At 48.3% G+C, this 1006889-nt stretch overlaps 5 protein-coding genes, 1 non-coding gene and 1 pseudogene across 22 annotated transcripts; 4 read left to right on the forward strand and 3 right to left on the reverse strand.

Moving 5' to 3' along the window:
• Positions 1–18486: 18486 nt before the first annotated feature.
• Positions 18487–122628, reverse strand: LOC140398809 (uncharacterized). 2 transcript variants are annotated; one of them, XM_072487777.1, is made up of 8 exons: positions 122494–122628; positions 120157–120217; positions 107634–108030; positions 103553–103602; positions 91567–91649; positions 42885–42984; positions 28474–28599; positions 18487–18784 (listed from the first exon to the last, which is right to left on the reverse strand). In XM_072487777.1, exons 1-8 carry the CDS (start codon positions 122500–122502, stop codon positions 18651–18653), a joined length of 960 nt encoding a protein of 319 aa, XP_072343878.1. In that variant the 5' UTR covers positions 122503–122628; the 3' UTR covers positions 18487–18650. The 2 variants fall into 2 exon arrangements, with proteins under 2 accessions (XP_072343878.1, XP_072343879.1); XM_072487778.1 differs by having other exon boundaries at positions 28445–28599.
• Positions 122629–156483: 33855 nt separating this feature from the next.
• On the forward strand, positions 156484–188630 carry zmynd19 (zinc finger, MYND-type containing 19). Of its 3 annotated transcripts, XM_072488190.1 has the most exons (7): positions 156484–156627; positions 162218–162277; positions 166466–166572; positions 178749–178893; positions 179729–179905; positions 183114–183390; positions 185214–185337. In XM_072488190.1, exons 1-7 carry the CDS (start codon positions 156577–156579, stop codon positions 185219–185221), a joined length of 825 nt encoding a protein of 274 aa, XP_072344291.1. In that variant the 5' UTR covers positions 156484–156576; the 3' UTR covers positions 185222–185337. The 3 variants fall into 3 exon arrangements, with proteins under 3 accessions (XP_072344291.1, XP_072344292.1, XP_072344293.1); XM_072488191.1 differs by lacking the exon at positions 183114–183390 and having other exon boundaries at positions 185214–188630; XM_072488192.1 differs by lacking the exons at positions 183114–183390; positions 185214–185337 and adding an exon at positions 182148–183107.
• A 17210-nt stretch (positions 188631–205840) lies between these two features.
• Positions 205841–274547, forward strand: dph7 (diphthamide biosynthesis 7). 7 transcript variants are annotated; one of them, XM_072488196.1, is made up of 11 exons: positions 205891–205961; positions 230162–230353; positions 237152–237348; positions 237821–237960; positions 241062–241149; positions 248109–248200; positions 251325–251488; positions 260183–260255; positions 265019–265084; positions 266019–266206; positions 273332–274547. In XM_072488196.1, exons 3-11 carry the CDS (start codon positions 237208–237210, stop codon positions 273784–273786), a joined length of 1407 nt encoding a protein of 468 aa, XP_072344297.1. In that variant the 5' UTR covers positions 205891–205961; positions 230162–230353; positions 237152–237207; the 3' UTR covers positions 273787–274547. The 7 variants fall into 7 exon arrangements, with proteins under 7 accessions (XP_072344301.1, XP_072344294.1, XP_072344297.1 ...); XM_072488194.1 differs by having other exon boundaries at positions 205905–205961; positions 230159–230353; XM_072488195.1 differs by lacking the exon at positions 205891–205961 and adding an exon at positions 206090–206211.
• Positions 231128–282660, reverse strand: mrpl41 (mitochondrial ribosomal protein L41). Of its 6 annotated transcripts, XR_011937619.1 has the most exons (5): positions 282581–282652; positions 258355–258445; positions 252995–253060; positions 235521–235599; positions 231128–235231 (listed from the first exon to the last, which is right to left on the reverse strand). XR_011937619.1 is itself a non-coding variant. In XM_072488201.1 (2 exons), exon 2 carries the CDS (start codon positions 277278–277280, stop codon positions 276873–276875), a length of 408 nt encoding a protein of 135 aa, XP_072344302.1. In that variant the 5' UTR covers positions 277281–277292; positions 282581–282660; the 3' UTR covers positions 276684–276872. The 6 variants fall into 6 exon arrangements, 2 of the variants coding, with proteins under 2 accessions (XP_072344302.1, XP_072344303.1); XR_011937618.1 differs by lacking the exon at positions 252995–253060 and having other exon boundaries at positions 258234–258445; XR_011937617.1 differs by lacking the exon at positions 252995–253060 and having other exon boundaries at positions 282581–282651.
• On the forward strand, positions 241797–241988 carry LOC140399499 (U2 spliceosomal RNA). Its single transcript, XR_011937702.1, has one exon. It is a non-coding gene; the product is annotated as a U2 spliceosomal RNA (small nuclear RNA).
• Positions 282661–282824: 164 nt separating the features above from the next.
• On the forward strand, positions 282825–756136 carry pnpla7b (patatin-like phospholipase domain containing 7b). Of its 3 annotated transcripts, XM_072488205.1 has the most exons (37): positions 282825–282903; positions 314953–314990; positions 316540–316614; positions 332400–332483; positions 336307–336310; positions 340265–340347; positions 353527–353615; positions 364095–364235; positions 365969–366128; positions 369138–369218; positions 372575–372703; positions 377547–377627; positions 382979–383135; positions 410673–410744; positions 416139–416242; positions 422597–422755; positions 438273–438350; positions 447244–447449; positions 449974–450105; positions 457760–457883; positions 476636–476749; positions 491439–491514; positions 501272–501424; positions 561524–561587; positions 568304–568472; positions 569706–569888; positions 581920–582038; positions 650164–650320; positions 670491–670607; positions 672566–672635; positions 692504–692620; positions 695361–695509; positions 698479–698631; positions 710697–710813; positions 733123–733204; positions 738649–738755; positions 750757–756136. In XM_072488205.1, the coding sequence occupies exons 1-37, from the start codon at positions 282861–282863 to the stop codon at positions 750817–750819; spliced, it is 4050 nt and encodes a 1349-aa protein (XP_072344306.1). In that variant the 5' UTR covers positions 282825–282860; the 3' UTR covers positions 750820–756136. The 3 variants fall into 3 exon arrangements, with proteins under 3 accessions (XP_072344306.1, XP_072344304.1, XP_072344305.1); XM_072488203.1 differs by lacking the exons at positions 282825–282903; positions 314953–314990; positions 316540–316614; positions 332400–332483; positions 336307–336310 and adding an exon at positions 332665–332979; XM_072488204.1 differs by lacking the exons at positions 282825–282903; positions 314953–314990; positions 316540–316614; ... (1 more) ...; positions 336307–336310; positions 340265–340347 and having other exon boundaries at positions 353527–353595.
• Positions 465024–470164, reverse strand: LOC140399389 (ATP synthase subunit O, mitochondrial-like; annotated as a pseudogene).
• Positions 756137–1006889: the final 250753 nt, after the last annotated feature.

Consider the following 1006889-nt stretch of genomic DNA (forward strand, 5'->3'; position numbering starts at 1 on the left):
TGAGGAGTGTTGGGTATATCAGAGTGTTACAGTGAGGGGTGTGGGGTATATCAGAGTGTTACACTGAGGGGTGTGGGGTATATCAGAGTGTTACAGTGAGGGGTGTGGGGTATATCAGTGTGTTACAGTGAGGGGTGTGGGGTATATCAGTGTGTTACAGTGAGGGCTGTGGTGTATATCAGAGTGTTACAGTGAGGGGTGTGGGGTATATTAGAGTGTTACAGTGAGGAGTGTTGGGTATATCAGAGTGTTACCGTGAGGGGTGTGGCATATATCAGTGTGTTACAGTGATGGGTGTGGGCTATATCAGAGTGTTACAGTGAGGGGTGTGCGATATATAGGGGGGGGGAGCTCTGATATATAGGGGGGGGGGGGGGGAGCACCTATATTGAAATATGTGGATAAGAGCAGCACATCTCTCTCCCCTCCACCACGAGCATTTCTGCAACGAACACACTATTTGCTAGTGTCCTATACTTCAACCTTGTCAGGAAGTAGCCAGACAATAATAATATCCTACAGGGCTGCCTCTTGGTGTAATTAAAAAGCTTTTCTTGCTCAAAAAAAAAAACGGGCAGCACGGTAACCTTGTGGATAGCACAATTGCTTCACAGCTCCAAGGTCCCAGGTTCGATTCCAGCTTGGGTCACTGTCTGTGCGGAGTCTGCACATCCTCCCCGTGTGTGCGTGGGTTTCCTCCGGGTGCTCCGGTTTCCTCCCACAGTCCAAAGATGTGCAGGTTAGGTGGATTGGCCACGATAAATTGCCCTTAGTGTCCAAAATTGCCCTTAGTGTTGGGTGGGGTTACTGGGTTATGGGGATAGGGTGCCGGTGTTGACCCTGGGTAGGGTGCTCTTTACAAGAGCCGGTGCAGACTCGATGGGCCGAATGGCCTCCTTCTGCACTGTAAATTCTATGATATCAGAGTGTTACAGTGAGGGGTGTGCGATATATCAGATTGTTACAGTGAGGGGTGTGGGGTATATCAGTGTGTTACAGTGAGGGGTGTGGGGTATATCAGAGTGTTACAGTGAGGGGTGTGGGGTATATCAGAGTGTTACAGTGAGGGGTGTGGGGGAAAGCAGTGTTACAGTGAGGGGTGTGGGATATATCAGAGTGTTACAGTGAGGGGTGTGGGATATATCAGAGTGTTACAGTGAGGGGTGTGGGATATATCAGGGTGTTACAGTGAGGGGTGTGGGGTATATCAGAGTGTTACAGTGAGGGGTGTGGGGTATATCAGAGTGTTGCAATGAGGGGTGTGGGGTATATCAGTGTGTCACAGTGAGGGGTGTGGGGTATATCAGTGTGTCACAGTGAGGGGCGTGGGGTATATCAGAGTGTTATAGTGAGGGGTGTGGGGTATATCAGAGTGTTACATTGAGGGGTGTGGGGTATATCAGAGTGTTGCAGTGAGGGGTGTGGGTCATATCAGTGTGTTACAGTGAGGGGTGTGGGCTATATCAGAGTGTTATAGTGAGGGGTGTGGGGTATATCAGAGTGTTACATTGAGGGGTGTGGGGCATATCAGAGTGTTGCAGTGAGGGGTGTGGGTTATATCAGTGTGTAACAGTGAGGGGTGTGGGGGAAAGCAGAGTGTTACAGTGAGGGGTGTGGGGGAAAGCAGAGTGTTACAGTGAGGGGTGTGGGGTATATCAGAGTGTTGCAATGAGGGGTGTGGGGTATATCAGTGTGTCACAGTGAGGCCTGTGGCGTATATCAGTGTGTTATAGTGAGTGGTGTGGGGTATATCAGAGTGTTACTGTGAGGGGTGTGGGATATATCAGAGTGTTACAGTGAGGGGTGTGGGATATATCAGAGTGTTACAGTGAGGGGTGTGGGGTATATCAGTGTGTTACAGTGAGGGGTGTGGGGTATATCAGTGTGTTACAGTGAGAGGTGTGGGGTATATCAGTGTTACAGGGAGGGGTGTGGGGTATATCAGAGTGTTACAGTGAGGGGTGTGGGATATATCAGAGTGTTACAGTGAGGGGTGTGGGGTATATCAGTGTGTTACAGTGAGGGGTGTGGGGTATATCAGTGTTACAGTGAGGGGTGTGGGGTATATCAGTGTGTTACAGTGAGAGGTGTGGGGTATATCAGTGTGTTACAGTGAGTGGTGTGGGGTATATCAGAGTGTTACTGTGAGGGGTGTGGGATATATCAGAGTGTTACAGTGAGGGGTGTGGGATATATCAGAGTGTTACAGTGAGGGGTGTGGGGTATATCAGTGTGTTACAGTGAGGGGTGTGGGGTATATCAGTGTTACAGTGAGGGGTGTGGAGTATATCAGTGTGTTACAGTGAGAGGTGTGGGGTATATCAGTGTTACAGTGAGGGGTGTGGGGTATATCAGAGTGTTACAGTGAGGGGTGTGGTATATATCAGAGTGTTACAGTGAGGGGTGTGGGGTATATCAGTGTGTTACAGTGAGGGGTGTGGGGTATATCAGTGTTACAGTGAGGGGTGTGGGGTATATCAGTGTGTTACAGTGCGAGGTGTGGGGTATATCAGTGTTACAGTGAGGGGTGTGGGGGAAAGCAGAGTGTTACAGTGAGGAGTGTTGGGTATATCAGAGTGTTACAGTGAGGGGTGTGGGGTATATCAGAGTGTTACACTGAGGGGTGTGGGGTATATCAGAGTGTTACAGTGAGGGGTGTGGGGTATATCAGTGTGTTACAGTGAGGGGTGTGGGGTATATCAGTGTGTTACAGTGAGGGCTGTGGTGTATATCAGAGTGTTACAGTGAGGGGTGTGGGGTATATTAGAGTGTTACAGTGAGGAGTGTTGGGTATATCAGAGTGTTACCGTGAGGGGTGTGGCATATATCAGTGTGTTACAGTGAGGGGTGTGGGGTATATCAGAGAGTTACAGTGAGGGGAGTGGGGTATATCAGAGTGTTACAGGGAGGGGTGTGGGGTATATCAGAGTGTTACAGTGAGGGGTGTGGGGTATATCAGTGTGTTACAGTGAGGGGTGTGGGGTATATCAGAGTGTTACAGTGAGGGGTGTTGGGTATATCAGAGTGTTACAGTGAGGGGTGTGGGGTATATCAGAGTGTTACAGGGAGGGGTCTGGGGTATATCAGAGTGTTACAGTGAGGGATGTGGGGTATATCAGTGTGTTATAGTGAGGGGTGTGGGGTATATCAGAGTGTTACAGTGAGGGGTGTGGGGTATATCAGAGTGTTACAGTGAGGGGTCTGGGGTATATCAGAGTGTTACAGTGAGGGGTGTGGGGTATATCAGTGTGTTACAGTGAGGGGTGTGGGGTATATCAGAGTGTTACAGTGAGGGGTGTGGGGTATATCAGAGTGTTACAGTGAGGGGTGTGGGGTATATCAGAGTGTTACAGTGAGGGGTGTGGGGTACATTAGAGTGTTACAGTGAGGGGTGTGGGGTATATCAGAGTGTTACAGTGAGGGGTGTGGGATATATCAGAGTGTTACAGTGAGGGGTGTGGGGTATATCAGTGTGTTACAGTGAGGGGTGTGGGGTATATCAGAGTGTTACAGTGAGGGGTGTGGGGTATATCAGAGTGTTACAGTGAGGGGTGTGGCGTATATCAGAGTGTTACAGTGAGGGGTGTGGGGTATATCAGAGTGTTACAGTGAGGGGTGTGGGATATATCAGAGTGTTACAGTGAGGGGTGTGGGGTATATCAGAGTGTTACAGTGAGGGGTGTGGGGTATATCAGAGTGTTACAGTGAGGGGTGTGGGGTATATCAGAGTGTTACAGTGAGGGGTGTGGGGTATATCAGAGTGTCACAGTGAGGGGTGTGGGGTATATCAGAGTCTTACAGTGAGGGGTGTGGGATATATCAGAGTGTTACAGTGAGGGGTGTGGGGTATATCAGAGTGTTACAGTGAGGGGTGTGGGGTATATCAGAGTGTTACAGTGAGGGGAGTAGGGTATATCAGAGTGTTACAGTGAGGGGTGTGGGGTATATCAGTGTGTCACAGTGAGGGGTGTTGGGTATATCAGAGTGTTACAGTGAGGGGTGTGGGATGTATCAGTGTGTTACAGTGAGGGGTGTGGGGTATATCAGAGTGTTACAGTGAGGGGTGTGGGGTATATCAGAGTGTTACAGTGAGGGGTGTGGGATATATCAGAGTGTTACAGTGAGGGGTGTGGGGTAGATCAGAGTGTTACAGTGAGGGGTATGCAATATATCAGATTGTTACAGTGAGGGGTGTGGGGTATATCAGTGTGTTACAGTGAGGGGTGTGGGTTATATCAGAGTGTTACACTGAGGGGTGTGGGGTATATCAGAGTGTTACAGTGAGGGGTGTGGGTCATTCAGAGAGTTACAGTGAGGGGTGTTGGGTATATCAGAGTGTTACAGTGAGGGGTGTGGGGTATATCAGAGTGTTACAGTGAGGGGTGTGGGGTATATCAGTGTGTTACAGTGAGTGGTGTGGGGTATATCAGAGTGTTACAGTGAGGGGTGTGGGGTATATCAGAGTGTTACAGTGAGGGGTGTAGGGTATATCAGTGTGTTACAGTGAGGGGTGTGGGGTATATCAGAGTGTTACAGTGAGGGGTGTGGGGTATATCAGTGTGTTACAGTGAGGGGTGTGGGGTATATCAGTGTTACAGTGAGGGGTGTGGGGTATATCAGTGTTACAGTGAGGGGTGTGGGGTATATCAGAGTGTTACAGTGAGGGGTGTGGGGTATATCAGTGTGTTACAGTGAGGGGTGTGGGGTATATCAGAGTGTTACAGTGAGGGGTGTGGGATATATCAGAGTGTTACAGTGAGGGGCGTGGGAAATATCAGAGTGTTATAGTGAGGGTGTGGGGTATATCAGAGTGTTATAGTGAGGGGTGTGGGGTGTATCAGAGTGTTACAGTGAGGGGTGTTGGGTATATCAGTGTGTTACATTGAGGGGTGTGGGGTATATCAGAGAGTTACAGTGAGGGGTGTGGGGTATCAGAGTGTTACAGTGAGGGGTGTGGGGTATATCAGAGTGTTACAGTGAGGGGTGTGGGGTATATCAGAGTGTTACAGTGAGGGGTGTTGGGTATATCAGTGTGTTACATTGAGGGGTGTGGGGTATATCAGAGTGTTATAGTGAGGGTGTGGGGTATATCAGAGTGTTACAGTGAGGGGAGTGGGGTATATCAGAGTGTTACAGTGAGGGGTGTGGGGTATATCAGTGTGTTACATTGAGGGGTGTGGGGTATATCAGAGTGTTATAGTGAGGGTGTGGGGTATATCAGAGTGTTACAGTGAGGGGAGTGGGGTATATCAGAGTGTTACAGTGAGGGGTGTGGGGTATATCAGAGTGTTACAGTGAGGGGTGTGCGATATATCAGAGTGTTACAGTGAGGGGAGTGGGGTATATCAGAGTGTTACAGGGAGGGGTGTGGGGTATATCAGAGTGTTACAGTGAGGGGTGTGGGGTATATCAGAGTGTTATAGTGAGGGGTGTGGGGTATATCAGAGTGTTATAGTGAGGGGAATGGGGTATATCAGAGTGTTACAGTGAGGGGTGTGGGGTATATCAGAGTGTTATAGTGAGGGGTGTGGGGTATATCACAGTGTTACAGTGAGGGGTGTGGGGTATATCAGTGTGTTACAGTGAGGGGTGTGGGATATATCAGAGTGTTACAGTGAGGGGTGTGGGGTATATCAGTGTGTTACAGTGAGTGGTGTGGGGTATATCAGAGTGTTACAGTGAGGGGTGTGGGATATATCAGAGTGTTACAGTGAGGGGTGTGGGGTATATCAGAGTGTTATAGTGAGGGGTGTGGGGTATATCAGAGTGTTACAGTGAGGGGTGTGGGGTATATCAGAGTGTTATAGTGAGGGGTGTGGGGTATATCAGAGTGTTACAGTGAGGGGAATGGGGTGTATCAGAGTGTAACAGTGAGGGGAGTGGGGTATATCAGAGTGTTACAGTGAGGGGTGTGGGGTATATCAGAGTGTTACAGTGAGGGGTGTGGGGTATATCAGAGTGTTACAGGGAGGGGTGTGGGGTATATCAGAGTGTTACAGTGAGGGGTGTGGGGTATATCAGTGTGTTACAGTGAGGGGTGAGGGGTATATCAGAGTGTTACAGTGAGGGGTGTGGGGTATATCAGTGTGTTGCAGTGAGGGGTGTGGGATATATCAGAGTGTTACAGTGAGGGGTGTGGGGTATATCAGAGTGTTACAGTGAGGGGTGTGGGGTATGTCAGAGTGTTACAGTGAGGGGTGTGGGGTATATCAGAGAGTTACAGTGAGGGGAGTGGGGTATATCAGAGTGTTACAGGGAGGGGTGTGGGGTATATCAGAGTGTTACAGTGAGGGGTGTGGGGTATATCAGTGTGTTACAGTGAGGGGTGTGGGGTATATCAGAGTGTTACAGTGAGGGGTGTTGGGTATATCAGAGTGTTACAGTGAGGGGTGTGGGGTATATCAGAGTGTTACAGGGAGGGGTCTGGGGTATATCAGAGTGTTACAGTGAGGGGTGTGGGGGATATCAGTGTGTTACAGTGAGGGGTGTGGGGTATATCAGAGTGTTACAGTGAGGGGTGTCGGGTATATCAGAGTGTTACAGTGAGGGGTCTGGGGTATATCAGAGTGTTACAGTGAGGGGTGTGGGGTATATCAGTGTGTTACAGTGAGGGGTGTGGGGTATATCAGAGTGTTACAGTGAGGGGTGTGGGGTATATCAGAGTGTTACAGTGAGGGGTGTGGGGTATATCAGAGTGTTACAGTGAGGGGTGTGGGGTACATTAGAGTGTTACAGTGAGGGGTGTGGGATATATCAGAGTGTTACAGTGAGGGGTGTGGGGTATATCAGAGTGTTACAGTGAGGGGTGTGGGATATATCAGAGTGTTACAGTGAGGGGTGTGGGGTATATCAGTGTGTTACAGTGAGGGGTGTGGGGTATGTCAGAGTGTTACAGTGAGGGGTGTGGGGTATATCAGAGTGTTACAGTGAGGGGTGTGGGGTATATCAGAGTGTTACAGTGAGGGGTGTGGGGTATATCAGAGTGTTACAGTGAGGGGTGTGGGATATATCAGAGTGTTACAGTGAGGGGTGTGGGGTATATCAGAGTGTTACAGTGAGGGGTGTGGGGTATATCAGAGTGTTACAGTGAGGGGTGTGGGGTATATCAGAGTGTTACAGTGAGGGGTGTGGGGTATATCAGAGTGTCACAGTGAGGGGTGTGGGGTATATCAGAGTCTTACAGTGAGGGGTGTGGGATATATCAGAGTGTTACAGTGAGGGGTGTGGGGTATATCAGAGTGTTACAGTGAGGGGTGTGGGGTATATCAGAGTGTTACAGTGAGGGGAGTAGGGTATATCAGAGTGTTACAGTGAGGGGTGTGGGGTATATCAGTGTGTCACAGTGAGGGGTGTTGGGTATATCAGAGTGTTACAGTGAGGGGTGTGGGATGTATCAGTGTGTTACAGTGAGGGGTGTGGGGTATATCAGAGTGTTACAGTGAGGGGTGTGGGGTATATCAGAGTGTTACAGTGAGGGGTGTGGGATATATCAGAGTGTTACAGTGAGGGGTGTGGGGTAGATCAGAGTGTTACAGTGAGGGGTATGCGATATATCAGATTGTTACAGTGAGGGGTGTGGGGTATATCAGTGTGTTACAGTGAGGGGTATGGGTTATATCAGAGTGTTACACTGAGGGGTGTGGGGTATATCAGTGTGTTACAGTGAGGGGTGTGGGTCATTCAGAGAGTTACAGTGAGGGGTGTTGGGTATATCAGAGTGTTACAGTGAGGGGTGTGGGGTATATCAGAGTGTTACAGTGAGGGGTGTGGGGTATATCAGTGTGTCACAGTGAGGGGTGTTGGGTATATCAGAGTGTTACAGTGAGGGGTGTGGGATGTATCAGTGTGTTACAGTGAGGGGTGTGGGGTATATCAGAGTGTTACAGTGAGGGGTGTGGGGTATATCAGAGTGTTACAGTGAGGGGTGTGGGATATATCAGAGTGTTACAGTGAGGGGTGTGGGGTAGATCAGAGTGTTACAGTGAGGGGTATGCGATATATCAGATTGTTACAGTGAGGGGTGTGGGGTATATCAGTGTGTTACAGTGAGGGGTGTGGGTTATATCAGAGTGTTACACTGAGGGGTGTGGGGTATATCAGAGTGTTACAGTGAGGGGTGTGGGTCATTCAGAGAGTTACAGTGAGGGGTGTTGGGTATATCAGAGTGTTACAGTGAGGGGTGTGGGGTATATCAGAGTGTTACAGTGAGGGGTGTGGGTCATTCAGAGAGTTACAGTGAGGGGTGTTGGTTATATCAGAGTGTTACAGTGAGGGGTGTGGGTCATTCAGAGTGTTACAGTGAGGGGTGTTGGGTATATCAGAGTGTTACAGTGAGGGGTGTGGGGTATATCAGAGTGTTACAGTGAGTGGAGTGGGGTATATCAGAGTGTTAAAGTGAGGGGTGTGGGATATATCAGAGTGTTACAGTGAGGGGTGTGGGGTATATCAGAGTGTGAGAGTGAGGGATGTGGGATATATCAGAGTGTTAGAGTGAGGGGTGTGGGATATATCAAAGTGTTACAGTGAGGGGTGTGGGGTATATCAGTGTGTTACAGTGAGTGGTGTGGGGTATATCAGAGTGTTACAGTGAGGGGTGTGGGGTATATCAGTGAGTTACAGTGAGATGTGTGGGGTATATCAGTGTGTTACAGTGAGGGGTGTGGGGTATATCAGAGTGTTAGACTGAGGGTGTGGGATATATCGGAGTGTTACAGTGAGGGGTGTTGGGTATATCAGAGTGTTACAGTGAGTGGTGTGGGATATATCAGAGTGTTTCAGTGAGATGTGTGGGTATATCAGAGTGTTACAGTGAGGGGTGTTGGGTATATCAGTGTGTTACAGTGAGTGGTGTGGGGTATATCAGAGTGTTACAGTGAGGGGTGTGGGGCATATCAGTGTGTTACAGTGAGGGGTGTGGGGTATATCAGTGTGTTACAGTGAGGGGTGCGGGGTATATCAGAGTGTTACACTGAGGGGTGTGGGATATATCAGAGTGTTACAGTGAGGGGTGTTGGGTATATCAGAGTGTTACAGTGAGGGGTGTGCGGTATATCAGAGTGTTACAATGAGGGGTGTGGGGTATATCAGTGTGTTACAGTGAGGGGTGTGGGGTATATCAGTGTGTTACAGTGAGGGCTGTGGTGTATATCAGAGTGTTACAGTGAGGTGTGTTGGGTATATCAGAGTGTTACAGTGAGGGGTGTTGGGTATATCAGTGTGTTACAGTGAGGGGTGTGGGGTATATCAGAGTGTTACAGTGAGGAGTGTTGGGTATATCAGAGTGTTACCGTGAGGGGTGTGGCATATATCAGTGTGTTACAGTGATGGGTGTGGGCTATATCAGAGTGTTACAGTGAGGGGTGTGCGATATATCAGAGTGTTACAGTGAGGGGTGTGCGATATATCAGATTGTTACAGTGAGGGGTGTGGGGTATATCAGTGTGTTACAGTGAGGGGTGTGGGGTATATCAGAGTGTTACAGTGAGGGGTGTGGGGTATATCAGAGTGTTACAGTGAGGGGTGTGGGGTACATCAGAGTGTTACAGTGAGGGGTGTGGGGTATATCAGTGTGTTACAGTGAGGGGTGTGGGGTATATCAGAGTGTTACAGTGAGGGGTGTGGCGTATATCAGAGTGTTACAGAGAGGGGTATGGCGTATATGAGAGTGTTACAGTGAGGGGTGTGCTGTATATCAGAGTGTTACAGTGAGGGGTGTGGGGTATATCAGAGTGTTACATTGAGGGGTGTGGGGTACATCAGTGTGTTACAGTGAGGGGTGTGGGGTATATCAGAGTGTTACAGTGAGGGGTGTGGGGGAAAGCAGAGTGTTACAGTGAGGGGTGTGGGGTATATCAGAGTGTTGCAATGAGGGGTGTGGGGTATATCAGTGTGTTACATTGAGGGGTGTGGGGGTATATCAGAGTGTTGCAATGAGGGGTGTGGAGTATATCAGTGTGTTACAGTGAGGCCTGTGGCGTATATCAGTGTGTTATAGTGGGGGTGGGGGGGTATATCAGAGTGTTACAGTGAGGGGTGTGGCGTATATCAGAGTGCTACAGAGAGGGGTATGGCGTATATGAGAGTGTTACAGTGAGGGGTGTGGAGTATATCAGAGTGTTACAGTGAGGGGTGTGGGGGAAAGCAGAGTGTTACAGTGAGGAGTGTTGGGTATATCAGAGTGTTACAGTGAGGGGTGTGGGGTATATCAGAGTGTTACACTGAGGGGTGTGGGGTATATCAGAGTGTTACAGTGAGGGGTGTGGGGTATATCAGTGTGTTACAGTGAGGGGTGTGGGGTATATCAGTGTGTTACAGTGAGGGCTGTGGTGTATATCAGAGTGTTACAGTGAGGGGTGTGGGGTATATTAGAGTGTTACAGTGAGGAGTGTTGGGTATATCAGAGTGTTACCGTGAGGGGTGTGGCATATATCAGTGTGTTACAGTGATGGGTGTGGGCTATATCAGAGTGTTACAGTGAGGGGTGTGCGATATATAGGGGGGGGGAGCTCTGATATATAGGGGGGGGGGGGAGCACCTATATTGAAATATGTGGATAAGAGCAGCACATCTCTCTCCCCTCCACCACGAGCATTTCTGCAACGAACACACTATTTGCTAGTGTCCTATACTTCAACCTTGTCAGGAAGTAGCCAGACAATAATAATATCCTACAGGGCTGCCTCTTGGTGTAATTAAAAAGCTTTTCTTGCTCAAAAAAAAAAACGGGCAGCACGGTAACCTTGTGGATAGCACAATTGCTTCACAGCTCCAAGGTCCCAGGTTCGATTCCAGCTTGGGTCACTGTCTGTGCGGAGTCTGCACATCCTCCCCGTGTGTGCGTGGGTTTCCTCCGGGTGCTCCGGTTTCCTCCCACAGTCCAAAGATGTGCAGGTTAGGTGGATTGGCCACGATAAATTGCCCTTAGTGTCCAAAATTGCCCTTAGTGTTGGGTGGGGTTACTGGGTTATGGGGATAGGGTGCCGGTGTTGACCCTGGGTAGGGTGCTCTTTACAAGAGCCGGTGCAGACTCGATGGGCCGAATGGCCTCCTTCTGCACTGTAAATTCTATGATATCAGAGTGTTACAGTGAGGGGTGTGCGATATATCAGATTGTTACAGTGAGGGGTGTGGGGTATATCAGTGTGTTACAGTGAGGGGTGTGGGGTATATCAGAGTGTTACAGTGAGGGGTGTGGGGTATATCAGAGTGTTACAGTGAGGGGTGTGGGGGAAAGCAGTGTTACAGTGAGGGGTGTGGGATATATCAGAGTGTTACAGTGAGGGGTGTGGGATATATCAGAGTGTTACAGTGAGGGGTGTGGGATATATCAGGGTGTTACAGTGAGGGGTGTGGGGTATATCAGAGTGTTACAGTGAGGGGTGTGGGGTATATCAGAGTGTTGCAATGAGGGGTGTGGGGTATATCAGTGTGTCACAGTGAGGGGTGTGGGGTATATCAGTGTGTCACAGTGAGGGGCGTGGGGTATATCAGAGTGTTATAGTGAGGGGTGTGGGGTATATCAGAGTGTTACATTGAGGGGTGTGGGGTATATCAGAGTGTTGCAGTGAGGGGTGTGGGTCATATCAGTGTGTTACAGTGAGGGGTGTGGGCTATATCAGAGTGTTATAGTGAGGGGTGTGGGGTATATCAGAGTGTTACATTGAGGGGTGTGGGGCATATCAGAGTGTTGCAGTGAGGGGTGTGGGTTATATCAGTGTGTAACAGTGAGGGGTGTGGGGGAAAGCAGAGTGTTACAGTGAGGGGTGTGGGGGAAAGCAGAGTGTTACAGTGAGGGGTGTGGGGTATATCAGAGTGTTGCAATGAGGGGTGTGGGGTATATCAGTGTGTCACAGTGAGGCCTGTGGCGTATATCAGTGTGTTATAGTGAGTGGTGTGGGGTATATCAGAGTGTTACTGTGAGGGGTGTGGGATATATCAGAGTGTTACAGTGAGGGGTGTGGGATATATCAGAGTGTTACAGTGAGGGGTGTGGGGTATATCAGTGTGTTACAGTGAGGGGTGTGGGGTATATCAGTGTGTTACAGTGAGAGGTGTGGGGTATATCAGTGTTACAGGGAGGGGTGTGGGGTATATCAGAGTGTTACAGTGAGGGGTGTGGGATATATCAGAGTGTTACAGTGAGGGGTGTGGGGTATATCAGTGTGTTACAGTGAGGGGTGTGGGGTATATCAGTGTTACAGTGAGGGGTGTGGGGTATATCAGTGTGTTACAGTGAGAGGTGTGGGGTATATCAGTGTGTTACAGTGAGTGGTGTGGGGTATATCAGAGTGTTACTGTGAGGGGTGTGGGATATATCAGAGTGTTACAGTGAGGGGTGTGGGATATATCAGAGTGTTACAGTGAGGGGTGTGGGGTATATCAGTGTGTTACAGTGAGGGGTGTGGGGTATATCAGTGTTACAGTGAGGGGTGTGGAGTATATCAGTGTGTTACAGTGAGAGGTGTGGGGTATATCAGTGTTACAGTGAGGGGTGTGGGGTATATCAGAGTGTTACAGTGAGGGGTGTGGTATATATCAGAGTGTTACAGTGAGGGGTGTGGGGTATATCAGTGTGTTACAGTGAGGGGTGTGGGGTATATCAGTGTTACAGTGAGGGGTGTGGGGTATATCAGTGTGTTACAGTGCGAGGTGTGGGGTATATCAGTGTTACAGTGAGGGGTGTGGGGTATATCAGTGTGTTACAGTGAGGGGTGTGGGGTATATCAGAGTGTTGCAATGAGGGGTGTGGGGTATATCAGTGTGTCACAGTGAGGGGTGTGGGGTATATCAGAGTGTTATAGTGAGGGGTGTGGGGTATATGAGAGTGTTACATTGAGGGGTGTGGGGCATATCAGAGTGTTGCAGTGAGGGGTGTGGGTTATATCAGTGTGTTACAGTGAGGGGTGTGGGGTATATCAGAGCGTTACAGTGAGGGGTGTGGGGTATATCAGAGTGTTACTGTGAGGGGTGTGGGGTATATCAGAGTGTTATAGTGAGGGGTGTGGGGTATATCAGAGTGTTACATTGAGGGGTGAGGGGTTTATCAGAGTGTTGCAGTGAGGGGTGTGGGTTATATCAATGTGTTACAGTGAGGGGTGTGGGGTATATTAGTGTGTTACAGTGAGGGGTGTGCTGTATATCAGAGTGTTACAGTGAGGGGTGTGGGGTATATCAGAGTGTTACATTGAGGGGTGTGGGGTACATCAGTGTGTTACAGTGAGGGGTGTGGGGTATATCAGAGTGTTACAGTGAGGGGTGTGGGGGAAAGCAGAGTGTTACAGTGAGGGGTGTGGGGTATATCAGAGTGTTGCAATGAGGGGTGTGGGGTATATCAGTGTGTTACATTGAGGGGTGTGGGGGTATATCAGAGTGTTGCAATGAGGGGTGTGGAGTATATCAGTGTGTTACAGTGAGGCCTGTGGCGTATATCAGTATGTTATAGTGGGGGTGGGGGGGTATATCAGAGTGTTACAGTGAGGGGTGTGGCGTATATCAGAGTGTTACAGAGAGGGGTATGGCGTATATGAGAGTGTTACAGTGAGGGGTGTGGAGTATATCAGAGTGTTACAGTGAGGGGTGTGGGGGAAAGCAGAGTGTTACAGTGAGGAGTGTTGGGTATATCAGAGTGTTACAGTGAGGGGTGTGGGGTATATCAGAGTGTTACACTGAGGGGTGTGGGGTATATCAGAGTGTTACAGTGAGGGGTGTGGGGTATATCAGTGTGTTACAGTGAGGGGTGTGGGGTATATCAGTGTGTTACAGTGAGGGCTGTGGTGTATATCAGAGTGTTACAGTGAGGGGTGTGGGGTATATTAGAGTGTTACAGTGAGGAGTGTTGGGTATATCAGAGTGTTACCGTGAGGGGTGTGGCATATATCAGTGTGTTACAGTGATGGGTGTGGGCTATATCAGAGTGTTACAGTGAGGGGTGTGCGATATATAGGGGGGGGAGCTCTGATATATAGGGGGGGGGGGGGGGAGCACCTATATTGAAATATGTGGATAAGAGCAGCACATCTCTCTCCCCTCCACCACGAGCATTTCTGCAACGAACACACTATTTGCTAGTGTCCTATACTTCAACCTTGTCAGGAAGTAGCCAGACAATAATAATATCCTACAGGGCTGCCTCTTGGTGTAATTAAAAAGCTTTTCTTGCTCAAAAAAAAAAACGGGCAGCACGGTAACCTTGTGGATAGCACAATTGCTTCACAGCTCCAAGGTCCCAGGTTCGATTCCAGCTTGGGTCACTGTCTGTGCGGAGTCTGCACATCCTCCCCGTGTGTGCGTGGGTTTCCTCCGGGTGCTCCGGTTTCCTCCCACAGTCCAAAGATGTGCAGGTTAGGTGGATTGGCCACGATAAATTGCCCTTAGTGTCCAAAATTGCCCTTAGTGTTGGGTGGGGTTACTGGGTTATGGGGATAGGGTGCCGGTGTTGACCCTGGGTAGGGTGTTCTTTACAAGAGCCGGTGCAGACTCGATGGGCCGAATGGCCTCCTTCTGCACTGTAAATTCTATGATATCAGAGTGTTACAGTGAGGGGTGTGCGATATATCAGATTGTTACAGTGAGGGGTGTGGGGTATATCAGTGTGTTACAGTGAGGGGTGTGGGGTATATCAGAGTGTTACAGTGAGGGGTGTGGGGTATATCAGAGTGTTACAGTGAGGGGTGTGGGGGAAAGCAGTGTTACAGTGAGGGGTGTGGGATATATCAGAGTGTTACAGTGAGGGGTGTGGGATATATCAGAGTGTTACAGTGAGGGGTGTGGGATATATCAGGGTGTTACAGTGAGGGGTGTGGGGTATATCAGAGTGTTACAGTGAGGGGTGTGGGGTATATCAGAGTGTTGCAATGAGGGGTGTGGGGTATATCAGTGTGTCACAGTGAGGGGTGTGGGGTATATCAGTGTGTCACAGTGAGGGGCGTGGGGTATATCAGAGTGTTATAGTGAGGGGTGTGGGGTATATCAGAGTGTTACATTGAGGGGTGTGGGGTATATCAGAGTGTTGCAGTGAGGGGTGTGGGTTATATCAGTGTGTTACAGTGAGGGGTGTGGGCTATATCAGAGTGTTATAGTGAGGGGTGTGGGGTATATCAGAGTGTTACATTGAGGGGTGTGGGGCATATCAGAGTGTTGCAGTGAGGGGTGTGGGTTATATCAGTGTGTAACAGTGAGGGGTGTGGGGGAAAGCAGAGTGTTACAGTGAGGGGTGTGGGGGAAAGCAGAGTGTTACAGTGAGGGGTGTGGGGTATATCAGAGTGTTGCAATGAGGGGTGTGGGGTATATCAGTGTGTCACAGTGAGGCCTGTGGCGTATATCAGTGTGTTATAGTGAGTGGTGTGGGGTATATCAGAGTGTTACTGTGAGGGGTGTGGGATATATCAGAGTGTTACAGTGAGGGGTGTGGGATATATCAGAGTGTTACAGTGAGGGGTGTGGGGTATATCAGTGTGTTACAGTGAGGGGTGTGGGGTATATCAGTGTGTTACAGTGAGAGGTGTGGGGCATATCAGAGTGTTGCAGTGAGGGGTGTGGGGTATATCAGAGTGTTACAGTGAGGGGTGTGGGATATATCAGAGTGTTACAGTGAGGGGTGTGGGGTATATCAGTGTGTTACAGTGAGGGGTGTGGGGTATATCAGTGTTACAGTGAGGGGTGTGGGGTATATCAGTGTGTTACAGTGAGAGGTGTGGGGTATATCAGTGTGTTACAGTGAGTGGTGTGGGGTATATCAGAGTGTTACTGTGAGGGGTGTGGGATATATCAGAGTGTTACAGTGAGGGGTGTGGGATATATCAGAGTGTTACAGTGAGGGGTGTGGGGTATATCAGTGTGTTACAGTGAGGGGTGTGGGGTATATCAGTGTTACAGTGAGGGGTGTGGAGTATATCAGTGTGTTACAGTGAGAGGTGTGGGGTATATCAGTGTTACAGTGAGGGGTGTGGGGTATATCAGAGTGTTACAGTGAGGGGTGTGGTATATATCAGAGTGTTACAGTGAGGGGTGTGGGGTATATCAGTGTGTTACAGTGAGGGGTGTGGGGTATATCAGTGTTACAGTGAGGGGTGTGGGGTATATCAGTGTGTTACAGTGCGAGGTGTGGGGTATATCAGTGTTACAGTGAGGGGTGTGGGGTATATCAGTGTGTTACAGTGAGGGGTGTGGGGTATATCAGAGTGTTGCAATGAGGGGTGTGGGGTATATCAGTGTGTCACAGTGAGGGGTGTGGGGTATATCAGAGTGTTATAGTGAGGGGTGTGGGGTATATGAGAGTGTTACATTGAGGGGTGTGGGGCATATCAGAGTGTTGCAGTGAGGGGTGTGGGTTATATCAGTGTGTTACAGTGAGGGGTGTGGGGTATATCAGAGCGTTACAGTGAGGGGTGTGGGGTATATCAGAGTGTTACTGTGAGGGGTGTGGGGTATATCAGAGTGTTATAGTGAGGGGTGTGGGGTATATCAGAGTGTTACATTGAGGGGTGAGGGGTTTATCAGAGTGTTGCAGTGAGGGGTGTGGGTTATATCAATGTGTTACAGTGAGGGGTGTGGGGTATATTAGTGTGTTACAGTGAGGGGCATGGCATATATCAGAGTGTTACATTGAGGGGTGTGGGCTATATCAGAATGTTACTGTGTGAGATGTGGGGAATATCAGAGTGTTACAGTGAGGGGCATGGGGTATATCAGAGTGTTACAGTGAGGGGTGTGGGGAATATCAGAGTGTTACAGTGAGGGGTGTGGGGTATATCAGAGTGTTACAATGAGGGGTGTGGGGAATATCAGAGTGTTACAGTGAGGGGTGTGTGGTATCTCAGAGTGTTGCAGTGAGGGGTAAAAGTTGGTAAGGGTTAATGTGGACATGCCGAATTTCCTTAGTTTCCTGAAGAATTATAGGCGCTGTTGTGCTTTCTTGGAGGTAGCGTCGACGTGGGTGGACCAGGACAGATTTTTGGAGATGTGCACCCCTAGGAATTTGAAACTGCTAACCATCTCCAGCTCGGCCCCGTTGATGCTGACAGGGGTGTGTACAGTACTTTGCTTCCTGAAGTCAATGACCAGCTATTTAGTTTTGCTGGCATTGAGGGAGAGATTGTTGTCGCTACACCACTCCACTAGGTTCTCTATCTCCCGCCTGTATTCTGACTCGTCGTTATTCGAGATCCGGCCCACTATGGTCGTATCATCAGCAAACTTGTAGATGGAGTTGGAACCAAGATTTGCCACGCAGTCGTGTGTATACAGGGAGTAGAGTTGGGGGCTAAGTATGCAGCCTTGCGGGGCCCAGTGTTGAGGACTATTGTGGAGGAGGTGGTGTTCATTCTTACTGATTGTGGTCTGTTGGTCAGAAAATCGAGGATCCAGTTGCAGAGTGGGGAGCCAAGTCCTAGGTTTTGGAGCTTTGATATGAGCTTGGCTGGGATTATCGTGTTGAAGGCGGAGCTGTAGTCAATAAATAGGAGTCTGATGTAGGAGTCCTTGTTTTCGAGATGCTCTAGGGATGAGTGTAGGGCCAGGGAAATAGCGTCTAATGTGAACCGGTTGCAGCGGTATGCGAATTGCAGTGGATCAAGGCGTTCTGGGAGTATGGAGGTGATGCGCTTCATGATCAACCTCTCGAAGCACTTCATTACGACTGAAGTCATTCACATGAAGTGTGGGATATTTTGTAGAACGATATAGTAGGAGGTATGGAGTGTATCAGGGAGTAACAATGAGGGTCGTGGGGTATATTAGGGCAGCACGGTCGCACAGTGATTAGCACAGTTGCTTCACAGCTCCAGGGTCCCAGTTTCGATTCCTGGCTTGGGTCACTGTCTGTGCGGAGCCTGCACGTTCTCCCCGTGTCTGCGTAGGTTTCCTCCGGGTGCTCCGGTTTCCTCCCACAATCCAAAGAGGTGCAGGTTCGGTGGATTGGCCATGGTAAATTGCCTTTAGTGTCTAAAAAGATTAGCTGGGGATTACTGGGTTACAGGGATGGGGTGGAGGTGTGGGCTTAAGTAGGGTGCTCGTTCCAACGGCTGGTGCAGACTCGATGGGCCAAATGTCCTCCTTCCACACTGTAAATTCTATGATTAGGGAGTTATACTCAGGAGTGTGGGGTATATTGTAGAGTGATATAGTGAGAGATGTGGGGTATATCAGGAGTAATAGTGAGAGATGTGGGGTATATCAGGAGTAATAGTGAGAGATGTGGGGTATATTGTAGAGTGGTGTAGTGAGATGTGTGAGGTATTTCACAATGTAGAGTGTAAGATACTTGATTTAATATTGTTTAAGGTTAAATAACAGGAAGTAGTTCTGGTTGGAGCATCAAATCTCTGCATTGCAGACCCAGGGGCTGGGGGAACAAAGCAGAGAGCGCCACTCCAGGAAGAAGGGGGTAATTACAGCGTGACAAGTTTACATGGGCAGCTTCCATAATAAATACACCACAGGAATTTACGATGAGATGGAAGGGTGAAAAATTCAACATCAGCAAATACATGGATGAAAGTGCTTGACAAATTTATAGATTGAACCCAGCTATTCACTTATGTTACTGCACATGACAATAATGGAAGAGATGGTAAACACTGTTGCAATAAAGTTTAGCTGTGTCGGCAACTCGTACAGGTCCCTTGGACACGTCAGTCAGACCACCCAGATTTCTAAAATGTTGTGAATGGTCCCAGGTCATGTCTCTTCTCTCTTCTCACTCCTCTGATCGAGTAACTAGGATGGCGATACCTGGTGATGGAGGAAGCTCTCTGTACATCATAGGCACAGGGGCCTGGCGATAACCCTGGAACATGGAAATGACATTCGTCACAATGACTGAAAACCACAGCGGAGAGGGCCCAAACACTTTGTGGCATTGATCTCATGCCAGGAACCTTTCTCAGTTCCTCTCCCACTTTGCCACCATAACTCTGGCAGAGGTTACTGCACATTGTCTGGGGAAGCACACCCTGAACCCAATGGGAATGAAGCATGCACAGTCACTAATTGCGCAACATCTGTACAACATCTGTCTGCACCTGGCCATTGTTACAATGGCAAATAAAATCCCTGCTCCCCTGCATTAAACAGTGAGTTTCAACAGCTCCTTCCATTCTCTAGACTATATTCACCCAAAAGTGATTCATATCAACTAACATTGCAGGGGCACCAGCTGCTAGAGGGACAATATCTGCACGCAAAAACTCCAAATACAAAGAACAAAGAACAAAGAAATGTACAGCACAGGAACAGGCCCTTCGGCCCTCCAAGCCCGTGCCGACCATGCTGCCCGACTAAACTACAATCTTCTACACTTCCTGGGTCCGTATTCCTCTATTCCCATCCTATTCATGTATTTGTCAAGATGCCCCTTAAATGTCACTATCGTCCCTGCTTCCACCACCTCCTCCGGTAGCAAGTTCCAGGCACCCACTACCCTCTGCGTAAAAAACTTGCCTCGTACATCTACTCTAAACCTTGCCCCTCTCACCTTAAACCTATGCCCCCTAGTAATTGACCCCTCTACCCTGGGGAAAAGCCTCTGACTACCCACTCTGTCTATGCCCCTCATAATTTTGTATACCTCTATCAGGTCTCCCCTCAACCTCCTTCGTTCCAGTGAGAACAAACCGAGTTTATTCAACCGCTCCTCATAGCTAATGCCCTCCATACCAGGCAACATTCTGGTAAATCTCTTCTGCACCCTCTCTAAAGCCTCCACATCCTTCTGGTAGTGTGGCGACCAGAATTGAACACTATACTCCAAGTGTGGCCTAACTAAGGTTCTATACAGCTGCAACATGACTTGCCAATTCTTATACTCAATGCCCCCGCCAATGAAGGCAAGCATGCCATATGCCTTCTTGACTACCTTCTCCACCTGTGTTGCCCCTTTCAATGACCTGTGGACCTGTACTCCTAGATCTCTTTGACTTTCAATACTCTTGAGGGTTCTACCATTCACTGTATATTCCCTACCTGCATTAGACTTTCCAAAATGCATTACCTCACATTTGTCCGGATTAAACTCCATCTGCCATCTCTCCGCCCAAGTCTCCAAACAATCTAAATCCTGCTGTATCCTCCGACAGTCCTCATCGCTATCCGCAATTCCGCCAACCTTTGTGTCATCTGCAAACTTACTAATCAGACCAGTTACATTTTCCTCCAAATCATTTATATATACTACAAAGAGCAAAGGTCCCAGCACTGATCCCTGTGGAACACCACTGGTCACAGCCCTCCAATTAGAAAAGCATCCTTCCATTGCTACTCTCTGCCTTCTATGGCCTAGCCAGTTCTGTATCCACCTTGCCAGCTCACCCCTGATCCTGTGTGACTTCACCTTTTGTACTAGTCTACCATGAGGGACCTTGTCAAAGGCCTTACTGAAGTCCATATAGACAACATCCACTGCTTTACCTGCATCAATCATCTTAGTGACCTCCTCGAAAAACTCTATCAAGTTAGTGAGACACCACCTTCCCTTCACAAAACCGTGCTGCCTCTCACTAATACGTCCATTTGCCTCCAAATGGGAGTAGATCCTGTCTCGAAGAATTCTCTCCAGTAATTTCCCTACCACTGAAGTAAGGCTCACCGGCCTGTAGTTCCCGGGATTATCCTTGCTACCCTTCTTAAACAGAGGAACAACATTGGCTATTCTCCAGTCCTCCGGGACATCCCATGAAGACAGCGAAATCCAAAGATTTCTGTCAAGGCCTCAGCAATTTCCTCTCCAGCCTCCTTCAGTATTCTGGGGTAGATCCCATCAGGCCCTGGGGACTTATCTACCTTAATATTTTTTAAGACACCCAACACCTCGTCTTTTTGGATCTCAATGTGACCCAGGCTATTTACACACCCTTCTCCAGACTCAACATCTACCAATTCCTTCTCTTTGGTGAATACTGATGCAAAGTATTCATTTAGAACCTCGCCCATTTCCTCTGGCTCCACACATAGATTCCCTTGCCTATCCTTCAGTGGGCCAACCCTTTCCTGGCTACCCTCTTGCTTTTTATGTACGTGTAAAAAGCCTTGGGATTTTCCTTAACCCTATTTGCCAATGACTTTTCGTGACCCCTTCTAGCCCTCCTGACTCCTTGCTTAAGTTCCTTCCTACTTTCCTTATATTCCACGCAGGCTTCGTCTGTTCCCAGCCTTTTAGCCCTGACAAATGCCTCCTTTTTCTTTTTGACGAGGCCTACAATATCTCTCATCATCCAAGGTTCCCGAAAATTGCCGTATTTATCCTTCTTCCTCACAGGAACATGCCGGTCCTGAATTCCTTTCAACTGCCACTTGAAAGCCTCCCACATGTCAGATGTTGATTTGCCCTCAAACATCCGCCCCCAATCTATGTTCTTCAGTTCCCGCCTAATATTGTTATAATTAGCCTTCCCCCAATTTAGCACATTCATCCTAGGACCACTCTTATCCTTGTCCACCAGTACTTTAAAACTTACTGAATTGTGGTCACTGTTACCGAAATGCTCCCCTACTGAAACATCTACCACCTGGCCGGGCTCATTCCCCAATACCAGGTCCAGTACCGCCCCTTCCCTAGTTGGACTGTCTACATATTGTTTTAAGAAGCCCTCCTGGATGCTCCTTACAAACTCCGCCCCGTCTAAGCCCCTGGCACTAAGTGAGTCCCAGTCAATATTGGGGAAGTTGAAGTCTCCCATCACCACAACCCTGTTGTTTTTACTCTTTTCCAAAATCTGTCTACCTATCTGCTCCTCTATCTCCCGCTGGCTGTTGGGAGGCCTGTAGTAAACCCCCAACATTGTGACTGCACCCTTCTTATTCCTGATCTCTACCCATATAGCCTCACTGCCCTCTGAGGTGTCCTCCCGCAGTACAGCTGTGATATTCTCCCGAACCAGTAGCGCAACTCCGCCTCCCCTTTTACATCCCCCTCTATCCCGCCTGAAACATCTAAATCCTGGAACGTTTAGCTGCCAATCCTGCCCTTCCCTCAACCAGGTCTCTGTAATGGCAACAACATCATAGTTCCAAGTACTAATCCAAGCTCTAAGTTCATCTGCCTTACCCGTAATACTTCTTGCATTAAAACATATGCACTTCAGGCCACCAGACCCGCTGTGTTCAGTAACTTCTCCCTGTCTGCTCTGCCTCAGAGCCACACTGACCCGATACACTTTGCACAAATATCTACATGCTGATTATCATGCTAGTGTGAGTCCTTCATGCCTGTCCTAAATATCCTCTTATCTACTCTACTGCGGTTGCAACATAGGAGGTGGAAGACTGTTTTTGACAGTTATGAGTTCATGAAACATTCATAGTAGCTTCAAATGGCAGCAACCTGGTCAAATCTGGTTTCGTTAGTTGTCAGGCACCAGGATGAACACTGTTTGATGGTGGGGTGGTTTTATGGGGCGGGGGGGGGGGGGGGGGGGGGGCTGCTGGTCAGGGTGAAGCTGACCATTACCCTGCGAGATGACAACATGCTTCCTTCCCTTTCTGTAGCCACTCCCATCATCGGGTAGACACTTAGCACTCCCACCGATCTGCAAGAAAGAAGATTGAAGGACATCTGTGGCATGAGGCCTTCAAAATCTTGTCTTTCAGCCTGTACTAGGCAGAAGAGGTGATGCAGCCAGGACCCTGAATGGATCCAATATGAGCATCTCACTAAGAGATATTGCAATCTTGTGCAGTATCCACTGAGGTGACTAAAAGCTCCATGGTTGACTGATGAGTAATGAGGCAGACTTGATCAGGGAACTTGTGGTGAAGGAACCCTTAGGGGCAGTGACCACAATATGATAGAATTTACCCTGTGGTTTGAGAGGGAGAAGCTGGAGTCAGATCTGACGGTATTACAATTAAATAAGGGTAACTACAAAGACATGAGGGAGGAGCTGGCCAGAGTTGATTGGAAAGGGAGCCTAGCAGGGACGACAGTAGAATAGAAATGGTAGGGGTTTTTGGGGGTTATTCGGGAGGCACAGCAGAAATTCATCCCAAGGAGGAGGAAACATGCTAAGGGGAGGGCGAGGCACCCATAGCTGATGAGGGTAGTCAAGGACAGCATAAAAGAAAAAGAAAAAGCATACAAAGTGGCGAGGATTAATGGGAAACCAGAGGATTGGGAAGCCTTTAAAAGCAACCAGAGGACTACTAAAAAAGCAATAAGGGGGGAGAAGATGAAGTACGAGTGCAGGCTAGATAAAATATAAAGGAAGATAGGAAGAGATTTTTTCAATATATAAAAAGTAAGTGAGAGGCAAAAATAGAGATTGAATCACTGCAAAAGATGGCTGGAGAAGTAATGATAGGAAACAAAGAAATGGCAGAGGAACTGAATAGTTACTTTGCATCAGTCTTCACATTGGAAGACACCTGTGGGATGCCAGAGCTCCAGGAGAGTCAGGGGGCAGAGGTGAATGTAGTGGCCGTCACTAAGGAGAAGGTTCTGGGGAAACTGTAAGGTCTGAAGGTGGATAAATCACCTGGGCTCGATAGACTACACCCCAGGTTTCTGAAGGAGATAGCTGAGGAGATTGTGGAGACATTGGTGGTGATCTTTCAGGAATCGCTGGGGGCAGGGAAGATCCCAGAGGGCTGGAAAGTGGCTAATGTAACACCGCTGTTTAAGAAAGGAGGGAGGCAGAAGACGGGAAATTATAGGCCGGTTAGCCTGACTTCGGTCATCGGCAAGATTTTAGAGTACATTATTAAAGATGAGATCGTGGAGTCCTTGGAAATGCATGATAAAATATGACAGAGTCAGCACGGCTTCGTCAAAAGGAGGTCGTGTCCGACAAATCTGTTAGAGTTCTTTGAGGAGGTTACGAGGAAGTTAGACAAAGGAGAACCAGTGGACGTGATTTATTTAGATTTCCAAAAGGCCTTTGACAAGGTGCCACATAAGAGACTGTTAAATAAGTTAAGAGCCCATGGTGTTAAGAATAAGATCCTGTCATGGATAGAGGATTGGCTGACTGGCAGAAGGCAGAGAGTGGGGATAAAGGGGTCTTTTTCAGGATGGCAGCCGGTGACTAGTGGTGTGCCTCAGGGGTCGGTGCTGGGACCACAACTTTTCACAAAATACATTCACGATTTGGAAAAAGGAACTGAAGGCACTGGCGCTAGGTTCGCAGATGATACAAAGATCTGCAGAGGGGCAGGTAGTATTGAGGGAGCAGGGGGGGCTGCAGAAGGACTTGGACAGGCTAGGAGAGTGGGCAAAGAAGTGGCAGATGGAATACAATGTGGAAAAGTGTGAGGAGAATGAAAAGCTGTTCATTCCAGCGATCATTCTAGTGAACCTCCTCTGGACCCTCTCCAAAGCCAGCACATCTTTCCTTTTCCTTAGATACGGGGCCCAAAACTGCTCACAATACTCCAAATGGGGTCTGACCAGAGCCTTGTACAGCCTCAGAAGTACATCCCTGCTCTTGTATTCTAGCCCTCTCGACATGAATGCTAACATTCCATTTACCTTCCTAACTGCCGACTGAACCTGCACGTTAACCTTAAGAGAATCCTGAACAAGGATTCCCAAGTGCCTTTGTACTTCTGATTCCCCAAGCATTTCCCCATTTAGAAAATAGTCTATGCCTAAATTCCTCCTTCCAAAGTGCATAGTATGAGGAACGGTTGAGGACTCTGGGTCAGTACTGGTTGGAGTTTAGTAGAATGAGGGGAGATCTTATTGAAACTTGCAGGATAATGCGAGGCCTGGATGGACGTGGAGAGGGTGTTTTCCCTAATAGGAAAAACTAGAGGGCACAATCTCAGACTAAAGGGACGATCCTTTAAAACAGAGATGAGGAGGAATTTCTTCAGCCAGAGGGTGGTGAATCTGTGGAACTCATTGCGGCAGGAGGCTGTGGAGGCCAAATCAGTGAGTGTCTTTAAGGCAGAGATGTGTTTTTGATGGAGGTGGGGATCAGGGGTTATGGGGAAAAGGCAGGGGAATGGGGATGAGAAAAATATCAGCCATGATTGAGTGGTGAAGCAGATTCGATCGGCCGAGTGGCCTAATTCTGCTCATATGTCTTATGGTCTTATGGATTTCTGAACATTAAAACCCTAGCAGTTGGTTGTGGATCCACCACCATCTCTTACATGTTGCAGCCAGTCTATTAAACTGAACACTCCCTGGTGAACAGAAAGTATTCTGGAATGTTCTATGCAGCTGGAAGGTGCTGTAGAAATGTGAGTTCCTTCTTTCTGACTGATTATTAATGTAGCTCCTCATATTTTTCTTTGCTTAGCCGATCACGCTATCATGGATGAGGTAGGATCTCTGCCCAGTTACAGCACAATAACAAAAGATCCCGCACAGTAAGCATGATCCCGAACACATCAGAGTGCAGGAGGGAGATAGAGAGCCTAGTGGCGTGGTGCAAAGACAACAATCTCTCCCTCAACAAAACTAAGGAGCTGGTCATTGACTTCAGGAAGCAAAGTATGTCCACACCCCAGTCTGCATCAATGGTGCCGAGGTGGAGATGGTTGCCGAGGTGGAGATGGTTGACAGCTTCAAAGTCCGAAATGTGCACATCACCAACAATCTGTCCTGGTCCACCCACGTCAATGCTACAACCAAGAAAGCACAACAGCACCTATACTTCCTCAGGAAACTAAGGAAATTTGGCAAGTCCACATTAACTCTTACCAATTTTTACAGATGCAACGTAGAAAGCATCCTATCTGGCTGCATCACAGCCTGGTACGGCAACTGCTCGGCCCAAGCCCGTAAGAAACTATAGAGAGTCGTGAACACAGCCCAATCCATCACACAAATCCGCCTCCCATCCATTGACTCTATCTACACTTCCCGCTGCCTAGGGAAAGCATAATCAAAGAACCTTCCCACCCGGGTTATTCTGTCTTCCAACCTCTTCCATCGGGCAGGAGATACAAAAGTCTGAGAACACACACGAACAGACTCAAAAACAGCTTCTTTCCCGCTGTTACCAGACTCCTGAATGACCCTCTTATGGACTGAACTGAGCTCTTCCCACATCTTCTCTACTGAGTAGTCCTACACTCCTGTGTGCTTCACCCGATGTCTATGTATTTAAATTGTGTATCTATCGTATGTCCTATATTTTTTCATGTATGAAACAAACCGTCTGGTCTGTACGCAGAACAATACTTTTCACTGTACCTGGTACACATGACAATAAACCCAAATCCTAAATGCTGGACTGAAAGCAGCTTCAGAGAAAGCTTTGAAAGTAATGCAACATGACTGAGTGCTAAAACCTACCCAAATGCAATCTGTATTGTGGATCTTGTACTGCAGTACAAAGACTAAGGGACACAGATTTAAGGTTTACAGGCAAGAGATGCAGGGAGAGTGTGAGGAACTACCTTACACAGTGAGTGGTAATGATCTGGAACTCGCTGCTAACGTGAGTGGTGGAAGTGGAGATGATCAATAATTTCAAAAGGAAATTGGTTCGTACTTGAAGGAAATAAACAGGCAGGTCCAGGGGAGTGGGACTGAGGGGCGGCACGGTAGCACAGTGGTTAGCACTGTTGCTTCACAGCGCCAGGGACCTGAGTTCGATTCGCGGCTTGGGTCACTATCTGAGTGGAGTCTGCACGTTCTTTCCGTGAATGCGTGGGTTTCCTCCGGGTGCTCCGGTTTCCTCCCACAAGTTCCGAAAGACGTGCTTGTTAGGTGAATTGGACATTCTGAGTGCTCCCTCCGTGTACCCGAACAGGCGCCGGAGTGTGGCGACTGGGGGATTTTCACAGTAACTTCATTGCAGTGTTAATGTGAGCCTACTTGTGACAATAATAAAGGTTATGATGAAATTGTTCTAGAGAACCAGCATAGACTTGATGAGCTGAATGGCCTCCTTCTGCCCAGTAGTAACTTTGACTGCAAAATCCTAAACACGGGAATCTCAATGTTATTTTGTAAAACTTTCTCCCACTTCCTATTTCACTTCCTATTCCTTTTGATTCCATCAATGCAATGACAGGAATGATCAAAGAAAGTCAGTTAGTGCATTCCCAATGAAGAAGGGACAACCAACCTTCATGAAAACCAAGCTTCAAGTAAGACAATAGTTGAACATACCTCCAAAGGTTCCTTGGAGGAAAATAAAGTTATATTTTAGCAGTTTATTTATTCGACATGATCTTTTCAGGAGTAATACTAACATATCTACAACTGAAACTCTCAGAAACCATCAACTCAGCTTAAAACGGTTCTAACTTGAATTCCAGTGAAACCAACATAGAGAGAAAATAGAATCTGGTTGGTTAGAATCATAGAATCCCTAAAGTGCAGAAGGAGGCCATTTGGCCCATTAAGTCTGCACCTACCTTCTCTGAAAGAACACCCTACCCAGGCCCTCGCCCTATTCCAACAATCCCGTAACCCCACCTAACAACACATCGTTGAACACTAAGGAGCAATATAGCATGGCCAATCCACCTAACCTGCACATCTTTGGATTGCGGGAGGAAACCGGAGCACCCGGAGGAAACATACGTAGACATGGAGACAACATTGAAACCCACAGGTCACTGAAAGTGGCAACGCAGGTGGAGAAGGTAGTCAGGAAGGCTTATGGCATGCATTGGGCAGAGCATTGAGTGTAAAAACTGGCAAGTCATGCTGCAGGTGTATAGAACCTTAGTTTGGTCACACTTGGACTATCGTGTTCCATTCTGGCCACACTACCAGAAGGATGTGGAGGCTTTGGAGAGGGTGCAGAAGAGGTATACCACGATGTTGCCTGGTATGGAGGGCATTAGCTATGAGGACAGGTTGGATAAACTCGGTTAGTTCTCACTGGAACGACAGAAGTTGAGGGGTGACCTGATAGAAGTCTACAAAATTATGAGGGGCATGGACAGAGTGGATAGTCAGAGACTTTTTCCCAGGGTAGAAGAGTCAATTACTAGGGGGCATATGTTTAATGTGTGAGGGGCAAAGTTTAGAGGAGATGTGCGAGGAAGTTTTTCCTTCCAAAGGATAGTGAGTGCCTGGAACTCGCTGCCAGAGGAAGTGGTGCAAGTAGATATGATAGTGGCGTTTAAGGGGCATCTTGACCAATGCATGAATAGGAAGGGAATAGAGGGATACGGGCCTCAGAGGTTTTAGGTTAGACGGACAGCATGGTCAGCCCAGGCTTGGAGGGCCGAAGGGCCTGTTCCTGTGCTGTACTTTGTTCTTTGTTCCACACAGTCACCCAGAGCTGGAACTGAACTGGGTCTCTGGTGCTGTGAGACAGTAGTGCTAACTATTGTCCCGGATCTGCATTCCAACCATCAATTGCGTCAAACAACTTTCAGTCCCAGCAATTTGACTGGTTGACAATAACAAACTTCAAACTCAATGTTTAAATAAAAGTTCATTTTTCTTACAAAACACAACAACCTGATACACAGTTTAAAGCACCAACTCTCAGACTAAAGCACTGACGCTTGGTAAATATGTACACTTTCAATATCATACCTTGCGAGCGATACTACTCAGCATGTTACCTGTTCCTTTCCAAATTCCTTGGCGACGCTGACCTATTGAGTAGGATGCAGAGTTCTGGAGCACCAGCCGATCCGCTAGGACAATGTTGTATGTCGGAGAGGGATAAGCGTGGCGAGCAGGGCGTGCTGGTGTGGATGAAAAACAAAGGCCATTGTTAACCCTTCCCCCAGTAGTTCCTCCTTTGCAGTGATTCTACACAGTGAATGTCAGCAGGCCAATCGACCATGATTGGCATTGCAGACGAGCATAGCCTTGCCCTTACCCAACATGCAAATCTCCAGCAGATGTCATCAGATAGCAAACAGGAGCAGCACAGAAACCTGTACTGGGTTCAGGATCAGGACAGCGGGGATCTGGATGAGCATAAGTTTACAGAGGCCGTGTACTCCCCCAGGAGCAGCATGTGAGGCAAAGGTAGGGACAAGGGTTTCAGCAACTCATGGACTGAGGCAAGAGTTGAAGTGGGTGAAGTTAGAGGAGGCAGCAGGTAATCTTTATGATGTGGTTGTGGGCAGCACGGTGGCGCAGTGGGTTAGCCCTGCTGCCTCACGGCGCCGAGGTCCCAGGTTCGATCCCGGCTCTGGGTCACTGTCCGTGTGGAGTTTGCACATTCTCCCAGTGTTTGCGTGGGTTTCGCCCCCACAACCCAAAGATGTGCAGGGTAGGTGGATTGGCCACGCCTAAATTGCCCCTTAATTGGAAAAAATGAATTGGGTACTCTAAATTTAAAACAAAAATGATGTGGTTGTGAAATTTGAAACATTCTTTTTATTTAAAACCTTTGGCCGAAATTCTGGAATTTAAAATGCAATCGCACAAACTGCTTTAAAAATGCGAGACCACCATCCAAGGTGAAGGGAGAAAGGCGAATGCCTGTATATTGGAAGTGTGAAGCGGGGGAGAGATTTCAGATGATTTACAAACATCAAAACCCAACACTAAGGTGTGACATTCTGGGCGCGTTTCTCCGTCCCGCCACGCCTGATTTCTGGTTCAGCGCACCGGCGGGATGCTCCATTTCGCCGACTGGTCAATGGGGTTTCCGATTGTGGGGCAGCTGCATGCCGTCGAGAAACCCCCCGGGCGCCGGCAAAACGGAGCATCCCGACAGCGGAGAATTCAGCCCTATGTCTATAAAGGGTTACTGTAATATCATAATTTACCACTAGATGGAGCTGGGAACACACCTATAAAAAGGACTGACCCTCAGGCTTCTGGGAGAGTGTAGGAGAGAGTGGGAGAGAGCAGAGTATAGTTGAAGACAGAGTGCATAAAACAAGTATTAGTATAGTGTAGATTGTAGTTTAATAGATTATTGTTTGCTATAGGTGTAAGTGGTCAAGTTGTATATTAAGTAGTTTAATAAATGTTAGCTTTGTTATTGAACTTAGCTTGTGTGGTCTTTGTGAACACTATGACATCCATCCTTAGTATAAGAAACACAAAGAACACCACATGAGGAAGATATCAAAAATGCAAAGTGCTGGACTTTAATCGAGTGGAATCTTATGAAGGCAATGGGGAGCCAGTCAGGGTATTCAAACAACAGACTCAAAGGAAGCCCCCGTGGCGAAATCAGAAAACCCAATATCCTGTTGATTTCCACTAGCTTAAAATGTGTCAAAGATTTCTGTGGGGAGATACCAAAATGTGGCTTTGTTCTGTGACAATGACTCCAGCTGACCTGGTAATCCAATTCCTTTGGGATCTACACCTACTGAAGGGCTTTAAGAACTGGGATGGACCAAGCTAAAGCAGACACAACAGAGGGATTCTGGAAAAAGACTTCAGCAGAGGAACAGGCTGTAGAGATCTCTCTCTCTCTCTTGGGGAATAAACAAAGCCCTCAGTTCAAAACATCAGCGTACCCAAAATCCACCGACAAACCGAGATCTTGTATGGATTGCAACATCTTCTACATCTACCTGCTCCACGGAACCTGATAATTTACATTAGCTACAACGTTTAATGATCTACACTTCAAAAAGCCATTTTAGGGCTTCCAACTGTAGATTCTTTTACCGAAGGAGGTCTTGTGGTATAGGGGGTAGTGTCCCTACCTCTGAACCAGAAGTTGCAGGTTCAAGTCCAACGCCAGGCCTTGTTGGCCACAGGAGTGTATACTATGGTTCAACAGGCCGGGGAAATATTACCCGAAGAAAAAAAACGTGTGTGTGTGAAGATAGGCTCAAACAAAATCCTCTGCGGGATTCTCCGCTTCGCCGGCAGCGCATGCACGCCCGTGGTTTCCCGACGGCGTGAGGTGGCCACAATGGGGAAACCCCATTGGTCGGCAGCCGGAATGGTGGATCCTGCTGCCGGCAGGGGCATGCCGGAAAACGGGGCTGGCGGGACGGAGAATCCTGCCCCCTAGCTGGCATTTGTACTCTTAACTTTCCTTACTTTTGATGTGTGTGTGTGAGTGTGAGTGAGTGTGTGAGAGAGTGTGTGTGTGTGTGGTGAGTGTGAGTGTGTGAGTGTGTGTGAGTGAGAGTGTGTGTGTGAGTGTGTGAGTGAGTGAGTGTGAGTGAGTGTGAGAGAGTGTGTGTGTGGTGAGTGTGTGTGAGTGAGTGTGAGTGAGTGTGTGTGTGTGAGTGAGAGTGTGTGTGAGTGAGTGAGTGAGTGTGAGTGAGTGTGAGAGAGTGTGTGTGTGGTGAGTGTGTGTGTGTGAGTGTGAGTGAGTGTGTGTGTGTGAGTGAGTGTGAGTGAGAGTATGTGTGTGAGTGAGTGTGAGTGAGTTTGAGTGAGAGTGTGGGTGTGAGTGTGTGTGTGTGTGAGTGAGAGACGTCTGTTTTTTAATTATTTTTTCTTGGCTTTGATGGCGAGTAACATATTTGGCTCAAGAAAAGTTCATTTGTTTGGCTCCTAATTATTCATTACATTTGGTTTTGGAAAAGAAACGTGAAACATTTATTGTTGTTGTCACCAACCTAGGCGGCTGAATAGAAGGTTCACTGTCCCTCATCAGGTCTGTCAAGATATGCAAACATGCAGCTAATGAACACATAGAGTGGGACACGACCAATGAGCAGTCAGGACACTCAGGGGTGGTATCTCACTATAGAAGGGATGGGGCACTCACACCTCATCTCTTTCCACAGACCAACATCTACAGAGTGAGACAGGGTGTATCCTCAGCATCACACCCCAGCACGTGGCTTAGAGCAAGGCTGATTCAGTTCGACTGAGTTACTACATTTAGATTAGCAGAGAGTCGAACTCATTGAGAACTGTGCTAATAGTTCAATAAAACACACTGAACTCACTTCAAAGTCTGGAGCAACCTTTACTCAAAACTGCATCAAGTAGCAGCTTGTGTTATTCCAAATTACATAACACAACATGATACCAGGAGTCTGTTCAATCTAGTTAGTTCAACTCAGCAAGATCCGTGACGACCAGCGAATGTATACCGGCGCAATGGAAAAGATTCAGGCTCCTCACCAGCTCAGGACCTCCGGCAATCTCAGTGCCAACTGGCGGACATTCAAGCAGAAATCTCAGCATTACGTCGAAGCATCAGACCTCAATGGTGCGTCTGATGCACGGAAGATAGCTCTTCTCCTCACCAGAGCGGGTGATCACGCCTTGGAAATATTCATCTCCTTTCACTTCGCCGAAGACCAGGACAAGACAAAGTTTCAGACCATCCTGGACATGTTTGACAGCCACTGTGAGGTGGACACCAATGGAATCTTCGAGCGCTACATATTCAAGCAGCGATTGTAAGGTAAAGACAAATCCTTTAACTCATATTTAACTAACCTTAGACCGACAGCGCAATCCTGCAACTTCGGTGATATCACTGACTCCATGATCAGAGACCAAATCATGTTTGGAGTTCACTCTGATCCTCTGAGAGAGCAGTTACTGAAAATCAAGCACATGATCCTTCCAGTCGCGATTGAAACATGCACAGTACATGAGCACGTTAAAAATTGCTATTCCCAGTACAAAACGGCAGAAAATGATAAACTAGCCTCCCACTAGGCGGAGAGTGTGCAGGTCATCTCACGGATGCAGCGCCTCAACAGGGGCAGCACGGTAGCATTGTGGATAGCACAATTGCTTCACAGCTCCAGGGTCCCAAGTTCGATTCCGGCTCGGGTCACTGTCTGTGCGGAGTCTGCACATCCTCCCCGTGTGTGCGTGGGTTTCCTCCGGGTGCTCCGGTTTCCTCCCACAGTCCAAAGATGTGCAGGTTTGGTGGAGTGGCCTTGCTAAATTGCCCTTAGTGTCCAAAATTGCCCATAGTGTTGGGTGGGGCTACTGGGTTATGGGGATAGGGTGGAGGTGTGGACCTTGGGTAGGTTGCTCTCTCCAAGAGCCGGTGCAGACTCGATGGGCTGAATGGCCTCCTTCTGCACTGTAAATTCTATGAAATCTATGAAACATTGATGAAAGGCACGCTCTTCCTGGGGCCCGACGCATGCGCGATGCGAACGGGATAACGAAGCGGCCGAAACCCGCATGGCGCAGGTGCAGACATCTGAGGACCGTACTGTGCATGTGCAATGACGCACGGAGCGTCTGGAAGCCGACGTCATGACGCGTTCGAACTGTGTCACCGCCCATTTAAAGAAACACTGCCCTGCACGAGGCAGACACTGTTTAAACTGCGGGAAGCCAGGCCACTATGCAGCCCTGTGCAGATCTGCACCATCAGTCAGGAGCCAGCGCTCCCAATTCCGACGACAGCGCATCCGGAGCGTGCAACGCTTACAGGATTCTGATCCCGGCACTGCAACGTTCCAGATGCTGAATGCCTGGACAACGCCTACCGTGTGGGCATTATTACAAAGTGTGAATATGCCACACCAGACACATCGCAAGTCCAATCAATCCTAGCTGTGGATTCCGCGGACGAATGGCGAGCAGTGATGAAGGTCAACCACTGCCCCATCCAGTTCAAGCTGGACACAGATGCCTCTGCCAACCTCCTCTCACAGGCAGACTTCAGACGCATTAAGAAACCCCCCCATGGTCCTTCCAGCTGCCTGCAAGCTCCTGGATTACAACGGGAATGCTATCACGGCACTGGGATCCTGCCATCTGCACGTATCCACCCGACACACACAAGCACGATTACGCTTTGAAATTGTTAAGCCGGACAGGGCATCCCTACTCGGTGCGCACGCCTGCAAGCAGCTGAACCTCATTCAAAAGGTTTACACCATGACATCCTCCCATGTGGATCTTCAGGCCGGCATTGACGACATCCTCTCCCAGTATCCAGGTGTGTTCGACGGGATGGGCACACTGCTGTATCATGCTTGCTGATTCTGCTATGACCTGATGCCAAGCCAGTGGTCCATGCACCACGAGGAGTCCCTGCTCCACTGAGAGAGCGTCTGAAGGCACAGCTCAAGGATCTTCAGCAAAAAGGCATCATATCCATGGTCACCGAACCGACTGACTGGGTCAGCTGGATGGTGTGCGTAAAGAAGCCCTCGGGGGACCTGCGCATCTGCATTGATCCCAAGGATCTCAAGAAGAATATCATGCGGGAACACTACCCCATCCCGAAGCGGGAGGAATTCTCGATTGAGATGGCACCAAATTCTTCACCAAATTGGATGCATCACAGGGCTTTTGGCAAATCCTGCTGGAAGAGTCCAGCAGAAGGCTCTGCACCTTCAACACGTCTTTTGGCAGACACTGCTGCAATCGCATGCCATTTGGCATCATCTCAGCATCGGAGATATTCCATCGCATCATGGAGCAAATGATGGAAGGCATTGAAGGGGTTCGTGTGTAGGTGGACGACATCATCATATGGTCTTCGACCCCTGAAGATGTGTCCCGTCTCCAGAAGGTATTCCGCCGTGTACATGCCAATGGCCTAAAGTTAAACAAGTCCAAATGTTGTTTTGGCACATCGACGCTCAAGTTCCTAGGCGACCAGATCTCACAGCATGGTGTGCACCCGGACACAGACAAAATCAAGGCCATCGAGGCGATGAAGGTCCCTGAGGACAAAAAGGCGGTGCTGCGTTTCTTGGGCATGGTCAATTTTCTGGGCAAGTTCATTCCAAACATGGCCGCACACACCACGGCCCTACGCAACCTGGTGAAAAAGTCAATTGCCTTTGAGTGGAAGGCGGCACACCAGACACAGTGGCTGGAGCTGAAAGCCAAGCTCACCACTGCACCAGTCCTGGCATTCTTCGACCCGGACCGAGAGACAAAGATATTCACAGATGCGAGTCAGGGTGGCATCGGTGCGATGTTGCTTCAATGAGATGACACATCATCCTGAGCACGAGTAGCCTATGCATGAAGGGCGATGACGCCCACTGAAACCAGATATGCACAGATTGAGAAGGAGTGCTTGGGTCTTCTCACCGGCATCCTCAAATTTCATGATTATGTCTACGGCCTGCCGACATTCACTGTCGAGACGGATCAAAGGCCTCTGGTCCACATCATCCATAAGGACCTCAATGACATGACGCCTCGGTTGCAGAGAATCCTGCTTAAACTTAGGAGGTATGACTTCAACTTGGTGTACACACCTGGCAAGGAGATCATCATCGCTGATGCATTGTCCCGCTCCGTCACCTCACCCAGTGAGCCGCTGGAGATCATCCAGCACATCGAATTGTAGGTGCAGCTGTGTGCTAGCACACTCCCAGCGACAGATGAGAAGGTAGTTCTCATCCGTGATGAGACAGCCAAAGACCCCTTCTTGCAGCGTGTCATCCACAACCTCACGAATGGCTGGCAGAAAGGGCAGTGCCCACAATTTTACAATGTGAAGGAAGACCTGACGGTGATTGATGGTATCCTACTCAAGCTGGACAGGATTGTCATTCCGCTCAGTCTCCAGAGCATGGTGCTGCGCCAGATTCATGAGGGACACCTGGGCATCGAGAAGTGCAGACGCAGAGCCCGGCAAGCTGTCTACTGGCCCGGCATCAGCCAGGACACCATGAACATGGTCCTGAATTATGCTACCTGTCAGCAGTTCCAGCCAGCGCAGAGCAAGGAGACGCTCCAACAGCATGGCATAGTGACCTCTCCGTGGTCCAAGGTTGGCATCGACCTCTTTTATGCGAATGGTCGCGACTACGTATTGATCATCGACTATTTCTCGAATTACCCTGAGGTGCTGGAGCTCCCGGACCTCACCTCTCAGACCGTCATCAAAGTCTGTAAGGAGACGTTCTCAAGGCATGGCATCCCAATCACCGTCATGAGCGACAATGGCCCGTGCTTTAGCAGTCGAGAATGGTCCACGTTTGCCAGGTCATACAATTTCCAGCATGTCACCTCCAGACCGCACTATTCGCAATACAATGGAAAGGTCGAGAAGGGGGTGCACATTGTGAAACAGCTCAGCTGCAAGACTCTGCTTCCGACATACACCTTGCACTGCCCGCGTACAGGGCAACTCCATTGGCCACTGGCATGTCGCTGGCTCAACTCCTGATGAACAGGGACCTGCGGACGACGCTTCCAGCCATACACCTGCCCAACCTGGATCACCTCCCGGAGCTGCAGAAGATGTAGCAGCTCAGAGACCATCAAAAGCAGGGCTATGATGCCCATGCCCCCGATCTGGCCGTGCTATCCCCGGCAGACACTGTCAGGATCCAGATACCGGATGGTAGGTGGTCTGCCCCGGCTGTCGTCGTTTGACAGGGCGCGCCCAATTCTTATGTTGTACGTATGGCTGATGGTTCCATCGTGCAAAGGAATCGACGGGCACTGCGCAAAGTTGCCCGCCCGCAACCACTTTCTCCTCCATTTCCATATGTTGAATTCCATCTCCTGATACCTCGCAAAACGAGGCCACCAGTCAGGCTTCCATCCCGCCTGTCAAGACTCCGTCGTCCCCTCAGCCACCTCTCCGGGGGTCGACCAGGATCAGACGCAAGCCTCATAGACTAGACTTGTGAACATTTGTTTTGTTTGCTCTGTTCTGTGTCCTCCGTCAGTCACGTTAGACAGACACATTTACATGTAAATACATTCACATACGCCAACAAAAGATTAAAAAAGGGGAGATATCATGATATGCAAACATGCAGCTAATGAACACATAGGGCGGGATTCTCCCCTACCCGGCGGGGCGGGGGGTTCCGGCGTAATGGAGTGGCGGGAACCACTCCGGCATCGGGCCGCCCCAATGGTGCGGACGTCTCCGCACCTTTAGGGGCCAAGCCCTCACCATGAGGAGCTAGGCCCGCGTCGGAGTGGTTTGCGCTCCACCGGCTGGCAGGAAAGGCCTTTGGCGCCACACCAGCCGGGGCCGAAAGGTCTTCACCGGGCGACGCATGCGCGGAAGCGTCAGCGGCTGGTGACGTCATCCCCGCGCATGCGCAGGGGAGGGGGTCTCTTCCGCCTCTGCCATCGTGAAGACCATGGCGAAGGCGGAAGAAAAAGAGTGCCCCCACGGCACAGGCCCGCCCGCGGATCGGTGGACCCCGATCGCGGGCCAGGCCACCGTGGGGGCCCCCGCCGACCGGCGCGTCCCGATTCCCGCCCCCGCCGAATCTCTGGTGGCGGAGACTTCGGGACACGGCGGGGGCGGGATTCACGCCAGCCCTCGGCGATTCTCCGACCCGACGTGGGGTCGGAGAATCCCGCCCCTAGAGTGGGACACGACCAATAAGCAGTCAGGACACTCAAGGGTGCTATCTCACTATAAAAGGGATGAGGCACTCACACCCCATCTAGACCAATGTAGACCAACATCTACAGAGTGAGACAGGGTGTCTCCTCAGCATCACACCCCAGCACGTGGTGAGAGCAAGGCTGGTTCAGTTAGACTGAGTTACTACATTTAGATTAGCAGAGAGTCGAACTCATTGAGAACTGTGCTAATAGTTCAATAAAACATATTGAACTCACTTCAAAGTCTGGAGCATCTTTTACTCAAAACTGCATCAAGTGGCAGCTTGTGTTATTCCAAATTACATAACGCAACAAGGTCGTAACAAAAAGGGTTTGGAGGTTCAGCTTGGGGTCAAATAAGACACTGAGACTGTGAACCAGAGATAGTGGCCAAGGAGAGGGGAGGAGCTGGAGGCAAGATGCGGAGATGTGGAGATGGTGTTAAGCAGACAGATACAGCAATTTATGAGACATTGGCTGTCATTGATGGAATGTTGGGAGCACTCTGCATTATTTACAACCTAATTCACTTCTATTGACCCCCTAATCTTTTGACTGTCTGCCCATCTACCGCGGCTACATTCATAGAATCGTAGAATCGCTGCAATGCAGAAGGAGGCCATTTGGCCCATCGAGTCTGCACCGACCCTTCGAATGAGCACTCTGCCCATTTACAAGTGTCCACCTTGCCCTATCCCCGTAATCCCATAACCTAACTTGCAGATCCCTGGGCATTAGAGGGCAATTTATCACGGCCAATCCGCCGAACCCGCACATCTTTGGACTGTGGGAGGAAACCAGAGCACCCGGAAGAAACCCACGCAGGCACGGGGAGACCGTGCAAACTCCACACAGGCAGTGACCCGAGGCCGGAGTTGAACCCGGGTCCCTGGCGCTGTGAGGCAGCAGTGCTAACTACTGGTGGCTGGGTGTACCTGGAGAGGGAGCAGGCCAGTTTCATTAACTCTGGATTTGATTGAGTAACTGGAATAGCAACATAGCCCTAGAAAGCTCCTTTTGTGGGAACTGTCCACAAAAAGAAAAAGAAGTCCAGATTTGACGCAGTTGGGTCTGATAAAGCTGTTGACATAACATTATTAGCGTCAAGCCAGAATCAGGACATGACTTGTCACTGGACCTCCCCATGTATATCTGAGAACTTGCCCTCTCCTATTTCCTCCTCGGACAGGAGTTTGCCTGCGGCACCGGTGTGACAGTCGGGTCTAACTCCGCGCCACTTGTATCACAAGGGAATGAAAACCTGCCCCTACCAGTTAAAGCGGCAGTTCCCCCAACCTCCTCTCCGAGAGGAGTACCTGCCCCACCCTCAACTTCATCTGGTCCCCCACCTTCAAATGCGTCTGAAGTAATACCATGTTCGCCTTCAAACTCCTTAAATGTGCGAAAAAGCGAGACCTCTTCATCGGCCCTTTCAACTCCCAAACATCCACGTAATCAACCAGCTCAGGTAGGGATCCCGGAGCCCCACACCACCCTCCCCGTTCACCCTCTGGGCCTCCCCGATGTGTCTGCCACCATCTCCCCTTAACCAACTGCGGCCCACCAACTCCAGCCACGTCAGCAACCCCCTCCCCCCTCATAAGCAAAGAAAAATAAAACCAATCCATCGCCTCCCCCCTCCATGGATCGTTCCCCCTACTGCATTCTCGTTAACTAGCCTACCTTCTAGCATGGTGGCCACCCCACAACTGCCAAACCCCCCCCTCCACCCCCCCCCCCCCCCCACCCCTGAGCCGCAATTCCCCAAGAACAGTTGAAGACATCCCCACACACAGTAAATACAATAATCTGCCTTGCATATACACCCGCATTCTCCGTACTGGCAGCTCCAAAGTGTCCTCACAAGCCTCCCACTCCATGGTCTCTTATAGATTTACTCGTGTCCTCTGGCATACCAAAATAAAATTCCTGATTCTGGTGTGTGACCCACAGATGAGCAGGATACAAGATCCCGAACTTCTCTCCTTTCTTGCAGAAGGCCGCCTTCACCCTCAGCCCACTGCTTGGCCAACTCAGCACCCAAGTCCCATAGATACGCACTACGCTTCCTTCCCAGGTACATTCTCTCATGTCCTTCCCCCACCACAGATTGCTCTTTGTCCAGAAAACGATGCTACCGCACCACCATCGTCCTCAGCTGCCGCCGCGCCCCCCCCCCCCCCCTCCCCCCGCCCCCCGGCCTTAGGCCTCCTCCTCGATGCCCCGTGGACATGAAATTGTTAACTCTTTATCTCCCATACAATATCCATATTGTTACATCCCCCTTCCTTTGAAGTTGTTTAGAGACTGGTACAAACATATATACATGGTAAGCGCATTGTATGTTCTATACATGTGAATGGTTACTGCCATTTGTTAACAAATTGTTTTTTTTACAGTTCACAAGTTGAATTTATCCGGCTTCATTTTGATACGGGTGGATCTTCTCAATCGTGGTTGTTTGGCAGATGTCTTTGTCTTTTGTGGTGTGACAACATCTCGCTGTTGTGCTGTAGAAGTTGACTTGAGTAGCTCTGTGTCAAGCTCGATGTGTGCAAATAAAGGCTGAGCTGTCTTCTCTTTGAGAAGCGCTCTATGATTCCTTCGTAGGATAGAACCTTCGTTTGTGAGAATGACGTACGAGTGTGGAGCTGCTTGAGGAATCACAAATGCCAAGCAGGACCATCCCCCAGTTGGAATCTGTACCTACACATTATCTCCTGGCTCTAGCGTTGCTAGATCCTTAGCTGTCCTGTTGTAGTAATGCCGTTGAGTTGGCTTGTGCTGCTTCATTTTCTGCACTGCATCATCATTATCAGAGTCTGCTTTTGGGAAGTATGGTAACGTTGTAAGTAGCTGTCGATTCTTCAGCAGTTGACAAATCCGTAGCTAGTGGTTTAGCTCAGTTGCTGAGTAGAACTAAGAATGGATCGCTTCTTGAATCCAACGCTTCCTTTAGGAGTTGCTTTGCTATGTGAACACCTTTTTCAGCTTTCCCATTCGATTGTTGATGTAATGGTCTTGACGTGATATACTGAAAGTCAACCTTTGTGACAATTCTGTCTAATTGTAGCTGTCAAAACATGGACCGTCGTCTGTCATGACAGCAAATGGGTTTCCGCCTCTTTGGTTGCTTTTATGATCACTTTCGAATTAGAATTGGGCAATTTGATCACCTCAGGGTAGTTCGAGAAGTAATCTATGATTAGTAAATAATCATTACCATGGAAGTAGAATAGATCGATGCCAACCTTTGACCATGGAGTCTTGACTAGTTGATGCATCGTCAATGTTTCTTTTTGTTGCTGTGACTGGTTTAGTTGACATGTTTTGCTTTCTGCCACAGGTTATTGATGTTTTCATTGATACCTGGCCAACATGCTGATTGACGAGCCCTTCGTTTGCACTTTTCCATCCCCAGGTGGCACCTTACTGAGGATCATGTTCCTTAACAAAGTCGGAATTACTATCCTGTCTTGTCTAAGCAGGAATCCGTCGATGCTGTTCAGATACGCTCGAATGTTCCTATTTTTAGAACAACTACCTTTTGGCCAACCATCTCTCATGTACCATTATACATGCTATAATATGTCATGCTTGGCTGTTTCTTCTTTGATTAATTTCATTTTTTCATCCGAGACAGGTAGCCTTTCTTCTATTAAGGTTGCTTGAGCTTCAATTGCCTGGACTAATGTGTTTGCCTCAGCATCTTCATTTGTACACGACAGTGCGCCAACAAGATCTTTACCCGGTGTGTAGACTAGCTCAAAGTCATACCTTTGAAGTTTCATTATTATACATTGGGGTCAAGGCAGCACGGTTGCACAGTGGTTAGCACTGCTGACTCACAGCACCGAGATCCCGCGAGGTCGTTGCAATCGGAGCCTGGTAGAGTTCTTTTCTTCAATCTTCCCAAGTCTTTTTCGCATGGAGATTTTTACTTTCTCACTAAACCTTACTAGTATACCTTAGGAACTACTCTTGGTACCAGGTGGTGTTCTCTGTTTTCATTTGGCTGGGTGTCTTGAATGTGTAGTGTTTAACAAAGAACATCAAGCGATGTTCATAAACAAAGCTGATTTATTAACACTACTTTCAATTAGATTTGAATGTATTGCTAAGTACTAAGGTTGCTAAATTAAACTGTGCTATAACTCTAATTATAGAACTCTCAAAGACACAACTGCTCTCTCTCACACTTAAACACCTTCTCCTCGAATCAAGGGTTGTCATATGATATATGTGACTGCTGTTGATCACCATCTGGTGGTGAGATGTATTTACATGAAATTGTTAACCCTTTATCTGCCATACAATATCCATATTGTTACACCATCTCTGCCTCCAACAATGCCAACCGGTTCTCATGATCCACCACCAATGCTTCCATCTTCTGGAGCGTCAAACTCTGCACCGCCAGCCTTTACTCCACTCTCTCAATAGCTATCATGATCAGCTCCGCCACTTTATCCAGGTCATCCGAGACCTCTTGCCTCTGCTGTTGGAAGTTGGCGTTCAAAGAATCTACCAATTGCTCGGTAGATCACAGGGCAATCAACGATGCCCCAGAGCTCTCCGCCATCTTTCCATCTGTCCCACCTTGAAAGTCCTGCCGGCCAGACAGCTGGTCCCTTGCTCGTTACACTCCTCATTCAATGGGCCATAAAGCCATAAACAGGCCCTACCGGAGGAGAATTCCTATCTCTCACTGTTCATGCACTTTGCACCAGCAAACACCCCCTATATCGGGTGAAAAGGACCAAACAATTCCACCTCGAGCAGGAGCCACCAAACGTGCGGCCACTCACTCCATAGCTGCCACCCGGAGTCCTTCTGAACCCAGTTTTAATCAGGGGCATGGCTCCAAGCTCAGCCAAGTTTAGTTCAATAAGAAACAAAATAAAACATAAATTAAAATAATTGATAATGTGGAACAAGAGATTAGGGAAGAGAGTCAAGAGGAATAAAAGTGACAGCAGGTGAAACTGCAGCTTTAGAAATGTTGAATTTCGGTACGATTATAAGCAATGTAAGGGAATTGCCAGGAGCAGTTGGATTGATTTCTACCATCCTGTTAGCTGCATGATACAATGATAATGGAGTTGTTGACTGATCATAGTGATCAACCTCTGTCAATGAGTCACCAACAGGCGGAAGGTGAGGGAAACCCAACTGGTGGAGTGGATTGGGAAGTTACGCAATGGGGTTCCTCCCAAGCACATTACACCTTCCACATGGATGTCTCCAATCACTTATATACTGTATCACACAAAATCATAAATAATATCACCGTGAACATGTGTATAAGATCACAACATACAGGAGCAGAATTAGGCCATTCGGCCCATCGAGTCTGCTCCGCCATTCGATCATGGCTGATATGTTTCTCATCCACATTCTCCTGCCTTCTCTCTGGATCCCCTTATTAATCAAGAACCTGTCTATCTGTGTTTTAAAGATATTCTGTGACTTGGCCTCCACAGCTCCTGCAGCAAAGTGTTCCACAGATTCACCAAACCCGTGCCCTGTGCCGTCCAGTGTTATTTACATGATATTGAGATGGAAGATATGTTGGCCAGTGATATCAACAGGTGGAAACATAGTGCATTCGACTGGCATCTCCTGCCCACCAAATTAGCGGAGGAGTTGACATAATTAAAACAAATTGGTTAGAATCTGTACTAAAATAGTGAGAAGAGGACGATTATATAAATGCATTAAACATTCACATGCTGATGTCATCTGCAGCCATTCGTACAGAGCTGCATTGTCCTTGGTGATTCGCCCTTACCGTGAATTCGCTGGCTGATGGTGTAGCTTGGGTATGACAGCCTGGTGCTCTGTTTAGGTCCAAGCGTTGACTTCAGGGTGTGATAAAATTCAGGCAGCCGCTGACAAAAAGAGAAAACATACCCAAGACAAGCTCAGTTGTCACATCTTTGGAAATGCAGTATTCCACAGTATCCCCAAAACCATTTCTCAAATTTCCCAGCAAGCCAAATCTCTCCCTGGCTGTACCAGAAGGGTTAGATACATAAAGCCTTCTATACACTGTCCCCAGTAAACACTCCCAGGACAGGTACAGCACGGGGTTTAATACAGAGTAAAACTCCTTCTACACTGTCCCCACAACAATCCCACGGCAGGTATAGCACAGTGTTAGATACAGAGTAAAGCTCCCTCTACACTGTCCCCATCAAACACTCCCAGGACAGGTACAGCACGGGTTAGATACAGAGTAAAGCTCCCTCTACACTGTCCCCATCAAACACTCCCAGGGCAGGTACAGCACGGGGTTAGATACATAAAGCCTCCTATACACTGTCCCCATCAAACACTCCCAGGACAGGTACAGCACGGGGTTAGATACAGAGTAAAGCTCCCTCTACACTGTCCCCATCAAACACTCCCAGGACAGGTACAGCACGGGGTTAGATACAGAGTAAAGCTCCCTCAACACTGTACCATCAAACACTCCCAGGACAGGTACAGCACGGGGTTAGATACATAAAGCCTCCTATACACTGTCCCCAGCAAACACTCCCAGGACAGGTACAGCACGGGGTTAGATACAGAGTAAAGCTCCCTCTACACTGCCCCCATCAAACACTCCCAGGACAGGGACAGCACGGGGTTAGATACAGAGTAAAGCTCCCTCAACACTGTCCCCATCAAACACTCCCAGGACAGGTACAGCACGGGGTTAGATACAGAGTAAAGCTCCCTCTACACTGCCCCCATCAAACACTCCCAGGACAGCTACAGCACGGGGTTAGATACAGAGTAAAGCTCCCTCTACACTGCCCCCATCAAACACTCCCAGGACAGGTACAGCACGGGGTTAGATACAGAGTAAAGCTCCCTCTACACTGCCCCCATCAAACACTCCCAGGACAGGTACAGCACGGGTTAGATACAGAGTAAAGCTCCCTCAACACTAGTGTTTTTCAAACCTTTTTTCCCGGGCCTCCTTTTAGAAACTGGCGGACCTTCAGGACCCATGCCGGCCGACCTTCAAGAGACACCATTAGTGCTTACCTTTAATGCAGCAGGTGGGCCTGCTTGGTCCTCACAATCACTCTTGCTTAGTCAGTTAATGTTACATTTCAGCTGACGATCTAAGTTCTGGCTGAGAGCTTTGAAAAGAATCAAAGTCCTGGTACTTGCCATGTTTACTCTTCAAATGCCGTTGAAGATTTGGGGGTTTTAAACTTCTTGGGTGGGTTTCTCTGACCCCCACGCCGGGTCGGAGAATTGCCAGGGGGCTGCACGAATCGCGCCACGCCACCCTGACGCTGGGACGCGATCCGCAGAGTGGGCAATCGGCGCCATTGGGGCTGGCGTGGTCGGCATGGCGACGGTCGGGGCCGCTCTACGCGGCCCCCCTGCGATTCTCCGGCCCAGGTGGGCCAAGCGGCCGTGACAAAAAACCCGAGTCCTGCCTGCGCTGTTCTAACATGCTCTGAGCCGGCGGGATCTTGGCGTTGAAGGGTCCGGGGGTGGCCTGGGGGAGGGAGGGGGCGGTCCGACCCCGGGGGGGGGGAGACCTCCGTTGTGGCCTGGCCCACGATCGGGGCCCACCAATTGGCGGGCCGGCCTCTCAGGCTGGGGGCCTCCTTTCTTCCGTGCCGGCCCCTGTAGCCCTACGCCATTTGGCGTCAGGGCCGGCGCGGAGAAGGGAGCCAGTGTGCATGCACGCATTGCCGCCGGTGCCACAGTCCTACGCATGGGCCGCTCCAGTGCCTTGCTGGCCCCCTGTGGCCCAGAGAATCGGATGCCAAAAGGCCTGTTGGCGGCGGAGTAAAACACTCCCGTTTTTACGCCGGCGTCAGCACTTAGCCGCGCGATGGGAGAATCCCGCCGGATTTGTCTTATAACACACATGGGCTTTGCATCCTGAATTCCATTGTAACAATGAACGCCATACCTCAAGAAATTATGTTTGTACTATTTTGTTCCCGATTTCAGTTTCTTCTTCGTTGTTTGTTCACCAGAGGCCCTGGAGCTCGGGATACAGCTCTCACCAGCACTGCCTTGTCCTACCGTGGACTCTCCTAAGCTCTCTCCAGCAGATTTAGTTGTGAGATCCTGGTCTGTTTGTAGCTCTGGCCCGCTGTACCTTATTACAAAATGACCCATCTTCAGTTCTTCACACAGTCCTGTTGCTGGCAGCTACACAATGGAGGAATCTCACCTGTATGATTTTACAGGCAAAGCATTGACGTGCCGGGTCAATGACCTTCTCTCTGCCGCTGCCTAACATAGGCCTAATGGTAGGCCTAACATACGATGAACGTCTGAGGATCCTGGGATTATATTCATTGGAGTTTAGGAGGTTGAGGGGAGATCTAATAGAAACTTACAAGATAATGAATGGCTTAGATAGTGTGGATGTAGGGAAGTTGTTTCCATTAGCAGGGGAGACTAGGACCAGGGGGCACAGCCTTAGAATAAAAGGGTCACTTTAGAACAGAGATGAGGAGAAATTTCTCCAGCCAGAGAGTGGTGGGTCTGTGGAATTCATTGCCACAGAGGGCGGTGGAGGCCGGGACGTTGAGTGTCTTTAAGACAGAAGTTGATAAATTCTTGATTTCTTGAGGAATTAAGGGCTATGGAGAGAGAGCGGGTAAATGGAGTTGAAATCAGCCATGATTGAATGGTGGAGTGGACTCGATGGGCCGAATGGCCTTACTTCCACTCCTATGTCTTATGGTCTTATGGCCTCTCGCGGAAAGACTCATCGTTCATATTTAAAGGCCGGTCGCGGACGGCATTCTTTTTTTAATTTTGAAACTTTATTTCTAATACCTAATTTTTCCAAATACATGACTTTTTACTGCTAAAAATTAAAACAACTTCATCAGTTGAACATGAGCACCCTTACATTTACACACAAACTTAGTTTTATATATATTCCCATTTCTTTAGAAATGTAACCAATTATAGAACAAAGTCCAATCTTGTTTTTACTTTACTACGACTTTAGAGAAGTTGAAATAACTTGTCAACCACGCACAATATCACAGTATTTCTTACTAGTTCCACTGCATTGCAGTATCCAAACATCCAAGTCACCTCCTGCTCCATTATAACCAAAAGCAGTTACTTCCTGGTTTCCAGAGATGTCGACACAAAGTGATGTCTGTAGGTTTCTTCCAGTGTTCACATATTGACTGGCCCGGTTAAACAGTATTCCGAGAAACCTGGCCTGACTTCCTCTCACTCTATCCACCCGACTGTATCCACCCCAGTCACAGACCACTTCCCAACTGTCATAATATACACCAGTATATCATGGTGCAGACACACACTGATGGACACACAGTGGGACCAATCAACACACACAACACCACAGCCAATCACCAGTGAGAGCACATGCACTATAAAGACAGGAGGCATCAGAGTCCCTGCTCATTCGAGTAGCAGCTAGCTAGGAGCACAGAGCTCACAGCCTGCAACACAGACATTCACCATGTGCTGAGTGCATCGACTGGTTAGGACAAGGCAAAGGTCTTTAGTTAAAGTTAGTATTGTATAAACCCACAGTCTGAGTGTGTTTAAACAGTTAGTGGTTTAATAAAATAGTGTTGCACTATTTCAAGTGTTGGTGACCTGTATGTGATCCAGATCCTGCATCGCGTCCACGTGGATGCCCGTCAGCCCCAGTCCCCTCCCCACCCGTAGCGCTCTGCACGCGGTGACCAGCCCACAGCCCAGCCTCGCGCCGTCCACCCCCTCAAACACCGCAACTAATCAGGGACTGCCTGCGGCCGGCATTCTTAAAAGCCGGTCGCGGCAGTTGAGAACTTCTTCCCGCAATCGGGAACGCCACGACCGATCACACCACGACCCTCCCGACACCCACCCTCGACCCACCTACGGGTCGCAACCCTGAGTTTGAAAAACCCTGTTCTGCACTGTCCCCATCAAACACTCCCAGGACAGGTACAGCACGGGGTTAGATACAAGGAAAAGTTCCCTCTACACTGTCCCCATCAAACACTCCCAGGACAGGTACAGCACGGGTTAGATACAGAGTAAACCTCCCTCTGCACTGTCTCCATCAAACACTCCCAAGGGCATGTGCTGGAACAGGGTTAGATACATATAGCCTCCTCTATACTGCCCCTACTCCCAGGACAGATACAACACGGGGTTAGATACAGAGTAAAGCTCCTTCTAAGCTGTCCCCATCAATCATTTCCAGTACAGGTACTCTAAGGGATAAATGCAGAGTAAAGCTCCCTCAACACCGTCGGAATAAATATTCTATTAGTACAGTATGTGTTAGATTTAATACAGAGTAAAGCTCCCTCTAAACTGCATGATGCCACATTGCCAGGGCTGGTACAGTAAACGTTTAAGACCGAGTAAAGTTCCCTCTACACTGTCTCCATCAAACATTCCCAGAACAGGTACAGCACGGGGTTAGATTTCAGAGTAAAGCTCCTTCTACACTGCCCCTATCAAACATTCCCAAGATTGTTACATTATATTACTAGCATGTTATATTACTTGGTTAAAGTAATATCTGTCGTTATTGGTTGCAGATGATCTTGAAGAACACACGAGTCTTTGATGTAAAGTAAACAAATTTATTAACGATAAAACTAATAAATGAGTTTGACACTCCACTGATAATGTTACAGCTAAGTGTTGTGATTAACCCCATGCCTGTCTACATATCATTACTAAGGCTAGTACAGAATGGATTCTATATGAAGTTAAGATCCCTCTACACTATCTCATTCGTCAGATTACATTCAGCACAAGTTAGACAGAGAAGAAAATACAATTGTAAACCTATATTGTACTGCAGTAAACAGGAATGCATTGTACTGCTCCTGTGCAGTATGTTGATGGCAATTTTTGAGAAACTGATCAGTTGGTCTCTCTTTATAGACACAGTAAGAAGTCTTACAACACCAGGTTAAAGGCCAACAGGTTTGTTTCGAATCACTAGCTTTCTGGGCACTGCTCCTTCCTCAGGTGAATCGAGGGATACAAAACTACCCAATTTTTATTTTATTTTTCCAATTAAGGGGCAATTTAGCATGGCCAATCCACCTAACTGGCACATCTTTGGATTGTGGGGGTGAAACCCATGCAGACATGGGGAGCATGTGCAAACTCCACACAGACAGTGACCCAGAGCCAGGATTGGAACCCGGGTCCTCAGCGCCGCAGTCCCAGTGCTATCCACTGCGCCACATGCCGCCCGAGTGATACAAAACTAACCTGTTGGACTTTAACCTGGTGTTGTAAGACTTCTTACTGTGCTCACCCCAGTCCAACGCTGGCATCTCCACATCTCTTGATAGAGAGACCAGGCTTGACATATTGCTGACCTATCACGTGCACCTCTACCCGGGAACAACCTTCGAGGTGTCACTGCCACATCTCAGCAGTAACCCAACATGTAAAGCCCTGTGTCACAGAACTCCTGAAATGATCCAGAATCCAAGGTGGACACTGCAAAGCAAGCAGAATCCGTGAAGAAATAGTCAAATGATGTTTAGTTTATAACCCATTACTGAATAGGTGTTCTCGTCAGATCTGGGAATTCTGGGTCAATGGTAACCCACCGGCCTGCAGTCTCACTGCTCAGATTAACCTTCAAGCATTAACTTTGGCACAGATAACAGGAAAGGGAGAGCACTGCTCACTGAGCAGACATGGTGGGATTCATTTTGGGGAGATGATGAAGGGGCAATAGTCCAACTTTGCACCATCAGCAGGAACGCCTACCCGTGCAGAGACGGACTTACACTTTTGGGGCCCCACGCTCTACTTTGCGGTGGTCCCACGACGCACCCTGCCCTCTGGTGATGTGCTGGTTCCACCTCCAGTGAAGCAATTTATTCCAAAATATACCCAGTGGAACAGATTTTGACCACAAGGCAATGTCTTCATGGTAGGTTTCTTCCCTCACTTCACCAGCAGAAGAACAATAAGATTGAGCCGTATCTTGTAGTCCCACTCCCATTTCAGACTCCACATCTTGTTCAGGTTTATCAGGATGTTGTCTCTGGAAACCGGCAGGTCGAAGTTATCAGATAAATCATCAAAGCTTTTTGTGGATGTTGTTGTTGAGGATGAATGTCCAGTTTGGCCACTGCACGACACTCTGAACCTTTTCTTCAAAAGTTATTTTCTTTTTTTTCAATTTAGAGTACCCAATTCATTTTTTCCAATTAAGGGGCAATTTAGCCTGGCCAATCTACCTACCCTGTACATCTTTGGGTTGTGGGGGCGAAACTCACACAAACACGGGGAGAATGTGCAAACTCCACACAGACAGTGACCCAGAGCCGTGATCGAACCTGGGACCTCGGTGCCGTGAGACTGCAGTGCTAACCACTATGCCAACGTGCTGCCCTACTCCGAACCTTTTAAAGTACAGGATTTTTGCCCAGCTTCATCCTCTTGCCTCCCCTTCAAATTGCAGGATTGTTGACTGCCAGATTTATAGTGTCTCTTTATATTGACCCGCGATGATCTGTCTTGATTTCAACAATTCACGAATAAGTCCTGATGCGACCATCAATTTGCACGAGGCGGACAGTTGAAGTGAACAGTGGTTTTAATCAGCTAGAAGCATTGCGCAGGTCAAGGAGACACAGCCTGAGAGAGAGAGATACAGACCGAGTGAGAATTTGGTAATTTGGTGCAGTGAGGTAACCAGGAAAGGTAAGTGGTTAATCTAATTGTGCTGTTTTTCAGTTAAAAGTGCAGTGTAGATTAGTGTCTGATTGGCTGAAGCTGCCCCACCCTAATTGCTGAGAGGCAGTTATCTGGCAGTCACCTGAGGCCTGTTAAGGGGCACAAAGGTACACATTGTATTCTTCTCTTTGAAGTTTTAGTGTGAGTCATCCTAAAGTCTGTATAAAAGACAGACAGAAAGCGCACATTAGTAAGCATTGCGCAGGTCAAGGAGACACAGCCTGAGTGAGAGAGATACAGACCGAGTGAGAATTTGGTAATTTGGTGCAGTGAGGTAATTCGGTGAAGAGTGGGAGAAGGTGCTTTTTCCCTACTGTTTTGTTCTCTCTCTTTCTTCGGGCCTAATTTCGGGAGCCGTTCGGAGGAGGAGGAGCAGTCTCTGTGAGTATAAAAACCTAACGGAAACTTCCTGTTTTCCAGTTTTTTCCCCAAACGTGACGTCAGAGGGAAGCTGTGATCTGAGTGGTTGATAGCAAGTCTGCCCCAAATTTAAAAAAAAACACAGCTAAACTCATAAACTTAAATTAAACTAATTAATTAATTAGTGATGGCTGGTCAGGTGATGTGCTTGAGCTGCTTGATGTGGGAGCTGGCAGATCCCATTGCGAGCTGCAGCAACCACATCTGCAGTAAGTGTTGGCTGCTCGAAGAGCTCCGGCTCAGAGTTGATGAGCTGGAGTCTGAGCTTCAAACACTGAGGCACATCCGGGAGGGGGATACTTACCTGGACACTGTGTTTCAGGAGGTAGTCACACCTGTCAGAGTAAGTAGTTTAAATCCTGCCAGTGGCCAGGGACAGCAGGGTGTGACTGCAAGTCAGGCAGGTAAAGGGAACCAGCAGTCAGGAACTCAGGAGCCTCAGCCCTTGACTCTGTCCAACAGGCATGAGGCACTTGCTCCCTTTGTGGATGGCGAACAGGGCTGCAGGAAGGATGAGTCAGCTGACCAAGGCACCATGGTTCAGCAGGCCATTCAAGGGGAGGGAGTAAATTGGCAAGTTGTAGTTGTAGGGGATTCTATTATCAGGGGGATAGATAGTATCCTTTGTGAGCAAGATAAAGAGTCCCGCATGGTATGTTGCCTGCCCGGTGCTAGGGTGCGGGACATCTCTGACCGGCTTGAAAGGATACTGGAGAGGGAGGGGGTGGATCCAGTTGTTGTGGTCCATGTCGGTACCAACAACATAGGCAAGTCTAGGAAAGAGGACCTGTTTAGAGATTATAAAGAGCTAGGATTCGAATTAAAAAACAGGTCCTCAAGGGTCATAATCTCCGGATTACTGCCCGAGCCACGTGCAAATTGGCATAGGGAGGCAAGAATAAGGGAAGTTAACACGTGGCTGAAAGAGTGGTGTGGGAAAGAGGGGTTCCTTTTCATGGGACACTGGCATCAGTTTTGGGACAGGGGGACCTATACCGTTGGGATGGTCTCCACCTAAACCGAGCTGGGACCAGTGTTCTGGCGAAAAGAATAAATAGGGTGGTCAATAGGACTTTAAACTAAAGATTGTGGGGGAAGGGAAAGTCAGGGAACCAAGAGGTGAAGCAATCAGTGGGAAGCGTAGCTGCCTAGGAATACAAAAAAGCACGAAAAGACAAAACTCAGGAGAGGTTACGATAGTCCCCATCCCACAAAATATGACACAGTGTATGGAAAGGCTCAGTAAACCAAGGTCCACCACATAAGAAAACAAAAAGGGACGGTCAATAGAGAATTAAAGGTGCTATATTTAAATGCGCGCAGTGTACGGAACAAGGTAGATGAGCTTGTGGCCCAGATTGTGACTGGCAGGTATGATGTGGTAGGCATCACAGAGACATGGTTGCAGGGGGTTCAGGACTGGCATTTAAACATCCAGGGATTCACAACCGATCGAAAAGACAGGGAGGTGGGCAGAGGGGGCGGGGTTGCCTTGTTAATTAGGAATGAAATTAAATCAATAGCACTAAATGACATAGGGTCAGATGATGTGGAGTCTGTGTGGGTAGAGTTGAGGAACCACAAAGGCAAAAAAACCATAATGGGAGTTATGTACAGGCCTCCTAACAGTGGTCAGGACCGGGGGCACAAAATGCACCACAAAATAGAAAGTGCATGTCAGAAAGGCAAGGTCACAGTGATCATGGGGGACTTCAATATGCAGGTGGACTGGGTAAATAATGCTGCCAGTGGACCCAAGGAAAGGGAATTCATTGAATGTTTACAGGAGGGCTTTTTGGAACAGCTTGTGATGGAGCCCACGAGGGAACAGGCCATTCTGGACTTAGTGTTATGTAATGAGCCAGACTTGATTAAAGATCTTAAAGTAAGGGAGCACTTAGGAGGCAGTGATCATAATATGGTAGAATTCAATCTCCAATTTGAAAGAAAGAAGGTAGAATCAGATGTAAAGGTGTTACAGTTAAATAAAGGTAACTACAGGGGCATGAGGGAGGAACTGACGAAAATCGACTGGGAGCAGAGCCTAGTGGGAAAGACAGTACATAGAACATAGAACAATACAGCGCAGTACAGGCCCTTCGGCCCACGATGTTGCACCGAAACAAAAGCCACCTAACCTACACTATGCCATTATCATCCATATGTTTATCCAATAAACTTTTAAATGCCCTCAATGTTGGCGAGTTCACTACTGTAGCAGGTAGGGCATTCCACGGCCTCACTACTCTTTGCGTAAAGAACCTACCTCTGACCTCTGTCCTATATCTATTACCCCTCAGTTTAAAGTTATGTCCCCTCGTGCCAGCCATATCCATCCGCGGGAGAAGGCTCTCACTGTCCACCCTATCCAACCCCCTGATCATTTTGTATGCCTCTATTAAGTCTCCTCTTAACCTTCTTCTCTCCAACGAAAACAACCTCAAGTCCGTCAGCCTTTCCTCATAAGATTTTCCCTCCATACCAGGCAACATCCTGGTAAATCTCCTCTGCACCCGCTCCAAAGCCTCCACGTCCTTCCTATAATGCGGTGACCAGAACTGTACGCAATACTCCAAATGCGGCCGGACCAGAGTTCTGTACAGCTGCAACATGACCTCCCGACTCCGGAACTCAATCCCTCTACCAATAAAGGCCAACACTCCATAGGCCTTCTTCACAACCCTATCAACCTGGGTGGCAACTTTCAGGGATCTATGTACATGGACACCTAGATCCCTCTGCTCAGCCACACTTTCAAGAACTTTACCATTAGCCAAATATTCCGCATTCCTGTTATTCCTTCCAAAGTGAATCACCTCACACTTCTCTACATTAAACTCCATTTGCCACCTCTCAGCCCAGCTCTGCAGCTTATCTATATCCCTCTGTAACCTGCTACATCCTTCCACACTATCGACAACACCACCGACTTTAGTATCATCTGCAAATTTACTCACCCACCCTTCTGTGCCTTCCTCTAGGTCATTGATAAAAATGACAAACAGCAACGGCCCCAGAACAGATCCTTGTGGTACTCCACTTGTGACTGTACTCCATTCTGAACATTTCCCATCAACCACCACCCTCTGTCTTCTTTCAGCTAGCCAATTTCTGATCCACATCTCTAAATCACCCTTAATCCCCAGCCTCCGTATTTTTTGCAATAGCCTACCGTGGGGAACCTTATCAAACGCTTTGCTGAAATCCATATACACCACATCAACTGCTCTACCCTCGTCTACCTGTTCAGTCACCTTCTCAAAGAACTCAATAAGGTTTGTGAGGCATGACCTACCCTTCACAAAGCCATGCTGACTATCCCTGATCATATCATTCCTATCTAGATGATTATAAATCTTGTCCCTTATAATCCCCTCCAAGACTTTACCCACTACAGACGTGAGGCTCACCGGTCTATAGTTGCCGGGGTTGTCTCTGCTCCCCTTTTTGAACAAAGGGACCACATTTGCTGTCCTCCAGTCCTCTGGCACTATTCCTGTAGCCAATGATGACATAAAAATCAAAATCAGTAGAACAGCAATGGCAGGAGTTTCTGAGAGTAATTGAGGACACAGTACAGAGGTTCATCCCCAAGAAAAGAAAGGTTATCAGAGGGGGGATTAGGCAGCCATGGCTGACAAAGGAAGTTAGGGAATGCATCAAAGCAAAAGAGAAAGCCTATAATGTGGCAAAGAGTAGTGGGAAGTCAGAAGATTGGGAAGGCTACAAAAACAAACAGAGGATAACAAAGAGAGAAATAAGGAAAGAGAGGATCAAATATGAAGGTAGGCTAGCCAGTAACATTAGGAATGATAGTAAAAGTTTCTTTAAATACATTAAAAACAAACGGGAGGCAAAAGTTGACATTGGGCCGCTCCAAAATGACGCTGGTAATTTTGTGATGGGAGACAAGGAAATAGCTGAGGAACTAAATAAGTACTTTGCGTCAGTCTTCACAGTAGAAGACATGAGTAATATCCCAACAATTCCGGAGAGTCAGGGGACAGAGTTGAATATGGTAGCCATCACAAAGGAGAAAGTGCTAGAGAAACTAAGAGGTCTAAAAATTGATAAATCTCCAGGCCCAGATGGACTACATCCTAGAGTTCTAAAGGAGATAGCTGAAGAAATAGTGGAGGCGTTAGTTATGATCTTTCAAAAGTCATTGGAGTCAGGGAAAGTCCCAGAGGATTGGAAAATCACTGTTGTAACCCCCCTGTTCAAGAAGGGAACAAGGAAAAAGATGGAAAATTATAGGTCAATTAGCCTAACCTCGGTTGTTGGCAAGATTCTAGAATCCATTGTTAAGGATGAGATTTCTAAATTCTTCGAAGTGCAGGGTCAGATTAGGACAAGTCAGCATGGATTTAGTAAGGGGAGGTCGTGCCTGACAAACCTGTTAGAGTTCTTTGAAGAGATAACAAATAGGTTAGACCAAGGAGAGCCAATGGATGTTATCTATCTTGACTTCCAAAAGGCCTTTGATAAGGTGCCTCACGGGAGACTGCTGAGTAAAATAAGGGTCCATGGTATTCGAGGCAAGGTGCTAACATGGATTGACGATTGGCTGTCAGGCAGAAGGCAGAGAGTTGGGATAAAAGGTTCTTTTTCGGAATGGCAACCAGTGACGAGTGGTGTCCCGTAGGGTTCAGTGTTGGGGCCACAGCTGTTCTCTTTATATATTAACGATCTAGATGACGGGACTGGGGGCATTCTGGCTAAGTTTGCCGATGATACAAAGATAGGTGGAGGGGCAGGTAGTATGGAGGAGGTGGGGAGGCTGCAGAAAGATTTAGACAGTTTAGGAGAGTGGTCCAAGAAATGGCTGATGAAATTCAACGTGGGCAAGTGCGAGGTCTTGCACTTTGGAAAAAAGAATAGAGGCATGGACTATTTCCTAAACGGTGACAAAAGTCATAATGCTGAAGTGCAAAGGGACTTGGGAGTCCTAGTCCAGGATTCTCTAAAGGTAAACTTGCAGGTTGAGTCCGTAATTAAGAAAGCAAATGCAATGTTGTCATTCATCTCAAGAGGCTTGGAATATAAAAGCAGGGATGTACTTCTGAAGCTTTATAAAGCATTAGTTAGGCCCCATTTAGAATACTGTGAGCAATTTTGGGCCCCACACCTCAGGAAGGACATACTGGCACTGGAGCGGGTCCAGCGGAGATTCACACGGATGATCCCAGGAATGGTAGGCCTAACATACGATGAACGTCTGAGGATCCTGGGATTATATTCATTGGAGTTTAGGAGGTTGAGGGGAGATCTAATAGAAACTTACAAGATAATGAGTGGCTTAGATAGGGTGGATGTAGGGAAGTTGTTTCCATTAGCAGGGGAGACTAGGACCAGGGGGCACAGCCTTAGAATAAAAGGGTCACTTTAGAACAGAGATGAGGAGAAATTTCTTCAGCCAGAGAGTGGTGGGTCTGTGGGATTCATTGCCACAGAGGGCGGTGGAGGCCGGGACGTTGAGTGTCTTTAAGACAGAAGTTGATAAATTCTTGATTTCTTGAGGAATTAAGGGCTATGGAGAGAGAGCGGGTAAATGGAGTTGAAATCAGCCATGATTGAATGGTGGAGTGGACTCGATGGGCCGAATGGCCTTACTTCCACTCCTATGTCTTATGGTCTTATGGTCTTATAACTGTGCCTGCCTGCGACTGCTCTGTACTGAGAGCCGCCTGCAGGCAGAAGATCTATATACCTCCCCCAAGGGGGACGGAGCCAGGGGCGGAGCCCACAAGGGCACCAACATGATACAGTGCGATGTAATGTGACACAATGGTCCATAGGTGGAGCTCACAAGGGCAACAACATAGTACAATGCAATACAGTGGTGAATGGTTGCTGTGATACATTCACCACATTCACCCTCGTTAAAAAATTGAAGTCCAGCGGGGGTGAAGTGGCTCACAGGTTGAGTCTGTCCGGCGCCTTGATCGTTCGCTGCGACCGCCTGAGCTCTGGTTTCGCTGCGGGCATGGGTGTTGAACTCGTCACTGCGGGCACGGGTGTTGAACTTGTCGCTGCGGGCACGGGTGTTGAACTCGTCGCTGCGGGCACGGGTGTTGAACTCGTCGCTGCAGGCACGGGTGTTGAACTCGTCGCTGCGGGCACGGGTGTTGAACTCGTCGCTGCGGGCACAGGTGTTGAACTCGTCGCTGCGGGCACGGGTGTTGAACTTGTCGCTGCGGGCACGGGTGTTGAACTTGTCGCTGCGGGCACGGGTGTTGAACTCGTCGCTGCGGGCACAGGTGTTGACTCCGGGAGCGTGTCTTCTGGAGCTTCATCCCTGTAGGTCGGCGATGGAGGGAGGGGGTGTAGGAGGGGGGGGGGTGTAGGCCATGCAGGGGCGGGGGCGATGTTCAGTGAAGGTTGGGGAAGGAAGGTGATGGTTGTAGGGGATCCTGCGGGTGCCAGGTCCCGGAGGGAGACATTATCTTGTCAGCCGTCGGGGTGCGCCATGTAGGCATACTTGGGGTTGGTGTGAAGGAGCTGGACCCTCTCGACCAGGGGGTCAGTCTTATGGCTCCTCGCGTGTTTTCGGAGGAGTAAGGGCCCCGGTGTCATCAGCCAGGCTGGAATCGAGACCCCGGAGGTGGATTTCCTGGGGAAAACAAGTAGGCGGTCATGAGGGGTCTCATTCGTGGCTGTGCAAAGGAGTGACCTAATGGAGTGGAGCGCGTCGGGAAGGACCTCCTGCCAGTGGGAAGCTGGGAGATTCCTAGACTGTAGGGCCAGGAGGACGGCCTTCCATACCGTCGCTTTCTCCCTCTCCACCTGTCCGTTTCCCCGGGGGTTGTAACTGGTAGTCCTGCTCGAGGCGATGCCCTTACCGAGCAGGTACTGACGCAGTTCGTCGCTCATAAACGAGGAGCCCCGGTCACTGTGTTGTAAGTGGGGAAACCGAACAGGGTGAAGATACTATGCAGGGCCTTAATGACAGTGGCCACGGTCATGTCGGGGCGAGGGATTGCAAAGGGGAAGCGGGAGTACTCGTCAACGACGTTGAGAAAATACGCGTTGCGGTCGGTAGAGGGGAGGGGCCCTTTGAAGTCGATGCTGAGGCGCTCGAAGGGCCAGGATGCCTTCACCAGGTGGGCCTTATCTGGTCGATAGAAGTGCAGCTTACACTCCGTGCAGATTTGGCAGTCCTTGGTCATGGCCTCGACCTCCTCGGTGGAGTATGCAGGTTGCGGGCCTTGATGTAATGGAGAAGCTGGGTGACCCCGGGTGGAAGAGGTCGTTGTGGATGGCCTGGAGTCGGTCATCTTGCGCGCTGGTGCATGTGCCGCGGGACAGGGCATCTGGGGGCTCGTTGAGCTTCCCAGGACGATACACGGTATCGTAATTAGAGGTGGAGAGTTCGATCCTCCACCTCAAGATTTTAGCGTTCTTGATCTTGCCTCACTGTATATTCTTGAACATGAAGGCTACCGACCGTTGGTCGGTGACGAGGGTAAATCTCCTACCAGCGAGGTAGTGCCTCCAATGCCGCACAGCTTCCACGATGGCTTGAGCTTCTTTTTCGACTAAGGAGTGTCGAATTTCGGAGACGTTGAGGGTGCGGGAGAAAAAGGCTACGGGCCTGCCTGCCTGGTTAAGGGTAACGGCGAGGGCGACATCTGACGCGTTGCTCTCCACCTGGAAGGGGACAGACTCGTCCACCTGGAAGGGGACGGACTCGTCCACCGCGCGCATCGCGGCTTTGGCAATATCTGCCTTGATGCGGCTGAAGGCCAGGCGGGCCTCAGCCCCCAGCGGGAGGATGGTGGCTTTGATCAGTGGGCGGGCTTTGTCCGCATAGTTGGGGACTCACTGGGCATAATAGGAAAAGAACCTGAGGCATCTTTTAAGGGCCTTGGGGCAGTGGGGGAGGGGGGGTTGCAGGAGGGGGCGCATACGGTCGGGGTCGGGCCCTAGAATTCCATTTTCCACGACATAGCTGAGGATGGCCAGTCTGGTTGTGCGGAAAACACATTTCTCCTTGTTATAGGTGAGATTGAGGGCTTTGGCGGTTTGGAGAAACTTCTGAAGGTTGGCGTCGTGGTCTTGCTGATTGTGGTCGCAGATGGTGACATTGTCCAAGTACGGAAATGTGGCCCGCAGCCCATACTGGTCCACCATTTGGTCCATCGTTCTTTGGATGATCGAGACCCCGTTGGTGACGCCGAAGGGGACTCGGAGGAAGTGGATGAGGCGGCCGTCTGCCTCAAAGGCTGTATAGTGGCGATCTTCCGGGCAGATTGGGAGCTGATGGCATGCAGACCAGATCTACCATGGAGAACACCCGATAATGTGCAATCTGATTCACCATGTCCGCTATCCGGGGAAGGGGGTACACATCGAGATGCGTGTACCGGTTTATGGTTTGGCTGTAGTCTACAAGCATCCGGTTCTTCTCCCCAGTCCTGACGACCACCACCTGGGCTCTCCAGGGGCTATTACTGGCCTCAATGATCCCCTCCCTCAAGAGCCGCTGGACCTCGGACTTGATAAAAGTCCTGTCCTGGATACTGTACTGCCTGCTCCTGGTGGCGATGGGTCTACAGTAGGCGGTGAGGTTCGCGAAGAGTGGGGGAGGGTCGACCTTTAGGGTTGCGAGGTTACATACGATGAGAGGGGGTAGCGGTCCGCCGAACTTCAGGGTCAGGCTCCTGAGGTTGCACTGGAAGTCCAGTCCCAACAGGAGAGGAGTGCAGAGATCGGGGAGGACATATAGTCTAAAATTGGCGTACTCGGCGCCCTGTATTGCGAGGTTCGCGACACAGTACCCCCGGATCTGCACTGAATGCGATCCGGAAGCGAGGGAGATTGTTTGAGATGCGGGGGAAATTGGGAGAGAACAGTGCCTTACCGTGTCTGGATGTAGGAAGCTCTCCATGCTCCCGGAGTCGAACAAGCAGGGCGTTTCATGCCCATTGACCCGGACGGTCATCATCGAGTTCCTGAGGTGCTTCGGGCATGACTGATCAAGGGTGACCGCGCCGAGTTGCGGGTAGCCGGCGTGGTCGGAGGTGATGGGGTGGTCCCAAGATGGCTGCCCCCGTCGGTCGCACATGTCGGGCGGCGATAAAGATGGCGGCCAAGATGGCTGCCCCCGTCGGTCGCACATGCCGGGTGGCAATGAAGATGGCGGCCAAGATGGCGGCCCCCATGAGTCGCACGTGTTGGGCCGAGTCAAAAATGGCTGCTCCCACAGACAGCACGAGGCAGATGACGCGTCCGGAGGGGGCGGAGCTGGCAGGCACACAGCCACGCTGCGGGGTCTGCGCACCTGTGAGTCTGAGAGTCAGGCCTGTGGTTTGGAGGTTTTGGGCCTAGCCAGGCAAACTTTGGCAAAGTGCCCTTTCTTGCCGCAGTCGCTACAGGTCGCGTTCCGAGCCGGGCAACGCTGCCTGGGGTGTTGGTGCTGGACGCAGAAATAGCAGGGCAGCCTCCCGGGTTGGGCAGGCAGCCGACGGCACAGGCCTGGGGCACCCTCTGCTCGGGTGTCCACAAGGGGGTCGCGTGGTCGGAGGGGAAAGCGTTGAGGCTCTGAAACGCTACTTCTAGGCAGGTGGCTAGTTTTACCGTCTCTTCTAGGTCGAGGGCGCCCTTCTCGAGCAGGCACTGTCTGACGTAGTTGGACCGGACTCCAGCCACGTAGGCATCCCGGATGGCGAGTTCCATGTGTTGGGAGGCCATGATGGCCTTGTAGTTGCAGCTTCGCGCGAGGACTTTCAGGTCACGTAGGTATTCCTCCAGCGATTCCCCGGTGTGTTGGCGGCGAGTGGTGCGGAGATGCCGGCCACACGTAGTGCCTTTTTAGGATCGCGACCACATCTGTGTACGTGGTCGCTTCCTTGATTTGTACGGAGATTCTGTGGCTCACCCGGGCGTGGAACAAAGAACAAAATTACAGCACAGGAACAGGCCCTTCGGCCCTCCCAGCCTGCGCCGAGGCTCAGTTTCTGTTCGTCGGTGACGGAGGGCGAGGAGGAGGCGGCGAGGTAGGCCTCAAAACAGTGGATACAGTCCGAAAAAATCCCTTTGGCTTCAGCGGCCTGTGGGTCGAGTTCCAGTCGATCAGGTTTGAGGGCTGCTTCCATCGCGATGTTGTAGCTGATTAAATTGATGCGACCATCAATTCACACGAGACAGAGAGTTGAAGTGGACAGTGGTTTTAATCAGCTAGAACTGTGCCTACCTGTGACTACTCTGCATTGAGAGCCGCCTGCAGGGCAGCAGATCTATATACCTCCCCCAAGGGTGGCGGAGCCAGGGGCGGAGCACACAAGGGCACCAACATGATGCAGTGCGATGTAATGTGATACAATGGTCCATAGGTGGAGCTCACAAGGGCAACAACATAATACAATGTGATACAGTGGTGAATGGCTGCTGTGATACATTCACCACAAGTCCCCAGAATCTTCTGTCAAGTGAAGCCACCTTAAGTAAAAGCAGCCGATTGTCTAAGCTTCTCAAAAGCAGTGACAAATTAAACAAAGCTTATGAGTTGTTAGGGGTGTCATGTTGGGTGTGAATGTCTGTGATGCAGGCTGTGAGCTCTGAGCTGGCTGCTAGAACGAGCGGGAACTCTCCTGTCCCCTGTCTCTATAGTGCGTGCGCTCTCACTGGTGATTGGCTGCGGTGTTATGTATGCTGGTTGGTCCTATTGCATGTCCATCAGTGTGTGTATGTGATTGCACCATAATGTACTGACGTATATTATGACATCCCCCTTTTTTACAAAGAACATGTGCCTATGTGAGAATAAATAACGTGTAATGAGTGTATCTGACCATGTATGTGCAGTATTTACATAACTATGTACATGAGGCTAGTCTATATACACAGGAAGGTGCCTGGTGCAGAGAAAAGAAAAACAAGGTGTTACACCAACAACAAAACTAATAACAAATGCTGCAAACAAACTAGTGAAATGCTGAAACAGGATGAAAGAACAAAGCATTGAGTCCAACACTGTAAGGCTCATAAATCAAGTCTCTGAGGTGGGCGACAAAGGGTGGGTCAGGAGCCACCGGCTGAGGATCGGGCCGGGCTACGGCCAAGTGAGGAGGATGCAGAGTATTCGGAAGCTCTACAAAGTCCAGGTCGGGGACAACAGGAGGGTGTGGCACCGGTGGAGGATCACGTAGCGAGCGGGGAACCAGACGAAGGGCACGCCGATTGGAGCCATCAGGCAGACGAACCAGGAATGAGCGGGGAGCCACCAGCCGAAGAACCACAGCAGTCGCAGACCAGCCACCCTCCAGAAGATGGATTCGGTCGTTGTCACCTGGCGCCAGAGCAGGAAGATCAGTTGCTCAAGCGTCATGCGCCGCCTTGTGCTGCGCGCGAGACTGTCACATCCGCTGAAGGACCGGAGCATGGCCGAGGTCTGGTACGTGAATGGACGGTACAGTGGTCCTGAGAGTGCGACCCATCAGCAGCTGGGCCGGCGATAGGCCCGTGGACAGTGGAGCCGGGCGATAGGCCAGCAAGGCGAGGCAGAAGTCGGATCCTGCATCAGCAGCCTTGCAGAGAAGCCTCTTTACGATGTGGACGCCCTTTTCTGCTTTGCCATTCGACTGAGGGGACTGGACATCATGTGTACAAAGTTGGCGAAGTTAGACCATTCCTGGCTCACGAAGCAGGGGCCATTGTCCGACATCACAGTGAGTGGGATGCCGTGACGAGCAAAGGTCTCTTTGCAGGCACGGATAACAGCCGATGACGTGATGTCGTGCAGGAGTACAACCTCGGGATAGCTGGAAAAATAATCAACTATGATAACATAGTCCCTGCCGAGCGCATGGAGCAGGTCCACGCCTACCTTAGACCAAGGGGACGTGGCCAACTCATGGGGCTGAAGGGTCTCCCATGGTTGGGCCGGCTGGAACCGCTGACAGGTGGGGCAGTTGAGCACTGTGTTGGCGATGTCCTCATTGAGGCCAGGCCAGTAGACAGCCTCTCGGGCCCTCCGTCGGCACTTCTCTACGCCGAGATGGCCCTCATGCAGCTGCTCTAAAACCAGGTGATGCATGCTGTGTGGGATCACGATGCGGTCCAGCTTCAGGAGGGCGCCATCAATGACTGTCAGATTGTCTCGAATATTATAGAACTGCGGGCATTGTCCCTTGAGCCATCCGTCAGTCATGTGGCGCATCACACATTGTAGCAGGGGGTCAGCCGCAGTCTCACGGCGAATGTGGGTTAGGCGTTCATCCGTGGCCGGCAGATTGGCGGCCATGAAGGCCACATGGGCGTCGACTTGGCAAACGAACCCCTCTGGGTCGGACGGAGTGGTGACTGCCCTGGACAGAGCGTCGGCTATGATCAGGTCCTTACCCGGTGTGTACACGAGCTGGAAATCGTATCTCCGGAGCTTGAGCAGAATGCGTTGTAGGCGAGGGGTCATGTCATTGAGGTCTTTTTGGATGATGCCGACCAGCGGGCGATGGTCGGTCTCCACAGTGAACTGGGGAAGGCCATACACGTAGTCATGGAACTTGTCAACACCGGTCAACAGGCCTAGGCACTCCTTCTTGATTTGCGCATAGTGCTGCTCTGTGGGGGTCATGGCCCGTGACGCATAGGCAAAAGGGTGGTGCAGTGAATGTTCAATGTCTAACGTCCACCTCTGGGGTGTAATAGAAATATAGCACTGTTGTCTCATCCTCCATGATTGAACCGTTACCCCTTCGTCTCCACACTCTAGCTGTAGCTGGAAGATACACAGTAAATCTCAGGCCAACAAGTTACAGTCCAATCCCCAATAGTCACCACAAACTGATGATCTGTCGACTTATTCTCATAAGTGACTGTCACAGGTTCAGAAATAGGATACTCACACACCTGTCCTTGGAAACCCGACAAATGCTGGGTATGGTCGGATAGTGGTAGTCGAAGTCCTGATTGCACTGAAGACATGGCTGCTCCAGTGTCGATTACAAATGGGTAATGTTGATCTCCTGTCTGCAGAGAGATAATAGGTTCCCTGTCCGATTGGAGAGTTCTTATGACTAAATGAGCTAGTCAATCTTGTTTTGGGAAAGGGTTTGCCTGGGAGAAGTCGGTGTACCTCGTCTATCCTCCCCTTGGTGGGTACCCCCTCCTTTTGGGTCGGGTAGTCTCCTTCTGCTGCCCGTCTTTTAAAGGGGCATTCCTGATGCCAGTGATCTGTACGGCCACAATTAAAACATGCATTGCTCCTTCTATATCTGTCGCTGGTTGGGGTCTCAGATCATCCTTTTTCATTACATACTCAGTCTTAATCTTTGTAACTGAGCCTCCTTCCTGGCCTACACCCCTCTTCCAATAAAATCTGCCTGCCCTGGCCATCTGGGAAGGGTTGTTCTCTGTCCAATTCATGTTACTTCATTTCACGGCAGTAGCCACGGAAGGTGGTAGGCAATGCATTAACATAGCACAATATTGAGGGGAATTCTGACCATTTTGGTACAGCAAGTCGCCTGACTGCCCACGGTAGATTTCATTAAAACGTTCCAGAAATTCTTCTGGCTCTTCAGTCTTTTTAGGTTTGAGGTCTAAGATAGCAGAGATGTTTATGGGCTTTTGAAATGTGGCATTCAACGCATTCAGGATTTGTGTCCGTCTATCATCGTCCAAGGCATGGGCTTGCTGAAGTGCGGCGTGGCTAGCATAATTCAAGTGATTGAGATGACTGCGGTACTCTGCTGGGGTTAAAAGCTGCTGGACTAGGGCCCAGAAGACCCTTGAATCAGCTTGATAAACTGAGATGGTAGTTCTCAGATAGTCCACGAAAGCCGCAGGAGATTTCTTCCTGTCTGGGATTGCAGCCAGAATAGCCATCATCTCACTGGGTCTCCATGGGAAATAAATGTCTATCGTGGGCTGGGCTCCTGCTGTTGCAGCATCAGGGTTAGGTATTTTCCTAATCGGCAACTGTCTTAGAGTCTCACTAGGGGGCGCTTTAGCGGATTCCTCTGGCTCTTCAAAGACTTTGACGTCCTTCCCTTCCACTAGGGGGAGCTCCAGCTCCTCAGAACCATGCCCATCCTCTTTCTTTGTTCTCATACTTTTCTGTCCTACTATATCAGTCTTAAGGAATCTAGGTGGTACGCGTAATTGTTTCTGGATAGGATCAGGCTCCTCTCTCTCTCTCCGAGATCGGGTCCTATAGCTAACTGGGCTTGTTGAACAGAGCTCCCCTTCTCTAACAGACGGTGAAGGTGCTGAAATAGGACCCAAGCTATCAACTGAGAGGACTGGAGAGGCTGGCATGAGTTGAATCTGGGGAGCAGTGACTGGATATAAATTATGATACCCTGGTGGTTCTGGAATTAGTGCAGACAATGTTACCGGTGCAGTCGGTCCAATTCTCTAGTTCATCCTGTGTCTCTGTCAATGCAAGGCCAGCCATTGAACTACGTAGCCCATTGTTTTTTTACTCGAGTCCACCCTCTCTTTACTTGCGCATTTTCTGAATGCACACTCCTTTTTCAAGATCTCCAGAGTTTTCTGGTTCCCCCCTTCACTAATTGGAATCCCCATTGTAAGGGCATTTTCTTGCCAACTTAATAACATGATCTTATCCCTCTCCCCTTGACAATATTGTCTCCATAATCCAATTAACTCCTTTTAGCTTTCACACTTTGACTCTTTTTAAAATTTATTTATTTGTCTATTTATAACCAATGGCAATTTTTGCTATTTGGCAAAGTTATTAAAAGGTTTTAACAGTGTTCTTTTAAAACTTAAAATGTTTGAAAATTCAAATTGAATTACTGCAAACTGCAAGCTTAGTTCTGATCTCGACTCAGAACTGAATTTACGATTTGCTTAACACAAACTTGTATAACTTTTACAACTTAATTAATTCTTTATCTTAACAATTTTTCTTTTAACAAGTTTTTCTTACATTCACAGAAATGTTGGCTGCTATCAATGAGGGAGCAGTTAGCTACGGTGATTTATACCGGAGCAAAGTCAACTGTCATCTCCAGATTTACACTTTTTAAAATGGTGTCAGTGAATTTCTTTAAGTTTCTATTAATTCACAAATAAAATGAAATAAACATTATTTCAAGTAATTCAAACTTAAGATTCTGGCAATTTCAATCAATTGCTTGTTAAAATAATTAACTTTTATCAAATAGGTGGAGAAATCCACTGGTTTCCTTTAATTAATTCAAAAAGTAACTTTGCTGGAGTTTCACTGACTCGAAAGAAAGGTTGCCGATTACACCACAGGCTGCTGCTGTTATCTCAAGGCCCGTGTGAGAAGCACTGTCTGTAGTCTTTAACTTTGGCTGCTGTTAACCCTTTGAGAGACTTCTGCTTTAACTAACATGCAGCATCCAGTTCTATGGATGTTCTTGGTTTTGAAATTTATCCAAGCAATTCCCCATAATCTCTAACTAGTCCTCAAGACTGCGTTTCTCGCCACTACAGTCCAAGGATACAATTTTAGCTCAATCAACTATAGTTTTAAAAACACTCTCGTGGAACTGAACCATCCTTCCAATGTCCCATCAGTTCATCAAAAACACTCGTAAAACTGAACCACCTTTCCGATGTCCCATCAGTTTAATTTTCTAATCCCCAGACTGACCTTTGATTTCGTCGAGATGATCTTTCCGTACCAACCGCGAGTGACCAGACCAATCAGACCATGAGAAGAGGGGGAAACCAATGCGGGTCATTTTCCAGCTACACACATTGTGGGCCCGTTTCCACTTTCCTTGTCCAACATCAGTCTAATTCTGATTTCGCAGCTGGCCGGAGACCGTCGGAAGAAATCCCGGGTTTTCGGCACCAAATGACAATATTAATTTCTTCACCCGTCAGTCTGGCCTCAATATAACTCGAGATGGATTTGTAGGTATAGTATTATTTATTTTTAACCAACTTGCAAGTCTGACTCGCTCCATAATGGGCCTCAGAACACGCAAGCTGTGTCTTCTGAAACCCTAGGAACCGAGTGAGGTCAGAGACAACGAGATCTCTGCAAATACATTCAAATGGCATCAAGTTTCACATACAAGATTCCCATAGGCCATCCTATACCCCTCCTGACCTGGCCATATATCCTGATTGGCTCACCTCGCATTCCTTAACCCTGGGCCTCTTGTTACCCAGCATCCTTTTCCCCATCCTCCACCAGACACCCCTCCCCCCTTCCTTGCCATGCTTTCTGAAATCCTTTGTGCTTTGTCCTTTGAGAACTCACTAGAAAATTAAACTGGCCTACACCTACATTACTGTAACTAATATTTGAACTAACTATTTTATGTCACATTCGTCAATGGCACTTAATTGCGCCCTGAAGTCCGCATCTTGGAAGTCAGACGTGTCCTCTGGAGAGAGGGAATGTACGCGCTGCACGAGGATGAGGAGCTTGCACCCCTGTGCGCCTACCAGGGAGTCCTTTGAGGAGCCCACGATCTCGAAGGGTAGGGTGACTTTTCGCGAGTTGTGCTTCACCTCGGGTTGGCATGACCCGGTGGCGGGGATGACGTTACCATTATAGTTGACCAGTTGGCAATTGGAAGAATTGTTGGTTTGACCCCCAGGGTTTGAAATGCTGACCATGCGAGGAGATTGGCGGAAGCACCAGTGTCCAGACGGAATCTGATCTGGGATCGGTTGACCGTCAGGGTGGCACACCACCCGTCGTCCGGATTAATGCTGTGTACCAACAGCGGCTAGTGCTTTCGATTCGGGGACAGTCTGTTCTTGGTTATGACAGCGACTCGAAAAGGCTCCCTGTCCTCGGTGTCACTGGTCTGCATGAAGTCAGGATCGGACTCGGGGAAGGTGGGTTGGATTGCCCGAACATTCCTGCGAGGTTGGTTAAATCGTTGCGAGTTGACAGGCTGGGCTGCTCGACAGCAGGCAGCATAGTGGCCAAGCCTGCCACAGCAGAGGCACTGTCGCGATTTTGCAGGGCATTGCCGCTTTAAGTGGGCGGAGCCACAGTTGCCGCACGTCGTGATGTCAGTGCGTTCATTGCGCCACCGCGCATGCGCGGTACGGTCTCGCCTGGTCCGGGCCTGCGCATCGCGTTCCTCCACGTCACCGTCCCCTAGTTTGGTGCGTACAAGCGCAGGAGGCCTCGGAAAGTGCACAAAATGGCCGCCCTCCTCCAGACTGCGGCCCGGGAGGTGTTCGATCGTTTGGACCTGTTCCGCCTCATGGGGCCCTTGCCGTGCCGTTTCAGCTGCCTGTATGTAGGAGTACCGGCTGGTGGCATTCTCATGCAGGACACAGGTCTCGATGGCAGTCGCTAGGGTTAGTTGCTTAACTTTAAGGAGCTGCTGACCCCCAAAACAATCTGGTCCCGTATCATGGAGTCGGAGGTGGGCCCATAGCCACAGGATTGCGCGAGGATGCCGAGGTGTGTTAAATAGGATTGGAAAGGCTCGTCCTTACCCTGCAAGCGCTGCTGGAACAGGTACCTTTCGAAGCTTTCGTTGACTTCAACATTGAAGTGTGTGTCAAATTTGAGGAGCACCGTCTTGTACTTGGTCTTGTCCTCGTCGTCCGCGAATGTCAGGGAGTTAAAGATGTGGATGGCATGTTGCCCAGCCGTGGAGAGATGAAGGGCTATCTTCCTGATGTCCGATGCATTTTCCCTGTCCGTGGCCTCGAGGAAGAGCTGGAAGCGCTGCTTAAATATCTTCCAATTTACCCCGAGATTGCCAGCGATACGGAGCGGCGGTGACGGGTTGATGTTCTCCATGCTGTAGGATGCCGGAATGCTGAGAAGTTGCAGGTAGGTCTCACAAGTGCTAGATTGCGGCCACTCCTTGTACCATGTCGTGTTGGATGTTCTGGTTCACAAAGAAGCCAACAATGCTCGAAGTGGGGTAACGCTATTTTATAACTGTTCAACTATGCTAACATACTGTAAACGTGGGTATAAGCAATACCAGCTTAACTGTGGACCCTTTACTATCACTAGCTATGGTGAGGCACTCAGCACATGGTGAATGTCTGTGATGCAGGCTGTGAGCTCTGTACTCTGAGCTGGCTGCTGCTAGAATGAGGGGGAACTCTCCTGTCCCCTGTCTTTATAGTGCTTGTGCTCTCACTGGTGATTGGCTGTGCTGTTATGTATGCTGGTTGGTCCTACTGCATGTCCATCAGTGTGTGTATGTGATTGCACCATAATGTACTGACGTATATTATGACAAGGGGGCTGGTCTTTGGAAATTGTGATAAGAATTGGTGTGGGGTTGAGCCAGAATCCTACCAGAGTAGCTGGTGCTGCCAATAACTTTTGGGAAAGCTGTGATGCCGACGGACAGTCAAGACGAGACAGGCGTCATAGAAGACGTCGCAATCGATGAAAGAGAGAAGTGACTGACATCAAAAAATGCAGTAAATTTACCACACAAGAATAACAAGAAGAAAGAGGATGTTGGTACCCACATCTCATTAAAGGCTGTGTAGGCTCGCACCCCGATGTTTGGTCGGCGATCTCACTTTTGCCTCAGGCTGCCTGCCAGAGCAAATGCCAAAAACTTGGCTGCTGCTTTGCACCTTTACTCAATGAAAGCTCAGAGACTTCACACCAGTTCAGGAGATTCGTGTCTGAATTGCTCTAAGTCTCCATTACCTCACAATATCTGGCAAACTGTTTTCCTGCTCCAAAGGGGAGCCACCAATCAGAGCTCGATGTTGTTCTGTCTTGCCAGCTGATGAGCTCATTCGAACTTCTTGAGCCTATCAGAGAATTTGAAGCTACCAAGGCTCTGATTGGTGTTCTCATGGTGATTCCACCACAACAGACACCTCTCCGTATCGGGACCCCCCATTGGCTGGGGCCCCGCACTGCAGCATTGTGTGTTTCATTGAAAGTCTGCCTCTGTACCTGTGGAAAATATGTATTGGAGATTTCTGACCATTCTGGTCCAGTGTGACAGTGGTGCGAAGCCAAAAAACTCTCTCACAGTTCTCTCTCTAGTTTTATCCCCTTACGTTGACTCACACAAACGATAATTATTTGAGCACCTGAAGCCTTCCAGTGCCATAACCAGTTCGGTCGAGACAATGAATAGCGCTACGCTAGTTGACTAGCGCAGCAACCACAGCCAACCCCACTACGAACACAACCCAACGGGAAGTGCAAAGGGTGGCACGGTAGCATAGAACATAGAATACAGTGCAGAAGGAGGCCATTCGGCCCATCGAGTCTGCACCGACCAACATAAGCCCTCACTTCCATCCTATCCCCGTAACCCAATAACCCCACCCAACCTTTTTTGGACACTAAGGGCAATTTATCATGGCCAATCCACCTAACCTGCACGTCTTTGGACTATGGGAGGAACCCGGAGCACCCGGAGGAAACCCACGCAGACACGGGGAGAACGTGCAGACTCCGCACAGTCAGTGACCAAGCGGGGAATCGAACCTGGGGCCCTGGCGCTGTGAAGCCACAGTGCTATCCACTTGTGCTACCATGCTGTGGTTAGCACTGTTGCTTCACAGCTCCAGGGTCCCAGGTTCGATTCCCGGCTTGTGTCACTGTCTGTGCGGAGTCTGCACATCCTCCCCGTGTCTGCGTGGGTTTCCTCCGGGTGCTCCGGGTTCCTCCCATAGTCCAAAGACGTGCAGGTTAGGTGGATTGGCCATGCTAAATTGCCCTTAGTGTCCAAAAAAGGTTGGGTGGGGTTACTGGGTTACGGGGATTGGGTGGAGGTGTGGACTTAAATAGGGTGCTCTTTCCAAGGGCCGATGCGGACACGATGGGCCAAATGGCCTCCTTCTGCACTGTAAATTCTATGTTTCTAATCCCAATCCTGCTCGCGTGCAGCACTGCACCCTCTACAATACCTTAGGAATGACTGATCAAAAGCCTTTCCAGCTTGGCTTGTCTTCTAACAATGCTGGTAACCACAGGATACACTTGATGCAGGGATGTTGTTCCCTCTGGCTAGGGATCAGGAATAAAGGGTCACAGTCTCAAGACCTGGGTAGGCCATTTAGGTCTGAGATGAGGAGAAACCTCTTCACTCAGAGGGTGGTGAACCTGTGGCATTCTCTACCACAGAAGGCTGCGGAGGCCAAGTCACAGACTATATTTAAGAAGGAAATGTCTGGAATGTAAAGGCATCAAGGGGTATGGGGAAAGCATGGGAATATGGCGTTGAGATTGAGGATCAGCCATGGTCTTATTGAATAGTGGAACAGGCTCAAAGGACTGACTGACCTATTCCTGCTCCTATTTTCTAGGTTTCTCTATGTCTCTAATGGAGCTATTAACTAATGATAGCCATCGGGACTTCCGGTTGCGGCTATGCGGAGCTAAGCCGCACAATTCGGCAGCTCCCGCTACCAGGGACTTTCGGGCTCGTTAGAGGAGTCCCAACGGAACTTTTTTTTGTCGCAATCCGTGGGGAAGGGAAGAGAGAGGTCCCCCTCCAACTTCTATGAAATGGACCAGAAGTGTAACGGCCAGAGGAGCGGCACTGGAGCAACGGGAGAAGCGAGGGAAAGAAAACAAAATGGCGGCGGCCAGGGACAAAGGGGAGCTGCAGGAGTTCATCAAGCGCTGCTTCGAGGAGCAGCGCGAGGAGATGCGCAAGGAGATGTTGGCGCCTATGCTTTCGGCAATTGAAGGACTCGGGATCACGCAGAAGGCCCACGAAGCTAAGTCCCAGGAGGTACAGAAAAGAGTCAGTCAGAACGAGGACAAGCTCGTGGGCCTGGCGGTGAGAGTGGAGCAGAACGAGGCGCTACACAAGAGGTGGGCGGGAAGACTCGAAGACCTGGAGAACAGGTCGAGGAGAAAGAATCTGCGAATCCTGGGTCTCCCTGAGGGAGTGGAGGGGGCCGATGCCGGGGCATACGCGAGCACGATGCTCGAGGCGATGATGGGCACGAAGGCCCCTTCGAGGCCGCTGGAGTTGGACGGGGCACACCGGGTGCTGGCGAGGAGGCCCCGGGCAAATGAGCCGCCAAGGGCGATGGTGGTGAGGTTCCACCGGTTCACGAACAGAGAGTGGGTCCTGAGATGGGCCAAGAAGGAGCGGAGCAGTAAGTGGGACAATGCAGAGATCCGAATATACCCGGACTGGAGCACGGAGGTTGCAAAGCGGAGAGCGGGTTTCAACCGGGCCAAAGCGGCGCTGTACCGGAAATAAGTGAAATTCGGAATGCTGCAGCCAGCGCGACTGTGGGTCACATACAAGGGCCAACACTATTACTTCGAAACGCCTGAAGAGGCGTGGAACTTTGTACAAGCCGAAAAGTTGGACTCTAACTGAGGGTTTGTGAGGGTGGGGGGGATGTTTTGGGGTTTGATATGTGATGGTTGTTGTATATAAGGGGTCAATTACGCGCAGGAAATGGTACATGGGCTGGGGGAGAGAGACAAGGCTGCGACAGGAGCTGCGCCAGAGGGGGCGGAGCGGGCTTTGGAAAGCGCGGGGTTTTTTCCCGCGCGCGGGAAGAAAGGCGGGAAGGGGAACGAAGGAATGCATATTGATTGGGAGACACGGGGAGGTCAATGGGACGGCGGGGGAAGCCGGGGTCAGCAGGCGTCAGCTGACTTACGGGAGTGACATGGGGGGAGCAAAAAAGCTAGACAGGGGTCTAGCAGGGGGGATGGGAGGGGGGGGAAGGGGGGAGGGAAAAAGGGTTGCTGCTGCACTGGCCGAAAGGGAATGGGACACAGAAGAGGTGGTCGGGACGGGGGTCCCACCTCTGGGGGACTGGAGGGTGAGGGAGGCGTGGACACGGGACTGGCCCAGAAAAGGAGATGGCTAGTCGGCGGGGGGGGGGGGGGGGGCAGGGGGGGGGGAGGGGGGGGTGAGAGCCCCTCCAATCCGGCTGATAACGTGGAATGTGAGGGGCCTGAATGGGCCGGTGAAGAGAGCTCGAGTGTTCGTGCACTTAAATGGACTGAAGGCGGACGTGGTCATGCTCCAAGAGACACACCTGAAGGTGGCGGACCAGGTCAGGTTAAGAAAGGGATGGGTAGGACAGGTATTCCACTCGGGACTGGACGCGAAGAATAGAGGGGTGGCAATATTGGTGGGAAAGCGGGTGTCATTTGAGGCCAAGACTATTGTAGCGGACAATGGAGGGCGATATGTAATGGTGAGCGGTGTCATGATATTCAAACACACACATCATGATGGACACACCAACAGGCAAATCAGAGCACACAACACCACAACCAATCACAGACAAGAACACCAACCACATAAAAAGCACGAGCACGACACCTGGTGGTCAGTAGGTCTGGGGACAAAGAAACAGAGAAGAGCTGTTACAACATCACAAGCAGGGAACCCCCACGTGCAGAGTGCAAAGACAAAACTGTACATAGTAAGTTTGAATAAAATAGCGTTGTACCATATACAACCGTGTTGGCTCATCTGTGTGTCAGAACACCCAACACCACATGGTACAGGAGTGGATCGATACCTGCCTACTAACCTGCCATTCTGGACATGGACCGCACCGACAAACCGCAGCCGTTGCAAGTCGCGGGGAACCTAGGTACCAATTGGAAGCTCTTCAGGCAGCGATTTGACCTGTACATCCGTGCCACCGAAAAACAGAGTGCCTCGGATGAAACGAAGATTGCAATGCTCCTCTTCTACGCAGGTCAGCACGCCACCGACGTCTTCAACTCACTGGTGTTCGAAGAAGGCGAAAACCAATCCAAATATGACACGGTCATCCTCAAACTGGACCAGCACTTTCAAGTTGAAGTAAATGAAAGTTTTGAAAGATACCTCTTTCAGCAACGCCTGCAAGGTAAGGAGGAGCTTTTTCAACCCTTCTTGACGCACCTCCGGATTCTAGCGCAGTCCTGCGGTTACGGCACCACCACAGAGTCCATGATCAGGGACCAGATTGTTTTTGGCGTTGCCTCTAGTGGCCTACGCCAGCAGCTTCTTAAAATAAAAAGCCTCACCTTAGCGTCTGCTGTGGAAGCCTGTGTCCTCCACGAAAATGCTACCTGCCGTTTTGCCCGATTTCAGGCGTCCGAGTTGGCACGGAGGGGGTCCCCAGCCGTCGAATCGGCAAGCCAGGCCGCCCACGACGTCGAACGCATCCAGGCCGTCGATTACTTCCCGACCCACGGCCCGGACGACAGCGGCCGCTTCCCGCGCTTTTTGCGGTCTCCCGCGCAGGTGCGCGCCAAAAATAACGGCCACAACGAGGGACGCACTGCGCAGGCGCGCCCACCGCAAGATCGCACTGCGCATGCGCAGTGGCGCAACGAACGCCGTGACGTCATGACGTGCGGCAATTGTGGAGCTCTACATTTAAAAGGGCAATGTCCTGCAAAAAACCGACAGTGCCTCAGGTGTGGCAAGATGGGCCACTACGCAGCCCACTGTCGTTCGGCTCAACCCATGGATCCGGCGCATCCTCGACAATCTCGCAGACAAGTCAGGACCGTCCAGCCCACGCATCAAGACTTCCAGTTAAGTGATGCAGATGACCAGGATGCCTTCCGCGTTTCCGTCATCGATGTCAACAAGGTCAATGCCATCAATCCAGCCGATGAGTGGTGTGCCACCCTGACGGTCAACCCGAACTCGTCGCAAGCCCATTAGACTGGACTTATAATACCGTTCATATGTTTAACAAGTTGCACAATTTTACATGATAACCTGTTGTTGTTTATCGTTCCAGATGTCGTCTGACTGGACAACTGTTCAAGTTTTTTTTTTTCTTCTTCTCTCGTTCGCATTTATGTTATGTTATGGTACAACTTGGTTCATGTGACGCACCCGACATCGCCCCATGTACATAGTTCCGTCATATGCACATGCTGCACACGACACACACACACTCTTAGATGCACTCACGACACGATCATATTTATTACCACGTAGGCACATATCTTTGTAAAAAGGGGGGATGTCATGATATTCAAACACACACATCATGATGGACACACCAACAGGCAAATCAGAGCACACAACACCACAACCAATCACAGACAAGAACACCAACCACATAAAAAGCACGAGCACGACACCTGGTGGTCAGTAGGTCTGGGGACAAAGAAACAGAGAAGAGCTGTTACAACATCACAAGCAGGGAACCCCCACGTGCAGAGTGCAAAGACAAAACTGTACATAGTAAGTTTGAATAAAATAGCGTTGTACCATATACAACCGTGTTGGCTCATCTGTGTGTCAGAACACCCAACACCACAAGCGGTAGGCTGCAAGGGACATGGGTGGTGCTGGTAAACGTATACGCCCCGAACTGGGATGATGCAGGATTCATGAAGCGCATGTTGGGGCGCATTCCGGACCTGGATATAGGAGGCCTGATAATGGGAGGGGACTTCAATACAGTGTTGGATCCAGCACTGGACCGCTCCAAATCAAGGACCTCTAATCAAAGAGGCCGGCGGCGGCCAAGGTACTTAGGGGGTTTATGGATCAGATGGGGGGAGTGGACCCATGGCAGTTTGCAAGGCCGCAGGCCAGGGAATTTTCTTTCTTCTCCCATGTACACAAAGCCTACTCCCGGATAGATTTCTTTGTTCTGGGTAGGGAGCTCATCCCGAGGGTGGAGGGGACGGAGTATTCGGCTACAGCCATTTCGGACCATGCCCCGCACTGGGTGGAACTGGAGCTGGGAGAGGAGGGGGACCAACGCCCGTTTTGGGCGGTTGGATGTGGGACTGCTGGCGGACGAGGTGGTGTGTGGGAAGGTGAGGGGGTGTATCGAAAGGTACTTGGAGGCCAACGACAATGGGGAGGTGCGAGTAGGGGTGGTATGGGAGGCGTTGAAGGCGGTGATCAGGGGAGAGCTAATCTCCATTAGGGCTCATAGGGAGAAGACAGAGGGTATGGAAAGGGAGAGGTTACTGGGGGAGATTTTGAGAGTGGACAGGAGATACGCAGAGGCCCCGGAGGAAAGATTACTTGGGGAAAGACGACGGCTCCAGGCGGAGTTTGACCTGTTGACCACAGGGAAGGCGGAGGCACAGTGGAGGAAAGCGCAGGGGGCGGCCTACGAGTATGGGGAAAAGGCTAGTCGGATGCTGGCACACCAGCTCCGTAAGAGGATGGTGTGGTAGTATGCATTAGGGGTCATGTGGGACTGTGAAGCCGTGATGTCATTGGCTGACAGATCCAGGGTCCTGGTTGGCTGTTGATCTCTAGCTCCGCCCTGAAGGCGGAGTATAAGAACCAGGAGTTCTCCCCCGCAGGCCAGTCTGTTGCTGAACTGCGGGGAACAAGTCACGCTTAATAAAGCCTCATCGACTTCATCTCTATTCGTCTCGTGGGTCTTTGTGCGCTACAATTTATTAAGCGTGCTTAAAGGACTATGGAGCTCAGGATCATCCCGGAATGCCTGAGGATCAGCCCCCACGCAGTGAACTCAGCAGCAGTTTTTAAACACTGGCAGACTTGTTTCGAAGCATACCTCCGAACGGCCCCCGGCCGGGTCACAGAAGACCAGAAACTACAGGTCATGCACTCGAGGGTAAGCCCGGAAATTTACCCTCTCATAGAAGACGCAGAGGATTTCCAGACGGCGTTCGCAGCACTAAAGAGCATCTATGTTCGCCCAGTGAACCAGATCTACGCACACTACCAACTCGCAATGAGACGGCAAAGTCCCGGAGAATCGCTAGACGAATTCTACGCCGCGCTGCTAATTTTGGGACGGGCCTGCAGCTGCCCGGCGGTAAACGCGATTGAACACATGGACATGTTAATTCGCGATGCTTTTGTGGCAGGTATGAACTCTCCCCAAATCCGCCAAAGACTTTTAGAAAAAGAGTCGCTAGGACTCTCAGAGGCACGAGCCCTTGCAGCCTCCCTAGATGTGGCCGCGCGAAACGCCCGCACGTACGGCCCCGACCGCGCGGCAGCCCCTTGGGCTCCGTGGACCCCCGTCGCGACAACCCCCCCCCCACCCCACAGGCTTGCGCGGTTCAGACGCCAAGTCGTCCCGGGGGGGGCCCGCTGCTATTTCTGCGGCCAGGCGAAACACCCCCGGCACCGCTGCCCGGCCCGCGCAGCGATTTGCAAGAGCTGCGGGAAAAAGGGCCATTTCGAGGCTGTGTGCCGGTCCCGGGAGGTCGCGGCTGTCCCCGGAGAAGAAGGAGTCCTGCGCTTTTCTAACGCTCCCCAACCCCCCCAGCGCCCCATGTGCGACCCGCAGGCGCCGCCATTTTGGGTCCCGGCCACCACGAGGGGAGGAGGGGCGCCGCCATCTTGGGACCCCCCAGCCCTGTGCGACGCATGGGGGCGGCCATTTTGTCCACCCCCGCCGCCATCTTGTGACCCCCCAGCCATGTGCGATGCATGGGGATGGCCATTTTGTTCACCCCCGCCGCCATCTTGGACGGCAACAATGGACCCCAGCATCGACGGCTCAACGGGGTTCGAGGAAGACGCTGAAGCACTACGACCACGTCTGGCCTCAATGACGCTGGACCAAGCACGGCCCCGGACGCTCCAGACGACGACAACAACGGTGCTGATCAACGGGCACGAGGCACCATGCCTGGTCGACTCCGGGAGCACAGAAAGCTTCATCCACCCCGACACGGTAAGACGCTGTTTTTTGACCATCCGTCCCAGTGCGCAAAAGATTTCCCTAGCTGCAGGATCCCACTCCGTACAGATCAAAGGCTTCTGCATAGTGACCCTAACGGTGCAAGGGAGGGAGTTTAAAAACTACAGGCTCTACGTCCTTCCCCAACTCTGCGCGCCCACATTACTGGGATTAGACTTCCAGTGCAATCTGCAGAGCCTAACCTTCCAATTCGGCGGCCCAATACCCCCACTCACTATCTGCGGCCTCGCAACCCTCAAGGTTGAGCCCCCATCCTTGTTTGCAAACCTCACCCCGGATTGCAAACCCGTCGCCACTAGGAGCAGACGGTACAACGCCCAGGACTGGACATTCATTCGGTCCGAAGTCCAGCGGCTACTGAAGGAAGGCATAATCCAGGCCAGCAATAGTCCCTGGAGAGCACAGGTGGTAGTAGTAAAGACAGGGGAGAAGCAAAGGATGATCATAGACTATAGCCAGACCATCAACAGGTACACACAGCTAGATGCGTACCCTCTCCCCCGCATATCCGACATGGTCAATCGGATTGCCCAATATAAGGTCTTCTCCACCGTGGACCTCAAGTCCGCCTACCATCAGCTCCCCATCCGCCCAAGTGACCGCAAGTACACTGCCTTCGAGGCAGACGGGCGATTATACCACTTCCTAAGGGTCCCATTTGGCGTCACAAACGGGGTCTCGGTCTTCCAACGAGAGATGGACCGAATGGTTGATCAACACGGGTTGCAGGCCACGTTCCCGTATCTCGACAACGTAACCATCTGTGGCCACGATCAGCAGGACCACGACGCCAACCTCCAAAAATTCCTCCAGACCGCTAAAGCCTTGAACCTCACATACAACGAGGACAAGTGCGTTTTTAGCACAAACCGGCTAGCCATCTTGGGATATGTAGTGCGCAATGGGACCCGACCCCGAACGTATGCGCCCCCTCATGGAATTTCCCCTCCCTCACGGCTCAAAAGCCCTAAAACGCTGCCTGGGGTTCTTTTCATATTACGCCCAGTGGGTCCCCCAGTACGCAGACAAGGCCCGCCCCCTAATACAGACCACGACCTTCCCTCTGTCGACAGAGGCTTGCCAGGCCTTCAGCCGCATCAAATCGGATATCGCAAAGGCCACGATGCGCGCCATCGACGAGTCCCTCCCCTTCCAGGTCGAGAGCGACGCCTCCGATGTAGCCACCCTTAACCAAGCGGGCAGACCCGTGGCCTTTTTCTCCCGAACCCTCCACGCCTCAGAAATCCGCCACTCCTCAGTGGAAAAGGAAGCCCAAGCCATAGTGGAAGCTGTGCGACATTGGAGGCATTTCCTGGCCGGCAGGAGATTCACTCTCCTCACTGACCAACGGTCGGTAGCTTTCATGTTCGATAATGCACAGCGGGGCAAAATTAAAAATGACAAGATCTTAAGGTGGAGGATCGAGCTCTCCACCTTCAACTATGAGATCTTGTACCGTCTCGGAAAGCTGAACAAGCCGCCCGATGCCCTATCCCGCGGCACATGTGCCAACGCACAAATTAACCATCTCCAAACCCTCCACGAGGACCTCTGCCACCCGGGGGTCACTCGGTTCTACCATTTTATAAAGTCCCGCAACCTCCCCTACTCCGTGGAGGAGGTCCGTACAGTCACAAGGAACTGCCACATCTGCGCAGAGTGCAAACCGCATTTTTTCAGGCCGGATAGTGCGCACCTGATCAAGGCCTCCCGTCCCTTTGAACGCCTCAGTCTGGATTTCAAAGGGCCCCTCCCCTCCACCGACCGCAACACATACTTCCTGAACATGGTGGACGAGTACTCCCGTTTCCCCTTCGCCATCCCCTGCCCTGACATGACAGCGGCCACAGTCATTAAAGCCCTTAACACCATATTCACACTGTTCGGTTGCCCCGCATACGTCCATAGCGACAGGGGGTCCTCCTTCATGAGTGACGAGCTGCGCCAGTTCCTGCTCAGCAAGGGTATAGCCTCGAGCAGGACGACCAGCTACAACCCCCGGGGGAACGGGCAAGTAGAGAGGGAGAACGGCACGGTCTGGGTCCAGGGATCTCCCAGTTTGACGGTGGCAGGAGGTCCTCCCGGACGCCCTCCACTCCACCCGGTCGCTACTGTGTACCACCACTAACCGAACGCCTCATGAGCGCCTCCTTGTCTTCCCCAGGAAGTCCTCCTCTGGAACGTCGCTGCCGACCTGGCTGGCGGCCCCAGGACCCAACTTGCTCCGGAAACATGTGCGGGCGCACAAGTCGGACCCGTTGGTCGAGACGGTTCACCTCCTCCACGCGAACCCGCAGTACGCCTACGTGGCGCACCCCGACTGCCGACAGGACACGGTCTCCCTGCGAGATCTGGCGCCCGCCGGCAACATGCACACCCCCTCAACACCAATCACCCCCTCCCTGCCACCGGCGCACCCCGCGACAGCCCCCTTCCCGGGAGGATCGGTCCTCCTCCCAGGTCCGACCAGAAGTGAAGCTGAAGCAGAAACCATAAAGCTCCCGGAGACGACAACACTTGAACAAGCACCACCACCACCGGGGCTGAGGCGATCGACAAGGACGACCAGACCGCCCGACCGACTTGTGGCATCGGTGTAACACTAGAATGTTGTGGACTTAAACGAGAATTTTTTTCCCTTTTTCCCTCTTACGAATACTGTAAATAGTTCAAAACAAAAAACCCTGTACATAGCCCCGTGTAGGGCACTGTGATGACATACAAAAGTTTTTTTTCCTCCCAGGACCAGCCTTGTAAACCCCTACCACCATGCGAAGCACCACCCCGCCGGGTTCATTTTTAACAAGGGGTGAATGTGGTAGTATGCATTAGGGGTCATGTGGGACTGTGAAGCCGTGATGTCATTGGCTGACAGATCCCGGGTCCTGGTTGGCTGTTGATCTCTAGCTCCGCCCTGAAGGCAGAGTATAAGAACCAGGAGTTCTCCCCCACAGGCCAGTCTGTTGCTGAACTGCGGGGAACAAGTCACGCTTAATAAAGCCTCATCGACTTCATCTCTATTCGTCTCGTGGGTCTTTGTGCGCTACAGATGGCAGCGAGGGAAATAGGGGGAGTCAAAGCTGGAAGGGGAGCCACGGTTCAGAGTGCGACGAAAATAAACGAGGTATTTAAGGCCTTTTATGAAGAGCTGTACAGATCCCATCTACCAGCGGGGGAAGAGGGGTTGAGACGATTCCTAGATCAACTGAGATTCCCGAGGGTGGAGGAGCAAGAGGTGGCTGGTTTGGGGGCACCAATTGGGTTGGAGGAGCTGAGCAAGGGTTTGGGGAGCATGCAGGCGGGGAAGGCCCCGGGACCGGACGGATTCCCGGTGGAGTTCTACAGGAAGTACGCAGACCTGGTGGCCCCGCTACTGGTGAGGACCTTTAATGAGGCAAGAGAGGAGGGGACCCTGCTCCCGACAATGTCGGAAGCGACAATTTCTTTGATCCTAAAGCGGGACAAGGACCCACTGCAATGTGGATCGTACAGGCCGATCTCGCTCCTCAATGTTGCAAAGTTGCTGGCAAAAGTGCTGGCCACGAGGATCGAGGACTATGTCCCAGGGGTAATCCACGAGGACCAGACGGGATTTGTAAAGGGCAGGCAACTAAACACCAATGTGCGGCGGCTCTTACGTGATAATGATGCCATCGGAGGAGGGAGAGGCGGAGATAGTGGCAGCTATGGACGCGGAGAAGACCTTTGACCGAGTAGAGTGGGAGTACCTCTGGGAGGTGCTGCGTAGGTTTGGGTTCGGGGGAGGGTTTATCAGTTGGGTTAAGCTCCTTTACAAAGCCCCGATGGCGAGTGTAGTGACAAACCGGCGGAGGTCGGAGTACTTTCGACTGTACCGAGGGACGAGGCAGGGGTGCCGCCTGTCCCCCCTGTTGTTCGCATTGATGATCGAACCATTGGCCATGTCATTGAGGGAGTCTAATAAATGGAGGGGGGTGGACCGAGGGGGAGAAGAGCATCGGGTGTCGCTATATGCGGATGACCTGTTGCTGTACGTGGCGGACCCAATGGAGGGGATGGTGGCGGTCATGCAGACTCTTAGGGAGTTTGGGGAGTTTTCGGGCTATAAGCTCAATGTAGGGAAGAGTGAGCTCTTTGTATTACAGGCAGGGGATCAAGAAAGAGGGATAGGGGACCTACCACTGAGGAGGGCGGAGGGGGGCTTTCGGTATCTGGGGATCCAGATAGCCAGGAGTTGAGGGGCCCTACATAAACTGAATCTGACGAGGTTGGTGAAGCAAATGGAGGAGGGTTTCAAAAGATGGGACATGCTACCGCTCTCGCTGGCGGGTAGAGTGCAGTCGGTCAAAATGGTGGTCCTTCCGAGGTTTCTGTTTGTGTTTCAGTGCCTTCCCATCGTGATCACTAAGGCCTTTTATAAGAGAGTAGGCAGGAGTATTATGGGGTTTGTGTGGGCGAATAAGACCCCGAGAGTAAGGAGAGGGTTCCTGGAACGCAGTAGGGACCGAGGAGGGTTGGCGCTGCCATACCTGGGGAGCTACTACTGGGCAGCAAATGTGGCGATGAGAGGGGGCGGCATGGAAGAGGATGGAGATGGCGTCCTGCAAAGGAACGAGCCTGGGGGAGTTGGTGACGGCACCGCTGCCGCTCTCGCCGACAAAGTATACCACGAGCCCGGTGGTGGTGGCAACGCTAAGGATCTGGGGCCAGTGGAGACGGCACCGGGGTGCAATGGGAGCATAGGTGTGGTCCCCGATCAGAGGTAACCACCGGTTTGGCCCGGGGCAGATGGACGGGGGGTTCCAGAGCTGGCATCGGGCGGGGATTGGAAGAATGGGGGACCTGTTCATCGACGGGACGTTTGCGAGCCTAGGGGCACTGGAGGAGAAGTTTGAGTTACCCCCGGGAAATGCCTTTAGATATATGCAGGTGAGGGCTTTTGTGAGGCGACAGGTGAGGGAATTTCCGTTGCTCCCGGCACAAGAAGTTCAAGATAGGGTGATCTCGGGTGTATGGGTTGGGGAGGGCAAGGTGTCGGAAATACACCAGGAGTTGAAAGAAGAGGGGGAAGCGCTGGTAGAAGAGTTGAAGGGTAAATGGGAGGAGGAGCTGGGGGAGGAGATTGAGGAAGGTCTGTGGGCTGATGCCCTAGGTCGGGTTAATTCCTCCTCCTCGTGTGCCAGGCTCAGCCTAATACAATTTAAGGTGGTCCACAGAGCGCACTTGATGGGGGCGAGGTTGAGTAGGTTCTTTGGGGTGGAGGACAGATGTTGAAGGTGCTCAGGGAGCCCGGCGAACCATGTCCATATGTTTTGGTCATGCCCGGCACTGGAGGGGTTCTGGAGAGGAGTAGCGGGAGCAATATCTCAGGTGGTGAAAGTCCAGGTCAAGCCAAGCTGGGGACTAGCAATATTTGGAGTAGTGGACGAACCGGGAGTACAGGAGGCGAAAGAGGCCGGCATTCTGGCCTTTGCGTCCCTAGTAGCCCGGCGAAGGATCTTGCTAATGTGGAAGGAGGCGAAGCCCCCCCCAGCCTGGAGGCCTGGATAAATGATATGGCTGGGTTCATAAAGTTGGAGAGGATTAAGTTCGCCTTGAGAGGGTCTGCGCAGGGGTTCTACAGGCGGTGGCAACCGTTCCTAGACTATCTCGCGGAGCGTTAGAGGAAGGTCGGTCAGCAGCAGCAGCAACCTTGGCGGGGGGGGGGGGGGGGGGGGGGAGGAGTGGGGACGTCCTGGGAGGGGGGTGGGACTGGGGGGGGGGGAGGGGGGACTGCCTAGGAGGGTGGATGAGCAAGAGATAACATGAAGGGTGGGGGAAACTGGCACGTACGGGTGAGGGCCAGTGTTCAAAGCTGTGTAAATATATCATTTTGCCATGTATATATCTTGCTCTGCGCGATTTCTCGTTTTTTGTTTTGTTACGGGGGGGGGGGTTATTGTTTGTAAGGGAGAAAAATTGTGTTAAAAAACTTTAATAAATATATAAATTTTTTATTTTGAACTAATGATAGCCATCAATCTCCAGCAATTAGTGTAGAGAACACCAAGGCATGAGGCAATGAAAATCCCAAAGGTGGAAGTCTTTCGGAAACGTCAATCATCTGTTGCATTGCAATCGATCAATGCTAACCAACGTCACCTAAGCCCTTTGAAACCTGTTCCCCAATGTTTACCATTTAATATATTTAAATATTAAAAAATATTTAATCGAATCATAGAATAGTCACAGCACAAAAAACACCATTCAATCCATGGTGTCCATGCCAGCTGGCTGCCAGAGCAACCTGTGCTGAATGTAAGAAAGTGGTACATATATTGGGCGCGGTCGAACGGCCATGCTGCACCCGAAAAGCAGTGGACAACAGAAGCCGGGAGACCCCATTCCTGGTATCTACCCAACTCATAATGCCTCGCGAGATCTGACACGATCTAACTTACAGGCAAATCTGCATACTAAACCGAGACAGTTAGTCTCACTTTAATATGCAAATTCCCGAGGTTCCCGAGGTGTTGGGATCTATCCCCTTTACCATGGAGACCTCGGGTAAGCGCCGATCAGGACTGGTCTCCACAAACGTAGACCAGACAGATTTGCACTCGTCTCCCAGGAGATCGGAGGCACCCAGGTGCATGCGCTTTGGGCAGGGTGGTTCCCTGGAACTGGTGGCACCATCTGGGCAACCTGGCACCCTGTCAGTGCCACCTGGGTGCCCACCCGACACAGCCAAGGTGCCCAGGTAGCACCACAGGCTGGCAGGGGCACTGCCAGGGTGGCATTGCAAAAGGGCCAAGCTGCATCGTTTTTGTGGTGGAGATTGGGCCGGGGATGCCCTGCGTGGGTGGTGAGGGCGGAGGTCAGGGATCGCTTCAGGGGCTCCATTTAAAAATGGAGTCCCGATCTCTCGCTGCACTGTGGAGGTCTGGCGCGCGGAGCTCCTCAGTGCACAGAACAGGACTACGTGCGGCCGAGGCCATGCGCCTCCCGCTGAGGCCTCCTTTCTAACTGGGGTGCCATTTTATAGTATTGTGTTTGTCGGCACTGCAATCGCCAGGAATCACGCGGCTAAACGCGCTCGCTATGGGACGTTGTTCCCATTTAGTTCAATCCCACCCATTATCTTTTATATCTGTTGCAGTATTATTAAAAGCTTGGGTTAAAGTATATATTTAAAGCAGTAATATTATTCAAGAACATACGTTAAGGTATCTTCAGGTATTCTGACAGTGGCAGGACCGGCAGCCCTGCATCGTGCCTCTGGGAACATGACCTACCTCCTCTCTCTCCCTCAGCAGCCACGGTGCCTGGTTACCGATTTTTAAAACCACAATCGAGCCTCGCCACCGGTAATTCCTCCTGGCGGAGGCGGAGCATCGCAGGAGCCTCTGGAGAAAACGGGCCCGTTAATAATATGCCAACGCCGATTACTGTACTTGAGATGTAGAATGCATTAACACCGCTATCGAGCATCGGAGCATGGCATTCCGCAGGGCATCTGGCGCCAGCCTCGATTTTCGTCTGATGCGTGACTCTCCACCCGATCGCATTTCCTGATTCTGGCGACGGCCAATGGAGAATCCCGCCCATCATCTCTTAACCTTCTCTTTTCCATTGAGAGCATGTTCACTGGTGTGGGATCCTGGCTGATTTTACCTACTTCCCAGCTCAGGGCTAATTGCAACATTTCCACCATCACCAACCTCAGATTAGGCATTTAAGCACAGCCAGTGAATCGAAACAGAAATCTTCCTGCTTAGCAACCTCAATGACACACTGGGGATCAATTAAACACTGAACACAAAATTGGCTTCCAATGCAAAAGCAAAACACTGACAGCTGGAAATCTGAATTAAAACACAAAATGCTGGAAAAGCTGAGCAGGTCAGGCGGTATCTGCTTTGGAGAGAAAGATGGTTATTGTTTAATCTCTGTCCCACTCTGAGTTCTCTGACCTCTGCCTCCTACACTGTTCGAATGAAAACCAGCATAATCTCGAGGAGCAGCATCTCGGGCGGGATTCGGTGTTCCTGAGACTAAGTGTTGACGGCCGGGCAGGATTCGTGGACTTCCACAACAGCAAAACTGGCGCACACCTGGACCGATTCAAAGGCTATTGAGGGGCTCGCACCGGCGTCATGTGGAACACAATCGATTCCAATGAAAAACGGTGCGGGATTCGCCGGATTAGCGATTGACACTCAGGAGGCTGACAAGCTGCAGGTACACAGTTCACCCCCCACACACACCATCCCAGCCAACCAAGTGGCAGCAAGGAGAGCAGCATCCCATTTCACGGACGCTGAGCTGGAGACCCTCCTGGACACCGTGGAGGAGAGGCAGGCCACCCTGTACCCCGGCCTGGGAAGGAGATTGCCAGCCACCGCAGTTCGCCATGCCTGGGCACAGGTGGCAGAGGCCATCAATGCCAAGAGCAACAGCATCCGGACTGGCCTGCAGTGCCATAAAAATCTGCACAACCTCCTCTGGACAGCCAGGGTGAGTAGGGAACACTAACCCCTGGCACTAACCCCCGTCCCACACATCTGTAAGCCGACCCCTCCACATCCGGAAGACGTTCAAAACCCCACCCTGCACCACATGCTGACACGAATTCCGACCACCATGGCCGTGTGCCCTGGCCATTGAGGCCCCAACTACCTACCCCCTGGGCTGCATACATCGGACTGTCTAACACTGTCGATTTCTGTTTCCCCCCACCTCCAGGAAAAGGCTGGTCATAACCACTGGAAGCGGGAGAAAACTGGAGGGGGACCGCCGGACCTATGGCCAATCATCGTGGATGAGCAGAGGGTCCTGGACATGGTGGGTGGCCCAGAGGAAAGGGAGGTCGCCGATGTGGAGATCGGCCGTGGGCGAGGAAGTGAGACCCTGCTGAATTGTGGTTCTCCGTGACACGTGGGTCAACCACCCCCCAAAACCACCCCACACAACCCTCACCCTCACCCACACCTTCATCACCACACAACCCACACCCTCACCCCCACCCTCACCCCCACCCAACCCTCACCCTCACCCACACCCTCATCACCACACAACCCACACCATCACCCCCACACCCGCCCTCACCCCCACCCTCACCCCCTCACCACCCCCACCCTCACCCCCACCTTCACACCCACACCCTCACCCCCACACCACCCTCACCTCACCCCCACCCTCAGACCCATCATACCCTCTCATAACACCCCTCCCACCCCGGGCACGTCTTGTGTCTTGCAGGACCTACTGGTGTCCCCGCCCCCAGCCAGTGCCACAGCCGGAGCCCCCCAGTGTGCCAATCAGCGATGAGGAGAGCAGTACCGTCGGCAGCCCTCGACAAGAGACCCAAGACACCTCAGAGCTCGAGTCGGAGGATGACACTGACTTTCCGTCACTGCTGTCTCCAACACCCTCACCATTCCAGAGACACTCACCTCGGTTGGGAACTTTAGTGAAGAGGTTCCTGGGACACTCTTTGGGCCTCACCACACAGCCAATCCGGTACAGCAGGTGGAGGGAGGAACTCCCGAGGGGCGGACGGTCAGAGGGCAGGCCGACCCCAGGAACTAGCTGCTGTCCAGGTGGGTTCTGGGCTTCTGGAACTGATAGTCCCATCGATCATGATGGTGCAGTCGCAGAGCCAGGGACTGCATGAGGGGTTGTCGGCGAGCATCCAGCACCTGCAGGTGCAGGGGAGGCGTCCTACCATATGCAGCAGCTAGAGGGAGTGCCAACAGTACATGCCAACACTGCACAGGTGGCTTCCACGGTGGAGACATTGGGCCGAGGGTTTTGGCGAAGGATTAGCGTTTCCAAGGCCCTGGACAATCTTTGCAGGTGGGCCAAGGCCCGGGACAGGGCTGCCCTCTCACAGGCGACCATTTCCCAGAGTCACCTGGAAATCCATCAGTGCTCCTGAGCGTGGCCCAGTCACAGCAGGCCATGGCTGGGAACATCAATGGCTGGGTGGCATTGCCCAAGCGCTGGCCGACGTGGTGCAGGCAGCGAGGGAGGGGGCCAGTCCCAGAGGGAGATGGCGCAGTCACTGGCTGATGTGACACAGGCCCAGAAGGTGGTGGCACAGTCAATGGGTGACGTGGTGCAGTCCCAGACGGAGATGATCCCCTCCCAGTGCTCCAGGGCCACAAGCTTGCAGACCCCTGTCGAGACCAGAGCAGGCCTCCAGGATTGGCAGCACCTGGTGGCAGGGGAGCCTCGGGGATAGCTCCACGCACCCCACCCCATGGAGTAGCTCGGGGGCCACCGGGCACCCTTAGGGAGAAGGATGCGATGGGGCACGTGCTGATGACTCCCACAGGGGATGTGCCAGAATACCGCAGCACCTTGGACTTCCCCCCTCCTGTCCCTGATGCATCTGGTTGGCAGCAGGCAGAACAGAGCGACATCATGCTACCTGGGACACCCGAGCAGCAGCTGGATCTATCCAGGCCCAGTCGCCCCAGATGATGGCCGCCAACTGTGATTCTCCAATCACAGCAGGCTGCCTCCAGTCCCGATATACCAAACTGGGGATTCACCTGGACAAAGCATTAGGGCCCGTAAGGCCAGAATGTTAGACACCAGTTAAGTCAGCACGGGTGCAGGGCACCATTTAGTTATAGGGTTAGGGCATATATATGTAAATATTAGCGCACATTAAACACCTGTTAACACTGTTACAATCTGCCTCTGGTGCTCTGTCAAATGGGTGTGAGGGGTGGGCTGGTCTGAGCTGGCCAGAGAGTGGGAGCGGGGGCAGGGGGCAGGAATGGGCAGACATCGTGGGTGACCTGAGCTCCCGACCCTCCCCCCCGACTGTCCCACCACCGTCACCCCAGGGATCCGATGGGACCGTGTGATGGAAATGGGACCGTGTGATGGAATGGCCAGCTCGCATGCAGGGATCACCCAGGTGGACAGTGGAAAGTGATACCATGGGCAGGAGTCAGACTTGTCATACGATGCGGAACACCTGCGGGGGGGGGGGGGGGGGGGGGGGGTGATATGCCTGTAAACAATATTGTAGATAGTTGCTGTTGCGACCTCCAACCAGCAAGTGGTGGTACGATCCACCATGCAGTCTGGAGACAGTGGTCATGTGACAAGGCACTCAGATATAAGTGAGGGCAGATCCAGTGATCCCGAGATGGTTATAAGACGTACATGGGGACAGTCGTGCATAGGAGTAGTTCCAGGGGAGTTCCTAGGGGTGCACATCTCCAAAAATCTGTCCTGGTCCACCCACATCGACGCTACCACCAAGAAAGCACAACAGCGCCTATACTTCCTCAGGAAACTAAGGAAATTCGGCATGTCCACATTAACCCTTACCAACTTTTACAGATGCACCATAGAAAGCATCCTATCGGGCTGCATCACAGCCTGGTATGGCAACTGCTCGACCCAGGACCGCAAGAAACTTCAGAGAGTCGTGAACACCGCCCAGTCCATCACACAAACCTGCCTCCCATCCATTGACTCCATCTACACCTCCCGCTGCCTGGGGAAAGCGGGCAGCATAATCAAAGATCCCTCCCACCCGGCTTACTCACTCTTCCAACTTCTTCCATCGGGCAGGAGATACAGAAGTTTGAGAACACGCACGAACAGACTCAAAAACAGCTTCTTCCCCACAGTCACCAGACTCCTAAATGACCCTCTTATGGACTGACCTCATTAACACTCCACCCTGTATGCTTCATCCGATGCCAGTGCTTATGTAGTTACATTGTATATGTTGTGTTGCCCTATTATGTATTTTCTTTTATTCCCTTTTTTTCTCATGTACTTAATGATCTGTTGAGCTGCTCGCAGAAAAATACTTTTCACTGTACCTCGGTACACGTGACAATAAACAAATCCAATCCAATCCAATAGTGAAACTCCATGATAACTTGCTCTGTCTCAGATCATTATCTTATAACATGGGGATTAATAAATATCCTGGTTTGGACAAGTCACCAACAGTTCTGTGGATTTCTTGCTAGACATCGAACACCAAACACAACATGGTACCAGAGTGCTGAAGATTTGAAGATAACAACGGCAGTGAAAATTTAGCAGAAGGACCGACCTGGTGAACTGCAGCCTGTGGCGACTCAATGCACTGGAAGACTCTGAAGCTCGAGATGGACGGACTGAAAGTCACCCACCAGCTTCAGGTATCGAGTAATGTAGACGAAAACTGGTGGCTCTTCAAGCAGCAGTTCAAACCTAGGCCTTCCACCCACCACAGACATTCCCTTTTGTCATCACTTTTTGGCAAATCTGCATATTAGAGCGGGACAGCTAGTCTCACTCTAATATGCAAATTCCCAAAGCACCAGAGGTGTTGGGATCTATCTCCTTCGCCTCAGACACCTTGGGCGAGAGCCATTCAGTGCTGGTCTCCACAAATGGGGACCAGATGGAATGGCAATTGTGGGGGGTCTCCCAGGGGATCGGAGACCCCCAGGTGCTTGCCCTCAGGGTGGCACCCTGGCACCGCTCATGCTAGCCTGACACCCTGGAAATGCCACCTGGGTGCCAGCCTGACACTATCAAGGTGCCTGGGTGGCACTGCCAGCTGGCAGGTGTGAGGTGGGAAGCGAGGATGACCCCCCTTATAGGTGCGTTGGGGCTTTGGGGGGGTTCAGGGTCCCTCCAGGGGGGCTGGATTCTCCAAAAATGGGGCTATGTCCCCACGCCAGCATAAAAACACTGGAGTTTTACTCTGGAGATTCCTTAAAACTATTAGAGGCTATTCTGCTACCTTGAAGGGGCTGGCAGTGCCACGGAGTGCTTCTCGCAGCTTTCCGAGTCTGCCCATGCGCACGTCGGCGGCCTCAACGGCCGCATCGACCGTGATGGCGGACTCAGCCGGCGGACCTGGACAAGGAAAGAAGGTCCCAATGATTGGCCCCGCTTTGCTACATATTACATGCACAATCGCCGCCCCGGTCACCCATAAGTCTCCCCCCCCCCGCCCCGGTACTTGATCCCCCCACCCCCCACCAGGGCAGCCGCGGACTGAGTCCGCAGCCACTACCCAAGGTTCCTGACGGCCAATACATGGTAAGAACCACGGCGTCGGGAACTCGGGCAGTTTTACCCGGAGAATCGTGGGCGGGTTCTCTGTCAAAGGCCCCCTAGCCGTGCTGCGTAATCCGTGCGCGAGCGACCGGAGAATCGCAGGAGCGATGCCAGCTACGATTCTCGTGTAAACGGGGATTCTCCGCCCCCGCGCAAAATGCGATTTCGGCGTGGGGCTGCAGAGAATCCAGCCCTAGGACTCCAATTTTAAACGGCGTCCTGGTCTCTCCCTGCACTGAGGAGTTCCGGCAAGTGGAGCTCCTCAGTGCAGGAAATGCGGCCAAGTGCTGCCTAGGTGGGGAGTTCTCTACTGAGGCCCCGAATTTAAACAGAGTCCCAATAGATAGTGTTTCTCTGTGCTGTGAGCGCGGTAATCGCCTGGCTAAATCCACTCGTCATGGTTAAATCATGCCCTTAATCTTATTCCCTTGCAAAAGCAGGCAATACAGTGTTAACATTTTTTACTCAAGGGAGATGTCTATAAGAGTACCAGCCTCCCCGAACAGGCGCCGGAATGTGGCGACTAGGGGATTTTCACAGTAACTTCATTGAAGCCTACTTGTGACAATAAGCGATTTTCATTTCATTTTCAAGAGGAATTAGATTATAGACCCACTTTATTAATTTATTTTATAATTGTTACGACACCCTGTGTTGGTGCGCGGTGAATTCCAGCCCCAGGTGCCACAGAGTCACAACACAAGTGAATTAACCAATAATTCTTATAGAAATCCCCAAAATATTTGGCTTTTGACTGGCCAATAATTACAGTCACCGGGTTTGTAAGTTGGAACACTGTTTATTTATAATAATGTTAATGGTGGACTGTGCAGCAGATTCAGGTGGTTAAATATTAATAAGCACCTAACTCCTATCGTAACCTGCCTCCCCACCCTCTACACAAACACACAAGACAGACAAAAATGGGGGGAGGGAGGGGGGGGAGTAGAAATGTAAATTAAAGATAAAAGAATCTTTGCTTCAGATGATGGGCCTTTGCAGGCTTTCTCCACCACCAGCATGGAAACCACAGTCCTTGCTTCACTGCCTGTACTCACAATTTTCCTGGTGAGACAGAGTCCCTGTTTCATCAGGCTTTGCTCTCAGTTTCAGGACTGCCTTCAGGCCCTGTTTTCAGGATTCCAAAACCCACAGGATTATTGGAGATAGAGAGAGAGTTAACTGGATCTGTTCTGGAGACGTTTAACAGCTGTTTACTGCAGAGGATTTTTTTCTGGATCTTTTTCTCCACGGACAGAACCAAAAGTGAAACTAAAATGGAACCTCGTGGCTCTGTGAAAAATTCAAGTGCCATAAAATCCAATCACCACCTGTTACGGGGGAAACACAGCCTTTTGGGCCCATTCATTTACCATAAGCGGAGAATCAAACCGAGCCATCACTGAGGCTAGCCAATCTTCAATCACCAGTCTAAAACGTCTTCTGGAATCTGCTTTATTGAATTAAAGGCTGCTTACAGGCTACTTTGCCTTAAAGTCACAGGTCCATTAAACATCCATGGATCAAAAATGTAACAACAAAATAAATGAGGGGCAAATCAGGGAATAAACAGGAACAAACAGGAATGACCCTTACATAATATTTAGTTAAATGTCTACTCTGACGAGCTATTTTCGTATGAATTGTTTGTATTGTCTCAATGAGTGGTGTAATTGTCCCATCCTCATGGTGAAACAATGCCCTGGTCCATTTTGCATACTTACCTGTGATTTGAAGTCAGTGTTCCTCATCAGAGATTCAATGCTTTCGCACTGGCCTTTACCATTCAACATCAGAGTCCCAGTGCCTAGAAGAGTAGATTTTACCTGGTCAGGCCCAGCTGATTTGTACATATGCAAGACAATCAGTGTTAGATTCAAATGTTTCAAGTAAGGTCAAACTGCTCATTATCAGGTAATGTTAACCCACAGAACATCAGGGGACTGAAACTGGTCTCAGCCACCGAAACAACCTCATGGATGGTTTAGCACAGTGGGCTAAACTGCTGGCTTGTAATGCAAAACAGTGCCAGCAGCGCGGGTTCAATTTCCGTACCGGCCTCCCCGAACAGGCGCCGGAATGTGGCGACTAGGGGCTTTTCACAGTAACTTCATTGAAGCTTACTTGTGACAATAAGCTATTATTGTTATTATGGTTTTTCCACTGACTACTTGGGAGGAGAGTGTGAAGTGAGCTGCTGCTTCACCAAGAAGTTGTCAATGCTGATAGCGACTCCAGAGGTTCAGTGTAAGAGCTTCCACAGGAAAGTGCAGTCAAGCATACTGCCTTAGGGTTAGGGTTCGGGGTAATGCAGAGCAAAAATGAACAAGTCAAGTATTTCACAAATGGTGCCAAAATATGTAAGGAAGTTGACCGAGGCTTGGGGGGGGGGGGGGAGTTGAGGGGGGGGGGGGGTAGTAAGTTTGATGCTCAGCATGTTTAATTTTATTTTATTTTTAAATTTTATTCTTCTCCTTTTTCACATTTTCTCCCAAATTTACACCCACCAACAATAAACAATTAAACAATAATCAGTAACAAATATGTCAATCCCCATATCAATAACAACAATCCCATCCTCCCTCCAAACACAAACATTAGCCCACATGTCACACAAACAAATGACAAAAGGGAATTAGGGATAACCCATAGTTGCCATTAACACACACAGCCCCCCTCCCCCCAACCCTCCCACCCACCCGCCCTAACTAATGTTCGATGTTATCCAGTTTTTGAAAGTGCATAATGAATAATGCCCATGAATTGTAGAACCCCTCCGTCCTTCCCCTCAGTTCAAACTTAACCTTCTCAAGAGTCAAGAATTCCAACAGGTCCCCCCACCATGCCAGGGCACAGGGTGGAGAGGCTGCTCTCCACCCCAGCAGGATCTTTGGGCGATCAACGAGGTGAAGGCTACAACATCTGCCTCCGCACCCGTTTCCAACCCTGGCTGGTCTGACACCCCGAATATGGCCTCCTGGGGACCCGGGTCCAGTTTCACGTGCACCACTTTAGAAATTACCCTAAAAACCTCCTTCCAGTAATCCCCTAGCTTTGGATAGGACCAAAACATATGAACGTGATTAGCGGGCCCCCCCCCCCCCGCAACGCTCACACACATCTTCTACTCCTTCAAAGAATCGGCTCATCCTCGCCCTCGTGAGGTGTGCTCTGTATACCACCTTCAGCTGTATCTGCCCCAACCTCGCGCACAAGGTGGAGGCATTCACTCTCCGGAGCACCTCACACCAGAACCCCTCCTCCATATCCTCTCCCAACTCTTCCTCCCACTTTGCTTTGATCCATTCCAGTGGTGCCTTTTCCTCTTCCAAAATAGCTCCATAAACCGCCGACACTACCCCCTTCTGCAGTCCCCCTGTCGTCAGCAGCTCCTCCAGCAATGTGGAGGCCGGCCCCACCAGGAAGCTCTGTATCTCCTTTCTGGCAAAATCTCGAACCTGCATGTATCTAAACATTTCCCCCCGCTCCAGCCCATACTTCGCTTCCAGCTCCTTCAGACCTGCAAACCGTACCTAAGAAACAAATCTTTTACTGTCTTAATCCCCTTCTCCTCCCATTTCCGAAAATTTCCATCCCACTTCCCTGGCTCAAATCTGTGGTTCCCCCGAATCGGCATTTCCCTTGACCCTGCCCCCAACCCGAAGTGTTGGCGAAACTGCCTCCAAATTCTCAATGAAGCTATTATTAACGGACTCCCTGAGTATTTCCCCGGGGCCATCGGGAGCGGAGCTATTGCGAGTGCTTTCAATCCCGACCCACTGCACAAACCCTCCTCCATTCTGACCCACTGGGAATCAACCCGCTCAGCATGTTTAATAACCAGAGAATTAATAAAGGAAACAATATACTGAACCACAGACCCAGAACCAAAACAGTAAGTGTGAGAGGAAGTGTGCAGTGTCCATTCTTCATCACATCTTCCATCCAACCCTCCCCCTCTTTTGTAAGTTATTGTTAGTTGTTTTTCAGCTCCCGTGGTGTGTCCTATCACAACCCCACCCCTTCCCTACGTGGCTACCTGTCCCTTGCTGTTCAGTTATTCCCATTAACACATTCTGCTAATTGACCCTTTGCCACTATTAGCACCCTTCATCCCCTAATGGCACCATTAACACTCCCCTCTGTCTTCATATCCATGACACATTTGTCCTTCTGCCTTTTGCACCGAGGTCTTCTATCCCTGGTCTTCTATTCTGCCCTACTTCCCCCTCCCCTTTTCCAACTGTTTATTCTGTACATTTGTATCTTGCTTCAGGTCTGTAGAAGGATCATTCAGATCCAAATCGTGAACTCTGTTTCTCTCTCCATAGAAGCTGCCAGACGTGCTGAGTTTATCCAGCATTTTCTGTTTTCATTTCAGATGTCCATTATCTGCAATATTTTGCTTTTAATCTGTCCAATTCTGGTCACCAACACAGAGGAGAAATAGAAGAACCTTTTTGGCTATTTAGTGTAAAGCAGTGAGACTGATCCTTAATGCCAGAGGGGAGGGTAAGGTGGGACAGCCATGTCTTTAAATAGGACAGCACGGTAGCATTGTGGATAGCACAATTGCTTCACAGCTCCAGGGTCCCAGGTTCGATTCCCAGCTTGGGTCACTGTCTGTGCGGAGTCTGCACATCCTCCCCGTGTGTGCGTGGGTTTCCTCCGGGTGCTCCGGTTTCCTCCCACAGTCCAAAGATGTGCAGGTTAGATGGATTGGCCATGATAAATTGCCCTTAGTGACCAAAATTGCCCTTAGTGTTGGGTGGGGTCACTGGGTTATGGGGATAGGATGGAGGTGTGGACCTTGGGTAGGGTGCTCTTTCCAAGAGCTGGTGCAGACTCGATGGGCCGAATGGCCTCCTTCTGCACTGCATTCTATGATAACTCTATGACTTTCACTGTTGAGAGGGTGCATGGCTTCAATTGTTGTTCTCGAGATGCTAAATGTCTGTCTCTACATTACATCAGTTACTACATTTCAAAATTATTTAATTGGCTGTAAAGCATTATGAGATGTCTGATGGTTATGAAAAGTGTTATATACCTGCTGGTCGTGTGGTGCAGTGTCCCTACCTCTGGGCCAGAAGCTCGGGGTTCGTCCCACTTCAGGACACTGAGAGTGTGTCCATAATGTGGCCAAAATGTTGATTATCAGCTTGCCAATCCTTCCCATGCACCTGATGGCAGGCGGTAAGAATGGGAAGGTTTGCTGCCCAGCAAAGTACTGCAGAGGACAATGGCAAACCATCACAGTACTCAGCCAAGCATCATCACGGGCCAACCCAATGGAAGTCCATGGTCACCAATACCCACTTAGGTCATGGTACCTTACGGAAGAGGAAGCGCAAGTCTTTTTTTTATTGGACATAGAATTTCCAATCTCGGTTCAAAATAAAGATCAAACTTGAATATCTCCGGGACGATTCTGCTATTTTGATCAGTGCGGGCACATACAACCATACGAACATGCGAACATACAAAATAGGAGCAGAGTAGGCCTTTTGGCCTCTCGAGCCTGCTCCAGCGTTCAATCAGATCATAGCTGATCTTTTTATTTTCCAATTCTAATTTCCTATCTACCCCAATAACCTGTAATTCCCTTGCCGAATCTATTTACCTCCATAACCCCACCTACGCCTCTTTCTGAGACAGAGAGTTCCAAAGTCGTACAACCCTCTGAGAGAACATTTATTTCTTCATCACTGTCCTAAAATGACGACCTCTAATTTTAAAACAGTGCTCGCTAGTTCTCGACTTTCCCACATGTCCATCTTGTCAAAACTGTTCAGCGTCTTATATACGTCAATCAGGTCACCCCTTACTCTTCTAAACTCCAGTGGAAACAAGCCCAGTCTGTCCAACTTACCCTCAAAAGGCAAAGGGCTGGATCATCCGCCCCACCTGCCGCAAGAATGCCACTGGCGAGACGGCAACAATGGAGAAGTCCATTGACCTTGGGCGGGATTCTCCGATCGCCGGATAGACGCAGCCGGAGAATCCCGCCCAACATTTCTGTCGAACCCAGTATTCGGGGGAAGAGGACTTAAGGTGCCAGCTGCACGGGAATTTGGGCAGACAGACTCCATGTTTGCTGAACCAAATTGAAATTAAATACATTTCTCAGAACAGATTCAAAATGCACTGAACTGAGCCAAAGAGAACTCAAATCAACAGGAGCTCAATCAATAACATGAGGATGTTCAGGAGCAGCAAAAAGGCCACGAGATTTCTCTAATCTGAGTACAACTTCAAACAGAGTTTGGTGAGCTGAGGAAGCTCGGTGAGGAGAGAGTGGTCCTCCGTTGCTTTTTCAAAATTATTCACCCTGTGGGAATTCTGCTCTACTACAGGGGAGGGAGGGAGCTTTTGGGGAGTATCTGGTATGTGGTCAAGATTTATTTTCCTAAGGTGTAAAGTAATACTGGAATTTGTGGTAAGATTAATAAATATTAACAATTAATAAATTTAAGCTCATAAGTGTGTCACAGGTGATAGGGGCGATTCTCCAAAATGGAGGCTATGTGTTCGCGCCGTCGTGAACGCCGTCGCGTTTCACGATGGCACGAACAGGGCCCGGACACGACCTGTTCTGGCCCCCACAGGGGGCCAGCATGGCGCTGGAGCGGTTCATGCATGCGCAGTTGGGGCAGCCCAATGCTGCGCATTCGCAGTTGGGTCGCGCCATCCTGCGCATGCGCGGGGAACTTCTCATGCGCGATGGCCCCTCACCAACATGGCGCCGGTGTTCTGGGGCCGTCCGCGGAAGGAGGTAGGCCTGCGGGGGGAGAGGCCGGCCCGCCGATCGGTGGGCCCCAATCGCGGGCCAGACCCCATCGGAGGCCCCACCCCCCCAGTGAAGGAGCACCCCCCCCCCCCCCCACAGGCCGCTCCCCCCAGCGTTCCCGCAGAGTTCCCGCTGGCAGCGACCAGGGGTGGACGCCGCCGGCGGGAAACTGTTGTGTCGTTGTGGCCGCTCGGCCCATCCGGGCCGGAGAATAGCGGGGGCCTGTGTGAAGCGCCTCGATTGACCTCCCGGCGGATACTCCGACGTGCGCGGCGCAGACCACGATGAAGCTGTTCCCACCGGTCGGGGGAATGGCGGGACGGCATCGGACCGGCGTCGCGCGGGAAAATGGCGTAAACATCGATTCTCTGGTACGGCGCGGCATGGGAGAATCGCGCCCAATGTGTCCAGGCTGCGGCATGTGAGAACTCATGGACACTGGTTTATCCAGAGCAAGCATGTCTGCAGTAAGTGGATGAGAAAGTTAGGTTAGATGGCTTTTGTTTCGGTGCAACATCGTGGGCCGAAGGGCCTGTACTGCGCTGTATTGTTCTATGTTCTATGTTCTATGTTCTAAGTGTCTGTGGCTTGAGGATATTCGGCTCAGAGTCATTGAGCTGGAGTCTGAGTTGCGGACATTATGACAGATCAGGGAAGGAGAGAGCTACTTGGACATTTTTATTCAGGAGATGGTCACACTCCCTAGGATAAAATCTCCTGGTTTGGAGAATGGTCAGGGAAAGGAGGGTGCGACTGCAGCTGATGAGACCCAAAAGGAAGGAGTGTAGAAGTGTCAGTCTCTGCAATTGTCCAACAGGTTTGAGGTTCTTTCAGCTTGTTTGGGAGTGGGGGCTTCAGGGAAGATGAGCTGACAGGACCACGGTATTGGAAGACATTCAATTGAGGGGAGCACAGAATAATGTAGTAGTAATAGGGGACAGTAAAGAGAAGTGGGTTGACACTGTTCTCAGTAGCAACAAGCAAGTGTCCTGATGCCTGTTTTGCTCCCAGTGTCAGGGTTCAGGACATCTTCTCAGGGCTGGAGAGGAACATGCCGTGGGAGGGGAGGATCCAATGGCCGTGAACCATGTAGGCAAAGGCAGGACGAGGAAGGAGGTTTTGCATAGTCAGTTTGAGGAGCTTGGCACAAAATTAAGACACAGAACCTCAAAGGTATTAATTTCTGAATTATTAATTGGACTATGTGCAAATTGGCTTGGGACAAATGTGATTAGAGAAATGACTGCATGGCTCAGAGACTGGTGTGGGAGGAATGGGTTCCAGTTCACAGGGCACTGGCTCCAATACTGCAGCCCCCACTCCCAAACAAGCTGAAAGAACCTCAAACCTGTTGGACAATTGCAGAGGCTGACATTTCCACACTCCTTCCTGTTGGGTCTCCTTACCTGCCTTGGTGGTTTCAGGACTGGTTTTTAAACTTAAATGAGGGCGTAAAAACATTTATGAGGGCATAAAATCATAGCCAGCTAAGGAGAACTGGCAAATGTGCTTAAAGGGTAGACTAGTTCAGGGCAGACATATAAAGGGACATTTCAGAAAACACAGAACAATCACATTCCCTTGAGAAAGAAACATTCCAAGGGGAGGGCCCATCATCCATGGTTAACTAAAAAAATTAAAGACAGTATTCAGCTAAAAGAGAAAGCATATATTTTTGCAAAGGTGAGTGGCAGGTCAGATGTTTGGAAAGAATATAAAGAATGACAAAAAGATTGATAAGGAGGGGAAAACTCGAGTGTGAGAGAAAGTTCACTATTAATATAAACTATTCAAACTGGGCATCAAACCACCCAATCCAGTTAATTTCTCCCCTCTCTGATTCCAAGTCTATTATTTACACCAGTTACATACATTATTGGATTAGCAACCCCGCACTACGCTGATGCAGCCAGTCGGACGTTACTGTACACGAGCCACACTGATTTTGCCCTTCTTACTTTTGTTGGAGGTTTTCTTTTTGAAGTGGATTTCTGGGGTGTTTGGTGATCCGCTAGTTAGGTAGCAGGATTCCGGACTTCCGGTGTGGACCGTGGAGTAAGTGGTCACACACAAGGCAGCTCCTGCCCAAGGTTACAGAAAAGAGCTCTTTTTTAATCAATGCGGGGTGGAATTTTGATGAAAAGGCGTAGGTGAATGTTGGAGGGGTACTGGAGGGGTTGGAGGAATAGTATGTCTCTTGGTTACCAGACCCGGCAGAAACAGTAATAGATTTGGCTGGAGCTGCAGTAAAGACAAAAGCCTCTTCCAGCATGCAGGCGGGGGAAGGGCAAGTTTAAAGGCTTCAAGCTGACTTGAGGGCCTTTATTAAAGGTGAATTCTAGCAGCAGAGGGAACAACTGTGAAAAGATCTCACCAAGGCCATTGAAGAAGCGGGGAAGAGGCTTCCGGTGGCGGCCATGGAGGAGTAGGTCGCGCATTCGGCAGCTCCCGTCTGGAACGGACTCTCAGACCTTTTTCAGGAGTTTCCACAGACGTTTTGGGGCAGATTGCGGGTGGTGCAATGGGCTGGAGCTGGTATACGTGTATACCAGGACTTTACGGTGGAGCTGGCGAAGAGGAGGGCTGCCTTCAACCGGGTGAAGAGGGTACTGTACGTTAGCAGGGTGCAGTGCGGCATTGTATATCCAGCGAAGCTGAGGGTGACCTACAAGTTCAAGGACTTTTATTTTGGGACGGTGGAAGCAGAGGAGGAGTTTGAGAAGGCAGAAGGACTGTGGCAGAATTGAGAAATGGTCATGTACCAATGTAGCCTCATGACTGTATTTTTTTCTTTTTTGTTTCACTGCGTACTGGTGTATGGGCTATAGGAGCCAACGTTGTGCATATTTGGACAATGGAAGAAATGGGACTTTTAGTCGGAATGAGGGCTCTTTGGGAAATAGGTGGATATGCGGGGTTTGTGTGCTAAAAGGGGACTTCTGGGATTTTCCTGGAGCCGGGCAAGGGGGAAAGGGACCCGGGCGGGGGCCTCCACGCTGGCCGGTTTAAGCCGGCCAGTGAACGGGAGTGAGATGCGGGGAGGGGCTGCAGCCATCGGACCCTGGCAGAACAGGGTCCGAGTGGTCTAGTCGGGGTGGAAGTTGGGGGGAGGAGTTTTACAAGAGGAAGTGGAGGGGGAGGAGTTGGGGAGGGGGGGTTTACAACTCATTTACAGTACTCTTTTGGAGGTTGGATGGTATTGAGTGTTGTCGTTGGGGCGGGGGGGGGCGACTATATCGGTTAATGGTGGCCATGGGCGATTCCGGACTCCTTTTTCTTTTTTGCTTTTGTTTTTTTTTCCCACCGTGGGAGGGTTTTGTTTTATTTGAGGCATATATTGACAGTTGGGTGGGGTGGTGGGAGGATGGGATCGTTGTTGATGTTAAGGGTATTGACTTTGTATTTGTTACCGTTTGTTGCCTGTTGCTGGGGTGTAAATTTTGAAGGAAAACGTGAAAATGGAGAATAAAAATATTTTTTTAAAGAAAGGTAGCAGGATTCCGATTCTGACTCATCCGTAGTGACTGACAGGGAAGGCCAACTCATCGGATCTTCGATTTGCCCTGTTCGGGTGGTCCCAAAGATAGGATGAATAACATTGGCACAGTTTAGAGCTAAATTCAGAAACACTTTACAATTCTGTGCATCTTATCCGTGTAAAAGGAAAAGTCATCAATTAACGGGAAGAAACTAGGAAATGTCAGACATGGATTTAAAACATTATAGAGCATATGTACACAGCCTTGGCTTAATGGTTGCGCTCTTTCCTAAGTCAGAAAGTTATAGCTTCAGAGACATGGGCACAAAATGTGGCTCGACATCAATGCAGCACCGAGAGAATGTTGCACCGTCGGAGGCCCTGGCCTAAATTTTCTGGTCCTTCCTACCACCGGAATCATCATGGGTCAAGCAGAATTTGACAGACCAACAAAAGATCCGTTTACCTCGGGCGCAAATTCCGATCCTGGGGCAGGCGGGCTGGGATGGAAAATCCCACCCACTATCTATTGGATGAGATCTTAAACTGAATCCCCGACATGCCACTCAGGTTAACATAAACGTTCCATGACACTTTTTGAGGAGAAAATTGGCCTCCTGGCCAATATTGATCCTCAAACAAATATCACTAAAACACATCATTTGATTCTTACCTCATTGCTGTTAGTAGGAGCTTGCTACCTGTGAATTGGTTGCCGTGTTTTGGACTTTACAATATTTGATTACACTTCAAAAGTATTTAATTGGCTGTGAAGCGCTTTTAAGATGTTGGATGTTGCAAAAGGCGTTATAATAAATATAATTCTTTTGTTTTACAAATAGGTGGGGGTCAGGTGTCCTCATCTAATAGCAATTCCAGGATGCATCATGGAGGAGAAGACAGATGTCAGAGCCTTGTTGACAAGTGGAAACGTTAGATCCCAGTGCTGTCCAAATTAGCAACGTGATCTGGAGAAAACACAACTTCTATTGACTCCAAACATACCCCAGGATGTAAGAGGGATGCAGCTGAGAGGAAAGCGCTCCCACAACCAGGAATGGCCTTGGCCTCCTTATCTTCCATTGACCTAGAAGGTGGGATGATAACCCACCCAGCTTCCCCCTATCTGCCCCCACCCCCAGTTTAAGGGTGCATGTGAGGATGACTAGAAATGCATCCACAGGCAATACTGATATTCTCTCCCTTCCTAAAGCTGCTACCCAGACCCACATTTCCCAACACCACTCCTCCACCAGGTACCCGAGATCTGTCCATTCAGGTGGCAGCAACTACTGAAGGTCTGTAACCCAACCTGATTCTGATTACTCCAGTGAGGTCATGAACAGAAGACATTGCTACCCATTCCACCACACTTAAGACAGCAGGACTGAGGAGTTTCAGAGCTTCTTCACAAACACACATTTCACTCACCTGTATAAATTACACAGAATTACATGCACTGCACACAAACAAGTCATTTGACCCAATTGGCCCGCGCAGGTGTTTATGTTGCACATGAGCCCCTTCCTCCCTTCTTCATCTCATCATATCAGCTTATTTTTTCTATTTGCTTCTCCCCCACGTCATTAACTAGCTTCACCTTAAATGCTATTTATCGATGTTATTCAATTCTTGGACGGCACGGTGGCATAGTGGTTAGTACTGCTGCCTCACAGCGCCAGCAACTCGGGTTCAATTCTGACCTTGGGTGAAGTTTACACATTCTCACCGTGTCTGTCTGGGTTTCCTCCGGGTGCTCCACTTTTCTCCCACAGTCCAAAGATGTGCAGGCTAGGTGGATTGGCCATGCTAAACTGCCCCTTAGTGTCCAAAAATGTGCAGGCTAGGTGGATTGGCCATGTTAAATTGCTCCTTAGTGTCCAAAGGTGTGTAGGTTCGGTGGGGTAGGACGGGGGAGTAGGTCTAGATGGGGTGCTCTTTTGGAGGCAAACTTGGTGGGACAAATGGCCTCCTTCTGCGCTGTCGGGATTCTATGAATTCAGCTATTCAGTGTATTTTGGATAGAGCAGTGAGTGAAAGTGAGAAGAAAGAGCTGAGCATAAATTGTAAGAGAACAAAATGTTTAGTCACGTTCGAAAGGAAAATCTCCGCAGAATGTGAGATCACAGTGAAGAGTGAAAAGATCAACATGAACAAATTTTGTTACCTCAGAATTATGTTAACGTGGGGCGGAAAGAGCGACCGAGAAATAAGACAAAGAATTGGAATAGCCAAAGATGCATTTTAGAAATGAAGGGCGGCACACCAGCACAATGGTTAGCACTGTTGCCTCACAGCGCCAGGGACCTGGGTTCGATTCCCGGCTTGGGTCACTGTCTGTGCGGAGTCTGCAAGTTCTCCCCGTGTCTGCGTGGGTTTCCTCCGGGTGCTCCGGTTTCCTCCCAAAGTCCAAAGATGTACAGGTTAGGTGGATTGGCCATGCTAAATTGTCCTTAGTGTCCAAAAAGGTTAGGTGGAGTTATGGGTTACCGGGATAGGGTGGAAGTGTGGGCTTAGGAACGGTGCTCTTTCCAAGGGAGCAGGAGTAGGCCATTCAGCCCTCGAGCCTGCTCCACCATTTTATAAGATCATGGCTGATCTGATAGTAACTTCAAATCTGCATCCCACCTACGCCTGATAACCTATCACCCACTTGCCAATCAAAAATCGCTCCATCTCTCCCTTAAAAATACTCAAATGATTCTGCTTCCACCACCTTTTCAGGAAGAGATTTGTGAAGTTGTGATCCTCTGAGAGAAAACAATTTTGCCTCATCTTCGTTTTTGGTATCACCGCTCACTTCTGGTTTCACCCTTGTAAAGCGACCAGAACTGCACATAGCTGTGGTATTATCATAACTGTAAGAACTGCAAGGGTTAATGAAATGTCTAGAGTAGCCACTAGAGGGAGCTACAGATACACGTATACAAGGCATTGATGCTAAGCCTTGTGGGGGAGAGTGGTCCAGGAGTTAGCTAGAGACAGTCAGAAGTATTATTAGAATCATAGAATTTACAGTGCAGAAGGGAATAGTGTGAGTGAGAGCACATCATAGTTTATACCAGCAATAAGATTAGTTGTAAATGAGTGTAGTTTATATGTCAACAATCAACTGTGTATTATTTAGAAGTACGTGTCGAATCCAAGTTAGTAGTGTTAATAAATTTATAGCTTTGTTTAAGTTCAAGCTATTTTGTGGTCTTTGTGAACACTACGCCAACCATCCTGAATTAAGCAACACAAAGAACACCACACTAACATACCCATACACAAAACAAAGACCCTTCAGATCTGCAGATCGAAAATTCAAAACATTTTCCAAGTTACATTTTTCCCTGATCAAACTCTGATTGATCTGAATTTACTTGACGACGATTCGGCATTTTGGCCTTAGCCAGTCAGAGCTCCACCTACCTATTGGGTTTATCTGTAATGTACTTACTGATCGTTATATGGGACACTGGACTGAAACGCTTATCCTTTACCTGCCCCCTGAAACCAAAAAAGAGTCGATTCAAAGTTTTGTATTTTGAGATATGCATTCCTCATTTGTGTAAAAAATACTAATTTTTAATATGATTCACTAAAAACATCATAGAGACAGACGGAACAAGTATGAAATAAATATTGCTGAGGAAACACTGACTATGCAGAGGGCACATGGTTGGGAAAGTACTGAAGGATATACAGAGGGTACAAGATGTGTAAAAAGCTGCTTTTTCCCAAAAATAAACTGTATTCAGACCCTGTCCAGAATTGTCACCCAATTCTCAGGGTTTGTGATCAATGATGGTCGAATCTTGTCTTGGATTAACAGTCAGTGGCATTCTACCTGAACCCAAAACTAACCAGAGCCAAAGCAAGGCCTGTCCCCCCATTGAACGGCAGCATAATGACCTGGCTGTCGTTTACGTTCGTTAACACTGAACAAAGAACAATACTGCACAGGAACAGGCCCTTCAGCCCTCCAAGCTTGTCGGTACCGGTCAACCTGTACCTGTACTGCTCCCAACTCCATCTATGGGAGTTTGAATTCTGTTTGCTACAGTCACACTGTCAAACAGGGATTGGAGCAAAGATAGTTTTACAACCCAAATGGTGCAGTTTTGCAGAAAATGATCCCAAATGAGGGCAGCACGGTAGCATAGTGGTTAGCACAATTGCTTCACAGCTCTAGGGTCCCAGGTTCGATTCCCAGCTGGGTCACTGTCTGTGCGGAGTCTGCACGTTCTCCCCGTGTGTGCGTGGGTTTCCTCCGGGTGCTCCGGTTTCTTCCCACAGTCCAAAGATGTGCAGGTTAGGTTGATTGGCCATGCTAAATTGCCCTTAGTGTCCAAAATTGCCCTTTGTGTTGGGTGGGGTTACTGGGTTATGGGGATAGGGTGGGAGTGTGGGCTTGGGTAGGGTGCTCTTTCCAAGAGCCGGTGCAGACTCGATGGGCCGAATGGCCTCCTTCTGCACTGTAAATTCTATGAAATCTATGAGTTTATTGAAGCTGCTTCACACAATACCAATAATTGGTACGTTTACATAGACTGCATTGTAACCTTTGATACTCTTTCATTCCTAAAATGTTTTCAACTGCATTCATGCCAATTTATTTTCTTTATTCTTTCGGGAGATGTGGGTATCAGTGGCAAAGCCAGTATTTATGGCCTTGATTTGAGTGACTTGCTAGGCCATTTCATAGGACCTCATTGCTCTGGGTCTGGAGTCACATGTAAGCCAGACCAGATAAAGACAGCCGATAATGAACCGGATGGGTTTTACAACAATTTCATGAGTCACTATTTCTGAGACTAGTTTTTCCTTTTAATTCCAGATTGTATTAATTGAATTCAAATTCCACTAGTTGCCATGGTGGGATTTGAACCTGTGTCCCCAAAGCATTAACCTGAGCCACGGGATTACAAGCCCAGTGGCACTGCCACTACACCACCATCTCCCCATTTAATCACTTCAATGTTATGGAGCTGATGAAAAATGAAAATAAAACTACCCGGGTCAGTGTAAGTAAATAACTTTGTTAATTGTGTCCACTTGATTTACTGATAATCTACCACTAACTCACTGCTGTCCAATACATTAGCTGTTGACAACATTTGACTAATTGCATCCAGACGTAGATAATCACATATTAATCTTTATTGTCACAAGTAGGCTGACATTAGCACTGCAATGAAGTTACTGTGAAAAGCCCCTAGTCGCCACATTCTGGCACCTGTTTGGGTATACAGAGGGAGAATTTAGAATGTCCAAATTACCTAACAGCACGTCTTTCGGGACTTGTGGGAGGAAACCGGAGCACCCGGAGGAAACCCACACAGGCACGGGGAGAACATGCAGACTCCACACAGACAGTGACCCAAGCCGGGAATCGAACCTGGGACTCTGGAGCAGAGAAACAACAGTGCTATCCACTGTGCTACCATGCTGCATTCTGATAAGTAGATAAATATTTAGTAACAATATCAATTGCTGGGACTGTAATTTTAGTACTCTTGTTCTTTAACCTTTCTGTGTATTTTTTATTATTCGTTCATGGGACATGGGTGTCACAGGCTGTGCCAGCATTTATTGTCCATCCCGAATTGCCCTTGAAGGAGCAGTTGAGAGTCAACCACATCGCTGTGGGTCTGGAGTCACATATAGGCCAGACCAGGTAAGGACAGCAGATTTCCTTCCCGAAAGGACATTAATGAACCAGATGGGTTTTAATGACAATCAATTCATGGTCATCATTAGACTTCTAATTCCAGACTTTATTGAATTCAAATTTCACCACCTGCAGTGACGGGATTTAAACCTGGGTGTCTGGTTTACTAGTCCAGTGACAATACCAACACACCACCGCCTCCCAATTATTTGTATTTGTTCATTAAAGTCACCAGACATAATCAAGTGTGTGTGAGTATTTTTGATCGGTGAATACTTTTTCTTCCTTGGTTAAGAAATAGCGGCAGGCATTTGCTAAGTAAGTGAAATGTAAGAAACACCTACCTACATTGTACAAGCGTGTGTAAGGTGTCTCCTACTAAAGTTAGTGCGCGTAGGTAAAATGGTGTTGCCATAGTGACTAGTCAGCTGTTTCGATCGGACAACACTAATGTTTCCTCCAATTAGCTTCCCTAAATGGTCATTCACCGTGGGTGAGACCAATGAAGGATTCAGAATAACTGGTGGATTCAGTTTGTATTAAGCCCAGCATATGGAGTTAGGCGCCATTCAATTTTTTTAAAAATAGAATTTATAATGTAGAAAGAGGCCATTCGGCCCATCGAGTCTGCACCGGCCCTTGGAAAGAGCACCCTACCCAAGCCCACAACTCGATAAAATCCCCACACCTCCACTCTGTCCCCGTAACCCCACCTAACCTTTTTATTTTGGACACTGAGGGCAATTTAGCATGGCCAATCCACCTAACCTGCACACCTTTGGACTGTGGGAGGAAACCGGAGCACCCGGAGGAAACCCACACACACACGGGGAGAAGGTGCAGACTCCGCACAGACAATTTGGTTGAGTACAGAACAGGCTTGAAGTGCTAATTAGCCTCAAGCCTGCTCCTATGTCCCAATGTTAAAGACCAGCACAACGTTGCTGGTCATAGCAGTCTTGGTATAGATCTTGACACAGCCAAGCTCTTGAGGTGAAATAACACTTAATTGCGTTTAATTCTGAATTTAACTAATCTGTGGTATGGCCGTAATGTTTTGGTTGAACATCAGCATCTTCAGTCAGCCTCGAGGTCCATGGATAGTCGGTACTTTGAACTTCCAGATAACAGCTGGTAAGAGCTGATGCGAAGTGTAGAAAGGTCATGGAATGCATCCTAGTTAGAAGGATATAAAGGTGAGATTGTAAAGTGAAATTAAAAGATGGAGCAGCAGGGAGAGATCAGGAAAGTTGTACTCAACTGTCGTAATGCATGATTTTCGTCAGCAAAGTATTGGCAAGTTTTATCTGCCATTATGTTATTTTTTATTTTTTTTATTCCAATTAAGGCGCAATTTAGCGTGGCCAAATCCACCTACCCTGCACATTTTTGGGTTGTGGGGGTGAGATCCACGCAGACTCGGGGAGAATGTGAAAACTCCACTCGGACCGTGACCCGGGGCTGGGATCGAACCCGGGTCCTTGGCGGCGCGAGGCAGCAGTGCTAACCACTGCGCCACCGTGCCGCCCGTCATTACGTTCTTTTAACCCTTTCATAAATGTGTCGGTGTTTGACTCCTGCATCTAGAACTCCCATTTCTGGTACATAGACACGGATTGCTATCTTTGTCCATTCATTCAGCTTGTATCGGGCGTCAGTTATTTCAGCATGAGGGACATCGCAGCCGAGTGACCGCAAAGCAACACACACTGCGGCTGGGAGTTACTGGGGAGCAACCTTGAATGGACAGCTCCAATGACCTTGTGCCAATCAGCCCACCTTGAGGTTAATTCACCCTGGGTTTGGTGAAAAAGCCACCGGGTACAGGCCAGCAGAACATAAGGGCTGCATTACAGGATGATCATACCCAATCGAGTGGGAGGGTAGATGATCGACCCTCTGTTGAGGAAAACTTCGAGGGAAAGCCTTTAACAGACTCAGCATCTCCTGGATGCTGCGCAGATTCGAATGCTCCGGGACATCCAACTCAGAATGGGCCTTTTTCCTCCTGAGGCCCACTTTTGTGAAATCAGTGTTTTGCTGCCTTCCTTTGAGATGGGATGGAGTTGGGCCTCCTTTAGCGCTGTCGCCACCATACAGAGATGGCGCTTTTGCTGATGCTTTGAGTTGATCAACGCGGCTGCCGGTGCTATTCTTGGTCCAAAGATTGCAACCTCTGGTCGTTTCATTGTTGAGTCCTTCGACCGCAGGCTGCTTTTTGGGATCAACTAGTGGAGTGATCACGATCTCCATCACTGGATTGGCTTTCAAGAAAAGAAAAAAAACATTAGGTCACAAACCTGCTCATCTAATTCTGGCCAACAATTCTTCGCCTTCCAATTAGAGATGGGAACTAACAAAAATAACCACAGTTTGGTTGGGGAGTTGGAATATTTTTCCCTTCTTTTGGTATCAGAATCAATTGTTGCCAGAGCAGATATAGGGTAAACTAAATTCAATTGTATGCTCATTATACTGGCCCAGCTGCATGGGGTGGAACCTCCTACCATAAGAACCTAAGACGTTGGAGCAGGAATAAGCCATCCTGCCCAACATTTAATAAGATCATGGCTGACCCTTGACCTCAACTCCACTTTCCCACCATGCCCTCTGATTCCTTAGAGTTCAAAAATTGATCGATCTCAGCCCTTGAAAATTCTCAATGACTAATCAACCCCAATCCTCTGGGGTAGAGAATGCCAAAGATTAACAACCATGCCACACACGTACGATATTTTTATTTCTAACAATAGCCATTCAATTTCATAGGCTGAAAATCAGAACGAAGCCTCTTGGGGTGATATCAGCAAGCACTTCTTCCCATCAAGGGCAGCTTAAATCAGGAACTCTTTCCCTCAAGGATGTGAAGGCCGAGGGCGGGGGGAGGGGGGGGGGGGGTCTACTGTAAATTCGAAATCTGAGATTATGGGTTTTCTTAGGCAAAAGTATTACGAGATGTGGAACCAAGGTGGGTAAATGGAATTAAGGTATAGATGAGCCTTGAATGGTGGCAAGCCTTGGGATGGAATGGTTACCTCTGTATTCCTTTGTTCCTCACCCACTGGCCATAAACTCAGTCATTACAAGAAGCTCTCTTTTGCTCAGCCAAGGTCAATTTCAGGCTCTGACCTGGCAAGATAATGGGGTAAGACTTCTGCCCAGATTTTCAAGATCGTTCACCATAGGGCAGCACGGTGGCGCAGTGGGTTAGCCCTGCGGCCTCACGGCGCCGAGGTACCAGGTTCAATCCCGGCTCTGGGTCACTGTCCGTGTGGAGTTTGCACATTCTCTCCGTGTTTGCGTGGGTCTCGCCCCCACAACCCAAAAGGATGTGCAGAGTAGGTGGGTTGGCCACGCTAAATTGCCCCTTAATTGGAAAAAAACGAATTGGCTACTCTAAATTTATAAAATAAAAAAAAAAGATTGTTCACTGTGACCGTGGCAGGTAACTGAAGAGATGGAACAGCTCCCTGGGCGAGATATACCAGCTGACAGCGCTCGGAAATCAGCGTAGCGTGGACGGTAGATGCTGGGAGACTCCTCTTGTGGGCGGGATCACTTTCTGGCAAATTTACATATTAGAGTGAGACAGCTTACGGATGAGTTATAGATGAGTTGGGGCCTGTGGGGGATTCTGGGGTCACGTCAGGGTGCTGAGAGATCCGGGCGCCATTTAGGAGGAAACCTAGCTAATCACATGCTATGGGCCTCTTTTCCGATTTGGGTAGATCGTGCCTCCTATTTTTACTGTTCTTCCAGCGTCACAGCGAGTGTTCAGGAGAACTCCTGCAGAAATCCCAGGAAATCCGACAGACCAGTAGAGCGAATGTGACAAATGAACTGAGCACCATTCATCTCTGAGTGGGACTGAGGACTGAATAATCAGGTGAACAATACTTTGTAAGTTTGTCATGTGATGCACAATCAATTACACAAAGACTAGAGTAGGATGTAATCGAGGCTTTATTACACTGAGATGTGTGGCCTCCTGCAGCAGCTGACGAAATGGCTGCTGTACTGGGAGCACACATATTTATACACCGCCTACTGGGCGGAGCCAGCAGGCAGGGATCTACCCCCGTACCTGTGGTACAGGGGCCTTACTGTAAAGCACCTATATCAACATCCTATATATATACAATATATACATTAGTGGTGACTACCACATTCACCCCTTGTTAAAAAAATGAGTCCGGCGGGGGTGGAGGAGAACTATATACAGAAAGTTGTATTTTGAAAGTACAGATAATATTACAAATTCAGGCGGTCCGGTGCCTTGATCTGTCGTTGGAGCGCCGCAGTGCTGGTGGCAACTCCGGCGGCGGCTTGGTCTTCGGTGACTCCGGGAGCGTGTCGAAATCCTCTTCATCCCCGGGTGTGAGCAAGGGGAGAACGGATTGTCCCGGAGCGGGGGCTGCGATGGGGTGCGCCAGGGGGGAGGAGAGTGGCGCTGGGTCGGAGGGGGGGGTGTGTGTGTGGAACCAGCTGGTGCCAGGTCCCTGAGGGAGACTGTGTCGTGGTGGCCATCAGGGTACGCTAAGTAGGCGTACTGCGGGTTGGCGTGAAGTAGCGGTACCCACTCAACCAACGGGTCCGCCTTGTGGAGTTGAACGTGTCTACAGAGGAGCTACCAGCCTTGTCGGGAGCGAAATCCCGGAGGTGGACCTCCTAGGGAAGGCAAAGAGACGTTCATGGGGGTTTCATTAGTCGCGGAACACAGGAGCGACCGAATGGAGTGAGGTGTGTCGGGGAGGACCACTTGCCAGCGGGAGGCCAGGAGATTTCTGGACCATAGGGCCAGCTAGACGGCCCTCCAGACTGTCCCATTCTCCCTCTCCATCTGCCCATTTCCCCTGGGGTTGTATCTGGTCGCCCTGCTCGAGGCAATGCATCGCTCATGAATGTAAATCCCCGGTCGCTGTGGACGTAGGCGGGGAAGCCGAACAGAGCGAAGATGGTGTTGAGGGCTTTGATGACGGTGGCAGACATCATATCGGGGCATGAGACGGCAAAGGCAATCAGGAATATTCATCAACCACACTGAGAAAGTACGCGTTGCGGTCGGTGGAGGGGAGGAGCCCTTTGAAGTCCACGCTGAGGCGTTCAAAGAGGCGGGAGGCCTTCACCAGGCGCGCATGGTCTGGCCAGTAGAAGTGCGGTTTACACTCCGCCTAGACCTGGCAGTCTCTGGTGATCGCCCTGACTTCCTCAATGGAGTAGGGCAGGTTGCGGGCCTTGATGAAATGGTAAAAACGACTTCCGGTTGCGGCTATGGCTAGGTAGGTCGCACGGTCGGCAGCTCCCGCCGATAACGGACTTTTGGGCCCTTTTAAGGAGCTCCAGCGGCACTTTGACGACGATTCCTGGTGTGGGAAGGAAACCGTGAGGGTCCCCCAGCGCTGTATGGAGTGGACCAGGAGGGGGGCAGCCAAAAAAGCGGCTTTGGAGAAGAGGGGAGAACGGGCACGAAAAAGCAAGATGGCGGCTGGCGGGGATCAGGCAGCGTGGGCCCAGTGGTCACGGAAGCAGCAGGAGTTTTTAAGAAGCTGCTTTGCGGATTTAAAGGCGGAGATGCTGGCCCCTATGAAGGCATCGATTGAAAGGTTGGTGGAGACCCAGAAGATAAGAACATAAGAACTAGGAGCAGGAGTAGGCCATCTGGCCCCTCGAGTCTGCTCCGCCGTTCAATGAGATCATGGCTGATCTTTTGTGGACTCAGCTCCACTTTACGGCCCGAACACCATAACCCTTAATCCCTTTATTCTTCAAAAAACTATCTATCTTTATCTTAAAAACATTTAATGAAGGAGCCTCTACTGCTTCACTGGGCAAGGAATTCCATAGATTCACAACCCTTTGGGTGAAGAAGTTCCTCCTAAACTCAGTCCTAAATCTACTTCCCCTTATTTTGAGGCTATGCCCCCTAGTTCTGCTTTCACCAGCCAGTGGAAACAACCTGCCCGCATCTATCCTATCTATTCCCTTCATAATTTTATACGTTTCTATAAGATCCCCCCTCATCCTTCTAAATTCCAACGAGTACAGTCCCAGGCTACACAACCTCTCCTTGTAAACCAACCCCTTCAGCTCTGGGATTAACCTAGTGAATCTCCTCTGCACACCCTCCAGTGCCAGTACGTCCTATCTCAAGTAAGGAGACGAAAACTGAACACTATACTCCAGGTATGGCCTCACTAACACCTTATACAATTTCAACATAACCTCCCTAGTCTTAAACTCCATCCCTCTAGCAATGAAGGGCAAAATTCCATTTGCCTTCTTAATCACCTGTTGCACCTGTAAACCAACTTTTTGCGATGCAGGGGACGGCGATCAAGGAGGTGCAGCAGAAGGCCTCTGATAATGAGGACGGGATTCTGGGCCTGGCGGTTAGAGTGGAGGCGCACGAGGCGCTGCACAAAAAATGTCAGGAGAAGCTGGAGGACCTGGAGAATAGGTCAAGGAGGCAGAACCTGCGGATTCTGAGTCTCCCTGAAGGCATGGAGGGGTTGGATGCTGGGGCGTACGTAGCCCCCGACCAGGCTGATCACGTGGAATGTGAGAGATCTGAATGGGCCGGTCAAGAGGGCCCGTGTGTTTTCGCACTTAAAGGGGCTAAAGGCCGACGTAGCCATGCTACAAGAAACGCACCTGAAGATCGCGGATCAAACCAGGCTGAGGAAAGGATGCGTGGGGCAGGTTTTCCACTCAGGGCTGGATGCGAAGAACAGGGGGGGTCGCAATTTTGGTGAGCAAGCGGGTTGCATTTGAGGCGGCGGGTATTGTGGCAGATAAAGGAGGTCGATATGTTATGGTGAGTGGCAGGTTGCAGGGGGCCCGGGTGGTGCTAGTGAATGTGTATGCTCCGAACTGGGACGATGCAGGGTTCATGAAGCGGATGTTGAGTAGGTTTCCGGATCTGGAGTCATGCAGTTTGGCAATGGGGGGGGACTTTAACACGGTCCTGGACCCGGCACTGGATAGGTCTAGGTCGAGATCGGGTAGGAGGCCGGCAGCGGCCAAAGTCCTGAGTGGGTTCATGGACCAGATGGGGGGAGTGGATCCATGGGAGATTTGCCAGGCCCAGGGCGAAGGAGTTTTCCTTCTTCTCCCATGTGCACAAGGTAGACTCGCGGATTAATTGTTTCGTGGTAAGTAGGGCGCTAATCCCGAGAGTGGAGGGGGTGGAGTATTCGGCCATTGCAATCTCGGACCATGCCCCGCACTGGGTGGAGCTGGGGATGGGGGAGGAGAGAAGCCAACGCCCGCTGTGGCGAATGGACGTGGGACTACTGGCGGACAAGGAGGTTTGTGGGCGGGTTCGGAGGTGTATCCAAAGCTATGTGGAGACCAATGATCATGGGGAGGTTCCGGTGAGTGTGGTCTGGGAGGCCCTGAAGGCAGTGTCGGGGGGAGCTAATTTCAGTCAGGGCCCACAGAGAAAAGAGGGAGGGGATGGAGAGGGAGAGATTGGTGGGGGAGATACTTAGGGTGGATAGGAGGTATGCAGAATCCACCGAGGTGGGGTTGTTGAAGGAGCGCCGGAGCCTCCAGGCGGAGTTTGACTTGCTTACCACGGGGAAGACTGAGGCCCAGTTGAGGAAGGTACAGGGAGCAGTGTACGAGTTTGGGGAGAAGGCAAGTAGCACGCTGGCGCATCAGCTGCGGAAGAGAGGCGGCCAGGGAGATTGGGGGGATTAGAGATAGGGGGGGTAACACGGTGCTGAGCTCGGCAAAAATTAACGAGGTCTTCAAGGACTTTTATGGCAAATTGTACGAGTCAGAACCCCTGGAGGGGGGGGAAGGGGTGAGGCAGTTTCTGGACCAACTGAGGTTTCCACAGGTGGAGGAGGGGCGAGTAAAGGGATTGGGGGCCCCCATTGAGATGGAGGAACTGGTTAAGGGGTTAGGGGGTATGCAGGCGGCAAGGCCCCGGGACTGGATGGGTATCCCATAGAGTTTTATAGGAAATTCTCGGAGCTGCTGGGTCCGCTGTTATTGAGGGTTTTCAATGAGGCTAAGGAAAAGGTGATGCACGATCAATGAACACTAAAGCGAGGTTGTAGTCCAACTGACAGCTTTAATAAGCTAGATGTTTCCCCCAGCAGCTCAGGTACAGAATGAAGGCTGCTGGGGCGGCACGGGTTCTTATATCCCGCCGAGCAGGGAAGAGCTATCATACATTCTAACCAATAGAATGTATACAGTTTCCACCAATGGTGCTTTAGCCTATCAGGTACCGTAATACCTATAATACCACATTCACCCCCTGTTAAAAAAGAGTCCGGCGGCGGTGGTGGCCAGAAACTACAAAACATGGCAACGTGGTATAATTAGTTATGGAGGTACCGTAATACCTCCGTACAGTGTTTAGTAAGTATTTACAATTCTTTTTTTTAAATATATTTTATTCAAGATCTTTTGGCCAAACATAACAGTACATAGTGTTTTCTTTACACATCAATAAAACAATATAAATAACAATGGCCAGTTTTAAACAAATAAATAAATAATATATGAACAAAATCAAAAACAAAACTAAATGGCAACTGCCTTGTCCACGATAAATACTCTCCAAAAATACAATCCAGCAATCCAATATACAATTACATATACCAAATACCTATGCATATACAATAACATCCCTGAGAGTCCTTCTGATTCCTCCCCCCCCCCCCCCCCCCCCCCCGGGGTTGCTGCTGCTGTCTTCTTCTTTTCCATTCCCTCTATCTTTCTGTGAGGTATTCGACGAACGGTTGCCACCGCCTGGTGAACCCTTGAGCCGACCCCCTTAGAACGAACTTAATCCGTTCCAACTTTATAAACCCTGCCATGTCATTTATCCAGGTCTCCACACCCGGGGGCTTGGCTTCCTTCCACATTAACAATATCCTGCGCCGGGCTACTAGGGACGCAAAGGCCAAAACATCAGCCTCTTTCGCCTCCTGCACTCCCGGCTCTTCTGCAACCCCAAATATAGCCAACCCCCAGCTTGGTTCGACCTGGACCCCCACCACCTTCGAAAGCACCTTTGCCACCCCCACCCAAAACCCCTGTAGTGCCGGACATGACCAGAACATGTGGGTATGATTCGCTGGGCTTCTCGAGCATCTCGCACACCTATCCTCTACTCCAAAAAATTTACTGAGCCGTGCTCCAGTCATATGCGCCCTGTGTAACACCTTAAATTGTATCAGGCTTAGCCTAGCACAGGAGGACGATGAGCTTACCCTACTTAGGGCATCAGCCCACAGCCCCTCCTCAATCTCCTCCCCCAGCTCTTCTTCCCATTTCCCTTTCAGCTCATCTACCATGATCTCCCACTCGTCCCTCATTTCCCTATATATGTCCGACACCTTACCGTCCCCCACCCATGTCTCTGAGATCACTCTGTCCTGCACCCCCTGCGTCGGGAGCTGCGGGAATTCCCTCACCTGTTGCCTCGCAAAAGCCCTCAGTTGCATATACCGAAATGCATTCCCTTGGGGCAACCCATATTTTTCCGTCAGCGCTCCCAGACTCGCAAACGTCCCATCTACGAACAGATCTCTCAATTGTGTTACCCCTGCTCTTTGCCATGCTCCAAATCCCCCATCCATTCTCCCCGGAACAAACCTATGGTTATTTCTTATCGGGGACCGCACCGAGGCTCCCGTCTTTCCCCTATGCCGTTTCCACTGCCCCCAAATTTTCAGTGTAGCCACCACCACCGGGCTTGTGGTGTATTTGTTCGGTGAGAACGGCAACGGCGCCGTCACCATAGCTTGTAGGCTAGTCCTCCTGCAGGACGCCCTCTCCAATCTCTTCCACGCCGCTCCCTCCTCTTCTCCCATCCACTTACACACCATTGAGATATTGGCGGCCCGGTAGTACTCACTTAGGCTCGGTAGTGCCCGCCACCCCCCCCCCCCCCTATCCCTACTACGCTGCAAAAATCCCCTCCTCACTCTCGGGGTCTTTCCGGCCCACACAAAACTCATAATACTCTTCTCAATTCTTTTTAAAAAAGCCTTCGTGACCACCACCGGGAGGCACTGAAATACAAAAAGGAATCTCGGGAGGACCACCATTTTAACCGCCTGCACCCTCCCTGCCAGTGACAGGGACACCATGTCCCATCTCTTAAAGTCCTCCTCCATCTGTTCCACCAACCACGTTAAATTTAGCCTATGCAATGTACCCCAATTCTTGGCTATCTGGATCCCCAAGTACCGAAAGTCCCTTGTTACCTTCCTCAACGGTAAGTCCTCTATTTCTCTGCTCTGCTCCCCTGGATGCACCACAAACAACTCACTTTTCCCCATGTTCAATTTATACCCTGAAAAATCTCCAAACTCCCCAAGTATCCGCATTATCTCTGGCACCCCCTCCGCCGGGTCCGCCACATACAACAACAAATCATCCGCATACAGAGATATCCGGTGTTCTTCTCCTCCCCTGAGTACTCCCCTCCACTTCCTGGAACCCCTCAATGCTATTGCCAGGGGCTCAATCGCCAGTGCAAACAATAATGGGGACAGAGGACATCCCTGCCTCGTCCCTCTATGGAGCCGAAAATATTCAGACCCCCGTCCATTCGTGACTACGCTCGCCATCGGGGCCCTATACAGCAGCTGTACCCATCTAATATACCCATCTCCAAAGCCAAATCTCCTCAGCACCTCCCACAAATAATCCCACTCCACTCTATCAAATGCTTTCTCGGCATCCATTGCCACCACTATCTCCGCTTCCCCCTCTGGTGGGGGCATCATCATTACCCCTAGCAGCCTCCGTATATTCGTATTCAGCTGTCTCCCCTTCACAAACCCAGTTTGGTCCTCATGGACCACCCCTGGGACACAATCCTCTTTCCTCATTGCCATTACTTTGGCCAGAATCTTAGCGTCCACGTTCAGGAGGGAAATAGGTCTATAGGACCCGCATTGCAGCGGGTCGTTTTCCTTCTTTAGGAGGAGCGATATCGTTGCCTCTGACATAGTCGGGGGCAGCTGCCCCCTTTCCCTCGCCTCATTAAAGGTTCTCATCAGTAGCGGGGCCAGCAAGTCCATATATTTCCGATAGAATTCAACTGGGAATCCGTCTGGTCCCGGGGCCTTCCCCGCCTGCATGCTCCTAATTCCTTTCACTACTTCCTCCGTTTCAATCTGTGCTCCCAGTCCCACCCTCTCCTGCTCCTCCACCTTAGGAAATTCCAGCTGGTCCAGAAAATACATCATTCCCTCCTTCCCATCTGGGGGCTGAGCTTCATATAATCTTTCATAGAATGCCTTGAACACTCCATTCACTCTCTCCGCTCCCCGCTCCATCTCTCCCTCCTCATCTCTCACTCCCCCTATCTCCCTCGCTGCTCCCCTTTCCCTCAGTTGGTGGGCCAGCAACCTGCTCGCCTTCTCCCCATATTCGTACTGTACACCCTGTGCCTTCCTCCACTGTGCCTCTGCATTACCCGTAGTCAGCAAATCAAATTCTACATGTAGCCTTTGCCTTTCCCTGTACAGTCCCTCCTCCGGTGCCTCCGCATATTGCCTGTCCACCCTTAGAAGTTCTTTCAGCAACCGCTCCCGTTCCCTACCCTCCTGCTTTCCTTTATGTGCCCTGATTGATATCAGCTCCCCTCTAACCACTGCCTTCAGCGCCTCCCAGACCACTCCCACCTGGACCTCCCCATTATCATTGGGTTCCAAGTACCTTTCAATACACCCCCTCACCCTTAAGCACACACCCTCGTCCGCCAATAGTCCCATGTCCATTCTCCAGGGTGGACGCTGTTCTTTTTCCTCCCCTATCTCCAAGTCCACCCAATGTGGAGCGTGATCCGAAATAGCTATAGCCGTATACTCCGTCCCCGTCACCTTCGGGATCAGCGCCCTTCCCAAAACAAAAAAGTCTATCCGTGAATAAACTTTGTGGACATAGGAGAAAAATGAAAACTCCTTACTCCTAGGTCTACTAAATCTCCAGGGGTCTACTCCTCCCATCTGCTCCATAAAGTCCTTAAGCACCCTAGCTGCTGCCGGCCTCCTTCCGGTCCAGGACCTCGATCTGTCCAGCCCTGGTTCCAGCACCATGTTAAAATCTCCACCCATTACCAGCTTCCCCGCCTCTAGGTCCGGGATACGTCCTAGCATGCGCCTCATAAAGTTGGCATCATCCCAGTTCGGGGCATATACGTTCACTAAGACCACCGCCTCCCCCTGTAATTTGCCACTCACCATCACGTATCTACCCCCACTATCCGCCACTATGGTCTTTGCCTCAAACATTACCCGCTTCCCCACTAGTATAGCCACCCCCTGTTTTTCGCATCTAGCCCCGAATGAAACACCTGCCCCACCCATCCTTTGCGTAGTCTGACCTGGTATATCAGTTTCAAATGCGTCTCCTGTAGCATAACCACATCTGCCTTAAGTTTCTTTAGGTGTGCGAGTACCCGTGCCCTCTTTATCGGCCCGTTCAGCCCTCTCACATTCCACGTGATCAGCCGGGTTGGGGGGCTCTTTACCCCCCCCCCCCCCCCTTGTCGACTAGCCATCCCCTTTTTTTTATTCTGCTCCTCACCTGGTTCCCACGTAGCTGTGTCCCCCCCAGGCGGCGCCCCCCCGCCCCGCCCACCCCACCCCATACCAGCTCCCCCTTCTCCCCAGCAGCAGCAACCCAGTTAACCCCCCCCCCACCCCCCCGCTAGATCCCCCACTAGCGTAATTGCACCCCCCATGTTGCTCCCAGAAGTCAGCAAACTCTGGCCAACCTCGGCTTCCCCCCGTGACCTCGGCTCGCACTGTGCGACGCCCCCTCCTTCCTGCTTCCCTGTTCCCGCCATAATTATCATAGCGCGGGAACAAAGCCTGCGCTTCCCTTTTGGCCCCGCCCCTAATGGCCGATGCCCCCAGCTCCTCCACCTCCCTCCCTCCCTCCCCCACAACAAAGGGAAGAGAGAAAAGTTACCGGGTCGCAGGATTAACAACTTAAAAATCATCTCTCCCCCCTTTTTCCCCCCTCTTCGCCCCCCATATTCGCCCCACCACTTTGTCTCAAACGTTCTTTTTTATAACCCACTTATTCCAATTTCTCTTCGACAATAAATGTCCATGCCTCATCCGCCGTTTCAAAGTAGTGGTGTTTCCCTTGATGTGTGACGCACAGTCTTGCCGGCTGCAGCATTCCAAATTTGACCTTCCTTTTATGAAGCACCGCCTTGGCCCGATTAAAGCTCGCCCTCCTTCTCGCCACCTCCGCACTCCAATCTTGATATACGCGGATCACCGCGTTCTCCCACCTACTGCTCCGAGTTTTCTTTGCCCATCTGAGGACCATCTCTCTGTCCTTATATCGGAGAAATCTCACCACTATGGCTCGGGGAATTTCTCCAGCCCTCGGTCTTCGCGCCATAACTCAATAGGCTCCCTCCACCTCCAACGGACCCGTCGGGGCCTCCGATCCCATTAACGAATGCAGCATCGTGCTCACATATGCCCCGACGTCCGCCCCCTCTACACCCTCGGGAAGACCAAGAATCCTTAAATTCTTCCTCCTCGCATTATTCTCCAGCACCTCCAGCCTTTCCACACACCTTTTATGGTGTGCCTCGTGCATCTCCGTCTTCACCACCAGGCCCTGTATATCGTCCTCGTTCTCGGCAGCCTTTGCCTTCACGACCCGAAGCTCCCGCTCCTGGGTCTTTTGCTCATCCTTTAGCCCTTCAATCGCCTGCAATATCGGGGCCAACAGCTCCTTCTTCATCTCCTTTTTAAGTTCTTCCACGCAGCGCTTCAAGAACTCGTGTTGTTCAGGGCCCCATATTAAACTGCCACTTTCCGACGCCACCTACGGGTTGAGTTTTTCATGAAACTTCACACTGTTCAGGCCACGGTTATCCCAGATCAGGCTCGACCCACAGCCCGGTTTGACGGTGCAAGATTCCCCTATTACACAGCTTCAGGGTGACTCTTCAAATTGTACACCTTTTCTAAGATACACAGGTACATGTAGTTACATTTTAAAGGTTCCCTCATACCAAAACAATTGTTTTTCTTTATTCGTTCATGGGATATGGCGTTGCTGGCTGGGCCAGCATTTATTACTCATCCCTGAGGGCATTTAAGAGTCAACCACATTGTGGATCTGGAGACACATATAGGCCAGACCGGGTAAGGATGGCAGATTTCCTTCCCTAAAGGACCAGATGGGTTTTTAATGACAATTGGCAATGATTCCATGGTCATTTTTAGACTTTTAATTTCAGATTTTTGTTCAATTCGAATTTCATCATCTGCCCTGGTGGGTTTCGAACCTGGGTCCCCTTAATTTAAGAAATTGGTGTGCAGCAATGTGGCTATTAAATGGCTCAGTATAGCTCTATTAAAGTCATTTTACATCAGGTTACTTACATGTGGAGGCCTGGGCACACTTCTTGAAATTTTTAATTTTTGATGATAAGTCCATTTTCTGCTGTATTAAGAAAATGGCACCAGGTTACCATTCTTAAAATATTTCAATAGAAAGAAAAACAAAGGAAACAATTACATCTATTACGCTGCTCCATTGCATTGGTTCACATTTTACATTGATGATTCAATTAATTTCATTGGAATCTTGAACTATAATCTAAATCATTTTGAGTGCGTTTCCCAATTGCGACCAATGTATAAAGTTTACCTCATGATCCAGTCAGTGTTCTCACAGATGTTTCTGGAGAACCTAGCGATCAGGGTTCCCAGCAATATAAAGGAACTGTAGAGTGCTTTGGGACTCTGGCAGGGTGTGAGGTTGTGAAAGGGGCTAAAGCAATGCAGCTTCTTTCTTCATACAAATTATTGTTTGGGGGAAAACAACAGGCAAACATAAAAGACCTTGGGTGGGATTTTCCGGCCGTGCCGAAAGCGACCCCTTGCCCACCCGCCACACCGGGTTCCCCAGCGGCGGCAGGGCCGGCAAGGCGCACAAGACACTGCAGACTTTGGCGTGATCGGAAAATCCTGCCAGCGGCCAATGGCGATCTGCCTCTGCTGCTGGAAAACACGCGATGGGTGGGGGTGAGGAGGCGGGGGCTCGTGTCTGAAAGGTTTTACCTCTTAGCTGACAATTGACACACTGGGTAATGTTGTGATGTGCACTGCTTGGGCACCATGAAACAGTCTTGTAGAAGTTACAAAGAAGACTTTATAAAAGTACTGAACTAGGTACATATTTACAATGGAGGGTAAAAGCATGGAGAGGATACCAATATTGGTCCCTACATGGTGCTACCTACCTCTAGACTCCCTTAACTCTAGGTCATGTGCCTACGACATCACCGTGTAGGCAGGACTATACCCAGCTCCATGTTAACCTTTTAGGTACCAGATCCTTCTGTTACAGGTAGTTCATGTAATGCTGGTCAATTTTGGGGCGCGATTTAAAACCCAAAAACAGAGGCGCGAATAGCGCAGTGTTTCTTGGCATCTGCAGCAGCGAGATTGACCCCGCTATCAAACGGGGCTCAGTTTATTTTTGGCTGCAGCGAGGAAAGCCTCTCCAAAGCCGCACTTACCTTTCAGAGGCCTCTCACGAGATTTAACGGCCCCGTCGTGTCACCGAGTCAGGCGCAACGAGACTGTTCGATCGCGCCATTTTCATGTGAATCCTCAATGGGAGCATGATTTGACGGAACGTTTCGAAGTGTAATCTCGGGCGGGTTTGGCTGGGTGTTTACCGCCGCATTTTGCAGTGAGATCCACATCAGTATTTAACCACACTCAATTACCCAAATTTTGGGGCCTTGGAGAGTTTTCCCAGGTCCAGCCCACACTTAGAAATGTTTTCAGCAGTGGGGAGCTGAGCTCGCTGGTGAGACCGGCTCCTCAGAGACCAGGTCGCCATTTTGAAAGGATGCCCCGATCTCTAAGTGAGCTTGAGGGACCCACACGCTCCCCCCCCCCCCCCGTCAATGGGCAATGTCAGCCCACAAACATATGGGCGTTACCCCACACCCCCCGAAGTGAAGACATCCTGTTTTAAGTATGCTGAGGGCCCACCCCTTTTCAGGCCTCCCCACTGCCCCTTTCAACCCCCCCTTTCAGGACCCCAACCTTCACCCCCCCCCCAACTTTTAGGAGGCCCTTTCATACCCACCCTTCAACCCCACCACCCTTCGTACATCTCCCTCATCCCCCCTTCATGGGCATGGCCCCCTTCAGGCCCCGGCCCTTGGCAGTGCCACCCTGACACTCAGGCACAATGGCACTGTCACCCTGGCAGTGCCACCCAGGCACCATGGCAATGCCAGGCTGGCAGTGCTATGGAGAAAGGCTGGCGTTGCCAAGCTGCCCAGGTGCCAGAGGGGGAGCCAAGGTGCCACCCTTCCCTGTCCCTGACCACCCAGGGTTCTCCATTGACCGGGGAGACACACCTCCAGCCGCTATTACGCCTGGTCCACATTTGTGTGAACCATTGCTAAACGGCACCCGCGTGACCTCTCGCTGGGATGCCGGTTAGATCCTGGGAGGCTGTTTGATGGGGCGTCCATCTTGTTAATGAGATAGAGATTGTCCTTAATTGGTGATAATTGGCCTCCCGCCACATCCAGGCGGGATCAGAAGCCGTCAACGGGATCGGGCCAGTTCGATCACAAACTGGCACAAATGCCAATTTCAACCTCTCCCGCAATCTAACCGGTGCGCTGTTAAATCACGCCCGTTGTGGTGTTTATTGTTCTGTTCTGCAATAAATCTCTGCTGCTTGCTTACTTTATTCATATCATGTCCAGGAAGGAGCTGATCATTGTTGTTCCATAATCCCCAGGGTAAGTGTAGACGTTTCACCAAATAATTTCTTCACAACACGTTGCATAAATTATAATAGCTTTGTGGTTTGCAATTTATTTTGTCCTAAATTAGAAACAACAGATTGCACAACTTAAAGCAAAGTTTCACCAATACACATATCCAGAGGGGTTCTTGGAACAAATTCAATCCCAACTTCTTAATTAATTTTAGCAGGGCCAAGGTTTGTGCGAATGGTTCTCCGGGGAAAGAGGGAGCATTGCGAACCCACCACACCCTCACTTAGCTTGCGGGTTTTCAGCTCTGGTTCAAGGTTTAATCATCTCTCCTCCAACTGCCCCAACCCTCAATCCGACCATTGGTTGCCTGGCATCACCTGCCCACGAATTGAAAAGGAAATAAACCTTCCTTTACCCTATTGTGAACAATGTATTTATATGCGTGTGTATTTTCTTATCCATGAACTGAGAAATTCAATTTTAAATAACCCAGTCTTTTTACTTTAACAAAATAATGAATTCATGCTATTACTCTGGAAGTTACCTAAAAGAAGATTACTAACACATACATGGATTCATCACAAATGAAGATATGATAACGATATGGGATGCGACTTAATGGACAAGTTTGTAAGTGTGGTAGCGAGTGGGAAATGCCGCGAGCTCCCCGACGCTCGTCCTGGCGAGGCCGTCACTGTTATAAAACATTAATTATCCCATTTAATGATATACCAACTGAGGGAGCAGTGCTACACCCTTAACCAGGAGTTCCCGGCTTGAGTGTGGGCTGGGAACGGGAGAACCTTCGGACGAGTAGAGAGTGTATTGAGTAAGTTATTAAATCCTTTTTGTTCATATTCATCATCGTTCCCTCATGGTCACTTTTCTTGGACCTTACAGCAGGCCACCAGAAAAAGGTTTTCCCTGGTCTTTCAATAGTATCATGGGGTCCTTTTGCACCTGTCTGAACAGAACACAGCAATGCTCCGAGGTGCATTGAAGTGTCTACCTAGATTATATGATCGACTTCAGAAGTGTGGCGAGAATTCACTGTAGGCAAAGACCAATATCTATTTTGTGGTTGTAGCTTGGTGTTAAACAAAACAGTGAAGACCACTTTAATGCACACATTCACACACATATCTATACTCATCTATCTCTCGCTACCTCTCTATGGGCGCGATTTAACAGAAACATTTTAAAGTGTCATTTTGGGCACGATTGGCGCAGGGTGTTTCCCGACAGCCGCGTTGGCAAGATCGCAGCCTGCATTTAACAGCGCTTAGTGCCAGAAATGAGCCCCCATGAGAATCTCACCATTACTGGCTGTCTCGCCATCTGATTCACCAGACTTGCGCCTCAGCGTCTCATTGCCAACAAGGAGGGGCTGCTTTTATTACTCCCTCACCACTCACTCCCAGTCAACACACAAGCATGGCAGCGCGCATCCATATCTTTTGTGCCTGTCCGAAGCTTGGGGGATTCTGGCAGGGGTTTGCCGACTTTATATCGGAGGTTCTGAAAGTAAGGGTGGTACAGAGTCCAGCGGTGGTGATTTGTGGTGTGTCGGAAGACCCGGGAGTCCAGGGGGCGAGAGAGGCTGATGTCTTGGCCTTTGCCTCCCTGGTAGCCCGGAGAATGATCTTACGAGCATGGAGGGACTCTGAACCCCCGAGAGGTTTGTGAGTCAGTGTCATGGTTGGGTTTCTCAGGCTTGAGAAAATTAGGTTCGGCCTGAGGGGCTCGATGGAAGTGTTTGCCTCGAGGTGGCAACCGTTTGCGACTTCTTTGGTAGGAACTATTCTTGGTGGGGGGGTTAAAAAGAGAAGGCAGGGGAGGTGGATGAGGTGGGGACTGGTTGGTGGGGAATTTTTGTTGGGGTGTTGTTTATGTAAGCCATGTTGGTTTTGGGGTGTGTGGTTGTCCATTGTGTTAAAATGTTTTTTTTTAAAGAATTTAGTGTACCCAATTCATTTTCTCCAACTACAATTTAGCCTGGCCAATCCACCTAGCCTGCACATCTTTTGGGTTGTGGGGACGAAACCCACGCAAACACGGGGAGAATGTGCAAACTCCACACGGACAGTGACCCAGAGCCGGGATCGAACCTGGGACCTCGGCGCCATGAGGCAGCAGTGCTAACCGCTGTGCCACCGTGCTGCCCCTTATTGTGTTAAAATAGTGTTAAAATTTATAATATATATAAAAAAAAATTTTTTTTAAAGCATGGCAGTGCGCAGACCTGCAACTTGCTTTGGGAATGCCGACCTTGCCAGGTTTCCCTGAGGACTATCTTGTAGATGAGTTTGGGCTTTAGGGGAATTTATGGGTTGCGTCGAGGAGGGGGGGGCGAGAGATCAGATGTCCTTTAAAAATGGCATCCGGATCCCCTTCTGCACTGGGGAGTTCCGGCGAGCGGGACTAAGTGCAACCTCGTCATGGGGGATTCCCACTGAGGCCCCGTATCTTCCCGAATGGGGGTTCAATAGTGTAGTGTTTCTCGGCATTCCTAGCGCCGGGAAACACCCGGCTGAACGCGCTCGCTACGGGACTCTGTTCCCATTCAAGTAATTGAGAGTTTAAACTCTCCCATTGAAAGTTTAGGTTGGTGAAGAAAACTGTGGCAGATGGATTTCAATGCAGATAACCATGAGGTCCTCTGTATACAGATCACTAACATATAATAGTCAGGTACAAAATATAATCAAAAAGACTCATGGAGCGTCAGCCTTTAAAACTAGAGGGCTGAATATAATGGGGAAGCCATTTTGCTGCAGCTATACAAAGCCATAGTTACATCACATCTGGAGTATCGTGTACAGTTTGGGCCACCTCACCTGATGGTATATAGAATGGACTATAGAGTGGGCAGCATGGTAGCATTGTGGATAGCACAATTGCTTCACAGCTCCAGGGTCCCAGGTTCGATTCCGGCTTGGGTCACTGTCTGTGCGGAGTCTGCACATCCTCCCCGTGTGTGCGTGGGTTTCCTCCGGGTGCTCCGGTTTCCTCCCACAGTCCAAAGATGTGCAGGTTAGGTGGATTGGCCATGATAAATTGCCCTTAGTGTCCAAAATTGCCCTTAGTGTTGGGTGGGGTTACTGGGTTATGGGGATAGGGTGGAGGTGTTGACCTTGGGTAGGGTGCTCTTTCCGGGGGCCGGAGTAGACTTGATGGGCCGAATGGCCTCCATCTGCACTGTAAATTCTATGATAATCTATGACTGGAACACAGATGCGCTAGAATGTTACCAGATAGATAGGTTCTTGATTAATAAGGGGATCAGGGGTTATGGTGAGAAGGCAGGAGAATGGGGATGAGAAACATATCAGCCATGATTGAATGACAGAGCAGACCCAATGGGCCGAATGGCCTAATTCTGCTCCTATGTCCAATGTGGTCTTATGAAGAGAGATCATAGAAACTGATCTTATACTTCCTGGAAGACAAATGGCAAAGGTCTTGATGTTATTTTTTTTAAGGTTCTGAATGGAACTTTACAGTGTGGAGGAGCTTTTTCTGTGAGTCAGGGAAGGGGACAGGTGTAACCTTAACGTCAGAGCCAGGCCATCAAGGGAGAAGTTAGGAAACACTTCCCCATGCAAATAGGAGCGTGAAACTCTCTCCCTAAAAGTAGTGGATGCTAGCTCGATTGATAATTTCAAATCTGACACGAATGGATTGTTTTCCTAACCGTGGATATTTAGAGGTATGGATCCACCTGGGTGGATGGAGTTAGAATACAGAGAAGCTGTGATTGAATTGAATGGCAAAATAAGCTGAAGAGGTCAGATAGTCTACTCCTGTTCTTATGCATGTACACACACATACACACCAGACTTGCAGTCAAACACAGCACGACAGAAAGACTTACATAAATGGTTGTACGAGGACAGACAGTCAGGCTTGCAAAGATGCAAACACTCACACATAGAGATGTGCACAGATAAATACAGATATTCAAGGTCAGGCAGTGAGACTGCTCCATGTCACAAAAGGGTGGGGGAGGGGTGGCACTGTGCTGACTGTGGTCTCCATCACTAAATGTAAAGATTATAAAGATTCTCGAGTCCCGAGCAAAACAAATATGTTTTATTCAAAAAGTCAAAGTTAAAAGATCTTCTCGATGCTACGAGCCTGTCCCTCAGCAGGGATAGTACCTAACTGGCAGCTCTGGAAGTAATAATGCTCAGCTTTACTGAGCCATATACATCTAATTTCAGGCAATGATATAGTCATCGAATTGTGGTAATCACCACTGTTGTATATATTAGGAGATGTGTGGTAAGGTCCTGTACTACAGGTACCGGGGTAGTCCCTGCCTGCTGGCTCCGCCCAGTAGGCGGAGTATAAATATGTGTGCTCCTCATACAGCAGCCATTTTGCCAGCTGCTGTAGGAGGCCACACATCTTAGTGTAATAAAGCCTCAGTTGTATTCAACTCTTGTCTTTGTGCAATTGATTGTGCATCAATTTATTACACTAAAGTTTTCAGAAGATGGACCTCCGCATCAAGCCGGATCGCCTGCAGCTGGATCCGCAATCAAGCAACGCCAAAAAGGACTTTGAACATTGGCTAGCTTGTTTCGAAGCTTACATCAGGTCTGCACCAGACCCAATTCCAGAAGCTCAGAAGATCCAGATCCTCTACTCGCGGCTGAGCTCCAACGTCTTTCCGCTTATCCCGGACGCGCCGACCTATGATGAAGCCACGGCGCTACTGAAAGAGAACTACGCCCAGCGGACGAACACGCTCTTCGCCGGACACATACTCTCTACTCGTAGTCAGCTCCCTGGTGAGTCCATAGAAGATTTCTGGTATGCTTCAATTCCCCTGGTCAGAGACTGTGATTGTCAGGCCGTCACGGCCACGGAACATTCAAACCTCCTCATGCGGGACGTTTTGTCACGGGGATAGGGTCAGACCACATCCGCCAAGAGGGAGCCACACTCGACCTCACGGAAACCAAAAAGCTGGCGCTATCGATGACAATCGCCTTGCGCAATATCCAGGCCTACACCCCCGGCCGCGCGGCCCACTCCTCCTAGGCATCGTGGACTCCGCAGACGGCCGCCCCACGGGGGACTCCACTCAGCCAATCCTACGCCTGTGTCACACACCAGCCAGCCAACCCCAGGGGCCCCAGATGTTACTTCTGTGGGCAGCAAAAACTGCCCCGCCAACGCTGCCCGGCCCTCAGCGCCCTTTGCAAGGCCTGCGGCAAGAAGGGGCACTTCGCCGCGGTGTGCCAGGCCTGCTCAGTCGCCGCGATCGCTCCGACCCCCACCGCGTACGGACAGTGGGTGCCGCCATATTCCCCTCCTCAGACCACGTGTGGCCCATGGGCGCCGCCATCTTTTTCAACCCCCACCACGTGCGGCCCGTGGGCGCCGCCAACTTGTCCACCTCAGGATCTTCAGGCACCACCATCTTGTCTCCCCCATGGCACATGGGCGCCATCATTGTACCAGGACCCGTGCCCCCCAGGCACCCCATCGTCCGACACCAGCGACGACCAGCCGCGACTCGCCTCGGTCACGATTGATCGGTCTCGCCCGCACAATCTAGCCACCTCCTCAACAAGCGTGAAGATCGATGGGCACGAGATCTCCTGTCTGCTGGACTCCGGGAGCACCAAAAGCTTCATCCATCCCGATACGGTAAGGCGCTGCTCCCTCACAGTGCACCCCGCCAATCAGAGAATCTCCCTGGCCTCTGGGTCCCACTCCGTGTATAGCCACGCTCACGATCCAGGGCGTAGAATTCAGTGGCTTCCGCCTCTACGTTCTCCCCAACCTCTGCGCTGCCCTGCTACTCGGCCTGGACTCCCAGTGTAACCTCCAGAGCCTAACATTGAAATTCGGCGGGCCCCTACCACCCCTTACTGTATGCGGCCTCGCGACCCTAAAGGTTGACCCACCTTCCCTATTCGCAAACCCGTCGCCACCAGGAGTAGACGGTACAGCACCCAGTGTTAAGTAATGGGTTAAGAGACATTGCAATTAGTTGTCTCATTTATGTTAAGTATCCATTAATTGACACTGATATGTAAAGGGGCTTCAGGTGGCCTCTGTCAGGTGATGTGTAGTTAGAGTTTTGTGCAAAGGCTGTTGGAATGACATAAATGTGTGTTTGTGAAAAAGGGACAGAACTTTCGACTCTTCATATCAGAGCAACTAAAACATCTAACACCCAGGACAGGACCTTCATCAGGTCCGAGGTCCAGCGGCTGCTTCGGGAAGGCATCATCGAGGCCAGCAACAGCCGCTGGAGGGCCCAAGTGGTAGTGGTGAAAACTGGGGAGAAACACCGAATGGTCATGGACTACAGCCAGACCATCAATCGGTACACGCAGCTCGACGCGTACCCCCTCCCACACATATCTGATATGGTCAATCAGATTGCACAGTACCGGGTCTTCTCAACTGTAGACCTAAAATCCACGTACCACCATCTCCCCATCCGTAAGGCGGACCACCCATACACTGCCTTCGAGGCAGATGGCTGCCTCTACCATTTTCTTAGGGTTCCCTTCGGCGTCACCAACGGGGTCTCGGTCTTCCAAAGGGAGATGGACCGAATGGTCGACCGGTACGGGCTGCGGGCCACTTTCCCGTACCTAGACAATGTCACCATCTGCGGCCACGATCAGCAGGACCATGATGCCAACCTCGCTAAATTTCTCCACACCGCCACTCTCCTAAACCTAACCTACAACAAGGAGAAGCGCGTGTTCAGCACAAACCGCTTAGCCATCCTCGGCTATGTGGTCCAGAACGGAGTTCTGGGGCTCGACCCCGACCGCATGCGCCCCCTCATGGAACTCCCCCTTCCCCACTGCCCCAAGGCCCTCAAACGCTGCCTGGGGTTCTTTTCTTACTACACCCAGTGGGTCCCAAACTATGCGGACAAGGCCTGCCCACTCATCCAGTCCACTCTTTTCCCCCTGACGGCCGAGGCTCAACAGGCCTTTGTGGTAAACCACTGTTGCACCTGTATTAGGTGATGTACGGTAGGACCTGTACTACAGGTTCGCCGGTAGTCCCTGCCTGTATAAATATGCGTGTCCTCCAACCAGCAGCCATTTCGCCAGCTGCTGTGGGAGGCCACATATCTGATAGCAATAAAGCCTCAGTTGGATTCAACTATCGTCTTTGTCCAATTGATCGTGCCTCAATTTATTGCTATCAGTTTCTAAGGATGGACCTCCGTGTCAAACCGGATCGCCTGCAGCTGGATCCACACTCAAGCGATGCCAGAAAGGACTTCCAGCACTGGCGAGCTTGCTTCAAGGCGTATATCAACGCGGCACCAACCCCTGTTCCGGAGGCTCAGAAGATTCAGATTTTATATTCCAGGTTGAGCTCCAAAGTCTTTCCGTTAATCCAGGACGCGCTGAACTACGCTGAAGCCACGACTCTACACAAGGACAACTACGCACAGAAAACCAACACGCTCTTCGCCAGGCACGCACTCGCCACTCGCTCTCAACTCCCTGGTGAGTCCATGGACAATTTCTGGCGGGCCCTAATCCCACTAGTCCGGGACTGTGACTGTCGGGCCGTTACGGCCACGGAACACTCAGACCTCCTTATGCGGGACGCTTTTGTGACTGGAATTGGGTCAGATCTCATACGCCAGCGGCTCCTAGAAGGGGCCAAGCGTGACCTCGCAGAGAATAAAACGCTAGCACTCTCCATGACGGTCGCCCTGCGCAACGTTCAGTCCTACACCCCCTGCCGCGCGGCCCACCCCTCCTACGCTTCGTGGACCCCACAGACAGCCGCCCCAGTGGGGGCGCTGCTCACCCAATACGCCTGCGCTGCACGCCAGCCAGCGAACCCCGGGGGCTCCCAATGCAATTTTTGCGGCCAACAGGAGCACCCCTGCCAACGCTGCCCAGTCCGCGCTGCCCTTTGTAAAGCCTGCGGGAAGAAATGCCACTTCGCCGCGGTGTTCCAGGCCCGTGCAGTAGCCGCTATCGCCCCACCCCACTCGGTCATGGACAATGGGCGCCGCCATCCCCCCCCTCAGACTACATGCGGCCAGTGGGTGCCGCCATCATGCCCTCCGCGCAACACATGCGTTCCATGGGCGCCACCATCTTGCTCCACCCCCGCAACGTGCGTTCCATGGGCGCCGCCATTTTGTAACCCTCAAGATCTTCGGTGGCCGCCATCTTGTCTACCCCTCAGCACATGGGCACCACCAGCGTTCCAGGACCCGGGCTCACCAGCCACCCCATTACCCAACGACCAACCAAAACCCGCCTCCATGTCAATCGACCAGTCTCGTCCGCGTAACCTGACCAATGCACCCACCAGCGTGAAAGTCGACGGACATGTAACCTCCTGCCTGCTGGACTCCGGGAGCACCGAAAGCTTCATACACCCAGATACGGTAAGGTGCTCCTCCCTCACGATACACTTGCGTAGCGATCCGGGGGTACTGTACGGTCACACTCACGGTCCAGGGTGTAGAATTCAGTGGCTTCCGCCTCTACGTCCTCCATAACCTCTGCGCTGCTCTAATGCTCGGCCTGGACTTCCAGTGCAACCTCCAGAGCCTAACTCTGAAATTGGGCGGGCCCTTACCACCCATTACTGTGTGCGGCCTCGCGACCCTAAAGGTCGACCCACCTTTTCTCTTTGCCAATCTAACTCGAGATTGCAAACCCGTTGCCACCAGGAGCAGATGGTACAGCACCCAGGACAAGACCGTCATCAGGTCCGAAGTCCAGCGGCTGCTTCGGGAACGCATTATCGAGGCCTCAGTTGTATTCAACTCTCATCTCTGTGCAATTGATCGTGCATCAAGAATCATAGAACTTAGGACCTTCAATGAGGCAAGGGAGGGGAGGGGGGGCCTTGCCCCCGACGATGTCCTGGGCACTGATCTACTTGATCCTGAAGCGGGACAAGGATCCCCTGCAGTGTGGGTCTTACAGGCCAATTTTGTTGTTAAATGTAGATGCCAAGGTGCTGGTGAAGGTCTTAGCCACAAGAATTGAGGATTGGGTGCCACAGGTCATCCACGATGACCAGACGGGGTTCGTGAAGGGGAGGCAGTTGAACGTGAATGTACGGAGCTCCTGAAGGTTATTATGATGCCGGCAAGGGAGGGGGAGGCGGAGATAGTGGCGGCGATGGACGCTGAGAAGGCCTTCTATAGGGTAGAGTGGGCATACTTGTGGGAGGTGCTGAAGAGGCTCGGGTTTGGGGAGGGGTTCGTCAGATGGGTTAGGCTGTTGTACGAGGTCCCAATGGCGAGTGTGGCCACGAGGTCTGAGTACTTTTGGTTGCATCGAGGGACGAGGCAGGGGTGTCCTCTGTCCCCCCTGCTCTTCGCACTGGCGATTGAACCCCTGGCTATGGCACTGACGGAGTCGAGGAACTGGAGGGGGTTGGTGCGGGGTGAAGAGGAGCATAGGGTGTCGCTCTATGCGGACGACTTGCTGCTATATGTGGCGGACCCGGTGGGGGGAATGCCGGAGGTAATGAGGATCCTCAGGGAATTCGGGGATTTCTCGGGGTACAAGCTCAACATGGGGAAGAGCGAGCTGTTCGTGGTTCACCCAGGGGACCAGGAGAGGGGGATTGGCGAGCTCCCACTAAAAAGGGCGGAGAGGAGCTTCAGGTATTTGGGGGTCCAGGTGGCCAGGAGCTGGGGGGCCCTGCATAGACTTATTTTCACGAGGCTGGTGGAGCAAATGGAGGAGGAGTTTAAGAGGTGGGACGCGTTGCTGCTGTCCCTGGCGGGTAGGGTGCAGTCAGTCAAGATGACGGTGCTCCCAAGGTTTTTGTTCCTGTTCCAGTGCCTCCCCATTCTTATCCCGAAGGCCTTCTTTAGGCGGGTCAACAGGAGCATAACGGGGTTTGAGTGGGCGCGAGGGACTCTGAGGGTGAGAAGGGTGTTCCTGGAGCGGAGTAGGGATTGGGGGTGGGGGGGGGGGGGGGGGGGGGGGCTAGCACTGCCCAACCTCTGCCAGTACTACTGGGCCGCCAATGCAGCGATGGTGCGCATGTGGGTGATAGAGGGGGAGGGGGTGGCATGGAAGAGGCTGGAGACGGCGTCTTGTGAGAGTACGAGTCTGGAGGCGCTGGCAACGGCGCCGCTACCGCTCCCTCCAATGAGGTATACCACGAGCCCGGAGGTGGCGGCTACCCTCAAAATTTGGGGGCAATGGAGGCGGCACAGGGGGGATGTGGGGGCCTCGGTGTGGACCCCGATACAGGGGAACCACCGGTTTGTCCCAGGGAGAATAGGTGGAGGGTTTTTGGGGTGGCACAGGGCAGGGATAAGAAGGTTGGGGGACCTGTTGGAGGAGAAGTACGGGCTCCCCCCCGGGAAACACCTTTAGGTATCTACAGGTAAGGGCGTTTGCCAGGCGGCAGGTGGTGGAATTCCCGCGGCTACTGCCACACACAGTACAGGACAGGGTGCTCTCGGGGGGGGGTGGGTTGGAGAGGGGAAGGTCTCGGCAACATACCAGGTGATGCAGGAGGAGGAGGAGGCATTGGTGGAGGAGCTGAAACGTAAGTGGGAGGAGGAGTTGGGGGAGGAGATCGAGGAGGGGACGTGGGCAGATGCCCTCAGGAGGGTGAACTCTTCCTCTTCATGCGCGAGGCTCAGCCTCATACAGTTTAAGGTGCTGCATAGGGCACACATGACCGGGACAAGGATGAGCCGGTTTTTGGGGGGTGAGGACAGGTGTGTTAGGTGCTCAGGGAGCCCAGCAAACCACACCCATATGTTCTGGGCATGCCCAGCGCAGGAGGAATTTTGCAAAGGCGTAGCGAGGACGGTGTCGAGGGTGGTAGGATCCAGGGTCAAACCGGGCTGGGGGCTCGCAATATTTGGGGTTGCAGAGGAGCCGTGAGTGCAGGAGGCGAAAGAGGCCGGTATTCTGGCCTTTGAGTCCCTGGTAGCCCGGCGAAGGATTCTTCTTCAGTGGAAGGATGCGAGGCCCCCAAGCGTGGAATCCTGGACCAACGATATGGCGGGGTTTATTAAATTGGAGAGGGTGAAATTTGCCTTAAGGGGATCGATGCAAGGGTTTTTCAGGCGGTGGCAACCGTTCTTAGACTTCCTGGCAGAACGGTAGACATTGGTCAATGGCAGCAGCAGCCCGGGGGGGTGGGGTTCTATTTTATTTTTGTTTGTGTATCCTGGGGGATCTGAGTGGGTGTATATATTTGCTATGTTTGCTATGTGTTTCGGCGGGTGTTAAGTTATTATTTATGTATAGGGGGGAGGGGGTTGTTTTGTTTTGTTTGGTATTTAATTCTATTGGGTTCCTTTTACATTTTGTTGTTGATATTTTGCGAAAACTTTAATAAAAATTATTTTTTGAAAAAGAATCATAGAACTTTACAGCATGAAAACCGGCCCTTCGGCCCAACTTGTCCATGTCGCCCAGTTTTTATCACCAAGCTAGTCCCAATTGTCTGCATTTGGCCCATATCCCTCTATACCCAGCTTTCCCATATAACTATCTAAATGCTTTTTAAAACACAAAATTGTACCCACATCTACTACTGCCTCTGGCAGCTCGTTCCAGACACTCACCACCCTTAGTGTGAAAAAAGTGCCTCTCTGAACCCTTTTGTATCTTCCCCTCTCACCTTAAACCTATGCCCTTTAGTTTTAGACTCCCCTACCTTTGGGAAAAGATGTTGACTATCTATGCCCCTCATTATTTTATAGACCTCGATAAGATCAGCCCAAGCCTCCTATGCTCCAGGGAAGAAACAGCAGTTTACCCAGCCTCTCCTTATAACTCAAACCATCAAGTCTCGGTAGCACCGGGGCAGCATGGTAGCACAAGTGGCTAGCACTGTGGCTTCACAGCACCAGGGTCCCAGGTTCGATTCCCTGCTGGGTCACTGTCTGTGCGGAGTCTGCACGTTCTTCCCGTGTGTGCGTAGGTTTCCTCCGGGTGCTCCGGTTTCCTCCCACAGTCCAAAGACGTGCAGGTTAGGTGGATTGGCCATGATAAAATGCCCTTAGTGACCAAAAAGGTTAGGAGGGGTTATTGGGTTACAGGGATAGTGTGGAAGTGAGGGCTTAAGTGGGTCGGTGCAGAGTCGATGGGCCGAATGGCCTTCTTCTGCATTGTATGTTCTATGTTCACCCTTGTAAATCTTTTCTGCACTCTTTCTAGTTTAATAATATCCTTTCTATTATAGGGTGACCAGAACTATACACAGTATTTCCAGTGTGGCCTTAGTAATATCTTGTACAACTTCAGCAAGACGTCCCAACTCCTGTATTCAATGTTCTGACCAATGAAACCAAGCATGCTGAATGCCTTCTTCACCACCCTGTCCACCCGTGACTCCACTTTCAAGGAGCTATGAACCTGTACCCGAGATCTCTTTGTTGTATAACTCTCCCCAACTCCCTATCATTAACTGTGTAGGTCCTGCCCTGATTCGATCAACCAAAATGCATCACCTCACATTTATCTAAATTAAACTCCATCTGCCATTCATCGGCCCACTGGCCCAGTTGATCAAGATCCCGCTGCAATCCTAGATAACCTTCTTCACTATCCACTATGCCACCAATCTTGGTGTCATCTGTAAACTTACTAACCATATCTCCTAAATTCTCATCCAAATCATTAGTATAAATAACAAGTAACAGTGGACCCAGCAATGATACCTGAGGCACACCGCTGGTCACAGGCCACCAGTTTGAAAAACAACCCTCTGCAACCACCCTTTGTCTTCTGTCATCAAGCCAATTTTGTATCCAATTGGCTACCTCACCCCGGATCCCATGAGATTTAACCTAATGCAACAACCTACCATGTGGTACCTTGTCAAAGGCCTTGCTAAAGTCCATGTAGACAACATCGACTGCACTGCCCTCATCTACCTTCTTGGTTACCCTTTTAAAAATTCAATCAAATTCGTGAGACATGATTTTCCACTCACAAAGCCATGCTGACTGTCCCTAATCAGTCCTTACCTCTCTAAATGCCTGTGGATCCTGTTTCTTAGAATACCTTCCCACCACAGACATTAGGCTCACCAGTCTATAGTTCGCAGGCTTTTCCCTGCAGCCCTTCTTAAACAAAGGCACAACATTTGCGACACTCCAATCTTCTGGCACATCACCTATAGCTGTTGACGATTCAAGTATCTCAGCTAGGGGACCCGCAATTTCCTCCCTAGCCCCCCACAACGTCCTGGGATTCATTTCATCGGGTCCCAGGGATTTATCTACCTTGATGCGCTTTAAGACTTCCCACCTCCTTCTCTGTAATATGTACATTCCTGAAAACATCACTATTTATTTCCCCAAGTTCCCTAACATCCATGCCTTTCTCAACAGTAAATATCGATGAAAAATATTCATTTAGGATCTCTTGTGGATCTGCACATAGATGGCCTTGTAGATCCTTAAGAGGTCCTACTCTCTCCATTGTTACTCTTTTGCCCTTTATGTCTTTGTAGAAGCTCTCTGGATTCTCCTTTGCCTTATCTGCCAAAACAACCTCATGTCCCCTTTTTGCCCTCCTGATTTCTCTCACTCTACTCCGACAACCACTACACTCTTCAAGGGATCCACTTGATCCCAGCTGCCTATCCATATCATATGCCTCCTTCTTCTTTTTGACCAGGGCCTCAATATCCCGAATCATCCAGGGTTCCCTACTTCTACCAGCCTTACCCTGCACTCTAAAAGGAATGTTCTTACCCTGAACCCTGGTAAACACACTTTTGAAAGCCTCTCAAATAAAAAAGAACAAAGAAAAGTACAGCACAGGGACAGGCCCTTCGGCCCTCCAAGCCTGAGCCGACCATGCTACCCATCTAAACTACAATCTTCTACACTTCCTGGGTCATGTCCCTCTATTTCCATCATATTCATGTATTTGTCAAGATGCCCCTTAAATGTCACTATCGTCCCTGCTTCCACCACCTCCTCCGGTAGCGAGTTCCAGGCACCCACTACCCTCTGTGTAAAAAACTTGCCTCGTACATCTCCTCTAAACCTTGCCCCTCGCACCTTAAACCTATAGAATTTAGACGCCTCACTTGCCTGCCAACAGACTCTCCCAATCAACTTTTGAAAGTTCCTGTCTAATACCAACAAAATTGGCCTTGCCTCAATTTAGAATTTTAACTTTTGAGCCAGACTTATCGGGCGGGATTCTCCGACCTCCGGCCGGGTCAGTGAATCGCTGGGGGGACGGCGTGAATCTCGCCCCCGTCGGCTGCTGAATTCTCTGGCGCCGGGGATTTGGCGGGGGCAGGAATCGCGCCACACCGGTCGGCAGCCCCTGGCAGCGGCCCCCCGGCGATTCTCCGGCCCGCGATGGGCCGAGTGGCTGCCCGTTTTCGGCCCGTCCCACCAGCGTATATTACACCAGGTACTTACCGGCGGGACCTGGCTCCGCGGGCAGCCTCCGGGGTCCTCTGGGGGCGCAGGGGATCTGTTCCCGGGAGGTACCCCCACGGTGGCCTGGCCCGCGATCGGGGCCCACCGATCCACGGGCGGGCCTGTGCCGTGGGGGCACTCTATTCTTCCGCATCGGCCGCTGTGGTCCTCCGCCATGGCCGACACGGAGATGAACCCCATGGCGCATGCGCTGGGATGACGCCAGCACATGCTGGCGCTCCCGTGTATGCGCCAACCCGCGCCGGCTGGCGGAGGCCCTTCGGCGCCGGTTGGTGTGGTGCCAAGCCCCTTCCCTGCTGGCCGGCACAGCGCAAACTACTCCGGCGCCGGCCTAGCCGCTGAAGGTGCAGAGGATTCTGCACCTTTGGGGTGGCCCGACGCCGGAGTTGCCCGCCCCTCCAATTCCCGCAGAATCCTGCCTATCATTCTCCATAGCGTGGTAGTCACCACTAGCTATATTATATGTATTACGGTAAGACTTATATACTGGAGGTACATGGGTAAATCCCTGCCTGCTGGCTCCGCCCAGTAGGCGGAGTATAAATGTGTGTGCTCACCGGTGCTGCAGCCATTCTGGTTCCAGCTACAGGAGGCACCACATCTTTGCTCAATAAAGCCTTGATTATTCCACTACTCTCGTCTTTGTGGTAATTGATAGTGCATCAATTTATTGAGCAAAGATTTTTAAAACAATGGATCTTTGCATCAAGCCTGATCGCCTGCAGCTGAGCCCTCAAGCAGCCAACGCTACGTCCGCTTTTGACCACTGGCCAGCCTGCTTCGAAAGCTACGTCCAAACATCCGCTGAGGAACCCTCGGACGCGCAGAAGCTCCAAGTCCTTTATTCACAGGTGAGCCCTGACAGTTTCCTCTTATCCGGGATGCGCCCACTTACTCCGAATCAATGGAGCTCCTGAAGGGACATTACGTTCGGCCAGTCAAACAATTATACGCCAGGCACCTCCTGTCCACGAGACAGCAACTCCCCGGTGAGCCCCTAGATGATTTCTGGCGTGCCCTGCACATCCTGGGGAGGAACTGTGACTGCCAGGCAGTTTGGGCAGTCCAGCACATGGAACTTTTAATCCAAGACGCCTTCGTTACGGGCATGAGGTCTGCGTACCTCCGCCAGCGCCTATTGGAGGGGGGTACGCTTGATCTTGCGGGAACCAGGCAGCTCGCGAACTCGTTAACAGTGGCCTCCCGTAATGTCCAGTCGTACGCCCCCGACCGCACGGCACCCTCATGGGCATCGTGGGCCCCACCAGCTGCCGACTCCAGCTCACTGCAAGCCTGCGCCGCACGGCAACCAGCCAACCCCGGGGGGCCCAAATGCAATTTTTGCGGGCAGAACAAACACCCCCGGCAGTGCTGCCCGGCGCGGAGCGCAACCTGCAACAGATGCGGAAAGAAGGGGCACTTTGTTTCTGTTGCCAGGCCCGGTCGGTCGCCACTGTTTCTACGGCCAGCGTTCCTAGACTCCCCATGTGAGGCCCAGGGGTGCCGCCATTTTCCTCCTCGCAAGCCACGTGCGGCCCGTGTGCGCCACCATCTTTAATGCCGCCCGCCATGTGCGCCCCATGGGCACCGCCATCTTCGGCGCCATTTTGGACGGCGCCTCAGGACCCCTGCTCGTCTGGAAGCTCGTCTGGCCATTCATCGCCTGCCGCTACCTCCACCACCGCTGCCTGGGACCTCCCAGCATCTGCCGCAGCTCGCCTCGATCACCCTGGACCAGTCCCGGCCCCGCAACCTCGTGACCGCAACGACAATGGTGAAAATCGATCGGCACAAGACGTCCTGCCTGTTTGACTCCGGGAGCACAGAGAGCTTCAACCACCCCGCTACGGGAAGGCGCTGCTCCCTCGCAGTACACCCCGTTACCCAGAAAATCTCCCTGGCCTCCGGATCCCATTCCGTGGAAATCCGGGGGTACTGCATCGCGACCCTCAACATCCAAGGTGTAGTGTTTAGCAACTTCCGGATCTACGTCCTCCCCCACCTCTGCGCTGCCCTGTTACTCAGCCTGGACTTCCAGCGCCACCTCCAAAGCTTAACATTAAATTTTGGTGGACCCCTACCACCCCTCACCGTATGCGGCCTCACGACCCTTCAGGTCGATCCACCTTCCTTGTTTGCGAACCTCACCCCGGATTGCAAATCCATCGCCACCAGGAGCAGACGGTACAGTGCCCAGGACAGGACCTTCATCAGGTCGGAGGTCCAACGGCTTCTGCGGGAAGGGGTCATTGAGGCCAGCAACATCCCCTGGAGAGCTCAAGTCGTAGTAGTAAAGACTGGGGAGAAGCACAGGATGGTTATTGACTACAGTCAGACCATCAATCGGTACACGCAGCTTGACGCGTTCCCCCTCCCGCGCATATCTGATATGGTCAATCAGATTGCACAGTATCGGGTCTTTTCCACAGTGGACCTGAGGTCCGCCTACCACCAGCTCCCCATCCACCCGGAGGACCGCCAATACACTGCGTTCGAAGCAGATGGCCGCCTCTATCACTTCCTTAGGGTTCCCTTCGGCGTCACTAATGGGGTCTCAGTCTTCCAACGTGAGATGGACCGAATGGTTGACCGGTACAGACTGCGGGCCACCCTCCCATACCTAGACAACGTCACCATCTGCTGCCACGATCAGCAGGACCACACCGCTAACCTAAAATTTCTCCAGACCGCCAAGCTCCTTAATCTCACGTAAAATAAGGAGAAATGCGTGTTCCGCACCAACCGCTTAGCCATCCTTGGCTATGTCGTGGAAAATGGAGTTCTAGGGCCCGACCCCGACCGCATGTACCCCCTCATGGAACTCCCCCTCCCCCACTGCCCCAAGGCCCTGAAACAATGCCTGGGGTTTTTCTCCTACTATGCCCAGTGGGTCCCTAATTATGCGGACAAGGCCCGCCCACTCATACAGTCCACTGTTTTCCCCCTGGCGGCTGAGACCCACCAGGCCTTCAACCGCATCAAGGCAGACATCGCCAAGGCCACGATACACTCAATCGCCGAGTCCCTCCCCTTCCAGGTGGAGAGCGATGCATCAGACGCAGCTCTGGCCACCACCCTCAACCAGGCGGGCAGGCCCGTGGCCTTCTTTTCCCGCACCCTCCATGCCTCTGACATTCAGCACTCCTCTGTCGACAAGGAAGCCCAAGCCATTGTGGAAGCTGTGCGGCATTGGAGGCATTACGTGGCAGGCAGGAGATTCATTCTCCTCAATGACCAACGATAAGGTGGAGGATCGAGCTCTCCACCTATAATTATGAGATTTTGTATCGCCCCGGGAAGCTCAACGAACCCCCTGACGCCCTATCCCGCGGTACATGTGCCAGCGCACAAGTGGACCGACTCCGGGCTCTCCACGATGGCCTTGCCACCCGGGGGTCACCCAGTTCTTCCATTTCACCAAGGCCCAGAACCTGCCCTACTCCATTGAGGAGGTCGGGACCGTCACCAGAGACTGCCAGGTCTGCGCAGAGTGCAAGCCGCACTTCTACCGGTCAGATCGAGCGCACCTGGTGAAGGCCTCTCGCCCCTTTGGCGGACTTCAAAGGGCCCCTCCCCTCCACCGACCGCAACACGTACTTTCTGAACGTGATTGATGAGTACTCCCTGTTCCCCTTCGCCATCCCATGCCCCGATATGACTTCTGCCACGGTCATTAAAGCCCTCCACAGCATCTTCACTCTGTTCGGTTTCCTCACCTATATCCACAGCGATCGGGGATCCTCTTTATGAGCGATGAACTGCGTCAGTTCCTGGGCATTGCCTCAAGCAGGACGACCAGCTACAACCCCCGGGGAAACAGGCAGGTGGAGAGGGAGAACGGGATGTTCTGGAAGGCTGTCCTGCTGGCCCTGCGGTCTAAAAATCTCCCGGTCTCCCGCTGGCAGGAGGTCCTCCCCGATGCGCTCCACTCCATCCGGTCGCTCCTCTGCACCACCACGAATGAGACCCCTCACGAACGTGTGTTTGCCTTCCCCAGGAAGTCCACCTCCGGGGTCTCGCTCCCAACATGGCTGACAGTTCCTGGGCCCATCCTCCTTCGCAAGCATGTGCGGACCCATAAGTCTGACCCTTTGGTCGAAAGGGCCCACCTCTTACACGCTAACCCGCAGTATGCCTACGCGGCACACCCTGACGGGTGCCACGACACAGTCTCCCTCCGGGACCTGGCACCCGCTGGATCCCCACCCACGGCCCCCGACCCGACACCGCCCCCCCCGGTTGCCTCATTCACCCCTGCACCACTCACCCTCCCCCAGCAAACCTCACCACAGCCCCCGCCCCAGGAGGATCCGTCCTCCCACAGGTTCCACTCAGGGGTGACGAAGACGAGGACAACACGCTCCCGGAGTCACAGGTGACCAAGTCGGCGCCCACATCACCACCAGGACTGAGGCCTTCACAGAGGAGGATCAGGGCCCCCGACAGACTGAACTTGTAAATTTTCTGGTCCACCACCCCCGCTGTACTCTTTTTTTTAACAGGGGGTGAATGTGGTAGTCACCACTAGTAGTATATTACATGTATTACGGCACTACCCGTACAGTAGAGGTACATGGGTAAATCCCTGCCTGCTGGCTCCGCCCAGTAGGCGGAGTATAAATGTGTGTGCTCACCGGTGCTGCAGCCATTCTGGTTCCAGCTACAGGAGGCACAACATCTTGCTCAATAAAGCCTTGATTATTCCACTACTCTCGTCTTTGTGGTAATTGATAGTGCATCACATAGCTAACTTAAAACTAATGGAATTATGGTCACTAGTCCCAAAGTGATCCCTCACTAACACTTCCGTCACCTGCCCTTCCTTATTTCCCAAGAGGAGGTCAAGTTTTGTCCCCTCTCTAGTCGGGCCATCCAAATACTGAATGCGAAATTCCTCCTGAATACACTCAACAAATTTCTCTCCATCCAAACCCCTAGTGCTATGGCTGTCGCAGTCTATGTTGGGAAAGTTAAAGTCCCCCACTATGACCACCCTGTTTTTCTTGCAGTTATCTGTAATTTCCTTACATATTTGCTCCACAATTTCCCACTGACTATTTGGGGGCCTGTAGTATAATCCTATCAAAGTGATCTCTCCCTTCTTATTTTTCAGTTCTACCCATATAGACTCAGTGGGTGAACCCTCGGATATGTCCCCTCTCTGTACTGCCATGACATTCTCCCTAATAAAAAACACAACTCCTCTCCTCTCTTAACTCCTGTTCTATCTTTCCTACAGCATCTGTTCCCGAACATTGAGCTGCCAGTCCTGCCCTTCCTTTAGCCATGTTTCAGTAATAGCTATAATATCCCAGTCCCATGTACCCATCCATGCTCTTAGTTCATCTGCCTTGCCCGTTAGGCCTCTTGCATTGAAATAAACGCAGTTTAATCAAGACTTCCCTTGCGCTCTGCCCTGCTTTCTCAAATCATCTGTCCGGTCATGTTTTGTGCACTCTCCCAGTATTTTATTTTTCTTAGCCTTACTGAATCCATTCACTGAGTTCTCCACAGTCTCTGTACTGTGGCCCTTTTTGATTTTGGATTTTGGTTTCTCTGCCTTTCACTTTTCCTCTTTCTGCCCTTTGTTTCTGTCCCCACTTTAATTCCCTCTGACTTCCTGCATTGATTCCCATCCTTCTGCCATATTAGTTTAAACCCTCCCCCTAGACCATTGATTCCAGTCCTGCCCAAGTACAGACCGTCTAATTTGTACTGGTCCCACCTCCCCCAGAACCGGTCCCAATGTCCCAGGAATTTGAATCCCTCCTTCTTGCACCATCTCTCAAGCCACTTATTCATCTTATCTATCCTGACATTCTTTCTCTGCCTAGCAAATGGCACTGGTAGCAATCCTGAGATTACTACTTTTGAGGTCCTACTTTTTAGTTTAACTCCTAACTCCCTAAATTCAGCTTGTAGGACCTCATCACGTTCTTTTACCTATAACGTTAGTGCCTATATGCACCACGACAACTGGCTGCTCACCCTCCCTTTTCAGAAGCGGCCCTGCAGCCGCTCCGAGACATCCTTGACCCCTGCACCAGGGAGGCAACATACCATCCTGTAGTCTCATTTGCATCCCTGGTGCAAGATACTCCTGTCTATTCGCCTTACCATTCAGTCCCCTAGCTCTTCCACTCTTTTTCCTGCCCTCCTGTGTAGGAGAGCCAGCCGCTATATATATCTGTTTTGGAGGGAGATGACTGTAGGAGACCCCTGAACTGCCTTCTTACTCTTCCTCTGTCTGGTGGTCACCCATTCCCTATGAATGTGATATCCATGACTTCCTCAACATCGTGGATGCTCCAAAATGAATCCATCCATCCATCCAGGGCCGTCAAGTGGTCTAACAGGAGCTGCAGTTGGACACACTTCTTGCACGTGAAGGAGCCAGGGACACCGGAAGGGTCCCTGAATTCCCGCAACATATAAGAGGAACATGACACGGGTCTGGGATCTCCTGCCATGACTTAGGTGGATTGGCCATGATAAATTGCCCTTAGTGTCCAAAATTGCCCTTAGTGTTGGGTGGGGTTACTGGGTTATGGGGATAGGGTGGCAGTGTTGACCTTGGGTAGGGTGCTCTTTCCAAGAGCCGGTGCAGACTCGATGGGCCGAATGGCCTCCTTCTGCACTGTAAATTCTATGATAATCTATGACTTAACCCTTAAGTTAACTTACAACAACAACTACAATGCCAAAAGAAAAACTACTTACCAGTCACCAGCCAATCACTTACCTGCTGGTCGAGGTGACTGAGTTGACTTCTTCCAGCCCCTCTTCTGCCCCTCTACTGGACAATGATCTTCCTCCTGTTTGTCGCTGGAGGGGTTCTTTGGCTACGCACAGTACAGTCGAGGTGACTGAGTTGACTTCTCCCAGAATCCTCTTCTGCCGCCTGTACTGGACGATGTTGGAACTGGAAGAGGGATCATTAGTGCAATCATGAACACTGTGTGGCTCAAACATGACGAGCTGACAAGAGCCGTGTATATACAATCATTTCATGTTTTTGTGTGAGATAAAAGAGTGATCATTATGAATTGCGAGCAGTGATCTTGCCTGGGTGTGAATCACTGGACAATCTGATGTGTATGTCTGGGGCCTGGCTTTGAATCCAACTCAGACTGGTGTGATGAAAGTAAGGGCCCTGGGTATGAGTCCAAATCACCACACTGGCTACAATTCAGCACATTGACACTGAGGAGAAGATATTCTGCCTCAGCTCCCCTGTCACAGAACAGGAGGTCAGGTTGGCAGTGTGTCAACAACATGCAGTCCTGGTGTGTGACGTGAAAAGTCTGCCTTTTGTACAGTACCATTCAGAATATCCCTAATATTAGCCTTACAACCAATTAAATACTTTTGAAATGTAAGTCACTGTTGCAACAGAGGAAGCATGGCAGCCAGTTTGCGCACAATAAGATCCCACAAAAGCAATGTGATAATAACCAGAGCTGTGCTGCTCTTCAGTGACATTGAAGGATAAATATTGGATGTTTAATCTGAAAGACCCTGCAGCATTCCCTCAGTACCTGAGCGGCATGGTGACACAGTGGTTAGCACTGCTGTTTCACGGCGCCGAGGACCCGGGTTCAATCCCGGCCCCGGGTCACTGTCTGTGTGGAGTTTGCACATTCTCCTGGTGTCTGCCTGGGTCTCACCCTCACAACACAAAAAGATGTGCAGCGTAGGTGGATTGGCCACGGTAAATTGCCCCTTAATTGGAAAAGAAAAGAATTGGGTACTCTAAATTTAAGAAAACAAGCATTCTCTCTGTATGGCAATGAAGTGTCATTCTCACGTTTGGGATTTCAGCACAATGATCTTCCGACGGGTGGCATGGTGACACAGTGGTTAGCACTGCTGCCTCACAGCGCCAGGGTCCCGGGTTCAATTCAGGCCTTGGGTGAACCTTGCACGTTCTCCTCGTGTCAACACGGGTTTCCTCCGGGTGCTCCAGTTTCCTCCCACAGTCCAAAGATGTGCAGGTTAGGTGGGGTTACGGCGATAGTGCAGAGGAATGGTTTTGGGTCGGGGTGCTCTTTCAGCGGGTGGGTGCAGGCTCGGTGGCCCAGGTGGCCTCCTTCTGCACTGTAGGGATGCTATGGATTTAGAGACAAGAGTGGAAGTTGCTAGTGTTCGAGGTTAACAAGGAAGAGAAAATATTGCAGTTGGGAGAGCTATTTTGAAGCATTGTGATAACTCACATAAGCACCAAGTGACGATCTTCTGCCTCTTCCAGGCAAAAACTTCAAATGTGATTACGTACATTGAGCAGAGTGTATTTAATAGTAGCCAGTAACAGTGCTAGCAGCCAGTAACTCCAACGCAATCTTACTCCCCCCAACTTCCACTTTTCACACCTTGACTTATATCCCAAACTTCCACTCCTGTCCCATGATGAGATATCACAAAACATCACCACCCTGCAGCTTATTCCTCTCTTTCATGCCACAAATAAAGTAAATTGCTTTTATGAAGTACCTAAAATGTATTTGCTCCAGGACTAGCCCGGTTGCCTAAGGGGTTCAGAGAGAACTTCTCCACACTTCCTTTTTCCTAATTGATCCGGTTATCACTCTCATGGCATTTCCTGGCGTCAGGATGGGCCGCTCCAGGCATCACAAATAAACTTGAAAGGCTGAATAGGCCAGAAGGTCTTTCCTGTCCATCATATTTTCTTTATGTTTGTACTTAGAGAAACATCCCAACAGTGGAAAAGGTACCAAACTGTAACGGGAGCTCGGGTCTTAACACAGGTAACTGGAATTTTGGCCAAAAGCTGAGTTTTAAGACATTCTTCAGAGTAGGCAAATTGGAGATGCTGATGTTTAGCGAAGGAGTTGCAGCATTGGACAGAGGCTCCGTCATATACTAATCTAGAGGGAGGAGGAAGATGCACAGAACTCCACAGTCAGGTAACTAAAGGCAGGGAGTATGAAGTAGGAGAAGGTGTAGAGATAGAGTGTATGGCGCACTTAATCTATGAGTGCTGGGTATATAACCTATACTTTGCACCAGGCCTGAGCTCTACCTAAAATAAAAGCACAGTGCTGGGGGTGCTGGAGATCTGAAAAACAGGAAGTGCAGGAAAAACTCCGCAGGATTAGGCAGCATCTGTTCCAAAGAAGAGTCGTATTGGATGATGCACGATCAATTGCACAAAGACTAAAGTTGGGGACAACTGTGGCTTTATTACAGTCAGATGCGTGGCCTCCTGCTGCAGCTGGCGAAATGGCAGGGCACTGGAGGTCATGCATATTTATACAGTTATCCGTGGGCGGAGCCAGCCGGCAGGAGCTACCGGCGAACCTGTAGTGCAGGTCCTACCTTACATTTCCAATTACAGTGGTTTACCACATTCACCCCCTGTTAAAACTGAGTCCGGCGGGGGTGACGGACACTATATACAATTAGTGGAATTATGGACAGTGGTAGGGAAAGAAAAGTCCATGTTGACGGTCCGGAGTCCATCAAAGGTTCAGCCGGTCCGGTGCTTTGGTGCTTCGTTGGGAGCGGCGTAACGGTGGCGGCGAAGTCGGTGCTGGCGGTGGTGGAAGTAACCCCGATGGCGGTGGTGGCGGTTCTGATGCTGGCCAGTCATCGGGGAACTCTGGAAGCGTGCAGAAGTCCTCTTTGTCCTCTTGTGCGGAAAAGGGGAGGGGGGGGGTTGTCTGGTGGGGTCAATATTGGCGGCGCGGTGGGAGGTGGGGGGGGGCGCATTGGTGGGGGGGGGGGGTGTTGGGGTGGAACCTGACGGTGCCAGGTCCCTGAGTGAGACAGTATCTTGGTGGCCGTTGGGGATCTCAACGTAGGCATATTGAGGGTTGGTGTGGAGCAGGTGAACCCTATCCACCAAGGGGTCCGCCTTGTGGAGTCGGACATGCCTACGGAGAAGGACCGGTCCTGGAGCAGCGAGCCAAGTCGGGAGCGACACACCGGATGTGGACTTTCTGGGGAAGGTAAAAACACGTTCGTGGGGTGTGTTATTAGTGATGGTGCACAACAGTGACCGGATGGAGTGCAGAGCGTCAGGGAGGACCTCCGGCCAGCGAGAGGCTGGGAGGTTCCTGGACCGTAGGGCGAGCTGGACGACCCTCCAAACCGTCCCATTCTCCCGTTCTACTTGCCCGTTTCCCCGGGGGTTGTAGTTGGTCATCCTGCTGGAGGCTATACCCCTGCTGAGCAGGAACTGACGCAGCTCATCACTCATGAATGAGGATCCCCTGTCACTGTGGATGTAGGCGGGGAAACCGAACAGAGCGAAGATGGTGCTGAGGGCCTTGATGACGGCAGCAGACGTCATATCGGGGCATGGGATGGCGAAGGGGAATCTTGAGTACTCATCGACCACACTGAGAATATACGTGTTACAGTCGGTGGAGGGGAGCGGCCCTTTGAAATCCACGCTGAGGCGTTCAAAGGGGTGTGAAACCTCCACCAGGTACGCACGGTCTGGCCGGTAGAAGTGCGGCTTGCACTCCGCACAAACCTGGCAGTCCCTGGTGACTGTCCTTACTTCCTCGACGGATTAGGGCAGATTGCGAGCTTTGACCAGATGGTACAATCGAGTGACCCCCGGGTGAAAAAGGCTGTCGTGTAGGGCCCGGAGTTGGTCCACTTGTGCGCTGGCACATGTACCTCGGGAGAGTGCGTCTGGGGGCTCGTTGAGTTTACCGGGGCGATACAAGATCTCGTAATTATAGGTGGAGAGCTCGATTCTCCACCGCAAGATTTTATCATTTTTGATCTTGCCCCGCTGTGTGTTATTGAACATGAAGGCTACCGACCGTTGGTCCGTAAGGAGAGTGAATCTCTTACCAGCCAGGTAATGCCTCCAATGCCGCACAGCTTCAACGATAGCTACAGCCTCCTTCTCAATGAATAAGTGTCGAATTTCAGAGGCATGAAGGGTGTGGGAAAAGAATGCCATGGATCTGCCTGCCTGGTTTAGAGTGGCGGCAAGGGCGACGTCTGAAGCGTCGCTTTCTACTTGGAAAGGCAGTGACTCGTCCACTGCGCGTATCCCGGCCTTGGCGATGTCTGCTCTGATGCGGGCGAAAGCGTGTTGTGCCTCGGCCGCAAGGGGGAATTGGGTGGACTGAATGAGTGGGCGGGCCTTGTCCGCATAGTTTGGGACCCACTGAGCGTAGTAGGAAAAGAACCCCAGGCAGCGTTTGAGGGTCTTGGGGCAGTGGGGGAGGGGAAGTTCCATGAGGGTGTGCATGCGCTCGGGGTCGGGCCCGGGAAGGCCATTTTGGACTACATCATAATTACCCCTCCCCCAATTATAAACCTTGCCCTATCTCTCTCCATTGCAATAGTGAAAGACACCGAATTGTGGTCACTATCTCCAAAGTGCTCTCCCACAAACAAATCTAACACTTGGCCCGGTTCATTACCCAGTACCAAATCCAATGTGGCCCCAACTCTTGTCAGCCTACCCATGTGTCAGGAAACTCTCCTGCACACACTGTACAAAAACTGCCCCATCCAAACTGTTCGACCTATAGAGGTTCCAATCAATATTTGGAAAGTTAAAGTCACCCATGACAACTACCCTGTGACCTGTGACATATGTCATATGTGCTCCCAGGGTAATGGGCACCCAGGTGCATGATTCTGAGGCAGTGAAACCCCTTTGTGTTAGTATAAAGAATTACCTGATGCCCTGATGCTCGCAGGCCGACACACGTGCCATCGATCACCCCTTGGACCAGGGGCATCCCAGCGATGATGGCAAAACCTGGACCCTGGGCATCTTCGTGAGCCTGGTGCAGGTTGAAAGTGATTTGTCTGATGCTCGGGCATACAGAGCGTCCGTCACCACCCAGATGCATCTATGGGCGGATAACTGCAAAACATCACACAGATCCTTGCTTGAGCCCTGGAATGAACTGGTGTCATAGAGGTTTCTGGTTGCAGTGATCTTCACGGCCACCGGGAGCGGATGTCCTCCTCCTCCATAGGGTGCCACGTCTGTGAGGACGTGGTACAGGTGCCGCACTGCATCCTTATTGAGACACAGTCTTCTGCTCATGAAAGGACCAATGATTCCTGTACACCTTGGGCCGTTGCTGGCCTTCCCTTCTGGCCCCCTCCTCAGCCTGATGGGCGGCTGTGTCTTCAGGCTTTGCGGCGGCCCCCTGCACATGTGGTGCCACCTCCAGTCTGTGTTGTCGTTGCCACCTTCTATGGCATCTGCCCTCTTGTCAAGAGGAAAAAGGAAGCGTATGTAAGGATAAGAAAACAAGGTTCAGTTGGGTCGCTTGAGGGTTACAAGGTAGCAAGGAATGAGCTAAAGAAAAGGACATAGGAGAGCTAGGAGGGGGCATGAGAAGTCCTTGGCGGGCCGGATCAAGGAAAACCCCAAGGATTTTTACTCTTATGTGAGAAATAAAAGAATGACCAGGATGAGGTTAGGGCCAGTCAAGGACAGTAGTGGGAACTTGTGCATGGAGTCAGAAGAGATAGGAGAGGCGTTGAATGAATACTTTTCTTCTGTGTTCACCAAGGAGAGGGGCCATGTTTTTGAGGATGAGAGTGTGATACAGGCGGGTAGGCTGGATGAGGTAGATGTTCTGAGGAAGGATGTATTAGCAATTTTGAAAAGCCTTAGGGTCGACAAGTCCCCTGGGCCAGATGGGATATATCCTAGGATTCTTTGGGAGGCAAGGGATGAGATTGCAGAACCTTTGGCTTTGATCTTTGGGTCCTCATTGCCCACGGGGATAGTGCCAGAGGACTGGAGAGTGGTGAATGTTGTTCCTCTGTTCAAGAAAGGGAATAGGAATGACCCTGGTAATTATAGGCTGGTTAGTCTTACTTCGTGGTCGGTAAGTTAATGGAAAAGGTCCTGAAGGATAGGATTTATGATCATTTGGAAAGATACAGCTTAATCCAGGATAGTCAGCACAGATTTGTGAGGGGTAAGTCTTGCCTCACAAGTTTGATTGTATTCTTTGAAGAGGTAACTAAGTACATAGATGAAGGTAGAGCAGGTGACGTCGTATACATGGATTTTAGTAAGGCGTTTGATAAGGTGCCCCATGGTCGGCTCATGCAGAAAATAAGGAGGCATGGCATTGAGGGAAATTTGGCCGATTGGATCAGTAACTGGCTATCACACAGAAGGTGGTAGATGGTAAATTTTCATCCTGGAGCCCAGTCACCAGCGGTGTACCACAGGGATCACAGGGACCCAGGAGCACAGAGACCCAGGATCACAGGGACCCAGGATCACAGGGACACAGAGACCCAGGAGCACAGTGACCCAGGATCACAGGGACCCAGGAGCACAGGGACCCAGGAGCACAGGGACACAGTCCTCTGCTATTTTTGATTTTTATCAATGATTTGGATGATGGAGTTGAAGGTTGGGTTAGTAAATTTGCTGATGACACCAAGATTGGTGGAGTAGTGGATAATGTGGAGCGCTGTTGTAGGCTGCAAAGAGACATTGATAGGATGCAGAGCTGGGCTGAAAAGTGGCAGATGGAGTTTAACCCTGATAAGTGTAAGGTGATTCATTTTGGTCGAACAAATTTGAATACGGATTACAGGGTTAACGGCAGGGTTCTGAAGAATGTGGAGGAGCAGAGAGATCTCAGAGTTCATGTCCATAGATCCCTGAAAGTTTGCCACCCAAGTGGATAGAGCCGTGAAGAAAGCCTATAGCGTGTTAGCATTTATTAACAGGGGGGTTGAGTTTAAGAGCCATTATGAGGTTATGCTGCAACTGTACAAGACCTTGGTTAGACCACATTTGCAGTACTGTGTGCAGTTCTGGTCACCTCATTATAGGAAGGATGTGGAAGCATTGGAAAGGGTGCAAAGGAGATTTACCAGGATGCTGCCTGGATTGGAGGGTAGGGCTTATGAGGAAAGGTTGAGGGAGCTAGGGCTTTTCTCATTGGAGCGAAGGAGGATGAGAGGTGACTTAATTGAGGTGTATAAGGTGATGAGAGGGATAGATAGAGTGGACGTTCAGCGACTTATTCCTCGGGTGGATGTAGCTGTTACAAGGGGGCACAACTATAAGGTTCATGGTGGAAGATATAGGAGGGATGTCAGAGGTAGGTTCTTTACTCAGAGAGTGGTTGGGGCGGGGAACGCACTCCCATCTATGGTAGTGGAGCTGGACACTTTAGGAACTTTCAAGCGGTTATTGGATAGGCATATGGAGTGCACTGGAATGATTGGGAGCAGGTTGATTTGATCTTAATTTCTGACTAGTTCGGCACAACATCGTGGGCAGAAGGGCCTGTACTGTGCTGTACAGTTCTACGTTCTATGTTCTATGTTCTATCTATCTTGGTGGCTAACAATGAGATAACTACTGTGATATCTTACTCCGGGGCAGGTGCCCTGAGCTCTGGGTCCCTGTGCTCGGCAATATCTGTGCTCTGGGTCACCTATGTTCTGGGTTCCTGTACTCTGGTTATTTGTGCCTCGGGTCCCCGCGCTCTGGTTTCCCTGTCGTGTCAGTCTCTGTGCCTCTGTATCCCGGTGATCTGTGTCCATGTGCTCTGTGTCCCGGTGCTCCTGGGACTCGGTGCTCCGGGTCCCTGTGCTCTGGGCCACCTGTGCTCTGTGTCCCTGTGCTCCTGGGTCTCGGTGTTCTGGGTCCCTGTGCTCTGGGCCCCCTGTGCTCTGTGTCCCTGTGCTCCTGGGTCTCTGTGCTCTGGGCCCCCTGTGCTCTGTGTCCCTGTGCTCCTGGGTCTCGGTGCTCTGGGTCCCTGTGCTCTGGGCCCCCTGTGCTCTGTGTCCCTGTGCTCCTGGGTCTCGGTGCTCTGGGCCCCCTGTGCTCTGTGTCCCTGTGCTCCTGGGTCTCGGTGCTCTGGGTCCCTGTGCTCTGGCCCCCTGTGCTCTGTGTCCCTGTGCTCTCCCTGTGCTCGGTGTCCCTGTGCTCTGTGTCCCTGTGCTCCTGGGTCTCAGTGCTCTGGGTCTCATGTCCTCTGGGTCTCTGTGCGCTTGGGTCTCTGTGCCCCCTGTGCTCTGTGTCCCTGTGCTCTGTGTCCCTGTGCTCTCCCTGTGCTCGGTGTCCCTGTGCTCTGTGTCCCTGTGCGCCTGTGCTCTGTGTCCCTGTGCTCTGTGTCCCTGTGCGCCTGTGCTCTGTGTACATGTGCTCTGGGGCCCCTGTGCTCCTGTGTCCCTGTGCTCCTGTGTCCCTGTGCTCCTGGGTCTCTGTGCTCCTGTGCTCTGTATCCCTGTGCTCTGGGTCCCCTGTCCACTGGGTCCCTGTGTACCAGGCTCTCTGTGTCTCTGTGCCCCTATGCTCTGGGTCCCAATGCTCTGGATCCCCTGTCCATTGGGTCCCTGTGTGCCAGGGTCTCTATGTCTCTGTGCTCTGGGTCCCTGAACTCTGGGCCCCTGTGCCCCTGGGTCTCTGTGTCCCTGTGCGTTGGGTCCGTGTGCTCTGGGTCTCTGTGTGCTCTGGGTCTCTGTGTCCCTGTGCGTTGGGTCTGTGTGCTCTGGGTCTCTGTGTCCCTGTGCTCTGGGTCTCTGTGTGCTCTGGGTCTCTGTGTGCTCTGGGACTCTGTGTCCCTGTGCGTTGGGGCCATGTGCTCTGGGTCTCTGTGTGCTTTGGGTCTCTGTGTCCCTGTGCATTGGGTCCGTGTGCTCTGGGTGTCTGTGTGCTCTGGGTCTCTGTGTGCTCTGGGTCTCTGTGTCCCTGTGCATTCGGTCCGTGTGCTCTGGGTCTCTGTGTCCCTGTGCATTGGGTCCATGTGCACTGGGTCTCTGTGTGCCTGGTCTCTGTGCCCTGATGCTCTGGATCCCTAAGCTCTGGGCCCCTGTGTGCCTGTGCTCTGGGTCCCTGTGCTCTGGGTCCCTGTGCTCTGGGTCCTCTGCCCACTGGGTCTCTGTGTGCCTGGGTCTCTGTGCCCATATGCTCTGGGTCCCTAAGCTCTGGGTCACTGTGCATCTGGGTCCCTGGGTTCCTGTCCTCTGGGTCTCTGTATGCCTGGGTCTCTGTACTCTGTGTCCCTGTGCTATGGGTCCCTAAGCTTTGGGTCTCTAAGCTCTGGGTCGCTATGTACCTGTGCTCTGGGTCCCTGTGCTCTGGGTCCCTGTGCACCTGGGTCTCTGTGCCCGTGTGCCCTTGGTCCCTGTGCTCCTGGGTCTCTGTGCTCTGTGTCCATGTGCTCTGGGACCCTAAGCTTTGGGTCTCTAAGCTCTGGGTCTCTATGTACCTGTGCTCTGTGTCCCTGTGCTCTGGATCCCTGTGCACCTGGTTCTCTGTGTTCTGGGTCTCTGTGCTCTGTGTCCCTGTGCTCCTGGGTCCCTGTGCTCCTGGGTCCCTGTGATCCTGGGTCACTGTGCTCCTGGGTCTCTGTGTCCCTGTGATCCTGGGTCCCTGTGATCCTGGGTCTCTGTGCTCCTGGGTCTCTGTGATCCTGGGTCCCTGTGATCCTGGGTCCCTGTGCTCCTGTGTCCCTGTGCCCCTGGGTCCCTGTGATCCTGGGTCCCTGTGCTCCTGGGTCCCTGTGCTCCTGGGTCCCTGTAATCCTGGGTCCCTGTGCTCCTGGGTCCCTGTGCTCCTGTGTCCCTGTGATCCTGGGTCCCTGTGCTCCTGGGTCCCTGTGCTCCTGTGTCCCTGTGATCCTGGGGCTCTGTGCTCCAGGGTCTCTGTGCTCCTGGGTCCCTGTGATCCTGGGTCCCTGTGCTCCTGTGTCCCTGTGATCCTGGGTCCCTGTGATCCTGGGTCTCTGTTCCCCTGGGTCCCTGTGCACCTGTGTCCCTGTGATCCTGGGTCCCTGTGCTCCTGGGTCCCTGTGATCCTGGGTCCCTGTGCTCCTGGGCCCCTGTGATCCTGGGCCACTGTGATCCTGGGTCTCTGTGCTCCTGTGATCCTGGGTCTCTGTGCTCCTGTGATCCTGGGTCTCTGTGCCCCTGTGATCCTGGGTCTCTGTGCTCCTGTGATCCTGGGTCTCTGTGCTCCTGTGATCCTGGGTCTCTGTGCCCCTGTGATCCTGGGTCTCTGTGCCCCTGTGCTCTGTGTGCCTGTGATCATGGGTCCCTGTGTTCCTGGGTCTCTGTGTTTCGTTATCTATATGCCCCTGTGTCTCTGAATGTCTCTGGGTCTCCGTGTGTCTCTGGGTCTCCGTGTGTCTCTGGGTCTCTGTCTCCCTGTGTCTCAGTACTTCTGTATCTGTGTGTCCCTGTAGTGTCTGCGTCTCTGTGCGTCTCTGCTGTAGGTGTGTCTCTGAGTCCCTGTGTATCAGTGTTTCTTATCTATGTGTCCCTGTGTCCCTGTGTCTCTGTATCCCTGGATCTGTGTTTCTGTGTCTATGTGTACCTGTTTCTCTGGGCGTAGGTATGTCTGTGTGTGTGTCTGTGTTTCTGTATTGTGGGGAATGTATTAAAACCAAGTTTTGAAAATGTTGTGTCTGTGGGAAAGTTTACCGTGGGAACACATCAACTTTTCAGAATTCAGACTACAAATGTGACAATGTAACATAGTAAGCACAACCAGTAAGTTAGATATCAGTGAGTGATGGCATGGAGCTCCATTCAGAAGTCACAATTCAAAACTTGTACGCCAATTGTGGTGATATACCTATCGATAATATTGCATGTACTCAGCAGTGTGACCTCCCACCAGCAGGTGGCGTCAGGTAAAAGTCAGGGCACATCCAGCCATCCTCAGAAGTTTGTGAGGCATACATGAAGACAGTCATGCATAAGGCGAGTTCCAGGGGAGTCTAAAGAATCTCTATGACAACTTGCTCTGTATCTGATTGTTACATTACCACGTGTATATTAATAAAAATCCTGGTTTAGACAAGTCACCAGCAGTTCTGTAGATTTATTGCCAAACAACGAACACAGAACACAACACCAATTAGGGGTCAAGAGGGGGGCGGTGCCAAAACGTGCAGGTATAAAGTTCTTGATGCACATGTTTCCCACTGTCATGTGAGAGTACCTTTAAGAAATGGGTGTTTATAAATGGGTGTGTATATCAGTGATGTCAGAGTGTGGGTGGAGCTGGGCTGTCAGCTTTTTACTTTCGTTTTAGGCTGTTTGCTGCAGGGTGTGTTTTAGTTTCGTTTTCAGTGTTGGAGCTGAAGCCAACCAGGGCAGGTGTACTGTTAATCTCTCTGCCATGAAAAGACTATCTCTTGATCATTTGGTGAATTCAAAATTATTAAATGTTCTCAGTAGTGAATCAAAACCTAATGTGCTTCTGTTAAAAGGTGTTTCTTTTGTCTTCTGGATGTTGTTTGGGAAGTTATTTAGGATTATTTAGTGCTGTATTCTTTGGGGGTTGTATTTGAATTGATGGTTGCTAAGATACTCACTGTATGTTTCAAAAAGGTTAACTTGAGTTCATAGAATAAACAATGTTTTAATTTAGAAGTACTGTAAAGCTCTGTTTGCACCATACCTGTAGAGTGGGCAATGCACTCTCCATACCACAATCTATTAAAAGTTGTGGGTCAGGTGAACTCCATGATACACTTTGGGGTTCTCTAAACCCTGGCCCATAACACCCACTCTTCTTCTTTGTCTCTTTCCATTGATTTCTTCCTTATGCCCTGCTAGGCTTTAGTTCCTTTTATTTGTATTTGAACGTGTACTACTAAGGTTTTTGCAATAAATTCAATCCCAAAAATAAGAGATCCCAAGAGTGTCCCTGTGTCCTTGACTCTCTGTGCCCTGGGACTCTGGGTGTCGATGTGTCTCTGTGTCCCTGGATCTCTGTGTTTCGTACCTATGTGTCTCTGTTTCTGGGTCTCTGTGACCCTGGATATGTGCCCTGGGACTCTGTGTCAAACAAAGAACAAAGAAATGTACAGCACAGGAACAGGCCCTTCGGCCCTCCAAGCCCGTGCCGACCATACTGCCCGACTAAGCTACAATCTTCTACACTTCCTGGGTCCCTGAGTCTGTGTGTGTCTCTGGGTGTAGATGTGTCTCTGTGTCCCTGGATCTCTGTGTTCCTGTGTTTCGTATCTATGTGTCTCTATTTTTGGGTCTCTGTGACCCTGGATCTGTGCCCTGGGACTCTGTGTCCCTGAGTCTCTGAGTGTAGATGTGTCTCCGAGTCTCTGTGTCCCTAGATCTCTGTGATCCCGTGTTTCGTATCTATGTCTCTCTGTTTCTGGGTCTCTGTGACCCTGGATCTCTGTGCCCTGGGACTCTGTGTCTCTGGGTGTAGTTGTGTCTCTGTGAATCTGGATCTATGTGTCTCTGGATCTCTGTTCCCCTAGGTCTCTGAATCTCTGTGAATCTGGATCTATGTGTCCCTGTGCCCTGGGACTCTATGTCCCTATGTTTCTGTATCTGTGTGTCTCTGTGGCTCTCGGTCTCTATGTGTCTCTGGATCTCTGTGAGTCTGTACCTATATGTCCCTGGGTCTCTGTGCCTCAGGTCTCTGTGTGTCTGGGTCTCTGTGCTCCTGCAGTGACATCAGGAGCCCAGCCCCCTTGGGCAGCTTCCCGCGAAACTGACGTCACCTTGGTAACCGTTGCCCGCGTGACGGCGCGAGGCCGCCTCCCATTGGCTGCGGGGCCGCCGCTGACCCCCGCGCGCCCTCCGGAAGTGTTTGGTGAGGCGGCGAGGCGGCGCGGGGACCGGTGTCCGTACGCGTGTCGGAGGCTCGGGGCAGGCGGAGCGGGGGCCATGTCGGACTTCAAACTGGGCATCGTGCGGCTCGGCCGGGCGGCCGGCAAGGTGAGAGCGGGGTTGGGAGAGGTCGAGTCGGGCGGGCCCGTAGGGCCGGGGAACCGCTCACACCCCCTCTCCAAACCCGCCTATGGGCGGCACCGCGGACTCGGCACTCGCTGCTCTCCGGGCCACGCTCTGACCATGTGGCCCGCGGGAGGGGAGGCCTCTCCCTCCGCCCCACACACAGCCAGGGAGGCTCTAGCTCGGTCAGTGTCGTCCCACACTGCCGTGTGCAGCAGGTACTTGGCCCCGGAGTTGTGGGCTCCTGCCCCCGGGTTGGGGCTCTTGCCCTCGCCCCCCCCCCCCCCCCCGGTTGGGGGCTCATGTCCTCGGTCCCTGGGTTGGGGGCTCTTGCCCTCTGCCCCTGGGTTGGGGGCTCTTGCCCTCTGCCCCTGGGTTGGGGGCTCATGCCCTCAGTTCCTTGGTTGGGGGCTCTTGTCCTTTGCCCGGGGGGGGGGGGGGAGGGGAGGGCTCTTGCCCTTTTACAGGGGGGGGGAGGGGAGGGCTCTTGCCCTTTGCCCGGGGGGGAGGGGAGGGCTCTTGCCCTTTGCCCGGGAGGGGAGGGCTCTTGCCCTTTGCCCTGGGGGGGGGGGGGCTCTTGCCCTTTGCCTGGGGGGTGGGGGTTCTTGCCCTTTGCCCTGGGGGGGGGGCTCTTGCCCTTTGCCCTGGGGGAGGGGGGGGCTCTTGCCCTTTGCTCTGGGGGGGGAGGGGGGGGGCTCTTGCCCTATGCTCTGGGGGGGAGGGGGGGCTCTTGCCCTTTGCTCTGGGGGGGGGGCTCTTGCCCTTTGCCCTGGGGGGGGGCTCTTGCCCTTTGCCTGGGGGGGGGAGGGGAGGGCTCTTGCCCTTTGCCCTGGGGGGGGGGCTCTTGCCCTTTGCCCTGGGGGTGGGGGCTCTTGCACTTTGCCCTGGGGGGGGGGCTCTTGCCCTTTGCCCTGGGGGGGGGGCTCTTGCCCTTTGCTCTGGGGGAGGGGGGGGGCTCTTGCCCTTTGCTCTGGGGGGGAGGGGGGGCTCTTGCCCTTTGCTCTGGGGGGGGGGCTCTTGCCCTTTGCCCTGGGGGGGGGCTCTTGCCCTTTGCCCTGGGGGGGGGGGCTCTTGCCCTTTGCCCTGGGGGGGGGGGCTCTTGCCCTTTGCCCTGGGGGGGGGGCTCTTGCCCTTTGCCCTGGGGGTGGGGGCTCTTGCCCTGGGGAGGGGGGTGGGCTCTTGCCCTTTGCCCTGGGAGGGGTGGGGGCTCTTGCCCTTTGCCCTGGGAGGGGTGGGGGCTCTTGCCCTTTGCCCTGGGAGGGGTGGGGGCTCTTGCCCTTTGCCCTGGGAGGGGTGGGGGCTCTTGCCCTTTGCCCTGGGAGGGATGGGGGCTCTTGCCCTTTGCCCTGGGAGGGATGGGGGCTCTTGTCCTTTGCCCTGGGGGGGGGAGGGGGGGCTCTTGCCCTTTGCCCTGGGGGGGGGTGGGGACTCTTGCCCCTTTGCCCTGTGGGGTGGGGACTCTTGCCCCATTGCCCTGTGGGGGTGGGGATTCTTGCCCCTTTGCCCTGGAGGGTGGGGGCTCTTGTCCTTTGCCCTGGGGGGTGGGGGCTCTTGCCCTTTGCCCTGGGGGGGGGGCTCTTGCCCTTTGCCCTGGGGGGGGGGCTCTTGCCCTTTGCCCTGGGGGGGGGGCTCTTGCCCTTTGCCCTGGGGGGGGGGGCTCTTGCCCTTTGCCCTGGGAGGGGGGGACTCTTGCCCTTTGCCCTGGGGGGGGGGGGGGCTCTTGCCCTTTGCCCTGGGGGGGGGGGCTCTTGCCCTTTGCCCTGGGGGGGGGGGCTCTTGCCCTTTGCCCTGGGGTTGGGGCTCTTGCCCTTTGCCCTGGGGGTGGGGGCTCTTGCCCTGGGGAGGGGGGGGGGCTCTTGCCCTTTGCCCTGGGAGGGTTGGGGCTCTTGCCCTTTGCCCTGGGAGGGGTGGGGGCTCTTGCCCTTTGCCCTGGGAGGGGTGGGGGCTCTTGCCCTGGGGGGGGGGGGGGGGGGGGGTTGTTCTTGCTCTTGCCCTTTGCCCTGGGAGGGGTGGGGGCTCTTGCCCTTTGCCCTGGGAGGGATGGGGGCTCTTGCCCTTTGCCCTAGGAGGGATGGAGGCTCTTGCCCTTTGCCCTGGGAGGGATGGGGGCTCTTGCCCTTTGCCCTGGGAGGGGTGGGGGCTCTTGCCCTTTGCCCTGGTGGGGGGGGCTCTTGCCCTTTGCCCTGGGGGGGGGGGTGGGGACTCTTGCCCCTTTGCCCTGTGGGGGTGGGGACTCTTGCCCCTTTGCCCTGTGGGGTTGGGGACTCTTGCCCTTTGCCCTGGGGGGTGGGGGCTCTTGCCCTGGGGGGTGGGGTGGGGGCTCGTCCTCTGCCCTGTAGGGGTGGGAGCTCTTGCCCTTGGCCCCCGGGGTTTTGGCTCGCCCTCAGCCCCCGGGGTGGGGGGGGGCTCTTGCCCTCGTTCCCTGGGGTTGGGGGCTCTTTCCCTCGTTCCCTGGGGTTGGGGGCTCTTGCCCTCGGCCCACGAGTTGGGGGCTCTTGCCCTCGGCCCCCGGGTTGGGGGCACTTGCCCTCAGCCCCTGGGTTGGGGGCTCTTGCCCTCGGCCCCCCGGGTTGTCAGCTGCAGGTAGCCATCGCAGTACAACTGAGAACTTTATTGGGGGTCCACGGGAAAACTTGGCTAAGGATTATCGGTGAGCCAGACCACCCGCTTCCAAATCTCATTCTTTCGTGATGACGGGAAGTGTGAGTTAGTGGGTCTTATTCCCTTGGTCTTTAAATATGAATCTATGTCCTTGGCTCAGCATGACCTGGGTTAATCTTTTCCAAAACTTTCTTCAATCTCCCAGAACTATGGAATGAAAAATTTCCCTTCTCGCAGTAATGGCGTTCATTCATCTCAATTTGGATGCATCGAACTGTAACTGGTTGCCAATTGTCGTTCAGAGGCTGCTTAGGGAATGTCTATAGGTGTGGCAGATGCAGCATTGTCTGCTACTATGGTGGCCTGGCATGTTATTGAGGCACAATGAACCAAACTTCACACTGCAGCCAATATACAAATGTCGCTAGCAAGGCCAGCATTTATTGCTCATTTCATAATCAAAGACCCCTCCCACCTGGCTTACTCACTCTTCCAACTTCTCCCATTGTCAGGAGATACAGAAGTCTGAGAACACGCACGAACAGACTCAAAAACAGCTTCTTTCCCGCTGTTACCAGAATCCTAAATGACCCTTTTATCGGCTGACCTCATTAACACTACACCCTGTATGCTTCATCCGATGCCGGTGCTTATGTAGTTACATTGTATACCTTGTGTTGCACTATTATGTATTTTCTTTACTTCCCATGTACTTAATGATCTGTTGAGCTGCTCGCAGAAAAATACTTTTCACTGTACCTCGGTACACGTGACAATAAACAAATCCAATCATTTCTGATTGCCTTTGTGCTTGCTGGGCCATTTTGGAGGAGAGTTTGGAATCAGATGATGCATGGGTTTAATACACTGTCCAAATCAGGTGGCATTTAATCAGGCTGCAATTATGCTGGTTTGTACCCTGCACTGTAACTCTGGACAGTACGAAGTCTTACAACACCAGGTTAAAGTCCAACAGGTTTGTTTCGATGTCACTAGCTTTCAGAGCACTGCTCCTTCCTCAGGTGAATGAAGAGCAGCGCTCCGAAAGCTAGTGACATTGAAACAAACCTGTTGGACTTTAACCTGGCGTTGTAAGACTTCGCACTGTGCTCACCCCAGTCTAACGCCGGCATCTCCACATCATGTAACTCTGGAGTCAGGTCACAGTCTAACTGAAGCGCAGTGGGGGTGGTTTTGGGCAGGGGGGGGAGGGGGCTGCTGGAGGGAGCTCTGGAGCAAGATTCTGGAGGCACATAGCTTGGGACAAAAATATAATCAAGTCTTTGCTGAGGGAACATTAAATACTCGCCAGCCAAGCATGAGAGTACACACATGGCTTTGGTCAGTTTACCTATTGGTGATTTGACCAGGGTGGGCCTGTAAGTTGGATTCAGTGGGAGCCCAGAATGAAAATGGAGTGATTGGTAGTTGATGAGCTCCAAAGGTTTTGACAGAGTAGATTGAGAGAAACTACTCCCTCTGGTGGGTGTGTACAGAGCAAGAGGTCGTCATAAAGTTAGAGCTCGGCAGCTCATGGTTGAGGTCAAGAAGTACTTAACTAGACAGTAGTGGAAACCTGGAACTCATTCTCCCAACAATCATTGAGGCAAGTTTAACTGAAAATTTCCAAACGGAGATTGGTAGATTTTTCTTCAACTTGGGCATTAAGGTGGGTAATGGGAGTTAAAATGCAGGTTAATCATGAGCAAATGGTGGGACAACTCAAGGGGCTGAATGGGCTTCTGTTTCTAAGGGTTACTGTTTTCTTGGGTCCAATGGTCATCTGCATTTCAGTGTGCTGAGTCTGCAGGTGATGTGCAAATATAAACAGTGGCTGCTGCTTTATAATTCACCTGGTTGAGCTTCGGGTTGCTGGGAATTTCTCACCCGGGAATAGCGAATGGCCATGTGTTTGCGTTTCTGGCAGTGTGCTTCTCAGTCACCACTCATTTAACGTACAGAAATCCCACTGTTGAGGCCAGAACATCCAAATTTTGAAACACATTTGATTTTGCGGCTTCCCCTCAAGTATTGCGGGGTGGGAGGGTGTTAATAGCAAGATTTCCATTGCAATCTTTCTGAAAGCAGTTACTGAATTGCATTGGAATGGATCTGGATTAGTATCAGTACTTATACATACTGGGTAAGGGGTTACAGCATGGCAGGGAGTCAATGGCATTGTCACTAGACGAGTAATTCAGCGACCCAGAGAAATGCTGTAGAGACCTGGGTCCAGATCTCACCATGGCAAATGGTGACATTTAAATTCAATAACAATCTGGAATTTAAAGTCTAATGGTTGCCATGAAACCTTGTTGATCCTGGACCCACAGCAATGTGATTGACTCTGGAATGGCCCAGCAAGCCGTTCAACGGGCAATTAGGGATGGGCAAAAAATTCTGGCACTGCCAATGATGCCCATGAATGGATTAAAATAAGGGAGCTGGATTAACTAGTGGCGATACAGTCAGTAACACTGCTGGGGAGGGATTACTGACTGGCAGTGTTTGGGGGAGTTGCTTTAACATTATAGATACAGTCAGTACCACTGAGGGAAGAGTCACGGCGTGGTTCACATCAACAGCTGTTGCCTAATGTTAGCTGTTCATGATGGGATTTAGTTCCCATCATGTTCGATCCATTTATGCTTGGGGTGGTGGGGGTGGAATGCAGCTCAATGGTCTCTACGGCATTACTCTGGGTCACAGGACTACTAGTCCCCCACACTGCCACTCTGATCAATGGTGGGGTCAGACTTTCCAAATATACTTCATTCGGTGGTTGCTTTTGGCAACTAGGAGTTTGACCTCATGACTGCAGGTGGCCATTATCGTGGAGATGGGGGCATTAATAGCTGCTGCTGTCTGCCTCCCCAATTGTGTTCTGGTTCTAGTTAAGAGTACTGTTTCTACAGACTGGACTGTAATTTTGAAAGGAAATGTAACAAGAAATCTGTTTCTCTGTTGTTTTCAGACAAAGTACACACTAATAGATGAGCAAGACATCCCACTGGTGGAGAATTATACCTTTGAGGTAAGAAGGCGTGCAGAAAGGCTGCTGGAATTGTCACCCCCACCACTCCGTTCCCTCCCTTGGCCTCGCCTCTCCCTTTAACTTCTCCAGCCACACAGTTCTCCGAGATCTCTGTGCCCCCAATCCTGGCCTGGCGGAAAATCCCGATTTTTAATCGCTCCTTCATTGGTGGCCACACTTTCTGCTGCTTGATCCTTAAACATTGCAATTCCCGATCTCTCTTTAAGGTACTTCTTAAAACCCACCTCTTTGCGCCAAACGTTTAGTCATCGGCCCTAATAGAACATTACAGCGCAGTACAGGCCCTTCGGCCCTCGATGTTGCGCCGACCTGTGAAACCACTCTAAAGCCCATCTACACTATTCTCTTATCGTCCATATGTCTATCCAATGACCATTTGAATGCCCTTAGTATTGGCGAGTCCACTACTGTTGCAGGCAGGGCATTCCACGCCCTTACTACTCTCTGAGTAAAGAACTTACCTCTGACATCTGTCCTATATCTATCTCCCCTCAATTTAAAACTATGTCCCCTCGTGCTAGACATCACCATCCGAGGAAAAAGGCTCTCACTGTCACCTTGCGTGACTCAATATCGAATTTTGTTTGATGTTGCTCTTGTGAAGTGCCTTAGAAAGTTTTATTCTGTTAAAGGTGCTACGCAAGTCCAAGTTGTTACTGTTGTTGTAGTCGTGAATTATTAAACACCGCTTTAGATATTCGGCTGGTGATTTTCGGTGTTATAAACATTCACTGTTAGGATCAGTTTTCACTCAGGATATTTAAAAATCAAGTAAAGTCGCCATAGTCCCAAATGACCATAGGCTTTCCCCTTTGAAGAGGACAACTAACTGGTGGTGATTTAACCTGAGGGTAGCCACACCTCAGGCGAGGAGCAAGGTTCAGAAAGCGGGGCCTCCTTGAATAACCTCAGTCAGTACGGAATTGAACCCGTGCCGTTAACCTTGTTCTGCATCATGAACCAGCCATCTAGCCAACTGAGTTTACTTTGCATTGGACTTGAGATTGCGCCAGTTTGTGGAGTGTATGCTGTGGGTCAGATGGAGTCTTTATGAAACAGGGGTGTGAAGTTCCGTCAGTTGAGTGATCAGTTGTGCATTCGGAAACCTGTCTAGCTCTTTCAATGGAATTGCTTACTGAATCCCCAGGATCTGAGTCTGCACTTTGTTTTGGCCTGTCTTGCTGCATTGTTGCACCTGTCCATGTGCTTCAACACTCCTAGAACTTCCCAAAGTAGCTTAACTGACCAGGTGTACATTAATCTCTGCTGATCTTTCTGAGGGGTGTTATGCTGGAATTTCCTGGCAATCATGTTAGCATGTGCCAGACCATCAACCAGCACATCAAAGTCAGACAGAACAAGAGGAAATCAATTTCTTTTAGCTGCAAATTTGCAACCAGCTGATGCAGATTCAGGAAATTTGTGTATACATTGATAGCAGATTTTGGTTGAGTCTTCTTAGAATTGGTGTAAAGGGTTGGGGAAATTCAAGAATGACTGAATTTCCTGAATCTTTTACACCGAAAGTTAGCGTTAAGCCATTATTTTCAGGTACGCTTTCAGGAGATTCCAGGCTAATGTATCCATTTGATGCATTTAATTTGCTACTCGGCCCTATCCCTGGTTTTTCACCCTAACGTTAATGCAGCTCATGCTATCTCTGTAAACACCACCCAAACTACCTAATCTATTCTTGTGCTATTGGGTGTTCCCAGAACTCAAGTGGGCATGGTTGCAGAAATTGCACAGTTGGGCTTCAGTAACTTCGCACTGACAACATTCTTCATCGAGCTATCTCACTGAATTATAAATTGAACCATAAGTCAATCCCATGGCTGGCATTGTCTTCTCGTGTTGTCTGAGAGCTGGTTAACTGGTAGAGCCCAGGCTCCACAATTAATATTTTTATTCATGCATGGAATGTGGGCATTGCTGGCTGGGCCAGCATTTGTTGCCCATCCCTAATTGCTCTCTAATCGAGTGGTTTGCTAGGCACTTTGGAGAGCATTTAGCAGTCACATATTGTGGATCTGAGTCACATGCATGCCAGACCACGTAAGGATGGCAGATTTACTTTCCTAAAGAACATTAGTGGTCACCATTAGGTTTTTAATTCCAGATTTTTATTGAATTCCCATTTCACCATCTGTTGTGGCGGAATTTGAACCCGGGTCCTCAGAGCATTGACCTGGGTCTCTGGATTACTAGTCCAGTGACAATACCACTACGACACTGCCTCTCCTAGAATGAATAGTTCTACACAAATATGGTTCACTGCCCAACTACTGCAGTTTTGCCTAAATTTGGGAAACTAAATTGAGGCTTTTGATTGGTGGTGAATCATTTGTCATGACACTTGATGTGGTTGCTAATCTAAGTCGATTCTGTAAAGAAAAGCATGTTCCCTCTAATTTTACGCCATCGTCACTTCCCCTTTTCAAAACGGAATTTTTGACAGGAATATAGTGTAAGTACACGCCGCCACAGGAATTTGAGTTGCCTTACACTCTTGGATGTTTTAATAACTAGAGGACACTGCTGTTTTTAGTTCTGGTCAGTAACGTGCTGCAACTGGACAGAGTTACTGAGCTCAAACAAATGAGTTACTGTCACTGTACCTGATCATTACACATAGTGGTTCTGATTAGATCTCCCTTTTGTTTCTGTTGCATTTTTTGTCTGGTTGTCCCATGATGCCAGGGCATGCGATGCCTGTAGGTGATGCCATATAAATGACTGTCTGCTCTTTGGTCTTGGAGAATGTTTGCACGCTAAGACTTGGGGTATTGCCCTGTGTTGTGTATATAGTGTCTCCACCTGTTTTATCCAAGCTTGCCTCCGCATCAGCTCACCTGCTGTTGGATTTCTTATCCATGCCATTGTTACTTTCGGGTTAACTACACCAATGCTATCCTGGCCTGCCTCCACTGTGCTTATTTTCATGTCCCGAATCATAATTCTCAGTCTTCAATACTCAAGATTCTGCGCCTCCTATTCTGGCACCTCCTGCTTCCCAGTTTTCATCACAGCACCATTAGAACCCAAGCCCTAGAATTCCCTCCTTCCCATTTTCTTTGATAATGTTCCTGTGAAGCAGCTCGTGACATTTTCCTACTTTCCAGGTGGGGTATTAAGTTGCTGCAGTTTGAGGGAGGGGACAGTGGTGGGAATGGTCAATGGTCTTAGCAATTCCATGCGAGAAGAATACACTGAAAAGATTCTATAATGTAGCAATAGCTATCGCCAACCCAAGACTCAGTTGGGTGTATCTAAAATATTGTGGGGAGCTTGTCATTGATGAAGTTGGCATAGGAAAAAAAAATACGTTTTTACAGAAGTGATTGATACAGCTGGTGTTATTTTCTGCAACATATCAGGATATCAGGTGGTTAGATTATGACGAGCAGTTAATTTATTTGGGCAGCCGTTTTATATCGTTTTCATACAAGACTCCAATTTTGTAGGTAGGCCAGGAAGAGAATTGGTGTTCTTGTAATTATAGAGGATAATTCACTCAAGCTGGGTGTTAAAATAGACACCACAGAACATCTCATCCGCACAACCTTTTGGTAGCCCAGTGGTTAGCACTGTTGCTGCACAGCTCCAGAGTCCCAGGTTCGATTCCCGGCTTGGGTCACTGTCTGTGTGGAGTCTGCACGTTCTCCCCATGTCTGCGTGGGTTTCCTTCGGTTGCTCCGGTTTCCTCCCTCTGTGTGCCGGAATGTGGCGACTAGGGGACTTTCACAGTAACTTCATTGCAGTGTTAATGGAACTCTACTTGTGACAATAAAGATTATTATTATAGGAGAGAGTTCCACCACCCCTCATATGAAGAAGTGCTTCCAGTTTCACTTTTAAATGGCCTAGATTTAATTCAGGTGAAATAATTCTAGTGATCAGCCTCCGGGCATGTTGAGATTGTTTCGGCACTGCAGCAATGGATTGGTTGAGTTCTGTGGTGTTTGCGCCTCCCCATTTAAATTAATATAGAGATGGGTGGATTTTTAATGGCATCAGGGTATGTGGAACATACCTGGGTAAATGAAGTTGATTCGCAAATCAGTCATGGTCCAAATACATAGCGCAAAATCCTTGGGGGTGGGGGGCTGAAAGGCCTACTATGAATCTGCTGTGCATTCTTTAATAAACTGCTTCATTCCCTCGCAGGCTCGTATGGAAATAGATGCTGATGGAAATGGTGCAAAAATATTTGCTTATGCTTTTGATATCAGCAAGCGGAGGGGTTCAGGGCGTCCTCTACATGAGCTGCTTTGGTGAGTACTGTCTTTGGGAAGCTAATTTGGGGTTCTGTACCCTAGTTTTATGTGGTGTGGTTTTACGCCATCACTGTTTCGCAATCTGCTGCCAGCCCAAGCGTGGTTTGTTCAGGTAGTTAGGATAGGGAGTTCTTGTGTCAGGAGTTACAGCCAAAACAGTCAGCACAGTTCCAATCGTGCCCAGGTTATCTAACGTTGACGCTCCTCACCATGTAAACACAAAACCCACCAAATTTCTGGTCGGGCAAATGTTGCTGCCTAGTGGTTTGAAGGTAATTCTCTCAATCTGCCCCTATATGAAGGTGCGATTGTCAGCAGATTCAGTGAATGAAGCCCATGTTATATTCAGTGAGTAAGAGCTGATGCATTTGTTGTTTGAAGGTCTACAAATGTATGGTATAGAGTCAAAGTGATCAGCATGTGTTGAAGATTATACCCTTAAGCATGCAAAGCGTCCGTTTTATGATTTAGAGCGAGATTACAGGACGGGTTTCAAACCTTTTCCGTTTGTATAGTGTGCCCCGATTGGTAGATATCAGAGTTCTAAGGCAGACATGTGTCCCGCAGCCCAACAAGTCTGCCCCGACTGTCTTTCTCCACATCAACCACCTTCCTGATCCCCATACCCATCAATAATATTTTCCCAGCATTTGTCTGATGCCCTTATGAAAGAAATAATGGACTCTGCTTAAACTGTGGCAGTGAATTCCACATGCTAGCAATCTTCTATTTAAAGAGTTCTTTCTCCCTAATCTTCCCTTTGATTCTCTCACTTGTGGTTTTGAACTCCAAAGCAAGGGTTGAGTGTTTGATCTTGGTTGATGCTGCACTGCAGTGAAATGAAAGACTTCAACTTATGGTCAGCCGTTGCACAGGGGTATCATCCTTGTCTTTGAGCCATGATCGTGTTCCAGGACTGGACCATATAAACCCAGGCCGGCACTCGTTCTGTGCAGCAGTGCTGAGGGGGTGTGGCCCTTTGGGTGAAACGTTAAATCAAGGCCTCGTAAAAGTTCCAGTGGCGTGATTTGTAAAGAGAACATGGCAGTTGTCCTGGTTAACATTTGTCTTTCGATCTACATCACCAGAAGAAAGATTATTTGTTCATTTAATCCTGTTACGGTTTGTGGCAGCTTGCTGTTTACAAATTGGCTGTTGCATTTTCTACTATAAGTTATTTCTTTCTATAATACGTTATCACATTCGAAGCATGTTCCTAAACTTTTTGCAACCGGTGCAGTACTGTCTCGGGTGTAATTACATTATGCAGGTCAATATGGCAACCAATTAATGTACAGGAAAAAACACGCAAACATGAATGAACAGTAAATTGATCTTTTTTTTTTCTCATGTTGGTTGAAGGATGTATGTTCACCAGAATAAACTCCCTGCTTCTCTTCTTATACTGCCTTGGGATCTTTCACATCAACCTTAAGGGGCAGACAGGGCCTTGTTTAACAACCTCCTTTTGACACTGAGAAGTGCCCTGGGACCCTCTGCTGTAACTTAGCAGAGACAACAATCTACCGCAGTTTTAATTGCAGAAAACTCGATCTTAATTTGTGGCAATAGAGATGATGGACTTTTATTTGCTGTGGCAGCTCGTCTGCTGTTAGTTAGACTTGCTCTTGCACTTTCAGTGTTGTCATTTTGTTTTTTGGTTTGAAGCAAGTTGCTGAAAGTGGCAGCTGGTATTGTCACAGCAAGGAAAACCGCCTCTGTGACCTGAGCAAACACAGCAAGCAGCTTTATGTCTCAGTATGCATTCCAATTGCTTGATTAGAAAGTTAACAGCGCAAGGATGGAGAATGGGGTATAAGTTAGAGCGTGTGAATGCGATGTCCAAATCTGGTATGGAAAGGGAAATAGAAAAATGGGGGAGAAAAGGGATAAAGAAAAAGTTAAAAAGACGTGTTGGTTTTTAATTTGACAGATTTAAAACCTCACCAATTGAAGCCTAAAGGAATGCAACATCACGCTAAGTTTTCAGTGCCAGAGAGGTTGATTGGCAATAATTAACACATTATCACATTGTACCAGGGTCTTTGGACTGGAATGAGCAAGCCATCAATTTTTGTGGTGAATTTAGTTTGCAGCAACTTTGTGCCGTACAATGCATAAAGAAAGAATTGCATTTAGCTAGTGCTTTTCTTGACCTCGGGATGTTCCAACGTGATTGACAGTTAATGAAGTACCTTTTGAAGCATAGTCACCATTGTAGGAAATGTGATAGCTAATAGAACACAGTAAGCACCCAATCGGCAATAAGATAATAGCCTGGTAATTTGTTTTGTGATACTGATTTGGGGATAAACATTGGCCAGGGCTAACTTGCCTACTTTTCATGGCCATGTGATCTTTTGCCTGGGAGGATAAACGGGGCCTTGGTTTAACATCTAAAAGACAGCACTTCAGACAGTGCAGCACTCCCTCATTACCGTACTGAACTGTCAGCCTAGAATTTTATGCTCAAGCCCTGAACTGGGATTTGAATCCATAACCTCCAGACTTAAGAGGTGTGAGTGCTACCAGCTGAACCACCGTTAACACCAGATGGCCATGGTGAGAAGCAGCAAGATGTGGTTTGCAAAACATATGAAGGAACAGCGCATCTCAGATAGAAACTTTTGGATTTTAAGTTTAACTTTGCATCTGCTCCTCATCTCATAGTGATGGATTATTTGTGGGAAGCAATGGCGTAGTGGTAACGTCATTGGACTAGTAATCCAGAGACCATCTACGGAGTATAAAAGGAATGAAACTGATGCATCGCTCAGCATCGACTTCGACACCATAAACGTCAGCAGCAAACCAGCCCTTTCGACCCGGCAAAGTCTGGGGGCTCGTGCCAAAGTTGGGAGAATTGTCTCTCAGACGAGTCTAGCAATAGCCTGAAGTGGCCATACTGACTGAATTATACCTTCTGGGATAATGTCCCAGACACCATCATAAGAGTGGTTCGGTAGCACCACAACTGACTGAGCTGGCCGCAAGCTAAAGGGTCTGCAGCAGATGGCGAGGGAGCCACCAAAAGGAAAGACCTATCTGACCTTGTCCTCACCAATCTACCTGTCACAGATACATCTTTCCATGATAGTATTGGTAGCCGTACCCATCTCACAGTCCTTATGGAGTCAAAGCCCCTCCTTCATTGTGTTACTGTGGCAGCATTACCACACTGGGTGGGAGAGACTTCAAACAAATAGAGCCGCTCAAAACTGGGCATCCATCATGCACTGTGGGCCATCAGCAGCAGAATTGTGTTCAGCAACAATCTGTAGTCTCATGGCCCAATATCTCTCTCTCTCCCCCCCCCCCCCCCCCCCCCCCCAACCATTGCCATTAAACTGGGGATCAATCCTGATTCAATGAAGCATGCAGGAGTGCATGCCAGGAGCAGCACCAGGCATACCTAAAAACAGAATGTCAATCTGGTGAAGCTGCAACACAGGACTAGCGTGTCAAACAGCATAAGCAGCAAGTAATAGACCGGACTAAGCGACCATACAGCTGATGGATCACATCCAAGCTCTGCAGTCGTGCCACATCAAGTCGTGGAAGGTTGTGGACAATTAAACAACTGATAGACGGAGGCGGAAGTGCCGAATGGATGATCCACTCCAGCTGCCTCCTGAGGTCCCTAGCCGATTTCAGCCAGCTGAATACTTTAAACGTTATGGGCCCTGACAACATTCCGGCAAGAATACTGAAGACTTGTGCTCCAGAATTAGCTGCACCTCTCTCCAAACTGTTGCAGTACAGCTGCATCAGTAGAATTTGGCACAATGTGGAAAATTGCCCTGGCATGTCCTGTCCACAAAAAGCAGGACAAATCTAACCCGGCTAGTTACAGCCCCAATTTACTGTCACTGCTATGACGTGGCACTTGCACATCAATAACCTGTTCACTGACACTCAGTTTGGGTTCTGCCAGGGTCACTCAGCTCCTGACTTCATTACAGCCTTAGTCCAAGCATGGATAAAAGAGCTGAATTCTAGAGGTGAGATGAGAGTGACTGCTCCTGACATCAAGGCTGCATTTGATCGAGTGTGGCATCAAGGAGCCCTCACAAAACCGGCGTCAATGGGAATTGGTGGGAAAACTCCTAAGTTGGTTAGTGTCATCCGTAGTACAAAGGAAGATGTTTATGGTTAATTGAGTTTAATCATCTTCGTTCTAGGCCATCATTGCAAGAGTTCCTCAGGGTAGTATCATAGGCCCAACCATCTTTTTAAAAAATATATATATATTTTATTCAAAATTTTGTGGCCAAACATAACAGTACATAGTTTTTCTTTTGAACAACAACAAAGCAATATAAATAACCGTGGCCAATTGTAAACAAATAAATAAATAATATATAAACAAAAACAAATACAAAACCAAGTGGCAACTGCCTTGTCCAAATTAGTTACTCTCCAAAGATACAATCCAATATACATTACCTATAACAAGTGCCTATACATATACAATGACATCCCTGAGAGTCCGTCCGGTGCCTCCTCTTCCCCCCCCCCCCCCGGGTTGCTGCTGTTGTCTTCTTCTTTTCTATTCCCTCTATCTTTCTGTGATGGAGTCGACGAACGGTTGCCACCGCCTGGTGAACCCTTGAGCCGAACCTCTTAATACGAACTTGATCCGTTCTAACTTTATAAACCCTGCCATGTCGTTTATCCAGGTCTCCACACCCGGGGGTTTGGCTTCCTTCCACATTAACAATATCCTGCGCCGGGCTACTAGGGACGCAAAGGCCAAAACATCAGCCTCTCTCGCCTCCTGCACTCCCGGCTCTTCTGCAACTCTTCTGCAACCCCGAATATAGCCAACCCCCAGCTTGGTTCGACCCGGACCCCCACCACCTTCGAAAGAACCTTTGCCACCCCCACCCAGAACTCCTGTAGTGCCGGGCATGACCAGAACATGTGGGTGTGATTCGCTGGGCTTCTTGAGCATCTCCCACACCTATCCTCTATCCCAAAAAATCTACTGAGCCGTGCTCCAGTCATATGCGCCCTGTGTAGAACCTTGAATTGTATCAGGCTTAGCCTGGCACACGAGGACAATGAGTTTACCCTACCTACGTAGGGCGTCAGCCCACAGCCCCTCCTCAATCTCCTCCCCCAGCTCCTCTTCCCATTTCCCTTTCAGCTCATCTACCATGATCTCCCACTCGTCCCTCATTTCCCTATATATGTCCGACACCTTACCATCCCCCACCCATGTCTCTGAGATCACTCTATCCTGCACCTCCTGCGTCGGGAGCTGCGGGAATTCCCTCACCTGTTGCCTCGCAAAAGCCCTCCGTTGCATATACCGGAATGCATTCCCTTGGGGCAACCCATATTTTTCCGTCAGCGCACCCAGACTTGCAAACGTCCCATCTACGAACAGATCTCTCAATTGTACTACCCCAGCTCTTTGCCATGCTCTAAATCCCCCATCCATTCTCCACGGAACAAACCTATGGTTATTTCTTATCGGGGACCGCACCGAGGCTCCCGTCTTTCCCCTATGCCGTCTCCACTGCCCCCCAAATTTTCAATGTAGCCACCACCACCGGGCTTGTGGTGTATTTCTTCGGTGAGAACGGCAACGGCGCCGTCACCATTGCTTGTAGGCTAGTCCCCCTGCAGGACGCCCTCTCCAATCTCTTCCACGCCGCTCCCTCCCCTTCTCCCATCCACTTACACGCCATTGAAACATTTGCGAACCAGTAATAGTCGTTTAGGCTCGGTAGTACCAACCCCCCCCCTGTCCCTACTACGCTGCAAAAATCCCCTCCTCACTCTCGGGGTCTTCCCGGCCCACACAAAACTCATCATACTCTTCTCGATTCTCTTGAAAAAAGCCTTCGTGACCACCACCGGGAGGCACTGAAACACAAAAAGGAATCTCGGGAGGACCACCATTTTAACCGCCTGCACCCTACCTGCCAGTGACCGGGACACCATGTCCCATCTCTTAAAGTCCTCCTCCATCTGTTCCACCAACTGCGTTAAATTAAGCCTGTGTAGTGTACCCCAATTCTTGGCTATCTGGATCCCCAAGTACCGGAAGTCCCTTGTTACCTTCCTCAACGGTAAATCCTCTATTTCCCTGCTCTGCTCCCCTGGATGCACCACGAACAACTCACTTTTCCCCATGTTCAATTTATACCCTGAAAAATCCCCAAACTCCCCAAGTATCCGCATTATCTCTGACATCCCCTCCGCCATGTCCGCCACATACAACAACAGATCATCCGCATACAGAGATACCCGGTATTCTTCTCCTCCCCTGAGTACTCCCCTCCACTTCCTGGAACCCCTCAATGCTATGGCCAGGGTCTCAATCGCCAGTGCAAACAATAACGGGGACAGAGGACATCCCTGCCTCGTCCCTCTATGGAGCCGAAAATAATCAGACCCCCGTCCATTCGTGACCACGCTCGCCATCGGGGCCCTATACAGCAACTGTACCCATCTGATATACCCATCTCCAAAGTCAAATCTCCTCAGCACCTCCCACAAATAATCCCACTCCACTCTATGAAATGCTTTCTCGGCATCCATCGCCAACACTATCTCCGCTTCCCCTTCTGGTGGGGGCATCATCATTACCCCTAGCAGCCTCCGTATATTTGTGTTCAGCTGTCTCCCCTTCACAAACCCAGTTTGGTCCTCATGAACCACCCTCGGGACACAATCTTCTATCCTCGTTGCCATTACCTTGGCCAGAATCTTGGCATCCACATTCAGGAGGGAAATGGGCCTATAGGACCCGCATTGCAGCGGGTCTTTTTCCTTCTTTAGGAGGAGCGATATCGTTGCCTCTGACATAGTCGGGGGCAGCTGCCCCCTTTCCCTCGCCTCATTAAAGGTTCTCATCAGTAGCGGGGCCAGCAAGTCCATATATTTCCTATAAAATTCCACTGGGAATCCATCTGGTCCCGGGGCCTTCCCCGCCTGCATGCTTCCAATCCCTTTCACTACTTCCTCCGTCTCAATCTGTGCTCCCAGTCCCGCCCTCTCCTGCTCCTCCACCTTAGGAAATTCCAGCTGATCCAGAAAGCACATCACTCTCTCCTTCCCTTCCGGGGGCCTAGCTTCATATAATCTTTCATAAAATGCCTTGAACACTCCATTCACTCTCTCCGCTCCCCGCTCCATCTCTCCCTCCTCATCTCTCATCCCACCCACCCCCCCCATCTCCCTCGCTGCTCCCCTTTTCCTCAGTTGGTGGGCCAGCAACCTTCTCGCCTTCTCCCCATATTCGTACTGTACACCCTGTGCCTTCCTCCATTGTGCCTCTGCATTACCCGTAGTCAACAAGTCAATTTCTACATGTAGACTTTGCCTTTCCCTGTACAGTCCCTCCTCCAGTGCCTCCGCATATTGTCTGTCCACCCTCAAAAGTTCTTTCAACAACCGCTCCCTTTCCCTACCCTCCTGCTTTCCTTTATGTGCCCTGATAGATATCAGCTCCCCTCTAACCACAGCCTTCAACGCCTCCCAGGCCACTCCCACCTGAACCTCCCCATTGTCATTGAGTTCCAAGTACCTTTCAATACACCCCCTCACCCTTAAACACACCCCCTGATCTGCCAATAATCCCATGTCCATTCTCCAGGGTGGGTGCTGTTCTTTTTCCTCCCCTATCTCCAGGTCCACCCAATGTGGAGCGTGGTCCGAAATAGCTATAGCAGTGTACTCCATCCCCGTCACCTTCGGGATCAGTGCCCTTCCCAAAACAAAAAAGTCTATCCGTGAATAGACTTTGTGGACATAGGAGGAAAACGAAAACTCCTTACTCTTAGGTCTACTAAATCTCCAGGGGTCTACTCCTCCCATCTGCTCCATAAAGTCCGTGAGCACCCTAGCTGCAGCCGGCCTCCTTCCGGTCCTGGACCTCGATCTGTCCAGCCCTGGGTCCAGCACCGTATTAAAATCTCCACCCATTACCAACTTTCCCGCCTCTAGGTCTGGGATGCGTCCCAACATACGCCTCATAAAATTGGCGTCATCCCAGTTCGGGGCATATACGTTCACTAAAACCACCGCCTCCCCTTGCAATCTGCCACTCACCATCACGTATCTGCCCCACTATCCGCCACTATGGTCTTTGCCTCAAACATTACCAGCTTCCCCACTAATATAGCCACCCCCCTGTTTTTTGCGTCTAGCCCCGAATGAAACACCTGCCCCACCTATCCTTTGCGAAGTCTGACCTGGTCTATCGGTTTCAGATGCGTCTCCTGCAGCATAACCACATCTGCCTTAAGTTTTTTTAGGTGTGCGAGTACCCGTGCCCTCTTAATCGGCCCGTTCAGCCCTCTCACATTCCACGTGATCAGCCGGGTTGGGGGGCTCTTTACCCCACCCCCTTTGTCGACTAGCCATCTCCTTTTTCAATCCAGCTCCTCACCCGGTTCCCACGTAGCCGTATCTCCCCCCAACGGCGCCCTCCCGCCCCACCCCATACCAGCTCCCCCTTCTCCCCAGCAGCAGCAAACCAGTTAACACCCCCCCCCCCCCCCCCCAGCTAGATCCCTTTATAGCGTAATTGCACCCCGCATGTTGCTCCCAGAAGTCAGCAAACTCTGGCCGACCTCGGCTTCCCCCCGTGACCTCGGCCCCCACTGTGCGAGGCCGCCTCCTTCCTGCTTCCCTGTTCCCGCCATGATTACCATAGCGCGGGAACAAAGCCCGCGCTTCCCATTTGGCCCCGCCCCCAATGGCCGGCGCCCCCAGCTCCTCCTCTCTCCTCCCCCCCCCCCCCCTCCCCCACGACATGGGGAAGAGAGAAAAGTTACAGGGTCGCAGGATTAACAACTTGGGAAATCATCTCTTTCCCCCTTCACCCCACGTAGTCACCCCACCACTTTGTCCCAAACGTTCTTTTTCTAGCCCGCTTATTCCAGTTTCTCCTCGACAATAAATGTCCACGCCTCTTCTGCCGTTTCAAAGTAGTGGTGTTTCCCTTGATGTGTGACCCACAGTCTTGCCGGCTGCAGCATTCCAAATTTAACCTTCCTTTTGTGCAGCACCGCCTTGGCCCGATTAAAGCTTGCCCTCCTTCTCGCCACCTCCGCACTCCAATCTTGATATACGCGGATCACCGCGTTCTCCCACCTACTGCTCCGGGTTTTCTTTGCCCATCTGAGGACCATCTCTCTGTCCTTATATCGGAAAAATCTCACCACTGTGGCTCGAGGAATTTCTCCAGCCCTCGGTCTTCACGCGATAACTCGATAAGCTCCCTCCACCTCCAACGGGCCTGTCGGGGCCTCCGATCCCATTAACGAGTGAAGCATCATGCTCACATATGCCCTGACGTCTACCCCTTCTGCACCTTCGGGAAGACCAAGAATCCTTAAATTCTTCCTCCTCGCATTATTCTCCAGCACCTCCAGCCTTTCCACACACCTTGTGTGTTGTGCCTCGTGCATCTCTGTCTTCACCACCAGGCCCTGTATTTCGTCCTCATTCTCAGGACCCTTTGCCTTCACGGCCCGAAGCTCCTGCTCCTGGGTCTTTTGCTCCTCCTTTAGCCCTTCAATCGCCTGTAATATCGGGGCAAACAGCTCCTTCTTCTTCTCCTTTTTAAGTTCTTCCAAGCAGCACCGCAGGAACTCTTGTTGGTCAGGGCCCCATATTAAACTGCCACCTTCCGACGCCATCTTGCTTTGTGCTTGCCTTCCTGGCCGCTGCTCTTGAGGATCCACCGCAATCCGGCCACTTTCCTCTCCTTTTTCCATCCGTGTCCGTGGGGATTCCCTTCTGGTTCACCGCACAGTGTTTTTAGCTGTTAAAATTGCTGTTGGGGCTCCTATTAAGAGCCCAAAAGTCCGTTCCACCGGGAGCTGCCGAAACGTGCGACCTAGCTGGTCATCGCCGCACCCGGAAGCCAGGCCCAACCATCTTAAGCTATTTCATCAATCACCTTCCCTCCATCATGAGGTTATAAATGGGGTGTTCTCTGGAGATTGCACAGTGTTCGACACCATTTGTGACTCCTTAGACACTGATGCAGCAAGACCTGGCCAATATCTAGGCTTGGGCTGATTAATGGCAAGTAACATTCATGCCACACAAGTGCCAGACAAGAGAGAATCTAGCCATATCCCATGACATTCTATGGCATTACCATTGCTGAATCTCCCCTATCAACATCCTGGGGGTTACCATTGACCAGAAACTGAACTGAAGTAGCCATATAAATCTTGAGGCTACAAGAGCGGGTCAGGAGCTAGAAATCCTGTGGTGAGTAACTTCTGGCAATTAACTGAAAGAGGACGCTCAACAAATATCCCTATTGTTAATGATTTGGTTTGGGGGGGGGGGGGGGGGGGGGGGGGGGGCACCACAGCAGTACAAGAAAAGCCGGGGCTGAGGCATTTTCAACAATCTTCGGCCAGAAGTGGTGAATTAATGATCCATTTCGGCCTCCTTCCAAGGTCCCCAGCATCACAGATGCCAGTCTTCAGCCAATTTGATTCAGTCCATGTGATGGCTGAAGCCACCAGATACTGCAAAGCCTATCAGCCTGGACAATCCTCCAGCAACAGTACTGAAGACTTGCTGCAGAAGTAGCTGCACACCTAGCCAAGCTGATCCAGAACAGCTATAACGCTGTATCTGTCCAGCCATGTCTTCTACACAAAAAGCAGGACAAATCAAACCAAGCTACTCTCTACTCTCATCAGTGAAGTGATGGAAGGGGTCACCAACAGTGCTATCAAGCAACACTCTGTTCACTGGTGCCTATGTCCTGCCAGGGCCACTCGGCTCCTGAGCTCATTACAGCCTTTTTTCAAACATGGACAAAAGAGCTGAACTCCAGAGCTAAGGTGGGAGTGACTGCCCTTCACAAAGGCAGCATTTGACAGAGTGTGGCATCAAGAAGCCTGAGCAAAATTGGAGTCGAAAGATGGCTGTGGTTCTTGGAGATCGTTCGTCTCCATCCCAGGAAATCACTGCTGGAGTTGCGCAGGGAAGTGTCTTAGACCCAGCCATCTTCAGCTGCTTCATCAATGACCTTCCCTCCATCATCAGGTCAAAAAAGGGATGTTCAGTGACTACTGCACAAATGTTCACCATTCGCAAATCTTCAGGTGCCGAATCAGTCCATGTCCAAATGCAGCAAGACCTGAACAATATCCATGCTTGCTTGGGCTGTTAAGTGGCAAGTAACATTTTCGCCAAACAGGTGCCAGGAAATGACCACCACCAACAAAAGAGAATCTAACCATCTCCACTTGACATTCAATGGCATTGCCGTTGCTGAATTCCCCACTATCAACATGCAAGGGGTTCACATTGACCAGAAACTGAACCGAAATAGCGATTATAAATAAAAGAGAGTGGGAATTCTGCAGCGTAAATAACCTTTCTCCCAAAGCTTGTCCACCATCTACAATGCGCAAGCCAGGAGTGTGATGGAATACTTTCCGCATGCCTGAATGAGTGTAGTTCCAACACTCTTGAAGTTCAACATGAACCATGACAAAGCAACTTACTTGATTGGCACCACATTCATCCCCTCTGCCACCAACATTGGCAGCAGTGTATATCATCTGCAAGGTGCACTGCAGCAATTGCTCAAGGCTCCTTCGACAGCACCTTCCAAATCTGCACCACCACCACCTGGGTCAAAACCCTGGAACTTCTTTCCTAACATCTGGCATGCAGCGGTTCAAGAAGGTGACACATCACCACCGTGCATGCGTTTAGGGATGGGCAATAAATTCTGGCCTAGCCAGTGATGCCCACATCCTATGGATAAAAACAGACATTATGGCCATTTATTTCTATGCTGCTTGTGGAGCCTTGCTGTGCACAAATTACCTGCTGCATTTCCATCATCGCAAAAAGCATTTCTTTGGCTATCAAACCCTTTGGGGCATCTTGAGGCCAGGAAAGTTGCTACATAAATGCAAGTTCTTCCATTTATAGCAGAGCTAAATTCCCATTTCCAGGTCCATTGAGTATTCGGGGGGGGGGGGGGGGGGGAGAGGAGGAGGAATGTTGTGTCAAAAGGGTAGTGCCTCAGTGTAATGGTGGTTCTGGCAGTGATTCCACCCGTGTGTGGGGTGGTGGTGGTGTTTCTGTGGTTTTACTTAGCTGGTGATTGTGCTTTCTGTCCAGACTCATGGAAGCTTTGATAACCATTGTCCTGTTTATTATTTGCACAGGGAGCGGCACAGAGGAGGGATTGCTCCAGGATTCCAGGTGGTTCACATTAACGGCGTGACAGTGGATAACAGACTGGACAACCTCAAGCTTGTCCCCATAGGGTGGAGGCCAAAGGCAGAGGAAATCTCCAGTAAACAGAGGCAAGTCATTGCTGAGTGGATGCTTTGGGGGGATGGCAGTGACAGAACGGGTCTGTCTTTGTGGGGTAAGTGGTGTTCATGGGTTTAGTATTGCAGTTCATTCAATCAGAAGGCACAGCTTGCCTGAACAAACTGCAGATGGGCAGCATGGTGGCGCAGTGGTTAGCACTGCTGCCTCATGGCGCCGAGGTCCCAGGTTCGATCCCAGCTCTGGGTCACTGTCCATGTGGAGTTTGCCCATTCTCCTCATGTTTGCGTGGGTTTCGCTCCCAGAACCCAAAGATGTGCAGGGGAGGTGGATTGGCCAAGCTAAATTGCCCCTTAATTGGAAAAAATGAATTGGGTACTCTAAATTTATATATTTTTTAAAAACTGCAACTGTCCAAACCAATTGTGTAAAATGAAATGCATTTGTTCGGCCGCAATTTAGTTTGAGATTTTACTTCCAAAGCAGTGATTCACTAAAACTGCAATGAAGGGCAGCACGGTAGCAAAGTGGGTAGCACTGTTGCTTCACAGCTCCAGGGTCCCAGGTTCGATTCTCGGCTTGGGTTACTGTCTGTGCGGAGTCTGCATCTTCTCCCCGTGTCTGCATGGGTTTCCTATGGGTGCTCCGGTTTCCTCCCACAAGTCCCAAAAGATTGCTGTTGGTTAGACATTCCGAATTCTCCCTCTGTGTACCCTGAACAGGCGTCGGAATGTGGCGTCTAGGGGCTTTTCACTGTAACTTCATTGCAGTGTTAATGTAAACCTACTTGTGACACTAATAAAAATTATTATTACTGCACACATTGTGGCAGGTTGTTGTGCTAATAGCTTCTCCTCTTGCCTACAGGGAGCAGAGTCTTTATTGGCTGGCGATCCAGCAGGTACCTGCAGATCCCATAGAGGAGCAGTTCCCCGAGCTGAACCTCACGCGTTACTACAATGCCAATGGCGACATTGTGGAGGATGAGGAGGATTCGTGCACATATTATGAATGCCATTACCCACCATGCACTATGATGGAGAAGCAGGTGAGTACTCCCAAGCACTCGCTGTGATTACAAGTTGCTGGATGTATAGTATTTAGAGAGCATCTTTTTTGTTTGTTGTTTGATGATGAGAGAGTTTCTCTACTTTCTCACTGTAGGTGTTTATGGAACTGACTTAAGATGCAGCTTAGAGACCGCCTCATGACCGAGGTCACCTGACAATGGCAGGCCAGATAGGAGATGTAGAACTGATTGCATTTCAAACCCAAACATCCCCTATTCCTAGCAAACAAAAGATAAATTTGCATGCACGATCATGTATAACTGATTTACCTAAATTACCCAATATTCTCATGCATGTTTGTTCTACTAGTCAGTCTCTGCCCCTGCATGGCGTGCACAGTCTTTAAAACATGCAGGTCTTGGTACGCATGAGTGTTGACATTGGCTTTATATCTGAGGAGTGTTGTTCCTCTGGCACTTGTTGCCCTGGTAACTGTTGTCCCATTGTGGTTGCTGGGCCATATGGACCTCTGAGATTGATGGTGGTTCTGTACTTAGTACAACTGGTAAGATCCCTTCTCCCTGACCAGCTGATTGCTGTAAAGGAACAGCTTTGCCAGTTGTGCATGTATGCCTCTGGTTGGGCCACTATATTCAGTCGGTTCACTTCCACTGTGTGTAGTTGAGGTGAACCTTTGTCTGTGCATATCCCAAGTTTCCACACGGGCTGAGAGCATTTAAGGTTTGCTCCCTGACGGGCCCTCCAGCTCTCAGCTCTGGCAATGGTTTTGGCAGTCTTGTTGGGTTTGGAATGCAATCAGTTCTACATGTCCTATTTGGCTTTCTGTAGTGAGGCGACCTCTGCCATGAGGCAATCTCTGTAAACTGCCATCTTAAGCCAGCTCAATAAACACTTAACCAGAGAAAGCACAAAAGAAACTCTCCTGTCATTAAACACAAAACATGGTGCCATGAGTGGGATAAAAGTGTTTTGAACCCTGGGAGTGCTGCAGAGAAACCGCAGAAAGACATACAGAAATGTTCAGATCTGCAAGCTGCTGAAAAAGAGCAAAGAAAAGTGAACACGAGCTGAATGCTGCAAGTAAAATACTGAGTGATTAACGTGGCCCGCTGTAAACTTTCCCCTCCCAACTCCTGTCAAAATGAAAGGCAACATGTGGTAGAATTGGCAATTTCTTCACTTGCAATGTCAAAACTAATAATTAATAATAATCGCTTATTGTCACAAGTAGGCTTCAATGAAGTTACTGTGAAAAGACCCTAGTCGCCGCATTCCGGCACCTGTTCGGGGAGGCTGGTATGGGAATTGAACCCGCGCTCCTTGCATTGTTCTGCATTGCAAGCCAGCTATTTAGCCCACTGTGCCCCCTGTATAAACTAGCAACAGATTTAATTAAGCCAAAACCGATCAGAGTAGTCACACTTCTAACACTGTTGGGGAGGGGCTGCTACAAATTGGATACCACTATCGAACAAAGAAAGCAGACAGCAGAGATTTTGAAAATATTACTTATGAACACTCTTCAACACTCGAGCTCGAGGTGAAAAGGAAGCCATAGATCGGTGCGTGACTGCTGTAATACAGCTTGCAGAATCAACTGACATTGGGCTGACGATGAGAAACTGGGTGGCTCAGTGGTTAGCACTGCTGCCTCGTGGCATCTTGGACCCGGGTTTGATCCCCGCCCTGGGTCACTGTCCGTCTGGAGTTTGCACATTCTCCCTGCATCTGCTTGGGTCTCACCCCCACAGCCCAAAGATGGGCAGTGAGATGAATTGGCCAAGCCAAATTGCCCTTAATTGGTGGGGAAAAAGAGAAACTGAAGACCAAGAAAGTCAGATAGGACATGAAGATTGAGAGTTTTTCAGACCCAAACATTTCCTCTTTCCGTACCGAACAAAGATACAAGCATTTTTAATGTGGTTATAAATGAGCCAGGGTGCTTCATAGGATGTAATCAGGTCACATTTAACTCTTAAGCCAAAGCATAATCTTGGTCAGGGAGATGGGTTTTAAGGAGTGCCTTAAAAGTGGGGAGAGGGGTTTTATGTTGGGAATATCCGATATTAGGCTGCCAGTGGTCGGGCCCAGATAACATACTGCGCTATTCTGTCTCAGAACTTTGTATCTGTTGCCATCTAGTGACTGGATTGTCATATTACATCTTGGCCATGGCTTATTAAAACACTGCGTTGATATGCAGCTTTGTTACATTTTCAAGCTGCCTTGATGTGTGTCTCATCGAATGAATTCATTTAGAACACACAGACAAGCATGGTGATCACGTTGCTGGCTGCAAGAACCCACAAGGAACAAATGAGACAAATTACCAAATAACCTGCTTTTCGGGGTGAAGCTGTGACTCAAAGACCGGATAAGTCCTTTTCCTCTTTGAATTTACCTTGGGATGTGCATTCAGCAGTAGTTGGTACCTCCAAACATTCAGCTTCTATCTTTGCAGCATTAAAGTGGTGGCCTTCGTATTGTGCTGAAGTCCTGCTTACTGAGGATGTCAAAAAGAAAAAGTTGATTGACTCTTCTTGATGCAATCAATTCCTCTCGATAGTGGATTTATTTTTCCTTTTTGCTCGCTGTTCTAGCATTTTAATCCACTGTCTCATTCCCTCCACTGGGGATGTGGATAACCTTTGGGTTGTTGAACTTCTATACGATAAACTGTTCAGCATTGACGTTGGATGAATTGGCCGGTGGTGTGTGGCTCCAGAACCACACAGTCCGTAACTGCTGCTGGCATGGTCACTGTTTACCCCCCTCCCTAGTCAGGATTATGTTCTTGAATTTCCACGGTTCACATTCTCTTTAAAGTCTTGATTCAACTGAATGGCTTGCTGGGAGACATCAGAGGGCAGATAAGAGTTGATCACATCGAAGATGTCTAACTGAAGCCAGTAGATTAACACAGTTGGTGTGCTTGGCCTTTTAAAGCATTAGCTGCTGGTTAAAGGACCAAATGGTTGTTCATTCGAACTGTCATCCCATGACTGATTATTCGGACACCTAAAATGGGAAATGGGTAGAGGTGGCTGCCTTTCAGGTGGTCCTCTAACTTCTTAAATGTGGCGACACTAGTGACCTCTTCCATGCAGTGCAACCATGACTGTCCATAATTTAGTCGTCCACAGGGTGATTTATAGAAGTAAAATTAAAATTACTCATCGATTTACTAGGCTAAACTATCCATTATTTATAAAAATTCATTCACAGAATGTGATCATCGCTGGTTATTGCCCAACCCTAGTTGCCCATCAGAATGTGGTGGTGAGCTGCCTTCTTGAGTTGCTGCAGTCCCTGAGGTGTAGGTACACCCACTGTGCTGTTTGGGAGGGAGTTCCAGGATATTGGCGCAGTGACGGTGAAGGAACGGCGATATATTTCCAAGTCAGGGTGACGAGTGACCTGGAGGGGAACCTCCAGGTATCTGCTGCTCTTGTCCTAGATGGTAGTGGTCGTGGGTGTGGAAAGTGCTGCCTAAGGAGCCTTGGTGAGTTCCTGCAGTGCATCTTGTAGATGGTACACACTGCTGCTACTGTTCGTCGCTGGTGGAGGGTTTGAATGTTTGTGGGTGGAAGGGGGAGCAATCAAATGGGCTGCTTTGTCCTGGGTGGTGTTGAGCTTCTTGAGTTGGAGCTGCACTCATCCAGGAAGTGGAGAGCATTCCATCACACCCCTGACTTGTGACTTGCATAATATGCAATTGAATGTTTTAACATATTTATCAAGGGCCATTTGGTTGGGGAGTTAGATACTCAGTACTTAGAATATGCTCTCCAAACAACTATTATATTTGGCTTTGAAATCCAATGGGAATTGGGACATCAAATCTTGGGGAGCAGTAAGAATCAGTCTGCCAGACCCCCCCCCCAAACAAATATTAAAGTTGGGGAAGATTTGTGGGGGTTTCTGCACGAGCTACAAATACTGAATAGTCCAATTCAAACCTTAATGCTGTGTGATTGAATATGAATAGTGATTATTCTGTTTTAAAATGCAAGAGTGGTTCTTTTCCAGTAGTAGGTTTGTAATGAGCTCAGACTCTTATGTTGGAAGTTGTCTTCCATCCCAAGCAGTCTACTGGATGTAGGGCTCTTGCGTGGATTGGCTTGGGAAGGTTCAGCACAGTGCTACTTTGTCTGAAACACACTTCAGTCATTGCGTGACAGTGAGGACACAGGGGTGACTGTTGTGGGAAAACAGAATCTCATTGTGGCAGTAGGTTTTGTTTTGCAGTTGGGGTAGAGTTGAAGAAGCATTATTCCACTCTTATTAGACCATTGTTTTTTTTTAAATGGCATCGCCGATGACGTCTTTGTTTAATCCCCATCCTTGTTGGGCTGTCAACTTGAACCTCTGCGGTCCATATTCAAGTTTTGATTCAATTGAGTGGCTTGCTGGGAGACTTCACTTTGGAGCCTTGTATAGCTCAAATTGGACCAGTAGAGAGGAGGCTTCCTTCCCCAAAGAACAATAATGAATCTGTGAGTTTTTATAATGCACAGGCATTTTCATGGTCACTTTTAATGATAACAGCCTTTATTTCCAGATTTAAGAAAAATTTAACCTGATCTCTGGAATTTGGTCCAGGCTCTTAGATTGTTAGCTCAGTGACATTCCACGTTGTGTAGTGCTTTTGGTTAATACACATATTGGTTTGGTCTGATCCACTGGTAACGTGGCTCTGTGTTGGATTGTTGCATGTTTTTATTTAATTCATTCATGGGGTGTGGGCACCATTGACGGGCCAACATTTATTACCCATTCCTAATTGCCCTTGAGAAGGTGGTGGTAAACGGCTGCCTTGAACTGCTGCAGTCCATATGGTGCTTAGCACATTCACCATGCTGGTAGGCTGGGAATTCTGGATTTTGGCCCAAAGACCTCTGTATGGTGAAAGGTTTGCACATTGGGTATAGCACCAATTTAGAACAGACTTCATTTTTCCTGGTTAGGGAGGGGGTTGTGGAGGATGGTGGCAGGCAGCCAGTCTAAAGCAGGAGCTGTCTAAATAGAGAAGAACCTCATTCATGTGCCACAGGAGCTATTAGAACATGTGGGGTATTGACTCAGTCAGAATCACCACCTTTGGGGGAGTAAAGGTTTATAAGAAAATGGTAGCTCTGATAGGTTGCATGGCCACTCTGTTAACGAGAAATAGGGACTTTTACTTGGAATTACAAATTGGATCCTTATGCACTTCAGTCATATTGGTATAAATAAAATCACAACAATATTTAAGTTATCAGACTGCGTCATTTCTCTCCACTTGTTTTTCTCTTACTCACCCGTGCCTTTTTGTAATTGTTTCAGCTGCGTGAATTCAACATCTGTGGGCGGTGCCAGGTGGCACGATACTGCGGCTCCCAGTGCCAGCAGAAAGACTGGCCTGCCCATAAGAAGCATTGTCACGAGAAGAGGCGCCCACTGCAGCAGGAACTTGAGCCAGAGCGATGACCCCCTCACGACCCCGCCCCTCCTCACCCTCACCCCGCATGCTTTCGCCATGGGTCAACAGTGGCGTCAGTTTTGTTTTGCACAATTCAGACTGGACATAAAAGTTTCCTAAGCACTGAGGAAGAACAAAAAGTACAGAATGGACTTGAGGAGGTCTCTGTGAGAAGAGGGGGCTGGGGCTTCCCTTCCTACAATCGATCGCTACAAAGACTATGGAGGTTCCCAACTGGAAGCTTCTGTCTATATTTATATGTTGATACGTATTTGAACAAAATCTTATGTACAGTTTTTTATGTTGTAAAATCTGATCTGTTGAAGTTCGGTGATAACGTGTAGCTGAACAGAGTTACCTTAAAAAAACAGATTTGCTCCGGTAGCATTATGTGACTCTGGGACAGCTTGCTGCTAATGTGATTATAGAGAAGAAAAAAAGACCCAGCTTACTGTGTGTTCCAGGGATTATACTAATGCCAGGTCTCTGGATCTTGTCCACTTGACAAGGAAAGAAAAGTAAAAATGAAACAATAACTTGAAACCTTGCACAGGGGAAAAGAGAACTGATTTTAGGACACAGTGATGGCTGCTGGAGTGAGCAGGTTTCACAATAAGCATCTTTGTAGTGTCAATCTCATAACCCAGTTCGAGTACTCTACACAGTCTGCCACTACTAGATTTTGTGTCGGAGGTTAAATTTCAATGTGGTACAGGTCAAAGCAAGGGTTTGGTGGTGCTTTTAATTAGTAATTTTTCAAGTTGTATCAGAACTCTGAGTAAACAATTGTCAGCTAAGTTATTCCCACAGTTTTAATTCAAGACCTATATGAGGCAAAAGATTTTTTTAAGGACGTCGGGTGTTGAATTTATGATATGGTTCATCCACTTGGTAATAAGAGTTTTTCAAAATGTGTGTGTGGTTATGCTGGGAAGCTATCCAGTAATGGTGCAAAATGTTCCTTGTTTGGATATGGGTGGTAAGGCAAAATTGATAATTAGCATGGGCTTCTTCACCAAGGGCATTTCTCGAATCTGGGGGGAAGCCTTTTGAATCGAAATCAGATCCTGAGGATAGGATTTGATTTGGTTCTGTTGCATTTACAAATGTTGTGTCCTTAATTACCTCCGCTCTCCTGTCCAACACGGTAGTGCATGCATGTTGCCAAAGTTTCTGATTTTTGTTCTGGATTCCTTTCCTGCCCCATCAAAGAATGTTGTTCCTGACCAGTGTGCTATCATCAGGCGGCCACAAGGCACTGTTGCAATTTGGCCTCTGAATCTAAGGTAACCCTCTTTCGGAAGTGGACCAAAAAGGCCAGGCTTGTGGGAAATACACAAGGCTTCTTTTTTTTTTTGCATGCTCCCCATGCTGCTGGATGTTCACTTCTGCCTGCTCCTCTAGCAAGTTAATGTGAAGCCAGCTGGGGATTTGAGGGTGTCATTTCAATGCAACACAAGAAATCATATTTAACTTTCAACATATTTACAAGTGCTAAATATATTTTTTTATATTAAGTTATTTTCATTGGAATCCGCAGATGGCTGGTATCCAGCTTGAAACCCCTGCAGGGCAAAAATATTCATTGTGCCCGAGAGCGTGAGGGTCATGTGTATGACTTAGCTGGGTAGTTTCCACACATTAAGTGGTGGAAGGGTACACCTTGGAGGTCTTAATCCCTTGTAGCCATAATTGTACACCTTGTGAGTAATTTTAAACAAAGACTGGTTATAGTCAGTCCTAAAATGTTTCCCCTGCAATCGATTGGAGGCACAACTCCAATTGTGACCTGGAACTTAGTAAATACTTGCACAAGTTAACAGTCTCCTTGCATTTTTCCACTGAGACTTTTTCTGAGTGGTGAGGAAGGGCTATCGAAGTGTATTGGACAAGCAGAGACCTATGAACTAATTTGAAAGCTGCTGTACCTGTGTGCATGTTTTAAATGGGTTGCTGTTACTGTGTCGTGCCGTTGCTGTGCCAAGCTTTGCTTTTCTTGACAAGTCCAGGCTCGCTCTCTAAGGATACCTGTTCTGTGTAATGGAATTCTGTGGATCGGAGTTGCTGCATTCTCTCTCTTCCTCCCACCCGACCTGCCAACTGAGATATTGCAGTGGAGTTTACAGTAGTTTAGAAAGCTTCGGATGTTTTGTGCAGGCAGTCTCAGGTTAACCAGTATAGTATTTACAATCTTGATTTACTGCAGCTTCCTTCTTGTTACAAGGTGGGTTTAATATGGTGCTGTCTCCACTAAACGTGAGTTCGCCACCTTTTATGGTTAAGTGCCCTGGAGGATGCGCTGCTTTAACTTTTTCTTTGAGATTGGTTTAGTGATGTATTTTACAATTTGTGTTTTTAACCAAAGCTGCAGACCATATGGTTTAGGATGTAGTTCCCCCTCCCCTCCCAATTACTAAAAGTTTGTTTTGAAATTCTATGACTATATGATTTCTTCCCCTTAAAATTGCATTACCAATGTGCAACTATTTAAACCAGTTCGTAACCGGATCCAATGGATAATCTGAACTATATATACAGCATTGTAACTAAGATGCGTTCCGTCTGGTGGCCGTTGAACAGAAATCACCACAGCTTTCTAGTGTGGCATCCATTTCATGACAGCTGTTTGTAATAGTTGTTCAAAGTTTTTCCTTTTACATTTCCTACAAACTGGTCTGTGATTGAACTTGTGCGCTCTTGCTGGTTTGGGGTATTTTACGCCATGTGCAAACGCTGTGGAGTGGCATTACTCAAAAATTATTTAGTCACCGTTCCAGGGGCTTCCATTTTAATTGTAGATTTGAGAATATTGCCCATTTGGCGCACAAACAGTTTGGAAACTTATTTGACTGTTCCGTTGTGTGTATATTAAGACAAATTGATCTAAATTAGATCTGGTCTGCTTCTTCCACCAATTTTCTCTCCCCTCCCACCCCACCCACCCCCTTTAATTTGTAACTCCTGATTTCCTAACAGCACCATTGTGGGTCACAGTGATTGTTTTGGTGACAGGACCAGCTCTGCACTAATTAAGCTGTTCCCAGCACAATTGGACACAATGGTGTTAAAATCCACAGCCAGACTTGCAAAGAGCCCTGAAAATGCATTGAGGCTGTTACAATCCTAATTACTAACTATGTTGTGTGGTCAGTTGCAAAAATGCAGAACACTAGCCACTGCGGTGTTGCTGTGCCCCCAGTTTGTTTCATGCACTGAATACACTGAGTATCTTGCCTGTATTTAAAATTGTTAAATAAAGCTCAAACAAATTTGTGTGTAAACTAGTGTCTTATATATGGTTGATGAATGCGGCCTTGTCACTCTTGGAGGCTGTATTCAAATGGCTATAAGTTTGTTGCTCCACTTTAAAGGTTTTTAAGTTTTGATTTCTGGGTGTAGATAAAGCCGGATGTTGCAAATGGATCCAATGTGTCTGAAACACGGCATGTGGAAATCAATGTGAGGTTATCTACTTTAGAACTGAGGAAAATAAAGAATGTTTTAATGGGGAAAGATTGAGCCACAGAAGAGCAAAGAGAATCAAAATGGCTAGTGAAATGTCAATCTTCACATAACAACATAGGTATGATAATTGGCCACAGACCACAAATGCATCCCTCTTCATCAAATAGATAATTCTATAGACGTGGAGGAGCACCACTTCCAAGCAACGGGTAAAGTGTGGAGGCAAATTTCCATGAGCTGTGCCACACAAGCTAACTGGCCAAAAATAGGAATAGCCCCTTTGAAGCTCCCTGGCATTCATCATGGCTGATGCACCTTAATTCCATCTACCCACACTATCCCATTAACCGATTATACTTAGCATTCAAAACTCCATCTTGAATACATTCAACAACAAGAAATTTCATTTCAGTCCTAAATGACCAATCCTTTATTCTGAGACAAAGACTATAGTCAGGGGACTAAGGCTTATGTATTTTGCTTATGTATTTTAATAAAATATACATATCCTCATGGTTAATACATTTTTAAAAATTGAACTCTTAATGGCTGAAGACCTGAAGAACAAAAGGAATTTTCTGGCAGTATCAGTGAAACTTCCATCTCATTATCTCTAAAGTGATACCAAAAGTCCTATGTGCTATGGAGACCAAATTCAAAGGGCACTACACAAAAGGTCATCTGCACTTCAGGCCTGGTCAACTGGAGCCCATTTGTTTTCTGGGGCAAAGGACCCTACAACCTTCCTTTCAAGACTTAATGGTTGGAACATTAACAATCTCGGGCACCCAGACAAAGGATGTACACCCTTTGTCAAAGCTGGAGTGGAGAGGGTGGGAGTCATGAATCGTAGCTGGTGGAACCAGTAACATTACCTTGTGGTACTGAAAGAAACTCACTTTACCATTTTTACCATCGACAAGCAGCATAGCAAAGGTGCTCTGCCTGCCTGAATACCTGGCCCCATCTACATTTTGTACTGGAGCATCGACATCATTGACTACAACTCTTCGTGCCTACCTCGTGTGATGTCAACTCAAGTGGAAAAGTGCATTATGCCACATCGGGTTTTCAACCTGCGGACCATTGGACTTTGATTCTGGACTCATGAAATGGTAATTGTTTTCTCTCTGGTCTTTGCCCTGTAAATCTCCCTTTTCTCTATCCCTCTTTTATTGTATGAGTGCACAGGAGGCATCGTTGCTGCTGCCCTCGTGTGTGCGTACTAACCCTTTGGGCTCATCATATCCAGTTTGCTGTGGGGCTATTAATGGAAATTGGACCACATAAGGGTCATGAAATATGGCGCACCACTTCTAAAGAGGGAAACAAATCAAAACACCTCCCTGTGTGTGGATAGGCAGTGAGAGGAAATATCAGGACTGTTTAAATTAACCGCCCCCCCCCCCTCCTGTCTGCTACACGCAACATCCAGAACTTCCTAACAGCACTGTGAGTGTACCTATACCACATGGACTAGCGGTTCAGGAATGCTGCTCTCAGCCACCGTCTCAAGGGAAATTAGGGATGGGCAATAAATGCTGGCAGATCCCACATCCCATGAAATTAAATTTGAACCTTGTGAAACCTTTATAATTCTAATGGGTGTCCATGAAATCAACTCGTTCTTTTAAATTCCAGGGAATATAAACCTAGACTCCTCATCCCTGGAATCAGTCTAGTGAACCTCTGTTGCACTCCCTCCAAGAGTTCTGCAATCCTTGCTTGGGCAAGGAGAACAAAACGGTAAACACAGCACTCCAGATGTGTTCCCACTGAGGTATTGTACAAATGCAGGCAGTGAGACTTCTTCATTGTATACTTTAATCCTTTGTAGTAAAGGTAAACACTTAGGAAAACAAAATGCTTGCTGTAGCTGCATGTTAATTTTCTGTAATCCATGTACTGCGGAACACTCGGGTTCTGTTGAATACCAACATTTCCCAGTCTCAAAGTAAAAATATATACTTTTTCCCTACGAAATGAATAATTTCACACTACCTGTAGCCTCCTAAATTGGCCAACTCCTGATTTAAAATGGCGAACGGCAAAGGCTGATGGGAACGTCAGCCAACAAGACAGAAACCAGCAGCTGCAGGTTTGCTGTGTATTTACCTCTGCAAAGGCCAGACAACATCGATACCAGCGGCCATCAGCATAACAAAGTAGCAGCCATCTGCATACTGATGAGCAATCCCCGGGAACAATAAGTAACATTTTGGACACAAAGCAAAGCCAGACTCCTCGGCGCCAGCAGGAGCCAACACAAAGGAGGTGAACGAGCAACTCAAGACCGCCCATCGATCAGGGAACCGCTCCAGTATTGGAGAAAATCGAACCAAGGGATTGGGACAAAGTCCAATCACTTGGGACCAGGTACAGGGTCCGCCACGAAAGGCAGGAAGCCCCTGGGGACTATAAGAGTTGAGCCCCAAGTTCAAATCGCTCTCTTCTTCCTGCCCGGGTCACCCAGCAACACAAACCAACATCCGGGAAGGTATGTTGCCTCCCGGGTGCCAGGGTCAGGGATGTCTCGGATCGTGTCTTCAGGATCCTTAAGGGGGAGGGGGAGCAGCCAGAAGTCGTGGTGCACATTGGTACCAACGACGTAGGTGGGAAAAGGGGTGTGGAGGTAATAAACGAGTTTAGGGAGTTAGGCTGGAAGTTAAAAGCCAGGACAGACAGAGTTGTCATCTCTGGTTTGTTGCCGGTGCCACGTGATAGCGAGGCTAGGAATAGGGAGAGAGTGTAGCTGAACACGTGGCTGCAGGAATGGTGTAGGAGGGAGGGCTTCAGGTATTTGGATAATTGGACCGCATTCTGGGGAAGGTGGGACCTGTACAAGCAGGACGGGTTGCATCTGAACCAGAGGGGCACCAATATCCTGGGAGGGAGGGTTTAAACTAATTTGGCTGGGGAATGGGAACCCGATTTGTCGTCCAGCAACTAAGGTAGCCGATATTCAGGACGCCAAAGCATGTAATGAGGCAGTGGGGAAGGCAACACTGACAAAGGAGAGTACTTGCAGGCACGGAGATGGGTTGAAGTGTGTATACTTCAACGCAAGAAGCATCAGGAATAAGGTGGGTGAACTTAAGGCATGGATCGGTACTTGGGACTACGATGTGGTGGCCATCACGGAAACTTGGATAGAAGAGGGGCAGAAATGGTTGTTGGGAGGTCCCTGGTTATAGATGTTTCAATAAGATTAGGGAGGGTGGTAAAAGAGGTGGGGGGGTGGCATTGTTAATTAGAGATAGTATAACAGCTGCAGAAAGGCAGTTTGAGGAGTATCTGCCTACTGAGGTAGCATGGGTTGAAGTCAGAAATAGGAAAGGAGCAATCACCTTGTTAGGAGTTTTCTATAGGCCCCCCAATAGTAGCACAGATATGGAGGAACAGATTGGGAAACAGATTTTGGAAAGGTGCAGAAGTCACAGGGTAGTAGTCATGGGTGACTTTAACTTCCCAAACATTGAGTGGAAACTCTTTAGATCAAATAGTTTGGATGGGGTGGTGTTTGTGCAGTGTGTCCAGGAAGCTTTTCTAACACAGTATGTAGATTGTCCGACCAGAGGAGGGGCAATATTGGATTTAGTACTTGGTAATGAACCAGGGCAAGTGATAGATTTGTTAGTGGGGGAGCATTTTGGAGATAGTGACCACAATTCTGTGACTTTCACTTTAGTAATGGAGAGGGATAGGTGCGTGCAACAGGGCAAGGTTTACAATTGGGGGAAGGGTAAATACGATGTTGTCAGACAAGAATTGAAGTGCATAAGTTGGGCACATAGGCTGTCAGGGAAGGACACAAGTGAAATGTGGAACTTGTTCAAGGAACAGGTACTACGTGTCCTTGATATGTATGTCCCTGTCAGGCAAGGAAGAGATGGTCGAGTGAGGGAACCATGGCTGACAAGAGAGGTTGAATGTCTTGTTAAGAGGAAAAAGGAGACTTATGTAAGGCTGAGGAAACAAGGTTCAGACAGGGCGTTGGAGGGATACAAGACAGCCAGGAGGGAACTGAAGAAAGGGATTAGGAGAGCTAAGAGAGGGCATGAACAATCTTTGGCGGGTAGGATCAAGGAAACCCCAAGGCCTTTTACACATATGTGAGAAATATGAGAATGACTAGAGCGAGGGTAGGTCCGATCAAGGACAGTAGCGGGAGATTGTGTATTGAGTCTGAAGAGATAGGAGAGGTCTTGAACGAGTACTTTTCTTCTGTATTTACAAATGAGAGGGGCCATATTGTTGGAGAGGACAATGTGAAACAGACTGGTAAGCTCGAGGAAATACTTGTTAGGAAGGAAGATGTGTTGGGCATTTTGAAAAACTTGAGGATAGACAAGTTCCCCGGGCCTGACGGGATATATCCAAGGATTCTATGGGAAGCAAGAGATGAAATTGCAGAGCCGTTGGCAATGATCTTTTCGTCCTCACTGTCAACAGGGGTGGTACCAGGGGATTGGAGAGTGGCCCTGTTCAAAAAAGGGACTAGGGATAACCCTGGGAATTACAGGCCTGTTAGTCTTACTTCGGTGGTAGGCAAAGTAATGGAAAGGATACTGAAGGATAGGATTTCTGAGCATCTGGAAAGACGCTACTTGATTAGGGATAGTCAGCACGGATTTGTGAGGGGTAGGTCTTGCCTTACAAGTCTTATTGAATTCTTTGAGGAGGTGACCAAGCATGTGGATGAAGGTAAAGCAGTGGATGTAGTGTACATGGATTTTAGTAAGGCATTTGATAAGGTCCCCATGGTAGGCTTATGCAGAAAGTAAGGAGGCATGGGTTAGTGGGAAATTTGGCCAGTTGGATAACGAACTGGCTAACCGATAGAAGTCAGAGAGTGGTGGTGGATGGCAAATATTCAGCCTGGATCTCAGTTACCAGTGGCGTACCGCAGGGATCAGTTCTGGGTCCTCTGCTGTTTGTGATTTTCATTAATGACTTGGATGAGGGAGTTGAAGGGTGGGTCAGTAAATTTGCAGACGATACGAAGATCGGTGGAGTTGTGGATAGTGAGAAGGGCTATTGCCGGCTGCAAAGAAACAAAGATAGGATGCAGAGCTGGGCTGAGAAGTGGCAGATGGAGTTTAACCCTGAAAAGTGTGAGGTTGTCCATTTTGGAAGGACAAATATGAATGCAGAATACAGGGTTAACGGTAGAGTTCTTGGCAATGTGGAGGAGCAGAGAGATCTTGGGGTCTATGTTCATACATCTTTGAAAGTTGCCACTCAAGTGGATAGAGCTGTGAAGAAGGCCTATGGTGTGCTAGCGTTCATTAACAGAGGGATTGAATTTAAGAGCCGTGAGGTGATGATGCAGCTGCACAAAACTTTGGTAAGGCCACATTTGGAGTACTGTGTACAGTTCTGGTCGCCCTCATTTTAGGAAGGATGTGGAAGCTTTGGAAAAGGTGCAAAGGAGATTTACCAGGATGTTGCCTGGAATGGAGAGTAGGTCTTACGAGGAAAGGTTGAGGGTGCTAGGCCTTTTCTCATTAGAACGGAGAAGGATGAGCAGCGACTTGATAGAGGTTTATAAGATGATCAGGGGAATAGATAGAGTAGACAGTCAGAGACTTTTTCCCCGGGTGGAACAAACCATTACAAGGGGACATAAATTTAAGGTGAATGGTGGAAGATATAGGGGGGATGTCAGAAGTAGGTTCTTTACCCAGAGAGTAGTGGGGGCATGGAATGCACTGCCTGTGGAAGTAGTTGAGTCGGAAACATTAGGGACCTTCAAGCAGTTATTGGATAGGTACATGGATTACGGTAAAATGATATAGTGTAGATTTATTTGTTCTTAAGGGCAGCACGGTAGCATTGTGGATAGCACAATTGCTTCACAGCTCCAGGGTCCCAGGTTAGATTCCGGCTTGGGTCACTGTCTGTGCGGAGTCTGCACATCCTCCCCGTGTCTGCGTGGGTTTCCTCTGGGTGCTCCGGTTTCCTCCCACAGTCCAAAGATGTGCAGGTTAGGTAGATTGGCCATGATAAATTGCCCTTAGTGTCCAAAATTGCCCTTAGTGTTGGGTGGAGGTGTTGACTTTGGGTAGGGTGCTCTTTCCAAGAGCCGGTGCAGACTCAATGGGCCGAATGGCCTCCTTCTGCACTGTAAATTTAATGATAATCTATGATTAATCTAGGACAAAGGTTCGGCACAACATCGTGGGCCGAAGGGCCTGTTCTGTGCTGTATTTTTCTATGTTCTGTGACCGTGACCGGTGCAGTGATCGTCGACTGACGTAAGTCTTAATTCAACGCTCACTACGAGATAGGCGCTCCTAGCTACCAATCCGTACCAACTTAGAATCCCGCAGACTCAGAACCCGAACGAAAGGCCATTTGTTCCCCTGACCAGGTGGGCCAGTCCGAAGTTAAGTATAGGCCTGTTAGTTGTAGAAGTAGCTCAGAAGTAGAATTTGTGCATGAATAGCGATTACTGTGTATAATAAATGTGCTTAGATATAAATCTTACTAATCGGTGTATTGGGTTATTGATCATTACTCAGACTTGAACCTCGTGGCGGTATCATAAAGATACCTGGCGACTCGAGAGCAAAGGTAATAAAACAGAGCAATTGAACCAAGGAGAAAATCAGCAACATTATTTGGCGACATCTGACGGGACCCGATCTAGAAGTGGCAAAACCACTCCGGGAGAACCCAAGAATTTGAATTAGAGATCCAATTGGGAACAGAAAACCACAAGCGTTCAAGCAGTTCTGATCAATACTCATAATTCGGGAGTGTGTGCATGCATGCGTAACTAACAGGGCGATAAGGTAAAACTGATAGATTTTTTGTTGCGACAAAACTGTCGGGAGTTTGTATATCGGAAAGCAGCGAAAGCCGTACCCGTATTTACAGTACCGCCTTAATACCCCTGGCCCAAATTTGAAGAGCAGCATTCGGATAGGAAAGATGGCAATGCAGTACCTCATGAACCCAGAGGAATTTACGGTCGCAGCGACCAGCAGCAGTAGAGTGGGATAATGTCCCATTTGGGAGGAAGAGATCAGGAAATATCTCAAAGGGAAAGGATGGCCCTTTGGAATGAATTCTGTGATAACGAGGAATCAGGCCCCGGGAGTATAGGACATATTTGGTGGGAGAACCTGAGCGAGATCCACAAAAAGAGCTTAGGGAAAGCTCGCAAGCCGATGGCAATCGTGTCCTGGTTGGCACAATTGCGAGGCACAGAGGAGGTCGTCAGGACGTTCCGGAAAGAAGTAGAGGGCATACATCGAATGAGTAAGCGAGTTAGAAAAGGAGAATTTAGAATTGAGAAGGAAATTGGCAGCAAAAGATGGAGAGGTGGAGGATGCCAAAAGGGCACACCAGTCTTGTCTGGCGCACTTATGCAGCTTCCAGTCTCAATATGAAAAGGCCTATCGGGACACGCAACGTGCAGTACTGGTACGTGAAGAAACAGAAAAGCAGGTAGAAGCGTTGCAGAGACAGTGCAGCGATCTAAAGGCAGCATTAAGAGCACTCCATGCTGCCACCACAGAACAAAGACAAAGTACGCTAGATCACGCAAAGTGCCGGAAGCAGATTGCAGAGCTGCAATCGCTGCTTTCAGTTCAGAAAGGCTTCCAGGAAACCTTTGGAGCAAAATTAGATCAGGAAGACGGCCCTGATTGGGAAGAATTGAATGAAACAGCGCAGAGATATGTTCAGGGAACATGTGCGCAGGGAAAGCCACAAAAGAGGAAAGCGCCCCAACCCCCCACAGAGCAGATAGTTCAAGCTCCAATGAACCCAGCCACCACCCACCGCACAGCCACATCGGACGATGCGGAATTTCTATACTCCACCCCCTTAACAGTGACCCAATTTCGGGACGCGTGCGATAAGATCACACCATTCCTCCCCACCTCAGACCCCCACCATTTCTTTGCCACAGTAAAGCATCAGGCGACCATGTACGGCCTGGATGAGCGAGAGCATGTAAAGCTCACAGTTTTAAGTTTAGACCCTTCAGTAGCAGCAGCCCTTCCCGACCCACAGAATGTAGGAGGAGGCACCCTTGCAGAAATGCCTACCGTGATCCTGGATGCGTTCGGGTATAACCGGGGTGACCCCGTAGATGGCCTCAACAAATGCAGGCAAAGGAAATCCGAGCACCACACAGCGTTTGCTGGACGCCTGTGGATCCACTTTGCAGCAGTCTTTGGAGACTTAGACCGTGCCCATTTGTCCCCAGAAGTGGACCTGCACCCTTATCTCCCATGCCACAGAAACAGGACAGAAAGCTTGCACGAGTTATGATCCCTCAGAGGAGGCCGATAACGAGAAGTGAGTAGTGAGTTGGGAGCAATCTTTACAAAGCAAACCCGCAGTCAAGAATCCCGAGGAAAAGCAGGCCGCCGCAGATATACAGGCAGTTACAACACACCAGAACCCCGCATGGAAGAATGAAGGAAAGAACAGCCCCCCACCCAAGTCACAGGAGTGTTACAACTGTGGACAGTTGGGACATTTCGCAAGAGAGTGCAATGCCCCTAAAAAGCCACAGAGAGCCCAGCAGACGGGCACTCTGAGTAAGAAGAAGACAGAGCCCATTCATAGTGTTAGCGCCCGTTCAGATCAGACGGACTTGACCAGAACGGACTGACGGTGTACGGACTCCCCCAGTTGGGTCTGCGACACCCTTTGGGATAGGTCTGGACAACCGGTAGTTACAGCGAAAATTCGGGGACAGCCCATCGAATTTCTCTGGGACACAGGAGGGTCCCGCACCACAATAAATTCCTCCACCATGTTCCAAAAGGACACGTGGCCCACTACAGCCACCATCACCCTCAGCGGCTTTACAGGCCACTCACAGCAGGGACACATCACAGCCCCTGTACCCGTTCAAATCGGTACCATCACCTCCAAGAACCCCGTAGTTTTAGTTGACATGCCCCACACAGCAGAACACATTCTGGGAATCGATTTCATGAATTCCCACAATCTTTCATTTGATCCAGTCAACCAGTGTGTCTGGAAAATGGCAAAATCCGCAAGAGCCCCCGCAGCGCTCAACATAGGAGAATATGCGAACAAAATTTGCGCCGTAGGCGAATTTTGGTTCAACCCGACCATGCTTAGTTCGGACAAGCAGGTTAGGGCAGTTGTGCAAAAGAACAGGGCAGCATTCGCGACCCACAAGCACGACTGGACGGATGACTGGCTCCGTACAAATAACAGGACCTGACCCTAGACCCTCAAAACAGTATGGATTTCCCCAAGAGGCAGAGGGAGAAATCTCAAAGGTAATAGAAAGCTTATTAGAGCAGGGCGTACTTAGATCAGTAGCCTCCACTAATAATGCCCCGATTTGGCCAGTGAGAAAGCCCGATGGATCATGGCGACTGACCATCGATTACCGGGAACTCAACAAAATAACCCCCGCAGCAGCCCCCACAGTAGCCACAAGTCCCGAGACCATGCTCAAGCAGGGACTCAATTCCCAATACTTTACGGTTTTGGATGTCAGTAATGGATTCTGGTCCATTCCATTGGCAAAGGCGTGCCAGTACAAATTTGCCTTCACCTTTAAAGCACAGCAGTACTCGTGGACATGCCTGCCACAAGGCTTCCACAACTCCCCCTCCATTTTCCACCGACAGCTGGCAAATGGTTTAGCCAAATTCTCTCCCCCTGAATGTCTGCTTCAGTATGTAGATGACCTACTCCTGCAGACAGACACCAAGGAAGAGCACATTGAGCTTCTGTCCGAACTCCTGGAACTCTTACACTCAATCAGTTGTAAAGTCAACCCCAAAAAGGCCCAGATTTTGGAAGATAAGGTGATATATTTGGGAACAATTATCACACATGGTAAACGCGAGATCGAGCATAAAAGGATTGACTCGATTGCTAAATTGCCCCTTCCCCAGAATGTTTCAGCCCTCCGGTCGTTTTTAGGACTGGTTGGCTACTGCCGAAACCACATTGACGGTTTCGCCAGCAAGGCAGCACCCCTCTCAGACCTCCTAAAGAAAGGAGTCCCCTGGGAATGGCTTCCGCAGCATACGGATGCTGTGGATGCGTTGAAGCAATCACTCATAGCAGCCCCCGCACTACAAGTTCCAGACCCGCTTTCCCCTTACGCCATAGAGGTAGCAACCACAGACCGCACCCTTTCGGCCGTGCTCCTCCAGGAACGGCACGACCAGTTAAGGCCCGTAGCTTACGCCTCCAGAATTTTAGATGCTGTGGAGCAGGGATTTTCAGCCTGTGAGTGGCACCTGCTCGCAGTATTTTGGGCAGTTCAATATTTTTCGTACATTACCGGACTGAACCCCATCACAATTCTCACCGAACACACTCCCACCCAACTTTTACTGGACAGACGACTCAAAGACGGTACAGTAAGCCAGATTTGAGCAGCTAGATGGACCCTTCTCTTGCAGGGACGGGACATCACTGTTAAACGGACAAAGACGCACACCTTTTTAGCCGACAACTTACAGTACCCTCGGAACCCCCCATGAATGTGAAATTATCTCGCCACACCCTAACACAGGCCCCTTTATTGCGAAAACACCCCCCAGAAAGACAGGTAGTTCAACCAGAGCCCCCAGCACACAGACACGTGTGAGCCCATAAGGATATATGTGGATGGATCTTCCACAGTATTGGATGGGAAGCGCATAACAGGTTGCGGTATCTATGTCGAGGACGCGCAAGGACGCGCCCTTGAGGAAATATCGTTAAAACTTCCAGGCCACTTAGGCGCGCAGGCAGCAGAGCTCGCGGCCATCGCGTATATAGTGGAACACCCAGATTCCTTCCCCAGCCCAACAGACATATACTCGGACAGCCTCTATGTCTGCCCCTGTGGAAAGCAAGAGGATTTGTCGCCGCAGACGGGAAACCCCTCCCCTCAGCCCCATTGCTCCGTCACATTTTAGAGAGAGCCCAGAACAGGACTTTTGGGATAGTCAAGGTTCGTGGTCACCATCGTTCCTCTCCCCCTGGAAATGTGAAAGCCGATGCACTGGCTAAAGCAGGTTCTAGGCACGGATATTTTTGGACACCCCCCGAAAGCGCAGCAGTAAATGCAGTTCAGGTCTCGCAGACAAAGATCGAGGATCTAGTGGAGGCCCAGAGGCAGGACAACAATCTCAGGGAGATTGTAAAAGGAAACTATCCAGCACCCTATGAGAGGTTTAGAAATGCACTGACCACACATGACGGTGTGGTGTTAAAAGACACCCTTTATGTGGTTCCTGAACAGGACAGGAATCAACTGGTTTGTTTGTTCCATGACGGTCATGGACATCGCGAAATCGATCCCACTGCAGCCCATCTCAGGCAGCTTTGTTGGTGGCCGAATTTAAAGGATGATGTAAATCACTACATCGAAAATTGTCTTATCTGTGCCCCGAATAATCCGGACAGATATGCCAAAAAGGCTCAACTCAGCCACACCCGACCCATTAATGGCCCTGGACTAACCTCCAGATCGATTTTATAGGACCATTGGCCCCTTGCAGGAATGGCTATAAATATGTACTCGAGGTGATTGACACATTTACGAAATGGGTGGAAGCATTCCCAGCCCGCACAAACACTGCAAAAACCACAGCCAAGATTTTGACCACCACATCTTTACAAGATGGGGACTCCCCCGCAGCATTGAATCAGATCATTTTACAGGACGTGTCATGCAGAACGTCCTCACGATATTTGGCATCACCCAAAAATTCCACATAGCATACCACCCACAGTCAAGTGGTACCATGGAGCGCTTGAATCGGACCCTAAAATCCACCCTCAGAAAAATGGTCCAGCAAAACAACACCACTTGGGACTCAGTCCTCCCTCTCGCGCTGTTGTTTTTGCGTAACAAAATTTCAACTTCCACAGGTTACACCCAACACACTCTCATGACCGGATACCCCATGAAAGGCACAGAATTTTTGTTAGGTCTAGACTTGACCAGCCCTGAGGTGATGGCCCTCACGAGAAAGCAGTAGAGCAATTAGTTGAAAATGTTAAAACGGCTCAGCTAGCAGCCGCAGTAAAATTGGGCACAAGGAAGAAACAGAGCAAGGCTTGTTTCGACAAGACAGTACATGCGACTGAGTACAGTATAGGACAGCGAGTCATGCTCTCCGTATATAACCCCAGCACATTCCTGTCACCAAAATACTCGGGTCCGTACTCCATTGCGGACAAAGTAAGCCCTTCCGTATATATAATAAAGTATCCCAACGGTAAGACTGCGTGGTTCCATATCAACCAGCTGAAGGCATACGGAACACAGTCTAACCACTCACACCACGTCATGCTCGACGCAGCACACCACGCCCCGCCCACAGCCAACGTAACCCTACCCTCCCCCAACACGTCCAGCCCAGCCACGGACCCAACCTCAACTCCACCCCCGAAATATACACTCCGCCCCAGAACGCTCACAGACTGCAGCAGCAGAGACAGCGACTGTGACTCGGACGATAGCCACAGCACGCCTCCCTACTGTCCCCATGCAACAGCCCCACATTGTATTCTGTCTGCCTGCCATATTCTTTCCCACTCACTCAACAGCCCTCTGTACTGTCCTCACAGCTTACTTTCACAGCCAGCTTTCTAACATCAGCAAACTTGAATACATTGCACTCGATCTCTTTACCTAAGCCACTGATCAGTAATTAGTTAAGGCTTAGGCACTGATCCTTGTAGTAACCTGCTCATTGAAACCTTTACCTTAACATCCTCAAGGAGGTTGGCACACAGCCTGAGTGAGACTCCATCTGGAGTAATGTGTTCACTTTCGGGCACTGAACCTAAGGAAGGATAGAATTGGAGGGACTGCAGTGCAAATTCAGAATGGCAATGGTGCTCAAAGAAATGAATTGAGGACAAGGTGTAAAGATGTATCTCCTTGAGTTTGAAAGGTTAAGGGCCCATTAAGGCCTTTAAACGTATAGGACACAGAAATGTTCACTTCCCTTGGTGAGTAAATCCAAAAGAGTAAATCCAAAATCCACTAAGTATTAGTGAGAGGCAGCATGGTTTTGTGAAGGGGAGGTCGTGTCTCACTAACTTGATAGAGTTTTTCGAGGAGGTCACTAAGATGATGGATGCAGGTAGGGCAGTGGATGTTGTCTATATGGACTTCAGTAAGGCCTTTGACAAGGTCCCTCATGGTAGACTAGTACAAAAGGTGAAGTCACACAGGATCAGGGGTGAGCTGGCAAGGTGGATACAGAACTGGCTAGGTCATAGAAGGCAGAGAGTAGCAATGGAAGGATGCTTTTCTAATTGGAGGGCTGTGACCAGTGGTGTTCCACAGGGATCAGTGCTGGGACCTTTGCTCTTTGTAGTATATATAAATGATTTGGAGGAAAATGTAACTGGTCTGATTAGTAAGTTTGCAGACGACACAAAGGTTGGTGGAATTGCGGATAGCAATGAGGACTGTCAGAGGATACAGCAGGATTTAGATTGTTTGGAGACTTGGGCGGAGAGATGGCAGATGGAGTTTAATCCGGACAAATGTGAGGTAATGCATTTTGGAAGGTCTAATGCAGGTAGGGAATATACAGTGAATGGTAGAACCCTCAAGAGTATTAAAAGTCAAAGAGATCTAGGAGTACAGGTCCACAGGTCATTGAAAGGGGCAACACAGGTGGAGAAGGTAGTCAAGAAAGCATACGGCATGCTTGCCTTCATTGGCCGGGGCATTGAGTATAAGAATTGGCAAGTCATGTTGCAGCTGTATAGAACCTTAGTTAGGCCACACTTGGAGTATAGTGTTCAATTCTGGTCGCCACACTACCAGAAGGATGTGGAGGCTTTAGAGAGGGTGCAGAAGAGATTTACCAGAATGTTGCCTGGTATGGAGGGCATTAGCTATGAGGAGCGGTTGAATAAACTCGGTTTGTTCTCACTGGAACGAAGGAGGTTGAGGGGAGACCTGATAGAGGTCTACAAAATTATGAGGGGCATAGACAGAGTGGATAGTCAGAGGCTTTTCCCCAGGGTAGAGGGGTCAATTAATAGGGGGCATAGGTTTAAGGTGAGAGGGGCAAGGTTTAGAGTAGATGTACGAGGCAAGTTTTTTACGCAGAGGGTAGTGGGTGCCTGGAACTCGCTACCGGAGGAGGCGGTGGAAGCAGGGACGATAGTGACATTTAAGGGGCATCTTGACAAATACATGAATAGGATGGGAATAGAGGGATACGGACCCAGGAAGTGTAGAAGATTGTAGTTTAGTCGGGCAGCATGGTCGGCACAGGCTTGGAGGGCCGAAGGGCCTGTTCCTGTGCTGTACATTTCTTTGTTCTTTGTTTGTTCTTAGGACATGATCTTGGAATTAAAGTGAGGCCATTTAGGAGTGATTCAGGAAGTGCCTTTTTCTCAAAGAATAGTGAAAATTTGGAACAAACTTCTCCCGATGTGTTAACTGAAATCTTCCAAGACTAAATATATGTTTTGTTACATAGGGGTATCAAGGGAGCAAAGGTGGGTAAGGAGAATTGAGGTGTAGATTAGCTGTGATCTAATTGATGATAGAAAAGGCTTGAGGGGCTGAATAACTTTTCCTGTTCCCAAGTACGATTGTTTTTTCTTGAATCTGATTAGTAGGCAGGATATAGTGCAAAGGAATAAAAGGAAAAGATAATTAAAAACAGGACAGACATGCTATTTTGGGCTCTGTCACTTTTAGCACCTTATGTAAAACAATTAATCAACATGCATTTTCTGATACCCAAGGAATGATGATGACATTGGTTAATAACTTGGAAAGGTTACTGAAACCTGGCACTTTTGGGAAAGAGAACAAGCATAGTTTATGCTGTAGTAATTTTAGGTTAAATGTTGGACTAATGATTCAGCTCCCCAATACTACAGGCCCTACTCGCTAACTGAAACTAACAACAGTTTAAAAGTAGTTCAAAAGTTTAAAAATCCAAGTAGCGATGATTATCTGATGGTCTTATACATGTGTTTTATATTGTTCAGGTGAAATGTGGCCCATGCACTGTTAAGAACCAGATAATATTGGGTCTGAAGATCAAGTCAGGACTTTGCATGCAATTTTAGATGGCACTTCAGTTTTGAAGAATACTGAGCTGCTGACATTTGCACAAAATATTCAACTAAGGCTGCAACTACCTATTCAGGTAGGTGTAAGACATTCTCGGAGCACAATTTAAAGTACAGGGAGTTCTGCTGCCCTGGCTGATATTTATCTGAACTAACTCTGTGACGATCTCCAAAGACACTTAGAAAAACACATTTGAGTTCTGAGTGATCAACTTAAAGGAATCGCACAGCAATATTTCAAATTTTAAGACCTTTTCTGTAACAATCTAAAAGCAACATTGAGTAAACATTACTTAGTAGGTAACAAAATACAGAAAATACATCCCTTTGTAAGGGGCTTTTCACAGTAACTTCATTTGAAGCCTACTTGTGACAATAAGCGATTTTCATTTCATTTAATTTTCTTATTCGCATTTTAATACATCCAAAAACCCTACTCTGCATTTATATTTTACACCATGCTCTCCACAGATTTGCAGTCTTTATAGAAACAGGCTCACTTCTCCCCTTTTTGCTGAGTACAATGACCATCACAGGTCCTTTCCCTCAGTCTTACAATAAATCCAAATCCGACATCCTGCAGCATAGCTAACTCTGGTCATCCTTTCCCCCGGCCTCGCCAGAACAAATCTTCTTGGGTCCTTAGATTGCCTCGGATAACATTTCTAGCCAATCCACCTATCTTGCACATTTTTGGGTTGTGGGGGTGACACCCACGCAGACACGGGGCGAATGTGCAACTCCACACAGACCGTGACCCAGGGCCGGCAGCATTGCTGCCCCTTCTTACCTGCATTCTGACTCTTCTGTTCCTATCTCTCTATCCATGACTCACTCTCTGTATACAGGTTTTTAAGTAGACTGCCTGGGAGTTTGTAAGTCTGCACAAGCGAGAACACTTTATCTCTCTTTGTGTTCAGGTGGCAATATGGCACTTGGGTTTTCGTAAGTCTTGACCAGGGCCCCGTGTCCCCATGGTAACCACCACCTGGCCTGTTACCGGGCAGAATCCAATACAGTTTCCCACCATCTGCCTTTTCCAGGGCATCCTGTTCTAGCTTAAAATAAAAGTTACAGCCCAAAACATAACCATCTTGAAAAACCTCACATCTGTAACATACCATAAACAAATTAACTAGTCATTTGTTGGGTTGCTTGCTGTTTGTGGGCCTCAATACGCAGACAATGGCTGCTGAATTTGTCTTTATTACAATGGCTACATAACAAAAGTAATTTGCTGTGAGAGTCTTGAGGATACGAAAGACACTATATAAATGCAAGTGTTTTTAAAAAATTAACCCAATTGATGATATAGATGGATGCCATCCATGAGTGCACATTGTCTTGTGGATAAATGAAGAGTAGGGTGCAAGGTTGTGGCTGTGATTCTCTGGAGCATATTTCCTAATTGTGATGAGTGAAGGGATGCTTGCGCTGTGCATCTGTGCCATGGATCATTGACCACCTCAAATCTGTGTCAAGTATGGATAGCAAACCCGCTACAAAACAGATTGGAGGGTTATGGCGGGAAATTGCGTTCCCCAGAGATAGGCGCTGGGGCCATTTGCATTCGTCATTTATCTAGACGATTTGGACTCAGGAATTGGAATGACAATTTGAAAAATTATGGACCACTCCAAAAAGGCAGAGAACTGGGACAAAATTCAGGCAAATATTTATAAATTTGCAAAAGACCTGAATGCGGAAGCTTCCAACACAACTGAGGCGACTGGCGGGGGTGCATTTGATGGGTAGTTGGATCAGGGAGAATGGAAAGAAGGCTGATGAAATTAGATGGAAGTGGTTCGGGAATTCCTGCCACCCCACGTCAGCGGCGGTTGAAGGGACAATCACGTGCTGCGGTTCAAACGCAGCGCCGCGCGCCTTGGCCAGCTGTCGGCATCGAGGTGGAGGCGGGGGGCGGCAGCGCCGCGGCGATTGGTTAGGAGAGCTGTCAATGACCGAGAGGGCGGCGTGTAGGCGGGAGCTCATTGTATTTTTTTCAACACCGGAAGTAAGCGCGGCTGCCCCGCGCGACTCGCGTGAAGGAGATTCAGTCAGAGACGGTTAAGTCCTGTGAGGGGGTGAGTGGTGGGGCCGCCGCGCGCGGGAGGACACTGCTGCGCGCCGCTGGTGGGGCGCGCCCGGGAGGGGACTGCTGCGCGCCGCTGGTGGGGCGCGCCCGGGAGGGGACGGCTGCGCGCCGCGGGCGTTGGCGGCGCGCGGGGGAGTACATCCAGTGCCATTGCCTGGTGGGGGGTGTGGAGAGTTGCCACCCCTCCAGGACTGTCCTGGAGTCGCTCGGGATTAAAGCTTTACCGCCAAGTTATGCCTGTGAGTATCTCAGTAATCGGAGCAGTGAGATAGTTTTATTTCTAAAAATGATTTTACAACTCTTGTTAATTAGAAAAAATATTGAACTTGGACATTGAACTGTACAGCACAGTACAGGCCCTTCGGCCCACGATGTTGTGCCGAACTAGTCTGAAACTAAGATCAAATCAACCTACTCCCAATCATTCCAGTGCACTCCATATGCCTATCCAATAACCGCTTAAAAGTCCCTAAAGTGTCCGACTCCACTACTATAGATGGGAGTGCGTTCCCCGCCCCAACCACTCTCTGAGTAAAGAACCTACCTCTGACATCCCTCCTGTATCTTCCACCATGAACCTTATAGTTATGCCCCCTTGTAACGGCTACATCCACCCGAGGAAAAAGTCAAGGTGGGCTATTTCGAGTAACACACTGAAGGATGAAATCTCCAGGAATATGCCCCCTCCAGAATTGGCAGCCCTTGCTTTGAGGTTTTGTTTGGGGGTGGGGTTACAGAGGGTCTCGTCATTCCTGCCCTGGCCACCTCTTCCTTGGTGAACTTTTTCTGTGATGGGATTAATGCAGTTTGAAGCAACTGAGTGGGTTTGATTTGCTTTAGAGGAATAAAGCTCTTCAAGTGAGCAGTTTAACCTGTTTCTTTTTAAAGTTGTCAAATATTTCTCCAGCATTGTTAGGACTATCCCCCTTTCATCTAATGTCTTCAACGCAGTAAAATGTCCCCGGGCTCTTCACAGGAGGGTGGTAATCTAGACAAAATTAAGACTGAGCTAAATGAAGGAGGAGACTTTGGGACAGATGAAGCTTGGTCAAAGAGGATGCGTTTATGAATGAAGGAAGGAATTCCAAAGGTGAGAGCCTAAAAGGCTTGATATGGGGTTGCTGTTGGAAATTGGGTGTGCACCAATAGGGCCAGGGTGGAGAAGTGCAGAGTTGTGCAAGCATTGAAGGGCTGGGGAAAGGTTGCAAAGAGAAAACCCCCGGCATATTGAGGAGCACGGTAGTGTTAACACAAGTCAGTACAGCTGCTTCTGATCCAGGTTCGGTGGCTGGTTCCACTACACCCAGATGGCTCCTCCTCTTGCGTCCCTCTCAATGCTGTGGGCCTGGATTTCCACCTGTGTGTTATCAATGGGAATGAGTTACTGATGACACTGGCAGGCAGAATAAACACCAAAAGGGTATGGGTGGGGTAGTGGGTTCCAAGAGAAGGACAGTGGAAAATGGGGGGGGGGGGGGGGCGGGTGTGAAGAAATTGATGGTGGCGACGAAGAGGAGTTGGTGCAAGAGGAAAGGAGCAAATATATGGTAACGAAGAAAGAACAAAGAAAAGTACAGCACAGGAACAGGCCCTTTTGCCCTCCAAGCCTCACTGACCTTGCTGCCCGTCTAACATAAAACCTTCACTTCCAGGATCTGTATTCCTCTATTCCCATCCTGTTCATGTATTTGTCAAGACGCCCAAGTATATAGGAAAAATGCAGCAAGCTGGAAGCAGTGCTTTTGGATTGAGGTTCTTTGCCAGTAGGGGCAGGGTCCTTGTGTGTATTTAAGGCTGAGATGGATAGATGCTTGATCAGTAAGGCAGTCAAGGGTTCCAGGGAAAGGGCAGGAATGTGGATGTGAGGAATGTCAGATCAGCCATGACCATATCGAATGGCAGAGCAGGTTCAAAGGGCCGAACGGCCTATTCCTTTTCCTATTTCTTATGGTAGAATGGAAGGAGAGTACCAGCTTGATTTTGATGTGTTGGAGGGAAAGAGAAAGTGAGATGATATCCAATATAGACAAGGGAGAGTTGGAAAAGATGTTCTCTGTGAAAAGGCATGTTTTGCTGGCTGGATTGTCTTTGGTCTGATTTTTCTGGGGTAGTGTGCATTTGTTAGCTTTTTGAAGATGTTGGTGAGTGTGGTAAACCACTATTACATTGTTCTTACTGTTTGTTACATGTCTGGGTTTGTCCCTGCTGGCTCAGCCTCTGGCTCTGCCCCTCGGGCTCAAGTATAAAGGTAGCTAACTTCCAGGCCTGCCTTCATTCTGGACCGGCTGCCAGCAGGTATCTTTTAGCTGATTAAAGCCACAGGTTACTCTTCTGACTCTCGTCTGTCGTCATTGATGGTACATCAATTTAATCAGCTAAAATTTTAAGATGGATCCATCGCTCAAGCCTGATCGCCTGGAGCTGGACCCCCAAGCAGCCGACGCCACTGCTACATTTGAACGTTGGCTAAGCTGCTTCGAATCTTACATTGATTCCTCCGCCGTCGCTGAGACCCACAAGCTTCAAAGTCCTCAACTCCCGGGTGAGCCCGCACGTTTTCCTTCTTATCAGGGATGCTACCTCGTACGAGGATGCGATAACGCTGTTGAAGGGCAGTATGTTAAGGAAGTCATCGAGGTGTATGCTAGGCATATCCTTGCCACGAGGCAACAGCGCCCTGGAGAATCGCAAGCTGAATTTCTGCGCGCCTTGCGGGTACTCGGCCGGAACTGCAGCTGTAAGGCGGTATTGACTGTCAAGCACACCGAATTTCTGATCCAGGACGCTTATGTTGCAGGCATAAAATCTAATTACATCCGCCAGCGCCTACTAGAAGGGGGTACACTCGACTTCCAAGACACAGTACAGCTCTCGGACGCGTTGGAAGTGGCCTTCCATAACCTGGATGCCTACACCTCCGACCACGCGGCACCCTCGTGGACGTTGTGCGTGCCGCCATCACCCGACCGAGGGGCGCAGCAAGCCTGTGCCACGCAGCGACCCACCAACTCCGGAGGCACAAAATGTTACTTCTGTGGCCGGGGTAAGCACCCCAGACAACGCTGCCCAGCGAGGAGCACGATCTGCAACGGGTGCGGAAAGAAGGGCCTCTTCTCTAAAGTCTGCCAGGCCCGACCTGTTTCTAAACCCAGCAGTGCTGCGTGTAGCCCGTGGGGACCGCCCCCATCTTCCATGTGTGACCCGTGGGGGCCATCACCTTGGCCGCCATCTTTGACGCCACCCGCCACGTGCGACCCGTGGGGGCCGCCATCTTCGACGCCACCCACCACGTGGGGGTCGCCATCATGGAATCACCCCGTCGTCTCCCGGAACCCCTGCTCACCAGATCATACGCTGGCCTCCGCTACCCTCGATCAGCCCACCCACCTTCCGAAGCTCGCCTCAGTCACTCTCGACCTCATCACCTTACTAAATCCATGATGGCCGTCCGGATCAAAGGCCATGAGACGACCTGCCTCTTCGACTCCAGGAGCACGGAGAATTTAATTCACCCAGATACGGTACGGTGCTGCTCCCTCCCAATTTTACCCGCGACCCAGAAAATCTCCCTGGCTTCAGAATCACATTCCGTGGGCACTGTGTCGCAACCCTTACAGTACGTGGCGTCGAATACAAAACATTTCAAGATCTATGTCCTCCCCCAACTCTGCGCTGCCCTACTACTAGGTCTAGATTTCCAATGCCATCTCAAAAGTCTTACCTTGGAGTTCGATGGACCCTGCCCCCTCTCACCGTCTGTAGCCTCACGACCCTTAAGGTCGCCCCACCCCCGCTCTTTGCTAACCTCACCCCGGACTGTAAGCCCGTCGCCACTAGGAGCAGACGACACTGTGCTCGGGATGAGGCCTTTATCAGGCTGGAGGTCCAGCGACTCCTGCGGGAAGGGATCATAGAGGCCAGTACTAGCCCCTGGAGAGCCCAAGTGGTGGTCGTCAAAACTGGGGAGAAGCACCGGATGGTCACCGACTACAGTCAGACGAACTACCGGTACACGCAGCTCGATGCGTACCCTCTCCTCCGCATATCTACATGGTCAGTCAGATTGCGCAGTACCGACTCTTCTCCACTATTGACTCCCTATCCGCCCGGATGACCGCCAATACACTGCCTTCGAGGCAGATTGCCGCCTCCACCACTTCCTCAGGTCCCCTTCGGCGTCACCAACGTCTTCCAACGGGAGATGGACCGAATGGTTGACCAGTACGGGCTGCAGGCCACGTTCCCGTATCTGGATAATGTCACCATCTGCGGCCATGATCAGCAGGACCATGACGCTAACCTCCAACATTTCCTCCACACTGCCAAGCTCCTTAACCTCACATACAATAAGGAGAAATGCGTTTTCCGCACAACCCGCCTAGCCATCCTTGGCTACGTTGTGGAAAACGGAGTCCTAGGGCCCGATCCTGACCGCATGCGCCCCCTCCTGGAACTTCCATTCCCCCACTGCCCCAAGGCCCTGAAGAGATGCCTGGGGCTCTCTTCCTATTATGCCCAGTGGGTCCCCAATTATGCGGACAAGGCCCGCCCACTCATTAAATCCACCATTTTTCCCCTGACGGCTGAGGCCCGCCTGGCCTTCAACCGCATCAAAATAGATATTGCCAAAGCCACGATGCACGCAGTAGACGAGTCCATCCCATTCCACTGGAGAGTGATGCGTCTGACTTTGCTCTGGCCGCTACCCTCAACCAGGCAGGCAGGCCCGTGGCTTTCTTCTCCCGTGCCCTCCAGGGCTCCGAAATTCGACACTCCTCCGTTGAAAAGGAAGCCCAGGCCATTGTGGAAGCTGTGCGACATTGGAGGCATTACCTGGCCGACAGGCGATTCATTCTCCTCACTGACCAACGGTCGGTTGCCTTCATGTTCAATAATACACAGCGGGGCAAGATCAAGAATGACAAGATCCTAAGGTGGAGGATCGAACTCTCCACCTATAATTATGACATCTTGTATCGACCTGGGAAGCTCATTGAGCCCCCAGATGCCCTATTCCGCAGTACATGTGCCAGCGCACAAGTAGACCGACTTCGGGCCCTCCACAATGACCTCTGTCACCCGTTTTATTCATTTTATCAAGGCCCGCAACCTGCCTTACTCCATCGAGGAGGTCAGGACCATGACCAGGGATTGCCAGGTCTGCGCGGAGTGCAAACAGCACTTCTATCGGCCGGACAGAGCACACCTGGTAAAGGCCTCCCGCCCCTTTGAGCGCCTCAGCATCGATTTCCAAGGGCCCTTCCCCTCCACTGACTGTAATGTGTACTTTCTCAACATCGTTGATGAGTACTCGCGTTTCCCTTTCGCCATCCCGTGCCTTGATATGACCTCATCAAGGCCCTGCACGGCCTCTTCACCTTGTTCGGCTTCCCCACTTACATCCATAACCATCGGGGTTCCTCCTCCATGAGTGATGAGCTGCATCAGTTCCTGCTCAGCAAGGGCATCGCCTCAAGCAGGATACCAGCTACAACCCCCGGAGAAACGGACAGGTGGAGAGGGAGAACGCGACGGTCTGGAAGGCCGTCCTTCTTGCCCTACGGTCTAGAAGTCTCCCTGCCTCCCGCTGGCAAGAGGTCCTTCCCGATGCACTCCACTCCATCCGGTCGCTCCTGTGTACCGCCACCAAGCGACACCTCATCAGAGAATGTTTGTCTTCACCAGGAAGTCCACCTCAGCCATCTCGCTCCCGTCTTGGCTGACTGTTCCAGGGCCCGTTCATGCGAGGAGTCACAAGTCGGATCCCCTGATCGAACGGGTCCTTCTCCTCCATGCTAACCCCCAATATGCCTACGTGGCACACCATGATGGGCGGGAGGACACAGTCTCCCTTTAGGACTTGGCACCCGCAGGTTCCCCAGTGACCATCACCACTACCCCTGACTCTACACTGTCTCCCTCTGTTGCTACTCATGACTACACCGTCTCCCTCCATTGCTATTTATCCGGAAGATGACACGCTCCTGGACACGCAGGTCTCAACACTTCATCCGACACCAGTGTCCTCATCACAGCCAGGACTGAGGTGATCACAGCGGAAGGTCAAAGCCCCCGACAGACTCGATCTCTAATTCAACCCATCCACTTCACCCCCGCTGGACTCTTTTATTTTTTTAAACAGGGGTGAATGTAGTAAATCACTGTATTATATTGTACTTACTGATCTTACTTATTGTTCTTACTGTTTGTTACATGTCTGGGTTTGTCCCTGCTGGGTCCGCCTGTGGCTCCGCCCCTCGGGCTCAAGTATAAAGGTGGTTAACCTCCAGCCCTTCCCTCATTCTGGGACCAGTTGCCAGCAGGTATCTTTTAGCTGATAAAAGCCACAGTTTACTCTTCCGACTCTCGTCTGTCGTCATTGATGGTACATCAGTTAGCATTTGTGTTGGACATTGGCATGTATGTATGATGTTGCGTTCATGTTGTCATGTCAGTCCCACACACACCCCTTAACCTCGAGGGTTTGAGACATTCTCAACTGTTTCTCTGGCTGAGGTGCACTAACTAAGACTAGGGATGAAACCTGGGACTCTTACCTGCAATAAACTCGCTGAACCATTGAGAGAAATTTTCTCTTTTAAACAATCAGGTTTGTTAACATGAATTTGGATTACATAAGGGATCTAGGAATTACTTTGTTAGGAAGGTGAGATCAGTGGTAAAACATTTTTCTGGGGGAGTTAAGCATACATATGAGGCTCTTTTAAAAAAAAAAAAGGATTATTTCATTCTTGAGTGTGTCGTCCTTTCAGGGTTTGGTCATAGATCATAGAATTTACAGTGCAGAAGGGGGCCATTTGGCCCCTCGAGCCAGCACAGGCCCATGGAAAGATCACCTTACCTCCACTCTATCTCCGTAATCCAGTAACCTCACCTCACATTTTTGGACACTAAGGGCAATTTAGCATGGTCAATCCACCTATCCTGCACATATTTGGACTGTGGGAGAAAACCGGAGCACCCGGAGGAAACCCATGCAGACACAGGGAGAACATGCAGACTCCGCACAGACAGTGACCTACCTGTCTTGGTTATGTAATCTCTTTGCTCACAAAACATTTATCTATCTCGGTTTTGAAATTTTCAATTGACCTTGCCTCAGCAACTTTACGAGGTGTGCGAATTCTAGATTTTCACTGCCTTTGACTGCAGAAGCACTTCCTGACATCCGCTTGGTGGCCTAGCTCTAATTTATACTGTTATACCACCCCCCCCCCCCCCCCCCCACACACACACACACACCGTTTTGTACTTTTTTAAATAAAACATTTTATTGAGGTATTTGTGATTTTGTAACAATAACAGATTAAACATATTCATATAAATCGTAGATTATAGAATTTTTAGTGCAGAAGGAGGCCATTTGACCCATCGAGACTGCACCGACCCTTACAAAGAGCACCCTACTCAAGCCCACGTATTTACCCTATCCCTGTAACCCCCACTTAACCTTTTTTTGGATACTAGGGGCAATTTAGATGGATTAGGTGGTCAATCCACCTAACCTGCACATCGTTGGACTGGGAGGAAACCGGAGCACCCGGAGGAAACCCATGTAGACACTGGGGGAATGTGCAGACTCCGCACAGACAGTGACCCAGCCGGGAATCAAACCTGAGATCCTGGAACTGTGAAACAACTGTGCTAACCACTATGCTACCTTGCTGCCCACAATATAAACATAGTGCAAAGGCCGTCTTCCTCCCTCACCGGTCCCACCTTTCTTACACACTAACCTAAGCTAACCCACCCCTGCTGACAGTTAATTTTCTCTAAAGAAGTCGACAAACGGCTGCCACCTCCGAATGAAACCTGACACTGACCCTCTCAGGGCGAACTTGATTTTCCACAGACCGAGAAAGCTAGCCATGTCAGTAAGCCAGGTCTCTGACTTTGGAGGCTTTGAGTCCCTCCAAGCCAATAGTATCCGTCTCCGGGCTACCAGGGAGGCAAAGGCCAGAACGTCTGCCTCTTCCTCCTCCTGGATTCTTGGATCTTCCGATCACCACCTCTGGACTCGGTGCCACCCTTGTTTTTAACATCTTGGACATGACATCCGCAAACCCCTGCCAGAATCCCCTAAGCATTGGGTATGCCCAAAACATATGAACATGGTTTGCTGGTCCCCCCGCATACCTTGCTCACCTGTCTTCTATCCCAAAGAATCTGCTCATATGTGTGCCCGGTGAATGACCTTAAATTGTATCAGGCTGAGCCTGGCACATGCTGTGGACGCATTGACTCTACTCAACGCATCTGCCCAGTGACCATCCTCTATCTCTCCTCCTAACTCCTCTTTCCATTTGTGTTTCAGCTCCTCTGTCTGCATTTCCTCTGACCCCATGAGTTCTTTATAGATGTCCGAAACCTTCCCCTCTCCCACCCATACTGTGGAAACTACCCTGTCCTGTATCCCCCTTGGTGGTGGGAGCGGGAAGGTTGAGACCTGCCTGCGTAGGAAGTCCCGTGCCTGCAGGTACCTAAACTCATTTCCTTCTGTCAATTCAAATTTCTCCTCCAACTCCCTCAGGCTGGGAAAGCTCCCCTCTATGAACAGATCTCCCATTCTCTCGATCCCTGCTCTTTGCCATCTCCAGAACCCTCCATCCAGCCTCCCTGGGGCAAACCAATGATTATTGCCCCCCCCTCCCCCCACAAACCACTCACTTCCTAATCATGGCTATATTTGCCGCCCAATAGTAATTGCTAAAGTTCGGCAGCGCCAGCCCGTCCTCCCCCCGGCTTCGCTCTAGCATCCCCTTTTTTACTCACGGCGCCTATGCCCGCCCATACAAAGCCAGAGATCACCTTGTTTACCCGTTTAAAAAAGGCCGTGGAATAAAGATGGAGAGACACTGAAAAACAAACAGGAATCTCGGGAGAACCGTCATTTTTACTGTCTGTATCCTCCCAGCCAGTGATAGCGGGAGCATGTCCCACCTTCGGAATTCTTCCTTCAATTGGTCCACCAGACGAGTCAACTTTAACATATGTAGCCGTTCTCATTCCCGTGCCACCTCGATGCCTAGATACCGAAAGCTTCCCTTTACCACTCTAAACGGCAACAAACCCTAGTCGCCTCTCCTGCCCCCTTGCCTGGATCGCGAAAATCTCACTTTTCCCCATGTTCAATTTATAACCCGATAACCGGCCAAATTCCCCCAGAATCCTCAATTTTTCCCATCTCCTTCAGTGGGTCAGAAACATATAGGAGCAGGTCATCTGCGTATAGCAAGACTCTGTGTTCCATCCCTCCCCGAACCAGCCCCTTGAGGCAGGCTCTCAGCGCAATTGCCAGCTGCTCTATGGGCAGCGCAAACAGCAGTAGGGAGAGGGGCCTGATGTCACCCTGTTCGTCCGTACACTCGCCACAGGCGCCTGATACAGCAGCCTAACCCAGTCAATGAAGCCCCGTCCAAACCCAAACCGCCCCAGCACCTCCCACAGATAGGTCCATTCCACTCGATCAAATGCCTTCTCTGCGTCTATTGCGACCACTACCTCTACGTCACTACCCTCTGGGGGCATCATGATCACATTCAACAGTCTTCTAACGTTGGCTGCCGGCTGTCTGCCCTTACCAAAACTGGGCTGGTCCTCCCCTATCACATCCGGAACACAGCCTTCGATCCTAGAGGACAAGATTTTGGCCACAGTTTGGCGTCAAAATTTAATAAGGAGATCAGTCTGTAGGACCCGCATAGCTCCGGGTCCTTATACCGCTTCAAGATCAGTGAGATCGTAGCCTGTGACATCGTCGGGGGAAGCAGCCCTCTCTCCCTTGCCTATTTAAATGTCCTCATCAGCAGCATCCCAGAGAACGTTTTAGAAAACTCCACTGGGTACCCGACAGGTCCCGGGGCTTTACCCGACTGCTTAGCCTTCAGCCCTTCTGCTATTTCTTCCATCCCGATTGGGGCCCCCAGCCCTTCTACCAGCCCATCCTCCACCTTCGGGAGCCTCAGCTCCCCTAAGAATTGCCTCATCCCTTTCGGCCCAGCTGGGGATTCCGACTCATATAGCCTGCTACAAAACCCTTGAACGCCCTGTTAACCCCTGCTGAATCTTCGACCAAGTTCCCGTCACTATCCTTCACTTTCCCAATCTCCCTCTTTCTGAGCTGCTGCGCAAGCATTCTGCTGGCCTTCTCTCCATATTCATATATCACCCCCTTGCCTTCCTCAGCGGCTCCACCGCCTTCCCTGTAGTTAACAAGCCAAACTCTGTAACCTCCGTCGTTACCTTAAAAGCCCTGCCTCTGGGGTCTCCGCATATCTCCTGTCGACCTGAAGTATTTCCCCTATCAGTCGATCTGTCTCTGCTCTATCTACCTTCTCCCTGTGGGCCCGTATCAAAATCTGCTCCCCTCTGACCACCGCCTTCAGCGCCTCCCAGACCATTGCAGCCAAGACTTCCCCCGTGTCATTAACTTCCAGATAGTTCTGGATACATTTCATCACCCTCCCGCACACCTCCTCATCCGCCAACAGTCCGACATCCAATCTCCAATGCAGGCTTTGGCCACCCTCCTTGCTCACCTGTAAGTCCACCCAGTGCGGGGCTTGATCCAAGACCATGATCGCTGAATACTCAGTGTCCACTACCCCCGTCAGTAAAGCTCTTTCAAACTGAAAAAGTCGATCCGGAAGTAGACCTTATGTCCATGTGAGTAGAAAGAGAACTCCTTCACTCTCGGCTGTCCAAACCTCCATGGGTCCACTCCCCCCATCTGCTCCATAAACCCCTTTAGCTCCTTTGCCATTGCTGGCACCCTGCCTGTCCTTGAGCTCGACCGGTCTAGCCTTGGGCCAATAACTGTGTTGAAGTTTCCCCCCCCCCCCCCCAAATGACCAACCTATGCGAGTCCAGATCTGGGATCTTCCCCAACATCCTCCTTATGAACTCCACATCATCCCAGTTTGGCTCGTACACATTCACGGGTACCACTGGCAGCCCTTCCAGCTTCCCACTAACCATGATGTAACGGCCACCCACATCCGCAACTATTCTTCCCGCCTCGAATGACACTCGCTTATTAATCAGGATCGCGACCCCTCTAGTCTTAGAAACCAGTCCTGAGTGAAATAACTGCCCGACCCATCCCTTCCTTAATCTAGTCTGATCGGTTACCCTAAGATGCGTCTCCTGTAACATTGCCACGTCCGCCTTCAATCCCCTCAAATGTGCGAACACACGTGCCCTCTTGACCAGCCCATTTAGCCCTCTAACGTTCCATGTGATCAGCCTGGTCAGGGGGCTTCTTGCCCCCACCTGGCCGATCAGCCATCACCTTTTTAGGCCAGTCTCCAGCTCACGCACCCGCAGGCCCGCCCCCTGGCAGCCTCCGCCCCCGACCTCCCTTTTGTCCCCCAGCAACAGTCCCTTCCCCCGTCAGTAGAGCAATTACCCCCCCCCCCCCCCCCCCCCCCCCCCAATAACAGCACAGTAAAAACAGCCTCCTTCAATGTTGGGTCCACTCCCCACATCTGCTCACCCCCCACTGCGCTCCCGTGAACCAGCCCGCCCATGGTGCCAAACATTTTCCCACCAATTGTTTCCCCCCCTCCCCCACTCAAACATACATTTGCAAGCGAAAACATTATCAGCCCAGTTGACCGAAAGAAACATAAAGAAAATAAAACCCACATCGAAAATTCAGATCTCCGTTCCCCCACCAGTACAAATGCAAACTTTAACTTCCACAAATACGGCAGCTCCAGGGTCGATACTGAAGACATTACAAATATAGTCCAAAAACAAAAACATTTTTTACATGAAGACTGCAGCAAAGTTCAAACACCTCAGTCCCCTGCCAGCCCTTTCCTTCTGGCAAAGTCCAGCACTTCCTCAGGCGACTCAAAATAGAAGTGTTGCTCCTCATAGGTGACCCAAAGACGGGCCGGATACAGCAGTCCAAACTTCACCTTCTTCTTGAAAAGGTCGACTTTACTTGGTTGAACCCCGCTCTTCCCCTGGCTAAGTCCGGACTCAGGTCTTGATAATTGCACAGGATGCTGTTCTCCCACTTACAGCTCCGTGTCTGCCTGGCCCACTGTAAAATACGCTCCTTGTCCAGGTACCTGTGCAATCTCACCACCATCACCCTTTGTGGGGGGGGGGGGGGGGGGGGTCACCTATACGCGGCTTCGCTCGTGCTCTGTGCGCTCTGTCCACCTCCAAGGGTTGGGTGAACAACCCACCCTCCATTAGCTTCTCGAGCATACTCGCTTTATATCCCCCTGCATCCGCTCCTTCAGACCCCTCCGGGAGACTAACGATCCTCAAGTTCTGCCGGCGGGACCTATTCCCTAGATCCTCCATCTTCTCCTGGAGCCTTTTCTGCTGGTCTCTCAGAATCTCCACCTCCATTGCTGTTTGGTGTTCCTCATGCTCGGTCAGTGCCTTCTCCACTTTCTGGATCGCCCGATCTTGAGCATCCAATCTCTGTTCCAGCCGAGCAATCGATTCCCTAATCGGGTCCAAGCATTCCTGTTTGTGCTTGGCGAAGCCCTCTTGAATAAACTTCATCAACTGCTCCGTCGACTGTTGAGCCAGGACTCCGGTCGTCCGCCATGCTTTTTCCTGCTGCAGCTTCAACCCAGGCCTTCTCTGTTCGTCTATTTCTTCTTTTGCCAGCACTCCTGGTGCGCCTCTCCATGCACTGGTGTGGGACTCCTCCTCACAGTCGCGTCCACTATCAATTTTCCAAGTAAAATCCGAGAAAAGATCGGGGAAAAGGTCCGACCCGAGCGGGAGCCACCAAATGTGCGACCTACTCCTTCGTGGCCGCCACCGGAAGTTCCCGTTTTGTACTTCTTCAACAGAGCGAATAGTTTCTCTCTAAGTTTTTATCTTTATTTATTCATGGACATCTCTGACAGGGCCTTGATTTCCTGCTAATCCTGAATTGCCCTTGAGAAGGTGGTGGTGATCTGTCGCTTTGAATCACTCCAGCAGTGAGGGTACACCCCAGAGCATTATGTGGTGAATTTCTGCAATGTTGAAGGAAGGGTGATATCTTTCGAAGTCCCTAGAGACTTTGAGGCGAACTTGCAAGTTTCTCATCTGTCTGTTAAAATTGCTCCTCTCGGTGGTAGAGATCAATGGTTTGAAGGTTCTTGTCAAAGTTGATGAGTTACTGTAGTATTGTGTAGCTGGTTCATTACAGCTATGGTGCACTGTTTGTGGAAGGAATAAATATTTGAAATGGTGGATGGGGTGCTGATCAAGCAAGTTGCTTTGTCTTGAATGATGTCAGTCTTCTTGACAGATGGTGGGGGAGGGGGGTAGTTTACCTGAGGGAAGTGGGTGGTAATTTAGGAAGGACAGATTTTTCTTTGGGATCTTTGCCAGAGTAGGACCCGAATAGGGATAGACCCCATAAGCGACAAAGATGTGGCACAGCCTCCCAATCCTTGAACTTGTCTTCAATTAGGCCGGAGTTAGTAGCCCCTCGCTTCCATGCGTATCCTCAATTGCATACAGCAATGCAATGCAACGGCTGCAGAGCCTCCCTCACCATCCCGCTGTTCATCCTTGAATTAGAGCTGAAGCTGCACCTCCCTCCAATCCTCAGCTGTGCAGCCATCACGGTCATATTCTTAACCAGTGAAGTATCTGTACCACAGTCCTAACCACCCCCAGCTCGGGTGTCTTGATTAGGATCAAGTTCCATCGACACCACCCCCAAGAACTAATATAGCAGAGGAAGAGTATAAAGTGGCTTTGACAATTGGGATGACCTGAAACAATTGGTCAAGTTAAAAACTGAATATTCAGCAGAGTGTTTATTGTTATTAGATTTAAAGTTCGATTCCAGCCTTGGGTGACTGTCTGTGTGGAGTTTGCACTTTCTCCCAATGTCTGTATGGGTTTTCTCTGCGTGCTCCCATTTCCTCCCTTGGTCCAAAGATATGCAGATTAGGTTGGTTAGCCATGATCAATTGCCCCTTAGTGTGCAAAGATGTGCAGGTTAGGTGGGGTTACGGGGATAGGGCGGGGGAGTGGATCTAGGGAGGGTGTTCTTTCGGAGGGCCAGTGCAGACTTGATAGGCCAAATGGTCTCCTCCTGCACTGTAAGCATTCTATGGAGTGTTATCGAACTGCATTCATCCAGATAAGTGGGGACTATTTCATCACACTCATGATTTGTCTTGTAGATGGTGGAATAGGGAACTTGGGAGAAGATGGAAAGGATGATCTATTTTGCATTTCTGGCTTCATCAAATGCCTTTTTAAAGTCCAGATACACAATATCAACTGCACTAGCCTCATCAACCCCCTCTGAAAATTATATTAGTCAACATAGTTGTGCTTTCGTTTATGAGCTTATACTTTTCCAAGCGCCAATTCATTTTATCCTCGATTATTGACTCAGTTTCCCCACCACCGATGTTAGATTGACTGGCCTGTAGTTGCTGGGCTGTCCCTCTCTTTCTTTGAATAGAAGTGTAATATTTGGGACAGCACAATGGTTAGCTCTGCTGCCACACAGCGCCAGTGCGTCAGGTTCAATTCCAACCTTGGCTGACTGTAGAGTTTGCACTTTCTCCCCTTGTCTGTATGGGTTTCCTCCGGGTGCTCCAGTTTCCTACCACAGTCCAAAGATGTGCAGGTTACGTGTATTGGCTATGCTAAATGGCCCCATGGTGCCCACCGTTGAATAGGATTACAGGATTATGGCACAGTAAAGGAGGAGCCTAGGCAGGGTGGTCTTTCGGAGGTTCGAAGCAGACACGATGGGCTGAATGGCCTACTTCTGCATTGCAGGGATTCTATGATTTGCAATCCTCCAGTCGCTTGACACTGCTCTCATATCCAAGAAGGCTGGAAAATTGAGTCCAGAGCTTTCACAAATTCCGCATTCCCAGTCTAGGATGCATCCTATCTGGATTGAGTAACATTTCTACTTTGGCCGTGATCAATCTTCTGAGTACTACTTTCTCTTTTTTAAATCTTGCTCCTCCTTTACTGTGCCATTTGCAGCATTCCTTTTGTGGAGGCAGGTGCAAAGTACTAATTTAGTACCTCATCATGCCCTCTGTTTCCACAAGAAGGGCTTCATTTTGGTTTATAATTGACCCATCCTTCCTCTGAGTACCCAGTGTAGATGCAAACTCTACAGCATTCCTATGTACATTGGGTATCTCCTTGTGCTTACCTTGTTAATTTTGCAAGAGAAATTGGTGTTCGCCTTAGAAGGTAATTATTTGTTTGATAAGTCTCAGCTCCACCTGACTTATTACCACACCCCATATCTCTTCAGAACTTATCTAATTACCTGTTGAGCATAATGATTCTGTTCACTTCAAATCCTTCTTGGTAAATGGCCATTGTCCTTATTGTGAAAAATTCCGTGACTTACTGCTGCACAAATATTCATTGCCTATTTAAGAGTTATTTATGTCTTTAGGATTTTTTGAGTGCTTGATTTTATGTAGAACCTCTACTTCATTAATGTCAGTAACCCAGAGGACAAATTACATGTAATATTGGTTGATATGTGAGGGGGGCCAGAGGAGTGATTGGCCTCAATAGTTTATGTCCCTGGAGCAAGTTTCTTTATAAATTATCTTTCACACTTTCATTACATCATGGAGTGCTCAGATTGTATTTTTGTAACTGCATAAAAAATTAAGCAATTTAAATATTGAGCTGGTCAAATGGAGAGAAGTATGACAGTTTAATGTAATGGACAGTGATCAAGCAATTAAGAAATATTCCTCCAGTTTATAATGTTTTAGCATGTAATTTCCTATTTTCAGTGCTCGGTATGTCTGAGATTCAAAATTGTGGAAAATTAATATGGGATTTGACTTAAATCATTTCCCATGTACCATGAAAGCTTAATACTGTCACTCACATTAACTCGTTAGTCCATGATGCTTTTATTCTCCACACATATCATCTGGAGTACTTAGACTGTGTCCAGTTTTTGGTGTTTTACTTAAGGAAGGATGGGAAGGCATTGGGGAGAATACAGAGGAGATTTGCAAGAATGATTCCGGGGATATGAGGATAGATTGGAGAGGGTGAGTGTGTTTTCCTTGGAGAAGGGAAAGCTGAGAGGACACTTGATGGAGATAAATTTGAAGGACTCTCCTAGCCATATATCCAAATCATGGCTAAAAACAATGAACAAAAACACTACACTCTTCCAACCATAAGAAATTGCATTCAACTCCTATTCCTGTAGGGCGACACAGTGGCGCAGCGGTTAGCACTGTTACCTCATGGCGCTGAGGACCCGGGTTCGATTCCGGCCCTGGGTCACTGCCCGTGTGAAGTTTGCACATTCTCCCCGTGTCTGTGTGGGTCTCACCCCCACCTACACCAACAGGATAGGTGGATTGGCCATGCTAAATTTCCCTTTAATGAAAAAAAAAATAATTGGGTACTTAAAATAATTTAAAAAACTTTAAAAAAACAATCTTTTAAAAAAAAAAACTCTTACTCGTATGCTCAGTTCTAACCAGTTTCCTACCCTTTGTGGCGTAGTTATCAGAAATGAACACCCAGGGACAGCACCGTGGCACAGTGGGTTAGCCCTGCTGCCTCACGGCGCCGAGGTCCCAGGTTCGATCCCGGCTCTGGGTCACTGTCCGTGTGGAGTTTGCACATTCTCCCCGTGTCTGCGTGGGTTTCGCCCATAAAACCCAAAGATATGCAGGCTAAATTGCCCCTTAATTGGAAAAAAATTAATTGGGTACTCTAAACTTATTTAAAAAAAAAAAGAAATGAACATGCAGTACTCTGAACGTTGAATAGCCTTAGCAGAACCTCTGGAGGCTTGTAATTTCCTGTTGCAGCTCAATCTCCAATCCATTTCTAAATTTCCTTCTGTTAATTACATTTTATTGACTGTATTTGTGCACAGCTTTTTGACCCGTATGAAATGCTTTTGCATGTAATGAAAAAGCAACTTTTATATCACACTATTATGTTTGGACAGCTGAAGGTAGTTTAAAATACAGTGATGGAATGGGAAAATATGTTGTTAAATTTAATTTGCTAGTTTTAAAAAATAATCTTTATTGTCACAAGTAAGCTTACATTAACACTGCAATGAAGTTGCTGTGAAAAGCCCCTAGTCCCTGTTCGGGTACACAGAGCGAGAATTTAGAATGTCCAAATCACCTACTAGCACGTCTTTCGGGACTTGTGGGAGGAAACCGGAGCACCCAGAGGAAACCCACACAGACACAGAGAGAATGTGCAGACTCCGCATAGACAGTGACCCAAGCAGGAATCAAACCTGGTGCTGTGAAGCCATAGTGCTAATCACTATGTTACCGTGCCGCCCACACAGCTAATCCAGTAGAATCATACAGCACAGGAGCTGGTTGTTTGGTCTATCACTCCAGAACTTTCTGAAGAATCTGTCCACTTATTTGCAGTCCCCCCTCTTTCTTCATAATCCTACTACATTTTTCCTTTGAAACTAGTGTATTGTAAAGTGTAGTGTATTGACACCGCCAGGGTCCCAGGTTCGATTCCTGGCATGGGTCACTGTCTGTGCGGAGTCTGCACGTTCTCCCCATGTCTGTGTGGGCTTCCTCCGGATGCTCCGGTTTCCTCCCTCAGTCCCGAGTGCTGTTCGGTGAATTGGACATTCTGAATTCTCCCTCGGTGTCCCCGAACAGACGCCAGACTGGGGCGACTCGGGGCTTTTAACAGTAACTTCATTGCAGCGTTAATGTAAGCCTACTTGTGACACTATTAAAGATTATTATTATAAAATATTTATTATATTGTAAAAATGTCAAGCATCTGATCTCTCTTCCTCAGACTTCAGTACTTCTCTGGTTTAAAATGTCAAGCAATATTTTTCAATTTATTTTTACTGAGAACTCGAAGGGTCAAAGGCCCATATTACAGGGTTGTCAAGTGTCGTTGTGGGCTGTTCTTTTTGGTGTTGGTGCCGTTGTCAAGCTGCTGCAGTCATTGATTGTCATGGTGATGGACACTGGCTGACGGGTGTCGCCATTTCTCTCTTTTGGTCAGTGTCTCTCAGAGGTGAAAATTGATGTACAGGACCTTCATGTCATTCTTGCACACCCTGCTGGCCGTTTGGCTCCTGCTAAATCCTTGGGAATTTGTCCGTATTTCATCCTATGAATGTGCCTGAGCATTGCCTCTGCTCGATGAGTGCTAATGTACTTGGGCGATCTGCCTGTGAGAGGATTTGTGGTTTTGTCCTCCCAAGCGATGCCAAGAATGCACCACAAACAACGATGATGAAAATTGGAGAGCTTCCTTTCTTGCACAACAAGCTGCTGAGAGGACTGGTCTCATAAACCAGCATCATGGTCCTCAGAGTCAGCTTGATGTTTTTCCATGTGTAGTTTGGACTTGCAACACAAGCATACTTTATACCCTTTCACATGAACGTTTACCTAAAAGTCCTATGATAAAGTTAATGTTTCTCATTCATTTGAAGAGACATAATCATTTTGCCTATAAATGAAAGTGCTTTATTATATTAACAACATGCAAGAACAAATTGTTGAGTTTCTACAACTTTAGTGTTTATCATCTCTGTGGAGGGTGTTTGGGTAAATAAACTATACTCAAATTGGTGGGATTGGAAGTGAGGACCCTAAATCCAATGGGGTAGAGTTTCTGTTTTTGATGCAAATTATGCTCAATTGCACAACCTTAATATTCAGAAATGATTTGAGTTCTTTTGTTCAAGTCTCTGTTCATTTATTTGAAAATTGCCAAATACAAAATCTTCCATGAACCAAAGCAATTGGGCAGTATTTTAAAACATTTTTTTTACATTTAAAAATATTCTTTGATTATATTTAAGTGATAATCTGGTTCAATTTTATTATTGCCCTTAATAGCTGAAAATTGATTTCTCACAGAAACATTTTTAAGCAGTATGTCTATTTTAGTAACTTGCATTCCAAAAATTACCACACTTCATAAAGTACTTAATTGGCTGTCAAACGCTTTGGGATTTCCTGGAGTCATGTAAGGAGTCACAATTCCAACTGATGCTACTGAACAGACAGTCCCAAAATGGAACCCTGGCTCAATAAGCTTAACTTTTACTTTTTGTTTAGAGATGTGGATGAACAGTCACAGGACTACCAGTTAACTCTGAACAAAAGAATAAAACATTTATTAAATATGAAAAAATGGACCAATGGTCAATAATAATCTTTATTAGTGTCACAAGTAGGCTTACATTAACACTGCAATGAAGTTACTGTGAAAATCCCCCAGTCGCCACATTACGGCACCTGTTCGGGTGCACTGAGGGAAAATTCAGAATGTCCATTTCACCTAACAAGCACGTCTTTCGGGACTTGTGGAAGATACAATACCCCTTCACCCGACCTATATCTTTGTGGATGTACACAGATTTTTAAAGATAACACAAGTTACAAAATATATCTTGTACTATAATGTTCTCTGTAAGTGCACAGTCCATGAAACCCAACAGGCCAATTGTGGTCAGACTCCACCAAATAGAACCTCTGCAGATTCCTCATCAAATTCCCCAGATGCTGTGAGCTGGTCTCATTGGTACGCTGACTTCCACATGAATATTTCCAAACACCACCCTTGAAGAAGCACGCATTGGAGTGTTCTCCCAAACAGCACTTTCACGCCGATGCCTTCACCAAAGTTCCAGTTCCAGGATTTCAATCTCTCCTTTAAGCATTCCTCTGCCTTGAATTGGCACTGACATTCAAGCTTCCATGTAACTTCTCGGGTACCCAGCCGTGCCAAAAGAACACCGCTGCTTCACAGGCTGTTGCCAACCTTAGGATTAATTCAGATGTCTGGCTTCTCACTAGCCAACTTCACCAGGTCTGCCTGCACCTTGCAACTCTGTCTAACTGGGAGCCCCTCTCTGCCCCTAACTTCAGTGAACAATGTCATGGACAGATTTCAGGTCTTTGTCCCTTTAACTTCAGAGTTCCTGGGACTTCTCTTTTCATCCTCTGGTTTCTAGACCTATCTGTTCTTTACCTTCTGGGACTTGCTTTCTACCCCATACTCCATTGTCCTGCCTCTGCTGGCAGTTTCTGTGAGAGCTGCTTTCTTCCCTGCTTTCAACCGAGTCACAAGTATTTCATTGTGGGTCCCTGGTTGTTAAGCAATGATCTCGCCTTTCTTCAAACCCTGTTTGTTTTTCATGTTGTGAACCTTTATAATAATAAAGGCATTGTTTCGAAGAAGAACAAAGAAAAGTACAGCACAGGAACAGCTCCTTCGGCCCTCCAGGCCTGTGCTGATCATGGTCCCTAACTTTAAAAAAAACTGCCCTTGCTCGGTCTGTACCCCTCTATTTTCTCCCTATTCATGTACCCATCCAGATGCCTCTCAAATGTTGTGAATAAAGTACAAAGAAAAGTTTCAAAAGAAACCAAAAACCAACAGACATGCAGGCACCTTTTGTTTACATGAAGATAACAAAAGTTTAAACCCTTGCACAAACACAAAATGTCACTTATTAAAGCTATACCTTGTTGCTAATACCCACAAAATACAAATTTCGATTACTTAAAACTACCTTTCCTGACAAAGACATGAGGAAAATGCAAGTCTTTTCTATTTTAAGTAACTGAATTTTAAAAAAAATTACTGGTTTTGTTGGTGTACAATAGTTTAAATTAAATATTTTAATATTTTGTTTTTAAAAGGTTTATAATTGGTGTCCCTCTTAATTTTAAGAGCCTCCTCGAAATGCCATGAGTAGATGCAATCAATAGAAACTCTCCACGCTGATTAATTTGATCTGGAGACTTGGGCAGTTTAGTGGAAGTCCGACTTCCAGTTCAAGAGTTTTTAAACTACTCAAAAGAACATGGCAACTTTATTTGCACTGGGAGTATTTAAGTTTGAAACTCTGTAATCCTTTCTGTTCGTCTTGCTGATTTCAGACCAGTTGTGTTGAAAGAAACAATGCAACCTAATGGCAACTTCAGGCTAAAGTCTTTTGACAACCTCAATGAAAATGCAGTGCAAAACTACTCTGGGAATCCAGTATCAGGGCTGGTACATATATCGAAACATACATAGAAAATAGAAGCAGGAGGCCCTTCGAGCCTGCTCCGCCATTCATTATGATCATGGCTGATCATCAAGTTCAATACACTGATGCCTTCTTCTCCCCCTTGATTTCTTTAGCCCCAAGAGCAATATCTAATTCTTTCATGAAAGTACACAATGTTTTTACCTCAACTACCGTCTGTGGTAGTGAATTCCACAGATTCACCACTTTCTGGGTGAAGAAATTTCTCCTCACCTCGGTCCTAAAAGGTTTACCCATTATCCTCAAACTATGACCCCTATTTCTGGACCCCCCACCCCGCCACCACCACCACCACCAGAGGGACCGACAGCGTTGAGGAAGCAGGGGGACTGTTGAAGGACTTGGACAGGCTACGAGAGTGGGCAAAGAAGTGGCAGATGGAATACACTGTGGAAAAGCGTGAGATTATGCACTTTGGAAAGAGGAATGGAGGCAGAGACTATTTTCTAAATGGGGAAATGCTTAGGAAATCAGAGGCACAAAGGGACTTTGGAGTCCTTGTTCAAGATTCCCTTAAGGTTAACATGCACGTTCATTCGGCAGTTCAGGAAGACAAATGCAATGTTAGCATTCATGTCGAGAGGGCTAGAATACAAGAGCAGGGATGTACTTCTGAGGCTGTATAAGGCTCTGGTCAGACCCCTTTTGGAGTATTGTGAGCAGTTTTGGGCCCCATATCTAAGGAAGGATGTGCTGGCCTTGGAAAGGGTCCAGAGGAGGTTCACAAGAATGATCCCTGGAATGAAGAGCTTGTCATATGAGGAATGGTTGAGGACTCTGGGTCTGTTGGAGTTTAGAAGGATGAGGAGGGATCTTACTGAAACTGAACAGGATACTGCGAGGCCTAGATAGAGTGGATTTGGAGATGATGTTTCCACTGGTGTGAAAAACTGGGACCAGAGGGCATAACCTCAGACTGAAGGGATAATCCTTTAAAACAGAAATGAGGAGGAATTTCTTCAGTCAGAGGAGTGGTGAATCTGTGGAACTCTATGCCGCAGAAGGCCGTGGAGGCCAAATCACTGAGTGTCTTTAAGACAGAGATAGATAGGTTCTCGATTTTAAAAAAGGGATCGGGGTCATGGGGAGAAGGCAGGAGCACGGGGATGAGAAAGATATCAGCCATGATTGAATGGCGGAGCAGACACGATGGGCCGAGGGGCCTAATTCTGCTCCTATGTCTTTTTTAAAATCTAATTATATTTTATTACAAACAAAATAGGTTACAGCAAATAAACACCCCGGGAAACATACTTCCCAATAATCAACTAGTCTGTACCTGATACAGTTGAAAGTGGTGTATAGAGCGCACCTTACAAGGGCGAGGATGAGCCAGCTCTTTGAGGGGGTAGAAGATGTGTGTGAATGTTGCGGGGTGGCCCCCGCAAACCACGTTCATATGTTTTGGTCCTGTCCAAAACTGGAGGATTACTGGAAGGAGGTTTTTAGGTAATCTCTAAAGTGGTGCATGTGAAACTGGACCCGGGCCCTCGGGAGGCCATATTCGGGGTGTCGGACCTGCTGGAGTTGGAAACGGGCGCAGAGGCAGATGTTGTAGCCTTCGCCTCGTTGATTGCCCGAAAGTGGATCCTGTTAGGGTGGAGATCAACCTCTCCACAACCACCCCCCCTCCCCCCCCCTTCCCTGTGCCCTGGCGTGGCGGGGGACCTGCTGGAATGCTTGAAAAGGTCAAATTTGAACTGAGGGGAAGGATGGAGGGGTTCTACAAATCACGGACGTTATTCATTATCCATTGGAGAAACTACATTTAGTTCCCTCGTCCAAATCATTAATATATAATGTGAACAGTTGGAGTCCTAGCACAGATCCCTGTGGCACCCCACTAGTCACTGCCTGCCAATTGTAAAACGACCCACTTATTCCTACTTTTTGCTTCCTGGTTGCTAACCACTTTTCTATCCATCTCCAGACACTACCCACAACCCCATGCGCTTTAACTTGACATAGTAATCTGCTATTTGAAACCTTGTTGAAAGTCTAAATAAACCACATCCACATGGTCAACTCTACTAGTTACATCTTCAAAGAATTCCAATAGATTTGTCGAGCATGATTTCCCTTTCGTAAATCCATGCTGACTTTGTCTGATTATACTACTGCTGTTCAAATGCTGTGCTATGAAATCCTTGATAATGGACTCTAGCAACTTCCCCACTAGCGATGTTAGGTTCACTGGTCTATAGTTCCCTGTTTTCTCTCAACCCCACTATTCAAAAAGGGAGGTAATGTTAGCTACCTCCTTTAGAGGGACGGCAAGATGGCGCAGTGGTTAGAACCGCTGCCTCACAGCGCCGAGGACCCCGGTTCGATCCCGGTCCTGGGTCGCAGTCTGTGTGGAGTTTGCACATTCTTCCTGTGTCTCCTTGGGTCTCACCCCCACAACCCAAAGATGTGCAGGGTAGGTGGATTGGCCATGTTAAATTGCCCCTTAATTGGGTACTCTAAGTTTAAATAAAAAATTATAATTGGGATTTTCTTATTTAACATTCAATTTTTAGGTTAATGCAATTGAGAAAATGCATGCTTATAAATTAGTCTGCCATGTCAGGAGTTCCTCAGTTTTTGTTTGTTGCGGCTTCTTGATTCATAATGTAGATCTTTGTCGGGGAGTGGAGGGAACCATGCATAAAACCTGCTGATGTTGGCATTTATCCATCAAATAATGTAGCAGTATTCAGGACAGTTATTTGCAAACGTTCAGATTCATGAATTTCAGATTGGATTGCATGTTACCTAAGCAGCAAAGCTTAGATTTGTGGACATAAATTTTATTAGGGATAGAAGGTTACACTGATCGGGTCAGGGTGAAGAGGGTTGGAGAATGTGACTCATGTGGAACATAGTTGAACTGAATAGTCTGTTTCTGTGCTGTACTTTGCGCAATAAATATATATATATAAATGGGTGGTTTGTAAAATATGTTGCTTTGTATCTGGGATTGCATTCTTGTTGGTTCTGTGTCACGTGATGTGTAGTGATGTCAGCAGAGTGTTTGCACGGACTTTGATTATATGAACAACAGCCTTAATAAACCACTCATCGTGTTTACAAGAACCAGAGTATGGGCACTTCTATACCGTTTCTCTTTGCAGCAGCAAAGAAATATAACAGAAGAGAAAACTGGCAAGGATTGTGGCAGAAAAATTGCTGGAAAGAACATTTTGTCAACTCACTGTGGGACGGCATCGGGAGCAATAGAAGATTCTCTGGTTTGGGCGCGCGCACACAGACACCGGGCAAAGCACTGCTGCAACGCGAAGGTTTGACAGAAATCTTTGACAGCAACTGTGAGTAAGAAGACCGACAGTCAGGAAAGACTTTGCATTGAAGTGACTGGGTTTTGGGCTGCAGGGAGCGCACACCGGAGTTTCAAAGTCTTCCGACTCTGCTCGGGCCACTACTTGGTAGAAAAGTCGAAATACTCTGGCATTAAAAGGGAAGATTTTCTAGTTGCTTGTTCAAGGGATTGTTTGTGTCCTACTTTCCAACACAGTCGGAAGGGAGGAAGTGTAGATTCTAGGAGCTGGGAGCCAAAGAAATGGCTGGACGAATGGCCGCCTTGGATGTGTTTGATGAAGATTATTGTAGTGATGTGCATCAATGTAAATGCATGTAGGCTAGCTAGACACTAGAGGGAGCACCAGAAACTTCACACACACACACGCTTAACCAATAGATCAGATAGATAGGACACGACCAATAGACATTCACGATACACAAGGAGGTGACACGACCACAGGGGGGCAACACACCAACCCATATATAAAGGACACCACACACATGATCTGCCTCTTTCCAGTGGAGACAGTCAGTGAGTACAGACACAGGGTTGATTGAATATTACACCCACCACGTGGATTGCAGCAACTGGTTAGTCAGTTTAGGTAGCTATAGTAGGATTAGCAGTAGTGTCGAACCCGAGTAATAGAAGAGTAAATAGTTTAATAAACGTGTTGAAGTTATCTCCACGTCTGAACCTTCCTTTGTCAAGTGCACCACAAGGAAGCCGCTTATGTTACACCTAGCACATAACAAATCAATTATGAAACATCGAATTCATATGAAGAAAGATTCCAGTTGTTTTTAATAAGTCAGACACCGGAGGACCTAAAGGTCAAAACATTTCTCCGCTTTTTTGGCTGTAATATGTTTATGCTGCTACAGAATCCTGTTCATCGGGCAGCACGGTGACACAGTGGTTAGCACTGCTGCATCACGGCGCTGAGGACCTGGGTTCAATCCCGGCCCTGGGTCACAGTCCGTGTTTGTACATTCTCCCCGTGTCTGCGTGGGTCTCACCCCCACAACCCAAAGATGTGCGGGGTCGGCGGATTGGCCATGCCAAATTGGCCATCCCCCTTAATTGGGGGATAAAAAAAAATTGAGTACTCTAAATATATCTTTTTTAAAAATCCTGTTTCCCCCAGCAAAACCCAGAGTCCAGTCCTTCAGCGAATTAATGAAAATCTTGGAGGGATGTTTCCGTCCTAAACGGTTATTGATTCCAGAAAGATTCTGATTCCACCGCCAGAGCCAGGAAGAAGGTGAAACCATTTTAGTTTACAGCTTCTTTACGAAGATTAGCGAGATATTGTGAATTTGGCATAACACTTGAATACTCTTCGAGAGAAGCTGGGTTGTGGATTATGCAGTGAAGCTATTCTGAGGAAGCTGCTTATTGTAAGTCATTTAACTCCAAAAGCTGCTTTGGAAGTTGCCACGTCTGTGGAGTTTGCAACGAGTGAAGCTTCGCAGATGGGGGCTGGAGTGAATGGATACCTCAAGGAACAAGGTTGCAAAGGTGCAACTATATTACTGTTGTACACAGGTTGGATACTCAGCAGGAAAATGCTGGAATAAATCAAATATATGTAAAGACTGTGGCAAGAAAGGCCATATTGCCAAAGTGTGCAGGGATCTGAAAACTACTTCTACACCAAGAAGAACAACACAAGTGAACAATCTCGTAGTGTCTATAAATTAGTGAATGAAGCTCATTATCACTCAAAAAGCTAGGTGTTTTCTCTATGCTGGGTGATCATCAACATTTTTGGGCATATCCAAAACTTTGCAGTCATGAAATTAAAGTGGAAAGGGGTACGGGTGCAGCAGTGGCGCTCGTATTTGAAACAATTTATCATCAAAAGCTGAAGCATCTACCTTTAAAACCATCAAATGTGATCCTAAGAACATACATTGAAGAGGTTGTACCATTAAAAGGATGCATTATAGTGAAAGTGGAAGCAAATGGGCAGACAGCGAAGTTGCTTCTTCACATTGTCCATGGAAACTTTCCTTCTCTATTTGACAGAGCATGGTTGGCTCAGATTCTACTTAACTGGGAAACAGTCAATCAATTAGTGAATTCGATGAGCAACTTGCAACAACTTCTGAAGTAGTGTGAGAAAGTGTTTGGCTTCATAACTGGAGTTGAGCTACAACTCAAAGCTAGAACCGGACCATATGCCATCAAGCCTAAAGCTGAAGAAGAGCTAGAAAGATTAGTAAGGACAGGAGTCATTGAACGTGTTGCTACAAGTGATTTGGTGACACCAATCGTAACGGGATGGCTCTGAGAATTTGTGGAAATTTAAAAAATACTATTAACCCAGTTTTGTGCATAGATCATTATCCACTGCTGCTGATTGAAGACTTGTTTGCTGGACGTTCTGGAGGACAGAAATTCGGTAAAATTTATCTTTTACAGGCATATCTGCAGTTGAATGTGGCTGCTGAATTGCAACCACTACCTACCATCGTAAGGCACAAAGTTATCTTTCGTTACAGAAGACTTCCTTTTGGAATAACATCTGCGCCTGCTCTTTTTCAAAAGTCTACGGATCATATTCTAAGTGGGTTGAATGGAGTGTAATGTTATTTAGATGACATACACATCACTGGTTCAAGTGGTTACTGATGCACAACCTGAGAGTTAAGAAGGCAAAGTTGTAACTTTTTCAAGTCATCCATAAATTACCTTGGTCATATCATCGACAGAGATGATTTACAAAAGAACCAAAGAAAATGTCAGGATTCTGAGAAGCACCACATTCTCAAAATGTGACACAATAAAGTAGTTTTTCGGATTGATGGATTATTATGGTAAATTTGTGCTGAATTAAGCAACATGATTGCAGCATTTACATACTTCGCTATGTGTCAAACAGACAATGCACTGATCAGAAGAATGTGAAAATGCAATGAATTGAAAGAAGTTTAGAGGTCAGTAAGAAGTCTTACAAGACCAGGTTAAAATCCAATAGGTTTATTTGGAATCACTAGCTTTCGGAGCGTAGATCCTTCATCAGGTGAGTGAAGAGGCAGGTAATCAAGTCTTTACAGGTCCAGAATATCTCCAGTCGCACAGTCTGGCCCTGTAAAGATTTAATTACCTCCAGACTCGCTTTCAAAGTATAGCATCATTGGCTTTGTCTATATATGTATTTGTGTAACCTACCTCTTCACTCACCTGATGAAGGAGCTACGCTCCGAAAGCTAGTGATTCCAAATAAACCTGTTGGACTTTAACCTGGTGTTGTAAGACTTCTTACTGTGCCCACCCCAGTCCATCACCAGCATCTCCACATCAAGTTTAGAGAGGGCAGAGCTGTTGGTTCACTATAATCCCAAGCTGAAGTTGCAATTAGCTTGCGATGCCTCGCCCTATGACGTTGATGCAGCTGTTTCGCACATTATGCCTTGAGGAGAGGAACAACCAATACCATTTGCTTTACACACTCTTACTAGCACATAAATGATTTACGCTCATCTAGGAAAAAAAGCTTTTGAGCATAAGGTTTTGGTGTAAGAAGGTTGCACCATAACCTTTAGCAGCCTCATTATTGACAGACCATCGACCCTTGATAACAATCTCTGGCCCAAAAAAAGGATTGCCATCTTTGGCAGCTAGTAGATTGCAAAGATGGTCATTGATACTGTCAGCACACACTGTCCATTATCGCAAATCCGAGCAGCATGAAAATGTTGATGCTGGTACAAGTCAAGCATGACCCAGAAGAACGTTTTGTCAATATTTTGCATTTGCCGCTCGTGGATAGCGTACCTGTGACTTCATCTCCAGTTCAAAGATATAAAAGAACTGATCCAGTGATGGGGAAGGTGATGGATCTGCTCCAGAAAGGAACACTGTCAGTCATTCATAGGCAAAGTCCAGACCTTGGGCCCTAAATTACATGAAGACTTGAGTTGAAATTGCAGAATAGAGTTCTATTGTGGGGAATCCGTGTGGTTATTCTTCTGTGCTTACGTAATAGAGTCCTTCACCAACTGCATGGTGGCCATCCTGGTATGAGGATGAAGAAATTAGCACATTAGTGGCCAGGATTAGATGCTCAAATTGAAGAAAAAACTGGACAATGCCCATCTTGTGCAAAACGAATGCAATACTCCTCCATTGCATCTGTGGGAATGGCCTACTCAGCAATGGCAGAGAATACACATCGATTATGCTGGTCCACTGGAGGGACACGTGTTCTTCGTGATTGTAGACTTGCACTCAATGGTCAGAAGTCGTGATAATGAAGTCAACGACGACTGAGCAGAACATTGAAAATCTAGACTACATATTTGCAAGATTTAGAACACCGGAGCAGATTGTCAGTGATAATAGTCAGCAGTTCACTTTGAAGCACAGTTCACTTTGAAGGACAGTAAGAAGTCTTACAGCACCAGGTTAAAGTTCAACGTTTGTTTCAAATCACTAGCTTTCGGAGCACTGCTCCTTCCTCAGGTGAATGAAGAGGTAGGTTCCAGAAACATGTATATAGACAAAGTCAAAGATGCAGACGATACTTTGAATGCGAGCGTTTGCAGGTAATTAAGTCTTTACAGATCCAGAGAGAGGGGTAATCCCAGGTTAAAGAGGTGTGAATTGTCTCAAGCCAGGCCAGTTGGTAGGATTTTGCAAGCCTAGGCCAGATGGTGGGGAGTGAATTTAATGCGACACAAATCCAAGGTCCCGGTTGAGGCTGTACTCGTGTGTGGAACTTGGCTATAAATTTCTGGCTCGGCGATTCTGCGCTGTTGCACGTCATGAAGGCTGCCTTGGAGAATGCTTACCCGAAGATCAGAGGCTGAATGCCCTTGACTGCTGAAGTGTTACCCGACTGGAAGGGAACATTCCTGCCTGGCGATTGTCTGATGACCTAATTAAAAAAACAAAACCTTAGCTCTGGTTGTCTAGTTTGTTTTCTCTAACCCCAACTACGAGTCAACAATCAGTGATAATAGCCGACCCTCCTCAAGCTGAGATAAGAGTCACCAGGCAATAATTTAATACTATAACTCTAACTTTTAATATGGCAGTAAATGTAATCACATTAGTAGATATTAGTATCCCAAAACGGCATATTAGCAAAACTCCTCATTAACTGATTTGCATATTAAGGCTGAGTGGGCAAGGGGTCATTTATCTTTCCCGTTTTTACTACTCACCGAATTGAACACCTCCTTGGTCAGGCCCAGATAGTTGTGTAATGCCAGGAAGGTCACTCTGTAAGCGCACCATGATTATCTGAGAAAAAGAGAAAGCACAGTTACTCTGTGCCCCATCAACATTGGTAACATTTCCTCAGAGCACACTGGTAGATGCGGAGTTAAATCCACTCGAACTCTGAAAACGTGTCCAACGATACAATTACAGATTTCCTCCTTCCGAATTGGAGTCGTAAATGGAAATCGAGCCTCGAGTTACATAAGAACACAAATTCTAACGATGAACTCAGTACGAAGTCTTACAACACCAGGTTAAAGACCAACAGGTTTGTTTCAAATCACTAGCTTTCGGAGCACTGCTCCTTCCACGGGTGAACCTGAGGAAGGAGCAGTGCTCCGAAAGCTAGTGATTTGAAACAAACCTGTTGGACTTTAACCTGGTGTTGTAAGACTTCTTACTGTGCTCACCCCAGTCCAACGCCGGCATCTCCACATCACTTTGTAGGAGTTTGAGGACTACTTGAAAAGGCTCCATATCATCCAGCAATGAATGGATTGACTGAGCGCTTTATGCAATCATTAAAGCATTCTATCAAAGCGTTGAAGGACATTGGGGACATTGACGAGAATAAATTCCTAATGCTGTTGTTCAAGAGGAAACTACAAACACAGTTTGATTTGTTAACCCTACCTGACACTTCAGAGATTGTCAAACAGCAAACACAAATTGCTAAGATGGAGAAAATCTCTTAAAAAGCAAGTGTTCAACCAGGGAGAAAGAGTGCTAGCGAAGAATCACCATGAAGAAATAGGCACCAGCTATGATCCTAGCAAAGACTGTTCCGATATTATACACCATACAGATGGATGATAGAGTTTGGCAACATCATACAGTTACGTGCTGCACAAAGTAAGTTTGAAGTCCGTTCTCAAGAGGTTCTACCTTTTAGATGATCTGGAGAGCAATACTTTGGAATGGAGACCACAGCCAGTGACAAATTCAGATTCTGTTTCTGAGGACTTATTCAATGCCTATAGTGACAGACACTGAAATAACTACTCCAGGGGTACCATCTACAGAAAGGAATGAAGACACTTCTGAAGTCGCAAGTAGCCGAGTTCAAGAACGCCAAATTCTAACAAAATGGAATAGATGTCCACCACAGAGACTGTCTTATTGAATTGTGTACATGTATAGAAATAACACCAGAGGATCTGTTATATAAATGTTAATTGCTGTCTTTGCACTAATGAAGTACAGGAGAGGGGTGTTGTGTTTGGGAGTACATTCTTGCTGGTTCTGTGTCATGTGATGTGACTTCAGCAGACTGCACAGGTTTTGGGCAAATCACCACCTTGATTGTATCAGCAACAGCCTTAATAAAAAGCTCTCATGTTTAACAAGAATTCAGAGTGTGGGCACCTCCATACCGTTTCTTTTTGCAATAACAAAGAAATTTAACATCTGTATTTGCATTATTTTGATTATTTGAAATGGCATTATAATACCTTTTGTATCACTTGCCATTCACATTTGAGAAAGCTGCTTTGCTAAACAATTAGAATGCTTTTCTGTATTAATGGATTTTACCTGTCTAGATTGGAGTTAAATGTCAACTTTCTTCTTTCAGTTGCTGCAATTCTTCTGAATGATCACACTAGATCTTGGAAGGAGTGATTGAGTGACATGGAGGCTCGAAGCACAGCTCGAACCCTGCAGGTGGTGGATACAGAGTACAGTGCCGATGCTGTAGAATGGTGCCCCATCGACACATGGCATCATGTACTGACTTGTGGTACTTACCAACTAAAGGATCCCAAGGAAAAGGTACAGTACCATTCATTAGAAGGGAACACAGTTGATGCAGAGTAGGCCCCTCTTTAATTTTCACTGAGTCTGATGTAACTTTTTAAGACAAGAGTGGACTCTAGTTTCTAATCAACCAAAGCAGGAGTTACCCTAATGGAACTGATCGGTATTGATTAGGAACTTTTTTGTTTCAATTCCGACCACAGCAGGACAGTAGTAGGAATACCACAGTTGACCGGATAATTCATGAGCTGGGGAGAACAATAAACCAACTTGATTTCAACTATCCTGATTGCTGCCCACCGACCTGTTGCATTTTGTCCATCGAGATGATTGTTGAAGGAAGGATTAGGCTCAGCTATGAGTTCAAATACCTCCCTCAAAAACACCGGTTTACATTGAAGAGCTGTCTTGAATTAAGTATTGTTGAACAATCTTGTATTTGACTCATTGGGGTTTTTGACTATTTGCTTTAACTTTGACTTTTTAGGGTGCCGGAGACTCTGAAATCAATGAGCCCCATGTGAGACAGGGCCGTCTTTATCTCTACTGTTTCAATCCGGATCGGCTTTATTCTCCATTAACAGAAGTACAGCGGATTGAAATGCCTGCAATATTAGATCTCAAATGGTAAGCAATAGAGATGGGGGGGGGGGGGGGGGGTCACATGGAGCGTGATCCATTATTCTAGGTTAAATGATAAAATCTCAGCCTCACAGTGACCCTTACTGGAAGGATGGTGTGTGGGTGATGGATTACAACAGAATTAGGTGCACAACAATGAGAGCCCACACCATGGCCCAACAGCTTGCTCTTACTGGCCAGTCTCTGAAGAATGGGGAGTTGGATGAGATACAAATTGGTTGGCAGCACATCAAAAAGAGTTGCCCAGAATTAATCAGTGCTTTCTGGAGGGGTTGAGACAAATGGGTGGAGTGAGCTTTGTTTTATTAGCGAATAGTAATGAAATTCATCAAAGAAAAAAGGACATACTTGCATCTGGTGGTCGTGGAAAACTATATAAATGCATCAATTTGCATTACAGCTAATGAAGTAATTTTTGAAGTGTAGTCACTGTTATAATGTAGAAAATGCAGCAGCCAGCGTATACACAGCAAACTTCCACAAACAGCATTGTTTTGGGGTGGTGGTGGTGGTGGGGGGGGGTGTAACTTCCTTGCTCTTTTTTTGAAGTAGTGCCATGGAATCTTTTACATCCACTCAAGCAGGCCTCAGTTCAATGCCACCTCCAGAGGGCAGCATTCCCTCACTGATGCACTGGAGTCAGCTTCGTGGGAGTTACATAAAGTACAGTCATTGGGAATGCAGAATAGTTCTTGGCACATGGCGTCTATCAAAGCGTTGTATTTTTCTTGCCTGACACAATACTGTAGTTTGAGACGATTACATTTTCTACAGAGGAAATGGTGGTTGTTTGTTGAATGCTTTATTTAGTGGAGGGAAGGTTTACTAACAGGGAGACTCACACCTGAGCAGGTGATAGCTGATTTGACTGGCAGCTCAGCTGGACAAAATGTGTGTACACATGCCTGGAAAGAGAGATCAAAGTTTGGGTTCTCTATTCCGGCTAAATAAGGTTGGAGAGGTAGTCTGTAAGAGCTGGGAAGGATTTTCTCCGAAAGATTAATGTTGATCTGTCTCACAGAAATTATCAATAAGACAAGTGTGTTTTACCACATAACAGCAGTGTGATGTACTTAGTAACATTTGTGTTATGGGTACAAACCAGGGTAATATTCGCTCTAAATGTTAACCTACAGATAAGCGAACGAACAGTTAAATCACTTTTATAATCTATTCTCTTACTAAACCGTTCACCTGCCTTTTGGAAAATCAGGGAAATAGATATGGGACAACATGAGATTGTAGTATCCAGTTAACCAAACAAATCGCTTTCATTGTTATGATCGCTGAGCCGTGCCATTGTATGACTAGATGTTGGGCATTAAAGATAAACTAGATCAACAATTTATATTTATGTCTTTGATATAATAAATGTCCCATGGTGTTATGAAGCTAAATAAGACACCAAAAACAAGATATTCGGGCACAAAAGCAGAAAATGCTGGAAAAACGCATCAAGTCTGGCAGTATCTGTGGAGAGAGATACAGTTACTGTTTCAAGACAATATGACTCCTCTTCAGAACTTTTCAGGCAGATAGATAAAAGCTTGATCAGAGAGGTGATTTAAGGAGCATTGTGAAGCAAAAGGGAGCGGTGGAAATACAGAGGGGAAATTCCATACTTGGGCCCTGGGCAGCCAAAGGCTTATTGTGGAGCAATACAATTGTGGAGCAATACAAATTGGGAATCCTTAGGAGTTGAGAATTCTGAGTGCATATATCTTGGAAGGTTGTTGGGCAGGGGAGCATACAGAGGGAGATGGCAGGAAAGCCATGGAGGGATTTGAAAATTGATGAGAATTTAAAGATTGGCACCCAGTCAGGCAATAGTGAGCACAGGGCGAACTATACATGGTGGAAGTAAAGACAAACAGCAGAGTTTTGAATGATCTTAAGTTCACAGAGGGTAAAATGTGGGAGGCCAGCCAGGAATTTATTGCAATAGTCAAGTCAGAGGTAACAAAAGCATGAATGTGGGTTTCAGCAGCAGGTGAGCTGAGGCAGAGGCAAATAAGATATGTTACAAATGTGGAAATAGACGGTCTTAATGATGCCATGAATATGAAGTTGCAAGTTCATCTTTAAGTCAAATGACTACGCCTGGTTGAGTCTCTGACAGTTGCCAGGGTGAAGGGTGGAGTTGGTAGCTAGGGAGACAATGGCTCCAGTCTCCCCAGTCTGATGGTAACGATTGGCTTACAATAGAGATCTGTGATATGAACGAAGGGAGTGTCTTGTGCAGACATGAAATTTGTAATAGTCAATTTGTAGCCTCAGCACAGGAACCCTGACCAGCCGAGGAAGACTCTGCCTTTAACCCAATGATGCTGTTCAGTTATAGTATTTATGCTGCTGTCCCGACAGGTAGATAACTCAGCATAGATTGCAGACCTAACCTGTTTTTTTTGTTTAATGATCTGCATATTTGACGTGTGCACCTATTATTTGAGGAAGCACGAGGCTTCCTCGTTGAGGAAGTTAAGGCTAAAATATTGTGTAATTTCAAGAAGGAATTGGATATAGCTCTTGAACTAAGGGATATGGGGGAAGACAGGATCAGGGTATTGAACTTGATGATCAGCCAGGGTCATAATGAATGGCGGAGCAGGCTCAAAGGGCCGAATGGCTCCTCCTGCTTCTGTTTTCTATCTATGTTTCTATGTATGATTCTTAATTGTCTGGAATTTTGGTTAACCTAAACTAGGGGCAGCACGGTAGCACAAGTGATTAGCACTGTGGCTTCACAGCGCCAGGGTCCCAGGTTCGATTCCCCGCTGGGTCACTGTCTGTGCGGAGTTGCACGTTCTCCCCGTGTCCGCGTGGGTTTCCTCCGGGTGCTCCGGTTTCCTCCCACAGTCCAAAGACGTGCAGGTTAGGTGGATTGGCCATGCTAAATTACCCGTAGTGTCCATAAGGGTTGGGAGGGGTTATTGGGTTGCGGGGATAAGGTGGAAGTGAGGGATTAATGTGGGTCGGTGCAGACTCGATGGGCCGAATGGCCTCCTTCTGCACTGTATGTTCTATGTAATCTATCTATGTAATCTATGTTTGAGTGACTGGTTTTCTCAACCAAAACTAATTTGCAGGTGTCATGTACCAGTGGCAGGGCATCCTGTACTTGGCATCGCAAATGCTGAGGGAAACCTGGAGCTGTGTCATCTGACACATTGTGAGGTATGTGGATTCATTTTTCTATTGGATTATTAAGAAAACGTTTGAGATGCTGATCACCTGTATATATTTTATATTCTGTCTATGTAATGTTGCAATTTGCATCACAATGCATTTAAATTACACTTAACTGAATTGAACTTTTGTTCTAATATCAGTGTAGGGATGTGGCTTTTGTCTGCAGTTCTTCACACACTGTTCCTAATTGTGGAAAAACAGGAGTGTGAAACCCATTATCAGTGATTCGGAATAGAGAACTAGCTAAATGTGCAATTTATAATGAAATCCTGCCTGGAATATGGTCGTATCCTCAAGCTCTTGTGCAAAAATAAAAGTATCAACAAACGGAATTAGTGAATTTTCATGTAACTAATGTGCTCTTCATTGATGCTCAATCTTTTAGTCCTGCATAGTTCTTTTTAAAATATCGACTTGATGCCCATTCTGCTGATTTGTCGGTCACATCAATGTCACGTTGGAGTTGGCATTGCTTATAGGACATGTATAGTTGGAAGAGAATACATGATTGGGCAGTTTCTACAGGTTCTCTTAACAGTGGAAAGAGCAGGCCGGGTGCTGATCTGATGTCATGTTAAATCATGACATCAGATCAGTTAGAGGGAGGACAATGGCAAATAAAGCTGGATGTAATCGCTTCTCGGCCTTTTGGCTAAGATCAAGTGTAGTACCTGTTCTTGTCAGTTTGATGTCTGGTGCGTCCCTTATCTGGGGACCATGTATTGAATTGGTTTTTGGAGCAGGGAGATGGGGGTGGGGGCTTGCTCCGCCCACTCCGCGCATCGACCCGGGGTTGCGGTATCTCCGGGAACGGTGCAAAAAAAAAGAGAAAAAAAAGGAAAAAAATAAAATAATAAAAATAAAAAAAATAAAGCTGGATGTAGGATGACTGGGTAACTAAACAGGCTGTTACCTTCAAACTTTTTACAAGAGGAAATCATGCTTGGCATATCTACTGGAATTCTTCGAGGATCTAACTGGTAGAGTTGATGAGGGGGAGCCAATGGATGTGGTTTATTTGGACTTTAGAAGGCTTTCGAAAAGGTCCGACATAAGAGATTAATGTGTAAAATTAAAGCACATGGGATTAGGGATATTTGGATGGATAGAAAATTGGTTGGCAGGAAACAGAGTAGGAATAAACGGGTCTTTTTCCAAGTGGAAGGCAGTGATTATTGGTGTAGTACAGGATCAGTGCGAGGACCCCAGCTATTCAGTGTCTATTAATGATTTAGATGAGGGAACTAAATGTGATCTCTCCAAATTTGCAGGTGGCATAAAGCTGGGTGGGAGATGAGCTGTGAGGAGGATACAGAGATGCTTGAGTGTGAATTGGACAAGCTGAGTGAGTGGGCAAATGCATGGCAGATGCAGTATTAAGTGGATGAGGCAGATGCAGTATTTTGTTTTTTAATAAACATTTTATTGAGGTATCTTTTGGCATTGTAACAGCAGCATATAATACAATGTACATGAGAATGTAAAGACAGTGCAAATACCACCTCCCTCCCCCACAGATCTCACCATTAATTAACCTCCTAATCTACGCTAACCTAGTTTCCCCCGCCGACGATTAATTTTCCGCGAAGAAGTCGATGAATGGTTGCCACCTCTGGGCGAACCCTAACCCTCTCAAGGCGAACTTGATTTTCTCCAAACAGAAAAAGCTGGCCATGTCCGATAGCCAGGTCTCCAACTTCAGGGGCTTTCGGTCCCTCCATGCTAATAGTATCCGTCTCCGGGCTACCAGGGAAGCAAAGGCCAGAACATCTGCCTCTTTCTCCTCCTGGATTCCCGGATCTTGTGACACCCTGAAAATCGCCACCTGTGGACTCAATGCCACCCTTGTCTTTAATACCTATGACATGACTTCAGCAAACCCCTGCCAAAATCCCCTAAGCTTTGGACATGCCCAGAACATGTGGACATGGTTCGCTGGTCCTCTCGCACATTTTGCACACCTGTCTTCCACCCCAAAGAATCTGCTCAACCGGGCCACTGTCATGTGGGCCCGGTGAACGACCTTGAATTGAATCAGGCTGAGCCTGGCACAAGCTGCGGTCGCGTTGACTCTACTCAACGCGTCCGCCCAAAGGCCCTCCTCTATGTCTCCCCCCAGCTCCTCCTCCCACTTTCGCTTCAGCTCCTCGGTCTGCATCTCCTCTGATCCCATGAGCTCCTTGTAAATATCCGAGACGCTGTCTTCTCCTACCCACCCTCTGGAAACTACCCTGTCCTGAATCCCCTTTAGCGGTAGGAGCGGGAAGGTTGATACCTGTCTACGTAGAAAGTCCCGCACCTGCAGGTATCTAAATTTGTTTCCCCTCACCAATGCAAACTTCTCCTCGTACTCGGAAAGGTCCCCTCTATAAACAATTCCTCTCAATTCCCGCTCTCCGCCATATTCGGAACCCCCCATCCATACTCCCCGGGGCAAACCGGTGATTATCGCAGATTGGGGACCAGACCGATGCTCCCACATATCTCCTCCATTGCCCCCCCCCCCCCCCCCCCCCCCCACCCACCACCAGCCACTTCCTAATCATGGCTATGTTAGCCGCCCAGTAATAATTGCTAAAGTTTGGCAGCGCCAGCCCGCCCTCTCCCCGACTCCTCTCAAGCATTGCCCCCCCCCCCCACACGAACCCCGCAATAACTTTATTGACCCGCTTAAAAAAGGACCGTGGAATAAAGATGGGAGACACTGGAATGCAAACAGGACTCTCGGGAAGACCGTCATTTTCACCGTTTGGACTCACCCAGCTAGAGACGACGGGAGTGCATCCCATCTCCCGAAATCATCTTTCATCTGATCCACCAACCGGGCCAAGTTCAATTTATGTAGCCGGTCCCAATCCTGCGCCACTTGGATACCCAGGTACCTGAAACTGTCCCCTACCAGTCTAAATGGCAGCTCCCCCAGTCGCCTCCCCTGACCCCTCGCCTGGACCGCAAACATCTTGCTCTTCCCCATATTGAGCTTATACCCCGAGAACCGGCCAAATTCCCCTAAAATTCCCATAATTTCCTCCATCCCCTCAATTGGATCTGAAACATACAGGAGCAGGTCATCCGCAAAAACAAGACTCTGTGCTCCACCGCCCCCCCTGGACCAGCCCCTTGAAGCTCTCAGAGCAATTGCCAGCGGCTCTATAGCTAGCGTGAACAACAGTGGGGAGAGGGGGCATCCCTGTCTCGTCCCCCGGTGCAGTTTAAAATAGTCCGAAGTCGTCCTGTTCGTCCGCACACTTGCCACAGGAGCCTGGTACAGCAACCTAACTCAGTCAATTATGCCCCTCCCAAACCCGAACCGTCCCAGAACCTCCCATAAATAATCCCATTCAACCCGGTCAAAAGCTTTTTCCGCATCCATTGCGACCACTACCTCCACCTCCCTACTTTCCGGGGACATCATAATCACATTTACCAGCCTTCTTACATTGGCCACCAGATGCCTGCCCTTAACGAACCCTGTCTGATTCTCCACAATAACGGTCGATACACAATCCTCAATCCTGGAGGCCAAAATTTTGGCGTCTACATTCAACAGGGCTATTGGCCTGTAGGACCCACATAGCTCCGGGTTCTTGTCCCGTTTCAGGATAAGCAGAATCGTGGCCCATGACATCGTCTGGGGCAGAACCCTTCTTTCCCGTGCCTCATTAAACACCTTCATCTGCACCGGTCCCAATATCCCAGAGAACTTTTTAAAGAACTCCACTGTGTACCCGTCCAGTCCCGGGGCCTTACCCGCCTGCATGGCCTTCAAGCCCTCCATTATCTCTTCCAACCCAATCGGGGGCCCCAGTCCCTCTACCAGCCCACCGTCCACCTTCCAGAAAGTCAGCCCCTCCAGGAAGTGCCTCATCCTCTTCGGCCCCGTTGGGGGTTCCGACCTGTACAGGATGCGGTAGAAATCCCTAAACGCCTTACTCACCCCTGCCGAATCCCCCACCAAGTTCCCATCCCAGTTAATAACTTTCCCTATTTCTCTTGCTGCCTCCCTCTTTCTGAGCTGCTGTGCAAGCATCCTGCTAGCCTTCTTACCATGCTCGTAGATCGCCCCCCTCGCCTTTCTGAGCTGTTCCACTGTCCTCTGGTTAACAAGCCGAACTCAGCCTGTAGCCTCCGCTGTTTCCTTAAAAACCCTATCTCCGCGTCTCCGCGTACCTGCTGTTGACTTGTAGAATCTCTTTCACCAGTTGGACGGTCTCTGCCCTGTCCGCCCTGTCCCTGTGAACCCGGATCGAGATCAGCTACCCTCTCACCACTGCCTTCAGCGCTTCCCAGACCACCGCTGCTGAGACTTCCCCCGTATCATTTACCTGCAGGTAATTTTGTATGAATTTCCTCAGCCTCTCGCACACCGCTTCGTCCGCCAACAGCCCTACATCTAACCTCCATTGCGGGCGCTGATTGCTATCTTTACTAACCTGCAGGTCAACCCAGTGTGGAGCATGGTCTGAGATACTAATCGCCGAGTACCCAGTGTCCACCACCCCTGCCAGCAAGGCCCTACCCATCTTACCACTGACCATAATATATTGACCTCCCACATCCGAAACTATTCTACCCACCTCAAATATCACCTGCTTATTAATCAAGATCGCAACCCCTCTTTGTATCCAACCCTGAGTGGAAGACCCGACTGACCCAGCCTTTCCTCAATCTAACCTGGTCCACTACTTGAAGGTGCATCTCCTGCAACATTACCACGTCCGCCTTCAGCACCCTCAGGTGCGCGAACACCCGTGCCCTCTTAACTGGCCCATTTAACCCTCGAACATTCCAGGTGATCTGCCTAGTTGGGGGGCAAAGTGCCCCCCCCCCCCCTGCCGATCAGCTATCTTCTTTCTTGGGCAAGCCCCAGCCCATGCACCGCGCCTCCTCCGGCCTGCCCCCTGGCCGCCCCCGCCACTGACCTCTCTGTCCCTCAACCGAAGTCCCTCCCTAGTCAGCAGAACAACTACCCCAGTCCCCCCTAGCAACACCACTCTAAAACCTAACCCATACAATAAACTAAACCTACCCCCCCCCCCCCGAGCTTCCATGAGCTAGCTCACCCAGCTAGCTTGGTGGACCCCGCCCCCGGCGCCAAATAGTCTCCCACCTATTGTTCTCTCACTCACCGCCCCCCCCCCCCATACAAACAAATTCCCTCACCTAACGATCCCCACACAATCACCCAACCGAAACCCAAACAAGCCCGTCTCCATCCCACAAAAGTGCACATCAAAGCAAAAAGCATTGCCAACATTCATCAGAAAGAAAACCCGAAAATCCCTTCTTAACCAGAACTCAAAAACAGAAGAGAAAAAATTAGAAAAACAATATAAGCCAACAAGTTGCATCAAAGTTCAAAAGTTCTCAGCCCACCACCAGTCCTTTTCTTTTCGCGAAGTCCAGCGCATCTTCGGGCGATTCAAAACAATGATGCTGGTCCTCATATGTGACCCAGAGATGAGCCGGATACAGCAGTCCAAACTTCACCTGTTTCTTGAAGAAGATTGACTTAATTTGGGTGAAACCTGCCCTTTTTCTGGCCACCTCCACACTCAGGTCCTGGTAAACATGCAGGATACTATTGTCCCACTTGGAGCTCTGCATTCGCTTGGCCCACTGAAGAATACATTCCTTGTCCAGGAACCTGTGGAATCTCACCACCATTGCCCTCGGAGGGTCCCCTGTTCGCGGCTTCCTCGCGAGTGCTCTGTGAGCCCTGTCCACCTCCAAGGGTCGGGAGAATGCCCCTTCCCACAGCAGCTTCTCAAACATACCCGCTATGTATGCCCCAGCATCAGTTCCCTCGGACCCCTCCGGGAGCCCGAAAATTCTTAAGTTCTGCCGACGGGACCTATTCTCTAGGTCCTCCACCTTCTCCAGAAGCCTTTTCTGCTGGTCCCTCAACATCCCCACCTCCAGCGCCACCGCAGTTTGATGCTCCTCCTGCTCAGCCAGCACTTTCTCAACCTTCTGGATCGCCCGATCCTGGGCGTCCAATCTGTGCTCCAGCCGATCAATCAACTCTTTAATCGGGTCCAGGCAGTCCTGTTTCTGCTTGGCAAAGCAGTCCTGGATGACCTGCATCAACTGCTCCGTTGATCACACCAGGGGTCCGGGTCCTCGGCCATGCTGCTTCCTACTGCAGTTTCAGCACAGCCCTTGCCTGTCTTTTGATTTCTGCCTTTTCGTGCACTTCTGGTTCTTTTCTCCATACACCGATATGTGGAAATTGGGATATGTGCCCAATTGCCTCAGCCTTCGAATTACAGTTTAAAACCGGAAAAAAGTTGGGGGGAAAGGTCCAAAAGTCCGACCAGAGCGGGAGCCACCAAACGTGCGACTTACTCCTCCATAGCCGCCTCCAGAAGTCAGCAGATGCAGTATTAAGTAGATGAATGTGAGGTTATCCACTTCGGTAGCAAAAATAGGAAGGCAGGTTATCACTTGAATGGCTATAGATTGAAAGAGTGGAATGTGCAACAAGACCTGGATGTATTGCTGGGTGTAACTGCACAAAACTTTTGTGTGCCCAATTTCATGAAGTTCTTGTGACATAATTGGGATGAACTTCTAAAATTTCAGGGGGCACAGGGCTGCTTTAAAGAATTGCAGTTCCAATTAGCCTTTACACCCCTGGGTTAGAGATAGGAATGGCGAAGCAATCCTGGTTTCTGTTCCACATCACCATCCACTTCCCTGACTGAAATGTGTGAAGGTTATGGATATTTGGTAAACATAGAAATGGACTTGCCTGTAATAGTCCCTTCAGTTGAACAGCTGCAAACAGTTACCATCGATACTTGCACGTAATATCAAACATTTATCCCAATTATGAGTTGATGCTTTCAGGGAAGGGGAGAACATTGGTGAAAAAGACAAGTGGAGCTGTAAATGTTAAAATGGAGTTATCTGTGGCTCATCATGATCTTTTTTTTCAGTAGAAAAACAGCTGTTCCTTAGAACCAATGTGCAGTGTTAGCATAGGCCCAGATTGCCTTGCTCTGTCCCTGGATTGGTCAACTGGAAGAGAAGAGTAAGTCTTCATTCATGCATTTTTTTTCCTTTTGGTGAGTTTTGTTGTTCTATTTAATATTACAGCACAAGCAGACTATTTGACCCATTGAGTTTGTGCCACCTCTTTCATTGAGAAATCCAGTTAGTCCCAATTCTATTCTTGTTCCCCATATCCCTGCAGTTTCTCCTTTTGTTTATTTATCGAATTTCCTTTTGAAGGCTTGCATTGAATCGGTTTCTACCAGCCCATCTATTAATGCATTCCCAAATTTTTGTTATATTAAAAAAAGCTTTTCTTCATGTTGCCTCTTTCATTCTACCCATGAACCTCCTGGAGCTGACACACAAACTAATTTCAGGGTTCTCTGGTGTTTCCCTGGTTGGCAATCAGTAGCTAGTGGTGTCCCTCAGGGATCAGTGTTGGGCCCACAACTGTTCACAATTGACATAGATGATTTGGAGTTGGGGACCAAGGGCAATGTGTCCAAGTTTGCAGACGACACTAAGATAAGTGGTAAAGCAAAAAGTGCAGAGGATACTGGAAGTCTGCAGAGGGATTTGGATAGGCTAAGTGAATGGGCTAGGGTCTGGCAGATGGAATACAATGTTGACAAATGTGAGATTATCTATTTTGGTAGGAATAACAGCAAAAGGGATTATTATTTAAATGATAAAATATTAAAACATGCTGCTGTGCAGAGAGACCTGGGTGTGCTCGTGCATGAGTCGCAAAAAGTTGGTTTATAGGTGCAACAGGTGATTACGAAGGCAAATGGAATTTTGTCCTTCGTTGCTAGAGGGATGGAGTTTAAGACTAGGGAGGTTATGCTGCAATTGTATAAGGTGTTAGTGAGGCAACACCTGGAGTATTGTGTTCAGTTTTGGTCTCCTTACTTGAGAAAGGACGTACTGGCACTGGAGGGTGTGCAGAGGAGATTCACTAGGTTAATCCCAGAGCTGAAGGGGTTGGATTATGAGGAGAGGTTGAGTAGACTAGGACTGTACTCGTTGGAATTTAGAAGGATGAGGGGGGATCTTATAGAAACATATAAAATTATGAAGGGAATAGATAGGATAGATGCGGGCAGGTTGTTTCCACTGGCGGGTGAAAGCAGAACTAGGGGGCACAGCCTCAAAATAAGGGGAAGTAGATTTAGGACTGAGTTTAGGAGGAACTTCTTCACCCAAAGGGTTGTGAATCTATGGAATTCCTTGCCCAGTGAAGCAGTAGAGGCTCCTTCATTAAATGTTTTTAAGATAAAGATAGTTTTTTTAAGAATAAAGGGATTAAGGGTTATGGTGTTCGGGCCGGAAAGTGGCGCTGAGTCCACAAAAGATCAGCCATGATCTCATTGAATGGTGGAGCAGGCTCGGGGGGCCAGATGGCCTACTCCTGCTCCTAGTTCTTATGTTCTACTATTACATGGTGAAACCTGGCTACTGGAAATCATACATGAATGGTCTGGGGTGACATATAAGGATGTATGAAAAATTGTGGATGGGGGGAACAAATAACTGGTTCACTTCGCCTGTCTCCTAGTGCTGTGATGCATGTTTCATAATTAAGACTGTTCCTACTGTCATGGGAGTGTCCCTTTAAGAAATGTTTTTGTCTTATCACACGGCTTCAGTGATGTCATTGTGTGGGTGGAGCTGGGCTGTGGCGCTGGGTTTTTACTTTCGTTTTGAGTTGGGACCTGGCTGTGCTCTGGGTTTTACTTGAGTTTGAGTTTGAACTGGTTTGTACAGCACAGGTTGAAAAAGGAGTTTTTTTCCCTCTATCTGCATTTTAAAAGCTGTTTCCAGACTGCTTGATAACTTGAGAAGAAATAATTGCTTTCTGGAAGGAATTCAAACCTGTTGTTTTGAAAAGGAAACAAGAGTGTCAATACTGGGCCTTGAGTGCTGTGTGCTGGGCGACACCTTTGAAAAGAGATTTCTAGTTTATGGGATCTTGTTATTAAATTGGAACAGCTTAAGGGGGAAATGTATTAAGGGTTATATATAGAGTACTGTAGCTGTGGGGTATTTTTGTTGATAGTTGATAAAAATGCTTACTGTGTGTGTTTATAAAAATGTTAACTAAATTTGTAGAATACATTTTGTTTTTGATTAAAAGTGCTTAAGGCCTCTGTTGAAAAACACAAAGGCAAGCCCTTGTGCTCATCGTAACCAAAATAAATAAACAGTAGTAGGCCAGGTGAACTACTTGATATACGTTTGGAGGTTTCTAAACCCTGGCCCATAACACCTTGATCCATATAACCTTCAGGGAGAGAGGTGAATAAAAATTATGGACAGCTAAAAAAAATTCAGCTCCAAACCTACACTCCAATTCTCATTGCAACTACTCCAGGACCATGACTTGTGTTGCTTGGTGCCTACCTATTGTTATGATGTGATCTCTGTTCCAGGTCATACTTGGCCCAATGTCCTTTAAAGGTAGACCCTGAATCTGCATTCACTGCACTGACCAGCAACTTGTTCCATCAGGTCTACTATTGCCTGGGAAAAGAAGGCCGCCTAACATCCAACCTAGTTCTACCCATGTGTAACTTCTATAATTTCCCCAACCTATTTAACTGATATAATTTGTGGGTGAAGATACAATCTATTCCATTCATTATTTTATAGAAGTTGATCAAATCTTGTTCCTCTAAAGTATACAGATCCAGCTTTTTAAGCCAACCAATAAGCTAAACTGCCAGTTTGGTGCAGATGACTCTGGCAGCTAGTTGATCTTTACTCTCTATTTGATTATATGTGTTGATAAATAGAAAACGTTTTGCATGTCCCAGAATTGACATCCATCACCTTGATTAACATGAAAATTTCACCCAAAGAACAGTATTTTTAGAAAGTGGGATTAAAATTTTCTATGCGTTTGGCCAGCACAGACACGATCGGTTGAATGGCCTCTTTCTGCTGCGTTATATTTCTTTGGTTCTAAGGCAGATTTTGTGATCAGTTTCTCCATTTTAGAATTCCATCCCCATTAAACATGCCAATTCACAGAATCACTTTGTTAATATTTAGTGAAATGTTCTCATTGTCTCTTATGTTTTCTAGTCTTGAAGCTGAATCTTCCTCTGTATAAAATATAACAGTACTAATCTTATGGTCTTTTTCCTTCTCTGCTGCAGGAAGCCACTGAAGATCATTAGTAGTGACTCAAAGGGCTGTCTGAGCCTGTTGTCGGTGGACGGTTGTAGATCAGCACTAGATGTGGTTTCTCGCTGGAAGGCGCATGACTTTGAGGCTTGGATTGCAGCTTTCAATTACTGGAACACAGACGTTGTTTATTCAGGTAGCCTTGTCAAGCCTTTCTGAGCAACTGACTGGCAGAAGTCAAGCCAAATGTGCTCTTTATCGGTGCGTGAATTGTGGCTGTTTCTACTTTAATGGCAGTCTGTTACCCTAACTCTTATTTTGATTTTCTCCCCTCTAATCCTTGCTGATCAGCACGGTAGCATAGTGGTTAGCACAGTTGCTTCACAGCTCCATGGTCCCAGGTTCAATTCCCGGCTGGGTCACTGTCTGTGCGGAGTCTGCGTGGGTTTCTTCCGGGTGCTCCGGTTTCCTCCCACAGTCCAAAGATGTGCGAGTTAGGTAGATTGGCCATGCTAAATTGTCCTTGCTGTCCAAAAAGGGTAAGTGGGGGTTACTGGGTTTCAGGGATAGGGTAGCTACGTGGGCTTGAGTAGGGTGCTCTTTGGAAGGGCCGGTACAGACTCGATGGGCCGAATGGCCTCCTTCTGCACTGTAAATTCTATGTTCTATAATTCAGAAGTTGCTGTTAAACAGGTATATTCTGCTGTCTTGTATCTTGTCCAAGTGACCATTCCTCGTGTGTAAATCTGGATAATTCATGTCAGCAGACTACTGTATGCCAGTAAATTTCCAACTGAACAGAGAGAAAAAAATTATCAAGGGCAGGATTTTGCCCATGGCTTCAATACCCCAGCATCATGGTCAAATAGGGCTCAGAAGCATGCACTGTGTGGCAACGCTGACCTGGTTGTGATTTTCCTTCAAGTGTCCAATTAGTGGCTAGAGGATGGTTGCTGTCCAATTAAAGACGGCAGGTAGATTCTCAAAGCTGGTCAGCCAGTGTGAGGTCACTTTAGAACTGCAGCAGGTTGCCTTTTCAGGTAAGTGAGAGAGGGGGTGCCCCCTGCTTGTTCTGATGCTGGGAAGCCAACTACAGGCACCTACACTGTTCTGTGACACCTCTGGGGACCAGGAGGCCAACTGCAAAATTCAAATCTGCTTCTGACGATAGCTTTTAACTAGCAAAGATGGTTACCTGCCACTTGTCGATGAGTAGCCTTGCCTACAGTCATCCTGCCTTCAGGAAAATGGCCTGGGGTAGGATGTAGAGTCAGGGAACCAAGAAACCAGCCACACCACCCACAACTGATGCAGCAAGTGCTAGTGCTGCAGCTAAGATTTGTCTCTAAAAAACAGACATTTACTGAGCATCTTGTTGTGGTCTATTGGCTTGCACATATACCCACTCATCCATCAGGTGAGTTATCTCCAGTATTCAAAATAGAACCAACAAGAATTGGAACTCTAATTTAATCTTGAAGAGTAGTGGAAGTTGAGCTTTTAAAATTAGGTAATTGTTAGCTAAATGAAATGTTAGAGATAATTTATCTTGTAAAGGCAATCTTCCTCCAGGGCTCTGCCAGTACAGCTGTATTGCCAGATACATGGAATGAGTGACTCTGGTATCCGCTGTCAGGACAATCTTGTGTACAGTAGAGCAGACAACTCGCCAAGGACCTTGCATAATGAGTATATAGTATACCTGGTCTCAATTCTGATGATGTGGGGAACCTCCTGACTGGATCCCTCCAATGATGAAAGGTCCCACCTGAAATATCAAATTTCTTTCCTATTTTACAAAATCAAAATACTGCAGATGCTAGAAATAATAAATCTGAAATCTAATAGAAAATGCTGGAAAGCCAATGGGTCAGACAATATATGTGGAGAGACAAAGTAAGCAAATGTTTCAAGTTGATGACCTTTCATCAGAACTGGAAACGTTAAATATGTGACAGGTTTTAAGCAAGTACAGAAACAAGGAAAGAATTGGGAAGGGTAAGAGCACAAAGGGGAAGAGCTGTGATAGGTTGGGAGGCAGAAGAGATGAAATGACAAAAGGAATGATGTTGCAACACAAAAGGAAATGACAATGGACAATTACGGAAAAGACCAGTGTTGTCCAATACGTTTGCCACATGTAGTAAATCGGCCACAACCATGGCGAATTGATCCTGTTAATTTTTAGAGCCTTGTAATACAGGCAGAGATATTTACAAAACTGAAGGAGGCCATTCATCCCATCAGATCCATGCCAGCTTCTTGCAAAACAATCCAGTCAGTCCCACTCCCCGCTCAATCCTTGTAGCGCTACATGTTTACTTCCGTTAATTGCCCACCAAATTTCCTTTAAAATTAATCTATATTTTGGATGTGCACTCTGATTCACACCTTGCTTATGCTCTGTTGTCTCCCATTTCTGAACAGTGTGTCCAGATGCATAATAGACCTTTGGCTCCTGGCCAACCTCCTGTAATCTCTGCTTTTATGCCAGCAGCCGTATTCCTTTCACATGCTTGTTTTAACAGATCTAATAGAACAAAGAACAAAGAAAAGTACAGCACAGGAACAGGCCCTTGGGCCCTCCAAGCTTGTGCCGATAATGCTGCCCGTCTAAACTAAAATCTTCTACACTTCCTGGGTCCGTATCCCTCTATTCCCTCTATTTAAGTGGAGCTGAGTCCACAAAAGATCAGCCACGATCTCATTGAATGGCGGAGTAGGCTCGAGGGGCCAGATGGCCTACTCCTGCTCCTAGTTCTTATGTTCTTATTCCCATCCTATTCATGTATTTGTCAAGATGTCCCTTAAATGTCACTATCATCCCTGCTTCCACCACCTCTTCCGGCAGGGAGTTCCAGGCACCCACTACCCTCTGTGTAAAAAAAAAAAAAAAAAAAACTTGCCTCGTACATCTCCTCTAAACCTTGCCCTCGCACCTTAAACCTATGCCCCCTAGTAATTGACCCCTCTACCCTGGGGAAAAGCCTCTGACTATCCACTCTGTCTATGCCCCTCATAATTTTGTAGACCTCTATCAGGTTGCCACTCAACCTCCGTCGTTCCAGTGAGAACAAACCGAGTTAATTCAACCGCTCCTCATAGCTAATGCCCTCCATATCAGGCAGCATCCTGGTAAATCTCTTCTGCACCCTCTCTAAAGCCTCCACCTCCTTCTGGTAGTGTGGCGACCAGAATTGAACACTATACTCCCAAGTGTGGCCGAACTAAGGTTCTATACAGCTGCAACATGACTTGCCAATTCTTATACTCAATGCCCCGGCCAATGAAGGCAAGCATACCGTATGCCTCCTTGTCTACCTTCTTCATCTGTGTTGCCCCTTTCCGTGAATCTGTGGACCTGTACACCTAGATCTCTCTGACTTTAAATACTCTTGAGGGTTCTACCATTCACTGTATATTCCTTACCTGCATTAGACCTTCCAAAATGCATTATCTCACATTTGTCCGGATTAAACTCCAGCCCAAGTCTCCAAATGATCTAAATCCTGCTGTATCCTCTGATAGTCCTCATCGCTATCCGCAATTCCACCAACCTTTGTGTCGTCTGCAAACTTACTAATCAGACCAGTTACATTTTCCTCCAAATCATTTATATATACTGCGAACAGCAAAGGTCCCAGCACTGATCCCTGCAGAACACCACTGGTCACAGCCCTCCAATTAGAAAAGCATCCTTCCATTGCTACTCTCTGCCTTCCATGACCTAGCCAGTTCTGTATCCATCTTGCCAGCTCACCCCTGATCCCGTGTTGTGATGGGAGACTTCAACTTCCCCAATATTGACTGGGACTCACTTAGTGATTCACCTTCACCAGTCCACCATGAGGGACCTTGTCAAAGGCCTTACTGAAGTCTATATAGACAACATCCACTGCCCTACCTGCATCAATCATCTTTGTGACCTCTTTGAAAAACTCTATCAAGTTAGTGAGACATGACCTCCCCTTCACAAAACCATGCTGCCTCTCACTAATGCGTCCATTTGCTTCCAAATGGGAATAGATCCTGTCTCGAAGAATTCTCTCCAGTAATTTCCCTACCACTGACGTAAGGCTCACCGGCCTGTAGTTCCCTTGATTATCCTTGCTACCCTTCTTAAACAAAGGAACAACATTGACTATTCTGCAGTCCTCCGGGACAACAGTTGAAGACAGTGAGGATCCAAAGATTTCTGTCAAGGCCTCAGCAATTTCCTCTCTAGCCTCCTTCAGGATTCTGGGGTAGATCCCATCTGGCCCTGGGGACTTATCTACCTTAATATTTTTCAAGACGCCCAACACCTCGTCTTTTTGGATCTCAATGTGACCCAGGCTATCTACACACCCTTCTCCAGACTCAACATCCACCAATTCCTTCTCTTTGGTGAATACTGATGCAAAGTATTCATTTAGTACCTCACCCATTTCCTCTGGCTCCACACACAGATTCCCTTGCCTATCCTTCAGTGGACCAACCCTTTCCCTGGCTACCCACTTGTCTTTTAAGTCTGTGTAAAAAGCCATGGGATTTTCCTTAACCCTATTTGCCAATGGCTTTTCGTGACCTCCTCTAGCCCTCCTGACTCCTTGCTTAAGTTCCTCCCTACATTTCTTTTATTCCACACAGGCTTTTATTCCACACCTGCATGCAGCCTTCTAGCCCTGACAAATGCCTCCTTTTTCTTTTTGGCGAGGCCGACAATATCTCTCGTTATCCAAGGTTCCCGAAATTTGCCGTATTTATCCTTCCGCACAGGAACATGCAGGTCCTGAATTCCTTTTAACTGACATTTGAAAGCCTCCCACATGTCAGATGTTGATTTACCCTCAAACATCCTCCCGCAATCTAGGTTCTTCAGTTCCCTAATATTGTTATAATTAGCCTTCCCCCAATTTAGCACATTCACCCTAGGACCACTCTTATCCTTGTCCACCAGCACTTTAAAACTTACTGAATTGTGGTCACTGTTCCCAAAATGCTCCCCTATTGAAACTTCTATCACCTGGCCGGGCTCATTCCCCAATACAAGGTCCAGTACACCCCTTCCCTAGTTGGACTGTCTACATATTGTTTTAAGAAGCCCTCCTGGATGCTCCTTACAAACTCTGCCCCGTCCTAGCACTAAGTGAGCCCCAGTCAATATTGGGGAAGTTGAAGTCTCCTATCACAACAACCCTGTTTTTTTTAGTCGTTTCCAAAATCTGTCTACCTATCTGCTCCTCCATCTCCCGCTGGCTGTTGGAAGGCCTGTAGTAAACCCCCAACATTGTGACTGCACCCTTCTTATTCCTGATCTCTACCCATATAGCCTCGCTGCCCTCTGAGGTGTCCTCCCGTAGTACAGCTGTTATATTCTCCCTAACCAGTAGCACAATTCCGCCACCCGTTTTACATCCCCCTCTATCCCGCCTGAAACATCTAAACCCTGGAACGTTTAGCTGCCAATCCTGTCCTTCCCTCAACCAGGTCTCTGTAATGGCAACAACATCATAGTTCCAAGTACTAATCCAAGCTCTAAGTTCATCTGCCTTACCCTTAATACTTCTTGCATTAAAATATATGCACTTCAGGCCACCAGACCCGCTGTTTTCAGCAACATCTCCCTGTCTGCTCTTCTTCAGAGCCATACTTGCCCTATTCCCTAGTTCTCCCTCAATGCTTTCACCTTCTGACCTATTGCTCCGGTACCCACCCCCCGCCATACTAGTTTAAGCCCTCCCGTGTGACACTAGCACACCTCGCAGCCAGGATATTTATGCCTCTCCAGTTTAGATGCAACCAGTCCTTCTTATTCAGGTCGCATCTGCCCCGGAAGAGCTCCCAGTAGTCCAGATAACGGAAACCCTCCCTCCTACACCAGCTGTTTAACCACATGTTTAGCTGCTTTATCTTCCTATTTCTAGCCTCACTGGCACGTGGCACAGGGTGTAATCCCGAGATTACAACTCTCGAGGTCCTGTCTTTTAACTTTCTGCCGAGCTCCCTGAACTCCTGCTGCAGGACCTCATGCCCCTTCCTGCCTATGTCGTTAGTACCAATATGTACAACGTCCTCTGCCTGTTTGCCCTCCCCCTTTAGGATGCCCGCTACCCGTTTGGAGACATCCTGGACCCTGGCACCAGGGAGGCAACATACCATCCTGGAGTCTCTTTCATGTCCACAGAAGCGCCTATCTGTGCCCCTGACTATAGAGTCCCCTATGACACTTGCTCTTCTGCGCTTGACCCTCCCTGCTGAACATCAGAGCCAGCCGTGGTGCCACTGCTCTGGCTGCTGCTGTTTTCACCTGATAGGCTATCCCCCCGACAGTATCCAAAGGGGTATACCTGTTCGAGAGGGGGACAAACACAGGGGATTCCTGCACTGACCGCCTGCCCTTTCTGGTGGTCACCCATTTCTCTGCCTGCACCTTTGGTGTGACCACATTTATATAACTGCTATCTATGACGCTTTCCGCCACCTGCATGCTCCTAAGTGCATCCAATTGCTGCTCCAACCGAACCATGCGGTCTGTGAGAAGCTCTAGTTGGGTGCACTTTCTGCAGATAAGCCACCCGGGACGCTGGAAGCCTCCCGGACCTGCCACATCTCACAATCAGAGCACTGCACCCCTCTAATTGACATTGCGTCAATTAATTAGTAAATTAAATTTAAAATTAAAAAAAAAAGTTACTGTTAACTATATGTTTTCTTGCACTAGATTTCTACTATAAATGTGAAAGCCAAATACAGTACTCTCCGATCTCTGGCTTAGATACCCCTCTAAATTATAATTAAGTAATTATGTTTAATTAGTTTAACAATGTTTAATTTTTAAATTTAGTGTAGATTCCCAACCAGCCAATCAGGTCACAGCTTTACTGTGATGTCACTTCAGTTTCCCCCCCCCACACAATTTGAAAAGGTAATAAAAATAAAAATGAATAAAAATCACTTACCTTCCCAGGTTCTCAGATGCTCTCTGGTTCTCTCCCTGCAGATTAAAAATTACAGGCCAGAAGAAAGAGAGAGAACAAAACAGTAGGGAAAAACACCTTCTCCCACTCTGCACCGAATTACCTCACTGCACCAAATTACCAAGTTCCAATTTCCCGCTCTAGATGTGTCTCACTCCGGCTGTGTCCCCTTCACTTGCGCAAAGCTTGATCACCTTTGGATACAAAAACAAAATACTGCAGATGCTGGAAATATGGAATAGAAATGCTGAAAGTACTCTTGTCAAGCAGCATCTGTGGAACGTTTCAGGTTGATGACCTTTCATCAATACTGTTCTTAAGATAGGTCATTGACCTGAAATGTTAACTCTGCTTTCTTCAAAGATGCTGATTGAACACATTTGGACGTTGCTGCACTACCCCAGCTTGCCAAGATTGCACACTTCAAGTCATTGGTAGCCGTGCAGTGCTGTCCATTTCTCACAGATGTCAACAGTTTGTGAAAATCTCCAACTACCAGCGAAACAAAACCAAGTTTTTCAGTTAGCATCCGCTGTGTTTCTAGAAATTCCGAGAAAGTCCTGAAGAAAGTGCCAGCGAAGGGTGGCAAGAAGAGGAGGAAATGCAGGAAAACAAATTACTCCATCTACAAAGTGATGAAGCAGGTTCACCCTGACACCAACATTTCCTCCAAGGCCATGAACATCATGAACTCATTCGTCAACTACATCTTTGAGCGCATTACCGGCAAGGCTTCCTGCCTGGCGGCACACCATACACTCCGGGGAGATCCAGTCTGCCGTGCGCCTGCTGCTGCCCAGGGAACTGGCCAAGCTTGTTGTGTCAGAGGGGACAAATGCAGTCACCAAGCATACTGGCTCCCAAGTAAAACTACACCCATGCTCATACCCACCATTGCAACTTGAAAACAACTCCGTACTGTACGACTCTATAAGTGAACGTGAATTCACTACATCTCTGACTGATTTGCTGCAAGTGTATTGGACAACACAGCTTAGATACATCTTTGGTTTCTTTACTTGCCCCTTTACCATCCCCTTTTGCTTGGCATCATTAGGCCTTTTGTCATTAATCGTTCCTACTTTCTACCCCAACACAGATCTTTTTGTTCTATCCTCACCTTTTCCCCGCCTGTACTTGCTTAACACCTGTTGCATCTCTAACTTTGCCCAAGTCAGATGAAAGGTAATCAGGCAAAAATATTCACTTTTCCACTTTCCATAGATGCTGTCTGACCTGATTTTTTTTTCTGTCTTGTTTTTCATGCAAACTGACCTTTTGGTTTTCTAACATTTTCAGCTTGTATTAGTTTCCCAATTTTTATTGTTTGCTTTGTTCTCTAGTACTATTTTATAAAGAAAACCTAACTCATTTCCATTGGCACTTGTCTCACTGTTTGTCTTGTAACTTTACTGTTGTGTTGGATCCAGTGATCAGTACATGATGAATTTAATACAAGACCACATGTAGCAGTACCTTGCCTTAATGATGCTTGAGTGGAAGCTTGTAATCTCAACATTCAATGTGGTTGCACCCACAGTTGAAATTTCCTTGTGCAGGGTAGATTTTTCAAATGTGTTCCCTGCTAATTTTTCTTTTCCTCAACTTTGGCTGGAAGACCGAATCTTGCTGAGGCACACTTACTGCATGTAGCTGGAATGGCACTTTCAGTTGATGAACATTGGTAGGCTGTGCATTTATGGAAAACATCGCACTGTCATCTCCTGGCATTTGCATTGATGCATCAGCAGATTAACAATTTTCCCTGACTTTTAAAGTTTTTCTCTCCTTCCTGAGGCAAGAGGATTAGTTTCAATATCCTAATCCAATCAGTTGCCTGATTTGAGAAGATGTTTAATTTGTAAGCTGACTAGAAAATTGTGGCCTCTAGGTTTACTGTCTGATTGCTTTCTTTTTGCCCCCCTCTCCAGGAGGAGACGACAGCAAACTCAAAGGCTGGGACATGCGGATGGGGACTGACAGAGCAATCTTTATCAGCAATGGGTACATGCTTTATTTGTTGGAACACCTGTGTATTTAATGTTAATGCATGAGTAATAAGATCATACGGCTTTAAAGATCTGAATTTCTTTTTTCTATTAAGATTTTTATACCCTGATGAATCTTTGTACTTTTTTGAGGTGAGTTATATGAAATCTGGAGGATGGAACACGCTTCCAAACACATTAAGCGTTACCAGGGTTAGGGTACAGCTTGGGTTCAGAGGAAAGATCCTTTCATGCCAACCATCAATCTCTCATAGGTTCCGTCTAGCATGGGTTGGGTGCTTGGTACAACTCCATGGACAATATTGTGCCAAGGGCAGGGCAGCACAGTGGCGCAGCCCTGCAGCCTCCAGGGCCGAGGTCCCAGGTTCGATCCCGGCTCTGGGTCATTGTCTGTGTGGAGTTTGCACATTCCCCCCGTGTTGCGTGGGTTTCACCCCCACAACCCAAAGATGTGCAGGCTGGGCGGATTGGCCATGCTAAATTGCCCCTTAATTGGAAAAAATTAATTGGGTACTCTAAATTTAAAAAATATATACATTGTGCCAAGGGCCTTCATCCATGGTAATTAAATTGTGACTGCTGCAAACTCGCTGCAAACATTTTTTGGTAAAACACTCATGGACAGGTATTGGAAGAATTTAATTTGGGTCCCAGAGGTGAAAGGACAGAGGATAAAACCACTGCATCAGCTAGTCATACACTTTAATCTATAGCAATCTGATGCCAATTCCCATGTTTTTTGTTTTGGTCATTCCTTAGTCATTTTAACAAGGGCTGCTTGTTGATGATTTGGAGTTGGGGCCAAGGGCAATGTGTCCAAGTTTGCAGACGACACTAAGATGAGTGGTAAAGCAAACGTGCAGAGGATACTGGAAGTCTGCAGAGGGATTTGGATAGGCTAAGTGAATGGGCTAGGGTCTGGCAGATCGAATACATGGTTGACAAATGTGAGGTTATCCATTTTGGTAGGAATAACAGCAAAAGGGATTATTATTTAAATTATAAAATATTAAAACATACTGCTGTGCAGAGAGACCTGGGTGTGCTAGTGCATGAGTCGCAAAACGTTGGTTTACAGGTGCAACAGGTGATTAAGAAGGCAAATGGAATTTTGTCCTTCATTGCTAGAGGGTTGGAGTTTAAGACTAGGGACGTTATACTGCAATTATATACAGTGTTAGTGAGGCCACACCTGGAGTATTGTGTTCAGTTTTGGTCTCCTTACTTGAGAAAGGACGTACTGGTACTGGAGGGTATGCAGAGGAGATTCATTAGGTTAATCCCAGAGCTGAAGGGGTTGGATTACGAGGAGAGGTTGAGTAGACTGGGACTGTACTCGTTGGAATTTAGAAGGATGAGGGGGGATCTTCTAGAAACATATAAAATTATGAAGGGAATAGATAGGATAGATGCGGGCAGGTTGTTTCCACTGGCGGGTGAAAGCAGAACTAGGGGGCATAGCCTCAAAATAAAGGGCAGTAGTTTTAGGACTGAGTTTGGGAGGAACTTCTTCACCCAAAGGGTTGTGAATCTATGGAATTCCTTGCCCAGTTAAGCAGTAGAGGCTCCTTCATTAAATGTTTTTAAGATAAAGATAGATCGTTTTTTGAAGAATAAAGGGATTAAGGGTTTATGGTGTTCGGGCCGGAAAGTGGAGCTGAGTCCACAAAAGATCAGCCATGATCTCATTGAATGGCGGAGCAGGCTCGAGGGGCCAGATGGCCTACTCCTGCTCCTAGTTCTTATGTTCTGTTTGCAGATGTTTATTTCTCAATCTCTTGTACTGTTCTGAGAAAGAATCAAATTTCATGTTAAGACTCTTTGTCGAATAGAGGAAGGGTTCTGCACAGAATCTTAGCAATGTATCAGACTGTCCCAAGGAAACCTGATCCTGTGTTTCAATCAACATCCGCATGGATAATAATCAAGAATGGAAACCTGACCTTTTATTTCTCCCCAGTGGCATTGAATCCAATAATATCACTTTTGCCATTCTAGTTCAGATCGCTGACTCAACAAAGCCTGCTTTGACATCGGGCTATTTTAAGGCTGCACTGGGGGTCGAGGCAGGGATGCCCCCTCGCCCCATTGCTGTTGGCGCTGGCCAGAGCCGATGGCAATTGCACAGAGAGCCTCAAGGGGCTGGAAGGGGGTGGTGGAACACAGATTCTCGCTATACGCAGATGACCTGCTCCTATATATTTCTGACCCGCTAGAGGGGATGGGAGAGATTGAGGATTCTACAGGAATTTAGCCGGTTTTCGAGTTATAAATTGAACATGGGGAAAAGTGAGATGTTCGCGATTCAGGCAAGAGGGCAGGAGAGGCGACTGGGGGAGTTGCCGTTTAGCATGGTAGGGGGAAGCTTTCGGTATTTAGTCATCTAGGGGGCATGGGAATGGGAACGTCTACATCAGCTAAATTTGCCCCGAATTTGGACCAAATGAAGGAAGACTTCTGAAGGCGGGACATGCTCCCGCTATCACTGGCTGGGAGGGTACAGATGGTGAAAATGACGGTCCTCCCGAGATTCCTGTTTGTTTTTCAGTGCCTCCCCATCTTTATTCCGTGGGCCTTTTTTAAATGGGTAAACAAGGTGATCTCTGGCTTTGTATGGGTGGGCATTACGTGAGTAAAAAATGGTGATGCTGGAGCGTAGCCGGGCGGGAGGGTGGGTTGGCGCTGCCGAGCTGTAGCAATTACTATTGGGTGGCAAATATAGACATGATTCGGAAGTGGGTGGTGGGCAGGGGGGTCGGTATGGGAGCGAGTAGAGGCGGCATAATGTAAGGGCACGAGTTTTGGGGCATTGGTAACGGCACCTCTGCTATTCCCGCCGACACGATACTCCACCAGCCCCGTGGTGGTGGCGGCCCTGAGAGTCTGGGGCAACGGAGGAAACATGTGGGAGCAGAGGGAGCATCGGTTTGGGTTCCAATCTGCAATAATCATCGGTTTGCCCCGGGGTGGCTGGATGGAAGGTTCCGGAGATGGCAAAGAGCAGGGATCGAGAGGATGGGAGATCTGTTCATAGAGGTGAGCTTTCCCAGCCTGAGGGAGTTGGAGGAGAAATTTGAATTGACGGGACGGAATGTGTTTAGGTACCTGCAGGCGTGGGACTTCCTACGCAGTTAGGTTTCAACCTTCCCGCTCCTACCACCAAGGGGGATACAGGACAGGGTAGTTTCCAGAGTATGGGTGGGAGACGGGAAGGTTTCGAACATCTATAAAGAACTCATGGGGTCAGAGGAAACGCAGACTGAGGAGCTGAAACACAAATGGAAAGAGGAGTTAGGAGGAGATTTAGAGGATGGTCTCTGGGCAGATACGTTAAGTAGAATCAACGCGTCCACATCATGTGCCACACTCAGCTTGATACAGTTTAAGGTTGTTCACCGGGCACTCATGACAGTGGCCCGGATGAGCAGGTTCTTTGGGATAGAAGACATGTGAGCAAGGTGTGCGGGAGAACCAGCAAACCATGTTCATATGTTTTGGGCATGCCCGAAGCTTAGGGGATTCTGGCAGGGGTTTGCGGATGTCATGTCCAAGGTGTTAAAAGCAAGGGTGGCACCGAGTCCAGAGGTGGCGATTTTCGGAAGATCCGGGAATCCAGGGGGAGAAAGAGGCAGACGTTCTAGCCTTTGTCTCCCTGGTAGCCCGGAGACGGATACTATTAGGCTGGAGGGACTCAAAGCCCCCCAAGTCAGAGACCTGGCTCACTGACATGGCTAGCTTTCTCTGTCTGGAGAAAATCAAGTTCGCCCTGAGAGGGTCAATGTCAGGGTTCGTCCGGAGGTGGCAGCCGTTTGTCGACTTCTTTAGCGAAAATTAACTGTCAGCAGAGAGGGGGGTTTAGTTTAGATTAGTGTGTTATGGGCCAGGATTTTGCGGACCCCAAAGTGTATCATGGAGTTCACCTGACCCACCATTTTTACTAGATTGTGGTATGGGGAGCACACGGCCCACTCTGCAGGCGTGGTACAGCAGAAATAGACAAGTATTTTTTAAAGCAAAACAATGTTTATTCTATGAACTCAAGTTAACCTTTTTAAAACATAGTGAACATCTTAGCAACCATTAATTCAAATACAACCCCCAAAGAATACAACACTAAGTAATTCTTAAGCTGTCCATTTAACATCCAGAAGACTTTAAAAAAAACGTTTCAGCAGAAGCACATCAGGTTAAAGTCATTACTAAGAGCAGTCATTAGTTTTAAATCACCAAAGGATTGAATTACATTCTTTAGATTACAGAGAGAAACTCTAATACACCTTCTGGCTGTGACTGCAGCTATCCAGCTCTGAAAACTAAACTAAAACACACCCTGCAGCAAACAGCCTAAAACGAAAGTAAAAAGCTGACAGACAGCCCAGCTCCACCCACCCTCTGACATCACTGCAGTAATAAACACCCATTTCTTAAAGGTATTCTCACTACAGATATTTATATACACACCCATTTCTTAAAGGTACTCTCACATGACAAGTGTGCAAGAAAGGTGGGACCTTTGAGGGAGGAAGACGGCCTTTGCACTATGTTTATATTTGTATGTACACTGTTTCTTCTGTTATTGTTACAAAATCACAAATACCGCAATAAAATGTTTTATATAAAAAACAAACAACCCCTGCTTTGAACCTGTGAGCTGCTGGTATTGATGTTGTCTTTCCCAACTGATTTCTTTCAGTGGGGATTGAAAGGAAAATAGAAAATCCCAAAATGAAGATTAATTTTGAAAAAATTGTTTTTCAGACATTCAATGGGAGTGTGCAGCATCCAAAGCAGCCCCCACAAGCAACACATCCTGGCTACTGGAAGGTAACATTTCTACTCCCCTTGACAAACAGCAGTCACAATTGTTTTGTATCTGATGATTTGTCGTGTTCTGCAACATGAGGCAAACTCAAACTTTGTCCCAGTTTGTCTTTGGGCCACCAGTACGGACAATAGTTGACATTTTTCCAAAAGCCTGCGATCACTAATCAATAAAGACACCTATCGTGTATTTTTATCTTAACTTTCATTGATATCTGTTACAGAACTGGACCAGACCCCAATGTATGTTAGGAAACTGGAGGACAAACCCTAACAATTTTGAAATTTGTAAACTGTGAGGAAGGGATACTTCAATCCCAGGAGTAATTCCACTGATAAACAGGGATTTAAAAAAATATTAAAACAAACGTTATTCTTAATGAAGGACCAACTACATTAGCATCGCAGAAAATAGCTTACAATTAACAGTTAAAATTTCTTAACAATGAAACACTTTAACTTCAAACTTATATCTTCTCTAACTCCAATTAGGCAAAGTCCATTGCAGACAAAAGCCACTTGTAAATATAGTTAGCAAACAGAAATACTTGCTGTCCTCTGTAGAAAGACCCTTTCAGACACAAACTGTAAGTCCTTCTGCCTTTGGCAGACTAAAAGCAAAACTGTCTGCTACAGACCTGATTCATCCCATTAATTACATCATCTCTAATCCACCAATTGTCTTATGACCACCTTATTAGGCTAAACACAACCCCTCAATTATTTCAACCCTAGGGAACCTTCTTTCTATAAACAAAAGTCCATTAGCCCTATATAGGTAAACAATTAAAGGGTTAAAATCAATGATTATCCTATTTTTATGACATTTCTGACTAACTCAGCAGCGTAAGTTTATTTTAATTCCTGTCCTAGAAACGTTTGGATTTGGACAGCTATTAAAGTGAATTGATTTTTTTCCTGTTTGTTTTGTCTACAGCTATGATGAGCATGTCCTTATCTGGGATTCCCGGCAGATGAAACGGCCTCTGGTGGATACTCATGTCAGGGGCGGTGTTTGGAGGGTGAAGTGGCATCCAACTCAGGAGAATCTGCTGCTTGCAGCTTGCATGCACAATGGGTACCACATCCTTAACTGTGAGGGGACATTCAATAGCTCTTTAGAAGGTGGGTACCATAAATCTAAGGCGTTTCGATACTAATGTTTAACCACTAAAACGTAGTATTGTGCACTAACGAGCTTAGCAGCTCACCCAGTAGCTGAGTGAGTAAATTAACTGTCTGCTAGATGAACATACAGGCTAGAAATGTCCCAGGCTTGATTCTTGGTCTTAAATTATCTCATCTCAGCAGAGATAGCAATGAGACTACCTCATTTTTAGAAAGCCTACACGTTCACATTAAATGAGGGAAGGATTAGCCTCCGCTACGATTACTACCATGTGATTGTGCATGACATGGTTACGTGGTCGAGCTACCAGAGAACTGGTGACCAGTTGAGGAAAATGGGGTGACCTTCCCCTTAGACGAAGAACAGGCATCTCTCTCTTCTACCTCGTGCCTCTCACCTGCTCCCACAGCAGTGTTTACCGCAGGTCTCCAAATTCCAGTTAACGCTACAATCTGCCTGTAATATTCTGCACTTTTGTTGCCTTTTCAGAATCCTCACGAGTTCCCACAAGCCCCATGGGCTTCCCTTATAGCTTCCAACATGATGTTTGAACATGTCCCACCTTATTACAATGTAACACCTAGGCCTCCAACCTCCGTACCTTCCTTTCTGGTCTGAGGAGGAATTCCATTTCTTATCTTGGCTACATGTCTTCCTTTCACTCTCCCACTTCCTATTCTTTTCAAAATTATGCGGGTGATTCAATAAAGGTTTACATTTATGGATTAGCTCATTATGGTCATAATTACTCCTTGTCTCACAATTTTCGCCCTCTGGTCTTTAACATTAGTTCTTATCATAGAAGGTAGGGGGTTCATAGAAGGCAAGGACTTCTTAAATTCCTCTAAAAGAATAACCTCTCTTAGAGCCGCATAGGTAGTTTCAACTCCTAATACTCGTACCCACCTATTAAAATTGTTCTACTTAACCCTTTCAAATTCTGCATAAGTCTGTCCTAGCTGTCTCCTTACATTCCAAAACTTCAGCCTCTATGCTTCAGGGACCAACTCCGATGCATCCAGAATAGCCTTTTTTACTGTCTCATAATCCTTAGACTCCTGCTGTGATAGGAAAGCCTAAACTTCCTGTGCTCGAGCCGTCAATTTACTCTGCATGGGTAAAGACCATTTTTATCTTGGCCACTCCATTTGGGTTGCTATTTTCTCAAACCCCCCCCCAAAAAAAGTTTCTACTTCCTTCTCATCCAATTTTGGGAGGGTCTGTATCAATTTAAACATATCGCCACTGGGTTCTGTTCTAGGAATAAGCACCCCTCTACTTTTTGGCAACTTCCCACTCATTTGTAATGCCTTGAGCTGGACATTCAAACATCATATAAAAAAAAAAATTTAGTGTACCCAATTAATATTTTCCAATTAAGGGGCAATTTAGTGTGGCCAATCCACCTACCCTGCACATCTTTGGGTTGTGGGGGTGACACCCACGCAAATATGGGGAGAATGTGCAAACTCCACACTGACAATGACCCAGAGCTGGGATCGAACCTGGGACCTCAGTGCCGTGAGGCTGCAGGGCTAACTCACTGCGCCACCGTGCTGCCCCGACATTCAAACATCATGTTGGAAGCTATAAGGAAAGCCATGGGACTTGTGGGCGCTCGTGAGTATTCTGGAAAGGCAACAAAAGTGCAGAATATTAGACTAGCATTAACTGGACTTCGGAGATCTGCGGTAAACACTGCTGTGTGAGCAGGTGAGAGGCACGAGGTAGATGAGGGAGATGTCTGTTCTTCGACTAAGGGGAAGGTCACCCCATTTTCCCCCTCCCTCTTTCCAACTTCATCACTTGCATCTCCATTTATTGTTCTTTTCCCTTATTCCTCAGCTTTCTTTCCTGTTGCTGCATTTGTATTTCTATTCTTATTAATTCCCTTTCATGCTCTAACTGTAATCAAACTCTCCCCAGCTCAACTTCCCCACCAGAAAATGTCCCTGATGCTACACTACCACCCTGTGTTCCTATCAGCTCTTAAGTTGTCCACCTTAAGAAAACGCTTAGCAGCTTCCAGATCCATCCTGTTATATCACTACAAGCCTGGTGTCTCTTTAAACATTTACGCTGTAACCAAAATTTGCCGTCTTAATGTTCCAAAGATCCTGGATGAGCCCTCCAGTAATGTTATGGCACCCTGGGCTAGAGCATGATCAATTCCAGCCACACCGGCCCTGGAGTCCAAACATAAGCAAATTAACCAATAATTTGTATAACAATTCTTGAAAAATGTATCCCTTGGCTGCCCAATAATTTACAGTCACTAGGTTATTTACTGTTTATTTATAACCGAAATAAAGAAATATGCAGTAATTACAATGGAATAACGTCAAGCTAACCTACTACCCCCCCCATTAACTGTCCCATCCTCTACCCACACATACAAGACAGACAAACACGGGTGGGAATGGGTAAAAATAATAAGAATTAAGGTAAAAAGGATTAGAGTCCTTGCTTTTGATGTTGAATTCTTTGCCGCAGGCTTTCCTCCCAGTATGCTGATCGATTGAAGCTACCGGTGTACAGTGATGATCTTCTTGTAGAAAATTCATTCAGTACTTACAGGCAGTAGGATTTCTTCTGGAGAGACAATTTAGCCTTTATTAAACTGGGCCTACGTCTCTCTTAAAACTCTTTGTCTCGCCTCAGAGATAGCTTCCAGCTGAGTTTTAATCTCAATCCTTTGCAGTTTCACTAAAATGGCTTCCAGCCTTACTGGGGAAAGAGAGGAGATCTTATTCTGGAGTTCTAGAGAGAATTCATCAAAGCAGAGGAGAGAGAAGCAAAGCTGCTGCTTCCAGCTTCAGAACCAAAAGCGAAATTAAAAACACAGCCTATCACCCCGAAGGTCTGCGCAGAAGGAAAGGTATCTCACTTGATACAACACCCGTGCTAATGAAATGATTCACTCCGGCAATATTGCAAGGGATCACCACTCTTTTCAGTGACTTCAGAGTATTATCATCCCCAAAGCTGAGTAACTTTCAAATTCCTTAACCTTATGATTTTCAGCATTCAAGGAGTCCAGGTAACATTTTAACCAGTCAATTCCACACGCAGTAGATGTGCAGCCACTGTCCAATACAGCACAATTGAAGGATTCTGCAACCAACACCCTCATTACCGGCGTAAAACTGCTTGTCGATAGGACAATGCCTTCTTTCTGGTCACTATCTTTTTCCTCTTCTGACTCTTCTGTGCCATGTGTCGCTTCAAATACTCTATTATAACGTGTTGGACAGTTGAAAGCATAATAGTATTGAGAGTCACATTGAAAACACCGATTTATCATGCTCCGTGCATTTTGGGGGTTCATCTTCCTATTGTACGTTCTAACTGGGTTTCTGTCTTTATAATTTCCGGATCCCGATCTCCTTCTATAGTCTTGGAACCTGTTGGTAGTTGTATGATTTCGGCATCCTGTTAGTAGTGTATCTTCCATATTCTGCTTTATTGCAGACTGACCTATTTGGGTCACCGGGCAATCGGAATCAAATGTTTCCCCAGAAACTTTTTTAAAGCTTCTGATCGAATAAGGTATCCTTATCCGCAAACTGAACTCCTGTCAAAACCAGGAGCCTATCCATGTTGCTCACTCTAGCACAGTCAAGTAATTTAAAGGCCAACACATACTGTGGAAATTCCAGGTTGTGTTTCTGCAGCCTTTTATATAGTCTGCCAAATTCCATTAGTCTTCAATGGAGAAATCCTCTATTTTCCGGAACCTTATTATAAATTTTATCCATATAACATAATAGAGTTAGTTGGCAGAACTTCTTCTGAATCTAACTCTTCCAATTCCAGCTCAGAAAACACTTTGCTCTTTCCAAGAGCCGGTGCAGACTCGATGGGCTGAATGGCCTCCTTCTGCACTGTAAATTCTATGATAACTTCTACATTGGTCGTACGATCCCCTTTCAGAAAGTAAGGGGGGTAGTCATATCCAGCCATCTTTACCCTAGGTTCAGCCATATATCTTTGGGGGGGGGTTTCTTCTCATTCACTCCTTGGTTTGGTTTGGTCTGGAAAAGTTGTATCTTTCAACCCTTAACATTTGCACAGCAACCGTCCTCTGCTACCATTTGTTATATATGTAGCTGCTGTTGTATAAAGAGTCAAAGGTTCTGCTCCTTTTCCACAAACACTGCACAAAACTCTTAACATCACATCAACTCACACAAAGGCCACCTGAAGCCCCTTTACATATCAGTGTCAATTATTGGATACTTAACATAAATGAGACAACTAATTGGAATGTCTCTTAACCCATTACTTAACACGAGTGGATCTAACCATTGCCCATGACATTCAATGGTATTACCATCGCTGAATCTCCCACAATCCACATCCTGCGGGTTGCCATTGATCATAAAATGAACTGGACTAGCCATATTAAGGTGGTTACCAGAGCAGGTCAAAGGCAATGAATCCCAGGGCGAATAACTTGCCTCCTAACCTATACCACCCCCCGCCCCCCCCCTTCCACAAACATTCAATCCTTTCACCACCGATGAACAGTGGCAGTCGCATTATCTAAAGTTGCATTGCAGTAACTCACCAAGATTCCTTAGGCAGCACCTTCCGAACCACGACCATCTAGAAGGACAAGAGCAGCAGATGATTGAGAACTCCACCACCTGGAAGTTCCCCTTCTAGTCACTCCCCAACTTGGAAATAAATCCCTGTTGCTTCACTGTTGTTGGGTCAAAATCCTTGAACTCTCTTTCTAACAGCACTTTGGATGTACCTGCACAGAGACTGCAGAGGTTCAAATAGGCAACTCATCACCATCTCTGGCAACTAGGGATGGGCAATAAATGCTGGCCTTGCCAGCGACGCCAACACTCCATAAATTAAAAAAAAAAGCCCATTAATCGTTCATGGATAAAAATTATAATAGCAAAAAATTGGGAAAACTGGGATCAAACCGGTTTAAAACAGGAGGATCCTTACCCCAGCATAAGTTGGAAAAGTGAAAGCTGAGACGAACACCGTTAACCTCTGTTAGTTAATTTTTTTTAAAGTTTCAAACTGGGCCTATTTAGAGCTGGATTGTAAGAGTCCCCTCCTTGTTTATTTACAAGTTGAAGTCAACATAGCAGTTCTCTGGAAGATGCACCCTCAAGTTGAGATCTCGAGGGGACATTAAAAGCACAAACTAATTGGATGATATTTCTTTTCAATTCAAAGATCTTGACCCCAGGTTTTCTAAATGGAACAACTAATTTATATTCAAAGCAATCTTCTCCCCGAGCTGAATGAAGCCATTCTTAAGTCCAGTGGCTAGTTTCTGATTGCTGTAGTAGTCTATAACTAAAAGGGAGACGATGCACATCTGTGCTAGAGACTGAGAATGTATATCTGCCAAAAGCATGTTCATCATCTATCTACAAGGCACCATCAGGAGTGTGATCGAACCTCTCTCCTTGCCTGAATGAGTGCAGCTGCAACAACATTTCAAGAAGCTCGACACCAGGACAAAGCAGCCCAATTGATTTGCACCCTGAGCACCGCTTTCCTCCAATATTGGCTCACAGTGGTAGCAGTGTGTATATTACCAGATGCACTGCAGCAACTAACCAAGCCTGCTATGGCAGCACCTTCCAAACCCATGACTGCACCACCTAGGAGGACAGCAGATGGATGGGTACGTCACCTCCTATAAATTCAGCTCCAAGTCACGCACCATCTTAACTTGAAACAATATTGCTGTTCCTTCAGTATCACTGGGTCAAGAACTGTAGTCTGCAGTGGTTCAAGAAAGTGACTCACCACTGCAATTGGGGGCGAGCAACAAATATTGGCCTTGCCAGTGATGCTAACAACGCAAATAGTTAAAACCATGATTACCTCTACTCATTCTGGTGGCTTAGGTGAGTGTAAAGAAAATTCAGTAGTCCACTTGAAGAGCAGGACACTTTCCTGGTGCTTTGGATGATATTCTTTGTGAACTAACGCCATCAAAACAAACAAACAATTATCTCTGTTGTTTGTGAGTTTGTGCCTAAATAAATTTCATATGTTCATTTAACCTTATGTCTCCAATTTCAGTAACATTAGGGGAAAAGCAGGTGATAGGTATTTGATGTACAAATGGGGACAGCTGAGGCACTGGGTGTGTGGGTGAAGCATGTTGACTATGTACCAAGTCCATAAACTCTCAAGCAAGGAAAGACTGTCTTCACCATCTGGTGTGGATCCTGTAAACATCCCACGTCCCTTCATAACATCTATGATCGTAGAGTGTTTTGCCAAGTCTCATTGTTGAGCTGTTTTGAGCAACAGACCAACACAGTTGAACTCAACCCTATTCTCTCTCATTTAGTTGGGAACCCTGGATGGGGAACAAGAGCGGAGACCTTGTGTTGAATTTTCTAATCTGGAGAGTTCAGTTACAGCATTGCAAATGTTCAAATGAACAAACTGAGCTCACTTTAGCCTGCAATTTCCTAACCTGTATGTCTCAGCTGCTAACTAAAGTGTGATGTCAGGAAGGTTCCCACTGATGAGTTTCTGTTTCACTAGATGCTGCTTTATAGCTGGTGATTTGATGCAATTTTGTGGCGAGATTCAAGTTGTAGATGTAGAAATCAAAGTTTAGATAAAATTAAACATGAAATGGAAATAAGTTCCCTTCCTAACAGCACTGTACCTACACCACAGGCATGTAGCAGTTCAAGAAGGCAGCTCATAAGGCAGCCACCATCTTGACGGTAACTCAGGATGAGAAGTAGATGCTGGCCGAACCAGTGAGCGAATAAGCAAAAAAAAAAACCCAGAGTTCTTACAAGAAGCCTGGAAAATGATTGGGCTGAATGCCAAACTACCACAATTGGTTCAGAGAAAGATACATGCTGAACTGAGATGATATTATGGAAGGCTTTTTAGACAGCGTGGAATGGGACCAAAAATATTTTTAAGACACTTTTAATGATATCTCCTATGGTTAAGGTAGTGTGCCAGATTTGCTGTCTCTGTACTTACCAACAGGGGCACGGAACCATTGCCGTAAGCTTTAATCCCATTGGCCTATTTAATTTCTTAGCAAACCAGTCGAATGGCAGTTTACTTTAGCATGTTTGATTTTTTACTTTTCCTTCCTGGTGCAGATGAGAAGGAAAGCCCCATTCTTTATTCCTACATATTACACAACTCGCTGGCCTATGGGGCAGACTGGTCGAGATTATCATTTGATGCTCAGCTCCCCACCGAACATCAACCTGTATCATCTTCAACTGAAACCCAGAGCAAAAGGAAATATGACCAAAGAGCAAAGGAAGCACAGGTGAAGTTCCAGCACCTGAAGCTTCAGTACGAGTCTCCCACTGGCTTATTTGATATGGTTGTGGAAGATGAGCTGGATGATTATGGAGATGGATTTCCTGGCAGTTTGCAGGCCAGTAGTACATCTCAAAATATGGACCCTGCAGCAACAAAGCAGCGCAATCCTGCAGCTGTTCATTGGACTAAAAGTAAAGCCAGTCTTTTGGCAACGTGTTCTTTCTACGACCATATTTTGCATGTTTGGAGATGGGAAAGAAGTAATATTGTGTGTTCCAGTTAATTTTTAAAAAGTTAGAAATGTTAAGTAAATTCACTTAGTTGACAATATATGTGGGGGATATCTTGTTTATTTCAGTACTCTATAGGAAAATTACAGGACTGGGCACTGTGTAACGAAGATGGAGTAATATTCTAATACTTCTTCTCCGTCAGCTGTAGAGGCACTGCAGGAGGAGAGCAAATAAGTACACCATTAATTGGTCATTGTTATATAAGAAACATGATACTTAAATATCTCCATATCCTTTCTGGTGCCACTAGGCATATCGACAGGGAGATTAAATTGAGAGCGAGAGAATTTCTGGAAAACATCGAAGTCTCCATTGTCACCAAGAATTTTTCCTTGATTTTATAATTTTAAAAAAGATTATAGGTATTTGGTGTCAGACGAGACTTAGTATCTCAGGCACTAATGAATGCATAAGGTGGTGCTTTATAAACTTCTCAGATCACATCACATGGCTGGTAAATTGTTCCAGTTCACATTTTTGTGTGGTGAGATGAAAACCTATGCAATTGTGGTCCTCTGTGTTCAATAAAATCTCAGTGAAGAGTTCTTGTTAAAAGCTACTTTGGGACTTCCTGGAAGTCTATAGTAGACAGGTTTGACTAAGTTTATTTTACTGAAGTATTTAGTCAAAAACTATTTTTGTCACAATCTTTCTTACTGCCTTCATTGATGTATAAATTGGTTTGTAAATATGTACAAATTTAAAGGAGCTCCAGAATGTAATTAAAATTAAACATTTGGTTCTTCAATCAGATTCTGAGCTTTTTTTTCTAAGCTTGATTTGCTTTTCCCTTGAAAGGGAAGTTTATTTTATTTTAAGGAAATGATCACCTCTCGGCGATGTGGAGGTTATACACTCCTTCAGGCATTTTTCCGGGGAGCGAAAGATCTTGGTGGTGCCTTTCTTGTCAATAGTTTGTATCCTTCACCCTCTTGTCCTCCTGGATCTTATCTGAGAAAGATCAGCATTTTCGAGAACATGTAGTGACGAATAATGGAAGGGGTCAAGGACCGCTGTATTTCAAAAGGAGCTATCTTTAGGGTCTACATTTAAATTTCTGTATTTTCAGATGTGATGTAAGTATAGAGGCAGTGAAGGAGAGGGTGAACAAACAAAAGGAAAGCTTTTGATAGGATAGAAGGCAGGAGAGTTTAAATGATAAAAGGGGTAATGGTGCAAGGAAAAAGATAGAAATGGAATAAGCATCATCAGCAAATTTAGCAGCCATACAATTTATATAAATGACCTGAAAGCAAAATGTTGAGGCCCCCTGCACTAATACGTGTGGCACATTAGTTACATTCTGCCAACCAGAAAATGAACGATTTATGCCTGTTACCTAGCCAATCTGTTAACCCATACATCATGAACTTTTATTTTCTGCAGCAACCTTTGATGGGGAACCTTATCAAATGCCTTCTGGAAATCTAAGGACAGTACACCCACAGCACATGTGACTCCTTCAAAGAACTTCAATGAATTGATTAAACATGATTTTCCTTTCAAGAAACCTTGTGTCTAAATGCCTCGTCTATAGCTTCCAACACTTTACCTATGACTTTAAGCTAATGTTGACTTCAATAATTGAGCTATTGCTGCTCATTATTCCCATTTACACCAATTGATCCATCTTTAGTTACAGGTCCAATTACCATTCAGCCTCTTTCCACTGCATTACAGAACTTCCCTTTCATTCTTTCTTCCTCTTCCGCATCCCCACATTTAAAAACCTATTTTTTTCCTAACATTTTCCAGCTGTTAACTAGAACGACCTAAACGTTAACGTTAATCCCCTTCCACAAATTTCCAATAATATACAGTACTTATCTAAATTTGGTAAGTACAAATGAGTAAATGTGAATATATGTATTTTTGTAGGTGGAATAAAGAGGTTACATCTGCTTTCGAAAATGTCTTAATTGGCTGGAAAAACAAAGGGATCTAGAGGTGCACATTCACGACTTGCATTGTTACATTAAATGATCAAGCAGCCATAAAATTGCAAACAAAGCACCAGTGTTCATCTCTCGAGGGACAAAATTGAAAAACAGTGAGTTGTAAATTGGTATGGAATCTTAGTTAGATTACTCTTAGGATATTGCGAGCAGTTCTGGACTCCATATTATAAGAGATTTCCAAGGATGATACCAGGAAAAACTGAATACACAGACTATTTTCTCCAGTAAAGAATCCGCCTGTTCAGTCTTTGCACAGGGTCAATGCAGACCTGATGGTCGAATGGCCACCTGCACTGGAGGGATTCTATGTGAAGACTCATGGAGGAATCTTGCACCCTGGAATGGACATCATCCTCAAAGTGAGGGATAGCCAATGATGGTTATTTAGTTAAGTCTGAAACTAGGTTCTTAAATCTGAACAAAACAATTTTTTTTAAAGTGGCAAGTTGGTTAGGGTAGATTGGGAAACTAGATTCAAAGATATGTATAGAATCCTGACACTGCAGAAAGAGCACCCTACCTCAGCCCACTCCCTCACCCTATTCCCGCAACACCATCTTTGGACACTAAGGGACAATTTAGCAAAGCCAATCCACCTAACCTGCACAGCTTTGGACTGTGAGAGGAGACTCATGCAGCCAGGGAAAGAACCTGCAGACTCTACGCAGTTACCCGAGGCCGGAATTGAACCCAGGTCCCTGGCACTGTGCCACCGTGCTGCCCATAAGTAATGGTAAACATTTCCAAGAAGTAATTCATAATTTACAATAAATGTACATTCCCTTAAGGAATAAAAACAATGGGAAAAGTGGTTAACAAAATAAGTTAAAGATGGTATTAGAACGGAGAAAAACATACAATGTTGCCAAAAAATGCAGTCTTGAAGACTAGGAGAATTTTTGAATTCAGTAACATAGGAGGACCTGATGTAATGAAAGGAGGTTTAATTAGGTAATTCTGGTAGTAACAGCAAATTATACAAACACTTGCTGGCATAAACATGGTATTTAACATCTCTTACAGTGCAGCATCGATGTAATTTTGCTGAGGTGACACCATAGATGTCTACCACTTCCTATTTATCTCACAATTCAGTGTAGCAAACAATCCAATTCTTATTAACGCACATAATTTTTTGGATACAGTTGGAAGAGTTTGCCCTCTTGTATTGGTTCAAAGCCATACTTTTCAAGATTGTTCAGGTCAAAGTTCCCTTCCTGAAAGTCTTTCTCTATTTGTGGAGCAACTGTTTCTGTGAAGAGTTTCTTGGCTGTCAGGGGTTGCTCTGTTCCTCTTGGTGCTTTGTAAGACACATAAGGTTTCAGTTTAAACCCTTCCAAATTGGGGACTATGAACTCGGGCACCATGGTCCTGATCTTTAGAAACTTGCCGCTGGAAGTAATTATCCCTCCTGGTTTGGCACCCCGTGATCTATAGAAACTGCGGGGTCCACGCTTGCTTGTGAGTTCTGCTGTCCGATCAGCTCCACGCACCAAACCCCGAGCCAGATTTGATAGTAATCCCATGGTTGATTACACCTAACAAAGATAGATAAAAGGAGTAATGGTCGATCTAAACAGCTAGAAGAGCTAATACAGTGTTTTCAAACTTCTTTTTGAGCGACCCACGTTTACAAAATGGACGACAATCACGACCCATGCCACATTCACAAGATTCTCCATATTTACTGTTAAAAGTCACAAGTCATTGTTTGCACTTCTGTATTATTGAATGTAAATTTGTAAATTGAGCTGCTGTTCCACCGTAAATGACAGTTCCAACCTGACACATTGCTAAAGGGCGCTACTCAGGATTATTTTACTTCTTCACACCCATTGTTAGCATTTGGAAATTGGGTGCAAGTGCTGGAAAGATCAACAGGCACAATATTGCACAGTTTAGCAATGTCATGTTCTCGCGTTCAAAACGTAACAAGTCCTCGGATGGGAAATTACACTCAATACTTGAACTTCAGAAACAAGAGCCCTAACTGTTGACGAAAAACACGGTCAGACAGAAAGTCACTGGATGCCTGTCAGTAGTTTCCCAGATATCTATGTAACAGACTGAAGGCATGCTTAAAAAAATAACCAATGCTGGGCACAACTCAGCTGACCAATATGCAAAATGTGCAGACACATTCCATTCCATACACCTGCAGCATTTACCGGCTCCCGTGTACATGAGTGTAGTTTAGTTGCTAGCTAATGTCATCTTTGGCGAACAATTGAAGCCCCGATAAAGGTAGATGCAAAAGCCCTTGCTGTAGAGGAACCAATTTAGTTGATGGAGTCCATGTAGCCACACGGCAGAGACTGATGCTTGGGGATGGGTACCTGGGAAGAGTGGGTGGATAGTGGGGAAGACGTGATGAAAAAAAGAAGCGTCTTTGAAGAAGAGCCCCGGTGTGGAGAGACAATTCGGAAGTGGAAGGAGTGGACATTAGGGCTTGAAGGGCTGGGGGAGGCCAAGTGTCCAGCTTAACTGAGAGAATGATAAAAGACGCATGGGGTTTGTTTGTGACACACTGAACTCAAGAAATAATACAGATCCTGATGCTGAACACAGTAGCAGAGAATTTTACAGGTCTCGGACTTGGCTGCAAACTGCCCAACTATATTCTGGCCCAGAGAGGCAAGGAAGTCCACGGCACCAGCTTCTACATCAGCCTCACGCGGTCATACATTGTACTGCAGTGAGAATTTATCACGAGAGAAGTACTGCAGTGAGAATTTACCACAAGAGAAAACAGTAAACATGGTCAGACGATATTTGGGGTTCATTTTTGTGACCTTTTGACGACCCATTCTACACTATCGGGACCCCCATTTTGAAAATCACTGAGCTAAAGGCACAACCTTCACAAAAATCTACAAATGTAGCTGTTTCGTTACTAATTCAGAAAAAGGAGATTAAGTGGGAAAGATTTCCAAAAGCAACTTGATACATTTCAACAAAGTTACTCAAATTAACCTCAAGATAACCAACAAAACACAACTGCCACAGAAATGAATGTTTGGTGACAGCATTTTGAAGGAATTCAGCACAATATTGGGACAAAGAATCCGATTATATATTGCAGAATAAATCTCCGACCTCTGGAGTAGTTTTATTTCTGTATAATTTATCACTCCACTACCATTCCCTCACCTCCACCCTTCCCTCATTGCCTGTTCCAAGTGACTCATGTTTGACTTGGTGCAATGAGACATAATGGGATCTGGCATCAATGTTGAATTGCAGGCTTCACTCCTGATTGTATCCCATTTAGCCGCAACTTTTGATGGGTCTGCCTGCTGCTCTAACAGGACATATCCAGGGATGGTGATGGAGGCGTCTGGGACGTTTACCCAAAGGAATGAATATGAGAATATGATCTGGAATTCCCTGCTCAGTGAAGCAGTTACCTCTACTTCATTAAATGTTTTTAAGGCAAAGGTAGATAGATTTTTGAACAGTAAAAGGATAAAAGGTTACGGTGAGTGGGCGGGTAAGTGGAGCTGAGTCCTAAAAAGATGAGCCATGATATTGTTGAATGGCGGAGCAGGCTCGAATGGCCAGGTGACCTACTCCTGCTCCTAGTTCTTATTCCATCAGGCTGTTTGATTAACAGAGTGACATTTCTCTGAATTTTGTACAGAGGAACAGGAGTAGGTCATTCAGCCCCTTGAGCCTGTTCCCTCATTCAACTAGATCATGCTTGATCATCTATCTTAATGCCACTTTCCTGTGCTATCTTCATATTCCCTGACATTATTAGTCTCCAGAAACCTATTCATTTCTATCTTGAACACAATGACAAAGCCTCCACAGCTCCCCAGGGTAGAGAATTCCAAAGATTCATGACCCTCTGAGTAAGAAATTCCTCCTCATCTCAGTCCTAAGTGACTTGACCCTTCTTCTGAGACTGTCCCCTGGTCCTAGACACCTCAACCAGGGGAAACCGCCTTTCTGCACCTAATCTGTCCAACCCCTTAAGAATTTTCTAAGTTTCAATGAGATCACCTCTCATTCTTCAAACCTTTCGAGAATATAGGCTGTCTCCTCAATCTCTCCTCAGGACAGTACCCTATCGCAACTTTTAGTCTAGTGAACCTCCACTGCAATTCCTCGATAAGTATATTGATCCTTTGATAAGGAGACCAAAACTGTACACAATACTCCAGGTAATTTAACCAAGGCTCTGTGCAATTGAAACAAATCACCTTTAATCCTACACTCAAATCTTTTTGTGATATCAAACAAGCTCCTACCATTTAAGAAATATTCAATTCCACCTACCAAAATGAATAGCCTCGCACATATCCAGAATATATTCCATCTGCCACGCATTAAACTTGACAAATGTTGAAGTATCTTTGCATCCTCCTCACAATTCATATTCCCATCTAGCTTTATGTTATCCGCAAATTTGGAAATATTATATTTGGTCCCCACATCCAAATCATTGATGTAGACTGCGAAAGCAGGGGACCAAGTACTGATCTTTGTGGTACCCTTCTAATCAATCTGAGAATGACCCATTTATTCCTATTCTCTGTCCGTTAACCAATCCTGAATCTATGCCAGAATATTGCCTACGCTATGTGGTCTAATTTTATTTGCTAACTTCCCGTGAGGGACCTTATCAAAAGTCTGAAAATCCAAATACACCACATCCACCGATCCCCTTTTCTGCCAGTAACATCCCCAAAAACTCCAACAGGTTTGTCAAACATGATTTCATAGAGTCCCAGTGCAGAAGGAGGCCATTTGGCCCATCAAGTCTGCACCGACCCTTCGAATGAGTACTCTGCCCATTTAAGAGTGTCCACTCCACCCTATAATCCCATAACCTAACCTGCATATTCCTGGACATTAAAGGGCATTTTGGCATGACCAATCCACCTACCCCGCACATCTTTGGACTTTCATAAATCCAGGCTGACTCTCCCAATGATCATTATTTTTCAAGTATCCAGTTGTCACATTCTTTATAATATTCTACTACTTTCACTATCGCAGTGGTGGTATGTTCCCACAAAACTTCACAAGCAATTCAATGGGACTAAGTTAGATTCCAACAAAGTGAGGGTAGGATTGATTTGTGCAGTTACTGTATTGCAAATTGTGATACAGTACAAATGACAGGCAGGGGAGCAACACGAGACATATTGAAATTTAAAAAAAAAGAGGCATTTGAAAAAAGAAATCACCTCAAAACTGGCAGACAAAATTGGTGAACATTTCAAAATTGAACAAAGCCGTATTGCAGTTCTGGAATGAGAAATTCGGACATTTCCAGGTTAATCTCTCCATTCAGACTGCACTTCAGCTGCAACCATTCCAGGCAATGCTTCTCAATTTTTAAAGTACCTTTCTGATGGGTGAGAAGGACCAATGGAAGGAGTGAGTGGTACGGTGGCAGAATGGCTAGCACTGCTGCCTCACAGTGCCAGGGACCCAGGCTCTATTCTGGCTTTGGGCAACCTTCTATGTGGAGTTGCACTTTCTCCCCATGTCTGTGTGGGTTTCCTGCAGGTGCTCCGGTTTCCTCCTACAGTCCAAAGATGTGCAGGTTAGGTGAAATTGCCATGATCAATATGCGGGGTTACGCGGATAGGACGGGGGAGTGGGCCTCGGCAGATGTACTCTTTCGGATGGTCGATACAGATTGATGGGCTGAATGCCCTCCTTCTGCACTGTATGGATTCTTCTATGGAACCTGCTTGCACAGTGGTTAGCATTGTTGCTTCACAGCGCCAGGGACCAGTGTTCGATTCCTGGCTTGGATCACTGTCTGTCTGTGCACATTCTCCCCGTGTCTGCATGGGTTTCCTCTGGGTGCTCCAGGTCCTCCCACAAGTCCCAAAAGACATGCTTGTTAGGTGAATTGGACATTCTGAATACTCCCTCAGTGTACCCGAACAGGCGACTAGGGGATTATCACAGTAACTTCATTGCAGTGTTAATGTATGTGTACTTGTGACACTAATAAAGATTATTATTATTGCAGAGTCTTCAACTCCATCTCCCCGTTAAAACACAGCAAGGTTTCTGCTCTGTCATCGCTGCTGCCTCCTCGGGGGCAAAGAAAAGATATATCGGCAAATGATTGCCTGTGATGTACAAAGGCTTAACGCTGGTCAGAGAATATACTAACAAGGGAATCTGAAAGGTGGGACTTTGTCTTGATGTCAGGCTAACAGTGTACCTGAACAGGCACCAAAGTGTGGCAACTAGGGGATTTTTACAGTAACTTCATTGCAGTGTTAATGTAAGCCTACATGTGACACTAATAAAGATTATTATTATTGCAGGGACTTCGATCCCATCTGCCTGTTGAAATATGCTTCTCTCTTCCTCCTTTCTTAAACAGTGGAGCTACATTTTCAAGCAAACTATTGTAGGATTATTTGGGCTGCCTTGTGTGCTTGGTCGATATGTGTTGGCCATTCGCTTTTTTTTTCCTTATTAGACCTTTTCGTAGCAGACAGTCATTCCAGAGACAGCTCAGAATCAACTACATTGGTGATTCGGGGGTCATATCAAGGCCTGGTCGGATAAGTTCAGCAGACCCAGGTCTCTGAAGGACCCAGGAGTTCCATGGCCATCGTTACTCACCTTAGCTTTTCTATTCTCGGTTTGTTTAACTGAGTTTAGATTCCCGAGACGAATTTGAACTCATTGCTCCTGGTTCACTGCCCCGCCCGCCGCCCGGCCGATGTTAGGAACTGGGGGCATGCCGTCACCCGGGGCAACAGACCCCGTCAGCCTGACTAACCCTCGGGGAGCCTTTGCAGCGCCTGCCGCGCGCTCACTGCCACGATCCCTATTTCTCTCTCACCTTGCGTCGCTCTTGCCTCCAGCTGCCCCCGCTGTCTCTTCCCCTCGCCTCACTCCCCACCGCGCAGCACGTCGCGCCACCATTGGCGGGCGCCCCTGTCCAATCACCGACGGCCGTACTGCGGCGAGTGTGGGTTTCGGCCAATCAGGAGGCGGCGGGCCTGCGCCTGCGCAGCGCAGCACAACAACAGGCTGTGTTGGGTCAGAGTCCGGCAGGAGGAGTGGGGCCTTTGGGGCGGCTGCAGTTAACCGGGGGAGGGGGTGGGGACATCTCAGCGGCCATGGAGACCGGGCCGCCAGACCCAGAGATGATGCTCGATCCAGGTATTCGATCATGTCCGTTTTTTCCAAATGGTAGCTCAGCCTGACAGCGGGAATGGTGCAAACCGGTAAAAAAACAACTGCACCCTCAGACTTGGGATCCAACTCTTCCATCCCCCCGAAATACCCAGGGTACAACTCTCTCCCACCCCCGGGACACAACCCCCCCCGCACAGGCCTGGGCTAAATCCCCCTCACAGACCATGGGTACAACTCTCTTCCCCCTCCCACCCACTAACCCGGGGTACAATTCCCCAGACCCGGGTACAACACCTCTTTCCCCCCCCCCCCCCCCTTCTCGGGCCTTGGATAAAAAAACGCCCCTTCAGATCCAGGGTCCCCCCCCCCCCCCCCCCCCCCACCCCCAAGATTTGGATATGTGCCACTCCACCTGGGAATCATTCCCTGCAGTCAGGTATAAACCTCTACACTCTTGTGTTGACTCTTACACCTGTGTATTTTGTGATGCAAAATAGAACCATTCGGCTGCCTGCTTGAACTGCTGTAATCCTCTTGCTGTAGTTGCAACCACAGTGCTGTTAAGATCCAGAATTTTGACCCAGTGGCAATGAAGGAACGACGATATATTTCCACACAGGATGGTGTGTGACTTGGGAAACGTGCAGGTGGTGGTGTTCCCATGCGCCTGTTGCCCTTGTTCAAGGTGGGAGTGGTCGTGGATTTAGAAGGTGGTGAAGCCTTGGTGGATTGCTGCAATGCATCTTCTAGATGGTGCACACAGCGATGTGTTAGATGGCAAGCCAGTCAATCGGGCTGCTTTGGCCTGGATGGTATTGAGTTTCTTGTGTTGTTGGAGGCATGCTCGGCCAGAACTTGTAGAGTGTTCCATCAAATTTCTGAGTTGTAGATGGTGGACATGCTTTGGGGACCAGGGAGGTGAGTTACTTGCTGCAGAATTTCAAACCTGTGCTCTTTTAGCCACAATTGTTATGATACCTGTGAGGCTACTTGAGACCAACATATCTAAACTTATCAATTGTTCTCCATGTGAATAAGATTTCTCTTTTTGTAATGTTTACTCGAATGCAACGTAAAATAAACATGAATGAACAGGAAAATAATACTTCAAATAAAAACATAAATTTCACTTTGAATTATTGACACTCCAAATAAATATATGACACAACCACTTGCTTTCCACTTCAGCATGTATGGCATTACATAGCTACACAGTTTCACAACATGCTGGCCTTTATTCCTGCAGGGTACGTCTTGTGACCCAGTTGACAGCAGCTTTCACCTCTGTGTTATCAGAAAGGCACACTTCTATGAACCCTCTCTTTCTTGGGTCACAGCATTCCTGATGGTGCAGCTCTCCAGAATTCCTTTCCAATTGGCTAACCAACATCACTATTTTATGGTTTGGCCACTTTTGATAAAACACCTCGCTGATTCGCTTCTCTGATCTATTCACACAGCCTTCCAAATTTTAGACCTTTTTGTAAGCCTGTTCATAGTGTGTCCAAGAGCTCCTGTATCTGTGTGCTAATCCCTTCTGTCTCTGGCTCTGCTTCATGTCTGGCCACACTCCTTCTGTCTTGTCTTCCTTCCTATTCGTACTGATTCTATATCAAGGGTTGGCAAGTCACATGGGTTAGTATTTCTTATTCAAGAAAATTACAATTGATCCATTGCAATTAATGCAAAATCTTAAAAGCCATTTTCATAAAACCAATGATTGATTTCACACAATTTTTTAAAAAATGTACAAGTTTTTCTTACGTACCACTTCCGAGGGTTGTTACAGTTTTTATGTGGGTCATCCAATTAAGTTTCTGGTCCATGGTAACCCGCAAATGTTGATGCTGAAGATTTCAGTGATAGTCATTCCATTGAATATCGTGATGGGAATCTTTCCTTTGAGGTGGTTATTGCCCGGCACTTGTGTCGTTTGAATGTTACTTATTGGCCAAGCCGGAGCGATGCTGTACAATAAGGATCAAAGTAAGATTTTATTTCACGGGCTCTTTTAGAGTTTCTCACAAGGCCTACTCATTGATTTTCAGGGTTCCTTTATTCATTTTCACGAACTCCTTTTTTAGGTGATGCAGTCACATAGTTACATTACCTTCTGTATTTGTGTTAAATATTTTCAGAACTTCCTTCTTTAGCTAGATAAGATAGCGCAAAAACAAAATGGAAAGACTCTACAATATGTTGCAGCTCAATTAGCTCATCCAATCTCGATCCAAGGATTAATCAGATCAAGATGGTGTGCTAACAGTGCGTCAGTGCTATCTTAAATAATTAATTTGCAAAGTAACGCCTTTGTTTGGCAACACAACACATGACTTGTGCAATATTGGTTTAAAACCCAGAGCAGAGAAAACATATGGAAGTGGGTATCAGCTGTTTTGATTGAAATAAATATTCCTTTACATCCAAAAGTGACAAATGTTCATCTATAGTGTCTATGTAATTATTAAATCCTTCTGAAATGTCTTTATTCGTCACTTAAATACAATTCCCAATTTGCACTAATAAATTACGATCAGATTCATCTAAAGTTTTTATCATTAAACCGAAACCAGGCAGGCCTAGGGACTTTAAGTAAGTTAGTAAAAGTATTTTACTCAAAGGCCAAATGAATTTGCATGGTTCTCTTTCATGCCTGATTGTCTATTGCCTCCCTAACCCAGTCACCTTTTGACTATCACAAAATTGCAATGTGACTGACCTCTGCTGGCTGATACCCCTATTTTCGGCAAGGGATTCTTTTGGGTCTGCAGTCTGAATGGGGAAGGCGCTCCCAAAGTGATGTCAGGTAGAAAGTTCCAGGTTTTGGACCCAGCCATGGAATCATAGAATTTACAGTGCAGAAGGAGGCCATTCAGACAATCGTATCTGCACTGGCCCTTGGAAAGAGCAACCGACTTAAGCCCATGGTGATTATGCTTTGATTTGAAGGGGAATTTGCAGGCGGTGATGATCCCTTCTGGGTTGTGAGTTTGGGAGCTTGAAGAAGTTCTGGCAAGCAGCTGTTGAGACCTTATAGATGGTACATACTGCAGTCACTGTACGCCAGTGATGGAGGGAGTGAAATGCATAAGATGATGTACCGTGTCTTGGATGGCATTAAGATCTCCATGGAGGCTGACAACTTTTAAAAAGATATGAATTTCCCAGCGACTGATTTCATGTTTTAAGATTTTTACTGTAACCAACAGACTAAAATTAACATAGCCCCAAAATTACCTAATGCTAAATTGCAAAAATGGTATTCCCGATTTACTTCTTAGCACAACAGAAAACCCCTGCAATGTATATTACACCATACTCTCCACAGAAATATGGCCTTGCGTGTAAAGTCCAAAGCTCCTCCTAACCTTAACAGGGTGAATCTTCCAGTGTCCTTTTAAACAAATTCTTCTGCACTCACCTTTTTGAGAAAAATCAAATAGACTTCCAGTGACAGAGTGCCCTATGGTGACTTTGTGGTCATTAACCCTTCACAATGCTCGTTTCCATGAACAGCGATTCCATCCACACCAGCATTCTGCTTAGCGAATAACTCTAAAGCAGTCCTTTCTTTCCGTCTGGTTTGGCACTATCTGTTGTGGGTCACCTTCCCCAAAACTCTCGATCTGACTGACTCAGAGTCTAGGCAGCAGTAAGGCCAGCTTACCACCTCCTTTGTGTCCAGGTGTGAAGATTTTCACCTTTTTGTAAGTTTCAATTTGAGTTTCTTTTTCCTTCACTAGTAGGTTACGTAAATTTGTTTCTGGACAGACCCCATAGGCGGTTCCATCTCCCTCTCCAAACCACTCTGTTTTATCTTAAATTGAAGGGGACAGTTTAAAATAAAACTGTCTTATAAAATCTAAACATTTGTAACTGCTATTGCAATATTATGATTTATTAAGCTTCTATGCTGAGCGTGCAAGCAACCAATAATTAAATCTGATGAGGGATCGCTTGTTGTTCAGGAGGCAACCGCATGCATATAGATTCATTCTTATAACCAATTTATATCATTATATCATGGTTTTAATTGCAAATTCATCAATCAAATTAATCCCAACTTGGATGTTGCCCAAGACTGTGATCCATTGCTATGCTCTCGCTCCTTTGTGCGTCGCTGTTAAATAACCTGTTTTGTTCTGTGCCAGCCCTGTTACCATAGATGTGGATCAGACAGTGGCCACTCTAATCCTGACTTGCTGCTCTGTTCCTTGTAGGGTATTGTTATGGGTCCGGGTTTACAGAACCCCAAAGTGTTTCATGGAGTTCAACCGACCCACAACTTGTAATAGATTATGGTGTGGGAAGCACACGGCGTACTCTCCAAGTGTGATACAGCAAAAATGGACAAATGGTTTTTAAAACAAAACCATGTTTATTCTATGAACTCAAGTTAACCTTTTAAAAACAAACAGTGAATATCTTAACACCCATTACTTCAAAGATAACTCCAAAAGACCACAACATTAAATAATCCTTCAAACTGTTCCTTTAAACATACAAAAACACTTCAAATCTTCAAAAATAAGAACACATTAGGTTCCATTCAATATATTTATAGTCTTTGGATTGCAGGCATCAACAGACCAGCTCTGTGTTTCTTCCTGCAGCTCACAGCAAAACACACAGACACTCCCAGGTGCCTTCTCAAACTGAAACTCAAAAAGCAGAAGTGAGCTCAGCTCCCCCCACCCTCTGACATCACTTCAGTAATATGATCAGCTCCATTTCTTAAAGGTACATTGCTTAAACATCCATTTCTTAAAGGTACTCACATGACACCTACCCCCAAGAAAATAAATACCCCCATCAACTTCAAGATGCTTTCATTTTTCACCTTTACACCATCAATTAAGAAATGCACACAGTAAAAACACTTTACCGGTTAAAAAAAAAACAACACACGCAAACAGGTATAATAATATAGTCCATTTTTTTTTCGTTCTTCTTCCTCCAACCGAAATCCTTCTCGATTGACAGTCTCTTTGAACAAGAGTCTCTGCATGATCCATCCATTCCTCTACGACTCGGCATTTCTCTTTAAAGTTAGATACTTCAGTTCAGTCTGATCACAGAGTCCCTTGCAATTCTCCAATACAGGAGCATCGGTTACCACAGCTTTCAGGCAGTCATTGGCCATTGAAATTTGTTATGTTTCTTGAGCAACTCCATCAGTGGAGCAACCACGCTACAAATCTTTTGCACAAAGGTTCAATCAAATCCACTCATGCCAAGAAATCGCATTATTTTCCTTCGTCTTAAGGGTTTCGGAAACTCCTCAAGGAAAGTGATTTGGGCTTTTCCAAATTCACTTTTGGCTAGGTTTATCACCAAACCCGCCTCCTGAAGGCGATCGAATAACTCCATAAGATGTTTTAAATGTTCTTTCCATGTCTGGCTGAAAACTATCAGATCGTCGATATATGCCGCACAATTGGGTAATCGTGAAACGACTGTATTAGTTAACCGTTGAAATGTGGCTGGGGCGTTTTTCATGCCAAATGGCATAACTTTGAATTGGTATATACCATCTGGAGTCACAAAAGCTGAAATCCCCTTCGCCCTTTTGGATAAAGGTACCTGCCAGTACCCTTTAAGTAAATCCAATTTGGAAATAAAAGCGGATTGTCCCACTTTCTCAATGCAATCCTCCAAACGTGGGATAGGATAAGAGTCCGTTCTTGTAACTGCATTCACCTTTCTATAGTCCACACAACGGTTGGGTACCGTCTGGTTTAGGTACCATCACTATGGGTGAGCTCCATTGGCTGCAACCCACTTCAATTGTGCCATTTTTAAGCATACTCTCAACCTCTTTGTTAACCTGTGCCAATTTTAAAGGATTAAGTCTATATGGATGTTGTTTGATAGGAACAGCATTCCCACATCTACATCATGTATAGCCATTTTAGTACCTTCCAATGTATCTCTACAAACTTGCCCATGTGATATCAATAACTCTTTCAGGTCAGTTCGTTTTTCCTCTGGAAGGTAACTTAACAATTCATCCCAATTTTTAAGAACATCCTCACTTTCCAATTTAATTTGAGGTATGTCAAATTCACAGTCATCTGGATTTGGTTCGTCACTTTGAGTTAGAATCATTAAAACCTCCTTTTTCTCTCCTTCCCCTTCAAAGTACCTTTTAAGCATATTCACATGACACACTCGGTGAGTCTTTCTTCTATCTGGTGTTTTTACCACATAATTCACCTCACTTAATTTCCTTTCAATCTGATACGGTCCACAAAACCCAGCTTTTAAAGGCTCCCCTACCACTGGTAACAACACTAAAACTTTATCCCCACTGGCAAAACTACGAACTTTGGATTTCTTGTCTGCTACCCGTTTCATCACATTTTGTGCAACTTTCAAATGTTGTCTAGCCAATTGACCTGCTCTATTTAATCATTCCCTGAAATTGTAATAATCCAATAGTGTAATTTCCGATTTCTCACCTACCAATTTTTCCTTAATCAATTTAAGTGGTCCTCTTACCTTCTGACCAAAAATTAGTTCAAAGGACTAAATTTGGTAGACTCATTAGGTGCATCCCTAATTGCAACCAATACGAATGGGATTCCTTTATCCCAATCCTCTGGATAATCTTGACAATAAGCCCTCAACATTGTCTTTAATGTCTGATGCCACCGTTCTAACGCTCCCTGCGATTCTGGATGGTACGCAGTTGATTTAAATTGTTTTATTCCTAAACTATCCATAACTTCTTTGAATAACTTTGAGGTAAAATTTGATCCTTGATCCGATTGAATTTCTATGGGTAGTCCATATCTAGTAAAGAATTTAAGTAACTGCACAATCTTTTTAGCTGTAATATTACGCACTGGAATGGCCTCTGGAAACCTAGGAGACACATCCATTTATAGTCAAAAGATATTGATTCTCACTTTTTGTTTTAGGAAGCGGTCCTACACGATCAATTAGGACCTTTGTAAAAGGTTCCTCAATTACTGGAATGGGTATTAAGGGTGCTGGTTTTATCACTGCTTGAGGTTTCCCTATCATTTGACATGTGTGACATGATTGACAAAATTTTACTACATCTTTATGTAGTCCAGGCCAATAAAAATGTTTTGGATTTTAGCTTGAGTTTTCCTTATCCCCAAATGACCTCCCACTAGTACCTCATGTGCCACTCGCAACACCTCCTTTCTATACCCTACCGGTAATACTGCTTGATGAACCTCTGCCCACTTTTCATCCGCCTGCATATGTACAGGTCTCCATTTTCTCATCAAGACATCACTTTTACGGTAATAACACTCTGGTATACTCTCAGATTCCTCTTCCGTATATGCTTTCTGATATATCCATTTTATTTCTACATCTTTCTGTCGTAACTCCGCCAATTTTCCTGAACTAAAAATATCCGCCTCATCCTCCACCTGTTCTTGTTCTTTTTCAACCATCTGATCAAAAATCATTTCTGATAATTGCACTTCAACTTCATCTTCACTCTTTGATTTCTCCTCTTATCTTAACCTGTGACTTTGCGAACTTGTTACTACACAAAAATCCCAGGATATTCGTCCTTCAACACTTCAGTTGTCTGATTTTCCACTGGCGTATCAACCACAGTAGGCATCACCCCCACCTGCGATCCAGCTATATCATTACCCAAGATAAACTGTATTCCTGGACAAGATAGTTTCTCTATTACTCCTACTACCACTTCACCACTCTTCACTGGACTTTCCAACCTTACCTTATATAATGGAAAGCTACTCCTCTCACCCTGAATTCCACATATTACCACCTTTTCTGGCAACATTCTTCCCAAACTACATAATTCCTCATCTCTTACCATTAAAGATTGACTAGCTCCTGTATCTCTTAAAATTGTGACTTATTTACCTGCTCCTCCTGATACACATGAGTAAACTTTACCCATACAAGTAAATTCTTTATAGACATCTGGCACCTTCTTATCAATCACCTCTTGATCAGGCTGTACAATCTTTCGCACCTCCTTTGCTTCACTTGGGCTTTCCTTTACCACTAACAAACCCCACTGTCTTATCCTGTTTTACCACATCAGCCTTCCCAGTGCTTTTCTTCAACCACCAACACTGTGACTTTACATGGCCTCGTTTATTACAGTGAAAACATTTGAAACTTTTCATTTCTTATCCACCCTCCTGGATTTCTTTTTTAATCCGAGGTACACTCTCTTTATTGTCTCCCATCAGATCACCTTTACCTTTGCCGCTTGAGTATTTCTCATGTCCCCAGTTTCTATCCCTCACCGGCTGAAACTGATGTCGGAAACCAAGCCTTGATTTATGAACTAATTCAGAATCATCTGCCATTTCTGCTGCTAATCTCAAAGTTTTAACCCTCTGCTCTTCCACATGAGTTCTCACTACATCAGGAATTGAATTTTTAAACTGCTCCAAAAGTATAATGTCTCTGCGAGCTTCATACGTTTGGTCTATTTTCAAAGCCCTTATCCACCTATCAGAATTACTTTGTTTGAGCCTTTCAAACTCCATGTATGTTTGACCAAATTTGTTCCTTAAATTTCTAAACCTTTGTCTGTAAGCTTCAGGCATTAGCTCATGTGCACCCAAGATGGATTTTTTCACCACCTCATACGTTCCAGATACCCCCTCCGGTAGTGATGCAAACACTTCACTAGCTCTACCTACCAGCTTAGTTTGAATCCGTAATACTCACATGTCCTGTGGCCATTTCATTTGTTTAGCCACCTTCTCAAATGAAATGAAAAAGGCTTCTACCTCCTTCTCGTCAAACCTTGGCAATGCCACGTCTTCGACTATGATGCTCTGTCTTACTATCTCCATCAATCTCATCCAACTGTATGTTTCCCTTTGCGTCTTCCAATTTTAACTGATTTTCATGTTTCATAGCCATTTTATGAAGTTCAAACTCTCTCTCTTTTTTCCTTTCTTCTCTATCTCTTTCGTTGTTTCTTTCTTCTCTCTCCTTTTCTTTTTCTATCTCTATCTCTTTCTTTCTTTCTTTATTCTCTCTCCTTTTCTTTTTCTCTCATTGCATATTCAAGTTGTTTTAATTCTTTTTCATGTTCAAATTGCTTAATCTGCAACTGGAGCTTTGCCATTTCTAATGAGTCAGAATGTATCTCAGGCAAATGTAAATGCTCAGCTACCGCGGTAAGTACCTCATCTTTTCGCATTTTGCCAGGCAATGTTAACTGCAATGCTTTTTCCAAATCTAACAGACTGCTTTTAGTCACTGTCCGTAAGGTATTGCGTGTTACCGTGTCCACCCCCAAAAACTCCTGAGCCTCTGAAAGAGCCATTGTCCACAACACACTCCCCACTTAAACTAAAATACCACACCTGAAAAGCAACCACAATCTGCTCACCCCTCACTGTCTTTAAGTTTGTTAAGCCAATCCAATCGATAGACTTTTATCCCCCTTGAGCCCCCAATTGTTATGGGTCCGGGTTTACAGAACCCCAAAGTGTTTCATGGAGTTCAACCGACCCACAACTTGTAATAGATTGCGGTGTGGGAAGCACACGGCGTACTCTCCAGGTGTGATACAGCAGAAATGGACAAATGGTTTTTAAAACAAAACCATGTTTATTCTATGAACTCAAGTTAACCTTTTAAAAGCAAACATTGAATATCTTAACACTCATTACTTCAAAGATAACCCCAAAAGACACTAAATAATCCTTCAAACTGTTCCTTTAAACATCCAAAAGCCTTCAAATCTTCAAAAATAAGAACACATTAGGTTACATTCAATATATTTATAGTCTTTGGATTGCAGATATCAACAGACCAGCTCTGTGTTTCTTCCTGCAGCTCACAGCAAAACACACAGACACTCCCAGGTGCCTTCTCAAACTGAAACTCAAAAAAAGCAGACGCGAGCTCAGCTCTCCCCACCCTCTGACATCACTTCAGTAATATGATCAGCTCCATTTCTTAAAGGTACATTACTTGAACATCCATTTCTTAAAGGTACTCTCACATGACAGTATTCTAATTATTTTCCCATCACATTGTGGTATATTGTTTCCTTGGAGAACAATATTTGAGTGTTACATTTTCTTGTTCTATGCACTTGAGCTGTGAATGTAACAGACAGAATCCTTGTGGATTCTGTCATTCTCAACTTGTGTCTGGAGAAAAGCCTGTTAATTGTGTAATGTGAGGGTGAGATATTTACAGATCTGTCATTGGTGATGGATGCAGTATATAGATTTGCATTGCTTTAATTGCTAAAGTGTTGATGGTTTACTTGCAGTTATTGTTTGAAATCACAGTGGCACCAGTGAACAAGCTGAGTAATGACGCAGTATGGTGAATGTCAAGGTGTAGCATTAGGATCTTCTCTGGCTGATTCTGATCCTGCGTATCGGTTGCTTCAGATTGTAAGAATCTGTTTTTCCTCCGTAACTAGTCTGCCTCAGAATGCACATGCTTAAAGAACCAAGTTCTTTACTCTGCAGCCCATCAATGTCATTGTTAGTTGGCTATCTAGTTTTCCCATTTGTATGTGTCAGGGAAGGTATGAGATTAAGAATGTTTCCGAGTGGGGACTTCTGATGGTGGCATGTAGAAGGAGGTCGTGCAATAAATGCCTCCTGCCAGGGTACTTGTTTTTAGGTCCTTTTGGTCAGGTTTCCTGGGTGTTTTGGTGGACAAGTAGAGGAGTCCTAGTGTGGAACCATGTCAAAAAAGATCTGTGGGTGGAAATTCTTCCACTGACTCGGAGGCTTCACATCACGCTTCATCAGGGAAGATGGCGGCTCCACTTCACTACTGTTGAAAAAGGATAAGGACCCAACGGAGTGTGGGTTATACCGGCTGATCTTGCTGCTTAATGTGGATGCCAAGATACTGGCTATGGTATTGGTGGTAAGGCTGGAGCCCTGTCTCCCTGAGGTAATTGTGGAAGTAATTTGTTAAAGGCCAGCAATTGTCAGCCATTATCCAGATGCTGTTGAATGTGGTTCTCTCTCCACCCAAAGTACCCGAGCCAGAGGTGATGGTGTCTTTAGATGCCAAGAAGGTATTTAAAGGGGTAGAGTGGAGGTACCTATTCGCAGTTCTGGAGAGATTTGGTTTTTGGCCAAAATTGATTTCATGGGTAGGGTTGGTATATGTGGTCCCCGTGGCTCGTATTCACACAATACCTTGAGTTTGGGGTACTTCCATTTGAAAAGGGGGACTAGACAGGAGTGTCGATGTCTCCTCTCTTATTTGCATTGATTGAGCCCTTCGCCATAGAGTTGAGGGTTTTGGAAAGGGATAAAGAGGGAAGGTGTGAAGCACAGGGTGTCCCTATATGCTGACTATCTCCTGCTTTATGTCATGGACTCAGTTCCCACTATGGGTGATATGATGGGGCTATTGAGCTTTGGTTCATTTTCAGGCTACAAGTTTAATCTGGAAAAGAGTGAATGTTTTGCGGTTAACCCCAAGGAAGGGAGCCAACTCGGGGATGTTGCTTTTTCGCTTGGCCAGCTCCAACTTCCGGCATCTGGGAATCCGGATGACCCATGATTGGGGCCCGGTTGCCAATCATTTATTTGAGCCGTTGAGATTTAACGCACCGTTTGGGGTGTAGGAAGGGGAAGGGCTGGAGAGATTCGGGACCTGTTTATAGAGGGATGGTTTGCCAGCTTGGAGGAATTGTCAACAAAGTTTGAACTGTGGGGGACAAATTTGTTCAGGACCTCCAGATAAGGAATTTTGCGCGGGTGGCTCAACATTGGCACCGTGGGTGTCTATTGGAAAGGATACCTTGCTGGTGAGATTGGAAGAAGGTAGCACATCTGGTATTTATGGGCGAATGGTGTCTTGAGGAGTAGGACCTGGCAGATGGAGTGAAGGCGAAGTGGGAGAGGGAGCTGGGGCCGATACTGGGTGATGAGGTGTGGAGTGAGTCCTTCATAGGGTGAACTCCATGATTTCATGTGTGTGGCTTGGTCTAATCCAGCTTCAACTGGTGCATAGGACGGACCTGACCAAAACTCGGATGTGTTTTTGTTTCCTGGAGGTAGAAGGCAGGTGTGATCGGTGTTCCGGGGGGCCGGCCAATCACACACATGTTCTTGCCTTGCCCCAAACTGGTAAGCGTTTGGGTCTCCTCCTTCAGCACCATGTCAGCGATTCGGAATATCGAGCTAGAAACTTGTCCTTTGGTGGCCATTTTTGGGGTGTCGGATTTGCCAGGGCTGCAGACGGGAGTGAAGGCAGATGTCCTTGTCTTTGCCTTGCTGATTGCCCGGAAGTGAGTTTTGCTGGGGTCTTCTTCTCTGCCCAGCGCCTCAATATGGTTGGGTGACCTAATGGAATTCTTGTACCTGGAGAAAGTCAAGTACGCTGTCAGGAGGGTCGGTTGAAGGGTTCTACTGCAGATGGCAGCCATTCAATACCTACTTTAAGAAATTAGTCATTGTCAGTAGCTGGGGGAGTGGGTGGTGTTGGTTGTTGTTTTCATCTTGGTGGACGGGGTGGGTATGGTTGTTTGGGGTTTTTGTTATGTTGGTTTTGTATATCTAACATTGATAATGTGGGTTTTGTTGTAAAACTTATTGTAAAAATGGAAAACCTTTCATGAAAACATTAAATAAAAAGAATGTTTCCAAGTGGGAGAGAGGAGAGCTTTGATCTGGATCATACTCCTGATCACAATAACTTATTCTACACCACTAATGTCATTGTTGTTAACCGTCCCCTAAATTCGAAGATTACATCTAATCGGGGTCGTGAGTTTCTGTCATGGTCTTCAAGTGACCAACAGGCTGTTTCTCAACCTACAGCTCTTTGGACTCATGGCACAGGATGTTTCAGGAGGATCTGGAGTGTAGGATTTGTTAGAATGAAAAATTTCTTCAATAAAATTAAAAAAAAAAAAAAAAAATTGTTTGAGCTAATCTCTGACTTTCAGTAAGGACAGAGTTTTGAATGTGGGCATTTTAAGATAGCCTGCAGTTCAAAAGAATGGGAAAGAAGCAGGTGGAATATTCAAAACAGAAAAAAATATTGATATGATAGGATAGTTGACGAATACTCTGCTCCGGCTTTTACAACATTGGAGAAAGAAGGTAAGTACCAGAGATACAGGAAGATTAATTAGATCAGTGAGTGTGAGGAGCTTGCGAGTATTAGTACAAACTGAAAAAGTGAAATGAATAAACTGATTGGGATTGAAGTCAAGTTTCCCAATCTTAGACAGTTAGGGTATTAAAAGATACAGGTAAGTACATTGGGGATTTATACTTTTCAAAGCTCATTGGGTTTGGTGATGGGATCACAGGAAAGGAGCACAGATTAAAATGTAATTCAAAAAAATGAGAACGAGACCAACCAAAGAAACTGCAGCCCAGTGAGTTTAAAAGTAGAAATGTTGTTCGAATTTACTGATCAGTTAAACTGTTAAGTGAAAAAGAAAGATGTGCAGGGTTACGGGGAGAAAACAGGAGAATTGTATTAGGTGAATTCACTTTTGGAGAGCCAGTGCATACATGATGACCATCTCCTCCACTGTAACAATTCTGTAACTTGCATTAATTTAAATTTTTTTTTCCGAGTGTCCAATTTCTTTTCCAATTAAGGGGCAATTTAGCGTGGCCAATTCACCTAACCTGCACATCTTTGGGTTGTGGGGGTGAAACCCACGCAGACACGGGGAGAATGTGCAAACTCCATACAGACAGTGACCCAGGACCGGGATCGAACCCGGGTTCTCAGCGCCGTAGGCAGCAGTGATAACCACTACGCCACTGTGCTGCCCTGTAACTTGCATTAATATATTTGTTTCTTGCAGTTAGTCTGGTTCAGAATCCTTTTACCTAACCCTATAGGAAACCTGTGCTTGGGCTTCCCCAATGACTTAGCAACCTTACCCTTTGACTCTGAATGAACCACACTAGGTTAACTGAACGCAGTGTCCCTGGATCAGGGTTCCCATTCCACACAGCTGTGCAGTAACCCCTGTTAAAGTGCAGTTGGAGACATTAGAGAAGACGGGATTGGGATAATCTGTGATGCATCTGTCATATACAGCTGCCAAATTGCAAATGTCTGATGAAGGAAATGGAGGAAACTTAATGGTGGGGGAATCATGCCTCGGCAAGGAGTCTGTTCTTTCAGGAGCAAAGGAAGTGAGAAAATTAGCAGAAGAGGCGGCATGGCAGCATAGTGGTTAGCAGTATCGCTTCACAGCTCCGGGGTCCCAGGTTTGATTACCGGTTTGGGTCACTGTCTTGTGTATAGTCTGCACGTTATCCCCGCGTCTGCGTGGGTTACCTCCGGGTGCTCTGGTTTCCTCCCACAGTCTAAAGATGTGCAGGTTAGGTGGATTGGCCATGCTAAAATTTCCTTTAGTGTCCAAAAAGGTTAGGTGGTGTTACTGGATTATTAGGATAGGATGGAGGTGTGGGTTTAAGTGGGGTGCTCTTTCCAAGGGCCGGTGCAGACTCGATGGGCCAAATGACCTCCTCCTGCACTGTAAATTCTATGATTCTATGAAGAAGGAAACATAACACATTGAATGAAATTGAACATTATTCTGTCTGCATTATTGGTGATTGACATGCACTTTTGTGCTTTCTTTGTTGCACTCTAAACATAAATCTTAGTTTAGTGCTATTCGAGATTGTGTGCTGTGCGTGCTGCTACTGTTACTGTTTTGTTCAGTGTATTCTTCCAAGTAATTTCAGCATGGAAATCCCTGGGAGTATAAATGTACTCTGGTCCCCAAACTCCCATTCATCTGTTTGTGAATGGAACCCACTGAATCCAAAGCTGTATTCCAAAAAGGCTGCTGAATATATCAACGACTCGTCTGTCCTCTTTTGTCTGTAGTGCTATGTATAAGTGGCAAATGTGAAAAGAAACAAAGAATATATATTTAAAATTGCATTTCTTTCCCCCTTCTGTTCCTGCCATCTCATCATTTCTTCCAATGTTGTTCCAAGGCACTGGTCACTTCTAGTGTACTGTTGGACAAGTTGTACTTCAGCCACTGCAATAACAATAGGAATACATATTGAGACTTGGTGGAGGTCGCATGTTGGGTGGTTTGTGCAAGAGTCTTTGGTTTTTGGATCTTTATGCCTGGTCTCGGGAGTGCTTTTGGATGAGCTAGTGTGGGAAGTCCTAAGGAATCAATGGAATGTTGAAGTTCCAGAAGAAAGGTTAGGGAAGGAAGAGGCTGAGCGAAAGTCCGCCGGCGAATGCTGCTGTGAGTCCTTTAGGAGGAAAGATGGCAGGGGCTGGTTCGTCAGGTGGGGCTGCTACCATTACGATTGAAACTCTGAGCGCAATGGTGTTGGGGGAGTTTGAAAGGCAGTTCGCCAAGCACTTCGAAGTGCTTCAGAGGGAGATAATGTTCTCGCTCAAAGAGTGGGTGGAGGAGTCGTTTGCCCCGATAAAGGTTGCATTAACGAAGACGCAAGTTGTGGCGTGGGAGGAAATGAAGGGGATGGAGGAGACATTGTTGCAACATAGCAACCAGTTCACCTGGATGGGTGAAAAGCTGTGGAGGGCGGCGGAGATCAATAAAGGGCTAAGAGCCAAACTGGAAGAGCTGGGTGACAGGTCGAGGAGACAGAAATTGAGGATTGTGGGCTTGCCCGAGGGAGTAGAGGGTTGGAAGTCAACCAAGTAATTTGCGGATAGGTTCGCCACGTTGATGGGGTGATGTACCATCAGTGATGACAGAGAGTCTGAAGAGTAAACTGTGGCTTTAATCAGCTAAAAGATACCTGCTGGCAGCCGGTCCCAGGATGAGGGCAGGGCTGGAGGTTAACCACCTTTATACTTGAGTCCGAGGGGCAGAGCCAGCAGGGACAAACCCAGACATATAAAGAACAGTATGTACAGTACAATACAGTGGTTCAACACATTCACCCCCTGTTTAAAAAAAGGGGTCCGCCGGGGGTGAAGTGGATGGGTTGAATTAGAGATCGAGTCTGTCGGGGGCTTTGACCTTCTGCTATGATCGTCTCAGTCCCGGCTGTGGTGAGGACACTGGTGTCGGATGAAGTGTTGAGGCCTGCGTATCCAGGAGTCTTCCGGATAAGTAGCAACGGAGGGAGACGGTGTAGAGCCGTGAGTAGCAACGGAGGGAGACCGTGTAGAGTCGGGGGTAGTGGTGATGGTCGCTGTGGAACCTGTGGGTGCCAAGTCCCGAAGGGAGACTGTATCCTCCCACCCGTCATGGTGTGCCACATAGGCATATTGGGGGTTAGCATGGAGGAGAAGGACCCGTTCGACCAGGGGGATCCGACATGTGACTCCTCGCATGAACGGGCCCTGGAACCGTCAGCCAGGACGGGAGCGAGACCCCTGAGGTGGACTTCCTGGGGAAGACAAACATTCTCTCGTGAGGTGTCGCATTGGTGGCGGTACACAGGAGCGACCGGATGGAGTGGAGCGCATCGGGAAGGACCTCCTGTCAGCGGGAGACAGGGAGACTTCGAGACCGTAGGGCAAGAAGGACGGCCTTCCAGACCATTGCGTTCTCCCTCTCCACCTGTCCGTTACCCAGAGGTTGTAGCTGGTAGTCCTGCTTGAGGCGATGCCCTTGCTGAGCAGGAACTGTCGCAGCTCATCACTCATGAAGGAGGAACCCCGATCGCTATGGATGTAAGTGGGGAAACCGAACAAGGTGAAGAGGCCGTGCAGGGCCTTGATGACTGTGGCAGAAGTCATGTCAGGGTGCGGGATGGCGAAAGGGAAACGTGAGTACTCATCAATGATGTTGAGAAAGTACACATTACGGTCAGTGGAGGGGAGGGCCCTTTGAAATCGATGCTGAGGCGCTCAAAGGGGCGGGAGGCCTTTACCAGGTGTGCTCTGTCCGGCTGATAGAAGTGCAGTTTGCACTCTGCGCAGACCTGGCAATCCTGGTCATGGACCTGACCTCCTCGATGGAGTAAGGCAGGTTGCGGGCCTTGATAAAATGAAAGAAACGGATGACCCCCGGGTGACAGAGGTCATTGTGGAGGTCGAAGTCGGTCTACTTGTGCGCGCGCACATTTACCGCGGGATAGGGCATCTGGTGGCTCTCATTGAGCTTCCCAGGTCGATACAAGATATCATAATTATAGGTTGGGAGTTCGATCCACCACCTTGGGATCTTGTCATTCTTGATCTTGCCCCGCTGCGTATTGTTAAATATGAAGGCAACCGACCGTTGGTCAGTGAGGAGCGTGAATTGCCTGCCAGCCAGGTAATGCCTCCAATGTCGCACAGCTTCCACAATGGCCTGGGCTTCCTTTTCGACGGAGGAGTGTCGAATTTCGGAGCCCTGGAGGGCACGGGAGAAGAAAGCCACGGGCCTGCCCGCCTGGTTGAGGGTAGCGGCCAGAGCAAAGTCAGACGCATCGCTCTCCATCTGGAAAGGGATGGACTCGTCTACTGCGTGCATCGTGGCTTTGGTAATATCTGTTTTGATGCGGTTGAAGGCCAGGCAGCCTTCGGGGGAAAAATGGTGGATTTAATGAGTGGGCGGGCCTTGTCCGCATAATTGGGGACCCACTGGGCATAATAGGAAAATAACCCCAGGCATCTCTTCAGGGCCTTGGGGCAGTGGGGGAGTGGAAGTTCCAGGAGGGGGCGCATGCGATTGGGATCGGGCCCTAGGACTCCGTTTTCCACAACGTAGCCAAGGATGGCTAGGCGGGTTGTGCAGAAAACACATTTCTCCTTATTGTATGTCAGGTTAAGGAGCTTGGCGGTGTGGAGGAAATGTTGGAGGTTAGCGTCATGGTCCTGCTGGTCATGGCAGCAGATGGTGACATTATCCAGATACGGGAACGTGGCCCACAGCCCGTACTGGTCAACCATTCGGTCCATCTCCCGTTGGAAGACCGAGACCCCATTGGTGACGCCGAAGGGGACCCTGAGGAAGTGGTAGAGGCGGCCACCTGCCTCGAAGGCAGTGTATTGGCGGTCCTCCGGGCGGATAGGGAGCTGGTGGTACGCGGACTTCAAGTCAATAGTGGAGAAGACTCGGTACTGCGCAATCTGATTGACCATGTCAGATATGCGGGGGAGAGGGTACGCATCGAGCTGCGTGTACCGGTAGTTCGTCTGACTGTAGTCGATGACCATCCGGTGCTTCTCCCCAGTTTTGACGAGCACCACTTGGGCTCCCAAGGGGCTAGTACTGGCCTCCATGATCCCTTTCCGCAGGAGTTGCTGGACCTCCGACCTGATAAAGGCCTTGTCCCGAGCACTGTATCGTCTGCACCTGGTGGCGACGGGCTTACAGTCCGGCGTGAGGTTAGCAAAGAGCAGGGGTGGGGCGACCTTAATGGTCGAGAGGCTACAGACGGTGAGAGGGGGCGGGGGTCAATCGAACTCCAAGGTGGTAAGACTTTTGAGGTGGCATTGGAAATCTAGACCTAGTAGTAGGGCAGCGCAGAGTTGAGGGAGGACGTAGAGCTTGAAATGTTTCCACTTGACGCCCCGTACTGTAAGGGCTGTGACACAGTACCCACGGACTTCCACGGAATGTGATTCGGAAGCCAGGGAGATTTTCTGGGTCGCGGGTAAAATTGGGAGGGAACAGCGCCGTACCGTACCTGGGTGAATGAAACTCTCCGTGCTCCCGGAATCGAAGAGGCAGTCTCGTGGTTGTTGATCCGGACGGCCATCATGGATTTAGTGAGGTGATAAGGTTGAGATTGGTCGAGGGTGATTGAGGCGAGCTTCGGAAGGTGGGTGGGCTGATCGAGGATAGCGGAGGCCAGCGTACGATCTGGTGAGCAGGGGTTCCGGGAGGCGGCAGAGTGATTCCAAGATGGCGGCCCACACGGGTCGCACGTGGCGGATGGCGGCCCCCACGGTCGCACGTGGCGGGTGGCGTCGAAGATGGCGGCCCCCACGGGTAGCATGTGGCGGATGACGTGAAAGATGGGGGCGGTCCCCGCGGGCTACACTCAGCGCTGTTGGGTTTAGAAACAGATCGGACCTGGCAGACTTTAGAGAAGTGGCCCTTCTTTCCGCACCCGTTACAGTTTGCGCTCCTCGCTGGGCAGTGTTGTCTGGGGTGCTTACCCTGGCCACAGAAATAAGATTTCGGGCCTCTGGAGTTGGCGGGTCGCTGCGCGGCACAGGCTTGCGGCGCCCCTGGGTGATGGCGGCGCCTACGATGTCCAGGAGGGTGCCACGTGGTCGGAGTTGTAGGCATCCATGTTATGGAAGGTCCCTTCCAACGAGTCTGAGAGTTGTACTGTGTCTTGGAGGTCGAGTGTACCCCCTTCTAGTAGGCGCTGGCGGATGTAATTAGATTTTATGCCTGCAACATAAGCGTCCTGGATCAGCAATTCGGTGTGCTTGACAGTCAATACCGCCTTACAGCTGCAGTTCCGGCCGAGTACCCGCAAGGTGCGCAGAAATTCAGCTTGCAATTCTCCGGGGTGCTGTCGCCTCGTGGCAAGGAGATGCCTAGCGTACACCTCGTTGACTTCCTTAACATACAGCCCTTCAACAGCGTTATCGCATCCTCGTACGAGGTAGCGTCTCTGATAAGAAGGAAAACTTGCGGGCTCACCCGGGAGTTGAGGACTCGCAGCTTGTGGGTCTCAGTGACGGCGGCGGCGGAGGAATCAATGTAAGATTCGAAGCAGCTTAGCCAGTGTTCAAACGTGGCAGTGGAGCCGGCTGCTTGGGGGTCCAGCTCCAGGCGATCAGGCTTGAGCGATGGATCCATCTTAAAATTTTAGCTGATTAAATTGATGTACCATCAGTGACGACAGACGAGAGTCGGAAGAGTAAACTGTGGCTTTTATCAGCTAAAAGATACCTGCTGGCAGCTGGTCCCAGAATGAGGGCAGGGCTGGAGGTTAGCTACCTTTATACTTGAGCCCGAGGGGCGGAGCCAGCAGGGACAAACCCAGACATGTAACAAACAGTAAGTACAATAAGTAAGAACAGTATGTACAATATAAAACAGTGGTTCACCACATGGGGGAGGGCGAAGAGCCCTCCCTCTACGAGCTGGAGAGGGCTCATTGGTCGCTCTGTCCAAAGCCTAGAATGATTGAACCACCAAGGGCGGTTAGTCTGCTTCCACAGTTACCATGTGAAGGAGAGGGTTTTGACCAGGGCAAAGCAGAAGATGAAGTGGGAAGGCGTTGGTATACGTATGTACCAAGATTTACGGCGGAGTTGGTGAGAAGGCAGGCGGCCTCTGGATGGGTGAAGGCAGCATTGTACAGCAGTGGGGTGAGGTTCGGAGTGGTCTACCCAGTGAAGCTGAGTGTGATTCACAATTCGAAGGACTTCTATTTTGAGACAGTGGAGGAGGCAGAGGCATTTGAAAAGTCTGAAGAGCAGGGACTGAGCTTAGATTTGGGATTTGGACTTGGACGGTGTGGGCTGGGAGCATTTTTTCTTGGATTTTCTACTCTTTATATGTGTGTTTTCTTTTCTGTTTGGATGTCGACTCCCCACTATGTCTGTATAGCTGGGTGGTTGGAGTTGGCTTTGGGTGGGAGTGTTGGGTGGAGGGGCTGGAGGGTTTCTGGGCTTTGCGGGGGGGGGGGGGGGGGGGGTCTGGGTTGTTAAGGGTGTGGGAGGGAGGGGCCCCTGGCAGGGGTCACCGCGCTAGCAAATGAAGGTTGGCTCGTGAATGGGAATATGGTAGGTGTAGGGGCCGCAGTCATTGGAGCCTGGTCGTGCAGGCTTGATGGACCTGGGAGGTGTGAATGATGGGGGGAGGGAATCTGTACTGGGTGAGGTGTTTGCAAGAGGAAGTGGATGAGGAGATTCTGGGAAGGGAAGGGAGGTGGTGGGGTTGACGGTAACAAAAGGATGGTGTGGGTCCGACCAGATGGGCAGGGTCTGGGGTAAGGGGGGTTGCGATGGCTTTGGTTGGCATTATGAGGCGGGGGATATTTTACACCCGAGGGATTGGGAGTGTTCGTTCTATTCCCCAGTGCGCAAGCTGTTCTCGAGGACTGACTTTTTTGTGGTGGGGAAGGCGGTGTTGGCTGATGCCTGAGTATTCGGCAATTATGATTTTGGGTCATGCTTCACATTGGATGGATGTTTTAAAAAAAATTTAGAGTACCCAATTCATTTTTTCCAATTAAGGGGCAATTTAACATGGTCAATCCACCTACACTGCACATCTTTGGGTTGTGGGGCCGAAACACACGCAAACACGGGGAGAATGTGCAAACTCCACACAGACTGTGACCCTGGGCCGGGATCGAACCCGGGTCCTCAGTGCCATGAGGCAGCAGTGCTATCCACTGCGCCGTCATGCTGCTCTTCGATGGATGTGTTACTGGAGAACGGGTTAGCTCTGAAGCCAGGCTGGATGTGGGATTGTTGGCGGACCGGTGTTTGTGATAAAATGGGGACGGTGATGGGGGAGTATGTGGGGGTTTAACTGTACTGGGCAGGTCTAGCTGGAGATTGTTTGGAGGCTCTGAAGGCAGTGGGGAGGTGATTTTGTTTAAAGCTAAAGGTGGATAGGGAGGGATGCCAACGGTTGATAGAGATTTTGGAGGTACACGGGCAGGTGCAGGCGGTGAAGATGAACATCTTACCGTGATTTTTGTTTTTGTTCCAGTGCCTGCCGGTCTTGTCTAAGGCATTTTTCCAGTGGCTGGACAGGTTGATTTCTTTGTTTGTCTGGGGGACCTGGCACGGGGCTCCTGACGAAGAGAAAGGAGTTGCAGGCGAGGTTCGACCTTCTGTCCACAGGGAAAGCGATGCATCAGCGGAGAAGGACAAAGTGGGCTGTCTATGAGTATGGAGGTCGTATGTTGGCAGGTCAGCTCCGTAGGCAAACCAAGGAAGATAATTCGGGATAGGACGGGTGAGCTGGTGGTGGCCCCGGAGCGGAGTAACGACATGTTTGACGGGTTTTTTACGGACTTGTATAAGTCGGAGCCACCAGAGGACGAGTGGGAGAAGAGGGGAGTTTTTGGGGAGGTTAGAATGCCCGAGGCTGGGTGAATTGGAGGAGTCCGTGGGGGTAGAGGAAGTGAAGGTGACAGTCGGAAAGATGCAGATGGGGAAGGCAGCATGGCCGGATGGGTTCCAGGTGGAATTTTACAATAGGTTTAAGGATAAGCTGGTGCCGTTGTTGGTGGAAATGTTTGAGCATGCGATGGTTAGGGGGGTTTTGCCGGAAATGATGGGACAGGCCTCCATCTCGTTGCTGCTAAAGAAGGATAAGGAAATGGTGGGAGTGTGGGTCATACAGGCCAAAATCTACTGAATGTAGACGGCAGGATGTTGGCAAAGTTGCTTGCGTTGAGGTATGTCTGCTGAGGGTGATTGGGGAGGATTAGACGGGATTCATTAAGGGCAGGCAGTTGTCATCAAATGTGAGGCGGCTGCTGAATGTGGCGCTTTCTGTGGCAGAGGGAAGGGAGTTGGAGGTGGTAGTGGTGGGGGCATTAGATGAGGAGAAAGCATTTGATTGGGTGGAGTGGAGTTATCTGATTGCAGTGTTGGAAAAGTTTGGCATTGGGCCGAAATTAGTGGCATGGGTGAAGTTGCTGTATATGGAGCCGATCGCGAGCGTGTGCACCAATGATATTAATTCAGGGTATTTTCTATTGCACCGGAAAACAAGGCAGGGATGCCCCATGTCCTCTCCATTCTGTTTGCAATGGAGCCCTTGGCTATTACGCTAGGGGCATGGAGTTGTGAAGGGGGATAGTGAGGGTGGGGAGGGGGGTGCGGGAAGAGCGTAGGGTGTCCTTGTATGCGGATGATTTGCTGTTACATATTTTGGAGCGGGGCTCCTTGGTGGGGGACATAATGAGTTAGCTTCAAAGATTTGAGACGTTCTCCAGGTATAAGCTGAACTTGGGGAACAGCGAATATTGTATAGTTTCCTCTCCAGGGTTGGAGTAGGGTCGTTGTCATTTTGTGTGGCAGTGTCGCACTTTAGGTATCTGGTGATGCAGGTGACTCGGAACTGCGTAGGTCTTTGGAAGTTGAATTTCACAAGTTTGGTGGGGTGGGCGAAGGCTGATTTGTTGAGGTGGGATAATCTTCTTCTATTGTTGGCAGGCCGGATACAGGCGGTGAAGATGAACATCTTCCCGTGGTTTTTGTTTTTGTTTCAGTGCCTAATGATCGTCTTGTCTGAGGTGTTTTTCAAGGGAGTGGATAGGCTGATTTCTTAATTTGTCTGGGCTAGGAAGGTGGCCAGGCTAAAGAAGGTGAAGGTGATACTGCAGAGGGGCGGCAGTCAGGCGGGCTAGGCCTCCCGAATTTGATGTACTATTACTGGGCGGTAAATGCAGAGAAGGTACGGGGTTGGAACAGGGAGGCGGGGGCTTTGTGGGTAAGGATGGAGGCGGGTTCATCAAGGGAATTGGGGTTGTGGGCGCTGGCAACGGCACCCCTCCCACTGGATCCAGGGAAGTCCGGTGGTGGTAGCCACGCTGAAGATTTGGAGGCAGTTCCGGCAGCACTTTAGATGGGAGCTGGGTCAAGGGTGATGCCGATCAGGGGAGTTTGGAGGAGTTTAATGAGAAGGTTGCAGTATGCGAGTTTGGAGGAGGTGAATGAGAAGGTTGCGGTATGCGAGTTTGGAGGAGGTGAATCAGAAGGTTGCGGTATGCGAGTTTGGAGGAGTTGAATGAGTAGTTTGCAGTATGCGAGTTTGGAGGAGGTGAATGAGAAGTTTGCGGTTTGCGAGTTTCGAGGAGGTGAATGAGAAGTTTGCGGTTTGCGAGTTTCGAGGAGGTGAATGAGAAGTTTGCGGTTTGCGAGTTTCGAGGAGGTGAATGAGAAGTTTGCGGTTTGCGAGTTTGGAGGAGGTGAATGAGAAGTTTGGCCTGGCGCGGTACATGTAGGTGTGGGAGCTTGCAGGAATGTTCTTCTGACCTTCCCGAGAGGGCCTGTTGGAGAGGAGGGTCGTTGTGGCGATTTAGGGGAGGATTTTGGAGGAGAACAAAGTGTTCATGGAGGGGATCAAGGCTAAGTAGGAAAAGTAGTTGGGGCGGCATTGGAGGAGAGATTGTGGTGTGAGAGGGTGGATGCCTCGACCTCGAGTGCGAGGCTGGGGCTGATGCAGTTGAATTTGATGTACAGGAGAGCCCACCTGATGAAGTCAAGGATGAGCCAGCTGTTAGAGAGTGCAGAGGACATTTGTGAGCGGTGCGGGAGGGGTTCTGCTAATCATGTGCATATGTTCTGGTCCTGCCTGAAGTTGGAAAGGTTCTGGAGGGCAGTTTTCATCACCGTCTCGGGGGTTTTGCACCTAGATGTTGACCCAGGTCCCCTGACAGCCATATTCGGGGTGTCGGACCGGCCGGAGGTGTAGATTGGTGCGAGGCAGATGTTTCAGCCTTCGCCTCGCTGATTGCTCTCAGGCGGGCCCTGTTGGGGTGGAGAGCAGTTTCTCCACCCTGTGCCTTGGCTGACGGGGGACCTACTGGATGTTGAAATTGGAATAAAAATATTTTTCAAAACAAAAATGCATTTCTTGTGCAATGTTCTTTTAAGATTTTTCTTCTCCCTTCACGGTGTTTATTTCTTGCAAGAGCTGGTTGCTCCAGTGCCTCGCTTTCACATTGTGAGCCTTGATTCTTTTTTTAAAAAGCGTCCTTCCATTTCTTTTTGTCTCAAGTGTAAAGTCGCCAGAGTCCCAGATGACCACAGGCTGGTTTAACCTGACAGTAGCCACACCTCAGGCGAGGGGAAAGGTTGAGAAGGCAGGGCCTTCATGAACTACTGTTGTCTCAAGTAATCAGTGCTTGAAATGCTGAGAGCAACCCGAGGGGATTTCCCTCTCCTTGGAAATGAACTAGACGTTTGCTATTTCAGAGTTGCAGAATTGAGGTTAGGAACTTGATGTGCAGGGGACTTGTGGATATGAGCGTCTTCTTGCCACACTTGTGGGAAGGTACACAACAGATGTCAGAATTCTTGCAGAGAGCAGTCAACGTTTTGGGTTCCTGCCCTTTAACCTCGGAATTAAGAGATGAAGGGTACAGGTCTGAGACTTCAACCGTGTCCATACATGTTGACTGTTCCACTGCTTGTTTCCACTGTCTTTCATGGGTTGACGTGCATCATTTTATAATATTTAGCCTTTTACTCTTGCTTCTTTTCTGGGCTAGTCTGCTACTGTAGTTGAAATATGCACACCACCCTGGAAATCGTAGGCCATGGACTTTCTGCGGGGTTTATCGGGTTCTGAAAGGTGTGCCTAATGTTTTCAACTCGAGTGAGAGCAAACATGCTTTCAAGTACAGTTTCTTATTTTGGCTGTTATAACTAGGATTTCAATCCTGCATGTGTGAGAGTTCAATTCTGTACCCAGCTAAACAGGAACACCATCACACAGTACAACTATAGATGCTATCTTTGCAAATTTGGAGAATGCCTTCAGGTATATGACGCTGGAATAAATTGACATGAATGACTGCGGAGCTTGCTATGCCAATCATTCAAAATGGCAACAATCTGTAGCTCAAGCTGTATCACACTTTGAGTCACGATGTTATAATGGTGAGATAGAGTGGCAGCAGGGAAGGGAAGGAAGCAAATTCTGCACTTTGGACCCCAAAAAAACTGGCGGGGCATCCCGCCCTATTGTGCCCAATAATTTTTAGGTTAGGAATTGGCTAGTTCAGTTACTTGACGACCCACAGCAGAAACTGGTGACCCTGAGTAGACGATATCCTCATCTTGAGGGAGAGCTGCTGCCAATAATGGGGCTGGTTTAGCACAGTGGGCTAAGTAGCTGCCTTGTAATGCAGAACAATGCCAGCAGCGTGGGCTCAATTCCCATACCGGCCTCCCCGAACAGGCGCCAGAATGTGGCGACTATGGGCTTTTTACAGTAACTTCATCGAAGCCTACTTGTGACAATAAGTGATATTATTATTATCATTATTATTAATGACTGAAATAAAGTTGGAGGAGCATTCTTTATTTGTAACCCTAGACAGTGTATTTCGGGACTTCATAGAGCACCGTTCTGACCTCCATGCTGGTGGGGCATCACTGGGCAAAGATGAACTAAAGAAACCCTGGAAGCAGTTGCTCTTCCACCATGATGGGCTCTGGTTTGTCTCATGGTGCCCATTGCAATTGGATCCTGGTATCGACCTTTTTTGGTTTCAATGTTAATCTAAAAACTAATTTATTCATCTTGCAGGAGATGACTGTCCTACGTTTGCTGGTAGCATTGTCAGTGGCTTTATGTCCTGGAAATTCTTTACAAAGCACCCACCACCACAAGGACCCCAGTGGCTGAAGGAGAAGGGCCACCAGCCACTGTAAATGTAGCTTCGCCAGTTAGCATCACCCACATCACAAGAATAAATTCAGATAAAAGTATTTCCTGCATAGAGCTGGTATTTGGAGTGGGGTTCAAATCATAGAATCCCTACAGTGCAGAAGGAGGACTTTCAGCCCATCAAGTCTTCACCTACCCTTTGAAAGAGCTCTCTACCTAGGCCCAAGTTCCCAACCTATCGCCGTAACCCAGTGCCCAACAGTTAGTTGTGTGAGGGTGGGACAGAAAGGGGCTAAAAGTAATAGATTAGCTATGATCATTGCATCTTTTATCTCTATTGATGTTACAAATACACAGTGTTTTTTGTGTTTCACTTGCAAATCTGGTGCCTTTAAGTCATTGGAGCAGTCAAGTGTCAAAGATCGTGAAACATCTGAATTATTGTTTAATTCACCTTTGTTGGGACTCCGGGGCCTGTGGGGCTGGAATTGACGCACACTATCACAGGGTGCTGTAACAAAATGAACACTTGTCTAACCATCTCTTCAGAGAAAAAGAATCGAGCAAGCTGAATGGTTGAGGGTGTGTCGGGTGGGTGGAGGTGCACCAGGACGTTGGTGTAAGTAATATGTTTTATTTGTGAACTGACAAAATTCTTGGACTGCTCCCTAAGATTATGGAACCAGTTGCTGTTGGGCATTACTGCTGACGTGATGTGCGTGCTGCGAAAGACAGGGTTTTTTTCTAATTCTGAGAGATATAACATCCAAATAAATAAATTGCAGTTACTAGATAGCTGTATTGCCTTCTGTACAGCCTCTCGTTACATACCTCTTCATTGAGAGCAGTGGTGGTTGATCAAATTCTGGAGAGAATTAGAAATTAAATTCATAAGTTCGAATGAACATTTGAAGATTTTTAAAATCAAAATGGCTGGCATCTTTTGTTATTAAAAAGCTTCTTGCTTTAAACTTGGGTGTCAAAGTAGTAATGTGCAGCACAGTAGCACAAGCGGATAGCACTGTGGCTTCACAGGGTCCCAGGTTCGATTCCCCGCTGGGTCACTGTCTGTGCGGAGTCTGCACGTTCTCCCCGTGTCTGCGTGGGTTTCCTCCCACAGTCCAAAGATGTGCAGATTAGGTGGATTGGCCATGCTAAATTGCCCTTAGTGCCCCAAAAGGTTAGGAGGGGTTATTGAGTTACGGGATAGGGTGGAAGTGAGGGCTTAAGTGGGTCGGTGCAGAGTCGATGGGCCTAATGGCCTCCTTCTGCACTATATGTTCTATGTAGTAAACTAGAAGGAACTGCAGTTCAAATTGGACTTCTACCTCCAGTGTTTAGAATCCTCTCCTTTCACTCACTCAATTAGATCTGATCTGCGGTCACCATTTTGAACTTCTGGGCAAGCTGGAAGAAACTTCGAACCATATGTTTTTCACAGATGTCGTAACATTGGAAAAATACAACCATAAGACACCGGAGTAGAATTAGGCCACTCGGCCCATCGGGTCTCCTGCGCCATTCAATCATGGCTGATATTTTTCTCATCCCCATTCTCCTGTCTTCTCCCCATAACCCCTGATCCCCTCATTAATCAAGAACCTATCCATGTCTGCCTTAAAGACACGCCGTGATTTGGCCTCCGCAGCAATGAGTTCCACAGACTCACCACCCTCTGGTGAATATATGTAAACTGTACATCTAAACCCTCCTGCCCTTTTGAATTGGCACAGGCTTACTTATCCGGATTTAAAATGATCCTGATTTTGAAAGAATTAGGAAGCATAAGTGCCTAAGACGATTAATCGATAATGCAATCAGGGTGCTAATTTGGAACCGCAAGAGAGCAGAGTCAGTCCCTGAAAACAAACCTTCCTGAGGTTAGAGGAAGGACTTTTCATATTTATTTTTCAAATCTATTTTGACCAAAATACACCTGGTTAAATAAATATTAGTTCATGTGTTGTTAGTGATTGTTAACAATTTGAACAGTAATTCGAAAAAGTTGGCTGATTTCTTAATCTAATATTTAAATTTGTTATGGCTGTCTGTCAGTGTTACATAAGTCACTTAATGAATAAATGTATTTAATGTAACATTAGTCCTCCAGACGAGGGTGTTTATTTTTCTCCGGAATTAAATACCTTTTGAGTTTTTCCTCCCAGTGTTAGCATTGTGTAGGCTCTCGTGCCTCCCTCATCATAGAAGAACAGCTCCCGACCTTTATCTTTGTTGCCATCATTGTGGTTAAGTTATAGTCATTTGTACCATATACTTGTACCCACAAGGAGCTGGATTAATACAGTCAAACTCACTCCGCATGAGAGCCTTGTAGCTAAGAAAGAGGGAGAGACTTTTGCAATGTAAGTCTAGATTTCCATTTGGATCAAGACCATCTAAATGATTCTGTGGCACTATTTGAAAAAGAACAGTGAGTTCTTTCTGGTGTCGAGGGCCCCTATGTAACCCTCAACTAACCTAATTTAAAAAAATACAATGTCTGGTCATTGCTATTTCCTAGAATCATAGAATCCCTCCAGTGCATGAGGCCATTTGGCCCAGTGAGTCTGCACGATTCTCCGAAAGAGCACTCTACCTAGGCCCACTTCCCCATCCCATCCCTGCAACCTAACCTACACATCTTTGGACTCTAAGAGGCAATTTAGCATGGTCACTCCACCTAGCCTGCCCATCTTTGGACTGTGGGAGGAAACCAGAGTACCCGGAGAAAACCCACACAGACACTGGGAGAACGTGCAAACACCACACAGATAGTCACCCAAGGTTGCAATCGAACCTGGGTCCCTGGCTCTGTGAGGCAACGTGCTAACCACTGAACCACCACAGGACTTATGGCTGTCACATTTCCTACAATTAATAATAATCTTTATTAGTGTCACAAGTAGAATTACATTAACACTGCAATGAAGTTACTGTGAAAATCCCCTAGTCGTCACACTCCGACGCCTGTTTAAGTACACGGTGGGAGAATTCAATTTCCAATTCACCTAACAGGCACGTCTTTCGAGACTCGTGGGAGGAAACTGGAGCACCCGGAGGAAACCCACGCAGACACTGGGAGGACGTGCAGACTCCGCACAGACAGTGACCCAAGCCGGGAATTGAACCCGGGTTCCTGGCGCTGTGAAGCAACAGTGCTAACCGTTCTGCCCAAAGGTAAAGTCGCCATCGTCCTAGATGACCATAGGCTGCTTTCCCCTTTTGAGGGGGAGAGCTGACTGGTAGTGGTTTAACCTGAGGATCACCACATCTCAAGGTGAGGGGCAAAGTTGAGAAGTCATGCCTTCATGAATAACCTCGGCTGGTACAGGAATTGAATCCACGCTGCTGGCCTGGCTCTGCATCACAAATCAGCCGTCTAGCCAAGTGAATGGCTACACTTTAATAGTGCACAATTGACGGTGAAGATCTTTGAAGTTATGAAAAATAGTGTTAAATGCAAGTCTGTTCTTTTTGTTCCCATTCTGGTGTGACTGGCTTCAGATTTAATGCCTTCATGTTTGGATTAATTGCATTGCACCAGAGCAGCTGATTGTATAGGAGTGGCTGATCTGTGCTCTTAATGTAATTAGATGTTTGTGATGCCACTAGAATGTGCAATCAATTACTAGGAAATTCAGTTTATTCTCTCCCAAGAACAGTTTTGGTCCCCTTCTGATGGGAGGCAGTCCAGAGAAGGTTCACTAGGTTGAACCCAGGTATGAAGGGATTTTCTGATGAGGAGAGGTTGAGTAGGTTGGGCCTGTACTCATTGGAGTTTAGAAGAATGGGAGGTGACCTTATTGCGACATATAGGATTCTCAGGGAGTTTGAGGGGGTAGATGTTGAGAGGTTGTTTCCCCTTGTGGGAGAGTCTAGGACCAGAAGGCATAATCTCAGACTAAGGCATTGCTCATAGAAGATTGAGATAGAGACATAGGATTTTACAGCACAAAAAGAGGCCCTTCGACCCATCATAGCCTTGTATACTATGTTTCAAGTGCTCATCTAAATGCTTCTTAAATGTTGTGTGGGTTCCTGCGCCTACTACCCAATCAAGCACTGAGTTCCAGAATCCCACCATCTTCAGGGTGAAAAAAAACCCTTAAATCCCCATTCAATCTCCTGCCCTTAAATCTATGCCCCGGCTCCTCTACTAAGGGGAAATGTTCCTTCCTATCTACCCTGTCTATGTCTCTCAGAATTTTGTACACCTCAATCAAGTCCCCCTCAGCCTTCTCTGCTCTGAGGACCCCAGCCGAACCAGCCTCTCTTCATAGTTCAAATGCTCCAGCCCAGGCAACTTCCTTGAGGAATTTCTTCTCTGAGGGTAGTGAATCTGTGGAAGCTGGAGAGATTGGGTCGTAAAGTATGTTCACGACAGATTTCTAATCAGTAAGAGAATCAAAGGTTTTGGGGATTGAGTATTCAAAAGTGGAGTTGAGTATTCTATCGGATCAGATATAATCTTATTGAATGGTGGAGCAGACTCAATGGGCCAAATGGCCGACGTCTGCTCCTACATCTTAGCTTTTTTGTGTAATGTGTACACCAATGAGCATTATCTCTTTCTATAATAAGTCACTAACCTTTCCACGAAATATTTGCTGAATTTGAGACGTGGTTTATTTCTTTAAAGGATGAGGGTGAGGATATAGAAGGAACACTTTGTCCCAGTTGTAACAATTGCAATCTGTCACCTGATGCACGCACAATCTACCCCTGTAATGGTTTCTATGGTGTTGTTTAATAAGTATGATCGGCACAGTGGTTAGCAGAAACTCTGGTTCAATTCTGGGTGTGGGTATCTGTGTGTGTGTGTGTGTGTGTGTGAAGTTTCCATTTACTCCCTGTGTGCGTGGATTTCCTCCGGGTTTGTGAGAGCCTTGTTTCCTTGGTTGCTGAATGGTGGTCGATGTTTTTACCTGCATTGCGAATAAATTAGATCTGTTGTACTAGAATTAGTTCAGGAGGCTAAAATAATGTCACTGTAGCCACATCTATTTTTGCTGAATGTTTCTGTTTTATGGGGCATGTAACAGCTTTGCAGCATGTGACACTGAAGTCACATGGCATCCTTTTAGTTCTGTGTGAGTTGGCAGAAAATAGTATTTGTTTTTCCTATTAGAAACGTAAAGAAATGGGTATAAAAGATTTGCCTATTTTAACTGGCGCTATGGAGTGCTTGCTTTTGTTAATTCATGAAAACATGCTTCAATTTAAAAAAAGGTTCTGTTGCAAATGATGTGAATCAATCTGGGCTCTTTTACTGTGCAGTGTTCTGAGATTCTCCGATGGCTCTGAGCTTCTGCTCTTACTTTGAGTTGTATGGGATAATCTTGTTTTGATCCCCAGTGTGCCCAGTTAACAAGGAGGGCAGGTATTGCGGCCTTAAATTGGACTTCTGATTTGAAAACATGTTGTGTGCAGACAGGCTCGGCTGAGCTACTCCTATAGCCAAATATCCCATCACTGCTCATTGTCTAGGCCTGCACACAAAGTTGCCAGAGGAGCTTTATCCCCATGGTGAGTTGCTTTCTTCAGTTTAGAAACTGGCAAGATAAACTAGCTGGAGTGAAACAGTGCAATGCAAAGGAGAACTGAGTGAAAGACTGCCATAATTGGGGGCAGTAAACAATAATGTTTATTGCATGGACCACGGAAGTGACAACACTTTGTCTTAGAAATGTTCATAAGTAAATCTTTGCTGGAATACCTGATAAATGAAAGGGGTAAATGTGTTTTCAAAACGTGTAGATTATACTGCCTTTGTACTGTACCTTTTCTTTTAGGTTACTGTCAGCGCTATATAACTTTGTTTTGTTCACAACCAATTCACAACTCTCCTTTCTGTTTGATTGCTCTAGATGTGTTGAAAGAACCAGATGGCTGTGTAAGCTCAGAGGTAATTTATCTGTTTTTCTACTTATTCAACATGCATCGTAACTGCAGAGCTTGTAGCATCTTTTCGACTCCGAGCATGCAATTATCTGTTATGTATCCTGGGGGAGTAGACTTACTTGCTATGATTGGCTCATACACAGTATGTTAACACTGCATGTAAGTTTGCTGTAAATAGAACCAGGCATGTTTTGAGAATTTTGTAGAATATTTTATCTGTGAGAGCCCAAGGCTATTGTAGTGGTGTTAACCCAGGGAGCATGTATCTCCTGGACTACCTGTTTAGGGTGACCGGACATCGTGGTTTTGCCAAGATAGTCCAGATTTTTCATTAAATGTCCCAGTGTCCAGATAATTTCCTACAAATAGTTCAAATGTCCTGGATTTGACTGTTCCCTTTTTTGTCAAATATAAACTCAGTCTGGTGGGGGGAAGAATATTTGTGTGAAATTTCATCCTTCTTCCTGTAAACACCCATCGCATTGCATTGTATGCAGCCCCCCCCCTTCCCTTGATGTCTCCAAGGAAGTTGTTAGTACCATTTTGGTGCCAATGGCTCCATTACTGATGCCACCTTCTAAATGATGGCTCGTGGAGAGGGTTGCCAAATCTTGCTGGACATATTCTAGGTGATGTCATCCCATGACCTCCCACCTTTAGCTCCCCCCTTCCCCCAGACCCCTGCCATTGGTGACCCAATCATCACAGAGTGCCACCTTCCCACAGCTTTTGTGTCACGGATTTGGGTTTTGAAAATCTGGTCACCCTATTCTAAGTCAATAGGAATGTGCGAAGCGATGCTCTAAAATTAGGAGAAGCAATGAAAAAGCAACTTCCTTGGTTGTTTTTTGTTGTTGTTGCTGGAATTGCGGCAACAGATTGCCTCCATGTTGGACTTGTGATTATGAAGAAACTTGACTTTTAACTTCCTGAATCTGCAGTTCCTCATTTCTAGAGTTGTCACCAATGGTGCTTATGATTATTGTCCTTTCACATTTGGCTATGCTTCAACCCACATCCCTAAATCAGGGAAACTGCCCATTTATATCATTGCTTCTGAGAAACGTTGTGAAGCATAAGTTGACTGTGTTTGCCTGCATAATATTGTCTACATTTTAAAAAGTATTTAAATGGCTGTGAAGCATTTCTAGATGTTCTGACTATGGAAATGCTGCTGTACAAATACAATACAAACAGAAAATGCTGGAAAAGCTCAGCAGGAGTGGCAGCATCTTTGACAAGAGAAAAACAGTTGATGTTTTGAGTCCAGTAGGACTCTTAAGAACACAAGCACATCTATAAATACAGGTTTTTTGATGTTGCCCTAGTTCATTTGTTACCAATCACCTGCCTTAAATAGATGTTAACTGGGCTCTGGAGAGGAATGTGTAAATAAAGAAACTGCAAAAAAAGATAGTAAGTCCAGTGAAAAATGCCACCAGTCATAATCTATTGGTGATAAAGTGTCTTTCTGCTCAATTATTGAAAAAATTGAAATTAATAAAACGCATGATAAATTTATTTTTATAAATATTTTTCACTTTGTGTCACAGGTTGGGGTACAAATCAGTGGGGACCTTCCTGCATTAGTGCAACAGTTTATGGAGGAGAAAATTCAGACCACCATGGTAAGTAAAAACTGCCTAATCCAGAAAGCCAGCCTATGTAGGATAGAACTGGAGCAAATCTTTACACTTTATAAGCATTTATTTAAAGCGATGCATATTTCAAAGATGCACTTTCAGTCTGTTCCTATATTATAGGACCATAAGTGAATTCCATGCCCACTGCCTGCATATGTTTAAATAGCATTAATATACAATTAACAGATTCCATTCTATCTTTGAAATAATAACTAGAGTTTATATATATATTTTAAAAAAATATATTTTATTCAAGATTTTTGGCCAAACATAACAGTACGTAGTGTTTCTTTTACACAACAATAGAGCAATATAAATAACAGTGGCCAGTTTTAAACAAATAAATAAATAATATATAAACAAAAACAAAACTGAATGGCAACTGCCTTGTCCAAAATAAATACTCTCCAAAAATACAATCCAATATACAATTACCTATAACAAATACCTGTGCATATTATACATATACAATAACATCTCTGAGAGTCCGTTCGATTCCTCCCCCCCCCCCCCCCCCCCGTTCCCTCTATGTTTCTGTGAGGTAATCGACGAACGGTTGCCACCACCTGGTGAACCCCTGAGCCGAACCCCTTAACACAAACTTAATCCGTTCTAACTTTATAAAGCCTGCCATGTCGTTTATCCAGGTCTCCACACCCGGGGGTTTGGCTTCGTTCCACATTAACAATATCCTGCGCCGGGCTACTAGGGACGCAAAGGCCAACACGTCAGCCTCTCTCGCCTCCTGCACTCCCGGCTCTTCTGCAACCCCAAATATAGCCAACCCCCAGCTTGGTTCGACCCGGACCCCCACCACCTTCGAAAGCACCTTTGCCACCCCCACCCAGAACCCCTGTAGTGCCGGGCATGACCAGAACATGTGGGTGTGATTCGCTGGGCCTCTCGAGCATCTCGCACACCTATCCTCTACCCAAAAAATTTACTAAGCCGTGCTCCAGTCATATGCGCCCTGTGTAACACCTTAAATTGTATCAGGTTTAGCCTGGCACACGAGGACGATGAGTTTACCCTACGTAGGGAATCAGCCCACAGCCCCTCCTCAATCTGCTCCCCCAGTTCTTCTTCCCATTTCCCTTTCAGCTCATCTACCATGATCTCCCCCTCGTCCCTCATTTCCCTGTATATGTCCGACACCTTACCATCCCCCACCCTTGTCTCTGAGATCACTCTATCCTGCACCTCCTGCGTCGGGAGCTGCGGGAATTCCCTCACCTGTTGCCTCGCAAAAGCCCTCAATTGCATGTACCGAAATGCATTCCCTTGGGGCAACCCATATTTTTCTGTCAGCGCTCCCAGACTCTCAAACGTCCCATCTACAAACAGATCTCTCAGTTGTACTACCCCAGCTCTTTGGCATGCTCCAAATCCCCCATCCATTCTCCCCGGAACAAACCTATGATTGTTTCTTATCGAAGACCGCACCGAAGCTCCCGTCCTTCCCCTATGCTGTCTCCACTGCCCCCAAATTTTCAATGTAGCCACCACCACTGGGCTTGTGGTGTATTTCTTTGGTGAGAACGGCAACGGTGCCGTCACCATTGCTTGTAGGCTAGTCCCCCTGCAGGACGCCCTCTCCAATCTCATCCACGCCGCTCCCTCCCCTTCTCCCATCCACTTACACACCATTGAAACATTGGCGGCCCAGTAGTACTCACTTAGGCTCGGTAGTGCCAGCCCCCCCCGTCACTACTACGCTGCAAGAATTCCCTCCTCACTCTCGGGGTCTTCCCAGCCCACACAAAACTCATAATATTCTTCTCGATTCTTTTGAAAAAAGCCTTCGTGATCACCACCGGGAGGCACTGAAACACAAAAAGGAATCTCGGGAGGACCACCATTTTAACCGCCTGCACCCTACCCGCCAATGACAGGGACACCATGTCCCATCCCTTAAAGTCCTCCTCCATCTGTTCCACCAACCGCGTTAAATTAAGCCTGTGTAATGTACCCCAATTCTTGGCTATCTGGATCCCCAAGTACCGGAAGTCCCTTGTTACCTTCCTCAACGGTAAATCCTCTATCTCTCTGCTCTGCTCCCCTGGATGCACCACAAACAACTCACTTTTCCCCATGTTCAGTTTATACCCTGAAAAATCCCCAAACACCCCAAGTATCCGCATTATCTCTGGCATCCCCTCCGCCGGGTCCGCCACATATAGCAACAAATCATCCGCATACAGAGATACCCGGTGTTCTTCTCTCCCCCCCCCCCCCTGAGTACTCCCCTCCACTTCCTGGAACCCCTCAATGCTATGGCCAGGGGTTCAATCGCCAGTGCAAACAATAACGGGGACAGAGGACATCCCTGCCTCGTCCCTCTATGGAGCCGAAAATAGTCAGACCCCCGTCCATTCGTGACCACGCTCGCTATCGGGGCCCTATACAGCAACTGTACCCACCTGATATACCCATCCCCAAAACCAAATCTCCTCAGCACCTCCCACAAATAATCCCACTCCACTCTATCAAATGCTTTCTCGGCATCCATCGCCACCACTATCTCCGCTTCCCCCTCTGTTGGGGGCATCATCATTACCCCTAGCAGCCTCCGTATATTAGCATTCAGCTGTCTCCCCTTCACAAACCCAGTTTGGTCCTCATGAACCACCCCCGGGACACAATCCTCTATCCTCATTGCCATTACCTTGGCCAGAATCTTAGCGTCCACATTCAGAAGGGAAATGGGCCTGTAGGACCCGCATTGCAGCGGGTCTTTTTCCTTCTTTAGGAGGAGCGATATCGTTGCCTCTGACATAGTCGGGGGCAGCTGCCCCCTTTCCCTCGCCTCATTAAAGGTTCTCATCAGTAGCGGGGCCAGCAAGTCCATATATTTCCTATAGAATTCAACTGGGAATCCGTCTGGTCCCGGGGCCTTCCCCGCCTGCATGCTCCCAATCCCTTTCACCACTTCCTCCGTCTCAGTCTGTGCTCCTAGTCCCACCCACTCCTGCTCCTCCACCGTAGGAAATTCCAGCTGATTCAGAAAGCACATCGTTCTCTCCTTCCCATCCGGGGGCTGAGCTTCATATAATCTTTCGTAAAATGCCTTGAACACTCCATTCACTCTCTCCGCTCCCCGCTCCATCTCTCACTCCTCATCTCTCACCCCCCCCTATCTCCCTCGCTGCTCCCCTTTTCCTCAGTTGGTGGGCCAGCAACCTGCTCGCCTTCTCCCCGTATTCGTACTGTACACCCTGTGCCTTCCTCCATTGTGCCTCTGCATTACCCGTAGTCAACAAGTCAAATTCTACATGTAGCCTTTGCCTTTCCCTGTACAGTCCCTCCTCCGGTGCCTCCGCATATTGTCTGTCCACCCTCAGAAGTTCTTTCAACAACCGCTCCATTTCCCTACACTCCTGCTTTCCTTTATGTGCGCTAATAGATATCATCTCCCCTCTAACCACTGCCTTCAGCACCTCCCAGACCACTCCCACCTGTACCTCCCCATTATCATTAAGTTCCAAGTACCTTTCAGTACACCCCCTCACCCTTAAACACACCCCCTCATCTGCCAATAATTCCATGTCCATTCTCCAGGGTGGACGCTGTTGTTTTTCTTCCCCTATCTCCAGGTCCACCCAATGTGGAGCATGATCCGAAATGGCTATAGCCGTGTACTCCGTCCCTGTCACCTTTGGGATCAGTGCCCTTCCCAAAACAAAAAAATCTATTTGTGAATAAACTTTGTGGACATAGGAGAAAAACGAAAACTCCTCACTCCTAGGTCTACTAGATCTCCAGGGGTCTACTCCTCCCATCTGCTCCATGAAGTCCTTAAGCACCCTAGCTGCAGCCGGCCTCCTTCTGGTCCTGGACCTCGATCTGTCCAGCCCTGGGTCCAGCACCGTATTAAAATCTCCACCCATTACCAACTTCCCCACTTCTAGGTCCGGGATTTGTCCTAACATACGCCTCATAAAGTTGGCATCATCCCAGTTCGGGGCATACACGTTCACTAATACCACCGCCTCCCCTTGCAATTTGCCACTCACCATCACGTATCTGCCCCCACTATCCGCCACTATAGTCTTTGCCTCATACATTACCCGCTTCCCCACTAGTATGGCCACCCCCCTGTTTTTTGCGTCTAGCCCCGAATGAAACACCTGCCCCACCCATCCTTTGCGTAGTCTGACCTGGTCTATCAGTTTCAAATGTGTCTCCTGAAGCATAACCACATCTGCCTTAAGTTTCTTTAGGTGTGCGAGTACCCGTGCCCTCTTAATGGGCCCATTCAGCCCTCTCACATTCCACGTGATCAACCGGGTTGGGGGCTCTTTACCCCCCCCCCCCCCCCCCACCCCCCCTTGACGACTAGCCATCTCCTTTTTCAATCCAGCTCCTCACCCGGTTCCCACATAGCCATATCTCCCCCAAGCGGCGCCCCTCCGCCCCTCCCACACCCCCGCCCCCCCATACCAGTTCCCCCTTCTCCCCAGCAGCAGCAACCCAGTTAACCCCCCCCCCCCCGCTAGATCCCAAACTAGCGTAATTGCACCCCCCATGTTGCTCCCAGAAGTCAGCAAACTCTGGCCGACCTCGGCTTCCCCCCGTGACCTCGGCTCACACTGTGCGAGGCCCCCTCCTTCCTGCTTACCTGTTCCCGCTGTGATTACCATAGCGCGAGAACAAAGCCCGCGCTTCCATTTTGGCCCCGCCCCCAATGGCCGGCGCCCTCAGCTCTTCCCCCCCCCCCCCCCCCCCACGACATGGGGAAGAGAGAAAAGTTACAGGGTCGCAGGATTAACAACTTGGGAAGTCATCTCTTCCCTCTTTTTCCCCCCTTCATCCCACATATTCACCCCCCCACTTTGTCCCAAACGTTCTTTTTATGGCCCACTCACTCCAGTTTCTCCTCGACAATAAATGTCCACGCCTCATCTGCCGTTTCGTAGTAGTGGTGTTTCCCTTGATGCGTGACCCACAGTCTTGCCGGTTGCAGCATTCCAAATTTAATCTTCCGTTTGTGCAGCACCGCCTTGGCCCGATTAAAGCTTGCCCGCCTTCTCGCCACCTCCGCACTCCAATCTTGATATACGCGGATCACCGCGTTCTCCCACCTACTGCTCCGAGTTTTCTTTGCCCATCTGAGGACCATCTCTCTGTCCTTATATCGGAGAAATCTCACCACTATGGCTCGAGGAATTTCTCCAGCCCTCGGTCTTCGCGCCATAACTCGATAGGCTCCCTCCACCTCCAGCGGACCCGTCGGGGCCTCCGATCCCATTAACGAGTGCAGCATCGTGCTCACATATGCCCCGACGTCCGCCCCTTCTACACCTTCGGGAAGACCAAGAATCCTTAAATTCTTCCTCCTCGCATTATTCTCCAGCACCTCCAGCCTTTCCACACACCTTTTTTGTTGTGCCTCGTGCACCTCCGTTTTCACCACCAGGCCCTGTATGTCATCCTCATTCTCAGCAGCCTTTGCCTTCACGACCCGAAGCTCCTGTTCCTGGGTCTCTTGCTCCTCCTTTAGCCCCTCAATCGCTTGTAATATCGGGGCCAACAGCTCCTTCTTCATCTCCTTCTTGAGTTCTTCCACGCAACGCCGCAGGAACTCTTGTTGGTCAGGGCCCCATATTAAACTGCCTCCTTCCGACGCCATCTTGCTTTGTGTCTGCCTTCCTGGCCGCTGCTCTAGAGGATCCACCGCAATCCGGCCACTTTCCTCTCTTTTTTCCATCCGTGTCCAGGGGGGATTCCCTTCTGGATTACAGCAGTGTTTTTTGCCGTTAAAATTGCTGGGGCTCCTATCAAGAGCCCAAAAGTCCGTTCCACCGGGAGCTGCCGAAACGTGCGACCTAGCTGGTCATCGCCGCACCCGGAAGTCGAGTTTATATTTATAACCAACACATCAAAACAAATTGAATTAAATAACCCAATATATTGTACAAAACATTATATCCCAAGTTGTCCCTTTTCAAGAACTCCCAATAATTTCATGTATTACTTTTTGTAAAATAGCCTGACAGATATTAACTTGCAGCCACCCATTTAATTTGAGATTTATTTTTCCTCCAGTTAGTTTAACTTAGCAAGGCTAATCCATAAAGTTTTCTCATAATGCGCATTATCCCACAGTGAATGATTATCTACATAACGTTCAATTAATATGCTATACTCCGTGTGTTAATGTACAGAATCTTATTTAAAATGTTTGCCAATTAGAATCTTATATTCACTGCCCCAATAAGTGAGTTTCATCAGCTAAAGTACTTTTAACAACTGTTTTTGCTTTCTTCGCTTCCCAATCTAAAGGATAACGATTCTTGCTCTCATAGTATGAAACCAGTTGCACTAGAATATCCATCAGAAAGATTAGCATGTGAAGCATCGCTAAAAATGGATGGGTCACCTAAGGATGGGAACTTAAATATGTAATTATCCAGACTGATTTACAAAAAATATATATATATTTGCCCTTAAGTCTTCTCTATTTTACGGTGTTTCTTTGTAGCACTCAACTTCAACACATAAAAAGTTATACCTGATCCAGTCTTGAGTGCACAACCAGTTTAACTGACTAATCAAGCTTCACAATTGCTCTGTCTCTTCTTTGGAAAAAGCATCTTTCTGTCAGCAGGCCTGAGTACGATGGAAGTAACACTGTCTAAATAGAATTGTTGATTTAAAATTATTCCACACCGAATTTGCTTAATATCTAAACCAATATATTAAAAAAACACAAACTTGACGTCCAATTTTAAATTCTTTCCAATCTTTATTAATAGTGCAATTTGCAAATTTCTCAGTACCTCCCAGTAAGAGGTCAACATACACCATGAAGTTGCTCATCAATGTTCCTTCATGAAACCTGTAAAACATTGCAGGATCTGCTTTTAGTTGAACGCAACATATTTTCAGCTAAATTAATCTCTCAGAAAAAATGCTTCACTCTGGCTATAAATGCATTTGGTTATAGCTTTCCTTTGGTCAGTTCCAGAAAGACTTCTCCCTGAAAAGTATTGCTCTGCAGAAACATGGTTTTTGTCTAGATCGACCTATGCGCTGATGGATATGTGACTAAAGGATAAAAATTTAAGATGACTTTACCAGCAGTGGGAATTCACGCTATCATCTGAATCACACAATCACTCTGAAACTCCTCACAACTTAACCCCTAGCAATTAGCCTCAGATTTTTTGCCTAAAGTCCCATCTACAGTGAATTTTTCAGTACACATTCATCTATGTGACAATGTTGGTTGACCTTATTTAACAATAAATTCCAAACCCACACTATCAGACTCCCTTTGTTTTGTCTCTCTTATTTGTTCGTTCTCAAGTTTATTGGCAGCCACCAAAACTTCAAAGTCAAGAGAATGTCTTCTACTTATTTTCTGCTGTGGGGTTATTCTACGCCCTTTAATTGTCTAACTTATTCAAACTATAGCCTCTTTCCACTTTTATGTCTGTTGGGTTTAGTACTGCAAGCTAACACTATCAGAGATTCTTTCAGCAGTCACTTCTGGACTCACTATCACAACTTGCAATGTGCTTTCTTACTTTCCACTCTCTCACACTGTTCTGCCAGTTTATAGACCTCGTTTCTTGGCCATCATCCTGAATATTCAACCAATATATGGTTCCTGCACATCGCTCAATTGTTGCATCCCACCATTCAATAGACCCATCTAGAATACATGTCACCCCAATTACCCACTCTGGGTAATTGGTCTGTGAATGTGTGATAGCTCTTGTGTGTCATGATCCAGCATTACACTATCCAGCCCTTGATCTCTTGCATTTCAGAACCCTCATAACAAAGTACATGAACACTTTACTCTGTCACCTGCTCAGAGTCTGGGATTTTGTCAATTCCAATTGTTTGAGAATGAACACTAACTGCAATAATTTCATTGCCATGTTTGATAAGCACTGTCTTAAAATCACAACCTTAGTAGTGCCTTTCCAGTCTCAATTGCCCTCTCATCAGATTTCCTGAACTAAGTTCTGTTTTAGATGGTCTTGTATGATGTCACAGTGCTTGCCAAACTTTCGCGAAGATCTTTAAAAAAAATTATTTTCCAATTAAGGGGCCGGGATCGAACCCCAGTCCTCGGTGCCGTGAAGCAGCAATGCTAACCACTGTGCCGCCCTGTTCTCTAAGATCTTTGATGAAACTGTGTCCCCCTGCATGGAAGGCATTGAAATTTGCAGAAATAAATGCAACAAATTGTAATAACCAAAATTTATAGAAACAGAAAATGCTGGATAAACTCAGCAGGTCTGGCATTTTCTTATCCAGCATTTTCTGTTTTTATTTCGAATTTCCAGAATCCACAGTATTTTTGCTTTTATTAAATTATAATACCTTCAACAGCCGGAAGAGCAACATACAGAGTAATAGACAATTTGGGATTTTTCCCACAGGTTAATTGATAGGGACTATAATCTTCACCAACTTGGACTGAATTCTTTGCATGAACTGCCCATGCCAGGTCTGTGGTATTTCTTTTGGATATGCCAGGTCGTCGTCCACTTGCAGTCTGGCCCGGCTAATGTTTTTACAGTAAATAATTGATCACTGCATGATTCTTTTCACAAAGTCAGTTGCTGAAAGGACTTTCAGCTGTAGTATTTGTGACCATGACCTTCATATTTTCATATACGTCTCTGAGTTGGTTGTTGGCATATTCGCCTCCAATATGAGTCAGAAACATCGCTGTTGTCCCATGTTTGACCCCTATCTGATTATCCATGATTTTGTCAATGATAATCATTTTGTCCTTGCTATCTACGTATTATTGTATAAAGACTAAATCTGGTTGCCAGGTCTATAAATTTAGGATGAAAATACTTCTGTCTTTGAAAATACCTTTACATCCATGGAAAGTACCTCATTAAAATCACATTCTAATTTTGTACAAATTTCATGTTTCCCATTCATTTCTTCTATCAGCTTTGTACACTCTTCCACCATACCTCCTGCTCTCAGCAAGACTTTTTACCTTTGATAAGTAGGGTGAGCAAATTGTCAAATCATGAGACTTTTGTTTTAATTCTTATCACCTGATGTCATTATTACTTAACCTGATGTTTCTCATCAGAGTGTTTTGTTAAGGGGCTCTGATTTATTTAATTTGCACTTGTTTTCTATAATTTTCCACAATTTCAATGAGGATTTTAGTTTCCAGCTTGAAATTTGTTTCTTGGTTTTCAACCTTCACCTTTCGTTCTCTGCTGCCATGCTGTAATCCAGAGAGCCAGGCGGTGACGGTTAGAATTAGAGCTAACCTTTACACACTTGCAAACTTTATTTGCAGAGATAAACATTTCAAACACGCACTTCAGCACCCAACCAAGTACAGTTTCAGTCTGTTCCGATGTGTGGGAGAGCAAATGAATTCCTGGTTAATGACCATTGCTTGCATGCAATTAATTACAATTAATATATAATTAACAGAGCTGTTGGGGAGGGTTTAAACAAATGTGGCAGGGGAATGGGAACCGATTCAGGAAGTTGGAAGGTAGTAAAACAGGGACAGAAACAAAAGGTAGTAAGGGGGAAAGTGTAAGGCAGAGAAGCCATAGTCAAAAATCAAAAAGGGCGACAGTACAAGGTACAGTGACTGAGGGGAGCTCAGTGAATAGGCCCAGTAATACTAAAAGGAATAAAATGGGAAGTAAAAACATTAATGGTAAGCGATGCGGCAGGTTATTACATGAAGATATGGGTTCAACGACAAGGAAAATTAGGAGAAAAGTTAAGAGGAAATATAACTTAGGAGAGGTTACTAATCAAGGTATTAAGATTCAAAACAGAGGTAAAAAAGCCAACATAAGTGTACTATACCTGAATGCTCGTAGTATTCGGAATAAGGTAAATGAGTTGATGGCGCAAATCATCGTGAATGACTGTGATTTAGTGGCCATTACTGAAACATGGTTAAAGGATGGTCATGACTGGGAGTTAAATATCCGAGGGTATCAAACTATTCGGAAGGACAGAGTGGATGGTAAGGGAGGTGGTGTAGCTCTGTTATTTAAGGATGACATCCGGGCAATAGGAAGGGATGATATCGGTGCTATGGAGGATAAGGTTGAATCCATTTGGGTGGAAATCAGGAATAGTAAGGCGAAAAAGTCACTGATGGGAGTAGTCTATAGGCCACCAAATAGTAACATTATGGTGAGGCAGGCAATAAACAAAGAAATAACGGATGCATGTAGAAATGATACAGCAGTTACCATGGGGGATTTTAATCTACATGTCGATTGGTTTAACCAGGTCGGTCAAGGCAGCCTTGAGGAGGAGTTTATAGAATGTACCCGCGATAGATTCCTAGAACAGTATGTAATGGAACCTACGAGGGAACAAGCGGTCCTAGATCTGGTCCAGTGTAATGAGACAGGATTGATTCATTAAAAAAAATAAAATATGTTTATTCAAAATTTTCAACAATTTTCAACCAAACACTCCAGAAAGAAAGAAAAACAAAAACAAAATTGTACATAGGAAACCAAGAAAGGATACATGAACCCCATTTAACCAATAAATACAAAAATGGGGAAAATGCCCCCTTTTAACGAAAACCTAAACCAAATCTCTCTTTCCCCCCCCCCCCCCCCCCCCCCCCCAAAACATCTCACACATCTGTCCTCTACCCCAAAAAACCTACTCATCCTCGCCCCTGTCATATGCGCCCTATGTACTACTTTGAACTGTATTAGACTGAGACTGGCGCGTGAGGAGGAGGAATTGACCCTGCCCAGGGCATCGGCACTTGCCCATCAACTCCTCCACCTGAGGCCTCCTCCGCTTCCTGCAGCTCCTGATAAATCGCCGAGACCTTGCCTTCTCCAACCCACACACCCGAAATCACGCTGTCCTGAATCCTTCGTGCTGGAAGTAGCGGAAATTCCCTCACCTGCCGTCTCTCAAACGCCCTCACTTGCATATATATATAAGCGTTTCCGGGAGGCAACCCAAATTTCTCCTCCAGCGCCCCCAGGCTAACAAAAGTCCCATCTATAAACAGATCCCCCAACCTTTTAATTCCTGCCCAATGCCAACTTAGGAACCCCCCATCCATCCTGCCCGGCACAAACCTATGATTATCCCGTTTCGGGGACCAAATTGAGGCCCCCACCTCACCCCTAAGTTGCCTCCACTGCCCCAAGATCTTCAATGTCGCCGCCGCCACCTGGCTCGTGGTGTACCTTGTCGGCGGTAGCGGCAACGGTGTCGTCACCCGCTTCCCCAAGCTAGTACCCACACAAGACGCCGCCTCTAGCCTCTTCCACGCCGCCCCCCTCTCCCTCCATTACCCATTTACGGATCATCGCCACATTAGCTGCCCAATAATAGCCACACAGATTCGGCAGCGCTAGCCCGCCCCTGTCCCGACCGCGCTCCAGAAACACCCTCTTCACCCTCGGGGTCTTGCTCGCCCATACAAAACCCATAATACTCCTGCTTACCCGCTTGAAAAAAGCCTTGGGGATTAGGATGGGCAGGCACTGGAACACGAACAAGAACCTCGGGAGGACCGTCATCTTGACCGACTGCACCCTACCTGCCAGGCAAAGTGGCAACACATCCCATCTTCTAAAGTCTTCCTCCATCTGGTCCACCAACCGTGTCAAATTAAGCTTATGCAGGTCCCCGCAGCTCCTAGCTACCTGGATACCCAAGTATCGAAAGCTCCTCTCGCCCTCTTCAATGGCAGCTCCTCTAGCCCCCTTTCCTGGCCCCCCGCATGCACTACAAAGAGCTCATTCTTCCCCACGTTGAGCTTGTAGCCCGAGAAGTCCCCAAACTCCCTAAGGATCCGCATGACCTCCGCCATCCCCTCCACTGGATCTGCAATATATAACAACAGGTCATCAGCATACAACGACACCTGGTGTTCCTCCCCTCCACGGACTAACCCCCTCCAGTTCCTAGACTCCCTTAATGCCATGGCCAGCGGCTCAATTGCCAGCGCGAACAGCAAAGGGGACAGGGGACACCCCTGTCTCGTTCCCCGGTACAATCTGAAATATTCCGATCTCCGCCGGTTCGTAGACACGCTCGCCACCGGGGCCCTGTAAAACAACCTGACCCACTCTATGAACCCTACACCGAACCCAAACCTGCTAAGCACTTCCCTTCGGTACTCCCACTCCACCCGATCAAAGGCCTTCTCTGTGTCCATAGCCACCATCTCTGCTTCCCCTCCCACCGAGGGCATCATAATCACGTTCAGGAGCCTCCGCACATTCGCATTTAACTGCTTGCCCTTCACTAACCCAGTCTGGTCCTCATGTATCACTCCCGGGACACAATCCTCAATCCTCTTAGCGAGGACCTTCGCCAGCAACTTGGCATCTACGTTAAGGAGCGAGATCGGCCACCCCCCCCCAGGTACAGGTCCCCATAGAAATCCCTAAATACCTCATTTATTTTAACCGCACTCTGCACCGTATTTCCCCCCCCCCTGTCCAGAAGGCCTATTCCCGGATTAACTTCTTTGTTATGAGTAGGGCGCTGATTCCGAGAGTGGAAGATACTGAGTACTCGGCGATAGCCATTTCCGATCACGCTCCACATTGGGTAGACCTCGAGCTGGGGGAGGAGAGGTGGGGTTGCTGGCGGTCGAGGAGGTGAGCGGGCGTGTCCGAGGGTGCATAGAGAGGGACCTGGAGGCTAATGACAATGGGGAGGTCCAAGTGGGGGTGGTCTGGGAGGCGCTAAAGGCGGTGGTCAGGGGAGAGCTGATCTCCATTAGGGCCCATAAGGAGGAGAGGGAGAGGCTGGTGGGGAGATGGTGATGGTGGACAGGAGGTACGCGGAGGTCCCGGAGGATGGATTGATTAGGGAGCGGCGCAGCCTCCACGCCGAATTCGATCTGTTGACCACCAGAAAGGCAGAGGCACAGTGGAGGAAGGTGCAGGGGGTGGTATATGAATATGGAGAAAAGGCGAGCCGGATGTTGGCGCACCAGGATCCCCTACAATGTGGGTCATACAGGTTGATCTCACTCCTAAATGTAGATGCAAAGTTGTTGGCGAAGATTTTAGCCACGAGGATAGAGGACTGTGTGCTGCATGTCATTCACGAGGATCACACTGGGCTCGTCAAAGGGAGACAGTTGAATACGAATGTACGGAGGCTCTTGAATGTTATGATGATGCCGGCGGTGGAAGCGGAGGCGGAGATAGTGGCGGCGATGGATGCGGAGAAGGCCTTTGATAGGGTAGAGTGGGGGCACCTGCGGGAGGTGCTGGAAAGGTTCGGGTTTGGGGAGGGGTTTGTCAGGTGGGTTAAGTTGCTGTATGAGGCTCCGGTGGCGAGTGTGGCCACGAACAGAAGGAGGTCAGAGTAATTTTGGTTACAATGGGGGATGGGCAGGGGTGTCCCCTGTCACCCCCTGCTCTTTGCGCAAGCGATTGAGCCCCTGGCCATGGCATTGAGGGAGTCGAGGAATTGGGGGGGGTCGCTGGTGTGGGGTGGGGAGGAACATCGGGTATCGCTCTATGCGGACGATTTGCTGTTATATGTGGCGGACCCGGTGGGGGGAATGCCGGAGGTGATGAGGATTCTCAGGGAGTTTGGGGATTTCTCCGGGTATAAGCTCAATATGGGGAAGAGCGAGTTGTTCGTGGTTCACCCAGGGGACCAGGAGAGGGGGATTGGTGAGCTCCCACTAAAAAGGGCAGAGAGGAGTTTCAGGTACCTGAGGGTCCAGGTGGCTAGGAGTTGGGGGGCCCTGCATAAGTTTAACTTCACAAGACTGGTGGAGCAAATGGAGGAGGAGTTTAAGAGGTGGGACGTGCTGCCACTCTCCCTGACGAGTAGAGTGCAGTCAGTTAAAATGACGGCGTGCCTGAGGTTTTTGTTCCTGTTCCAGTGCCTCCCCATCCTGATCCCACAGGCCTTCTTCAGGCGGGTTAACAGGAGCGTTATGGGGTTTGTGTGGGCCCAGAAGACCCCGAGGGTGAGAAGGGTGTTCCTGGAGCGGTGTAGGGATGGGGGGGGGTGGGGGGGGGTGGCGCTGCCTAACCTCTGTGGGTATTATTGGGCTGCCAACGTGGCGATGGTGCGCAAGTGGGTGATGGAGGGGGCGGCATGAAAGAGGCTGGAGATGGCGTCCTGTGTGGGCACGAGCCTGGAGGCGCTGGTGACGGCGCCGCTGCCGCTTCCTCCAACGAGGTATACCACGAGCCCGGCGGTGGCGGCTACCCACAAATCTTAGGGGCAATGGAGACTTCACAGGGGGGAGGTGGGGGCCTCGGTGTGGGCCCTGATTCGGGGAACCACCGGTTTGTCCCCGGGGAGGATGGACGGAGGAGGGTTTCTGAGCTGCACAGGGCAGGTATTAGAAGGATGGAGGACCTGGTTGTGGACGGGAAGTTCGCGAGCTGGGCTAGCTGGAGGAGAAGTTCGTCCGTCCCCCCCGGGTGCTGTCGGGGGTGTGGGTTGGAGAGGGGAGGATCTCTGCAACGTATCGGGTGATGCAGGAGGAGGCATCGGTGGAGGAGCTAAAGGGTAAGTGGGAGGAGGAGTTGGATGCGGAGATTAACGAGGGGACGTGGACGGATTTCCTGGTGGGAGTGAACTCTTCCTCTTGCGCGAGGCTCAGCCTCATACAATTTAAGGCGCTGCACAGGGCTCACATGACCGGGGCAAGGATAAGCCAGTTCTTTGGGTGCGAGGACAGGTGTGTTAGGTGCTCAGGGAGCCAGCAAACCACACCCACATTTTCTGGGCGTGCCCAGCGCTGGAGGAATTTTGGAAGGATGTAGCGAGGACGGTGTCGAAGGTCAAGGTTCCAGGGTCAAGCCGGGCTGGGGGCTCGCAATATTTGGGGTGGCAGAGGAGCCGGGAGTGCAGGAGGCGAAAGAGGCCGGTATTCTGGCCTTTACGTCCCTGGTAGCCCGGGGGGGGGGGGGGGGGGGTGGGGGGGGGGGGGGGTTGGTTTGTTTTTTCTTGAGTGGGCGAGTATATTTGCTTTTGTGTTGATGATGGCTGTTAATTTATTATTTATGTATAAGGGGTAGGGGGGTGGGCGGGGTTGTCCTTTTCCTTCTGTATTTTGTTGTTGATATTTTGTGAAAATTTGAATAAAATAAATTTTTTTAAAAAAACCTTTATTGTCACAAGTAGGCTTATATTAACACCGCAATGAAGTTACTGTGAAAATCCCGAGTCGCCACATTCCGGTACACACGGAGAATTCAGAATGTCCAAATTACCTAACAGCACGTCTTTCAGGACTTGTGGGAGGAGACCGAGCACCCGGAGGAAACCCACGCACACACTGGGAGAACGAGCAGATTCCACACAGACAGTGACCCAAGCTGGGAATCGAACCTGGGACCCTGGAGCTGTGAAGCAACAGTGCTACCCACCTGTGCTACCGTGCTGCCTTGGATAGTAAAGTGCGTGTGAGAAATGGGGAAAGCAAGACTGGACCATCCTGTTTTGCGCCTCATGACTGAATAGAGTGCCAGTATCTATAGTCTAGGCTGACATGGACAGCTGTCACTTGAGTGAGCAGACCTATGGAGCTGTGGTGTTCCCGTGGGCCCAGGTAGAAAGCTGAGCTGAGAGCAGGGATTGGGGCCGACATTTGAACTCGCTCCCTGAGTGTGTGGGATCATGGAATGAACCTTTTAAGTTCTATCATGAGGAGGGAAAGAATTGGCTGCTTGGGAAGATGGTCAGTGGTTATGGAAAAAATGTAGTTGTGTTGATGTCAATGTAAGGGGCAAAGTGTATTTTTTCGTATTTAAGTTAAATGTTTTCCTTTACTTCTCCAGCTGACGGGAATGATGATTGGAGCGCTTGCTGCAATTCTTATCGTAGCAATTGTTGTGTTTTTCATCTACAGAAGATTGAAAACAGTCAAGTAAGTATATCCCAGACTCGTGAGCTAATGAAATAATTTGATGTACTAACATGCTCCCGGCCTGCACCCAGTCCCATCTTTTAACCACGCTTCAAGAGTAAAAATATCCCCAAATCAACACAATTTTATTTTCTTTAATGCCAGTGAACTTTTATTAATTTTCTTCCTTACAGGAAACGATTGTGGAACATCGCTATGTTTTTGCAGACAGATATACCATCTACCATCATGTGACAGAACACCAGTAGTTAGACGATACACATGCTACACTCCATCATGTTAGGGGTTGTGAGCGTACTCTGAGCTATGAACAGGAAATCCGCTATCGCGCAGACTAATAAAGAACAGTGAGAAAAGCCCACCATTGTTGACTAGGCGTTGTTTCTTCCTTGTGGTGATCTGAGTTGCCCCCCCCAAGTTTTCTCATCAATGAATGTTCAACAGTTTGTGATTGTTTCTAGCCTGACTGGCTGAAGAAGAAAAAGTCAATGGTACAGAGTCAGTTTCTTTCTTTCCTCCCACCCACCGCCTCACTGTCTTGTAATCTTTGTTCTGTCTATTCTAACTGACACTGACTCTTTACACGGGCTATTGTGGGCCCCTAATAAGAATATTTACAATTATTTTTAACCGATAGTTCAGCTGGTAAGGTAGTTATCTGCCTGCAAGCAGAGCATTAAGTAAGGCAGTCTGTCCAATGCCGAGAATCTTCATCACTGGAGGATAGAAACGTAGAAAGTCGGAGCACGAGTAGGCCATTCGGCCCTTCAAACATGCTCAGCCATTTAGTATGATAATGTCTGAACTTCTACCTTAACACAATTCCAAAGGATTATGAATTGAATAAGATTAACTTTTGAGGATAAGGGAGGAATTGAATTGAACAGTTGAAGAGAAATTACTTGGTAAATCTTTGGACCAACAATAGAATCTCTCCAAAATTCTAATAAGGTATGATTCTGATGTGGTCTATGAGAACAGCTAAGGCTAGTAGATGAAAATCAAGAGGGTTACATTAGATGACAAAATAAGAATAAAACAATGAGGTCAAAGAATAGATAAGGAATTTAAAAAAAAAAAAAATGTGACTGGCAAGGTCAGCATTTGTTGTCCGTCTCTAATTGTCCTTGAGAAGATGGTGGTAAGCTGCTTTTGTGAACAGTCCATGTGGTGTACCTACACCCAGAGTGCTGTTAGGAAGGGAGTTCCACAGGCTTTACCCAACAACAGTGAAGGAACAGCTATCTACTTCATAAGTTAGGACGGGGGTGTGGTTTGGAGGACAGCTTGCAGGTTACATTGTTCCCATGTGTCTGTTGCTCTTGTCCTCGGTGGTAGAAGTCACAGGTTTGGAAAGTGTTGTTGAAGGAGCATTGACTAGTTTGCTGTAGCGCATCATGTATATGGTACACTGCTACTGTTGTAATGTGGTTTGGTGTCTCATAGTGAATCTTGAATGGTTAAACAGAACCCGTTTGTTGGTAACCTATAACTATAAAATTATCCAAGACACTGCCATCGGTAGGTGCTGTGCGCATGATGGTTCCTTCCAAACCCTACTACACATGGTCCACTATCATGTGACTCCCTACATCATACCATGGGTGATACTGTTCTCAAGCCCCTCATTAACCTTTGCTGTGCCGTATACCTTTATACTATGGCTACCACTGTATTTGAAGGGAGTGAATATTTTAGGTGGTGGATGAGGTGCTGTTAACCAGATTGTTTTATCTTGGTGTTGAGCTTCTTGAGTGTTGTTGGAGCAACACTCATCCAAGAAAGTGTAGAGTATTTCATCACACTCTTGAGACTTGTGCCTTGACAGAATTCCCAGCTTCTGGCTTGCTCATGTAGTATTTATGTGGCTGGTCCAGTTCAGTTTCTGGTTATTGGCAAAGATGTTGATAGTGAGTGGCACGGTGGTGTAGTGGTTAGCACTGCTGCCTCACGGCACAGAGGTCCGGCTTCGATCCTGGCCCCGGGGTCACTGTCCGTGTGGAGTTTGCACATTCTCCCTATGTCTATGAGTGTCGCCCCACAACCCAAAGGTGTGCAGGGGTAAGTGGATTGGCCATGTTAAATTGCACCTTAATTGGAAAAAATTGAAATGGGTACTTTACATTTCAGGGCAGCACGGTGGCACAGTAGGTAGCACTGCCGCCTCTCAGCGCCAGGGTTAAATCCCGACCTTTGGTCACTATGTGTGGAGTTTGTATGTCTCCCCATATCTGCATGGGTTTCCTCCGGGTGCTCCGGTTTCATCCCACAGTCCAGAGATGTGCAGGTTAGATGGATTGGCTGTGGAAAATTTCCCCTTATTGCTCAGGGATGTGCAGGTTAGGTTATGGGGATAGGGCGGAGTGGACATGGGTAAAGTGCCCTTTCGCTGGGTTGGCACAGACTTGATGGGCCAAATGGCCTCCTTCGGCACTGTAGAGTTTCAATGAATGGCAATGCCATTGAATGTTAAGGGGGATGATCCTTGAGATTATCATTGCTTGGGACTTATGTGGCGCGAATTGATGCTTGCCACTTATCAGCCCAGCCTGAATGATGTCCAGATCTTGTGGGCACAGACTGCTTCAGTATCTGGGGAGTCACAAATGGTACGGAACACTAATCAGTGCATGTCCCCACCCTGATGGAGGCAAGGTCATTGAATCAGCTCAACGTAGTTGGGCCTGAGGATCTCCTGCAGTGATGTCCTGGGGGTTAAGATGATTGGAGTCCAACAACCACAATCATCTTTCTTTATTCCCGGGAGAGATTGCAACCAGAGGCGAGGTCTCCCCTAGTTCTCATTGACTTCAATTTTGCTAGAACCCCATAATACCACTCTTGGTCAAGGGGTGTCTTGATATCAATTTTGCAGAGGTTTGGAGCTGAGTACCTCTAGTGGGAACCAAAGGTAATACTTTTAGATTTAGAGTACCCAATAAATTTTTTCCAATTAAGGGGCAATTTAGCGTGGCCAATTGACCTACCCTGCACATCTTTGGGTTGTGGGGGCGAAACCCACACAAAGATGGGCAGAATGTGCAAACTCCACAGGGACAGTGACTGAGAGCCAGGATCGAACCTGGGGCCTCGGCGCCGTGAGGCAGCAATGCTAATTACTGTGCCACCCTGCTGCCCTACTAAAAGTAATATTGGGGGATTTTGTAAATACCATTGCTTACAGCAGGCATGCCTGTGCAAACACATTTGACCTGCTAAAAGTGGTGCCAGTATAATGTGGCAGTCCTATTACAGCAGACATTGCGTCGGGGATGGAATGTTCATTTGTATGAACCGTTTGCCAGCTCCTCTCTGACCTGCAACTTTATCTAGAAGGCTTAGTACAAACTGGGAGGCGATTGAATGGTTTATCTGTGCAAAAGGTAATTGAACATTAACAAGGTGTTATTTACTTAATGATTTATGTTTGTTCTTGCATTCAGCGCACCTTAAATTGTGTGCTAGTGGACGAGTGCAACTACATCTGACTGGAATAAATGGAACAGTTAAGCTATAACCAGCAACTTTGAAAATGATTAATGCAAATCGTTACTGCATTTTGGCCAATATAAACTTGTTTTGAATGTAGGTATTTTAAGTGATGGAGACTGCAGTTCCAAAGAGTGGGAAAGGCGTGGGTGGAACATTAGAAACGGGGGAAAAAAATATAGATACGGTGGGATTATTGATGAATGCTTTGCGCTGGTTTACACCGTTGGAGAAGGAGGGAAAGTACCAGAGATATGGGAGGATTAGTGTGTGTGAGGAGCTTGCAGGTATTAATACAAACAGAAAAAGTCAAATGATTGGGATTGAAGTCAAGTTTCCACTCGAGGGTATGAAAAGAAATAGGATTGTACATTGGGGATTTATATCTTTCAAAGCTCATTGGATGTGATGATGGGATCGCTGGAAGGGAGCAAGCATTAAAATGTAATTCAAAAAAGGAGAAAGACAAACCAAGTAACTGCAGTCCAGTGAGTTTAAAAGTAGAGAAGTTGTTAAAACTTGCATTTATATAGTTCTTTTAAGAAAGTAAGCTACTCTGTCACTTCAAATGAGGGTTATCAGGCAGAATTAGGCATCAAGCCACATGAGATATTAGGACGTGACCTTGGTTAAAGAGAGAGGTTTTAAAATGCATCATAAAACAGAAGAGAGAGAAGTGACAATGTTCAGCCAGGCAACCCCAGAGCTTAGTGCCGAGGCAGTGAAAAGTGTGGCTGTCAACGTTCGGGCAAAGAAATGGGGTGGGGGGGGAGGGGGGGGGGGAAATACATAAGAAGCATCGGTCAGAGAAATGAAGAGAGCTCAAAGTTGTAGGGCTTAAGGATGTTCAAAAGGGAAGAGCATGGTAATAGAGGCTTAATCAAGGGCAGCGAATAAGTGAAGTTGATTCGGATGAGCCATCATCGTTTGTCATGTTAGCCTAGCATAAGAATTCTTTGACAATCCGTGAGATGCTGGAATTTCAGAAGATGTTCATTCCACGCAAGCGGTTGTTAATTAAAATTAACACAGGTACAATTGGAGCCAACCTTGTGACCAGGAATATATTTTAATATATTCAAGAGGCGGCTGGACATAGCACTTGGGGAGAATGGGATCAAAGGCTATGGGGAGAAAGCAGGATTAGGCTATTGAGTTGGATGATCAGCCATGATCGTGATGAATGGCGGAGCAGGCTCGAAGGGCCATAAGGCCTCCTCCTGCTCCTATCTTCTATGTAAGAAGAGAATACTGGTTCTGAAATACAGAGGTGGGAGAGTTGGGAGTTGAGATATATCTTTGGGCTGATATATGCTAACAAGTGGTGACCTCCAGGATTCTGTACCACAGCTCCAGCTTTTACATTCCTGCCTCTGGCTCTGCATATGTCTCTCTCTGTTTTTCTGTCTCAGCCTCTTATATTGAATGATAGTTGAAAGGTATACTCAAATTTAAAGTAATGAACAGGCAGCTGCAATTCAATACTCCTTAGTTTGACGTGGATGTGAAACTAGGAGTGCAATGTAAATGGAGATGGGGAAATGAACACAGCAGATTTTGGGGGTCAGTTACATATAAGCCTTTTAAAGCTAACTCGCAGGTGCAAAAAGTGATAAAATCTAAAGGGTTTTTGAATATAAAACCAAGAAATGCAACTGCACTTGCAACGATCCATTTGCAATATTGGGTTAATAATATGACTGGTAGTGACAGGATTCGCAATGTGCACAGATTTGCAAAATTACTCCTACTGACTTCACTTTGGGGCGCTCCACTTTGGAAACGATACACTCACCAGCAATGATGACGATTCCTGGGATTAGGGATTGAGCATTGATGAAACATTGGGTAAAGTTGGGTTGTATTGCTTGGCGAGATTGATCTAACAGGTGTTTAAAATAATAATTTCTGATAAGGATAAATTATAATTATAGGATCCTGAAAAGGGGGACAATATCTTAGAATTAGAGCTAAACTAGTTAAAAGAAACCCTTTATAAACTGCTGCAGAATTGTGTGCCTCTGTAGGCTACGGGTACAAGCCCAACGGAGGGCCAATAGTATGTTCTCGAATATCTGTAATCTTTGATATACTGAGTGCCTTGGCACTCTTAGAAAATATTGTGCTGTTTGTATGCCTGAAAATGAAATGGAGATGGTGCCCACATATTTAATGGTCCACTGAAATGGTACTTCTACAACCTAGGCCAAAGATTCAACCTCATGGTCCAAAAATATATTGATGCGGGAGCTACTTCAGCCACCTTTGAGTCTTTTGAGATCCTTTGATACCTCACAGTCCAATGACCCCACAGGTGGAATTGGTGAATGTTTGGCACTTCTGTCTATGAACCAAAGTTGTAAAACTTGGAACATGGAGTAAGGCATTTTAGGCCACTCTGCAAACAAAATGATCAGTTGCAAAGGATCATTTGTCCCTATTTTAATCCTGCCTCTTTTTGAGATTTAAAATCCTATTTCATTCTGCACGGAAGAATCAGTATAAGTAGGAGTAGAGAAAATTGTAAACTGAGGTTTTTAATTTCTAAATCTTGTTTGGAATTTTAACATGCATGAAGACTTGCCACCAGACAAAGTTGACCAAATGGTTTGATTCATTACCGGGAAACGTTGCAGTGAATTGTGGGACAGTGCAACTTTAGGAAAGTATCTAAATTATTTAAAGGAGCTATTGGGAGAAATCCACGCATGTTCGCAAAGCATTACGGTAAAAGAGGTGCTGAATTTTTTCATTAAATAATACCTACTGCAAATCTGTCCTAAGTTATTGCTTGGGCATTGTATATATGTTAGTACATAAAGGATGGTGAATAAGGAAGGAAGATAGTCCATTCTTGACAGAGTCTTCATTCTTTGTATTAAATAATGTATTATGTCTGGATATTCTCAGTTATTTTAGCATGAGCTGGTGCAATAATATGTTACTACACAGTCAATGACAATCAAAGCTTTTAACATTCAGCAGTCGCTGCAGTTGTGGAGCTGTTCTCCTCTGTTCACACCTCTTTGATGTGAGGTTTTATACCTTGGCTGTTTTGTAAGTGTGGTTTTGATATTACATTACTTAAAATGTTAAGAGATCAATGAGCGGTAGAGCAAGGCTCATCTTGGGCTTAATAATCGTCTCTCAAATTGATCTTTTGGTTTAGCGACTTGCTTGCAAGAGGAGCCAAATCATGCTAATGCTTCATTTGAGCTTTTAGGTTAAATTAATAACTTTGGAGAATGTTAATTGTGGATGTTAACTCTCTGAGGGGGGAAATATCTCTCTCTGTTCTGACCTTGTTCACTCTATTCGCTTTTTGGTGCTTTTTGGCACTTTTTGCCAACCGGTAGACGAAGCACATAGGGGGCTCTTAGTTAAATTTGTGATGTGGCCTTGCTGCTCTTAAAGAAGTGTAATATAACACAGATGGAGATTGTTTTTATATTGAGTCTTCACAAACTTGTCGTATCCGCCACAGGTTTCCATCTGTGAACTCTCCACACTTTTATGTGTAGCTATTTAAGTTGATAGTAGAGGTAAGTAGAGCCAACAGAATGAAGGACAGTTAAAACTTCATCTAGCATGTTCAGCCATGGCTCAGGGGGCGCCATCTCGTCTCTGAGCTAGAGTAGTCAAGTCTCAGCCTGAACACATGATTTAAGCTGATATATCAGTGCATCAATGATGAAGGTGCTGTGTTTCAGATGAGCGAGTAATCTGAGATTCCACTTGTTCTTTTGGTGGCTATAAAAGATTCTGTGGCACTCTGTAAAGTAGAAAAAGGTGACAGTCAATTTATACACAACCAATAATGAGGTGGTGGACCAGATTTTCTGTCTTTGGTGGTGTTGGTTGGGGGATAAAAGATTGAGTGAAACCAAGAGTTCTGCAACCTCATCTTTGGTTTACGCAGCAGTCACTATCATGTCTGTGAAATACTTCTTCATGAGGGCCATCACTTTGGAGCTTGATTTTTTTCCTTGTGTGTTGCCCACAAGAGTTCCTTCAGTTCATGGGCATTGGTACAACTTTTATGCATTTAATACCTTTTAACATGGGAAATATCTCAATGTGGTCAAGAACAGAGATTCTTCCCCTCTTCTTGGGAGGATCTGATGCTGTTGGCAATAATGCCGCTGGGACAATTTAGGTTAAACATGTAAACATGTGTTCACAGCTGAGAATAATACCTATCCTTAGTATCATTGGTTTAAGCACCCTTGCTGTTGGAGTGCGTTATTCGTAACTTGCTCACGTCTGTAATTTTGATTTCACTTGCAGAACAGCAGCAGCAGGGTGTAACCAGGTACAGGTTCCGAAAGAGGGACAAGGTGATGTTTTATGGAAGAAAAATCATGAGAAAGGTAATTTTGCTTCAAGTCAAGTGGTTTGCAAGGGGACTCTAATCACCTGAGTAGTCTGTGTGATTACTTCATTTCCTGCAACCTAAATGTATTTTATGTTTTCTTTTTACTGTTAGATATTCCTACTCTGCCTCAGTCAGTGACCCTGCTCCCATACCTCTAATGTGGTATTGGCTGCTGTATATGCCCAAACAGCCTGGGCAGTTCTATCACACTTCCTACTTTGAATGATTTCACCTTGCGGTGGTGGGATGTTGCGGAGTGCAATGGGGAAGTTGGTGGGATGCTAAGACTGTGTTAAATACTGATGCTGATGTGGTTAGGTTGGATGCTAGATATGTGAGCAGCTGTGGAGGTGTACTGCCGGTTTGGACATGATGTTTTGGTGTTGCCAATTACTACTCTGCGTTGTCTTGATATATGATTTTTACTATCAGGGCACTGACACAATCTGCTAGTATATTCGCTTTTCCTCTCTAGAAACTGGTTTCATATCCAACTCAGACTGACAGGATGAAAACTATTCATTCCCCTGACCCTCCCTCCTGGAGGGGGTCCTTTGTGAAATGAGTTTGGACTGTTGATTCAAGCTCCCAGTGCGCATGGGCCCACAGAACAAATTCCTTGGACCATATTCAGTGCTGATTGATAGCTTCTCTACGACTGTAGAAAATGGGAGTCAGATTGATACAGCAGACGACACTTTTCAGAGACCGGAGCACAAAAGAAAAAAACGGCTTCAAATCAAGCTACACTGTATCTCCTGGGTGTGATTTGTAGCTCTGTGGGTGTCAAAAATGGGAAGTATTCTGATCCATCGTGCTGATGCCCCTTCATTTTGCTAAAGAAAAAAACAAAACGTCATCAGTATGTGGTGAGGTTTGGGCCACCTTGGCATTGCCTCATAAAACCAGAAGGTGGTGCTTGACCCTCACAAATAAACTCTGTTAAATTTAGTCTGAAATAAGAGATTGTGGAGGAACCTTTAGTCAGTGTTTTAAGTTTGGAATACTCTATTAACCATGTAAGGGCCCTTTCTGTTGATTCCCTTATTTGGCCCATGGATCGTCAATAGAGACATACCTTTAAGTTGGGCCTAGGAAATAAGGAACTCAAAGTGTCAAAATAGTGCACTGTTATAAAGTTTTGCATTTTGGGGCAGAAGAACCCAGACTTTTTGGCACCCAAGAGATTGGAGGGGTTTGTTTAGATTGGCTGGTAGATGACTAATGGATTTGCCAGGGACAGTATTCTGTCTGTCAATCGATTGGTTCCCGTCAGGTGGGGTTTTTCGGAGAGAATGATGGAGAAGCCACTGGCACCCTCAAGGTGGAAGCATCCCTGTCTCTCTCTGTCTCTCTCTGTCTCTCTCTGTCTCTCTTTCTCTCTTTCTCTCTCTCTCTCTCTTTCTCTCTTTCTCTCTCTTTCTCTTTCTCTCTCTCTCTCTCTCTCTCTCTTTCTCTTTCTCTCTCTCTCTCTCTCTCTCTCTCTCTCTCTCTCTCTCTCTCTCTCTCTCTCTCTCTCTCTCTCTCTGTACTCTGCTGTCTGAAGGCAGAAGCTTCGAGACCCTGACAGAAGAAGCTGTCTCCCTCTCCCTCTCCCTCGAATGCTAGTTCTGGTTGTGTGTGTGTATGAATGAAGGGGGTGTGCGGGTTAGAGATTAGGCAGTAAATCAGTTGTATTTGTTGCCTATTTGATATTTACTGTTAATAATCAAAAGATAATTGTGTTTAAATTCACAAACCTGGTGACTGTAGTTATTGAGCATCGAAGATCTCGGGTATTTTAAAATAAAAGCTAATTTCAACTATGTTGCGACTCCGGGTCAAGTGGGGCTGGAATTGACCGGGCGCTGGCACAGGGTACCGTAACAATCCTGTCAAACGTTTTTTCAGGAATAACTCCAGATTGTTTTGCCCATCTCCCGAATATTAAAAATAAGTTTGAATGAACCTTTAGTTTTGAAAGGGATTGGGTGTTAGCTTGCTGGGTTCTCCAGTTTCCCCCCCCCCCCCCCCCTTTTTACAATTGTTTTCTGTAGGATATTTTATTATTTTGTTTTAATAAATAATTTTAATGAGATATTTTTCGCATTACTAACAGCAACAGTATAAAAACAATGTACAAAGAATAATGAACATAGTGCAATCACCGACTCCCAACCCGCCAAGACCTGCCGAAATGACCCCCTATTCTACGCTACCTTAACCCCCTCCCCTTCCCTGCTGACAATTAATTCTCCGCGAAGAAGTCGATGAATGGTTGCCACCTCTGGGCGAACCCTAGCAGTGACCCTCTCAAGACGAACTTAATCTTCTCTTATCCAAGAAAGCTTGCCATGTCAGTTAGCCAGGTCTCCGACTTCGGGAGCTTTGAGTCCCTCCAAGCTATCAGTATCTGTCTCCGGGCTACCAGGGAAGCAAAGGCCAGAACATCTGCCTCTTTCTCCCCCGGACTCCCGGGTCTTCCGACACCCCGAAAATTGCCACCCCGGATTCATTGCCACCCTTGTTTTCAATACTCTGGACATGATGTCTGCAAACCCCTGCCAATATCCCCTAAGTTTTGGACAAGCCCAGAACATGTGGACATGGTTCGCTGGTCCTCCTGCACATTTTACACACCTGTCCTCCACCCCAAAGAATCAACTCATCCGGGCCACTGTCATGTGGGCCCAGTGGACCATCTTGAATTGGATCAAGCTGAGCCTGGCACATGTCGCGGTCGTGTTGATTCTGCTCAATGCGTCTGCCCATAAGCCATCCTCCATCTCGCCACCAAGCTCCTCCTCCCACCTTTGCGTCAGCTCCTCGGTCTGCTCCTCCTCTACCCCCATGAGCTCTTTGTAGATGTCCGAGACGCTCCCCTCTCCCGCCCATCCCCTAGACACTACCCTATCCTGGATCCTCCTTAGTGGCAGGAGTGGGAAAGATGAAACCTGCCTGCGCAGAAAGTCCCGCACCTGTAAATATCTAAATTCGTTCCCCTTACCAACCCGAACTTCTCCTCCAGCGCCCTCCAGCTAGGGAAGCTCCCCTCTAAAAACAAGTCCCCCATCCTCTCAATTCCCGCCCTTCGCCATACTCTGAACACCCCCTATGTCCAAGCTCCCCGGGGCAAACCGGTGATTGTCACATATTGGGGACCAGACCGATGCTCCCACTGCTCCAATGTACCTCCTCCACTGACCCCAAATTCTCAGGGCTGCCACCACTGCGGCGGGAATGGCAGAGGTGCCGTTATCAACGCCCCCAGACTGGTGCCCCTACACAAAGCTGCCTCCATCCGCTCCCAAACCGACCCCACCACCCACTTCCTTATCATGGCTATGTTAGCCACCCAGTAATAATTACTAAAATTCGGCAGCGCAAGCCCCCCTCCCCCCAGATTCCGCTCGAGCATCACCTTCTTCACTCGTGGGGACTTACCAGGATGATTTTATTAACCCATTTAAAAAAGGACCGCGGAATGGAAATTGGGAGACACTGAAATACGAACAGAAATCTCGGCAGGACCGTCATTTTGACCGTCTGCACTCTCCCAGTTAACGACAGCGGGAGCGCTTCCCATCTCCGAAACTCACCCCACATCTGTTCAACCAACCGGGACAAGTTCAACTTGTGTAACCGGCCCCAGTCGCGCGCCACTTGCACCCCGAACTACCTGAAACTGTCCCCCGCTAATCTAAATGGCAGCTCCCTCAGCCGACCCTCCTGACCCCTCGCCTGAACTACAAACATCTCACTCTTTGTCATATTCAGTTTATACCCCGAAAACCGGCCAAATTCCCCCAAAATCGCCATAATTTCGCCCATCCCCGCCTCTGGATCCGATACGTATGTGCAGGTCGTCTGCGTACAGCGAGTCCACCCCCCCCCCCCAGCCCCTTGAAGCTCTTGGAGCAATTGCAATTGCCAGCGGCTCTATAGCTAGTGCAAACAACAGTGGGGAGAGGGGGCACCCCTGTCTTGTCCCCCGGTACAGTCTAAAATAGTCCAAGGTCGTCCTATTCGTCCTTAAACTAGCCTCCGGGGCCTGGTACAACAGTCAATAAAGCCCCTACCGAACCCAAATCGTCCCAGCACCTCCCATAGATAGTCACACTCCACCCGGTCGAATGCCTTTTTGCATCCATTGCCACCACAACCTCAACCTCCCTACCCTCCGGGGGCATCATGATCACATTGAGCAGTCTTCTTATATTGGCCACCAACTGCCTTGACAAACCCAGTCTGACCTCCATAATCACATCCGGCACACAATCTTCAATCCTGTAGACCAAAATCTTGGCCAGCAACTTGGCATCCACATTAAGCAGGGAAATCGGCCTATATGACACGCACAGCTCCGGGTTCTTGGCCCGCTTCAATATCAATGAAACAGTGGCCTGTGACATCGTCGGGGGCAGCACCCCTCTGTCCCTTGCCTCATTGAAAAGCTTAACCAGCAACAGCCCTAAAATCCCCGGGAACTTTTTATAAAACTCCACCGGGTACCCGTCCGGCCCCGGGGCTTTACCCGACTGCATTGCCTTCAAGCTCTCAACTATTTATTTGGCCCTAATCGGGGCCCCCAGCTCATCTACCAGCTCCCTACCCACCCTTGAGAAGGTCAGTCCGTCCCAAAAGCGCCTCATCCCCTCCGGCCCCGTGGGAGGTTCTGAGCGATAGAGCCTACTGTAAAAAGTCCCTGAACGCCCTATTTAGTCCTGCCACAACTCCCTTACCAAGGTCCCATCCCCATCAACCACCCTCTCTATTTCCCTGGCCGCCTCCCTCTTCCTAAGCTGCTGTGCCAGCATTCTACTGGCCTTCTCCCCATGTTCATAAAACGCTCCCCTCGCCTTTCTAAGCTGCTCCACTGCCTTACCTGTGGACAACACCCCAAACTCAGCCTGCAGCTTCCCTTAAGAGCTCCACCCCCGGGGTCACCGCATACCTCCTGTCTATCTGTAAGGAACCAGTCTGTTCGTTTCTGCCCTACTCGTCCTGCCCCTATGCGCCCGGACCGAAATCAGCTCCCCTCTCACCACTGCCTTCAGCGCTTCCCATACCACCGCTGCTGGGACTTCCCCCGTGTCATTAACCTGCAGGTAATTCTGCATGCACTTTGTCAGCCTCTCGCACACCACCTCGTCCGCCAACAACCCCACATCCAAACCACCCCCCCCCCCCCCCCCCCCCCCCCCCCCCCCCCCAATCTGCTTCATGAACCCAATCAGTTCCTTTGCCATTGCTGGCACTCTCCCCGTTTTCAAACACGACCGGTCCAGGCCAGGGTCGATGACTGTATTAAAATCCCCTCCCATAACCAGCTCGTGCGAGTCCAGGTCAGGTATCTTCCCCAGCAACCTCTTTATAAATTCCACGTCATCCCAATTTGGCGCCTACACATTAGCCAAGACCACCTTCCTCTCCTCCAGCTTACCACTGACCATGACATAACGCCCCCCCCCCCCCCCCCCCCCCCCCCCCCCTCCGAGACTATACTACCCACCTGAAATTGTACCCGCTTGTTGATCAAAATCACCACCCCTCTAGTCTTGGTGTCCAGCCCCGAATGAGAGACCTGACTGACCCAACCCTTCCTTAACCTGACTTGATCCGCCACTTTCAGGTGCGTCTCCTGCAACATAACCACGTCCGCCTTCAGAGCCTTCAAATATGCGAACACGCGTGCCCTCTTGACCGGCCCATTCAACCCCCTAATATTCCAGGTGATCAGCCTAGTTGGGGGGCACCGTACCCCCCCCCCCCCCTCCCCTGATCAGCCATCCCCTTTCCTGGGCCCGCCACCAGCCCATGCGCCGCGCCTCTCTCGGCGCGCCTTCTGCCAGCCCCCACCACCGACCTCCTCTCTGTCCCGAAACCCAAGTCTCTCCCTCGTCAGCAGAGTAACCACCCCCCCCCCTCCCCCCTCCAGCAACAACAGTTTGTAACCTAACCCCTGCCATAGATTAACCGTATGCACACTCCCCACTTTGCTTCCGTGGACTAGCTCACCCAGCTAGTCTGGTGACCCTCACCTCCGGCGCCAAGAAGTCTCCCACCTATTGTCCCCCCCCCCGCTCATCGAAACCACTTCCTTCATCAAACCGGCCCCAAACAATCGCCCAATTAACATAAGAGACAACCCAAAAAGAAAAACACACAGAAAACCTCCCAATAGTGTAAATCAAAGTAATACAAAGTAAAAAGCCCCACCAGCCAGCCCCACCAGCCATCCCCACCAAAACACCGAAAACCCACAGAAACCGAATAACTTTTACTTCCCCCTTCCTCCATCAAACTCGAATACAGAAGAAAAACGACAATAAGAACATGTACACATCACTCAGAAAGTTGCATCTTAAAACAAAAAGTTCTTAGTTCAGCACCAGCCCTTTCCTTTTAGCAAATCCATCGCGTCTTTGGGCGACTCAAAATAATGGTGCTGGTCCTCGTGCGTAACCCAAAGACGCGCGGGTATAACAGTCCAAATTTCACCCGCTTCTTGAACAGGATCGCCTTAACTTGGTTAAAGCCTGCCCTCCTTCTGGCCACCTCCACGCTCGTCCTGGTAGACACGCAAAATACTGTTCTCCCATTTGCAGCTCCGCGTACGCTTGGCCCACTGGAGCACACACTCCTTGTCCACAACCCTGTGGAACCGGACACCATCGCCTTGGGGGGGCCCACGGCCACGGCTTCCTCGCCAGTGCTCTGTACGCCCTGTCCACCTCCAACGGTCGGGGAAAAGCCCCCTCCCCCAGAAGCTTCTGAAACATACTTGCCACAAACGCGCCAGCATCCGACCCCTCAGCCTCCTCCGGGAGACTGACAATTCTTAAGTTCTGCCAACGAGCTCTATTCTCCAGGTCTTCTACCTTCTCCAGCAGCCTTTTTTGCTGATCCTTCAGCATCCCCACCTCCAGCTCAACCACTGTTTGGTGCTCCTCCTGGTCCGCCAGAGCTTTCTCCAGCTTCTGGATTGTCCGATCCTGGGCATCGAGCTTGCGCTCCAACCGATCGATCGATTCCTTTATCGGATCAAGACAGTCCTGTTTCTGCCTAGCGAAGCCCTCTTTTTAAAAAAAATACATATTTATTCAAATTTTCAACAACCACCCCCCCAACAAAAAGAAAGAAACAAGAACACAACAATCAGAAATTATACATTGGATTTCCCCCATATAAAATAACCCCCCATATAACATTTAAAAACACAAATAAGGAAATCCCCCCCAGCTTCACCCAAACGCCACCCCAAAAGAACCACTCCCTCCCCCCCTCCGCCCTTGGGCTGCTGCTGCTGCTGACCTCCCCCTAACGCTCCGCGAGATAGTCCAGGAACGGTTGGCACCGCATGAGGAACCCTTGCACAGACCCTCGCAAGGCAAACTTTATCCTCTCCAACTTGATGAACCCTGCCATGTCATTGATCTAATCTTCCACACCTAGGGGGCTTCGCATCTTTACATAGTAGCAAAATCCTCCGCCGGGCTACCAGGGATGCAAAGGCCAGAATACCGGCCTCTTTCGCCTCCTGCACTTGCGGCTCGTCCGATACCCCAAATAATGCCAATCCCCAGCTCGGCTTGACCCGGGAGTTCACCACCTTGGACATAGTCCTCGCAAAACCCCTCCAAAACCCATCCAGCGCCGGGCACGACCAGAACATATGGACATGATTTGAGGGCTCCCCGAGCACCTCCCACATCTGTCCTCCACCCCAAAGAACCTACTCACCCTCGCCCCTGTCATATGCACTCTGTGAGTAACTTTGAACTGTATTAGGCTGAGCCTGGCGCAAGAGGAGGAAGAATTAGCCCTACTCAGGGCATCAGCCCACAGCCCCTCATCTATCTCCTCCCTAAGCTCCTCCTCTCACTTGCCCTTTAACTCCTCCACCGAGGCCTCCTCCTCTTCCTTCAGCTCCTGGTAAATCGCCGAAACCTTGCCTTCTCCAACCCATACACCCGTAATCACCCTGTCCTGAATCCCACGTGCCGGAAGCAGCGGGAATCCCCTCACCTGCTGTCTCACAAACTCCCTCACTTGCATGTACCTGAAAGTGTTTCCCGGGAGTAGCCCAAACTTCTCCTCCAGCGCCCCAAGGCTCGCAAACATCCCATCAATGAACAGGTTCCCCATTCTTCTATTCCCTGCCCGATGCCAGCTCTGAAACCCCCCATCTATCCTTCCCGGGACGAACCGATGATTCTCCCGAAACGGGGACCAAACCGAGGCTCCCACTTCGCCCCTGTCTCGCCTCCACTGCCCCCAGATCTTCAGCGTCGCCGCCACCACCACCGGACTCGTGGTGTACCTTGTCGGCGAGAGCGGCAGCGGTGCCATCACCAGAGCCCTCAGGCTCGTGCCCACACAGGGCGCCATCTCTAGCCTCTTCCACGCTGCCCCCTCTCCCTCCATTACCCACTTACAGATCATCGCCACATTGGCTGCCCAATAATAGCCACACAAATTCGGCAGCGCCAGCCCCCCCCTGTCCCTGCTATGCTCCAGAAACACACTCTTCACCCTCGGGGTCTTATTCGCCCACACAAATCCCATGATGCTCCTGCTTACCCGTTTGAAAAAGGCCTTGGGGATCATAATTGGAAGGCACTGGAACACAAAGAGAAGCCTCTGGAGGACCGTCATTTTGACCGACTGCACCCTACCCGCTAGTGAGAGTGGCAGCATATCCCATCTTTTAAAATCCTCCTCCATTTGCTCTACCAACCGCGTCAAATTGAGCTTGTGCAGGGCCCCCCCCAACTCCTAGCTACTTTGATCCCTAGGTACCGAAAGCTCCTTTCCGCCCTCTTCAGCGGTAGCTCGTCTATCCCCCTTCCCTGGTCCCCTGAATGCACCACAAAGAGCTCACTCATCCCCACGTTGAGTTTATACCCCGAAAAGTCCCCAAACTCCCTAAGGATCCGCATAACCTCCGCCATCCCCTCCACTGGATCCGCAACATACAACAACAGGTCATCGGCATACAACGACACCCGGTGTTCCCTCCCCACCCCGGACCAGTCCCCTCCATTTCCTTGTCTCCCTCAGTGCCATGGCCAGCGGCTCAATTGCCAGTGCAAACAACAAGGGGGATAAGGGGCACCCCGCCTCGTCCCCCGGTACAGCCGAAAATACTCCGACCTCCGCCGGTTCGTAGCCACACTCACCACTGGGGCTCTATATAGCAGCCTGACCCAACTGATGAACCCCTCCCCGAACCCAAATCTCCGCAACACTTCCCAAAGATACTCCCCTCCACCCGATCAAAGGCCTTCTCCGCGTCCATAGCTGCCACTACCTCAGCTTCCCCCTCCACCGAGGGCATCATAATCACATTGAGGAGTCTCCGCACATTTGTGTTTGGCTGCCTACCCTTCACAAATCCCGTTTGGTCCTCCTGAATCACCCCCGGGCACAGTCCTCCATTCTCGTAGCCAGCACCTTCGCCAGCAACTTAGCGTCAATATTGAGGAGCGAGATCGGTCTATACGACCCACATTGCAATGGATCCTTGTCCCGCTTCAAGATCAAAAGCGCCCTGGACATTGTCGGGGGCAAGGTCCCCCATCCCCCGCCTTATTAAAAGTCCTCACTAGCAACGAGCCCAGCAGGTCCACGTATTTCCTGTAGAATTCAACCGGGAACCCATCCGGCCCCGGGGCCTTCCCCACCTGCATGCTCCCAATCCTTTAACCAGCTCCTCCAGCCCAATCGGTGCCCCCAAACAAGCCACCACCTCCTCCTCCACCCTCGGGAACCTCAGCTGATCTAGGAATCGTCGCATCCCCTCTTCCCCTGCTGGGGGCTCAGACCTGTACAGATCCCCTGCGCTTACCTCCACTGTGCCTCTGCTTTCCCCGTGGTCAACAGGTCGAATTCCGTCTGGAGGTTCCGTCGCTCCCTAAGTAGCCCCTCCTCTGGGGCCTCTGCATACTTCCTGTCTACCCTTAAAAACTCCCCCACTGACCTCTCCCTCCCCTCTCTCTTCTCCCTGTTTGCCCTCATGGAGATTAGCTCTCCTCTGACCAATGCCTCCCAGACTACCCCCACCTGCACCTCCCCGTTGTCGTTGGCCTCCAAATATCTTTCAATACATCCCCGCACCCTCTCATCCGCCAACAGTCCCACATAGAGGTGCCACAGCGGGCACTGGTCCTCTCCTCCCTCAACTCCAGCTCCACCCAATGCGGGGCGTGGTCCGAGATGGCTCTAGCCGAATATTTCGTTCCCTCCACTTTCGGGATTAGCGCCCTACTCAAAGGTCCATAAAACCCCTGCGCACCTTGGCCGCAGCCGGCCTCTTACCCGTCCTGGACTTAGAACGGTCCAGTGCTGGGTCCAGCACCGTGTTGAAGTCCCCCCCCCATTATCAAGCTTCCTACCTCCAGATCCGGAATCCGACCCAGCATGCGTTTCATAAATCCGGCATCATCCCAATTCGGGGCATATACGTTCACCAGTACCACCCGCACCCCCTGCAACCTACCACTCACCATCACGTATCGACCTCCATTATCCACTACAATATTCAGTGCCTCGAACGACACCCGCTTCCCCACCAGTATTGCAACCCCTCTGTTCTTTCACAACCAGCCCTGAATGAAAGACCTGTCCTACCCATCCCTTTCTCAGTCTAACCTGATCTGCCACCTTCAAATGTGTCTCCTGGAGCATAAACACGTCTGCCTTCAGTCCCTTTAAGTGCGCGAACACCCGGGCCCCCTTGACCGGCCCGTTCAGGCCCCTCACATTCCAAGCTGGATTGGGGGGCTACCCCCCCACCCCTGCCGACTAACCATCTCCTTTTCCAGGCCAGCCACGTGCCCGCGCCTCCCGCACCCTCCAGTCCCCCAGGCAGCGGACCCCCGCCACGACTACCTCTCCTACACTCGGCTCCCTTTTGGCCAATGCAGCAGCAACCCAGTTTCCCTCGACTCCCCCCCCCCCCCCCCCCCCCCCCCGCTAGATCCTGATCCAGTTTGCTCCCCCCATGACACTCGGTGTCAGCTGACTCCTGCTGACACCGGCCTCTCCCGCCATTCCTTCGACCCCCCCCCAGTGTGAGAATCCCCCCCCACCCCTTGGCAGTCAGTGTGCACTCCTCTCCAGCACTGCCCTTCCCACCTGGCCCCGCCCCCATCCTTCCCTAACACGTTACAAAGCCCGCGCCTTCCTGAGCTGGCCCCGCCCCCTCTGGCGCAGCTCCTTTTTGCGACCTTACCCCAACTCCCCATCCCCGGGCCTCCACCCCCCCCTCTTCCTCCGTGGGGCCCTGCCCGTCCAACACCGACGCCCACACTCCCACAGCCCCCACATCAAATCCATTCACCCATCCCCACCCAGCTCTCAAACAAAAAGAACATTCCCCAAACGTAGTAAACACAGTAAACATCCCCCCCCCCCCCCCGGTGACAAACCCTCAATTTGAGTCCAACTTTTCAGTCTGTATGAAGTTCCATGCCTCATCAGGCGTTTCAAAATAGTGGTGCCGATCTTGGAATGTGACCCACAATTGCGCTGGCTGCAGCATCCCGAACTTCACCGCCTTCCGATGGAGCACCGCCTTAGCCCGGTTGAAACCAGCCCTCTTCTTCGCCACCTCCGCACTCCAGTCCTGATAAATTCGGATCTCCGTGTTCTCCCATCTGCTGCTCCGCTCTTTTTTGGTCCATCTCAGGACACACTCTCTGTCCATAAAGCTGTGGAACCTCACCACTACAGCCCTTGGCGGCTCGTTGGCTTTGGGTCTCCTTGCCAGGACCCAATGAGCCCCATCCAGCTCCAGGGGCCTCGGGAAAGCTCCCGCGCCCTCAGCAAATTGAGCATCGTGCTCATTTATGCCCCGGCATCGGGCCCCTCCACTCCTTCAGGGAGACACAGAATCCGAAGATTCTTCCTCTACCTATTCTCCAGGTCCTCAAATTTTTCTGCCCACCTCTTGTGCAGCACCTCGTGCGCCTCCACCTTCACCGCCAGGCCCAAGATCTCGTTCTCGTTTTCCGAAGCATTTTGCCGCACCTCCCAGATCGCCGCCCCTTGGGCCTTCTGGGTCTCCACAAGCTTCTCAATCGCCGCCTTCATTGGCGCCAGCATTTCTGTCCTCAGCTCCTCAAAGCAGCGTTTAAGAAACTCCTGCTGCTCCTGCGACCACTGCGCCCATGCTGCTTGGTCTCCACCCGCCGCCATCTTGCTTTTCCTCCCTCGCAGTTTTCGCTGCACCAGGATCACTTTTGTAACTGCTCCACTCCTGGTCCAATCCATATAATGTCAGGGGGACCTTGCTGTCACCTTCCCACACTGGAAGCCGTCGAACAATTGCCGTTGGGGCCCCTCTGAAGAGCGCAAAAGTCCGTTCCCGGCGGGAGCTGCCGAATGTGCGACCTACCTAGGCATAGCCGCAACCGGAAGTCCTAGCGAAGCCCTCTTGAATGACCCGCATCAATTCCTCCATTGATGGTTGGGCCATCACAGCAGTGGTCCGAACATCAGCCAGATTGCCTTCTGCCACAGCCTCCACCCAGCCCTTGCTTGTCTTATTTCTCCCTTTTCGATCCCTTGGGGTTCTTCTTTCCATACACTAATGTGAGGAACCAGTGCCAAATTGACTTCACCTTCAAATCCAGCGCTCAAAAGCTAAAAAGTCGGGGGGACAGGTCCAAAAGTCCGGCCAGTGCGGGAGCCACCAAATGCGCGACCTACTCCCTCATAGTCGCCACCGGAAGTCCCCGGATATTTTATTATTCATACAATTGTTTGATTCACTAGGTTCAGCATAGGAATAAGAAGTAGGAACAGCCACCACCTCCATTCGGCTTCACATTTCTCCTCTTCCTCCTTAGCCATGGATAAGACGTTAACTGCACTCCTGACCTAAGGTTCATGATGCTCTACATGGGATAGGATGCCACCACCTGGTACATTCATCCATTGCGCCAATGGATTTGAGTTGGGGGCAGGTGTTTGGGTGCTTTTCAACACTTATCTCTGCCATACTGATTGGTATTTTGAGAGTTTAGCTTATTGTGCAAAAACACCAAATATGCAGTTGTGTAGATGGTAGAATCCTGATTAAGCCATTTTAAACTATATAATTAAACCCGTTGGAAGCTAAGTGCACGTTTAAAAGAAATGAAGCAGAATGACTTTGATTCTGGCTATAATCTGCTTTCTTTAAATCCAGGTGAAGCTATCTACCTCATCGCTGGTTGGGAACAATGTGCCTCGTCAGAGGTTGAGGAAGAGGCAGAAGGTACTGAACCTGGCTAGAAGGTACACCCAGTGCAAATTGCTTTAGTCTAATTATAGTTACCTTGATGAAGGGGAGAAAAGGAGAGAAACGCTAGACTCTGTCATGATACCTGCCCAGATGATGTCTTGTATCCCATCAGCTACGCTATGAATGGATTTTCTGCACCAGCTAGAATAATTAAAATTACTCTTTCTCAATTATGAAATGTCACTGTTTATTAATACGTGTCCATTTTGGGATATATTTGATGGACCATTGTAATTTGGCTCAAATCGTTCTCCCGCATGTTTCATGTAATTTTCGCTGTGCTTTGGTTACAGTAGCAATAACTTTGAAATCAGTGAGAGGAGTCTAATAAAAGATTTGAGTCCTAGTTCCTAAGGGTTTGTTTCAGTGGGTTAGGGATTAATCAAAACATACTTGGCACATTATCTCGGCTAGCACTTCATACTGTACAAAGGGAGAGTTGCAGTGCAGGGTGTGGTGTTTTTCAGATAAGGAATTATATTGAGACTCCCTTTAATTTGTAAGATCTGATGTCACTATTTTGAATATGTCTAGGGGAGTCATCCCCAATGTCCTAGTCAATATTTATCCCTCACTGAATCAAGATTATCTGATTATTATCACACTTAAGTTTATTGGGACCTTACTGTGTATTGATTAGTTGTTGCATTTCCTACATTACAGCAGTGACTGCACTTCAAGTAGTCGTAATTTCTTTATTTTCATGTCTATGGTCAGTAGAGGTAAGAAATAATTTCGAAGAGTATTTAACAAGATTAATACTGAGGAGTTTATTTAATTTAATAGACACAGAGTGAAACTTGAATGACTTCTGTCATGTGTTCCCAGTGTGGCTGATTGTAAGTGCCATTATTGTAATGCCTGATGGATTTTGCTGGCATGAGTCTTCATTTGACTCAACTCATCAACTTTGCTGTTTCTAACCTGGTTCCATGCACAGTTCCTCACTTTGATAAGATGACATACCCGTGGGCCTGTGCAAGTTCTGTTGGGGTGGAGTTTGGGAGATCTCTGAATATACTCCAGCATGAATAGCAACTAATCCTTTCTCTCTGTGCCCTGGTTTTTGAGCCAATCTTGACTGTAAAGATTGAAAACCTATTATGGGAAAGAAGGTAATATGCCAAAATGTTGCCACCACAAATGATAAACAATTTTGTTGTAATCCTCACTGGGGATGCCACAAAGGGGTTTAATGGTTTGCAGGCACTCGCCATAGGGAGAAAGTGAGGGAGTGGCTTGATTCTTGCTGAATCGGTAGATTTAAGCTGAAGTAAAGCGAAGTGCAGTTCATATTGTTTAATTATAGTATTTGAGTAAGTTAGTTTGCTACCTGTGTAAGTATGGCAATGGAATAATGGACTAAAAGCAACACAGGAGCTGGGCACCATTCAGTTGCAACCAGATGTTATAATGAAACCCGCAAAATCTTTTGCGTCAAATTAGTACCTTTATTCATAGAAACTGCTAAATGTTGCATCCTTGATTTCCACTATTTTTGTTACTTCCACCACCAATAACCATTGACAGCTTCACCTGCTGTTGTCCACCATGCATCTCAAATCTCCTCTGCGTGTCTTCCATCCTTCCCATCCCATTCCTTCAAACTTTCCACGCCCCTCTAGTCTCCCCATCCCATTGCTTCAGTTTCGCCTGCCATGTCAATCTATCCATTCCTACCATTCTGACCCTTTTGAGCAATTCCATCTCATCCCTCATGGAAACAATCTCCCTAACCAGAAGGACCACAAACCAATCTCTTAATGCTCTGAAATCTCACAAGAATTTATCTCTGGGATTTCAACATAGGCTGACAATGGGCATAGGAGCATCGAAAATAGGAGCAGGAGTAAGCCATTGTGGCCATCAAGCCTGCTCTGCCATTGACTATGATCATGGCTGACCTCTATCTTCAAGCCATCCTGTCACTCTCTCACCATACACCTTCACATCTTTAGTGTCCAGAAATCTATCCATTTCCTTCTTAAATACATTCAGTGACTTGACCTCCACAGCTTTCTATGGTAGAGAATTCCATGGGTTCACCACCCCCTGAGTGAAGAAATTGGCCTACCCCATGCCCTGAGACTGCCACCCCTGTTCTCGACCCCCCGCCCCAGCCAGCCTGTCCAGCCTTGTCAGAAATTTGTGTTTCAGTGAGAAGCCCTTTCATTATTCTAAATTCCAGTGAATATAGGCTTAGTTGACCCAATCCCCCTTCATATGATAATCCCACCATCCCAGGGATCAGTATGAAGAACGTTCATTGCACTCCCTCTATGGCAAGTAAATCCTGCCTTAGGTAAGGAGACCAAAACTGCACACAACAGTCTACGTGTGGTCTCACCAAGGTTCTGTAGAGCTGCAGTAAGACAGCCTTGCTCCTGTACTCAAATCTTCTTGCAATGAAGGCCAACATACCATTTGCTTTCCTAACAGCTTGCTGCATCTGCAAGGTTGTGTATAAGGACACCCAGGTCCCTTTGTACTTCAATATTTCCCAATTTATCACTATTTAAATAACACTCTGAAATTCTGTTTTTCATACCGAAGTAGATAACTTCACACTTATCTGTTTTATACTGCACCTGCACTATATTTGCCCACTTACTCAACTTGTCTAAATCGCCTTGAAGCCTATTTACATTCTCTCCACCACTCACATTCACACCCTAATTTTGTGTCATCAGCAAACTTGGCAACATTACATTTGGTTCCCTTATCCAAATCCCGTACCAGCCTCCCCGAACAGGCGCCGGAATGTGGCGACTAGGGGCTTTTCACAGTAACTTCATTTGAAGCCTACTTAAGAACATAAGAACTAGGAGCAGGAGTATGCCATCTGGCCCCTCGAGCCTGCTCCACCATTCAATGAGATCATGGCTGATCTTTTGTGGACTTAGCTCCACTTTCCGGCCCGAACACCATAACCCTTAATCCCTTTATTCTTCAAAAAACTATCTATCTTTATCTTAAAAACATTTAATGAAGGAGCGTCTACTGCTTCACTGGGCAAGGAATTCCATAGATTCACAACCCTTTGGGTGAAGAAGTTCCTCCTAAACTCAGTCCTAAATCTACTTCCTCTTATTGAGGCTATGCCCCCTAGCTCTGCTTTCACCCGCCAGTGGAAACAACCTGCCCGCATCTATCCTATCTATTCTCTTCATAATCTTATATGTTTCAATAAGATCCCCCCTCATCCTTCTAAATTCCAACGAGTACAGTCCCAGTCTACTCAACCTCTCCTCGTAATCCAACCCCTTCAGATTTGGGATTAACCTAGTGAATCTCCTCTGCACACCCTCCAGTGCCAGTACGTCCTTTCTCAAGTAAGGAGACCAAAACTGAACACAATACTCCAGGTGTGGCCTCACTAACACCTTATACAATTGCAGCAGAACCTCCCTAGTCTTAAACTCCATCCCTCTAGCAATGAAGGACAAAATTCCATTTGCCTTCTTAATCACCTGTTGCACCTGTAAGCCAACTTTTTGCGACTCATGCACTAGCACACCCAGGTCTCTCTGCACAGCAGCATGTTTTAATATTTTATCATTTAAATAATAATCCCTTTTGCTGTTATTCCTACCAAAATGGATAACCTCACATTTGTCAACATTGTATGCCATCTGCCAGACCCTAGCCCATTCACTTATCCAAATCCCTCTGCAGACTTCCAGTATCCTCTGCACTTTTTGCTTTACCACTTATCTTAGTGTCGTCTGCAAACTTGGACACATTGCCCTTGGTCCCCAACTCCAAATCATCTATGTAAATTGTGAACAGTTGTGGGCCCAACACTGATCCCTGAGGGACACCACTAGCTACTGATTGCCAACCAGAGAAACACCCATTAATCCCCACTCTTTGCTTTCTATTAATTAACCAATCCTCTATCCATGCTACTACTTTCCCCTTAATGCCATGCATCATTATCTTATGCAACAACCTTTTGTGTGGCACCTTGTCAAAGGCTTTCTGGAAATCCAGATATACCACATCCATTGGCTCCCCGTTATCTACCGCACTGTTAATGTCCTCAAAAAATTCCACTAAATTAGTTAGTCATGACCTGCCCTTTATGAACCCATGCTGCGTCTGCCCAATGGAACAATTTCCATCCAGATGCCTCGCTCTTTCTTCCTTGATCATAGATTCCAGCATCTTCCCTACTACCGAAGTTAAGCTCACTGGCCTATAATTACCCGCTTTCTGCCTACCTCCTTTTTTAAACAGTGGTGTCACGTTTGCTAATTTCCAATCCGCCGGGACCACCCGTGACAATAAGCGATTTTCATTTCATTTCATTTTTCATCATTGATAGAAATTGTGAATAGCTGGGGCCCAAGCATTGATCCTTGTGGGATCCCACTTGTCACTGCCTGCCACCCCAAAAAAGACCTATTTATTTCTACTCTGTTTCCTATCTGCAACCAATTCTCAATGTAATGGGTCATATAAAGGTTTATTAACTTGAATAGTGAAAGCCTGTAGCACAGTTATAAATTTTCACTTTCTAAACGTGGATACTTCTGGGGAAACTGTGGTGAAGGATGGATGGCTGTAGGTCCCTCACTGAATATGTAAGGAGTGGGAATATTCACTGAATATGTAAGGAGTGGGAATAATATAAAGTGTTTTAAGTTTTGAAGCATTTTGCATTCTGTGCACTACAGGCAAGATTGCATTGATCTGTTGAGAAAATCAAATTTACCTTGCTGTTGAGCATGGAGATCGGGCATTTTAATTCCTGATGGGCCTCGGAACTTTTGTGCACCTGCAGATTGGGATAGGGCTGCACATGTACAGATTGGCATATTTACATTCTTTGGGCCCAGTGCGCCTGTGCATGAAGAAAACAATGGTGTGTAAACCCTATTACGATCCCAGACCAGACCCCAACAGCAGCTAGGATACTGGACCTAAACCCCAATATTTTATTTTAATTTTGTAAGACTGAGGGGAAAGGGTACTTCGCTCCAGGAGTGATTGCACAAAGAAATAGGAATATTGTATATTAAAACAAACTTTATTACGAATACAGTATGAAAATCTCTAATATCACACCCGAAAATAGTTTGCAATTGCCCCTTAAAACAATACTACTCAACACAGTGAATACAATATCCTTAATTGCTAAGGGGTAACCAAGAAGTTAGATGGGGGCTGTGCAGTCGACGTTGTCTACATGGACTTTAGCAAGGCCTTTGACAAGGTACCGCATGGTAGATTGTTGCAAAAGGTTAAATCTCACGGAATCCAGGGTGAGGTAGCCAATTGGATGCAAAATTGGCTTGGTGGAGGGTTGTTTTTCAAACTGGAGGCCTGTGACCAGCGGTGTGCCTCGGGGATCGGTGCTGGGTCCATTGTTAGTTTTTTATATATATTAATGATTTGGATGAGAATATAGGAGGCATGGTTAGTAAGTTTGCAGGTAGATTATATAAGATTGCAACATGATCTTGACTAATTGGGTCAGCGGGCTGATGAATTGCAGATGGAGTTTAATTTGGATAAATGTGAGGTGATGCATTGTGATAGATCAAATCAGGACATGACCTACTCAGTTAATGGTAGAGAGTTTGGGAGAGTTACAGAACAAAGAGATCTAGGGGTAATCATAGCTCCTTGAAGGTGGAGTCGCAGGTGGACAGGGTGGTGAAGAAGGCATGCAGCATGCTAGGTTTTATTGGTCAGAATATTGAGGTCCTGTTGAGGTTGTACAAGACATTGGTTAGACAACACATGGAATACTGTGTTCAGTTCTGGTCAACCGATTATAGGAAGGATATTGTTAAACTAGAAAGAGTGCAGAAGAGATTTACACTAGGATGCTATCAGGACTTGATGGTCTGAGTTATAAGGAGAGGCTGAATAGAACATACAGTGCGGAAGGAGGCCATTCGGCCCATCGAGTCTGCACCGACCCACTTAAGCCATCACTTCCACCCTATCCCGTAACCCAATAACCCCTCCTAACCTTGACACTAAGGGCAATTTAGCATGGCCAATCCACCTAACCTGCATGTCTTTGGACTGGGAGGAAACCGGGGCACTCGTAGGAAACCCACGCACTCTTGTCGGGTCTTTGTTTCTTTTAGTGATCAGCAATATCGAGACCTGTGCCAGCAATGGCGGCAGGGTCCTTCTGACAACGAATCATTGAACGGATCCCACAGATGGACCCGGTGCCTTCCCCGACTGCATGGAGTGCTTCCAGCCCCTGTCTCTAATCCTTCCCCACATCCGGCATGGCCCGCCTGTCACACAACTGTTTCATCTTCGAGTCCTCCCTCCGCAGTCTCGGAGGGTATAGCTTTCAGTAGAAAGTCGCGCAAGCCTCATTTATCTTATCTGATGCTGTGACTAATTTACCGTTCCTACCTTCACCTGCACTATCTCTCTCGTGGCTGCCTGCTTTCTCAGCTGGTGAGCCAGTAGGCAGCTGGCCTTGTCCCCATATTCAGAAAAGGTCCCCTGTGTCTGGCGGAGTTGGTGCACTGTTTTCCCGGTAGAAAGCAGATCAAACTCCAACTGTAGCTTTTTCCTCTCCGCCAGCAGTTCTACGGTCGGGCCTTTTTGACTGCCGATCCACATCCAATATGAAGTCGATCAGTCGTTGCCTAGCTGCCCTCTCCTTTTTGTCCCTGATTGCCCTGTATGCTATTATTTTCCCCCCCTATCACTGCCTTCAGTGCCTCTCTGAATGTGGAGGGTGAGACCTCCCTATTCTGGTTGCAGGTTACATATCCATCGATGGCTTGTGACATTCTTTCACAGAATGCCTTGTCGGTGAGAGGGGATGTGTCCATCCTCCCTGGGGGCTTTGGGTCCGGCCCGTCTCCAACCTCCCATCCATGTAGTGTGGAGCAAGGTTCCAGATTACTATTGCGAAATATTCCATTCCCCCCATCTGCTCCATAAAGGTGTACAGTTCCTTTGCCATAGCCGATAGTTTCTCCAATTTGGAGCTGGATTTGTCTGTCGTCAGGTCTTGTACACAGATAAAGTTTCTCCCCCCCCCCATGATTAGTTGGTGGGAGTCTAGGTCGGGGATTTCTGCCATGGTCTTTTTGATGAAGTTTGCGTCATCCCAATTGGGGACATATATATTGACCAGTGCACCTTCCAGGACACTGCTCACCATTACATACTGACCCCCGGGTCCGTCACAGTAAAAGTCGTCCTCTTACTCAACAGTATGGCTACCACCTTCGCCCTCGTACCCTCGCACGCTTGGTAGGTCTGCCCTATCCAGCTTTTCCCTTACCCTCACTTGGTCCTTGTCCCTCGGGTGTGTCTCTTGGAGGAAGACTATGTCGGCTTTTAGGTTTTTTTTAGATGTTTGAAGACTCTGGACCTTTCACCGGGCAGTTGGGTCTCCTGACGTTCAGATGATTATTCTGATGGGGGATTTCTCCCCACCCGCTCCCCGCACGGAGTCAGCCATACTTACCTCGTGGATGTGCCCCTGCACGCCACGGTTTTCCTTTGTTTGAGGGCCATCCAAGATGTCCAACCATCCCCATGTGCAACCTATTGTAACCAGTGTTAGACTATAAGACATAGGAGCAGAATTAGGCCATTCGGCCCATCAGGTCTGCTCTGCCATTCAATCGTGGCTGATATATTTCTCATCCCCATTCTCCTGCTTTCTCCCCATAACCCCTGAACCCCTTATTAATCAAGAACCTGTCACTTGCTGTCTTACAGACACTGTGAATTGGCCTCCACAGCCTTCTGTGGCAATGAGTTCCACATATTCACCACCCTCTGGCTGAAGAAATTCCTTCTCCTCTCAGTTTTATTGGATTATCCTTTCAGTCTGAGGCTGTGCCCTCGGGTTCTAATTTCTCCTATAGTGAAATCATCCTCTTGACTCTATCTGGGCGTTTCAATATTCTGTGTGTTTCAATAAGACCCCCCTCATCCTTCCAAACTCCAACGGGTACAGACCCAGAGTCCTCAACTGCTCGTCATATGACAAGTCCTTCATTCCAGGGATCATTCTTGTGAACCTCCTCTGGACCCTGTCCAAGTCCTTTCTCACCCCAAGGTTGTGTAATTGTTCAGTCCAGAGAATGAGAAATGATGGTTAATGATTACTATGTATCCACTGCTAATGTCTTCCCAGCCCGTTCATCTTTGCATCCTCTGGCGTGTTGAAATAATGTTCCTGTTTGTCATATGTTACCCAAAGTCTTGCCAGGTACAACATTCCGAAACCTGCCTTGTTTTTGAATAAAGCTACCTTGGCCCAATTAAATTCAACTTGGCGCTTGGCCAGGTTGACCCCAATGTCCTGATAGATGCGGATCATATGTCCCTCCCATCGACAGGACTGCATGCTTCTCACCCAGTTCAGGATCTGCTCTTTATCCTGCAATTTATGGAGCTTTGCTATGATCGCCCGCGGTGCGCCTCCTGCTTTGGGGCTTTACCAGAGCGACCTGTGGGCCCGGTCCACCTCTGGGGGCTTGGGGAACTTTTTTCTCTCTCTCTCTCTCTCTCTCTCTCTCTCTCTGTGCCCTCAGGTAGCTTGACAATCTTGAAGTTCTGGCGGCGGGACCTGTTATCCTGATCCTCCACCTTCCCCTAAAGCATCCTCTGGGTTACTACCAACCTTGCCACTTCTGCTCGAGTGAGGTTATCCAATTGCTCTGGTCTGTGGCTACTTTCTCCAGCTCCCGCACTGTCGTTTCCTGGGTCTCCAGTTTCTGCTCCAGCGCCTCTTTGAAGCGGGCCAGCGTGATTTCTATGGCCGGCATCATGGCCTCCATTTTTAAAAATAAATTTAGAGCATCCAATTCATTTTTTCCAATTAAGGGGCAATTTAACGTGGCCACTCCACCTAACCTGCACTTCTTTGGGTTGTGGGGGTGAAACCCACGCAGACACGGGGAGAATGTTCAAACTCCACACGGACAGTGACCCAGAGCTGGGATTCGAACCAGGGTCCTCGGCGCCGTAGGCAGCAGTGCTAACCACTGTACCACGTGCTGCCCTCTCATGACCTCCATGAGATCTTCTTTGATGGAGTCCCTGACAGTAACTTAATTGAAGCCTACTTGTGACAATAAGCGATTTTCATTTCATTCATTCATTTCATTTCATTTTCATTTTTGGAGCTCCTGTGTAAGGAACTCCATCCACTGCCCTGTCGATGGGTGGGCTGGTGTTCGTGCTGTGATCCCTCTTGGTCCGCCATACCCTGCTCTGCGTGTCTGCGGTCTGTATCTTCCTCTCCTGACTTTTGCTGCTTTTACCGTTTTTCTGGCTCCGTGTGATTTGAAGGCAATCCCTTGGGTGGTTGTTAGTTTAGGGTAAGGATGGGGCCTTTTTTCTTTGTTGTTGTTGTTTCAGTGTCCAATTTCCGGGTTAAAAGGGCCTAATTCGAAGTTCCCAAGGAAGAGCCACCTTTCGTGCAACCGTCCAGCACATCGCCACCACTGGAAGTTGCCCAGTATTTTTCTTCGCTATACTTACAGCTCTACTGTTCATATGATTTTTACAAGATTGTACGGATCAGACTGCCTGCCATTTTGTTTTGGTGTGTCAGTTGGCAGAGCCCCTTGGCTCACTCAGTTGTTTAAATGTCACGTTTTCACAAAACTGACCATATATACAAGGTACATTTTACAAACCAGGTACACAATCCAGCTGGTAATTAAGTTTATGTGCAGGGTACACCATTCCAGATGATGGTTAATTTTCCAGAGAAGGAACAGAGTTCCAGATAATGGTTAGGTCTAGGCGAAGAGTTCCATGGTTAATATTATGTTCAAGATACAGAGCATCATGGGTTTGGATAGCTGTCAAGGTGGTAATCGATGTTGGACACAAGTTGCTCATTTTCAGTTGAAGGTTAACTCTGGAAGGTGGTGCTGACTGCTTGAATTTAGAATTGTGAGGTTTGACTGCTGGTGTTGAATGCAGATCTCTTGGATTCACAGAAAGCATTGGAGTGCTCTTGCGCTTGTTCCTGGCGTTGATGTGATGATGTGAATATCTGGAGGGAATAATTTATTCATTGACAGCTATTGTCAATCAGAGCTGGCTTTGGTGGATGTTTTTTGTCTTTCTTTTGAGTTTTTGAGGTATGAATTTTTCTTCTTGAAGTCCAGGACTGTTGTCTAAGAATTAGCCCATCTCCCTATTGTTAGTCACTTCAATATGCAGTGCTATAGGTGGCAATCCTTAATTTAAAAAAAAAGAGTGTTTGAGGAGATGGTACTGTTTGCAGGAAAAGGTTGTCTACATTTGCCGTCAGGGTGGGTGTCTGAGTGTTTGTAGAGTATGGCAGCACTTGTTAATAGACAAACCCTTCAGTGCAAAGCTTGCAAAGACTATTATTGAACTGCTTTCAGCCATCGTTTATATCCTTGGTAAATTTGCTGTACCCCAACAATTTAAGGAAAAGAAAAAAAACATAATTGCAGTGTTAATTTGTTTTTCTGATGCTCTTGCAGGATACTCCGCCTCAAGAAAGAGCCTCCAACCTTGCAGCCAAAAGAGCCACCCTCCTCACTGCTGGAGGCTGATCTGACCGAATTTGACGTGAAGAATTCCCACTTGCCTTCTGAGGTTCTTTATATGCTCAAAAATGTTAGGTAAGCATGACAAGTAGGTGATGCCACTTTCACTGTACAATTTGTGTTGTTGTTCTGCCAGTGTTTCTTATAGGGAAGCTAATTCAGTAGCATTTAATGTACCTTTTATATTATTTAAGTGCTGCTCCAAATTCACCATTTTGTCCCCATCACTTGACAGCCGTATGTCTGACTCAGGAGACCTGATATAGAACATAGGAGCTCCTCAGCCCTTCGAGCCTGCTCTGCCATTCAACAATTAGATCCGGGCCAATTGTCTACCCAAATGTCACTCTCCTGTGCTCTCCTCATATTCTGTGATGTCATTGGTATCCAGAAATCTGATTGTCTTGTGCATAGTCCATGACTGAGCATCACAGCCCTCTAGGGTAGAGAATTCCAAAGATTCATTACCCTGCAAGTGAAGAAACTCCTCATCTCAGTCCTAAATGGCTTGCCCCTTATTCTGAGATTGTGTTCCCTGGTTCTAGACTTCCCCAGCCAGGGAAACATCCTTCCTACGTCTACCCGGCAGTGGATTCAATGGGGTCACCCCTTATTCTTCTAAACTCTAGAGAATCCAAGCCCAATTTCCTCCCATCTGTCCTTGTAGGACAGTCCTGCCATCCCAGGAATTAGTCTGGTAAACCTGCGCTACACTCCCTCAATGACCAGTATATTCTTCCAGAGGTAGGGGACTAAACTGTACACAATACTCCAGGTGCAGTCTTACCGCGGTTCCATACAATCGAAACAAACCATCTTTACTCCTATGCTTAAATACGAATATAGGAGCAGGAGTAGGCCATTCAGCCCCTCGAGTCTCCTTCGCCACTTAATAGGATCATGTAAGCATCTGATCCTAGATCAACAAGAGCATGGCATGTGAGGAGAGTAGCGAAGAAATTTAAGGGTGAGGTGAAAGAGAATTTGAACCCAGTGTTGATGCCATCTAAGCTGCCCCCGGTCACAGCAGGCTGACTTTCCTGAGTTCCTGAATTACTCTGTGATATACAACATATGTGCATCCAGAGTCGCATTTGAGAAGATTTTCTCTACTGCTCGACAGGAGGCACTGACCTTCACTCTGGTGCAGTTCTGCAGATGCAGACAACTTCTCCTCGCTGTTGAATTATAGTGTTTAGGGGGGGTGCACATCACAGCAGATTTCAACATGCATGACACCTCCAAGTGAGTGATCAAATGGTCAACAGGACACCCTGGCTGATTTAAAAATGTTATATTTTTGTTCTTATCCCTTCAAGCCAGCCAAACAGCGGGCGTTTCCTGTTGGCAATTGTAAGGTATCCAGTAGCTGACCTGACTGAGAACAGTGAGCTTGGCTCTTAGCAATGAATTTCGGATTTTTCAGCAGTTTGTTTTATTACCGTGCTAAATACCATTGATATTCCCAAATTGGCTTTAGGAAGCTCACAAGAGCAACCTGGGATGAAACTCGATCAGATTCTTTCATTCTCATTGGGTCTCCAGTTAATGTCTCCATACCATGGTGTGGTTAACATCAGCTTTATGGTAAGATACTGAATGAAGCTCCTTTATAAAGCTGAATCAGGGCTGATTCTACACTTGGCTTTGGTTCTGCTGTGAATCACAAATGCAGGTCAGTGTGAGTGCAGTGTTAAACAATCTGGTATCAACCTGTCCCTTTACAGGTGCTGGTGGACTTGCTGTTAACGTAATTGCTTCAGTTATTTATATTTCAGTGCAAAATGTGTCACTCTTTATCCTTGCAGGGTGTTGGGACATTTTGAGAAACCACTGTTTTTGGAACTGTGCAAACACATGTTCTTTGTGCAGTTCCACGATGGGGAGTACATCTTCCGTCCAGGCGAGATTGATGACAGCATCTACGTGGTGCAGGATGGGAGGCTGGAACTGTGCATTAATGAGAATGTAAGAATGTGTTCCCTCCGTACCGAAGAACAGCTTATACCAATTAGAATTCTAGTTCTGTTGATCAGCGGCATGTCTGGGCTCACGTCAAAATGGTTAAAGGGTTACTGACTTTAATAAGCTCCCTTTCTTTTAATAGTGATGTTGGAAGCAGTGGAGTCTAATCATGTTAGAGTTGCTCTCTTTGAGGAGTTGCACTGTTTAACGTGCATGATGAAGCTGGGTTTACTTTATGAGCTGTGGTAATTACTTATAGTGCTTACGCTGTTATGGAGGAATTAATCACATTGTCAAGCTCAGTAAAGCATCACATCCAGTGTGCTTTGCTCCTTACTGTATCTCTGGGAGATCTCTCACCCTGTTCCTGATTATTCTACCCATGTTAAGTTAATTCTTTCAATGTGTCACTCCAGCTTTGTAGGGGCACTTGAGTATGGCATCAAGGAGCCCTGGCTAAACTGGAGTCAATGGGAATCAGGGGGGGGAAACTCTCTGCTGGTTGGATTCATACCTGGCACAAAGGAAGATGGTTATTATGGTTGGAGATCAATCATCTCAACTCCAGGAGTTCCTCAGGGTAGTGTCCTAGGCCCAACCATTTTCAGCTGCTTCATCAATGACCTCCCTTCCATCATAAGGTCAGAAGTGCGGATGTTTGCGGATGACTGCACAATGTTCAGCACCATTTGCAATTCCTCAAATAATGAAGCAGTCCATGTCCAAATGCAGCAAGACCTGGACACTATCCTGCCTTGGGCTGACGAGTGGCAAGTTGCATTCGCGCCACACAAGTGCCAGGCAATGACCATCTCCTACAAGAGAGGATCTAACCACTGCTCCTTAACGTTCAATGGCATTCCCATCGCTGAATCTCCCACAATCAACATCCTGGGAGTTACCATTGATCAGAAACTGAACTGGACTAGCCATATTAATACTGTGGCAGGTCAAAGGCTAGGATTCATACGGCAAGTAACTCATCTGACCCCCCCCCCCCCCCCCCCAAAAAGTCTGTCCACCATCAACAAGGCACAAGCCAGGAGTGTAATGGAATACTCTCCACTTGCCTGGTTGAGTGCAGCTCCAACAACACTCAAGAAACTTGACACCATCCAGGTCAAAGCAGCCCGCTTGATTGCTCCCCCTTCCACAAACATTCAAACCCTCCACCACCGACTAACATTGGCAGTAACTGCAGTAGCTCACCAAGGTTCCTTAGCCAACACCTTCTAAACCCACGACCACTACCATCTAGGACAAGAGCAGCAGATACCTGGGAACTCCACCACCTGAAAGTTCCCCTCCAAGTCACTCACCACCCTGACTTGGAAATATGACGCCGCTCCTTCACTGTTGCTGGGGCAACATCCTGGAGTGCCTCCCTAACAGCATAGTGGGTGTACCTACACCTCCAGGAATGCAGCGGTTCAAGAAGGCAGCTTACCACCACCTTCTGAAGGGCAACTAGGGATAGGCAATAAATGCTAGCCTAACCAGCGACGCCCACATCCCGGAAATGAATTTTAAAAAACCATGCTCAGGTTCTTGACTATGAGCCTTTTGACTCTGAGCATCTCTAACCGTGAAATGTATGTCAGCTTTTAATTACTGATGTGCATTACAAATTAGCGAGGAATTTGCTTCTGGCTTTGAAAAGAATCACCGAATAGCCTACTTGCTGTGAATTTTCCCCTTTCTTGGATTCTCTGTACCTCCCCACACTGGACCAAAGAGTGACCATGCAATCTAACCCCAGGCTTCTGTCAGTAACCTTCCATTATTGGCTCATAAGAGGCTCACGAACATCCTGGGATGAAACTGAGATTGTTTCTTGTCTAGTCGGCAGTTTGTGCTGTCCTACCATGGCTTGTGGACATCAGGAACAACTTGAAATAGATACCTCAAAATCTAATAAAATTCATATTAAAATAAAACCACACAACACAAAGAAATCTTATGCATTTTTATTGAGTATGAATATTAAGCATTATGGGGTCACAGCAGGTGGATGGAGTTAAGCTACAGATCAACCGTGATCTAATTGAATATTGGCACAGTAAGAAATCTTACAACATCAGGTTAAAGTCCAGCAGGTTTATTTGGTCTCACTAGTTTTCAGAGGGCTGCTCCTTCATCAGGTGAGTCACTCACCTGAGGAAGGAGCTGCGCTCTGAAAGTTAGTGACTCCTTAAGACTTCTTCCTGTGCCCTCCCTCGTCCAATGCCAGCACCTCCACACCATAATTGAATTTTGGAACAGGCTAGAGAGGTGAATTACCTACTCTTGTACCTACATTCCTAATTCTGCAAGAAGATAAACCGACGGGAGGATAAAGAGGCACACGTTCAACTTATGAAAGGCATCACTTCTTTATGCAACGAATAGACTTTAGGTTGGGTAACGGAGGTAGAAATCTTATGTCATTTCGGAGCCAAATAGGGGCTGCAGCAATAGGATTGTGGGTGTTTCTTTTTGGATGGAGGAATTGAATGGTATTCCCAGCTGTGTTTACTTGCCCACTCAAAAAGTTCACAGGAGCACGGCCATTATATGGGATTTATTTATCCTTGTGAGGCTCCTGGTGCTATCGCTTGCACAAGAAGTGGCAAGGTTGATGTCTTAAACCAGCTGATGGCAGTGAAGGACGAATGCGGGATCGTTGACTCTCCGTCATTACTTTTTTGGCAGGAGGGGGACCACTTTTAATGTCCTAAGGAGATGTGAGGAAAACAGACAATGAGCTGAGAAGAATGAAATCGGGAGGGGTGGTAGAAATTGAAGTCAAAAGGATGTGTTTTGAAAATATCTCCACTTTGTGTAATTCGCTGAAGCTTCCACTTGTCTCGGTCTGTTGGCATGTCAGTGGAATTCACAGTTTGGGAAATTATAGGTTCAGAGATAAAACATCAAAATGTACATTTTTGGAATGGTTAGAATTAATTCAGTCAAGTTGAGACTGAATAGTCACATGAATGAACATTTAATTTTTTTTGTTCTTTGTTTGAACAGGATGGCACTGAGGTTGTGGTGAAAGAAGTTCTGCCAGGCGACAGTGTGCACAGTCTTCTCAGTATTCTAGATGTCATCACAGTGAGTAAATAGTGCACAACATGCAGGCCGTTTTATTGAGGATGTTAGTTGCCAGGAGCAACTATGGGGCAGTTAGATTGGTATTTATTTTGACAGTGATGCTTAGAGTTGCTGGAATATTTAACAATGTTCAGATTTTTGATTGATAGAAATGTATGTTCTTTTTTTCCCCACAATGTGCGGTTCCTATTGTGTAGAGTACAATACGTTTTCCCCCTCCCGTGCAGTTACTGATAATAGATGCCATGTCTATGATCCGACTATCTCACACACACTTCCTTACCATGAGCCTGTCTCCCGTTGGGTTATGGTTACTTGGCAGAGCTGGCAGTTACCTCCGCCGATGTGTCAGGCCCAGACAGGGATTGCCAGAATGCTACGGGTTATTGGGACACATCAGAGTCGTCTATAATCATGTCCTCATCCAGCTTGCATGTGCACATTTTTCAGCAGGTGTCACTGGATACTGATCAGATGCAAGAATTGTGACTGAATCCAACCCACCTCCACCTTTAAAAGACCTGGACCCAATTATAACACCTCAACAATCTGTTCCATAATGGGAAGTAAACTCACCAAATAACTCAGGAAGTTACATGCGCTTTGAGTTTGGGTGACTTGTATTGGCCCTAATCACTTGTATCCAGTTTCATTGCCAACTCTAAACATTAGCCCCTGGAACGATAGTATCAGTGCCTTTCCTGATATTTGCCTGTTCAAATTGGTAGAAAGGATGATTCAATGACCAACAGTTCAGATGGATTCTATCATCTTGTTGTACATGTTCTGACATAACGGGAATATCTTAGGCCACACTGTTTTATGCCTTGCATTTTGCTCCCTGTGTTATTGTGTTGATGCATAAATGTGAAGATTTATTTTGCATTGCATATTAAGGCTGATGCCTTCAACCTTAGCTGCTGGCATGTCCTGAGAGATTACAGCTTCCTTGATGTAGCCAATTTTGTTTTAAAAGGAAGGTTTTCAGCTTCCACCATCAAAGTGAATTAAATGTCAACATTACAGTGGCAAAGCTTAAACATGGCGGGAGCAACTCTTTAGAAACAAAAATGCACTTAACAAAAATTATTTTTTAGAAATCCTTTGTTTTGTCTTCAGTTTCCTCTGTCATCTTTATTTACTTATCCAAAATACTATATTCCAGCCATTTTGTTTTTTTAAAAGCCCCTCCCCCCAAAAACACTTTAGCCTCCAGCTGAAAATCAGTGCTAAAGGCCAGTATTTCAACCTATCCACATCCAGGTCTATCTTTGCCATAGTTCTGTTGAGTGAAGGAGTTGGACACTGCCACTTTACTAGCTTTTCTCATCAGCAATGATGTACATTGAGACTTCAATGTGTTCTAGGTTTCACTAGTTCACTGCTTGTGACATGTTGTATCTGTGACCCAGAAGCAACTAATTCTTCTTTTGTGAACTGAAATCGTCAAAGTTTTTATGTGATCAGCAGTAATAATAGAACATAGAACAATACAGCGCAGTACAGGCCCTTCGGCCCATGATGTTGCACCGAAACAAAAGCCATCTAACCTACACTATACCATTATCATCCATATGTTTATCCAATAAACTTTTAAATGCCCTCAATGTTGGCGAGTTCACTACTGTAGCAGGTAGGGCATTCCACGGCCTCACTACTCTTTGCGTAAACTTGAGCTTATTGCTTGTTTGAAAATCAATGCTATCCTTCTGTAGTTTGTAGCATTTATGCAATTCAATTATCTGATAGAATCACACTTGGTTTGATTGAATAGCACTGCTTTTGTTGTGTTCAATTCTGATGTGGACAAACAAAGATATTTATTTCCATGTGGGAAAAGAATAATTTATTTCCGATTAATGTACCAGACTGTGAAGACGACGTTTAATCAGATTGAGTGGATCCTCTCTCGCTGTAGGCGACTCAATATTGGTTCAGTTTCAATAGCGCGCATGCATTCCTTTTTCACTTTTCTCCCCCTCTGCACTTGGCACCCCCGCTGCAATCAGCATGGATGGAAGGTGAAGTCCCACTCGAGAGTCTTTGGGCACGTTAACTAGACTGACATTTCAACTATACTGAGAGAGTACAGTACTGTAATGGTGCTGACCATTGGATGAACTGAGGCCCCAGCTGTCCCCTCAGATGAACGTAAAAGATTCTATGATGCTACTTTCTCTGTTCTTCAACCAGCATCTATAAAGCAGTTTACCTGGCCACCTATTTCATTGCTGTTTGTGAAAGCTTACAGTGTGCAAATCCTGGCACGTATACTGCATTGTCCACCAAGTCAGGAACGTTGTGGGTTTAGGTTTCACTCTAGAGATCTGACCGTAAGCTCACACTTCAGTGTGATACTGAGTGAACGGTGCGCTGCTGGAGGGACCATCTTTCAGATGAGACATTAAAGCACTATTGGAAGAAGGGCAGGCAAGGGAGTTCTCACTGGCCAATATTTAACTCTCAAATAGAAATACAAATGTTCGGGTCATTGAACTCCGTGAAGCTGCCACATTTCCTGTATTACAATGGAGATTACGCTTGAAACATGCTTCATTGGCTGTAATGTGCTACCATTGTGAAAGGTGCTCTCTAAATGCAAGCTCCTGCTTGCTTTTTGTCCTCACATGAGTCATACGAGGGTAAGAACACTCTTGTTACCTGCATTCACCCACCCATCCCACCCAAATGGTAATTCTCCATTTAAAATGACTGAGTAAAAGAAAGGCTTTTGACTGAGCCTGTTCCTATCCTCAGCTAACACTCCCACACATAATTCAGCAAAAATCATTGGATAACGATTGGGGGTAGTAGCCCCTTGTCTCGCAATCTTCCTAGGTTCCCAAGCCCCTCACCTCCAAGCTTTGCCTTGCTTGAGACACTGAAACCTATTGCAATGCTCCTACCACTGTTGAGCTCTGTAATGTGCAAGGAAGGTTGTTTCTGAATCTTTTTGGTGTTCAGAGCTTAGTTCTACAATAGGAATTATTTCTACAACTGGGTCATTGGGTGTCATCTACTTTTTTTCTTGATTGCATGTTGCCTACCTAAGGGTGTAATACTCAATTTTTGCTGCATTGTTCCTTAGGCTTGTGATGAAATGATCGTGACTTAAAAATAAGTCAATCCAACTGGGTAATTATTCCTTAAGGATGTTGCTCAGTTAGCAACATGACTTTGCCTTCCTGATTCTCCTCTCCATATCCCCATACCTTGCTGCCTCCTTTAATTATTTTGTCCGGATAAACTGAAAGATCACGATGAGACCTCATTAAGAGTAGTAGCTCTCTATCTGAAGTGTTATAAAATTTAGTTTATTAGTTTGCTGAACTGTTACTATATTGCTCACCTTCCAGGGTTATCCTGCTCCATATAAAACTGTCTCTGCTCGGGCAGTGTGCACATCCACTGTGCTGCGCTTGCCAGCCAGCGCGTTTCAGTCAGTCTTCCAGAAGTACCCAGAAACCCTAGTCCGAGTGGTTCAGGTAAGAATACATTGACACTTTTAAAACACTGTTGAATATTGGATTGGATTTGTTTATTGTCACGTGTACCCAGGTACAGTGAAAATTATTGTTTTGCGAGCAGCTCAAACAGATCATTTAGTACATGAAAATAAAATAACATTAAAAAAAAAACATAATAGGGCAACACAAGGTATACAATGTAAATACATAGACACCGGCATCGGGTGAAGCATACAGGAGTGTAGTATTAATCAGATCAGTCATAATCGGGTCCTTTAGGGGTCAGGTAACAGCGGCGGAGAAGCTGTTTTTGAATCTGTTCTAGCATGTTCTCAAACGTTTGTATCTCCTGCCCGATGGAAGAAGTTGGAAGAGTGAGTAAGCCGGGTGGGACAGATCTTTGATTATGCTGCCCACTTTCCCAAGGCAGCGGGAGGTGTAGATAGAGTCATAGATTCATAGAATTTACAGTGCAGAAGGAGGCCATTCAGCCCATCGAGTCTGCACCGGCTCTTGGAAAGAGCATCCTACCCAAGGTCAACACCGCCACCCTATCCCCATAACCCAGTAACCCCACCCAACACTAAGGGCAATTTTGGACATTAAGGGCAATTTATCATGGCCAACCCACCTAACCTGCACATCTTTGGACTGTGGGAGCAAACCGGAGCACCCGGAGGAAACCCACGCACACACGGGGAGGACGTGCAGACTCTGCACAGACAGTGACCCAAGCCGGAATCGAACCTGGGACCCTGGAGCTGTGAAGCAATTGTGCTATCCACAATGCTACCGTGAATGGGAGGCAGGTTTGTGTGATGGACTGGGCTGTGTTCATGACTCTCTGAAGTTTCTTGCGGTCTTGGGTCGAGCAGTTGCCATACCAGGCTGTGATGCCTGCTGTGAAAGCAGGATGCTTTCTATGGTGCATCTGTAAAAGTTGGTAATAGTCAGTGTGGACATGCTAAATTTCCTTCGTTTCCTGAGAACTTGTGTTGCTGAGACGAGTCATTGTTTGCAGGTGGGGGATGGCTAGTGGGAGTTATTGTGACTGGCCAGCCTAAACACTTGCTCTGTTGTTGCTTGGTGCATTCTGGATGCCAGGGAAGTAATGACAGACCAACCTTCTGCACCACTCTCCCATGTTCACATTTAGGGCCATCTAAGGTTGATGCTACTATGTAATGTATGTGGACTTTCAAAAAAAAAAAACTTCGGCGAAGTTTACACGATGGACTTGTTTGCACAACTGAAACCCGTGGGACTAAAGGGACAAAGCCCGCTTGGATACAAATTCAACTACAGTATGGAAAGTAGACAATAGTGCTGAATAGATGCTTTTTCAGACTTGAAGAAAGCATACAGTGGTGTGTGTCACCCAGGTGTCGGTGTGTGCAGACACAAAACTTTGAAATATTGTAAACAACGAGGAGGGTCGTAAGACTTCAAGAGGACATAGACAAACTGGCGACATGCAAAGAAGTGCAAAGTGATTTACTTTGGTAGGAAGAATGAAGAAAGGCAATATAAATATCCCCATCCTCAATGAGGATCTGTGCAAAAAACGAGGCTGAAGCATTCGCAACAATCTTCAGCTAGAAGTGCCGAAGATCCATCTCGGCCTCTGCAGGAGGTCCCCAGCATCACAGATGCCAGTCTTCAGCCAATTTGATTTGCTCCACGTGATATCAAGAAACGGGCTGAAGGCACTGAATATTGCAAAGGCTATGGGCCCTGACAATATTCTGGCAATAGCCTTGAAAACTTATGCTCCAGAACTTGGTGCACCCCTAACTGTTTCCGTACAACTACAACACTGGCATCTACCCGGCAATGTGGAAAATTGCCCAGGTATGTCTGTACACAAGAAACAGGACGAATCCAACCCAGCCAATTACATCCCCATCTGTCCATTCTCAATCATCAGCAAAGTGGGCTAAACAGGGCTAAAAAGGGACTAGTTTAGCACAGTGGGCTAAACAGCTGACTTGTAATGCAGAACAAGGCCAGCAGCACGGGTGCAATTCCCAAACTGGCCTCCCCGAACAGATGCCGGAATGTGGCGACTAGGGGCTTTTCACAGTAACTTCATTGAAGCCTACTTGTGACAATAAGCGATTATTATTATTAAGTGCCGGAAGGGGTCATCAACAGTGCTAGCAAGCGGCATTGAGTAATCACCTGCTCGCGGACACTCAGTTAGGTTTTGCGATTGCCACTCGGCTCCTGATCTCATTACAGCCTTGGTTCAAACATGGACAAAAGAGGAGAATTCCAGAGATGAGGTGAGAATGACTGCCTTTGACATCAAGGCAGCATTTAACCGAGTGGTATCAAGGAGCCCTAGCTAAACTGGAGTCATTGGGAATCAGGGGGGGGAAAACTGTCCACTGGTTAGAGTCACACTTGGCACAAATAAATATGGTTGTGATGGTTGGAGGTTAATCATGTCAGCTCCAGGCATACTGCAAAAATTCCTCCGGGTAGTTTCTAGTTCCAACCATCTGCTTCATCAATTATCTTCCTTCAATCATAAGATCAGAAGTGGCGATTTTTGTGGATGACTGAACATGTTCAGCGCCATTTACAACTCCTCAGATGCTGAAGCATGTCCAAATGCAGCAAAACCTGGACAATGTCCTGCTTGGGCTGACAATTGGCAAGTAACATTCGAGCCACACAAGTAACAGGAAATGACCATCTCCAATAAGGGAGAATTAAACCATTGCCCCATGACATTCAATGCTTACCATCACTAAATCCCCCACTACCAACATGGTGGGAGCTACCATTGACCAGAAATTGAACTGGACTAGCTCTGCGTGTGTTTCCTCCGGGTGCTCCAGTTTCCTCCCACAATCCAAAGACGTGCAGGTTAGATGGATTGGCCATGCTAAATTGCCCTTAGAGTCCAACAAGTTTAGGAGGGGTTATTGGGTTGCGGGGATGGGGTGGAAGTGAGGGCTTAAGTGGGTCGGTGCAGACTCGATGGGCTGAATGGCCTCATTCTGCATTGTATGTTCGATGTTCTATATAAATACCGTGGCTACCAGAGAAGGCCAGTCTAGGAATTCTGCGGCGATTACCTCGCCTCCTGACCCCCAAAGCCTGTCTATCTACAAGGCACAAGCAGCTGTGGCACAGTGGTCAACTCTGGTGCCTAACATTGACCCTGATTTAATTCTGGTCTTGGGCGACTGTGTGGAGTTTGCCAGTTTTCCCGATGTCTGCGTGGGTTTCCTCGGGGTGCTTTGGTTTCCTCCCACAGTCAAAGATGTGCAGGTTAGGTGGATTAGTCATGTTAATTTGCCCCTTTGTGCCCAATGATTAGCTCGATTCGCTGCTAGGATGGGCCTGGGGAGTGGGTTTAGGTAGAGCAGTTTTCCAGAGGGTTGGTGTACACTTGATGGGCCGAATGGCCTCTTTCTGCACCAATGAGATTCTATGAAGCCAGGAGTGTGATGGAATACTCCCCACTTAACTGGATGAGTGTAGCTCCAGCAACACTCAAGAAGCTCAACACCATCCACGATGAAGCAGCCCACTTGATTGGTCCCCCTTCCGCAAACATTCAATCCCTCCACCACCAACGAACAGTGGCAGCCGTGTGCACCATCTACAAGAAGCACTGCAGGAACTCACCAAGGTTCCTTCAACCGCTCCTTCCAAACCCATTACCACTACCACCTAGAAGGACTAGAGCAGCAGGTATCTGGGAACACCACCACCTGGAGGTTCCCCTTCAAGTCACTCACTATCTTGCCCTTCCTTCACTTGTCGCTGGGGCAAAATCCTGGAATCCCTCCGAAGCAGCACTCTGGGTTTACCTCCTACACATGGACTGTGGTGGTTCAAAAAGGCACCACCTTCTCAAAGGCAACTAGGGATGGGCAATAAATGCTAACCAGCAACGCCCACATCCTGTAAAATAATTTTTTTTAAAGTACAACTGTAAAGGGATGCAGGAGCTGAGATTTTGGAATGAAAGTACCCAAGCCTTTGAAGGTGGCAAACAAGTTGACAAAACCATTAATAAAGCCTTTATGAATAGAGACACAGTATGCAAAAGCAAACAGGCTTTGTTAAACCTTATAAAAATGCTGGTTTAGCACCAGCTGGAGCATTGTGTACAATTCTGGGCAGCACACTTTAGAACGGATGTGAAAGCCTTGCTGGAGGTGCAGAGGAGAGTTACTCTGATAGTACCAGGGGTGAGGGGCTTACGTGGAGTGACTGGAGAAACTGGGGTTGTTCTCCTTGGAGCAGTGAAGGTTAAGGAGAGATTTGTTGGTGATGTTCAAAAATCATGATGCAGCAAATATGGAGAAACTGTATGGGGAAGGATTTATAACCAGAGGACATGTTTTATGTGATTGGCAAAAAGCCCCAAGGCGAGATGACGAGAACATGCTGATGACCATAGAGTTGCTTCAGCCAATGGCGTTGACAGTGAAATTATCATTAATCGTAGAGTAGAAAGTTTTACATAGACTTGGAATAACTCTTCTGCCTAGCCATTTGCAAAATTTCCACAATGATGTTGCCACTGAGCTTATTAAGCAAATATAAAGTCTGCTTTAATGCTGTACCCATGTGTCTCAAGTGGTATAATTTCAATACTGTGCATTCCTTCCACCATCAATGACAGTTCATCGTTAGTATATTCTTCATGTTCTTGTGTAGCTTGAAGCTCGATTTCCATTTACAACTCCAATTTGGAAGGAGGAAATCTGTAAATGTATGGTTGGACACATTTTCAGAGTTCGAGTGGATTTAACTCCGCATCTACCAGTGTGCTCTTAGGAAATGTTACTAATGTTGATGGGGCACTGAGAGTAACTGTGCTTTCTCTTTTTCTCAGATAATCATGGTGCGCTTGCAGAGAGTGACCTTCCTGGCATTACACAACTATCTGGGCCTGACCAAGGAGCTGTTCAATTCGGTGTGTAGTAAAAACGGGAAAGATAAATGACCCCTTGCCCGCTCAGCCTTAATATGCAAATCAGTTAATGAGGAGTTTTGCTAATATGCCGTTTTGGGATACTAATATCTACTAATGTGATTACATTTACTGCCATATTAAAAGTTAGAGTTATAGTATTAAATTATTGCCTGGTGACTCTTATCTCAGCTTGAGGAGGGTCGGCTATTATCACCGATTGTTGACTCGTAGTTGGGATTAAAGAAAACAAACTAGACAACCAGAGCTAATGTTTATTTTAATTATGGCATCAGACATTCATGTAAAATCGGATGCAACAGGACTGGTTTCCAGTACATTAATGCCCTTTGAGCTAAATTATTTAATTTAGAACTGAAGGAACTTGGTATGTTTGAGTGATACTCTGTTACCCAAACCAAATGCATATTGGAAAGAGTTATTGGCCATAGGAATTGTGAGACCATAAAGGACCAAAGTTAATTTAGCCTGTCTTCTGGTAGTTGCATGATGCAATAATGAAGTTATTGACAAATCACAACAATCAATCGACATCAATTAGTCGACAGCAGACGCAAATATGACGTGAGAGAAACCCTAGTGGTGGAGAGCTTTGAGAATCCAAGGTCACTTGTTCCTCCCAAGCAAATAATGTGTATATTATATTAAGAATGTTTTTTCTTCTGAAATTTAGTTTGCATTTGAATTAATCAATATTAAATGCATAGTCTCCTTAGGAATCTGTTTCGTAAGTTGAGCACTGAAATAAAGTTCCCACAGATTAGTAATGGGACAGAGTTTCCTGCAGCAGCAAACTAATTAGTTGGACTTTGTCCGTGCCGGTTTAGTTTCCACCCCCCCCCCGGCATCTGGGCCTGTTTGAACACAAACTGTGTTGTTTCTTCTTCCTCCTCTCTTCCTTTTTTTGACTCCGCCCGAAGGCAGATGCAACCCACACTGCCATGACCTCCACTACGGGTAGGGAAATGAGGCGGGTCCCAATCCATCTCAGCCGGAATAGGGATCGAACTCCCTACTGTTGACACCAAGCGGCCATCCAGCCAACTGGACCCCCTGATATGCATGTTGTTGCCTGTAGCTATGGATAGCGGTGGGTGGTTTTCCAAATTTTTCCATCACGTTGGGTTGATTGGGAAACTCTTCCACTCTTCCCGCCTGCCATTGGTCTGTGTTGGAAGGATTTACAAGTTGACACTTAACCGCATTGTGAATGCACCTTCCTTGGCTATCAAATCCTGGAGTGGGACTTCAACCTGAAGCTTCTGACTTAGAGGCAGGGACGCTATTCCACTGCACCACAAGACCTCCTGGTTGTATTTCCTTAACTAATCCAATTGAAGAATTGTTACTGAACAACACAGAATCTGAATCAGAAGGTAGAATGGTGAATGCAATGTCAAATCAGGTACAGAAGGCAAAAGAAAGATTGGATTGAGGGAAAGAGAAAAAAAGACACAGAAATTAAAAAAACCCTATTGTAAGTCTCCCAACAGTAAAATGCAGAATGAAAATGACTCCACACTTGTCAAAGTTTGTGTCAAATAAGGTTACACTTGAATGAAATAGACATCCTTCGCATTTTGTGACAAATGTAGTCCACATGTATGGTGTCAGTGCCGAAACCTCATGTGATTCAAAACATCGGAATGGGGAGTCAGGTGGTGAGATGCAACTTTCAAGTATTTAGTTTACCTGTCAATCAATGTTAGTCTGAAATTGTTCTCCGCATAAAAGATTGATCCAGAGGGTGAGATTGCAGGGAGTTGGGTGTGGAATATTAGATTGGATTGAGGATTGGCCGACTGTCAGAAAGCAGAGGGTCAGGTTTTATGGGTGCTTCTCTGGCTGGCAAACTGTAACTAGCGGGGTGCCGCAGGGTTCAGTCCTGGGACCTCAACTGTTTACAATCTATATTGCAATCTGCAAGCAGGGACAGAGTGTAACAAAGAAAAATTTGTGGATGATACTAAAATAGGTGGAAAAAAAGGCAATGAAGAGGAGATAGAGATTTTATAGACTGATATAGATAGGCTAGGAATTTGGGCCAAAATTTGGCAGATGGAGTTTAATGTGGATAACTAAGGTTATCCATTTAGAAAGGCAAATTATTATCTAAATGGAAACAGATTCGAAATGCGTCTGGGCAGAGGGATCTGGGTGTCTTTGTTCATGAATCGCAGAATGCAGGTACAGAATGTACCAAGAAAGGCAAATGGCGTGTTGCCGTTTATTGCAAAAGGACTGGAGTATAAAAGTAGAGAAGTGTTGTTGCAGTTGTTTCGGGTGTTGGTGAGACCACATCTGGAGTATTGTGTCAAGTTTTGGCCTCCTTATTTGAGGAAGGATGTGGTGGCATTGCAGGCAGTTCAGAGGAGGTTCACCAGATTGATTCCGGGGATGAAAGGGTTGACGTATGAGGAGAGATTAAATAGTTTGGGCTTGTACTCGCTGGAGTTTAGAAGGATGAGGGGGAACTGATTGAGGTGTATAAAATACTAAAAGGGATTGATAAAGTAAATGTAGACCAAATGTTACCCCTTGTGGGGCAATTTGGAACAAAAGGTCACAGATATAGGTTGAGAGGGGGTGGATTTAAAACTGAGCTGAGTAGGAACTACTTCTGGCAGAGGATGAATATGTGGACGTCGCTGTCCCATAGTGAGATGGAGTCCAAATCATTAAATGGTTTCAAGAGGGAGGTAGATATATTTCTGATTTTTAAAAATGGGTTAAAGGGATATGGGGGATAGGTAAGGAGGTGGACTTGAGACCAGAAAGAGATCAGCCATGATCTGATTGAATAGCAGAGTCGGCTCAAAGGGCTGAATTGCCTACTTCTCCTAATTCCTATGTTCCTATTTGCACATAAGTAACAGTGAGGGGTGTTAGCACCCACTGTTGTTTCTGCAGCAAATTCTTGCTTGCTGAATTCAAATGCAGGCTGTGTCCTTTGCTTCTATTGTTCTGAGCAAGGTGAAATAGCTCATCATGGTCTAGATTATCTAGTCCCCGCTGAATCTGAATAACAGCAATCATATCGCCACTCAACCTTCTATTATTCCATTGAGAACATGCTCAATTTACATAATTGCTCCTCAATCCAATTCTGCCTTCCTCTCAATCATTCTGGGTGCCCTCTTCTGTAGCATTTCATTAGCTGCAATATCCTTTTTGTAATGTGGTGAGCAGGACTGTACATAATATTTGAAGTATGGTCACATCAATAATGTATAAAGTTCCGTTAGCAAGCTACTGATGTACAGGTTACATGGAAAAATATTGGATTGATGAATTTGATCCCCAAAGCAACAGTGAGTTTGTAGAATTTAAGGCAATTAAAACCTAATTCGAACAGTTCAGCCAATGTAAATTAGTGGCTTTTCTTTTGAGTGCAGCTACCTTATAGATCATAGATCATAGATCATAGAATTTACAGTGCAGAAGGAGGCCATTCGGCCCATCAAGTCTGCACCGGCTCTTGGAAAGAGCACCCTACCCAAGGGCAACACCTCCCCCCTATCCCCATAACCCAGTAACCCCACCCAACACTAAGGGCAATTTTGGACACTAAGGGCAATTTATCATGGCCAATCAACCTAACCTGCACATCTTTGGACTGTGGGAGGAAACCGGAGCACCCGGAGGAAACCCACGCACACACGGGGAGGATGTGCAGACTCCGCACAGACAGTGACCCAAACCGGAATCGAACCTGGGACCCTGGAGCTGTGAAGCGATTGTGCTAACCACAATGCTACCATGCTGCCCACTTATCTTGAACCAAAAAGCAAAATTCTGCGGGTGCAAAACAGACGCAAATAGCACGGACAGAGGAAAGTACCTAAAATGATCTCTGGTGAAGATGACGCGATGGTTGGATGGCAAATGCAATATGTACAGGGTGCATAATGGAAGGAAACAAAGAAATAAAGGACGTCTTTAAAAAAAAAAAAAAAATTTTTTAATTACTGAGAAGAGCTATAGGGAACTAGTAACACAGGGACAGGATTAGTCCATTTAGCTCCTCAGCCTTCTCCACTATTCAACGGCCTAGTATAGCTGAGCTTCTACCTTTTAGGATTGCAAGCATGAAAGTTTGGTGAAGTTGGCCAAGTCGCAGCACACTGTCAGTTTCCACAGACTTGTGGAAAGTTCAGAGTCTTCCTTGGAAGGGGGCAGCTTGTTGATTAAGGGAGCACTTGGAAATTTAGTGACAGACACCAGAAAATAATTTGAAGAAACATACTCCTGCCTCCACCCACCCATTGCATTCCCATACGAGAGTGCACGCACACGCACTGGCTCAGTAAAACAGTTTGCTGTGAGTTTCTAAAGGATTGAGTCCGCAGTGGTCGGTCACGATGTTCTTTTAAAACATCTATAAATTCAGCTTTCCAATGATCCCAAATCTACTTAGCGTCCAGATGCATTGCTAATCGTTTCCACCTACTAATTCTAATGCCCTGGGCTGTACAACCTGTTTAATACAGTTTGAGAAGGTGGATGGAAGAGATGAGAGTAAATGTTTTAAATGAGCTGGAAACTATGATTCATGGTTCAGGTGAGATTGGGGTAAAGTACTTCATGCAATTAATTCACATCAACCAGAAGTAGAAATTCATTTATTCCTGAAATGTTAATTTTTCTATTTAATTTGTGCTACCTTAATATAATTGGGCTGTTTAATACCTGACGGTGATCGTGCTGCCCATCAGAATTGAGCAGGGCTAAAACCATCTCCACTCATCCTCAGGAAAAACACAGCACTGAAGCAGTGTGCATCCCCACATAAATCCTGCATATGTTTTGTCTCCAGCTTTCTCTCTCCTTCTTAATTTTGAATAATAATGAGGGCTTCAGTGAAGGAATTTTGGTGAGAGGCTTAGTTCCAACTACTCATCTCAGCGATCAAAGCAAATGCATCAGTCTGGGAAAGATTCTGTCTTGAGGTTTGTATCTAAAAGGATGTCATCTGATCCATTAAGTCACTCAACTACTGTAAAAGCTTAGAATATGACTCAGTTAATTTGTTGAAAAATGTGTTGAAGGTTTGGATATGATGATGTTTCTTGAAATTCCTCATGAGGAGATACCCTAATTTCCCTCACTGTATTCACTTACCAGCTAATGAAATGAGCTACTAAGATTAGGCTTTGGGTATTGGTTCCTGGGAACATCATGGGCGCATAACATTCTGGAAGTGAGGAACCAGATTTGATGCCAATGCTCCACTGCCTTGCATATGTTTAATTGCGTGCGTGAAGGGATTTCTTTATTGTGAATGTGCAAATTGTGGGTAATTATGATTCTGGTCAACGCTTCACTTGCTGCAGGAGAGCCAAGCTATCCCCTTAGTGTCCCTGTCTGGCATCACTCCGTCCAGCCCCAGTAAAATGGTCAAGCGACAGCATAATATCTCTGGGATGGATGAAGATCATTTCGAGAAAGTGAGCCGAGGAAGTGATGTCTCAGCGCACAGTTTGGAAACAGGTACAAAACTCACCTCCTTATTTAAAAGCTGAAGTTCAAGTTGATTTGTGAATAAATGCTGTGACTGTTGTTCTTTAAGTATGAAAAGTGGTGCGTAGTAGTATTGTCACTGGACTAATATAGTAATCCAGAGACCCTGTCACCCAGATTTTTTGTGCACAGAGCTCCAAAATGAATGGCCATGGGAAAAGAATCCACCGATGATTGTCTTCAAATGGATTACTGCATGATAAGGTTAATGGATCCATTTTCTTTAAGCATGCGAGCCTTGTGGGCAGCACGGTGGCGCAGTGGTTAGCACTGCTGCCTCACGGCGCCGAGAACCCAGTTTCGATCCCGGCCTCAAGTCACTGTCCGTGTGAAGTTTCATGTTTGCATAGGTCTCACCCCCCACAACCCAAAAAGATGTGCAGGGTAGGTGAATTGGCCTCGCTAAATTGCCCCTTAATTGGGGAAAAAAAAAAGAATTGGGCATTCTAAATTCATTTTTTTAAAAAGCATGCTAGCCTTGTGCATCGGCTTATGAATAACTTGCATCTCATTTTACATCTGCTCGTGCTGAAGTGTAACACTTGCAGAATCACTGACCTGGGCACCAAGATCCTGTTTGGGGTCATGGTGCTTCACAGAAACCAATACCCAGTATAATCTTTGAAAATACCAGAGTTATTTCTGTTGCCTGGGCTCTTCCACACACAAAGCAAGCGTACGGCTGAGGTTGATATCCAAAAGGTACTGTATTTGTGCTACTAGTGAATCCTGCATTCAGATCTGTAGATCTGATTTAAGTCTGGAAATGGGTATGATCCAATTTATTAAATCTGAGTTCTTCTGTACTTGAGTTCTCCTGTACTGGTGTACGTGGGGATTTTGAAAAGATGGAATCTTAAAGCCAGAATGATTTGCTAAGAACAGAGAGATAGGCGTGAAAGAAGTTGTGAGGAGGATGCAAAGAGTCTGAAAACTGAGATAAAGTAGGCAAAAGTTTGGCAGGTGGAACATAATGTGGGAAAATTTGAGGTTATTCACTTTGGCAGGAAGAATAAAAAAGCAGAATATTATTTAAATAGAGGGCGACTGCAGAATGCTGTACCGTGGGGTCTGGGTGTCCTTGTACAGTACATGAATCACAAAATGTTAACATGCAGGAACGGCAAGTAATTAGGAAGGCAAATGGGATGTTGACCTTATTGTAAGTATAAAAGTAGTGAAGTTATGCTACAACTGTACCGGGCGATGGTGAGACCATACCTGGAGTAATGAGTACAGTTTTGCCTCATTTAAGGAGGTATATACTTTCATTGTAGGTAGTTCAGAAAAAGTTCACTAAGTTTTTATTGTTGGAATGAAGGGGTTGTCTTATGAGGAAAGATTGAGCAGGTTGGGCCGATACTCATTGGAGTTTAGAAGAATGAGAAGTAATCTTATTGAAGCATACAAGGTTCTGAGGGCATTTGACAGATTAGCCGCTGAGAGGGTGTTTCCCCTTGTGGGGAATCTAAACTAAGTGACACAATTTCAACTAAGGGGTCTCCTCTCCCTTTTAAGACAAAGGTGAGGACCTTGTTCTCTGACGGTTGAGAACCTTTGGAATTCTCTTGCCCAGAGAGCGGTGGAGGCTGTGTCATTCAATATGGCTGAGATGGTCAGATTTTTGATCCGCAAAAGGGTTGAAGGTATATTTGTGGGTTGGGGGGGCTGTATATTTGTGGGTTGTGGCAGGAAAGTGACATTTAGGCCATGATCAAATCAACCTCTATCTTATTGAATGAGGGACCAAATGGCCGACTCTAGCTTTGATTTCTTATGTCCTGAAACATTCCCGAAAGAACACATTTTTCATTGATTACTGATGCCAGTTGAGGATAAATCCTGAGCTTCTGTTAATTTCTTTACGGCAACTTTGTTAAAATCGACAAATATCGGTTTATAAATGAAGGGGTTATGGAGAAGTTGGAACTCTGGAGAGTTTAACTCATTGGGGCTAGGAGAAAACCCCTTAAGGGTTAGAGGTCTCGTATCCTCAATACTTTGCTCTATTGTTGTACCTTTAAGAGGTTTATTGAGGTTTTTATTTAATATTGAAGAACTATTTCCCTGACCCCAGTGAGTGTTTGTCAGAATATCTCTCCACCCCTTGTCTCCTTGCCCCACCATCAGGTTCTCCAGTGGCTACCCTTTATGTTTGTGAAGTCTGAGATGTAATAGAGCAGCCTTATCCTGCTCTCCGGTTATGACTCGGTGTTGAAGCTAGACCTTCTCTCACTCCAGTTGCAGCTGTCTTCCCTCCCTTGAGTCAGTGCATGTGGATGGCGGGGCAAACACATTAGACCGTGTACAGTTAGAACTTAGGTTAATATGAATCTTTGGGAGGAGTAAAGGCCATTTGGTCAATTTGTCCAAACTGTGGCATATGCAGATCAGAGACCCAGCAGTTGTACATTTCTTACACCCGGTACTCTTTGAATAGAGCGTGATCACTGCTGGCACTATGACATGCTGATGTTTTCAGATTGATTGATATATCAGGATTCATGGCACAAATGTCTGCCTTGTATAGCTATGATTGACCACAAACGAATTGTATCAGGCCTGCTACAGGCAATCTGGTCTCAGTGTTGATTAACTAGAGTGAAGATGTTTCTCTCTGTCATTCCTCCCTGTAGCTCTGAAGTAGGTGCTTTGTTTTATTTAATCTTTTAGTCCATAACTTGTATTGCAGTCACAATCAATGTGCTATCCACTTCAAATTGTATTTTGAGAAAATGCTTTGTTCTCAAATTGTTTTAAAAATAAATGTAGCCGTCATTCCTGGCAGTTGTTTGTCTTTTGTTTGATTCTGCCTTTGTCAACTCTTAATGAATTCTTTCTCCCCTCATTCCAGTGAGAGGTTACACAGGTTATATTTCATGGAATTTAGAAGATTAAGGGGGGATTTGAACAATGGTTATTTAAGGGGGACAGATAGAGAAAAACTATTTCCACCAGTTGGGCAGTCTAGAACAAGGGACATAGTCTAAAACTTAGAGCCAAACTTTTCACAAGCGAAATGAGGAGATAAGATTGAAACGCTGTTTCACAAACCGATTGGATCAATCATTCATTTTAAATCTATAAGAATCTTTATTGTCACAAGTAGGCTTACATTAACACTGCAATGAAGTTACTGTGAAAATCCCCTAGTCGCCACTCTCTGGCACCTGTTCGGGTACACAGAGAGAATTCAGAATGTTTAATTCACCTAACAGCACGTCTTTCAGGACTTGTGGGAGGAAACCAGAGAACCCGGAGGAAACCCACACAGACACAGGGAGAACATGCAGACTCCGCACAAGACAGTGACCCAAGATGAGAATCTAACCTGGGACCCTGGCGCTGTGAAGCGACAGTGCTAACCAATGTGCTACCGTGCAGCCTCTGAGATTGATTTCCTTCCCTAAAGGACATCAGTGAACCAGATGGCTTTTGTGACAATTGACAATGGGTTAATGGTCACTATTACTGAGAGTAGCTTTTCAGGTAATTATCGACCGGTAAGCCTGACGTCAGTGGTAGGGAAGCTGCTGGAGAAGATACTGAGGGATAGGATTTATTCCCATTTGGAAGAAAATGGGCTTATCAGTGATAGGCAACATGATTTTGTGTAGGGAAGGTCATGTCTTACCAACTTAATAGAATTCTTTGAGGAAGTGACAAAGATGAGGGAAGGGCTGTAGATGTTATATACATGGACTTCAGTAAGGCATTTGATAAGGTTCCCCATGATAAGCTGATGGAGAAAGTGAAGTCTCATGGGGTCCAGGGTGTACTAGCTAGATGGATAAAGAACTGGCTGGGCAACAGGAGACAGAGAGTAGTAGTGGAAAGGATTTCCTCAAATGGAGAACTGTGACCAGTGGTGTTCCACAGGGATCCGTGCTGGGACCACTGTTATTTGTGATATACATAAATGATCTGGAGGAAGGTATAGGTGGACTGATTAGCAAGCTTGCAGATGACACCAAGATTGGTGGAGTAGCAGATAGTGAAGGGGACTGTCAGAGAATACAGCAAAATATAGATAGATTGGAGAGTTGGGCGGAGAAATGGCAGATGGAGTTCAATCCAGGCAAATGCGAGGTGATGCATTTTGGAAGATCCAATTCAAGAGCGAACTATACGGTAAATGAAAAAGCCCTGGGGAAAATTCATGTACGGAGAGATCTGGGTGTTCAGGTCCATTGTACCCTGAAGGTGGCTGCGCAGGTCGATAGAGTGGTCAAGAAGACACGGCATGCTTTCCTTCATCGGAAGGGGTATTGAATACAAGAGTTGGCAGGTCATGTTACAGTTGTATAGGACTTTGGTTCGGCCACATTTGGAATACTGCGTATAGTTCTGGTCGCCACATTACCAAAAGGATGTGGATGCTTAGGAGAAGGTGCAGAGGAGGTTCACCAGGATGTTGCCTGGTATGGAGGGCGCTAGCTATGAAGAGAGGTTGAGTAGATTAGGATTATTTTCAAGAGAAAGACTGAGGTTGAGGGGGGACCTCATTGAGGTCTTCAAAATCATGAGAGGTATAGACAGTGTGGATAGCAAGAAGCTTTTTCCCAGAGTGGGGGACTCGATTACTAGGTGTCACGAGTTCAAGGTGAGAGGGGAAAAGTTTAAGGGAGATATGCGTGGAAAGTTCTTTACGCAGAGGGTGGTGGGTGCCTGGAACGCATTGCTGGCGGAGGTGGTAGAGGCGGGCACGATAGCGTCATTTAAGACGTATCTGGACAGATACATGAATGGGCAGGGAGCAGAGGGATACAGATCCTTAGAAAATAGGTGACAGTTTTAGATAGAGGATCTGGATCGGCGCAGGCTTGGAGGGCCGAAGGGCCTGTTCCTGTGCTGTAATTTTTCTTTGTTCTTCTTTGTTCTTTGTTCTTTGTTCCAGATTTTTATTAATTGCATTTAAATTTCACCAGCCGCTGTGGTGGGATTTTAACCCCAGCAGGTTAGCCTGGGCCTCTACATTACTAGTTCAGTGACATTGCCACCATGCCACCTCCTTTCTCTAGAGATCCACTGTCGTGCAGCTATAATTGACTCTTTTGGCCTCCATCAGTGAAGGTGATCTGAATGAAGTCTTCACACACCAGGCCAGATTCCTTATTTGCCCTTTTAATATTGTCACTGAGTTGCTGAAATAAGAGAAATATGGAATAGGAAATACTTATTCAACCCATTGAACTTGTCGTTTCCATTAATCTCACACAATTTCCTGCATCATAAACCATTGTTTGACTCGTAATCTTCTACGAGAAACTTGTACAAAACTTTTAATTTACTCCCAAAGCTAATGGAGTAAAATTCCAGACTATTCAATGATGTTTCAGGTCCTGATACCTAACCCAGTCGCTTTGTTTTCCAATAGTGACGGTTTGAGGGAAGATTTAAAAGGTGTTCAAAATGATAAGTGGTTATGATAGAGTAAATAAAGAGTAAAGAAAAACTGTTTCTCTGGGCAGGAGTGTCAGTAAGCCTAGGAAACAAAGTTGTCAAAAAATTGGAGGAGATGAACATTTATTTTTATGCAGTTAAACTTTATGACCTGGAATGCACTGCCTGGAAGGCGGCTGCAAGTAATTCAGCAGTGACTTTCCGGAGCGAATTGTGTATATACCAGAAAAGGAAGCGTTTACAAGGCTAGGAGGAAAGAGCAAGGGAGTGGGGCTAATTGGGTCACTCCTCAATGAGTCGGCACACTCTATGGGCTGAATGACCTCCTGTTGTGCTGCGTGGTATTGAGTCTACAAATTTCAATTTCCAGGTAGATCAGAGAATCAACAGTGCAGAAGGAGGCCATTTGGCCCATCGCGTTTCCACAGGCCCCAGAAAGAGCACCCTACTGAAGCCCACACCTCCACCCGTAACCCAGTAACCCCGCATAACCTTTGGACATCACGGGCAATTTATCATAGCCAATCCACCTGACCTGCACATCTTTGGACTTGTGGGAGGAAACTGGAGCACCCGGAGGAAACACACGCAGACACGGGGAGATGGTGCAGATTGCGCACCCGATAGTGACCCAAGCCAGGGGCCCTGGTGCTAGCCACTGTGCTACCATGCCGCCAGGTAGTGTAATCCATGTGGATTTCAGTTATGTTGTTTTGTACAGTACAAAGGGAACAACCGATATCCACCAAACATAGAACTTGGCTCATCCTCGGGGGCCCCTGTGCACCGAAGAAGCAAAACCTTAACTGACCAGGATGCCCCCCAAGCACCCTTGAAAAGGGATACGTCAAGCCCCAAAAGGCAACCGGATACTCGCCACAGTGCTGGACCTGGCCTAGCCCAGCACATCCTGACATACAGGACATATACCCCCAGGGCCTCCGGCACACCTCAAAACCTGCACCTCAGCTGAACCCATAGCTCTCCCACCCCACCAGAAGCAATGCTCCATCCCCACCAATGCTATGAAGAAGAGGATAATCACTCCAGCCCAAACCGGAGGTGGACCCAAACCTGTCCAGACCCCCAGGAGAGAGACGCCTGAACTGACTCCGATTGACCGCCATCACAGCAAGGATACCAAGAGAAATCTCTCTCCTCCACAACCCAACCACAATTAGCCAATCTCACCTCTGCGTGCGTCATTATAAAATCGTCTTGTTCTAATACATCAAAAGAGGACCATAGAGTGAGAGACCCAAGTGAAACGTGGCTTGACCACAGGATTCAGAAGGAACTCGGTCCTCCCGAAGATCCAAAATCTGTCCAGGCCCTCAAAGGATAAAGGCATGGAATATTAAATTCAAATACCCTAAAATTAAAAAAAATATGTAAATCCAAAAAAAAACCCCGACACTAATTAACTTTAACTTACCCTCAATCTCAATAAGAACAGAACTAACCCTACGAACGCCAGCCATCCATCCCTCACCCTGCTCTGATTCCACTCCTATTTCTTATAAACAAGATCGGGTGTGATTTAAAAACAAAACACTCCCCTACCACAGCTACGAGGATTATCAGACACAATATCAACAAAGGAGTAAAATGCTGCATATATTACACTTCACATGATTGCCTCAACATGATTTTGCTATAACAGGACAATCGGCAACACCCGCCCTCACACTCACAACTTTCGCTCCCTTGTAGGAGAAAGGACAACATTAACTATTAAGTGATCAACAACATAATCATAAGGGTGGATTATAGAAGAATTGCAGGATAAAGACAAGATCCACATCACATGGACAGATGAAGGATATGCCAAGATCAGCGAGCACTCTTCAGGATTTCTCCAGGATCCCGATTCCAACGATCAGAACACGAGGCGCCATCACTTCCACCGTGCCGACTCTCTGACCCCCAGGCGGTGCATAGCCTAGGCCCTGGCTGGGGGTCGACGATTTGACCCACTCGGTCACCTCCAACCCATCACGACCAGCATCAAGACTAGGGCGATATAGGACCAGTGATCGGTGGGCCCAACCAACTCCTGGCTTCAAAGATTGTTGTGCTCCATATAATCGGAGGTATCCGGCTTCCAAATCAAGATTACCAAAACGTGGCAACCAGTTCTCGAACTCGCATCTCACCAGGGACCAAACCCATGAATACACCTTTCCTGGCCCCAACCTCTCAAACCCGTCAGGATAAACAACACACCATGCAGTAGGGTTTTGATGACACGGAGGCAGGCCCTCACCATGGAAAGTGCAAAAACCTTCTTATGCCTCCACCATTCTAAAGATAACGTACAATTCTTCAAAGTGAGCTCTGAGGACCTGCACCGCAGAGCCGAGATCTTGAACCAAGACAACGTTTCAATAGTGGCCATCATCTGCATACACACAACACTGCCAAAGCGAGAGCCTGCTCAGCAGCAACTGCACCAGCGCAAGCTGGGTCCCACCCCAGCCCACTCCGACTGTCACGAATAAAGAAGAAATTTTACGATTTATGTCAGCTCCTCTTCTCACTATACTGATCAGGAACCTCCATGGACAACGCAAGCGAAAGCCAATATGAAATGTGCACCAGGACAAAGGAAAGGATTGAAAGATGAGCAGAGCCAGAATTCGCGAAAACGCAACTGCTCCCTCTCTCACGACACGCGATCCCCAAAGAACAGATTTCTGAGAATCCATACTTGAATCGTTAATCTGTCTTTTCTATATATTTTTTAAGTAACTCGTGTATATTTTTGGTCTATCCATCTCTGTCTTTTTGAAGAGTTAATTGGTGGCACAACCTGATTTGGATCAGAGCCCATTCCATATTTAAATTTAAAACATTTCCAGTCTTGATTGAGGCTTTTTAATGTTGTCCTCGTGACATTTTGGCAGCGAGAAAGGTCAGTAACCCTGACACTGTGAGGGTGCTGACCTAGTCTTGAAGCTGCAGCACATTTGGATCGGTTATGTCCTCCGGTGGATACTAAATGGTGTTTCTGATCTCTAAATTTAAATGCAAATTTGCAAATCGTTAGAAGAAAAGAGCAGGGGTGCCTCATAATGATGGACGTAAAAAAAATTGCAATTGCTGGGAATTTTAAATTAAACAGAAGTGGTAAAAAGACTCCGTTCTGTTGTCATGTAAAAGCGGAAACACAAGGGCTAATGTTTAGGAAAATAGGAACAAGAAGAGGCCTCTCAGTCCCTCGAGCCGATTCTGTCATTCAGTTCGGTCATGGCTAACCTGTCCCATCATCAAAAATCCAGCAATCGTATATTTTCCATTGGCCCAGCCTCAACACTGACCTCCGCCGCTGTCCAAGGATGGTGAATACAGAATCCACTACCCTAGGATAGGGACTCTGAATAGAATGTGCCACCTGAAACGTTAATTCCTCAGCCCACCCCTCTGATGTGTGTTTCCAGCATCCGTGCCGGCAAAACGTTTCACCGTTAAGTAAGCAAAACTACAAAAAAAGTAAAAGCGTGTTAAATTGTATAGGTAATTTTTATAAAGAAAAAATATTTGTGACTGCAGGTAATCTGTGAAATTTTTAATTGGGGGGGGGGGCTGCTGGTGGGCAAAGAAGCGAAACGGTGATGCTACGGGCCTTCACCTTTCGAGCTCCGTTCCAACTTCCTTGGGTATTATTTCTAATCTGTTTTTCAGTGTATACTGCTTTAGCTCCAGGTCGGCAGTTCACAATTCTTTAGAATTTACCATCCTGGTCATTAATATATCTGCTGGGCGGCACAGTGACACAGTGGTTAGCACTGCTGCATCACAACGCCAGAGACCGTAGTTCAATTCCACTCTTGGATGACTGTGTTGAGTTTGCACTGTTGGGGGCTGGTTTAGTTCCGTTGGCTGGACAGAGTGATTTGTAATGCAGAATGAGGCCAACATCGCGGGCTCAATTCCCGTACCGGCTGAGCCCCACTTTCTCAACCTTGCCCATCACCACCACCAGTCAACTCCTCCTCCTCTCTTCCCCCCCCCCCCCCCCCAAAAAAGGGGAAAGCAGCTTATGTTCATCTGGGACTATGGCAACTATGGCGACTTTTTATTTTTACTTTAGTATTCGTCTTTCGTACACGCACAACTATAAAACTTGCATCTATGTAGTCAAGTGTCCTAAGTTGCTTCATGGAACGCAATCCAACAAATACTAATATCGATGTTGAGTCAAAGAAGGAGATATCGGACGACTTGGTCAAATAGCGATCTAGTTTCTTCAGCAAGCAATCCTGTGTAATCACAGTGTCTATGAACTGCGTTGTAGGCTTTCATACCTCCTCTGCTTCTTTCCAAACCTCAATCCAGTGTCTGCATTTCTTTGGTGCATTCAATCTCCTTTGAAGTTCAACCAGGAACAAGAAAAATCAAATATTCTTGTCTGCCTCTTCCATCAAGGTGTCACACATTGACAGAATTTAAAACATGGTATACTTGCTGACTACTTGTACCCTTTAAAGTTAAGACTAGGCAAACAGGCTAGAAGCCCAGTGACCTTCCTGAGGTGGATTAAGTGTACACCTAACAAATGGGCCGAATAACCTCCTCCAGTGCTGCCAAGACTTTATGAATCTGTGGCTCTGATGAATAATACTCCTTACACTAAAACGTTCTTGCTGATATGAGAATCACACAATCTTTGTAGAGTTTTCTAATGATGGAGGAGGAAGTAAGTGCTGTGGTAACTACTAATTTCCAAGAGTATGTAAATTTTAAAGGTATCCTTTCTATCGAACCTTCAAACGCTTGCATTATCCCAGAGCATCCTCCTAGAAAGTGCCTCATTTCCTATTGTTATTGTTGAACACTTTGACATATGCCTTGAGTGAGATGTGAGAAAAACCTTTAAGTCACTGAATCACTGTATTCATTGTGTTGCTACACTGACTAATATATGCAGTAACAGGAAATAGTTCTAAAATTGCTATTCAAAAACCCAAAATAAGTTGCAACCCTTCTCAATAACAGCTAAATGCAAATCCATTTATCTTCCAAGTTATAAAACTTCTCCGAGCTTGCTGCATTGCCCACATGAGCAAAGCAAATGGGTACACAATGCCTTGGAAGTAGAAATACTTTGTGTATCGAAGTACTTGGTGGATGCAGGGGCATTTCTTATAACAATGCCAGAAAGAATAACATTCATTAAATCATTCAAATCCAGCCTTACAAGCAGCAGTAATATTTTGTTCCAGACTGGTTTATGATCAACCCTGAAATTTTCATGTATTTTATTTGGCACAATGCAAATTATGATTGCCACAGTTCCCATGAGAGAAATGGTCTCTGTTTAGTTTTTAATGCTTTTTTTTGGACACTAGACATATTTATTTTATTTATAATTGAGGACAACAGCCTTGGCAGCACACAATTTATCCGTGACAGTCTGAAGAGACATTGCTCAATTTGACAATAATGAAAGCAAATTGTGGATTGAAATGTAGCTGAGCTTCAGAATGGTGAAATATAGAATAACATAATGGGAATAAATAATAGCAGGAAATCAAATCTGGGGATTTAGATGATTTATATACAGAATAACTTAGAAGGGCGCAGTGGTTAGCACTGCTGCCTCGCGGCACTGAGGTCCCAGGCTCGATCCCGGCTCTGGGTCACTGTCCATGTGGAGTTTGCACATTCTCTCCGTGTTTGTGTGGGTTTCGTCCCCACAAGCCAAAGCTGTTCAGGCGAGGTGGATTGGCTATGCTAACTTGTCCCTTCATTGAAAAAAATGAATTAGGTACTCTAAATTTATTTTTAAAAAAGAAAAAAAGAATAACTTAGAAGGTGAAATCTAACTATGAATTCAGGTGAATCATTTATAGAATAATGTGCATCCAGGATATGTTGCAGGCTGCAATCTAATAGAGGGTTTGCAATGGCTTATACACAGAATACCTAGACTTGAGAGTGAGTTAGAGGCTGGTTCTAGTGGCTTATGGGCAATCCGAGTTAAAATATGGGAGAGCCACCCGAAAAATGCCCAGTATGTCATGCACGATGAGTTTCTGGATCTGCTTTATTCTATGGTCAGTCAGTGGCCAAACCGTATAATTCATCAGTAGTGAGATCTGATCATAGCAGTGCGTTTATCCCTTGGAAAATCAGGAGCTGATTACCCAGAACTATGTATAATAGTCTATGACTACAGAAACAGCTTGAATTTACATACTGGCTTTCGCAAGAGCATAATCAAAATCTGGTACCAACCTAATATAAGGAGATATTGGAGCCAATAATCAAAAGGTTGGTCAGAGGTAGGTTTTAAGGACATCTTAAAGGATGGGAAAGGCAGAGAGGATAAGCAAGGACATTCCAGAGCTTGGGCCTAGGCACTGTTCACACTAGTGGCATAATTAAAATGATGGATGTTCAAGGCCAGAATTAGAGGAATATCGAGGGTTGTACGGATGGAGGAAATTACAGTGATAGGGAGGGATGAGACTTTGGAAGGTGAGTTGAATAGCTTGACCAGATGGGAATCCGTTAAACTCTAAAGACCCCCAACACAACATTAAATAGCAAGTCTCCGTGGCAATGGTTTAGGTCTTCATTACATTCCTTACATTTAGCTGGAAGACATTTCTGCTCCTCCAATACTGGAGGCTAGACAAGCAATTTGATCATTTAGAGGTAGAATCAGTCTGGGCGGAGCCAACGAAGCAACAAGGGGACAGAAAAGATTATTGGGAGTTGTCTACAGGCCTCCAAACAGTAGTGGTAAGGTAGGGGATGGCATTAAGCAGGAAATTAGAGGCATGTTATAAGGGTACCACAGTAGTCGTGGGTGGCTTTAATGTGGAATATAAGGAAAGTAGGAAGGAACTTAAGCAAGGAGTCAGGAGGGCTAGAAGGGGTCACGCAAATAGGGTTAAGGAAAATCCCAAGGCTTTTTACACGTACATAAAAAGCAAGCGGGTAGAAAGGGAAAGGGTTGGTCCACTGAAGGATAGGCAAGGGAATCTGTGTGTGGAGCCAGAGGAAATGGGCGAGGTACTAAATGAATACTTTGCATCAGTATTCATCAAAGAGAAGGAATTGGTGGATGTTGAGTCTGGAGAAGGGGGTGTAGATAGCCTGGGTCACATTGAGATCCAAAAAGACGAGGTGCTGGGCGTCTTGAAAAATATTAAGGTAGATAAGTCCCCAGGGCCGGATGGGATCTACCCCAGAATACCGAAGGAGGCTAGAGAGGAAATTGCTGAGGCCTTGACAGAAATCTTTGGATCCTCACTGTCTTCAACTGATGTCCCGGAGGACTGGAGAATAGTCAATGTTGTTCCTTTGTTTAAGAAGGGTAGCAAGGATAATCCAGGGAACTACAGGCCAGTGAGCCTTACGTCAGTGGTAGGGAAATTACAGGAGAGAATTCTTCGAGACAGGATCTACTCCCATTTGGAAGCAAATGGACGTATTAGTAAAAGGCAGCATGGTTTTGTGAAGGGGAGGTCGTGTCTCACTAACTTGGTAGAGTTTTTCGAAGAGGTCACAAAGATGATTGATGCAGGTAGGGCAGCGGATGTTGTCTATATGGACTTCAGTAAGGCCTTTGACAAGGTCCCTCATGGTAGACTCGTACGAAAGGTGAAGTCACACGGGTTCAGGGGTGAGCTGGCAAGGTGGATACAGAACTGGCTAGGTCATAGAAGGCAGAGAGTAGCAATGGAAGGATGCTTTTCTAATTGGAGAACTGTGACTAGTGGTGTTCCGCAGGGATCAGTGCTGGGACCTTTGCTGTTTGTAGTATATATAAATGATTTGGAGGAAAATGTAACTGGTCTGATTAGTAAGTTTGCAGACGACACAAAGTTTGGTGGAATTGCGGATAGCGATGAGGACTGTCAGAGGATACAGCAAGATTTAGATTGTTTGGAGACTTGGGCGGAGAGATGGCAGATGGAGTTTGATCCGGACAAATGTGAGATAATGCATTTTGGAAGGTCTAATGCAGGTAGGGAATATACAGTGAATGACCTCAAGAGTATTGAAAGTCAGACAGATCTAGGTGTACAGGTCCACAGGTCATTGAAAGGGGCAACACAGGTGGAGAAGGTAGTCAAGAAGGCATACGGCATAGAACATAGAAAAAGACAGCACATAACAGGCCCTTCGGCCCACGATGTTGTGCCGAACGTTTGTCCTAGATTAATCAGAGATTATCATAGAATTTACAGTGCAGAAGGAGGTTACCCGGCCCATCGAGTCTGCACCGGCTCCTGGAAAGAGCACCCTACCCAAGGTCAACACCTCCACCCTATCCCCACAACCCAGCAACCCCACCCAACACTAAGGGCAATTTTGGACACTAAGGGCAATTTATCATGGCCAATTCACCTAACCTGCACATCTTTGGACTGTGGGAGGAAACCCACGCAGACACGGGGAGGACGTGTAGACTCCGCACAGACAGTGACCCAAGCCGGAATCTAACCTGGGACCCTGGAGCTGTGAAGCAATTGTGCTATCCAGAATGCTACCGTGCTGCCCTTAAGAACAAATTAATCTACACTATATCATTCTACCGTAATCCATGTACCTATCCAATAGCTGCTTGAACGTCCCTAATGTTTCCGACTCAACTACTTCCACAGGCAGTGCATTCCATGCCCCCACTACTCTCTGGGTAAAGAACCTACCTCTGACATCCCCTCTATACCTTCCACCATTCACCTTAAATTTATGTCCCCTTGTAATGGTCTGTTCCACCCGGGGAAAAAGTCTCTGACTGTCTACTCTATCTATTCCCCTGATCATCTTATAAACCTCTATCAAGTCGCCCCTCATCCTTCTCCGTTCTAATGAGAAAAGGCCTAGCACACTCAACCTTTCCTCGTAAGACCTACTCTCCATCCCAGGCAACATTCTGGTAAATCTCCTTTGCACCTTTTCCAAAGCTTCCACATCCTTCCTAAAATGAGGCGACCAGAACTGTACACAGTACTCCAAATGTGGCCTAACCAAAGTTTTGTACAGCTGCATCATTACCTCACGGCTCTTAAATTCAATCCCTCTGTTAATTAACGCTAGCACACCATAGGCCTTCTTCACAGCTCTATCCACTTGAGTGGCAACTCTCAAAGATGTATGAACATAGACCCCAAGATCTCTCTGCTCCTCCACATTGCCAAGAACTCCACTGTTAACCCTGTACTCTGCATTCATATTAGTCCTTCCAAAATGGACAACCTCACACTTTTCAGGGTTAAACTCCATCTGCCACTTCTCAGCCCAGCTCTGCATCCTATCTATGTCTCTTTGCAGCCGACAACAGCCCTCCTTACTATCCACAACTCCACCAATCTTCGTATCGTCTGCAAATTTACTGACCCACCCTCCAACTCCCTCATCCAAGTCATTAATGAAAATCACAAACAGCAGAGGACCCAGAACTGATCCCTGCGGTACGCCACTGGTAACTGAGATCCAGGCTGAATATTTGCCATCCACCACCACTCTGACTTCTATCGGTTAGCCAGTTCGTTATCCAACTGGCCAAATTTCCCACTATCCCATGCCTCCTTACTTTCTGCATAAGCCTACCATGGGGAACCTTATCAAATGCCTTACTAAAATCCATGCACACTACATCCACTGCTTTACCTTCATCCACATGCTTGGTCACCTCCTCAAAGAATTCAATAAGACTTCTAAGGCAAGACCTACCCCTCACAAATCCGTGCTGACTATCCCTAATCGAGCAGTGTCTTTCCAGATGCTCCGAAATCCTATCCTTCAGCACCCTTTCCATTACTTTGCCTACCACCGAAGTAAGACTAACTGGCCTGTAATTCCCAGGGTTATCCCTAGTCCCTTTTTTGGACAGGGGCACAACATTCGCCACTCTCCAATCCCCTGGTACCATCCCTGTTGACAGTGAAGACGAAAAGCTCATTGCCAACGGCTCTGCAATTTCAACTCTTGCTTCCCATAGAATCCTTGGATATATCCCGTCAGGCTCGGGGGACTTGTCTAACCTCAAGTTTTTCAAAATGGCCAACACATCTTCTTTCCTAACAATTATTTCCTCGAGCTTACCAGTCTTATTGAAACATCTATAACCAGGGACCTCTCCAACAATATGGCCCCTCTCATTTGTAAATACAGAAGAAAAGTACTCGTTCAAGACCTCTCCTATCTCTTCAGACTCAATACACAATCTCCCGCTACTGTCCTTAATCGGACCTACCCTCGCTCTAGTCATTCTCATATTTCTCACATATGTGTAAAACGCCTTGGGGTTTTCCTTGATCCTACCCGCCAAAGATTGTTCATGCCCTCTCTTAGCTCTCCTAATCCCTTTCTTCAGTTCCTTCCTGGCTATCTTGTATCCCTCCAGCACCCTGTCTGAACCTTGTGTCCTCAGCCTTACATAGCCTCCTTCTTCCTCTTAGCAAGACATTCAACCTCTCTTGCCAACTATGGTTCCCTCACTCGACCATCTCTTCCCTGCCTGACAGGGACATACATATCAAGGACACGTAATACCTGTTCCTTGAACAAGTTCCACATTTCACTTGTGTCCTTCCCTGACAGCCTATGTTCCCAACTTATGCACTTCAGTTCTTGTCTGACAACATCGTATTTACCCTTCCCCCAATTGTAAACCTTGTCCTGTTGCACGCACCTATTCCTCTCCATTACTAAAGTGAAAGTCACAGAATTGTGGTCACTATCTCCAAAATGCTCTCCCACTAACAAATCTATCACTTGCCCTGGTTCATTACCAAGTACCAAATCCAATATGGCCTCCCCTCTGGTCGGACAATCTACATACTGTGTTAGAAAAGCTTCCTGGACACACTGCACAAACACCACCCCATCCAAACTATTTGATCTAAAGAGTTTCCACTCAATGTTTGGAAAGTTGAAGTCACCCATGACTACTACCCTGTGACTTCTGCACCTTTCCAAAATCTGTTTCCCAATCTGTTCCTCCACATCTCTGCTACTATTGGGGGGCCTATAGAAAACTCCTAACAAGGTGACTGCTCCTTTCCTATTTCTGACTTCAACCCATGCTACCTCAGTAGGCAGATACTCCTCAAACTGCCTTTCTGCAGCTGTTATACTATCTCTAATTAACAATGCCACCCCCCACCTCTTTTACCACCCTTCCTAATCTTATTGAAACATCTATAACCAGGGACCTCCCAACAACCATTTCTGCCCCTCTTCTATCCAAGTTTCCGTGATGGCCACCACATCGTAGTCCCAAGTACCGATCCATGCCTCAAGTTCACCCACCTTATTCCTGATGCTTCTTGCGTTGAAGTATACACACTTCAACCCATCTCCGTGCCTGCAAGTACTCTCCTTTGTCAGTGTTCCCTTCCCCACTGCCTCACTACACGCTTTGGCGTCCTGAATATCGGCTACCTTAGTTGCTGGACTACAAATCCGGTTCCCATTCCCTTGCCAAATTAGTTTAAACCCTCCCGACGAGTACTAGAAAATCTCCCTCCCAGGATATTGGTGCCCCTCTGGTTCAGATGCAACCCGTCCTGCTTGTACAGGTCCCACCTTCCCCAGAATGCGTTCCAATTATCCAAATACCTGAAGCCCTCCCTCCTACACCATTCCTGCAGCCACGTGTTCAACTGCACTCTCTCCCTATTCCTAGCCTCGCTATCACGCGGCACCGGCAACAAACCAGAGATGACAACTCTGTCCTGGCTTTTAACTTCCAGCCTAACTTCCTAAACTCGTTTATTACCTCCACACCCCTTTTCCTACCTATGTCATTGGTACCAATGTGCACCACAACTTCTGGCTGCTCACCCTCCCCCTTAAAGATCCTGAAGACACGATCCGAGATATCCCTGGCCCTGGCACCCGGGAGGCAACATACCTTCCGGGAGTCTCGCTCGCGACCACAGAATCTCCTATCTATTCCCCTAACCATTGAATCTCCTACTACTATTGCTTTTCTATTCTCCCCCCTTCCCTTCTGAGCCCCAGAGCCAGACTGAGTGCCAGAGACCTGGCCGCTAGGGCCTTCCCCCAGTAGGTCATCCCCCCCCCCAACAGCATGGTACACTTGTTTTGAAGGGGAACGGCCACGAGGGTTCCCTGCACTGTCTGCCTGTTTGTTTTCTTTCCCCTGACTGTAACCCAGCTACTCTTGTCCTGTACCTTGGGTGTGGTTACCTCCCTGTAACTCCTCTCTATCACCCCCTCTGCCTCCCGGATGATCCGAATTTCATCCAGCTCCAGCTCCGGTTCCCTAACACGGTCTCTGAGGAGCTGGAGTTGGGTGCACTTCCCGCAGGTATAGTCACCGGGGACACCTGTGGTATCCCTCACCACCCACATCCTACAGGAGGAGCATGCAACTGGCCTAGCCTCCATCCCCTCTTACCTTACAGAATATAGCTGCCCTGTGGACCAACTCCGCCCTCCGACTCTGCTCCCAGTCAGCTGCACTGTCTGTAAACTCCTGGCTCCCTTCTCGCTCTTTGCGGAAATGTAGGAAACAAAATGAAAGGAGCACCTTACTACCTCCTCACCTAACTCCCTCAGTCACCAAACTCTCACTATGGCACTCAAATGCACCAAATTCAGCACTCCCTCAGTCACCAAACTCTCACTATAGCACTCAAATGCACCAAATTCAGCACTCCCTCAGTCACCAAACTCTCACTATAGCACTCAAATGCACCAAATTCAGCACTCCCTCAGTCACCAAACTCTCACTATAGCACTCAAATGCACCAAATTCAGCACTCAGTGCAAACCTAACCTCAGTGCATGCTTGCCTTCATTGGCCGGGGCATTGAGTATACGAATTGGCAAGTCATGTTGCAGCTGTATAGAACCTTAGTTAGGCCACACTTGGAGTATAGTGTTCAAGTCTGGTTGTCACACTACCAGAAGGATGTGGAGGCTTTAGAGAGGGTGCAGAAGAGATTTACCAGAATGTTGCCTGGTATGGAGGGCATTAGCTATGAGGAGCGGTTGAATAAACTCGGTTTGTTCTCACTGGAACGACGGAGGTTGAGGGGTGACCTGATAGAGGTCTACAAAATTATGAGGGGCATAGACAGAGTGGATGGTCAGAGACTTTTTCTCAGGGTGGAGGGGTTAATTACTAGGGGGCATAGGTTTAAGGTGCAAGGGGCAAGGTTTAGAGGAGATGTACGAGGCAAGTTTTTTACGCAGAGGGTAGTGGGTGCCTGGAACGCGCTGCCGGAGGAGGTGGTGGAAGCAGGGACGATAGTGACATTTAAGGGGCATCTTGACAAATACATGAATAGGATGGGATACGGACACAGGAAGTGTAGAAGATTGTAGTTTAGTTGGGCAGCACGGGCTTGGAGGGCCGAAGGGCCTGTCCCTGTGCTGTACTTTTCTTTGTTCTTTTGTTCTTATATATAGACTGGGAAAACCACATTAGCAGTAACACTGGCGGCTGAATTCCTGGACAAGATTTTTTTTAGACCAGTATGTTGAGGAACTAACTAGGGAATATGCTGTCCTAGATTTGGTATTATGCAATAAGCAGGGGTTAATTAATAGTATTATTAACTTGGGTCCGAGGGAACAGTGTCCATAATATGATGGATGGAAATTGAGGTCCGATCTGAAGCTAGGCTCATAAATCTAAACCAAGGAATCTATGAAGATATGAAGATGTATGACAAAGCTCGGCACAACATCGAGGGCCGAAGGACCTGTTCTGTGCTGTACTGTTCTATGTTCTATATGAGGTGTGAGTCGACTAAGATAGATTGGGGAACTTTGTTAAAAGGCATGGCGGTGGAAAGGCAATGGCTAATATTTAAGGAAAGAACGTATGCATTGCAACAGTTATACATTCCTTTTTGGCGCAAAAACACAAGAAAAGCAGCTCAAGGATAGTATTCGATCCAAGAATAAGGTGTATAAAATTGCTAGAAAAAGTAGCAAGCCTGAGGATTGGGAGCAGTTTAGAATTCAACAAAGGAGGAACCAAGAGATTGATTAAGAGGGGACAATATAGTATGAGAGTAAATTTGCAAGTAATATGAAAGTGGACTGTGAAAGCTTCTCTAATAATAAGTATGTAAAAAGATTAGTGAAGACAAACGCAGGTCCCTTAAAGTCTGAAACAGGAGAGTTTATAATAGAGAACAAAAAAAATGGCAGCGAAATTAAACAACCACTTAGTTCTGACTTCACAAAGTTGTAAATATCGTCCCAGAAATGCTAGTGAACGAAGGGTCAAGTGAGACGGAAGAATTAACGGAAATTAGTATTACTAAGAAAACTGAATGGATGATGATGAAGCTGCTCTTTTTTCAGAAATATGAACATATTCTCTACTTTGTATATATTTGCTTGTACTGAGTTTTATTCTTGTGAATTCCGTTAACTATGGCTGTTGTATTTGTTTAAGGATCTACAGGAATTGTGACCAGAAACAAATCGTCAGATGTACATGTGGCTGTGTTTTCTTTATTTTAGCAGATGACTTGTCGTGTTACAGTGAGTCAGAAGGTACTCTGCCTAATAGCAACAGGGGTGTTGTGCCATGTATGAAAATGTGCGAACTACTGAATCTCACTGCCTATATGGGTGACATTTTGGTTTTTGTACATGATATTTTGACATCTTCACTGGTAATTTAAGGATTTTAATCATCTTTAATAATCTTTATCAATCCAGCAGAGGGCAGTAGAGTGGAGCTGCTGATTGGCTGTTGTGGGGGGAATTTGCATACGTGCATTGTGGTCACCGTAACTTGAAGGTGGTTTGTGGAGGAGCTGTTGTCAAGTGAGGTGTTATCGTGCGGGGCGCAGTGGTTGCTGAGTGACTGCTTGCTGAGAAGGGGAGTAAATTTTTTTAAAAACTTACTGTAGGGAGTTTCCAGCTGAATCCAGTCGGAGTGAGGACAGAGTGACTGCTGGGTAAGTAGTGAAGATTTAAATTGTTTGCGCAGGCCCATAACTGCTGATTGCTGTTTTTGTGTGAGGCGCAGTGGTTGCTGGTTAACTGTTTTATTTTTTACCTGTATTTAAGTTGGGCAGTTTCTAAACCCTAGACACTTGTAGTGGCCCCCACCCTTCCACCTCCTTTAACCTAAGGGGTAGAGTGAATAACAGGTAAGCTCTTTCTTTTTTTTTATCTAGAGGGGATGGCAGGGAAGGTAGTGCAATGTTCCTCCTGCAGAATGTTTGTGGTGAGGGACGCCATCAGTGTCCCTGCTGATTTAATCTGTGGGAAGTGCACCCATCGCCAGCTCCTCAGAAACCGCGTTCTGGAGCTGGATGAACTTTGCATCATTCGGGAGGCAGAGGTGGTTATAGATAGAAGCTTCAGGGATGTAGTTACTCCGAAGAATAAAGATAGATGGGTGACGGTGAGAGGGGCTGGGAGGAAGTAGTCAGTACAGGGACCCCCTGTGGTCGTTGCCCTTAGTAACAAGTATCCCGCTTTGGATACTGTTGGGGGGGGGGGGTACAGGTCTCTGGCACAGAGTCTGTCCCTGTTGCTCAGAAGGGAAGGGGGGAGAGGAGTAGAGCATTAGTCATTGGAGACTCCATAGTTAGGGGGATAGACAGGAGATTCTGTGGGAACGAGAGAGACTCGCGGTTGGTGTGTTGCCTCCCAGGTGCCAGGGTCCGTGATGTCTCGGATCGTGTTTTTGAGATCCTTAAGGGGGAGGGGGAGCAGCCCCAAGTCGTGGTCCACATGGGTACCAACGACATAGGTTGGAAAAGGGATAGGGATGTAAGGCAGGAATTCAGGGAGCTAGGATGGAAACTTAGATCTGGGACAAACCGAGTTATTATCTCTGGGTTGTTACCCTGCCACGTGCTAGCGAGACGAGGAATAGGGAGAGAGAGGAGTTGAACACGTGGCTACAGGGATGGTGCAGGAGGGAGGGTTTCAGTTTTCTGGATCATTGGGGCTCATTCTGGGGTGGGTGGGACCTCTACAAACGGGATGGTCTACACCTGGACCAGAGGGGTACCAATATCCTGGGCGGGAAATTTGCTAATGCTCTCCGGGAGGGTTTAAACTAGTTCAGCAGGGGATTGGGAACCTGAATTGTAGCTCAAGTATACAGGAGGTTGAGAGTAGTGAGGTCATGAGTATGGTTTCAAAGTTGCAGGAGTGTACCGGCAGGCAGGAAGGTGGTTTAAAGAGTGTCTTGTTCAATGCCAGGAGCATCCGGAATAAGGTGGGTGAACTTGCGGCATGGGCTGGTACCTGGGACTTCGATGTTGTGGCCATTTCGGAGACATTGATAAAGCAGGGACAGGAATGGTTGTTGCAGGTGCCGGTGTTTAGATATTTCAGTAAGCTCAGGGAAGGTGGTAAAAGAGGGGGAGGGGTGGCATTGTTAGTGAAGGGCAGTATTATGGTGGCAGAAAGGAAGTTTGATGAGGACTCGTCTACTGAGGTAGTATGGGCTTAGGTTAGAAACAGGAGAGGAGAGGCCACCCTGTTCGGGGTTTTCTATAGGCCTCTGAAAAGTTCCAGAGATGTAGAGGAAAGGATTGCAAAGATGATTCTGGATAGGAGCAAAAGCAACAGGGTAGTTGTTATGGGGGACTTTAACTTTCCAAATATTGACTGGAAACGCTATAGTTCGAGTACTTTAGATGGGTCCGTTTTTGTCCAATGTATGCAGGAGGGTTTCCTGACACAGTATGTAGATAGGCAAACGAGAGGCGAGGCCATATTGGATTTGGTACTGGGTAATGAACCAGGACAGGTGTTAGATTTGGAGGTAGGTGAGCACTTTGGTGATAGTGACCACAATTCGATTACGTTTACTTTAGTGATGGAAAGGGATAGGTATATACCGCAGGGCAAGAGTTATATCTGGGGGAAAGGCAATTATGATGCGATGAGGCAAGACTTAGGATGCATCGGATGGAGAGGAAAACTGCAGGGGATGGGCACAATGGAAATGTGGAGCTTGTTCAAGGAACAGCTACTGCGTGTCCTTGATAAATATGTACTTGTCAGGCAGGGAGGAAGTGGTCGAGCAAGGGAACCGTGGTTTACTAAAGCAGTCAAAACACTTGTCAAGAGGAAGAAGGAGGCTTATGTAAAGATGAGACATGAAGGTTCAGTTAGGGTGCTCGAGAGTTACAAGTTAGCTAGGAGGGACCTAAAGAGAGAGCTAAGAAGAGCCAGGAGGGGACATGAGAAGTCTTTGGCGGGTAAGATCAAGGATAACCCTAAAGCTTCCTATAGATATGTCAGGAATATAAGAATGACTAGGGTAAGAGTAGGGCCAGTCAAGGACAGTAGTGGGAAGTTGTGCGTGGAGTCAGAGGAGATAGGAGAGGTGCTAAATGAATATTTTCCGTCAGTATTCACACAGGAACAAGGCAGTGTTGTCGAGGAGAATACTGAGATTCAGGCTACTAGACTAGAAGGGCTTGAGGTTCATAAGGAGGCGGTGTTAGCAATTCTGGAAATTGTGAAAATAGATAAGTCCCCTGGGCCGGATGGGATTTATCCCAGGATTCTCTGGGAAGCTAGGGAGGAGATTCCTGAGCCTTTGACTTTGATCTTTAAGTCATCTTTGTCTACAGGAATAGTGCCAGAAGACTGGAGGATGGCAAATGTTGGCCCCTTGTTCAAGAAGGGGAGTAGAGACAACCCCGGTAACTATAGACCAGTGAGCCTTACTTCTGTTGTGGGCAAAGTCTTGGAAAGGTTTATAAGAGATAGGATGTATAATCATCTGGAAAGGAATAATTTGATTAGAGATAGTCAACACTGTTTTGTGAAGGGTAGGTCGTGCCTCACAAACCTTATTGAGTTCTTTGAGAAGGTGACCAAACAGCTGGATGAGCGTAAAGAAGTTGATATGGCGTATATGGATTCCAGTAAAGCGTTTGATAAGGTTCCCCATGGTAGGCTACTGCAGAAAATATGGAGGCATGGAATTCAGGGTGATTTAGCAGTTTGGATCAGAAATTGGCTAGCTGGAAGAAGACTAAAGTGGTGGTTGATGGGAAATGTTCAGACTGGAGTCCAGTTACTAGCGGTGTACCACAAGGATCTGTTTTGGGGCCACTGCTGTTTGTCATTTTTATAAATGACCTGGAGGATGGCATAGATGGATGGGTGAGTAAATTTGCAGATGACACTAAAGTCGGTTGAGTTGTGGACAGTGCAGAAGGATGTTACAAGTTACAGAGAGACATAGATATGCTGCAGCGCTGGGCTGAGAGGTGGTAAATGGAGTTTAATCCAGAAAAGTGTGAGGTGATTAATTTTGGAAGGAATAACAGAAAGACAGAGTACTGGGCTAATGGTAAGATTCTTGGTAGTGTGGATGAGCAGAGAGATCTCGGTGTCCATGTACATAGATCCCTGAAAGTTGCCACCCAGGTTGAGAGGGTTGTTCAGAAGGCGTACGGTGTGTTAGCTTTTATTGGTAGAGGGATTGAGTTTCGGAACCATGAGGTCATGTTGCAGCTGTACAAAACTCTGGTGCGGCTGCATTTGGAGTATTGCATGCAATTCTGGTCGCCGCATTATAGGAATGATGTGGAAGCATTGGAAAGGGTGCAGAGGAGATTTACCAGAATGTTGCCTGGTATAGAGGGAAGATCTTATGAGGGAAGGCTGAGGGACTTGAGGCTGTTTTCATTAGAGAGAAGAAGGTTAAGAGGTGACTTAATTGAGGCATACAAGATGATTAGAGGATTAGATAGGGTGGACAGTGAGAGCCTTTTTCCTCGGATGGTGATGTCTAGCACGAGGGGACATAGCTTTAAATTGAGGGGAGATCGATATAGAACAGATGTCAGAGGTAGGTTCTTTATTCAGAGTAGTAAGGGTGTGGAATGCCCTGCCTACAACAGTAGTGGACTCTCCAACATAAGGGCATTCAAATGGTCATTGGATAGACATATGGACGATAAGGGAATAGTGTAGATGGGCTTTATAGTGGTTTCACAGGTCGACGCAACATCGACGGCCGAAGGGCCTGTACTGTGCTGTGTTCTATTATTGTCACAAGTAGGCTTACATTAACACACTACAATGAAGATACTGTGATAAGCCCCTAGTTGCCACACTCCGGCGCCTGTTCAGGTACACATAGCGAGACTGCAGAATGTCCAAATTACCAAACAAGCACGTCTTTCAGGACTTGTGGGAGGAAACCGGAGCACCCGGAGGAAACCCACGCAGACACGGGGAGTACGTGCAGACTCCGCACAGACAGTGACCCAAGCCGGGAATGGAATCTGGGACCCTGGTGCTGTGAAGCAACAGTGGTAACCACTGTCCTACTGTTGCTAACTTGCTGTTGTCTCTTAATTTGGCTCTGTTTAATTACGTTTGCTCAAGAGTCGCCAGGTATCTTTCGATACCGCCACCAGGTTCAAAACCGAATACTGATCAAAGACTCGATACGCCAGTTAGTAAGTTTAAAAGCAATGCTCATTTATTTACACACCGTCAAATCTACTCGTGCATAAAACTCTACAACCTAAACTATCGCTATTGCTAAAAGCCTATACTTCGCTTCGGGTGCCCACTCAGTCAGAGGAACAATGGACGTTGCTCGATTCTGAGGCTGCTGGGTTGAGCTGTTTACAGGATATCAACTAGGAGTGTCTATCTCGTAGCGTGCGTTGAATTGGAACTCTGGCGTAGCTTTGGCAGGTCTCTCCTCGCTGAGAGCCAAGGCCAAGAGAGCGATTCTCTCTTGTGGAATCCTTTTCATACCCCAAAAGGGCTTTGCGCGCTTTTGGGCAGGCCTTGAACTTGGCCCCAATTAATTGGGCCGTTTCCCAATTGTCCTTATCGATTTTCCTCCAATAGAGGGGTGGGTTCCCTGGTTGCTGGACCTGTCCTAGGTGGCCATTGGTCTACTTTGTTTTAGTCTCCTCTGGCGCCGGGGTGTCTGTCTTCGCATTGTTTACCTAAATGTTGCCATTTGTTCCCGGTATGGCTCATTAGTATGTAGATGGTTCTGCAATATCGGTCTTGTCTGAGAGCTACAGCTCTAATCAACAGACAGGCCTTGCACCTGCTTGCTTTTTCGGTATTGTCCAATTTTCCCTGCATTCTTTGCAAAGTGTCCATTTCGTAATCGGGGCGTGGCCATCCCAGGTGGCTACACTACCATGCCGCCCATAATTCTATAACCATTCATTATTCGTGATACGTTTAATTATATGCTTTTAATTAATATTGAGTGCTGACCATTTTTAAAGCTGAGGGCACAGAATAAGATAGAATGATGTAGTAGTTGGAGAGATGTACTGGTACCAGGGAGAAATAATGAGGTTTAGTTGAATTAGATAAATACTAAAGTTGACTCTGCATCCTAGCACTCATACTGGTTTATATGCTTTGTCTAATCCACTGCTATCCAATGTCTTTACTTGGGGTAATTGGCTCATCCTATCGTGCCAAAAGTCCCGAGGAGTGGGGAAGTGAGACTGGGAGGAGAGAGTGGAAAACTAATGTAAGCTTACTGCATAAGAAATAAGGAATATTCAGCCAGGGGGAAGAGGGCATTCTCCATCTTGGTCCATTGCACTTATTGAGCAGAGTAAGAGAATGGACTTGTACTATTTTGTTTTCTTTAGGTTATTTTTATTTTGCTTCAAGTGATAAATTTTCCCTCATTGTCAACCTATTGCTAAGTTAAATCTTCAGTTTGGAATCTCTTGGGTGTTGCTTGCTTGTGATGGTAATGGTGAGAGCGTTGGGCCGTTTATGGTCTAGATACATTGTTGGTTTTCAGTGCCACCTGTGACTTGGTTGAATTATGTTGTTCCTCCGAAGTGCTTGCATATTACTGGGAAACTTTCTTCCATTTCACTATATAAGTGGATGTTGTACTCCGTTTAAGAATAGTGGCATCGCATTATTATTGCATTAGTTCTTCAGTTTATAGTTGCTCTTGACGTTTTATATAAAAGCTGTGTTCAAGAAGAATGATGGTGCTGGGGTCAAAATTTCTTTCCACTTTTGAGGTCCACTGAGTATAGGGTACTATCCAGTTAAGATATACTATTGTTCCATTCAACCATGTACCTACATTTTTCCCCAGCTGCAGTAAAAGACTCCGCTACGCTAGTTTGAGCATTCCTATTTCTCACGCTGGCTATCATTGTTGCTATTCTTGAGGTTATTAATTGTGTTGATTCAGGGCAGCACGGTGGCGTAGTGGGTTAGCCCTGCTGCCTTACGGCGCCGAGGTCCCAGGTTCGATCCCGGCTCTGGGTCACTGTCCGTGTGGAGTTTGCACATTCTCCCTGTGTTTGCGTGGGTTTCGCCCCCACAACCCAAAGATGTGCAGGTTGGCTGAATTGGCCACACTAAATTGCCCCTTAATTGGAAAAAAATAATTGGGTACTCTTTAAAAAAAAAATTTTTTAAATAAAAATTAATTGCGTTGATTCTGAGGTGCTTAGCTCAGCCTACTAAGAAATAAGTGAAAAGATCCCAAGCTCACTTCACAAGGGATGAGATCTTTCTGTGCTGAATTTGAAGTCAGGGACCCAAGGTAGATATGAGCGGCAACGTGACCGTGGTTAGCACTGCTGCCTCACAGCGCCAGAGACTCGGGTTCAATTCTGACCTTGGGTGACTGTGGAGTTTGCACTCTCTCCCCATGTCTGCACGGGTTTCCTCCGATTTCCTCCCACAGTCCAGAGATGTGCAGGTTAGGTGGATTGGCCATGCTAAAATTGCCCCTTTGTGTCCAAAAAGTTAGGTAGGGTTACTGGTTTAGGGTGGAGGTGTGGGCCTAGGTAGGTGGATTGGCCATGCTAAAATTGCCCCTTTGTGTCCAAAAAGTTAGGTAGGGTTACTGGTTTAGGGTGGAGGTGTGGGCCTAGGTAGGGTGCTGTTTCGGGAGGTTGGTACAGACTCGATGGGCCGAATGGCCTCCTTCTGCACTGTCGAGACTCTTCTCTTCTATTACTGCCAACTAGTCACCCGAGAGTCATGTTTATTGGTTGATTTGATTGTGTCTGTTGTGTGATAATGATGAAAGTTTCTGCTGCTGCTTCTGGAAAGTGAATTGAGATAATTTAGCTCAGATTTTTATTTTAAGGATCTAGTTCTATTAGATTGTTTTTTTTTCCCCCCTCTTTATTTCAGATTCCAAGAGTGTGGCTGGAGATAGTTTAAGCAAGAGATGTCGCTCAGCTTCTGCACCTTTGGATATCCCAGGTTGGTGACCAGCGTATACAGCATGATTTGCACGGAAACTAGCAACACTGTTGAATACCTTGATTCCTCATACTTTCTAGATGGGACTACCTCTCGTATGTAGTTAGGGACATGAAGCTAATACTGAGCCACACCAACCAGGAACTTCCTAACTTTCATTCCTGGTCTGTTGCCAAGTTCAGTGACCTCAGTTCGGCAGTGGCGGGAGTGCTTCAGTTGACATGAGGAGGGTGAACATTAACCTGTTTTTCTCTCCTGGCTGCTAGTGAGTGGCTCTCTCTCTCTCTCTCTCTCTCTCGCTCTCTCCAGAGAGAGAGGGGGATCAAACAATGCCTGTTAATTCACAAGAATTCCACTCCGTTGGTCTGGCAAGTGTAGAAGGTATGCCAGAATGTTACAATGGAAAGCATCATGTCACCAAGCATTGCAGCACCATCCATTGTGCAAGAAGTCTGCCTCATATGCAAACCTTTTCTTCCTTTATGTGCCACAGGAGTCTCTCTGTGGACGTAGGCAGGCCAGATCTGCTCCTGTGGTGTTTAGATCGTGCGCAACAATGCTCATGTTGTCCTTGACATGAATGTGCTGCCCACATTCTCCACTTTCATTATGGGCAGCACGGTAGCATTGTGGATAGCACAATTGGTTCACAGCTCCAGGGTCCCAGGTTCGATTCTGGCTTGGGTCACCGCCTGTGCGGAGTCTGCACATCCTCCCCGTGTGTGCGTGGGTTTCCTCCCACAGTCCAAAGATGTGCAGGTTAGGTGGATTGGCCATGATAAAATTGCCCTTCGTGTCCAAAATTGCCCTTGGTGTTGGGTGGGGTTACTGGGTTGTGGGGATAGGGTGGAGGTGTTGACCTTGGTAGGGTGCTCTTTCCAAGAGCTGGTGCAGACTCGATGGGCCGAATGGCCTCCTGCACTGTAAATTCTATGATAATCTATGATTGATGTCAAAACCCACTGTCCTCTAGCAAGTAACAGGTGCAATCAAGGCACACACAAAAGCTCAAATTACCTGAATCCTTTCAAAATAAGGTCTGTCTAGAGTGTGCTTCTTCATGTTATTGTCTTGGTCCCCTGCAGACCTAGATGCCTTGCACTGACTGCCAGAATAGACAAACAGTTGGACAGCTTTGCTTAAGTAACTAATGTTGGTGCACACATAACATCTTTAGTAGACTGGTTAGTCTAGTAGACTTCTTACTCTGGCTATATCTGAGCAGGATGTGCTGTCCCTAATCCTGGCCTGATCGCGGTTTCCATGGTGATGAGAGCTTTGTTCATTATAATATTGATTTATTCTCAATTATCACAGACTAAGAACCCGCCATGAAGCCGAGGCCCAAACTCATTGCACCAAACGCTCCAATAATAAACTGGTTAGTTTATCTGACACCCTGAAAGCTCTGATTCACTCCACATCCTCTGCGAGACTGTGTAATATTACACCTTTCAGTTTTCTTTCTCTTCTTCCTTGATGCTTTGTCCAAGTAGCTATTCTTCATATGTGAGTACAGACCATTAGGGCTGAACTTGATTATGTCTTTACCTATACCTACCATGTCTGTGCTCTCTCGCTTGCACTCGCTTTCACATGCACACAAACCCACCCATCAGGAGTCTGATTAGCATTTCGAGATTCATACCTTCCTCGCTCATTAGTGAAATTGTACAGCTAAGGAGGGACTGTGATCGTATGGCTGTCATCACTGATATATTGTGGCTTTTACGCAACTCCGACAGAATGAGAAGTTCCTGCTAATCGTGAATAGGTCCAATTAGAGGATTGCGGAAACAAACCTTTTTTGTAAAGTAGTGAAGATATTTTCAAACTTCAAACCAAGTGATGCTCTTAACATATTTCAAAGAGTGGTAAACAGCTCACAATGTGCAATTTGAAGATGCATTTCCCCTCCCTGATGTAATAGTTACTCTGGCTATATCTGAGCAGGATATGCTATCCCTAATCATGGCCTGTTAGCTGTTTCCATGATGACGAGAGGTTTGTTCGTTGTTTCATTGGACTATGGCTTTATTCTCAATTATCACAGACTAAGGACCCCTCGCCCACCCCGCCATGGAGCCGAGGCCAAAATGCAATGCACCAAACGCTCTATAAGGGAGTTTAAAAAAATTATTTATTCATAAATTCACAGAATTGTTACAGCGCACAAGAGGGGCCATTTGAATGCCCATCATGTCTGCACCTCTTTTCCGAATGAGCAACTCGCCAATCCCTTGCCTTCTCCTTGGGTATGGACCAGCATTTATTGCTCCATCCCTACTTGGCCTTGGGAAGGTGGCAGTGGCCTGTTTGAACCACTATGGTCCATGTGATGTAGGTACATCCACAGTGCTGTTAGGGGGGAAGTTCCAGGATTTTGATCCAGTGACAACGAAGGAACGGTGATAGAGTTCCAAATCAGGATGGTGTGATTTGGAGAGGAACTTGCAGCTGATGGTGTTCCTATGCATCTGCTGCCCTGGTCCTTCTAGATGGTAGAGGTCACGGGTTTCGAAGGTACTTTTGAAAGAGCCTTGATGGGTTGCTGCAGTGCATCTTTTTGATGGTACATACTTAGCGTCAGTAGTGGATTGGGTGGCAATTGAGGGCGCTTGTTTTTCAGGCAAGTGGAGAGTTTTCCATCACGCTCCAGACTTGTGCCTTTGGACAGGATTTGGAAAGTCAGGAAATTATTTACTCTCTTCAGAATTCCCAGTCTCTGACCTCATTATTTATATGGCTTAGTATTTGTATTGCTAGTCCAGTTCAGTTTCTGGCCGCTGCTAAACCATAGGATGTTGATAGTAGGAGATTCAGTGATGGTAATGCCATTGAATGTCAAGGGGCGATGGTTTGATTCTCTCATATTGAGATGGTCATTGCCTGGCACTTGTATGGCTCAAAAGTTACTTGCCATATCAGCCCAAGCCTGGATATTGTCCAGGTCTTGCTGAATAAGAATACAAACTACTTCAGAGCCTGAAGAATTGTGAATGGTGCTCAGCATTTGTGCATTCATCAGTGAACATCCCCACTTTTGACTTTGTAATGGAGGGAAGGTCACTGATGAAGCAACTGAACATGGTTGGGTCTAAGATACTATCCTGATGAATTCCCGAGGGACTGAGAAAACTAACCTCCAAGCAAGAACCACAACCATCTTCCTTTGTGCTTGGTATGACCCCAGCAAATGTAACGTTCCCCCCCCCCCCCCCACCCACTCCCAATTCCCATTTACTTTGTCTTGCTCAGGCTCCTTAATGCCGCACTCAAATTCTGCCATTGCCTGAAGGGAATTCACGCTCGTCTCACCCCTTGAGTTCAACTCTTTTGCCCATATTTGGGTCAGGAGCTGGCTGGCCCTGGCAGAACATAACCTGAGTGTCAGTGAGAAGGTTATTGCTGAGTAAGTGCTGTTTCATCTCACCACCATCACTTTGCTGATGATCAGGAATGGATTGATGGTGTAGTAGTTGGCTAGGTTGGATTTGTCCTGTTTTTTGTGTGCAGGAGATAGCTGAGCAATTCTCCACATTGCTGGATAGATGCCAGAGTTGTAGCTGTACTGGAACAGCTAGGCATGATCATAGATCATAGATCATAGAATTTACAGTGCAGAAGGAGGCCATTCGGCCCATCGAGTCTGCACCGGCTCTTGGAAAGAGCACCCTACCCAAGATCAACACTTCCATCCTATCCCCATAACCCAGTAACCCCACCCAACATTAAGGGCAATTTTGGACATTAAGGGCAATTTATCATGGCCAATCCACCTAACCTGCACATCTTTAGACTGTGGGAGGAAACCGGAGCACCCGGAGGAAACCCACGCAGACTCTGCACAGACAGTGATCCAAGCCGGAATCGAACCTGTGACCCTGGAGCTGTGAAGCAATTGTGCTATCCACAATGCTAGGTGAGACTAGTTCTGGAGCACAAGTCTTCCGTACTATTGCTGGGATATTGCCCTGGCCCATAGCCTTTGCATTGTCCAGTGCCTTCAGCTGTTTGTTGATATCACGTGAAGAAAATCAAATAGTCGAAAACTTTGAAGCTGGGGAACCCGGGAGGAGGCCAAGTTGGATCATCCGCTCTGCACTTCTGGCTGAAGATTGTTACAAATGCTTCAGCCTTTACTTTTGCTCTGTGTGCTAGGCTCCTCCATCATTAAGGATTTGGGGGTGGGGGGGGGGGGGCGGGAATAGAGATTTGTTGAGCTTCCTCCTCCAGTTAATTGTTTAATTGTCCACCACCATTCACAACTGGATGTGACAGACTGCAGAGCTGCGATCCGATCCGTTGGTTGTGGAGTCGCTTAGTTCTGTATGCTGCTTCCACTGTTTGGTACGCAAGCCGTCCTGTGTTGCAGCGTCACCAGGTCTACATCACATTTTTTGGTATGCATGGTTCTGAGAAGTCGGGGTTCATCCTTCGCCTTTATGGTAGTGGTAGAGTGCGGGGACACGCTGGGCTATGAGTTTTTAGATTGTGGTTAAATACAATTCCGCTCCTACTGATGACCCTCAGAACCCCATGGATGCCCATTTAAACTTTATCCCATTTAACAGGGGGGTAGACCATAAAACGTAGGAGCAGAATTGGGCCACTCGGCCCATCGGGTCTGCTCCGCCATTCAATCATGACGGATATTTTCTCATCCCCAGTCTCCTGCCTTCTCCCCATAACCCCTGATCCCCTCATTAATCAAGAACCTATCTATCTCTGTCTTAAAGACACTCCGTGATTTGGCCTCCGCAGCCTTCAGTGATTTGGCCTCCACAGCCTTCTGTGGCAACGAGTTCCACAGATTCACCACCCTCTGGCTGAAGAAATTCCTCCTCGTCTCTGTTTTAAAGGATCGTCCCTTTAGTCTGAGATGGTGTCCTCTGGTTCGAGTTTTTCCTACAAGTGTAAACATCCTCTCCAGGTCCACTCTATCCAGGCCTCACAGTATCCTGTAAGTTTCAATAAGATCCCCCCTCATTCTTCTAAACTCCAAAGAGTACAAACCGCGAGTTCTCATACGACAAGTTCTTCATTCCAGGGATCATTCTTGTGAACCTCCTCTGGACCCTTTCCAAGGCCAGCACATCCTTTTGTAGTGCCACACAATACGATGGAGGGCATCCTCGGTTTGTTGGTGGGACTTTCTCCACAAGAACTGTGTGATGGTCACAACTACTGATGGTGGCAATTGTCTCTAATCCAAATTTGAGTGCTTATACCAGGAAAACATTGCAGCTTGGCTGCATTTGTTTTAAAACCAATCTGAGAGTCAGTATGGTGACCCTGGGGATGTTTGTTACAGATTGGCAATCTGTGTATCTTTGTAAAATGGATAAATAATTTGCTCTCTTGCTTTGAAATAATTGCTGGTTCTTGTTGCAGGAGGCGCGTCCATTAGTAAATCTGACATGGATATGATGTATGAAAGGGCAAGGATCAGCTTGTCAGCAGAAGATCGTAGTTCCAGTCCTGTCATGTCTGTCAAGGTACATATCTATTTTAGGACTCCATCTAGATCTCTAAATCAGCCAACTGTGAGTTAAGTGAAACTTAAACTAGGCGGGAAACCTCTGTCAAACACGCACTTGGTTAGTCACAGATGCCAAAAGGAAAAATGATACCCTGTTCTAAAACATGAAGAACCCAGTAGATGCTTCATATTTGCTTACATCATTTCATAGATTTCATAAAATTTACAGTGCAGAAGGAGGCCATTCGGCCCATCGAGTCTGCACCGGCTCTTGGAAAGAACACCCTACCCAAGGTCAACACCTCCACCCTATCCCCATAACCCAGTAACCCCACCCAACACTAAGGGCAATCTTGGACACTAAGGGCAATTTATCATGGCCAATCCACCTAAGCTGCACATCTTTGGGCTGCGGGAGGAAACCGGAGCACCCGGAGGAAACCCACGCAGACACGGGGAGGACGTGCAGACTCTGCACAGACAGTGACCCAAGCCGGGAATCGAACCTGGGACCCTGGAGCTGTGAAGCAATTGTGCTATCCACTATGCTACCGTGCTGCCCCTAATAACAGTTACTGCACTTCAAAAGTGATTGCAATATCTTAGGAGGAGAAATAAATAAATTCACGTGCAGGGTATTTACACACACGACATGCATGTATATATTATATAAGCGTGCGTGTGTGAATGTATGTGTGTGTGTGTTATATACACACATATAATTTATATATTATATATTTTATATATATTTTAAATATATTTTATATATATATATATATATATATATATATATATAGAGAGAGAGAGAGAGCATATGTTTAATATATGTATTTTTGTTTGTGTGTATGTATATACATAGAACATAGAACGATACAGCGCAGTACAGGCCCTACGGCCCACGATGTTGCACCGAAACAAAAGCCATCTAACCTACACTATGCCATTATCATCCATATGTTTATCCAATAAACTTTTAAATGCCCTCAATGTTGGCGAGTTCACTACTGTAGCAGGTAGGGCATTCCATGGCCTCACTACTCTTTGCGTAAAGAACCTACCTCTGTCCTATATCTATTACCCCTCAGTTTAAAGCTATGTCCCCTCGTGCCAGCCATTTCCATCCGCGGAGATATACTGTATCATAAAATAATGGAAAACATGGGCCAATATTTAAAACTCTTGGAGAATACATTCCTATATATCCATCATATATGTTATGTTCTTTGTCATTTTAAAATTTTTTCAGTCAAATCTTTTTCTGTGCACTTTTGGAATCAAACCAGTGTGGACGATGCAACATGTCTGCAAGCATAAGAGTTGTTCACTTAAATTTAAATGTATGCAATTTGATTCCAGCCTGACCTCCTTTCAGTTTCCTTAGGACACAGAAGTTGGAAAATTGTACTTGCTTGAACATTTGAACCAAAACATGCAGCTTAAGTTTCCTTTCTTAAACCTTCTTTCAGAATGGAAGCTCTACTGCTGTTAAATGCATCAATCACACAGTGGCATGGCTGGAAAGTGAATAAACATCTCCCCAACAGACTGGGGGAGGTGGATGAGCAGTTCCGGCACTCTGTGTGTGATGCACGATCAATTGCACAAAGACTAAAGTTGGGTACAACTGTGGCTTTATTACAGTCAGATGCGTGGCCTCCTGCTGCAGCTAGCGAAATGGTAGGGCACTGGAGGTCATGCATATTTATACAGTTCTCCGTGGGCGGAGCCAGGCGGCAGGAGCTACCGGCGAACCTGTAGTGCAGGTCCTACCTTGCATCTCCTGTTACAGTGGTTCACCACATTAACCCCCTGTTAAAATGAGTCTGGCGGGGGTGACATGAAACTATATACAATTAGTGCAATTATGTACAGTGGTAGGGAAAGAAAAGTCCATGTTGACGGTACGGAGTCTGTCAAAGGTTCAGCCGGTCCGGTGCTTTGGTGCTTCGTTGGGAGCGGCGTAACGGTGGCGGCGAAGTCGGTGCTGGCGGTGGTGGAGGTGGCACCGATGGTGGTGGTGGTGGTGGTGGCGGTGCTGATGCTGGCCAGTCATGGGGGAACACCGGGAGAGTGCCAAAGTCCTCTTCGTCCTCTTGTGTGGAAAAGGGATGGGGGGGTAGTGGTCTGGTGGGGTCAATATTGGCAGCGCGGTGGGAGGTGGGGGGGGGGGTCTGTCAAAGGTTCAGCCGGTCCGGTGCTTTGGTGCTTCGTTGGGAGCGGCGTAACGGTGGCGGCGAAGTCGGTGCTGGCGGTGGTGGGGGTGGCACCGATGGTGGTGGTGGCGGCGGCGTGCTGATGCTGGCCAGTCATCGGGGAACTCCGGGAGAGTGCCAAAGTCCTCTTCGTCCTCTTGTGTGGAAAAGGGATGGGGGGGGTAGTGGTCTGGTGGGGTCAATATTGGCGGCGCGGTGGGAGGTGGGTGGGGGGGGGGGGGTGGCGCATTGGTGGGGGTGTGTGTTGGGGTGGAACCTGACGGTGCCAGGTCCCTGAGTGAGACAGTATCTTGGCGGCCGTCGGGGAACTCAACGTAGGCATATTGAGGGTTGGCGTGGAGCAGGTGAACCCTGTCCACCAAGGGGTCCGCCTTGTGGAGTCGAACGTGCCTTCGGAGAAGGACCGGTGCTTGAGCATGTGGACTTCCTGGGGAAGGTAAAAACACGTTCACGGGGTGTGTTATTAGAGTCTGTGCACAATAGTGACCGGATGGAGTGCAGTGCGTCAGAGAGGACCTCCTGCCAGCGAGAGGCTGGGAGGTTCCTGGACCATAGGGCCAGCTGGACGGCCCTCCAAACCGTCCCATTCTCCCGTTCTACTTGCCCGTTTCCCCGGGGCTGTAGCTGGTCGTCCTGCTGGAGGCTATACCCCTGCTGAGCAGGAACTGACGCAGCTCATCGCTCATGAATGGGGATCCCCCGTCACTGGATGTAGGCGGGGAAACCGAACAGAGCGAAGATGGTGCTGAGGGCCTTGATGACGGTGGTAGACGTCATATCCCGGGGCATGGGATGGCGAAGGGGAATCTGGAGTACTCATCGACCACACTGAGAATGTACGTGTTACGGTCGGTGGAGGGGAGGGGCCCTTTGAAATCCACGCTGAGGCGTTCAAAGGGGCAGGAAGCCTTCAGGCGCGCACGGTCCGGCCGGTAGAAGTGTGGCTTGCACTCCGCACAGACCTGGCAGTCCCTGGTGACTGTCCTTACTTCCTCGACGGAGTAGGGCAGATTGCGAGCTTTGACCAGATGGCACAATCGAGTGACCCCCGGGTGACAAAAGGGTGTCGTATAGGGCCCGGAGTTGGTCCACTTGTGCGCTGGCCCATGTACCTCGGGAGAGGGTGTCTGGGGGCTCGTTGAGTTTACCGGGGCGATACAAGATCTCGTAATTATAGGTGGCGAGCTCGATTCTCCACCGCAAGATTTTATCATTTTTGATCTTGCCCCGCTGGGTGTTATTGAACATGAAGGCAACCGACCATTGGTCCGTAAGGAGAGTGAATCTCTTACCGGCCAGGTAATGCCTCCAATGCTGCACAGATTCAACGATAGCTTGGGCCTCCTTCTCGACGGATGAGTGTCGAATTTCAGAGGCATGAAGGGTACGGGAAAAGAATGTCACGGGTCTGCCTGCCTGATTTAGAGTGGCGGCAAGGGCGACGTCTGAAGCGTCGCTTTCTACTTGGAAAGCAGTGACTCGTCCACTGCGCGCATCCCGGCCTTGGCGATGTCTGCTCTGATGCGGGCGAAAGCATGTTGTGCCTCGGCCACAAGGGGGAATTGGGTGGACTGAATGAGTGGGCGAGCCTTGTCCGCATAGTTTGGGACCCACTGAGCGTAGTAGGAAAAGAACCCCAGGCAGCGTTTGAGGGCCTTGGGGCAGTGGGGGAGGGGAAGTTCCATTAGGGGGTGCATGCGGTTGGGGTCGGGCCCGAGAAGTCCGTTTTGGATTAGATGGCCGAGAATGGCTAACCGGGTCGTGCTGAACACACACCTCTCTTTGTTGTAGGTCAGGTTGAGAAGAGTGGCAGTACGGAGGAATTTATCGAGGTAGCATTGTGGTCCTGCTGGTCATGGCTGCAGATGGTGACATTACCTAACTACGGAAAGGTGGCCCGCAAACTGTACTGGTTGACCATTCGGTCCATCTCTCTTTGGAAGACCGAGACCCCATTTGTGACACCGAAAGGGACCCTAAGGAAGTGGTAGAGGCGACCGTCCGCCTTGAAGGCAGTGTATGGCCGGTCCGATTTCCGGATGGGAAGCTGGTGGTAGGCGCATTTCAGGTCAATTGTTGAGAAGACCCTGTACTGCGCAATCTGATTGACCATATCAGATATGCGTGGGAGGGGGTACGCGTCGAGCTGCGTGTACCGATTGATGGTCTGGCTGCAGTCCACGACCATCCTGTGTTTCTCCCCAGTTTTAACCACTACCACTTGGGCTCTCCAGGGGCTGTTGCTGGCCTCGATAATACCCTCCTTAAGCAGCCACTGGACTTCGGACCTGATGAATGTCTTGTCCTGGGTGCTGTGCCGTCTGCTCCTAGTGGCAACGGGCTTGCAATCCACAGTTAGATTGGCAAAAAGGGAGGGGGGGGGATCGACCTTGAGGGTCGCGAGGCCGCAAACGGTAAGGCGGGGTATGGGCCCGCCGAATTTGAGGGTGAGGCTCTGGAGGTTGCACTGGAAGTCCAGGCCCAACAGGAGTGCAGCGCAGAGATTAGGAAGGACATAGAGGCGGAAGTTACTAAATTCTACGCCCTGAACAGTGCGGGTGACTGTACAAAAGCCTTTGATCGGGACGGAGTGGGATCCGGAGGCTAGGGAGATCCTTTGATTGGCAGGGTGGACTGCGAGGGAGCAGCGCCTTACCGTATCTGGGTGAACAAAGCTTTCGGTGCTCCCGGAGTCCAGCAGGCACGAGGTCGCGTGGCCGTTGATTTTAACAGTCATCGACGTGTGGCCAGGTTGTGCGGGCGAGATTGGTCCAGCGTCATCGAAGCGAGCTGCGGGTAGCCATCGGATGCTTCGGGTGGCGAGGGTGCGCGGTTCTGATGCCGGGATGCCCGGAGACCCTGTGGGGGACAAGATGGCAGCGCCCATGCTGCGCACATTACGGGGTCGGGACACGATGGCGGCGCCCATTGGTCGCACATGGACCCGGGAGGAGAAGATGGCCGCTCCCATTGTGCGTCTGGCGTGAGGGAGGGGGCGATAGCGGACACGATCGCAGCGACTGTGCGGGCCTGGCACACAGCCGCGAAGTGGCCCTTTTTACTGCAGGCTTTACAAACTGCAGTGCGGGCCGGGCAGTGTTGGTGGGGATGCTTCTGCTGACCGCAGAAGTAGCAGCGGGGAACCTCGGGCTGCGCGGATCAGCGTGCGGCGCAGGCGTATTGCGAACGCAGGGCCCCGGCTGAGGAGGTCGTCGGCGGGGTCCAGGAGGGTAGGAAGGAGTAGAAGGGTGGGCAGTGCGGCGGGAGAGGTACGATTGTACGTTACGGTATGCGACCGTCATGGTGAGCGCCAAGGTTTTCGTCTCCGCCAGTTCGAGCGTGGCCTGTTCCAGCAATCGTTCTCGGATGCGGTCCGACGCAATCCCCGTCACGAAGGCATCGCGCATGAGGAGATTCGAGTGTTCGGCGGCCGGACAGCCTGACAGTCACAGTCCCAGACAAGTGGAATTAGGGCCCGCCAGAAGTCTTCGATGGACTCACTAGGTAGTTGCGAGCGGGTGGCAAGTACAGGCCTGGCGAAGAGCCTGTTTGTCTTCTGCGCGTAGTGTTCTTTGAGGAGTTCCATTGCTTTTGTGTAATTCGTGGCATCTCGGATCAACGGGAACACACTGGAGCTCAGTCTAGAGTGCAGGACATTTATCTTCTGAGCCTCTGTTGGCACGGGGTCCGCCGCGTTGATGTAAGCCTCGAAACATGCTAGCCAGTGAGTAAAGTCTTTCCTGGCGTCGGGCGAGTGCAGATCCAGCTGCAGGCGATCGGGCTTAATTCTGATATCCATTCTGTGGAAAATCTGACTAATAAATTGATGCACGATCAATTGCACAAAGACTAAATTTGGGTACAACTGTGGCTTTATTACAGTCAGATGTGTGGCCTCCTGCTGCAGCTGGCGAAATGGCAGGGCACTGGAGGTCATACATATTTATACAGTTCTCTGTGGGCGGAGCCTGCTGGCAGGAGCTACCGGCGAACCTGTAGTGCAGGTCCTACCTTACATCTCCTGTTACAGTAGTTCACCACAGTGTGATCGTTTGCTTTTATTAAAAAAAACGTTGCTGGGGGGTGATTGTTTTAAAACAAAAATAGAAACTGCAAAAGGTGCCTCTGCCATCTAACCCCATTTATTTGTTCAATAGCCTTCTCTGAAGAAGAGTGTTACTATGATGGAGCAGCCTTCTGTTGTTTATCGCTACGTTGAGGGCGAGGAACAAGCAAGTGTGATTGACAATCAGAAGCAGGAGCACATGATTTTAGAGGCCGGCAAGAAGGATCTTCTGACCTTGATGAAACTTGATGTGAGTTATAAAAATACTTACAAAGGCAGTTTTCTCTTGTGACAAGGTGCTGGATTGCTAATTATAAATACATAGATTTTATACAGATCCACACACAGGCCTCAATGTCCCCTTATGTTATCCAATTTTACAGCCAAATTGGCGAAAGAATCTTTGGTCTGCTGAAGAAGCTTGCATTTGTATGGTGCCCCAGAAATCTCACCAGCTGCAGGAGATGCTAGGGCTGCCTCTGGGAATTGTCCAGTTATGTGAATATCTTCATTGTTAGACTTCTACATTTTCTTGTTGGGGAGATACTTCAGTTCTGCTCAACTTTAAACCTCTTGTGTAGAGGAATATAATCAATGAATTGTTTTGGTCTTGCTCGAAGTTGTTGAAAGGCCTGTAACTGATTACATTGATCTCAAATTTTTAATGGAATGCTTGAGATGCTTGGCTAGTGTGGCACAGTATCAACACTGATCTACAGACCCTTTCTGCTTGGAAATCAGGACGAATTAATTCTCAGGAAAAAGAAATGGTTCGGACATTACAAATAATTCATCTGGCTCGAAATGTTTCCAGTAATTACACATTGATTGTCAAGTTGACATTGCTATCAATGTGTCTCTCTGGATAAAGCTGTCCACTTTTGGTTCAGAGAATTGGAAAATAGGCTGCTGGTATCTACGAACACAAATCTGTGAATGTTACAGTGATCTATCTGTTTACGGCTGTAAAAGGCACTCGCATACATTAAACGCAGTAAACTGTGACTTGGTATTTTTACACCAGTTTAATGAATTGTGCTTTTCAAAACTTTGCATGAAGTTGCCTGGTACATGATTCAAATGTGGATTTTCGGCCTGAGTCAAGAAGGTTGGGCAAGACGGAACTTTGGATTTCCGGCCTGAGTCCGGAAGGTCAGGCCAGACGGAGCTTTGGATTTCCGGCCTGACCTCCTTTTGTACTTCCCAGCTGAAGCCCCTCAGCTGCTTCACTGATTCAGTCTCGCCAGGCTTGAGTCAGGAAGGTCAGGTGAACCGGAGCTTTGGATTTCCGGCCTGAGTCAGGAAGGTCGGGCAAGGTGGAGCTTTGGATTTTGAGTGAAGGCAAGTGGCTGCGGAGCAACAATCTGCCACAGATTGCCTCTCCGAGGAAGTTACCGGCCAATCATTATTTTTTTCCTATTTGGATCTCTGCTAAATCTAATTCCTGTGCCCAATTAAAACATTTTCAAAGTGGTATCAGAATTATTATTACTTTTTTTTTGTTTTTGTTTATAAATTAAAGTACCCAATTATTTTTTTCTAATTAAGGGACAATTCAGCGTGGCCAATTACCTGCACATCTTTGGGTTGGGGGGGGATGAGACCCGCCCAGGCATGGGGAGAATGTGCAAACACCACATGGACAGTGACCCTGGTCCTCGCCGCCTTGAGGCAGCAGTGCTAATGGTCTCAGAACCTTGCTGCCGAGTGTATTGCTATGGCAACAGCTAAATTTCATGACTTTAGGCGTTAACCCTTATTGACAGAATTTGATGATTATTACAATGCTCAAACATAAATTTAAAACCCTGTGCAGAATGTAGAGGTGAAGTCAAACTGCTAGACTCTGCAAGGAGATGTCTTTGGTTTGGAGGGGTAAGGAAGTGGAAGGAGATTAAATGAATTAGCTGGGCAATTTAACATTCAAAGTCCTAATTTATTGGACACTAACCTCCAGTTTGTTCATTGCAAAGGAAACTTACATTGCTAATTTTTCAAATGTGAATTGTGTCATAGTACATTACCTGTTTTGGATAGCAAGATTTAGTTCATTTATGTACTCATAAAATCGGTGACAGAAAAATGCATTGATCGTTTTCTAATGCTTGCTTCGTGTACTTGTTGGAATTTAGAAGGATGAGGGGGGATCTTATAGAAACGTATAGAATTATGAAGGGAATAGATAGGATAGATGCGGCAGGTTGTTTCCACTGGCGGGTGAAAGCAGAGCTCGGGGGCATAGCCTCAAAATAAGGGGAAGTAGATTTAGGACTGAGTTTAGGAGGAACTTCTTCACCCAAAGGGTTGTGAATCTATGGAATTCCTTGCCCAGTGAAGCAGTAGAGGCTCCTTCATTAAATGTTTTTAAGATAAAGATAGATAGTTTTTTGAAGAATAAAGGGATTAAGGGTTATGGTGTTCGGGCCAGAAAGTGGAGCTGAGTCCACAAAAGATCAGCCATGATCTCATTGAATGGTGGAGCAGGCTCGAGGGGCCAGATGGCCTACTCCTGCTCCTAGTTCTTATGTTCTTATGTAAAACAACCAGTGGCAATTCAGTGGGTCCAAGTTGATGGAAGTATTGCGGCCTTACCCAAACTCCCCATCCCCGGGCCTCCACCCCCCCTCTTCCTCCGTGGGGCCCTGCTCCTCCAACACCGACGCCCACACTCTCCCACAGCCCCCACATCAAATCCATTCACCCATCCCTACCCAGCACCAAAACAAAAAGAACATTCCCCAAACGCAGTAAACACAGTAAACATCTCCCCACGACAAACCCTCAATTTGAGTCCAACTTTTCAGTCTGTATAAAGCTCCAAGCCTCATCAGGTGTTTCAAAATATTGGTGTCGATCTTGGAACGTGACCCACAATCGCGCTGGCTGCAGCATCCCGAACTATACCCCCTTCCGATGGAGCACCGCCTTAGCCTGGTTGAAACCAGCCCTTTTCTTGGCCACCTCCGCACTCCAGTCCTGGTAAATTCGGATCTCCGTGTTCTCCCACCTGCTGCTCCGCTCTTTTTTACCCCATCTCAGGACACACTCTCTGTCCATAAAGCGGTGGAACCTCACCACTACCGCCCTTGGTGGGTCGTTGGCTTTGGGTCTCCTTGCCATGACTCGATGAGCCCCATCCAGCTCCAGGGGCCTCAGGAAAGCTCCCGCGCCCATTAGCGAATTGAGCATCGTGCTCCTATATGCCCCGGCATTGGGCCCCTCCACTCCTTCAGGGAGACCCAGAATCTGAAGATTCTTCCTCCTCGACCTATTCTCCAGGTTCTCGAATTTTTCCGCCCACCTCTTGTGCAGCGCCTCGTGCGCCTCCACCTTCACCGCCAGGCCATAGATCTCGTCCTCGATCTCCGAGGCTTTTTGCCGCACCTCCCGGATCGCCGCCCCTTGGGCCTTCTGGGTCTCCACAAGCTTCTCAATCGCCGCCTTCATTGGCGCCAGCATTTCTGTCCTCGGTTCCTTAAAGCAGCGTTTAAGAAACTCCTGCTGCTCCTGCGACCACTACGCCCACGCTGCTTGGTCTCCACCCGCCGCCATCTTGTTTTTCCTGCCTCGCACTTTTCGCTGCACCAGGATCACTTTTTTAACCGCTCCACTCCTGGTCCAATCCATATAATGTCGGGGGGAACCTTGCTGTCACCTTCCCATACTGGAAGCCGTCGAACAATTGCCGCTGGGGCCCCTCTGAAGAGCCCTAAAGTCCGTTACTGGCGGGAGCTGCCGAACGTGCGACCTAGCTAGGCATAGCCGCAACCGGAAATCTTGCAACATCTTTTCAAATGCGTAATTAGTGCTGTACATCTTTCGTCCAAATTTGAGACTTGTATCACTGAAGCTGTTGCGTTTGCTATTTTGGGCCTGATTCCTGGTCTACATAGGCCCATAACGCACTTTCAGTACTGGTCTGTACAGAATGCCTCTGTAACTTTGCAGATGTGTCTATTCCGACTGCGCCATCGCTCTTGCAAACTCTGCATTTCTTGCTGCAACGGTGACAACACCTTTTTGCATTTACGATTGTACTGGCCACCCTCCATCTTGTGCGACAATGGTTTGTGCTGTGGTGGTCAGCTCTGTATTAAGAATGACCTGGAATGGTTCAGAAGCCATTTTTGGGCATGGCAGTCAGTCTATGCCATACCTGCTGAAGAGAAGACAGTGGGCTGAGAAGGTGCACGGTTCGCTGGCATCTTTTTTATGTGGTCCCTCAACTCATAGAATCATAGAATTTACAGTGCAGAAGGAGGCCATTCGGCCCAACAAGTCTGCACCGACCCGTGGAAAGAGCACCTTACTTAAGCCCACAACTCCACCCTATTCCGTAACCCAGTAACTCCAGCTAACATTTTTGGACACTGAGGACAATTTAGCATGGCCAATCCACCTAGCCTGCACATCTTTGGACTGTGGGAGGAAACCGGAGCATCCGGAGGAAGCCCACGCAGACATGGGGAGGACGTGCAGACTCCACACAGACAGTGACCCAAGCCGGGTATCGAACCTGGGACCCTGGTGCTGTGATGCAACAGTGCTAACCACTGTGCTACCGTGCACCCATTTCGGCCAGCTGAGCTTTTCTTTTCTGCTCGCCTCTTCCAACATCCATCCAAACCACCAGCCTCCAGAGGTCACGGCCATCAGCAACTCTTTCCCAGTTACCAGTAGCAATGTCTGCCATCTTGTATGTTGCTTGTAGGTAGGTGTCCTTTCAGCGGAGGTAAGAACCCCCAGGAAGTCGTGGTCCTGTGGCCAGTTCACCGGACAGCTACTCAAGCTATTTACTTGTGTTTATGCAGTGTCTTTGTTTTTTTTAATTTAGTGTATCCAATTAATTTTTGCCAATTAAGGGGCAATTTAGCATGGCCAATCCACCTACCCTGCACATCTTTGGATTGTGGGGGCGAAGCCCACAGAAACATGGGGAGAATGTGCAAACTCCACACGGACAGTGACCCAGAGCCGGGATCGAACCTGGGACCTCGGTGCCGTGAGGCAACTGTGCGAACCACTTTTATGCAGCGTCTTTAACATAGTAAAATGCCCATAGCCCTTTACAGGACACCAATTGTTGACTCCTTCTACAGTACAAACTGCAGACTCAGCAGCAAGGGAGTTTTGATGCATTAGTATGGAAGTTTTCAATTTCTAAATTTTTAAAATAAGCATCACTCTAAGTATGATTTGCGTTTTCAATTTGTGTTTTCTCTTTGAAATTCTACCTTTTAAGGTAAGCAAAATGCTTTGACATCTCATAAGCTGATTTTTAGAAAACTTTCAATGCTGAACCATCACTCGTATGTTGCATTCATTCTCAAAGGATTCCGGCTGAAATTTAGCTTTTCTAAAATGTTGCTCAGTATAATTCTTGGAACACAAGTGAAAAATTCACAACAACATTCTTTATATTGAAGACATTTGGTGTTGAGTGATATATTATTCCTCTAGTTAATGGTCATTTGATAACGAGGGATATTGTGAACCTCGTCAAAAAGAAAAAGACTTGTACAGTCTAGAAGGGCGGGGACAGTTTAAACCCTTGATGAGTTTCAAGAAAGTAGGAAGGTACTGAAGCAGGAAATTAGGAGGGGTCATGAAATGTCCTTGGCAAGTAGGATTAAGGTGAATCCCAAAGCTTTCTATTCATGTGTAAAATGCAAGAGGGTGGCTAAGGAAAGGATTGGACCACTTAAGGACAAGAGGAAATGGGCGAGGTGCTGAATGAGCACTTTGCAACAGTGCTCACCAACAAAAGGGACTTTGTGGAAGGTGACACTCGGGAAGGGTGTGTGGACAGTCTGGATCATGTTAACATCGAAAAGGAGGCGATATTGGGTCTTTTAAAAGATATTAAGGTAGATAAGTCTCCTGGGCGAAATGGGATTTACCCCAGAAAACTGAAGGAAGCAAGGGAGGAAATTGCTGGGACATCTTGACTGACATCTTTGTGTCCTCATTGGCTGCAGGTGAGATCCCAGAGGACTGGAGAATAGCAAATGTGGTACCCCTGTTTAAGAAAGGTATAGGGATAATCCTGGAAACTATAGGCTGGTGAGCCTCACGTCGGTAGTAGGTAAATTATTGGAGAGAATTCTTAGGAACAGGATTTATACCCATTTGGAAACAAATGGGCTCATTAGCCAAAAATAGCATCAACCATGTAAAGGAGAGGTCGTGCCTCACTAACTTGATCGAGTATTTTGAGGAGGTGACAAAGATGATTGATGAGGGGAGGGCGTTGTTTACATGGACTTCAGTAAAGCCTTTGACAAGGTGCCTCATGGCAGACTGGTATAAAAGGTGAAGTCATACGGGATCAGGGATGAGGTGGTAAGATGGATATTGAACTGGCTCGGTCACAGAAGGCAAAGGGTAGCAGTAGAAGGGTGTTTTTCTGTATGGAAGGTAATGAAATGAAAATCACTTATTGTCACAAGTAGGCTTCAAATGAAGTTACTGTGAAAAGCCCCTAGTCGCCACATTCCGGTGCCTGTTCGGGGAGGCTGGTATGGGAATTGAACCGTGCTGCTGGCCTGCCTTGGTCTGCTTTCAAAGCCAGCGATTTAGCCCTGTGCTAAACCAGCCCCTCCAGTGGTGTTCCACAGGGACTGGGATCTGTGCTTGGGCCTCTGTTGTTTGAGTGTACACAAACTATTTGGAGGAAAAGGTGGCCAGTCTGATTAGTAAGTTTGCGGATGACAACAAGGTTGGTGGGGTGGCAGATAGTGTTGAGGATTGTCAGAAGATACGGCAGGACATAGATAGGTTGGAGACTTGGGCAGAGAAGTGGCAAATGGTGTTTAATCTGGACAAATGTGAGGTAATGCAATTTGGTAGGTCTAACTGAGGGGAAATATGCTGTAAATGGCAAAACTCTTAGGAATATAGAAAGTCAGAGAGATCTCGGCATGTGTGTCCACAGATCTTTGAAGGTGGCAACACTAGTGGATAATGTAGTCAAGAAAGCATATGGAATGCGTGCCTTCCTTAGACGGGGCATCGAGTATAAAACCTGGCAAGTCATGCTACTAAGTGAACCTTGGTACGGCCGCACTTGGAATATTGTGCACAATTCTGGTCGCCACACCACCAGAAGGATGTGGAGGCTTTGGAGAGGGTGCAGAGCTGGTTTACCAGGATGTTGCTTGGTCTGGAGGGTGTTAGCTATGTGGAGAGGCTGAATAGACTCGGAGATTGAAAGACAGAGATTGAGGGGGTGACCTGATAGAGGTCTACAAAAATATGAGAGGCATGGATAGAGTGGATGGGCAGGCACACTTTCCCAGGATGGAGGGGTCAGTCACCAGGGGGCATAGGTTTAAGGTCCGTGGGGCAAAGTTTAGAGGAGATGTGCGAGGCAGGTTTTTTACACAGGGTGGTGAGTGCCTAGAACGCGTTGACAGGGGAGGTTGTGGAAGCAGATACAGTAACAGGGTTCAAAAGGCATCTTGACAAGCACATGGTGGGATGGGTATAGCGGGACAAGGCACAAGGAAGTGCTGAGGGTTTTGGCAAGGGTTGGTATCATGACTGATACAGGCTTGGAGGGCCTGTTCTTGTGCTATTTTGTTCTTTGTTCTTATTTGAAAAATTGCTGCTAAATTGCATATGAAATGGATTAGATAGTTACGTGAGTTAATAATTATGGGCGACTACCCAAAAATTTGGTAGTCTAATGAACACGTTCTGAACCCTTCAGTGAGTCTGCTGCCTGGTGCGGTCCCCGTATGTTGAGAGATCAGTTAATGTTCTACCTAACATTGTTGGTTAGTCACAGATTTTGAATCACAGAATGATACAGCATAGGAGGAGACCATTCTGCTCATGTTAGCGCTTTGAAAGACCTATTCAGACAGATTCCTTTCCCTGCTGTTTTCCCATAGCTTTGTAAGTTTTACCCCTTGGGTATTTGTCCAATTCCCTTTTAAAAGTTGCTACTGAATCTGCTTTCACCACCCTTTTGAGCTTGTGCATTCCAGATCATACTGAGCTGTGTAATGTATTTTTTCCCTCCTGTTACCTCTGGCTCTTTTGCCAATTACTGTTGCCGACCTTTTTCCCAGTCGACAATTTCTTCTTGTTTACTCCATTAAAACCCATCATAATTTTGAACCCCTATCATATCTGTCTAACCATCTCTGTACTGAAAGCAACAACCCTAGTTTTTCTAATTTCTTCATGTAACAAGTCTTTCATCCCTGTTAAAATTAGTCCAGTTAAATTTCCTGTGTACGCTCACTTAGACTTTCCTAAAGGCCCAGTTGGACCCTGACTGACGTGTTTTTGCTTTCGCTTAATTACCGAAATAAAAACGACATGCAGGTCATGCAGCATCAATAGAAAGAGAAACCGTATTAATGTTTTGAGTCCAATATGACTTATTGCAGAACCGTTAGCTTAACTTAGTTATATTTGTACTCTGCCTCTCTGAAACCAAGGATCCACTATGCCTTTTTATAGCTACTTTTTCAACTATTCAGCCGCCTTCAAAAACTTCTGCATCTACCTTTCTGGGCCCCTCTGTCCCTCTAGCCCCTTATAATTGTATTATGTAGTTTAGATTGCATCTTCTCTTCCGACCAAAATGAAATAGAACATGGAACATAGAACATTACAGCGCAGTACAGGCCCTTCGGCCCTCGATGTTGCGCCGACCTGTGAAACCACTCTAAAGCCCATCAACACTATTCCCTTATCGTCCATATGTCTATCCAATGACCATTTGAATGCCCTTCGTGTTGGCGAGTCCACAACTGTTGCAGGCAGGGTATTCCGCGCCCTTACTACTCTCTGAGTAAAGAACCTACCTCTGACATCTGTCTTATATCTATCTCCCCTCAATTTAAAGCTATGCCCCCTCGTGCTAGACATCACCATCCGAGGAAAAAGGCTCTCACTGTCCACCCTATCCAATCCTCTGATCCTCTTGTGTGCCTCAATTAAGTCACCTCTTAACTTCTCTCTAACAAAAACAGCCTCAAGTCCCTCAGCCTTTCCTCATAAGATCTTCCCTCTATACCAGGCAACATTCTGGTAAATCTCCTCTGCACCCTTTCCAATGCTTCCACATCCTTCCTATAATGTGGCAACCAGAATTGCACGCAATACTCCAAATGCGGCCGCACCAGAGTTTTGTACAGCTGCAACATGACCTCATGGCTCCGAAACTCAATCCCTCTACCAATAAAAGCTAACACACTGTACGCCTTCTTAACAACCCTCTCAACCTGGGTGGCAACTTTCAGGGATCTATGTACATGGACACTGATATCTCTCTCCTCATCCACACTACCAAGAATCTTACCATTAGCCCAGTACTCTGTCTTTCTGTTATTCCTTCCAAAATTAATCCCCTCACACTTTTCTGCATCAAACTCCATTTGCCACCTCTCAGCCCAGCGCTGCAGCTTATCTATGTCTCTCTGTAACTTGTAACATCCTTCACTGTCCACAACTCCACCGACTTTAGTGTCATCTGCAAATTTACTCACCCATCCTTCTACGCCCTCCTCCAGGTCATTTATAAAAATGACAAACAGCAGTGGCCCCAAAACAGATCCGTGTGGCACTAGTAACTGGACTCCAGTTTGAACATTTCCCATCAACCACCACTTTGTCTTCTTCGAGCTAGCCAATTTCTGATCCAAACTGCTAAATCACCCTGAATCCCATGCCTCCGTATTTTCAGCAGTAGCCTACCGTGGGGAACCTTATCAAATGCTTTACTGAAATCCATATACACCACATCAACTGCTTTACCCTCATCCACCTGTTTGGTCACCTTCTCAAAGAACTCAATAAGGTTTGTGAGGCACAACCTACCCTTCACAAAACCGTGTTGACTATCTCTAATCAAATGATTCCTTTCCAGATGATTATACATCCTATCTCTTATAAACCTTTCCAAGACTTTGCCCAGAACAGAAATAAGGCTCACTGGCCTATAGTTACCGGGGTTGTCTCTACTCGCCTTCTTGAACAAGGGGACAACATTTGCTATCCTCCAGTCTTCTGGCACTATTCCTGTAGACAAAGATGACTCAAAGATCAAAGCCAAAGGCCCAGCAATCTCCTCCCTAGCTTCCCAGAGAATCCTAGGATAAATCCCATCCGGCCCAGGGGACTTATCTATTTTCACACTTTCCAGAATTGCTAACACCTCCTCCTTATGAACCTCAAGCCCTTCTAGCCTAGTAGCCTGAATCTCAGTATTCTCCTCGACAACATTGCCTTTTTCCTGTGTGAATACAAACGGAAAATATTCATTTAGCACCTCTCCTATCTCCTCGGACTCCACGCATAACTTCCCACTACTGTCCTGGACTGGCCCTACTCTTACCCTAGTCATTCTTTTATTCCTGACATCTATCGAAAGCTTTAGGGTTATCCTTGATCCTATCTGCCAAAGACTTCTCATGTCCCATCCTGGCTCTTCTTAGCTCTCTCTTTAGGTCCTTCCTAGCTAACTTGTAACTCTCGAGCACCCTAACTGAACCTTCATGTCTCATCTTTACATAAGCCTCCTTCTTCCTCTTGACAAGTGTTTCGACTGCTTTAGTAAACCACGGTTCCCTTGCTCGACCACTTCCTCCCTGCCTGACAAGTACATATTTATCAAGGACATGCAGTAGCTGTTCCTTGAACAAGCTCCACATTTCCATTGTGCCCATCCCCTGCAGTTTTCCTCTCCATCCGATGCATCCTAAGTCTTGCCTCATCGCATCATAATTGCCTTTCCCCCAGATATAACTCTTGCCCTGCGGTCTATACCTATCCCTTTCCATCACTAAAGTAAACGTAATCGAATTGTGGTCACTATCACCAAAGTGCTCACCTACCTCCAAATCTAACACCTGTCCTGGTTCATTACCCAGTACCAAATCCAATATGGCCTCGCCTCTCATTGGCCTATCTACATACTGTGTCAGGAAACCCTCCTGCACACATTGGACAAAAATGGACCCATGTAAAGTACTCGAACTATAGCGTTTCCAGTCAATATTTGGAAAGTTAAAGTCCCCCATTAAACTGCCCTGTTGCTTTTGTTCCTATCCAGGATCATCTTTGCAATCCTTTCCTCTCCATCTCTGGAACTTTTCGGAGGCCTATAGAAAACCCCGAACAGGGTGATCTCTCCTTTCCTGTTTCTAACCTCAGCCCATACCACCTCAGTCGACGAGTCCTCATCAAACGTCCTTTCTGCCACCGTAATACTGTCCTTGACTAACAATGCTACTCCTCCCCCTCTTACCACCTTCCCTGAGCTTACTGAAATATCTAAACACCGGCACCTGCAACAACCATTCTTGTCCCTGCTCTATCCATGTCTTCGAAATGGCCACAACATCGAAGTCCCAGGTACCAACCCATGCCGCAAGTTCACCCACCTTATTCCGGGTACTCCTGGCATTGAAGAAGACACACTTTAAACCACCTTCCTGCCTGCCGGTACACTCCTGCAACTTTGAAACCTTACTCATGACCTCACTACTCTCAACCTCCTGTACACTGGAGCTACAATTCAGGTTCCCACTCCCCTGCTGAACTAGTTTAAACCCTCCCGAAGAGCATTAGCAAATTTCCCGCCCAGGATATTGGTACCCCTCTGGTCCAGGTGTAGACCATCCCGTTTGTAGAGGTCCCACCGACCCAGAATGAGCCCCAATTATCCAGAAATCTGAAACCCTCCCTCCTGCACCATCCCTGTAGCCACGTGTTCAACTCCTCTCTCTCCCTATTCCTCTTCTCGCTAGCACATGGCACGGGTAACAACCCAGAGATAATTCTGTTTGTCCTGGATCTAAGTTTCCACTCTAGCCCCCTGAATTCCTGCCTTACATCCCTATCCCTACCTATGTCGTTGGTACCTATGTGGACCACGACTTGGGGCTGCTCCCCCTCCCCGTTACGGATCCCGAAAAAACGATCCGAGACATCACGGACCCTGGCACCTGGGAGGCAACACACCAACTGCGAGTCTCTCTCGTTGCCACAGAATCTCCTATCTATCCCCCTAACTATGGAGTCTCCAATGACTAATGCTCTACTCCTCTTCCCCCTTCCCTTCTGAGCAACAGGGACAGATTCTGTGCCAGAGACCTGTACCCCATGGCTTACCCCTGGTAAGTTTTCCCCCCCCCCTCCCTTAACAGTATCCAAAGCGACATACTTGTTACTAAGGGGAACGACCACAGGGGATCCCTGTACTGACTGCTTTCTCCCAGCCCCTCTCACCATCACCAATCTATCTTTATTCTTCGGAGTAACTACATCCCTGAAGCTTCTATCTATAACCACCTCTGCCTCCCGAATGATCCGAAATTCATCCAGCTCCAGCTCCCTAACGCGGTTTCTGAGGAGCTGGAGATGGGTGCACTTCCCACAGATGAAATCAGCAGGGACACTGAAGGCGTCCTTCGGCTCAAACATTCTGCAGGAGGAACGTTGCACTACCTTCCCTGCCATCCCCTCTAGATAAAAAAAAAAGAAAAAGAAAGAAAGAGCTTGCCTGTTATTCACTCTACCCCTTCGGTTAAAGGAGGTGGAAGGATGGGGGACACTACAAGTGTAGTGTCTAGGGTTTAGAAACTGCCCAACTTAAATACAGGTAAAAATAAAACACTTAACCAGCAACCACTGCGCCCCACACGTAAACAGCAATCAGCTGTTATGGGCCTGCGCAAACAATTTAAATCTTTACTACTTGCCCAGTATCACTTGGCAACATCTCCTCCACAAACCACCTTCAAGTTACAGTGACCACAATGCACGTATGCAAATTTCCCCTGCAACAGCCAATCAGCAGCTCTGCTCTACTTTCCTCTGCTGGATGCTTGTCTTCACTTGAACAGCTAGGGTCTCTGGCACAGGTACACCTTCAAGTTACGGTAACCACAATGCACGTATGCAAATTTCCCCCGCAACAGCCAATCAGCAACTTTGCTCTACTGCCCACTGCTGGATCACATTTCTTTGCATTCAATTTCAAATGTCCATTTTGCTAGAGAAGGTGGTGGTAAGCTGCCTTCTTGAACCGTTGTAGTCCGTGTTGCGTAGGTGCTATTAGGGAGGGAGTTTCCGGAATTTGAACCAGCGACAGTGAAGGATCGGCGATATATTTCCCAAGTCAGGATAGTGAGTAACATGGAGGGGAACTTCCAGGTGTTTGAGTTCCCATGTAACTGCTGTCCTTGTCTTTCTAGATGGTAGTGGTCATGGGTTTGGAAGGTGCTGCCTAAGGAGCCTTGGTGAGCTCCTGCAGTGCATCTTGTAGATGGTAGACATTACTGTTACTGTGCGTTGGTGGTTGATCGTGGGAGCGGGCTGTTTTAATCAAGATGGTGTTGAGCTTTTTGAGTGTTGTTGGAGTGGCACTCATCCAGGCAAGTGGAGAATATTCCATCGCATTCCTGACTTGTGCCTTGTAAGTGATGGTCGACGACAGGCGAGTTACTTGCAGGATTCCTAGTCTCTGATCTGCTTTTGTAACCACTGTATTTAAATGGCTCGTCCGGTTCATTTTCTGGTCAATGGTAATCCTCAGGATGTTGATGGTGGGGAATATCAATGATGGTAATGCCATTGAATTTCATGGGCCTATAGTTTGATTCTCTCTTATTGGAGATGTATTGCGATTCCAGCCAAGACCCCAACAGTGGCTAGGATACTGGACAGAAACCCCAATATTTTACTTTCATTTTTCGAGACTGTGAGGAAAGGATGCAAGTGATTTCGCTCAAATATAGGGATGTCGATGCAACTGAGTGGCTTGCAAGGCCATTTCAGAGGTCATTTAAGTGTCTACCACACTGCTGTGGATCTGGAGTCCCATGTAGGCCAGACCAGGTAAGGACTGCAGATTTCCTTCCCCAAAGGACATTAATGAACCAGCTGTGTTTTTTACGACAAGAGACAATGGCTTCATGATCATCATTAGACTTTTAATTCCAGAGATTTATTGGGTTCAATTTCCATCTGCTGTGGCGGGATTTGAACCCTGGTCCCCAGAGTATTACCTGTCCAAGTACCACTATGCTACCACCTCCCCCATGTTCTGTACATGTCCTTCTCAATTCTATTACTATCCTCAACTTTTCCTCAGCACCCAGGCTCAGCTATAAATGGATGTCTCCAACTCGTGAGTCAGGTTAGCATTGTGCTGGTCATCCCCATTACACATTTGCATGTGGGATTACTCCTCAATCAAGGCTGACTTTCATCAATTGAGGCTGAACCTACGGCAACCATACAGCATTGCTTTGTCATTTTGGAAAAAGTTATTTTTCCCACGCTGAAATATAAGTACATAAGAACTAGGAGCAGGAGTAGGCCATCTGGCCCCTCGAGCCTGCTCCACCATTCAATGAGATCATGGCTGATCTTTTGTGGACTCAGCTCCACTTTCCGCCCCGAACACCATAACCCTTAATCCCTTTATTCTTCAAAAAACTATCTATCTTTATCTTAAAAACATTTAATGAAGGAGCCTCTACTGCTTCACTGGGCAAGGAATTCCATAGATTCACAACCCTTTGGGTGACGATGTTCCTCCTAAGCTCAGTCCTAAATCAACTTCCCCTTATTTTGAGGCTATGCCCCCTAGTTCTGCTTTCACCCGCCAGTGGAAACAACCTGCCTGCATCTATCCTATCTATTCCCTTCATAATTGTATATGTTTCTATAAGATCCCCCCTCATCCTTCTAAATTCCAACGAGTACAGTCCCAGTCTACTCAACCTCTCCTCGTAATCCAACCCCTTTAACTCTGGGATTAACCTAGTGAATCTCCTCTGCACACCCTCCAGTGCCAGTACATCCTTTCTCAAGTAAGGAGACCAAAACTGAACACACTACTCCAGGTGTGGCCTCACTAACACCTAAAACAATTGCAGCATAACCTCCCTAGTCTTAAACTCCATCCCTCTAGCAATGAAGGACAAAATTGTGTTTGCCTTCTTAATCACCTGTAAACCAACTTTTTGCGACTCATGCACTAGCACATCCAGGTCCCTGCACAGCAGCATGTTTTAATATTTTATCATTTAAATAATAATCCCTTTTGCTGTTATTCCTACCAAAATGGATAACCTCACATTTGTCAACATTGTATTCCATCTGCCAGACCCTAGCCCATTCACTTAGCCTATCCAAATCCCTCTGCAGACTTCCAGTATCCTCTGCACTTTTTGCTTTACCACTTATCTTAGTGTCGTCTGCAAACTTGGACACATTGCCCTTGGTCCCCAACTCCAAATCATCTGTGTAAATTTTGAACAGTTGTGGGCCCAACACTGATCCCTGAGGGACACCACTAGCTACTGATTGCCAACCAGAGAAACACCCATTAATCCCCACTCTTTGCTTTCTATTAATTAACCAATCCTCTATCCATGCTACTACTTGCCCCTTAATGCCATGCATCTTTATCTTATGCAGCAACCTTTTGTGTGGCTGCCTTTAAATATAGGCTGCCTTTAAATGTTTGGATTGAGTTGAATCACTTCCGAACTCCTCTACCTGCCCTTGATGCAAAATTAATGGAAGTAAAATTGACAAATGTAGCACTTCAGATTTTATATTTAGAAGTTCCAGGTACAGCCGGTAACTTAGACTGAGGAGTTTTAAGCAGATGGTCTTTTCGCAGAACAACAGGAGATTTACAATGGCAATGACAGCAAGATGAGGTTAAGTAAATTGTCAGAGCAGAAATGGATTAACTTTACCTCTGCTCTTTCTCTCCTCTCTCGGTTTCCTAGGATCCCTTACTGCTGGATGGCAGAGTGTCTCTTCAACAGGTTAAAGCTGGAACGGTTGTGGCAAAGCAAGGTGACCAGGTAAGAACATTGCATTTGGTTGAGGTATTTAAATATGTACCCTCCAGTTCTGCAAGCAAGAGGTTTGGTTTGATTGCTAGCCAGACAAATGCAGATATTGCTGATTTGACTCTTGGGATGTATTAGGTGTTGTCAGGGCATAATTATTGCCCAGTAATAGTGGGTCTTGAAATTGTTGCAGTGCTTGAAGTGATGGTGCTCCCAAAAAATGAGAGATGGGGAATTCCAGGATTTTCTTTGCACTGGACACGCTATGAACCCCTCTGAGTGCAACATTTTCTCCATGAGTATTCGTATTTTTAAATATAATGGCTTACTTATGCTTACATTCTGGAAATTTCTCCCAAGCACTGATGAAGTTGTGAGCTGTCTGTATATTTCAACATACACTGTACATTGCAGATTGCTGTACAGCTGCGTACCCACACATTGCTGAGAGCATATTGCTGGCTTGCGATATAACCTGTGTGACACATGATGAAACTTGGCCTACCTAATTCCATTTACCAGCACTTGACCCATCGCCTTGAATGATATGACGTGCCAAGTGCTCATCCAGGTACTTTTAAAGGATGTGAGGCAACCAGCCTCTACCACCCTCCCAGGCAGTGCATTCCAGACCCTCACCACCATCTTGGTAAAAAGGTTTTTCCTCGTATCACTCCTAAAACACCTTCCCCTCACCTTGAACTTGTGTCCCCTTGTGAATGTTGAGTTCAAAGCTTTTCTTCATGTGTCCAAATTCTCACCAATTCCCATTCATCCATAATTCCTGTATTTGCTGAATCACCTTGGCCACTAGTTAGTTTTAACCTTTGTTTTTAACCTTCTATGGCCTCGCCTTTCCTGTCACTAATCTCCTCCAGCCCAGCAGTCACAACTGCACTCGTCTAATTGTGGCTCTTTGAGTAACCCCAATTTTAATTGCTCCAGAATTGTCTTCAGCTGCCTGAACCCAAAGCTCTGGAATTCCCTTCTTGAACCTTCCCGCCTCTCCAACTTCCTTTTCCCTTTTAAGACACTCTTTAAAACCCAGCCCGTTGACTAAACCTTTGTTTGTGTGGCGTGTTGTGTTTTGTTTTGTCTTGCCCCAGTAAATTTAGTCGTGTTAAAGGTGCTATAGAAATGCAAGTTGTTGTTTGTCTCCTTACTCGTGAAACTTAGTTGAGAGTTTTAACAACAAACACTTCTAGGTAAGGCACAGCAGTACGTGGAAAAATCTACTTATATATTTTTGAAATTTAACATAGGAGCAGAAATAAACTACAGGGCCTGTCAAGTCTGCTCTGGCATTCACAAATATAGCTGATCTTTGGCATCAACTCCACTTTCTCGCCTGCTCCCCATATTCTTTGATTCACTGAAATATCAAAAGTCTGTAAATCGCAGCCCTATTGATAGTCAATGATGGAGTAGCCACAACTCTTGAGGGCGGGACGGTGGCACAGTGGTTAGCACTGCTGCCTGAGCGCCAGGGACCCAGATTCAATTCCGGCCTTGGGTGACTGTCTGTGGAGTTTGCATGTTCTCCCAGTGTCTGCGTGGGTTTCCTCCGGGCACTGTGGTTTCCTCCCACAGTTCAAAGATGTGCAGGTTAGGTGGATTGGCTGTGTTAAATTGCCCCTTCGTGTCCAAAGGTTTGGTGGGGTTACGGGGATAGGGTTGTTGGGCTTTGGGCTGAGGTAGGGTATTCTTTCCAAAGGTTGGTGCAGACTCAATGGGCCAAATGGCCTCCTTCTGCAATGCTGAGTTTCTCTGATTTGATGAGGGTAGAGAATTCCAACGATTCACAACCGTCTCATTGGAGAATTTCTCCTCATCTCAGTCCTAAATGATCAGTTCCTTCTCCTGAGACTGTGCTGCTGTGTCATAGATTCCACAGCCTCCCAGTGTCTACTGTCTCGTCCTTTAAGAATCTTGTATGTTTCAATGAGATCATCTTATTCTTCCAAACTCTTCTCATCCCAGGACCTAAACTAGTGAACTTTGATTATTAACGTAAAGTATATCCTTTCTTAAATATGAAAACCAAAATTGTGAACAGTTCTCCAGGTGTGGCCTCACCAAAGCCCTGTACAACTGTAGCAAAACCTCCTTATGTTTGTACACCTTCTAGTAAGATCAGCAGCTATTTGCCTTCTCAATTGCTTGCTGCACCTGCATGCTAATTTTCAGAGTTCCTTATTTGGGTATACCCAATACGTACATATGAGCATATCAATCCGTACAATTTTCTTACCTTCCAAAAAATATATTGCTTCTCTACTTTTTACTACCCGAGTCAATTTCTAGACAACCCTGTCAGAAAGCAGATGGCACAGTCCGTGACTGGACAGGTAGGATCCTTGCTGGTGTACATAAAGGCCAGCGAGATTCTGAATTACAGTGATGTGTGACTGGAACAGGAATTACACTGCAATCAAACATTGTTTAAAATACCTTTCATGAACAGGTAACAGTTTGTGTTTTGATGGTTAGAATTTCGTAGTGACCTTTAAATGCACCAACACAAATCTCCAACTTATAAATTCAGAGCGTTACTGTTGACAAACTCTTTATTACAGCATCGCCCATGAAGTGCAGAGTGATCTCCTCGGGTTTATTTGCATTTCTAGCTGGAACTCCAGTGTCGATTATTTGAGATGTGCATGCTGTGGCCTTGTGCCTCTTATAAAATTATTGAAAGTGTTTGTTTTACTTTTAATTCTGTCACCAAGTTGAGGAATTGCGTTCCTTCACTTGGGTTCTGTGGATTCCAGCACTCCAGCACTGTATCGATATAGAGTGAATCTGCCTGGATTCTGTCTCAATAGCTTGGGAAAATGATACACTCGTGATTACCAGCCATTCAGTAGCCTCTCCGAATGAGATCAGCTTATCTTTTGGCAGAGGAAGGGTAGTCGATAGGGAATTGATGACCATTAAGGCCGAGCATTATACAGTGCTATCAAACTCACTACATAAGAATCTTATCGCTTTCAGATAGAACAGGCTCTAAGCTGGAATCAAGCTCGCCCGGAGATGAAAGGCATGAGGCAGTTACAGTTTATAAATATTTTTTTAAAGCAATGCAGAGAGGATTGCTGATGATATCCCCTCTCTGTTTACTCGCCCCGTCCCCGGCTCTTTGTCACGTCTCCCCAGCTCTCTGTCCCGACACACCCTGCTCCCCTCGGACAACCCCCCCCGGCTGCGGCTGTCCTCGTGCCCCCTGCCCCTTTACCCGCCCCCCCCCGCGTCTCTCCCCTCCCCCGCATCTCTCCCTCCATCTCTCCCGCCCCCTGCGTCTCTCTCCGCTCGCCCCCCCGCCTCTCCGCTCGCCCCCCCGCCTCTCTGCTCACCCCCTCGCCTCTCCACTTGCCCCTCCGCCTCTCCACTTGCCCCCCCGCCTCTCCGCTCTCCCCCCGCCTCTCCGCTCTCCCCCCGCCTCTCCGCTCTCCCCCCGCCTCTCCGCTCTCCCCCGCCTCTCCGCTCTCCCCCCGCCTCTCCGCTCTCCCCCCGCCTCTCCGCTCTCCCCCCGCCTCTCCGCTCTCCCCCCGCCTCTCCGCTCTCCCCCCGCCTCTCCCCTCTCCCCCCGCCTTTCCCCTCTCCCCCCGCCTCTCCGCTCTCCCCCCGCCTCTCCGCTCTCCCCCCGCCTCTCCGCTCTCCCCCCGCCTCTCCGCTCTCCCCCCGCCTTTCCGCTCTCCCCCCGCCTCTCCGCTCGCCCCCCCGCCTCTCCGCTCGCCCCCCCGCCTCTCCCCTCGGCCCCCCGCCTCTCCCCTCGGCCCCCTCGCCTCTCCCCTCGGCCCCCTCGCCTCTCCCCTCGGCCCCCTCGCCTCTCCCCTCGGCCCCCTCGCCTCTCCCCTCGGCCCCCTCGCCTCTCCCCTCGGCCCCCTCGCCTCTCCCCTCGGCCCCCTCGCCTCTCCCCTCGGCCCCCTCGCCTCTCCCCTCGGCCCCCCGCCTCTCCCCTCGCCGCCTCACCCCTGCTGTTCCCCCCCCCAACTGTGTCTCATGTCTCTCGCACCTGCCCACTGCTGCCGCCACTCTGATGTCTGAACGAAACTTGCGGAAATTGTAAATACATTATGATACATGGCTACACTTCGATCCTGACCACCATAATAGTGTGTGTACAATGATTCTCAGTCCATTTGCTTCAGGGTAATGAAGAAAAATAATTCCAATATTTGGGTTCTGCAACAATCTGTATATTTACAACGCCGAGTTAGTGCTGCTGTCAGCCGGTGCACAAGTTCCAAGCAGTGAGTGGCTACACTAATACAAACTGGTCAAATGCACCAAGGACAATGGCTGGAAATTTACTGGGTCTTTGTGACCACCAACTATGTTAAAGTTTAGCTTTTTGTCTGTGCCACAGCAGCAGTACTACCAGGGGCAGATAAAAGTGAAATCTGTGTGATTGAGGCCTGTGTCACTGAATGCAGCTTGATACTGCAAACAGACGTGGTCTAGTTTATTGAATTACATGCATTATTGGAGCAATAATGTAACACCATAAATATACATATGCTTCAATTGGTCTATAAATTTGTATTATGCAAATTTTAAATGGCAATTTTGCAGTAGGAAATGCATAAAAATCTATATCCAGTAGTAATTGAAAGTATATAATTTCTTCACTAAGCATGAAGAGGCCTACAGCAGTAGAGTCTCAGTGTGTAGATACATGGAGATGATACATTTACTGACTATGCTAAGAGTAGATCGATGCATCTGCCTTCAATAGCAGCCGCAGTCTGTTGGACAGATGGGTAACGTGGCTGATGATTGGCAGCTCATTGTCACGGACTGGGGGGGGATTAATTTAAACAGCCCTGATTTCTCCTCTCATTGCCCACCTGTAAATAGAAAGGTGCTTTTGATTTTTGACTTCCCCCTGGTTATAGTGAATTTTCCCCAACCCTTCTGTTTGGAATGATCTAATCCTCTATTAATGACCCCACAGTAAACTCAAAATAAGGTAAAATAAGAGGGTTGGTTTATTTTACACATACATAAAATACAGGGAAGGGATTTTGCAATGTCCACTCCTTTTGCACTTGTAAAATAAATGAGGGCTAAAGGGAGGGACAGAGGGCAAGACCATGATTAAAAATGAGTTATAGTTTCGTGTGAGTCCAGAATCAAAAGTCTAAAGGCGTATTCCTTCAAAGGTTAACAGTCTGAGACTGTTACAGGGTGATCTGTCCTTCCAGAAATGATGACATCCCCAATGGAAGAGGGCATGCAGAGATGAATGAGTCTTATAGGCAGAGATATAGAAATTCAGACATTCCTGTAGTATACAGTGTAGATGAGGGTCAGGCAATTTACCTGGAGCGAGCTCTTTCTGCTGCTACCTGTTGGGTGGTAAAATGGTAAACTGCCTGTGTTCAGTTGCGCGTAACAATATTACAGGCTCTAGCAGCTTGGTAGAGGTCATAGAACATAGACATAGAAAAATACAGCACAGAGCAGGCCCTTCGGCCCACGATGTTGTGCCGAACCTTTGTCCTAGATTAATCATAGATTATCATTGAATTTACAGTGCAGAAGGAGGCTATTCGGCCCATTCAGTCTGCACCGGCTCTTGGAAAGAGCACCCTACCCAAAGTCAACACCTCCACCCAACACTAAGGGCAATTTTGGACACTAAGGGCAATTTATCATGGCCAACCACCTAACCTGGACATCTTTGGACTGTGTAATACTGTAGCGAAAACAGTTTCCTTTACTCCACAACAGGCTGGTATTGGGTGTCACTGATAACTGTGGGTGTCTCTCTCCTGCAGGTCTCTCTCGCACTGGGACAGCTTCGCAAGAGAGAGAGGGCAAGTCTCACTGTTTATACCTAACCAGTGAGGTTGTCCTTATGCCACACCAGTTACCGTGACTGCCACCTACACCTGTGTGAGTCTCACTCCTGTGATGGCGAAATGTCACCCGGAAGTGCCCCACTAGCGCAACTTCACAAGAGAGGGAGAAAAAGGGACCACTGTTTATTCCTGACCAGTAGCCTCTCTTGAGTGAGTGTGTTCGAAGCGCTCAGATTCCCTTTTCCAGTCCTTGACTACGGGATTATGTCCTGGCAATTATTGTGACTTGACCAGAGCGAACAGTGAAAGGAAGGTGAGACCACAATAATGGTAGTTTTAAAATAATTGATTTATTCAAGAGAAATTAAGTCTTCTGCAACTCCGATTAACCCACACACACAAACACCGATTATGAAATACTATGTGTAAAACTGGAGACTAAACGGCACATCGAAAATTCTTACAGCTTACACAGATTTACTTTAGCGACGCAAACACAGATACATTCACTCACCCACCCCAAACCTCGACAAGCTATACTAATTGGGAGTTTTCTGTGAACTGGAGGAATATACTCACCGCTCCAGTGACAGGATAGTTTAAAAAAAAATGTTGACACATTTCTTTAGATCTTCTTCCGAGTTGGCCGGTCCTTGTGGCTGTTGTTCCTCCGGTTCTCGTGGTCTGTTTTCAACCAGGCGAAGCGTGTGTCAGGCAAGAGAGTAGAGTTTCTTCCAGTTCCCCAGACTTGACTTTTTAAGGGCAAAACCCTGAATGGGTCAAACACTGACTCTCCCACAGGTGAGTTCCAGGATAAAGGAAGCCTTTCTGATTGTTGACAGGATGGAAGTGATCAAGTTCCCCAATCAAAAGGTGTCATAATGTAATTTGATTTTAATCAGTGCTCTTACAAAAAGCTTGCAATGTCTCTGGTTTCTGCTGGTCTCTTGACAATGGTTGCTGGAGATAACTTTAACTGTTATCCCATTAACGTATTGTGAGTCTTTCTGGCCGGGGCCGCAAGTGATTTGCATTTCAACTGCTCCTGGTCTCTGAATGAGATTGGGCTGTTTCATGACTCACGGCCTGTTTGTCTTGATTCAGTTGTCTGCCTGATCTGCCCATTTAAAATGGAATGTCCTGTTCCAACATGTCCAGTTCATTTTGGTCCCTTGATGAATTTGCTACAACTTACAATACCTCCCAGCGTTCAGTTGCACACAGAAATATTACAGGTTCTAGCAGCTTGGTAGAGGCGTGAGATATACCTCCCAGCGTTCAGTTGCACATGGCAATATTACAGGTTCTAGCAGCTGGGTAGAGGTCTTGTGGCATACCTCCCACTTCACCCCCTGGTTATTGGACAAAGGATGTATTTTCCCAGGTTGAGAGGTTTAATAGTGGCATTGGGGTCCCTTTTGTCCTATGCAGACATCCAAGATGTCCAAAGTAACTGAAATCCAAAAGATGTTACACAACATACCTTGATTCGATGTACCATATTTAGCTTTGAGTTTCAATCTCCTGATGTACAATATTCTGTTAAAATTGTTGGCTGCTAGCTCTCGCTTTCGTCATCTCCTTCGATGATCACTTACTAACGAGTATGATTGTCCAACTAAGAAACTCTGTGTTACTGGTCATGGGTTCTGTGGGTCTTTGCATGGCCGATGAGCCTAATCCTAAAGCTATATCTTCGACCGCACACTTGGCAGGTGTTTCTGGGAAGTGGGATCGGCCCTTAGACTCTAGATCACTGGTATTGCTTTCTCAGGCTTCTTTTTTGGGCCCCCTGTCACCATTGGGTGTCTTCGAACAATTGTGTCCCTTCAGAGGAGGTTCATCCAAGTAAGTTTCTTCTGAGCAAGGATCTCCCAGGCGTTGACGTCTATGTTGGATTTCTTGAGTTAAGCTTTCCGGGTGTCTTTCAAACACTTTCTTTGTCCTCCTCTTATTCAGAAACCTTTCTTGAGTTGGGGGAAGAAGATTTGCTTTGGCAGTCGGGACTTTGGCATCTAAAGCATGTGACTGGCCCAGCAGAGTTAGTTTCAGATGATCATGGCCTCGTTGCTGGTGCTTTTGGCTCCTTTAAGGATGCTGATGTTAGTATGCCTGTCCTCCCAGCTGATGTGGAGAATCTGTCTCAGACAGCATTGATGGTTCCTCTCCAGGGCCTTGAGCTTGTGTCTATATGTAGTCCAAATTTCTGAGTGGGGAGGACGACTGATATTTACGCGAGAATCTTGGTGTCAGCACGAGTGTTGCAGTTGTTAAAGACTCTCGTTCTTAGATATCCGAAGGAGGTGCTCACGGATAGGATATGATATTGGGATCTCTGCATCAATGTTAACCTTAGATGAGAGGTGTCTCGCCAAGTATGGGATATTTTCCACGTTTGGTAGGGTTTCTGCATTGATCTTGGTGGAAGGAGAGACTGGATCTTGCCTTCGGGTTGGTAAAGGATGTTGGGGGGGTGGTGGAAAGGGTCTTGGTTTCCTGTAGGTAGACGCCTGCTGCTAGACATATTTTAACGTGGGTATGCCATTGCACATCAGACACACGGTCCTTTACACTTCCACTGGCAAGGGAACCTCAACAACTGGGGATCTCCCTACCATACGGGTACCTTCTGCCTGTTCCACCGTTGAGGACCTATTTTGCACTTTGTCTGGTTCCTCCCCTCCGGCCATACCGTCATGGGCGACCATGCCAGGAATTTAAAATTCCCAACAGTATTGCTCTCTGGCTCAATGGACGATGCAACCTCTCCACCATGGTAAAGTGGGAATCTTTCATATTGTATCATCTAATTTGTTGGCGTTGGTATTTTGCAGACAGGTAATTAGCAACGATCGTCTGAATTTTCTTCTACATTCTTGCTGACATAAGAGGGTTGTCCATCATTGAATGCCAGAGTTCTGCTCTTGCACCACTAAATTGTCTAAAAAGCTGGAAGGCTATCAGCCTTCCCACTTGCCTGAGACATGGTGCTTGGCACAGAGGTGGGGAGGACCATGAGGGAAGCTGAATCTTTTTATGAAAATGGAGTAGTGCACTGTCTAGAGAAAGGGTTTATTGACTACACTTTTCTTTCTCAGGATGTCAGTATCCATTTTGTGCTCTCGGGGCTGCTGCACGTTTACCAGCGGATGATTGACAGGGAAGAGGAAAACTGTCTGTTTGTCACTCACCCGGGAGAGATTGTGGGGCAGCTGGCTGTACTGACTGGTGAGCCACTCATTTTCAGCATCAAGGCCCAGAGGGACTGCACCTTCCTTTGTATCTCCAAATGCCACTTCTATGAGTGAGTTCCACAGGTTTCTCAACTTTGCACATGTGCTTGACTTTAATAAGAAAAGGATTGAAATCTTTGTGCGTTTTCAAAATTTAGTGTATTGAAATGAAATGAAATGAAAATCGCTTATTGTCACGAGTAGGCTTCAATGAAGTTACTGTGAAAAGCCCCTAGTCGCCACATTCCGGCGCCTGTTCGGGGAGGCTGGTACGGGAATTGAACCGTGCTGCTGGCCTGCCTTGGTCTGCTTTAAAAGCCAGCAATTTAGCTCAGTGAGCTAACCCAGCCCCAGTATTGAGGAATATTTTTTGAGTCTCAAAAGACAAATTAGAGTTCAGTTTCCGCCCTGTACGGATTGGGCGAAACCATCAGAACCACATCTGCACTTCTAAGGATTTTATCAATCCCGAATCCAGGTGAAGGCTCAAGACCTTAAAGAAGTGACACCGAGATTGAAGAGAATAGGAGAGTCTGGCAGAAACGTGTAATTGCCGTGTGACAAGTTTACGTAGGCTGTTTCCATGAAAAATGTATTGCTGTTAAATTATAGAATATAATTATAGAATAAACACGCAATGTATTACTTTAAAATGAGGGTGAAATCATTTGAGGGGCCTGCTTCAATCCCTCCTAACCACATTCCTATGTACAGCAGCATGAGAGCCCTACTCATGAAATAGTAAAATTCATATGTTATCATGCACTCCATTGACAGCAGTGAAATATGTTTATTGTATGATGCCCAACTTACGCTTGTCATGATATGCAAACGTGCAGCTAATGAACACATAGAATAGAACACGACCAATGAGCAGTCAAGACACTCAAGGGTGCTATCTCACTATAAAAGGGATGAGGCACTCACACCCCGCCTCTTTCCACAGACCAACATCTACAGAGTGAGACAGGGTGTATCCTCAGCATCACACCCCAGCACGTGGTTAGAGCAAGTCTGGTTCAGTTAGACTGAGTTACTAAATTTAGATTAGCAGAGAGTCGAACTCATTGAGAACTGTGCTAATAGTTCAATAAAACACATTGAACTCACTTCAAAGTCTGGAGCATCTTTTACTCAAAACTGCATCAAGTGGCAGCTTGTGCTATTCCAAATTACATAACACAACAAAGTTCTTCTCGCCTGGAATACCAATAAATGACATTTTTACGTGACTTTCCCATATTTGTTTGTCTCTTCGCTGTCACATTGTGACTCCGTGCCGCCCAGTGCTTTTGTGCAATTTTTTATTTGGAGGCCTCAGATTATGAGCATACTGCTCGGAGCTTTTAACTAAATGCAGATTGTATAATCTGAGCACATGCACTAGACACAATTTAATAATAATATCAATAATAATAGTAATAATCCTCAGAACTGTTCAGTGATCTGAACTGCTGAAATATTTTGCCTTGGCTTTTAGCAGTCAGCCAGCTTTTAAAATAACTCAAAGAAAAGCAAAAGAGAGCGAGAGCGATAAGTAGAAAGCCATTTAATATCTTGTATGTAAGATCCTGAGGGGCCTTGACAGAGTGGATGCTGAAAGGATGTTGGGAGAGATTAAAACTAAGGAACATGGTTTAAAAATAAAGGGTCACCCATTGAAGATGGAGGTGAGGAAGGGCTGCGAGTCTTTGAAACTCTCCTCCCCAGAAAGCATTGGAGAGAGGGTCATTGAATATTTTTAAGGCAGAGGTAGATAGATTCTTGACTAACAAGCAAGACCAAAGATTATTGGGGGTAGGCAGGATGAGACGTTGAGGCCACAGTCCGATCAACCATGATCTTATGGCTTAAAGGGGCCGAATGACCAATGCCTGCTCCAGTAAGGAAAAAAAGAGAGTGAGAAATAATGGAGCAGCTCTGTAAAGAAACAATGACCAAGTTATCAAATAGTGCGGTGCCATATTTCGTGCTTCGCTGAGCAGGCAGACAGAGTTTTAGTTTAATTTATTATCGGGAGGATGCTGATGTCTATAACAATACTGCACATTCTCTCAACTGCACTGAAACATCAACAATTACTTTCATATATATGTGGTGCCAATAACTTAGAAAATCTCCCAAACTGCCAAGTGTGGAAGCGTGGATTTAAGTAGGGTGCTCTTTCCAAGGGCCGGTGCAGACTTAATGGGCTGAATGGCCTCCTTCTGCACTACATATTCTATGATTCGCCAAACTGGCTAAAGTAAGATTAGAAGACAAAAAGGTTGGTCAGAGTTTGTTTTCAAAACGAAATCTCAAGAGCAGTCGAAGCTTTAGGTGGAGAGTTCCTGAGAGTGGAACCTCGGTGGTAAATGCTTTGGTTATGATTGCTTAGGTCAAATCCAGGTCTGCGGTTTGAGCTTCTGAACCATTCCAACCCAAAGACAAGCATGCCATCAAATGAGCCAAACTGACGCTGCTCCTGGTTTGGTCACTCCTGTTTATCAGAGCTATGGTTTACAAGTGACCAAAGCTGTTGGATGTAACTGGATTTGATTGAGGTTGTGGAGAGTGAGCGTGTGTTGTTATTACCTTTTTGTTTCATTTTTAAAGGGTAATGAGGGAAAAACCCAATGTGGTATTGCCTGTGGCTCACACTGTGGTGAGGAGAATGTCTCCATTTGTGCGACAGATTGACTTTGCCTTGGACTGGATGGCAATAGAAGCTGGGCGAGCTGTGTACAGGTAAGAATGTCACTGTGGATATTTCTACACACACTGCTGATATTTCAGAGGGAAAGATGCACTGTGTTTTGTGGGATCGAGCGTAGCAAGGTGGCCCAGGCTTAAATCCCTGTCCCGCGTTATATTAGGTAATCGTCCAAGACCGCAATGAGGGCAAAGCTGTTGGACTTCTTGGCATCCCTGGCCTAAGGATGTGGGTGAGGGATGGAAAATTCCACCAGGGTCACCTCAAAATGAGGACATCAGTGTATAAATATTGCGTGCGAGCAGGATCTGGTTTAATTCCCCGTCATGCCCCCCCTCTTCCAAGCCACTAAAGCACAATCCATTATCCTGACACTGTATTGGCTAATGTGCAGAAAATCGCTTGGGTACTGCATCACAGCCAGTGAACATAGACTCCTTGTTGGAATCTGGAGCCATGTTTGCGGGAGATGGGAAGAAAGCAAGGAAAGGTAATAATGGACGTGCGATTTACAGTTTCTTTGTCAACTGCCGTGAGGAACCAATGATGTATTTGCAAAGAATTGTTACTTGAGCTACAGCATTAAGAGCCTGTATTTTATGAAGCAGTCGATACTTTCATGAAGAGGAAGGTAATGAGCATAGATTATGAGACAGAAAAAGTAGAATATTGGCATTATAAATAGGAAGTAAGGTAATTTATGAGCAAGGGGCCCAGCACCGATCCCTGCGGATCAGCACAGGCGTCCAGTCCCAAAAACAACCGTCGACCATCCTCTGCCTCCTGCCACCAAGTAACTTTTGGATCCAATTTGCCAAATTGCTTTTGCCTTCTTGACCAGCCTCTTATGTGAGACCTAGTCATCGACGTACCTAGTCAGTTCTTCTCAAAATTCAATCAAATTTGTAAGACACAATCTCCCCCTGACAAAGCAATGTTGACTATCCTTAATTAATCCTTGTCTCCCCAAATGGAGAATAATTCTGTCCATCAGAATTTATTCCAATAGTTTCCATACCACTGAAGTTAGACTCACTGGCCTGTAATTTCCTCATTTATCCCGACCGCCCTTCTTGAATAATGGTACCACAGTAGCTGTCCTCCAGTCTTCTGGTACCTCTCCCCCTCTTGCCCGTAATATACTAATGACGCAGCTTTGGATTTGCCTTTATTTTACCTGCCAGTGTTTTTTCAAGCCCCCTCTTCAATTTCCTAATTTCCTTTTTAAGTAACCCACTGCACTCTCTATATTCCTCTGGGCGTCCGCTGTTTTGAGCCCTCGGTATTTGCCATAGGCTTCCCTTTTTTTCCTTATCTTTGACACTCTGGGCTCTCTGGACTTGTTGCTCTCATCCTTCACTTTTACAGGAACATGTTGGCCCTGTACACACTTTCTTTTTTGAAAGAATCCCACAGCTCGGATGTAGATTTTCTGACAAGTAGTTGCTCCCAGGTCCTGCTTTATCCTATTAAAATTGGCATTCCCCCAATTCAGAACTTTTATTTCCTGTCCATCTTTGCCTCTTTCCATAACTAAGTCAAATCCTACCGGGTTATGGTCACTGTCACCAAAATGCCCCCCCCACCCCTCCTCTCCTCTCTTGTAGGGCTTTCTAAATGATGGCATAGAAGCTCTCCTGGATGCATTTTAAGAATTTTGTCCGTCTATGCCTTTCACACTTTGACTATCAGAGTTAATATTGGGGTTGTTGAAGTCCCCTACTACTATTATCATAGAATTTACAGTACAGAAGGTGGTCATTCGGCCCCTCAAGTCTGCACCAGCCCTTGGAAAGAGCACCCTACATAAGACCACGCTTCCACCCCATACCTGTAACCCCACCTAAGCTTTTGGTCACTGAGGGACAATTTAGCATGGCCAATCCACCTAACCTGCACATCTTTGGACTATGGGAGGAAACCCAAGCACCCGGACAAATCTCACACAGACACGGGCAGAAAGTGCAAACTCCACACAGATAGTCACTCGAGGCTGGAATTGAACCCGGAACCCTGGAGCTGTGAGGCAGCAGTGCTAACCACTTTGCTACCGTTCTGCCTGTTACCTCATTATTTTTGCATTTCTTTGAGATTTGCCTACATATCTGCCCTTCTACCTCTGTTATACTCTGGTATACTCCCAGCAATGTGATTGTGCCCTTTTTGTTTCTAAATTCTACCCAGTTGGCCTCGTTTGAGGAACCTGCCAAGATATCATCCCTCTTCACTGCAGTGATTGGCTCCTTGATCAATATTCCGATAGCTCTTCTTTTATACTTCCCCGCTATCTCGCCTGAATATTCTATTCCCTGGAATATTGAGCTGCCAGTCCTGCCCCTCCCTCAACCATGTCTCTCTGAGAACAATAATATCATATCATATTCCCACTTGTTAATCAACACCCTCAACTCATCTGCCTTACCCGCAAGACTCCTTGTATTAAAGTGGATGCCATCCAGCCTTGCCACATCACTCCCTTGTGCCTTAACTTGTGTATAATCACTCTGCCTTCCAAGACTGACTTCTGTGTTCTTCTATATTTGGCTCTGCATTACCCCCTCCGCTACCTCCACTCCATATCCCACCCCATGCCAAATGAGTTGGAACACCCCCCCCCCCCCCAACAGCACAAGCAACAAATCCAACTTGTCCAGGTCCCAGCTTCCCCAGAGGTGGACCTGGTGATACAATAATCTAAAGCCTCCCTTCTACACCATCTCTTCGGGCATGCATTGATCTACTCCACCCTCCTATTACCATACTCACTAGCACCTCACACCAGGGGTAATCCAGAGAATACAACCTTTAAGGTCCTGGTTTTGAATCTGGTACCTAGCTCCCTAAATTCTTTTTGCAGGACCTCATCCCTCTCTCTGCCTATGTCAATGGTAGCAATGTGGACCAAGCCCCCCCCCCCCCCCCTCCCCTTCAGAATACCCTGCAACCATTCAGTGACATATCTGACCCTGGCACCAGGGAGGCAACACAACATCCTGGAGTCACGTCTGTGGCTGCAGAAATGTCTGTCTGCACCCCGCTCTATAGAGGCTCCTACCACTTCCACACTCCCCTGTGCAGCTGTACTCCCCCAGAGGAACCGCTGCTCTCTCCATTTTCCAACATAGAAAAACGGGTCTTGAGTGGTAAGTGTACTGGGGCTCTCTTTGCCTGCCCCCTTCTGACTGGAGTTCATCCAATCCCCCTTTGACTGCATTTCCTTAAGTTGCGGAGTGGCCACCTCTTAAAAAAACCTGTTATCCACGTAACACTCGGCCTCACAAATGCACCTCAGTGCCTTCAGCCGATGCTCAAGCTCCGAAACTCGGAGCTCAAGTTGATCAAACCGGTGGCACTTAATCGCAAACGTGGTCATCCAGATTGCAAGGAGCGCCTACGAATTCCCACATGCTGCAGGTGGTGCAACACACAAGACTGCGCTCCTCTGCCATGACTTTTAAAAGAATCTTAAATTTTATTTAAGCTAAGTTATTTTTAAAGAAACTGGCACTCTCACCTTTAATGTTGTTTTAAAGTGGGGAAAACCGCTTACGCAATACCTACCAGTCAGCTCTCCCCCTTGTGCTGTCTTCACGTTTCAGAAATTGACATCACTCTTCCGGCGGCACCGAGTGTCGGGAGTGCTGTGCATCGCACCGCTGCTCCCTCACAGGTCAGCGCCTGTAGCCGGAACTTAACTCCTTATTATCTATATTTATCTATACAGTGTATTATCTATACTGGACAAGTTGGACTTTACATATTAGGTCCTAACCCGCTTCTCCGAATTCCCACTGTCTCCAAATTCCCATTTAATCAACTCTGTTCCGAACTCTGTTTCAGAACCGCTCTGCTTGGTCCCCCTTGCTTTTATATCATTTACAAGTTCCCAGTGATGACTCAGCTGCCCTATTATTAACACCTATTCAAAAACAAATGGGTGCAACTAATTTGACAGTTAACTGCCAGTGGCAGGAAGGTTCTGTTACCAGAATTTCTAAAGTTCTTTAAACTAGGCTTCAGATTCTACAGATTCCACTTGCCAATAGTTACCAGAGCTTTCCACTGTCTCCAAATTCCCAATTAAGCCACTCTGTTCAGTTGCCACTCCGTTTCTGAACTGCTCTGTTCAGAACCGTTCTGTCAACTTGGTACTCAGCACTGGGTTCAAACTGACAGGTCTGTCTGCTTCATTGTTATGATGCACTGTTACAGCAGAGAGACTTGCACCACTGACACAGGAGCGCCAGAGAAATTCCATCAGCAATATTTCTGCTGCATCCTCCAGATTCAATGGGAGGTATGTCAACCAAATGTTAGTGTCCCTCCAGAAACCAGCTTCACAAACATTCAGACAGAACTCCGGCAAAATCAACTCCAATGATAGTTAAAAAGCGTCTTTCCACCATGTCATGTTTTCTCGATGCTCAAATGGCCGACGTTTCAGGGGAGGACAAGGAAATGCTTTGAAGATGCTCTGAAGCTCTCCTTGAAGTAAGGCAGCATTGACATGAATGACTGGGAGGAGTTTGTTCCCAGTCGCTCAGGATGGGGGCACTTCACCCATCAAGCTGCATCACATTTTGAGTCCCAAAGTCTTAACAAAGTAGCAGCAGAGAAGGAAAGGAAGCAAATCCTGCTTTCCGGATCCCACTGCCTCATGGGATGTCCTGTCCTGCCCATGACTCCAATGATTTGCGGTTGAGAATTCGGCCATATGAAGACTCGTGGGCATAAACATGCAACCCTCGAGGGGCGGCCGCCGTCAGCGATGCACTGGGGTTTAGTAAACAAGAAGGTGATGGGGGGTGCAATGCACAAAGTTATGCAAACTTTGTAAAATAACCTGGGACGAAGAACATTCATGCACACAGGGCCTTTAACATACTGCACAACTGCAATAAGGTAAGACATAGCAGGTGTAGGCCATTTGGCCCTTTGAACCTGTTCCACTATTCAGTACAGTTATAGCTGATCTAATTGTGGCCTTAACACCACTTTCCTACCTATCCCCCATGACCTTTGACTCCCTTGTCAGTCAGAAATCCAACTCCGCCTTGAATATATTCTCCAGCCTCCACAATTCAATGTGGAAGAGAATTCCAAATTTCCTCTGAGAGAAGAAATTTCTCCTCATCCCCATCTTAAATGAGAGACTTCTTATTTTTAAACTGTGCCTCAGTTCTAGATTCCCTCTCGGGAGGAAGCATCCTCTCAGCATTTGCCCTGCCAAACCCCCTAAAAATTAATCATGTAGAAACCACCAGATAATTAACTCAAACAGTAGCACTAGAAATTTTTTTAAAAGCTGAGTGAGAACGAGGAACAAGAAACATGCGTGGAAAGTGAGAGAAAGATGGAAAAGAAAGAGCGTCCCAAAACACTTTCCAGCCAATTGCGTATATTTGAAGTGTAGTTACGATTGCGATGAATTTTAATGCATGTTAACTTGGGTACTGCCTAGGGCAGCATGGTCGCGCAGTGGTTAGCACTGCTGCCTCACGGTGCCGAAGTCCCAGGCTCAATCCCACCCTGGGTCACTGCCCCTGTGGAGTTTGCACATAATAATAATTATCTTTATTGTCACAATTAGGCTTACATTAACACTGCAATGAAGTTACTGTGAAAAGCCCCAAGTCACCACATTCTGGCGCTTGTTCGGCTACACTGAGAGAGAATTCAGAATGTCCAAATTATCTACTAGCACATCTTTCAGGACTTGTGGGAGGAAACCGGAGCACCCGGAGGAAACCCACACAGACACAGGGAGAATGTGCAGACTCTGCACAGACAGTGACCCACATCGGGAATCGAATCTGGGACCCTGGCACTGTGAAGCCATAGTGCTAACCACAATGCTACCGTGCTGCCCCCACATTCTCCCTGTGTTTGCTTGGGTCTCACTCCCACAACCCAAAGATGTGCAGGGTAGGTGGATTGGCCACGCTAAATTGCCCCTTAGTTGGAAAAAATGAATTGGATGCTCCAAATTTTAAACAGAACTTGGGTACTGCAAGGTTATGCATTAATGTGATAATGATCAGCTAATCTGTTTTTTGTGGTGTTGATTGATAGAGCAATATTGGCCAGGAAACTAGGGAGAACTCCCTTGCTCTTCAGACAGTGCAATAGGATCTTTCTGATCCATTTGAGGTCCTGGTCTATCTTGAGTCCAAAAACTACTGACTAAGAGACAAATGTGCTGCAACTAAGTGAAGGCGGACACCTAGAGGATAGTTAATGGTGGAGCTTTGTTGAAAATGAACTTAATAGAAAGGCTCAGTATTTTCAGTGCTGTAATGAATATTGTTTATTAGAATATTTTGACCACACTGTTTCACCAAATTGGTGCTGCTGGCAGTCTGAGTCTTCGTGCTGCACCTTTTGGTGTTTTGATCAGGCTGGAGGGGAGGTTCCTTATCCTTGCTGTAATTCGTATTTTGACAGATAATCGTTTATAAATATATCCCACTATGGTCAATAGAAAGTTGTTTTCTGAGCTAAAAATTGAATTGCCCAATAACATGCTGAACAGATGATATAAACAGCACTATAGGCTCAATGGGCAATAAACACATTGAATTATCACCAAGTTGTAGAGTACAGTCTTAGTTACGATATTTAGACATGGCAGAAGATCCCAGACCCATGTCATGATCCTTGTGTGCGATGTGGGAGTTCATGTCCACTGTCCCTGGCACCTTCACGTGCAAGAAGCGTGTCCAGCTGCAGCTCCTGGTAGCCTGCTTGATGGTTCTGGAGCTGCAGATGGACTCACTTTGGAGCATCCACGATGCTGAGGTAATGCACTTTGGAAGGTCCAGTGCATGTCGGAATTACACAATAAATGGTAGAACTCTTGCGCGTACTGACAGGCAGAGAGATCTGGGCGTGCATGTCCACCGATCAGAAAGTGGCATGTGGATAAGGTGGTTAAGAAGGCATACGGCATGCTGGCCTTCATCTGTCGGGGCATTGAATATAAAAATTGCCAAGTCGTGTTGCAGCTGTACAGGACCTTAGTTCGGCCTCATTTGGAATATTGTGTACAATTCTGGTTGCCACACTACCAGAAGGATGTGGATGCTTTGGAGAGGGTACAGAAGCAGTTTACTAGGATGTTGCCTGGTATGGAGGGCATTAGCTCGGAGGAGAGGTTAGATGAACTCTGTCTATTCTCACTGGAACAATGGAGGTTGAGAGGCGACCTGATAGAGGTCTACAAGATTATGAGTGGCATGGACAGAGTGGATAGTCAGATGCTCTTTCCAAGGGTAGGAGAGTCCAGTACTGGGGACATAGGTTTAAAGTGCATGGGGGTGTGGGGAAAAGTTTAGAAGTGCGAGGCAAGTTTTTTTACACAGAGAGGGTGGTAAATATATGGAACGCGCTACCTGGGGAGGTGGTGGGAGCAGGTACGATAGCGGCATTTAAGGGGCATCCAGACAAATATAGGGTGGGAATGCAATAGGGTGGGAATGGAAGGATACGGACTCCGTAAGTGCATACGGTTTTAGTTTAGGCAGGTATCATGGTCGGCGCAGGCTTGGAGGGCCAAAAGGCCTGTTCCTGTGCTGTATTGTTTTTTGTTCTTTGTTCTACAGTCTTAGTTATGATATTTGGATCCACATGCCCAGCAATTATTATATTCTCCAGATGATGATGAATTTGTGATCTGTGGTTCTTTCTTAGGCAGGGGGACAGATCAGACTGCACGTTTATTGTATTGAATGGTCGGCTCCGATCAGTCATCATGAGAGATGATAAGAAGAAAGAGTTGGCAGGAGAATACGGCCGTGGAGACCTTATTGGAGTGGTTAGTAATTAAGCTTTGGACGGTTCTGTTTTATATAATATATATACATTTATAGGATGCCCCGTCATTTTCTGATCTGCTGAACTGTATGTTTGCCGGAGGACATTGGTTTACGTGGTACAGTCTGTTATCCTTGCCTGAGAATTAGCATTAATGGGGGCAATGGGTTTGGCAGAGTCTGACACTCCACAACAAATCCCGTTGATTGCCATTGACTTATACTAGGATCACATCTCTAGCCAAAGTAATGAATGACATCTTTGTTTTGGATGCATTAACCCTGCTCTACTTTTCTTTAGCCTGTGATACAAATTGACCATACCTTCCTCCATCAATGCCTTCCTTCCATCTTTAAGAGTCTTAGGACTTCTCTCTTTTGTACATGTGTTCTCATCTATCTAAATGCAAGTCAATACATCTCCAGCAATCTCATCCTGATCCACATGCTCCTTGTTTCTCCCATCTACATTATCTACACATTGTTATTCTGCAGCGTCAGCTTTCATGTGCTCTCTGATGATCCCCAGCAGTCCCTTTTTCTCCCCATATTTCCTATCCCCTTGCCCACCTTGATGTTGTGAAACTGATGCCGGAGCCGTGCATTAATTGCAACTTGCTACAGCTCAACATTATTGTGCAATCACTTTCACAAGCTACATTTGCTGGTGAAAATCTTTAACATAAATATAGTTTGTACATTGAAACGCAATCTCTTCTTTCTCCTGCCCAAGTCTTGTTCGGATTTAGTAATGTTTTTCTAAAAATAATAATGCTTAGCGCCTGCTTCTATTCCTTTGCTGGTTGCTATTCAGTCATAGAATCATAGAATCCCTGCAGTGCAGAAGGAGGCCGTTCGGCCCATTGAGTCTGCACCAGCCCTCTGAAAGAGCATCTTACCCATGCCCAAGTTCCCACCCTATCCCCGTAACCCCACCTAACCTCTTGGACACTAAGGGACAATTTAGCATGGCCATATACCTAACCTGCACTGAATTGTGGGAGGAAACCGGAGCACCCGGAGGAAACTCGCGCAGACATTGGGGTATGTGCAAACTCCACATTGGCACCCGAGGCCGGAATTGAACCCGGGTCCCTGGCGCTGTGAGGCAGCAGTGCTAACCACTGTGCCGCCCCAAAACCCGGGACCTCTCGCAAGCTCCTAGACTGAAATATCCAAAGAGAGAATCATATCCTGAGACTTCTCACCAGTTGAGACACTGATCCACATATTATTTTATCTTGCATTTGGTTGATGGTTTTTTGATAGGTAGATAATTCCATTTATTGTTACATATCATTTAACTTAATTAACATACAAATACCCAAAAGTAAAAATTATCTTTCTCTCCTGGCTAAGTAAATTTCCCAAATTACAACAGTGACTATACTTGTAACCGCTGCAGTTCCTGAGGTGTAGGTACGCCCACTGCGTTGTCAGGGAGGGTCTTCCAGGATGTTGCCCCAGCGACAGTGAAGGAACGGTGATATATTTTCAAGTCAAGATAGTGAGTGACTTGGAGGGAAATCTCCAGGTGGTGGGGTTCCCAGGTATCCGATGCTCTTGTCCTTCTAGGTGGCAGTGGTCGTGGGTTTGGAAGGTGCTGTCCAAGGAACCTTGGTGAGTTACTGCAGTGCATCTTGTACACACGGCTGCCACTGTTCGACGGTGGTGGAGGGTTTGAATGTTTGTGGAAGGAGGGGCAATCAAGTGGGCTGCTTTGTCCTGGATGGTGTCGAGCTTCCTGAGTGTTGGAATTGCACTCATCCAGGCAAGTGGAGAATATTCCATTACAGTGCATTCCATCACATGCGTGTAGCATTCTAAGTAAGGGCCGCACGGTGGCACAGTGGTTAGCACTGTTGCTTTACAGCACCATGGACCTGATTCGATTCCCGGCTTGGGTCACTATCTGTGCGGAGTCTGCACCTTCTCACCGTGTCTGCATGGGTTTTCTCCAGGTGCCTCCGGTTTCCTACCACAGTCCAAAGATGTGCAGGTTAGAAGGATTGGTCACACTAAATTGCCCTGTAGTGTCCAAAACAAAGTAAGGTGGTGTTGCTGGGTTATGGGAATAGGGTGGCGGTGTGGGCTTAGGTCGAGTGCTCTTTCAGGGCGTGGTGTAGACTCGATGGGCCGAATGGCCTCTTTCTGCACTGTAAATTCCATGGGGATAACAACTTAACCTGTTTATTCTTAAAATTCCACAACTCTAATTAACTCCCTTAAATGAGTGACTCTGGGTGCAGATGTTGGCCAGAATTCTCAGGCTGCTGCAATTTACTTTTCCCGCTGGCATCGCTCCCCTGCTTGCGGTTTTCCCGGTGGTGTGGGATGGTTTCAGTAGGAAATCCCATTGACAATAGGCGGGATGATAGAATCCTACTGCCAGCGAACAATGCGCCATCGAAAAACACGCGGCTGGGGGAGCGAACAATCCAGCCTATTATGTTTGTTGATTTCCCTCACCTTTCCTGCCTCTATTTCACCCACTTTATATCCCATCTGTTCTGCCAGTTCTTTACTGGGGTGCAGTCACAAGTTACTGTTGCACATGCATGACTTCACAGCCAATCTTTTGTATCTCTAGTGTTTCTTTCACAAGTTTAATATCTTGAATGGAACTGACTGACAAGTCAATATCTAGCTGGTTCTCTTCTGAAATTCATCAAAGTCCAGCTTTTTTCCCCCTTGTTTCTAAATGTTCCAGTTTCCCAGAAGCCAAACAAGAAGCTATTGGTATTTGTGTGTGTTACATTACATATCACTCCATTTCTCCATGAAAACAATTTCTCACATTTTTATGACTATGTGGTGTATCAAGCCTTGCATCCACAAGAGGGTGATGTAGTCTTACGTATCAAAGCAGTAGAAATGCAGCAAATTAGTTCAAACACTAACATTTTGAAAATTCTAAGTGCATAAATGGATAAGGAAATATTCACGGTAATGAATGATCTTCACAGCTTGGGTACAGAAATATTTGGTGTTTCATAGGTCCTGCTTTGATTGCATGAGTTGCCCTCCCCCGTCCTGAAATATTTAGTTACAATTCTGCATCACCTCTAATCCAACAATCATAGAACCATAGAATCCCTACAATGCAGAAGGAGGCCATTCGGCCCATCGAGTCTGCACTGACCCTCCAATCGGCACCCGCCTAGGCCCATGCCCCCACCCTATCCCCGTAACCCAACTTATCCTTTTGGATGCTAAGGGGCAATTCAGCATGGCCAATCCACCTAACTGACACATCTTTGGATAGTATACTAATCGCTTATTGTCACAAGTAGGCTTCAATGAAGTGACTGTGAAAAGCCCCTCGTCGCCATATTCCGGCGCCTGTTCGGGGAGGCCGGTACGGGAATTGAACCCGCGCTGCTGGTCTCGTTCTGCATTACAAGCCAGCTGTTTAATGGGAGGAAACTGGAGCAGCCGGAGGGAACCCATGCAGACACGGGGAGAAAGTGCAAACTCCGTGCATACTGTCACCCAAGGCTGACCACTGTACCACCATGGGAAAATAATGCGAATCAGTTCTGTCTGTGTCCACTGGTACAAAAGGAATCCAGAGAGTGGTGATGTCGGTAACTTTTCATGTGTAATCTGTTTTATGCTTCAGGTTTGCGTAGGATAAATAACAAGGCTACAATTGATCCAAGTGTCTTAGGGAAGGGCAGGAGTGAAATTGGGTTTGCTGCTCCGCTCTGTCCAGTGACTTCTGCTGAAAGTTGCATTTGGGCAGGTGTTGGGTAAGGATAAGATCATGCTGGCCTATGATACTTCCCACGGTTGAATAGCCTGCTAGTGCTTGGTGTTTAGCATCACCATGGAAAGAATGTTCACTTGGTTGAGGTACTGGACGATGCCTGGCACCGCAGGCTCTTCAAGAGATGAAAAATGAATAGAAACTTGTAATAGAAATAAATTAATCTCGCCTCAAAGAACTTCTTCCAGCCAGCACCCTAAGTTGCTGACTGTACCTCTACTGAAATCAATCCAACTGTCCCTCCGTGTTTAGCTCAGTAACTGTTCCCAGCCATACTGTATACATTGACTATATATATATATATATATATATATATATATACACACACCATGAATCCAGCTCTCAGTAAGTCCCTCTTGTCAGTTTCCCCACTATAGTCACCTCATTCATTAACATTAATTTAACAGGTACAGAGAAGCCTGGCAACCTCTATGGAGAGAGAAACAGTGATTAACATTTCAGGACAGTGTGATCTTTCATCAAAGTTGTACCCGAGGATACAAAAAGTCATCTGCTTCTTATGGGATTAACAAAATAACAACTTGCATTTATATATACCAACGCATGTTGGGCTGGAAAGTGGAGCTGAGTCCACAAAAGATCAGCCATGATCTCATTGAATGGTGGAGCAGGCTCGAGGGGCCAGATGGCCTACTCCTGCTCCTAGTTCTTGTGTTCTTATGTTCTTATGTGAAATGAGAATATTTTGAGAATTCGGTCATACTTTCTGTAGTTCTATTTATTCCTTAATCACTCGTGTGCAGTCAGTGGAAGGTCCTTTTGTTCACTGTATCTTTCTAGGGGGGTGACAATTTCCCAGCTTCAGTAGAGGCTTATCTCTCTCACAGTGCGTTAGCAGGGAGCTGGTGCTGATAAAGTCACCTTGTGTTAATGAATGAATGATAAAGTTGAACTGCTGAAGATTAATGAACTGCCTTTTCCCAAGAGCCCCATTATAGATGATCTGGTTCTTCCCTAAAGCTGACTGACTGACGAGCACAGTCCTAGAGGAAGGTAATAGTTTTTTTTTCCACTCGCCCTCATTGCATGACTCGAGTGTTCCCAGATCAGATGCAGCAGAGCTTAGATGGAGGGTAAAACACCTTCTACACTGCTCCAACAAGCACTTCCAGATCAGGAACAGCACAGGTCTGTCACACAAGATGGTAACTCCAATGCTTGTATCAGTGTACCTTTCTACTTGCGACTGAGCAAAGCTTTCATTTAGTGTTTGATTGTTCTGTCTAAATTATCTCACTTTGGACATTTCAAACATTATCCTATCAGTCTTGGTTTGAACCTGGACTCCAGAATTGAAAGGGCATTAATTAGATCAATTCACTGTAATCACTGAAATAATTTCTAACCACAGTGATGTATAATTCTACAACAGGAGCAGACAGACAATTTACATAGATTAACATTTTGACAGAAGGATAAATGACTTTGTTTTACACAAGGTTGATGAACCACTTTCTTAAACTGCTGTAGTCTGTGTGGTATAGGTAAAATCACAAGTGCTAGTTAGTGTAAGAGTTCCAGGATTTTGACCAAGCGACAGTGAAGGAATGATATATTCCTAAGTCAGGATGGTGAGATGGTGAGTGCCTTGTTGGGGTACTTCCATGAGGTGATGTTCCTGTGTGTCTGCTGCCCTTGCACTTCTAGATGGCAGTGGTAGAGATCACAGGTTTAGAAGGTGCTGTCGAAGAAGCCTTGACTGCAGTGCATCTTGTAGATGGACAACGCTGCTTTTTATGGACCGGACAGGACAAATTTTCCACTTTGGGTGTCGCTGCACTGGAACAAGTTAGCAAAGGGTGCAACGAGTTTGGAACATCAGCTTTTAGCACTACAGACTTTGTTGAATCTAACATGTTCAGTTATTTCTTGATATTGCGCAGAGCGAATTGAATTAGCCGAAAACGCATTTGTGATGGTGGGCATCTCGGGTGGTTGCATCTGCGACGGGTAGATTGATGAGGACAAGGTCACACATGTTTATCCTCCGTGTTGGTTCTCTCACCAACTGCCACACACCCAGCCTATCCTTCAAGACTTGGCTAGCTTTGTCTCAAGTGGCACTGAAGCCTGCCAACCAGAATATATTCTGTGTCCTTACTGTCCTCCTTGCTTCTTCCAAGTGGTATTCAACATGGAGGGAAACTGATTCAATAGATTGAGGGAGGACAGTAGCTGGTAATCAGCAGGAGGTTCCCTTGCTCATGTTTGGTATGATCGTATTTCATGGGGTTATTGAGTACTCCCAAGGCCTCTTGTTCCTGCTGGGTTTGTGCTGCTTGTGGGACAGGAGGTACCTAGGGATGGTGATGGTGGAGTCTGGGACATTGTCGATAAGGTATGATTCGGTGAGTATGACTATATTAAGGTGTTGCTTCCCTCGTATGTGGGACAGCTCTCAATTTGGACACGAGCACCACCAGATATTATTGAGAAAGACTGCAGGGTTTACTGGGCTACATATGCCTTTGTTGGTCCGGTACTTTGGTTGATGCTGGTGGTCCTTGTTTTATTCTAATTGATTGCAGCTTTTCCATCAGTTTGATACGACTGAGTAGTTTTCTGGGCTTTTCAGTGGGCAGTTAAGTGTCAACCACATTGCTGTGGATCTGAAGTTACATTTAGGCTACACTGTATGATGACAGATTTCCTACCCTAAAGGACATTAGTGACCAGATTGATTTTTACGACAATCCATTCAAAGTCACCACTGCCGATAATAGCATTTTATTCCAGCTATTAGTAAGTACATTTAAATTCCCTCAGCTGTTGTGTTAGACCTTGAACTTGTGTCTTTAGCTGAGGCCTCTAGTTAGTAGTCCAGAGACATAACCATTATGCTACCCTGCCTGTAAATGGACAGTGAAATCAAGGAAATGTTGGGAAACATTCTTCAGGTCAGACAGCACCTGTGGAGAGAGATATGACCTTTCATCAGAATTCAGTCCAAATGGATAATCCTGATTTAGAATTTGAAGAGAGAGAATTTACTGAGAGGAGCAGATTTACTTGCTGCTTTATGTGCAGGCATCCCATTATTGCTGAAAGCCAGAATGAAGTGAGTTTGCATAAAAGCACTGGACTAAAACATTTCTGACACTGATAAAGTCAGCTTACCTTTCACAGCAACCTGTGGCATTTAACCACTGAACAATAAGCTGCCTGCTCTCTTGAGCTTGGATGCGGTTGAGCTGGTATCTTTTTGTAGCAAACAGTTTCGAAGATACTTTTATTAAATCTTTAGCGCACTAATGAAAGTCAGTCACACAGAGAATGGTCCTTGTACACAGTGGAGAAGATTTACAATAACAATAACATTAAACAGATAATTGCTCAGATTCAGGTGATGCAGTTATATAGCTTCATTTATTCATTTGCCAAGTTTTTGGATCTTTGTTTTTGTGGACATATCATCACTAATGCTGACCATCATTCCACCAGGATTGAAGGATTAGTGTTGGTCTCCAGTTTAAGGGTTTCACTTTTTTTCTAGAAACCTACGAAGAGCAGCTTTTAACTCCGAAAGATTTGCTTCATCCAGGGACTGAGCAGTGGTAACTGAGCAAGGAACCTCCCCACAAGGCGCACTTCTGATCCTTGATAAAAGCAGTAGCAACATCGAAGGTCTGGCGCAGTCGTCCATTGTCAGCTAACAAATTTGCTGCTTCAACAAGACGTCACTCACAGTTTTTGTTGAATCTTGTGATTAATGTGGGGATTGTTGACCTTGGGATCCTTCATTTTAAAAAAAATAATATTTATTAAAGTTTTCACAAAATATCAACAACAAAATGTAAAAGGAACCCAATAGAATTAAATACCAAATAAAACAAAACAACCCAGTTCCCCCTCCCCCTATACATAAATAATAAATTAAAACCTGCCGAAACACATAGCAAATATATACACCCACTCAGATCCCCCCCCCACCCCAAGCTGCTGCTGCTGCTGACCATTGTCTACCGTTCTGCCAGGAAGTCCAAGAACGGTTGCCACCGCCTGAACAAAGGCCCACGCGTCCTCCGGGGACTCAAAATAATGGTGCCGGTCCTTGTAGGTGACCCACAGATGCTCCGGCTGCAGCATACCAAACTTCACCCCTTCCTGTGCAGCACCGCCTTCGCCCGGTTGTACCCGGCCCTCTTCTTCGCCACCTTCCCGCTCCAGTCCTGATCTATTCGAACCTCCGCGTTCTTCCACCTGCTGCTCCTCTCTTTCTTGGCCCACCTGTGTACGCACTCCCGATCAGCGAACCGATTAAACCGCACCAGCACAGTCCGCGGCGGCTCATTAGCCTTGGCCCTCCTCGCCAGCACTCTATGGGCCCCTTCCAGCTCCAGAGGCCCCTGGAAAGACCCCGCTCCCATCAGCGAGTTTAACATAGGTCCCCACGTCCGACCCCTCCGGGAGGGCCAGAACCCGCAAGTTCTTCCGCCTCGACCGATTCTCCATCTCCTCGAACCGTTCCTGCCATTTCTTGTGGAGCGCCTTGTGCACCTCCACCGTTGCTGCTAGGCCCAAGATCTTGTCCTCGTTATCTGAGATCTTTTGTCGGACCTCGCGGATTGCCACTCCCGGTCCGTCTGGGTCTCCAGCAGCTTATCAATAGAAGCCTTCATCGGGTCCGCCTTGAGCTCCCTGAAGCAGCGCTGGATAACCTCCTGCTGCTCCTGCGCCCACTGCATCCATGCTGCCTGGTCTCCGCCCGCCGCCATCTTGCTTTTCTTCCCTCGCACTTTCTTTGGCTTCACCGCCACTTTTTTAGTCGCCCCGCTCCTGGTCCAAGCCATACACCGTCGGGGGAATGTTGTAGCTTGGTTTGCTTGGTTTCATTGGTCAGAACATTGAATACAGGAGTTGGGACGTCTTGTTGAAGTTGTACAAGACATTGGTACGGCCACACTTGGAATACTGTGTGCAGTTCTGGTCACCCTATTATAGAAAGGATATTATTAAACTAGAAAGAGTGCAGAAAAGATTTACTAGGATGTTACCGGGACTTGATGGTTTGAGTTATAAGGAGAGGCTGGATAGACTGGGACTTTTTTCCCTGGAGCGTAGGAGGCTTAGGGGTGATCTTATAGAGGTCTATAAAATAATGAGGGGCATAGATAAGGTAGATAGTCAACATCTTTTCCCAAAGGTAGGGGAGTCTAAAACTAGAGGGCATAGGTTTAAGGTGAGAGGGGAGAGATTCAGAAGGGCCCAGAGGGGCAATTTCTTCACTCAGAGGGTAGTGAGTGTCTGGAATGTGCTGCCAGAGGTAGTAGTAGAGGCGGGTACAATTGTGTCTTTTAAAAAGCATTTAGATAGTTACATGGGTAAGATGGGTATAGAGGGTTATGGGCCAAGTGCGGGCAACTGGGACTAGCTTAATGGTTAAAAACTGGGCGGCATGGACTGGTTGGGCCGAAGGGCCTGTTTCTATGCTGTAAACTTCTATGATTCTATGTAGCCTTCTTCCCACACCGGGAAATGTCGAAAAAAATACCGTTTTAAGCGGGAGTTGCCGAACGTGCAGCTTAGCTCCGCATAGCTGCCAGCGGTAGTCCTTGGGATCCTTCATGAGTGACACTATCATGTGTAATCCCTGCTCTACTTGGCTCAGTTTCTTCTGCTTGCTGGTAGCAGAGTACAAAGATGTAGCATATCTGCCTTCAACTCCATAGATTTGAATAGGTGGCATTACCAGTTTGCTCACTGGTTTGACCACCATGGTGCTGAAGTAACAAACCTTCAAGCCGAGCCTTTGTCAGCAACTGATCGAGTAATTGCTCAGGGATCATTGATGCTGTGATCACCTAGCAACCATGGATCACCTGTAAGGGTGTTTACTGTTCTGATCATTTTCAGATTTGCTCGTCTGTTTACCCTGAATGTAATTTTTAGTTATATACATTTAAATTTTTTTTTAAATTTAGAATACCCAATTAATTTTTTCCAATTAAGGGGCAATTTAGCCTGGCCAATCCATCTAGCCTGCACATCTTTTGGGTTGTGCGGGCGAAACCCACGTGAACACGGGGAGGATGTGCAAACGCCACACGGACAGTGACCCAGAGCCCGGATCAAACCTGGGACCTCGGCGCCGTGAGGCAGCTGTGCTAACCACTGCACCACCGTGCCTCACATAAGTAAACAGAGGGTAAGGTCAGAATTTAATTCCATGAAAGGAACACCATTCCTTTGGCTGGTTTGATGCTCAAAGTGGTGAGAGTGCCATGATTATAAAGCATGGATTATCCAGACTGATAATTTGTCTTTTTTTTTTGTTGTTTTGCAAATCTCTTAATTTCATGTTGGGATTAGGTGGTTTAGCAGATGTTGATGAAAAACTGAGAATTAACAATTTGTGAGGACTTGCCACAAATCTAACTAGTGAAGTAAGATAATGTGGCATTACAGTCTAGGTACGTTTGGGAGCTAATAAATCATGGCAGGGCTGGATGTCATCATGCAGGCAAAAGGGGTCTACATGAGTGGAAACTGCAAGGAGCGATGTTGAGGACCAGGAGAAGATGCAAAATGCTGCTGCGCATAATGGAATCTATCATTTAAGATCCCTGTTGTGAGAGACCACTTGTCATTTCGCAGCTTGGCTGGAAAACATGCTGTCGTAAGTGACTTCCGATGGTCGATCATCTAAATGCAAATAACTCTTATGTTTAATGAGCAGCCACACCAGTCACTGCACCTTCTGGGGCCCTACCAGGTAGTGGTTGCCTCCATTGGTTCAGAATAGGAGTGTACACTTAAAATAATGATGATGTTAGTCATTGCAGTTTCAGTAATTAAAATGTAATTGCTTGATACCAAACTTTAAACCTAAAACTGGATGATCAATTGATGCTTTACAAACTAAATATGATTCTTAAAGGTCCCAACTGATGGGAAGGAAATATTCCTGTCACAATATTAAGTTCTGATTTGAGGGTTGGTTGTAGCCTCTTGAGGGAACAATCTTCAACACCTCAATTACAATGCCACTTGTAAGACTTCTTACTGTGCTCAATTACAACAGTTGAGGTAGCATATGTAGCTGCACATTAGACAGGCTGAATGTGTGCTGGCATTCACAGTCCCAGGTCAGATGATCTGGTCGCCGTCATTGTCTGCATCTCCATATTGACCCTGGGGGACACCATCTGTTGCTGTCCAACTAATCAAAGAAAGAACTTGGTTTTATTCAGTTCTTTACTGAATGTCTCAAACTGTTGTACAACCAATGAAGTACTATTTGAAGAGTAGTCACTTATAATGTAGGGAAACACGGCAGCCAACTTGCACACAGCAAGCTCCTACAAACAGCAATGAGGTAATGAGCAGATTGTCTGCTTTCTTTAAAGTGATGTTGGTTGAGGGACAAATATTGGCTTAGATACTGGGAGAATTCATCTGCTCAACAATATTCTTTTATCACAAGCTCGCTTCTTGCTTCCCAATTGATTTGCGACAAAATTACTTGGCACTTGGGGAAAATGTGGGTTAATGAATGAAAGTCAGTTAGGATTTTTTTTAAAGGCGAATTGTATTTGATTAAAACTTGATTGAGTTATTTGATGAAGTGGTGGGGGGGGGATGGATGAAGGTGGTGCTGTTGCAGAGGAGACTTACTAGAGTTGTACCAGGGATGAAAAACTTCAGTAATGTGGCGAGACTAGAGAAACTGCTGCTTCCCTCCTTAGGAGAGATTTGATGGAAGTGATCAAGAATCTTGTTAGCTGAGTAAGGCCGATCTGTTTTCAGTGGCAGGTGAATCACTAACTCGAGGACACAGATTTAAGATAATTAGTGAAAAGAACAGAGGTGATGGAGGGGGAAATATTTGCCCAGTGAGTTATGATCTGGACGGCAGTGGCTAGAAGAGTGGTGAAATAGATTCAATGACAACTTTTAAAAATGAATTCTATGACTAGAAATAAAATACAGAGCTCTGGTGAAAGAGAAAAGTGGAACTAATGTGATAGCTTTTTCAAAAAACAGGCACAATAGGCTAAATTGCCTCCTCCTGTGATGTATCATTCTATGATCTCCTGTTCAATGTGCTGAAATGATCTCCAATTCCAAGAGCCTTAATTTTAAGAGGTAATTTCCAATGTAATCCTTGTTAAATGCCTTCTGAAATCAATGTGTGTGGCATCCATTCATCCTCCTTTATTCTAGTCCCCACAGTAACTTTACCAAAGACCTCTGTTAGTTTAAGTTAAACATCATCTTTTCATATCCCTGCTAATTCCCTCTAGTCAATGCTTGCTTTTCTTCTCTCATAATACATTCTAGCCACTTTCCCATTTGATTTGTTAGCCAGTGGTTAATTGGGTTTGCCGCCTTCTGATCTTTCCGTATTATCCTCGGGTAGCCCAACGTCTGGGGGAAATATAACCAATGTGTCACTAATTTCCTTGCCCATTTCTTTTAATACCCTAAGTGTCTGGCTTCAATCCTATTGACACAGGTATTAATAGTGCATTCGTTGCCTGTAGGATTTTCCATTTTGCTAACCTCTAAAACTGGCTGTGCGCATAATATTGTGATCTCTTTCTCAATTGAAACAATATATTCATTTAAAAATCCACCAAGCTGTTATCCTTTGCTATTCGTCTATTTTTGTTAGGCACTCATCTAAGGTTTCCATTTTCTCTCTCTGCTCTCATTTTCTGGGTCTCCATTTGTTGCTTTCTATAATATTCAAGTCCTCTGTTTTGTAATTCGATTTTTTTTTTCCCCTTAAACAAGCCTTTTAAAATTTTGGTTTATTTCCCATTCATTTATATGCTTTGTAACCCACTGATTCTTCAAATGGGCCCCACTTTTTGTAAATTTACGATCTAACAGTTTTATCATTTGGTTGGCAATTCCTTTCTGGTACATCCAAAACCAGTTTAATTAATAATAACCTTTATTATTGTCACAAGTAGGCTTACGTTAACATTGCAATAAAGTTACTGTGAAAAGCCCCTAGTCGTCACACTCGGGCGCCTGTTCGGGTACACTGAGGGCGAATTCAGATTGCCCAATTCACCTAACAAGCACTTCTTTTGGGAGGAAACTAGAGCACCCAATGGAAACCACACAGACACTGGGAGGACGTGCTCCACACAGACAGTGACTCAAGCCGGGAATCGAACCTGCAACCCTGGTGCTGTGAAGCAACAGTGCTAACCACTGTGCTACTGTGCCACCCCTAATTAAAGCAAAAGGCTATGGTTTATGAACCTGCCAAGATCTTCTCTTCAAACCCTTTAATGAATATAATTACAATAGGTCACTAATCATGGTAGCACAATGGTTAGCACTGTTGCAGTGTTAATGTAAGCCTATTTGTGACAATAAAGATTATTATAATCTTAAAATGCTCCCTTTCTACAATGACATTAACTATTTCTGATGTGTTGCTATTAACTAACTCTATCATGTATTGTCTTCTCCCTTGTTGGGTAGAGTATCTGTGATCTTTAAACTATTCAGTAAATAAATTCCATTTTATACTTGACCTGTTACTCTATTCCTAATCTATGTGCTGGTTAGCACATTTTCCTCCCTTATCTTCATGCACGTAACAGTCCTCTTAAGTGGTCACTATCGGGAGCTTTATAAAAATCAGTACAACTTACAATTTAAAACTAGCCGTTCTGAGGAGAAGCATCTTCTAAAACATGGTCTCACATCAGAGAGAGATTCTGTAATCCTAAATAATTGAAAAGCAATTGATGTACGAATGATTATCTGTTAAATACAATTGCGTGGAAACTTCGAAACACTTATGGAGCATCTGATATTCTATTACCCCACTGACGACCAATATCAGCGTTGGCGCAGTTGACACGGTGCTGGACTTCCTCATAGATATTAGTCCCTTGGAAGAGGTGGCTGCCGAGATGTGGGAAGTGTTGCACATACTCCAGAATCACCCCCATCTACATCAATAGCACAGGGACTGCTCACCTGGCCTAGGGAAGGTTGGTGAAGGACCTTTGTCTTGGCGATGTTTAAAAATAAGCCAAGCCTCCGAGGAGGTGTTGAAGAGTTCCTGGCAACATTTCCTTTGGAGAAAGACCAGCGACCATTCATCAGGAGTGTATGTGGGATGAAAGGAATGAGCTATTGTGTGGAGCTGGATATGCTTGGAGTTTTACCCAGAGACAGAAAATTATGGGATGATCTAATTGAGATGTTTATATATCTTCTCAATTCCCTTCAATATTTTAATGGATCTAAGAATAAACGTCTTCAGCAAAGGGTGTGAGAAAGTGGAATTCCTTGTCTCAAAGTGACAGATGCAAACCTTGAGAATTGCTGAAAAAAAGAGACCTGCTATCTAAATATAGATTGTTGCTCCCTTTACTGTTGGTATTCTGATGTACTACTACTGTTGGTAGTACAGACTTGGTAATTCTGAAAAAGTACATTCTGTCAAAGTTTTTCATCTTGCACTCATCTGGACAATCGCAAGAATACCAATATTAGGGGAAACAACAACTTTATACTGCATGAGAAGAGATTGCTCATTGGTTGGTAAGTGGGCTCTAATTGGTAGAGGCGCCACCATGGAGAATGTGGCAGTTGATGGCGACTGACAGTTACATGCTAAACATTATTTGAAATTTAAACCAGGCAACTTGACTCTGGTCAAGGCAATTAATTACCCTGAGGAATGAACCGGCGAATGGCCATTGTTTATTTTGTTTAGCTGAAACAGTCGTAGTGTGTGTTCTTGTTCTTTCTGTCTGCAAAGAACAGGGCTCTGTGTACCAACATATGTAGCTTCCAGTACACACAAATGCACCACACTGCAAACCTGACTGACCATCTTAAATTAGTTACTGGCGTAATTTTTATCACTGAGGATTATTTAGCAAATGTTGTCCAGTCGCAGAAACACATCTAATGTTGAGAGACTATTTTGAGTTTTGCAAGCACGGACTGGTTGGGTATGGTCTGTTGACATTCTTAAGAACTGTCCTGATGAGTGAAAAATGAAAAGTTTCGACAGCATGTCTATTTTTTCAGCAATACTCAAGTTCTGCACTGCCAGCAACTAGTTTGCAGAATTGGTAAATGTATTTGGAAGTTGCAGTGTTGGGGGAAAAAAAGGCGTGGACTGGGTTCGCAAAAATAATTTATATAGTGATTGCAGTTGTAAACAGGATTGTGGAGCTGCTCAGTGGGACGTTATCGCTGTTAATCAACAGCACGGCAAACAGATTAATTGGTCTTTCATCTCATTGTTGTTTGAGAGATCCCTTCCTCTACCTCAGAAACTTTATATATCTGCTTTCTGCCGGTGCTTCCAGAGAGAGGAAGTGGGAGGAATACCATTCTCATTACATTCTCCAAAACGGGTATTTGAGCTGACCAGTTCTTCTCTCACTACTGCTGTTTGGAAAGTAGGAGTCTGTGATGATAATTAATATGTTGGTTTGGAGGAAAAACTGAGGCAAAAAGGCAAGGGGTGAAAATGTTGGAAAGCAGAGAAGCGAGAAAAAAAGGGATTTGGATGAATGGTATAAAGGACAACAATTTGTGTTTATATCAAGAAAGAAAAACATTCCAAATTGCTTCACAGGAGAGTAAATCATCCGACGGATGCTGAGCTTGAGGAAGCGCTGTTTGGACTGGCAAAGCAAAGTGGAAGGAGAGGTCCATATACTCTCCCTCCTTTCTCATTCTTCCTTTCATGCTGTCTTCTCTCAAACGGTCATAAGTAAATGTAACGATAACAGAAGTCTAGGAGCGAACAGCTTGCCCTCTGGTTACCATGAGTGGTACACAACAATGGGGAATGGAGTTTGTTATTTAGTAAACTGAAACATAAGGCACCCATGTGTGCTGACAAGCGGGGCCTAAACCACAACCCCTGCACCACATTTTTAAAACTGGACTTTAAAGTTTACTGTGATATTTGAATTTTTATGCTTGTGTTGTTTGAAAGGATTACTAAACAACTCCTGCAGCCCCTCTTGGTTGTGTGATTGATATATTTGTGAATGCTACACACCAGTTGCAGCTTGTTTGTCCTCTGCTTGTAAATTTTACTTGACGGCTATTTTGCTACAATCTATACCATCCTTTGCCCATTAACACTGTGAGTATCGTTGGTTATGGGACTAAAAGTTGCTTCAGGCAGAAAATGGCAAGACTTTCCTTTCCACCTAATTATGTCATTCAGCATAGTGCTATTTATCTGTTGTCCAAGGACATCTGAGGCCTGGATTCTGTTACTGCTGTTGCGTTAGAAATTTCTGTACTGTGGGGGAAAATATCAATGTTACAGCTGGAGTCACTGCAGAGCCTGTTAGTCAAGTTTAATTCAGGGACTGCAACATAGCGTATTAAAGTAATACAGTGACTAAATTCAAACCCTATTGATGAACGGGTTCAAGGGTACCGTTCATGTAAGTGACCCACCAACACCAGCCCGAGTGGAAAGGGATGGTCAGAAGGAGCCACCTTGTAAGAGGTGCCCACATCTCCTGAATGAATTTACTATCAACATGTCCCTGGGTAGTAATTCTGTGTATGAGCTGGAGTTCGTGAACTTACTGCTGCTTTTCTTGTTCACAGTTTAGAATTTAAATCAAGTCAAGATAAGGAAAAGCCCAAGCAAAACAGAGTCTCGTCTGTACAGTATGTTAACCCTCCCAACCTGGCATTGTACTGTTTTGAACAAGTCTGTATCTCAGCTGTCTTGTCTGGCAGATGATTCAAAGCATTTATCTGTGTGTGTGTGTGTGCAGCAATGATTTCTAGTGTATGATTGACATGTATTTCTGTACTTCATTGTTGGGATCTTTGGTCCTAGTACAACTTGTATTTCTGTAACTCTCCTCAAACATGTACTTGCATTACATTTCCCTTTACATGAAGTTGCAAGGGACAATGTGCAGAATGGAAAGTGTTTGTGAATGTTGCAGTGGGGGAGGGGCAGGCGAGAGGTACATCAAAAGTGTTAATTGAATATTCATTTTTAAAAATTGTTTTTAATTGTATGATGGACTTTTAACTGAGGTCTCATTTGTACTTCAATGACTAGAAATAGGTTGAAACTGCAGCGAAATTAGAGAGAATGCTGGAAACGTTCAGGTCAGGCAGCCTCTATGGAAAGAAACAAAGTTAATGTATCAGTTCTGTGTCCTTTCATGATGAAAGGTAATTGACCTGAAATATTAAGTCTGTTTCCTTCACCTATACTGCCGGACCTGCTGAGTATTTCCAATAATTTCTATTTTTTTCAGGTTTCCAGAATCCGCAGCAATTTGCTTTTGTGAAGCTGTGGTTGTTGGGTTAGGAGGTTTATGTTTGTAGTGTACACCTCTGTAAATAAAATCTTCATAAAAGTGTGTGAAGATTACCTGTAGTTCCATTCTCCTCCTCTAGGCTTTACATCGTTGAAAAGAAGGGTTTTGTGGAAACTTTTGAATGAGGGGAAGGGGGTAGAGTTGCAGAGCGTAGGAGCACAGCAGCCCTTGGTACCTTATTCAGGATTTACCTCCGCAGTACTATATAATATTTTACCGAGGGTGCAACGGCATGCTTAAGGCATCAGAATTGTGAGGTAGGACCAATGAACCGACTGGCCTTCTCGTTTTCATCATTTTTGTATTTTAGTAGCTCTCCTTTAAGCGTCTCAGTAAAGTGTAGCAGTTTAACTTTTGAATCAGTCCATACAACCTCCTCCCAGCCTCTTGCAACGTATTCACTTCTGCACGTTTTCCGGTGTTTATACATTCCTTTTTAAATGTCAGTGGTCCACTTGCCGCCCAGATAGTCAGTTAAGAATTTCCTTTTATTGGTTCTTGTCAGATATAAGGATCTCTGAGTTCTCTGCACCTTTAATTACTTTCCTTCTGTTTTATTGACAATCTAATGATATGCCTTGGCCAAAAAGTGAAGTGGTTGAAATGTTTCCTTGCCTCCCGCACCATGTGGGCTATCAGCAGAAGATTTCTCTCCTGTTTCAGCTGTCCTCTTCTCTCTCTCCCCCCCCCCCCCCCCCCCCCCCCACCCAAACCCATCGCCAAATTGGCAAAACGCCGAGGTGCTTTCACTTCCCTGTCCATGATCGACAGCTCGATGTTTGTGGATGGTATGTTAACTAATTATGTATTGACCTGCCCTTTCATGCCTCCGAGCTACATGAGGAAGTATTGGGTCAGATGGCCAAAAGCTTGGTCAAAGAGGTAGGTTGTGAGGAGTGTCTTAAAGGAGGAAAACGAGTTCTAGAGGGGAGCAGTGTAAGTGCTTCCAGAGCCAAGAGCCCAGGCAATTGACCCTTGCGCTTTCTTTGAGCGAGGAATCTTTTGTTGCGTTTCACCCACCAGCAATTGGATTGGAACTGGGCCAGGCAATCTGCTTTTACTCGTGGATCCTTACAACCAGCAGATAGAGGAAACCTTTATCCCAACATTCGGGGCTCAATTTAAGTCTGTCTAGTCATAGAATTTACAGTGCAGAAGGAGGCCATTCGGCCTATCGAGTCTGCACTGGCCCTTGGAAAGAGCACCCTACTTAAGCCCACACCTCCACCCTATCCTATCCCCATAACCTTTTTGGACACAAAGGGCAATTTAGCATGGCCAATCCATCTAATCTGTGCATCTTTGAACTGTGGGAAGAAACCGGAGCACCCGGAGGAAACCCACGGAGACACGGGGAGCACGTGCAGGCTCTGCACAGACTGTGACCCAAGCCGGGAATCGAACCTGGGATCCTGGAGCTGTGAAGCAATAGTGCTAACCACTGTGCTATTGTGCCGCTCTGCTTGTTCTGGTAACTTGTCCAGAGTAGCCAAACTCTTGTAATCAATGCTATGCAAAGTTTTCCAAACCAGGTCGATAATGTCATTCCAGCATGGTGTGGTGCTCCAACCTTAGTTTCCTTGCTGCCACTGCCACAACAGATGATTGTCAAATGTTAAGGTAAAATGTATTCTTAATGGATCCTGTCTTTCTTCCCTTCACACAGGTAGAAGCCCTAACTCGTCAGCCCTCTGCCACCACAGTCCTTGCAGTGAGAGATTCTGAACTGGCCAAACTTCCTGAGGGAGCTCTGAACTCCATTAAGCGCAGGTACCCTCAGGTAAGAAAAGCACATCACTTCTGCGAGACAAGTGTCTCATTACTTGTCTAGATTCCCGCGTTGCACGAATGCTTTTTTGCGTCATCGTGTGCATAAAATTAACCAATCTGTGTCACCTTCCAATAAACCAGTGTTAAGAGAACTCTTTCGAACTAAGAGGTAACTCAAGGAAGTGTATACACGTCTGTTCTTCATCTCTTTCCCCCTACATCCCCTCTGCACCGTACAGCTGTGTTTTGAAATACTCTGTGGGTCAAACTCGAGAGCAGATGGCAGAAGCAAAATCATGCAGATACTGGAAATCTGAAGTAAAAACAAAACTGCTGGAAATACTCAGGAGGTCAGGCCAAAATAATAACTCTGTTTCTCACTACAGATGCTGCCTGACTTGCTGAGTATTTTGAGAATTTTTTGTTTTTATTTCAAGAACAGATGAGCATTCATTGCTGCTAACCCTGCACTATCCATGTTTAAATTAAAACCCAACATCATATGCAGCTATTCAGTAATAATCAATGTGGTGCTGAAACGGGGAGAAAGTGCAAACTCCACACATACAGTCACCCAAGGCCAGAATTCAATCCGGGTCCCAGGCTCTGTGAGGCAGCAGGGCTAACCACTGTATCGACCCAAATCGGGGTGGGGCTTCAGTCTTTGGCGTCTGTTTTGTGCCTTTGGTATTTACAATGGATGACAAGCTGGGATCCTAATTATTGTACAGAGTACAGAGTGCTGCAAGTTGGCCTCTCTTCATGTGGGATTTATTTTTATCGATTTCATGTCTGCTTTCTTGTGTTGAAATAAGCTGTCAAATACACACAATGGCGGGGGGGGAGATGTCCAAGAACAAAACTTGAGGGGAAATTCTTCCACTCGCCATTAACTCCACCACCCATTCCAGTGATAAAGTTTGCAGGGTTAATTCTTCCACTTGGCCGTTCAGCCCAATCACAGGGAGTATTTGAGGCCAATAACATTGCTGCAGTTGAGAGGAAATTAGGTAAGAACGTGAGGGAGCCAGGAGTAGAAGGATATACTGATGGGGTGTGTTGTAGGATGGGAGGATTCTCGCATAGAGCATAACTGGCGGGATGAACTGATTGTGCAGAATGGCCAGTTTCTGGGTTGTATATCCTGGGCGGGATTCTCCACTCCCGCGCCGAAGTGCCCACGCCATCGTGAACGCCGTCGAGGTTCACGGCGGCACGAAACGGCCCCGATCCCGACCGATTCAGGCCCCGACAATGGGCTCGGATCGGGGCCGCGTCATCTATACGCGCCAGGCCTTGTCGCCGCGTATTGGCGCCGCTGCATAGATGACACGGCTGGCGGCGCATAACTGGCGTCACCCGCGCATGCACGGGTTGGCCGACGCCAACCCGCGCATGCGTGGTTGCCGTCCTCTCTGAGTCCGCCCCGCAAGAAGATGGCGGACGGATCTTGCGGGCCGCGGAAGGAAGGAGGTCCTCCTTCACAGAGGATGGCCCGACGATCAGTGGGCACCGATCGCGGGCCATGCCACATTTGAGATACCCCCCGGTGCAGGATCCCCCCCTCCCCCCCGCAGGCCGCCCTCCGTGCGTTCCCGCGCTGTTCCCGACGGCAGCGACCAGGTGTGGACGGCGCCGGGGGAACCCGCCGTTTTGGCCTGGCCGCTCGGCCCATCCGGGCCTGAGAATAGCAGGGGTGCCGGAGAATCGCCATTTTGGGTGTCTCCGGCGATTCTCCGGCCTGCGGCCTGCGGAACTCGACGGGGCCGTTCCCGCCACTTGGGAGAATCGCGGGATGGCGTCGGACCGGCGTCCCGGGAAATTTTGGCGGCCCAGGCGATTCTTCCAACCGGCGCGGGAGTGGAGAATCTCGCCCCCTGTGTCTTGAGATGCCTGTCACAATCTGAAAAGACAAGCTCCTGTTTCAGGGGTGTGTGTCTTCTGTCAAAATTGGAAAGGGGCTCAGCTGTCTTCCCTGTCCAATTCCTGATGTTTCCTGCTATTCTTTCCCCTGAGCAGTTATTCTGAAGGGGCTCTGGGTTCAGTAATGATCTGAACAACATTTTGTGTATGTTGTACGGTTTGATTGTCATTACACGCACTTGAGCATGGGTTAAAGGTTGCTGAGCTCACTTGTGATTTAATTCCACATTTTAATTATCATTTAAAAAAAAAATAATAATAATTATAGGTCCCAGTTCACCTTTAATGGGCACCTTTTGGTGTCTCAACAAAAGTGGCTAGCTGCTCATTCATTACCATAGTTATTAAGGTTTGCACTGAGAAGCTGGTACCAACAAAGGTTAAAAGTTTTATTTGAATGATGCATGTGGCATTTCTGGAGGCGTTCATTCAGCATACGCAGCAGAGGGCTTTGTTTCCCTGGTAACAGTGGAATGAGTCATCGCAGTTGAAAGCTGAACATTTCCTTTTGTTATTTTGCTAAATAAGCGTGTTCAGAAAATGACAGCACGTGTGTTCCAGAAATTTCCGTGCGCAAGCCCGAGATCGCCGCGGTCTTCAAGGGATTAGGTGTGGCCGCTGGAACCCTCTAGAACTGGAACTGGGTTTGGTAGAGAACCTGCAGTGTGCAGACCTGAAGAATCATTTTAAAATGTGAGGAAATACACAGCACACTGTGAAACAGGCTAGTGGAGGAGCTGGGACTGAGGGAATTTGTAGTGCACAGTGAACCTATTTGGTTTGGAGCTAATGGAAATGGACAGCACACTGAAACTGGGTTAGAAGTGCAGGAATGGTGAGAGACTGAGAAGTGGTGATATTCGGAGGGACTGAGTGCTGTTGTATGCAAATCACTGGAGATTAACATGCAGGTGCAGCAAGTAATTAGGAAGGCAAATGGTATGTTAACCTTTGTTGCAGAGAACATAGAACATACAATGCAGAAGTTGAGCCCTCACTTCCACCCTATCCCCGTAACCCAATAACCCCTCCTAATCTTTTTGGTCACGAAGGGCAATTTATCATGGCCAATCCACCTAACCTGCTCATCTTTGGACTGTGGGAGGAAATCGGAGTACCCGGAGGAAACCCGGAGGACACGGGTTTCGGCAGACTCCGCGCAGACAGTGACCCAGCGGGGAATCGAACCTGGGACCCTGGCGCTCTAGAATACTGTCTGCAGTTTTGGTCTCCTTAGGATACACCAACATTTGAGGGAGTAAAATGAAGGTTCACTAGCTTGACTCCTGGTGACTAAACTAGGCCGTTAATCCCTGAATTTTGGAAGAAGAGAGGTGGGGACTCTAGAGCTATGGGTCACTGTCGCAGAAAATGTGAATCTTGGGAATTTTCTACCCCAGAGTGCTGTGGATGCGCAGCTGTTGAATATACGAGAGAGAGAGAGAGAGAGAGCGAGAAGAATCAGCCGTGATCTGATTGGATGGTGGAGATGGAAGACCACCATGACACCTACAGTGTTTGGAAAAGGATGTGTCCTCCAGCAATATATAATCTTCACAGCTTGGTTTGCTTACATTTTTTGTTAACAGGAGCCCACAGTTATCAAAGTAGTTCCTAATTTTGAATGCCTGTTGGTGCTGTATACATTGGGTAAAATGTTTGTAGTGTAGTGTAGCACACAGTCAGCAGCAGCAATTCCTGCAAATTGTCTTTGGGTGCTATATTTGTGTTTAAGCATGCTTTACTTTTCCATTTGGCAGTGTAGAACTTTTAAACTACTTTTCTCGGTGTTGGAATTGTTCAAGATTCTGTTTAACTTCTCTGAATCACACTGCTCCCACTGTCAACCGAAAGGGAGCAGCATTCGTCAAGAATTTTTAGCGAATAATGAGTCGGGAACAGATTAACATTTGACTGCTGTGCCTCAGCAGGTGCCTGTGACTGCAGTGAGTTCAAGGTGAGGGGATTGCCACTCTAAATCTAAGAGCAGAAACGTTTTTGTAAGCATAACGTGCTGTGCCACAGTGCATCATCAAAATGGCATCTACTTTTGCAAACATCTTTTTATGATAAAATGTTCCAGAGTGCTTCAGTGGTGAGGGATGGATTCGCACCCATGATCTCCATGTTACTGGATTCTGGAGCAAAGCTAAGTGACCATGGAGAACAGAAAGCAGATACCAAATACTTGCACACAGGGAGGATCTTGGGCTACTCTTGTAGAGTTCCTGGTCCCGACTAATATTTGAGCTCATAATCCAGGACGTCACTTCAGCCCTATTCTGCAAACATGAAATTTCATCTGGTCTCTGTTGGTTTGAATATTTGAAACTCACTGGAAGATTTTTTTTTTTTTTACACACCAAGCTATTATGAGCTGGAATCCAGTGCCAGAAAGGATTCCCGAGGGATGTGGCTAATTAACGTGAAATGACACAAACACAAGAAAGAACAGAAGAGTGAAACTAATGGGATAGCTTTCAAAGTCTGGCAGACATGATGGCTGAATGATCTTATGCTGTATGATTTTATAGTATGGTCACAAAATCAGGTCAAATGGGATGCAGGGCCACTTCTTTCACTTCAATTTGGTCCTGCGACAGCGCAGTGTCAGGAGGAGGCAGTACTGGGACAGCGCAGTGTCAGGAGGAGACAGTACTGGGACAGCGCAGTGTCTTCAGGAGGAGACAGTACTGGGACAGCGCAGTGTCAGGAAGAGACAATACTAGGACAACACGCTGACGTCAGGAGGAGACGGTACTGGGACAGCGCGCTGACGTCAGGAGGAGACGGTACTGGGACAGCGCAGTGTCAGGAGGAGGTAGTACCTGGACAGCGCACTGTCTTCAGGAGGAGACAGTACTGGGACAGCGCAGTGTCAGGAGGAGACGGTACTGGAACAGCGCGCTGACGTCAGGAGGAGCCAGTACTGGGACAGCGCAGTGACTTCAGGAGGAGGTAGTACCTGGACAGCGCACTGTCTTCAGGAGGAGACAGTACTGGGACAGCGCAGTGTCTTCAGGAGGAGGTAGTACCTGGACAGCGCACTGTCTTCAGGAGGAGACAGTACTGGGACAGCGCAGTGTCAGGAGGAGACGGTACTGGAACAGCGCGCTGACGTCAGGAGGAGCCAGTACTGGGACAGCGCAGTGACAGGAGGAGATGGTACTGGGACAGCGCAGTGTCTTCAGGAGGAGACCGTACTGGGACAGCGCAGTGTGAGGAGGAGACGGTACTGGGACAGCGCGCTAACGTCCGGAGGAGGCAGTACTGAGACAGCGCACTGTCATCAGGAGGAGACAGTACTGGGACAGCGCAGTGTCAGGAGGAGACGGTACTGGGACAGCGCAGTGTCAGGAGGAGACGGTACTGGGACAGTGCAGTGTCAGGAGGAGACGGTACTGGGACAGTGCAGTGTCAGGAGGAGACGGTACTGGGACAGCGCAGTGTCAGGAGGAGACGGTACTGGGACAGCGCAGTGTCAGGAGGAGACGGTACTGGGACAGCGCAGTGTCAGGAGGAGGCAGTACTGGGACAGCGCAGTGTCAGGAGGAGACGGTACTGGGACAGCGCAGTGTCAGGAGGAGGCAGTACTGGGACAGCGCAGTGTCAGGAGGAGACGGTACTGGGACAGCGCAGTGTCCGGAGGAGACGGTACTGGGACCGCGCAGTGTCAGGAGGAGGCAGTACTGGGACAGCGCAGTGTCTTCAGGAGGAGGCAGTACTGGGACCGCGCAGTGTCAGGAGGAGACGGTACTGGGACAGCGCAGTGTCCGGAGGAGACGGTACTGGGACAGCGCAGTGTCCGGAGGAGACAGTACTGGGACCGCGCAGTGTCAGGAGGAGACAGTACTGGGACCGCGCAGTGTCCGGAGGAGACGGTACTGGGACAGCGCAGTGTCAGGAGGAGACGGTACTGGGACCGCGCAGTGTCAGGAGGAGGCAGTACTGGGACAGCGCAGTGTCTTCAGGAGGAGGCAGTACTGGGACAGCGCAGTGTCCGGAGGAGACGGTACTGGGACAGCGCAGTGTCCGGAGGAGACAGTACTGGGACCGCGCAGTGTCAGGAGGAGACAGTACTGGGACCGCGCAGTGTCCGGAGGAGACGGTACTGGGACAGCGCAGTGTCAGGAGGAGACGGTACTGGGACCGCGCAGTGTCAGGAGGAGGCAGTACTGGGACCGCGCAGTGTCCGGAGGAGACTGTACTGGGACAGCGCAGTGTCAGGAGGAGACGGTACTGGGACCGCGCAGTGTCAGGAGGAGGCAGTACTGGGACAGCGCAGTGTCAGGAGGAGACAGTACTGGGACAGCGCAGTGTCAGGAGGAGACAGTACTGGGACAGCGCAGTGTCAGGAAGAGACAATACTAGGACAACACGCTGACGTCAGGAGGAGACGGTACTGGGACAGCGCGCTGGCGTCAGGAGGAGACAGTACTGGGACAGCGCAGTGTCAGGAAGAGACAATACTAGGACAACACGCTGACGTCAGGAGGAGACGGTACTGGGACAGCGCGCTGGCGTCAGGAGGAGACAGTACTGGGACAGCGCAGTGTCAGGAAGAGACAATACTAGGACAACACGCTGACGTCAGGAGGAGACGGTACTGGGACAGCGCGCTGGCGTCAGGAGGAGACGGTACTGGGACAGCGCAGTGTCAGGAGGAGGTAGTACCTGGACAGCGCAGTGTCTTCAGGGGGAGACAGTACTGGGACAGCGCAGTGTCAGGAGGAGACGGTACTGGGACAGCGCGCTAACGTCCGGAGGAGGCAGTACTGAGACAGCGCACTGTCATCAGGAGGAGACAGTACTGGGACAGCGCAGTGTCAGGAGGAGACGGTACTGGGACAGCGCAGTGTCAGGAGGAGACGGTACTGGGACAGTGCAGTGTCAGGAGGAGACGGTACTGGGACAGCGCAGTGTCAGGAGGAGGCAGTACTGGGTCAGCGCAGTGTCAGGAGGAGACAGTACTGGGACCGCGCAGTGTCAGGAGGAGACAGTACTGGGACAGCGCAGTGTCAGGAGGAGGCAGTACTGGGACAGCGCAGTGTCAGGAGGAGACAGTACTGGGACAGCGCAGTGTCAGGAGGAGATGGTACTGGGACAGCGCAGTGTCAGGAGGAGGCTGTACTGGGACAGTGCAGTGTCAGGAGGAGACAGTACTGGGACAGCGCAGTGTCAAGAAGAGACGGTACTGAGACAGCGCAGTGTCAGGAGGAGGCAGTACTGGGACAGCGCAGTGTCAGGAGGAGGCCGTACTGGGACAGCGCAGTTTCAGGAGGAGACGGTACTGGGACAGCGCAGTGTCTGGAGGAGACGGTACTGGGACCGCGCAGTGTCAGGAGGAGGCAGTACTGGGACAGCGCAGTGTCAGGAGGAGACGGTACTGGGACAGCGCAGTGTCAGGAGGAGACAGTACTGGGACAGCGCAGTGTCAGGAGGAGGCAGTACTGGGACAGCGCAGTGTCAGGAGGAGGCAATACTGGGACAGCGCAGTGTCAGGAGGAGACGGTACTGAGACAGCGCAGTGTCAGGAGGAGGCAGTACTTGGACAGCAGTGTCAAGAGGACACAGTACTGGGACAGCGCAGTGTCAGGAGGAGACAGTTCTGGGACAGCGCAGTGTCAGGAAGAGGCAATACTGGGACAGAGCGCTGACGTCAGGAGGACACGGTACTGGAACTGCGTGCTGACGTCAGGAGGGGATGGTACTGGGACAGTGTGCTGATGTCAGGAGGAGACGGTACTGGGACAGCGTGCTGACCTCAGGAGGAGACAGTACTGGGACAGCGCAGTGTCAGGAGGAGACGGTACTGGGACAGCGCAGTGTCAGGAGGAGGCAGTACTGGGACAGCGCAGTGTCAGGAGAAGGCAGTACTGGGACAGCGCAGTGTCAGGAGGAGGCAGTACTGGGATAGTGCAGTGTAAGTAGGCGGTATTGGGACAGCGCACTGTCTTCAGGAGGAGACGGTACTGAGACATCGTACTGTCTTCAGGAGGAGGCGGTATTGGGACAGCGCACTGTCTTCAGGAGGAGGCGGTATTGGGACAGCGTACTGTCTTCAGGAGGAGGCGGCATTGGGACAGCGCACTGTCTTCAGGATGAGACGGTACTGGGACAGCGCACTGTCTTCAGGAGGAGACTGTATTGGGACAGCGCACTGTCTTCAGGAGGAGACGGTACTGGGACAGTGCACTGTCTTCAGGAGGAGGCGGCATTGGGACAGCGCACTGTCTTCAGGAGGAGACGGTACTGGGACAGTGCACTGTCTTCAGGAGGAGACGGTATTGGGACAGTGCACTGTCTTCAGGAGGAGGCGGCATTGGGACAGCGCACTGTCTTCAGGAGGAGACGGTACTGGGACAGTGCACTGTCTTCAGGAGGAGGCGGCATTGGGACAGCGCACTGTCTTCAGGAGGAGACGGTACTGGGACAGCGCACTGTCTTCAGGAGGAGACGGTACTGGGACAGCGCACTGTCTTCAGGAGGAGACGGTAATGGGACAGCGCACTGTCTTCAGGATGAGACGGTACTGGGACAGCGCACTGTCTTCAGGAGGAGACTGTATTGGGACAGCGCACTGTCTTCAGGAGGAGACGGTACTGGGACAGTGCACTGTCTTCAGGAGGAGGCGGCATTGGGACAGCGCACTGTCTTCAGGAGGAGACGGTACTGGGACAGTGCACTGTCTTCAGGAGGAGACGGTATTGGGACAGTGCACTGTCTTCAGGAGGAGGCGGCATTGGGACAGCGCACTGTCTTCAGGAGGAGACGGTACTGGGACAGTGCACTGTCTTCAGGAGGAGACGGTATTGGGACAGCGCACTGTCTTCAGGAGGAGACGGTACTGGGACAGCGCACTGTCTTCAGGAGGAGACGGTATTGGGACAGCGCACTGTCTTCAGGAGGAGGCGGTATTGGGACAGCGCACTGTCTTCAGGAGGAGGCGGTATTGGGACAGCGCACTGTCTTCAGAAGGAGGCAGTACTGGGACAGCGCACTGTCTTCAGGAGGAGGCAGTACTGAGACATCGTACTGTCTTCAGGAGGAGACGGTATTGGGACAGCACACTGTCTTCAGGAGGAGGCGGTATTGGGACAGCGCACTGTCTTCAGGAGGAGGCAGTACTGGGACAGCGCACTGTCTTCAGGAGGAGGCGGTATTGGGACAGCGCACTGTCTTCAGGAGGAGGCAGTACTGAGACATCGTACTGTCTTCAGGAGGAGAGGGTACTGGGACAGCGTACTGTCTTCAGGAGGAGGCGGTATTGGGACAGCGCACTGTCTTCAGGAGGAGACGGTACTGGGACAGCGCACTGTCTTCAGGAGGAGACGGTACTGGGACAGCGCACTGTCTTCAGGAGGAGACGGTACTGGGACAGCGTACTGTCTTCAGGAGGAGGCGGTATTGGGACAGCGCACTGTCTTCAGGAGGAGACGGTACTGGGACAGCGCACTGTCTTCAGGAGGAGACGGTACTGGGACAGCGCACTGTCTTCAGGAGGAGACGGTACTGGGACAGCGCACTGTCTTCAGGAGGAGACGGTACTGGGACAGCGCACTGTCTTCAGGAGGAGACGGTACTGGGACAGCGCACTGTCTTCAGGAGGAGGCGGTATTGGGACAGAGCACTGTCTCTTCAGGAGGAGACGGTACTGGGACAGCGCACTGTCTTCAGGAGGAGGCGGTATTGGGACAGAGCACTGTCTTCAGGAGGAGACGGTACTGGGACAGCGCACTGTCTTCAGGAGGAGGCGGTATTGGGACAGAGCACTGTCTCTTCAGGAGGAGGCGGTATTGGGACAGAGCACTGTCTCTTCAGGAGGAGATGGTACAGAGACATCGTACTGTCTTCAGGAGGAGGCGGTATTGGGACAGAGCACTGTCTTCAGGAGGACGCGGTATTGGGACAGCGTACTGTCTCTTCAGGAGGAGACGGTACTGGGACAGCGCACTGTCTTCAGGAGGAGACGGTACTGGGACAGCACACTGTCTCTTCAGGAGGAGACGGTACTGGGACAGCGTACTGTCTTCAGGAGAAGGCGGTATTGGGACAGAGCACTGTCTCTTCAGGAGGAGGCGGTACTGGGACAGCGCACTGTCTTCAGGAGGAGACGGTACTGGGACAGCGCACTGTCTTCAGGAGGAGGCGGTATTGGGACAGCGCACTGTCTCTTCAGGAGGAGGCGGTACTGGGACAGCGCACTGTCTTCAGGAGGAGACGGTATTGGGACAGAGCACTGTCTTCAGGAGGAGACGGTACTGGGACAGCGCACTGTCTTCAGGAGGAGACGGTACTGGGACAGCGCACTGTCTTCAGGAGGAGACGGTACTGGGACAGAGCACTGTCTTCAGGAGGAGACGGTACTGGGACAGCGTACTGTCTTCAGGAGGAGGCGGTACTGGGACAGCGCACTGTCTTCAGGAGGAGACGGTACTGGGACAGAGCACTGTCTTCAGGAGGAGACGGTACTGGGACAGCGCACTGTCTTCAGGAGGAGACGGTACTGGGACAGAGCACTGTCTTCAGGAGGAGGCGGTACTGGGACAGAGCACTGTCTCTTCAGGAGGAGATGGTACTGTACAGCGCACTGTCTTCAGGAGGAGGCTGTATTGGGACAGAGCACTGTCTCTTCAGGAGGAGGCGGTATTGGGACAGAGCACTGTCTCTTCAGGAGGCGACGGTACTGGGACAGAGCACTGTCTTCAGGAGGAGACGGTATTGGGACAGCGCACTGTCTTCAGGAGGAGGTGGTACTGGGACAGCACACTGTCTCTTCAGGAGGAGGCGGTACTGGGACAGCGCACTGTCTTCAGGAGGAGACGGAACTGGGACAGCACACTGTCTCTTCAGGAGGAGACGGTACTGGGACAGCGCACTGTCTTCAGGAGGAGACGGTATTGGGACAGCGCACTGTCTTCAGGAGGAGGCGGTATTGGGACAGAGCACTGTCTCTTCAGGAGGAGACGGTACTGGGACAGCGCACTGTCTTCAGGAGGAGATGGTACTGTACAGCGCACTGTCTTCAGGAGGAGGCGGTATTGGAACAGAGCACTGTCTTCAGGAGGAGGCGGTATTGGGACAGAGCACTGTCTCTTCAGGAGGAGACGGTACTGGGACAGCGCACTGTCTTCAGGAGGAGGCGGTATTGGGACAGCGCACTGTCTTCAGGAGGAGGCGGTATTGGGACAGCGCACTGTCTTCAGGAGGAGGCGGTATTGGGACAGCGCACTCTTCAGGAGGAGGCGGTATTGGGACAGAGCACTGTCTTCAGGAGGAGACGGTACTGGGACAGCGCACTGTCTTCAGGAGGAGGCGGTATTGGGACAGAGCACTGTCTCTTCAGGAGGAGGCGGTACTGGGACAGAGCACTGTCTTCAGGAGGAGGCGGTATTGGGACAGAGCACTGTCTCTTCAGGAGGAGACGGTACTGGGACAGCGCACTGTCTTGAGGAGGAGGCGGTATTGGGACAGCGCACTGTCTTCAGGAGGAGGCGGTACTGGGACAGAGCACTGTCTTCAGGAGGAGGCGGTATTGGGACAGAGCACTGTCTCTTCAGGAGGAGACGGTACTGGGACAGCGCACTGTCTTCAGGAGGAGGCGGTATTGGGACAGAGCACTGTCTTCAGGAGGAGACGGTACTGCGACAGCGCACTGTCTTGAGGAGGAGGCGGTATTGGGACAGCGCACTGTCTTCAGGAGGAGGCGGTACTGGGACAGCGTACTGTCTTCAGGAGGAGACGGTATTGGGACAGAGCACTGTCTCTTCAGGAGGAGACGGTACTGGGACAGCGCACTGTCTTCAGGAGGAGGCGGTATTGGGACAGAGCACTGTCTACAGGAGGAGACTGTATTGGGACAGCGCACTGTCTTCAGGAGGAGACGGTATTGGGACAGCGCACTGTCTTCAGGAGGAGGCGGTATTGGGACAGCGCACTGTCTTCAGGAGCAGGCAGTACTGGGACAGCGCACTGTCTTCAGGAGGAGGCGGTATTGGGACAGCGCACTGTCTTCAGGAGGAGGCAGTACTGAGACATCGTACTGTCTTCAGGAGGAGAGGGTACTGGGACAGCGTACTGTCTTCAGGAGGAGGCGGTATTGGGACAGCGCACTGTCTTCAGGAGGAGACGGTACTGGGACAGCGCACTGTCTTCAGGAGGAGACGGTACTGGGACAGCGCACTGTCTTCAGGAGGAGACGGTACTGGGACAGCGTACTGTCTTCAGGAGGAGGCGGTATTGGGACAGCGCACTGTCTTCAGGAGGAGACGGTACTGGGACAGCGCACTGTCTTCAGGAGGAGACGGTACTGGGACAGCGCACTGTCTTCAGGAGGAGACGGTACTGGGACAGCGCACTGTCTTCAGGAGGAGACGGAACTGGGACAGCGCACTGTCTTCAGGAGGAGACGGTACTGGGACAGCGCACTGTCTTCAGGAGGAGACGGTACTGGGACAGCGCACTGTCTTCAGGAGGAGGCGGTATTGGGACAGAGCACTGTCTCTTCAGGAGGAGGCGGTATTGGGACAGAGCACTGTCTCTTCAGGAGGAGATGGTACAGAGACATCGTACTGTCTTCAGGAGGAGGCGGTATTGGGACAGAGCACTGTCTTCAGGAGGACGCGGTATTGGGACAGCGTACTGTCTCTTCAGGAGGAGACGGTACTGGGACAGCGCACTGTCTTCAGGAGGAGGCGGTATTGGGACAGAGCACTGTCTTCAGGAGGACGCGGTATTGGGACAGCGTACTGTCTCTTCAGGAGTAGGCGGTATTGGGATAGCGTGCTTTTGTCAGGAGGAGACAATACTGGGACAGTGCAGTGTCAGGAGGAGATGGTACTATACAGCGCACTGTCTTCAGGAGGAGGTGGTACTGGGACAGCGCACTGTCTTCAGGAGGAGACGGTACTGGGACAGCGCACTGTCTTCAGGAGGAGGCGGTATTGGGACAGCGCACTGTCTTCAGGAGGAGGCGGTATTGGGACAGCGCACTGTCTTCAGGAGGAGGCGGTATTGGGACAGCGCACTGTCTTCAGGAGGCGACGGTATTGGGACAGCGCACTGTCTTCAGGAGGAGACGGTACTGGGACAGCGCACTGTCTTCAGGAGGAGACAGTACTGGGACAGCGCACTGTCTTCAGGACGAGACGGTACTGGGACAGCGCACTGTCTTCAGGAGGAGGCGGTATTGGGACAGCGCACTGTCTTCAGGAGGAGACGGTACTGGGACAGCGTACTGTCTCTTCAGGAGGAGACGGTACTGGGACAGCGCACTGTCTTCAGGAGGAGGCGGTATTGGGACAGAGCACTGTCTTCAGGAGGACGCGGTATTGGGACAGCGTACTGTCTCTTCAGGAGTAGGCGGTATTGGGATAGCGTGCTTTTGTCAGGAGGAGACAATACTGGGACAGTGCAGTGTCAGGAGGAGATGGTACTGTACAGCGCACTGTCTTCAGGAGGAGGTGGTACTGGGACAGCGCACTGTCTTCAGGAGGAGACGGTACTGGGACAGCGCACTGTCTTCAGGAGGAGGCGGTATTGGGACAGCGCACTGTCTTCAGGAGGCGACGGTATTGGGACAGCGCACTGTCTTCAGGAGGAGACGGTACTGGGACAGCGCACTGTCTTCAGGAGGAGGCGGTATTGGGACAGCGCACTGTCTTCAGGAGGAGGCGGTATTGGGACAGCGCACTGTCTTCAGGAGGCGACGGTATTGGGACAGCGCACTGTCTTCAGGAGGAGACGGTACTGGGACAGCGCACTGTCTTCAGGAGGAGACAGTACTGGGACAGCGCACTGTCTTCAGGACGAGACGGTACTGGGACAGCGCACTGTCTTCAGGAGGAGGCGGTATTGGGACAGCGCACTGTCTTCAGGACGAGACGGTACTGGGACAGCGCACTGTCTTCAGGAGGAGACGGTACTAGGACAGCGCACTGTCTTCAGGAGGAGACGGTACTGGGGCAGCGCGCCAGCTTCAGGAGGAGATGGCACTGGGACAGCGCGCTGACTTCAGTTGGCAGTCTGTCCCGCTGGGCAACGGGCCTGCGCCCAGCCGGATCCGCCTAAGCCGGCTTGCATACTCTTTTGGTTTAAACAGCATATGGAGTCCCATGAGTTTTATTTGTGAAGACTGAAAACTTGTACGTCTTTAAAGTGACACGAATACAGAGGTTTCAAACATTCACGCAGATTTCACATGCTGATACTTAAATTCCACTTGCCCTCCCCCAGCGGAGAACCACACGTCAATTTCTTTTCTGTGACGCTCCCGACGCCGGCCCGCTATCTACCTGCGGGTCGTGGCCGAGTTTGAAAAAACCTGATTTAGAGAATCGTTCCAGCTATGTCTTTGCCTTTGTTAACTTCTGTAAATATTTAGTATGTAAACAAACGTGTTGTCAACAAAAGATCATGACCTTCAGCAAGATCTCTTCTTGAGTAAGAAGCTCATGAATGCCAAGATTAAACCGCAATAACAGAGTTCGGATCAGTAAATGCTTCGGTGGGTTTTTCTTAGTTCAACGCACATATACCCAAATGGAGGGGGAGTGGCGGTGAAGGGGAAAGGAGAATGTCACAGGGAATTGTGCCCTCTGATTTCAGAGAGGTATCTATCTGTATACACTAGTACCTGTGAGGCTCCTTGAGACGTTCTGTTACATTAAAAGGTGCTGTATTAATACAATTTTGTTGCTGAAATCACGACATCTTTTAATGAATTTGGTCTCGATCACACAGTATGAGCTCTCATGAAATGGTGGTGTTTGTTTTAGGTGGTTACGCGACTCATTCACCTACTTGGCCAAAAGATCCTTGGCAACCTGCAGCAAGTCAGTGGCCCGTTAGTAGGTAAGGGCTTTAACAGCACTAAAATGTTCTTCTCTCCATTCTAATGGACAGTAACTGTACTTTGGGTTTTTCCCCCTTCATAGGCTGTTGGAGATGGGGCGGAGAATGGTCCTCAACCCAATGGAAATAATGTTTAAATGAGAAAATGGTTACCTATAGAACCATTCATGCATTGGATAAGGTGCCACAATAAAGGTTACTACACAAATAAGATTACATGGGGTAACACGGATAAAGGATTGGTTAGCAAACAGGAAGTAGAGAGTATGGATAAATGAGTCAATTTGGGGTTTGCAAACTGCAACAAGTCCCAGAGGGATCAGTGTTACCATCTATATCAAGGGCCTGGGTGAAGGGGCCAAATGTATGGTAGCTAAATTTGCCAATGACATCAAATAGGTCAGAAAGTAAGATGTAAAGGGGAGCCAATGGAACAGAGATAGGTTAGGTGAGAGGCAGATGGAGTACAAATGGGGTGAATGTGAACTTGTTCACTCTGGCAGGAAGAATGGCCAAGCAGTTTCCTGTTTCAATGGAGATGGATTTGGTGGTACAGAGGAATCTGGGTGTCCTTGTACTTGAATCACAAAAGCTCGAATGCTCTATTCCTAAGCCCTTTCTTTACTGTTTTATAGACTTTTAAAAAAAGAGTATCTCCTTGGAAGTGTAGAAGTACTTATTTCCTGATTTTAAATTGTGAATGGAAAAATGGTGATGAAGCACACTGCCCATTTTACTGATTTGACCAACCTCATTGATCGCTCGTAGTGTTGGTTACAATATGCAATGTTTTTTGCCTTGCTATAAAGTAGCAGGACTGCTGGCCTATCTTTAAAGTTATTCATTAATTAATATCAGTTAATTAATACCACGATTCCTTGAATTTTCCCAGTGATCTTGCCTATTGCTCCTGGGGCTTAAGGTTTGTCACCCGACTTGCCGGGTGAGGGTCTTCCGTTTACACCTCTCATGATTGGTACGGCTCCTGGCAATCGCACTTTTTCTCCTCAGCCTGTGAACTTCAAAAGTGAAGTAAAAAAAGTAACTTGCAGATAAATTATTACACAAGCCAAATACTGCGGATGCTGGAAATCTGGAATAAAAGCAGAGAATGCTATACACACTCAGACATTGTTACCCTGTGTAATTCGAGAGGTTGCAACCAGGAAAAGGTTTGTGAATCTAATTACCATGTTTCTTTCATCACCTTTAAGACCAGAATGCACCCATTTCATTTGGATTACATGTTTAAGCCTATTTAAAATCTAAGTAACGTTACACAGTAACCAAATCCAGGGCTTTCAATCTTTCAACGTCTTTATAATTTGCGATTCCAATTTTCTATATCCCCTTCATAATTTTAGTGCAGTATTCCCTGAACAGAGATCACAGCACTGTTTTTCATCCATTTGAATGTTTGTGCCTCGCCAATTCCATCCCATACTCTCTTGGTCAGTCTCCCAACTTAAAGCCTTTGTAAACTCAAACTCGATTGTTCACATTCTCTCGCACCAAACCCCATCCCCCCTGTACTCACTGGCCTACTCCTGGTCTGGCAACATCTACATTTATAACATTCTTACTCTTGTTTTCAAATCCCTCCATGGTCCGCTCTCATCCTTCCTATCGCTGTAATCATCTTCCAGTCTGTCCTCTTGTGCATGTCCGAGTTTTAAACTCTCCATCATTAGTGGCTGTGCCTTCACTTTAAAAAAAAAAAAAAATTTACAGGATGTGGGCGTCTCTGGCTACGCCAGCATTTATTGCCCATCCCTAGATGCCCTTCGGAAGGTGGTGGTGAGCTGCCGCCTTGAACCGCTGCAGTCCTTATCTCAGCCCTAAACGGTAGAGTTCCCTCCCTGTACAGAGTGCTCAGTCCCAATCTTGGTGAAGCTAAGCTTGATTCCATGCAATTCAAATACTGAATTCGAGGGCGTACCTTTTGACTGCTCTTTTTGAGTCAAGGCATCAGGACGGACTGCGAGAGGGCGGCGCAGTGGTTAGCATTGCTGCCTACAGCGCTGTGGACCCGGGTTCGAATCCCGGCCCTGGGTCACTGTCCGTGTGGAGTTTGCACATTCTCCCCGTATCTGCGTGGGCTTCGCCCTCGCAACCCAAAGATGTGCAAGTTAGTTGGATTGGCCACGATAAATTGACCCTTAATTTTTTTTAAAATGGAAGGGCTGCCAAAGGAGCATAATCGGCCTCAGCTAGTGGCCTCCTCGCTTTCAGTTGGAAGATTGTGGGTTCAAGTTCCACTTCAGAGACTTGAGTATTGAAAAATCACAGCTGCCGCTCCAATGTGGTGCTGGGAAGGCTGCGCTGATGCCTTCACAGGTGGATGTAAAAGACACTATCACGAGGAGGAGCAAGGAAGTTACCCCTCCCTCTCCCGGTTTCCTGGCCAATGTTTATCCCTTCCTGAAGCATCGGTAAAACACATTATCAGCCCCGATGATGAATCACTCCCTCCATACTGTACTGGGGTGTTAGCTGAGATATGCCCAAATCCTTGGGGTAGAATTGGAACCACCAACCTCCTGACTCAGAGGTGAGATTGCTACCATTGAGCTGTAGTAACTCTGAGATAGGGAGCATCAAGGTGCAAACACCAATAGATTCAGCCAATCGAAAGCATCGTTCTTTGGCAGCGATCGTGGCAGAACCATCGTAATTCCATTGCAAGCAAGCTGGGAGTCATTACATTTTGCAGCTTGCCTTTTAGCCAGTGTTATCATAATCTCAATGGTGATGACTATATGATGATGAAACTGTGCAGCAGCCATCAACAAAGCCACAGTTTGGTCATTGTGGTTTAACTTGCTGCCCAGTGTCTCATCAAAAACCATCCTGCCTATTGAAGTTAGTCCATTTCACTCAGTTTTTGAACCATTTTGTTTCCCTGCAAAATGGTGATTTTTATTCATGTGTTACAGAACATGTCTTCATCGGAGCTGAAATGTTGCCCATAATGCCACTGAAACCTAGTAAATATTATGTCCTTCCCACCATACATTGCCTTTTTGATTGCGCATCTCATACTCTCCCTCCATATGGTTGTTCCCCTTGTCCTGGGCAAATGCTTCCCATGATTCCTGTTCCTCTGATTCTATTATTCTCACTGTCGCTCTGGTGTTCACTCTTTAACATTCCTGCAGTTTGCTCAATAAAAGCAAATTACTGTGGATGCTGGAATCTGAAACGAAAGAGAAAATGCTGGAAAATCTCAGCAACTCTGGCTGCATCTGTAGGGAGAGAAAAGAGCTAATGTTTTGAGTCCGATGACTCGATGGTTTGGACAAAGAGTCATCGGACTCGAAGTGTTAGCTCTTGTCTCTCCCTCCAGATGCTGCCAGACTTGCTGAGATTTTCCAGCATTTTCTCTTACGCTGCAGTTTCCTCAATGGCTCTTCTCTTACTCTCACCTTTCAGTGTTTTATTTGCACACTCTCATGCACACTCTCAGCCTCCCTTTTATGCTGTTTTCCTCTGCAGTGTTTCTCATTCTTTCTTGTGCCCTCCCACTCCTGCAATGTGCTTCCCCCCTTCAGCTCACGGAAAGCCCACCATTCTCCTTGGGGGGAAGGGGGGACTCCCCCACCCCGTCTTCCCATCTTCCTGCACTCGGGCTCCCCCCACCTCCTGCTGGCCCTGCGACACCCCCCCCCCCCCCCCCCCCCCCAGTCCCCACATTCATGCCGCCGCTTCTTGCCCGTTTATGTTGTCAGATGCATTTGAACATGTATATTAATTAACAGCAGGAGTACGTGATGCTCCCCTCGAGCATGCTCTGCCATTTGATAAGATCGTGACTGATTTGATCGTATCCTTACTTCCACTTTCTTGCCCACCCCATCTAACCTTTGACTCCCTTGTTTGCCACAAATCTATCTAGCTGCCGATAATTGGAACAAATTCAACTTCCATGTTGGTAAATAATTCTAATTACATTTACCCATCCATCTCCTTCGTGCTTCATCCTACTTCCACCCCACCCTCGCCCTGCTCCACCCCACCCTCGCCCTGCTCCCACCCCACACTCACCCCGCTCCCACCCCACACTCCCCCCGCTCCCACCCCACCCTCGCCCTGCTCCACCCCACCCTCACCGCGCTCCCACCCCACCCTCGCCCTGCTCCACCCCACCCTCGCCCTGCTCCACTCCACCCCACCCTCGCCCTGCTCCACCCCACACTCACCCCGCTCCCACCCCACACTCGCCCCGCTCCCACCCCACACTCACCCCGCTCCCACCCCACCCTCGCCCTGCTCCACCCCACTCTCGCCCTGCTCCACCCCACCCTCCCCCTGCTCCACCCCACCCTCACCCCGCTCCCACCCCAACCTCACCCCGCTCCCACCCCACCCTCGCCCTGCTCCACCCCACCCTCACCCCGCTCCCACCCCACCCTCACCCCGCTCCCACCCCACCCTCACCCCGCTCCCACCCCACCCTCACCCCGCTCCCACCCCACCCTCACCCCGCTCCCACCCTCACCCCGCTCCCACCCCACCCTCCCCCCGCTCCGATACCACCCTCACCCCGCTCCCACCCTCACCCCGCTCCCACCCCACCCTCGCCCTGCTCCCACCCTCACCCCGCTCCCACCCCACCCCCACCCTGCTCCCTCCCCGCCCTCGCCCTGCTCCCTCCCCACCCTCGCCCTGCTCCCTCCCCACCCTCGCCCTGCTCCCTACCCACCCCCACCCTGCTCCCACCCCACCCTCACCCCGCTCCCACCCTCACCCCGCTCCCACCCCACCCCCACCCTGCTCCCTCCCCACCCTCGCCCTGCTCCCTCCCCACCCCCACCCTGCTCCCTCCCCACCCTCGCCCTGCTCCCTCCCCACCCCCACCCCGCTCCCTCCCCACCGTCGCACTGCTCCCTTCCCACCTTATGCTGTTCCCACCCCACCCCACCCTGCCCCATCCCACCCTCACCCTGCTCCCTCCCACCCCCACCCTGCTCCCACCCCACCCTCACCCTGCTCCCTCCCCACCCCCACCCTGCTCCCACCATACCCTCACCCCGCTCCCTCCCCACCCCCACCCTGCTCGCACCCCACCCCCACCCTGCTCCCTCCCCACCCGCACCCTGCTCCCTCCCCACCCTCGCCCTGCTCCCTCCCCACCCCCACCCTGCTCCCTCCCCACCCTCGCCCTGCTCCCTCCCCACCCCCACCCTGCTCCCACCCCAACCGCACCCCGCTCCCTCCCCACCCTCGCACTGCTCCCTCCCCACCTCATGCTGTTCCCACCCCACCCCCACCCTGCTCCCACCCCACCTTCACCCTGCTCCCTCCCACCCCCACCCTGCTCCCACCCCACCCTCACCCTGCTCCCTCCCCACCCCCACCCTGCTCCCGCCATACCCTCACCCCGCTCCCTCCCCACCCCCACCCTGCTTGCACTCCACCCTCACCCCGCTCCCTCCCCACCTCATGCTGTTCCCACCCCATCCCCACCCTGCTCCCACCCCACCTTCACCCTGCTCCCTCCCACCCCCACCCTGCTCCCACCCCACCCTCACCCTGCTCCCTCCCCACCCCCACCCTGCTCCCGCCATACCCTCACCCCGCTCCCTCCCCACCCCCACCCTGCTCGCACTCCACCCTCACCCCGCTCCCTCCCCACCCTCGCACTGCTCCCTCCCCACCCTGAGGCTGCTCCCACCCCACCCTCGCACTGCTCCCTCCCCACCCTCAGGCTGCTCCCACCCCACCCTCGCACTGCTCCCTCCCCACCCTCGCACTGCTCCCTCCCCACCCTCAGGCTGCCCCCACCCCACCCTCGCACTGCTCCCTCCCCACACTCGCACTGCTCCCGCCCCACCCTCAGGCTGCTCCCACCCCACACTCGCCCTGCTCCACCCCACCCTCACCCTGCTCCCACCCCACCCTCGCCCCTCACCCCGCTCCCTCCCACCCCACCCTCGCCCTGCTCCACCCCACACTCGCCCTGCTCCACCCCACCCTCACCCCGTTCCCACCCCACACTCGCCCTGTTCCACCCCATCCTCGCCCTGTTCTACACCACCCCCACCCTGCTCCCACCCCACCCTCACTCCGCTCCCTCCCCACCCTCACACCGCTCCCTCCCCACACCCACCCTGCTCCCACCCCACTCCCTCCCCACCCCCACCCTGCTCCCTCCCCACCCCCACCCTGCTCCCTCCCCACCCCCATCCTGCTCCCAACCCACCCCCAACCTGCTCCCACCCCACACACACCCCGCTCCCATCCCACCTTCGCACTGCTCCCATCCCACCCCCACCCTGCTCCCAACCCAACCCACCCTGCTCCCTCCCCACCCCCACCCTGCTCCCACCCCACCCCTCCCTGCTCCCTCCCCACCCCCTCCCTGCTCCTTCGCCACCCCCACCCTGCTCCCTCGCCACCCCCACCCTGCTCCCTCGCCACCCCCACCCTGCTCCCTCCCCACCCCCACCTTGCTCCCTCCCCACCCCCACCCTGCTCCCTCCCCACCCTGCTCCCTCCCCACCCTGCTCCCTCCCCACCCTGCTCCCTCCCCACCCTGCTCCCTCCCCACCCTGCTCCCTCCCCACCCTGCTCCCACACCACCCTGCTCCCTCCCCACCCCCACCCTGCTCCCACCCCACCCTCACCCCGCTCCCTCCCCACCCTCACCCCGCTCCCTCCCCACCCTCACCGCGCTCCCTCCCCACCCTCACCCCGCTCCCTCCCCACCCTCACCCGCCTCCCTCCCCACCCTCCTCCCTCCCCACCCTCGCACTGCTCCCTCCCCACCCTCGGGCTGATCCCACCCCACTCTCGCCCTGCTCCCACCCCACCCTCGCCCAGCTCCACCCCACACTCACACCGCTCCCACCCCACACTCACCCCGCTCCCACCACACACTCACCCCGCTCCCACCCCACACTCACCCCGCTCCCACCCCACCCTCGCCCTGCTCCCACCCCACCCTGCTCCCTCCCCACCCCACCCTCACCCGCTCCACCCCACCCGCACCGCTCCCACCCCACCCGCACCCCGCTCCCCACCCCACCCGCACCCCGCTCCCACCCCACCCTCACCCCGCTCCAATACCACCCTCACCCCGGTCCCACCCTCACCCCGGTCCCTCCCACCCTCACCCTGCTCCCACCCCACCCCCACCCTGCTCCCACCCCCACCCCCACCCCTGCTCCCTCCCCACCCCCACCCTGCTCCCTGCCCACCCTGCTCCCTGCCCACCTGCTCCCTGCCCACCCTGCTCCCTGCCCACCCTGCTCCCTGCCCACCCTGCTCTATGCCCACCCTGCTCCCTGCCCACCCTGCTCCCTGCCCACCCTGCTCCCTGCCCACCCTGCTCCCTGCCCACCCTGCTCCCTGCCCACCCTGCTCCCTGCCCACCCTGCTCCCTGCCCACCCTGCTCCCTGCCCACCCTGCTCCCTCCCCACCCTGCTCCCCTCCCCACCCTGCTCCCTCCCCACCCTGCTCCCTCCCCACCCTGCTCCCTCACCACCCTGCTCCCTCACTACCCTGCTCCCACCCTCACCCTGCTCCCTCCCCACCCTCACCCCGCTCCCTCCCCACCCTCCCGCCCACCCTCCTCCCTCCCCACCCTCGCACTGCTCCCTCCCCACCCTCGGGCTGATCCCACCCCACTCTCGCCCCGCTCCCACCCCCACTCTCGCCCCGCTCCCACCCCACTCTCGCCCCGCTCCCACCCCACTCTCGCCCTGCTCCCTCCCACCCCCACCCTGCTCCCTCCCCACCCTCACCCTGCTCCCTCCCCACACCCTCCCTGCTCCCTTCCCACCCTCGCACTGCTCCCTCCACACCTCGTGCTGTTCCCACCCCACCCCCACCCTGCTCCCACCCCACCCTCACCCTGCTCCCTCCCACCCCCACCCTGCTCCCTCCCACCCCCACCCTGCTCCCTCCCACCCCCACCCTGCTCCCTCCCACCCCCACCCTGCTCCCTCCCACCCCCACCCTGCTCCTCCACCCCCACCCTGCTCCCTCCCAACCCCCACCCTGCTCCCTCCCCACCCCCACCCTGCTCCCTCCCCACCCCCACCCTGCTCCCTCCCCACCCTGCTCCCTCCCCACCACCATCTTGCTCCCACCCCACACTCACCCCCGCTCCCATCCCACCTTCGCACTGCTCCCATCCCACCCTCACCCTGCTTCCACCCCAACCCACCCTGCTCCCTCCCCAGTCCCACCCTGCTCCCTCCCCACCCCACCCTGCTCCCTCCCCACCCCACCCTGCTCCCTCCCCACCCCCACCTTGCTACCTCCCCACCCCCACCTTGCTACCTCCCCACCCCCACCTTGCTACCTCCCCACCCCCACCTTGCTCCCTCCCCACCCCCACCCTGCTCCCTCCCCACCCTGCTCCCTCCCCACCCTGCTCCCTCCCCACCCTGCTCCCTCCCCACCCTGCTCCCTCCCCACCCTGCTCCCTCCCCACCCTGCTCCCTCCCCACCCTGCTCCCTCCCCACCCTGCTCCCTCCCCACCCTGCTCCCTCCCCACCCTGCTCCCTCCCCACCCTGCTCCCTCCCCACCCTACTCCCTCCCCACCCTGCTCCCTCCCCACCCTGCTCCCTCCCCACCCTGCTCCCTCCCCAGCCCCACCCTGCTCCCACCCCACCCTCACCCCGCTTCCACCCCACCCTCACCCCACTCCCTCCCCACCCTCACCCCGCTCCCTCCCCACCCTCGCACTGCTCCCTCCCCACCCTCGCACTGCTCCCTCCCCACCCTCGCGCTGCTCCCTCCCCACCCTCGGGCTGCTCCCACCCCACCCTCGCCCTGCTCCCACCCCACTCTCACCCTGCTCCCACCCCACCCTCACCCTGCTCCCTCCCCACCCTCACCCTGCTCCCTCCCCACCCTCACCCTGCTCCCACCCCACCCTCGCACTGCTCCCTCCCCACCCTCAGGCTGCGCCCACCCACCCCCACCCTGCTCCCACCTCACTCTCACCCTGCTCCCACCCCACTCTCAGCCTGCTCCCACTCCACTCTCACCCTGCTCCCTCCCCACCCTCGCACTGCTCCCTCCCCACCCTCACCCTGCTCCCACCCCACCCTCACCCTGCTCCCACCCCACCCTCACCCTGCTCCCACCCCACCCTCACCCTGCGCCCACCCCACCCTCACCCTCCTCCCACCCCACCCTCACCCTCCTCCCACCCCACCCTCACCCTGCTCCCACCCCACCCTCGCCCCGCTCCCACCCCACTCTCACCCTACTCCCACCCCACTCTCACCCTACTCCCACCCCACTCTCACCCTACTCCCACCCCACTCTCACCCTGCTCCCTCACCCCCTGCATCCACCCCACCCTCACCCTGCATCCTCCCCGTTGCTCGCACCCCACCCTCACCCTGCTCCCACCCCACTCTCACCCTGCTCCCACCACCCTCACCCTGCTCTCACCCCACTCTCACCCTGCTTCCTCACCCCCACCTACCCCACCCCCTCCGCTCCCTCCCCACCCTCACCCCGCTCCCACCCACCCACCACTCCTTCCAGGGTGCCACTGTCTCCCATTTGACTGTAGCTCAGGAAGACCTGGAACCTCTGAGTGCTGGAGTGTACAATCTTTAGTATTGACCAAGTTTACATGGTACTGCTTCCCCTGGCTCCAGCTGTACCCTGGTGGGAGCAGAAACCCCAGAACACTGTAGGCGCATCAGAGGTGGTTCAATAGCGCCAAAACTGTTGCTTGTCATTACATTGGCTAACTTTAATAAATGTTATTATTTTCTCTGTGTGTTAGGTCGTGGCTTGGGAATCCACACAGTGAGCAACAAATTGGAATCGGTGGCGAATCCTGCCAGTAATCTTGCCACGGTGGCCATCTTGCAGTATCTGAGGACGTTTCCCATTACTGCCTTCACTCTGGAACTTCGACATGCTCTTAGCGCCATAGGTAACAAACAACTTCAATAATCCTGTCAACTACAAAGCTTATGATGTATACAGTGCCATGCCTGAATCTATCTGCAGTTTATACACTATGCACCTGTTGTGTACTGACTACCATTACCTGCAGTACATATATCTTTGTATTATTTGGTACTGAGATGGGTGCATCACTTGATTGGCCGTATTTATTAGCCTGCGAGAATTTAATGGTCACCTGGTATTGGACGAGGGTCAAGTGTAGGCAACATTTGCGAAGAACTGCAGGCTTCCTGAAGGACATCACTGAACGCGTTCACGCCCACCTGCAAAAAGAAGAAAACTGAACCAGTCCCGGAGGTGTCTGTAATTTACAGGGTTCCCTGTTTTTTGAGCATACATTACATTTCACACACCGATATTTGCATGTATTTTTCCTGTGCCCCTGCTAAAATATTTAAAACTTCCAATGGTTTCAAACTTTTTGAATAAAATGCGAACAAATACTGATTCACTCCCAGAGACCCCCCCTGGGAAATACTGATTCACTCCCAGAGACCCCCCCCCCGGGAAACACTGATTCACTCCCAGAGACCCCCCCCCCCCGCCCCCTGGAAATACTGATTCACTCCCAGAGACACCCCCCCCCCCCCGGGAAATACTGATTCACTCCCAGAGACCCCCCCCCCTGGGAAATACTGATTCACTCCCAGAGACCCGCCCCCCTGGGAAATACTGATTCACTCCCAGAGACCCGCCCCCCTGGGAAATACTGATTCACTCCCAGAGACCCGCCCCCCTGGGAAATACTGATTCACTCCCAGAGACCCCCCCCTGGGAAATACTGATTCACTCCCAGAGACCCGCCCTTCTGGGAAATACTGATTCACTCCCAGAGACCCCCCCCCTGGGAAATACTGATTCACTCCCAGAGACCCCCCCTGGGAAATACTGATTCACTCCCAGAGACCCCCCCCCCCTGGGAAATACTGATTCACTCCCAGAGACCGCCCCCCCCCTGGGAAATACTGATTCACTCCAGAGACCCCCCCCCCCCCCCTGGGAAATACTGATTCACTCCCAGAGACCCCCCTGAGAAATACTGATTCACTCCCAGAGACCCGCCCCCCTGGGAAATACTGATTCACTCCCAGAGACCCCCCCCCCCCCCCCCGGGAAATACTGATTCACTCCAGAGACCCCCCCCTGGGAAATACTGATTCACTCCCAGAGACCCCCCCCCTGGGAAATACTGATTCACTCCCAGAGAACCCCCCCCCTGGGAAATACTGATTCACTCCCAGAGACCCCCCCCCCCCCCGGGAAATACTGATTCACTCCCAGAGAACCCCCCCCCTGGGAAATACTGATTCACTCCCAGAGAACCCCCCCCCCCCCACCCCAGGGAAATACTGATTCACTCCCAGAGACCCCCCCCCCGGAAAATACTGATTCACTCCCAGAGACCCCCCCCCCCCCCCCCCCCTGGGAAATACTGATTCACTCCCAGAGACCCCCCCTGGGAAATACTGATTCACTCCCAGAGACACCCCCCCCCCCCCCCCCCCCCCTGGGAAATACTGATTCACTCCCAGAGACCCCCCCCCCCCCCCCCGGAAAATACTGATTCACTCCCTGAGACACCCCCCCGGGAAATACTGATTCACTCCCAGAGACCCCCCCCCCCCCCCCCGGGAAATACTGATTCACTCCCAGAGACACCCCCCCCCCCCCCCCCCCCCCCCCCCCCGGGAAATACTTATCCACTCCCAGAGACCCCGCCCCCCCGGGAAATACTGATTCACTCCCAGAGACCCCCCCGGGAAATACTTATCCACTCCCAGAGACCCCTCCCCTGGGAAATACTGATTCACTCCCAGAGATCCCCTGGGGAAATACTGATTCACTCCCTGGCAAATCCTGATTTGATTCCCAAGGGATCTGGAGCCAATACCGATTCACCATGCAAATACTGACGTGCATTTGGCCAACCCTTGTTTTAATGTCCACAAGGAATGCTTTCCCGATTGTTATTGTATTCAGGAAATGCGACACAGTACAGAAACAATCAGTATTTGAAAGAAATGAAAGTCGCGTATTGTCACAAGTAGGCTTCAAATGAAGTTACTGTGAAAAGCCCCTAGTCACCACATTCCGGCGCCTGTTCGGGGAGGCTGTTACGGGAATCGAACCGTGCTGCTGGCCTGCCTTGGTCTGTTTTCAAAGCCAGTGATTTAGCCCTGTGCTCAACAGGGCTGCCATTGTGTCAGTAAGTGTGGAAAAGTAATGACAAGTTAGGATGACTGATGATCAGAAATGCGACCCTGGGCCTCGCTTACCTCTTGAGACCTCCAACATGAAAACATTTCCTTTTATAAAGCTTTAGAGCACTGAACATTGTAACCAGCCAACTGCACATTGTGCCACTTTAATATTGCTGAATAATCGGAATGCGCAGTATATTTCTTCAGGTGGGCGCTGAACCGGTTTCTGACTGGGACAGAGATGACTTTGTGTCAAAGATAGAAACTGCTATTGAATGTTGTTATGGCACCGGCAAGGGGGGAAGGAAACAGAGGTGGTTGTGGCATTGGACGCTGAGAAGGCATTTGACCAGGTAGAATGGGGTACTTGATGGCAGTTCTGGAGAGGGTTGGGATTGGACCAAGATTTGTGAACTGGGTAAAGCTACTATATAAGGAGCCGAGGGTGAGCGTCCACACAAACAACATCAGCTTGAGATACGTTTCTCTCCACCGTGGGACTAGGCAGGAATGTCCTATGTCCCCCCTGCTGTTTGCACTTGCGATTGAGCCATTGGCCCTCGCATTAAGAGGTTTGGGGGTATGGAAAGGAATAGTGCGGGGGAGGATAGAGCATAGGGTGTCCTTATGTGCCGATGACTTGCTGTTATACGTGTCGGAACCGAGTGTGTTGATAGGGGGAATATTGGAGCTGCTTCGAGTGTTTGGGTCTTTCTCTGGGTACAAACTAAATCTAGACAAGGGTGAGTATTTTGTGGTGCCTTGGCCGGGGGTGGGGGCAGGCGTGGGGGGGGCTGCCATTCCGTAGGGCAGGGACTCACTTTAGCTACCTGGGGGTGCGGGTTGCCCGGGAGTGGGGGGGGGGGGCGGATCTCCGCAGATACAACATTTCTAGTTTGGTGGGCAGAGTGAAAGCTGATCTGGCAAGGTGGGATGGTCTCCCTCTGTCACTGGCGGGTCGGGTACAGGCGGTTAAAATGAACGTGTTGCCACGATTTCTGTTTATTTTTCAATGCCTGCCGATTTTCCTGCCAAAGGCTTTTTTCAGAGAGATTGAGGGAAGGATTACGTCGTTCATATGGGGAGGGAAGGTGGCCAGAGTTAGAAAGGTGTTACTACAGAGAGGAAGGCAGGCAGGGGGTTTGGGTCTTCTGAACCTGATGTATTACTACTGGGCGGCGAATGTGGAGAAGGTGCGGAGCTGGGTCAGAGGGGTTGATTCTCAGTGGGTCAGAATGGAGGAGAGTTTGTGTAGGGGGTCGGGATTGAAAGCACTTGCAACAACGCCGCTCCCGATAGCCCCGGGGAAGTACTCAGGGAGTCCGGTAATAATAGCTTCATTGAGAATTTAGAGGCAGTTTCGCCAACACTTCGGGTTGGGGGCAGGGTCAAGGGAAATGCCGATTTGGGGGAATCACAGATTTGAGCCAGGGAGGTGGGATGGAAATTTTTGGAAATGGGAGGAGAAGGGGATTAAGACAGTAAAAGATTTGTTTCTTAGGGGTTGGTTTGCAAGATTGAAGGAGCTGGAAGCGAAGTATGGGCTGGAGCAGGGGGAAATGTTTAGATACATGCAGGTTCGCGACTTTGCCAGAAAGGAGATTCAGGGCTTCCTGGTGGAGCCGGCCTCCACATTTCTGGAGGAGGTGCTGACGACGGGGGGCCTGGAGAAGGGGGTAGTGTCGGCGGTTTATGGAGCTATTTTGGAAGAGGAGAAGGCATCACTGGAAGGGATCAAAGCAAAGTGGGAGGAAGTGTTGGGAGAGTATATGGAGGAGGGGTTCTGGTGTGAGGTGCTCCGGAGAGTGAACGCCTCCACCTCCTGTGCGAGGTTGGTGCTGATCCAGCTGAAGGTGGTTTACAGAGCACACCTCACGAGGGCGAGCATGAGCCGATTCTTTGAAGGAGTAGAAGAAGTGTGTGAATGTTGCGGGGGGCCCCCGCTAATCACGTTCATCTGTTTTGGTCCTGTCCAAAGCTGGAGGATTACTGGAAGGAGGTTTTTAGGGTAATTTCTAAAGTGGTGCACGTGAAACTATGACGCCCGGGAGGCCATATTTGGGGTGTCGGACCAGCCAGGGTTGGAAACGGGTGCGGAGGCAGATGCTGTAGCCTTCGCCTCGTTGATCGCTCGAAGGAGTATCCTGATGGGTTGGAGAGCAACCTCTCCAACCTGTGCCCTGGCGTGGTGGGGGGGACCTGCTGGAATCCTTGGCTCTTGAGAAGGTTAAGTTTGAACTTAAGGGGAAGGATGGAGGGGTTCTACAATTCATGGGCATTATTCATTATGCACTTTCAAGAACTGGATAACATCGAACATTAGTTGGGGGGGGTGGTGGGGGGCGGTGTGTGTTAATGGTGACTATGGGTGATTCCTGATTCCTTTTTGTCACTTCTTTATGTGAACATGCGGGCTAATGTTTGGGGTTTGGTGAGAGGATGGGATCGCTTTTATTGATATGGGGATTGACATATTTGTTACTGATTATTGTTGGTGGGTGTAAATTTGGGAGAAAATGTGAAAAAGGAGAATAAAAAATATATATTTTTTTAAAACGATAGAAACTGCACTGATTTAGCACCAGAGTTAGGTTTCATTGGCCGAGTTTCATTCGCACTGGATCTCATGACTTCAAAGAGACAGAAGGAACAGTGACTTTGTGGTGAATCTGACACAATTGCAAGGTTACCTCATGCAGTATTAAGCAAACTGCAAAGAATATAGTATGAATTTTAGTTCAAAGCAATCGTTCAAATATTTGCTCTTTGTGATTTTTGAGCAAAGCCCAAAGCTGCTACCATGATGGATGAAATATTTTTTCTGGAATTACATTACTGCTGGAGCCAGGATTGGAAAACACTGGGGCGGAATCAGTCATAAAGCAAAGAGGAATTTGGGATAATTTTGTGAAGTGATTCGGAAATATGGTCAGATCACGAAACCCCCATCCTTAAATACAAGGTCGGGTGTTCGGCACGTATTAAAATGGGGAATGTGTTACACTGAGAGTAAGTGTGTACTATATGCAATATATTACTCGCTGATTATATTACTCGCTGATGTCCAACGGTGCTTCTTACAGGGAGTTGGAGATTTTAGAAAAGCAGAGATATTTTCCCAAGTAGTGTTGTCAGAGACACTGATTGTCAGCACTAGATGTGTCAGCACTGGTCTGGGAGCAGTGCAAACATTCCTTTGCCTAGGAGTGATGCAGAGGGGTTTTGGTAGCAATGGAGCAGATTCTGGGATCACAGAAGTGTCCATCTTGGAGCATTGAGAGGGTTGGGGGTCTTGATGTCTGGCAGCACTGAGAAGGAGGGTTGAAAGCACGCGTAAGAAGTTTTAGACACGCCCGTAAATGATTGTGTTTCCCCACTTTTAGTAAATTACTGATTCACAGCTGAGTGCTGGGAGCAGCAAAGAGGAGAGGAGCTGGGTCAGGATAGGAGGCTGGGTGAATGGGTGCAGGAGGAGATTGAAATGAGGGTAAAACCACAGGCTGGATAGGACACAAGTGGGACATGCATAAAAGCTGTGAATTGGTGATGGAGGAGTAGAGTGGGTTGCTGGAAGCTTAAACTGAGGGCAAGTCTGGGTTTGGGGCTAACTGTGCTTTTAATATCAATTTTATATAAATATATTCATCCTTTCATAGAATGTACAGTGCAGAAAGAGGCCATTCGGCCCATCGAGTCTTCACCGGCTCTTGGAACGAGCACCCTACTTAAGCCCACACCTCAACCCTATCCCCTTAACCCAGTAACCCCACCTAACCTTTTGAACACTAAGGGCAATTTATCATGGCCAATCCACCTAACCTGCAAATCTTTGGACTGTGGGAGGAAACTGGAGCACCCGGAGGAAACCCACGCAGATACAGGGAGAACGTGCAGACTCCTGACAGACAGTGACCCAAGCCAGGAATCGAACCTGGGATCCTGGAGCTGTGAAGCAACTGTACTAACCACTGTGCTACCGTGCTGCCGACATGCCTTTGTATGATGTATATGTACATGCAGATATGTGCATGCATTTATATTCATGTGTGCAGACATGCACATATGAAATAGAGAACATAAAATAATGGTGAAAAAGTATTACAGCCATCAGCATTTAAAAGCAAATGAGATTGTTGCCAGGTTATTCAATATGCAAGCTGACTTACATCCTTGTAGAAATCTAGGTCACTGGAAGCTGTACAACTGCAGCTCATTAGCAGAATGTGTTACCCTGCTCCTTCCTTGTTGCATTCCCCTTTGTGTGCAGAACATACTGCTAACACTCCCCACTTTACTAATGGACTACTTCTCCGGGCCCTCAGCTCTCTGGCGACCAATAGCAGCGGTAGGCCATAGGGAAGGTGGCGAGCATTGAAATCTGATTTCCTGCTACAGCAGCTAGGGAGGAGTCCCACATATGGGCTGCCATACCTTGTGCATATGTAGAATGTGCTCTTTCGGGTGCTGACCAGTCTGTTGTATGTTTTCAGGATTTTCATTCTTGTGTAAAGAGTTGAGAATGTAGGACTTCAGTTTACCTTGTTTCTCTCCTGTTATCTGCGAAGGTATCACAAACTGGAGCACCTGTCTGTGGGGTGTATCGTTTTGTTTTAGGAATGCTGTGAGCAGTCAAGGGAAATCCCAATAAGAACAAGCAGTCCAGTCATCGTGTAACAATTATTAAAGACTATTTAAGTTAAGAAATGTCAAATAAATACACACAAACAGGACTATACTACACTAAGACAATTAAGTATATGAATTACTAAACACATGCAGAATGTACATCTTATTCCAAAATTTATCTATGATTCCTGACTCCTTAAGACTTCCCATTTTCCCCAAGCAATATCCGAATCAAATAGATCTAGAAGTCATTCCCAGCTTATAGCTACCACACAACACAGGGATGAAAATCAAGCTTGAGAAACGTCTTGTCCTGGTCCAGCAAAGATATTTAAACTCCCTTGTCAAAATTTCTGCACTGCCTTGGCTCTTAAGAGTTCGAGGTTGTTAGATGTGAAATGAAATGAAAAACGCTTTTTGTCACAAGTAGGCTTCAAATCAAGTTACTGTGAAAAGCCCCTAGTCGCCACATTCCGGCGCCTGTTCAGGTGTAAAACTGGCCCGCAGGCTGCTGGGTGGAAAATAGCCTCCTTTTCTTCTGAGGGTGTTGGTAATTATGCAGTTGTTCCCCTTTGATTCTGCAATCTGTGTATTTGACTGTCTGTCCCTCTCACATTCATTGACTCTAGTGATTGGCATGTGTTACTGGGAAAGTCACATCTCATCCATCTTTTTGAATACTGCCTCATGCTGTCACTAGACAGATTTCTACCTGTTGCTCGGCAGATTGCATCCTATTATGTCTTGTTAGATTTGTGTTACTGCGTTACCAGGCAAATCCATGACAGTTTCTCATAAATATTAATGTATTGAAACATTTAGACTAGTTTTCATTTTTTTAAATGAGATATCGTTCACTTGAGCATGAAAATTTCACATATATTAAATTGTCATTTGCCAAGTGGAAGCAAGTGTGGGATGATTTGCACTTTGATTCCCTCACCAATGGATACAAAGGGACTGATGGGTAAGAGCATTGTCTAAATATTCGCAAATAGACTTTTTGGTTTTGGGAATGGCGTTGATCCCGAAGGTGAGGGGAACGGAGTATACGGCTATAGCCATTTCGGATCACGCTCCACATTGGGTGGACTTGGAGATAGGGGAGGAAACAGAAGGGCGCCCACCCTGGAGAATGGACATGGGACTAATGGCAGATGAGGAGGTGTGTCTAAGGGTGAGGGGGTGCATTGAAAAGTACTTGGAACTCAATGATAATGGGGAGGTCCAGGTGGGAGTGGTCTGGGAGGCGCTGAAGGCGGTGGTTAGAGGGGAGCTGATATCAATAAGGGCACATAAAGGAAAGCAGGAGAGTAGGGAACGGGAGCGGTTGCTGCAAGAACTTCTGAGGGTGGACAGACAATATGCGGAGGCACCGGAGGAGGGACTGTACAGGGAAAGGCAAAGGCTACACGTAGAATTTGACCTGCTGACAACGGGTACTGCAGAGGCACAGTGGAGGAAGGCACAGGGTGTACAGTACGAATATGGGGAGAAGGCGAGCAGGTTGCTGGCCCACCAATTGAGGAAAAGGGGAGCAGCGAGGGAAATAGGGGGAGTGAGGGATGAGGAAGGAGAGATGGAGCGGGGAGCGGAGAGAGTGAATGGAGTGTTCAAGGCATTTTATAAAAAATTATACGAAGCTCAACCACCGGATGGGAGGGAGAGAATGATGGGCTTTCTGGACCGGCTGGAATTTCCCAAGGTGGAGGAGCAGGAAAGTGTGGGACTGGGAGCACAGATTGAAATAGAGGAAGTAGTGAAAGGAATTAGGAGCATGCAGGCGGGGAAGGCTCCGGGACCAGATGGATTCCCAGTTGAATTTTACAGGAAATATGTGGACTTGCTCGCCCCGCTACTGATGAGGACCTTTAATGAGGCAAAGGAAAGGGGACAGCTGCCCCCGACTATGTCTGAGGCAACGATATCGCTTCTCCTAAAGAAGGAAAAGGACCCGCTGCAATGCGGGTCCTATAGACCTATTTCCCTCCTAAATGTAGACGCTAAGATTCTGGCCAAGGTAATGGCAATGAGGATAGAGGATTGTGTCCCGAGGGTGGTCCATGAGGACCAAACTGGGTTTGTGAAGGGGAGACAGCTGAATACGAATATACGGAGGCTGCTAGGGGTAATGATGATGCCCCCACCAGAGGGGGAAGTGGAGATAGTGGTGGCGATGGATGCCGAGAAAGCATTTGATAGAGTGGAGTGGGATTATCTGTGGGAGGTGCTGAGGAGATTTGGTTTTGGAGATGAATATGTTGGATGGGTGCAGCTGTTGTATAGGGCCCCAGTGGCGAGTGTGGTCACGAATGGACGGGGATCTTCATACTTTCGGCTCCATAGAGGGACAAGGCAGGGATGCCCTCTGTCCCCATTATTGTTTGCACTGCCGATTGAGCCCCTGGCAATAGCATTGAGGGGTTCCAAGAAGTGGAGGGGAGTACTTAGAGGAGGAGAAGAACACCGGGTATCTCTGTATGCGAATGATTTGTTGTTATATGTAGCGGACCCGGCGGAGGGGATGCCAGAGATAATGCGGACACTTCGGGAGTTTGGAGAAGTCTCAGGATATAAACTGAACATGGGGAAAAGCGAGTTGTTGGTGGTGCATCCAGGGGAGCAGAGCAGAGAAATAGAGGACTTTCCGCTGAGGAAGGTAACAAGGGACTTTCGTTATTTGGGGATCCAGATAGCCAAGAATTGGGGTACATTGCAAAGGTTAAATTTAACGCGATTGGTGGAACAAATGGAGGAGGACTTCAAGAGATGGGACATGGTATCCCTGTCACTGGCAGGGAGGGTGCAGGCGGTTAAAATGGTAGTCCTCCCGAGATTTCTCTTTGTGTTTCAGTGCCTCCCGGTGGTGATCACGAAGGCTTTTTTCAAAAGGATCGAAAAGAGTATCATGAGTTTTGTGTGGGCCGGGAAGACCCCGAGAGTGAGGAAGGGATTCTTACAGCGTAGTAGGGATAGGGGTGCTGGCACTACCGAGCCTAAGTGAGTACTACTGGGCCGCCAATATCTCAATGGTGAGTAAGTGGATGGGAGAAGAGGAGGGAGCGGCGTGGAAGAGATTGGAGAGGGCGTCCTGTAGGGGGACTAGCCTACAAGCTATGGTGACGGCCCCATTGCCGTTCTCACCGAAGAAATACACCACAAGCCCGGTGGTGGTGGCGACTTTGAAAATTTGGGGACAGTGGAGACGGCATAGGGGAAAGACTGGAGCCTTGGTGGGGTCCCAGATAAGAAATAACCATAGGTTTGCCCCGGGGAGAATGGATGGGGGATTTGGAATATGGCAAAGAGCAGGAGTAACGCAACTGAAAGATCTGTTTGTGGATGGGAAGTTCGCAAGTCTGGGAGCGCTGACCGAGAAATATGGGTTGCCCCAAGGGAATGCATTCCGGTATATGCAACTGAGGGCTTTTGCGAGGCAACAGGTGAGGGAATTCCCGCAGCTCCCGACGAATGAGGTGCAGGACAGAGTGATCTCAAAGACATGGGTGGGGGACGGTAAGGTGTCAGATATATATAGGGAAATGAGGGACGAGGGGGAGATTATGGTAGATGAGCTGAAAGGGAAATGGGAAGAAGAGCTGGGGGAGGAGATTGAGGAGGGGCTGTGGGCGGATGCCCTAAGTAGGGTAAACTCATCGTCCTCGTGTGCCAGGCTAAGCCTGATTCAATTTAAGGTGTTACACAGGGCGCATATGACTGGAGCACGGCTCAGTAAATTTTGGGGGGTAGAGGATAGGTATGCGAGATGCTCGAGAAGCCCAGCGAATCACACCCACATGTTCTGGTCATGTCCGGCACTACAGGGGTTCTGGGTGGGGGTGACAAAGGTGCTTTCGAAAGTAGTGGGGGTCCAGGTCGAACCAAGCTGGGGGTTGGCTATATTTGGGGTTGCACAAGAGCCGGGAGTACAGGAGGCGAGAGAGGCCGATGTTTTGGCCTTTGCGTCCCTAGTAGCCCGGCGCAGGATACTGTTGATGTGGAAGGAAGCCAAGCCCCCGGGTGTGGAGACCTGGATAAATGACATGGCAGGGTTTATAAAGCTGGAACGGATTAAGTTCGTCCTAAGGGGATCGGCTCAAGGGTTCACCAGGCGGTGGCAACCGTTCGTCGAATACCTCACAGAAAGATAGAGGGAATGGAAAAGAAGAAGGCAGCAGCAGCAGCCCAGGGGGGTGGTGGGGGGGAGGAACCAGAAGGACTCTCATGGTTGTTAATATATATGTATAATATGTATAGGTCGTTGCTATAAATAATTGTATGTTGGACTGTTAAATCATATTTTTGGAGAGTGTTTATCTGAGACAAGGCAGTTGCCATTTAGTTTTAGTTTTAGTTTTTGTTATATATTATTTATTTTTTGTTTATAAAACAGGTCATTGTTATTTATACGGTTATATTATTGTGTAAAGGATACACAATGTACTGTGATGGATGACCAAAAATTTTCAATAAAATATTTTTTTTAAAAAAGAGCATTGTCTATGGTAGCACCACCTAATTTAGTTGGGTTTCTCTGAGGCCTGACCTGGGCAAGTTGAGCCAAATGGCGTCTTATGCTGTCAGCATTTTAGATTTTGGACCCTGAGTTGTAGCACTAAACCTAAGACCAGAAGGTCTCTGGTTGTTACACTAATCGATACAGGCCAACAGGTGAATCCTGACTTGTGCAAAGCTAGTTGATCATAATCACTAATAGTAGGGACGCTAAAATATGTTAGGGGAGCAGAGAAACTAGCCAGATTTCTTGCCCTTGGTCACTAATCACTGAACCCAGTTGGAATATGTTTATATAAATATCCAGAAACGTCTGAGTGCTTGTTGATTTCAAACAAGAACAGGATTAGCTTCTGATTCCAATTATATATCCATGCCAGCAATGAGATTGCATCTTTCCACCTCCGCAACATCACCCTCCTCCACCCCTGCATCAGCTCTTTTCCTGCTGAAATTCTCATTCATGCCTTTGTTATTTCTAGGTTTAACTATTCCAGTGTCTGTTTCCCCGTTCTACCCTCCATAAACTTGAACTCCTCTAAAGCTCTGCTGTCCATGTTCTTACTTGCACCGTCCAGTTCATCCATTACCCTGTGATAGCTGACCTGTGTTGGCTTCCATTTCATCAATGCCTCAAGTTCTCATCCATGTTTTCAAATCCCTCCACGGCCTCTCGCCTCCCTCTCTCTGTATTCTCTATTGGACTTGCAACCCTCTGAGATAGCTCCGCTGCTCTGAATTAGGTCCCCTGAGCACCTCTGGTTTTCCACCATTGCCGATCATTCCTCCTTCTCCTCAATAAACCCCTTTGACCAAGCTTTTGGTCATCTGACTCAATATCTTCCGAAGCAGCTTGTTGTTGAAACTTGACACCATTCCTGCGAAGCCCTTTGTGACATTTTACTGAGTTGAAGATGCAATGTAAATAAAGTTGCTGTCGATGGCAATGAGGTTGAACGGTCAATTGGCCCTTGTCATCAAGCCTCACGCATGAATAATTGTCACCTTGAGCTAGCAAAGGGTTAAGAGCACTATTGAAACATAACCACAGCATGAGGACGCATCTCGGAGAGGGTATGGGATAGAAATTGGAGAGAGGAATGTATTAGAGATTACCTGAATGTTGATCTGAGGTTTCAACATTGTACTGAACGCATCTGGTGTGCTGAGGCGTATTTTGCCAGGATATACAAGAATGGTGGAACCATTGTTGTGGAAGAATGGCAGCGAGCAATTGGTGTGCCAGAATGGTGAAACCATTAATGTGGAAGAATGGTGGTGAGCAATTGGTGTGCAAGAATGGTGGAACCATTAATGTGGAACAATAGTAGTGAGCAATTGGTGTGCAAGAATGATGGAGGCTTTGACATGGCAAGAATGATGAAGCAGCTGTTACGATCACCATGAGGGAACCATAAACCAAATTAACCAAAGCTACCAAACAACCTGTAAAATGAAGAAATTGCCAACAAGATTTGACTACTTTTACTTTGACACGAATCAGAACTAACCAAAATTAAACATGAATGAACAGGAAAATGATACTTCAAAATAAAAAGGAAAATTTAACTTTAGTTGATATTGCAAAAATACATCTTGCACAATCACAAGGATTGCCATTCCCCTTCACGAATGGCATTACGTCTTTCCACAAAATGCTGTTCTTTATTAGCGCAAGGTAAGTCAGGATTCCTGTCAGCCAGCATCTTTCACTTCCGGGTTCACGAGTTGTTGCTCGTTTTAGCCTTCGTTTAATTGCTCTTGTTCTATCACCTTTGCTCTTGTCGCCAGGTATCTTTCTGATACCGCCACGTGGTTCAAGTCCGAGTAATGATCAATAATCCAACACACCGCTTAGTAAGAGTTAAATCAACGCACATTTATTATATACAGTAATCAATACTTATACATATAAACTCTACTTCTAAGCTACTTCCTACAACTAACAGGCCAATACTTAACTTTGGAAATGGCCCACCAGGTCAGGGAAACAAATGGCCTTTCGTATGTGTTCTGAGCCTGCGGGATTCAAAGCTGTTATAGTTCGATAGCCAGGAGCGCCTATCTCGTAGCGAGCGTTGAAGTAAGACTTACGATTTTAGCGGCTGTTGCAGAAGGTCAGCAGAAGGGTCTCAAAGGGTGCGGAAGGATGGAGAGAGCCCGATTTGAACTTGGACTCTATTCTTATAGTCCCCAGGAGCTTCCCGCCTTTCGGGGCGGATCCTGTACCTGGTTCCAAGTGATTGGACTTCGTCCCAATCACTTGGTTCGATATTCTCCAATGCTGGAGCGATTCCTTGATCGATGGGCGGTTTTGGGGTGGTCGTTCACCTCTCTTTGTGTAGGCTCCTGCTGGCGCCGAAAAGTCTGGGTTGGCTTTGTGTGTTTAATTTGTTGCACATTGTTCCCGGGGATTGCTAATTAATATTCAGATGGCTGGTGTGTTGTTATGCTGATGGCTGCAGGTATCGATTCTGTCTGGCCTCCCCAGAGGTGAATACACAGTTTTACCTGCAGCTGCTTGTTTGAGTCCTGTTGGCTGATTTTCCCATCAGCCTTTTCCGTTCGCCATTTTAAATCGGGGTTGGCCATTCTAAATTGGGAGTGAGCCATTTTAACTGGCTACAGAGTGCAGTTATTGTCAACAGGGCCCACTTCTACAGTCCCCGTCTTCCTCTGGTCACAACAGTCTCCCGAACTCCTTTTCAACTGATAACATATCCAGTTCATTGTTTGGCCAGTTATGGTAAAACACATAATTGTTCTCGTCTTGCTATTCACAAAGCCTTCAAGGTTGCAGACCCTTTTAGCTTTCTTGCACAGTGGCTCCAAGATCTCCTACATCTGTGCACTGATCACTTCCTGCCTCCAGTTACCCATTGTGCCTGCCAGCCACATGACCTTTGTATGTTATTTTCCTTTCTGTTGTTACTGCTTCCAGATCAAGGGTTGCAAATCATATGGATCAGCATTTCTTATTCAGAAAATGGCAATTGATCTTATTTGCAATTCTTGCAAACTCTTAAAAACCCTTTTCAGCATTCTTAAAAACAATTCCACAGACTTTTAAAAAAATTACAATTTTTTCTTGCTGTACTTTCTGGTCAAAGGTTCTCACTATTGACGTGCGAAGCTTAAATGAATGAAGAGCTATTGGTTATCTTGCTAGTTAATGTCTGGTGCTTACAGAGGTGCTCCAGCTTGTTTTTTAAAAAAATATTTTTATTCTCCTTTTTCACATTTTCTCCCAAATTTACGCACACCAACAATAAACAATAATCATTTAACAAATATGTCAATCCCCTTATCGATAACAACGATCCCATCCTCCCACCAAACCCCAAACATAAGCTTGCATGTTCACATAAACAAATGACAAAGAGGAATCCGGAATCACCCATAGTCCCCATTAACACGCACCGCCACCCTCCCACAAATTCTCCTCCATTCTGACCCACTGGGAATCAACCCCTCTGACCCAGCTCCGCACCTTCTCCAATTCGCCGCCCAGTAATAATACGCCAGGTAGGGAAGACCCAAACTCCCTGCCTGCCTTCCCCTCTGTTGCAGCACCTTTCTAACTCTGGCTACCTTCCCTCCCCATATGAACAAAGTAATCATTCCTCCACTCTTTCTGAAAAATGCCTTTGGCAGGAAAATCGGCAGGCATTGGAAAATGAACAGAAATCGCAGCAACACGCTCATTTTACCGCCTACCCGACCCGCCAGTGACAGAGGGAGACCATCCCACCTTGCCAGAACAGCTTTCACTCTCCCCACCAAACTAGAAACGTTGTGCCTGTGGAGGCCCCTCCCCACTCCCGGGCAACCTGCACCCCCAGGTTTCTAAAGTGAGTCCCTGCCCTACGGAATGGCAGCCCCCCACCCCTGCCCCCAACCCCGGCTGAGACACCACAAAATACTCACTCTTGTCCAGATTTAGTTTGTACCCCGATAAAGACCCAAACACCCGAAACAGCTCCAATATCTCCAATATTCCTCCTATCGACACACTCGATTCCGACACGTATAACAGCAAGTCATCGGCATATAAGGACACACTGCTCTGTCCCCTCCGCACTATTCCTTTACATACGCCCGAACTACTTAATGCGATGGCCAACGGCTGAATCGCGAGTGCAAACAGCAGGGGGGGTCACAAGGTGGAGAGAAAAGTATTTAGAGCTGATGTTGTTTGTGCGGACACGCCCTCTGCTCCTTATATAGGAGCTTTACCCAGTTCACAAATCTTGGTCCAATCCCAAACCGCTCCAAAACTGCCATCAAGTACCCCCATTCTACCCGGTCAAACGTCTTCTCAGCGTCCAATGCCACCACCACCTCTGCTTCCTTCCCCTCCGTCGGTGCCATAACCACGTTCAATACCCTTCTAATGTTTGAAAAGAGCTGCCTCCCTCTTAGGAACCCTGTCTGATCTTCACCTATCATCTTCGGAAGGCACTCCTCCAGCCTACCTGCCAGTACCTTCGCCAATACTTTTGCGTCCATGTTTAAAAGTGATATGGGCCTCTGCGACCCACACTCCGTTGGGTCTTTATCTTTTTTTAGCAACAGGGAAATCGATGCCTTCCCCAAGGTTTGTGGCAACACCCCCTTCCCTAACGCCTCTTCAAACATCCCCACCATCAGGGGTGCCAGCTTATCCTTGAATTTTTCATAATATTCCACCGGAAACCCATACAGCCCTGCCACCTTCCCCGACTGCATCCTCCCAATCGCATCTTTTATCTCCTGCTCCACTATTGCTCCTTTTGATGTAGCCCTGTTCCCCCTTCCCTAACCTCGTGTACTCCAACCCATCTAGAAATTCCTGCATCTCCCCATCTCCCCCAGGAGCCTCTGACCTGTGCAACCTCTCATAAAATTCCTCAAAGACCTTGTTAATCAGATCCGGAGCCACCACCAACTTCCCTGCCCTGTCCCTCACCTGAGCAATTTCCCTTTGTGCTGCCTCCCTCCGGAGCTGACCTGCTAACATACATGCCTTTTCTCCATGCACGTAAACTGCATCCCTTGCTCGCCTCAGTTGGCGCACCGCCTTCCTGGTAGATAGTCGGTTGAAGCTCGCCTGTAGTTCCTTCCTCTTTTCCAATTTTGCTGGGTCCCCATCTTCTGCATAAGTCCTATCTACCTCCAACATCTCATCTATTACCCTCTGCCACTCCATCCTCTCCTCTTTGTCCACCCTGGCCTTAAACAAGATCACCTCACTCCTCACCACCGCCTTTAGAGCCTCCCAGACAACTGCCTTCGACACCTCACCCGTACAGTTGAAACCTGCATATTCCTCAATTACCTTTTCAATTTTGTCACAGAACCCTTGGTCCCCCAAAAGTCCCACATCTAAATTCCACCCCGGCCTGTGCGCTACCCCCTTCTCCACTACCATGTCCACCCAATGCGGAGCATGATCTGATACCGTAATTGCCGAGTATTCCGACCCCTTAACCCCAGCCAGCAAAGCCTTCCCCATCACGAAAAAGTCGATCCGCGAGTGTACATTATGGACTACGACCATATACACTTACCAGCGCCACTAACCTCCCCTCCAGCGCCCCTGTCACAATTACATATCTACCCCCCTGATCTGCAACCACATTCTCCATCTGGAAACGTACTCTTTTGCTGACCATTAGCGCTACCCCTCGAGCCCTTCTGTCAAATCCAGAGTGAATCTGCCCCAGCTTGTTTATCCGTTATTTTCATTTTGCTTTCTGAATATTTTCTTTTTCATTTGCCTCTCATTAGCTGTGCCGCCGTGCTCTTCCTTTTTGATTGTTCCTATCGCGCTTTTATCACTGCTACTCTGTTCCTTGTTCACTTCTGCCCCTCTCACTCATTTGTATTACGTATATTTGTGTAACCAAGGGTTCCTTCTTCCATTGCTGTCCATTCCCCACATCTCTGTCGACACTTTGATTATGAGAACTATAGTTACAGACAAAGCTCCGGTGATATCGACCATCAATTGACCCTGTGATAATCTGCCTGCCCATTGTCACTGTGTGGAGCATAAGCACTACAAAATAAGCTGCTTAGGATGGAATAACTTGCAGATAAGATGTTTTCAGGAAAAGATCTTGGGTCTCTGGTGTTTATGTCAAGAAGTTAACAACAAAAGGGATTATTATTTAAATGATAAAATATTAAAACATGCTGCTGTGCAGAGGGACCTGGGTGTCCTAGTGCACTAGTCGCAAAGTGTTGGTTTACAGGTGATTAAGAAGGTGAATGGAGTTTTGTCCTTCATTGCTGGAGGGATGGAGTTTAAGACTAGGGAGGTTATGCTGCAACTGTATAGGGTGTTAATGAGGAGACACAAGGAGTATTGTGTTCAGTTTTGGTCTCCTTACCTGAGAAAGGACGTACTGCCGCTGGAGGGTATGCAGAGGAGATTCACTAGGTTAATCCTAGAGCTGAAGGGGTTGGATTACGAGGAGAGGTTGAGTAGACTGGGACTGTACTCGTTGGAATTTAGGAGGATGCGGGGGCTTTTATAGAAACACATAAAATTATGAAGGGAATAGATAGGATAGATGCGGGCAGGTTGTTTCCACTGGCGGGTGAAAGCAGAACTGGTGGGTGGAGGGGGGGGGGGGGGGGTGGGGGAGGGGTGCATAGCCTCAAAATAACGGGAAGTAGATTTAGGACTGAGCTTAGGAGGAACTACTTCACCCAGAGGGTTGTGAATCTATGGAATTCCTTGCCCAGTGAAGCAGTTGAGGCTCCTTCATTAAATGTTTTTTGAAGAATAAAGGGTTATGGTGTTCGGGCCGGAAAGTGGAGCGGAGTCCTCAAAAGATCAGCCATGATCTCATTAAATGGCGGAGCAGGCTCGAAGGGCCAGATGGCCTACTCCTGCTCCTAGTTTTTATGTTCTTATGTTTTAAGTCTCAAGGTGCCATGGGTATCAACATAGGCTTCGAATATTTGTGGGATGGAGCTGCGGGATTGGAAGGAGAGCAGTGTTCATTTCCTTCACTGCTCTCCCACCCCAGCCCAATTCTGAATCAAGGTGAGAGGCTTGCACAATTATTTCTGCTCAAAGGTAGTGGCACGTAATTAGGTCAAATTTACAGCCCAGAAGCAGACAGTTCAGCCCAAATGTCCGAGGTGCCTAAGTGCAGTAGATAATGGTCTCCAGGAATGACAAAAGATACGTAATGGCTTATTGCCAGGACATATAATGTAGCCTATCATAGAATATTACAAAGAACATCCTGTCTATAATGAGAGAGTAAGAAGTCTCACAACACCAGGTTAAAGCCCAAACAGGTTGAGAGACCTCTTACCATGCCCACCCCTGTCCAGCACCGACATCTCCACATCATAAATTGAGAGAGACTAGAGAGATTGACTATGTCCTCCTTAGAGCAAAAAAGGTTAAGCGGTGATTTAATTAGAGGTGTCCAAATTTTGAGGGGAATAGATTTCCATGCAGTGCGGTTGGTAACCAGAGACCATAAATTTAAGATAGTTGGCAAAAACGCCTCGTAATATATTCTTCTTTTGCTCCGCGAATCGTCACTATCTGGAATGCACTGCCAGAAAAGGTGGTGGAAGCATATTGAATAGTAACGTTCAAATGGGAAATTGAGGAATATTTAAAAATGAAATTATTTCAGGGCTCTGGGGAAAAAGCAGAGCGATTAACTAATTGAGGAGATGGTGGTGTAGCAGTAGTAGGGGGGGCATTAGTTTAAATCCCACCACAGCAGCTGGCCGAATTTAAACTCAATTAATGAAGCTGGAATAGAAAGCTAGTCTCGATGATGTTAACCATGAAACCATTGCCAATTGTTGTAAAAACCCATCTGGTTCACTCATGTCCTTTGAGAGAAGGAAATCTGCCGTCTCTTCCTGGTCTGGCCTATATGTGACTCCAGACCCCACAGCAATGTGATTAACTCTTAACTGCCCCCTGAAATGGCCTTAGCAAGCCACTCAATTTGAGGGCTTTTCGGGATGAGCAACAAATGCTGGACCTGCCAGTGACCCCCACATCCTGTGAAACAATATTAAAACATTGGATAGCCATTTCAGAGAGATGGTGCATGATGGGCTGAATGATCTCGTGGTGTATAATTCTGTAACATAATGTAATCATTTTCTTGTATAAAATTCTGCTACAGCTGCAATCTATATCACAATTGTGGATTTGATCAAGAAATCATTTATTGATTATCCTTACATTTTATGGCAAGAGTAAATAATGGTGCAGAGGAAGCTGAAAGCCACAGAGGCAAACTGGTTTATTGTTATCACTTTCGTCCTGAGATGAACTTTTCATTAGAATCGGCCTTGTTTCTCCAGTGTTTGTTTATTGCTACATACAGTAGTACCATTAATAACCAGGAGGCAGGCTGACCTACTGGAGCGTGGAAATATTTTTTGAATGCCAGGGGCTGGTATGATTGACGATGGTGGTCATGGTGTTTTCAGCTGGAGAGTAATGACACTCTCCCTGAACGAGGCACATAACTCACGTTCATTTCTGAAACTTGTTTGGAGTTTCATTATCTTCAAACACACGCCTGCCTTTTCCTGCTTCATAGTCGACGATTTGCGTCACAGACGCAGGATGGAAACACTTGGCATTTGGTCTGTTCAAACATCCGCTTCCTCTTAAGTGGTGCATTATGGGATGATTTCTTCTTAGCTTCCCAATTGTCTCCCATCATCCTCTCAAGGTTGGCTGGCTGTTCAACTCTAGGAGGGAGGGGGGGTGGCGGGCGGGGGGGTGGGGGTGGAGACTAGGAAGTGGGAGGTGACTGGGAAACTTGGAGGGTGGTTGGATAGGGGAGGTTGCAGGTGAGGATGGGGGAGGATCACAAAGTGGGGGTAGGTGGACCAGCATAGCAGTGGGGGAGGGAAGGAAGTCTGTGGGCAGTGGGCTAAGAAAAGAGGGACCTGAAGGAGGGAGCTGGAGCACCATTACAGTTTAATTTGATCCTGCCCTCAACTGATGGCAGCATATGAAGGTGCTCTGGTTGTGTTTGGGAATGTAATTCACTCCCTACTCCCTAAATATTTGAGGGACTGCGGTCAGTCGAAAGACATCTGATGTCTACTTTGGAGAATTCTACTGTACACAAGAAAGAGGACAAATCCAACTCCGCCAGTAACTGCCCTATCAGTCTACTCTCCATCGTCAGCAAAGTGATGAAAGGAATCATCAACAGTGCTGTCAAGCGGCACTTACTCTGCAATAACCTGCTCACGGGCGTTCAGTTTGGATTCTGCCAGGGTAACTCAGCTCCTGACCTCATTACAGCCTTGGTTCAAATGTGGACAAAAGAGCTGAATGCCTGAGGTGAGGTGAGAGTGACTGCCTTCAACATCAAGTCAATAGGAATCAGGAGGAAAACTCTCCGCTGGTTCAAGTCATACCTGGTGCAAAGGAAGATGGTTGTGGTGGTTGGAGGTCAATTATCTCAGCTCCAGGACATCCATCACTGCAGGAGTTCCTCAGCATAGTGTCCTAGGACCAATCTTCAGCTGCTTCATCAATGACTGCACAATGTTCAGCTCTATCTGCTACTCCTCAGATAATGAAGCAGTCCATGTCCAAATGCAGCAAGATCTGGACAATATCCAGGCTTGGGCTGACAAGTGGCAAGTTACATTTGCGCCACACAAGTGCCAGGCAATGTCTGCCGAGAGAGGATCTAACAATCGCCCCATGGCATTCAATGGCATTACCATTGCTGAATCCCCCACAATCAACATCCTGTGGGTTACTATTGATCAGAAACAGAACTGGACGAGCCACATTAATACTGTGACTACCAGGATAGGTCAAAGGCTAGGAATCCTATGGCGAGTAACTCACCTCCTGACCCCCCCAAAGCCTGTCCACCATCTACAAGGCACAAGTCAGGAGGTAATGGAATACTCTCCACTTGCCTGGATGAGTGCAGCTCCAACAACACTCGAGAAGCTTGACACCATCCAGGCCAAAGCAGCTCGCTTGATTCCACAAATATTCAAACCCTCTACCACCGACAAATAGTGGCAGCCATCTGTGTACCATCTACACGGTGCACTGTAGAAATTCACCAAGGTTCCTTAGACCGCACCTTCCAACCCCGACCAGTGCCATCTAGAAGGCAAGAGCAGCAGATACCGGGAACCCCACCACCTGGAGGTTCCCCTCCAAGTCACTCGACACCCCGACTTGGAAATATATCACTGTTCCTTCACTGTCGCTGTGGCAAAATCCTGGAACTCCCATAGTGGGTGTACCTACACCTGAATCACTGCAGCGGTTCAAGAAGGCAGCTCACCACCACCTTCTGAAGGGGACTAGGAATGGGCAATAAATGCTGGCCTAACCAGTGTTGCCCACATCCAGTAAATGAATTTAAAAACATTAGTGCAGGCCAGTGTTGGAACCCGGGACCTTCCTGGTTAGAAAGGCTCAGTGCCAGATCACATTGTATATTTACCGTGTGAATCATATAAAAACGGTTTGAGGCTCCCATTGATGGCTGTGCATAGCATTGTTGTAGTGCAGCAGTGCATGTGTTAATTTTGTGACTTTTGCTATTATGCATGGGTGACGTGTGTGTGCATGGCTGAAAAAGTAAGAAATGGAAAATTGGATCAGGGTTTGCTGCATCTGGTGGTGTTGCACAAAATTGGATTATTGGGATTGAATAATTTTTTAATGTGTTTGTTTAATGTACTTTTTCACTTCCAGGCAGCTGCTGAAGCAAATAAGATCACCTGGCTGCTGTCTAATAGTAAATCGGTCAGTACTAATCCCCATGTCTAACTCCCCATTTAAAACTAGGTTTTTAATTTATAGTGTTTACCACTTGCAAAATTATTGACTGCCATCTCCATTGGAAATTATTTGGCTCTGTAATACAATTGAGTTTAATGGGATCAACACTTGCGCCTTTTCTGCCTTTTAACAAAAGCAGAGTTTAATTGGCTAAATGGCACTAATAATTAAAATTCCATTGCCACTTTAAACCTGTGTTATTTCTCCCTGCATTCTCTGAAAAATTAGACTGGAACAAAGCCTCAGGTCCCTTAATGTTCACTGATGCCTTCACTCTCCATGTACAACTTAATGGGCCATTATCCAATGAGGGGCAGCACGGCAGCACAAGTGGATAGCACTGTGGCTTCACAGTGCCAGGGTCCCAGGTTCGATTCCCCGCTGGGTCACTGTCTGTGCGGAGTCTGCACATTCTCCCCGTGTCTGCGAGGGTTTCCTCCGGGTGCTCCGGTTTCCTCCCACAGCCCAAAGACGTGCAGGTTAGGTGGATTGGCCATGATAAATTGCCCTTAGTGTCCAAAAAGGTTAGGTGGGGTTATTGGGTTACGGGGATAGGGTGGAAGTGAGGGCTTAAGTGGGTCGGTGCAGACTCGATGGGCCGAATGGCCTCCTTCTGCACTGTATGTTCTATGTTTGATGTGTTATGGGCACCATCAATGTGGAATTTATTTGAAGTCTGTCTCCAAAGTGCAGTCTCCCTGCAAAGGGCATGTTCCGGATCCATATCTCCAATCTTTCACTCAATATCCATCTCTGCACCTACACATTTTCTTGAGCTTTTCAAGTTACAACAGTAAGTGCTTTGGTTGTCTCGCACCTCGATCAAAATATTGCCCTTGATTTTATTTTTGTTCATGGGATGTGAATGTCACTGGCAAGGGCAGTATTTATTATCAAGCCTAGTTGACAAGGTGGTGATGAGCGGCTGCCTTGTATTGTTGCAGTTCATGAGTGTACAGACATCCAAAGTGCTGTTACGGAAGGAATTTCAGGATTTTGACTTTGCAGCAGTGAAGGAACGGTAATGCACTTCCAAGTCAGGATAGCATGTTGCTTGGAGAGGAACTTGCTGGTGGTGGTGTTCCCATTAATCTGCTTCTTTAAAATTATTCTTTCATTTTTGCCCATCCCAATTTCCCTTGAGAAGGTGATGGTGAGTTTGCTGTGTTGAACCGCTGCACCCTGTGGCGTAGGTACACCCACAGTGCTCTTAGGGAGGGAGTTCCAGGATTTTGACCCAAAGTCAGGTAACCGAGATCACAAACCACCTGAGTGAGCTTTGCGCTTTGAAGTGCCTGATGTTGCTGGGACTCTCTGGAAACCCTCCAAAATCCCTGAAAACACCCCAAAATCGTTTTGGATCTTCATCCAGTTGATTGCAGAAATACCGTTTTCCTTCTCTCTTTCCCGGCTATCTGTCCTTTCTTGATCCTTATAAAAATTGTGCATGAGTGAGATGTGTGTGAATTATTCTCTTTGTGTAATATTCTTCACTCTTTCTTGCTGGGGAGAGGTCCAACAGCAGAGTCTGGTGGTTGTGGGGGGTGCAGTGGACAATGTAACAAAGCCAGCCCTGCAGGATCGTACAACCGTGATATGAAAAGCAATCTAACTCCCTCAGTTTGAACATAAGAACTAGGAGCAGGATTAGGCCATCTGGCCCCTCGAGCCTGCTCCGCCATTCAATGAGATCGTGGCTGATCTTTTGTGGACTCAGCTCCACTTTCCGGCCTGAACAACATAACCCTTAATCCCTTTATTTTCAAAAAAACTATCTATCTTTATCTTAAAAACATTTAATGAAGGAGCCTCGACTGCTTCACTGGGCAAGGAATTCCATAGATTTGCTGATATGTATGTGCAGGGTTCTGTAATCTCAGTGCCTTGCAGTTCCGTTTGTTCATCGGCAACTTCCTGGTGGTCTTCTGATCTTTGATTGAGTGACCCTATGAGTAAGCAGTTCAAAGTTCAGGCCTTAATTGGATTTCTCTCAATGCAAGCTTGTTTGAAACACCAAGCAGCCGCTTTTCAATCAATTCTAGTGTTAAAACATTATCATCAACTTTATTTCATATCTATGTGCCTCATAGTTTCCCTCTCCTTCCCTTACTTAACCTATGTGCTCCAATGTTGCCTTGAGAGCTGCACAGTTCTATATTGCCTTCCTTTCCCCGCGCTCTTCTCTTTGTCCCCAGTGCAACCAACGGCGCAGCATTTGGTGCAGACTGAAACATGTGTAAACCCCTTGACCGAAGCTGTAGTAAGATTCCACTCCTCTGCCTGTTGCGGGAGTAAACTCCACAGAGATGACTGCATTGTAATTGTGACATTGTTTTAAAATCCAAGTATTTTGTATTTGGGATGAGGATGTCTGAATTCGCTCTGTCACCCATATATGCCCTTATGTCCCAGACAATTTGTGAAGTGCCTGGGGATCGAATAGAGAATCGTTTTTACTTTGTTGCAGCTGGTCACTTTCATCATGTGATTTATCGTGCCTTTAGTAGCCAGCTGATTCATGTCACTCAGCTATTAATGAATATTGTTGTTAATCGTGACATTGTCAAATTTTATCTGGTGGAGGGGCGGAGGTCACGTGGGAGCTCTGGCTCTGCTCATCTTTTAAACCATTTTTTCATCCTGGTGCACGTTTCATATTTGTATTTTCTTGGTGTTACATAGCTTGTGCTTTGTCTCCAGCGATGTTTGGCTGGTGTCTCTCCATGAAAGAGTCTAGGTTAAATGCATAAATCTTTGTGTGTTTGTGGTGACTGGAGTGAGCTGGGGTGGGACCCTGTTTTCAGTGGCGCAGTTACTATTGGGCGGGCTCCCGCCTTGGCGGTGCTGTGCGTACCAACGGATGGCTACTAATAAAGATGTTGCTCTTGCTGAAAAATCTCAAATCTGCGGTACAGATCGTCAATGCTCAATTCCAAGAGTTGCAGGGTGCTATTGTGGCAGCGATGGAGGCACATGAGAAGGTTCTGGTAATAGACAGACCACTGTTCCTGGTGAGGGCCTCCCTCTGTAGTATCGTGACCAATCTTATTGTCTAGCTTGATGGGTTTGGGGGAAGGGGAGGAGGAATGCTACTGCTCGACCCGATCTTCATTTTGAGGTTTTTGAAGACTCCCTCAGGAGATCTTGACTCGGAAGATGGGCGTATCATACTAGATTCGATGGAGCAGGATATACCCTGTCGCCTTGGCCCGGGGTTAGTTGGGCCAGCTGGCCACTGATTCTGTCTTGTTCCTAGTCACAAGGAATTGGAGTTGGCAGAACCGTCAAGTTCGGGTGCCCTGCTTTTGGGGGAGGTGCATCGGCCCTCTCTGCAGGACGGCTCCTTTCTCCCTGGGATGGGGCTCTTCCTTTGGACTGGGGCTGAGGTTATCCTTATTCTAATTCCTCGTCTCGTGGGTAACCTGCCATTCCTCTGGGGGGGTGGGGGGGGGGGGGGGGGGGGGGGTGGCTGCTATTTTCTTGGTGGCCGGGTGACTTATTCCTTTTGGGCTGCTGAAAACTTTTGAACCTGAAATCTGGGGGTTGGCTCTGGTAGCTCTGGTCTTTGCTTTTTTCTCCTTTATTTCAAGGGAGGCCCGAGGTTTGAGAATTTAGATCCATCGTTGCTGGTCCTCTCTTTATAGTTTTGTAGCCATAAAATTGTCCTGGACCTGATGGGGGTTGGATTATGTTGTGGGGTATAAGTGTAACATTGTTCCCCTTTAGTGCTGGGGTGCTCGTGAATTTTGAATTATTTCTTTTTGTACTGATGCATGCTGCACTGTTGATTCTGTGGATTTTCCTTTTGCTTTGCTGTGATATTTGTAAAGGTTTAAAAATTAATTAGAAAATATATTTTAAAAGATTTTGTCTGGTAACCCTCCTGCGATGCTCCTTTGGACATTTTGCCACGTTGAAGACACTATATAAATGTAAGTTGTTCTTGCCACGTCAGACTTCGATTTAAGATTTAACCGCTGAGCAAGTTTATTAAACAGTCAAGTAAATGACGCAACACACACCACACCATAGTTAAGAAGTTTATCTATTATTTCTCAAATAATATTAACATCCACGCCTGTTGCGTGAACTAAGTAGTGATTCTCCTCATCGTTCATCAGCTGTGGAAGGTATCTTCATTTTCAGAAAACGAGAAGTTGTTTGTCCAAATATCAGACCCCAAGTGATTTTATTGAACTCTGGTTTGCTATTTTAGTACTTTATTAATGTTCTGTAAAATAAACGTGTCCTTCATCCCGCCGGAATTAAATACAGTTGCAAGCAAGAACTAAATGCAAATTATTCCCTTATATGTTTTATTTTTGTGCTCAATTCTACGATCGCTTTCCTAGAACTTGTTCTTTGTATTTGGGGAGCACCGAGGAGGTTATGCATCCCTTTTTTCTTAAACGGCTCTATTCAATAATAATCTTTATTATTGTCACGAGTAGGCTTACATTAACACTGCAATGAAATTACTGTGAAAATCACCTATTCGCCACACTCCGGCCCCTGTTCGGATGCACTGAGGGAGAATTCAGAATGTCCAATTCACCTAATAAGCATGTCTTTCGGGACCATAAGACCATAAGACAGAGGAGCAGAATTAGGCCACTTGGCCCATCTAGTCTTCTCCACCATTCAATCATGGCTGATATTTTCTCATCCCCATTCTCCTGCCTTCTCCCCATAACCCCTGATCCCCTTATTAAGCAAGAATCTATCTATCTCTGTCTTAAAGTGAATTGGCCTCCACAGCCTTCTGCGGCAAAGAGTTCCACAGATTCACCACCTTCTGGCTGAAGAAATTTCTCCTCATCTCTGTTTTATAGGACCGTCCCTATAGTCTGAGATGGTGTCCTCTGGTTCTAGTTTCTCCTACAAGTGGAAACATCCTCTCCACGTCCACTCTATCCAGGCCTCGCGGTATCTTGTACGTTTCAATAAGATCCTCTCTCATCCTTCTAAACTCCAACGAGTACAGACCCAGAGTCCTCAAACGTTCCTCATACGCCAAGTTCTTCATTCCAGGGATCATTCTTGTGAACCTCCTCTGGACCCTTTCCAAGGCCAGCACATCCTTCCTTAGATATGGGGCCCAAAACTGCTCACAATACTCCAAATGGGGTCTGACCAGAGCCTTATACAGCCTCAGAAGTACATCCCTGGTCTTGTATTCTAGCCCTCTTGACATGAATGCGAACATTGCATTTGCCTTCTTAACTGCCGACTGAACCTGCACGTTAACCTTAAGAGAATCGTGAACAAGGACTCCCAAGTCCCTTTGTGCTTCCGCTTTCCGAAGCATTTCCCCATTTAGAAAAAATGGACTTGTGGGAGGAAACCGGAGCACCCGGAGGAAACCCACACAGACTCAGGGAGAACGTGCAGACTCCGCACAGACAGTGACCCAAGCCAGTAATTGATCCTGGGACGGTGGCTCTGTGAAGCAACAGTGCTAACCACTGTGCTGCCGTGCTGCTGGTTCTCTCGCAGCAGCAGTATTCCTGGATATTGATTTAACAATGGCAATGTGTGTGCAAATCTGGATGATATGTGAGCTGGGAGTGATGGTAGTTCCAAGACCTTAGTGGAGGTCAGAGAAGACCGAGGTGATGTTAAAGTAACCCATGGTGAGTGCGATGCTGCAGTGCACCCTGTAGATTGTGTGCACTGTATCCTTGGTGGGGTTATTAAGTTTGGTGGCAGAGCTGCTACAGAGAAACCTGCTTGACCCCCCCATGGTATCAATGTTCTTGAGTATTGTTGCCGCTGAACAGTTGATCCACTGTGTCCCAACTCTGGAATCCTTTTTTCAGCCAACCCATTTTACCCTACCTCATAAACTTTATAAGTATTTTTGGCCCAGTGATCAACCATCATTTCCTTCTCTCCCACTGGTTCCATTCTATGTCCATTGCCCTATGCTGCGCAATGTGAGAAATGCAAAAGAAATGTAAGTTGTCATAGCACTAAACAAATTAAACTCGTGGTGATTCCTTAAAGCCAATAAATATTCCAAACTGTTTTCGTTTGCGCCTGTGGCGATGGTGGCCTTGATAAACACACAATGTCTCCCCTGCCTCCACACTCTGCCTCAGCACAGACCATTACTACTTTTCTCTCAGCTTTCCTGAACGACCGCTACGTCTGTGCACACTGGGACCCATCCTATTGTTCGTACATTTACTTTTTGTGGGCTATTTGATTGTGTGCTTTGGAGCCTCTGAGATGCTTGAAAAGATTTGCAGCACAAAACGCCAAATTCAAGGATTGATTTTTACCTTGCAAAGCACTGCTTTGGACAGATACTAAAGATGTTAAAGCTGAATGCAATTAACACTCAGCCACCGTTTTTCTTTTGTCAATTTTGTTGTGTTTTGGCTGTTGCCAAGCCATTGCTGACCGCTGATACCTCCTCGTACTATTATTTTTATTTTTTAAATTTAGAGTGCGCAATTCATTTTTTTCCAATTAAGGGGCAATTTAGCATGCCCAATTCATCTAACCTGCACATCTTTTTGGATTGTAGGGGGGTGAGACCCACGCAGACATGGGGAGAATGTGCAAACTCCACATGGACAGTGACCTGGGGCCGGGATCGAACCCGGGTCCTTGGTGCCGTGAGGCAGCAGTGCTAACTACTGCACCACCGTGCTGCCCACTTTTCATACAATTAGACACAGAAGAGAACCCACCCCAAACTCAGTTGCATACTTCAATTAAAATTTAATTTAGACCAAATCTAAAGCCCAATCCAGCATATCTGACACACACGCGCGCGCGCACACACGTGCACACACACATGCACACACACACACTAACTAACACACACTAACACATGCACACACACTGTAACATACACCTAACACAGACACACACACACAAACTAACACATGCACAGACACACACTGTAACTCACACACACACACACTTTCACACACACTTTCACACACACACACACACAAGTGAATTTCAGAGTATTGTCAAGTTTTGGGTACGGACCTACCAGATACGAGCTGGCCACTGCCACTCTCATGACACTGGCTGACCTTTGCTCCTCTCCCCGGCATGAGACGGCCGTTGCCACCCCCCTCTGGCACGAGACGGCCGCTGCCACCCCCCTCCGGCACGAGACGGCCGCTGCCACCCCCCTCCGGCACGAGACGGCCGCTGCCACCCCCCTCCGGCACGAGACGGCCGCTGCCACCCCCCTCCGGCACGAGACGGCCGCTGCCACCCCCCTCCGGCACGAGACGGCCGCTGCCACCCCCCCTCCGGCACGAGACGGCCGCTGCCACCCCCCTCCGGCACGTGACGGCCGCTGCCACCCTCCCTGGCACGAGACGGCCGCTGTCACCCCCCCCTCCCTGGCACGAGACGGCCGCTGCCACCCCCCCCCCCTCCCAGGCACGAGACGGTAGCTGCCACCCTCCCCGGCACAAGACGGCCGCTGCCATACCCCCCCCCCCCCGGCACGAGCTGGCCGCTGCCACTCTCCCCGGCACAAGACAGCGGCTGCCACCCTCCCCGGCACGAGACGGCCGCTGCCACACCCCCCGGCACGAGACGGCCGCTGCCACCCTCACCCTCCCCGGCACGAGACGGCGGCTGCCACCCTCCCCGGCACGAGACGGCGGCTGCCACCCTCCCCGGCACGAGACGGCGGCTGCCACCCTCCCCGGCACGAGACGGCCGCTGCCACCCTCCCCGGCACGAGACGGCCGCTGCCACCCTCCCCGGCACGAGACGGCCGCTGCCACCCTCCCCGGCATGAGACAGCCGCTGCCACCCCCCCCCCCCCGGCATGAGCTGGCCGCTGCCACTCTCCCCGGCACGAGACGGCGGCTGCCAACCCCCTCCGGCACGAGACGGCCGCTGCCAACCCCCTCCGGCACGAGACGGCCGCTGGCACCCCCCTCCGGCACGAGACGGCCGCTGCCACCCCCCTCCGGCACGAGACGGCCGCTGCCACCCTCCCTGGCACGAGACGGCCGCTGCCACCCCCCCCTCCCCGGCATGAGACGGCCCCTGCCACCCTCCCCGGCACATGACGGCCGCTGCCACCCTCCCTGGCACGAGACGGCCGCTGCCACCCCCCCCCTCCCAGGCACGAGACGGTAGCTGCCCCCCGCCCCGGCACGAGCTGGCCGCTGCCACTCTCCCCGGCACGAGCTGGCCGCGGCCACTCTCCCCGGCACGAGCTGGCCGCTGCCACTCTCCCCGGCACGAGACGGCGGCTGCCACCCTCCCCAGCACGAGACGGCCGCTGCCACTATCTCCGGCACGAGACGGTGGCTGCCACCCTCCCCAGCACGAGCTGGCTGCTGCCAGCTCCCCCCCCCACCGGCACGAGACGGACGCTGCCACCCTCCCCGGCACGAGACGGCGGCTGCCACCCTCCCCGGCACGAGCCGGCCGCTGCCACCTCCCTCCGGCACGAGATGGCGCTGCCACCCTCCCCGGCACAAGACGGCCGCTGCCACCCTCCCCACCTCTGGCTAATTCTATTTTTTTAATCCATTTGACCTTGTTTTTCCTCAAATGCTGCTTTGGTCTGCTGCTCATTACAGTAAGTGTAAGGAGGGAATAAAACAGTGGGAAATCATGCATCTGGAATTAATGTGTTCTACAGGCAGAATTATAAAGGGGGAATGATTAGGAGAAATTATACAAGGGGAACAATTTAACTGATTGGATACAGGGAATTATGTAGAATTTATAGCCAGAAATATCCACTGGGTTTAACTTCTCTAAGACCATGTTTAAGCATTCTCCCTATGTCTGCGTGGATCTCACCCCCACAATCCAAAAAGATTAGCCTCTCGTATCTCTCCATCTCACCATAGCTACATGAATAGAGTAAGTGCTGTATATAGGGATTTTCAATAAGATATATCTAAAGAGGCTCGTGAGAAAAATGTAGCTGTATGGCACAAGAGGAAATGTAGCTACATGGAAAGTTTGTTGATGAACAAGAAAGAGTAAAGGAGCATTGTTCATTCTAATGAGTCAATGATGGATTCATTTTTTTGTCCTTGGTAAGTGGACACGATTTCAACTTGGGCACAGCGAACGGGGCTGGTGGATGGTAGCATAGTGGTAATATTACTGAACTAACAATTTTAACACTGGATTGATGTTCTGGAAACATTAATTCAAATCCCAACACAACGGTTAAGGGAATTTAAATTTAATTAATTAATTAGATCAGAAATAAAAAGCTAGTCTCAGTAATCATGAACTTAAAACTGCCAACATGTCGTAAACCCCATCTGGTTCATGAATGTTCTTCAGGGAAGGACATCTGACATCCTTACCCATCCTGGCGCACATGTAACTCCAGACCCACAGAAATGTTGTTTACCCTTCACTGCCCTCTGATAAGGCCCAGTGGCTCAGCACCATTCTCTCAAGGACAGTTAAGGGTGGGCAATAAATGCTAGCTTTGTCAGCAAAGCCCACATTCTGTAAATGAATTTAAATAAATGGCAATTTCAAAGTTGCTGATGACACAAACAACAAGGAGAGACAGATGGGTGAGCAGAATTGGCAAGCCAGCATTGGGTACATTTTGGGAGGGTGATCATGGTTTAAGAGTGTATACTCAATGACAAGATGCTGAAGGGTGAATGGGAGTGTATACGCAATGACAAGATGCTGAAGGGTGAATGGGAGTGTATACGCAATGACACGTTACTGAAGGGTGAATGGGAGTGTATACTCAATGACAAGTTACTGAAGGGTGAATGGGAGTGTATACGCAATGACAAGTTACTGAAGGGTGAATGGGAGTGTATACTCAATGACAAGTTACTGAAGAGTGAATGGGAGTGTATACTCAATGACAAGTTACTGAAGGGTGAATGGGAGTGTATACGCAATGACAAGATGCTGAAGGGTGAATGGGAGTGTATACTCGATGACAAGATGCTGAAGGGTGAATGGGAGTGTATACTCGATGACAAGATGCTGAAGGGTGAATGGGAGTGTATACTCAATGACAAGATGCTGAAGGGTGAATGGGAGTGTATACGCAATGACACGTTACTGAAGGGTGAATGGGAGTGTACGCAATGACAAGATACTGAAGGGTGAATGGGAGTGTATACTCGATGACAAGTTACTGAATGGTGAATGGGAGTGTATACTCAATGACAAGTTACTGAAGGGTGAATGGGAGTGTATACTCAATGACAAGATACTGAAGGGTGAATGGGAGTGTATACGCAATGACAAGATGCTGAAGGGTGAATGGGAGTGTATACACAATGACAAGATACTGAAGGGTGAATGGGAGTGTATAGGCAATGACAAGATACTGAAGGGTGAATGGGCGTGTATACTCAATGACAAGTTACTGAAGGGTGAATGGGAGTGTATAGGCAATGACAAGATACTGAAGGGTGAATGGGAGTGTATACGCAATGACAAGATGCTGAAGGGTGAATGGGAGTGTATACGCAATGACAAGATACTGAAGTGTGAATGGGAGTGTATACGCAATGACAAGATACTGAAGGGTGAATGGGAGTGTATACGCAATGACACGTTACTGAAGGGTGAATGGGAGTGTATACGCAATGACAATATACTGAAGGGTGAATGGGAGTGTATACTCAATGACAAGATACTGAAGGGTGAATGGGAGTGTGTACGCAATGACAAGATACTGAAGGGTGAATGGGAGTGTATAGGCAATGACACGTTACTGAAGGGTGAATGGGAGTGTATACTCGATGACAAGTTACTGAATGGTGAATGGGAGTGTATACTCAATGACAAGTTACTGAAGGGTGAATGGGAGTGTATACTCAATGACAAGATACTGAAGGGTGAATGGGAGTGTATACTCAATGACAAGATACTGAAGGGTGAATGGGAGTGTATACTCAATGACAAGATACTGAAGGGTGAATGGGAGTGTATACGCAATGACACGTTACTGAAGGGTGAATGGGAGTGTACGCAATGACAAGATACTGAAGGGTGAATGGGAGTGTATACTCGATGACAAGTTACTGAATGGTGAATGGGAGTGTATACTCAATGACAAGTTACTGAAGGGTGAATGGGAGTGTATACTCAATGACAAGATACTGAAGGGTGAATGGGAGTGTATACTCAATGACAAGATACTGAAGGGTGAATGGGAGTGTATACGCAATGACAAGATGCTGAAGGGTGAATGGGAGTGTTTACACAATGACAAGATACTGAAGGGTGAATGGGAGTGTATACTCGATGACAAGTTACTGAATGGTGAATGGGAGTGTATACTCAATGACAAGTTACTGAAGGGTGAATGGGAGTGTATACTCAATGACAAGATACTGAAGGGTGAATGGGAGTGTATACTCAATGACAAGATACTGAAGGGTGAATGGGAGTGTATACGCAATGACAAGATGCTGAAGGGTGAATGGGAGTGTATACGCAATGACAAGATACTGAAGTGTGAATGGGAGTGTATACGCAATGACAAGATACTGAAGGGTGAATGGGAGTGTATACGCAATGACACGTTACTGAAGGGTGAATGGGAGTGTATACGCAATTACAATATACTGAAGGGTGAATGGGAGTGTATACTCAATGACAAGTTACTGAAGGGTGAATGGGAGTGTATAGGCAATGACAAGTTACTGAAGGGTGAATGGGAGTGTATACTCAATGACAAGATGCTGAAGGGTGAATGGGAGTGTATACTCAATGACAAGTTACTGAAGGGTGAATGGGAGTGTATACTCAATGACAAGATGCTGAAGGGTGAATGGGAGTGTATACGCAATGACAAGATACTGAAGGGTGAATGGGAGTGTATACTCGATGACAAGATGCTGAAGGGTGAATGGGAGTGTATACGCAATGACAAGATACTGAAGGGTGAATGGGAGTGTATACGCAATGACAAGATACTGAAGGGTGAATGGGAGTGTATACTCGATGACAAGATACTGAAGGGTGAATGGGAGTGTACGCAATGACAAGATACTGAAGGGTGAATGGGAGTGTATACTCGATGACAAGTTACTGAATGGTGAATGGGAGTGTATACTCAATGACAAGTTACTGAAGGGTGAATGGGAGTGTATACTCAATGACAAGATACTGAAGGGTGAATGGGAGTGTATACGCAATGACAAGATGCTGAAGGGTGAATGGGAGTGTATACGCAATGACAAGATGCTGAAGGGTGAATGGGAGTGTATAGGCAATGACAAGATACTGAAGGGTGAATGGGAGTGTATACTCAATGACAAGATGCTGAAGGGTGAATGGGCGTGTATACTCAATGACAAGTTACTGAAGGGTGAATGGGAGTGTATAGGCAATGACAAGATACTGAAGGGTGAATGGGAGTGTATTCTCAATGACAAGTTACTGAAGGGTGAATGGGAGTGTATAGGCAATGACAAGATACTGAAGGGTGAATGGGAGTGTATACGCAATGACACGTTACTGAAGGGTGAATGGGAGTGTATACGCAATGACAAGATGCTGAAGGGTGAATGGGAGTGTATACTCAATGACAAGATACTGAAGTGTGAATGGGAGTGTGTATGCAATGACAAGATACTGAAGGGTGAATGGGAGTGTATACTCAATGACAAGTTACTGAAGGGTGAATGGGAGTGTATACGCAATGACACGTTACTGAAGGGTGAATGGGAGTGTATACGCAATGACACGTTACTGAAGGGTGAATGGGAGTGTATACTCAATGACAAGATGCTGAAGGGTGAATGGGAGTGTATACGCAATGACAAGATGCTGAAGGGTGAATGGGAGTGTATACGCAATGACAAGATACTGAAGTGTGAATGGGAGTGTATACGCAATGACAAGATACTGAAGGGTGAATGGGAGTGTATACGCAATGACACGTTACTGAAGGGTGAATGGGAGTGTATACGCAATGACAATATACTGAAGGGTGAATGGGAGTGTATAGGCAATGACACGTTACTGAAGGGTGAATGGGAGTGTATACTCAATGACAAGATACTGAAGTGTGAATGGGAGTGTATACGCAATGACAAGATACTGAAGGGTGAATGGGAGTGTATACGCAATGACACGTTACTGAAGGGTGAATGGGAGTGTATACTCAATGACAAGATGCTGAAGGGTGAATGGGAGTGTATACGCAATGACAAGATGCTGAAGGGTGAATGGGAGTGTATAGGCAATGACACGTTACTGAAGGGTGAATGGAAGTGTATACTCAATGACAAGTTACTGAAGGGTGAATGGGAGTGTATACGCAATGACAAGATGCTGAAGGGTGAATGGGAGTGTATACTCGATGACACGTTACTGAAGGGTGAATGGGAGTGTATACGCAATGACAATATACTGAAGGGTGAATGGGAGTGTGTACGCAATGACAAGATACAGAAGGGTGAATGGGAGTGTATAGGCAATGACACGTTACTGAAGGGTGAATGGGAGTGTATACTCAATGACAAGATACTGAAGTGTGAATGGGAGTGTATACGCAATGACAAGATACTGAAGGGTGAATGGGAGTGTATACGCAATGACACGTTACTGAAGGGTGAATGGGAGTGTATACGCAATGACACGTTAAAGAAGGGTGAATGGGAGTGTATACTCAATGACAAGATACTGAAGGGTGAATGGGAGTGTATACGCAATGACACGTTACTGAAGGGTGAATGGGAGTGTATAGGCAATGACACGTTACTGAAGGGTGAATGGGAGTGTATACTCAATGACAAGATACTGAAGGGTGAATGGGAGTGTATACGCAATGACAAGATGCTGAAGGGTGAATGGGAGTGTATACGCAATGACAAGATGCTGAAGGGTGAATGGGAGTGTATAGGCAATGACAAGATACTGAAGGGTGAATGGGAGTGTATACTCAATGACAAGATGCTGAAGGGTGAATGGGCGTGTATACTCAATGACAAGTTACTGAAGGGTGAATGGGAGTGTATAGGCAATGACAAGATACTGAAGGGTGAATGGGAGTGTATTCTCAATGACAAGTTACTGAAGGGTGAATGGGAGTGTATAGGCAATGACAAGATACTGAAGGGTGAATGGGAGTGTATACGCAATGACACGTTACTGAAGGGTGAATGGGAGTGTATACGCAATGACAAGATGCTGAAGGGTGAATGGGAGTGTATACTCAATGACAAGATACTGAAGTGTGAATGGGAGTGTGTATGCAATGACAAGATACTGAAGGGTGAATGGGAGTGTATACTCAATGACAAGTTACTGAAGGGTGAATGGGAGTGTATACGCAATGACACGTTACTGAAGGGTGAATGGGAGTGTATACGCAATGACACGTTACTGAAGGGTGAATGGGAGTGTATACTCAATGACAAGATGCTGAAGGGTGAATGGGAGTGTATACGCAATGACAAGATGCTGAAGGGTGAATGGGAGTGTATACGCAATGACAAGATACTGAAGTGTGAATGGGAGTGTATACGCAATGACAAGATACTGAAGGGTGAATGGGAGTGTATACGCAATGACACGTTACTGAAGGGTGAATGGGAGTGTATACGCAATGACAATATACTGAAGGGTGAATGGGAGTGTATAGGCAATGACACGTTACTGAAGGGTGAATGGGAGTGTATACGCAATGACAAGATGCTGAAGGGTGAATGGGAGTGTATACTCGATGACACGTTACTGAAGGGTGAATGGGAGTGTATACGCAATGACAATATACTGAAGGGTGAATGGGAGTGTGTACGCAATGACAAGATACAGAAGGGTGAATGGGAGTGTATAGGCAATGACACGTTACTGAAGGGTGAATGGGAGTGTATACTCAATGACAAGATACTGAAGTGTGAATGGGAGTGTATACGCAATGACAAGATACTGAAGGGTGAATGGGAGTGTATACGCAATGACACGTTACTGAAGGGTGAATGGGAGTGTATACGCAATGACACGTTAAAGAAGGGTGAATGGGAGTGTATACTCAATGACAAGATACTGAAGGGTGAATGGGAGTGTATACGCAATGACACGTTACTGAAGGGTGAATGGGAGTGTATAGGCAATGACACGTTACTGAAGGGTGAATGGGAGTGTATACTCAATGACAAGATACTGAAGGGTGAATGGGAGTGTATACGCAATGACAAGATGCTGAAGGGTGAATGGGAGTGTATACGCAATGACAAGATGCTGAAGGGTGAATGGGAGTGTATAGGCAATGACAAGATACTGAAGGGTGAATGGGAGTGTATACTCAATGACAAGATGCTGAAGGGTGAATGGGCGTGTATACTCAATGACAAGTTACTGAAGGGTGAATGGGAGTGTATAGGCAATGACAAGATACTGAAGGGTGAATGGGAGTGTATTCTCAATGACAAGTTACTGAAGGGTGAATGGGAGTGTATAGGCAATGACAAGATACTGAAGGGTGAATGGGAGTGTATACGCAATGACACGTTACTGAAGGGTGAATGGGAGTGTATACGCAATGACAAGATGCTGAAGGGTGAATGGGAGTGTATACTCAATGACAAGATACTGAAGTGTGAATGGGAGTGTGTATGCAATGACAAGATACTGAAGGGTGAATGGGAGTGTATACTCAATGACAAGTTACTGAAGGGTGAATGGGAGTGTATACGCAATGACACGTTACTGAAGGGTGAATGGGAGTGTATACGCAATGACACGTTACTGAAGGGTGAATGGGAGTGTATACTCAATGACAAGATGCTGAAGGGTGAATGGGAGTGTATACGCAATGACAAGATGCTGAAGGGTGAATGGGAGTGTATACGCAATGACAAGATACTGAAGTGTGAATGGGAGTGTATACGCAATGACAAGATACTGAAGGGTGAATGGGAGTGTATACGCAATGACACGTTACTGAAGGGTGAATGGGAGTGTATACGCAATGACAATATACTGAAGGGTGAATGGGAGTGTATAGGCAATGACACGTTACTGAAGGGTGAATGGGAGTGTATACTCAATGACAAGATACTGAAGTGTGAATGGGAGTGTATACGCAATGACAAGATACTGAAGGGTGAATGGGAGTGTATACGCAATGACACGTTACTGAAGGGTGAATGGGAGTGTATACTCAATGACAAGATGCTGAAGGGTGAATGGGAGTGTATACGCAATGACAAGATGCTGAAGGGTGAATGGGAGTGTATAGGCAATGACACGTTACTGAAGGGTGAATGGAAGTGTATACTCAATGACAAGTTACTGAAGGGTGAATGGGAGTGTATACGCAATGACAAGATGCTGAAGGGTGAATGGGAGTGTATACTCGATGACACGTTACTGAAGGGTGAATGGGAGTGTATACGCAATGACAATATACTGAAGGGTGAATGGGAGTGTGTACGCAATGACAAGATACTGAAGGGTGAATGGGAGTGTATAGGCAATGACACGTTACTGAAGGGTGAATGGGAGTGTATACTCAATGACAAGATACTGAAGTGTGAATGGGAGTGTATACGCAATGACAAGATACTGAAGGGTGAATGGGAGTGTATACGCAATGACACGTTACTGAAGGGTGAATGGGAGTGTATACGCAATGACACGTTAAAGAAGGGTGAATGGGAGTGTATACTCAATGACAAGATACTGAAGGGTGAATGGGAGTGTATACGCAATGACACGTTACTGAAGGGTGAATGGGAGTGTATAGGCAATGACACGTTACTGAAGGGTGAATGGGAGTGTATACGCAATGACAAGATGCTGAAGGGTGAATGGGCATGTATACTCAATGCCAAGATACTGAAGGGTGAATGGGATTGTATACGCAATGACAAGATACTGAAGGGTGAATCGGAGTGTATAGGCAATGACAAGATGCTGAAGGGTGAATGGGAGTGTATACGCAATGACAAGATGCTGAAGGGTGAATGGGAGTGTATACTCGATGACAAGTTACTGAATGGTGAATGGGAGTGTATACGCAATGACAAGATGCTGAAGGGTGAATGGGAGTGTATACTCGATGACAAGATGCTGAAGGGTGAATGGGAGTGTATACGCAATGACAAGTTACTGAAGGGTGAATGGGAGTGTATACGCAATGACAAGATACTGAAGGGTGAATGGGAGTGTATAGGCAATGACAAGATGCTGAAGGGTGAATGGGAGTGTATAGGCAATGACAAGATGCTGAAGGGTGAATGGGAGTGTATACTCGATGACAAGTTACTGAAGGGTGAATGGGAGTGTATACGCAATGACAAGATGCTGAAGGGTGAATGGGAGTGTATACTCGATGACAAGTTAATGAATGGTGAATGGGAGTGTATACGCAATGACAAGATGCTGAAGGGTGAATGGGAGTGTATACTCGATGACAAGATGCTGAAGGGTGAATGGGAGTGTATACGCAATGACAAGTTACTGAAGGGTGAATGGGAGTGTATACGCAATGACAAGTTACTGAAGGGTGAATGGGAGTGTATACGCAATGACAAGTTACTGAAGGGTGAATGGGAGTGTATACTCAATGACAAGTTACTGAAGGGTGAATGGGAGTGTATACGCAATGACAAGATACTGAAGGGTGAATGGGAGTGTATACGCAATGACAAGATACTGAAGGGTGAATGGGAGTGTATACGCAATGACAAGATGCTGAAGGGTGAATGGGAGTGTATACTCAATGACAAGATGCTGAAGGGTGAATGGGAGTGTATAGGCAATGACACGCTACTGAAGGGTGAATGGGAGTGTATACTCGATGGCAAAATGCTGAAGGGTGAATGGGAGTGTATACTCTATGGCAAAATGGTGATGGGTGAATGGCAATGTATACTCAATGAGTATACGCAATGTTTATATGGGCAGTACGGTAGCACAGTGGTTAACACAGTTGCTTCACAGCTCCAAGGTCCCAGGTTCGATTCCTGGCTTGGTTCACTGTCTGCGGAGTCTGCATGTTCTTCCCGTGTATGCCTGGGTTTCCTCCGGGTGCTCCGGTTTCCTCCCACAGTCCAAAGATGTGCAGGTTAGGTGGATTGGCAATGCTAAATTGTCCTTCATGTCCAAAAAAGGTTAGTTGTGGTTCCAGGGATAGGGTGGAGGTGTGGGCTTGGGTAGGGTGCTCTTTCCAAGGGCCAGTGCAGAGTTGATGGGCCAAATGGCCTCCTTCTGTACTGTAAATTCTATGATATCCGTGATATGATGACAAGATACTGAAGGGTGAATGGGAGTGTATATTCATTGACAAGATGCTGAAGGGTGAATGGGAGTGTATACTCAATGAAAAAATGATGGATGAATGGGAGTGTGTACTCATTGACAAGATGCTGAAGGTGAATGGGAGTGTACACTCAATGTCATGAAAGGGAGATATTAGGAACTTGGGTCCAGAAATGGTGTCCAAAATGTAGCAGGCAATTTAGGGGTTAAACAGACTGAAAGAAAAGACTGCTAGCAGCAGAGTCCGAGGGATACGCTCACAACCTGAGTTATCGAGTTCCATTCAGACTGAACCTCGTTAGTGGGAAAACACAGGATGATCCACTCAATATCCATTGTCATTTGGAACAACCTTGTTTGACCAGCCATTAGCCCATCACAGAGTCTATTGCGCTATTTGTCTGTCAATGGGAGGGTTAGTTGCCTATGAATGGCATGGCTCTTTTGTATAAATGGGTGGGGGCAATCAGCCAAGTTCGAAAAGGGATTTGTGCCTAGCCACCTCTGAGGAGAACCTTTGTTTGAGGGGGTGGGCAGAGCTTAGAATGAGAGAGAGAATCTTTATTTTGAATAGTTATGGGAGAAGGCTGAGGTGGTCACCCGGCGAGGTAATGAAGGAAGCTGTTCTAGATTACAGACTGTCAAAGGATTCTAAAGGAACTTGACTTGCAGCAGAGAATTGCTTCATAAATACAAGAATCATTTCTGCCTGTCTATGTAATTGGAAAGAGAGCTGTGTGTTATTTAGAGTGATGTTTAATGGGAACTGATTGTGTTAAAGGCACGAAACACATGTAATCTGTTAGTGGTTGTTGCTATCTTTTAGTGGCTATCAATATAGCGGTTAATAAGGTCGCCTTTCTTAATCTTAATTATGAATATGCTTTTCAGAGTCGCCAGGTATCTCTTGATACCGCCACAAGGTTCAACCGAATATCGATCAAACAGCCAATACACCAGTTAGTTAGTTCAAAGTTAATGGTACTTTATTTACACACAGTATGGTTTACAGATCTGGTCCTGTGTAATGAGGCAGGATTGATTAATGATCTCATAGTTCGGGATCCTCTTGGAAGGAGCGACCACAATATGGTGGAATTTAAAATACAGTTGGAGGATGACAAGGTAAAATCAAAAACTAGTGTTTTGTGCTTAAACAAAGGCGATTACAATGGGATGAGAGAAGAACTAGCTAAGGTAGACTAGGAGCAAAGACTTCATGGTGAAGCAGTTGAGGAACAGTGGAGAACCTTCCAAGTGATTTTTCACAGTGCTCAGCAAAGTGCTACACCAACAAAAAGGAAGGACGGTAAAAAGAGGGAAAATCGACCGTGGATATCTAAGGAAATAAGGGAGAGTATCAAATTGAAGGAAAAAACATACAAAGTAGCAAAGATCAGTGGGAGACTAGAGGACTGGGAAATCTTTAGGGGGCAACAGAAAGCTACTAAAAAAGCTATAAAGAAGAGTAAGATAGATTATGAGAGTAAACTTGCTCAGAATATAAAAACAGATAGTAAAAGTTTCTACAAATACATAAAACAAAAAAGAGTGGCTAAGGTAAATATTGGTTCCTTAGAGGATGAGAAGGGAGATTTAATAATGGGAGATGAGGAAATGGCTGAGGAGCTGAACTGTTTTTTTGGGTCAGTCTTCACAGTGGAGGACACACATAACATGCCAGTCACTGATGGAAATAAAGATATGATAGGTGAGGACCTTGAGATGATTGTAATCACTAAGGAGGCAATATTGGGCAAGCTAATGGGGCTAAAGGTAGACAAGTCTCTTGGCCCTGAAGGGATGCATCCCAGAGTGTTAAAAGAGATGGCTAGGGAAATTGTAAACGCACTAGTGATAATTTATCAAAATTCACTAGACTCTGGGGTGGTCCCAGAGGATTGGAAAGTAGCAAACGTGACACCACTGTTTAAAAAAGGAGGTCGGCAGAAAGCGGGTAATTATAGGTCAGTAAGCTTAACTTCGGTTGTAGGGAAAATGCTGGAATCTATCATTAAGGAGGAAATAGCGGGGCACCTGGAGGGAAATTGTCCCATTGGGCAGACGCAGCATGGGTTCACAAAGGGTAGGTCGTGTCTGACTAATTTGGTAGAATTTTTTGAGGACGTTACCAGTGCAGTAGATAACGGGGAGCCAATGGATGTGGTATATCTGGATTTCCAGAAAGCTTTTGACAAGGTGCCACACAAAAGGTTGCTGCATAAACTAAAGATGCATGGCATTGAGGGTAAAGTGACAGCATGGGTAGAGGATTGGTTAACTAACAGAAAGCAGAGAGTGGGGATAAATGGGTGTTTCTCTGGTTGGCAACCTGTAACTAGTGTGGTCCCTCAAAGATCAGTGTTGGGCCCGCAGTTGTTCACAATTTACATAGACGATTTGGAGTTGGGGACCAAGTGCAATGTGTCAAAGTTTGCAGACGACACTAAGATGAGTGGTAAAGCAAAAAGTGCAAAGGATACCGGAAGTCTGCAGAAGGATTTGGATAGGTTAGGTGAATGGGCTAGGGTCTGGCAGATGGAATTCAATGTTGCCAAGTGAGAGGCTATCCATTTTGGGAGGAATAACAGCAGAATGGATTATTATTTAAACGGTAAGATATTAAAACATGCTGCTGTGCAGAGGGACCTGGGTGTGCTGGTGCATGAGTCGCAAAAAGTTGGAGTGCAGGTGCAACAGGTGATTAAGAAGGCTAATCGAGTTTTGTCTTTCATTGCTAGAGGGATGGAGTTAAAGACTAGTGAGGTTATGCTGCAATTGTATAGGGTTTTGGTGAGACCGCATCTGGAGTATTGTGTTCAGTTTTGGTCTCCTTACCTGAGAAAGGACATATTGGCACTGGAGGGAGTGCAGAGGAGATTCACTAGGTTGATCCCAGAGTTGAGGGGATTAGATTATGACGAGAGGTTGAGTAGACTGGGACTGTACTCATTGGAGTTTAGAAGGATGCAGGGGAATCTTATTGAGACATATAAAATTATGAAGGGACTAGATAGGATAGATGAGGGCAGGTTGTTTCCACTGGTCGGGGAAAGCAGAACTCGGGGGCATAGCGTCAAAATAAGGGGAGGTAGATTTAGGACTGAGTGTAGGAGGAACTTCTTAACCCAAAGGGTTGTGAATCTCTGGAATTCCTTGCCCAGTGAAGCAGTTGAGGCTCCTTCTTTAAACATTTTTAAGAAAAAGATAGATGCCTTTCTAAAGAATAAAGGGATTCGGGGATATGGTGTACGGGCCGGAGAGTGGAGCTGAGTCCACAAAGATCAGCCATGATCTCATTAAATGGTGGAGCAGGCTCGAGGGGCCAGATGGCCTACTCCTGTTCCTAGTTCTTACGTTCTTATGCACAATAACACTACAGGCTAAACTATGTCTATCACTAACACCTACACTTAACTTCGGGTGCCCGCTTAGGTCAGAGGAACAATGGCCATTGTTCAGATCTGAGGCTGTTGGGTTCGAAGAGGTAGCAGAAGTGTAGCTATGGTCGTCCGTCTGGTAGCGAGCATTGAACTTGAACTTGCTTCTGGTGCTGCAGACGGTGGAGTCTGTCCAGTTGAGAACCGAATCCTAGAGAGCGAACACATGGCGGGGTTCCTTCTTATACTCGGGGGGGCTTTGCACGCTTTTAGGCGGGCCTTAAACTTGGTCCCAATCAATTGGGCAAGTTCTCGGTCACTGCCATTGATCTGAGCCAATAAAGGGGCGGGTGCCTTGCTGGCTGGGCGTGTCCTAAGTGGCTGTTGGCCTTGCTTTGTTTGTATCTTCTTGCTGGGGTAGTGGCGCCGGAATGTCTGGGACGGTATCAGCTACCTGATCACCAGTTTTTGTTCATCGGAGATGGGCCATCAATGTGCAAATCGGCCAAGAGTTTCAGTTCTGTCTGCAGTCTGTCTTCTAAATACGCATTCAGGCTCTGTGCCTGCTTGTTACTTTGCATTGTCCATTTTTCCCTGTATGCTCTGCGAGTGTCCATTTTATATGCTGGAAGTGGCCATCCCAGATGGCTACATGGTAGAGTTTAAATATTGTTTTCTTTTGTTTTAATAAAGTTTGTTTACAAAATGACCAAGCACTTTCTTATATTCCCACTCCTGGAAGGAACCAATTTTTCTGCACCGTTTTAAAACTTTAAAAAGCTGCACGTCTGATTCAGTATCTTAGCCATTGTTTAGAGCTGACCAGGCGTCCGTAACACTCAATGACAAGATGCTGAAGGGTGTGGATAAAAAGAGTCTTCATATTCAGAATTCTTTGAATGTTCGAGTACAGATGGCTAACACCATAAAAAGGCCAGTGGCTTTTTGGATTTTATTAGTCGTCGTCTATAGTACGAGAGTAAAGAAATCAATTATTCTTTTGGGTGCCCTCTCTGAACTTAAATAATTCAACAGCTCTTTTAAAGAACAAGCATATCTCCTTCAGTGCAATAGTGACTACATTTCAAAGTCCTAATTGGCTGTAAAATGCTATGGAACATATTGTAATAGGCAGGAATGTAAGTCCATCCTTAATTCTGGTTCCCTTACTCAGTAGTAGAATTATAGACTCACATTTTGCAGGATGACCAACATTATTATTGTAAACTAACTTTATTAGGAACAGAACATGGACACGCATTGCAGGGCTACAGCCTGGTTTCAACTTAGATTTACTGTGCTACCTGATCTCTGAGCCCCCCCCCCCCCCCGCCCCCCTCCTCTTCCCCCTGCCTCATGAAGCACTGAGTGTACCATATTCTATCTAATACTGGAATCTACCAGCACAATCACCCTAATATCATGACAACGGGCAAATTATTTTGATAATGGTTTAAAAGAGTCATAAAGATATAAGAACAGGATCTGAAGTTAGCCATTTGAACAAGACCACAGCTGATCGTCTACCACGGCTCCACCTTTCTGCGCTACCCCCTTACCCCTTGGTATTCAAAAACCTACCGGCCTCTTCCTTGAATATGTTCAACAACTGAGCATTCACCCGCACCGCTCCGGTGTCGAAAATTCAGAAGATTCAGAACCTTGGAGGAAAGTCCTCTCGTCTGAGTCCAGATTCTCCAGTTAAGAATCCATTTGCCTTCCTAATTACTTGCTGTGTCTGCACATAAGGTTTAGGTCAGGTTTAGCAGCAGATGTGGGGAGCTCTCCCTCATGTGTGGAATGGTTCTTGCAGAGCCCACTGTAAGATGAATTAAACCATAGCTTCTCCATTGAATTGGTAATACGTATGCAGGTTGCACAGGGCCTTTTGAACTGAGGCAGGCAAGACACAACTATCTTCAAATAGCTTAATGACAGGTTAATGATTCGAGCATTCATTAGTCTTTGTTATGCTGGTTTTGTAATTATTCATTTTCCATCATGCTAAGGGAATTTAAGTAATTGAGAGGGGCAGAAAATCAGAATTTGTGCAGCTGGTCCTCTTCTTTAAGGGCCTCATTCACCAAATGGGAAACTCATCATTCTATTGAAAAAAGAAAATTGTTGTGTATTGGCAGCTGGATGATCAGAGATGTATGTTTTTGTTACTCTTGTTTGTTTTTGCAATGTACTTAATTACACCTTGTGAACAGATATAGAGAAGCTGTAATCACAAGTTAGTTGAAATTGGGTTGGCAATCAGTATGATCATTATGGAAATGCGCCTTCTGCACTACATTGTGATGAGCCGCATGAGCAATGTCTGGAACCAGAAGAATGACGTATCATTGCGAACGGAACCGAGTGCTTTGACCATTTGCATCTGGACTTGCACCTCCTGCTATTGAAAGTTGGTAGTTCCGCATGTCTCTTATTCCTTCACCCTTGGGGCCCCACCCTGTCTCCTGGGAGGATCAAGTTGTCAGGTAGATAGTGTTGTATCTGTATTATTTAAGATGTTAGGTTGAGTTCATGGAATAAACAATGCTTTGTGTTTAAAAACCCATGTGTCCATAATTGTAATCCCACACAAATCGTGTGCTAGGAAAAGTAACAAATACATTAAAGGGAGAGTTGGTTGAACTCCAGGATACATTTTGGGGTTCTGAAAACGCCTCGCCCATAACAGTTGGGGGCTCCAGGGGGATAAAAGTCTATATTGGATTGGCTTTTGTGAACTTAAAGACAGTGAAGGATTGTTGCTTTTCCGGTGTGGTATTTTAGTTTAAGTGGGGAGAGTGTTGTGAACAATGGCTCTTTCAGAGGCTCAGAAGTTTTTTGGGGTGGAGAATGTCACACGTAGTACTTTACGGACAGAAACGAAAAGCAGACTGTTAGATTTGGCGAGAACATTGCAGTTAACATTACCTGACAAAATGTGAAAAGATGAGGTAATTATGGCGGTGGTTAAGCATTTAAAGTTGCCTGAGATAGAGTTTGACTCATTGGAGTTTGAGAGGGAGTTTGAACTTCAGAACATGGCCATGAAACATGACAGTCAGTTAAAATTGGCAGACGTAAAGGGAAACGTACTGTTGGAGGATAGTGATGAGGATAGTGAGAAAGAGCGTCATAGTCGAAGGCTTGGTGGGAATCTATTTAAATATGTCCAAGCATTGCCAAGGTTTGACGAGAAGGAAGTGGAAGCCTTTTTCATTTCATTTGAGAAGGTAGCTAAACAAATGAAATGGCCACAGGATATGTGGGTGTTACTGATTCAAACAAAGCTGGTAGGTAGAGCTAGTGTTTGCATCACTACCGGAGGAGGTATCTGGAACGTATGAGGAGGTGAAGAAATCCATCTTAAGTGCATATGAGCTCTTGCCTGAAGCTTACAGACAAAGGTTTTGAAATTTCAGGAAAGAATTTGGTCAAACATACATGGAGTTTGAAAGGCTCAAACAGAGTAATTTTGATAGGTGGATAAGGGCTTTGAAAATAGACCAAACGTATGAAGCTCTCAGAGAAATTATATTTTTGGAGGAGTTTAAAAATTCAATTCCTAATGTAGTGATAACTCGTGTGGAAGAACAGAGGGTTAAAACTGCAAGGTTAGCAGCGGAAATGGCAGATGATTATGAATTAGTTAATAAATCAAAGATTGGTTTCCGACATCAGTTTCAGCCGGTGAGGGATAGAAACTGGGGACATGAGAAATTCTCAAGTGGTAACGGTAAAGGTGATCTGATGGGAGACGATAAAGAGAGTGTACCTCAGATTAAAAAAGAAATCCAGGAGGGTGGAAAAGAAATGAAAAGTTTCAGATGTTTTCACTGTAATAAACTAGGCCATGTAAAGTCATAGTGTTGGTGGTTGAAGAAAAGGCTGATGTGGTAAAACAGAATAAGACAGTGGGGTTTGTTAGAGTGGTTAAGGAAAGCATAAGGAAAGCAAAGGAGGTGCAAACAATTGTACAGCCTGTTCAAGAAGTAATTGTTAAGAAGGTGCCAGATGTCTTTAAAGAATTTACTTGTGTGGGTAAAGTTTACTCATGTGTATCAGGAGGAGCAGGTAAAGAAGTCACAATTTTAAGAGATGCAGGGGCTAGTCAGTCTTTAATGGTAAGAGATGAGGAATTATGTAGTTTGGGAAGAATGTTGCCAGAAAAGGCGGTGATATGTGGAATTCAGGGTGAGAGGAGTAGCGTTCCATTATATAAGGTAAGGTTGGAAAGTCCAGTGAAGAGTGGTGAAGTGGTAGTAGGAGGAATAGATAAACTATCTTGTCCAGGAATACAGTTTATCTTGGGTAATGATATAGCTGGATCGCAGGTGGGAGTGATGCCTATTGTGGTTGATAAGCCAGTGGAAAATCAGTCAACTGAAGTGTTGAAGGACGAATATCCTGGGATTTTTCCGTATTGTGTAGTAACAAGGTCGCAAAGTCCCAGGTTAAGACAAGAGGAGAAATCAAAGAGTGAAGATGAAGTTGAAATGCAATTATCAGAAATGATTTTTGATCAGATGGTTGAAAAGGAACAAGAACAGGTGGAGGATGAGGCGGATATTTTTAGTTCAGGAAAATTGGCAGAGTTACAACAGAAAGATGTAGAAATAAAACGGATATATCAGAAAGCATATACGGAAGAGGAATCTGAGAGTATACCAGAGTGTTATTACCGTAAAAATGATGTCTTGATGAGAAAATGGAGACCTGTACATATGCGGGCGGATGAAAAGTGGGCAGAAGTTCATCGAGTAGTATTGCCGGTAGCGTATAGAAAGGAGGTGTTGCGAGTTGCACATGAGGTACCAGTGGGAGGTCATTTGGGAAAAAGGAAAACTCAAGCTAAAATCCAGAAACATTTTTATTGGCCTGGACTACATAAAGATGTAGTTAAATTTTGTCAATCATGTCACACATGTCAAGTGATAGGGAAACCTCAAGCAGTGATAAAACCAGCGCCCTTCATACCCATTCCAGCATTTGAGGAACCTTTTACAAGGGTCCTAATCGATTGTGTAGGACCGCTTCCTAAAACAAAAAGTGGGAATCAATATCTTTTGACTGTAATGGCTATGTCTACTAGGTTTCCAGAGGCCATTCCAGTACGTAATATTACAGCTAAAAGGATTGTGGAGGAGCTACTTAAATTCTTTACTAAATATGGACTACCCACAGAAATTCAATCGGATCAAGGATCGAATTTTACTTCAAAATTATTCAAAGTAGTTATGGATAGCTTAGGAATAAAACAATTTAAATCAACTGCATACCATCCAGAATCGCAGGGAGCGTTAAAAAGGTGGCATCAGACATTAAAGACAATGTTGAGGGCGTATTGTCAAGATTATCCAGAGGATTGGGATAAAGGAATCCCATTCGTATTGTTGCAATTAGGGATGCACCTAATAAATCTGCCAAATTTAGTCCTTTTGAACTAATTTTTGGTCATGAGGTAAGAAGACCACTTAAATTGATTAAGGAAAAATTGGTGGGTGAGAAATCGGAAATTACACTATTGGATTACGTGTCAAATTTTAGGGAACGATTAAATAGAGCAGGTGAATTGGCTAGACAACATTTGAAAGTTGCACAAAATGTGATGAAACGGGTAGCGGACAAGAAATCCAAAGTTCGGAGTTTTGCCAGTGGGTATGAAGTTTTAGTGTTGTTACCAGTGGTAGGGGAGCCTTTAAAAGCTAGGTTTTGTGGACCGTATCAGATTGAAAGGAAATTAAGTGTGGTGAATTATGTGGTAAAAACACCAGATAGAAGGAAGACTCACCGAGTGTGTCATGTGAATATGCTTAAAAGGTACTTTGAAAGGAAAGGAGAGAAAAAGGAGGTTTTAATGATTCTAACTCAAAGTGACGAACAAAATCCAGATGACTGTGAATTTGACATACCTCAAATTAAATTGGAAAATTAGGATGTTCTTAAAAATTGGGATGAATTGTTAAATTACCTTTTAGAGGAAAAACGAACTGACCTGAAAGAGTTATTGATATCACATGGGCAAGTTTGTAGAGATAAATTGGGAAGTACTAAAATGGCTATACATGATGTAGATGTGGGAAATGCTGTTCCTATCAAACAACATCCATATAGACTTAATCCTTTAAAATTGGCACAGGTTAACAGAGATTGAGAGTATGCTGAAGAATGGCATAATTGAAGTGCGTTGCAGCCAATGGAGCTCACCCATAGTGATGGTACCTAAACCAGACAGTACCCAACGGTTGTGTGTGGACTATGGAAGGGTGAATGCAGTTACAAGGACGGACTCTTATCCTTACCCACCATTGAAGGATTGCATGGAGAAAGTGGGACAATCTGCTTTTATTTCCAACTTCCAGACATGGAAAGAACATTTAAAATATCGTATGGAGTTCTTCGATCGACTTCAGGAGGCGGGTTTGGTGATGAACCTAGCCAAAAGTGAATTTGGAGAAGCCCGAATCACTTTCCTTGAGTTTCCGGTACCCTCAAGACGAAGGGAGGCAATGCGATCTCGTAACATGAATGAATTTGATCGAACCTTTGTGCAAATGTTTTGTGGCGTGATTACTCCACTGATGGACTTGCTAAAGAAACCTAAAAAATTTCAGTGGACTACGAATATACGGAGGCTGCTAGGGGTAATGATGATGCCCCCACCAGAGGGGGAAGCGGAGATAGTGGTGGCGATGGATGCCGAGAAAGCATTTGATAGAGTGGAATGGGATTATCTGTGGGAGGTGCTGAGGAGATTTGGTTTTGGAAATGAATATGTTGGATGGGTGCAGCTGTTGTATAGGGCCCCAGTGGCGAGTGTGGTCACGAATGGACGGGGATCTGCATACTTTCGGCTCCATAGAGGGACAAGGCAGGGATGCCCTCTGTCCCCATTATTGTTTGCACTGGCGATTGAGCCCCTGGCAATAGCATTGAGGGGTTCCAAGAAGTGGAGGGGAGTACTTAGAGGAGGAGAAGAACACCGGGTATCTCTGTATGCGGATGATTTGTTGTTATATGTAGCGGACCCGGCGGAGGGGATGCCAGAGATAATGCGGACACTTCAGGAGTTTGGAGAATTCTCAGGATATAAACTGAACATGGGGAAAAGTGAGTTGTTTGTGGTGCATCCAGGGGAGCAGAGCAGAGAAATAGAGGACTTTCCGCTGAAGAAGGTAACAAGGGACTTTAGTTATTTGGGGATCCAGATAGCCAAGAATTGGGGTACATTGCATAGGTTAAATTTAACGCGATTGGTGGAACAAATGGAGGAGGACTTCAAGAGATGGGACATGGTATCCCTGTCACTGGCAGGGAGGGTGCAGGCGGTTAAAATGGTAGTCCTCCCGAGATTCCTCTTTGTGTTTCAGTGCCTCCCGGTGGTGATCACAAAGGCTTTTTTCAAAAGGATCGAAAAGAGTATCATGAGTTTTGTGTGGGCCGGGAAGACCCCGAGAGTGAGGAAGGGATTCTTACAGCGTAGTAGGGATAGGGGGGGCTGGCACTACCGAGCCTAAGTGAGTACTACTGGGCCGCCAATATCTCAATGGTGAGTAAGTGGATGGGAGAAGAGGAGGGAGCGGCGTGGAAGAGATTGGAGAGGGCGTCCTGTAGGGGGACTAGCCTACAAGCTATGGTGACGGCCCCATTGCCGTTCTCACTGAAGAAATACACCACAAGCCCGGTGGTGGTGGCGACTTTGAAAATTTGGGGACAGTGGAGACGGCATAGGGGAAAGACTGGAGCCTTGGTGGGGTCCCCGATAAGAAATAACCATAGGTTTGCCCCGGGGAGAATGGATGGGGGATTTGGAATGTGGCAAAGAGCAGGAATAACGCAACTGAAAGATCTGTTTGTGGATGGGAAGTTCGCGAGTCTGGGAGCGCTGACCGAGAAATATGGGTTGTCCCAAGGGAATGCATTCAGGTATATGCAACTGAGGGCTTTTGCGAGGCAACAGGTGAGGGAATTCCCGCAGCTCCCGACGAATGAGGTGCAGGACAGAGTGATCTCAAAGACATGGGTGGGGGGCGGTAAGGTGTCAGATATATATAGGGAAATGAGGGACGAGGGGGAGATTATGGTAGATGAGCTGAAAGGGAAATGGGAAGAAGAGCTGGGGGAGGAGATTGAGGAGGGGCTGTGGGCGGATGCCCTAAGTAGGGTAAACTCATCGTCCTCGTGTGCCAGGCTAAGCCTGATTCAATTTAAGGTGTTACACAGGGCGCATATGACTGGAGCACGGCTCAGTAAATCTTTTGGGGTAGAGGATAGGTGTGCGAGATGCTCGAGAAGCCCAGCGAATCACACCCACATGTTCTGGTCATGTCCGGCACTACAGGGGTTCTGGGTGGGGGTGACAAAGGTGCTTTCGAAAGTAGTGGCGGTCCAGGTCGAACCAAGCTGGGGGTTGGCTATATTTGGGGTTGCACAAGAGCCGGGAGTACAGGAGGCGAGAGAGGCCGATGTTTTGGCCTTTGCGTCCCTAGTAGCCCGGCGCAGGATACTGTTGATGTGGAAGGAAGCCAAGCCCCCGGGTGTGGAGACCTGGATAAATGACATGGCAGGGTTTATAAAGCTGGAACGGATTAAGTTCGTCCTAAGGGGATCGGCTCAAGGGTTCACCAGGGGGTGGCAACCGTTCGTCGAATACCTCACAGAAAGATAGAGGGAATGGAAAAGAAGAAGGTAGCAGCAGCAGCCCAAGGGGGGAGGGGGTGTGGGGGGGAGGAACCAGAAGGACTCTCAGGGTTGTTAATATATATGTATAATATGTATAGGTCGTTGCTATAAATAATTGTATATTGGACTGTTAAATCATATTTTTGGCGAGTGTTTATCTGAGACAAGGCAGTTGCCATTTAGTTTTAGTTTTCGTTTTTGTTATATATTATTTATTCTTTGTTTATAAAACAGGTCATTGTTATTTATACGGTTATATTATTGTGTAAAGGATACACAATGTACTGTGATGGTTGACCAAAAATTTTCAATAAAATATTTTTTAAAAATAAAAAAAATTTCAGTGGACAGCGGACTTTCAACAGGCATTTGACTACCTGAAAGCTGTGATCACCAATGTTCCTGTATTGGAGAATTGCAAGGGTTTCTGTGGTCAGATTGAACTAAAGTATCTGATTCTAAAGAGAATTGCCGAGGAGTAGAGGAATGGATGGATCGTGCAGAGACTTTGTTCAAAGAGACTGTCAATCGAGAAGGATTTCGGTTGGAGGAAGAAGAACAAAGAAAAATGGACTATATTCTTATACCTGTTTGAGTGTGTTTTCTTTAAATGAAAATGTATATTTACTGTGCACATTTCTTAGTGGATGGTGCAAAAGTGAAAAATGAAAGCATCTTGAAGTTGATGTTTTATTTTTTTTTCTTGGGGGGAGGTGTCATGTGAGAGTACCTTTATGACGTAAAAGCAATGTTTAAGCAATGTACCTTTAAGAAAACAGTGATGTCAGAGAGTGGGTGGAGCGGAGGTCAGGTCAGCCATTTTGCAGTTAGAAAAAGAGCTTGTGTGTGTCTGGGTGTTTCCAGAGAGCTGCAGTTTTGGAAAAGAGCTTGTGTGTGTCTGTGTGTTTCCAGAGAGCTGCAGTTTGTTTGAAAAGAGCTTGGGAGTGTCTGCTTTTACAGTGAGCTGGATCTCTGCCATGAAAGACTATCTCTGGATCATTTGGGTGATTTAAACTCATAATAGTAAAGCCTTTAACCTGTTGTGATTCTGTTTAAAGGTGTTAAGTCTCTTGGAAGTTGGAAGGAACATTTTAAGGAATTATTTACTGTAGCAATCGTTTGAGTTATCTTTGAAGTAAGGGGTGTTAAGAGATCCAATGTTTATTTAAGATGTTAAGTTGAGTTCATGGAATAAACATTGTTTTGTGTTTAAAACCCCACATGTCCATAATTGTAATCCCACACCTCGGGAACAAGCCGTGTGCTAGGAAAAGCAACAAATCCATTAAAGGGAGAGGTTGGTTGAACTCCATGATACATTTTGGGGTTCTGAAAACGCCTCGCCCATAACACCACCTTACCCCACGGCTCCATTAAAACACGGCATGACTAAATCTGCAAAATTTAAACTCACCTAGGCAGACTCCGTGTTTTGTTGATCATTTTAATTCTCTCCTTCTCTCTCCAAAATTGAGAGTAGACAAACAAAGTGGAAACACGTTTCACTGATTTTTAAATGAACACCAGCAAGCTGGTTACTCCTTCTTTAGCTCTGTTGTTGAGAGATCTGCCTGGTTTGGCACCATTTGATTTCAATGCATCTCCTCCCAGGGCAATGTGGGAGACAGGAGTCCAGCCTCTCAGTAACAACTCCAAGTGAATTTCCAATGTTTCCAGCCAGCCTGTATTAATTCCCATTGCTGATTAATGCATTACAACATTCTAGTTGAAAATGCACAACCTTTCCCATCTGTGAGAACATATTAAATATGTTCATTTCAGTGTATTCTGTACCAGGAAAGAGTATTTAGTAGATCAACGTTTTTCAAAATATATTGTAGAATTGTGGGTCGCGAGGGTCGGCCATTTGATAAAAGTGGGTTGCCAGAAAAAAAGTTTGAATAGCAGCGCTTTAGACTATAGTATTGCTCTTGTTAGCTGCCATGCATTGTTTTGCTGAATCTGGCTGATGAGAAGCAAATTGCAAGTGATTTCTTTAACAGGAAACTCATTCCTCACTCAGACTACAACCATCCACTAAACTGTGCAACCAGGAGCCTTCGGAGAAGTATCTCCATATCAACCTGGTTGACGTTGTTGATTTGGCACTTGAAGACCCCACGAGAAGGAATTCTCACCCAATCATTCCACCACTGAACCACTTGCAACCTGAAATAGTATCTCTAGTCTTACTGCTCACTATGGTGATCAGACACTGATGTGCTCCATGCCTTCTAACTACTTGATGACACCTGAATTATTCATAGATTATTTTATGATGCACTTTTTCATCATTGTATTACTTCTTTCACTATCAAGAGATGTGCTTGCAGTTTTTCTACCCTGCGGTGCATACAAACGACTGCTAAATTATCTGGAACTGTTTTTTTGTAGACGTGATATGTCTGCTTTATGAAATTCCCAATGGTATGTTATTTCACAAAGGTAATTCAGGAAGATCATTTGACACTCGCCTCCCACATCAGTTTTCCTTTCTGAGCTTCGCAGTATCCAGCTGTGATTTGAAATAAATTCAGGACTTGTGCTTCCACAGCCCTGCCCAGAATTCTTTCACATGTTCACTTCGACATCAATCCTAAATTGATTTTTCTTTGTTTGACTCTCTGCCTCCCGCCAACATAATTCAGTTTGAAATAGCCAGGATTACCGTTATCAGTCCTGATTAATGTCGTATGTTCCTGTATAATGACCCTTGAACCTAAATGTTCCTGAGCGAAAGATCATTCGTTTGTGAGCTAATGTGTCCAGGAGTCGGACAATGAGGTTTGTTGGCTTGTTGGTTAGTGATCCTTGTACCTATAATTCCTACATAAAAAATAACCTCATTATCTCCACTTGTGATATGCCTCGCCCTAATTGTTAGAATCACGGATCAAATGGGGCCATTCATCCAACAAATCTGAACTGCTCTTTGAAAGAACTGCCCAATTATTCTCATTCCATTGCCTTTCTCCCAATAGCCCCACAAACTTCTCCTTTTCAAGTATTTATATCCAAGTATCATTGAATCTGCTTCCATCATCTTTTGGATATATTATGTTAGTTATGTTAAATCTGTGTCCTTTGATTCTTCACCCTTCTGCCACTGGAAGCAATCCTGACCAATTCAATCAAATCTATGATTTTAAACACCTCTGTTAAATCTCTCCTGCTGTAAAGAGAATAATGCAATCTTTTGCAGTCCCTCCTTAGAACTCAACTCTGTCATCCCTGTGCCATTCTGGTAAATGTGCCCTGTGCCATCTCCAAGACCTTGGCACCCTCCTCAAAGTGTGTCCAGAATGTGACACTACTCTAGCTGAGGTCTAACTAGTGATTCATAAATGGCCTGGCTTGAGACAATTCACACCTCTTTAACCTGTGATTATCCCTCACTCCTGTCACTCCGTCTGGACCTATAAAGACTTAATTACACGTAAAGACTATCATTCAAAGTATCATCTTGCATCATTGATTTTGTCTATATATGTGTTTCTGGAACCCACCTCTTCATTCACCTGAGGAAGGAGCTGCGATCCGAAAGCTAGTGATTCGAAACAAACCTGTTGGACTGGTTATAAGACTTCTTACGGTGCTCATAAATGTTTAGCACAGTTGTTCCGTTGCTTTTGCTGTCTTGGTCCCTAAAGTTTGTATCCACTTTCATTAGTTGCCTGGTGTCTTGCACTCCATGCACCATACTCTAGGGAGGAGGGCAGTTACCTGGTTTAGACCAAAGCTGCTGTTGAGCTGTAACAGGATTTTGGAAATGCCAGGAATGGAGCTGAGTGAGTCTTGTGCTTGTTTAACCCTTTCCTCTTGTCTTGGTGGGGCATGGGGTGGGACGAAACAGCTGCATGACCCTGGCTCATCATTGACCACCTCCCACAAAGGCCCAGCTTGGCTGGAAGGTCATCTCGACCTGAGGTGCGAGCAGATGCTGCCTGACCTGCTGAGTATTTTTTATTGCAGCTTGTATTGCCAGTCGCATCTCAGTTAGTGCCTCTAGAAGATTGTCGTCTCAAGTCCCAGACCAGAGACTTGAGCATAAACATTTCGACTAACACATGAGTGAAGTGCAGAGGGTGTCTTTCAGATGAGAAGTTAAACCGAGGCCCTGTCTTCCCTCTTTGGAGGGTACAACAAATTCCATGGCGCTATTTTGAAGAAGAGCAGGGTAGTTAGTCCCAGTCCCTGGCCAATATTTATCCTTCAATCAACATCTCCGAATCAGACAAGTGCTCATTATCACTTGCTGTTTGTGGGAGCTCGCTGTGTATAAATTAGCTGCCACAGTTATAATATTACAGCAGAGATTACACTCTATAAATTACTCTGCATCTTCCATAAGCTGCGAGAGGTGCTACATAAATGCACGTTTTTGTTTCTTTCCTGGTTTTCTATGTTGTTTCGGTGTCTCTTTTATATTCGTTTCTGGTGAGTGCCTTGGTTTGAAGAGAGAGTGAACACCTGATGATTTAGCTGTCGTTCAGGGTTCGAGAGCAAGGAAACATTGTTCTGCATGGATTAAAAGTGAAACTGTCCAGGATTGGTGAAGGAGGGAAGGGGTGATCGTCATTTTTTGAGTATGCGGTGACCCCTTGCTTTACATTCTGTGTTCGTGTCCAGCATGACCACATCTGCAGCAGCAATTCAAACGATATGCTTTCTTTGCCCCATCTATTCCTTTCTTTCTTCCCCTCCTGTACAATAACTGACATTTATATAGTACTCTTAACATAATCAAACATCTCGAGATGCTTCACAGAGCATTGTCGTACAAAGTTAGACACCGAGCCACATAGAGATGTTGGGGCAAGTGGCCAAAAGCTTGATCAAAGGGTTAGGTTTAAGGAATGCAAGTTTTTTTGTTCGTGGGTTGTGGGCATCATTGGCAAAACCAGAATTCATTGCTCATCGCTGATACCCTGCGAGAAGATGGTAGCGAACCTCTTTGCACCGTTGTAGCGTGTGGTGCAAGTGCACCCACATTGCTGTTAACAGTGGATGTTCCAGGATTTTGACCCAGTGACAGTAAGGGAATAGTGAGATCATTCCAAGTCAGAATGGTGTGTGACTTGGAGGAGAACTGGCATACACTGTAGCACAGTGGTTAGCACTGTTGCTTCACAGTGCCAGGGTCCCAGGTTCGATTCCCGCCTTGTGTCACTGTCTGTGTGGAGTCTGCACGTTCTTCTCGTGTCTGCGTGGGTTTCCTCCGGGTGCTCTGGTTTCCTCCCACAAGTCCTGAAAGATGTGTTGTTAGGTGAATTGGACATTCTGAATTCTCCCTCCATGTACCTGAACATGTGTGTGGCGACTGGGGGATTTTCACAATAACTTCATTGCAAGTAATATAACACGAATAAAGATTATTAGAATTACTATTATTAATTGATGAGAGACTACAGAATGCTGTGGCACAGAGGGACCTGGGTGTCCTTGAACATTACACACAAAAAAGGTTAGCATGAAGTATAGGGGGGCAAAGACAATGCTGACCACTTTTTCAAGGGAAAGGAGTATAAAAGTCTTGTTACAATTGTACAGTGTTGATTAGACGAGAGTATAGGGTGCAGTTTTGGTCTCCTTATTTTAAGGTGGGTGGGATATACTTGCATTGGAGGAAATTCAAAGAAAGTTCTGTATGTTGATTTATGGGATGAAGGGGTTATCTTGTGAGAAAAACCTGAGCAGGTTGGACACGTACTCAATGGAGTTTAGAAGAATTAGAGTGATTTAAAAAATATATATATATAAGATTCTAAAGGGGCTTGACAAGGTAGATGCTGAAATGATGTTTCCCTTCAATGAGGAATCTAGAACTGTGGGAGGGGCTGCGGTGTAGTTTCAGAATAAGGGATTGCCCATTTTAAACCGGAGATTAAAATGATTTTTTTCTGACGGTCATGAATCTATGAATTCTATACCTCGAGAGCTGTGGAGGCAGAACTATTGAATATATTCAAGGTGTTATAGCCACAGTATCTATGTGGCTAGTCCAGTTACATTTCCCGTTAAAGGTGACCCAACCCCACCGGACTTCCTCCCCCACCCCAGGATGTGGATGCTTGGGGATTCAGCAAAGGTTATTGTTGAATATCATGGGGAGGTGGTTAAATTATCTCCTCTCGTTGAGGAGATATTGCGATTTTTAAAAAAAATTTGAGGGGGAGAATTCCAGAATTTTGGGTATGTGCAGCTGAAGGCAGGGCTGCCAATGGGTAGAGTGAAGAAAATTGAGGAGATGGAAGAGATCAGAATTGGAGAAATACAGAGATCTTGGGGAATTGTTGCGAGGAGTCGTAAAGTCCCTTTCAGAGTCTCACTTAGATTCAGAGCTGTACTCTGGACGTAACAGGAATGAGTGACTGACAAGTATTGTGTTAAAACAACAATTTAATTTAATTTTTTAAATTCATTTATGGGGTGTGGGCATCACTGGCTAGGCCTGCATTTATTGCCCATCCCTAGTTGCCCTTGAGAAGGTGGTGGTGAGCTGCCTTCTTGAACCGCTGCATTCTCCACAAGGTCCTGTACTGTGACCACTCTTATTGATATTATCATGGACAACTACATCTGCGGAAGGCAGGTTGGAGAGGATGAGGCCAAGTATGTCCATTTTAAGTTGAATTTCTTGCTGTATTCCAGCCTCTCGAAGGCAGGCACAGTCTTTCCCAAAACAAATCCCTGCTCTTGTCAGTTCTCCTCACAGGGACTACAAGGCAAACTTTGCAGTAATCGGGTTATTTACACAGCTCCTGAGGTATCTTCACATCTGCCATCAATCAGGTGTTGAGGGCTGGTTTAGCACAGTGGGCTAAGACAGCTGGCTTGTAATGCAGAACAAGGTAAGCAGCGCGGGTTCAATTCCCATTCCAGCCTCCCCAAACAGGCGCAGGAATGTGGCGACTAGGGGCTTTTCACAGTAACTTCATTGAAGCCTACTTGTGACAATAAGCGATTATTATTATGTCTATCAATTAAACTTCATCTTCCTCTGCATCAGGTGACTACCCCAATTAGGGTTACTCAGCAACTTGGTCTGTTGTCCAAGGCTCACAGAATGCAGTGGAATAGTACCTCTGATCACAACAAAAATGCCACTCATTTTAGTATTCTCACTTGAGAAAGTAGAAAATCAGAAGATTTAGTCTAAACACCAGCCGTGCTGGCCAGTACGGAGAGAAAATAAGGTTTAGAAAAAACATGGTCGCTACTGATTATTATTGATTAATTAATCAAACAGAGTCATAGATGGGTTAATATCAATGTCTACCAAGTTCGAAAATCCAAAATTACTTTAAATATTCGCTATAGGCTTAAATTCAAAGCAGAAATAAAATGCAAAATTGCAAAGATTAGTGGCTACCAGGCCTCAGGCCGACATTGTAATGCTGGAAAATGTTCGAGATGGGGAGTGGATAAGGTGATGGTGGGATTTGCATAAAAATCCCCAAAGGCATTAAGATAATTTCAAACTAATTAATAATTTCCCCATAAGGGGCTATTTGAACTTTTTTATTTGTTCTTTTTATTTGTGCGCAGGTTACTTGTAGTGTAAATGCTCGTCGTAATTTTTTTTTACTGTGTATTGCAATAACTTTTTTCAAAAAGAAAGTCATCTTTTATTTCAGGCCCTACCTTGCTTCTGAACAGTGATGTCATCAAGCAGCGCCTCGGATCCACCGCTTTAGACAGGTAAAAATCACACCCTGCTTCATTCAGCCTCCTACCTCTTTCACGCTCGCTTGTTCTATTCCGTCTTTCTGATTTCACAAGGGATTGCTGGGTGGGGCAGGTTATGTACACATTGCCTGTACTCGCTAATAAAAGTAAGACAGACCTGGGAGGTACCAGTAAACATGTAGTTTAGTGTTTACCATAGAATTTGGCATTTACCATAGAATATTTAAGGTGATTCAACCATCTGAAATTTGGAGAGGAGAATTCCAAATTCGGGAACGCTGCAATTTTGGAAAATTTGGGCTTTCTCATCAGAATAAAAGCAAAATATTACGGATGTTCGAAATTTGAAGAAACTACACCCCCCGCACCCCCAGAAATGCTGGAGAAACATGGCAAGTCTGGCAGCAGCTGTCAAGAGAGAGAAACTGTAGAGAGAGAAACAGAGTCGAGGTTTAAAGTCCGTCAAAGAGACATATGGACTTGAAACGTTAACTCCAAAGGGATACAGACCGAGCAAGAGGTATTGCCAGCAAACAAGCAAAACATCACAGAATAGATTCAGATTAAGTCAATTGAGGAACTGGAGGCCTGGCTTAAATGTCGGATCAATTCAACAACGAGATATTACAGTGAGTGGGGAAAGAAGGCAAATCATATTAATACAGAAGGATAACAATGCAGGTCGCACACTCCAAAGTATAGTGGTTCAGACTAACAACTCGAAACAGATTAAATTGAGTTAAAGTAAAATAAATTTGCTCATGGAAAGCTCAGCAAAAGAAAGTCAGCCAGGGTGGAACCTATGAATTTAAGACAGGGGTTCCATACTTTACCAAACTCATTGGGTTTAGAGCAGAGAACTGAGTCATAAATTCCATAGGGATGCATTCCATAATCAGCCTATGCCAGTTTTGGATGGAGGTATATTTGCCACTAATCCATGAACATAGGATATTTTTATGAGCAGCAAAGGTCAGAATGTTACATAGTTGCTTTTTTTTTTTCCATTGGAATCCATGATTATCCCATCCGGGAGATCCAGAATCAGAAATACAGGATTAACCTCTAGGCTCTCTCAAAAATCCTCTCCAGCTCCTTGACCACACCAGCCAGTTGGAATGAATCTTGACACAGTGCTACCGTATAGACAATGTATATAATCGTCCTCTATTACCTGGCACTTTAGGCACATCAGGGGTAAGGTAGGACCAAACCTGTGTCTAAGACTAGGCGCAATATGAATACGATGTAGTATCTTGAACTGGGTCTCCTTCATCTTATTGCAAACCAAACATTTCCTGCATAATCCCATTATGTTACCCCATGTATCCTCATCAATCTTGACAGTTTAGTCCTTTTCCTATGCTTTCAGGGCACCCAGCATGGTGATGAAGGCCCTAGAGTACAAAGCATCATAGAACTTGCTAATTAATTGTTTAGGCTCCACAGAAATCGGGATTCTTTCCAACGGGGAAGTTGAGACAAGACGCAAGGAAGTCTTGTGTAAGGATAAAGTTGTGCAGCACGGTAGCAGAGTGGTTAGCACTGCTGCCTCACGACGCCGAGGACCCGGGTCCGATCCCAATTCTGGGTCACGTCCGCGTGGAGTTTGCACATTCTGCCCAGGTCTACGTGGGTCTTGCCCCCACAACCCAAAGATGTGCAGGGTAGGTAGATGGGCCATGCTAAATTGCTCCTTAGTTGGGGAAAAAAAATGTCAATAAAAATTCAAAAAATTAAGAATAAAGACTCCCAATGTAAATACTTAAGTAAGGATTGACTTACGTCTTTTACGTACTAATCCGTCTTTTAATTTAATTTACGACTCTAGCCGACAACCGAATAGGCAGCATTTGTAAAAGGATTTTTATCAATCTGGGCAATACATTCATTTTAATTAGGGTGATCCTCCCAAGCTGTGAAATCGGGAGTGCTGACCACTGAGCGAGACCCCATGTAATAGCCACAATCAATCACAGCAGCTGTCGCCAACTAGTGGTGACACTAATAAAGATTATTATTATTGGGAGTTTCCTTATAACTATGTAGGGCGGCACAGTGGTTAGCACTGCAGCCTCACAGCACTAGGGACCCGGATTCAATTCGGATCTTGGGTGACTGTCGAGTTTGCACATTCCGCCATGTTTATAATCATTATTAATGCCACAAGTAGGCTTACATTAACACTGCGTTGAAGATACTGTGAAAATTCCCTAGTCGCCATACTCCGCCACCTGTTCGGGTACACTGAGGAAGAATTCAGAATGCCCAATTCACCTAATAGCACGTCTTTCGGGATTTGTGGGAGGAAACCGGATCACCCAGAGGAAACCCACGCAGACACGGGGAGAACGTGCAGACTCCGCACAGACAGTGACCCAACGGGGAATCTAACCTGGGAGCCTGGTGCTGTGAAGCAACAGTGCTAACCACTGTGCTACCTTGCCACGTCTGCATGGGTTTCCTCCCACAGTCCAAAAATGTGCAGCTTAGGTGGATTGGTTGTGCTAAATTGCCCCTTAGTGTCCAAAGGTTAAGTGGGATTATGGGGTTGCAGGGATGGGGCTGGAGTGTGGGCTTATGTGGGGCTGGTTAGACCCGATAGCCCAGCAGCCTTCTGCATGGGAGGGGTTCTATGAACTCTTCTCCGCCTTCGCCAAGCAACCCTCCAGCCTCTGCTGGTTCTCCATCTTATGCATTAACTGCATATGAAATAATCAGTCCCCCTATTATAAACCTTGCACGTCTCCCACAATATGGAAGGGAAAATATCTGGGTCGAATTGCAGAGAGGAAAAACTCATTCTCTAAAGTGTGTCGTAAATTATGTCTCTGAGGGAAGCGTCCAACCCCCGAGCAACAATTCCAAGTAAACGGGCATGGACCGAGTTTGAAATGTTCACCTATGGAGCATGTTGGCACTAGAAGACCTGTCTGCACCCAAGTAGGATTGAGTCAACAACACATAAACCCTCCCATAATATCCAAATATTTTCCATATATCCTGCTTACAGGATATGCCAGGGTGAAGTGCTATTATGTGGGGGTTAAAAAGCAATTTTGACAGCTTCTGCATAGCCCTTGCCACCAAGGTAGTATTTGAGTATGTGTCAAGGAGCCTCAGCAAAACTGGAGTTAATGGAAATGAAGGGGGGAACTCTCAACTGGTTGGAGTTGTATCTAGCACATGGGAAGATGGTTGTAGGACATCAATCATCTCAGTCCTAGAACATGGCTGTAGGAGTTCCTCAGGGTTGTGCTCTAGGCTCATCTATATTCAGCTGTTTCATCAATGACCTCTGTCGTAAGTTCAGAGGTGGGACTGTTCCCTGATGAACTGTGGTCAGCAGATTCAAAACTCAGATACTGAAGCTGCCTGTGTGTATACGCAGTAAGACCTAGACTATTCAGACTTTGACTGATAAGTGGCAAGTAACATTAGTACCACGTAAGTACAAGGCCATGACCATATCCAACAGAGATAATCTAATTATCTCCACTTAACATTCAATGGCATTACCATCGCCGAATCCCCCATTGTCAATAACTCAGGGGTTACCATTGACCAGAAACTGAACTGGACTAACCATATAAACATTGGCGACAAGTCCAGGTCAGAGGCTAGGAATTCTGCGGTATGAAATATTCTCCTCTTGCCTGGATGGTTGTAGCTCCAACAACACTGAAGAAGCTTGACGCCATCCAAGACAAAACAGCCCGCTTGATTGACACCCCATCTATCAACTTAGACATTCACTTCCTCCATCATCGACGCAGAGTGGCAGCAGTATGTACCATCTGCAAGATGCGCTGCAGTCATTCACCAGGGTTCCCTCAACAGCACCTTCCAAAGATTACCCTCTACCACATAGAATGACAAGAACAAGATACATGGGAACACCATCACCAAGTCCTTCTTCAAGCCGCACGTCTGAATGATTTGGAATTGCATCGTCATTCTTTCATTGTTGCTGGGTCAAAATCTTGGAACTCCCTTCCTAACAGCACTGTGAGTGCACCTACACCATATGGACTGCAGCAGCTCAAGTAGGCAGCTCACTACCACCTTCTTGAGGGTAATTAGGGATGGGCAATAAATGCTGACCCAGCCAGGAAGCCCACATCCTGTGAACAAATAAATACAAAAAAGGGACTGTAATAAACTGGAATCTTTTAGGTTTAAAGCAGTGTTGTCCAATAGAGTAGCTATTGGCTACATGTGACTAATTGGTAATCCAGATGTGGGTACATTAATATCTGATTAGCAAATAATGGGCACTATTGTTGGCCATTGATCTCTATCGCATTTGCAATGCGTGTGAATGTTTACTTGAATATTTTGGGGTGTTCGGTTTAAAACCAAGTAAGATATATAATAGAGACTCTTTTTAATCGTGAGTACTTTACTTCCTCAATTATGGAGTTGTGGCAGATGTTTGTTGAGGTAAATACAGATGCAAAGTGGGTTTGCTCTTACTGTGTATGCATGCAAGGCATTTTCTGCTAAAGTAGCACAGGTGGCTGACATGTTATTGCCATAGCCTCACGTGGCTTTTCAGCAATTTCTTTTGGGTGTCATTGATTTGGAGGAGTTCAGTATCAAATCATTCTTTTAAAGGTGGAATTGCAAATGCGGGTGAGGGTTAGTCTTACGCAAGATGGGCTTGCTGATTCTGGAACAGTATCTCTGAATATAACCAAAGCCTGAAAATGTTGCAGATCTGAAACAAAAATAGAAAATAATCCATCAACATTATTAGAGAGAAGCGACAGGTTTGGGTCAGGTTCTTTTTTAGAACTGAAAAATGACAAATAAGCAAGTATTTTAAGGAAACCAAATAAAAAGCCAGAGGCAACAGCAGATCCTCCAGGCCGACAGAATGCTTGTCAGTTAATGACCAGTAACCTTTCTGATGTCTCTGCGAACCATCTTGGGATGCTTGTCCAAGTTAAAGGTTCTCTATAAATGCATGTAACCTGCTTAAACAAAAAACTGGAGATTGTTGGTCTTACCAGTGTAGGCTTGACTGCCCTGTTCTGCAAAAAAATGAATCTGGCAATGGAGGGAAGCAGTAAAATGTAGTTTGAGTCTTGCTCGAGGGAGAAGCCGGAAAATGGGAGAAATTGAAAGGCAGCAAGCCTGCACATCACGTCTGAACTTAAAAACAAAATAGTGGCAAAGTACAATAAAGTCTGTCTGTCTTTAAAAAGCAGACCAATATCAAAGCCACAGACCTACCCTCACCATCTTTCCCTGTAGGGTCTGTACAAAACTCCTCTTTCCCTCTGAGATAATGTGCAGATGCCGGCGTTGGACTGGGGTGAGCATAGTAAGAAGCCTTACAACACCAGGTTAAAGTCCAACAGGTTTGTTTCGATGTCACTAGCTTTCAGAGCGCTGCTCCTTCCTCAGGTGAATGACGAGGTATGTTCCAGAAACAAATATACAGACAAAGTCAAAGATGCAAGACAATGCTTTAAACGCGAGCATTTGCAGGTAATTAAGTCTTTACAGAGCCAGAGAGAAGGGTACCCCAGGTTAAAGAGGTGTGAATTGTCTCAAGCCAGGACAGTTGGTAGGATTTTGCAAGCCCAGGCCAGATGGTGGGGGATGAATGTAATGCCACATGAATCCCAGGTCCCGGTTGAGGCCGTACTCATGTGTGCGGAACTTGGTATACGTTTCTGCTCGGCGATTTTGCTCTGAGATGGGAATCACAAAAGGAAAACACCCCAAGGTCCGTCTAGTTCTTTTTCTACAGTCCTGGGAGTAACCTTTAATAATATTGGTGTTGTTGACTATTCATAGCAATGAATCGATCAATTAATGTAGAATAAACCTAGAGATTAGATGATAAACACTGCAGTAATGGAAAACTTGGGGCATTGTAGGTCCATAGAATTCCTACATTGCTGAAGGAGGTCGTTCAACCCATCAAGCCTGCACCAGCCCTCTGAAAGAGCACTCCATCTAGGTCTACTCTCCACCTCCCCAACCCTTACCCACAACCCTGAAATCTAACCTGCACATATTTGGACTGTGGGTGGAAACCGGAGCATCTGGAGGAAACCCATCAGACACGGGAAGAGCTTGCAAACTTCACAGTCACCCAAGGTCTGAATTGAACCTGGATCCCTGGTGCTGTGAGGCAGCAGTGCTAACCACTGTGCCACTCCAAAGTTACCGTGATGATGTTTTCCATCATCTAATGGTATCTTGACTTTTTGTAAGCAAGCTACCAGTGATGCATTGACTCCCTCCCTCTCTGCTTGGAGCGTCTGTTTTATTTTTTTGTTTCTTTCCACTTTTTTTGATTGTATTAAAATCTTTTCTTCTCCTTGTGTCAGGGAAAGATGTAAAACTAGTCTCGGTAATAGTCACCAAGAAACCAGCATCGATTGCCATAAAAATCCACCTGGTGAAGGGGAGGAAAAGTGCTATCTTTACCACAGTCTGGCCTACAAGTTGCTTCAGACACAGCAATGTGGTTGAATTTTAACTGTCCTCTGAAATGTTCAGCTCAAGGACAATTGGGGATGGGCAACATATACTGGCTTTGCCAGAGATGCCCATATCCCATGAAAGAATATGGGGGGGGGGGAGGTAATAAAATGTTCTGAAGAAGGGTTCTGCCCAAGCTGTTGTCCATTTTCTCCATAGCTGTTGACTTATGTTGGCGTCCCAGTGTTTCGTTTCTGAAGTATCCCTTGTCTTTCCGTCCTTTTAAGTATTCACGAGTACCGGCTATCAAGCTGGCTAGCTCAACAAGAAGATATCCACCGAATTGTGCTGTACCAGTCTGATAGCAGCATGACTCCCTGGACCCAGCGCTGCATCAGGCAGGCTGATTGCATCCTGATTGTCGGGCTGGGAGAGCAGGAGCCAACAGTTGGAGAGGTGAGCCAAAAATTGAACTTTACATGTCATTTATAGGAATTGTAATCATGTACCTGTTGACTTTTCATTGAGTCAGTTTGTATCTCTATCAATAGAATGACTTGCTGTCTTTGGCACAAAAGAAAGAAGGGGATGGGGAGCGAGTGAATGAGTTTTGAAATGGTTCCTTTTTCCTAAAAGATCTTGTCACATCACTGCTCTGACCAGAGTAGTGCTGTGTGCACTGGTCATTCTGGCTCTTTTGAACAAAGAACAAAGAAAAGTACAGCACAGGAACAGGCCCTTCGGCCCTCCAAGCCCGTGCCGACCATGCTGCCCTCTAAACTAAAATCTTCTACACTTCCTGGGTCCGTATCTCTCTATTCCCAACCTATTCATGTATTTGTCAAGATGCCCCTTAAATGTCACTATCGTCCCTGCTTCCACCACCTCCTCCGGTAGCGAGTTCCAGGCACCCACTACCCTCTGTGTAAAAAAACTTGCCTCGTACATCTCCTCTAAACCTTGCCCCTCGCACCTTAAACCTATGCCCCCTAGTAATTGACCCCTCTACCCTGGGGAAAAGCCTCTGACTATCCACTCTGTCTTTGCTGACTGCACACTGTCTCAGAACCATTTCTATACTAATAAAAACAGCAAATGGAAATATTGACCCGATTTGGCAGCATCTGCGGGGAGAGAAGCAAGAGTTAATGTTTCAAGTTGATGACCATTCAACCGAACCATTCACCCTGTTTCTCTACCCACAGATGCTGCCTGGTCTGTTGAGTATTTCCAGCATTTTCTGTTTTTATTTCTGATTTCCAGCATCGGTAGTATTTTGTTTTTCTATTTCTATTCCAGTGTCTTTCATGCACACTCACGGCAACACTGAAGTGCCCTCCAGTTCATTCCAAGAGACTCATTGTATTTTTCTGGCCCGGAAATGTTCACTGCCAGGAAACGTTGAATATAACTTTATCGACCTCTCGGGCAAGAGGCCAGAGAAGTGTCCTTCACCACTCCAGGAAAGCCGGGTGGCCGTCACTTCTCAATTCCAGTTTATCTGCTTGCCAACTGGATTGATTAGTGAAATTGACTATGAAAGGCAAATGCTGCACCTGTAATGTAGATGTTCAATGGTCGTGCAGTGTAGTTGCACACCGTGGAGTGGCTCAAGTCGTGTGCAGAGGAGCCGGTTGAGTGTCACATGACCCTTCATGCCTGTAACCTGCATAATCACTTTGTTTTCAGCTGGAGCGCATGTTGGAGAACACAGCGGTGCGAGCCCTCAAACAGCTCATCCTGCTGCACAAGGAAGATGGTCCAAAGCCAGCTCGCACCGTCGAGTGGCTCAACATGAGGAGCTGGTGCTCAGGACATTTTCACCTCTGCTGTCCTCGCCGAGTCTTCTCTCGCAAGCGGCTGCCTAAACTGGTAGGAAGCTTAGAAATGTCTCTGGATGCAGTTCGATGCCCAATTTTATTTTAAAGGATTCTCAGATGTGTCATTTGTGGGACAGCAATGCAGTGAGGGAGAGGTAATGTTCCTTGAATGTTAGGGACCATAAATTCACATATCCTTCCAAGTGTAGCCTTTCACAAATTTATCAAAGCCTCTTGTTACGGTCGGAAAGAAGGAGGGTATTAATTTAAACAGCCCTGATTTATCTTCTCACTACCTGACAATAAACAGAAAGGATTTGGGTTTTTGACTTCAAGTGGTAGCATATTTCCCCCCACCCTTTAATTTGGAAGGATCCAATCCTTTATTAATAACCCACAGTAAACTCGAGATAAGATAAATTAAGAGAGTTGATTTAATTTGCGCGCGCACAAACGTGGGGTTTTGCAAGACTGACCCTTTTGCATATGTACAATAAGTGAGGGGTGACGGAAGGAAAGGCGGCACAGGGCAGGACCACGGAAAATAAGAGTTATGGCTTCATGTGAGTCCAGAGTTCAAAATCAGAAGTCCAAATGTGTATTCCTTCAGAGGCTAGCAGGCTGAAACAGTTATAGGGTGATCAGTCTTTCCAGAAGCGATGGCTTCCATGATGGTAGAAGGTATGCAGAGATGAATGAGTTATATACGCACAGATACAGGAGTTCAGATGTTCCTGTATTATAGAGGGCCAGGTAGTTTATCTGAGCGAGCTCGTTCTGCTGCTACCTGCTGGGTGGTAAAATGGGTAGGCTAACCGGGTTCAGTTCCATGTGTCAATATTCCAGATTCTTTTTTATTTGTTCATGGGATGAGGACGCCGCTGGCTGCGCCAGCATTTATTGCCCACACTGAGGACAATTTAGAGTCAACCACATTGCTTTGAACCTGGAGTCACATGTAGACCAGATCAGGTAAAGGCAACAGATTTCCTTCCCTAAAGAACATTGGAGAACCAGATGGGTTTTTATAACAAACAATGGTTTCATGGTCATCATTAGACTTTTAATTTTTATTGAAATCAAATTCCACTATCTGCTGTGGTGGGATTTGAAATTCAGCCCCCAGAGCATTGCCCAGGGTCTCTAGATTACTAGTCCGGTGACAATACCGCCAAACCACTGCCTCCCCGATCGCAGTTTGGGGAGACCATGCGAGATATCTCCCGCTTCTCCTGGTTATTGGACAACGGATGTATTTTCCCAGGTCTGGAATCTTAAGATGTTTAATCGAGAAGTCAGGGTCCCTTTTGTCCTTACAGACATACTGTCACCGTGGGCCAGAGCTCTGCCTTAGAAATGTAAAGGGTGTTGATGTAATTCTTTGGAATTTGATCTTCTACAGTCACAGGGGCATTATTGCCTCTAAAGATAACAAGATCCTTCCTGGTTTTCTGATGGTTAGAAATACATCTGGTATGAGTCACGGCTGGTCAGGCATGTCAGGGTAAAGCCATTGTCCATTTTTGAAAAAAGAGATTTTATAAAGTAACCAAGCTGACTTGGATATATATATATATATATATATTTTCCTTCCCGTCTCCTGGATGGGACTCGTCTCTCTTGCATTCTGTATGTCCTAATCTAGAAGATCTAAACCACTATTGGTGCTTTTTATGGTTTTAATCTACAGTCACTAGCACTGTCAGGGAATTACACAACTGAACCCTGATGTGGCAGCCTCCAATCTCTTAAGATGATGGTTTGCGCATGCTGTTCAACTCTGTCATGCATCGCCTGATGTAGCACAGGAGCCCCTCTCTGGCATGGCAGTCCCCACTGCATCTGCTGCAGAGGAAGACAGTGGGTTATGGAGGCACACCATTCACTGGTCTCTGTTTTCTCTGCACCCTCATCTTGGCCAGTTGAGCTTTTTGTTTCTGCTTGTCTCTTCCAATGCCCATCTAAATAGTCAACCTCCAGAGCTCATGACCGTCAGTAACTGTCTGCCAGTTGTCAGGTTCGATGTCTGCCATTTTCATACCTCATTTGCAGATGTCCTTGTAGCAGGGGTACAGACACAAAGGTGGGTGTGACCCAGTGGTCAGTTTGCCACCCTTTGGGTACATGGTCGTCATCCATCTGGTGAAAGTGACCATGCCAGGACATTGGAGCCCTAATTCCCTCTGTTCCACCATATTATTTAGTGTCTCTGTCATGTACATCTCTTATTTCACACCCCCTATGGTTCAACACGTCACCATTCTCTGTGGTAAATTGCAAATGCTATCTTTCTGCCCATTATGCTCACCTATCCATCTCCTAAAATGTTATGCTCTTTTTGCTTCTTGGTCAGTATTGTGTTCCTATGATCAGATCCACATCATCTATTTGTAACAAGAGAGAGAACACTTCAGCAGTCAAGGCATTCAGCCTTTGATCGTCATGTAAGCGTTCTCCAAGGCGGCCTTCAGGACGCACGACCATGCAGAATCGCAGAGTAGAAACTTATAGCCAAGTTCCGCACACATGAGTACGGCCTCAACCGGGACTTTGGATTCATGTCGCATTACATTCACCCCCCCCACCATCTGGCCTAGGCAAAACCCTACCAACTGTCCTGGCTGGAGACAATTCACACCTCTTTAACCTGTGATTATCCCTCTCTCCAGTTGCTCCGTCTGGACCTGTAGACTTAATTACCTGCAAAGACTCGCATTCAAAGTATTTGCATCTTTGACTTTGTCTATATATATGTTTCTGGAACCCACCTCTTCATTCACCTGAGAAAGGAGCAGTGCTCCAAAAGCTAGTGACATCGAAACAAACCTTTTGGACTTTAACCTGGTGTTGTAAGATTTCTCTTTTTCTTTTTTAAAATAAATTTAGAGTACCCAATTCATTTTCTCCAATTAACGGGCAATTTAGCGTGGCCAATCCACCTATCCTGCACATCTTTGAGGGCGAAACCCACGCAAACAAGGGGAGAATGTGCAAACTCCACACGGACAGTGACCCAGTGCCGGGATGGAACCTGGGACCTTGGCGCCATGAGGCAGCAGTGCTAAGCACTGCGTCACCGTGTTGCCCTCTGACTTCTCATTATGACCATGGCAGAATATCCAACTCAGTAACCTGTTCCTGCTTTCCCCACGTATCCTTTGATCCCTTTAGTCCCAAGAGCAATATCTAATTCCTTCTTGAAATGATTTGACCTTGACTGTTTTCTGTGGTAGCAAATTGCACAGGCTCCAGGCTCACCACTCTGGGTGAAGAAATGTCTCCTCATCTGTGTCCTAAATGGTCTGCCTCGAATCCTCAGACTGTGACCCATTGTTCTGGACACCCCCATTATCAGGAACATCATTCCTGCATCTACCCTGTCTAGTCCTGTTAGAATTTTAAAGGTTTCTATGAGATTCCCCTTTATTCTTCTAAACTTCAGCGAATATAATCCTAACCGACTCTGTCTCTCCTCGTATGTCAGTCCTGCCCTCCCAGGAATCAGTGAGGTAAACCTTTGCTGCACTCCCTCTGCTGCAAGAACATCCTTCCTCAGATAAGGAGACCAAAATTGCATATCATATTCTAGGTGTGGCCTCACCAAGCCCCTGTATAATTGCAGCAAAGCGTTTAAGCGACTAGGGATTCTACGGTGGATTGGGTCCTGATCAAATGGACAAAGAAGTTGTGTACCTTGATCACCATAGGGGGCCTCCAGACTGTAACAAGTAACATGAATTTTCAAGTAGTTTAAAATTAATTTCTAATTCAAATTAGACTTACAGCATCAGCTGTGGGAGAAAATGTACGTCAATTCAAGCAGCACTCATTCTGAGGACACTAGTGAGTGCAGGGTAATTGATGATGAAGTTGACTGTTGAAGATGAATTATGCAGGGACCAATGAACATAGAACATTACAGCGCAGTACAGGCCCTTCGGCCCTCGATGTTGCGCCGACCTGTGAAACCACTCTAAAGTCCATCTACACTATTCCCTTATCATCCATATGTTTATCCAATCACCATTTAAATGCCCTTAATGTTGGCGAGTCCACTACTGTTGCAGGCAGGGCATTCCACGCCCTTACTACTCTCCGAGTAAAGAACCTACCTCTGACATCTGTCCTATATCTATCTCCCCTCAAATTAAAGCTATGTCACCTCGTGCTAGCCATCAGCATCCGAGGAAAAAGGCTCTTACTGTCCACCCTATCTAATCCTCTGATCATCTTGTATGCCTCAATTAAGTCACCTCTTAACCTTCTTCTCTCTAATGAAAACAGCCTCAAGTCCCTCAGCCTTTCCCCATAAGATCTTCCCTTCATACCAGGCAACATCCTGGTAAATCTCCTCTGCACCCTTTCCAATGCTTCCACATCCTTCCTATAATGCGGCGACCAGAACTGCATGCAATACTCCAAATACGGCCGCACCAGAGTTTTGTACAGCTGCAACATGACCTCATGGCTCCGAAACTCAATCCCTCTACCAATAAACGCTAACACACCATACGCCTTCTTAACAACCCTATCAACCTGGGTGACAACTTTCAGGAATCTATGTATCCAGACCTCGCAGTATCCTGTAAGTTTCAATAAGATGAAATGAAAAAAAAAGAAATAATCGCTTATTGTCACATGTAGGCTTCATATGAAGTTACTGTGAAAAGCCCCTAGTCTTCTCTCCGGGGAGGCTGGTATGGGAATTGAACCCGCGCTGCTGGCCTGCCTTGGTCTGCTTTAAAAGCCAGCTATTTAGCTTTGTGCAAAACCAGCCCCTAATCACCCCACATCCTTCTAAAATCCAACGAGTACAGACCCAGATTCCTCAACCGTTCCTCATATGACAAGCTCTTCATTCCAGGGATCATTCTTGTGAACCTCCTCTGGACCTTTTCCAAGGATACTGGCCCAAAACTGCTCACAATACTCCATCTGGTCAGACTCCAAATGGGATCTGACCAAAGCCTTCTGCAACCTCAGAAGTACATCCCTGGTCTTGTATTCTAGGACGCAGGAGGACGCAGAGGTGCTTCAGCTGGATTTGGACGGATTTAGACAGGCGGAGTGTGTGGGCATATGGATGGCTGAGGTTATCCACTTAGGTAGCCAAAATAGGAAGGCATTATTATTTGAATGGGTGTAAATTGAGAGAGGTGGATACTGAGTGAGACCTTGGTGTCCTCGTGCGTCAGTCACTGAAAGTACGTTTGCAGTTACAGCAGGCAGTAAAGAAGGCAAATGGTATGTTGGCCTTCATAGCGAGAGAGTTTGAGTAATAATAATCTTTATTAGTGCCACAAGTAGGTTTACATTAACAGTGCGATGAAGCTGCTGTGAAAACCCCTAGTCGCCACACTATGGCGCCTGTTCGGGTACACTGGGGGAGAATTCCAAATGTCCAATTCACCTAACAAGCACGTCTTTCGGGATTTGTGGGAGGAAACCAGAGCGCCCGGAGGAAACCCACGCAGACACGGGAAGAACGTGCAGACTCCGCACAGATGGTGACTCGAGCCAGGAGGAATAGAGATGTTTTACTGCAATTGAATAGGGCGTTGGTGAAGTCACACCAGGAATAGTGTGTGCAGTTTTGGTGTCTTTGTCCGAGGAAGGATGTTCTTGCTATGGAGGGAGTGCAGCGAAGGTTTATCAGGTTGATTCCTGGGATGGCAGGACTGCCTTATGAGGAGAGACTAAATCAGTTAGGATTATATCATTGGAATTTAGAAGAGTGAGAGGGATTCTCATAGAAATGTTTAAAATTCTAACAGGATTAGACAGGGTAGATTCAGAAAGAATGTTCCCAATCGTGGGGGAGTCTAGAACGAGGGGCCATAGTTTTGAGTTCAAGGGGGTAAACCTTCTAGAACCGAGGTGAGGAGAAATTTCTTCAAAGAGTTGTGTTATGGGCCAGGGTTTCCCGCCATAACACCATAACCCTTAATCCCTTTATTCTTCAAAAAACTATTTATCTTTATCTTGAAAACATTTAATGAAGGAGCCTCTACTGCTTCACTGGGCAAGGAATGCCATAGATTCACAACCCTTTGGGTGAAGAAGTACCTCCTAAACTCAGTCCTAAATATATTTCCGCTTATTTTGAGGCTATGCCCCCTAGTTCTGCTTTCACCCACCAGTGGAAACAACCTGCCCGCATCTATCCTATCTATTCCCTTCATAGTTTTATATGTTTCTATAAGATCTCCCTGCATCCTTCTAAATTCCAACGAGTACAGTCCCAGTCTACTCAACCTCTCCTCGTAATCCAACCCCCTTAACTCTGGGATTAACCTAGTGAATCTCCTCTGCACACCCTCCAGTGCCAATACATCCTTTCTCAGGTGAAGAGACCAAAACTGAACACAATACTCCAGGTGTGGCCTCACTAACACCTTATCCAATTGCAGCATAACCTCCCTAGTCTTAAACTCCATCCATCTAGCAATGAAGGACAAAGCTCCATTCGCCTTATTAATCACCTGTTGCACCTGCAAATCAACTTTTTGCGACTCATGCACTAGGACTCCCAGGCCCCTCTGCACAGCAGCATGTTTTAATATTTTATCATTTAATTAATAATCCCTTTTGCTGTTATTCGTACCAAAATGGATAACAGCCAAAGAACTAACATACAGCAGGTGTGATCACCGGCTCCGGGGTCCACACTGCCTGGGATCATGCTGTCAGGGTCCCGCACAACCTCCCTTTGGCCGTGGTTCACGTGCTCCCGCGTGATTGGACCCCTTCGGTCACATGGTCTGTCGAGCCCGATCTTAAAGGAGTTGTACTACCACAGCCCTCCCACTTGTCCTTTATTGCAACGACACAGAAAAAAACTGTACAAAGTTTACAAACGTAACAAGACAATTAAAATGTCAATCAGCTCGGAGACCTCCATGACCTCCCGGAACTTCACAGCAAACCCACAGGCTCGGCACACTTTTGAGTTGAAGTTGTCAGCAGCCTCTTGACACATCAGGAGGCACCCTCGGTGACAGGAAAACTGGACTCACCGGCTTCCACAGGTGCAGAGATTTAGGAGGAACCCTCGGCTCCTTTTGATCAGAGACTACATGGTGGCGCATTGGTTAGCACTGCTGCCTCACAGCGCCAGGGATCCAGGTTCGATTCCGACCTTGGGCCTTGGGGTGACTGTCTGTGTGGAGTTTGCACATTCTTCCCGTGTCTGTGTGGGTTTACTCCAGTCCAAAGATGTGCAGGTTCGGTGGATTGGCTGTGCTAAAATTGCCCCTAGATGGGATTGTGGGGAAGTAGGTATTTCAGAGGGTCTGTGCAGACTTGAGGGGTCGAATGGCTTCCTGCATTGTACAGATTCTATAATTAACAGGAATATCTATAACACTGGATGAACATGCTGGCTCCAAATTGGGCATCGTCGACTTTTCAAGTAGTCGACGTACCTTTTGACTGTCCTTCCATTTACATTGACCACATACGACACCAGCCCTCACTGTGTGTCGATTTGTCCAGCTAGCCAAGTCGGTCCCAAAGCGAAGTTACCAATCAAAACCTGGTCCCCCACCCGGTCTGACCTGCCACCTCTCTGTGCAGCTGGTTGACTTCTCTGGAGGCCTACCGTGCCTCTACCCTCCCCACCAAATTAGGAAACACAAGAGCCAACCAGGTACTTAGGCGACACCCCATGCACAGCTAAGGGGTGACCCCTGTGATGTAGTGGGTTGAATTTTGCAACAATAAAAAATTGACCAATCGGTGTCCTACTGGTTTGTCAGTTTGGCATTGCGTCTTGAAGATCTGAACGGCACTCTCGGCCAAACCATTAGACACGGGGCCCATCCTAGTGTGTCGTATGCTGTTAGAATATAGAAAAATACAGCACAGAACAGGCCCTTCGGCCCACGATGTTGTGCCGAACCTTTGTCCTAGATTAAGAACAAATTAATCTACACCCCATCATTTTACCGTAATCCATGTACCTACCCAATAGCCGCTTGAAGGTCCCTAATGTTTCCGACTCAACTACTTCCACAGGCAGTGCATTCCATGCCCCCACTACTCTCTGGTAAAGAACCTACCTCTGACATCCCCCCTATATCTTCCACCATTCAACTTAAATTTATGTCCCCTTGTAATGGTTTGTTCCACCCGGGGTAAAAGTCTCTGACTGTCTACTCTATCTACTCCCCTGATCATCTTATAAATCTCTAGTCGCCCCTCATCCTTCTCCGTTCTAAGCTCGGACGAAAACCTGTAAGTCATCACCTGTAAAAGGGGATGGACTCTGGCAGTCCTTGAATGGCGAACACTCAGTGGAAGGCATCCCCAGTGGCCGCCGAGGTTGTGATCCTGCATTGACAGCCACTTAGAGTGGGCATCCACAGAATCCGAGTCCATGGGCAACCTGGTCACGTGTGGAGAGTGGCCAACAGAGGCAGAGACTGTTGTCATTGACAATGTTGGCACTGTTGTGCCAATTCTTCAATGACTTTATCTATGCCTGGCCACCAAATGTAACTGTGTGCCAGCGTCTTCATCTTTGTCTGCCCTGGATGGGCACTATGCAGCTCCTGTAAGAGGGGTTCCCAGGCTGGAGATGGAATAACTGCTCATGATCCCCCCCCAAAATCACACCGTGCTCGCAGGTCACCTCGCCTTGACGGGTGAAATAGGGCCTTATTTTTTCTGATTTTTCACAGTGCCACCCGGCCTGTATCTCCTTTTTTTTTAGTAGTATGAGGTCTCTCTGGGTTCAGTTACCAATGTGTATGGCTGACACTGGCAGGGTGGTTCAAAGCTAATACGATATCCTGGGGAGAGATGGCGGAGTGATGTTCTTCAGCAGGGGAAGCGGCTCAATGTATCTGCACTTGCAATCTGCGTACCTGGCCGGTGCTGAAAGGCATAATTGTAGGCCACCAGCAGCAAGGCCCAATGCTGCACCCTAGCCCAGGCTATTGGTGGTGTAGGCTTGTCTTCCCTTAAAAGCCCCAGTGGTGGCTTATGGTCGGTGACTATGTGAAATTGCCGTCCATAATGATCTCTATTTATAATAATCTTTATTGTCACAAGTAGGCTTACATTAACACTGCAATGAAGTGACACATAGAGGAACGGTAGCACAGTGGTTAGCACCGTTGCTTCACAGCGCCAGGGATCCGGGTTCGATTCCCGGTCTGTGTGGAGTCTGCACGTTCTCCCCATGCCTGCCTGGGTTTCCTCCGGGTGCTCCGATTTCCTCCCACAAGTCCTGAAAGACGTGCTTGTTAGGTGAATTGGACATTCTGAATTCTCCCTCCGTGTACCCGAACAGGCGCCAGAACATGTCGACCAGGTGATTTTCACAGTAACTTCATTGCAGTGTTAATGTAAGGCTACTTGTGACACTAATGAAGATTATTGTAGTAATATTTACGGAAGTTCTTCACACCATATATGACTGCAAAGCTCTCCTCTACTCAATTTGGACATAATTCCGTTCTGCTTCTGAAAGGGTCCTCAGGGCAAAGGCCCTGGGCTGCTCAGAACCGGCTCCCATCTTGTGGGATTAACCTGCCTCTATACCGCAAGGGGACACATCACATGTCAGCACGACTGGTTTCCCAGGGTCCAAGTGAAGCAAGAAGTTTGAGGACTGCAGAACTTGCTTCACTACTCAAAATGCTTCCTCTTGGGGGCTCCCTCCGTTGCCACTGCTGATGTTTCTTTATTAGCTGATGTAATGGTCCCAATGTTGTGGCTAAATTTGAAATGAATCTTCCGTAATTCATCATACCAAGGAAAGATTTGAGCTCACTGACATTTCTGGGTGCTGGGACTTGATGCCTTGACCTTTTCCTCCCAGGGGCTGCAACCCTGTCGCATCAACACAAAATCCTAGATACGTCACTTCTGAAGCCTGGAAAGTACACTTTTTCACATTTGAGACAGACCGCCATGTCCCGTAATCTCTTGATCCTTCCTCCAGGCTAGACATGTGCCCTCTGGGTTGGTACCAGTGACTAGAATGTCACCTTGGTGGACCATCACCGTGGGAACTCCCTGGAGTGGATTTTCCATCATAAGCTGGGAAATAGCGTACGATCCAGCTTGAGAACGGGGACTATTGGCGCAGCCCACTCTTAGAACTGAACCGGTCTGATTATGCCCAGTTCTCCTAATCTCTTAAATTCAGCTTCAATCATCTGATGCAAGACATGGACTATTGGTCTGGCTCTAAAGAATTTGGACAATGAATCTAGATTGGCAGAGGTTTTAGCTTTGGTGCCTTCAATCCTGCCCAGTTCCTTGTGGAAAAACACCCTCATATTTCCTCAGGACGTCTTGTAGAACACTGTTGGAAATTTTAAAAATTTCCAGCCAATTGAGCCTAATCTTCTGTAACCAGCAGGCTTGGTCTGTGCCCTTCCACAATAACTGGGGGCAGATTGACCTTTTGTTCTTTGTACGCCATTGGTGTGCTGGTGGTTCCAAGGATTTTCAAGGTTGCAATCCACCCCGGCCCAGTCCCCAGAACAGTGTCTAGTTCCTGCTGTGCATGTTGATCCTGCTGCGTATCTCATGGGCAAACCACCCCATACTTGATTGACCTCCCCTTCAGCCAAACTTCGGAGCTCAGTGGCACCTTTTACAGCCTGAGCTATTTTGATCGCTTTTTCCAATGTTATAGTGGCTTCAGCCAGGAGTTCATTCTGGATTTTTAGGTTATGGATCCCACAAGCCAGCTGATCGTCCAAAACGTCGCTAAACGCGGTCCCGAACTTGCAGTGTTGAGCGAGCTGCCAAAGCCTGGCTATGAAATCTGAGGTGGACTCTTCATGGTCCCTCACTGCAGAGTTAAATTTGTAATATTGGAGGATAAGCGAGGGCCTTGGGTTTGTGTTCCTTGACCACTATCTGATCAAAGGTTATTGAGTCGGGTGCCTCCGGGGACAGAGGTAATTAAATGATATGTTTCGGGCCTGCAAACTGTCAGAAGTATCACCCTCTGCTTGTCCTCTCCTGACATCTTGATCGCGGTAAGAAAATAGCGGAGCCGTTCAATATATTGATTCCAATCTTCAGCCCCTTGACCAAACGGGTCTAGTTTACCGATGATAGGCATTGTCACTCACGCTTGTTGGTGCTGCTTTCCTTCTTCAAGTGCTCCTTCCTCCTCTCTCTCTTTCTCTCCCTCTCTCTCTCTCTTTCTCTTTCTCTCCTCCTCCCCCCCCCCCCCCCTCCCCCCCCCCCCCCATTCACGATGTACTGAAGGCTGCGATCAAACTTTTACCTCATCGCCAATGTGGTGGCTCAAGAGAACACTGGAGGCATCCAGTAGTTAGCATGGGGCTTATTATTCCTCCGGGTGCTCCGGTTTCCTCCCACAGTCCAAAGATGTGCAGGTTAGGTGGATTGGCCATGATAAATTGCCCATAGCGTCCAAAGAAAAAGCTTAGGTGGGGTTACTGAGTTACAGGAATATGGTGGAGCCGTGGGCTGCAGTAGGGTGCTCTTTTCAAGAGTCGGTACAGACTTGATGGGCCGATTGGCCTCCTTCTGCACTGTAAATTCTATGAATCTATGATTAATGGAAGGCAAAGGCAGTAAATAACAGGCACAGAACTAATATATAACAGGTCTACTGTTGGCTCCGGGGTCCACAGTGCCTGGTGCCCAGTTTCCAGGGCCATGCGCAAACTCCTATAAGCCAAGGTTTGGGTGCTCCTGCACGATTGGGCCCGAGCCGGTCACATGGTAGGTCGAGCTTGCCCCTTGAAGAGACCGTGCTACCCCACATAGTTATGTCATTCCTTTAAAGCCTGGTGTATTAGAGGAGGAACATTACTCCCAGCAGTGCTCTGTTATTTCTCCACTTGTCACATCCGAAGAACCGTTCAGCTTGTGAGCTGGGAGATTGCCATGCTGGAAGCTGGGATCTCAAACTAGTGAAATTCGATGGAAGAGCTTCAATGTGTAATCTATGTCACATTAGGCAAATAAATTAGTGTTTAAGAGTTTACTTGCACATTCACACAATGCGATATATAAATCAGACACTGAGACCACTTATACCACTGTCCAGTTGATTCATGATACTCTTTGCTCTTGTGTTTTCCCAGCTCGAGATGTACCAAAGGATCTCTCAGAAGCTGCCTGATCGTCACTCTGATTTCTCCCGCTTAGCTAGGATCCTTACTGGCAATTCAATTGCACTGGTGCTGGGAGGTGGAGGGGCCAGGTGAGTCCTGATTGTGGAAGTACTTAATCTTTTGTTCAACTTCCCATCTGAAACTTACTGCAAGTATACCACCAGAAACCGCCAAGACTTTTCTCATTTTTCCAACTACTTTCCATTTCTTATCTGAAAAGTTTTTGCTGTTCTTTCGTGGGACAAGACATTGGTGGTAAGGCCAGCATTTGTTGCCCACCCCTAATTGCTCTTGAACTGAGTGGCTTGCTGGACCATTGAAGAGCACAGTTCAGAGACCGGCACGTTGCAAGTTGAGCAGGTATCGTCCTGGCTGCAGAGGTCCTGGGAGTTGAGAAGAGGTCCTGGGAGTTGAGCGGAGGTAATCGGGATAATACAAGGTTTAGAGGGACCAAGAGAGATGGAGTGATCAGAAGGGCAGACCCAGTGCCAGGTGTCAGTGAGGGTGGCTCAGTCTTGGAAAGGATGCTTTAATCAGGTGTTGAGCACCCTGCATCATCACCCCTTCCCCCCCCCCCCTTTATTTGCAGGTACAAAAGTCCTAACTGCTCTTTCCAACACAGGCTTTGCAGACTGGCGTCTTTGATATATGGTAGGCAGCACCGGTCAGTCAGAATATTGGACACCTAGGTGCCAGTTTTATGTCTGCAGGGGAGAGAGTTCAATGGATTTCTAGGCTACTGATTGGTGCTGGGACATTGTAACATGCAATATTTCAACCAAGAAGCAATTCTTCACATGAATCTTGGCCCCCACATATGAAATCCTAGCCATGCCTGACCCTGCTGAACTATCCGATACTGAACATAATTGATAATCATTCAATTGTATACGTCTTTAATGGAGTGACTGACTTACAGTTCCTGCAGAAAACATTTATAAATGCAATCAACGAAGGTAAAAACCCTTTGAAGAGTGCAGTGACATCCCAGGACCAGTAGTTAGACTCGTAATGTGTTTTAGTTAAAGTGATCTCTACTCTATACAGACTAGAGGACAATTGCTTTGCTGCCTGGATACCGGCTTCCTGTCTGTGAGGAGCAGCTTAATTCTTCTTTCTAAATGTCGGCTGGGCGAGGCTGTTGAGTTGAGAAGTATGTTTGCATATGTGTAGATGTGAAGGGTAGCACAGTGGATAACATTGTTGCTTCACAGCTCGAGGGTCCCAGGTTCGATTCCCAGCTTGGGTCACTGTCTGTGCGGAGTCTGCAGGTTCTCCCTGTGTCTCTGTGGGTTTCCTTCGGGTGCTCCGGTTTCCTCCCACAAGTCCTGAAAGACGTGCTGTTAGGTAATTTGGACATTCTCAATTCTCCCTCAGTGTACCCAAACAGGCGCCGGACTGTGGTGACTGGGGGCTTTTCACTGTAACTTCATTGCAGTGTTAATGTAAGCCCACTTGTGACAATAAAGATTATTATTATGTGAAAACAGCTCACAATAACTTCAACAATTCCACAATGTTTCAGGTCCAATCCATTCATTAATTTGCCTGTACCTGGGTGCAGCTTTTCCTAAATGGCAGGTTCTGTGATATTTGCAATTTTAGTGTTTTTTTCCCTCATAAAAGGCAACGATCTCCAGTCTTGACAAGAAGCAGTCACCACATCATTATTGTTTTTCTTTATTTCGCATTTTAACGCATCAGGTTAACTCTAGGGACCAAAGACTGTTTTTGATATAAAACGAGTCACTGAGTATTACAACAGCTGTCACTTTGAAGAGCCATGAATGATCAAAGTCCTGTGTCTGTTTGAGAGATCCAGGTGGAATAGTGGCTTTGAGTTCAGGCCCAGAGACTTTGGAGATCGGAGGGTTTAAAAAAAAAAATCATATATTTCTCCACTGAAGCGCAAAATAGCTCTCCACCTCATGAGCTCTGCCATCCAATTACGTTTTTAATGAAATCCAAGTTTAATTAAAAACTTCAATTTTAATTATGTTAAATTAATTTAACAATTGCACAGCTGCTCAGAGATACACCCAGTGGATTGGGTGCTGTGTTGCATTTTCAACACTGGATTATCAGCTCTTGAGATCAAACCCAGGCACAGGGTTGCAGATTGTCCCTGATTGAGCTTCTGGTTGAATGCGTTGCACAACAGTCCTGTTGCTTCTCTCCGAACTATAGTTTTTCTCCCCCTTCCCCTCTTCATGGCACCCTCTCTTTTTGTCCCTCCATGTATGATCCAAGGTAGTGTGCATTATCTGGCTGTTGAACTGTGGCAGCATCAGAACCAACTCTGTCCTCGCCTTCCAACAAGGATCAGTCGGTCGTCATTCCAGAGCGGAAACTGTTGTTGTGTCAATCTCGGCTCTGAGGTTCAGTGCAGCAACACTGGTGTCACTCAAGAGTTGTCAGAGACTGCAAATCAAATGTGGACTTCCTGATCTGATTGATAGATCTGATTATGCCAACTGAATCATCAGGAGAGCTGTGCAGATACATATAGGAGTTCAAGTGTGGCCAACATTGTTCAGAAAGTGTATGTTCCTCTGAAGATGGTAGGTACGGACGCAATCTTCCACCTCTTTGATTGTCACAGCCACCAAACCAGAACATATTCCAATCCTGGCCCCCTCAACCACATCAGGCATGTGGTATCAAGCTTGGATATGATCCCCACCCTCCCACAGCTGGCACTCTATCCAGGATCACTTTGAAGAGTGACATTTGGATGAGATGTGGGTGCTGCCCAAGTGGTCATTCCTCTTGACTCCACTAACCTGGACCTGCTCAATTTAGAAGGCTTCCTGGAGCTTCTGTCAAGTTTAAGAAATACTTGGGGAAGGACAGTTCTTTGAGCAAACTGGAAGTAGAGTTGCAGAATACGTCTGATTTGTATTATTGTTAATAATTTGTAGAAGTTATTCGGTCTCTGCCTGCACAGACACATGCTAATCCGTATTCTAGATGTTGGGTGCCAATCTGAAATTGTCAAATCAATTCTCAAACTTAGCACTTTAACAGTACTTGAACAACATTGGTAATTAAGTAGTGGATTAGTATCTAAAGGTGATTAAGATGTTGATTCCTGACGCGTCCAGATGTTCATGAACACTATTCTGTGTGAGTGCTTCTGAATATCCTCTTCTCAACTTGAGATTTATCTTCTCTAGGACACAAAATAGACAGATAAATTATGATCAATACCACTTTATAAATCACAATCTCTCCTCATGGATCACCTTTATAAATTAGAAGGTACCAATTGGATGGGAGCCAGGGAAATACTTTGCATGTAACCCCTTTTCCAGTACCTTTTTGCAAATGCCTCTGGGAATCTGTTATTTCAAACCGCCTTGCCTTCTGGGCTGGAACTTAGGGTTCCAACGATGCCTCATTGAATGGAGCCTCGTGTAAGATGGCCACAAGCAGTTTCTTACATATTCTATCACACAATGGCCCGTTCACTAATTGCCACTTGATTAGCCACACACAATGGATGGTATTCTGAAGGTAGTGCTTTACATTTAATGAAGTATTTTGGGTCCATTGACAGTGTTGTAATACAGGAAAGAGCAGCCATTTTATGCACAGCAAGCTCCCACGAACAGCAATAAGGTAATGCTCAGATCATTTGTATTGCCATTGTTGTTTGAAGAACATTTATTGGTCAGGACGCCAGGAGAACCCTCTTGCTCTTCTTTGAATAATACCACAAGATCTTGAGCGAGAAGGTGGAGGACCAGTTTAATGTCTTGTCTGAAAGATGGCGCCTCCAACAGTGCAGCAGTCCTATCAATACCAGACAGGATTATCATGGAATCATAGCATCCCGATGGTGCACAAGGAGGCCATTCAGCCCATCGAGTATTCACCAACTCTCCAAAAGAGCACCCTACCTAATCCCACTCCCCTGCAGTAATCCCCGTAACCCCAACTAACCTGCACATCCCTGGACACATAAGGGAGCAATTTTTAGCATGGTCAATCCACCTAACCTGCACATCTTTGGAGTGTGGGAGGAAACAGTTTTATCTTTATAGTTACCTCAATAGAAAAGTCCTGAAGAATTACATCCTCTTAAGTTCTGGCTCAGCAAAAGGTGAATTTCCCTCTGCACCTGATTTAACCTGGTCAATGATAACCCATTCAACAACAAACTTTCAATTTGAGAGCTTCATTTAACAATAAACGTGTATCTGAGCGAGTTATGTTCAGGCAGGAGAAGAACTATTCAAATTTTATTCTTCAGTGATCACTCACTAACTAGTATGATTGCCCATCTAAGAAACTGTGTGTTACTGGCCATGGGTTTTATGGGTCTTTACTTGACTGATCCTAGAGCTGCCGCTTCGACTGTACTTGTGTTTCCAGAAGGTGGGTTCGGTCCTTGGACTCGAGATCACTGGTATTCTTTTCTCAGGCTCCTTTTCCAGGCCTCCTCCTGCCATCGGGTATCCTTGAAGGATTGTGTCCCTTCAATCAGCAAGTTCCTTCAAGTAGGTCTCGTCGGAGCAAGGGTCTCCCAGGCGTATTTTGCATTTCTTGAAGTAAGCCTTCAGGGTGTCTTTGTAGCATTTCCTCTTGTTTGGGAGCCTAACTTGAGCTGGGTGAAGAAGATTTGCTTTGGCTGTTGGGACTCTGGCATCCTAAGCATTTGTCCGGCTCAGCGGAGTTGGTTTTGGATGATCATGGCCTTGATGCTGGTGCTCTTGGCTCCTTCAAGGACACTGGCCCCCCAGCTGCTGCAGAGAATCCGTCTCAGACAGCATTGATGGTTCTCCAGGCCTTGAGGTGGCGTTTCTACTTAGTCAAAGATTTTGAGCCGTACAGAAGAATTGGCAGGACATTAACCTTGTACAAGGATCTTGGTGTCAGTACGGATGTTGCGGTTTTAATATATTACGAGTAAAACGTTCATGGTATTTCTCATCCTAAGTCAGATAAAACTTTGTCAAAAGCAGTGAACTTAGCAAATTGGAATGTCTTTGTGAGTTTCAGGCGCCTAACATTTAAGATTGTATTGCACCTGTAACAAGGTTTGCATGTGTAGACTTAAAATGTGATATATGTCTTCCAAATGCATGCTTCCCTTTTAAATATTGCTCTTCTAATCCTTCCCAGTCGCACCTAAGCAACACCTATTTATACTTCAAACCATATCCTTACCTTTGAATAGGAGCTCCCAACATACATCTCCAAGCTAGAAGGCTGCACCGACCGCCCCCCTTTCCCAGTTCACTGACCCCTTGCTGCTGCAGCTCTGACTCAACGCCTAAATTGTGTTATGGGTCAGGGTTTAGGGAACCCCAAAGCGTATCATGGAGTTCACCTGACCCATGACTTTTACTAGATTGTGGTATGGGGAGCACACGGCCCACTCTACAAGTGTGGTGCAGCGGAACTTTAAAAGTAATTTTTAAAGCAAAACAATGTTTATTCTATGAACTCCAGTTAACCTTTTTAAAACATACAGTGAACATCTTAGCAACCATCAATTCAAATACACCCCCGGCCCCCCCAAAGAATACACCATTCTAAGTAATCCTTAAACTTTCCTTTTAACATCCATAAGACAAAAATCCTTTTTGCAGAAGGATATTATGCTTAACTTCACTACTGAGAACAGTTACCACGTTGAACTCACCAAATGGACACTCACAAGCTTGCAGAGATTCCCACACATCCTACTGTGATTGCAACTTCTCCAAAACTAAAACTAAACTAAAAAACACAGACACACCCAAGCTTTTCCTCAAAAGCGAAACTAAAAAGCAGAGCCAGAGCTCAGCTCCACCCACACTCTGACATCACTGCAGCCACTTGAGCAGACAAACGTTTCTTAAAGTGACATTCCCATGACAATTGACTCTTCATCCCTTCGTACTTGCTCTCATCTATGTTCTGAGAATCTGAACTTACTTCACTGTCAGTTTTAATACACCCTCCTCACACTCAATCAAGAAACCCTTTCCCTCCCGATTCCTGCTGCTAACTTGTCCGAGAACAAATCCTTATTGCTGCGCCATCAGCAACAATAGCACACTGGTTAGCACAGTTGCTTCACACTCCAGGGCCCCAGGTTCGATTCCCGGCTTGGGTTACTGTCTGTGCGGAGTCTGCACGTTCTCCCCGTGTCTGCCTGGGTTTACTCCGGGTGCTCCGGTTTCTTCCCACAGTCCAAAGATGTGCAGGTTATGTGGATTGGCCATGATAAATTGCCCTTTGTGTCCAAAAAACGTTAGATGGGGTTACGGCAAATCTGTTAGAGTTCTTTGAGGGGGTAACAAGTAAGTTAGACAAAAGAGAACCAGTGGACGTGATTTATTTAGATTTCCAGAATGCCTTCGACAAGGTGCTGCGTAGGAGACTGTTAAATAAGTTAAGAACTCATGGTGTTCAGGGTAAGATCCTGGCATGGATAGAGGATTGGCTGACTGGCAGAAGGCAAAGAGAGTAGGGATAAAGGGGTCTTTTTCAGGATGGCAGCCAGTGACTAGTGGTGTGCCTCAGGGGTCTGTGCTGGGACCACAAATTTTCACAATATACATTAATGATCTGGAAGAAGGAACTGAAGGCATTGTTGCTAAGTTTGCAGATGATACAAAGATCTGTAGAGGGACAGGTCGTATTGAGGAAGCAAAGGGGCTGCAGAAGGACTTGGACAAGCTAGGCGAGTGGGCAATGAAGTGGCAAATGAAATACAATGTGGAAAAGCGTGAGGTTATGCACTTTGGAAGGAGGAATTTAGGCATAGACTATTTTCTAAATGGGGAAATGCTTCGGAAAGCAGAAGCACAAAGGGACTTGGGAGTCCTTGTTCACGATTCTCTTAAGGTTAATGTGCAGATTCAGTCGGCAGTTAGGAAGGCAAATGCAATGTTGGCATTCATGTCAAGAGAGCTAGAATACAAGACCAGGGATGTTCGTCTGAGGCTGTATAAGGCTCTGGTCAGACCCCATTTGGAATATTGTGAGCAGTTTTGGGCCCCGTATCTAAGGAAGGATGTGCTGGCCTTGGAAAGGGTCCAGAGGAGGTTCACAAGAATGATCCCTGGAATGAAGAACTTGGATTATGAGGAACGATTGAGGACTCTGGGTCTGTACTCGTTGGAGTTTAGAAGGATGAGAGGGGATCTTATTGAAACTTACAAGATACTGCGAGGCCTGGATAGAGTGGACGTGGAGAGGATGTTTCCACTTGTAGGAAAAACTAGAACCAGAGGACACCATTTCAGACGAAAGGGACGATCCTTTAAAACTGAGATGAGGAGGAATTTCGTCAGCCAGAGGGTGGTGAATCTTTTTTTTTAAAAATATGTTTATTCAAATTTTTCAACAAATTTTCAACAAACCCCCCCCACCCCCCAACAAAAAGAAAGAAACAAGAACACAACAATCAGAAATTATACATTGGATTTCCCCCATATACAATAACCTCCCATATAACATTTAAAAACACAAATAGAGATAAAACAACCCACCTTCACCCAAACGCCACCCCAAAAGAACCCCCCCCCCGCCCTTGAGCTGCTGCTGCTGCTGACCTCCTAACGCTCCGCGAGATAGTCTAGGAACGGTTGCTACCGCCTGAGGAACCCCTGCACAGACCCTCGCAAGGCAAACTTTATCCTCTTCAGCTTGATGAACTCTGCCTTGTCATTGATCCAAGCTTCCACACTCTGGGGCTTCACATCTTTCCACAGTAGCAAAATCCTCCGCCGGGCTACCAGGGATGTAAAGGCCAGATTACCGGCCTCTTTCGCCTCCTGCACTCCTGGCTCGACCGATACCCCAAATAATGCCAATCCCCAGCTCGGCTTGACCCGGGCATTCACCACCTTGGACATAGTCCTCGCAAAACCCCTCCAAAACCCATCCAGTGCCAGGCACGACCAGAACATATCGACATGATTTACTGGGCTCCCCGAGCACCTCCCACATCTGTCCGCCACCCCAAAGAACCTACTCAACCTCACCCCTGTCATATGCGCTCTGTGAGTAACTTTGAACTGTATTAGGCTGAGCCTGGCGCAAGAGGAGGAAGAATTAGCCCTACTCAGGGCATCAGCCCACAGACCCTCATCTATCTCCTCCCCTAGCTCCTCCTCCCACTTGCCCTTTAACTCCTCCACCGAGGCCTCCTCCTCTTCCTTCAGCTCCTGGTAAATCGCCGAAACATTGCCTTCTCCAACCCATACACCCGAAATCACCCTGTCCTGAATCCCACATGCCGGAAGCAGCGGGAATCCCCTCACCTGCCGCCTCACAAACGCCCTCACTTGCCTGTACCTGAAAGCATTTCCCGGGGGTAGCCCAAACTTATCCTCCAGTGCCCCTCGGCTTGCAAACGTCTCATCGATGAACAGGTCCCCAATTCTTCTAATCCCTGCCCGATGCCAGCTCCGAAACCCCCCATCCATCCTTCCCGGGACGAACCAATGATTCTCCCGAATCGGGGACCAAACCGAGGCTCCCACCTCGCCCCTGTGTCGCCTCCACTGCCCCCAGATCTTCAGCGTCGCCGCCACCACCGGACTCGTGGTGTACCTTGTCGGCGAGAGCGGCAGGGGTGCCGTCACCAGCGCCCTCAGGCTCGTACCCACACAGGACGCCATCTCTTGCCTCTTCCACGCCACCCCCTCTCCCTCCATTACCCACTTAAGGATCATCGCCACATTGGCTGCCCAATAATAGCCACACAAATTCGGCAGCGCCAGCCCCCCCCCCCCTCCCTGCTACGTTCCAGAAACACACTCTTCACCCTCGGGGTCTTGTGCGTCCACACAAATCCCATGATGCTCCTGCTTACCCGTTTGAAAAAGGCCTTGGGGATCATAGTGGGAAGGCACTGGAACACAAATAGAAACCTCGGGAGGACCGTCATTTTGACCGACTGCACCCTACCCGCTAGTGAGAATGGCAGCATATCCCATCTTTTAAAATCCTCCTCCATCTGCTCCACCAACCGCGTCAAATTGAGTTGTGCAGGGCCCCCCAACTCCTAGCTACTTGGATCCCTAGGTACCGAAAGCTCCTTTCTGCCCTCTTCAGCGGTAGCTCATCTATCCCCTTTCCCTGGTGCCCTGAATGCACCACAAAGAGCTCACTCTTCCCTACGTTGAGTTTCTACCCCGAAAAGTCCCCAAACTCCCTAAGGATCCGCATGGCCTCCGCCATCCCCTCCACTGGATCCGCCACATACAGCAACAGGTTGACGGCATACAACGACACCCGGTGTTCCTTTTCCCCCCACCCCGGACCAGTCCCCTCCATTTCCTGGACTCCCTCAGTGCCATGGCCAGCGGCTCAATTGCCAATGCAAACAACAAGGGGGATAAGGGGCACCCCTGCCTTGTCCCCCGGTACAGTCGAAAGTACTCCAACCTCCGCCGGTTCGTAGCCACACTCGCCACTGGGGCGCTATATAGCAGCCTGACCCAACTGATGAACCCCTCCCCGAACTCAAACCTCCGCAACACTTCCCAAAGATACTCCCACTCCACCCGATCAAAGGCCTTCTCCGCGTCCATAGCTGCCACTACCTCCGCTTCCCCCTCCACCGAGGGCATCATAATCACATTGAGGAGCCTCCGCACATTTGTATTTAGCTGCCTATCCTTCACGAATCCTCATGAATCACCCCCAGGACACAGTCCTCCATTCTCGTAGCCAGCACCTTCGCCAGCAACTTAGCGTCAACATTGAGGAGCAAGATCGGTCCATACGACCCACATTGCAATGGACCCTTGTCCCGCTTCAAGATCAAAGAATCAGCGCCCTGGACATTGTTGGGGGCAAGGTCCCCCCCCCTCCCTCGCCTTATTAAAAGTCCTCACTAGCAACGGGCCCAGCAGGTCCACGAATTTCCTGTAGAATTCAACTGGGAACCCATCCGGCCCCGGGGCCTTCCCCGCCTGCATGCTCCCCAATCATTTAACCAGCTCCTCCTGCCCAATCGGCGCCCCCAAACCAGCCACCTCCTCCTCCTCCTCCACCCTCGGGAACCTCAGCTGATCTAGGAATCGTCGCATCCCCTCCTCCCGCGCTGGGGGCTCAGACCTGTACAGATCTCCATAGAAGTCCCTAAATACATTGTTTATTCTCACCACGCTCCGCACCGTATTCCCCCCTCTATCCTTAACTCCAACAATCTCCCTCGCTGCCTCCCTCTTACGAAGCTGATGTGCCAGCATCCGACTCGCCTTCTCCCCATACTCATACGTCGCCCCCTGCGCTTTCCTCCACTGTGCCTCTGCTTTCCCCGTGGTCAACAGGTCGAATTCCGTCTGGAGGTTCCGTCGCTCCCTAAGTAGCCCCTCGGGGGGCCTCTGCATACCTCCTGTCTACTCTTAAAATCTTCCCCACCAACCTCTCCCTCTCCCCTCTCTTCTCCCTGTGGGCCCTAATGGAGATTATCTCTCCCATGACTACCGCCTTCGACGCCTCCCCGACTACCCCCACCTGCACCTCCCCGTTGTCGTTGGCCTCCAAATATCTTTCAATACACCCCCGCACCTGCCCGCACACCCCCTCATCCGCAACAGTCCCACATCAAGGCGCCACAGCGGGCGCTGGTCCCTCTCCTTCCCAACTCCAGCTCCACCCAATGCGGGGCGTGGTCCGAGATGGCTATGGCCGAATATTCCGTCCCTCCACTTTCGGGATTAGCACCCCACTCAAAATGAAAAAATCTATCCGGGAGTAGGCTCTAAGGACGTGGGAAAAGAAGGACAATTCCCTGGCCAGCGACCTGGCAAACCTCCTTGGGCCCACTCCCCCCATCTGGTCGATACACCCCCTGAGCACCTTGGCCGCTGCTGGCCACTTACCCGTCCTGGACCTAGAACGGTCCAGTGTTGGGTCCAGCACCGTGTTGAAGTCCGTCCCCCCCCCCCCCCCCCCCAAGCCATTATCAAGCTTCCTACCTCCAGATCCGGAATCCGACCCAGCAGGCGTTTCATAAATCCAGCATCATCCCAATTCGGGGCATATACGTTCACCAGTACCACCCGCACCCCCTGCAACCTACCACTCACCATCACATATAGACCTCCATTAGCCACTACAATATTCAGTGCGTCGAACGACACCCGCTTCCCCACCAGTATTGCAACCCCTCTGTTCTTCGCATCCAGCCCTGACTGAAAGACCTGTCCTACCCATCCCTTTCTCAGCCTAACCTGATCTGCCACCTTCAGATGTGTCTCCTGGAGCATAACCACGTCTGCCTTCAGTCCCTTTAAGTGCGCGAACACCCGGGCCCTCTTGACCGGCCCGTTCAGGCCCCTCACATTCCAAGTTATCAGCCGGATCTGGGGGGTACTCGCCCCCCTCCCCCTGTCGACTCGCCATCTCTTTTTCTAGGCCAGCCACGTGCCCGCGCCTCCCGCACCCTCCAGTCCCCCAGGCGGCGGACCTCCGCCCCGACTACCTCTCCTACTTCCAGCTCCCCTTTGGCCAATGCAGCAGCAACCCTGTTCCCCCTCCTCCCCCGCACTAGATCCTCATCTAGCCATTTTGCTCCCCCCATGACACTCCCGTAAGTCAGCTGACTCCTGCTGACCCCGGCCTCTCCCGCCATTCCATCTACCCCCCAGTGTGAGAATCCCCACCCCCCCCACCCCTTGGCAGTCAGTGTGCACTTCTCTCCAGCACCGCCCCCATCCTTCCCTAACACGGGAAAAAGCCCGCGCTTTCCTGAGCGGGCCCCGACCCCTCTGGCGCAGCTCTTTTTTGCGGCCTTACCCCAACTCCCCATCCCCGGGCCTCCACCCCCCTCTTCCTCCGTGGGACCCTGCCCGCCCAACACCGACGCCCACACTCTCCCATAGCCCCCACATCAAATCCATTCACCCATCCCCACCCAGCACTCAAACAAAAAGAACATTCCCCAAACGCGGTAAACACAGTAAACATCCCCCCACGACAAACCCTCAATTTGAGTCCAACTTTTCAGTCTGTATAAAGTTCCTTGACTCATCAGGCGTTTCAAAATAGTGGTGCCGATCTTGGAACGTGTCCCACAATCGTGCTGGCTGCAGCATCCCGAACTTCACCCCCTTCCGATGGAGCACCGCCTAAGCCCGGTTGAAACCAGCCCTCTTCTTAGCCACCTCCGCACTCCAGCCCTGATAACTTCAGATCTCTGTGTTCTCCCACCTGCTGCCCCGCTCTTTTTTGGCCCATCTCAGGACACACTCTCTGTCCATAAAGCGGTGGAACCTCACCACTACAGCCCTTGGCGGCTCGTTGGCTTTGGGTCTCCTTGCCAGGACCCGATGAGCCCCATCCAGCTCCAGGGGCCTCGGGAAAGCTCCCGCGCCCATCAGCGAATTGAGCATCATGCTCATCTATGCCCCGGCATCGGGGCCCCTCCACTCCTTCAGGGACACCCAGAATCCGAAGATTCTTCCTCCTCGACCTATTCTCCAGGTTCTCGAATTTTTCCGTCCAACTCTTGTGCAGCGCCTCGTGCGCCTCCACCTTCGCTGCCAGGCCCAAGATCTCGTCCTCGTTCTCCAAAGCTTTTTGCCGCACCTCCCGGATCGCCACCCCTTGGGCCTTCTGGGTCTCCACAAGCTTCTCAATCGCCACCTTCATTGGCGCCAGCATTTCTGTCCTCAGCTCCTCAAAGCAGCGTTTAAGAAACTCCTTCTGCTCCTGCGACCACTGTGCCCACGCTGCTTGGTCTCCACTCGCCGCCATCTTGATTTTCCTCCCTCGCAGTTTTCGCTGCACCAGGATTACTTTTTTAACCGCTCCACTCCTGGTCCAATCCATATAATGTCGGGGGGACCTTGCTGTCACCTTCCCACACTGGAAGCCGTCGAACAATTGCCGTTGGGGCCCCTCTGAAGAGCCCAAAAGTCCGTTCCCGGCGGGAGCTGCGGAACGTGCGACCTACCTAGGCATAGCGCAACCGGAAGTCTCCAAGGGTGGTGAATCTGTGGAACTCTTTGCCGCAGAAGGCTGTGGAGGCCAATTCACTGAGTGTCTTTAAGACAGAGATAGTTAGGTTCTTGATTAATAAGAGGATCAGGGGTAATGGGGATGAGAAAATATCAGCCATGATTGAATGGCGGAGCGGACACGATGGGCCAAGTAGCCCAAATCTGCTCCTCTGTCTTATGGTCTTATGGGGATAGGGTGGATCTGCGATCTTAAGTGGGGTGGTCATGCCAAGGACCCGTGCAGACTCGATGGACCGAATGGCCTCCTTCAGCACTGTAAATTCTATGATCTATGAACTCTTCAATATCATCGCACAAATAAATCTGGAATAAAAAGCTTGCATCAGGAATGTTGACTGGATTATCATAATTCATCTCATTCACTAATGTCCTTGAGGGAAGGGAATCTTTCGTCCTTATCTGGTCTGACCTACATGTGACTCCAGGCCCACTGCAATGTGGTTGACTCTTAACTGCCCTCTGAAATGCCCTAGCAGCGTTTTCAGTCATATCACTGAATTCAGTTAAGTCACTGAAAGCCCGCATGCAGATCCAGCAAGCAATTAGAAAGGCAAATTGTTCCAGTTATCACGACCTTTAGTTTTTTTTTTAACCTTTCCGCTTTTAAATCAATTGACAATCGTACATCTAATTTTCACTGAGTGTGTGTGAAATTGCCCTTTATTGAAAGAGAATTTGAATACAGGAATAAAAATGTCTTGCTGCAATTGTATGGAGCCTGAGTGAGAGTGCGCCTGGAGCATTATATATAATTCTGGTGCCCTTACCTGAGAAAGAATATTCTTGCCATGCAGGGAATTGAATGAAGATTCACCAGACACCGATCCCTGAAATGGCGGGACTGTCATATCCGGGGAGATTGAAGAGCCTGGGCCTGTATTATGTAGTGTTTAGAAGAATGAGAGGTGATCTCATCAACCTTCTTCCAGGGATTGACCGGGTAGATGCAGGCGTGTTGTTTCCCCTGGCTCTGGGGCCTAGAACCAGGGGACACAGTCCCATAATAAAGAACGGACCATTTAGGACTGAGAAGAGGAACTTTCTTCTCCGAGGCTGGTATGTTTATGGAATTCTCTGCCCGCGGGGCTGTGGAGTGACAGCTATTCAGCTTGTTCAAGACGGAGATCGATACATTTCTAGAAATACATCAAGGTGATAGTGTGGGAAAATGGCACTGAGTTAGAAGATTGGCTGTGATCTAATTAAATTGTGGAGCAGGCTCGAGGGGCCAAGTGGCCTTCTGCTCTTATGTTTCTAAATGCTCTGAAAAAGTCCAACAGCGCTACACCACGTGGACTGCAGCAGTTCGAGAAGGTTGAAGAAGGTGTCTCGTCGCCACTTTGTCAAGGGCAATTCGAGATGAGCAATAAATGCTGGCCTTGTCAACAGTGTCCATATCCCATGAACACAATTTTTAAATGGCCCACTGTGTGGGGTCAGCCTTGCCCATCCACCTAAACCTTTGAGTCTGCCTGCCTGTTTTAGCTGCCTAACCTAATTTGAAAGGGAAACCCAAGTGGCAGCTGATGCTGTTTTCTCTATTCCATTGCTGGGTCTTTGCGGCGTGATTTTTTTTTTTTGGAACAATTTCACACACTCTCTGGGTGAAAATTAGACTTTTGATTGTCTATTGATTTAAAAGCTGAAAGGTTTTGACCTGGAGTGATAATGGAGCAATGCAGATTTCCCTGCTGAATTCTGAGGGGGCAGAATAATAAGACATTCTCCTGGTGGCTGACGCACATCAGACTCTTGGGAAGACCAGTTGCTGCTAATGTCTTTTGGATTATCTTTAACTTGTGTTTCCACAGTCTGGTAGGGGGTTGTCTTGTTTGCTGGAGTTTTGTGCCGTAGCGTTGTGGGTTTTCTGTAAGGTAAATTTTATTTAACCTGCACAGTGGTTAAATGCACAACTTGAAGCAGTAATGAACCACGCTGACCAGGGAGATCACAAGTTCAATCACTTGCTGCTGAATTAGCTGATCTCATTAGTAAGGTTCTAACAATTGACTCCAGTGTCCTCATATCCCTTCCCAACTCACTGTCCTTCTCCACCTGCCTCTGGGGGAAAGAAACTCTATCCAAGTCACTCACAAATGCATTTTCAAATGTCTAACGGTCTAGTTTTTGGCCCTTTAATTCGTAATGATGTTTCTGCAGCTACCGATCAATCACATTCAGTCACATTCTCACCGTGACTTTGGGCGGCACGGTAGCACTGTTGCTTCACAGCGCCAGGGACCCAGGTTCAATTCCCGGCTTGGGTCACTGTCTGTGCGGAGTCTGCACGTTCTCCTCGTGCCTGCGTGGGTTTCCTCCGGGTGTTCCGGTTTCCTCCCACAAGTCCCGAAAGACGTGCTGTTGTACATTGTGAATTCTCCCTCCGTGAGCTCGAACAGGCGCCGGAGTGTGGTGACTAGGGGATTTTCACAGTAACTTCATTGCAGTGTTAATGTAAGCCTACTCGTGACAATAATAACGTGTATTAGATTATTATTATTGATGCCTTTCTGCCCATTCAAATTAATACTTCCTCCCTCATTACTCCCCGGTGCAAATCTCCTCTGCTTCCTCGAGTTCAGAGGGGACAGACCTGAATGTCAGTAGCCATTCATCGTTAGATCTGCCTGGACCATGTAAAGCAACTGCAGGTCCTCCTCTCCTCTGCCAAAATTGGTCACTATTTCTGAATCTTCCTAAAATATAAACATAGTCCCTGACTTCTCTTCTCCACTGAAAACCACCTTCTGATGCTCCCTTCTTCCTGCATCCTCATCTCAAATATTGCAAAGAGCACATGGTCTTCTTTGCGACAGAGATTGAGGCCAACCAATTAGCTGCCTTTGCTAGTTCCCTCTCTCTGGTCCACCAGCTCATACACCCTGTAAGTTTACAAAATCCAAACGCAGCACTTGGCTTCTCTCCTATTTCCCATCGTTCGTTGTTCGATCTCACCTTGTCTATGAGGACAATCTCCTGCTTCGTAAATCCCACCTTGTCCGTCCTTCAAGGTAAAGATGACCATGTTCATCCTTTAGGGTGTTTGGCAGGGTTCCGGTGGGCATGTAGGTGATTGCTGAGACCGATATGTGTCCAAATGATTCTGCTGCAAATACAGGATACCACAGACGATTGAGTTTTGGATGGGTGGCTGGCTCAGGATTGCCTTTCCTTGCATTTTCTCTCTGCCTCTGATATCCGTTGCTTTCAAAAGAGACAGCACCATTTTACCAACAAAGTGCTCATGTCGCCACTCCTCTCCTTGGCCTCTAAGATAGCTGTTGTTAAATATTCCCTTTGATCAAGTACCTGGTCGCATAAAAATGTTTCATTTGCCGTTACAAATGACTGTCCTACCTCCAATTTCCCTTTCCTCTCTAAAGTACTTGAACAGGATGTCACTTCTCAAACCTGTGCCTCTCTGCCCAACAGTTCTGTGTTTGAATTCATTCAATCAGATTTCCTCCTTCATTCCACTGAAATGTCCTGGGAATGATCCTTAATGGCGTCTTGTGTGACTGACCTGTTGTTAACTGTCCATCCTCATCCTTTTTTTTCTGGCCGTAGTCTTTGACATGGTTCACTGTGCCATTCTCCTCTCAGGCCTGTCCTCCATCGACCAACTGGATGGGATTGCCCTCAACTGGTTCCATTCTTATTAACCCCATCATAATCGGCCTAAACCTCTCCATTTCTCCTTTTAAGACGGCCCTTAAAACCTACCTCCGTCTTCTCTAATATCGCGTACTGGGCTTGGTATCAAATTTTGTTCAATAACATTCTTGTGAAGTGCCTGGGAAGGCTTTGCCATAATAAAGGTGCTGTGCTAAGTACATGATATTGTGCAACAGTATGATTCCAACAACTGGCTTCCATGTTTGTGGATTAGGAGAGGGGAGAAAAATCTCTTTTAAATTTCTACTAATAGGCTGTGACTCTTGGAAAGTGTATATGAGGTGAACATCTTTCAGAGGCAAATAGTTTCTTGAACCATTGTTTGGACTCGAGCGACGTGTCGTTTTCAGAATTGTGGTAGACTAGTTTGAGGATGTCCAAGTTTAAATGTTTTCATAATCTTTTGTGAGGTTCTCATGACTTCCACAGCATTGGCAATTCAAGTCCTCCTTGCTGGGTGCTTGGGGGAACGTCTGTGCCATCTCTAGCCTTCCCCTAGATATGCAAATTTGATGTAGATGGTCCTTGAAAGATGCTGAACCATATTTTAGAGCTTGCCTCCATGTGGGCTGGTTGGCTACAGTCTTTTCCCCAGAGAGGTGGTCTGCAATGCATTAGGCTGACCTTATATCATTTGTACTGACATGGCCTGCCTGACAGAAAGCAGAGGGTCGGGATAAATGAGACCTTCTCTGGCTGGCGAACTGTAACTAACGTGGTCAGCCCTCGGGCCTCAACTGTTCACAATCAATATAAATGATCTGCAAGCAGGGACAGAGTGTAACATAGCAAAATAGGTGGGAAAGTAGGCAGCAAAGAGAAGATAAAGAGTATAGATAGACTAGGAGAATGGGGCAGATGGAGTTTAATGTGGATAAGCGAGATTATCTATTTTGGATGAAAAAGTAGAAAGGCAAATTATTATCTAAATGAAAAGCAGATTCAAAATGCGTCTGGGCAGAGGGGTCTTTGTTCATGAATTGCAGAAAGTCGGTATTCACATACAGCATGTAATAGAAAAGGCAAATGGAATTTTAGCACTTATTGCAAAAGGACTGGAGTACAAAAGTAGAGAAATGTTGCTGCAGTTATATAGGGTGTTGGTGAGACCACATCTGGAGTATTGTGTTCAGTTTTGGTCTCTTTATTTGAGGAAGGATGTGGTGGCATTGGAGGCAGTTCAGAGGAGGTTCACCAGATTGATTCTGGGGATGAAAGGTTTGACTGATGAGGAGAGATTGAACAGTTTGGGCTTGTACTCGCTAGAGTTGGAAGAGAGTATATAAAATACTAAGAGGGATTGAAGAAGTAAACATAGACCAAATGTTTCCCCTTGTGGGGCAATCTAGAATGAGTGGTCACAGATACAGATTGCGAGGCAGTAGATTTAAAACTGAGATGAGGAGGGACTACTTCTCACAGAGGGTGGTGAATTTGTGAAACTCGCTGCCTCATAGTGCGGTGAAGTCTCAATCATTAAATGGTTTCAGATATATTTCTGATTAATAAAAAAGGGTGAAAGGCATATGGGGAACAGGTAGGGAGCTGGATTTGGGACCAGAAAGAGATCATCCATGATCTGATTGAATGGCGTAGCAGGCTTGAAGGGCTGAATTGCTGACTTCTCCTAACTCCTATGTTCCTGTCCATCTTAAGTTGAATTTTCTGGAGGGTAGTCTCTGTGATGATGCGCTCAGCCCGATGGAGAAGTTCATTGTGATTTATCAAATTCTCTTGATGAAACTCGGCTGTCTTGGTAGAAGCATTCCATAACTTTGATCTGGTGCCTGTAGCAAACCCAGGATTCTGTGCCAGACAGCAGGATGGTCATCATAGTGGCCTGGCGGGGTTTAATTCTTCAGCTTATTGTCATACTGCTTCCAGACATGATCATGGTGTTGGCCCATAGACTCTCCATCACCTGCCTACCTCTTGTAATATCCTCTGTCATTGAAGCAATTTCATTATTAACTACCAAGATTATTGCCTACTCTCCACTCTCGATCCTTCCTTTAGACTTTCCTGATGTATTCAGTTTCCTGACCATTTTGCAGCCATGTTTGAGTAATGACTACAATATTCGATCCTCATGAGGGGAATTTGTGTCCGTAATTCATTCAATTTGTTTCTTCTATTATGTGTGTTTGATCAAGAAAACATAATTAGGACACACGCACCAAACTACCCCTGCTCTAATGATTTTCTCTCTCATTTCATTATCTTGGAATCTTTTAGTATATTCCCTTTATATTTGGTGCCCAGAGCACGATCTCTGACTATTACTCTCCTTTCTTTCTTACCTTTTGTCTGATTTTTATATTGATTATTAATCCTACCTTTTCCACCTGTGCCCTCGCCGCACCTCCATTCATAGAATCCCTACCGTGTAGAAGGAGGCCATTCGGCCCATCGAGTCTGCACTGATCCTCTGAAAGAGCACGCTACCTAGGCCCACTCCCCCGCCATAACCCCACCTGGTAGAGGGATTGAGTTTCGGAGCCATGAGGTCATGTTGCAGCTGTACGAAACTCTGGTGCGGCCGCATTTGGAGTATTGCGTGCAATTCTGGTCACCGCATTATAGGAAGGATGTGGAAACATTGGAAAGGGTGCAGAGGAGATTTGCCAGAATGTTGACTGGTATGGAGGGCAGATCTTATAAGGAAAGGCTGAGGGACTTGAGGCTGTTTTCGTTAGCGAGAAGAAGGTTAAGAGGTGACTTAATTGAGGCACACAAAATGATCAGAGGATTGGATAGGGTGGACAGTGAGAGCTTTATTCCTCGGATGGTGATGTCTAGCACGAGGTGACATAGCTTTAAATTGAGGGGAGATAGATATAGGACAGATGTCAGAGGTAGGTTCTTTACTCAAGAGAGTAGTAAGGGTGTGGAATGCCCTGCCTGCAACAGTGGTGGACTCGCCAACACTAAGGGCATTCAAATGGTCATTGGACAGACATATGGACGATAAGGGAATAGTGTAGATGGGCTTTAGAGTGGTTTCACAGGTCGGCGCAACATTGAGGGCCGAAGGGCCTGTACTGCGCTGTAATGTTCTATGTTCTATAACCTTTGGACACTAAGGGGCAATTTAGGCTAATCCACCTAACCCCCACATCTTTGGACTGTGGCAGGAAACCAGAGCACCTGGAGGAAACCCACGCAGACATGGGGAGAACATGCAAACTCCACACAGACAGTCACCCAAGGCCGGAAATGAACCCAGTTCCCTGGCAAGGCAGCAGTGCCATTGTGCCACACCGTACAGTGCAGAGGGAGTGCTGCATCATTGAGGATGTTGTCTTTCACATGATTTGTCAAATCGAGTTCCCTTCTGCCCCTTCCCTGAGTGATGTAAAAGATGCTATGGCACTATTCAACAAAGAGCAGGGGCTGGTGTCTAACCAATTTGTCACCAGTTATTAGAACAAATCAGGGACGGCACGGTGGCACAGTGGTTAGCACCGCTGCCTCACGGCACTGAAGACCCAGTTTCGACCCCAGCGTCCGTGTGGAGTTTGCACATAATATTTATTGTCACAAGTAGGCTTACATTAATACTACAATGAAGTTACTGTGAAAAGCCCCTAGTCGCCTGTTTGGGTACACAGAGGGAGAATTCAGAATGTCCAAATTACTGAACAGCACGACTTTCGGGACTTGTGGAAGGATATCGGAGCACCCGGAGGAAACCTACGCATACGCTGGGAGAATGTGCAGACTCCACACAGACAGTGACCCAAGCCGGGAATCGAACCTGGGACCCTGGCCCTATGAAGCAACAGTGCTAACCACAGTGCCCATGTCAGCGTGAGTCTCACCCCCACAATCCAAAGGTGTGCAGGGTAGGTGGATTGGCCATGCTTAAATTGCCCCTTAATTGGGGGAAAAAAGAATTGGGCGCTTTAAATTTCAAAGAAAGAACAAATCAGCTGCTCACTATCTCATTGCTGATAGTGTGATTCTCTTGTATGCAACTTGAACTCAAAATGTCTCCCACATTACAACATGATCAAGACAAATTACTGCAGATGCTCGAATCTGAAAGAAAAACAGATGATCCTGGGCAATCCTAGTAGGTCTGACAGCATCTATGGAGAGAGAGCGGAGCTAACATTTCAAGTTTGGATGACTCTCCTACATTACAACGTTGATTGCCCTTCAAAAAGTACTTTGTTGGCTGTGAAGTCCTTTTTGATATCCAGGGGTCATGAAAACTGCTGAATAAATACAAGTTTTTCTTCCTCATGTGGGGAAGTTGGCAGTCAGTAAGTTCAGTCAATGACTTCCTGAATAATGTTGGCAAAGGTGGTGTTCTGCTTTGCCACATGTTATTCAGATCACGAGTGTTAGAAGCAACTAATAAAGCTCTGCCTGCTTCTGTTCCATCTCCGATTCCTGAGACACGTTTAACGAGCTTCTATCACGATGCATCTCATTTTTGAGAATGTCTTTTGAGGGGAAAACGGAAATTAGGGTGTGTGTGTGTCCTCCACTCCATTGGAGCGAATGACCGAGCATCCAGACAGATAGTTCCTGAAGTAGATTTATTTATTATTGGTGGGGTGGGGCGTGGTGGAGGAGGGGATCGGGGAGGTCAGGTGTGGTGGAGGAGGGGGTCGGGTGGTGGGGGGAGTGGGGATGTGTCAGGTGATTGGGAAGGAGGAGTGGATCAGGTTGGGATTTCTGGTCAGAGGTCTGGAGGTTCAGGAGTGGTTGGGTGGTCAGTGGCATGGGGGGGGGGGGGGGGCGTCAGGTGGGTTTGGTCACGCGCTGGGGTTCAGTGATCAGTGGGATTGTAGGTTGTGGGTGGTCAGTGGGCGCTGTGTCGGGGCATGTGGGATGTTGTGGGTCAGTAGGTGACGGATTGTTTGGGTAGATAGTGGAAGGGGACCTCGGGTGGTCAGTTGATGGGTGGGGGGGGGGTTCAGAAGGTCATGGGGGGGGGGGGGCGCAAGGGGTTACCCAGGAGGTAGGAGTGGTTTTAGTTCGTACATTTTGTGGGTAACAACTGATGTAAGACGATCTGAATCATCTGTTTGCGATTTAAATCAGATTTTCCAATGGTTCCCAGGCCCATCAGAAGTTTGAACTTCCCGTGCAATCCTTACCTGGAGACTTCCGGGTCGAAGTGGCGGGGGTCACCAGTGTACCTTCGGGGTACCCCCTCGAATGACTCCCTGGAGCCTGGAACCTGCAGATCCATGTGATACTCAGATGTTCCTTGGTGTGTTGCAAGTTAAATGAGACTGGGGCTACCAAGTCTAGTGGCACTGAGAGCCACATAATGACCGATTATTATTTGGCAACTTCAGAGGCAACTGTACCCTGTCAACAGGGTAAATATTATATCCAGAGGTTGAGGGATTCCTTTCTGATTCACCTGTGCAGGTCATGATGCTGTTTTTGATTATTGCTCTCTGGATTTTGACCAGCCACAGAGAAGGGTCTGGGCGTCAGAGCAAATCACGTCATGATTCAGAGCATTGCCTTCCACGTGTTCAGCTTTTCACCTCTTGCTCCATTTGTTGCAAAACCTGATTTGCACCATCAACAGCCTGGATGCCATGGGCAGGCATTCTTAGTGTCATGTGAGAGTACCTTTAAGAAATGGATGTTTATACAATGTACCTTTAAGAAATGGAGCTGATCATATTACTGAAGTGATGTCAGAGGGTGGGGGGAGCTGAGCTCACTTCTGCTTTTTTGAGTTTCAGTTTGAGAACGCAGCTGGGAGTGTCTGTGTGTTTTGCTGTGAGCTGCAGGAAGAAACACAGCTGGTCTGTTGATTTCTGCAATCCAAAGACTATAAATATATTGAATGTAACCTAATGTGTTCCTATTTTTGAAAGTTTGAAGTCTTTTGGATATTTAAAGGAACAGTTTGAATGATTATTTAGTGTTGTAGTCTTTTGGGGTTATCTTTGAAGTAACGGGTGTTAAGATATTCAATGTTTATTTTAAAAAGGTTAACTTGAGTTCATAGAATAAACATTGTTTTGTTTTAAAAACCACTTGTCCATTTCTGCTGTATCACACCTGGAGAGTACGCCGTGTGCTTCCCACGCCACAATCTATTAAAAGTTGTGGGTCGGTTGAACTCCATGAAACACTTTGAGGTTCTGTAAACCCGGACCCATAACATTAGTTACCCTTATGTTATCAGCTGCCTGTAAGCCAGTGGTAGACTGCTGTTCTGAATCACCCAATCATTCCTAACTAGTCACTGTCTTGTTGCAGTTGCTCAGCTAAGTACTGGAGATGAAGAAGCCAGTGTGTGGATTTGTTCCGCTGACCTTTCATACAGTTGAAGGGCAGATTACTTAACCGTCAGGCACCACAAATGCTGCAACTGTGCATTCAGGAAACTAAACTCTTCAGTGCCGTGGCAGATGGTTGAAATTACCAAGAGATAAGAAAAGAGCAGTTGTTGATTTTGAATGTATTTTTCCATAGAATCCTCCTCTTCTGATAAGTCCTTGACATTGCTTTGACTTTCTGTTGTAATTTGAACGTCACTGAGTGCTTCCTGAAGGAGATAACTTGAACTTGCTCGTTGCTCTGCTGGTAATCTTTTTGAGTTAGTTACTGTATAAAGATTGATACTTAACTCAAGTGCATCACTACACAGCATGCTTCTGCTGAAAGGTTATATACTGCTGTGGAACAAAACACATGTGCTTGTGAGCACAATCAGGAGATTCCGGCAGGATTGAGGTTTCAAGATAAAATAGGACTGATTCTTTGGCATTGCGCCCTTCAGCATTCAGCCAGAAGGGTGATGTGAATGTGTTGGTATGATGGTAGAAATCCATGTGACAGAGATCACCGCTCCTGCCTTGTGTTGTCTGAGAATCGGTTACGTCATTGCAGTCGCTGTAATATCGGCTTTGTTTAAATTTCGTTTTTGTTATCCTCCAATCTGTGTCCCTTGTGAAAGCCCCAACCTGCCCTAAGATACAGCTCCTTGGACACTGCCCGCTCTCTGGTGCCATGCCAACATAGCTATTCATCCATGGAATTACATGGCATTTACAGCATCGAAACAGGCCACCCGCCCCAACTGATCTCTCGCGTTTTTTATGCTGCCTCACAGCGACAGGGACCCGCCTTCAATTCCAGTCTTGGGTCACAGTTGATGTGAAATTTGCATGTTCTCCCCGTGTCTACGTATATTTCCTCCGGGTGCTCCGGTTTCCTCCCACAGTCCAAAGATGTGCAGGTTAGTGTCAAAAAAAGATTAGGTGGGGTTACAGGAATAGGGTGGGGACATGGGTCTCGGTAGGGTGCTCTTTCAGAAGGTCGGTACAGACTCACTGGGCCGAATGACCTCTTTGCACACTAGTGATTCGATGCTGAGCATGAGCCATCTCCTAACAACCTATCAAATTAAAATAGCATGCTATTTCTTTCACCCTCGTGTTTAAGTAGCTTCCTCTAAAATGTGTCTATGCTATCCACTTGAGTTACCCCTTGTGGTCATGAATTTTACATTTCAACACCTCTCTAGATGAAGACATTTCTCCTGAATTGCTTGTTGAACTGATTAGTAACTATCCTTTCATTATGACGCTTAGTTTTTGTCTCACCTGTGAGTGGCATCATCTTCCTTAAGTCCACACTGTCAAACCCTTTCACAAGTTTAAAAACATCTTATCGGGTCACCTCTGTCTTTTTTCTCCCCAGAGAAGGGGAGGTGGTGTAATGGTGATGTAACTGGACCAGTAATCCAGTCCCAGGCAAATGCTCTGGAGACACGTGTTCATATCCCGCCACGGGATTTAAAAGCAATTGATAACGGAAATTTGCCTTCCTTCCCACTCTGGCCTACATGTGACCCTAGATTCTTAACTGCCCTCAAATGTACCCCGTTCAAGGGCAATTAGGGATGGGCAAGAAATTACCATGTGATGCCCACATCCCATGGAAGAATAAAGAAAAGAAAACCGCCTCCATCTGTTCGGTTCTTTCTGGTAGTACTTTGTCAAATGCCTTTACTTATCCCCAGTTACTCCTACCCCAGTGACCCTTCTCAGTGAATTCCCACTCCCCAAATCCTAGTTGCATTTTTCCCACGATCAACACCAAATCATAAACTGGTTATCTGGTCATTCATCCCATTGCTGTTTGACAGATGTTGCTAAAAATAGTTGCAGTATTTTCCTAAATTGCCTTGCACTCAAAAAAAATAATAATTGGGTGAGGTGCTCATGACGTTTTGAACTAAGATGCTACATATAAAGTATTATCACTAAAGTCTGTTTGTAAAGATCGCTCTGCATTCAGTAAAAATATTGTGCCTTTGAGCAGTGGCCTTTGAATATTTCAAGATTGCTAGAATCTTGTGCATCTGTATGAACTCGGTAATAACTGCATTTATTATTCCACATCCATTGCATAATGGGTGCCTGATACTTCCAGTACAGTTATCACCAGAAGTTCTCAGATAAGGGAGGCTATACAGGACAGAAAGAGAAAGTAGTAGCCAGAAGAAATGAGGACGATTTGGATTTGGATTTGTTTATTGTCACGGGTACCGAGGTACAGTGAAAAGTATTTTTCTGCGAGCAGCTCAACAGATCATTAAGTACATGGGAAGAAAAGAGAATACAAGAAAATACATAATAGGGCAACACAAGGTATACAATGTAACTACATATTTCCTATTCCCAAATATTGCACCCAAAGTTCCTCAAATAACAGACTCATTTGTTATTTACACCTGTGGAGATTCAGTAGTGTAAAGTTCATGCAGATGAATATCCCATGGCGGGATTTGAACACGCGTCCCCAGAGCATTTGCCTGGGACTGGATTTAAGAATAGTCAGAATGAATACGTGGCTTGAAAGATGGTGCAGGAGGGAGGGGTTCAGATTTTTGGGACATTGGAACCGGTTCTGGGGGCGGTGGGACCATTACAAATCGGATGGTCTACACCTGGGTAGGACTGGAACCAATGTCCTAGGGGGGTGCTTTTGCTAACACTGTTGGGGAGGTTTTAAACTAATGTGGCAGGGGGGTGGGAACCAGATTAGGAAGTTAGAGGTCAGTAAAGAGGCAGCAACTAAAGCCAGTAAGGTACTAGATAATAAACTCAATGTGACTAAGGGGAAGAGTAGACAGGGATGAGATGAAGAACGCAAAGGGACAGGTGGTCTGACGTGCATTTGTTTCAATGCGAGAAGTGTAGCAGGTAAGGCAGATGAACTTAGGGCTTGGATTAGTACCTGGGAGTATGATGTTATTGGTATTACTGAGACTTAGTTGAAGAAAGGGCAAGAATGGCAACTAAATATCCCAGGGTATAGATGCTTCAGGAGGGCTAGAGAGGGAGGTAAAAGGGTTGGAGGAGTTGCATTACTGGTCAGAGATGATATCACAGCTGTGATTAAGGAGGGCACGATGGAGGATTGGAGCACTGAGGCAATATGGGTAGAGCTAAGAAATAGGAAGGGTGCACTAACATTGTTGGGACTTTACTACAGGCCTCCAAAAAGCTAACGTGAAGTAGAGGTACAAATATGTAGACAGATTATAGAAAAATGTAGGAGCAATAGGGTGGTCGTGATGGGAGATTTTAACTTCCCCAACAGTGAATGGGACTCGTACTGTTGGAGGCGTAGATGGAGCAGAATTTGTAAGGACCATCCAGGAGAGTTTTTTAGAGCAGTATGTAAATAGTCCAACTCCGGAAGGGGCCATACTGGACCTGGTATTGGGGAATGATCCCGGCCAGGTGGTTAAAGTTTCAGTTGGTGATTACTTTGGGAATAGCGATCACAATTCTGTAAGTTTTAGAATACTCATGGACAAAGACGAGAGTGGTCCTAAAGAAAGTGTGCCAAATTGGGGAAAGGCCAAGTATAACAAAATTCGGCAGGAGCTAGGGAATGTGGATTGGGAGCAACTCTTTCAGGGTAAATCCCCATTTGAAATGTTGGAGTCTTTTAAGGAAAGGTTGATTAGGGTGCAGGACAGACATGTCCCTGTAAAAATGAGGGATAAAAATGGCAAGATTAGGGAACCATGGATGACGGGTGGAATTGTGAGACTAGCTAAGATGAAAAAGGAAGCATACATAAGCCCAGTCGATTTCGGCGGCGTGAGAGCAGCTGGTTAGTCAATTTCAGCGGGAGCATTGCGGAAGGAGGTTGCTGGGAGGTAAGTCAACCTTGAAAAGCACTTCTCTTTGCAGGGGCAGGCCAGTCGATTTCGGCGGGAGAACAGCTGGTGAGTGGTGAGTCAGTTTCAGCGGGAGCATTGCGGAAGGAGGTTGCTGGGAGGTAAGTCAACCTTTAAAAGTACTTCTCTTTGCAGGGGCAGGCCAGTTGATTTCGGCGGCGTGAGAGCAGCTGGTTAGTCAATTTCAGCGGGAGCATTGCAGAAGGAGGTTGCTGGGAGGTAAGTCAACCTTGAAAAGCACTTCTCTTTGCAGGGGCAGGCCAGTCGATTTCGGCGGCGTGAGAGCAGCTGGTTAGTCAATTTCAGCGGGAGCATTGCGGAAGGAGGTTGCTGGGAGGTAAGTCAACCTTGAAAAGCACTTCTCTTTGCAGGGGCAGGCCAGTCGATTTCGGCGGGAGAACAGCTGGTGAGTGGTGAGTCAGTTTCAGCGGGAGCATTGCGGAAGGAGGTTGCTGGGAGGTAAGTCAACCTTTAAAAGCACTTCTCTTTGCAGGGGCAGGCCAGTCGATTTCGGCGGGAGTGGAGCTGGCTGGTTAGTCAATTTCAGCAGGAGCTGAGAATTTTTCTTTTTTTTTAAATTAGTTTTTTAGGCGGGATCAGGAAGTCGACCCGCGGACGTCTGGGAAGACCCTTACCAATAAATTCTGGTGGAGAGGAAACCCGAGACACTACACGTGTAGTGTCTCCCACCCGCCCTCCTCCTCTAACCTAATAATAAAACCCATTGGTCTGAGGTAAGTACCATATTTTTATTATATTATTATTATTTTTTATAAAAAATTTAATTTAGTTGTTAGCCAGATCTTGGTAGAAAGTTAGAGGAATGGCAGGGAAGGGAGTGCAATGTTCCTCCTGCAGGATGTTTGAGGTGAGGGATGCAGTTAGTGTCCCTGCTGATTTTACCTGCAGGAAGTGCTGCCATCTCCAGCTCCTCCAAGACCGAGTTAGGGAACTGGAGCTGGAGTTGGAAGAACTTCGGATCTTTCGGGAGGCAGAAGGGGTCATAGATAGCAGCTTCAGGGAATTAGTTACACCAAAGATTGGAGATAGGTGGGTAACTGTAAGAGGGACTGGGAAAAAACAGTCAGTGCAGGGATCCCCTGCGGTCGTTCCCCAGAGAAACAAGTATACCGCTTTGGATACTTGTGGGGGGGACGACTTACCAGGGGTAAGCCATGGGGTACGGGCCTCTGGCACGGAGTCTGTCCCTGTTGCTCAGAAGGGAAGGGGGGAGAGGAGCAGAGCATTAGTAATTGGGGACTCTATAGTCAGGGGCACAGATAGGAGATTTTGTGGGAGCGTGAGAGACTCACGTTTGGTATGTTGCCTCCCAGGTGCAAGGGTACGTGATGTCTCGGATCGTGTTTTCCGGGTCCTTAGGGGGGAGGGGGAGCAGCCCCAAGTCGTGGTCCACATTGGCACCAACGACATAGGTAGGAAAGGGGACAAGGATGTCAGGCAGGCTTTCAGGGAGCTAGGATGGAAGCTCAGAACTAGAACAAACAGAGTTGTTATCTCTGGGTTGTTGCCCGTGCCACGTGATAGTGAGATGAGGAATAGGGAGAGAGAGCATTTAAACACGTGGCTACAGGGATGGTGCAGGCGGGAGGGTTTCAGATTTTTGGATAACTGGGGCTCTTTCTGGGGAAGGTGGGACCTCTACAGACAGGATGGTCTACATCTGAACCTGAGGGGCACAAATATCCTGGGGGGGAGATTTGTTAGTGCTCTTTGGGGGGGTTTAAACTAATGCAGCAGGGGCATGGGAACCTGGATTGTAGTTTTAGGGTAAGGGAGAATGAGAGTATAGAGGTCAGGAGCACAGATTTGACGTCGCAGGAGGGGGCCAGCGTTCAGGTAGGTGGTTTGAAGTGTGTCTACTTCAATGCCAGGAGTATACGAAACAAGGTAGGGGAACTGGCAGCGTGGGTTGGTACCTGGGACTTCGATGTTGTGGCCATTTCGGAGACATGGATAGAGCAGGGACAGGAATGGATGTTGCAGGTTCCGGGGTTTAGGTGTTTTAGTAAGCTCAGAGAAGGAGGCAAAAGAGGGGGAGGTGTGGCGCTGCTAGTCAAGAGCAGTATTACGGTGGCGGAGAGGATGCTAGATGGGGACTCTTCTTCCGAGGTAGTATTGGCTGAAGTTAGAAACAGGAAAGGAGAGGTCACCCTGTTGGGAGTTTTTTATAGGCCTCCTAATAGTTCTAGGGATGTAGAGGAAAGGATGGCGAAGATGATTCTGGATATGAGCGAAAGTAACAGGGTAGTTATTATGGGAGACTTTAACTTTCCAAATATTGACTGGAAAATATATAGTTCGAGTACAATAGATGGGTCGTTTTTTGTACAGTGTGTGCAGGAGGGTTTCCTGAAACAATATGTTGACAGGCCAACAAGAGGCGAGGCCACGTTGGATTTGGTTTTGGGTAATGAACCAGGCCAGGTGTTGGATTTGGAGGTAGGAGAGCACTTTGGGGACAGTGACCACAATTCGGTGACGTTTACGTTAATGATGGAAAGGGATAAGTATACACCGCAGGGCAAGAGTTATAGCTGGGGGAAGGGCAATTATGATGCCATTAGACGTGACTTGGGGGGGATAAGGTGGAGAAGTAGGCTGCAAGTGTTGGGCACACTGGATAAGTGGGGCTTGTTCAAGGATCAGCTACTGCGTGTTCTTGATAAGTATGTACCGGTCAGACAGGGAGGAAGGCGTCGAGCGAGGGAACCGTGGTTTACCAAGGAAGTGGAATCTCTTGTTAAGAGGATGAAGAAGGCCTATGTGAAGATGAAGTGTGAAGTTTCGGTTGGGGCGATGGATAGTTACAAGGTAGCGAGGAAGGATCTAAAGAGAGAGCTAAGACGAGCAAGGAGGGGACATGAGAAGTATTTGGCAGGAAGGATCAAGGAAAACCCAAAAGCTTTCTATAGGTATGTCAGGAATAAGCGAATGACTAGGGAAAGAGTAGGACCAGTCAAGGACAAGGATGGGAAATTGTGTGTGGAGTCTGAAGAGATAGGCGAGATACTAAATGAATATTTTTCGTCAGTATTCACTCAGGAAAAAGATAATGTTGTGGAGGAGAATGCTGAGCCCCAGGCTAATAGAATAGATTGCATTGAGGTACGTAGGGAAGAGGTGTTGGCAATTCTGGACAGGCTGAAAATAGATAAGTCCCCGGGACCTGATGGGATTTATCCTAGGATTCTATGGGAGGCCAGGGAAGAGATTGCTGGACCTTTGGCTTTGATTTTTATGTCATCATTGGCTACAGGAATAGTGCCAGAGGACTGGAGGACAGCAAATGTGGTCCCTTTGTTCAAAAAGGGGAGCAGAGACAACCCCGGCAACTATAGACCGGTGAGCCTCACGTCTGTAGTGGGTAAAGTCTTGGAGGGGATTATAAGGGACAAGATTTATAATCATCTAGATAGGAATAATATGATCAGGGATAGTCAGCATGGCTTTGTGAAGGGTAGGTCATGCCTCACAAACCTTATTGAGTTCTTTGAGAAGGTGACTGAACAGGTAGACGAGGGTAGAGCAGTTGATGTGGTGTATATGGATTTCAGCAAAGCGTTTGATAAGGTTCCCCACGGTAGGCTATTGCAAAAAATACGGAGGCTGGGGATTGAGGGTGATTTAGAGATGTGGATCAGAAATTGGCTAGCTGAAAGAAGACAGAGGGTGGTGGTTGATGGGAAATGTTCAGAATGGAGTACAGTCACAAGTGGAGTACCACAAGGATCTGTTCTGGGGCCGTTGCTGTTTGTCATTTTTATCAATGACCTAGAGGAAGGCGCAGAAGGGTGGGTGAGTAAATTTGCAGACGATACTAAAGTCGGTGGTGTTGTCGATAGTGTGGAAGGATGTAGCAGGTTACAGAGGGATATAGATAAGCTGCAGAGCTGGGCTGAGAGGTGGCAAATGGAGTTTAATGTAGAGAAGTGTGAGGTGATTCACTTTGGAAGGAATAACAGGAATGCGGAATATTTGGCTAATGGTAAAGTTCTTGAAAGTGTGGATGAGCAGAGGGATCTAGGTGTCCATGTACATAGATCCCTGAAAGTTGCCACCCAGGTTGATAGGGTTGTGAAGAAGGCCTATGGAGTGTTGGCCTTTATTGGTAGAGGGATTGAGTTCCGGAGTCGGGAGGTCATGTTGCAGCTGTACAGAACTCTGGTCCGGCCGCATTTGGAGTATTGCGTACAGTTCTGGTCACCGCATTATAGGAAGGACGTGGAGGCTTTGGAGCGGGTGCAGAGGAGATTTACCAGGATGTTGCCTGGTATGGAGGGAAAATCTTATGAGGAAAGGCTGACGGACTTGAGGTTGTTTTCGTTGGAGAGAAGAAGGTTAAGAGGAGACTTAATAGAGGCATACAAAATGATCAGGGGGTTGGATAGGGTGGACAGTGAGAGCCTTCTCCCGCGGATGGATATGGCTGGCACGAGGGGACATAACTTTAAACTGAGGGGTAATAGATATAGGACAGAGGTCAGAGGTAGGTTCTTTACGCAAAGAGTAGTGAGGCCGTGGAATGCCCTACCTGCTACAGTAGTGAACTCGCCAACATTGAGGGCATTTAAAAGTTTATTGGATAAACATATGGATGATAATGGCATAGTGTAGGTTAGATGGCTTTTGTTTCGGTGCAACATCGTGGGCCGAAGGGCCTGTACTGCGCTGTATTGTTCTATGTTCTATAAGATCTAGGCGACTTAAATCTGATGAAGCTTTGGAGGAATATCGGGAAAGTAGGACAAATCTCAAACGCGCAATAAAGAGGGCTAAAAGGGGTCATGAAATATCTTTGGCTAACAGGGTTAAGGAAAATCCCAAAGCCTTTTATTCGTATATAAGGAGCAAAAGGGTAACTAGAGAAAGGATTGGCCCACTCAAAGGCAAAAGAGGGAATTTATGCGTGGAGTCAGAGGAAATGGGTGAGATTCTTAATGAGTACTTTGCATCGGTATTCACCAAGGAGAGGGACATGACGGATGTTGAGGCTAAGGATGGATGGTTAAATACTCTAGGTAAAGTCGGCATAAGGAAGGGGGAAGTTTTGCTTATTCTAAAAGATATTAAGGTGGACAAGTCCCCAGGTCTGGATGGGATCTATCCCAGGTTACTGAGGGGAAGCGAGGGAAGAAATAGCTGGGGCCTTAACAGATATCTTTGCAGCATCCTTGAGCATGGGTGATGTCCCGGAGGACTGGAGAATTGCTAATGTTGTCCCTTTGTTTAAGCAGGGATAATCCAGGGAATTATAGACCTGTGAGCTTGACGTCAGTGGTAGGCAAACTGTTGGCGAAGATACTGAGGGATAGGATCTATTCACATTTGGAAGAAAATAGACTTATCAGTGATAGGCAGCATGGTTTTGTGCAGGGAAGGTCATGTCTTACAAACATAATAGAATTATTTGAGGAAGTGACAACGTTAATTGATGAGGGAAGGGTTATAGATGTCATATACATAGACTTCAGTAAGGCGTTTGATAAAGTTTCCCATGGCAGGTTGATGGAAAAAGTGAAGTCGTATGGGGTTCAGGGTGTACTAGCTAGATGAATAAAGAACTGGCTGGGCAACAGGAGACAGAGAGTAGTGGTGGAAGGGAGTGTCTCAAAATGGAGAAAGGTGACTAGTGGTGTTCCACAGGGATCCGTGCTCGGACCGCTGTTGTTTGTGATATACATAAATGATCTGGACGAAGGTATAGGTGGTCTGATTAGCAAGTTTGCAGATGATACTAAGATTGGTTGAGTTGCAGATAGTGAGGAGGACTGTCAGAGAATACAGCAAAATATAGATAGATTGGAGAGTTGGGCAGAGAAATGACAGATGGATTTCAATCCAGGCAAATGCGAGGTGATGCATTTTGGAAGATCTAATTCGAGAGCGGACTATACGGTCAATGGAAGAGTCCTGGGGAAAATTGATGTACAGAGAGATCTGGGCGTTCAGGTCCATTGTACCCTGAAGGTGTCAACGCAGGTCGATAGAGTGGTCAAGAAGGCATACAGCATGCTTGCCTTCATCGGACGGGGTATTGAGTGCAAGAGTCGGAAGGTCATGTTACAGTTGTATAGGACTTTGGTTAGGCCACATTTGGAATACTGTGTGCAGTCCTGGTCGCCACATTACCAGAAGGATGTGGATGCTTTAGAGAGGGTGCAGAGGAGGTTCACTAGGATGTTGCCTGGTATGGAGGGTGCTAGCTATGAAGAAAGGTAGAGTAGATTAGGATTGTTTTCGTTGGAAAGACGGAGGTTGAGGGGGGACCTGATTGAGGTCTACAAAATTATGAGGTATGGACAGGGTGGATAGCAACAAACCTTTTCCAAGAGTGGGGGTGTCAATTACAAGGGGTCACGATTTCAAGGTGAGGGGGAAAGTTTAAGGGAGATGTGCGTGGAAAGTTTTTTACGCAGAGAGTGATGGGTGCCTGGAACGCTTTGCCAGTGGAGATGGTAGAGGCGGGCACAATAGCATCATTTAAGATGCATCTAGACAGATATATGAACGGGCGGGGAACAGAGGGAAGTAGATCCTTGGAAAATAGGCGACAGGTTTAGATAAAGGATCTGGATCGGCGCAGGCTGGGAGGGCCGAAGGGCCTGTTCCTGTGCTGTAATTTTCTTTGTTCTTGTTCTTTGTATATCCTACAAAAGAACAGTAGTGTGGAACTAATTGGATAGCTCTTTCAAACAGGAGCGGTGGGATGAGTGGTCTGCCGTGAGGTTCTATGAGAGTGAGAGAAGGCACCATTGTTCATCCAATCCCCCGCAAATAATAATCTTTATTAGTGGCACCAATAGGCTTACATGAACATTGCACTGAAGTTATTGTGAAAATCCTCTAGGTCACCACACGCCGCAACTGTTCAGGAACACTAAGGGAGAATTCAGAATGTCCAATCCACCTAACAGCATGTCTTTTGGGACTTGTGGGAGGAAACCCACGCAGACACGGGCAGAACATGCAGACTCCGCACAGACAGTGACCTGAGCCGGGAATCAAATACATGTGAAGCTGGCTATAAAATTGTGATGATCTGATCTGGAGCAAGGAAAGGAACTGTGAGGCTAACTCTACAAGGACCTGTGTCCACATTCCCAGAAAGACACTTCTATAACTGAACCTCAAGGTCAAAGTCAGTTTGTAACTAGCTTCTTCCAGGGAACAATAGGTGACGGAAGCAGCATAAGCCAGTCCACTGTACACAGGCCACTCGTGTCCTTTTTAAAAGGTTGCAGTGGGGCACAAACTTCCTCGGTGGCCTCAACATTTATAAGCTCAAAGTCTTGGCTTTTTCCACATGGGATTCCACAGAGTTCAGAGAGGAATGGATGGATTCCATGAGGCCCTCCAGGTAGATGTGCCAGGGGTAAGTCGTAAGAGGTTGGATTCTGTTAACATCCACATAGTTTGGTGACCATTCTTCAAAACTATTCGCGGCTGGCTTTTAAAATATTTTCTGTGCAATGTCCCAGAAAGTTCATAAGAGCATACTGCATTGTAGGACTCTATGGTCTATTCTATAAGAAATAGGAGGAGGTCAAAGAAGGCTGAGGGGTGACTTGAGTAAGGTGTACAAAACTGTGAGGGGAAGAGATAGAGTTGGCAGGATAAAATTGTTTTCCATGGCGGAGAATTCTAGAACCAGCAACCTAGATTCAAGATAAGAGGCAGAAGGTGTAGAGGGTCCATGAGGAAAAATGTTTTTACGCAGAGGGTAGTGAGTGTCTGGAATTCGCTGCCCGAGTTGCTGGTGGAGGCAAAGACCCTAAACTCTTTTCAAAGGGTACCCGGATCTGCATCTTACGTGCTGTAAGATTACAGGGTTCTGGACCGGGTGCAGGAAGATGGGATTAGAAAGGGCATCTGAGTGTCCTCGGGCTGGCATGGGCAAGATGGGCCAAATGGCCTCCTTCTGTGCTCTATCTTTTCTGTGGTTCTGTATGGCCTGTTGAGCCTGTTCCACCATTCAGTATGATCATGGCTGACCTTGGGCTTCAGTCCCACTTTCCTGCCCACTCCCCATATCCCTTGATTCCTTGAGAGACGAAACATCTGTCTAGTTCAGCGTTAAATATATTCAATGATGGGCAGCACGTGGCTAGCACTGTGGCTTCACAGCACCAGGGTCCCAGGTTCGATTCCCTGCTGGGTCATTGTCTATGCGGATTCTGCACATTCTCCCCGTGTCTGTGTGAGTGTCCTCCGGGTGCTCCTCCCACAGTCCAAATACGTGCAAGTTAGGTGGATTGGCCATGCTAAATTGCCAAAAAATAAAAATATATATATTCAATGACGACACATGTACAATCCTCCAGGTGGGAGCATTTCAAAGATTCACAACCCTTCCAATTCAGAAATTTCTCCTCATCTCAGTTCTAAACAATTGGCCACTTATCCGGCGGCTGCGCCCCATTTGTTTGAGATTTTCCAGCCAGGGGGAAAACAATGTTTCAGTATCTACCCTTCAAACCCCTTCATAACCTTGGGTGTTTCAACAAGATCACTTCTCATTCTTCCAAATCGCCGCAAGTATAGACCCAGCTTATTCCGTCTCATCATAGCACAACCCTATCTCCCCAGGGACCAATCTAGTGAACCTTTGCTGTACAGCCTGCAATGCAAGCTTGTCATTCCTTGAAGTTCGCACAGTATTCCAAGTGTGGTCTCACCAAAACCCTGTACAAATGTAACAAGACTTCTTTATTCCTGTACTCCAATCCCCTTGCAATAAAGGCCAACGTGCAATTTGCTTTCCTTTTTTTTCTTACTTTTTCTTAGTTACAAAGCCAGTGCTCAAGAGTGTGGTTTTTTTCTTACGTTTTCTTAGTTACAAAGCCAGTGCTCAAGAGTGTGGACAGGGGCAAGCCCCTAATCCAGCTCCTCGCCTGCTCTGAAAACCAATTCAAATTCAAACCAATTCATGGTCCCCACAAGAGAGACATACCAAATCCTAGTAAAAAGGTCGAGCAGATACTGCACTTGACCTTAGGCCAAAAGGCCTAGAAGCGATGCAATTTACTTTCCTAATTGCTTGCTGTACCTGCATGTAAAATCTCTGTTGTTCGGGCAAGTATACCAATATCCTTCTAAACATCAACATTTGCAAGTTTCGCATTTTAAAAACAAAACTTTTCCAACGCAATGAGAAAGGTGAATAACCTTCCACATCCCCACAGTCACCTTTTTGCCCACTCACTTTACCTGTCTGTATCTCTTTGCAGCCTCTTTGTGTCCTCCTCACAGCTTACATTCTCGTCTAGCTTTGTATTGTCAGCAAACCTTGATATCGCCCTCGTACCATGATGAGTCTCTCTTGGGGTTTCCATGGTGCTGGCCCCTTGGTTCCCACTGACCCCAGACTTTGGAATTATGGCTACAGTCAATTGTGCGCTTATGATGTGCAAAAGAAATACTTGCATTAGACCAGCGTACTTGGTGCTTAATAAATTCAAATGACGCCCCCAAAGGCAGTTCAGCTGCTGAGCCATTGGCTCCTTTGCCAATTTCTCAAGAGATGCTTGTGAAATTTGGAATTGCAGTTGGGCCTTGGAGGATCTGGAGCTGCCAATTCTGGATTTAAAAAAAAATTAATTCACGGGCTGTGGGCATTACTGGTTCGCCAGCATTTATTGCCATCCCTAATTGCCCTTGAGAAGCTGATGTTGAGTTGCCTTCTGAACTGCTGCAGTCCATGTGGTGGAGGTGCACCCACAGTGCTGTTCGGGTGGAAGCTCCAGGATTTTGGCTCTACAGCAATGAAGGAACGGCGATATATTTCAAAGTCAGGATGGCGAATGGCTTGTTTAGTTGCTTTACCATACTGCCAGTAAAATAGTAGGGGCAGTACAGTAATATTGATGCAGCATAAATAAAGCATTTGACAGAATAAAATGGGTTAACCCTCCAAGTATCATAGGCTCGTAAAGAAATAATTTTTAAAGTGGCACCTAATCATCTAGAAATCAAGCCACGCTGTTTATGGGGCAGTTGCCGAATCACGCATCCATATAATGCCTATCTAAAGCTCTGTAAATTTGATCAATGGGGTCAGGTAGAGTTCAGATGGCTAAGCAGTTGAGAACCATCGCAAAGGCAATTCATCCTTTATTAGAGCATATTAAGTGTTATAATGAATGTGATTCCAATCCAGGCTTGAGTTTTAATTTAAATTGTGCAGTTCAAAATCCTTGCATCACAAGTTAAGTGGAATGCCTTGGGGAACAGAACTGACACTTGGTGAGGTTTGCAAGGGAAGGCAAGTGTGAGTTCAATTTAAATAAGGTGCAAATTAATTTACTCTGACCTTTTCATTGGAAGCGGCAATGGATTATTTTTGATGTCTTAATTTAGTTCTCCAGTCAGGGGTGAAATGACTATCCATACACGGTTGATTTTGTAGAGACCCCACCGCGAGCAGTATTTATTTTCCTCTGCCGTTGGGTGGCACAGTGGTTAGCGCTACTGCCTCACAGCGCCAGGGGCCTGGGTTCAATTCCAGCCTTGGTTTGTGTGGAGTTTGCACATCTCCCAGTGTCTGCCTGGGTATCCTCTGGATGTTCCGTTTCTTAAAAATTAATTTATGGCATGTGGGCGTCGCTGGTTAGGCCAGCATTCATTGCCCATCCTAAGTTGCCCTTCCACCCGCGGTCCTAAGACGCGCAGGTTAGGTGGATTGGCCATGAACAATGCACGGGGCGGCTCTTTGAGTGCAGACTCGGTGGGCTGAATGGCCTCCTTCTGCACTGTAGAGATTCTATGGACCTGTGCCACCAGAACCAAAATACTATCAACAATAAATTAGACGGGTGGCTGCCTCGTTTTTCAGCTGGGTGTAGATAAGGGTGTGTGTGTGTGGTTTTTAATATTGCCGTCAATGCTACAAATTCCAGTGCCCATACTGGCAATATCACAGCACCTGCAATCCCAGCCTGCAACAGGCATTCCCCACCCTCATCTCAACCTGCCTCTGTCTCGCCCCGACTTGCCGCCAAACACCAGCGTTCTACAGCTTCCTTGCACTGTTGTTGATGTAAACTACTTCTGACTGAAAAGATTCTGCAGTATAAATATGAACATACAGTATCAAATCTTGGTAATGTTTATCTGTTGGATTCACAGAAAGGGATACATTGAGGCTTTAATGTGAGTTATTTTATTCAATTTCATCGAGAGTGAAAGATTTGCACTTTCACAAGAAAGCATGGTAATAGAGCAAATTTAAAGTGTTATCATTGTTGTAATGTAGGGAATACAGACAGCAAGTCTGAGTGCATATTTAAAAGTGATTAGTTTACAGGGCGAGTGGCAGTTGGTGACTTCAATTCCTGGAGCAGGCCACAGACTGCAGGGTTGCTGGGAGAGTTGAGTGCATATTTAAAAGTGATTAGTTTACAGGGCAAGTGGCAGTTGGTGACTTCAGTTCCTGGAGCAGGCCACAGACTGCAGGGTTGCTGGGAGAGGTGAGTGCATATTTAAAAGTGATTAGTTTACAGGACGAGTGGCAGTTGGTGATTTCAGTTCCTGGAGCAGGCCACAGACTGCGGGTTGCTGGGAGAGGTGAGTGCATATTTAAAAGTGATTAGTTTACAGGACGAGTGGCAGTTGGTGACTTCAGTTCCTGGAGCAGGCCACAGACTGCAGGGTTGCTGGGAGAGGTGAGTGCATATTTTAAAGTGATTAGTTTACAGGGCGAGTGGCAGTTGGTGACTTCAGTTCCTGGAGCAGGCCACAGACTGCAGGGTTGCTGGGAGAGGTGAGTGCATATTTAAAAGTGATTAGTTTACAGGGCGAGTGGCAGTTGGTGACTTCAGTTCCTGGAGCAGGCCACAGACTGCAGGGTTGCTGGGAGAGGTGAGTGCATATTTAAATGTGCTTAGTTTACAGGTCGAGTGGCAGTTGGAGACTTCACTTCCTGGAGCGGGCCTATTGGCTCATTGGAAATCAGGCAGGGTACAAAATGTGTGGCAGGAGTGCCTTTAGACATGGAGTGCTGATTGGAACAGAGTGCACCTGAGTTTAGGTGAGTGACTGAGTGCTGATTGGAACAGAGTGCATCTGAGTTTAGGTGAGTGACTGAGTGATGATTGGAACAGAGTGTGTTGCTCTTTTTAACCTTAGTCTATTTGCTCTGTTTACGTCACCTTTGCTCATGAGTCGCCAGGTATCTTTATGATACCGCCACATGATTCAAGTTCAGGTTATGATTAATAATACAGCACACCGCTTAGTAAGGATTAAAACAAAGGTCATTTATTATATACAACAAGCAATATTAATACCCTAATACTACTTTCTATATAATAAACCTATCACTACTGGCCAATACTTAACTTAGGAAGAGCCCACCAGGTCAGGGAAACGAATGGCTTGTCCAATCAGATCTGGCCCGCGGGATTCAAAAGGCTGCTACAGGTCGGTGGCTAGGTGTGTCTACCAGATAGCGATCGCTGGATTCAAACTTACTGTTGCCGGTTGCTGGTCTTGCGAAGGTCTCGCGCAGGTGAAGAGGAGAGAGAGAGAGATCTGAACTTGGCCCCTCACTTTTATAGGGCCCAAGGGGCTTCCCGCCTCCCGGGGCGGCCCTTGACCCTGAGTCCCAAGTGATTGGATCTGTCCCCAATCTCTGGGGTCGATGTTTCCAATGGTGAGGCGATTCCTCGATCGGGGGTGGTCGCTCACCTGTCTTTGTTTTGGCCACTGCAGGCGCCGACAGGTCTGGCCCGGTATTCAATTGCTAATGTGTTGCAATTATTCCCGGGGATAGCCGATTTAACTGCAGATATATGGCTAGATGGGCTGCAAACAGTCCTGAATGCAACTGCAAATACCTGGGTTGATGGACTGTTGATAGCCCTGAGTATCGATCTGGGCTAACTTCCCAGAGCCGAATATACAATACTGTCTGCAGCTGCCTGCTTGTGTCTTCTTGGCTGCTTTTCCCAGCAGTCTTTCGGGTTAGCCATTTTAAACTGGGTTTTGGCCAGATTAATCGGAACGCAGCCATTTTACGTGGCTACAAGTGCATCTGAGTTTAGGTGAGTGACTGAGTTTGGGTGAGTGGCGAGAGAGGGCTGTGTTTTTGTTGGTGTTCGGGTTTATCCTTGAGGTTCTGTAAAATAAAATAATTTTTTTTTAATTTTAATTATTTAAATTAATTAACTAGTTGAATATGGCTGGACAGGTGATGTGCTGTTGCTGTATGATGATGGAACTGGTGGATCCCATTGAGACCCGTCAGTGACCACATCTGCAGCAAGTATTGGTTGCTCGAGGAAGTTCGGCTCAGAATTGATGAGCTGGAGACCGAGCTGCACACACTGCGGCACATCAGGGAGGGGGAAAATTACCTGGACGCTTTGTTTCAGGAGGCAGTCACACCCGGTAGAATAAGTACTGTTAATTCGGACAGTGGTCAGGGACAGAGTGGTGTGACTGCAAGGGAGGCAGGTAGGGGGATCCTGAGTTTAGGAGTTGAGGAGCCTCAGCCCTTGACCTTGTCCAACAGGTATGAGGTACTTGCTCCCTGTGTGGATGAGGAAGAGGGCTGTTGGGAGGATGCGTTGACTGACCACTGCACCGTGGTACAGGAAGCCATTCAAGAGGGGGGAGCAAAAAGACAAGTGGTAGTTGTAGGGGATTCTATAATTAGGGGGATTGATGGCATCCTTTGTAAGCCAGATTGTGAGTCCCGCATGGTATGTTGCCTGCCCGGTGCCAGGGTGAGGGACATCTCTGATCGGCTTGAAAGGATTTTGGAGACGGAGGGGGAGGATCCAGTTGTTGTGGTCCACGTTGGGACTAACAACATAGGTAAAACTAGGAAAGAGGACCTGTTTGGGGATTATCAAACAGTAGGGACTAAATTAAAGAACAGGCCCTCCAGGGTTATAATCTCTGGATTACTACCCGAGCCACGTGCCAATTGGCATAGGGTTGAGAAAATTAGGGAAGTTAACACGTGGCTAAAGGAGTGGTGCGGGAAAGAGGGATTCCATTTCATGGGGCATTGGCATCAGTACTGGGGCAGGAGGGACCTGTACCGTTGGGACGGTCTTCACCTGAACCATTCTGGGACCAGTGTTCTAGCGAATAGGATAAATAGGTTGGTCACAAGGACTTTAAACTAGCAAGTTGGGGGGAAGGGAAGGGTAAAGCTATGGACAGTATAATGGTTAATGGAGAGCAAGGCAGCAGGTTACGTGACAGGTTATTATGTAGAGATATGGGTTCAAAGACGAGGAAAATTAGGAGAAAGGGTAAGAGGAAAAATAATTTGCAAAAAGTTACTGATCAAGATGTTAGGATTCATAACAAAGACAGAAAAAACAGCATAAGTGTACTTTACCTGAATGCTCGTAGTATACGGAATAAGGTGAATGAGTTGATGGCGCAAATCATCGTGAATGACTATGATTTAGTGGCCATTACTGAAACATGGTTGAAAGATGGTCACGACTGGGAGTTAAATATCCAAGGGTATGAAACTATATGAAAGGATAGAATGGACGGTAAGGGTGGTGGTGTAGCTTTGTTGTCTAAGGATGGCATCCGGGCAATAGTAAGGGATGATATTGGTGCTATGGAGGACAAGGTTGAATCAATTTGGGTGGAAATCAGGAATAGTAAGGCGAAAAGGTCACTAATAGGAGTAGTCTATAGGCCACCAAATAGTAACAGGATGGTAGGGCAGGCAATAAGCAAAGAAATAACGGATGCATGTAGAAATGGTACAGCGGTTATCATGGGAGATTTTAATCTGCATGTCGATTGGTTTAACCAGGTTGGTAAAGGCAGCCTTGAGGAGGAGTTTATAGAATGTGTCCGGGATAATTTCCTGGAACAGTATGTAATGGAACCTACAAGGGAACAAGAGGTCCTAGATCTGGTCCTGTGTAATGAGGCAGGGTTGATTAATGATCTCATAGTTCGGGATCCTCTTGGAAGGAGCGACCACAATATGGTGGAATTTAAAATACAGTTGGAGAATGACAAGGTAAAATCAAACACTAGTGTTTTGTGCTTAAACAAAGGCGATTACAATGGGATGAGAGAAGAACTAGCTAAGGTAGACTGGGAGCAAAGACTTTATATTGAAGCAGTTGAGGAACAGTGGAGAACCTTCCGAGCGATCTTTCACAGTGTTCAGAAAAGGTTCATACCGACAAAAAAGAAAGACGGTAGAAAGGGAAAAATCGACCGTGGATATCTAAGGAGGTGAGGGAGAGTATCAAATTGAAGGAAAAAACATACAAAGTGGCAAAAATTAGTGGGAGACTAGAGGACTGGGAAGTCTTTAGGGGACAACAGAAAGCTACTAAAAAAGCTATAAAGAAGAGTAAGGTAGACTATGAAAGTAAACTGGCTCAGAACATAAAAGCAGATAGTAAAAGCTTCTACAAATATACAAGACAAAAAAGAGTGGCTAAGGTAAATATTGGTCCTTTGGAAGATGAGAAGGGAGATTTAATAATAGGAGACGGGGAAATGGCTGAGGAGCTGAACAGGTTTTTTGGGTCAGTCTTCACAGTGGAAGACACAAATAACATGCCTGTGACTGATGGAAATAAAGATATGATAGGTGAGGACCTTGAGATGATTGTAATCACTAAGGAGGCAGTATTGGGCAAGCTAATGGAGCTAAAGGTAGACCAGTCTCCTGGCCCTGATGGGATGCATCCCAGAGTGTTAAAAGAGATGGCTAGGGAAATTGTAAACGCACTAGTGATCATTTATCAAAATTCACTAGACTCTGGGGTGGTCCCAGAGGATTGGAAAGTAGCAAACGTGACACCACTGTTTAAAAAAGGAGGTCGGCAGAAAGCGGGTAATTATAGGTCGGTAAGCTTAACTTCGGTTGTAGGGAAAATGCTGGAATCTATCATTAAGGGGGAAATAGCGGGGCACCTGGAGGGAAATTGTCCCATTGGGCAGACGCAGCATGGGTTCATAAAGGGTAGGTCGTGTCTGACTAATTTGGTAGAATTTTTTGAGGACGTTACCAGTGCAGTAGATAACGGGGAGCCAATGGATGTGGTATATCTGGATTTCCAGAAAGCTTTTGACAAGGTGCCACACAAAAGGTTGCTGCATAAACTAAAGATGCATGGCTTTTAGGGTAAAGTGGTAGCATGGGTAGAGGATTGGTTAAGTAACAGAAAGCAGAGAGTGGGGATAAATGGGTGTTTCTCTGGTTGGCAACCTGTAACTAGTGGGGTCCCTCAAGGATCAGTGTTGGGCCCACAGTTGTTCACAATCTACATAGATGATTTCGAGTTGGGGACCAAGTGCAATGTGTCAAAGTTTGCAGACGACACTAAGATGAGTGGTAAAGCAAAAAGTGCAGAGGATACCGGAACCTGCAGAAGGATTTGGATAGGTTAGGTGAATGGGCTACGGTCTGGCAGATGGAATTCAATGTTGCCAAGAGAGAGGCTATCCATTTTGGGAGGAATAACAACAGAATGGATTATTATTTAAACGGTAAGATGTTAAAACCTGCTGCTGTGCAGAGGGACCTGGGTGTGCTGGTGCACGAGTCGCAAAAAGTTGGTGTGCAGGTGCAACAGGTGATTAAGAAGGCTAATCGAGTTTTGTCTTTCATTGCTAGAGGGATGGAGTTCAAGACTAGGGAGGTTATGCTGCAATTGTATAAGGTGTTGGTGAGGCCACAGCTGGAGTATTGTGTTCAGTTTTGGTGTCCTTACCTGAGAAACGGCATATTGGCACTGGAGGGAGTGCAGAGGAGATTCACTAGGTTGATCCCAGAGTTGAGGGGATTAGATTATGATGAGAGGTTGAGTAGACTGGGACTGTACTCATTGGAGTTTAGAAGGATGCGGGGGGATCTTATTGAAACATATAAAATTATGAAGGGAATAGATAGGATAGATGCGGGCAGGTTGTTTCCACTGGTCAGGGAAAGCAAAACTAGGGGGCATAGCCTCAAAATAAGGGGAAGTAGATTTAGGACAGAGTTTAGGAGGAACTTCTTCACCCAAAGGGTTGTGAATCTCTGGAATTCCTTGCCCAGTGAAGCAGTTGAGGCTCCTTCTTTAAACGTTTTTAAGAAAAAGATAGATGCCTTTCTAAAGAATAAAGGGATTCGGGGCTATGGTGTACGGGCCGGAGAGTGGAGCTGAGTCCACAAAGATCAGCCATGATCTCATTAAATGGCGGAGCAGGCTCGAGGGGCCAGATGGCCTACTCCTGTTCCTAGTTCTTATGTAAGCTCCCACACAAGCAGCAATGTGATCATGACCAGATAATCTCTTTTAGCAATGCCGGATTGAGGGGTAAATATTGGCCAAGACACTGACGAGAACATTGAACAGCGCCTTGAGATCTCTTTCATTCACCTGAGAGAGCAGGTGATTTAACAGCTCGGCCGTAAGACCTACACACGAGTGTCAGTGTAGATGTTGTGCCCAGGTCTCTGGAGTCCAGTCTGAACCCACAATTGTTTGACTGAACCTTCTGAGTGCTCCCGATGAACCACAACTAGCCCCACATTTTTTAACAGTTTTGGTTTCTATGTTTCTGATTACTCTTCTGTTAGTGAGATCATGGATCCCTGTGTCCTTGAGTGTTTTAGATCATGAATACTGTGTCCTTGGGAGTGTTTTAGATCATGAATCCTGTGTCCTTGAGAGTGTTTTAGATCATGAATCCTGGGCGTTATTCTCCGACCCCCCGTCGGGTCGGAGAATCGCCGGGGCTGACGTGAATCCCGCCCCCGCCGGTTGCCGAAGTCTCCGGCACCGGAGATTCGGCGGGGGCGGGAATCGCGCCGCGCCGTTGGCGGGCCACCCCGCTCGATTCTCCGGCCCGGATGGTCCGAAGTTCCGCCAATAAATTGCCTGTCCCGCCGGCGTGGATTAAACCACCTTTTGAGCGGCGGGACAAGGCGGCGTGGGCGGGGTCCTGGGGGGGCGCGGGGCGATCTGGCCCCGGGGGGTGCCCCCACGGTGGCCTGGCCCGCGATCGGGGCCCCCACGGTGGCCTGGCCCGCGATCGGGGCCCACCGATCCGCAGGCGGGCCTGTGCCGTGGGGGCACTCTTTCCCTTCCGCCTCCGCCACGGTCTCCACCATGCCGGGGCCGAAAAGACTCCCTCCACTGCGCATGCGTGGGAAACTGTCAGCGGCCGCTGACGCTCCCGCGCAAGAGCCGCCCGGGGATGTCATTTCCGCGCCAGCTGGCGGGGCAACAAAGGCCGTTTCCGCCAGCTGGCGGGGCGGAAATTCCTCCGGCGCCGGCCTAGCCCCTCAATGTTGGGGCTCGGCCCCCAAAGATGCGGAGCATTCCGCACCTTTGGGGCGGCGCGATGCCCGACTGATTTGCGCCGTTTTGGGCGCCAGTCGGCGGACATCGCGCCGTTTCGGGAGAATTTCGCTACTTGAGTGTTTTAACTTGGTCGAGTAACGAGGCAAATTACCATTGGCACAGGACAATGAATAGTCTTTTTAATGACTGGCCATCATTGAATCTTGTGTCGCTGTTTCAGAAACACTGGTGCTAAAATTAGGACTACTTTTTTTGATAGTTTTAATTTTTTTTTTCCCCTTAGATTTCTCCAGATTATCTCATTCTTGAGACGTTGCAGTTAAACAGCCAGATCAAACTCAGGAATTAAAACCGGTCAGGCTGCTCAGTATATGGAAAAACAGTAAGGGGGGGGGTGCTTTGTCAATTTAAATTACTGTCTTGTTAAATTTTAAAAACTGCCAGTCAGACAACTTTTTAATAAAAATATGTTTATTCAAAGTTTTTCCAACAAAAATTTTCAACCAATTAACCCCCCCCCCCCCCCCCCCCCCGCCGTAACAGAAAAGAAAAAGAGAAGGAACAGAACAGAACAAAACAAACATATCAATACAACATAATACAGAACTTGTGCAATGGATTCCTCCCGCACATATTGACTCTCCCATATGTTGATGTTTTTCCTTTTTCAAGTGCCCCTAGGAAAACCCCCTTCTCTGCCCACCCATATCTCCCCTCGCCCCCCCCGAAAGAGACCCCCCCCTCCCTCCCTGGGTTGCTGCTGCTGCTGACCAACCTCCTTCAAACGCTCCGCGAGATAGTCTAGGAACGGTTGCCACCGCCTGAAGAACCCCTGCGCAGACCCTCTCAAGGCAAACTTTATCCTCTCCAGCTTGATGAACCCTGCCATGTCATTTATCCAGGCTTCCACACTGTGGGGGCTTCGCGTCTTTCCATAATAGCAAGATCCTCCGCCGGGCTACCAGGGACGCAAAGGCCAGAATACCGGCCTCTTTCGCCTCCTGCACTCCCGGCTCGTCCGATACCCCAAATAGTGCCAGCCCCCAACTTGGCTTGACCTGGACTTTCACCACCTTGGACATAGTCCTCGCGAAACCCCTCCAGAACCCATCCAATGCCGGGCACGACCAGAAAATGTGGGCGTGATTCGCCGGGCTTCCCGAGCACCTCCCACATCTGTCCTCCACCCCAAAGAACCTACTCAGCCTCGCCCCTAGTCATATGCGCTGTGAATAACCTTAAACTGTATCAGGCTAAGCCTGGCACACAAGGAAGAAGAATTAACCCTACTCAGGGCATCAGCCCACCGACCCTCTTCAATCTCCTCCCCCAACACCTCCTCCCACTTGCCCTTCAGCTCCTCTACCGAAGCCGCCTCCTCTTCTTTCATCTCCTGATATATCGCCGAAACCTTGCCTTCTCCGACCCATACACCCGAAATCACCCTGTCCTGAATCCCCTGTGCCGGGAGCAACGGGAATCCCCTCACCTGCCGCCTCACAAACGCCCTCACTTGCATGTACCTGAAAGCGTTTCCCGGGGGTAGCCCAAACTTCCCTTCCAGCGCCCCTAGGCTCGCAAACGTCCCGTCTATAAACAGGTCCCCCATCCTTCTGATCCCTGCCCGATGCCAGCTCTGAAACCCCCCGTTCATCCTTCCTGGGACAAACCAATGGTTATCTCTGATCAGGGACCACACCGAGGCTCCCATCTCACTCCTGTGTCGTCTCCACTGCCCCCAGATATTTAGCGTTGTCGCCACCACCGGACTCGTGGTGTACCTTGTCGGCGAGAGCGGCAGCAGTGCCGTCACCAGCGCCCTCAGGCTCGTTCCTTTGCAGGACGCCATCTCCAACCTCTTCCATGCCGCCCCCTCTCCCTCTATTACCCACTTACGGATCATCACCACATTGGCTGCCCAATAGTAGCCACCCAGATTCGGCAACACCAGCCCTCCTCTGTCCCTACTACGCTCCAGAAACCCCTCCTTACCCTCGGGGTCTTGTTTGCCCACACAAAACCCATAATGCTCCTACCTACCCGCTTAAAAAAGGCCTTGGTAATCATAATAGGAAGGCACTGGAACACAAAAAGAAACCTCGGGAGGACCATCATTTTAATCGACTGTACCCTGCCCGCTAGCGAGAGTGGCAACACATCCCATCTTTTGAAGTCCTCCTCCATCTGCTCCACCAGCCGCATCAAATTAAGTTTGTGCAGGGCCCCCCAACTCCTACCTACCTGGATCCCCAAGTACCGAAAGCTCCTTTCCACCCTCCTCAACGGTAGGTCGTCTATCCCTCGTCCCTGGTCCCCTGGATGCACCACGAAGAGCTCACTTTTCCCTACATTGAGCTTATAGCCCGAGAAGTCCCCAAACTCCCTTAGGATCTGCATGACCTCCACCATCCCCTCCACTGGATCTGCCACATACAGCAACAGGTCGTCCGCATACAGCGACACCCGATGCTCCTATCCCCCTCGGACCACCCCCTTCCATTTCCTGGACTCCCTTAATGCCATGGCCAAAGGCTCAATTGCTAATGCAAACAACAGGGGGGACAGGGGGCACCCGAAAATACTCCGACCTCCGCCGATTCGTAACCACACTTGCCACCGGGGCTCTATATAGGAGCTTAACCCAACTGATAAACCTCTCCCCAAACCCAAACCTCTACAACACTTCCCAGAGATACTCCCACTCCACTCGGTCAAAGGCCTTCTCCGCGTCCATAGCTGCCACTATCTCCGCCTATCCCTCCACCGTTGGCATCAAAATCACGTTTAGGAGCCTCCGCACATTGGTGTTTAGCTGCCTGCCCTTTACAAATCCCGCCTGGTCCTCGTGGATCACCCCCGGGACACAGTGCTCAATCCTCGTAGCCAGCACTTTTGCCAGCAACGTAGCATCCACATTAAGGAGCGAAATCGGCCTATACGACCCACATTGCAGTGGGTCCTTGTCCCGCTTCAGGATCAGAGAAATCAGCGCCCCGGACATTGTCGGGGGCAGGGTCCCCCCTCCCTTGCCTCATTGAAAGTTCTCACTAGCAACGGGGCTAACAGGTCCGCATACTTCCTGTAAAACTCAACCGGGAATCCATCTGGCCCCGGGGCCTTCCCCGCCTGCATGCTCCCCAGTCCTTTAATCAGCTCCTCCAACCCAATTGGCGCCCCCAAACCAGCCACCTCCTGCTCCTCCACCCTCGGGAACCTCAGTTGATCCAGAAATCGTCGCAACCCTCTTCCCCCGCTGGGAGCTGAGATCTGTACAGCTCCTCATAAAAGACTTTAAATGCCTCATTTACTTTCACCGCACTCCGCACCGTGGTTCCCCTGCCATCCTTGACTCCACCTATCTCCCTCGCTGCCATCCTCTTACAGAGCTGATGTGCCAGCATCCGGCTTGCCTTCTCCCCATACTCGTACGTCGCCCCCTGTGCTTTCCTCCATTGTGCCTCTGCCTTCCCTGTGGTCAACAGGTCGAATTCCGTCTGGAGACTTCGCCGCTCCCTAAGTAGTCCCTCTTCAGGGGCCTCTGCATATCTCCTGTCCACTCTTAGGATCTCCCCCACTAACCTCTCCCTTTCCCTGCCCTCTCTCTTCTCCCTGTGAGCCCTGATGGGGATTAACTCTCCCCTGACCACCGCCTTCAGCGCCTCCCATACTACCCCCACCTGCACCTCCCCATTGTCGTTGGCCTCCAAATACCTTTCAATGCACCCCCGTACCCTCCCGCACACCACCTCATCCGCCAGTAATCCCACATCCAGACGCCACAGCGGGCGTTGGTCCCTCTCCTCTCCCAACTCCAGCTCCACCCAGTGCGGGGCGTGGTCTGAGATGGCTATGGCCGAGTACTCCGTTCCCTCCACTTTCGGGATCAGCGCCCTGCTCAAAACAAAAAAATCTATCCAGGAGTAGGCTTTGTGTACGTGGGAAAAAAAAGAAAATTCCCTGGCCAGGGGCCCAGCAAATCTCCACGGATCTACTTCCCCCCCCCCCCCCCCCCCCCCCAATCTGGTCCATAAACCCACTAAGCACCTTGGCCACAGCCGGCCTCTTCCCCGTCCTAGATCTGGAACGATTAATGCTGGGTCCAACACCGTGTTGAAATCCCCCGCCATTATCAAGCTTCCTACCTCCAGGTGCGGAATGCGCCCCAGCATACGCTTCATAAATCCAACATCGTCCCAGTTCGGGGCGTATACGTTTACCAATACCACCCACGCCCCCTGCAGCCTAATGCTCACCATCACGTATCGACCTCCATTGTCCACTACTATATTGTTGGCCTCAAACAACACGCGCTTCCCCACCAGTATGACCACCCCTCTGTTCTTCGCATCCAGCCCCGAATGGAATACCTGTCCTACCCATCCCTTTCTTAACCTGACCTGGTCTGCCACCTTCAAATGTGTCTCCTGAAGCATGACCACGTCTGCCTTCAGTCCCTTTAGGTGCGCGAACACTCGGGCCCTCTTAACTGGCCCATTCAGGCCCCTCATATTCCACGTTATCAGCCGGATTGGGGAGCTTCCCAACCCCCCCCCCCCCCCCCCCCCCCCCCCTTCTCCCCCACCTGCCGACTAGCCATCTCCTTTTCTAGGCCAGTCCCGTGCCCGCGCCTCCCGCACCCTCCAGTCCCCCAGACGGGGGACCCCCGCCCCGACCACCTCTTCTGTTTCCAGTTCCCCCTCGGCCAATGCAGCAGCAACCCTATTTCCCCCCACCCCCCTCCCCCTCTATATCTAGCTCTTTTGCTCCCCCCATAACACTCCCGTAAGTCAGCCGACACCTGCTGACCCCGGCCTCCCCGTCATCCCAGTGAGACCCCCCCCCCCCGTGTGGGAATCCCCCCTCCTCCTCCCCAGCAATCAGCGTGCGCTCCTCCATCTCTCCCCCCCCCCGTCCTTCCCTTGCGCGGGAAAAAGCCCGCGCTTTCCTGAGCCAGCCCCGCCCCCTCTGGCGCAGATCCTGTTGCGGCCTTATCCCAATTCCCCCATCCCCGGGCCTCCCCTCTCTCCAGCACCGGCGCCCACATTCCCCACAGTCTCCCCATCAGCTCTCTTCCCCCATCCCCATCCATCACCCAACCCGTGGAACATTCCCTACGGATAGTTAAAACCCTGTATACAACCGATATTCCCCCCCCACCACCACAGACCCTCAGTTTGAGTCCAACTTTTCAGTTTGTATAAAGGTCCAAGCCGCCTCAGGCGTTTCAAAGTAGTGGTGTCGATCCTGAAATGTGACCCACAATCGCGCTGGCTGCAGTGGCCCGATTAAAACCAGCTCTCTTCTTTGCCACCTCCGTACTCCAGTCCTGATCGATTTGGATCTCCGTATTCTCCCACCTGCTGCTCTGCTCTTTCTTGGCCCATTTCAAGACACACTCTCTATCCACGAAACGATGAAACCTCACCACTACCGCCCTTGGCGGCTCGTTGGCCTTGGGTCTCCTCGCCAGGACCCGATGAGCCCCATCTAGCTCCGGGGGACTCGGAGAGGCCTCCGCACCCATCACCGAACTGAGCATCGTGCTCACGTATGCCCCGGCATCGGTCCCCCCCACCCCTTCAGGGAGACCCAGAATCCGAAGATTCTTCCTCCGCGACCTGTTCTCCAGGTCCTCGAATCTTTCCGCCCACCTCTTGTGCAGCGCCTCCACCTTCACCGCCAGGCCCAAGATCTCGTCCTCGTTCTCTGCGGCTTTTTCCCGCACCTCCCGGATCTCCGCTCCGTGGGCCTTCTGGGTCTCCTTTAGCCCCTCGATCGCCGTCAGCAGTGGCACCAGCACCTCTTTCTTAAGCTCCTCCACGCAGCGCCTGAGAAACTCCTGCTGCTCCGGCCCCCATGCCGCTCGATCTCCGCCCTCCGCCATCTTGTTTTTTCTCCCTCGCTTCTTTCGCTGCTCCAAAACCGCTTTTTTGACCGCTCCACTTCTGGTCCACTCCGTATACTATGGAGGGGGGAACTTGCTCTCACCTTCCCACACGGGAAGTCGTCGAAAAATTGCCGTTGGGGCTCCTCTGGAGAGCCCAAAAGTCCGTTTTAGCGGGAGCCGCCGAAATGTGCGGCTTAGCTCCGCATAGCTGCAACCGGAAGTGTCAGACAAGTTTTTTAACAAATCACGGAACATGTTCATATTTGAATTGAATGGTCTGACTTTACGCTCTGGCCAACTGCTCGATGACCAAGTGAAGCATTGTTGTAATGATGTTTCGAGTAAAGCCGGGGAATCACTTCTTCGAGAGTCAGATTGGTTTTCAACCCCTTGTGCAATGTAACAGGTATACAAAAGCCAGCTAAACCTTAGCCAAAATTCTGCCTGCATTTAACGCGCATGTGTGTTTGTCACGTGTGCAAATTTCCCGTGACGCTTTAAAACAGCAAGGTTTTTTTTAAAAAGAAAAGCTAAGCAACTCTACTCCATTCAATTCATCTGGATTATTGTGTCCCATTCTGAGCGTCACACCTTTGGAAGGATGTGAAGAAATTGGAGAGAAGGAAAAGAATATTGATCTGTATGGTTCCAGGGATGAGGGGATTCAGTTATCTGGGTAGATTGGAGAAGCTGGGACAGTCGTCAGAAGATTTAATAGAGGTTTTCAAACTTATGGCTTTGGACAGAGTAGATGGGGAGAAACTGTTTCCATTTTCGGAAGGCTCACCAAAGGATGCTAAATTAATGCAAAAGCACTAAGATATGAGGGGGAACCTTTTTAGACAGCATATCTTGGAGGCAGATTCGGCCTGGCTTTCAAAGTAAGTTATATGAAGAGAAAAGATTTGCAGGGCTATCAGAAAATATTGGGAAGAGTAGGACTAGCTGAGTTGCTCTTGCACAGACACCAAAGTCTGAATGGTCTCCTGTGCGGTAACCATTCCACGACTGATTCTAACCTCTAATCAAACTAAAGATTTGCTAAGAACAGTGGCCACTAAACTTGGCAAATCTGTTCGTAGCCTTGAAGGGACACATTAGGCTGCGCACCGCTACAATTTTTGTCATGAAATGTATTGTGGTGTTTGATATAATGCCCCTGTTTGTGGCGGATGCAAGGCCAACAATAGGGTGATGATATGTGGAGATGATCACAATGTCTTTGGTCATCTTAATGTTGAACAGGAGTAATCTGCAACTTATCAAAGGTAGCAGTATAAGAATGTTATAGCCACATCGCAAATGTGTGCGAAAGGTAACACCGTGTGAGTAATAGAAGCGCACAAAATGCTGGTAAGGAGAAGACAAGCTGGTCCATCTCGACATGCCGGCAAGCATTTCAATTTGTTTTGTGATGGCTAATTCTTTCCATGATTAAATCGGTAGCTACGACTAGTGTCAGCCATGGTAGCACTCAATCAACAGTACAAAAACAGATTTTCTGGTTGTTATCAAATTGATGTTTGTGGAAACTTGCTGTGACAAAATGGCCTGCCGTGTTTCCTACAATCTAACAGTGCCTTCACGTCAAGCGTACTTCATTGACCGTAAAGTTCTCTAGGATATCCATTGGTCATGCTCGGCATTAAATAAATGCACGTCCTTTCCTTTGACATTAAAAGTTGCAGCGTCACTATACATTGAACCAATTATAGCTGAGCATTGTCTACTGTGAATACTGAACTGATGTGGAGTACTCTGCTCCTAAGCCCTGATGTTCCATTGAGTAGTCATAAACCTCTGCCATGTCCTGGGAGTTCACCTTGAACTAGCTTGAGGGAATCCTTGAATGGCCAAATGAAGCCCTTTATTGTTTCTGACTTCTCTTGGGCTCGGATATTGAGAAACAGATATCCATTGGCACCTCATCCACTGACTTTTGATCTCTCTCACAGGAATTTTTGATGTCTTTCACTGGGCTCAAATGTTTATCCTTGTGCTCCAGAGCGTAATGTCCTTTTTGTCTGTAAAGGTATTTGTGCTTATGTCTGACATTCCTTGAATAGAATTTTCGCTTTGTTTAACCACGTGCTTGTTTGTTGACTTTGGGGACAAGCATAGCTAACTTTTGCATCAGAATAATCTCAAATATATTCCATGTTCCTTCTGTGTGTCTAAATGACCTGATTGAAATCAAGCCTCTTAAAAGCTGGAGCTAGCATTACATTTTCAGCAAATTTGGTTTGGCCAATTAAATTGACTAATGATATTACAGTCCTGATTATGCTTAGTTTCCTCAACAGCACATTGCATTAGCAGCCATTTAGTCTATCTACAAATCTTTCAGCCCTCCTATAAATTAGAATCTCCCATTTCACAGAATTTATCTCCCGTTAACTGGTGACCTGGAGAGAAGAGTCTTACATGGCACATTGACCTCTTAAGATCTACCTAGGTTATTTTACGCATCCGAGACCACATCTTGCAACCTGAACACAACTATGTTTCCAACCTGTACATAAAACAGATTTCTTGATCATTATCACATCACTGCTTGTGGGAACTTGCTATGTGCAAATTGGCTGCTGCGCTTCCTACATTACAACAGTAACTACACTTCAGTAGTACTTCAATTGGCTGCAAAATTTAAGATTTGTGAAAGGTGTCCTACAAAAGGCAAGCCTTGTGTGGATGGCAGTTGTGGGTGTGTATTTTGTCTGGTGGCATTGGGCATACCCCACTTTCACTCAGTTGGCCCTCTTCAAAGTAATGTGTTCAAAGTGCTTTATCTGTGGATCCCTTGACTGGGGTGGGGGTCTATTGCACGTGCCAACAATTCACTTTGCCCGCTACCTTGCTCCACTAGAACACTGATGGCTCAACATCACCCACCAAGTCAGTCAGTATCTGGAAAAGGAGTGAACTTATAAAATTCATTTTTGGAATGTGGGTATCATTGGCAATCCCGGCATTTGTTGCTCAACCCAAGCCAGGCTTGGTTAATGGGACTGACCAGGACAAGGACGGGGATTTTATAGCAGATGTCTTTACCTGAAGTCTGCTCCTCTTGATGGTTTCCTTGTAATCTTCAATTTAAGGCAAAAGGCTGGAATCTTATTTTTGTCCAACTTGTTATTGATCAGAGTTGCTGAGTCTGGAAAACACTAGGAGGCTGACTCTAACTTTGGAAAATTACACCAAGGATTGAGTGCTTTCTGACACATTAGATTGTACATGTGAACAAGTGCACTATGAGTGGGGTTCTGATGTTTCTATTACTGGGATGAGTCATCGATTCCTACAAGCGCGGTGTGCGGAATAATTACGAACTCCTTCCAGGTACAACATTTAGAACTGAAAGCAGGTGTGGGAGCCGGGACTCCATATATGGCTTGTGTGGCTTTTGCAATTGCCCAGAATTTGCTGGGGTAATGAGGAGTTTAGTGGTGCTCACCTAATTAGTATGCAAATCGTTGGCGACTTATGGGGATGGAGGAATACGTTGTGAACTGCAAATAGCCAAATTGCTGGATGATTTCTGCCGTTAACCTTGTGAAAACGGGAGCTCACAGTCAATTTCTCTTTCATGAAATTGCTGGATGTGTGCTGTTAAATTAAACTCAATGTAGTAAGTTCGGATTGATATTTAATGACTTAAGGCTCCTTTTAATTTTGAGGCTGGTACCAATTTTTGCTCTTTGCCTCTTCTACTTTCACATTAAAGTGGGTGGGGTGGAAAACAATCTTCTCACAGACATTGGGAAGCATGAGAAATCAACAGGCAAGGCTCCTTTCAGTCAGTCTTGTTTTGGGCAATGCTTGGTTCCCATACAGACTCGGATCACGCAACAGATATCTGCAATCATGGGGAATTAAGGCATGCCTACTATAGCAGTAATTTTATGTCATCCTTTTCTTTAAAGTTAAGATCAGAAACTAAAGATGCTACTGTCGTCTTTTTCTTCCTTCAACAACTGCAATGGCCTTGTGCTGTCCCCCAAATACAGCAAGGTCGTCAGCAAAAGCCATTTTATCAATAACTGTACCTTGCCTCTGTTAACAAATATTCCTAACAAATGGTTAATACTTATTCCCCCTTGTATACCTTCAGAATCCAGACTGGAATCCTGTTGTACATGCCTGTGGTATGGAACACCCCCTCCAAAGCCACTTCTTGTTTCCATCCCTGGAGTGAGAGGGAAAAGTTGCTGCTGTGGTGGGGCTTGTGGCTTGGCTGCATCTGCAGTGGGTGGAATTCTTGTAGGGCACGTTGTGACATCGGGATGACCATTCTGGTTGTGGCAGTGAGAATTCCTGTGTGTATGTTGCTCAGTATCCAAATTGACACCAGATCGGAAACCAGACAATTCTGGAACCTGGGAAACTCCCTCCCATCTGTTGGAAATGCAGCCTTTCAGTTGAGACATTAAACCGAAGCTCCGGCTGTCCCTCAGGTACACTTCAAAGATCGCTATTTCGTGGCAGAGTAAGGAGTCCTCCATGGATTCTGGCCAATGTTTATTCTTCAATCAACATCACTAAACCTGATTATCTGGTCATTATCAGGTTGCTGTTTGATGGAGCTTGCTGAGTGCAAATTGGCTGTCAGGTTTCCTATGTTAATTATAACACCACCGAAACTTCAAAACTACTTAATTGATTGTAAATGCTTCGAGATGTTATGAAGTTGCGAGAGGCTTTGTATAAATGCAAGTCTTTTTTTCACATATCGCAGAAAAGATGGTTGTACAGTATGAACGCACTATCACACCAGTGATGTTCTTGAATCTCTGAGCTGTTACTGTTCCATTCCCTGTAGTTTCCAACATGGCCAGTAGATGGTGCTGATCATTTCCAACTGCATCTGTTGCTATTCATTCTCAATAGAACAGAGATGTCACAGTCAGCTTATAATCAGTGCGTGTGTGTTGGTCAGTCAGGGTTACGATTGCACACAGACTAATTGATGTTCAGGGATAAATTACATACAGAATAACAGATGGTGCCGGATGAGTCACCGTAATGGATAGCTGGGGTTTCATTACATCGGTAATAACGACTAAAATAAATTATTCGATAACATCAGGAGCACTTGTGATGGAATGTAACTGTCTATAACAGAAGTATGGTTTGGAGGACACCCAATATTTAGGTTCATACAGCTGGGGTCAGCTGTCCCTCAGTTCCTTTGGCAGACGGCAGAACACATTGGCAAGCACAGGCTAGAGCATCCTAGAGAATTATGAATTCACAGATATGGGATTTGGGATATGATATTACAGGCTGTAGACTGTGTAGCGCTCATATCTCACGTGTCTTCATAGCGACCACCCTCTCTCTGATTTTTCTCTCCCTTCCCATCCCACTGTCTCCTTACTGGGACATAAGTTCCACAATTTCAAGATATTTCAGAAAGAAAAGAGTTTGGATTGGGGAGGGGGGCGATTATTGATAAACTGGTCAAACCTGGGGAAGATAGATGTCCGGGATGGATTGAATCTTCACATGTTAAGAGAAGCTGGAGAAGAGGTAGCAGAAGCACAATTATATTTGTGCAGAAGTTCATTCGATAAGAGAATGATAGCAGATGACTGTGGGAGAGCTGATGTTAGTTCTATATTTTAAAAAGGAGATCGAACAATTTCAGGGAACCATAACAAGTGCAAATACTGTGAATGCTGAAAATCAGAAACCGTAGCGTCTCTGGGATAAGTAGCAAAACGGCAGGCAGAGTCGGGGTTAAGGATAGTTACTGAAATTGATAACCGGTGAGACGTGACGCTCCACTAGGATCGATGCTGCTCGCTATTCACATAAACAATTTGAACTTGAGGATTCTGCTGCAACCTGAATGTCTGGTCTTGGGATCCGTAACTCAATTGTAGCTGGTAACTTAATTAATGGGAGTGGGGAGAGCCACAAACCAACAACTTTATCCCTGTAGCTCCTTTTAAGGTAATGTCCCAAGGTCCTTCACGGGAGCGTTATGAGGCAGAATTGCCCAAAAGCCACATGAATCAATATTGCCGGGCGGCACTGTAGCACCGCGGTTAGCACTGTTGCTTCACAGGGCCAGAGTCCCAGATTTGATTCCCGCTTGGGTCACTGTCTGTGCGGAGTTTGCACGTTCTCCCCGTGTCTGTGTGAGCTTCCTCTGGGTGCTCCGGTTTCCTCTCCCAAGTCCCCGAAAGACGTGCTATTAGACAACTTGGACATTCTGAATTCTCCCTCCGTGTACCCGAACAGGCACCGGAATGTGGCGACTAGGGGATTTTCACAGTAACTTCATTGCAGTGGCAATGTAAGCCTACTTGTGACAATAAAAATTATTGTTATTATTGCCGAGAGCTGTGTCTTCAGCCTTTACAATCTGAGGAAATTTCTGCTCATCCGGTGTTGGAAGGCGGACTGACAGTGAAGGAATCCAGAGCAGTGGTGGTGAGGTGCAACTGGGGTCTGCAGCATATACGTTCAGGTGATGTTGCCAATGAGCAGCATGTAGGCGATAAATAGGAAGCCAAGGATCGATCACCAGAGAGGAAGGGGAACACCAGAGAACAATGTCTGAGCAGGAAGAGAAACCATGGCAAGTGATTGTCTGGCTACCATTAGATAAGAATGGAACCAGGTGAACGCTGCCCCACTCACTGGCTGAGGATGGAGAGGCTTTGGAAAAGGATCATATGGTCGATCAATCATGTCAAAGGCTGCAGATGGATCAAGGAGGAACAGCTTACCCTTGTCATTGGTTATCATTTATGACTTTCAGAAGTGTAGTTTCAGTACTGTGGCAGGAGCAGAAACCTGACGAGGGATTCAGACGGGTTTCAGGAAAGATGGGAATGGATTTGTGAGATAACAATGCTTTCAAGGTCTTTGGAGAGGAAAGGGTGGTTGGAAATGGGATGGTAGTTTGCAAGGACGGTGAGGTCGAATTGAGGGATTGCGCATGGGGATCTTTAGTGGAAATTTAGTCTTGTGGCTAGTGCGAAGGAAGGGTACTGTAGAGGCAGCTGATCAGATGCTCTCAGTCTTAGTGACAAAGAGGTCCTTCAGCTCCTTGCATTTATTGATGGAGGTGAGGATGGATGAGTCAGAGGGATTTAAAAATATGGTTTGTAATAGAGAGGAAAAGTCGAGGTTACCTTTGCATTCCAGGATGATCCTAGAACAGTGATATGTTTTGGTGGATGAGAGCAGAACCTGATAGTGGCTAAGGGGTGGCAGATTTAAAACCGAAATGAGAAGGAATTGCTTCACTCAAGGAATTCTCTACCCCATCGTGCAGTGGAGGCCAGAATACTAAAATATATCGAGGTAGATTGATGGATGGACAGAAGGATGGCACCTGATCCTAGTTCATTTGTAGAGTTTGTGTTCCAGCCAGATTTGGCAGTGGGTGTCCAAATTATTTGTCTGCCATATTCATTGCCTCCCGTAGACCCTGATTAGTGATGACATTTTTAGGGCTGCGAATTCTGAGATAGCATTACATGGCATGGGACTCGGACTGATTTCAGATGTCTGTGAGGCCCCTTTAAATGCCTGTGGCCTTTTTTTTTTGTTTGGAGAAACCGTCTTTTCATGAAACCCCCTGCCCCAAACCTCTCGGGCATCTCCCATGACCCCACCCCCCACCCCCAATTTCTCACCCTTGGTTCCTGAGTCACAATATCTGAGGCATTAAAATGGGATCACACCCGGTTAAAAGATTGAAAAGCACAACCACAGACATGAGGGAGTGGCGATAAAGACCCGACTGAAGAATAGTCGGGGTCAGAGAGAGTACTGTTTTTTGGGGGAATTGGAGCATCAAAGAGGGAGATGAAGGTCTGATTGAGCAAGTAAAATAGGAGCTAGAGTAGGAAATTTGGACCTTCGAGGTTGCACTGCCATTTACTAAGATAATAGAATTCCTACAGTGCAGAAGGAGACCATTTGGCCCATCGAGTCTGCACTGACCCTCTGAAAGGTAACCATACCCAGGCCCATACTCCTGCCCATCCCAGTAGCTCCATCTAACCTGCACACCTTTGAACTGTGGAAGGGAATGGGAGCACCTGGAGGAAACCCACGCAGACACGGGGAGAAAATGCAAACTCCACACAGTCAGTTTGGGTTGGAATTCAACCCGGATCTCTGGCGCTGTGAGGCAGCAGTGCTAACCACTGTGCTGCCCTGATGGATGATCTTCTACCTCAGTCCGACCGTCCTGCACTAACCCCTTATCCATAAATTCCTGCAAAGTATGTTGACTTCTGTCTTGAATTTTCACATAACTGAGTGTCCACAGCTCTCCAGGATAGAGAGTACCACAGATTCACAATCCTTTGAATGAAGAAGGTTCCCGCCATCTCAGCCTTAAATAGCTGACCTCTTATTTCTGGGTTCTCAATTCCCTAGCCAAGTTTTCTCCGCATCCACGCTGTCAAGCCCTTTAAGATTTTTTAATGTTTCAATGCTGTCTTCCTCCTATAAACTGCAGGGAACATAGGCCCAGCCTGCCCAACTTCTCCAGACGGGTTATTCGAGTCATTATTTCCAGTAGCTGCAGAAATATGGCCAATGCAGGGCCAAAGGCCTGAGTTGAGATTTTGTAAATATAGTTGTAAGTGAATTGGGATGGATTTTTCTTTCCCCCAGGGACAGGCACGGGAGGTGGTCGGGTTGATATGTGGTAAGGTGATGCAGTCGAAGATCAGGAACTGAACTAGTCGTGCCATGCTGGGCTTACGAACCTTCCACCCGCATGTGACGGGGGGGGGGGGGCAGAGGCCATAACTGTCAGTAAATGGAGTGTGGGAGGAAACATAATGAAAGCATTTGATGAGCTTTGGAAATTTAAATGGTTCAAAGGCCTTTTATAAGCGAAATACCTCTACATGAACATAGCTTTTAAAATTCATCACTGGGTACTTGTCAGATTGACCTGTGATTCTGTTCTGGGCACATGATCCATAATGGGTGAGCTCACGAAATGGGGAATATGTTTTCCCACTTTTTCCTGCCCTCCTTTTGAAGGTGATGGGACTTTGCAAAAATCTCTACTTTCCAAACCGCATCTGAGTGAGAGAGACTCCGAGTTGGGGTATTACCTGCCACCACCCCCAAGCAGTTCATGTTAAAGTCACATCCAAATACTTGGGTGAATATTCTACGTCCAGCATTTTCCATCTTGCACAGTCTGACTCTGGGGGCCAAACCTTTTGCTTTGTGCGTGTCTCTGCAATTCGTAACGCATGAGTTTCCATGACTGTTTGTCATGAGGAAGGACAATCACTGGAAAATCAGTTGGAATGGTCTGAAAGTTAAGAGATTACTTTCCTCTCTTGTCATTCCTGGGTTTTTTTCTTGCAAGGCTGAATGGTCGATCCATTTTTTTTAAACTTTAGCTCTGCATTCAAACTATTGATCTTATCAAAGGTTTCTCATGCACTGGATGATTCAGTAATGTTTTGAGTTCCCTCCACTGTTGAGAGTACCATTTGGCATTATATCTGTTTGAAATTCTGCCGGACTTTGCACTGTCATCTGGAATCACCATCCAGAAAATCAATTACATAATTTCCATGAAGGGCACATTTTATTGAGTTTGATCTCCAGCACATCTGACAGCGTTCAATGGGGGAGAACCAGAACGTTGCAGAAAGGTAGATACAGAACAGTCGGCATTAAACCATAACAGCTGAAAGCAGGATGTTCCTGTTACGGCTGATTGAGTGTGAGTGGTGCTTGTCGTGCTTGTACGGTATCTTCATCTACTCTTCAGCTCCCTTTGCCTTTACTATTCCTGTTAAATGAGTTATCCCAAAAGTTCTGCCAGTTCCTCACTGTACCTAGGAAGGGATGGGATGAGTTCACTCTCCACTGGATATAATTTCCTCACTCAGTGGGACAACAGCAAGGTTCCATATATACAAAACGGGGTGCCCTTGTGGTGTGGGTATTTGGGGCACACAGCGTTCTACCGTGCTACACCATCGGGATCCTGCACCGCCTGGCTGGGCTTTGTGTTGGAAGGGAGGAGGTCTGAATCAATGCAGCATTTTCAAAGCTGGCTTACTTGGATTACTTGTGATTTGATTAGTTGAATTACATAGAATTTCTAGCACATAAACAGGCCATTTGGCTCACCCAGTTTATGTTTCAAACTCCTTAAATCTACTTAATCCAACCCTACCAGCATATCCTATGTTCCTTTCTCTCTCCTGTACTAACCCAGCTTACCCTTTAATGCATAAAAACGGTTAGCCTCAACTATTCCTTGTGGTATTGAATTCCACATTTAACCAGCTCTGATTCGAACCTCCCACATTTATCTCATATTTACCATCCCTAGTTTTAGACTCCCCCACAAGTGATAATATGTCATCTACATCTACCCAGTGAATCCCTTAATAGTTTTAAAGATCTCTTATCAGTTACCCCTCAGCCCTCTCTTTTTGTTCTCCAGGACAGTGCCAGTCTGTTCAGTTTTTCCTGATAATTATAACCTCTTGGGTCTGGTATCTCCCTTGTAAGTTGATTAAAGATCATTTCCAGGATGTTGAATGGGAGCCCAGAAGTTTTATCATTTGGTTGCATTGGGAGTCATTACGGCTTCATTAGCTGTAATCAGTAAGACTTTCATTAGCAATAGTGTGAAGGGTTTTAGAGGCTGCCATTGGTCAGGGTTGATGCATCTTTGCTGGGGTTTATTGCTTCCCCGGAGATGGTAGACTTACAACGATAATAACAACGGCATTCGCATCCGAGTTGAGCCAGTGTTTAACTGTGCATTTTGGTGCTACTGTGCTTTAACTGCCTTAAAAAATGTTTAAATGTTCTTGTACGGTAAAACTCCTCTGCCAGCACAATTCTATCTTTAGCTTTGAACTGACTGCTCTAGATAATGCTGACCTAGATGCTGTTTGAATCTCATTAGTTGAGGAATCAGAAATGTGAGGATGTATCTGAATTAAACAAGTCAGCTGTTAGAAGTTAAAAAGATTCATTAAATGGGTGAATCTTTTTTATTATCCTACCAACACTAACCAATTGATACCTTGCAAGTTTAAATGATTACCATTCAGTTTTAGGTGATATTCAAATAAAACGTTATAGTAGCGAAAGGAGCGACACATCAATTCCTAGCCCAACTGTTATGTCAGAATACTACAGTGAGAGGAAACAGGAGCATTTACATTTGGATGTTTTTAGTATCAGTCTTTCATAACTGTTAGGAATTATTTAGGTGTTGTATTATGTTAGGCGCCAGAAGCCGGGAGCTCGAGGGAGATCTACAATCAACAAGCACCACTTTCCTCAGAGACCTGCATCTGCATAGCTTCTTCTTGTTGAAATGTGATGACACAGGTTGCACTAATTGGTTTCCGTGAGAAGGAGCTGGATGATCTTAAGCTTGCTAAACTAACCGTCGGAGGGGATGTGAACCATCAAACGTAGCGTGTGGACTGGGTGGCCAGGTGGGAGCGGCAGGTTGCCTTTTGCTGAAAGGTGCGAGTGCCGGCCCCTTTTCTGCTGCATTGTTGCAGATGATCTGCCTTGCTAAATTCATCTTGTCATGATGAGATTCTGAACTCTCGGCTGCCAAATGTGCTTATCAAACAGTCATACCCCGGGCAATATAATATACCCATTTCCAAAAGGTTAGCCAGCTTCTCATAATAGAAGATAATAAATAGTTCACAGCTTCTACCCTAAACTCTGCATTTTATTTGCCTTTTAAAATGCATTTTGTTTGGTCTTAACTAACAAGCTATATGGGCAATATCTGGATGAGATGGTGCTTTCTGGCTGACTTCACTTGTCCATTTCCAAGTTCAATCAATATCTCAATGTAGTCCCCAGTCTAACTCAATGATTTGAAAAGAGCAGGCTGATCGATACCTCGCAAAGCTGGAACATAGCAACATTTAAATAATTGCCTGTTAACTTCAAGAAGCTTCTCAATTAAATGTATAGTTAGACCTATTAAATAGGATATTTACTAGAACTGAGTGACGTAGCTACCTAAATAGCCATCACGCACAGCACCAATTTAAGCTGGGATATGATTTCTGTCGGGGTGACAGGTTTTTGAAGGGAGGAAATAGAAAGGCTTGCATTTGTATAGTGCCTGAAGAAGGAGCTGCGCTCCGAAAGCTAGTGATTCGAAACAAACCTGTTGGACTTTAACCTGGTGTAAGACTTCTTACTGTGCCCACCCCAGTCCAATGCCGGCATCCCCACATCAAAAAGCAATGAGACAAACGACTGGATAATCTGTTTAGGGTTATTAGATGAGGGATAAATATTGGCCAGGGCACAAAATCAATCTTCCCCGCTGTTCTTCAAATGGTGCTTTGATATCTTTATCTTTTACATCCACCTGAGAGGGCAGCTGAGCCTTTGATTTTAACTTCTCACCCTAAAGAAGTCAACTCCCTCAACTTTGGAATGTCAACCTGGGTTTTCTGGTCAATCCCCTTGCATGGCTTCTGACCATTGGACTCAGGCGGTGGTGCAGCAAGAGTGCTACCAACTGAGCCGTGGCTGACAGCGGTTGTCTCTTGTGTATCATAACAGAATTTAAGAAACCAGTGTCAAGGTAAATCTTAGAAATGCATCAGTTTGATGTTGGGTCTCTGTTATGATGTCTCATTCAAGGTGTCTCTGGATCAGTGACAACTCTCACTACTGCACTGCATTACCAGTTAAGGTTACAATGTTCAATTTCTGGAACAGAACTAAAACTCCCAAAGTTTGTGCTCAAGGTGAGAGTGTTGTTGTTGAACAAAACCAACATTTTACCTCCTGTCCCTCCAGTCCCCACACGGGCTCGCTAAATGCCTGATGAAGGGGATTTTTTTCTGCAGTTCTTAGGGGAAAAAAAATCAAAATTTGTACCTGAGGCAACCTGGAGCTCAAGGTGTTTATCCCCAAGTCTCTCACATGCTACCACCAATAGCCAGTTGCCAATTATATCTATCTTCATACAACCAAATCGTGGCTGAGTCACGGTGCCAGGAAATTCTTTGCCAGTTGTCCACTGTCATTCCCTGTTAACTCCAGTGTTCTATTAATTTATCAGAAGTATCCACTAGGTCACATTCCATAATCGGAGCACGAGCTTTCGTACAAAAACGCCTAATTCAAACCAAAGCTTAGTGAAAATGCAAAGTGTTGTAACATTGTGACTCGCAGTTTTCCTTGGCTTTCTGTCAGTTTAGGTTTGCAGCACTCCTCCCTGTCTCTCTGTTCCATGAAGAACTGAAAAATAATAGGCTATGCGTTCTATTATATATTTTGTATTCCTTATTTTTTAATTTTATCTCTCCTTTCGAATTTCCCCCTCTCTCTCTCTCTCTCTGGAGGCTTTTTGCTGATGGATCATCAGTTTCTTCAGGAAAAAGTGCATTCTTCACGCTGAGCTTAAACACAATGCTGGCCGGTGGTGTGCCCAAGGGCAGGTGACAGATTGCATTTTATATTAATGTTAGCTACAGCCGTCTCAGCACTAAGGTGTCAGTCTTGAAACAGGTGCAATGATGAATGGAAGTTTTAATTGACTCCTCAAAGAAAGGACCCATTTGTACAGTGCCAGGCATTCTGGGCCATTGTCAGAAGATGGCTCCTTCTGATAAGGCCCAGCATCATTTCATTGTAACTGTACTCTGGGGATGGGAATTAACTAAAAAATATGCATAGGAATGTCCTGCATCAATAGATAAGCATGTATCTCAGGATAGTAACTGATTGACAGCACAATGGACTGAACCCCCACTTCATCATGCCTTCTTGACTTCTTTGCTGTCCTTTCCACCACGTGTGTTGCTCTGTGTGTCATAAATGGCTTCTGTTCATCTCCAACAGTGATTTATATTTAGAGTAGCGGCATGGAACAGAAGCAATTGAGGGAGGAGAAATATAGCCAGGTGGGAAAGTGTCCTGTAGGGAGTGCGGAAAAGATTGCAAAAGGGGGAAATAAAGTATCAGGCTTGGGTGGAGAGATTGGCAGCCAATGAATGTGGCAGGGAGATCAAATCTTGTTGATTGGGGAAAGGGCTGAAATGTTGCTGCTCTGGAAGAGGGGAAAGTCTTGCTCAGCAGGTGGAGGAGGAGGATGCGAACTGTAACTTTGCATTGAGGGATGGCTGGGATCGGGGTTGACCAATGAGGGAAAGGGTGGGTGGTTATATCTCTTTCCTGTTTAATTAAGCGTTGTGAAAAGGATGACCAGTGGGACATGTAGGCTTTTGCTGCCTGTAGGAGTCACCGGTTTGAGCATGGAAGTACATATGCTGCCTTGCTAAGGAGACTGCGCCTGAGTGATTCACAGCAGCTGCCCAACTGTGATCCGCTGCCTCGGTGAAGGGTGACATCGAGCTGTGACGTCGTGCACTTTTCTTGATTCTACACTTTTTCCAAACGAGCCAAGTGGTTGAGGTTCTCAGCACCTCGTTTTCTCAGTGTCATTCTCCCAACATTGGAGAGGAAGCTGGAATTTTACTGGAATTACAGTCGATTGGATCAGCCTCCTGGGGTTAACACCCTGGGGTTTACCTCATTAATGTACATCATAGGCCTGTGGAGGCTGATGAAATCGAAACTGTCTATTAGTGTTCCTGTAGGCTCTGCATTGGCCAATCTTGATAGGTTATTGACTCTCACATCATTTGCTGGATCCCAATGTCTGTTTATATATAATTTAAAAGTCAGAACTGACGGTTTACCTATTTTAAGGTTTGTTATTAATGAACCTGCTGTTTGACTGTGGAGTGAGTGTATCTGCTGAGGTCACAACCTATGATGGATTGAAGCTACTAAATGTTCATTATGTTTTTAGTGTGTTTCATGGACCGTGTCACTGATGTGTAATTGGAATGAAATCTGGCATTTGTTCCTGGAAACCATAAACCACTCTCTTGGATCCCGTAATGACTGAAGTACAGAAAATGTTATCTTATTCTTAACCAATGACAGGTCATGATGGCACGACAGCAGTGCTGTTATCAATTTTACTTGTCTTCGTATCTCTTACTGATGTTGTGGCCCAGTGTGTTTAATTTTGCTCTGCTGCACTCGAGGGGTGCTGGTGTTTGTTTTACTCTCTGCTGCTTCATCCACCATCTGTCTTCATTCGTAAGACAGGATAGTGTTGGTCCTGGGAGCTGTGGCCATCTTGACATCACAATGGCCTGCAGCTACACCAGAGTTCATCGAGGCGGAGGGAGGGTCTCTTCTCCCCACATCCCTTAATGCTCGTAAGTGAATTTTGCTGAAGGCAAATTTCACACCTATAACTGAATCACGCCTACACTCCACGCAGACCTGGATGGGAGCATGGGCAGATAATGGTGTGCATAATTCAGTGCAGGAAAGAAAAGCTTGCATTTGTATAGCACCTATCATGGCTTTGGAAGGCCACAATGGGTTTGCCATCCAATGAAGTACTTTTGAAGTGTAGTCTCTTGTAGCGGAGCAAACACGGCAGCCAATCTGCGCGCAGCAGGGCCGAATGTAAACTCCGTCACGCACAAATCAAGATGCTGCAGCCTTCAATGCTGCCCCCCCCCCCCCCCCATCAGATTGTCCAGAGCCATCTCCACCCTCAAACCTGGCTACAAGCCCAGCTCCAATACTGAGAATGGCACATTTCTGCCGATTTGCACCTGTTTTAAGGCCCATGGAGGAGGCCCTGCAAATTGAAGCAGGCAGACCCTAGTGGGTGTCGTGTTGGGTGTTCCGATACACAAACGAACCAACACGGTTGTAGATGGTGCAACTCTGTTTTATTATTCTGTACAATAACAACTGTTAACTTCTGGCTGTGGTTCGTACTTCACCAGTTAACCTGTGGACCCAGCCCTAGCGCTATCTTAGAGAGGCACTCAGCACATGGTGTATGTCTGAGTGGCACGCTGTGAGCTCTGTGCTCTGAGCTATCTCCTAATGGAATGAACGGGAACTGTGGTGTTCCCTGTTTTATAGTGCGTGTGCTCTCACTGGTGATTGGCTGTGATGTTGTGTGTGTGGTGATTGGTCCGTCTACCTGTCCATCAGTGTGTGTGATTGCACCATGATATGTTAACATGGATATCATGACAGTGTGTACGTTTGAAAGTTCTTGCATATTAAAGAATATATATGGAAATTAACTAAACTAAGATACTAGTGTGCACCAGTGAAATGATTCAATATAAATTAAAAAATAATTTTCAGTGATTTTAAAATCCGATTGCTTAACATGTGGAGCATTGGACAGTTAATAAGAATGCTTATTTTTTGTGACAAAACTATTTTCATCTCTATTAGTAATGCCACTGTTAAATATATCAAGGAATAATCAATAATATTCTATTATGCTATGTGATTCTGTTAGTTCATAGATGATTTTATTTTAGGTGTGGTTATAGAAAAGCATTTTAGTGGGTATTGGAACAGGAACCTAACCAGTGTAATTTGTGGGTGATATTTTAGCTGTGCCTGAAACAGCAACTCTATCGCCAATTGGTCCCAGTGAAGTTCGTTGAGGGATAACTATTTGCAAAGTCATTGGGGAGGGGGGTGGGGATGGTGGCACAGAAGAGCTCCCCTGTTCATCTTGAAATAGTGCCCTGAAATATTTCATGTCCACTTGGAGGACAGACAGGGCCTTAGTTGCACATCTCACTCAAAGTTGGTACCTCCAATTGTGCAGCAGTCCCTCAGCACTGCAGTGGGGTATAATGGATTATGTGCTTATGACTCGAGTGGGAGATTCTGACACCTGAAACTATATAAGGCATTTTTATGGAGCATTCAGTGGTGCTCATATTTTTTATATCAAAGCTAGTTTGCTTATTTGGGAGGCATGTAACGCCACCTGCAGAAAATTATTTATGCGATTAAAGCATACAGAAACAGGCCATACAGTCCAACTTATCCTTGCTAGTGTTTATACTCCACAAGTCTTTCCCATTCCATCTACCTTATCTCCGTATTTCAGCATCTCTTTCTATTCCCCTTTCTCTCATCTACCCATCTAATTTTCTTTTGAAAGCAAATTGCCTCAACCTCTTCCTGTGGTAGCGAATTTCACATTCTGACTAATAATAATGAAGTCTGACTGCACCCCAAGGGAGGAATTACTGTTAGTCAGTGCTGGAAAATGCTGATCTATGTTCTGAGTTGTAACCAGGTGAACTGTACTTGTGTCTGCAGGGGCTGCTCTCAGGTGGGGATTATTCGAGCGATGCACGAGGCAGGCATCCCCATCGACTTGGTGGGCGGGACCTCGATTGGCTCTTTCATGGGGGCGCTTTATGCAGAGGAAAGGAATGCAAACCGCATGAGGAACAGAGCCCAACAGTGGGCAAAGGTAAGAGATTACCAAGGAAGATCACTTCAAGCGTTGCCTTGCGATAAGTAATAATAATAATATTTATTGTCTCAAGTAGGCTTACATTAACACTGCAATGAAGTTACTGTGAAAAGCCCCTAGTCGCCACATTCCGGTGCCTGTTCGGGTACACGGTGGGAGAATTCAGAATGTCCAATTCACCTAACAAGCACGTCTTTTGGGATTTGTGGAAGGAAACTGGAGCACCCGGAGGAAACCCATTCAGACACAGGGAGAATATGCAAACTCCACACAAACAGTGGCCCAAGCTGGGAATCAAACCTGGGACCCTGGCTCTATGAAGCTACAGTGCTAACCATTGTGCTGCTGCATTTAGAAGCTAACTTTAACCCTGAGATACCCTGTGTCTGCTGGTTGTTGCTGGCTGCAGGAAGTGTATGCTCTCTCAAGTAAAGTTTATTCTGTAAGTGGTGTGGCTCTATTTGGAAAGGTGATTAACAGCATAATGCAGTGGTGAAAAGATCTCATCTGGCATTGATTAATGAATCCTCTTCTGCGGCTGGATAATCATTACTCGTTGTTGCTTCTTGAATAACACATTTCTTGAATGGTAATCTTGTGAACGAAGAGTGGAGTGGGGTGGAATATTGTAGTTATTGGGGAGTCACAGAATCTTTTCCGCGCAGAAGAAGGACATTGCGTCTGCACAGGTTTTCTTTTCAGAAAGCAATCCAATTCCCTTTTGAATACCTCGATTGTTCCTGCCTCCACCACCCCTTCAGGAAGTTCGTTCCAGACGCCAACCACCCTCGAGGTGAAAAAATGTTTTCCTCGCATCATTTTTACTCCTCTTACCAATTATTTTCAATCTATGCCCTTTGGCCCTTGATGTACTTTTGAGAGGGAACAATTTCTCACTATTTACCCTGACCATGTCCCTCGGGATAAGCCTCCTCTCAGTCTTATTTTCTCCACGTTAAGCAGTCCCAACTTCGCTAATCTTCTCATAGCTACAGCTCTTCATCCCTGGATTGTGTGAATTCCTGTGAATCTCCTCTGTACTCTGTCCAATGCCTTCACGTTTTCACACAAACACCCAGAACTGGATGCAGTACTCCAGATGAGGCCTAACGAGTGTCTTATACAAGTTCAATATCACCCCCTTACTCTTGTACTCAATGACCCTATTAATAGTCTTAGTTAGATAATGCATGTTTTATTAATTGCTCTCTCAACATGCCCTGCCATCTTCAATGACTTCTGTACATATACACAGAGGTCCTGCAGCTCCTTTAGAGTTTTCCCTTTTATACTGTCACTCCATACTCTTCCTGTCAAAATGAATCACCTCACACTGCTCTGCATTGAACTTCATATGCCACTTGTCTGCCCAACCAGCAACATGTCTCTGTCGTTATGAAGTTCAAGACTGTCCTCATCTCAGTTGACGATGTTTCCAATCTTCATATCATCATTTGAAATTATGCCTTGAACACCACAGTCTAGGTCATTAATAATAATAATAATCTTTATTCGTGTCACAAGTAGGCTTACATTAACACTGCAATGAAGATACTGTGAAAAACCCCTAGTCGCCACGTTCTGGCGCCTGTTCGGGTACACTGAGGGAGAATTCAGAATGTCCAATTCACCTAACAAGCACGTCTTTCAGGACTTGTGGGAGGAAACCGGAGCACCCGGAGGAAACCCACGCAGACACTGGGAGAATGTGCAGACTCCGCACAGACAGGAAGAGCAAGAGCAAGGGTCCCAACTCTGACCCCTGGGGAACTCCAACACTCCAATCTGAAAAACAACCATTTAATATTACTGTTTCCTGTCACTCAGCCAATTTCTTATTCAAGTGCATACTTCCCTTTTTATTCCATGAGCTAGAATTTTGCTCACAAATCTGTTGTCTGGCACTGTATAAAATGCCTTTTGAAAATCCATATACACCACAACAACAACGTTGCCCTTGTCTACCCTCTCTGTTACCAGCTCAAAATGTTCCCAAGTTATTTAAACATGATTTTCCCTCAATGAATCCATGCTGGCTTTCCTTATTCTGCACTTTTCCAAGTGACTATTGATTTTGTTGCAAATTATAGTTTACATAAGTTTCCCTACCACTGAAGTCAAACTGACTAGTCTGTATCCTTGCCCCCCTTTTGAGCAATGTTGTTATTTTGGGGGATAATTCTGTCCTAGTTATTGGTGGTGTCAGGAAGGTAGCATCGCTTTTCCAGTGCTTTGCGATTGTTCTGTTTCTGATCAGACACTTGTCTAATGACTAATAATGAGGACTTACAGCAGTTCAAGAAGTCAGCTCACCACCGCCTTCTCATGGGCAATTAGGGATGGATAATAAATGCTGGTCTAGCCAGCGACGTCCACATTCCATGAACAAATACGTTTAAAAAAAAATAATTTGCACTAAAATTTCCTAGGGCTAATTGTTTTTGACCACAGGTTCCACGGTGCTGTTAAAAAATAAATTAGTGATTCTCACAGATCAAGTTAACGAAAATTCTCTCGAGTCAGTAAAGTTAATCAGAAAGCAATGCCTCATGTCTCTGTTGCTCTAGTTGTGTTGTTGCTAACTTTCGGTTGGCTCTTAATTTGGTTCTGTTTAATCACGTTTGCTCAAGAGTCGACAGTTATCTTTCGACACCGCCACAAGGTTCAGAACCAAATACTGATCAATGACTCGATACACCAGTTAGTAAGTTCAAAAGCATTTATTTACACAGTCAAATCTACTCATGCATAAACTCTACAAACTAAACTACCACTATTACTAAAGCCTATACTTAGCTTCGGGCGCCCACTCAGTCAGAGGAACAATGGCCGTTGCTCGGTTCTGAGGCTGCTGGGTTGAGCTGTTTACAGGGTAGCAACTAGGAGCGTCTATCTCGTAGCGTGCGTTGACTTGGAACTTACTTGGTCTGGTGCAGCTGCTAAGCAGGTCTCTCTCTTCGGAGAGAGCCAAAGCCAAAGGAGAGCGGTTCTCCCTTGGGGGATACCTTTTATACTAAAAAGGGCTTTACGTGCTTTTGGGGGGGGTCTTGAACGTGGCCTCAACTAATTGGGTCTTTCCCAATCATCTGTATCGATTTTCCTCCAATAGAGGGGTGGTTCTCTGATCGCTGGGCATGTCCTGGTGATTCAGTCTGCTTTGTCTTAGCTTCTTCGGGCACCAGGGAGTCTGCCTTAACATTGTGTATCTAAATATATCCCTTTTGTCCCCGGAGATGGCTCATTAGTATGTAGATTGTTTGGTAGTTTCTGTCCTGTCATAGAATCATAGAAGTTTACAGCATGGAAACAGGCCCTTCGGCCCAACCAGTCCATGCCGCCCAGTTTTTACCATTAAGCTAGTCCCAGTTGCCCGCACTTGGCCCATAACCCTCTATACCCATCTTACCCATGTAACCATCTAAATGCTTTTTGAAAGACACAATTGTACCCGCCTCTACTACTACCTCTGGCAGCCCATTCCAGACACTCACTACCCTCTGAGTGAAGAAATTGCCCCTCTGGGCCCTTCTGAATCTCTCCCCTCTCACCTTAAACCTATGCCCTCTAGTTTTAGACTCCCCTGCCTTTGGGAAAAGATGTTGACTATCTACCTTATCTATGCCCCTCATTATTTTATAGACCTCTATAAGATCACCCCTAAGCCTCCTACGCTCCAGGGAAAAAAGTCCCAGTCTATCCAGCCTCTCCTTATAACTCAAACCATCAAGTCCCGGCAACATCCTAGTAAATCTTTGTAAAACGTCTGAGAGTTTAAGGTTCTAATCAACAGACAGAGCTTGCATCTGCTTGTTTCTTAGCATTGTCCAATTTTCCCTGCATTCTTTGCAAGTGTCCATTTTGTAATTGGGACGTGGCCATCCCAGATGGCTACAGTGTTTACTCATTATTTAGTATGCAATGCCTAACAGTAATGTCTGTTTTCACTTGGGGATTGAACTGACTACAAGGTTGGCCAAATTGTTGCTACATTTAATATGTTACTGCTGATTAGCAACCCACTCAGCAGTTTGATAGCCATCTCACTCATTTTGCAAACCTGCAGGTTTTAAATAACCTTCTTGAAATATAAGTGCCAGATATCCACAATGATATCGTTTTGTAAATCTGCAACTTGTTAACATTTGGAAAATAAGATTGGGCAGGATTAGGGAGAGATGCCAAAACCTTCCATTCGTGGGTGTGTTGGCAGCTGTGGCTCGGTGTTAGCTCCCTCGTCTCTCAGGTTTTTCAAGACGTGTACTACTACCGAGCCAGCATCGAAGCTGACACTGCAGGGAAGTTTTGTGGGAGAGCTGTGCTGTTGGAAGTGTTGCCTTATGAATCAGACGTAAAACAAGGCACTGTCTCCCCCTTAAATGGACGTAACCACCACCTTAAACTTCCTTCACCAGTGCACAATTTGTGCTATTTGCAAGATGCATTGCAGCAACTTACAGATGTGACTTGAGTGTGACTGTCCTTGACATCAAGGCAGCATTTGACCAAGCCTGGCATCAAGGAGCCCGAGCGGAACAGAGCTGAATGGGAATTGGGGAAAATTCTCCACTGGTTGGAGTGGTATCTGGCAGCACAAGATGGCTGTGGTGGTTGGAGGTCAATCATCTCAGCCCCAAGTCATTGCTGCAGGACTTCCTCAGGGTCGTGTCCTAGTCCCAACCATCTTCAGCTGCTTCATCAATGTCATACCTTCCATCATAAGGTCAGAAATGGGATGTTCGCTGATGATTGCACCAATGTTCGGCACCATTCATGACTCTTCAGATACTGAAGCAGTCCATTTTCATATGTGGCAAGACGTGTACTACTACCAACAAGAGAATATCTAATTATCGTTTTATTATACTTCGATATTCCATGGTGTTAACATTGCTAACAACATCAGAGGTTACCGTTGACCAGAAACTGAATTGGACTAGCCATATAAAGTGTGGCTACAAGAACAGGTCAGAAGCTGGGAATACTGTGGCGAGTAATTCACCTCCTGACTCCCCAAAGCCTGTCCACCACCATCTACAAGGCACAAGCCAGGAGTGGAATGGAATGCTCTCCACTTGCCTGGATGAGTGCAGCTCCAGCAACATTTAAGATGCTCAACACCATCCAGGGCAAAGCTTCCTGCTCTATTCACATCCCATCCACCTCCTTTAAGCATTGTTTCCCTGTACCACCGATACAGTGGCAACAGTGTACATCACTGTCGAAGAGCGGAAGAGGTCTCATGGTGTCCTGATCAATATTGTACCCTTCAACCAACTTCACTAACAAAATCGATGACCTGATTATTTACTACACATACAGTTGCTGTCGGACCTCCTGAGTTTATCCGCCATTTTCTGTTTTTATGATCAGGTCTGGTGGCGTCTATGGAGAGGGTAAAATGACGATGATTCAGTTCAATGACCTTTAGTCCTGAAACGTTAACCCTGTTTCTCTCCCCACAAATGATGCCTGGCCTGATGAAGCCTCCAGTATTTTCTGTTCGAAATTCAGATTTCCAGCATTTGTAGTATTTTGTTTTTGTGTTACCTGATCATCAATTGATTAGTGTGCACAAGTTAGCTACTGTTTCAGGAGCAAGCCATTGAACCCTCAAACCGATTCAGCCATTCATTTAAATCATATCTGCTCTGCATCTTAACTCCTTCTATCCACCTTTGTTCTCTTACCTTCAATTATCCTGGTCTATCTCTAAATTTAAGATTGTGTCCCTTTGTTCTGGAGTCCCCCATAAGAGGAAGTACTTTTTCTCTATATCTACTCAAGACCTTTAACACCTCAATTGGATCATCGCTTAAACTTCTGAGTTCAAGGAAATATGTTCTGATCACAAAATTGAACCCTTTTCGTTCAGGTATTTAAGACCACAAAATATAGGAACAGAATTGGGCCATTCGGCCCATCAGGTTTGCTCCGCCATTCAATCATGGCTGATATGTTCCTCATCCCCATTCTTCCGCCTTCTCCCCGGATCCCCGTATTAATCAAGAACACCGTTCCTCGGGACTGCGCGGTGGCGCAATGGTTAGCATTGCTGTGTACAGCGCTGAGGACCCGGGTTCAATTCCGGGCCCTGGTCACTGTCCGTGTGGAGTTTTCACATTGTCCCCGTGTCTGCGTGGGTCCCACCTCCACAATCCAAAACGATGTGCAGGGTAGGTGGATTGGCCATGCTAAAATGCCCCTTAATTGGATAAAAATAATTGAGCATTCTAAATTTTTTAAAAAAGAACACCTTTCCTCTGTAGTCAAGTACCCTTCCCTCTGAGTCAGAAGGTTGTAGGTTGAAGCACTCCAGCAACTTGAGAATACACTGCACCCCCTGCAAGGCTGATATCGCCTCCCTGATATGTGGTGCCTGGAACTGAGCTGAATGGGGTCTTAACCGGAGCTTTATATAATTGGAGCATTGCATCCACCTCTTTGTATTCCAGCCCCCGTTAGTTAAAGGTCAACATTTAATTAACCTTTTGAATTATTTTTTGTCTCATGTCTACTCGCTTTTAGTGATTTCTGTACATGAACCGTGCATCTCTCTCACCTTCTGCACCGTTCCAGCTTTTCACCGTTTAGAAAATACTGTGATCTGGATCCAGAGTGGATGATCTCACACTTTGAAATCCACCCACCACAGATTCATTTATTCGCTTAAGCTATTAGTGGCCCTTTGTAGCTTTCTGCTTCTACATTACAGCAATCACAGCACTTCAAAGCACTTCAAAGCCTCTCCAACACCTCCATAGATGACCAAAATCAGTCCAGCGATAACATTGGCCAAATCATGGAGCCGAAAATTAGCACAAAACAGCACAAAATGAGGCCCTTCGGCCCAGTGTGTCTTTGCCGGACATCAAACACCTATCTATTCTAATACCATCTTCCAGCATTTGGTCCATAGCCTTGTAAGCTATGGCATTTCAAGTGTTCATCTAAATGCTTCTTAAATGTTGTGAGGGTTCCTGCCTCGACTGCCCTTTCAGCCAGTGAGTTCCAGATTCCCACCAGCCTCTGAGTGAAAAGGTGTTTCTTCAAATCCCCTCTAAATTTCCTGCTCTTTACCTTACATCTATGCCCCCTGGTTATTGACCCTTATTTGGTGGCCTGTAAACTGATGTGTTAGGCAGGTCGGTTCGGTGTGGACTGCACTTGATGCAGCGAAGCGAGAAACAGACCTCTAGCACTGTAGAAGATCCAACACGGTTTTATTGAACGAGAGAACTAACATATATATTTAACTGTGGGTCGACACTATACTGTACTGACTGGAGACCTTGTACTAGCCTGACCAGACTTACTAGCTACCGCATGGTGTTTGCACTGTGCTAGCTCATGGTCTCTGACTGTCTCAGTGGCTGGGTCCCGAGAGAGCGGGAAACCTAGTGCCCTCTAGCTTTATAGTGGTGGTGTCCTGTCTGGTGATTGGCTGTACTGTGCTGTGTGCTTACTGGTCATCCTGTATGTGAATCACTGCCTGTCTGCACTTCATTATGTACATGCGTGGATATTATGACATCTCCCCCCCCCCTTTTTTTAAATAAATACTAAGGTGTGGATGCTTATAAATATATATATGTGCCTGACGATATACAGAAAGATGTCTAAACGAATGTGTATACATAGGAAGGTTGTGACAGTGCAGATACATGCCAAACGAAACGATATGTACAGAGGTCCAATTGATGAAGTCATAAAAAATGTACAAAAGCTCAGTCTATAGATTTAGTCTTTGTGGTGGGCAACGAATTCTTGTTGATCGCCACAGAGGCGGATTAGGAGCCGCCTGCGCTTGGAAAGGCGGGATCTCTGGCATCGCAGTGGGTGCGTGGACCGGCAGGATTGCTGGTAGATCGGTGGCCTCGTGGTAGGGTACGTCCAGAGGAGGCATCGTAGGCGGTGGGGCACGTCGGTCAGGTAGCGGGCGTGGAACTCTTCGCAGTGCCCGTCTGCTGCGCCGTAGCAGGGGGCCATCAGCCATGCGGACAAGGAATGATCTTGGGGCCACTTGTTTGAGCACAACAGCTGTGGCTGACCAGCCGTCCTTAAGCAACTGTACGCGAACATGATCAGTTGGGGCCAACTCGTGCAGATCCGTGGCAGGGGCATTGTACGTGGCTTTCTGTTGGGCCCGTGACTGCTGCATTTTCTGTAAGACCATGAGGTGGTCAAGGTCTGGAACATGGATGGCTGGAACTGTGTTCCTCAGAGTGCGATTCATGAGCATCTGGGCTGGAGACAATCCAGTGGACAGTGGGGTTGTCCTGTATGCCAGCATCGCCAGGTTAAAATCGGAGGCTGAATCTGCAGCTTTGCACAGCAGCCGCTTTACAATGAGGACCCCTTTTTCGGCCTTCCCGTTTGACTGCAGGTAGTGGGGACTGGAGGTAATGTGACGGAAGTTGTAGGACTGTGCGAAGTCAGACCATTCCTGGCTGTAAAAGCAAGGACCGTTGTCGCTCATTACCGTGAGCGGTATCCCGTGCCTGGCGAATGTTTCTTTGCAGGCTTTGATTACCGCATTCGACGTGAGGTCAGGCAGTTTCACTACTTTTAGGTAACTGGAGAAGTAGTCGACCAGGAGTGCGTAGTCACGCCCCTTGGCGTGGAAAAGGTCTACACCGACTTTGGACCACGGAGAGGTCACAATCTCGTGCTGCTGCAACGTTTCTTTGGGTTGAGCTGGCTGAAACTTCTGACAGGTAGGACAATGGAGGACTATGTCGGCAATGTCCTGGCTGATGCCCGGCCAATAGACCGCCTCCCGTGCTCCGCATCGGCATTTTGTGACCCCAAGGTGACCCTCCTGGAGTTGGCCCAGCACCATAGCACGCATACTCTGAGGAATGACGATTCTGTCGAGTTTCAGAAGGATTCCCTCCACCACCGTCAGGTCGTGGACATTGAACTGGGGACATTGTCCCTTCTGCCAGCCATTGCTGAGGTGCTGCATCACGCGCTGCAGCAGAGGATCCTTTGCTGTCTCCTCACGAATTTCGACCACCCGTTCGTCGGAGGCCGGAAGGTTTGAGGCACACAACTGCACTTGGGCTTCTATGCTGCACTTGGGCTGCACTTGCTGAGCCTTTGGCTTTGATCTTTAAGTCATCTTTGTCTACAGGAATAGTGCCAGAAGACTGGAGGATAGCAAATGTTGTCCCCTTGTTCAAGAAGGGGAGTAGAGACAACCCCGGTAACTATAGACCAGTGAGCCTTACTTCTGTTGTGGGCAAAATCTTGGAAAGGTTTATAAGAGATAGGATGTATAATCATCTGGAAAGGAATAGTTTGATTAGAGATAGTCAACATGGTTTTATGAAGGGTAGGTCGTGCCTTACAAACCTTATTAAATCCTTTGAGAAGGTGAGCAAACAGGTGGATGAGGGTAAAACAGTTGATGTGGTGTATATGGATTTCAGTAAAGCGTTTGATAAGGTTCCGCACGGTAGGCTACTGCAGAAAAAACAGAGGCATGGGATTCAGGGTGATTTAGCAGTTTGGATCAGAAATTGGCTAGCTGGAAGAAGGTGGTGGTTGATGGGAAATGTTCAGACTGGAGTCCAGTTACTAGTGGTGTACCACAAGCATCTGTTTTGGGGCCACTGCTGTTTGTCATTTTTATAAATGACCTGGAGGATGGCGTAGAAGGATGGGTGAGTAAATTTGCAGATGACACTAAAGTCAGTGGAGTTGTGGACAGTGCAGAAGGATGTTACAGGTTACAGAGGGACATAGATAAGCTGCAGAGCTGGGCTGAGAGGTGGCAAATGGAGTTTAATGCAGAAAAGTGTGAGGTGATTCATTTTGGAAGGAATAACAGAAAGACAGAGTACTGGGCTAATGGTAAGATTCTTGGTAGTGTGGGTGAGCAGAGAGATCTCGGTGTCCATGTACATAGATCCCTGAAAGTTGCCACCCAGGTTGAGACGGTTGTTAAAAAGGCGTACGGTGTGTTCGCTTTTATTGGTAGAGGGATTGAGTTTCGGAGCCATGAGGTAATGTTGCAGCTGTACAAAACTCTGGTGCGGCCGCATTTGGAGTATTGCGTGCAATTCTGGTCGCCGCATTATAGGAAGAATGTTGCCTAGTATGGAGGGAAGATCTTATGAGGGAAGGCTGAGGGAGTTGAGGCTGTTTTTGTTAGAGAGAAGAAGGTTAAGAGGTGACTTAATTGAGGCATACAAGATGATAAGAGGATTAGATAGGGTGGACAGTGAGAGCCTTTTTCCTCGGATGGTGATGTCTAGCACGAGGGGACATAGCTTTAAATTGAGGGGAGATAGATATAGGACAGATGTCAGAGGTAGGTTCTTTACTCAGAGAGTAGTAAGGGCGTGGAATGCCCTGCCTGCAACAGTAGTGGACTCGCCAACACTAAAGGCATTCAAATGGTCATTGGATAGACATATGGACGATAAGGGAATAGTGTAGATGGGCTTTAGAGTGGTTTCACAGGTCGGCGCAACATCGAGGGCCGAAGGGCCTGTACTGCGCTGTAATGTTCTATGTGGCGGATTAAGTCACTTTGTTCATGCGATGTGGTAATGGACCTGGACAGGGCATCTGCAACGATCAGCTCTTTACCTGGCGTGTAGACCAGTTCGAAGTCGTAGCAGCGTAGCTTTAGAAGAATCTGCTGTAACCGAGGTGTCATGTCGTTTAAATCCTTCTGGATTATGTGGACTAGAGGCCGGTGGTCCGTCTCTACCGTGAATTTCGGCAGGCCATAAACATAGTCGTGGAACTTGACTATCCCTGTCAGGAGGCCCAGACACTCCTTCTCAATCTGAGCGTACAGTTACTCAGTGGGCGTCATGGCTCTGGAGGCATACGCCACTGGAGCCCAAGACGCGGAGTCATCCCGCTGAAGGAGCACCGCCCCAATGCCGTCCTGGCTTGCATCAGTTGATATCTTGGTTTCCTTGGTTGGGTCGAAGAACGCTAGGACCGGGGCTGTCGTGAGTTTTGCTTTCAGCTCGCGCCATTCCCCTTCATGCTTGGACACTGGAATTCCGTCGACTTTTTGACAAGGTGGCGGAGGGCCGTGGTGTGGGATGCCAGATTGGGAATGAATTTTGCGAGGAAGTTGACCATTCCGAGAAAGCGGAGGACCGCCTTTTTGTCCCCCGGGGACTTCATGGCGTTGATCGCCGAGACCTTGTTGGCATCTGGCCGTACGCCCTGCCGCGAGATGTGGTCACCTAGGAATTTGATCCCCGATTGACCAAATGAGCACTTGGCCCTGTTGAGCTGAAGACCATGTTCATGGATTCTTTGGAATACCTTTTTGAGGCGAGCGATATGTTCCTGGGGCGTTGTGGACCAGATAATGCCATCGTCAACGTACACTCTCACCCCCTCGATGCCCTCCATCATCTGTTCCATGATGCGATGAAATACTTCGGAGGCAGATATGATGCCAAAAGGCATCCGGTTGTAGCAGTAACGACCAAACGGGGTGTTGAACCTGCACAACTTGCAATTGGACGCGCCAGTCGTATTTGCCAAAAACCCTTGGAGGCGTCGAGCTTAGTAAAGAATTTGGCATCTCACTGGTCAACTCTTCTCGTTTTGGTATCGGGTGATGCTCCCTCATGATATTGCGGTTTCGATCCTTAGGGTCAATGCAAATGCGAAGCTCCCCTGACGGCTTCTTGACGCAGACCATGGAGCTGACCCAGTCTGTGGGCTCTGTAACCTTTGATATGGTGCCCTGGTCTTGTAGGTCCTGTAATTGCTTCTTCAGACGATCCTTGAGATGCGCCGGCACCCAGCGTGGTGCATGAATTACAGGGATGGCGTTTGGCTTGAGCAGGATTTTGTATTGGTATGGGAGCGTGCCCATTCCGTCAACGAGCGTGCCCATTCCGTCAACACGCTGTGGTACTGCGTGATGATGTCATCTATGTCGGCTTACCAAGTTTCCATCGGGTGAGGCCTTCGCCGGTGACGATGCCATGGTGTGGACGCATTGAACAAGGTTCAGGAGCTTGCAGGCATGAGCACCGAGCAGAGATGCTTTGTCAGGCCCAACGATTTCAAACCGCTGCGTTGCCTTGATCGCCTTATTGGATAGCCCCAGTTGACACGAGCCACTGGCAGCTATGGCGTTGCCATTGTCGTCAAGGAGCTGGCAGGCTGGTGGAAGAATGCTTGGTCTGGCGCGGTTGGTGTCGAGATCGGATTTCGAGATGAGGTTCGCCGATGCACCGGTGTCCAGTTTGAACCGGATGCGGGCCTTGTTAACTGTGAGGACAGCAGACCACTCGTCGTCGGGATCCACACTGAGGATCGAGAGGCGTTGCGTAGGTGTGGTGGAAGGCAGCGCATGTGTAGTTATGGTGCCCACCCGGTATGGGGACTTGAGGCACTCAGCATCAGGGTCTGTTGGGCTGTCGGGATCGTAATCTGGCATGCCTTGTTGTATTGAGCGGACAATTCTGCGTCACAGCTGGGATCGCAGGCTGCTGAGCGATAGAGCAGATCTGCAAAGGGCTGCGTAGTGGCAACGCTTGCCACACTGTAGACACCGGCATCCTTTTGTCGGACATTGCCGCTTGAAATGGGCGGAGCCACAATTCGGACACATCATGACGCCGACGTCAGCGCGTTCTGTGCGCCATCGCGTATGTGCAGTGCGGTCGGTCGACGTACGCACCTGCGCAGTCGGGCTCGTCGTCCACTCGGTCGTGGCGCACATGCGCAGGGACCCGGGAAAAACGCGCAAAATGGCCACTCTCCTCGATGCTCAGGCCCTGCATTTGTGCAATGGCCTGCACCCGTTCCACCTCGTGGGAGGGCAGCTTCGCAGTTTCTGCCGCCCTGATGTGGGAGTAACGATTCTTAGCATGCTCATGGACAACACGTGTCTCGATAGCGACAGAGAGGGTCAACTGTTTGACTTTCAGGAGTTGCTGCCGAAGGGAGACTAAGTGGACCCCGAAAACGATCTGATCCCGGATCATGGAATCAGCCGTCGAGTCATAGTTACATGACTGCGCTAGGATGCGGAGATGGGTCACGAAGGACTGAAAAGGCTCATCCTTACCCTGAAGCCTCTGCTGGAAAATGTACCGTTCAAAGCTCTCATTCACCCCAGTGTCGCAGTGGCTGTCAAACCTTAGCAGGACTGTTTTGAATTTTGTTTTGTCTTCGCCGTCAGCGAACGTGAGGGAGTTGTAGATGTGGATGGCGTGGTCCCCCGCAGTGGAGAGAAATAGCGCGATCTTCCTGGCATCCGATGCTGCTTCGAGGTCGGAGGCCTCAATGTACCAGAGGAACTTTTGCTTGAAAAGCTTCCAATTTGCGCCGAGGTTGCCGGAGATGCGGAGCTGCGGAGGAGGCTGGATGTTTTCCATGTCACTGGATGGCTGCTTGCTGGTCAATGCTGATTCACTCGAGGTAGGTCCGTCAATTTTCAGTATCACTCCATGGTACCATGATGTGTTAGGCAGGTCGGTTCGGTGTGGACTGCACTTGATGCAGCGGTGCGAGAAACAGACCTCTAACACTGTAGAAGATTCAAAACAGTTTTTTGAACGATAGAACTAACATACATATTTAACTGTGGGTCGACACTATACTGAACTGACTGGAGACCTTGTACTAGCCTGACCAGACTTACTAGCTACCGCATGGTGTTTGCACTGGCTAGCTCGTGGACTCTGACTGTCTCAGTGGCTGGGTCCCGAGAGAGCGGGAAACCTAGTGCCCTCTGGCTTTATAGTGGTGGTGTCCTGTCTGGTGATTGGCTGCACTGTGTTGTGTGCTTACTGGTCATCCTGTGTGTCAATCACTGCCTGTCTGCACTTCATTATATACATGCGTGGATATTATGACATAAACAACTCCAACCAATGCCTGCTGCCCTTTGCTCTTTCTTCGCTCCATCCAAACAGATTCCACACGTTGTTCTTCCGATCTGATCTCCTCCCTTACTACTGCACTGATCCCATCCCTTATTATCAACGTAACTCTACCTCCTTTCCTTCCTTTGTCTGTCCTTCCTAAACGTTGAATATTCAGTTCCCAGGCCTGGTCACCATGTAGCCATGTTTCCGTAATGGCAATTATATCACATCAACTTAACTCTATTTTTACCTTTAGATCATCTACCTTGTTATGAATGCTGCCCGCTTGCAGGGAGAGCACCCTTAACTTCGCCTTTTGACACCATTTTGCATTTGACGCATACTGAATGCTTCATTTTGTTTCTCCTGCATTCTAGTCCCACGACTACTCCCTGTTACCAACATCACTCCCTTCTAATTTGGGCCACCCTAATATACAAATCACCTTGGAATTTTCCTTTATTTTGCCCACAGTGTTTTTTCCTACCCCCTCTTCACTCTCCAAAATTCTTTTTTAAGTACCCCACCCTGCACTTTCTATGCTCCTCCTGTTTTAACCCCGTATATCTGCCATAAAACTGCCTGTTATCTGTCAAGGCACCTTCTTTACAATGTGACCTCTGACCCAGTCAAGAACCAATTGAGTTCCCTCTTGAAAGAATACAGTGTCAGCATCCACCACACCATCTGGAAAAATATTCCAGACTCCCTACTTTCTGGGAAACTAAAAAACACCCCTACTAACCAGTCTCTTCCTACTCTTAATAGTTTAAACTTGTGCGTCCTGGTGCTCCCTAACCTGGCAAACTGGGCCAATCCACGAATAGGCAAGGACGACTTGTATTTCTGTAATGCTTGACACAACCTTGGGGCATTCCAAAATGCTTTAAAACCAATTACTTACTTTTGCAAAAGTAGTCGCTAATACTCCCGAAATTTTTGCCTTCATGTTTCAGGTTCCCATTGGTGAGTCCTGACTCCCCTTTGTCATAGAGTGCTTCCTCTTGCCCAGATATTTGTGTAAACGTCTAGTGCACCCAGAGAATGAACAGAAACCCTCCACAGTTTATTTCAGCTACTGCCGTTACCTCAAGCTTCTGCATAATCCCGCAAATTTAACAATGCAAGTTTACAACGCAGAAGGTGGCCATTTGGCCCATCGTGTGTGTCAACCCTCTATTGGAATCGTGCCACTGCCCAGCTCTCTCTCTCTCCATTTCCCGCATAATATTCTGCTCCAAATACTATCACAGTTTTCCTTTAAATGATGCAATGGTCTTTGCTTTAACCATTCGCAGCAGCTATGCATTTTACGCTACAGCAATCTCCTGTGTAAATGACATCTCTCTTCACTTCTATCTCGGCAGCATTCTTGAACATATTTAAAGTGATGACTCCTTGCCACTAACTAGTCTTTCTATATACAGGTTGACCATCCCTTATCCAAAACCCGCAAAATTCCAACATCCGCACTTTTTCTCCGAGTGCCGGCGTGACGTCACGAGTGGGAAATCTCACTAGGCTCTGGGAAGGTTCCTGGGAGATCCGCAGGCCCCAACCCGCCGCACATGCGCAGGTCCCGGGAACAGACCGTTTCGCCCCTCGAAAATGTTATTCCAAAATCCGAAAAATCCCAAAATCCGATACACACTTGGCCCCAAGCATTTTGGATGAGGAATGCTCAGCCTGTATTCATTCTGTAAAACGCTTAATAATTTAAAAAGCTGTGATAAATCTCCTCCTCTGCTCCAATGGAAATTGTAGTGGTTTAGCTCAGTGGGCTAGACAGCTGGTTTGTGATGCAGTGCAAGGCCAGCAGCGGGGGTTCAATTCTCGTACCAGCTGAGAATTCTGAATTCTCCCTCTGTGTACCCGAACAGGCGTCGGAATGTGGCGACTAGGGGCTTTTCACAGTAACTTCATTGCAGTGTTAATGAAAGCCTACTTGTGACAATAAAGATTATTTACCTTTAATTTGCATTTTACCCAGGATACTTCAATCTCTCCTGACAACAGTGGTTTTCCATCTCTAGCATCATCTTGCTAAGTCTACAATATTTGCCATAAGCCTTTTTAAAATGGTATACAGTACTCTTAAATGTGTCCTAAACAATGATTTGTTTGAATTTCTAGATTGCTCCTTTATTTTTGTACTTCTACAATTGTGCAAATTCAGGGGCAGCACGGTGGAGCAGTGGTTAGCATTGCTGCCTCACGGTGCTGAGGTCCCAGGTTCGATCCCGGCTCTGGGTCACTCTCCGTGTGGAGTTTGCACATTCTCCTTGTGTTTGCGTGTGTTTCGCCCCCACAACCCAAAGATGTGCAGGCTAAGTGGATTGGCCACGCTAAATTGCCCCTTAATTGGAAAAAATGAATTGGGTACTCTAAAATTTTTTTTAATTTTTTTTAAAAGATCCCAAATTCTGTTGAGTATTTTGTAGCTCAATTGAGGCTCAAGGGTTTGAACGCAATGCTTTGAACGTGCAAGTGTTGGTCCCTTCCTTGGATATCAGGCGTACTGATGAGCAAACCAAAACCTGTCACAACGATATCAAGGTAATTTAGGATATGACTTCGGTCACAGGGCTGCTTTTCTTTGTGATGATGAAGAATTCAAATAATGTGCTTGACCTTTGCCATAACATTGTTATGCAATCCGGATGAGAAAAGGGGATACAGTAAAATCTTGCCATTCGTACCTTTTTTGGCGAATTTGGTTACCCCCGCAAAAGTCCTACACGGGATCGCCCAAAGAGGCCCCATCTTCACCTATCCGCGGATTTAAACATTAAAAGTTGCACCTGCAATCTGCTAGTTCTGACTTAAAGAAAAAACTGCAGTTAGAAGATGGAAAAACCAAGGTTTCTGTTCCCGCAGTAGGAAGTGCGCTCTGCGCCTGTGCTGTGTGTAACTGTTTGGGGTTTACAGGTACAGTAATTCCTGACCAGTTTTTTACCGTATAGGTACGGTACTTTACTGAAAATGTGATTCAGGTGCAGATAATATCCCAGATGAATTTACAAATTGCTCTTAAATTTATAGAATATTGTTACTGATATTTCAGGGCCTTCGACCTAACTGGTTGAAACGCCAGTCTCTCGAAGCTCTGCTGTGTGCTTCAAGGTGGAGAGAGGACTGGGATGTTGGTAGAGCTCAGAATGTGCACCATTTTGCCACTGAACAGTTATTCAATGAGGCAGGAACAGCGGAAAATGTCAGCAGGTCTGCCAGTATCTATTAAGGGAAAAATAGCGTTAACGGTTCAGGTCCTTAGACCAGTGCTTTTCAAACTCTTTTTCCGACGACCCATTTTTACAGAATGGCCGACTCTAGTGACCCACGCTTCATTCACAATAGATTCTCCATAGTTACTTTTTAAAACGACACACTCGTTGTTGACATTTCTGTATTATTAAATGTAAAAATTGTAAATTGCGCTGCTGTTTGATCTTAAAGGACAGTTCTATCCTGACAACTTGCTAAAGGGTGTAACTCAGGATTATTTGATTTTCACACCCAATGTTAGCATTTGGAGAATTGCGTGCAAGGGCTGGAAAGATTAGCTGCTTAATATTACACTGTTTTAACAAAGTCATGCTCTCTCGTTCAAGACCTAACATGACCTCGGATAGGAAATTAAACTTAAAGTTTCCACTTCAGAAACAGGAACCCTAACGGTCAGACAGAATGTCATTGGACGCCTGTCAGTACCGTTTCCCAGGTAAATATGTAACAGACTGAAAACATGCTTAAAAAAAAAAACAATGCTGCGCACAACTCAGCTGGCCAATATGCAAAACGTGCAGACATATTCCATTCCATACCACCTGCAACATTTTACCGGGTCCTGTATGCACGAGTGTAGTTTAGTCGTCAACTAATGTCATCCTTGTCGAACAATTGAAGTCCCGATAAAACTAGAAGCAAAACTCATTGCGGTACAGGAACCAATTCATCTGATGGAGTCCATGTAGCCACACGGCGGAGACGGATGCTTGGGGACGAGTACCTGGGAAGAGGGGGCGGACAGCGGCAGGGGAGGTGATGGAAAAAAAAGAAGCGCTCTTGAAGGACAAGAGCCCCGGTGAGGTGAGACAATTCGGAAGTGGAAGGAGTGGACATTGGGGCTTGTAGGAATGGAGGAATCTGTACGTCCAGGTTAGCTCAGAGAATGATAAAGGACGCACGGGGTTTGTTAGTGGCACACTGAACTCGAGGAATAATACAGACCTGACGTTGAACACAGCAGCAGGAAATGCCATCCAAAGAGAATTTTACAGGTCACTGACTGCAAACTGCCCCAACTACACTGTGGCCCAGAGAGGCAAGGAAGTCCACGGCACCGGTCTCTGCATCAGCCTTGAGCGGTCATACACTGTCCGGCAGTGAGAATTTACTGAGAGAGAAAACAGAAAAAATGGTCAGGCAATCTTTGGGGATCATTTTTGGTGACTATTTGGCGACCCATTCTACAACATCCCGCAACCCGTCCGGGGGTCGTGACCCCCACTTTGAAAATCATTGCCTTAGACTGTTCGTCAGAACTGAAGGGAAGGAGAATGTGTTAGAGCTGTCAAAACTGCAACCAAAAATAGCAACTTAAAGAACAAACGACAGATGGCCTGCTGTGTTTGTTCTTAAAGTCCATTTTTAAATGAGCAGAAAGTGAGGTTTGACTGACACGGTTTCTGATCTCATTCGTGTCTATGGACATGACGGCAGAAACAGGCGAGTTGGCTAGATACACTCTTCCATGCAAAATAATATAATTGAAATGGAGGAGTCAATGAAATACCCCCATCCTCTAGGTAGATGATTTAGCAAGTATTAACATCCAAGTGTTGGAAATGCTTAGTATTGTTTGCCGAGCTACAAAAAGGAATAGCACTAATCACTTTTGTTTTAGTTTTTCAAATTCAGGGGCAATTTAGCGTGGCCAACTCATCTACCCTGCACATCTTTGGGTTGGGGGGGGTGGTGAGACCCATGCAAACACAGGGAGAATGTGCAAACTCCACTCGGACAGAGACCAGGGGCCGGGATCGAACCCGGGTCCTCAACGCTGTGAGGCAGCAGCGCTAACCACTGCGCCACCATGTCGCCCAATACTGCTCATTTGTGTTTGTTTACTTCATTAGAAATCCTGCAAGGGAGACTCTCATAGTTCAGCTCCTGAAAAGATTGCATGGCTGGAATTCTTGGAAGCTACCTCATGCTGTTGAACCATGCCATGCATGGCAGCTGCACTCACTTGCAAGAGACACCAGATTGATACTACTCGATCTTGGTTTGAATTTAGAGAGTTAGATATAAATGATGCTCATAGAATCATAGAATCTCTACAGTGCAGAAGGAGTCCATTTGGCCCATTGAGTCTGTACCGATCCACTCCCCGATACCCATAACCTAACCTGCGCATCAACGGGCAATTTATCATGGCCAATCCGCCGTGGGTGTCCGGTTCCACAGTTGATGAATGCGGACGTCACTAACGTGGTAGAGTTTCGGTGGCCATCGTCTTCCAAAAGGCTCCACATGAGATGATGAGCAACGATTTGGTTGGAACGGTAGGGGTTAGTTAATGATGAGTGACTATAAACTGCAGTGAAGCGATAGAATATGGGTGTCCAGGTACATCGGCAGAAACTTGTCCACGGGTGCAAACAGTAATGAAAGGATTAGAATACAAAGGATTGGAAGTGATGCTTCAGTTATGTTATGCCTTGGTCAGATGCCATCGGGAGTAATCAATTTGGGGCACTACACCTCGGGGAATATATTAGCATTGGAGCAGATACAGTACAGATTTATCAAAATTATACTGACCCTTAAAGAGTTAAATCATTGGGGTGGGTGGCATTAACTTGGAAAGTTGAGGATTATCTGATAAAGGATTTTAAATTAAGGAAAGTATTCAATAGAGTAAATGCAGAGAAGATTATTCCTCAATTGGGAAAATCCAAAACAATGGGCCGTAATCTTGAAGTTAGAGTGAAACCATGAAGAATGTAGAATTATTTCCCCTAGTGGAGCAGTGGATGCTCGGACAATAGATATTTGTTGGGTAGGGACATAAAGGAATATGGAGTAATGGCAGATTAGTGGTGTTGGGCTCCTACCTAGGTGATGGAAGGATTTGTGGGCCAATTATCAACCTGCTGGGCCACATCATCAGCGCTCATTCCCTGGTCAACAGGTCCTGACATTGGACTTGAACCCGAGCCTTACGGCTAAGAGGTAGGCTGCTACCCGCAGTATCCAAAGTGAATCACTATGGATAATGATTTTTGTTTTTTAATTAACAGGAAATGACAAATGTTTTCAAGAAAGTGCTAGATTTGACATATCCAATCACCTCAATGTTCTCAGGATCTTCTTTTAACAACAGCATCAGCAACACCTTTCAGGACAAGCAAATCGAGGTAAGAGGTGGACCCACCAGTATCAGAACCAGCTGAAATAATCCTCTCGTTCAGTCCTGTTCTTGAGTTTCCAACATGTTCAGTACAGCACTGGTATCACCCTGACAAGTCTTGGATGAGCCGTCACTTTCTTTAGCCGAACACTGGGAAGAACAAAATCATATTTTCTCTAAACTCCCTTGACACTCATTCATTTCTCCTCCCTGAACAAAAACCTGCTACAACTTTAACCTGTCTGACACTGGGCTGAGTCTCAAACTCCATTTTCTCCATCACCAATATCAATGATTCTATGACATTGTCTGGCTCTGCCAACAGCTCAAATAAAATCACAAAGTGCTAGAGAAACTCGGGTCTGGAAGCCTCTGGGGAGAGGGAAACCGAGTTAATGTTTCAAGGCCAGTATAACTTTTTCGGAGCTCAGCTCCTCCACTGTTAAAATTCATCATTCCCACCCTCACAAACTACATTGGTTCTCTGTCCTCCAACATATTAAATTTGCAAACGCCAATCTCCAAATATTTTGCATGTTCTCCTTCCATCCTACCTGTGCAACCTTTGAAATAGTTTCCGACATTTTCACTTCAAAACCACTTCATCGCCGATAAAGCACTTTGTGAGTTCCTGAGGTTGTGAAAGAGGCTATATAAATGGAATTCTTTCCTTTGTTTTCTAACTTTGACCTTCTGTGCAGCCACTCTGTCCCTAGCCCCACCAGAGCTTTCAGCTGCTGAAACCCAGTTCTCCAAAGCTCCCTCCTCAAACCCCTCTAATTTTCTACTTCTCCTTTAAAAACCTTCACAAGACCTGTACAATTGTCCCAAGGCTCCTAAACTCTCCCGTCCCCAGTTGCACGCATACTTCCCCAGACTGGTTCAAGAGTCTCCATTGATCCTGCTGTGCTGAAATGGCCACTGTTGTGTAGTAGATACAATGCATTCAGGCTTGGAGGGCCCAAGGGCCTTTTCCTGTGCTGTACTGTTCTTTGTTCTTTGAACAGAAGGCTTTATTCAAGTCTTGTCCTCTTCGGGACTATCCCAGCTCCGTAGCTTTGTAACCATTTGAAGTTAATGCCACCCGTCCCAAGGCTTGGCATTCTCTTTATCTTACCACTGTGTTATAAACAGCCTTGCAGTGTTTTGTATGTTAAAGGCACTTTATAGATGTACGTTCTTATGGTTGATAACTCACTCACCCCTTATGCTGTGTAACTGGCCAATAATATACAATCGTACAGCAGCAGACACACTGAGCATTTTGCACTGGACTAGCTGTTTTGGTGCGCAGAACCTGTTGTGTTTCAATTAGCATCGGTCGCCGGGTTACATAGTATCAACTTGAGTGGTTTCTGTTCACAGTCGGACCTGGCACCTTCCTGATCTTTATAGCTGGGCGACTCTCTGAATAGACTTGTAAAGCAATTGGAGAGCTTTTATTATCCATGGTTTCCTGTTTCAAAATGGCAATGGTCTGGGAGCAACTCAGTAGCTATAATGTTATTGTGAAGCTTTCTGCCATGAGAAAATCCAGTATTAGTCAAACATGTACTGTTACGGCAAAATATTCCGTATCTTTATGTGAAGATCTGTCTCAATACTTTAAGATAGAATCACATAGAAATAGAGGCCATTCAGCCCATTGTGGTGTTTCTGCTTCCCACGTGACCTACCTCCATTTACCCGACGTAATCCTGATCAATGTATCTTTTCTTTCCCTTCATCTACTTAAACAACTTTAAATGTGCAATTTGCCTCAATAGATCCTGACGGTAGTGAGTTTCACCTTCTCATCATTCGAAATGATTGTTCTGAATTCCACCTTTCCCCCCCACCCCCGCCCCCCAATCTCCCTCCAGGTATTTCTAATAAAATGGAACTGTTTGTTGAGGGAGCAGATTGGATTAAGGGGTTGTGTTGTATTTCTAATCACTGAACAGATGCTCCACGTTTACTTTTCAGGACCTGTGGATTCCTTACTTCAACATCACCACAGATATAACTGCGTCCGCCATGCGTGTTCATACTGATGGTGAGTGCACCGTGACACTTTGACCTTCCTCGCTCCCAGCAATGGGCACTTGCTTCGTGTGACCAGTGGATAACATTGCCCACCTAACTAGCAAGGTGCTCTCGAATCACTGACAAGGGAGCTTTTAAACGCATTGTGGGAAGTAAGCACTCATTTCGGCAACAAATGATTTGGGAGCTGGCGCCACCTGATCTGATCATATTGATGGATGCATTCCCTGCTTAATAATATCCCAGGAAAATGTTAACTTTCAATGAAGGCCTTTATGAAATACCTTCTGTTACTTAAATTCTGTGAAATTGAGTCTGAACTTTTATTTGGAATCCTATCTTAAGGAACTTATTGAAGTCTGCATTTGCTACCTTGATTCCCCACCACCCCTCGCCCTGACCCTGACCCAACACCCCTCACCCTGGCCCTGACCCAACACCCCTCACCCTGACCCTGCCTCACCAACCCTCACCCTGACCCTGCCCAACCACCCCTCACCCTGACCCTGCCCCACCACCCCTGACCCTGCCCCACCACCCCTCACCCTGACCCTGCCCCACCACCCCTCACCATGCCCCACCACCCCTGACCCTGCCCCACCACCCCTCACCCTGACCCTAACCCACCACCCCTCACCCTGACCGTGACCCAACACCCCTCACCCTGACCCAACACCCCTCACACTGACCCTGCCCAATCACCCCTCACCCTGACTCTGCCCCACCACCCCTCACCCTGACCCTGCCCCACCAACCCTCACCCTGACCCTGCCCCACCACCCCTCACCCTGCCCCACCACCCCTCACCCTGACCCTGCCCCACCACCCCTCACCCTGACCCTGCCCCACCAACCCTCACCCTGACCCTGCCCCACCACCCCTCTCCCTGACCCTGCCCCACCACCCCTCACCCTGACCCTGCCCCACCACCCCTCACCCTGACCCTGCCCCACCACCCCTCACCCTGACCCTGTCCCACCACCCCTCACCCTGACCCTGCCCCACCACCCCTCACCCTGCCCCACCACCCCTCACCCTGAACCCTCACCCTGAACCCTCACCCTGCCCCACCACCCCTCACCCTGACCCTGCCCCACCACCCCTCACCCTGACCCTGCCCCACCAACAACCACTCCAAGTGCTCCTTGTTCTTCCACATATTGCGTACAGTTCTGGTCACCGCATTATAGGAAGGACGTGGAGGCTTTGGAGCGGGTGCAGCGGAGATTTACCAGGATGTTGCCTGGTATGGAGGGAAAATCTTATGAGGAAAGGCTGATGGACTTGAGGTTGTTTTCGTTGGAGAGAAGAAGGTTAAGAGGAGACTTAATAGAGGCATACAAAATGATCAGGGGGTTAGATAGGGTGGACAGTGAGAGGGGACATAGCTTTAAACTGAGGGGTAATAGATATAGGACAGAGGTCAGAGGTAGGTTCTTTACGCAAAGAGTGGTGAGGCCGTGGAATGCCCTACCTGCAACAGTAGTGAACTCGCCAACATTGAGGGCATTTAAAAGTTTATTGGATAAGCATATGGATGATAATGGCATAGTGTAGGTTAGATGGCTTTTGTTTCGGTGCAACATCGTGGGCCGAAGGGCCTGTACTGCGCTGTATCGTTCTATGTTCTATGTTCTAAGTCCCCAGTGGCACGCATACATCCCCAGACTGATTCACGAGCCTCCGTTGATCCTGCTTTGCTGAAATGGCCACTGTTGTGTAGTAGTTGCAATGCATTCAGGCTTGGAGGGCCCAAGGGTCTTTTCCTGGACTGTTCTTTGAACGGAAGGCTTTATTCGAGTCATGTCCTGTTTGGGACTCTATCCCAACTCAATAAATAGCTTTGTAACCATTTGAAGTATCTGTAATTGCCCCACCATTCTCCCCAAGTGTTATATCCAGCCACCTCTTGAATATATTCAAAGTTTTAGCATCAACTACTTCCTGTGGTAATGAATTCCCACAGGCTCACCACTCTTTGTGTGAAGAAATGTCTCCTCATCTCTGTCTGAAATGGTTTACCCTGAATCCTCAGGCTGTGACCCCTGGTTCTGGACACACCCACCATTGGTAACATCTTCCCTGCATCAACCCTGTCTAATCCTGTTAAATTTTATTGGTTGAGAGGTGAACCAGTTACTATAAAACACCAAAATAGATCAATATTCAAGAATATCTATTCTCAGCTGAACTGCAAATGGGCCACTGCCCTGGACATTTCTGGATGTAGGAAGGGAGTGTCATTAGCTACTGTCCGTGCTCCTGACAGCTAACCAGTGACAGCTGCTAAAAAGAGGATGTGTGGAACATCAAGTGAAGACTCTGCCATTTCCCAATATATTATGGACTTTCAGTCAATACTTTTTTTTAAAAATGGACACAAACAGGCTATTAAACTGGCTGCTGAAAATCACGTGACTGTTGCAATTTGAAGCCACCTCAAGCCAATGCCTAACTAAACGTAGACCCTCACAGCCATCTAGGGAATGCACACACCCCTTTGTTTAAAGATGGGCCAACACAAAATAACCCCTCAGACTGATGTGATTCAATTCCCTTCCCTGAAACCAATCAGAAAGGATATTATCAGAATGAATAGATCATTCTGAAACAAAGACTCTGGCTGCCTCAGACCCTCTGAGGTGTCATGCTGCAACACGGTGGGATCAACCTAAACACCACCCCCTTATTTGGAAAGAACCTTGAACTTGTAAAAGTCACATGGCGAGATGGCCTTTTCTGGTCTGTTTTTTAAAAATCAGCAAAAGCTATTTGCAGGCAGTCCCACTAGAAAGCTATTGAACTGGGCAGCACGGTGGCACAGTGAGTTAGCCCTGCTGCCTCATGGCGCTGAGGTCCCAGGTTCGATCCCGGCTCTGGGTCACTGTCCGTGTGGAGTTTGCACATTCTCCCTGTGTTTGCGTGGGTTTCACCCCCACAACCCAAAGATGTGCAGGGTAGGTGGATTGGCCACGCTAAATTGCCCCTTAATTGGAAAAAATGAATTGGGTACTCTAAATTTATTTTTAAAAAGAAAGCTATTGAACTAGCAGTTCAGTGGTCAAAAGGCCAGACCACTGCAAGTCACCAGGCAACCAAGGTAATTAACCTTGAAAGCGGGAGATCTCAGCAGAGAGAAGGATTCCCTAACCGGTTTCAACTTCAAATTCACCTGAGAACCAATTCCTAGAAATTCATCTACAGAAACCTCACACAACCTGCTTTGAATCTTTTGCTGTATAAGATCCTTACTTAAATCGTAACTCATCAAAATCATTCAAAAGACTACAGGCCTGCCTTGTGGGTAATTTAGAGACTGAGACAATTATAAACTGGAGAAGTATATTCCTTCACCTATTTCTAATCGTTGCATAATCATTGGGAAGGGATTTACTCGGTCATCAAACTGGCGGACACGCCAGCGGGTTCACACTGAAGAGAAGCTATTCACCTCCGTGTGTGGGAAAGGATTCACTAATTCATCCAACCGGCTGAAGCACCAGCGAATTCACACTGAGGAGAGACCATTTGCCTGCATGAGTGTGGGAGGGGATTCACTTATATGTCCACCCTTCTGTGACACCATAACGTGACACTGACAAAAGACCTTTTAAATGTCTGGACTGTGGGAAGTGCTTTAAAAGCTCAGAGAACTGATGGGCGGCACGATAACACCGTGATTAGCACTGTTGCTGCACAGTGCTAGGGTCCCAGGTTTGATTCCCACTTAGGTCACTGCCTGTGTGGAGTCTGCATGTTCTCTCCGTGTCTGCGTGGGTTTGCTCCGGTTTCCTCCCACAAGTCCCGAAAGACATGCTTGTTAGGTGAATTGGACAATCTGAATTCTCCCTCTCTGCACCTGAACAGGCCCCGGAGTGTTGCGACTAGGGGCTTTTCACAGTAACTTCACTGCAGTGTTCACATAAGCCGACTTGTGACAATAATAAAGATTATTATTATGAATGTATGAGATGTCGCGTTTAAACTGAGGGTAAAAGTGTGAGAATAAATAGCCCTCTTTAGTTTAAAGCTCACTTTTAGTTTAAAACTCTCAAATGCTTGCTGCTGAAGTTATTTAATGAACAGGCACACTCCAACGGTAACAAAAACACATCCCCTTTCATCATAAAACATCTGAGGCTGTAAGGGAACACATACATTCTATTCATGCCAACTAGATCAAGCCCAAATATGATGGCTGCATAGTTGAATATCCTGCAAAACTGTATTGCCTCGGTTCACGTGGGAGAATAGTTTGCATCACCAACGGCCCTTAGAAAAATAATAGCCTGACACTTCGAGGGAAATGAGGAGAAAAAAGAGTGAAGGAAAGCTTAACTTTTATTAAGCTTTCTGGCTTATTATCTCCTTATGTGGCTTGATGTCAACTTTTGTTGGATAATGCTCTTGTAAAGCACCTTAGGATGCTTTATTGCATTGATGGATTTCTACAAATGCAAGTTGTTGATTTATAATCCCGATTGCAACATTTCCTGCCAATGTCTCATCTGTAAGACATGGGATTTTCAAAGGATTCTCGATAGCTCAATGGCTATGTGGCACTGTAATAATGAAAGTATTTTCCTCTAATCAGAATGCAGCCACAAAAAAAGGAAGCCTTCACTATATTTTAAAGATTGACAGTGATCGTTTCCAACGAATCAAAGCCATAACATGGCATTCTGATGCTTTAACTTGTTACCTGGTTTTAATTTGTCTTTTTTCACCTTTGTGATTTTGGTTTTCTGTCCATGAAGCAAAGCAATTGACTGCTCTCCACTCGTTACAAATCTTGTAGCCGACCCAATTTGTTTCCAGCACCTGTAACAATCGGAACAAACTTGACCTGAAGGAAACTCTGTAGAAAATGTGAGAGAATGTGTTCCTCATCATCCAGTGTGTGACTATCTCACTGCATCTTGTGACGTCCTAAAGGAAGAGTGCTAAATTGGGGAAAGGCCAAGTATAACAACATTCGGCAGGAGCTAGGGAATGTGGATTGATGTACAGAGAGATCTGGGAGTTCAGGTCCATTGTACCCTGAAGGTGGCAACGCAGGTCGATAGAGTGGTCAAGAAGGCATACAGCATGCTTGCCTTCATCGGACGGGGAAGTGAGTACAAGAGTCGGCAGGTCATGTTACAGTTGTATAGGACTTTGGTTAGGCCACATTTGGAATACTGCGCGCAGTTCTGGTCGCCACATTACCAGAAGGATGTGGATGCTTTAGAGAGGGTGCAGAGGAGGTTCACCAGGATGTTGCCTGGTATGGAGGGTGCTAGCTATGAAGAAAGGTTGGGTAGATTAGGATTGTTTTCATTGGAAAGACGGAGGTTGAGGGGGGATCTGATTGAGGTCTACAAAATTATGAGAGGTATGGACAGGGTGGAAAGCAACAAGCTTTTTCCAAGAGTGGGGGTGTCAATTACAAGGGGTCACGATTTCAGGATGAGAGGGGGAAAGTTTAAGGGAGATGTGTGTGGAAAGAGGGTGGTGGGTGCCTGGAACGCTTTGCCAGCGGAGGTGGTAGAGGCAGGCACGATAGCATCATTTAAGATGCATCTAGACAGATATATGAACGGGCAGGGAACAGAGGGAAGTAGATCCTTGGAAAATAGGTGACAGGTTTAGATAAAGGATCTGGATCGGCGCAGGTTGGGAGGGCCGAAGGGCCTGTTCCTGTGCTGTAATTTTCTTTGTTCTTTGTTCAACACATCCTCGCCCCCCCTCCACCCCACTTCCAGCCGGCCTGTAATCTCAGTTCCACTCCTCTTCCTCCTAATCTCCCATTTCTGAGTCGTCGAGGTAGTCAGCCCAGCGAACAGTGGCATCTCAAACATTCTCTCTGAGCTTGAGCGAACCCATCCACGTGGATATTTCTGTGAGAAATTCCGCTCACCACCCGTGTCCTATCTCACGTTTGCTCGTGCAAACCCTTCAGACACCAATGAAGGCGTTGCTCCTCTTGCTAAAATGGAACAAGGTGGCACCCACATGGGAGCTGAGCCTCTGGAACACTGCCCTTTTAAGAGTTTGATATTGTTTTCAAGATGCCCTTGCTCCTTCTATTGGAGTGGTCGTCATGAATTTTGAAAGAAAAAAGAAAGGATTACATTTATATAGCACCTTTCATGACCACCAGATGTCTCAAAGTGCTTTCCAGCCAATGAAGTACTTTTGAAGTGTAGCCACTGTTGTAATGTAGGAATTGCGGCAGCCATTTTGCCTACAGCAACCTCGCACAAACAGCATTGAGATAATGACCCAATAATCTGTTTGTGTGATGTTGGTTGAGGATAAATAGTGACCAGGATGGCAGGGATAACTCTCCTGTTGTTCTTCAAAATTGTACCCTAGGATCTTTCACATCCGTCGGAGAGTACTGGCTGGGTCTTGGTTTAACATCTCATCTGCAAGACATCTGACAGTGCGGCACTTCCTCAACGTTTCACTGGGCTGTCAGCTTGGAGTAGGAAGTCCTAGAGCAGGAGTTCAAGCCACAGCTCCTGACTGAGGCGGGAGTGTTATTCATTGAGCCGCAGACTTTTGCAGAGAAACAGAACCTTGTGAGAGGAAGGCTGTCCCCACCAACTGCCCCCATACCCAGGATTCTTTAGCAGCATCCGAGAGTATAGCATAAAAGAAAGAAAACACACACATGTTGGCTATCTGAACTGCAAACAGCAAATGGTGGAAACACAAATTGGGAATATGGGTTAGGATGCATGCAGGCATAATTGCTTTGATTGCCTGTCAGACAGATGCCCAACCCTATATTCAGTCCCATTCACTTCAGTAGAATAATAAATTGTGTTTCTAATAATGGCATCCAATGTGATTCCATGTGTTTTGTTTCCCCACCCATTTCCATCTACACCCCCAAGATGTCGGCGTCTAAAGGCTGGGTTAATGTTTCAGATGCAATCTCTTCGCCATAATATTCAGTGGCTTGATAGAGACTAAAAATGTTTCCCTTTACAGAAGCTGACAGGCCTCCTGTGTATTTCCAACATTTTCCATCTTTATTTTATATCCTACCAACTCTCCTGGCTTGAGACAATTCACACCTCTTTAACCTGGGGTTACCCCTATCTCTGGATCTGTAAAGATTTAATTATCTGCAAATGCTCGCATTCTCAGCACTGTCTGGCATCTTTGAATTTATCTATATATATGTTTCTGGAACATACCTCTTCATTCACCTGAGGAAGGAGCAGCGCTCCGAAAGCTAGTGATATCGAAACAAACCTGTTGGACTTTAACCTGGTGTTGTAAGACTTCTTACTGTTATTTCCTTCGAACAGATAGTCAAAGTTTCCACAGACATTTAAATAGGAAAAGTTAACAAAGTGAGAGTTGGTCCTGTAGAAAGTGAGTCTGGAGAATTAATAATGGAAAATAAGGAGAACATACATGAATTGAACAGGTACTTTGCATCGGTCTTCACTATAGAAAATACACATAACATCCCAGAAATAGTTGTAAATCAGGAGATGGGAGGGAGGAACTCGGGAATATAACAATCACCAATTAAGTGATACCAAGCAAATTGTTGGGGCTGCAGGCTGATAATTAAGTCCCCAGGTCCTGATGGACCTCACCCCAAGGTCTTAAAAGAAGTGGGTAGTGAGATAGTTGATGCATTGGTTGTAATTTTCCAGAATTCACTGGATTCAAGGAAGGTTCCATTAGATTGAAAATTGGCGAGTGTAACTCCGTAATTCAAAGAGGGAGGGAAACAGAAGGAGGAAACTACAGACCAGTTAGCTTGGCATCGGCATTGGGGGAAATGTTAGAAGCTATTATTAAAGTTTTTTTTTAACAAACAATTTTATTGAGGTATTTTAGGCATATAGAAAAAGTGACATTGTATAGTACAAAAAAAAGGTCAAGACACAAATTAAACATAGTGCAAACCACGGCTCTGTTCACACAAGGACCTGCCTCAATATCCCCCTACTTTACTCTAGCCCCCCCCCCCCCCCCCCCCCCCCCCCCACCTTGCTGACGCTTACTCCTCTGTGAAGAAGTCAATAAATGACTGCCACCTTCGGGCAAACCCCAGTAGTGAACCTCTCAAGGCAAACTTGACTTTCTCTAGGCCAAGAAAGCTCGCCATGTCCGATAGCCATACCTCAGCCCTCGGGGGCTTTGAGTCCCTCCATGCTAACAGTATTCGTCACCGGGCTACCAGGGAAGCAAAGGCCAGAATGTCGGCCTCCCTCCCTGGCACCCGGGTCCTCCGAAACCACCTCCGGGCTCATCACCACCCCAATTTTCAATACCCGGGACATGTCATCTGCGAATCCCTGCCAATGCCCCCTGAGTTTAGGGCACGACCAGAACGTGTGTACATGGTTAGCCGGCCCTCCGACGCATCTAGCACACTTGTCCTCCAGCCCAAAGAATTTGCTCATCTGGGCCACCGTCATGTGGGCCCGGTGCACAACCTTAAATTGGATCAGGCTGAGCCTGGCTCATGTTGCGGTCGTGTTTACTCTGCTCAGGGCTTCAGCCCGGACACCGTCCTCCATCTCCCCCCCCCCCCCCCCCCCCCCTCCGAGCTCCTCTTCCCACTTGAGCTTCAGGTCCTCGGTCTGCGTATCCTCAGCTCCCATTAGTTCCTTGTAGACGTCTGAGACTCTACCCTCTCCCCTAGAAACTACCCTGTCCTGCCTCACCTTCGGCGGGAGACGTGGGAAGGACGGCACCAGTCTGCGTACAAAATACGAGATCTGTAAGTATCTAAAGTCGTTCCCTCTCACCAGCCCAAACTTCTCCTCCAGCGCCCTCATGCTCGGAAAGCTCCCTTCCAGCAACAGATCCCCCATCCTCACAGTCCCCGCCCTCCTCCACAGTCGAAACCCCCCGTCCATGTTCCCGGGGGAAAATCGGTGGTTGCCGCAGATTGGGGTCCACACCGATGCTCTTACCTCCCCTACATGCCTCCTCCACTGGTCCCAGATCCGAAGATACGCCACCACTATCGGGCTGGTGGAGTACCGTGCCGGCGGAAGCGACAGAGGCGCCGTGACCAGGGCTGCTAAGCTAGTGCCCCTGCACGAAGCAGCCTCTATCCGCTCCCAAACCGATCCCGCACCCACCATCCATTTCCTTATCATCGCTATGTTGGCCGCCCAATAATAGTTGCTGAAGTTCGGCAACGCCAGCCCCCTTTCTCCTCTGTTCCTTTCAAGCATCACCCTCTTCACCCGCGGGGACTTCCCTGCCCATACAAATCCCAGAATAATTTTATTCAGCCTCTTAAAGAAGGACCGCGGGATAAAGATGGGGTGACACTGAAAAACAAACAAGAACCGCGGGAGAATCGTCATCTTAACAGTCTGCACCCTCCCCGCCAATGACAGCGGGAGCGCATCTCACCTCCGGACCTCCTCCCTCACTCGTTCCGCCAGTCGGGACAGGTTGAGCTTGTGCAACGTGCCCCAGTCCCGTGCCACCTGAATCCCCAAATATCGGAAACTCTCCCCCACAAGCCTGAACGGCAACCCCTTCAGTCTAGCTATTATTAAAGTTGTTATAGAAGGGCACATAGAAGAATTCAAGGTCAGGCAGAGTCAACATGATTTTGTGAAAGGGAAATCCTGTTTATACAATTTATTGTTCTTTGAAGAAATAATGTGCTGTGGATAAAGGGCAGCCGCTGTGGATAAAGGGGAGCCGGTGGATGTACTGTACTTGGATTTCCAGAATGCATTTACATAAGAACATAAGAACTAGGAGCAGGAGTAGGCCATCTGGCCCCTTGAGCCTGCTCCACCATTCAATGAGATCATGGCTGATCTTTTGTGGACTCAGCTCCACTTTCCGGCCCGAGCACCATAACCCTGAATCCCTTTATTCTTCAAAAAACTATCTATCTTTATCTTTAAAACATTTAATGAAGGAGCCTCTACTGCTTCACTGGGCAAGGAATTCCATAGATTCACAACCCTTTGGGTGAAGAGGTTCCTCCTAAACTCAGTCCTAAATCTACTTCCCCTTATTTTGAGGCTATGCCCCCTAGTTCTGCTTTCACCCGCCAGTGGAAACAACCTGCCCGCATCTATCCTATCTATTCCCTTCATAATCTTATATGTTTCTATAAGATCCTCCCTCATCCTTCTAAATTCCAACGAGTACAGTCCCAGTCTACTCAACCTCTCCTCGTAATCCAACTCCTTCAGCTCTGGGATTAACCTAGTGAATCTCCTCTGCACACCCTCCAGCGCCAGTACGTCCTTTCTCAAGTAAGGAGACCAAAACTGAACATAATACTCCAGGTGTGGCCTCACTAACACCTTATACAATTGCAGCAGAACCTCACTAGTCTTAAACTCCATCCCTCTAGCAATGAAGGACAAAATTCCATTTGCCTTCTTAATCACCTGTTGCACCTGTAAACCAACTTTTTGCGACTCATGCACTAGCACACCTAGGTCTCTCTGCACAGCAGCATGTTTTAATATTTTATCATTTAAATAATAATCCCTTTTGCTGTTATTCCTACCAAAATGGATAACCTCACATTTGTCAACATTGTATTCCATCTGCCAGACCCTAGCCCATTCACTTAGCCTATCCAAATCCCTCTGCAGACTTCCAGTATCCTCTGCACTTTTTGCTTTACCACTTATCTTAGTGTCGTCTGCAAACTTGGACACATTGCCCTTGGTCCCCAACTCCAAATCATCTATGTAAATTGTGAACAGTTGTGGGTCCAACACTGATCCCTGAGGGACACCACTAGCTACTGATTGCCAACCGGAGAAACACCCATTAATCCCCACTCTTTGCTTTCTATTAATTAACCAATCCTCTATCCATGCTACTACTTTCCCCTTAATGCCATGCATCTTTATCTTATGCAACAACCTTTTGTGTGGCACCTTGTCAGAGGCTTTCTGGAAATCCAGATATACCACATCCATTGGCTCCCCGTTATCTACCGCACTGTTAATGTCCTCAAAAAATTTCACTAAATTAGTTAGGCACGACCTGCCCTTTATGAACCTATGCTGCGTCTGCCCAATGGGACAATTTCCATCCAGATGCCTCGCTATTTCTTCCTTGATGATAGATTCCAGCATCTTCCCTACTACCGAAGTTAAGCTCACTGGCCTATAATTACCCGCTTTCTGCCTACCTCCTTTTTTAAACAGTGGTGTCACGTTTGCTCATTTCCAATCCGCCGGGACCACCCCAGAGTCTAGTGAATTTTGGTAAATTATCACTAGTGCATTTGCAATTTCCCTAGCCATCTCTTTTAGCACTCTGGGATGCATTCCATCAGGTCCAGGAAACTTGTCTACCTTTAGCTCCATTAGCTTGCCCATCACTACCTCCTTGGTGATAACAATCCTCTCAAGGTCCTCACCTGTCATAGCCTCATTTCCATCAGTCACTGGCATGTTATTTGTGTCTTCCACTGTGAAGACCGACCCAAAAAACCTGTTCAGTTCCTCAGCCATTTCCTCATCTCCCATTATTAAATCTCCCTTCTCATCCTCTAAAGGACCAATATTTACCTTAGCCACTCTTTTTTGTTTTACGCAATTGTAGAAACTTTTACTATCTGTTTTTATATTCTGAGCAAGTTTACTCTCATAATCGATCTTACTTTTCTTCATAGCTTTTTTAGTAGCTTTCTGTTGCCCCCTAAAGATTTCCCAGTCCTCTAGTCTCCCACTGATCTTTGCTACTTTGTATGTTTTTTCCTTCAATTTGATACTCTCCCTTATTTCCTTAGATATCCACGGTCAATTTTCCCTCTTTTTACCGTCCTTCCTTTTTGTTGGTATAAACCTTTGCTGAGCACTGTGAAAAATCACTTGGAATGTTCTCCACAGTTCCTCAACTCTTTCACTATAAAGTCTTTGCTTCCAGTCTACCTTAGCTAGTTCTTCTCTCATCCCATTGTAATCTCCTTTGTTTAAGCACAAAACACTAGTGCTTGATTTTACCTTCTCACCCTCCATCTGTATTTTAAATTCCACCATATTGTGATCGCTCCTTCCGAGAGGATCCCTAACTATGAGATCCTGAAGCAATCCTGTCTCATTACACAGGACCAGATCTAGGACCGCTTGTTCCCTCGTAGGTTCCATTACATACTGTTCTAGGAAACTATCGCGGATGCATTCTATAAACTCCTCCTCGAGGCTGCCTTGACCAACCTGGTTAAACCAATCAACATGTCGATTAAAATCCCCCATGATAACTGCTGTACCATTTCTACATGCATCTGTTATTTCTTTGTTTATTGCCTGCCCCACGATTTGTCAAAGATTGTTGTGAAAAATAAAATCTCTTGATGTAGGGGTTAACATATTGGCATGGATAGAAGATTGGCTAGCTAACAGAAACAGATTTGGTATAAATGGATCATTTTGTGGTTGACAAAATGTAACGAGGGGGTGTCACAGGGATCAGTGCTGGCACCCCACTTTTTACAATTTATATTAATGACTTGGAGGAAGGGGCTGGTTGTATGGTTGCTAAATTTGCTGATGACACAAAGATAGGTAGGAAAGTAAATTGTGAAGAGGTCAAAAGCCGACAAAGGGATATAGAGAGGTTAAGCGATTCGAAAAACATCTGGCACATTGAATATTATGTGAAATTGTCCATTTTGGCAGGAAGAATAAAAAGAACCATATTATCTAAATGGTGAGAGATGCAGAACTCAGATGCAAGGGGATCTGGGTACCCTAATGCATGAATGACAAAAGCCCAGTATGCAGATGCAGCAATTATTTAGTAAAGAGAACGTGATCATTTATTGCAAAGCAAATTAAATACAAAAGTAGGGACGTTGTGCTTCAGTTTTACAAGGCACTGGTGAGACCACATCTGGAGTACTGTGTACAATATTGGTCACCTTATTTAAGAAAGGATGTAAATGTGTTAGAAGCAATTCAGAGAAGATTTACGAGACTAATACCAGGAAAGGCCAGGTTGCCTTTAAGAAAGGGTGCACAGGTTCGGCTTGTATCCACTGGAGTTTAGAAGAGTCAGAGGCGACTTGATTGAAAGATCCAGAGAGAATTTGACCGAGAGGATGTGGGGAGGATGGTTCCTCTTGTTTTTTTTTAAATTTAGAGTATCCAATTCATTTTTTCCAATTAAGAAGCAATTTTTAACCTACCCTGCACATCTTTGGATTGTGGAGGCGAAACCCACGCAAGCACAGGAGAATGTGCAACTCCACACGGACAGTGACCCAGAGCCGGGGTCAAACCTTGGACCTAGGTGCCATGAGGCAGCAGTGCTAACCATTGCGCCACGTGCTGCCCTAAGGATGTTTCCTCTTGTGCGAGAATCTAGAACTAGGGGTCGCTATTTAAAAATAAGGGGTCACCCATCTAATTAATGGCCGCATACTTATTATCATGTGGATGTTGAATGTGCGGAGAACAAGTCAGAGGGTGTACCTAATGTAGAAAATAAGAGCATTGCAAAGTCCAGAGTGAGAAGACAACATTTCAACCTATCTATTGTAGCCAGGCAGCATGTATGTGATAGAATAATAGTGAGCTCCCCTCCCACACTGCTGAACCCCCACTTTAGGAATAGCCTTCCACAACCTCATCTGGAAAAAGACTTAAACAAGGTCCTGAATGCCTTTTTAAATCTTCAATTCCTTTTAAACAGGCACAAATCCAACTCTCTTTTAAAGGTCACACCTGACTCTGACCCAACTGATTTTCTGGGAATCTGGTCCATATTTCTATCATCCAGTGGGAAGAGTAGATTTTTTTTCTTATCTTTCATTTGAACTTTGTGAATTTTCAGCTTCTGCAATGAGCTCATTATCTAATTTACTTTCGAGCTCAGCTAACAAAGGCATTTTAAAAATGCCTTTAAAACATTACATTTATAGCCCTCGCTGCATTGTTTGGTAATCCATCAAAGGAAAGGTTGTTGCATTCATTCGGAAACCACTCTGCGATGTTTCTTTGACCCTCTTTTGTTACGCAGCATGTCAAGTGTCCGGTAATCATCTTTTCTGGCAAATGTTTGCAGGTAGAAAGATGAAATAAAAGCCCAAGATGCAAAATAATGGACATCTTGTCCTCCTTTTCCTTATGCCTGAGTGAGTTTGGTCTGCTCTTGTCCTTGCTCTGAATATGAGGAAGGAAATGGACCGGAAGCTATTGCTTTCATCCAACCCTTTGAGAATACATGGGGAACTTTGGAACCATTAAATGGTTGCCATTTTGCGAGTAACCCGGTGCTTCATTCAATAACTGAGCAAAAAAGGGGTGTGTAATCCCGAGCTTCCGATTGCCTGCCATTTTAATTCTCCACTTTGCTCTCGTACTGATCACTCTGTCCCCGGCCAGGCTCCTGAAGTGTTCCAATGACGCTTCATGCTATCTCGAGGAACTGCACTCCATCTTTCGAATCGGCCTTTTACAGCCGTCAGGTCTCAACATACAAGTTCAATGATTTCAGACTGTAACGTCTGCCTCCATTTGTTTTCTTTTTTTCTGTATGTTTTGGGCTTAAACTTGTTTTTCTCCTGTTCTTGTTTTTGGATGGCAGCTGTTCACTACTCTGTCATTCACACTTCTTCCGGATGCACCTTTTGTTTCATTATTTATTCCATTATCACTTCCTTTTCCTCTGTGCAACCAACTCTTTTGTCATTTAATGTCCTCTGTCTTCTGATCTATGACAGAATTTTCTTTTTGTTCGTTTTCTACCCTCTGCCATGTCACCTGCTTAAAACCTATACCTTCCTAACGTTTCCCAGTTCTGATGCAAGATCATCGACGTGAAATGTTAACTCTGTTTCTCTCTCCACAGCTGCAGGCTGACCTGAGTCTTTGAGCATTTCGGTTTTTATTTTGGTGCCTCTCTCCTCCTCTTTCTGACGAGCTCCACCCCACACCCCTCCCACATCTTTTCAAACCTGCTTGCTGTGTCAATGTGAGGTGCTGATCTGCGGTGACTCACTCACCGAGTGTAATCTTCGTGTTTCTCTGTGCTCATCTTTCCCGTGAAGTGTTCAGTCATAGTGACAGGAGAGGAGCAGGGAACAAACTAATCACAGCAAGTACATTCTACAGAACAACACTTGGCCAGTGCCGGTCCATAGCCTTGCAGTGTGTCTCTACCGCTTTGGCTGCTATTGTTATACAGAGTGCCTTGGGTGCAACTCTGCAAGGATGTCTTTTTAAAAACTAATTGTACTAAAGTAACTACATGAGATACGTAGGCTTCTCTTTAAAATATTTCATTGAAGTTTTGCCTCGTGAACACTGTGCAAATATATGACAGATGTGAAACAGTTGCCAATGACTGACAGTTATTATTGTTGATGTTTTTTTATGCCTTGTTTGAAGTCCCTTCCATTTCTCTTTGGTACAACATCGAGCCTTAGTACCATAGAAGTGTTAGGGTAGAGAAAGAGGCCATTCAGCCGAGGCCAGCTGAAAAAACTAGCCTCCCATTCTAATCCCACCTTCTAGCAGCCGGCTCATATACTTGCAGGTTACAGCACTCAGATGTAGATGCAAGTACTATTTAAATGAATTGAGGGTTTCTTCCTCTTCCACCAATCTGGTCCGCAAATTCCAGAAACCTCTTAGTGAAAAAGCCTGTCCTAATATGCCTCTAATAATTCTTCTGCCAATCTCCTTAAGTCTGTGCCCCCTGGTCTGTTGAAGGAAACAAGTCTTCTCTGTCTCCCCTATCCAGGTCCCTCATGATTTTGTACACCTCAATCAAGTCATATCTCAGCCTCCTCTGTTCTAAGAAAAACAACGGCAGCCTACTGACTCTTTCCTCATAGCAACCCGGGTCACTGTCCGTGTGGGGTTTGCACATTCTCAGCCCCACATCCCAAGGATGTGCAGGATAGGTGGATTGGCCACGCTAAATTGCCGCTTAATGGGGAGGGGATATAATGAATTGGGTAATCTAAATTTATTTTTAAATCTTTCCCCATAGCTGCAATTTTCCAGCCCTGGCAACATTCTTGTAAATCCCTTTTTCCATCTCCAGAGCAGTTATGTCCTTTCTGTAATGCGGTGACCAGAACTAGACATAAAATTCACAAATGTGACCTAACCAGTGTTTTATACAGGTCCACCATTACATCCTGCTTTTGTATCAATGCCTTGTGCAATAAACAAAGGCATTCCAAATGTCTCCTTTACCAACTTGCCTACCTTTCCTGCCACCTTCAGGGATCTGTGGGCAAGCACTCCAAGGTCTCTTAGTTTCTGTACACACAATATCTTCCCCTTTATTGAGTGTTCCCTTGCATTTTGGGAGGGCAACAAAGCATGGTGTCTTACTTTTCCAGACAATGTTAACTAAGAATAATGAGGGGGTAGCATTGTCGTGGCCAAGGATGCTTACTCGATAGCGAGTCTCCAGCATTGATGTGACTTAACTTAGGACTATATAATTTTTTTTAAAAATTCATTTACGGGATGTGGGTGTCGCTGGTTAGACCAGCATTTATTGCCCATCCCTAGTTGCCCTTCATAGAACATAGAAAATACAGCACAGAACAGGCCCTTCGGCCCACGATGTTGTGCCGAACCTTTGTCCTCGATTAATCATAGATTATCATTGAATTTACAGTGCAGAAGGAGGCCATTCGGCCCTTTGAGTCTGCACCGGCTCTTGGAAAGAGCACCCTACCCAAACTCAACACCTCCACCCAACACCAAGGGCAATTTTGGACATTAAGGGCAATTTATCATTGGCCAATTCACCTAACCCGCACATCTTTGGATTGTGGGAGGAAACCGGAGCACCCGGAGGAAACCCATGCAGACACGGGGAGGACGTGCAGACTCCGCACAGACAGCGACCCAAGCCGGAATCGAACCTGGGACCCTAGAGCTGTGAAGCAATTGTGCTATCCACAATGCTACCGTGCTGCCCTTAAGAACAAATAAATCTACACTATATCATTTTACCGTAATCCATGTACCTATCCAATAGCTGCTTCAGAAGGTGGTGGTGAGTTGCCTTCTTAAACCGCTGCATTCCTCGAGGTGTAGATACACCCACTATGCTGTTACGGAGGGAGGTGAGTGACTTGGAGGGGAACCTCCAGGTGATGGGGTTCCTAGGTATCTGCTGCTCTTGTCCTTCTAGATGGTAGTGGTCATTGGTTTGGAAGGTGCTGTCTAAGGAACTTTGGTGAGTTACTGCAGTGCATCTTGTAGATGGTACACATGACTGCCACTGTTCGTCGGTGGTGGAGGGTTTGAATGTTTGTGGAAGGGATAGCAATCAAGCGTGCTGCTTTGTCCTGGATGGTGCCGAGCGTCTTGAGTTTTGATGGAGCTGCACTCATCCAGGCAAGTGGAGAGTATTCCTTTACACTTCTGACTTGTGCCCTGTAGATAGACAGGCTTTGGGAGGGGTCAGGAGGTGAGTTACTCGCCGTAGGATTCCTAGCCTTTGACCTGCCTTGGTAGCCACAGTATTAATGTGGCTAGTCCAGTTCAGTTTCTGATCAATGGTAACCCCCAGGATGTTGATTGTGGGGGATTCAGCGATGGTAATGCTGAATGTCATGGGGCGGTGATTAGATCCTCTCTTGTAGGAGATGGTCATTGCCTGGCACTTGTGTGGCATGAATGTAACTTGCCACTTGTGTCAGCCCAAGCATGAATAGTGTCCAGGTCTTGCTGCATTTGGACATGGACTGCATCATTATCTGAGGTGTCGCAAATCGTGCTGACCATTGTGCAGTAACCCACAAACATCCCCACTTCTGACCTTATGATGGAAGGGAGGTCATTGATGAAGCAGCTAAAGATAGTTGGGTCTAGGAAACAGCGACAACTCCATCAGTATCTGACTGATCAACCTAATCCTTGTCTGTACGCTTTACGGCCTCACTAACGTGCCTTGATGTTTTGTAGAGATTTAGTTCCCTATATTCCCAGGTCTTTTTGCTCCTCGTTCTTCATTTTGTTTATTACCTTCCAAGGAACAAGTACCCTCCTTATTACATTTGTCAAACCACCCTACGCTTCACTATATTGAAAATTGTTTGCCATTTAAACTCATCAGCATGTGTATTCTTATAATGAGTATACAGAATGCCAAACTAATTTGCAATCAATGTGTAGGTCATAATTACATTTCACAAGAAAATCAGACTGATCGCCAAGTGCCTGCAGTCGCACTGCTGCAGTTCGAGTAAGGTGGCTGTTGGGAAGAGAGATAAATGCTGAACTTACTGGGCATGAGCTGAATTTCTGCACTAATGCTTGTCGAACATTTTGTTACTAATGTACTTTTATTTAGAGAGACACATTACAAACATGCACCTTCTCATCCAACAACCACAGTGTCATTTGCTCCTATTCATAGGAGCACTTGTGAATCCCCAGTTGATGTCCATCACCTTGAATACAATTAAATACTCAAAGGAAGTCACTTTGACTTAAAAAACTGCAACTCGGTGTTTGAGGATTCTATTGCACCCATATCTGCCTATTGGAGCTAGTCTTGCGTTTTATCTTCCAGTGTTGACTCCTTGCTGAGGTTCTATGGCTCACAACCCCTCTGATATTTATCTAGCCTAGCTCACATGCAAACACAGGCAGTGAGTGTCAGCAACTATTCTCACAAAGGGTACAACAGCTGAGCTGCTCCTCTACTAGTCTATGTTCACATGCCTGCCTGCACTTGCTGGGCAGGGTCCCTGGACTCCAGCCAATCACAAGTGAGAATTTGAACCATTTACTTCCACAGTAAAGCTTGACGTGTTGCTGAATTTAAGGGCATTTGACCCAAGCCAGCAGTCAGCCCCAGAGTACAACTTGGCATGAGACACTGTACCTGTGAAGGTTCCCTTTTTTCAGTAAAACGTGACAGACCAGTAGTTAAATTGTGTAAAATGGAACAGAATTGTTGGAGCTAGGCCAGGTGATACTTTGCAAAAGTACATTTCATTTCACTGAAAGACTTGGCATTTATACCATGTCTTTTGTAACCTTTACATTCCAAAGCTTTTTATGTCAAATCAGGTCAAACTTGAAGTAATGTCACTGCTGTAATGGAAGTGTGGCAGTCGACTTGTGTACAGCAAAGTCCCCAAAACAGCAATGAAGTAACGAACAGATATTCTGCTTTTTTTTTATGGTGTTGATTCAGAGATATGTAATGGGCAAGGACACCAGTGAGAATTCTCCTCTCCTTCAGCTCGTGACATGCAATCTTTAATGTCATTTGAGATGGGAGGAGACAATCTTGGCTTATCACCTTTACTGAAAGATGGCAGCTCTCTTGTTTTGCTTTGCGTTCTGGGTCTATATGGGGTTTCTTTAGGGTTTGCTTGTTACCCTAAGAATGCTACCGTAGACTGTCTTTTACAAATAACAATCTTCTATATTTACACATACGTATATCTCAGTATTTCCACCAGACCTCACTCAATCATGTAACATTGCATCATAGTTACATCAAAATCAGGTGCTCCTGATGTCAACCCTTTAGTCTACACATTTCCCCCCCCCCCCCCTTTATCCTAACTGTCATCTTCCTCAGCACAGCACTGGACTTTCAGCCAGGATTGTGAGCGCATGTTTCCAGAGTGGAGTTTGAACCAGTTTTGAATCGCACCCAAAAAAAAATTTTTTTTTCTTACTCTACATATTCCCAAGATTTTCAGTTTTTATTTTAGAATTCCAACGTTGTTGTCCAAGTGTAAAGACCTCACTTTTATTTTTTTCAGCATGTTACCTAAATTAACATAAATGGCTCTCCTCTATGCTGCATTTAGCAAAGTTGCTGGATGCAGGTGGGCTGGTCCCTACAATAGGTGAGATCCTGCATTGCTTCTCTTGCTAGATCAGGCTGTTATTGATTATTGTCAATGTTTTATACTCATTACAGGTTCTTTGTGGCGATACTGTCGAGCCAGTATGTCCTTGTCGAGTTATCTACCTCCTCTATGTGATCCAAAGGATGGTCACCTGCTCATGGATGGAGGATATATCAACAACCTGCCAGGTAGGTTACAGGTATGTTTGAGTGCGCTTCAAAGAGCTAAAGTCAGAATTACATTTAAGAATCACCTTTCACGACCGTAGAATGTCCCATATAAAGTACGTTTTCTCAAGTGTCCATGCTTCCTGAGATTTTATTTTGTTTAACAGAAGTTCAGTTTTTTTTTTTTAGCCTATTTATTCTGTGATATTTCCGACAGCTCACTGGTGAAGAAGAAAGCTGGAGTCTAAGCTTTCTACAGTTCTAAGCTTTTATTTAGAGAGACACATTACAAACATGCACCTTCTCATCCAACAACCACAGTGTCAATTTGAATCCCCAATTAATGTCCATCACCTTGAATACAATTAAATACTCAATTACAGTATGATTAACACATTCTACCCTGGTGGTTGCATGCTGCGTCTTGCCCACTGAATGCTGCATCTTACTAGATAGCAGCCAGTCTTCATACATTTGGCTTTAGAGGAGTGTTTTTCAATCTTTCTTTTTCCCAGGAACCACTTTTGCCAACTGGCCAACATTCGGGATCCATCCCGGTTGATCTTCGGGACTCACGCCATGTCCGCTTACCTTTAATGTGACAAGTGAGCCTGCTTGGTCCTCACGATCTCACTCCAATCAGGTTCACAGGATGAGCGGGCAATGCGCATATCAGGTGCAGAGTTCAGCCGGTTCTTTTGTGCCTTCTTCTTTGTGATAACGGAAAATCCAACCTCGCACATGAAGGTCATCATGAAGGGGAAAAGTAGCAAAATATTTGCTTTACTCAGCACTGGCTACTCCTGGGAGATGCTACTCCAGAATGCTGACAACCTCGTGGACTTCTGGTGTGTTTTTAATGTGCTGTCACAGGTCAGGTACCAGCAGCTCAGTCTCCTCATTTGGAGTCAGTTGTAAGTTAACAGCTGACTCTGGGGTCTCAAACTTAAAAGGAATCTTTCAGCCACCTCTTTTTCAAAATCTGAAACTTCTCCTCTGGAAAGTAGTTACAAAAACTGTTGATCAGCACAGCCAGATGTGACTGAAGAAGGCTTGTCAATCTCTTGGCAGTTCCCTTGCTAGCACTGATTTCTTCGATGTGGCGTAGCAGTGTGGGGAACATGTAGCAGTTTTGGTTTTGTGCTCACACTTGTCAAACTTTGAATAAATTTTGGAAAGCATCTATTCACAGTGCTGAAAGCAATCGTCACCCTTTCCTTGCTATTTGAGGTTCAGTTAGTTTAGATTTGAAACGATGTCTGCCTGTAAGATGAGACCGACTAAGCCGCTATGTGTACGCCATGTGACTGAGCCCCAGCACGCCGGGGTTTCCCTTTACTTGAGGGCTCTCCAAGATGGATGTTTGAGGTGCCCTTGAACTCCACAATAAAAGTACAAAAGGCATTTCACATGCAGTTTCATGAGAAAGCACCTCGCATTCTCTGCAAATAACCTTCATCTTCTCTGATATTTGGGGTCCTTGGCCACTTTACCCTTGTTCTCCTTGTAAAGTTGTGCAATTTGATAGAAATTGGCACCTATTTGGGTGCCACCGATAGTTGTGTGTGGCATATACTGCGCTCGGGGGTGTGATAGAAAAGCAAATCAAGTTTGGTTTTTTTTGTCATTGTCCATTAATATTAATGAAGATCTGAGTCCACCACACTCGCGTTACCTCTACTCACCTCCCTGCCACACTCCCGCTCTAGATCCCCCTCCCCCTACTCTCATCACTGCCTCACTCCTGCTCTAGATCCCCCTCCTCCCTGCTCTCCTCACTGCCTCATTCCTGCTCTGGATCCCCGTCCCCCCTGTCCTCTTCCCTGCCACACACCAGCTCTAGATCCCCCTCCCCCTGCTCTCCTCACTGCCGCACTCCTGCTCTAGATCCCCCTCCCCCTGCTCTCCTCACTGCCTCACCCAGGTCCCAGTATCAGGTTTATCTTTGATCCTTCTTGGGCTCCTGCGGCACACATCGTTGAAAACCTGCTCCAACCTATTTTAGCGTTTGGAAAACTCTGGGCACGCCCTCTGACAGCCGGGTCGTGACCCACACTTTGAAAAACCCTGCCCGAGAGGGTGAGTGACAGCAGTTATTTAACTTGATGGTGGGAATGGGGGGGAGCAACTGGTACAGCCCAGCCTGATCCTGTCCTCATCTGATGCTCACAAAAATCACTGAGTTATGATTTTTTCTTCCCCTCTCTCTCTTTAACAGAAAAAGGAGAAAAGTGTAATCAATTTGCTTTATTCTTTAGTAGCAATCAGGCTACCTGCTCAGTAGATTAATTGGCCTGTCAAAGCACCAGTTTATAACATGTACCCCCAGCTCCTGAATTGAGGCAACTCACTCTGGGCTATAAAATCTTACAGCACAGAAGGAGGCAGCTCAGTTCTTCATGTTACCCAATTATTCCCTAACCTTCTCTGTTCCAAGGAAACAATCCCAGCTTTTCTAGTCTCTCCCAAGTACCCACCAAGGGAACCAAACAGCACTGTTATTGTGATCGCTATGTGGTGATGAAGTGTTGTTGTGACATTAATGTCTTTTAGATGTGGGGTGTGGGCGAGACTGCAGACTGCAATTGGTTGTTCTCCTCAATTGTTATCTTTCCACAAGGAGGAGGCAGTTGTCCCCAGTTAGACAGGTTGGAAGGTCTGGTTGTTTCCTGCCTGTCTCGCTCACTCTGGTGGCCAGTTCCCCCCGCGTTCGAGAGGTTTTGCCTGCAGCAAAGCTCGCTTATCTTTCTTTTTTTCCCAGCTGATGTTGCTCGGTCTATGGGTGCGAAGGTCGTGATAGCAATTGATGTTGGCAGCCAGGATGAAACGGATCTGACAAATTATGGGGACTCGCTATCTGGCTGGTGGTTGCTGTGGAAACGGTTTAATCCTTGGGCAGCAAAGGTGAAGGTAAATAACATGATATGTTGTTTAGGACCATTGCCAGCCTTGTGCATGAAGTGGGCAGGTGTATTGGTGGGGGGGGTAAGGCTTGTAATTAGTGTGGCAAACCAGATTAAATGAGCAATATCTGTAACGTCAACAGCTAATGTTTAGAAACACCTTTAATGTATTAAAGCTTCCCAAGACACTTCACAACTTCACAGGATCATTTTCAAGCAACGTTTGACACTGAACCACATAAGGCAAGAGTAGGGAGATGGCCAAAAGTTTGACCAACGGGTGGAGTTTTAAGGAGCGTCTTAAAGGAAGGAAGAGAAATAGAGAGGCAAAGAGGTTTGGAGAGAGCATTTCAGAGGTTAAGGCCTAGGCACAGCTACTGATGGTGGAGCAATTAAAACTGAGGATGCTCAAGACGCCAGAATTGGAAGAGCATCAATGTCTTGGGAGGGACTTGGAACTGGAGAGCATTACACAGATAAGGGAGGGGTGAGGCCATTGAGGGATTTGGAGGTACAGGGTTCAATTCCAGCCTTGGGTGACTGGGTGGAGTTTGCACTTTCTCCCCGTGTCTCCGTGCGTTTACTCCAGTTACCTCCCACAGCCCAAAGATGTGCAGGTCAGGTGGATTGGCCATGCTAAATTGCCTCTTAGTGTCCAAAAGGTTGGGTGGGGTTACAGGACAGGGCAGAGGAGTGGGCCTAGATAGGGTGCTCTTTCAGAGGGTTGGTGAAGACCCGATGGGCCAAATGGCCTCCTTTTGTCCTGTGGGAATTTTAAAATCGAGGCATTGTATAACTAGGGTCCAGTGTCAGTTAACAAGAAGAGGAGTGATGGGTGGACATAATTTAGTGCTTCTAAGGACACTTGCGGCAGTGTTATGGAGGATGACCTCTCATTTATAGCATGTAGAATATGGGTGGCTGACCAGGCGGGCATTGGAACAGTCACGCCTAGAGTTAACACCGGCATGGATGAGGGTTTCAGCAGCAAACGTAATTCTATAGAACTCTGCCTTTTTGTTCCTGCTGTGCCTGAAGAACTCAATGCAGTGATATAATCAGTAACCTTTCATTTTTAACTGTATCCTGAGAGGAACCTTCCATGCTATTGAAGCAGAATAAAACAATAAGCAGCGTAGGCTCTAGGTAAAGGGCAGTGGCTTCTGTGACTCAGAAGGGAACAAATATATTCAGCTAAATTTGTTACGTCTAAGTCCAGCCTTTATAGCTAATGGATGATCTTAACTGTGTCCTGGGCAGTTTGGCTGTAACATGTGGCAAATGAAAACCTCATACGTGGAGGTTACAATACAGGAACAGGCCATGTGACCCAAACAATCTAAGCGGACACTTGCCCATCTCGTGAAGAAATGGATTGAATCAGATTTAACCCCTTTTTCCTTCATCCTTCTACCCGATCAGATAATGCATGTTGGCAGAGTTTATGCTCCAGCCACTATCCCTAGGAATCAATTCAACACTATTACGATTCTCACCAACAACCTGCTTCTGTAAATGTAGCAAAAACATCCCCAGGGGCTTATCCGATAAAACTTGGCAAGCTACACCGAGATAATAAGAAAAGCTTGGTCAAAGTAATAATAATAATAATCTTTACTAGTGTCACATGTAGGCTTACATTAACATTGCAATGAGGTTACTGTGAAAAGCCCTAGTTGCCACACCCCGCACCTGTTCAGGTACACTGAGGGAGAATTCAGAATGTCCAATTCACCTAACAAGCACATTTTCCAGGACTTGTGAGAGGAAACTGGAGCACCCGGAGAAAACCCAATCAGACACGGGGAGAACGTGCAGACTCCGCACAGACAGTGACCCAAGCCAGGAATCAAACCTGGGACCCTGGCGCTGTGAAGCAGCAGTGCTGACCACTGTGCTACCATGCCCCCCGTGGTTTTACAGGGTGCCTCAAAGGATCCGGAGAGGATTTGGGTGCGAATATCCAAGCTTAGGGCCGAGGCAGCTGGAGGCACTTTTTCCAATGGTGGAGTGAATGAAATGCTCACAAGGCCAGAATTAGAGAAACACCGAGAACTCCGGGGGGGGGGGGGGGGGGGGGGGAGCGGTTGGTTGGTTGGATGTAGAGCTGGGAATTAACAGAGATGGGGATTGTCGACTGGAGGGAATTGAAAACAAAGATGAGAATTTTTTAATCGAGCTGTTGCTAGACTAGGGAGAGTCACGTAGGTCAGCCAGTACAGTGCTAATGGGTGCCTGAGATACCAGGCTTTTGGCAGCCGGGTTTTGGATGACCTCATGTTTATGAAGGATGCGAGGCCGGCCAGGAGAGAATTGGAATAATTGTGACTGGAGGCATCAAGGGCTTGAGAAGGGTTTCAGCTGCAGAAGAAGTTGTGTAAATCGGTGCTTTTTTTATGGTGAAGACAACATGGAGTCTAAAAACAATGTCAAGTAGGATGCCGAGATTGTGATTGGTGTGGTGCAACCTGAGGCGACGATCAATGAGGTGAGTCGATGGTGGGGACCGAGGACAACGGCTTTGCTCTTTAATATTTAATTGGAGGAAATTTCTGCTCATCCAACCCTGGAAGTCAGACGAGCAGCATGACAAATCAGAGGCAGCAGCAAAGTGACTCTCCATGTGAAGAAGTTCCTCCTGCCCTCTATTCCAGATTCCCTGCATTTGATCTTGTATTTTATGACACTTCTTCTACCCATTGAGGGGACAAGAATGAGTCCACTTATCTCAGCAACAAAAATCAAATATCACCAAAGCTGGCAATCTGAAGTAAAATCAGAAAATGCTGGAGACTGTCAGCCACAGGAGCGGGCCTGTGACCAGCTGAGCATTTCTATCTGATTTCTATTTGAATCCTTTCATAATTACACAAAATAACTATTGCCTTATTGCCACAGTGAGCATCACCTGCTCTAGTATCACTCGACTTCTCTCATTCACAAGCAGTGATGTACGGTGTTCTGTTACTGCTGCAGGTTTTAGGCATGGCGGAGATTCAAACCCGCCTTGCTTACGTTTGCTGTGTGCGGCAGCTGGAGGTGGTGAAGAACTGCGATTACTGCGAGTACATTCGACCACCCATTGATAGCTATGGCACGCTGGAGTTTGGCAAATTCAATGAGATTACGGTAAGTGGAGTTCTGTCATTAGCTGATTTTTGTCGGAATCTTAGTGAAGCTCTACGAGGGTTAATGTTGCTCTGTGGGAAACTTCAACTGCTAGTTAATTACCTGTCAGAGAGAGCCAGCAAAAAGGAAGAAACCTACTTAGCCCCCTGTCTACCTGCTGCTGATGCACCTGTCCAGGCCAGCATTGGTAGGAGTACCTCACCCAGTGTACTTGTGGAGCTGAGGTCCTATGTTTCAACTAAGGACACCCTCCACTGTGTTGTGTGACACTACTGCCGTGCTAAATGTGATGCGTTAAGAGTATTTCTATTAGCTCAAAGTTCCATGCAATGCTGCGGGCAATTGGCATCAGCAGAATTGTATTCCACCAGAACCTGTAACCTCATAACCTGGCAGATTCCTCACTCATTATCATTACCATCGAGCCAGGAAACCAACTCTGATTCAATGAGGAGTATTGAAAGTCATACCAAGAGCAACACCAGGCATAACTGAAAATGAGTTGCTAACCTGGTGAAACTGCAACACAGCACCCCACATGCGAGACAGCATGCTAAAGCCCAACACTTCAGTACAAAGGACGAGGCTGAAACTTTGCAGCTATCGTCAGCCAGAAGTATAGAGTATTATCCATCTCTGCCTTTCATAAGAATTTAAGAACTAGGATTAGGATCTGGCCCCTCGAGCCTGCTCTGCCATTCAATAAAATCATGGCTGATCCTTTGTGGACTCAGCTCCACTTACCCGCCCGCTCACCGTAACTTTTTATTCCTTTTCAGTTCAATAATCTGTCTACCTTTACCGTAAAAACATTTAACGAGGTAGCCTCAACTGCTTCACTGGGCAGGGAATTCCACAAATTCACGACCTCTTGGGTGAAGAGGTTCCTCCTCAACTCAGTCCCAAATCTGCTCCCCCTTATTGAGGCTATGCCCCCTAGTTCTAGTTTCCCCCCTCATTCTTCTAAATTTCAATGAGTATAGTCCCAGTCCGCCTGGTCTCTCATAAGCTAATCCTCTCAACTCCAGATTCTAGTGAATCTTCTCTGCATACCCTCCAGTGCCACTACATCCTTTCTCAAGTAAGCAGACCAAAACTGTACACAGTACCCCAGGTGTGACCTCACCAGCATCTAATACAGCTGCAACTTAACCTCCCTGTTTTTTAAACTCCATCCCTCTAGCAGTGAAGGACAAAATTCCATTTGCCGCCTTAATTACTTGCTGCACCTGCAAATCAACCTTTTGCGATTCATGCACAAGGACACCCAGGTCCCTCTGTACTGCAGCATGCTGCAATTTTTTACCATTTAAATAAATAATCCATTTTGTTGTTATTCCTACCAAAATGGAAGACCTGACATTTATCAACATTGAACTCCATTGCCAGACCCTTGCCCACTCACTTAAACTATCCCTCCTCTGCAGACTTTGTGTCCTCTGCGCACTTGGCTCTACCACTCATCTTAGTGTCATCTGCGAACTTTGACACATTACACTTGGTCCCCAACTCCAGATCATCTATGTAAATTGTGAACAAATGCAGACCCAACACTGATCCCTGAGCCACACCACTAGCCACTGATCGCCAACCAGAAAAACACCCATTTATCCCCACTCTTTTAAACAATCCTCTAATTCCTGAGGTCCCCAGTATCTCGGATCCCAGTCTTCAGCCAATTTGATTCACTCCCCGTGATACCAAGAAACAGCTGAAGGCACTGAATATTGCAAAGTCTATGGGTCCAACAACATCATAGCTATCATGTTGAGGGCTTATGCTCCAGAACTAGCCAATCCTGTAATCAAGCTGTTCCAGTGCAGCTACAATGCTGCCATCTACCTGACGAAGTGGGAAATTACCCAGTTACATCATGTCCTCAAAAAGCAGGACATATTGAATCGGGCCAATTTACTGACCCATCGATAGATGTCTTGACAGTGCTGCCAAGAAGCAACTTACTCAATAATAACTTGCTCACTTAATGGTCCCACCAGGATCACTAAGCTCCAGATCTCATTCCAGCCTTTGTCCAAAGAACTGAATTCCAGAGATGAGGTGGGAATGACTGCCCTTGACATCAAGGTAGCATTTGACAGCGTACAGTATTAAACAGCCCTAGGAAAATTGAAGTCCATGGGAATCTTGGAAAACTCATCACTGGTTGGAGTCATACCTAGCACATCGGAAGTTGGTTGTTGGAGACCAGTTCTCTCGGCTGCAGGACACTGTAGGAGTTCCACAGAATGAAATCCTAGGCTTAACCATCTTCAGATGGTTCATCAATAACTTTCCCTCTTTCATAAGGTCTGAAGTCAGGATGTTCTCTATTTTTCACTTCTATTCGCAAGTGCTCAGATACTAAAGCAGTTCATAGTTCCATGCAGCAAGACCTGGAAACATCCAAGTCTGGGCAGATAAGGGGCAAGTAATATTCACAGCGCACATTTGACCAAGAAATACCATCTATAATACAATCAGGGAGAGTTTAGCCATCTGCCCTCGACCTTCAATGGCAAGAACATTGTAGAATAGCCCAGCGTCCTGACGTTCACCATTGACCAGAAAATTAACAATTACAGAAGGTGGAAATTCTGTGGTGAGTAACTCACCACCTTACTCCCCCAGAACCTGCCCTCTGTCTACAAGGCGTAAGTCAGGAGTGTGATGGAAGTGTGCAGCTCCAACAACACTCAATAGACTCAACATTATCCAAGGCAAAGCCGCCCAGTTGTCGACACCCCACCCACCACCTTAAACGTTCTCTCCCTCCAGCACTAGCCTACTGGGGCAGCAGTGTGTATCATCTACAAGATACACTACAGCAACTTGACAAGGCTCCTTCAGTAGCACCTTGAAAACCCATGACTTTACCACCTGGATTGACCAGGACAGCAGATGCATGTGAGCATCATCACATCCAAGTACCCTTTCAAATCGCACACCATCCTGACTTGGAATGATATCACCATTCTTTCATTACTGCACTGTCAAAATCCTGAAACTGCCTAGCTGGCAGCACTGTGAGATTACCTTCACCGCGTGGACTGCAGAAATCTAAGAATGTGGCGCACAACCCGCATGTCAAGGGCAACTAAGGGTGGACAATAAATGCTGGCCTTGACTTTCCATGATTGAATAAAACCCATTTGGTAAGACACTGAGGAAATAATTGACCCTGTAAAACATGTTACATGTATCTTTTGAATGGTGATCATTTACAACACAGAAACAAAAGCAGACTGGGAAATGGGCAGAATGGTAGATAAGCAGCGGTGAACGTTTAAAGGAGTATTTCAAAACTTTCCATGAGTGTACATTCATGAAGAAACAAAAAAAATCCACAGGAAACAGGATCCATCCTTGGCTACCTAAAGAGGCTATTAGATTAAAAGAAGAGGTTTACAATGTTGCTGAGAAGAGTAGCCAGTCTGAGCCTGAGGATGTCTTTCCAGCAAAGCTTGATCAAAAAAAATTGGTGGAGAGGGAAAATAGAGTAGAGGTGACCACAGGGATAGTGGCTGCACTGGTTGTGCCCAGTGGGTTGGAAGCTGGCAAACATAACCCCAGAGAACTGGTCAATTCTGGAAGCCCAAAATAGGAATGTAGCGAATTGGCAGCCAAATTTTGCCTTGCTGGCATCGGCCAATTTCACCACCAATATTTTTTAAACGTATGAAATTATAAAATGTAGGAGTTCAGAGGGATTTGGGTGTGCATACGAAACACAGATGGTTCACATGCAAGTACAGGAAACAATTAGGCAAATTGAATTTCAACCTTTATAGCATACAGATTTGGAATACATGGAAGTCTTGCTGCAATTGAACAGAGTTTTGGTGAGACCACAACCTGGAGTACAGTCTATAGTTTTGCTAAACAAGGATACACTTGCCTTAAGACAATTTAAGGAAGAGTCACTAGAATGATGCCTGGGATAAAAAGGTTACCCCATGAGGAAAGATTGAGTAAATACTTCTCGAGTTTAGAACATGGAAAGATTATTGAAATGAAATGTTTAAGATTCTGAGAGGGCTTGAAAGGTTTGGAGAGTCTAGAATTAGAAGGCATAGTCTCAGGATATGCGCTCAGCCATTTTGGACTGAGATGCAGAGTAATTCTTTGCTCAAAGGGCTGTGAATCTTTGGAATTCTTGACCACTGTGGATACTCATTTGTTGAGTGCAATCAAGGCTATGATGGATTCTGGAAATCTAAAGGAATTGAGGGATATGGAGACAGTGCATGAAGGTGGAGTTGATGGTCAAAGATCAGCCATGATATTGAATGGCAGAGTTGGCTTAATGGCCACGTGGCCTGCTCCAGCCCCTGTTTCTGAGATCAACAGGCCCATTTGGCTCAACAGGTCCGTTCCACTATTTATCCTCCACATGAACATCCTCAAACCCTTTTTCACTTAACCCCATCATGTGCTTATCTATTTTCCCTTGAATACATCTATGCTGTTCCCTTCAGCTACTCTTTGCTGGCAGGTTCTACATTCTAACCGTTCTCTTGATAAGGAAGTTTCTCCTAAATTCCCAATTGGATTTATGGATGACTATCTTATATTTATGATCCCTAGTTCTGGTCTTTCCCACAAGTGGCACTGACATCTACATCTCCCCTGTCAAACTGTATCAGAATTTTGAAAGCCTCTATAATATTAATCATTATTAGTGTCATAAGTAGGCTTACATTAACACTGCAATGAAGTTACTGTGAAAATCCCCTAGTCACCACACTCCGACACCTGTTCAGGTACACTGAGGGAGAATTCAGAATGTCCAAATTACCTAACAGCACATCTTTCGGGACTTGTGGGAGGAAACCGGAGCACCCGGAGGAAACCCACGCAGACACGGGGAGAACGTGCAGATTCCGCACAGACAGTGACCCCAGCCGGGAATCGAACCTGGGACCCTGGTGCTGTGAAGCAACAGTGCTAACCACTGTGCTACCGTGCTGCCCTTCAAAAGTGTCCCAACCTGTTAAATCTTTCCCAATGGTATAATCTCTCAGTTCTGGTATAATTCTAGTAATTTCTATTTGCAACTTCTCCAATGCTTCTTGAACCTTTCTGTAATTTGCAGACCAGAACTGTTCAGTGGTCTAACCCAAAGTTCCATACAGGTTTAACATAACTTCTCTGCTTTTCAATTCTGTTCTTCTAATGTCCACTGTAGCTCAGTTGGTAGCACTCACACCTCTGAGTCCAAAGGTCAGTCTCATTTATAGCAAAGAAAGGCCATTAGGCCCATCAAACCCACTTGACGCTATCAATCAAACTTATTTCCCTGTCTTTCCTGTAGCCCTCCATGTTTATTTCCATCAGGTGTCCATGCAGTTTCCTTTGAAAGTATTGACATCTCTGCTTCTGCCGCCCTGTGGGAAGTACGTTTGAGGTCATTACCACTCGCTGCGTGAAAAATTCTTCCTTGAGTTTTCCCTTGCATCTTTTGCTCAAAACATTAAATTCGGGTCCCCCTAGCCTTGTATGATCAGATATTAGGAACAGTTTTTCCTTGTCGACATGATCCAAGCCTTTTTTTTTTAATGTATTTTATTCCAACCATGTATCAAAACAGGTTACAGCAAATAAACGCCCTGGGAAACATACTTCCCAGCACAGCCCCTCAAACATGGTCACAAACATCCCCCACCTTTCCTCAAAAGCCCCTGAAGACCCCCTTAACTCATATTTTATCTTCTCTAATCCGAGGAAGTCGTACAGGTCACCCAACCAAACCGATACCGCCGGTGGGGATGCCGACTGCCACTCCAGCAAATTCACCGCCGTGCAATCAGAGAGGCGAAGGCCACGACATCGGCCTTCGTCCTCTCCATGAGCTCCGGATTCTCTGAAACCCCAAACACATGATCCAAGCTGATCATAATCTTGTACACCTTTATCAAACATTCCCTCATTCTCCTTTGCTCCAAGGAGATGCCGTCCAGCTTCTGCAACTGGACATTGTAGCTAAAATCCGTCACATCCTAACGTTCGGCAACAGAACCAGATGCAGTACTGTGGTTTGGGCCCAATCGGAGATTTATAGAAATTTGCGAACACTTCTCTGCTTTTATTTTTTTTTTAAATAATATTTTATTGAAAATTTTTGGTCAACCAACACAGTACATTGTGCATCCTTTACACAACATTGTAACAATACAGATAATAATGACCTTTTTAAATTTAAACAAAAACAACAACAAATAAATAAATATTAAATAACAAAAAATAAAAACTAGCCCTAATTGGCAACTGCCTTGTCTCAGGCCACCCCCCCCTCCCCCCCCCCATCCCTCCCCCCCCCCCCCCCCCCCCCCCAAGTCCTGGGCCGCTGCTGCTGCCTTCTTCGTTCTCCCCTATCTTTCCGCAAGATATTCGACGAACGGTTGCCACCGCCTAGTAAACCCTTGAGCCGACCCCCTTAGGACGAACTTAATCCGCTCTAACTTTATGAACCCCGCCATATCATTTATCCAGGTCTCCACCCCCGGGGGCTTGGCTTCTCTCCACATTAGCAATATTCTGCGTCGGGCTACTAGGGACGCAAAGGCCAAAACATCGGCCTCTTTCGCCTCCTGCACTCCCGGCTCTCGTGCAACCCCAAATATAGCCAACCCCCAGCTTGGTTCGACCCGGACTCCTACTACTTTCGAAAGCACCTTTGTCACCCCCATCCAAAACCCCTGTAGTGCCGGGCATGACCAAAACATATGGGTATGATTCGCTGGGCTTCTCGAGCACCTCGCACACCTATCCTCCACCCCAAAAAATTTACTGAGCCGTGTTCCAGTCATATGTGCCCTGTGTAATACCTTAAACTGAATCAGGCTTAGCCTGGCGCACGAGGACGACGAGTTTACCCTGTTTAGGGCATCTGCCCACATCCCCTCCTCAATCTCCTCCCCTAGCTCTTCCTCCCATTTCCCTTTTAGTTCGTCCATCATAGTCTCCCCTTCGTCTCTCATTTCCCTATATATATCCGACACCTTACCGTCCCCCACCCATTTCTTTGAGATGACTCTGTCCTGCACCTCTTGTGTCGGGAGCTGCGGGAATTCCCTCACCTGTTGCCTCGCAAAAGCCCTCAATTGCATGTACCTGAATGCATTCCCTTGGGGCAATCCATATTTCTCGGTCAGCGCTCCCAGACTCGCAAACTTCCCATCCACAAATAGATCTTTCAATTGCGTTATACCTGCTCTTTGCCACATTCCATATCCCCCATCCATTCCCCCCGGGGCAAACCTATGGTTGTTTCTTATCGGGGACCCCCCCAGTGCTCCAGTCTTTCCCCTATGTCGTCTCCACTGTCCCCAAATCTTCAGTGTAGCTACCACCACCGGACTCGTGGTATAGTTCCTTGGTGAGAACGGCAATGGGGCTGTCACCATAGCCTGCAGGCTGGTCCCCCTACAGGACGCCCTCTCTAATCTCTTCCACGCCGCTCCTTCCTCCTCTCCCATCCACTTACTCACCATTGAAATATTAGCGGCCCAATAATACTCACTTAGGCTCGGTAGTGCCAGCCCCCCCCTATCCCTACTACGCTGTAAGAATCCCTTCCTCACTCTCGGAGTCTTCCCGGCCCAAACAAAACCCATGATACTCTTTTCTATCCTTTTGAAAAAAGCCTTCGTGATCACCACCGGGAGACACTGAAACACAAAGAGGAATCTCGGGAGGACCACCATCTTAACCGCCTGCACCCTCCCTGCCATTGACAATGCTACCATATCCCATCTCTTGAAATCTTCCTCCATCTGTTCCACCAACCGCGTCAAATTTAGCCTGTGTAATGTGCCCCAATTCTTAGCTATCTGGATCCCCAGGTAACGAAAGTCTCTTGTTACCTTCCTCAACGGTAGGTCTTCTATTTCTCTACTCTGCTCCCCTGGATGCACCACAAACAGCTCACTCTTCCCCATGTTCAATTTATACCCTGAAAAATCCCCAAACTCCCCAAGTATCCGCATTATTTCTGGCATCCCCTCCGCTGGATCCGCCACATATAGTAGCAGATCATCCGCATATAAAGATACCCGGTGTTCTTCTCCTCCCCTAAGTATTCCCCTCCATCCCTTGGAACCTCTCAGCGCTATCGCCAGGGGCTCAATCGCCAGTGCAAACAGTAATGGGGACAGAGGACATCCCTGCCTTGTCCCTCTATGGAGCCGAAAATATGCCGATCCCCGTCCATTCGTGACCACACTCGCCACTGGGGCCCTATACAACAGCTGCACCCATCTAACATACCCCTCTCCGAACCCAAATCTCCTCAACACCTCCCACAGATAATCCCACTCCACTCTATCAAATGCTTTCTCGGCATCCATCGCCACTACTATCTCCGTTTCCCCCTCTGGTGGGGCCATCATCATTACCCCTAACAACCTCCGTATGTTCGTGTTCAGCTGTCTCCCCTTCACAAACCCAGTTTGGTCCTCATGAACCACCCCCGGGACACATTCCTCTATTCTCATTGCCACTACCTTGGCCAAGACCTTGGCATCTACATTGAGGTGGGAGATTAGTCTGTAGGACCCGCATTGTAGCGGATCCTTTTCCTTCTTTAAAAGAAGCGATATCGTTGCTTCTGACATAGTCGGGGGCAGTTGTCCCCTTTCCTTTGCCTCGTTAAAGGTCCTCGTCAGTAGCGGGGCGAGCAAGTCCAAATATTTTCTGTAAAATTCAACTGGGAATCTGTCCGGTCCCGGGGCCTTTCCCGTCTGCATGTTCCTAATTCCTTTCACCACTTCTTCTACCATGATCTGTGCTCCCAATCCCATCCTTTCCTGCTCTTCCACCTTGGGAATTTCCAGCCGATCCAAAAACTCCATCATTCTCTCCCTCCCATCCGGGGGTTGAGCTTCATACAATTTTTTATAAAATGTCTTAAACACTTCATTCACTCTCTCCGCTCCCCGCTCCGTCTCTCCATCTTCGTCTCTCACCCCCCCTATTTCCCTCGCTGCTCCCCTTTTCCTCAATTGGTGTGCCAGCAATCTGCTCGCCTTCTCTCCATATTCATACTGTACACCCTGCGCCTTCCTCCATTGTGCCTCTGCAGTGCCTGTGGTCAGCAAGTCAAATTCCACATGCAGCCTTTGCCTTTCCCTATACAGTCCCTCCTCCGGTGCTTCCGCATACTGTCTGTCCACCCTCAAAAGTTCTTGCAACAACCGCTCCCGTTCCTTACTCTCCTGCTTCCCTTTATGTGTCCTTATTGATATCAGCTCCCCCCTAACCACCGCCTTCAACGCCTCCCAGACCACTCCCACCTGAACCTCCCCATTGTCATTGAATTCCAAGTACTTTTCAATGCATCCCCTCACCCTTAAGCACACCCCCTCATCCGCCATTAGTCCCATGTCCATTCTCCAGGGTGGACGCCCTCTTGTTTCCTCCCCTATCTCCAAGTCTACCCAGTGTGGGGCATGATCCGAAATGGCTATAGCCGTATATTCCGTTCCCCTCACCCTCGGGATCAATGCCCTACCCAACACAAAAAAGTCTATGCGTGAATAGACTTTATGGACATAGGAGAAAAACGAGAACTCCTTACTCCTAGGTCTACTGAATCTCCACGGGTCCACCCCTCCCATCTGCTCCATAAAATCCTTAAGCACCTTGGCTGCTGCCGGCCTCCTACCAGTCCTGGACTTCGACCTATCCAGCCTTGGTTCCAACACCGTGTTAAAGTCTCCCCCCATTATCAGCTTTCCGGTCTCTAGGTCTGGGATGCGTCCTAGCATTCGCCTCATAAAATTGGCATCGTCCCAATTCGGGGCATACACGTTTACAAACACCACCATCTCTCCCTGTAATTTGCCACTCACCATCACGTATCTGCCCCCGTTATCCACCACTATAGTCTTTGCCTCGAACATTACCCGCTTCCCCACTAATATAGCCACCCCCCTGTTTTTCGCATCCAGCCCCGAATGGAACACCTGCCCTACCCATCCTTTGCGCAACCTAACCTGATCTATCAGTTTCAGGTGCGTTTCCTGTAACATGACCACATCTGCTTTAAGTTTCTTAAGGTGTGCGAGTACTCGTGCCCTCTTTATCGGCCCGTTAAGCCCCCTCACGTTCCACGCGATCAGCCGAGTTGGGGGGCTTCCCACCCCCCCCCCCCCCCTTGCCGGTTAGCCATCATCTTTTTCCAGCTTCTCGCCCAGTTCCCACGCAGCTGTATTTCTCCCAGACGCTGCCCCCCCGCCCATCCTTTCCCGTACCCACTCCCCCCTTTCCCCAGCAGCAGCAACCCAGTAATTCCCCCCCCCCGCCGCTAGCGTAATTACTCCCCCCATGTTGCTCCCAGAAGTCAGCAAACTCTGGCTGACCTCGGCTTCCCCCCGTGATCACGGCTCGCCCCGTGCGGCGCCCCCTCCTTCCTGCTTCTCTATTCCCGCCATAATTATCATAGCGCGGGAACCAAGCCCGCGCCTCTCCCTCGGCCCCGCCTCCCATGGCCAACGCCCCATCTCCTCTCCCTCCCCACCTCCCCCCATCACCACCTGTGGGAGAAAGAAAAGTTACCATACCGCAGGATTAATCATACAATCCCTCTTCGCCCCCCCCCACTCGTCCCACCACTTTGTCCAAACGTTCATTTTCGTAGTCCAATCATTCCAATTTTTCTTCTACAATAAAAGTCCACGCTTCATCCGCCGTCTCAAAGTAGTGGTGCCTCCCTTGATATGTGACCCACAGTCTTGCCGGTTGCAGCATTCCAAACTTTATCTTTTTTTTGTGAAGTACCGCTTTGGCCCGATTAAAGCTCGCCCTCCTTCTCGCCACCTCCGCACTCCAATCTTGATAGACGCGGATCACCGCGTTCTCCCATTTACTACACCGAGTTTTCTTCGCCCATCTAAGGACCATTTCTCTATCCTTAAAACGGAGAAATCTCACCACTATGGCTCTGGGAGCTTCTCCTGCTCTCGATCCTCGCACCATAACTCGGTATGCTCCCTCCACCTCCAACGGACCCGTCGGGGCCTCCACTCCCATTAACGAGTGCAGCATCGTGCTCACATATGCCCCGACGTCCGCCCCCTCCACACCTTCAGGAAGGCCAAGAATCCTCAAGTTGTTCCTCCTTGCGTTATTTTCCAGTGCCTCCAACCTCTCCACAGATCGTTTCTGGTGTGCCTCCTGTATCTCCGACTTCACCACCAGGCCCTGTATATCGTTTTCATTCTCTGCTGCTTTCGCCTTCACGACCCGAAGCTCCTGCTCCTGGGTCTTTTGTTCCTCTTTCAGCCCTTCAATCGCCTGTAATATCGGGGCCAACAACTCTTTCTTCATTTCCTTTTTTATCTCCTCCACGCAGCGTTTCAAAAACTCTTGTTGTTCAGGGCCCCATATGAAACTGCCACCTTCCGACGCCATCTTGGTTTCTGCTTGCCTTCCTTGCCGTTGTTCCAAAGGATCCGCTGCAATCCGGCCACTTTCCTCTCCTTTTTCCATCCGTGTCCAGGGGGAACACCCTTCTGGTTTACCGCACGGTGTTTTCAGCCGTTAAAATTGCCGTTGGGGCTCCTATCAAGAGCCCAAAAGTCCGTTTCACAGGGAGCTGCCGAAACGTGCGACTCAGCTGGTCATCGCCGCACCCGGAAGTCCCACTTCTCTGCTTTTATACCGTGGGTTCAATTCAGAGTCCAGTGATATGAGCACAAATATCCTGCCAACACTCCAGTGCAGTACTGAGGGTGTGTTGCACCGTCAGAGGCACCATCTTTTGGATACAATCTTGGGGAAAGGTGCAGATGATCTTAGTGCAGTACTTCAAAAAACAGATTTTCTGGTCATTATTACAATACTGTTTGTCGGAACTTGCTGTGAAAAAATTAGCTGCCGCGTTTCTAAATTATTTAGCAGTGGCTCCACTTCAAAAGTACAACGTTGATCGTAAATCACTTGAGACCTCCTGAGGCTGTGAAAGACGGTATAAAAATGCAGGTCTTTCTAGAAATGTGTGGCAGTGCTATGTTTGTGTTGGTTCGTAGCTTTGCGTGAGTGACCTTTTACCTGTGGTTCCTGCACAGGAAGTGGGCTACCAGCATGGGAAGACACTGTTTGAGCTGTGGAGCAGGAGTGGAGTCATCGACAATATCCTGAAAGACAGGCCGATAGACAACGTTGCCAAATCACGGCCCTCTGATGTAAGTTTGACTTTCAGTAGAATTGGAGCCGAGAATGTATCTGCAACATACCTGAACTCTTCTGAGCATTGTGACAAATGACTGCTTGTTGATGCCACCCAATATAAAGGAACCAACCACCTTAATTTGTTTAGAATGTTTCCTTGCCTTTTCCAGATGATTTTCAGTTTTGTACAGACTATTCTTTCCATAAGATTGGAATGCACTGTGTACTCAGGAGACCGGTGATGACCTGCGTAAAATCTGACCTATTCTGTGCTGCTATTAGGCCATGGATCTTAACCATTAACAGTGTGCTAAACCTTTCCCTTTTTCTCCTTTGCCCAATATTATTCCCATACCTCCTGCATGCTAAGTAGGAACTTTAAGTCCTCTCTATGGGCCACAGTTACGAGTTTCTTTGTGCCATTTCACATCAATGAATATTGTTTTTTTGACTATCTACATTTTTTCATACATTTATTGTCCATGGTCGAAGCATGAAATTAAAGGTTTGGGATACCCTCTAGGTTCCTGCCGCCCCAATCTTGCAGCAATTTTGCGCTGGGTGGACAAGGCCTTGGATGGGATGCCTGCCTCTGCCCCAGTTGAGGCCATTTCGCTACTTAAGGGCTGTTTCCCTTCCAGCCTAAATTTTGAGGCTGGCGGGAGCATTTACTGAGTGTAGGAGAAGCCCAGAAATGAATGGGTTTGGACCTTGGGTGGGAAGGGTAGGTGGGTGACACCTCCATCAGGAGCCCTCTCCTGATGTCAGGCTCCCCAGATACATCTCCTGCCATCTAGTCCCGGGACTAATAGAATTTACAGTGCAGAAGGAGACCATTCGGCCCATCGAGTCTGCACCGGCACTTGGAAAGAGCACCCTACTTAAGCCCACGCCTCCACCCTATCCCTGCAACCCAGTAACCCCATCGAACCTTTTAAGGGGCAATTTAGCATGGCCAGTCCACTTAACCGGTCCATCTTTGAACTATGTGTGGAAACTGGAGCACCCGGAAGAAACCCACGCAGACACGGGGAGAAAGTGAAAACTCCACACAGTCACCCGAGGCCAGAATTGAACCTGGGACCCTGGAGCTGTGAGGCAGCAGTGCTCACCACTGTGCCACCATGCTGCCCCAGAAGGAGGCCATTCAGCCCATCGAGTCTGCACCAGCCCTTGCTCCGATAGAGCACCCTACCTAGGCACAATTTCCCCCCCCCTATCCCCGTAACCCGACCTAACCTTTTGGGGCAAAACTATCATGGCCAGTCCACCTAACCTGCACATCTTTGGACTGTGGGAGGGAACTTGAGCACCCGGAGGAAACCCACACAGACACAGGGATAAAGTGTAAACTCCACACAGGCATTCACCCGATTTTGGAATGGAACCCTGGTCCCTGGTGCTTTGAGGCTAACCACTGCCACCATGCTGATGACTATGGCTCAGGCATGATTCATATTAGCATTGCATTGAAACTGTCAGCGGAAAGTCGAATGAAGGTAGAAAAGAGGATAAAACTATTTGGTTCATAGCAAAAACAAACTGGCAATTAAATATACTTTCAGACGAAGATGTCTGAATTAATCATGGTTACATCGTTGGAGATGATGCTTGCTGGAAAGGCTGAAGAGAAGGAGCTTTGAAAACCATGCTGTGCATGTCCTGAGACTAAGAAAGTCAGGAATGCCTGTATTATTGAGAGAGGGGAGGAGAACTGCAAAGACTTAAAGCTCATAAAGAGTGCATGAGGACATTGGCATTTAAGATCTGATCAGGCAGTGTTTTGGAGGTGTATGTGGATTGTGGTGTGCATTAAATCAATGTGCGCTGTGCTGCCTGAAGTTGAATGAAGATGAGTTTATGTGGCTACTTTGCTGCACCAATGAACTGTTACGTCAAAAGCTGGAAGGGAAAACTTGTCTTCGGTGATTTGTTCCAGTTATATAAAATCAAAGATACTTGAAAATGTATATGATTTATCTTTTTTTTAATAAACATTTTCTTGAGGTATTTTTCGTTTTACAACAACAGAATAGACAATGTACATGAATCTATAAACATAGTGCAAAAGCCGTCTTTCTCCCTTACAGGTCCCACCTTTATTAACCCACTACTCTAAGCTAGTAACCCCCCCCCCCCCACCCTTCTGCTGACGATTACTTTTCCGCAAAGAAGTCGACGAACGGTTGCCACCTTCGGGCGAACCCGAACAGTGACCTTCTCAAGGTGAACTTGATTTTCTCCAAACAGAGAAAGCCAGCCATGTCCGTTAGCCAGGTCTCCGACTTCCGGAGCTTTGAGTCCCTCCAAGCTAATAATATCTGTCTCCGGACTACCAGGGAAGCAAAGGTCACAACGTCTGCCTCTTTCTCCTCCTGGATTCCCGGATCTTCCAACACCCCGTAAATCGCCACCTCCGGACTCGGTGCCACCCTTGTTTTTAACACCGTGGACATGACGTCTGCAAACCCCTGCCAAAATCCCCTGAGCTTCGGACATGTCCAGAACATGTGGACATGGTTCGCTGGTCCTCCCACACACTTTGCACACCTATCTTCTACCCCAAAGAACCTGCTCATCCGGGCCACTGTCATGTGAGCCTGGGGAACGACCTTGAATTGTATCAGGCTGAGCCTGGCACATGTTGTGGAAGCGTTGACTCAACTCAACCCGTCCGCCCATAGACCATCCTCTATCTCTCCTCCCAACTCCTCCCATTTGTGCTTCAGCTCCTCAGTCTGCATATCCTCTGGCCCCATGAGTTCCTTATAGATGTCAGAGACTCCCTTCTCCCACCCACCCTCTGGAAATTGCCCTGTCCTGTATCCCCCTTGGTGGTAGGAGCGGGAAGGTTGGAACCTGCCTACGTAGGAAGTCCCGCACCTGCAGGTACTTGAATTCATTTCCCCTCGCCAATCCAAATTTGTCCTCCAGCTGCCTCAGGCTAGGAAAGCTCCCCTCTATAAACATATCCCCCATCCTCTCAATCCCTGCCCTCTGCCATCTCCGGAACCCTCCACCCAGCCTTCCCGAGGTAAACTGGTGATTATTACAGATTGGAGACCAGATCAAAGCTCCCTCCGCTCCCACATGTTTCCTCCATTGCCCCCAGACTCTCAGGGCCGCCACCTGGTGGAGTACCATGCCGGCAGGAACGGAAGAGGCGCCGTTATCAATGCCCCCAAGCCGGTGCCCTTACATGAGGCTGCATCCATACACTCCCATGCCGACCCTTCCCCACCACCCACTTCCTGATCATGGCTATATTCGCCGCCCAATAGTAATTACTGAAGTTTGGCAGCGCAAGCCCTCCCTCTCCCCGGCTCCGCTCAAGCATCCCCCTCTTTACTCGCGGGTGTTGCCCGCCCATACAAAGTCAGTAATTACTTTGCTGACCCGTTTAAAAAAGGACCACGGAATAAAGATGGGGAGACACTGAATCACAAACCGGAATCTCGGGAGAACAGGCATCTTCACTGTCTGTACCCTCCCAGCTAGTGACAATGGGAGCGCGTTCCACTTTCGAAAATCGTCCTTCATTTGGTCCACTAGTCGGGCCAGATTTCGTTTGTGCAGCCGACCCATTCCCACGCCACTTGGATGCCTAGATACCGAAAGCTTCCCCCTACCACTCTAAACGGCAGTTCCCCCAGTCGCCTCTCCTGTCCCCTCGCCTGGACCGTAAACATCTTACTTTTCCCCATATTTAGTTTATACCCCGAAAACCGGCCAAATTCCCCTGGAACCCTCCTGATTTCTTCCATTTCCTCTGCTGGGTCCAATTCATACAGGAGCAGGTCCTCTGCGTGAAGCGAGACTCTGTGTTCCACTCCCCCTCCCTTTCCCCCAGACCAGCCCCTTGAAGCTCTCTGTGCAATTGCCAGCAGCTTTATGGCTAACGCGAACAACAGTGGGGAGAGGGGACATCCCTGTCTCGCCCTCCGAGACAGCCTAAAATAGTCCGATGTTGTCCTATTCGCCCGTACACTCGCCACAGGAGCCTGATACAGCAGCCTGACCCAGTCAATAAAGCCCCACCCAAATCCGAACAGTCCCAGTACCTCCCACAGATATTCCCATTCTACTCGATCAAAGGCCTTCTCTGCATCCAATGCGATCACTACCTCCACCTTCCGGGGGCATCATGATCACGTTTAACTGCCTTCTTATATTGGCCATCAATTGCCTTCCCTTAACAAACCCTGTCTGGTCTTCCACAATAACGTCCGGAACACAATCCTCAATCCTAGAGGACAAAATTTTGGCCAGCAGTTTAGCGGCCACATTCAATAGGAATATCGGCCTATAGGACCCACACAGCTCCGGGTCCTTGACCCGCTTCAGGATCAGCAAAATCGTGGCATGTGATATCGTCGGGGAAAACACCCCTCTCTCCCTTGCCTCATTAAATGTCCTCATTAACAGCGGCCCCAATATCCCAGAGAACTTTTTATAGAACTCCACTAGGTACCCATCCGGCCCCAGGGCTTTACCCGACTGCATGGCCTTCAGACCCTCCGCTATCTCTTCCATCCCGATCGGGGCCCCCAGCCTTTCAACCAGCTCCCCATCCACCTTCGCGAAATTCAGCCCCCCTAGGAAGTGCCTCATCCCCTACAGCCCAGCTGGGGGTTCCAACCCGTACAGCCTGCTATAAAACTCCTTAAATGCCTTATTCACCCCTGTTGAGTGTCTCACCGGGTTCCCGTCTCTGCCCTGTCCACCTTCTCCCTGTGGACCCGTATCGAGATCAGCTCCCCTCTGACCACCCGCCTTCAGTGCTCCCCAGACCACCGCTGCAAAAATCTCCCCCCGTGTCATTGACCTCCAGATAGTTCTGAATACATTTCCTCAACCACCCGCACACCTCTTTGTCAGCTAAAAGTCCCACGTCAGCTCGGGCGCTGGTTACCGTTTTTACTAACATGTAGACAGTGCGGGGCATGGTCTGAGATTGTGATCGCCGAGTACCCCGTGTCCACCACCCCCGTCAGTAGAGCCCTGCTCAGAATAAAGAAATCAATCCGGGAGTACTCTTCATGCACGTGCGAGTAGAAGGACAACTCCCTCGGCTGCCCAAATCTCCATTGTTCCCCCCCCCCCCCACCCCACCACACACACACAATCTGCTCCATGAACCCTTTTCGTTCCTTTTTCCAAGCCAGGGTCAATAACTGTGTTGAAGACCCCTCCCATGACCAACTTATGCGAGTCCAGGTCCGGTATCTTCCCCAGCATCCTCTTTATAAACTCCACATCATCCCAATTTGGCGCATACACATTTACTAGTACCACCTGCACCCCCTCCAATTTCCCACTGACCATAATGTACCGGCCTCCCACATCCAAAACTATCTTTCCCACCTCAAACACCACTCGTTTGTTGATCAGGATCGCAACCCCTCTAGTCTTCGAGTCCAGTCCCGAGTGAAAAACCTGTCCGACCCAACCTTTCCTTAATCTAATCTGGTCAGCTACTCTTAAGGTGCGTCTCCTCCAGCATTACCACGTCCGCCTTTAGCCCTCTCAAATGCGCGAACACGCCCATTTAGCCCTCGTATATTCCAGGTGATCAGTCTAGTTGGGGGGCTCAACGCCTCCCCCCTTCGCCGATCAGCCATCCCCTTTCTTGGGCCAGTCTCCAGCCCATGCCCCACGCCTCCACCGGCCCGCCGCCAGGCAGCCTCCGCACCCGACCTCCTTTCTGTCCCTCAGCAAAATTTCCTCCCTCGTCAGCAGAACATTTCCTCCCCCACCCCCCCCCCCCCACCCCACCCCCCCCACCCCCAGTAACAGCACAATATAAATCAACCCCGTTGATAAGCCTAACGCCTGCTCACCCCCCACTACACTTCCGTGAGCTAGCCCGCCCAACTGGCTTGGTGGCTCCCGCCCCTGGCGCAAGATATTCTCCCATCTATTGTTCCCTCCCGCCCCCTGCTCATACACACATATTCAAATGAAAAACAATCCTGACACAATTGCCTGACAGAAAAAAAAACCCAATAAACAAAGAAAAAATCAAGCAAAAGATCCAGCATCTAACCAAACACACCTCCGTCCCCCAACAGGGCAAATGTAAACTTTAACTCACTCAGCTCTGCAACTGGCCCCAAATCAATACAGAAGGCATTACAAATAACGTCCACAAAATAAAAAATTAGAAACTTTTTTTTAAAAAACATGAACGTCGCAACACAGTTAAAAGTTCCCAGTCCGCCACCAGTCCTTTCCTTTTCGCGAATTCCAGCGCTGCTTCAGGCGACTCAAAATAAAAATGTTGCTTCTCATATGTGACCCAGAGACGGGCCGGATCCAACGGTCCAAACTTCACCATTTTCTTAAAAAGGGTCGACCTTATCTGGTCAAACCCCGCTCTTCATCCAGCAGAGGACAGTAGAGCAGAGCTGCTGATTGGCTGTCGTGGGGGAAATTTGCATACGTGCATTGTGGTCACCGTAACTTGAAGGTGTACCTGTGCAAGAGACCCTAGCTGTTCAAGTGAAGACAAGCATCCAGCAGAGGGCAGTAGAGTGGAGCTGCTGATTGGCGGTTGCAGGGGAAATTTGCATACGTGCATTGTGGTCACCGTAACTTGAAGGTGTACCTGTGCAAGAGACCCTAGCTGTTCAAGTGAAGGCAAGCATCCAGCAGAGGGCAGTAGAGTGGAGCTGCTGATTGGCGGTTGCGGGAGGAATTTGCATACGTGCATTGTGGTCACCGTAACTTGAAGGTGGTTTGTGGAGGAGCTGTTGTCAAGTGACACTTAAACCCGAAACACTTCTTCAGTGTTTCCCTCCCTACCCCCTCCTCTAACCCAAAAAAAAACAACCACTGTAAGGATCCCAGCCGAGAGGAAGGCTCGAGGGCAGGTAGAAGTAGAAAGAGGTTGAACCGTGACGTCACAGTCTGCAGGTAAGTGATTGACTGATGACTGGTGAGTAGTTTTTCTTTTCCCTGAGGTGTTATCATGTGGGGCGCAGTGGTTGCTGAGTGAGTGCTTGCTGAGAAGGGGAGTAAATTTTTTAAAAACTTACTGTAGGGAGTTTCCAGCTGAATCCAGTCAGAGTGAGGACAGAGTGACTGCTGGGTAAGTAGTAAAGATTTAAATTGTTTGCGCAGGCCCATAACAGCTGATTGCTGTTTTTGTGTGGGGCGCAGTGGTTGCTGGTTAAGTGTTTTATTTTTACCAGTATTTAGGTTGGGCAGTTTCTAAACCCTAGACACTTGTAGTGTCCCCCATCCTTCCACCTCCTTTAACCTAAGGGGTAGAGTGAATAACAGATCAGCTCTTTTTTTTAATCTAGAGGGATGGCAGGGAAGGCAGTGCTATGTTCCTCCTGGAGAATGTTTGAGGTGAGGGACGCCGTCAGTGTCCCTGCTGTTTTCATCTGTGGGAAGTGCACCCATCTCCAGCTCCTCAGAAACCGCGTTAGGGAACTGGAGCTGGAGCTGAATGAACTTTGCATCTTTCAGGAGGCAGAGGTGGTTATAGATAGAAGCTTCAGGGATGTAGTTACTCCAAAGAATAAAGATAGATGGGTGATGGTGAGAGGGGCTGGGAGGAAGCAGTCAGTACAGGGATCCCCTGTGGTCGTTCCCCTTAGTATCAAGTATACTGCTTTGGATACTGTTGGGGGGGGGGTGACTTACCAGGGGTAAGCTATGGGGTACAGGTCTCTGGCACAGAGTCTGTCCCTGTTGCTCAGAAGGGAACGGGGAGAGGAGTAGAGCATTAGTCATTGGAGACTCCATAGTTGGGGGATAGATAGGAGATTCTGTGGCAACGAGAGAGACTTGGTATGTTGCCCCCCAGGTGCCAGGGTCCATGATGTCTCGGATCATGTTTTCGGGATCCTTAAGGCGGAAGGGGAGCAGCCCCAAGTCGTGGTCCACATAGGTACCAACTACATAGGTAGGAAAAGGGATAGGGATGTAAGGCAGGAATTCGGGGAGCTAGGGTGGAAACTTAGATCTAGGACAAACAGAGTTATTATCTCTGGGTTGTTACCCGTGCCACGTGCTAGCGAGATGAGGAATAGGGAGAGAGAGGAGTTGAACACGTGGCTACAGGGATGGTGCAGGAGGGAGGGTTTCAGATTTCTGGATAATTGGGGCTCATTCTGGGGTCGGTGGGACCTCTACAATGGGATGGTCTACACCTGGACCAGAGGGGTACCAATATCCTGGGGGGGAAATTTGCTAATGCTCTTTGGGATGGTTTAAACTAGTTCAGCAGGGGATTGGGAACCTGAATTGTAGCTCCAGTACACAGGAAGTTGAGAGTAGTGAGGTCATGAGTAAGTTTTCAAAGTTGCAGGAGTGTACCGGCAGGCAGGAAGGTGGTTTGAAGTGTGTCTTCTTCAATGCCAGGAGCATCCGGAATAAGGTGGGTGAACTTGCGGCATGGGTTGGTACCTGAGACTTCGATGTTGTGGCCATTTCGGAGACATGGATAGAGCAGGGACAGGAATGGTTGTTGCAGGTACCGGGGTTTAGATATTTCAGTAAGCTCACGGAAGATGGTAACAGAGGGGGAGGGGTGGCGTTGTTAGTCAAGGACAGTATTACGGTGGCAGAAAGGACGTTTGATGAGGACTCGTCTACTGAGGTAGTATGGGCTGAGGTTAGAAACAGGAAAGGAGAGGTCACCCTTTTAGGGGTTTTCTATAGGCCTCCGAAAAGTTCCAGAGATGTAGAGGAAAGGATTGCAAAGATGATTCTGGATAGGAACGAAAGCAACAGGGTAGTTGTTATGGGGGACTTTAACTTTCCAAATATTGACTGCAAACGCTATAGTTCGAGTACTTTACATGGGTCCATTTTTGTCCAATGTGTGCAGGAGGGTTTCCTGACATAGTATGTAGATAGGCCAGTGAGAGGCAAGGCCATATTGGATTTGGTACTGGGTAATGAACCAGGACAGGTGTTAGATTTGGAGGTAGGTGAGCACTTTGGTGATAGTGACCACAATTCGATTACGTTTACTTTAGTGATGGAAAGGGATAGGTATATACCGCAGGGCAAGAGTTATATCTGGAGGAAAGGCAATTATGATGCGATGAGGCAAGATTTAGGACGCATTGGATGGAGAGGAAAACTGCAGGGGATGGGCACAATGGAAATGTGGAGCTTGTTCAAGGAACAGCTGCTGCATATCCTTGATAAGTATGTTCCTGTCAGGCAGGAAGGAAGTGGCCGAGCGAGGGAACCGTGGTTTACTAAAGCAGGCGAAATACTTGTCAAGAGGAAGAAGGAGGCTTGTGTAAAGATGAGACATGAAGGTTCAGTTAGGGCGCTCGAGAGTTACAAGTTAGCTAGGAAGGACCTAAAAAGAGAGCGAAGAAGAGCCAGGAGGGGACATAAGAAGTCTTTGGCAGGTAGGATCAAGGATAACCCTAAAGCTTTCTATAGGTATGTCAGGAATAAAAGAATGACTAGGGTAAGAGTAGGGCCAGTCAAGGACAGTAGTGGGAAGTTGTGCGTGGAGTCCGAGGAGATAGGAGAGGTGCTAAATGAATATTTTTTGTCAGTATTCACACAGGAAAAAGACAATGTTGTCGAGGAGAATACTGAGATTCAGGCTACTAGACTAGAAGGGCTTGAGGTTCATAAGGAGGAGGTGTTAGCAATTCTGGAAAGTGTGAAAATAGATAAGTCCCCTGGGCCGGATGGGATTTATCCTAGGATTCTCTGGGAAGCTAGGGAGGAGATTGCTGAGCCTTTGGCTTTGATCTTTATGTCATCTTTGTCTACAGGAATAGTGCCAGAAGACTGGAGGATAGCAAATGTTGTCCCCTTGTTCAAGAAGGGGAGTAGAGACAACCCCGGTAACTATAGATCAGTGAGCCTTACTTCTGTTGTGGGCAAAGTCTTGGAAAGGTTTATAAGAGATACGATATATAATCAACTGGAAAGGAATAATTTGATTAGAGATAGTCAACACGGTTTTGTGAAGAGTAGGTCGTGCCTCACAAACCTTATTGAGTTCTTTGAGAAGGTGAGCAAACAGGTGGATGAGGGTAAAGCAGTTGATGTGGTGTCTATGGATTTCAGTAAAGCGTTTGATAAGGTTCCCCACGGTAGGCTACTGCAGAAAAAACAGAGGCATGGGATTCAGGGTGATTTAGCAGTTTGGAACAGATATTGGCTAGCTGGAAGAAGACAAAGAGTGGTGGTTGATGGGAAATGCTCAGCTGGAGTCCAGTTACTAGTCGTGTACCACAAGGATCTGTTTTGGGGCCACTGCTGTTTGTCATTTTTATAAATGACCTGGAGGATGGCGTAGAAGGATGGGTGAATAAATTTGCAGATGACACTAAAGTCGGTGGAGTTGTGGACAGTGCGGAAGGATGTTACAAGTTACAGAGGGACATAGATAAGCTGCAGCGCTGGGCTGAGAGGTGGCAAATGGAGTTTAATGCAGAAAAGTGTGAGGTGATTCATTTTGGAAGGAATAACAGGAAGATATTTGTTCTTAAGGGCAGCACGGTAGCATTGTGGATCGCACAATTGCTTCACAGCTCCAGGGTCCCAGGTTCGATTCCAGCTTGGGTCACTGTCTGTGCGGAGTCTGCACGTCCTCCCGTGTCTGCGTGGGTTTCCTCCGTGTGCTCTGGTTTCCTCCCACAGTCCAAAGATGTGCAGGTTAGGTGAATTGGCCAATGATAAATTGCCCTTGATGTCCAAAATTGCCCTTGGTGTTGGGTGGAGGTGTTGAGTTTGGGTAGGGTGCTCTTTCCAAGAGCCGGTGCAGACTCAAAGGGCCGAATGGCCTCCTTCTGCACTGTAAATTCAATGATAATCTATGATTAATCTAGGACAAATGTTCGGCACAACATCGTGGGCCGAAGGGCCTGTTCTGTGCTGTTTTTTCTATGTTCTATGATAGAGTACTGGGCTAATGATAAGATTTTTGGCAGTGTGGATGAGCAGAGAGACCTCGGAGTCCATGTACATAGATCCCTGAAAGTTGCCACCCAGGTTGAGAGGGCTGTTAAGAAGTCGTACGGTATGTTAGCTTTTATTGGTAGAGGGATTGAGTTTCGGAGCCATGAGGTCATGTTGCAGCTGTACAAAACTCTGGTGCGGCCGCATTTGGAGTATTGCGTGCAATTCTGCTCGCTGCATTACAAGAAGGATGTGAAAGCATTGGAAAGGGTGCAGAGGAGATTTACCAGAATGTTGCCTGGTATGGAGGGAAGATCTTATAAGGAAAGGCTGAGGGACTTGAGGCTGTTTTCGTTAGAGAGAAGGTTAAGAGGTGACTTATTTGAGGCATACAAGATGATCAGAGGATTAGATGGGGTGGACAGTGAGAGCCTTTTTCCTCGGATGGTAATGTCTAGCACGAGGGGACATAGCTTTAAATTGAGGGGAGATAGATATAGGACAGATGTCAGAGGTAGGTTCTATACTCGGAGAGTAGTAAGGGCGTGGAATGCCCTGCCTGCAACAGTAGTGGACTCGCCAACACTAAGGGCATACAAATGGTCATTGGATAAACATATGGACGATAAGGGAATAGTGTAGATGGGCTTTAGAGTGGTTTCACAGGTCGGCGCAACATCGAGGGCCGAAGGGCCTGTACTGCGCTGTTATGTTCTATGTTCTCCTGGCCACCTCCGCACTCGGGTCCTGATAGATCCACAGGATACTGTTGTCCCATTTACAGCTCCGTAAAATACGCCCACTGTAAAATACGCTCCTTATCCAAGTACCTGTGGAATCTCACCACCATTGCCCTCGGGGGGGTCTCCCATTCGCGGCTTCCTCGCGAGTGCTCTGTGAGCCCTGTTCACCTTCAAGGGACGGGGGAATGACCCATCCCCCAGCAGCTTCTCGAACATGCCCGCTATGTATGCCCCAGCATCCGCTCCTTCGAACCCCTCCAAGAGCCCAACGATTCTCAAGTTCTGCTGGCGGGACCTAGTCTCCAGTCCTCCACCTTCTCCAGGAGCCTTTTCTGCTGGTCTCTTAGCATCCCCACCTCCAACTCCACCGCAGTGTGATGTTCCTCCTGGTCAGCCAGCGACTGCTCTATTTTCTGGATCGCCCGATCTTGGGCGTCCAGTCTAAGCTCCAGCCACACGATTGCCCCTTTATTTGGGTCCAAACAATCCTGCTTCTGCTTGGCGAAGTCCTCCTGGATAACTTGCATCAGCTGCTCCGTTGACCGCTGGGCCGCCAAACCAGAGCTCCGGCCCTCCGCCATGTTATCTCCCACTGCAACTTCAGCCCAAGCCTTCTCTGTTCTTCTGTTTCTGCCTTTGCGAGCACTTCTAGTCCTCCTCTCCATGCACCGATATGGGAATCCAGTACACAATTGCCTCTGTCATCGATTTTTCAAATCAAGTCCGGCAAAAAAATCGGGGCGAAAGGTCCAAAAGTCCGACCCGAGCGGGAGCCATCAAATGTGCGACTTACTCCTTCAGAGTCGCCACCGGAAGTCATGATTTATCTTTTAATAACAGTTTGAAGCTCCTCATCTGTCCACTGCAGCTCTTGTTGCTGCAGGGTCTTGAGAGCTGCCGGTCAATCAGATTGGCCAGCAGAGCTCTACGGTGGGACTCCCTCCACAGTGATGGGCAGAAGTCCCGTCTGTAGCCAATCAATGCTCAGTCAAGTATGAACTCGTTGCGGGGCAACATCGCCAACTGAAATATTCAGGCCCCTAATACGATCCCAGACCAGACCCCAACAGTGGCTAGGATAGTAGGCAGAAACCCCAATATTTTATTTTAGTCTTGTAAGACTGTGAGGAAAGGATACCTCGCTCCAGGAGAAATTTCACAAAGTATAGGGATATGGTATATTAAAACAAACTTTATTACTAATGCTTTTTAATATTGTTAAAATATTTTTAACACTGCACATGAAAATGACTTACAATTACCCCTTAAACAATGCTAATCGATATAATGGCACAGTAACCCTCAACTGCTATCTTTATTCCCAGTCAAACAAAAGAAACACATCTCCGCTCTCAATCCACTATTAGATACAATTAGCACTCAGAATATCTACCAGAGAGTTGTTTTTGAGACTGTTTTATGAAGAAAAGACCTGAATCCTGTCAGAATCATGCAGAAACAGTATTTCTTCAGAAGCTGCTTCTCAGCGTCTTTACGCTCACCTAATCAGACAATTCTGAACTGCTTGGAAATAAACTGATAATCTGTCTGCAGACATATCTTTAACTGAACTGCAATGAGAGTAGATTCTTGACTTCTTCTCATAACTCCATCTAAAACTCATCTCAACAGCTTTTCTGCATAATGCCTGATACCTTAACTCCTCCTTACCAAGCTGAAATCTAATTAACACCACAGGGAATCCCCTTAATCCAAACAAAACTCATTAGCCCAAGCGTTTTACAATGCCTTAATTGCACTCCTGGCTCCCAAATCATTTCAAACCAGAGTTCTTTAAAAATACTACTGCAGCAGACATACACACACTAACGCAGGCGTTTAACCCTTATTTTTGAACAGGACTCTTGTGCTCGCCTTGCAGAATTTTGGTACAATTCCAGTTCTGGAAAACATAAGAACTAGAGGAGCAGGAGTAGGCCATCTGACGTCTCCAGCCTGCTCCGCCAATCAGTGAGATCATGGCTGATCTTTTGTGGACTCAGCTCCACTTTCCGGCCCGAACACCATAACCCTTAATCCCTTTATTCTTCAAAAAACTATCTATCTTTATCTTAAAAACATTCAATGAAGGAGCCTCAACTGCTTCACTGGGCAAGGAATTCCATACATTCACAACCCTTTGGGTGAAGAAGTTCCTCCTAAGCTCAGTCCTAAATCTACTTCCCCTTATTTTGAGGCTATGCCCCCTAGTTCTGCTTTCACCCGCCAGTGGAAACAACCTGCCCGCATCTATCCTATCTATTCCCTTCATAATTTTATATGTTTCTATAAGATCCCCCTTCATCTTTCTAAATTCCAACGAGTACAGTCCCAGTCTACTCAACCTCTCCTCGTAATCCAACCCCTTCAGCTCTGGGATTAACCTAGTTAATCTCCTCTGCACCCTCCAGCGCCAGTACGTCCTTTCGCGGGTAAGGAGACCAAAACTGAGCACAATACTCCAGGTGTGGCCTCACTAACACCTTATACAATTGCAGCATAACCTCCCTAGTCTTAAACTCCATCCCTCTAGCAATTAAGGACAAAACTCCAGTTTGTCTTCTTAATCACCTGTTGCACCTGTAAACCAACGTTTGCGACTCATGCACTAGCACACCCAGGTCTCTCTGCACAGCAGCATGTTTTATTATTTTATCATTTAAATAATAATCCTTTTGCTGTTATTCCGACCAAAATGGATAACCTCACATTTGCCAACATTGTATTCCATCTACCAGACCCTAGCCCATTCACTTAACCTATCCAAATCCCTCTGCAGACTTCCGGTGTCCTCTGCACTTTTTGCTTTACCACTCATCTTAGTGTCGTCTGCAAACTTGGACACATTGCACTTGGTCGCCAACTCCAACTCATCTATGTAAATCATCTATGTAAATTGTGAACAATTGTGGGCCCAACACTGATCCCTGAGGGACAACACTAGCTACTGATTGCCAACCAGAGAAACACCCATTAATCCCCACGCTTTGCTTTCTATTAATTAGCCAATCCTCTATCCATGCTACTACTTTACCCTTAATGCCATGCATCTTTATTTTATGCAGCAACCTTTTGTATGGCATCTTGTCAGAAGCTTTCTGGAACTCCAGATACACCACATCCATTGGCTCTCCGTTATCTACCCCACTGGTAATGTCCTCAAAAATTCCACTAAAGTGGTTCGGCAAGATCTGCCCTTTATGAACCCATGCTGCGTCTGCCCAATGGGACAATTTCCATCCAGATGCCTCGCTATTTCTTCCTTGATGATAGATTCACTGTATCCGCAGTTTCATTCCTGACCCCTCTCACTGGAGACCACTTTAGCCCAGTGTTTCATTAAGCCTTTTCAGACCCTTTGTTAATATTTATGTATTATCTATGTATCTATTAGTTGTTCCTTCACATTGTCATTTGTCCTTCTGTAGCCCCTATTTCACCCACTGTGTGCATGTAACATGACTTGTGAAACGCGATACAGCTCTGTGTGTACCTCAGTCTGGGAACGCTGTCCAGCTCTCTACATAATGGTTTGTCGATGTCTCTCGGTTTCTTTGTGCTACCCTGTATAGAGGGCCGTGCTTCAGCCAACATGGAAAAACATTGGGACACTTCGAGGTCAACACATTTCTGGTATTGCAATACTTCTGCCAGTTACTTCAGGTTTACTGTGTTGAGTTGTTTTTTCTGACTCTGGTCATAAATAATCCACCACAAATTATTTCACAATGTCATTACACTGAAGGTAGCCACACTCCACGCCAGTGCGCACACCATGATGAATGCTGCTTCCTTGGTAATCATCGTCAGTCTTTTTCTTTGTGACCTTTTCGGCTCCTTTACACAGCATTAACTTATTGAAATGCCATCCACTAACTTACTTTAAGTGGCTCATTACTAACTGGCACGTAGAGATTTCACAGTGATGTTGTTCTTTCTCATCACCGACCTCGATTCCCTTCTTTTCTCCGATAAGAGGCCAGTTTTCCTCCGTACTTATAAAGCTGGATGGATGTGAACTGCTTTTGCGCTCTGTCACATTATTACTGAGGCAATGACCATTGAGTTTGGACACCCCTCATCTCAACTCTTCCCATTACAGTGCGTGGGGGGGGGGGGTTTCACAGCTCATGAGCAAGACAGTGTGTGGTCGGCTATAGTGATGACTGCATGTCCGTGTTTAATGTTGCTTGCTCACACTCTCACTGTTTCTGCCATTAGAATTTGTTTCGCGTGATTAAAATAAGTCGAAAAAGCAGTAACCCGTCCTGAGGCAGTTTTCTGGTCTTCAACATGATGTGGGGTTCTGATTTAACCTTTCATGACGTCAGGAAGTCCCAAAGAACGTTACCGCCAACCAAGTCCTTTTGACGTTGAGTCACTGTTGTAATGTTGGATTACTATTTCAAATACACACTGGCTTTCAGAAACTTCCTGGTCCTTTCGAAAGGTTCACATGGGCTTGGCTGTTGAGTGCTCCTCTCCAAATGCAGTTCTTGGTGTTCCCAGTTGTGTTTGAGGAAACAAGGAAAAGGACCATTCTGATTGCTGGAGACACCAAATTTAAGGTGACTAGCAGTCAGTCGGTGCAGTATAGCTATGGGTGGTGGGGGCGATGCTGATTATTTTGGAAACAAGTTGTGCAAGACCACAGGTTCGTCTTCAGGTGGGATTTCCTTCTTTGGAGTGTTTTCACTTTCTACCTCCCTTCATTCCCACCCTGCATTGATAAACAAAATGAACTGCCACAAGCTCTTTACTTTTTATTATTTTTATTATTTTTTTAATTTAGAGTACCCAATTCCTTTTTTGTCCAATTAAGGGCAATTTAACATGGCCAATCCACCTACCCTATCCCAAGATAATTGAAGTGGGGAGGGCGGTGGATGTTGTTTACATGGACTTCAGTAAAGCCTTTGACAAGGTGCTTCATGACAGACTGGTACAAAAGGTGAATCAGAGGTGAGGTGGTAAGATGGATACAGAACTGGCTCGGTCACAGAGGGCAAAGAGTAGCAGTAGAAGGCTGTTTTTCTGAATGGAAGGTTGTGGCTAGTGGTGTTCCACAGGGATCTGTGCTGGGACCTCTGCTGTTTGTAGTATACATAAACGATTTGGAGGAAAATGTCGCCAGTCTGATTAGTAAGTTCATGGATGACACCAACGTTGGTGGAGTGGCAGATAGTGTTGAGGATTGTCAGAAAATACAGCAGGACATAGGTAGGTTGGAGACTTGGGCGGAGAAATGCCAAATGGCGTTTAGTCCATCAAATGTGAGGGAATGCATTTTGGTAGGTCTCACATAGAGGGGAAATACACCGTAAGTGGCAAAACTCTTAGGAATATAGAAAGTCAGAGAGATCTGGGCATGCAGGTCCACAGATTTTTGAAGCTGGCAACACAAGTGGGCACGGTAGTCAAGAAAGCATTCGGGATGCTTGCCTTCATTGGACGGGGCATTGAGTATAAAAACTGCTAAGTCATGCTACAGTTGTATAGAACTTGGTACGGCCGCACTTGGAATATTTCGCGCAATTCTGGTTGCCACACTACCAGAAGGATGTGGAGGCTTTGGAGACGGTGCAGAGGAGGTTTACCAGGATGTTGCCTGGTCTGGAGGTTGTTAGCTATGTGGAGAGGCTGAATAGACTCAGACTATTTTCATTAGAAAGAAATGAGGTTTAGCGGGTGACCTGATAGAGGTGTACAAGATTATGATGGGCATGGATAGAGTGGATGGGCAGTTACTCTTTCCCAGGGTAGAGGAGTCAGTCACCAGGGGGCATAGGTTTAAGGTCCGTGGGGCAAAGTTTAGAGGAGATGTGTGAGGCAGGTTTTTTATGCAGAGGGTGGTGAGTGCCTGGAATGCGCTGCCAGGGGAGGTTGTGGAAGCAGATACAGTAACAGTGTTCAAAAGGCATCTTGACAAAACACATGGATAGGATGGGTATAGAGGGATACGGCACAAGGAAGTGCTGAGGGTTTTGGCAAAGGTTGGTATCATGACCGGTACAGGCTTGGAGAGCTGAAGGGCCTATTCCTGTGCAGTATTCTTTTTTCTATCCTGCACATCTTTGGGTTGGGGTGAGTGAGACCCAAGCAGACACTGGGAGAATGTGGCGACTAGGGGCTTTTCACAGTAACTTCATTGCAGTGTTAATGTAAGCCTACTTGTGACACTAAAAAATTATGATTATAAACTCCACACGATCAGTGACCCGGGATCGAACCCGGGTCCTCTGTGCCGTGATGCAGCAGTGCTAAACACTGCACCACCGTGCCGCCGCCTAAGCTCTTTAGTTTTAAACCATGGTGTCAGACAATCTGTACCGTTTGATGTCTTTTCACTGAGGTGGTAGATTTAGATGGGAATCATGTAATCGGGGTAAATTGGGCCCTTTCCCCCCCTTGATCACTAGATCAATCAGGGCGAAACGATTGCAGCTAGCTGCAGGGTGATAAGCAGAGGACACCAATTTAAGGTCACTGACAAAAAAAACCAGAAAGTTGGAGGTTCCTGTGATCATCCGCTGATGGTGTCAAGCAGGTGCCAGTGCTTTGGATTGTGGGTATAGCCACACGGTTTTTCAGCACTCTGAGCCAATCTCGTAGCCCCCTTGTTACTTCACTGGCATCAACTGGCTGCCATCTAACATTCTATCCAACATCTATTTGCAGTTACTTCTAACACCAACACCAAAAGTTATGGCACGATGTTCCCTTCTCCACCATGCCACTCCCCCCCCCCAAACTCCTCCCCACATTTTATAACCCAAAGTTAAGAATAAGAGACAAATAGAGCATTACCAATAGACCACAGTGCAGCAAGATAACAGAAGACTTGAACAAGAACAGAGCACAGTCACAAACCACTGCCCCAAGATGTCTGACACAGGAGGCAAAGCACAGACGGTGGCTACGGTCCTCCCAGAAGCAATGCCGTGGGAGATCTGGTCGGTACCTGCCTGAGCCTGGGATCATGTGCAAGCTGTCTGGTTCTGCCGCGCAACACAGCCATTGACAACCAATCAGATGTAGTGAAATAGAATTTCTTACTGTGCACCGCACATTCCTGTGCCCCCTCGAATGAGTCACCAGGAGCCAGCAGCACAATGCATCATGTTTGAAATTTGTTTTGTCTCAACATAGTTCCCATGTAACGGAAGATGAAGAAAACAAAAACCTTGCCGGCCCTGGGTCAGAGACACTAATGTAAATGTGCCTAATTTATATAAATCTTTCTTCCTACTCCCTACCTCATGGGTAATTAGCAACAGTACAAAGAACATTTGAAACCAGAGTAGGCCATTCAGACCCTCGAGTCTGTTCCCTCATTCAATTAAAGCGTGGCTGATCTGTACTTCAACTCCATTCTCTTCCCTTAGTTCCATATCCCTTGATGAATTTATCCAATTCAAAGGCAATTATATCTGTCTTTAAAGTTCCAGTTCTCTAAGCACCCACAGCCTTTAGGGGGAAAGAGACAGATTTCCCGACACTTTGTGTGAGTGGGAGCTTTTTCATTTTTGTCCCTGAATAAATGCAAATTGAGCGGTCAGCTCGAAGTTTAAATATTGCGTCCCCAGCAGAGGAAATTCTTTTAGAAATCGGAATGCGAAGTCCTGCAGACACGGAGCAGCCCGAGCAGCATGTGTGTGGAGAGTTGTTTCTGCTTCCTGGGAGATCCTTCCTGAGAACTGGAAGAGAGCAAATGAACAACACTTAAAAAAACTAAATCGAAACCGGGGAAAGACACACAGGCACACCTACACATGTATGCGTGCATGCGCACCAGCTGTCTCAGGAAAAGAGATTGAATGAGCTGTAAAGTGCTCAAATGGAGAACAGGAGATAGTTAATTATTTACATTCAATAAAATAAGGAAGGAATTTGCCATAATGCACTTTTCATGAGTACAGGATGTCCCAAAGCGCTTCACAGCCAATGAGGTACTTTGTGAAATGCAGTCACTATTGTACTGTAGGGAACGTATCTGACAATTTGTGAAATGCAGACTTTCTCACAGCAATGTGATAATGACTAGATAATCTGTTTGAGCGATGTGGATTGAGGGATCAATATTGGCCAGGAACCTGATCTTTAGCCTCTCGCCCTACATGGAGTGAATTAGCAGAGGTGCAGAAAGACTCTTCGCATGTCAAGCACCTCCTGACTTGCTTCAGACTGGAGGGGAGCGCTGCAAAGTTGGGGGATATTGGCTTAATGGATATGTCAGCAGACGAGGACTCCAGAGACCAGAACTAGTGCTCTGGGACACGAGTTGAAACCTCACCAAAGCACCTACTAAAAACAATGTACAGCATGGAGAGAGGCCCAGAGAGATGTCGGAGACTCTTGCAGCACAGACAGAGGCCATTCAACCCATCATGCCTGTGTCAGCTCTGAAACGGACATCCAGTTAGTCCCACTCCCCTCCTCTTTCCCCATAGCCCTTCAAATGTTACCTTTACAAGTATATATCCAATGCCCTTGTGGAAGTTTCCACTGAACCTGTTTCATCCACGCTTACAGGCAGCGCCTTCCAAGTCGCTGTGTGAAACAAAATCTTCTCAAGTACCCTCCTCTCTTTTCGCAATTATTTTAAAAGATTAAGTTCTTTTGAATCACACTTTTAATCTCTAAAGTATTCGTAAAAAGGTTCTGTGATGCCAACCCTATCATTCCCTTTGCTGTTCTCAGAGGGGCAATGAGTGGAGAGTGGGGGCGGGGTGGGGTTGGGGGGGCAGCTGTACTACAGGCCACTGCAGTTTAACAAGTCTGCAAGGGGGCAAAATAATATTCGCACATCACAGCTGCTCTCTATCTAAGGATTATGCTCCCTGTTACAGCCTGGAGAATCATTCTGCGCCTTAAAGTCAGCAGCAGCTCAAACCAGAGGGAGGCATCAACAATAAAATTATCCATCACGATTTGTCAGTTGAATGCAGTCATTTTGACTCCTCAGCAGATAAATCCCTTCAGTCCATAGTTTAGCTGCCCTTAAGTGGCCGAATTTCACAGAGCTGCAGTTTGATACTGGCATTGTGCGATTACTAATATAGCTGGCTTTTTGTGGGGAGACGATGAGTCAATCCCACTGAGTCAATCCCACTGAGCCTATCACAGGTGAAACAGCATTTTTTTTCCATCCCATTCCCAGTGTTCCGTAACTGATAAATAAAAGTGTTCAAATGCCCCCTATGTTATCTCTGCCAGGTTTCTCACTGCAATGTCCAGGGGATTAATCTCCGTTTGCTGGAGACTCCAGGGAAATCCTGGAGGGTTAGCAACGCTGTGCAGCACTGCATGTTCCACCAGTTCCCAGGGTGTTTGCAAAGTGCTTATGAACGGTGAGTGTGTCCCTCGGTGTGTAGGATCTATGTGTTTACCTGTAGCCACATCGTGGCTGACTCGCTCTCTCCCAAGCGCTGCAATGCCAGCAGGTTCTGAACCTCTTGGTGGCCAGGTTTGGTTGCAGTCTCTTAAGGTTATGGTTACAGCCAGCGTGGCACCGTGCACGGGCCAGTTTTTCAGGCATTACTGTGTAGAAAAGAGGCGTCACTCATTTCGGACAGAGATGAGGAGAATGTATTTCTCTGAGGGTAATGAGTCTTCGGGACTCTTTCACAAAAGGTGATAGAAGCAGAGTTTGAATTTTTCTACGGCAGCAGTAGATTGATTCTTGATTAACAAGGGTTACAAGGTTATTGGGTGGAGGCAGGAGGTTATAATCGGGTCTGCCATGGTCTTATTGAATGGTAGAGCAGCTCAGGGGGCCGAGTGGCCGACTCCCACTCCTAATTCATACATTCGTATGTAGTTCCTTTGGTACTGGAGAGTCGCCAGTCACTCAGTTTGGAATACTCCCATTCGATGGGGCTCTTGGGCATGACCTCCTTACTTTGTGTTTGTGATACTCTCCATGCTGGATCGTTTGGAATACCCATCGAGAGCAGCATTATTTCTGCTCTCCCATTTCTTATGTTAGGGTCAATTCCAGGAGCCCTGGTCAGCAGCTTAGTGATTGATCTCTTGAGGAACAGGACCCGTGGGTGATCCATAGAGTTCCTACAGTGTAGAAGGAGGTCATCCGGCCCATTGAATCTGCACTGATCCTCTGAAAGAGCACCCGACCTAGCTCCTCTCTGTAATCCCACCTAACCTTCACACCTTCGGACAATAAGGGACAATTGAACATGGCCAATCCACCTATCCTGCACATCTTTGAGTTGTGGGGTGAGACCCACGCAGACACGGGGAGAATGTGCAAACACGGACAGTGGCCCGGGGCTCGGATCGAACCGAAGTCCTCAGCACCGTCAGACAGCAGTGTTAACCACTGCGTCACCATGGTGCCATCCCTGGACAGTAATGCTCTGTTAGTGGCTCTGTATAAGTGCAAGTTGTTATTGTGTTGTGAGACTGTTGTTGACATGAGAGGAAAAAGAAAAATGTGGTTGGAAATTCACGAAAACACTGACAATACACAGCTCCAGTCAGTCAAAGGGAGGGGTTAACGATTAGGCTGTGACTGCTCCCGTGAAGTTTCTCTTAGACCCTAACTGGCTTTCTGCGTTTCCCCAGAAAGTTCTCTTTATTTTACTGCCATTTTATCAACACTATGTGCAAAAAAAAAAAACCTTACTCTTTCCCACCTGCCTTGTATAATGTCAGTGTTCCCTTTCCATAGGTTACATGTCCAAACGCCTCCTTCACTGACTTGGCTGAAATCGTGTCCAGAATCGAACCTGCAAAAATGTTAGCTGTGGATGGTGAGTAATGGGTTCTTCGCGCAGTGCATCAACACCTGAAAGCTTAATGTGATGCAGTGCAATCCTTCCCTTACGCCATCTCGTTTCATGTACCTTCATTTCCTTTCCTTGTTAACACCGCTCCCAGCAATGTTATCCCCCAACCTCCCCCACCCCATTGTTTGCCCAACTACCCCCCCCCCCCACCCCCTTCTCTGTGCTTCCAGTCAGTTGGCAGAACATAATTCACTGAAATGTGGAGAATTTTAATTTAAAAAGGAACGTTCCTTATCCTGACAAGTGTTTCAGCGGATGAATTGTTTCCCAGTTTTGATCATCTGTCCACGGTCAAGTTCTCTGTTCTGCCTCTGCTCTTCAATCCTCTTTCTTGCCCACTCTGCCTGTCTGTGCCCCTCTCTGTGCATCTGTCAGATGTGTTCTCAAGCCGGCACCCACCGGTACTTGGGGACCATGAACAGGTTTTGAGGGAGCTTGCAGTAGGGGGTGGGGTAAAGGCGAGTTAGAGGGAGCTGTCACCACCCCCACATCGCTTGCAAAGGCTCCACTCACAGGATCCATTTGCCTCGCCCCCGGCGCTAGCACTGCCTCTTCAGACTGGGCTTAAATCCATAATGTGCCACTGAAGCTGAGCTACAAGGTGGGATCCAGCCGACTGTGTGTGACCCCCTCGATCCCCGCCCCCCCCTCCTCCGTGTTGGCTGTCCGTGGCCTCCTGGTTCTTGTGTCAGGTGTAGGGAGGGGGAAACGGTGCCACAGGAATGTCACATCACCAACAACATCTCACCGGCTGTGGAGAGGATTAAAATGACACGGTGACAATGGGCTCGAATTAAAATGTCACAAAGCAGTTTTAACTATGAACCTGTCTAGAGTGAGTGCAGAAGAGGTTTCCGCGAATGGTTCCGGGGTGAAAAACTTCAGTTATGAAGAGGTATTGGAGAAGTTTGGACTCTTTTCCTTGAAGTGAAGTCTGAGAGGAAATTTGATAGAAGTTTTCAAATTGGTGAGGGATCTGGAAAGAGTAGATAGGGGGAAACTGTTCCCAGTCGTGAAGGGACCGGATTGAAAATAATTGTCAAAAGAAGCAAAAGTGACATGAGAAAAAACATTTTCTCACGAGTGGTTCGGGTCTGGAATGCACTGCCTGAGAATTGTGGTGGTGGCAGGTTCAATCGAGGCATTCAGGAAGGAACGAGATAATTATTTAAAAATGCAGGATTATGGGGAGAAGACAGAAGAATGGCACTTGGTAAAATGTTCATTTGGAGATGCTCTGCATGGGAAGAAATCTGATATTCTGTGTAGGAAAAAACACCCAAGCTTAAATAGGAAAAAAAAGGGAAGGGGGGAGGGAGGGTGCATTTTGGTAGACAATAGCATTGTCCAGTTAACATCCATCATTATGTGACATGACGCAGAGGCGTGCAGGGGCCTGTTGAGCAGCGGGCAGGTGCTGTAGTCACGGGCGTGTTATGAATGGTTACTCTAACACTGTACCCTTGTCATCATGTAAGGTGATGTTCCCTTTAAGACCGGGCTTGGAACTCTGGGGAACTCCGCCTCCGGCTCCGCCCATCTGGGAGCCATATATAAGGGGCCGCCTTGTGGGTGACGTAGCTGTTAGCACACGTCTCGGTACCAGTCTAGTTCTTAGTTTATTAAAACTTTCTTTACCGTTTACACTCCAAGCGTTGTTATTGAGGGTACCACAGGGGGCGTCTGGAATATATTAAACATTGTCTATAATAGAGTCCCCACAGACCCTCCACATTCTGTGTCAAGGACAGGGGCAGCAATGCCTTGGGCGGTGAAGGCTTTGCCCGAAAGACAATCGATGCTTTACACACTGATCTGGGCAAGGGAGATTGTTTCCCAGTGTGCTGTCTTATCCAGCAGCTTTATGGACAGTGGCACTGTATTTTCAAACACAAAATGCTTGTCCCATTTAGTTGCTGAAATAAAACAAAAATAACAAACCTATATTTAAATGTATAACTAAGTTTTACACAGAAAAAAAAATTGTGTTGTTTTACTTGGAGGGTGGGGTGGGGGTTTTATGGAATTTCTATATCCTGGGAGTGGGTGACCACAGAAGGAGAAAGGTTGATTGAGAGTTCCTACTTTCTCCCTGTCACTCAGATTTTCCAGCACATTTTTTCCTCTATCTCTGTCTAATGCTGACCCGTCCCTTTTCCCTTTGTCCTTGGCCCTTTTGTTCTGAAAGCTCTTGTGAATTGCTGTTGCCAGTTTTATAAGTGGTGGAACAGATTACAGAAACATTGTGTTACCATTTTGGTTTCCTGCTCCTCCTCCTCGAGAGCTGTGGCTGACAGTGGGCGGCCCAGTTTCAGACTTAAACAGCTCCTGGCTATATCGCTGCCACCGCTGCTCCTCATGTGTGGCTTTGGCAGCAAACATCCGAGTCTAACCACAGAGGGTATTGTACCCGATCCTGCCCTCCGCACACTGTGTGCACACCCAGTCATTCTAGAATGAGAGGTCATAGTCTTAGGATAAGAGGCAGCAAATTTAAAATGGAGTTGAGGAGGAACTACTTCTCCCAAAGGGTTGTGAAACTGTGGAATTCTCTACCCCCCCCAGAGCGGTGGATGCAGGGACAGTGAGTAAATTTAAGGAGGTGTTGGACAGCTTTTGAATTGGTAAAGGGTTGAAGGGTTATGGAGGCCGGGCAGGATGGTGGAGTGAAGGCTCGGATGGGATCATCTATGTGAATGGCGGAGCAGACTCGATGGGCCAAATGGCCTAATTCTGCTCCTATATCTTATGAACTTATTACCACCCAGCTTCGGTTAGATAACTTAACAAACCCAAAATTCTTCCTTTTCTACCTGTTGATGTAATAAGTTAGAAGTGGGGCTATCCCCTGTATATCGAGTATATATTGGGCACATAGCAACCACTTTATAGTCCAGTTTCCCACAGTTTTGTCTTTGTTTTAACTTCTGTCACTTCAGGGCACAGTTCACAGGCACTGCAACCTCCAATACCCTCCCGTGTTGACCACTAGCTGGGGCTTAGTCCAATGTATAAAGGAACATAGGAGCAGGAATAGGCCATTTGCCTCCTCGAGCCTGCTCCACTCTTCAACTAGATTGTGGCTGATCTTCTACCTCAATGCCATTTTCCCGCACTCTCCACACATCCCTTGATATCTAGAAATCTATCGATTTCTGTCTTGAATATATTAAATGACTAAGCCTCCACAACACTGTGGGGTAGAGAATTCCAAAGATTCACCACCCTCTGAATGAAGAGATTCCTCCTCGTCTCGCTTATAAATGGCCTGCCCACTTGTGTCCCCTGGTTCTAGACGCCTCAGCCGGGGGACATTTTCTTCCGACATCGACCTGTCAAGCCCCGTGACAATTTTGATGAGATCACCTCTCATTGTAGACTCAAGAGTGTATAGTCCCAGTCTCTTCAACCTCTCCTCATTGGACAGGGATTCTCCGGACCCACTGGCAGTGCACCGCCTCCTGCGGATTTCCCAGCAGCATTGGATGGCCTAAATGGAAATTCCAGCAAATGATGCGCCACCTCCTGCCGCTGGGAAGCACGCGGTCGGAGACCAGAGAATCCCGCGTAACTGCATGTTAGCTTTCAGTGACTTTATGAACAAGGACACCCAGGTCCCTTTGAACGTTAACACTTCCCAATCTCCTACCATTTAAGAAATACTTTGCATTTCTTGTTTGCCTACCAAAAGTGGATAACTTCACATTTTTTCACATTATAGTTCATCTGCCATGTTCTTTCCCATTCATTTAGCTTGTCTCATACCCCTCGAAGCTCCTCTGCATCTCCCTCACAACTCACATTTCCACCACTGATTGGCATCCAGTAAACAGTAGATACATGGAGACAGAATTTGAATCACAATCCCTCCGCAAAATATTATACCCCGATGTGGGAAAAGCATGTTTTTAAAAAATTATTTTTATTCAAATCAGGGCATACATAACAACATACAAACAATCATTCAATAATAAAATACATCCCCCCTATATACTCATAATCTTATTCATTGACCCCAGCGGATTAGTTATAAAATAATAAGTCATCGGCATACAGCAAAACTCTGTGCTCTCTACCGCCTCACACAATACTTGACCACTTCCGAGAAGCCCAGAGTGCAATAGCCAGAGGCACTATCGCTAATGCGAACAGAAGTGGGGACAACAGGCAGCCCTGCTCGTTCCCCTGCATAGCTGGAAATACTCTGAGGTAGCTGAATTAGTCCTAACGCTAGCCGTGGGGGCCGCATACAACAATCTCGCCCATGAGATAAATGTTGGCCCAAATCCGAACCTACCCAACACCTCCAACAAATGTCTCCACTCCGCCCTCTTGAAAGCCTTCTCCCCGGTAAGTGCTGGTAAGCATTTCTGCGGCAAATTGGGATGATGGGCAATTTGTTAAGCGGACGGTGGCCGACATCTCGGACCTGGATTCGCACAAATTGATCATGGGTGGTGACTTTAACTTTGTGATGGGTCCTCGACTGGATCGGTTGAGCCCTAGGACATTAGTCAAGTCAGGACTGCCGAAGGAGCTGCGACCAGATTGGACGGGAAGGTGGGTGGATCCTTGGAGGTTTTGGAATCCGAGAGGGAGGGAATTTTCGTACTTCCATGTGCATCGGGTGTACTCCAGCATAAATTTATCTTTGATGGATCATTTGATTCTTCCAGAAATAGTTGGGGTGGAATATGGGGCGATTGTGGTATCAGACCACACGCCACATTTGGTGGATATTAGGTTGAGAAGGTCAGTCTCAGGGGCTCTGGTGGAGGATGGCCTTGCTGCTACTGGCAGGTGAAGTATTTTGCGGAAAGATGATTTTGGTCATCGAGGAGTACATGGAGTTGAATCAGAACGGGGAGGTCTCACCCTCCACGTTTTGGGAGGCTTTGAAAGTGGTGGTACGGGGGGGGGGGGGGGGGAGAAGTGATTGCATTTGAAGTGCATGTTTGACCAGCAAGACTCAGCTGTGATGACTCCCATTGCCAAATAGCTTGGCATGCTTGGTGCCAAGGCTCCCTCATGAAGAATGACAACTTATTACAGGCACAAGAAGGCTGTAGGTATCCATGGAAACCGAAGCTAGCAAGTTGCAGAGGTGAGGAAATTGACAAAAAAGAGGGGGTTCTTCTGTCAATTAAACAATGTTTTATATTTCTTTTAAAGCTAGTCCGCAAATTCGAAGTCTCACACCTGCTGTCAAGCCCAATCTGTGAATTGCACAGTATTATGAGTCATATCTTTGGCAATAACATGAAACTCGTGAGTGCTACATTTTCACCACAATGAATTGGCTTTGGGATTTACAGCTAGTGTGTGAAAAAGCAGCACACTCCAGATACTAGTCTGACTGGATGTTGCCAGTGCTCTGTCTATAATGTAGCATCTACTGTCTTCCACAGATGAGTCCGACTACCAGACTGACTATGAGGAAGATGCTTTCGACACTGAGAGGGATGACTACGATGGTGTCACCAGTGAGCAGAATGAAGATGAAATCTCTAACAGTGTAAGAGGACTTTAGAGTATTGGTCAGAGGGACTGGGAGTGCCAGAAACACACAGTTGATCCCATCGGGTCTGAATGAGGAAGGTGGGAGAGCCTGGCCCATTAAAAGCTACCTATATGGCAGCACGGTAACACAAGTGTGGCTTCACAGCGCCAGGGTCCTAGGTTTGATTCCCCGCTGGGTCACTGTCTGCACATTCTCCCCGTGTCTGTGTGGGTTTACTCCGGGTGCTCCGGTTTCCTCCCACAGTCCAAAGATGTGCAGGTTAGGTGGATTGGCCTTGATAAATTGCCCTTAGTGACCAAAAAGGTAAGGAGGGGTCTTTGGGTTACAGGGATAGGATGGAAGTGAGGGCTTAAGTGGGTCGGTGCAGACTCGATGGGCCGAATGGCCCCCTTCTGCACTCTATGTTCAATGTCTATGTCTACTCCTCTCCCAAAGACACTGACAAAACTAACCGTGTATCTTGAATGTATTCATCTCTGGTTCTGTTGTTGCCATTCTTACTGTTTACAGTGGCTGCACAAACAGCACTCACTCCCTGGCTTCACAACAACTGCAGTAAATAATACTCAGATTACAGACTGACAGCTTATTCTTAGTGTCCCTTGATACCATTATCTAGCCAGAACCTGTCTATTTTAGTCTTGAAAATTCCATTGTCTCTCCCCTCTTAGGTGAGTAAGTTCTAGATTTCAATACTGCATTTTGTGTGAAAAAGTAATTCCTGATTTCACCCCCGCCCAATCTCCTGTTCTTTTCTGTCACAAGGGGAAATAGCTGCTCTGAATATATCCAACCTCCTAAATACAATACAATACTGCTGCAAGCCTAGCGATCTGCCAAAATGATCCGTCGCTTCATGGGCAGAGAGATCCGTTCAAGAAGAAAATACCTAAATCAATATTTTTTTTTTAAGAGTAGGTTGTCTGAACTAAAACAGTCTCTTGCAAAATGAAAGAAAGAAAACGGAACATGTCAGGTAATTAATCATCCAAGTTCTCAGCCTGTTGAGCTTGACGGAGACATAATAAAGTTGAAGAATCTCTGGTGCGCAAAAGCAAGTCAGCCAAACTCTCAACAATCTTTACATTTGAGCGGCACGGTGGCGCAGTAGTTATCATGGCGCTGAGGTCCCAGGTTCAATCTGTTGCTCTTATTAGCCTTAGTTTTATTAGCTCTAATTCTGTCACCTTTGCTCACGAGTCGCCAGGTATCTTTCTGATACCGCCACGTGGTTCAAGCTCCAGTAATGATTAATAATGCAGCACACCGCTTAGTAAAAGTTAAATCAACGATCATTTATTATATACAGCAATAAATACTTAGACAATAATCCTACTTCTAGACTATTACCTACCACTAAAGGCCAATACTTAACTTTGGTGATGGCCCACCAGGTCAGGGAAACGAATGGTCTATCTAATTGGGTCTGGCCTGCGGGATTCAAAAAGGCTGGTACGAGTCGATAGCCTGGAGCACCTATCTGGTAGCGATCGCTGGAGTAACACTTACTTGTTTCTTCGTCGAAGGGTCTCGAAGGTTGCGAGTAGGAGAAGAAGGGTCGATCTGAACTTGGCCCCTTATTTTTATAGTTCCCACGGGCTTCCCGCCTCTCGGGGCTGACCTTGACCCTGGTTCCAAGTGATTGGACTTGGTCCCAATCACTGGGTTCGATATGCTCCAATAATGGGGCGATTTCTTGATCGGTGGGTGGTCGTCCACCTTTCTTTGTCTCAGCCACTGCTGGCGCCGAAAAGTCTGGATCGGCTTTATGTTGCTAATGTGTAGCAATTGTTCCCGGGGATGGCTGCTTACTATGCAGATGGCTGGGTTGATGTGCTGTTAATGGTTGCAGGTATCGGTCTGGGCCGACTTCCCCAGAACCGAATACACTGTCTTGCCTGCAGCTGTCCGTTTGAGTCCCGTTGGCTGATTTTCCCATCAGCCTCTTTCGTTCGCCATTTTAGATCGGGGTTTGACCAAATACTCGGGAATCAACCATTTTAGGTGGCTACAAATCCCAGCCCTTGTTTACTGCCAGTGGAGTCAGAAGGTTATGCGTTCAAACCCAACTACAACATTTCGACAGGTAATCTCGACTGATGCTTCAGTGCAGAAATGAAGGAGTGCTGTTTTCCAGACAAAAGATGTTATACCCCTCCCACTGTTCCAGTGATTCAAGTGACTTTTTAAAAAATCCAAATCGGAGCAGTTGGGGAAGAGAGGAAGCAAACAAAAGGGATACTGGGATCCTCCAATCCTAAAACTGTGCTCCTCCTGATTCTCTAGCCTCTAGCGCATCCCTTGTTTTAATAATTCCATCATTGATGGTCTTGCTTCAGCCACCAAACCCTGAGCTCTGGAATTCCCCCTCTAAACCTCTCCGTCTTTCTCTACCACTCCTACTTCACGATACTCCTTAAAACCAACCTCTTTGTCTAAACCTTTGATCACCTGCTCCAATAAATCCTTGCATGACTTACTGTCGGATTTTGCTTGATAGTGCTCCTGGGAAACGCCTTGTGTCCGCTTGCAATTTTAAAGGTGCAGCATTAATGCAGGTTGTTGCTGAGTATGGATATTTCACCCAGATGGTCAAAGAAAGGGCTAAACGAAATATAGAGGAGGTGGAAACCTGGGGCGGGATTATCCCCTACCCGGCGGGGCGGGGGGTTCCGGCGTAACGGTGTGGAGGGGCTAGGCCTGCGCCGGAGTGGTTTGCGCTCCGCCGGCTGGCGGGATAGGCCTTTGGCGCCACACCAGCCAGGGCCAAAAGGTCTTCGCCGGGCGAAGCATGCGCGGGAGCGTCAGCCGCTGCTGACGTCATCCCCGCGCATGCGCAGGGGAGGGGGTCTCTTCCGCCTCTGCCATAGTGAAGACCATGGTGAAGGCGGAAGAAAAAGAGTGCCCCCACGGCACAGGCCCGCCCGCGGATCGGTGAGCCCCGATCGCCCCGCACCACCCCCCCAGGACCCCGGAGCATGCCTGCTCCGCCTTGTCCCGCCGTTCAAACGTTGGTTTAATCCACACTGGCGGGACAGGCATTCCAGCAGCGGGACTTCGGCCTATCGCGGGCCGGGAATCGGCGGGGGTGGGCCCGCCGACCGGTGCGATTCCCGCCCCCGCCGAATCTCTGGTGGCGGAGACTTTGGGACACGGCGGGGGCAGGATTCACGCCAGAACCCGGCGATTCTCCGACCCGGCGTGGGGTCGGAGAATCCCGCCCCCAGTGTAGGACACGGACTCACAGGACAATGAATGTGAAATGAATGAAAATGCAAGTCACCAGAGGACCATCTGCTGCTCACCCTTTTGCGAGAGAAAGAGAGAGATGACTGGCGATGATTGCACCTGAGGGGGTCACCACGCCTCAGGCAAGGGACAAGGTCATGGTCACCTCAGCCGGTATGAGAACTGAAACCGCACTGTTGGGATCGCTCCACATCACAAGCCAGACAACTGAGTTAACCAACCTCCCAAATACAAGCATATCAGAAGGACTTTGGATCCTCAGACGGTTGGATATTTCAAGGCTGACATTGAGATATTGTTGTTGGTTGAGGATGTCAAGATATTAAAGTCATTGGGACTAAAGCAGCAGTGGCTGCACGCATGCAAAATTAGCTAAGAGACGGGCATCAACGATTATCGGTGCACAGTTTTATAAATTACAGGGAAGTACACTGGGTCGGCATTGCGACCGCTGCTCTTTTCGATGTATATTTATGACCCGGGCTTCTTGCATATGCAGGGGTACGATTGCAGGTGATACAAAGTGGAAATGTAGGCAGCTGTGAGGAGGATAGCAACAGATTTCAGGAGGAAGTAGACAATGGTGAAATGAGCAGATTAAAGTTTGACACCGAGAAGTGTGAAGTGATTCATTTTGATAGGAAAAATGTGGAAAGGCAAAATAAATTAAACAATGCAGTTTTAAAGGGGATGCAGGAGCAGAGAAACCTGGGGAAATAGTGAACAAACCTTTGCAAGTAGCAGGAAATGTTGAGAATGCTGTTACAGCAAGCAGGGTTATTGACTCCAGAAATAGAGGTATGCAGTACCAAAGCCAGGGGATTATGCTAAATCTTTCTAAATCATTTTTATAAATACTTTTACTCTTGGCATCAGCTGGAGTATTGTTCCAATTTCTCCGCAGCATCCGATAGCAAAGATGTCAAGCCCTTGACGCAACAAGTTGTAGCGAGCTGGAATGCATTGCCTAAAAGGAGATTTAATAGTAACTTTTAAAGGAAATTGAATATATACTTGAAAGGAGATACATTTAAAGGACACTGGGGATAGACCAGGAGAAGAGTTCTAATTGGATAGCTTTTTCAAAAATCTGGCACATTTTATTTGTTCAGGGGATGTAGCCTGCATTTATTGCCCATCCCTAATTGCCCTTGAACTTCTAGGCCATTTCCGAGTTAACCACATTGTTGTGGATCTGGAATCACATGCAGGCCAGACCAGATAAGGACATTTTAAAGTTAATAATGAATCTAGCATTGACTACCATTTGCGGAAGACGTTTCTTAACTTCTGCAGCCCTTTCTGTGTGAAAGCCTTTCCTAATTTCACTTCTGAAAGAGCTGGCTGTTATTTATAGGCACTGTTCCCCAGACTCCCCACCCAGTAGAAATAGTTTTTGTCTTCCTCTTGATATCGTAAAAAGTTTGATCACATCACTCTAACTGTCTAAATTCCATAGGATACCGTTTTCATAGAATCATAGAATTTACAGTGCAGAAGAAGGCCATTCGGCCCATCGAGTCTGCACCGGCCCTTGGACAGAGCACCCTACTTGAGCCCATGCCTCCACCCTACCCCCGTAACCCAGTAATCCCACCAAACCTTTTGGACACTAAGGGGCAAATTAGCATGGCCAATCCACCTAACCTGCACATCTTTGGATGTGCGAGAAAACCGGAGAACCCGGAGGAAACCCACGCAGACACGGGGAGAAAGTGCAGACTCCACACAGACAGTCACCCGAGGTTGGAATTGAACCCGGGTCCCTGGAGTTGTGAGGCAGCAGTGCTAACCACTGTGCCATTGTGCTGCCCATTAATTTATGTAATCTCACCTTGTAAATTGAAGAAAGAATTGCATTTATAAAGCATCTTTCACAAACAGCAGACATCTCAAAGTGCTTAGAAGTGTAGTCACTGTTGTAATGTAGGAACATGACAACCAATTTGCACACAGCAAACTCGCACACAGCAATGTGATAATGCTTTTATGATATTGATTGAGGGGTGAATATTGGCCAGGATACCAGAGATAACTCGCCTGCTCTTCTTTAATAGTGCCAGTTTTTTTTTTAAAGCGAGCTGTGGTTTAACATCTCAACCAAAAGGTTGCACCTCCAACAGTGCAGCACTCCCTCACTAACTATCTGACACGGAGGCGAGAATGCCACCAAATTAACTCAAGAGTCCAGGTATCATTGTGGTAAACCTCTGCCTCCTGGACCAGTATGCCTTTCCTAAGGTATGGTGTTCAGAAATGCTCACTGTAACTGGGGCTTTGTTTAGCCGAATCAAGATTTCTACCCCCTTGTATTCTAGTCCTGTAGATATAAAGCCTTTCTTTTTTTTTTGTCTTTTTTTAAATGTTAGAATGCCCAATTCATTTTTTCCAATTCTGGGGCAATTTAGCGTGGGGGCGAAACCCAAGCAAACACAGGGAGAATGTGCAAACTCCACATGGACAGTGGCCCAGAGCCGGGATCGAACCTGGGACCTTGGCACCGTGAGGCCACAATGCTAACCACTGCGCCACCGTGCTGCCCTGATGTAAAGCCTTTCTAATTATCTTCTGTACTGCTCATGACATTTTCATGATCTCTGTGCCTGGATTCCTGAGTTACTTTGGACCTCCACTACTTCTAGCTTTTCACCATTTAGGAAATACCCTAGAACACAGAACATAGAACGATACAGCGCAGTACAGGCCCTTCGGCCCACGATGTTGCACCGAAACAAAAGCCATCTAACCTACACTATGCCATTATCATCCATATCCTTATCCAATAAACTTTTAAATGCCCTCAATGTTGGCGAGTTCACTACTGTTGCAGGTAGGGCATTCCACGGCCTCACCACTCTGTTCAATCCTTTTTTGATCCAAAGTGCATGACCTCTCAATTGCTCATATTCAAATCCATTTGCCACAGTTTTGGCTATTTACATAATCTATCAATATTTCTTTGTAAATGTTACACTCCCATAGAGGTGGCACAGTGGTTAACACTGCAGCCTCAGAGCGTCTGGGACCCAGGTTCAATTCAGGCCTTGGGTGACTGTCCATGTGGAGATTACACTTTCTCCCTGCGTGGGTTTCCTCCGGATGCTCCAGTTTCCTCCCACAGTCCAAAGATGTGCCGTTTAGGTGGATTGGCCACGATCGATTGCCCCTAAGTCTCCACAATGATGTGCAGGTTAGGTGGGGATAGGGGAGTGGGCCTGGGTAGAGTTCTCTTTCAGAGGGTCGGTGCACTTGATGGGTCAAATGGTCTCTTTCTGCACTCTAGGAATTCTATGATTCTGTCTATGTTGTTCACAATGTTGCCTATTTTTGTATCGTTGGCAAATTGACTATGTGGCTTTCTATCCCATTGTCCGAGTCATTCGATAAACAGTTGAGGCCCCAATATAGATCCTTGAGGAATAAATACCACTAGTCACATTCTTACAATTAGAATATCTGCCAATTATCCATATTCCCCATCTCCAAACTTCACCCAACATCCTAACCAGGTCATTAGGAACAGGAGTAAGCCATTCAGCCCATCGAGCCTGCTCAGCTATTCAGTATGATCATTCTTTTTCGGGCATTTATATAAAAACAAACCAAAGCAGAAGAAAAATCATACTAAACTATCAATAACCATCACTCACTGCTCCCCACCATCATCTCCTTCTCCCAGCCTGCCCTCCCCATTTTAACCCCCTTTCCCCCCCCCCCTCGCCACCTCCCTCATTCCCTTGCTGACCCCTCAATCCTCCCTTAAAGAAGTCAATGAACGGTGTCATGTGAGAGTACCTTTAAGAAATGAGTATTTATAAATGGGTGTGTATATAAATATCTGTAGTGAGAGTACCTTTTAGAAATGGGTGTTTATTACTGCAGTGATGTCAGAGTGGGTGGAGCTGGGCTGTTGGTCAGCTTTTTACTTTTGCTTTAGGCTTTTTGCTGCAGGGTGGGTTTGGTTTCATTTTAGTTTTGGAGAAGCTGCAATCGCAGCAGGATGTGTGTGAATCTCTGCAAGCTTATGAGTGTCCATGTGCTGATTTCAACGTGGTAACTTCTCAGTAGTGAAGTTAAGCCTGATGTCTTTCTGTTTTAAAGGTTTTTTAAGTTTTATGGATGTTAAAAGGACAGCTTAAGCATTATTTAGTGTTGTATTCTTTGGGGTTTGTATTTAAATTGATGGTTGCCAAGATGTTCACTGTATGTTTTAAAAAGGTTAACTTGAGTTCATAGAATAAACATTTTGTTTTGCTTTTAAAAAATACTTTTCCATTTCTGCTGTACCACACCTGTAGAGTGAGCCATGTGCTCCCCATACCACAATCTATTAAAAGTTGTGGGTCAGGTGAACTCCATGATACACTTTGGGGTTCTCTACACCTTGGCCCATAACAACGGCTTCCACCTCAAAGCGAACTCTTCCACCAACCCCCTCCGGACGAACTTGAACTTCTCCAGCCTCAGGAATTCTGCCAGGTCACTCATCCACACCCCAGCTTTCGGTGGCTCCGAGTCCCTCCACCCTAGCAAGATCTGTCTCCGGGCTATCAGGGAGGCAAAAGCCAAGACAGGGCCTCTCTCGCTCCCGGGTCTTCCAACACCCCATACATGGTAACCTCTGGACGAAGGACCAACTTCACCCCCAGCATCTCGGACATTATGCCCGCAAACCCCTGCCAAAACCCTTTTAGCTTTGTTCGTGCCCAAAACAAGTGGACATGATTTGCGGGTCTCCACACGCACCGCCCTATCCTCGACCCCCTCAAAAATCCTACTCATCCGCGCTACCGTCATATGTGCCCTATGAATTAGATTAAACAGAATTAGGCTTAGCCTCGCACGTGACGAGGACGCATCCACCCTCTGCAGGGACTCGGCCCACGTCCCAGCCTCCAACTTTGCGAATCTGCCCCTATAAATAGGTCACCGAATCGTTCGAACCTTGCCTCTCGCCACCCCCAAAACTTTGCATCCAGCCGCCCCAGTGCAAAGCTATGGTTGTCACAAATCGGTGCCCACACCGAGGCACCCTCCAGTCCCAAATGCTGCCTCCACTGCCCCCATACCCTCATGGCCAACATCACCATTGGCCTAACGGAGTGTCTGGCCGGCGATAATGGCAGACGTACTGTTAACAATGCCCTTCAGCTCGTTCCCCTACAAGAAGCCGCCTCCATCCGCCCCCACGCTGACCATGCCAATGTTCCCCTCCCAGTAGTAGTTCATTATATTCGGCATCCAACCTCTTGAAGTCCCCCTTCATCTGCTTCACCAGCCAGCTCAAATTCAACTTGTGCATCTGTGCCCAACCCCGCGTCATCTGGTCGTCCAGGTATTTAAAGCTTAGCCCCACTACCTTAAACGGCAACTCCTCTAATCTTCTCTCCAGGCCTCTAGCCTCGCTCTTTCCCATGTTCAACTTGTACCCAGAGAACCGGCCAAAATCCCCATAATGCCCTCAATACCACCCAATGGATCCGAAATGTATAACAGTAGGTTGTCGGTGTTCAGCGAGACACTAGGTTCGGTGCCCCCTCCCCTCTGTCCAATCCCTCGATGTCCTAAGTGCCAGTGGCTCTATTGCCAAGGCAAAGTGCAATGGGGAGAGCGGCACCCCTGCCACGTCATGCAGCCCAAAGTATCCCAAACTCACTCAGTTCGTCCGCACACTTGCGACCAGTGCCTTGTACAGCGGCCAGACCCAGTTCACAAACCCCTGCCCAAACCCATACCGTCCCAGCACCTCCCACAGATATTCCCACTCCACCTGGTCAAAAGCCTTCTCCACATCCATCGCTACTACCACCTATATCTGGATTTCCAGAAAGCCTTTGACAAGGTGCCACACAAAAGGTTGCTGCATAAGGTAAAGATGCATGGCATTAGGGGAAAGTAGTTGCATGGATAGAGGATTGGTTAATTAATAGAAAGTAATGGGTGTTTCTCTGGTTGGCAATCAGTAGCTAGTGGTGTCCCTCGGATCAGTGTTGGGCCCACAACTGTTCACAATTTACATAGATGATTTGGAGTTGGGGACAATGTGTCACCAAGGGCAATGTGGCCAAGTTTGCAGACAACACTAAGATAAGTGGTAAAGCAAAAAGTGCAGAGGATACTGGAAGTCTGCAGAGGGCTTTGGATAGGTTAAGTGAATGGGCTAGGGTCTGGCAGATGGAATACAATGTTGACAAATGTGAGGTTATCCATTTTGGTAGGAATAACAGCAAAAGGGATTATTATTTAAATGATAAAATATTAAAACATGCTGCTGTGCAGAGAGACCTGGGTGTGCTAGTGCATGAGTCGCAAAAAGTTGGTTTACAGGTGCAACAGGTGATTAAGAAGGCAAATGGAATTTTGTCCTTCATTGCTAGAGGGATGGAGATTAAGACTAGGGAGGTTATGCTGCAATTTTATAAGGTGTTAGTGAGGCCACACCTGGAGTATTGTGTTCAGTTTTGGTCTCCTTACTTGAGAAAGGACGTACTGGCACTGGAGGGTGTGCAGAGGAGATTCACTAGGTTAATCCCAGAGCTGAAGGGGTTGGATTACGAGGAGAGGTTGAGTAGACTGGGACTGTACTTGTTGGAATTTAGACGGATGAGGGGGGATCTTATAGAAACATATAAGATTATGAAGGGAATAGATAGGATAGATGCGGGCAGGTTGTTTCCACTGGCGGGTGAAAGCAGAACTAGGGGGCATAGCCTCAAAATAAGGGGAAGTAGATTTAGGACTGAGTTTAGGAGGAACTTCTTCACCCAAAGGGTTGTGAATGTATGGAATTCCTTGTCCAGTGAAGCAGCAGAGGCTCCTTCATTAAATGTTTTTAAGATAAAGTTAGATAGTTTTTTGAAGAATAAAGGGATTAAGGGTTATGGTGTTCCGGCCGGAAAGTGGAGCTGAGTCCACAAAAGATCAGCCATGATCTCATTGAATGGTGGAGCAGGCTCGAGGGGCCAGATAGCCTACTCCTGCTCCTAGTTCTTGTGTTCCACCTCCTGCCCCTCCCCTCCGAAGGCATGATAATTACATGGAGTAGCCTCCTCACATTTGCAACAGCTGCCTCCCTTTCAGAAAACCCGTTTGGTCCTCATCTATCACCCCCAGGACGCAGTCCTTGACTCGCAACATCTTCACCAATAACGTGGCGTCCAAGTTCGGTAACGATAGCGGGCGGTACGACCTGCAGTGCTCGGATCCTTATCCTTTTTCAATATCAGGGAGATGGAAGCCTGCTATAGTTGGAGGGGGGGGGGGGGGGGGGTGCGCGGGTGCGAGTTCCCTCCTCTCCCTGGCCTGTTGTATGCCCTCACCAGTGGTGGCCTCGGGTCGCCCTCAAACTTTTTATAAAACTCCGTCGGAAACCCATCCAAACCTATGCAACGCCTCAAATACACCATTCACTGACTCCGGATCCAACATCATCCTTCCCATCTCATTCTTTACTCTGCCAATCTCCCTCGCCACCTCTTGCTTCCTCAATTTGTGGGCCAGCATCCTGCTCGCCTTCTCACCGTATTCATATACTGCTCTTCTGGCACTCCGTAGCTGCCCCACCGCCTTTCCCGTGGACACTAATCCGAACTCTGTATGGAGCCTCTGCCTCTCCTTCAACAGCCCTGCCTCTGGGGTCTCCGAATACCTGTATCCACGATCTCATCTACCAGCCCATTCGGCCTTCTCCCTATGTGGCCGAATAGATAAACTCCCCCCTGACCACCACCTTGTACGCCTCTCATAGCGTGGCGACAATGACCTCCCCCGTATCATTCAGTTCCACATATACCCGAACGGCAGCCCTCACCCGCTTGCACACCTCCTCATCCGCCAACAGCCCCACATCTAGTCTTCACTGCAGGTACTGCCCCCCTCTCTTTCTCCCCCCCACCCCCCCCCCCCCCCCCCCCACCCCCCTCGTGAGGCGCGTGGTGAGGGACCACAAATGTTGAATACTCTGAACCAACTAGCCCCTAGCCCCGCCTGCAATGCCTTATCCGGCACACAAAAGTCAATACAGGAGTACACCCGTTGCACATGGGAGAAGTATGAGAATTTCTTTGCCCTCAGCCTCTCAAACTTGCACGGGACCACCCCCCCATGTGCTCCATAAACCCCTTCAGCAGCTTCGCCACTGCGGACACCTTCATCGACCTTGGGCTTGATCAGTCCAAACTCGGCTCAATAACCGCATTAAAATAACCCCCCCCCCCACCCCAATGATGATCAGGTACGAGTCCAGGTCAGGGATCTTCCCCAGCACCCACCTCATGAAATCTACATCACCCCAGTTTGGGGCATAAACATTTACCAGGACCACCGACATCCTCTCCAGCTCTTCCATAAATGTGGCCCTTTGCGCATGGGCATAAGGGACACAATGCCTGTTTCAGGCACTACACACCAATGGAACTTCACCAATATGGCGTGGGGTGCGCTTCTCATTCGTTGAGGCACTTCCAGCCTGTCATTGAAGGGCTTTGGGAGGCCATTTAGTTTTTTGACGAGGGATCAACTGAATTATTGCCCCGAGTTGCACTCCAATGAATAAAAACATCGACAATTCCATTCAAGAGTGTCTGGTTAGCCTTGAAGTTCTTTGCTGAATAAGAGCCTTGATATTGTTGTCATGGCAAATAGGCCAAACTGATGATGAGGCCTACTGCTCAAAGATGTGCTGAAGGTTCAGCAGATGGGCTTCTCAGCATAATGTGTTTCAGTCTTTTTTTTTACTGTGTTACAGGATGAAGAGTGTGAATTCAGGGAGAACAACTCTACTTCTGGGGCTCAGAGCACTACGGCCTAGTGGAATGGAGTACCAGCCTTCGGTAGGCTGTATCCTGGCATGGCTCTGGGTTTATTTGTTTTAAATCCTATTATTGCTTGACACGTTTTTCTTTACACTAATCAAATAGCCTCCTCCATTTCATATCGCAACCTTTTGGGGAGGCCAAGAGTTTTGTGGCAAGCTTGTCATATCGGCATTGCTTGTCACATCCATACTATTAGCGATTGATGAGTGTGTGAAATTGAGGCCTTAGATCCAGTTTTGTAAACCAAATTGTACAGAAATAGTTTTTTAGACTGTGAACTTAAGAGTCAGATGATGTGTCAATGTACATTTGGGTTATTTCAGGTCTTTATAAAAACACTCATTTACCCCTCCTCCCCCCCCCCCCCCCCCCCCCCCCCCCCCCCCCCAAATCAGTAGATCTGCGAAAAGGTCCCAGAAGAGAGTCTCCCAGACTCATTTAGCACTTTAAATGCACACATTGTTCTGCTTTGAATGTCATGATACAGCATTTCATCTTGTTTCTGCCAAAGTGAGAGTGTGTTTTTAAACACAGGCTTCAGCAGTTTATATTTGGCTTACGCTGCACTGCTGCAGCTGCAGGAGGGGCTGGAAACGTATCACCAGGCCTCTGCCAGAACGCTGCTCTTCAGGTCACCAGGAGGAGGCACAAGACAGCAGCCCTCGCACACCTCTCCGCTGGCCTCTCCTCCCTCGCATGGAGTGGGTCACCCATGTTCTGCCTCAGAAGAAATGCCATGTGTACATTCCACTTCACGCAACCTTTCTGAAAACACGCCTTTGGAAAACGAGTCCTTTTTTTTTAAATGTTTATTTTGGTCTAGTTTCATTTCAAATGACTGAGCCACAGCCTCCCCCACCGGAATCCAGAGTGTCCACTTAAAACCTGCCTGGACTTTTACACTTTATAAGTGCTTTCCCCCAGCATTGTGCAAAAAGCCAAACCTGTGCTCTCTTCCCTCCTGGTTCATTGCCAGTAGTTTCTTTGCTTCCTGTGAGATAGCGAAAGATCACAATAGATCTTGGTAAATGTTGGCCTTTCAAACCACCTGTGCTCGCAGACACCAAGTTTGTTGTCGTAGCATTGTGATTGGTTCATTGTTACCGTGTAAACTGACACATTGCAGAAGCCCCCCCAAATCACTGTCCCAAAACTCTGCTTGCATCTCTCTGATGCTATTGTACATACAATTATCTACATTCACACTGGCTGACAGTGTCACTTCAGGCTCCTGTGGTCGAGGGCGAAAACATGATTTTCCGGGACTTTTTTGGCTTCCCCACTCAATGCCCGCCACACCAAGCGCCTGTTTGAGAAGAGAGCAGAACCAAATCAGCGGCTCACTCCACCCTCTGTACCACGCAACCACGATTTGATCACCGGTGAAATGGGCCAATGGTTACCGGGTGGCATCTTTAGCAGGCCAAATCCTGCCATGTTCAGAGGCCATTCCTGCCCTGACCCCCCCCCCCACTGAATCCTCAGATTAAATAAATTAGAATGGTCCTAAGAAATACTTACCTTCGCCTCTTTTCTCTCCCCTTCAAACTAAAGGGAACAGATAGCTGAATTTGATACATTGCCTTTGTGCCTTGTGGTTTGATGGAGTATTTCCATTCTCAGCAGATTCCCTGGGTGCAGAGTGGTCTACCATCGTATGGAGATGTGGGCTGTTAGGAAAAGATGGACACAGCAGGGTGATGGCTGTTTTTCCCCCCCAAGTGTAATACTTGCAGCACTGATATATATTGGATGCACCTCCCTGGCATTTGAACTGTACCAATCGCCTCAGGGTTCACGTTCCATTTCAGACCATTTGGCTTGCCCGCCCATGTTTGCTTGGTGCTCTTCAAGCCGGTCCTGAATTCTGATTTGTTGACTGCATAACGTGGGCAAAATGTGCCAAGGACAGGAGTCAGAAATGTAGCCACATGGCAGCATCAACTGTGCCCTAATGCATTGTGGCCTCTGTGTCCTCTCCTTAATCTGCCACTGTCCCAAAGTAGGATCAACAGCTGTAATCATTCAACAAGTGATTATTGCAAAATTTCTGCATATAAAAATGTCGGGAACACGAGAACGGATTTGCCCCTCGACCTCTGGTATTTTAATTCACTGGTGTGCCACGCATTCACCCGCGTCTGCACACCCGCCTCCCCTTTTTGCCTGACACACATTTCCCGACCCCTCCCCTCACTCCAGCACCCCACATTCATTTAGAAAAGTCATGAACTAACAGTTTCTGATGTAGAAAAGCATAGTCAGTGTCACACTTGCAACAGCACAGACAGACTTTGTGTTCCCAGACCTAGGCCAAGGCTGCCCTTACATACTGGGTGCCCATACCAGTAGCTCATGACTCCTGTGCATTTTGTCCCACTCCCTTTGGAACCCCCAATCAATGATACAGTAAAGGATAAGGATCAGAGTGTGGTGGGGTTGAGGGGGGAGCTCCCGTCACTGCATCGCTACCCGGGAGATACCCGCCAGTGCTCACACTCGATTGCAGCTGGCATCTCATTGCAGCATTCCCAGGAGCCCCTCCCCCCCCCTTTACAAGTTGGCCATCTATCTGTGACTCTGCTGCCTGTAGCACGGGCCAGCTCGGTGTATGAACAATACGTTTGCTTTCAAGCAGCTGAGATTTATTGTGTGATGGGAGTGAGTGCAGAAATTCCACAGAAAAAAACGATTCAGCCTCTGTCACAGGAGCCTGAACGTGATGAAGACTTAGGGAGTATTAACAATGATATCGCCACTGTTTTTTCTGGTTGGTTTCTTAAAATGTTGGAGCTTAAACCACTAAAAGGAACACGTGAGCCTTTAACAGCATCTCCTGCCAGTTCCATCAAAGGAAAATGAAAGGGGGAGTCATGCTCCATAAATCATGTCTCTTTGTCATCTAATCAGAGTCCTGAAGCAAGTTGAAAGCTGAATACGAGTGACCGACACACACAAAAGATACTAATAGCCAAAAAGACTGTTGACATGGTTACAGAGGACCTGTGTCCGTTCCTGTAGCCAGCCTGGCTGTGAGCTGGGTGTGAAGGAACCTTTTTACTTGTTGCAATAATCAATGCAATATTTAATGTTACTGAAACTTAGGTTGTTCAGAGTTGAGAGAGTCATGGTGATCATTAACTGGTGCCTAGTGCCTTGACAATGGAAGAATTATTCCCTCTCCCCACCAACCCACCCCAGCTGCCATTTGAGGATGTCCGCAGCTCCGACCAGAGCAGGCTCCACCAGAGGTGGGAAAGCAAAAAGGCATTTAAACTGTTCGGAGCACTGTTTTAATTAATATCTCTGAAATGTTTTGCCCTACCTTCGATGAAGTACGTTTGCTATGGGAGAGTTTCAATATCAAATCCAGGTTCGGTATGAGGGAGTACATTTACAGAGCTCCTTGTCATTGAAAACTGGAGCAGAACTCCGCATAAAGGGGGGGTTTGCAGGTAGAGATGTCCTGATCCTTTCCAGTCAGAACAAGCAATCTGCCCGCATCGTGTCTAAAATGTAACCTTGTTTGTAGGCTGACAGTTTTAACGTTGTGGCGTCTTTACTGAGCTGTTCTGGAGCTCTGTGGCATGACTCCTAGCAGCAAAGCTCCTGAGGCACCAGTGATTACACAAGGTCAGTCCCGTTCTCTTGCTGAGGAAGGGTATGTCTGATGGCCTCGATTTGTTAACACTTTCCTGGAATGAGACTGCTAACTGAGTTTTGAATGTCCAGGCCCTTTGCTAGAAAGCGCACCGCAGCAGTACTGTGGGGAAACTGCCAGGTGGAACAGGCACCATCTGTATTGGGAGTTGGGGAAAGGTGGAGAAATGGGAATAAAAATTCCAGTTAATACCCAGCCTGTCTCAGCTCTTTCAATGTAATTAACAATGTACCTAATTGTATAAGCTCTGCATCCCCCACACTCAATATGTTGAAATGGGAGGACTGTCTTACTTCTGATCACTGCCTGAGTTTGAATGGAAAGAAGTGAATGTTGTGTTTAACTCTGTAACTCGTGAAGTGCAGAGAACGTTTATTGTCTTAAGAACAAGCATTTCTTGTATTTTAGATAATGTTTTGTTAACAAACCCTGCATTATTAGTGGATGGGCAATCTGTTGGCGTTGAAGCCTTGATCTGCTTGTTGTTCAAATCCATTCTCAACATCTCCCAGTGGGTCAGCCATGGAGAGGCACCAACAGTATCCACAAGTGACAAGACCAGGATCTCCCGTGAGGGCCCTGTTATATCGACCAATGTATTGAAGACAGGACACTATCTAAATGCGCAATGTGATATGATAATAGACGGTACAGAACAGGGAAGTTGCAAGTCCCATCTCAGTCTGTGTATCATTGGTTGGAACACACTGTGGGGAAGGTGGGAGGAGCTACCATTGTTGACGGTGTCGCCTGACCAGAAAAGGAGTGATGGGAAAGTCCCTGGAAGTAAACGTTCTATATAGGGAAGCAGAGGGTGGCACCTGGGAGAGTGGAGGTTAATGGTGGGGGGGGGGTTAAAAAATCATTACCCGCAGTCAACGCTCACGCACAAAAAACTGCCACATGAGAGAGGTGTCAGAAAGCTCACCGAACTTTCAGGAACTGTACCTTGTATAGTCAGTGCCTTCAGTTTCCAGCTTCGTAATGCTCTCATATCTCTGAGGCATGTGGCCAGGAATTCAAGCCGCACTCTAATCTGACAGCTCAAAGCAGCAAGGAGGGAGTGCAGCATTATAGAAGGTGCTATCTTTCAGCTGAGTTCCAGCTGTCTGGGCGATTTGGACTGGAACGATCTTGTGGCATTTTATGAAGAGTCAGGAGCATTCTCCTGGGGTTGATGGTCAACGTTCCTTCACGTGCCCCCCCCCCCCCCCCCCCCCCCCCTGGCCACTAACATCGCAATAACTGGTGATTGATTTCACCAGGGTTTCGCTGTGCCTGCCTGACCAATAGCAGTGACCGCACATCTAGGAGAGGAAGGGAGAAAAGAAAAGGGAGGAAGAACAGTGGAGGTAAAAGAGAATTAGGAGCAGGGCCTGACCATTAGCAGCTGGGAGACTGCACAGGTTGTGAGAGCAGCTTTGAAAAGCTGAACAGAAATACATTTAGGGGCTTGTGTAGGACAAAGACGTTAGCACAAGCCTCAGTCATTGGCACAGTGAATGGACAACCTTTATGCAGAGAGCGTTTACATTATGGTTATTTCTTGTATGAAATCTCTGTGTAACTAACGTGTGAAGTATTTACAGTGTCCATTTTATATTGTGCCCATGTGCCTTATCTATCCATTAAAGATCACCTCTTCATTGTTCGTTGTCTGAAAATCATTTAAAAATAAATAGAAAATCGGAGATAAGAGCAGGAGTTACGCAGCCTGTCATTCAGCACCTGGGAGAAGCAAATCCAACAGCATTCCACGCTCCAGTTTCATGTCCGTGGATATCCGATCTCGGGTACCTGCTGATTTTGAGACTGCTTTGTTTTTACACATCAGTTATCTCAGTTTGGAACATGACTAATATCAAAGATACTGAATTGTGCTGCCAGTTATATATTTACATTCAGTGCGGCGAGAATGTGCATTTCACTGGAAACTTTTATCACCAACCTGCACCTTTGGCCAGAGCTATTGGATCAGTAATGCCTATGGACATTTCTAATGTCAAGGGTGTCACATTTTTGCATTATAGATCCATCTGCTCCAGTAAAAGTAGTGGAATTGGTATAGTTCAGCGACACCCCCCCGCCCAAGCTTTCTGACCCTTTTACACACAACATTCCCCTTTGAAACCTCCTGGCCTTGAAATGTCTTATTTCATTAAGTGTCCAAAGTTCCAGTGCCCATCCCGAGACAACATTTCCCTGACCAGCTGAGAGGATTGTAATGTCTTGGGCGCAGCGATGATGTAAGTCTTGCCCTGGCATTGATGAATAGCTCATGGAGCCCCATCAACCGAACAAAGATTTGGCATCCTGGTTTTATGGAGGAGTGTTAGGGTGAATGGCCATGTCAAAGACCACAGAGAGGTTCAAGGAATAATGTACTGCAGCTGCAGGGAATGGCTCCGAAATGTGCTCCCTGCTGGGGGGAGGTAAAAGCTGGACCAAGAGTAAAACAGGAGAGAGAGAAGGGTTTTGAGGAGATGGTACATCTGAAGAATCCTAGAGGATTAGGATAATTTGCCTGTTTAGGATGATTTGGCTGAGGAGATGTGATAGTTCTTACCATATTGACAGGAGGGGGCACAGTGGTTCACACTTGTGCCTCACAGCGTCAGAGACCCGGGTTTGATTCTGACCTCTGGTAACTGTGTGGAGTTTGCACGTCCTCTCCGTGTCTGCGTGGGTTTCCTCCGGGTGCTCCGGTTTCCTCCCTCAGTCCAAAGATGTGCAGGTTTGGTGAATTGGCCATGCTAATATTGCACAAAGGTTAGGTGGCGTCACTGGGATAAAGGTGAGGGATTGGACCTAGGTAGCAAGGAACTGTGCAGACCCGACGGGCTGAATGGCCTCCTTCTGCACTGGAGGGATTCTATGACCTGTGAATAATTGTGTGCCTGGTGAGCTCAAGATTTGACTCAAACAAGTGAAGGTGAGGACTGTTCCAGACAAAACAGGAAGATTGAGATGACACTTAATTTGATGAGAACGAGGCCATCGTAAACTGACGCAAGGGAGTATTTGAGCTGGTCAGTGGCAGCTGACAATGAATGAAGAGGAACTTGGAATTTTACAAAGTTAGTTTTTTATGACAGGATAGATAGTGAGATAAGAGAATGTGGTTAACACAGGAGTTGTGGTTGTTAAAGACAAAGAAATAGTTAGTAATAGCCTTGGTAATGCTTCATGAGAATTGGCAATCTTAGCCAGATGGAGTTTTCCACCCTGACACTCCCAGTTCGACCCAAAGTAAATGAAAATGCTCAACAATAACAATTTACAAAGCTCATTGATGTAAAGAAATATTGCAAGATGCTTCACATGGACATTATAAAGCAAAGCTACACATGCTATATGCTGGAATTCCGAAGTAAAATTAGAAAATTCTCAACAGGTCAGGAAACCTCGATGGAGAGAGAAACTGAGTTAATATTTAGGTTGATGGCCTTTTCATCAAAACTGGAAGATGGTTGAGATGAAGTTTTTAAGGACAGAGCTGATGAGGGTGTGTGGGGGCAGTGTTGTTGGAGGCAATAATCTGAAGGACATTTTCCCTGTCTCTGTACTTGATTTGAAACCACTTTCAGGTGCTGGTTGATCTGTTGTGACTTCTGGCATTGTCTATATTTATCTTTCTGTCGGTGAAGGGTGCTACTTCATAAATACACAAATTAATTTGAATAACCATCAACCATGAAATGGGACTTGGCTTTTTTTAGATAAATTAGGGGCACTGGTTTGAAACTGGCAGAGTGATGGAATTTGTCTGTTCTCCATGTGGGAAATGAATTGGATAAGTCTAGTGGGATTTCTACTCAGCACTTCCCATTGATGGATGCGTTGCAGGAGCTACCATTTAAATCTGCCTGTGTATAGGGGAGGTTTTATTAGTCATTCACTTGCAGCTCCAATAACATTCGAGATCAACACCATCCAGGACAAAGTATGGCATTTGATTAGCACTCCATCCACCACCTTAAACATTAACTGCCTCTGCCACTGACACACTCACGGAGCAGCAGTGTGGATCATCTACAAGAGGCACTGCAAGATCTCACTAAGACTCCTTCAGCAGCACCTTCTAAACCTGCAACCTCTACCACCCAGAAGGACAAGGGCGGCACAGTGGTTAGCACTGTTGCTTCACAGCGCCAGGGACCCCGGTTCGATTCCTGGCTTGTGTCACTGTCTGTGCGGAGTCTACACGTTCTCCCCCGTCTGTGGGTTTCCCCCGGGTGCTCCAGTTTCCTCCCACAAGTCCCGAAAGACCTGCTTGTTAGGTGAATTGGACATTCTGAATTCTCCCTCACTGTACCCGGACAGGTGCCAGGGTGTGGCGGCTAGGGGGTTTTCACAGTCACCTCATTGTAGTGTTAATGTAAGCCTACTTGTGACAATAATAAAGATTATTATTTTTTTATATAAATGTTTTTTATTGGATTTTTGCACAGAGTATATTTTGCCGTTATGTACACAGGATATGATATATCTATATATATATATATGTAAGTAGGCATCCGTTTGTGCTGGCGAGGCACTTCCGGAGGGCAATCTCGAGTGGGTCTGGTGCCGGTGTTGCCCCTCGCTTCTCCCGGTCGGATTTCGCCGCCGTTGTCTTCTCATGCCGCTGCCGCTTCAGCCGGCCCTCCCGTCCTCCGCCTGTATTCTCCTTTTTCTCTGTTCCTGTGGATGTCAGGTTGGGTAACGTTCCCCCCCCCCCCTCCCCCCGCCGCCCTGGCTCTCCTCTATTGTTCCCTGTCTCTTCCCCCCTCCCCCCCCCCCCCCAACCAACCTGTGGTTCGCCTTTCCTTCCTCTTAGACTGAGTTGTCTCCCCCCCCCCCCCCCCCCCCCCCCTCTCCCGGTCTATCTCACCCTCTCATGCTCTGGCTGCTTTCCGCTGGTTCCTTGCTACCTGGCTATTCTTCTGCTTGTTTGTTGGCCACAAACAGGTCTCGGAACAATTGGGTGAATGGCTCCCACGTTCTGTGGAAGCCGTCGCCTGACCCTCTGATGGTGAATTTAATTTTCTCCATTTGGACAAATTCCGAGAGGTCGGACTGCGAGTCTGCAGCTTTGGGTGGTGCTGCTGACCTCCAGTTGAACAGGATTCCATGTCGGGCGATCAGGGAGGCAAAGGCAAGGGCGTCCGCCCTCCTCCCATGAGTAGATCTGGCTGGCCTGATACCCCGAAGACCGCCACTTTCGGGCATGGCTCCACCCTCACCCCCACCACTTTGGACATTGCCTCGAAGAAGGATGTCCAGTACTCCACAAGTCTGGAGCAGGACCAGAGCATGTGGGTGTGGTTGGCCGGGCCTCCTTGGCACTGTTCACATCTATCCTCCACCTCCGGGAAGAACCTACTCATACGGGTTCTTGTTAAGTGGGCTCGATGTACCACTTTTAGTTGTGTCAGGCTGAGTCTTGGAGGTGGAGTTGACCCTATGCAGTGCTTCGCTCCAGAGTCCCCACCCTATCTCGATCCCCAGGTCCTCCTCCCATTTCCTTCTTGTTGCGTCCAGTACGCTGTCGGCCCCTTCTACCAGTCAGTCGTACATGTCGCTACAGTTTCCTCTCTAATATGCTTGCGTCCAGTAACTCTTCCAGTAATGTCTCTCGTGGCGTTTGTGGATACGTCCTTGTCTCCTTTCGTAGGAAGTTTCTGAGCTGCAGGTACCTTAGCTCGTACCCCCTGGCCAGCTGGGATTTCTCCGTCAGTTCATCAAGATGATTATTATTAGCACGCACATGGGAACACAACCACCTGCAAGTTCTCCTCCAAGCCACTCACTGACTTGGAAACATCACCATTCCTTCACATTCACTGAGACACAGTCCTGGAACTCCCTCCCTACACCACATGGACTGCCGGGTTCAAGGAGCCTCACCCACCACCATGTCAGGGGCAATTAGGAATAGGCAATACATGCTGGCCAAGCCAGCCACGCCCACATCCTATGAACTAAATGTAAAAATAAAAATCTTTTTTTGCCACAATCTCAGTCTAATAGATTGTGCTCAACCCACCCGTTAAAGAGGAGGAGAATCATCCAACTGCAGATAATTGAATTACATTCTCGGTTCGCTCATGGGATCTTGCTATATCTACCTGGATGTGAGCAGGACAGTAACACCAAACCGAAGTAGTGGGTCTCACATTAACACCCCCTTCGCCCGCAGGCACTCACAGTGAAGCCAGCATGCAAACAGTGCATGAAACGCCTGATTTATATTTATGGACTGTGAACTCTTTATCAGGAATGGAGAAGAGGTTATATTAAAGGGAGTTTACCCCCTCAATAACACCCTTCATCCCCACCCATTATTCCCAGCTGAGTGGATGGACATGGCATTTTAAATGACAGGAATGTGTGGAAGAGCAGAGTTGCCCATCAATATCCCCTACAACACTCTCTCTACCAGTTGTCGTGTTGGGTGTTCTGGTCTACATACAGGTCAACACGGCTGGGGATGGTGTAACTCTATTTTATTAACAATTCAACTGTAATAACACTGTAAGCTTGGGTGCGTGCATTACCAGCTTATCTGTGGACCCTGTCCTATCACTATCTAGGTGAGGCACTCAGTACATGGTGAATGTCTGAGAGGCAGGCTGTGAGCTCTGAGCTGGCTGCTGCTAGAATGAGCGGGAACTCTGGTGTCCCCTGCGTGTGCTCTCACTGGTGATTGGCTGCGATGTTGTGTATGCTGGTTGGTCCTACTGTATGTTCATCAGTGTGTCTGATTGCACCATGATATGCTGATGTATATCATGACATCCCCCCTTTTCGCAAAGAATATGTGCCTACATGAGAATAAATAAAGTGTGTCTGATCATGTGTGTGCATTATTTACATCAATATCTACATGTGGCTATACTATATACACGGGAAGGTGCCAGGTGCAGAGGAAAACTATGTTACACCAAGAACGAAACAAATGCTATTAACAAACGATGAAAAACTCTTAAACAGTACGGCAGAACAAGTCAGTGAGTCCAATAGTGCAAGGTTCATAAATTAAGTCTCTCAAGTGGGCGACGAACTCGGGTTGACCGCCTCAAGGGTGGGTCAGGATCCAGCGGCTGAGGAATGGACCGGGCCACGGTCGAGTGAGGAGGAGGCAGGGTGTCCGGAAGCTCAACAAAGTCCATGTCAGGGACAACAGGAGGGCGTGGCACCCGTGCAGAATTTCGTAGCAAGCGCGGAACCCGACGAAGGGCACGCCGATTGCGGCGGCGAATTGAGCCATCAGGCAAACGAACCAGAAACAAGCGGGGAGCCACCTGTCTAAGAACCTCAGCGGTTGCCGACCAGCCACCCTCCGGAAGATGTTCGCGGACATGATCTCCAGGCACCAGGGCAGGAAGATCAGTCGCCCAAGTGTCATGAGCCGCCTTGTGTTGCTCACGCTCTTGTTGCATCCGCCGAAGTACCGGAGCATGGTAGAGGTCTGGGACGTGAATGGACGGCACAGTGGTCCTGAGGGTGTGAACCACAAGCAGTTGGGCCGGCGATAGGCCCGTGGACAGTGGGGCCGAGCGATAGGCCAGCAAGGCGAGGCAGAAGTCAGATCCTGCATGAGCAGCCTTGCAGAGGAGCCTTTTTACAATGTGGATGCCCTTCTCTGCTTTGCCGTTTGACTGAGGGTGCAGGGGACTGGACGTCACGTGTGCAAAGTTGTATGCACTAGCGAAGGAAGACCATTCCTGACTCGCGAAGCAGGAGACATTGTCTGACATCACGGTGGGCGGAATGCTGTGGCGACAGGCCCGGAATGCTACAGGCCCGGATAACAGCCGATGACGTGGTGTCGTGCAGGCGTATGACCTCAGGATAGCTGGAAAAGTAGTCGATGATGATGATGTAGTCCCTGCCGAGCGCATGGAACAGGTCCACGCCCACCTTCGACCAGGGGGACGTGACCAACTCATGGAGCTGAAGGGTCTCACGTGGTTGTGCCGGCTGGAACCACTGACAGGTGGGGCAATTGAGCACAGTGTTGGCAATGTCCTCATTTATTCCGGCCAGTATACAGCCTCTCTGGCCCTCCGGCAGTTCTCAACGCCGAGATGGCCTTCGTGCAGCTGTTCTAAGACAAGCCGGTGCATGCTGTGTGGGATCACGATGCGGTCCAGCTTCAGGAGGACACCATCCACGACTGCCAAGTCGTCCCGAATGTTGTAAAACTGTGGGCATTGTCCCTTGAGCCACCCGTCCGTCATGTGGTGCATCACACGTTGCAGAAGGGGTTCAGCCACAGTCTCACGGCGAATGTGGGCAAGGCGTTCGTCAGTGGCCGGCAGATTGGCAGAAGTGAAGGCTACATGTGCGTCAACTTGGCCAATGAACCCCTCTGGGTCGGACGGAGTGTCATAGCAGACTGCCCTGGACAGAGCGTCTGCTATGATCAGGTCCTTACCTGGGGTGTATACAAGTTGGAAGTCGTACCGCCGGAGTTTGAGCAGAATGCGCTGGAGGCGAGGGGTCATTTCATTAAGGTCCTTTTGGACGATGCCAACCAGCGGGCGATGGTCGGTCTCCACAGTGAACTGTGGAAGGCCATACACATAGTCGTGGAACTTGTCAACGCCAGTCAACAGGCCTAGGCACTCCTTCTCAATTTGCGCATAGCGCTGCTCTGTGGGGGTCATGGCACGTGACGCATAGGTGACAGGGGCCCATAATGAGGCGTCATCTCGTTGCAGGAGGACCGCCCCAATGCCGGATTGGCTGGCGTCAGTCGAGATCTTCGTCTCCCTTGCAGGATCGAAGAACGCCAGTACCGGGACGGTGGTGAGCTTGACCTTGAGCTCCTCCCATTCATGCTGGTGGGTGGGAAGCCACTGGAATTCAGTTGTCTTCCTGACAAGGTGCCGGAGAGCTGTGGTGTGGGAAGCGAGGTTAAGGATGAATTTTCCCAGGAAGTTGACCATTCCTAGGAAGCGTAGCACCGCCTTCTTGTCTGTCGGCTTCTGCATAGCCGTGATGGCTGCCACCTTGTCGACATCCAGCCGTACATCCAACCGGGAGATGTGGTCCCCCAAGAACTTGAGCTTGGTTTGGCCAAAAGAACAATTGGCTCTGTTAAGGCGCAGGCCCTGGGCCCGTATCGGTTGAAAGACGCGTTGGAGGCGACTGATATGCTCCTGCGGTGTGGTAGACCAAATAATGATGTCGTCCACATAGACGCGCACGCCTTCGATGCCCTCCATCATCTGCTCCATGATGCGATGGAAAACTTCAGAGGCCGATATGATTCCAAATGGCATCCTATTGTAGCAGAATCTGCCAAATGGAGTGTTGAAGGTACACAGCTTCCTGCTGGACTGATCCAATTGAATCTGCCAGAAGCCCTTTGAGGCATCAAGCCTGGTGAATCATTTTGCCCGAGCCATCTCGCACGTGATCTCCTCACATTTGGGTATAGGGTAATGTTCCCTCATTATATTGCGATTTAAGTCTTTCGGGTCAATACAGATCCGGAGCTTGCCGGAAGGCTTCTTGACGCACACCATGGAGCTGACCCATGCAGTTGGCTCCGTCACCCGGGAAAGCACTCCTTGGTCCTGAAGGTCCTGCAGCTGCTGCTTGAGGCGGTCCTTGAGGGGTGCTGGGACTCTGCGAGGTGCATGAACTACCGGGGTGGCATCCTGTTTGAGCAGGATTTTGTATGTGTAGGGCAGTGTACCCATGCCCTCAAAAGCATCCTGGTTGTGAGAGAGGATTGAGTTTAGTTGCGCCCTGAATTCCGCATCTTGGAAGTCAGACGTGCCTTCTGGAAAGAGAGAGTGTACTCGCTGAACGAGGTGGAGGAGTTTGCACGCCTGTGCGCCTCGCAGAGAGTCCTTTGAAGAGCCCACGATCTCAAAGGGTAGGATGGCTTTACACGAGTTGTGCGTCACCTCGAGTTGGCACGACCCGGTGGCGGGGATGACGTTGCCATTATAGTCGACCAGTTGACAGATGGATGGAAGAATTGCTGGCTTGACCCTCAGGGTTTGAAGTGCTGACCATGCGAGGAGATTGGCGGAAGCACCCGTGTCCAGGCGGAATGTGATCTGGGATCGGTTGACCATCAGGGTGGCACACCACTCGTCGTCCGGATCAATGCTGTGCACCGACAGCGGCTGGTGCGTTTGACTCGGGGACAGCTTGTTCTTGTTGATGACAGCAATGCGGAAAGGCTCCCTGTCCTCAGTGTCACTGGTCTGTATGATGTCAGGATCGGACTCTGTGAACGTGGGTCGAATTGTCCAAACATTTCTGCGAGGCTGGTTAAACTGTTGCGAGTTGGCAGGCTGAGGTGCTCGACAGCAGGCAGCATAGTGGCCAAGCCTGCCACAGCGTAGGCATTGTCGCGCTTTGGCCGGACATTGCCGCTTTAAATGGGCATAGCCACAGTTGCCGCACGTCATGACGTCAGTGTGTTTGTTGCGCCACCGCGCATGCGTGGTGCGGTCTTGCGTAGTGCGTGCCTGCGCATCGCGTTCCTCCGCGTCAACTTTTGGCATGTACAAGCGCGGGAGGCCTCGGAAAGCGCACAAAATGGCCGCCCTCCTCTGGGCCGTGGGCCGGGAGGTACTCGATCGTCTGGACCCGCTCCGCCTCGTGGGGCCCCTGCTGTGCCATTTCAGCTGCCTGGATGTGTGAGTACCGGCTGGTGGCGTTCTCATGCAGCACGCAGGTCTCGATGGCCGTCGCTAGGGTGAGTTGCTTGATTTTAAGGACTTGCTGGCGCAGGGTGTCCGACAGAACACCAAATACGATCTGGTCGCGTATCATGGAGTCAGAGGTGGGTCCATAGCCGCAGGACTGCGCGAGGATGCGGTGGTGCGTTAAATAAGACTGGAAAGGCTCATCCTTACCCTGCAGGCACTGCTGGAACAGGTACCTTTCGAAGCTTTCGTTAACTTCAACGCTGAAGTGTTCATCAAATTTTAGGAGCACCGTCTTGTATTTGGTTTTGTCCTCGCCGTCCGCGAATGTAAGGGAGTTAAAGATGTGGATGGCGTGTTCCCCTGCTGTGGAGAGAAGAAGGGCAATCTTCATGGTGTCCGATGCATTCTCCCTCTCTGTGGCCTCTAGGAAGAGCTGGGAGCGCTGTTTAAAAAGCTTCCAATTCACCCCGAGATTGCCAGCGATGCGTAGCGGCGGCGGCGGGTTGATGTTCTCCATGCTGCAGGATGGCGGATTGCTGATAAGTTGCAGGTAGGTCTCACAGGGGCTAGTATGCGTCCACTCCTGGAACCATGTTGTGTTGGGTGTTCTGGTCTACAAACCGGTCAACACGGCTGGAGATAGTGTAACTATTTTATTAACAACTCAACTGTAATAGCTTACTGTAAGCTTGGGTACGTGCATTACCAGCTTATCTGTGGACCCTGTCCTATCACTCTAGGTGAGGCACTCAGCACATGGGGAATGTCTGAGAGGCAGGCTGTGAGCTCTGTGCTCTGAGCTGGCTGCTGCAGGAATGAGCGGGAATTCTGGTGTCCCCTGTCTTTATAGTGCCTGTGCTCTCACTGGTGATTGGCTGTGATGTTGTGTATGCTGGTTGGTCCTACTGTATGTCCGTCAGTGTGTGTGTGATTACACCATGATATGCTGATGTATATCATGATACCAGTGACGCAACTAAGGAGACAAGGAGTGAGAATGCTATTACCCCTGACCTTACACTACGAGTGATTCATTGGGTGAGAAGCCATGTTACTGCTGCAACAGGCACAATGGACTGAATGAGCTTCCTCTGTGCTGTAAGATCCTATGATTCATGGTAACCATGGTAACTTTAGTCCTGGTACAATTCCAGGGGAATGGAAGACCTTCATGCAGTGACATGACTAAGTGCTTGTAAAGGATCGAGGGGTTAATGCACACCATCCAAATGCCTCCGATAACCCACAGTCATCTCATACCCAGCCCGAGCCTCCACATGAAATGCGTTTTGTTCTGTCAGTGACTTTAAACATTAATCCCATTCAGCTCCAGCTTTCCCAATGAACAAATTGTCTCTCACAGCTCTGCATCATCTCAGGAAGGACATTGGGGGAAAAGTGAATTCTTCATCATTAGGTTTGCCAGTTATCTCCAGTCAGTGACACATGAAATACAGGGTGAGTGGGTTTCAAACTGATGGCATCAATATAGCAGCAGCCTATATACCTATGAATCCTCAGTGCTCCCTGAGAGGCCCTCACAGCTTATACAGCTGACAGTGATTCATCACATTCTGTATCCTGTGTGTGTCACATTTTGATAAAGTGTCCAAAGCCCATCCTTGGATTTTACTATCTGCTCAGAGAGAAAGCAAATTATGCAACCAGCTTTTGGAAGTGTGATGAGCTGGTCATAAGTGGCACATTGAGAGGGCATCCAGGAGCTTGGCAATCAGTGGGTTCAACAGGCTCCATCTCCTTAACCAGCGAGACTGGAGAATAGAGAAAGGAACGAGGAGGGAGGGAGGAATTAGGATCAAATCTGGTACAGAAAAACAGCTTTGGTAAAGAGTCGTCTAGACTCAAAACAGATGCTGTCAGACCTGCTGAGATGGTCCAGCTTTTTCTGTTTTCTCACAGAAAGTGAAAGAAATGTTGGACATTGAGAAAAGAGACAACATAAGAGAAAACATTAAACAATGAACAGAATTCAAAACTTTTTTTCAAGCATTAAATAAGCCCTGCTATTCTCGAACTGTGGATGTTTTAGAAATGTATCTTTTTGTGGAATGTGGGCATCGCTGCAAGGCCAGCATTTATTACCCATCACTAATTATTCCCCTTTAATTGAGTGGCTTGCAAGGCAGTAAAGAGTTAGCCATGTTGCTGTGGATCTGGAGTCACATGTAGACCAAACCAGGTAAGGATGGTGGATTTCCTTCCCTAAAGGTCATTAGTGAACCAGATGGGTTTTTACAACAATTGATGTCAGGGTCACCACGGACTAGCTCGCAATTCCAGATTTTAAAAAAAAAATTAATTGAATTTGAGTTCCACCGGCTGCCGCCATGGGATTTGAACCCAGGGCCCAGACGATGGAGTGCTACAGGAGCAACTGATCCAACTCACTCTCCTGAGCTGCCTTCAGACTAAGGTGAGCTCCTTCAGTAAGTCCACAAGTCGAGAAGCTCCTGGTCGCAGAGCAGCGGATCAGAGACTGCGCAGAACCACTGCTCCTAACACTGTCTGCAGACCAATGTAGCTTCATCCCAAATGCAACTTAATTAATATTATCACTAACCAGGTTGTTCAGTCACTGTTGGGTGGCCAACATTTTCAATGGCCTTGCTAGACGCATTGCCAAATGAGGTGTAATGTGATGAAACTATGCATATCAAGTACCTTGGAGATGGTGTATGTGTCTGCCTTCACCTTAGAAACATGGAAAATCTATGGCACAGAAGGAGGCCATTCAACCTATTATGGCCTGTGCTGACTGCTTAAAGCCTAACCCTACTTTACAGCTCCTGGCCTAGGACACCACAGGATGTGGATCTTAAATGCATATCTAATCGGTCGTTAAATACCATGAGGGTTTCTGCCTCTATCGACCTTTCAGGCAGTGAGTTCCAGATGTGCAAATATAGTTCCAACCATGTTGTGGGACCAGTAGAACTTCCAGAAATAGCCAATGGTCCCAATACGGTATACGTATTGTGGCCAGAAATAATGATTCCATAATAATAATAATCTTTATTATTGTCACAAGTAAGCTTACATTAACACTGCAATGAAGTTACTGTGAAAAGCCCCTAGTCGCCACATTCCGGCACCAGTTCGGGTACACAGAGGGAGAATTCAGAATGTCCAATTCACCTAACAGCACGTCTTTCGGGACTTGTGGGAGGAAACCGGAGCACCGGGAGGAAACCCACACATACACAGGGAGAACGTGCAGACTCTGCACAGTCGGTGACCCAAGCAGGAATCCAACCTGGGACCACGGTGCTGCGAAGCAACAGAGCTAACCACTGTGCTACTATGCTGTCCGAACAAAGAGTCCAAGATAAAAATGCTTTACTTTGTCACAGCAGCACCCAGCACTTCAATCAAACTCCAAAAATATGAAGTGCACACGTGGAAGTCATTTTGCTTCAATTCGGGAATTCAGTTACTTTCCAACGTGCTCCTGAACTTCACATGATACCCAAACTGATTCTTCATTCCTGCTCCTGGACCGTATGCCTGTGACCCTTGCTTCTCATGCACATCTATTGCAGACCTACACAGAGTCCCTCAACTACCACATTCATTCTTCAGTTGAAAAGGGAGGGAAAAAATGCTAACTGCACCAACAAATTCTACGTGAGACATGAAGGACCCATGTTTGGTTTCACTGAGGTACTTGCGAGTCTTGTTGCCATATAACAAGATACCCTAGAAATGTTGTCTGCAACTGATAAAGTTCCTATTGGAATGTCGTTGGTATTGTGTGTCTTTTCCATCATGATTAATGAGTCTTGGGATGTGATCGGTAATTCGATGAGCTGAAACATACTTTTTCGAATAATCTTTATTGTCACAAGTAGGCTTACATTAACACTGCAATCAAGTTATTGTGAAAAGCCCCTAGTCGCCACACTCTAGCGCCTGCTCGGATACACGGAGGGAGAATTCGGAATGTCCAATTCACTGAACAGCACGTCTTTCGGGACTTGTGGGAGGAAACCCAAACAGACACGGGGAGAATGTGCAGACTCCACACAGACAGTGACCCAAGCTGGGAATCGAACCTGGGACCCTGGCGCTGTGAAGCAACAGTGCTAACCACTGTGCTACCGTGCCGCCCAATAGATCAGCAAACCTCTGTTCAAATAAGACCACCTGCCAACCTGTCTCTCGCATCTTCTGGTTATTTTCTGTGCCAAATCCCTGTGCTTTTTAATTAGCCAACAATATCTTCACTCACTGGGATGTCCATTCCATATATCTACCACCTTCTGTGCAAAATGTAACTGTCCTCCCTCTTCAGAACCTAATAGTGGTTCACCATTTATGTTCAGCTGGATTCTGAGAACCAATAATGTGTTTCTAGTAATCTAGGAATATAGCAAGAGAAATATGCGCAGTATTCAGCGCAGAGGGCATTCGACTGTGCCTGGGAATGTGTTCAGAAAGTGACAAACTCCACAAATCAGTGTAAAGCTGACTGACATTAAACTTGTGGAAGTATAATCATTGTGGCATGGAGGCTCTAACTAACTCTGTAGGGCAGTAGAAAAGAAAGCTTTGTATAGACCTTTCATAGCCTCAGAATGTCTTAAAGCATTCTACAGCCAATACGTTTAAGTATAGTCACTGTCGCTGGGTCAAAATCCTGGAATTCCCTCCCGAACAGCACCGCGACTGTACGTACACCACATGGACTGCAGCTGCCCAAGATGGCAACTCATCACCACCTTCTCAAGGGCAATTAGGGATGCTCGACTAGTCAGCAAAGCCTTCAAACGAATAGAAATGCATCAGCGAAACGACACATTGCAAGGCCAGACAAACACCAGTGAGATGAATGACCAGATGATCTGTTTTAGTGAGGTCGGCCGTGGGTTCAGTTTACATTTACCCGAGATGCTGGTCAGGGTGTCGGTTTTCCATCTCGATCAAAAGCTGCCACCTTTGGCAGTACTGCATTGGGATTTTGTACCCCAGTCCCTGGAATGGAATTCAGAGCCACTGTGGGGGAGGTGGGTGGTAAGCCTTCCGGTCCCACCTGCCCGCGGGAATCGTCGCACGGGCGGGACGGACAATTTGATGGGGCCGTTTTAAGGTCCATTGAGGTCGGGCGGGAATTTCCAACGGCGGGGGGGGACGCAGCCGGAAAACCCTGCTTGTTCTCTTCTGACTTAGAGACAAGTTACGGCCTGCTCCACAAGTGACACCATGGAAAGAGGCTTCCTCCACTAGGAGCTACACTGAACATCTTTGTGTTGCACTGAATTCAGACTACACTCAATGTGCTTGCGGTATTAAGTATTAAATAAACTCATCTCACCCAATGCTGGACCCAGTAAGTGCAGCCTCAGGTAACATTCATTCTGCTGCATATGTTATATTGATCATACCTCCTGGAAAACAATTCAAATGCAAACTGCACACGGCGGCCCCCGCTCCTGGATTTAACTTGTAGTAAGCAGATTTCAATTGAAGAAACACTGCAATATCATTGACTAACATTGCCTTGACTGAAGTATTGATTATATTTCCCCAAACCCAGTTAAGGAGAAGGTCGAGACTTATTTGGGTTAGGAAAGTGATTGCATCCTTCGCAATGCAAACAGAGAATTGGAAAACATTTTGCAGAAGAACGGGACTGAAGAAATGTTTCCAGATTATATCCAAATGCGGAACTGTCGTGAGATTTAAACATCGTCAAAGGCCAATGACGTAAATAAATCGAGTTCCTCTTTATTACTCAGGATTCAGAATGTTTGGCAAACTGACTGATTTTTCACGGTCAGATTGCTGATTTGCAAGGTTCGCTAAGTACAAATCTGTTTTCGCTCCCTGGGATTTTATAGATCTGTATTTTTGTTTTGGAGGGTTCTCCTGGAAGTGTGGGATTCAAGTGAAGTCAGGACCGAGAATCTATTTTGGGCTCAGTTTTCAGCTCAATCTCCTATTTAATTATATCATGGCTGATCTGCATTTGACCGCTGTGTACCCTCGATGCCATTACAATTCAACAATTTAGCAAACTCGGGTTAAAATTTTCCATTTACCTCCTGCCTCAACAGGCCTTTTTTTTGGTTGGTGGGGGTAGATTTCCAGATTTCCTCCACCCTTTCAGTGAAGAACTGCTCATTGATATCAACCCTGAACGGCCTCCAAGTCTCCTTATTCTGATAGGTGTATCTGGGAAGAAGCACGGGCCTCTGTCAGTGACTCCAGCACCACAGGGAACTCAGGCCTCAGGCACAGTCACTATAAAGACCTAGACACAGAACTCCAGATGGGTGATGCCCCAGGCACCAGGAGGTGCTGCTAGTCCTCCGATGTGATGGGCAGTAAGTAGCTGGATCCTGTTGGATGGTTCCCTCAGCGGACTGTCAAAGTCCTTTGGAAGAAAGCCTCTCGTATCCAGAACTTTCAAACGAGGCGGAGCTTGGCCGGTGATGAGATCCTTCATGAACACCTGGAGTCTCACCTCCTCCGCACATTGCTCTCGTGGTGGGGAAGAGATCGTCGTCCATCTAATTTTGGAATGTGCCTTCAAGCAGGTCTGGAAAGAGATGCAGTGATCCCTGTTGAAGTTAATCCAAAGCAGGGTTAGGGTTAGGGTTGTTCCCAAGGATGAACACCGACATTAACATCAACTGCTGTTGGACAATCACCAGCTCACTTTGGTCTGCTCAAAACCTTCAGTGCAAAGAGCGGTCAGTGATCGAGTCTTGCAGACCGGCACGTTCCAAGGTCTAGCACTATGTGCTGAGGGACACATAAAGCCTGGGGCAGCCACCAGAGGCTCAATGGGGAAGGTCATTGTGCAAGGCCCCTCCTCCATGGTAACCCTGTGAAATCCCCACAAGGCTGTGTTTTTGACATGAATCCAGTAAATACAAGCTGCAATTGGAAGTGTAGATTGCTACATCCTGCATTAAAATAAACTACTCGAACTTTGAACTGTTACTAAATGCACTTTTATGAATTTTAAGGATAAAGTATATTTTGGGGGGAAAGGAAGGAGCTGGACATTTGCTGCCTGGTATATTGGCAAAAGTGGGCAGTGCTCACATTGAGACAGGTGTTAGATCCTTTTCATGCAGGCACCTGATGCTTGAGGCCTACAGGATTGTTTAGGCAGCCAGCACACTCAAGGAAATCCAGTTCACATCTAGTCTAAGAGGCTACGCTTAAAGGAAAATTGCGGGCTGCAATCAGCAAGTTAATTTAATATATATATCTGAATGTCCAACTGGGAGGAGCAAGAGTGAGCCTCCTGACTCACTTTTAAAGAATATGGGTCACTGCCCCACCCCTGCTGTCAGAGATCACTACCTCAATCCCCATGCTCACCTCTCACCCATATTCTGATACACACACCCCTCCCACATCCCCTCTTAGTACCCCCCACGCTCCAAGTCCCCTGTGGTGATATGCATCACTGTATATACACAAAGGGTTAGTATAAATACACTACAACTAAGTAACCGCTAGAGGGAGCACCAGAGAAGTCATGACATGCAGACATACAGCCAATGGGTCATTACAACAGGACACAACCAATGGCTAATCAGGACACCCAGAGGTGGCATTACCAAAAGGGGGCACCTCACAACCCATATAAAAGAACAGGGCATACATGCTCTGCCTCTTTCCACAGACAGACATCTAGAGAGTACATCAGAGTTGATCAACAGCATCACACTCAGCACGTGGCTTAGAGCAGGCTGGCAAAGATAGACTGAGTTACTACAGCTAGAGTAGCAGAGACTCAAACTCATTTAAGAACTGTGTTAATAGTCCAATAAACAATTTGAACTCATTTCATAGTCTGGAGCTTCCTTTGTCAAAGCTTACATCAAGGAAGCAGCTTATGCTACACGAAGCAGCATAACACAACATTCCCTTTACCTCACGGAGGTGGTTGCTGTTAAAGGTTTGATTGACATCTCAGTGATGAGATCTTGTGTGTTTAAACATGAAGCATTTATTGTTAATCATTAACTATTTACAGATCCGAGTTAACGTCATGTATGCGCTGTTCTCTCAGTCCCTTACCCTGTGACTATACATCACACCGTGAGTGGTGCTATTCTCCAGTCCCATGTTAACCCTTGATGTGCTGAGCACCTTTTCATTGCAATGGCACGCAGGCACATAATATAACAGTCCCAATGTCTTGATTTCCCTTCACATTTTTCTGCTGAGCTGTCTATTCCTCACCTGCTCGATGGCAATGAGACCCGAGGCTCAATATTGGCACATTGGGCTTTGCCAGTCAGGCAGAGGGCTTGATGCCTACCCTTAGCGGCCAAAGCATTTGAATCTCCACTCTCCTAGGCTTCGAGTGACAATAACACTTGTTTGAATCTGCAATCACTGCCTGTTCAGTTGCTGATCCACGGAGTTTGCAGATTCAGACATTGATGGAGACGTTTAAAAACAACGGTAAATATACAGCATCCAGTCCAACATCCACGGTATAAACAAAGGGGCTATTTCTCAGCCCTCTGAATAAATCCCCCTTGATAACAGCAATGCCTTCAGGGCTCCCGTTGTACCTCGAACAGGGCGGGGGTGCGGCACAGCATTGTTATTGGTCAGAAGAAGGAAGAGATTGAATGATTGAGATAACTGAGGTATGCATTAGGCCCTTGACCTCGCTCTGACCACGGGCCTCTGAGAATAGGGCTCACTGTGTTTCAATGTGCTCCATTCAACCTCAGCCACACACACACACTCGACAAACTGTCTGCCCCATTTCGCTATCAGAAAGGCGATTTGTAACATCTGTTGATGAGATACGCTGCAGTCACAGATGCTGTATGTTAAGTTATTCTCTCCTATTGTCTCTTAGATTAAGAGGATATATAATAGGGGTGATCAAAAATTCTGAGATGTTTTGATAGAGCAGATAAGGAGAAAGTGCTTCCACTGGTGGAAGGTTTGGTAAATAAAGAGCGCAGATATAAGGTAATGGGGGGACAGGTGAAATGTGAATGATTTTACGAAATTCGGGGTTATTGTGATTGGAAACTGTCCAAAAGGAGTGGTGGGAGCAAATTCAAAAGGGAAGGGGGTGTCAGGATAAGGGGGCCGCTTATTTAGGACTGAGATGAGGAGAAATGTTTTCACTCACAGGTTGTGAGTCGTTGGAATTCTCAACCCCAGAGGGTTATGGAGGCTCCGTGGTTGAATATATTCCAGACTGGAATAGACAGAGATTTGCACTCGGAGAAATAGTGGCATAAGGGGATACGGGCGGGAAAATGGAGTGAGGCCCAGGATCAGGCCTGATCGTCGTGGGCAGGCTCAACGGGCTGTATGGATCATTCCTGCTCCTATTTCTTATGTTCCTGTGGAGTTCAGGTAAATATTTCAAAGGTAAATGTCTGCAGGTCACCAGAAAAAACAAAGAAAACCTTCCATTTGTCGAATGTTTCCCTGACCAGTGGATGCCTTAAAGCACTTTACAGCCAATGAAATGCTTTCTTTAAAGTGGTGTCATGCAGCAAAGGGCAAGGGAGTGAGAACTACTTGGACATCTCTTACAAAGTACAGGCACAGGCCTGATGGGACGAATGGCCTTCTCTCCTGCTGTGTGATTTTAGCAGCATGGTAGCACAGTGGTTAGCACCGTTGCTTCACAGCTCCAGTGTCCCAGGTTCGATTCCCGGCTTGGATCACTGTCTGTGCGGAGTCTGCACGTTCTCCTCGTGTCTGCGTGGGTTTCCTCCGGGTGCTCCGGTTTCCTCCCACAAGTCGCGAATGACGTGCTGTCAGGTGAATTGGACATTCTGAATTCTCCCTCAGTGTACCCGAACAGGTGTGGAGTGTGGAGACTAGGGGATTTTCACAGTAAATTCATTGCAGTGTTAATGTAAGCCTATTTGTGACAATAAAGATTATATTTATATTTTATGCTCCTAATTTCAAATCCACAATGTTGTAAAGACAAAGAAACTGCAGGAAATATATATCTGATGAAGAGAAGAGGCGTTAAGGCTTCGGGTGCAGACCCACTGGTAAAGGCTCCGTTCACACTGAGGGGAAGCACAGATTCTCGACACCCAAGGGCAGTGCCACTCCTCAGGTGAAGCTACCACAGCAGTGTAAGGCTCTCTATCTGCGGATAATCCAAAGATGTGCAGGTTAGGTGGATTGGCCATGATCAATGCGCGTGGTTACGGGGATGGGTGCGGGGGACCCTTTCAGAGGGTCAAGTGCAGGCACAAGGTGCCAAATGGCTTCCTTCTGCACTGTAGGGATTCTATGATTCTATATGATTATAGACTGGACTTTGTCCTTTGAAAGTTAGGCTAGTGGTAACCGTTCAGTATTTAGTTGGGGACTGTCTTTTTAAGCGAATGATCACTTACTCCATCTCAGGGGCGGCATGTTGCACAGTGGTTAGCACTGGGACTGCGGCACTGAGGATCCGGCTTCGAATCCCGGCCCTGGGTCACTGTCCGCGTGGAGTTTGCACATTCTCCCCATGTCTGCATGGGTTTCAGCCCCACAACTCAAAGATGTGCAGGTTAGGTGGACTGGTCACGTTAAATTGCCCTTCATCGGAAAAAAATAATAATTGGGTATTCTAAATTTTTTTTTTAAACTTACTCCATGTTCAGGTTTGTGCTTATTGGTAACTGTTCTCTGTTCAAGTTAATGGTGACGTAGCTTAGTGGTCAGTGATAGCATCTTAGTCAGTGTCACGATATGCAGCCACACACATAATGATATACAGACAAGCAGCTAATGGACACAGAGAACAGGACATGACCAATAAGCAGGCAGGACACTCAGGGGTGGGATCTGACTATAAAAGACACGAGGCACTCACACTCCACCTCTTTCCACTGATGAACATCTAGAGAGTCAGTCAAGGGTGTTGTTACAATCTCACACCCCCACCACGTGGCTAAGAGCTAGTCTGGTTCAGTCAGACAGAGTAACCACACTTAAGTTAGCAGAGAATCGAACTCACAGAGAACTGTGCTAACTGTGCTATTAGTTCAATAAACCTGATTGAACTAACTTCAAGGTCTGGAGTATCTTTCTGATCTATGCTGCATCCAGTTGCAGCCAGTGTTAGACCAGTGTACCTAACATGACATGATACCAGGAGACTACTAATTTAAGGTGGCTTACCTCAGTCCGTTCTGTGACGACCAGCAAATGTATCCCAGCACCATGGAGAAGATTCAGGCTCCTCACCAGCTCAGGACCTCCGGCAATCTCAGTGCCAACTGGCGGATATTCAAGCAAACGTTTCTGCTGTATATCGAAGCCTCAGACCTCGAGGGTGCGTCTGATGCAAGAAAGATCGCGCTTCTCCTCTCAACAGCGGGTGATCAATCCATCAAACTCGACAACTCATTTAACTTCACCGAAGGCCAGGACAAGACAAAGTTTCAGACCATCCTGGACAAATTTGACAGTCACTGTGAAGTGGACACCAATGAAATCTTTGAGCGCTACATATTCAAACAACGTCTTCAAGGTAAAGATGAATCTTTCAATGCCTTCTTAACTAGCCTCCGCCTGCTAGCGCTATCCTGCAACTTTGGTACTATTGCTCTATGATCAGAGACCAAATCGTGTTTGGAGTTCACTCTGATCCTCTGAGAGAGCAGCTCTTAAAAATCAAGCATATGACCCTGTCAGTCGCGATTGAAACATGTGCAGTGCATGAGCACACAAATAATCGGTATTCCCAATACAAATCGGCTAAAAATGAGAAACTTGCCTCCCACGAGGCAGTGAATGTGCAGGCCATCTCCCGGATGCAGCGCCTCAGCATTGAAGACAGCGGCCATCTCGCGCGCTTTTCCCGGAGCCCCACGCATGCGCGATGCGAACGGGATAACGAAGCGGCTGACACCCATACTGCGCAGGTGCAGACGTCTGCCGACCGCATGTGCGACGACGTACACCGTGTCACGACGCCGACGTCATGACGTGCCCGAACTGTGGCAACGTCCACTTAAAGGGACACTGCTCTGCAAGAGGCAGGCGATGTTTAAACTGCGGGAAGCCTGGACACTATGCAGCCTTGTGCAGGTCTGCACCACCAGTCAGGGGCCAGCACTCCCAATTCCGACCATGGCGCGTTCAGAATGTGCAACGGCGATTACAGGAGTCTGATCCTGGCAGTACAACGGATCCAGAGGACGAGTGCCCAGAGTCCGCCTACTGAGTGGGCATCATTACTACATGTGAACATACCACACCTAACTCATCTCGCATTCAGTCCATCCTCGCTGTGGATTCGGAGGACGAATGGCGTGCGGTGATGCAGGTCACCCGCTGCTCCATCCAGTTCAAGCTGGACACAGGTGCTTCTGCCAACCTCCTCTCACAGGCAGACTTCAAACGCATCAAGAAGCCCTCCAAGGTCCTTCCAGCAGCCTGCCAGCTCCTGGACTATAACGGTAATGCCATCACGGCACTGGGGTCCTGCCATCTACTCGTCTCCAACCGGAGCACCCATGCACGGCTAAGGTTTGAATTTGTCAAGCCGGACAGGGCATCCCTACTGGGCGCGCATGCCTGCAAAAAGCTAAACCTGGTGCAGCGGGTTTATTCAATGACATCCTCCAACGTAGATCTTCAAGCTGGCATTGACAACATCCTCGCTCAGTATCCAGATGTGTTTGACGGGATGGGCACTTTGCCATATCAGTACAAGATCCTACTGTGACCTGATGCCAAGCCAGTGGTCCATGCACCACGCTGGGTCCCAGCTCCGCTGAAGGAGCGCCTGAAGGAACAGCTCAAGGAGCTGCAGCAGCAGGGAATCATTTCCAGGGTAACCGAACCGACTGACTGGGCCAGCTCGATGGTGGTGGTTAAAAAACCCTCTGGAGACCTGCGCATCTGCATTGATCCCAAGGATCTCAACCAGAATATAATGCGTGAACACTACCCCATCCCGAAGCGGGAGGAACTCACCAGTGAGATGGCACATGCACGGTTTTTCACGAAGTTAGATGTGTCACATGGATTCTGGCAAATCCAGCTGGATGAGTCCAGCAGAAGGCTCTGCACCTTCAACACATCGTTTGGCAGGTACTGCTATAACCGTATGCCATTCGGCATCGTCTCTGCATCAGAGATATTTCATCGCATCATGGAGCAGATGATGGAGGTCATCGAAGGGGTTCGTGTGTACGCGGACGACGTCATCATATGGTCCACAACACCTGAGGAGCACGTTTCCCGTCTCCAGCAGGTATTTCTCCAATGGCCTGAAGCTGAACAGGGCCAAATGTTGCTTTGGCATGTTGACACTCAAGTTCCTAGGAGACCAGATCTCCCAGCAGGGCGTGTGCCCCGACACAGACAAGGTCAAGGCCATCGCAGCCATCAAGGTCCCGGAAGACAAGAAGGCGGTATTGCGCTTCCTGGGCATGGTCAATTTTCTGGGCAAGTTCATCCCAAACATGGCCTCACACACCACGGCCCTACAAAACCTATTGAAGAAGTCCACTGCCTTCGAGTGGAAGGCGGCCCATCAGGCAGAGTGATTGGAGCTGGAAGCCAAGCTCACCACTGCACCCGTATTCGCATTTTTCGACCCAGACAGGGAAACAAAAATCTCGACAGATGCGAGCCAGGATGGCATCGGTGCGGTCATGCTGCAACGCGATGACACCTCATCCTGGGCACCGGTTGCCTACGCATCAAGGGCAATGACGCCCACCGAACAAAGGTATGCACAAATCGAGAAGGAATGCCTGGGCCTTCTCACTTGCATTCTCAAGTTTCACGACTATGTCTATGGCCTGCCGACATTCACTGTCGGGACGGATCATTGGCCCCTGGTCCACATTATCCACAAGGACCTTAATGACATGACGCCTCGGTTGCAACGCATCCTCCTCAAACTCAAAAGGTACGACTTTGATCTGGTCTAAATGCCTGGCAAGGAGCTCATCATTGCAAAATACACTGTCCCGCCCATCATCTTGCCTAGTGAACCACTGAATGTCATCCGGCAAACTGAGTCACAGGTTGAGTCACAGGTGCATCTGTGTGCTAGCACCCTCCCGGCATCTGATGAGAAGGTGATTCGTATCCGTGAGGAGACAGCCAAAGACCCCCTCTTGCAGCATGTTATGCAACACCTAGCCAATGGGCAATGCCCTCAATTTTTCAATGTAAAGGACGACCTGACGGTGATTGATGGTATCCTCCTCAAACTGGACCGGATTGTAATTCCACACAGTCTCCAGAGCTTGGTGCTCCGTCAAATCCATGAGGGCCACCTGGGTGTGGAAAAGTGCAGACGCAGAGCCAGGGGGCGTCATTCTCCGACCCCCCGCCGGGTCGGAGAATGGCCGTTGGCCGCCGTGAATCCCGCCCCCGCCGAAGTCTCCGCTCCCGGAGATTGGGCGGGGGCGGGAATCCAGCCGCGCCGGTTGGCGGGACCCCCCGCTGGATTCTCCGGCCCGGATGGGCCGAAGTCCCGCCCAGGAATTGCCTGTCCCGCTGACGTAAATCAAACCTGGTATTTACCGGCGGGACCAGGCGGCGTGGGCGGGCTCCGGGGTCCTGGGGGGGGGGCGCGGGGCGATCTGACCCCGGGGGGTGCCCCCACGGTGGCCTGGCCCGCGATCGGGGCCCACCGATCCGCGGGCGGGCCTGTGCCGTGGGGGCACTCTTTCCCTTCCGCCTCCGCTACGGTCTCCACCATGGCGGAGGCGGAAGAGACTCTCCCCACTGCGCATGCGCGGGAAACTGTCAGCGGCCGCTGACGCTCCCGCGCATGCGCCGCATTTCCGCGCCAGCTGGCGGGGAAACAAACGCCAATTCTGCCAGCTGGCGGGGCGGAAATCCCTCCGGCGTCGGCCTAGCCCCTCAATGGGACATTGCGAACATGGTCCTTAACTAGCGACCTGTCAACGCTTCCAGCCAGCGCAGAGTAAGGAGACACTTCAGCAGCATGAAATAGAAACTTCTCCGTGGTCCAAGGTTGGCATTTACCTATTTCATGCAAATGGTCGTGATTACGCATTAATCATTGATTACTTTTCCAATTACCCTGATGTCGTGAAGCTCTCAGAGCTCACATCTCGGACCGGCATCAAGGCCTGTAAGGAGACGTTCTCCAGGCATGGTATCCCACTCACTGACATGAGTGACAATGGCCCGTGCTTCAGCAGCCATGAATGGTCTCTGTTTGCTCAGTCGTATCAGTTCAAACACGTCACTTCCAGCCCACACTATCCGCAGTCAAATGGAAAAGTTGAGAAAGGGGTGCACATAATGAAACAGCTCACCTGCAAGGCCGCGGATTCTCCGTCTGACATTCACCTTGCGCTGCTTGCGTACAAGGCGACCCCACTGTCCACTGGCATGTCGCTGGCTCAACTCCTGATGAACAGGGACCTACGAACGACACTTCCAGCCATACACTTGCCCAACCTGGATCACCTCCCGGTGCTGCAGAAGGTGCAGCAACTCCGAAACCAGAAAAAGCAGGGCTATGATGCTAATGCCACTGATTTGCCCGTGTTATCCCCGTCAGACACTGTTCGGGTCAAGATCCCTGATGGAGGTTGATCAGCTCCAGCTGTCGTTGTTCGACAGGCTGCCCCCTGCTCGTATGTTGTGCGTCTGGCTGATGGTTCTGTTTTGCGAAGAAACAGGCGGGCACTGCGCAAAGTTTCCTGCCCGCAACCACATTCTTCTCCATTTCCTTCTGTTGTTTTGCCACCTCCTGATACCTCAACTCACAAGGCCACCAGTCAGGCTTCAATCCCGCCCATCAAGGCGCTGCCGTCCCCACCACCACCTCTCCGGTGGTCGACCAGGATCAGACGCAAGCCACAGAGACTGGACTTATGAACATTTGTTCTGTTTGCTATGTTCTGTGTTCTCGCATCAGACAGCTGTTTTCACATGTACGTATGTTCACATCCACTGCATGTATATATGTTAATATTGGCCTATTCTTGTAAATTCGTTCACATATGTCATCCAAACATTTTAAAAAAGGGGAGATGTCATGATATGCAGACACACATATAATGATATACAGACAAGCAGCCAATGGACACAGAGAACAGGACATGACCAATAAGCAGGCAGGACACTCAGGGGTGGGATCTGACTATAAAAGACACGAGGCACTCACACTCTGCCTCTTTCCATTGATGAACATCTAGAGAGTCAGTCAAGGGTGTTGTTACAATCTCACACCTCGAGCATGTGGCTAAGAGCTAGTCTGGTTCAGTCAGACAGAGTAACCACACTTAAGTTAGCAGAGTCGAACTCACAGAGAGCTGTGCTAACTGTGCTATTAGTTCAATAAACCTGATTGACTAACTTCAAGGTCTGGAGTATCTTTCTGATCTAAGCTGCATCCAGCTGCAGCCAGTGTTAGACCAGTGTACCTAACACGACAGTCAGGTTAGTAGTAACCATTCCCTGTTTAGGTTTGTAGTCAGTGGTAACTGCCTTGTTTAGGTTAGCGATGACTATTTCCTGGAATGCTCTGCTTGAGAGTGTGGTGGAGCCAGGACCAATCTAAGTATCCAAACAGGAATTTGATTGTTTTCTGAAAAAGGGGGAATGTGCAGGGTGATGCGGAGACAGAGAATCGCTCATTTTGAACGCTGGTGCGGATCCGATGGGCCGAATGGCCTCTTTCTGCGTTGTGACCGCTCTGTGATTCTGTTTCGGTCAGCGGCTACTGGTCACTGAATACTGTTTATGTTGCGTTGCTCCAAGTGGTTTAGTTCCACTCTCTCAGGCGTGTCTGATGAAGCAAAGACTGTGTGCGGTGGTGGGTCAGTGAGCACGGCCGAGGCGACAATTCATCTGCTGCTTCAATCCTCTTCCTGTCAGTCAGCAACCAACACTCCGCTTATCTTGTCAGGTGGGGAAAATTGCTTCTGTTTAGTGTGCAGTGTGGTGACAGTTTGCTCAGAGTTACAGAATCTATCGCAGTGATTGAATTGATAAAGATGAGAAATCCTCCAATCAAACTGTCTGAGTTGCTGACTCTTTGGATGAGGCTGGAGTCAGTGGGTCAGTTATCCTTCGTTCAGTCTGTCCCGGGTCAGTGCCTGTAAACAGGGCCATCGACCCAGCTGCGAAGACCTCTTACCTGTTGGTATCTCAGTCAAATTCCTCCAGCTCTTCCTACTCACCAGTAATCATTAATATTAAACAAGGGAAAACTAGCAAAGGTATAGGGGTCCACAGACAATGACCATGTAGGTTGCTAATGCTATATGTTGGTGATTTACTACCTCCCTGACCCCATTATTTTTGTGATAATAAACATGTTCTTCAGGGGCTGGATTCTCCATTCTGGAGACTAAGTGTTCCCGCCAGTGGAGACTCACTCCTGGTCTCTGCTGGTGCTGGGAGCGGTGCCCAGGTGTGATTCCCTCTCCTTCTCCGTGCTAAGCCAGTACCGGGCCGCCATTTTGAGTAGGCAGCCCGATACTGGGATCCCCCTTACCCTCCACAATGCAAGTTGTGGAGGAGGTCCTTCCTCCTCCACCCACCACTGGAATAACAGGTCCAACCCCCCCCCCAGGCACGAACGCTCCCCCCACACGACCCCCTCGTTACCCCATCAGGCCCCACCATCAGGCCCAGTACACTTCAAAGGGTTCAAATCCCTTGACAGCTTTTGCGGTTCACGGTGCGATTCAGCGACACCGTTGCGCTCAGCGTGGATCCAGGCGCCACAGGTGAATCACACATGTGCCTCTAATCGGGCTCCGCGACAGGCGCGAAACCTTGCTCTGCCCGGCGGCATCTGGATCTTGTGATCATGGAATTTGCAGTGCAGCAGGAGGCCATTCGGCCCATCGAATCTGCACCGGCTCTTGGAAAGAGCACCCCACTAAAGTCCTCACCTCCACCCTATTCCCGTAAATCAGTAACCCCATCTAACCTAAGGGCAATTTAGCATGGCCAGTCCACCTAACCTGCACATCTTTGGACTGTGGGAGGAAACCGGAGCATCCGGAGGAAACCCACGGGGAGAACGTGCAGACTCTGCACAGTGACCCAAGCCGGGAATCGAACCTGGGACCCTGGAGCTGTGATGCAACTGTGCTAACCACTGTGCTACCGTGCTGCCCTACTGGGCTTGATCTCTGACGATTTAAATGAGCCCAGATGCCTTATTCTCCCAGCACCCGGGACTTACCTGCTGCAACTTGGAGACCTCGGCAGGGCCAAATTTAGTACTTGTCCACACAAACCTGGACAGGTCGTAATGGCCATTGGAGGACCAAAGTGGTCGGGGACAGAGCTGGGTGCCACCTTGGCACTTGGGCACTTTGGCACTGCCAGCCTGTCATCCTGACAGTGCCACTTTGGCACATGGCAATGTCATCCTAGCATTGTCAGAGTGACCAGCTGACACTGCCAGGGTACCAGGCTGGCAGTGCCATGGTGCCCAGGTCCTAGGTTGGCACTACCAGGGCCGGGCCTGGGGTGGCCTTGCCATGTAGAGAGCGGGTGAAGGGGGGTTTCTAGGGGTCTCCCCAAGGTTGCGGCGGGTGAAGTAGAGGTCAAAAGAGCATGGAGCACCTTAAAAGGGGGCGGGGGGGGGGCGGAATGGGGCAGGCTTCCAAAATGACTCCCGATCTGCAAAGAGCCTTTCCTGCTGGCGAGCATGAAGCCTCAGTTGAAAGAAACTCACCAAGACCAAGGAAAACAGCAAATGCCATTGGATAGCGGGGTGTTTCTCGGTGCTGCACCCCGCTAAACGTGCTGTTCAGCGGACTTAACTTGAGTCTGCTGAATCGTGCCTTCAATTTCACACAGCAATACATTGCATTAGCTAGTGATTTACAGTTTTATTACTCCAGAGACAGGTGCTTGGGGAATTGTTGACCTATCTTTCCCTTCACTCTTAAATGCATCTCCATTTCCTTGCTTTGTTCTAACCACAATGTTAATAAACTATGATTGCTATGATTAACAGTTCTTCACCACATCAAAAGCAGCTAAGTGGTTTCTCTTCCTCTTTTTCACAGCAGAAATTTGCATTGTGGTGGGGAGGGGCCCTCAGGTGGACTTTGAATGGAACCTCAGTTATGCATGGATCCCCTTGATCCACTGCAGGGTCCACCGCGCCAAGGGCACATATGGGGAAATTGGCACCAAATCCCGCCGGGAGGATTTCCTGCTGTGGAGACTTGGGCTTCCAGCCCCTTAATCGGATGCAAATGCAACTAACCAATTTTCATCCTCCTGTGGCAGGGAGCATGTGGCTCGCTGCTGCCGCCAGGGGTGGACCGGAACATCGGAAACATTTTTCGGACGACATTCCATCCTCCGCCGGATTGCGAAACCCGCTACCGGCATAGGGAAAAGGAGAATCCAGATTTTAGACATTGACACAAAAGAACATCTTGTTCAACAGTGCTTCCAGTGATTCACAAAATATCGGATTGTATATACAGCTTCAAATATATGTGCCCCTGAAGGTTATTCATCTCAACCTTGCAATAATCTGTTGATAGGGTTCAATAATTTCACCAAAAGAAAAGAGAAAAACTGCAGATGCTGGGGACCTGAAATAAAAGTAAGAAATGCTGGAGAAATTCAGAAGGTTTGGCAGCGTCTGGGGAGAGGGATTCAGGGTTTCGAATTCAGCATGACTCTTCTTCCGAACCTTTCCACAGAAGAATCAAATTGAACTTGAAACACTAATTTCTCTCCCCTCTCCACCAATGCTTCAAGACCCACTGAGTTTTTCCAGCACTTACTGTTTTTCATAGAATCATAGAACTCCTGGAGTTCAGAAGGAGATTGTTCAGCCCATCGAGTCTGCACCGACCACTGAAAGAGTAACTTAACCAGTACATCCCTGGACACAAAGGGGCAATTTATCATGTCCAATCCACCGAACCTGCACGTCTTTGGACTGTGGGAGGAAACCGGAGCACCCGGAGGAAACCCACGCAATCACAGGGAGAACAAACTCCACACAGGCACCCATCCAAGGTCGGAATTTAACCCGGGTCCCTGGCGTGTGAGGCAGCAGTGCTAACCACTGTGACACTGTGCCTATTTAATAATTTCACATTTCGCTACTAATTTATGTTCTCCCCGTGTTTGCGTGGGTTTCCTCCGGGTGCTCCGGTTTCCTCCCACAGTCCAAAGACGTGCAGGTTCGGGGGATTGGACATGATAAATTGCCTCTTAGTGTCCAAGGATGTACAGGTTAAGTTACTCTTTCAGAGGGTCGGTGCAGACGCGATAGATATTAGCAGACAGACTTAAAGCTAAAGCGACCAACATTAGTTTAGAGATGAACTCTAAAATGAATATACTGATCAGAGCGTATTAAATGCACAATCCTTGCACATGCAAACACATGAACCGCTTGAAATCCATAATTACACTTCATAAGATCAAAGTTTAATATTTTGGGCATGTGGGGGTCACTGCCACGCCTGGCGTCTGTTGCCCATCACCAGATCACCTGCGCAGATAATGGCTGCCCTTGGGACAAAACCCTCCAGCCGTTCACTGGCAGCTGGTCCTGTCGGTAGAGCACCACCGCCCACCGTTTCCCGGTGGTGTTGGGTAGCTTCATTGGGAACTCCCGGGCGGGGATCTCCGCCCACCCTCCTAGCCGCGCGTTTCCCGGCGCGGGAGACGGTGTGCCGTTTGCTGGCGCCGGGATTCTCTGTCCCGACCACTGCCATTGGGAATTCCCATTGAAGCCACCCCACGCCGCCGGGAAAGCCACCGGCATGGGTGCATTGCCGGCGGGAACAGAGAATCCCACCACCAGCGAACGGCCGGAGATTTCCTCCGCTGGGGAATGCGTGTCTGGGAGAGCGGAGAATCCCATCCGGTCTGGAGTTCCGTTCAGTCAAAGCTCTGGAAGCTTCAACCAGCTTATCCGCAGCCAAACCTTTCAAACAGGTTTGCCTGGCAAGGAGGAAAAGAAATGGGGGGAAATAATTATTTCCAGCGGGCGGCAATGAACTGGGTGAAACCCCCTGCTTTTTACATAAACAAATGATACTGGACGCACCGGGACTGACGGATAATTAGTGACCTTTTATTCTGCACTTCTCTCCAGCAGGGCAATCGGCTGTTATCCTGTGGCTCTTCACACGAGGAATACTTCAGGAAGTTCTAGCCAGTAACCAACGGCTTGGCCGGCTGACAACCCCGCTGCTGCTGAAAACCTTTGACCCTGTGCCAAGAGCTGGATCATTATCTTCCTCGCCACACATTCTGCTTCATTGAAACACAACCGGCATTCCATAGACAGGCTGCTTGTTGCTGAAGGGGCTGAAGAATGGGAGTGAGAGGGATGGAGGGAATGGCGGACACTGGGAGATAGGGGGCTGGTGGGAAATGGGGGATTGCGGGGGGATGGTGAGGGGACAGTGAGTGATGGCGAATATCCCCCCCTCCCCCCCCTCCTTCTTGACCTGCTTTGCGTGTTTCTGGGCCCCTTATGCCAACTGATTCCCCCCCCACCCACCCCACCTTTAAGATTCCCACTTGCATCCCATGCCCAGAATCGAGAACCATAGTCACAATGGGATCAAACTGATTTTATATAGGTTTAACAAATCTTCTTGGGTTTTGTACACTATACCTCTATTTATCAAGCTCATCGAAAACACAGATACATTTTATAACCTCAGTTTTGTCCGACAGTTACACACAACCTGGTCGCTCACATTACGCAACCAGCTCGTCTTCTTTGAACCTGGCCATGTACAATATACAGACTGCAACATCCAATGACTTGAACCTCACAAGCACTGCAAACAACAATCCTATGTACAAAGGAAGTTTTCTTTAACTAACAGTGACATGTTTTATTGGCGCATGGCATCTAAGTTTAAAAATGAAAAACAAATACCAGTGGGCTTTGTAACAGGAAATATATACTTTGCATTGAATGATAAATGTTTTCTCATTTTAAATTAAAACCAACCATAATTGCAGATGCTGGAAATCTGAAATATAAACAGAAAAAGCTAGACATCCTCAGCAGGCCAGACATAGTCTGTGGAGAGTGGAAACAGACTCAACACTTCAGAACCACGATTGGTACTAGTTCTGGCACAGGGTCACCGACCTCTGAGTCTCTCTACAGAGATGTTGCCAGACGCACTGACCATTTCCACCACTTGCCGATTCTATTGGAGCAAAAACAACCCTTTTTACCAGCCCTCAAAAGATCAATTCGGCTCCTTGTGGCCTCTCATTCCCCATCAGCAAGAAACCCAGCAGTCATTCACTAACCGTATATGTACCAGCCACTACTACTACACTAACTGGGACCTCCAGCTTAAAGGACGGGTGAACCCTTCAGGATTAGACTTTGCCTCAATCAATTATCAGCTTTCCTCTCACCATTTCAATTTCCCTTTCACCTTCTATCTCTCATCTCCTTTTCATCTTCCTGCTTCAAGGCGCTCCTTCGAGCTCACTGTTTGTGACTGCGTTTGTGGTTGGCCCTCCCAATATCTCCTTTGGCTCAGTGTCTCCTCCACTTTGGAATGTTCTTTATGTTTCCTCGGAGTTTATTCCTTGGTGTTTCTTTTTTGTTTCTCATTTTCTGCTTTGGTTTTTCTCTTTTGTTTGTGATCTCCCTTCTCAACATTCGGGCCACGTGTTTGTTCCTTTTCCACGACTTTGGGCAGCACGGTAGCACAAGTGAGTAGCACTGTGGCTTCACAGCGCCAGGGTCCCAGGTTCGATTCCCCACTGGGTCACTGTCTGTGCGGAGTCTGCACGTTCTCCCCGTGTGTGCGTGGGTTTCCTCCGGGTGCTGCGGTTTCCTCCCACAGTCCAAAGACGTGCTAGTTAGGTGGATTGGCCACGATAAATTGCCATTAGTGACCAAAAAGGTTAGGAGGTGTTATTGGGTTACGGGGATAGGGTGAGGACTTAAGTGGGTCGGTGCAGACTTGATGGGCCGAATGGCCTCCTTCTGCACCGTATGTTCTATGTTCTATGTGTTCTATGTTCACTTTCCCAGTTCCATGCCCTTCTGAACTGTGTCTGCAGCTCTCCCTTCATCTCCCACCAGGTCCCTCCTTCTCCCGGTCTGTTCCTCATTACATCTCTCTCTCTCTCACTCTCTCCCTCTCTGTCTCTCCCTCTCCGCATCTCTCTCTCTTTATCGCTCCTTATTTGTAAAAAGTAAAAGGATGCTGATTTCACAAAATAGAATTTTAAATAGCTTTGTGGCAGAGCTTCCAATGGAAAAATGTAGAGTCAGGATCAAACAGACAGATCCAGTGAGGCCTCTGAAAAACCACAACAAATCAGGAACGCTGAAACCCCCCCCATGGTGCCATGAGCTGGCTCGGCCTCCTCTGATGCCAGTCTACAAAGGTTGGGGATAAGAAAGGCTGGAATTCTGATAGGGACGAGTAAGGAATGTGGAAAGGCAGGGCAAGTGTTCCTGTTTTGAGGAGTTTTAAGTGAGTGAAATACTATAACTGCCTCCAGCTCGCCTGACTGGAATGTTATGGTCCTGTCACGGAGGGGGAGGGGCTATAAAAAGCAGCGACCCGTTCAAAATTCCCGGGATTTCAGCGGGGCCGGAAAGTCCCACCAGTGGAAGGTGCTGGAAGACTCCGCACCGTGCCTGTGTGGAAGGACATCAGAGCCCGGTAGAGCGAAATCAGGGCAGGGCAGTGGTTAGCACTGCTGCCTCACTGCGCCAGGGACTCCGGTTCAATTCCGGCCTCGGGACACTGTCTGTGTGGAATTTGCATGTTCTCCCTGTGTCTGCGCGGGCTTCCTCCGGGTGCTCCGGTTTCCTCCAACAGTCCAAAGATGTGCAGATTAGGTGGATTGGCCATGATAAATTGCCCCTTAGTGTTTGCGGAGACCAGTACCACGAGGTCTCCGAGGCGAAGGGGATAAATCCCAAAGCCTCAAATACCTCGGGAATCTGCACGTTAAAATGAGACTAGCTGTCTCGCTCTAATAAGCAGATATGCCAAAAAGTGATCCCGCCCACAATGGGCGGGATTTACATCGCACAATCTCACGCGATCACGTTAAATCTCACGAGGCATTGTGAGCCAGTTAGACCCCGGGAGCGGGGTCTCCCGGCTTTTATCGGTCACGCCGCGCTGCGGTGAGCTGCTTTTCGGGTGCAGCGGGGTTATTGGATCACGCCCTCTGCATCTAATTTACCACATCGCCATTCTGATCGGTTATTTTTTAATAGGTGGCAAACTGATTGGCACACACCATTTCCCTCTATTTTAAACTGTGAAGATCATTGGATTAAATTAAGGGCTAACATATTCTCTCATCTTTCACCAAGTTTAAATGCAGGATATTGTCGAGCAGTATGTAGATTGAACACGTGCACTGAGAAACTATGAAGACTGTGAGTGTTGCTGTAAAACGAGACATTTTTTATCGAAGCTTTTCACCTTGCTCTCACCAGGACATCAGAGTTGAGCTTTCGGGTTTAAATTTCAAACAATGCTTGTTAGTTAACTGTCAGTTACCATCAACTGGTGCATTCTCCATGGCAACACTTCTACCAATCAGAGTCCACTTTGCAACCAATCAGTGCTCTTATTTTATATGGTATAAATTGTTGTTCCCTGTAGAACCTGAACGGGAGACTCAACAGGAACGTTCGGTAGGGTAGAAATGAACAACTGGTTTATTACGGTTTAGGCAAAATAACAAAACTATAACTCCACTACCCAAATGGCCACCATCCCTGACCTGCACCCAGGACAGGGTTTGTATACTGAGTAATTCCCCCTCGTTAAGGGGAAACCTCATCCTCAATTACCAGGGAATGCATACTCGGCTGCGTAAGGGGGGAAATGTATGGATAACAGTCCTTGATTCCCCCAAAGGGTTGTAACATTCCCTTTATATTTGGTATGTTTCAAACTCTGATGAGTGCAAAATGAGAAACTTTGACAAAAAATTTCTGTTTCTTTTCAGCCAAACTATGAAGAGTTTAACAGCCGTTAAATGGTGAGCTGTGCTGCTGGAGGCGCTGGCTGGCTGGAACCTTCACAGCTGCTGTTTCCTTGCAGAGAGTGAGCAGCACCAGTACCAAAATGAATTAATGCGGGTGTCATGATATGCAGACATGCAGATAATGATATACAGACATGCACAGACAGGCAGCTAATGAACACAGAGAACAGGACATGACCAATGAGCAGGCAGGACACTCAGGGGTGGCATCTCACTATAAAAGACACGAGGCACTCACATTCCACCTTTTTCCACTGATGAACATCTACAGAGCGAGTCAGGGTGTATTTACAGTATCACACCTCCAGCACGTGGCTAAGAGCTAGTCTGGTTCAGTCAGACAGAGTAACCACACTTAGGTTAGCAGAGAGTCGAACTTATGGAGAACTGTGCTAACTGTGCTACTGGTTCAATAAATCAGATTGAACTAACTTTGAGATCTGGAGTATCTTTTGGTTAAAGCTGTATCCAGTTGCAGCTTGTGTTATCCCAGAGTACATAACACAACAGCGGGATTAACAGGGCCTGACGTCCTCGGACCTATTGATTTAGGGCCATTGGCCCATTATCCAGGGTTCACAAATTGAACTCCCACCCCATGGGGTGAATCAGGACAGATTGAAAGCCCTTTCTGCTAGAAGTGGGCAGCACGGTAGCATTGTGGATAGCACAATTGCTTCACAGCTCCAGGGTCCCAGGTTCGATTCTGGCTTGGGTCACTGTCTGTGCGGAGTCTGCACATCCTCCCCGTGTGTGCGTGGGTTTTCTCTGGGTGCTCCGGTTTCCTCCCACAGTCCAAAGATGTGCAGGTTAGGTGGATTGGCCATGATAAATTGCCCTTAGTGTCCAAAATTGCCCTTAGTGTTATGGGGATAGGATGGAGGTGTTGACCTTGGGTAGGGTGCTCTTTCCAAGAGCCGGTGCAGACTCGATGGGCAGAATGGCCTCCTTCTGCACTGTAAATTCTATGAAATTCTATGAAGTTACCTTTAATATTCTCAAACATCGTAACTTCTCGACGGGATTACTCAGACTGACGACATGCTAGGCTCCAAACCTCCAGGTGCTGCAATTCACACCAGGGGGATGTTGAGAAAGGAACCCTGTCTGGGAAGGACCACAGCCCCGGTGTGGTGAACGTATTGTACTAACCATTCACCACTGTATTACATTGTATCATGCTGTTGCCCATGTGGGCTCCGCCTATGGACCATTGTACTGTACTACACGGAATGTATCATGTTGGTGCCCTTGTTGGCTCTGCCCCTGGCTCCGCCCCTTGAGGGGAGGTGTAAAGAGCAGCTGCTCTGTAGGCGGCTCTCACCTGCAGAGCAGTCGCAGGCAGGCACTGTTCTAGTCGATTAAAGGCACTGTTCACTTCAACTCTGTCTCGCGTGAGTTGATGGCCGCATCACCCGGGAGAGAGAGAGAGAGAGACGCACGCGCAAACGCCCAACCTTTCTGAGAGAGGGAATCCTACACAGGGAGGGAGGGAGCCCTAAACAGAGAAAACCCAGGGACCCCGGCCTAACCATTGACCAATACTGAGTCTGCTGGTGTGCTGTGGCTCCATTGCAGGATTCAGCAGTGTTGCTCCACAGTAGCGTCACTCCCCGGAGGCTCGTTTGGAGCAGTTGTTCACATCTCATCGAGTCTCTAGCACAGAAACAGCATCGTTCAGCACCGCTGGCCGAGCCAGTATCTGTGCTCCACAAAGCAGTGGCCCGATCAGTGTTAGAAAGATCCACTGGGAGTGGGAAAATGTCACAAAGGATGTGCACGCTGGTGAGTTTAATTGCTGCACCATTAAACATGTCGAGCTAACTGTTGTGAGTAATATTGTGGAGACATTCTTAAAGTCACAGAAAAATACAGCACAGGAAGAGGCCATTCATGTCCTTGTCCTTGAAAGAACTATGTGATTAACCCCATTCTCCTGATCTTTTCTGCACAGGAGTATGTCCTTTTGAAAGTCATCATTGAATAGGCCTCAGCTGCTGCTAATGGTAATGAATTCCAAATTCGGGGCAGGATTCTCTGGCCGCACCCACCCGGTGACCTGAAATTCCCGCCTGACGTCAATGGACCTCTACATGGTCGGCGCCCGGGCCAAAGAATCCAGCCCTCTGCTTATTCTCCGGGTAAGGAAGCTTCTCTAATTGAATTTGTGAGCGACTCGCTTATACTAATAGCCCCTCAATTGGAATTCCCCACAAGTGGAAACATCGCCTCTACATCGACCCAATCAAATGCCTCTATGAGGTCTGGAGAAAGGAGCCCCAGCCCCTGAAAGCTAAGGGAGGAATGTTGGCCAGGACTGTTCTTTAGTCGAGTGCAACCGTGGGAATTCTAACAGTTCGAAATGTTTCATTTGAATGGTGCCGCATGCGACAGGGCAGAGTTCCCTCGTCGCAATGCTGAAATGATTATGGGAGCAGGACTTGAAACAGATTCAGAGAGGTTATTTCTATCAACAGAGTCAAGGTGACATCTTACACAAAGATAGATAAACAAGCACCTGGATAGATGTGGATAAACAGAAAGATATCTGTGTATATAGAACAAAGAACAAAAAAAATTACAGCACAGGAACAGGCCCTTTGGCCCTCCCAGCCTGCGCTGATCCAGATCCTTTATCTAAACCTGTTGCCTATTTTCCAAGGATCTACTTCCCTCTGTTCCCTGCCCGTTCATATATCTGTCTAGATGCATCTTAAATGATGCTATCGTGCCCGCCTCTACCACCTCCGCTGGCAAAGTGTTCCAGGCACCCACCACCTCTGTGTAAAAAACTTTCCACGCACATCTCCCTTAAACTTTCCCCCTCTCACCTTGAAATCGTGACCCCTTGTAATTGACACCCCCACTCTTGGAAAAAGCTTGTTGCTATCCACCCTGCCCATACCTCTCATAATTTTGTAGACCTCAATCAGGTCCCCCCTCAACCTCTGTCTTTCCAATGAAAACAATCCTAATCTACTCAACCTTTCTTCATAGCTAGCACCCTTCATACCAGGCAACATCCTGGTGAATCTCATCTGCACCCTCTCTAAATCATCCACATCCTTCTGGTAATGTGGCGACGAGAACTGCACGCAGTATTCCAAATATGGCCCACGCAAAGTCCTATACAGCTGTAACATGACCTGCCGACTCTTGTACCCAATACCCCGTCCGATGAAGGCAAGCATGCTGTATGCCTTCTTGACCACTCTATCGACCTGCGTTGCCCCCTTCAGGGTACAATGGAGCTGAACTCCCAGATCTCTCTGTACATCAATTTTCCCCAGGACTCTTCCATTGACCGTATAGTCCGCTCTTGAATTGGATCTTCCAAAATGCATTTGCCTGAATTGAAACCCATCTGCCATTTCTCTGCCCAACTCTCCAATCTATCTATATTTTGCTGTATTCTCTGACAGTCCTATACATATATATAATAGTCGCAACATTCCCGTACCAGCCTCCCCGAACAGGAGCCGGAATGTGGCGACTAGGGGCTTTTCACAGTAACTTCATTTGAAGCCTGCTTGTGACAATAAGCAAATTTCATTCATTTTCATTTCAATACCTGTAAATATATGTATCTGTATGTATATTTATACACATATATATGTGTGTGCATGTGTATATATATATATATACTCGCACTGTGATTCAACATACACAGCTACACTCACACACTCCGCTGCAGTCTGTGTGTTTGGCTACCACAGGTTCATTCAGCTGTTAAATCAATGGCCATTAGACTCTGATATTCCCCGTCGTCCCCATCCATCATCTTGCTGGAATGGTGGAGAGAATGTGCCGCAGCATAGACTCCCTGTCACAATTCATGTATTTATCCCGTCTTTGACCTCCAAACCTCACCCTAATTAGTATGATGGGATCGATAAATCAGCGTGAGTATTCCGCCATTGTGTCAGTTGGACGGGGCATCACTGGGTTTCACCAGCCAAGCAGCTGCGTCAGGGCTGCCCCCTGTCAGACGCTGGCCTGCAGTATGAATACACTGCTGCATAAAAGGTTTTTTGGATCAGGTTTTTTTTTTGTTGTTGCATAAAGGATGTTATTTTCCCTTCGCCTTTTGCAACCCCCTGATCGATTTGTTTGATTGGTTCAGTCCCTATTCCTGCAATTCTCGTTCACCGGATTCTGGCTGTTCCGCCGCACGATTGTTTCGACAGACAGGATGGCGGCCAGCGAGTGGCTTGGCCGGGGAGGATTGCGGGAACTCCCTGAGTAAATGAGCTTCTTCCACAAGGGAAGGGGGACCATTTTGTTTCAGGCTAAGGTGGCTAGGGAGGGGAGGGAGGAACGCCAACACGTGATAGAAGAGATTTTGGAAGTGGATGCGAGGAACGCGGGGGGACCCAGACCCGGGGGGTCCTGGTGAAGAGGAAGGAGTTGCAGGCGAGGTATGACCTGCTGTCCATCGGGGAAACGGTGCGTCAAGGGCGAAGGGGGCTGTCCGTGAGTACGGGGAGAAGGCAGGTCATACGTTGGCAGGTCAGCCCCGTCGGCAAGCTGCAGCGAGGGAGATAGTTCAGATTCAGGATAGAGCGGGAATTCTAGTGGTGGCTCCAGAGCGGATTAAGCTGCAGGATTCTCCAATGGCTGACGGCGGAATCGGAAAACGGCATTCAGTGGGGAATCGGTTCCAACGGCGGAATCGCAGCGGACGTCGATTTGCCCCCAAATCGCAATTCTCCGTCACCTCGACGCGGCGTCAATGCGTTCTGAAACGCACGTACAGTAAACACCGGCAGCATCTCATCAGCGGGCCTGACCAGGTATTCTCCCGGTCCTCCGCGATTCTCCACCTCCAACGGACCGAGTTCCCGACAGGGCGGTTCACTTGCGCTTTTAAAAATCACGGAACCAGAGTCATGGCTGATGAGGGAGAGAGAGAAGGTAGGACATGGAGAGACCCGACTTTGGGCTGCTGGGCCTGATACAGGCTGGACTGGTTGGGGTGGGGGGGCCCTACCAGGGCTGGGGTGGGGGGGTGACGGGGTAATGGGCCGTGTGGCCGGGTTGACCCCCCCCACGGGACTGGGGCGGTGACCAGGCACGGACTGCCATTGCCGCGGCCAGCAAGGCAGCCATCTTGATGCGCACCCCTCTTATCACCCCTGGTTCTGCAGAGTGACACCGGCCATATGGGTGACCCCACCCTCGACTCTACCCTTCGCCATACACCTCCCCTGCAACCCGGCCATCATCGCTCCAGCTGGGGATCACATGGCCCTCTCAAGTGCAACACCCACTTGTTGCCCTGTTTATCTGGTTATAAATATGGCGGTCAATATGACCGCCTTCCTTAATCCTAATTATATTTGCTTTAAAGTTGCCAGGTATCTCTTGATACCGCCACAAGGTTCAAACCCGAATACTCATCAAAGAGCCAATACACCAGTTAGTTAGTTCAAAGTCAATACTATTTATTTACACACACAGTAATATCTACTCATGCACAAAGTACTACAAACTAAAGTATCTCTACTGCTAACGCCTATACTTAGCTTCAGGTGCCCACTCAGTCAGAGGAACAATGGCCGTTGTTCGGATCTGAGGTTGTTGGGTTTAAAGTTGTACAGGGGAACAGCTAAGGTCGTCCGTCTGGTTGCGAACGTTGACCTTGGACTTACTCGCTTCTGGTGCAGCTGGTGTGTGGGTCTCTCCGCTTTGAGAGCCAAACCCAAGAGAGCGATTCTCTCGTGGGGGTTCCTTCTTATACCCGGAGGGGCTTCGGCGCTTTTAGGCGGGCCTTAAACTTGGCCCCAATTAATTGGGCCGCTTCTCGATCGCTGGTATTAATTTTAACCAATAAAGGGGTGGGTGCCCTGATGGCTGGGCGTGTCTTTGGTGGCCGTTGGCCTTGCTTTGTGCTTTCGGTTTGGGGAACTGGCGCCGGGATGTCTGAAACAGTATCGGTTGCTTAAGTGTCTTTCCTTTGTTCCCGGAGATGGGCCATCAATTTTTTATTTAAAAAAAAATATTTTTATTCAAATTTTTACATATTTTCAACAACCCCCCCCCCCCCCCGTACAGAAAAAAGAAAAACAAAGAATACATAAATAAACATCTTACAACTACATCATTAACACCCCAATATACAAACCCCCCATTAAGCAATAATAAACACAGTAGTAAACGCAGAGCACACCCCCCCTCTTCCCCCCCTGCCCCCCTGGGTTGCTGCTGCTGCTGACCACCTCCTAACACTCCGCTAGAAAGTCTAGGAACGGTTGCCACCGCCTGAAGAACCCTTGCACCGACCCTCTCAAGGCAAATTTTACCCTCTCCATTTCAATGAATCCTGCCATGTCATTGATCCAAGCTTCCACACTTGGGGGCCTCGCATCTTTCCACTGTAGCAGAATCCTCCGCCGGGCTACCAGGGACACAAAGGCCAGAATACCGGCCTCTTTCGCCTCCTGCACTCCCAGCTCGTCCGATACCCCAAATAGGGCTAACCCCCAGCTCGGCTTAACCCGGGTGTTCACCACCTTAGACACCGTCCTCGCAATGCCCCTCCAGAACCCCTCCAGCGCCAGGCATGCCCAGAACATGTGGGTGTGATTTGCTGGGCTCCCCGAGCACCTCACACACCTGTCTTCCACCCCAAAGAACCTGCTCAGCCTCGCCCCTGTCATATGCGCTCTGTGAAGAACCTTAAATTGTATCAGGCTAAGCCTGGCGCAAGAGGAGGAAGAATTAACCCTACTCAGGGCGTCCGCCCACGTACCCTCGTCTATCTCCTCCCCAAGCTCCTCCACCCATTTACCCTTTAGCTCCTCCATCGAGGTCTCCTCCTCCTCCTGCATCTCCTGGTAGATCACCGAAACCTTGCCTTCTCCAACCCACACCCCCGAGAGCATCCTATCCTGGGTCCTACGTGCTGGAAGCAGCGGGAACTCCCTCACCTGCCGTCTTGCAAACGCCCTTATCTGCATGTACCTGAAGGCATTTCCGGGGGGAAGCCCGAATTTTTCCTCCAGCGCCCAAAGGATCACAAACGTCTCATCTATAAACAGGTCCCCCATCCTTCTAATTCCTGCCCTGTGCCAGCTCAGGAACCCGCCATCCATTCTCCCCGGGATCGGGGACCAAACTGAAGCCTCTACCTCACCCCTGTGGTGTCTCCACTGCCCCCAAATTTTCAAAGTCGCCGCCACCACCGGACTCGCGGTGTACCTTGTCGGCGGGAGCGGCAGCGACGCTGTCACCAGCGTTCTCAGACTCGTGCCCACACAGTACGCCATCTCCAGCCTCTTCCACGCCGCCCGCTCCCCCTCCATTACCCACTTGCGTATCATCGCTGTGGTGAATGTATAATTACTGATCGTTCACCAGTGCACTGTGTTATGTTATTAACCCTGCGGGCTCTACCTATGGGCCATTGTGTGGCTTCACCCACAGGGGATATGTTGGGGCATGCACAGGCTCCGCCCATGGCTCCACCCCCTTTACAGGAAGTACGCCATCCGTCACTGACGAACAAAAGCTGAGCCTCCTCCACGCACAGGGCAGCACGGTAGCGTTGTGGATAGCACAATTGCTTCACAGCTCCAGGGTCCCAGGTTCGATTCCGGCTTGGGTCACTGTCTGTGTGGAGTCTGCACATCCTCCCCGTGTGTGCGTGGGTTTCCTCCGGGTGCTCCGGTTTCCTCCCACAGTCCAAAGATGTGCAGGTTAAGTGAATTGGCCATGATAAATTGCCCTTAGTGTCCAAAATTGCCCTTAGTGTAGGGTGGGGTTACTGGGTTATGGGGATAGGGTGGAGGTGTTGACCTTGGGTAGGGTGCTCTTTCCAAGAGCCGGTGCAGACTCGATGGACCGAATGGCCTCCTTCTGCACTGTAAATTCTATGAAAAAAATTCTATAAGAGCTGCTGACCTGTGGGGCTGCCTTCAGTGTTGTACCGGTCACAGGCAGGCTCAGTTCTAAGCTGATTAAAACCACGGTTTACTTCTCCACGTGTCTTCGAGTGAATTGATGGTCGCATCAATTTAATCAGCTTAAAATACTACCATGGAATCAGCCCTCAAACCTGACAGACTGGAACTCGATCCACTGGCCGCGGAGGCGAAATAAATGTTTTCACATTGGCTTCGATGCTTCAAGGCCTATCTCGCCGCGTCGTCTACGCCATCCGTCATTGACGAACAGAAGCTGAGCCTCCTCCACGCACAGGTGAGCCATCGCATTTCTGTCCAGCTCGACGAAGCCGCTTCCTATACAGAGGCCCTCGCACTACTCGAACGCCTCTATGTGCGGCCTGTGAACGAGGTCTACGCGTGACACGTCTTCACCACTCGCCGCCAGCATCCCGGGGAGTCGCTAGATGATTACCTACGCAACCTCAAAGCCCTTGTGCGCAACTGTAACTACCAGGCCGTTATGGCCACTCAGCATATGGAGCTCGCTAGCCGAGACGTTTACGTGGCGGGGGTCCGATCGAACTATGTGAGACAGCGCCTGCTCGAAAAGGTGGCCCAGGACCTGGGCGACACGGTAAAACTGGCTACCTCTCTGGAGGCCGCTTTTCAGAGCCTTATTGCGTTCCCGGCCGATCACGCGGCCCCCTCGTGGGCCCCCGACCCGAGACTACCCCAGGCCTGTGCCACGCGGCCGCCCACCCATCATGGGGGGCTACCCTGCTACTTTTGCGGCCAGTCCCAACACCCCCGACTGCACTGCCCGGCCCGCAACGCGAACTGCAGCAGCTGCGGGCGAAAAGGACACTTCGCCAAAGTTTGCCTGGCCAGGTCTAAGAACTCGAACTCACAGACCCGATCCACAAACTCACAGGCCCGCAGACCCCGCAAGGTGGCAGCGTGTCTGCCGCCTCCGCCTCCGCATAACATGTGCGACTCATGGGGGCCGCCATCTTGGCCATCCTTCCCCACGAGGCCGGCCACATGCGATCCATGGGGGCTGCCATCTTGGACGCCATCTTCCTCACCGCCTGTCACGCTCGACCAATGGGGGCCGCCATCTTGGCCGCCATCTGCTACGCTGCTCGACGCGTACAACCTGCACGGACAGCCATCGCGGGGCCGTCCCAGCACCTCCGATCACGCCGCCGGCTACCCACACCTCAGAGCGGTCACCCTGGACCAGTTGCGACCTAAGCACCTCCGGAGCTCCATGATGACCGTCCGGGTTAACGGGTACGAGACACCTTGCCTTTTCGACTCTGGGAGCACAGTGAGCTTCATTCACCCGGACATGGTAAGACGCTGCTCACTCCCAATATGCCCGACGCAACAAACCATATACCTCGCCTCTGGGTCTCACTCGGTGCAAGTCCAAGGGTGCACTACTGCAACCCTAGCAATACAGGGCGCTTATACAGAGCACTATATGTGCTCCCAGACCTCTGCGCTCCTCTCCTTTTGGGACTCGACTTCCAGTGCAACCTCAGGAGCCTAACTCTTAAGTTCGGGGGGCCCCTGCCCCCACTCACCGTATGCAGCCTCGCGACCCTAAAAATCGACCCCACCCCCCTCTTCGCAAACCTCACCGCCGATTGCAAGCCAGTAGCCACCAGAAGCAGATGGTATAGCATGCAGGACAGGATGTTCATTAGGTCCGAGGTCCAGCGTCTCTTGCAGGAAGGGGTCATAGAGGTCAGCAATAGCCCCTGGAGAGCTCAGGTGGTTGTCGTCAAGACCGGGGGAAAGTTCTGGATGGTGGATGATTACAGCCAGACCATTAACCGGTTTACGCAGCTCGATGCGTACCCCCTTTCCCGGATTGCAGACATAGTAAATCAGATCGCGCACTACCGCGTGTTCTCTACGGTAGATCTGAAGTCTGCATATCACCAGCTCCCAATCCGCCCGGAGGACCGCCACTACACGGCGTTTGAGGCAGACGGCCGCCTTTTCCATTTCCTCCGGGTCCCCTTTGGCGTCACGAACGGGGTTTCGGTGTTCCAACGAGCGATGGACCGAATGGTGGACCAGTACGGGCTGCGGGCCACCTTTCCGTACTTGGACAATGTTACCATCTGTGGCCATGATCAGCAGGACCACGACGCCAACCTCCTCCGATTTCTCCAAACTGCCCAAAAACTCAACCTCACCTACAACAAGGAGAAATGCGTTTTCCGCACAACCAGGCTAGCCATCCTCGGCTACGTCGTGGAGAACGGGATCCTAGGGCCCGACCCTGACCGTATGCGCCCCCTCCTACAACTCCCTCTCCCTCACTGTCCCAAGGCCCTGAAGAGGTGCCTTGGATTTTTCTCCTATTATGCCCAGTGGGTCCCCCAGTATGTGGACAAAGCCCACCCACTATTTAAGGCCACCCTCTTTCCACTGGCAGCCGAGGCTCACCAGGCCTTCAACTGCATCAAGGTGGACATCGGCAAAGCTGCGATGCGCGCAGTGGATGAGTCCGTTCCCTTCCAGGTGGAGAGCGATGCCTCAGAGGTCGCTCTCGCCGCCACTCTCAACCAAGCAGGCAGACCGGTAGCGTTCTTTTCCCGCACACTCACCATCTCTGAAATTCGACACTCCTCGGTCGAAAAAGAAGCCCAAGCCATTGTGGAAGCCGTACGGCACTGGAGGCACTACCTCGCTGGTAGGAGGTTTACCCTCGTCACCGACCAACGATCGGTTGCCTTCATGTTTGACAATACGCAGTGGGGCAAGATCAAGAATGTTAAGATCTTGAGGTGGAGAATCGAACTCTCCACCTATAACTACGATATAGTATATGGTCCTGGGAAGCTCAACGAGCCCCCAGATGCCCTGTCCCGCGGCACATGCGCCAACGCGCAAGATGACCGACTACGGGCTATCCACGATGACCTCTGCCACCCGAGGGTCACCCGGCTCGCCCATTACATCAAGGCCAGCAACCTGCCCTACTCCACCGTGGAGGTCAGAGCCATGACCAGGGTCTGCCAAATCTGTGCGGAGTGTAAATCGCACTTCTATCGACCGGATAAGGCCCACCTGGTAAAGGCATCCCGGCCCTTTGAACGCCTCAGTATCGATTTCAAAGGGCCCCTCCCCCTCCAATAACTGCAACACGTACTTCCTTAACATCATAGATGAGTTCTCCCGCTTCCCGTTTGCCATCACCTGCCCTGATAAGACCACCCCCACTGTCATTAAAGCCCTTCATAGAGTCTTCACCCTGTTTGGTTTCCCCAGCTATGTCCACAGCGACAGGGGCTCGTCGTTCATGAGCGACGAACTGCGTCAGTACCTGCTCAGTAAGGGCATCGCCTCGAGCAGGACTACCAGTTATAACCCCAGGGGAAATGGGCAGGTGGAGAGGGAGAACGCGACGGTCTGGAAGACCGTCCTACTGACCCTGCAATCCAGGATTCTCCCAGTTTCTCACTGGCAGGAGGTCCTCCCCGGTGCGCTCCACGCTATTAGGTCCCTTTTTTGCAAGGCCACAAACCAGACTCTTCATGACCGTTTGTTTGTTTCCCCAGGGGAGCTACCTCAGGGGCCTCGCTTCCGCCCTGGCTGATGATACCGGGTCCAGTCCTCCTCCGAAAACATGTTCGGAGCCGTAAGACCGACCCCCTGGTACAGAGGGTCCAGCTCCTGCACTCAAACCCACACTATGCGTATGTCGAACACCCCGATGGCCGGCAAGATACCGTCTCCCTCCGGGACCTGGCGCCCGCAGGCTCCGACACCACTCCCACTACTGCAGCCGCCACACTATGACCCGTCCAACCTCCCATGTTCAGCACCCCCATCCCTATATGGTTCCCGCGCTCCCTCCCACCCGCCGCACCGGTCCACAGGAATGAAGCTCCGGAAGAGCCGCTCCAGGAGTCCACGCCTGTGCCTGCTCCGGGCCCAGCTCCACAGTCACCAGAAACGGCTGCAACACCAGTGCTTCGGCGGTCACAGCGCACGATCCGGGCGCCAGACCGACTGAATCTATGAGCCCGTCACCCCCACCAGACTTCATTTTTAAACAGGGGGTGAATGTGGTGAATGTATAATTACTGATCGTTCACCAGTGCACTGTGTTATGTTATTAACCCTGTGGGCTCTACCTATGGGCCATTGTGTGGCTTCACCCACAGGGGATATGTTGGGGCAGGTATGGGCTCCGCCCATGGCTCCACCCTCTTTACAGGAAGTATAAGAGCTGCTGACCTGTGGGGCCGCCTTCAGTGTTGTGCCTGTCACAGGCAGGCTCAGTTCTAAGCTGATTAAAACCACGGTTTACTTCTCCACGTGTCTTCGAGTGAATTGATGGTCGCATCAATCGCCACATTGGCAGCCCAGTAGTACCCACACAGATTAGGCAACGCTAACCCTCCTCTGTCCCTACTCCGTTCCAGAAACACCCTTCTCACCCTCGGGGTCTTTTTCGCCCACACGAATCCCATGATGCTCCTGCTGACCCGCTTAAAAAAGGCCTTGGGGATCAGGATGGGGAGGCACTGGAATACAAAAAGGAACCTCGGGAGCACCGTCATTTTCACCGACTGCACCCTACCCGCCAACGACAGTGGCAACATATCCCACGTTTAAATTCCTCCTCCATCTGCTCCACCAGTCGTGTCAAGTGGAGCTTGTGTAGGGCCCCCCCCAGCTCCTGGCCACCTGGATCCCCAGGTACCAAAAACTCCTTTCCGCCCTCTTCAATGGAAGTTCGTCTATCCCCCTTCCCTGGTCCCCGGGTGTACCACGAAGAGCTCACTCTTCCCCACGTTGAGCTTATACCAGGAAAAGTCCCCAAACTCTGAGGATCCGCATCACCACCGGCATCCCCCCCACTGGGTCCACCACATACAGTAACAGGTCATCGGCATACAACAATACCCGGTGTTCCTCCACCCCCCCCCCCCCCCCCCCCCCCCCGGACCAGCCCCCTCCAGTTCCTGGACTCCCTAAGAGCCATAGCCAAAGGCTCAATTGCCAATGCAAATAGCAAGGGGGATAGGGGGCACCCCTGCCTCGTCCCCCGGTACAGCCGAAAGTATTCCGCCCTCCTCCGATTCATGGCCACACTCGCCACCGGGGCTTCGTAAAGTAGCCTAACCAAACTAATGAACCCCTCCCCGAACCAAAACCTCCTCAACACTTCCCAAAGGTACCCCCACTCCACCCTATTGAAGGCCTTCTCCGCATCCATCGGCGCCACTATCTCCGCTTCCCCCTCCACTCAGGCATCATGATTACGTTAAGGAGCCTCCGCACATTGGTATTCAGGTGCCATCCCTTCACAAAAGCCGTCTGGTCCTCGTGAATCACCCCCTGGACACAGTCCTCAATTCTGGTAGCCAACACCTTCGCTAACAGCTTCGCGTCCACATTGAGGAGCGAGATTGGCCTATACGACCCACATTGTAATGGGTCCTTGTCCCGCTTCAAGATCAGCGAGATCAGCGCCCTGGACATCGTCGGGGGTAGGGCCCCCCCTCCCTCGCCTCATTGAAAGTCCTCACTAATAGAGGGCCCAGCAGGTCCGGTAAAATTCCACCGGGAACCCATCTGGCCCCGGTGCCTTCCCCGCCTGCATACTCCCCAGCCCCTTAGTCAGCTCCTCCAGCCCTACCGGTGCCCCAAGCCCAGCCACCTGCTCCTCCTCCACCCTGGGAACCTCAGTCGATCCAAAAATCGACGCACCCCCCCCTCCTCTGTCGGGGGCTCAGACCTATACATCCCCTCATAAAAGTCTCTAAATACCCCATTTATTCCCACCGCACTCCGCACCGTGTTCACCCCTTTATCCCTAACTCCCCCAGTCTCCTCCACCCTCGGGATTAGTGCCTGGGAAAAAAAAGCAAATTCCCTGGACCCCAGCCTGACAAACCTCCATGGGTCCACTCCTCCCATCTGTTTCATAAACCCCTTCAGCACCTTGGCTGCCAGCCTCTTACCCGTCCTGGACCTGGAGCAGTCCAGTGCTGGATCCAGTACCGTGTTAAAGTCCCCCCCCCATTATCAAGCTCCCTGCCTCCAGGTCCGGAATCCGGCCCAACATGCGCCGCATAAATCCGGCATCGTCACAATTCGGGGCATATACATTCACTAATACCACCTGCACCCCCTGCAGCTTACCACTCACCATAACATACCTACCTCCATTGTCTGCCAGGATGTTCAGCGCCTCAAATGACACCCGCTTCCCCACCAAAATTGCCACCCCTCGATTCTTTGCGTCCAACCCCGAGTGGAAAACCTGCCCTACCCAACCCTTTCTCAGCCTAACCTGGTCTGCCACCCTCAAATGTGTCTCCTGGAGCATAACCACATCTGCCTTCAGTGCCTTCAGGTGCACGAACACACGGGCCCTCTTGACCGGCCCGTTCAGGCCTCTCACATTCCAAGTTATCTGGCCCCCACCCCTGCCGATTAGCCATCCCCTTTTCTAGGCCAGCCAAGTGCCTGCACCTCCCGCACCCTCCATTCCCCCCAGTGGCAGACCCCCACCCCGACTCTCTCTCTGAGCTCCAGCTCCCCTTTGGCCAATGCAGCAACAACCCAGTTCCCCCCTCCCCCCTTGTTCCCCCCCCCCGCCCCTCCCCCCATAGCACTCCCATAAGTCAGCTGACTCCTGCTGACCCCGGCCACTCCCGCCACTCCATCGACCCCCCAGTGTGGTAGTCCCCCCCCTCCTGTCCATCAGCGGGTGCTCCACTCCAACTCCGCCCTTCCCCCCCAATCCCGCCCCATTCCTTCCCTAGCGCGGGAAAAAGCCCGTGCTTTCCCTCAAACCGGCCCCGCCCTCTCTGGCGCAGCTCCCTTTTGCGGCCTAATCCCAGCTCCCCCACCTCGGGCCTCCCATCTCCCCTCCCCCCCCCCCCCCAACGGGGCCCCCCCGTCCTTCCAACCACTGATGCCCACACTCTCACAAAGCCCCCACTTCGAACCATTTCACCCTCGCCCACCCAGCACCCAAGGAAACAATACAGAACAGAACAGAACATCGCCCAACATCCCCCAAAGCACAGTAACCACCGTAACCCCCCCGCGACATCCCCTCACAACCGACCCTCAGTCCGTGTCCAACCTTTCAGCCTGAATAAAGGTCCACGCCTCCTCCGGCGTCTCAAAGTAATGGTGCCGGTCCTTAAACGTGACCCACAGTTGCGCCGGCTGCAGCATCCCAAATTTCACCCCCTTCCGATGCAGAACCGCCTTAGCCCGATTGTACCCGGCCCTCTTCTTGGCCACCTCCGCGTTCCAGTCCTGGTATATACGGACCTCTGCATTCTCCCACCTGCTGCTCCGCTCCTTTTTTGCCCATCTCAGGATACACTCCCTGTCCACCAATCGGTGGAACCGCACCAATACCGCCCGCGGCGGCTCGTTAGACTTGGGCCTCCTCGCCAGGACTCGGTGGCCCCATCCAGCTCCAGGGGCCTCGGGAAGGTCCCCGCGCCCACCAACATGTTCAGCATCGTGACCACGTATGCCCCAGCATCCGACCCCTCCACTCCCTCCGGGAGACGCAGAATCCGCAGGTTCTTCCTCCTCGACCTATTCTCCATGTCTTCGAACTTCTCCGGCCATTTCTTATGCAGCGCCTCGTGCGCCTCTACCTTCACCGCCAGGCCCAATACCTCGGCCTCATTCTCCGAGGCCTTTCATAGAATTTACTGTGCAGAAGGAGGACATTCGGCCCATCGAGCCTGCACCTGCTCTTGGAAAGAGCACCCTACCCAAGGTCAACACTTCCACCCTATCCCCATAACCCAGTCCAACACTAAGGGCAATTTTGGACACTAAGGGCAATTTATCATGGCCAATCCACCTAACCTGCACATCTTTGGACTGTGGGAGGAAACCGGAGCACCCGGAGGAAACCCACGCACACACGGGGAGGATGTGCAGACTCCGCACAGACAGTGACTCAAGCCGGAATCGAACCTGGGACCCTGGAGCTGTGGAGCTGTGAAGCAATTGTGCTATCCACAATGCTACCGTGCTGCACCTCCCGGATCGCCACCCCTTGGGCCTTCTGGATCTCGACCAGCTTGACGATCGAAGCCTTCATCGGCTCCAGCAGCTCTGCTTTCAATTCCGTGAAGCAGCGTTTGAGAAACTCCTGCTGCTCTTGCGCCCACTGCGCCCACGCTGCCTGGTCTCCACCCGCCGCCATCTTGGTTTTCCTCCCTCGCACTTTTCGCTGCATCAAAATCACTTTTTTCACCGCTCCACTCGTGGTCCAATCCATACAGTGCCGGGGAAATCGTACTGTCATCTTCCCACACTGGGAACCGTCGAACAAATGCCGCTGGGGCCCCTAAAAAGAGCCCAAAAGTCAGTTTCTGGCGGGAGCTGCCGAACGTGCGACTTAGCTCAGCATAGCCGCAACCGGAAGTCAGATGGGCCATCAATATGCTAATTGACCTATAGTTTCAATTCCGTCTGGGAGCTGGTTCTCCAATATGCATACAGGCTCTGTGCCTGCTTGTTTTCCTAACATTGTCCACAGTTCCCGACATTCTTTGCGAGCGTCCATTTTGTATTATGGAAGTGGCCATCCCAGATGGCTCCACACTGTAGCCCCCAGGAGGCACGGGCGAGGACCGCCGAGCGTACCTCTGGCAAGGGCAGTGCCAGCCGACGGTACGCCTGGAATCAGGGATAGCTGCCAGGACAGAGTCCCCATTGTGCCAGGCACTGACAGGGCTAGGAGTGCGCAGATGGGGGGGGGCATGCGAGGGCAGAACTATGTAGACCTAGTTGGGCATGGTGGTACACATCATGCTAACATGACTTTCAGGCCCTGCATACAATAGATATTGGAATTCAGCCAGCAATGGTGGCCTTCCTGCTGGTCGCCGCAGCCCTGGGGAATGCCCTGCGGCTGCGGAGTGTGCAGCAACAGAACCTGCCCCAGGGGAAGAGGAGGCAGCTGTCCAGGATGGAGAGACGGCCGCCCAACAGGCCGAGGAGGCTGAAAGGACGCAATCCTTGAGGCCCCCTGTGTACCGGCCCGTCTGTCATATGAGGAATTGCCAGTCCAGGCATGCCGTCGAAGACTCTGGCTGAGCAGGAAGACAGTGCGACATATCTGGCAGATAATGGTGCACCTGCACCCACAGGCATATTGGGGAGGACATCCAGTCCTGGTTGTCGTCAAGGTGACGGTCACCTTTACGCATCGGGATCCTTCCAGGCGCCATGGGGACCTGTCCCGGATCTCACAGAGCTCAGTGCACAGGTGCATCTGCGCCATCATGGAGGCCCTATATGCCCAGGTGGAGCAATGTGGACCGAGCCCACCAGGATGCCCAAGTCCAAGGGGTGACGATGGGACGCATGTCCTCCTACGAGCACCTGCAGTTGACAGGCTGCTCTCCACCAACCAAAAGGGGTTCCACTCAATGAACGTGCAGCTGATATGTGACCATGCACGTCTGCGCTCGATACCTGGGCAGTGTGCACGTTGTCTTCATCCTGGCATGTTCCTGACATGTTCGAGACGCAGTTGTTGTCCCTGTTGTGTCCCCCCCCCCCCCAGCCCCCACACCGGCTGGGGGGTTGGCTCCTGGGTGACAGGGGTTATCCACTGCGGTCGTGGCTGATGATGCCTATTCGGGGGGCCACAGACCGACAATGGGACCCACTGCAACGACACCCATGCAGCGACCAGGAGTGTGACCGAGTGGAGCTTCGGCCTGTTCAGTTCAGGTGCCTGGACCGCTCTGGAAGGCCCTCCATGTATGATGCTGAGAGGGTCGCCTTCATCATGTCGACCTGCTACGCCCTCCACAACATCGCACAGCAGGGGGGGGGCGACGTGCTGGAGGAGGGGGAGGAACGTCAGGCCCCGTCTGATGAAGAAGATGCAGGGGAAGGTGTGGATGGGGCAGGACATGGAGCTCAGGTGGGAATGGAGCAAGAGTCATGCCCTAGCCCCTATTTAAAATTTTAAAATTTTTTTTTTTTTTTTTTTTAAATAATATTTTATTGAAAATTTTTGGTCAACCAACACAGTACATTGTGCATCCTTTACACAACATTGTAACAATACAGATAATAATGACCTTTTTTAAATTTAAACAAAAACAACAACAAATAAATAAATATTAAATAACAAAAAATAAAAACTAGCCCTAATTGGCAACTGCCTTGTCTCAGGCCACACCCCCCCCCCCCCATCCCCCCCCATCCCTCCCCCCCCCCCAAGTCCTGGGCCGCTGCTGCTGCCTTCTTTGTTCTCCCCTATCTATCTTTCCGCAAGATATTCGACGAAAGGTTGCCACCGCCTAGTAAACCCTTGAGCCGACCCCCTTAGGACAAACTTAATCCGCTCTAACTTTATGAACCCCGCCATATCATTTATCCAGGTCTCCACCCCCGGGGGCTTGGCTTCTTTCCACATTAGCAATATTCTGCGCCGGGCTACTTGGGACGCAAAGGCCAAAACATCGGCCTCTTTCGCCTCCTGCACTCCCGGCTCTTGTGCAACCCCAAATATAGCCAACCCCCAGCTTGGTTCGACCCGGACTCCTACTACTTTCGAAAGCACTTTTGTCACCCCCATCCAAAACCCCTGTAGTGCCGGGCATGACCAAAACATATGGGTATGATTCGCTGGGCTTCTCGAGCACCTCGCACACCTATCCTCCACCCCAAAAAATTTACTGAGCCGTGTTCCAGTCATATGTGCCCTGTGTAATACCTTAAACTGAATCAGGCTTAGCCTGGCGCACGAGGACGACGAGTTTACCCTGTTTAGGGCATCTGCCCACATCCCCTCCTCAATCTCCTCCCCTAGCTCTTCTTCCCATTTCCCTTTTAGTTCGTCCATCATAGTCTCCCCTTCGTCTCTCATTTCCCTATATATATCCGACACCTTACCGTCCCCCACCCATTTCTTTGAGATGACTCTGTCCTGCACCTCTTGTGTCGGGAGCTGCGGGAATTCCCTCACCTGCTGCCTCGCAAAAGCCCTCAATTGCATGTACCTGAATGCATTCCCTTGGGGCAACCCATATTTCTCGGTCAGCGCTCCCAGACTCGCAAACTTCCCATCCACAAATAGATCTTTCAATTGCGTTATACCTGCTCTTTGCCACATTCCATATCCCCCATCCATTCCCCCCGGGGCAAACCTATGGTTGTTTCTTATCGGGGACCCCCCCAGTGCTCCGGTCTTTCCCCTATGTCGTCTCCACTGTCCCCAAATCTTCAGTGTAGCTACCACCACCGGACTCGTGGTATAGTTCCTTGGTGAGAACGGCAATGGGGCTGTCACCATAGCCTGCAGGCTGGTCCCCCTACAGGCCGCCCTCTCTAATCTCTTCCACGCCGCTCCTTCCTCCTCTCCCATCCACTTACTCACCATTGAAATATTAGCAGCCCAATAATACTCACTTAGGCTCGGTAGTGCCAGCCCCCCCCTATCCCTACTACGCTGTAAGAATCCCTTCCTCACTCTCGGAGTCTTCCCGGCCCAAACAAAACCCATGATACTCTTTTCTATCCTTTTGAAAAAAGCCTTCGTGATCACCACCGGGAGACACTGAAACACAAAAAGGAATCTCGGGAGGACCACCATCTTAACTGCCTGCACCCTCCCTGCCATTGACAATGCTACCGTCCCATCTCTTGAAATCTTCCTCCATCTGTTCCACCAACCGCGTCAAATTTAGCCTGTGCAATGTGCCCCAATTCTTAGCTATCTGGATCCCCAGGTAACGAAAGTCTCTTGTTACCTTCCTCAACGGTAGGTCTTCTATTTCTCTACTCTGCTCCCCTGGATGCACCACAAACAGCTCACTCTTTCCCATGTTCAATTTATACCCTGAAAAATCCCCAAACTCCCCAAGTATCCGCATTATTTCTGGCATCCCCTCCGCTGGATCCGCCACATATAGTAGCAGATCATCCGCATATAAAGATACCCGGTGTTCTTCTCCTCCCCTAAGTATTCCCCTCCATCCCTTGGAACCGCTCAGCGCTATCGCCAGGGGCTCAATCGCCAGTGCAAACAGTAATGGGGACAGAGGACATCCCTGCCTTGTCCCTCTATGGAGCCGAAAATATGCCGATCCCCGTCCATTCGTGACCACACTCGCCACTGGGGCCCTATACAACAGCTGCACCCATCTAACATACCCCTCTCCGAACCCAAATCTCCTCAACACCTCCCACAGATAATCCCACTCCACTCTATCAAATGCTTTCTCGGCATCCATCGCCACTACTATCTCCGTTTCACCCTCTGGTGGGGCCATCATCATTACCCCTAACAACCTCCGTATGTTCGTGTTCAGCTGTCTCCCCTTCACAAACCCAGTTTGGTCCTCATGAACCACCCCCGGGACACATTCCTCTATTCTCATTGCCATTACCTTGGCCAAGACCTTGGCATCTACATTGAGGAGGGAGATTGGTCTGTAGGACCCGCATTGTAGCGGATCCTTTTCCTTCTTTAAAAGAAGCGATATCGTTGCTTCTGACATAGTCGGGGGCAGTTGTCCCCTTTCCTTTGCCTCGTTGAAGGTCCTCGTCAGTAGCGGGGCGAGCAAGTCCAAATATTTTCTGTAAAATTCAACTGGGAATCCGTCCGGTCCCGGGGCCTTTCCCGTCTGCATGTTCCTAATTCCTTTCACCACTTCTTCTACCGTGATCTGTGCTCCCAATCCCATCCTTTCCTGCTCTTCCACCTTGGGAATTTCCAGCCGATCCAAAAACTCCATCATTCTCTCCCTCCCATCCGGGGGTTGAGCTTCATACAATTTTTTATAAAATGTCTTAAACACTTCATTCACTCTCTCCGCTCCCCGCTCCGTCTCTCCATCTTCGTCTCTCACCCCCCCTATTTCCCTCGCTGCTCCCCTTTTCCTCAATTGGTGTGCCAGCAATCTGCTCGCCTTCTCTCCATATTCATACTGTACACCCTGCGCCTTCCTCCATTGTGCCTCTGCAGTGCCTGTGGTCAGCAAGTCAAATTCCACATGCAGCCTTTGCCTTTCCCTATACAGTCCCTCCTCCGGTGCTTCCGCATACTGTCTGTCCACCCCCAAAAGTTCTTGCAACAACCGCTCCCGTTCCTTACTCTCCTGCTTCCCTTTATGTGTCCTTATTGATATCAGCTCCCCCCTAACCACCGCCTTCAACGCCTCCCAGACCACTCCCACCTGAACCTCCCCATTGTCATTGAGTTCCAAGTACTTTTCAATGCATCCCCTCACCCTTAAGCACACCCCCTCATCCGCCATTAGTCCCATATCCATTCTCCAGGGTGGACGCCCTCTTGTTTCCTCCCCTATCTCCAAGTCTACCCAGTGTGGGGCATGATCCGAAATGGCTATAGCCGTATATTCCGTTCCCCTCACCCTCGGGATCAATGCCCTACCCAACACAAAAAAGTCTATGCGTGAATAGACTTTATGGACATAGGAGAAAAACGAGAACTCCTTACTCCTAGGTCTACTGAATCTCCACGGGTCCACCCCTCCCATCTGCTCCATAAAATCCTTAAGCACCTTGGCTGCTGCCGGCCTCCTACCAGTCCTGGACTTCGACCTATCCAGCCTTGGTTCCAACACCGTGTTAAAGTCTCCCCCCATTATCAGCTTTCCGGTCTCTAGGTCTGGGATGCGTCCTAGCATTCGCCTCATAAAATTGGCATCGTCCCAATTCGGGGCATACACGTTTACCAACACCACCATCTCTCCCTGTAATTTGCCACTCACCATCACGTATCTGCCCCCGTTATCCGCCACTATAGTCTTTGCCTCGAACATTACCCGCTTCCCCACTAATATAGCCACCCCCCTGTTTTTCGCATCCAGCCCCGAATGGAACACCTGCCCTACCCATCCTTTGCGCAACCTAACCTGATCTATCAGTTTCAGGTGCGTTTCCTGTAACATGACCACATCTGCTTTAAGTTTCTTAAGGTGTGCGAGTACTCGTGCCCTCTTTATCGGCCCGTTAAGCCCCCTCACGTTCCACGTGATCAGCCGAGTTGGGGGGCTTCCCACCCCCCCCCTTGCCGGTTAGCCATCATCTTTTTCCAGCTTCTCGCCCAGTTCCCACGCGGCTGTATTTCTCCCAGACGGTGCCCCCCCGCCCATCCTTTCCCGTACCCACTCCCCCCTTTCCCCAGCAGCAGCAACCCAGTAATTCCCCCCTCCCCCCCCCCCCCCCCGCTAGACCCCCCGCTAGCGTAATTACTCCCCCCATGTTGCTCCCAGAAGTCAGCAAACTCTGGCTGACCTCGGCTTCCCCCCGTGATCACGGCTCGCCCCGTGCGGCGCCCCCTCCTTCCTGCTTCTCTATTCCCGCCATAATTATCATAGCGCGGGAACCAAGCCCGCGCCTCTCCCTCGGCCCCGCCTCTCATGGCCAACGCCCCATCTCCTCTCCCTCCCCACCTCCCCCCATCACCACCTGTGGGAGAAAGAAAAGTTACCATACCGCAGGATTAATCATACAATCCCTCTTCGCCCCCCCCCCCCCACTCGTCCCACCACTTTGTCCAAACGTTCATTTTCGTAGTCCAATCATTCCAATTTTTCTTCTACAATAAAAGTCCACGCTTCATCCGCCGTCTCAAAGTAGTGGTGCCTCCCTTGATATGTGACCCACAGTCTTGCCGGTTGCAGCATTCCAAACTTTATCTTTTTTTTGTGAAGTACCGCTTTGGCCCGATTAAAGCTCGCCCTCCTTCTCGCCACCTCCGCACTCCAATCTTGATAGACGCGGATCACCGCGTTCTCCCATTTACTACACCGAGTTTTCTTCGCCCATCTAAGGACCATTTCTCTATCCTTAAAACGGAGAAATCTCACCACTATGGCTCTGGGAGCTTCTCCTGCTCTCGGTCCTCGCACCATAACTCGGTATGCTCCCTCCACCTCCAACGGACCCGTCGGGGCCTCCACTCCCATTAACGAGTGCAGCATCGTGCTCACATATGCCCCGACGTCCGCCCCCTCCACACCTTCAGGAAGGCCAAGAATCCTCAAGTTGTTCCTCCTTGCGTTATTTTCCAGTGCCTCCAACCTCTCCACAGATCGTTTCTGGTGTGCCTCCTGTATCTCCGACTTCACCACCAGGCCCTGTATGTCGTTTTCATTCTCTGCTGCTTTCGCCTTCACGACCCGAAGCTCCTGCTCCTGGGTCTTTTGTTCCTCTTTCAGCCCTTCAATCGCCTGTAATATCGGGGCCAACAACTCTTTCTTCATTTCCTTTTTTATCTCCTCCACGCAGCGTTTCAAAAACTCTTGTTGTTCAGGGCCCCATATGAAACTGCCACCTTCCGACGCCATCTTGGTTTCTGCTTACCTTCCTTGCCGTTGTTCCAAAGGATCCGCTGCAATCCGGCCACTTTCCTCTCCTTTTTCCATCCGTGTCCAGGGGGAACACCCTTCTGGTTTACCGCACGGTGTTTTCAGCCGTTAAAATTGCCGTTGGGGCTCCTATCAAGAGCCCAAAAGTCCGTTTCACAGGGAGCTGCCGAAACGTGCGACTCAGCTGGTCATCGCCGCACCCGGAAGTCCTTAAAATTTATTTTAACGCTCTCCTAGAAAGTTGAGGAATGGTTGCCACCGCCGGGAGAACCCCAGCAAGGACCCTCTCAAGGCAAACTTCATTCGCTCCAGGCTGAGGAACCCAGCCATGTCACTAACCCAGGTCTCCAAACTCGGGGGGTTTTGAGTCTCTCCACATTAACAAGATCCGTCTCCGGGCTACCAAGGAGGCAAAGGCAACACCTCGGCCTCTTCCGCTTCCTGCACTCCCAGATCCTCTGTCACCCCAAAGATCGCTATTGTTGGACTCTGCTTCACCTGCATGTCCAAAATCCTGGACATAGCCCTCGCAAAGCCCTGCCAGAATTCTTTCAGCGCCGGGCATGCCCAGAACATATGGACATGGTTCGTCAGACACCCTGAACACATCGCACACCTGTCCTCCACCCCAAAGAACTTGCTCATTCTCGCCATCGCCATGTGTGCCCGATGTACCACCTTAAACTGAATTAAGCTGAGCCTGGCACATGATGAGGAGGAATTTACCCTGCCCAGGGCATCAGCCCACAGGCCCTCATCTAGCTCCTCGCCCAGCTCCTCCTCCCACTTGCTCTTCAGTTCCTCCACTGGGGCCTCCTCCGCCTCCTGCAGTTCTTGGTAGATGTCCGACACCTTCCCCTCTCCTACCCAGATGCCAGACACCACCTACGAGGGGGTAGCAACAGAAATGTCCCCACCTGTTTTTTGAGAAAGGCGCGGTCTTGGAGGTATCTGAAGGTGTTTCCGGCGGCAGGCTGAATTTCTCCTCCAGCGCCTTCAAGCTAGGGAAAATCCCATCTATGAACAGGTATCCCATCCTTCTAATGCCTGCCCTGTGCCAGCTTTGAAACCCCTCGTCTATCTTGCCCGGAACAAATCTATGATTGTTCCGTATCGGGGTCCATACTGAGGCTTTTAGAACCTTAGTTAGGCCACACTTGGAGTACAGTGTTCAATTCTGGTCGCCACACTACCAGAAGGATGTGGAGGCTTTAGCGAGGGTGCAGAAGAGATTTACCAGGATGTTGCCTGGTATGGAGGGCATTAGCTGTGAGGAGCGGTTGAATAAACTCGGTTTGTTCTCACTGGAACGACAGAGGTTGAGGGGTGACCTGATAGAGGTCTACAAAATTATGAGGGGCATAGACAGAGTGGATAGTCAGAAGTTTTTCCCCAAGGTGGAGGGGTCAATTACTAGGGGGCATAGGTTTAAGGTGCGAGGGGCAAGTTTTAGAGGAGATGTATGAGGCAAGTTTTTTACACAGAGGGTAGTGGGTGCCTGGAACTCGCTGCCGGAGGAGGTGGTGGAAGCAGGGACGATAGTGACATTTAAGGGGCATCTTGACAAATACATGAATAGGATGTGAATAGAGAGATACGGACCCAGGAAGTGTAGAAGATTGTAGTTTAGACGGGCAGCATGGTCGGCACGGGCTTGGAGGGCCGAAGGGCCTGTTCCTGTGCTGTACTTTTCTTTGTTCTTTGTTCTTTGAGGCCCCCTCCTCCTTCCTGTGCCTTCTCCACTGACCCCAGACCCTCAGTGCCGCCGTCATCACCGGACTCGTGGTGTATCGTGCCGGCGAGAACGGCAGCGGTGCCGTTACTAGTGCCCCTAGGCTGATGCCTTTGCATGACTCCGCCTCCAGCCGCCCCCACGCCGACCCCTCCTCCATTACCCATTTCCTCATCATGGCTACATTAGCCACCCAGTAGTAGCTACAGAATTTCGGTCGCGCCAACCCTCCCCCTCCCCGACTGCGCTCCAAAAACAGTCTTTTAACTTGTTTGCCTACACAAATCCTGTGATAATCCTATTCACCCGCTTGAAGAAGGATTTGGAGATGAAGATGGGAAGGCACTGGAAAATGAACAGGAATCTGGGAAGGACCGTCATCTTCACAGTCTGCACCCTTCCCGCCAGGGAAAGCAGGAGCATGTCCCACCTTTTAAAGTCTCCCTCCATCTGCTCTACAAGCCGAGATAGATTGAGCCTGTGTAGGGCATCCCCGTTCCTAGGTATACCGAGGTAACGAAAGTTCCTCTCCACCATCTTGAGCGGGAGCTCCCCCAGTCTTTCCTCCTGACCCCTAGCGTGGATTACAAACAGCTCACTTTTCCCCACGTTCAACTTGTACCCCGAGAAACTCCCGAAGTCCCTTAAGATCTCCATGACCTCCCCCATCCCCTGTAGCGGGGCCGAAATAGACAATAGCAGGTCGGCTGCATAGAGGGAAACCCGGTGCTCCCCTCCCCCCACCGAACCAGCCACTTCCAGTTCCTAGAATTCCTCAGCGCTATGGCCAACGGCTCAATTGCCAGGGCAAAAAATAGTAACGGGGAGAGGGGGCACCCCTGCCTCTCCCTCGGTGCAGCCTAAAATACTCCGACCTCAGCCGGTTCGTAGACACACTTGCTATGGGCGCCTGATACAGTAGCTTGACCCACTCTATGAATCCCCCACCGAATTCAAACCTACCTAACACTTCCCACAGGTACTCCCATTCCACCCGATCAAAGGCTTTCTCTGTATCCATTGCAGCCACTACTCCTGCGTCCCCTCCTTCTGAGGGCATCATGATAATATTCAGGAGCCTCCTCACATTTGTGTTCAGTTGCCTGCCCTTGACGAAGCCTGTCTGATCCTCATTAATCACTCCCGGGACACAGTCCTCTATTCTAGTAGCCAAAATCTTGGCCAGCAGTTTGGCATCTACGTTCAGGAGCGATATCGGCCTGTAGGACCCACATTGAAGCGGATCCTTCTCCCTCTTGAGGATGGGCGAGATCAATGCCTGCGACATTGTTGGGGGGAGGGCTCCTCCTTAGCCTCGCTAAAGGCTCTTAGCAGGAGTGGGCTCAGCAGCTCCGAGAATTTCTTGTAGAATTCTACAGGGAAGCCGTCTGGACCCGGGGCCTTGCCCGACTGCACACTATCCAGGCCCTTAACTATCTCCTCCAACTCAATCGGGGCCCCCAGTCCCTCTACCAGATCTTCGTCCACACTTGGGAACCTCAATTGGTCCATAAATTGCTTCACCACTTCCCCTCCCACCGGGGGTTCTGACTCGTACAGTTTACAATAAAACTCCTTGAAGACTTCATTGATCTTCTCTGGGCCCAAGACCGTATTACCTTCCTTATCCCTCACTCCCCCGATCTCCCTGGCCGCCTCTCTCCTGCGAACTTGGTGCACCAGCATCCTACTTGCTTTCTCCCCATACTCGTAGACTGCCCCTTTCACCTTCCTCAGCTGTGCCTCCGCCTTCCCTGTGGTCAACAGATCAAACTTCGCCTGCAGTCTCCGGCGCTCCTTTAGCAGCCCCTCCTCGGGGGGGGAGGTCTCCGTGTACTTCCTGTCTACTCTAAGTATCTCTCACACCAGCCTCTCCCTCTCCGCCCTCTCCCTCTTCTCTCTGTGGGACCTAATAGAAATTAACTCCCCTCTAATAACTGCCTTCATAGCCTCCCAGACCGTTGTCGCTGTTACCTCCCCTGTGTCGTTTGTTGTCGCATTGTTTTGGATACTCCTCCTTATCCGCCCACACACCTCTTCATCCGCCAGCAGTCCCACGTCCAGCCTCCAGAGAGGGGGCTGCCCTCCCTCCGCCCCTAGTCGCAAGTCCACCCAGTGCGGGGCATGGACTGAGACCGCAATGGCCGAATACTCAACCCCTTCCACCCTTGGGATTAACGCCCTGCTCAACACAAAAAAAACAATCCAAGAGTACACGTTGTGAACGTGGGAGAAAAAAGAGAACTCCTTCGCCCTTGGCCGAGCGAATCTCCATGGGTCCACGCCCCCCATCTGATCCATGAACCCCTCAGGACCTTGGCCGCTGCCGGTCTCTTTCCCGATCTGGACTTCAACCGGTCCAATGCTGGATCCAGGACTGTGTTGAAGTCCCCCCCACCATAATCAAATTACTTGACTCCAAGTCCGGGATTTTACCCAGCATGCGCCTCATGAATTCCACGTCATCCCAGTTCGGGGCACAGACGTTCACTAACATCACCCGGGCCCCCTGCAGCTTACCGCTCACCATAATGTACCTGCTCCCTTTGTCCGCCACAATACTCCCTGCCTCGAATGACACCCGTTTGCTAACCAGAATTGCCACCCCTCTGGTCTTCGAGTCCAGCCCCGAATGGAACACCTGGCCCACCCATCCCCTCCTCAGTCTCGTTTGGTCAGCGAGTTTTAAGTGCGTCTCCTGTAGCATGACCACGAGCGCCTTTAATCCCTTTAAGCGCGAGAACACGCGGGCCCTCTTGACCGGCCCGTTCAGACCCCTCACATTCCACGTGGTCAGCCTGGACGGGGGTTGACCCCCCCCTCCCTGCCGACCAGCCATCTCCCTTTTTCGGCCAGCCACGTGCCCGCGCCCCACCTCTCGCTCCAGCCCTCCCGCCGGAGGCCCCCCACCCCGACTCTCCATCCGTCCCCAACAGTTGGCTTCCCTTCAGTCAGCAAAGCAGCGCCGCCCCCCCCCCAACCCCCCAATCCCAATCCCCCCAATCCCAACCCCCCAATCCCAACCCCCCAATCCCAATCCCCCCAATCCGCCCCCTCCGCACCTTCAGAGAGGCCCAGAATTCGCAGGTTGTGACTCCAAGACCTATATTCGAGGTCATCCAGTCTTTCCTGCCATCTCTTGTGCAGGGCCTCATGTGCCCTCACCCTGACCGCCAGGCCCAGGATCTCATCCTCATTGTCAGAGACCTTTCTCTCCACCTCTTGGATCACCTTCTCCTGCACCTTCTGAGTCTCCACCATCCTTTCCATAGAGGCCTTCATTGGGGCCAGGTTCTCCGTCTTCAGCTCTGCGAAGCAGCTTCTCAGGAACTCCTGCTGCTCCTTCGACCACTGGGCCAACGTTGCCCGGTCCGCGCCGGCCGCCTTTTTGTCTTCTCGGACCCGTTCCGCTTCCCCGCAATCGCTCTCTTGACAGACCCACTCCTGGTCCCCTCCATGCAACAGTGAGGGGAACCTCTCCAGCGTCTCTTGCCACGTCAGGAATCACGCTGAAGTGCCGCTACAGCTCCGTTAAAGGGCCTAAATATCCGATCTCGGCGGGAGCTGCCGTGTGCGTGACCTATTCGGACATGGCCGCTACCGGAAGTGCCCTAGCCCCTATAACCAAACTCTGCCCTGCACCCGTGACAACTTAACTGTTATCTAACTTTCTGACCTTACAGCCCTAACGCTACGTCTTGGTGGATTGCCGATGGTACATCAGCAATGGAGGCGGTCTGCTGTGATCCCCGCCAGGCGACCTTGATCCCCGTTGGCTGCACCTTCTGGGACGACCGGGCCTGGCTGCAACTCGGTGTCCCAGGTGGCGTGGTGCCCACCTGTTCTTCCCTCTGCCCACCAGATGAGCCAAGGACAGGAGGAAGAGGGGGGGAGTCCGAGGAGCTGCAGTGTTCTGGCACCTCCCCTGCGGGAGTCACCGGCACGGGACCCATTACCTCCTCCTCCTTTGGGGTGCCCGATGGCCATCGGGCTACTCCATGGGATGCGGGTGCGATCGGAGGTATCCCCTGAGGCTCCCCAGCAACCTGGCGCTGCCAGTCCTGGAGGCTGCTCATGTCCCGCAGTCATGGAGCACCGGGAGTGGACTATCGCCGTCTAGGACTGTGCCACATCACCCTTTGACTGTGCCACCACCTTCTGGATCTGTGTCACATCAGCCAGTGACTGTGCCATCTGCCTCTGGGACTGTGACTAGGCCACCGCCCTCTGTGTTTGCGCCGCGTCGGCCAGCGTCGGGGCAATGCCGCCAATGTTCTCAGTCATGGCCCATTGTGACAGGGCCACGCTCCGGAACGGCGCTACAATTTCCAGGTAGCTCTGCCTCATGGCTGCCTGTGAGTTGGCAACCGTCGACTGTTAAGGGGGGTGGGGAGGGGGTTCTTATTGGGTGAGAGGGTTTAATATGCTGGGTGTGTCCTTTTTTGTGAAATGTTGAAAATCGGTACAAAAATACTTTTTAAAACTAGGGTATGGAGACTGGGCAGTCCAGGAATGAACCTGAATAAACTGCCATCTCTCGAACAGTCAGGGGGAGTGAGGAGGACAGGGCGGGAACACACCGAGTAAATGACCCTCTCCAACATTCAGCTTAAGACAGGGATAAGAGAGAATGTGTTTCATATTTCGTTACGTCTCCAGATTCCTCGCATAACAACCACTGGGATGTAATTTTTACCGCTGTCTTTTTAAATCCCATTTTAGGTACGGTTTGCAGCCTTTCCTGCAGCACCGTGACAGTCGCACAACTGGGTTCAGTGCTAAAGGGGACACTTATAGAGGTCTCCGCTCTTCAGGCAACTTACCTTAAATAGGTTATTGCTTCCATTGCAACTGTGCTCTGAGGAATGCAACTCAAACACGTGAAGTCTTCATCTGCTCCTGTCACCAGCGGCAACTTTGAGCCAAATGTTTTATATGTTGGGTTGATTATTAATTTAAAGAGGTTCCCCTAACACTCAGTATCAGCAGTGTCGCAGTTAGTCAGCCGGTTAGATTTGCCATTGGTAGGGCAGCACGGTGGACAGTGGGTTAGCCCTGCAGCCTCACGGCGCGGAGGTCCCAGATTCGATCCCGGCTCTGGGTCACTGTCCGTGTGGAGTTTGCACATTCTCCCCGTGTTTGAGTGGGTTTCGCCCCCACAACCCAAAAGATGTGCAGGGTAGGTGGATTGAACATGCTAAATTGCCCCTTAATTGGAAAAAATGAATTGGGTACTCTAAATTTAAAAAAAAACATTCAAAAAAAAGATTTGCCATTGGTTGCAATACAGCGCTCGCTAGAAGAGGCTGAGTTGTTTGCATAAAAAGTTGTTTAAAATTTAATTTAGTTGAACCTTAAAACAGATTTGAAATGAGAGTTCCCTGGCCTCTATATCCCCCCCTTAATCTCTCCCTCCATTTGAACTCGATATCCATGGCCACCCCCTCTTTGCCACCTCACGGTAGCTACTCTCATTGTGCCAATCACGGGATGGCCATTTCAGATATCGCGACGGGGATCGGGCCTGGGGGTTCGCTGTGCGGGTGCAAGAGGGTTTGGGGAGGACCCCCTGATAGGTGAGTTGAGGCTTTGGGGGGTTTCGGGAGTCGCATTGGGGGGGGATTGAGAGATCGGGACACCATTTAAAAATGGCGCCAAATCTCCTGAAGATTTCCTGCAAGCGTAGCTCTTCAGTACAGGAGCTCTTTAATACAGTTACCCGCTGAGGCTTCGAATAGAACCAGAGTCCCGGGAGATAGCGTGAGGTTTCCCTGCACTCCAAGCACCAGGAAACACCCAGCTATATGCATCATTATGGGACTCTGTTTCCATTCGGGTAGGTCACACCCAATAAAAGAAATAAAGAAAAGGGAAGAAAAATTTGATTTAGAGAGAGAGAAAAAAAGAGGAAAGAAAAGCAACAATAAGTTTGACATTTCTAATGCCTCCAACAATAATTCATTACATACAGGGATGAGATACTGAACTTTAAATTGTCCATTTGCTGGGCCAGAGAGGGTTGATTGACCGCTATTAACAATGATCACTGTGTTAAAATAGTTCAATTATGTTGGCATTTAACTTCCTGCAACATTGGGCGAAATTCTCCCGAAACGGCGCGATGTCCGCCGACTGGCGCCCAAAAACGGTGCCAATCAGACGGGCATCGCGCCGCCCCAAAGGTGCGGAATGCTCCGCATCTTTGGGGGCCGAGCCCCAACATTGAGGGGCTAGGCCGACGCCGGTGGAATTTCCGCCCCGCCATCTAGCGGAAACGCCCTTTGTTGTCCCACCAGCTGGCGCGGAAATGACATCCCCGGGCGGCGCATGCGCGGGAGCGTGAGCGGCCGCTGACAGTTTCCCACACATGCGCAGTGGAGGGAGTCTCTTCTGCCTCCGCCATGGTGGAGACCGTGGCGGAGGCGGAAGGGAAAGAGTGCCCCCATGGCACAGGCCCGCCCGCGGATCGGTGGGCCCCGATCGCGGACCAGGCCACCGTGGGGGCACCCCCCGGGGCCAGATCGCCCCGCGCCCCCCCCAGGACCCCAAGCCCGCCCACGCCGCCTTGTCCCGCCGTTCAAAAGGTGGTTTAATCCACGCCGGCGGGACAGGCAATTTATCGGCGGGACTTCGGCCCATCCGGGCCGGAGAATCGAGCGGGGGGGCCGCCAACCGGCGCGGCCCGATTCCCGCCCCGCGCCGAATATCCGGTGCCGGAGACTTCGGCAACCGGCGGGGGCGGGATTCACAGCAGCCCCCGGCGATTCTCCAACCCGGCGGGGGGTCGGAGAATGACGCCCAAGGTTCAAGTGCAATCTATGTGCAAATGTAACATCTTCATGAAAATCACAGGGAGGTTATAAGTGAGATCATGTTTTTGTCAAGGCATTGGTGGAGCCTCAAATGTGAGGAGCAGGTTGTGGTGAATTGCAATTCAAAGAGTATCTTCTTTAACACATAATTTTGTCGATGAGCAATTAATTTTATACACTGTTTCTTTTAGCAGTTCTGGACTATATATGGAGTGAGGTTTCTAATTTTACGGAAACAAATTGCTACCCTTGGGCGATGAGATGATAAGCTCTTGTTTCTGTGCTTGTGGAAGGCATGAGTGAAATAGGGTTAGGACTGGTCCCACTGGGAGCAGGGCGGCAGCAGTTACACAGAACATTGGCTTCAATGTCTTCAGAAGCTGGCTGAAGTGGAAATAGGAACTAGTATATTGATGTGATGAGGGTGATCCCATGAGCAGGGGTTTGGAAAATGGGGTAGGTGGCGATCTGAGATTGTTTGATGAGGTAGTGTTTTTTTAAATATTCGTTCATGGGATATGGGTGTCACTGGCTGGGCCAGTATTTATTGAGGGCACTGAAGAGTCAGTCACATTGCTGCGGATCTGTAGGCCAGACCAGCTAAGGATTTCCTTCCCTAATGGGCATTAGCGAACCAGATGAGTTTTTATGACAATCGACAATTTAATTCCAGATTTTTATTGAATTCAATTTTCACCATCTGCCGTGGTGGGATTTGAACCAGGGTCTCCATGACCCTGGGTCTGAAACGGTCCAACGATAATACCACTACGCCACTGTTTCCCGTGTAAAGGGGGCTTTACTCGGTATCTAATCAACACCTGAACATGCTCAATAGGACAGTGTAAAGTGTGTTTTACTCCGTATCTAACCCATTGTAAATCTGACCTGAACATGGGGCGGCACGGTGGCGCAGTGGTTAGCACTGCTGCCTCACGTTTTGAGGACCAGGGTTCGATCTCGGCCCCGGGTCACTGTATATGTGAAATGTGCACATTATCCCTGTGTCTGCGTGGGTTTCACCCCCACAACCCAAAGGTTAGGTGGATTGACCACGCTAAATTTCCCCTTAATTGGAAAAATATAATTGGCTGCTCTACATTTATTTTTGTTTAAATCTGATCTGAACATGCTCAATAGGGCAGTGCAAAGACCATAAGACAGAGGAGCAGAATCAGGCCATTCGGCCCATCGGGGCTGCTCCGCCAGTCAATCATGGCTGATATGTTTCTCATCCCCATTCTCCTGCCTTCTCCCCATAACCCATGATCCCCTTATTAATCAAAAACCTATCTAGCTCTGTCTTAAAGACACTCAGTGATTTGGCCTCCACAGCCTTTTGCAGCAAAGAGTTCCACAGATTCACTATCCTGGCTGAAGAAAGTCCTCCTCATCTCAGTTTTTAAGGATCGCCCCTTCTGTCTGAGATTGTTTCCTCAGGTTCGAGTTTTTCCTACAAGTGGAAACATCCTCTCCATGTCCACTCTATCTCAGCCTCTCAGTATCCTGTAAGTTTCAATAAGATCCCCCTCATTCTTCTAAACTCCAACGAGTACAGACCCAGAGTCCTCAACTGCTCCTCATGACAAACTCTTCATTCCAGGGATCATTCTTGTGAACCTCCTCTGGATCCTTTCCAAGGCCAGCACACCTTTCTTTAGATACGGGGCCCAAAACTACTCACAATATTCCAAATGGGGTCTGACCAGAGCCTTATACAGCTGCAGAAGTACATCCCTGCTCTTGTATTCTAGGCTTCTCAACATGAATGCTAACATTGCATTTGCCTTCCCAACTGCCGACTGAACCTGCAAGTTAACATGAAGATAATCTTTTTAAAAAAATAAATTTAGAGTACCCAATTCATTTTTTTCCTATTAAGGGGCAATGTAGCATAGTCAGTTCACCTACCCTGCACATCTTTGAGTTGTGGGGGTGAGACTCATGCATACACGGAGAGAATGTAACGTTAAGAAAATCTTGAACTAGGACTCCTAAGTCCCTTTGGGCTTCTGATTTTCTAAGCCTTTTCCCATTTAGAAAATATTCTATGCCTCCATACTTCCTATCAAAGGGCATAACCTCACATTTTTCCACATTGTATTCCATCTACCACTTCTTTGCCCACTCTCCTAGCCTGTCCAAATCCTTCTGCAGCCACCCTACTTCCTCAATACTACTTGCACCTCTCCATATCTTTGTATCATCTGCAACCTTAGCAATAGTGCCCTCAGTTCCTTCTTCCAGATCATTAATGTATATTGCGAAAAATTGTGGTCCCAGCACCGACCCCTGAGGCACACCACTAGTCACCGGCTGCCATCCTGAAAAAGACCCCTTTATCCCCACTCTCTGCCTTCTGCCAGTCAGCCAATCCTCTATCCATGCTAGTATTGTATCCTTAACACCATGGGCTCTTAACTTATTTAACAGCCACCTATCCGTCGCCTTGTCAAAGGCCTTCTGGAAATCTAAATAGATCACGTCCACTAGTTCTCCTTTGTCTAACTTCCTTGTTACCTCCTCAAAGAATTCTTTTTTTTTTTAAATATTTTTATTCTCCGCCTTTTTCACATTTCCCTCCAAATGTACACCCACCAACAGTAAACAATAAGCAGTAACGAATGCAATGTCAACCCCCATAGGAACAACAGCAATCCCGTCCTCCCACCAAATCCCCAAACAGCAGCCCGCATGTTAACATAAACAAATAACAAAAAAGAATCAGGAATCACCCATAGTCACCATTAACACATACAGTCCCGCTCCCCACAACCCTCCCAACCCCTCCCTCCCCCCCCCCCCCAACTAATGTTCGATGTTATCCAGTTCTTGAAAGTGCATGATGAATAACGCCCATGAATTGTAGAACCCCTCCATCCTTCCCCCTCAGTTCAAACTTAACCTTCTCAAGAGTTACGAGTTCCAGCAGGTCCCCCCGCCACACCAGGGCACAGGGTGGAGAGGCTTCTCTCCATCCCAACAGTATCCGCCTACAGGCGATCAACGAGGCGAAGGCTACAACATTCTGCCTCCACACCCGTTTCCAATCCTGGCTGGTCCGACACCCTGAACATGGCCTCCCGGGGGCCCGGGTCCAGTTTCACATGCACCACTTTAGAGATTACCCTGAAAACCTCCTTCCAGTAATCCTCCAGTTTTGGACAGGACCAAAACATATGAACGTGATTCGTTCCCCCCCCTACCCCAACCGCCCCCGCAACATTCACACACAGCTTCTACCCCCTTAAAGAGCCGGCTCATCCTTGCCCTTGTGAGGTGTGTTCTATATACCACCTTCAGCTGTATCAGCCCCAACCTCGCGCACGAGGCGCTCCTCAAAGAATTCTAACAGATTTGGCAGACACAACCTCCTTGATAAAACCATATGACTCAGTCCTATTTTATCATGCTCTTCCAAGTACTCCACAATCTCATCTTTAATAATGGACTCTAAAATCTTACCAAGACCGAGGTCAGGCTAACCGGCCTATAATTTCCTGTCTTCTGCCTCCCTCCCTTCTTAAACAGCGGTGTTACATTAGCCACTTTCCAGTCCTCTGAGACCCTCCCTGACTACAGTGATTCCTGAAAGATCACCACCAGTGCCTACACAATCTCCTCAGCTATCTCCTTCAGAACACTGGGGTGTAGTCCATCCGGTCCAAGTGATTTATCCACCTAAAGAACCTTCTCGTTAGTGATGGCCACTAAAATCAACTCTGCCCCCTGATTCACCTAAAGTTCAGTATCCCACTGGTGTCTTCCACCATGAAGACTGATGCAAAGAAACTATTCAGTTCCTCTGCCATTTCTTTGTTTCCTATTACTACTTCTCCAGCCACATTTTCCAGTGGTCCAATGTCTTTTTTTGCATCTCTCTTACCTTTAGTACATTGAAAAACCCTTACTAGCTTCTTTTATATTACTGGCTAGCTTACACTCATATTTCACCTTCTTCCCCCTGCTTGTTTTTAAAGGCTTCCCAATCTTCTGGCTTCCCACTAATTCTCGCCACCTTGTATGCTTTTTCTTTTACTTTTATGCTGACCTTCACTTCCCTCGTTAGCCATGGGTGCCTTGTCCTCCCCTTAGCATGTTTCCTCCACCTTGGGATGAATTTCTGTTGCGCCTCCCGAATAACCCCCCAAAACTCCAGCCATTGCTATTCCATTGTCTTCCCTGTTAAGCCCCCCTTCCCATCAACTCAGGCCAGCTCCTCCCTCATGTCTTTATAGTTACCTTTATTCATTATACATTACATTTGATTCCAGTTTCTCCCTCTCAAACTGCAGGGTAAATTCTATCATATTGTGGTCACTGCTCCCTAAGGGTTCCTTTACCTTAAGTTCCCTCATCAGGTCTGCCTCATGACGTATCACTGAAGGGGGATTTACTGTGTATCTAACCCATTGTAGAACTGACCCGAACGTGCTCAATAGGGCAGTGTAAAGGGGGATTTACTGTGTATCTAGCCCATTGCAAACCTGACTGGAACATGATCAATGGGGCAGTGTAGAGAGGGATTTACTCTGTATCTAACCCACTGTAAACCTGACCTGAACCTGTTCAATGGAGCAGTGTAAAGGGGGATTTACTCTGTATCTAACCCACTGTAAACCTGACTGGAACATGTTCAATGGGGCAGTGTAGAGAGGGATTTACTCTGTATCTAACCCACTGTAGACCTGACCTGAACCTGTTCAATGGGGCAGTGTAGAGAGGGATTTACTCTGTATCTAACCCACTGTAAACCTGACCTGAACCTGTTCAATGGAGCAGTGTAAAGGGGGATTTACTCTGTATCTACCCCATTGTAAATCTGACCTGAACATATTCAATAGGTCAGTGTAGAGAGGGATTTACTCTGTATCTAACCCACTGTAAATCTGACCTGAACCTGTTCAATAGGGCAGTGTAGAGAGGGATTTACTCTGTATCTACCCCATTGTAAACCTGACCTGAACCTGTTCAATGGAGCAGTGTAAAGGGCGATTTACTCTGTATCTAACCCATTGTAAACCTGACCTGAACCTGTTCAATGGAGCAGTGTAAAGGGCGATTTACTCTGTATCTAACCCACTGTAAACCTGACCTGAACCTGTTCAATGGGGCAGTGTAAAGGGCGATTTACTCTGTATCTAACCCATTGTAAACCTGACCTGAACCTGTTCAATGGAGCAGTGTAAAGGGGGATTTACTCTGTATCTACCCCATTGTAAACCTGACCTGAACCTGTTCAATAGGGCAGTGTAAAGGGGGATTTACTCTGTATCTAACCCACTGTAAACCTGACCTGAACATGTTCAATGGGGCAGTGTAAAGGGGGATTTACTCTGTATCTAACCCACTGTAAACCTGACCTGAACCTGTTCAATGGAGCAATGTAAAGGGGGATTTACTCTGTATCTAACCCACTGTAAACCTGACCTGAACCTGTTCAATGGAGCAATGTAAAGGGCGATTTACTCTGTATCTAACCCATTGTACTGACCTGAACATATTCAATAGGTCAGTGTAGAGAGGGATTTACTCTGTATCTAACCCACTGTAAATCTGACCTGAACATGTTCAATGGGGCAGTGTAAAGGGGGATTTACTCTGTATCTAACCCACTGTAAACCTGACCTGAACCTGTTCAATGGAGCAATGTAAAGGGGGATTTACTCTGTATCTAACCCATTGTACTGACCTGAACATATTCAATAGGTCAGTGTAGAGAGGGATTTACTCTGTATCTAACCCACTGTAAACCTGACTGGAACATGTTCAATGGAGCAGTGTAAAGGGGGATTTACTCTGTATCTAACCCATTGTACTGACCTGAACATATTCAATAGGTCAGTGTAGAGAGGGATTTACTCTGTATCTAACCCACTGTAAACCTGACTGGAACATGTTCAATGGGGCAGTGTAAAGGGGGATTTACTCTGTATCTAACCCACTGTAAACCTGACCTGAACATGTTCAATAGGGCAGTGTAAAGGGGGATTTACTCTGTATCTAACCCACTGAAAACCTGACCTGAACCTGTTCAATGGGGCAGCGTAGAGAGGGATTTACTCTGTATCTAACCCATTGTAAACCTGACCTGAACATGTTCAATGGGGCAGTGTAGAGAGGGATTTACTCTGTATCTAACCCATTGTAAACCTGACCTGAACATGTTCAATGGAGCAGTGTAAAGGAAGATTTACTCTGTATCTAACCCACTGTAAACCTGACTGGAACATGTTCAATGGGGCAGTGTAGAGAGGGATTTACTCTGTATCGAACCCACTGTAAACCTGACCTGAACCTGTTCAATGGAGCAGTGTAAAGGGGGATTTACTCTGTATCTAACCCATTGTAAATCTGACCTGAACATGTTCAATGGGGCAGTGTAAAGGGGGATTTACTCTGTATCTAACCCACTGTAAACCTGACCTGAACCTGTTCAATTGAGCAGTGTAAAGGGGGATTTACTCTGTCTATAACCCACTGTAAACCTGACTGGAACATGTTCAATGGGGCAGTGTAAAGGGGGATTTACTCTGTATCTAACCCACTGTAAACCTGACCTGAACATGTTTAACAGGGCAGTATAGAGAGGGATTTACTCTGTATCTAACCCACTGTAAACCTGACCTGAACCTGTTCAATGGGGCAGTGTAGAGAGGGATTTACTCTGTATCTAACCCATTGTAAATCTGACCTGAACCTGTTCAATGGGGCAGTGTAAAGGGCGATTTACTCTGTATCTAACCCACTGTAAACCTGACCTGAACATGTTCAATGGGGCAGTGTAGAGAGGGATTTACTCTGTATCTAACCCACTGTAAACCTGACCTGAACCTGTTCAATGGGGCAGTGTAAAGGGGGATTTACTCTGTATCTAACCCACTGTAAACCTGACCTGAACATGTTCAATGGGGCAGCGTAGAGAGGGATTTACTCTGTATCTAACCCATTGTAAACCTGACCTGAACATGTTCAATGGGGCAGCGTAGAGAGGGATTTACTCTGTATCTAACCCATTGTAAACCTGACCTGAACATGTTCAATAGGGCAGTGTAGAGAGGGATTTACTCTGTATCTACCACACTGTAAACCTGACCTGAACCTGTTCAATGGAGCAGTGTAAAGGGAGATTTACTCTGTATCTAACCCACTGTAAACCTGACCTGAACATGTTTAACAGGGCAGTATAGAGAGGGATTTACTCTGTATCTAACCCACTGTAAACCTGACCTGAACCTGTTCAATGGGGCAGTGTAAAGGAAGATTTACTCTGTATCTAACCCATTGTAAACCTGACCTGAACATGTTCAATGGGGCAGTGTAAAGGGGGATTTACTCTGTATCTAACCCACTGTAAACCTGACCTGAACCTGTTCAATGGAGCAGTGTAAAGGAAGATTTACTCTGTATCTAACCCATTGTAAACCTGACCTGAACATGTTCAATGGGGCAGCGTAGAGAGGGATTTACTCTGTGTCTAACCCACTGTAAACCTGACCTGAACATGTTCAATAGGGCAGTGTAGAGAGGGATTTACTCTGTATCTAACCCACTGTAAACCTGACCTGAACATGTTCAATGGAGCAGTGTAAAGGGGGATTTACTCTGTATCTACCACACTGTAAACCTGACCTGAACATGTTCAATAGGGCAGTGTAAAGGGGGATTTACTCTGTATCTAACCCACTGTAAACCCGACCTTAACATGTTCAATGGGGCAGTGTAAAGGGGGATTTACTCTGTATCTAACCCACTGTAAACCTGACCTGAACCTGTTCAATGGGGCAGTGTAAAGGGGGATTTACTCTGTATCTAACCCACTGTAAACCTGACCTGAACATGTTCAATGGGGCAGCGTAGAGAGGGATTTACTCTGTATCTAACCCATTGTAAACCTGACCTGAACATATTCAATGGGGCAGTGTAAAGGGAGATTTACTCTGTATCTAACCCACTGTAAACCTGACCTGAACATGTTCAATGGAGCAGTGTAAAGGGAGATTTACTCTGTATCTAACCCACTGTAAACCTGACCTGAACATGTTCAATGGAGCAGTGTAAAGGGAGATTTACTCTGTATCTAACCCACTGTAAACCTGACCTGAACATGTTTAACAGGGCAGTATAGAGAGGGATTTACTCTGTATCTAACCCACTGCAAACCTGACTGGAACATGATCAATGGGGCAGTGTAGAGAGGGATTTACTCTGTATCTAACCCACTGTAAACCTGACCTGAACCTGTTCAATGGAGCAGTGTAAAGGGAGATTTACTCTGTATCTAACCCACTGTAAACCTGACCTGAACATGTTTAACAGGGCAGTATAGAGAGGGATTTACTCTGTATCTAACCCACTGTAAACCTGACCTGAACCTGTTCAATGGGGCAGTGTAAAGGAAGATTTACTCTGTATCTAACCCATTGTAAACCTGACCTGAACATGTTCAATGGGGCAGTGTAAAGGGGGATTTACTCTGTATCTAACCCACTGTAAACCTGACCTGAACCTGTTCAATGGAGCAGTGTAAAGGAAGATTTACTCTGTATCTAACCCATTGTAAACCTGACCTGAACATGTTCAATGGGGCAGCGTAGAGAGGGATTTACTCTGTGTCTAACCCACTGTAAACCTGACCTGAACATGTTCAATAGGGCAGTGTAGAGAGGGATTTACTCTGTATCTAACCCACTGTAAACCTGACCTGAACATGTTCAATGGAGCAGTGTAAAGGGGGATTTACTCTGTATCTAACCCACTGTAAACCTGACTGGAACATGTTCAATAGGGCAGTGTAAAGGGGGATTTACTCTGTATCTAACCCACTGTAAACCCGACCTTAACATGTTCAATAGGGCAGTGTAAAGGGGGATTTACTCTGTATCTAACCCATTGTAAACCTGACCTGAACCTGTTCAATGGGGCAGTGTAAAGGGGGATTTACTCTGTATCTAACCCACTGTAAACCTGACCTGAACATGTTTAACAGGGCAGTATAGAGAGGGATTTACTCTGTATCTAACCCACTGTAAACCTGACCTGAACCTGTTCAATGGGGCAGTGTAGAGAGGGATTTACTCTGTATCTAACCCACTGTAAACCCGACCTTAACATGTTCAATGGAGCAGTGTAAAGGAAGATTTACTCTGTATCTAACCCACTGTAAACCTGACTGGAACATGTTCAATGGGGCAGTGTAGAGAGGGATTTACTCTGTATCGAACCCACTGTAAACCTGACCTGAACATGTTCAATGGGGCAGTGTAGAGAGGGATTTACTCTGTATCTAACCCATTGTAAACCTGACCTGAACATGTTCAATGGAGCAGTGTAAAGGAAGATTTACTCTGTATCTAACCCACTGTAAACCTGACTGGAACATGTTCAATGGGGCAGTGTAGAGAGGGATTTACTCTGTATCGAACCCACTGTAAACCTGACCTGAACCTGTTCAATGGAGCAGTGTAAAGGGGGATTTACTCTGTATCTAACCCATTGTAAATCTGACCTGAACATGTTCAATGGGGCAGTGTAAAGGGGGATTTACTCTGTATCTAACCCACTGTAAACCTGACCTGAACCTGTTCAATTGAGCAGTGTAAAGGGGGATTTACTCTGTCTATAACCCACTGTAAACCTGACTGGAACATGTTCAATGGGGCAGTGTAAAGGGGGATTTACTCTGTATCTAACCCACTGTAAACCTGACCTGAACATGTTTAACAGGGCAGTATAGAGAGGGATTTACTCTGTATCTAACCCACTGTAAACCTGACCTGAACCTGTTCAATGGGGCAGTGTAGAGAGGGATTTACTCTGTATCTAACCCATTGTAAATCTGACCTGAACCTGTTCAATGGGGCAGTGTAAAGAGCGATTTACTCTGTATCTAACCCACTGTAAACCTGACCTGAACCTGTTCAACAGGGCAGTGTAGAGAGGGATTTACTCTGTGTCTAACCCATTGTAAACCTGACCTGAACCTGTTCAATGGAGCAGTGTAAAGGGGGATTTACTCTGTATCTAACCCACTGTAAACCTGACCTGAACCTGTTCAATGGAGCAGTGTAAAGGGCGATTTACTCTGTATCTAACCCACTGTTTACCTGACCTGAACCTGTTCAATGGAGCAGTGTAAAGGGCGATTTACTCTGTATCTAACCCATTGTACTGACCTGAACATGTTCAACAGGGAAGTGTAAAGGGGGATTTACTCTGTATCTAACCCACTGTAAACCTGACCTGAACATGTTTAATGGGGCAGTGTAAAGGGGGATTTACTCTGTATCTAACTGATTTTGTATATGCTTTCACAGAGCACTGAACTTTGTTCCCCTCAGAACACATTCTGCTCTCTAACTTTTCTGCCACTATCTAACTATCAGCATCTTCTTTACTCCTTAACACCACCATTAACACTTCCTCTGTCTTGTGCCCTAAACATCTGTGTGCAATCTTTACTGGTTCCCACCTATCACTGATCTTCTTCTTTGCTCCACCTGACCCAGCCCCTTTTACAGCATAAACTCCATCACATTTCTCCCTCTCTTTGGCTCTGAAGAAGGGTCACACGGACTCGAAACGTTAACTCTGTTTCTCCCACTTCCGGGTGCGGCGATGACCAGCTGAGTCGCACATTTCGGCAGCTCCCGGTGAAACGGACTTTTGGGCTCTTGATAGGAGCCCCAACGGCAATTTTGACGGCTAAAAACACTGTGCGGTAAACCAGAAGGGAATCCCCCCTGGATACGGATGAAAAAAGGAGGAGAAAGTGGCCGGATTGCAGTGGATCCTTTAGAACAGCGGCAAGGAAGGCAAGCAAAAACCAAGATGGCGTCGGAAGGTGGCAGTTTAACATGGGGCCCTGAACAACAAGAGTTCTTGAAATGCTGTGTGGAAGAGCTCAAAAAGGAAATGAAGAAAGAGCTGTTGGCCCCGATACTACAGGCGATCGAAGGGCTAAAGGAGGAACAAAAGACCCAGGAGCTGGAGCTTCGGGTCGTGAAGGCAAAGGTAGCCGAGAATGAGGACGACATACAGGGCCTGGTGGTGAAGACGGAGATGCATGAGGCACATCAGAAACGATGTGTGGAAAGGTTGGAGGCACTGGAGAACAACGCAAGGAGGAACAGCTTGAGGATTCTTGGTCTTCCTGAAGGTGCGGAGGGAGCGGACGTCGGGGCATATGTGAGCACGATGCTGCATTCGTTAATGGGAGCGGAGGCCCCGGCGGGTCCGTTGGAGGTGGAGGGAGCATACCGAGTGATGGCGCGAGGACCGAGAGCAGGAGAAATTCCCAGAGTCATAGTGGTGAGATTCCTCCGTTTTAAGGATAGAGAAATGGTCCTTAGATGGGCAAAGAAAACTCGGAGCAGTAAATGGGAGAACGCGGTGATCCGCGTTTATCAAGACTGGAGTGCGGAGGTGGCGAGAAGGAGGACGAGCTTTAATCGGGCCAAGGCGGTGCTTCATAAAAAGAAGATAAAATTTGGAATGCTGCAACCGGCAAGACTGTGGGTCACATATCGAGGGAGGCACCACTACTTTGAGACGACGGATGAAGCGTGGACTTTTATTGTGGAAGAAAAACTGGAATGAGCGGGTTATTAAAAAGAACGTTTGAACAAAGTGGTGGGGCGAATGTGGGGGGCGAAGAGGGGGGTTAAAAAGGGGGGAAAGAGGAGTTTTATGTACTAATCCTGCGATGTGGTAACTTTTCTCTCTTCCACAGGTGGTGATGGGGGGAGGAGGGGAGGTGGAGGAGATGGAGCGTTGGCCATTGGGGGCGGGGCCAAGGGAGAAGCACGGGCTTGGTTCCCGCGGTATGATAATCATGGCGGGAATAGAGAAGCAGGAAGGAGGGGGCGTCGCACGGTGCAAGCCGAGGTCACGGGGGGAAGCCGAGGTCGGCCAGAGTTTGCTGACTTCTGGGAGCAACATGGGGGGAGTAATTACGCTAGCGGGGGATCTAGCGGGGGGGGAGGGAGGGGGGAATTACTGGGTTGCTGCTGCTGGGGAGAGGGGGGAGCTGGTATGGGAGGGGATGGGCGGGGGGGCACCGCCTGGGGGAGATACAGCTGCGTGGGAACCGGGTGAGGAGCTGGAAAAAGGGGATGGCTAATCGACAAGGGGGGGGGGGTAGGAAGCCCCCCAACCCGGCTGATCACGTGGAACGTGAGAGGGCTGAACGGGCCGATAAAGAGGGCACGGGTACTCGTACACCTTAAGAAACTTAAGGCAGATGTGGTTATGTTACAGGAAACGCACCTGAAACTGATAGACCAGGTTAGGCTACGCAAAGGATGGGTGGGGCAGGTGTTCCATTCGGGGCTAGATGCGGAAAACAGGAGGGTGGCTATATTAGTGGGGAAGCGAGTAATGTTCGAGGCAAAGACTATAGTGGCGGATAACGGGGGCAGATACGTGATGGTGAGTGGCAAACTACAGGGGGAGACGGTGGTTTTGGTAAACGTATATGCCCCGAACTGGGATGATGCCAATTTTATGAGGCGGATGCTAGGATGCATTCCGGACCTAGAGATGGGAAAGCTGATAATGGGGGGAGATTTTAATACGGTGTTGGAACCAGGGCTGGATAGGTCGAAGTCCAGGACTGGAAGGAGGCCGGCAGCAGCCAAGGTACTTAAAGATTTTATGGAGCAGATGGGAGGTGTAGACCCGTGGAGATTTAGCAGACCTAGGAGTAAGGAGTTCTCGTTTTTCTCCTGTGTCCATAAAGTCTACTCGCGAATAGACTTTTTTTGTGCTGGGAAGGGCGTTGATCCCGAAGGTGAGGGGAACGGAGTATACGGCTATAGCCATTTCGGATCACGCTCCACACTGGGTAGACTTGGAGATAGGGGAGGAAACAGGAGGGCGCCCACCCTGGAGAATGGACATGGGACTAATGGCAGATGAGGGGGTGTGTCTAAGGGTGAGGGGGTGCATTGAAAAGTACTTGGAACTCAATGATAATGGGGAGGTCCAGGTGGGAGTGGTCTGGGAGGCGCTGAAGGCGGTGGTTAGAGGGGAGCTGATATCAATAAGGGCACATAAAGGGAAGCAGGAGAGTAAGGAACGGGAGCGGTTGCTGCAAGAACTTTTGAGGGTGGACAGACAATATGCGGAAGCACCGGAGGAGGGACTGTACAGGGAAAGGCAAAGGCTACATGTAGAATTTGACTTGCTGACTACGGGCACTGCAGAGGCACAATGGAGGAAGGCACAGGATGTACAGTACGAATATGGGGAGAAGGCGAGCAGGTTGCTGGCACACCAATTGAGGAAAAGGGGAGCAGCGAGGGAAATAGGGGGAGTGAGGGATGAGGAAGGAGAGATGGAGCGGGGAGCGGAGAGAGTGAATGGAGTGTTCAAGACATTTTATAAAAAATTATATGAAGCTCAACCCCCGGATGGGAGGGAGAGAATGATGGGCTTTTTGGATCGGCTGGAATTTCCCAAGGTGGAAGAGCAGGAAAGGGTGGGACTGGGAGCACAGATCGAGGTAGAAGAAGTGGTGAAAGGAATTAGGAGCATGCAGGCGGGAAAGGCCCCGGGACCGGATGGATTCCCAGTCAAATTCTATAGAAAATATGTGGACTTGCTCGCCCCGGTATTGACGAGGACCTTTAATGAGGCAAAGGAAAGGGGACAACTGCCCCCGACTATGTCTGAAGCAATGATATCGCTTCTCTTAAAGAAGGAAAAGGACCCGCTACAATGCGGGTCCTATAGACCTATTTCCCTCCTAAATGTAGATGCCAAGATTCTGGCCAAGGTAATGGCAATGAGAATAGAGGAATGTGTCCCGGGGGTGGTCCACGAGGACCAAACTGGGTTTGTGAAGGGGAGACAGCTGAACACGAATATATGGAGGCTGTTAGGGGTAATGATGATGCCCCCACCAGAGGGGGAAACGGAGATAAGAACAACAAAGAACAAAGAAATGTACAGCACAGGAACAGGCCCTTCGGCCCTCCAAGTCCGTGCCGACCATACTGCCCGACTAAACTACAATCTTCTACACTTCCTGGGTCCGTATCCTTCTATTCCCATCCTATTCATATATTTGTCAAGATGCCCCTTAAATGTCCCTATCGTCCCTGCTTCCACTACCTCCTCCGGTAGCGAGTTCCAGGTACCCACTACCCTCTGCGTAAAAAACTTGCCTCGTACATCTACTCTAAACCTTGCCCCTCTCACCTTAAACCTATGCCCCCTAGTAATTGACCCCTCTACCCTGGGGAAAAGCCTCTGACTATCCACTCTGTCTATGCCCCTCATAATTTTGTATACCTCTATCAGGTCGCCCCTCAACCTCCTTCGTTCCAGTGAGAACAAACCGAGTTTATTCAACCACTCCTCATAGCTTATGCCCTCCATACCAGGCAACATTCTGGTAAATCTCTTCTGCACCCTCTCTAAAGCCTCCTAGTAGTGGCGATGGATGCCGAGAAAGCATTTGATAGAGTGGAGTGGGATTATTTGTGGGAGGTGTTGACGAGATTTGGTTTTGGAGAGGGGTATGTTAGATGGGTGCAGCTGTTGTATAGGGCCCCGATGGCGAGCGTGGTCACGAATGGACGGGGATCTGCATATTTTCGGCTCCATAGAGGGACAAGGCAGGGATGCCCTCTGTCCCCATTATTGTTTGCACTGGCGATTGAGCCCCTGGCGATAGCGTTGAGGGGTTCCAAGAAGTGGAGGGGAGTACTTAGAGGAGGAGAAGAACACCGGGTATCTTTGTATGCGGACGATTTGTTACTATACGTGGCAGACCCGGCGGAGGGGATGCCAGAAATAATGCGGATACTTGGGGAGTTTGGGAATTTTTCAGGGTATAAATTGAACATGGGGAAAAGTGAGTTGTTTGTGGTGCATCCAGGGGAGCAGAGTAGAGAAATAGAGGACCTACCGTTGAGGAAGGTAACAAGGGACTTTCGTTACCTGGGGATCCAGATAGCCAAGAATTGGGGCACATTGCATAGGTTAAATTTAACGCGGTTGGTGGAACAAATGGAGGAGGATTTCAAGAGATGGGATATGGTATCCCTGTCACTGGCAGGGAGGGTACAGGCGGTTAAGATGGTGGTCCTCCCGAGATTCCTCTTTGTGTTTCAGTGCCTCCCGGTGGTGATCACGAAGGCTTTTTTTAAAAGGATTGAAAAGAGCATCATGGGTTTTGTGTGGGCCGGGAAGACCCCGAGAGTGAGGAAGGGATTCTTACAGCGTAGCAGGGATAGGGGGGGGCTGGCACTACCGAGCCTAAGTGAGTATTATTGGGCCGCTAATATTTCAATGGTGAGTAAGTGGATGGGAGAGGAGGAGGGAGCGGCATGGAAGAGATTAGAGAGGGCGTCCTGTAGGGGGACTAGCCTACAGGCGATGGTGACAGCCCCATTGCCGTTCTCACCGAGGAACTACACCACAAGCCCGGTGGTGGTGGCTACACTGAAGATTTGGGGACAGTGGAGACGGCATAGGGGAAAGACTGGAGCCTTGGGGGGGTCCCCGATAAGAAACAACCATAGGTTTGCCCCGGGGGGAATGGATGGGGGATATGGAATGTGGCAAAGAGCAGGAATAACGCAACTGAAAGATCTGTTTGTGGATGGGAAGTTCGCGAGTCTGGGAGCGCTGACCGAGAAATATGGGTTGTCCCAAGGGAATGCATTAAGGTATATGCAACTGAGGGCTTTTGCGAGGCAACAGGTGAGGGAATTCCCGCAGCTCCCGACACAAGAGGTGCAGGACAGAGTGATTTCAAAGACATGGGGGGGGGGGGATGGGAAGGCGTCAGATATATATAGGGAAATGAGGGACGAAGGGGAGACTATGGTAGATGAACTAAAAGGGAAATGGGAAGAAGAACTGGGGGAGGAGATCGAGGAGGGGCTGTGGGCAGATGCCCTAAGCAGGGTAAACTCGTCGTCCTCGTGTGCCAGGCTAAGCCTGATTCAGTTTAAGGTATTACGCAGGGCGCATATGACTGGAGCACGGCTCAGCAAATTTTTTGGGGTGGAGGATAGGTGTGCGAGGTGCTTGAGAAGCCCAGCGAATCATACTCATATGTTTTGGTCATGCCCGGCACTACAGGGGTTTTGGATGGGGGTGACAAAGGTGCTTTCAAAAGTAGTGGGGGTCCGGGTCGAACCAAGCTGGGGGTTGCCTATATTTGGGGTTGCACAAGAGGCGGGAGTGCAGGAGGCGAGAGAGGCCGATGTTTTGGCCTTTGCGTCCCTAGTAGCCCGGCGCAGGATATTGCTAATGTGGAAAGAAGTCAAGCCCCCGGGGGTGGAGACCTGGATAAATGACATGGCGGGGTTTATAAAGCTAGAGCGGATTAAGTTCGTTCTAAGGGGGTCGGCTCAAGGGTTCACCAGGCGGTGGCAACCGTTCGTCGAATACCTCGCAGAAAGATAGATGGAATGGAAAAAAGAAGGCAGCAGCAGCCCAGGATCGGGGGGGGGGGGGGGGGGGGGGGGGTGGGGGAGGAGGGGGGGGGAGGGGGGGGGGGGAGAGGGGGGGGGAGGAACCAGAAGGACTCTCAGCGTTGTTAATATATACAGTATAATGTGTATAGGTCGTTGCTACAGATAATTATATATTGGACTGTTAAATTATATTTTTGGAGAGTGTTACTTGTGATAAGGCAGTTGCCAATTAGGGTTAGTTTTCATTTTTGTTATTTATTATTTATTCATTTTCTGTTTATAAAATAGGTCATTGTTATTTGTGTTGTTATAATATTGTGTAAAGGATGCACAATGTACTGTGTTGGTTGACCAAAAATTTTCAATAAAATATTTTTTTTAAAAAAAAACTCTGTTTCTCCCTCCACAGAAGCTGCCAGACTTGCTGAGTTTATCGAACGTTTTGCTTCTATTTTATTGATTTTGTACCTTACCTGAGAGTGTTGGACAGGGTGTTATAAAGAGAGGTTTTACTCTGTATCTCACTCATGTTGACTCGGGAATACCTAAATTGGAGAAACACAGAGTGTAAAGGACATACAGCACTGGAACAGGTCTTTAAGCCTAACTGGTCTCTGCCCAAACTCATACGCTCCAAATGACCCTCCTCTCATTCTGCTCCTGACTTCGAGTCCTCACCAGGGCCCGCGAAAGGTCATGCCTCATTCGGACACCCCTCACCTTCAGCAATGCCCTCTGCTTCAACCATTGGCCGTGTGTCCCACACCTTCATCACTGTGTGTGTGTGCTAAGGAATTGTTCCCAGATTCTTGATTTGATCTGTGAGTGGAACTTTACCACTCAACTAACCTGCGCATGTTGATTCCGGTTAAAATGAGAGTGCTCAATGGAACGGTGGACTCACCTTCAGCTTGTTTCTAATCTATGGCACACATGGCTTTAGGTTGCCCAGTGGGTGCTCAACCAATTAATCCCATCCCCAAGAAACATATTCCCCACTTTAAATTGGGCAGAAATTCATTAAAAGTGAAACTCAGTGTGGCAGCCGGATGTGAGGATAAGATAAACAGAAAATTCAAATCAATCCTTGGAGAATTACAAATCCAACACCTTCAGCGCAGCAGGATGAAGCTTGCATCGTGCAGAGTTAATTTTAGCCCACATTTTCTGAAACTCATTTTTGTCAGTGAATACTTTCTCCCAATGTTAATTTTAGCACTGAACAGATGATGCTGATGTCACATGACTAAATATAGCCCGACTCAACGTCGCTGTTACTGTGACGCTAAAGGGGTCTTTGCATATTCCTTTAGAGAATCCATTCAGCACTTCATTGTGTTAAGGGCACAGTAACCCTCTTCCTCAACCATCATGTCAAAGGGGGAGGTGATGTTTTAGACTCTCATTGTTGCTGAGAGGAGAGTGCTCCTTTGGAAATGTTATAAATGGACCCTAAAGCTAATTATAAATATTCATCTGAAATGTAATGTTTAAAAAAATTAATTGATTCTGTTATCGATTGTACCTCTACTGATGTTAATCCAGCTCCCTCACACTGTCACTCAGTAACCCTTCATTCCCCCAGCACCCTGTGTTACTGACTGTATCTCTACTGATGTTAATCCAGCTCCCTCACTGTCACTCAGTAACCCCTCTCCCCCAGCACGCTGTGTTACTGACTATCTCTACTGATGTTAATCCAGCTCCCTCACTGTCACTCAGTAACCCCTCTCCCCCAGCACCCTGTGTTACTGACTATCTCTACTGATGTTAATCCAGCTCCCTCACACTGTCCCTCAGTAACCCCTCTCCCCAGCACCCTGTGTTACTGACTGTATCTCTACTGATGTTAATCCAGCTCCCTTACATTGTCACTCAGTAACCCCTCATCCCACTGTCATGATATTCAAACACACACATCATGATGGACACACTAACAGGCAAATCAGAGTACACAACACCACAACCAATCACAGACAAGAACACCAACCACATAAAAAGCACGAGCACGACACCTGGAGGTCAGTAGGTCTGGGGAGAAGGAAACAAGAAAGAGCTGTTGAAACACCACAAGCAGGGAGCCCCCCACGTGCAGAGTGCAAAGACCAAGTTGTAAATAGTGAGTTTAAATAAAGAAGCGTTGTACCATATGCAACTGTGTTGGCTCTTCTGTGTGTCAGAACACCCAACACCACATGGTACAGGAGTGGATCGATACCTGCCTACCAACCTGCCATTCTGGACATGGACCACACCGGCAAACCGCAGCCGATGCAAGTCACGGGGAACCTAGGCACCAACTGGAAGCTCTACAGGCAGCGATTTGACCTGTACATCCGTGCCACCGAAAAACAGAATGTCTCGGATGATTCGAAGATTGCAATGCTCCTCTTCTACGCAGGCCCCCACCCAAACGATGTCTTTAATTCACTGGTGTTCGAGGAAGGCGAAAACCAGGCCAAATATGACACGGTCATCCTCAAAATGGACCAGCACTTTCAAACTGAAGTAAACGAAACTTTCGAAAGATACATCTTTCAGCAACGCCTGCAAGGTAAGGAGGAGCTTTTTCAACCCTTTTTGACGCACCTCCGGATTCTAGCGCAGTCCTGCGGTTACGGCACCACCACAGAGTCCATGATCAGGGACCAGATTGTTTTTGGCGTTGCCTCTAGTGGCCTACGCCAGCAGCTTCTTAAAATAAAGAGCCTCACCTTAGCGTCTGCTGTGGAGGCCTGTGTCCTCCATGAAAATGCTGCCTGCCGTTTTGCCCGATTTCAGGCGTCCGAGTTGGCACGGAGGGGGTCCCCAGCCGTCGAATCGGCAAGCCAGGCCGCCCACGACGTTGAACGCATCCAGGCCGTCGATTTCTTCCCGCCCCACGGCCCGGACGACAGCGGCCGCTTCCCGCGCTTTTCGCGGTCTCCCGCGCAGGTGCGCGCCAAGAATAACGGCCACAACGAGGGACGCACTGCGCAGGCGCGCCCACCGCAAGATCGCACTGCGCATGCGCAGTGGCGCAACGAACGTCGTGACGTCATGACGTGCAGCAAGTGTGGAGGTCTACACTTAAAAGGGCAATGTCCTGCAAAATACCGACAGTGCAACAGATGTGCCATGATAGGCCACTACGCAGCCCGCTGTCGTGCGGCTCAACCCATGGATCCGGCGCATCCTCGACAACCTCGCACACGAGTCAGGACCGTCCAGCCCACGCATCACGACTTCCAGTTAAGTGATGCAGATGACCAGGATGACTTCCGAGTTGCCGTCATTGATGTCAACAATGTCAATGCCATCAATCCAGACGATGAGTGGTGTGCCACCCTGACGGTCAACCGATCGCGCGTCGCCTTCCGTCTGGACACCGGCGCATCCGCCAACCTGATTGCTTACTCTGCAGTCCAGGCCATGAAGGTCAAACCACCCATCACACCATCCCGGCTTAAGATGGTTGACTATAACGGGAACGTTATCCCGTCCGTAGGATCTTGCCAGCTACAGGTGACTCACAAGAGGTACACGGCCACACTCCCCTTCGAAGTTGTGGGCTCATCAAAGGACTCGTTACTGGGCGCACAAGCGTGTAAGGTCCTTCACCTGGTACAGCGCATCATGTCTCTCTCTCCAGATGAGATATCCGACTTCCCGGATGCTGAGTTCCACGCGAATCTCCATTCCCTCCTCGCTCACAACCAGGAGGTTTTTGAAGGCATGGGGACATTGCCACACACGTACAAGATTCGACTCAGACCGGACGCCATCCCTGTCGTTCACGCACCTCGCAGGGTTCCTGCGCCTCTCAAAGACCGCCTCAAGGCACAACTGCAGATTCTTCAGGACCAAGGGGTCCTATCCAAGGTCACGGAGCCCACGCCATGGGTCAGCTCCATGGTCTGTATAAAGAAGCCCTCTGGCGAGCTCCGTATATGTATAGATCCAAAAGATCTGAACAACAACATCATGCGGGAACACTATCCCATCCCGAAACGAGAAGACCTCACCAGCGAGATGGCGCGAGCCAACATATTCACTAAATTGGATGCGTCCAAAGGATTCTGGCAGATCAAACTGGACCCGGCCAGCCGAAGACTATGCACATTCAACACCCCTTTTGGCAGATTCTGCTACAACCGGATGCCATTCGGCATCATTTCGGCATCTGAAGTATTCCACCGCATTATGGAGCAGATGATGGAAGGCATCGAAGGGGTACGTGTATATGTGGACGATATCATCATTTGGTCCACCACTCCGCAGGAACACATGCATCGTCTTCGATGTGTCTTCACCCGCATACGGCAAAATGGCCTGCGTCTCAACCGTGCGAAGTGTGCTTTCGGCCAGACGGAGCTGAAATTCCTCGGGGACCACATCTCAAGGTCCGGGGTCCGTCCCGATGCAGACAAGGTTAGCGCCATCACAGCCATGCCACGACCGGCTGACAAGAAGGCTGTCTTAAGATTCCTGGGCATGGTCAACTTCCTTGGGAAGTTCATTCCCAACCTGGCTTCTCATACAACAAACATGCGCCATCTCGTAAAAAAATCGACGGAATTCAACTGGCACCAGTCGCATCAGCGGGAATGGGAGGAGCTCAAGCACAAACTGGTCACGGCACCAGTGCTGGCCTTCTTTGACACGACTCGGCGCGCCCTTCGCCGACTTCCACGCTCACAGCCACACAACACGCCAGATCCTCAACAGGCTTCCGAGGATGACTTTGTGGAGCTGCCGCACATCACGCCCTTTCCATCGCCACCCATGGCCATGCCTGCACAGCAGCCGGTGGTTCTTGATCCACCCTTAAGGCGGTCAACCCGAATTCGTCGCAAACCCATTAGAATGGACTTATAATACAGTTCATATGTTTAATAAGTTGGACAATTTTACATGATAACCTGTTGTTGTTTATCGTTCCAGATGTCGTCTGACTGGACAACTGTTCAAATTTTTTTTCTTCTTCTCTCGTTCGCATTTCTGTTATGTTATGGTACAACTGGATTCATGTGACGCACTCGACATCGCCCCATGTACATAGTTCCGTCATAGACACATGCTGCACACGACACACACACACACTCTTAGATGCACTCACGTCACGATCATATTTATTACCACGTAGGCACATATCTTTGTAAAAAGGGGGGATGTCATGATATTCAAACACACACATCATGATGGACACACTAACAGGCAAATCAGAGTACACAACACCACAACCAATCACAGACAAGAACACCAACCACATAAAAAGCACGAGCACGACACCTGGAGGTCAGTAGGTCTGAGGAGAAGGAAACAAGAAAGAGCTGTTGAAACACCACAAGCAGGGAGCCCCCCACGTGCAGAGTGCAAAGACCAAGTTGTAAATAGTGAGTTTAAATAAAGAAGCGTTGTACCATATGCAACTGTGTTGGCTCTTCTGTGTGTCAGAACACCCAACACCACACCCACAGCACCCTGTGTTACTGACTGTATCTCTGCTGATGTTAATCCAGCTCCCTCACACTGTCACTCAGTAACCCCTCTCCCCAGCACCCTGTGTTACTGACTGTATCTCTACTGATGTTAATCCAGCTCCCTTACATTGTCACTCAGTAACACCTCATCCCACAGCACCCTGTGTTACTGACTGTACCTCCATTGATATTAATCCAGCTCCCTCACACTGTCACTCAGTAACCCCTCTCCCCAGCACCCTGTGTTACTGACTGTATCTCCACTGATGTTAATGCAGCTCCCTCACTGTCCCTCAGTAACCCCTCTCCCCCAGCGCCCTGTGTTACTGACTGTATCTCCAGTGATGTTAATGCAGCTCCCTCACACTGTCACTCAGTAACCCCTCTCCCCCAGCACCCTGTGTTACTGACTGTATCTCCACTGATGTTAATCCAGCCCCCTCACACTGTCACTCAGTAACCCCTCTCCCCCAGCACCCTGTGTTACTGACTGTATCTCCACTGATGTTAATGCAGCTCCCTCACACTGTCACTCAGTAACCCCTCTCCCCCAGCGCCCTGTGTTACTGACTGTATCTCCACTGATGTTAATGCAGCTCCCTCACACTGTCCCTCAGTAACCTCTCCCCCAGCACCCTGTGTTACTGACTGTATCTCCAGTGATGTTAATGCAGCTCCCTCACACTGTCACTCAGTAACCCCTCTCCCCCAGCACCCTGTGTTACTGACTGTATCTCCACTGATGTTAATCCAGCCCCCTCACACTGTCACTCAGTAACCCCTCTCCCCCAGCACCCTGTGTTACTGACTGTATCTCCACTGATGTTAATGCAGCTCCCTCACACTGTCACTCAGTAACCCCTCTCCCCCAGCACCCTGTGTTACTGACTGTATCTCCACTGATGTTAATGCAGCTCCCTCACACTGTCACTCAGTAGCCCCTCTCCCCCAGCGCCCTGTGTTACTGACTGTATCTCCACTGATGTTAATGCAGCTCCCTCACACTGTCACTCAGTAACCCCTCTCCCCCAGCACCCTGTGTTACTGACTGTATCTCTACTGCTGTTAATCCAGCTCCCTCACACTGTCACTCAGTAACCCCTCTCCCCCAGCACCCTGTGTTACTGACTGTATCTCTACTGATGTTAATCCAGCTCCCTCACTGTCCTTCAGTAACCCCTCTCCCCCAGCACCCCGTGTTACTGACTGTATCTCTACTGATGTTAATCCTGCTCCCTCACACTGTCACTCAGTAACCCCTCTCCCCCAGCACCCTGTGTTACTGACTGTATCTCTATTGATGTTAATGCAGCTCCCTCACACTGTCCCTCAGTCACCCCTCTCCCCCAGCACCCTGTGTTACTGCCTGTATCTCTATTGATGTTAATCCAGCTCCCTCACACTGTCACTCAGTAACCCTTCATTCCCCAGCACCCTGTGTTACTGACTGTATCTCCACTGATGTTAATGCAGCTCCCTCACACTGTCACTCAGTAACCCCTCTCCCCCAGCACCCTGTGTTACTGACTGTATCTCTACTGATGTTAATGCAGCTCCCTCACACTGTCACTCAGTAACCCCTCTCCCCCAGCACCCTGTGTTACTGACTGTATCTCTACTGATGTTAATCCAGCTCCCTCACACTGTCACTCAGTAACCCCTCTCCCCCAGCACCCTGTGTTACTGACTGTATCTCTGCTGATGTTAAAGCAGCTCCCTCTCACTGTCACTCAGTAACCCTTCATTCCCCCAGCACCCTGTGTTACTGACTGTATCTCTACTGATGTTAATCCAGCTCCCTCACACTGTCACTCAGTAACCCCTCTCCCCCAGCACCCTGTGTTACTGACTGTACCTCTACTGATGTTAATGCAGCTCCCTCACACTATCACTCAGTAACCCCTCTCCCCCAGCACCCTGTGTTACTGACTGTACCTCTACTGATGTTAATGCAGCTCCCTCACACTGTCACTCAGTAACCCCTCTCCCCAGCACCCTGTGTTACTGACTGTATGTCCACTGATGTTAATGCAGCTCCCTCACACTGTCCCTCAGTAACCCCTCTCCCACAGCACCCTGTGTTACTGACTGTATGTCCACTGATGTTAATGCAGCTCCCTCACACTGTCACTCAGTAACCCCTCTCCCCAGCACCCTGTGTTACTGACTGTATGTCCACTGATGTTAATCCAGCTCCCTCACACTGTCCCTCAGTAACCCCTCTCCCACAGCACCCTGTGTTACTGACTGTATCTCTACTGATGTTAATGCAGCCCCCTCACACTGTCACTCAGTAACCCCTCTCCCCCAGCACCCTGTGTTACTGACTCTATCTCTACTGATGTTAATCCAGCTCCCTCACACTGTCACTCAGTAACCCCTCTCCCCCAGCACCGTGTTACTGACTGTATCTCCACTGATGTTAATGCAGCTCCCTTACATTGTCACTCAGTAACCCCTCTCCCCCAGCACCCTGTGTTACTGACTGTATCTCCACTGATGTTAATGCAGCTCCCTCACTGTCCCTCAGTAACCCCTCTCCCCCAGCGCCCTGTGTTACTGACTGTATCTCTACTGATGTTAATCCAGCTCCCTCACATTGTCACTCAGTAACCCCTCTCCCCCAGCGCCCTGTGTTACTGACTGTATCTCCACTGATGTTAATGCAGCTCCCTCACTGTCCCTCAGTAACCCCTCTCCCCAGCACCCTGTGTTACTGACTGTATCTCCACTGATGTTAATGCAGCTCCCTCACACTGTCCCTCAGTAACCCCTCTCCCCCAGCACCCTGTGTTACTGACTGTATCTCCAGTGATGTTAATGCAGCTCCCTCACACTGTCACTCAGTAACCCCTCTCCCCCAGCACCCTGTGTTACTGACTGTATCTCCACTGATGTTAATCCAGCCCCCTCACACTGTCACTCAGTAACCCCTCTCCCCCAGCACCCTGTGTTACTGACTGTATCTCCACTGATGTTAATGCAGCTCCCTCACACTGTCACTCAGTAACCCCTCTCCCCCAGCACCCTGTGTTACTGACTGTATCTCCACTGATGTTAATGCAGCTCCCTCACACCGTCACTCAGTAGCCCCTCTCCCCCAGCGCCCTGTGTTACTGACTGTATCTCCACTGATGTTAATGCAGCTCCCTCACACTGTCACTCAGTAACCCCTCTCCCCCAGCACCCTGTGTTACTGCCTGTATCTCTATTGATGTTAATCCAGCTCCCTCACACTGTCACTCAGTAACCCTTCATTCCCCCAGCACCCTGTGTTACTGACTGTATCTCCACTGATGTTAATGCAGCTCCCTCACACTGTCACTCAGTAACCCCTCTCCCCCACCACCCTGTGTTACTGACTGTATCTCTACTGATGTTAATCCAGCTCCCTCACACTGTCACTCAGTAACCCCTCTCCCCCAGCACCCTGTGTTACTGACTGTACCTCCATTGATATTAATTCAGCTCCCTCACACTGTCACTCAGTAACCCCTCTCCCCCAGCACCGTGTGTTACTGACTGTATCTCCACTGATGTTAATGCAGCTCCCTCACACTGTCACTCAGTAACCCCTCTCCCCCAGCACCCTGTGTTACTGACTGTATCTCTACTGCTGTTAATCCAGCTCCCTCACACTGTCACTCAGTAACCCCTCTCCCCCAGCACCCTGTGTTACTGACTGTATCTCTACTGATGTTAATCCAGCTCCCTCACTGTCCTTCAGTAACCCCTCTCCCCCAGCACCCCGTGTTACTGACTGTATCTCTACTGATGTTAATCCTGCTCCCTCACACTGTCACTCAGTAACCCCTCTCCCCCAGCACCCTGTGTTACTGACTGTATCTCTATTGATGTTAATGCAGCTCCCTCACACTGTCCCTCAGTCACCCCTCTCCCCCAGCACCCTGTGTTACTGCCTGTATCTCTATTGATGTTAATCCAGCTCCCTCACACTGTCACTCAGTAACCCTTCATTCCCCAGCACCCTGTGTTACTGACTGTATCTCCACTGATGTTAATGCAGCTCCCTCACACTGTCACTCAGTAACCCCTCTCCCCCAGCACCCTGTGTTACTGACTGTATCTCTACTGATGTTAATGCAGCTCCCTCACACTGTCACTCAGTAACCCCTCTCCCCCAGCACCCTGTGTTACTGACTGTATCTCTACTGATGTTAATCCAGCTCCCTCACACTGTCACTCAGTAACCCCTCTCCCCCAGCACCCTGTGTTACTGACTGTATCTCTGCTGATGTTAATGCAGCTCCCTCTCACTGTCACTCAGTAACCCTTCATTCCCCCAGCACCCTGTGTTACTGACTGTATCTCTACTGATGTTAATCCAGCTCCCTCACACTGTCACTCAGTAACCCCTCTCCCCCAGCACCCTGTGTTACTGACTGTACCTCTACTGATGTTAATGCAGCTCCCTCACACTATCACTCAGTAACCCCTCTCCCCCAGCACCCTGTGTTACTGACTGTACCTCTACTGATGTTAATGCAGCTCCCTCACACTGTCACTCAGTAACCCCTCTCCCCAGCACCCTGTGTTACTGACTGTATGTCCACTGATGTTAATGCAGCTCCCTCACACTGTCCCTCAGTAACCCCTCTCCCACAGCACCCTGTGTTACTGACTGTATGTCCACTGATGTTAATGCAGCTCCCTCACACTGTCACTCAGTAACCCCTCTCCCCAGCACCCTGTGTTACTGACTGTATGTCCACTGATGTTAATGCAGCTCCCTCACACTGTCCCTCAGTAACCCCTCTCCAACAGCACCCTGTGTTACTGACTGTATGTCCACTGATGTTAATCCAGCTCCCTCACACTGTCCCTCAGTAACCCCTCTCCCACAGCACCCTGTGTTACTGACTGTATCTCTACTGATGTTAATGCAGCCCCCTCACACTGTCACTCAGTAACCCCTCTCCCCCAGCACCCTGTGTTACTGACTCTATCTCTACTGATGTTAATCCAGCTCCCTCACACTGTCACTCAGTAACCCCTCTCCCCCAGCACCGTGTTACTGACTGTATCTCCACTGATGTTAATGCAGCTCCCTTACATTGTCACTCAGTAACCCCTCTCCCCCAGCACCCTGTGTTACTGACTCTATCTCTACTGATGTTAATCCAGCTCCCTCACACTGTCACTCAGTAACCCCTCTCCCCCAGCACCGTGTTACTGACTGTATCTCCACTGATGTTAATGCAGCTCCCTTACATTGTCACTCAGTAACCCCTCTCCCCCAGCACCGTGTGTTACTGACTCTATCTCTACTGATGTTAATCCAGCTCCCTCACACTGTCACTCAGTAACCCCTCTCCCCCAGCACCATGTTACTGACTGTATCTCCACTGATGTTAATGCAGCTCCCTTACATTGTCACTCAGTAACCCCTCTCCCCCAGCACCCTGTGTTACTGACTCTATCTCTACTGATGTTAACCCAATTCCCTCACATTGTCACTCAGTAACCCCTCTCCCCCAGCACCGTGTGTTACTGACTCTATCTCTACTGATGTTAATCCTGCTCCCTCACACTGTCACTCAGTAACCCCTCTCCCCCAGCACCCTGTGTTACTGCCTGTATCTCTACTGATGTTAACCCAGCTCCCTCACACTGTCCCTCAGTAACCCCTCTCCCCCAGCGCCCTGTGTTACTGACTGTATCTCCACTTATGTTAATGCAGCTCCCTTACATTGTCACTCAGTAACCCCTCTCCCCCAGCACCGTGTTACTGACTGTATCTCCACTGATGTTAATGCAGCTCCCTCACTGTCCTTCAGTAACCCTTCATTCCCCCAGCGCCTGTGTTACTGACTGTATGTCCACTGATGTTAATGCAGCTCCCTCACACTGTCCCTCAGTAACCCCTCTCCCCCAGCACCCTGTGTTACTGACTGTATCTCTACTGATGTTAATGCAGCTCCCTCACACTGTCACTCAGTACCCCCTCTCCCCCAGCACCCTGTGTTACTGACTGTATCTCTACTGATGTTAATCCAGCTCCCTCACACTGTCACTCAGTAACCCCTCTCCCCCAGCACCCTGTGTTACTGACTGTATCTCTACTGATGTTAATGCAGCTCCCTCACACTGTCACTCAGTAACCCCTCTCCCCCAGAGCCCTGTGTTACTGACTGTATCTCCACTGATGTTAATGCAGCTCCCTCCCGTTGCTGGATTAAGGAATTTGAATTTGCACCTCGGCCCTGTACCACACCATATGGTGCATTCAGCGACAGAACTGCCATTGTGAGAGAGAAGGACTAATCTTGCCCTGAAAACAATTGCCGATGGTAGATCTTATTAATTTGGTGTCTTTGGTGCTTTCTACTCAAAGTGCTGAATTGAGGACCAATGTCGAGGTCCGTACTGACATCCCCTGTCTGGATAAGCGCCACAAAGCTCCAGAAAAAAAATGAAAAATCAACAATTTGAAAGTCACAGGTATCACATCTCAGACCACAGAATGGAATTAAATTGCCCGCTTACTTATTGTGCGATTTGAGGATGAGGAGTTTGTGGCCTATCCCCTGTGCAACACAGAGCCTGCCTCTGGGTGTTATTTGTGATTTGAACATCTCCTGAGCCTTTGACATTTCTCCTGTGAGCACTCGATTCATCAAATCCGACATGTTGCCCTGATGAATCTGTTCTGAAGTGCCCTTTGGGGAGAGGGGGAGAGAGAGAGATGACCAAATCACTCTCTCAGAGGATGAGACTTTCTTGTTGCTATTGTTAGACTGATGCCTTGTCCATTCTCCCTGGTGGGTGTAAGCGAGCCCGTGGCACTATTTTGAAGATGAACAGAGGCGTTCTCTCCATTGTGCTGGCCATTATTTATTCCCGAATCAACATAGAGTGAAAAAGAGAAAGGTAACGTCTCCATAGTCCTGCCCAGGCTGCTTTGAGGGGGAGAGCTAACTGGTGGTGGTTTAACCTGAGTATCACCGCACCTCAGGCGAGGAGTAAGAAGGCCTATCATTCTTCATGTATAGAGTGATACAGCAGTGAAGAAGCCCATTCAACCCATCATGCCCATGCTAGTTCCTTTGTAGAGCTACTCAATTAGTACCACTACTCTTTCCCTATAGCCTTGCATATTTTTTCACTTCAAGTATTCGTCAAGGGGGAGGGGGTTCAGGAGAAAAATCGGGAAAGCATTAGTGATCGAGGATTCTTTAGTTAGGCAACTGGCAGGTGTTTCTCCAGTGGTGAGTGTGAACTCAGGATGATTATTGTTATACCGTTAATTCACTGTGAGACTGAGAACGAGTGAATACTGGGCTTTATTATCCATGCACTCGCCTTCCAGTGTGTGTTGTACAAATGATGCCACCCACAGGTGGCCGGTCTATATATCCCCCTTGAGGATCGCGACCGCCGCCTCGTACGTGGCAGCTTTCTCTATCATCACGGAGATTTGATGGCTCACCCGAGCGTGGAGGAGTCACAGCTTGAGAGTTTCAGAGGAGTGCGCTGTGGAGGAGTCAAGATAGGCCTCGAAACAGCGAAGCCAGTGTTCGAAGATCTCCTTGGCCTCTGTTGCTCGCGCGTCGAGTTCGAGCTTATCTGGCTTTAGAGCGGCTTCCATGGTGTTGTCGATGGATAATAAATTGTTATACCGTCAATTCACTGTGAGACCGTGAGAACGAGTGAATACTGGGCTTTATTATCCATGCACTCGCCTTCCAGTATCTGTTGTACAAATGATGCCACCCACAGGTGGCCGGTCTATATATCCCCCGGTGAGGGCTATATATTCCCACCGGCGTTCCAGTACAGTACCTGGAAATAGACCGTATTATCATTTCCAGGTCATAGGTCACAGCACTATACAGACAGTTCATACTTAGGTGAATACATTCACCACATTCACCCCCTGTTAAAAAAAACAAGTCCAGCGGGGGTGATGTGGGGTCATCAAATGTTCAGTCTGTTTGGAGGCCGGATCGTTCTTTTAGACCTCCTCAGCTCTGGCGATGCGGCGGGCACGGTTGACTCCGTGGTGACTCTGGGGGCGATGTGTCTGGAGCTTGAGCTTCAATCCGATGTGTCGGAGACGATTGAGGGGTGGGGGTAGGCAGGGAGGTGGTGGATGGCGGCAGTGCAGGCGCGGGGCAATAGAGGAGACCCAGGGGGCGTATGGGGTGCTGGGGCTGGTGGTAGGCAGCGGGGGGGGGGGGGGGCGCGTTGGCAGGGGAACCAGCTGGCGCCAGGTCCCGTAGGGAGACCATATCTTGCCATCCGTCCTGGTGCGCGATGTAGGCATACTGGGGGTTGGCGTGCAGCAGCTGGACCTTCTCGACCAGCGGGTCGGTCTTGTGGCTCCTCGCGTGCTTCCGGCGAAGGACAGGTCCCGGTGTTGTCATCCAGGATGGAGGCGAGACCCCGTAGATGGACTTCCTGGGAAAGACAAACAAACGGTCGTGAGGGGTCTCGTTCGTGGCTGTGCAGAGGAGCGATCTAATGGAGTGGAGGGTGTTGGGGAGGACCTCCTGCCAGCGGGGGATCGGGTGACTTCTAGACCGGAGGGCCAGAAGGATGGCCTTCCATACCGTCGCGTTCTCCCTCTCCACCTGCCATTTCCCTGCGGGTTATAGCTCGTAGTCTTGCTCGAGGCGCTGCCTTTGCTGAGCAGGTACTGACGTAACTCATCGCTCATGAACGATGTGTCCCGGTCACTGTGGATGTGCGCAGGGAAACCGAACAGTGTGAAGATGCTGTGCAGTGCCTTTATAATCGTGGCCGAGGTCATGTCGGGGCAGGGGACAGCGAAGGGGAAGCGGGAGTACTCATCGATGATGGTGAGGAAGTATATATTACGGTTGGTGGACGGGAGGGGCCCTTTGAAGTCAATACTGAGGCACTCAAAGGGCCGGGAGGCCTTTACCAGGTGGGCCTTTTCTGGCCGGTGGAAGTGTGGTTTGCACTCCGCGCAGACTTGGCAGTCCCTGGTCATGGCCTTGACCTCCTCAGTGGAGTAGGGCAGGTAGCGGGACAGGGCATCTGGCGGCTCATTGAGCTTCCTAGGACGATACTTGATATCGTAATTGTAGGTGAAGAGTTCGATCCTCCACCTCAAGATTTTGTCATTCTTAATTTTGCCCCGTTGTGCATTGTCGTACATAAAGGCAACCGACCGCTGGTCGGTGACGAGGGTGAACCTCCTACCAGCTAGGTAGTGCCTCCAATGCCTCACAGCTTCCACAATGGCTTGTGCTTCCTTCTCGACCGAGGAATGTCGGATTTCGGAAGCGTGGAGGGTTCTAGAGGAGAAGGCTACTGGCCTGCCCGCCTGGTTGAGGGTGGCGGCCAGTGCGACGTCTGACGCATTGCTCTCTACCTGGAAGGGGACGGACTCATCCACCGCATGCATTGTGGCCTTAGAGATGTCGGCCTTGATGCGGCTGAAGGCCGAGCGGGCCTCAGCCGTCAGGGGAAATGTGGTGGTTTTAATAAGTGGGCGGGCTTTGTCCACATTGTTGGGGACCCACTGGGCGTAGTAGGAGAACAGCCCCAGGCATCGTTTGAGGGCCTTGAGGCCGTGAGAGGGCGCATGCGATCGGGTTGGGCCCTAAGACTCCGTTCTCAACGACGTAACCGAGGATGGCTAGTCGGGTAGTGCGGAAAACGCACTTCTCTTTGTTATATGTGAGGTTGAGGGATTGGGCGGCCTGGAGGAACCTCTGAAGGTTGGCATCATGGTCCTGCTGATCGTGGCCGCAGATGGTAACATTGTCCAAGTACAGGTATGTAGCCCGCAACCCGTACTGGTCCACCATTCGGTCCATCATTCTCTGAAAAGCTGAGACCCCATTAGTGACGCCGAAAGGGACCCTGAGGAAGTGCAAGAGTCGGCCGGCTGCTTCGAAGGCAGTGTAGTGGCCTCTTCTGGGCGGATTGGGAGTTGGTGGTAGGCCGACTTCAGATCGACCGTTGAGAACACACGGTACTGCGCGATCTGGTTGACCATCTCCGCAATGCGGGGAGGGGTTACGCATCCAGTTGCTTGAACCAGTTAATTGTCTGGCTGTAGTCCACAACCATCCGATTCTTTTCCCCGGTCCGGACGACCACCACTTGCGGTCTCCAGGGGCTGTTGCTGGCCTTGATGATCCCTTCACTCAACAGTCGCTGGACCTCCAACTTGATAAACGTCATGTCTTGGGGACTGCACCGCCTGCTGCTGGTGGCGATGGGCTTACAGTCGGGAGTGAGATTCGCAAAGAGGGAAGGGGGGGAACCTTAAGGGTCGCAAGGCTGCATACCGTGAGGGGGGGGGGGGTAAGGGTCCGCCGAACTGTAGGGTCAGGCTTCGGTGACTGCATTGGAAGTCTAATCCAAGCAGTAGGGGGGCGCAGAGGTGAGGGAGGACGTACAGCTTAAAACAAGCGTACTTGGCGCCCTGCATCGCGAGGTTAGCGATACAGTAACCCCGGATCTGAACCAAATAGGATCCGGAGGCAAGGGAGATTGTTTGGGATGCGGGGTAGTTATGAAGGGAGCAGCGCCTTACTGTGTCAGGGTGAACAAAGCTCTCCGTGCTCCCAGAGTCGAAAAGACAGGGGGTCTCGTGCCCATTGACCCGGACGACCATAAAAGACAGGGGGTTTCGTGCCCGTTGACCCGACGACCATCATGGAATTCTTCAGGTGCTTTGGCTGTGACTGGTCGAGGGTGACTGCGCCAAGCTGCGGGTAGCCTGCGTGGTCGGCAGCATCACAAAATGGCGGCCCCCATGAGTCGCACGTGTCGGGCTGGGTCGAAGATGGCGACCAAGATGGCCGCCCCCATCGGTCGCACATGTCGGTCGGTGTTGGAGCCGGCGGCCAAGATGGTGGCCCCCACGAGTCACACGAGGCTGATGATACGTCTGAAGGGGGCGTTCCCGGCTGGCACGCAGCCACATTGCGGGTTCTGCGGGCCTGTCAGTCCATGGGTCGGGCCTGGAGAGTTTTCGACTTCTGGGCTTTAGGTCGGCCCAGACAGACTCTGGCGAAGTGTCCCTTTTTGCCACAGTCGCTGCACGTCCCTGTGCGGGCCGGGCAACGCTGCTGGGGGTGTTGACCCTGGCCGCAGAAGTAGAACTGTGGTTCACCGGTCTGGACGGGCAGCCACGCGGCACAGGTCCGATGGGGGCCGCGTCAATGGTGTCCACGAGGGGTTCACCGGGCCGCGGGGAACGCACTGAGGCTCCGGTAGGCCACCTCTAACGAGGTGGCTAGTTTTACCGTGTCCCGCAGGTCAGTGGTCCCGTTTTCCAGCAGGCGCTGCCTGATGTAGTTCGATCGGATCCCAGCCATGTAGGTGTCCCGGATCTGTAGGTTCATGTGCTCCTCCGCCGTCACATCCCGATAGCTGCAGTTCCTTGCGAGTAGGGTCAGGTTTTCCAGGTACTCGTGCAGCCATTCACCGGCGTGTTGACGGCGAGAAGTGAGGAGGTGTCGGGCGAACACCTCGTTTACGGGCTTCACGAAATGCGCCTTGAGGATCGCGACTGCCACCTCGTACGTGGCAGCTTTCTCTATCATCACGGAGATTCGATGGCTCACCCGAGCGTGGAGGAGTCGCAGCTTGAGAGTTTCAGAGGAATGCGTTGTGGAGGAGTCAAGATAGGCCTCGAAACAGCGAAGCCAGTGTTCGAAGATCTCCTTGGCTTCTGTCGCTCGCGCGTCGAGTTCGAGCTTATCTGGCTTTCGAGCGGCTTCCATGGTGTTGTCGATGGATAATAAATTGTTATACCGTCAATTCACTGTGAGACCGTGAGAACGAGTGAATACTGGGCTTTATTATCCATGCACTCGCCTTCCAGTATCTGTTGTACAAATGATGCCACCCACAGGTGGCCGGTCTAAATATCCCCCGGTGAGGGCGGAGCCAGAGGCGGAGCCCACGGGGTTCCAGTACAGTACCTGGAAGTGGACCGTATTATTATTTCCAGGTCATAGGTCACAGCACTATACAGACAGTTCATACTTAGGTGAATACATTCACCACAATTATGTTGCCTCCCCAGTTCAAGGTTGAAGGGTGACACTGAGCGGCTGGCTGGTCGGGGGAGGGTGAATATCACAAGTTGTGGTTTATATCTGGACCAATGACATTGATAGAAAGCGATGGGGTCCTGCGGGCATGGTTTAGGGAGCTAGGGAAGGAATTAAAAAATAGAACCTCAATGATAGTAATCTCCAGATCACTATGGGTGCCATTTTAGTTTTTTTTACGGGATGTGGGAGTCGTTGGTTAGGCCAGCATTTGTTGCCCATCCCTAGTCGCCCTTCAGAAGATGGTGGTGCGTTGCCTTCTTGAATGCTGCAGTCCTTGAGGTGTAGGTACACCCACTGTGTTGTTAGGGAGGGAGTTCCAGGAAAAAGACTCTGGAACTGTCCCTGCAGATTGGAGGGTAGCTCACGTCATTCTGATATTCAAAAAGGGAGGTAGAGAGAAAGTAGGGAATTATAGACCAGTAAGCCTAACATCGGTAGTGGGAAAATGCTTGAATCCATTATCAAGGACTTCAATGATTGGGGAAGGGGGAGCAATCAAGCGGGCTGGTTTGTCCTGGATGGTGTTGAGCTTCTTGAGTGTTGTTGGAGATGCACTCATCCAGGCAAGTGGAGAGAATTCCATTACACTCCTGACTTGTGCCTTGTAGATGGTAGACAGGCTTTGGGGGGCCAGGAGGTGAGTTATTCACTGTAGGATTCTTGGGCTTTGACCTGCCCTGGTAACCACAGTATTAATGTGGCTAGTCCAGTTCAGTTTCTGATCAATGGTAACCCCCGGGATGTTGATTGTGGGGGATTCAGCGATAGTAATGCCAATGAATGTCAAGGGGTGGTGATTAGATCCTCTCTTGTACGAGATGATCATTGCCTAACACTTGTTTGGCATGAATGTTACTTGACACTTGTCAGTCCAAGCCTGGATATTGTCCAGGTCTTGCTGCATTTGGACATGGACGGCTTCATGCATGCCAGTGCAGACTCGATGGGCTGAATGGTCTCCTTCGGCACTGTAAATTCTATGGTTCTATGATTCATTATCTGATGGAGGAGTCGCGAATGGTGCTAAACATTGTGCAGTCATCCGCAAACATCCCCACGTCTGACCTTATGATGGAAGGGAGATCATTGATGAAGCAGCTGAAGATGGTTTGCCTAGGGCATTATCCTGAGGAACTCCTGCAGTAATGTCTTGGAGCTGAGATAATTGACCACAACCGTCTTCCTTTGTGCCAGGTATGACTCCAACCAGTGGAGAGTTTTCCCCCTGATTCCCATCGACTCCAGTTTAGCCAGGGCTCCTTGATGAATAGCGTTGCCGGCCTCGCTGGGTCGAGCACCAGGAAGCTCAGAGCAATTCCCGCTCGCTGCAACACTGAGAAATCTTCCCGGAGAATCGCGCCGATAGAGACGGATAAAATGATAGAGGCGATATGAAGAAACAATGGCAGCTGAGGAGAGATGATTTGCTGGAATGTGCATTAAATGAGGCCATGTGGGTTGAACTGTGGAAGAAGTACGAGAAAATTACTCGGCTGGGTGTATATTAAAGACCCCCCCCCCCCAAACAGTCAGGAGGAGATTTGTGGACAAATAGTTGAGAATAGGGCAAGAATAGGCGAACTCCAACTGGGGTAAAATCAGCTTTAACGATACAGGTACAGGAATCTTAAAAACGCATTCAGGAGAACTTTCTTTAGTGTGAATGTGGTAACCCCAACTGGGGGACAGATCTGAGTGCAGTTTCAGGAAATCAAGATGGGTGAATGGACAATTTTGGAAACTGATCATGGTTCAGTTAGATTGAGGGTAGTTTAGGAAAAGGACACAGTTACATGGAGAGTAAGGGTGCGATCTAACAGAAATGTTTCTAAGTGTCATTTGTGGTGGGGTTTGCTGGGAGTTCCCCAGCAGTTCTGTCAGCAAACTCCCCATCACTATCTAATGGTAATTAATCACTTGTTCAGGCCCAGGGAGGGAGGGGGGGTTTCCTCACCGGTGTAGCCCCCACTTCGAATTTATTTCAGCACTGGGGAGCTGCACTCAGAGACCGTGCCGCCATTTTGAAAGGGTGCCCTGATCACTAAGGGCCCCCCACACTCCCCACCCATGGGCAATGGTACACCCCACACACATGGGCATTACGCCACTCTACTCCAAGTGAGGACACCCCGCTATGGGTCTCAGGTGCCCCCCATTTAGGCTCCCCCACACCCCTGTACAGGCCCCCCTCTTCCAGGACCTCCACCCATCATCCCCCTCAACCACCTAGAGGCCCCTACTTACCTGGCCTGCAACCCCACCACCCTCTTTTCATGGGCATTGCACCCCCCCTCCCCTCAGGTCCTGACTCTTAGCAGTGCCACCCAGGCCCCTTTGGACTCCCACCCTGGTAGTGCTTCTGCCAAATTTGCAGTGATATGTCTTTAAGGCTGATTAGTTGGGCAGCACGGTAGCATAGTGGTTAGCACAATTGTTTCACAGCTCCAGAGTCCCAGGTTCAATTCCCGGCTTGGGTAACTGTCTGTGCGGAGTCTGCACGTTCTCCCCGTGTGTGCGTGGGTTTCCTCCGGGTGCTCCGGCTTCCTCCCACAGTCCAAAGATGTGCAGGTTAGGTGGATTGGCCATGCTAAATTGCCCTTAGTGTCCAAAATTGCCCTTAGTGTTGGGTGGGTTTTGTAAGGGCCACGAAGAATCCAGCACAAGTTTTAAGGATACAAAATAATAACGTTTATTTACTATAACAATATATATATATATATAACAGTAGCAGTAACTTCCCTTGTTACCTTCTCCTTCCTGCTGGTTCCTGAACTGGCCAGCTTATTTATACTAGGAGTTTCTCCGCCCCCTTCATTGGGGAAGTTCATACTCCCATAGGATTGTGGGATAGTCATTAGTCCCCAGCCAATCGTAAGTAGGCAGGTTATAACATCCCTCCCCCCCAAAGTCCAAGGAATCCACCGAAGACCCTGGCGAAGGAAGGCGTCGAACTCGTTTGGCCGCAGGCCGGACGCCATTTGCACGCGGCGCTGGATCAGGCGGTGTGTAACGAGACGGAGACCGGCGCTTCCGTGATGAACGGCGCGGTTGTACATCCACGGCCTGTGGACCCGAGGATTCCCCCTCTGATTCATCCTGTGTCTCCATCTCGGAGTCAGAGTCTGCTGCCTCCATCATGTCAGCGTCTCTATCTCCATTCGGTCCCGTAACGACCTGCGCAGGCTTCGAGTGAGGCACCAGTGGAAGATTTTGAGGACTACCTTCCCTGGTCTCTGGTCTTTGCGGCTGTTGAAATGAGCTCCGGGGGCAGGGAATCTTTTGAGGGGATGATCTTCTGGACCGGACGTGGTCTACATGTTTTCGCTGGAGACGACCCTGGGCTTGCACTTGGTAGGATATAGGGTCCGTTTGGCGAAAGATTACACCAGGAACCCATTGGGCACCACCAGCAAAATTCCGCACGAATACTGGGTCACCGGGCGCAAACTGCCGAATCGGACGATGCCGAGACAATCCCTGTCCCTGCCGTTCTTGCGTGCGGCGTACTTTTGCGCCAATGTCCGGGAAGACCATACTAAGGCGGGTGCGAAGTCTTCGGCCCATTAGGAGTTCTGCGGGAGCTACCCCAGTCACTGCATGGGGGGTGGTCCTGTACGTAAACAAAAAGCAAGCCAGTCTCGTGTCCATTGATCCGGAAGACTGCTTCTTTAGGCCTCTTTTGAATGTCTGCACTGTGCGCTCTGCCAACCCATTTGAAGCCGGGTGGTAAGGGGCAGTGCGGATATGGCGGATGCCGTTCATCTTTGTAAACCTAGCAAACTCCTCACTCGTGAATGGAGTGCCATTATCCGTGACCAGCACCTCGGGGAGGCCATGCGTACTAAATGATAAACGCATCTTTTCAATTGTTGCGCAGGACGTTGTCCCCTGCATCTTATGCACCTCCAGCCATTTGGACTGGGCGTCAATTAGTAGAAGGAACATGGATCCCTGAAAAGGGCCTGCGAAATCTGCATGTAAGCGTGCCCAAGGCCGCCCTGGCCATTCCCAGTGATGTAGGGGCGCGGCCGGCGGAAGCTTCTGATGCTCCTGGCAAATGGAGCAGTTTTGGGCCACCTTCTCAATGTCGGTGTCGAGGCCTGGCCACCAGACATAACTCCAGGCCAACATTTTCACCTTGGTCACGCCCGGATGCCCATTGTGCAAGTCTGATAATATCAGCTCCTGGCCTTTTTCCGGGACAATCACACGCGTCCCCCACAAGAGGATGCCGTCTTCCACGCTGAACTCTGACAGCTTGGAGGAAAATGCCCGCAACTCGCCTGGGAGCTGTCTATGCTGCCCACCATACAGGACTATGTGCCAAACCTTTGACAAGACTGGCTCCGTCTGGGTCCACTCACGGATCTGTGATGCCGTGACAGGCAAGGTGTCCATAAAATTTAGGGTTGCAACCACCTCACTGGTCGTGGGGGTCGACATGGGGCCGGTCGATAAAGGCAATCGGCTCAGTGCGTCGGCATTTGCTATCTGCGTACCTGGTTTGTGCTCCAGAGAATACTCATATGCAGCAAGCAACAAAGCCCAGCGCTGGATCCGTGCAGAAGCAATGGGTGGTATTGGCTTATCCTCTCTGAAGAGTCCCAGCAGGGGCTTATGATCAGTCACGATAGTGAAATGGCGGCCGTACACATACTGGTGGAAGCGTTTCACCGCGAAAACCACTGCCAGGCCCTCCTTCTCGATCTGCGCGTACTTTTTCTCCGCTGCAGTCAATGTGCGGGAGGCGAAAGCTATCGGTCGCTCGGCCCCGTTCTCCATCTTGTGGGACAGGACAGCCCCAATACCATACGGGGATGCATCACATGTGACGAGCAAAGGCTTTCCCGGATCATAGTGGGTTAGTAACCCAGACAACAACAATTGTTGCTTTACCCGCCGGAAAGCGGTTTCTTGCGGCTGACCCCAAACCCAGGTGTGATTTTTCTTTAGCAGCAGGTGCAAGGGGGCCAGCGTAGTTGCCAGATTGGGGAGGAACTTCCCGTAATAGTTTACGAGACCGAGAAAAGAACGAAGATGCGAAGTGTCAGTCGGAGTGGGGGCATGTTGAATTGCACGCACCTTCTCTGCGACGGGGTGCAGACCCTCGCGGTCCACCCGATAACCTAAGTAGACTACTTCTTTTGCCTGAAATACGCACTTTGTGTGACGTAAACGGACTCCAGCCTCCGAAAGGACAGCCTCCAGATTTTCCAAATGCTCTTGCTCCGACGTCCCTGTAATCAACACGTCATCTAGGTAGACAGCCACACGTGGTAAACCTCTCAAAATGCCCTCCATAACACGTTGAAAAATTGTGCAGGCAGCGGATACTCCAAAGGGCAACCGTGTATATTCATACAGGCCCCGGTGTGTGTTAATTGTTACATATGGTCGGGAGGCAGGGTCCAGCTCCAACTGCAGGTAGGTGTGACTCATATCTAATTTTGTGAATGAGAGTCCAGCTGCAAGTTTCGCGTAGAGATCCTCTATGCGAGGCATTGGGTATCGGTCGAGTCGGGAAACTGTATTCACTGTAAGTTTATAGTCGCCACACAAGCGAACTGTGGCATCTGGCTTCATTACTGGTACAATTGGTGCTGCCCAGTCAGCAAAACGGACGGGCCTGATAATACCCAAACTCTCCAAACGAGTGAACTCCCCTTCTACCTTCTCGAGCAAAGCGTAAGGCACTGGGCGCGCCCGGAAATAGTGCGGCGTGGCTCCTGGTTAAACTTGGATACGGGCTACGGCCCCTTTTATTTTCCCCAAACCAGGCTGGAATACCTCTGGGTATCGTCCTAGCACCTCAGTCAACCCTCCAGAAACTGTTTGGAGGATGTGCTGCCATTGCAACCGCAAATGGCGCAACCAGTCCCGACCCAACAGGCTGGGCCCATGGCCACGCACTACGATAAGTGGGAAACGCCCCTCCTGGCGTCCATAGACAACCGGGGTCATTGTAGTTCCTGCAATGTCCAGTGGTTCCCCCGTGTAGGTGGCCAACCTGGCCTGTGAGTCAGTTAATGTAAGGGTCTGTATACCCTGCTTGATGCGGTCGAATGTCCTCTGGGCGATCACGGAGACCGCTGCGCCAGTATCCAACTCCATCTCCAGTGGGTGGCCATCGACCCGTACTGTCACCTTAATGGGGGCCGCACGGGGAGCTGCCACACAATGCAGCTGCAGGCAGTCGTCCTCCGTCTCCACGTCCTCAGGAGTGGTCGCCGCAGGTTCATCCACATGGAAGGTACAGCCTCTGGGCTGGTCCCAGTTTCGGCCCCTGGGCTGGTCCCAGTTTCGGTCGGAATGACGGCGCCTCTGGCATTCCCAGGACCGTCGTCCGCGACGGGGTCGGCGCCTACAAGTCTGACACGGACATGGCTCCTCATCAATTGGCTCTGGAGAAGGCTCCCTTCGGGGAGGAATGTCCGATGGCCACTGGCGTCGGTCCGGTCGTTGCCTCGCCCAAGGTACCGCAGGAGTGCGGGGGGACATTTTTGGGCGGAAAGGGTTGCGCCCCAAGGCATGCACTTCCATTCCCTGTAGCTCCTGTACTCCTCGCTCTGCGCTCTCTCGGGACAAGACTATTTGTATTGCCTGTTGAAAAGTCAATGTTGGCTCCGCTAACAACTTTCTCTGGGTTGCTGCATTGTTAATACCACAAACCAAACGGTCGCGTAACATTTCTGACAAGGTCTCACCATAGTCACAGTATTCCGCAATCCCGCGTAGCCTGGATAGAAAATCGGCAAGGGATTCTCCAGGGGTCCTCTCAGCGGTATTAAACCGGTAACGCTGGACTATCGTGGACGGGGTTGGGTTAAAGTGTTGCCCCACTATATTCACAAGTTCGTCAAACGTTTTGGTGTCCGGCGCAGCTGGGTACGTAAGGCTCCTAATCACCCCAAACGTATGCGGCCCGCAGGCGGTGAGCAATATGACCACCTGGCTCTCGTTTTCAGTGATATTGTTTGCCCGGAAATAGTAACGCATCCGTTGTGTGTACTGGTTCCAGATTTCCAGCGCAGCATCAAAAACATCCAAACATCCGTACAGAGGCATGGTATAATAGAAAACAACTTCCAACCTGTATCCAACAAAAATCCAGGGAGGTGGCTTCAGCAGTGTAGACAGCTATTCACTTTTACCTTCGTCGCCAGTTTTGTAAGGGCCCCGAAGAATCCAGCACGAGTTTTAAGGATACAAAATAATAACGTTTATTTACTATAACAATATATACATAACAGTAGCAGTAACTTCCCTTGCTACCTTCTCCTTCCTGCTGGTTCCTGAACTGGCCAGCTTATTTATAGTAGGAGTTTCTCCGCCCCCCTCATTGGGGAAGTTCATACTCCCATAGGATTGTGGGATAGTCATTAGTCCACAGCCAATCGTAAGTAGGCAGGTTATAACAGTGGGGTTACTGGGTTATGGGGGATAGGGTGGAGGTGTGGACCTTGGGTAGTGTGCTCTTTCCAAGAGCCGGTGCAGACTCGATGGGCCGAATGGCCTCCTTCTGCACTGTAAATTCTATGATATGATAGTTCCCAAATGTTGGAGATCCCTGAGACATTGCGAAGCCATAGACAGACAATGGAAGGGTTGGTGCAGGGTGCTGCATGATGGTGCAGGGTTTTGAGCACATGAGAGAATGGCCAGTGTTTTGGAGAGCCTTATCCAGCACCACTCTGGGTGTAGGAACAACGTGTGGACATGCACATAAAGAGTGAGACTCCAAATAGTATCAACTGTTTAATGTCGCTGATGGCGCAGAGATATGAGGAGTGGATGCCAACTGGGTCCCAGGCGGTGGCGCCATCCAGCAAGCCAACGTGATGCCATGAAAGGGTTGAGGCAGTCAAATATGCTAATGACAAGTGCATCCCTCAGGGGACCGCTCTGACTGTGGAACCAGAGCCTGGCCCTGCAATGATACAGGCACAACAGACCCGAGACAGGTCCCTGTGGGCACCTCGGAGCATTCTATATAAGCGGACGGGATCTCCAGGCACCATTTTGTTCGAAGATCTTTATAAGTCACCTGTATAATGTTTTCTCTGGTTGCTCATTGAATCAATCCTCCTTTGTTATATTTACCACACCCTTGGGCACACTTGTGTGATATTTTTGTAAATTAATTTTTCATTATTCTTTCATGTGATGTGGGGGCCACAGGCAAGGCCAGCTTTTGTTGTCCATCCCTAATTGCCCTTGAACTGAGTGACATTTTAAGAGTCAATCGCATTGCTGTGGGTCTGGAGTCACATGTAGGCCAGACCAGGTAAGGACGGCAGATTTCCTTCCCTCAAGGACATTAGTTATCATTGCTTGATGCCAAAATGGACATGGAGTTAAGGACTGGGGGCAGGAGGGGCCAGGGTGGGTTTCATGCAGTGTGTGTGAGAGGACGCCGTGGCCAGTGGAGACCCCCAATCTCAATCAAAGTGGGTGGTGAAGGGATTCTTCAGATATGTTCTTGCTGAATAAGTGCCCACTCTGATGGAAGATGATTGACAGGGCCGTCTGTCTGAAGGGCTGGGAGCAGCTCAAGTGAAACGTTGCCAAATTGACGTCGCCCTTGCAGCCGTGCCAGCCCTGGGACGGCCTCTGCTGCCTCCCTCCAATGTCTGGGCATCAGAATCCTCTCCAGCGCCACTTTGTTCCTCCTCTGAGGAAGAGTGGTGTTCCAGGCCCTCCTTTCATCCGGATTGATGTGTTGGGTATGCCGGGTCTGCGAGGACTGCGTTTGCTGCAGCAGTGAGAGAGACAGGCTTCCAACACTTGAAGAAATGCAGCTCGATTTTATTGAACTCTTAACTATCATACATACTTTAACTGTGGGTTGACACTATGCTGACTTGACTGGAGACCTGAGGCTAACCTGACCAGACTATCTTACTACCACATGCTGTATGTTCTAGTTGCTGCTCACGGGCTCTGACTGTCTCAGAGGCTGGATCCCAAGAGAGCGGGAAAACTAGTGCCCTCTGGCTTTATAGTGGTCGTGTCCTGTCTGGTGATTGGCTGCTGTGCTCTGTGTGTTCACTGGTCACCCTGTGTGTCAATCACTGCCTGTCTGTGCACCATCATATACCTGTGTGTATATTATGACACGGATTACAGCCTCTTTATAGTCACGTTGTCCAACGCTGAGCAACTGACCACAGCACGAGACACCCTGGCTGACCTGTACTGGAGGGCACTACAGAATTGGTGAAGCCAATGGAAACGCAACTTCGACTTGCTGATGGTATGCCCGAGCCACTTTCATGGACAAAATGGCAGAAGAGTTTGAAACCACAGCTATCAGCATGCAATAGAAATGAAAATCGTCTGGGTTCTCTATCGGACCCAGTTCTGTCAGCTTACCTTCCAAGTGCTGGGGCGGGGGGGTAGAAACTTTGAAACGTGCAAAGTTTCTGTGGGGTGTTGATGGAGTAAACACTGAGAGGCTTCCCCCCCCCCACCCACCTCCCCCTCCCACACCGGGTCCGGGAGAATCTAGAACATGGGGGCACAGCCTCAGGATAAAGGGGTTGATCATTCAGGAATAAGGTGGGGAGAAGTTCCTTCAGTCAAAGGGCGATGAATCTTTAGAATCCTCTGTCCCTGAGGGTCATGGATGCTGCATCGCTGAGTATATTTACGATCGAGAGAGATGGATTGTTGGTCTGTCCAGGAATCAAGGGATTTGGGGAGCAGCTGGGAAAATGGAGTTGTTGCTGAAGAGCAGTCAAGATTACACTGAGAGGGAGAGGAGGCGACTTCCGACCGCAGCCATGGAGTGTGTGGTCGCACATTTGGCACAGTGGTCCACGGCCAACTTCCAGCAGCAGGGGAAGGAGGCCTCAGAAGACTTGGCTGAGGTGGCAGAGCCGATTCGGGCTGCCCGAGAGCGAGTGGAGCAGAGGCTGGAGGCGCAGATCGCGTCGCTCCAGAAGGCGGAGGAGTCGATGGCCGATCACAAGAGCCGTTTGGCCTAGTTAGAGACGTAAATGGGTGGTGATGGCGGCGGGCCAGAAGAAGCGAGGGGAGAAGGTGGAAGACTTGGAGAATCGCTCGAAAAGGCAGAATCTCAGGATGGTGGGGCTGCCTGAGGGGATGGAGGGAAAGCAGGCCACGAAATATGTGACTCGGATGTTCGAAGAGCTGGTGGGGGAGGGGGTCTTTGACCGACCCCCTGAAGTGGATCGGGTGCACAGGAGGAGGCTGAGAGCGGGAGAGCTGCCCAGGGCGATCATTGTGCGGCTGCACCGATACCCGGACAAGGAGAAGATTCTGCGTTGGCTGAAGGAGACGAGGAAATGCACCTGGGAAGGTCAGGCGGTTGGCGTTTACCAGGCCCTGGGAGCAGAGTGTGGTTTGGGGTGTTGCATCCTGTTTGTTTGTGGGTCACACATGAGTGGCAGGGACATTATTTCGACACGCCAGAGGAGGAGAGTAAGTTCCTGAGGGGCCGTGGACTGGGGGACTCATGAGAACGCTGGAGCGTGGGCGGATACACCTGTGAAACAGATTGGAGGTGTTGTAAGGGGGGGGGGGGCGGAATCTGTTTATGTTTGTGCCAGGTTATTGTGTCTGGTGTTGTTTATAAATACCTACTGGGGTTAATTAATTGTTTGTGTTAAGGTAGAACTGTTGTAACTTCTTATCCCCTCAACATTGGGAGCTTTGTTTGATGTTCATTACCATGTGGGGTTTTTGGTGGGCAGCGTTGGGGCGGGGGGGTGGGAGGGGAGGTGGGGGTGAAGGGGAACCGGGGGGGGTGGCACAGATTGGGTGAGGCAGAGGGGGCAGATGCTGGTCTTGGGGTGGAGGGGGGTAGGGGGGTGGGGGGAGAAGCTGCTGCCTCGGGTGGGGATTACCCTGCTGGGAGGTAGTTAACGGAAGTGAAGTGGGGGTTGGAGTGGTGGAGCTGGAGAGGGGGTGGGGTTTGGGAGGGGACTTTTTTTTTGTGGTTGGGGGGGGGGGATGGGGAGTTGGTGGGACGTTTGGTGTTTGGGTTGGGGGAAGAGCAGAGGGGGGGGGATGGGTTGTTGATGTGAAAGGGGCTGGTGTGGCACAATTGGTTCGGGGGATGATGGCGGTGGTCATCTTGAGGAGGCCCAGGAGGTGGGCGAGGCGTGGGCCTGGAGGAGCTCATTAAACAGTGGATATGGCTGATTGGGGTGGGGGGGGGCGAGGAATGGCCTGGAGCCCTCCAACCAGGCTGATCACCTGGAACATTAGGGAGCTGAATGGACTGATCAAGAGGTCCCGTATCTCTGCGCACTTAAAGAGCTTGAAGGCAGACGTGGTAATCATGCAAGAGGCTCATTTAAAAGTTGTAGATCAAATGGGGTTGAGAAAAGGGTGGGTGGGGCAAGTGTTTCATTTCAGGCTGGATATGTAAACGAGTGGTGCTGGTGAGTAAGAGGGTGGCTTTTTCAGGTGGCGGATCCTGGGGCAGATTCAAAACTTCCGCGCTGCAGGGTAAAATTTTGTTCGAGAACGAGATTGGGGAGGGAAGGACCTCGGACATATATGGGGATCTGATGGAGAGAGGGGCAGTCTTCGGGGGAAGAAATAAAAGGGAAATTAGAAGAGGAGTTGGGGGGTTGTAGAAGCGGGGCTAGAGAGTGAGGCTCTCCGCAGGGTAACCACGTCCCTCCTCATGTGTGAGACTGAGTCTCATCCAGTTTAAGGTTGTGCATAGGGTGAATCGGTTCTTTTCAAGAGTAGAAGCTACATGGAGGCAGTGAGCAAGGCGACCGGCAAATCATGTTTTGGGCCAGCCTGGGGTCTTTTGTTATTATAGTTAGAAAACGGGGTAGGGGTTGGGTCAGAGGAGTTGGGGTGTTTGGGGGTGATTTGTGAAGATTGATTTGCAATTGGGGGCAGCACGGCGGCACAGTGGTTAGCACTGCTGCCTCACAGCGCCAGGGTCCCGGGTTCAATTCCGACCTCGGGTTACTGTCTGCGTGGAGTTTGCACGTTCTCCCCATGTGTGCGTGGGTTTCCTCCGGGTGCTCCGGTTTCCTCCCACAGTCCAACAATGTGCAGGTTAGATGGGTTGGCCAGGCTAAATTGCCCCTTAGGGTGTGGTTGCAGGAATAGGGCAAGGGATTGGGCTGAGGTAGGGTGGTCTTTCGAAGGGTCGGTGCAGACTCGACGGGCCGAATGGCCACCTTCTGCATGGTAGGTATTCTGTGACTCTATATTATGTCACTTATTGTTTTCTGTATAAAATTGAAAATGCTTTGAATAAAAATATTTTTAAGGAAAGAAAGGGAGAGGAGGCTGAGTGGACCTGATGGTCTAATCCTGCACCAAGTTCCTATGTTCTTATCATCGCAATTATATATCCTTTGGTCTTCCTCCATCTCTGTTGTCTTTGTGGTTAAGCATAATGCCGTGGAATGGATTGATCGTGCCGGTTCACTAATAGTTCAAGTAAACAACCCATGTTGACATGCCCATGTCCTCACACCTGAGTGTCCCACAGGTAAATATTTTGCAGCAGAATTCCTGCGGCGCCTTCAAATGCCTGAATGTGCTGCAGGTGTGATCCCTCCCGGGACAGGGGTGCTCCTCTCTATCCAGTCCTGTCAAACCCACCGGAAGCCGGTCTTGCTCGGCAAAGGGACGATGGACATTTTGAGGTTACCGACCGGAAGGTTGTCCGCAAGTTTCAGTTCCCCGTCCAAGGCCTCTTGTGTTCCTATTTTCGGTGTGGACCTGTCTAGCCTGGCTTGGGGCCGAGTCAGGGGCTGGGTAGATCACTGAGAAAGGAAGTGGGAGCCCTGGAATTTTATTTAGTTGGTGAGAACGGAGTTTGATCTTCACATTCTCCCACCTCAGCCATGGCTGCAGGAGGCTGGGGGTGTGCGGGGGGGTGGAGGTAAATTCTGAGTTCTAAGCCTCTTGCAGGCTGTCTCCTGGATGACAAATCCATGCAGGAGGGCTGAAAATCCATCAGTGGGGCTGGGCCCCACGAGTCCCTCTGCAATTGCATTATACAAACACTGTCCCTACTAATCAGGAGGCCAGCGTTGGGGCTTTGGGGCATGGGGGGGCAAACTGGACCTGGATAATGCCCCTCTCGCAAGGTTGGGTGGCCCCAGCAGTTTCTGACACTCGTGGACAGGTAAGTGTTTAAATGTGTACCCAGACTGGTACCTGTACACAAGCTGTGCCAGGTTAAATGAGCGGTGTGGTAAACCACTGCTCTACTAGCTGATGTATGGTAGGACCTGTACTACAGGTACGTCGGTAGTCCCTGCCTGCTGGCTCCGCCCAGTAGGCGGAGTATAAATATGTGTGTCCTCCATGCGGCAGCCATTTCGCCAGCTGCTTTGGGAGGCCACACATCTTAGAGCAATAAAGCCTCAGTTGTACCCAACTCAAGTCTTTGTGCAATTGATCGTGCCTCAATTTATTGCTCTAAGATTTTCAAAAGATGGACCTCCGTATCAAACCGGATCGCCTGCAGCTGGATCCGCATTCAAGCGATGCCAAAAAGGACTTTCAACATTGGCTAGCTTGCTTCGAGGCGTCCATCAACTCGGCGTCCACCCCTGTCTCGGAGGCTCAGGAGATACAGATCCTGTACTCAAGGTTGAGCTCCAGCGTCTTTCCGCTAATCCAGGATGCGCCGAACGTAGCCAAAGCCATGGCGCTTCTCAAGGAGAATTACGCTCAGAAGATGAACACGCTCTTCGCCAGGCACGCGCTCACCACTCGCTCTCAACTCCCTGGTGAGTCCATAGAAGACTTCTGGCGGGCCCTAATCCCACTCGTCCGGGACTGTGACTGTCAGGCCGTTACGGCCACTGAACATTCAAACGGGGATTGGGTCAACCTCATACGCCAGCGACTGTTAGAGACCTAGCAGAGACAAAGAAATTTGCGCCCTCCATGACGGTCGCCTCGCGCAACGTTCAGGCCTACACCCCCAGCCGCGCGGCCCACCCCTCCTACGCATTGTGGACCCCACAGACGGCCGCCCCAGTGGAGGCCTTACCCAGCCAATACGCCTGCGCCACGCGCCAGCCAGCAAACCCCGGGGGCCCCCGATGTTATTTCTGCGGCCAGCAGAAACATCCCCGCCAACGCTGCCCGGCCCGGGCTGCCCTTTGTAAGGCTTGCGGCAAGAAGGGGCACTTCGCCGGGGTGTGCCAGGCCCGTGCAGTCGTCGCTATCGCCCCCACCCCCCTCGTTTACGGACAATGGGCGCCGCCATCTTCACCTCCCCGGACCACACGCGGCCAGCGGGCACCGCCATCTTCTCCCCCTCAGGCCAAGTGTGGCCAGTGGGCGCCGCCATCTTCCCCGCCCCAAGCAACACGTGCAGCCCATGGGCGCCGCCATCTTGTACAACCCCCACCACGTGCGGCCATGGGCGCCGCCATTTTGTACTCCTCTAGACCTTCAGCCACCATTTTGTCCTCCTTGAGATCTTCAGGCGCCGCCATCTTGTCTCCCCCATGGCACATGACCAACGTTCCAGGACCAGGGCCCCCCGGGCTCCCCATCATCCTACACCAGCGACGACCGACCACGACTCACCTCAGTGACCATCGACCAGTCTCGTCCGCACAACCTGGCCACCGCATCGACCACCGTGAAAGTCAACGGACACGTGACCTCTTGCCTGCTGGACTCTGGGAGCACCGAAAGCTTCATCCACCCGGATACGGTAAGGCGCTGCTCCCTCGTGGTACACCCCGCCAATCAAAGAATCTCCCTGGCCTCCGGATCCCATTCCGTGGCGATCCGGGGGTACTGTACGGTCACACTCACGGTCCAGGGCGTAGAATTCAGCGGCTTCCGCCTCTACGTCCTCCCTAACCTCTGCGCTGCCCTACTGATAGGCCTGGATTTCCAGTGCAACCTCCAGAGCCTAACCCTGAAATTCGGCGGGCCCCTACCACTCCTCACTGTGTGCGGCCTCGCGACCCTATAGGTCGATCCGCCTTCTCTCTTCGCAAATCTAACCTTGGATTGCAAACCCGTCGCCACCAGGAGCAGACGGTACAGCGCCCAGGACAGGACCTTCATCAGGTCCGAGGTCCAGCAGCTGCTTCGGGAAGGCATCATCGAGGCCAGCAACAGCCCCTGGAGAGCCCAAGTGGTAGTAATTAAAACACAGAATGGTCGTGGACTACAGCCAGACCATCAATCGGTACACGCAGCTCGACGCGTACCCCGTCCCACACATATCTGACATGGTCAATCAAATTTCACAGTACCGGGTCTTCTCAACTGTAGACCTCAAATCCGCCTACCACCAGCTCCCCATTCGTAAATCGGACCGTCCATACACTGCCTTCGAGGCAGACGGCCGCCTCTATCACTTCCTCAGGGTTCCCTTCGGCGTCACCAACGGGGTCTCGGTCTTCCAAAGGGAGATGGACCGAATGGTCGACTGGTACGGATTACGGGCCACCTTTCTGTACTTAGACATCGTCACCATCTGCGGCCATGATCAGCAGGACCACGACACGAACCTTACCAAATTTCTCCACACCGCCACTCTCCTCAACCTCACCTACAACAAGGAGAAGTGCGTGTTTAGCACGACCCGCTTAGCCATCCTCGGCTATGTGGTCCAGAACGGAGTTCTGGGGCCCGATCCCGACCGCATGTGCCCCCTCATGGAGCTTCCCCTCCCCCACTGCCCCAAGGCCCTCAAACGCTGCCTGGGGTTCTTTTCGTACTACGCTCAGTGGGTCCCAAACTATGCGGATAAGGCCCGCCCACTCATACAGTCCACCCGTTTTTCCCTGACGGCCGAGGCACAACAGGCCTTCGTCCGTATCAGAGCTGATATTGCCAAGGCCGGCATGCATGCAGTAGATGAGACATTGCCCTTTCAAGTAGAGAATGACACATCAGACGTCGCCCTAGCCGCCACCCTCAATGAGGCAGGCAGGCTGGTGGCATTCTTTTCCCGCATCCTTCATGCCTCAGAAATTCGGCACTCATCCGTCGAAAAGGAGGCCCGAGCTATCGTTGAAGCTGTGTGGCATTGGAGGCATTACCTGGCCGGCAGGAGATTCACTCTCCTCACTGACCAACGGTCGGTAGCCTTCATGTTTAATAGCACACAGCGGGGCAAGATCAAAAATGATAAAATTTTGAGGTGGAGGATCGAGCTCGCCACCTACAACTACGAGATTATGTATCGCCCCGGCAAGCTCAACGAGCCCCCAGACGCCCTATCCCGAGGTACATGTGCCAGCGCACAGGTAGACCGACTCCGGACCCTGCACGACAGCCTTTGTCACCCGGGAGTCACACAGTTGCACCATTTCATAAAGGCCCGCAACCTGCCCTACTCCGTCGAGGAAGTACGGACAATCACCAGGGACTGCCAGGTCTGTGCGGAGTGCAAACTGCACTTCTACCAGCCAGACCGTGCGCGCCTGGTGAAGGCCTCCCGCCCCTTTGAACGCCTCAGCGTGAATTTCAAAGGGCCCCTCCCCTCCACCGATTGTAACACATATTTTCTCAGTGTGGTCGATGAGTACTCCAGATTCCCCTTCGCCATCCCAGACATGACATCTGCCACCGTCATCAAAGCCCTCAACACAATCTTCGCTCTGTTCGGTTTCCCCGCCTACATCCACAGTGACAGGGGATCCTCCTTCATGAGTGATGAGCTGCGTCAGTTCCTGCTCAGCAGGCTGATGCTCGATCAATGACTCCGGAAGCGAGATTGGATGACAATTGAAGGCTTTATTGGACTAGATGTTTCCCCCAGCAGCGCAGGTACAGAATGCAGCTGCTGGGGAGACACAGGCTCTTATACTCCGCCTTACTGGGCGGAACCAGCAGGCAGGCTTCACCAATGAAAATAGCAGACTCAGGTACCCCCCACACCAATGGTCTTACAGCATCAACCTGGGTACCGTAATACCCCTAATACCGACTACCACATTCACCCCCTGTTAAAAAAGTGCCCGGCGGGGGTGGTGGTCTCGCGTTATACAGTGGTAGAGTTTGAGGTTATGGTGGTACCCGGTATACATTAGTACAGTGTTTTGCCTCCTTACATGTCGCAACTATTTACAGTATTTATTTACATTCAAAATGAAGCAATTAGTCGGTCGGGGGCCCTGGTCGTCCTCTGCGATCGTCGCAGCTTCGGCGGTGATGCAGGCGCTGGCTCGGGCATCCGTGGCTCCGGGAGAGTGGCTTCGGCTTCTTCAGCGGCTTCATCACCCCTAGATGGGACCAGTGGGAGGACCGATCCACCTGGGAAGGGGGCGGCTGTGGGGTTCGCCGGAGGGAGGGAGGGTGGGGTCGGCGGTGGGGGTGTGGGTGGCGATTCAGCAGGTGCCAGATCCCGTAGGGAGACCGTATCCTGTCAGCCGTCGGGGTACGCCACGTAGGTGTATTGAGGGTTTGCGTGAAGGAGGTGGACCCTCTCGACCAATGGGTCCGACTTGTGCGCCTGCACGTGTTTGCGGAGCAGGATGGGTCCAGGAGCTGCCAGCCAGATTGGGGGCGAGGTCCCGGAGGAGGACTTCCTAGGGAAGACAAGGAGACGTTCGTGAGGTGTTTGGTTGGTCGTGGTACACAGCAGTGACCGGATGGAGTGGAGAGCATCCGGGAGGACCTCCTGCCAGTGGGAGACTGGGACATTCCTGGACCGTAGGGCCAGTAGGACGGTCTTCCAGACCGTTCCGTTCTCCCTCTCTTTCCCCGGGGGTTGTAACTGGTCGTCCTGCTCGAGGCAATGCCCTTGCTGAGCAGGAATTGACGTAGTTCGTCGCTCATAAAGGAGGACCCCCTATCGCTATGTATGTAGGCGGGGAAACCGAACAGTGTAAGGATGCTATGGAGGGCTTTTATGACGGTGGTTGCGGTCATGTCAGGGCAGGGGATGGCGAATGGGAACCGGGAGTACTCGCCAATCACGTTTAGGAAGTACGTGTTGCGGTCGGTGGAGGGGAGGGGCCCTTTGAAGTCCATACTGAGACGTTCAAAGGGACGGGAAGCCTTTATGATGTGCGCTTTCTCTGGCCTGTAGAAGTGCGGCTTGCACTCCGCGCAGATTTGTCAGTTCCTGGTGGCGGTCCTGACCTCCTCGATGGAGTAGGGCAGGTTGCGGGTCTTAATGAAATGGAAGAATCGAGTGACCCCTGGGTGGCAGAGGTCCTCGTGGAGGGCCCCGAGTCGGTCCACTTGTGCGTTCGCACATGTGACGCGGGATAGGGCATCAGGAGGCTCGTTTAGCTTCCTGGGATGATACAAGATTTCATAGTTATAGGTGGAGAGCTTGATCCTCCACCGTAAGATCTTATCGTTCTTTATCTTGCCCCGCTGTGCATTATCGAACATGAAAGCAACCGACCGTTGGTCAGTGAGGAGACTGAATCTCCTGCCGGCCAGGTAATGCCTCCAGTGCCGCACAGCTTCTACTATGGCCTGGGCCTCCTTTTCTACTGAGGAATGGCGGATTTCTGAAGCATGGAGGGTGCTTGAGAAGAAGGCCACGGGTCTGCCTGCTTGGTTGAGGGCGGCTGCCGCTACGTCGGATGCGTTGCTCTCCACTTGGGAGGGAAGGGATTCATTGATTGCATGCATCGTGGCCTTTGCAATGTCCGCTTTGATGCGGCTGAAGGCCTGTTGGGCCTCTGCCGACAGGGGAAAAACCGTGGATTGAATTAGTGGGCGGGCCTTGTCCGCATTGTTAAACGTTTTAGTTGCTGTGATATGAAGAGTCTAAAGTTCTGTTCCTTTTTCACAAACCCATTTATTTCATTCCAACAGCCTTTGCCCAAAACTCTAACTACACATCACCTGACAGAGGCCACCTGAATCCCCTTTACATATCAGTGTCAATTAATGGATACTTAACATAAATGAGACAACTAATTGCATGTCTCTTAACCCATTACTTAACACGCATAGTTGGGGACCCACTGGGCATAATATGAAAATAATCCCAGGCAGCGTTTCAGGGCCTTGGAGCAGTGGGGGAGGGGAAACTCCATGAGGGGGCGCATGCGTTTGGGATCTGGGCCTATAACTCCATCAAGCACTACGTAGCCGAGGATGGCTAGACGGTCGGTGCTAAACACGCATTTGTCCTTGTTGTAAGTTAGATTAAGGATTTTTGCGGTATGGAGGAATTTTCGGTGGTTGGTGTCGTGGTCCTGCTGGTCGTGGCCGCAGATGGTGACGTTATCGAGGTACGGAAACGTGGCCCGCAAACCGTACTGGTCAACCATTCGGTCCATCTCCCGTTGGAAGACTGAGACTCCATTTGTGACACCGAAGGGAACCCTTAGGAAGTGGTAGAGCCGCCCATCTGCTTCGAATGCAGTGTATTTGCAGTCACTAGGGTGGATGGGGAGCTGGTGGTAGGCGGAATTTAGATCCACCGTGGAAAAGACCTTTAATTGTGCAACCTGATTGACCAGATCAGATATGCGGGGGGAGGGTACACGTCGAGCTGCGTATACCTATTGATGGTCTGACGAAAATCGATGACCATCCTATGCTTTTCCCCGGTCTTTACAACCACTACTTGAGCTCTCCAGGGACTGTTGCTAGCCTCAATAATACCTTCCTTCAGTAACCGCTGGACTTCCGACCTAATAAAGGCCCGGTCCTGGGCACTGTACCGTCTGCTCCTGGTGGCGACGGGTTTGCAATCCAGGGTGAGGTTCGCAAAAAGGGAAGGCGGATCGACCTTGAGTGTCGCGGGGCTGCAGACAGTGAGGGGGGTACAGGGCCGCCGAATTTAAAAGTTAAAACCTGGAGGTCACATTGGAAACCTAACCCTAGGAGCGTGGCAGCGCAGAGGTGAGGGAGGGCGTAGAGGCGTAAATATTTTAATTCCCTTCCCTGGACGGTGAGGTTCGCTACGAATAAACCCTTTGATCTCTACAGAGAGAGACCCAGAGGCCAGGGAGATTTTTTGATTAACTGGGTGGATGGGAAGAGAACAGTGCCTTACCGTGTTGGGGTGTATGAAGCTCTCTGTGCTCCTGGAGTCGATCAGGCAGGATGTTTTGTGCCCATTGATGAGCACGATTGTCGTCGCGGTTGAGAGCGTTCGGGGCCGAGACTGGTCCAGGGTCACTGAGGCAAGTCATGGCAAAAGTTGGAGGTTTTCCTCAGGCGGTGTGTGGTCATCCGAATCGGGGTCCTGAGACTCCAGCCAAGATGGCGGTGCCCACTGGTCGCACATGGCTGGGGGTGTGCAAGATGGCGGCACCCATCCGTCGCACGTGGTCCCTGGGGAACAAGATGGCGGTGCCCGGGGCCCGCACGTGGCTCTGGAACAGGAAGGTGGCGGCGCCCGCTGGCCGCACGTGGCTCGTGGGAGGGTTAGGATGGTGGTCCCAGTTCGCCCCGGATACCGCGGCGACCGCCCGGGCCTGGCATACCGCCATGAAATGGCCCTTTGTGCCGCACCCTTTGCAGGTAGAGGAGCAGGCCGGGCAGCGCTGCCGGTGGTGCTTTGCTTGCCCACAAAAATAGCAGCGGCACAAGCTTGTGGGGGGATGGGCGATGCATCGGAGTCGGCCGGGGGGGGGGTTCCACGCTGCCCAAGGGGCCGCCGCGCGGTCGGGTACGTAAGCGCGGGTGTTTCAGGAGGCCACATCCAGGGAGTTAGCAAGGGCCCGTGCCTCCTTGAGGCCTAGTGTCTCTTTTTCTAGCAGCCGCTGGCAGATTTGGGAGGACAGCATACCTGCAATGAATGCGTCCCGGATCAAATGTTCTGTGTGGTCACTGGCTGAAACTTGCGGGCAGTCACAGTTCCTACCTAACACCAGGAGCGCATGGTAGAATTCCTCCAGCGATTCCCCGGGGATTTGTCGCCTCGTTGCTAGCAGATGTCGGCCGTAGACCTGGTTTACTGGGCGAATATAGTGTCCTTTCAGCAGGGTCATTGCGGCCTCAAAATCGTCCGCATCCTCGATGAGGGTGTAGATCTCTGGGATCACCCTCGAGTGGAGAACTTGCAGTTTCTGGTCCTCCGTAGGTGCAGTCGTGGCCGTCCTGAGGTACCCTTTGAAGAACGCCAGCCAGTGTTTGAAGGTTCCCGCTGCATTTTGTCATAATATACACCAGTATATCATGGTGCAGACACACACACTGATGGACACACAGCAGGACCAATCAATACACACAACACCGCAGCCAATCACCAGCTAGAGCACACTCACTATAAAAACAGAGGGCATCAGTATTCCCGCTCATTCGGGATGCAGCCTCTCAGAAGGACAGAGCTTACAGCTTACAGTACAGCTCTTCACCATGTGCTGAGTGCATTACTGGTTAAGATAGGCATAGGTCTTTAGTTTAATCTAACATCGTGTTAACCCACAGTGAAAGTATGTTCAACAGTTTCTAGCTTAATAAAATAGTGTTGTGCTATTTTAAGTGTTGGTGGCCTGTATGTGTTCCACGGATCCAGAGCACCCAACAGATCATGGTGCCAGTAGTTGAAGGATATTAGAACTTCTTAGACCTACCTGCAAGTGATCTGCCTTCCACCAGCATTCCGTCATCCTGCAAAATGGACAGCATCCGCCCGCCCGCCGCCGCTCTGCATCACCGGTAACCTGGGGGCCAACTGGAAGATATTCAAACAATGCTTCCAGCTCTACCTGGAAGCCACAGACCTGGAGGATGCCTCGGACACCAGGAAGATCGCTTTCTTCCTATTCACGGCCGGGGAACATGCCATCCACATTTTCAATTCACTCACCTTTGCTGATGGTGAAGATAAATCAAAATTCAAGACGGTCCTCCTTAAGTTTGACAGTCACTGCGACATTGAGGTGAATGAAAATTTTGAGTGCTATGTATTCCAACAGCGTTTGCAGGGTAAGGATGACATTTTCCAGTACTTTCTCACCCACCTCCGCATCCTTGCGCAGTTCTGTAGCTACGGGCCCACCTCCGACTCCATGATACGCGACCAGATCGTTTTTGGTGTTCAGTCGGACCCCCTACGCCAGCAGCTCCTCAAGGTAAAGCGGCTCACCCTAGCGATTGCCATCGAGACCTGCGTGCTACATGAACACGCCACGAGTCGGTATTCCCACATCCAAGCGGCTGAAACGGTGCGGCAAGGTCCCCATGAGGCAGAATGGGTCCTCATCAGCCTGGATGAGTGCGGCCATTTTGCGTGCTTTTCGTGGACTCCCGCAATTGTGTGCACCGAACGAGGGGACGGCGACGTCGCCGAACGTACTATGCAGGCGCGCACCACGTACGGCCGCGCCGTGCATGCGCGGTGGCGCAGCGAGCGTACTGACGCTACAACGTGCGGCAACTGTGGCTCCGCCATTTAAAGCGGCAATGTCCTGCCACATCCCGACGATGCCTGAGATATGGCAAACTTGGACACTATGCTGCTTTATGCAGATCAGCTCAGCCTGCCAACTCTAATCGCTCCAGCCAGCCTCGCAGGAATGTCCGGGCCATTCAACCCACGGTCACCGAGCCCGATTCGGACCTACTACCCGATATTGACACCGAGTACCCAAAGGCGCCTTTTCAAGTCGGTATCATTACAAAAAACAGGGTGTCCCTGAAGCAAAGAATCCAGCCTCTCCAGGTATACAGCATCGATCCGGACGATGAGTGGTGTGCCACCCTTAAGGTCAACCGGTCCCAAATACATTTCCACCTGGACACTGGTGCCTCCGCCAATCTCCTTCGTGTCAAACCAGCCATCCTGCCATCAGCCTGCCAGCTATTAGATTATAATGGCAGTGCCATTGCTGCCAGCGGCTCATGTCAACTTGAAGTGACGCACAGGTCACGCAAAGCCATCCTTCCCTTTGAAATCGTGGGCTCCTCGAAAGCCTCCCTGCTTGGCGCGCAGGCATGCAAGCTGTTGAACCTAGTTCAGAGAGTTCACTCTCTCTCTCCTGCTGACACGTCTGCCTTTCAAGACACTGACTTCAGGGCGCAGCTCGACACCATTATCAACCAGTACCACAACGTCTTGGAGGGCATGGGCACGCTCCCGTACACCTACAAGATTTTATTAAAACCGAATGCCACCTTGCAGGGTCCCAGCACCCCTTAAGGACTGCCTCAAGCAGCAGCTGCAGGACCTCCAGAACCAAGGAGTGATTTCCAAAGTCACGGAACCGACCGACTGGGTCAGTTCCATGGTATGTGTAAAAAAGCCTCCCGGCGAATTGAGAATTTGCATTGATCCCAAGGATCTAAATCGCAATATTATGAGAGAGCACTATCCAATTCCCAAGCGCGAAGTGCTCACATGTGAGATGGCTCGCGCCAAGCTCTTCACCAAACTCGACGCCTCGAAAGGATTCTGGCAAATCCAGCTCGATAAATCCAGCAGGAAACTCTGCACGTTTAACACCCCCTTTGGAAGATAGTGTTACAACAGGATGCCGTTTGGGATCATCTCTGCATCAGGCGTGTTCCATAGGATTATGGAACAAATGATGGAAGGTATTGAAGGTCTTTGCGTCTATGTCGATGACATAATCATTTGGTCCACAGGAGCATGTTAGTCGCCTCCAGCGCGTATTCAGACGTATACATGAGCATGGCCTCCGTCTCAACAGGGCCAAATGCTCTTTTGGTCAGACAGAACTCAAGTTCCTCGGGGACCACACCTCCCAATTGGGTGTGCAGCCGGATGCGGACAAGGTAGCTGCCATCACAGCTATGAAAACACCAGGGGACAAGAAGGCGGTCCTCCGATTTCTGGGCATGGTCAATCTTTTAGGGAAATTCATTCCTAACCTCGCCTCTCGTACCACGGCTCTCAGGAACCTGGTCAGGAAGACAACAGACTTCCAATGGCTCCCTGCCCACGAGCGCGAATGGTGGGAACTCAAGGCAAAACTGACCACGGCCCCGGTCTTAGCCTTCTTTGATCTAGCAAAGGAGACCAAAATTTCGACCGATGCCAGTCAATCTGGCATTGGGGCAGTGCACCTTCAACGTGATGAGGCCTCATCATGGGCCTCCGTTGTATATGCGTCACATGCAATGACCCCCACGGAGCAGCGCCACGCGCAGATAGAAAAAGAGTGCCTGGGCCTTCTGACCGGTGTGGTTAAGTTTCACGATTATGTCTATGGACTTCCTCAATTCACCGTCGAGACCGACTATCGCCCGCTGGTCAATATAATACAGAAAGACTTGAACGACATGACGCCTCGCCTCCAGCGTATTCTTCTCAAGCTCCGGCGATACGACTTCCAGCTGGTATACACCCCAGGCAAGGACCTCATCATTGCTGACGCTCTCTCCAGGGCAGTCAACACTCCATGTGACCCAGCGGGATTTGTCTGCCAGGTTGACGCCCATGTGGCATTCGCGGCCTCCAATCTACCTGACACGGATGAGCGCCTCATCCCAATTCGCCACGAGATGGCAGCTGACCCCTTGCTACAGCGTATCATGCGCCACCTAACGGACGGGTGGCTCAAGGGCCAATGCCCTCAATTCTATAATGTCAGAGATGATCTGGCGGTAGTAGACGGGGTTCTTCTAAAACTGGACCGCATTGTCATCACGCATAGCATGCGCCAGCTTGTCCTGGAACAACTACACGAGGCCCACCTTGGCGTGGAGAAGTGCCGCCGACGGGCCCGAGAGGCAGTGTACTGGCCCGGCATTAATGAGGACATAGTCAACACAGTGCCCAACTGCCCCACTTGTCAGTGCTTCCAGCCGGGCCAACCACGTGAGACCTGCAGCCCCATGAGTTGGTCACGTCACCATGGACCAAGGTGGGCATCGACCTGTTCCACGCGCTGGGTAGAGACTATGTCCTGATCGTGGACTACTTTTCGAATTACCCGGAGATGATCCGTTGCACAACCTCACCTCGTCTGCAGTCATTCGTGCATGTAAAGAAACCTTTGCTCGACACGGCACCCCGCTCACGGTTATGTCTGACAATGGCCCCTGCTTCGCCAGCCAAGAATGGTCCAACTTTGCCAGGCGGTACAATTTTGCCCATGTGATGTCCAGTCCCCTGTACTCCCAATCCAACGGCAAAGCAGAGAAGGGAGTACATATCGTCAAACGGCTCCTATGCAAGGCTGCCGATGCTGGGTCTGATTTCTACCTTGCCTTGCTGGCCTATCGCTCGGCCCCACTGTCCACTGGCCTGCTGCCAGCCCAGTTACTCATGGGTCGTACCCTGAGGACGACGGTGCCGTCCATCCATGTCCCAGACCTCGACCACGTTCCGGTCCTTCGCCGGATGCAGCTGTCTCGTGCACAGCACAAGGCGGCTCATGACTCCCGTGCAGCTGATCTCCCTGCTCTGGCTCCAGATGACAACGTCCGCGTCCATCTTCCGGATGGTGGCTGGTCTGCAACCGCTGTTGTCCTTCGGCAGGTGGCCCCCCGCTCGTTCCTGGTTCGGCTACCGGATGGCTCTATTCTGCGCCGCAATTGACGCGCCCTTCGTGATCCTCCAGTGTCGCTTCGCCCTCCTGCTGACCCTGCCACAGACTATGCAGAGCTCCCTGTCACTCTGCCTCCCCCTGACTTTGACGCAGTCCAGCCCGCTCCTGAACCGGCGGCCCTTGGTCCATTGACCCTTGAGGCGGTCAACCAGAAAGCGTCGCCCACCTCAGTGACTAAATTTATGAACTTTTCGAATTTATGGACTCTCTGAATTGTTTTGTTGCTTTGTTTGATCGTTTCCCTGGTTTGTATATAGTGTTGATCTCGTTACTCTTGTTGCATACTGCTTCTCTGCACCAGGGACCTTCCCATGTAAATAGCTTAGTTCTCATGTACGTAGTCCTGTAAATATGTCTTTGCACCCCACATGTAGTTAGGAACATTCTCACCACACATTATTTATTGCCACACACATACATTTTTTTATAAAAGGGGGGATGTCATCATATACACCAGTATATCATGGTGCAGATACACACACACTGATGGACACACAGCAAGACCAATCAACACACACAACTCCGCCTTACTGGGCGGAACCAGCAGGCAGGCGTCACCAATGATATTGCTGTCTCAGGTACCTCCTACACCAATGGTCTTACAGCACCAACCTGGGTACCGTAATACCCCCAATACCGACAACCGCACAGGGGTATCGCCTCCAGCAGAACAACCCCCGGGGAAACGGGCAGGTAGAGAGGGAGAATGGGACGGTATGGAGGGCCGTTCAACGTTCCCTACAGTCTAGGAACCGTCCGGCCTCCCGCTGGCAGGTGGTCCTCCCTGATGCACTACACTCCATTCGGTCACGACTGTGCACCGCCACTAACAACACACCCCATGAACATCCTTTTGCCTTCCCCAGGAAATCCACATCCGGGGTGTCGCTCCCGACTTGGCTCGCAGCTCCAGGACCCGTATGTTCCGTAGGCACGTCCAACTCCACAAGGCGGACCTGTTGGTGGACAGGGTGCAATTGCTCCACGCGAACCCCCAGTATGCCTACGTGGCCGCCAGGATACTGTCTCCCTCAGGGACCTGGCACCAGCAGGTCACCCTCCCCCCCCACTGCCCGGCACCACCCTCCCCTCCCCCGGCGCTCCCAGCAGCAACCCCCCCCCGGGACCATCCGTCCTCCCCCCTGCCCACGCTCAAGGATGAAGAGGATTTTGGCACGCTCCCGGAGGCTCCGGACATCAGACCATCATCGGTATCGCCGCCACCACTACGTCGCTCCCAGTGGCATATCAAGGCCCCGGACCGGTTAAACCTCTAACTGGTCCACTGGACTTCAAAATACATTTTTTTTCCCTCTCTACCAAAAATTGTAAATGTAAATGTATAAAGAAAAACCATTTGTTGTATATAGTTCTCCATCACCCCCGCTGGACTCAATTTTAACAGGGGGTGAATGTGGTAAACCACTGTTGCATCTCTATTAGGTGATGTGTGGTAGGACCTGTACTACAGATACGTTGGTAGTCCCTGCCTGCTGGCTCTGCCCAGTAGGCGGAGTATAAATATGTGTGTCCTCCATGCGGCAGCCATTTCGCCAACTGCTGTGGGAGGCCACACATCTTAGAGCAATAAAGCCTCAGTTGTCCCCAACTCAAGTCTTTGTGCAATTGATCGTGCCTCAAGCGGTACTGCTGGTAACCCCACGATGCTCTGGTAGGGCAGATGCAATCTTGGGATTAACACTGGGGTTGCATCCCAAGGTATTCCAGATCCACAAATCCACTTTCCTCCTATTGATTCCCAACCAAGCAGTCAAACACCAATCAGTTGGCGTGTTTGCCGACATAACAACCTGAAGAAAAATGATTCCCAGGCTTTAAAATACCCGGGAAGTAAAAATGCTCTCGATAAATAGAGGGCCATTCTTTCTTTCTTTTTAATAATCATCACTCAATACCCCACCATCAACATCTTTACGGTTAGCACTGACCCTGAAATCTATCTGGACCATCCAAATAAATACTGTGGCTACAAGATCAGGTCATAGACTGGGAATTCTGTGGCGATTAAATCATCTCCTGACTCCCGTAATCCTGTCCACCATCCACAAGGCACAAGTCAGGAGTGTGATGGAATGCTCTCCACTTGCTGGATGAGTGCAGCTCCAACAACACTCAAGAAGGTCAACGCCATCCAGGACAAAGCAGCCTGCTTGATTGGTACCTCATCCACTTACCTTCAGCAGTCACGCCCTGTACCACCGACGCTCAGTGACTGCCGTGTGTACCAGCTGTAGAATGTAACTCACCAAGGCTCATTCGCCAGCACCTTCAAAATCTGCGACCTCTACCACCTAGAAGGACAAGGGCAGCGGTCGCATGGGATCAGCACCACCTACAAATACCCCTCCAAGCCACACATCATCCTAACTTGGAAATATATCGCTGTTCCTTCCCTATTGCTGTTCGCTCCTTAACAGGACTATGGATGTACTTACACCACGTGGACTGCAGGGGTTCATGGTGGCAGCTCACCACCACCTTCTCAAGGTCAATTAGGGATGGGACTTGCCAGTGACATCCCATGAAATAATTTTTAAAATTACAGCTGTTTCTACTCTTTCCTATTGAATGTTCCCAGATCAGCCGTGGCAAACGTGCAGAGTCTCTCTTCCTCATTGTGTTGTTCCCCACCATATCCTTTCCTGCTCCCTTCTGTTAGTTTTCCTTATTATCTGCAAGAATGTGGTAACTCTATTGAGGGATTTACCTGTAGGCCCGATGAAGTCATCACAAGAATCTGATCAATTGGAGGATTGTTTGGCATTATCGGAAGGACATAGTGTTAGTTTAGATTGGAATGTTGACCAGGACACTGGAAGAATTCTCCGTGCTTTGTTGCCAATGTTCAATGAATTGTGCAGGAGGACATTCTAGGAGCAACACCAGGCAACCCAGTATGCAGGTACAGCATGTCTTTAAAAAGGCAAATGGAAAGTTAGTGTTTATTGCAAAAGGACTGGTGTATGTAGAGAAGTGTTGTTGCAATTGTATAGGGTGTTGGTGAGACCACATCTGGAGTGTGTGTCCAGTTTTGGTCTCCTTATTTGAGGAAGGATGCGTTGGCATTGGAGGCAGTTCAGAGGAGTTTCGCCAGATTGATTCCAGGGCTGAAAGGGTTGATGTTTGAGGAGAGATTAAACAGTTTGGGCTGATACTCGCTGGAGCTTAGGAGGACGAGAGGGGATTTGATCGAGGTGTATAAGATACTAAAAGGGATTGATAAAGTAAACGTAGACCAAATGTCCCCCCTTGTAGCGCAATCCAGAACGATAAGTCACAGATATAGGTTGAGAGGCGGTAGATTTAGAACTGAGATGAGGAGGAACTACTTCACGGAGAGGGTGGTGAATTTGTGGAACTTGCTGCCCCATAGTGCGGTGGAATCTGAGTCATTAAATGGTTTCAAGGGGGAGATAGATATATTTCTGATATTAAAAACAGGTTAAAGGGATATGGGGAACAGCTGGGGAGGTGGATTTGAGACCACGACGATCTGATTGAATGGCGGAGCAGGCCAGGAGGGATAAATTGCCTACTTCTGTTCCTAATTCCTCTGTTCCTATATAATAGCGAGGATCCTGCGACAAAAGTCAATCCATTCTCCCCCAGAATGGCCCCCTGGAGGAGGCAGAGACAATGAGACAGTCCGACCTGATTCCTTGCGCAGTGTTGCAGCGTCAGGGTACTTGGGCGGCGAATTGTGACTCGACAATTTACTTTGTGTTGTGTGGAAAGAGTGGAAAAGCTGAGATTGTTCGCCCCAGAACAGGAAAGGCTAAGGTGAGATCCAAAGAAGGTGTTTGAAATTATGGTGGGCTTATCTAGAACGAAACCATTTCCCCTGGCAGGAGCAACCCAGGTTTAAGATCATTGACAAAGTAAACCGAGGGGAGGTGTGGATGAAATGTTTCTTGCAGTGGTTTCTTGCGACCTGGAATACACTGCCTGAAAAGATGGCAGAAGTAGATTCAGAAATAGGTGACAGAAGAGGAACATCAAGAACTTGCATCCACATTGCTGGAATGGGAGAAAATGGTGGCGTGGTGATAATGTAATTAAACCAGCAATCCAGACCCAGATGAATGCTCTGGGGGTGAGGATGGGGGATGGTGGGGGAAGGGGGCGTGGAGGGGGGACTGGTGAAATTTAAATCCAATTAATAAAATCTGGAATTAAAAACTAGTCTCAGTAATGGCGACCTGTAAAATCCGACCTGATTCACTAATGGCATTTAGGGAAGGAAATCTGCCATCCTTACCTGGCCTGGCCTACATGTGACTCCAGACCCACAGCAATGTGGTTGACTTTTAAAAAAAAAAAATTTAGAGTAGCCAATTATTTTTTTTCCAATTAAGGGGAAATTTAGTATGTCCAATCCACCTAACCTGCACATCTTTGGGTTGTGGGGGTGAAACCCACGCAGACACGGGGAGAATGTGCAAACTCCACACGGACAGTGACCCAGGGCCGGGATTTGAACCCGGATCCTCAGCGCCGTAGGCTGCAGTGCTAACCACTACGCCACATGCCGCCCCACGTGGTTGACTTTTAACATGCCTGTTTTGTAAGGGGCAACGGAAGGAGTCCACACCGAGTTGTAGAGAAAAACAAGCTTATTTTTATTAAACACGTTAACTATTATGTACAGCTCCAGTCGGTCCAGACTGGGTCTTCTCTAGTCGGTGCCTGACTGGCTGACTCTATTTATACAAAAGCACATTTCCTCAGTTAAGGGTCCCCCGCCCCCTTATTGGGGAAGCTCGTGCTTTGCAAGTTCCACGGGGTAGTGGATCATCCCTACCCCGTGGGACATGTGCTGGTTAGAACAGCTGCCCTCGGAAATGGTCTTGCAAGCCACTCAGTTCAAGGTCAATTAGGGATGGGCAACAAACGCTGGCGTTGTCAGTGGCGCCCACATCCCTTGAAATAATAAAGAAAAAATGAAAATATACTTGAAAGGGAGTAATGTGCAGAGCTATATGGAGCAGGAGGAGTGAGATTCATTGGATAACCCTTCAAATGACTGGTGCAGGCATATTGGGCCCTCTCCTGTGCTGTAACCATCCCCTCCATTCTATGATTAAGTTTCTGATCTACCATTAATCAGTAAACTAGGTCTTTATCATTCAGACATTTTTGGCCAAAGAAAGGCTGGTCTGACCTCGATAAAACTTGCAATTATTGTTCCCCGATTGATTGTTAAGAGTATTTTGGTCACAAACACTGATGCAGTTAAAATATTATTTACAACAAAAAAATTATTTTATCCACAATATTATGTTGCGCTAAATGTTGTCTTTTAATCGTTATTTGCCATTTGCAAAGACAGCTCCATTGTCACAATACAGGGGCAGAAATTTTAATTGTCTGCTATATATACACAACAAAATATGCAGCGTTAGCAAAGTGTCAGTTATCCCAAATTAACAGTGCTTATGGCTGGGCTGGTTGGATAAATCACGCGCAAGTTCGTAATATGCTGAGCTCAAAGATTCCAAAAAGCATGAGAAACATTAATTATCAGGCAAGGTCAATTAATTTACAATTGTCGACTGCAGATTTGTTGAATTGTGCAAGGTTTTTCCTGGTTAGTCCTGGGCAGTGGGTCCAGGATCATAAACAGCATTTGGGATTATTTTGTTGAATCTGAACTCCAATCGTCTTCACAGTTAATGCGAGCCATTGTCCACAAGTCCGCACGTGGCCACCATTTCGGTTTTAGTAGGAGCCATTTTGTGAACCAAGCAGGTTCCTCTGGCTTTTTGATGACTTATATGGCAGTATTATCCTGGGATTTAATAATAGATGGGACAGTATTTCAGAATTCACCATGATGAGTGTCATGATATTCAAACACACATCACAACACACACATCATGATAGACAGACCAACAGACCAATTAGCACACATAACACGACAGCCAATCACAGACAAGAGCAGACACAGTATAAGACAAGAAACACGACACCTGCTGGCCAGTCCATCGGGAGACAGGACAAGGCCAGGACCTCATTAACAAGACACTCACACAATCACCACGTGCTGAGTACCAAGTCAGATGTGTAAATAACTAGTTGGAATAAAGCTGCGTTGTACCAATCGCAACCGTGTTGGTTCGTCTGTACCTCAGAGCACCCAACACCACAATGAGTATTTTACAGAGAATAATATCCCATGAAAGGGCTGTTCTCTCTGTATCACTTTGAATATCCACAACTCTCTCTCTGCCTCTCTCCTCTCTCTATTTCCACTGTCCAATCCCCCTTTCCCCCTTTTAAACATTACTCCCACAATCTCTTCTTCTGTGATGTTTCTTCTTTACAATGTTGCTTTAAAGCTACCTTTTTGACCAACCTTTTGTCACCTGCTCAGGCAACTCTATGTGTATCCTGCTGTCACACTTTGTCTGTAAAAACTCTTGTGAAGTGTCTTTAGTGGAGTTTTACGACATTAAAGATGCTATATAAATGCAATTTGTTTCCAGAATAAAACACGGAGAAAACACTATTTGGAAAATGCTGAAGCAATATGAGGGATGTATCAAGTGGAAGACACTTTCTATTGGCACTCTGTCCGTCCTCCTATAAATATAGTAAATATAACAGACAGCCATAACGTGTCCACTTCCAGTTCTTCACCCAAAGCTAAGCTATTCCAGGTAAAAGACATATATTACAATAAGCACACTAATTGGTACAAATCCCAACTGATAAATGGTTGCAAATACGCAATCCGGAAGACCATCTGAAAGGCCGTCTTTATATATTGGCAGAATCACTCAATAGTTACAATCGCAAACGTAGCCAATCACTGCTGCTGAATTGGAGCAGGACGGTGAGCGATTGCGTGACGTACAACACCAATGCGGGTTCTTTAATCTGCCGATGAGGGTACACTGAACCACCAGCATGGATTTGGAGCCCAGCCATCACACACACACACACACACACATGCTGCTGCTGTAATCGCCTTTCATGCTCGGTCTCAGTGACACGGCGGAACGAATATTCTGTCGCCCTTGTTCAATGCAATCATGACCAACTTCACTTCTGATTAAACAATTTGTTAATGTCTCAGCTGCCTCCACTTTGATTGATTCCAATGGCACTTGTATATCTTGTGCTTTTTTATTGCCCCCCCAATGTTGGCATCATATTCTCCCTCATCAAGGTGGAACAGACCTAGAACTTTGGCTCTCCAGGTGGTCATCCCTCAGAGATTACTCCACCCCCCCCTCCCCCACACTCTCCCCTCAAACGGGAATCCCAACACATTAACTACACGGGGATTGCCTGGGATGTTTGGTCTTCCAATGGGCAATTCTCTAGCAGCTGGGATTCTCCAAGGAAGCCTCCAACTTTGCCCCGCCGCCCCCCCCCCCCCCCCCCCCCCCACGACGGCTTTCCCCTCGGTAGATGTGACAAACCATTGGCCACCAGCAGGATCTTCCAGGCCCACCAAAGTCTGGGGGCCTTTGCACGGCTTGCCTTCCCCCTCTGCCGAGGAACCTGCCGCAGAGGGCCCAACTTCAGAGGGACAGGAAGGTTCTGCCTTGGGAAGTGCCGGAAACCCTCGCCCTTAGTTAGAGCCGGAGGTTTTGGATGGTCCCAACTTACTGACCTGAATGATTCCCCAGGAAAGTTAGAAAGATTAAAACCACTACTAACACCACGGTAATTATAATACTGACCCCCCCCCCCCGCCCCAACTCAACCTGGAATGCAAAGATAACCCTTCTTATCTCTGCCACAAACTGTCTTCCTCCCTGCTGCTTTCTCCCTCATCCCCTCCGTCCGCATCTCCAGCAACAAATGGGAGAAGCATTTTTAAAAAAAATATTTGTATTCGTTCTGAGACATGGGCGTCGCAGGCTGTGCCAGCATTTATTGCCCATCCCTAATTGCCCTTGAGGGGGCAGTTGCAACGCCTCAAAGTGTTGTAAGTATTCTTGATCACTTGTGCCGGTGATCAATACATCATCTCGGTAACATTGTACCCCCTGTAAGCCACAAAGGATCTGGTCCATTGAGCGCTGAAATAAAGCTGATGCTGACGTTATTCCAAAAGGCAATCTCTTGTAGCCGAATAGGCCTTTGTGAGTGATGATAAGCAGGTGTAGAGATTCAGCTACCACATTCATTTACAAGTAGGCCTACATTTGACAATAACACATACACCCCCGGCATATTAAACCGCCTACACAAGAAAAGCCCCTCCCTTGACAGTCAGCGATAACCAGCTCTCCAAAATACAGAATGAACAAACCCCAACTCTTGTGGGGCCCATCACTCGCCCCCCCCCCCCTTAGGGCAAATTTCACCGTTTCCAATGCTAAGAACTCCATTAGGTCCCCCCACCAGGCCGAGGCACAGGGTGGAGAAGCTGCTCTCCACCCCAACAGGATCTGCCTGCGAGCAATCAGAGAGGCGAAGGCTAAAACATCTGCCCCAACACCGGTCTGACATACCGAAAATAATCCCCAGGGGACCTGGCTCCTCATCTATGTGCAAACCCCCCTCGAGATAGTGTTGAAAACTACCCTCCAGAACCTTTCCAACTTCCTCCCCCCTTCCCAGAATCCCTCCAGCCATTTTCTCTTGCAAACACCTCACCCAGTATCGCTCCCCTCCCCCCACCATTCACACCACCGAAGCCCATTGAAACCTGCCCAAACTGGCTCCAACGATCGCGGCCCCTCCCCCCACCACACTCACGTTCACAAGTCAACCTTTGTTCGCTAGCGCGATGACCCCTGCCAGAAACCCTCCTCCTCCCAGAAACACACTCAACAACCTGACCCCTTCCCCTGCCCAAAACCCTCCAACCCCCTCTCCCCACCCTCCCGCACCCTTACTCCCGCCAAAAGTAAACTTCAACCCCGCTCAGCCATGCCAGTCAGAGAGGGGATAATACAGCAACAGAAAACCCCAAAAAAGAAAAACACAGTGGAAAAGCATCTCAGAGAAAAGATCCCATTCCACAGCATCCAAATCCCAAACTCATCTCAGTCCCACTCCTTCAGCCTTCAGGAACACCTCTGTCAAGATATGCAAACATACAGCTAACGAACACATAGAATAGGACACAACCAATGAGCAGTCAGGACACTCAGCGGCGGTATCTCACTATAAAAGGGATGAGGCACTCACATCCTGCCTCTTTCCACAGACCAACATCTACAGAGTGAGACAGGGTGTATCCTCAGCACCACACCCCAGCACGTGGCTTAGAACAAGTCTGGTTCAGTTAGACTGAGTTACTACATTTAGATTAGCAGAGAGTCGAACTCATTGAGAACTGTGCTAATAGTTCAATAAAACACATTGAACTCACTTCAAAGTCTGGAGCATCTTTTACTCAAAACTGCATCAAGTGGCAGCTTGTGTTATTCCAAATTACATAACACAACATGATACCAGGAGTCTGTTCAATCTAGTTAGTTCAACTCAGCAAGATCCGTGACGACCAGCGAATGTATACCGGCACAATGGAAAAGATTCAGGCTCCTCACCAGCTCAGGACCTCCGGCAATCTCAGTGCCAACTGGCGGACATTCAAGCAGAAATTACAGTTTTACGTCGAAGCATCAGACCTCAATGGTGCGTCTGATGCACGGAAGATAGCTCTTCTCCTCACCAGAGCGGGTGATCACGCCTTGGAAATATTCAACTCCTTTCACTTCACCGAAGACCAGGACAAGACAAAGTTTCAGACCATCCTGGACATGTTTGACAGCCACTGTGAGGTGGACACCAACAAAATCTTCGAGCGCTACATATTCAAACAGCGATTGCAAGGTAAAGACGAATCCTTCAACTCATATTTAACTAACCTTAGACTGCTAGCGCAATCCTGCAACTTCGGTAATATTACTGACTCCATGATCAGAGACCAAATCGTTTTTGGAGTTCACTCTGATCCTCGGAGAGAGCAGTTACTGAAGATCAAGCACATGATCCTGCCAGTCGCGATTGAAACATGCACAGTGCATGAGCACGCTAAAAATCGCTATTCCCAGTACAAAACGGCAGAAAATGGTAAACTAGGGGGCCCGACCCATGCGCGATGCGAATGGGATAACGAAGCGGCCGAAACCCGCATTGCGCAGGTGCAGACGTCTGAGGATCGCACTGCGCATGTGCAATGACGCACGGAGCGTCAGGACGCCGACGTCATGATGTGTTCGAACTGTGGCACTGCTCATTTAAAGAAACACTGCCCTGCACGGGGCAGACACTGTTTAAACTGCGGGAAGCCAGGCCACTATGCAGCCCTGTTCAGATTTGCACCACCAGTCGGGAGCCAGCGCTCCCAATTCCGACGACGGCACATCCGGAGTGTGCAACAACGCCGACAGGATTCTGATCCCGGCACTGCAACGGATCCAGATGCTGAATGCCTGCACAACGCCTACCGTGTGGGCATTATTACAGAATGTGAATATGCCACACCAGACACATCGCAAGTCCAGTCAATCCAACTGTGGATTCGGAGGACGAATGGCATGCGGTGATGAAGGTCAACCACTGCCCCATCCAGTTCAAGCTGGACACAGGTGCCTCTGCCAACCTCCTCTCACAGGCAGACTTCAGACGCATTAAGAAGTCCCCCACGGTCCTTCCAGCTGCCTGCAAGCTCCTGGATTACAACGGGAATGCTATCACGGCACTGGGATCCTGCCATCTGCACGTATCCACCCGACACACACAAGCACGGTTACGCTTTGAAATTGTTAAGCCGGACAGGGCTTCCCTACTCGGTGCGCACGCCTGCAAGCAGCTGAACCTCGTTCAAAGGGTTTACACCACGACATCCTCCCATGTGGATCTTCAGGCCGGCATCGACGACATCCTCTCCCAGTATCTAGATGTGTTCGACGGGATGGGCACGCTGCCGTATCGATACAAGAGTCTGCTACGACCTGTTGCCAAGCCAGTGGTCCACGCACCACAATGAGTCCCTGCTCCACTGAGAGAGCGTCTGAAGGCACAGCTCAAGGACCTTCAGCAAAATGGTATCGTATCCAAGTTTACCGAACCGACTGACTGCGTCAGCTGGATGGTGTGCGTAAAGAAGACTTCGGGGGACCTGCGCATCTGCATTGATCCCAAGGAGCTCAATAAGAATATCGTGCGGGAACACTACCCCATCCCGAAGCGGGAGGAACTCACGAGTGAGATGGCACACACGCGCTTCTTCACCAAATTGGATACATCACAGGGATTTTGGCAAATCCAGCTGGAAGAGTCCAGCAGAAGGTTCTGCACCTTCAACACGCCTTTTGGCAGACACTGCTGCAATCACATGCCATTTAGCATCATCTCGGCATCGGAGATATTCCAATGCATCATGGAGCAGATGATGGAAGGCAGTGAACGGGTTCGTGTGTACGTGGACGACATCATCATCTGGTCTTCGACCCCTGAAGATGTGTCCCGTCTCCAGAAGGTATTCCGCTGTGTACATGCCAACGGCCTAAAGTTAAACAGGTCCAAATGTTGTTTTGGCACATCGACGCTCAAGTTCCTAGGCGACCAGATCTCACAGCATGGTGTGCGCCCGGACACAGACAAAATCAAGGCCATCGAGACGATGAAGGTCCCTGAGGACAAAAAGGCAGTGCTGCGTTTCTTGGGCATGGTCAATTTTCTGGGCAAGTTCATTCCAAACATGGCCGCACACACCACGGCCCTACTCAACCTGGTGAAAAAGTCAATTGCCTTTGAGTGGAAGGCGGCACACCAGACAGAGTGGCTGGAGCTGAAAGCCAAGCTCACCACTGCACCAGTCCTTGCATTCTTTGACCCGGACCGAGAGACAAAGATATTCACAGATGCGAATCAGGATGGCATCAGTGCGATGTTGCTTCAATGAGATGACACATCATCCTGGGCACCAGATCGATGACGCATCAAGGGCGATGACGCCCACTGAAACCAGATATGCACAGATTGAGAAGGCGTGCTTGGGTCTTCTCACCGGCATCCTCAAATTTCATGATTATGTCTACGGCCTGCCGACATTCACTGTTGAGACGGATCATAGGCCTCTGGTCCACATCATCCACAAGGACCTGAACGACATGACGCCTCGGTTGCAGAAAATCCTGCTTAAACTTAGGAGGTATGACTTTAACTTGGTGTACACACCTGGCAAGGAGCTCAGCATCGCTGATGCATTGTCCCGCTCCGTCACCTCGCCCAGTGAGCCGCTGGAGATCATCCAGCACATCGAATCGCAGGTGCAGCTGTGTGCTAGCACACTCCCAGCGACAGATGAGAAGGTAGTTCTCATCCGTGATGAGACAGCCAAAGACCCCTTCTTGCAGCGCGCCATCCACAACCTCACGAATGGCTGGCAGAAAGGGCAGTGCCCATAATTTTACAATGTAAGGATGACCTGACGGTGATTGATGGTATCCTCCTCAAGCTGGACAGGATTGTCATTCCGCTCAGTCTCCAGAGCTTGGTGCTGCGCCAGATTCATGAGGAACAGCTGGGCATCGAGAAGTGCAGACGCAGAGCCCGGCTTCAGCCAGGACATCGCGAACATGGTCCTGAATTGTGCTACCTGTCAGCAGTTCCAGCCAGCGCAGAGCAAGGAGACGCTCCAACAGCATGGCATAGTGACCTCTCCGTGGTCCAAGGTTGGCATCGACCTCTTTTATGCGAATGGTCGTGACTACGTAATGATCATCGACTATTTCTCGAATTACCCTGAGGTGCTGAAGCTCCCGGACCTCACCTCTCAGACCGTCATCAAAGTCTGTAAGGAGACGTTCTCAAGGCATGGTATCCCAATCACCGTCATGAGCGACAATGGCCTGTGCTTTAACAGTCAAGAATAGTCCACGTTTGCCAGGTCATACAATTTCCAGCATGTCACCTCCAGTCTTCACTATCTGCAGTCCAATGAAAAAGTCGAGAAAGGGGTGCACATTGTGAAACAGCTCATCTGCAAAAACGCGGACTCTGCTTCCGACATGCACCTCGCGCTGCTCGCGTACAGGGCGACCCCACTGTCCACTGGCATGTCGCCGGCTCAACTCCTGATGAACAGGGACCTGCGGACGACGCTTCCAGCCATACACCTGCCCAACCTGGATCACCTCCCGGAGCTGCAGAAGATGCAGCAGCTCCGAGTCCGGCAAAAACAGGGCTATGATGCTCATGCCCCCGATCTGGCCGTGCTATCCCCGGCAGACACTGTCAGGATCCAGATACCGGATGGTGGGTGGTCTGCCCCGGCTGTCGTTGTTTGACAGGCCGAGCCCAATTCTTATGTTGTACGTATGGCTGATGGCTCCATCGTGCGAAGGAATCGATGGGCACTGCGCAAAGTTGCCCGTCCGCAACCACTTTCTCTTCCATTTCCATATGTTGAATTGCCACGTCCTGAAACCTCGCACCACGAGGCCACCAGTCAGGCTTCCTTCCCGCCTGTCAAGGCGCCGTCGTCCCCTCCGCCACCTCTCCGGCCGTCGACCAGGATCAGATGCAAGCCTCAGAGACTGGACTTGGGAACATTTGTTTTGTTTGCTCTGTTCTGTTGTCCTCCGTCAGTCACGTTCGACAGGCTCATTCACATGTAAATACGTTCACATACGCCAACAAAATATTAAAAAAAGGAGACATGTCATGATATGCAAACATGCAGCTTATGAACACATAGAGTGGGACACGACCAATGAGCAGTCAGGACACTCAAGGGTGGTATCTCACTATAAAAGGGATGAGGCACTCACACCCCACCTCTTTCCACATACCAACATCTACAGAGTGAGACAGGGTGTACCCTCAGCACCACACCCCAGCACGTGGTTAGAGCAAGTCTGGTCCAGTTAGACTGAGTTACTACATTTAGATTAGCAGAGAGTCGAACTCATTGAGAACTGTGCTAATAGTTCAATAAAACACACTGAACTCACTTCAAAGTCTGGAGCATCTTTTACTCAAAACTGCATCAAGTGGCAGCTTGTGTTATTCCAAATTACATAACGCAACAGCCTCCGCCTCCTCCGCCGTCTCAAATTGTAAGTCACCCTCAGCTTTGCCGAGTAGACTACTTCAGACCTCACGTTGCTGCTGTACAACACCGCCTTCACTCCACCGAAGGCCGCTCGCCTTCTCACCAACTCTGTATACCAACTCCTTTTGACTTCGCCTCTCGCTTCTGCTGCGCCCCAACTTTAAACCTTCTCCTTCACCTTGTAGCTGTGAAAGCAAACTGTGACCGCCGTCGGTGGTTCATTCGTTTTAGGCTTCGGCTGGAGGGACCGATGGGCCCTGTCCAACTCATAATAATAATCTTTATTAGTGTCACAAGCAGGCTTACATTAATACCACAATGATGTTAGTGTGAAAAGCCCCTAGTCGCCACATTCTGGTGCCTGTTCGGACGGCACGGTAGCACAGTGGGTCGCACTGTGGCTTCACAGCTCCAGGGTCCCAGGTTTGATTCCCGGCTTGGGTCACTGTCTGTGCGGAGTCTGCACATTCTCCTCGTGTCTAGGTGGGTTCCTCCGGGTGCTCCGGTTTCCTCCCACAGTCCAAAGACCTGCAGGTTAGGTGGATTGGCCATGCTAAATTGCCCTTAGTGTCCAAAGGGGTTGGGTGGGGTTGCTGGGTTATCAGTATGGTGCAGAGGTATGGGCTTAAGTGGGGTGCTCTTCCCAAGGGCCGGTGCAAACCCGATGGGCCAAATGGCCTCCTTCAGCATCTGGGCCGTGCTGGAGAATCCCCGTGACTGGGCCACACCACCCAGACGCTGGCACCATTGGCGCGGCGTGGTTGGCGCGGCGCCAGTCGCGGGTCGCTCTACGCGCCCCCCCCCCCCCCCGCGCGCGATTCTCCGGCCTGGATGGGCCAAGTGGCCCTAAAAACAAAACGAGTCCCGCCGGCGCCGTTCTCACCTGCGATGTGGCCTGGCCCTCGATCGGGGCCCTCTGGCTCGGGGACTCATTTCCTACGCGCCGGCCCCTGTAGTCCTGCGCCATGTTGCGTCGGGGCCGGCACGTTGAAGGAGGCCACTGCGCTTGTGCACGTTGGTGCCGGCGCCACTGCGCCTGCGCGGATCTCGCGGCGCACAGTTCGCGCTGGGATCGGCAGCTGGAACGGCGCGAACCGCTCCAGTGCCGTGCTGGCCCCCTGTAGGGGCCAGAATTAGTCCTCGGCTCGGCCCGTTCACGCTGTCGTAAAACGCGACGGCGTTTACGAAGGCGTGGACACTCTGCCGCGGGATTAGAGAATCCCGCCCTCTATGTCTACACTGAGGGAGAATTCAGAATATCCAATTCACCTAACAGCACGTCTTTTGGGATTTGTGGGAGGAAACCGGAGCACCCAGAGGAAACCCACCAGACACAGGGAGAACGTGTAGACGCCGCACAGACAAATTAAAATTTTATTTTTATTTCCATAGTGGGAAATATATTTAAATTTAGATTTAAAAAATGTATAGTGTATAAATTGTGGATGGGGTAATCGGATGGGTTTAATTATTTATAATTGGTGGACTATCTCTACCACGCAATAGAATCATTATCTGAGATGCAGCTAGAGAACGATTTTTGAAAAAGAAAAGTTTGTTTTAAAATCTTGGCGATCATGTCCGCAAAATACTCGGTCAGCCTCTGGCCCTTCATCCCCTCGGGCAGACCCAAGATCCTCAAGTTTTGTCACCTCGACCTGTTCTCCAGGTCCTCCAGCTTGGTCCTCAGCCCTTTACTGACCTTCACAGCTCCTGACCCATCGAGGTGAACTGGTCGCTATGTTGTCATAATGCCTCCTCCACCCCCTTTATCTTCTCACCCTGCTCCTGTCCCTCTGTCAACGTCTTCGTCAAAGACGCCTTGTTCGGGGCAAGCATCTCGTCCATGCACCCTTTGAGCGAGGTCATCGTCTCTCTCCGATGCACCTCTAAATGTTTGGTAAACAACCTTTCAATCTCCCCCGACACCACCTCGGTCAAAGCTTCAACCGTAATGGTAGCGGCCCCACCCGACGAACCAGCACCCGCCATCTTTCCTCTTGTTGGACTCACAGCAGCGCTCGCCGCGGACTTTCGCTCGGCCCTTTCCTTCCCTGAGCTTTCTTCTGGAACTTCGACACTCCGCCGATTCCTTAGAACTTCCCACACCGGCTCATCCCCGAAACCAAGCATAAAGATCCAAAAAACAGGGACTCTAGCAGGAGCCACCCAACGTGCGACCTCCGCCTACATGTTGCCACCAGAAGCCCTCTGCGATAGGTCAATCTTGCTGAAATTCTGTCCTCTTGCTCGGCCTGCGAACAAATCTTCAATCAATGGTAATGGGTATTGATCCGAGCACAGAACCGGATTGATTATTGTCTTGAGATTTTCTAACCGTGTTATCAGGAGCTCAGTGAATGCAGCCCATTTGGTAATGCGCTGACCAATAGGAGGGCTAGGATCATTTTGGGCAGGATTCTCCGGTCCGCCAGTCACGTGTCTCTTGGCGGCGCGCCGTTCGCTGATGGTGGGATTCTGTCTTCCCGCTGCTTGTCTATGGTGTGACAATATGGATCTTGTATGGCAAATGAAGGGTTAACAATTCTATGTAACTACATCTAACCACCAGATGGTGATCAAGAGCCGCCACGTAGATCATGTGGCACCCTTGATTCTGGGAGAAGGAGCCAAACTTCCTCGGCCTCATTCCAGCTGTGCAAGAGGGCAGAACAGCTCCAGCTGACCTCGGTTCCTCAGAGGTCGGGGTCAGGGTCAAACCATATGTTTAGCATGTATAAGATGGGTGCCTCTGTTCCAATTGCCAGCGAAGGGCGGCTTTGAGGCCTGCAGGTGGTGGGAGGGAGGGTGGCATGTCTGACCTCTGAGGCCTTTGGCCATGACTGCGAACAAGGTCACGGTCAGTAATGGAAAGAGCCCCTTCATACAAGGCAATGACAGAGGACCCAGAAAATGCCTGCAATGGGCAGAGTTCTACAGCATTTTTCAACAGGCCTTCAAGCTAACTGTGCATCTGGCGTGTCCAAGATTTGCCAATGAGCAGAGGTGTGATTGAATATTTTCCTCATCATAGAGAAGTTGTCTAGTTGTTGCATGTCTCCCTCAGAGTTCTCTGAGATAATCCCCACGATTGTCCTAGTTTAAAGCCTAGGTTCATGCACAAGGTCTAAATGGATCTGAGCAGGAGAACTGAGGCCTCTACTGAAGTTTTAAATGTAAACTCCACCTCGCACATAAAGTACTTCCAGCAGTCGGAGAACTCGAAACTGTTAAACTGAAACCCGGAGGGGTAGCTGAACTCTTTAAATCCCCTGAACAAACTACCTAATAAAAAAAAAGGAATCCCTCCTGACATAAAACACTCTCTGCAAGTGATTTATTGCAGTCACTACGTTTTATTCAATCCATTGTCTGATTAATAAGCTTAAATACTCACCTTAGTTAAAATTGTATGACATGGGTGGGCTCCCTGTTTCTGTCCCCACCCACCTACCTTATTATCCATAACCGGCGTGCCGATGTTGGGAATGTGACCCGACATGATCACACCCGATAATATGTTGATGCTGGCACATATGTTTGCTGTGACACCCTGGAAGCCACACTGGGAAGAAATTGAGCACCGCTGTAATGCTGAGGGTCACTGGCATGTTCCAGCATAACCACCAGGCCACACCTCTTGATGTACAATCCGACATATCTCAGGGACTATTTCCCGGGTCAGCCTCTGACACCTCCGGCATCGCCTCTCTAATATCTGGAGATAGGATGTTCTCCTGTGGATATGTCGGTGCCTGTCTTCGCCAATGCCTTTCTTGAACGGCTACATCTGGACCAGCCTCCCTCGCTGGTGCTGTTGGCCTTGTGGCCTCTGCTGTTGAACAATGAGATCTCTCCTTCAACGCATTCTCTCCCCTTGCTCCTGACCCGATAGGAACTTCGGGTGAATGAGACCCATGGTTATGACAGTCTCTTCACTGTGTAAAAGAGGCAGACATACATGTGAGACCGAAACATAGAATTCCTACAGTGCAGAACAAGGCGATTCAGCCCATTGAGTCTGCATCGACCCTCTGAAAGAGCACCCTACCTAGGCCCACTCCCCCACCCTATCCCTGTAACCCCCTAACCTGCACATCTTTGGATTGTTCGCCCATAATTCCCACCTTTAACTAATTGTTAGGGAATCCCTTTAATTGGCCAATTGTGCACCAAAAAACACCCTCCTCGGCAATCTCTGCGACCGTGTGCTTTTTCAGTGAACCACAGAAATGCTGCGTCTTACGTTCCAAACCCGATCCTGTACCTACCACCCTTCCTCATCACACTGACGCTTCCCATCCCTCTTGACCCACCCAACATAACCTTTCCTCTCCCCTCTGTTACCCCTGAACCTACCCCCGTTGCCCTCAACCCTCTCACCATTTGCCTGCACATGCCATCTCTCCCCATGGGCCTACACCTGTGACCACCACAATGCCCACTCTGATCCTGAACTGTCCAATGTCCTCCTTCATGCTTCTGTTTGCTCTTGCAACCCACCCCATCAGACCTTCTAATCCTCGACCCTGACTCAGTAAGTGCTCCCCCTACCGAGTACAGCTCCCTCCTTTGACTGTGACTGTTCCCTTTGCCACCCTGTGTGCTCAGTTCGGCCCTCAGGATCTCAACATTTATAGCACTGACTCCTCCCTCTAGGCCCTTCATCCATCTTTCAACTCCTGCTTGACCCACCCATCGCTCCCAGGACCACCTCTCCCAGGATGCTCGACCCTTCCCTCCACCGCTCCACCCTTCACCTGAGTCCTACACTCTCTCCCCTCCGCCACATCTTACTGCTCTCGAACGCCAACCTTCCAACACCCACTGCCTTGTGCCACAGACTTCAACCTGGTAACCTTAGTCACAACTGGACCAAGCTGACTGGCGCATGCCACCTTCAAACAATCGTAAACCAGGTGCCAGGTGGGACTTTATTGAAAACTGTACCGTGTTAATGTGTATTCATGGCGAGCAAATGCATTATAAGTAGGAACCCATCATGGACTGATGTAATTTTCCACATGCCACAAACACGCCACTAACTTTATCGCTATCTCAACCCGCAGCTGGGAAAATCAAAATTTTGCATCCCATCTAATTAAATCACCCTGTTCGCTACAATTCCTGCTCTTGGGAACTCCACATAATTCCAACCCCCTCCCTCGCAACCTTGTATAAAAACACCAAAAAAACGACAACATTTAGCATTAGTCAAGTGCTTTCTGAGCTGGGTTGACCTTCTTGGTATCAGAACCATTATCAGCTGGACGTTTGGAAAAGCTCAAAGTGGTTTTCTTTTAACTTTGTGTCACACCGTTGTTGTCAAGCTGCCGGGCGGGAAGGGCTGCGCAATCCCGGCCTATCTCCTGGAGGTGAACTATCAGCACGTGACTTCATGCCAGGACCACGCCATGGGGCGGGATTCTCCCTTCTCGGGAATAAGTCCCCACGCCCGCCGAAAGACGGGCGGGAATCACTCTGGACATTTTCCTAGAAAGTCCAGGGTGATTCTCCATCTTCAAGGGGCTAGCAGGGCGAGCATCCCGCAGCTCTGGCTGCCAGCGAGGCCCCGCAGCTACACCCACGCGGCCGTGCATGTGCACGCCGGCTGACCGCAGGTCCACGCATGCGCGCGGCGGCCGTCTTCGCGCTGGCCCCCGCGCAACATGGCTGCTCCCTACAGGGGCCAGGCACGGAGGAACATAGACCCCCTCCCTCCCCGTTTTCCCACTGGCCCCCCTCCGCTACATGGCTGAGCCCTACAAGGGCCCGATGCGGAGGAACCTAGGCCCGCCCGGTCGCAGGCCTGGCCGCTGTGGAGGCCCCCCCCCCCCTCGCGGAGTCGGATCCCCCCGCCCCTCCACCAGGACGGCCCCCGCAGCCAGTACGCCGAGGTCTCGCCGGCGGAACTCGGTGGGCACTCAGCCCATCGAGCGCAGAGAATCACCGCGGGAGCCGCTTTCACCGGTTTTCACCGGTTGCTGGAGAATCGCGTGCCGGCCTGGGAGCCTATTTTGCGTAATTCTCCGCCTCCGCGCCGAACACGAATTCGGCGCGGAGGGTCGGACAATGAGCTCTATGCCAATGCTCAGCCACACACGGCTACCAGTATTATGACTGGCCGATATGTTTCGAGTGGTCCCTTACCCAGGCCATAATCGCCTGCCTGATGCGCGCCAATTTTAAAATGCAGCCTGACTTACAAATGAATTGTGATGTGAACGTTTAACGTCATTTCAATGGGAACTCCAATGGCCTGTGCTGTTGTTTATGTTCCGCCCAATCCCCCTCTCACTCTTTCTCATCTACCCCACTCAATGTTTCCTTCTGACCCTTTCTCCCATCACCTACTTAACTAGTTTCCCTGTTAATGTGTTTTGACTATTCATCTCAACCACTCGTTGGGGTAGCAAATCCCATATTCCCACCACTCTCTGGGTAAAGAAGTTCCTCCAAAATTTCTTCCTGGGTTTATTAGTGAATCTCACATTTTTATGTTTGTTAATTCTGGTCTCCTCGGCAATATCCGGCCGCTGGGATTTCCTGTTCCCGCCGGCAGTGCATGCCCATGGTTTTCCCAATGGTGTGGGGTGGCTTCAATGGGAAATCCCGCTGACAAGCAGCAGGAAGCCAGTGAATGGCACGCCGCCGATAAACACGCGGGGAACCGGAGAACCCCGCCCATCATCTCTATGCCTAACCTATGATAGGAACAGGAGGAGGCCATTCAGCCCGTCGAGCCCGCTCCGCCATTCAATACGATCATGGCCGATCGGCCATTTCAATGCCTTTTACCCCGGGGGCTGGTTTCGCACAGTGGGCTAAACAGCTGGCTTGTAATTCAGAACAAGGCAGCAGCGCGGGTTCAATTCCCGTACCGGCCTCCCCGAACAGGCGCCGGAATGTGGCGACTAGGGGCTTTTCACAGTAACTTCATTGAAGCCTACTCGTGACAATAAGCAATTATTATTTTTATTATTATTACCTACTATCCCCGTAGCCCTTTACGCTATTGTTAATCAGAAATTTATTAATCTCTGCCTTAAACATACAAATCCTTTCATAATCTTACACCCTTCACTTTTCCACGGAGGGAGCCCAGCCTATTTAAGCTTTCCTGATATATGTGAAACGTCTCAGTTCTGGTCAAATTTTACTGCACCTTCTCCAGAGCCTCAATATCCATTTTGGAATAATGGAGACCAGAACTGTGCGCATCAATCAATCCATGCATTTTACAGCATTATTTTAGCTGACAGCTTGCTGCCTTCCTGGCTGATCTGATTATATTGACTTTTAGTACTGCCCAGGGAGTGAAAACAGTTGTTGCACGATAACATAATCCATGTGCCTTCGATTTAGATCAACTTCCTTCAGGAGTTTCATTGCCCAGTCAGGATTTTGTAACCAAATGCACAGAATTATTAGCAGGGCCAAGCACTGAGCTTATCTTTAAAAATAGACTGATTGGGAATCCAATACACCCTCAGTCAAGTCATAATTCACTCATCAATATTCACTGTCAATGGAGCTTAAATTGGATTTCAAATTCGGCAAGAGGTTGTGGGGGAGGGTGCAGGGAGCTGGGACGGTGGGGAGGGGATAAGCTGGGGGTGAAAACGAGGGGAGAGGGTATGCGGCTCAGGGAGGGCTGGGAGCGTTTTGAGCTGAGATAGGGAATGGTGCATGGGGGAAGAGGGTAGCACGGAAGTGGGATAAGCTAGGGGTGGGAGTGGGTGAACAGTGTGTCATGGAGAGGGTTTGGGGGATGGAATGGGCAGGTCATGGATGAGATAGTGTCGGAGGTTGTGGGCGGGGGGGGGGGGGGTTGTGCAGAGGGGGAGGGTGTGGGGGAGATCTGGGAGAGTTGGTGGGGGTGTTGCTGTGAGTTGGGGATGTTGTGGGGAAGAGTGAGGGTGTGTGGCCTGTGTGTGTCGGAGATTGATAATTAGTGAAGAGTTATGGTAGGGATAGAGTTATGACTGGATAGCACCGAAGGTAAAACTTCCCACAAAACAGACCTTGTGAAATTCTACTCTGACACTGAAGGATCAGATGACAGTGTGTGTTATTCAACAGTTAGATTGTCTGGTCCCAGGAGAGCGTAAACTGATCAATTGTGTGGAATAAAGCAACTGATCATTGTTATTCTTGTAACAACTATCACAGAACTTCATAAATCATTCACTGTGTGAAACGCCTTGAAGTTTTAAAAATAATTTGTTCATGGAATGTGAGATTCGCTGGCTAAGCCCATCCCTAATTGCCCTCGAGAAGATGACGGTGAGCTGACTCTTGAACCGCTGCAGTCCATGTGGTGTAGGTACACCATTGTGCTGTTAGGGAGGGAGTTCCTGGATTTTGGCCCAGCGACAGTGAAGGAACAGTGATAAATTCCCAAGTCAGGATGGTGAATGACTTGGAGCGGAATCTCCAGATGGTGGTGTTCCCATGTATTTGCTGCCTTGTCCTTCTAGGTGGCAGTGGTTGTGGGTTTGGAACGTGCTGTCGAAGGAGCCACGGTAAGTTCCTGCAGTGCATCTTGTAGATGGTACACACGGCTGCCACTGTGTTTCACCTGCAAGTTTCCCCCCCCCCCCCCCCCCCCCCCAAAGCCACTCACCATCCTGACTCAGAAATATGTCGCTGTTCCTTCACTATCACTGGGTAAGGTCCTGGGATCCCCTCCCTATCAGCACTGTGGGTGTACCTACACCACAGGGACTGCAGGGGTTCGAGAAGACAGCTCACCACCACCTCCTCAAGGGCAATTAGGGATGAACAATGAATGCTGGCCGAGCCAGCAACGACAACATCCCGTGAGTGAATTTAAAAAATACATTGACAATGGAGTTGCCAGGTAAGTGTAGCCATCAATCTCAAGCAATTAGTCTACAACACAGCTCAACATCAGGTGAGGAAAACTCACTGCTATGGAGCTTTAGGAACCAAACGTTCAAAAGCCACTTGCTCCTGACCTATCCAGATGTCATGTTTCAGATAAAAGCAAATTACTGCAGATGCTGGAATTTGAAACGAATGAGAAAATGCTGTAAAAACTCAGCAAGTCTGGCAGCATCTGTAGGGAGAGAAAAGAGCTAACGTTTCGAGTCCGATGACTCTTTGTAAAATCATGTTTCAGATAACTTGTACTCTGTATCCTGAAAGGTGATCATCTGAAAGGAATCCATCTAACATGTCGTGAATTATTCAGTGCGATCTGCTTCACAGCCATGGGAATGGGAAGGAAATTGCCAAGTGACATCAGATGCCTGTGAGATATCTCGCAAAAAGAACTAACACTCGTGCCCCCCCAGGCTCATTATTGATGCTACTTGTGGCTGTTCTGTCCTCTGTGCGTTCTAGTTAAAAAAAAGGGCAGCGATTGTGTAGATAAAGCTGCAATCTGCTCAATTCTTTCTCAACGTTGGGCTGAGATGGAGATTAAGAGCAGCAATTGAACTGTCGGGTTTCCTTCCTGAACAAATGAGTCATTTCTTTCTAAATAAGAAAGATCCTGGAAACCCTAAATAAGGGGCGAGGAATCTCAACGAACGTCAGAGAATGGAGAGATCTGCAGTTCCAGCTGAAGATCCTTGCGCTGGGTGAGGGGGCACGCGAGCTGGTTTGTTAACCGCGCACGCTGAGGTGACGGAGCCGGCAGCACGACACCAGCACTGTGACATTTTAGGAGAATGAGTCCTGGGGGAATGTGTCACAGACACTCACATGGGCTGGAGGATTGCTCTGGCGTGCTGATAAAATCAGAAGGAACTGGACTGAGTAGGCCATTCAGCTCAGTGGTCTGCTGCCCATTCAATAAGATCATGGTTGATCCGATTGCGACCCTAACTCCATTTTCCTGCCCACCACCACTCCCACCCGCCTTAACCCTCGACTCCCTTGTGTCTGGAAAATCTATCGAACCCAGCCTTGAAGACATCAAATGATCTCCCTCTTAAATGGGCGACACCTTCAGCGGAATTCTCCGTCGGCGGGATCCGCCGGCAGTGCACCCACGTCCGCAGGTTTCCCGACGGCGTGGGGTGGTCACAATGGGGAACCCCATTGGCCAGGAGACCGTAAAACCATGAGATATAGGAGCAGAATTAGGCCACGCGGCCCATCGAGTCTGCTCCGCCATTCAATCATGGCTGATATTTTTCTCATCCCCATTCTCCTGCCTTCTCCCCATAACCCCTGATCCCCTTATTGATCACGAACCTGTCGATCTCTGTCTTCAAGACACTCAGTAATTTGGCCTCCACAGCCTTCTGCAACAAAGAGTTCCACAGATTCACCACCCCTCAAGCTGAAGAAATTCCTCCTCATCTCTGGAAAGGAGAATCCTGCTACCGGCGGGGGTGTACCGCGCCGAGAAACACGGCTGCCGGACTGCAGTACCCCACCCCTTATTTTCAAACTGCCCTCTAGTTTTAGATTCTCCCATGAGGAGAAAATATCCGCCTGAATCAGGAGACTGTCCTCTTTGAATGTGGAAATTGGTTTCCTATGACATAAGCACTGTGTGGTAGTACCAGGTATTGCGGTACCTTAGAGGCTGATGACCATTGGTTAAACCCAGGAGTTTACCATTGGATTGTGGGAGGAAACCGGAGACCCGGAGAAAAGCCACTCAGACACAGGCGGGTGCTAACTCCACACAGACAGTCACCCGAGGCCAGAATTGAACCTGATCCTTTGTGCTGTGAGGCAGCAATGCTAACCGCTGTGCCACCGTGCTGCCCTATCTTGCCCAATTCGACAAGCCTGTGTGGAGCCTTGCGCCAGCCCAAGCAAATGTAAATTGGACTTTTGTCTCAGAGTCAGGATCGGGGGTGGGGGTGGCCTCTTCGTCGTCAGAGCGGGTAGCCCATTAAATGTCAAATTGGAACATGTCGACCAGGAGTCCCGCAACAAACAAACCCCGATAAATCAAATTGTCAACATCGGAGGTAATTTACCCCCCAGAGTGAGTGAAGAACCTGCCTCTGCATTGAGGCTGTGCAAATATCCCAGTTAGTGACACAGCACAGTAATAAATTCCAATTGTACTCTGGTCTTTGCTTCATCAATCATGTGGATTCATTCGAGTCAAACAGATCCTACTGCGGGCTTTGAAAGAGAAACTATGTTTAAACCCGCGGGTGAGTTACTGAGGCTCAGCAACATCTAGTCAATTAAGTTATTTGGAAGTCCCAAAATTTGAGGCCTTAAACATAAGGCAACTTATGATAAATCAAGTGAGGAATTCAGGAAAATTCTTTTTAACTCAGAGAGTGATTAGAATGTGGATCGAGACCTAACAACACTGGCTAGGAGCAGGTTAGACCGGCGGCGGCAGGACTTGGGATTTTTGTTACGCTCGCTCGGCCCGAGAATCAGCGGGGGGGGGGGCGTAGTGCGGCCCCCGACCAGTGCCGCGCCGACCACGCTGGCGCCAACGGCACCGATTCTCCGCTCTGCGGGGAATCGCGTCCCGGGGCCGGGGCGGTGTGGCGTGATTCGCGCTGGTCGCGCCGATTCTCCGGCCCGGCCCTGGGCTGAGAGAATCCCGCCCCCTGTTTTCGGACAGTCCTGGGGTTTTAGAAGCTGGGCAGGTAGAAGGGGTATCCATGAGAGAGTGTTTTGTTGATATTGACCATCATTCAATTAGAGTAATTATGGAAAAGGACAAAGACAGACCAAGAGTAAAGGCTTTAAATGAGGGAAAGGCCCAAGTTACTGAGCTGAAATGTGATTTGGCAAAGTGGACCAGAACAAAGCGATTTGAAAGTAAATCAGTGTCAGAACAGTGGTAGACAGGAGAGATAGGAAGTGTTCAAAAGAAAAAGGTGGGACTTCCAACCTCGACATCCGGATGTCAGAGAAGTCCGGTGAGACAAAAAAGGAAGCGTATGTCCGATTTTGAAAGCTCAAAATGTCAGGAAGCCGAGCGGAGTATAGGAGATGCAGCGATGAAAGCAAATTAGGAAAGCAAGGTGGGGGAATAGAAAAATATTGGGAAATAAAATCGAAGGAGACATAAAGATGCTTTATAAATACATGGGGCAGGAGGAAAGAGTAGGGGCGAATAGGGATCAAAACTTGTGCCTGGAGGTGGAAGATATGGATACTGTTCTTAATGGAGGCTTCCATAAAAGACAATGTAGTTGAGGAGGAATGTGAAATGTTGGATGGGATAAACTTAGCATGGAAGTATTAAAGAATTCAGCATCATTGAAAATGGATAAGTCACCAGGCTCAGATGAAATGTATCCCAGCCTTCTCAGAGAAGTAAGGGAAGAGAAGTTGGAGGCTCTGAGCATCACTTTACAATCCTCTTGGGCTACAGTCATGGTGCCAGAGGTGCGGAGGACTGCTAACGTTGTGCAATTGTTTACAAAATCAGGAAAAGTTAGACTGAGTAACTACATGCCCTCAGATTAACCTTGGTGATGGACAAGTTGTTGGAAGAAGTTCTAAGAGAAAATATTACTTGTCATTTACAATCAAGGTTAATCAAGAATCGTTCAAATGGATTTTCCAAGAGAAGATTGTGTCTGATGAATTTGATTGAATTTCTGAGGAGATAATAAGGAGGGGCAGTGTGGGTAATGAGTTTGATGTAGTCTATATGGATTTGACAAGTTCTCACATGGTCAGGTCAGTAAGAGCCTATGGAATCCAAGTGCCAAGTTGGATCCAAAATTGCTTCAGTGGCAGGAAACAGAGGATAGAAAAACACAAAAGAACAATGCTGCACCATTCAGTATCATGTTACGACTCCCTGGGTGGGTGCACAGTCAATTCCAGCCTCACAGGCCCCAGAGTCCCAACATAAGTGAATTAACCAATAATTTTATATAGTTTCTGAGATCTTTGACGCTTGACTGCTCCAATGACTTACCGGCACCAGATCTGTAAGTAAAAACACAGTAACTGTTTATTTATAACAAGAACAGAGATAAACATGTAATAGTGGTACCAGAATAATGTCCTGCTAATCTAATTATCCCCCCCCCCCTTTTCCACCCCACCCTCTACCCAAAGACAGAGGGAACAGGAAGGATGAAAAGAGAGATAAATGTCTTTGTTGCTGATGTCGCAGTCTTTGTAGCTGGCTATCTTCCCAGGACGCAAAGTGCTGAAACCACCAGTTGGTTTGGGACTTCTGGCTGGAACCTTCAATTAGAACTCTCAGGCTATAAGGCTTCCTCCAGGGAATCACCTTCACTTTTATTGACCTGGGCTTTCCCACCGAAGATCCCCCTCAGGTCTGTTCAATTCTAACTTGCTCCCAATAGATTAATTATCAGCCTTCTGAGATAAGTTGAGACTTCTCCACATGAGAATTTTATGACACTTTCCAAACAGCACCCTCTGCAGATGGTGCTGGGTCGAATCCTCCTGCAGATTAAACTGACTACTTGCCAACAACTCACAGCCTGTGCAGAGATTAACCACAGGCCATCAGGGGAGAGAGAGGTCAGATCTAGTTCCCCAGCCTCTTGATCAGAAATTAAGCTGAAATTCTGCTAAGGTGGAGCCTGCCTGTGTGTTTCAGGAACATTCAGGACGCTAGACACAGGCGGGTGGCTGTCCACCGTTACTTCCCCTTATTTTGAGGCTATGCCCCCAAGTTCTGCTTTCTCCCGCCAGTGGAATCAGGATCGAGAGCCAGTCAAGTCCGGGAAATTAAAGTAGCCAATTGACTGCCAGCCAAGTCCATCACAATATATCATCACTGGACCAAACCAATAACATATTGCCCCAGGGGTCTCCTTGGATCAGACCACACAGCATCTTGTACTGAGGGGTTCTTTGGTTTTAAAATTAAAGGTTGAATTCCACCTGAAAGGCACAAGTCCCAGTACCTGTCCAGGCACACACATCATAAAGGCAAAGGATAACAGAAAATAAAGGAAATACACAAGGGAAACCAAGTTTATACAGGAGGATCCTCACAATCACCATGGCTGATCTTGTATTTTTGTGACTGGAAAGGGTCTTTCCAGTGGGGTTTCAGCAGAACTAGTGCTAGGTAGCTTGCTTTTCAATGAGGGGCCTAGATACAGTCGATCGGAAGGACTTATTTCCCGAAGCAGAGAGGGAAACAGCGAGGGGACATGGATTTAAAGCAATTTGTAGAAGGATTAGAGGAGAGTTGAGGAAAAGATATTTCATCCAGAGGCTGATGATGGTCTGAAACTCATTGCCTGAAGGCAGAACCGCCATCCCATTTACAAAATACTTGGATATGCATGTGATGTGGGCCGATGGAGTAAATGTTACCTAAATGTGTTCAGTGTTCCTATGATGAAGACATTTGTTCTTTGAATAGGGTTCTGGCCATAGAAATATGGAATGGTACAGCACTGAAGGCCATTCATAACATCAGAACATAACATAAGAACTAGGAGCAGGAGGAGTCCACCTGGCCCCTCGAGCCTGCTCCGCCATTCAATGAGATCATGGCTGATCTTTTGTGGACTCAGCTCCACTTTCCGGCCCGAACACCATAACTCTTAATCCCTTTATTCTTCAAAAGACTATCTATCTTTATCTTAAAAACGTTTAACGAAGGAGCCTCAACTGCTTCACTGGGCAAGGAATTCCATAGATTCACAACCCTTTGGGTGAAGAAGTTCCTCCTAAACTCAATCCTAAATCTACTTCCCCTTATTTTGAGGCTATGCCCCCGAGTTCTGCTTTCACCCGCCAGTGGAAACAACCTGCCCGCATCTATCCTATCTATTCCCTTCATAATTTTATATGTTTCTATAAGATCCCCCCCTCACATCCTTCTAAATTCCAAGGAGTACAGTCCCAGTTTACTCAACCTCTCCTTGTAATCCAACCCCATCAGCTCTGGGATTAACCTAGTGAATCTCGTCTGCACACCCTCCAGCGCCAGTACGTCCTTTCTCAGGTAAGGAGACCAAAACTGAACACAATTCTCCAGGTGTGGCCTCACTAACACCTTATACAATTGCAGCATAACCTCCCTAGTCTTAAACTCCATCCCTCTAGCAATGAAGAACAAAACTCCATTTGCCTTCTTAATCACCTGTTGCACCTGTAAACCACCTGTAGCCCATGGTATCTCTGCCAACTCAAAGTTATCCAGTCAATCTCACCCACTGCTCCTTCACCACAGCCCTGTAACTTTTTCCACTTCAAGTATTTGCTAATTCCTTCCTGAAATTTATGACTGAGTCTACACCCAACACCCTATCAGGCAGTGCATTCTGGGGTCACCCCACTTCTTTACCCCTGCTGCCCTTGGTTCTTTTATCAACTACTGACCCCTCTGCCCCGGAAACATTTCTTCAGGGTCACTCAGCTCCTGACCTCATTACAGCTTGGTCCAAACATGAACAAAAGAGCTGAGTGCCAGAGGTGAGGTGAGGGTGACTGCCCTTGACATCAGGGCAGCATTTGATCGAGTGTGGCATCAAGGAGCCCGAGCAAAACTGGAGTCAATGGGAATGTGGCGACTAGGGGCTTTTCACAGTAACTTCATTTGAAGCCGACTTGTGACAATAAGCGATTTTCAATCAGGAGGGAAACTATCTGCTGGTTCGAGTCATATCTGGCGCAAGGAAAATAGTTGTGGCGGTTGGAGGTCAATCATCTCAGCTCCAGGACATCATTGCAGGAGTTCCTCAGGGAAATATCCTAAACCCAACCACCTTCAGCTGCCTCATAAATGATCTTCGCTGAGTCGTAAGGTGAGAAGTGAGGATGTTCGCTGATAACTGCACAATGTTCAGCATCATTCGCAGCTTCTCAGATACGGAAGCATTTCTCATCCATATGCAGTGAGGCTGGGGCAATGTCCAGGCTTGGGTTGATGAGTGGCAAGAAACATTGGCGCCTTACAAATGCCAAGCAATGACCACCCACAACAACAGAGAATTTAAGAATTTTCCCTTGACATTCAATGGCATTACCATCGCTGAATCCCCCACTATCAACATCCTGGGCGCTACCATTGACCAGAAACTGAATTGGACTAGCCATATAAATACTCTGGCTACAAGAGCGGGTCAGAGACTGGGAATTCTGCAGTGAATAACTCACCTTCTGACTTCCCAAAGCCTGTCCACCATCTACAAGGCACAGATCAGGCGTGTGATGGAATACTCTCCACTTGCCTGGATGACTGCAGCTCCAACAACACTCAAGAAGCTCAACATCATCCAGGACAAAGCATCCTGTTTATTTGGCACCCCTTCTACCAACTTAAATCTTCACTCCCTCTCCCACCAATGCACGTAGCAGCCATGTGTACCATACACACAATTCCTGCAGTAACTCACCAAGGCCCCGCCAACAGCACCTTCCAAACCTGCAACCTCTGCCACCCAGAACAACAGGGGCAGCAGATACATCGGAACACCACCACCTGGAAGTTTCCCTCCAAAGTCTCTCACCATCCTGACTTGGAAATATATCGCCCTCCCTTCATTGTCTCTGGGTCAAAATCCTGGAACTCCCTCCCTAATAGCACTATGGGTGTACCTACAACATACAGTCTGCAGCGGTTCAAGAAGGCCGCCACCTTCACAGGGACAATTATGAATTGGAAACACATTTTGGCCATACCAGTGACACGTATGCCACATGAAAGAATAACAAAAAAAACTATGCCTCTATTTTTGAACAGTAAGAAGTCTTACAACACCAGGTTAAGGGATTCACCTGAGGAAGGAGCAGCGCTCCGAAAGCTAGTGATATCGAAACAAACCTGTTGGACTTTAACCTGGTGTTGTAAGACTTCTTACTGTGCTCACCCCAGTCCAACGCCGGCATCTCCACGTCTATTTTTGAAGTCAAGGATCCTGTCTGCTTTTTGAACAACTTGTCTCAACTTGACCTACCACCATCATAAACGTGTGTAGTTATGCCTCTATATCTCCCTGTTCCTGCATCCGCTTTGAAGATGTACCATTTAGTTTATATTATCTTTCCTAAATCTTCCTGCTATAGTGAGTCACTTCACACTTTACTGTGTTAAATTTCATCTGGCCCTTTTCACCAATCTGTCTGCATCCTCCTGACCTCAGTCACTATCCTCCTCACTTTTTACTCCAGTTCCAGGTTTTGTGCCACCTGCAGATTTTGAAACAGTGCTCTCTATATCCAAATCCAGATTATTAATGTATTTGTCGCAAATATCTGGTTAATAATGCATATATTTTCGAACATAACCTTTAGATTGGAGATTGATATGTCAGATTTAAGGTAAGTGGAAAAAGCTTGGCTTAGCAACTGATAAACCACTCAAATGCAAAGGCAAATCAAACATGCTTAAGGTTAATTAATTTGTGTTTATCTTAGAAAGTCAGGGTAGACAATGAAAAGTACTGAGTAATAAATCATCCATTTCTCAGCTTATATAGAAGGGCTGGAAAAAGGGTTGTATGCTCCTTTAGCAAAATAGATTATTCACATGCATTACAGAATCAAAAGGTTGCGTTGAAGGTAACATAATTTATTTGCATTTCTGTTTGAACCATCCCAAAGCATGCCATGTTGCCTTAGAGATAGTGATTCAGGGTGGAGATTTGTACAGAATGTTTTTTTTCCATTTATCTGTGTGTGTTTGCTGATAGAAGCAAACGGTTCAGTTTGAGGCACAGACAGAGGAAGTTGTAGCTTTGCTTTTGTCATGCGAGAGTGCCTTTAAGAACTGGATGTTTAAGCAATGTACCTTTAAGAAAACAGTGATGTCATAGAGTGGGTGGAGCTCAGGTCAGCCATTTTGCAGTTTGGTTTTGCAGTTTGAAAAGTGCCTGGCTGGTTTTGCTGAGAGCAGCTAAAAAGTGCCTGACTGGTTTTGCTGAGAGCAGTTTAAAAGTAGAAAGCCAGTTTGAGACAGCAGCTTGAGAAGTTCTGGTTTGCTGTGATCTGCTTGAAGGGAGAACGCCAGGTTTGAGAAAGCAGCTTGGGTGTGGCTGTGTGTGTCCAGAGAGCTGCAGGAAGAAAGCAAGGTGATGGAGCTGAAGTCAACCAAGCTAATATGTCTCTGCCATTCTACAGAAAAAATATATATCCTTTAACATGATGTGATACTGTTTAAAGTGTTAAGTCCTTGGGAGTTTGAAGGAACATTTTAAGGAGTTATTTACTGTTGCAATATGTTCTGAGTTATCTTTGAAGCAAGGGGTGTTAAGAGATCCAATGTTTATTTAAGATGTTAAGTTGAGTTCATGGAATAAACAGTGTTTTGTGTTTAAAAACCCATGAGTAATCCCACACCTAGGGAAAAAGCCGTGCGCTAGGAAAAGCAACAGATCCATTAAAGGGAGAGGTTGGTTGAACTCCATGATACATTTTGGGGTTTTGAAAAGGCCTCGCCCATAACAATTGGGGGCTTGTCTGGGATAAAAGTCTATCTATTGGATTGGCTTTTGTGAACTTAAAGACAGTGAAGGATTGTTGCTTTTCCGGTGTGGTATTTTAGTTTAAGTGGGGAGAGTGTTGTGAACAATGGCTCTTTCAGAGGCTCAGAAGTTTTTGGGGGTGGGGAAGGTCACACATAGTACTTTACGGACAGTACCGAAAAGCAGACTGTTAGATTTAGCAAGAACATTGCAGTTAACATTACCTGACAAAATGCGAAAAGGTGAGGTAATTATGGCGGTGGTTAAGCATTTAAAGTTGCCTGAGATAGAGTTTGACTCATTGGAAATGGCAAAAATTCAGTTGCAAATGAAACAAATGGAACATGAGAAAGAATTAAAGCAGCTGGCATACGAGAGTGAGAGAGAGGAAAAAGAAAGAGAGAGAGGGGAAAAAGAAAGAGAAAGAGAGAGAGAGGAAAAAGAAAAGGAGAGAGAAGAAAGGAGAAAAGAAAGAATAGCCCTAGCAGAACAAAAAGGAAAAGAAAGGGAGGTACAGATCAGGGAAAAAGATAAAGAGAGGGAGTTTGAACTTCAGAAAATGGCCATGAAACATGACAATCAGTTAAAATTGGCAGACGTAAAGGGAAACGTACAGATGGATGAGGATAATGAGACAGAGCGTCATAGTCGAAGACGTGGTGAGGATCTATTTAAATATGTCCAAGCATTGCCAAGGTTTGACGAGAAGGAAGTGGAAGCCTTTTTCATTTCATTTGAGAAGGTAGCTAAAAAAATGAAATGGCCACAGGACATGTGGGTGTTACTGATTCAAACAAAGCTGGTTGGTAGAGCTAGTGAAGTGTTTGCATCACTACCGGAGGAGGTATCTGGAACGTATGAGGAGGTGAAGAAATCCATCTTAAGTGCATATGAGCTAGTGCCTGAAGCTTACAGACAAAGGTTTAGAAATTCAAGGAAAGAATTTGGTCAAACATACATGGAGTTTGAAAGGCTCAAACAGAGTAATTTTGATAGGTGGATAAGGGTTTTGAAAATAGACCAAACGTATGAAGCTCTCAGAGAAATTATACTTTTGGAGGAGTTTAAAAATTCAATTCCTGATGTAGTGAGAACTCATGTGGAAGAACAGAGGGTTAAAACTGCGAGATTAGCAGCAGAAATGGCAGATGATTATGAATTAGTTCATAAATCAAAGATTGGTTTCCAACATCAGTTTCAGCCGGTGAGGGATAGAAACTGGGGACATGAGAAATACTCAAGTGGTAAAGGTAAGGGTGATCTGATGGGAGACAATAAAGAGAGTGTACCTCAAATTTAAAAAGAAATCCAGGAGGGTGGAAAAGAAATGAAAAGTTTCAAATGTTTTCACTGTAATAAACGAGGCCATGTAAAGTCACAGTGTTGGTGGTTGAAGAAAAGCACTGGGAAGGCTGATGTGGTAAAACAGGATAAGACAGTGGGGTTTGTTAGAGTGGTAAAGGAAAGCCCAAGGGAAGCGAAGGAGGTGCAAACGATTGTACAGCCTGTTCAAGAAGTAATTGTTAAGAAGGTGCCAGATGTCTTTAAAGAATTTACTTGTGTGGGTAAAGTTTACTCATGTGTATCAGGAGGAGCAGGTAAAGAAGTCACAATTTTAAGAGATACAGGGGCTAGTCAATCTTTAATGGTAAGAGATGAGGAATTATGTAGTTTGGGAAGAATGTTGCCAGAAAAGTTGGTGATATGTGGAATTCAGGGTGAGAGGAGTAGCGTTCCATTATATAAGGTAAGGTTGGAAAGTCCAGTGAAGAGTGGTGAAGTGGTAGTAGGAGTAATAGATAAACTATCTTGTCCAGGAATACAGTTACTCTTGGGTAATGATATAGCTGGATCGCAGGTGGGAGTGATGCCTACTGTGGTTGATAAGCCAGTGGAAAATCAGACAACTGAAGTGTTGAAGGACGAATATCCTGGGATTTTTCCGGATTGTGTAGTAACAAGGTCGCAAAGTCACAAGAGGAGAAATCAAAGAGTGAAGATGAAGTTGAAGTGCAATTATCAGAAACGATTTTTGATCAGATGGTTGAAAAAGAACAAGAACAGGTGGAGGATGAGGCGGATATTTTTAGTTCAGGAAAATCGGCGGAGTTACAACAGAATGATGTAGAAATAAAACGGATCTATCAGAAAGCATATACGGAAGAGGAATCTGAGAGTATACCAGAGTGTTATTACCGCAAAAGTGATGTCTTGATGAGAAAATGGAGACCTGTACATATGCAGGCGGATGAAAAGTGGGCAGAAGTTCATCAAGTAGTATTGCTGGTAGGGTATAGAAAGGAGGTGTTGAGAGTTGCACATGAGGTACCAGTGGGAGGTCATTTGGGAATAAGGAAAACTCGAGCTAAAATCCAGAAACATTTTTCTTGGCCTGGACTACATAAAGATGTCGTTAAATTTTGTCAATCATGTCACACATGTCAAGTGATAGGGAAACCTCAAGCAGTGATAAAACCAGCGCCCTTAATACCCATTCCAGCATTTGGGGCACCTTTTACAAGGGTCCTAATCGATTGTGTAGGACCGCTTCCTAAAACAAAAGGTGTGAATCAATGTCTTTTGACTATAATGGATGTGTCTACTAGGTTTCCAGAGGCCATTCCAGTATGTAAAATCACAGCTAAAACTGCCGGAAACCAAATGAGACTGTGGACAATCATTCCGCAAATGCTTCCCCAGTGAAATGTGTTCCACTTGCCCGACCTCAGTGTCTGGAACAAGGTCTGGAATTGCTTTGTTGTGCATGGGGCTGAGTAAGAACCTTCACCCGCCTATTCCTCCTCCTCCTCTTTGTCCTCTGCACTGTATTCTTTTCCCCAGAGAGTGACAGTAGTTCTTTGAAAGAGGTCCTGATGATGACGCTCCATCTTTCTGTCACAGCTGTTGGGCTTTGTATGTGTTAATGATGTGACAGGGCGAGAGGTGACGTCTGAGTTGGGTTGAAAATCCTCAGCTGTTTTAAAGCCGCATAACAAGAATGGACATCGATAGTTTGGGTCATGGAGACACATTGCTTCATGTATGTTACCAGACAGTCTGAGCTAGAAGCAGATGCCAATGGATCTTACGTCTGTCTCGTTAAATTGGAGACAGGATGTAAGGTCGCGCTTACATTTGTGGCTTCCTCCAGTTCAGGCTCCACTTCACGAGCCAGTCTCTCCACGTATCAATTACTGCTGAATTCTTTCAGCATGTGATACACATATTGATGCAATCCTAGGGTTAACCAGACTTAACTCTAAAAATAGGGCACTAATCTTGAGCCAGTGAACAGGGTATAATCATTGCATAGTGCTGAGTGAGCCCCTCTCTTTAATGACTGCTTTTCAACCCTTGCCACCCACAGAGGGAGGCACTTGGCATCAGCTTCAATATGCCAACAATGGGCACCTGTTCAGAGCGGCACTGAATCCACTTTCACTCTGTTTCTTGGGGAAGCCCTCATTTGTGAATGGCTGTAACTCAGTGGCAAAACTCCCTTTTGAGGAGTTACCCCGATGTTAAGATTGAAGTGAAGGATATTCTTCTCATTGGGCTGGGGGCCTGTTGGGGTAGAATTGCCCCCCCCCCCCCACATAACCACCATCTTGAACTTTCACTCCCTCCCCTACCAGCACACAGGAACAGCAGTGTGTACCACCTACACGTTGCACTGCGGCAACGCGCCAATACTCCGTCAACATCACCTTCCAACCCCGCGACCTGGAAGGACAAAGCCAGCAGATGTGTAGGTCATCAGCACCACCAAACCGTTCTCCAAGTCACACACCGTCCTGACTTGGGAATAAATCGCCGTTCCTTCATCGTGAATGTGAAAACCTTCCCACCACCAAACTGTTCTCCAAGTCACACGCCGTCCTGACTTGGGAATAAATCGCCGTTCCTTCATCGTGAATGTGAAAACCTTCCCAGCAGCACTTCAGGAGCCCCCTCACCACATGGACAATAATGTCTCAAAAAAATAGACTTCACCACCTTCTCAGGTGCATCTAAAAGATGGCAATAAATGCTGGCCTTGTTGGTGATATACATATCCCAAGGGGGAATGAGTGAATAAAAATTTGCACTTTCGCACCCCGATGCTCACCAATAATCCTGGGATAAGAGCTCATTAAGCAGGCATGCCGTCGGGAGGAAGCCTGGCACTCAGAGAGAGGGAACTTTGGCAGACACTTCTAGAAGCTCCAGAGAGGGGGTGGTGGTGCCTCGAAGCTCAGAGACAGATCCATCAAAAACCTCGAGGTAACTGCGGCCTCCAGTCGTTGAATCATTGGGAACAAGGGCGGCACGGTGGTTAGCACTGTCGCCTATGGCGCGGAGAACCTGGGTTCGATACTGGCCCCGGGTTACTGTCCGTGTGGAGTTTGCACATTCTCCCCGTGTCTGCGTGGGTTCCACCCCCACAACCCAAAGATATGCAGGTTAGGTGGATTGGCCACGGTAAATTGCCCCTTAATAAAACAATAATAATTGGGCATTCTAAATCAAACAGAATGGAGGCACAAGGAGGGCCCGACAGATGCCTCCCCTTTCATGGTTCCCCTCAGGGCAGTAAACTCCCTCCCCAGAGTCGTCCCGGGCTAGTAGTTGTAATATGGGTGGGAAATCTAGAAAATAGGAGCAGGTGTCGGTCATTTGGCCCTTCGAGCCTGCTCCACCTTTCAATATTATTATAGCTGATCCTCTATCTCACCATACCCCTGCACTCGCCCCGTACTCCTTAACACCTTTATAAAGTCTAGACATCTATTTCCTTCTTAAATACATTCAGTGGCTTGTCCTCCACAGCCGACTGTGGCAGAGAATTCCACAGGGTTCAGCATCACCTGAGTGAGGAATCCCTTCCTCATCTCAGTCCTAAATGCACCCTGCATCCCGAGACTGTGACCCCCGGTTTTAGACCCCCCCCCCCCAGCCAGAGGAAACAACATTTCTGTACTCAGTCTGTCCTGCCCTGTCGCAATTTAGAACATTTCAATCTGATCCCCTCTCATTCTTCTAAACTCCAGTGAATACAGGTCCTGTCAACCAAAATTTCTCTTCATACAATAATCCTGCCACCCCTGGGATCAGTCTGGTGAACCTTTGCTGCACTCTCTCTATGACAAGTGCATTGTTTCTTAGATAAGGAGACCAAACTGCACAATTGGTTTGGTCATAGGTTTGGCCTCTTGGCCAACCCAAAAGCTACATTTGCCTTTGGTATCTGGGTTAGAGGGAGCGGGGACCAGCAGGAGGTAGTGTCCAGTTGGGGCTATCAGATGGCAGGAGGCTATCGGGCAGGAGGAGGGGGGTGAGATCACAGAGGGAAATCACCCCCACCTCCGAGGAACAGTGTTCTGATATTTGGTTTCCCTCTTCAACCATGAATCTCCAATTTGAAAGAAAGAAGGTAGAATCAGATGTAAAGGTGTTACAGTTAAATAAAGGTAACTACAGGGGCATGAGGGAGGAACTGACGAAAATCGACTGGGAGCAGACCCTAGTGGGAAAGACAGTAGAACAGCAATGGCAGGAGTTTCTGGGAGTAATTGAGGACACAGTACAGAGGTTCATCCCAAAGAAAAGAAAGGTTATCAGAGGGGCGATTAGGCAGCCATGGCTGACAAAGGAAATTAGGGAATGCATCAAAGCAAAAGAGAAAGCCTATAATGTGGCAAAGAGTAGTGGGAAGTCAGAAGATTGGGAAGGCTACAAAAACAAACAGAGGATAACAAAGAGAGAAATAAGGAAAGAGAGGATCAATTATGAAGGTAGGCTAGCCAGTAACATTAGGAATGATCGTAAAAGTTTCTTTAAATACATTAAAAACAAACGGGAGGCAAAAGTAGACATTGGGCCGCTCCAAAATGACGCTGGTAATCTAGTGATGGGAGACAAGGAAATAGCTGAGGAACTAAATAAGTACTTTGCGTCAGTCTTCACAGTAGAAGACATGAGTAATATCCCAACAATTCCGGCGAGTCAGGGGGCAGAGTTGAATATGGTAGCCATCACAAAGGAGAAAGTGCTAGAGAAACTAAGAGGTCTACAAATTGATAAATCTCCGGGCCCAGATGGGCTACATCCTAGAGTTCTAAAGGAGATAGCTGAAGAAATAGTGGAGGCGTTAGTTATGATCTTTCAAAAGTCACTGGAGTCAGGGAAAGTCCCAGAGGATTGGAAAATCACTGTTGTAACCCCCCTGTTCAAGAAGGGAACAAGGAAAAAGATGGAAAATTATAGGCCAATTAGCCTAACCTCGGTCGTTGGCAAGATTCTAGAATCCATTGTTAAGGATGAGATTTCTAAATTCCTGGAAGTGCAGGGTCGGATTAGTACAAGTTAGCATGGATTTAGTAAGGGGAGGTCGTGCCTGACAAACCTGTTAGAGTTCTTTGAAGAGATAACAAATAGGTTAGACCAAGGAGAGCCAATGGATGTTATCTATCTTGACTTCCAAAAGGCCTTTGATAAGGTGCCTCACGGGAGACTGCTGAGTAAAATAAGGGACCATGATATTCGAGGCAAGGTACTAACATGGATTGACGATATGGCTGTCAGGCAGAAGGCAGAGAGTTGGGATAAAAGGTTCTTTTTCGGAATGGCAACCGGTGGCGAGTGGTGTCCCGCAGGGTTCAGTGTTGGGGCCACAGCTGTTCTCTTTATATATTAACGATCTAGATGACAGGACTGGGGGCATTCTTGCTAAGTTTGCCGATGATACAAAGATAGGTGGAGGGGCAGGTAGTATGGAGGAGGTGGGGAGGCTGCAGAAAGATTTAGACAGTTTAGGAGAGTGGTCCAAGAAATGGCTGATGAAATTCAATGTGGGCAAGTGCGAGGTCTTGCACTTTGGAAAAAAGAATAGAGGCATGGACTATTTTCTAAACGGTGACAAAATTAATAATGCTGAAGTGCAAAGGGCCTTGGGAGTCCTAGTCCAGGATTCTCTAAAGGTAAACTTGTAGGTTGAGTCCGTAATTAAGAAAGCAAATGCAATGTTGTCATTCATCTCAAGAGGCTTGGAATATAAAAGCAAGGATGTACTTCTGAAGCTTTATAAAGCATTAGTTAGGCCCCATTTAGAATACTGTGAGCAATTTTGGGCCCCACACCTCAGGAAGGACATACTGGCACTGGAGCGGGTCCAGCGGAGATTCACACGGATGATCCCAGGAATGGTAGGCCTAACATACGATGAACGTCTGAGGATCCTGGGCTTATATTCATTGGAGTTTAGGAGGTTGAGGGGAGATCTAATAGAAACTTACAAGATAATGAATGGCTTAGATAGGGTGGACGTAGGGATGTTGTTTCCATTAGCAGGGGAGACTAGGACCCGGGGGCACAGCCTTAGAATAAAAGGGAGTCACATTAGAACAGAGATGAGGAGAAATTTCTTCAGCCAAAGAGTGGTGGGTCTGTGGAATTCATTGCCACAGAGGGCGGCGGAGGCCGGGACGTTGAGTATCTTGAAGACAGAAGTTGATAAATTCTTGATTTCTCAAGGAATTAAGGGCTATGGAGAGAGAGCGGGTAAATGGAGTTGAATTCAGCCATGATTGAATGGTGGAGTGGACTCGATGGGCCGAATGGCCTTACTTCCGCTCCTATGTCTTATGGTCTTATGGTCTTATGGAATCCGAAGGGCAGATTTCCTCTCCTTCGAGATGCGTCCTGATGGATACAGAAGTGGGTTACATTGAGCTGGACATTTCTGCTCTGCCAGGATGGTTCGGAAGGAACGGAATGGTGGCCTCCCACGCTGCCCACACACAATGGGATTTCCTGTGACACTTTCTAATGTGGTCAGAGTTTCGGATCCAGGTGCAATCTCTTTCTGGTGAAGGTGGCTGGAATGTTGTGATGTGATTGCCTGATTTGTGGAGTGTGCTTATTCTCCCTAAGTTCTGGAATTCCCTTTCTGACCCTTTCTGGCCTCTCCACCTCTCTAACCTCCTTTCAAACCCGCCGTAAAATCTATCTGCTGCCACCTGTCTCTCTGTAAAGTTTTGATTGCTGATGCATCACTGCAGTGCCTCAGGACATTTTCCTACACCCAAGGTGCTATGTGAATGTTAGTTGTTCTCCTTTAAGACTGACATTGATGCAGAGATCCAACATCGTATCCAATCCGTGAGCATCTCCTTTGGACACCTAAGGATGAGAGTCTTTGATGACTGCAACATTCGTGCTGACACCAAGAGCTTTGAGTTCAAGGCGGTCCTCCTCCAACTCTTCTATACGGCTCAGAAATGTGGACTATGTACAGGTGCCACCTCAGGGTCCTGGAGAGGTACTATCAACATTGCCTATGGTGGATTCTCTGCTGGGAGGACAGGTGTACTAACATCAGTGTCCTTGTAGGAAGCTAGAGCACCAGCAGCAAGGCTATGATCATCTAAAACCAACTTTGCTGGGCCAGCCATGTGCTTCGGATGTCAGAGTCCCAACTGTCAAAGCAAATTTTCTTTGTCCAGCTAAATGAAAGCTCCCAAACAAGAGGAGGACAAAGGAAGCATTTCAAAGACACCCTGAAGACTTACCTCAAGAAATGAAACGTAGATGTCAACACCTGGGCGACCTTTGCTCAGAAGAGACCTACTTGTACAAACCTCCTGATTGGAGGGACAAAATTCTTCGAGGACACTTGAAGGTAAGAGGACCCCGGAAAAGGATTTGGAGAAAGGAATATCAGCGATCTAGATTTCCAGGACCGATCCCACCTCCCGGAAACACTGGCCAAGTGTGTGCAGTAAAAGATTTGGCTCTAGCATTGGGCTCATCGGCCATGCAAGAACCCATGACCGTAACACGGAGTTTCTTAGATGGACAATCAGACTCATTAGCGAGTGATCGCTGAAGAAGAATTGTTCCTGTTGTTGTTGGCTTTGTTATTGCGAAACCCTCTATTCCAACACTGCAAGGTTCACCCCTCCCATGGCACTTGGCTACTCAGTCGTTCCTCTTTCACGACAGAGTAGCTATCGTCTAGCTATCTTGCTTACTGGCAGTACATTTTCAAGGGATTGCTGTCACAAATGCTACCCCATAACCTACGACAAACAAACATTGCCACCAAATTTCGAGTTCCCTCTGAGTTGATAGAGTTGAAGCTCAGAAGAGAGTTGAGGATTGGCAGGATGTCTGAGAGGCAGGGCTGGATTCCCCATCCCACCGCGCCACATTTCTGTTTCACCTCGCCGGCGGAATGCTCCGTTACGCCGACTGGTCAATGGTGTTGCTCTCTTTGGTTGTCTCTAAATATAGCGGTCAATATAGTCGCCTTCCTTAATTCTAATTACGTTTGCTTTAGAGTCGGCAGGTATCTTTCGATACCGCCACAAGGTTCAAACCCGAATACTGATCAAAGAGTCGGTACACCGGTTAATTAGTTCAAAGTCAATACTATTTATTTCCACACACAGCAATATCTACTCGTGCACAAAATATTACAGACTAACCTACCACTACTACTTCGGGCGCCCACTCAGTCAGAGGAACAATGGCCGTTGTTCGGTTCTGAGGCTGCTGGGGTCGAAGTAGTAGAGGGGAACAGCTAAGGTCGTCTGTCTGGTAGCGAGCGTTGGCCTTGGACTTACTTCTGGTGTAGCTGGTGGACGGATCTCTCCGCTGTGAGAGCCAAGTCCAAGAGAGCGATTCTCTCTTGGGGCCTTCTTCTTATACCCGAAGGGAGCTTCGCGCGCTTTTGGGCGGGCCTCGAACTTGGCCCCAATCAATTGGGCCATTTCTTGATCATTCGCATTGATCCTGACCAATAAAGGGGTGGGTGCCCTGATGGCTGGGCGTGTCCTAGGTGGCCGTTGGCCTTCTTTGTTTTCTGTTTTTGGTTTGGGGAACTGGCGCCGCGAGGTCTGGATCCAGATCGGTTACTTAAGTATATTCCTTTGTTCCCGGAGATGGGCCTTCAATATGCTAATGGGCCTACAGTTTCAGTCTCGTCTGGGAGCTGTTTCTCCAATATGCAGACAAGCTCTGTGCCTGCCTTCTTTCTTAGCATTGTCCATATTTCCCTGCAATCTTTGCAAACATCCATTTTGTATTCTGGAAGTGGCCATCCCAGATGGCTACAATGGGGTTTCCCATTGTGGGACAGCCCCACACTGTCAGGGAACCCCCGGGCTGCTGGCAAAATGGAGCATCCACCAGCAGAGAATCCAGTCCAGATGGGAGTAAAATGGTTCTTAAAATTATACAACATCCAGCATTAAGGGTGGAGGTGAGGAGATTTTGTTTGTGTCGCAGATTGTTGTGATCAAAGAATCATTGTTGTGGTCTGATGTTGCACAGAATTGGGAATAATTGAGTATCTATAAAGAGTGGCAATGGGAATGTGTAGTACATTAAATAATTAGAGTAATCAAAACGATGGAATTGCTGAGGTCTGTTGCTTGTGCATCCTGCACCATGTGGGAACTCCAAAATGCTTCAAATGTTCTGGATAGCCATGCAGCAAGAAAGTGCCTTCAGTTGTTCGAACTCAAGTTCAGAGGACTGAGAATTTCCTAGAGTGCTGTTCCCAGAGGTGGCCACTCCACAGCTACAGAGAGCACCACAGAATTGTTTGGAGGAGGAGTGTGGCACTGGCAAACCAGTTTTCAGTGCTAGTTTGAGTTGGCAGTGAGAACGGCAATACCTCGAAGGATTGCAATCTAGAATACTTATAAAGCATCGTGGAGCAAGTGGCTGCACAGGGGACTTTGCAAAGTATAGGAATGCACTGGTCACAAGGAATTCACTAGTGAGGGGACAGTCAGGTATTTCTGCAGACGCCAATCTGAGTACTTCATTGACTCCCTGGTGCCAGGGTAAAAGATATAGCACAGCATGTGCAGAAATGTTTGAACAGTCAGAAGTCGTAGTCAATTCAGGAACCATGAAATAGGAAGCAAAAGGTTTGACGGCCCTATAGTCAGAGTGTAAAGGACTAGGGAGGAAGTTAAAAAAACAGGACCTGAAAGATAGTAATTTCTGAATTACTTTCAGCACAATGTGGCAGTGAGTGTGGAATAGTGAAATGAAATAGGTTAATGAGTGGCGATCAAAATAGTGCAGGCTGGAAGATTTCAAATTCCTGGGGCATAATAATCACCGAGTCCATAATAATGAAGGAAAACCTTACGTCCAGAAATATTTGACTTTAATAAAATTGATACACAAACCACTGGCTGAATTTCTGCAGAGTGATTCTTTAAGAGACAATGGAACCCCATTCTGTTGCCAGGCAAGCTATAGCTAAAATCATCCAGAAACTAATTGCCCGCTCCAGTGGGGACATAATGGCCATCTCATCAAGAGATTCCCTGTGTAATGCCCAGATGGATTTTTTGTGGATTCGCCAAGCCACTTTGAATATGTAAAGAATGGGTTAAAATCCAGCTGAATGCTGCCCTAGATTGTCTGTTGGTATGTGTTCTGTGAGAACAAGTGCTGTAAGTTTGATACATATGTAAAAGCCAACAAGCACACCCACAACAGAACACTGGAATTGTAAAACTGACTACTTGCCTGTTGAAGTCAACTCCACAGGAATCCCGAATCACTACATCCACAGCGCTCACTCAGCTATTCCTCATGAGTCAAGGACTATTCCATTTCACATCCCAGGGGCCAGAAGCAGACATAATTGAATCTATTTTGTCCTAGAATAATACAACAAAGGATGAGACCATTCGACCTGTGACAACTCTTCGGTAGAGCTGTCCAATTAATTCTACTTCCTAGCTCTTACCCCATTGCCCTGTAACTTTTGCCCCTTCAGGCATTTACCTAACACTTTAAGTATTTTCACAGGATCTTTACATAATTATTCTAAATTTATAATCATTTGGTCGTAAGGACCTTGAGTATTGCTGAAAAATGAGATGTGTCAAAGCTTTTCGCCTTGCATTCATCAAGGCATTCACAAGACTCTCAAATGTAAAGAGAACAACAATTTATACTTCATGAGAAGAGAGTGCTGATTGGTTGGCAATTGGACTCTTATTGGAAGAGGTGTTGCCATGGAGAATGCACTAGTTAATGGATTACTGAAGGATAACTGCCAAGCTTTATTTAAATTCAATACTGACAGGCCGACTCTGATTGATCAAGGTTATAGAGATGTTGAGCGAGTGGGCACAAATCTGGCAGGTGGAATATAATGCGGGAAAGTTTGGAGTTGTTCACTTTGGCAGGAAGAATAACAAAGCAGATTAATACGTCAATGTAGAACGACTGCAGAATGCCGAGGTGCACAGGGATTTAAATGTTATCATGCATGAGTCACAAAAAGTTAGTGAGCAGGTGCAGCAGGTAATCAAGAAGCCTAATGGAATGCTATTGTTTATTGCAAGAGGAATTGAACATAAAAGTAAGGGTGTTTTGCTTCAGCTACACAGGGCATTGGTGAGGCCTCATCTTGTGTGCAGATTTGGACTATTTATTTAAGGAAGGATGTAAATGCGTTGGTGGAGGCTCAGAGGAGATTTACTAGAATGATACCTGGAATGAGTGGGTTTTCTTATGAGGAAAAATTTTTCAGATTGGGCTTGTTCCGACTGGAATTTAGAAAAGTGAGAGGAGATTTGATTGAAGTATATAAGATCCTGAATGGTCTCGACAAGGTGGTCATGGAAAGGATGTTTCTTCTTGTGGGTGGGTCTAGAACTAGAGAACTGCTTTTAAATTAGGGATCACCCATATGGGACAGGGGTGAGGAGAATTTCTTTCTCACAGAGGGTTGTGCAACTTTGGGATTCTCTGCCTCAGAAGGTGGGAGAAGCAGGATTTTTAAGGCGGAGGTAGATAGACTCTTGTTCGACAAAGGAATCAAAGGTTATCGGGGGTAGATGGGGAATGTGTAACTCAACAGAAACCTATCAACCATGATCTTATTGACTGATGGAACAGGCCTGAGGGGCTGAATGGCCTACTTCTGCTCTCGTTTTGTATGTACGTATGCATGGTTCTGGATCTAATCTTTGCAGCAAGGTGATGTCACAAAATACAATTAAGGATTGTGTCTGTGTCACCATTTTGCCACCCAATTAGTTCCACCCCATTCTTTTTCCTCATAACCCTGTCAGTATTTCCTTTTCAAGAAGGAGTTAGGTATAGCTCTTGGGTTTAAAAGGATAAAAGGATATGGAAGGAAAGTTGGGAATAGGATACTGAACTGGATGATCAGCCATGATCATAATGATTGGTGGAGCAAGATCAAAGGGCCGAATGGCCTACTCTTGTTCCTATTTCCTCTGATTTTATGTAAATATTTATCCAACTCTCTCTTGGGAAGTTACCATGTGTGGTGTGGCGAAGACTGTGGGGTGGTGTCTTCTACAAATACTGCCGTAGATAGGGGAATCTGTGGCAGGTAGGTTGGCGAGGGTAGGGTCAAATAGGTTTTCCCTCTTGTTGTTTCCCTCCTAACCTGCCTTGGGCCCAGCCTAGCAGTTCAAACCCGGCCAGCTCAGTCAGTGGTAGTGCTACCAAGCTACTATTGGTGATGGATGTTGAAGCACCCACCCAGAGTACATTCTGTGCTCTTATTACCCCCACTGCCTACAGAGGAGCAGTGATACCCATCCTCTCGTATAGCACAGAGACATGGACTAGATACTGTAGCCACTTCAAAACCCTGGTGAAGTAACACCAGTGCTGCCTCTGCAAGATCAACGTCAGCGTTCTTGCTCAGTCCAACATCTCCAGCATTGACCACTCGGTTCAGCTCCGCTGGGCCGGCCACATCATCCACATGCCTGATACAAGACTCCTGAAACAAGCGCTCTATTCGGAGCTTTGACGCGGCAAGCGAGCCCCAGGAGGGCCGAAGAAACATCCTCAAAGCATCCCTGGAAAAACCTGACATCCCCACTGACACCTGGGAATCCCTGACCCAAGATCGGCCAAAGTGGAGAAAAAGCATCCGGGAAGGAACTGAAACCGAAGCCATGCGTCGACAGCGAAAGGAACAGAAGACAACCCGGGCATCCCCTCCCCACCCTCCTGCCGTCTTCTGCCCCACCTGTGACAGAGGCTGTAGGTCACGCATGAGACTCCTCAGCCACCTGAGAACTGAATTTTAGTGTGGAAGCAACTCACAGAATCAAAGACTCCTCCTCGACTCTGAGGGTCTCCCTCAGAAGAAGAAGATTACCAGTATGTCGCTTTCACCCCCTATGGGCAGCACAGTGGTTAGCACTGTTGCTTCACAGCTCCAGGGTCCCAGGTTCGATTCCCGGCTTGGGTCACTGTCTGTGCGGAGTCTGCACGTTCTCCCCGTGTCTGTGCGGGTTTCCTCCGGGTGCTCCGGTTTCCTCCCACAAGTCCCGAAAGTTGTGCTGTTAGGTAATTTGGATGTTCTGAATTCTCCCTCAGTGTACCCGAACAGGCGCCGGGATGTGGCGACTAGGGGCTATTCACAGTAACTTCATTGCAGTGTTAATGTAAGCCTACTTGTGACACAAATAAAATTTATTATTATTATTATATTACCTTAACCTCCATGCATTAAAATGGCTGAATGAAGTGTGCCCTTTCTTTCGACAAAGGAGCATGTATTTCATGATTTGCGTATGTGGAGAATTGTTATAAAGAACTGCACTGGTGTGACCCACCTGAAGACATTTCACTCCCTAAATTATGGGTTGTATAGTCGCCGCCTTATTTCTGTGTGAGAAAGCTGCCTCATCGAGCCCACACTGAAGGCCTTGATGCTTCACACTGATGTATACCCCCTGCTGAACAAGCTCGATGGTGCATGGGGACCCCTTGCTGCTCAGTCACATCTCCCTCCAGGAGGCCATCACACTACATTAAAGTGAACAAGAGCATCTGTAGTCATTTTACTGAAGCAGAGTTGAAGCTGTAAAAAGATGGGTTTTAGAGCTCTTCCGAGTAAGGAGAACAGTCGGAGTAAAACGTGAAAAAGAATTCCTTACATTAAAAAAATCCGAACACCCCGCAGTCAGCCTGTCCAGTTTTACTTTGGTCTGTTGGTTGCAAGATTGTGATTCAGAAGGGAAGCCTGCCTGAATCGATGTGGCAAATCTAGTGTGAGGCTCTGCAAGGCGGGACTGGGTACTGGTGTAGTGGTTATGTTCCTAGATCGATACTCCCGGAGTTGGGAATAATGATCCGGGTAACATGAGTTCAAATTCCACCATGATGTTTGAGAGTATAAACTGAGTCTTTGAAAATCCTGGATGCAATAGGATGGCGTCAGTAGATCTGACCACAAAGCTCTTGGATTTTCATAACAACCCAACTGGTTTACTAATTTAATGGCCGGGAATCCTGCTGAGGAATGACAACAGATTTATTTCACAGAATATAATCTGCCCATGGCTGTAACTTCACAGTCCCCATTGGGACAACCCAACGTGCCAGTCCCTGCTCGGGCCGGCTTTTATGCTCGATCTCATGAGCCCCAGCCTCCACCCACTATCATATTGCACGAGCCTCATGTGGAGATCAATTATGGTTTTCCCGTGGGCCTCGTGGGGTTATTATACCCTTCCTCCTCCTCTTCCCCCCCCACCCCCCCCCCCCCACCCCGCCACCCCACCATCAGTCCGAAGGTTCCTCCTCTGCAATTATCTGAGATGGCTTTCTGCACCGCTTCTCACGAGGCTGTGCTTCTGCCTGCAGAGGGTCTGGGTCAGGTGGTGTGTACTGGCTGGGCGAGCGTCTATTTCTAGATGATCTCCAGAGGGCTATTGCCTGGATCTCGGCCCCGGACACAGCATCGTCTGTCTGAGCAGAGGCCTGTGTGTCCATTTCTGAGCCAGAGTCATCTTTGTCCTGGTGGTTCTGGACGTTGGGCCACAGTTGACTGAATGCCCTGGGTGAGGAGTGGTTCCTGGCTAAGTGGAGGGGTTGAGGTGTCCTATTGAGTGGTCTCTGACTGCTTCAGGAGGTCCACATGTTTACGTAGGGTCTTCCCTTGGACCTTATTCCTATAGGAGATGGGCCTTGTTTCCTCCACTATGATCCCTGGGAGCCAAAATGCACCATCACCCATACTGAGGGCATAAACCGTGGCTCCCTGGTTGAAATTTCATCCTGGCATCCTGTGGTTATGATACTGTCGCTGCGAGTCCTGCTGCAGCTCTACTTTCCTGCTCGGGTATGGGAAAGTCAGGTTTAATCGGGTTCTCAGGCTTCGGCCCATCAGCAGCTCCACTAGTGTCACCCCTGTTGTGACATGCCGCGTAGCCCTATAGTTAAAAAGGAATCTTGCCAGTTGCATGTCCAAGAGCCCGCGGTCTGCTTCCACCACCTCCTTTAAATGCCTTAACTGCTCGTGTGGCCAAGTCATTAGAGACGGGTGGAATGAGACGGTTCGGATATGTCTGATTTTGTTCATCCTTACGAATTTTGATAATTCTTTGCTTGTGAACGGTGTCTCGTTATCGGTGACCAGGACTTCATGGTCTCCTGTGAGTGCTGAATGAGCACCTCGATTTCTCGATGGCGGGCCTTGATGTGGTAGACTCCGTCTTGCAGATGTCGAGCCATTTGGAATGTGCGTCCTCAAGGATAAGAAACATGGACCCCCATAAAAGGCCGGGTGAAATCAGCCTGCAATCCCACCCAGGGATGCCCTGGCCATTCCCCGGGGTGGAAGGAGGCCGCAGGTGGGAGTTTTTGGTGCGCCTGACACCCCTGGGCAACTACGCATGACTCACTCGATCATCCCATCGATTGAGGCTCCCGGGTGACCACTGTGTAAATTCTTTGGGATCAATTCCTGACCTGGCGGTGGGATGACCACGTGAGCTCCGCACAGGAGTATGCCATCGCCCACACTCAATTCTTATTGCTTTTGGGCATAGGGCTGTAGGGCTGTCGGGGGATTCCCCTGAAACCCGCCAGATAACAACATGTGGTGGAGCTTCGCCAAGCTTTTTGTGTCCATGCCCGTATTTGAACGACCGTCACTGGCAGAGGGTCGATAAAGCTCAAAGTCGCCATGACTTCATCTGCCACTGGTGGAGACGGGGGAACAACTGAGGGTATCGGTGTGGGCTATTGGACCCCTGGGCGAAGCTGAAAAGTATATTCCTATGCTGCAAGCAAGAGTGCCAAGTGCTGAATTCAGGTTGATGCTATGGGGGAATCCCCTTGTCCTCCTTAAAGAGGCCCAGCAGAGGCTTGTGGTCGATAATGATGAAGAAATCTCACCGGTAAACATGAAACTTTTTTTTAGCAAACACCACCACCAAGCCTTCATTTTCTATCTGAGCACAATGGCACTCCATGTCGGCCAGAGTTCTGGGTGCGAATGCAATGGGGCCCTCTGTGCCATCTATGGGACAGCATGACCCGATGCCATAGGGGGAGGTCTCGAGTGAGGACGAGAGGCTGGGATGGGGCAGAGTGAGTGAGTATCTGGGAGGATGACAACCACGTCTGCACCCCAGCGAACACCTCTTCCTGTGGATTACCTCAGGCCCATTTTTGTTCTTCGTTAACCAGATGTGCAGGACTCCAGCAGCACGGCCACGTTCAGAATGAATTTTCCGAATTAACCACGAGGCCTAAAAATGGTCGTAGTTCTATGGCGTTCCTTGGAGTCAGTGCCCCTTTTATGGCCTGAACCTTCTCCTCCACAGGGTGCAGACCGTCTGTCCACTCTCTACCCCCACAGGGTGCAGACCGTCTGTCCACCCTCTACCCCCACAGGGTGCAGGCTGTCTGCCCACCCGATAACCCAAGTATGTCACAGCTTTCACTCTAAAAACGCATTTGCTTCTTTTCAGGCAACGCCAACCTGGGAGAATCGTTTGAGAACCTCCTCTGGGTTTTCCATGTGCTCCTTGTTGGTGGTCCCTGTAATGACCACATCATCCAAATATGCCACTACCTTTGGCAGTCCCTGACGTATGCCTTCCATCATCCTTTGGAAGATTGCTGGAGATGAAGAGGCACCAAAAGGGAGGCGAATGTACTCGAATAATCCCCTGTGGGTGTTTATAGTCACACACCTTCGAGATGCGGAGTCCAGTTCAAACTGCAGAGGCGCGTGGCTCAAATCAAGTTTTGTTAAGGAGCACCTTCCAGCCAGTTTCGCATATAAATCGTCCTCTACCCTAGGCATGGAGTAACGATCCAGATGGGATTCCTGTTCACCGTTATTTTTCAGTCTGCAGAGGGGAACAGCCTTGTCCGGCTTCATCACTGGTACTATGGGTGTGGCCCACTCTGCAAATCGCAGACATATGATGCCCAGATATTCCAGGTGCTGCAACTCTGCATCTACCTTGGCGAGTGAGGCATCAGGAATAGGCCGTGCCCTGAAATTTCTGGGCTTAGCTTCTGGGTCTATGTAGAATCGTGCCCTGGCTCCCTTTATCTTGCCCAGGCCCAATGGAATAACTCTGGATACTTGCCAACGACCTGATGCAGATTTCCATTGTCCATCTGGAAAATCTGCTGCCAATTGAAATGGAGGACTCCTAGCCAATCGTGCCCCAGCAAGTTAGATCCCAGCCCCTGCACCACGACAAAAGATAGCCTGACAGTTTGCTGTCCGTGGTTGACCGGGTTCATGATGGTTGCTACCATGCTCACCGTTCACCCGTGTAAGTCGCCAATCTGGCCTTGGTGTCACACAGGGTTAGTGTCAAGATTCCTGCGGAGTCGGTGGAAGGTCTGCTGACCAATGATGGGGACGGCGGCTCCTGTGTCCATCTCCATCACCAGGGCGTGTCCATTCGCCTGTGGTGTTATCCGAATTAGCGTCACCTTCAGGGACATGATGCAGTTTAGCTAGGGTGGAGCCACGTGCAAGGCCCTGGCTTACGGTGACCTCTCCGCGACGCTCTCGCTGCCGATTCTACTGGTCCTGACTACCGCATGTTCAACGGCCACATGCCAAGCAATGCTGTCGGAATTCCCCCTCGTCCTCAGGGGAGGTGCCCTGTTGGTCCGTAGCGGCTCCCGAATATTGAGCCAGACTGCGGTATTGTACTTTTTGTTGTTGCTTTGGAGGTGACCCAGGCACTTCACTGGGATGTTGTGGAAGTCCAATATGGAGGTCGGTCACACTATAGCACATGGAACCTTGAAGTTCTTGTACTGCTTTCTCTGCATTTTTGTGGGACTGCACCAGCTCAATTGGCTGCTTTAAATACAATGTGGTCTCCACCAACAGCTTCCTTTGAGTGGCCATGGTGTTGATTCCACACACAAGCCGATCCCCCAACATTTCAGATAGGGATGGTCCAAACCAGTAACTTTACATCATAACTGATGGCTTTGGGTCAGAATGGTTAGCCACCAGTGCAACTAACTCATCAAATGACTTGGAATCCGGAGCGGCTGGGTAGGTAAGGTTCTTTATAATACTGAAGGTCGGGGCCCCACAAGCTGTTAGGCGGATTAACGTTTGTCGGGTTTCTCCCAAAATGCCATCGGCCTGGAAAAAGGAGCTCATCTGCTCTGCGTATTGAGCCCAATCTTCCAGGCCTGTGCCAAAGGTCTCCAGCTTACCAAAAAGCTGCATTTTTGAAACCTAGTTCCTTCCGGCAGTCTTCTGGGGCAACTGGGATGTACTGAAGCAGAGTCTGGAGTTTCCTTTTTCTTGTCATAGAATCATAGACTCCCTACAGTGCAGAGGAGGTCATTTGGCCCATCGAGTCTGCACCGGCCCTTGCCCCGATAGAGCATCCTACCTAGACTCAATCCCTCACTCCTATCCCCATAACCTCACCTAACGTTTTGGGCAATATTATCATGGCCAATTCACTTAACTTGCACATCTTTGGACTCTGGGAGGAAACCGGAGCACCCGGAAGAAATGCACGCAAACACGGGGAGAAATTGCAAACTCCACACAGACAATAACCCGAGGTCGGAGTCGAACCCGGGTCCCTGGCGCTGTGAGGCAGCAGTTCTAACCACTGTGCCATCATGCCGCCCGCACCCGTCTAATAATTAAGAAGCCAGTGGTGGGAACAATAATGGACTTACTTGACAAAACATAAAGTCTGCATAAACCGCAGCAACTATCCACAGTCAACATGCCGGTCCCTGCTTGGGCCGGCTTTTATGCCCGACCTTACAAGCCCCAGCTGAGTGGGCCTCAGCCCACTACCGGGGCAGCTCGAATTCCACGAGCCTCGTGGGAGATCAATTACGGTTTTCCCAGGGGCCTAGTGGGGGTTATTACACCCAACATCCTTTAGTAGTGCAAACTTGGCTTTGCTGCCTGCTCACATTTGACTCCAGTCCCACATCTGTATGGCTGAGTCTGAGCTGCACTGAGGAAGCCACTCAGTTGCAACTACAGATGTGCAATAAATCCCAGCCTTGCTTTCTGTGATCTCCATCTCTCAAGAAAGAATTCTGTAAAAGGCCACAAAACCTCATAATGATTGCCATGCTTTCTGTTTTGTACTTGCTGCAGTTGAGGGAGTTGCTCCACTGTCCAGCTGCAATTGTACATTTTGGCATCTATTCAATGTTTCAGACATGACAAGCCTTTTTAAAAGAAAAATCAATACCGGCCGTCCTTGATTAACCCGTGTGTTTGTGAACGCTAATTCATTTGATGTCAATGTATTGGGCAATTGTCTGGCAAAACCCAAAACATCCAGGCAATTGAACCTTTGGCCCTCGCTGCAAATCCTGCCGTGGGATGGATTTCCTCTCTGTCCACAGTCACTGTCTCCTGGGCTCAATCAGACCGTTCACAGCCTCCCTGTCCGACTTGACCTTTTTCGTCCCTTTACCCCCCCCTCCCGTGCCACCCATTCCCGCTCAGGCCATGTGTCACTGAATCCTTATGTCCCCATTCTCGCCGCCAGCTTCGACCATTCCAATACGAAAGCAAATCACTGCAGACCTTGGAAACCTGAAATTAAAAAACAGTAAATGCAGGAAATACTCAGCAGGTCGGGCAGCCTCTGTGGAGACAGAAACAGTGTTAGTGTTTCAGGTCGTGACCTTTCATCAAAGCTGATATTTCCATCCTATTCTGTTTCCATTCTTGTTGATTCCAATGTTCGTTGCCTGGTCTCTTATCCTCTATAAACATTGGCACATTTGAAAACTACACTGCCCAGATCGTATGCAACACTTCTATCTTCTTTCATTCACACTGGTCCCAGGCACCTCGAATTTAAAACTTGCATCCTTGTGTTTAAATGTGCCCCCCACCTCCCTCTGCCTTTCCATGTGCAACATCCTTCTCAGTAGGCCCCAAAATCTTCCATTTCTCTGACTCTGGACAATTTGACTTTTCAAAGAACAAAGAACAATTCAGCACAGGAACAGGCCCTTCGGCCCTCCAAGCCTGTACCGGTCATGATACCACCCTTGGCCAAAACCCTCAGCATTTCTTAGTGCCGTACCCCTCCATACACATCCTATCCATGTGGTTGTCAAGATGCCTTTTGAACGCTGTTAACGTATCTGCTTCCACAACCTCCCGTGGCAACGCGTTCTAGGCACTCTGTATAAAAAACATGTCTCGCACATCTCTAAACTTTGCCCCACGGACCTTAAACCTATGCCCCCTGGTGACTGACTCCTCCACCCTCGGAAAGAGTGCCTACCCATCCACTCCATTCCCCTCATGACCTCTATCAGGTCGCCCCTCAATCTCCGTCGCTCTAATGAAAACAGTCCGAGTCTACTCAGCCTCTCCACGTAGCGAACGCCCTCCAGGCAACATCCTGGTAAACATCCTCTGCACCCTCTCCAAAGCCTCCACATTCTTCTGGCAGTATGGTGACCAGAATTGTGTGCAAAATTCTTCTTCTTCACTCCCCCACTAGCACCCATGCCTACAGCTCTGACATGGTGGTTAGGACAAGAATATGCAAATGAGTGGTGGCCAGAGGCAGGTTTGACGTGATCCGCAGCAATGGAGGTGGGTTGTCTGCCTCACCCAGGAGAGAGCAGACATGGAGGAGACCCAATGGACTGCCCTAGTTAGTAAAGTAAAGTCGCCATCGTCCCAGATGACCATAGGCTGTTTTCCTCTTTGAGCGGGAGAGCTGACTGCTGCCGATTTAACCTGAGGATCCGTAGCTCAGTTGGTAGCATTCCTGTCTCTAAGTCAGATGATTCTTGGTTCAAGACTCACTCCAGGACTTAAGCACAGCAATCTATGTAGGAACACCAGAGCACTGCTGGGGAGATTGTCAGTCAGTGTATATCAATGACAGTGTTTGAGTGCCCCTATCTTTTGTTATTCACTAATTTGAAGTGAGATGAGGTGGAAAAAATATATACTGTAGGCCAGACTGGTGAAGAATTTACTATTGCTGGTATTAGAATCTGGATTTGTAATTTAGAAGGTGAGTCTGTGGTTATAAATCCACTTTATAAGGGGGTCTTCAACTAAAAACAACCTGAGATCCTCTGTTTTAGCCAAAATCAAACGTTCAGCACTCTGGAGAGCTCCACCATAAAAATCTATGCGGTCTGAATGATGCTGGCCCCTGGGTAAAGGCAATGGAGGTGGCCTGGGCAGTAAAATAGTGGGTGAGCCACCTCCAGATGGATCCCTGTCACTGCCCCACCGGCAAGGGAGAGGAGGAGGGTTCAGTTGCGAGCTCGCTGTCCTCTCCATGGAGGTGGGCAGCCGATTTACATTTTACTTGTTTCAGTTTGGGATCCGACTCTCTGCCAATTGGACCACCTTCACTGTCCCTATAGGACAGACACTCCTCTGCAGCGACTCCCAGTGCCTGCCTCAGTCAGAGGGCACCTTGCCTTTAAAATAGTGCGGGCTGGCTTTAGATCGGGTCGCCTGGTGATGTTTGCAGCAGCCCAACAGTATGTTCAGTGCTGGGGTGCAGGTGCTATATCATTTAATGTCACACGCAGCATGCAAACTTCATATTGCTTTGAATGGGTTCAGGTTGATCATTGCATCGTGATCCTCGTGCCCATGTTCGGGCGCTGTCAATGTTTTATTCACTAATATCTTTGCACTGTGGCTCTAATCGCCATGGTACCATTGTTAGGGTGTGATCTTTCATTCAGGGGTAGAGCTCTCACCTATGAGTCAGAAGGCTGTGGTTTCAAGTCTATCACCCACTTTAACCTGAGGTGGTGTTTCCACGCTGCACTGACAAAGTGGTCCACTGTCTGAACTGTCAATTTTCCGTGTGAGATGTTAAGCTCCTGCCTGTTCATTACTGATATCTCTCCCCTGCCTGTTCTTCACTGATATCTCCCCCTGCTTGTTCTTTACTGATATCTCCCCCCTGCCTGTTCTTTACTGATATCCCCCCCTGCCTGTTCTTTACTGATATCTCCCCCTGCCAGTTCTTTACTGATATCTCCCCCTGCCTGTTCTTTACTGATATCGCCCCCTGCCTATTCATTATTGATATCTCCCCCTGCCTGTTCTTTACTGATATCTCCCCCTGCTTGTTCATTGCTGATATCTCTCCCTGCCTGGCCATTACTGATATCTCCCCCCTGCCTATTCATTATTGATATCTCTCCCCTGCCTGTTCTTTACTGATATCTACCCCTGCCTGATCATTACTGATATCTCCCCCTGCCTGGCCATTATTGATATCTCTCCCTGCCTGGCAATTACTGATATCTCCACCTGTCTGGCCACTGGTGATATCTTCCGCTGTCTGGCTGGTGCTGATATCGCTCTCTGCCTGGCCATTATTGATATCTCCCTCTGCCTGGCCATAACTGATATCTCCCTCTGCCTGGCCATAACTGATATCTCCCTCTGCCTGGCCATTACTGATATCTCCCTCTGCCTGGCCATAACTGATATCTCCCTCTGCCTGGCCATTACTGATATCTCCCTCTGCCTGGCCATTACTGATATCTCCCTCTGCCTGGCCATTACTGATATCTCCCTCTGCCTGGCCATTACTGATATCTCCCTCTGCCTGGCCATTACTGATATCTCCCTCTGCCTGGCCATTACTGATAGGGGCTGGTTTAGCACAGTGAGCTAAACAGAACAATGCAGAACAAGGCCAGCAGCGCGAGTTCAATTCTCGTACCAGCCTCCCCGAACAGGCGCCGGAATATGGCGACTAGGGGCTTTTCACAGTAATTTCATCGAACCCTGCTTGTGACAATAAGCAATTATTATTATTATATCGCCCCCCCCTGTCTGGCTAGTGCTGATATCGCTCTCTGCCTGGCCACTGCAATTATCATCCCCTGCCTGGCCCCTGGTGATGTCTTCCCCTGCCTGGCCATTTGGGATACCTTCCCCCTGACTGGCCATTACTGATATATCTCCTGCCTGGCCCCTGATGATATCTCCCCCACCTTGTTGTTGCTGATACCTCTCCCTGCCTGACCCAGGGCAAGTATTTTTACCGGAAAACAGTGGTGTTCCAATTGGTGTTTCAAGGGCAAATTGGCCGCCTAAAACTCACTGCCACTTGGGCATGGAAGTGATATCAGAGATCAAAGTATAATTCTGCTGCTACCCGCTGATCGGGTTGGCCCTAAAGTGCCATCCAGATCGGGCTGCAGAATATGGCACTGGTTTCTGTGAATCAACTGAAGATTAGTCAAGGGCAACATTTTCCCAGGTCAATGGGGACTGGGTTTTGGGGTGCGGGATGGAAATATTGCAGAAAATGCCCATGGACCCGTATCCCAACTTGTTCCTGCCTCCCCTTGGCAGATGGAAAATGAAGTCGGAAGCCCCCGCAGCTGAAGCAGGAAGCCAATTGAAAGGCTTCAGGAACAATTGAGAGAGATACATGGGTTCCTTCTTTCCCGTGGCTGGAGTAATCCCACCTTGTGGCCTCAGCTCTGCAGTTAGGAGTGGGCATGTGCACAGTGACAGGCTGTAAAGGCCTCAGTTACACTGAGGAGCTGCAGACATGGCCAGTTTCAAGGTTACTGCGTTCCTTCTACCAGGGAGCACTATCAATGTGTGCCAGGCGATTGCTAGCTGGTTGGATGGCCCTTCGCTTGTTTGGCAGACGGTTTACCACTGCACCAAGTTCCAGCTGAAACTGGAGCAACACCAGTTGCCTTCTCCGCTACATGCCCCTCCTCAGGGCGAAGAGGGTGGACACTGGGACCCAGCTAAACAGAGGAGAAACCAGCCCAGGTCTACAGGCAGAGGATCAACTCTCTCGACATGTCTGAGCAGCAGTACCTCGGGAGCTTCAGGGAGGTCATTGCTGACAGCTGTAACCTCCTGGACCAAGACCTCCTGACCACTGGTGTAGGTGGGCACACAATGCCAATGGCCTTCAAGGTGCCTGTCACTGGAGCGAGACTCCCAACCTTCACCTCGAGTCTCAGCCTCTCACCAAAGCAGAAGGGCTGTGGGTGCTCGAAATGGCTTTTGTGGAGCGGGTAATAGGGTGAGGGTGAGGGTGAGTTTTGGTTGTTCAGATGGGGATGTGAGATGCCAGGAGAGAGAGGGAGGAAAGAGAGGAGATGCAAAGTGTGGTGACCTGAGGGGTGCAGTGCAGGGGAATGCTGGGAAAGTCAGAGTGAGGGGCCTGACATCTGGAAGTTTTATTCTACTCACCCCCGTGGCCTCCTGAGATCCTGGATCCTCTTGATTCAATGTCTCCAAGTTGGAGCGAGGACATTTCTGCTCCTCACTTCCTCGGTCACCACTAACCATTTTTCTTTGGCTGGAGAGGCTGTCCTCTTCCTACTATACCTTGGAAAGATCACTTCAATACAGTTCCTCAGATCCAACAGCAAGGCCTTCAGGTAGGATTGAGAGACTCGGGGGGGGGGGTGGGGGGTGGGGGGGGGGGCAGCCATCACAGGTCCCTGTCCCAGGGTGTGGTGCATCCTCAAAACTTCAGATATTGCTGACCTTCTATAGAACAGGCCAATGGATCCTTTCAGCTTTCCCCTCTGACAGAATAGATGCTCCATCATGCCAGTCCCCCAGAATTGGTCAGGCAGCCTGGACACTCTTTCTTCATTGGTTTCCTCTGGCGGAGAGCAATTGGAAGGCCAACTAATCCCAGGATTGGGCTCAGCATCCAAACATGGTCCCACGTCTCACCAGAGACTAAAGTGGTAAAATTACAACCATTGTCTCCACTGTATCAGTCCAGGTCCAAATGCAGCAAGACCTGGACAATATCCAGGCTTGGGCTGACAAGTGGCAAGTTACATTTGCGCCACACAAGTGCCACACAATGATTATCTCCAACAAGAGAGAATCCAACCATCTACCCTTGACAATTAATGGCATTACCATCGCTGAATAACCCACTACCAACATCCTGGGGAACACTATTGACCAGAAACTGAACTGGACGAGCTATATAAATGCTGCGGCTAAAAGAGCAGTTCAGAGGCAGGGAATTCTGTGTTGAGAGCAATTGGAAGGCCAACTAATCCCAGGATTGGGCTCAGCATCCAAACATTGTCGGGCATGCTAGTCGGGCAGCATGGTCGGCACGGGCTTGGAGGGCCGAAGGGCCTGTTCCTGTGCTGTACATTTCTTTGTTCTTTGTTCTTTGTTGTAACTCACCTCCTGACTTCCCAAAGCTTGTCCATAGAATCCCTACAGTGTAGAAGGAGGCCATTCGGCCAATCGTATCTGCACCAATCCTCTCAAAGAGCACCCCACCCAGGACCATTCCCCCACCTCATCCCCGTAACCCCACCTAGCCGGCACATCTTTGAACACCAAGGAGCAATTAATATTAATATATAGCATGGTCAATCTACCTAATCTGTGGACTATGAGAGGAAACCGGAACACCCGGCGGAAACCTACGCAGACACGGGGAGAATGTGCAAACTCCACACAGACAGTCACCCGAGGCAAGAATCGAACCCGAGTCTTTGGATGAGGCAGCAGTGCTAACCACTGTGCCACTGTGCAGCCCCTGTCCACCGTCTACAAGGCAGAAGTGCAATGGAATACTCTCCCCCCTCCTGGATGAGTGCAGCTCCAACAACACTCAAGAAACTCGAGATCATCCAGAACAAAGCAGCCCGCTTGACTGGCACCTCAACCGCCACCTTCAACATCCACTGCCTCCAACACCGAACCACAGTGGCAGCTATGTGTACCATCTACAAGATGCACTGCAGGAACTCACCAAGGTTCCTTTAACAGCACCTTCCAAACCTGTGGCTTCTACCACCTGGAAGGGCAAGGGCAGCAAATACATGGGAACCCTACCACCTGGAGGCTTCCCTCCAAGTCACTCACCATCCTGACTTGGATATATATCGGCCGTTCCTTCACTGTCGCTGGGTCAAAGACGTCTTGGAAGTCCCTTGCTAACAGCGCTTTGGGTGTACCTACACCACATGGACTTCAGCGGTTCAAGAAGTCAGCTCATCACCACCTTCTCAAGGGCAATTAGGAATCGCCTAGCCAGCGACGCGTACATCCTGTGAAAGAATTTTTTTAAATGACAAGCTTCTTTCCCCATGTTGCTAATGTCTCCACTTTAAAGCTCTCATTCTTGTTTTCAAACCCTTCCCTACCTTTGCAAGCACCTCAAGCCCTCTAACCCTCCGGGATATCAGAGTTGTACCTGTAAAACCTCAGGTACTGTCGACTCGTTCACTTATTCAAAGGTTTTACCTAGGGGATCTTTATTGGTTAGCACTGTTGCTTCACAGCTCCAGGGTCCTAGATTCGATTCCAGTCTTAGGTCACTGTCTGTGTGGAGTCTGCCTGTTCTCCCCCTCTCTGTGTGGGTTTCCTCCGGGTGCTCTGGTTTCCTCCCACAAGTCCCGAAAGGCGTGCTTGTTAGGTGATTTGGACATTCTGTATTCTCCCTCCGTGTACCCGAACAGGCGCCGGAATGTGGCGACTAGGGGACTTTCACAGTAACTTCATTGCAGTGATAATGTAAGCCTACTTGTGACAATACAGATTATTCTTATTTATGAGGAACCAAACCACAAACACAAGTTCAAAATTTAACAATATGAATTTAACACAATTATCCCTTAAACCACCCACAAAATGCTAGAGGTATCCAAGATCAGTGTATACTACCCGTAACGACAGCTTGGTAGGTTATGGATCTGATCGCTGGGATTTCTATGGCCCATCTTCACAACAGTGGTTCTCGCCGGCCGTCTCTTCCTTCCTTCTTTCTGGTCTGGTCAAGGTTTGGTCTGGTCGGGACTGGTCTTCACTTCTAGTCAAGGTCACCTCGCACGCCGAGTCTTCACTCCCCAGGGGTCCGGTGTGCCTGTTTTTATCCCCCTCTGGCTTCGCGCCCTTTTCCCACACCTGTGGCCTTTTGCCAATGGGGTATCAAAACGGGCTTTTAGTGTTCAGTGATCCAATTGATGCTCTATTGACAGGTCACCTGGGCTCACCCCAGATGTCCATCTCCCGTGGCCGTGTTTGCATGTACCCCTTGCCAAATAAGGTAACAGCGGGAATTCTAGGCGCCCAAGAGTCTGGCCCGGCCTGGGTTCGTAACAATAGGCCGGTGCATTTCAATTGGATCGATTATCACTTGATGGCAGATTGACAGGGCAGGTCTGGAAATGTCTTGGCAGCCTGCTGACCTCTGAACTTGGCCAGTCCGAATTCCCATGAGGCAATGCTGGAGCGACTGTGGCTTGTTTTAAAGTGTTCAATTCTTTAATTTAAAAATTAAATCGGGCCTAAATCTAGGTTACCACAGTCCTTCCTCTTGAACCAGTGAACCGGATCACACACAATACCAACCCTCCGAGATATCAGCCCTCCTCTAATTCTGACTTCCCGGTAATCCCTGATTTTAATTAGTGGCCATGGTTCCAGCTACCTGGTTTTGATGCTCTGGAATTACCTCTCTAAACCTCTCCAGCCTCCAGTCATCTATTTTAGTTTGACATGTTCCTTAAAACCTACCTGTGACCAATCTTTTGATCACCTGTCTTAATGTTACTTTTTGTAGTTTAGTATCATACCTCATTTGAGTGCGCTCCATGAAGTGCGTTGGGGCAATTTTATGTATGAACAAATGTACGAACAAGGAGCAGGAGTAGGCCATTCGTCCCCTCGAGCCTGCTCCACTGTTTAGTAATATGGTTCATCGGACAGTCACCTCAATTCAGCATTCTGCCTATTCACAATTTTACTGTGTTAAATGCGAGGTGTTATTGTTACAATCAGCTGCTCCACAAAAGCAGGTTGTGAAGCCGGTTTAGCTCAGTGGGCTAGACAGCTGGATTGTGATGCAGAACCAGGCCAGCAGCACGGGTTCAATTCCCGTACCAGCTTACCCGAACAGGCGCCGGAATGTGGCGACTAGGGTTTTTCAGTAACTTCATACTTGTGACAATAAAAGGTTATTATTATTTTTATATGGGAGGGTCCTCAGCAATATTAACTGTCCGCTTTGCTTGCTGCAATCCTGCGATCTCACGTGCCCTCCCCCTCCCCAGCCAGCAGATACAGAGGGAGAGCCCAAAGGAAATTTACTTCATAGAAAGCACACAATAAAATACCCCGGGGGAAACAGGAGCAGATGGCAGATCGGGTCCAGTTTAAAAAGCTAAGTTGATTTGTTGGAAAAACAGCAAAGCACCTGAACAGGTAAACACCCAAAACAACAACGAAAGCCCTGATCTAGCTACAAAGCAAGCTCCCGCAGATAGTGGCAAGAAGGACAGTGTGTTCACTGAAACACCTGCTCCACACAAGCCCCAGACGGTTTCCTCAGCCATGCCAAACACATTAAGGCGTCATTGCTGAATTTAAATTTTAAAAAGTCAGGCGCTCACTGAACACATTGGTTTACACGTGAGGTGGGCCTCACAGTCACAGCACTTCACAATCACGTTCCTTTGTGCCTTCAGAGTATCCGTGAGGATCTACAACGGCCCAGTGCACAACCTGATCCACCCAGCAATCTTTTCGATACAAACAGAGCGCAGGGATCACTGCAGCAGAGAGAAGCTTTGTTTCCTGTCGAAATAAAATCAATTCACTAGTGGAAACCTAACCACGCAGAGAGGCAAATCATAGGGGAATACTCACTGTAAAGAACCATCCAAGTACAAATAAGAGCAGAGAGGTGAATGCATGGCCCAAGGACTGGGGTTGAGAATCGTAGAACATAGAACAGTACAGCACAGAACAGGCCCTTCGGCCCTCGATGTTGTGCCAAGCCTTGTCCGAAACCAGGATCAAGCTATCCCACTCCCTGGCATTCTGGTATGCTCCATGTGCCTATCCAATAACCGCTTGAAAGCTCCTAAAGTGTCCGACTCTACTGTCACAGCAGGTAGCCCATTCCACACCCTAACCACTCTCTGAGTAAAGTACCTACCTCGGACATCCCTCCTATATCTCCCACCCTGAACCTTATAGTTATGCCCCCTTGTAGCAGCTTCATCCACCCGAGGAAATAGTCTCTGAACGTCCACTCTATGGGAGAAGGGAGTTCCGGCTGATGGGGCATTGGCACCAGTGTTGGGGAAAGTGGGTGCTGTACCTTTGGGACGGTCTACACCTGAACTGTACTGGAGTGGGTGTTCTTGTGAATCGCCCAACTAGGGAAGTAGAGAGGGTTTTAAACTAAACCGTGGGGGGGGGGGGGGGGGAGGCGAGGGATCAAATATGTGAAGATGTGGTAAATGATAGAATAGAGTAAAGGTAAGTGAGACGGTATTAATAAGGAAAATGATAATCAGACCATAACAGGAAGGTGCAGAGAGTACAAATCTTTTTTTTTTAAGAATATTTTATTGAAAATTTTTGGTCAACCATCACAGTACATTGTGTATCCTTTACACAATAATATAACAGTATAAATAACAATGACCTGTTTTATAAACAAAGAACAAATAATATATAACAAAAACGAAAACTAAAACTAAATGGCAACTGCCTTGTCTCAGATAAACACTCTCCAAAAATATGGTTTAACAATCCAATATACAATTATTTATAGCAACGACCTATACATATTATACATATATATTAATAACCCTGAGACTCCTTCTGGTTCCTCCCGCCCCCCCCCCCCCCCCCCCCCCCCCCCTGGGCTGCTGCTGCTGCCTTCTTCTTTTCCATTCCCTCTATCTTTCTGTGAGGTATTCGACGAATGGTTGCCACCGCCTGGTGAACCCTTGAGCCGATCCCCTTAGGACGAACTTAATCAGTTCCAGCTTTATAAACCCTGCCATGTCATTTATCCAGGTCTCCACCCCCGGGGGCTTGGCTTCCTTCCACATCAACAGTATCCTGCGCCGGGCTACTAGGGACGCAAAGGCCAAAACATCGGCCTCTCTCGCCTCCTGCACTCCCGGCTCTTGTGCAACCCCAAATATAGCCAACCCCCAGCTTGGTTCGACCTGGACCCCCACTACTTTCGAAAGCACCTTTGTCACCCCCACCCAGAACCCCTGTAGTGCCGGACATGACCAGAACATGTGGGTGTGATTCGCTGGGCTTCTCGAGCATCTCGCACACCTATCCTCTACCCCAAAAAATTTACTGAGCCGTGCTCCAGTCATATGCGCCCTGTGTAACACCTTAAATTGAATCAGGCTTAGCCTGGCACACGAGGACGATGAGTTTACCCTACTTAGGGCATCCGCCCACAGCCCCTCCTCAATCTCCTCCCCCAGCTCTTCCCATTTCCCTTTCAGCTCATCTACCATAATCTCCCCCTCGTCCCTCATTTCCCTATATATATCTGACACCTTACCGTCCCCCACCCATGTCTTTGAGATTACTCTGTCCTGCACCTCATGCGTTGGGAGCTGCGGGAATTCCCTCACCTGCTGCCTCGCAAAAGCCCTCAGTTGCATATACCGGAATGCATTCCCTTGGGGCAACCCATATTTCTCAGTCAGCGCTCCCAGACTTGCGAACTTCCCATCCACAAACAGATCTTTCAGTTGCGTTACTCCTGCTCTTTGCCATATTCCAAATCCCCCATCCATTCTCCCCGGGGCAAACCTATGGTTGTTTCTTATCGGGGACCCCACCAAGGCTCCCGTCTTTCCCCTATGCCGTCTCCACTGTCCCCAAATTTTCAAAGTCGCCACCACCACCGGGCTTGTGGTGTATTTCTTCGGTGAGAACGGCAATGGGGCCGTCACCATAGCTTGTAGGCTAGTCCCCCTACAGGACGCCCTCTCCAATCTCTTCCACGCCGCTCCCTCCTCTTCCCCCATCCACTTACTCACCATTGAGATATTGGCGGCCCAGTAGTACTCACTTAGGCTTGGTAGTGCCAGCCTCCCCCTATCCCTACTACGCTGTAAGAATCCCTTCCTCACTCTCGGGGTCTTCCCGGCCCACACAAAACTCATGATACTCTTTTCGATCCTTTTGAAAAAAGCCTTCGTGATCACCACCGGGAGGCACTGAAACACAAAGAGGAATCTCGGGAGGACTACCATTTTAACTGCCTGCACCCTCCCTGCCAGTGACAGGGATATCATGTCCCATCTCTTGAAGTCCTCCTCCATTTGTTCCACCAATCGCGTTAAATTTAACCTATGCAATGTACACCAATTCTTGGCTATCTGGATCCCCAAGTAACGAAAGTCCCTTGTTACCTTCCTCAGCGGAAAGTCCTCTATTTCTCTGCTCTGCTCCCCTGGATGCACCACAAACAACTCACTTTTCCCCATGTTCAGTTTATATCCTGAGAATTCTCCAAACTCCCGAAGTGTCCGCATTATCTCTGGCACCCCCTCCGCCGGATCCGCTACATATAACAACAAATCATCCGCATACAGAGATACCCGGTGTTCTTCTCCTCCTCTAAGTACTCCCCTCCACTTCTTGGAACCCCTCAATGCTATTGCCAGGGGCTCAATCGCCAGTGCAAACAGTAATGGGGACAGAGGGCATCCCTGCCTTGTCCCTCTATGGAGCCGAAAGTATGCAGATCCCCGTCCATTCGTGACCACACTCGCCACTGGGGCCCTATACAACAGCTGCACCCATCCAACATACTCATCTCCAAAACCAAATCTCCTCAGCACCTCCCACAGATAATCCCACTCCACTCTATCAAATGCTTTCTCGGCATCCATCGCCACCACTATCTCCGCTTCCCCCTCTGGTGGGGGCATCATCATTACCCCTAGCAGCCTCCGTATATTCGTATTCAGCTGTCTCCCCTTCACAAACCCAGTTTGGTCCTCATGGACCACCCTCGGGACACAATCCTCTATCCTCATTGCCATTACCTTGGCCAGAATCTTAGCGTCTACATTTAGGAGGGAAATAGGTCTATAGGACCCGCATTGCAGCGGGTCCTTTTCCTTCTTTAGGAGAAGCGATATCGTTGCCTCAGACATAGTCGGGGGCAACTGTCCCCTTTCCTTTGCCTCATTAAAGGTCCTCATCAGTAGCGGGGCGAGCAAGTCCACATATTTCCTGTAAAATTCAACTGGGAATCCATCCGGTCCCGGAGCCTTCCCCGCCTGCATGCTCCTAATTCCTTTCACTACTTCCTCTATTTCAATCTGTGCTCCCAGTCCCACCCTTTCCTGCTCCTCCACCTTGGGAAATTCCAGCCGGTCCAGAAAGCCCATCATTCTCTCCCTCCCATCCGGGGGTTGAGCTTCGTATAATTTTTTATAAAATGCCTTGAACACTCCATTCATTCTCTCCGCTCCCCGCTCCATCTCTCCTTCCTCATGCCTCACTCCCCCTATTTCCCTCGCTGCTCCCCTTTTCCTCAATTGGTGTGCCAGCAACCTGCTCGCCTTCTCCCCATATTCGTACTGTACACCCTGTGCCTTCCTCCACTGTGCCTCTGCAGTACCCGTTGTCAGCAAGTCAAATTCTATGTGTAGCCTTTACCTTTCCCTGTACAGTCCCTCCTCCGGTGCCTCCGCATATTGCCTGTCCACCCTCAGAAGTTCTTGCAGCAACCGCTCCCGTTCCCTACTCTCCTGCTTTCCTTTATGTGCCCTTATTGATATCAGCTCCCCTCTAACCACCGCCTTCAGCGCCTCCCAGACCACTCCCACCTGGACCTCCCCATTGTCATTGAGTTCCAAGTACTTTTCAATGCACCCCCTCACCCTTAGACACACCCCCTCATCTGCCATTAGTCCCATGTCCATTCTCCAGGGTGGGCGCCCTTCTGTTTCCTCCCCTATCTCTAAGTCCACCCAATGTGGAGCGTGATCCGAAATGGCTATAGCCGTATACTCCGTTCCCCTCACCTTCGGGATCAACGCCCTTCCCAAAACAAAAAAGTCTATTCGCGAATAGACTTTGTGGACATAGGAGAAAAACGAAAACTCCTTACTCCTAGGTCTGCTAAATCTCCACGGGTCTACTCCTCCCATCTGCTCCATAAAATCTTTAAGCACCTTGGCTGCTGCCGGCCTCCTTCCAGTCCTGGACCTCGACCTGTCCAGCCCTGGTTCCAACACCGTATTGAAATCTCCCCCCATTACCAACTTTCCCACCTCTAGGTCCGGGATGCGTCCCAGCATACGCCTCATAAAATTGGCATCATCCCAGTTCGGGGCATATACGTTTACCAAAACCACCGTCTCCCCCTGTAGTTTGCCACTCACCATCACGTATCTGCCCCCGCTATCCGCCACTATAGTCTTTGCCTCAAACATTACCCGCTTCCCCACTAATATAGCCACCCCCCTGTTTTTCGCATCTAGCCCCGAATGGAACACCTGCCCCACCCATCCTTTGCGTAGCCTAACCTGGTCTATCAGTTTCGGGTGCGTTTCCTGTAACATAACCACATCTGCCTTAAGTTTCTTAAGGTGTGCGAGTACCCGTGCCCTCTTTATCGGCCCGTTCAGCCCTCTCGCGTTCCACGTGATCAGCCGGGTTGGGGGTCTTTTTACCCCCCCCCTTGTCGATTAGCCATCCCCTTTTTCCAGCTCCTCACCCGGTTCCCACACAGCTGTGTCCCCCCCAGGCGGTGCTCCCCCGCCCATCCCACCCCATACCAGCTCCCCCCTCTCCCCAGCAGCAGCAGCCCAATAATTCCCCCCTCCGACCCCCCCCCCCCCGCTAGATCCCCCACTAGCGTAGTTACACCCCCCATGTTGCTCCCAGAAGTCAGCAAACTCTGGCCGACCTCGGCTTCCCCCCGTGACCTCGGCTCGCACCGTGCGATGCCCCCTCCTTCCTGCTTCCCTATTCCCGCCATGATTATCATAGCGCGGGAACCGAGCCCGCGCTTCCCCCTTGGCCCCGCCCCCAATGGCCAACGCCCCACCTCTTCCACCTCCTTTCCTCCCCCCACCACCTCCTGTGGAAGAGAGAAAAGTTACCACATCGCAGGATTAATAACATAAAACTCCTCTTTCCCCCCTTCTTCGCCCCCCATACTCGCCCCACCACTTTGTTTCAAACGTTCTTTTTTTAATAACCCGCTCATTCCAATTTTTCTTCCACGATAAAAGTCCACGCCTCATCCGCCGTCTCAAAGTAGTGGTGCCTCCCTTGATATGTGACCCACAGTCTTGCCGGTTGCAGCATTCCGAATTTTATCTTCTTTTTGTGAAGCACCGCCTTGGCCCGATTAAAGCTCGCCCTCCTTCTCGCCACCTCCGCACTCCAGTCTTGGTATACGCGGATCACCGCGTTCTCCCACTTACTGCTCCGAGTTTTCTTTGCCCATCTAAGGACCATCTCTCTGTCCTTAAAACGGAGGAATCTCACCACTATGGCTCTAGGAATTTCTCCTGCTCTCGGTCCTCGCGCCATCACTCGGTATGCTTCCTCCACCTCCAGCGGACCCGCCGGGGCCTCCGCTCCCATTAACGAGTGCAGCATCGTGCTCAAATATGCCCCGACGTCCGCTCCCTCCGCACCTTCAGGAAGGCCAAGAATCCTTAGGTTGTTCCTCCTCGCGTTGTTCTCCAGCGCCTCCAGCCTTTCCACACATCGTTTATGGTGTGCCTCGTGCATCTCCGTCTTCACCACCAGGCCCTGTATGTCGTCCTCATTCTCGGCAGCCTTTGCCTTCACGACCCGAAGCTCCCGCTCCTGGGTCTTTTGCTCCTCCTTTAGCCCTTCGATCGCCTGTAATATCGGGGCCAACAGCTCCTTCTTCATTTCCTTTTTGAGTTCTTCCACGCAGCGTTTCAAAAACTCGTGTTGTTCAGGGCCCCATATTAAACTGCCACCTTCCGACGCCATCTTGGTTTTTGCTTGCCTTCCTTGCCGCTGCTCTAAAGGATCCACCGCAATCCGGCCACCTTCCTCTCCTTTTTCCATCCGTATCCAGGGGGGATTCCCTTCTGGTTCACCGCACAGTACTTTTAGCCGTTAAAATTGCCGTTGGGGCTCTTATTAAGAGCCCAAAAGTCCGTTACACCGGGAGCTGCCGAAACGTGCGACTCAGCTGGTCATCGCCGCACCCGGAAACCCAGAGAGTACAAATCTAAGGGTAAACCAACAGCTAAGGCTAGAGTTACAAAGATAAGAGAGGAATAAAACGTAAGGCTCTGTATCTGAATGTAGCATTCAAAACAAAACAGTAGAACTGACTGTGCGCATAGAGTTAAATTAGTACAGCTAATAGCCATGACAGAGGTACAGGGCTGGATCCTTCCGCCTTGCCCACTCAAGATCGCCATGGGTGGGAAGTGGACCATGAAAAGGTCCATTGACATCAGACGTGAATTTCCGGTCTCCGGGTGTGCGCAGCCGGAGAATCCGTCCATGGCTGCAGAATGACATAAATTGGAACATGCCTATTGAGAGATATGTGATTTTTAAGGAAAGACAGGAATTTAGGAAAAGATGGAGGGGTTGTTCCGTTAATTAAAGACAACATGAGCACAGTAGAGAGGGATGGCCCAAATTCTGGAAACAAGATAGGGAAGATGTTTGGCTCGAGATGAGAAATGATAAAAGCAAGAAGTAGTTTGTGGGAGTGGTGTACAGGCCTCCTAACAGTAACCACATTGTAGGGCAGGGGAGCAAAGTAGAAATAGAGAAAGCTTGCCAGAAAAGAACGGTGATTATCATGGCGGAATTTAATCAACGGAGAGACTGGAACAATCAGATGGGCTTAGGTAGCATATGTGACAAATTCACAGAATGTTTTCAGGATAATTTCTTTGATCAGCACGTTTTGGAGCCAATCAGCGAGCAGGGTATACGAGATCTGGTATTGCGCAAAACAGTTAGGATTAATTAATGACCTCATAGTGAAGGCATCTCTGGGCAACAGTGACCATAATATGATTGAATTTTATGGGAGTTTGTGGCAGAGAAGAGTGGGGCTCATATTAGCATTTTAATTTTAGAAGAGGGCAATCATGAAGGCATGAAAGCAGAACCAGCAGAAGTGAATTGGCAAATTAGGTCAATAGGCAAGCAGTGGCATTTCAGAATACACAGAATGGATAGATTGCAAGAGGAGGTCCCACCACCCTTGGTTCACTAAAAATGTTAATGGTAGTATCAGGCTCAGGGCAGCATGGTGACGGAGTGGTTAGCACTGCCAGGTTCAATCCCGGCTCTGGGTCACTGTCCGTGTGGAGTTTGCACATTCTCCCCGTGTTTGCGTGGGTTTCGCCCCCACAACCCAAAGATGTGCAGGGGAGGTGAGTTGGCCACGCTACATTGCCCCTTAATTGGAAAAAATGAATTGGGTATTCTAAATTTATTTTTTAAAATGATAGTATCAGACTTGAAGAAAAAGCTTGAAATTGGGCAAAGGTGGGTGGCAGGTCAGAAGATTGGACAAAATGGCGGCACGGGAGCACAGTGGTTAATACTATTGCTTCACAGTGCTAGGGACCAGGGTTCGATTCCCGGCTTGGGTCACTATCTGTGTGGAGTCTGCACGTTTTCCCCGTGTCTGCGTGGGTTTCCTCCGGGTGCTCCGGTTTCCTCCTACAAGTCCCGAAAGCCGTGCTTGTTAGGTAATTTGGACATTCTGAATTCTCCCTCTGTGTACCTGAACAGGCGCCAGAATGTGGCGACTAGGGGCTTTTCACAGTAACTTCATTGCAGTGTTAATGTAAGCCTATTTGTGACACTAATAAAGATTATTATTATAATGTAAAAAGTAGCAAAGAATGACAAAAAATTAAAAGGAGGGAAAGATTAGAGTACGAGAGAAAAGACAGATAGTAAGAGTTTCTCTAGATATTTTAATAAGAGTTAATAAAGTGAGCATTGGTCCTATGGAAAGTGGGCAGAATATTACAGCCCTGTTATGGTGGTGGTGGTGCGGGGGTGGGGGGGTCAGGGGGCTCTAAAATGTGGTGAGCCATTCAAAACTCCATCAGTTTAGGTGGAAATGGAAAATCCCATTGGCTGGAGGAGCTGTAAAATTCCCAGTGTGTCCGGACAGCTGGTGATGGATATAAAGGAGAGGGCAGATGAATTGAACAGGTATTTTGCATCGGTCTTCACTATGGAGGATACAAATAACATCCCATAAATAGCTGCAAATCAGGAATTGGAAGGGAGGGAGGAACTCAGGAAAATTACACTCACCACGGAAGTGGCAAATTGTTGGGACTGCTAATTGGAAGATCTTGCTCTAACTGCACCATGCAGGCATTCCAGCATCAATGTGAACAGAATGGGGAGGCCTAGGCTTCGAATACTTGCAATATCCAAAGACACGTGAGGCAGGTTATACTTGGTTTTCTTTTCTTGAGCTTTTTCCTGGAACAGATCGGTGGCCTGAAGCCAGAGGCTTTTGGCTTGAGGGATACCACTCTGCATTAAGCATGGCCAGCCAGGAGTCTCTGCCACTCTCACCCTTGGACATATTAGAAGAATTTGCTAGTTGATAATCAACCCGTTTGGCCATGTTACGAATACACCTTCTGGACCCACCAAGTCATGGACTTGTTCTTGAAGCTGGAGCTTGTTGCAAGAGGCATGGACACAACTCGCGAGATCACAAGTTCCCTTACAATAGAGAGGGCCAGACAGCGGGATGAATTATTCAGATCTAAAACCAAGACAAAGTGGAAAAGAAGCAAGTAGACCTTGTCAGACAAAACTGAACATGGTGACTAATCTACAGTTAATACGATATTTAATACAGAGTTCCAGTTCTCCGTTCCCAGGGTTAGAATAACCGCTCTATCATTAACCATTGTTCAGTAATATACTGTTGCCTCCAGAGAGAAGATCATAAGCTCAAACCCCATTCAAGACACTTGAACACAAAACCCAGGTTGACAATTAGGTGCAGCTGTGGGAGGTGCTGTCCTTCAGATGGAACATTAAACTGAGGCTCCAACTCCCGCACCCCCCTCCCACTCCCCTCCCCGATGGGGGCAGAAGACCCCCATGGCACTATTTCTCGGAACAGCAGGGGAGCATGATGGTCTGTAATCCTCAACCAGTACCTGGCCATTATCACAGTGTTTCTTAAGGGAGCTTGTTATGCACAAATTGACAGTAGCGTTTCCAACTTTACAAACAGTGATTACACTCCAAAGATATTTAATTGGATGTAAACAGCTTGGTGATGACCCCAAGTCTTCAAAGGCGCCATTTAAATATTTACTCTTTCTGACCTTGCCTCTTTCCAGGCGAGGGAGGCAGACGGACTAGAAGTGAGACTGACTAACACATCTGTGAGTGCGAGGAAGAGACAGGACCGCCGAGACAAACAGAAAAAACAAACTGGGGGTGTAAGTTTAGAGAGAGAGACTGAAACCAAGCAAATATTCCACATCACCCGACAGTTAATACACTGGAGCAATTTTTCTGGTCAATGAGCATTGGTACAAGTGGATTATGTTGACTGGCATTCGCAGAATGAGTGGGTGTTTCAGCTCCATGGAACTACTGGCCTTCTTCAACATTACAATAAAAACTTGCATTTAGATAGCACCCTTAATGTAGCGAAACATCCCCAATGAATCAAATCAAATCAAAATCAAAATCAAATCAATGTGGTCAGGTTTGACAACACGCCGCACAAGGGTATCCTTGGATGGGTGCCCAAAAGCTCGGTTAAAAAGGTAGGTTTTAAAGGAGGGAGAGGGAGTTTGAGGTAGGGAATTTGGACATTCCGAGTCTAGGCAGCTGAGGATAAGGCTGCTGATGGTGGAATGATTAAAAGTGGTGGATGGGCAAGAGACCAGAATGGAGCGATGCAGAGATTATGGAGAGTTGTTGGGTTGGAGGAGATTACAGAGCTAGGGAGGAACAAGACTATGGAGGGGTCCAATCAGAATGATGGAAATTAGTCTGTATTCATCTTAAGATCTCGCATAGCTGGGTCACATCACTTTTCTAGGCTATGGAGAACTGGATGGAGCCTCCACTACTGTGCCTCAAATACCCCTCCCTCCCCAAAATGTCTTCAATGGCTTGATGGTCTCGATGTCACAATGAAAACAGGACCAGGGGCTAGACAGATTCAATGCTATCTGCCGAATATCCCTCCCCTCCAACTCAGCTGCCCTAACAAGGCTGGAACAAATATTGCGCAAGTACCTCCAGGAATCAGATACCATCTGCTTGGTTACCGAATATCCGAAATTGAAAACCAGCTTGTGTTACTGTGCTCCACAGATGCCAATCACTGCCTTGCCAACACCAAGTTCGTCAGGATTGCTTACAGCAAAATGTTAACAAGTGAAGACATCCTGTTGCCTGAGCACAGCTCGGGTGAATTTGTCTGAAAGCGGGAGATGAAGTGGGAGTTTCCAGGCTGCCTGAAATCCAGGTCAAGCCACTTAGAGTTCCGCCCTCAACTAGGGAGCGCACCGTAAAATCGGTCACGGTGAGCGCTATCTTATGTTGACCCTCAAGGTGTCAGTCATGCCTCAATCGGTAGCGCTTTTGCCAGAGTCACAAGGCTTGTGAGCAGCATGTTAGCACAGTGGCTGCACAGCGCCAGGGTCCCAGGTTCGATTCCCCGCCGGGTCACTGTCTGTGCACCGTGTCTGCATGGGTTTCCCCCGGGTGCTCCGGTTTCCTCCCACAGTCCAAAGACATGCAGGTTAGGTGGATTGACCATGCTAAATTGCCCTTAGTGTCCAAAAAAAGGTTGGAGGGGTTATTGGGTTACGGGGATAGGGTGGAAGTGAGGGCTTAAAATGGGTCGGTGCAGACTTGATGGGCTGAATGGCCTCCTTCTGCACTGTGTGCTCTATGTTGTGGGTTCAAGTCCCACTCCGGCATGTGAGCATAAACGTCGAGGTTGACACTGTGGCGCAGTACCGAGGGAGTGCTGCTCTGTGACAGGTGGCCTCTTTCGGATGCGATGTGAAACGAAGATCTCTCTCAGGTGGATGTAAAAGATCCCACGGCACAATTTGGAAGGGAAGCAGTAGAGTTCTCCCCTCCTGTGCCTCCTGTGCCCCAGATATTTATCAGTAAACTATCTGGCCATTGTCACAACACTGTTAGTGGGATCCTGCTGTGCACAAGATGGCTGCCATGTTTCCGATATTACAATAGTGACTACACTGCAAAAGGTATCTGCTTTGATTGTAAAGTACTTTGAGATGGCTGCTGGTTGTGAAAGATGCTATCAAATGCTAGTTTTTAATATTTTATTTCCCCTCTCTTGAGCTTAGGCTTGACAAGATGAACTCATTGATCGCCTATGCCCATAAGGCAGGAATAGAAAATCTGAGACAAGGTTGTCAGATCAGATCCCTGCCCAGTTACATTCCTGTCCAGTTTCCTGGCGACAGTCTGTTTAAACCTTTTATACGGAAAGGTGTTTGAAAAACATTCCTTGTCATCAATGGGCCGGGAGGGCGGCATGGTGGCGCAGTGGTTAGCACTGCTGCCTCACGGCGCCAAGGACCCGGGTTCGATCCAGGCCCCGGGTCACTGTCCGTGTGGAGTTTGCACATTCTCCCCATGTCTGCGTGGGTCCCATCCCTACAACCCAGGTATGTGCAGGGTAGGTGGATTGGCCAAGCTAAATTGCCCCTTAAATTGGGAAAAAAGAATTGGTTACTCTAAATTTATAAAAAAATAAACTGGCTGGAGTTTATGTTGATTTTGGCATCAGCAGTGATTTGTTTGCACGGATAATGGAGGGACCTTAATTTGTACTGTCGGTGTGAGTGGGTTTGTGACCACTGGGGTTTTCTGTCCTTTGAGGACAGTATCACAGAGTTGGAACCTACCAACCCTCCCCCTGCACCATCTCCACTTCCCCAGCCATCAGACCAGCACACTGGAGTGTGGTGTCTCCCCGTTCCTTGCTCACAGACTTGGTTTTGTGTTTCCACACGTTGTTTTTAACCGGGCCTTTCTGTGAGAACGTGCAGACTCCGCACAGACAGTGACCCAGTGGGGAATTGAACCTGGGACCCTGGCGCTGTGAAGCCACAGTGCTAGCCACTTGTGCTACCGTGCTGCCCTCTTCTCTTCTTCAAGCTTGTCACTGTTCTGTAACATGGAACAAAGTCAAATGGGGCCAGTACACTCACTGGTCAGCACAGTGGTCAAAACGTCTGGTCAATTGGAGACTTGATTGGAAAATCTACCGGATATATTTAGAACAGAACGTAACACAGTTACAGCTAATATACCAGGCAGTGCTTTGGACATCAATAATTATAACTTTTTGAGTAATTTTTAGATCCAACCTGTCATAATATCCACCAGTATATCATGGTGCAGACACGCACACACACACTGATGGACATGCATTCTGCTTGAACTCCGGCGGTACGATTTCCAGCTCCTATACACCCCGGGCAAGGATCTGATCATAGCCGATGTTCTCTCCAGGGTAGTCAACACCCCGTGTGACCCAGAGGGGTTTGTCTGCCAGGTTGACGCCCATGTGGCCTTCACGGCCTCCAATATGCCGGCCACAGATGAACGCTTATCCACATTCGCCGCGAGACTGCGGCTGACCCCCTACTACAGCGTGTCATGCACCACATGACGGACGGGTGGCTCAAGGGCCAATGCCCGCAGTTCTACAATATCAGAGACGATCTGGTGGTAGTCGATGGTGTCCTCCAGAAGCTGGACCGCATCGTGATCCCGCACAGCATGCGGCAGCTCGTTTTGGAACAGCTACACGAGCTACATCTTGGCGTGGAGAAGTGCCGACGGAGGGCCCGAGAGGCAGTGTACTGGCCCGGCATCAATGAGGACATCGCCAACACAGTGCTCAACTGCCCCACCTGTCAGCGGTTCCAGCCGGCCCAACCACGTGAGACCCTACAGCCCCATGAGTTGGTCACGTCCCCTTGGTCTAAGGTAGGCGTTGACCTGTTCCATGTGCTCGGCAGGGGCTATGTTCTGATTGTAGACTATTTTTTGAACTACCCGGAGGTGATACGCCTGCACGACATCACATCATCGGCGATCATCCGTGCCTGCAAGGAGACCTTTGCTCGTCACGGAATCCCACTCACTGTGATGTCGGAAAATGGCCCCTGCTTCGCGAGCCAGGAATGGTCCAACTTTGCAGGTACAACTTTGTGCATGTGACATCCAGTCCCCTGTACCCCCAATCCAATGGCAAAGCGGAAAAGGGCGCCCTCATCGTCAAACGGCTCCTCTGCAAGGCTGCCGATGCAGGATCCGACTTCTACCTCGCCTTGCTGGCCTATCGTTCGGCCCCACTCTCCACGGGCCTGCCGCCAGCCCAGCTGCTCATGGGTCGCACCCTCAGGACCACGGTGCCATCCATTCCTGTCCCAGACCTCGACCACGTTCCGGTCCTTCAGCGGGTGCAACAGTCTTGTGCACAACACAAGGCGGCGCATGACGCTCGGGCGACTGATCTCCCTGCTCTGGCGCCGGATGACAACGTCCGCATCCATCTTCCGGAGGGTGGCTGGTCTGTAACTGCTGTGGTTCTTCAGCAGGTGGCTCCCCGCTCGTTCCTGGTTCGTCTGCCAGATGGTTCCATTCGCCGCCGCAATCGGCGTACCCTTCATCTCGTTCCATGCTCGCTACGTGATCCTCCACCGGTGCCACGCCCTCCTGTTGTCCCCAACCTGGACTATGTGGAGATTCCGAATACTCTGCTTCCTCCTCACTCTGCCGTGGCCCAGCCCGTTCCTCAGCCGGTGGCTCCTTGAGGCGGTCAACCAGAATTCGTCGCCCACCTCAGAGACTTGACTTATGGGTTTTACGATGTTGGACTCTTTGATCTGTTCTGTTGTCCTGTTTCATCGTTCCAGTAGTTTGTATATAATGTTCATTTCGTTGTTGGTGTGACACCCTATTTCTCTGCACCAGGCACCTTCCCGTGTAAATAGATTAGCCTCATGTACATAGTCATGTAAATAACACGCACACACATAGTCAGGTACATTCACTATACAATATTTATTGTCACGCAGGCACATGTTCTTTAAATAAAAGGGGGGATGTCATAATATACACCAGTATATCATGGTGCAGACACACACACTGATGGACATGCAGTGGGACCAATCAGCAGACACAACACCGCAGCCAATCACCAGTGAGAGCACACGCACTATAAAGACAGGAGACAGGAGAGTTCCCGCTCATTCTAGTAGCAGCCAGCTCGGAGCACAGAGCTCACAGCCTGCAACACAGACATTCACCATGTGCTGAGTGCATCACCTGGTTAGGACTAGGCAAGGATCAACAGTTAAAGCTGGTATTGCATTTACCCACAGTTCAAGTATGTTAATATAGTTAACCTTATAATAAAATAGAGTTGCACCACTTCCAGTGTTGGTGACCTGTTTGTGATCCAGAGCACCCAACACATCACAACCTGTCTCTGTTCAGGTATCACCTTTGCGTGGCCTCCATAACTAAAGAGACTGGTATTGTGAGAATCAAAAACACACATGCCTTATACCAGTCACAAATTCAAATTTAAAACGCTCCTTTCTGATCCTGGCTGAAATCTCTCAAATGTAGATTAATCTGAAGCTGGGAAATGCTGTTTCCTCAGGGGACTGAAATCCATCCCAATTCACTGCCTCAAACTGCGACTCTCGCTGAACCCCTTAGCCACGTTGCTGTCGGCTTGTTGAAGGGGAGAGGGAACGTCGGCAACAGCGTCGCAAAATGAAACTAATCTTCTAAGTGGAAAGCTTTTGAAGCTGATCCTTTGAGCGCGATCCATTTGAGCGATGAAGTTAATGGCCCGTGAAGTCACTGAATCATGGGGCACTTCACCTTGACTTAACAAGTGGAGCTAATCAGCCAAATGGAGATGCTCACACTTGAGCAGCTTTTGAGAGAACAGCAAAGTGCCGGCCATCAGACAGCACTGAATTTGATTTATTTCACTTCCTCCTTCCTGAGCTACACATCAATAGCAATCTGGTGGTCAAGTGATCTTCTGATGAGAAGATGCGAGCTCCAGATGTACTTTTTAAAAATCCACCTTTATATCTCATTAAAGATCTTGGCCTTAAAATACCATCGGACTTCAGCTGGGCACAACGTTTCTGATTCTCTTCCCACACCTAGTGGTGCATTATGCCAGATTTCTGTCTGTTTCCACAGCTAGTTGTTCCTGGAACAGGTTGCTAATCTGTCGACAGGGGGCTTATAGCTTGAGGGACGTGTCGTGTTGGGTGTTCCGATACACAAACGAACCAACACGATTGTAGATGGTACAACTCTGTTTTATTATTCTGTACAATAATAACTATTAACTTCTGGCTGTGGTTCGTACTTTACCAGCTAACCTGTGGACCCAGCCCGAGCACTATCTTAGTGAGGCACTCAGCACATGGTGTATGTCTGAGTGGCACGCTGTGAGCTCTGTGCTCTGAGCCATCTCCTGGTAGAATGAGCGGGAACTGTGGTGTTCCCTGTTTTATAGTGCGTGTGCTCTCACTGGTGATTGGCTGTGATGTGTGTGTGTTGGTTGGTCCATCTACCTGCCCATCAGTGTGTGTGTGTGATTGCACCATGATATGTTAACATGGATATCATGACAGGGCGCCACTCCACATCGAACATGGCTGACCAGGAGCCTCTCCCACTCTTACCATCAGCCATTTTGGAAGGATTTACAGGTTGACACACTCAACCTGTTTGACAGCATTATGAACACACTTTCCTTGGCCATCAAATCCTGGAGTGGAACTCGAACCCGGAGCTGCCTGGCTCAGAGGCAGGGACACTATCCGCTGGGCCACAGGGCCTCCTACAGTTGAAACTGTTGTTTCTGCCATTCACTGGGGTCCTCCCATGAATTGTTCAGTCCTTACATCCTTGTAATTTCCTGTTTTTATTACACTTGTTTTAACTTTATTCTCATTATAGCTTCTTCTGTTGACTTTGAATCCGGGGTTTTGTAGCACAATCAATCACTCATGAGACGAGATGAGAAGGAGTCGAACGATGGCTTCATTACGCACACTTATTCCCCAGCAGCACAGTTACAGAATGCGGGAGAATCCGGGCTCTTATGCTCCGCCTTACTGGGTGGAGCCAGCAGGCGGCTGATCCAATCGAGATCCAGTGTCTATCCACCAATAGCCTCTCGGCATCACAGGGTTCCTTAATACCCCTAATACATACCACCACATTCACCCCTTGTTATAAAGGAACCCGGCAGGGTAGTGGGCCGTATGGTGGTAGGGGTTTCCAGAGTCGGTACCTAGGATGCCGCTAACACGACGGCTATGCTCCGATACTAACTACTTACAATGCCGCTTTTACTGGGCAACCAAAAAAAAACTATTTACAGAGGCATTTCGTGTTTCATTATACAGATTTGATGAGTCGAATGGGTGTCCTGGCCGTCTTCGCCGATCGTCTTAGCCCCGGGGGTGATGCAGGCGCAGGTTCCGGCCTCGTCGTCTCTGGGAGCGTCGCGATGCCTCTTCCCGCTCCAATATCCCTATTCGGGGCCGGGAGAAGGACCGATTCACCCTGGAAGTGGGCGGCTGTGGGGTGCGCCGGCGGGAGTGAGGGGTGATTGGTGTTGGGGGGGGTGTGCGTGGCTCCAGAGGGGATCACTGATGTTGGGGGCGTGTGTGGGGCTCCGGCGGGTGCCAGGTACCGCAGGGAGACCGTGTCCTGTCGGCCGTCGGGGTACGCCATGTAGGCGTATTGAGGGTTCGCGTGGAGGAGATGAACCCTCTCGATCAACGGGTCTGATTTGTGCATCCGCACATGCTTTCGGAGCAGGATGGGTCCCGGGGCTGCCAGCCAGGTCGGAAGTGAAGTTCCGGAGGAGGACTTCCTAGGGAAGACAAGGAGGCGTTCGTGAGGTGCTTGATTCGTTGTTGTACACAGCAGCGACCGGATGGAGTGGAGGGCGTCCGGGAGGACTTCCTGCCAGCGGGAAACTGGGAGACTTCTGGACCGTTCCGTTCTCCCTCTCTGCCTGACCGTTCCCCCGGGGGTTGTAACTGGTCGTCCTGCTCGAGGCGATGCCCTTGCTGAGCAGGAATAGACGCAGTTAGTCGCTCATGAAGGAGGACCCCCTATCGCTAAGTATGTAGGCGGGGAAACCGAACAATGTAAAGATGGTGCCGAGGGCTCTAATGACCGTGGCCGCGGTCATGTCGGGACAGGGGATGGCGAATGGGAACCGAGAGTATTCGTCAGTCACGCTGAGGAAGTACGTGTTGAGATCAGTGGAGGGGAGGGGGCCTTTGAAGACCAGGCTGAGGCGCTCAAAAGGACAGGTGCGCTTTACCTGGCCTGTAGAAATGCGGTTTGCACTCTGCGCAGATCTGGCAGTTCCTGGTGGTGGTCCTGACCTCCTCGATGGAGTAGGGCAGGTTGTGGGTCTTTACGAAGTGATAGAACCGAGTGACCCCCCCCCCCAGGTGGCAGAGGTCCTCGTGGAGCGTTCGGAGATGGTCCACTTGTGCGTTGGCACATGTGCCGCGGGATTGGGCATCGGAAGGCTCGTTCAGCTTTCCGGGACGATACAAGATCTCGTAGTTGAAGGTGGAGAGTTCGATCCTCCACCGCAAGATCTTGTCGTTCTTGATCTTGTCCCGCTGTGCATTATCGAACATGAAGGCAACCGACCGTTGGTCAGTGGGGGGAGTGAATCTCCTACCAGCCAGGTAATGCCTCCAATGCGGCACAGCTTCCACTGTGGCCTGGGCCTCCTTTTCCACTGAGGAGTGGCAGATTTCTGAAGCGTGGAGGGTGCGTGAAAAAAAGGCCACAGGTCTGCCCGCTTGGTTGAGGGTGGCCGCCAGAGCTACGTCGGAGGCGTCGCTCTCGACTTGGAAGGAGAGGGACTCGTCGATTGCGTGCATCGTGGCCTTTGCGATATCCGCTTTGATGCTGCTGAAGGCCTGGCGGGCCTCTGTCGACAGGGGGAAAACCGTGGACTGGATTAGCGGACGGGCCTTGTCCGCGTAGTTGGGGACCCACTGGGCATAATAAGGGAAGAAGCCCAGGCAGCGTTTCAGGGCCTTGGAGCAGTGGGGGAGAGGGAACTCCATGAGGGGGCGCATGCGTTCGGGGTCGGGGCCTATCACTCCATTTCGCACTACGTAGCCAAGGATGGCTAGACGGTCGGTGCTAAACATGCATTTTTCCTTGCATGTGAGATTCAGGGCGTTTGCGGTCTGGAGGAATTTGCGGAGGTTGGCGTCGTGGTCCTGCTGGTCATGGCCGCAGATGGTGACGTTGTCGAGATACGGGAACGTGGCCTGCAAACCGTACCGATCAACCATTTGGTCTATCTCCCGTTGGAAGACCGAGACCCCATTAGTGACGCCGAATGGAACCCTTAAAAAGTGATAGAGCCGCCCATCTGCTTCGAAAGCAGCGTATTTTCGGTCGCTCGGGCGGATGGGGAGCTGGTGGTAGGTGGACTTAAGGTCCACCGTGGAAAAGACCTTGGACTGTGCAATCCGATTGACCATGTCGGATATGCGGGGGAGAGGGTACGCATCCAGCTGCGTGTACCTATTGATGGTTTGACTATAGTCTACGACCATCCTCTGCTTCTCCCCGGTCTTTACAACTACCACCTGGGCTCTCCAGGGGCTATTGCTGGCCTGAATTATGCCTTCCTTCAGCAGCCGCTGGACTTCTGACCGGATAAAAGATCGGTCCTGGGCGCTGTACCGTCTGCTCCTAGTGGTGACTGGTTTGCAATCCGGGGTGAGGTTCACGAACAGGGAAGGCGGATCGACCTTGAGGGTTGCGAGTCTGCAGATAGTGAGTGGGGGTATAGGGCCGCCGAATTTAAACGTAAAGCTCTGGAGATTACACTGAAAATCCAATCCCAGGAGTGTGGCAGCACAGAGATGGGGAAGGACGTAAAGCCGGTAGTTTTTGAACTACCTCCCCTGCACCGTGAGGTTCGCGATGCAGAACCCTTTCATCTCTACCGAATGGGACCCTGCCGCCAGAAAATGTTTTTGATTATTCGGGTGGATCGGAAGGGAACAGCGTCTTACCGTATCAGGATGTATAAAACTCTCCGTGCTCCCAGAGTCGATCAGGCAGAGCGTCTCGTACCCGTTTACAAATATAGTTGTTGATGCTGCTTGGAGCGTTCGGGGCCGCGACTGGTTCAGGGTCACAGAAGCCAGTCGTAGTTGCTGCACTGGGGCATTTTCTTCAGGCCCCGTGTGGCCGTCCATCCCGGGGTCCTTAGACGTCAGCCAAGATGGCGGCGTCCACGGGTCGCACACGGTCGGGGGTGGACAAGATGGCACCGCCCATGGATCGCACGTTGCCGGGGGAGCACAAAATGGCGGCGCCCATCCCTCCCGCATGGAGTCCGGGACCCAAGATGGCGGCGCCCATTGGCCGCACATGGATCGCTGGCGGGATTGAGTTTGGGGTTCTCCCCCGGAGATTGCGGCTACCCCCCAGGCCTGGCACACAGCTACGAAATGCCCCTTTTTCCGCACCCATTACAGAGGGCCGAGCAGGCCGGGCAGCGCATTCGAGGGTGTTTCCCCTGCCCGCAAAAGTAGCAGCGGGGCCCCCACCGGGTGATCTGCCGCTCTGGCAGTGCCGGCCTGCGGGGAGGGGGGGGGGGCGGGGGGTCCCGGGGTTTCGGTCACGGCGGGGGTCCACGGTGCCCAAGGGGCTGCCGCGCGGTCGGGGGCATAGGCGCGGGCATTCTGTGATACCACATCAAACGAGGCCGCTAGGGCCCGTGCCTCTTTGAGGCCTAGTGTGTCTCTTTCCAGCAATCGCTGACGAATTTGGGATGAAAGCATACCTGCCACGAACGCATCTCGGACCAGCAGCTCTGTGTGTTCATTAGCCGCAACCGATGGGCAGTTGCAGTTTCTCCCCAGTATCAACAGCGCATTGTAGAATTAGTCCAGTGATTCTCCGGGGATTTGCCGTCTCGTCGCGAGCTGGTGGCGTGCGTAGACCTGGTTGACGGGCCGAACGTAGATTCCTATCAGCATCGTGATCGCCGTCGGGAAATCTTCCGCATCCTCTATGAGCGTGTAGATATCAGGGCTCACCCTGGCACGCAGGACCTGGATTTTCTGTTCCTCTGTAGGTATGCCGGGGGCCGTTCGGAGGTATCCCTGGAAACACGCTAACCAATGTTTAAAAGTGGCCGCTGCATTTGCCGCGTGGGGGCTGATTCGCAGACACTCCGGCATGATTCGGAGCTCCATGTCCTTACAAAGTTTGCGTAATGAATTGTAGCACAATCAATCACTCGGGAGACGAGATGAGAAGGAGTCGAACGATGGCTTTATTACGCAGACCTGTTCCCCAGCAGCACAGTTACAGAATGCGGCTGCTGGGAGAACCCGGGCTCTTATACTCCGCCTCACTGGGTGGAGCCAGCAGGTGGCTGATCCAATCGGGATCCAGTGTCTATCCACCAATAGCCTCTCGGCATCCCAGGGTACCTTAATACCCCTAATACATACCACCACAACATCTTTGTAATTTCCTGTTTTTATTACACTTGTTTCAACTTTATGCTCATTATAGCTTCTTCTGTCGACTTTGAGTCCGGGGTTTAAACTCACCATTTGGACAGAATCATTCAAGATTACTTTTCATTTTGTTTCCATCAATCAAAATTTTCAAAATCCGAAATAAGGGATTCAATAAAATAAAAATGTTAAAAAGGTCATATTTTGTGATAACAGGATTACATTTCTTGATTGAATTGTCTTTTATGCCTTCATTGAAGATCTTACGTGAAGGTCTCAGCCTCTCACAGGAGCCTTTGGGTTGATTTTTATTTCATAGATTCATGGATGTTTACAGCACCATTCAGCCCACCATGACCATGCTGGTCAACAAAGACCTGACTACACTAATTGCATCTTGCAACGCTTAGCCCATAGCCCTGGGGGTTATGGCAGAGTACGTGAATATTAGAAAAGCTCAGGAGACCCGAGAAGGCCAATTCAAAAGAGGTTTATTTCGACGACAAAAATAACGCGGCTTAAACCTCCAAAGTCCCAAACGGGACTACCGATCACACCAGTCCTAAGTCCAGGCCAGCTTTTATAAGTCAATTCCACGGGTCCCAGCTGATGGGACCTCCTACTGACGGGGGAGCTTGTATTCCACAAGTCCCACGAAGAGATCAATTAGGGTATCCCCGTGGATCTTGTGAGGGTTATTTCAAATATCTAAATGCTTTTTAACTGTTCTGAAAAAAAAATGAAATGAAATGAAAATCGCTTATTGTCACGAGTAGGTTTCAATGAAGTTACTGTGAAAAGCCCCTAGTCGCCACATTCCGGCGCCTGTTCGGGGAGGCTGGTACGGCTGTTATGAGAGTTTCTTACTCAAACACCTTTCAGGCAATGAATTCCTGACTCCTCCAATACTCTGAGTGAAAATATTTCTCCTCAACTCCCCTCTTGGCCTTCTACCTTTAATCTATGTCCCCTGGTTATTGCTTCCTCTACTAATGTACCTTCCTATCCACCCGATGTATCCCCCTCATAATCTTATACACCTCTAGCGGGTTCCCTCTCAACCTTCTCTGCTCCAAGGAAAACAGCCCCAGCCTATCCAATCTTTCCTCATAGCTCAACCCTCCAGCCCAGGCAGCATCCTGGTCAATCTCTTCAGCATCCTCTCCATTGCTATCATATCCTTCCTATAATGTGGTGACCAAAACTGCACACAATACTCTAATTGTGGCCTAACCAGCGTTTTAAAAGTGTTTTTGTCCAGAGTTGTGTATCTGTGAATTCATACTTTCCCGTCTGAACATGTACATTGCTCTAATTTCTCAGGACATGTCAGTTTTATTCTGTCTCACGGGGCAGCACGGTGGCGCAGTGAGTGACACTGCTGCCTCACGGCGCCGAGGTCCCAGGTTCGATCCCGGCTCTGGGTCACTGTCCGTGTGGAGTTTGCACATTCTCCCCGTGTTTGCGTGGGTTTCGGCCCACAACCTAAAAATGTGCAGGGTAGGTGGATTGACCACGCTAAAATTGCCCCTTAATTGGAAAAAATCAATTGGGTACGCTAAATTTATTTTAAAAAGAAACAAAAAGTGTACCGCCTCATTTAAAAAAAAAAGCCTACTTCTAGAACTTTCTTTATCTGGATATTCTTCAAATAATCTGAAAATAAAGAGGACAAGTTTAAAAACAAAATTGAAATAAGGAACTTGTTTGAAAGGTGTTTGGATGTGTCCTCGAGTATTCTAACCTGCAGGCTACGGAGCAAATGCTGGAAAGTGGGATTAGGCCACGTGGCTCAATTTTCAGCAGGCACAGGCGCAGACAGGATGGGCGGAGTGGCCTCATTCTATGCTGTGAACATTCAATGTTCTGTGATTGTAAGGAAATTTATACTTTTTATTCTAAGGCTGAGAAAAAAAAATATATATACTTGCTGAGTGAGGAGTGTCTTTGTTCATTCCAATACTTATTTTTAATAAAACACTTGAATGTTGAACTCAACTAATTACCTATTCCCCCAAGATTTTGATGAGTTGAAACAATGTTAACGGCTAAAATCTGTGGCACAGAGATTTCAATTTGCAGCATATATGGGATGGGGGAGAGAGAGAGAGAGAGAGAGAGGGAGGGAGAAGTAAAAAAGGAAGGCTGACAACCTACCTCTTTCCTCATTCTAAATTGATATTTATTTGAGAAGTTGGATTTTGGACCAAATTAAAGCACCTATGAGGAAAACTGACAGGAAGCGAGGATGGGGAAGGAACAAAAATGGGTTAACAGGGTTAAGAGACAGGGATTGAGAGTAACCAGAGCTGAAGGATAGAGAACGGGTGGAAGATATGGGGTTGACTGAGAGAAAGCAGAGAATAGGATGGTTGAGAAAGAAGGATTGAGTGGAGGAGGCATAAATTCATTGATAAACAGGAAGGCTAAGTTGAAAGGTCGGTTGAGGGTAGAGAGAGAGATAGGGCCGGAGAGAAAGAGAATGAAGTTTTGAGAGAAAGAGGGATTGAGAGAAAGTTTAAGAAAGCGAGGGGCTAAGAAGGAGATAGGTGGCTAGACATTGGAAAGCACTGGTAACTTGCATGGTTGGTTCCGGTGGAGGTGGGCAGCCCTCAGACTTACCACCTCGTTGCCATGATTTTTGTCTAGGGCCAAGCGGTTCCTGCACTGCTGACTGCCTCTACACTCAGCAGGGGTCAGATCAATGGGGTGCAGCCAGCCTTCTCTTCTTAAAGGCAGTCTGTCCCTCCTAAAGGGAAGCTAAACTGAATTACAGGCTGATCTGAATAATATTGCTGCAATTTTGAATAAGAAAAATAGAGCACCAGGGCACAGGTATGGTACCAGGGTCATGGATGTGTTTTTGGATACTTTAATCATAGAGACGTATCGGAGGAGCATCACCACGGGTAGAATTTTACGCTCTGCCCAACGCAGCTTTTGGGATGGGAGGGGGGGTGTAACATTGAATGGATAAGTTTCCCTCGGGAACCTGCCCACCCAAAAACAGGAGCAAACCCATGCTTGGGTAAGCAGCGCCTCAGGCGGGGAACCCACCCGTTCACCTGTTAAAGACCTTAAGTGGCCACTTGATGGTCATTTAAGGGCATTTTCCCGCTCTGCCTCAATTTCTAGGCTGCCCCTTCTACCGTGGTCTAACCCCCGGATGCCACAATGACACCCACCCCTCCCCACAATCATTTCCCCCTCCCTCACGGTGTTCCCTACTCTTAAGTCCCAGGACTTAACTTTCCAATGGGCCTGGGACCTACTTCCAGGCAGACGCTGCAGTACTGCTTCTGGCCACTGCAGCGCTGTGCCTGCCGGGTTGATGAGCTCTTGCCCAATCTGATCGTCCGACTTCACGGGCGGGATTCCTTTCCAAGGACAGATGGAAGTTCTACCCTACTCAAGTGAGCCTTAAATGACAGCAGGAGTTGGAGAGTCGGCGGTTGCGCGTTAGGCTCTGACTCTTGGGGTGGCGAGTGCCGATCGCTTGCCTCCTTAAAATCCTATGCCACGTTCTGCAGGGGCCTGAAGGCCTGAAAGAACTGCCCTCAGAAGGTGGTGAGGTAGGTCACCAGAGAACTCAATTCCCAGTGCCTTACCCCAAGGAACTTGCAGGCACATCACAAAAGGTCCACTGACTCCATGAGCGTGGTCAGGTTCAGTATCATCTCCTACCTACTGCCCCACCAGCCTGTCACACTGCTCAATGCACCACGCTCCCATTACCCTCTCATCAGCAACCGCTGGCAGTCAGGACACTCCTAACATCCCGATACCTCATAAATGGCTGGTTTAGCTCAGTGGGCTAGACAGCTGGTTTGTAATGCAGAACAAGGGGCTTTTCACAGTAACTTCATACTTGTGACAATAAAAGATTATTATTAACTCTTTTTTTATTCTGCACTGTAAATTCTATGATTCTATGACTCCTTCACGAGATGTGGCCGTTCCTGGCTAGACCAGCATTTGCTGCCCATCCCTAATTGCCTTTGAGTAGATGGTGGTGGTGAGCCGCCTTCTTGGGATCCCCACAGCGCTGTTCGGGAGGGAGTTCCAGGATTTTGAACCAGCGAGCGTCAAGGAATGGCTGATAGATTTCCAAGTCAGGATGGCGAGTGGCTTGGAGGGGAACCTCCAGGTGGTGGTTTTCCCATACGCCTTCGTATCTTGTCCCCTGAGGTGGTTGAGGCCGTGGGTTGGGAAGGTGCTGCTGAAGGTGGATCATGAGAGAGAAAGATAGCGGCCGAGGAAGACATGGTCGAAAGAGAAGTTGAGAAATAAAGGCAATACGAGCAAGATAAATGGTTAAAAATTGGATAACGCCCACCCAGCTCTCAATGTTGCCAGTTTCACATCCACCTCTCTTAGCTGCCTCCATACACCCTCAGCTATTCAGCTATGGCAGGCACATCATCCAAACACAGTCTAACTGAGTCACTGACATTATGCCCTCTCTCCTGCAGGGCATGGTGGCACAGAATAGAATGGAGCAGAGCAGAACCAGCAAGGGAACAAGGATACCCACCTCTCCTGAGCCATGTGGAAAAGGCGGATCTCTGCGATGGGGTTGTGGCATCTGCCGCCCGTGAGAACGCTGAGGCTGACGCTGCTTTCCCTTCTCAAGTCTCAATTCAGCCGCATCCTGCAATGATGAACAAGCTACAGATGGCGTGGCCAATGACTGCCTGTTGCCAGCAACAAACACTTCCCTCACTCCAAACTTCCTCTTCTAATTTTCTGCTTTCAGACAACCAAGAACTGCCACAGCAACCCCTGGAGAAGGAGGGAGAGAAACACCACACCAGTGGCGAAGAAGCCCCATCAGGTGGCCATTGCAGTCGCCAGCTCAGACAATGGTACTGACCCTAGCCTGGAGACTAGTGTCAAGCTGAGGTCTGCATGTGGTAAGTCACCAGGCATGAGCAGACCGCAGCCAGCTTAGGTGAAGGCTGCTTCCTTTGCCGGCTCACTGGAGAGTGAACTGGCATACCAATACTGCTACAGAGGGCTCAGGTGAGGACCACAACAGGGTGGCATACAACAGGAAGCTGATGGGCATGCACACTGGATGCCGGGTGTATCGGCTGGAAATAGCCATCAGCTGGTCTGGCAGCATCTGTGGAGAGAGAAACAGAGTTAATGGAACAAGCAGCCATGATAAATGGTGAAACAGGTTCCAGGGCTAAATGGCCTATTCAAATAATTAATCGTCCACCTCCCTCCACGAGCCCCCACCCACTTCGCCCACTGGTGTATGTGAAGGCTTGTAAAATAAAGCAGATGGCTAGCCCACCACTTTACCGCTCACCCCTGACCTTTCCCCCATGTTACAGTTGGCGGGTAAGGCATCAGATAGCCCACCCACCCTTAGGCCTAGTGAAACCCTTAAGTGGCCAAGTAAATGGTCAATCATTCCACAGGTTTCCCTACACCTGCTAAAGGTGGAAAAGGTTATCCCTCCTTTTGGGGGGGTGGGGTCTCTCTGCCCATTGAGGGGTATCCAACCCTCCCTCGCCTTTAAAACTCAACTCCCCACCTTGTGCACCTCCAACAACTTCCACCCCCTCCCCTCGCTGGGGTCTCCCATCGCTCCCTGACCAGAGTGCTCAAATTCCCTTCAAGCCTGTTTTTTTCTCTTTTCAGGACTCCCTGTAGTCCCCATGGTGGCCACTACCCGCTACTGGCACTGCTGGGGCCACAGAACATCCAGCCAATCAGATTGCCTGGAAGCCATCACGGGCGGAACTTCCTGTCACTGAGCAGGTGAGGGGGGCGGGGGCAGGAGTACCACTCTTACCTCATTAAAGTCACCTTCAGTGTATCATTGATGTGGGACAACCAGATTTAAAGTCAGCAAGGAGCCGGCTGACCTCTCGACTGGGTGCGGTGGGTGGAATCTCATTGGGGGCAATAATGGACAGCGATGGCATAAAACAAGGCACAGCAGAACCTATGATTTCTGAGAACCTAAATGTGACATTAAGGACTTGGATAGACCAGAGCAGCTGGAATTCCTCTCCTTAGAGCAGAATGATTTGATAGATATTCAAAATCATGATGGGTTTGATAGAGTAAAAATGGGAGAAATTGTTTCTACTAGCAGGAGGGCCGGTTACCAGTGGATACGGACTTGAGGAAATTTGCAAAAGAATCAGGGGGGAGATGAAGAAAAATGATCTTGTGCTGTGAGTTGTTCAGGTCTGGATTGCGTTGCCTGAAAGGCTACTGGAAGCAGATTCGACAGTAATTTTGCAGGATGATGAGGAGTGAGCAGGGAAGTGGGACTGATTAGATAGCTGTTTCAAACAGCTATCACAGGCACAATGTGCCAAATAGACTCATTTTGTGCCGTCAACTTTGATAATTCTTAGTCTGGAAGTCCAGGCTGTGGAATGTGGCCAGTGAGGGTTCAGACATCTCAACGCTCTCAATGACTGATTTGAAGAAAACGGTAAGCAGCTAAATGCTACTAAATGTGCTACTTTGGTGACCCATGGCCCTTGACATAAAGTTACGCAATTATACCCTCAAAGTGGTGGAAACCTTGAAATTCTTGGGTATACACAATCAAGCTGACTTGAAACGGGGTGGCCAAGAGGTAATCATGCTAAAATAAAACTAAATGAATGGATGTTTATTCACAGATCCCTCACCACTTTCAGACCCTCTATCCACAACCTCTTGTTGATCTACGCTGGTTACATCCACCCCACGCTGTGCCTGTGGCACCCTGGCCTCACACGCTTGCTAACCACTCAGATTGAAGAATACAGAAGCCTTCTCTCACATGATCTTATGGCCTCAGTAAGTAAAGACAAAGTTTCCAAAGTCCCAGGTGACCATAGGCTGCTTTCTCCTTTGAGGGGGAGAGGTGGCTGGTGGTGATTTAACCTGAGGATCATCACACCTCAGGCTTCAGTACCAATCGCACAACAACGCCTTGAATGTCTCAAAATTCTATAAACAAGAAGAGTTAATCTGCGGAATTCTCCGTCGGCAGGATCCTCCGCTCTGCCGGCAGTGCACTCATGCCCACGGGTTTCCCGATGGCTTGGGGTGCCCACAATGGGAAATCTCATTGGCCGGCTGCCAGAATGGAGGATCCCGCTGCCGACGAGGGCGCACTGCGCAAGAAAATGCGGCTGGCGGACCAAAGAATCCCGCCCAATATTTTTACTAAGTTTAGAACATCCTTTACTCAACCTACCTAGTTTCAGAACCACCACCACCACGCCCAATGCAATGAACACAACAGAGTGGTTTGACTAAATTCATCAATGTAAGATACAGGACAGAAAGGTACAAATATAGCCCTATTGTTACATTGTTTGGGTCCTCTATGAGGTTCTTAAATGACGAAACAAAAACAGAAAATGTTGGGCACTCTCAGCAAGTCTGACAGCATCAGTGGAGAGTGAATGAGCTAATGTTTCGAGTCTGGATGACTCTTTGTCAAAGCTAGAGGAAACTGGAAGTAGGATGAGACTTATGGTGGGGTGGGGGGGAGGGGGGTGGGGGGGCGGTGCATGGAGCAGTGGGGCTGGATAGAGAGGTGGAGATTGCCAAAGGTGGTGTGGACAAAAGGACAAAGGGAATGTAAGTGGTGGCGATCATGGCTAAGAAGGGTGTTGATCACGGTAGCATTGTGGTTATCACAATTGTTTCCTAGTTCCAGGGTCCCAGGTTCGATTCCTGGCTTGGGTCACTGTCTGTGTGGAGTCTGCATGTTCTCCCCATGTGTGCGTGGGTTTCCTCCGGGTGCTCCAGTTTCCTCCCACAGTCCAAAGATGTGCGGGTTACGTGGTTTGGCCATGCTAAATTGTCCTTAGTGTCCAAAATTGCCCTTAGTGTTGGGTGGGGTTACTGGGTAATGGGGATAGGTGGGGTTACTGGGTAATGGGGATAGGTGGAGGTGTGGGCTTGGGTAGGGTGCTCTTTCTAAGAGCCAGTGCAGACTCGATGGGCCAAATGGCCTCCTTCTGCACTGTAAATTCTATGATCGTGGCACATTAAGAGATCGGAATGTGTTAAAGGTAGAACAGGGGTAAGCAGTGTGTCAAAGGACACACTGGCGCACTGACCTCTACCTCGCAGAGGCTGAATGCCAACTCTCAGACACTTCCTCCTCCCTCAGGCTGGACCATGATCCCACCACCAAGCATCAAACCATTGTTTCCAGCACTGTCACTGATCTCATCCCCTCTGGAGTTCTTCCCTCCACAGCTTGCAACCTCATAGCCTCCACACCCTGGACAGCCCACTTCTACCTCCTCCCGCGATGAGTGTAAGATGAAAAACTTTGCATGCCTCTTTTCTGAGCAACACTCAAGAATGCGTTTCTTGAATAAAATACTGCTGTAAAAATGAGGGGAAGATCGAGATTGACCTCCATGGCTCCAGTTACATGTTACCGACAGGCACAGTGGGGCTCTTTGGATTGTTGATTGACTACCCATTCCCCTTGGTACTGAGGCTCCAAACATCGTTTACATTCTCCAGATGCGAGGGGCCGAAGTGACTTCCTGATACAACCCACCGAACTCGGCAAAGGGCAAGAGAGCAGAGCTGCCACCGATAATGTGGGTATTAAGACCATAAGACCATATGCCACAGGAGCGGAAGTAGGCCACTCGGCCCATCGACTCACCCCCGCGATTCAAAGAGATTATGACTGATCTAATATATATCTATATATATTTTTTAATATTTTCATTCGAGTCATTTTCAAATTATTTACAGAACACAAGTAACCATCATTCCCAAACTCTGGGCTGCATTCTCCATTATTGAGACTGTGGGCTGGATTCTCCCAAAATGGGGCTCTGTCCCCACACCGGCGGAAAAATGCTGGCGTTTCACTCCCCAGTTTCCTGCAAAAAATAAAAGGTGATTCACTTACCTTCTGGGGCTAGTAGGGACCAGGGGAACTACACGCAGCTTTGGCTGCGGATACGGGACCCCGCACTTCCAGTTCCAAGTCCGCGCACGCGCACGGCGGCTTGTGCCGAGCGCCATGGCGGACTTGGACCGCGGACCAACACCAACAATCTAGGCCCCTCTGATCCGCCGCACGCCCGAGGATCCTTCCGGCCCGATCGCTGCCCCGGCCACTCATGAGGCCTCCTCCGGTCCTCAATCCCCCCCGCCCTCCACCAGGGCAGCTGTGGACTGAGTCCGCAGCCGCCAGGCGAGCATCCAGCCGGCAATAGCAGGTTAGTTCCACGCAGTCGGGTACTCGGCCGGTCGGGGGTGGAGGATTGCTGAGCTGGCAATGGCCCCCCGGCGGCGTGGTGTGCTCCCTGGTGACGCCGATTTTCGGTGCCCGGAGAATCGCCGAACCGACGACAGGCCCGATTACAACGTCAAACAGGATTCTCCGCCCCGGCGCCAGCCGCGATTTCGGCGTCAAGGTGCGGAGAATCGAGTCCTATAATCATGTTCTAACCCGATCTCCCTGCCCCACTTCCCAATTATAATAATAACAAAGATCACAAAAATAACACCACACAGTATAACTCCCCAATGCTCCCCCCCACCCCCCTGACGTTTACTGCTCCTTAAAGAAGACGATGAACAACCTCCACCTCAAGAAGACTCTCTCCTCAGACCCCTTAATGACAAACTTTGGGCGACATACTCCGACCCCCCCGCCGGGTCGGAGAATCGCCGGGGGCTGGCGTGAATCCCGCCCCCGCCGGTTACCGAAGTCTCCGGCACTGGATATTCGGCGGGGGCGGGAATCGCGCCACGCCGGTTGGCGGGCCCCCCCCCCCGCTCGATTCTCCGGCCCGGATGGGCCGAAGTCCCGCCGATAAATTGCCTGTCCCGCCGGCGTAAATTAAATCACCTACCTTACCGGCGGGACAAGGCGGCGTGGGCGGGCTCCGAGGTCCTGGGGGGGGGGCGCGGGGCGATCTGACCCCGGGGCGGAGGTGGAAGAGACTCCCTCCACTGCGCATGCGTGGGAAACTGTCAGCGGCCGCTGACGCTCCCGCGCATGCGCCGCCCGGGGATGTCATTTCCGCACCAGCTGGCGGGGCAACAAAGGCCGTTTCCGCCATCTGGCGGGGCGGAAATTCCTCCGGCCCCTCAATGTTGGGGCTCGGCCCCCAAAGATGCGGAGCATAAGAGAACATAAGAGAATGATTCAGCGATCCCCTTGAGCACCGCTCGCATCTATCCTCTACCCTCCGAAAAAAAAATGACTCATCCGCAACGCAGTCATGCACTCTCTGTGCACCACTTTAAAATGAATGAGACTCAGTCTCGGATACAAGGAGGTTGAATTTATTCTTCGCAAGGCCTCACTCCATAACTCTCCCCAACTCCTTCTCCCACGTCCGCTTGAAATGACTGATCCAATATGATAATCCTCAAATCCACTTTCCAGTCTTATCCCCATTACCCTCGATTCCAAAGAACAAAGAACAAAGAAATGTACAGCACAGGAACAGGCCCTTCGGCCCTCCAAGCCCGTGCCGACCATTGCTGCCTGACTAAACTACAATCTTCTGCACTTCCTGGGTCCGTATCCCTCTATTCCCATCCTATTCATGTATTTGTCAAGATGCCCCTTAAATGTCACTATTGTCCCTGCTTCCACCACCTCCTCCGGTAGCGAGTTCCAGGCACCCACTACCCTCTGCGTAAAAAACTTGCCTCGTACATCTACTCTAAACTTTGCCCCTCTCACCTTAAACCTATGCCCCCTAGTAATTGACCCCTCTACTCTGGGGAAAAGCCTCTGACTATCCACTCTGTCTATGCCCCTCATAATTTTGTATACCTCTATCAGGTCTCCCCTCAACCTCCTTCGTTCCAGTGAGAACAAACCGTGTTTATTCAACCGCTCCTCATAGCTAATGCCCTCCATACCAGGCAACATTCTGGTAAATCTCGTCTGCACCCTCTCTAAAGCCTCCACATCCTTCTGGTAGTGTGGCGACCAGAATTGAACACCATACTCCAAGTGTGGCCTAACTAAGGTTCTATACAGCTGCAACATGACTTGCCAATTCCTATACTCAATGCCCTGGCCAATGAAGGCAAGCATGCTGTATGCCTTCTTGACTACCTTCTCCACCTGTGTTGCCCCTTTCAATGACCTGTGGACCTGTACTCCTAGATCTCTTTGACAAAAATCCCTTAGTAAAGAGAGGGGGCTAGTCTCAGTGGGAAGGAGGAGGATCCTAGTTAGGCCACACTTGGAGTATAGTGTTCAATTCTGGTCACCACACTACCAGAAGGATGTGGGGGCTTTAGAGAGGGTGCAGAAGTGATTTACCAGGATGTTACCTGGTATGGAGGGCATTAGCTATGAGGAGAGGTTGAATAAACTTGGTTTGTTCTCACTGGAATGACGGAGGTTGAGGGGCGACCTGATAGAGGCCTACAAAATTGTGAGGGGCATAGACAGAGTGGATAGTCAGAGGCTTTTTTCCAGGGTAGAGGGGTCAATTACTAGGGGGCATAGGTTTAAGGTGCGAGGGGCCAGGTTTAGAGGAGATGTACGAGGCAAGTTTTTCACACAGAGGGTAGTGGGTGCCTGGAACTCGCTGCCGGGGGAGGTGGTGGAAGCAGGGACGATAGTGACATTTAAGGGGCATCTTGACAAATACATGAATAGGATGGGAATAGAGGGATACGGACCCAGGAAGTACAGAAGATTTTAATTTAGACGGGCAGCATGATCGGCGCAGGCTTGGAGGGCTGAAGGGCTTGTTCCTGTGCTGTACATTTCTTTGTTCTTTGTTCACAGCCACAATGCCCCTGATTATTCTGGTGGCACCTGGAGGGTAACACCTGCCGCGCCCAGGCTTATGAGAATAATTGGGCACTCACCGAAGATTGGCCCATTACCATCCCATATTCTTTGGATCTGGTCAGAGTGGACACTGGCCAATTCCACATCGTTATTTCCTCGGACCATGATTCCCAAATTACAAGGGGCACATTGCCTGAAACAGGTGGGTAGTTTGGACGCCTGGTGAGAGGCCGCTTTCGGAACGTCAGGGGCCACGTGGCCCGTGTATGAAGGGGGGGAGAGTACTGATTCCATTTAGAGGGGGTCGCCATGTTGATAACTCCAGGGGGAGGGGAGTGAGCATCGGCCTAATTAGCTTGAGCAGGATATAGGAAATTCTGCCGACAGGTCGATGCAGTCTTTAGCAATTTGCATCTCTTACTCTGGCCGGAGCTGGATTTGAAACCGGCACCTAAAGAATCAAACAGAATCAAAATGTTAAATAACAGCCTGTGCTTTAGTCCTTATATGCAGCACTTCCAGGAATTGACAATCTGTCAAACTGCTGGCGTGATGTAATCGCCCTCTGGTGAAGGATTGTTGTTCTCTCCTTGGAGTGCCGCGTTGTTCTTAGAAACAGGACAATGTTCCCATTAAAACCTTTCCCAGAGAATGGCCTGGCCTGAAACATGCTACCATTTGCATTAAACATGCAGGCATGGGCAGCACGGTGGCGCAGTGGGTTAGCCCTGCTGCCTCACGGCGCCGAGGTCCCAGGTTTGAACCCGGCTCTGGGTCACTGTCCATGTGGAGTTTGCACATACTCCCCGTGTTTGCGTGGGTTTCGCCGCCACAACCCAAAGATGTGCAGGGTAGGTGGATTGGCCACGCTAAAATTGCCCCTTAATTGGAAAAATGAATTGGGTACTCTAAATTTATTTATTTTTTAAAAACATGCAGGCGCAATGAGGAAGCCGCTCAAATACGTGGCCTATATGCCACTGTACAATTTGCCCAAATTTGATTTGTCTTTAACACCATCTGCCCATAATAATGACCCTCGTGTTATGGAGCCTCACACTCCAGCTCTCTGTGATAGTGTTTTTCCGAGAGGCTCTCTTCAGATCATGAGCAAAAGCTCAGGCACAGAAAAATCGCAAAATCCTAGGCCGGGCTTCTGCGAACCTCCGCGCCGCAATCGCGCTCGGTGTGGGGGCGGAGAATGGGCGTCAGACCCGCGATCCGTTCAGACGCTGCTCCTGCGACTCGTTCCCCAGAGAATCGCCGCCAATTGTCTGCCGAAATCTGGGGCGCAATTCCCCGTAATCGGCGCGGCCCGATTCCCGCCCCCGCCGAATATCCGGTGCCGGAGAATGCGGCAACCGGCGGGGGCGGGATTCACGCCAGCCCCCGGCGATTGTCCGACCCGACGAGGGGTCGGAGAATCTCGCCCATGGCCGAGTTCCCACCGGCGTGGTTCACTCGTGGTTCCACCCGGCGGGAGCTCGGAGTGGCGGCTGTGGACTCAGCCCACGGCCACCCTGGTGAGGGGGGGGAACCTGTCACCAGGGGGGGGGGGGGCCTGGCTCACGATCGGGGGCCACCGATCGGCCGGCGCCCGCGATCTCGGAGGGGCCTCTATTGCCTGCGGTGTGGGTCCGCCGCCATGTCACACGGGGCCGCCACAGCAGGCGGCCGCCGCGCACAAGCGCGGACCCGCGGCCGGAAGTGCAGGGTCCCCTATCGGCAGCCGGAGCACTCCGGGCCCTGCTAGCCAGCGAGAAAACGGGCGAGAATCACTCTGGACTTTCTCCAGGAACAGCCAGAGTGATTCCCGCCCGTTTTCTCGCGGGCATGGGGACATAGCCCCATTATCAGAGAATTCTGCCCCTGGACTTTTCCCACTGTTTTTTCTGAAAGTTTTGTTTGACGTACAAGCACCAAAACTGGTCACTCATCCCAGCCGGTCAAGCCTGGTGTTACTGCTCCACATGACCCTCCTTCATTCCGATCATATCGCTTTCAGTTTCACCTCACTCTATCTTCCGTTTCGGTGGAAATGGTATAACTCACCTTGAAAATTGAAGAGCCTGCTCGTATATTATTTCTCAAACCCGCTGTGCCTAATGAGCTTGAATGATAGTTAAATGAGTTGATGATTTAAATTGTCATATTAAAGATGGAATACGCCGCTGTGCTATATTACTGGGTTCAGGACCCCGATTACCCACGCTGCCTTCCACTCATTTAAAGTTCAGTGTTTGCCTGTGTAATTTGACAGCGGCAGAATGGGTGCAGGATCCCGTACGATTTTGGGTGTGACGTTCTCCTGTGGAGAAAGGATCCAGGCCGGTAAGATGGTCAGAGCACAATACTGTGTAGGGGGGGGTGTCCAAGGTGTCTCGGAGCTGACGGACAGCATAGGCCGCCGAAGGGTTGGTTCAGCAGAAAGACAGCGCGGCACCTGTGCCACGTCCTCACAGGCTTGGCACACGTGGAGAAGGAGGATACCCACTCCCAGTGGCCGTGAAGGTTACTGCAGCCCTAAATGAGTATGCCACCGGGTCGTTCCAGGGCCCGGCTGGGGGCTTGTGTGGCTTATCCCAATTTTCCACCCGCAGGTGCATCCAGGAGATGATGCATGCTCTGCAGGCCTCTTCATGAGACTATATCACCTTCCTGCTGGACCAGGCTCACCAAGATGCCCAGGCTGCAGGATTTTCCAACATCGCCGGGATGCCCCAGGTCCAAGTGGTTACCGATGGCAGGCATGTTGGCTGCGAGCCCAGGGGCATCAGGGACTACCCTTTATTAACAGGAAGGGGGTTACACTCCCTGAATGTTCAGATAATGTGCACCCACAGCCTCAGAATCATGCACGTGTGCCTGATACCCTGGGAGCGTGCATGACAGCTACATCATGGGGCATCTGGAGATCCCTGGTGTCTTCGAGGGCCACATCAGGATGATGGGTTGGATCATGGTGAACACAGAGTCTGACATTATCAGATCCTGCGGAGCACCAGGTCCCTTCTCAGAGGAGGTTATCATCACTCTCCTTCCTTGTACATTGACCCACTGACAGTGGCAGCACCCTGGAGTGATGTCACACAGGCCTATGGAGGTGGGAACAGGGGGGGATGTGGGGTGTAAATGGGGGCACGGTGGTGTTGAGCTGACAGATACAGCCTCATCTTAGAAGAATTTGGAGATGATGAGGGCCACCATGGTCCTCCCCACATGTTGGATGCATGACAGCATGGGTGGCAATGTGGGCCTAATTATATCGGGGCTCTGCCTCGGTCACAGGCCTCCGCACCGGCGCCATCAGCCATCTCGGCAGTGGGAATCCCTTGTCACCCATGAGCCAACCCATCATCCTGGGGTGGTCCTCAAAGACACCAGGGATCTCTGACTGCCCCAGGATGTAGCTGGCATGCAAGCTCCCAGGGTACATGACTCTGAGGTGGTGGACGCACACGATCTGAACATTCAGGGAATGGAACCTCTTCCTGTTAATATAGGGCACTCCCTGATTTCCCCCGTTCTCGCAGGGTGACATGTGTGCCATCGATTGCCCCCTGGCCCTGGCAATGGTGGTAAATCCTGCAGCCAGACATCTTGGTGGGCTGGCCCAGCTCGAGGGTGATATAGTCTGATGCCCAGATATATAGAGCAACCCTCTCCTCCCTGTGAGCTAAACATTAGGAAATGCCACACAGGTCCCCACTCCCGTCCTGGAATGACATTCATGGCTACTGGGAGCCAGTGTCTTCCTCCTCCTCCATGGGGTACCATGTCGGTGAGGACATGGCACAGGTGCCGCACTGACGCTCTATTGATGCGGCTATGCTGTCCATCTGCTCCTGGAATGAACAACGACACCTACCACTTGGGCCGTCGCTAGCCTCCCCTTCTGGCCGCCTCCTTAGCCTGATGGACGGCCGGGTCTACAGGGTGTGCAGTGGCCCCCTGCCCATGAGGTGCCACTTCCAGCCTGAATTAGTGTTGCTGCCGTTTACGGTGTCTGGCCTCCTCAGCGGCCACAATCGCAGCAAGGCCGCCTCCGCGGGATCCACACCAGCAAACATTGTGTTATCTGGAAGGAATTGGAGAAGGAGAGAGACCGACGATCAGTCCATCCCGGGATCCTCAAATCCTCCAAGTCTCCCCCACCCTCAACCATGGATGTCCTGGCTTCTCTCAGAAGTCCATCCAGTGAGCCATTGGTGCTGAAAAAAACTTCGCTCTGCACACTCACCCCCGATCTCATCAGGAGCCCCTAGACCCCAGAACCCTGCTGGCAACATTAGCGAGGCCGTGCTTAGCTGTCCTTTGCTCATCCACAAACTTACCCTTTGGCCACGGGAGGATCCTCACAGATGAAGCCCCGGCATTTAGGTTTGATTGTTGCCAGCTGCCTCCATGGTGCTGACACTCCTACAGTTCAGGCATCAAAACTTGCTGGATATGCTGTGCACTAATCATCCTCTGAGACATGGCGCCTGTGCCTTCGAGGTGAGTTCAGGCAGTTGAAGTGCTCTCACAACTGACAAGGCTAATTCCTCATTTGAAAAAGCCTTCAGCTGTGAAGCTAGAGGCTGCTCACAGTCAAAAGGGTTAAAGTTGATACAAGTCGCAGCACGGCTCTGCTCTATGTTTGGTTCAGCTATGGTTACCCCTGTCATGGATCTTCACAATATTTAAAGATGCCTTGAAAGCCTCACAGGCGCAAAGCCCCTCACCTCCCTGGCCCAGGGGCGACCCACGACCTGGACCGCTCCAGCCCCCCGAGCACAGGGGCGGCAGCTTGAGACGAAGTGATTCCATAACTGAAGGCTTTAAGCTGCTAGAACTCGTCCCCAGCAGCTTCGATACTGAAAGGCTGCTGGGATGGCACCGGTTCTTATACCCCGCCTCTCAGGGCGGAGCTATGTACAACAGCCAATGGTCGACTCCTGGGTCTAACCAATGGTCATCCACCTCCTAGGTACCGCAATACCTGGTATTACCACATTCACCCCCTGTTAAAAAAAGAGCCCGGCGGGGGTGGTGGCCAGCGTTAATAGTCACCTTTCGCATGGTATGACCAGGTATGGAGGTACCGTGATGTCGAGCGTATTTACGAAGTGTTCATAGTGCAGCAAGCAGTCGATTGGGTGGCCTGGTCATCCTACTGGAGCGTCTGGGCCTCGGCGGTGATTCTGATGGGGGTCCCGGCGGTTGCGACTCCGGGAGGGTGATGTCGTCCTCCCTGGCAGCTTCGTCACCCCGAGGCGGCTCTGTTGGGGCAAAAGGTGGACAGGGGGGGAAAGCGCCTGTAGGGGGCGTTGGTGTGTGGTCGGGCCTAGGCAGGAGAGGCGGGAGTACTGACCCTCCAGTTAGGTGCTGTGGGAGGGTGAGGGTGGCGGCAATATTCGGGTGCGCGTGGGGCTCCAGTGGGCGCCAGGTCCCGAAGGGACTCTGTGCCCTGCCAGCCGTCAGGGAACACTATGTAGGCGTACTGAGGGTTGGCGTGCAACAGGTGGACCCTCTCGACCAACGGGTCCGGCTTGTGCGCTCTCACATGTTTCCGAAGCAGGATGGGTCCGGGTGTCGCTAGCCAGATTGGGAGCAAGGTCCCGGAGGAGGACTTCCTGGGGAAAACAAGGAGACGTTCGTGAGGTGTCTGATTTGTGGTTGTACAGAGCAGCGACCAGATGGCGTGGAGGGCCATCGGGAGGACTTCCTGCCAGCGGGAGACTGGGAGATTCCTGGACCGTAGGGCCACCAGGACAGTCTTCCAGACCGTTCCGTTCTCCCTCTCTACCTGTCCGTTTCCCCGGGGGTTGTAACTTGTCGTCCTGCTCGAGGCGATGCCCTTGCTGAGCAGGAATTGACGCAGTTCGTCGCTCATAAAGGAGGACCCCCTATCACTGTGTATGTAAGCGGGGAACCCGAACAGTGAAAAGATGCTATGGAGGGCCTTGATGACGGTGGTGGTGGTCATGTCTGGGCAGGGGATGGCGAATGAGAACCGGGAGTATTCGTCAATCACGTTCAGGAAGTACGTGTTGCGGTCGGTGGAGGGGAGGGGGCCTTTAAAGTCCATGCTGAGGCGTTCAAAGGGACGGGAAGCCTTTATCAGGTGCACCCTCTCTGACCGGTAGAAGTACGATTTGCACTCTGCGCAGGTTTGGCAGTCCCTGGTGGCTGTCCTGACCTCCTCGATGGAGTATGGGCCTTGATAAAATGGAAAAAGCGAGTGACCCCCGGGTGGCAGAGGTCCTCGTGGAGGGATCGGAGGCGGTCCACTTGTGCGGCACATGTGCCGCGGGACAGGGCATCAGGAGGCTTGTTTAGCTTCCCCGGACGGTACAAGATCTCGTAATTGAAGGTGGAGAGTTCTATCCTCCACCGCAAGATCTTGTCGTTCTTAATCTTGCCCCGCTGTGCATTATCGAACATGAAGGCAACCGACCGTTGGTCCGTGAGGAGAGTGAATCTCCTGTCGGCCAGATAATGCCTCCAGTGTCGCACAGCTTCTACTATGGCCTGGGCCTCCTTTTTGACCGAGGAGTGGCGAATTTCGGAAGCATGGAGGGTACGGGAGAAGAAAGCCACAGGCCTGCCCGCTTGATTTAGGGTGGCCGCCAGAGCTACCTCGGACGCATCGCTCGCGACCTGGAAGGGGAGGGACTTGTCGATGGCGCGCATCGTGGCCTTAGCAATGTCTGCCTTGATGCGGCTGAAGGCCTGGCAGGCCTCTGTCGACAGGGGAAAGGTTGTGGACTGGATCAGGGGTCGGGCTTTGTCTGCATAATTTGGGACCCACTGTGCATAATAGCTGAAGAACCCTAGGCAGCGCTTCAGGGCCTTGGGGCAGTGATGGAGGGGGAACTCCATAAGGGGGCGCATGCGCTCAGGGTCGGGGCCTATGACTCCACTTCGCACTACGTAGCCTAGAATGGCTAGACGGTCGGTGCTAAACATGCATTTATCCTTATTGTAGGTCAAATTAAGGATTTTCGCGGTCTGGAGGAATTTGCGGAGGTTGGTGTCGTGGTCCTGCTGGTCATGGCCGCAGATATTGACGTTATCCAGATACGGGAACGTTGCGCGTAAGCCGTACCGGTCAACCATTCGGTCCATCTCTCGCTGGAAGACCGAGACCCCATTAGTGATACCAAAGGGAACTCTTGAAAATTGATAGAGCCGCCCATCTGCTTCGAAGGCAGTGTACTTGCGGTCACTATTACAGAGGGGTAGATGGTGGTAGGCGGACTTGAGGTCCACCGTGGATAAAACCTTGTATTGTGCAATTCTGTTCACCAGGTCGGCTATACGGGGGAGAGGGTACGCATCCAGTTGCGTAAACCTGTTGATGGTCTGGCTGTAGTCGATGACCATCCTATGCTTCTCCCCGGTCTTTACCACCACTACCTGAGCTCTCCAGGGACTGTTGCTCGCTTCGATGACCCCTTCCCCCAGCAGTCTTTGGACCTCGGACCTGATGAAGGTCCGGTCCTGGGCACTGTACCGTCTGCTCCTGGTGGCGACGGGTTTGCAATCCGGGGTGAGGTTCGCAAACAGGGAAGGCGGGTCGACCTTAAGGGTCGCGAGGCCGTAGCCAGTAAGGGGAGGTATAGGGCCACCGAATTAAAAGTCAGGCTTTGCAAATGGCATTGGAAATCCAGCCCCAGGAGGGTAGCCGCGCAGAGGTGCGGCAGGACGTACAGGCGGAAATTGTTGAATTTCCTACCTTGGACAGTGAGGTTTGCTAGGCATAACCCCTGTATCTCCACCGAGTGTGACCCGGAGGCCAGGGAGATCCTTTGATTTACAGGGTGGGTTCCAAGTGAACAGCGCCTTACCGTGTCGGGGTGAACAAAGCTTTCCGTGCTCCCAGAGTCAATCAGGCACGACATCTCGTGGCCGTTGATGAGGACCGTCGTTGTAGCCATTGCGAGTGTCCGAGATCGACTTTGGTCCAGTGTTACCGAGGCCAGATGAAGCAGTTGCGAGTTCTGATCCGGCAGCGTGTACTCGACCGAGCTGGGGGCCTGGGGACCCATCCAAGATGGCGTCACCCATGGGTCGCACATGGTTTCCGAGGATGAAGATGGCGTCAGCGATGGACAAAATGGCGGCGCCCACCCGTCCAGCGTGGGGTCCGGGGGGCAAGATGGCTGCACACGTGGGTCGCACGTGGTGTTAGGATAGGGGGGGTGGTGAGCGCTGGCCGGCCGGGGCCTGAAGGGAGGGTTGCCGCGGCGGTCCATAGCCGCTGGAGACCGCAGCCACGGTGCCGGTCTGGCAGACCCCCACATAGTGGCCCTTCTTGCCGCACCCTTTGCAAGCGACGGTGCGGGCCGGGCAGCGCGGGCGGGGATGATTCGCCTGCCCGCAGAAGAAACAGCGGGGTCCGGCGGCGTTAGCAGGCCGTCTCGCCATGCAGGCTTGCGGGGTCAGGGGAAGGTCTGAGGGGCTGCCGCTGCGGGGTGCCACACTGCCCAGGGGGCCACCGCGCGATCGGGTGCAAAGGACAGTGCATTTTTCTAGGCAACGTCCATGGACCCTGCCAGGGCCCGTGCCTCTGTAAGTCCCAGAGTGTCCCTTTCTAGGAGCCTTCGGCGGATATCGGGGGAGGTCATACCTGCCACGAATGCGTCCCTGATCAAAAGTTCCGTGTGCTCGCGCCCCAGAACTTGCGGGCAGCCACAGTTTCATTCCCAGCACCAGTAGCGCCCGTTAGAAATCTTCCACCGTTTCCTCAGGGCTTTGCCGCCTAATCGCAAGCAGGTGACGAGCGTAGACCTGGTTTACCGGGCGGATGTAATGTCCTTCCAGCAGTTCGATAGCGGCAGCATAGTTCTCCGCCTCCTTGATAAGGGGGTAGATCCCGGGGCTGACCCGGGAGCGCAGGAGATGCATCTTCTGTCCTTCCGTGGGGGTGCCTACGGCCGTGTCGAGGTAGCCCTTAAAGCACGCCAGCCAGTGTTTAAAAATAGCAGCAGAGTTGTCCGCGTGGGGGCTGAGCTGAAGGTACTCCGGTTTGATGTGGAGATCCATCCTTCCAACTGAAGTTGTAGCAGATTAAATTGATGCGCAATCAATTACTCTCAAGACGAAGTGATTCCATAACTGAAGGGTTTAATCTGCTAGAACTCTTCCCCAGCAGCTTCGGTACAGAAAGTGAAGGCTGCTGGGACGGCACCGGTTCTTATACTCCGCCTCTCAGGGCGGAGCTATGTACAACAACCAATGGTAGACTCCTGGGTCTAACCAATGGTCATTCACCTCTTAGGTACCGCAATACCTGGTACTACCACACAGCTCTGCGGCCCTTGAGCTGCCTGCTGGCAAATGGAAAGGCCTGCTCTCCTCCTGACTTCCCCTCAGAAGCTAATGTGCCAGCTTCACAGTTTTGAAATGGGGTACTAAACGACGCCCGTGTGACTTCCTGCTGGGGACTCAGGTAATTCCTGGGAGGCCGCTACATTCGACTTCAATCCTGTTAATGGGATTGAAATGAATGCAAATTAGGGTTAATGATATTCACGCCATTTTTGGGCGAGAACCGGAGCTCACCATCGGGAGCGGGCCAGGAGAATCACAAAATGGTTCCGGCCTTCCCTCTCTCACTATTCACCCTGTGCGTTTGGATCCGTGCCATGCGCGACGCGGTCCCCGAATCGCGTCCACAGTTACAGAGATAGAGACATACACACAGAGATGCATATGCACAGAAATAGAGACACAGAGACAGAAACATAGAGATAGAGACACAGATACAGAGACACAGAGATAGAGACAGAGGCACACAGACAGAAACACAGATACAGAGAAAGAGACACACAGTTATACCCGTGATTTTGTAGAAAGATTGACACTTAACTTTTAAAATCAGAAAGGAAACGGGCAATTGACTTCGAAACATGATGGGGCCAGAGGTCAGGTGACCCTTCCATTAATCATGTCTGCTAAATATATATGAACCTGCTCAAGACTGAAATTGAACCTGCAGGCTGGTCAGAATATTAAAATGTGAATTACCTTTTTAGGACATTTCATTGAGAAGACATTGAAATGCAACAGATCTTTGCTGTGATGTTAACAGCTGCTTCGTGGGTCCAAATACCCACAGAAACTTACCCACCATAAACCTCCAGACTTAGTGGCTGCACAATGAAATTCCACAGAATGGGTTTGAGGAGATCCCCATTCCATCACAAAGAGGTGAAAATGGATGATATTAAAAGCTTCAATGTGTGTCAATGCTGACATCGCCGGGACCATTTATGTGGACACTGGAAACGCTGATTGTTATGATCCTTGGGCAGAGTCCCCCAGGTTTCTGGTAGGTTCCAGTGAGGGACAAAGTTTGAGATTCAAGACACTTACTAAGTGGATGAAGACACAAGATTTCACGGGTTTTGAACATAGAACATACAGCCCATCGAGTCTGCACCAACCCACCCAAGCCCTCACTTCCACCCTATCCCCGTAACCCAATAACCCCTCCTAACCTTTTTGGTCACTAAAGGCAATTTATCATGGCCAATCCACCTAACCTGCAGCTAACCTGATACTTTCACCCAGTTTACTTAGTTAAAGATTTTACCCAGGTGTCTTTTTTAGCGAGGAGCACAAAGGACAAATACAAATGTAAATTCAACAATCTTTATTAGACACACAATTAACCCATAAATTAACGCAAAATATATATATTAGAAACACCCAAGATTCGATTGTCCTACCCGCATAAATCCCCAGGGCCTGATCATCTTCATCCCAGAGCACTTAAGGAAGTGGCCCTAGAAATAGTGGGTGCTTTGTGGTCATCTTCCAAGGTTCGAAAGATTTTGGATCAGTTCCTACAGATTGGAGGGTAGCTAATGTAACCCCACTATTTAAAAAGTGAAGTAAAGAGAAAACAGGGAATTATAGACCAGTCAGCCTGACATCAGTAGTGGGGAAAATTCTAAAATCCATTATCAAAGATTTCATAGCAGAGCACTTGGAAAAGAGTGGCAGGATCAGACAGAGTCAGCATGGAGTTACAAAAGGAAATCGTTCTTGCCAAATCTAGGGCTGGTTTAGCACACTGGGCTAAATCGCTGGCTTTTAAAGAAAACCAAGGCAGGCCAGCAGCACGGTTCGATTCCCGTACCTGCCTCCCCGAACAGGCGCCGGAATGTGGCGACTAGGGGATTTTCGCAGTAACTTCATTTGAAGCCTACTTGTGACAATAAGCGATTTTCATTCATTTCATCTACTGGAATTCTTCATGAATGTAACTAGTTAGAGTTGACGAGGAGGAGCCAGTGGATGTGGTTTAGTTGAACTTACAGAAGGCTTTTGAAAAAGTTGCATTTAAGAGTGTGTATAATTAAAGTGCATGGGATTAGGGGGATTATATTGAGATGGATAGAAAACTGGTTGGCAGACAGGAAACAGAGTAGGAATAAATGCCAAATGGCAGTCAGTGACTAGCGGGGTACCACAGGGATTAATGGTTTAGATGAGGAAACTACACATTCTGGGCTGGATTCTCCACTGGCGGGATTCTCCGTTGCGCCGGCAGCGCACCCACGCTTGGTGATTTCCCGATGGTGTGGGGCTTCCCACAATGGGAAAACCCATTGGCTGGCTGGCGGGACAGAGAATCTCGCTGCCGGCGGGGGCGCGCCTCCTAGTGCGGCGGGACGGAGAATCCCACCCACTATTTCCAAATTTGCAGATGACACAAAGACGGGTGGGGAGATGAGCTGTGAGGAGGATGCAGAGATGCTTCAGTGTGGACAAGTTGAGTGAGTGGGCAAATGCGCGGTGGATGCATTTAATGTGAATAAATGTGAGGTTATCCACTTTGGCAGCAAAACCGGGAAGGCAGATTATTGTCTGAATTGCTATAAATTAAGAGGGGGAAATGTTCAATGAGACCTGGGTGTCCTTGAACACCAGTCGCTGACGGTAAACATGCAGGTACAGCAGGCGGTAAAGAAGGCAAATGGTATTTTGTGTCTAGTTTTGGTCTCCTTGGAAGAAATTCTCCGATATCGGCGCGATGTCTGCCGACCGGCACCCAGAACGGCGCAAATCAGTCGGGCATCGCGCCGCCCCAAAGGTGCAGAATCCTCCGCATCTTGGGGGGCCGAGCCCCAACCTTAAGGGGCTAGGCCCGCGCCGGACTAATTTCCGCCCCGCCAGCTGGCGGAAAAGGCCTTTGGTGCCCCGCCAGCTGGCGCGGAAATGACATCTCCGGGCGGCGCATGGAGCATGGTGCATGGAGCGTTAGCGGCCGCTCACGGCATCCCCGCGCATGCGCTGTGGAGGGAGTCTCTTCCGCCTCAGCCATGGTGGAGACTGTGGCGAAGGCGGAAGGAAAAGAGTGCCCCCACGGCACAGGCCCGCCCGCGGATCGGTGGGCCTCGATCGCGGGCCAGGCCACTGTGGGGGCACCCCCTGGGGCCAGATCGCCCCGCGCCCCCCCAGGACCCCAGAGCCCGCCCGCGCCGCCTTGTCCCGCCGGTAAGGTAGGTGGTTTAATCTACGCCGGCGGGACAGGCATTCTAGCAGCGGGACTTCAGCCCATCCGGGCCGGAGAATCGCGGGGGGGGGCCCGCCAACCGGCGCGGCGCGATTCCCGCCCCCGCCGAATATCCGGTGCCGGAGAATTCGGCAACCGGCGGGGGCGGGATTCACGCCAGCCCCCGGCGATTCTCCGACCCGGCGGGGGGTCGGAGAATCTCACCCAGTATCTGAGAAAGGATGTTCTTACTATACAGAAAGTACAGAGAGATTTTACCAGACTGATTCCTGGGATGGCAGGACTGATTTATGAAATGAGATTGAGTCGGTTAGGATTATATTTGCTTTGCTCCCGGCACAAGAAATTCAAGACAGGGTGATCTCGGGTGTATGGGTCGGGGAGGGCAAGGTGTCGGAAATACACCAGGAGGTGAAAGAAGAGGGGGAAGCGCTAGTAGAAGAGTTGAAGGGTAAATGGGAGGAGGAGCTGGGGGAGGAGATCGAGGAAGGTCTGTGAGCTGATGCCCTAGGTAGGGTTAATTCCTCCTCCTCATGTGTCAGGCTCAGCCTGATACAATTTAAGGTGGTTCACAGAGCTCACTTGACGGGGGCGAGGTTGAGTAGGTTCTTTGGGGTAGAGGACAGATGTGGAAGGTGTTCAGGGAGCCCGGCGAACCATGTCCATATGTTTTGGTCATGCCCGGCACTGGAGGGGTTCTGGAGAGGAGTGGCGGGAGCAATATCTCTGGTGGTGAAAGTCCGGGTCAAGCCAAGCTGGGGGCTAGCAATATTTGGAGTAGTGGACGAGCCGGGAGTGCAGGAGGCGAAAGAGGCCGGCATTCTGGCCTTTGCGTCCCTAGTAGCCCGACGAAGGATCTTGCTAATGTGGAAGGAGGCGAAGCCCCCTAGCCTGGAGGCCTGGATAAACGACATGGCTGGGTTCATAAAGCTGGAGAGGATTAAGTTTGCCTTGAGAGGGTCGGCGCAGGGATTTTACAGGCGGTGGCAACCGTTCCTAGACTATCTCGTGGAGCGTTAGAAGAAGGTCGGCCAGCAGCACCAGCAGCCCTGGGGGGGGGAACGCCTTGGGAGCGGGGGGGGTGGGGGGGAATGGGGGATTGCTTGGGGGGATGGATGAGCAAGAGATAATATGAAGAGTCGGGGAAACTGGCACATGCAGGAGAGAGCCAGTGTATAAAGCGATGTAAATATACCATTTTGCCATGTATATATCTTGCTCAGTGCGATTTCTTGTTAGTTTGTTACGGGGGGTGGGGGGGGGGGGGGGGGGTTATTGTTTGTAAGGGGAAAAAATTGTGTTGTTAAAAAACTTTAATAAATATATATATATTTTTAAGGATTATATTTGCTGGAGTTCAGAGAACGAGGGGGAATTTCATAACAGCCGATATAAAAAAACAGGACTTGACAGAGTAGATACAAGAAGGATGTCCCCGATGGGGGGGGGGGGGGGGGGGGGGGGGGGGGGGGGGGTCCAGAACCAGGGTCACAGTCTGAGGTTAGGGAGTAGACCATATAGGATTGAGATGCCAGTCTCTCGAGTGGCAATCCCGACCCGAGTGAATCTGACACTGGGCTGGATTCTCCGTTTCAGGGACAATGTCCCCACGCCGTCAGGAAAACTGTGGCCTTTTACGCCGGAAAAGCTGGTGTCAAAAGGCCACATATTCACAGCCCTGCAGGGGGCTCGCAGGGAGACGTTTGCAGCTCGCAGCTCCAGCTGCAGATATGAGCCCCCCCCCACCGCACTCCCAGGTCAGAGGCCACGCATACGCATGCCGGCTGCCTCCAGCGGCCGCGCTGTGCTCCATGGCGGACTCAGACCGCAGAGCTAGACCGTGGAAATAGTGCCACGCCCCCGAGCCGGACCAGCTGCTCAAAAAAACGCCGGTCTCGTATGAAGCCCCCCCTGCCCTCCGATCGGCCCGCCCCCGACCATGGCGCCCGCGGACTGAGTCCGCAGCCGTTACGTGAGTATCCCGACCGGCAGGACCAGATTAGATCCACGCCGTCGGGACTTCGGCTGGTCAGAGAATAGCGGGACGGGCTATTCTCTGGGGGCAGAGAATAGCGGGACGGGCCTCTGGCAATGGCCGCAGGTGGGGGATTCGCGGCGTAAGCCGCTTTTTGGGGGGCCGCAGAATCGAGGAACCGCCGCCGGTCCTATTTCCATGCGTGGAACTGGATTCTCCGCCACGGCGTCAGGCGCAATTTCGGCGTCGGGATGCGGAGAATCCAGCCGACTGTTTTTCAGTATTCCACGAGGTGCCGGTCCGAGCCCATTAATGCTTCCGGATTTGCTCTGGGGCCGGCGCCAATTTTGATGTCGTTGAAGTCCACTGATTCTGTCCCGGCATCAAGTCTTGCGATTCTCCCAGAAGGGAACAAAGTCCCCAAGTGAGCACGTTTAGCCACGTGTTTTCCGGCATTCACAGTGGCTGAACGGGGAATGCGCAGCTGTGGCCACACATAGCCTTGCTTTGTATAGTGGGGAGCTCTGCTTGTCGGAACTCTTCATTGTAGCGCGAGATCGGGATCCCATTTTTAAATGGCATCCCGACCTCCAAGGCCCCCAAAACAATCTCTGACCACTCCCCCCCCCGCCCCTCCTGGCACCCCCCCAACACCCATGCCAGGCAACCCCGGCACAATCGCATGCACAAAGAGATGCCAGCTTTGCAGTGCCAATACCAACTGGCAGTGGCACCTGGGCACCTTTTCCAGGCTGGCACTCAGGTGGCACTGCCACAGTGCCAGCCTGGCACTGCCAGGTGGCCCCAGCTGGGCCTGGGCACCGCCCTGCCAAAAGGACATGCAACTGGGGGGCCTCCAATCCCCTGGGAGACCCCCACGAATGCTGTCAGGTCCCCGTTTCTGGGGATCGGTGCTGAAAAGTGCTCTTCCGAGACCTCCGAGGTGAAGGGGTTGAATCCCAAAGCCTCAGGTACCTCAGGAATCTGCACATTAGAGTGAGGCTTACTGCCTCGCTCTAATATACAGATTTGCCAAAAAGTGATCCCGCCCACATCGCAACATTTCGCGAGATCCCGCGAGGCGTGGTGAGCCAGGTAGATCCCGGGAGCGGAGTCTTCCGGCTTTCAAAGACCACGCTGTGCCGCGGCAAGCTGATTTTCTGGTGCAATATGGCCGTTGGGTTGCGCCCAAAGTCTCTGAAACGGAGAATCCTGGCCTGTATGTTTTCAAGAAGGAGTTAGATACAGCTCCTGGGGCAAAAGGGATCAATGGATACTGGAGAAACAGTTCGATGATCAGCCACGATCCTAATGAATGGCGGAACAGCTCAAGGGGTCGAGTAGCCTCCTCCTGCTCTCTGTGTTTCTGTAACACAGAGATGGATAGACTGATACAGACACAGAGACCCAGACACAAAGACACCGACATAGATAGAGATACACATCCAGAGACAGAGACACAGATACACCAGGAACGTCTTCAAGGCTTCCATGTTATGCTGGTGTAACCGCAGCAGAAGTGACGTGGAAACCCAAAATGATTCTCCCAGGATTTCCAATTCACTTCTACTGAGATATAACATTGGCGTGGGAGAGATCCAGAATCAATTCCTGTCAATACGGAAACATCCACATTGATACGTTGAGAATAATTGATCGCACCGAACATTAATTAACAGGGGCGGCGAGAGACTCCAATGACTCCAAGTGCACAGAGTTGATGAAGCCTGTGGGCGAGGGGCAGATATGAGTGACCCTGGTCATTTAAAGCCAGCTTCTCATGAAAGTTTATCATTTTGTGGCTAACAAGATTGAACACATTGCGCTGATAAATTAAACCCTGGTACCCTTGGTGGGATTCGCTGACCCTGAGGCTAAGTGTTGACCCCATCGTAAACGCTCGGCCAATCCCGGGCCGAGAATCACCGGGGGGCCCTGTAGAGCGGCCCCCGACCGGCGGCGCGCTGAGCACGCCGGCGCCAATGGCGCCAATTCTCCGCTCTGCAGAGAATCGCGTCCCGGCATCGGGGCGGCGTGGCGCGATTCGCGCCGGTCGCGGTGATTCTCCGGCCCGGCCCCGAGCTGAGAGAATCCCGCCCCCTGTCTCCCGGGAGCTCAGAATGACGCGATGGTCATTGTATCTTTATTAATTCCCCAGCAAGTCAGGGCAATGAGGAGAGATAATGGGCTGACATGAGTGTCCAGCTCGGCCAGATGGCAGGTGCCGCTCACCGTCTCCACTTTCTTTTTTCTCATTAAACCTAACCAGTCACATTGGCAAATGCGGAATGAAAGGGTGTTGCTCAGGGAATGGTTAAATGCAATCCAACATCCCGACTACACCCTACCCTGTACAAAAAACTCATACTGTCCATTTAGAACAAGTACGTGAAGACTGATTTTGAATACAAACGTGAGTTAATAGGCAACATTTTAAAAAAATACATTTCAAGTAGTTTTTTTAATATTAAAATATTCAACCTGACACATTTGCAACTAGTTTAAAGTTTTTGCTTTATGGGATGGAAACAAGTTATTGTTCAGCACTTTATCCAAAAAAGTACATTGGTTCCGTCCGACATAAATTCCAACTCATCCAAAACTTTTTGTGCTATCACCTTCGCCTCTCTTTTTGTTACTGGCCCCTAGTTCACCAAACTCCTTGTTTGCCTTTACAAATCTATCCCAGCCATACCCCAACCTCTGCCTGCAGCCTCCTCCAACACTGTCTCTGCTCCCACCCACTCTGCTGGTCCAGATCTGGTTTCTTGCACATTCTCCCTCGTCCCATGGGCACTCTCGCCCTCAACCTTCTGTGTTATTGTATTGTCATGTGAGAGTACCTTTAAGAAATGGGTGTTCAAGAAATGAACCTTTAAGAAATGGGTGTTTATCAGTGATGTCAGAGTGTGGGTGGAGCTGGGCTGTCTGTCAGCTTTTTACTTTCGTTTTAGGCTGTTTGCTGCAGTGTGTGTTTTAGTTTTGTTTTCAGTGTTGGAGCTGAAGCCAGGCAGAGCAGGTGTACTGTTGATCTCTCTGCCATGGAAAGACTATCTCTTGATCATTTGGTGAATTCAGAATTATAAATGTTTTCAGTAGTGAATGTAAACCTAATGTGCTTCTGTTAAAAGGTGTTTCTTCTGTCTTCTGGAAGTTGTTTGGGAAGTTATTAAGGATTACTTAGTGTTGTATTCTTTGGGGGTTGTATTTGAATTAATGGTTGCTAAGATGTTCACTGTATGTTTTTAAAAGGTTAACTTGAGTTCATAGAATAAACATTGTTTTGCTTTCAAAAATACTTTTCCATTTCTGCTGCACCACACCTGTAGAGTGGGCCGTGTGCTCCACATACCACAATCTATTAAAAGTTGTGGGTCAGGTGAGCTCCATGGTACACTTTGGGGTTCTCTAAACCCTGGCCCATAACAAATTGGGGGCTCGAGGGGGATAAAAGTCTATCTATTGGATTGGCTTAGTGAACTTAAAGACAGTGAGGGGTGAGCATATTGTGGTTGCTTTTCAGGTGTGGTATTCTAGTTTAAGTAGGGAGTGTGTTGTGGACAATGGCTCTTTCAGAGGCTCAGAAGGTTTTGGGGGTGGAGACGATCACACGCAGTACCTTACGGACAGAGACTAAAACAGACTGTTAGATTTGGCAAAAACATTGCAGTTAACATTACCTGACAAAATGCGAAAAGATGATGTAATTATGGCGGTGGCTAAGCATTTAAAGTTGCCTGAAATTCAGTTTGACTCATTGGAAATGGCAAAAATTCAGTTACAACTTAAATAAATGGAACATCAGAAAGAATTAAAGCAGCTTGAATACGAAAGAGAGAGAGAGGAAAAAGAAAAGGAGAGAGAAGAAAGGAGAAAAGAAAGAATAGCCCGAGCAGAACAAAGAGAAAGGGAGATACAGATCAGGGAAAAAGATAAAGAGAGAGAGTTTGAACTTCAGAAAATGGAACATGACAGTCAGTTAAAATTGGCAGACGTAAAGGGAAACGTACAGTTGGATGATAGTGATGAGGATAGTGAGAAAGAGCATCAAAGTCGAAGGCTTGGTGGGAATCTATTTAAATATGTCCAAGCAGTGCCAAAGTTTGACGAGAAGGAGGTAGAAGCCTTTTTCATTTCATTTGAGAAGGTGGCTAAACAAAGGAAATGGCCACAGGACATGTGGGTATTACTGATTCAAACAAAGCTGGTAGGTAGAGCTAGTGAAGTGTTTGCATCACTACTGGAGGAGGTATCTGGGACATATGTGGAGGTGAAAAAATCCATCTTAGCTGCATATGAACTAGTGCCTGCAGCCTACAGACAAAGGTTTAGAAATGTAGGGGAAGAATTTGGTCAAACATACATGGAGTTTGAAAGGCTCAAACAGAGTAATTTTGATAGGTGGATAAGTGCTTTGAAAATAGACCAAACGTATGAAGGTCTCAGAGAAATTATACTTTTGGAGGAGTTTAAAAATTCAATTCCTGATGTAGCGAGAACTCATGTGGAAGAACAGAGGGTTAAAACTGCGAGATTAGCAGCAGAAATGACAGATGATTATGAATTAGTTCATAAATTAAAGCTTAGTTTCCGACATCAGTTTCAGCCGGTGAGGGATAGAAACTGGGGACATGAGAAATACTCAAGTGGGAAAGGTAAAGGTGATGGGAGATAATAAGGGGAGTGTACTTCAGACCAAAATAGAAATACAGGAGGGTGGAAGAGACATGAAAAGTTTCAAATGTTTTCACTTTAATAAACAGTGTTGGTGGTTGAAGAAAAGCACTGGGAAGGCTGATGTGATAAAACAGGATAAGACAGTGGGGTTTGTTAAAGTGGTAAAGGAAAGCCCAAGTGAAGCGACGGAGGTGCAAAAGATTGTACAGCCTGATCAAGAGGTGATTGATAAGAAGGTGACAGATCTCTTTAAAGAATTTACTTGTGTGGGTAAAGTTTACTCATGTGTATCAGGAGGAGCAGGTAAAGAAGTCACAATTTTAAGAGATACTGGAGCTAGTCAATCCTTAATGGTAAGAGATGAGGAGTTATGTTGTTTGGGAAGAATGTTGCCAGAAAAGGTGGTAATATGTGGAATTCAAGGTGAGAGGAGTAGTGTTCATTTATATAAGGTAAGGTTGGAAAGTCCAGTGAAGAGTGATGAAGTGGTAGTAGGAGTAATAGAGAAACTATCTTGTCCAGGATTACAGTTTATCTTGGGTAATGATATAGCTGGATCGCAGGTGGGAGTGATGCCTACTGTGGTTGATAGGCCAGTGGAAAATCAGACAACTGAAGTGTTGAAGGATGAATATCCTGTGATTTCTCCGGATTGTGTAGTAACAAGGTCGCAAAATCACAGTTTTAAAAAAATATATATTTTATTAAAGTTTTCAAACAGACGCAAAGGCCAAAATATCGGCCTCTTTCGCCTCCTGCACTCCCGGCTCTTCCGCTGCCCCAAATATCGCTAACCCCCAGCCTTGCTTGACCCGGACCTTCACCACCTTTGAGATCACCTTTGCCACTCCCCTCCAGTACTCATCCAGTGCCGGACCCGACCAGAACATGTGTGTGTGGTTCGCCGGGCTTCCCAAGCACCTCCCGCACCTGTCCTCCACCCCGAAGAACCTGCTCAGTCTTGCTCCCGTCATATGTGCTCTGTGCAGAACCTTAAATTGAATCAGGCTAAGCCTGGCACACAAAGACAAGGAATTTACCCTGCTTAGGGCATCAGCCCACAGACCCTCCTCAATCTCCTCTCCCAGCTCTTCTTCCCATTTTCCCTTCAGCTCCTCTACCATCGCCTCCCCCTCGTCTCTCATATCCTGATATATTTCGGACACTTTGCCCTCCCCGACCCATAACCCGGAAATCACTCTATCTTGGATCCCCTTTGTCGGGAGCAGCGGAAATTCCCTCACCTGTTGCCTCGTAAACGCCCTCACTTGCATGTATCTGAAATTGTTCCCCGGGGGCAACTCATACTTTTCCTCCAGCGCTCCCAGGCTCGCAAACGTCCCGTCTATAAACAAATCTCTCAGTTTCCTCATTCCTGCTCGTTGCCAGCTCTGGAACCCTCTGTCCATCCTTCCTGGGACAAACCTGTGGTTATTCCTGATCGGGGACCACACCGAGGCACCCGTCACCCCCCTGTGTCCCCTCCACTGCCCCCAGATCCTTAAGGTTGCCACCACCACTGGGTTTCTGGTATACCTTTACGGGGAGAGCGGCAGTGGCGCCGTCACCAGCGCCTTTAAGCTCGTTCCTTTACAGGACACCATCTCCAGCCTCTTCCACGCCACCCCCTCTCCCTCCCTCATCCAACGTCAGCTCCCTCCGTTCCTTCGGGGAGACCTAGAATCCGGAGGTTCTTCCTCCTCGAGCTGTTCTCCAGGGCTTCCAGCCTTTCGATACATCTGTTATGGAGCACCTCATGCGTCTCCGTTTTTACCACCAGGCCCTGTATCTCATCTCGTTTTCGGCTGCCTTTGCCTTCACTCCACGGAGCTCTATCGCCTGGACCTTTTGTGTTTCCTTCAGCCCATCGATTGCCAATAACATCGGCGCCAGCACCTCCTTCTTTAGTTCCTCCACACACCGTTGGAGGAATTCCTGCTGGTCCGGGCCCCATGTCGTCTGGGCTCCATCCTCCGCCATCTTGCTTCTTCCTTCTCTTCTCTGCCGCTGCTCCAAAGGATCCTTCACAATCTGGCCACTGCCACTGGTCTTTTCCATACACACCCGGGGGGGCACCTTCCTTCGTCACCCCACACTGGGTTTGGTCTGAAGAAATTTCCGTTGGGGCTCCCGAAAAGAGCCCAAATGTCCGTTAGAACGGGAGCTGCCGAAACGTGCGGTTTAGCAGTGCAGCGCCGCAACTGGAAGTCGCAAAGTCACAGGTTAAGACAAGAAGAGAAATCAAAGAGTGAAGATTATCTTGGAATTTACAGTGCAGAAGGAGGCCATTCGGCCCATCGATTCTGCACCGGCTCTTCGAAAGAGCACCCTACCCAAGGTCAACACCTCCACCCTATCCCCATAACCCAGTAACCCCACCCAACACTAAGGGCAATTTTGGACACTAAGGGCAATTTATCATGGTCAATCCACCTAACCTGCACATCTTTGGACTGTGGGAGGAAACCGGAGCACCCGGAGGATACACACGCACACACGGGGAGTATGTGCAGACTCCGCACAGACAGTGACCCAAGCCGAAATCGGATGAAGCCGGAAATGTGAAATTGAAGTGCAATTATCAGTAACGATTTTTGATCAGATGGTTGAAAAAGAACAACAACAGGTGGAGGATGAGGCGGATATTTTTAGTTCAGGAAAATTGGCGGAGTTACAACAGAAAGATATAGAAATAAAATGGATGTATCAGAAAGCATATATGGAAGAGGAATCTGAGTGCATACCTGAATGTTATTACCATAAAAGTAATGGCTTGATGAGAAAATGGAGACCATTACATTTGCAGGCGGATGAAAAGTGGGCAGAGGTTCATCAAGTAGTATTGCCGGTAGGGTATAGAAAGGAGGTGTTGCGAGTTGCACATGAGGTACCAGTGGGAGGTCATTTGGGAATAAGGAAAACTTAAGCTAAAATCCAGAAACATTTTTATTGGCCTGGACTACATAAAGATGTAGTTAAATTTTGTCAATCATGTCACATATGTCAAGTGATAGGGAAACCTCAAGCAGTGATAAAACCAGCGCCATTAATACCCATTCCAGCATTTGAGGAACCTTTCACAAGGGTCCTAATTGATTGCGTAGGACCGCTTCCTAAAATGAAAAGTGGGAATCAATATCTTTTGACTATAATGGATGTGTCTACTAGGTTTCCAGAGGCCATTCCAGTACGTAATATTACAGCTAAAAAGATTGTGGAGGAGTTACTGAAATTCTTTACTAGATATGGACTATCCACAGAAATAAAATTGGATCAATGATCAAATTTTACCTCATGGTTATTCAAAGCAATTATGGATAGCTTCAGAATAAAACAATTTAAATCAACTGTGTACCATCCAGAATCTCAGGGAGCATTAGAAAGGTGGCATCAGACATTAGAGACAATGTTGAGGGCTTATTGTCAAGATTATCCAGAGGATTGGGATAAAGGAATTCCATCCGTACTGTTTGCAATTAGGGAAAATCTTTGTAATGAGTCAACCAAATTTAGTCCTTTTGAAATAATTTTTGGTCATGAGGTAAGAGGACCAATTAAATTGATGAAGGAAAAATTGGTGAGTGAGAAATCAGAAATTACACTATTGGATTACGTGTCAAATTTTAGGGAACGATTAAATAGAGCAGGTGAATTGGCTAGACAATATTTAAAAGTTGCACAAAATGGCATGAAACAGGTAGTGGACAAGAAATCCAAAGTTCGTAGTTTTGCCAGTGGGTATGAAGTTTTAGTATTGTTACCTGTGGAAGGTGAACCTTTAAAAGCAAAGTTTTGTGGACTTTATCAGATTGAAAGGAAATTAAGTGAGGTGGATTATGTGGTAAAATCACCAGATAGAAGGAAGACTCGCCGAGTGTGTCATGTGAATATGCTTAAAACGTACTTTGAAAGGGAAGGAGAGAAAAAGGAGGAGGTTTTAATGATTCTAACTCAAAGTGACGAACCAAATCCAGATGACTGTGAATTTGACATACCTCAAATTAAATTGGAAAACGAGGATGTTCTTAAAAATTGGGATAAATTGTTGAGCCACCTTCCAGAGGAAAAACGGACTGATCTGAAAGAGTTATTGATATCACATGGGCAACTTTGTAGAGATAAATTGGGAGGTACTAAAATGGCTATACATGATGTAGATATGGGAAAGGCTGTTCTGATCAGACAACATCCATACAGACTTAACCCTTTAAAATTGGCACAGATTAACAAAGAGATTGAGAGTATGCTTAAAAATGGCATAATTGAAGTGGGTTGCAGCCAATGGAACTCACCCATAATGATGGTACCTAAACCAGACGGTACCCACCGGTTGTGTATGGACTATAGAAAGGTTAATACAGTTACAAGAACGGACTCTTATCCTATCCCACGTTTGGAGGATTGCATTGAGAAAGTGGGGCAATCAGCTTTTATTTCCAAACTGGATTTACTTAAAGGTTACTGGCAGGTACCTTTATCCGAAACGGCGAAGGAGATTTCAGCTTTTGTGACTCCAGATGGTATATACCAATTCAAAGTTATGCCATTTGGCATGAAAAACACACCAGCCACATTTCAAAGGTTAACTAACAAAATTGTTTCAAGATTACTCAATTGTGTGGTATACATCGATGATCTGGTCATTTTCAGCCAGACATGGACAGAACATTTAAAACATCTGATGGAGTTATTCGATCGACTTCAAGTGGCGGGTTTGGTGCTAAACCGAGCCAAAAGTGAATTTGGAAAGGCACTTTCCTTGGCCATACAATCGGACAGGGTCGAATGGTCCCACGGGATGTGAAAACCAACAGTTATTGAGGAGTTTTCAATACCCTCAAGCTGAAGGGAAATAATGTGATTTCTTGGCATGAGTGGATTTGATCGAACATTTGTGCAAAAGTTTTGTAGCGTGATTGTTCCACTGATGGAGTTGCTCAAGAAACGTCAAAAATTTCAGTGGACAGCGTACTTTCAACAGGCATTTGACTGCCTGAAAGCTGTGATAACCAATGCTCCTGTGTTGGAGAATTACAAGGGACTCTGTGATCAGACAGAACTAAAGTATCTAACTTTAAAGAGAAATGCCGAGGCGTAGAAAAATGGACGGATCGTGCAGAGACCTTCTTGTTCAAAGAGACTGTCAATCAGGAAGGATTTCAGTTGGAGGAAGAACAAAAATGGACTATATTATTATATCTGTTTGCGTGTGTTGTTTTTTGAAATGAAAAAGTATATTTACTGTGTGCATTTCTTAACCTGTTGTTAACGACCTCATTATGCTTCACTGGCATAATTTGATTGAGTTTTTTGAGGGGGTGACCAAGAAGGTAGATGAGGGCAGTGCAGTAGACGTTGTCTACATGGACTTTAGCAAAGCCTTTGACAAGGTACCGCATGGTAGGTTGTTGCAGAAGGTTAAAGCTCACGGGATCCAGGGTGAGGTTGCCAATTGGATTCAAAATTGGCTGGACGACAGAAGGCAGAGGGTGGTTGTAGAGGGTTGTTTTTCAAACTGGAGGCCTGTGACCAGTGGTGTGCCTCAGGGATCAGTGCTGGGTCCACTGTTATTTGTGATTTATATTAATGATTTGGATGAGAATTTAGGAGGCATGGTTAGTAAGTTTGCAGATGACACCAAGATTGGTGGCACAGTGGATAGTGAAGAAGGTTATCTAGGATTGCAACGGGATCTTGATCAATTAGGCCAGTGGGCCGACGAATGGCAGATGGAGTTTAATTTAGATAAATGTGAGGTGATGCATTTTGGCAGATCGAATCAGGCCAGGACCTACTCAGTTAATGGTATGGCGTTGGGGAGAGTTATAGAACAAAGAGATCTAGGAGTACAGGTTCATAGCTCCTTGAAGGTGGAGTCGCAGGTGGACAGGGTGGTGAAGAAGGCATTTGGCATGCTTGGTTTCATTGGTCAGAACATTGAATACAGGAGTTGGGACGTCTTGTTGAAGTTGTACAAGACATTGGTACGGCCACACTTGGAATACTGTGTGCAGTTCTGGTCACCCTATTATAGAAAGGATATTATTAAACTAGAAAGAGTGCAGAAAAGATTTACTAGGATGTTGCCGGGACTTGATGGTTTGAGTTATAAGGAGAGGCTGGATAGACTGGGACTTTTTTCCCTGGAGCGTAGGAGGCTTAGGGGTGATCTTATAGAGGTCTATAAAATAATGAGGGGCATAGATAAGGTAGATAGTCAACATCTTTTCCCAAAGGTAGGGGAGTCTAAAACTAGAGGGCATAGGTTTAAGGTGAGAGGGGAGAGATTCAGAAGGGCCCAGAGGGGCAATTTCTTCACTCAGAGGGTAGTGAGTGTCTGGAATGGGCTGCCAGAGGTAGTAGTAGAGGCGGGTACAATTGTGTCTTTTAAAAAGCATTTAGATAGTTACATGGGTAAGATGGGTATAGAGGGTTATGGGCCAAGTGCGGGCAACTGGGACTAGCTTAATGGTAAAAACTGGGCGGCATGGACTGGTTGGGCTGAAGGGCCTGTTTCCATGCTGTAAACTTCTATGATTCTATGATTCTATGAACGTCAACCCAATAATCACTTAATGCAATCAACTTGTGCCAGGCATCGCCCTTTAATAAGTTGAGGTCAGGAGGTGCTCATTACCTGCAGCACTGTTAACAGCTTCATGTTTACACATCAGAGCACATATTGGGGCCACTTGACCTGACAAGCGAATACAATTCATGGTTTAATAAACAAATGGACTGTAGCCTGATGTCATGCAGCAAGACAAAGCAGACCCTGTCAGAGTGTCAGCCCAGGAATAGAAGGCCTTCACTCGCTGTAGTCTGTCACGCTCAGTAGACAGGGAAAACTTCACATCTCTGCACTCAGAGACGGCATGAAATTTAGCAACTGCTCATTACTGTCTGAGCTTTTATGATTATGATTCCTATAAAGGGTAACATTCTCTAGATGACCTTTCAGGGTGGGATCACAACATCCATACAGATAGACTATTCTGCACCTGCAATAAGATACTTACATTCTCCACTTTGCCAATATAATTCCAAATCATGTACAGAAAAGAAATAATGAGGAAGGGAAAAAAAGATTAGATGAAGAGAGAGAGGAAAGGGACAGAAAGGAAAAGTAAACAAAATACATTTTTAAAATCTCCAACAGCAATTAGTACCTGAAACAATGAGCTTCCACATTTGCAATAGCTAATTTTCAATGCTAAGACAGTTGTTGGGCAGCAAGTAACACTTATCATATAATTAAAAAATAAATAAAATAAAATAATCACATATTGTCACAAGTAGGCTTCAATGAAGTTATTGTGAAAAGCCCCTAGTCGCCACATTCCAGCGCCTGTTCGGGGAGGCCGGTACGGGAATTGAACCCTGGTCTTGTTCTACATTACAAGCCAGCTGTTAAACTGGCCCCTTTAAGTTGGGTATTCAGACTGAAGTGGACAAGAATTAACTCTCTCTGGGGAATTTAATGGGTATCTGCTGGGGAAAGACAGCATGTTCAAGTCATTCAATATATTTCAATAGTGAACTATAGCTAATGAATCCCAACAGAGAATTTCAACAGAGTAGCAGAGTCCGGATACCATCAGGCCCAGGCTAATACCTGAATTACTATGGGTGTTAACCAGAGAGACACAGAAGCAACCATTCCATAGTTTGAGCCTCTTATGTCAGGACTACTTTGCAGCCCAGGCAACTCTAGAAGATCACCATCGTCCACTACAATTCGGGGCCCGGAGAATCGCCGGAGCGGCCCCGGGCCCGATTCCGTCGGGAAAGTTGATTCTCCGCCCCCAAGCCAAACGCGATTTTGGGGCGGGGCTGCGGAGAATCCAGCCCCAGGTGTGGTCTCACCAAATACGTGTACAGTTTTAGCCAGACTTTGTTATTCCTGTACTTCAATTCCCTGGCAAAAAGGTCAAACATGCCATTTACCTCCCCAGTTGCTTTCTGTACCTGCACGTTAACATTCTGACACCCGGGATAGACAGCATTGTAAACAATATAGATGGAAGCAAAATATTCCAAAGTGATATTAGTAGAATAAATGAATGGGCAAAACTGGATTTCAACATAAGCAAGTGTGAGATCATCCACTTTGGGCCTAAACAGGATAGAACAATATACTTTCTAAACAATGAAACGGCAGAATCTGTGAGGGTCCAAATAAATTTGGGGGTCCAGGTACATAGATCATTAAAATTGCATGCTCAGGCAGAGAGAGATAATTAAAAGGTTAGTTGATGCTGCAATGTCGATCTAAAGAATGAGGATACAAAGAGGTGGATGTGATGTTACAGCAAAGCCCTGTTCAGACCACACCTGGAACACTGGGTACAACACCTTTGAAAGGATGCATTGACCTTGGACAGAGTGCAATGTAGATGAACCCAAATGATCCCTGGACTCCAGGGTCAACGTTACAAAGAGAGATTACACAAATTACAATGTATTCATTGGAATTTGGATGTTAAGCATTGATTTGATGGAAGTTTTCTGAATATTATGGGGAACAGATAGGGTAGATAGAGTGAAACTATTTCGGCTGATTGAGGAGTGTAGGACTGGGGAAAAGGTTCAAGGACAGAAGGACACTTGAGACACTATTAGAAAATGGCAATTGATGTTAGGTCAATTGTTTACTTCAATCTGAGATGAATAGGCTTTCGTGAACCAAAGGTAATAAGTGTGAAGGTATGGGTATACCGAGTTAGAGTGCAAATCAGTCATTATCTCATTGAATAGCTGGAGGGTCAGGCTCGAGAAGGTATGACCTATCGTAGTTTCTATGTTACTGTGAGTGTGACTCATTGGACAACTCTTTAAAAGAGCTGGCATAGGCGTGATAGGCCAAATGGATCTCCCTGATGGCTGTAAGGTACTGAACGACAGCACACTTTCCATTTGGCCAGATGTTTTAGTTCTTCCTCTCCTGTCACTTGTATGCGACGACTCTTCATTGGCACCCAAACTGTGCTTGAGTGAAGAGACAGGTTACCATTGTCAAACCTGGGTGGATTCATTGTTAAACCCATTAACTATATTCTTGTGGGTTCTCATGTGGGGCACTGGTGCACAAGGCAAGGATAGACCTCAGTTGTTGTACCATCCCCCAGCCTCCTTGACTGGCAAGAACTCAAAGGCACAGGAGCATTTAAAAAATTCATTCACAGAATATGAGCATCGGTGGCTAGGCCGGCATTCATTGCCCATCCCTAATTGCCCCTTAAGAAGATGGTGGGGAGTTGCCTTCTTGAGCCGCTGCACTCTGTGTGGCGTAGGTACACCCACAGTGCTGTTAGAGAGAGAACTTCAGGATTTGGACCCAGCCACAGTGAAGGAACGGGGATATATTCCCAAATCGGGATGGTGAGTGACTTGGAGGGGAACCTCCAGGTGGTGGGGTTCCCATGTATCTGCTGCCCTTGTCCTTCTGGATGGTAGTGGGTTTGGAAGGTACTGCTTGATTCACCCATTATCCTAGGCCTTCAAGGCAAGAATGTTAGATTTTTAATGCAACATGCAGTTCTTTTGAAAAAATGCTGTGAGAATTTAGGAGTGAGTCCACATATGATTATCACAAAGGGTGGTCTGGAATTTCCTCTGGTTATTCAGTCACTGCAAGTTCCTTCCCAAATTGGGTTCCAGTACAGAAAGCTGGAAAAAAAATTAAAAGCCCCTAAATTCTAATAGAACCATTTGGCTGGTGGGACAGTGACAAGACAGAAGCTACGCAGGCCTGGGTGAATAGGCCATCTCAAATTACGGGAATAGAGTGATAAAACCAGAGGGATCATTTGTGTGTGATCTAAAAATCAAATGTGGATATGGAGGTACACCCTCTCTGGTCAACCCTTCTCAATAATATCCTGGGCTGCTGCCAAATTCGAGAGAGTTGTCCCATAGGATAGTTGAAGAACTATCAGCCAATATCTCAGACTCCTCCATCACCATCCCTGAGTATGTTAAATGCATCTTTGATGCTGGGGGAAGTTAGAGGTGCTACTCCACCTCGTCTGTGATTTCCACGGTATGACAGTGGATTAGCACAGTTGCTTCATAGCTCCAGGGTCCCAGGTTCGATCCCCGGCTTGGGTCACTGTCTTTTATGGAGTCTGCATGCTCTCGCCGTGTGTGCGTGGGTTTCCTCCGTTTGCTTCGATTTCCTCCCACAGTCCAAAGATGTGCAGGTTAGGTGAATTGGCCATGATAAATTGCCCTTAGTGTCCAAAGAGAGAAAGGTTAGGTGGGGTTACTGGGTTATGGGTGTGGGCTTAAGTGGGGTGCTATTTCCAAGGGCAGGTGCAGACTCGGTGGGCTGAATGGCCTCCTTCTGCACTGTAAATTCGATGATTCTATGATTACAAATGCCTGAAGTAAAAGAGTATTGAAGATAAGTTTACCAATAGACTTTCAAAGGTGTTTGATAAAGTAACACATATCAGATTATCTAATGGGATTAAAGGAAAAGTGATATATTGGGTATACAATTGACTAAAGGATAGCGGGCAAAGAATAGTGGTGACTGGCTCTTTATCTGCCTGGACAGAAGTATGCAGTATGGTCTTCAATTATTTCCCCACAAGTGTATGTACCCTTAGTTATCAGTAAAGTGATGGAAGGTATCCTTGACAGTGTTATAAAATAACTGCTTGTGGTCGTCCCAGCTTGGTGGGTGGTGAGGAAACCAAAGCGGGAAAAACCTCCTTGACCTTGTCCTGACCTGCTGTAGATGCCCTCTTTATGAGAGTTTGGTAGGACCATCCCACAGCATTATGAATATGAAGTCCCATCACCACATTGCGAAAACCCTCGACTGTACCATGAGGCACTGCCACGATACTAAATGGGATTGAGCTAGCAGCTCACAACTGCAGTCATCAGCAAAGTGATGGAAGGTGTCGTGGACAGTGCTATAAAAGTCGCACTTACCCGCCAGAAATCATTGGTCCAAATATGGACTAAAGAGCTGGATGTCAGAGGTAAGAGTGATAGCCTTTGGCATTAAGGTAGCATTTGACAGTCTGTGGCACTAAGGAGCCATAACAAAACTGAAGTCAATATTTCCCCTGCTTCTCTGGGCCCTCTCTGATTGAATGACCCTCTGTCTCTATGAACATCTCCCACTCTGATTTCTGATGCCGATTTTCCACTTCCCTCCTGGCTCTTCCTAATCTGCACTGTTGGACCTATGCCCTCTGAATTGCTACTCACTGGCTTGTCACTCCCTATCTGTTCCTGTCATTCTAGCTTCTCTTCTGCCTCTTTATCTCCCCTCTCTCTCTACTTGTCCCCTCCCTATATCTGATCCTCCATTTTCTGCCCACTCTCTCCCTATTTACCCTCTATCTCCCCTCTCTTATTTTCTCTCTCTTTCTATCTGCGCTCTATCCTTTTCATCTCTCTCCATCTAATGTTTCCTATCTCATAGACTCATAGAATTTACAGTGCAGAAGGAGGCCATTCGGCCCATCGAGTCTGCAGCTGCCCTTGGAAAGAGCATCCCACTTAAGCCCACGCCACCACC

Source organism: Scyliorhinus torazame, chromosome 22 (assembly GCF_047496885.1).
Source record: "Scyliorhinus torazame isolate Kashiwa2021f chromosome 22, sScyTor2.1, whole genome shotgun sequence".
In the NCBI taxonomy this organism is placed as follows: domain Eukaryota; kingdom Metazoa; phylum Chordata; class Chondrichthyes; order Carcharhiniformes; family Scyliorhinidae; genus Scyliorhinus; species Scyliorhinus torazame.

Coding starts and splice junctions, on each gene's coding strand:
- LOC140398809 (XM_072487777.1), bottom strand. Junction 91,650..103,552: donor AGTGTCCCATATAACGATCA/GTAAGTACATTA, acceptor CTACTCTTCTAG/GCACTGGGACTCTGATGTTG. Junction 18,785..28,473: donor AGGAATTTGGAAAGGAACAG/GTAACATGCTGA, acceptor TCCATGTTCCAG/GGTTATCGCCAGGCCCCTGT.
- zmynd19 (XM_072488190.1), top strand. CDS start 156,577: ATGTCGGACTTCAAACTGGGCATCGTGCGGCTCGGCCGGGCGGCCGGC. Junction 178,894..179,728: donor TCTCCAGTAAACAGAGGCAA/GTCATTGCTGAG, acceptor GCCTACAGGGAG/CAGAGTCTTTATTGGCTGGC. Junction 179,906..183,113: donor GCACTATGATGGAGAAGCAG/GTGAGTACTCCC, acceptor ATTCATTCACAG/AATGTGATCATCGCTGGTTA.
- dph7 (XM_072488193.1), top strand. CDS start 237,208: ATGGAGGCTCGAAGCACAGCTCGAACCCTGCAGGTGGTGGATACAGAG. Junction 237,961..241,061: donor GCAATATTAGATCTCAAATG/GTAAGCAATAGA, acceptor ACTAATTTGCAG/GTGTCATGTACCAGTGGCAG. Junction 260,256..265,018: donor GCAATCTTTATCAGCAATGG/GTACATGCTTTA, acceptor ATTGTTTTTCAG/ACATTCAATGGGAGTGTGCA.
- mrpl41 (XM_072488201.1), bottom strand. CDS start 277,280: ATGGGATTACTATCAAATCTGGCTCGGGGTTTGGTGCGTGGAGCTGAT.
- pnpla7b (XM_072488205.1), top strand. CDS start 282,861: ATGGAGACCGGGCCGCCAGACCCAGAGATGATGCTCGATCCAG. Junction 282,904..314,952: donor AGAGATGATGCTCGATCCAG/GTATTCGATCAT, acceptor TGATTGCTCTAG/ATGTGTTGAAAGAACCAGAT. Junction 383,136..410,672: donor AGCGCACAGTTTGGAAACAG/GTACAAAACTCA, acceptor TCTTTATTTCAG/ATTCCAAGAGTGTGGCTGGA.